This window comes from Scyliorhinus torazame, chromosome 7, assembly GCF_047496885.1.
Source record: "Scyliorhinus torazame isolate Kashiwa2021f chromosome 7, sScyTor2.1, whole genome shotgun sequence".
Lineage (NCBI taxonomy): Eukaryota > Metazoa > Chordata > Chondrichthyes > Carcharhiniformes > Scyliorhinidae > Scyliorhinus > Scyliorhinus torazame.
Genome location: NC_092713.1, coordinates 164,917,205 through 166,011,402, shown reverse-complemented (window position 1 = coordinate 166,011,402; position 1,094,198 = coordinate 164,917,205). Strand labels below are relative to the sequence as shown.

General features: G+C 48.1%; 3 protein-coding genes, 3 long non-coding RNA genes and 3 gene segments (V, D, J or C); 3 read left to right on the top strand and 6 right to left on the bottom strand.

The window, feature by feature from the left end:
- Positions 1–53,853: 53,853 nt before the first annotated feature.
- On the bottom strand, positions 53,854–68,712 carry LOC140426681 (uncharacterized). Its single transcript, XR_011948267.1, has 2 exons — positions 67,940–68,712; positions 53,854–54,795 (listed from the first exon to the last, which is right to left on the bottom strand). It is a non-coding gene; the product is annotated as an uncharacterized lncRNA (long non-coding RNA).
- A 1,377-nt stretch (positions 68,713–70,089) lies between these two features.
- LOC140427365 (immunoglobulin kappa variable 3-15-like) lies at positions 70,090–70,788 on the bottom strand. The segment is given in 2 exon segments: positions 70,090–70,475; positions 70,662–70,788. Coding segments are annotated over 2 exon segments (435 nt in total).
- A 27,881-nt stretch (positions 70,789–98,669) lies between these two features.
- On the bottom strand, positions 98,670–106,204 carry LOC140426679 (Ig kappa chain V region Mem5-like). The segment is given in 4 exon segments: positions 98,670–99,652; positions 104,628–104,661; positions 105,585–105,880; positions 106,067–106,204. Coding segments are annotated over 4 exon segments (708 nt in total).
- Positions 103,855–134,077, top strand: LOC140426680 (uncharacterized). The gene is made up of 3 exons (XR_011948266.1): positions 103,855–104,416; positions 125,058–125,165; positions 133,956–134,077. It is a non-coding gene; the product is annotated as an uncharacterized lncRNA (long non-coding RNA).
- A 70,440-nt stretch (positions 134,078–204,517) lies between these two features.
- LOC140426678 (Ig kappa chain V region Mem5-like) lies at positions 204,518–219,911 on the top strand. The segment is given in 4 exon segments: positions 204,518–204,655; positions 204,842–205,138; positions 206,141–206,173; positions 218,922–219,911. Coding segments are annotated over 4 exon segments (708 nt in total).
- A 27,811-nt stretch (positions 219,912–247,722) lies between these two features.
- LOC140426675 (2-5A-dependent ribonuclease-like) lies at positions 247,723–329,316 on the bottom strand. Of its 8 annotated transcripts, none has more exons than XM_072511763.1 (8): positions 329,211–329,281; positions 326,741–326,842; positions 292,970–294,658; positions 289,951–290,126; positions 285,968–286,185; positions 277,551–277,683; positions 256,480–256,598; positions 247,723–249,745 (listed from the first exon to the last, which is right to left on the bottom strand). In XM_072511763.1, the coding sequence occupies exons 3-8, from the start codon at positions 294,627–294,629 to the stop codon at positions 249,625–249,627; spliced, it is 2,427 nt and encodes an 808-aa protein (XP_072367864.1). In that variant the 5' UTR covers positions 294,630–294,658; positions 326,741–326,842; positions 329,211–329,281; the 3' UTR covers positions 247,723–249,624. The 8 variants fall into 8 exon arrangements, with proteins under 8 accessions (XP_072367864.1, XP_072367861.1, XP_072367863.1 ...); XM_072511760.1 differs by lacking the exons at positions 326,741–326,842; positions 329,211–329,281 and adding exons at positions 305,772–305,825; positions 305,906–306,016; XM_072511762.1 differs by lacking the exon at positions 326,741–326,842 and having other exon boundaries at positions 329,211–329,316.
- LOC140426677 (uncharacterized) lies at positions 328,982–343,524 on the top strand. 6 transcript variants are annotated; one of them, XR_011948261.1, is made up of 8 exons: positions 328,982–329,117; positions 331,748–332,120; positions 332,648–332,684; positions 333,283–333,319; positions 335,293–335,345; positions 335,973–336,194; positions 340,769–340,806; positions 343,277–343,524. It is a non-coding gene; the product is annotated as an uncharacterized lncRNA (long non-coding RNA). The 6 variants fall into 6 exon arrangements; XR_011948260.1 differs by lacking the exon at positions 335,973–336,194; XR_011948265.1 differs by lacking the exons at positions 328,982–329,117; positions 335,973–336,194 and adding an exon at positions 329,332–329,352.
- A 14,894-nt stretch (positions 343,525–358,418) lies between these two features.
- LOC140427364 (regulator of G-protein signaling protein-like) lies at positions 358,419–878,425 on the bottom strand. Its single transcript, XM_072512913.1, has 12 exons — positions 878,218–878,425; positions 820,407–820,536; positions 808,362–808,455; positions 804,555–804,684; positions 792,947–793,127; positions 782,492–782,630; positions 776,811–776,935; positions 773,751–773,884; positions 759,506–759,589; positions 377,024–377,056; positions 358,846–358,897; positions 358,419–358,612 (listed from the first exon to the last, which is right to left on the bottom strand). Exons 1-12 carry the CDS (start codon positions 878,423–878,425, stop codon positions 358,537–358,539), a joined length of 1,386 nt encoding a protein of 461 aa, XP_072369014.1. The 3' UTR covers positions 358,419–358,536.
- Positions 878,426–895,908: 17,483 nt separating this feature from the next.
- Positions 895,909–1,082,687, bottom strand: LOC140426674 (regulator of G-protein signaling protein-like). Of its 2 annotated transcripts, XM_072511757.1 has the most exons (11): positions 1,082,632–1,082,687; positions 1,061,112–1,061,185; positions 1,031,190–1,031,264; positions 1,012,350–1,012,479; positions 1,000,232–1,000,369; positions 975,304–975,405; positions 972,061–972,222; positions 932,612–933,573; positions 930,534–930,596; positions 926,377–926,620; positions 895,909–896,083 (listed from the first exon to the last, which is right to left on the bottom strand). In XM_072511757.1, exons 1-11 carry the CDS (start codon positions 1,082,642–1,082,644, stop codon positions 895,998–896,000), a joined length of 2,049 nt encoding a protein of 682 aa, XP_072367858.1. In that variant the 5' UTR covers positions 1,082,645–1,082,687; the 3' UTR covers positions 895,909–895,997. The 2 variants fall into 2 exon arrangements, with proteins under 2 accessions (XP_072367858.1, XP_072367859.1); XM_072511758.1 differs by lacking the exon at positions 1,031,190–1,031,264.
- Positions 1,082,688–1,094,198: the final 11,511 nt, after the last annotated feature.

Here is a 1,094,198-nt window from a genome sequence, read left to right as displayed (position 1 = left end):
AACACCTTAATGTGCTTCACAGGAACATTATAAAGTAAAACCTGATACCGAGACTTCTTGGGCGGCACGGAGCACAGTGGTTAGCACTGTTGCTTCACAGCGCCAGGGACCCGGGGTCGATTTCTTACTTGGATCACTGTCTGTGCGGAGTCTGCACGTTCCCCCGTGTCTGCGTGGGTTTCCTCCATATCATCTTCTGTGTTGTGGCCGTAGTAAAGACGCACACTTAACATCTAGTTCTTTGACCAGTAAGGTGCGACTTACTACCAACTGACGGATCACCGGAGTCACATGGTGGATCTCTATCGCCACCTGCTGGTCAGAGGTCATATAGATAACTATATACATTTAATAGGTAACTATATACATTACTGACTATATCACCACACTCCGGGTGCTCCAATTTCCTCCCGCAAGTCCCGAAAGACGTGCTGTTAGGTGAATTGGACATTCTGAATTCTCCCTCTGTGACCCGAACAAGCGCCGGAATGTGGCGACTAGGGGCTTTTCACAGTAACTTCACTGCAGTGTTAATGTAAGCCTACTTGTGACAATAATAAAGATTATTATGGGGAGATATTTGGGCTGATATCAAATCTCACTCAGAGAGTTGGGTTTTAAGGAGCATCTGAGTGGGGGACAGAGAGGTGAAGTGATGGAGAGATTTAGGGAGGGAATTCCAGAGCTCAGGGTCTCGGCAGCTGAAGTCAGGATGATGAATTGTGGAATGTTTAAAATTGGAGATAGGGAAGATTCCGGAATGAGAGGAGTGCAGATATCTGGAGGATTGTGAGGCTGGTGGAGATTACAGAGATAAGGAGGGGGTGAGACATGGAGTGATTTAGAATCAGGATGTCCTGACCACTCGATACCCGGATGGTTGTGGTTGTTCAAGACCAAACATTTCATTTCCAGGACATCACTGCAGGAGTTCCTCAGGCTTGTGTCCTCGGCCCAGCCAGCTTCAGCTGCTTCATCACTGATCTTCCCCCCACCATAAAGTCAGAAGTGGATATTTTCACTGATGTTTGCACAGTGTTCTGTAACATTCACACTTTCTCAGATACTGAAGCAGCCGGTGCCCCTATGCAGCAAGACCCAGACAACATCCCCTGGGTAAATGAGTGGCAAGTACCCAGCAGTGACCATCTCTTTCTTTTAAAGTATTTTTATTCTACAAATTTTCAACATGTTCACAAAACAAAAACAACTCCAAACCCCTCCCTCAGCAGACAACTCTTGAAAGTGTATGATGAACAATGCCCGACAATTGTAGAACCACAGCTTCACCCCTTTTCCTGGGTCAGACACTCCAGCAGGTCCCCCCACCAGGCCGAGGTACAGGGTGTAGAAGCTGACCTCCACCCCAACAAAACCGCCTCCGAGCAATCAGCAAGGCTGAAGGCTAAGATATCTTTCCCCGCACCCACCTGCAGCTCCGTCCGGTCCAACACACCAAATATGGCTTCTAGGGGACCGGGCTCCACATCCACATGCAGAACCCCCAAATGGTGCTGAACCCCATCCTCCAAAACCTTTCCAGCTTCAGGCAGGTCCAAAACATATGTACATGGTTCACAGGGCCCCGCCCACATCGCTCGCAGACATCCTCCTTCCCTTCGAACAGCCGGCTAATCCTTTATTTTGTGAAATGCGCCCTGTACACTACCTTCAGCTGTATCTGCCCCAACCTCGCGCACAAAGTTGAGGCGGTTACCCTCCCAGCACCTCACACCACAGTCCCTCTTCCAGCGCCACACCCATCTCTTCCTCCAACTTCGCTTTAATTCACTGCATGGACACTCGTGGCTACTCTTGGCACCTCATTAACTCTTGCAGGTCTTACGGTTATGATAATACCACATCCCCTTTCTTTGTCAAAGAAAATTATGATAACTTTGGTTGTGATATTTTCTTTAACCATTACATTCCATGTGTGAATCTGACTATTAGCTAGAATTTATCATAGACTTGATATATTCTATACATTAATTCGTAGATAATTGTTACATCACTTTGACGATGAGATAATTAATTATACAGTCATCACAAATTAAGTCTTTCAGGCGGTCTTCTCATTCTAGTGGATCTTCTTAATGGCGTCTTCAAGGTATTCAATTGCTCTGCCATATCTTCTTGCTGTGTGTGTGTCAAGCAAGGATTGGGACAGTCAATGTCCTTGAAGATGTTATCTGGTTCAATAACATTCTGAGGTTGAGCATTATGTTTGACGCGTAACAGTGCTCCTCTGTTTCTCCTGAACAGCGATCCCTGTTTGGTTTTGACTATGTATGATCTTGGTGCTACTTGTTTCAGACATGGTGCGACATGGCGCCATCTTCCTTCAGGATTCTGAATCCGGGAAGAGTGAGCGCTTTGTATTACAGGCGGGGGACCAAGAAAGAGGGATAGGGGACCTACCGCTGAGGAGGGCGGAGGGGAGCTTTCGGTATCTGGGGATCCAGATAGCCAAGAGTTGGGGGACCCTACATAAACTGAATCTGACGAGGTTGGTGGAGCAAATGGAGGAGGGTTTCAAAAGATGGGACATGTTACCGCTCTCGTTGGCGGGTAGAGCACAGTCGGTCAAAATGGTGGTCCTTCCGAGGTTTCTGTTTGTGTTTCAGTGCCTTCCCATCGTGATCACTAAGGCCTTTTTTAAGAGAGCAGGCAGGAGTATTATGGGGTTTGTGTGGGTGAATAAGACCCCGAGAGTAAGGAGAGGGTTCCTGGAACGCAGTAGGGACCGAGGAGGGTTGGCACTGCCAAACCTGGGGAGCTACTGCTGGGCAGCAAATGTGGCGATGATCCACAAGTGGGTTATGGAGGGAGAGGGGGCGGCATGGAAGAGGATGGAGATGACGTCCTGTAAAGGAACGAGCCTGGGGGCGTTGGTGACGGCACCGCTGCCGCTCTCGCCGACAAAGTATACCACAAGCCCGGTGGTGGCGGCAACGCTAAGGATCTGGGGCCAGTGGAGACGGCACCGGGGTGCAATGGGAGCATCGGTGTGGTCCCCGATCAGGGGTAACCACCGGTTTGTCCCGGGGAAGATGGACGGGAGGTTCCAGAGCTGGCATCGGGCGGGGATTGGAAGAATGGGGGACCTGTTCATCGACGGGACGTTTGCGAGCCTAGGGGCACTTGACGGGGGCGAGGTTGAGTAGGTTCTTTGGGGTAGAGGACAGATGTGGAAGGTGCTCAGGGAGCCCGGCGAACCATGTCCATATGTTTTGGTCATGCCCGGCACTGGAGAGGTTCTGTAGAGGAGTGGCGGGAGCAATATCTCAGGTGGTGAAAGTCCGGGTCAAGCCAAGCTGGGGGCTAGCAATATTTGGAGTTGTGGACGAACCGGGGGTGCAGGAGGCGAAAGAGGCCGGCATTCTGGCCTTTGCGTCCCTAGTAGCCCGGCGAAGGATCTTGCTAATGTGGAAGGAGGCGAAGCCCCCCAGCCTGGAGGCCTGGTTAAATGATATGGCTGGGTTCATAAAGTTGGAGAGGATTAAGTTTGCCTTGAGAGGATCTGCGCAGGGGTTCTACAGGCAGTGGCAACCGTTCCTAGACTATCTCGCGGAGCGTTAGAGGAAGGTCGGTCAGCAGCAGCAGCAACCTTGGGGGGGGGGTGGGGTGGAGGGGACGTCCTGGGAGGTGGGGGGGGGGAGGGGGGGACTACATTAATAGGATGGGAATAGAGGGATACGGACCCAGGAAGTGTAGAAGATTGTAGTTTAGTCGGGCAGCATGGTTGGCACGGGCTTGGAGGGCCGAAGGGCCTGTTCCTGTGCTGTACATTTCTTTGTTCTTTGTTCTTTGACTGCTGGGAGGGTGGATGAACAAGAGATAACATGAAGGGTTGGGGAAACTGGCCCGTACGGGTGAGGGCCAGTGTACAAAGCTGTGTAAATATATCATTTTGCCATGTATATATCTTGCTCTGCGCGATTTCTCGTTTTTTTTTTTTGTTACGAGGGGGGGGGGGGGGGTTATTGTTTGTAAGGGAGAAAAATTGTGTTAAAAAACTTTAATAAACATTTTTTTTTTTTTAAAGGATTCTGAATCCGTACAAAGTCACCTTCCTTTAGTTCAGGCAGAGGTTTGGTTCTTTTATCATAGTCCTCTTTTTGCTTCTGTTTCTTTGATGTGATACAGTTGTGTATCTCTCGATTATCCATGTCTGGACCGGTGATCTCAGGTAATGCGGTGCAAAGTCGTCTACCCATTAGCATCTGAGCAGGTGATAATCCAGTTGATAGTGGTGTCGCTCTGTACGCTAACAACGCCAACGATAGATCTCGATTATCATCAATCGCTTTCGGAACAATTTCTTTCTCTGCTTTGCTATTTGACTGAGGATAACATGGGCTTGAAGTAATGTGATTCAAGTTGTATTGTTCTGCAAACTGTATCCACTCCCAACTTGAGAAACATGGACCATTGTCAGAGGCAACGTTGAGAGGTATCCCACGGCTTGCAAAAATTGATTTTGTTCGATAAGGGAAAACAGGAAAGACAGCAGCAGCAACCCAGGGGGGAAGGGGGGAGGGGGGAGGGGGGGGGGGGTTATTCTGTGTTTGTTTTTTTGTTCTTTTCTTTCTTTCTATGCTAGTTGTTTATATTTACTTCTTCTGTATTATTATTTCTTTTTTTTTTGTTCTTTTTTCTGCACTTGTTAGTTTAATATATTATTTAAATAACGATCAATGTATATTTTGTTACCAAGCTGTAAAAATGGAAAATTCTTTTTGATCGAAAAACTTTAATAAAATATATTTCCAAAAAAAAAAAAAATTGATTTTGTTGCTTTTATAACCATCTGGCTGTCGAATTATTTAGCATCATTACCTCTGGATAGTTGGAGTAATAATCTTTGACCAGCAAATAGTCACAACCTTGGAAATCAAACAAATCCATGGACTGGGAACGATTTCCATCTCGTTCATGCTTTCTTTGCTCTGTGCTGGCTGATGCACCTGGCAGATTGTGCATTCTTGTACATATTAATCAATCTCTCTGTTGATTCCCGGCCAATACACCGACTCTCTGGCACTTCCACAATACTTTTCTATGCCCTGATGACCCTCATGAATCTGCTGCAGAATCCCTAAACGTAAACTGGTAGGCATCAAAATCTTATCTCCCTTGAGCAGGAAACCATCTATTACAGAAAGAGCATCTCTTGTATCTCAAAAGGCAGATCTACATCCAGTAGGCTAACCTTCTTTTAGGTATTGCTTCACCTTCTGGAGCGTCAAATCCTTTTCAGTTTCGGCTTTAATTATGCGTAGTTTCTGGTCAGGCACTGGTAGTATCTCGGTAAAGAAAGAGGCTTGAGATTCCACTATTTGGACTATCTCGAGTTCTGATGTTTCAGCATCAGTAGTTATCTCGGGTTCTGATGTGTCAGCATCAGTGGTTGCTCTGGAGAGGTCATCCACAACACCTACGTTTTCTGTTGACTCTTCATTTCGGTCAGTTGAAGTACTTGTTGAGTGAATCCTTTCAAATACCTGCAATTTTTCACAAGCATCCATCCCAGTTAACGATGACTTCCCATCCTCTACTATCTCGAAGTTGATGGATATCTCGATGTTCCCATTTCTAACAACAAGACAGCAGGATCCTCTTGTGACTATCACATTACCATTGTAATCTGTGAGCCTACAAGTGGGTTGCTTTATCAGTGGTGTCTTATAAGCTTGCCTTAAATATCTTTCAGTGATAATATTTGCGTGTGCTCCTGTGTCAATTTTAAATGGTAATTGTTTGCCATTAATTTCTAATGAGATTGTCCACTCCTTAATTATCTTCAAGAGCTCTTGTACTGGTCTATCATTGCGATCCAGTAAATTAATCTTAGTGACTGCTTCAATCATGAAAGTGTGTACGGTGTACGGTGAGCAATCCTCACTATCAGTTAAGATGTTGGATTTTTTTTCTCTTCACTCTTAACACTTTGGATCCATCTGAAATCACTGTAGGACTTTTAAAATTTAGTGACTGGAGAAGTCGCTGATAAACGACACTGTTGTAGCCATCTGGGATGGCCACTTCCCGATTACAAAATGGACACTTTGCAAAGATTGCAGGGAAAATGGACAATACTAAGAAAGCAAGCAGATTCAGGGTTTGTCTGTTGATTAGAGCCGCAGCTCCCAGACAAGACCAAAACTGCAAACCTATTAGCATACTAATGGGCCATCTCCGGGGACAAAAGAGTAACATTTAAGTAAACGATACTAAGGCAGACACCCCGGCGCCAGAGAAGACCAGAACAAAGCAGGCCAACGGCCACCTAGGACACGCCCAGCCATCAGGGCACCCACCCCTTTATTGGAGGAAATCGATAGGAACGATCGAGAAACGGCCCAATTAATTGGGGCCAAGTTCAAGGCCTGCCCAAAAGCGCGTGAAGCCCCTTTGGGTTTAAGAAGGATCCCCTAAGAGGGAATCGGTCTCTTGGCTCCGGCTCTCACCGAGGAGAGACCTGCCCAAAAGCTGCACCAGAACAAGTAAGTACAAGGTCAACGCACGCTACCAGACAGATGACCTTAGCTGTTACCCCGTACCAGTTCCACCCCAGCAGCCTCAGAACCGAACAATGGCCATTGTTCCTCTGACTAAGTGGCCGCCCGAAGCTAAGTATAGGCTTTAGCAGTAATGATAGTTTAGTCTGCAGTATTTGTGCATGAGTATATTTAACTGTGTGTGTAAATAAATAAGCATTTGACTTTGAACTAACTAACTGGTGTATCGAGTCTTTGATCAGTATTCGGTTTGAACCTTGTGGCGGTATCGAAAGATACCTGGCGACTCAAGAGCAAAACGTATTTAGAACTAAGGAAAGCGACCATATTGGCCGCCATATTCAGAGCCAAATAAAGAGAAACACAATTAGCAACATTTACTGGCGACTCTGGTGGGACTCGACTTAGAAGTGGCCTAGTCACTCCAAGAGAACCCAAATTGGAATTGGAATCCAATTGGAAACTGTGGATACTTTTACTATGGGCGTGGCCACAGCGTGTACATGTCATCATGTTTGTGACGTCACTTCCAAAATGGCCACCATCCGTTGTACGCAGTTTTCTTTGCTGCGACATAGCATTAATGGCATCAGCCATGTTTCCCGATTTTGCGCTCTTTTCTTTTGCCACAAACTCTGCATATTCACTCGACGCCTGTTCACTGGCCTTGCACATATTAATCGCGTCTTCAAGTGTAAAACCGGTCACCTTAGCATTTTTCCGCGAAAACGTTCGCTATTTATCCCGAACACAACTTGATCACGCAGCATTGAATCGGATGCTGAGGAAAGGTTATGGGACTGCGCTCTGAGTTTTAAAGCTGTTATGAAAGAATCTACCGACTCCCCTCTTAACTGCAGCTACTGCTGAATGTGGATGCGAAAATACTCGCAAAGGTCCTGGCCAAAAGGCTGGAGGACTGTGTACCAGAGGTGGTCACAGAGGACCAAACGGACTTTGTCAAGGGTAGGCAGCTCACAGCGAACATCAGGCTGCTGTTGAATGTAATAATGACCCCCCCCCCCCCCCCCCCCTAGGTGAGAACACCAGAGGTGATCGTCTCCCTGGACGCAGAAAAGGCCTTTGACAGAGTTGAATGGAAATACCTCCTCGAGGTACTGGAACGGTTTGGGCTAGGGGCGGGGTTCACCACCTGGGGGAGGCTCCTGTACAACGCTCCCAAAGTGAGCATCCGAACTAACACCACCAGTCTAGATACTTCTAGCTGCAGAGAGGAACAAGACAGGGCTGCCCCCTGTCCCCACTCTTGTTCGCGCTGGCGATCGAACCCCTGCCGATAGCCCTGCGGGACGCAAAAAGCTGGAAGGGAATCCGGAGAGGAGACAGAGAGCACAGAGTCTCACTCTATGCAGATGACCTGCTCCTCTATGTCTCGAAGCCACAGGAGGGACTGAAGGCAATACTGCAAATGCTGAAAGAGTTTGGAACCTTCTTGGGCTACAAACATAACCTGGGCAAAAGTGAGACATTCCCAGTGAACCCAAAAGGGGGAGGGACAGAGCTGGAGGGGCTCCCGTTCAAAATGGCCCAGAACAGATTCCGTGACCTGGGGATCCAAAAAGCCAGAAACTGGACACAGATCCACAAGTGGAACCTGACCAGACTGGTGGAGGAAGTAAGAAAAGACCTTCAACGGTGGGGCTCACTCCCACTCTCCCTGGCAGGAAGAGTGTTGGCGATCAAGATGACGTACTGCCAAGGTTCCTCTTCCTGTTTAGATCCATTCCGATCTTCATCGCCAAGGCTTTTTCCAAAATGTAGACAGTCTAATCATGGCGTTTGTGTGGGGGGGCAAAGAATCTCAGAATTCCCAAACCGACACTGCAAAGAAGGAAAATCAAAGTAGGCTTGGCTTTACCTCACCTACAATACTACCACTGGGCAGCAACGGCAGAAATATTGAGGGTGATGCACTCTCAATTACCACAAACACGAGAGTCGTGGAATAATCGAGGCTTTATTGAGCAAAGATGTTGTGCCTCCTGTAGCTGGAACCAGAATGGGAGCAGCACCGGCGAGCACACACATTTATACACCGCCTACTGGGCGGAGCCAGCAGGCAGGGATTTACCCTTGTACCTTTAGTAGACGTGTCTTACATATAATACTGCTAGTGGTGACTACCACAGAGAGGATGGGTACACAAACCCAGCACAGAGTGGGTACAGATGGAGGAGGCCTCCTGTAAAGTTATGACCCTCTGGGCCCTGGCTACAGCAGCAATCCCATCCCCCTCAACAAGATACACAACGAGCCCAGATGTAGCGGCTACGCTGAGAACGTGGACCCAGCTGAGACAACACTTCGGGATAACGAAAATCTCCCCCATGGCCCCCATCTGCAGCAATCACAGATTCCCCCAGCCATGCTAGATACCACCTTCAAAAGATGGAGGCTAGTGAAAGGATAGGGGCACACTGACGGTCGGGGACTTTAACGTAGGGCGCAGACTGGCGCCACTGGACGAACTGACGAGGAAGTGGAGGCTAGTAAAAGGACAGGAAATAAGACACTTCCAAATAAGGCACTTCCTACGCAAGGAGACAGTAGGGTACCCCGGGAACCCAGAAACCACATTATTGGAGGACCTGATAGGCACAAACAGCGAGGAGGGGGGGCTATGTGGGAAAATATACGGACAGCTACTGGACAGAGCCCGAACACCACTGGACGAGACCAGCCACAAATGAGAGGACGACCTGGGGACAAAGATGGGATGGGGACTCTTGAGCGAAGCACTGAGCAGGGAAACTCCACCTCCTCCTGCGCAAGGCTCAGCCTCATGCAGCTCAAAGTGGTGCACAGAGCGCACCTGACCAGAACCCGAATGAGCAGGTTCTTCCCGGAGGTGGAGGACAAATGTGAGCGGTGCCAGAGGGACCCGGCCAACCACACCCACATGTTCTGGGCTTATCCCAAACTTGCTGGGTTTTGGACAGCCTTCTCCGAGGCAATGTCCAAGGTTGTGGGGGTGAAGCCATGCCCAATAGTGGCAATCTTCGGGGTATTGGAGCAGCCAGAGCTACACATGAGGAAGGGAGCTAACGCCCTGCTTTCGCTTCCCTAATCACACGCCGGAGAATCCTGCTCGGCTGGCGATCAGCAGCACCACCCACAGCTGCAGACTGGCTCACTGACCTCTCGGAATTTCTCCACCTGGAGAAGATTAAGTACGTCATCCGAGGGTCAGAGGAAGGCTTCCTGGATACTTGGGGACAGTTTGTCGGTCTGTTCCAAAACCTGTTCGAGGCCAGCAACGAGGAGTAAGAAGAATAAAAAACCAAGATAGGTGAGGAACCGACAGACTGCGGAGCCCAGGTGGGGGGGGAGGGGGGGGGGGAAGGGGGGGAAAGACGGAAGGAAGGTGGGAAAACAAGAGAAGAAGAGAAGAGGAGGGAGGGAGGGGGGGGGTAACCCCCCCGCCCTGAAAATAAAAGCAAGCATAGCTGAAGCCAATGGGGGCGGGGGAGGGGAAGGGACAGGGGGAGTACGCAAGGGAGGGTGGGGAGGCAAGGGGGGGGGAGGGCGCGGGAGGGGAGAGGGACCACAGACCGACCCAGGGGGCAGGGAAATGTATATTGGACCAATTAAAAGAAAGACAAAATACACCTCTCTGTACAATAAAGTCGATGTCGGAACCTATTCTCCACCCAATCACGTTTCGCGATTTCGCCGTCAGCCAACAAGGAATCCCACCCTGGGACCTAGTGCCCCCTGACTGCCAGAAACAGATAGAGGAGGTGACAAAGTGAGTCAAAGAGTTTGAAACCTCACAGCGGAAACCCCACACAGCCCAAACGGTTACACGAGCCCCCAAAGGAGACCAATGCTGACAAGGCCGCATCCAACCCGTGGGTGAACGTTGAGGTGGAGGAACAAATTCGGGATTATCTAGTTGATACGGGGGCGTCCCATACAGGAGTGTATTGCTCAACACCTCACTCGTCTCCATGGTCTAATGAGACCCTGTTTGAATTTGAGGAATTTACAGGTTGCCTGGTGGCTGGGGCACTATCTAAACCATTGGGAACTAAATGGATGTGTATATTGATGAGGTGGAGCCAATCTGAGAAGGGGGTGCGAGGAACTGATTGGCTGACAGCACATCGTGTTGCCATGGACATGACTAATGATTGTTTATGGGAGGGGTTGAAGGCGAGGAAGGTGCAGTTAGCATCCCAGCCCAAAGGCCTGTTAACTCTGTAAGATTATATATTTCTAAGTCCCTATGAGGACAGGTACCTCTGGAGTATCAGCAAGTATTGCGGGAACAGCCGTATGTATTCACCACCCATAAACATGAGTGTGGGAATATGGGGAATACAGAGGTTCAGGGGATGGTGATCCCGTGTCTCAGCCACAGTGACATTATACATTTGCAAAAGAAGCAGAAAGGGATTTAGAGACAGCTGTACAGTCATTTGTAGAACAGAATGCTTTGAGACCAATTGCTACCCATGTGAATTCTCCTCTCTGACTGGTTAAGAAACCAGATGGATCATGGTGAATGCCAGTGGATTACAGAGTTTTAAATGAGAATATACCATTGTGTGCTCTGGCAGAGGCAGCAGTAACGGATCTGATAGCTGCTACCCTGAGTGAAACACAGTGTTCACGGTGTTGTGTTCTCTATTCTGCTTTCCCTGGATGGCTCGGATGCATAGTGTTGAATAAAAAACACAAAGTTTTGTTCACAAACAAAACTATAAATTTATTTCACTACTAACTAAGAGTCGATCACATTCCTAAAGTAGAAAGTTTCTCTAATAAACGATGCTATCTCTAACTAGCAGACTTTCTCAAGTACACAACTGTTCCCTATCCTGTCTCACCATCTTCTCAGCTCTCTCCTAACTCCCAGAATCCCCAAAGTCACATGATATATATATGACTGTTCTGTGGTTCCCTCTAGCGATAAGAAACATTATCATTAACTTGTTAACTCTTTACATCCCAGTCAATATACATATCATTGCACACAGTACTGGATATATCCAATGGGATTGGTCTGTTCCTGTCTTTTAGAAGAACGATACGAGTTTACTTTTACATTTAAGGGGCAGATTTTTTTCACAAATGTGGATGTTATGTAACATATCTGAAAGATCATTACAAACATTTCAAAATGGCCATTTTACAAGGTGCAATAATATTAAGGTTTTCTGCATACATCATGGTGCACTCTGAGATACTTCAATACAGTCTAAAGAAACATTACACACATTTCAAAATGATCATTACAAATGGTGCAACGGTATTAAAGTTTGTGGTGGTATGTATTAGGGGTAATACGGTACACCATGAATGCCGAGGAGCTATTGGAGGACAGATGCTGGGTCCCGATTGGATCTGCCGCCTACTGGGCTCCACCCAGATAGGCGGGGTATAAGAACCCGGTTTGCTCCCCACAGCTGCATTCTGTGACTGAGCTGCTGGGGAACAAGTCTGAACAAGTCTGCTCAATAAAGCCTCGATTGAAGTTCTCTACGTCTCGCCTCGTGTGTGATCGATGGTGCTACAATTTATTGAGCAGACTTAAAATGGAATATGGAGCTCCGGATCACCCGGAGTGCCAGCGAATCGGCCACCAAGCAGCTAATGCAACATCGGCGTTTAAACACTGGCTGGCGTGCTTTGAGGGATACCTCCGAACGGCCCCCGGCAGACCAACAGAAGACCAGAAGATGCAGGTCCTGCATTCCAGAGTGAGTCCCGAAATCTACTCACTCATCGAGGATGCGGAAGAATTCCCAGCGGCGATCAACTTGCTGAAGGAGATCTACATTAGGCCCGCCAACCAGGTCTATGCACGCTACCAGCTCGCGACGAGACGACAAATCCCCGGGGAATCGCTAGATGAATTCTTCAATGCTCTAACGATCCTGGGAAGAAACTGCAACTGCCCAGTGGTTACGGCGAACGAACATACGGACCTCCTGATCAGAGACGCTTACGTAGCAGGTTTGGCATCGTCGCAAATTCGCCAGAGACTTTTAGAGAAAGACTCTCTCGGACTCACAGAGGTACGGGTCCTTGCAGCCTCCCTCGACGTGGCCTCCCAAAACGCCCGCGCCTATGCCCCCGACCGCGCTGCAGCCCCTTGGGCTCCGTGGACCCCCGCCGCGACCGACCCCCCGGCACCCCCCCACCCCTCCGCAAGCGTGCGCAGCCAGAATCCCAGACCACCTGGGGGGGCCCCGCTGCTATTTTTGCGGGCAGCCAAAACACCCCCGTCAGCGCTGCCCGGCCACCTGCAAAAGCTGCGGTAAAAAGGGGCACTACGCAGCCGTGTGCCAGTCCCGTGAGGTTGCCTCTATCTCCGGGGAAGAAACGGGACCACGGACTCAACCCCCCCCAGTGACCCACGGGCGGCCAACGGGCGCCGCCATTTTGGGCCCCGGACACCACGAGGGGGGACGGGCGCCGCCATCTTACTACCCACGGGCCGCGTGCGATCCATGGGAGCGGCCATTTTGTCCACCCCCGACCGTGTGCAATCCATGGACGCCGCCATCTTGGCTGACAGGCAAGGACCCCAGTGTGGACGGCTCCACACTGCCTGAAGACAACGATCTGATGCACCAACCACGTTTGGCATCGGTGACCCTCGACCAGTCGCGGCCCCGGACGCTCCAGATGACAACGACAAAGGTGCTGGTGGGTGGGCACGAGACGCCGTGTTTGAGCAACTCGGGGAGCACGGAGAGTTTTATTCACCCGGACACGGTAAGACGCTGTTCCCTTGTAATTCGGCCAAGCACCCAAAAATATTTCCTGGCGGCGAGGTCCCACTCCGTTGCAATCAAAGGGTTCTGCATCGCAAACCTAACGGTGCAGGGGAGAGAGTTCAAAAATTACCGGCTGTATATCCTTCCCCACCTCTGCACTCCCACCCTCCTGGGGTTGGACTTCGAATGCAACCTCCAGAGCTTAACATTTGAATTTGGCGGCCCTATACCCCCACTGACTATCTGCGGCCTCGCGACACTCAAGGTCGAACCGCCCTCCTTGTTTGCGAACCTCACCCCGGATTGCAAACCCGTCGCCACTAGGAGCAGACGGTACAGCACCCAGGACCGGACGTTTATCAGGTCCGAAGTCCAGCGTCTGCTGAAGGAAGTCATAATCCAGGCCAGCAATAGTCCCTGGAGAGCCCAGGTGGTAGTTGTGAAGACAGGGGAGAAGCAAAGGATGGTCGTAGACTAGTCAGACCATCAACAGGTACACGCAGCTAGATGCGTACCCTCTTCCCCGCATATCCAACATGGTCAATCGGATTGCACAGTACAAGGTCTTCTCCACCGTGGACCTTAAGTCCGGCTACCACCAGCTCCCCATTCGCCCCGGTGACCGCAAGTACACGGCCTTCGAAGCAGACGGGCGGCTATACCACTTCTTAAGGGTTCCATTCGGCGTCACGAACGGAGTCTCGGTCTTCCAACGGGAGATGGACCGAATGGTTGACCAGCACGGTTTACGGGCCACGTTCCCGTACCTCGACAACGTCACCATCTGCGGCCACGACCAGCAGGACCACGACGCCAACCTCCGCAAATTCCTCCAGACCGCTAACGCCCTCAACCTCACCCACGAGGAAAAATGCGTGTTTAGCACCGACCGTCTAGCCATCCTTGGCTACGTAGTGCATACTGGAGTGATAGGCCCCGACCCCGAACACATGCGCCCCCTCAGGGAGTTCCCTCTCCCCCACTGTGCCAAAGCCCTGAAATGCTGCCTGGGCTTCTTTTCTTATTACGCACAGTGGGTTCCTCAATACGCAGACAAGGCCCGCCCACTAATCCAGTCCACTACTTTTCCCCTGTCGACAGAGGCCCGCCAGGCCTTCAGCCGCATCAAAGCGAATATCGCAAAGGCCACGATGCGCGCCATCGACGAGTCCCTCCCCTTCCAAGTCGAGAGCGACGCGTCCGACGTAGCTCTGGCGGCCACGCTCAACCAAGCGGGCAGACCCGTGGCTTTTTTCTCCCGGACCCTCCACGCTTCAGAAATTCGCCACTCCTCAGTAGAAAAGGAGGCCCAAGCCATAGTGGAAGCTGTGCGACATTGGAGGCATTACCTGGCCGGTAGGAGATTCACTCTCCTCACTGACCAACGGTCGGTAGCCTTCATGTTCGATAATGCACAGCGGGGCAAGATAAAAAACGACAAGATCCTGCGGTGGAGGATCGAACTCTCCACCTACAATTATGAGATCTTGTATCGTCCCGGAAAGCTGAACAAGCCGTCCGATGCCCTATCTCGCGGCACTTGTGCCAACGCACAAGTGGACCGTCTCCAAGCCCTCCACAAGGACCTCTGCCACCCGTGGGTCACTCGTTTCTACCACTTCATAAAGGCCCGCAACCTCCCGTACTCCGCCGAGGACGTCCGAACAGTCACCAGGAACTGCCAAATCTACGCAGAATGCAAACCGCATTTTTTCAGGCCAGATAGAGCGCACCTGATAAAGGCTTCCCGTCCCTTTGAACGCCTCAGTTTGGACTTCAAAGGCCCCCTCCCCTCCACCGATTGCAACACGTACTTTCTTAACATCGTTGACGAATACTCCCGTTTCCCCTTCGCCATCCCCTGCCCCGACATGACCGCGGCCACGGTCATTAAAGCCCTATGCACCATCTTTACCCTGTTTGGTTTCCCCGCCTACATCCATAGCGATAGGGGGGTCCTCCTTCATGAGTGACGAACTGCGTCAATTCCTGCTCAGTAAGGGCATAGCCTCGAGCAGGACGACCAGCTACAACCCCCGGGGGAACGGGCAGGTAGAGAGGGAGAATGGAACGGTCTGGAAGACCGTCCTACTGGCCCTACGGTCTAGGAGTCTCCCAACTTCCCACTGGTAGGAAGTCCTCCCGGATGCCCTTCATTCTATCCGGTCCCTGCTGTGTACCACCACTAACCAAACGCCTCACGAGCGCCTCCTTGTCTTCCCTAGGAAGTCCGCTTCTGGAACGTCACTTCCGACCTGGCTGGCAGCCCCGGGACCCATCCTGCTCCGGAAACATGTGCGGGCGCACAAATCAGACCCACTGGTGGAAAAGGTACATCTACTCCACGCAAACCCGCAGTACGCCTACGTGGCGTATCCAGACAGCCGACAGGACACGGTCTCTCTGCGGGACCTGGCGCCCGCCGGAGCTCCCCACACCCCGCCAGCACCAATCACCTCCCTCTCACTCCTGCCGGTGCACCCCACAGCCACCCCCTTCCCGGGGGGATCGGTTCTCCTCCCAGGCCCGTCCAGGAGTAAGGAAACAGAAGGGGACAGCGCGATGCTCCCAGAGTCGACCGGACCCGAGCCAGCACCACCACCACCACCCGGGCTGAGACGATCGGAAAGGGCGACCAGAGCACCATCTCGACTCATCGAATCGACTTAAGATGTATATAATTCAGTGTCCTAGTAAAGCGGCATTGTTGTAAATAGTTAATGCTGCTAATCGGGTAAAATGTGAATAATTCGGTGGCCCAGTAAAAGCGGCATGATTGTATATAGTTCAATGGTTAAGGCACCGACCCGGTAAACCCCTACCACCATACCACCCACCACCCCACCGGGTTCTTTTTTAACAAGGGGAGAATGTGGTGGTATGTATTAAGGGTAATACGGTACATCATGAATGCCGAAGAGCTATTGGAGGACAGATGCTGGGTCCCGATTGGATCTGCCGCCTATTGGGCTCCACCCAGATAGGCGGGGTATAAGATCCCGGTTTACTCCCCGCAGCTGCATTCTGTGACTGAGCTGCTGGGGAACGAGTCTGAACAAGTCTGCTCAATAAAGCCTCGATTGAAGTTCTCTACGTCTCGCCTCGTGTGTGATCGATGGTGCTACAAAGTTGTCTCATTCCCTGTGGCCTCCTCTGAATATGAGCTCCCCCCAGTAATGAGGGTGCAGAGCTTCCCCTTTACAGGGGGTTAGATCACTCGTATAAAAACCCCGACTTGGGTGCATGTCGAGGAGGGAGACCCTTCAGGGAGTGGCCATTTTGGGCTGGTTTCTCCGCTGTTGGGATTCTCCGTTACGCCGGCAGCGCACCCACACCCGGGCATTTCCCGACAACATGGGGCTGCCCACAATGGGAAACCCCATTGCCCTGCTGGCGGGACGGAGGATTCCACCGCCACTGGGGGCGCACAGAGAATTCCACCGCTTGTATATCGCAAATAAGCCTAACTGTTTTCTATCTGCTTGATCCATGCGTGCTGCTATAGCAGAATCTACACTGGCAATGAGAATAAAATGGAGCTTCCATCTGTGCACCATGGAAATCACCATCTCCTGTGAGAGCGCGGAGCAAGGGGTCCAGGAGCTCCGAGGAACGGCGGTGCTGGGTCTCGGCCACTAAACTGCGCACTGCTCAGATCCCCCCCCCCCCCCCCCGCCTCAAAGGGATCCCACAAGGACTCAGGCTGCAGCAAATGAGGCCCGGAATACCACAGAACACCCTTCCCCAACTGCAAAGGTGCAGAATACAGGTTCCAGCCAGCAGCTGCTGATCGTAGGGCACCAGTGTGTAGCCGACCCAGAGGGGGCCCACTGCCCTGCCCTCTCACCAGGCGCGAACGTCGCCCCAGGGACCAGGCCCACTACATGATTTGAGGAGGGGTTAGGCACCATCAGAGGAACTATGACCTGCATCAGCGCCGACCCGAATGCCCAGCCGAGATATTTCCACGCCCGGCCTGTGCCCTATGCATTGCGGCCAAAAGAGGACATGGAGTTGGACCGTCTCGAAAGTTTGAAGGTAATACGCCCTGTCCAATTCTCCGACTGGGCAGCACCTATCATGCTGGTGATGAAGCCTGATGGCTCCGTCCACCTCTGTGGGACCATAAGATGAGGGTCTCCCATTTGGATCGTTAAACTGTCCCTCGTATTGAGGACCTATACGCCAAGCTCAGCAGTGGCCACACATTTTCCAAATTGTACAAGAGCCATGCGTACCTCCAGCTGCCTTTGGCCTTGAACTCCAGCCGGTTCTTGACCATCAACACACCTTGGGCTATATGAGTGTATCCAGCTGCCTTTCGGTGTTTCTTCCGCTTGCGCTATCTTCCAGAGGTGATGGAAAACATCCTGCGCGGGCTCTCGAGAGTGGCGGTACACGTTGATGATGCCCTGATCACGGGATCATCTGACTGGGGGCTCTGGCCAAGGTTCTCCAGCGTTTCGAAGAGGTGAAGGTCCGCGTCCCCAGGGAATTTTTTTTTAAAGCAACCGAGGTCACCTACCTGGGTTATCGTGTGGATTGCCACGGATTACACCCCATGGAGAAAAAAACCCAGGCCATCCATCAGGCCGCGGTACCACACTGACCGACGGAACTACACTTGTTTTTGGGCCTAATAAATTATTCTGGCAGGTTTTATTCCGAACTTCGCCACGGTCTTGACCCCCTCCACCATCTGCTAAAGAAAGGTCAACGTTGGCAATGGTCCCAGCCCAGGAGACGACTTCCGCGTTGGTGACGAAGCAGCTATCCTCCTCCTGTCTGCTGACTCACTTTGACCCAACCAAGCCGCTGTTGTTGACGTGCGATGCTGCCCCCATGTGGTGGGGGCTGTCCTGTCCCACCGGATGGGTTGGAGCGCCCCACTGCGATCGTATCTCTGACATTGGCGAACGTGGAAAAAAACTACACACAAATTGAGAAGGAAGGCTTGGCCTTGGTGTTTGGGGTAAAACAATTCCATCAGTGCATTTAGGGGCATCCTTTCACCATCTACACCGACCACAAGACCCTGTTGGGGATGTTTAAGGAGGACCAGGCGATTCCCCCCATCGCCTCAGCCAGGATCCAGTGGTTGGCGCTACTATTAGCAGCGTCCGAGTACGTGTTGGGACACCGCTCCGGATCCACAATCCCACACGCCGCTCCGTTGAGCCGCCTCCCTCTCCCCACCAGGCCGCCTGCACCGGCAGTGCCTGAAGAGGTGATAGCCGCCCTCCATTTCATGGATTCCTTGACGGTTACAGCTTCCTGCATTTGGGGCTGGACTCAGACGGATCCGCAGTTGTCCCGGGTACGGCACATAATCCAGTATGGGGCCCAACACCGCACCTTGCTGGTGGACTTGAAGGCGTTCGTTAACAAAATACCCGAGTTAAGCATCGAGGACAGTGTCATTCTGTGAGGAACACACGTGGTGTTCCCGAGCGTGGGCACGCACCACTCCCGCAGGATATCCACAATGGACACCCATGGGTGTCAAAGATGAAGAGGTTAGCCCGCAGCCAGGTATGGTGGGCAGGCATTGGCGCGGATATTGAGAAGGTGGCCCAGTATTGTACTCAGTGCCAGGAGCACCAGAAGCTGCCGCTGGCATCGCCGCTCCACCCATGGGAATGGCCGGGCCGCCCTTGGTCCCACCTCCACATAGATTGTGTGGGACCATTCCCGGGAACAATGTCCTTCATTACCCTAGATGCCCACTCAAAGTGGATGGGGGTCTATAAAATGCCAAGTACAATAACTCGAGCCAGGCTGCGGCAATCTTTCAGCACCCACGGCATATCGGAGGTGTCGGGGTTCAATAAAACTGAAGGGTGAGAACTGTTGGGGCCATCAAAGAATCATGGAATACCTACATTGCAGAAGGAGGCCATTGGGCCCATCGTGTCTGCACTGCCCCCTGAAAGAGCACCCTACCCAGTCCCACTCCCCTGCCCCAACTAACCTTTGCACACTAAGGCAATTTAGCATGGCCAATCCAGTTGACTGCATATCTTTGGAATGTGAAAGGAAATCGGAGCACCCGGAGGAAATCCGTGGAGATAGAGAGAATGTGGAAACTCCACACAGAGAATCATCCCCGGCTGGAATTGAACCCGGATCCCTGAGGCTGTGAGGAGCAGTGCTAACCACTGTGTCACTTTACTGTTCGCCACTGTGCAGGGGTAACGGTGGCCAGTTTCAGCCTTACAGCTCTGTGATACCAGCAGGGACAACAGTCTCCCTGACTTCTCACTTTGTGGCTGTCTCGATATCCTGCCAAACTCTGGACATCCAGACACAGAGCGAGGCCTGGGTCCTCCCATAAGATTGTATTGCTGCTTCAGGACTAATTGTCCTTTTAAATACCTTGATTGACTACCTGCCAGGAATGAGCGGCAGCCACTGTCACAGGGAGCCCATCTCCGGGAAAACCTTCTGGATTCAGGGATACATCAGGGAGTGGACACGATATGCATAGTCTGATTTCCCATGACCCTCTTCCTGACTCTGTCTCCATGGGATCGAATAGACTCTGTGCTCACACTTTGTATCGACCGCCCAGTGTGGGATTAGGGCAGCATGGTAGCACAGTGGTTAGCACTGTTGCTTCACAGCCCCAGGATCCCAGGTTCGATTCCCTGCTGGGTCATTGTCTGTGAGGAGTCTGCACGTTCTCCCCTTGTCTGCATGGGTTTCCTCCGGGTGCTCCGGTTTCCTCCCACAGTCCAAAGATGTGCAGGTTAGGTGGATTAGCCATCATAAATTGCCCTTCGTGTCCAAAAAAGGTTAGGAGGGGTTATTGGGTTACGGGGATCGGATGGAAGCGAGGGCTTAAGTGGGTCGGTGCAGACTTGATGGGCCGAATGGCCTCCTTCTGCACTGTATGTTCTATGTTCCTATGAATATTTTTCAACTGAATATTGAGGAGATTGAAGTCAATGCCTTCGGTTCCTGTCACTAACTCCATACGCTCAGCACTGTCTCTATCCCTCTCCCTGGCATCAATGGCAACCACACTGTTGGCAACCGTAGTGTCATTATTGACCCCACAATGAGTTTCAGAGCACGTATTCACCTCGTCCCGGAAACCAAGGACGGGATTCTCCGTTAGCTGACGCCGAAATCGGGAATTGCAATTAGCGGAGAACAGCGTCCAACAGCAAAATCACGTCAGGAGCCGATTTGACGCCACATCGCGATTCTCCATCACCTCGAAAACGGAGTCAATGCGTTTCACTCCACACGTACAGTAGACACGGGTTGCATATCATTAGCGGGCCTGACCTGGAGTGGGGGGTGCCAGGGAAAGGGGGAACGGGGGGGAACAGGCCGAGTCCCGGGGAGGCCCCCATGGGACTGGGGGTGGAGGTGTCCAGGCACAGACAGCCATTACGCCGTCCATCTTCCTGCACACCCACTAACCACCAACCTTGGCCTCCATTCTGCACAGTGACACTGGTCATATGGGTGACCCCACCCCCGCACCTTTGCATCCCACCCCCTCACCACACCACCCCCCCCCGCCCCAACCCGATGACCACCCACCGGCTGCCCACCCAGGGCAACACCCACAGTAGCCACTGGCGAGGGCAGTGCCAGCCAACGGTACCCTTGGCATCAGGGACGAGCACCAGGGCCAGAGGCCCCCATGGTGCCAGGCACCGATGAGGCGAGGGGTGATGGGATGAAGGGTGAGATGCGGAGGCAAATCCTGAAGTGACAGTCGGGGCCTGTTGGACCTGGTTGGGCACGGGGGGGTGACATTATCATGAATGTAAAGAACAGGCGGGGTTAATGTAATGTCTAAATCAACCACTGGAGGGAACAAGATATACAACTATATAAGGCATCGAGTGGCCAAGCTTGCCACACTGTAGACACCGGCGTCCTTTTGCCGGACATTGCTGCTTTAAATGGGCGGAGCCACAATTCGGACACGTCATGATGCCGACATCAGCGCGTTCCGTGCGCCATCGTGCATGCGCAGTGCGGTCGGTCGACGTACGCACCTGCGCAGTCGGGTTTTCGGTCTCGTCGTCCACTCGGTCGTGGGGCGCATGCGCAGGGACCCGAGAAAAGCGCGCGAAACGGCCACTCTCCTCGATGCTCAGGCCCTGCATCTGTGCAATGGCCTGCACCCGTTCCGCCTCGTGGGAGGCCAGCTTCACAGTTTCTGCCGCCCTGATGTGGGAGTAACGATTCCTAGCATGCTCATGGACAACGCACGTCTCGATAGCGACAGAGAGGGTTAACTGTTTGACTATCAGGAGCTGCTGCCGAAGGGAGTCGGAGTGGACCCCGAAAACGATCTGATCCCGGTTCATGGAATCAGCCGTCGAGTCATAGTTACATGACTGCACTAGGATGCGGAGATGACACTATACTGAACTGACTGGAGACCTTGTATTAGCCTGACCAGACTTACTAGCTGCCGCATGGTGTCTGCACTGGCTAGCACTGTGTTGTGTGCTTATTGGTCGTCCTGTATGTCAATCATTGCCTATCTGCAATTCAGTATATACATGAGTAGATATTATGACAACAGACTTTGGTGCACAGGTGCATCCTTGACATCACGGAGGCCCTATATGTCCAGGTGACTCAATCCATCCATTTCAATGTGGACCGAGTCCACTAGGATGCCCGGGCAGCGGGGTTCACCGCCACCACTGGGATGCCCCAGGTCCAGGGGGTGATCGACGGGATGAGTGTCACCCTACGAGCACCTGCAGATAACAGGCCGATCTACACAAAGTGAAAGAGGTTCCACTCGATGAACGTGCAGCTGGTGGGTAACCATCAGCTGCGTATCATGAACGTCTGCACCTGATACCCGGGCAGTGTGCACGACACCTTCATCCTGGCACACTCGACGGTCCCTGACATGTTCGAGACGCCCCCCGCTGGGAGGTTGGCTCCTGGGTGACAGAGGTTATCCACTGTGGTCGTATCCGGAGGCCACAGACCGATGCAGAGGCCGGCTACACAGACGCCCATACAGTGACCAGGTCCATGATCAAGTGGACCTTCATCCTCCTGAAGATGCGGTTCAGGTGCCTTGACCACTCTGGAGGGGACGCCTAATATGATGTTGAGAGGGTCGGCCGCATCATGGCGGCCTGCTGCTCCTCCACAATATCGTGCAACAGAGGGCTAGCGTGCTGGAGGAGGAGGATGAAGGCCAGCCTCGTCGGACGAGGCTGGGCAGGACATGGAGCCCAGGCAGGCACGGGAGGCCGCACCACTTGTGCGCCAGGGCCAATGTGCACAGTCACTCTAATCGTCTCCGGGTTCACCGACTAGGAGGGGGAGTAGTGGGGGGTATTGGCACAAACATCGCATCCCAAACCTGCAGGGGCAGGATGCTGACCGGCAACACCTCATGTACTGCCTGGCTCTCTGACTGCATCTCCACTGCAGATGGGACTGTCTGTGCCAGAAACCCGAGACCCATCTGGAAGGCCGCTAGTCCCTGGGGTTGGCCCGCCCTCCAACTGTCCCCCCACTCTGAAATGAAATGAAATGAAAATCGCTTATTGTCACAAGTAGGCTTCAATGAAGTTACTGTGAAAAGCCCCTAGTCGCCACATTCCGGCACCTGTTCGGGGAGGCTGGTACGGGAATTGAACCGCGCTGCTGGCCTGCCTTGGTCTGCTTTCAAAGCCAGCGATTTAGCCCAGTGAGCTAAACCAGCCCCTGGTGTTACTACCTGCACTGCTGCACCGGGTCAACTACATGGTGTGCACCAGGAGCCTCTCCACTGACATGCCCAACCGAGGTGAGTGTCTCTGGGTTGGTGGAGGGTGTTGGAGACAGCTGTGATGGTCAGTGTCATCCTCAGACCCGTGCTCTGCGGTCCCCTGAGTCTCGGGCAGAGGGCTGGTGTCCAAACTGCTCCCATCGCTGCTCGGTTCACGGGGGCTCCGGCTGTGACGCTGGCTGGGGGCGGATGCGCCCCTTCTTCAGCAGGCCCTGCAAGACAGAAGACAAGACGCATGTCCAAACCGTGGGCTGAGGGATGGTGGGCTTGGGTGGTGGTGGTGAGGGGGTGGTGTAGGGTGAGACTGTGAGTGGGGGTGGGGATGGTGTGGGGGTGAGGATGGTGTGGGGGTGGGGATGGTGCTGGGGGTGGGGATGGTGTGGGGGTGGGGATGGTGTGGGGTGTGGGGATGGTGTGGGGGTGGGGATGGTGCTGGGGGTGGGGATGGTGTGGGGGTGGGGATGGTGTGGGAGTGGGGATGGTGTGGGGGTGGGGATGGTGTGGGGGTGGGGATGGTGTGGGGGTGGGGATGGTGTGGAGTGGGGATGGTGTGGGGGTGGGGATGGTGTGGGGGTGGGGATGGTGTGGGGGTGGCGATGGTGTGGGAGTGGGGATGGTGTGGGGGTGGGGATGGTGTGGGGTGAGGATGGGGGTGAGGATGGTGTGGGGGTGGGGATGTTGTGGTGGTGGGGATGGTGTGGGGATGGGGATGGTGTGGGGGTGGGGATGGTGTGGGGGTGGGAGTGGTGTGGGGGTGGGCATGGTGTGGGGGTGGGGATGGGGCTGGTGGTGGGGATGGTGTGGAGTTGGGAGTGGTGTGGGGGTGGGGATAGTGTGGGGATCGGGATGGTGTGGGGGTGAGAGTGGTTTTGGGGGGTGGGGATGGTGTGGGGGTGGGGATGGTGTGGGGGTGGGGATGGTGAGGGGGTGGGAGTGGTTTTGGGGTGTGGGGATGGTGTGGGGTTGGGGATGGTGTGGGGGTGGGGATGGAGTGGGGTTGGGGATGGTGTGGGGGTGGGGATGGTGTGGGGGTGGGAATGGTGTGGTAGTGGGGATGGTGTGGGGTGAGGATGGTGTGGGGGTGGGGATGGTGTGGGGGTGGGGATGGTGTACGTGTGGGGGTGAGGATGGTGTGGGGGTGGGGATGGTGTGGGGGTGGGGATGGTGTGGGGGTGAGGATGGTGTGGGGGTGGGGATGGTGTGGGGGTGAGGATGGTGTGGGGTGGGAGTGGTGTGGGGGTGGGGATGGTGTGGGGGTGAGGATGAGGCTGGTGGTGGGGATGGTGTAGGGTAGGGAGTGGTGTGGGGGTGGGGATGGAGTGGGGTTGGGGATGGTGTGGGGGTGGGGATGGTGTGGGGGTGGGGATGGTGTGGAGTGGGGATGGTGTGGGGGTGGGGATGGTGTGGGGGTGGGGATGGTGTGGGGGTGGCGATGGTGTGGGAGTGGGGATGGTGTGGGGGTGGGGATGGTGTGGGGTGAGGATGGGGGTGAGGATGGTGTGGGGGTGGGGATGTTGTGGTGGTGGGGATGGTGTGGGGATGGGGATGGTGTGGGGGTGGGGATGGTGTGGGGGTGGGAGTGGTGTGGGGGTGGGCATGGTGTGGGGGTGGGGATGGGGCTGGTGGTGGGGATGGTGTGGAGTTGGGAGTGGTGTGGGGGTGGGGATAGTGTGGGGATGGGGATGGTGTGGGGGTGAGAGTGGTTTTGGGGGGTGGGGATGGTGTGGGGGTGGGGATGGTGTGGGGGTGGGGATGGTGAGGGGGTGGGAGTGGTTTTGGGGTGTGGGGATGGTGTGGGGTTGGGGATGGTGAGGGGGTGGGGATGGAGTGGGGTTGGGGATGGTGTGGGGGTGGGGATGGTGTGGGGGTGGGAATGGTGTGGTAGTGGGGATGGTGTGGGGTGAGGATGGTGTGGGGGTGGGGATGGTGTGGGGGTGGGGATGGTGTACGTGTGGGGGTGAGGATGGTGTGGGGGTGGGGATGGTGTGGGGGTGGGGATGGTGTGGGGGTGAGGATGGTGTGGGGGTGGGGATGGTGTGGGGGTGAGGATGGTGTGGGGTGGGAGTGGTGTGGGGGTGGGGATGGTGTGGGGGTGAGGATGAGGCTGGTGGTGGGGATGGTGTAGGGTAGGGAGTGGTGTGGGGGTGGGGATGGAGTGGGGTTGGGGATGGTGTGGGGGTGGGGATGGTGTGGGGGTGGGAATGGTGTGGTAGTGGGGATGGTGTACGTGTGGGGGTGGGGATGGTGTGGGGGTGGGGATGGTGTGGGGGTGGGGATGGAGTGGGGTTGGGGATGGTGTGGGGGTGGGGATGGTGTGGGGGTGGGACTGGTGTGGTAGTGGGGATGGTGTACGTGTGGGGGTGGGGATGGTGTGGGGGTGGGGATGGTGTGGGGGTGGAGATGGTGTGGGGGTGGGGATGGTGTGGGGATGGGGATGGTGTGGGGGTGGAGATGGTGTGGGAGTGGGGATGGTGTGGGAATGGGGATGGTGTGGGGGTGGAGATGGTGTGGGGGTGAGGATGGTGTGGGGGTGGGGATGGTGTGGGGGTGGGGATGGTGCGAGGGTGGGGATGGTGTGGGGGTGGGGATGGTGCTGGGGTGGGGATGGTGTGGGGGTGGGGATGGTGTGGGGGTGAGGATGGTGTGGGGGTGGGGATGGTGCGGGGGTGGGGATGGTGTGGGGGTGTGGATGGTGTGGGGGCGGGGATGGTGCTGGGGTGGGGATGGTGTGGGGGTGGGGATGGTGTGGGGGTGAGGATGGTGTGGGGGTGGGGATGGTGCGGGGGTGGGGATGGTGTGGGGGTGTGGATGGTGTGGGGGTGGCGATGGTGTGGGAGTGGGGATGGTGTGGGGGTGGGGATGGTGTGGGGTGAGGATGGGGGTGGGGGTGAGGATGGTGTGGGGGTGGGGATGGTGTGGGGTGAGGATGGGGGTGGGGGTGAGGATGGTGTGGGGTGAGGATGGTGCTGGGGGTGGGGATGGTGTGGGGGTGGGGATGGTGTGGGGGTGGGGATGGTGTGGGAGTGGGGATGGTGTGGGGGTGGGGATGGTGTGGGGGTGGGATAGTGTGGGGGTGGCGATGGTGTGGGGGTGGGGATGGTGTGGGGTGAGGATGGGGGTGGGGGTGAGGATGGTGTGGGGGTGGGGATGTTGTGGGGGTGGGGATGGTGTGGGGATGGGGATGATGTGGGGGTGGGGATGGTGTGGGGGTGGGAGTGGTGTGGGGGTGAGGATGGTGTGGGGATGGGGATGGTGTGGGGGTGGGCATGGTGTGGGGGTGGGGATGGTGTGGGGGTGAGGATGGGGCTGGTGGTGGGGATGGTGTGGGGGTGGGGATGGTGTGGGGGTGAGGATGGTGTGGGGTGGGAGTGGTGTGGGGGTGGGGATGGTGTGGGGGTGGGGATGGTGTGGGGGTGAGGATGGGGCTGGTGGTGGGGATGGTGTGGGGTTGGGGATGGTGTGGCGGTGGGGATGGTGTGGGGGTGAGGATGGTGTGGGGTGGGAGTGGTGTGGGGGTGTGGATGGTGTGGGGGTGGGGATGGTGTGGTGGTGGGGATGGTATGGGGTGAGGATGGTGTGGGGTGGGAGTGGTGTGGGGGTGGGGATGGTGTGGGGGTGGGGATGGTGTGGGGTTGAGGATGGTGTGGGGTTGGGAGTGGTGTGGGGGTGTGGATGGTGTGGGGTGGGAGTGGTGTGGGGGTGGGGATGGTGTGGGGTGGGAGTGGTGTGGGGGTGAGGATGGTGTGGGGTTGGGGATGGTGTGGGGGTGAGGATGGTGTGGGGTGGGAGTGGTGTGGGGGTGTGGATGGTGTGGGGGTGGGGGTGGGGATGGTGAGGGTGTGGGAGTGGTTTTGGGGTGTGGGGATGGTGTGGTGGTGGGGATGGTATGGGGGTGAGGATGGTGTGGGGGTGGGGATGGTGTGGGGGTGGGGATGGTGTGGGGGTGGGGATAGTGTGGGGATGGGGATGGTGTGGGGTTGGGGATGGTGTGGGGTTGGGAGTGGTGTGGGGGTGTGGATGGTGTGGGGGTGGGGATGGTGAGGGGGTGGGAGTGGTTTTGGGGTGTGGGGATGGTGTGGTGGTGGGAGTGGTGTGGGGGTGGGAGTGGTGTGGGGGTGAGGATGGTGTGGGGTGGGAGTGGGGTGGGGGTGGGGATGGTGTGGGGGTGGGGATGGTGTGGGGTGAGGATGGGGCTGGTGGTGGGGATGGTGTGGAGTTGGGAGTGGTGTGGGGGTGGAAGTGGTGTGGGGGTGAGGATGGTGTGGGGGTGGGGATAGTGTGGGGATGGGGATGGTGTGGGGTTGGGGATGGTATGGGGGTGAGGATGGTGTGGGGGTGGGGATGGTGTGGGGGTGGGGATGGTGTGGGGGTCGGGATGGTGTGGGGGTGGGGATGGGGCTGGTGGTGGGGATGGTGTGGGGTTGGGAGTGGTGTGGGGGTGGGGATGGTGTGGGGTTGGGAGTGGTTTTGGGGTGTGGATGGTGTGGGGGTGGGGATGGTGAGGGGGTGGGAGTGGTTTTGGGGTGTGGGGATGGTGTGGTGGTGGGGATGGTATGGGGGTGAGGATGGTGTGGGGTGGGAGTGGTGTGGGGGTGGGGATGGTGTGGGGATGGGGATGGTGTGGGGGTGGAGATGGTGTGGGGGTGGGGATGGTGTGGGAATGGGGATGGTGTGGGAATGGGGATGGTGTGGGGGTGGAGATGGTGTGGGGGTGTGGATGGTGTGGGGGTAAGGATGGTGTGGGGGTGAGGATGGTGTGGGGGTGGGGATGGTGTGGTGGTGGGGATGGTGTGGGGGTGGAGATGGTGTGGGGGTGGGGATGGTGTGGGGATGGGGATGGTGTGGGGGTGAGGATGGTGTGGGGGTGGGGATGGTGTGGGGGTGGCGATGGTGTGGGAGTGGGGATGGTGTGGGGTTGGGGATGGTGTGGGGGTGGAGATGGTGTGGGGGTTGGGATGGTGTGGGGGTAAGGATGGTGTGGGGGTGAGGATGGTGTGGGGGTGGGGATGGTGAGGGGGTGGGGATGGTGTGGGGGTGGGGATGGTGTGGGGGTGGCGATGGTGTGGGAGTGGGGATGGTGTGGGGGTGGGGATGTTGTGGGGTGAGGATGGGGGTGGGGGTGAGGATGGTGTGGGGGTGGGGATGGTGTGGGGTGAGGATGGGGGTGGGGGTGAGGATGGTGTGGGGTGAGGATGGTGCTGGGGGTGGGGATGGTGTGGGGGTGGGGATGGTGTGGGGGTGGGGATGGTGTGGGAGTGGGGATGGTGTGGGGGTGGGGATGGTGTGGGGGTGGGATAGTGTGGGGGTGGCGATGGTGTGGGGGTGGGGATGGTGTGGGGTGAGGATGGGGGTTGGGGTGAGGATGGTGTGGGGGTGAGGATGGTGTGGGGTGAGGATGGTGCTGGGGGTGGGGATGGTGTGGGGGTGGGGATGGTGTGGGGGTGGGGATGGTGTGGGAGTGGGGATGGTGTGGGGGTGGGGATGGTGTGGGGGTGGGATAGTGTGGGGGTGGCGATGGTGTGGGGGTGGGGATGGTGTGGGGTGAGGATGGGGGTTGGGGTGAGGATGGTGTGGGGGTGGGTTTAGTGTGGGGATGGGGATGGTGTGGGGGTGGGGATGGTATGGGGGTGAGGATGCTGTGGGGTGGGAGTGGTGTTGGGGTGGGGATGGTGTGGGGGTGAGGATGGGGCTGGTGGTGGGGATGGTGTGGGGTTGGGAGTGGTTTTGAGGTGTGGGGATGGTGTGGTGGTGGGGATGGTATGGGGGTGGGGATGGTGTGGGGTGGGAGTGGTGTGGGGGTGAGGATGGTGTGGGGGTGGTGATGGTGTGGGTGTGAGGATGGTGAGGGGGTGGGAGTGGTGTGGGGGTGTGGATGGTGTGGGGGTGGGGATGGTGAGGGGGTGGGAGTGGTGTGGGGGTGGGGATGGTGTGGGGTTGGGAGTGGTGTGGGGGTGTGGATGGTGTGGGGGTGGGAGTGGTGTGGGCGTGGGGATGGTGTGGGGGTGGGGATGGTATGGGGGTGAGGATGGGGCTGGTGGTGGGGATGGTGTGGGGTGAGGATGGTGTGGGGGTGGGGATGGTGTGGCGGTGGGGATGGTGTACGTGTGGGGGTGGGGATGGTGTGGGGGTGGGGATGGTGTGGGGGTGGAAATGGTGTGGGGGTGGGGATGGTGTGGGGGTGGGGATGGTGTGGGGTGAGGATGGGGGTGGGGGTGAGGATGGTGTGGGGTGGGGATGGTGTGGGGGTGAGGATGGTGTGGGGGTGGGGATGGTGTGGGGGTGGGGATGGTGTGGGGGTGGGAATGGTGTGGGGGTGGAGATGGTGTGGGGGTGGGGATGGTGTGGGGATGGGGATGGTGTGGGGGTGGAGATGGTGTGGGGGTGGGGATGGTGTGGGAATGGGAATGGTGTGGGGGTGGGGATGGTGTGGGGGTAAGGATGGTGTGGGGGTGGGGATGGTGTGGGGTGAGGATGGTGTTGGGGTGGGGATGGTTTGGGGGTGGGGACGGTGTGGGGGTGGGGATGGTGTGGGGGTGGGAGTGGTGTGGGGGTGGTACGGTGTGGGGGTGGAAATGGTGTGGGGGTGGGGATTTTGTGTGGGTGGGGACGGTGTGGGGGTGGGGACGGAGTGGGGGTGGGGATGGTGTGGGGGTGGGGAAGGTGTGGTGGTGGCAATGGTGTGGGGTTGGGCATGGTGTGGGGGTGGGGATGGTGTGGGGGTGAGGATGGGGCTGGAGGTGGGGATGATGTGTGGGTGGGGACGGTGTGGGGGTGTGGATGAAGTGGGGGTGGGGATGGTTTGGGGATGGGCCTGGTGTGGGGGTGGGGATGGTGTGGGGGTGGGGATGGTGTGGGGGTGGGAGTGGTGTGGGGGTGGGGATGGTGAGGGGGTGGGAGTGGTTTGTGGGTGGGGATGGTGTGGGGATGGTATGGGGGTGAGGATGTTGTGGGGGTGGGAGTGGTGTGGGGGTGGTGATGGTGTGGGGGTGGGGATGGTGTGGGTGTGAGGATGGTGTGTGGGTGGGAGTGGTGTGGGGGTGGGGATGGTGTGGGGGTGGGGATTGTGTGGGGGTGAGGATGGGACTGGTGGTGGGGATGGTGTGGAGGTGAGGATGGTGTGGGGGTGAGGATGGTGTGGGTGTGGTGTGGGGGTGTGGATGGTGTGGGGGTGGGGATGGTGTGGGGGTGGGGATGGTGTGGGGGTGGGGATGGTGTGGGGGTGGGAATGGTGTGGTAGTGGGGATGGTGTGGGGTGAGGATGGTGTGGGGGTGGGGATGGTGTGGGGGTGGAGATGGTGTGGGGGTGGGGATGGTGTGGGAATGGGGATGGTGTGGGGGTGGGGATGGTGTGGGGGTGAGGATGGTGTGGGGGTGGGGATGGTGTGGGCGTGGGGATGGTGTGGGGGTGGGAATGGTGTGGGGGTGGAGATGGTGTGGGGGTGGGGATGGTGTGGGGATGGGGATGGTGTGGGGGTGGAGATGGTGTGGGGGTGGGGATGGTGTGGGAATGGGGATGGTGTGGGGGTGGGGATGGTGTGGGGGTAAGGATGGTGTGGGGGTGGGGATGGTGTGGGGGTGAGGATGGTGTTGGGGTGGGGATGGTTTGGGGGTGGGGACGGTGTGGGGGTGGGGATGGTGTGGGGGTGGGAGTGGTGTGGGGGTGGTACGGTGTGGGGGTGGAAATGGTGTGGGGGTGGGGATTTTGTGTGGGTGGGGACGGTGTGGGGGTGGGGACGGAGTGGGGGTGGGGATGGTGTGGGGGTGGGGAAGGTGTGGTGGTGGCAATGGTGTGGGGGTGGGCATGGTGTGGGGGTGGGGATGGTGTGGGGGTGAGGATGGGGCTGGAGGTGGGGTTGATGTGTGGGTGGGGACGGTGTGGGGGTGTGGATGAAGTGGGGGTGGGGATGGTGTGGGGATGGGCCTGGTGTGGGGGTGGGGATGGTGTGGGGGTGGGGATGGTGTGGGGGTGGGAGTGGTGCGGGGGTGGGGATGGTGAGGGGGTGGGAGTGGTTTGTGGGTGGGGATGGTGTGGGGATGGTATGGGGGTGAGGATGTTGTGGGGGTGGGAGTGGTGTGGGGGTGGTGATGGTGTGGGGGTGGGGATGGTGTGGGTGTGAGGATGGTGTGTGGGTGGGAGTGGTGTGGGGGTGGGGATGGTGTGGGGGTGGGGATTGTGTGGGGGTGAGGATGGGACTGGTGGTGGGGATGGTGTGGAGGTGAGGATGGTGTGGGGGTGAGGATGGTGTGGGTGTGGTGTGGGGGTGAGGATGGTGTGGGGGTGGGGATGGTGTGGGGGTGGGGATGGTGTGCATGTGGGGGTGAGGATGGTGTGGGGTGGGGATGGTGTGTGGTTGAGGATGGTGTGGGGGTGAGGATGGTGTGGGGGTGCGGATGGTGTGAGGGTGAGGATGGTGTGGGGGTGGGGATGGTGTGGGGGCGACAATGGTGTGGGGGTGGAGATTTTGTGGGGGTGGGAGTGGTGTGGGGGTGGGAATGGTGTGGGGATGGAGATGGTGTGGGGGTGGAGATGGTGTGGGGGTGGAGATGGTGTGGGGGTGGGGTCGGTGTGGGGGTGTGGATGGTGTGGGGTGAGGATGGTGTGGGGGAGGGGTTGGGGTGTGGGTGAGGGTGGTAGGGGTGGGGATGATGCCGGAGTGAGGGTGGTATGAGGATGGGGTTGGGGTGGGGGTGTGATTGGGGACGGGACGGGGTGGGGATGGGGTGACGGTAGGGGTGAGGATGGGGTGGGGGTAGGGATGGGGGTGGGGTTGGGATTGGGTGGGGGTGGGATTGGGGATGGGGTGGGAGTAGGGTAGGGGGACGGGGGAGGATGGTATGGGGGTAGGGATGGGTGTGGGGTGGGATTGGGTGGGGGTGAGGATGGTGTGGGGGTGGGGGTGGAGATGGGGGTGGGGGTGGGGACGTTGTGGGGGTGGGGTTGGGGGTGGTGGTGGGGGTGGGGACGGTGTGGGGTGGGAATGGGGGTGGTGGTGGTGGGGATGATGTTGGAGTTAGGGGATGTGAGGATGGGGTGGGGGTGGGGTTAGTGATGGGGGTGGGGTTGGGGTAGAGGATGGTGTGGGTGTGGGGTTGGGGATGGGATGGGGATGGGATGGGGGTAGGGGTGGGGTGGGGGTGGGGGTAGGGGTGGGGTGGGATCAGGAAGGTTGGGGGTGAGGATGGTGTGGGGTTGGGGATGGGATGGGGATGGGGTGGGGGTAGGGGTGGGGGTAGGGGTGGGGTGGGGACGGTGTGGGGGTGAGGATGGTGTGGGTGTGGGGTTGGGGATGGGATGAGGATGGAGTGGGGGTAGGGGTGGGGGTAGGGGTTGGGGTAGGGGTGGGGTGGGGACGGTGTGGTGGTGGGGGTGGGGACGGTGTGGGGTGGGGATGGGGGTGGTGGTGGTGGGGATGATGTTGGAGTTAGGGTGGTGTGAGGATGGGGTGGGGGTGGGGTTAGTGATGGGGGTGGGGTTGGGGTAGAGGATGGTGTGGGTGTGGGGTTGGGGATGGGATGGGGATGGGGTGGGGGTAGGGGTGGGGGTAGGGATGGGATGCGGTCAGGATGGGTGGCGGTGAGGATGGGTGGTGGTGAGGAAGGTGTGGGGTTGGGGATGGAATGGGGATGGGGTGGGGGTAGGGGTGGGGGTAGGGGTGGGGTGGGGATCAGGATGGGTGGTGGTGAGGAAGGTGTGGGGTTGGGGATGGGATGGGGATGGGGTGGGGATGGGGTGGGGGTAGGGGTGGGGGTAGGGGTGGGGATCAGGATGGGTGGGGGTGAGGAAGGTGTGGGGTTGGGGATGGGATGGGGATGGTGTGGGGGTAGGGGTGGGGGTAGGGGTGGGGATCAGGATGGGTGGTGGTGAGGAAGGTGTGGGGTTGGGGATGGGGTGGGGGTAGGTGTGGGGGTAGGGGTGGGGGTAGGGGTGGGGATCAGGATGGGTGGGGGTGAGGAAGGTGTGGGGTTGGGGATGGGATGGGGATGGGGTGGGGGTAGGGTTGGGGGTGGGGTGGGGGTATGGTGGGGTAGGGATCAGGATGGGTGGGGGTGAGGATGGTGTGGGAGTGGTGTTTGGCGGGGGGGGGGGGGTTCGGTGGCATGGGAGGGGGGCGGGATGTTGACACACTTCTCACTTCCTTGCCAGTGGCGGACCTCCACCTCAGAGACCTCTCTCTTCTCCGGGCTGCCGGCCACATCCAGGGCCCTCTGCTCTGCCATGGTGAGGGTCTGTACATCTGCTGGTCGACATCCTGTCGTCACCCGCTCCCGGCGGTCCGGTGTGGCCTTCAGCTGGGGAGGAGAGGATACAGAAAACAAAAGTGTTAAACAATCAGACGCATGCAGCCCAGGGGGTGGGTAGCTGGTGGCCTCAGTGGCCATGCCGGGTAGTATGGGTGCTGGCATGTGGGGCAGGGTGGGGATTCAGCCATCCACAGTGGGGGGGGCGGTTATGGATGTGTGGGGGGGATGGTGCGAGGGGCACAGTGCTGCCTACTCACCCTGGCCGCCCTGGGGAAGTGGTGCAGTTTTTTCCGGACGGTGTTGCTCATGGCACTGACCATCTCTGCCACATGCGTCCAGGCACGGCAAACGGTGGCCGCTGGCAGCCTTCTTCCTGGGCCAGGGTAGAGGGTCAACCCCCTCTCCTCCACGATATCCAGGAGGGTCTCGAACGCGCCGTCTGCAAACCCTTTTTATTCTATTATAATCTTTATGTCACAAGTAGGCTTACATTAACACTGCAATGAAGTCACTGTGAAAATACATCTTTCCACATTTGTAACATTGACCAACTCCGCCCCTGCCTCCACTTTCCTGCTCCTGAAATCTTCATTGGTGATTTGATTCCCTCCAGACCTGAACATTTCAATCTGCTCCTGTCCAGCCTCCCGTTCTCCAGAAACGTCAGCTTAGCAAATATTCCACTGTCCAGATCCAAACTTGTACCAAATGTATCACGGCTTTCACCCCTCACTCATTTATACTGCCTCGCAATTAAACCCCTCCATACCCTTCACTCCCAATCTCTGTAACCTCCTCCAGCCCCAACAACATTCCCTATCTCTGTAACCTCCTCCAGCCCCTACAACCCTCCCTATCTCTGTAACCTCCTCCAGCCCCTACAACCCTCCCTATCTCTGTAACCTCCTCCAGCCCCTACAACCCTCCCTATCTCTGTAACCTCATCAAGCTCCTACAACCCTCCTCATCTCTGTAACCTCATCAAGCTCCTACAACCCTCCTCATCTCTGTAACCTCCTCCAGTCCCTACAACCACCCCATCTTTGTAACCTCCTCAAGTCACTCCAACCCTCCCTACCTTTGTAACCTTCTTCAGCCCCTACAACCCTCCCTATCGTTGTAAGCTCCTCACACCACTACAACCCACCCTATCTTTGTAACCTCCTTCAGCCCCCACAACCCTTCCGATCTTTGTAACCTGCTTTTACCACTCCATTAAGGCCCGCAATCTACCGTACTCCATCGAAAAAGTCAGGGCTATCACCAGCGACTGCCAGGTCGACGCAGAGTGCGAACCGCCCTTCTACCGGACAGACTGTGCGCGCCTGATGAAGGCCTCCCGCCCTTTTGAATGCCTCAGCATGGACTTCAAAGGGCCCCTCCCCTCCACCGACCGCAGCACGTATTTTCTCAATGTGGTCGACGAGTATTCCCGATTCCCCATCGCCGTCCCATGCCCGATATGACGTCTGACACCGTCATCAAAGCCCTCAACACCATCTTCGCTCTGTTCGGTTTCCCGCCTACGACCACAGCGACCGGGGATCCTCATTTATAAGCGATGAGCTGCGTCAGTACCTGCTCATGTCATGATATTCAAACACACACATCATGATAGACACACCAACAGACAAATCAGAACACACAACACCACAACCAATCACAGACAAAGACAGGGACAGTACAAAATGACAAACACGACACCTGGTGGGCAGTAGATCTGGGGACAAGGACAACGACAAGACCTGTTTTAACATCACAGACAGGGAGTCCCCACGTGCAGAGTATCAAGACAAAACTGTAGATAGTATGTTTGAATAAAACAGCGTTGTACCAAACACAACTGTGTTGGCTCATCTGTGTGTCAGAACGCCCAACACCACATGGTACAGGAGTGGATCGATACCTGCCGACTAACCTGCCATTCTGGACATGGACCTCACCAATAAACCGCAGCCGTTGCAAGTCGCGGGGAACCTTGGTACCAATTGGAAGCTCTTCAAGCAGTGATTTGACCTGTACATCCGAGCCAACGAGAAACAGAGTGCCTCGGACGAAAAAGATTGCAATGCTCCTCTCCTACGCAGGTCAGCGCGCCATCGATGTCTTCAACTCACTGGTGTTCGAAGAAGGCGGAAACCAATCCAAGTATGACACAGTCATCCTCAAGCTAGACCAGCACTTTAATGTTGAAGTGAATGAAAGTTTTGAAAGATATCTCTTTCAGCAACGCTTGCAAGGTAAAGAGGAGCTTTTTCAACCCTTTTTGACGCATCTCCGAATTCTAGCGCAGTCCTGCGGTTACGGCAACACCTCAGAGTCCATGATCAGGGACCAGATTGTTTTTGGCGTTGCCTCCAGTGGCCTACGCCAGCAGCTTCTTAAAATCAAAAGCCTCACCTTAGCGTCTGCAGTGGAAGCCTGTGTCCTCCACGAGAATGCAACCAGCCGTTTTGCCCGATTTCAGGCGTCCGAATTGGCACGGAGGGGGTCCCCAGCCATTGAATCGGCAAGCCAGGCCGCCCACGACGCCGAACGCATCCAGGCCATCGATTATCTCCCGACCCGCGGCCCCGACGAGAGCGGCCGCTTCCCGCGCTTTTCGCGGTCTCCCGCGCTTGTGCACGCCAAAACCAACGGCAACATCGAGGGACGCACCGCGCAGGCACGCCCAATGCAAGACCGCACTGCGCATGCGCAGTGGCGCAACGAACGCCGTGACGTCATGACGTGCAGCAACTGTGGAGCTGTACACTTAAAAGGGCAATGTCCTGCTAAAAACCGACAGTGCCTCCGATGTGGCAAGATGGGCCACTATGCTGCCTACTGTCGGGCGGTTCAACCCATGGATCCTACACATCTCCGACAACCTCGCAGACACGTCAGGACTGTCCAGCCCACGCATCAAGACTTCCAGCTAAATGATGCAGATGACCAGGATGCCTTCCGGGTTTCCGTCATCGATGTAAACAGGGTCAACGCCATCAATCCGGCCGATGAGTGGAGTGCCACCCTAACGGTCAACCCGAATTCGTCGCACACCCATTAGACTGGACTTATAACACTGTTCATACGTTTAAAAAGTTAAACACTACTGTATTATAACCTGTTGTTGTTTATCGTTCTAGATATCGTTTGACCGGACCACTATTCAAAGTTTTTTTTCGCATTCATGTTTTGTTATGGTACAACCTCGTTAGAATGACGCACCCGACATCGGCCCCATGTAAATAGTTACGTCATATGCACATGCTGTACACAACACACACCCACACTCTTAGATGCACTCACGACACGATTATATTTATAACCACGTAGGCACATATCTTTGTAAAAAGGGGGGACGTCATGATATTCAAACACACACATCATGATGACGAATGTGATATAAAACAGTTACTTTAGAGATACTAGTTAATGTAATGTAGAAATAAGCCACTTTGATTCTGGCAGATAGAGACAAAGGGATTGAGACCGCATGGAAAAAGCAGGAAGAGGTGTGTCTATGAGAGTGATGCTGCATTGATAGGGGCCAGAGAAAGGGATTGGAAGTGAGCCAATCAGAATAGATCAAACAGGTCAGGAGGGACATATGGGCGTCGAGTATGTGAAACTTGATACCATTTGAATTGATTTTGCAGAGATCCTTTTGTCTCTTTGTTCAGTCGCTTTCTGGAGTGTAAGAGGCTGGATGTCTCTTATGTTTCTGTAAGATGAATTAAGCTTGCAAGCTAAATAAATAACTTCTTTTTACGTGCGAATCCATCTCAACTTTTATTGAGGCCAGACTGACAGAGAAAGAAATTTGGGAATCAACATTTGGTGCCGAAAACCGGGATTTCTCAGGGCGATCCTGATCCAACTGCGAAATCAGAATTAGACTGATTATGAACAGGAGGATGGGGAACAAAGGGCCCTCAATGTAGAACTGGAAAACGACCGCGCATTGATTGTTCCCCTCTTCTTATCGCCTGATTAGTCTGGTCACTCGCGGTTGGCACAGAAAGACCGCCTCGACGAAATCACAGGTCAGTCTGGGGATTAGCATTTTAATTGATGGGATTTCATAGAGTTAATTCGGCTGGGGTAGGCTGTATTGTTGATGTAACATTTAAAATATAAATGGTTCAACTTTATTTGTGAGTTAATTTGGCTGGGGTAGGCTGTATTGTTGATGTAACATTTAAAATATAAATGGTTCAACTTTATTTGTGAGTTAATTCGGTTGGGTTACGTTATGAGAGGTAGATGTAACATTTGAAATTGAAAATAGTTCACCTCTATATGTCTGTGTGTTAAAAATATAGTTGATTAAGCTAAAATTTTCTCTTTGGACTGTAGTGGCGAAAAAACGCAGTTCCAAGGACTAGTTGAGATTATGGGAAATTCCTTGGATAGCACAAATGATCCAGGCATGCCACTGCAAATATTATGTGATAAGTATCCGGACAAAGCGAAGGATTTTAGAAAATTGTCAGCACAGTTAAGAACTAAAATGGGAGATGAATGGCCACTAGGGGGAACCAAAGACCTAGAAATGGTTAAGAAAATCCAGGGACAAACATGGAGAAAAAATCAAGGTATGAAAACTAAAGAATTAATTGGATTATGGAGGCAATATTGTCAAGAGGAAAAAGATAAGATTATGTTGTCCAGCTGGCAGGATAACGCCCTTAAAATGGGGATTTCAATTAGTGAACAGGGTAACCTAAAAACATTACAGATCTTGAAAAAGGAATGTGCATTTAAAAAAAGAGCAAATAGAGACAGGAAGGACCCGGGTCACACAAGAGACGAACTACGTAGTTCAATGGCTGGCCTTGAATTGACAGAAGAAGAAAAATTCAATAATTTGGAAAAGTCAGTAAAAGTTCCGTCTGCACCCATAGTATGGTCTGCGCTCATTCCAGAACCACCAGAGTACAATAATATATACCCAGCCATTGCTCCCCAGATTTCAAATGGTATCAAGTTTCACATACTCGACGCCCATAGGTCAGCCTATGTCCCTCCTGACCTGTTTGATCTATTCTGATTGGCTCACTTCCAATCCCTTTCTCTGGCCCCTATCAATGCAGCATCACTCTCATAGACACACCTCTTCCTGCTTTTTCCATGCGGTCTCAATCCCTTTGTCTCTATCTGCCAGAATCAAAGTGGCTTATTTCTACATTACATTAACTAGTATCTCTAAAGTAACTGTTTTATATCACATTCGTCAATGATAGACACACCAACAGACAAATCAGAACACACACCACAACCAATCGCAGACAAAGACAGGGACAGTACAAAAGGACAAACACGACACCTGGTGGGCAGTAGATCTGGGGACAAGGACAACGACAAGACCTGTAATAACACCACAGACAGGGAGTCCCCACGTGCAGAGTATCAAGACAAAACTGTAGATAGTAAGTTTGAATAAAACAGCGTTGTACCAAACACAACTGTGTTGGCTCATCTGTGTGTCAGAACGCCCAACACCACAATCAAAGCCCTCAACACCATCTTCGCTCTGTTCAGTTTCCCCGCCTACGACCACAGCGACCGGGGATCCTCATTTATAAGCGATGAGCTGCGTCAGTACCTGCTCAACAGGGGCATTGCCTCGAGCAGGATGACCAGCTACAACCCCCAGGGAAACGGGCAGGTGGAGCGGGAGAATGGGACAGCCTGGAAGGCCATCCAGCTGGCCCTATGGTCCAAAAATCTCCTGGCCTCCCGCTGGCAGGACGTCCTCCCTGACGCACTTCACTCCATTCGGTCGCTCCCGTGCACGGCGACGAACGAGACCCCCCATGAACGTCTCTTTGCCTTCCCCAGGAAGTCCACCTCCGGGGTTTCGCTCCCAACGTGGCTGGCAGCTCCAGGACCTGTCCTCCTCCATAAGCACATGCGGCACCACAAGGCGGACCGTTGGTTGAGAGAGTACAGCTGCTCCACGCAAACCCGCAGTACGCCTACGTAGCGTACCCCGACGGCCGCCAAGACACAGTCTCCCTCAGGGATCTGGCACTAGCGGGGTCCCCAACACCCCCCCCCTCTGCCCTGGCGCCACCCTCCCTTCCCCCAGCGCACCCCACCACAGCCCCGCTCCAGGCTAATCCGCCCTCCCCTTGCTCCCACCCAGGGATGAAGAGGATGTCGACATGCTCCCGGAGTCACCGACGACCGAGCCGCGCCTGAGTCGCCACCAGCACTGCGGCGCTCTAAACGACAGATCAAGGCGCCCAGTCGTCTGCAGCTGTATCCTTAAGCAGACAACGCCAAAAAGGACTTCGCACATTGGCTAGCTTGTTTTGAAGCATACATCGGGTCTGCGACAGACCCAATCTCAGAGGCACAAAAGCTCCAGATTCTGCACACGCGGCTGAGCTCCAACATCTTTCCCCTCGTTTGGGATGTGCCTACCTATGCAGACGCCATGGCGCTACTGAAGGATAATTACGCTCAGCAGACCAACAAGATTGGGGCAGCCCGGTAGCATTGTGGATAGCACAATTGCTTCACAGCTCCAGGGTCCCAGGTTCGATTCCGGCTTGGGTCACTGTCTGTGCGGAGTCTGCACATCCTCCCCGTGTGTGCGTGGGTTTCCTCCGGGTGCTCCGGTTTCCTCCTACAGTCCAAAGATGTGGTTAGGTGGATTGGCCATGATAAATTGCCCTTAGTGTCCAAAATTGCCCTTAGTGTTGGGTGGGGTTACTGGGTTATGGGGATAGGGTGGAGGTGTGGGCTTAGGTACGGTGCTCTTTCCAAGAGCCGGTGCAGACTCAATGGGTCGAATGGCCTCCTTCTGCACTGTAAATTCTATGATCTCTGCCAGGCACCTCCTGTCCACGCGGCACCAACTTCCCGGTGAGTCTGTGGAAGATTTCTGGCGTGCCCTGCTCGCCCTGGTGAGAGACTGTGATTGCCAGGCCGTTTCAGCCTCTGAACATTGGAACCTGCTAATGAGAGACGCATTTGTTACGGGCACAGGGTCGAACTACAGTGGCGCCTCTTAGAACGGGCCACGCTTGACCTCGCAGTGACCAAGAAACTAGCGCTCTCGCTCACAGTCACCTCACGCAACGTACAGGTTTATGCCCCCTACTGCATGGCCCACCCCTCCTGTGCATCATGGACCCCGCCAGCAGCTGCTGTAGGAGGCCACACAACTCTGTGTAACAAATTAATGCACTATCAATTACGACGAGATGAGAGTAGAGAGTAATCGAGGCTTTATTACACAGAGATGTGGGGCCTCCTACAGCAGCTGGCGAAATGGCTGCTGTTCGGAGAGCACACACATTTATACTCCTCCTACTGGGTGGAGCCAGCAAGCAGGGATCTACCCCTGTACCTGTAGTACAGGAGCCTTACAGTAATACCAGTAGATACAATATATTACAACAGTGGTGACTACCACACGTTGTAACCTGCTCAAGCCCCTGCAATTCTCCCTATCTTTGTAACCTCCTCCAGCCCCAACAACCCTCCCTATCTTTATAACTTCCTCCAGCCCCCACAACCCTCCCTATCTTTGTAAGCTCCTCCAGCCCATACAACATTCCCTATCTTTGTAACCTCCTCCACCCCCAACAACCCTCCCTCTCTTTATAACCTCCTCCAGCCCCCAGAACCCTCCCTATCTTTGTAAGCTCCTCCAGCCCCTACAACCCTCCCTATCTTTGTAACCTCCTCCAGCCCCAACAATGAAATGAAAATCACTTATTGTCACAAGTAGGCTTCAAATGAAGTTACTGTGAAAAGCCCCTAGTCACCACATTCTGGCGCCTGTTCGGGGAGGCCAGTACGGGAACCTCCTCCAGCCCAACAACCCTCCCTATCTTTGTAACCTCCTCCAGCCCCGACAACCCTCCCTATCTTTGTAACCTCCTCCAGCCCCGACAACCCTCCCTATCTTTGTAACCTCCTCCAGCCCCGACAACCCTCCATATCTTTGTAACCTCCTCCAGCCCCGACAACCCTCCATATCTTTGTAACCTCCTCCAGCCCCGACAACCCTCCCTATCTTTGTAACCTCCTCCAGCCCCGACAACCCTCCCTATCTTTGTAAGCATTTGGCCCTTCAATCCTGCTGCTCCATTCATTATGATCATGGCTGGTCATCCCGACTTTCCCGCATATCCTTTGATCCCCTACGCCCCAAGGTCTATCTCTAACTGTTTCTAGAAAACCTACATGATTTTAGCCTCAACTACGTTCTGTGGTAGCAAATTCCACATTCCGACCACTCTCTGGGTGAAGAAATATCTCTGCATCAAAGTCCAGGTGTGATTTTACAACAATGGACAATTTCATTGCTGCATTTCACTTTTAATTGCAGCCATTTATTGAATTTAAATTCCACTATTTACCATGGTGGTATCGAAGTGGGTTTCAGGTATTACCCAGCAGGCAGCAGAGATTGCACAGTATGTTCGCAAACAGCTGGACCAATATTTCCAGTGCACAGAGTGAATGCTCAACAACTGTCATAATATACACCAGTATATCATGGTGCAGACACACACACTGATGGACACACAGCGGGACCAATCAGCACACACAACACCGCAGCCAATCACCAGTTAGAGCACACTCACTATAAAGACAGAGGGCATCAGAGTTCCCGCTCATTCGGGATGCAGCCTCCTACAAGGACAGAGCATACAGCTTACAGCACAGATCCTCACCATGTGCTGAGTGCATAGACTGGTTCGGACAGGCATAGGTCTTTAGTTTAATCTAACATTGTGTTAACCCACAGTGAAAGTATGTTCAACATACTTAATAAAATAGTGTTGCACTATTTTAAGTGTTGGTGGTCTGTATGTGTTCCACGGATCCAGAGCACCTAACACATCATGATACCAGGAGTTGAGGGATGTTAGAACTTCTTAGACCTACCTGCAAGTGATCTGCCTTCCACCAGCATACAGCCATCCTGTAAAATGGACAGCGTCCGCCCGCCGCCGCCGCTCCGCATCACCGGTAACCTAGGGGCCAACTGGAAGATATTCAAACAACGCTTCCAGCTCTACCTTGAAGCCACAGACCGGGAAGCTGCCTCAGACACCAGGAAGATCGCTCTCTTCCTATCCACGGCCAGGGACCATGCCATCCACATTTTCAATTCTCTCACCTTTGCTGATGGTGAAGATAAATCAAAATTCAAGACGGTCCTCCTCAAGTTTGACAGTCACTGCAACATCGAGCTGAATGAAAGTTACGAGCGCTATGTATTCCAACAGCGTTTGCAGGGTAAGGATGAACCTTTCCAATCCTTTCTCACCCACCTCCGCATCCTTGCGCAGTCCTGTAATTACGGGCCTACCTCTGACTCCATGATACACAACCAGATCGTTTTCGGTGTTCAGTTGTATCCCCTACGCCAGCAGTTCCTTAAGGTAAAGCAGCTCACCCTAGCGACCGCCATCGAGACCTGCGTGCTACACGAACACGCCACTAGTCGGTATTCCCACATCCAAGCGGCTGAAACGGCGCGGCAAGGTCCCCACGAGGCAGAACGGGTCGAAGCAATCGAGCAACTCCAGGGACTCAGCCTAGATGAGGGCGGCCATTTCGTGCGCGCGGACTCCCGCGCTTGTGCGCACCGAACGAGGGGATGGCGACGTCGACGAATGTACTGCGCAGGCGCGCACCACGTACGACCGCACCATGCATGCGCGGTGGCACAGCGAATGTACTGATGCTACAACGTGCAGCAACTGTGGCTCCGCCCACTTAAAGCGACAATGTCCTGCCAAATCCCGACGATGCCTAAGATGTGGCAAACTTGGCCACTATGCTGCTTTATGCAGATCAGCTCAGCCTGCCAACTCTCGTCGCTCCAGCCAGCCCCACAGGAATGTCCGGGCCATTCAACCCACGGTCACCGAGCCCGATTCGGACCTGCTACCCGATATTGACACCAAGGACCCGAAGGCACCTTTTCGAGTTGGTATCGTTACAAAAAACAGTGTGTCCCCGAAGCAAAGAATCCAGCCTCTATCGGTACACAGCATCGATCCGGACGATGAGTGGTGTGCCACCCTTACGGTCAACCGGTCCCAAATACGATTCCGCCTGGACACTGGTGCCTCCGCCAATCTCATTTGCCAATCAAATCTGACCTCCAAAGCTTTCGTGTCAAACCAGCCATCCTCCCATCAGCCTGCCAGCTATTAGATTATAATGGCAATGCCATTGCTGCCAGTGGCTAATGCCAACTTGAAGTGACACACAGGTCACGCAAAGCCATCCTTCCCTTTGAAATCGTGGGATCCTCGAAAGCCTCCCTGCTTGGCGCGCAGGCATGCAAGCTGTTGAACCTAGTTCAGAGAGTTCACTCTCTCTCTCCTGCTGACGCGTCTGCCTTTCAGGACACTGACTTCAGGGCGCAGCTCAACGCCATTATTAACCAGTACCACGACGTCTTCGAGGGCATGGGCACGCTCCCGTACACCGACAAGATTTTATTAAAACCGAATGCCACGCCTGTGGTGCACGCACCTCGCAGGGTCCCAGCACCCCTTAAGGACTGCCTCAAGCAGCAGCTGCAGGACCTCCAGAACCAAGGAGTGATTTCCAAAGTCACGGAACCGACCGACTGGGTCAGATCCATGGTATGTGTAAAAAAGCCTTCCGGCGAATTGAGAATTTGCATTGATCCCAAGGATCTAAATCGCAATATCATGAGGGAGCATTATCCAATTCCCAAGCGTGAAGAGCTCACATGCGAGATGGCTCGCGCCAAGCTCTTCACCAAACTCGACGCCTCAAAAGGATTCTGGCAAATCCAGCTCGATAAATCCAGCCGGAAACTTTGCACATTTAACACCCCCTTTGGCAGATATTGTTACAACTGGATGCCGTTTGGGATCATCTCTGCATCAGAAGTGTTCCATAGGATTATGGAACAAATGATGGAAGGCATTGAAGGTGTTCGCGTCTATGTCGATGACATAATCATTTGGTCCACCACCCCGCAGGAGCATGTTAGTCGCCTCCAGCGCGTATTCAGGCGTATACATGAGCATGGACTCTGCCTCAACAGGGCCAAATGCTCTTTTGGTCAGATGGAACTCAAGTTCCTCGGGGACCACATCTCCCAATTGGATGTGCAGCCGGATGCGGACAAGGTAGCAGCCATCACAGCTATGAAAACATCAGAGGACAAGAAGGCGGTCCTCCGATTTCTGGGCATGGTCAATGTTTTAGGGAAATTCATCCCTAACCTCGCCTCTCATACCACGGCTCTCAGGAACCTGGTCAGGAAGACAACAGACTTCCAATGGCTCCCTGCCCATGAGCGCGAATGGAGAGAACGCAAAACAAAACTGACCACGGCCCCGGTCGTAGCTTTCTTTGATCCAGCAAAGGAGACCAAAATTTCGACCGATGCCAGTCAATCCCGCATTGGGGCAGTGCTCCTTCAACGCGATGAGGCCTCATCATGGGCCCCCGTTGCATATGTGTCACGTACAATGACCCCACGGAGCAGGGCTACGCACAGATAGAAAAGGAGTGCCTGGGCCTTCTGACCGGTGTGGTTAAGTTTCACGATTATGTGTACGGACTTCCTCAATTCACCGTCGAGACCGACCATTGCCTGCTGGTCAATATAAGACAGAAAGACTTGAACGACATGACGCCTCGCCTCCAGCGTATTCTTCTCAAACCTGGCGATACGACTTCCAGCTGGTATATACACCCCAGGCAAGATCCTCATTATTGCTGACGCTCTCTCCAGGGCAGTCAACACTCCATGTGACCCAGCGGGATTTGTCTGTACTGTTGACGCCCATGTGGCATTCGTGGCCTCCAATCTACCTGCCCCGGATGAACACCTCGTCCAAATTCGCTGCGAGACGGCGGCTGACCCCTTGCTACAGCGTGTCATGCGCCACCTAACAGACGGGTGGCTCAAGGGTCAATGCCCTCAATTCTATAATATCAGAGATGATCTGGCGGTAGTAGACGGGGTTCTTCTGAAACTGGACCGCATTGTCATCCTGCATAGCATGCGCCAGCTCGTCCTGGAACAGCTACACGAGGGCCATCTTGGCGTGGAAAAGTGCCACCGACGGGCCCGAGAGGCAGTGTACTGGCCCGGCATTAATGAGGACATAGCCAACACAGTGCTCAACTGCCCCACTTGTCAGCGCTTCCAGCCGGCCCAACCACGTGAGACCCTGCAGCCCCATGAGTTGGTCACGTCACCATGGACCAAGGTGGGCATCAACCTGTTCCACGCACTGGGTAGAGACTATGTCCTAATCGTGGACTACTTTTCAAATTACCCGGAGGTGATACGGTTGCACGACATCACCTCGTCTGCAGTCATTCGTGCATGTAAAGAAACATTTGCTCGACACGGCATCCCGCTCACGGTTATGTCGGACAATGGCCCCTGCTTTGACAGCCAAGAATGGTCCAACTTTGCCAGGTGGTACAATTTTGCCCATGTGACTTCCAGTCCCCTATACTCCCAATCCAACGGCAAAGCGGAGAAGGGAGTACATATAGTCAAACGGCTCCTATGCAAGGCTGCAGATGCGGGGTCCAATTTCTACCTTGCCTTGCTGGCCTATCACTCCGCCCCACTGTCCACTGGCCTGTCGCCAGCCCAGTTACTCATGGGTCGTACCCTGAGGACGACGGTGCCGTCCATCCATGTCCCAGACCTCGACCACGTTCTGGTCCTTCGCCGGATGCAGCTGTCTCGTGCACAGTACAAGGCGGCTCATGACTCCCGTGCAGCTGATCTCCCTGCTCTGGCTCCAGATGACAACGTTCGCGTCCATCTTCCGGATGGTGGCTGGTCTGCAACTGCTGTTGTCCTTCGGCAGGTGGCCCCCCCTCGTTCCTGGTTCGTCTACTGGATGGCTCTATTCTGCGCCGCAATCGACGCGCCCTTCGTCTCGTTCCACGCTCGCCACGTGATCCTCCACTGTCACCTCGCCCCCCTGCTGACCCTGCCATGGACTATGCAGAGCTCCCTGTCACACAGCCTCCCCCTGACTCTGACGCAGTCCAGCCCACTCCTGAACCGGCGACTCTCGACCCACCCTTGAGGCGGTCAACCAGAATTCGTCGCCCACCTCAGAGACTAAATTTATGAACTTTGCGAAATTATGGACTCTCTGAATTGCTTTGTTTGATCGTATCCCTGGTTTGTATATAATGTTGATCTCGTTACTCTTGTTGCATACTGCTTCTCTGCACCAGGCACCTACCCATGTAAATATCTTAGTTCTCATGCACGTAGTCCTGTAAATATGTCTTCGCACCCCACACGTAGTTAGGAACATTCTCACCATACACTATTTATTGCCACACACATACATTCTTTTATAAAAGGGGGATGTCATAATATATATCATGTCACCAGTATATCATGGTGCAGATACACACACACACTGATGGACACACAGCAAGACCAATCAACACACACAGCACCGTAGCCAATCACCAGTTAGAGCACACTCACTATATAGACTGAGGGCATCAGAGTTCCCGCTCATTCGGGATGCAGCCTCTCAGAAGGACAGAGCTCACAGCCTACAGCACAGATCTTCACCATGTGCTGAGTGCATAGACTGGTTAGGACAGGCATAGGTCTTTAGTTTAATCTTACATTGTGTTAACCCACAGTGAAAGTATGTTCAACAGTTTCTAACTTAATAAAATAGTGTTGCACTATTTTAAGTGTTGGTGGCCTGTATGTGTTCCACGGATCCAGAGCACCCAACACATCAACAACAACAACTTATATTTAGATAGTTCCTTTAAAATAACGAGATATCACACAGCGCCATTATGTGACAAAGTATAACACCCAGACAAAGAGGGAGATATTAACTCAGATGATTGGTCAAAAAGGTGGACTTTAAAAAGTTCCTTAAAGCATCACAGTGAGGTAGAGAGATGGAGAGGTTTAGGGAGGGAATTCCAGAGCTTGGGGCCCAGGCAGCTGAAGGCACGGCCACCAATGGTAGAGTGATTATGATCAGGAATGTACAAGAGGCAAGAATTAGAGGAGCGCAGATATCTCAGAGGGTTGTGGGGCTGGAGGAGATTCCCGAGATAGGGAGGGCGAGGACATGGAGGGATTGGAAAACAAGGATGAGAATTTTCAAATCGAGACATTGCTTGACCAGGAGCCAATGTGGGTGAGTGAGCACAGGGGGTGATAGGGGAACGGGACTTGGTGTGAGTTCAGGCTGGGACAGCAGAGTTTTGGATGAGCTCATGTTTCCGGAGGGTAGGATGTGGGAGAGCAGCCAGGAGTGTATTGGAATAGTCACGTCTAGAGGTAACGGAGACATGGATGAGGGTTTCAGCAGCCGATAAGCTGAGAGAAGGAGGTGGGTCTCATGGATAAGATGAGCTCAGAGAGGGTATGAGGGGAGATAGGAGAGAAACTAGAGAAAGATGTGAGTTCAGGGCCCGAGTGGAGCAGCACGTGACACTACACAAGAGGTGGGCGGGAAGACTCGAAGACCTGGAGAACAGGTCGAGGAGAAAGAATCTGTGGATCCTGGGTCTCCCTGAAGGAGTGGAGGGGCCGACGCCATGGCATATGCGGGCACAATGATCGGGGCGCTGATGGGCACGGAGGCCCCCCCGGGGTTGCTGGAGCTGGAAGGGGCGCACCGGGTGCTGGCACGGAAGCCCAAGGCAAACGAGCCGCCAAGGGCGATGGTGGTGAGATTTCACCGGTTCACAGACAGAGAGAGGGTCCTGAAATGGGCCACGAAGGAGCGGAGCAGCAAGTGGGACAACGCTGAGATCCGAATATACCCGGACTGGAGCACGGAGGTCGCTAAGCGGAGAACGGGTTTCAACCGGGCCAAAGCGGTGCTGCATCGGAAAGGAGTGAAATTTGGAATGTTGCAGCCAGCGCGACTGTGGGTCACATATAACGGCCAACACCACTACTTCGAAATGCCCAAAGAGGTGTGGACCTTTATACTAACTGAAAAGTTGGACTCTAATTGAGGGTTTGTGAGGGTGGGGGGTATTTGAGGGTTGAAGTATGATGGCGGTTGTATATAGGGGGGCAAGCACGCGCAGGGAATGTTATATGGGCTGGGGACGAGAGACAAGGCCACGACAGGAGCTGCGTCAGGGGGGGCGGGGCAGGCTCTGGAAAGCGCGGGGTTTTTCTCCCGCGCACGGGAAGGAAGGTGGGAGGGGGAACGTAGGAACGTCGACTGATGAGGAGATTCCCACACGGGGGGGGGTCAAAGGGATGGCGGGGGAAGCCGGGGTCAGCAGGCGTCAGCTGACTTACGGGAGTGATATGGGGGGAGCAAAAAAGCTAGACAAGGATCTAGCGGGGGGGAGGGAAGGGGGGGAGGGGGGGAAGGGTGGGGGAACCAGGGATGCTGCTGCACTGGCCGAAAGGGAATGGGATACAGAAGAGGTGGCCGGGACGGAGGTCCCCCGGTTGGGGGCCTGGAGGGTGAGGGAGACGCAGACACGGGACTGGCCCAGAAAAGGAGATGGCTAGTCAGCGGGTTTGGGGGGGGGGGGGAGCCCCTCCAATCCGGCTGATAGCGTGCAACGTGAGGGGCCTGAACGGACTGGTGAAGAGGGCGCGAGTGTTCGCGCACTTGAAGGGACTGAAGGTAGACGTGGCAATGCTCCAAGAGACACACCTGAAGTTGGCGGACCAGGTCAGGTTAAGAAAGGGATGGGTAGGACAGGTATTTCACTCGGGACTGGACGCGAAAAATAGAGGGGTGGCAATTCTGGTGGGTAAACATGTGTCATTTGAGGCCAAGACTATCGTAGCGGACAATGGAGGGAGATACGTGATGGTGAGTGGTAGGTTGCAAGGGACGTGGGTGGTGTTGGTAAATGTATATGCCCCGAACTGGGATGATGCTGGATTCATGAAGCGCATGTTGGGGCGCATCCCGGACCTGGAGGTAGGAGGACTGATAATGGGAGGGGACTTTAATACAGTGCTGGATCCAGCACTAGACTGCTCCAGATCAAGGACGGGAAAGAGGCCGGCGGCGGCCAGGGTGCTCAGGGGGTTTATGGACCAGATGGGGGGATTGGACCCATGGAGGTTTGCAAGACCGCAGGCCAGGGAATTTTCTTTCTTCTCCCATGTACACAAAGCCTACTCCCGGATAGACTTCTTTGTGCTGGGCAGGGCGCTCATCCCGAGGGTGGAGGGGATGGAGTATTCGGCCATAGCCGTTTCGGACCATGCCCCGCACTGGGTGGAAGTGGGGCTGGGAGAGGAGAGGGTCCAACGCCCGCTGTGGCGGCTGGATGTGGGACTGCTGGCGGACGAGGTGGTGTGTGGGAAGGTGAGGGGGTGTATTGAAAGGTACCTGGAGGCCAACGACAACGGGGAGGTGCGAGTGGGGGTGGTATGGGAGGCGTTGAAGGCGGTGATCAGGGGAGAGCTAATCTCCATCAGGGCTCATAGGGAGAAGACAGAGGGCATGGAAAGGGAGAGGTTAGTGGGGGAGATTTTGCGAGTGGACAGGAGATACGCAGAGGCCCCGGAGGAAAGATTACTTGGGGAAAGGCGACGGCTCCAGACGGAGTTTGACCTGTTGACCACGGGGGAGGCAGAGGCACAGTGGAGGAATGCGCAGGGGGCGACCTACAAGTACGGGGAAAAGGCCAGTCGGATGATGGCACACCAGCTCCGTAAGAGGGCGGCAGCGAGGGAAATAGGGGGAGTCAAAGATGGTGGGGGAGCCATGACCCAGAGTGCAATGGAAATAAACAAGGTATTCAAGGCCTTCTACGAAGAGCTGTACAGATCCCAGCCCCCAGGGGGGGGAAGAGGGGATGAAAAGATTCCTGGACCAACTGCGGTTCCCGAGGGTGGAGGGGCTTGTTTAGCACACTGGGCTAAATCGCTGGCTTTTAAAGCAGACCAAGGCAGGCCACTAGCATGGTTCTATTCCCGTACCAGCCTCCCTGAACAGGCGCCGGAATGTGGCGACTAGGGGCTTTTCACAGTAACTTCGTTTGAAGCCTACTTGTGACAATAAGCGATTTTCATTTCATTTCATTTTCAAGAGGTAGCTGGTTTGGGGGCACCAATTGGGTTGGAAGAGCTGAGTAAGGGTTTGGGGAGCATGCAGGCGGGGAAGGCCCCGGGACCGGACGGGTTCCCGGTGGAGTTCTATAGAAAGTATGCGGACCTGTTGGCCCCGCTACTAGTGAGGACCTTTAACGAGGCAAGAGAGGAGGGGACCCTGCCCCCGACAATGTCGGAGGCGACAATTTCCTTGATTCTGAAGCGAGACAAGGACCCACTGCAATGTGGATCGTACAGGCCGATTTTGTTCCTTAACGTGGACGTTAAGCTATTGGCAAAAGTGCTGGCCACGAGGATTGAGGATTGTGTCCCGGGGGTGATACATGAGGACCAGACGGGATTTGTAAAGGGCAGGCAATTAAATACGAATGTGCGGCGGCTCTTAAACGTGATAATGATGCCATCGGAGGAGGGAGAGGCGGAGATAGTGGCAGCCATGGACGCGGAGAAGGCCTTTGACCGAGTAGAGTGGGAGTACCCCTGGGAGGTGTTGCATAGGTTTGGGTTCGGGGGAGGGTTTATTAGCTGGGTTAGGCTCCTTTACAGCGCCCCGGTGGCAAGTGTGGTGACGAACCGGCGGAGGTCGGAGTACTTTCGGCTGTACCGAGGAACGAGGCAGGGGTGCCCCCTGTCCCCCCTGTTGTTTGCATTGGCGATCGAACCCTTGGCCATATCACTGAGCGAGTCTAATAAATGGAGGGGGGTGGTCCGCGGGGGAGAAGAGCATCGGGTGTCGCTATACGCGGACGACCTGCTGCTGTACGTGGCGTCCCATTGGAGGGGATGGTGGAGGTCATGCAGACTTTGAGGGAGTTTGGGGAGTTCTCGGGCTATAAGCTCAATGTAGGGAAGAGTGAGCTCTTTGTATTACAGGCAGGGGACCAAGAAAGAGGGATAGGGGACCTACCGCTGAGGAGGGCGGAGGGGAGTTTTTGGTATCTAGGGATCCAGATAGCCAGGAGCTGGGGGGCCCTACACAAATTGAATCTGACGAGGTTGGTGGACTAAATGGAGGTGGACTTCAAAAGATGGGACATGTTGCCGCTCTCGTTGGCGGGTAGAGTGTAGTCGGTAAAAATGGTGGTCCTTCCGAGGTTTTTGTTTGTGTTCCAGTGCCTCCCCATCGTGATCACCAAGGGCTTTTTCAAGAGAGTAGGTAGGAGTATTATGTGGTTTGTGTGGGCGAACAAAACCCCAAAGGTAAAGAGAGGGTTCCTGGAACGCAGTAGGGACCGAGGAGGGCTGGCGCTGCCAAACCTAGGGAGCTACTACTGGGCAGCAAACGTGGCGATGATCCGTAAGTGGGTTATGGAGGGAGAGGGGGCGGCATGGAAGAGGATGGAGGTGGCGTCCTGCAAAGGAACAAGCTTGGGGGCGCTGGTGACGGCACCGCTGCCGCTCTCGCCATCAAAGTATACCACGAGCCCGGTGGTGGCGGCAACGTTAAGGATCTGGGGTCAGTGGAGACGGCACAGGGGCGCAGATGGAGCCTCGGTGTGTCCCCGATCAGGGGTAACCATCGGTTTGTCCCGGGAAAGATGGACGGGGGGTTCCAGGGCTGGCACCGGGCGGGGATTAGACGAATGGGACCTGTTCATCGACGGGACATTTGCGAGCCGACGGGCACTGGAGGAGAAGTTTGAGCTACCCCCGGGAAATGCATTCAGATATATGCAGGTGGGGGCTTTTGTGAGGCAACAGGTCAGGGAATTCCCGCTGCTCCCGACGCAGGAAATTCAAGACAGGGTGATCTCGGGTGTATGGGTCGGGGAGGGCAAGGTTTCGGCAATACACCAAGAGATGAAAGAAGAGGGGGAAGCGCTGGTAGAAGAGTTGAAGGGTAAATGGGAGGAGGAGCTGGGGGAGGAGATCGAGGAAGGTCTGTGGGCTGATGCCCTAGGTAGGGTTAATTCCTCCTCCTCATGTGCCAGGCTCAACCGATACAATTTAAGGTGGTTCACAGAGCGCACCCGATGGGGGCGAGGTTGAGTAGGTTCTTTGGGGTAGAGGACAGATGCGGAAGATGTTCAGGGAGCCCGGCGAACCATGTCCACATGTTCTGGACATGTCCGGCACTGGAGGTGTTCTGGAGAGGAGTGACGGGAGCAATATCTCAGGTGGTGAAAGTCCGGGTCAAGCCAAGCTGGGGACAAGCAATATTTGGAGTAGTGGACGAGCCGGGAGTGCAGGAGGCGAAAGAGGCCGGCATTCTGGCCTTTGCGTCCCTGGTAGCCCGGCGAAGGATCTTGCTAATGTGGAAGGAGGCGAAGCCCCCCAGCCTGGAGGCCTGGATAAATGATATGGCTGGGTTCATAAAGTTGGAGAGGATTAAGTTTGCCTTGAGAGGGTCTGCGCAGGGGTTCTACAGGCGGTGGCAACCGTTCCTAGACTACCTCGCGGAGCGTTAGAGGAAGGTCGGTCGGCAGCAGCAGCAACCCTGCGGCGGGGGGAGGGGGGGGATGTAAATATATCATCTTACCATGTATATATATATCTTGCTTAGGGCGATTTTGTGTTATATTGTTAGGGGGGGGTTATTGTTTGTAAGGGGAAAAAATTGTTTTGATGAAAAACTTTAATAAATATATATATATATATTTTTTAAATCTTACTGAGAAAGAGGTCCATGAGCTCCTCCCACTTGTTGTTGGAGGTGAGGGTGGAGGGGACAGGGGAGAGGGGGTTAAGAATATGGTCTGCAATGGAGAAAAGAAGCCGGGGATTATCTTTACATTCCAGGGTGATCCTGGAATGGTGAGCAGTTTTAGTAGATGGGAGTAGGAGCCGGGAGTGTTTGAAGTGGTCCAGCCGGATCTGGCAGTGGATGGATAAACCAGTTCTCCCCCATATCCTTTCAAGTCTGCGTCACTTGGATTAAGTGAGTGGCGATGAGGCCGTAGAGGGGAATGGCCAGGATGAGAGAGAGTAATGGTTTTATTGGGGACGAGGATATCAAAGGTGGAGGTGAGGGTGAGGTTGAGTAAATCAGTCGCTGCAGAAATGTTGTGGTGATCGGAGAGCCAGAGACAGAGAGTTGGGATTTTGAAAGTGCCGTTGTAAGTGAATTGGGGAATAGGTTTTTCCAGGGATGGATACAGAAGGGGGTAGGGTTGGGGTGTGGAAGGGGGATGTGGGTGGGCAGTGATACAAGGAAGTGATCAGAGATGGTCTTATCTGTGATTGAAACTCTGGGAGTACTGAGACCACGTGAGATGGTACGGTCACGGGGGAGGTGGGGAATATGGGTTGGAGAATTGTGATTGTGATGATTTAATCCCAGCAACTTTCAGTCTCTTTTCTGATTTGAATCTTGTAAACTCAGAGATTCCAGATAAAATTGATTATTTTAAAATGATTGATAATTGTCTTTGAATCCAATCTTCTGCAGATGTGTCATTGATTGACAGGCCAACCAGCCAATCATGACAATCATTTGCTGAAATACAGCCAATCAGCTGATGGGGAGGAGGGACATTTCCAAAGCACACACGAGACACATACTGAATATTCTTAATGTTTATTACCTTTTACAGATTTACATTGTCAGAAAAAAAACGTGAATAAACAGCCCAGCCAGAGGAAGCTGGAGGAATTCACAGGGAGAACGGAGGTTTATTAAAACACTTGTGGAGATTTTCTCAATAACATGAGAATCCTGTCCCTTTAAACAGTGACTAAACCTTAAATTGTAACTGCAGGGTGAGCAGGAAGGAGGTCTGGTTTCCTGGAGCAGAGACCTCAGAGGGTCACATAATTTTTGTACAGCTGACAGTCTTCAGCATCTTAGAGAGGTTTTACTTGGCATCACACGTCTACACTGTCCCATCAAACATTCCCAGGGCAGGTACAGCATGGGATTGGATACAGAGTAAATCTCACTCCACACTGCCCTATCAAACTCTCGCAGGACATGTACAGTGCAGGGTTAGATACAAAGTAAAGTTCGCTCTCCACTACCCTGAAAGTGAATTAACCCCTGACCCTCAGAAGTGTCTAAGACCCAGTCCCGAGAAGGAAGAGAGTTGTAATTCAGTGCTGACAATGACCTTTGCCCTCCCAGCTCACCCCGGTTCTGTTTAAAGTTGTGTCTCCTCTGTGGACTGTCTCTAACACTCTACGCACATTCTGACCTCCTGATGCTCTTGCTGAGGGCAGAGGAGAGGCTCACGTGGGTGAGGGCACAGGAGAAGCGGGCGTTGGACTCCCAGGCAGAGCCAGAGAGGGTCAGCAGGCTGCTGACGCTGTAGGTGTTGTCCGAAGCTCGCAGGTAGTTGCTGGTCTGAACCCCGTCCGAAATGGCTGCACCGTCCTTCTTCCACTCCACCACCACCTCATCAGGATAGAAGTGATTGGCAAGGCACACCAGGGTGGCAGTGCCCTTGGTCTTGACCTCCTCCACGGAGGGGGGAAGCAGGGTCAGCGTGGGTTGTGAATTCTCACGGGCTGAAAGAGAAGAGAAGGAATTTTAATCGCTGCCATTCTAAAGGATTTCAACTTCCCAAATATTAACTGGGATCAAATCAATACCAATGGATAGATGATGCAGAATTCTGACAATCCATTCCGGGGAACTTTTTTTACCAGCACGGAAAAACCCCAACCAAGAGAAGGAGCAGTTTTGGACAGTTTTAGTGATTGAATCTGGGCAGGTGGAAGGGTTATCAATGCGACAGTATTTGGGTAATAGTGATCATAATTCAGTTAGATTTAGAGTAGTTATGGAAAAGGGTAAAGATAGACCAAGAGGAAAAGTTTTTAATTGGGGAAAGGGCAATTTTACTAAACTGGGATTTGCCAAAATGGACAAGAAACAAGGACTTGATGCAAAACAGTGTCGGAGCAGTGGGAGAATATTCAAGCTGGAGATATAGAAAGTACAGAACAAATATTCACACAAAGCAATAGTGTGGGATATTGCAAGAGGATGACTGTGATATAATTGAATAGATTAAATGGCACAGTGGAGTGGTGGCTCGGTGGCGTAGTGGTTGGCACTGCTGCCTCATGGTGCCAATGACCCGGGTGCAATCCCGGCCCTGTATCACTGTGAAGTTAGCACATTCTCCCCATGCCTGCGTGGGTTTCCACCGGATTTTGGAATGTTGCTTTAACATTTGTGAAGAAGATTGCTGCAAATTCAGCACTGAAATGGTTAATAGCGAGAGTATTTAAAGACCCAGTGTTCCTTTAAGAGACTGTTAACCAGTCAGGAAGCTCGAACTATTGATCAGTCTGTCTGGGGGAACAGGTTGAACATTAACAAACCTCACATCACGCACAGATCGGGAGAACTTTATCCCAAAACCTTGGAGCAGACTTGGAGCAACACACTACACAAAGGATTCTGATTGGCTATCAGTGTAGAAAGTTCTAGATTTAATTTCAAATCTTGTTACCCAGCACTGGACTGAGGTCAAGGGTGAGGGGTCGGATCAGGAATCTCCAACCTCCAAGAAAGACTTGCATTTCTATAGCACCTGTCACCACCTCAGAATGTCCCAAAGTGTTTTACAGCCAATTGTGCACAGCAAGATCCCAGAGAGCAGAGTGACAACGATCAGGTAATCAGATTTTTAGTGATGTTGGCTGAGGGATAAATATTGACCAGGACACCGGGGAGATCTCCGCTGCTCTCCCTCTAATAGAGCCATGGGATCTTTTACACCCCCTGAGAGGGCAGACATCAGTTTGTTTCATCAGAAAGACAGCCCCTCTGACAGTGCAGCACTCCCTCAATACTGCGCTGGAGTCTCAGCCTGGATTATGGGGTCAAGTCTCTGCAGTGGGATTTGAAGCCACAACGTTGCGAGTCAGAGGCGAGAGTGCTCCCCACTGAGGCACGGCTGACACCTCACGCTCCAATAGGCTGCCATGTTCACCCTCCTGCCTCACACTTGGAGGAATGAGGCCACTTGGGGAGGGTGGAACTGTTCCCCAGCCAGAGAGAGTGTCTTCAGGAGAGAGATGGAGAGCAGATTATGGGAGGCCTGGAGTCTAGAGGGGGGACATTTAACCAGTCGATGGCAGGAACTGAGCCCTTTCCCCGTAAGGATTCTGTAAGTGGATGGGGAAAGTGGGAGGTGAACCAGAGAAGCATCTTTGTTGTTGCTGAAACTCTTGCTATCTGCTCAGTCACATCTAATAAACACACAGACAAATCAGACACACATGGGTCTGTTTGTGTGGATTTTCTGCTGGTTTCAGTTCAATGAAGAGTGCAGGAGGACACGCCAGGAGCAGCACAGACAGGCTGAAAAATGAGGTGTCAACCTGGTGACGATACAACACAGGACTGTGTGTCAAACAGCAGAAGCAGCATGTGACAGACAGAGCTAAACGATCCCACAACCCACGGATCAGATCTAAGCTCTGCAGTCCTGTCGTATCCAGACGTGAATGCTGATGGACAATTAAACAACTCACTGGAGGAGGAGGCTCCACAAATATCCCCATCCTCAATGATGGAGGAGCCCAACCAGAAGTGTCGAGTGGATGATCCATCCCGGCCTCCTCCTGAGATCCCAGCATCACAGATGTCAGTCTTCAGCCCGTTTGATTCACTAGGGTGAGCCTATCAGAGGAAAACAACAGCAGCCAGAACAGTGGCACCATAACTGGGTCTGTTGCTCAGCAGGGGAGGGCAAAGTGCAGGAGAGCGATAGTTATAGGGGACTCTATAGTAAGGGGCACAGATAGGTGTTCCTGTGAACGTGAAAGAGACTCCAGGATGGTGTGTTGCCTCCCTGGTGCCAGAAGGACCTATACAAGAAGGACGGGTTGCATCTAAACTGGCGGGGCACCAATATCCTGGCTGGGTGGTTTGCTAGTGTCACTCGGGAGGATTTAAACTAGAATGGCAGGGTGGGGGGGAACCAGAGCGTTAACTTAGAAGGTGTAATAAATAAAGGGGGAATAGAGAACCAAAATAAGAGAACAACATCACCCTCAGGCAGAGCAAAAAAAGGTGACAAGTGTGAGAAGGGAGGTGGTCAATGCAGGATTGAGGGTGTTGTATCTAAATGCGCGCAGTATACGGAACAAGGTAAATGAGCTTGCTGTGCACATCGAAATTGGCCAGTACGATGTTGTGGGCATCACAGAGACGTGGCTGCAAGGGGATCAGGGATGGGATCTAAATATCCAAGGATATGTGTCCTATCGAAAGGACAGGCAGATGGGCAAAGGGGGCGGGGTTGCATTGTTAGTAAGGAATGAAGTTAAATCAATAACAAGAAGCGATATAGGATCAGAAGGCATAGAAACTCTGTGGGTTGTGTTGAGGAATCGCAAAGGTAAAAAGACCCTGATGGGAGTTATGTACAAACCCCCGAGCAGTAGTCAGGATGTGGGGCAGAAAATAAATCAGGAGATACAAAAAGCATGTAAAAAAGGCACTATAGATTCACCCGACTGAGGGCGAAGGAGTTCTCTTTCTTTTCCCATGCCCACAAAGTTTACTCGCGTATAGATTTCTTTGTGATGAGCAGGGCGTTAATCCCTAGAGTGGAGGGGACAGAATACTCGGCCATTGCAGTCTCCGATCATGCTCCACACTGGGTGGATTTGCATCTTGGGGAGGAGAGAGGTCAGCCCCCACTATGGACGCTAGATGTGGGGCTGCTAGCAGATGATGAGGTTTGTGGGCATTTAAGGAGGAACATTAAAAATTACCTGGAAACTGATGATACAGGGGAGGTAGCGGCATCCATGGTGTGGGAGGCCTTGAAGGCAGTTATCAGAGAGGAGTTCATCTCTATCAGATCCCATAGAGAGAAGAAAGAAAGAGCGGAGAGAGAGAGGCTAGTAGAGGAGATACTCAGAGTAGACAGGAGCTACGCGGAGACCCCCGAGATGGGGCTACTGAAAGGAGTGCTGGAGGCTGCAGGCAGAATTCGACCTGCTGACCACTGGGAAGGCGGTAGCACAGCTGAGGAAGGTCAAAGGGGCTGTCTACGAATACGGGGAGAAAGCGAGTAGAATGCTGGCGCACCAACTTCGCAAGAGGGAGACGGCCAGGGAAATTGGGGAAGTACGGGATAAGGAGGGCAACACAGTCATAGACCCAGAGGGGATGAATAAAGTCTTTATGGCGTTCTACGGTAAATTGTATGAGTCAGAGCCCACGCCAGGGGGGGAGGGGATGAAGCAATTCATGGACCAATTGAGGTTTCCAAAGGTGGAAGAGGATCTGGTGGAGGCCCTGATAGAGCTGGAGGAGATGGTAAAGGGTCTCGGGAACATGCTGTCGGGCAAGGCCCCGGGGCCGGATGGCTATCCTGTAGAATTCTGCAAGAAATTTTCGGAGCTGCTGAGCTCACTCCTGCTAAGGACCTTTAATGAGGCCAAAGAGAGAGGGACCCTCCCCCCAACAATGTCACAGGCTTTGATTTCACTCATCCTCAAATGAGAGAAAGATCCGCTACAGTGTGGGTCTTATAGACCGATATCGCTCCTGAACGTAGACGCCAAATTGCTGGCCAAGATGTCGGCTGCTAGAATTGAAGACTGTGTCCCTGGGGTGATAGGAGAGGATCAGACAGGCTTCGTTAAGGGCAGGCAATTGAACTCCAATGTACGGAGGCTCCTAAACATCATCATGATGCCATCAGAGGGAGGGGAGGCAGAAGTCGTGACAGCGATGGATGCAGAGAAAGCCTTTGACCTGGTGGAATGGGAGTACCTGTGGGAAGCGCTAAGAAGGTTCGGATTCGATGAGGGGTTCATAGGTTGGGTCCAGCTCCTCTACCAGGCCCCCGTGGCAAGTGTGTGCACGAACAGGGTGAGGTCGGAATACTTTAGGCTCCACCGGGGGACGAGGCAGGGGTGCCCCCTCTCCCCATTATTATTCGCCCTTGCGATAGAGCCGCTGGCTATAGCGCTGCGGACTTCAAAGAACTGGCAGGGGTTGGTTCGGGGGGGGGGGAGGAGCATCGGGCCTCGCTTTACGCGGATGATCTGCTCCTGTACATTTCGGACCCACTAGAGGGGATGGGGGAGGTCATGCAGATTCTGAGGGACTTTGGCAATTTCTCAGGGTCCAAGCTAAACGAGAAGAAAAGCGAGATGTTTGTGATCCAAGCTAAGGGGCAGGAGAAGAGACTGGGAGAGCTTCTGCTGAAGATGGTCGAGAAGAGCTTTCAGTACCTAGGGATACAGGTGGCTCGAAAGTGGGATGCCCTCCACAAGCTTAATCTATCTCGGCTGGTAGAGCAGATGGAGGGGGACTTCAAAAGGTGGGACATGCTCCCGCTATCTTTAGTGGGGAGGGTGCAGACCGTTAAGATGACGGTTCTCCCCAGATTCCTGTTGGTCTTCCAGTGCCTTCCCATCTTCATCCCTAAGTCCTTCTTTAAGCGGGTGAACAAGATCATCTCGGGATTTGTATGGGCAAATAAGACCCAGCGAGTAAAGAGACTGTACCTGGAGCGCAGTCGGGGTGGGTGGGTGGGATGGCGCTGCCGAACGTTTGCAGCTACTTTTGGACGGCTCACATAGCCATGATTAGGAAATGGGTATTGGGGGAGGGGTCGATGTGGGGGCGGCTAGAGGTGGCCTCATGCAAAGGTACCAGCTTAGGGGCACTTGTAACGGCACCTCTGCCGTTCTCGCCGGCCTGCTACTCCTCCAGTCCGGTGGTGGTGGCGGCATTAAAGATCTGGGGTCAGTGGAGAAGGCACAGGGGGGTGGAGGGAGCCTCAGTCTGGACCCTGATACGCAACAATCACAGATTTGTCCCGGGCAAGATAGACGCAGGGTTTCAAGGTTGGCATAGGGCAGGCATTAAAAGGATGGGGGACCTGTTCATAGACGGGACCTTTCCCAGTCTGAGAGCGCTGGAGGAGAAGTTCAATTTACCCCCTGGAAATGCTTTCAGATACCTTCAGGTACGCGCCTTTCTGAAAAAACAGGTGGTATCATTCCCGCTGCTAACCCCACGCAGGATACAGGATAGGGTGGTCTCCAGCACCTGGGTAGGGGAGGGGAAAGTGTCGGACATCTACCAGGAACTTCAGGAGGCGGAGGAAGCCCCAGTGGAGGTACTTAAGGGCAAATGGGGGGAGGAGCTAGATGCGGGCCTGTGGGCGGACGCCCGAAACAGGGTCAATTCCTCTTCATCAAGTGCCAGGCTTAGCTTAATCCAGTTTAAGGTGGTCTACCGGGCACACATGATGGCAACCAGGATGAGCAAGCTCTTTGGGGTTGAGGATAAATGTGCGAGATATACTGGAAGCCCTGCAGACCATGTCCATGTGTTCTGGGCCTGCCCGGCTCTTAAGGGATTCTGGCGGGGTTTTGCGAAGGCATTGTCCAAGATCTTGGACACGCGGGTGGTACCGAGTCCAGAGATAGCGATCTTTGGTGTGTCAGACGATCCGGGAGTTCAGGAAGCGAAAGAGGCCGACGTATTGGCCTTTGCCTCCCTGGTAGCCCGGAGGTGGATCCTTTTAATGTGGGGGGACTCGAAGCCCCCGAATACAGAGACCTGGGTTAGTGACATGGCTGGGTTTCTCAATCTCGGGAAAAGAAAGTTTGCCTTAAGAGGGTCCATGACGGGGTTCTCGTGGAGGTGGCAGCCGTTCCGCGACTTTCTAGGAGAGCAGTAAAGGTCAGCAGCAGCATCCCGAGGTGGGGGGAATTCTTGTGTAATATTGTTCTTTTCTCTGTATATATGGTTAACATTTATTTTGTTATGTTAATTGTTGCGATTGGTTATGCAAAAATTTATGTTTTGGACAAAAATTTGAATAAAAATAATTTTTTTTAAAAAGGCAATATCACAATAATCTTGTGATATTGCAGGTGGACTGGGAAAATCAGGTTGGTCGTGGATCTGAAGAAAAGGAATTTGTGGAATGTCTAAGAGATGGTTTTTTGGAGCAGCTTGTGGTAGAACCCACTAGGGAACAGGCAATTCTGGATTTAGTGATGTGTAATGAGGCAAACTTGATTAGCGAACTTAAGGTGAAGGAACCCTTAGGGAGCAGTGACCACAATATGATAGAATTTACCCTGCAGTTTGAGAGGGAGAAGCTGCAATCAGATGTAACGGTATTACAATTAAATAAGGGTAACTACAAAGACATGAGGGAGGAGCTGGCCAGAGTTGATTGGAAAAGGAGCCTAGCAGGGAAGACAGTGGAACAGCAATGGCAGGGGTTTTTGGGGGTTATTCGGGAGGCACAGCAGAAATTCATCCCAAGGAGGAGGAAACATGTCAAGGGCAGGACAAGGCATCCATGGTTGACGAGGGAAGTCAAGGACAACATAAAAGCAAAAGAAAAAGCATACAAAGTGGCGAGCATTAGTGGGAAGCCAGAGGATTGGGAATTCACTAAAAGCGAGCAGAGAACAACTAAAAAAGCAGAAAGGGGGGAGAAGATGAAATATGAGTGCAAGCTAGCTAGTAATATAAAAGAAGATAGGAAGAGTTTATTTCAATATATAAAAGGTAAGAGAGAATCAAAGATAGACATTGGACCACATTGGACAATGTGGCTGGAGAAGTAATAATAGGAAACAAAAAAATGGCAGACGAACTGAATGGTTACTTTGCATCAGTCTTCACGATGGAAGACACCAGTGGGATGCCAGAGCTCTAGCATAATCAAGGGGCAGAGGTGAGTGCAGTGGCCTTCACTAAGGCGAAGGTTCTGGGGAAACTGAAAGGTCTGAAGGTGGATAAGTCACCTGGACCGGATGGACTACACCCCAGGGTTCAAAAAGAGATAGCTGAGGAGATTTTGGAGGCATTGGTGGTGATCTTTCAGGAATCACTGGAGGCAGGAAGGGTCCCACTGGAAAGTGGCTAATGTGGCTAATGTAACACCACTGTTTAAGAAGGGAGGGGGGCAGAAGACAGGAAATTATAGGCCGCATAGCCTGCCTTCGGTCATTGGTAAGATTTTAGAGTCCGTTATTAAAGGTGTGATTGCGGAATACTTGGAAGTGCATGGTAAGATAGGACTGAGTCAGCACGGCTTTGTCAAAGGGATGTCATGCCTGACAAATCTAGAGTTTTTTGAGGCGGTAACAAGAAAGTTAGACAAAGGAGAACCAGTGGACGTGATTTATTTAGATTTCCAGAAGGCCTCTGACAAGGTGCCGCATAGGAAATTGTGAAATAAATTAAAAGCCCATGGTGTTAAGGGGGTTATTCGGGATGCACAGCAGAAATTCATCCCAAGGAGGAGGAAACATGTCAAGGGCAGGACAAGGCACCCTGGCATGCATAGAGGATTGGCTGACTGGCAGAAGGCAGAGAGAGGGGATAAAGGGGTCTTTTTCAGGATGGCAGCCAGTGACTAGTGGTGTGCCTCAGGGGTCTGTGCTGGGACCACAACTTTTCAGAATATACATTAATGATCTGGAAGAAGGAACAGAAGGCACTGTTGCTAAGTTTGCAGATGATACAAAAATCTGTTGGGGGACAGGTTGTATTGAGGAAGCAAAGGGGCTGCAGAAGGATTTGGACAGGCTAGGAGAGTGGGCAAAGAAGTGGCAAGTGAAATACAATGTGGAAACGTGTGAGGTTCTGCACTTTGGAAGGAGGAATTTAGGTATAGACTATTTTCTAAATTGGGAAAAGCACAAAGGGACTTGGAGTCCTTGTTCACAATTCTCTTAAGGTTAACATTCAGGTTCAGTCGGCAGTTAAGAAAGCAAATGCAATGTTAGCATTCATGTCAAGAGGGCTACAGTACAAGACCAAAGATGTACTTCTGAGGCTGTGTAAGGCTCTGGTCAGACCCCATTTGGAGTATTGTGAGCAGTTTTGAGCCCCAGAGTACCCAATTTTTTTTTTCCCAATTAAGGGGCAATTTAGCTTGGCCAATCCACCTAACCTGCACATCTTTGGGTTGTGGGGGTGAAACCCACGCAGACATGGGGAGAATGTGCACACTCCACACAGACAGTGACCCAGGGCTGGGATTGGTCCCCATAACTAAGGATGGATGTGCTGGCCTTGGAAAGGGTCCAGAGAAGGTTCACAAGAATGATCCCTGGAATGAAAAGCTTGTCGTATGAGGAACGGTTGAGGACTCTGGGTCTGTACTCGTTAGAGTTTAGAGGGATGAGGGGGGATCTTATTGAAACTTACAGGATACTGCGAGGCCTGGATAGAGTGGACATGGAGAGGATGTGTCCACTTGTAGGAGAAATAGAACCAGGGGACACCATCTCAGACTAAAGGGACGATCCTTTAAAACTGAGATGACGAAGAATTTCTTCAGCCAGAAGGTGAATTTGTGGAACTCTTTGCCGCAGAAGGCTGTGAAGCCCAATCACTGAGTGTCTTTAAGACAGAGATGGATAGGTTCTTGATTAATAAGGGGATCTGGGGTTATGGGGAGAAAGCAGGAGAATGCGGGTGAGAAAAATATCAGCTATGATTGAATGGCGGAGCAGACTTGATGGGCCGAGTGGCCTAATTATGCTCCTATGTCTCATGGTCTTATGGTCCACATGATATCAAGAAACGCTGAAGGCCCTGGATACTGCGAATGCTCTGGGCCCTGACATCCTCCCCCCAGTAGCACTGAAGACTTGTGTTCCAGACTTGTGTAGACGCTGAGAGATTGTCTCCGCTGGTCGGGGAATCTGAAACAGCGTCACAGTCTCAGGATAAGGAGCCGATCATTTAGGACTGAAATGGGGAGAAATCTCTTCCCTCAAAGGATTGTGAATCTTTGGAATTCTCGACCCAGAGGGTCTGGATGCTCCATTGTTGAATATATTCCAGACTGGGATTGACAGATTTTTTAGGTCTTTCGGGAAAATTAAGATGTACGGGGAGTGGGTAGGAAAATTGAGTTGAAAACCAAGATCAGTCATGATAGTATTGAATGATGCAGCAGGCTCGATGGGCCGAATGGTCTACCCCGGCCCCTATTTCTTGTGGTCTTGTGTTCCAGAACACACCCTTAGCCAAATTGTTCAAGTTTAGCTACAAAGCTGGCATCGATCCAACAATGTGGAAAATTACCCAGGGATGTCCTGTCCACTAGAAGCTGGACAAATCCAGTCCGGAAAATTACTGTCCCATCAGTCAACTCTCAATCATCAGCAAAATGATGGGTGTTATATTCAACAGTGCTATCAAGTAGCATTTACTCTGCAATAACCTGCTCTCCGACACTCAGTTTGGGATCTGCCGGGGTCACTCAGCTCCTCACCTCACTACTGCCTTGGTTCAAACATGGATGAAAGAGCTGAACTCCAGAGGTGAGGCCAGAGTGACTGACTGCCCTTGACATCGCGGCAGCATTTGACTGAATTTGACATCATGGAGCCCAAACAAAACTGGAGTCAGTGGGAATCAGGGGGGTAACTCTCCGCTGGTTGGATCATACCCAGCACAAAGGAAGATGGCTGTTGTTTGGGGTTTTAACTCTACAATCTATATTAATGAGCTGGATGAAGGGAATGACAGTATTGTAGCTAGATTTGCTGATGATAAAATGATAGGTAGGAAAGCAAGTTGTGAGGAGGATACAGAGTCTGAAAAGGGATATTGATAGGTTCAGTGAGTGGGGAGAACATTTGACAGATGGAATATAATGTGGGCAAATGTGAGCTTGTCCACTTTGTTAGGGAGAATAGAAAAGCAGCATATTATTGAAATGGAGAGAGACTGCAGAAAGCTGTGGTACAGAGGGATCGGGGTGTCCTTGTGTATGAATCACAGAAGGTTAACCTGCAGGTACAGCAAGTGATTAGGAAGGTAAATGGAATGTTGTCCTTTATTACAAGGGGGATGGAGCATAAAAATCGGGAAGTCTTGCTCCATCGATACAGCACATTGTGACATCACCGTGAGTACTGGCTACAGTATTGGTCTCCTTACTTAAGGACGGATATTCCGACATTGGAAGCAGTTCAGAGAAGGTTCACTGGGCTGATTCCATTGAGGAATGGAATGTCTGATGAGGAAAGGTTGAGCTGGTTGGGTCTGTACTCATTGCAGAATGAGAGGTGATCTTATTGAAACATATAAGATTCCGAGGGAGCTTGACAGGGTGGATGCTGAGAGAATGTTTCCCCTCGTGGGGAATCTAGAATTAGTGGACACAGTTTAAAAATAATGGGCAGGATCATCCGTCCCGCTGCACCCGTGTTCTGGTGCAGCACCTCCCCCCCCACCTGAAGCGGGATTCTCTGTCCTGGCACCTGGCCAATGGGGTTTCCCATTTTGGGCACCCCCATGTCTTTGGGAATCCGCGGGCATGAATGCGCTGCTGGCAAAACGGAGTATCCTGCTGATGGACAATCGAGCCAAAGGGATCCCCATTTAAGGCGGAGATGAGGAGGAAATTCTTCTCTCAGAGGGTTGTTAGTGTTAGAATTCTCTTTCCCAGAGAGCAATGCATGCTGGGACATTGAATATATTAAAGGCAGAGTTAGACAGATTTTTGATTGACGAGGGGGTCAAGGGTTACGGGGACCGGCAGGAAAGGGGAATTCAGGCCATTTTTAAAAGTTAATTTATGGGATGTGTGGACCTGAAGTGGGGATCTGCCATCCTGATCTTGTCCGGCCGACAAGTGACTCCAGATCCGCAGTAATGTGTTGACTCTGAAATGTCCTCTGGAATGGCCAAGCGAGACACTCAGTTCAAGGGCAATTAGGGATGGGCAATAAATGCTGGTCCCGTCAGAGATCACACATCACATCAAACAATAAAATATCTCCAGGGATTTTCAGGAATATTGGATCAGGAATAAATATCGGACTGAACTCGACCCAAAGAGAAAGTAACTGAGAGTCTCCCCAAAAGCCTGGAACACTGAAGCCACTGGACTGTGAGCCCTGCTGGACCTGTTTGTCATCAGAACTTTGCTAAGAGATAAGCAGGGAGTGGAGAGAGCAGAGTTAAAGCTGGGGGGAAGTGGGACCTCGCTGTCTCACTGTGCTGCTGCTGCTGTGATCAGTTATATCAGAGAGTGTGACAGGGAGCCAGAGCTCACATCAAACTCTGCCCGTGTCTGTCACACGGAGACTGACAGGAGTCCAGTGAGTGATTTCACTCCATGGTCCAGGAATGTGAACACAGTCTGCAAACGTCCAGATCTCCTCGACACGGTGGGTAAAAGCTGCTTACTTATATCTTGCTGCTTAAAGGGGGGAATGGAACTAAAGAAATACAGCTGGGCACCCTGTTCTACACAGTGTTCTTCAATGAACCATTTCATTCACTGCAGCTCCCCACTAACACCTTCAACGATTCAGCATTTGTGTTTGAGAAAGTTTCAGTATAAGGATCTGGGGCCAGTGGGGACGGCACCGGGGTGAAATGGGAGCATCGGTGTGGTCCCCGATCAGGGGTAACCACCGATTTGTCCCGGGGAAGATGGACGGGGGGTTCCAGAGCTGGCATCGGGCGGGGATTGGAAGAATGGGGGACCTGTTCATCGACGGGACGTTTGCGAGCCTAGGGGCACTGGAGGAGAAGTTCGAGTTACCCCCAGGAAATGCTTTAGATATATGCAGGTGAGGGCTTTTGTGAGGCGACAGGTGAGGGAATTCCCGTTGCTCCCGGCACATGAAGTTCAAGATAGGGTGATCTCGGGTGTATGGGTCAGGGAGGGCAAGGTGTCGGAAATACAGCAGGAGTTGAAAGAAGAGGGGGAAGCGCTGGTAGAAGAGTTGAAGGGTAAATGGGAGGAGGAGCTGGGGGAGGAGATCGAGGAAGGTCTGTGGGCTGATGCCCTAGGTAGGGTTAATTCCTCCTCCTCGTGTGCCAGGCTCAGCCTGATACAATTTAAGGTGGTCCACAGAGCGCACTTGACGGGGGCGAGGTTGAGTAGGTTCTTTGGGGTAGAGGACAGATGTGGAAGGTGCTCAGGGAGCCCGGCGAACCATGTCCATATGTTTTGGTCATGCCCGGCACTGGAGGGGTTCTGGAGAGGAGTGGCGGGAGCAATATCTCAGGTGGTGAAAGTCCGGGTCAAGCCAAGCTGGGGGCTAGCAATATTTGGAGTAGTGGACGAACCGGGAGTGCAGGAGGCGAAAGAGGCCGGCATTCTGGCCTTTGCGTCCCTAGTAGCCCGGCGAAGGATCTTGCTAATGTGGAAGGAGGCGAAGCCCCCCAGCCTGGAGGCCTGGATAAATGATATGGCTGGGTTCATAAAGTTGGAGAGGATTAAGTTCGCCTTGAGAGGGTCTGCGCAGGGGTTTTACAGGCGGTGGCAACCGTTCCTAGACTATCTCGCGGAGAGTTAGAGGAAGGTCGGCCAGCAGCAGCAGCAACCTTGGGGGGGGGGGGGGGGGTAGGGAACGACACACGTCCTGGGAGGGGGCGGGGAGGGGGGGGAAAGGGGGGACTGCCTGGGAGGGTGGATGAGCAAGAGATAACATGAAGGGTTGGGGAAACTGGCCCGTACGGGTGAGGGCCAGTGTACAAAGCTGTGTAAATATATCATTTTGCTCTGCGCGATTTCTCGTTTTTTTTTTTTGTTACAAGGGTGGGGGGGTTATTGTTTGTAAGGGAGAAAAATTGTGTTAAAAAACTTTAATAAATATATATTTTTTTAAAAGAGAACGTTTCAGTATTGAAAGGGTTAATACCGGAGGATTGGGATTTACTTACTCAGTCTGAGCTTGGTTCCTTTACCGAACGTGAACCACACTGGCAGCTTCCAGTACAGGGGCTGTACAAAAACCTCTGTCTCTGCTTCACTCACTCACTCTCACCCTCTCTCTGTCTCTCACTCACTCACTCTCACCCTCTCTCTGTATCTCACTCACTCACTCTCACCCTCTCTCTGTCTCTCACTCACTCACTCTCACTCTCTCTCTGTCTGTCTCTGTCTCTCACTCACTCTCACCCTCTCTCTGTCTCTCACTCACTCACTCTCACCCTCTCTCTGTCTCTCTCTGTCTCTCACTCACTCACTCTCACCCTCTCTCTGTCTCTCTCTGTTTCTCATTCACTCACTCTCATCCTCTCTCTGTCTCTCTCTGTCTCTCACTCACTCACTCTCACCCTCTCTGTCTCTCCCAGTTTCTCATTCACTCACTCTCATCCTCTCTCTGTCTCTCTCTGTCTCTCACTCACTCTCACCCTCTCTCACCCTCTCTCTGTCTCTCTCTGTCTCTCACTCACCCTCTCTCACCCTCTCTCTGTCTGACTCACTCATGTCTTTCTCTCTCACTCTCTCTCTCTCTGTTTCTCTCAATTTCTCTGTTTTATTGGGAGAGTTGAGAATTCTAATTTTGGATGATAAATCTTTCAGCTGCTCTTCATACGTGGACATGGAGAGTCAGATGGAAACTTGAGGCCTTCAGTGAGCTGTGGACACCACAGGGACTGGAGTGTGTAGTGGACACTGAGAATCATTTGTTCAGTTTCCTTTCTTGTGTTTATTATGTATAAAATATTGTATAATACTGTGGGTTCTGTCTGTCCAGAAGGTGGGATTGAGTGTCCATTATTATATATTGTGTCTGCGTGGGTTTCCTCCGGGTGCTCCGGTTTCCTACCACAAGTCCCGAAAGATGTGGGGCGGAATCCACCCCCCCCCCCACGCCGGGTGGGATAATCGCCGGGGCGCCGCGCGGGTCCCGCCACGCCGCCCCAACACCCGCACGTGATTCTCCCACCCCCCCAAACCGGCGCAGCTCGAATCACGGCTGGCCGCTGGGAGAATCGCCGCTCGCTGTTTGTATTGGCAAGCGGCGATTCTCTGGCCCGGATGGGCCGAGCGGCTTGCCCAACACGACAGCTTCCCGCCGGCGCAGTCCACACCTGGTCGCTGCCGGTGGGAACAGCGTGGGAACGCTGGGGGGAACGGCCTGTGGGGAGGGGGGGGGATTCCTACACCGGGGGCGGCCTCAAAAGGGGTCTGGCCCGCGTTAGGTGCCCACCGATCGGCGGGCCGGCCTCTCTGAAGGAGGACCTCCTTTCCTCCACCGCCCCGCAAGATCCATCCGACATCTTCTTGCGGGCTGGCCTCGGGGAGGACCGCAACCGTGCATGCGCGGGTTAGCGCCGGCCAACCCACGCATGTGCGGTTGACGTTGCGCCACGTCATTTACGTAAATGATGCAACACTGCTACTACCCCCCCGGGGGCGGGAGAATAGTGGGCTGGGAGCGGCCTCCGACGCCGGAGTGAAACACTCCGGTTTTCACACAGGCGCCGGGACTTAGTCTCCCGATGGGAGAATTGCGCCGTGGTGTTAGGTAATTTGGACATTCTGAATTCTCCCTCCGTGTACCCGAACAGGTGCCGGAATGTGGCGACTAGGGGCTTTTCAGAGTAACTTCATTGCAGTGTTAATGTAAGCCTACTTGTGACAATAATAAAGATTATTATGAATAAACTGTGGGATGTGTCATTACAGGAGGTGGTGCTGTGTGTCCATCATTATACATTATATAAAACTGTGGGATCATAGAATCATAGAATTCCTGCAATGCAGAAGCAGCCCTTGCAGCCTATCGAGTCTGCAGCAACCCTCTGAAGCGGCACTCTATCTAGGCCCACTCGCCCACTTACTACTATAACCTCATAGCTCCAGCTAACCTGCACATCTTTGGGTTGTAGAACAAACCCAGAGCACCCAGGGGAAACCCACACAGACACAGGGAGAAGGTGCAAATTCCACAAAGTCACCCAAGGCTAACCACTGTGCCACCCGTATGTCTGAGTCCAGGAGGTGGGACTGTGTCCATTATTATAGCTTATATAAAACTGTGAGATGTGTCAGTGAAAGAGGTGGGTCTGTGTGTATATTATTATATATTACATAAAACAATGGGTTGTGTCAATATAGGAGGTGGGGCTAAGCGTATTGAGGTTTTTGTAAGGCTCTGAATCACTGTGTAGGGGAAGCTGTTATCTTGCTGACAGTAATAATCAGCGACATCCTCATTCTGCACATTGCTGATTGTCAGGGTGAATCGTGTTCCAGATCCACTGCCGGTGAATCGGTCGGATATTCCTGTGAATCGAGTTGTTGCCTTGTAGATCAGCAGAGCCGGTTTCTGACCTTTTCGCTGTTGGTACCAATTAACATTACTGCTAATAGATTGACTGGCCGTACAGGTGATGGTTGCGGTCTGGCCCAGGCTCATTGACAACACCGGGGGAGACTGGGTCATGGTGATGTCTCCACTGATACCTGAGGAGTAATAGAGAAACAGAGTGAAGTAAGAACTGTCACAGAAAGAGCCTGTACAATGAGATATTGTTGGAGACACTGACTGTTCCTCTGCTTTCAGCATTTTCCCTTCAATCACAAGTCAGTAGAATTGGATTGAAATGGAGAGCAGGAAAATATTCCAGGTGGAAAGAGAGAGATTTGTACCTGCGATGCAGAATGCCAGAGGCCAGATCAGCTGGATGGCTGAAATCATGGTGTCTGCTCCTGTCCCTGTGCCTGGTTACTGATAAACTCTCCCTTCACTGGGCTCTGCTTTATAAAGCTGCAGCCTGTGAGAGTCTCTCTGCCCGTTCCTCAGTATGTAAATGGTATGAGGCAGAGACACCACGTCAGCACCTTCACTTCATCTCTCTCTCTCTCTCTCTCCCTCCCTCAGTGTCAGTCGCTCAGTTTCTGTCTCTCTCCCTCTCTCTGTCTGACTGCCTGTCTTGTCCTTCCTGTCTCACTCTCCTTGTTAGCTCTCTCCCTCATTCTTTCTTTCTCTTTTCTCAATCTCTCCCTCTGTTCCTCTCTTTCTCCCTCACTCTCTCTGTAGCTTTTTTTCTCCTGCCCACTTGTCTCCCTCTGTCCCAGAAGAAGAGGGATCAACATCCTGGCATCCACTCTCTCAGTCCCTTCAGGACCTTATATTTCACTGAGATCACGTCTCATTTCTTTAAACTCCAGTAGGTTCGGGCCCCCTGTCCAAACTTTCTTCCGAAGATAAACCCGTCATCCCAGGGAATGAGTCGAGTGAATCTTCTCTGAACTATTTCTAACACAATTATTTCTTTTTCAAATAAGGAGACTGGAACTGTACACATTATTCCAGATGTGGTCTCACCAGGACCCTGTACAGCTGCAGAAAAACTTCCCTGTTTTTATTTTCCGTTCCTCTTGTAATAAACCCCAACATTCCATTTCCCTTCCTGATCACTTGCTGGACCTGCAGACTAACGTTTTGTGATTCATGTACCAGGACACCCAGATCCCTCTGTAGCAGCCAGTTCCTCAATCTCTCTCCATTTAAATACTTTACTGATTTTCTATTCTTCCTGCCAAAGTGGACAAGTTCACATTAACCCACATTATACTCCAAATGTTTTCCACTCTGAGGTTGCTCCTGGTGTTGCTCCTGCCATTCCCTCCTGCACTCCACATTGGAACAGGGTTGATCGCCTGGCTTGTTGGTAATGGGAAAGTGGGGTATATGCCGGGCCTTAGGTTACAGATTGTGGTTGAGAACAATTCTGCTACTGCTGGTGGCCACAGGCCTTATCGATGCCCAGTCTTCGGTGCTCGAACCGTTCAGAGTCTAACCCATTTAGTACGGTGGTAGTGCCACACAACAGGATCCTCAATGTGAAGACGGAACTTGGTCTCCACAAGGACTGTTCGGTGATCACTCCTACCGATACTGTCATGGATGAGGTCAAGTGTGTTTTTCCCTCTTGTTGGTTCCTCACCACCTGCTGCAGTCCCAGTCTAGCAGCTATGTCCTTTAGGACCCGGCCGGCTCGGTCTGTGATGGTATTACCGAGCCACTCTGGGTGATGGACATGGAAGTCCCTCATCCAGAGTACATTCTGTGCCCTTTCCACCCTCAGTGCTTCCTCCAAGTGGTGTTCGACATGGAGGAGTAATGATTCATCAGCTGAGGGTGGAGGGGGATGTGGTAGTCCCCTTGTTTCCTTGTTCAGGTTTAATCTGGTACCATGAGACTACATGGGGTCCCGAGTCGATGTCCAGGACTCCCAGGGTGACTCCCTCCCGACTGTATACCACTGCGCTGCCGCCACTGCTGTGTGAGACAGGACATACCCAGGGATGGTGATGGTGTTTGGGACATTATCTGTAAGGTATGATTCTGTGAATGTGACTATGTCAGGCTGTTGCTGACTAGTCTGTGAGTCAGCTCTCACCACTTTAACACAAGTCCCCAGTTGTTAACGAGGAGGATTTGCAGGCTCAACAGGGCTGGGTTTGTGTTGTTGTTTCCGGGGTCTAGGACGGATGGTCCGTCCAGTTTCATGACTTTTAGGATTTGCAGCGGTTTGCTACAACTGAGTGGCCATTTCAGAGTCAATCACATTTCTGAGGGTCTGGAGTCACATGTAGGCCGGACCAGGTAAGGACGGCAGATTTCCTTCCCTAAAGGACATTAGTGAACCAGATGGGCTTTTGCGACAATCGACAATGGTTTCATGGTCATCATTACTGAGATGAGCTTTTAATTCCAGATTCCACCAGCTGCCATGGTGGGATTTGAACCTGTGACCAGAGCATTAGCCTGAGCCTCTGGGTTACTAGTCCAGTGACATTACCACTACACCACGGCCTCTGCCACATTGTGCTGTGGGGCTCCATGGAACTGTATCCCAGCATGAAGTGTCCCTCAGGAGGGGAGGGGGGATATTCAGAGCCCTGAGCTCCATTTCCCAGCCCAGGCATTTTGTCTTCCAATGAATGAATGAGATGCCAATTTGGAGCCAGGTTAGGGACAGTCTCGTGCTGTGGACCCAGGTCTACAAGAGGCAATTGGAGATATCCCTGAAAAGGAAAGATTTGCTGGGTTATGGGGTTAGAGAGGGGGAGTGGGACTAATTGGGTAAGTCCCAGCACGATGGGCAGAATGGCCACCTTCTGTGCTGGAAGATTCGAGGCAGTGGACACGGTTCACAGTTTCCTCCCGTGTCAGTAACAAACATCCAGCTGCTCTGAGCCCTTCTTTCACTTCCTCTGTTGGTTATGTTTCAATCTTCCGATCTGACAGTCTTTGCTGTTATTTTTTACACTGGGGATTTCTGCTGTGGTCTGAATCTCTAACAATAACTGTCCAATCAGTGACAAGAACAGCAGCTAAGAGCAGTGAGGACTGAGGAGCCAGGCTCACTGGGAAACACATTGGGAAGATCAAAGCCATCGACTCCAGCTCCCGTTACAAACTCCATGGGCTGGTTTCTCCGTTAGCTGACACTAAATCGCGAAACGCGATCGGGCGGAGAATAGGTTCCGATGCCGAAATCGAGCCTGACACAGTTTTCACGCCAAATCTGGATTATCCGACCCCCCAAAAACGACGAAATTGCGGTGCCAGCCGCGCGGCCCGAAAATGCAGTCGGCATCTTATTAGCGGTCCTGACGACCGATTCTCCGGGGCCTCCGCAATTCAGCACCTCGGCTCGGCCGAATTCTCGCCGCCGTGTTTCTAGTGTGCTATACAATTTTGTGAACCTGGCGTGCTGACTGCGGAAGCAGAGAGAGGAGGTAGGAGGTGGCGTGGCGTGACAGCGGGCCTCCGGCTCGGACACCGGCCATGCTTTCTGCAGGGGGAGGGGCTGCCAGGGCCGGGGGGAGGGAAATGCAAGTGGGGGGGGGAACAGGCTGAGCAGTCGGGGAGCTCCACAACAGGACAGGGGCAGTGCCCAGGCACCGACCGCTATTCCGGTGGCCATCTTGCTGGCCACCCACCTCGAACCCTGGGTGCACGGAGTGACAACAGTCCCCCCCGCCGGCCAACCCACCCAACCGGCAGCCACCCACCGGGGGACCACCCAGGGCCACACCGATGGCAGCCCCCAGAGAGGGCAGAGCCAGCCAACTGTGCCCCTGGCAGCAGGGACAGGCGCCAGGACCCGGGGCACTGACGGGGCCGGGGTGTGGGGGTGGGGGGCATGCGTGGTTGGGGTACATGGTGACAACTGGGGCCACCGTGCAGCCCATGGTACCTGGTTGAGCACGGGTGTATACAACATGATAACATTTTTTCCTTTCACCACCTGCAGAAAATAATGGCTTTCGGTCATCAACCTGCGATGCTGGCCACCGTGGCGATGGCCGCTGCCCTGCATGCAGCCCTGTGGCAGCGTGAGCGGAGGCCGCTCAGAGTGGAAGCGGAGGCTGCATAAGAGGAGCAGACTGCAGAGGGGCAGGTGGCAGCCACACAGGCTGGAAGGCCGGCCACCCAACAGGCGAGGAGGAGGAGGTGCCAAGGAGGCGCCGGATGAGTCCACTCATGTATCTGGGCCATCATGTTCTTTGAGAACCTTCCGGACCGAGAATGGAGAAGGAGACTGCGGTTGAGCAGGGAGACAATTCGACACATCTGCCACATGATGGCACACTTGGCACCGCGGAGGAACGGGGGAGGAAACCTGCTACCGGTGGCCGTCAAGGTGACGGTCGCCCTGAACTTTTGCGCGACGGGGTCGTTCTAGTCGCCGAGTGGGGACATGTCCGGCATTTCCCAGGCATCGGTGCACAGGTGCATCCGCGCCATCACGGACGCCCTGTATGCCCAGGCGGAGCGTTACATCCAGTACTCTGTGGACCGTGTCCACCAGGTAGCTCGGGCAGCCGGCTCCATCACCGGGATGGCCCAGGTCCACGGGGTCATCATTGGGGTGCATGTCCGCCTACGCCCACCGGCAGATAACAGGCTGCTGTTCACCAACAGGAAGGGCTGCCATTCAATAAACATTCAGGTGGTCTGGGACCATCATTTGCGGATTATGCACGTCTGTGCCCTCTTCTCGGGCAGTGTACACGACTCTTTCACCCTGGCGCACCCGGTGATCCCCGACATGTTCAAGGGAAACCCCTCCCCGGCTGCGGGACTGGTTGCTGGGCGACAGGGGTTACCCGTGGCTGATGACGCTTATATGGAGGCCACAGACCGACACGAAGACCCGCTACAGTCATGCCCATACAGAGACCAAGGGTGTGACCGAGAGGTGCTTCGGGGTCTGGACCGCTCTGGAGGGGCCCTCCAGTACGAGGCAAGGAGGGCCGAGTGCATAGTGGTGGTCTGCTGCGTCCTCCACAACATCGCGAAGCAGAGGGGCGATGTGCTAGAGGAGGATGAGGAGGAAGGGGAGGCCTCATCAGACAAGGAGGATGAGTGGGACATGGGGCCTGGCCAGGCATGGGAGGCCGCACGACGCTATCGCCAGGGCCAGATACCGGGAAGCCCTCGTCAAGACACGTTTCGCAGACTGGGGGGGGGGGGGGGCGGCAGAGAGGGGGACGCTGGCCAGGGGTAGGGACACCACCATACCACACACCCCCACCTCCCACACCACCGAACACCACACCCCCACCTCCCACACCACCGAACACCCTCACCTCCCATGCCACCGAACACCCCCACCTTCCACACCACCAAATCACCCTCAGGCATCCCCTGTCCATTATATATACCTGCGGCCCTACGAGCTGGGGGCAGTCGGTTGGCAGTGACAGCGGGTCTGGTTCATGGGATGGAGGATGATAACAGCCCGCTCTGCGATGGGCTCCGAACTCCACATCGTGTGACACTGTCTGACTCATGCCCACAGTACCACCTTCCACCTGGGTTATCCTTGCACGTGGGCTGTCCAGTCCATCACATGGCCCCGTCAAATCGCTGGGGAAGGAATGCTGGGGACAGTCGGGGTGGCGGCTGGAGGGGGGGAAGGGGGGGCTCCACGGTCCACCCACTGAGCCTCACTTGTCCCACACACCGCCCCACACCCACACTAATCAGACAGAGCACCAAGGCAGGTTTGAACAGTATGAACATGTGTTTATTGTGAACAAATATAGACAGTCTGTGCCCTAGCCCCTATAACTAGACTGTGCCCTGCACCAGTGCCAACTTAACTGCTGTCTAAAGGTGGTAGTCACCATTGATTGTATAGTAGTTGTAATGATGAGTATTAGAGGTAATACGGTAAGGCTCCTGTACTGTAGGTACGGGGGTAGATCCCTGGCTGCTGGCTCCGCCCAGTAGATGGCGTATAAATGTGTGTGCTCACCTGAGCTGCTCCATTCTGGTAGCAGCTGCAGGAGGCCACACATCTCTGCTTAATAATGCCTCGATTATTCCCTACTCTCGTCTCATAGTAATTGACAGTGCATCAATTTATTAAGCAGAGATATTACAGCGATGGAACTTCGTATCAAGCCTGATCGCCTGCAGCTTCACCCTCAAGCAGACAATGCCACGTCTGCCTTCGACCACTGGCTAGCCTGCTTCGAAAGCTACCTCGGATCAGCGACTGAACAACCCTCGGACGCACAGAAGCTCCAGATCCTGTACTCACGGGTGAGCTCCTGTCCACGAGACAGCAACTCCCCGGTGAGTCATTAGACAAATTCTGGTGTGCCCTACACATCCTGGCAAGGAACTGTGATTGCCAGGAAGTTTTGGCAGTCGAGCATACAGAACTTTTAATCAGGGACGCTTTTGTTACGGGCATGGGGTCGGCGTACATCTGCCAGCGCCTATTAGAAGGGGGTACGTTTGACCTTGCAGTCGTACGCCCCCGACTGCACGGCACCCTCATGGACATCGTGGGCCCCACCAGCTACCGCCCCCAGCCCACCGCAAGCCTGCGCCGCGTGGCAGCCAGCCAACTCCAGGGGGCCCAAATGCTTCTTCTGCGGGCAGACCAAACACCCCCGGCAGCGCTGCCCGGCGCGAAGTGCAACCTGCAAGACCTGCGGAAAGAAGGGACATTTTGCTGCTGTGTGCCAGGCCCGGTCGATCGCTGCAGTTTCTAGGCCCAGCATTCCTACACCCCCCATGTGCGACCTGTGGGCGCTGCTATTTTCATCCCCGCAGACCACGTGTGGCCCGTGGGCGCCACCATCTTCCTCCCAGCAGACCACGAGCGACCAGTGGGCGCCGCCATCTTTAACATCGCCCGCCATGTGCGCCCCGTGGGCACCGCCATCTTCGCCGCCATTTTGGACGGCGCCGCAGGACCCCTGCTCGTCGGGAACTTCGTCTGGCCGTTCATCGCCTGCCAACACCGCCGACCAGCCCAGGGCCTACCAGCACCAGCTGCAGCTCGCCTCCATCGCGCTCGACCAGTCCCGGCCTGACAACCTTGCACCGCGACGAAAACGGTGAAAGTCGATGGGCACAAGACTTCTTGCCTTTTTGACTCCGGGAGCATAGAAAGCTTCATCCACCCCACTACGGTAAGGCGCTGCTCCCTCGCGGTACACCCCGTTACCCAGAGAATCTCCCTGGCCTCCGGATCCCATTCCGTGGAAATCCGGGGGTACTGCATCGCCACCCTCACCGTCCAGGGCGTAGAGTTCAGCAACTTCCGGCTCTACGTCCTCCCCAACCTCTGCGCTGCCCTGTTACTCGGCCTGGACTTCCAGTGCAACCTCCATAGTCTAACTCTAAAATTCGGTGGACACCTACCACCCCTCAACGTTTGCGGCCTCACGACCTTAAAGGTCAACCCACCTTCCCTGTTTGCAAACCTCACCCCGGATTGCAAACCCGTCGCCACCAGGATCAGACGGTACAGTGCCCAGGACAGGACCTTCATCAGGTCGGAGGTCCAGCGGCTACTGCGGGAAGGCATCATTGAGGCCAGCAACAGCCCCTGGAGAGCCCAAGTGGTAGTTGTAAAGACTGGGGAGAAACACAGGGTGGTCATTGACTACTGTCAGAACCATCAATCGGTACACGCAGCTCAACGCGTACCCCCTCCCACACATATCTGATATGGTCAATCAGATTGCACAGTACCGGGTCTTCTCTACCTACCACCCCACCCGCAAGGCAGACCGCCAATATACTGCGTTCGAAGCAGAAGGCCGCCTTTACCATTTCCTTAGGGTTCCTTTCGGCGTCACTAACGGGGTCTCGGTCTTCCAACGTGAGATGGACCGAATGGTTGACCGGTACGGACTGCGGGCCACCTTCCTGCACCTAGATAACGTCACCATCTGTGGCCACGACCAGCAGGACCACGACGCTAACCTCCTCAAATTTCTCCACACCGCCGAACTCCTTAATCTCACGTACAATAAGGAGAAGTGCGTGTTCCGCACCAACCGCTTAGCCATCCTTGGCTATGTTGTGGAAAACGGAGTTCTAGGGCCCGACCCCTCATGGAACTCCCCCTCCCCCACTGCCCCAAGGCCCTGAAACGATGCCTGGGGCTTTTCTCCTATTATGCCCAGTGGGTCCCTACCTATGCAGACAAGGCCCGCCCACTCATCCACTCCAGTTTTCCCCCTGACGGCTGACGCCCGCCAGACCTTCAACCGCATCAAGGCAGACATCGGCAAGGCCACAATGCATGCGGTCAACGAGTCCCTCCCCTTTCAGGTCGAGAGCGATGCATCGGACGTCGCTCTGGCCGCCGCCCTCAACCAGGCAGGCAGGCCCGTGGCCTTCTTTTCCCGCACCCTCCATGCCTCCGGAATTCAGCACTCCTCTGTCGAAAAGGAGGCCCAAGCCATTGTGGAAGCTGTGCGGCATTGGAGGCACTACCTGGCCGGCAGGAGATTCACTCTCCTGACTGACCAACGGTCGGTTGCCTTCATGTTTAACAATACGCAGCGGGGCAAGATCAAAAATGATAAAATCTTAAGGTGGAGGATCGAGCTCTCCACCTACAATTACGAGATTTTGTATCGCCCGGGAAGCTCAACGAGCCCCCCGATGCCCTGTCCCGAGGTACATGTGCCAGCGCACAAGTGGACCGACTCCGGGCCCTACACAATGGTCTCTGTCACCCGGGGGTCACCCGGTTCTTTCACTTCATAAAGGCCGGCAACCTGCCCTACTCCATCGAGGAAGTCAGGGCTGTCACCAGAGACTGCCAGGTCTGCGCGGAGTGCAAACCGCACTTCTACCGGCCAGACCGAACGCACCTAGTGAAAGCCCCCCGCTCCTTTGAACGCCTCAGCATGGACTTCAAAGGGCCCCTCCCCGCCACCGACCGTAACACGTACTTCCTGAACGTGGTTGATGAGTACTCCCGATACCCCTTCGTCATCCCATGCCCCAATATGACGTCTGCCATGGTCATTAAAGCACTCAACAACATCTTCGACCTGTTTGGTTTCCCCGCTTACGTCCACAGCGACCGGAGATCCTCCTTTATGAGCGATGAGCTGCGCCAGTTCCTGCTCAGCAAGGGCATTGCCTCGAGCAGGACGACCAGCTACAACCCCCAGGGAAACGGGCAGGTGGAGAGGGAGAACGGGACGGTCTGGAAGGCCGTACTGCTGGCCCTCTGGTCTAAAAATCTCCCGGTCTCCCGCTGGCAGGAGGTCCTCCCCGACGCGCTCCACTCCATCTGATCGCTCCTCTGCACTGCAACCAATGAAACCCCCCAGGAAGTCTACCTCCGGGGTTTCGCTCCCAACATGGCTGCCAGCTCCTGGACCCGTCCTCCTCCGCAAACACGTGCAGATCCACAAGGCGGACCCGTTGGTCGAAAGGGTATAACTACTGCACGCGAACCTACAGTACGCGTACCCCGACGGGCGCCAGGACACAGACTCCCTCCGGGACCTGGCACCAGCTGGAACCCCACCCACGGCCCACCACTCGACACCCCGCCCCCTCCGATTGCCCCGGCGCCACTCTCCGTCCCCCCAGCGCACCTCACCACAGCCCCCGCCCCAGGACGATCCGTCCTCCCACCGGTTCCACCCGGGGATGAAGACGAGAACACGCTCCCAGAGTCACAGGCGACCAAGTCGGCGCCCGCATCACCACCGGGACCGAGGCGATCGCAGCGGAGGATCAAGGCACTCGACCGGCTGAACTTGTAAATGTCGCCTGAAATTTGTCAACCAAACTAAATTTTTCCATCACCCCCGCTGGACTCTTTATTAACAGGGGGTGAATGTTGGAGTCACCACTGATTGTATAGTAGTTGTAATGATGATTATTAGAGGTAATACGGTAAGGCTCCTGTACTATAGGTACGGGGGTAAATCCCTGCCTGCTGGCCCCACCCAGTATAAATGTGTGTGCACCCGAGCTGCTTCCATTCTGGTAGCAGCTGCAGGAGGCTACACATCTCTGCTTAATAAAGCCTCGGTTATTCTCTACTCTCATCTCGTAGTACTTGATAGTGCATCATTAACTTCCTGGCCTTACGTGCCCTAACACGGCACCTAGGTGGCTCCCCAGATGGTACAGTAGTTGTAGAGGCGGACTGCTGTGACTCCTGCCCTGCAATAAGGGTGCCCGTTGGTGCATGCCTCCTGTGGCGGCCCAGCCTGGATGGGCCAGGCTGCTCCTCGGGCGTCCCTGGTGGCGTGGTGCCGCCCTGTTCTGCCCGCTGCCCACCAGATACACCAGGGACAGGAGCAGGGGAGTCCGAGGTGCTGTGGTGCTCCGGTACCTCCTCTGCGGGAGCCACCTTACGGGCCCCATCACCTCCTCTCCCCCGGGGTGCCCGATTGCCCCGGGCTTAACCATGGAACAGGGGGCAAGTGGAGCCATCCCCTGAGGCCTCCCCGACACCTGGCGTTGCAAGTCCTGGAGGCCCTCGCTGGTATTGACAAGGGTCTGAACATTCGCGGCCATGGAGCACAGGGAGTGGCTCATCTCCATCTGGGACTGCACCACATCAGTATACGACTGTGGCACCAACTTGAGGGTCTGTGCCACATCAGCCAGTGAGTGGGCCGCATCCCTCAGGTTGTGGGCCACATCAGCCAGTGAGTGGGCCGCGTCCCTATGGGACTGGGTCATGTCCCTCTGGGACTGGGCCACCTCCCTCTGTGTCTGTGCCACACCAGCCAGTGCCTGGGCAATGCCACCGACGTTCTCAGCAGTGGCCTGCTGTGACTGGGCCACGCTGAGGAGCGCCGCTGCAATCTCCAGCTGGCTCCGGCACATGGCTGCCTGTGAGAGGGCAGCCCTGTCCTGGACCTCCGCCCCCGCCTGCACAGAATGCTCCAGGCCTTGCACATTCTGACCCATATCTGACACCGCGGACGCCACCCTTGCGGTTTCGGCCTGGGTGGCATGCATGACCGGCACCACCTCAGGCTCCTGCACGCGGATGGCCGTCATCCCCTCCTCTCGTCCCTGGGTCTCTGACTGCACCTGCACTGTGGGTGGGACTGGACGTTCCAGGAGCCCGGGACCCATCTGGACGGCAGCTGGTTCCTGGGGCCGGACTGCCTTCCGACCGTCCGGCCCTTCGGCTGCTCCTACCCCCACCTGCTGTACTGGACCGACTATGTAGTGCGCACCAGAGAGTGTCCCAGGAGCCTCTTCACTGATGTGCCCAACCGAGGTGATAGTCTCTGAGATGGTGGAGGGTGTTGGAGACAGCTGCGACGGGAAGTCAGTGTCCTCCTCTGACCCGAACTCGGGGGCCTCCTGGGTCTCTGGCAGAGGGCTCTGGTGTGCTGGCTGTTTTCCCCGTCAGTGCTCTGCCATCAGGGGGGGCACTGGTTTTGGCACTGGCTGGGGGAGGGGTGCCTCGGATGGGGGTGCCTCGGATGGGCCTGCCCCTTCTCCGACAGGTCCTGTAAGACACAAGACGCCATTTATGGTTAGACAGCCGGACGGACGGTAGTGAGGCGTGAGGGTGAGGTGGTGAGGGCTGGGGTGAGGGGGTTTTGGGGGTGAGGATGGGTTGGGGGTGGGGTGAGGGGTTGGGGTGGGGTGAGGGGTTGGGGTGGGGTGAGGGGTTGGGGTGGGGTGAGGGGTTGGGGGGGGTGGGGTGAGGGGTTGGGGAGGGGTAGGGGTGGGGTGAGGGGTTGGGGGTTGAGGGGGGTTGGGGGGCACACATGTGTCATCCGCAACTAGGCAGGGAGTCTCACTTTGTCGCGTGCCGCCGACCTCCGCCTCGGTGACCTCGCTCTCCTCCGGCCCGCCGACTACGTCTAGTGCCCTCTGCTCGGGCATGGTGAGTGGACGCAGGTCTGGTGATACCCCTCCGGTCTTCCCCCACTCCCAGCGGTTGTGTGCGGCCCTGTACTGGCGGGGGAAGGCTAACACAAACAACAACACGGTTAGACGGTCCGATGCATGCAGCCCAGGGGTTGGGTAGCTGATGGCATCAGTGGCCAGAGCACACGGCCATTGCAGCTGGTATGGGTGCTGGTATGTGGGCAGGGTGGGGGTCCGGCTGTCCTCCAGGGGGGGTCCGGGCCAGATGTGTGTGAGGCAGAGGGGGGTTAGTACCAGGGGCACAGAGCTGCCTACTTACCCTGGCTGTCCTGAGGAGGTAGTGAAGTTTTTGTCTGCACTGGATGGCAGTCTGGGCAACTTTGCTGGCGGCGCTGACGGCGACTGCCACCTCCACCCTGGCACAGCGCCGCCTGAGGACCTTCCTCCCGGGCCGTGGTATAGGACCATCCGCCTCTCCTGCATGGCATCCAAGAGGGTCTCTCGCTCCACGTCACGGTAGCGCGGTGCTGCTCTCTTTCCAGCCATGTTGGCTGCGGTGGTGTGGGGGGGGGGGGGGGGGGGGGAAGAATCCCTTAAGTGCGGCTGCAGCTGTGCAGCAATCGCGGAACTGGCCAATCTGCCGCCGTTCCGCGTGCAAAGTGTGGTGTTTCCCGTGATGCCCATGCCAGCCCCTTTGGAGTGGCTGAACACTTTCACGTGCCGCAACATTTTTGCCATCATGAAACTCCAGAGTTTTCACTTAGACTCAGCACTTAGTCTCAGAAACGGAGAATCCAGCCCCTCTCCCCGAGCAGCTGTCTGCTGCTCAACCAGACTCTTTACAACATTGGCCTCATCTTTGACCCCGATCTGAACCCCCCCAAATCCTCCACATCACAAAGATCAGCCACTTCCCCCGAGAATTGGAATGTGCTGATTACACAGGAGAGGTTTCACAAACAGGGAGGAGCCGAGTGAAAGAGTTGGGGAAAGTAGAGACAGATGAGGGAAGGGACAGATAGGTGAGTGACACAGTTCACTGTCCAGGAGTTTGAGAAGGCGGGAGCGATTTACCAGCCTCGTCCACATGTTGGCGTGATGAGGTCTCGGAATCCCATGCCAAGAAACAGTCGGCTAAACGCGCCATTTAAGCGAACTTCAACTTGAGTCAACGCTGAATTGCACCTGTTCCTTGTAAACAGCAAGCACAGAGCCGAGGGGCCGAATGGCCTCCTCCTATACTGTAGACTTATCTGGCTCCTTGACTGAAACATCTGGATAGGAACAGGAGGTGGGCTGGAGCTTAAACAATGAGTTGAATGTCGGCGGAGTGTCGTTAGTGGGTAATGTAGAATGGACATTGTGTACATGAGCTTCTCGAAAATATGTCTTTCTCTGTTTCCCTTTCCAGCCCCAGGGCTCTCATTAAGGAGCTGAAAGAGTATTTAGTGAAGAAGTTTCCGGACTGTGCGGGCTGTGTGAGGGTTTTGGGCCGTGACTGATGATTGCAGCTCCTTGTTCTGTCTGTTCCTCCCTCCCCACTGATCAAGCCGTTAACCTCCTGTCACAGTGAGTGAAATGAGAATGGATTTCATAGCGTCAGTCACAGAAAACAACAGCGTCACTGTCTGAGACACTGGGACACACATCACTGCCTCACCTCAAAGAACGGAGCACTAATCCCCTCCCACCATGCTGAGAAACCAGGCAGCATGGAAATCGGGCCCCCAAGGAGCTAGCACGGGTGCGTTGTGAAACACCCGAGGGACCGGCCACCGAGTCGCCGTTTCCGTCATTGACACGACGCCGCGGCTGAACTTAATAATTCCCCCCCCCCCCCCCAACACACACACATGTGACTGCCCCCCCCCCCCCCGCCCAGGGGGACGGTCGTACCCCCATCCTGACCCACATGGTTGCACCCACCCATGCCAGCCGCAATGGCCGGGTGCCCTGTGCAGCAATGCCATCAGAGACCCAACCCTTGGGCTGCATGCGTCAGACCGTCTAACACTGTTGCTGCTTGTGTAAGACACAAGACAGCATGTATGGTTTGACAGGCGGACAGGGGTGCGGCATGATGTGGTGATGGCTGTAGATGTGTGGCTGTTGGTGTGTGGGGTGAGGGGGGTTGGGGTGTGGGGGTTTGGGGTGTGGGGTGAGGGGGATGGGTGAGGGGGGTTGGGGTGTGGGGTGAGGGGGGTTGGGGTGAGGGGATGGGTTGCGGGATGAGGGGGGTTGGGATGTGGGGTGAGGGGGGCTGGTGTGCGGGATGAGGGGGGTTGGGGTGAGGGTGGTTGGGGTAGGGGTTTGGGGTGTAGGGTGAGGGGAGTTCGGGTGTGGGGTGAGGGGGGTAGGTGAGGGGGGTGGGGTGTGCAGTTAGTGGAGATGGGGTGAGGGGTTGGGGTGTGGGATGAGGGGTTGGAGTATAGGGTGAAGGTGGTTGGGGTGTGGGATGAGGGGGGTTGGGGTGTGCGGTGAAGGGGGTTGGGGTGTGGGATGAGCGGGATTGGGATGTGGGGTGAGGGGGGTTGGGGTGCGGGATGAGGAGGGTTGGGGTATGGGGTGAGGAGGGTTGGGGTGTGGGGTGAAGGGGGTTGGGGTGTGGTGTGATCGGGGGTTGGGGTGTGGGATGAGGGGGGTTGGGATGTGCCTTGAGGGGGTTGGGGTGTGGGGTTCGGGTGTGGGATGAGGGGGGTGCGGGTGAGGGGGGTTGGGGTATGGGATGAGGGGGGTTGGGGTATGGGGTGAGTGGGGTTGGGGTGTGGGGTGATCGGGGGTTGGGGTATGGGGGGGTTGGGGTGTGGGGTGATCGGGGGTTGGGGTGTGGGGTGAAGGGGGTTGGATTGTGGGGTGAGGTTGCTTGGTGTGAGAGGGGTTGGGGTGTGGGGTGATCGGGGGTTGGGGTGTGGGATGAGGGGGGTTGGGATGTGGGGTGAGGGGAGTTGGGGTGTGGGGTGAGGTTGGTTGGTGTGAGGGGGGTTGGGGTGTGGGGTGATCGGGGGTTGGGGTGTAGGGTGATCGGGGGTTGTGGTGTGGGGTGAGGGGTTGTGTTGTGGGATGAGGGGGGTTGGGGTGTGGGGTGAGGGGGGTTGGGGTGAGGGGGGTTGGGTGCGGGATGTGGGGGGTTGGGCTGAGGGAGGTTGGGGTGTGGGATGAGGGGGTGTGGGGTGAGGGGTGTTGGGGTGAGGGGAGTTGGGTGCGGGATGTGGGGGGTTGGGCTGAGGGAGGTTGGGGTGTGGGATGAGGGGGGTAGGGGTGAGGGGGTTTGGGGTGTGTGGTGAAGGGGTGGGGTGAGGGGGGTGCGAGGTGAGGGGGGTTGGAGTGAAGGGATACGGGTGAGGGGTTTGGGGTGTGCGATGAGTGGGGTTGGGGTATAGGGTGAGGGGGATTGGGGTGTGGGGTGAGGGGGTTTGTGGTATGGGGTAAAGGGGGTTGGGGTGTGGGGTGAGGGACTTCCGCACTTCCTCCACTCACCAGTCCAGCTCTCCCTTCACCCCAACCCTCCCTTCACACCCACCCCCACAACTGTGAAGCAGGCGTGTGGCTAATGATGCCCTCTCTGTGTCCCCCGCAGGAAAAGCTCTTCCATAATCGCCGGCAGAGGGCCCAGACTGGCGGTGGGGTGCCGGACTTAAGACTCCTCACCTCCTTCGAGGAGCGGGCCCTGGAGGTGACGGGCGTGGCCGAGGACAGGGCGGTCACCAACACGGAGGCTGGCGGACGCCGCAGAGGTGAGGAACTACCAGGCTCCACCCGGGGGACCGGTCAAACGTGAGTTGTTATTGCCTTACTGACTGACCCATCCCTCCCACTGACCACATGTCCATTCTCCTACAAGTCCAGCAGCCGACAGCGCCAGCCCATCCCGGGCGGCCCCCTTTCCTGACTCCGGGGAGAACACCTCGGAGGAGAGCTTCCTGGATGCACAGCTGTCATCCCCACCCTCCACCAGCCAGATACACACACCTTGGTGGGAAATATTAGTGGTCAGGCTTTTGGGGCACATTCTGATGAGCACCACACTGCTGCTGATGTCCATCAGGTGGAGGCAGGAACCCCCAGGCGAGGCAGCAGTCGGAGGGCTGCTGGATCCCAGGACCCAGCTGGGTCCCAACCTGATGCTGAGCCTGTGGAACAGAGTTGCCCGGAGCTGATGGAGACGATTGGGAGCGGTGATGTCAGCGACACTCCAGCAGATCCATGTCATGATATGCAAACATGCAACCAATGAACACTCAGAATAGGACACAACCAATGGGCAGTCAGGAAACTCAGAGGTGGCATCACCACAAGGGGGGGTGACATAAACACTATAAAAGGGATGAGGCATTCGCACTCTGCCTCTTTCCACAGACAGACATCTAGAGAGTTAGACAGGGTTGATCAGCAGCATCACACCCCAGCACGTTACTTAGAGCAAGCTGGTACAGTTAGACTGAGTTACTACAGTTAGATTAGTAGAGAGTCAAACTCATTTGAGAACTGTGTTAATAGTTCAATAAACATGTTGAACTCACTTCAGAGTCTGGAGCATCCTTCAGTTAAGACTGCATCAAGTAGCAGCCTGTGTTATCTGAAGCAGCACAACACAACAATCCATAGCCGATTGGAGGAACCCAGAGGCTACGGGCGCAGGAGATGTCACTGACAATGAGTGGCATCGAGGCCAACTCTATTGGGGTGGTGACTGCAGTGCAAAGTTTAATGCATGCTATTGGCACCATGAATGAAGGTGTCCAAGGCGTCACGCAGCCGGTGACGGCCATGACTCAGCGGCTCGGCAGACTGTCTGCCTGTCATGTGAGACTACCTTTAAGAAATGGATGTTTATAAATGGGTGTGTAAATAAACATCTGTAGTGAGAGTACCTTTAAGAAATGGGTGTTTACTACTGCAGTGATGTCAGAGAGTGGGTGGAGCTGGGCTGTCTGTCAGCTTTTTACTTTAGTTTTTGAGCAGGCTGCAGGGTGTGTTTTAGTTTCGTTTTCAGTGTTGGAGCTGAAGCCAGACCAAGCAGGTGTACTGCTGTTCTCTCTGCCATCAAAAGACTATCTCTTGATCATTTGATGAATTCAGAATTATAAATGTTTTCAGTAGTGACTTTAACCTGATGTGCTTCTGATAAAGGTTTTGTTTTTAAGTCGTATGGATGTTAAAAAGGAAAGCTTAAAGGTTTACTTATGATATACCTTCAATTCACCAAGAGGCAGAGAGAGTGAGTGAACATTAGACTTTATTAATCATGAACTTGCCTAGCCAGAGTCGGTTGTACAGATGAATGACGCCCACAGGCGGACAGTCTATATATGGCCTTGGTGAGGGCGGAGCCAGAGGCAGAGCCCACCGGGGTTACAGTACAGTATCTGCAAGCAGCTCGTATCACCACTTCCAGGTCATAGGTCAAAGGTTACAGTATCATACATGCATTAGGTGAATACATTCACAACTTAGGATTGTATTTGAATTGATGGTTGCTAAGATGTTCACTGTTTTAAAAAGGTTAACTTGAGTTCATAGAATAAACATTGTTTTGCTTTAAAAAATACTTTTCCATTTCTGCTGTACCACACCAGTAGAGTGGGCCGTGTGCTCCCCATACCACAATCTAGTCAAAGTTGTGGGTCAGGTGAACTCCATGATACACTTTGGGGTTCTCTAAACCCTGGCCCATAACATGCCTGACTGGGGGATGTCATCCCCACGCTTGATGGGGTTCTGCGGGACATGTCCCGCTCTCAGATGGGAATGGCCGAGGTGCTGCGGTGTTTCTCCCAGTCCAGGTGGGCATGGCTGAGACACTGCAGAGCACGGCCCGGTCACTGGGGGATGTGTCCCAGTCACTGAGGAGCATCGCCGAGGGTGTCGACACGATGTTGCGGACCATGGGGAGCCGCCAGGGCTGGCAGGGCCAGATGATGCAGGGGCAGCCGGAGCCCGAACCAGATGCTCCTCGATCCCAAGGTGAACCCCAGGGTCCGATGGGCACCGACCGGAAGGAGGGGGTGCTGAGTGCCAACCCGGACCCGTCCCATGGGTCGGTGACAGTGGCCACTCCCAAGTTCCACCCCTCTGATGAGGCCGCATCTCGGGGTCGGCACAGCTGTGCATGAGCCGTCGACAAGTTAGCCGGGGCTCCTTTGGTCCCAGAGCCCCCAGAGGACACCTGTCAGGGGCATCAAAGACCACAGGACGACGTAAGCAGCTGGCTGCCTCCATCTCAGATGCGCATCCTGGGGAAACATCGAGATGTAGTGGTAGAGGTAGGAGGGCCAGGCACGTTGAGCATCACTGAGGGCGGTTAGGTTGGGGTTTGGGGGGGTGGAGTGCGGCACCATCGAGAGTGGGGTACAGCACATTAAACAACTTTTTGCACAACCATTCTGATGCCTCTGTCACTTTCTTCTGCAATTCAGGCTGACCCCTGGGCCCTTTGCCTGTCTCTCCCGGCAACACCCTCTCCCTGTGGCACTCACCCACACTCCGACCGTGGTCATGTCCCAGGAGCTGTGTCCCATCCCCTGGGTGTTCGGATGTTGGCTGCTGTGTGTGTGGTATTGACTCCCGCACAGTGTCCAGGCATCAAGGTGCGATCGGAATGCTAGGCAATGACTCCCACATGCTACATTGCCCGCCCACCAACTAGAACCCACTTGGCATGTGTCAAGTGCTCACTTAACCATGATTGCCAATTCCCTACAGGCGATAGCCTTCAGCCGCACGGCCAGAGGACTCGGCAGTCGGTGAAGGTTTTGCATGATCGGTGGGGCAGACGGGCAGGGACAGGGGTTGGCATGGTGGTGATGCGAGCGATTGCCTAACCTAGTTGCCCCCCCAATGCCTCCCACTCACACTTCCATGGCAGCCCACTCCTGAGGAGCACTGTGGTGTCAAGGCCGGAGCCCCCGAGCTCTTTGCCTGAGAGCAAAGAGGGCTCCTCACCTCCTCGGCTTGCAACAGGAGCCCTTCCGTCAGTTTCACGTTTTTAAAAAGGAGTATTAAGTTCCGCCAGTGTGAGCACTTGCTGGTGAGGCCGGTGAATGACAGGAGGCCATTAGGTGACAGGTGGCTTTAAGACTTCCAGCACCGGGGGTGGCATGGTGGCACAGTGGTTAGCACTGCTGCCTCACGGCCCCGAGGTCTCAGGTTCGATCCCAGCCCTGGGTCACTGTCCGTGTGGAGTTTGCACATTCCCCCTGTGTCTGCGTGGGTCTCACCCCCACAACCCAAAAATGTGCAGGGTAGGTGAATTGGCCACGCTAAATTGCCCCTTAATTGGGAAAAAAAAAATTGGATACTCTAAATTTAAAAAAACAAAGGCGTCCAGCACCTCCTTCTCTGTAATATGTACACTCCTCAAGACGTCACTATTTATTTCCCCAAGTTCCCTAACATCCATGCCTTTCTCAACAGTAAATACCGATGAGAAATATTAATTTAGAATCTCTTCTGGATCCGCACATGGATGACCTTGTTGATTCTTAAGAGGTCCTATTCCCTCCCTAGTTACTCTTTTTTAAAATTACTTTGTCAGAGTTACAAAGCCAGAGCTCAGAGTGTGGACAGGGGCAAACCCCTAATCCAGCTCCTTGCCTGCTCCAAAAACCAATTCAAATTGAATCCAATTCATGGTCCCCACAAGAGAGACGTACCAGATCCAGGCATTACACCTGACCTCACGCTCATCCTAGCCAAAAGGCCGAGAAGCGATACTCTTTTGCCCTTATGTATTTTTTTAAAACCTTTATTGTCACAAGTAGGCTTACATTAACACTGCAATGAAGTTACTGTGAAAAGCCCCTAGTCGCCACATTCCAGCAGCTGTTCGGGTCACAGAGGGCGAATTACCTAATAGCACATCTTTCGGGACTTGTGGGAGGAAACCGGAGCACCAGGAGGAAACCCACACAGACACGGGGAGAATGTGCTGACTCCGCACAGACAGCGACCCAAGCCGGGAATCGAACCTGGGACCCTGGCGCTGTGAAGCCATCGTGCTAACCACTATGCTACCATGCTGCCCACTTGTAGAAGCTCTTTGGATTCGCCTTTACTTTATCCGCCAAAGCAATCTCAAGCCCCCTTTTTGCGGTCCTGATTTCTCTCTTAACTCTACTCCAACAAGCACTATACTCTTCAAGGGATCCACTTGATCTCAGCTGCCTATGCATGTCATATGTCTCCTTTTTCCTTTTGACAAGGGCCTCAATATCCCGAGTCATCCAGGGTTCCCCCCTTCGCTCTAAAAGGAATGTGCTTACCCTGAACCCGGGTTAACACACTTTTGAAAGTCTCTCACTTACCAGCCATCACTTTGCCTGCCCACAGACTACCCCAATCAACTTTTGAAAGTTCCTTTTTCATACCATCAAAATTGGCCTTGCCCCAATTTAGAATTTTAACTTTTGGGCCAGACCTATCATTCTCCATAGCCAACTTAAAACACATGAAATAATAGTCACTGGTCCCAAAGTGACCCTCACTAACACTACTGTCACCTGCCCTTCCTTATTTACCAAGAAATGTTGGCGACCCTCCCCGGATTACAGAGGATAAATTAGTGGTCAGTGCATTTAATATAAATTTTATAGTTTTTAAAGTAATTCCTTGATCTAGTTTAACTTGTTGGTGGATTCACTGAAATGTTTCTGGGTAAATCGCTGCCACCTCTCCTTGTGTGGGTTACGTCTCGTTGTGATTTTTCCTTATGTTCCAGTCGCCTTTCTCAGCAGCTGCTCTGTCACCTTTCAGTTTAAATCCTTAGGATGGATCCCGCACGCTCCTCTCTCTCTCTCTCTCTCTCTCGAATATCTGAAACTGTTTATATCACTTTGTAGTCTCTCTGTATCCTCCTCACAGCTTTTTTCCCCAACTTGTTTTGTCTTGTCAGCGACCTTGAATATATTCCACTCAGTCCCCTCGACTAAATGATTGATCTGGATTGTAAATAGCAGAGAATCAATAATCCAGTCCCCCGTGAGTTACAGCTCCCCATCTTGATAATGATTTGATTATTCCCACTGTGTTCTGTCCGTTAGCTAGTTCTGAATCCACATTAATAAATTACCCCCAGTCCCATGAGCCTTAATCTTGTGTCACAATCTCTTCTGTGGAATCTCATCGAATGCCTTCTGAAAATCCAAATATACTGAATTTAGTTTCCCTCGTATGTAGCCTGCCGGTTACACACCGAAAAATTGTGGTAAAATGAGCAGCAGCCTGAATGGCAGGCCCGATATAAAATCGGGACACTTTAAATTAAGAATTGGAAATTTTAAATCGAACCACAGTCAGCTCCAGGACTGGTCTGATGGGTATTTAAACGTGGCCAAGTTCGAATACACTGAATATACGCAAACTGCCAAGACATGTCTGGACCTGCATTGTTATTCACCTGTCAGGAGATAATCGGTTTTATTCATTATGGATTGATTGTTTTTGGTTTCCCAGACAAAGCTACACATTTTGGCACCCGGCTTTCCTCCCATTACCTTATGTGGAAAGAGGTTACATGCAAACAATATACCGAGTGATTGACACCTGGGGTGGGTTCATAGATTATCATAGAATTTACAGTGCAGAAGGAGGCCATTCGGCCCATCGAGTCTGCACCGGCTCTTGGAAAGAGCACCCTACCCAAGGTCAACACCTCCACCTATTCCCATAACCCAGTAACCCCTCCCAACACTAAGGGCAATTTTGGACACTATGGGCAATTTAGCATGGCCAATCCACCTAACCCGCACATCTTTGGACTGTGGGAGGAAACCGGAGCACCCGGAGGAAACCCACGCACACACGGGGAGGATGTGCAGACTCCGCACAGACAGTGACCCAAGCCGGAATCGAACCTGGGACCCTGGAGCTGTGAAGCATTTGTGCTAACCACCATGCTACCGTGCTGCCCCTAATCTGTTATTACCAGGGTTCCTGGTGTCCTGCTGAGGGCCATAGAACTTTCTGGAAAGGCACAAAGAGGAGTATAAAGATCGACCACCCAGGCACCTCCCAGTGAAGACTCCGCGCAGAGGTAACCGAGAAGATTGGACAACCGACCAGAGATGGAAGGAAACAACGTGTGAGACCCACCTTCGCGGACAAAAGGCCAAGAGGACATCCAGTCTCAGAGAATCAGACCCACAGTGCAACTGAGTCCATCAGCAAGGGCACTATTAAGAATCTTTGGGACTGTTATTGTTTGGGACAATTTAAGAGAGGTAACTGCTTTTATTGTTTGGTAAATAAATTTGTTTGAATTGTACACTTGTATTGTCCTTTGTTCACCTCACCAAAATAGACCACTGGGTATTGGAGTAAAAAACTGGTCGAAATGTCTGACGTTTTACAGACAACAAAATCCATCATAGTTTTGTCAGACATGATTACCCCTTTCATAAATCCATATTGACTGTGTCTAATCACATTGTGATTTTCCAAGTTTCCCGTTACCACATCCCGAATAATAGATTCCAGCATTTTCCCTGTTCCTGATGTCAGACTAACTGATCTAGAATTCCCTGTTTTCCCTCTTTTCTGGAACAGTGGAGTTACATTTACTGCCCTCCAATCCACAGGGAATGTTCTAGCATCTAGGGAATTCTGGATGAGGAAAACCCACGCATCTGCTTTCTTGAGAACCACCTCTTTCAAATAACTAGAAATATTTTTGTTCATTTGGTCATGTGATGTGGGCGTTGCTGGCTAGACCAGTACTTATTGCCCATCCTTAATTGCCCTTGTGGAGGTGGTGCTGAGCTGCCTTCTGAACCGCTGCACTCCATGTGGTGTAGGTACACCCTCAGTGCTGTTAGGGAGGGTGTTCCAAGAATTTGACCCAGTGATGGGACAGGTAATAGGTTTGGAAGGTGATGTTAAAGGAGGCTTGGTGAATTGCTGCAGTGACATCGGCTGGAATATCGACAAGAACCTCCATTAAATAGTGTAAACTGAATTGTCCATTTGACACGGGTCACAGGGCACAAGACATCCAATCATCCCAAAGTTACAAGGCAGGCGTCATCCCAAATCCAAAATAGGCAGCGTATGAGAGAGGTTCAAAGTGACATGGCTGTGATCAGCCCCCCTCTATCCAATATGGGATTCAGATGTCAAGTTGTTGGGCTGGATTCCTAGACAACCTATAATCAGTGAGGGAGTGTCTCAGCTATAGGGGTGAACAGGGAAAGGCAGATAGCAGAAGCACAGGTCAAGGGCATGGCAGTGGTTTTCTGGCTGGGGGTGGAAGGTCAGTCATTGTTGGCTGATATACATTTGTCTCTTGGATCTATCTGTCCACAGGAAGGGGAAGGATTACAGAATGGAGGCTGTGCTCAATGCTGCCTTCTTGGTGTCACTGCTCAGACTGAGGAGGTGAATAAGGGCCCAGTGCCGTCTAGCACAGCTTAGAGAGGAACCCTGGCCAGGGTCCAGGGGAGTCCCAGGAAGTCCCAGAGGCTGAGGAGGTCAGGCCTAATCCATGGAGGTGAATGGCATGACCAAGCACACAGCAAAGAGGCATCTCCTATTTGGAAATGTGCGAGAGACACTGATGGACATGTCTAATTTGTCAATTGATGCGCTGGTCCGTATCTGCCACATTCTGTGGGAGGGTGTGATGGTGCATTTACTAGTAACCCATTCTCTGTCAGTGCCTCGGAAGGTCACTGTTGCACTCAGTGTACCTGCCAGAGGTTGGTTCCAGGGATCCATGGGGACTCTATGCAGCATCTCTCACTCCTCAACATATTAATGGATACAGGAGGTGACAGATATCCTTTACAGTGAGCCTCATCATTATATAACGTTCACATTCATAGAATCCCTTCAGTGCAGAAGGAGGCCATTCGGCCCATCGAGTATGCACCGAGCCTCTGAAAGAGCACCCCACCCAGATACAATCCTCCACCCTATCCCCATAATCCCACCGAGGCGCAATTTAACATAGCCTATACACCTAACCTGCGCACCTTTGGACTGTGGGAGGACACTGGAGCACCCGTAGGAAGCCCGCACAGACACGGGAAGAACATACAAACTCCACACAGACAGGCACCCGAGGTTGGAATCGAACCCGGTTTCTGGAGCTGTGAGGCAGCTGTGCTAACACTGTGCTATCATTAAGTTCCACTCCATCAATGTTCAGCTGGTGTGTGATCATCAGAAGCACATCATACACGTTTGTGCCAGGGCCCCTGGGAGTTCCCACAACTCCTGACTCACTCCCACGTGTCACAGATGTTCGTAAAGGCCCTGGAACTTGCAAGATTGGCTGCTGGGTGACACGAGCTACCCACTGAAGGGTTGGCTCATTACACCAGTGTGTCATCCTCGGAGAAGAGAGACAACACGGTGCCCTCTGTGACGAGATCCATCATTCCCCTGTTTCTGACTATGAGGGACCTACATTTGTCTTCACCAATCTTTTTCTCTTCATGTACCTATAGAAATGTTTATAGTCAGATTTTATGTTCACTGCAAGCTTGCTCTTGTGCTCTATTTTCCCTTCTTAATCATAGAATCCCTCCAGTGCAGAAGGGGACCATGAAGCCCATCAAGTCTGCACCGACTCTCTGAAAGTACATCCCATCTAGGCCCACTGCCCCACCCTACCCCTGCAACCCCATTACCTAACCTTTGGCCACTAAGAGGCAATTCATCATGGCCTATCCATCTAACCTGCACGAAGGAAACCCATGCAGACATGGGAGATTAATCAATCCCTTGGTCCTTCTTTGCGGAATTCTAAACTGCCCCCAATCCTCAGACTTGTTGCTTTTCTTGGCCAATCCGTATGCTGCTTCCTTGGATCGAATACTATCCCTAATTTCCTTTCTAAGTCATGGATTGGTCAGTTTTCCTATTTTGCTTTTGTGCAAGACAGGAATGAACAGTTGCTGCAGTTCCTCCATGCTCTCCTTGAATGTTTGCCATTGCCTATCCACTGTCATCCCTTCAAGTAATGTTTCTCACTCAATCAAACCAACTCACTTCCCATATCATAATAATTCCCTTTAAGATTCAGGACTCTAGTCTCAGAATCACCAATTTCACTCTCCATCCTGATTAAAATTTCTATCATATTATGGTCGCTCATCCCCAAGGGGTCTCGCACAACTAGATTGCCAATGATTCCATTCTTATTACACAGTACACAATCTAAGTTGGCCTGCTCTCTCGTTGGTTCCTCAACATATTAGTCCAGAAAGCCATTCCGCATACACTCCAGGTATTATGGCTAATTTGATTTGTCCAATCTATGTGCAGATTAAAAGCACCCATAATTACAGATGTTCCGCTATTACATGCATCTCTAATTTCCTGTCTAATGCCATTTCCAACATCACCACTGCAGTTTGGGGGTCTCTGCACACCACGCACTAATGTTTTTTGCCCCTTGGTGTTTCTCAGTTCTACCCGTACAACTTCCACATTGTCAGAGCTAATATTCTTTCTCACTATTGTGTTAATTCCCTCTTTAACCAGCAGTGCCAGGCCACCACATTTTTCTTTTTGTCTCTCCTTCCTACATACTGAATACCCTGGACATTCAGTTCCCATCCCTGGTCACCCTGCAAACATGTCTCCGTAATCCCAATTATATCATACCCGTTTACGTCTATTTGCGCAATTCGTTCATCCACTTTATTGCGAATGTTCCATGTGTTGAGGCACAGAGCCTTTAAGCTGTCTTTTTAACATTACTTGTCTCGCTCCCAATATTTTTAAACTCTCCCCAACCATTCTAGCAAACACACCCCTAGAACATCAGTCTGGTCCAGCCCAGGTGTAACCCATCAAGTTTGTACAGGTCCCACCTCCCCTAGAACTGGCTCCATGGCCCAGCAATTTGAAACCCTCCCCCACGCACCATCTCTTCAGCCACATATTCATCCGATATGTCCTGTTATTTCTATTCTAACTAGCACTTTGCTGTTCTTCCGGAATTGTGAGAGCGCTGGGCCAATATTTCGATGCCAGCATCGATTCCAGGCCACCAAACGTAGCTACGGGCCAGCATCTTCATTTTGGCCACTCCTGGATGTTCGTTGTGGAGGTCTTGTAAGAGGGGACCGACCGCGCCCTCGTTAGGGAACCCCACTCACATCCCCGAAAGAATAACACCATCCTCGATGCTCAGCTCCTGCATCTTGGGAGTAAACGCATTTAGATTGTCCGGAAAGGCGCGGTGCTGGGCCCCACACTGTATGAAGTGACAGACGTGCTACAATTGCGGGTCTGTCTTGGCCCAACCCCTCGCTTGAGTGCAATGCAGCCAGAGAATGCTGGGAGAGGCCTGCAGTGAGCCTCCCGACTGACTCCGCGCCACCTGGGATTCTCCGAAGTCCTATGAGAAGTCGGATTCGGAACCCCACCCCAAATGGGCGGGACCAAATGATGCTCCCGGAAGTAGGTCGTGAACCCACTTTGAGACCTACCTGCGCGGGATCCACTGGTCTCCCTCGATTCTTCGGCCTCCCCAGGGAGGCTGCAGCCGGGCGCCGATCAGTGCTGGTCCACATAAACGTGGACCAGGCGGAATTGCCCCTGGGGGATCTCCGAGGCCATTGGAGATCCTAGAGTGGTCAGGGTAAGTGCAGGGTAGTGACCTGGCCCTTCTGGAAGGTCAGCACCTTGGCACTCCCCAGCTGACACCATGGCAATACCATCCTTGAATTGCCAAACCAACAGAAGCACTGCCTGGGTGCCAGGGTGGCAGTACAAGGGTGCCCGAGTGCCAGGGTGGCACTGCCAAGGGGCAGGGGGGGTCATGCCCATGAAATTAAGAGTGGAGGGGGGTTTGAAAGGTGGGGGAATGCAAGGCAGGTAAGCAGGGGCCTCTGGGAGGTTTTGGGTGGGGGTCCTATATGGGATGGCGTGCTGTAAGGGGGATTGGGGAGAAGTGAGGAGGGGGGACCCCCAGGGACCCCAAAGCATGGTATCCTCACTTCGGGGGTGTGGGGTAGTGTCCACGTGTATGGGGGGTGACATTGCCCATGGGTGGGGGGAGACCCACTAACTCACTTAGAGATCAGGGCACTCCCAGGATAGGCACTAACTCACTTAGAGAATGGCGGCCCGATCTCTGAGTTCAGTTCCCCAGTGCTAAAAACAATTCGAAGTGTGGGTTTAACTGGTGAGAAACTCCCCAGGCCCCCAAAAAGTGACTAAGTGTTATCGAATAGCGGTGGAGAACTCGCCGTTAAAGACGGCGGGAACCTCCCTGAAAAACCCGCCACAAATTAACTTTGAGATTGGGAGAATCACGTCCGTAGTGCTTAAGGAGTAATTTTGAACTGATCTTTTTGGGTGTGAAGTGAAAAAGTTAATGTTGCATTCACAATAAAGTTTTGTTTTAAAATTAACAAAATCCTATTGCAATCACTCCCAGAGCGAGTCATTCGTTCTGCAGAGTCTCACAAATAAACTAAAATATAAATATTGCGGTTTCTGTCCAGTATCAGAGCCGCTGTAGGGGTCAAGACCAGGGTTGTTTTAATGGATAAACCAGTTCTCCACCATATCCTTTCAAGTCTGCGTCACTTGGATTAAGTGAGTGGCGATGAGGCCGTAGCAGGGGGAACGCTCAGGGTGAGAGAGAGGAATGGTTTTATTGGGGCTGAGGATATCAAAAGTGGAGCTGAGGGTGAGGTTATCAGTCGCAGCAGTAAATCAGGGGCAACACGGTAGCACAGTGGTTAGCACAATTGCTTCACAGCTCCAGGGTCCCAGGTTCGATTCCCGGCTTGGGTCACTGTCTGTGCGGAGTCTGCACATTCTCCCCGTGTCAGCGTGGGTTTCCTCCGGGTGCTCTGGTTTCCTCCCACAGTCCAAAGATGTGCAGGTTAGGTGGATTGGCCATGATAAATTGCCCTTAGTGTCCAAAATTACCCCTTGGGTGGGGTTACTGGGTTATGGGGATAGGGTGGAGGTGCGGACTTGGGTAGGGTGCTCTTTCCAAGAGCCGGTGCAGACTCGATGGGTTGAATGGCCTCCTTCTGCACTGTAACTTTTATGAAATGCTGTGGTGATCCGAGGGCCAGAGACAGAGAGTTGGGATTTTGAAAGTGCCGTTGTAAGTGAATTGGGGAATAGGTTTTTCCAGGGATGGATACAGAAGGGGGTAGGGTTGGGGTGTGCAAGGGGGATGTGGGTGGGGAGTGATACAAGGAAGTGATCAGAGATGGTCTTACCTGTGATTGAAACTATGGGGGGAGTGAGACCACGTGAGATGGTAAGGTCACGGGGGAGGTGGGGAATATGGGTTGGAGAATTGTGATTGTGATGATTTAAACCCAGCAACTTTCAGTTTCTTTTCTGATTTGAATCTTGTAAACACAGAGATTCCAGATAAAACTGATCATTTTAAAATGATTGATAAATGTCTTTGAATCCAATGTTCTGCTGATGTGTCATTGATTGACAGGCCAACCAGCCAATCATGACAATCACTTGCTGAAATGCAGCCAATCAGCTGATGGGGAGGAGGGACATTTCCAAAGCACACACGAGACACATACTGAATATTCTTAATGTTTATTACCTTTTACAGATTTACATTGTCAGAAAAAAGACTTGAATAAACAGCCCAGCCAGAGGAAGCTGGAGGAATTCACAGGGAGAATGGAGGTTTATTAAAACACTGGTGGAGATTTTCTCAATGACACGAGAATCCTGTCCCTTTAAGCAGTGACTAAACCTTAAATTGTAACTGCAGGGTGAGCAGGAAGGAGGTCTGGTTTCCTGGAGCAGAGACTTCAGAGGGTCACATTATTTTGGTACAGCTAACAGTCTTCAGCATCTTAGAGAGGTTTTACTTGGCATCACGAGTCCCAAAAACATGTCTTAACCACTGACCCTCAGAAGTGTAAAGCTCCCTCTACACTGTCCCATCAAACACTCCCAGGGCAGGTACAGCACGGGGTTCGATCCAGACCCTTACACTGTCCCCATCAAACACTCCCAGGATAGGTACAGCACGAGGTTGCAGACAAAGCGAAGAGCCCGCTACAATGTCCCAAAACCTGTCTTAACCCCTGACCCTCAGAAGTGTCTCAGACCGAGTCCCGAGAAGGAAGAGAGTTGTAATTCAGTGCTGACAATGACCTTTGCCCTCCCAGCTCACCCCGGTTCTGTTTAAAGTTGTGTCTCCTCTGTGGACTGTCTCTGACACTCTACGCACATTCTGACCTCCTGATGCTCTTGCTGAGGGCAGAGGAGAGGCTCACGTGGGTGAGGGCACAGGAGAAGCGGGCGTTGGACTCCCAGGCAGAGCCAGAGAGGGTCAGCAGGCTGCTGACACTGTAGGTGTTGTCCGAAGCTCGCAGGTAGTTGCTGGTCTGAACCCCGTCCGAAATGGCTGCACCGTCCTTCATCCACTCCACCACCACCTCATCAGGATAGAAGTGATTGGCAAGGCACACCAGCGTGGCAGTGCCCTTGGTCTTAACCTCCTCCAGGGAGGGGGGAAGCAGGGTCAGCGTGGGTTGTGAATTCTCACTGCCTGAAAGTGAAGAGAAGGAATTTTAATCTGCCATTATAAAGGGTTTCAACTTCCCAAATATTAACTGGGATCAAATCAGTGGCAATGTATAGATGATCTGGAATTCTGACAATCCATTCCCAGGAACTTTTTAAACCAGCACGGAACAATCCCAACAAGAGAAGGAGTAGTTTTGGATGGTTTTATGGGACTAATCTGGGCAGGTGAAGGGGTATCAGTGGGAGAGTATTTGGGTAATAGTGATCACCATTCAGTCAGATTTCGAGTAATTATCGAAAATTGTAATGATCGACTGAGAGTAAAAGTTTTAAATTCGGGAAAGGCCAATTTTGCTAAAATGTGATTTGCCAAAATGGACAGGAAACAGCGACTTGAGGGGAGGATATACAAGCTGGAGATAGAGAGAGTTCAGAACACATGTTCACACAAAGCAATAGTGAGGGACATTGTGAGAGGATAACTAATGAATGAGTGGGACCAATTAGAGAGCAAATTGTAACTTGTGTGTGGAGGTGGAAGACATGGAGATGGTTCTTAATGAATAATTTACATCAGTTTTCACTAATGACAGGGACAAGGCAGACATTGTAGTTCAGGGGGAGGAGAATTGTGAAATATTGGATGTGATAAAGATAGTGAGGGAGGAGATATTAATGTCTTTATCATTTTTGAAAGTGGAGAAATCCCCAGGCCCGGGTGAAATGTATCCCAGGCTGCTAAGGGAAGCAAGGGAGAAATAGCAGAGGCTCTGACCATTATTTTCCAATCCTCTCTGGCTACAGGCATGGTGTCCGAGGATTGGAGGACTGATAATGTTATACCGTTGTTTAAAAAGGGAGGAAGGGATAGACTGAGTCATTACAGACCAGTCAGTCTAACCTCAGTGGTGGGAAAATTATTGGAAATAATTCTGAGAAAAATTATAATCATCATTGAGAGAGACACAGTTCGATCAAGGACAGTCAACATGGATTTGTTAAGTGTCTGACTAACTTGACTGAATTTGTTGAGGAGGGAACAAGGACGGTTGATAGAGGAGGGAGTTTGATGTTGACAACATGGATTTTCCAAGGATTTTGACAAGTTTCCAATGACAGACGGGTCTGAATTTTAAAAGCTGATGGAATCCAAGGGAAAGTGACAAATTGGATTTCAAATTGGTTCAATGTCAGGAACTAAATGTTTTGATATTAAGCTGGTTAAATCATTTTGAAATGTAAAGTAAACATTTGTGAAGAAGGTTGCTACAAATTCAGCACTAAAATGGTTAATAATGAGAGTATTTAAAGACCCAGTGTCCCTTTAATAGAATAGTCACGAAGCTCAAACTATTGATCAGTCTGTCTGGGGGAACAGGTTGAACATTAACAAACCTCAGTTCACACACAGATCGGGAGAACTTTATCCCCGAACATTGGAGCTGACTTGGATCAACACACTTCACAAAGGATTCTGATTGGCTGTTTGTGTAGAAGGGTTTAGATTTAATTTCAAACCTTGCTGCCCAGCATTGTGCTGAGGTCAAGGGTGAGGCTACATTTAGTCTCAGGGTCAGTGTCCGGGGGTCAGACAGGGTTACTGCTCCTAATGACCCCATGACCCCTGGAGGGTGAGAGTGTGCGGACAAAGGGCAAGGATAAGGATCAAGAATATTCAACCTCAAAGAAAAAGTTGCATTTCCACAGCACCTGTCACCACCTCAGAATGTCCCAAAGTGTTTCACAGCCAATTATGCACAGCAAGATCCCAGAGAGCAGAGTGACAATGACCAGGTAATCAGATTTTTAGTGATGTTGACTGAGGGATAAATATTGACCAGGACACCGGGGAGATCTCCCCTGCTCTCCCTCTAATAGAGCCATGGGATCTTTTACACGCCCTGGGAGGGCAGACATCAGTTTGTTTCATCAGAAAGACAGTCCCTCTGACAGTGCAGCATTCCCTCAATACTGCGCTGGAGTCTCAGCCTGGATTATGGGGTCAAGTCTCTGCAGTGGGATTTGAAGCCACAATGTTGTGACTCAGAGGCGAGAGTGCTCCCCACTGAGGCACGGCTGACACCTCACGCTCCAATAGGCTGCCATGTTCACCCTCCTGCCTCACACTTGGAGGAATGAGGCCACTGGGGAGGGTGGAGCTGTTCCCCAGCCAGAGAGAGTGTCTTCAGGAGAGAGATGGAGAGCAGATTATGGGAGGCCTGGAGTCTAGAGGGGGACATTTAACCAGTCGATGGCAGGGACTGAGCCCTTTCCCCGTAAGGATTCTGTAAGTGGATGTGGAAAGTGGGAGGTGAACCAGAGAAGCATCTTTGTTGTTGCTGAAACTCTTGCTATCTGCTCAGTCACATCTAATAAACACACAGACATATCAGACACAGATGGGTCTGTTTGTGTGGATTTTCTGCTGGTTTCAGTTCTATGAAGAGTGCAGGAGGACACGCCAGGAGCAGCACCAGACAGGCTGAAAAATGAGGGGGGCGATTCGCCGAGCCCTGCGTTGGGCCGGAGAATCGGAGCAACCGCGCCAAGACGCCCCAAAGCTGGCGCGCGATTCTCCGAGGTGCGGAGAATCGGCACCATTTGCGCCAGCGCGGTTGGCACGGCGCTGGCCACGGGCCGCTGGAATTGGCGGGGCCGCCGATTCTGCGGCCCAGATGCGCCGAGCGGCCGCTCCGATACGACAGAGTCCCGCCGGCACCATTCACCCCTGGTCGCTGCCGGCGGGAACTCTGAGCGAACGCCCGGGGGGGGCGGCCTGTGGGGGTGGGGGGGGTGGTGGGTTCCTTCACCGGGGGGGGGCCTCCGATGGGGTCTGGCCCGCAATCGGGGCCCACCGATCGGCGGGCCGTCCTCTCCACCCCCGGGACTACTTGCCGGTGCGGCCGGCCCCTTAACACTGACCCCATGTTGGGTCGGGACCGGCGCACGTAAGACGTTCCCTGCGCATGCACAGGATGGCGCGGCCCAACTGCACATGCGCAGGACCCAAGGCGCCGCATCTTTTACGCGGCGCCGGGTCTCTGACGCCGCGCCGAGGCCCCGCCCCACAAATCACGCCACCCCCCCTGCCAGCCCCACGGAGGCCCCAGAATAGGGGTCTGGGAACGGGCGCTGATGCTGGAGTAAAACACTCCAGTTTTTACTCCGGCGTCGGCACTTGGACTCCCGTTGGGAGAATCCCACCCGAGGTGTTAACCTGGTGACGATACAACACAGGACTGTGTGTCAAACAGCAGAAGCAGCATGTGACAGACTGAGCTAAACGATCCCACAACCCACGGATCAGATCTAAGCTCTGCAGTCCTGTCTTATCCAGACGTGAATGCTGATGGACAATTAAACAACTCACTGGAGGTGGAGGCTCCATAAATATCTCCATCCTAAATGATGGAGGAGCCCAACCAGAAGTGTCGAGTGGATGATCCATCCCGACCTCCTCCTGAGATCCCAGCATCACAGATATCAGTCTTCAGCCAGTTTGATTCACTCCGCGTGATATCAAGAAACGCTGAAGGCCCTGGATACTGCGAATGCTCTGGGCCCTGACATCATCCCCCGAGTAGTACTGAAGACTTGTGTTCCAGACTTGTGTAGACGCTGAGAGATTGTCTTCGCTGGTCAGGGAATTGGAAACACAGGGTCACAGTCTCAGGATAAGGGGCCGATCATTTAGGACTGAGATGAGGAAAAATTTCTTCACTCAAAGTGTTGTGAAACTTTGGATACTTGATCTCAGAGAGTTCTGGAAGCTCCATCGTTGAATATATTTCAGGCTGGGATTAGCCCAACACATTGCCAGGCAATGACCATCTCCAATAAGTGATGGCGTTACCATGACTGGATCCCCCAATATCAACATTCTAGGGGTTACCATTGACCAGGGACTAAACTGGACCAGCCTTATAAATACTGTGGCTATAAGAGCAGGTCAGAAGCTGGGAATCCGGTGGTGTGTAACTCCCCTCCTGACTCCCTCTCAGAGCCTGTCTACTACCTACAAGGCATAAGTCAGGAATGTGATGGAATATCCTCCACTTGCCTGGATGAGTGCAGCTCCAACAACACTCAAGAAGCTCGACAACATCCAGGACAAAGCAGCCGCTGGATTAACACCCCATCCACCAGCTTAAACATTCACTCCCTCCACCACAGAGGCACAAAGGCAGTGTGTAGCGTCTACAAGATGCACTGCAGGAACTCACCAAGGTTCCTTCAGCAGCACCTTCCAAACCCGTGACCTCACCATCTAGAAGGTCAAGGGCAGCAGATACATGGGAGCACCACCACATAGTGATTCCCCCCCAAGTCACTCACCATCCTGACTGGGAAATATAAATGTCCTCTGGAATGGCCGAGCAAGACACTCAGTTATCGACTGGGATTTTCAGGAATATTGGATCAGGAATAAATATCGGACTGAAGTCGACCCAAAGAGAAAGTAACTGAGAGTCTCCCCAAAAGCCTGGAACACAGAAGCCACTGGATTGTGAGCCCTGCTGGACCTGTTTGTCATCAGAACTTTGCTAAGAGATAAGCAGGGAGTGGAGAGAGCAGAGTTAAAGCTGGGGGAAGTGGGACCTCGCTGTCTCACTGTGCTGCTGCTGCTGTGATCAGTTATATCAGAGAGTGTGACAGAGAGCCAGAGCTCACATCAAACTCTGCCCGTGTCTGTCACACGGAGACTGACAGGAGTCTAGTGAGTGACTTCACTCCATGGTCCAGGAATGTGAACACAGTCTGCAAACGTCCAGATCTCCTCGACACGGTGGGTAAAAGCTGCTTACTTATATCTTGCTGCTTAAAGGGGGTAATGGAACTAAAGAAATACAGCTGGGCACCCTGTTCTATACAGTGTTCTTCAATGAACCATTTCATTCACTGCAGCTCCCCACTAACACCTTCAACTATTCAGCATTTGTGTTTGAGAACGTTTCAGTATTGAAAGGGTTAATAACGGAGGATTGGGATTTACTTACTCAGTCTGAGCTTGGTTCCTTTACCGAACGTGAGCCACACTGGCAGCTTCCAGTACAGGGGCTGTACAAAAACCTCTGCTCTCTGCTTCACTCACTCACTCTCACCCTCTCTCTGTCTGTCTCTGTCTCTCACTCACTCTCACCCTCTCTCTGTCTCTCACTCACTCACTCTCACCCTCTCTCTGTCTCTCACTCACTCTCACCCTCTCTCTGTCTCTCACTCACTCACTCTCACCCTCTCTCTGTATCTCACTCATTCACTCTCACCCTCTCTCTGTCTCCCTCTGTCTCTCACTCACTCACTCTCACCCTCTCTCTGTCTCTCACTCACTCACTCTCACCCTCTCTCTGTCTCTCACTCACTCACTCACACTCTCTCTGTCTCTCACTCACTCACTCTCACCCTCTCTCTGACTCTCTGTCTCTCACTCACTCGCTCTCACCCTCTCTCTCTCTCTGTCTCTCACTCACTCGCTCTCACCCTCTCTCTGTCTGTCGCTGTCTCTCACTCACTCACTCTCATCCTCTCTCTGTCTCTCTCTGTCTCTCACTCACTCACTCTCACCCTCTCTCTGTCTAACTCACTCATGTCTTTCTCTCTCTCTGTTTCTCTCAATGTCTCTCTGTTTTTTAGGGAGAGTAGAGAATTTTAATTTTGGATGATAAATCTTTCAGCTGCTCTTCATACGTGGACATGGAGAGTCAGATGGAAGCTTGAGACCCTCAGTGAGCTGTGGACACCACAGGGACTGGAGTGTGTAGTGGACACTGAGAATCATTTGTTCAGTTTCCTTTCTTGTGCTTATTTTATATTATATAAAACTATGGGACGTGTCAGTACAGCAGTTTATGCTGTGTGTTCATTATTATATATTATATACAACTGTGGGATATGTCAGTACAGTAGGTGTGACTTTGTGTATTGAGGTTTTTGTAAGGCTCTGTATCACTGTGTAGGGGGTAGCTGCTATACTGCTGACAGTAATAATCAGCGACATCCTCATTTTGCACATTGCTGATTGTCAGGGTGAATCGTGTTCCAGATCCACTGCCGGTGAATCGGTCGGATATTCCTGTGAATCGAGTTGCTGCATTGTAGATCAGCGGAGCCGGTTTCTGACCTTCTCGCTGTTGGTACCAAGCAACAGCACTGCTAACAGATTGACTGGCCGTACAGGTGATGGTTGCGGTCTGGCCCAGGCTCACTGACAACACCGGGGGAGACTGGGTCATGATGATGTCTCCACTGATACCTGAGGGGTAATAGAGAAACAGAGTGAAGTAAGAACTGTCACAGAAAGAGCCTGTACAATGAGATATTGTTGGAGACACTGACTGTTCCTCTGCTTTCAGCATTTTCCCTTCAATCACAAGTCAGTAGAATTGGATTAAAATGGAGAGCAGGAAAATATTCCAGGTGGAAAGAGAGAGATTTGTACCTGCGATGCAGAATGCCAGAGGCCAGATCAGCTGGATGGCTGAAATCATGGTGTCTGCTCCTGTCCCTGTGCCTGGTTACTGATAAACTCTCCCTTCACTGGGCTCTGCTTTATAAAGCTGCAGCCTGTGAGAGTCTCACTGCCCGTTCCTCAGTATGTAAATGGTATGAGGCAGAGACACCACGTCAGCACCTTCACTTCCTCTTCTCTCTCACTCCATCCCGCCCCCCCCCCCCCCCCCCCCCCGCCCCCACCTCCATCACCATCTCTCCCTCCCTCATCCTCTCTCCCTTCCTCCTCAGAAGGAAAAAAACAATTTGGACCAATAAACATGGGCCTTCTTCCCACTGGCCTTCCAAAAGGAACCAGTAAACATGGGCCTCCTGAGCTTCCTCTTTTTTGTAAGGGCCACGAAGAATCCAGCATGAGTTTTAAGGATACAAAGTAATAACATTTATTTACTATAACATATATACATAACAGTAGCAGTAACTTCCCTTGCTACATACTCCTTCCTCCTGGTTCCTGAACTGGCCAGCTTATTTATACTAGGAGTTTACTAGTGGTTTCTCCGCCCCCCTCATTGGGGAAGCTCATACTCCCACAGGATTGTGGGATTGTCATTAGTCCCCAGCCAATGGTAAGTAGGCAGGTTATAACACTCTTCTTCTCTCTCACACACTCCCTCAGTATCTGTCCCTCAGTCTCTGTCTCTCTCTGTCTCTTCCTTTCTATTTTCCTCTCTGTATCGGTTTATCGGTTTCTCAGTTTCTGCCTCTGCCTTTCTCCCTCCCTCTGACTGTCTCCATGTATTCTTCCTGTATCTCTCTCTTCGTCTATCTCTCTCACTCTTTCTTTTCTGTGTATCTCTTGTCATGCTATCCACATTAACATATCATGGCGCAATCACACACACACACTGATGGACAGGTAGATTGACCAACCAATACACACACAACATCACAGCCAATCACCAGTGAGAGCACATGCACTATAATACAGGGAACACCACAGTTCCCGCTCATTCTACCAGGAGATAGCTCAGAGCACAGAGCTCACAGCGCGCCACTCAGACATACACCATGTGCTGAGTGCCTCCCTAAGATAGTGCTAGGGCTGGGTCCACAGGCTAGCTGGTAAAGTACGAACCACAGCCAGCAGTTAATAGTTATTATTGTACAGAATAATAAAACAGAGTTGTACCGTCTACAACCGTGTTGGTTCGTTTGTGTGTCGGAACACCCAACACGACATGATACCAGGACTGGAAACTCACCAGCAACTGTGAGACCTACCTGCACCTCTTCAGAAACCCACCATCCTGCGCCATGGACACCATCAGCCCGCCGCAGCCGCTCCAAATCGCTGGAAATCTCGGCGTCAACTGGAAGCTGTTTAAACAGTGCTTCCAGTTCTTCCTAGAAGCCACAGACAGGGAGAATGCATCGGACACCAGGAAGATCGCCCTCCTCCTCTCCACGGCGGGGCAACATGCCATCCACATCTACAACTCCCTGGCATTCGCGGAAGGTGAGGACAAGACGAAGTACAAGACAGTCCTTCTAAAATTTGAGGAACACTTCAGCGTGGAAGTTGAGAGCTTCAAGAGGTACCTCTTCCAGCAGTGCCTGCAGGGTAAGGATGAGCCTTTTCAATCTTATCTAACACACCTCCGTATCCTCGCACAGTCCTGCGGCTATGAGGCCACCTCCGACTCCATGATTCGGGATCAGATAGTTTTTGGGGTGACCTCGGACACCCTACGCCAGCAGCTCCTCAAAATAAAGCGCCTCACCCTAGCCACCACTGTCGAAACCTGCGTCCTCCACGAAAACGTGACCAGCCGGTACTCCCAATTCCAGGCGGCCGAATCGGCACGGCAGGGGTCCTACGAGCCCGAGCGGGTCCTGTCGATCGAGTTCCTCCCGGCCCGCGGCCCGGACGAGGGCGGCCATTTTGCACGCTTTCCGAGGCCTCCCGCGCTTGTACGCGCCAAAAGAGGGGACATCGACGCAGAGGGAAGTGATGCGTGGGCGCGCTCTACGCAGGACCGCACCGCGCATGCGCGGTGGCGCAACGAATGCCACGCATCACGACGTGCGGCAACTGTGGATCTGCACACTTAAAGCGGCAATGTCCAGCCAAAGCGCGACAATGCCTCCGCTGTGGCAGGATGGGCCACTACGCTGCCTGCTGTCGAGCAGCTCAACCTGCCACCTCTCCGCAATTCCACCAGCCTCGCAGGGACGTGCGGGCCATTCAGCCCCCATACACCGAGTCATACCCTGACAACGTGCAGACCGGTGGTACCGACGACCGGGAACCCTTCTGCGTTGCAGTAATAGACAGGAACCGGATGTCCCCAGGTAGGATCCACCAGCCGATGCCACTGCACAGCATTAATCCGGGCGATGAATGGTGTGCCACCGTAACGGTCAACCGATCATGTTGCTCTTTTTAGCCTTAGTTTATTAGCTCTGATTGCGTCACCTTTGCTCACAAGTCGCCAGGTATCTTTTTGATACCGCCACGTGGTTCAAGTTCAAGTTATGATTAATAAGTCAGCACAACGCTTCGTAAGATTGAAATCAACGGTCATTTATTATATACAACAAGCAATGGTTATACACTAATCCTACTATCTATGTAATAAACCTATCACTACTGGCCAATACTTAACTTTAGGAAGAGCCCGCCAGGTCAGGGAAACGAAAGGCTTATCCAATCGGATCTGGCCCGCGGGATTCAAAAGGCTGCTACAGGTCGATGGCTAGGAGTCTCTATCGGATAGCGATCGCTGGATTCAAACTTACTGTTGCCGGTTGCTGTTCTTGCGAAAGTCTCGAGCAGGCGAAGAGAAGAGAGAGAGAGATCTGAACTTGGCCCCTCACTTTATAGGGCCCAGGGGCTTCCCGCCTCCCGGGGCGGCCCTTGACCCTGAGTCCCAAGTGATTGGACCTGTTCCCAATCACTGGGGTCGATGTGTCCAATTGCGAGGCGATTCCTCGATCAGGGGGTGGTCGCTCACCTGTCTTTGTTTTGGCCACTGCAGGCGCCGACAGGTCTGGCCCGGTATTCAATTGCTAATATGTTGCAATTGTTCCCGGGGATAGCTGATTAAACTGCAGATGTCTGGGTTGATGGGCTGTTAATAGCCCTGAGTATCGACCTGGGCCGACTTCCCCAGAGCCGAATATGCTGTTCTGCCTGCAGCTGTCCGTTTGTGTCTTGTTACCTGCTTTTCCCAGCAGCCTTTCTAGTTAGCCCTTTCAAATTGGGTTTTGGCCAGATTAATCGGGGCGCAGCCATTTTACGTGGCTACAATCACCAATCACATTCCGCTTAGACACTGGTGCCTCCGCCAATCTCACTGCATGGTCAGCCTTCCACACCTTGCAGGTTAAACCACCGATCCGGCCATCCCACTGTCAGCTGGTTGATTACAACAGGAACGTTATCCCGGCCATGGGATCCTGCCAGCTCGAGGTTGCACACAATTCATACACAGCCACACTGTCCTTTGCGATAGTTGGATCCTCGAAGGACTCTCTGTTAGGCGCACAGGCGTACAAGATCCTCCACCTCGTTCAGTGGGTACACACTCTGTGGTTCTCCTGCAACGGGACGATACTGCATCATGGACCCCGGTCGCCTATGCCTCGCGGGCCATGACCCCCACAAAACAGCGCTATGCGCAGATTGAAAAGGAGTGCCTGGTTTGTTGACCGGCATCGACAAATTCCACGACTATGTGTATGGTCATCCGCAGTTTACTGTGGAGACCGACCATCGCCCCCTGGTTGGCACCATCCAGAAGGACCTCAACGAGATGACCCCTCGCCTCCAGCGCATTCTGCTCAAGCTCCGGAGGTACGACTTCCAACTGGTCTACACCCCGGGAAAGGACCTCATCATCGCGGATGCCCTGTCCAGAGCAGCGAGCACACCGCCCGAATCGGGGGGGTTCGTTTGTCAGGTGAACGCACACATCGGCCAATCTGCCGGCTACTGATGCCAGTCTGGCCCACACTCACCGTGAGACTGCGGCTGACCCCTTTCTACAACATGTGATGCACCACATGACGGAAGGGTGGCTCAAGGGGCAGTGCCCACAATTCTACAATGTCCGGGACGACTTACCGTCATTGATGGTGTCCTCCTAAAGTTGGACCGGATTGTGATCCCACACAGCATGCACAGGCTTGTCCTCGAACAATTGCACGAAGGCCATCTCGGGGTTGAAAAGTGCAGGCGGTGGGCCCGAGAAGCTGTGTACTGGCCGGGCATCAGCGACGACATCGCCAACATGGTGCTCAACTGCCCCACCTGCCAAAGGTTTCAGCCGGCACAACCCCCTGAGACACTTCAGCCCCATGAGTTGGTAACGTCCCCCTGGGCGAAGGTGGGTGTGGACATCTTTCATGCGCTCGGCAGGGACTACGTCATAATAATTGACTATTTTTCCAATTATCCGGAGGTCATACGCCTGCACGACTTGACATCATCAGCTGTAATCAGAGCACGTAAAGAAACCTTCGCTCACCATGGCATTCTGCTTACCGTCATGTCCGACAACGGGCCCTGTTTTGCGAGCCAAGAATGGTCTTTTGCCGCTTCATACGACTTCACACATGTGACGTCCAGCCCTCTGCATCCCCAGTCGAATGGCAAGGCGGAAAAGGGCGTCCATATCGTGAAGCGGCTCCTCTGCAAGGCTGCTGATGCCAGATCTGACGTCTGTTTAGCCCTGCTGGCCTATCGCTCGGCCCCACAGTCCACAGGCCTCTCGCCAGCCCAGCTGTTGATGGGTCACGCCCTCAGGACCACTGTGCTGTCCATTCATGTTCCTAAACCTGACCATGCTCCAGTACTGCAAAGGATACGACAGCAGCGTGCTCAGCAGAAGGTGGCACATGACACTCGGGCAACTGATCTTCCTGCCCTGGCGCCTGGAGACAACGTCCGCATACACCTACCGGAAGGTGGCTGGTCGGCAACAGCCGAGGTTCTGCGCCGCGTGGCTCCCCGCTCGTTCCTGGTTCGCATGCCTGATGGCTCCATTCGCCGGCGTGATCGGCGGGCCCTTTGGCTGCTTCCGCGCTCGCTACGTGATCATGCACCGGTGCCACGTCCTCCTGTTGTCCCTGATGTCGACTTTGTGGAGTTTCCTGCCACTCTGCCTATTCCTCTCTCGCCCCTGGCCAGGCCCATTCCTCAGCCGGTGGATCCTGACCCACCCATGAGGCGGTCAACCCGAATTCGTCGCCCACCTAATAGACTGGACTTATGAGCCTGTCAGCACATTGGACTTACTGAATTGTTGTGCAATAATGTTAACGTGTTTCTTTCTTGTCGTTCCAGGAGTTCTCTTTCGATATTTGATGATTGCATTTGTTTTGTTCGTGGTACAACCTCGTTGCTCGATTGCACCTGACACCTTCCTATGTATATAGTTTAGCCTCATGTACATGTTGTAAATATTGCACGCACATACTCAGCCGCACTCAGTACACACCAATATTTATTACCATGTAGGCACATATCTTTGTGAAAAGGGGGGATGTCATAATATCCACATCAACATATCATGGTGCAATCACACACACACACTGATGGACAGGTAGTTGGACCAACCAACACACACACAACATCGCAGCCAATCACCAGTGAGAGCACACGCACTATAAAACAGGGAACACCACAGTTCCTGCTCATTCTACCAGGAGGTAGCTCAGAGCACAGAGCTCACAGCGTGCCACTCAGACATACACCATATGTTGAGTGCCTCACTAAGATAGTGCTAGGGCTGGGTCCACAGGTTAGCTGGTGAAGTACGAACCACAGCCAGAAGTTAATAGTTATTATTGTACAGAATAATAAAACAGAGTTGTACCATCTACAACCGTGTTGGTTCGTTTGTGTATTGGAACACCCAACACGACATCTCTCTTTTTCTCTCCCAGTCCCATCGCCTGTAATTCTCTAACTGATCCCTATTTCAGGCATTATTACTGGAGATTGGAACACTTTGAGTGCTGGTGCAGCAGTTAAATGCCCCCCCCCCTCTCTTTCCCACAGTTTCCCAGGTGGATCACAGTTAAATGCTTCTCTCTCTCTCTCTCTCTGTCACAGTCTGTTCCTCGCTCTTATCGTGTTAAGCACACTGAGATAACATGGGCTGCAACTGGATGCAGCTTTAACTGAAATATACTCCAGACCTTGAAGTTAGTTCAATTTGATTTATTGAACCTGTCACACAGTTAGCACAGTTCTCTGTGAGTTCGACTCTCTGCTAACTTAAGTGTGATTTCTCTATCTGACTGAACCAGACTAGCTCTTAGCCACGTGCTGTAGGTGTTATGTGATATATACACCTGACTCACTCTGTAGGTGTCCCCAGTGGAAAGAGGCGGAGTGTGAGTGCCTCGTGCCTTTTATAGTGGGAAACCACCCCCAAGTGTTCTGCCTGCTGATTGGTTATGTCCTGTTCTCTGTGTTCATGAGCTGCCTGTCTGGATCTCATTATGTGCGTGTCTGCATATCATGACATCTCCCCTTTTGAAATGTTTTTCTGTAGCATATGTGAAAATATTTACATGTGTAGGCCGGAAAAGTAACTTATTTACATACAATGGCAGATGGGAACATATGTACATGTGAAAACAGGTGTCTAATGTGCGAAAACAGAACATAGCAAACAAAACAAATGTTCATAAGTCCAGTCTCTGGGGCTTGCGTCTGATCCTGGTCGACCGCCGGAGAGGTGGTGGCCTTGATGGGTGGGATTGAAGCCGGACTGGTGGCTCGTAGTCCGAGGTGTCAAGAGGTGGCACAATAACAGATGGAAACAACAAAGAATGTGGTTGCGGGCGGGCAACTGTGCGCAGTGCCCGTCTGTTTCGCTGCACAACAGAGCCATACGCACAACATACGATCGAGGAGCAGCGTGTCGGACAACAACCGCTGGAGCTGACCGGGGATAGCACAGGCAAATCGGTGGCATGAGCGTCATCGCCCTGCTTTTGCCGGTCCCTGAGTTCCTGCACCTTCTGCAGCACCGGGTGGTGATCCAGATCAGGCAAGTGTATGGCTGGAAGAGTCGTCCACAGGTCCCTGTTCATCAGGAGTTGAGCCGGTGACATGCAGGTGGACAGTGGGGTCGCCCTGTACGCAAGCAGCGCAAGGTTGACGTCAGAAGCAGAATCCGTGGCCTTGCAGATGAGCTGCTTCACTATGTGCACCCCTTTCTCAACTTTTCCGTTTGACTGCGGATAGTGTGGGCTGGAAGTGACGTGTTTGAACTGATACGACTGGGCAAACAGAGACCATTCATGGCTGCTGAAGCACGGGCCATTGTCACTCATGACAGTGAGTGGGATACCATGCCTGGAGAACGTCTCCTTACAGGCCTTGGTGACAGTCCAAGATGTGAGGTCCGAGAGCTTCACGACTTCTGGGTAGTTGAAAAAATAATCTTACCATTAGCCCAGTACTCTGTCTTCCTGTTATTCCTTCCAAAATGAATCACCTCACACTTTTCTGCATTGAACTCCATTGACACCTCTCAGCCCAGCGCTGCAGCTTATCTATGTCCCTCTGTAACTTGTAACATCCTTCCGCACTGTCCACAACTCCCCGACTTTCGTGTCATCTGCAAATTTACTCACCCATCCTTCTACGCCTTCCTCCAGGTCATTTATAAAAATGACAAACAGCAGTGGCCCCAAAACAGATCCTTGTGGTACACCACTAGTAACTGGACTCCAGTCTGAACACTTCCCATCAACCACCACCCTTTGTCTTCTTCCAGCGAGCCAATTTCTGACCCAAACTGCTAAATCTCCCTGAATCCCATGCTTCTGTATTTTCTGCAGTAGCCTACCGTGGGAACCTTATCAAATGCGTTACTGAAATCCATATTCACCTTCCCACACGGGATTAAATCAAAAAAATTCCTTTGGGGCTCCTCTGGAGAGCCCAAAAGTCCGTTATCGCTGGAGCTGCCGAAATGTGCGGCTTAGCTCCGCATCGCCGCAACCGGAAGTCCCATCACACAGCCTTTATGACGGCAGTCCGAATATTAAACATTTCAGATCTCCCACTCAAGGTAGTTGCAGTCATATCATCATGAAGCAATTACAGGATTATGATGAAGTTTCTTGGACATCCAAATCTTTGGAACACGATCCACGAACCCTCATAATTTACTGACTCACAGGTACAGGTCGATGAGTGTAATGAATTGTTCTTACCGTTGTCCTTGATACTTTTCTTGAATTTGCCTTGCAAAAAATACCATGTTGGAGGTTCCTTTGGAAGGTCTAAAGCCAGATTGTGGCTCTTGGCTGATGTCCTCAGCCACGGGAAGTAGGCGGTTCGGGACCGACACCACTATTTTGCACACTTAAAGGGACTGAAGGCAGACGTGGTCATGCTTCAGGAGACACATCTGAAGGTGGCAGATCAGGTCAGGTTAAGGAAGGGATGGGTAGGACAGTTGTTCCATTCGGGGCTGGATGCGATGAATAGATGGGTGGCAATACTGGTGGGGAAGCGGGTGTCGTTTGAGGCCAAGAACATTGTAGCGGACAATGGAGGCCGATACGTGATGGTGAGCGGTAGGTTGCAGGGGACGGAGGTGGTATTGGTAAATGTATACGCCCCGAACTGGGACGATGCTGGATTCATGAAACGGATGTTGGGGCGTATTCCAGACTTGGAGGTAGGGAGCTTGATAATGGGGGGGATTTCAACACGGTGTTGGACCCAGCATTAGATCGTTCCAGATCTAGGACGGGGAAGAGGCCGGCTGCAGCCAAGGTGCTTAGGGGGTTTATGGATCAGATGGGGGGAGTAGATCCGTGGAGATTTGCCAGGCCTTTGGCCAGAGAATTTTCTTTTTTCTTCCATGTACATAAGGCCTACTCCCGGATAGATTTTTTTGTTCTGGGCAGGGCATTGATCCCGAAAGTGGAGGGAACGGAGTATTCGGCCATAGCCATTTCAGACCACGCCCCGCATTGGGTGGAGCTAGAGCTGGGGGAGGAGAGGGACCAACGCCCGTTGTGGCGGTTGGATGTGGGACTGCTGGCAGACGAGGAAGTGTGTGGGAGGGTGCGGGGGTGCATCGAAAGGTACCTGGAGGCCAACGACAATGGGGAGGTGCAGGTGGGAGTAGTATGGGAGGCGCTGAAGGCAGTGGTCAGGGGAGGGTTAATCTCCATCAGGGCTCACAGGGAGAAGAGAGAGGGCAGGAAAAGGGATAGGTTAGTGGGGGAGATTTTAAGGGTTGACAGGAGATATGCAGAGGCTCCTGATGAGGGACTACTCAGGGAGAGACAAAGTCTCCAGACGGAGTTCGACCTGTTGACCACAGTGGAGGAAGGCACAGGGGGCGATATATGAATATGGGGAGAAGGCGAGCCGGATGCTGGCACACCAGCTCCGCAAGAGGATGGCAGCGAGGGAAATAGGTGGAGTCAAGGATGGCAGGGGAACTACGGTGCGGAGTGCGGTGAAAGTGAATGAGGCATTCAAGGCCTTTTATGAGGAGCTGTATAGGCCCCAGCCCCCAGGGCGAAAAGAGGGAATGTGACGATTCTTGGACCAACTGAGGTTCCCGAGGGTGGAGGAGCAGGAGGTGCCTGGTTTGGGGCACCAATTGGGGTGGAGGAGCTGGTTAAAGGACTGGGGAGCATGCAGGCAGGGAAGGCCCCGGGGCCGGATGGGTTCCCGGTGGAGTTTTATAGGAAGTATGTAGACCTGTTAGCCCCGTTGCTGGTAAGGATCTTCAATGAAGCAAGGGAGGGGGGGACTCTGCCCCCGACAATGTCGGAGGCGACGATCTCTTTGATCCTGAAGCGGGATAAGGACCCACTGCAATGCGGGTCGTATAGACCGATCTCGCTCCTCAACGTAGATGCTAAGTTGCTGGCAAAAATGTTGGCTACGAGGATTGAGGACTGTGTCCCGGGGGTGATTCACGAGGACCAGATGGGATTCGTAAAGGGTAGGCAGCTAAATACCAATGTGCGAAGGCTCCTAAATGTGATAATGATGCCATCGGTGGAGGGAGAGGCGGAGATAGTGGCAGCCATGGACGCGAAGAAGGCCTTTGACCGAGTAGAGTGGGAGTATCTCTCTGAAGTGTTGAGGAGGTTTGGGTTTGGGGGAGGGTTTATTAGTTGGGTTAAGATCCTGTATAGAGCCCCGGTGGCGAGTGTGGTCACGAACCGGCGGAGGTCGGAGTATTTCCGGCTGTATCGAGGGACGAGGCAGGGGTGCCACCTGTCCCCCCTGTTGTTTGCATTAGCAATTGAACCTTTGACCATGGCGTTAAGGGAGTCGGGGAAATGGAAGGGGGTGGTCTGAGGGGGAGAGGAACTTCGAGTGTCGCTGTACGCAGACGACCTGTTGCTGTATGTGGCGGATCCAGTGGAGGGGATGGTTGAGGTCATGCAGATCCTAAGGGAGTTTGGAGACCTCTCGGGCTATAAGCTCAATGTGGGAAAGAGTGAGCTCTTTGTGGTGCATCCGGGGGATCAGGGAAGAGGGATAGACGACCTACCGTTGAGGAGGGAGGAAAGGAGCTTTCGATATTTGAGGATTCAGGTAGCTAGGAGCTGGGGGGCACTACACAAACTTAATTTGACGCGGCTGGTGGAACAGATGGAGGAGGACTTTGAAAGGTGGGACATGTTGCCACTCTCGCTGGCGGGCAGGGTACAGTCGATTAAAATGGTGGTCCTCCTGAGGTTTCTTTTTGTATTCCAATGCCTCCCAATTGTGATTACCAAGGCCTTCTTTAAGAGGGTAAGCAGGAGCATTATGGGATTTGTGTGGGCGAGCAAGACCCCGAGGGTAAGGAGGGGGTTCCTGGAGCTTAGCAGAGATAGAGGAGGGTTGGCGTTGCCGAATCTGGGTGGCTACTACTGGACAGCCAACATGGCGATGATCCGTAAGTGGGCGATGGAGGGAGAGGGGGCGGCGTGGAAGAGGTTGGAGATGGCGTCCTGCAAAGGAACGAGCCTGGGGGCGCTGGTGACGGCACTGCTGCCGCTCTCGCCGACAAGGTACACCACGAGCCCGGTGGTGGCGGCAACGCTAAAGATCTGGGGCCAGTGGAGACGGCACAGGGGTGCGATGGGAGCCTCGGTGTGGTCCCCGATCAGAGATAACCATCGGTTTGTCCCAGGAAGGATGGACGGGGGGTTTCAGAGCTGGCATCGGGCAGGGATTAGAAGAATGGGGGACCTGTTCATCGATGGGACGTTTGCGAGCTTAGGGGCGCTGGAGGAGAAATTTGGACTACCCCCGGGAAATGCCCTCAGGTACATGCAAGTGAGGGCGTTTGTGAGGCGGCAGGTGAGGGAATTCCCGCTGCTCCCGGCACAGGGGATTCAAGATAGGGTGATTTTGGGCATATGGGTCGGAGAGGGCAAGGTGTCGGCGATATACCAGGAGATGAAAGAAGAGGGGGAGGCTTTGGTAGAGGAGCTGAAAGGTAAATGGGAAGAGGAGCTGGGGGAGGAGATTGAGGAGGGGCTGTGGGCTGATGCCCTATGTAGGGTTAATTCCTCTTCCTCGTGTGCCAAGCTCAGCCTGATACAGTTTAAGGTAGTTCACAGAGCGCATATGACGGGGGCGAGGCTGAGTAGGTTCTTTGAGGTGGAGGACAGATGTGGGAGGTGCTCAGGAAGCCCGGCGAACCATGTCCATATGTTTTGGTCATGCCCGGCACTGGCGGGGTTCTGGAGGGGAGTTGCGAGAACAGTATCTAAGGTGGTGAAAGTCCGGGTCAAGCCAAGCTGGGGGCTAGCACTATTTGGAGTAGTGGACGAGCCGGGAGTGCAGGAGGCGAAAGAGGCCGGCATTCTGGACTTTGCGTCCCTAGTAGCCCGGTGAAGAATCTTGTTAATGTGGAAAGAGGCGAAGCCCCCCAGCGTGGAAGCCTGGATAAATGATATGGCAGAGTTTATCAAGTTGGAGAGGATAAAGTTTGCCTTGCGAGGGTCTGCGCAGGGGTTCTACAGGCGGGGGCAACCGTTCCTAGACTATCTCGCGTAACATTAGATAAAGGTCGGACAGCAGCAGCAGCAACCCAGGGGGAGGGGAGGGGGGGGATATCTTTCTTGTGGGGGGAGGAGGAGGGAGGGAGGGGGAAGGTTTTTTTTTCTGGGGGGCATTTGACAAGAAAATACATGAATGATCCAGAAAACTGACATGTACGGGAGGAATCCAATGTACAAAGTTCTATATCATATCGACTTGCCATGTTCATGTCTTGCTATGCGAGCTTTCTTTCTTTTGTGTTACGGGGCGGGGTGGGGGGAAGGGGGGGGGGTGGTTTGTTTGTATGGTTGAAAATTTTGTTTAAAAATTCTTAATAAACATATTTTTTTAAAAAAGGTTTGGGATAAATTTGCCCAAAAAGTTTACCGTGCCCAGGAAGTGCAGCACCACCTTCTTGTCTTCAGGGGTCTTCATGGCTTCGATGGCCTTGACCTTGTCTGTGTCCTGGCGCACACCCTGCTGAGATATCTGGTCACCTAAGAACTTAAATGTCAACATGCCAAAGCAACACTTGGCCCTGTTCAGCTTGAGGCCGTTGGCATGGACATGGCGGAGAGATGTGCTCTTCGGGGGTTGTGGATCATATGATAAAGTCGTCCACATACACACAAACCCCTTCAATGCCCTCCATCATCTGCTCCATGATTCTATGGAAGATCTCCGATGCCGAGACAATGCCGAACGGCATACGATTATAGCAGTACCTGCCAAACCCTGTGTTGAAGGTGAGAGCCTTCTGCTGGACTCATCCAGCTGGATTTGCCAGAAACCATGTGACGCAGCTAACTTTGTGAAAAACCTGGCATTTGCCATCTCACTTGTGAGTTCCTCCCGCTTCGGGATGGGGTAGTGTTCCCGCATTATATTCTGGTTGAGATCTTTGGGATCAATGCGGATGTGCAGCTCCCCCAAAGGCTTTTTTACACACACCATCGAGCTGACCCAGTCAGTCGGTTCTGTAACTTTGGAGATGATGCCCTGGTCCAGAAGATCCTTTTGCTGCGCCTTCAGGCGCTCCTTCAGTGGAGCCGGGACCCAGCACGGTGCGTGGACCACAGGCATGGCATCAGGCCGCATCAGGATCTTGTACCGATATGGCAGAGTGCCCATCCCGTCAAACACATCCGGATACTGAGCAAGGATGTCGTCAATGCCGGCTTGAAGATCCACGTTGGGGGAGGTCATTGTGTAGACCCGCTGCACAAATTTTAGCTGCTTACATGCATGTGCGCCGAGCAGGGAGGCCCTGTCTGGCTTGACGATTTCAAACCTTAGCCTTGCGTGACTGTTCCTGTTGGAGATGAGCAGATGGCAGGATCCCAGTGCTGTGATGGCATTGCCGTTATAGTCCAGGAGCTGGCAGGCTGCTGGAAGGAGCTTGGGTGGCTTCTTGATGCGGTTGAAATCTGCTTGTGAAAGGAGATTGGCAGAAGCACCTGTGTCCAGCTTGAACTGGATAGAGCACTGATTTACTTGTATTACCGCACGCCATCCGTCCGCAGAATCCACAGTGAGGATGGGCAGGCTCCGTGATGATGTCGGTGAGGCATGTTCATGTGTGGTAATGATGCCCACATGGTAGGGGGACTCCAGGCAATCGTCCTCTGGATCCGTTGTACTGCCAGGATCAGAATCCTGTAAACCACGTTGGACACTCCGAACGCGCCTGCATTGGAGTTGGGAGCGCTGGCCCTTGACCGGTGGTGCAGACCTGCATAAGGCTGCATATTGTCCAGGCTTTCCGCAATTTAAATATCGCCTGCCGTTTGCAGGGCCGTGTTTCTTTAAGTGGGCGGTGCCGCAGTTCGGGCACGCATGACGTTGTTACGCTCTGTGCATCGTCGCGCATGCGCAGTGCGGTCGGCAGATGCTCGCACCTGCGCAGTGTGGTGATCAGCCGCTTCGTTATCCTGTTGCCTTTTTTACCTACTGTAAATATGGCAGTCAATGAGGTTGCCCTCTTTCTGTGGATATCAATATTCTATTGCTCAGAGTCGCCAGGTATCGAATGAAACCACCACAAGGTCCAACCAGCTATCGATCAAAGAGCCAGACACCAGTTAGTTAGTTCAAGGTCAAGGGTACTTTATTTACACACACAATTAGTCATGCAACATAAACACTACTAGTTAAACTACACCTAACGACTATGACAACCTGTACTTAACTTCAGGCACCCGGCTTAGGTCAGAGGAACAGTGGCCGTTGTTCGATTCTGGATCTATCGGGTCTGTAGAAGTACCTGCACACGTGGCTAGCACTGTGGCTTTACAGCGCCAGGGTCCCAGGTTTGATTCCCCACTGGGTCACTGTCTGTGTGGAGTCTGCACGTTCTCCCCGTGTGTGTGTGGGTTTCCTCCGGGTGCTCCGGTTTCCTCCCACAGTCCAAAGACGTTCAGATTAGGTGGATTGGCCATGATAAATTGCCCTTAGTGACCATAAAGGATAGGATGGGTTATTGGGTTACGGGGATAGGGTGGAAGTGAGAGCTTAAGTGGGTTGGTGCAGACTTGATGGGCCGAATGTCCTCCTTCTGCACTGTATGTTCTATGTTCTAAATAACTGCTGCTCAGCTAAACTCATCCGTCTGGTAGCGGGCGTTGAACTTGAACTTGCTTCTGGTGCTGCTGCAATTGGAGGTAGACGTTGCCGGAGCGCCAGGTCCAAGAGAGGCCGAACACATGGTGGTCTCTCTTGTTATCCTTGGGCGGTCCTTCAGTTTGGACCCCACCAATTGGGTAATTCCTGATCACTGTGTTCAATTCGAACCAATAAAGGGGCAGGTGCCTTGATGACTGGGCGTGTCCCAAGCGGTCATTGCCCCTGTTGTTTACGCTTCCTGAGTACAGGAGTGACGCCGAAATGTCTGGGGTTGTATCGGTCGCTCAAGTATCAGTCCTTTGTCTGGCGGAGATGGGCCATCAAATGCTAATCGGTTGGAGGTTTATATACTGTCTGGATTCCTCACTTGCAAGTATACATTCAGGCTCTGAGCCTGAATCTCACATTGTCCATTTTTCCCACTATGCTTTGCGACCTTCCCTGTTCCTTATTGTAAGTGGCCATCCCAGATGGCTACATTCCGTCCTCTTAATCCTCAACGCGAAGCATGAAGGATCACACTACTGGATCTTCTCCTGTTCTCCGACATGCCGGGTACCCTAAATCAAGGACAGGTTCTATCCTACTCTGTCCTATGGGTCAAAATATTTACTGAAGTTTTCCCTAATACTGCACAGATCTCTCAAAATTCTAAGGGGGCACTTAACATTCAAACATACATTTCAGTCTCTTTACACAAAAAAGGGAACCTCTAACTGTCTTTAACTAAATTACACTCATGCTGCTATCAAATAACCAAAGAACTTATATTACAATACAAAATACACAATAGCAGCATCACATTCCTACTTATCACTAATGTCCATGTACAAAGAAAGTAACTTTATTAAAAAAACAACCGCGGAATTTATTAAGGAGGAAGGTTCAGAAAGAGTGTGGGGTTTGCTGGAGTCCGAGGAAAGGGGCTCTAAGTCTGTATACTGGAGGGCGGGAGGCTCTCCTTCTCCATTTCCGAAGTCTGATCGTTTGGATGACACTGCTAAGTATAGCTATAACCAATAGGGCCTCTACTGTGTACGAAAGTACCATTGTATGATATTATCACACCATGTGGGGGTATCAGTGGCTATGTTTATGTGTGGTGTAGTGTCTGGCCTGGGGGTGTCGTGTTGGGTAGTCATGTTTGGGGCCTGTGTGGTGAGGGGTGTAGGGTGTAGGGTTAGCTAATGCGCGCAACTGTATTGATCCAACGATGATCATGATGCAGATCATCAGGTTTGTCTTCATCTCGTCTGTATCTTTCTCTGTCTTCAGGTATATCCGTATCTTCCTGGTGGTACAAGCATAATATCTGTTATTATCTTGTTGCTTAATAATCTCGTTTGTCTGTCTATTGCTCCTTAATCATCAATTTCCCATTTACAATCGTCACCATATGTGACTCCCTCATTTTATTTTTTTTAAACCAACCATTTGGGAGACAAGACATCCGAAAAACAAATTCTGTCACAGTGCGAGCACTCTTGCAGCCTGTGTTTGATGGGCTCAGTGGGCGGACAATTTCTCCATCCTCTGCAGACTCATTTCAATCAAGTGTTTTGAACATGTAAATAGCAGGTGGGGGGATAGCAACCAAAGGGTCACCGGAAAGGGGACAAAAGTTGTGGCAAAAGTGCATTCTTTAAACCACAGTTGTAAAAAGAACAGCAAAAGAGTTTCGAAAATAATTCTCCGAATGGGGTGCGCATGATCCGCAGCAGAGCAAGAATGGGTGGAATCCCCGGGTAGGGCGGTGATCAGTGCCATTGCTCCATTACCCGAGCTTGGCGGACCAAATGTATAGGGGGTCCTCAGGCAGGGCGGGGATCAGTGCCGTTACTCCACTGCCTGAGTGACCTTCCAAGAGCGGTAAGAATTTGAGGATATATGGACTTCAGCAAACTTGTGCCTTTAACTGCCATGTGGCGTCAGAGGAGACGTCATAACTGTATCAAGAAATGTACCTGAGATCGACACATAAAGTCGTACAAGGCAGAGAACATTCAACATTAAAAAAACAAATTAAAAAAGAAAGTAGGCAGTTTCCATCAGGGAGTAGGACAGTAAATCTCCATCGGTTCCTGTCTCTCATCATCTGGACACCTCAAGGTTCCATTCCAAAAAGAGTCTCCAAGGGGTTAGCATGGTGTGAGTCAGACTCTGAGTCATCACCATTTCCCGGGTGCCAAACTTGTGCCTGGAGGTTTAGTGCCAATGCGGCGTGTGCCGATGTGGGGTCCATCTCATCGTTCCGTGTCAGATGACAGGAATTGTCGCGGTACCAATGTTTCGTATTCTGTAGGGCGGTAGGGGCAAGGGGGTGTCGCTAGCGTCGGTTGGTGGGTCAGGTTCTGGTAACGGCAAATAAATTGTCTCTAAGGGGCTGAACATATCGTGGTCGGTGTCACTGGGGCCGTAGTGACTGGGGACTGGTCTGTGTTTCCATTGTTCGGGTCTGACAAGGGCGTCCGCTGTGCTGCCGCTGTCGCTATCGCTAGCGGGCGAATCAAGTGTTAGGGTAAATTGGACTCTGGGGGCGGAGTCAAGGTCGTTTCTGTGGACGTGCTGTCGCGGCTGGGGGGGCTGGATTGGGTTGTCAGTGGGCGGGTCTCCGCTGTCTGCCATTGCTAGTGAGAGGTGGTGCGAGTGGCTGCACTGCGTCCCATAAACTTTAAGCTGGTTTATATGGAACCATCCTGATTTTCCATTAGGATATGTGATCTTGTAAACTGAGAGGCTTACTTTGTCAGAAATTGAGTAGGGTTCTGCAAATTTAGGGGAGAGGAATGAGCTAGGATTGTACAGGGAGATCATGACTTGCTGTGCGACTGTATACTCTGTCGGGTGTACTGTCTTATCAAAGCAGGCCTCACTCTGCTTTTTCCTAGCACCTAGTCGAACAGCTGCAGCGAGCTGTGCTGCTTTAATATTCTCCAACATGTTTTGGACCGCTTTTTGTGGGTAAGGGCGGTGACTGCGGGGCTGGCCAACTCAAGTCCAAATAAATACTCGGTACCCTTCATGGGTCGTCAGGTCATGAGGGTATGGGGGCTGTAACTTGTCAGACTCACATTCCCTCCCTCACCCTTCCAACTTCTGACTCTGGTCTCCTGCCCATCGCTGCTTCCTTCATCCCACCATTGACAACAGAACCTTCAGATGCCTAGGCCCTGCTCTCTGGACTCACACCCTTAATCCCTCCCCTCTCCAGGTCACTCAACTCCATCAAACTCCATCCTTTTCACCTGAGCCTTCGATCAGTCTTCCTAAAGACCCCCATCCCCTCCCCCGTTCCTCTTACTGCCGCTCTGTGAAACATCCTGGGATGTTTTGGACCTGAAGGTCCTACATAAATTCAGGATGTGTTGGGATTTCAGGTGGTGACAGAATTGGACAAAGTGGTGATAGTTCCTGCAGTCAAATATCCTGCTGAGAGGGTCCAGACTTCCACACACAGAATTGGGAATTAGGTGAGGTTGGACTTTTAAAATTTATCCATTATGTCACTGGCCAGAGCATCATTTCTAACCATCCCAGATTTCCCCTGAGAAGGTGGTGCTGAGCTGCCTTCTTGAACCGCTGCAGGCTCGGAGGTGTAGGTACACCCACAGTGCAGTTTGGGAGGGAGTTCAAGGACTTTGACCCAGTGACAGTGAAGGAACGGTGATATATTTCCAAGTCAGGATGGTGAGTGAGTTGGAGAGGAACTTCCAGGTGGTGGTGTTCCCATGTATATGCTGACCTTGTCCTTCCAGATGTTAGTGGTCGTGACTTTGAGGAGGATGTTGAAAGAACCTTGGTGAGTTACTGCAGTGCATCAGTGATGGAGGGAGTGAATACCGAGGGTGGCGGGTGGAGAGCCAATCATGCGACTGCTTTGTCCTGGATGTTGTTGAGCTTCTTGACAGATGCATCTGTGAAAGGCAGGTTGGTGCGGATGAGGTTCAGTATGTTTTTCCCTCTTGTTGGCTCCCTCGGAACCTGTCGCTGCCCCAGTCTAGCAGTTATGTCCTTTAGGACACGACCAGCTCATTCAATGGTGGAGCATTGGGTGACTCCCTCCAGACTGTATATCACTGTGTCATCACCTCTGCTGGGTCTGTACTGCCGGTGAGACAGGACATACCCAGGGATGGTGATGGTTGTGTTTGGGATATTATCTGTAAGGTATGATTCTGTGAGTGTGACTATGTCAGGCTGTTGCAGACTAGTCTGTGGGACAGCTCTCACAATTTTGACCCAAGCGCCCAGATGTTAGTGAGAAAGACTTTGTAGAGCCGATAATGCTGCATTTGCTGTTGTTGTTTCCGGGGTCTAGGTCGATGCCGGATGGTGCATTCGGTTTCATTCATTTTAGGATTTTCAGCGGTTTGATACAACTGAGTGGCCATTTCAGAGTTCACCACATTGCTGTAGGCCAGACCAGGTAAGGACGGCAGATTTCCTTCCCGAAAGGACATGGCTGAACCAGGTGCGTTTTTACGACAATCGACAATGGTTTCATGGTCATCATTAATGAGACGAGCTTTTAATTCCAGATTTATTCAATGAATTTAAATTCCACCAGCTGCCATGGAGGGATTTGAACCTGTGACCAGAGCGTTAGCCTGGGCCTCTGGATTACTAGTCCAGTGACATTACCACTACACCACGGCCTCCCCACAATGTGCTGTGGGGCTCCATGGAACTGTATCCCAGCATGAAGTGTCCCTCAGGAGGGGAGCGGGAATGTTCGGAGCCCTGAGCTCCATTTCCCAGCCCAGGCATTTTGTCTTCCAATGAATGAATGAGATGCCAATTTGCAGCCAGGTTAGGGACAGTCTCGTGCTGTGGACCCAGGTCTACAAGAGGCAATTGGAGATATCCCTGAAAAGGAAAGATTTGCTGGGTTATGGGGATAGAGAGGGGGAGTGGGACTAATTGGGTAAGTCCCAGCACGATGGGCAGAATGGCCTCCTTCTGTGCTGGAAGATTCGAGGTAGTGGACACGGTTCACAGTTTCCTCCCGTGTCAGTAACAAACATCCAGCTGCTCTGAGCCCTTCTTTCACTTCCTCTGTTGGTTACGTTTCAATCTTCCGATCTGACAGTCTTTGCAGTTATTTTTTACACTGGGGGTTTGTGCTGTGGTCTGAATCTCTAACAATAACTGTCCAATCAGTGACAAGAACAGCAGCTAAGAGCAGTCAGGACTGAGGAGCCAGGCTCACTGGGAAACACATTGGGAAGATCAAAGCCATCGACTCCAACTCCCGATACAAACTCCAACCCTCTCCCTGAGCAACTGTCTGCTGCCCAACCAGACTCTTTACAACATTGGCCTCATCTTTGACCCCGATCTGGACCCCCCCAAATCCTCCACATCACAAAGATCAGCCACTTCCCCCGAGAATTGGAATGTGCTGATTACACAGGAGAGGTTTCACAAACAGGGAGGAGCCGAGTGAAAGACTTGGGGAAAGTAGAGACAGATGAGGGAAGGGACAGATAGGTGAGTGACACAGTTCACTGTCCAGGAGTTTGAGATGATAACATAAGAACTAGGAACAGGAGTAGGCCATCTGGCCCCCTCGAGCCTGCTCCGCCATTTAATGAGCTCATGGCTGATCTTTGTGGACTCAGCTCCACTCTCCGGCCCGTACACCATATCCCCGAATCCCTTTATTCTTCAGAAAGGCATCTATCTTTTTCTTAAAGACGCTTAAAGAAGGAGCCTCAACTGCTTCACTGGGCAAGGAATTCCAGAGATTCACAACCCTTTGGGTGAAGAAGTTCCTCCTACACTCCGTCCTAAATCTACCTCCCCTTATTTTGAGGCTATGCCCCCTAGTTCTGCTTTCCCCGACCAGTGGAAACAACCTGCCCGTATCTATCCTATCTATTCCCTTCATAATTTTATATGTCTCAATAAGCTCCCCCTGCATCCTTCTAAACTCCAATGAGTACAGTCCCAGTCTACTCAACCTCTCGTCATAATCTAATCCCCTCAACTCTGGGATCAACCTAGTGAATCTCCTCTGCACTCCCTCCAGTGCCAATATGTCCTTTCTCAGGTAAGGAGACCAAAACTGAACACAATACTCCAGATGCAGCCTCACCAACACCCTATACAATTGCAGCATAATCTCCCTAGTCTTGAACTCCATCCCTCTAGCAATGAAAGATAAAACTCGATTAGCCTTCTTAATCACCTGTTGCACCTGCACACCAACTTTTTGTGACTCGTGCACCAGCACACCCAGGTCCCTCTGCACAGCAGCATGTTTTAACATCTAACCGTTTAAATAATAATCCATTCTGCTGTTATTCCTCCCAAAATGGATAGCCTCACACTTGGCAACATTGAATTCCATCTGTCAGACCCTAACCCATTCACCTAACCTATCCAAATCCTTCTGCAGACTTCCGGTATCCTCTGCACGTTTTGCTTTACCACTCATCTTAGTGTCGTCTGCAAACTTTGACACATTGCACTTGGTCCCCAACTCCAAATCGTCTATGTAAATTGTGAACAACTGCGGGCCCAACACTGATCCTTGAGGGACCCCACTAGTTACAGGTTGCCAACCAGAGAAACACCCATTTATCCCCACTCTCTGCTTTCTGTTAGTTAACCAATCCTCTACCCATGCTACCACTTTACCCTCAATGCCATGCATCTTTAGTTTATGCAGCAACCTTTTGTGTGGCACCTTGTCAAAAGCTTTCTGGAAATCCAGATATACCACATCCATTGGCTCCCCGTTATCTACTGCACTGGTAACGTCCTCAAAAAATTCTACCAAATTAGTCAGACACGACCTACCCTTTGTGAACCCATGCTGCGTCTGCCCAATGGGACAATTTCCCTCCAGGTGCCCCGCTATTTCCTCCTTAATGATAGATTCCAGCATTTTCCCTTCAACCAAAGTTAAGCTTACCGGCCTATAATTACCCGCTTTCTGCCGACCTCATTTTTTAAACAGTGGTGTCACGTTTGCTACTTTCCAATCCTCTGGGACCACCCCAGAGTCTAGTGAATTTTGATAAATTATCACTAGTGTGTTTACAATTTCCCTAGACATCTCTTTTAACACTCTGGGATGCATCCCATCAGGGCCAGGAGACTTGTCTACCTTTAGCCCCATTAGCTTGCCCAATACTGCCTCCTTAGTGATTACAATCATCTCAAGGTCCTCTCCTATCATATCTTTATTTCCATCAGTCACTGACATGTTATTTGTGTCCTCCACTGTGAAGACTGACCCAAAAAACTTGTTCAGCTCCTCAGCCATTTCCCCGTCTCCTATTATTAAATCTCCCTTCTCATCTTCCAAAGGACCAATATTTACCTTAGCCACTCTTTTGTGTCTTATATATTTGTAGAAGCTTTTACTATCTGCTTTTATGTTTTGAGCCAGTTTACTTTCATAGTCTACCTTACTCTTCTTTATGACTTTTTTAGTAGCTTTCTGTTGTCCCCTAAAGACTTCCCAGTCCTCTATTCCCCCACTAATTTTTGCCACTTTGTATGTTTTTTCCTTCAATTTGATATTCTCCCTCACCTCCTTAGATATCCACGGTTGATTTTTCCCCTTTCTACCGTCTTTTTTTTTTGTCGGTATGAACCTTTTCTGAACACTGTGAAAGATCACTCGGAAGGTTCTCCACTGTTCCTCAACTGCTTCACCATGAAGTCTTTGCTCCCAGTCTACCTTAGCTAGTTCTTCTCTCATCCCATTGTAATCGCCTTTGTTTAAGCACAAAACACTAGTGTTTGATTTTACCTTGTCATCCTCCAACTGTATTTTTAATTCTACCATATTGTGGTCGCTCCTTCCAAGAGGATCCCGAACTATGAGATCATTAATCAATCCTGCCTCATTACACAGGACCAGATCTAGGACCGCTTGTTCCCTTGTAGGTTCCATTACATACTGTTCCAGGAAATTATCCCGGGCACATTCTATAAACTCCTCCTCAAGGCTGCCTTTACCAACCTGGTTAAACCAATCGATATGCAGATTAAAATCTCCCATGATAACCGCTGTACCATTTCTACATGCATCCGTTATTTCTTTGCTTATTGCCTGCCCTACCATCTTGTTACTATTTGGTGGCCTATAGACTACTCCTATCAGTGACCTTTTCGCCTTACTATTCCTGATTTCCACCCAAATTAGAACATAGAACATAGAACATAGGACGATACAGCGCAGTACAGGCCCTTCGGCCCACGATGTTGCACCGAAACAAAAGCCATCTAACCTACACTATGCCATTATCATCCATATGTTTATCCAATAAACTTTTAAATGCCCTCAATGTTGGCGAGTTCACTACTGTTGCAGGTAGGGCATTCCACGGCCTCACTACTCTTTGCGTAAAGAACCTACCTCTGACCTCTGTCCTATATCTATTACCCCTCAGTTTAAAGCTATGTCCCCTCGTGCCAGCCATTTCCATCCGCGGGAGAAGGCTCTCACTGTCCACCCTATCTAACCCCCTGATCATTTTGTATGCCTCTATTAAGTCTCCTCTTAGCCTTCTTCTCTCTAACGAAAACAACCTCAAGTCCATCAGCCTTTCCTCATAAGATTTTCCCTCCATAGCTGGCAACATCCTGGTAAATCTCCTCTGCACCCGCTCCAAAGCCTCCACGTCCTTCCTATAATGCGGTGACCAGAACTGTACGCAATACTCCAAATGCGGCCGTACCAGAGTTTTGTACAGCTGCAACATGACCTCCTGACTCCGGAACTCAATCCCTCTATCAATAAAGGCCAACACTCCATAGGCCTTCTTCACAACCCTATCAACCTGGGTGGCAACTTTCAGGGATCTATGTACATGGACACCTAGATCCCTCTGCTCATCCGCACTTCCAAGAACTTTACCATTAGCCAGATATTCCGCATTCCTGTTATTCCTTCCAAAGTGAATCACCTCACACTTCTCTACATTAAACTCCATTTGCCACCTCTCGGCCCAGCTCTGCAGCTTATCTATATCCCTCTGTAACCTGCTACATCCTTCCACACTGTCGACAACACCACCGACTTTAGTATCGTCTGCAAATTTACTCACCCACCCTTCTGCGCCTTCCTCTAGGTCATTGATAAAAATGACAAACAGCAACGGCCCCAGAACAGATCCTTGTGGTACTCCACTTGTAACTGAACTCCATTCTGAACATTTCCCATCAGCCACCACCCTCTGTCTTCTTTCAGCTAGCCAATTTCTGATCCACATCTCTAAATCACCCTCAATCCCCAACCTCCGTATTTTCTGCAATAGCCTACCGTGGGGAACCTTATCAAACGCTTTGCTGAAATCCATATCTACCTGTTCAGTCACCTTCTCAAAGAACTCGATAAGGTTTGTGAGGCATGACCTACCCTTCACAAAGCCATGCTGACTATCCCTGATCATATTATTCCTATCTAGATGATTATAAATCTTGTCTCTTATAATCCCCTCCAAGACTTTACCCACTACAGACGTGAGGCTCACCGGTCTATAGTTGCCGGGGTTGTCTCTGCTCCTCTTTTTGAACAAAGGGGCCACATTTGCTATCCTCCAGTCCTCTGGCACTATTCCTGTAGCCAATGATGACATAAAAATCAAAGCCAAAGGTCCAGCAATCTCTTCCCTGGCCTCCCAGAGAATCCTAGGATAAATCCCATCAGGCCCCGGGGACTTATCTGTTTTCAGCCTGTCCAGAATTGCCAACACCTCTTCCCTACGTACCTCAATGCCATCTATTCTAATAGCCTGGGTCTCAGCATTCTCCTCCACAACATTATCTTTTTCCTGAGTGAATACTGACGAAAAATATTCATTTAGTATCTCGCCTATCTCTTCAGACTCCACACACAACTTCCCATCCCTGTCCTTGACTGGTCCTACTCTTTCCCTAGTCATTCGCTTATTCCTGACATACCTATAGAAAGCTTTTGGGTTTTCCTTGATCCTACCTGCCAAATACTTCTCATGTCCCCTCCTTGCTCGTCTTAGCTCTCTCTTTAGATCCTTCCTCGCGACCTTGTAACTATCCATCGCCCCAACTGAAACTTCACACCTCATCTTCACATAGGCCTCCTTCTTCCTCTTAACAAGAGATTCCACTTCTTTGGTAAACCACGGTTCCCTCGCTCTACGCCTTCCTCCCTGCCTGACCGGTACATACTTATCAAGAACACGCAGTAGCTGATCCTTTGATTCAGCCTTGTCCTCCATAGCACCAATATCATCCCTTACTATTGCCCGGATGCCATCCTTAAACAACAAAGCTACACCACCGCCCTTACCGTCCATTCTATCCTTTTGTATAGTCTGATACCCTTGGATATTTAACTCCCAGTCGTGACCATCTTTTAACCATGTTTCAGTAATGGCCACTAAATCATAGTCATTCACGATGATTTTACCTTATTTCGTATACTACGAGCATTCAGGTAAAGTACACTTATGCTGTTTTTTATGTCTTTGTTATGAATCCTAACACCTTGATCAGAAACTTTTCGCAATTTATTTTTCCTCTTACCCTTTCTCCTAATTTTCCTTGTCTTTGAACCCATATCTCTACATAATAACCTGTCACGTAACCTGCTGCCTTGATCTCCATTAACCATTATACTGTCCATAGCTTTACACTTCCCTTCCCCCCCAACTTGCTAGTTTAAAGTCCTTGTGGCCAACCTATTTATCCTATTCGCTAGAACACTGGTCCCAGAATGGTTCAGGTGAAGACCGTCCCAATGGTACAGGTCCCTCCTGCCCCAGTACTGATGCCAATGCCCCATGAAATGGAATCCCTCTTTCCCGCACCACTCCATGTGTTAACTTCTCTAATTTTCTCAACCCTATGCCAATTGGCACACGGTTCGGGTAGTAATCCAGAGATTATAACCCTGGAGGACCTGTTCTTTAATTTAGTCCCTAGTGTTTGATAATCCCCAAACATGTCCTCTTTCCTAGTCTTACCTATGTTGTTAGTCCCAACGTGGACCACAACAACTGGATCCTCCCCCTCCCTCTCCAAAATCCTTTCAAGCCGATCAGAGATGTCCCTCACCCTGGCACCGGGCAGGCAACATACCATGTGGGACTCTCGATCTGGCTTACAAAGGATGCCATCAATCCCCCTAATTATAGAATCCCCTACAACTACCACTTGTCTTTTTGCTCCCCCCTCTTGAATGGCTTCCTGTACCACGGTGCAGTGATCAGTCAACGCATCCTCCCTACAGCCCTCTTCCTCATCCACACAGGGAGCAAGTACCTCATACCTGTTGGACAAGGTCAAGGGCTGAGGCTCCTCAACTCAGGATCCCCCTACCTGCCTCCCTTGCAGTCACACCACTCTGTCCCTGACCACTGTCCGAATTAACAGAACTTATTCTACCGGGTGTGACTGCCTCCTGAAACAAAGCGTCCAGGTAATGTTCCCCCTCCCTGATGTGCCGCAGTGTGTGCAGCTCGGTCTCCAGCTCATCAATTCTGAGCCGAAGTTCCTCGAGCAGCCAACACTTGCTGCAGATGTGGTCACTGACAGTCTCAATGGGATCCACCAGTTCCATCATCATACAGCAACAGCACATCACCTGTCCAGACATATTCAACGAGTTAATTAATTTAAATATATATATATTTTTTAATTTTCTTTATAGAACCTCAAGGATAAACCCGAACACCAACAAAAACACAGCCCTCTCTCGCCACTAACCCGAACTCAGTCACTCACCTAAACTCAGATGCACTCTGTTCCAATCTGCACTCCGTGTCTAAAGGCACTCCTGCCACACCTTTTGTGCACTCACCTCTCCCAGCACTGTCCCAGTTCTCTCCTCCCGCGCTTTTTAAATCTCCCAGCTCTCTCCTCGGGCGCTGTTTTTGCTGTCCCGGCTCTCTCCTCCCGCGCTTTTAAAATCTCCCAGTTCTCTCCTCCAGCGCTGTTTTCGCTGTCCCGGCTCTCTCCTCCCGCGCTTTTAAAATCTCCCGGCTCTCTCCTCCGGCGCTGTTTTCGCTGTCCCGGCTCTGTCCTATCGCGCTTTTTAAATCTCCTAGCTCTCTCCTCCGGCGCTGTTTACGCTGTCCCGGCTCTCTCCTCCCGCGCTTTTTTAATCTCCCGGCTCTCTCCTCCGGCGCTGTTTTCGTTGTCCCGGCTCTCTCCTCCCGCGCTTTTTAAATCTCCCAGCTCTCTCCTCCGGCGCTGTTTTCGTTGTCCCGGCTCTCTCCTCCCGCGCTTTTTAAATCTCCCGGCTCTCTCCTCCGGCGCTGTTTTCGCTGTCCCGGCTCTCTCCTCCCGCGCTTTTAAAATCTCCCGGCTCTCTCCTCCGGCGCTGTTTTCGCTGTCCCGGCTCTGTCCTATCGCGCTTTTTAAATCTCCTAGCTCTCTCCTCCGGCGCTGTTTACGCTGTCCCGGCTCTCTCCTCCCGCGCTTTTTTAATCTCCCGGCTCTCTCCTCCGGCGCTGTTTTCGCTGTCCCAGCTCTCTCCTCCCGCGCTTTTTAAATCTCCCAGCTCTCTCCTCCCGCGCTTTTAAATCTCCCGGCTCTCTCCTCCGGCGCTGTTTTCGCTGTCCCGGCTCTCTCCTCCCGCGCTTTTTAAATCTCCCAGCTCTCTCCTCCCGCGCTTTTAAAACTTCCCGGCTCTCTCCTCTCGCGCTTTTTAAATCTCCCGGCTCCCTCCTCCGGCGCTATTTTCGCTGATGGGAGTGATTTACCACCCTCGTCCACATGGTGGCGTGATGAGGTCTCTGAATCTTATGCCGAGAAACAGACCTTATGCTGAGAATCGCGCCCTGCCGCACTGACACTGGCTTCCCAATTCTCCGACGTTGTTTTTTGGGCGCCCGCAGGATTGCTGGTGGGGGCCGTTGACAGCGGCACCCCCGGTGATTCTTCAGGCCCCGCTAGGCCGAGTGGCCGATGAGTTTGGCCGAGTCCCCCCCAGCGTGGATTACTCAGCTCCCACGCGGTGACCTGGCTGACGATCAGGGCATACCGATCGGCGGGCAGGCTGTTTCCATGGGGGCCTACTTTACTCCGCGCCGGGCCCCTTGTAGGGCTCCGCCATATTGCCCGGGGGCCGGCGCGGAGAAGGGAACCCTTGTGAGCCGGCTGGAGCTTAAACTCTGAGCTGAATGTAGGCGGAGTGTCATTAGTGGGTAATGTAGAATGGACATTGTGTACATGAGCTTCTCGAAAAGATGTCTTTCTCTGTTTCCCTTTCCAGCTCCAGGGCTCTCATCAAGGAGCTGAAAGAATATTTAGTGAAGAAGTTCCCGATACACACCTACCTGAGCTCCATCTCTCCCTGTGAGTGTCCAAACAGACAGAGTATATACCATTAATAAAAGCAACAATAAATGATTTATTCATATGATAATCAGTGAGTCTTTATTATAGGTTTAAAAAAATACTCCTTTACAGTGAGGATGCACTTCACAATCCAGTCTGTGTAAAATTACGGTCGAAGGTGTCATGATATTCAAACACACACATCATGATAGATAGACCAACAGACCAATCAGCACACATAACACGACAGCCAATCACAGACAAGAGCAGGCACAGTATAAGACAAGAAACACGACACCTGGTGGACAGTCCATCTGGAGACAGGACAAGGCCAGGACCTCATTAACAAGACACTCACACAGTCACCACGTGCTGAGTACCAAGACAGATCTGTAAATAACAAGTTGGAATAAAACTGCGTTGTACCAATCGCAACCATGTTGGTTCATCTGTACCTCAGAGCGCCCAACACCACATGATACCAGGAGTGGATCGATACCTGCCGGCAAATCTGCCATCCTGAGCCATGGACACCACCAACAAACCGCAGCCGTTGCAAGTCGCTGGGAACCTGGGCACCAATTGGAAGCTCTTCAAGCAGCGATTTGAACTGTTCATGCGAGCCAATGAAAAACAGGGCGCCTCGGACGAAACAAAGATTGCCATGCTCCTCACAACCGCAGGTCAGCACGCCATCGATGTATACAACTCCTTGGTATTCGCGGAAGACGAGAACAAATCCAAATATGACACGGTCCTCCTCAAGCTCGACCAGCACTTCAACGTTGAGGTCAATGAAAGCTTTGAGAGGTATATATTTCAGCGACGCCTGCAAGGTAAGGATGAGCTCTTTCAGTCCTTCCTGACGCACCTCCGCATACTCGCGCAGTCCTGCGGTTACGACACCACCTCAGAGTCCATGATCCGGGACCAGATCGTTTTTGGCATTGCCTCCAGTGGCCTACGCCAGCAGCTTCTTAAAATTAAAGGCCTGACCTTAGCATCTGCAGTGGAAGCCTGTGTCCTGCATGAAAATGCGACCAGCCGCTTTACCCAATTTCAGGCGACCGAATCGGCACGGAGGGGGTCCCAAGCGATCGAATCGGCAAGCCAGGCCGCCCATGAGGCCGAACGCATCCAGGCAATCGAGTTTCTCCCGGCCCCCGGCCCGGACGAGGGCTGCCGTTTTGCGCGCTTTTTGAGGTCTCCCGCGTTTGTGCGCGCCAAAACCAACGGCAACATCGAGGGACGCACTGCGCAGGCGCGCCCGACACAAGACTGAACTGCGCATGCGCAGTGGCGTAACGAACGCCATGACGTCATGATGTGCGGCAACTGTGGAGCTGCACATTTAAAAGGGCAATGTCCTGCAAAAAACCGACAATGCTTACGCTGTGGCAAGATGGGCCACTACGCTGCCTACTGTCGAGTGGTTCAACCGATGGATCCTCCACATCTCCGACAACCTCGCAGACAAGTGCGAACCATCCAGCCTCCACATCAGGACATCCAACCCAACGACACAGATGACCAAGACGCCTTCCGGGTTGCGGTCATTGATGTGAACCGGGTCAACACCATCAATCCGGGCGATGAATGGAGTGCCACCCTGACGGTCAACCGATCGCCGATCACTTTCCGCCTGGACACTGGCGCATCCGCCAACCTCATAGCATGGTCAGCATTCTCTGCCATGAAGGTCAGACCACCAATCCAGCCATCCCGGTGAAAGATGGTCGACTACAACAGGAACGTTATCCCGGCCATGGGATCCTGCCAGCTCCAGGTGACACACCGAACACACACGGCCACACTCTCGTTCGAAATAGTTGGCTCATCGAAGGACTCCTTGCTGGGCGCACAGGCATGTAAGGCTCTCCACCTTGTACAACGAATTCTCTCCAGACGACACATCTGACTTCCCGGATGCTGAGTTCAACGCACAGCTCCAATCGCTCCTCGCCCACAACCAGGAGGCATTCGAAGGCATGGGAACACTGCCATACACCTACCGAATTCGCCTCAAACCGGACGCCATCCCGGTCGTTCACGCACCTCGCAGGTTCCTGCGCCACTTAAAGACCGCCTCAAGCGGCAGCTGCAGGATCTCCAGGACCAAGGGGTCCTATCCAGGGTCACGGAGCCCAAGCCATGGGTCAGCTCCATGGTGTGTCAAGAAGCCCTCTGGCGAGCTCCGCATCTGTATAGACCCCAAAGACCTCAATAATAACATTATGCGGGAACATTATCCCATACCTAAACGGGAGGAGATCACCAGTGAAATGGCCCAAGCGAAGATATTCACGAAACTGGATGCTTCTAAAGGGTTTTGGCAGATCCAACTGGACCTGTCCAGCCGAAAGCTATGCACCTTTAACACCCCTTTCGGCAGATTCTGCTACAACCGGGTGCCATTTGGCATCATCTCAGCATCCGAGGTCTTCCACAGAATCATGGAGCAGATGATGGAAGGCATCGAAGGGGTGCGCGTATATGTGGACGATGTCATCATCTGGTCCACCACACCGCAGGAGCACATACGTCGACTCCAACGCGTTTTTGCCCACATACGGGAAAACGGCCTGCGCCTCAACCAAGCCTAGTGCGCCTTTGGCCAGACCGAGTTGAAGTTCCTGAGGGACCATATCTCCCAGTCAGGGGTCCGTCCGGATGCGGACAAGGTGAGCGCCATCACAGCCATGCCGCGTCCGGCTGGCAAGAAGGCTGTCCTACGATTCTTGGGCATGGTCAACTTCCTCGGGAAATTCATTCCCAACCTTGCCTCCCACACAACGACTCTGCGCCATCTTGTAAAATAATCTACAGAGTTCCAGTGGCAACATACACACCAGCTGGAATGGGAGGATCTCAAACCCAAACTGGCCACGGCACCAGTGTTGGCGTTCTTCGACACGTCTCGTCCCACCAAAATCTCAACTGATGCCAGCCAATCCGGCATTGGAGCAGTGCTCCTGCAGAGGGATGACACGTCGTCATGGGCCCCGGTTGCCGATGCATCACGGGCTATGACCCCCACAGAGCAGCGCTACGCGCAAATCGAAAAAGAATGCCTGGGCTTACTAACCGGTTTGGACAAGTTCCACGATTATGTATATGGTCTTCCACGATTCACGGTCGAAACTGACCACCGCCCCCTGGTCAGCATAATAAACAAGGACCTGAATGACATGACCCCTCGCCTCCAGCGCATCTTACTTAAACTCAGGAGGTATGACTTCCAACTGGTCTACACTCCAGGGAAGGACCTCATCTTGGCGGATGCCCTATCCCGAGCAGTCAGTACACCACCAGATGCGGAGGGGTTCGTATGTCAGGTCGAGGCACAGGTGGCCTTGACAGCGGCAAATCTGCCGGCTGGCGACTCCAGTCTGGCCCGTATACGCCGAGAGACAGCGGCCGGCCCCCTTTTACAGCGAGTGATGCGCCACATGACGGGAGGATGGCTCAAAGGGCAGTGCCCGCAGTTCTATAATGTACGGGACGACCTAGCCATCATTGATGGGATCCTTCTGAAGCTGGACCGGATTGTGATTCCGCACAGTATGCGCCAGCTGGTTCTCAATCAAATACACGAAGGCCACTTGGGGGTCGAGAAGTCCAGACGGAGGGCCCGAGAGGCGTATATTAGCCGGGCATCAGTGACGATATTGCCAACATGGTGCTCAACTGCACAACCTGCCAAAGGTTTCAGCTGGCGCAACCTCCTGAGACGCTTCTGCCCCATGAGCTGGTGACGTCCCCTGGGCGAAGGTGGGTGTCGACCTATTTCACGCGCTTGGCATGGACTATGTTATCATCATGGACTACTTCTCCAATTACCCAGAAGTCATACGCCTACACGATCTGACGTCGTCTGCTGTCATCAGGCCCTGCAAAGACACCTTTGCTCGCCACAGCATTCAGATGACTGTCATGTCGGACAATGGGCCCTGTTTCGCCAGCCATGAATGGTCGTCCTTTGCTGCCTCATATGGCTTCACACACGTGACGTCCAGCCCTCTGCATCCCCAGTCCAATGGAAAGGCGGAGAAGGGCGTTCACATTGCCAAGCGGCTCCTCTGCAAGGCTGCTGCTGCCGGATCGGACTTTCACCTCGCCCTGCTCACCTATCGCTCGGCCCCACTAGCCACGGGTCTCTCGCCTGCACAGCTGCTGATGGGTCGCGCCCTCAGAACCACTGTGCCTTCCATCCTGGCACCAACAACAGATCATGCTCCGGTACTGCATAAGATGCAACTGCAGCGCGATCGCCAGAAGAGATCGTACGACACAAGGGCAACTGATCTTCCCCCCCTGGCCCCTGGAGACAAAGTCCGCATTCATCTACCAGACGGTGGCTGGTCAGCACCTGCCGAAGTCATCCGACGCATGGCTCCCCGCCCGTTCCTGGTTCGCATGCCTGATGGATCCGTGCGTGGGTGCAATCGGCGAGCCCTTCGCTTACTTCCACGCTCACAACGGGACACTACACAGACGCCGGGTCCTCCACTGGTTCCTATAGCGACTTCGTGGAGCTGCCACAGACCATGCCCCTTCTGTCGCCGCCCGTGGCCAGGCTCGCACCTCAGCCGGTGGTTCTCGACCCACCCTTGAGGCGGTCAACCCGAATTCGTCGCCCACCTACTGGACTGGACCTATGAGACTGTTCACACGTCAAAGTTTAGCAACTATTGTATTGTAACATGTTACTGTTTTATCGTTCCAGATCTCGTTTGACCGGACCACACTTCAAAGTTTTTCTTCTTTTGTTATGGTACAACCTCGTTAGCATGCCACACCTGACATCGCCCCATGTATACAGTTACGCCACATGTACATGCTGTAAATATCACGCACACACACCTTTAGCTGCACTCAGGACACATTCATATTTATAACCACGTAGGCACATAATCTTGTAAAAAAGGGGGATGTCATGATATTCAAACACACACATCATGATAGATAGACCAACAGACCAATTAGCACACATAACACGACAGCCAATCACAGACAAGAGCAGGCACAGTATAAGACAAGAAACACGACACCTGGTGGACAGTCCATCTGGAGACAGGACAAGGATGGGACCTGATTAACAAGACACTCACTCAGTCACCACGTGCTGAGTACCAAGACAGATCTGTAAATAACAAGTTGGAATAAAACTGCGTTGTACCAATCGCAACCGTGTTGGTTCGTCTGTGTCTCAGAGCACCCAACACCACAGAAGGTAAAGTGGACAAAGGCCCAGATGACTCTCTGAGGGGAAACCTGACTGGTATTAACTGGAAAGGGGCAAGGTTCAGAATGCTGTGAAGTGTGATGTACCTGTGTGCACAGACTGGATTGTGAAGTGTGATGTACCTGTGTGCACAGACTGGATTGTGAAGTGTGATGTACCTGTGTACACAGTCTGGTTTGTGAAATGTGATGTACCTGTGAACACAGACTGGATTGTGAAGTGTGATGTACCTGTGTACACACACTGGATTGTGATGTGTGATGTTACTCTGTACACAGACTGGATTGTGAAGTGTGATGTACCTGTGTACACAGACTGGATTGTGAAGTGTGTTGTACCTGTGTACACAGACTGGATTGTGAAGTGTGTTGTACCTGTGTACACAGACTGGATTATGTAGTGTGATGTACCTGTGTACACAGACTGGATTATGTAGTGTGATGTACCTGTGTACACATACTGGATTATGTAGTGTGATGTACCTGTGTACACAGACTGGATTGTGAAGTGTGATGTTACTCTGTACACAGACTGGATTGGGAAGTGTGATGTACCTGTGTACACAGACTGGATTGTGAAGTGTGTTGTACCTGTGTACACAGACTGGATTATGTAGTGTGATGCACCTGTGTACACAGACTGGATTGTGAAGCGTGATGTACCTGTGTACAGAGACTGGATTATGAAGTGTGATGTACCTGTGTACACAGATTAGATTGTGAAGTGTGATGTATCTGTGTATACAGACTGGATTGTGAAGTGTGATGCACCTGTGTACACAGACTGGATTGTGAAGTGTGTTGTACTTGTGTACACAGACTGGATTGTGAAGTATGACGTACCTGTGTACACAGACTGGATTGTGAAGTGTGATGTACCTGTGTACACAGACTGGATTGTGAAGTGTGTTGTACCTGTGTTCACAGACTGGATTGTGAAGTGTGATGTACCTGTGTACACAGACTGGATTATGTAGTGTGATGTACCTGTGTACACAGACTGGATTATGTAGTGTGATGTACCTGTGTGCACATACTGGATTATGTAGTGTGATGTACCTGTGTACACAGACTGGATTGTGAAGTGTGATGTTACTCTGTACACAGACTGGATTGGGAAGTGTGATGTACCTGTGTACACAGACTGGATTGTGAAATGTGTTGTACCTGTGTACACAGACTGGATTATGTAGTGTGATGCACCTGTGTACACAGACTGGATTGTGAAGCGTGATGTACCTGTGTACAGAGACTGGATTATGAAGTGTGATGTACCTGTGTACACAGATTAGATTGTGAAGTGTGATGTATCTGTGTATACAGACTGGATTGTGAAGTGTGATGCACCTGTGTACACAGACTGGATTGTGAAGTGTGTTGTACTTGTGTACACAGACTGGATTGTGAAGTGTGACGTACCTGTGTTCACAGACTGGATTGTGAAGTGTGATGTACCTGTGTACACAGACTGGATTGTGAAGTGTGTTGTACTTGTGTACACAGACTGGATTGTGAAGTGTGACGTACCTGTGTACACAGACTGGATTGTGAAGTGTGATGTACCTGTGTACACAGACTGGATTGTGAAGTGTGATGTACCTGTGTACACAGACTGGATTGTGAAGTGTGATGTACCTGTGTACACAGACTGGATTGTGAAGTGTGATGCACCTGTGTACACAGACTGGATTGTGAAGTGTGATGTACCTGTGTACACAGTCTGGTTTGTGAAATGTGATGCAACTGTGTTCACAAACTGGATTGTGAAGTGTGATGTAGCTGTCCACGCAGACTGGAGTGGGAAGTGTGCTGTACCTGTGTACACTGGTTTGTGAAGTGTGACGTCCCTGTATACATGGACTGGGATGTGAAGAGTGATGTTCCTAAATACACGATTGTGTCGTGAAGTGTGATGTAAATGTGTACAAACACTGGACGGTGAAGATGAACGCACCTGTGCACACAGACTGGAGTGTGAATTTTGATGTATATGTCCACAGACTGAATTGTTAAGTCCTGTGTACATAGACTGGATTGTGAAGTGTGATGTACCTGTGTACACAGACTGGATTGTGAAGTGTAATGTACCTGTGTACACAGGCTGGATTGTGAAGTGTGATGTACCTGTGTACACAGACTGGATTGTGAAGTGTGATGTACCTGTGTACACAGACTGGATTGTGAAGTGTAATGTACCTGTGTACACAGGCTGGATTGGAAAGTCTGATGTCTCTATGTACATTGACTGGAGTTTAATGTGTGATGTGGCTGTGGACACAGACTAGATTGTGAAGTTCGATGCACCTGTATACACAGACTGGATTGTGAATTGTGACATACCTGTGCACACAGACAGAATTTTAAAGGGCGGTGTACACAGGTCCATCACTTGGCCAATCCAGTCTGTGTTCACCGGTACATCAAACCTCACAATCCAGTCTGTGTACTCAGGTAGAGCACATAACACAAAACAGTCTGTGTGCTCAGTAATATCACACTTCACAATCCAGTCTGCGTACACAGGTACATCACACTTCACAATCCATTCTGTGTACACAGGTACATCACACTTCACATTCCAGTCTGTGTACACAGGTACATCACACTTCACAATCCAGTCTGTGTACACAGTTACATCAGACTCACAATCCAGTCTGTGTACACAGGTACATCACCCTTCATAATTCAGCCTATGTACACAGGTACATCACCCTTCACAATCCAGTCTGTGTACACAGGTCCATCACACTTCATAATCCAGACTGTGTATACAGGTACATCACAATACACAATCCAGTCCATGTACACAGGCACATCACTCATACCATTCAGTCTGTGGACACAGGTACATCACACTACACAATTCAGTCTGTGTACACAGGTACATCACACTTCACAATCCAGTCTGTGTACATAGGTAAATCACAATTAAAAACATAGCCTGTGTAATCACGTACACCACCCATCAAAACCAGTCTGTGTACGCAGGTGCAATACATGTGACAATCCAGTATGTGTGAAGAGGTACATTACACTTCTCAATCCAGTCTGTGTACATAGGTACATCACAATACACAATACAGTCCATGTACACAGGCACATCACTCGTACAATTCAGTCTGTGTACACAGGTACATCACACTTCACAATCCAGCCTGTGTACACAGGTACATCACACTTCACAATCCAGTCTGTGTACACAGGTACATCACACTTCACAATCCAGTCTGTGTACACAAGTACATCACACTTCACAATCCAGTCTGTGCACACAGATCCAGGACACTTCAGAATCCAGTCTGTGTACACAGGTACATCACAATACACAATCCAGTCTGTGTACATAGGTATATCACACTTAAAACATAGCCAGTATACTCACGTACACCACCCACCAAAACATGTCTGTGCGCACAGTTACATCGCACTTCCCAATCCATTCCATGTACACTGGCGCAGCACATTTCACAATTCAGTCTGTGGACTCACGTACATTACACCTCACCGTCTAGTCTGTGTACATAGCCACATCAATCTTCAATATGCAATCTGTGCACACAGGTACATCTAATTTTACAATTCAGTCACTGTACACATAATACTTCATAAACCAGACTTTGAACACAGGTACATCGCACATCATAATCCAATCTGTGTACACAGGCGCATCACACTTCACAATCCAGTCTGTGTACAAAGGTACATCACGCTTCACAATCCAGTCTGTGTACACAGGTACATCACACTTCACAATCCAGTCTGTGTACACAGGTACATCACACTTCACAATCCAGTCTGTGTACACAGGTACATCACACTTCACAATCCCGTCTGTGTACACAGGTACATCACGCTTCACAATCCAGTCTGTGTACACAGGTGCATCACACTTCACAATCCATTCTGTGTACACAGGTACATCACACTTCACAATCCAGTCTGTGTACACAGGTACATCACACCTCACAATCCATTCGGCGTACTCAGGTACATCACGCTTCACAATCCAGTCTGTGTACACAGGTGCATCACACTTCACAATCCAGTCTGTGTACACAGGAATATCACACTTCACAATCCAGTCTGTGTACACAGGTGCATCTCACTTCACAATCCATTCTGTGTACACAGGTACATCACACTTCACAATCCAGTCTGTGTACAAAGGTACATCACACTTCACAATCCATTCTGTGTACACAGGTGCATGTCACTTCACAATCCATTCTGTGTACACAGGTGCATGTCACTTCACAATCCATTCTGTGTACACAGGTACATCACACTTCACAATCCATTCTGTGTACACAGCTGCATGTGACTTCACAATCCATTCTGTGTACACAGGTACATCACACTTCACAATCCAGTCTGTGTACACAGGTACATCACACTTCACAATCCAGTCTGTGTTCACAGGTACATCACACTTCACAATTCAGTCAGTGTACCCATAATACTTCATAACCCAGACTGTGAACACAGGTACATCACACTACATAATCCAGTCCATGTACACAGGCACATCACACTTCACAATCCAGTCTGTGTACACTGGCACATCACTCTTCACAATCCAGTACACGTATAGCGGCGCATCACACATATAATCCAGTCCTTGTACACAGCTTTATCACACTTTGCAATCCAGACTGTGTACACAGGTACATCACATTTCACAATCCAGTCTGTGTACACAGGTACATCAGACACACAATCCAGTCTGTGTACACAGGTACATCACATTTCACAATCCAGTCTGTGTACACAGGTACTTTCAACTTCACAATTCAGTCTATGTACACAGGTACATCACGCTTCACAATCCAGTCTGTGTACACAGGTGCATCACACTTCACAATCCATTCTGTGTACACAGGTACATCACACTTCACAATCCAGTCTGTGTACACAGGTACATCACACTTCACAATCCAGTCTGTGTACACAGGTACATCACACTTCACAATCCAGTCTGTGTACACAGGAACATCACACTTCACAATCCATTCTGTGTACACAGGTGCATCTCACTTCACAATCCATTCTGTGTACACAGGTGCATCTCACCTCACAATCCATTCTGTGTACACAGGTACATCACACTTCACAATCCATTCTGTGTACACAGGTGCATGTCACTTCACAATCCATTCTGTGTACTCAGTTACATCGCACTTCCCAATCCATTCCATGTACACTGGCGCAGCACATTTCACAATTCAGTCTGTGTACTCACGTACATTGCACCTCACCGTCCAGTCTGTGTACATAGCCACATCAATCTTCAATATCCAATCTGTGCACACAGGTACATCTAACTTTACAATTCAGTCACTGTACACATAATACTTCATAACCCAGACTGTGAACACAGGTACATCGCACTTCATAATCCAATCTGTGTACACAGGCGCATCACACTTCACAATCCAGTCTGTGTACACAGGTACATCACGCTTCACAATCCAGTCTGTGTACACAGGTACATCACGCTTCACAATCCAGTCTGTGTACACAGGTACATCACACTTCACAATCCAGTCTGTGTACACAGGTACATCACACTTCACAATCCAGCCTGTGTACACAGGTACATCAGACTCACAATCCAGTCTGTGTACACAGGTACATCACACTTCGTAATCCAGTCTGTGTGCACAGGTACATCACACTTCACAATCCAGTCTGTGTACACAGGTGCATCAGGCTTCACAATCCATTCTGTGTACACAGGTACATCATGCTTCACAATCCAGTCTGTGTACACAGATGCATCACACTTCACAATCCATTCTGTGTACACAGGTACATCACACTTCACAATCCAGTCTGTGTACACAGGTACATCACGCTTCACAATCCAGTCTGTGTACACAGGTACATCACACTTCACAATCCAGTCTGTGTACACAGGTACATCACACTTCACAATCCAGTCTGTGTACACAGGTACATCACACTTCACAATCCAGTCTGTGTACACAGGCACATCACACTTCACAATCCAGTCTGTGTACACAGGTACATTACACTTCAGAATCCAGTGTGTGAACACAGGTACATCACACTTCACAATCCAGTCTGTGTGCACAGGTACATCACACTTCACAATCCAGTGTGTGAACACAGGTACATCACACTTCACAATCCAGTCTGTGTACACAGGTACATCACACTTCACAATCCGTTCTGTGTACACAGGTACATCACGCTTCACAATCCAGTCTGTGCACACTGGCACATCACTCTTCACAATCCAGTACACGTACATCGGCGCATCACACATATAATCCAGTCCTTGTACACAGCTTTATCACACTTTGCAATCCAGACTGTGTACACAGATACATCACATTTCACAATCCAGTCTGTGTACACAGGTACATCACACTTCACAATCCAGTCTGTGCACACAGGTACATCACACTTCACAATCCAGTCAGTGTACACAGGTACATCTCACTTCACAATCCAGTCTGTGCACACAGGTACATCACGCTTCACAATCCAGTCTGTGCACACAGGTACATCACACTTCACAATCCAGTCAGTGTACACAGGTACATCTCACTTCACAATCCAGTCTGTGTACACAGGTACATCACGCTTCACAATCCAGTCTGTGTACACAGGTACATCACCCTTCACAATCCAGTCTGTGTACACAGGTACATCACACTTCACAATCCAGTCTGTGTACACAGGTACATCACACTTCACAATCCAGTCTGTGTACACAGGAACATCACACTTCACAATCCATTCTGTGTACACAGGTGCATCTCACTTCACAATCCATTCTGTGTACACAGGTGCATCTCACCTCACAATCCATTCTGTGTACACAGGTACATCACACTTCACAATCCATTCTGTGTACACAGGTGCATGTCACTTCACAATCCATTCTGTGTATTCAGTTACATCGCACTTCCCAATCCATTCCATGTACACTGGCGCAGCACATTTCACAATTCAGTCTGTGTACTCACGTACATTGCACCTCACCGTCCAGTCTGTGTACATAGCCACATCAATCTTCAATATCCAATCTGTGCACACAGGTACATCTAACTTTACAATTCAGTCACTGTACACATAATACTTCATAACCCAGACTGTGAACACAGGTACATCGCACTTCATAATCCAATCTGTGTACACAGGCGCATCACACTTCACAATCCAGTCTGTGTACACAGGTACATCACGCTTCACAATCCAGTCTGTGTACACAGGTACATCACGCTTCACAATCCAGTCTGTGTACACAGGTACATCACACTTCACAATCCAGTCTGTGTACACAGGTACATCACACTTCACAATCCAGCCTGTGTACACAGGTACATCAGACTCACAATCCAGTCTGTGTACACAGGTACATCACACTTCGTAATCCAGTCTGTGTGCACAGGTACATCACACTTCACAATCCAGTCTGTGTACACAGGTGCATCAGGCTTCACAATCCATTCTGTGTACACAGGTACATCATGCTTCACAATCCAGTCTGTGTACACAGATGCATCACACTTCACAATCCATTCTGTGTACACAGGTACATCACACTTCACAATCCAGTCTGTGTACACAGGTACATCACGCTTCACAATCCAGTCTGTGTACACAGGTACATCACACTTCACAATCCAGTCTGTGTACACAGGTACATCACACTTCACAATCCAGTCTGTGTACACAGGTACATCACACTTCACAATCCAGTCTGTGTACACAGGCACATCACACTTCACAATCCAGTCTGTGTACACAGGTACATTACACTTCAGAATCCAGTGTGTGAACACAGGTACATCACACTTCACAATCCAGTCTGTGTGCACAGGTACATCACACTTCACAATCCAGTGTGTGAACACAGGTACATCACACTTCACAATCCAGTCTGTGTACACAGGTACATCACACTTCACAATCCGTTCTGTGTACACAGGTATATCACGCTTCACAATCCAGTCTGTGCACACTGGCACATCACTCTTCACAATCCATTCTGTGTACACAGGTACATCACACTTCACAATCCAGTCTGTGTACACAGGTACATCACACCTCACAATCCATTCGGCGTACTCAGGTACATCACGCTTCACAATCCAGTCTGTGTACACAGGTGCATCACACTTCACAATCCAGTCTGTGTACACAGGAATATCACACTTCACAATCCAGTCTGTGTACACAGGTGCATCTCACTTCACAATCCATTCTGTGTACACAGGTACATCACACTTCACAATCCAGTCTGTGTACAAAGGTACATCACACTTCACAATCCATTCTGTGTACACAGGTGCATGTCACTTCACAATCCATTCTGTGTACACAGGTGCATGTCACTTCACAATCCATTCTGTGTACACAGGTACATCACACTTCACAATCCATTCTGTGTACACAGGTGCATGTGACTTCACAATCCATTCTGTGTACACAGGTACATCACACTTCACAATCCAGTCTGTGTACACAGGTACATCACACTTCACAATCCAGTCTGTGTTCACAGGTACATCACACTTCACAATTCAGTCAGTGTACCCATAATACTTCATAACCCAGACTGTGAACACAGGTACATCACACTACATAATCCAGTCCATGTACACAGGCACATCACACTTCACAATCCAGTCTGTGTACACTGGCACATCACTCTTCACAATCCAGTACACGTATAGCGGCGCATCACACATATAATCCAGTCCTTGTACACAGCTTTATCACACTTTGCAATCCAGACTGTGTACACAGGTACATCACATTTCACAATCCAGTCTGTGTACACAGGTACATCAGACACACAATCCAGTCTGTGTACACAGGTACATCACATTTCACAATCCAGTCTGTGTACACAGGTACTTTCAACTTCACAATTCAGTCTATGTACACAGGTACATCACGCTTCACAATCCAGTCTGTGTACACAGGTGCATCACACTTCACAATCCATTCTGTGTACACAGGTACATCACACTTCACAATCCAGTCTGTGTACACAGGTACATCACACTTCACAATCCAGTCTGTGTACACAGGTACATCACACTTCACAATCCAGTCTGTGTACACAGGAACATCACACTTCACAATCCATTCTGTGTACACAGGTGCATCTCACTTCACAATCCATTCTGTGTACACAGGTGCATCTCACCTCACAATCCATTCTGTGTACACAGGTACATCACACTTCACAATCCATTCTGTGTACACAGGTGCATGTCACTTCACAATCCATTCTGTGTACTCAGTTACATCGCACTTCCCAATCCATTCCATGTACACTGGCGCAGCACATTTCACAATTCAGTCTGTGTACTCACGTACATTGCACCTCACCGTCCAGTCTGTGTACATAGCCACATCAATCTTCAATATCCAATCTGTGCACACAGGTACATCTAACTTTACAATTCAGTCACTGTACACATAATACTTCATAACCCAGACTGTGAACACAGGTACATCGCACTTCATAATCCAATCTGTGTACACAGGCGCATCACACTTCACAATCCAGTCTGTGTACACAGGTACATCACGCTTCACAATCCAGTCTGTGTACACAGGTACATCACGCTTCACAATCCAGTCTGTGTACACAGGTACATCACACTTCACAATCCAGTCTGTGTACACAGGTACATCACACTTCACAATCCAGCCTGTGTACACAGGTACATCAGACTCACAATCCAGTCTGTGTACACAGGTACATCACACTTCGTAATCCAGTCTGTGTGCACAGGTACATCACACTTCACAATCCAGTCTGTGTACACAGGTGCATCAGGCTTCACAATCCATTCTGTGTACACAGGTACATCATGCTTCACAATCCAGTCTGTGTACACAGATGCATCACACTTCACAATCCATTCTGTGTACACAGGTACATCACACTTCACAATCCAGTCTGTGTACACAGGTACATCACGCTTCACAATCCAGTCTGTGTACACAGGTACATCACACTTCACAATCCAGTCTGTGTACACAGGTACATCACACTTCACAATCCAGTCTGTGTACACAGGTACATCACACTTCACAATCCAGTCTGTGTACACAGGCACATCACACTTCACAATCCAGTCTGTGTACACAGGTACATTACACTTCAGAATCCAGTGTGTGAACACAGGTACATCACACTTCACAATCCAGTCTGTGTGCACAGGTACATCACACTTCACAATCCAGTGTGTGAACACAGGTACATCACACTTCACAATCCAGTCTGTGTACACAGGTACATCACACTTCACAATCCGTTCTGTGTACACAGGTACATCACGCTTCACAATCCAGTCTGTGCACACTGGCACATCACTCTTCACAATCCAGTACACGTACATCGGCGCATCACACATATAATCCAGTCCTTGTACACAGCTTTATCACACTTTGCAATCCAGACTGTGTACACAGATACATCACATTTCACAATCCAGTCTGTGTACACAGGTACATCACACTTCACAATCCAGTCTGTGCACACAGGTACATCACACTTCACAATCCAGTCAGTGTACACAGGTACATCTCACTTCACAATCCAGTCTGTGCACACAGGTACATCACGCTTCACAATCCAGTCTGTGCACACAGGTACATCACACTTCACAATCCAGTCAGTGTACACAGGTACATCTCACTTCACAATCCAGTCTGTGTACACAGGTACATCACGCTTCACAATCCAGTCTGTGTACACAGGTACATCACCCTTCACAATCCAGTCTGTGTACACAGGTACATCACACTTCACAATCCAGTCTGTGTACACAGGTACATCACACTTCACAATCCAGTCTGTGTACACAGGAACATCACACTTCACAATCCATTCTGTGTACACAGGTGCATCTCACTTCACAATCCATTCTGTGTACACAGGTGCATCTCACCTCACAATCCATTCTGTGTAAACAGGTACATCACACTTCACAATCCATTCTGTGTACACAGGTGCATGTCACTTCACAATCCATTCTGTGTATTCAGTTACATCGCACTTCCCAATCCATTCCATGTACACTGGCGCAGCACATTTCACAATTCAGTCTGTGTACTCACGTACATTGCACCTCACCGTCCAGTCTGTGTACATAGCCACATCAATCTTCAATATCCAATCTGTGCACACAGGTACATCTAACTTTACAATTCAGTCACTGTACACATAATACTTCATAACCCAGACTGTGAACACAGGTACATCGCACTTCATAATCCAATCTGTGTACACAGGCGCATCACACTTCACAATCCAGTCTGTGTACACAGGTACATCACGCTTCACAATCCAGTCTGTGTACACAGGTACATCACGCTTCACAATCCAGTCTGTGTACACAGGTACATCACACTTCACAATCCAGTCTGTGTACACAGGTACATCACACTTCACAATCCAGCCTGTGTACACAGGTACATCAGACTCACAATCCAGTCTGTGTACACAGGTACATCACACTTCGTAATCCAGTCTGTGTGCACAGGTACATCACACTTCACAATCCAGTCTGTGTACACAGGTGCATCAGGCTTCACAATCCATTCTGTGTACACAGGTACATCATGCTTCACAATCCAGTCTGTGTACACAGATGCATCACACTTCACAATCCATTCTGTGTACACAGGTACATCACACTTCACAATCCAGTCTGTGTACACAGGTACATCACGCTTCACAATCCAGTCTGTGTACACAGGTACATCACACTTCACAATCCAGTCTGTGTACACAGGTACATCACACTTCACAATCCAGTCTGTGTACACAGGTACATCACACTTCACAATCCAGTCTGTGTACACAGGCACATCACACTTCACAATCCAGTCTGTGTACACAGGTACATTACACTTCAGAATCCAGTGTGTGAACACAGGTACATCACACTTCACAATCCAGTCTGTGTGCACAGGTACATCACACTTCACAATCCAGTGTGTGAACACAGGTACATCACACTTCACAATCCAGTCTGTGTACACAGGTACATCACACTTCACAATCCGTTCTGTGTACACAGGTATATCACGCTTCACAATCCAGTCTGTGCACACTGGCACATCACTCTTCACAATCCAGTACACGTACATCGGCGCATCACACATATAATCCAGTCCTTGTACACAGCTTTATCACACTTTGCAATCCAGACTGTGTACACAGGTACATCACATTTCACAATCCAGTCTGTGTACACAGGTACATCACACTTCACAATCCAGTCTGTGCACACAGGTACATCACACTTCACAATCCAGTCAGTGTACACAGGTACATCTCACTTCACAATCCAGTCTGTGCACACAGGTACATCACGCTTCACAATCCAGTCTGTGCACACAGGTACATCACACTTCACAATCCAGTCAGTGTACACAGGTACATCTCACTTCACAATCCAGTCTGTGTACACAGGTACATCACGCTTCACAATCCAGTCTGTGTACACAGGTACATCACCCTTCACAATCCAGTCTGTGTACACAGGTACATCACACTTCACAATTCAGTCGATGTACACAGGTCCATCAGAGTTCACAATCCAGTCTGTGTACACAGGTACATCACACTTCACAATTCAGTCTGTGCACACAGGTACATCACACTTCACTATCCAGACTGTGTACACAGGCACATCACACTTCACAATCCAGTCTGTGTACACAGGGACATCTCACTTCACAATCCAGTCTGTGCACACAGGTACATCACACTTCACAATCCAGTCTGTGTACACAGGCACATCACACTTCACAATCCAGTCTGTGTACACAGGTACATCAGACTCACAATCCAGTCTGTGTACACAGGTACATCACACTTCACAATCCAGTCTGTGTACACAGGTACATCACACTACACAATCCAGTCTGTGCACACAGGTACATCACACTTCACAATCCAGTCTGTGCACACAGGTACATCACACTTCACAATCCAGTCAGTGTACACAGGTACATCACGCTTCACAATCCAGTCTGTGCACACAGGTACATCACGCTTCACAATCCAGTCTGTGTACACAGGTACATCACACTTCACAATCCAGTCTGTGTACACAGGTACATCTCACTTCACAATCCAGTCTGTGCACACAGGTACATCACGCTTCACAATCCAGTCTGTGTACACAGGTACATCACACTTCACAATCCAGTCTGTGTACACAGGTACATCACACTTCACAATCCAGTCTGTGTACACAGGTACATCAGACTCACAATCCAGTCTGTGTACACAGGTACATCACACTTCGCAATCCCGTTTGTGTGCACAGGTACATCACACTTCACAATCCAGTCTGTGTCCACAGGTACATCATGCTTCACAATCCAGTCTGTGTACACAGATGCATCACACTTCACAATCCATTCTGTGTACACAGGTACATCACACTTCACAATCCAATCTGTGTACACAGGTACATCACGCTTCACAATCCAGTCTGTGTACACAGGTACATCACACTTCACAATCCAGTCTGTGTACACAGGTACATCACACTTCACAATCCAGTGTGTGAACACAGGTACATCACACTTCACAATCCAGTCTGTGTACACAGGTACATCACACTTCACAATCCGGTTTGTGTACACAGGTACATCACGCTTCACAATCCAGTCTGTGCACACTGGCACATCACTCTTCACAATCCAGTACACGTGCATCGGCGCATCGCACATATAATCCAGTCCTTGTACACAGCTTTATCACACATTGCAATCCAGACTGTGTACACAGGTACATCACATTTCACAATCTAATCTGTGCACACAGGTACATCCAACTTCACAATTCAGTCAGTGTACCGATAATACTTCATAACCCAGACTGTGAACACAGGTACATCACACTTCACAATCCAGTCTGTGTACACAGGTACATCACACTTCACAATCCAGTCTGTGTACACAGGTGCATCACACTTCACAATCCAGTCTGTGTACACTGGCATATCACTCTTCACAATCCAGTACACGTGCATCGGCGCATCGCACATATAATCCAGTCCTTGTACACAGCTTTATCACACTTTGCAATCCAGACTGTGTACACAGGTACATCACATTTCACAATCCAGTCTGTGTACACAGGTACATCTCACTTCACAATCCAGTCTGTACACACAGGTACATCACACTTCACTATCCAGACTGTGTACACAGGCACATCACACTTCACAATCCAGTCTGTGCACACAGGTACATCACACTTCACAATCCAGTCAGTGTACACAGGTGCATCTCACTTCACAATCCATTCTGTGTACACAGGTACATCACACTTCACAATCCATTCTGTGTACACAGGTGCATGTCACTTCACAATCCATTCTGTGTACACAGTTACATCGCACTTCCCAATCCATTCCATGTACACTGGCGCAGCACATTTCACAATTCAGTCTGTGTACTCACGTACATTGCACCTCACCGTCCAGTCTGTGTACATAGCCACATCAATCTTCAATATCCAATCTGTGCACACAGGTACATCTAACTTTACAATTCAGTCACTGTACACATAATACTTCATAACCCAGACTGTGAACACAGGTACATCGCACTTCATAATCCAATCTGTGTACACAGGCGCATCACACTTCACAATCCAGTCTGTGTACACAGGTACATCACGCTTCACAATCCAGTCTGTGTACACAGGTACATCACACTTCACAATCCAGTCTGTGTACACAGGTACATCAGACTCACAATCCAGTCTGTGTACACAGGTACATCACACTTCGTAATCCAGTCTGTGTGCACAGGTACATCACACTTCACAATCCAGTCTGTGTACACAGGTGCATCAGGCTTCACAATCCATTCTGTGTACACAGGTACATCATGCTTCACAATCCAGTCTGTGTACACAGATGCATCACACTTCACAATCCATTCTGTGTACACAGGTACATCACGCTTCACAATCCAGTCTGTGTACACAGGTACATCACACTTCACAATCCAGTCTGTGTACACAGGTACATCACACTTCACAATCCAGTCTGTGCACACAGGACATCACACTTCACAATCCAGTCTGTGTACACAGGTACATTACACTTCAGAATCCAGTGTGTGAACACAGGTACATCACACTTCACAATCCAGTCTGTGTGCACAGGTACATCACACTTCACAATCCGGTCTGTGTACACAGGTACATCACGCTTCACAATCCAGTCTGTGTACACTGGCACATCACTCTTCACAATCCAGTACACGTACATCGGCGCATCACACATATAATCCAGTCCTTGTACACAGCTTTATCACACTTTGCAATCCAGACTGTGTACACAGGTACATCACATTTCACAATCCAGTCTGTGTACACAGGTACATCACACTTCACAATCCAGTCTGTGTACACAGGTACATCACACTTCACAATCCAGTCTGTGTACACAGGTACATCACACTTCACAATCCGGTCTGTGTACACAGGTGCATGTCACTTCACAATCCAGTCTGTGTACACAGGCATATCACACTTCACAATCCAGTCTGTGTACACAGGTACATCACGCTTCACAATCCAGTCTGTGTACACAGGCATATCACACTTCACAATCCAGTCTGTGTACACAGGTACATCACACTTCACAATCCAGTCTGTGTACACAGGTACATCACACTTCACAATCCAGTCTGTGTACACAGGTACATCACACTTCACAATCCAGTCTGTGTACACAGGCATATCACACTTCACAATCCAGTCTGTGTACACAGGTACATCACACTTCACAATCCAGTCTGTGTACACAGGCATATCACACTTCACAATCCAATCTGTGTACACAGGTACATCACGCTTCACAATCCAGTCTGTGCACACTGGCACATCACTCTTCACAATCCAGTACATGTACATCGGCGCATCACACATATAATCCAGTCCTTGTACACAGCTTTATCACACTTTGCAATCCAGACTGTGTACACAGGTACATCACATTTCACAATCCAGTCTGTGTACACAGGTACATCACACTTCACAATCCAGTCTGTGTACACAGGTACATCACACTTCACAATCCAGTCTGTGCACACAGGTACATCACACTTCACAATCCAGTCAGTGTACACAGGTACATCTCACTTCACAATCCAGTCTGTGCACACAGGTACATCACGCTTCACAATCCAGTCTGTGTACACAGGTACATCACACTTCACAATCCAGTCTGTGTACACAGGCACATCACACTACACAATCCAGTCTGTGTACACAGGTACATCACGCTTCACAATCCAGTCTGTGTACACAGGTACATCTCACTTCACAATCCAGTCTGTGCGCACAGGTACATCACACTTCACAATCCAGTCTGTGTACACAGGCACATCACACTTCACAATCCAGCCTGTGTACACAGGTACATCATACTTCACAATCCAGTCTGTGCACACAGGTACATCACACTTCACAATCCAGTCAGTGTACACAGGTACATCTCACTTCACAATCCAGTCTGTGCACACAGGTACATCACGCTTCACAATCCAGTCTGTGTACACAGGTACATCACACTTCACAATCCAGTCTGTGTACACAGGTACATCACACTTCACAATCCAGTCTGTGTACACAGGTACATCAGACTCACAATCCAGTCTGTGTACACAGGTACATCACACTTCGCAATCCCGTTTGTGTGCACAGGTACATCACACTTCACAATCCAGTCTGTGTACACAGGTGCATCAGGCTTCACAATCAATTCTGTGTACACAGGTACATCATGCTTCACAATCCAGTCTGTGTACACAGATGCATCACACTTCACAATCCATTCTGTGTACACAGGTACATCACACTTCACAATCCAGTCTGTGTACACAGGTACAACACGCTTCACAATCCAGTCTGTGTACACAGGTACATCACACTTCACAATCCAGTCTGTGTACACAGGTACATCACACTTCACAATCCAGTGTATGAACACAGGTACATCACACTTCACAATCCAGTCTGTGTACACAGGTACATCACACTTCACAATCCGGTCTGTGTACACAGGTACATCACACTTCACAATCCAGTCTGTGCACACAGGTACATCACACTTCACAATCCAGTCTGTGCACACAGGTACATCACACTTCACAATCCAGTCTGTGTACACAGGTACATCACACTTCACAATCCAGTGTGTGAACACAGGTACATCACACTTCACAATCCAGTCTGTGCACACAGGTACATCACACTTCACAATCCAGTCTGTGTACACAGGTACATCACACTTCACAATCCAGTGTGTGAACACAGGTACATCACACTTCACAATCCAGTCTGTGTACACAGGTACATCACACTTCACAACCCGGTCTGTGTACACAGGTACATCACACTTCACAATCCAGTCTGTGCACACTGGCACATCACTCTTCACAATCCAGTCTGTGTACACAGGTACATTACACTTCAGAATCCAGTGTGTGAACACAGGTACATCACACTTCACAATCCAGTCTGTGTGCACAGGTACATCACACTTCACAATCCAGTGTGTGAACACAGGTACATCACACTTCACAATCCAGTCTGTGTACACAGGTACATCACACTTCACAATCCGGTCTGTGTACACAGGTACATCACGCTTCACAATCCAGTCTGTGCACACTGGCACATCACTCTTCACAATCCAGTACACGTACATCGGCGCATCACACATATAATCCAGTCCTTGTACACAGCTTTATCACACTTTGCAATCCAGACTGTGTACACAGGTACATCACATTTCACAATCCAGTCTGTGTACACAGGTACATCACACTTCACAATTCAGTCTGTGTACACAGGTACATCACACTTCACAATCCAGTCTGTGTACACAGGTACATCACACTTCACAATCCGGTCTGTGTACACAGGTACATCACGCTTCACAATCCAGTCTGTGCACACAGGTACATCACGCTTCACAATCCAGTCTGTGTACACAGGTACATCAGACTTCACAATCCAGTCTGTGTACACAGGCACATCACACTACACAATCCAGTCTGTGTACACAGGTACATCACGCTTCACAATCCAGTCTGTGTACACAGGTACATCTCACTTCACAATCCAGTCTGTGCGCACAGGTACATCACACTTCACAATCCAGTCTGTGTACACAGGCACATCACACTTCACAATCCAGTCTGTGTACACAGGTACATCATACTTCACAATCCAGTCTGTGCACACAGGTACATCACACTTCACAATCCAGTCAGTGTACACAGGTACATCTCACTTCACAATCCAGTCTGTGCACACAGGTACATCACGCTTCACAATCCTGTCTGTGTACACAGGTACATCACACTTCACAATCCAGTCTGTGTACACAGGTACATCACACTTCACAATCCGGTCTGTGTACACAGGTGCATGTCACTTCACAATCCAGTCTGTGTACACAGGCATATCACACTTCACAATCCAGTCTGTGTACACAGGTACATCACGCTTCACAATCCAGTCTGTGTACACAGGTACATCACACTTCACAATCCAGACTGTGCACACAGGTACATCACGCTTCACAATCCAGTCTGTGTACACAGGTACATCACACTTCACAATCCAGTCTGTGTACACAGGTACATCACACTTCACAATCCAGTCTGTGTACACAGGTACATCACGCTTCACAATCCAGTCTGTGTACACAGGTACATCACACTTCACAATCCAGTCTGTGTACACAGGCATATCACACTTCACAATCCAGTCTGTGTACACAGGTACATCACACTTCACAATCCAGTCTGTGTACACAGGTACATCACACTTCACAATCCAGTCTGTGTACACAGGTACATCACACTTCACAATCCAGTCTGTGTACACAGGCATATCACACTTCACAATCCAGTCTGTGTACACAGGTACATCACACTTCACAATCCAGTCTGTGTACACAGGCATATCACACTTCACAATCCAGTCTGTGTACACAGGTACATCACGCTTCACAATCCAGTCTGTGCACACTGGCACATCACTCTTCACAATCCAGTACACGTACATCGGCGCATCACACATATAATCCAGTCCTTGTACACAGCTTTATCACACTTTGCAATCCAGACTGTGTACACAGGTACATCACATTTCACAATCCAGTCTGTGTACACAGGTACATCACACTTCACAATCCAGTCTGTGTACACAGGTACATCACACTTCACAATCCAGTCTGTGCACACAGGTACATCACACTTCACAATCCAGTCAGTGTACACAGGTACATCTCACTTCACAATCCAGTCTGTGCACACAGGTACATCACGCTTCACAATCCAGTCTGTGTACACAGGTACATCACACTTCACAATCCAGTCTGTGTACACAGGCACATCACACTACACAATCCAGTCTGTGTACACAGGTACATCACGCTTCACAATCCAGTCTGTGTACACAGGTACATCTCACTTCACAATCCAGTCTGTGCGCACAGGTACATCACACTTCACAATCCAGTCTGTGTACACAGGCACATCACACTTCACAATCCAGTCTGTGTACACAGGTACATCATACTTCACAATCCAGTCTGTGCACACAGGTACATCACACTTCACAATCCAGTCAGTGTACACAGGTACATCTCACTTCACAATCCAGTCTGTGCACACAGGTACATCACACTTCACAATCCAGTCTGTGCACACAGGTACATCACACTTCACAATCCAGTCTGTGCACACAGGTACATCACACTTCACAATCCAGTCTGTGTACACAGGTACATCACACTTCACAATCCAGTGTGTGAACACAGGTACATCACACTTCACAATCCAGTCTGTGCACACAGGTACATCACACTTCACAATCCAGTCTGTGTACACAGGTACATCACACTTCACAATCCAGTGTGTGAACACAGGTACATCACACTTCACAATCCAGTCTGTGTACACAGGTACATCACACTTCACAACCCGGTCTGTGTACACAGGTACATCACACTTCACAATCCAGTCTGTGCACACTGGCACATCACTCTTCACAATCCAGTCTGTGTACACAGGTACATTACACTTCAGAATCCAGTGTGTGAACACAGGTACATCACACTTCACAATCCAGTCTGTGTGCACAGGTACATCACACTTCACAATCCAGTGTGTGAACACAGGTACATCACACTTCACAATCCAGTCTGTGTACACAGGTACATCACACTTCACAATCCGGTCTGTGTACACAGGTACATCACGCTTCACAATCCAGTCTGTGCACACTGGCACATCACTCTTCACAATCCAGTACACGTACATCGGCGCATCACACATATAATCCAGTCCTTGTACACAGCTTTATCACACTTTGCAATCCAGACTGTGTACACAGGTACATCACATTTCACAATCCAGTCTGTGTACACAGGTACATCACACTTCACAATCCAGTCTGTGTACACAGGTACATCACACTTCACAATCCAGTCTGTGTACACAGGTACATCACACTTCACAATCCGGTCTGTGTACACAGGTACATCACGCTTCACAATCCAGTCTGTGCACACAGGTACATCACGCTTCACAATCCAGTCTGTGTACACAGGTACATCACACTTCACAATCCAGTCTGTGTACACAGGCACATCACACTACACAATCCAGTCTGTGTACACAGGTAGATCACGCTTCACAATCCAGTCTGTGTACACAGGTACATCTCACTTCACAATCCAGTCTGTGCGCACAGGTACATCACACTTCACAATCCAGTCTGTGTACACAGGCACATCACACTTCACAATCCAGTCTGTGTACACAGGTACATCATACTTCACAATCCAGTCTGTGCACACAGGTACATCACACTTCACAATCCAGTCAGTGTACACAGGTACATCTCACTTCACAATCCAGTCTGTGCACACAGGTACATCACGCTTCACAAGCCAGTCTGTGTACACAGGTACATCACACTTCACAATCCAGTCTGTGTACACAGGTACATCACACTTCACAATCCAGTCTGTGTACACAGGTACATCAGACTCACAATCCAGTCTGTGTACACAGGTACATCACACTTCGCAATCCCGTTTGTGTGCACAGGTACATCACACTTCACAATCCAGTCTGTGTACACAGGTGCATCAGGCTTCACAATCAATTCTGTGTACGCAGGTACATCATGCTTCACAATCCAGTCTGTGTACACAGATGCATCACACTTCACAATCCATTCTGTGTACACAGGTACATCACACTTCACAATCCAGTCTGTGTACACAGGTACAACACGCTTCACAATCCAGTCTGTGTACACAGGTACATCACACTTCACAATCCAGTCTGTGTACACAGGTACATCACACTTCACAATCCAGTGTGTGAACACAGGTACATCACACTTCACAATCCAGTCTGTGTACACAGGTACATCACACTTCACAATCCGGTCTGTGTACACTGGCACATCACTCTTCACAATCCAGTACACGTGCATCGGCGCATCGCACATATAATCCAGTCCTTGTACACAGCTTTATCACACTTTGCAATCCAGACTGTGTACACAGGTACATCACATTTCACAATCTAATCTGTGCACACAGGTACATCCAACTTCACAATTCAGTCAGTGTACCCATAATACTTCATAACCCAGACTGTGAACACAGGTACATCACACTTCACAATCCAGTCTGTGTACACAGGTACATCACACTTCACAATCCAGTCTGTGTACACAGGTGCATCACACTTCACAATCCAGTCTGTGTACACTGGCATATCACTCTTCACAATCCAGTACACGTGCATCGGCGCATCGCACATATAATCCAGTCCTTGTACACAGCTTTATCACACTTTGCAATCCAGACTGTGTACACAGGTACATCACATTTCACAATCCAGTCTGTGTACACAGGTACATCACATTTCACAATCCAGTCTGTGTACACAGGTACTTTCAACTTCACAATTCAGTCTATGTACACAGGTCCATCAGAGTTCACAATCCAGTCTGTGTACACAGGTACATCTCACTTCACAATCCAGTCTGTACACACAGGTACATCACACTTCACTATCCAGACTGTGTACACAGGCACATCACACTTCACAATCCAGTCTGTGCACACAGGTACATCACACTTCACAATCCAGTCAGTGTACACAGGTACATCATGCTTCACAATCCAGTCTGTGTACACAGGTACATCATGCTTCACAATCCAGTCTGTGTACACAGATGCATCACACTTCACAATCCATTCTGTGTACACAGGTACATCACACTTCACAATCCAGTCTGTGTACACAGGTACATCACGCTTCACAATCCAGTCTGTGTACACAGGTACATCACACTTCACAATCCAGTCTGTGTACACAGGTACATCACACTTCACAATCCAGTCTTTGTACACAGGTGCATCAGACTTCACAATCCAGTCTGTGTACACAGGTGCATCAGGCTTCACAATCCATTCTGTGTACACAGGTACATCACGCTTCACAATCCAGTCTGTGCACACAGGTACATCACACTTCACAATCCAGTCTGTGTACACAGGTACATCACACTTCACAATCCAGTCTTTGTACACAGGTGCATCAGACTTCACAATCCAGTATGTGTACACAGGTGCATCAGGCTTCACAATCCATTCTGTGTACACAGGTACATCACACTTCACAATCCAGTCTGTGTACACAGGTACATCACGCTTCACAATCCAGTCTGTGTACACAGGTACATCACACTTCACAATCCAGTCTGTGTACACAGGTACATCACACTTCACAATCCAGTCTTTGTACACAGGTGCATCAGACTCACAATCCAGTCTGTGTACACAGGTACATCACACTTCACAATCCAGTGTGTGAACACAGGTACATCACACTTCACAATCCGGTCTGTGTACACAGGTACATCACGCTTCACAATCCAGTCTGTGCACACTGGCACATCACTCTTCACAATCCAGTACACGTGCACCGGCGCATCGCACATATAATCCAGTCCTTGTACACAGCTTTATCACACTTTGCAATCCAGACTGTGTACACAGGTACATCACACTTCACAATCCAGTCTGTGTACACAGGTACATCACACTTCACAATCCAGTCTTTGTACACAGGTACATCACACTTCACAATCCAGTCTGTGTACGCAGGTGCATCAGACTCACAATCCAGTCTGTGAACACAGGTACATCACACTTCACAATCCAGTCTGTGTACACAGGTACATCACACTTCACAATCCGGTCTGTGTACACAGGTACATCACACTTCACAATCCAGTCTGTGTGCACAGGTACATCAGACTCACAATCCAGTCTGTGCACACAGGTACATCACACTTCACAATCCGGTCTGTGTACACAGGTACATCACACTTCACAATCCAGTCTGTGTACACAGGTACATCACACTTCACAATCCGGTCTGTGTACACAGGTACATCACACTTCAGAATCCAGTCTGTGTGCACAGGTACATCAGACTCACAATCCAGTCTGTGCACACAGGTACATCACACTTCACAATCCAATCTGTGTACACAGGTACATCACACTTCACAATCCAGTCTTTGTACACAGGTGCATCAGGCTCACAATCCAGTCTGTGTACACAGGTACATCACACTTCACAATCCAGTCTTTGTACACAGGTGCATCAGACTCACAATCCAGTCTGTGTACACAGGTACATCACACTTCACAATCCAGTCTGTGTACACAGGTACATCACACTTCACAATCCAGTCTGTGTACACAGGTACATCACACTTCATAATCCAGACTGTGTGCACAGGTACATCAGACTCACAATCCAGTCTGTGCACACAGGTACATCACACTTCACAATCCAATCTGTGTACACAGGTACATCACACTTCACAATCCAGTCTTTGTACACAGGTGCATCAGACTCACAATCCAGTCTGTGTACACAGGTACATCACACTTCACAATCCAGTCTGTGTACACAGGTACATCACACTTCACAATCCAGTCTGTGTACACAGGTACATCACACTTCACAATCCAGTCTGTGTACACAGGTACATCACGCTTCACAATCCAGTCTGTGTACACAGGTACATCACACTTCACAATCCAGTCTGTGTACACAGGCATATCACACTTCACAATCCAGTCTGTGTACACAGGTACATCACACTTCACAATCCAGTCTGTGTACACAGGTACATCACACTTCACAATCCAGTCTGTGTACACAGGTACATCACACTTCACAATCCAGTCTGTGTACACAGGCATATCACACTTCACAATCCAGTCTGTGTACACAGGTACATCACACTTCACAATCCAGTCTGTGTACACAGGCATATCACACTTCACAATCCAGTCTGTGTACACAGGTACATCACGCTTCACAATCCAGTCTGTGCACACTGGCACATCACTCTTCACAATCCAGTACACGTACATCGGCGCATCACACATATAATCCAGTCCTTGTACACAGCTTTATCACACTTTGCAATCCAGACTGTGTACACAGGTACATCACATTTCACAATCCAGTCTGTGTACACAGGTACATCACACTTCACAATCCAGTCTGTGTACACAGGTACATCACACTTCACAATCCAGTCTGTGCACACAGGTACATCACACTTCACAATCCAGTCAGTGTACACAGGTACATCTCACTTCACAATCCAGTCTGTGCACACAGGTACATCACGCTTCACAATCCAGTCTGTGTACACAGGTACATCACACTTCACAATCCAGTCTGTGTACACAGGCACATCACACTACACAATCCAGTCTGTGTACACAGGTACATCACGCTTCACAATCCAGTCTGTGTACACAGGTACATCTCACTTCACAATCCAGTCTGTGCGCACAGGTACATCACACTTCACAATCCAGTCTGTGTACACAGGCACATCACACTTCACAATCCAGTCTGTGTACACAGGTACATCATACTTCACAATCCAGTCTGTGCACACAGGTACATCACACTTCACAATCCAGTCAGTGTACACAGGTACATCTCACTTCACAATCCAGTCTGTGCACACAGGTACATCACACTTCACAATCCAGTCTGTGCACACAGGTACATCACACTTCACAATCCAGTCTGTGCACACAGGTACATCACACTTCACAATCCAGTCTGTGTACACAGGTACATCACACTTCACAATCCAGTGTGTGAACACAGGTACATCACACTTCACAATCCAGTCTGTGCACACAGGTACATCACACTTCACAATCCAGTCTGTGTACACAGGTACATCACACTTCACAATCCAGTGTGTGAACACAGGTACATCACACTTCACAATCCAGTCTGTGTACACAGGTACATCACACTTCACAACCCGGTCTGTGTACACAGGTACATCACACTTCACAATCCAGTCTGTGCACACTGGCACATCACTCTTCACAATCCAGTCTGTGTACACAGGTACATTACACTTCAGAATCCAGTGTGTGAACACAGGTACATCACACTTCACAATCCAGTCTGTGTGCACAGGTACATCACACTTCACAATCCAGTGTGTGAACACAGGTACATCACACTTCACAATCCAGTCTGTGTACACAGGTACATCACACTTCACAATCCGGTCTGTGTACACAGGTACATCACGCTTCACAATCCAGTCTGTGCACACTGGCACATCACTCTTCACAATCCAGTACACGTACATCGGCGCATCACACATATAATCCAGTCCTTGTACACAGCTTTATCACACTTTGCAATCCAGACTGTGTACACAGGTACATCACATTTCACAATCCAGTCTGTGTACACAGGTACATCACACTTCACAATCCAGTCTGTGTACACAGGTACATCACACTTCACAATCCAGTCTGTGTACACAGGTACATCACACTTCACAATCCGGTCTGTGTACACAGGTACATCACGCTTCACAATCCAGTCTGTGCACACAGGTACATCACGCTTCACAATCCAGTCTGTGTACACAGGTACATCACACTTCACAATCCAGTCTGTGTACACAGGCACATCACACTACACAATCCAGTCTGTGTACACAGGTAGATCACGCTTCACAATCCAGTCTGTGTACACAGGTACATCTCACTTCACAATCCAGTCTGTGCGCACAGGTACATCACACTTCACAATCCAGTCTGTGTACACAGGCACATCACACTTCACAATCCAGTCTGTGTACACAGGTACATCATACTTCACAATCCAGTCTGTGCACACAGGTACATCACACTTCACAATCCAGTCAGTGTACACAGGTACATCTCACTTCACAATCCAGTCTGTGCACACAGGTACATCACGCTTCACAAGCCAGTCTGTGTACACAGGTACATCACACTTCACAATCCAGTCTGTGTACACAGGTACATCACACTTCACAATCCAGTCTGTGTACACAGGTACATCAGACTCACAATCCAGTCTGTGTACACAGGTACATCACACTTCGCAATCCCGTTTGTGTGCACAGGTACATCACACTTCACAATCCAGTCTGTGTACACAGGTGCATCAGGCTTCACAATCAATTCTGTGTACGCAGGTACATCATGCTTCACAATCCAGTCTGTGTACACAGATGCATCACACTTCACAATCCATTCTGTGTACACAGGTACATCACACTTCACAATCCAGTCTGTGTACACAGGTACAACACGCTTCACAATCCAGTCTGTGTACACAGGTACATCACACTTCACAATCCAGTCTGTGTACACAGGTACATCACACTTCACAATCCAGTGTGTGAACACAGGTACATCACACTTCACAATCCAGTCTGTGTACACAGGTACATCACACTTCACAATCCGGTCTGTGTACACTGGCACATCACTCTTCACAATCCAGTACACGTGCATCGGCGCATCGCACATATAATCCAGTCCTTGTACACAGCTTTATCACACTTTGCAATCCAGACTGTGTACACAGGTACATCACATTTCACAATCTAATCTGTGCACACAGGTACATCCAACTTCACAATTCAGTCAGTGTACCCATAATACTTCATAACCCAGACTGTGAACACAGGTACATCACACTTCACAATCCAGTCTGTGTACACAGGTACATCACACTTCACAATCTAGTCTGTGTACACAGGTGCATCACACTTCACAATCCAGTCTGTGTACACTGGCATATCACTCTTCACAATCCAGTACACGTGCATCGGCGCATCGCACATATAATCCAGTCCTTGTACACAGCTTTATCACACTTTGCAATCCAGACTGTGTACACAGGTACATCACATTTCACAATCCAGTCTGTGTACACAGGTACATCACATTTCACAATCCAGTCTGTGTACACAGGTACTTTCAACTTCACAATTCAGTCTATGTACACAGGTCCATCAGAGTTCACAATCCAGTCTGTGTACACAGGTACATCTCACTTCACAATCCAGTCTGTACACACAGGTACATCACACTTCACTATCCAGACTGTGTACACAGGCACATCACACTTCACAATCCAGTCTGTGCACACAGGTACATCACACTTCACAATCCAGTCAGTGTACACAGGTACATCATGCTTCACAATCCAGTCTGTGTACACAGGTACATCATGCTTCACAATCCAGTCTGTGTACACAGATGCATCACACTTCACAATCCATTCTGTGTACACAGGTACATCACACTTCACAATCCAGTCTGTGTACACAGGTACATCACGCTTCACAATCCAGTCTGTGTACACAGGTACATCACACTTCACAATCCAGTCTGTGTACACAGGTACATCACACTTCACAATCCAGTCTTTGTACACAGGTGCATCAGACTTCACAATCCAGTCTGTGTACACAGGTGCATCAGGCTTCACAATCCATTCTGTGTACACAGGTACATCACGCTTCACAATCCAGTCTGTGCACACAGGTACATCACACTTCACAATCCAGTCTGTGTACACAGGTACATCACACTTCACAATCCAGTCTTTGTACACAGGTGCATCAGACTTCACAATCCAGTCTGTGTACACAGGTGCATCAGGCTTCACAATCCATTCTGTGTACACAGGTACATCACACTTCACAATCCAGTCTGTGTACACAGGTACATCACGCTTCACAATCCAGTCTGTGTACACAGGTACATCACACTTCACAATCCAGTCTGTGTACACAGGTACATCACACTTCACAATCCAGTCTTTGTACACAGGTGCATCAGACTCACAATCCAGTCTGTGTACACAGGTACATCACACTTCACAATCCAGTGTGTGAACACAGGTACATCACACTTCACAATCCGGTCTGTGTACACAGGTACATCACGCTTCACAATCCAGTCTGTGCACACTGGCACATCACTCTTCACAATCCAGTACACGTGCACCGGCGCATCGCACATATAATCCAGTCCTTGTACACAGCTTTATCACACTTTGCAATCCAGACTGTGTACACAGGTACATCACACTTCACAATCCAGTCTGTGTACACAGGTACATCACACTTCACAATCCAGTCTTTGTACACAGGTACATCACACTTCACAATCCAGTCTGTGTACGCAGGTGCATCAGACTCACAATCCAGTCTGTGAACACAGGTACATCACACTTCACAATCCAGTCTGTGTACACAGGTACATCACACTTCACAATCCGGTCTGTGTACACAGGTACATCACACTTCACAATCCAGTCTGTGTGCACAGGTACATCAGACTCACAATCCAGTCTGTGCACACAGGTACATCACACTTCACAATCCGGTCTGTGTACACAGGTACATCACACTTCACAATCCAGTCTGTGTACACAGGTACATCACACTTCACAATCCGGTCTGTGTACACAGGTACATCACACTTCAGAATCCAGTCTGTGTGCACAGGTACATCAGACTCACAATCCAGTCTGTGCACACAGGTACATCACACTTCACAATCCAATCTGTGTACACAGGTACATCACACTTCACAATCCAGTCTTTGTACACAGGTGCATCAGGCTCACAATCCAGTCTGTGTACACAGGTACATCACACTTCACAATCCAGTCTTTGTACACAGGTGCATCAGACTCACAATCCAGTCTGTGTACACAGGTACATCACACTTCACAATCCAGTCTGTGTACACAGGTACATCACACTTCACAATCCAGTCTGTGTACACAGGTACATCACACTTCATAATCCAGACTGTGTGCACAGGTACATCAGACTCACAATCCAGTCTGTGCACACAGGTACATCACACTTCACAATCCAATCTGTGTACACAGGTACATCACACTTCACAATCCAGTCTTTGTACACAGGTGCATCAGACTCACAATCCAGTCTGTGTACACAGGTACATCACACTTCACAATCCAGTCTGTGTACACAGGTACATCACACTTCACAATCCAGTCTGTGGACACAGGCACATCACACTTCACAATCCAGTCTGTGTACACAGGTACATCACACTTCACAATCCAGTGTGTGAACACAGGTACATCACACTTCACAATCCAGTCTGTGTACACAGGTACATCACACTTCACAATCCGATCTGTGTACACAGGTACATCACGCTTCACAATCCAGTCTGTGCACACAGGTACATCACACTTCACAATCTAATCTGTGCACACAGGTACATCCAACTTCACAATTCAGTCAGTGTACCCATAATACTTCATAACCCAGACTGTGAACACAGGTACATCACACTTCACAATCCAGTCTGTGTACACTGGCACATCACTCTTCACAATCCAGTACACGTACATCGGCGCATCACACATATAATCCAGTCCTTGTACACAGTATTATCACACTTTGCAATCCAGACTGTGTACACAGGTACATCACATTTCACAATCCAGTCTGTGTACACAGGTACATCACATTTCACAATCCAGTCTGTGTACACAGGTACATCACACTTCACAATCCAGTCTGTGTACACAGGTACTTTCAACTTCACAATTCAGTCTATGTACACAGGTCCATCAGAGTTCACAATCCAGTCTGTGTACACAGGTACATCACACTTCACAATCCAGTCAGTGTACACAGGTACATCTCACTTCACAATCCAGTCTGTACACACAGGTACATCACACTTCACTATCAAGACTGTGTACACAGGCACATCACACTTCACAATCCAGTCAGTGTACACAGGTACATCACACTTCACAATCCAGTCTGTGCACACAGGGACATCTCACTTTACAATCCAGTCTGTGCACACAGGTACATCACACTTCACAATCCAGTCTGTGTACACAGGCACATCACACTTCACAATCCAGTCTGTGTACACAGGTACATCACACTTCACAATCCAGTCTGTGCACGCAGGTACATCACACTTCACAATCCAGTCAGTGTACACAGGTACATCTCACTTCACAATCCAATCTGTGCACACAGGTACATCACACTTCACGATCCAGTCTGTGCACACAGGTACATCACACTTCACAATCCAGTCTGTGTACACAGGTACATCACCCTTCACAATCCAGTCTGTGTACACAGGTACATCACACTTCACAATCCAGTCTGTGTACACAGGCACATCACACTTCACAATCCAGTCTGCGTACACAGGTACATCACACTTCATAATACAGTCTGTTTATACTGTTATATCACACTTAATAATCCACTCTGTGTACACAGGTAAGTGTATTTCACAATCCAGACTGCATACACAGGTAAATCACAGATCCCATACAGTCTCTGTCTACATGTACATCACATTTCATAATCCAGTCTGTGTACTCAGGTAAGGAGTGGTGAGAGTCCCTTTCAGAGTCTCACTGAGGTTCGAAGCCGCACTCTGTACATGACAGGAATGAGCAACTCTGACAAGCGTGTTAAAGCAACAATTTTATTGTATATTGAATAAGGATAATAATATGACACTTATAGATGATAATATATATACAAATAACATAAGAGAAAGAAATTATGTATGGTAAGGAAGAAAGATAACTTCATTGAAAGGAAAAGCACTTTGTATATAATCTGAGGAAAAGAAGACTGACAGATGTTTATTTAAACACAAACAATAACCACAAGTTGGTCTGTTCCTCCACAGCTCCCCCAAAATTGGTGCCCACGTTACTGTCCCCTCGGTACACACATTACCAAGTCACTGAGTCACCCCAATGGGTGGGCACTGTGGTCAGTCACTCCGTTTCTGACCCTTCCTCCTGTTGTCCGTGGATGACTATTCCACCCGGCTGCAGCACTGAGCCTCTGAAGCAATGTCTCTTCAAACTGGATTTCTGGCTCCTTTCCAGTCTCGTGAAGCCTGCCACACAATCTTTCCCCAAACAAATCTCAGCTCTTCTCAGTTCCTCTCACAGGGACCTCAAGGTGAAGCAGACTTTGTAATGTTCAGCTTGTTTACGCAGCTCTTGATGGTGTTTTCCCATCAGTCATCAATCAGGTGTTATGTCCATCAATGAAACTTCATCTTCTGATGCTTCAGGTGACCACGGCAGATAAGATTACTCAGCGACTTGCTCTGTAGTCCAAGGTCACAGAATGCCAGAGGACAGGAATTCTAATCAACAAAAAACAACTTGTTTTAATATTCTAGCTTGAGAAAGTGGAAAAACAAAAGTTTTAGTCTAAACACCAGCTGTGTGGCCAGGACAGAGAGAAAACAGGATTGAGAAAAACAGGTCACTGCTGATTATTGTTGATTAATTAATCAAAACACAATCAGAGCTGGGTTAAGATCAGTGTTTACCAAGTGAGAAAATGCAAAATCACTTCAAATATTAAAATCAAAGCAGAGCAGATGTTAAATGTAAAATACAAGATTGCAAAAATTAGTGGCAGAGCAGGCCTCAGGCCTACACTTTATATTTTGCGAACAGGCATAGCCTTGTATGCCTTTGTGGTGATATGCCTGTGCACAGTTCTGTATATAGTCAGCAATGCGACCTCCAACCAGCTGGTGGCGTCAGACATCTATCATATGACTTGAGATACCTGCCAGTTGGTAGTAAGACGTACGAGAGGATACACATGCTTAGAGCAGTTCCGGGAAAACTCACTGAATTTAGTGGGCATCATCTGTATTATAGTCTGTTGGTTATCTTTTCACATGTTTGTTAAATCATCTTTCTATTAACAACTAGATGTTCTGTGTCCATCATTACAACGGTTATATCACTGAACACAACAGCCTTGGCATCACAAATGCACATCTAAATACTTCTCAAATGTTATGAGGCTCTCTGCATCCATCACCTTTTCAAGTAGTGAGTTCCAGACTCCCACCACCCTCTTGACTAAAAGGTTTTTCCTCACGTCCCCTCTAAACCTCCTGCCCCTTACCTTAAATCTATCCCCCCCCCCCCCCCTCCACCAAGGGGAAAAGTACCTTCCTGTCTACTTTATCTATGCCCCTCATCATTTTATACATCTCAATTATGTCCCCCCTCAGTATCTTCTGCTCCAAGGAAAACATCCCCAGTCTATCCAATCTCTCTTCATTGATAAAACTCTCCAGCCCAGGCAACATTCTGGTAAATCTCCTCTGCACCCTTTCCAGTGCTATCACATCCTTCCTATAATGTGGATTCCAGAACTGCACACAGTAGCTGTGGCCCAACCAACATTTTATACAGTTCCAGCATAACTTCCCTGCTCTTAAACTCATGCCTCAGCTAATAAAAGCAAGTATACCATATGACTTCTTAACCACTGTATCCATGTGCCCTGCTACCTTAAGGGACATGTACATTCACACACAGGTCCCCCCCTTATCCTCAATGCTTCCCTGGTCCAGTAATTCATCATGTATTCCCTTGCCTTGTTTGTCCTGCCCAAGTGCATCACCTCACACTTACCTGGATTTAATTCCATTTGCCACTGATTATCCCATCTGACCAGCCCGTCTATAGCCTCTTGTAATCTAAGGCTATCTTCCTCACTATTTACCACCCCACCTATTTTTGTATCATCTGCAAATTTACTGATCAACCCTCCTACAATCATGTCTAAATAAATTATGTAAACCACAAACAGCAAGGGCCCCAACACTGATCCCTGCAGATCAGTCAAAGGCTTCCAGTCAAGAAGACACCACCATTTTACCCCTTTGATTAATTATTCTGTGTATTTGGCCATCTGTCTCTCTCAAATTTCTTCATTCTAGAAATTAGCACATCTTTACGTCCACTGATCTCTCAGTGCCTAGGTAAGCCTAGGGTCATTTTCATCTAATTCTGTCGAGATTCCTGCTAATCTCGTCACTCGAAAGGTTGCATCACATGATTTCTTTTCAATGCTGGCTTCCGCTGTCATAAGGCAAATTTCTACCTGTTGCTGGGCAGATGACATCCCCTCATGTCTTTAAAATCCACAGAATCCCGAAAGTGTAGAAGGAGGACATTTAGCCCATCATGTCTGCCCTGACCCTCCAAAAGAGCATTCTACCCAGCCCCACGCCCTCATTCTATCCCTGTAACGCCAAGCATTGATCACAGTCAATTCACCTCACCTGCACGTCTTTGGATTGTGGGAGGAAACCGGAGCTCGCGGAGGAAACCCACGTACACACGGGGAGAAAATGCAAACTCCACACTGACAGTCACCAAAAGCTGAAATCGAACCTGGGTCCCAGATGCTGTGAGGCATCTTGTTAAATTTGTTTCACTGCTGTTACTCGACAGATCCATGATAATCAGGAAACACACCTCAAAACATTAAACTTTGAAGGATCTGGGGCTGGATTCTCCGTTTCGGGGACTAAGTCCTCATGCTGGTGTGAAAATGGTGGTGTTTTACGCCAGGAAAACTGGTGCAAAATGGCCACCAATTCGCCGATTTGCTGGGGGCTAGTGAGGCAGCATTGAGGGTAGAGACCCTATCTCTAGTGACCGATACGGCCTTGAGTATTTTTGGGTCCGTGGCAGCGCATGAGCACATGGCGGCCTGCAGTGGCGGCGTCGTGCTTCATGGTGGATTCAGCCCGCAGACCCGGGCTGCAAAAATAGTACCTCCCCTTCGGGTGAAACCATGGGAGCCCCACGCCGTCGGGAACTCGGCCGGTCGGGGACGGAGCATCACGGGCGGGCGTCAGGCAACTCCGAGAGTATGCCGCCTTTTAGGGGCCGGGGCATGGCGAAAGCGGAGCCGCTCCCGATTTTGGCATCATTGGGGATTCTCCGCCCCCCTCGCTGAGCGCGATTTTGGCGGGGAGCGGAGAAACCAGCCCCTGTAATTTACACCAGCCTTTTTCAAAGTCGGGGTCGTGGGTGGGTCGCGGGCGGGTGTTGGGAGTGTCGCAGAGCCATCCATCGTGGCATTGCCGGTCAGGGGAATTCAGGCACAACGGCTGCAGCAGCCGGCTTTTAAATATGCCTGCTGCGACCGGCTTTGAAAATGACTGCCGAGACCAACTTTAAAAATGCGGGCGCGCTGCGCATGCGTGCCCACTCAGTGTGCATACCCCGAGCCCAGCGAGAAACACTGCCTCCTCCTGACATCAGCGCGCTGACCCAGCAGAAGATTTTTAAAAGATTCAATGCAATCTTCCTGAAGTGAGGGTCCGCAACATGACAAAGCAGTGCTGGTGTGAGCTGTTCAGGACAGTCCACAACAGGACAAAGCAATGGTGGTTTGAGCTCCACAACTCTGATGAACAACACATACAGAAATGTAACTGTGGTAAACCACTGTTGCACCTATATTAGGTGATGTAAGGTAGGACCTGTACTACAGGTTCGCCGGTAGTCCCTGCCTGCTAGCTCTGCCCAGTAGGCAGAGTATAAATATGTGTGTCCTCCATTCAGAAGCCATTTTGCCAGCTGCTATGGGAGGCCACACATCTTAGAGCAATAAAGTCTCAGTTGCATCCAACTCTAGTCTTTGTTCAATTGATCGTGCATCAATTTATTGCTCTAAGATTTTCTAAAAGATGGACCTCTGTATCAAGCCAGATCGCCTGCAGCTGGATCCGCAATCAAGCAACACCAAAAAGGACTTTCAGCACTGGCTAGCTTGCTTCGAGGAGTATATCAACTCAGCGCCAAGCCCTGTTCCGGAGGCTCAGAAGATACAGATCCTGTACTCAAGGTTGAGCTCCAACGTGTCTCCGCTGATCCAGGACGCCCCGAACAACGCCGACGCCATGGCGCTTCTCAAAGAAAACTACACACAGAAGACAAACACGCTCTTCGCCAGACACGTACTCGCCACTCGCTCTCAGCTCCCTGGTGAGTCCATAGAAGACTTCTGGCGGACCCTGATCCCACTCGTCCGGGACTGTGACTGTCAGGCCGTTACGGCCACTGAACATTCAAACCTCCTTATGCGTTCGTTACGGGGTTTGGGTCAGACCTCATATGCCAAAGACTGTTAGAAGGGGCTACACTTGATCTAGCTGAGACAAAGAAGCTAGCGCTCTCGATGACGGTCGCCTCACGCAACAGACAGGCCTACACCCCCCCCCCCAGACACGCAGCCCACCCCTCCTACGCATTGTGGACCCCACAGGCGGCCACCCCAGCGGGGGCCTTACCCAGCCAGTACGCCTGCGCCACACGCCAGCCACCGCACCCCGGGGGTCACTGATGTTACTTCTGTGGCCAGCAGAAACACCCTCGCCAACGTTGCCCGGCCCGCACGGCCCTTTGCAAGGCTTGCGGCAAAAAGGACAACTTCGCCGCAGTGTGCCAGGCCCGCGCAGTTGCCGCTATCGCCCCCACCCCCCAAGCCTACACACAATCTTCATCTCCCTGGACCACGCGCGGACAGTGGGCGCCGCCATCTTCTCCCCTTCAGTCCACGTACGGCCCATGGGCGCCGCCATCTTGTCCAACCCCCTCAACGTGCGGCCCATGGGCGCCACCATTTTGTCCCCCGCAGGATTTTCCGACGCCGCCATCTTATCTCCCCCACAGGGCGTGGACACCGACAGCATTCCAGGACCTGGGCCCCCCAGGCGCCCCATCATCCGACGCCAGCGACGACCAACCACGACTCGCCTCAGTGACGATCGACCAGTCTCGTCCGCACAACCTGGCCACCGCATCGACCAGCGTGAAAATCAATGGCCACGTGACCTCTTGCCTGCTGGACTCTGGGAGCACCGAAAGCTTCATACACCCGGATATGGTAAGGCGCTGCTCCCTCGCGGTACACCCCGCCAACCAAAGAATCTCCCTGGCCTCCAGATCCCATTCTGTCGCGATCCGGGGGTACTGTACGGTCACACTCACGGTCCAGGGCGTAGAATTCAGCAGCTTCCGCCTCTACGTCCTCCCTAACCTCTGTGCTGCTCTACTTCTAGGCCTGGACTTCCAGTGCAATCTCCAGAGCCTAACCCTCAAATTCGGCAGGCCCCTACCACCCCTCACTGTGTGCGGCCTCGTGACCCTAAAGGTCAATTCGCCTTCTCTCTTCGCAAATCTTACCCCAGATTGCAAACCCATCGCCACCAGGAGCAGACGGTACAGCACCTAGGACATGACCTTCATCAGGTCCGATGTCCAGCGGCTGCTTCGGGAAGGCATCATCGAGGCCAGCAACAGTCCCTGGAGAGCCCAAGTGGTAGTCGTTAAAACTGGGGAGAAACACAGAATGGTCGTGGTCTACAGCCAGACCATCAATCGGTACACGCAGCTCGACGCGTACCCCCTCCCACGCATATCTGATTCGGTCAATCAGATTGCACACTACCGGGTCTTTCAACGGTAGACCTCAAATCCGCCTACCACCAGCTCCCCATTCATAAATCAGACTGTCCATACACTGCTTTCGAGGTGGACGGTCGTCTCTATCACTTCCTCAGGGTTCCCTTCGGCGTCACTAACGGGGTCTCGGTCTTCCAAAGGGAGATGGGCCGAATGGTTGACTGGTACGGTTTGTGGCCACCTTCCCGTACCTAGACAACGTTACCATCTGTGGCCATGACCAGCAGGACCACGATGCCAACCTTGCCAAATTTCTCCACACCGCCACTCTCCTCAACCTCACCTACAACAAGGAGAAGTGTGTGTTTAGCACGACCCGCTTAGCCATACTTGGCTATGTGGTCCAGAATGGAGTTCTGGGGCCCTATCCCGACCGCGTGCGCCCCCTCATGGAGCTTCTCCTCCCCCACTGCCCCCAAGGTCCTCAAACGCTGCATGGGGTTCTTCTCATACTACGCCCAGTGGGTCCCAAACTATGCGGACAAGGCCCGCCCACTCATACACACACTTTCCCCTGGCGGCCGAGGCACATAGGCCTTCGCCCATATCAGAGCCGATATCGCCAAGGCCGGGATGCACGCAGTAGACGAGACACTGCCCTTTCAAGTAGAGAGCGACGCATCGGACGTCGCCCTAGCCGCCACCCTCAACCAGGCAGGCAGACACGTGGCATTCTTCTCTTGCACACTTCATGCCTCAGACATTCGGCACTCATCCATCAAAAAAGAGGCCCAAGCTATTGTTGAAGCTGTGCGGCATTTGAGGCATTACCTGGCAGGCAGGAGATTCACCCTCCTCACTGACCAACGGTCGGTAGCCTTAATGTTCAATAACACACAGCGGGACAAGATCAAAAACGATAAAATCTTGAGGTGGAGGATCGAGCTCTCCACCTATAATTACGTGATTTTGTATCGCCCCGGCAAACTCAACAAGCCTCCAGACACCGTGGGCGGGATTCTCCACTCCCCCGCCGAAGTGCTCGCGCTGTTGTGAACGCCGTTGAGGTTCACGACGGCGCGAAACAGCCCCGATCCCGACCGATTCAGGCCCAGACAATGGACTAGGATCGGGGCCGCGTCACCTACACGCGCCAGGCCTTGTCGCAGCATAGATGACGCGGCCGGCGCCGCATAACTGCCGTCACCCGCGCATGCATGGTTTCCGTCCTCTCTGAGTCCGCCCCGCAAGAAGATGGCGGACGGATCTTGCGGGGCCGCGGAAGGAAGGAGGTCTTCCTTCAGAGAGGACGGCCTGACGATCGGTGGGCACCGATCGCGGGCCATGCCACATTTGAGGTACCCCCCGGTGCAGGATCCCCCCTCCACCCCCCACAGGCCGCACCCCAGCGTTCACGCGCTGTTCTCGACGGCAGCGACCAGGTGTGGACGGCGCCGGGGGGAACCCACCGTTTTGGCCTGGCCGCTTGGCCCATCCGGGCCTGAGAAAAGCGGGGGTGCCGGAGAATCGCCATTTTGGGTGTCCCCGGCGATTCTCCGGCCTGCGGCCCGCGACCCGCGGAACTCGAATGGGCCGTTCCCGCGCTTGGGAGAATCGCGGGAGGGCGTCAGACCGGCGTCCCGGGAAATTTTGGCGTCCCCCAGGCGATTCTCCCATCCGGCGTGGTTGTACCTTTTTGTCAAGGCTCGCAATCTGCCCTACTCCGTCGAGGAAGTATGGACAATCACCAGCGACACCAGGGGCAAAATTCTCCGGTATCGGCGCGATGTCTGCCGACTGGCGCCCAAACGGCGACAATCAGTCGGGCATCGCGCCGCCCCAAAGGTGCAGAAAGCTCCGCATCTTGGAGGGTCGAGCCCCAACCTTAAGGGGCTAGGCCCGCGCCGGACGAATTTCCGTCCCGCCAGCTGGCGGAAAAGGCCTTTGGTGCCCCGCCAGCTGGCGCGGAAATGACATCTCCGGTCGGCACATTCGCGGGAGCGTTAGCGGTCGCTGATGGCATTCCCGCACATGCGCAGTGGAGGGAGTCTCTTCCGCCTCCATCATGGTGGAGACCGTGGCGAAGGCGGAAGGGAAAGAGTGCCCCCACGGCACAGGCCCACCCGCGGATCGGTGGGCCCTGATCGTGGGCCAGGCCACCGTGGGGGCACCCCCCCGGGGCCAGATCGCCCCGCGTCACCCCCCAGGACCCCGGAGCCCGCCTGCGCCGCCTTGTCCCGCCGGTAAGGTAGGTGGTTTAATCTATGCCGGCGGGACAGGCATTTTAGCTGCGGGACTTCGGCCCATCCGGGCTGGAGAATCGCGGGGGGGGGGCCCACCAACCGGCGCGGCGTGATTCCCGCCCCCGCCGAATATCCGGTGCCGGAGAATTCGGCAACCGGCGGGGGCGGGATTCACTCCAGCCCCCGACGATTCTCCGACCCGGCGGGGGGTCGGAGAATCTCGCCCCAGGTCTGTGCAGAGTGCAAGCTGCACTTCTACCGGCCGGACCATGCGCGCCTGGTGAAGGCCTCCCGCACCTTTGAACGCCTTAGCGTGGATTTCAAAGGGCCCCTCCCCTCCACCGTCCGAAACACGTATATTCTCAGTGTGGTCGATGAGTACTCCAGATTCCCCTTCGCCATCCCATGCGCCAATACGACGCCTGCCACCATCATAAAAGCCCTAAACACTATCTTCGCTCTGTTCGGTTTCCCCGCCTACATCCACAGTGACAGGGGATCCTCATTCATGAGCGATGAGCTGCGTCAGTTCCTGCTCAGCAGGGGTATCGCATCTAGCAGGACGACCAGCTATAACCCCCGGGGAAACAGGCAGATAGAGAGAGAGAATGGGACGGTATGGAGGGCCGTCCAACTGGCCCTACGGTCCAGGAACCTCCCAGCCTCTCGCTGGCAAGAGGTCCTCCCTGATGCACTCCACTCCATTCGGTCACTGCTGTGCACCGCCACTAACACCACACCCCATGAACGTCTTTTTGCCTTCCCCAGGGAGTCCACATCCGGGGTGTCACTCCCGAATGGGCTCGCGGCTCCAGGACCAGTCCTGCTCCGTAGGCACGTCCGACTCCACAAGGTGGGCCCGTTGGTGGAGAGGGTGCAATTGCTCCATGCAAACCCCCAGTATGCCTACGTGGCGTACCCCGACGGCCGCCAGGATACTGTCTCCCTCAGGGACCTGGCACCAGCAGGTTCCACACACACATACCCCTCTGGCACGGCGCCACCCTCCACCTTCCCCGGAGCTCCCAGCATTAACCCCACCAGGACCATCCGTCCTTCCCCTGCCCACGCCCGAGGATGAAGAGGATTTCAACATGCTCCCGGAGTCACCGAACATCAGGCCAGCATTGACATCACCACCACCACTACGTCGCTCCCAGCGGAACATCAAGGCACTGGACCGGTTAAACCTCTAACTGGTCCGCCTGACTTCAAAAGACATTTTTTTCCTGCTCAAATACTGTAAAAATAGATTCATTGCTGTATATAGTTCTCCACCCCCTGCCGGACTCAATTTTAACAGGGGGTGAATGTGATAAACCACTGTTGCACCTATATTAGGTGATGTAAGGTAGGACCTGTACTACAGGTTCGCCGGTAATCTCTGCCTGCTGGCTCCACCCAGTAGGCGGAGTATAACTATGCGTGTCCTCCATTCAGCAGCCATTTCGCCAGCTGCTGTGGGAGGCCACACATCTTAGAGCAATAAAGCCTCAGTTGTATCCAACTCTAGTCTTTCTTCAATTGATCGTGCATCAGTAACATTGAATAACAAAGCAAGTGAGACCGTGAGGACCAAGCAGGCTCACCTGTCGCATTAAAGGTAAGTGAAAATGGTGGGTCGCGACGGTTGGCCGGCGTGGGTCCCGAAGGTTGGCCGGTTGATAAAAATGGTTCCCCCCAAAAAAGTTTGAAAAACACTGATTTATACTATCAAAATTGAAATTAACTCTTCCTCATGTGTGTGAATTTGTAGTTCGATGTTTATCAGCACATATTCTTTATCTGTGATAACATCAGCGTTTTTCACAGGTCTCTTGTTAAACAGTCTGATTCTCATTGGTCAGCGTGTTTATATCAGATCTCCTGTTCCCAAGCAGAAGATAACAATGGTCCTGAATGAGTTCAACCATTTTCTTTAAAGATAAAGTAAAGACTCGAAACCATGACGATACAGTGGCAATAAAAATCGTCAGATAAATTCTCAGATTATTAACGCTGCTAGAAATCGGTTACATTGGAGGTTACCTCGAAATAAAAACACGAGGGTCCATTCTGCTCGAGGGGGAATGGATTCATTCAGCAATCTGAAAGCTCAAGCTGTGATTGGAAAGAGTGAAGTTCCTGTAAGTCAGCAAGAGGTTGCTGCAGACTCTGGTTCATTGTAAACACAGCGAAAAGCTGTTGCTTCAGAGTCCATTCAAACTGTGATTTCTGGACAGAAATCTCAACTCCAACCTTATAACTTCAAACTTTGGTTTGTTTAATTTTATTGCACTTTAATCCAACTCAGAATCCACATTGTGAGGCTTTGAACTCAAATTGCTGAAACTCCACAAACAAATGACAATTTAGAGAAGGAAATACATTGAGCTCACACACACAAATTCTTCATTACACACAGACACACAAATATAAAGATTGGATATTTCCATTCTTATAACATTCATCTGGACAAATTAAAACTTTCAGCTAAAAGAAACTTCAAGTAGCAGTGGGGGACGGGGGGGGGGGGGGGGGGGGGGGTGGGAAGGGGTAGGGGGGGGTGGAAGGAATCTTCGAGATTTTCACCAAAAGAAACAATCTGAATGACCAAAACTCCCATTTCCTCAGCCACTGCCTGTCACTGGTCATGAACCCCCTGAGGGGTAACCCTCTCACGCTCTCTCTCGCTCTCTCTCTCGCTCTGTCTCTCCAGAACAAAAGCTTCAGTGACTTGAATCAATTTAATTTTTTCCACTTTTTAATTCTTTGTCAAAAATTCAGAGTGAACCATTGAGTGCTCAATTTAACTTTCATCTGTCATTGTTGATGTTAAGCTTATAGTTCCAATACAATCATTGCGTTCTTCTCAGAACTGAATCGCTCCATGTTTCACGGTCTCTCAATACGAGGAAATGGTCAATACCGTTTTACTGCATCGGGTCACTTACTACACCTGACACTAGGAAACGGTCAATGCCGTTTTACTGCACCGGGTCGCTCACTGCCCCTGACACTGGGAAACAGTCAATACCGTTTTACTGCACCGGGTCTCTCACTACACCTGACACTAGGAAACGGTCAAAACCGTTTTACTGCACCGGGTCACTCACTACACCTGACACTAGGAAACGGTCAATACCGTTTTACTGCACCGGGTCTCTCACTACACCTGACACTAGGAAACGGTCAATACCGTTTTACTGCACCGGGTCTCTCACTACACCTGACACTAGGAAACGATCAATACCATTTACTGCACTGGGTCACTCACTACACCTGACACTAGGAAACAGTCAATACCGTTTTACTGCACCGGGTCTCTCACTACACCTGACACTAGTAAACAGTCAATACCGTTTTACTGCACCGGGTCTCTCACTACACCTGACACTAGGAAGCGGTCAATACAGTTTTACTGCACCAGGTCTCTCACTACACCTCACACTAGTAAATGGTCAATACTGTTTTACTGCACCGGGTCTCTCACTACACCTGACACTAGGAAACGGTCAATACCGTTTTACTGCACCGGGACTCTCACTACACCTGACACTAGGAAACGGTCAATACTGTTTTACTGCACCGGGTCACTCACTACACCTGACACTAGGAAACGGTCAATACCGTTTTACTGCACCGGGTCTCTCACTACACCTGACACTAGGAAACGGTCAATAGCGTTTTACTGCATCGGGTCTCTCACTACACCTGACACTAGGAAACGGTCAATACCGCTTTACTGCACCGGGCCTCTCACTACACCTGATACCAGGAAACGGTCAATCCCGTTTTACTGCACCGGGTCACTCACTACACCTGACACTAGGAAACGGTCAATACCGTTTTGCTGCACCGGGTCTCTCACTACACCTGACACCAGGAAACGGTGAATACCGTTTTACTGCACCGGGTCTCTCACTACACCTGACACTAGGAAATGGTCAATACCGTTTTACTGCACCGGGTTTCTCACTACACCTGACACGAGGAAACGGTCAATACCGTTTTACTGCACCGGGCCTCTCACTACACCTGACACCAGGAAACGGTGAATAACGTTTTACTGCACCGGGTTTCTCACTACACCTGACACTAGGAAACGGTCAATACCGTATTACTCCACCGGGTCTCTCACTACACCTGACACCAGGAAACGGTGAATACCGTTTTACTGCACCGTGTCTCTCACTACACCTGACACTAGGAAACAGTCAATACCGTTTTACTGCACCGGGTCTCTCACTACACCTGACACGAGGAAACGGTCAATAACTTTGACTGCACCGGGTCTCTCACTACACCTGACACGAGGAAACGGTCAATACTGTTTTACTGCACCGGGTCACTCACTACACCTGACACTAGAAACGGTCAATACCGTTTTACTGCACCGGGTCACTCACTACACCTGACACAAGGAAATGGTCAATACTGTTTTACTGCACCGGGTCTCTCACTACACCCGACATTAGGAAACGGTCAATACCGTTTTACTGCACCGGGTCGCTCACTACACCTGACACCAGGAAACGGTCAATGCCGTTTTATTGCACCGGGTCTCTCACTACACCTGACACCAGGAAACGGTCAACACCGTTTTACTGCACCGGGTCACTCACTACACCTGACACTAGAAACAGTCAATACCGTTTTACTGCACCGGGTCTCTCACTACACCTGACACTAGGAAACGGTCAATACTGTTTTACTGCACCGGGTCTCTCACTACACCTGACACTAGGAAACGGTCAATACCGTTTTACTGCACCGGGGTCTCTCACTACACCTGACACTAGGAAACAATCAATACCGTTTTACTGCACCGGGTCTCTCACTACACCTGACACTAGGAAACGGTCAATGCCGTCTTACTGCACCGGGTCTCTCACTACACCTGACACTAGGAAACGGTCAATACCGTTTTACTGCACCGGGTCTCTCACTACACCTGACACTAGGAAACGGTCAATACCGTTTTACTGCACCGGGCCTCTCACTACACCTGACACTAGGAAACGGTCAATACCGTTTTACTGCACCGGGTCACTTACTACACCTGACACTAGGAATCGGTCAATGCCGTTTTACTGCACCGGGTCGCTCACTGCCCCTGACACTGGGAAACAGTCAATACCGTTTTACTGCACCGGGTCTCTCACTACACCTGACACTAGGAAACGGTCAATACCGTTTTACTGCACCGGGTCTCTCACTACACCTGACACTAGGAAACGGTCAATACCGTTTTACTGCACCGGGTCTCTCACTACACCTGACACTAGGAAACGATCAATACCATTTACTGCACCGGGTCACTCACTACACCTGACACTAGAAACGGTCAATACCGTTTTACTGCACCGGGTCTCTCACTACACCTGACACTAGGAAACGGTCAATACTGTTTTACTGCACCGGGTCTCTCACTACACCTGACACTCTGAAACGGTCAATGCCGTTTTACTGCAACGGGTCTCTCACTACACCTGACACTAGGAAACGGTCAATACCGTTTTACTGCACCGGGTCTCTGACTACACCTGACACTAGGAAACGGTCAATACCGTTTTACTGCACCGGGTCTCTCACTACACCTGACACTAGGAAACGGTCAATACCGTTTTACTGCACCGGGTCTCTCACTACACCTGACACCAGCTAACGGTCAAAACCATTTTACTGCACCGGGTCTCTCACTACACCTGACACTAGGAAACGGTCAATACCGTTTTACTGCACCGGGTCTCTGACTACACCTGACACTAGGAAATGGTCAATACCGTTTTACTGCACCGGGTCGCTCACTACACCTGACACCAGGAAACGGTCAATGCCGTTTTATTGCACCGGGTCTCTCACTACACCTGACACCAGGAAACGGTCAACACCGTTTTACTGCACCGGGTCACTCACTACACCTGACACTAGAAACAGTCAATACCGTTTTACTGCACCGGGTCTCTCACTACACCTGACACTAGGAAACGGTCAATACTGTTTTACTGCACCGGGTCTCTCACTACACCTGACACTAGGAAACGGTCAATACCGTTTTACTGCACCGGGGTCTCTCACTACACCTGACACTAGGAAACAATCAATACCGTTTTACTGCACCGGGTCTCTCACTACACCTGACACTAGGAAACGGTCAATGCCGTCTTACTGCACCGGGTCTCTCACTACACCTGACACTAGGAAACGGTCAATACCGTTTTACTGCACCGGGTCTCTCACTACACCTGACACTAGGAAACGGTCAATACCGTTTTACTGCACCGGGCCTCTCACTACACCTGACACTAGGAAACGGTCAATACCGTTTTACTGCACCGGGTCACTTACTACACCTGACACTAGGAATCGGTCAATGCCGTTTTACTGCACCGGGTCGCTCACTGCCCCTGACACTGGGAAACAGTCAATACCGTTTTACTGCACCGGGTCTCTCACTACACCTGACACTAGGAAACGGTCAATACCGTTTTACTGCACCGGGTCTCTCACTACACCTGACACTAGGAAACGGTCAATACCGTTTTACTGCACCGGGTCTCTCACTACACCTGACACTAGGAAACGATCAATACCATTTACTGCACCGGGTCACTCACTACACCTGACACTAGAAACGGTCAATACCGTTTTACTGCACCGGGTCTCTCACTACACCTGACACTAGGAAACGGTCAATACTGTTTTACTGCACCGGGTCTCTCACTACACCTGACACTCTGAAACGGTCAATGCCGTTTTACTGCAACGGGTCTCTCACTACACCTGACACTAGGAAACGGTCAATACCGTTTTACTGCACCGGGTCTCTGACTACACCTGACACTAGGAAACGGTCAATACCGTTTTACTGCACCGGGTCTCTCACTACACCTGACACTAGGAAACGGTCAATACCGTTTTACTGCACCGGGTCTCTCACTACACCTGACACCAGCTAACGGTCAAAACCATTTTACTGCACCGGGTCTCTCACTACACCTGACACTAGGAAACGGTCAATACCGTTTTACTGCACCGGGTCTCTGACTACACCTGACACTAGGAAATGGTCAATACCGTTTTACTGCACCGGGTCTCTCACTACACCTGACACTAGGAAACGGTCAATACCGTTTTACTGCACCGGGTCTCTCACTGCTCCTGACACTAGGAAACGGTCAATATCGTTTCACTGCACCGGGTCTCTCACTATACCTGACACTAGGAAACGGTCAATACCATTTTACTGCACCGGGTCTCTCACTACACCTGACACTAGGAAACGGTCAATACCGTTTTACTGCACCGGGTCTCTCACTGCTCCTGACACTAGGAAACGGTCAATATCGTTTCACTGCACCGGGTCACTCACTACACCTGACACTAGGAAACGGTCAATACCGTTTTACTGCATCGGGTCTCTCACTACACCTGACACCAGGAAATGGTCAATACCGTTTTACTGCATCGGGTCTCTCACTACACCTGACACTAGGAAACGGTCAATACCGTTTTACTGCACCGGGTCTCTCATTTCACATGACACTAGGAAACGGTCAATACTGTTTTACTGCATCGGGTCTCTCACTACACCTGACACTAGGAAACGGTCAATACCGCTTTACTGCACCGGGTCTCTCACTACACCTGACACTAGGAAACGGTCAATACTGTTTTACTGCATCGGGTCTCTCACTACACCTGACACTAGGAAACGGTCAATACCGCTTTACTGCACCGGGTCTCTCACTACACCTGACACTAGGAAACGGTCAATACCGTTTTACTGCACCGGGTCCCTCACTACACCTGACACTAGGAAACGGTCAATACTGTTTTACTGCACCGGGTCTCTCACTACACCTGACACTAGGAAACGGTCAATACTGTTTTACTGCACCGGGTCTCTCACTACACATGACACGAGGAAACGGTCAACACCGTTTTACTGCACCGGGCCGCTCTCTACACCTGACACTAGGAAACGGTCAATACCGTTTTACTGCACCGGGTCTCTCACTACACATGACACTAGGAAACGGTCAACACCGTTTGACTGCACCGGGTCTCTCACTACACCTAACACCAGGAAACGGTCAATACCGTTTTACTGCACCGGGTCTCTCACTACACCTGACACGAGGAAACGGTCAATACTGTTTTACTGCACCGGGTCGCTCACTACACCTGACACTAGAAACGGTCAATGCCGTTTTACTGCACCGGGTCTCTCACTACACCTGACACTAGGAAACGGTCAAAACCGTTTTACTGCACCGGGTCACTCACTACACCTGACACTAGGAAACGGTCAATACCGTTTTACTGCACCGGGTCTCTCACTACACCTGACACTAGGAAACGGTCAATACCGTTTTACTGCACCGGGTCTCTCACTACACCTGACACTAGGAAACGATCAATACCATTTACTGCACTGGGTCACTCACTACACCTGACACTAGGAAACAGTCAATACCGTTTTACTGCACCGGGTCTCTCACTACACCTGACACTAGTAAACAGTCAATACCGTTTTACTGCACCGGGTCTCTCACTACACCTGACACTAGGAAACGGTCAATACTGTTTTACTGCACCGGGTCTCTCACTACACCTGACACTAGGAAGCGGTCAATACAGTTTTACTGCACCAGGTCTCTCACTACACCTCACACTAGTAAATGGTCAATACTGTTTTACTGCACCGGGTCTCTCACTACACCTGACACTAGGAAACGGTCAATACCGTTTTACTGCACCGGGACTCTCACTACACCTGACACTAGGAAACGGTCAATACTGTTTTACTGCACCGGGTCACTCACTACACCTGACACTAGGAAACGGTCAATACCGTTTTACTGCACCGGGTCTCTCACTACACCTGACACTAGGAAACGGTCAATAGCGTTTTACTGCATCGGGTCTCTCACTACACCTGACACTAGGAAACGGTCAATACCGCTTTACTGCACCGGGCCTCTCACTACACCTGATACCAGGAAACGGTCAATCCCGTTTTACTGCACCGGGTCACTCACTACACCTGACACTAGGAAACGGTCAATACCGTTTTGCTGCACCGGGTCTCTCACTACACCTGACACCAGGAAACGGTGAATACCGTTTTACTGCACCGGGTCTCTCACTACACCTGACACTAGGAAATGGTCAATACCGTTTTACTGCACCGGGTTTCTCACTACACCTGACACGAGGAAACGGTCAATACCGTTTTACTGCACCGGGCCTCTCACTACACCTGACACCAGGAAACGGTGAATAACGTTTTACTGCACCGGGTTTCTCACTACACCTGACACTAGGAAACGGTCAATACCGTATTACTCCACCGGGTCTCTCACTACACCTGACACCAGGAAACGGTGAATACCGTTTTACTGCACCGTGTCTCTCACTACACCTGACACTAGGAAACAGTCAATACCGTTTTACTGCACCGGGTCTCTCACTACACCTGACACGAGGAAACGGTCAATAACTTTGACTGCACCGGGTCTCTCACTACACCTGACACGAGGAAACGGTCAATACTGTTTTACTGCACCGGGTCACTCACTACACCTGACACTAGAAACGGTCAATACCGTTTTACTGCACCGGGTCACTCACTACACCTGACACAAGGAAATGGTCAATACTGTTTTACTGCACCGGGTCTCTCACTACACCCGACATTAGGAAACGGTCAATACCGTTTTACTGCACCGGGTCGCTCACTACACCTGACACCAGGAAACGGTCAATGCCGTTTTATTGCACCGGGTCTCTCACTACACCTGACACCAGGAAACGGTCAACACCGTTTTACTGCACCGGGTCACTCACTACACCTGACACTAGAAACAGTCAATACCGTTTTACTGCACCGGGTCTCTCACTACACCTGACACTAGGAAACGGTCAATACTGTTTTACTGCACCGGGTCTCTCACTACACCTGACACTAGGAAACGGTCAATACCGTTTTACTGCACCGGGGTCTCTCACTACACCTGACACTAGGAAACAATCAATACCGTTTTACTGCACCGGGTCTCTCACTACACCTGACACTAGGAAACGGTCAATGCCGTCTTACTGCACCGGGTCTCTCACTACACCTGACACTAGGAAACGGTCAATACCGTTTTACTGCACCGGGTCTCTCACTACACCTGACACTAGGAAACGGTCAATACCGTTTTACTGCACCGGGCCTCTCACTACACCTGACACTAGGAAACGGTCAATACCGTTTTACTGCACCGGGTCACTTACTACACCTGACACTAGGAATCGGTCAATGCCGTTTTACTGCACCGGGTCGCTCACTGCCCCTGACACTGGGAAACAGTCAATACCGTTTTACTGCACCGGGTCTCTCACTACACCTGACACTAGGAAACGGTCAATACCGTTTTACTGCACCGGGTCTCTCACTACACCTGACACTAGGAAACGGTCAATACCGTTTTACTGCACCGGGTCTCTCACTACACCTGACACTAGGAAACGATCAATACCATTTACTGCACCGGGTCACTCACTACACCTGACACTAGAAACGGTCAATACCGTTTTACTGCACCGGGTCTCTCACTACACCTGACACTAGGAAACGGTCAATACTGTTTTACTGCACCGGGTCTCTCACTACACCTGACACTCTGAAACGGTCAATGCCGTTTTACTGCAACGGGTCTCTCACTACACCTGACACTAGGAAACGGTCAATACCGTTTTACTGCACCGGGTCTCTGACTACACCTGACACTAGGAAACGGTCAATACCGTTTTACTGCACCGGGTCTCTCACTACACCTGACACTAGGAAACGGTCAATACCGTTTTACTGCACCGGGTCTCTCACTACACCTGACACCAGCTAACGGTCAAAACCATTTTACTGCACCGGGTCTCTCACTACACCTGACACTAGGAAACGGTCAATACCGTTTTACTGCACCGGGTCTCTGACTACACCTGACACTAGGAAATGGTCAATACCGTTTTACTGCACCGGGTCTCTCACTACACCTGACACTAGGAAACGGTCAATACCGTTTTACTGCACCGGGTCTCTCACTGCTCCTGACACTAGGAAACGGTCAATATCGTTTCACTGCACCGGGTCTCTCACTATACCTGACACTAGGAAACGGTCAATACCGTTTTACTGCACCGGGTCTCTCACTACACCTGACACTAGGAAACGGTCAATAGCGTTTTACTGCACCGAGTCTCTCACTACTCCTGACACTGGGAAACGGTCAATACCGTTTTACTGCATCGGGTCTCTCACTACACCTGACACCAGGAAATGGTCAATACCGTTTTACTGCATCGGGTCTCTCACTACACCTGACACTAGGAAACGGTCAATACCGTTTTACTGCACCGGGTCTCTCATTTCACATGACACTAGGAAACGGTCAATACTGTTTTACTGCATCGGGTCTCTCACTACACCTGACACTAGGAAACGGTCAATACCGCTTTACTGCACCGGGTCTCTCACTACACCTGACACTAGGAAACGGTCAATACTGTTTTACTGCATCGGGTCTCTCACTACACCTGACACTAGGAAACGGTCAATACCGCTTTACTGCACCGGGTCTCTCACTACACCTGACACTAGGAAACGGTCAATACCGTTTTACTGCACCGGGTCCCTCACTACACCTGACACTAGGAAACGGTCAATACTGTTTTACTGCACCGGGTCTCTCACTACACCTGACACTAGGAAACGGTCAATACTGTTTTACTGCACCGGGTCTCTCACTACACATGACACGAGGAAACGGTCAACACCGTTTTACTGCACCGGGCCGCTCTCTACACCTGACACTAGGAAACGGTCAATACCGTTTTACTGCACCGGGTCTCTCACTACACATGACACTAGGAAACGGTCAACACCGTTTGACTGCACCGGGTCTCTCACTACACCTAACACCAGGAAACGGTCAATACCGTTTTACTGCACCGGGTCTCTCACTACACCTGACACGAGGAAACGGTCAATACTGTTTTACTGCACCGGGTCGCTCACTACACCTGACACTAGAAACGGTCAATGCCGTTTTACTGCACCGGGTCTCTCACTACACCTGACACGAGGAAACGGTCAATACTGTTTTACTGCACCGGGTCTCTCACTACGCCTGACACGAGGAAACGGTCAATACTGTTTTACTGCACCGGGTCACTCACTACACCTGACACTAGGAAATGGTCAATACCGTTTTACTGCACCGGGTGTCTCACTACACCTGACAGTAGGAAATGGTCAATATCGTTTCACTGCACCGGGTCTCTCACTACACCTGACACGAGGAAACGGTCAACACCTTTTTACTGCATCGGGTCTCTCACTACACCTGACACTAGGAAACGGTCAATATTGTTTCACTGCACCGGGTCTCTCACTATACCTGACACTAGGAAACGGTCAATGCCGTTTTACTGCACCGAGTCTCTCACTACACCTGACACTAGTAAATGGTCAATAACGTTTTACTGCACCGGGTCTCTCACTACACCTGACACTAGGAAACGGTCAATATCGTTTCACTGCACCGGGTCACTCACTAAACCTGACACGAGGAAATGGTCAATACCGTATTACTGCACCGGGTCTCTCACTACACCTGACACTAGGAAACGGTCAATACCGTTTTACTGCACCGGGTCTCTCACTACACCTGACACTAGTAAATGGTCAATAACGTTTTACTGCACCGAGTCTCTCACTACACCTGACACTAGGAAACGGTCAATATCGTTTCACTGCACCGGGTCACTCACTAAACCTGACACGAGGAAATGGTCAATACCGTATTACTGCACCGGGTCTCTCACTACACCTGACACTAGGAAATGGTCAATACCGTTTTACTGCACCGGGTCCTTCACTACACCTGACACTAGGAAATGGTCAATACTGTTTTACTGCACCGGGTCCCTCACTACACCTGTCACTTGGAAACGGTCAATACCCTTTTACGGCACCGAGTCACTCACTACACCTGACACTAGGAAGAGGTCAATACCATTTTACTGCACCGGGTCTCTCACTACACCTGACACTAGGAAGAGGTCAATACCGTTTTACTGCACCGGGTCTCTCACTACACCTGACACTAGGAAACGGTCAATACCGTTTTACTGCACCAAGACTCTCACTACACCTTGTCGTGTTGGGTGTTCCGATACACAAACGAACAAACACAGTTGTGGATGGTACAACTCTGTTTTATTATTCTGTACAATAATAACTATTAACTTCTGGCTGTGGTTCGTACTTCACCAGCTAACCTGTGGACCCAGCCCTTGCACTATCTTGGTGAGGCACTCAGCACATGGTGTATGTCTGAGTGGCACGCTGTGAGCTCTGTGCTCTGAGCTATCTCCTGGTAGAATGAGCGGGAACTGAGGTGTTCCCTGTTTTATAGTGCATGTGCTCTCACTGGTGATTGGCTGCGATGGTGTGTGTATGTTGGTTGGTCCAACTACCTGTCCATCAGTGTGTGTGTGTGATTGCACCATGATATGTTAATGTGGATATTATGACATCCCCCCTTTTCACAAGGATATTTGCCTACATGGTAATAAATATTGGTGTGTACTGAGTGCGGCTGAGTATGTGTGTGCAATATTTACAACATGTACATGAGGCTAAACTATATACATAGGAAGGTGTCAGGTGCAACAGAACAACGAGGTTGTACCACAAACAAAACAAATGCAATCATCAAATATCGAAAGAGAACTCCTGGAACGACAAGAAAGAAACACGTTAACATTATTGCAAAACAATTCAGTGAGTCCAATGTGCAAACAGGCTCATAAGTCCAGTCTATTAGGTGGGCGACGAATTTGGGTTGACCGTTAGGGTGGCACACCATGCATCGCCCGGATTAATGCTGTGCACTGGCATCGGCTGGTGGGTCAGACTTGGGGACATTCGGTTCTTGTTTATTACCGCAACGCGGAAGGGTTCCCGGTCGTCGGTATCGCCGGTCTGCACGTCGTCAGGGTATGACTCGGTGTATGGAGGCTGAATGGCCCGCACGTCCCTGCGAGGCTGGCGGAATTGCGGAGAGTTGGCAGGTTGAGCTGCTCGACAGCAGGCAGCGTAGTGGCCCATCCTGCCACAGCGGAGGCATTGTCGCGTTTTGGCTGGACATTGCCGCTTTAAGTGTGCGGATCCACAGTTGCCGCATGTCGTGACGTCATGGCGTTCGTTGCACCACCGTGCATGCGCGGTGCAGTCCTGCATAGAGCGCGCCTGCGCATCCCGTCCCTCTGCGTCGACGTCCCCTCTTTTGGCGCGTACAAACGCGGGAGGCCTCGGAAAGCGTGCAAAATGGGCGCCCTCGTCCAGGTCGCGGGCCGGGAGGAACTCGATCGACTGGACCCGCTCGGCCTCGTAGGACCCCTGCCGTGCCGATTCGGCCGCCTGGAATTGGGAGTACCGGCTGGTCGCGTTTTCGTGGAGGACGCAGGTTTCGATGGTGGTGGCGAGGGTGAGGCGCTTTATTTTGAGGAGCTGCTGGCGTAGGGTTTCCGAGGTGACCCCAAAAACTATCTGATCCCGAATCATGGAGTCGGAGGTCGCCTCATAGCCGCAGGACTGCGGGAGGATACGGAGGCGTGTCAAATAAGATTGAAAAGGCTCATCCTTACCCTGCAGGCACTGCTGGAAGAGGTACCTCTCAAAGCTCTCATTAACTTACACGCTGAAGTGTTCCTCAAATTTTAGAAGGACCGTCTTGTACTTCGTCTTGTCCTCGTTTTCCGCGAATGCCAAGGAGTTGTAGATGTCGATGGCGTGTTGCCCCACTGTGGAGAGGAGGAGGGCGATCTTCCTGGTGTCCGATGCATTCTCCCTTTCTATGGCTTCTAGGAAGAGTTGGAAGCGCTGTTTAAACAGCTTCCAGTTGACGCCGAGATTTCCAGCTATCCGGAGCGGCTGCGGCAGGCTGATGGTTTCCATGGCGCAGGATGGTGGGTTTCTGAAGAGGTGCAGGTAGGTCTCACAGTCGCTGGCTAGTTTCCAGACCTGGTACCATGTCATAGATCATAGAATTTACAGTGCATAAGGAGGCCATTCGGCCCATCGAGTCTGCACCGGCTCTTGGAAAGAGCATCCTACCCAAGGACAACACCTCCACCCTATCCCCATAACCCAGTAACCCCACCCAACACTAAGGGCAATTTTGGACACTGAGGGCAATTTATTATGGCCAATCCACCTAACCTGCACATCTTTGGACTGTGGGAGGAAACCGGAGTACCCGGAGGAAACCCACGAACACACGGGGAGATGTGCAGACTCCGCACAGACAGTGACCCAAGCCAGAATCGAACCTGGGACCCTGGAGCTGTGAAGCAATTGTGCTATCCACAATGCTACCGTGCTGCCCCGATGTCGTGTTGGATGTTCCGATACACAAACAAACCAACACGGTTGTAGATGGTACAACTCTGTTTTATTATTCTGTACAATAATAACTATTAACCTCTGGCTGTGGTTCGTACTTTACCAGCTAGCCTGTGGACCCAGCCCTAACACTATCTTAGAGAGGCACTCAGCACATGGTCTATGTCTGAGTGGCACGCTGTGAGCTCTGTGCTCTGAGCTATCTCCTGGTAGAATGAGCGGGAACTGTGGTGTTCCCTGTTTTATAGTGCGTGTGCTCTCACTGGTGATTGGCTGCGATGGTGTGTGTGTGTTGGTTGGTCCAACTACCTGTCCATCAGTGTGTGTGTGTGATTGCACCATGATATGTTAATGTGTATATCATGACACACCTGACACTAGGAAATGGTCAATACCGTTTTACTGCACCGGGTCTCTCATTACACCTGACACTAGGAAATGGTCAATACTGTTTTACTGCACCGGGTCTCTCACTGCACCTGACTCGAGGAAACTGGCCCAGGGAGAGGGATGGAATAAATGTGTGGGGAACAGAGATTGTGATGGTGTAGCCATCTGGGATGGCCACTTACAACAAGAAACATGGACGTTAGCAAAGCCTAAAGGGAAATGTAGACAATATAAGATTCAGGCAGGCACAGAGCTTGATTGTATATTTGTGAGCAGAAAATCCAGACAGCATTGTAACCCCCAACCGATTAGCATTTTAATGGCCCATCTCCGTAACACAAAGGATTGATACTCAGGTAACCGATACAAGTCCAGACATTTCGGCGCCACTCCCTTTACTCAGGAAGCATAAACAGCAAGGTCAATGACCGCTTAGGACACGCCCAGCCATCAAGGCACCCGCCCCTTTATTGGCTCAGATCGAAGGCAGTGATCGAGAAATGTCCAATTAATTATGTCCAAACCTAAGGACCGCCCAAAAGAGCACAAAACCCCCAAGGATAAAGAGAGACACTGCCATGTGTTCGATCTCTTTTGGACCTGGTGCTCCGGCAACGTCCATCTCCAACTGCAGCACCACGACCAGAAGCAAGTTCAAGTTCAAAACCAGACGGATGAGCCCAGCTGAACCGCAGTTACTTCTCCAGACCCAGTAGATCCAGATTCGAACAAAGGCCACTGTTCCTCTGACCTAAGCCGGGTGCCTGAAGTTAAGTACAGGTTGTCATAGTCGTTAGGTGCAGTTTAACTAGTAGTGTTTATGTTGCATGTGTAAGTTAATCTTGGGTGTAAATAAAGTACCATTGATCTGGAACTAACTAACTGGTTGTTTGGCTCTTTGATCGATACCCGATTGAACCTTGTGGCGGTATCATTTGATACCTGGCGACTCTGAGAGCATATCATATCAATATCAACATAAAAGAAGGGCAACCTCATTGACTGTCATATTTATAGTGAGTAAAAAAGGCAACAATGGGGGCTGAAGACAATGGCAGATGGAGTTCAATGTGGGAATGTGAAATCATCCACTTTGGACCAAAGAAATCAGAGTCATTTCTAAATGGTGGAGGAACAGAGAGATTTTGGGCTCCAAGTACAGAGAGCACTAAAAGTGGATTGAATAAGACCAATAATATTATTCTTGATATCAAGGGGGTTGGAATACAAAGGGTTATGTTCCTGTTGCATAAAGCTCAGCTTTGACTGGATTGAGAACACCGGCTTCGGTTCAAGACACTGTACCTCAGGAAGAATGTATTGGCCATAGAGAGGGTACAGCACAGATTCAACAGAATGACAGAGCTGCTAAAAGGGTTAAATTATCAGGACGGATTGTATCAACTCAGCTTTTATTCCTTTGAATGAAGAAAATGTGGTGGTGAGCTCATTGAGGTGTTTAAGATGAATAAAGATTGAAGATGATTGGCTTTGACAGAAAGAAATGGGGCGGGATTCTCCACTCCCACGCCGAAGTGGCCGCGCCGCCGTGAACGCCGTCGAGGTTCACGACGGCGCGGAACGGCCCCGGTCCCGACCGATTCAGGCCCTGACAATGGGCCAGTATCGGGGCCGCGTCATCTACACGCGCCAGGCCTTGTCGCCCGCGTAAAAGCGGCGCCGCATAGATGACGCGGCCGGCGCCGCATGACGGGCATCATCAGCACATGCGTGGTTGCCGTCCTCTCTAAGTCCGCCCCGCAAGAAGATGGGAAATGGATCTTGCGGGGCCGCGGAAGGAAGGAGGTCCTCCTTCAGAGAGGACGGCCCAACGATCGGTGGGCACCGATCGCGGGCCACCCCACATTCCAGGTGAAGCCCGGTGCAGGATCCCCACTCGCCCCCCCCCCCACAGGCCGCCCCCCCCAGCGTTCACGCACCGCCCATGACTGCAGCGACCAGGTGTGGACGGCGCCGGGGGGGAACCCGCCGTTTTGGCCTGGCCGCTCGGCCTATCCGGGCCTCAGAATAGCGGGGGTGCCGGAGAATCGTCAATTTTCGGTGTCTACGGCGATTCTCCGGCCTGCGGCCCGCGAAACCCGACCGGGCCGTTCCCGCCGCTTGGGAGAATCGCGGGAGGGCGTCGGACCGGCGTCCCCGGAAATGTTGGCGGCCCAGGCGATTCTCCCAACCGGCGTGGGAGTGGAGAATCGCGCCCATGATGTCCTCTGGTGGAGGAGTCGAGAACAAGGACACAGAAGGCTGGATTCTCCGGTCCGCAAGCCGCAAATTTCTTGTCAGCGCACCATTCGCTGACGGGGGAATTCATTACCCCCACCGCTTGTCAATTGGTTTTCCCATTGAAGCCTCCCCATGCCACCAGGAGGGTTGCATTGCCTGCGGGAAAAGTGAATTGCAGCAGCTGGTGAATTCCAGCCAGAATCTTCAAATTCCAGCTGGACGAATCAGGGCTGATGTCAGGAAACATTTCTTCACTTGAAGGAAATCTGGAAAAAAAGCTGATGAAACTTTTAATTGAAAATGTTCAAACTGAGCTTGATGGGTTTTTCTTACACAAGGTTATTGAGGTCATGGAGCAAGCTGGAGAAATGGAGTTAACATTCAGATTGGCCATGATCTAATTGAATGGTGGGACAGGCTCGAGGGGCTGAATGGCCTCCTCCTGTTCCTGTATTCCTAATCCCACTCGCCCGCTTTCTCCCTATAGCCCTGTATTCTCCACAGATTCACATGGTTATTGACTGCAGTTTGAATAACCCAAAGCTTTCATTCCCCAGAGGCTGCTGAATGTTTAGTGAAATCTCGGTTTGTATTCCAGATTTCTACTATCTGTCGTTTTTATATTCCTAATGCTGTTGATCGTTTGAATTCAAGGCTTTATTAATCTGCAATTCCACGTTTAAGGAATGACAGAATTGAAGGAGAGCTCTCTCTGCTTCTACACACCCTTCACCATCTTTCCATTACTTTTCCTCTGAAAAAACATCATCCCAAACTCCTGGACAGTGAATTGTGTCACTCACCTATCTGTCCCTTCCCTCATCTGTCTCTACTTTCCCCAACTCTTTCACTCGGCTCCTCCCTGTTTGTGAAACCTCTCCTGTGTAATCAGCACATTCCAATTCTCGGGGGAAGTGGCTGATCTTTGTGATGTGGAGGATTTGGGGGGTTCAGATCGGGGTCAAAGATGAGGCCAATGTTGTAAAGAGTCTGGTTGGGCAGCAGACAGCTGCTCAGGGAGAGGGATGGAGTTTGTATCGGGAGCTGAAGACGATGGCTTTGATCTTCCCAATGTGTTTCCCAGTGAGCCTGGCTCCTCAGTCCTGACTGCTCTTAGCTGCTGTTCTTGTCACTGATTGGACAGTTATTGTTAGAGATTCAGACCACAGCACAAACCCCCAGTGTAAAAAATAACTGCAAAGACTGTCAGATCGGAAGATTGAAACGTAACCAACAGAGGAAGTGAAAGAAGGGCTCAGAGCAGCTGGATGTTTGTTACTGACACGGGAGGAAACTGTGAACCGTGTCCACTACCTCGAATCTTCCAGCACAGAAGGAGGCCATTCTGCCCATCGTGCTGGGACTTACCCAATTAGTCCCACTCCCCCTCTCTATCCCCATAACCCAGCAAATCTTTCCTTTTCAGGGATATCTCCAATTGCCTCTTGTAGACCTGGGTCCACAGCACGAGACTGTCCCTAACCTGGCTCCAAATTGGCATCTCATTCATTCATTGGAAGACAAAATGCCTGGGCTGGGAAATGGAGCTCAGTCCTCTTGACTAATATCTGGAGGCTTGTGTCAAAATTGGGAAAAGCTGTCCCACAGATGAGTCGGCAACAGCCTGATTTAATTATATTCATGGCTTCATACATTACAGATAATGTCCCAGACACCCCCATCACCATCCCTGGGTGTGTCTTCTCTCACCGACAGGACAGACCCAGCAGAGGTGGGGCGCAGTGGTATACAGTCAGGAGCGAGTTGCCTTTGGAGTCCAATACATTTACTCTGGACCCCATGAAATAACATCACATCAGTTCAAACATGGGCAGGGAAACCTCTTGCTGATTACCACGTATCGTCCACCATCAGCTGATGAATCAGAACTCCTTCCACTTCAAGGAAGCACTGAGGATGGAAAGGGCGCAGAATATGCTCTGTGTGGGGGACTTCCATGTCCATCACCCAGAGTGGCTCGGTAATACCATCACAGACCGAGCCGGCCGGGGCCTAAAGGACATAGCTGCTAGACTGGGCCTACGGCAAGTGTGAGGGAATGAACAAAAGGCAAAAACATACCTGCCACAGATGCACCTATCCAGACAGTATCAGAAGGAGTGACCACCGCACAGTTTTTGCAGAGACAAAGTCCCGTCTCCATATTGAGGATACTCTCCATCATGTTGTGTGGCACTACCACCGTGCTAAATGGGATAGACTTTGAATAGACCGTGCAACTCGAGACTGGGCGTCCATGAGGCGCTGTGGGTCATCAGCAGCAGCAGAATTGCACTCATTACAATCTGTAACCTCATGGCCCAACATATCCCCCACTCTCCCATTACCCACCAAGCCAGAGGATCACATCTGGTTCAATGAAGAATGCACAAGCAGCAACACTGGCAGATAGAGAAATGAGGTGTCAACCTGGTGACGTTACAACACAGGACTACTTGTGTGCTAAACAGCATAAGCAGCCAGCGATAGACAAAATTAAGCAATTCCACAACCAACAGATCAGACCCAAGCTCTGCAGTCCTGCCACATCCACTTGGGAATGGTGGTGGCCAATTGAACAACTCACTGGAGGAGGAGGCTCCACAAATATCCCCATCCTCAATGATGGAGGAACCCAGCACATCTGTGCAAAAGATAAAGCTGAAGTGTTCACAACAATCTTCAGCCAGAAGTGCCGAGTGGATGATCCTTGGTCTCCTCCGGACGTCCCCAACATCACAGATTCAGTCTTCAGCCAGTTTGATTGACTCCACGTGATAACAAGAAACAGCTGAAGGCACTCGATACTGCAAAGGCTCTGGGAACTGACAATAATCCGGCAATAGTACTGAAGAATTATGTTCCAGAACTTGCTGCACCCCTAGCCAAGCTGCTCAGGTACAGCTACAACACTGACATCTACCTGGAAATGTGGAGTACGGCCCAGGTATATCCAGTACACAAGAAACAGGACAAATCCAATCCAGCCAATTACTGCCTTGTCAGTCTACTCTTGATCATCAATAAAGTGGTGGAAGGAGTCATCAACAGTGCTATCAAGCGACACTTACTCAGCAATACCCTGCCCATGGATGCTCTGTTTGGGATCTGCCAGGGCCACTCAGCTACTGACCTCATTACAGCCTTGGTTTAAGCATGGACAAAAGAGCTGAACCCCAGAGGTGAGAGTGACTGCCCTTGACGTCGAGGCAGCTTTTGTCTGAGTTGGTCATCAAGGAGCCCGAGCAAAACTGGAGTCAATGGGAATCAGGGGGGAAACTCTCCGCTGGTTGGAGTCATACCCAGCACAAAGGAAGGTGGATGTGATTGTGGAGGTCAATCATTTCAGCTCCAGGACATCACTGCAGGAGTTCCTCAAGGTAGTGTCCAAGACCCAATCATCTTCAGCTGCTTCCTTCCAACATAAGGTCAGAGTGGGGATCTTCACGGCTGATTGCACAATGTTCAGCAGCATTCACATCTCCCCAAGGACTGAAGCAGTCCATGTCCAGATGCAGCAAGACCTGGACAATGTCCAGATTTGGGCTGACATGTGGCAAGTATCAATTGTGCCATATAAGTTCCAGGCATTGGCCGTATCCAACAAGGGAGAATCAAGCCATCTCCCTTTGACATTCAATGGCATTACCATCACTGAATCCCCCACAATCAACATCCTGGGTATTATCATCGACCACATCTGAACTGAACTCGCCATATAAATACTGTGGCTACAAAAGCAGGTCAGAGTCTGGGAATCCTGCAGCGAGTAACTCACCTCCTGACTCCACCAAACATGTCCACTATCTACAAGGCACAAGCTGGGAGTATGATGGACTGCTCTTCACTTGCCTGAATGAGAGCAGCTCAAACAACACTCAAGAAGCTCAACACCATCCGGACAAAGCAGCCGCTCAACTGGCTCCCCATTCACAAACATTCACTACTCCACCACCGACGAACAGTGGCAGCTGTGTGTACCATCTACGCGATGCACTGCAGCTATTCACCAAGGTTCTTTCAACAGCACCTTCCAAATCTTCTAATGTCAGCAAAACTAAAGAGCTTGTCATTGACTTCGGGAAACAAAGTATCATACACACCTCTGTCTGCATCAATGAAGTCGCGGTGGAGATGGTTGACAGTTTCAAATTCCTAGGTGTGCACATCACCAACAATCTGTCCTGGTCCACCCACGTTGACGCTACGACCAAGAAAGCACAACAGCGCCTATACTTCCTCTGGAAACTAAGGAAATTTGGCATGTCCACGTTGACTCTTACCAACTTTTACAGATGCACCATAGAAGGCATCCTATCCGGCTGCATTACAGCCTGGTATGGCAACTGCTCGGCCCAAGAGTGTATGAAATTACAGAGTCATGAACACAGCCCAGTCCATCACGCGAACCCGCCTCCCATCCATTGACTCTGTCTACACCTCCCGCTGCCTTGGGAAAGCGGGCAGCAGAATCAAAGACCCCTCCCACCCTTCCAACGTCTTCCATCAGTTAGGAGATACAAAAGTCTGAGAACACACACTAACAGATTCAAAAACAGCTTCTTCCCTGCTGTTACCCGACTCCTCAATGACCCTCTTATGGACTGATCTAATCTCTTCACACATCTTCTCTACTGAGTAGTACTGCACTCCTGTATGCTTCACTCGATGCCTGTGGCTATGTATTTACATTGTGTGTTTATGTATGGCCTATGATTTTGTTAATGTATGGAACGATCTTTCTGGACTGGACACAGAACAATACTTTTCACTGCACCTCGGTACACATGAGAATAAATAAATCTAAATCCAAATCCAAACCAACGACATCTACCATCCATAAGGATAAGGGTTGCAGACACATGGGAACGCCACAACCTGGAGATTCCTGTCTAGGATACACATCATAGTGACTTGGAAATAGATCACTGTTCCTTCACTGTTGCTGGGTCAACTTCCAAACTCTCCCTCTCTAACAGCACTGTGGGTGTACCAACACCACATGGATGGCAGCAGTTCATGAGGGTGGTTTGTCACCATCTTCTCAAGGGCATAAATGTTGGCCTAAGCAGTGATGACCATGCCACATGAACAAATGCAATTTAAAAATTCCTATCATGTACTGACCAATTCTTAAGTTGAAGTCTGGATCCTGTCATCAGGATATTTGACGGCTGGAGCCATCAGCTCTGTGTTAAATTCTGTCCCCGCCTGAAATCCACATACAAATGGAATTGGCGCCTTGATGCACAAAACATATCAAGATATTACACAGCTGAAATCGCTACACAACCTGAATTTATATACAGCATTAATGTACAAAGCATTCTGGATGTTTAACAGAGCGGCAGCAAGTGGAATGGGGAGAGGTTGGGAGGACTTTAGGAAGATTGATCGAAAGCTTGTGTGAAAGGATACAGTTTGATGTAGGAGAGAGGGGCCTGGAGGTGGAGGGATTAAAGGTGAGAGTTCAGAGAGCAGGGTTTAGGTGTCTGAAGGCTCTGCTGTCAATGGTGGGATGCAGGAAGCAGCGATGGGCACGAGACCAGAGTCAGAAAATGGAAGGATGAGGGAGGGAGTATGAGCCTGCAGCAGGGCGCAGAGGTAGGGAGGAGTGAAGCCATGGAGGGAATTGGAGGTCAGTGAAGTCAGGGATAACAGAGAAGTCAGGAGTTACAGGTCAATGAGTTCATGGTTAAAATTTCAGGGGTGGTGATGGAACAACACGGCATGAGACAGGGCTCAGACCGACTGCAGATGGGATAAATTGGGGGTTATGGAGCGTGGATGAAGGAAGCCGGGAGAGGACAATGGAATAATGGAGAAGCCGGGATCAGGGTTTCTGTGCACAAAGGGACGAAGTTGTGTAGATTCGGACAATGTTGTGGAGATGGAAATAAGAAGCGTTCATGATGGAGAGAATGTGGAGTTGAAGCTCAGCTACTGGAGGGTCCAGTGAGAAAGAGGCCCATGTTTACTGGTCCCTATTGGACATTCCAGTGGGAAGGTGGCCCATGTTTACTGGTCCCTATTGGACATTCCAGTGGGAAGGAGGCCCATGTTTACTGGTCCCTATTAGAGGGTCCAGTGGAAAGGAGGCCCATGTTTACTGGTCCCTATTGGAGGGCCCAGTGGGAAGGAGGCCCATGTTTACTGGTTCCTATTGGAGGATCCAGTGAGAAGGAGGCCCATGTTTACTGGTCCCTATTGCAGGGTCCAGTGAGAAGGAGGCCCATGTTTACTGGTTCCTATTGGAGGGTCCAGTGAGAAGGAGGCCCATGTTTACTGGTCCCTATTGCAGGGTCCAGTGAGAAGGAGGCCCATGTTTACTGGTCCCTATTGGACATTCCAGTGGGAAGGCGGCCCATGTTTACTGGTCCCTATTGGACATCCCAGTGGGAAGGTGGCCCATGTTTACTGGTCCCTATTGGAGGGCCCAGTGGGAAGGAGACCCATGTTTACTGGTCCCTATTGCAGGGTCCAGTGAGAAGGAGGCCCATGTTTACTGGTTCCTATTGGAGGGTCCAGTGGGAAGGAGGCCCATGTTTACTGGTTCCTATTGGATGGTCCAGTGAGAAGGAGGCCCATGTTTACTGGTCCCTATTGGATATTCCAGTGGGAAGGTGGCCCATGTTTACTGGTCCCTATTGGAGGGTCCAGTGGGAAGGAGGCCCATGTTTACTGGTTCCTATTGGATGGTCCAGTGAGAAGGAGGCCCATGTTTACTGGTCCCTATTGGATATTCCAGTGGGAAGGTGGCCCATGTTTACTGGTCCCTATTGGAGGGCCCAGTGGGAAGGAGGCCCATGTTTACTGGTCCCTATTGCTGGGTCCAGTGAGAAGGAGGCCCATGTTTACTGGTCCCTATTGGACATTCCAGTGGGAAGGCGGCCCATGTTTACTGGTCACTATTGGACATTCCAGTGGGAAGGCGGCCCATGTTTACTGGTCCCTATTGGAGGGTCCAGTGGGAAGGAGGACCATGTTTACTGGTCCCTATTGGAGGGTCCAGTGGGAAGGAGGCCCATGTTTACTGGTCCCAATTGGAGGGTCCAGTGGGAAGGAGGCCCATGTTTACTGGTCCCTATTGGAGGATCCAGTGGGAAGGAGGCCATGTTTACTGGTCCCAATTGGAGGGTTCAGTGGGAAGGAGGCCCATATTTACTGGTCCCTATTGGAGGGCCCAGTGGGAAGGAGGCCCATGTTTACTGGTCCTTATTGGAGGGTCAGTGGGAAGGAGGCCCATATTTACTGGTCCTTATTGGAGGTTCCAGTGGGGCCTGGACACCATGGTCAATATGGAGGATGGTTCCTTTATGTTGTAAATGTGTGACTGTCCACCCCTCATCCCAGTTAAACACCAGTACCCAGAGTCTGACCATGGAAGAGGAAGGAGAGGGGAAGGGATTTGAATGTGTTCGGAATGGACAGGATGTATCAGTGGCTCAGTTTCTGTCCCTCCAGCTCACACTGATGGGGTGAGGATCTCCTCTCTCTGCTGGGCATTCATGAAATGAGGTTTGTGTCCAAACCAGTACCCAGTGAGAATAGGCCAACAGCACAGAGCTGCCCTTAATCTGACAATAATCTGTCAGTCTGACTGAGCGAGGCCACAGAATGGTCAATGTGGGAAATGGGGCCTTTCGTCAGGAGCGGACATGCTCCTGCGGTCAAGGGTAACATGCATTAGTGGGACAGTGCAGAGGGAGATTTATCCTTCATTTAACTGTGATCCACCGAGGAGGCTGTGGGAAAGAGGGAGTGAGGAACAGACTATGGCAGAGAGAGAGAGGGAAGCAGTTAACTGTTGCACCAGCACTCAGAGTGTTCCAATCTCCAGTAATAACGCCTGTTATAGAGATCAGTTAGAGAATTACAGAACAATGGAGAATGGTAGAGAGAGAGAGGCAGAAAGAGAGAGAGAGAGAGGGATGTCGAGAGAGTGAGAGAGAGAGAGAAAGTGTGAGTGAGATAGACAAAGAGAGAGACAGGAAAGAGAATATATGGAGAAGTCAGAGGGAGGGAGAGGCAGGGGCAGAAACTGGGAAAGTGACACAGAGAGGGAAAAATAGAGAGACCGTGAGAGAGAGCAGAGACTGAGTGACAGATACTGAGGGGTGGAGTGAGAGAGAAGAGGAAGTGAAGGTGCTGACGTGGTGTCTCTGCCTCATACCATTTACATACTGAGGAACGGGCAGTGAGACTCTCACAGGCTGCAGCTTTATAAAGCAGAGCCCAGTGAAGGGAGAGTTTATCAGTAACCAGGCACAGGGACAGGAGCAGACACCATGATTTCAGCCATCCAGCTGATCTGGCCTCTGGCATTCTGCATCGCAGGTACAAATCTCTCTCTTTCCACCTGGAATATTTTCCTGCTCTCCATTTTAATCCAATTCTACTGACTTGTGATTGAAGGGAAAATGCTGAAAGCAGAGGAACAGTCAGTGTCTCCAACAATATCTCATTGTACAGGCTCTTTCTGTGACAGTTCTTACTTCACTCTGTTTCTCTATTACCCCTCAGGTATCAGTGGAGACACCATCATGACCCAGTCTCCCCCGGTGTTGTCATTGAGCCTGGGCCAGACCGCAACCATCACCTGTACGGCCAGTCAGTCTGTTAGCTATTATGTTAATTGGTATCAACAGCGAGAAGGTCAGAAACCGGCTCTGCTGATCTACTATGCAACAACTCGATTCACAGGAATATCCGACCGATTCACCGGCAGTCAATCTGGAACACGATTCACCCTGACAATCAGCAATGTGCAGAATGAGGATGTCGCTGATTATTACTGTCAGCAGTATAACAGCTCCCCCTACACAGTGATACAGAGACTTACAAAAACCTCAATACGCACAGCACCACCTCCTGACACATCCCACAGTTTTTTATAATCTAGAAAAACACAAGAAAGGAAACTGTACAAATTATCCTCACTGTCCACTACACAGTCCAGTCCCTGTGGTGTCCACAGCTCGCAGAAGGCCTCAAGTTTCCATCTGACTCTCCATGTCCACGTATGAAGAGCAGCTGAAAGATTTATCATCCAAAATTAGAATTTTCAACTCTCCCAACAAAACACAGAGACATTGAGAGAAACAGAGAGTGAGAAAGAGTGAGAGAGAAAGACATGAGTGAGTCAGACAGAGAGAGGGTGAGAGAGGGTGAGTGAGAGACAGAGAGAGGGTGCGAGTGAGTGAGAGACAGACAAAGGGTGAGAGTGAGTGAGTGAGAGACAGAGAGAGTCAGAGAGAGGGTGAGAGTGAGTGAGTGAGAGACAGAGAGAGACAGAGAGAGGGTGAGAGTGAGTGAGTGAGAGACAGAGAGAGTCAGAGAGGGGGTGAGAGTGAGTGAGTGAGAGACAGAGACAGACAGAGAGAGGGTGAGAGTGAGTGAGTGAGAGACAGAGAGAGGGTGAGAGTGAGTGAGTGAGAGACAGAGAGAGGGTGAGAGTGAGTGAGTGATAGAGAGAGGATGAGAGTGAGTGAGTGAGAGACAGAGACAGACAGAGAGAGGGTGAGAGTGAGTGAGTGAGAGACAGAGACAGACAGAGAGAGGGTGAGAGTGAGTGAGTGAGAGACAGAGACAAACAGAGAGAGGGTGAGAGTGAGTGAGTGAGAGACAGTGAGAGACAGAGAGAGGGTGAGAGTGAGTGAGTGAGAGACAGAGAGAGGGTGAGAGTGAGTGAGTGATAGACAGAGAGAGGGTGAGAGTGAGTGAGTGAGAGACAGAGAGAGACCGAGAGAGGGTGAGAGTGAGTGAGTGAAGCAGAGACAGAGGTTTTTGTACAGCCCCTGTACTGGAAGCTGCCAGTGTGGTTCACGTTCGGTAAAGGAACCAAGCTCAGACTGAGTAAGTAAATCCCAATCCTCCGTTATTAACCCTTTCAATACTGAAACTTTCTCAAACACAAATGCTGAATAGTTGAAGGTGTTAGTGGGGAGCTGCAGTGAATGGAATGGTTCATTGAAGAACACTGTGTAGAACAGGGTGCCCAGCTGTATTTCTTTAGTTCCATTCCCCCCTTTAAGCAGCAAGATATAAGTAAGCAGCTTTTACCCACCGTGTCGAGGAGATCTGGACGTTTGCAGACTGTGCTCACATTCCTGGACCATGGAGTGAAATCACTCACTAGATTCCTGTCAGTCTCCGTGTGACAGACACGGGCAGAGTTTGATGTGAGCTCTGGCTCTCTGTCACACTCTCTGATATAACTGATCACAGCAGCAGCAGCACAGTGAGACAGCGAGGTCCCACTTCCCCCAGCTTTAACTCTGCTCTCTCCACTCCCTGCTTATCTCTTAGCAAAGTTCTGATGACAAACAGGTCCAGCAGGGCTCACAATCCAGTGGCTTCAGTGTTCCAGGCTTTTCATAGATTATCATAGAATTTACAGTGCAGAAGGAGGCCATTCGGCCCATCGAGTCCGCACCGGCTCTTGGAAAGAGCACCCTACCCAAGGTCAACACCTCCACCCTATCCCCACAACCCAGCAACCCCACCCAACACTAAGGGCAATTTTGGACACTATGGGTAATTGAGCATGGCCAATCCACCTAACCCGCACATCTTTGGACTGTGGGAGGAAACCGGAGCACCCGGAGGAAACCCACGCACACACGGGGAGGATGTGCAGACTCCGCACAGACAGTGACCCAAGCCGGAATCGAACCTGGGACCCTGGAACTGTGAAGCAATTGTGCTATCCACAATGCTACCGTGCTGACTCTCAGTTACTTTCTCTTTGGGCCGAGTTCAGTCCGATATTTATTCCTGATCCAATATTCCTGAAAATCCCTGGCGATATTTTTATTGTTTGATGTGATGTGTGATCTCTGACGGGACCAGCATTTATTGCCCATCCCTAATTGCCCTTGAACTGAGTGTCTTGCTCGGCCATTACAGAGGACTTTTCAGAGTCAACACATTACTGCGGATCTGGAGTCACTTGTAGGCCGGAAAAGGTCAGGATGGCAGATTCCCACTTCAGACCCACACATCCCATAAATTAACTTTTAAAAATGGCCTGAACTACACTTTTCTGCCGGTCCCCATAACCCTTGACCTCCTTGCCCATCAAAAATCTGTCTAACTGGGCCTTCCAGTGGTGGCTATGAAGGAGTAAGTCGCACATTTGGTGGCTCATGCTCGGGTCAGACTTTTGGACCTTTCCCCCGATTTTCTACCGGACTTAAATTGTAAAACTGATGACAGAGGCAATTGTGTACTGAATTCCCACATCGGTGCATGGAGAGAAGGACTAGCAGTGCTCGTAAAGGCAGAAACAGAAAGACAGAGAAGGCTTAGGCTGAAGCTGCAGCGGGAGACAGTATGGCAGAGGACCGGATCTCTGGTTTGTCGACCCAGCGGTCAACGGAGCAGCTGATGCAAGTTATTCAGGAAGGCTTTGCTAAGCAGAAACGGGACTGCTTGGACTCGATAAGAGTCGATTGAGCGGCTGGAGCTTAGATTGGATGCCCAAGATCGGGCGATCCAGAAGGTGGAGAAGGCGTTGGCTGAGGAGGAGGAGCATCAAATTGCGGTGGAGTTGGAGGTGGGGATGCTGAGAGACCAGCAGAGGAAGCTCCTGGAGAAGGTGGAGGAACTAGAGAAGAGGTCCCGCCAGCAGAACTTAAGAATCATTGGGCTCCCGGAGGGGTCCAAAGGAGCGGACGCTGGGGCATACATTGCAGATGTCAGAGAAGCTGATGGGGGATGGGGCATTCTCCAGACCCTTGGAGGTGGACAAGGCTCACAGAGCACTCGAGAGGAAGCCGCGAACGGGAGACCCCCCGAGGGCAATGGTGGTGAGATTCCACAGATACTTGGATAAGGAGCGCATTCTACAGTGGGCCAAGCAGACACGGAGCTGTAAGTGGGGCAACAGTATCCTGCGGGTCTACCAAGACCTGAGTGTGGAGGTGGCCAGGAAAAGAGCAGGCTGCAACCAGATTAGGTCGATCCTTTTTAAGAAAAAGGTGAAGTTCGGAATGTTGTATTTTCTTTTTGTTTCTCTGTGCTTTAAAAAAAAGTTTCTCATTTTTCGTTTTGTGGAAGCTGTTGTAATGCCTTCTGTATTGGTTTGGGACCAATGGCAGAGCTGAGTGAGTTAAAGTTTTCATTTGCACTGTTGGGGGATGGAGGTGTGCTTATTTAGATTTTGGTGTTTGTTCTGTCGGGCAATTGTGTGGGGATTGTTTGATGCTGGAGTGTGTTTGTATGAGCGGTGGGGTTGGTGGGGAGGGAACAATAGGTGGCAGGAATGGGGGCCACCAAGCTAGCTGGGCAGGCTAGCTCACGGAAGCGCAGTGGGGGGTGTGCATATATTTGGTTTATCAAAGGGGTTGGGTTACAGAGTGTTTTACTAGGTGGGGAGGAAGGAAACATGTTCTGTTGCTGAGGGAGGGACTTGGGCCAAGGAACAGAGAGGAGGTTGGGGGCAGAGGCCCATTCCCCCACCTCCCCCCCATTCCCCCACCTCCTCCCCAATTCCCCCACCTCCCCTCCCCCCGAAGTCAGAGACCTGGCTATTGGACATGGCTAGCTTTCTCTGTTTGAAGGGTCAATGTTAGGGTTCACCCGGAGGTGGCAAGTGTTCGTTAACTTCTTCGCGGAAAATTAATCGTCAGCAGAAAGCGGGATGGGGGGGGGTAGTTTAGCTTAGAGTAGGGGGTTAATAAAGGTGGGACTTGTAAGGGAGGGAGACGGCTTTTGCGCTATGTTTATAGTTTCAAATACATTGTTTATTATGTTGTTATAATACCAAACAATACCTCAATAAAATGTTTATTAAAAAGAAAAATCTGTCTAACTCAGCCTTGAATATATTCAATGTCCCAGCACGCACTGCTCTCTGGGAAAGAGAATTCTAAAAACTTACGGCCCTCTGAGAGAAGAAATTCCTCCTCATCTCCGCCTTAACTGGAGACCCCTTTGGCTGGATTCTCCATTATTGGGACTATGTCCCCACGCCGGATTCAAAACGGTGGAGTTTCACACCAGAAAAATTGGCATGAAATGGACATGAATTCCTAGCCCTGCAGGGGCCGAGCAGGGGCCCAGCGTAGATCTCGCAGCCTTTGCTGCAGATACGGGCCCCTGCACTTCCAGGTCGGAGGCCACACATGTGTACGGCGGCGGCCTCCAGCAGCCGCGCCGTGCTCCATGGCGGACTCAGACCGCAGAGCTGGACCCAAAAAAGAAACTCCCTGTTCGGCCACCCGTACTAATATTTCCTATCCTCCTATAAGACCCCCCCTGGCCTCCGATTGGCCCGCCCCCGACCACGACGGCCGTGGACTGCGTCCGCAGCCTCCATGCGAGTATCCCGACCGGCTGGATCATATTGGATCCACGCCGTCGGGACTTCGGCTGCTCGGAGGCAGAGAATGGTAGGGCGGGCCTCTGGCAATGGCCCCAGGTGGCGCGTCGTACTCCCCAAGTACACCGCTTTTCGGGGCCCGAAGAATCGGCAAACCTGCGCCGATCCCGATTCCTTGCAGGAAACTGGATTCTCTGCCCCTGCGCTGACCGCGATTTCGACGTCAGGGTGCAGAGAATCCAGCCCCTTATTTTTAAACTGTATCCACTAATTCTAGATTCCGCACGAGGGGAAACATTCTCTCAGCATCCACCCTGTCAAGCTCCCTCGGAATCTTATATGTTTCAATAAGATCACCTCTCATTCTGCAATGAGGACAGACCCAACCAGCTCAACCTTTCCTCATCAGACATTCCATTCCTCAGTGGAATCAGCCCCGTGAATCTTCTCTGAACTGCTTCCAATGTCGGAATATCCGTCCTTAAGTAAGGAGACCAAAACTGTACTCAGTACTCACAGTGTAGTCTCACCAACGTGCTGTATAGATGGAGTAAGACTTCCCGACTTTTATACTCAATCCCCCTTGTAATAAAGGATAACGTTCCATTTACCTTCCTAATCACTTGCTGTACCTGCAGGTTAACTTTCTGTGATTCATACACAAGGACACCCCGATCCCTCTGTACCACAGTTTTCTGCAGTCTCTCTCCATTTCAATAATATGCTGCTTTTCTATTCTCCCTAACAAAGTGGACAAGCTCACATTTCCCCACATTATACTCCATCTGTCAAATGTTCTCCCCACTCACTGAACCTATCAATGTCCCTTTTCAGACTCTGTATCCTCCTCACAACTTGCTTTCCTACCTATCATTTTATCATCATGTAATTTAGCTACAATATTGTCATTCCCTTCATCCAACTCATTAATATAGATTGTAGAGTTGAAACCCCAAACAACAGCCATCTTCCTTTGTGCTGGGTATGACCCGACCAGCGGAGAGTTTTCCCCCAGATTTCCATTGACTCCAGTTTTGCTCGGGCTCCTTGATGCCACACTGTGGACAGGACATTCCTGGGTAATTTTCCACATTGTTGGGTCGGTGCCAGTTTTGTAGCTATTGGAACACAATAGCACAAGAAATAGCAGCAAGAGTAGACCATTCAGCCCATCGAACCTGCTACTCCATTCAATTTGATCTTGGGGGTTCAATTTCATTTTCCTGCCCACTCCCCCTTACTTCCCCGAGAGACCAAAAATCTGTCAATCCCAGCCTCGAATATATTCAACGATGGAGCGTCCAGAATCCTCTGGAATCAGGAATCACAACACTTTGAGTGAAGAGATTTCTCCCCATCTCAGTCCTAAATGATCGGCCCCTTATCCTGAGACTGTGACCCTGTGTTTCAGATTCCCTGACCAGCGGAGACAATCTCTCAGCGTCTACATAAGTCTGGAACACAAGTCTTCAGTACTACTCGGGGGATGATGTCAGGGCCCAGAGCATTCGCAGTATCCAGGGCCTTCAGCGTTTCTTGATATCACGTGGAGTGAATCAAACTGGCTGAAGACTGACATCTGTGATGCTGGGATCTCAGGAGGAGGCCGGGATGGATCATCCACTCGGCACTTTTGGTTGGGCTCCTCCATCATTGAGGATGGAGATATTTGTGGAGCCTCCTCCTCCAGTGAGTTGTTTAATTGTCCATCAGCATTCACGTCTGGATACGACAGGACTGCGGAGCTTAGATCTGATCCGTGGGTGTGGGATCGTTTAGCTCTGTCTGTCACATGCTGCTTCTGCTGTTTGACACACAGTCCTGTGTTGTACCGTCACCAGGTTGACACCTCATTTTTCAGCCTGTCTGGTGCTGCTCCTGGCGTGTCCTCCTGCACTCTTCATTGAACTGAAACCAGCAGAAAATCCACACAGACCCATGTGTGTCTGATTTGTCTGTGTGTTTATTAGATGTGACTGAGCAGATAGCAAGAGTTTCAGCAACAACAAAGATGTTTCTCTGGTTCACCTCCCACTTTCCCCATCCACTTACAGAATCCTTACGGGGAAAGGGCTCAGCTCCTGCCATCGACTGGTTAAATGTCCCCCCTCTAGACTCCAGGCCTCCCATAACCTGCTCTCCATCTCTCTCCTGAAGACACTCTCTCTGGCTGGGGAACAGCTCCACCCTCCCCAGTGGCCTCATTCCTCCAAGTGTGAGGCAGGAGGGTGAACATGGCAGCCCATTGGAGCGTGAGGTGTCAGCCGTGCCTCAGTGGGGAGCACTCTCGCCTCTGAGTCGCAACGTTGTGGCTTCAAATCCCACTGCAGAGACTTGACCCCATAATCCAGGCTGAGACTCCAGCGCAGTATTGAGGGAGTGCTGCACTGTCAGAGGGACTGTCTTTCTGATGAAACAAACTGATGTCTGCCCTCTCAGGGGGTGTAAAAGATCCCATGGCTCTATTAGAGGGAGAGCAGCGGAGAGCTCCCCGGTGTCCTGGTCAATACTTATCCCTCAGCCAACATCACTAAATATCTGATTATCTGGCCATTGTCACTCTGCTTTCTGGGATCTTGCTGTGCACAGTTGGCTGTGAAACACTTTGCAACACCCTGAGGTGTGTTAGGTGCTATAGAAATACAAGTCATTCTTTGAGTTTGGAGCTTCCTGAACCTGATCCTCGCCCAATTTAAGTCTCAGCCTCCAGGGTTCATGGGGTCATTAGGAGCAGTGACTCTGCCTGACCCTCAGACACTGAGACTAATTGTAGCCTCACCCTTGACCCCAGCCCAGTGCTGGGCAACAAGGTTTGAAATTAAATCTAGAACCTTCCACACTGACATCCAATGAGAATCCTTTGGGAAATGTGTTTCTCCAAGCCTGCTCCAATGTTCGATTGGTTTAACCAGGTTGGTCAAGGCAGCCTTGAGGAGGAGTTTATAGAATGTATCCGCGATAGTTTCCTAGAACAGTATGTAATGGAACCTACAAGGGAACAAGCGGTCCTAGATCTGGTCCTGTGTAATGAGACAGGATCTCATAGTTAGGGATCCTCTCGGAAGGAGCGATCACAATATGGTGGAATTTAAAATACAGATGGAGGGTGAGAAGGTAAAATCAAACACTAGTGTTTTGTGCTTAAACAAAGGAGATTACAATGGGATGAGAGAAGAACTAGCTAAGGTAGACTGGGAGCAAAGACTTTATGGTGAAACAGTTGAGAAACAGTGGAGAATCTTCCAAGCGATTTTTCACAGTGCTCAGCAAAGGTTTATACCAACAAAAAGGAAGGATGGTAGAAAGGGGGAAAATCGACCGTGGATATCTAAGGAAATAAGGGAGAGTATCAAATTGAAGGAAAAAGTATACAAAGTGGCAAAGATTAGTGGGAGACTAGAGGACTGGGAAATCTTTAGGGGGCAACAGAAAGCTACTAAAAAAGCTATAAAGAAGAGTAAGATAGATTATGAGAGTAAGCTTGCTCCGAATATAAAAACAGATAGTAAAAGTTTCTACAAATATATAAAACAAAAAAGAGTGGCTAAGGTAAATATTGGTCCTTTAGAGGCTGAGAAGGGAGGTTTAATAATGGGAGATGAGGAAATGGCTGAGGAACTGAACAGGTTTTTTGGGTCGGTCTTCACAGTGGAAGACACAAATAACATGCCAGTGACTGATAGAAATGAGGCTATGACAGGTGAGGACCTTGAGAGGATTGTTATCACTAAGGAGGTGGTGATGGGCAGGCTAATGGGGCTAAAGGTAGACATGTCTCCTGGCCCTGATGGAATGCATCCCAGAGTGCTAAAAGAGATGGCTAGGGAAATTGAAAATGCACTGGTGATAATTTACCAAAATTCACTAGACTCTGGGTGGTCCCGGCAGATTGGAAATTAGCAAACGTGACACCACTGTTTAAAAAAGGAGGTAGGCAGAAAGCGGGTAATTATAGGCCAGTGAGCTTAACTTCGGTAGTCGGGAAGATGCTGGATTCTATCATCAAGGAAGAAATAGCGAGGCATCTGGATGGAAATTGTCCCATTGGGCAGACGCAGCATGGGTTCATAAAGGGCAGGTCGTGCCTAACTAATTTAGTGGAATTTTTTGAGGACATTACCAGTGCGGTAGATAACGGGCAGCCAATGGATGTGGTATATCTGGATTTCCAGAAAGCCTTTGACAAGGTGCCACACAAAAGGTTGCTGCATAAGATAAAGATGCATGGCATTAAGGGGAAAGTAGTAGCATGGATAGAGGATTGGTTAATTAATAGAAAGCAAAGAGTGGGGATTAATGGGTGTTTCTCTGGTTGGCAATCAGTAGCTAGTGGTGTCCCTCAGGGATCAGTGTTGGGCCCACAATTGTTCACAATTTACATAGGTGATTTGGAGTTGGGGACCAAGGGCAATGTGTCCAAGTTTGCAGACGACATTAAGATGAGTGGTAAAGCAAAAAGTGCAGAGGATACTGGAAGTCTGCAGAGGGATTTGGATAGGCTACGTGAATGGGCTAGGGTCTGGCAGATGGAATACAATGTTGACAAATGTGAGGTTATCCATTTTGGTAGGAATAACAGCAAAAGGGATTATTATTTAAATGATAAAATATTAAAACATGCTGCTGTGCAGAGAGACCTGGGTGTGCTCGTGCATGAGTCGCAAAAAGTTGGTTTACAGGTGCAACAGGTGATTAAGAAGGCGAATGGAATTTTGTCCTTCATTGCTAGAGGGATGGAGTTTCAGACTAGGGAGGTTATGCTGCAATTGTATAAGGTGTTAGTGAGGCCACACCTGGAGTATTGTGTTCAGTTTTGGTCTCCTTAGTTGAGAAAGGACATACTGGCACTGGAGGATGTGCAGAGGAGATTCACTAGGTTAATCCCAGAGCTGAAGGGGTTGGATTACGAGGAGAGGTTGAGTAGACTGGGACTGTACTCGTTGGAATTTAGAAGGATGAGGGAGGATCTTATAGAAACATATAAAATTACGAAGGGAATAGATAGGATAGATGCGGGCAGGTTGTTTCCACTGGCGGGTGAAAGCAGAACTAGGGGGCATAGCCTCAAAATCAGGGGAAGTAGATTCAGGACTGAGTTTATGAGGAACTTCTTCACCCAAAGGGTTGTAAATCTATTGAATTCCTTGCCCAATGAAGCAGTAGAGGCTCCTTCATTAAATGTTTTTAAGATAAAGATAGATAGCTTTTTGAAGAAGGGCCATTTAGTCCCCCCCTGTCTGGGGGGACTAAAGGTTATGGTGTTCGGGCCGGAAAGTGGAGCTGAGTCCACAAAAGATCAGCCATGATCTCATTGAATGGCGGAGCAGGCTCGAGGGGCCAGATGGCCTACTCCTGGTCCTAGTTCTTATGTTCTTATGTTCTGGGATAAAGTTCTCCCGACCTGTGTGTGATCTGAGGTTTGTTAATGTTCAACATGTCCCCCCAGACAGACTGATCAATTGTTTGAGCTTCCTGATTGGTTAACAGTGTCTTAAAGGGACACTGGGTCTTTAAATACTCTGACTATTAACCATTTCAGTGCTGAATTTGTAGCCCCTTCTTCACAAATGTTTAAGTAACATTTCAAAATGATTTAACCAGCTTAACATCAAAACCTTTACCTCCTGACACTGAACCAATTTGAAATCCAATTTGTCACTTTCCCTTAAATTTCATCAGCTTTTATTTTTCAGACCCATCTGTCATTGGAAACTTGTGAAAATCCTTGGAAAATCCATGTTGTCAACATCAAACTCATTCCCCTCATCAACCCTCCTCGTTCCCTCCTCAACAAATTCAATCAAGTTAGTCAGACACGACCTTCTCTTAACAAATCCATGTTGACTGTCCTTGATCGAACTGTGTCTCTCTCAGTGATGATTATAATTTCTCTCAGAATTATTTCCAATAATTTCCTCACCACTGAGGTTAGACTGACTGGTCTGTAATGACTCAGTCTATCCCTTCCTCCCTTTTTAAACAACGGTACAACATTATCAGTCCTCCAATCCTCCGACACCACGCCTGTAGCCAGAGAGGATTGGAAAATAATGGTCAGAGCCTCCGCTATTTCTCCCTTGCTTCCCTTAGCAGCCTGGGATACATTTCACCCGGGCCTGGGTATTTCTCCACTTTCAAAGATGATAAACTCATTAATATCTCCTCTCTCACTATCTTTATCCACTATTTCATAATTCTCCTCTTTCTGAACTCCAATGTCTGCTTTGTCCCTTTCCTTTGTGAAAACTAATGTAAATTATTCATTGAAAAACATTTCCAGAGCGACATGGCGATACAGTGGTTAGCACTACAGCCTCACAGCGCCGAGGTCCCAGGTTCGATCCCAGCCCTGGGTCACTGTCCGTGTGGAGTTTGCACATTCTCCCCACGTTTGCGTGTGTCTCACCCCCACAACCAAAAACAAATGTGCAGGTTAGGTGGATTGGCCACACTAAATTGCCCCTTAATTGGAAAAATAAATAATTTGATACTTTAAAATTGATTTTTTTTAAAAGAACCACCTCCATGTCTTCCACCTCTTGACACAAGTTACCTTTGTGCTCTCTAATTGGCTCCACCAGTTCATTAGTTACCCTTTCGCAATATCCCACTCAATTGCTTTGTGTGAACATGTGTTCTGAACTCTCTCTATCTCCAGCTTGAATATCCTCCCACTGCTCTGACACTGTTTTACATCAAGTCGCTGTTTCATGTCCATTTTGGCAAAACCCAGTTTAGTAAAATTGGCCTTTCCCCAATTTAAAACTCTTACTCTTGGTCTATCTTTACCCTTTTCCATAACTACTCTAAATCTAACTGAATTATGATCACTATTACCCAAATACTCTCCCACTGATACCCCTTCCACCTGCCCAGATTCAATCCCTGAACTGTCCAAAACTGCTCCTTCTGTTCCGTATGGTGAAAAGTCTCCTTAGAATGGATAATAACAATAATAATATTTATTGTCACAAGTAGGCTTCCATTAACACTGCAATGAAGTTACCATGAAAAGCCCATAGTTGCCACATTCCGGCACCTGTTTGGGTCAATTACTAGGGGGCATAGGTTTAAGGTGTGAGGGGCAAGGTTTAGAGTAGATGTACAAGGCAAGTTTTTTACACAGAGAGTAGTGGGTGCCTGGAACTCGCTACCGGAGGAGGTGGTGGAAGCAGGGACGATAGTGACATTTAAGGGGCATCTTGGCAAATACATGGATAGGATGGGAATAGAGGGATAGGGACCCAGGAAGTGTAGAAGATTGTAGTTTAGTCAGGCAGCATGGTCAGCACGGGCTGGGAGGGCCGAAGGGCCTGTTCCTGTGCTGTACTTTTCTTTGTTCTTTGTACACAGAGGGAGAATTCAGAATGTCCAATTCACATAACAGCACGTCTTTCAGGACTTGTGGAAGGAAACCGGAGCACCCGGAGGAAACCCACACAGACACAGGGAGAACGTGCAGGCTCCACACAGACAGTGACTCAAGCCGGGAATCGAACCTGAGACCCTGGTGCTGTGAAGCAACAGTGCTAACCACTGTGTTACCGTGCCACCCACTGAATTCCAGATTATCTATACATTGACACTGATTTGATCCCAGCTAATATTTGGGAAGCTGAAATCCCTTAATATGGCAGTGTGAAGATGAGAGAGATATTAGGAACTTGGATCCAGAGGAGAGGGTCCAAAATATAGCAGGTAATTTAATGGTTAAACAGACTGAGGGAAAATACTGCTAGCCCGGACTCAAAAGGGATACGCCTAGCTGAGTCACATAATCCAATTCAGACATAAACCCGGTGAGGAATGCATAAGGTGATTCATCCAAGATCCATTGTCCTTCGAGACATTTGTGCATAACCAGCCATTGTCCTATTACAGAGTCAGATAACCTATTTGTCCGTCAATAGAAGGCAGTTGCACACGACTGGCATAGTCCTGGTCTTTTCTGTTAATGGGATGGGGCAATCAAGCAGCCCAATTACTGTCTGTTCCAGTGCGGATATTCCAGATTAAGGCCCTTTGTTTGAAGGGCTCAGCAGAGCTTAGAGAGAGAGAGAGAATCAATTTAGAAGACAGAGAAGAATGTGAGCAGCCATGAGACAAATCATAAAATCTGCTCCAAAAAGGCTGTGGAGGTCACCCAGCGAGGTCATGAGGTTGTTGTTCCAGATTACAGACTTTCGAAAAGGGGTAAAAAAAAAACTTGATTTACAGCAGAGAATTGCTTCGTAAATGCAACAATCATCTTTGCCTGACTATGTAAGTGGAAGGAGAGCTGAGTGTTATTTAGAGTGATGTTTAATGGGAACGAACTAATGTTAAGGTTAAGAAACCATGGCCAGGATTCTCCCGCAATCAGCGTGGCGGACCGTACCCGCGATAAAGAGCGGCGTGAACCACTCCGGCGTCGGGCCGCCCGGAAGGTGCGGAATCCTCCACACTTCCGGGGGCTAGGCCGGCGCTGGAGTGGTTGGCGCCGCACCAACCGGTGCCGAAGGGCCTCCGCTGGCCGGCGTGCATTGGCGCATGCGTAGGAGCACCAGCGTGTTCTGGCACATGCGCAGAACCGCTGGTGTGTTTCCTGCGCATGCGCAGGGGGTTTCTTCTCCGCACCGGCCATCGCGGAGCCTTACACAGGCCGGCACGGAGGGAAAAAGTGCCCCCACGGCACAGGCCCGTCCGCAGATCGGTGGGTTCCGATCGCAGGCCAGCCCACCGTGGGGGCCCCCACCCTGGGCCGGATCCCCCCGCGCCCTCCTGAGGACTCTGCAAGCTGCCCTCAAAGCCAGGTCCTGCCGGTATGGACCTTGTCAAATCCACGCCAGCGGGACTGGCCGGAAACGGGCGCCGCTCAGCCCATCGGGGCCTGGAGAATCGGTGGGGGGCCAACTGCCAACGGGCCCCGACCGTCACCCCTGCCCAAAAACCGGCGCTGGAGAATTCGGCAGCCACCGTCGGAGCGGCGAGGTGAGATTCACGCCGCCCCACAGTGATTCTCCAACCCGGCGAAAGGTTGGAGAATCCCACCCCATGTAACCTATTCGCGTAAGAACTGTGAAGTAAAAGTTTAATATTACTTTCTTTTCTTTTGTTTGAATAAAGTTTTTTTTATAAAATAACCAAGCCCTGCTTCTTATATCATCACTCCTGAATCTTTCTGCACAACCTTAAAACATAAAAAGTGTTACCTGTCTGGTTCAGTACCTTAGCCATTGTTGAAAGCTGACCAGGCGTCTGTAACAGGCAGCGATTAAAATTCCTTCTCTTCTCTTTCAGCCCGTGAGAATTCACAACCCACGCTGACCCTGCTTCCCCCCTCCCTGGAGGAGGTCAAGACCAAGGGCACTGCCACCCTGGTGTGCCTTGCCAATCACTTCTATCCTGATGAGGTGGTGGTGGAGTGGATGAAGGACGGTGCAGCCATTTCGGACGGGGTCCAGACCAGCAACTACCTGCGAGCTTCGGACAACACCTACAGTGTCAGCAGCCTGCTGACCCTCTCTGGCTCTGCCTGGGAGTCCAACGCCCGCTTCTCCTGTGCCCTCACCCATGTGAGCCTCTCCTCTGCCCTCAGCAAGAGCATCAGGAGGTCAGAATGTGCGTAGAGTGTCAGAGGCAGTCCACAGAGGAGACACAACTTTAAATAGAACAGGGGTGAGCTGGGAGGGCAAAGGTCATTGTCAGCACTGAATTGCAACTCTCTTCCTTCTTGGGGCTGAGTCTGAGACACTTCTGAGGGTCAGGGATTAAGGCATGTTTTTGGGACAGTGCAGAGGGAACTTTCCTCTGTATCTTACCCCATGATGTAGCTGCAATGGGTGTGTTTGATGGGGACAGTGTTGAGGGAGCTTCACTCTGCATCTAACCCTGTGCTGCACCTGTCCTGGGAGTGCTTGACGAGTCATACTCTGTATCTAACTCCATGCTGTACCTCCTCTGAGAGCGTTTGATGGGACAGTACAGACTCGTGAATAAAACCTCTGTAAGATGATTAGACTGTTAGCCATACAAAAATAACGTGACCCCTGAAGTCTCTGCTTCAGGGAACCAGACCTCCTTCCTGCTCACCCTGCAGGTACAATTTAAGTTTTAGTCACTGTTTAACGGGACAGGATTCTCATGTTATTGAGAAAATCTCCACAAGTGTTTTAATAAACCTCCATTCTCCCTGTGAATTTCTCCAGCTTCCTCTGGCTGGGCTGTTTATTCAAGTCTTTTTTCTGACGATGTCAATCTGTAAAAGGTAATAAACATTAAGTATATTCAGTCTGCGTCTCGTGTGCTTTGTAAATGTCCATCCGCCCAATCAGATGATTGGCTACATTTCAGCAAGTGATTGGCTGGTTGGCCTGTCAATCAATGACACATCAGCAGACTAGATTCAAAGACAATTATCAATCATTTTAAAATGATCAGTTGTATCTGGAATCTCTGAATTTACAAGATTCACCTCTGACAGTGCAACACCCCTTCACTATATCGGCGGTCTTGACTTTTGCGCTTTCGCCTTAGTGTGGGGCTTGAGAGCTGGGGCAGCATGGTGCCTGACAGCACAGAGACCAGGGTTTGATTCTGGCCTTGGATGACTGTCTGTGTGGAGTTTACACTTTCTCTCCATGTCTGCATGGGTTTCCTCCAGATGCTCTGGTTTCCTCCCACAATCCAAGGATGAGCAGGTTCGTTGGATTGGCCAAGATCAATGTGCGGAGTTGAAAAATGAAAATGAAAATCGCTTATTGTCACAAGTAGGCTTCAAATGAAGTTACTGTGAAAAGCCCCTAGTCGCCTAGTTGATGTGCTTGAGCTGCTTGATGTGGGAGCTGGCAGATCCCATTGCGAGCTGCAGCGACCACATCTGCAGTAAGTGTTGGCTGCTCGAAGAGCTCCGGCTCAGAGTTGATGAGCTGGAGTCTGAGCTTCAAACACTGAGGCACATCCGGGAGGGGGAGACTTACCTGGACACTGTGTTTCAGGAGGCAGTCACACCTGTCAGAGTAAGTAGTTTAAATCCTGCCAGTGGCCAGGGACAGCAGGGTGTGACTGCAAGTCAGGCAGGTAAAGGGAACCAGCAGTCAGGAACTCAGGAGCCTCAGCCCTTGACTCTGTCCAACAGGTATGAGGCACTTGCTCCCTGTGTGGATGGCGAACAGGGTTGCAGGAAGGATGAGTCAGCTGACCAAGGCACCATGGTTCAGCAGGCCATTCAAGGGGAGGGAGTAAATAGGCAAGTTGTAGTTGTAGGGGATTCTATTATCAGGGGGATAGATAGTATCCTTTGTGAGCAGGATAAAGAGTCCCGCATGGTATGTTGCCTGCCCGGTGCTAGGGTACGGGACATCTCTGACCGGCTTGAAAGGATACTGGAGAGGGAGGGGGAGGATCCAGTTGTTGTGGTCCATGTCGGTACCAACAACATAGGTAAGTCTAGGAAAGAGGACCTGTTTAGAGATTATAAAGAGCTAGGATTCAAATTAAAAAACAGGTCCTCAAGGGTCATAATCTCCAGATTACTGCCCGAGCCACATGCAAATTGGCATAGGGAGGCAAGAATAAGGGAAGTTAACACGTGGCTGAAAGAGTGGTGTGGGAATGAGGGGTTCCTTTTCATGGGACACTGGCATCAGTTTTGGGACAGGGGGGACCTATACCGTTGGGATGGTCTCCACCTGAACCGAGCTGGGACCAGTGTTCTGGCGAAAAGAGTAAATAGGGTGGTCAATAGGACTTTAAACTAAAGATTGGGGGGGAAGGGAAAGTCAGGGAACCAAGAGGTGAAGTAATCAGTGGGAAGAGTAGCTGCTTAGGAATACAAAAAAGCACGAAAAGACAGAACTCAGAAGAGGTTACAATAGTCCCCATCCCACAAAATATGACACAGTGTATGGAAAGGCTCAGTAAACTAAGGTCCACCACACCAAGAAAACAAAAAGGGACGGTCAATAGAGAATTAAAGGTGCTATATTTAAATGCGCGCAGTGTACGGAACAAGGTAGATGAGCTTGTGGCCCAGATTGTGACTGGCAGGTATGATGTGGTAGGCATCACAGAGACATGGTTGCAGGGGGTTCAGGACTGGCATTTAAACATCCAGGGATTCACAACCTATCGAAAAGACAGAGAGGTGGGCAGAGGGGGCGGGGTTGCCTTGTTAATTAGGAATGAAATTAAATCAATAGCACTAAACGGCATGGGGTCGGATGATGTGGAGTCTGTGTGGGTAGAGTTGAGGAACCACAAAGGCAAAAAAACCATAATGGGAGTTATGTACAGGCCTCCTAACAGTGGTCAGGACCAGGGGCACAAGATGCACCACAAAATAGAAAGTGCATGTCAGAAAGGCAAGGTCACAGTGATCATGGGGGACTTTAATATGCAGGTGGACTGGGTAAATAATACTGCCAGTGGACCCAAGGAAAGGGAATTCATTGAATGTTTACAGGAGGGCTTTTTGGAACAGCTTGTGATGGAACCCACGAGGGAACAGGCCATTCTGGACTTAGTGTTATGTAATGAGCCAGACTTGATTAAAGATCTTAAAGTAAGGGAGCACTTAGCAGGCAGTGATCATAATATGGTCGAATTCAATCTCCAATTTGAAAGAAAGAAGGTAGAATCAGATGTAAAGGTGTTACAGTTAAATAAAGGTAACTACAGGGGCATGAGGGAGGAACTGACGAAAATCGACTGGGAGCAGAGCCTCGTGGGAAAGACAGTAGAACAGCAATGGCAGGAGTTTCTGGGAGTAATTGAGGACACAGTACAGAGGTTCATCCCAAAGAAAAGAAAGGGTATCCGAGGGGGGATTAGGCAGCCATGACTGACAAAGGAAGTTTGGGAATGCATCAAAGCAAAAGAGAAAGCCTATAATGTGGCAAAGAGTAGTGGGAAGTCAGAAGATTGGGAAGGCTACAAAAACAAACAGAGGATAACAAAGAGAGAGATAAGGAAAGAGAGGATCAAATTTGAAGGTAGGCTAGCCAGTAACATTAGGAACGAGAGTAAAAGATTCTTTAAATACATTAAAAACAAACGGGAGGCAAAAGTTGACATTGGGCCGCTCCAAAATGACGCTGGTAATTTTGTGACGGGAGACAAGGAAATAGCCGAGGAACTGAATCCTGGGCGTCATTCTCCGACCCCCCGCCGGGTCGGAGAATGGCCGTTGGCCGCTGTGAATCCCGCCCTCGCCCCCGCCGAAGTCTCCGGTACCAGAGATTGGGCGGGGGCGGGAATCGGGCCGCGCCGGTTGGCGGGACCCCCGCTCAATTCTCCGGCCCGGGTGGGCCGAAGTCCCGCCCAGAAATTGCCTGTCCCGTCGGCGAAATCAAAGCTGGTATTTACCGGCGGGACCAGGCAGCGTGGGTGGGCTCCGGGGTCCTGGGGGGGGCACGGGGCGATCTGACCCCGGGGGCTGCCCCCACGGTGGCCTGGACCGCGATCGGGGCCCACCAATCCGCGGGCGGACCTGTGCCGTGGGGGCACTCTTTCCCTTCCGCCTCCGCCACGGCCTCCACCATGGCGGAGGCGGAGGAGACTCTCCCCACTGCGCATGCGCGGGAAACTGTCGGCGGCCGCTGGCGCTCCCGCGCATGCGCGCATTTCCGCGCCAGCTGGCGGGGCAACAAACGCCATTTCCGCCAGCTGGCGGGGCAACAAACGCCATTTCCGCCAGCTGGCGGGGCGGAAATCCCTCCGGCGCCGGCCTAGCCCCTCAATGTTGGGGCTCGGCCCCCAAAGATGCGGAGCATTCCGCACCTTTGGGCCGGCGCGATGCCGTCTGATTGGCGCTGTTTTTGGCGCCAGTCGGCGGACATCGCGCCGTTGGGGGAGAATTTCGCCCAAGTACTTTGCGTCAGTCTTCACAGTAGAAGACATGAGTAATATCCCAACAATTCCGGAGAGTCAGGGGACAGAGTTGAATATGGTAGCCATCACAAAGGAGAAAGTGCTAGAGAAACTAAGAGGTCTAAAAATTGACAAATCTCCGGGCCCAGATGGGCTACATTCTAGAGTTCTAAAGGAGATAGCTGAAGAAATAGTGGAGACGTTGGTGATGATGTTTCAACAGTTACTGGAGTCAGGGAAAGTACCAGAGGATTGGAAAATCGCTGTTGTAACCCCCCTGTTCAAGAAGGGAACAAGGAAAAAGATGGAAAATTATAGGCCAATTAGCCTAACCTCGGTTGTTGGCAAGATTCTAGAATCCATTGTTAAGGATGAGATTTCTAAATTCTTGGATGTGCAGGGTCGGATTAGGACAAGTCAGCATGGATTTAGTAAGGGGAGGACGTGCCTGACAAACCTGTTAGAGTTCTTTGAAGAGATAACAAATAGGTTAGACCAAGGAGAGCCAATGGATGTTATCTATCTTGACTTCCAAAAGGCCTTTGATAAGGTGCCTCACGGGAGACTGCTGAGTAAAATAAGGGCCCATGGTATTCGAGGCAAGGTACTAACATGGATTGACGATTGGCTGTCAGGCAGAAGGCAGAGAGTTGGGACAAAAGGTTCTTTTTCGGAATGGCAACCAGTGACGAGTGGTGTCCCGCAGGGTTCAGTGTTGGGGCCACAGCTGTTCTCTTTATATATTAACGATCTAGATGACGGGACTGAGGGCATTCTGGCTAAGTTTGCCGATGATACGAAGATAGGTGGAGGGGCAGGTAGTATGGAGGAGGTGGGGAGGCTGCAGAAAGATTTAGACAGTTTAGGAGAGTGGTCCAAGAAATGGCTGATGAAATTCAACGTGGGCAAGTGCGAGGTCTTGCACTTTGGAAAAAAGAATAGAGGCGTGGACTATTTTCTAAACGGTGACAAAATTCATAATGCTGAAGTGCAAAGGGACTTGGGAGTCCTAGTCCAGGATTCTCTAAAGGGAAACTTGCAGGTTGAGTCCGTAATTAAGAAAGCAAATGCAATGTTGTCATTCATCTCAAGAGGCTTGGAATATAAAAGCAGGGATGTACTTCTGAAGCTTTATAAAGCATTAGTTAGGCCCCATTTAGAATACTGTGAGTAATTTTGGGCCCCACACCTCAGGAAGGACATACTGGCACTGGAGCGGGTCCAGCGGAGATTCACACGGATGATCCCAGGAATGGTAGGCCTAACATACGATGAACATCTGAGGATCTTGGGATTATATTCATTGGAGTTTAGGAGGTTGAGGGGAGATCTAATAGAAACTTACAAGATAATGAATGGCTCAGATAGGGTGGACGTAGGGAAGTTGTTTCCATTAGCAGGGGAGACTAGGACCCGGGGGCACAGCCTTAGAATAAAAGGGAGTCACTTTAGAACAGAGATGAGGAGAAATTTCTTCAGCCAGAGAGTGGTGGGTATGTGGAATTCATTGCCACAGAGGGCGGTGTAGGCCGGGACGTTGAGTGTCTTTAAGACAGAAGTTGATAAATTCTTGATTTCTCGAGGAATTAAGGGCTATGGAGAGAGAGCGGATAAATGGAGTTGAAATCAGCCATGATTGAATGGTGGAGTGGACTCGATGGGCTGAATGGCCTTACTTCCACTCCTATGTCTTATGGTCTTATGGCCACATTCCGGCGCCTGTTCAGGGAGGCTGGTACGGGAATTGAACCCGCGCTGCTGGCCTGCTTGGTCTGCTTTAAAAGCCAGCGATTTAGCCCAGTGTGCTAAACCAGGGTAAAGGTGATAGAGCCAAAGTTGGGTGCTCTTTCGGAGGTTTGGTGCAGACTCGATGGGCCAAATGGCCTCCTTCTGCACTGTAGTGATTCTGTGGAGTCAGAGGTGTGATTGTTGCCAATTAAATCAGAGCTGACACACAAAAAAACAATAAAATGAACAGTTTAAAACTACGTAAATAGAGAAAAGTAAAAGATTGGGGCATGTATAAAATAGAAGCTAAAATATTCTGAAAGAACAAATTCAGAAACAATTAGTTTAACTGACTCATTATCAAATGATACACCACAATTATAGCATCATTTTTCAGGATCTGTTCTGTTGTTCATTAGATTGTATTATTTGCATTGCCATTACGAACCCAGTTACACTCGTTTGAACGAGGTCTGAGTTATCTGCTGTTCTTGTTCTAGATGGTATTGGTCATGGGTTTGTAAGGAGCTGTCTAACGAATCTTGGTAAGTTTCTGCAGTGCGTCATGTGTACATCGGTATGGCTGCCGCTGTTCATCGGTGGTGGAGGCGAAGAATGTTTGTGGAAGGGTAGAAAACAAACGGGCTGCTATGTCCTGGATGGTGTTGAAGTCCTTGAATCTTGTTGGGTGCTGCCCTCATCCAAGCAAGTGAAGAGCTTTTCATTGCACTCAAGAATTGTGCCTTGTGTATGGATCCTCCTGTTAATCTCTGTTTGCCTTATTTATTCCCTTCATTTTGATTTGTTTTGGCTTTTGTAATTTTTGTACCTGAACAATTACTGGGACCTACCAATTAAGATGGACTTCACCTTTAATTTTTTTTAATGGAATCAAGCAGGATGTGCTGGCATCAGTAATGACTCGATCTTGATGGACTTGGCTGTCGCCAATGTGTTGTTTACTTTGCAGGGCTCTCAGATGATAGCCTATGCTCCTCCAACATTGAGGGTGCGGATATTTGTGGAGACCCCTCCGCCAGTGAGTCGTTCAATTGTCTACCACCATTCACGGATGGATGTGGCAGGATTGCAGAGATTAGATCTGATGAGTTGGTTGCGGAATTGCTGAGTTCTGTCTACTACTTGCTGCTTATGCTTTTTGGCACACAAGTAGCCCTTTGCTGTAGTTTCACTAGGTTTGACACATCATTTTAGGTATGCCTGGTGTTGCTCCTGGCATGCTCTCCTGCATTCTTCATTGAACCAGGGTTGATGCCCTGGCTTGGTGGTAATGGTAACGGGGGGATATGTCAGGCCATGAGGTTACAGATTGTGGTTGAACACAGTTCTGCTGCTGCTAATGGTCCACACGCCACATGGATGCCCAGTCTTGAGTTGATAGATCTGTTCGAAGTCTATCCCATTGAGCACGGTGGTAGTGCCACAAACACGGTGGACGGTATCCTCAATGTGACTTTGTCTCCACAAGGGCTATGCGGTGGTTATTGTCATGGGCAGATGCATCTTCATCAGGTAGGTTGGTGAGGAGAAGGTCAAATATGTTTTTCCCTCTTGTTGGTTCCCTCACCATCGGCCGCAGTCCCAGTCCAGCAGCTATGCCCTTTGGGCCCCAGCCAGCCCAGTCTGTGGTGGTATTACCGAGCCACTCTTGGTGATGGACACTGAAGCCCCCACACAGAGCATATTCTGCGCCCTTGCCACCCACTGCTTCCTCCAAGCGGTGTTCAACATGGAGGAACACTGATTAATCAGTTGATGGTGGCCAATACGTGATAATCAGCAGGAGGTTTCCTTGTCCATGTCTAACCTGAAACCATGAGAAATCATGGAGTCCAGAGTTGATGTTGAGGATATCCAGGGCAACTCCATTCTTTTTTAAAAATATATATTTATTCAAATTTTCAATGATTTTCAACAAAACACTCCAACTAGAAAAGAATAAAGCACAAAACAAGCAAAAATGAAACAAGAGATTTCCAACAAAATACAATAATCCCCATTTAACAAATAAACACGGCAGTAAGGAAAATGCCCCATTCTAACCTAAACAAAACAGAAAAACCAAACGCCCCCCCGCCCCCACTCCCCCTCCCCCCCCCCCCCCCCCCCCCCCCCCCCCGCCCGGGTTGCTGCTGCTGTTGACCTCCACCTAACGTTCCGCGAGAAAGTCTAGGAACGGTTGCCACCGCCTGGAGAACCCCAGCACAGACCCTCGCAAGGCAAACTTTATCCTTTCCAGCTTGATGAACCCTGCCATATCGTTGATCCAAGCTTCCACGCTTGGGGGCTTCGCATCCCTCCACATTAGTAGGATCTTCCGCCGGGATACCAGGGACTCAAAGGCCAGAACACCGGCCTCTTTCAGCTCCTGCACTCCCGGCTCAACCGCTACCCCAAATAGTGCCAATCCCCATCTCGGCTTGACCCGGGTGTTCACCACTTTGGACATAGTCCTCGCAAAGCCCCTCCAGAACCCCTGCATGGCATGTGCAGAACATGTGGGCATGATTTGCTGGGCTCCCTGAGCACCTCCCACACCTGTCCTCTACCCCAAAAAACCTACTCATCCTCGCCCCTATCATATGCGCCCTCTGGACAACTTTGAACTGTATTCGGCTGAGCCTGGCACAGGAGGAGGAAGAATTAACCCTGCTTAGGGCATCAGCCCACAGATCTTCATTCAGCTCCTCCCCCCGCTCCTCCTCCCACTTACCCTTTAACTCCTCCACCGAGGTCTCCTTCGCCTCCTGCAGCTCCTGATAGATCGCTGAGACCTTGCCTTCTCCAACCCATACACCCAAAATCACCCTGTCCTGAATCCTTCGTACTGGGAGCAGTGGAAATTCCCTCACATGCCGTCTCACAAACGCCCTCACTTGCATGTACCTAAAAGCATTCCCGGGAGGTAACCCAAATTTCTCCTCTAGCGCCCCTAAGCTCGCAAAAGTCCCATCGATGAATAGTTCCCCCATTCTTTTAATCCCAGCCCGATGCCAGCTCAAAAAACCCCCATCCATCCTACCCGGAACGAACCTGTGGTTCTCTCGTATTGGGGACCAGACCGAGGCCCCCACCTCGCCCCTATGTCGCCTCCACTGGCCCCAGATCTTCAGAGTCGCCGCCACCACCGGACTCGTGGTGTACCTTGTCGGCGAAAGCGGCAATGGTGCCGTCACCAGCGTCCCCAGACTTGTACCCATACAAGACGCCATCTCTAGCCTCTTCCACGCCGCCCCCTCTCCCTCCATTACCCACTTACGGATCATCGCCACATTAGCTGCCCAACAATAGCCACATAGACTCGGCAGTGCCAGCCCCCCCCCCCCTGTCCCTGCTACGCTCCAAAAACACCCTTGGGGTCTTATTCACCCATACGAATCCCATAATACTCCTGCTTACCCGTTTAAAAAAAGCCTTGGGGATTAGGATGGGCAGGCACTGGAACACAAACAGGAACTTCAGGAGGACCGTCATCTTGACCGACTGCACCCTACCCGCCAGGGAGAGTGGCAGCATATCTCATCTCTTGAAGTCCTCCTCCATCTGTTCCACCAACCGTGTCAAATTGAGCTTGTGCAGGGTCACCCAGCTCCTAGCTACCTGGATCCCCAGGTATCGGAATCTCCTCTCCGCCCTCTTCAGCGGTAGCTCATCTATCCCCCTTCCCTGGTGCCCCCCATGCACCACAAAGAGTTCACTCTTCCCCACGTTGAGCTTATAGCCCGAGAAGTCCCCAAACTCCCTAAGGATCCGCCTAACCTCCGCCATCCCCTCCACTGGGGTCTGCAACATATAACAACAGGTCATCAGCATACAACGACACCCGGTATTCCTCCCCCACCCCGGACCAATCCCCTCCAGTTCCTAGACTCCCTCAGTGCCATGGCCAGCGGCTCAATTGCCAGTGCAAACAGCAAGGGGGATAAGGGACACCCCTGCCTCATCCTGCGGTACAATCTAAAGTACTCCGACCTCCGCTGGTTCGTAGCCACACTCGCCACTGGGGTCCTATATAACAGCCTGACCCATCTTATGAACCCTTCCCCGAACCCAAACTTCCCAAGCACTTCCCAAAGATACTCCCACTCCACCCGATCAAAGGCCTTCTCCGCGTCCATAGCCGCCACTACCTCCATTCCCCCTCCACCGAGGTCATCATGATCACATTTAAGAGCTTCCGCACATTTGTGTCTAACTGCCTGCCCTTCACAAACCCCATCTGGTCCTCATGGATCACCCCGGGACACAGCCCTCAATCCTTGTAGCCAGCACCTTCGCCAACAACTTAGCGTCTACATTGATGAGCAAAATCGGCCTATACGATCCACATTGCAATGGATCCTTATCCCGCTTCAAAATCAACGAGATCAGCGCCTGGGACATTGTCGGGGGCAGGGTCCCCTCCTCCCTCGCCTCATTGAAAGTTCTCACCAGCAACGGGCCCAGCAGGTCCACATACTTTCTGTAAAATTCAACCGGGAACCCGTCCGGTCCCGGGGCCTTCCCCGCCTGCATGCTCTCCCAATCGTTTAACCAGCTCCTCCAGCCCAATTGGCGCCCCCAAACCAGCCACCTGCTCCTCCTCCATCCTCGGGAACCTCAGTTGATCCAAGAATCGCCGCATCCCATCCCTCCCCTCCAGAGGCTCAGACCTATACAGATCCCCATAGAAGTCCCTAAATACCTCGTTTATTCTCACCGCACTCCGCACCGTATTCTCTCCTCTATCCTTAACTCCACCAATCTCCCTCGCTGCCTCCCTCTTATGAAGCTGATGTTCCAGCATCCAGATCGCCTTCTCCCCAAACTCATATACCGCCCCCTGCATTTTCCTCCACTGCGCCTCTGCTTTTCCCCTGGTCAATAGATCAAATTTCATTTGGAGGCTTCGTCGTTCCCTAAGCAGCCCCTCCTTGGGGGCCTCTGTATACCTCCTGTCCACCCTTAATATCTCCCCCACCAATCTCTCCCTCTCCCTCCTCTCTCTCTTCTCCCTATGGGCCCTAATGGAAATTAGCTCTCCCCTAACCACCGCCTTCAGAGCCCCCCAGACTACCCCCATCTGCACCTCCCCATTGTCGTTGGCCTCCGTGTATCTTTGAATACACCCCGGATCAGCCTGCACATCTGCCAACAGTTTCACATCGAGGCGCCACAGCGGGCGCTGGTCCCTCTCCTCCCCCAACTCCAGCTCCAGCCAATGCGGGGCGTGATCCGAGATGGCTATAGCTGACTATTCCGTTCCCTCCATTTTCGGGATTAGTACCCTACTGATTATAAAGAAATCGATCCGGGAATAGGCTTTATGGACATGGGAGAAAAAAGAAAATTCTCTGGCCAACCTCCACGGATCCACTAACCCCTATCTGGTCCATAAACCCCTGAGCACCTTGGCCGCAGCCGGCCTCTTACCCGTCCTGGACCTGGAACCCCCCCCGCCCCCCCCATTATCAAGCTCCCTGCCTCCAGATCCGGTGTCCGACCCAACATACGTTTCATAAATCCGGCATCATCCTGAGGAATTGAACAAACGAATGTGATATAAAATAGTTAGTTCAAATATTAGTTACAATAATGCAGAGGTGAGCCAGTCTGATAGTAGTGAGTTCACAAACAAAGGACAAAGGGATTCAGAAAGCATGGCAAGGATGGGGGAAAGGATGCTGGGTAACAAGAGACCCAGGGTTAAGGAATGCGAAGTGAGCCAATCAGGATATATGGCCAGGTCAGGAGGGGTATAGGATGACCTATGGGAATCTTGTATGTGAAACTTGATGCCATTTGAATGAGATTTGTAAAGATTTCTTTGTCTCCGATAGCACTCGGTTCTGGAGCCCCAGGAGACCGCTTGTGTGTTCTGAATCTCTGTGGAGCGAGTCAGCCTTGCAAGTTGGTTAAAAATAAATAATACTATACCTACAAATCCATCTCGAGTTTTATTGAGGCCAGACTGAAGGGGTAAAGAATTCAATATTGTCAATCCCAATTCGGGGCACATACGTTCACCAGTACCACCCCCGTCCCCTGCAACCTACCACTCACCATCACGTATCGACCTCCATTATCCGCCACAATTTTCATCGCCTCAAACGACACCCACTTCCCCACCAGTATCGCAACCCCTCTATTCTTCGCATCCAGCCCCGATTGAAAGACCTGCCCTACCCATCCCTTTCTCAGCCTGACCTGATCTGCCACCTTCAAGTGTGTCTCCTGGAACATGACCACGTCTGCCTTCTGTCCCTTTAAGTGCGCGAACACCCGGGCCCTCTTGACCGGCCCATTGAGGCCCCTCACATTCCATGTTATCAGCCGGATCAGGGGACTATTCGCCACCCCCCCCCCTGCCGACTAGCCATCCCCTTTTTTAGGCCAGCTATGTGCCCACGCCTCCCGCACCCTCCAGTCCCCCAGGCGGCGGACCCCCGCCCCGACTCCCTCTTCTACCTCCAGCTCCCCTTTGGCCAATACAGCAGCAACCCAGTTCCCCCCCCACTCCCCAGCCAGATCATCGTCCAGCCATTTTGCTCCCCCCATTACACTCCCGTAAGTCAGCTGACTCCTGCTGACCCCGGCCACTCCCTCCATTCTAACGACCCCCTCGAGTGGGAATCCCCCCACGTCCCCCTGTCGATTAATGTGCGCTCTCCTCCAGCACCACCCTTCCCTCCAGGCCCCGCCCCTCCCTTCCTTAGCGCGGGAAAAAGCCCACGCTTTCCATCCGAGCCAGCCCCGCCTCCTATGGCGCAGCTCCTTTTTCTGCGACCTCACCCCAGCTCCCCTTCCCCAGGCTTCCAACCCCCCCTTCATCAACGGGGACCTGCCCCTACAGTACCGGCGCCCACACTCTCACACAGCCCCCACACCGTATCCACTCACCCCTTCCCATTTCCCCTCTTCCCAACCTGAAACCAGAAGAACACCCCCAAAATACAGTAAACACCCCCCCCACAACAAACCCTCAGTTCGAGTCCAGCTTTTCCTGAATAAAGGTCCACGCCTCATCTGGCGTCTCAAAGTAGTGGTGACGGTCCTGAAACGTGACCCACAATCGCGCTGGCTGCAGCATTCCAAACTTCACCCCCTTCCGATGGAGAACCGCCTTGGCCCGATTAAAACCAGCCTTCTTCTTGGCCACCTGGTAGACACGGATCACCGTATTCTCCCACCTCCTGCTCCGTTCTTCCTTTGCCCATCTCAGGACACACTCTCTGTCCATAAAGCGGTGGAACCTCACCACTCCAGCCCCTGGCGGCTCGTTGGCTTTAGGCCTCCTTGCCAGGACTCGATGAGCCCCATCCAGCTCCAAGGGCCTCGGGAAAGCTCCCGCGCCCAACAGCGCGTTGAACATTGTAGCTACATATGCCCCAGCGTCGGACCCCTCCTCTCCTTCAGGGAGACCCAGAATGCGAATATTCTTCCTCCTCGACCTGTTCTCCAGGTCCTCAAACTTCTCCTGCCACTTCTTGTGTAGCGCCTTGTGCGCCTCCACCTTCACCGCCAGGCCCAAAATCTTGTCCTCGTTCTCTGAGGCCTTCTGCCGCACCTCTCGAATCGCCGCCCCTTGGGCCTTCTGGGTCTCCACCAGCCTTTCGATCGACGCCTTCATTGGCGCCAGCATTTCTGCTCTCAGCTCCGCAAAGCAGTTTTTAAAGGAACTCTTGCGGCTCCCGTGACCACTGCACCCACGCTGCTTGATCTCCGCCCGCCGCCATCTTTCTTTTCCTCCCCCGCTCTCTTCGCTGCTCCAAAACCACTTTTTTGATCGCTCCACTCCTGGTCCACTCCATAGAGCGCTGGGGGAACATTACTATCACCTTCCCACACTGGGAACCATCGTGCAAGTCCCGCTGAGGCTCCTCAAAAGGGGCCAAAAGTACGTTCTTGGCAGGAGCTGCCGAACGTGTGACCTACCTAGGCATAGCCGCAACCGGGAGTCGTCGGGGCAACTCCATTCTGACTGCATCCCACTGTGGCACCACCTCTGCCGGGTCTGCTGGGTCTGTACTGCCGGCGGGACAGGACATACCCAGGGATTGTGACGTCTGAGCCATTGTCTGTAAGGTACGATTCCGGCAGTGTGATTATGTCAGGCTGTTGCTGACTAGTCTGTGGGTCAACTCTCCCAACTTTGGCACAAGCTCCCAGATGTTAGTAAGGAGGACTTTGCAGGATCAAAGGGGTGAGTTTGCCATTGTCGTTTCTGGTGCCTGTGTCGATGCGGGTCATCCGTCCGGTTTCATTCCCTTTCGTATTTTTGTAGCTGTTGAATACAACTGAATGGCTTGTTCGGCCATTTCAGTGTCAACCACATTGCTGTGGGTCTGGAGACATATGTAGGCCAGGCCAGGTAAAGATGAAAGCAAATTACTGCGGATGCTGGAATCTGAAACAAAAACAGAAAATACTGGATAATCTCAGCAGGTCTGACAGCATCTGTGGAGAGGGGAGGGAGCTAACGTTTCGAATCTGGATGACTCTTTGTCAAAACTGAGTAAAGGTGGCAGCTTTCCTTCCCTGAAAGACATTAGTGGACCAAATGGGTTTTTATGACAATCGACAATGGTTTCATGATCATCATTAGGCTTTCATTGAGTTTAAATTCCACCATCTGCCACGGTGGCATTCGAACCCCGATCATTACCCTGAGTGTCTGGATTACTCGTCCAGCGGCAATACCACTGCACCACAGCCTCCCCCTTTCACGTTAATCTGCCCACGGTCCTAATCCTGAAGTTGTGGCCAGTAAATGAGGGCAATCGCTGATCGTTCACCATTGATGCCCAACCCCCAACTTCACAGCAGGTTCTGGCCTGGGATAGTACGTGCCGAGGCAGCTCACAAGAGACAGCAGTAAATGAGGGCCCTCATGTACTGGCAGACATTGATACCATGAGTTGCAAAATTCTCAGGCAGTTTGGGCTGGCCAATGAACCAGATTTCATCTTTGTAATTCTGTAAAACTACCTTCCAAAGGGCGTCGCTTAACCTCGCTGCAAATCACGCGTTATAGAAATATAAATCTCAGAGTTGCAATTTCTTTCATTTTGACATCTCCGTGAGTCTTGGACCCGGCTTGATCGTTTCTAACTTTTTTTATTTAGAAACGTGGAGGACAGTTACTGAACAGAGTCACAGGAGTCAGCTGATGAACACTTAACAAAATAATAAAGCAGTTATTAAACAAGGAAAGAACAAGAACACACTGCTCCTTCTCACCAACTGGACCTTAACAGATATATACAGATTTGTAAGGTTAACATGAGTTACAAAATCTGTCTTATACTCGAATGTTCACAGGCAGTACACAGTCCATATAAACCAACAGGCAAACACGTCAGACACACTGCACTCTGAAATCAAGGGCCTGATCCAAAGGCCAGACTGCACCCAAAATAAGCTCGGCCGTTAAAGTCGGGAGACTTTGCTCCCGGGATTTACCCGGCTCACAATACCTCTTGAGACCTAACACGATCTTGCGAGACATTGCAATGTAAATCCCACCCATTGTGGGTAGGATCACTTTTTGGCAAATCTGCATAGTAGAGCGAGACAGCTCGTCTCACTTTAATGTGCAGATTCCCGAGGTACCTGAGGCATTGGGATCTAACCCCTTCGTCTCGAGCGCCGTTCAGCAATGGTCTCTTTTGTGAGGACCATGAAGAATCCAGAGTTTGTAGAGTCAACAGAAAGTAACTTTATTTACAATGATATACACCCAGCAGTAATAGTTCACCACTGCTTCCTTCACTAACTGGTACCACACTGGCCAGCCCTATTAAACGGGTGTAACTGCGAATGACTTCCCCGCCCCCCTCATTGGGGGAGCTCATTCTCCCCAAGAGTCATGGGATAATCAATAGTCCCCAGCCTATGGGATTCAGACAGGCTATAACATCCTTCCCCCACAAAGTCCGAGGACCCTGGCAACGGAGGGTGTTGGATTCGTTTCACCGTAGGCTGGACATCATCCGCATGAGGCGTTGGGTCAGGCAGCAAGTAACGAGAAGGCAAACGGCACTTCTGTGCTGAATCGCGTAACGGCTGCAGGTGGGGTTCTGTAATGACCCAAGCAGACCGTGAGTGCGGCGCCAAAGGGAGATCTCGAGGATGAGCATTCACTGTGTCGGCATATGGTAGTTGCTGCGGCTGGAGAAGTCATCTCCGTGGACGGGGATTCTGTGGAAGAGGCGGCCTTCTGGATCGAATGTGGTCTGAATACTTGCATTGAATACGACCCTGGGCTTATACCTGGTAAGGGATTGGGCCCGTTCATAGAAAGATAACGCTGGGGACCCACTGGGCACCACCAGCAAAAGTCCGAACAAACACGGTCTTCGGATGCAAACTGCCGGATCAGCTGATACCAAAATAGGTCATGCCCCTGTCGTTCCTGAGTTTGGCATACTTTCGCGCCAAGGTCTGGGAAAACCATGCTCAGGCGGGTACGAAGTCTACGGCCCAGTAGGAGTTCTGCGGGAGCTACCCCAGTCACCACATGTGGCGTGGTCCTATAAGAAAACAACAAACGAGCCAGCCTAGTGTCCATGGAACTGGAAGACTGTTTCTTGAGGCCCGTTTGAATGTCTGACCCAACGTCCATTGGAAGCCGGGTGGTACAGAGCGGTGTGGATATGTCGTATGCCATCCATCTTCGTGAACCCCACGAACTCCTCACTTGGGAAAGGACTGCCATTGCCCAAAACGAGCACCTTGGGGAGGCCATGTGTACTAAAAGATAAATGCATCTTCTCGATGGTTGCGTGGGACGTTGTTCCCACCATCCTGTGCACCTCAAGTCACTCGATTGGGCATCAATCAAAAAGAGGAACATGGTGTTATGTTCTGTGTTGTGGCCATGCTAAAGATGCACACAGAATACCTAGTTCTTTGACTAGTAAGATAGTTTATTAACAGAATGAACATGCGGAATGATAACTAAAGAACTATAATACAAATGGTGACAAATAAGTGTATTCTCTTGGAGCTACTTCTGATGCGGTTGCCCTCTACTACGACTTACTGCTAACTGCCGGATCTCTGGAGTCATATGGTGGATCTCTATCAGCATCTGCTAGTCGGAGGTCATAGAGATAACTATGTACATTACTGGGCATTTGCATATCACCACACATGGATCCTTGAAAAGGGCAGATGAAATCTGCAAGCAAGCGCACCCAAGGCCACCCTGGGCATTCCCAGTGATGCAGCGGTGTGGCTGGAGAAGCTTCTGGGCAAACGGAGCAGTTTTGGGCCGTCTTCCCAATGGTGGTGTCGAGGCCCGGCCACAAGACATAACTCCGTGCCAACATTTTCATTTTGGTCACGCCGGATGACCATTGTGGAGGTCTTTTGGTATCAGCTCCTGCTGAGGAAATTGCTGAGGCCTTGACAGAAATCTTTGGATCCTCGCTGTCTTCAGGGGATGTCCCGGAGGACTGGAGAATAGCCAATGTTGTGTTCCTCTGTTTAAGAAGGGTAGCAAGGATAATCCAGGGAACTACAGGCCGGTGAGCCTTACTTCAGTGGTAGGGAAATTACTGGAGAGAATTCTTCGAGACAGGATCTACTCCCATTTGGAAGCAAATGGACGTATTAGTGAGAGGCAGCACGGTTTTGTGAAGGGGAGGTCGTGTCTCACTAACTTGATAGAGTTTTTCGAGGAGGTCACAAAGATGATTGATGCAGGTAGGGCAGTGGATGTTGTCTATATGGACTTCAGTAAGGCCTTTGACAAGGTCCCTCATGGTAGACTAGTACAAAAGGTGAAGTCACATGGGATCAGGGGTGAGCTGGCAAGGTGGATACAGAACTGGCTAGGCCATAGAAGGCAGAGAGTAGCAATGGAAGGATGCTTTTCTAATTGGAGGGCTGTGACCAGTGGTGTTCCACAGGGATCAGTGCTGGGACCTTTGCTCTTTGTAGTATATATAAATGATTTGGAGGAAAATGTAACTGGTCTGATTAGTAAGTTTGCAGACGACACAAAGGTTGGTGGAATTGCGGATAGCGATGAGGACTGTCGGAGGATACAGCAGGATTTAGATTGTCTGGAGACTTGGGCGGAGAGATGGCAGATGGAGTTTAATCCGGACAAATGTGAGGTAATGCATTTTGGAAGGTCTAATGCAGGTAGGGAATATACAGTGAATGGTAGAACCCTCAAGAGTATTGAAAGTCAAAGAGATCTAGGAGTACAGGTCCACAGGTCATTGAAAGGGGCAACACAGGTGGAGAAGGTAGTCAAGAAGGCATACGGCATGCTTGCCTTCATTGGCCGGGGCATTGAGTATAAGAATTGGCAAGTCATGTTGCAGCTGTATAGAACCTTAGTTAGGCCACACTTGGAGTATAGTGTTCAATTCTGGTCGCCACACTACCAGAAGGATGTGGAGGCTTTAGAGAGGGTGCAGAAGAGATTTACCAGAATGTTGCCTGGTATGGAGGGCATTAGCTATGAGGAGCGGTTGAATAAACTCGGTTCGTTCTCACTGGAACGAAGGAGGTTGAGGGGAGACCTGATAGAGGTATACAAAATTATGAGGGGCATAGACAGAGTGGATAGTCAGAGGCTTTTCCCCAGGGTAGAGGGGTCAATTACTAGGGGGCATAGGTTTAAGGTGAGAGGGGCAAGGTTTAGAGTAGATGTACGAGGCAAGTTTTTTACGCAGAGGGTAGTGGGTGCCTGGAACTCGCTACCGGAGGAGGTGGTGGAAGCAGGGACGATAGTGACATTTAAGGGGCATCTTGACAAATACATGAATAGGTTGGGAATAGAGGGATACGGTCCCAGGAAGTGTAGAAGATTGTAGTTTAGTCGGGCAGCATGGTCGGCACGGGCTTGGAGGGCCAAAGGGCCTGTTCCTGTGCTGTATATTTCTTTGTTCTTTGTTGTTGTTTGTTTATCCAGGATGACCACACGCGTCCCCCACAAGAGGATACCGTCTTCCACGCTGAATTCTGACAGCTTGGAGGAAAATGCCCGCAACTCGCCTGGGAGCTGTCTATGCTGCCCACCATACAGGACTACACGCCGAACCTTGGACAGGACTGGATCCGTCTGGGTCCACTCAGGATCCATGATGCATGACAGGCAATGAGGCCATAAAATTCAAGGTTGCAACCACCTCACCTGTCGTGGGGGTCGACAAAGGGCCAGTCAACAAAGGCAATCTGATCAGTGCATCAGCATTCGCCATCTGGGTTCCTGGTTTATGCTCCAAAGAATACCTGTAGGCAGTGAGCAGCAAAGCCCAGCACTGGATCTGCGCGGAGCAATGGGCAGAATCAGCTTATCCTCTCTGAAAAGGCCAAGCAGTGGCTTATGATCGGGTATGATAGTGAAGTGTAGCCATAAACACACTGGTGGAAGCATTTCACCACAAAGACCACTGCTAGGCCCTCCTTTTCAATCTGCGAGTACTTATTTTCCGCTGCAGTCAATGTGTGGGAGGTGAAAGCATCGGCTGCTCAGCTCTGTTCTCCATCTTGTGAGACTGGACGGCCCCAGTACATAATGGGGATGCATCACATGTGATGAGCAAAGGCTTTGCAGGATCATAGTGGGTTAAAGAACCAAGAACCAGACAGCACAGGAAGAGGCCCTTCGGCCCTCCAAGTCTGTACCGGTCATGATACCAATCTTTGCCAAAACCCTCAGCACTCCCTTGTGCTGTATCCCGCTCTACCCATCCTATCCATGTATTTGCCGAGACGCCTTTTGAACGCCGTTAATGTATCTGCTTCCACAACCTCCCCTGACAACACGTTCCAGGCACTCACCATACTCTGCGTAAAAAATCAGCCCCCACATCTCCTCTAAACTTTGCCCCATGGACCTTAAACCTATGCCCCCGGTGACAGACCCCTCCACCGTGGGAAAGAGTGCCTGCCCATCCACTCTATCCATTTCCCTCATAATCTTGTAGACCTCTATCAGGTCACCCCTCAACCTCCGTCTTTCTAATGAAAACAGTCCGAGTCTATTCAGCCTCTCCGCATAGCTAACACCCTCCAGACCAGGCAACATCCTGGTAAACCTCCTCTGCACCCTCTCCAAAGCCTCCCCATCCTTCTAGTAGTGTGGTGACCAGAATTGTGTGCAATATTCCAAGTGCAGCCTTACCAAGGTTCTACACAACTGTAGCATGACTTGCCAGTTTTCATACTTGATGCCCTGTCCTATAAAGGCAAGCATTCCCTATGCTTTCTTGAAACCCGAATGACGGCAATTGTTGCTTCACCCACTGAAAAGCGGTTTCTTGCGGCTGACCCCAAATTCAAATGTGCTTCTTCTTCAACAGAAGGTGCAATAGGGCCAACGTAGTTGTCAGATTAGGGAGATACTTCCCGTAGTAATTTACGAGGCCAAGAAAACAACAAAGACCCAAAGTGTCAGTCGGGGCGGGGGCCTGTTGAATTGCGCGCACCTTCTCTGCAACGGGGTGCAAACCTTGGCGATCCACCCGATAACCCAGGTAGACCACTTCCTTCGCCTGAAAGACACACTTTGCACGATGTAAACGGACTCCAGCCTCTGAGGAGCATTTAAGCACAGCCTCCAAATTATCCAAATGTTCCTGTTCTGAAGCTCCCATAATCAAGACATCTTCTAAGTAAACAACGACAGGTGGCAAAACTCTCAAGATGCTCTCCATGACGCGTTGAAATATAGCACAGAGGACACGCCAAAGTGCAATCGCATATACTCATACAGGCCCATGTGTGTATTGATAGTAACATATGGCCGAGAGGCAGGGTCCAACTCCAACTGCAGGTAGGCGTGACGCATATCCAATATCGTGAATGAGTATCCACCTGCGAGCTTTGCGTAGAAATCTTCTAAGCCGGGCATGGGATATCGGTTGAGCCGGGAAGCTGTGTTCACTGTCAGTTTATAGTCGGCGCACAAGTGAACCATATTATCTGACTTCATTACCGGTACGACTGGCGCTGACCAACTAGCGAAACAGACGGGCCTGATAATACCCAGGGACTCCAAACGAGTGATCTCTGCTTCTACTTTCTCAAACAAGGCTGTCATATCCAAAACCAATGACTACAAAAGGTATCTTATTTAACTAACTCAGCCACACAGCCTGACTGCACAGTGGTTTGCACTGCTGCCCCACAGCACCACAGACCCAGGTTTGATTCTGACCTTGGATGATTGTCTGTGCAGAGTTTGCACATTCTCCCCGTGTCAGTGTGGGTTTCCTCCGGGTGCTCCGGTTTCCTTCAACAGTCCAAAGATGTGCAGGTTAGGTGGATTGCCTATGCTAAATTGCCCCTACGTGGGGTTACTGGGATAGGGTGGGGGATTGGGCCAAGGTAGGGTGCTCTTTCTGAGGGCCATTATTGGTGTAGACCCAATGGGCCGAATGGCTTCCTTCTGCGCTGTAGGGATTCTATGATGACTCTCACATGACCTGGGTAAATCCTCGTTCCATGACCAGAGTCTGAAAGATGGTTGGATATGGCGATGGAGGCAGTGAATTATTAGCACCAACCACATCTGCATACGACTACGCATTCTCTTTTTTTTTTATTAAATATTTTATTGAAAATTTTTGGTCAACCAACACAGTACATTGTGCATCCTTTACACAATATTATAACAACACAAATAACAATGACCTATTTTATAAACAAAAAATGAATAAATAATAAATAACAAAAATGAAAACTAGCCCTAATTGGCAACTGCCTTGTCACAAGTAACACTCTCCAAAAATATAATTTAACAGTCCAATATATAATTATCTGTAACAACGACCTATACATACTATACAGTATATATTAACAACCCTGAGAGTCCTTCTGGTTCCTTCTCCCCCCGCCCCCCCCCCCTCCCCCCCCCCCCCCCCGATCCTGGGCTGCTGCTGCTGCCTTCTTTTTCCCATTCCGTCTATCTTTCTGCGAGGTATTCGACGAACGGTTGCCACCGCCTGGTGAACCCTTGAGCCGACCCCCTTAGGACAAACTTAATCCGTTCTAGCTTTATAAACCCCGCCATGTCATTTATCCAGGTCTCCACCCCCGGGGGCTTGGCTTCTTTCCACATTAGCAATATCCTGCGCCGGGCTACTAGGGACGCGAAGGCCAAAACATCGGCCTCTCTCGCCTCCTGCACTCCCGGCTCTTGTGCAACCCCAAATATAGCCAACCCCCAGCTTGGTTCGACCCGGACTCCTACTACTTTTGAAAGCACCTTTGTCACCCCCATCCAAAACCCCTGTAGTGCCGGGCATGACCAAAACATATGGGTATGATTCGCTGGGCTTCTCGAGCACCTCGCACACCTATCCTCCACCCCAAAAAATTTACTGAGCCGTGCTCCAGTCATATGCGCCCTGTGTAATACCTTAAACTGAATCAGGCTTAGCCTGGCACACGAGGAGGACGAGTTTACCCTGCTTAGGGCATCTGCCCACAGCCCCTCCTCGATCTCGTCTCCCAGCTCTTCTTCCCATTTCCCTTTTAGTTCATCTACCATAGTCTCCCCTTCGTCCTTCATTTCCCTATATATATCTGACACCTTACCATCCCCCACCCATGTCTTTGAGATCACTCTGTCCTGCACCTCTTGTGTCGGGAGCTGCGGGAATTCCCTCACCTGTTGCCTCGCAAAAGCCCTCAGTTGCATATACCTGAATGCATTCCCTTGGGGCAACCCATATTTCTCGGTCAGCGCTCCCAGACTCGTGAACTTCCCATCCACAAACAGATCTTTCAGTTGCGTTATTCCTGCTCTTTGCCACATTCCATATCCCCCATCCATTCCCCCCGGGGCAAACCTATGGTTGTTTCTTATCGGGGACCCCCCCAAGGCTCCAGTCTTTCCCCTATGCCGTCTCCACTGTCCCCAAATCTTCAGTGTATCCACCACCACCGGGCTTGTGGTGTAGTTCCTCGGTGAGAACGGCAATGGGGCTGTCACCATAGCCTGTAGGCTAGTCCCCCTACAGGACGCCCTCTCTAATCTCTTCCACGCCGCTCCCTCCTCCTCTCCCATCCACTTACTCACCATTGAAATATTAGCGGCCCAATAATACTCACTTAGGCTCGGTAGTGCCAGCCCCCCCTATCCCTGCTACGCTGTAAGAATCCCTTCCTCACTCTCGGGGTCTTCCCGGCCCACACAAAACCCATGATGCTCTTTTCAATCCTTTTTAAAAAAGCCTTCGTGATCACCACCGGGAGGCACTGAAACACAAAGAGGAATCTCGGGAGGACCACCATCTTAACCGCCTGCACCCTCCCTGCCAGTGACAGGGATACCATATCCCATCTCTTGAAATCCTCCTCCATCTGTTCCACCAACCGCGTTAAATTTAACCTATGCAATGTGCCCCAATTCATAGCTATCTGGATCCCCAAGTAACGAAAGTCCCTTGTTACCTTCCTCAACGGTAGGTCCTCTATTTCTCTACTCTGCTCCCCTGGATGCACCACAAACAACTCACTTTTCCCCATGTTCAATTTATACCCTGAAAAATCCCCAAACTCCCCAAGTATCCGCATTATTTCTGGCATCCCCTCCGCCGGGTCCGCCACGTATAGTAGCAAATCGTCCGCATACAAAGATACCCGGTGTTCTTCTCCTCCCCTAAGTACTCCCCTCCACTTCTTGGAACCCCTCAACGCTATCGCCAGGGGCTCAATCGCCAGTGCAAACAATAATGGGGACAGAGGGCATCTCTGCCTTGTCCCTCTATGGAGCCGAAAATATGCAGATCCCCGTCCATTCGTGACCACGCTCGCCACTGGGGCCCTATACAACAGCTGCACCCATCTAACATACCCCTCTCGAAAACCAAATCTCCTCAACACCTCCCACAAATAATCCCACTCCACTCTATCAAATGCTTTCTCGGCATCCATCGCCACTACTATCTCCGTTTCTCCCTCTGGTGGGGCCATCATCATTATCCCTAACAACCTCCGTATATTCGTGTTCAGCTGTCTCCCCTTCACAAACCCAGTTTGGTCCTCGTGGACCACCCCCGGGACACATTCCTCATTTCTCATTGCCATTACCTTGGCCAGGACCTTGGCATCTACATTTAGGAGGGAAATAGGTCTATAGGACCCGCATTGTAGCGGGTCCTTTTCCTTCTTTAAGAGAAGCGATATCGTTGCTTCAGACATAGTCGGGGGCAGTTGTCCCCTTTCCTTTGCCTCATTAAAGGTCCTTGTCAGTACCGGGGCGAGCAAGTCCACATATTTTCTATAGAATTCGACTGGGAATCCATCCGGTCCCGGGGCCTTTCCCGCCTGCATGCTCCTAATTCCTTTCACCACTTCTTCTACCTCGATCTGTGCTCCCAGTCCCACCCTTTCCTGCTCTTCCACCTTGGGAAATTCCAGCCGATCCAAGAAGCCCATCATTCTCTCCCTCCCATCCGGGGGTTGAGCTTCATATAATTTTTTATAAAATGTCTTGAACACTCCATTCACTCTCTCCGCTCCCCGCTCCATCTCTTCTTCCTCATCCCTCACTCCCCCTATTTCCCTCGCTGCTCCCCTTTTCCTCAATTGGTGTGCCAGCAACCTGCTCGCCTTCTCCCCATATTCGTACTGTACACCCTGTGCCTTCCTCCATTGTGCCTCTGCAGTGCCTGTAGTCAGCAAGTCAAATTCTACATGTAGCCTTTGCCTTTCCCTGTACAGTCCCTCCTCCGGTGCTTCCGCATATTGTCTGTCCACCCTCAAAAGTTCTTGCAGCAACCGCTCCCGTTCCTTGCTCTCCTGCTTCCCTTTATGTGCCCTTATTGATATCAGCTCCCCTCTAACCACCGCCTTCAACGCCTCCCAGACCACTCCCACCTGGACCTCCCCATTATCATTGAGTTCCAAGTACTTTTCAATGCACCCCCTCACCCTTAGACACCCCCCTCATCTGCCATTAGTCCCATGTCCATTCTCCAGGGTGGGCGCCCTCCTGTTTCCTCCCCTATCTCCAAGTCCACCCAGTGTGGAGCGTGATCCGAAATGGCTATAGCTGTATACTCCGTTCCCCTCACCTTCGGGATCAATGCCCTACCCAGCACAAAAAAGTCTATTCGCGAGTAGACTTTATGGACATAGGAGAAAAACGAGAACTCCTTACTCCTAGGTCTGCTAAATCTCCACGGGTCTACACCTCCCATCTGCTCCATAAAATCTTTAAGTACCTTGGCTGCTGCTGGCCTCCTTCCAGTCCTGGACTTCGACCTATCCAGCCCTGGTTCCAACACCGTATTAAAATCTCCCCCCATTATCAACTTTCCCATCTCTAGGTCCGGAATGCGTCCTAGCATCTGCCTCATAAAATTGGCATCATCCCAGTTCGGGGCATATACGTTTACCAAATCCACCGTCTCCCCCTGTAGTTTGCCACTCACCATCACGTATCTGCCCCCGTTATCCGCCACTATAGTCTTTGCCTCGAACATTACCCGCTTCCCCACTAATATAGCCACCCCCCTGTTTTTCGCATCTAGCCCCGAATGGAACACCTGCCCCACCCATCCTTTGCGTAGCCTAACCTGGTCTATCAGTTTCAGGTGCGTTTCCTGTAACATAACCACATCTGCCTTAAGTTTCTTGAGGTGTGCGAGTACCCATGCCCTCTTTATCGGCCCGTTCAGCCCTCTCACGTTCCACGTGATCAGCCGAGTCGGGGGGCTTCCTACCCCCCCCCCCCCTTGTCGATTAGCCATCACCTTTTTCCAGCTCCTCACCCGGTTCCCACGCAGCTGTATCTCCCCCAGGCGGTGCCCCCCCGCCCATCCTCTCCCATACCAGCTCCCCCCTCTCCCCAGCAGCAGCAACCCAGTAATTCCCCCCTCCCACCCCCCCCGCTAGATCCCCCGCTAGCGTAATTACTCCCCCCATGTTGCTCCCAGAAGTCAGCAAACTCTGGCTGACCTCGGCTTCCCCCCGTGACCTCGGCTCGCACCGTGCGACGCCCCCTCCTTCCTGCTTCTCTATTCCCGCCATGATTATCATAGCGCGGGAACCAAGCCCGCGCTTCTCCCTTGGCCCCGCCCCCCAATGGCCAACGCCCCATCTCCTCCACCTCCCCTCCTCCCCCATCACCACCTGTGGGAGAGAGAAAAGTTACCACATCGCAGGATTAGTACACAAAACCCCTCTTTGCCCCCCACATTCGCCCCACCATTTTGTTCGAACGTTCTTTTTAATAACCCGCTCATTCCAGTTTTTCTTCCACAATAAAAGTCCACGCTTCATCCGCCGTCTCAAAGTAGTGGTGCCTCCCTCGATATGTGACCCACAGTCTTGCCGGTTGCAGCATTCCAAATTTTATCTTCTTTTTATGAAGCACCGCCTTGGCCCGATTAAAGCTCGCCCTCCTTCTCGCCACCTCCGCACTCCAGTCTTGATAAACGCGGATCACCGCGTTCTCCCATTTACTGCTCCGAGTTTTCTTCGCCCATCTAAGGACCATTTCTCTATCCTTAAAACGGAGGAATCTCACCACTATGGCTCTGGGAATTTCTCCTGCCCTCGGTCCTCGCGCCATCACTCGGTATGCTCCCTCCACCTCCAACGGACCCGCCGGGGTCTCTGCTCCCATTAACGAGTGCAACATCGTGCTCACATATGCCCCGACGTCCGCTCCCTCCACACCTTCAGGAAGACCAAGAATCCTCAGGTTGTTCCTCCTTGCGTTGTTTTCCAGTGCCTCCAACCTTTCCACACATCGTTTCTGATGTGCCTCCTGCGTCTCCGTCTTCACCACCAGGCCCTGTATGTCGTCCTCATTCTCGGCTGCCTTAGCCTTCACGACCCGAAGCTCCCGCTCCTGGGTCTTTTGTTCCTCCTTTAGCCCTTCGATCGCCTGTAGTATCGGGGCCAACAGCTCTTTCTTCATTTCCTTTTTGATCTCTTCCACACAGCATTTCAAGAACTCTTGTTGTTCAGGGCCCCATGTTAAACTGCCACCTTCCGACGCCATCTTGGTTTTTGCTTGCCTTCCTTGCCGCTGTTCTAAAGGATCCACTGCAATCTGGCCACTTTCTCCTCCTTTTTCCATCCGTATCCAGGGGGGATTCCCTTCTGGTTTACCGCACAGTGTTTTTAGCCGTCAAAATTGCCGTTGGGGCTCCTATCAAGAGCCCAAAAGTCCGTTTCACAGGGAGCTGCCGAAACGTGCGACTCAGCTGGTCATCGCCGCACCCGGAAGTCCTGTCACGACTACGCATTCTCATGTTTGGATCTAAGAGGAAGAGGATCAACCAGGCTTTTAAAAAATTATTTAGTCATGGGGTGTGGTTATCTCTGGTTGGGCCAGCATTTATTGCCCAAACCTAATTGCCTTGCTCGGCCATTTCAGAGGGTATTTAAGAGTCAACCACATTGCTGAGGGTCTGGAGTCACATGTAGGCCAGACCAGGTAAGGACGGCAGATTTCCTTCCCTAAAGGTAGGACATTAGTAATGGTTTCATGGACATCATTAGATGCTTATTTCCACATTTAGGGGCTGGTTAGCACAGTGGGCTAAACAGCTGGTTTGTTATGTAGAACAATGCCAGCAGCGTGGGTTCAATTCCCGTACCGGCCTCCCGAATAGGCGCGGAATGTGGCTACTAGGGGCTTTTCACAGTAACTTCATTGAAACCTACATGTGACAATAAGCTATTATTATTTGTATTGAATTTAAATGTCAGCGTCTGTTGTGGTAGGATTTATACCCGGATCCAAGAGCATTATGCTGGGTCTCTGGATTATTAGTCCAGTGACAATACCATTATACCATCGCCTCCCCAAGAAGCCATGACAGTGCACATGACATACACACGAAGGAGGCATTTTTTTTTTACATGTAGCATCAGATGAGCCTTTTATTCATTAAATGGATTTATACAACTTGTGACAGAAGTATATTTTATATTTCACTTCACTCACTAACAGCAAAACATTAACTGTTAAACAGTGTAACCAAGCCATACACCTTAGCCTTATAGGCCCAAACCGTAACGTATCTACTGATGACCTTTGAAGCTCGCTTCTCCTGTTATCAAATCATAGAATTTACAATGCAGAAGGAGGCCATTCGGCCCATCAAGTCTGCACCGACTCTTGGAAAGAGCACCCCACCCAAGCCGACGCCTCCACCCTATCCCCAGTAACCCCACCTAATCTTTTTCGGACACTAAGGGCAATTTACCATGGTCAAGCCACCTAACCTGCACATCTTTGGACTGTGGGAGGAAACCGGGGCACCCAGAGGAAACCCACGCAGACACGGGGAGAACGTGCAGACTCCGCACAGACAGCGGCCCAAGCCAGGAATCGAATCTGGGACCCTGGAGCTGTGAAGCAACCGTGCTAACTACTTTGCTACCATGCTGCAGATATCTTTGAGTAACAACATGTCTCGTGTATCACTGTCTTTTATGGCTCTCTTCCTGTTGAAGGCAACCTTAGGGCATTTGAGTAAAGTTATACCATCAATTCACTGAAAGACCGTGAGAGTGAGTGAACATTAGGCTTTATTAACCATGAACTCGCCTGCCAGAGTCGGCTGTACAAATGAGTGCCACCCACAGGTGGCTGGCCTATATATGGCCCCCGTGAGGGCGGAGCCCACCGGGGTTCCAGTACAGTACCTGGAAGTAGCTCGTATCACTACTTCCAGGTCATAGGTCACAATAGGTCACATCATTATACAGGCAGTTCATGCATTAGGTGAATACATTCACCACAAGTAACGTGCCCCAAGAGGTTTATTTAATTTAATTCACAGAACATGGATCCCTCTGGCAAGGCCAGTATTTGTTGCTCATCCTTAAGTGCCCTTGAGAGCAGACAACAGTCAACCACATTGCTGTGCGCTGGAGTCACATATAGGTGAGACCAGGTAAGGACGGCAGATTTCCTTCCCTAAATCCTCCTTGTCCTGCTGGTGTTTAAATATGGCACCTGGGCCTTCAAAATGACGAGGTAACTTCCAGGCCAGTAACCACCAGCCCACCCTCCGCCACACAGTTGGCCATGCAAAGCTAATTGGCTGAGTTCCACGTGAATGTTGTGACCAGCCTCTGTGCATGATGCTCTTTCATTTCCCATACTGCCATCGGGACACTGGCCACTTAAACAAAGTCCGCCCAATGACTCAATGGTCATTGCTCCATTTGAACTTGATTGGAAACTACAACTGAAGACAGATGAATTGAAATCCTAATCCCTGATATCTGGTTTCCTCAATGGGTTGATTGGTATTAAATTATTAAATTTACCAGCAGTGTACCACAGGGATCAGTGCTGGGTCCTCTGCTATTTGTGATTTTTATCAATGACTTGGAGGAGGGGGCTGAAGGGTGGGTCAGTAAATTTGCTGATGACACCAAGATTTGTGGAGTAGTGGATGAGGTGGAGGGCTGTTGTAGGCTGCAAAGAGACATTGATAGGATGCAGAGCTGGGCCGAAAAATGGCAGATGGAGTTTAACCCTGATAAGTGTGGGGTGATTCATTTTGGGAGGAAACATTTGAATACAGATTACAGGGTCAATGGCAGGGTTCTGAGGAATGTGGAGGAGCAGAGAGATCTCAAAGTTCATGTCCATAGATCTCCGAAGGTTGCCACTCAAGTGTATAGAGCTGTGAAGAAGGCCTATAGTCCTTTAGCGTTCATTAACAGGGGGCTTGAGTTTAAGAGCCGCGGGGTTATGTTGCAACTGTACGTGACCCTGGTGAGACCACATTTGGAATATTGTGTGCAGTTCTGGTCACCTCACTATAGGAAGGATGTGGAAGCATTGGAAAGGGTGCAAAGGAGATTTACCAGGATGCTGCCTGGTTTGGAGGATAGGTCTTATGAGGAAAGGTTGAGGGAGCTAGGGCTTTTCTCTTTGGAGCGGAGGAGGATGAGAGATGACTTAATAGAGGTTTATAAGATGATGAGGGGGATAGATAGAGTGGATGTTCAGAGACTATTTCCTCGGGTGGATGTAGCTGTTACAAGGGGGCATAACTATAAGGTTCAGGGTGGGAGATATAGGAGGGATGTCCGAGGTAGGTCCTTTACTCAGAGAGTGGTTAGGGTGTGGAATGGACTGCCTGCTGTGATAGTGGAGTCGGACACTTTAGGAACTTTCAAGCGGTTATTGGATAGGCACATCAGTTCTGTGCTGTACTGTTCTCTGTTCTATGTCTTGTTGGAGATGATCATTGCCTGGCACTTGTGTGGCGCAATTGTTACTTCACTGAATACACTTCAAAAGTACATCATTGACTGTTAAGCACCTTGGGATGTCCAAAGGAGATGAATGGTCCTTGTTTCTTTTATGCCATTGAAGCAAGCATGTGATTCTGTTTAATAATTCAATAGCAGAGCCAGTGGAGCGATATCAATCCTTTGAAGGCAGGAGTAAATTCTATTCCTTTGGAAAGTGCTTCTTCCACTCTGTGTCCTCCACAGCATTGTAGACAGCGATGACGAGATCGGGAAAGAATCCAAAGCAATAACTTTCTGCGCTCTTCATCAAGCTGTGTAATCTGGGGGGAAAAGCAATTAGATACTGCTGTTTTGGTATTTAACACTCAACAGGAGTCTAAATATCAATGTTAATGGCATCTCACTGATCTGCTAGTTGTACAGTTGATAAAAGTTGCCTGAGTATTTCTGGGACCTTTGAATACAAATACTGTTTAGTCCCCTCTAGACATACGCAGTTCATACAATTCCACTGCGGCCAAAAGCCCCATAGAAGCAGCTGAAACTGCAGACCGCTGTGTAAACGAGAAGGGTAGCAACCCTCACCTGTGACTCAGCAGGTTTGTCAGTTCCAGTCCCACTCCAAAGACCCGAACACAATCCAGGCCGACAGCCCAGTGCAGGGTCCAGGAAGGTGCAGAATTTCCGACGAGATTTGCGACTGAGGCCCCGTTACCCTCACACAAGGTGTAAAAAGATCCCACTGCGTTATTTCCCCAGGGTCCAACCAGTATTTATTTCCCAAGCCAACATCATTAAACGCGTCATTGTCACATTGCTGTTCGTGGAGGATTTCTGTGCACGAATTGGGCCTACATTGTAAGAATGACTATCTGCTTCATTGCAAAAGTTTATCGGCTGAAAAATGTTTTGGGAACTCCTGTGGTCATGAATGGCTCTATTTAAATGCAAGTCTTTTTCTTAGTGATTAAGTTGACGTTTAATATCCTGTTGATCATAGAATTTTTATAGAATTTACAGTGCAGAAGGAGGCCATTCGGCCCATTGAGTCTGCACCGGCTCTTTTTTTGAAAGAGCACCCTACCCAAGCCCACATCTCCACCCTATCCCCATAACCCAGTAACCCTACCCAACACTAAGGGCAATTTTGGACACGAAGGGCAATTTTGGACACTAAGGGCAATTTAGCATGGCCAATCCACCTAACCTGCACATCTTTGGACTGTGGCGGTTAGCAAAATTGCTTCACTGCTCCAGGGTTCCAGGTTCGATTCCCGGCTTGGGTCACTGTCTGTGCGGAGTCTGCACGTTCTCTCCGTGTGTGCGTGGGTTTCCTCCGGGTGCTCCGGTTTCCTCCCACATTCGAGCCGGTGCAGACTCAATGGGCCGAACGGCCTCCTTCTGCACTGTAAATTTTATGAAACATAAAATGAGTAAAATTGTCGGAATTGGAGAAAATTGTTGGGAATCATATTGATTAATGATACTATTATAACAAAGGGGATTAAGGTCAGGGACAGCAATCACAAGAGACTTCAAGGTTAGGATTGGGGAAGATGAGAAACTTTAAGCAGTAATGGGAATTACACAACGGCCCCCTGATAATAGGAATGAAGTGGCAGAATGTTTTAATTCAGAGGTTAGAGAAGCTTGTAGCAAAAGTTGTTTTAATGGAATACTTTAATTTTAAATTGATTGGGAAAAGCAGAGTAGTTCAAGTTCATAGAATCGATAGAATCCCTCCACTGCAGAAGGAGGCCATACGGCCTATCGAGTCTGCACTCACCCTCGGAAAGAGCACCCTACCTAGGCCCACTTATTCGTTCCAACCTAACCTCTGACATCTTTGGACACTGAGGGACAATTTAGCATGGTCCATTCACCTAATCTGCACAGCTTTAGGCTGTGGGAGGAAACCGGAGCACCCAGAGAACATGCAGACTCCACACAGACACTCAAGGCCAGAATTGAACCCGGGCCCCAGGTGCTGTGAGGTAGCAGTGCTAACCACTGTGCCACCATGATATCTCGAGTCCACTCAAGATATTTTTCAATGTGTTATAAATTTAACAAGAGGGCAGGCAATATTAGATTCAGCAATGAACCAGACTTTGGGTGGGTGGGGGGGGGGGGGCACTATTTTTACTAGAACAGTACTCCAGGGACACAGGGTAATGCTCTGGGAATTCAGATCGAAATCTGAACTCAGTAAAAAAAGTCTGGAATTAAAAGTTTAATGATGACAATGAAACCAATATCAATTGGCATAAAAACCCATCTGGTTCACTAATGTCCCTTCAGGGAAGGAGATCTACCGTCCCTCACCGGTCTGGCCTATACGTGACTCCAGACCAACAGCAATGTGGTTGACTCTTAACTGTCCTCTGAAATGGCTGAGCGAAACACAAAGTTCAAGGGCAATTAGGGATGGGCAACACACGCTATCTCAACCAGCAATGCCCAAAATCAAAAGGGTGCGTGAATAAGATTCATGATCTTGGTACGGTTAAGAATATGACAGACTGATGATAACAAAGTCTTCTCCGGTAAAACTACAGATGAGCAGTGGAAGATGTTCAAAAAAATAACTGAGCTCAGTACAGAACCAGCTCTACTTAAATATTTTGGTTGATAAAAGAGGTGAGAGATTACACAAACTAAAGGCAAGAGCATAAAAATGTGGGAAGAATAGTGCAAATCCAGGAGACTGAGCAAGATATAAAGAGCAGTGAAGAAAGGCAAAAAAATAGAAGAGCTGCAAAAGGGGAATATGTAAAGAAACGTGTGAGGGGTCTAAAGACTAACACATAAAGGTCTTACACGGATATGAGACGGTAAATGGTAGTCAAGGATAATGTGGGCCCTTTAACAACAGATTGGTAATACTGTAAAGGAAAAAACATGGCATGCCAGGAAAATTAATAATGAATCGAAGGCCGGAATTCACTCAGCAAGAAAACATTATTGGAAAAATAAAAACTCTAAAGGCTGCCGGACCCCTCCCCCCCCCCACTCCCCCACTCCCACCAAGGACCTAAGAGCTTTAAAGAAAGTCAGTGAGGAAATTGCAGAAGCTTTAGTCATAACCTTCCAAATCTCCCTCTATTCAGGGATTGTATCTTCAATTGGAAAAATCTCAAATGTAGCTTGATTTGTTCAGTAATGGTTAGGGATGCAACCAAGGGAATTATGGGCCTGTTGGTCGAACTTTTGAGGAATATAATTAATGGTTGAACACCTCGAGAAGTCTGAACTGATTAGGGAGAAAGCAACATTGGTTTATAATAGTAAGGCTCCATCTAATGAATCTAATTGAATATTTTGAAGAAGTTATTAATGTAGATAGACGATGTAGTCTACATGGCCAATAAGTTTTCAATACTAGTAAGAGGCTGTTAGCTAAAATTAAACATCATGGTATTAGAGTCAGATTTTTCACCTGGTTAGGGGACAGGTTTGGTGACAGAAAAAACACAATGGTTTCATTCTCGAATCTGAAAGAAATGACCAGTGATATCCCACAAGGATCTGTATAAGGATCTGTATTAATGAATGACTTAGTTGCCCATTCTAATTGCCCTTTGAACATGTTAGGCTATTTCAGAGGGCGGACATTGGTGACACGGTGGCAAGCACTGCTGCCTCACAGCGCCAGGGACCCGGGTTCAATTCCGACCTTGGGTGACTGAGTTTGAACGTTCTCCCCGTGTCTGCGTGGGTTTCCTCCTGGTGCTCCGTTTTCCTCCCATAGATATGCAGGTTAGTTGGATGGCCATGCTAAATTTCCCCTCAATGTCCTAAGGTGTGCAGGTTAGGTGGGGTTATGGCGATAGGGCGGGAGAATGGGCATAGGTATAATAGTGTTCTTTCAGAGAATCATGCAGACTCAATGGGCAGAATGGCCTCCTTCTGCACTGTAGAGATTCTACAGTGGCCAGACCAGGTAAGGATGGCAGATTTCCTTCCCTAAAGGACATTAGTGAATCAGACGGGTTTTTACGACAATCGACAATGGTTTGATGGTCACCATTACTGAGACGAGCTTTTAATTCCAGATTTAGTCATTGAATTTAAATTCCGCCAGCTGCCATGGTGGTATTTGAACCTGTGACCAGAGCCTGGGCTTCTGGATTACTAGTCCAGTGACATTACCACTAACCACGGCCTCCTCCACATTGTGCTGTGGGGCTCCATGGAACTGTATCCCAGCATGAAGTGTCCCTCAGGAGGGGAAAGGGAATGTTCAGAGCCTTGAACTTTAGTCCAGTGACATTACTACTAGATCACCACTTTCCCATTTCGTAAATGGTACTAAGCTGGGAACAGTGAACGTAGGAGTCCAGGTGCACACATCACTAAAATGGAGTAGTCAATGTCATGATATGCAAACATGCAACCAATGAACGCTCAGAATAGGACACAACCAATGGGCAGTCAGGACACTCAAAGGTGGCATCACCACAAGGGGGCATGACATAAACACAATAAAAGGGATGAGGCACTCACACCCTGCCTCTTTCCACAGAAAGACATCTAGAGAGTTAGACAGGGTTGATCAGCAGCATCACACCCCAGCACGGGCTTAGAGCAAGCTGGTACAGTTAGACTGAGTTACTACAGTTAGATTAGCAGAGAGACAAACTCATTTGAGAACTGTGTTAATAGTTCAATAAACACGTTGAACTCATTTCAGAGTTTGGAGCATCCCTTAGTTAAGACTGCACCAAGTAGCAGCCTGTGTTATCTGAAGCAGCATAACACAACAGTCAAGATACGAAAACAGTCAAGGAGCCTTCATATCTCGAGGGCTGGGACATCGCAAGAACAAAGTGTTGTTGCCGCTACATAAAGCCCTGATTAGGCCAGATGCGGTGTGCAGTCAAATTGATCGACTGGGGAGAAAATCCTTCTGCTGGTGGGTGGGCCTCGGGTAAGGGAACACAAGTTTAATATCATTCAGGGGAGAATTTAGGAGGTATTTCTTCATGACCAGGACGGAATGTGTATCCCATTTTGGAAAGAAGGATGGAAACCTCTCCAGCAAAAAGCCAGCTCAATTAATAGTTTTAAATCCGTCAGTGATAATTTTGTTTTTGCTAGCTAAGGTTACAGAGGCAAGGCAAGAGAACGGTGTTAGAAATAGGATCTGCGCGGAGCTGGTAGAATGGCTGGGGGCTCCAGTCAGGCTGGAGGAGATAGTGGAGGGCTTGAAAGCCATGCAGTCGGGGAAGGCCCCAGGGCCGGACGGGTACCCAGTCGAGTTCTATAAAAGGTTCTCCGGAATACTGGGGCCGGTGCTGTTGAAGGTCTTTAACGAGGCCAAGGGAAGAGGGGTTTTACCCCAGACGATGTCACAGGCCATGATCTCGCTCATTTTGAAAAGGGACAAGGACCCGGAGCTGTGCGGTTCTTATCGGCCGATATCCTTGTTAAATATGGATGCCGTTCAGAGTGGTGGAGGAGTGTTTTAGATACTTGGGTATTCCGATGGCGAGGGATTGGGACAGGCTACACAAATTGAACCTGGCCCGGTTGGTGGACCAGATGAAGGAGGATTTCCGGAGATGGGATGCGCTCCCGTTGTCTCTGGCGGGTAGGGTGCAGTTGTTAAAAATGACGGTCCTCCCAAGGTTTCTTTTCGTTTTCCAGTGCCTCCCCATCTTCAACCCGCGGTCCTTTTTTAGGCGGATTAATAAGATTATTGTGGGCTTTGTGTAGGGGGGGTAAGCCCCTGCGGGTGAAGAGGGCAATGCTCGAGTGGAATCGGGGAAATGGTGGGCTGGCGTTGCCAAATTTCAGCAACTACTACTGGGCGGCTAACATAGCCATGGTGAGGAGGTGGGGGTGGGGGTGGGGGGGGGGAGAGCCGGCGTTGGTGCCCTAGGGAGGATGGACGGGGGTTCCGAATTTGGCGGAGAGCGGGGATTGAGAGGATGGGGGACTTGTTCTTGGAAGGTAGCTTCCCGAGTGTGAGGGCGCTGGAGGATAAGTTTGCATTGGCTGGACTGGAGGAAATGAACTCCGATATTTACAGGTACGGGACGTTTTGCGGAAGCAGGTACCAACCTTCCCACTCCTGCCGCTAAGGAGGATTCAGGACAGGGGTGGTCTCTAGAGGATGGATAGGAGAGGGGAGAGTCTCGGACATATATGAAGAGCTTATGAGTTCGGAGGAGACGCAGACCGAGGAGCTGAAGCGAAAGTGGGAGGAGGAGCTGGGGGTGGGGGGGAGGGGGGGGGTGGCCAACGAACCATGTCCACATGTTCTGGCCATGTCCAAAACTGAGTGGATTTTGGCAGGGGTTTGCCGACACCATGTCCACGGTATTAAATACGAGGATGGTAATGAGCTCGGAGGTGGCGATTTTTGGGGTATCGCAGGACCCAGGAATCCAGGAGGAGAAAGAGGCAGACGTTCTGGCCTTTGCTTCCCTGGTAGCCCGGAGGAGTAAATTGTTGGCATGGAGGGACTCAAAGCCCCCGAAGTCGGAGACCTGGCTTTCAGACATGGCAGGCTTCCTCTGCCTGGAGAAAATTAAGTTCGCCATGAAAGGGTCTCTGCTGGGGTTCGCCCGGGGGTGGCAACCATTCGTCGACTTCCTCGCAGAGAACTAGTCGTCAGCAGAAAGGGGGGGGGGGGAAAGAGAGGAGGTTATGTTAGTGCAGGTTAGGGGGGTAAGTAATGGCAAGACCTGCGGGAGAAGGTGGTGGAATTTGCACTATGTATATATTTCTCTTGTTATTTATATTGTTGATTTTGTTGCTGTCAAAATGCCAAAGTAATAACTCAATAAAACATTTATTTAAAAAAAAGAAATGGGATGTGCTGTGTTCTCACTGAAAGGCAGAGCAGTTTAGAGCAGCTGAATGGCCCATCTCCTATGAAAGGATCCCTTCAACCCAGCAATCAGTCAAGTGAATCTTCGTTAGTCTCCCTGGGCCTGTTAAGAGCTTTTAGGAGGAAAGAAAACAGAATACTGGCAGTTATTTTTGTTTAAATCTATAGTAAAAATTAGAAAGAGGAAAGGAAAATAATGGCCCCCAATTCACATACTCCTTCTTTTCATCGAAATGCTGGATCAGGTTTCTTATGAATTTCAGGAGGTCACTGGTGGTGTCCGTATAAGGATTGCGTTGTTTCTTATTCATGTTATTTAGGGCTTCCAGATCGATCTAAAAAGAAAGGAATACCAGAGTTTATCTTTAAATTAAATTGACTTTGTAACTTCCTCATTCACATTCGAGCTTTGGCCTAGCCACCTGTTTGCATGTTCTTTCTCCTCCAGGCCAGAGGGTGGCGATCCTGCCCATGGATCTCTAACAGAAAAGAGGCATAATTACAAATGGTACGACTGGTCCGTCTGATGCTTGCCACCCGTCATTCCCCACTACCCTTCCACTATCACTGAGTTACGGTCATTGCTGTTACCTGTTTTGTTATGCTCTTGTCGTAGCATAAGCTGCTTCCTTGATGTGCACTCTGACAAAGGAAGGTTCAGACTTGGAGATAGCTTTAACACATTTATTACTGTTAACAATTCTCCTACTTGGATTCGACGCTACTGTTAATCCTTCTATAGCTACTCAGACTAACTAACCAGTCTGCTGCAATCCACGTGGTGGGAGTGAAAGAGACTGAGCATGTGTGATGTGTCCTTTTATATGGGTTGGTGTAATGCCCTCCTGTGGTAATGTCACCTCTGTGTGTATCGCAACTGCCCATTGGTCGTGTCCTATCTTACTGACCTATTGGTTGACTGTCTGTGTGTCATGTCTCTGGTGTTCCCTCTAGTGTCTAGCTAGGTGTAGTGTATGTACATTAACCCTTTGTGTACTTACAGTGATGTTTTTCACCACATTACCAACTAAAGAAGCAGTTTGAAGAACAACAGACTCAAAAACTTACTAATGAGAAACTGGGTGGAAATTTCTTTTTACGGATGCTGTAAACTGTCGTTATAAAATCATTACTTCCCCTTGCCTTCTCTGGTATCTCCCACTTTGTTACAGGTCATATCAGAAGCATAGGAGAATGGGAAATTTGTAGCTACACCCTCTCCTTCAATATGTTGCAATATGATACCTTGAATTACTTTATTCAAAGTATCGTATTGCATCTTTGAATTTGTCTATATATGTGTTTCTGGAACCCACCTCTTCATTCACCTGAGGAAGGAGCAGTGCTCCGAAAGCTAGTGATTCGAAACAAATCTGTTGGACTTTAACCTGGTGTTGTAAGACTTTTACTGTGCTCACCCCAGTCCAACGCCGGCATCTCCACATCATGGATTCAATATGTTGCTACGAGCACTCTAATGCCTCGAACCAATCTGCTCATGAACAGTTAATTATCTTTCATACAAACGTGGCATCAACGAGTCCTAACAAGACTGGAGTCAATGGGAATCAGGGAGAAAACTCTCCACTAGCTGGAGTCATACCCAGCACAAAGGAAGATGGTTGTGGTGGTTGGAGGTCACTCATCTCAGCCCCAAGACATCACTGCAGGAGTTCCTCAGGGTAGTGTCCTAGGCCCAACCATCTTCAGCTTCTTCATCAATGACCCTCCTTCCATCATAAGGTCAAAAGTGGGGATGTTTGCTGATGACTGCACAATATTCAGCACCATTCGTAATTCCTCAGATATTGGAACAGTCCACGTCCAAATGCAGCAAGACCTGGATAATATCCAGGCTTGGGCTGAGAAATGGCAAGTAACACTCGCCAGGTGTTCGACAAGTGCCAGGCAATGACCATCTCCAACAAGAGAGATGTAACTGACGTCCCATGACATTCAATGGCATGACCATTGCTAAATCCCCAAATATTCACATCCAGAGGGTTACCATTGACCAGAAATTGAAATGAACCAGCCATATAAATACTGTGGCTACAAGAGCAGGTCAGAGGCTGGGAATTATGTAGTGAGTAATGTGGTGTTGGGTGTTCTAACACACAGAAGAGCCAACACAGTTGCATATGGTACAACACTTGTTTATTTAAACTTGCTATTTACAACTTGGTCTTTGCACTCTGCACGTGGGGGGCTCCCTGCTTGTGGTGTTTCAACAGCTCTTTCATGCTTCCTTCTCCCCAGACCTACTGACCTCCAGGTGTCGTGCTCGTGCTTTTTATGTGGTTGGTGTTCTTGTCTGTGATTGGTTGTGGTGTTGTGTACTCTGATTTGCCTGTTAGTGTGTCCATCATGATGTGTGTGTTTGAATATCATGACATCCCCCCTTTTTACAAAGATATGTGCCTACGTGGTAATAAATATGATCGTGACGTGAGTGCATCTAAGAGTGTGTGTGTGTCGTGTGCAGCATGTGTCTATGACGGAACTATGTACATGGGGCGATGTCGAGTGCGTCACATGAATCCAGTTGTACCATAACATAACAGAAATGCGAACGAGAGAAGAAGAAAAAAAATTTTGAACAGTTGTCCAGTCAGACGACATCTGGAACGATAAACAACAACAGGTTATCATGTAAAATTGTCCAACTTATTAAACATATGAACTGTATTATAAGTCCATTCTAATGGGTTTGCGACGAATTCGGGTTGACCGCCTTAAGGGTGGATCAAGAACCACCGGCTGCTGTGCAGGCATGGCCATGGGTGGCGATGGAAAGGGCGTGATGTGCGGCAGCTCCACAAAGTCATCCTCGGAAGCCTGTTGAGGATCTGGCGTGTTGTGTGGCTGTGAACGTGGAAGTCGGCGAAGGGCGCGCCGATTGCGGCGACGCACGGAACCATCCGGCATGCGAACCAGGAACGAGCGGGGAGCCACTTGTCGGAGGACTTCGGCCGGTGCTGACCAGCCACCATACGGTTGATGGACGCGTACTTTGTCTCCGGAGGACAGGGGGGGCAGGTCCGTCGCTCGTGTGTCGTACCGACCTTTCTGGCGATCACGCTGCAGTTGCATGTCCCGAAGAACCGCCTCATGGTCTGTTGTCGGTGCCAGGACGGAAGGTACCGTCGTCCTGAGGGAGCGACCCATTAGTAGCTGCGCTGGCGAGAGGCCCGTGGATAACGGGGCCGATCGATAGGCCAGCAAGGCAAGGTTAAAGTCCGATCCGGCATCAGCCGCCTTGCACAGGAGCCGCTTTGCGATGTGGACACCCTTTTCAGCCTTCCCGTTCGATTGTGGATGCAGAGGGCTGGATGTCACATGAGTGAAACCATATGCTGCGGCAAAGGACGACCATTCACGGCTGGCAAAACAAGGTCCATTGTCTGACATGACAGTCCTTGGAATGCCATGGCGAGCAAACGTTTCCTTGCAGGCCCCAATGACTGCGGACGACGTCAGATCATGGAGAGGCATGACTTCCGGGTAGTTTGAGAAGTAGTCTATAATAACAATGTAATCTCTGCCGAGCGCGTGAAATAGGTCAACACCCACCTTCGCCCAGGGGGACGTCACCATCTCGTGTGGTAGAAGTGTTTCCGGAGGTTGCGCCGGCTGAAACCTCTGACAGGTTGTGCAGTTGAGCACCATGTTGGCTATGTCTTCATTAATACCCGGCCAATATACCGCCGCCCGGGCCCTTCGTCTGCATTTTTCGACACCCAAGTGGCCTTCGTGTAGTTGACGAAGAATCATCTGGCGCACACTGTGTGGAATGACGATCCTATGCGATTTCATAAGGACCCCGTCTATATTGGTGAGATCATCTCGCACATTGTAAAACTGGGGGCACTGCCCTTTTAGCCACCCTTCCGTCATGTGGCGCATCACTCGCTGCAGCAGAGGGTCAGTCGCCGTCTCTGCGCGTATGTGGGCCAGACAAGGATCATCAGCTGGCATATTTGCTGCTGTCAGAGTCACGTGTGCCTCAATTTGACGCACGAACCCCTCCGCATCTGGTGGTGTGCTCACTGCTCGGGAAAGAGTGTCCGCCACTATGAGTTCCTTCCCCGGAGTGTAGATCAGTTCAAAATCGTACCTCCTGAGTTTGAGTAAGATGCGCTGGAGGCGAGGAGTCATGTCGTTCAGGTCTTTGTTAATGATGTTGACCAGGGGGCGGTGGTCAGTTTCGACCGTGAATCGTGGCAGGCCATACACATAGTCGTGGAACTTGTCCAGTCCAGTTAACAAGCCCAGGCATTCTTTTTCGATTTGCGCGTAGCGCTGTTCGGTAGGGGTCATGGCTCGTGAGGCATACGCAACCGGGGCCCATGATGACGTGCTGTCTTTTTGCAGGAGTACCGCTCCAATACCAGATTGGCTGGCGTCTGTTGAGATCTTTGTAGGGCGAGTCGCGTCAAAGAAGGCCAGCACTGGTGCCGTGACCAGTTTGTGCTTGAGCTCCTCCCATTCCTGCTGATGCGACTGGTGCCAGTTGAATTCCGTCGATTTTTTTACGAGATGGCGCATGTTTGTTGTATGAGAAGCCAGGTTGGGAATGAACTTCCCAAGGAAGTTGACCATGCCCAGGAATCTTAAGACAGCCTTCTTGTCAGCCGGTTGTGGCATGGCTGTGATGGCGCTAACCTTGTCTGCATCGGGACGGACCCCGGACCTTGAGATGTGGTCCCCGAGGAATTTCAGCTCCGTCTGGCCGAAAGCACACTTCGCACGGTTGAGACGCAGGCCATTTTGCCGTATGCGGGTGAAGACACGTCGAAGACGATGCATGTGTTCCTGCGGAGTGGTGGACCAAATGATGATATCGTCCACATATACACGTACCCCTTCGATGCCTTCCATCATCTGCTCCATAATGCGGTGGAATACTTCAGATGCCGAAATGATGCCGAATGGCATCCGGTTGTAGCAGAATCTGCCAAAAGGGGTGTTGAATGTGCATAGTCTTCGGCTGGCCGGGTCCAGTTGGATCTGCCAGAATCCTTTGGACGCATCCAATTTAGTGAATATGTTGGCTCGCGCCATCTCGCTGGTGAGGTCTTCTCGTTTTGGGATGGGATAGTGTTCCCGCATGATGTTGTTGTTCAGATCTTTTGGATCTATACATATACGGAGCTCGCCAGAGGGCTTCTTTACACAGACCATGGAGCTGACCCATGGCGTGGGCTCCGTGACCTTGGATAGGACCCCTTGGTCCTGAAGAATCTGCAGTTGTGCCTTGAGGCGGTCTTTGAGAGGCGCAGGAACCCTGCGAGGTGCGTGAACGACAGGGATGGCGTCCGGTCTGAGTCGAATCTTGTACGTGTGTGGCAATGTCCCCATGCCTTCAAAAACCTCCTGGTTGTGAGCGAGGAGGGAATGGAGATTCGCGTGGAACTCAGCATCCGGGAAGTCGGATATCTCATCTGGAGAGAGAGACATGATGCGCTGTACCAGGTGAAGGACCTTACACGCTTGTGCGCCCAGTAACGAGTCCTTTGATGAGCCCACAACTTCGAAGGGGAGTGTGGCCGTGTACCTCTTGTGAGTCACCTGTAGCTGGCAAGATCCTACGGACGGGATAACGTTCCCGTTATAGTCAACCATCTTAAGCCGGGATGGTGTGATGAGTGGTTTGACCTTCATGGCCTGGACTGCAGAGTAAGCAATCAGGTTGGCGGATGCGCCGGTGTCCAGACGGAAGGCGACGCGCGATCGGTTGACCGTCAGGGTGGCACACCACTCATCGTCTGGATTGATGGCATTGACCTTGTTGACATCAATGACGGCAACTCTGAAGTCATCCTGGTCATCTGCATCACTTAACTGGAAGTCTTGATGCGTGGGCTGGACGGTCCTGACTCGTGTGCGAGGTTGTCGAGGATGCGCCGGATCCATGGGTTGAGCCGCACGACAGCGGGCTGCGTAGTGGCCTATCATGGCACATCTGTTGCACTGTTGGTATTTTGCAGGACATTGCCCTTTTAAGTGTAGACCTCCACACTTGCTGCACGTCATGACGTCACGGCGTTCGTTGCGCCACTGCGCATGCGCAGTGCGATCTTGCGGTGGGCGCGCCTGCGCAGTGCGTCCCTCGTTGTGGCCGTTATTCTTGGCGCGCACCTGCGCGGGAGACCGCGAAAAGCGCGGGAAGCGGCCGCTGTCGTCCGGGCCGTGGGGCGGGAAGAAATCGACGGCCTGGATGCGTTCAACGTCGTGGGCGGCCTGGCTTGCCGATTCGACGGCTGGGGACCCCCTCCGTGCCAACTCGGACGCCTGAAATCGGGCAAAACGGCAGGTCGCATTTTCATGGAGGACACAGGCTTCCACAGCAGACGCTAAGGTGAGGCTCTTTATTTTAAGAAGCTGCTGGCGTAGGCCACTGGAGGCAACGCCAAAAACAATCTGGTCCCTGATCATGGACTCTGTGGTGGTGCCGTAACCGCAGGACTGCGCTAGAATCCGGAGGTGCGTCAAAAAGGGTTGAAAAAGCTCCTCCTTACCTTGCAGGCGTTGCTGAAAGATGTATCTTTCGAAAGTTTCGTTTACTTCAGTTTGAAAGTGCTGGTCCATTTTGAGGATGACCGTGTCATATTTGGCCTGGTTTTCGCCTTCCTCGAACACCAGTGAATTAAAGACATCATTTGGGTGGGGGCCTGCGTAGAAGAGGAGCATTGCAATCTTCGAATCATCCGAGACATTCTGTTTTTCGGTGGCACGGATGTACAGGTCAAATCGCTGCCTGTAGAGCTTCCAGTTGGTGCCTAGGTTCCCCGTGACTTGCATCGGCTGCGGTTTGCCGGTGTGGTCCATGTCCAGAATGGCAGGTTGGTAGGCAGGTATCGATCCACTCCTGTACCATGTGGTGTTGGGTGTTCTAACACACAGAAGAGCCAACACAGTTGCATATGGTACAACACTTGTTTATTTAAACTTGCTATTTACAACTTGGTCTTTGCACTCTGCACGTGGGGGGCTCCCTGCTTGTGGTGTTTCAACAGCTCTTTCATGCTTCCTTCTCCCCAGACCTACTGACCTCCAGGTGTCGTGCTCGTGCTTTTTATGTGGTTGGTGTTCTTGTCTGTGATTGGTTGTGGTGTTGTGTACTCTGATTTGCCTGTTAGTGTGTCCATCATGATGTGTGTGTTTGAATATCATGACAAGTAACTCACCTCCTGACTCCCCAAAGCCTGTCACAAGGTACAAGTCAGGAGTGTAATGGAATAATCTCACTTGCCTGGATGAGTGCAGCTCCAAGAACACTCAAGAAGCTCAACACATATCCAGTACAAAGCAGCCGCTTGATTGACCCTCTTTGACTGTCACTTATTCCACTATCAATATACTGTGTACCATCTACAAGATGCACTGCAGGAGCTCACCAAGGCTCCTTTAACAGCACCTTCCAAACATAGAACATAGAACATAGAAAATACAGCACAGAACAGGCCCTTCGGCCCACGATGTTGTGCCGAACCTTTGTCCTAGATTAATCATAGATTATCATTGAATTTACAGTGCAGAAGGAGGCCATTCGGCCCTTTGAGTCTGCACCGGCTCTTGGAAAGAGCACCCTACCCAAACTCGACACCTTCACCCAACACCAAGGGCAATTTGGACATTAAGGGCAATTTATCATTGGCCAATTCACCTAACCTGCACATCTTTGGATTGTGGGAGGAAACCGGAGCACCCGGAGGAAACCCACGCAGACACGGGGAGGACGTGCAGACTCCGCACAGTCAGTGACCCAAGCCGGAATCGAACCTGGGACCCTGGAGCTGTGAAGCAATTGTGCTATCCACAATGCTACCGTGCTGCCCTTGAGAACAAATAAATCTACACTATATCATTTAACCGTAATCCATGTACCTATCCAATAGCTGCTTGAAGGTCCCTAATGTTTCCGACTCAACTACTTCCACAGGCAGTGCATTCCATGCCCCCACTACTCTCTGGGTAAAGAACCTACCTCTGATATCCCTCCTATATCTTCCACCTTTCACCTTAAATTTATGTCCCCTTGTAATGGTTTGTTCCACCCGGGGAAAAAGTCTCTGACTGTCTACTCTATCTATTCCCCTGATCATCTTATAAACCTCTATCAAGTCGCCCCTCATCCTTCTCCGTTCTAATGAGAAAAGGCCTAGCACCCTCAACCTTTCCTCGTAAGACCTACTCTCCATTCCAGGCAACATCCTGGTAAATCTTCTTTGCACCTTTTCCAAAGCTTCCACATCCTTCCTAAAATGAGGCGACCAGAACTGTACACAGTACTCCAAATGTGGCCTTACCAAAGTTTTGTACAGCTGCATCATCACCTCACGGCTCTTAAATTCAATCCCTCTGTTAATGAACGCGAGCACACCATAGGCCTTCTTCACAGCTCTATCCACTTGAGTGGCAACTTTCAAAGATGTATGAACATAGACCCCAAGATCTCTCTGCTCCTCCACATTGCCAAGAACTCTACCGTTAACCCTGTATTCCGCATTCATATTTGTCCTTCCAAAATGGACAACCTCACACTTTTCAGGGTTAAACTCCATCTGCCACTTCTCAGCCCAGCTCTGCATCCTATCTATGTCTCTTTGCAGCCGACAACAGCCCTCCTTACTATCCACAACTCCACCAATCTTCGTATCATCTGCAAATTTACTGACCCACCCTTCAACTCCCTCATCCAAGTCATTAATGAAAATCACAAACAGCAGAGGACCCAGAACTGATCCCTGCGGTACACCACTGGTAACTGGGATCCAGGCTGAATATTTGCCATCCACCACCACTCTCTGACTTCTATCGGTTAGCCAGTTTGTTATCCAACTGGCCAAATTTCCCACTATCCCATGCCTCCTTACTTTCTGCATAAGCCTACCATGGGGAACTTTATCAAATGCCTTACTAAAATCCATGTACACTACATCCACTGCTTTACCTTCATCCACATGCTTGGTCACCTCCTCAAAGAATTCAATAAGATTTGTAAGGCAAGACCTACCCCTCACAAATCCGTGCTGACTATCCCTAATCAAGCAGTGTCTTTCCAGATGCTCAGAAATCCTATCCTTCAGTACCCTTTCCATTACTTTGCCTACCACCGAAGTAAGACTAACTGGCCTGTAATTCCCAGGGTTATCCCTAGTCCCTTTTTTGAACAGGGGCACGACATTCGCCACTCTCCAATCCCCTGGTACCACCCCTGTTGACAGTGAGGACGAAAAGATCATTGCCAACGGCTCTGCAATTTCATCTCTTGCTTCCCATAGAATCCTTGGATATATCCCGTCAGGCCCGGGGGACTTGTCTATCCTCAAGTTTTTCAAAATGCCCAACACATCTTCCTTCCTAACAAGTATTTCCTCGAGCTTACCAATCTGTTTCACACTGTCCTCTCCAACAATATCGCCCCTCTCATTTGTAAATACAGAAGAAAAGTACTCGTTCAAGACCTCTCCTATCTCTTCAGAGTCAATACACAATCTCCCGCTACTGTCCTTGATCGGACCTACCCTCGCTCTAGTCATTCTCATATTTCTCACATATGTGTAAAAGGCCTTGGGGCTTTCCTTGATCCTACCCGCCAAAGATTGTTCATGCCCTCTCTTAGCTCTCCTAATCCCTTTCTTCAGTTCCCTCCTGGCTATCTTGTATCCCTCCAATGCCCTGTCTGAACCTTGTTTCCTCAGCCTTACATAAGTCACCTTTTTCCTCTTAACAAGACATTCAACCTCTCTTGTCAACCATGGTTCCCTCACTCGACCATCTCTTCCCTGCCTGACAGGGACATACATATCAAGGACACGTAGCACCTGTTCCTTGAACAAGTTCCACATTTCATTTGTGTCCTTCCCTGCCAGCCTATGTTCCCAACTTATGCACTTCAATTCTTGTCTGACAACATCGTATTTACCCTTCCCCCAATTGTAAACCTTGCCCTGTTGCACGTACCTATCCCTCTCCATTACTAAAGTGAAAGTCACAGAATTGTGGTCACTATCTCCAAAATGCTCCCCCACTAACAAATCTATCACTTGCCCTGGCTCATTACCCAGTACTAAATCCAATATTGCCCCTCCTCTGGTCGGACAATCTACATACTGCGTTAGAAAAGCTTCCTGGACACACTGCACAAACACCACCCCATCCAAACTATTTGATCTAAAGAGTTTCCACTCAATATTTGGGAAGTTAAAGTCGCCCATGACTACTACCCTATGACTTCTGCACCTTTCCAAAATCTGTTTCCCAATCTGTTCCTCCACATCTCTGCTACTATTGGGGGGCCTATAGAAAACTCCTAACAAGGTGACTGCTCCTTTCCTATTTCTGACTTCAACCCATACTACCTCAGTAGGCTGATACTCCTCGAACTGCCTTTCTGCAGCTGTTATACTATCTCTAATTAATAATGCCACCCCCCCACCTCTTTTACCACCCTCCCTAATCTTATTGAAACATCTATAACCAGGGACCTCCAACAACCATTTCTGCCCCTCTTCTATCCAAGTTTCCGTGATGGCCACCACATCGTAGTCCCAAGTACCGATCCATGCCTTAAGTTCACCCACCTTATTCCTGATGCTTCTTGCGTTGAAGTATACACACTTCAACCCCTCTCCGTGCCTGCAAGTACTCTCCTTTGTCAGTGTTCCCTTCCCCACTGCCTCATTACACGCTTTCGCGTCCTGAATATCGGCTACCTTAGTTGCTGGACTACAAATCCGGTTCCCATTCCCCAGCCAAATTAGTTTAAACCCTCCCGAAGAGTACTAGAAAACCTCCCTCCCAGGATATTGGTGCCCCTCTGGTTCAGATGCAACCCGTCCTGCTTGTACAGGTCCCACCTTCCCCAGAATGCGCTCCAATTATCCAAAAACCTGTGATACCTCCCACCTCGAAGGACAAGAGCAGCAGATACAAGGGAACACCACCACCTGGAAGTTCCCCTCTGAGTCACTCATCATCCTGACTTGGAAATATATTGCCATTCCTCCACTGTTGCTGGGTCAAAATCCTGGAACTCCCTCCCTAACAGCACTGTGGGTGTACCTACACCACATAGACTGCAACGGTTCAAGAAGACAGCTCACCATTAACTTCTAAAGGGGCAATTTGGAATGGGCAATAAATGCTGGTCCTGCCAGCGACCCCCACATCCCGTGAATTTTTTATTTTATTTATAATTCTGTTTTATAATAACACACTGCAATAAGAATCTTTATTGTCACAAGTAGGCTTACATTAACACTGCAATGCAGTTTCTGTGAAAAGCCCCAAGTTGCCACATTCCGGTGCCTGTTCGGGTCACAGAGTCCAAATTACGTAATTTACCTAACTACACGGCTTTCGGGACTTGTGGGAGGAAACCGGAGTACCTGGAGGAAACCCGCGCAGACACAGGGAGAATGTGCAGGCTCCCGCACTGTGGCCATTTAAAATGGCCATCCGCAAAGGAGTATGGGAATTGTGGTCAGGTTGGGACCAGACGTGTGTATGGTGCAGAGGAAACCAGACCTATACAGAAACTTGGACCCGCTAAAGGTCAATCACCGATCTCCCCAGGACAATGGGGCTCAGATTGAAACATAACAGCAGTAACTGTTCACAGAGAGTCCATAGTTTCGGGAGTTCACGGAGAGAGAGTCCATAAGGCAGCGGGAGTTCACAGAGAGAGAGTCCATAAAGCAGCAGGAGTTCACAGAGAGTTCATAGTTTCGGGAGTTCACGGAGAGAGAGAGTCCATAAAGCAGCGGGAGTTCACGGAGAGAGAGTCCATAAGGCAGCGGGTGTTCACGGAGAGAGAGTCCATAAGGCAGCGGGAGTTCACAGAGAGAGAGTCCATAAAGCAGCGGGAGTTCACAGAGAGTCCATAGTTTCGGGAGTTCACGGAGAGAGAGAGTCCATAAAGCAGCGGGAGTTCACGGAGAGAGAGTCCATAATGCAGCGGGAGTTCACAGAGAGAGAGTCCATAAAGCAGCGGGAGTTCACAGAGAGTCCATAGTTTCGGGAGTTCACGGAGAGAGAGAGTCCATAAAGCAGCGGGAGTTCACGGAGAGAGAGTCCATAAGGCAGCGGGAGTTCACAGAGAGAGAGTCCATAAAGCAGCGGGAGTTCACAGAGAGTTCATAGTTTCGGGAGTTCACGGAGAGAGAGAGTCCATAAAGCAGCGGGAGTTCACGAAGAGAGAGTCCATAAGGCAGCGGGAGTTCACAGAGAGAGAGTCCATAAAGCAGCGGGAGTTCACAGAGAGTCCATAGTTTCGGGAGTTCACAGAGAGAGAGAGAGTCCATAAAGCAGCGGGTGTTCACGGAGAGCGAGTCCATAAGGCAGCGGGAGTTCACAGAGAGAGAGTCCATAAAGCAGCAGGAGTTCACAGAGAGTTCATAGTTTCGGGAGTTCACGGAGAGAGAGAGTCCATAAAGCAGCGGGTGTTCACGGAGAGAGAGTCCATAAGGCAGCGGGAGTTCACAGAGAGAGAGTCCATAAAGCAGCGGGAGTTCACGGAGAGAGAGTCCATAAGGCAGCGGGAGTTCACAGAGAGAGAGTCCATAAAGCAGCGGGAGTTCACAGAGAGTCCATAGTTTCGGGAGTTCACGGAGAGAGAGAGTCCATAAAGCAGCGGGAGTTCACGGAGAGAGAGTCCATAATGCAGCGGGAGTTCACAGAGAGAGAGTCCATAAAGCAGCGGGAGTTCACAGAGAGTCCATAGTTTCGGGAGTTCAGTTCCGGGAGCAGGCCTATTGGCTGACTGTAAATCAGGAAGGATACAAAAGGTGTGGCTGAAGTGCCTTTAGAAAGGGAGTGCTGGAAGCAAACAGAGTGTATCTGAGTTTGGGTAAGGCTGAGTTCGGGTAAGAGGTGAGTGAGGGCTGTGTTTTTTTGGAGTTTTGTGTTTGGGGTTGAGTTTCCAAAAAAAACCCAATTGATTAGGTAAATTAATTAACTAGTTAAGGGAATTTGGTGCTCATCTTAAGGAGGTGCAGAGAAGCAGACCTGTGAGGGAGTCTCGGGAGCAATATATCACAGCCAGCAGGTAAGTGATTGGCTTGTGACTGGTAAGTGATTTTACTTTTCTCTCTTTGACTTTCTCTTAGCTGTGTAGTGTAGTTCAAATTTAACTTCAGGTTTAAGTCATGGCAGGAGAGCTCAGACCTGTGTCATGCTCCTCTTGTGAGATGTGGCAATTCAGGGTCCCTTCTGGTGTCCCTGAGTCCTTCATCTGCAAGACGTGTGTCCAACTGCAGCTCCTGTTAGACCGCTTGACGGCTCTGGAGCTGCGGATGGATTCACTTTGGAGCATCCGCGATGCTGAGGAAGTTGTGGATAGCACATTCAGTGAGTTGGTCACACCGCAGATTAAAATTACTGAGGCAGATAGGGAATGGGTGACCAACAGACAGAGGAAGAGTAGGAAGGCAGTGCAGGGATCCCCTGCGGTCATCTCCCTCCAAAACAGATTTACCGTTTTGGAAACTGTTGGGGGAGATGGCTCACCAGGGGAAGGTGGCAGCAGCCAGGTTCATGGCACCGTGGCTGGCTCTGCTGCACAGAAGGACGGGAAAAAGAGTGGCAGAGCTATAGTGATAGGGGATTCAATTGTAAGGGGAATAGACAGGCGTTTCTGCGGACGCAAACGAGAATCCAGGTTGGTATGTTGCCTCCCTGGTGCAAGGGTCAAGGATGTCTCGGAGCGGCTGCAGGGCATTCTGGAGGGAGAGGGTGAACAGCCAGCTGTCGTGGTGCATATAGGCACCAACGATATAGGTAAAAAACGGGATGAGGTCCTACAAGCTGAATTTAGGGAGTTAGGAGTTAAACTAAAAAGTAGGACCTCAAAGGTAGTAATCTCAGGATTGCTACCAGTGCCACGTGATAGTCAGAGTAGGAATGACAGGATAGCTAGGATGAATACGTGGCTTGAGAGATGGTGCAAGAGGGAGGGTTTCAAATTCCTGGGACATTGGGACCGGTTCTGGGGGAGGTGGGACCTGTACAAATCGGACGGTCTGCATCTGAGTGGGACCGGAACCAATGTTCTCGGGGGGGTGTTTGCTAGTGCAGTTGGGGAGGGTTTAAACTAATGTGGCAGGGGGATGGGAACGGATGTAGGAAGTCAGTGGGGACGGAAACAAAAGGCAGGAAGGGAGAGTGTGTAAAGCATGACCAGAGAAAGCAGGGCAGAGAGCAAGGAAAGTCTACATTAAACTGCATTTATTTCAATGCAAGGGGCCTGACGGGCAAAGCGGATGAACTCAGGGCATGGATGGGTACATGGGACTGGGATATTATAGCTATGACTGAAACATGGCTAAGGGAGGATCAGGACTGGCAGCTCAATGTTCCGGGGTACAGATGCTATAGAAAGGATAGAACAGGAGGTAAGAGAGGAGGGGGAGTGGCGTTTTTGATTAGGGAGAACATCACGGCAGTACTTAGAGGGGGTATATCCGAGGGTTCGCCCACTGAGTCTATATGGGTGGAACTGAAAAATAAGAAGGCAGAGATCACCTTGATATGACTGTACTACAGGCCCCCAAATAGTCAGCGGGAAATTGAGGAGCAAATATGTAAGGAGATTACAGATAGCTGCAAGAAAAATAGGGTGGTAATAGTAGGGGACTTTAACTTTCCCAACATTGACTGGGACAGCCATAGCATTAGGGGCTTGGATGGAGGGAAATTTGTTGAGTGTATTCAGGAGGAATTTCTCATTCAGTATGTGGATGGACCGACTAGAGAGGGGGCAAAACTTGACCTCGTCTTGGGAAATAAGGAAGGGCAAGTGACAGAAGTGTTAGTGAGGGATCACTTTGGGACAAGTGACCATAACTCCATTAGTTTTAAGATAGCTACGGAGAATGATAGGTCTGGCCCAAGAGTTAAAATTCTTAATTGGGGCAAGGCCAATTTTGATGGTATCAGACAGGAACTTTCAGAGGTAGATTGGGGGAGACTGTTGGCAGGCAAAGGGACGGCTGGTAAATGGGAGGCTTTTAAAAATGTGTTAACCAGGGTTCAGGGTAAGCACATTCCCTTTAGAGTGAAGGGCAAGGCTGGTAGAAGTAGGGAACCCTGGATGACTCGAGATATTGAGACTCTGGTCAAAAAGAAGAAGGAGGCATATGACGTACATAAACAACTGGGATTAAGTGGATCCCTTGAAGAGTATAGAGATTGTCGAAATAGAGTTAAGAGGGAAATCAGGAGGGCAAAAAGGGGACATGAAAGTGCTTTGGCAAATAATGCAAAGGAGAATCCAAAGAGCTTCTACAGATACATAAAGGGAAAAAGAGTAACTAGGGACAGAGTAGGGCCTCTTAAGGATCAACAAGGACATCTATGTGCAGAGCCACAAGAGTTGGGTGAGATCCTGAATGAATATTTCTCATCGGTATTCACGGTGGAGAAAGGCATGGATGTTAGGAAACTAAGGGAAATAAATAGTGATGTCTTGAGAAGTGTGCATATTACAGAGGAGGAGGTGCTAGAAGTCTTAAAGCGCATCAAGGTAGATAAATCCCCGGGACCTGATGAAATGTATCCCAGGATGTTGTGGGAGGCTGGGGAGGAAATTGCGGGTCCCCTAACAGAGATATTTGAATCATCGGCAGCCACAGGTGAGGTGCCTGAAGATTGGAGAGTAGCGAATGTTGTGCCCTCGTTTAAGAAGGGCAGCAGGGAAAAGTCTGGGAACTACAGACCGGTGAGCCTAACGTCGGTAGTAGGTAAGTTGCTAGAAGGTATTCTGAGAGACAGGATCTACAAGCATTTAGAGAGGCAAGGACTGATTCGGGGCAGTCAGCATGGCTTTGTGCGTGGAAAATCATGTCTCACAAATTTGATTGAGTTTTTTGAGGGGGTGACCAAGAAGGTAGATGAGGGCAGTGCAGTAGACATTGTCTACATGGACTTTAGCAAAGCCTTTGACAAGGTACCGCATGGTAGGTTGTTGCAGAAGGTTAAAGCTCACGGGGTCCAGGGTGAGGTTGCCAATTGGATTCAAAATTGGCTGGACGACAGAAACTGAGGGTGGTTGTAGAGGGTTGTTTTTCAAACTGGAGGCCTGTGACCATTGGTGTGCCTCAGGGATCGGTGCTGGGTCCACTGTTATTTGTGATTAATATTAATGATTTGGATGAGAATTTAGGAGGCATGGTTAGTAAGTTTGCAGATGGCACCAAGATTGGTGGCACAGTGGATAGTGAAGAAGGTTATCTAGGATTGCAACGGGATCTTGATCAATTAGGCCAGTGGGCCGACGAATGGCAGATGGAGTTTAATTTAGATAAATGTGAGGTGATGCATTTTGGCAGATCGAATCAGGCCAGGACCTACTCAGTTAATGGTATGGCGTTGGGGAGAGTTATAGAACAAAGAGATCTAGGAGTACAGGTTCATAGCTCCTTGAAGGTGGAGTCGCAGGTGGACAGGGTGGTGAAGAAGGCATTCGGCATGCTTGGTTTCATTGGTCAGAACATTGAATACAGGAGTTGGGACGTCTTGTTGAAGTTGTACAAGACATTGGTACAGCCACACTTGGAATACTGTGTGCAGTTCTGGTCACCCTATTATAGAAAGGATATTATTAAACTAGAAAGAGTGCAGAAAAGATTTACTAGGATGTTACCGGGACTTGATGGTTTGAGTTATAAGGAGAGGCTGGATAGACTGGGACTTTTTTCCCTGGAACGTAGGAGGCTTAGGGGTGATCTTATAGAGGTCTATAAAATAATGAGGGGCATAGATAAGGTAGATAGTCAACATCTTTTCCCAAAGGTAGGGGAGTCTAAAACTAGAGGGCATAGGTTTAAGGTGAGAGGGGAGAGATTCAGAAGGGCCCAGAGGGGCAATTTCTTCTCTCAGAGGGTAGTGAGTGTCTGGAATGTGCTGCCAGAGGTAGTAGTAGAGGCGGGTACAATTGTGTCTTTTAAAAAGCATTTAGATAGTTACATGGGTAAGATGGGTATAGAGGGTTATGGGCCAAGTGCGGGCAACTGGGACTAGCTTAATGGTAAAAACTGGGCGGCATGGACTGGTTGGGCCGAAGGGCCTGTTTCCATGCTGTAAACTTCTATGATTCTAACAGACTCGGGGGCGCCTATTCACCTCATTTGGAAGTGCATACGTGCCTTGGACAATAACAACCAGGACCTGCCCAGCTATCAAGGTACCCGCCCCTAATTGGCCAGAATCTATAAGGGTGATCGAAACCCTATTAATCTATTGGATCCCGAGTTGGGACCGCCCGAAAGATTGGAGGATAAGAGGAACAGCACGACCAACGCTAGCTCTCTTTTGGGACCGGCCTCTGCCCCACCAACTGTAGCATATCAACCAGCCAAGTTCAAGGACCCGCGATCGCTACCTGAAGGACGAGCCGCAGCCTAGACGTACCTGACGACTTCCAGCCGCCACACGTGGGGATTCAGACAAAGGTCTTGTCTAACCTGCACAGAGCCGGTCACTTGAAAGTTAAGTAAAGTTCATTTAAGCTCACGTTTGGTATGTTGCCTCCCAGGTGCAAGGGTACGTGATGTCTCGGATCGTGTTTTCCGGGTCCTTAGGGGGGAGGGGGAGCAGCCCCAAGTCGTGGTCCACATTGGCACCAACGACATAGGTAGGAAAGGGGACAAGGATGTCAGGCAGGCTTTCAGGGAGCTAGGATGGAAGCTCAGAACTAGAACAAACAGAGTTGTTATCTCTGGGTTGTTGCCCGTGCCACGTGATAGTGAGATGAGGAATAGGGAGAGAGAGCATTTAAACACGTGGCTACAGGGATGGTGCAGGCGGGAGGGTTTCAGATTTTTGGATAACTGGGGCTCTTTCTGGGGAAGGTGGGACCTCTACAGACAGGATGGTCTACATCTGAACCTGAGGGGCACAAATATCCTGGGGGGGAGATTTGTTAGTGCTCTTTGGGGGGGTTTAAACTAATGCAGCAGGGGCATGGGAACCTGGATTGTAGTTTTAGGGTAAGGGAGAATGAGAGTATAGAGGTCAGGAGCACAGATTTGACGTCGCAGGAGGGGGCCAGCGTTCAGGTAGGTGGTTTGAAGTGTGTCTACTTCAATGCCAGGAGTATACGAAACAAGGTAGGGGAACTGGCAGCGTGGGTTGGTACCTGGGACTTCGATGTTGTGGCCATTTCGGAGACATGGATAGAGCAGGGACAGGAATGGATGTTGCAGGTTCCGGGGTTTAGGTGTTTTAGTAAGCTCAGAGAAGGAGGCAAAAGAGGGGGAGGTGTGGCGCTGCTAGTCAAGAGCAGTATTACGGTGGCGGAGAGGATGCTAGATGGGGACTCTTCTTCCGAGGTAGTATTGGCTGAAGTTAGAAACAGGAAAGGAGAGGTCACCCTGTTGGGAGTTTTTTATAGGCCTCCTAATAGTTCTAGGGATGTAGAGGAAAGGATGGCGAAGATGATTCTGGATATGAGCGAAAGTAACAGGGTAGTTATTATGGGAGACTTTAACTTTCCAAATATTGACTGGAAAATATATAGTTCGAGTACAATAGATGGGTCGTTTTTTGTACAGTGTGTGCAGGAGGGTTTCCTGAAACAATATGTTGACAGGCCAACAAGAGGCGAGGCCACGTTGGATTTGGTTTTGGGTAATGAACCAGGCCAGGTGTTGGATTTGGAGGTAGGAGAGCACTTTGGGGACAGTGACCACAATTCGGTGACGTTTACGTTAATGATGGAAAGGGATAAGTATACACCGCAGGGCAAGAGTTATAGCTGGGGGAAGGGCAATTATGATGCCATTAGACGTGACTTGGGGGGGATAAGGTGGAGAAGTAGGCTGCAAGTGTTGGGCACACTGGATAAGTGGGGCTTGTTCAAGGATCAGCTACTGCGTGTTCTTGATAAGTATGTACCGGTCAGACAGGGAGGAAGGCGTCGAGCGAGGGAACCGTGGTTTACCAAGGAAGTGGAATCTCTTGTTAAGAGGAAGAAGAAGGCCTATGTGAAGATGAAGTGTGAAGTTTCGGTTGGGGCGATGGATAGTTACAAGGTAGCGAGGAAGGATCTAAAGAGAGAGCTAAGACGAGCAAGGAGGGGACATGAGAAGTATTTGGCAGGAAGGATCAAGGAAAACCCAAAAGCTTTCTATAGGTATGTCAGGAATAAGCGAATGACTAGGGAAAGAGTAGGACCAGTCAAGGACAGGGATGGGAAATTGTGTGTGGAGTCTGAAGAGATAGGCGAGATACTAAATGAATATTTTTCGTCAGTATTCACTCAGGAAAAAGATAATGTTGTGGAGGAGAATGCTGAGCCCCAGGCTAATAGAATAGATGGCATTGAGGTACGTAGGGAAGAGGTGTTGGCAATTCTGGACAGGCTGAAAATAGATAAGTCCCCGGGACCTGATGGGATTTATCCTAGGATTCTATGGGAGGCCAGGGAAGAGATTGCTGGACCTTTGGCTTTGATTTTTATGTCATCATTGGCTACAGGAATAGTGCCAGAGGACTGGAGGACAGCAAATGTGGTCCCTTTGTTCAAAAAGGGGAGCAGAGACAACCCCAGCAACTATAGACCGGTGAGCCTCACGTCTGTAGTGGGTAAAGTCTTGGAGGGGATTATAAGGGACAAGATTTATAATCATCTAGATAGGAATAATATGATCAGGGATAGTCAGCATGGCTTTGTGAAGGGTAGGTCATGCCTCACAAACCTTATTGAGTTCTTTGAGAAGGTGACTGAACAGGTAGACGAGGGTAGAGCAGTTGATGTGGTGTATATGGATTTCAGCAAAGCGTTTGATAAGGTTCCCCACGGTAGGCTATTGCAAAAAATACGGAGGCTGGGGATTGAGGGTGATTTAGAGATGTGGATCAGAAATTGGCTAGCTGAAAGAAGACAGAGGGTGGTGGTTGATGGGAAATGTTCAGAATGGAGTACAGTCACAAGTGGAGTACCACAAGGATCTGTTCTGGGGCCGTTGCTGTTTGTCATTTTTATCAATGACCTAGAGGAAGGCGCAGAAGGGTGGGTGAGTAAATTTGCAGACGATACTAAAGTCGGTGGTGTTGTCGATAGTGTGGAAGGATGTAGCAGGTTACAGAGGGATATAGATAAGCTGCAGAGCTGGGCTGAGAGGTGGCAAATGGAGTTTAATGTAGAGAAGTGTGAGGTGATGCACTTTGGAAGGAATAACAGGAATGCGGAATATTTGGCTAATGGTAAAGTTCTTGAAAGTGTGGATGAGCAGAGGGATCTAGGTGTCCATGTACATAGATCCCTGAAAGTTGCCACCCAGGTTGATAGGGTTGTGAAGAAGGCCTATGGAGTGTTGGCCTTTATTGGTAGAGGGATTGAGTTCCGGAGTCGGGAGGTCATGTTGCAGCTGTACAGAACTCTGGTCCGGCCGCATTTGGAGTATTGCGTACAGTTCTGGTCACCGCATTATAGGAAGGACGTGGAGGCTTTGGAGCGGGTGCAGAGGAGATTTACCAGGATGTTGCCTGGTATGGAGGGAAAATCTTATGAGGAAAGGCTGACGGACTTGAGGTTGTTTTCGTTGGAGAGAAGAAGGTTAAGAGGAGACTTAATAGAGGCATACAAAATGATCAGGGGAATGGATAGGGTGGACAGTGAGAGCCTTCTCCCGCGGATGGATATGGCTGGCACGAGGGGACATAACTTTAAACTGAGGGGTAATAGATATAGGACAGAGGTCAGAGGTAGGTTCTTTACGCAAAGAGTAGTGAGGCCGTGGAATGCCCTACCTGCTACAGTAGTGAACTCGCCAACATTGAGGGCATTTAAAAGTTTATTGGATAAACATATGGATGATAATGGCATAGTGTAGATTAGATGGCTTTTGTTTCGGTGCAACATCGTGGGCCGAAGGGCCTGTACTGCGCTGTATTGTTCTATGTTCTATGTTCTAAGCTGTGACGTATAGTTAATGTGCAGTAGCGTGTAGATTATTAAGTATAGAACCAATCCTGTGTCTAATAATAAACAATAATTGAACTAATATACTGGTTGTGTGGTCATTTGTCCAATACACGGAACCTACTCATGTCTTGTGGTTACTAATAAAGAGAGAGGTCCAACAGCACAGACAGTGACCAAGCCGGGAATCGAACCTGGGACCCTGGCGCTGTGAAGCAACAGTGCTAACCACTGTGCTACCATGCCGCCCTATTGAGGTCTTTAGCAGCTGATAGCATCTAAGCCACACACATGTAACTGTCATTCGGTGCTAATCAGACCCCAGACAGCTCTGGGGATTACAGATTCAAAGCTGTACCTTCTCTGTCCACTTGTGAAAGGATCTCTCCTGGTCCTCGCCCGCCTTGTTCAAAATCTGGACTATCTGACTGGAAACATTCCGTTTTGTCACATCGTTTTCATTGGCAACGCCTTGGATAAACTGGCTCTTTCTGGAATGAAAACATAAAAAGCTCAGTTACGGGCTGGGTAACGTTGTGGCTAACGTCCATCCCTACCTCTGGACCAGAAGCTCTGGGTTCAAGTCTCACTATCAGGACTTGTGGGCGACAGAAATTGGGTTCATAACATGATTATCAACCTGGAAATCTTTCCAAGAAGCCCGGTGAGAGGCAGTAAGAGCGGGAGAAGTTTCCTGGTCAGCCAGACTGCAGAAGGTAACAGCAAACCACTGTAATTATCTGCCAAGTATCATCATGGGCCAATCCATTAGAAACATAGAAAATAGAGGCAGGAGGAGGCCATTCGGCCCTTCGAACCTGATTCTGTCTTCCCCTCCATTTCCTTTTATCCCTTTCGCCCTAAGAGCTAATAATAATAATAATCTTTATTAATGTCATAAGTAGGCTTGCATTAACTGCAATGAAGTTACTGTGAAAATCCCCTAGTCGCCACGTTCCGGCGCCTGTTCGGGTACACAGAGGGAGAATTCAGAATATCCAATTCATCTAACCTGCACGTCTGGCTGCAGACACGGGGAGAACGTGCAGCCGCCGCACTGACAGTGAACCAAGCCGGGAATCGAACCTGGGACCCTGGCACTGTGAAGCAACAGTGCTAACCACTGTGCTACCATGCACTGCTGCCTCACGGTGCCAAGAGCCCTATTATTATTATTATTAACCACTGCATCACCGTGCTGCCCCAACTGAGTTCTGTATTAGTGAATTCCACAGGCCGACCACTCACTGGGTGAAGAAATTTCTCTTCATCTCACTTTTAAATGGTTGACCCCGTATCCTCAGACTGTGACCCCTGGTTCTGGGCACCCCCACAATCGGGAACATCCTTCTTGCATCTACCCTGTCTAGTCCTGTTAGAATTTTATTGGTTTCTATGAGATCCCCCTTCACTCTTCTAAACTCCAGTGAATATAATCCTAAGCAACTCAATCTCTCCTCATATGTCTGTCCCGCCACCCCAGGAATCAGCCTGGTAAACCTTCGCTGCATTCCCTCCATAGCAAGAACATCCTTCCTCAGAAAAGGACACCAAAACTGCACACAATACTCCATGTGTGGCCTCACCAAGGCCCTGTACAATTGCAGCAAGAAGTCCATGGTCGCAACTCCCTCTTAATGCATGGCAACTGAATGAGATGACACCTCAGCAACACAAATGCTAGCTTGTATATAAGTACACAGTATTGACGGAATGGGGAATTAATCAGATTAATTGCAGTTCCTCAATAGCTCTCTATTGTAAAACCTCATTGCAGCTTAATATTAACTGCAGCCCAAAAATGGTGTAGGTGCTGAGGGGATCAATTGAAAGACAGTACTTTTTAAAGGATTGTCAACAGATTTTTGATTGTGCCTCAGTGAAGCACCTTGGGATATTTTGGATATTAAAGGATCTATGTAAACACAACTTGCTGCTGTATTTGTAGAGAAGTACAAAACATTTAACCGGGTCCATGGTTCAGACTGCTCCATCACCATTGCTGGAGATGTACTGTCGCACCGGCAGGACATACCCTCCAGAGTGGCATAGAGTCAGAGGATATCCCAGCATTGATTCCGCATCTCTTTAAGTCACAGAGCACCAGATCAAACAGTGGCAAGGGACCCTCCTACTGATTACCAGTGACTGCCTCCCCCCACACCCTCAGCTGATGAATCAGTCAAACACCATTTGGAAGCAGTACTGTGGAGAGGAAGTCAATAGAGTATATTCTGCGTGGAGAACTTCAACACTTATTACTAAGAAGAGCACTGAGACGAGTGACTCACCTCCAGACTGCCCAAAGCTCGACCACCATCTCCAAGTCAGGAGTGTGGTGCAATACTCTCCACTTGCCTGGATGAATGCAGCTCCAATAACACTCAAACTCAACACCATCCAGGACAAAGGAACTGTTTGATCTGCACTACATCAATCATCTTAAACATTCACTCTCTGCACGCACAGTAGCAAAGGTGATAACCATCTATAAGATGCACTGGAACAACTCACCAAGGTTCCTTAGGCAGCACCTCCAAACCCTCTACCAGGGTTGCAGACACATGGGAACACCACAACCTGCAAGTTCCCCTCCAAGCCACTCATTATACTGATTTGGAAATAGAGCACCGTTCCTTCACTGTCACTGGGTGAAAATCCTGGGACACCCTCACTAACAGCACTGTGGGTGTCCCTACACCACATTGACTGCAGCGGATTAAGAAGGCAGCTCACCACCACCTTCTCAAGGGCAATTAGGGATGGGCAATAAATGCTGGACTAGCCAGCGACGGCCACATCCAATGAGGGAATAAAAACGCTTCTTTCGGCTTTTGAGAAACCAATAAACAAGGGCGTGACATTGGTCTGTATCAGCAACATGAAATGACTTTCTAGTAAAGCATCAACAGACCTTTCACATTGCTCAGTTCTTCTTTCCACTGAACTTCTAACTCTCAGATACTTGTCTCCTAATCTCACTTTCCCTTCTACTTGGTTGTAAATTAAAAATCTTGGCAATATTTTCCAAGTCAATGGTGTTTAACTAAAGCACGTCCATGTAAGAGAGTCACCAAGCAAACCAATAGGAAATTCAGAAAAAACCTCTTCACCCAGAGATTGGTGAGAATGTTGGGAGGTTAGCTGAGCTCAGTTGGCTGGATGGTGGGTTCGTGATGTGGAGCGATGCCAACAGCGTGGGTTCAATTCCCATGCCGGCTGAGGTTATTCATGAAGGCCTCGCCTTCTCAACCTTGCCCCTCGCCTGAGGTGTGGTGACCCTCAGGTTAAATCACCACCAGTCAACTCTTTCTCAAAGGAGAAAGCAGTCTATGGTCCTGGGGACTATGGTAACTTTCACTTTCAATTTCGGTGAGAATGTGGAACGTGCTTTCACAGAGAGTGGTTGAAGTAAATAGGTTGGATGCATTCATGGGGAAGCTGGACAAATATCTGAGGGAGAAAGGAATAGAGGGTTGGGATGATAGATTTAGTTGAGGGAAGATAGGAGGAGGCTTGAGTGGACCATAAACACCAGCATGGACTGGCTGGGATAAATGATTGCTTCTGTGCCATAGCCCATGTGTAAAATAAATGTTGTGACAGTGTATACCACCAAGCTGCTGATTAGCTACCAGCCTGTCGCTGGTTTAGATCAGTTTTATCATCACAGCACTTTGTCCAAGACACTATCAAACCTGGAGAGAAGGTAAATCAAGAAGCAACAATTAGGTTTTAACTTTCCTCAGATTGTAAGGTGACTTGAGGAAGAGAAGGAGTTCCCCCTATGGAGAGCCTGCTACAAGGGGCTGTAATCATTCTTTGTTTCATTGCCATGTCTCAGTCCTGACTCAGTTGGTAGCATTCCCCCCCTTGGAGGCACTCAGAGTCAGATTGAAGACCCAGTTCAGGGTTTGAATTTACAAATCAAGGCTGACATTCCGGGGCAGCAGTGAAGGAGCGATAATATGGGCGGGATTCTCTGGCATGTTTCTCGGCGGCGGCAGGCAGCCCCCCTGTTGGCCAGCGGTGGAATCCTCTGGTCCTGCCGCTGTCAACGGGAGTTCCCATTGAATCCACCCCATGCAGATGGAAAACCATGGCGGGCGAGCGCCATCGGCTAAACCGGAAGATCCTGCCGGCCTGAACAGCCGGAAGATCTCAATCATTGTCACTTTTGGATGAAATTCTAAACCCAGATCCTATGTGCTTGCTGCGGTGGATGTAAAAGATCCCCGATGGTGGCTATTCTGAAGAAGACCAGGGGAGTTATCACTGGTCCAACTTATACCAATACTTATTGGTATAAGTATTGGCCAATACTTATCCCTCAATCAACATCACAATTGGCTGCTACATTATTACATTGCAACAGGGGCTACACTTCAAAAACATACAGCGCCCTGAGCGGTCCGAGAATCGTGAAAACACAAATGCAAGTTTTTCTTAAAGGACGGAGAGGATTTGAGGAAGGGAAAACTGTGTAGGCAGGTGATTTGGAGTTTAGAAGGAATGAAGTGCAAAGATTGAAACAGAGAAGGCAATGGTGTGCGAGGCGGGCAAAGTCACGGACCAGAGGACAAGTACAATATTCAAGTGCTGTATGGCCTTGAGGTCAGCAGAGGATCAGAGCCTTTGAAGGAAAACAAAGTGTCTGACGCAAGAAGGGAGCCACAATTCTTGGAATGTCTTCAGCACAGGGGAGATGGGGGGAAATTACACTTGAGAATGGAGCAGACATTGCGAGACGAGAATGAAGGGTAATAAGTGGAGGGTTACAGATGAATGTGAGAGAGTTGCAAAGAAACCGTCAACCAGGATTAAGCTTTTGATCACCTCGAAGGGCATGGGGCAGATCACGCGATGCTGTTCCACCTGGTACAGCACATTGTGTGATGCAGAGGGAACGCAAAGTGAAGGCCGTGAATGATTGCGCAATGTTGATATTAGCTGGAGAGGTGTAGAAGCCAGGTATTTCGAATACAGCTAGTATAGGTAAAAGATAGCTGTTTAAGCATAAAAATTAAGCCCTAATTTTAAATACTCATTTAAAACTAAGAATTTCAGCACACATAAATTCAGGTCTTCAATAGATACATGAAACAGCATAAAATTCCATCATAGATTAAAACAGCACAGTTGCAAGACAATTTGACACTGCTTGTGCTAATTGTCAAGGACAAGGGCTGAATACCATAGCAACATGAAGGCACCATTGTTCACAATGGTGATAACAGCTAAGTCAATAGAAGACCATGATGTGGAGATGCCGGCGTTGGACTGGGGTGAGCACAGTACGAAGTCTTACAACACCAGGTTAAAGTCCAACAGGTTTGTTTCGATGTCACTAGCTTTCAGAGCGCTGCTCCTTCCTCAGGTGAATGAGAAGACCAGTTTTTGTTGGTAAAGATTTAGCGGAATATCACATTCCATAACATGTAGACATGAAACAATTAAAAGCTAATGTTGCACATTGAAGATGGACGGCTTGCCATCAAATCAAATGTGTTTGAGTCTAACCCAAGCCAATTAGGATTATATTGGGGTGTGATTAGATGATTTAAGACAGACATGAAAGTGTATAACTAAAAGGTTTCCCCCCGCCATCTTTAGTCTTTGTGTTGTTGTGTTGTCTTTTTGTTAGTTAGTGTCGTGTTGTCTTTTCCGGGGTGTTAATCTGTGTCAGTGATGCAGTGTACTTTTGACTTTGAGTTTGAGTTTAGCTGAAGATTATCTCTCTCTCTTCATGTTTCATTGCCAGACTTTGACCTTTTAAAAGTTACTTTCGAGCTGTCTGCCTAAGCAAAAAAGATAATGTCTGTAATTCTCTGAAAGCTTCGAATTGTCTACGAATTGCCTTTTAAATTACTTTCAAATTGTAATCAAGCAACTACAAATAAAACAATTCTTTTTGGCACCTGAGAAGTTTTAACTGCAAATTTCTGCTGAGTCCCAGTATTCGCAAAGTGCTACTGGTAACCGAATAGCAGAAATGATATAAATTCCTTCAACTTTACACAGTCGAATAATACTAGGAATCCAACAACTTGGCGTAGTCCAGAAATATATTAGATCTTTCAACTTGTCGTAGTGCCCCAGGACTTTGATTCATTAACTAAGCTTCCCCCAACTTGGCGTAGTTCGGCAGGCTAAGATTCCCTCAGTTGCAGATTTCAACAAGAGGGCAGAGATGTTTGAAGGTCAGGACAATAAAAATGGGAGTTTTCTGTACAATGCAAGCCTCTTGTCCCCAGTGTATGGTTTCAATATACTGACTAGCAGCCTCTCAGCAGTGCTGCAGTACCATCTGATGTTGACATCATCGAACAGGGAGAATGTGAGGACTGCCTAGTACAAGGAGTTAGCAAATAGGTGTTCCTGCCTCAGCTTAAATCCATCCCAGAATGTTGGGATGATAGTCTTCCCACCTCAGTGAATTTATCAAATGAGTTTTGTCAGCCCTCACGGGACAGAAACTCTGAAATGACGATTAGCACTCCGAGAATGCCACAAAAGTGTGGGAAAGTGACGTTTCTTCTGGAGTTCAGGTACACTGTTCAAATGAATAAAAAAGAAAAACATGCATTTATATGGCACCTTTCACAAGTTCAGTATGTTCCAAAACACTTGACCGCTAACAGAGTAGTCACTATTTGAATGTCTGAGGGCAGCACGGTGGCGCAGTGGTTAGCACTGCCGCCTCACGCGTCGAGAACAAGGTTTCGATCCCAGCTCCGGGTTACTATGCGTGTGTAGTTTGCACATTCTCCCTGTGTCTGCTTGGGTCCCACCCCTACAACCCAAAGATGTGCAGTGTAGGAGGATTGGGCATACTAAATTGCCCCCGAATTGGAAAAGAAAATTGGGTACACCAAATTTATTTTAAAAACTACTGGAATGTCTGAAATAACCAATTTCGATACAAGTCCCACAAACATAAATTAGATGAACGACCAGGTGATCTGTTTTGCAGATTAAGTGATCAATGTTGGTTTGAAAATTGGAGAACTCCTCGTGTCGTCATTGAATATTCCTGTGGAATCTTTTCTACCCACTTGAGAGGGCAAATTGGGCCTTGGCTTATGCTTTCATAAGAGGGTCAGTGCAGCACACCCTCAGTACTAACCCTCCGACAGTGCAGCACTCCCTCAGTACTGACCCTCTGACAGTGCTGCACATCCGCAGTACTGACCCTCTGGCAGTGCAGCACTCCCTCAGTACTGACCCTCTGACAGTGCAGCACTCCCTCAGTACTGACCCTCTGACAGTGCCACACACCCTCAGTACTGACCCTCTGACAGTGCAGCACTCCCTCAGTACTGACCCTCTGACAGTGCCGCACACCCTCAGTACTGACCCTCTGACAGTGCAGCACTCCCTCAGTACTGACCCTCTGACAGTGCAACACTCCCTCAGTACTGACCCACTGACAGTGCAGCACTCTCTCAGTACTGACCCTCTGACAGTACAGCACTCCCTCAGTACTGACCCTCTGACAGTGCAGCACTCCCTCAGTACTGACCCTCTGACAGTGCAGCAGTCCCTCAGAACTGACCCTCTGACAGTGCAGCACTCCCTCAGTACTGACCCTCTGACAGTGCAGCACTCCCAAAGTACTGACCCTCTGACAGTGCAGCACTCTCTCAGTACTGACCCTCTAACAGTGCAGCTCTCCCTCAGTACTGACTCTCTGACAGTGCAGCACTCCCTCAGTACTGACCCTCTGACAGTGCAGCACTCCCTCAGCACTGGCCCTCTGACAGTGCAGCACTCTCTCAGTCCTGACCCTCTGACAGTGCAGCACTCCCTCAGTACTGACCCTCTGACAGTGCAGCACTATCTCAGTACTGATCCTCTGACAGTGCAGCTCTCCCTCAGTACTGACCCTCTGACAGTGCAGCATTCCCTCAGTACTGACCCTCTGACAGGCCGCACACCCTCAGTACTGACCCTCTGACAGTGCAGCACTCCCTCAGTACTGACCCTCTGACAGTGCAGCACTCACTCAGTACTGATCCTCTGACAGTGCAGCACTCCCTCAGCACTGACCCTCTGACAGTGCCGCACACCCTCAGTACTGACCCTCTGACAGTGCAGCACTCCCTCAGTACTGACCCTCTGACAGTGCAGCACTCCCTCAGTACTGACCCTCTGACAGTGCAGCACTCCCTCAGTACTGACCCTCTGACAGTGCAGCACTCCCTCAGTACTGACCCTCTGACAGTGCAGCACTCCCTCAGCACTGACTCTGACAGAGCGGCACTGCCTCAAACTTAGAAACTTACTGACCAATCCACGGCGACCGGCTTCAGAGAAGAAGCTTTACTACACAGATAGTCCTCATATGTCTAATCTGGGACTGCTCGATTCTCAGAATGGCTGTGTGAATATTCCCTGTCACAGCATTAACATCCCTTCAGTGTTAGAAATGGAGAGGGTGGGTATGTTCTTGTGGTGTCGCAAACATTACCTGGACTTAGGATCAGTTATGTGATGTAGAAATTCTTCCTGATGTAAATGGGCAGTACTGCATTCGGTCACCTAATCATGAAATTTGCTCTCAGCACTGAACAATCTCTTCTAACTGTTATGAAGAATAATGCACCCATAGTGTGGAACAATAGAGAGCTATCAGTAGCATGCTGACACCTCTCCTTTTAGAGCACGTCAGAATTCAATCGGAAATACTACACTTCTCAAGCAGTTTTTCAGGCACAATTAGGAATTCTGGAAACTCAAATTTTTCTTAACATTCCCTGGGCTAATTGGACTCACCCTACATCTTTCCACAGCAACGGATGTTGCTTGATCTTGGTTAGTGTAGCTCTCTTCTCCGCCGGCACTAACAAGCGTTCAATGAAATCTCTGGCTTCAGCATTTTCGGATTGGCAAAGATCATCATCGAGAGAAGGATTATTCTCACACAGATCCTCCTCACTGCTATAGGGATCCTTCCCGCCAGTCATAACATAGTGCAATAGCCATCCGAGAGCCTATTCAGTCAAGAAAACCACATTAGACCCAACATGTTGTCCAAAGGTATGTAGGTTAAGTGGGGTTATGGGGTTACGGGGATGGAGCAGAGGAGTGGGCCTGGATGGGGTGCTCTTTCGGAGGGGTGGTGCAGACTTTTTAAAAATAAATTTATAGTACCCAGTTATTTTTTTCCAATTAAGGGGCAATTTAGCGTGGCCAATCCACCTAACCAGTACATCTTTGGGTTGTGGGGGTGAGACCTACACAGACACGAGGAGAATGTGCAAACTATAGACAGACAGTGAACCGGGGCCGGGATTGAACCCGGGTCTTCAGCACAGTAGGCAGCAGTGCTAACCACTGTACCATCGTGCTGCCCAGGGTCAGTGCAGACTTTATGGGCTGATTGGCACTGTAGGGATTCTATGATTCAATGTTGTCAAGTGAAAAGGAAATCCAGTTAAATCCCAGCTCCACAAGTGTGCAGCACATAAATTTATATAGAATTCTGTTTTCCTCCCCCTCCCCATTCTATTTATAAACGCTTGTTTTCCATGGAAAATTTCCAGCACAGAGGAGACCATTCAGCCCATCCAGTCTGTGCTAGCTGTCTGAAAGACCTGTCCCAATTTCCAGTCCGCTTTCTACGACGTGTGCAATTTTTCGTTTGCAAAAGTTTATTTTTTGCCGGTAAGGTTATTCTATGTCTTAACAACTTTTTGCACAATGCTTCCCAGCCTCTTGGTTTCTCGTTTCTGGTCTGCACCAGGGAATCGTAGAATCCGTACAGTCCTGAAGCAGGCCATTTGGCCCATCAAGTCGGCACCAACCCTCCCGAGTTCAGCATCATTCCTGTAAGCGGGCCCCAAGGCCCCGATGATCAAGAACTTGCCTATACTGCCCATACAATAGTGCGGTCCGGGGAATGAGGCTGGAAGAATGAAACCACCTCCTCCCCATTGTGTGTCCTGGCTTCTGCACTGTCACAAGTTCGCTCATGTACATTTCTCCTGTCTTCTGGAAGGTAGCACAATAAATACCCAAGGGAGACTAGGCTAATTGTAAAACAACCAGTTGCATGTAATATATAAATAAACAATTTACTGTTTCAATAAATATTCATAATGTGTCCAGTAACACAGGGAACATTAAAACATCAAAGTAAAAACCGCATTACCTTTCTTATGGCTGTATGGGTAATGTCACTGGACTAATAATCCAGAGGCCCAGGCTAACGCTCTGGTCACAGGTTCAAATCCCACCATGGCAGCTGGTGGAATTTAAATTCAATGAATAAATTTAAAAGCTCGTCTCAGTAATGGTGACCATACAACCATTGTCAATTGTCGTAAAAACCCATCTGGTTCGCTGATGCTGTCCTTACCTGGTCTGGCCTACATGTGACTCCAGACCCACAGCCACTCGGGTCAACGGAAATTAGGGATGGGCAACAAATGCTGGCCTTGTCAGCGATGCCCATTTCTCATGAATGAATACATTTTTAAAATAGCCAAATTCATTTAAAACAAAGACCAGCAAATTCCTGATACTGGTCAGCCTGAAATTGATGGGATTGTGTTTATTCCTCCTTGGCCATTTTGAAACTCCAACTTTTTAGACTCAAGTGTCCCACCCCAGACTTGAAGCCATTGACCATTCCCCAGTTCTGCCCATCAGGGATCAGCCACTTGACCTGCCTCGCAAACGTGTCGCTATCTTCTTAGGTACGAGTCCCCTTACAGCTCACTCTCTCTGCTTTCAACCCTACTTCAAGCAGCACTCACCAGACACTGATACTGTTTCATTGCTCTGTCACCTAGATCAGGACACTGAGGTCAAGTGTAGCCATCACCACTGCTGCTGAGGTACAAGTGGTGTATCTATACCTGAAGTTTTTTTTGATAGAACAGACCAATTCATAGATGATACCAATTAGTTGCACATAAGGTATTGTCATCCTGACACAACACAACATATATAGTAATAGAACTATACATAGTCTCCATCCTTTTTTTACTTTACTTTTGTAACAAGGTGTTGTTCTGCTGCAGTGGTATCTCAGTGATGAGGAGCTTGAGACTGGTATGTTTAAATTATTGTTCGTCCTTAACTAGTTACAGTATCCAGGTTACAGACATGCATTGTGCTACTGCAATACAGGTTGCTTCCAGAGTGTTCTCTCAGAGTTTATTACCCTGTGACTCTATACATCATACCGTGGGCTGTGCTATTCTCCAGCCCCATGTTAAAGATCGCTCTGCCGACCACCTTTACAATTCTATGGCATGCAGGCACATAATACAACAGTTTCTATTGCCTGAATTCTTTCTAAACATCATCTGTAGTGAGTCACAAGTTCTGTACCTCCTTATGGGGCGGGATTCTCCCAGCCCTGGGCTGGAGAATCCCCGTGACCGGGCCACGGCGCCCCGATGCCGGCACGTGATTCTCCACAGAGCGGAGAATCGGCGCCGACGTAGTTGGCGCGGCGCCGGTCGGGGTCCACTCTACGGTCCCCCCCCTGCCGATTCTCGGCCCAAATGGGCCGAGCGGCCGTGAAAAACAAACAAAAACCCGAGTCCCGCCGGCGCCGTTCTAACCTGCTCTGAGCCGGCGGGATCTTGCCGTTGAAGGGTTGGGTGGCAGCCTGTGGGGGGGGGCGCACCGATGTGGCCAGACCCACCAATCAGGATCCACCGATTGGCGGGCCGGCCTCTCTCGCTGGGGGCCTCCTTTCCTACGCGCCGGCACCTGTAGTCCGGCGCCATGTTGCATTGGGGCCGGCGCGTTGAAGGAGGTCACTGCGCATGCACGCGTTGGCGCCATTGAGCATGCGCGGATCCCGCGGTGCACAGTTCGCGCCGGGATCGGCAGCTGGAGCGCCGCGAACCGCTCCAGCGCCGTGCTGGCCCCCTGTAGGAGTCAGAATTACTCCTGGCAGCGGCCCGTTCACGTCGTAAAATGCGACGGCGTTTACGGCGGTGTGGACACTCTGCCGCGGGATGGGAGAATCCCACCCAGGGTTCACAGAATAGAATTTACAGTGCAGAAGGAGGCCACTCGGCCCATCGAGTCCGCACTGGCACTTGGAAAGAGCACCCTACCCAAGCCCACACCTCCACCCTATCCCCACAACCCAGCAACCCCACCCAACACTAAGGGCAATTTTGGACACTAAGGGCAATTTATCATGGCCAATCCACCTAACCTGCACATCTTTGGACTGTGGGAGGAAACCCACGCACACATGGGGAGGATGTGCAGACTCTGCACAGACAGTGACCCAAGCCGGAATCGAATCTGGGACCCTGGAGCTGTGAAGCAATTGTGCTCTCTCAGATCTCAATGCCCACGTCCGGAATGTGTTTGAATACTCTCCACTTGCCTAAATGAGCGCGGTTCCAACAACACCCAAAAAACGCGACACCATCCAGGACAAAGCAGCCCACTTGATTGACACCCCATCCACCACCTTAAACATTCACTCCCTCCACCATCGATGAACAGTGGCAGCAGTGTGCAACATCTACAGGATACACTGCAGCAACTCACCAAGGCTCCTTCGGCAGCACTTTCCCTCCACTGAGGATTAAAAAGAAATGCCCCAAACAATCAACATCCTGTTCCTCACAACAGCTTTAAACATGAACTTGGCATCATCTGATCGAATCATCACCACGTGATTTATCCCGTTTGCTCTTCTCAACATTAGTTGCAAGGCTGACGATGACCCCTTACCCTCGATGTCTCAGAGAGAGAAAAAGAGAAAGCGGAGTGTGGACCTGTAAATCCGCCTTGAGAAGCTCATCGGCTCCGAACGTTGCTGTTGGGGAGTGTTTCAGTTTCTGCAAGATTTCAGACGCCTCCCAGGTTGCCTTGCAGGATATGGCCACAGCTGGATTCTTACCACAATTCACACTCTTATCAAAGTCTGCCAGACGAAAATTTCCTTTAACATCTGTGGAAAATTAAACCAATATTTACCAGCAGACGCACTACAAAAACAGTCCAAATCAATCTTAAATGCAACCATTTACTTTCAAAGAAAATCTGGATTTTCTTTTTTCAAATCCATCAGAGTTGAAGTCAACTTGCACTGCAGACACTTTTCAGGATTTCAGGAGAAGCTGTTTAAACACATGAGGGAGAAATTAATAGTCGACAATCCTAATTTGGTGATAGGCTGGGAGGATGTTCATTTGGAATACAGGCCTGTTTCTGAGCCCCCTCCAATATGATGTAGTTCTCTGAAATTGGAGTAGTGATGAATGGTTGTGCCTTGGGACTGGAGGAAGGTTTATCGTGGCGTTCTCCTGTGGTCGGTGTTGGGCCATCTGCTCTTCCTGAGACATGTTCATTAGCTGGACCTAAGTACAGGCTCAAGACAGGTGGGTTTCCTCCGGGTGTTCTGGTTTCCTCCCACAGTCCAAAGATGTGCCGGTTAGGTAGATTAGCTATGCTATATTGCCCCTAGTTGGGATTACAGAGATAGGGCGGGGGATTCGGCCTGTGCGGGGTGCTCTTTCAGAGTGTCGGTGCAGATTCGATGGGCCGAATGGCCTCTTTCTGCACTGTAGGGATTTTATTCTATGATTTTATAAGGATGACACAAAACTTAGAACTTCAAAAGGTGGTGGAATGAGCTGACAAGTGACAGATGAAGTTCAATGTGAAGTGATTCATTTTGATAGGATGGACAGAGAGTGACAATATAAAATAAAGGGCATAATTCTAAAGGGGGCGCAGGAGCCAGAAGTACCTGGGATAAATGTGCATAAATCATTGTAGGTGGCAGGACCGCTTAAGAGCGCAGGTAATGAAGCATACAGCAGCCTGGACTTTATTAACAGGAACATCGGGTACAAAGCAAGGCGGCCATTTTGAACCAATACAAAAAATGCTGGAAAAACTCAGCAGATCTGGCAGCATCTGTGGGGACAGAAAATAGAGTTACCGTTTTGAATCTGTATGACTTTCTTCAGAGTCATATCGGAATCGAAATGTTAACGCTATTTTGTCCTTCCACAGATGCTGTAAGACCAACTAAGTTGTTCTCACCATTTTCTGTTTTTGTTTCAGATTTCCAGCATCCGGAGTATTTGCTTATAGTAAAGTTATGTTAACTTGTATAAAGCACTTGTTCAGCCTCAACAGGAGGATTGCGGCAAGTTCCAGAGACCACACTTCATGAAGAATGTAAATGCATTAGAGACAGTACAGAAAAAATTCACAAGAATGGTTCCTGAGATGAGGAACTTCAGTGATGAAGTTAGATTGGAGAAGTTGGGATTGTTTTCCTTGGAGAAGAGAAGGTTGAAAGGAGATTTGATGGAAGTTTTCAAAATCATGAGGGGTCTGGACAGAGTAGGGAGAGAGAAACTGTTTCCATTGGTGGAAGGATCAAGAACGGTAGGGCACAGATTTAAAATAATTGACAAAAGACACAAAAATTATATGAGAAGAAACATTTTTACACGGCGAGGGATTCGGGTCTGGAATATGCTGCCTGAGAGTGTGGTGGGGCAGGTTCAATTGAAGAATTCGAAAGGGAATTAGATAGTTATCTGAAAAGGGAGAATGCACAGGGTTACGGGGAGAAGGCTGGGGAATGGAACTCAGTGAATTGCTCATTCAGGGAACCAGCACAGGCATGATGGGCCGAATGGCCTCACCCTGCACTGAAACCATTCTATGATTCTGTGGAGAAATTTATGTTAGTTTTGCACAGATGTAAAACACAGATAATTAAGTTCGCTTGTTCTTGTGAGTCACAATTCCTTCTGCTCTAGAGACTGTTTCCAGCATTTCATGTGGTGTAAAGGCAGCAGCACTGAGGGGAACAGGTTTGGTTGTTTCTTACTTGATGGGCGGTATCCTCCGGCCTGCCTGTTTCGTGGCGGCGGGAGGCTGTGCACCGCTCGCTGGCGGTGGAATTCTCTGTCTGCCGATTGTGAATCTGAATTCCCATTGAGGTTTGCACATTTTCTCCGTGTCCGCGTGGATCTCACCCCCACAACCCAAAGATGTGCAGGGTAGGCGGATTGGCCACGCTAAATTGCCCCTTAATTGGAAAAAGATAATTGGGTACTCTAAATGTATTTAAAAAAAAGAATTCCCATTGAAGCCACCTCACGCCACTGGGAAACCTGTGGGTGGGGATGCGTTGCCGGCGGGACCAGAGAACCCCGCTGCCAGGGATCATCCGGAGAATTCCGGCTGGTATCAATTGAAACTTGAGCCAAATCAATGCAGACTGAGCACCCTTTCTTTGTGGTGCTACAGATTAATGATGTGACTTGGGTTATGGCAAGGTAGACCACATTTAACAAAAGGCTACGGTCCATAGCCCATCTTGGGAAAACTGCTGTCCTGAAGGAAGTTAATGCCATCGAATGGAGTAATTTTACGACTTGATTTAAAAAAAAAAAACAGAATCCCATCAGAGATTCCAGGGCGAGTGACTGAACGAGCTGGACGCACAGTATTGTTCTTTTTCGACTTTTCCCCAACACTGTGACTTGATCTCACCGACATACTAAAGAAATAAATTCCACTCATCCACTCAAGTTGTCTGAAAGTGACTGTCAATGACGTCCTTTGGCAGTGTCATCACTCCTGCATTCAAAATCATGAGGGTTTTGGATAGAGAAGGTAGGGGCGAAGCTGTTCTCCCTCGTGGAAGAGTTGGGAATGAAGGGCATGGATTTGAAGTGATTAGTTGAAACAAAAAGCAAAAGCAATGGGAGGAGAAACTCAGAATCTGTTACCGCCCAAAATATATGAAAATGGATGAGGAATTACCTCTGAGGATATTTGTTGGATGCAAATCCCGGTGAGCAAATTGAACTCCATGCAAAATCTGAAGGGCTTCAACCAACCGCTTCATTATTTTCGGGGCCCCCTTCCGAATTTCCTCAGGACAATTGGTCACACATTCCTCAAGATTATACTCGTAGAGATCCAGGCATAAATAATCACAAAACTCGTCACTTTCCCAATGCAGGAGGTTAGCAAACAGACTGCTGTCATTGATGGTAGGGTCTCTGAGGCAATCCATTTCCTTTTTGGCTTCTTCGCTGCGCTTCCTGTGACATTTCACTGCAACCTCAATCTCATTGTTATAGAAACCAAGGTAGACTTCCGTCACATTGCCTTTAGTGATCTTAAAATCCGGCATTCTGGATAGTTTCAGTTTCCCAGTGGGGGCACGGTGCACTTCCTGCAGTTTTCCCAGAGCCTCATGCCAGCGCGTACTTTGCTCCTTCCATCTTGAAGGAGTTCTTCTGTTGGATGTTATCTCTGCCCCGTATTTCATCAGCACATTTCTTGTTTCATTGTCATAGTTCCTTTTGGCAATCATTAACGGTGTATTCCCATTCCAGTCCCTACAGGAAGCATCAGCTCCTTTCTCACACAAAGCTTTTGTCAATGATGTGTCTTTATTTTTGACTGCTGCTTGTAAGGCTGTCCGCCCTGAATTATCTTGTGCATCGATTTCAACTCTTTGATCCTCTAGCAGTAGTTTAACCACCTTTGCAATCTTCTTTTCCACTGCAAGGATCAAGGGCGTTTTTCCATTGTTATCCCTAACATTTAGATTGTGTGTATGTTGCATCAGCTGTTCCAGCACAGAGATTTGCAAGGTGTTGCTGGTCAATGCAGTATTGAGGGGTGTGTTTTCATTTTTGTCTTTGGTGTTAACATTGGCTTCAAATTCTAACAGAATCTCCACAATTGCCTGATTGTCATTCTCCAAGGCGTGGAGTAGCGCTGTTTTGCCAAGGTTATCAAGTGCATTCACATCTGCACACATTTCACCCAACAAGATTGCAACAATGTCCTCATGGCCTTTCACCACGGCATCAATCAGGGCAGTCTTCCCACCTTTGCCCACCTTCTTTTGGGCATCAGGGACTTCCCTGTGCATGTTCACGTCAGCATTCTGCTGGAAGAGGAAGCGTACGGCGTCCTCATGACCGTACTGTGCTGCTTCCATAAAGGCAGTAAAACCATTGTAGTCTGTCTGATTGACATCTGCACCCAGTTTTAGAAACATTTTGAGCAGATTCACATTGCCAGCTATGGCAGCAACAATGAAAGGTGTTGCTCCATTTTTCTTCCTAAGCCTTGGACAGGCCCCATGTTGCAACAGTAAGTCAACAATGTTTTCATACTCTCCTTGAACAGCATTAAGGAGCGGTGTCCAACCATAATCTGACATCTGATAGTTCACGTCTGCTTTATTACTCAAAAGCAACTTGGCCACACCTTCATGACCTTTGCATGCAGCAAGACACAAAGCTTTGCCAAACGTATCGGTGTCGAAATTCTCCAAAGCTTTGATTAATCTTTCGACTTGTGAGAGATCAGGATTGTTAGACTCACAGAGATCTTGAAGCTGTTCACCAAGTTTTGTTCCATCTCGAGCTTCAACCAATCTTTTCTTTTCTTGTTCTGTCATGCTCTTCTTGTTGAAGTTCAATTTCTTTTCTATTCAGAAAAAAAAAAAATAATAATAATTGCATGGTAATGGGTAGACTGGCTTCAGAACATCTACCATAATCTTCTAGACATCCAAGTGATCTTTCAGTTCACATTAACAATGTATTTGTTTTTAATCAAGCCATTTGTTTGTCTCCAATCTACTTTATCCTGGATCCTAACTTGAGTATCTAATTTCTTCAAGGAATAGTCTCCAATACTTCACCCCAATCCTCAAAATCATTGAGCCAATCCCCACGGACTTTCCAACAAATCCTCATGGACCTTAAACAAATCCCCACCGACCTTCCAACAAATCCCCATGGTTGTTTCTTTTTCAATCCTCTTTAATCTGTTGCCTGAATGGTATTCATAAAGTCATCAGCAAAGTGAAGACGTCAGCAAAGCCTAAATGTTAGAAAGGTGAACTCTATATCAGCATAAGCAACATAAACAGCAGGGGTCTGCAGTGAAGAACAGGATGTGCAGTGAGGGAGTGAGCACAGGACTGATTGGACAATTGCTGTTGCTATGCCTTGGACAGACAGTAATTAAGCACAGGCCCATGTGAGGATTTTCCTGAGAGAAATACGACCCAACTCCATCTTCAGGTTTGCCGATGACACGACCGTAGTAGGTCAGATCTCGAACAACGACGAGTCAGAGTACAGGAGGGAGATAGAGAACCGAGTGGAGTGGTGTAATAACAACAGTTTATCCCTCAACATCAGCAAAACAAAGGAGCTGGTCATTGACTTCAGGAAGCAAAGTGGCATACACACCCCTGTCTGCATCAATGGTGCCGAGGTGGAGATGGTGCCGAGGTGGAGATGGTGCCGAGGTGGAGATGGTGCCGAGGTGGAGATGGTGCCGAGGTGGAGATGGTTGACAGTTTCAAATTCCTAGGTGTGCACATTATCAACAATCTGTCCTGGCCCACCAATGTCGACACTATGACCAAGAAAGCACAACAGCGCCTATACTTCCTCAGGAAACGAAGGAAATTCGGCATGTCCACATTGACTCTTACCAATTTTTACAGATACACCATAGAAAGCATCCAGGTTGTTCTTCTTCCAACAGGCATGGGATACAAAAGTCTGAGAAGACGAATTAACAGATTCAAAAATAGCTTCTTCCCTGCTGTTACCAGACTTCTAAATGACCCTCTTATGAACTGAACCAATCTCTCCACTCATCTTCTCTACTGAGTAGTATTACACTATGTATGCTTCACCCGATGCCTATGCCTATGTAATTACGTTGCGTATTTATGTATGTCCTATGTTTTTTCATGTAAGGAATGATCTGTCTGGACTGTGCGCAGAATACTTCTTACTGTACCTCGGTACACATGACAATAAACCAAATCCAAATCCTTGGGTGAATCACGACTCTTTGATAATTCGTGAATCAAGGACATTGATTGATTAGGGCTGTCCTGTGAGTATGTGACTGGTAGCATGAGTATGATCTCTAGAAAAATAAGAGACAAAGAGACATCTGTAGCGAATAACCATCGTAAGGAGCCATGCCCTGGGTCTGGGACCCAGAGAGGACACCGGGGTCCAGCAAGAGGGGGCCTAATCACCTTGCCTCTTAACTTGTGGTATTTAGATCCAGGTCAAAGTTATTTAGGTCCAGGCCGTGAGTTTTGATACCTTTGCAGTACAGAGTTTTAATACTGTGTAGAGATACCCTTGGTGGTATGTATTAGGGGTAATACGGTACACCATGAATGCCGAGGAGCTATTGGAGGTCAGATGCTGGGTCCTGATTGGATCTGCCACCTACTGGGCTCCACCCAGGTAGGCGGGGTATAAGAACCCGGTTTGCTCCCCACAGCTGCATTCTGTGACTGAGCTGCTGGGGAACAAGTCTGCTCAATAAAACCTCGATTGAAGTTCTCTACGTCTCGCCTCGTGTGTGATCGATGGTGCTACATACCCTTTATGTGGTGTTTTAATACTTTTGGGGTAACTTGGTGTAATCTGGGATGGCCACTTCCAGAATACAAAATGGACGCTCACAGAGAATATAGGGAAATGTGGACAATACTAAACAACAAGCAGGCACAGAGCTTGAATGTACATTTGGAAAGCATTCAGCAGACGGAATCAAAACTCTGGGTCAATTAGCATATTGATGGCCCATCTCCGAGGAACAAAGGACTAACACTCAGGTAGCTGGTACTGTCGCAGACATGCTGGCGGCAGTACCCCAATCGAAAGACAAAGCAAGGCCAACGGCCACCTAAGACACGCCCAGCCATCAGGGCACCCACCCCTTTATTGGTTTAGATCGATGACAATGATCGAGAAGCTGCCCAATTAATTGGGACCAAGTTTAAGGCCCGCCTAAAAGTGCGCAAAGTCCCTCCAAGTATAAGAAGGAACCTCCACCAAAGATTCAGTCTCTTGGATTTGGCTCTCAAGCGGAGAGACCCGTCCACCAGCATCACCAGAAGCAAGTACGTTCAAGGTCAACGCTCGCTACCAGAAGGACAACCTTAGCTGTTCTCCTGTTATCTCTTCGAACCCAACAGCCTCAGATCCGAACAACGGCCATTGTTCCTCTGACTAAGTGGGCACCTGAAGTTAAGTATAGGTGTTAGCGTTAGAGATAGTTTAGTTTGTAGTACTGTTGTGCATAAGTGGATCTTACTGTGTGTGTAAATAAATAGTATTGACTTTGAACTAACTAACTGGCGTATTGGCTCTTTGATCGGTATTCGGGTTGAACCTTGTGGCGGTATCAAGAGATACCTGCCGACTCTGAAAGTATACACATAATTAGGATTAAGGAAGGCGACCATATTGACCGCCATATTTATAACCAAATAAATATAGCAACATTGGTAAGGTACAATAAAAGAGATTGCTGTACGATAATTTGAGAGTTTTGTCCATAACGCTAGTTGACTCAAGTTTGAGGGGCAACCAATTGCATCTCTTGCTTTTTAAATTTATTCATAGGATATGAGCGTTGCTGGCAAGGGCAACATTTATTCCTTCCCTTGAAAAGAGAGCACTGTGCTGCCTTCTTGGACAGCTGGAATCCAACTGGTGTAGGCAGACCTTAGGTAGGGTTAAGGAGGTGTGAAGAAGGGAGCTCCAGGAGTTTGACCCAGCAACTGTGGAGGAACAGCAATATACTTCCTAATCGGGATGAGAGAGTGATTTGGAGGGAAATTTGCAGGTGGTTGTGTTTCCAATCCATCTGCTGCCCTTGTCCTTCTATTTGGTAGAAGTCTTGGGTTTGGAAGGTGCTGTCAAAGGAGCTTTGACGAGTTGACATTACCTCAGTACCTGAAGTGCGAAGGACAATCAGGTTCCAGAGCATATTTGATCAGACTTGTCCTTGTAACTATCCATCCAGTTCTTATTTATCCAGAATGTTACAACCTGTTTAACAATGAGGGAAATCTCCATTCCAGGTACAAAAGTCAAAGGAGTACGAAAGTAAATATCACAGCCAAAAAAGGAGAAAATAGCTTTGAAGCACTCTATTATTTAAGATAATCTTTTGATGGGTCTTGCATGGGGCCTCAGTCCCGTATTATTTTCATATCAAAATGTGACCATGTTCTTCAACGATCGGATCAGTCCTGGCAATGGGAAACTGGAATATTAGAGCCAGGAAATTGGGCAAATCATTACGTTCTCTCCACTTCCAGTCAATCCATGTCATTTTCACGGTGGCACAGTGGTTAGCACTGCTGCCTCACAGGATCAGGGACCCGGGTTCAATTCCAACAGCAAGTGACTGTGTGGAGTTTTCACATTCTGCCCACGTCTGGGTGGGTTCCTTTCAGGTGCTCCAGTTTCCTCCCACAGTCCAAAGATGTGCAGTTTAGATGGGGTCACTGGGATAGGATGGGGAATGGGCCTAGGTAAGATGCTCTTTCAGGCGGTCAGTGCAGTGCACTTTGGGGATTCTATAGAACATTCATGACATGCTGCCACACTTGTCGCTTGATACTTTCATTGCAATATTTAAATTCATGCGAATGGACCCTACGGACCATTTAGGATGAGGAGGCTTCGGGGGTTCCTTTACCCACCTGTGGCGATGAAAAGGAACATCCAAATTATCAGAGGATCCTTTAACAGGGTCCTTTGTGCCATTTTTATACATGTAGGGCTGGATTCTCTGCACCCCGAAGCCAAAATCACGTTCAGCGACGGGGCGGATCTGGTTTCCCGCACAACCGGCGCCGGTTCCGCGATTCTCCGCCCCCCCAAAAGCAGCGTACTCGGGAAGTACACCACGTCGAGTATCCACCGCCTCAGGCCATTGCCTGCGGCCTGCCCCGCTATTCTCCATCCCCGATCGGCCGAATTTCCGACGCCGTGTTTCGAATGTGATCCTGCTGTTGGGGAAACTCAGTCCGCGGCCGCCACAGCCGGGGGAGAGCCGATCGGAAGGCAGCGGGGTCTCATTCGGGACTGGGGGCTATGCGGGCGGTCCGGGTCGGGCGAGCGGCCGATCGGGGGCACTACTTTGGCGGTCCAGGTCCATGGGCTGAGTCCGCCATGGAGCAGGGCGCGGCCCCTGGAGGAAAACTGGCGTCAAAAGGCCACAGATTCACAGACCGCGGACCTGGACCGCTGAAATAATGCCCCCGATATAATGAGTTTGGAAACAACATGTTCTAGTTGAATATTGTGTGTACAAATTACTGGAAAGTTAATTGTAGCATTTACAGGGTTCCACTGATAGGGGATGAAAAATTGTTTGTGCCCTGGTTTTTGGCACAGGGCCCGTGATTCAAGATGTGCCCGTGTCCATTTTAACTAAAGTGAGCAGCATGTAATACACATATATATATATCTATACACACACACATACACACACACACACATATATGTCGGCAGGTTGAATGAGTGCACAGGTGGAATATAATTTGGGACAAGTGAAGTTACCTACTTTGGTACAGAGAGTTGAGAAGCAGGGTACTTTTTAACAGTGAGGCACTTGGAAAATGTTGGTGTTCAGACATACACAAATCACCAAATGTTAATATGCAGGGACAGCAAGCAATTAGGAAAGCTAATGGAACATTCACTTTATTATAAAGGGATTTGAAGATAAGAGCAAAGAAGTTATATTACAATTCTATACAATAATGCAATTGTGGCAAGTATAGAAACTTATGTCAGAAATTGGGCGGGGGTCTCTTAGCCCGGGGCCGGGCCGGAGAATCCCCGTGAAGGGGCCATGCCCCCCCGACACCAGCACGCGATACTCCGCTTGGCGCCGGCGTGGTTCGCACGGCGTTGGTCGCGGGCCACTCTACACGGCCGGTCCACCGATTCTCACGCCGTGATGGGCCAAGCGGCCGTTGTTAAAATGCTGAGTCCTGCCGGCGCCGTCCACACCTGCTCGCAGCCGGCGGGAGCTCTGCGTGGAAGGGTCGGATGGCGGCCTGTGGGGGGAAGAGTGGGGCTCCGACCCCAAGGGGGCCTCCGATGCGGCCTGGCCCGCGATCGGGGGCCACCAATCGGTGGGCCGGCCTCCCTGTCCCCCAGCCTCTTTTCCTACAGGCCAGCCCCGGTACTCCTGCGCCATGTTGCTTCGGGGCCGGCGCGCCCCTGTAGGGGCCAGAATTACTCCTGGCAGCGGCCCGTTCGCGCCGACGTAAAACGCGCCGGCGTTTACGACACTCTGCCGTGGGATGGGAGAATTCCGCCCAAGAGGTTGATTATTTTAGATCAAAGCGGAGAGAATTTCTTTCACTCAAGGGGTTGTACATCTCTGGAATTCTTTACCCAAGAGAGTTATAAATGCTCATATTTCATTCATCGAGCTCTACCCCACCTCAACACCTTTGTTTTCATTCCATTTCATTTTAACTATCTTTTACCAGCACGGTAGCATAGTGGTTAGCACAGTTGCTTCACAGCTCCAAGGTCCCAGATTCGATTCCCGACTGGGTCACTGTCTGTGCGGAGTCTGCACGTTCTCCCCGTGTGTGCGTGGGTTTCCTCCGGGTGCTCCGGTTTCCTCCCACAGTCCAAAGATGTGCGGGTTAGGTGGATTGGCTATGATAAATTGCTCTTCGTGTCCAAAAAATGTTAAGTGGGGGTTGCTGGGTTACGGGGATAGGGTACATACGTGGGCTTCAGTAGGGTGCACTTTGTAAGGGCAGGTGCAGACTCAATGTAAATTCTATGAACTTCTTTCTTTGTATATAATTCCCCCTATCTTGTCCCCCCTCTCATTACCTTTTCTCCCCTTTGCTTTCCCCTTCCCCTCTACATCTGTCACAGCTCATCCTCTGATGTTAGTTTCTCTGCTGTTGGACCTTTCACACCTTTTGTTCTCTCTGGGGACTGCCATTAGCACTCTTTCCCCTTGGTTTCTGTGGCTATGACTCATCTTTCATTCCCTCACCCCACAGTATAAATATCTCCCATTTTCTATGCCTTTTAGCTTTGACAAAGGGTCACCTGGACTCAAAACGTTAGCTCTTTTCCCTCTCTACATATGCTGCCAGATCTTTTGAGATTTTCCAGCATTTTCTCTTTTGGTTTCAGATTCAAGCATCCACAGTAATTTGCTTTTATAAAAGCCAATATCTGTCTGGTACTTGAAAGTCACTCTGAAGTTAAGTTAAGGTCCCGTATGAACTTGTAGTACTCTGTAGAATAACTTACCTTGATGGTGTGATTGTTAAACTATCATTTTGTATGAGTCTGAATAAATACTGTTTAATTTAAACAAAGTAGATTTGCAGTCATTTGTCCACCGCATACGGGTTAAAGACACATTGTGGTAGCAACAGTGGGTTAGCCATTATCTTACTGAATAGCAGAGCAGGTTCAAAGGGCCAAATGGCCTCCTCCTGCTACTCTTCGCACAAATTTGGTGTGCCCGATTTTTGTGTTTGGTCATGTGGGCACCATACCACAGGCATCTTCACCCTGTTAGCTACTGCTGCGTTCAGCAGAGGGGCCCAACAGCATTGCTCAGAGACCAAATGGTACAACAGCCTGCTCTTCTTAAAGACAGACTGTCCTTCTTATAGGGAAGTAGACTGTTACAACATTGCTGTAATTTAAGTGATGGCAAATGTACATCAGATTGTGGAGTGTGTTCCAGGGCCAACGGGTGCAGCACGAGAAGACTTAGTGGTGGAGATGGCCTAAAGGAGAGACAGCATGGTACGACAGAGGGAGGGAATGGGAGCTAGGCAGGTGAATGCATGGAGTTTGGCCCCTAGGACCTGGTAATAGCACCACAAGATATCTGATGACTTCTTCTGAATGAGAAAGATCGGTGAATGCATCTTCTCATGATATCTCCTACCTACCAAACTACCAACCTCACACACTGCTCATTTCAGTGGTTCCGAGAACACAGGGCTCACGCAAAACATCCAGATACTCAACCTCACTCCCAGATACCGACCAATGATGCCAGGCTCGCACCCAACTCTCCTGACACATATTGCTGGCAGCAATGAGGAGGCAATGACAGAGGAGTACATTTTTAACTAAATCATAATATCAACCCTGCTTAAGGCCCATCTTCAATGCTCTCAAACTCAGTAGCAGAATTATGCCAGGGGTGGGGGAATTCAATCAAGAGAAGAGACAGAGAGTAGATTAAAGTCATAGGGTATAGGAAAAGATCTTTGGCCCATTGAAGTTATGGGATTAAGGGGTTAAGGAATTATGGAATTCAATGTGCAGAAATGGGAGATAACACATTTATGGAGGACAAACCAGGCAAGGGGAATACATAATACATGGTTGTATTCTGAGAAGTGTAGAGGAACAGTGGGACCCTGAATTCTTGTCTACAGATCCCTGAAAGTGGCTGGGGCAGATAGATAAGTGGCTAAGACCCCATACAGAAACTTTATTTTATTAGCCAAGCATGGACAAGCAGGGGGATTACACCAGAACTATCTAAATCATTAGTTATACCACGTGTACAGAATACTTTTGTACAAAGGGAACAAAAACCCAGCTGAATACTGTTTGCAAAAATCCCTAGAAAGCTGAACTCAAGCAAAGTATTTATAACAGTTCTGCTTATGGGATCAGTGGGGGCAGAAATTGGTATGTCCTGGTTTTTTGTTGTGGCATCGCTGTGTACAGTTCTGGTTATCTCACTACAGGAAGGATGTGATCGCTCTAGAGAGTACAGAAGTGATCTTTGAGGATGTTGCCAGGAATGAGGAATTTTATCAATGACAAAAGATTAGATAGGCTGAAGTTGATCCCCTTGGAAGATACAATTGAAGTGTATAACATTAACAAATGGCCTAGCTAGAGTGGATAAGAATCATTGAATCCCTACAGTAAAGAAGGAAGACATTCGGCCCATCGAGTCTGCACCGACTCTCTGAAAGAACACCCTGGGCGGAATTCTCCGGGTGGGAGAATCGCCGGGGCGCCGCCTGTGTCCTGCCATGCCGCCTCGACACCCGCACGCGATTCTCCCACCCCCCCCTAAACCGGCGCGGCGGGAATCACGGCTGGCCGCTCGGAGAATCGCCGCTCGCCGCTTGTAATGGGCGAGCGGCGATTCTCTGGCCCGGATAGGCTGAGCGGCCTGCCCAACATGGCAGGTTACCGCCGGCGCCGTCCACGCCTGGTCGCTGCTGGCGGGAACAGCGCGGGAACGCTGGGGGGGCAGCCTGTGGGGGAGGGAGGGGGGGTTCCTGCACCGGTGGGGGGCTCAAATGTGGTCTAACCTGCGATGGGGGTGCCCACAGATCGGCGGGCCGGCCTCTCTGAAGGAGGACCTCCTTTCCTCCGCCGTCCCGCAAGATCCATCGGACATCTTCTTGCGGGGCGGCCTCGGGGAGGGCGGCAAGCGTGCATGCGCGGGTGACGTCATTTAGGCGGTGCCGGCCGCGTCATTTACGCGGTGCCACTTTTACGCGGGGCCAAGGCCATTTTACGCGTAAATGACGCGACGCCGCTCCTAGCCCCATCGGGGGCGGGAGAATAGGGGGCTGGGAGCGGCCTCCGACGCCAGAGTGAAATACTCCGGTTTTCACTCCGGCGTCGGCACTTAGACCCCCGATGGGAGAATTGTGCCCCCTACCTAGGCCCACTCCCCTGCCCTACCTCCGTAACCCCACCTAACCTGCACATCTTTGGACATTAAGTGGCAATTTGGCGTGACCAATCCACCTAACCTGTACATTTTTGGACTGTGTGAGGAAATCAGAGCACCCAGAGGAAGCCCACGCAGACAAGGGGAGAAACTGCAAACTCCACACAGACAGTCACCAGGCTAAAGTCAAACCTGGGTCCCTGGTGCTGTGAGGCAGCAGTGCTAACCACAGTGTCACCATGCCACCCAAGAACAAGAACGAGTAATTTCCCTTTGCAGAATGATCAACGACCAGGGATCACAGAGTTAAAGTAATTGATTAACTTATTCGCGAGGAGTTGAGGACTAATTGTTTTCACCCAGAGTGTGGAAGGGATCTGGAACTCACAGTCAGAAAAGGTGGCAGGGAGAGAATCCCATATCACATTTCAAAATCACTTGGCTATGCACTTACAGTGCAGTAAGCTACCGCCCTGGAGATCTGGAGCACAGGATTAGCCGATAGCTCTTCAGCAGCCCGCATAGACATGTGTTATATATTCCCAAGTTCGGTGAGAGATTTAACTGAATTGTTCAAAATCATGAATGATTTTGATAAAGAGGAAGAAAGAGTTTCTACTGGTAGGACAGGTGCTAACTGAATGACGAAGGATTAAAATGATCGTCAAAAGAACGAGAGGCAATTTGAGAAATATTCTTTATGTAGTGAGTTTTGGTGATCTGGAATGCGAGTGAAGAGCGGTGGGAGCAGATTCAATAATAACTTTCAAAAAGGAATTGGATAAATACTGGAACAAAATGTTTTCGGGACAATGAGAAGTGAGCAGAGAAAATGGGGCTAATTCTGAACGGATGAATGAGGAGTAGAGACCACTCAGCCCCTTGAGCCTGCTGCCCAATTAAATACTTTCATGGCTGACCTGGTGGTTACTCCAACTCCACATTCTTGCCTATCCTTGATAACTTTCACATCCTTATTCATCAAGAATCTCTCTAGCTCTGCCTTAAACAATATTCAACGACTTTGCTTCCACTACCTTTTGAGGAATTTCATAGACTCATGATCCTCAGGAAAAAAATCTCCTATCTCTACTAAATAGATAGGTCCTTTAAAGAGCTCAGACACATGGCAGGGTGGACAGAATAGTCCCTTCTGTGTGGTCTGGCTCTCCCATTTCTAAGTTGAGACATGATGTGACTGACTGTCTGCCCTGTGCACTGAACCGTGCCATCCAGCCCTTCGAAGCATTTCATGAACTAGTGATCTTCCATAGAATCCCTACAGTGCAGAAGGGGACCATTCGGCCCATTGAATTATCCCACTCTCGCCCAACCCCCGTAACCCCACTGTAATATCCCGCACATGACCTACAGGGTGGGGATTATTATCTCCCCTGTGATCCTTGTGGACCATGAGCTCCCCACTAGGAGGGGGTGGGGGTGGATCTCTGTTTACCGTTGTATAAAAGGTCGGCCAATAAGGCACCGACCAGAAGAGGAACCAGATAGGGATCCACCGGGCAGGGTATATACATTGTTTGGAAATCAATCTAAATTCTTTATTTTACTCCATGTGGACTCCCTATGTCCTTATTAAACCCACCTAACCTTTGAACACTAAGGGGCAATTTAGCATGGCTAAACCACCTACTTTGCACATCGTTGGACTGCCATTTTGAAAAAGTAACCTTAGCAAGTGAGCTTTCACCTTCTGGTGTCAGACTGTATTCTGAAATCCTGTGCCAAAGTGCTAGGACACAGAGTATGAAATATTCGGATCCTACACACTTACAGTAGGTCACCAATCCAGTTGACTGCTTCTTAACGCTGTTGATTAAATGGGATTTAATGAAACAACCTCCCTTGTCCTTGCTCTCCCAGGTCACATGAAAGAAAAGGTAAACACTGTCAGATGTCGAACAGTTTGTCAGGTTAACCCCTGTGGCTTCCCACTCGGCAATGTAATCCTTGATTCAATTTGTTTGACAGGTTACAACAGTCCCACAATTAAATCCCAGCAATCATCCGTTCACAATTAGCAGCTCACCAGGAAACAGTTCTGTTCTCGAGGCACTTTTGTTTTCAATGTTAAAAGCAGTCCCTGCAGAACGGCAGGAAATCAAGTTGAACAAACGTCTGAAGTTAAAACAAACAACTCAAAGAGTTTCACAAACTACTCACAAACTGTCCCAAGACGTTGGTCTTTTTAAAAAACCTCTTTTAAAGAATGGATTGAGCGAAAAGTGTCCTGGCGTTCCTCCTGCCCTCTTGGGTGGGTGTGGTGCTGAACCCAGCTCAATTGCATTGTGTCCCGCCCCCTGACTGCAGTGATAAACAAATTGAAAAGTTTAATTCCTGTGTGCAAGAGTGATTCAGAGTGCTTCTCGCAGTTGCAGGAACAGCTTGGCATAGCTTTCAGACTCCACTCCAGAGAGGTCACACAAACTGGGAAAGCTTTGGGGTTCAACAAGCCAAGTCCAATTCGCGAGCTGCAAGTTTCCATGTGTTTAGCAATAAAGACTTGCATTTCTATAGCGCCTCCCACCGCCTGAGTGGTCGGTAAACTATTGGAGAAAATTCTGAAGGAGAGAATCTATCTCCACTTGGAGAGGCAAGATTTGATCAGGAATAGTCAGCATAGCAGAGGCGATGCACCCAGGCTGTTGCCTGGGATGAAACATTTAAGTTGTGGAGAGAGGTTTGATAGGCTAGAGTTGTTTTTGTTGGAGCTGAGAAAACTGAGGGGTGACCTGATTGAGGTGCACAAGATTATGAGGGGCATAAACAGGATAGATTGGGAGCAGCTGGTCCCCTTAGTTGAAGGGCCAGTTACGAAGGGATACAAGTCCAAGGTGAGGAGCAGGAGGTTTAGGGGGATTTGAGGAAAAGCTTTCTTACCCAGAGAGTGGTGATGTGTAGCCATCTGGGATGGCCACTTAAAACCAGGAACAGAGAAACTCGCAAAGCATAGTGGGTAAAATGCACAAGGCAAGATTCAGGCAGGCTCAGAGCCTGAAACGTATATTTGCAAGTGAGGAATCCAGACGGTATCGAAACTCCGACCAATTAGCATTTTGATGGACCTATTAGCATTTGATGGCCCATCTCCACCAAGACAAAGGACTGGTACTCGAGTGACCGGTACAGTCCCAGACATTTCGGCGCCACTCCCTGTTCTAGGGAAGCATGAACAACAGGGTCAGTGACCGCTTGGGACACACCCAATCATCCAGATCCCCGCCCACTTATTGGTTAGAAATCGAACATAGTGATCAGGGATCACCCAATTGGTGGGGTCCAAACTGAAGGACCGCCCAAAAGAGCGCAAAAAACCCCAAGCGTAAGAAGAGAGCCCACCATATGTTCGTCCTCTCTTGGATCTGGCGCCCCGGCAACGACCATCTCCAATCACAGCACCACCAGAAGCAAGCCCAAGTTCAACGCTCACTACCAGACGGATGAGCCTAGCTGAGCAGCAGTTACTTCTCCAGACTCGATAGATCCAGAATCGAACAGCGGCCACTGATCCTCTGACCTAAGCCGGGTGCCTGAAGTTAAGTACAGGTTGTCTTAGTCGATAGGTGTAGTTTAACTAGTAGTGTTTATGTTGCATGACTAATTGTGTGTGTAACTAAAGTACCCTTGACCTTGAACTAACTAACTGGTGTTTGGCTCTTTGATGGATCGCCGGTTGAACCTTGTGGTGGTATCATTTGATACCTGGCGACTCTGAGCATTAGAATATAGATACCAAAAGAAAGGAGGGCAAACTCATTGATTGCCGTAGTTACAGCAGAGCCACAGAAAAGGCAACAGTTATTGGCGACATCTGACGGGACCCGACCCAGAAATGACCATGTCCAGTAGAGTTCCTTTGGGACACAGGAGGGTCCCAAACCACGTAAAACTCTTCCACCATGTACCAGAGAGAGATATGGCCCACTACAGACACCATTACCCTTAGTGGCTTTACAGGCCACCTCCAGCAGGGACACATCACAGCCCCTGTGGATGGACAGATTGGCAACATTAAAACAAAACACTCAATCATTTTAGTAGATTTACCCCAGGCAGCAGAACACATCCTGGGTACAGATTTCATGAGAACACACGTTTCCTTCGACCCAGTTAATGGATGTATATGGAAAACGGCTAGAGCAGCAGGCGCCCCGCCACACTCACAGTAGGAGACTATGCACACACGATTAGCTCAGTAGGAGAGTACTGGTTTGATCCACAAACCATTACCACAGACAAAGCGGTTAGAGAAGTCTTGAAAAGACATAAAGCACCATTTGCCCAGCACAAGCATGACTGTGCCAAAATCCCAGGAGTGGTTAACATTACAGGTCCCGATCCTAAGCCCCAGAAACAATACGGCTTCCCCCAGCAAGCTGAGGGAGAAATAGCCATGGTAATCCAAAGTTTATTGAACCAAGGAGTGATTCGGCCTGTAGCATCAACGAACAATGCCCCGATGTGGCCAGTAAGAAAACCAGATGGTTCATGGCGACTGACCATCAATTATAGGGAATTGAACAAAGTGACCCCATTAGCTGCCCCCATCGTTGCCACGAGTCCCGAGACCATGTTAAAACAGGGACTCCAGTCAAAGTTTTTCACGGTATTGGACATTAGCAATGGCTTTTGGTCCATACCACTGGACAAAGCATGCCAGTATAAATTTGTGTTCACTTTCCAGCGACAGCAGTACACGTGGACGTGCCTTCCACAAGGCTTCCACAACTCCCCCCCCTCCATTTTTCACAGACAATTGGCAAACGGCTTATCTAAATTTTCCCGCCCTGAGTGCCTTGTTCAGTATGTGGACGACTTGCTCCTACAGACGGACACCAAGGAAGAGCACACCTCGCTTCTTTCGGAATTATTAGGACTACTCGCAACAATTGGATGCAAAATTAACCCCAAGAAAGCCCAAATCCTCCAGGAAAAAGTCACATATTTAGGTGCGGTCATTCATCACGCATGGGAAGCGTGAAATAGAACATAAACGCATAGACTCAATTGTAAAATTGCCCTTGCCCCAAAAGCCTCCAGTCATTTTTAGGACTGGTTGGATATTGTAAAAACCACATAGACGGTTTCGCCACAAAAGCAGCCCAATTTTCCGAGCTCCTTAAGAAACAGGCCCCATGGAAATGGCTTCCACAGCACACGGATGCCGTGGATGCCTTGAAACGCGCCCTGAGCACAGCCCCCGCTTTGCAAGCCCCAGATCCACACTCCTCATACGTGATAGAGGTAGCGATCACCGACCGCACCCTTTCGGCCGTACTGCAGGAAAGGCGCAATCGTTTAGGACCTGTGGCCTAGGCCTCACGAGTCTTAGATCCAGTAGAACAGTGTACCTCAAACTCGGGGGCGCGACCCGCGGGTGGGTCGCGGGCGGGTGTCAGGAGGGTCGCGGAGCCGTCCTTCACGGCACTCCCGATCATGCAAATCCCCGCGCAGCAGCCGGCTTTTAATAACGCCGGCTGCAAGCGGCCAATAAAATGGCCGCAAACATGTAAAAAAAATGTGGCCGCATTGCGCATGCGCGCACGATCATTGGCGCCGAACTTTGGACAGATGGAGACTCCATACTTTCCGACACCGAAAGGCTTCACCTTCATCCAACAGGTTCCATTGGAGGAACGTGTACGAGGGCCAAAGGGACCCTAAACCATTTCCTCCATTTTTGTCAGCAGCAAACAAGGTAAGAGAAAATGGTGGGTCATTCAGGTCGGCCGGCGTGGGTCGCGAAGGTCGGCCAGGTTGGGTCGCGAAGGTCGGCCAGGTTGGGTCACGAAGGTCGGCCAGGTTGGGTCCCGAAGGTTGGAAAGTTGGTAAAAATGGGTCCCCGGAAAAAAAGTTTGAAGACCACTGCAGTAGAGCAGGGATTTTCAGCCTGCGAAAGGCACCTACTAGCAGTTTTCTGGGCGGTACAGTACTTCCCGTACATAACCGGACTCAACCCCATAATCATTTTGACCGAGCACATCCCGACACAGCTTTTATCGGATGGCAGACTAAAAGACGGCACAGTAAGCCAAAATTCGAGCAGCGCGATGGACCCTACTCCTACAAGGATGCAACATTACCGTAAAACGGACAAAAACGCACATGTTTCTGGACGACAATTTGCACTATGCAGGAACCCCACATGAGTGCAAGCTCATCGACCCCAAGCACAGTACAGGCCCCTTTGTTCCTAAGTCGGTCCCGAAATACATAGGCATCCGACCACAGACGAGCCAGCCCCTAAAGCTTTGAGAATTTATGTAGATGGCTCCTCCACAGTCCTTGATGGGAAAAGATCACAGGATGTGGTATTTATGTAGAGGACGCGCAGGAAGGTGCTTTAGAAGAGATTGCTTTAAAGTTGCCGTTCCCGACCCCAGCAGACATATATTCAGACAGTTTGTACGTCTGCAACAGCCTGACAGAATTCCTACCCCTGTGGGAATCTAGAGTATTTATTTCCGCCGATGGAAAACCCCTACCCTCAGCCCCACTGCTCAAACACATCCTCTAGACAGCGAAAGGCAGAACATGTGGCATAGTTAAAGTTCGAAGTCACCATCGTTCCTCCCCACCCGGTAAAGTGAAAGCTGACGCCCTGGCGAAGGCAGGCTCACGACATGGCCACTTTTGGCAACCCCCCGAGAGTGCCCCAGTACACGCAGTTCAGGTCTCACAGACCAACATCCAAGACTTAGCCCAGGCACAGAAGGAAGACGAGACATTGAAGGAAATTTTAAAAGGAAACTTCCCAGCTCCCTACGAAAAGTTTAAAAGTTCTTTAACGATCCATGAGGGAATAGTTTTAAAAGATGACACCCAGGACAGGAATGAGATAATTTGTAAATTCCATGACGGTCATGGACACCAAGGGATAGAATCCACCCTTGCCCACCTCAGACCTCTCTGCTGGTGGCCTGATTTAACAACCGACGTATCCCATTACGTCGAAAACTGCTTGATTTGTGCACAAAACAACCCGGACAGATATGCGAAGAAAGCCCAGCTACGACACACCCGCCCTGTAAATGGCCCATGGACAAACCTGCAGTTGGATTATACTGGTCCCCTCCCCCCTGCAGAAATGGATACAAATATGTGTTGGTTGTAATCGACACATTTACGAAATGGGTCGAAGCTTTCCCCTCGAGGACAAATACGGCCAAGGCCACGGCAAAGATCCTGGGCGCGATTCTCCACTCCCACGCCGGTTGGGAGAATCGCCTGGGCCACCAAAATTCCCCGGGACGCCGGTCCGACGCCCTCCCGCGATTCTCCCAAGCGGCGGGAACGGCCCGGTCGAGTTTCGCGGGCCGCAGGCCGGAGAATCGGCGGAGACACCCAAAATGGCTATTCTACGGCACCCCCGCTATTCTGAGGCCCGGATGGGCCAAGCGGCCAGGCCAAAATGGCGGGTTCCCCCCGCCGCCGTCCACACCTGGTCGCTGCAGTCGTGAGTGGTGCGTGAACGCTGGGGGGGCGGCCTGTGGGGGGTGAGAGGGGATCCTGCACCGGGGGGTACCTCAGATGTGGGGTGGCCCGCGATCGGTGCCCACCGATCGTCGGGCCGTCCTCTCTGAAGGAGGACCTCCTTCCTTCCACGGCCCCGCAAGATCCGTCTGCCATCTTCTTGCGGGGCGGACCTATAGAGGACGGCAACCACGCATGCGCGGATGACGCCCGTTATGCGGCGCCGGCCGCGTCATCTATGCCGCGCCGCTTTTATGCGGGCGACAAGGCCTGGCGCGTGTAGATGACGCGGCGCCGATCCTGGCCCATTGTCAGGGCCTGAATCGGTCGGGACCGGGGCCGTTCAGCGCCGTCGTGAACCTCGACGCCATCCACGACGGCGCGGCCAGTTCGGCGTGGGAGTGGAGAATCGCGCCCCCTAATCGAGCATATTTTCACCAGATGGGGACTCCCCCGTAGTATTGAGTTGGAACAAGGTTTGCACTTCACAGGCAGGGTCATGAAAAATATCATGACAATTTTTAGGATAAAGCAAAAGTTCCACATTGCCTATCACCCGCAGTCCAGCGGCATTGTGGAGCGCATGAATCGGACACTAAAGGCCACACTTAGAAAAATGGTGCAGCAGCACAACACGACATGGGACACAGTGCTCCCATTTGCACTGATGTTTATTAGAAACACGGTCTCGAGTTCGACAGGTTACAACCCTCATGACCGGACGACCCATGAAGGGTATCGAGTATTTATTTGGACTTGATTTGGCCAGCCCCGCAGTCACCGCCCTGACCCATGAGAAAGCAGTCTAGCACATGTTAGGAAATATTAAAGCAGCACAGTTCGTTGCAGCTGTTCGACTAGGCGCTAAACGAAAGCAGATTAAAGCCTGCTTTGGCTAAGACAGTACACCCGATAGAGTATACAGTCGGACAGCAAGTCATGATCTCCTTATATAACCCCAGCTCATTCCTCTCCCCGAGATTTGCAGGACCCTATTTAATCTCGGACAAAGTAAGCCCCTCAGTTTATAAAATCACATATCCGAATGGAAAGTCAGGATGGTTCCATGTAAATCAGCTTAAGGTTTATGGGACGCAGTGCAGCCACTCACACCACCTCTCATTGGCAATGGCAGACATCAGAGACCCGCCCACTGACAACCCAATCCCGCCCTCCAGCAGCAACAGCACGTCCACAGACACAACCTTGACCCCGTCCCCAGGATCAAATTTCACCCTAACGCTTGATTCGGCTGGTAGCGACAGCGACAGCACAACTGACGCCCTTGAGAAACCCAAACACTGGACACAGATCAGGCCCCAGTCACTACAGCCCCAGAGACATCGACCATGATATGTTCAGCCCCTTCGAGACGATGTATTTGCCCTCACCAGAACCTTACCCACCACCGACGATAGAGACACTCCCCTTGCCCTGACCGCCCTACAGAACATGAAAAATTGGCACCGCGATAATTCCTGTCGTCTGACATGGAATGACGAAATGGACCCCACATTGGCACACGCTGCATTAGCACAAAAACTCCATACGCGTGTTTGGCACCCGGGAGACGGTGATGACTCTGAGTCTGACTCCCACCATGGTAACCTCATGAGACATTTTTTGGAATGGAACCTTGAGGTGTCCAGATGATGAGAGTCAGGAACCGATTGAAATTTACGGTGTCCTACTCCCTAATGGAACCTGCCCGCTTTTCTTCTTTAGTTTGTTTTTAAATGTTGTACGTTCTCTGTTGTACGATTTTTGTGTGTCGGCCTCACGAATAATTTCTTGATACAGTAATAACTACTCTTCTGACGCCATATGGCAGTTAAGGAAACAAGTTTGTTGGAGCCCATATATTTCCAAATTCTTGCCACTCTTGGAAGGTCACTCAGGCAGTGGAGTAACGGCACTTATCCCCGCCCTGCCTGAGGACCCCCTATACATTTGGTCAGCCAAGCTCGGGTAGTGGAGCAACGACACTGATCACAGCCCTACCCAGGGATTCCACCCATTCTTCCATGCCGCAGATCATACGCACCCCATTTGGAGAATTGTTTTTGAAACTCTTTTGCTGTTCTTTTTCACGTCTGTGGTTTAAAGAATGCACTTTTGCCACAACTTTTGCCCCTTTCCGGCGACCCTTCAGTTGCTATTCCCGCCACCTACTATTTACATGTCAGAATCACTTGGTTGAAAAATAAGTTTGCAGAGGATGGAGAAATTGTCCGCCCACCTAGCCCATCAAACACAGGCTGCGAGAGTGCTCGCACTGGGACAGAATTTGTTTTTCGGATGTCTTGTCTCCCAAATGGTTGTTTAAAAAAAAATGAGGGAGTCACATATGGTGACGATTCTAATGGGAAATTGACGATAAGGTGAAACAGACAGATAAACAAGATGTTAAGCAACAAGATAATAACAGATATTATGTGTGTACCCCCAGGGAGCTACGAAGATACTTAAAGACAGAGAAAAGCACAAACAAGATGAAGACGAACCTGTTGATCTGCATCATGATCGTCGCTGGAACAGTACAGTTGCACGCGTTACCCACCCCTGCCTCCCTCACCACACTTAGAGCCCCTTTCCTCAGACTCCAGAAAACCCCACACTCTTTCTGAACCCTTCCTCCCCAATTAATTCCGCGGTTGTTGTTTCTTTAATAAAGTTACTTCTTTGCACATAGACATTTGATAAGTAGGAATGTGATGCTGCTATTGGTTATTTTGTATTGTAAGATAAGTTATTTGATTGTTAAATAGCAGCATGAGTGTAGTCTAGTTAGAGACAGTTAGAGATTCCCCTTTTTGTGTCAGGAGAATGGAATATAGGTTTGAATATTAAATGCACCTTAGAAATTTTTAGAATATGTGTTGTGTTAGGGAAATTTAGGTAAATATTTTGACCCACAGGACAGAGTAGGGTAGAACCTGTCCTTGGTTGAGGGTACCCGGCATGTCAGAGAACAGGAGAAGATCCAGCAGTGTGATCCTTCACGCTTCGCGTTGATGATCAAGAGGATGGAGTGTAGCCATTTGGGATGGCCACTTACAACCAGGAACAGAGAAACTCGCAAAGCATAGTGGGTAAAATGCACAAGGCAAGATTCAGGCAGGCTCAGAGCCTGAAACGTATATTTGCAAGTGAGGAGTCCAGACGGTATCGAAACTCCGACCAATTAGCATTTTGATGGGCCGATTAGCATTTGAGGCCCATCTACACCAAGACAAAGGACTGGTACTCGAGCGACCGGTACAGTCCCAGACATTTCGGCGCCACTCCCTGTTCTAGGGAAGCGTAAACAACAGGGTCAGTGACCGCTTGGGACACGCCCAATCATCCAGGCACCCGCCCACTTATTGGTTAGAAATCGAACATAGTGATCGGGGATCACCCAATTAGTGGGGTCCAAACTGAAGGACCGCCCAAAAGAGCGCCAAAACCCCCAAGTGTAAGAAGAGCGTCCACCATATGTTCGTCCTCTTTTGGACCTGGCGCCCCGGCAATGACCATCTCCAATCGCAGCATCACCAGAAGCAAGTCCAAGTTCAACGCTCGCTACCGGACGGATGAGCCTAGCTGAGCAGCAGTTACTTCTCCAGACTCGATAGATCCAGAATCGAACAGCAGCCACTGATCCTCTGACCTAAGCCGAGTGCCTGAAGTTAAGTACAGGTTGTCATAGTCGATAGGTGTAGTTAACTAGCAGTGTAAATGTTGCATGACTAATTATGTGTAAATAAAGTACCCTTGACCTTGAACTAACTAACTGGTGTCTGGCTCTTTGATCGATAGCCGATTGAACCTTGTGGTGGTATCATTTGATACCGGCCGACTCTGAGCATTAGAATATAGATACCAAAAGAAAGGAGGGCCGTAGTTACAGCAGAGCCACAGAAAAGGCAACAGATGGTCTGGAATGCACTGCCTGCGAGGGTGGTAGAGGCAGGCTGCCTCACATCCTTTAAAAAGTACCTGGATGAGCACTTGGCATGTCATAACATTCAAGACTATAGGCCAAATGCTGGCAAATGGGATTTGGCAGGCAGGTCAGGTGTTTATCATGCGTCGGTGCAGACTCGATGGGCTGAAGGGCCTCTTTTGTGCTGTAGTACTCTGTGATTCTGCGATTTTTGAAGTGGGTCAATATTGTCACCATAGAAATGTGCTTCCCCCAAGCAGGCCATTCAGCTCATCATTCTCGGTGCTGGCTCCTTTCAAAGGCTGACCCATTTAACCCCACTCTTTCCCCCCCTCCCCCCAATGCCCTGGGGATTTCTCCCCTGAATGCTAATCAAATTCCCCTTATAAAGTCACAACTGAACCTGAATCGACCACCTTCTCAGGCAGTGGACTCTAATCAGCGCACAGCAATATTCCACAAACAGCGGTGTGATAATGATTAGCTAATCTGCTTCAGTGGTGCGGGAGTTGAGTGATAAATTTGGCCAGGACACCAGAAATAACTCCCCTGCTCATTTTCAGCATAGTGCAATGGGATCTTTTGCATTCACCTGTGAGGGCAGATTTGCTTGGAGCGATGATTTAATGACCTTATGAAATTTTAAGTAATTAATTTATAGTTATGACCTCGGTAGAAACCAGTAATGCATTTCTTTTTTTTTTAAAACAATCCGAAACGCAGGTATTTACTAAAAGAATGAAGCCTCTGTATGAATCTAAATATTTTTATTACATAAAGATCAGAGAACATGAATACTAATAACTACAATGCATCTCAATGGTTAAGGTAAAGATATTAAAAGTGCATTGAACAGTTTATTCTCTAAATCAAACTTCTCAACTGAAGTTTCCTTTTGCACCTTTGGACGTGCACACCCAAAAGTCCAGGTCAGGATACTAATTGGAAGATTAACCGCTTGATCCGAGTCCCGTCTCAAAGATTTGTGCCAGGGTTGAGATTTCTTGGGGCTGTCCACTTATTTCTGGAAAGGTGACCTGTACACATCTCCTTCCAGCCTCTCATGCCAGGAGTGGCTAACGTTTTAAGCAGTAACTGCCTCGGGGGCCTGTCTGTGGGAGAGCAGCCAAAAGGAAAGGACTCAACGCCCCTGAAGCTGGAACGTGAAATGGCGGAGCTTTCAGCCCCTCCCCCCCAAACCACGACAACGTCTGAGCTGGAGCCAAAATGGCGGTGGCCTGGAGGAGTCCCCATTCCGCTGGTCTGAGCCGGCTCGGTCCGCAGCACAGGCGAGCAGGCCGCTCGTGCGTGCGGTCCAGCAGCAGCAAACCCTCGTACTTGTCACGGATCGTGCCTTCATTCTGAGAATGTGAGCTGCTGTCGGGCCATGTACCCATAAACCCGCTCGTAGCCCCTCGACTCTTTTCAGCAATCTGTGCTCGCTAAAGTAACAGGTATTACTGCCTGAGCTGACGGATGGCAGCTGCGACAGTGTCACACTTCCTCAGCACTACACTGTCTCAGCCTCGATCGGGCGCTTAAATCTCTGGAGTGAGCCTTGAATCTGTAACCTGACTGAAAAACAGAGGGTGCTCCCCACTGAACCATGGCATTGCCCACTTAGTTCATAGAATTTACAGTGCAGAAGGAGGCCATTCGGCCCATCAAGTCTGCACCGGCTCTTGGAAAGAGCACCCTACCCAAGGTCAACACCGCCACCCTATCCCCATAACCCAGAAACCCCACCCTGGGACCCTGGAGCTGTGAAGCAATTGTGCTATCCACAAGGCTACCGTGCTGCCCGTTGTAACAGTTGATGTATTATTAATCATGTAACTTGATTTTTCTCACTCCAGGTGAAGTAAAGTCAGCATAGTCCCAGATGACTGCTCTACCCTTTAACCTGGAAATTTCCATCACTGTAAATACACAAGGGGTTAATGTAAATACACTAAGACTAAATAAACACTAGAGGGAGCACCAGAGACATCATGACACACAGATATTCAACCAATAGGTCAGTAAGATAGGACATGACCAATGGGCAGTCAAGACACACCCAGAGGTGAAACTACCACAAGGGGGCTACCCATATAAAAGGACAAGGCACACATGCTCTTTCTCTTTCCATAGGCGATACTCGGAGACACAGGGGCAGATCAGGAAGCAGCACACCCACCATATTGATTAGAGCAGACTGGTTAGTTAGATTGAGTTACTATAGTAAGATCAACAGGAAGGTCGAACTCAAGTAGGAGAATTGTTAACTGTTCAATAAATGTGTTAAACCTATCTCCAAGTCTGAACCTTCCTCTGTCAAGTATACATCAAGGAAGCAGCTTATGCTACATGAAGAAGCACAACACAACAGGAATCACCACACCTCAGACGACAAAGGGCAAGCTTGAGAGGCGGGACCTGGGGGCGGCACAGTGGTTAGCACTGTTGCCTCACAGTGCCGAGGTTTCCTCCCACAAGTCCCGAAAGACGCGCTGTTCGGTGAATTGGACATTCTGAATTCTCCCTTGGTGTACCCGCTTTATGGGCGAGGAGTTTTCAGAACCCCAAAATGTATCATGGAGTTCAACCAACCTCTCCCTTTATTGTATTTGTTGCTTTTCCTAGCACACGGCTTGTTCCCGAGGAGTGGGATTACAATTATGGACACGTGGGTTTTTAAACACAAAACACTGTTTATTCCATGAACTAAACTTAACATCTTAAATAAACCTTGGATCTCTTAACACCCCTTACTTCAAAGATAACTCAGAAAATATTGCAACAGTAAATAATTCCTCAAAATGTTCCTTCAAACTTCCAAGAGACTTAACACCTTTAAACAGAATCACATCAGGTTAAAGGCTTTACTATTACGAGTTTAAATCACCCAAATGATCCAGAGATAGTCTTTCATGTCTGGAAGTTGGAAATAAAAGCAGATTGTCCCACTTTCTCATATCATAGAATTTACATAGAATTTACAGTGCAGTTCTCAATGCAATCCTCCAAACGCGGGATAGGATAAGAGTCCATTCTAGTAACTGCATTCACTTTTAGATAGTCCACACACAACCGTTGGGTACCGTCTGGTTTAGGTACCATCACTATGGGTGAGCTCCATTGGCTGCAACCCACTTCGATTATGCCATTCTTCAGCATACTCTCAATCTCTCTGTTAACCTGTGCCAATTTTAAAAGTTTAAGTCTATATGGATGTTGTTTTCGGTCAAAATGATGGTCCTACCGAGGTTTCTGTTTGTGTTTCAGTGCCTTCCCATCGTGATCACTAAGGCCTTTTTTAAGAGAGTAGGCAGGAGTATTATGGGGTTTGAGTGGGCGAATAAGACCCCGAGAGTAAGGAGAGGGTTCCTGGAACGCAGTAGGGACCGAGGAGGGTTGGCGCTACCAAACTTGGGGAGCTACTACTGGGCAGCAAATGTGGCGATGATCTGCAAGTGGGTTATGGAGGGAGAGGGGGCGGCAGGGAAGAGGATGGAGATGGCGTCCTGTAAAGGAACGAGCCTGGGGGCGTTGGTGACGGCACCGCTGCCGCTCTCGCCGACAAAGTATACCACGAGCCCGGTGGTGGCGGCAACGCTAAGGATCTGGGGCCAGTGGAGAAGGCACTGGGGTGCAATGGGAGCATCGGTGTGGTCCCCGATCAGGGGTAACCACCGGTTTGTCCCGGGGAAGATGGACGGGGGGGTTCCAGAGCTGGCATCGGGCGGGGATTGGAAGAATGGGGGACCTGTTCATCGACGGGACGTTTGCGAGCCTAGGGGCACTGGAGGAGAAGTTCGAGTTACCCCCGGGAAATGCCTTTAGATATATGCAGGTGAGGGCTTTTGTGAGGCGACAGGTGAGGGAATTTCCATTGCTTCCGGCACAAGAAGTTCAAGATAGGGTGATCTCGGGTGTATGGGTCGGGGAGGGCAAGGTGTCGGAAATACACCAGGAGTTGAAAGAAGAGGGGGAAGCGCTGGTAGAAGAGTTGAAGGGTAAATGGGAGGAGGAGCTGGGGGAGGAGATCGAGGAAGGTCTGTGGGCTGATGCCCTAGGTAGGGTTAATTCCTCCTCCTCGTGTGCCAGGCTCAGCCTGATACAATTTAAGGTGGTCCACAGAGCGCACTTGACGGGGGCTAGGTTGAGTAGGTTCTTTGGGGTGGAGGACAGATGTGGAAGGTGCTCAGGGAGCCCGGCAAACCATGTCCATATGTTTTGGTCATGCCCGGCACTGGAGGGGTTCTGGAGAGGAGTGGCGGGAGCAATATCTCAGGTGGTGAAAGTCCGGGTCAAGCCAAGCTGGGGGCTAGCAATATTTGGAGTAGTGGACGAACCGGGAGTGCAGGAGGCGAAAGAGGCCAGCATTCTGGCCTTTGCGTCCCTAGTAGCCCGGCGAAGGATCTTGCTAATGTGGAAGGAGGCAAATCCCCCCAGCCTGGAGGCCTGGATAAATGATATGGCTGGGTTCATAAAGTTGGAGAGGATTAAGTTTGCCTTGAGAGGGTCTGCGCGGGGGTTCTACAGGCGGTGGCAACCATTCCTAGACTATCTCGCGGAGCGTTAGAGGAAGGTCGGTCAGCAGCAGCAACCTTGGGGGGGGGGGGGAACGTCCTGGGGGGGGGGACTGCCTGGGAGGGTGGATGAGCAAGAGATAACATGAAGGGTTGGGGAAACTGGCACGTACGGGTGAGGGCCAGTGTACAAAGCTGTGTAAATATATCATTTTGCCATGTATATATCTTGCTCTGCGCGATTTCTCGTTTTTTTTTTTTGTTACAATGGGGGGGGGGGGGGGTTATTGTTTGTAAGGGAGAAAAATTGTGTTAAAAAACTTTAATAAATATATTTAAAAAAAATATATATGGATGTTGTTTGATAGGAACAGCATTTTCCACATCTATAGCCATTTTCGTACTTCTCAATTTATCTCTACAAACTTGCCCATGTGATATCAATACCTCTTTCAGGTCAGTTTGTTTTTCCTCTGGAAGGTAACTTAAAAATTCATCCCAATTTTTAAGAACATCCTCATTTTCCAATTTAATTTGAGGTATGTCAAATTCACAGTCATCTGGATTTGGTTTGTCACGTTGAGTTAGAATCATTAAAACCTCCTTTTTCTCTCCTTCCTTTTAAGCATATTCACATGACACACTCGGTGAATCTTCCTTCTATCTGGTGTTTTTACCACATAATTCACCTCACTTAATTTCCTTTCAATCTGATACGGTCCACAAAACCTAGCTTTTAAAAGCTCCCCTACCACTGGTAACAACACTAAAACTTTATCCCCACTGGCAAAACTACGAACTTTGGATTTCTTGTCCGTTACCCGTTTCATCACATTTTGTGCAACTTTCAAATGTCTAGCCAATTCACCTGCTCTATTTAATCGTCCCCTAAGCTTTGACACGTAATCCAATAGCGTAATTTCCGATTTCTCACCCACCAATTTTTCCTTAATCAATTTAAGTGGTCCTCTTATCTCATGACCAAAAATTAGTTCAAAGGGACTAAATTTGGTAGACTCATTAGGTGCATCCCTAATTGCAAACAATACAAATGGGATTCCTTTATCCCAATCCTCTGGATAATCTTGACAATACGCCCTCAACATTGTCTTTAATGTCTGATGCCACCTTTCTAAAGCTCCCTGCGATTCTGGATGGTATGCAATTGATTTAAATTGTTTTATTCCTAAACTATCCATAAGTTCTTTGAATAACTTTAAAGTAAAATTCGTTCCTTGATCCAATTGAATTTCTGTGGGTAGTCCATATCTAGTAAAGAATTTAAGTAACTCCTCCACAATCCTTTTAGCTGTAATATTACGTACTGGAATGGCCTCTGGAAACCTAGTAGACACATCCATTACAGTCAAAAGATATTGATTCCCACTTTTTGTTTTCGGAAGCGGTCCTACACAATCGATTAGGACTCTTGTAAAAGGTTCCTCAAATGCTGGAGTGGTATTAAGGGCGCTGGTTTTATCACTGCTTGAGGTTTCCCTATCACTTGACGTGTGACATGATTGACAAAATGTAACTACATCTTTATGTCGTCCAGGCCAATAAAAATGTTTCTGGATTTTAGCTTGAGTTTTCCTTATTCCCAAATGACCTCCCATAAGACCATAAGACATAGGAGCGGAAGTAAGGCCATTTGGCCCATCGAGTCCACTCCGCCATTCAATCATGGCTGATTTCAACTCCATTTACCCGCTCTCGCTCCATAGCCCTTAATTCCTCGAGAAATCAAGAATTTATCAACTTTTGTCTTAAAGACACTCAATGTCCCGGCCTCCACCGCCCTCTGTGGCAATGAATTCCACAGACCCACCACTCTCTGGCTGAAGAAATTTCTCCTCATCTCTGTTCTAAAGTGACTCCCTTTTATTCTAAGGCTGTGCCCCAGGGTCCTAGTCTCCCCTGCTAATGGAAACAACTTCCCTACATCCACCCTATCTAAGCCATTCATTATCTTGTAAGTTTCTATTAGATCTCCCCTCAACCTCCTAAACTCCAATGAATATAATCCCAGAATCCTCAGACGTTCATCGTATGTTACCTGGTACCTCCCACTGGTACCTCATGGGCAACTCGCAACACCTCCTTTCCATACCCTACCAGCAATACTACTTGATGAACTTCTGCCCACTTTTCATCCGCCTGCATATGTACAGGTCTTCATTTTCTCATCAAGACATAATTTTTACGGTAATAACACTCTGGTATACTCTCAGCTTCCTCTTCCGTATATGCTTTCTGATATATCTGTTTTATTTCTACATCTTTCTGTTGTAACTCCGCCAATTTTCCTGAACTAAAAATATCCGCCTCATCCTCCACCTGTTCTTGTTCTTTTTCAACCATCTGATCAAAAATCGTTTGTGATAATTGCACTTCAACTTCATCTTCACTCTTTGATTTCGCCTCTTGTCTTAACCTGTGACTTTGCAACCTTGTTACTACACAATCCAGAAAAATCCCAGAATATTCGTCCTTCAACACTTCAGTTGACTGTTTTCCACTGGCTTACCAACCACAGTAGGCATCACTCCCACCTGCGATCCAGCTATATCATTACCCAAGATAAACTGTATTCCTGGACAAGATAGTTTATCTATTACTCCTACTACCACTTCACCACTCTTCACTGGACTTACCAACCTTACCTTATATAATGGAACGCTACTCCTCTCACCCTGAATTCTACATATCACCACCTTTTCTGGCATCATTCTTCCCAAACTACATAATTCCTCATCGCTTACCATTAAAGATTGACTAGCCCCTGTATCTCTTAAAATTGTGACTTCTTTACCTGTTCCTCCTGATACACATGAGTAAACTTTACCCACACAAGTAAATTCTTCAAAGACATCATGCACCATCTTAACAATTACTTCTTGAACAGGCTGGACAATTGTTTGCACCTCCTTCGCTTCCCTTGGGCTTTCCTCGTCCACTCTAACAAACCCCACTGTGTTATCCTGTTTTACCACATCAGCCTTCCCAGTGCTTTTCTTCAATCACCAACACTGTGACTTTACATGGCCTAGTTTATTACAGTGAAAACATTTGAAACTTTTCATTTTTTTTCCACCCTCCTGGATTTCTTTTTTAATCTGAGGTACACTCTCTTTATTATCTCCCATCAGATCACCTTTACCTTTACCACTTGAGTATTTCTCATGTCCCCAGTTTCTATCCCTCACAGGCTGAAACTGATGTCAGAAACCAATCTTTGATTTATGAACTAATTCATAATCATCTGTCATTTCCGCTGCTAATCTCGCAGTTTTAACCCTCTGCTCTTCCACATGAGTTCTCACTACATTAGGAATTGAATTTTTAAACTCCTCCAAAAGTATAATTTCTCTGAGAGCTTCATACGTTTGGTCTATTTTCAAAGCCCTTATCCACCTATCAAAATTACTCTGTTTGAGCCTTTCAAACTCCATGTATGTTTGACCAAATCCTTTCCTTAAATTTTGAAACCTTTGTCTGTAAGCTTCAGGCACTAGCTCATATGCACTTCAGATGGGTTTCTTCACCTCCTCGTACGTTCCAGATACCTCCTCCGGCAGCGATGCAAACACTTCACTAGCTCTACCTACCAGCTTTGTTTGAATCAGTAACACCCACATGTCCTGTGGCCATTTCATTTGTTTAGCTACCTTCTCAAATGAAATGAAAAAGGCTTCCACTTCCTTCTCGTCAAACCTTGGCAATGCTTGAACATATTTAAATAGATTCCCACCAAACCTTCGACTATGACACTCTTTCTCACTATCCTCATCACTATCATCCAACTGTATGTTTCCCTTTACGTCTGCCAATTTTAACTGACTGTCATGTTTCATGGCCATTTTCTGAAGTTCAATCTCCCTCTCTTTATCTTTATCCCTGATCTGTATCTCCCTTTCTTTTTCTTTTTGTTCTGCTAGGGCTATTCTTTCTTTTCTCCTTTCTTCTCTCTCCTTTTCTTTTTCCTCTCTCTCACTCTCGTATTCAAGCCGCTTTAATTTGCAACTGAATTTTTGCCATTTCCAATGAGTCAAACTCTATCTCAGGCAACTTTAAATGCTTAACCACCGCCATAATTACCTCATCTTTTCGCATTTTGTCAGGTAATGTTAACTGCAATGCTTTTGCTAAATCTAAGAGTCAGCTTTTCGTTTCTGTCCGTAAAGTACTACGTGTGACATTCTCCATCCCAAAAACCTCTGAGCCTCTGAAAGAGCCATTGTTCACAACACTCTCCCCACTTAAACTAAAATACCACACCGGAAAAGCAACAATCCTTCACTGTCTTTAAGTTCACAAAAGCCAATCTAATAGATAGACTGTGATCCCCCTCGAGCCCCCAATTGTTATGGGCGAGGCGTTTTCAGAACCCCAAAATGTATCATGGAGTTCAACCAACCTCTCCCTTTAATGGATTTGTTGCTTTTCCTCACACACGGCTTGTTCCCTAAGAGTGGGATTACAAATGAAATGAAATGAAATGAAAATCGCTTATTGTCACAAGTAGGCTTCAAATGAAGTAACTGTGAAAAGCCCCTAGTCGCCACATTCCGGCGCCTGTTCGGGGAGGCTGTTACAGGAATTGAACCGCGCTGCTGGCCTGCCTTGGTCTGCTTTCAAAGCCAGCGATTTAGCCCTGTGCTAAACAGCCCCTATTATGGACACGTGGGTTTTTAAAACACAAAACAGTTTATTCCATGAACTCAACTTAACATCTTAAATAAACATTGGATCTCTTAACACCTCTTACTTCAAAGATAACTCAGAAAACGAACCGGCAGAGGTCGGAGTATTTCCGGCTGTACCGAGGGACGAGGCAGGGGTGCCCCCTGTCCCCCCTGCTGTTTGCATTAGCAATTGAACCTTTGGCCATGGCATTGAGGGAGTCGGGGAAATGGAGGGGGGTGGTCCGAGGGGGAGAGGAGCATCGAGTGTCGCTGTACGCAGCTGACCTGTTGCTGTATGTGGCGGATCCAGTGGAGGGGATGGTTGAGGTAATGCAGATCCTAAGGGAGTTTGGAGACTTCTCGTGCTATAAGCTCAATGTGGGAAAGAGTGAGCTCTTTGTGGTGCATCCGGGGGATCAGGGAAGAGGGATAGATGACCTACTGTTGAGGAGGGCGGAAAGGAGCTTTCGATACTTGGGGATTCAGGTAGCTAGGAGCTGGGGGGCACTGCACAAATTGAATTTGACGCGGCTGGTGGAACAGATGGAGGAGGACTTTAAAAGGTGGGACATGTTGCCATTCTCGCTAGCGGGTAGGGTACAGTCGATTAAAATGGTGGTCCTCCCGAGGTTTCTTTTTGTATTCCAATGCCTCCCAATTCTGATTACCAAGGCCTTCTTTAAGAGGGTAAGCAGGAGCATTATGGGATTTGTGTGGGCGAGCAAGACCCCGAGGGTAAGGAGGGGGTTCCTGGAGCGTAGCAGAGATGGAGGAGGGCTGGCATTGCCGAATCTGGGTGGCTACTACTGGGCAGCCAATGTGGCGATGATCCGTAAGTGGGTGATGGAGGGAGAGGGGGCGGCATGGAAGAGATTGGAGATGGCGTCCTGCAAAGGAACGAGCCTGGGGGCGCTGGTGACGGCACCGCTGCCGCTCTCGCCGACAAGGTACACAAGTCCAGTGGTGGCGGCAACGCTAAAGATCTGGGGGCAGTGGAGACGACACAGGGGTGCGATAGGAGCATCGGTGTGATCCCCGATCAGAGATAACCATCGGTTTGTCCCAGGAAGGATGGACGGGGGGTTTCAGAGCTGGCATCGGGCAGGGATTAGAAGAATGGGATACCTGTTCATCGATGGGACGTTTGCGAGCTTAGGGGCGCTGGAGGAGAAATTTGGACTACCCCCGGGTAATGCCTTCAGGTACATGCAAGTGAGGGCGTTTGTGAGGCGGCAGGTGAGGGTATTCCCGCTGCTCCCGGCACAGGGGATTCAAGACAGGGTGATTTTGGGCGTATGGGTCGGAGAGGGCAAGGTGTCGGCCATATACCAGGAGATGAAAGAAGAGGGGAAGGCTTTGGTAGAGGAGCTGAAGGGTAAATGGGAAGAGGAGTTGGGGGAGGAGATTGAAGAGGGTCTGTGGGCTGATGCCCTAAGTAGGGTTAATTCCTCTTCCTTGTGTGCCAGGCTTTGCCTGATACAATTTAAGGTTGTTCACAAAGCGCATATGACGGGGGCGAGGCTGAGTAGATTCTTTGGGGTGGAGGACAGATGTGGGAGGTGCTCAGGAAGCCCGGCGAACCATGTCCATATGTTCTGGTCATGCCCGGCACTGGATGGGTTCTGGAGGGGAGTTGCAAGGAGAGTATCTAAGGTGGTGAAAGTCCAGGTCAAGCCAAGTTGGGGGCTAGCACTATTTGGAGTAGCGGACGAGCCGGGAGTGCAGGAGGCGATAGAGGCCGGCATTCTGGCCTTTGCGTCCCTGGTAGCCTGGCGAAGGATCTTGTTAGTATGGAAGGATGCGAAGCCCCCCAGTGTGGAAGCCTGGATAAATGATATGGCAGGGTTTCTCAAGTTGGGAAGGATAAAGTTTGCCTTGAGAGGGTCTGTGCAGGGGTTCTCCAGGCGGTGGCAACCGTTCCTAGACCATCTTGCTGAGCGTCAGATGGAGTTCGGTCGACAGCAGCAGCAACCCGGGGGGGGGGGGGGGGGGGGGCGGAGGGAGGAGAGATATCTCTTTCTGGGGTGGGGGGGGCGGGGAGAGGGAGGGATAGGGAGGGGGGGTTCTTCGGGGGGGCATCTGAGCAAGGAAAATACATAAACGATCTGGAAAACTGATGTGTACGGGAGGAATCCAATGTACAAAGTTCTGTATCATATTGATTTGCTATGTTTATGTCTTGCTATGCGAGTTTTTTCTTCTTTTTTTTACGGGGGAGGGGGGTTGTTTATATGGTTGAAAACTCTGTTAAAAAATTCTTAATAAACATATTTTCAAAAAAATATATAACTCAGAAAATATTGCAACAGTAAATAATTCCTCAAAATGTTCCTTCAAACTTCCAAGAAACTTAACACCTTTAAACAGAATCACATCAGGTTAAAGGCTTTACTCTTACGAGTTTAAATCACCCAAATGATCCAGAGATAGTCTTTCATGGCAGAGATCCAGCTCACTGCAAACACAGACACTCCGAAGCTCTTTTCAAACTTGCAGCTCTCTGGAAACACACAAACACACACAAGCTGCTTTTTAAACTGAAACTAAAAACCTGCAAAATGGTTGACCTAAAGCCCAGCCCACCCACTCTCTGACATCACTGTTTTCTTAAAGGTACATTGCTTAAACATCCATGTCTTAAAGATACTCTCACATGACACCACACAGACGCTGGAATGTGGTGACTAGGGTCTTTTCACAGTAACTTCATTGCAGTGTTAATGTAAGCCTACTCGTGACAATAAAGATTATATTATTAAAATCGCTACAGTACAGGAGGCCATTCAGTCCATCGAGTCTGCACCGACCCTCTGAAAGAGCACTCTAACCAGGCTCCAGCCCTATCCTGCAACTCCATCAGCAGCAACTCCATCAGCAGCATGGGCAGCACGGTCACAGTGGGTAGCAAAATTGCTTCACAGCTCCAGGGTCCCAGGTTCAATTCCAGGCTTGGGTCACTGTCTGTGCGGAGTCTGCACGTTCTCCCCGTGTCTGCGAGGGTTTCCTCCCACAGTGCAAAGATGTGCAGGTTAGGTGGATTGGCCATTCTAAATTGCCCTTGGTGTCCAAAAAGGTTAGGAGTCGTTATTGCGTTACGGAGATAGGGTGGAAATGAGGGCTTAAGTGGGTCGGTGCACCGATGGGCCGAATGGCCTCCTTCTGCACTGTATGTTCTATTTCCTCCCCGGCTCAGGTGGTACATTACCTTGTGTAAAAAGAAGCAGCTCATGATGAATGAAAAAATGAATGAAATGAAAATCGCTTATTGTCACAAGTAGGCTTCAAATGAAGTTACTGTGAAAAGCCCCTAGTCGCCACATTCCGGCGCCTGTTCGGGGAGGCTGTTACGGGACAGCCTCCCCGAACACGTGCCGGAATGTGGCGATGTGGATCCCGGAGACGCTGGCCGATTACATCACTGCCGCGTACGTCGAGATGAGGAAGGAGTCGCGAGTCAACAAGGATATGACCTTTACCTCTGCCAGGACGCTGTTATCTGTCCTGCGTATCTCCACTGCCCTGGTACGTACTGCTGAATCCCGCAGGACTCTTCCTTGCCCTCTCCGCCGCAACTGGCCTACCGTGTCCGCTGGTCAGTCCCTGGGTCGCTCTTAACGGTCTTGAGGAGCGGGAAAGGAACTGTTGCCACCCGGCCAAACCTGCGAGACAGCCTTGTGAGCTAGCAGCCCTCGCGATTGTGACTGGCCAGTGATGTTGACACCTCCTGGAATGGAGAGTAGCTCTTACGAGGAAAGGTTGAGGGTGCTAGGCCTTTTCTCATTAGAACGGAGAAGGATGAGGGGCGACTTGATAGAGGTTTATAAGATGATCAGGGGAATAGATGGAGTAGACAGAGACTTTTTCCCCAGGTGGAACAAACCATTACAAGGGGACATAAATTTAAGGTGAATGGTGGAAGATATAGGGGGGGGGGGGGGAAGTCAGAGGTAGGTTATTTACCCAGAGAGTAGGGGGGGGGGGGCTGGAATGCACTGCCTGTGGAAGTAGTTGAGTCGGAAACATTAGGGACCTTCAAGCGGCTATTGGATAGATACATGGATTATGGTAGAATGATGGGGTGTAAATAAATTTGTTCTTAATCTAGGACAAAGGTTTGGCACAACATTGTGGGCCGAAGGGCCTGTTCTGTGCTGTATTTTCTATGTACATTTTTCCTTCCCATTGGAAGACTCGCTGCCATAACATCTCCGACATTGGATAAAAGCAAATTACTGCGGATGCCGGAATCTGAAACAAAAGAGAAAATGCTGGAAAATCTCAGCAGATCTGGCAGCATCTGGAGGGAGAGAAAAGAGCGAACGTTTCGAGAGAGAAGGTGGGAAATATTTATATTTGAATTCACACTCCACAGTATAAATATTTCCCACTTTCTCTGTCTGTTAGCTTTGACAGTCAGCGGACTCGAAAACTTAGCTCTTTTCTCTCCCTCCAGATGCTGCCAGATCCAGCATTTTCTCTTTCATCCCCCTGACATTCTGTCCACCAAATTAAATAAGGAGCTCATTCACTAACTGGGGCAGTTTGAAGGCAGGTGGGACAAGGCGGGCCCTGGTTCCTCACCGCTCATCATGTGACCAAGGTGGGGTCACGTGGCCACAGCCCGGGGATGTCGTGGTCACGTGGGCCTACGCCCCGCCCTCGGCCCAATTCGCGCCTCAAAATGGCTGCCGACGGCCTCGCCTGCTGTTTGGTTGCCGTTAACCGTCCGGATTCAGTAAATAGCAAACCAGACTGAAGTGAAGCTGCGCCCGGAGGTATTGCAATTTAAAAAAAAATGTAATTTATAATGAGCCCAGCGGGGTGGACGCATTGCGTCGCGCGATCGATCCCCTTCCTTTACACCTTACCTCAGCCAGGACACGGCCGTTCGAGACTTCTCTGCCTTGTTGAATCAATTGTTGCGGGAGGGATTCCGCCGTCACCACGGTCGGGGCCCAGGGGGCCGGCAACGGCGCATGCGGCTTGGGGCAGGCGCGCCACTGCAGCCGGGTCCGCCATTTCATTGTGTCCCGCTCCGAGGGCCGGGCGAGAGCGGAGCCCGCATGGGAGGGCCGGGCGGGAGCGGAGCCCGCATGGGAGGGCCGGGCGGGAGCGGAGCCCGCATGGGAGGGCCGGGCGGGAGCGGAGCCCGCATAGGAGGGCCGGGCCGGGCGGAGCCCGCATGGGAGGGCCGTGCAGGGCGGAGCGGAGCCCGCATGGGAGGGCCGTGCAGGGCGGAGCGGAGCCCGCATGGGAGGGCCGTGCAGGGCGGAGCGGAGCCCGCATGGGAGGGCCGTGCAGGGCGGAGCGGAGCCCGCATGGGAGGGCCGTGCAGGGCGGGAGCGGAGCCCGCATGGGAGGGCCGGGCGGGAGCGGAGCCCGCATGGGAGGGCCGGGCGGGAGCGGAGCCCGCATGGGAGGGCCGGGCGGGAGCGGAGCCCGCATGGGAGGGCCGGGCGGGAGCGGAGCCGGAATTAGGGTTTCCGCAGCAAATGACTGGAGCGCTATTTTGGAGATGGAAATGGCGTTATTTAATGATGACCATGAATATAACCGTGGGAGCTCATCTCGGTTAAATGTGAGCCCTAGATTGTGAAGATACTATTTAATGTCAGACTGCTATCAGGGAGAGGGACGGAGTCGCTAGTTAAAGAAGTTTGGAGTGGGGGTTGAAAACAATGGCTTCATCTTCCCAATATTTAATCGGAGGACATGTCTGCTCTTCCAGTACTTATATTTGTTTGTGGAATGCAGGCCCATCTCCAATTGTCCAGGAGAAGCTGGTGGTGAGCAGTTGCCTTCAACTGATGAGGTGTTGGTCCACCCACAATGCTGTTGGGGAGGGAGTTCCTGGATTTTGACCTTCATTTCCAAGGCAGGATGAGTGGCTTGAAGGGGAACTTGCAGGTAGTGGTGTTCCCATGTGTCTGCTGCCATTTCCTTGTGGATGGTAGAAGTGAGGGTGTCAAGGTTAGATTTTCAGGGATGCTCAATGCAGATGATTATCTTGCTGTGACTGAGTGGATAAGGGGACAGGATGGGAGCAATCTCCACCCCACTGCACAGCTGGTCAGTGTTGGAGGAGGGTGGTGTGGTCACTGTGTCAAAGCTGGAGAAGGATGAGGGAAAGCTTTCCATTGTCACAGGATGTCGCTTGTGACTTTGATGATAGCTGTTTTGGTAATGTGCTGGGCAAAAACCTGATTAGAGGGATTGAAACGTGAAGTTCCGGGAAGATAGGTTTGTGAGGAGACAACATATTCAAGGACGTTGGAGATGGGATGGCAAGAACAGCGGGTGAGGATTTTTTTGATAAGAGTAATTAAGTCAGATTTGAAGTGGAGTGGGAGAGTATCCAAGGAGAGGTTGCCTGGTCTGGAAGGTGTTAACTTTGCAGAGAGGCTGAATAGACTTCTCTTTTCATTAGAACAACGGAGGTTGAGGGCTGACATGATAGAAGTCTACAAGAATATGAGGGGCATGGGTTGAGTGGATGGGCAGGCACTCTTTCCCAGGGTGGAGGGGTCAGTCACCAGGGGGCATAGCTTTAAGGCCCATGGGACAAAGTTTAGAGATGTGCGAGGCAGGTTTTTTAAGTAGAGGGTGGTGAGTGCTTGGAACGTGTTGCCAGGCGAGGTTGTGGAAGCAGATACATTATTCAAAAGGCATCTCGACAAATAAATGGATAGGATGGATATAGAGGGATACGGCACAAGAAAGTGCTGAGTGTTTTCGCCGAGGTTGATATCGTGACTGGTACAGGCTTGGAGAGCCGAAGGGCTTGTCCCTGTGCTATATTGTTCTTTGTTAACAATATCAGTTAACTTGGGAGCCAGGAAGGTGGGTGGTCATCAGTTTAGAGGGAGTAGGATTTGAGGAAGAACGAGGTGAGTGATGGACAAGATAAGCTCGAACATCTGGGAAGATTGGAAAGTAAGGCACTGCTCTCACTCTGGTCTTCTAATGGAATGGGATGACTGCAACTCCAGCAGCACACACACAACAAAGCAGTCTGGCTAGTCAGCATTACAGCAAACACTTCAAGAATCCACTCCCTCCTGCATTGGTGCACTGTGTGGAGCAGTGGTGAGCAAACTGCGGCACATGCGATCCGTGTGTAATGTTGCCACATTCCACTGATTTCCATCCGTCTAGCTTTTTTCCTACCGGTATGACTGAGTGATACACACACAAAACAAAGGCGAGTAAGATGAGGTTGGTGCTGATTGCTCTCAACATTGACCTGAGTGTCGTGCATCCCTCTTGTGTGTGTCCAATTGAGCGTAAATATTTATTTTGTTTCTACCATTTGAAGTTGATTGTTCTCTTAATGAATGATTAAACATTTTCTATGACTTCTTATGAAATGTTCAGCGTGTATTAAATGTATTTAATCTTATTCAAGGGTCACAGTGAACAAGCCTGATTTCAATCTTGTGGCCCACCAAAATGAAGGAGGGCCACTCATTAGCCTAGTTTGCCCATCATTGATGTAGAGGATGGATTGAAGCAACTCACCAAGACCTGTTAAGCAGTAGCTTCCATACTCCTGATCTGTATCGTCGAGGGGAACACGGACACAAAGGATCACTTTCACATTTCTGGCGTGCTACACAGCCCACGTGGAAATACATCATCACTGCGTCAAAATCCTGGTGTGCCCAACCTGCCACATGGGCTACAGAAGTTCAACATAGTGACTCTCCATCAAAAACAGTCAATGCTAGCCTTGCCAGTGACCCCCACAAGCCAAGAATTTGTTTGTAATACCTGCAGCGGTGAGTGTACCACAGTTACCCCTCGCTTTATTTCAGTGTCTTGACTCGACTAATTTTGAATAGAAGGATGCAAATGATGTTTATTGGGAAATGTGATGTTACTGATCTTTAAAGTGAAAGCTCTGATGCATCCTTCAGCTCGCAGTAGGGTATTCAGGCTGGACTCTGGTTCCATGGACAACACTGTCTCTCACCTCAGACTGGGGTTCAGTTTAGGGATGTGGTCAGTTAATGAAGGGGCAGCACGGTGGCAGAGTGGTTAGCACTGCTGCCTCATGGCGACAAGGACCCGGGTTCTAACGCAACTCCGGGTCACTATCCGTGTGGAGTTTGCACTTTCTCCCCGTGACTGCATGGGTCTTAACCCCACAACGCAAAGATGTGCGGGGTAGGTGGATTGGCCATGCTAATTTGCCCTTTGATTGGGGGGGGGGGGAAGAATTCTGTACTCTAAATTTATTTTTAAAAAGTGGTCAGTTAATGATATACTGGTGTGAACACTAATAACTATTTCATGTTGTTGACAGAGAGCCTGGTCATGGAACTTGTGATCATTTCAATATGGTAAGTGACTGTTAACGTGATGGAATTGTGTGAATATATCTACCTGTTAATCTTCAGCAGGATGTGAATGATGATGCTATTTACATGTTGACTTCACCATGAGGCTCAAAGTAAACGCTCTGATGTGTCCTGCAGCTCACTGGGAGCAGATTTCCCCATTTAGTTTTTCAGGCGCTTTAGTCCCTCTAGCTGATTGTATTGCTTTTCATCTGGTTCCCTGCTCATTTAATAAATCCACAAATAACTGAAGGCAACACTTGCTGCTCAAAAATAACTTTGGTTCAGTGCTCCTGCCAGATTGGGATTGAATCATCCACAGTTTGGCTCGATAAACAGGCACCTTGCTCAACAATAAAGATTGTTCCAGAAATTCAAAACATTGGGCAGTTCCAGATTGGGAAAGTATGTTACTGATCTTCAAAGCAAAAACTCTGATGCATCCTTCAGATCACAGTAGGGTATTCAGGCTGGTGTCTGGTTACACGGGGAACACTGGGTGTGCACTGTCTCTTACCTCCCACTGGGGTTCAGTTTGGGGATGTGGTCAGTTAATGACATACTGGTGTGGGCACTAATAATTATTTCATGTTGTTGACAGAGAGTCTGGATGTGGAACTTGTGATCATTTCAATATGGTAAGTGACTTTCTAACATAAATGGAATTGTGTTTGAATATATCTATCTACCTGTTAATCTTCAGCAGCAGGGTGCAAATGATGATGATATTTACATGTTGATTTCACCATGAGGTTCAAAGTAAACACTCTGTGTCCTGCAGCTCACTGGGAGCAGATTTCAACATTTAGTTGGAAATGGGGCTTTCCATCTGGTTCCCTACTCATCCAACCATTCCACAAAGGTAAAAAAGCAGAACTCCCAAGGTGAGGTGAAAGTGGCTGCCCGTATTATCACAGCAGCATTGAATGCCATCAACTAGCCTGCGCAAGGCAAGTCAATGAGAAACGGGAGGGGGGGAGGGGGAATCTCCACTGGTTGAAGTCATAGCCAGCATAAATGAAGATGGTTATGGTGGTTGGAGGTCCGTCATCTCGGCTCCAGGACATCACTGCAGGTGGTCTTCAGGGCAGTGTCTTGGGCTCAACCACCATCAGCTGCTTCATCAATGACCTTCAGCAGGTTCGAAATGGGGGTGCTTGTTGATTTTACAATGTTCAGCACCATGCATGACTCCTCTGATAACAAAACTGTTCTCCCAAGTATAGCAAGACCCGGAAAAAGAGTCAGACTTGGGTTGAAAAATAACACTGGTGCCATCTAAGTGCCAGTCATTTAAATCTGGCTACCAGAGCTGGATAGAACATAGAAAAATACAGAATAGGCCCTTCGGCCCACGATGTTGTGCCGAACCTTTGTCCTAGATTATCATAGAATTTACAGTGCAGAAGGAGGCCATTACAGTGCAGGGAGGATGCACAGACTCCGCACACAGTGACCCAAGCCGGAATCGAACCTAGGACCCTGGAGCTGTGAAACAATTGTGCTATCCACAATGCTACCATGCTGCCCTCAAGAACAAATAAATCTACACTATATCATTTTACCGTAATACATGTACCTATCCAATAGCTGCTTGAAGGTCCCTAATGTTTCCGACTCAGGCTGAGACTTAATTCTGTGGCGAGTAACTCACTTCCTGAATCCCCAAACTCTGTCCACTTACAAGGTGCGAGTCAGGAGTGTGATGGAACACTCTCCATTTGCCTGGATGAGAGTGTTTCCAGCAACACTCGAGAAGCTTGACACCCTCAAGGACCAAGCAGCCCATTTGAATGGCACTCCATTCATCATTGTAAAGATTCATTCGCTCCACCATTGATGCTCAGTGGCAGCAGTGTGTACCGTCTACAAGATTTACTGCAGCAACTCGCCAAGGCTTATTTAGCAGCACACTTCAAACCTACAATCTCTACCATCTAGACAAACGAGGGCAGCAGATGCATCGGGAACACCCATTTCCTGCCAGTTCCCCTCCAAATCACTCATCCTGACTTGGAAATATATTGTCAATCCTTCACTGTTGCTGGGTCAAAATCCTGGAACTCCCTCCCTAACAGCCCACACAAATGGACTGTAGCGGCTCAAGAAGCTGACTCACCACCACCTTCTCCTGAGGCAATTAGGGATGGGCAATAATACCTGCACTCCTTGAATGAAGAAGAAAACAGGAATATCTAAGGCACTGTGCTCCGCCTCTTTGGTATTGTGTCGTCTTGTTCCCTGCTCACCTGACCATTCCACAAATAACTGAAGCTAACGTTCTAGGGGTGATTGCCCTTAAATTAAAGTAGCATTTGACCGAGTGCAGCTTCAAGGAACCCCATCAAAATTGAAGTCAAGCCTGGCTCAGTAAATAACACCTTGTAAAGAGATGCCTGTTTGGAACTGTGGGGTGTGTATTCTGAAGTTACTTTATATTTTGAAGTGATTTTATATTCTTGGTTACTCTCGAGGGGAAGCTGTCTAAAGCTTGTTTGATTGGTCAGTTCACGGTGAAAACACAGCTTAAAGACTAACTAGTTAAAAAATGCAAAACAAACACCCCAACCGTGTTGGCCTGATGACTCTTGTTTATGTTGTGATCCAACAGGACCGTTCACTGTGACTCTGAAGAATCCAGAGCGGACACCACACATTGACCTGGTATGTTATTTTGCCGAAGTTCAGAAAATAAAGATTCAAAAACAGTCTGTTCTTTTTAAAGGGAGGATTCTCTGATCACTGGGATTGGTTTGTGAGGCAGAAGGACAGCAGTGCGGGTTCAATTCGCGTACCAGCTGATAATTCTGAATTCTCCCTCAGTGTACCCGAACAGGCGCCAGAATGTGGCGACTAAGGGCTTTTCACAGTAACTTCATTGCAGTGTTAATGTAAGCCTACTTGTGACAATAAAGATTATTTATTTTATTTTTTGTGTATTTGGAGGAATTTGTTTTATAGAGAGAATAAGATACAACTGACTCTTAAATGAACAGACTCCAGGATCCGATTAGCTGCCCATCTGGAGCTGGTTAATTCAGAGTTTGAATGTTAAAACAGTTTGATAGGATGGTGGTAGGTGAAGGTATTGAGAGATGTGGTACCAAGACCAGCAAGTGGTGGTAGGATGTAGATCGCTCATGATCCGATCAAATAAACAGTCTGGAGGGGCTGAATGGCCCGCTGTTGGGCTTTTTGTGTGTGGTGTGAGCACAGGGGAAGCAAATGTACAAGGGCTGTTTTTTTAATTAAAGTTAGTAATGTCGTCTTTACTTGCCTCCTCTCGAACAGGATTTATACCCACTTGGAAAAAAATGGATTCCTAAACGATGGACAGCATGGTTTTGTGAAGGGGAGGTCATGCCTCACCATCTTGATTTGAGTTTTTTGAGGTGATAAAGATGATTGATGAGGAGAGGGCGGTGGATGTTGTTTACATGGACTTCAGTAAAGCCTTTGACAAGGTGCCTCATGGAAGACTGGTACAAAAGGTGAAGTCACGCGGGATCAGAGGTGAGGTGGTAAGATGGATACAGAACTAGCTTGGTCACAGAAGGCAAAGGGTGTAGGAGTAGAAGGGTGTTTTTCTGAATGGAAGGTTGTGCCTAATGATGTTCCACAGGGATCTGTGCTGGGGCCTCTGTTGCTTGTTGTGTACATAAACAATTTGGAGGAAACTGTAGCCGATCTGATTAGTTGTGGATAGGGTAGAACATAGAAAAATACAGCACAGAACAGGCCCTTCGGCCCACGATGTTGTGTCGAACCTTTGTCCTAGATTAATCTTGAATCGTTGAATTTACAGTGCAGAAGGAGGCCATTCGGTCCACTGAGTCTGCACCGGCTCTTGGAAAGAGCACCCTACCCAAGGTCAACACCTCCACCCAACACCAAGGGCAATTTATCATGGCCAATCCACCTAACCTGCACATCTTTGGACTGTGGGAGGAAACCGGAGCACCCGGAGGAAACCCACGCACACACTGGGAGGATGAGCAGACTCCGCACAAATAGTGACCCAAGCCGGAATCGAACCTGCAACCCTGGAGCTGTGAAGCAATTGTGCTATCCACAATGCTACCGTGCTGCCCTCAAGAACAAATAAATCTACACTAAATAATTTTATCGTAATCCATGTACCTATCCAATAGCTGCTTGAAGGTCCCTAATGTTTCTGACTCAACTACTTCCACAGGCAGTGCATTCCATGTCCCCACTACTCTCTGGGTAGAGAACCTACCTCTGACATCCCCCCCCTATATCTTCCACCATTCACCTTTAAATTTATGTCGCCTTGTAATGGTTTGTTCCACCCGGGGGAAAAAGCCTCTGACTGTCTACTCTATCTATTCCCCTGATCATCTTATAAACCTTTATCAAGTCACCCCTCATCCTTCTCCGTTCTAATGAGAAAAGGCCTAGCACCCTCAAGCTTTCCTCGTAAGACCTACTCTCCATTCCAGGCAACATCCTGGTAAATCTTCTTTGCATCTTTTCCAAAGCTTCCACATCCTTCCTGATGATTAGGCGACCAGAACTGTACACAGTACTCCAAATGTGGCCTTACCAAAGTTTTGTACAGCTGCATCATCACCTCACGGCTCTTAAATTCAATCCCTCTGTTCATGAACGCTAGCACACCATAGGCCTTCTTCACAGCTCTATCCACTTGAGTGGCAACTTTCAAAGATGTATGAACATTGACCCCAAGATCTCTCTGTTTCTCCACATTGCCAAGAACTCTACCGTTAACCCTGTATTCCGCATTCATATTTGTCCTTCCAAATTGGACAACCTCACACTTTTCAGAGTTAAACTCCATCTGCCACTTCTCAGCCCAGCTCTGCATCCTATCTATGTCTCTTTGCAGCCGACAACAGCCCTCCTCACTATCCACTACTCCACCAATCTTCGTATCGTCTGCAAATTTACTGACCCACCCTTCAACTCCCTCATCCAAGTCATTAATGAAAATCACAAACAGCAGAGGACCCAGAACTGATCCCTGCGGTACGCCACTGGGATCCAGGCTGAATATTTGCCATCCACCCACCACTCGCTGACTTCTATCGGTTAGCCAGTTCGTTATCCAACTGGCCAAATTTCCCACTATTCCATGCTTCCTTACTTTCTGCATAAGCCTACCATGGGGAACCTTATCAAATGCCTTACGAAAATCCATGTACACTACATCCACTGCTTTACCTTTATCCACATGCTTGGTCACCTCAAAGAATTCAATAAGACTTGTAAGGCAAGACCTACCCCTCACAAATCCGTGCTGACTATCCCTAATCAAGCAGTGTCTTTCCAGATGCTCAGAAATCCTATCCTTCAGTACCCTTTCCATTACTTTGCCTACCACCGAAGTAAGACTAACTGGCCTGTAATTCCCAGGGTTATCTCTAGTCCCTTCTTTGAACAGGTGTACGATTTTTTCCACTCTCCAATCCCCTGGTACCACTCCTGTTGACAGTGAGGACGAAAAGATCATTGCCAACGGCTCTGTAATTTCATCTCTTGCTTCCCATAGAATCCTTGGATATATCCCGTCAGGCCCGGGGGACTTGTCTATCCTCAAGTTTTTCAAAATGCCCAACACATCTTCCTTCCTAACAAGTATTTCCTCGAGCTTACCAATCTGTTTCACACTGTCCTCTCCAACAATATCGCCCCTCTCATTTGTAAATACAGAAGAAAAGTACTCGCTCAAGACCTCTCCTATCTCTTCCGACTCAATACAATACAATCTCCCGCTACTGTCCTTGATCGGACCTACCCTCGCTCTAGTCATTTTCATATTTCTCACATGTGTAAAAGGCCTTGGGGTTTTCCTTGATCCTACCCGCCAAAGATTGTTCATGCCCTCTCTTAGCTCTCCTAATCCCCACGGTAGCACGGTAGAATAGTGGATAGCACAGTTGCTTCACAGCTCCAAGATCCCAGGTTCGATTCCCGGCTTGGGTCACTGTCTGTGCAGAGTCTGCACGTTCTCCCTGTGTCTGCATGGGTTTCCTCCGGGTGCTGCAGTTTCCTCCCACAGTCTCACAAAGACAAAGATGTGTGGGTTAGGTGGATTGGCTATGCTACATTGCCCTTAGTGTCCAATGAGGTTGGGTGTGGCTGCTGGGTTGCGGGGATGTTTTGGAGTTGTGGGCTTGGGTGGGGTGCTCTTTCCAGGGGCCGGTGCAGACTCGAGCTGAGTGGCCTCCTTCGGCACTGTAGATTATATGATTATGATCTATAACACCAAGGTTGGTGGACTGGCAGATAGTGTTCAGGATTGTCAGAAGCTATAGCAGGACAAAGATAGGCTGGAGACTTGGGCAGAGAAATGGCAAATGGAGTTTAATCTGGACAAATGTGATGTAATGCCTTTTGGTAGGTCTAACAGGGGAGAAATATATTGGAAATGGCAAAAGTCTTGAATATAGAAAGTCAGAGACCTGGACGTGCAGGTCCACAGATCTTTGAAGGTGGCAACACAAATAGACAAGGTAGTCAAGGAAGCAAACGGAATGCTTGCCTTCATTGGACGGGGCATCGAGTATAAAAACTGGCAAGTCATGCTCCAGTTGTACACAACCTTGGAAAGGCCGCACTTGGAATATTGCGCACAATTCACCACACTACCAGAAGGATGTGGGGGCTTTGGAGAGGGTGCTGAGGAGGTTTACCAGGATGTAGCCTGGTCTGGAGGGTTTTAGCTATGTTGAGAGGCTGACTTTTTATGAGAAAGACGCAGGTTGAGTGGTGACCTGATAGAGGTCTACAAGATTATAAGGGGCATGGATAGAGTGGATGGGTAGGCACTCTCCCAGGGTGGAGCGGTCAGTCACCAGGGAGCATAGGTTTAAGGTCCGTGGGGCAACATTTAGAGGAGATGTGTGAGGCAGGTTTTTTTTACACGGTGGTGAGTGTCTGGAATGCGTTGGCAGGGGAGGTTGTGGGAACAGATACATTAACGGCATTCAAAAGGCATCTTGACAAACACATAGGATGTGTATAGAGGGATATGGCACAAGGAAGTGCTGAGGGTTTTGGCAACGGTTGGTATCATGGCCGATCCAGGCTTGGGAGGGCCGTAGGTCCTGTTCCTGTGCTGTATTCTTCGCCTGTCTGCGCCAATGCCTAAATTCCACTAATGAGCCAGGGGAAGGAAACTTAAACATTCAATTCACAGACATAGTGTTAACATAGAACATAACAGTGCAGAAGGAGGCCATTTGGCCCATCGAGTCTGCACCGACCCACTTAAACCCTCATTTCCACCCCATCCCCGTAACCCACTAACCCCTTCTAACCTTTTTGGTCACTAAGGGCAATTTTATCATGGCCAATCCACCCAACCTGCACGTCTTTGGACTGTGGGAGGAAACCGGAGCACCCGGAGGAAACCCACGCAGACACGGGGAGAACGTGCAAACTCCGCACAGACAGTGACCCAGCAGGGAATCGAACCTGGGACCCTGGCGCTGTGAAGCCACAGTGCTATCCACTTGTGCTACCGTGCTGCCCTGACAATCATTGTGACTCCAAAAAATGAGTAATAATTTGAACAAAAGCGCTGCTTGCTCTTTTATGTACGTTTTGATTTCAGATAGTCGTTTGGTACAGAATTTAAGTTTGAAAAAAAAAAAAAAAAAGTTTGGCGAAGCTTATGTTTTGCAATCACAATTTGCAAGACTTATCAAATGTAATGGGAACAATATATACTGTTTGTTTTGCAAATGGAATTGATTCGTAGGGAATGCACCAGTTAATGGTGACTGACAGTTAACTACCAAGTATTTTGATTTTAAATGATACCCTAAATTGCTCAACAGTAAAGATTGTTCCCAAAAAGTTGAAATGTAATTTAACTGGTCCAGTTTGGGAAATGTGATGTTGCTGACCTTCAAAGCCATCACTTTGATGCATCCTTCAGATCATAGTATGGTATTCAGGCTAGTCTCTGGTTACAGACAGACAACCATGGGGAGACTGGGTGTACACTGTCCTCACCTCAGATTGGGTTCAGTTTAGGAAAATGTTCAGTTCGTTAAGTCCTGGGGTGGGCACTAATAATTATTTCCTGTTCTTGACAGAGAGCTTGGACATGGAACTTTGTGATCATTTCAATATGGTAAGTGACTTTCTAACACAATGGAATTGTTTGAATGTATCTACCCATTAATCGTCAGTAGCAGGATGTAAATGATGATGCTATTTACATGTTGATTTCACCATGAGGCTCAAAGTAAACGCTCTGATGTGTCCTGCAGCTCACTGTGAGATTTTACCATTCGCTGTTCAGGAAATAGTGTTTTAGCTGGTTGTGTAATTTTTAATCTTGTCTCCCTCATTGTCTGGTCATGACTGGAAGTATTGTTGAATAAAGAATAAGTTAGGGGGGGGGGGGCACTGCGTTGTTATTTACACATATGTGAGAAATATGAGAATGACTAGAGCGAGGGTAGGTCCAATCAAGGACAGTAGCGGGAGATTGTGTATTGAGTCTGAAGAGATAGGAGAGGTCTTGAATGAGTACTTTTCTTCTGTATTTACAAATGAGAGGGGCCATATTGTTGGAGAGGACAGTGTGAAACAGATTGGTAAGCTCGAGGAAATACTTGTTAGGAAGGAGGATGTGTTGGGCATTTTGAAAAACTTGAGGATAGACAAGTCCCCCGGGCCTGACGGGATATATCCAAGGATTCTATGGGAAGCAAGAGATGAAATTGCAGAGCCGTTGGCAATTATCTTTTCATCCTCACTGTCAACAGGGGTGGTACCAGGGGATTGGAGAGTGGCGAATGTCGTGCCCCTGTATAAAAAAGGAACTAGGGATAACCCTGAGAATTACAGGCCAGTTAGTCTTACTTCGGTGGTAGGCAAAGTAATGGAAAGGGTACTGAAGGATAGGATTTCTGAGCATCTGGAAAGACACTGCTTGATTAGGGATAGTCAGCACGGATTTGTGAGGGGTAGGTCTTGCCTAACAAATCTTATTGAATTCTTTGAGGAGGTGACCAAGCATGTGGATGAAGGTAAAGCAGTGGATGTAGTGTACATGGATTTTAGTAAGGCATTTGATAAAGTTCCCCATGGTAGGCTTATGCAGAAAGTAAGGAGGCATGGGATAGTGGGAAATTTGGCCAGTTGGATAACAAACTGGCTAACCGATAGAAGTCAGAGAGTGGTGGTGGATGGCAAATATTCAGCCTGGATCCCAGTTACCAGTGGCGTACCGCAGGGATCAGTTCTGGGTCCTCTGCTGTTTGTGATTTTCATTAATGACTTGGATGAGGGAGTTGAAGGGTGGGTCAGTAAATTTGCAGACGATACAAAGATTGGTGGAGTTGTGGATAGTAAGGAGGGCTGTTGTTGGCTGCAAAGAGACATAGATAGGATGCAGAGCTGGGCTGAGAAGTGGTAGATGGAGTTTAACCCTGAAAAGTGTGAGGTTGTCCATTTTGGAAGGACAAATATGAATGCGGAATACAGGGTTAACGGTAGAGTTCTTGGCAATGTGGAGGAGCAGAGAGATCTTGGGGTCTATGTTCATACATCTTTGAAAGTTGCCACTCAAGTGGATAGAGCTGTGAAGAAGGCCTATGGTGTGCTCGCGTTCATTAACAGAGGGATTGAATTTAAGAGCCGTGAGGTGATGATGCAGCTGTACAAAACTTTGGTAAGGCCACATTTGGAGTACTGTGTACAGTCATTTTAGGAAGGATGTGGAAGCTCTGGAAAAGGTGCAAAGAAGATTTACCAGGGTGTTGCCTGGAATGGAGAGTAGGTCTTACGAGGAAAGGTTGAGGGTGCTAGGCCTTTTCTCATTAGAGCGGAGAAGGATGAGGGGCGACTTGATAGAGGTTTATAAGATGATCAGGGGAATAGATAGAGTAGACAGTCAGAGACTTTTTCCCTGGGTGGAACAAACCATTACAAGGGGACATAAATTTAAGGTGAAAGGTGGAAGATATAGGAGGGATATCAGAGGTAGGTTCTTTACCCAGAGAGTAGTGGGGGCATGGAATGCACTGCCTGTGGAAGTAGTTGAGTCGGAAACATTAGGGACCTTCAAGCAGCTATTGAATAGGTACATGTATTACGGTAAAATGATATAGTGTAGATTTATTTGTTCTTAAGGGCAGCACGGTAGCATTGTGGATAGCACAATTGCTTCACAGCTCCATGGTCCCAGGTTCGATTCTGGCTTGGGTCATTGTCTGTGCGGAGTCTGCACGTCCTCCCCATGTCTGCGTGGGTTTCCTCCGGGTGCTCCGGTTTCCTCCCACAGTCCAAAGATGTGTGGGTTAGGTGAATTGGCCAATGATAAATTGCCCTTAATGTCCAAATTGCCCTTGGTGTTGGGTGGAGGTGTTGAGTTTGGGTAGGGTGCTCTTTCCAAGAGCCGGTGCAGACTCAAAGGGCCGAATGGCCTCCTGCACTGTAAATTCAATGATAATCTATGATTAATCTAGGACAAAGGTTCGGCACAACATCGTGGGCCGAAGGGCCTGTTCTGTGCTGTATTTTCTATGTTCTATTTTAACTTCTCAGATGAAAGGCCTCCACCCCAGACATTGACCTGCCTCCTCTATTTACAGATGCTGACTGGGGGTTCCACGGTGCGAATCCTGGATGTTTTATCAAATGAAGTTCTGAATTGAGTTTCGTGTCTACAGTCGATTGTTTCCTGTATGATGGGAGACCGCTTTGTTCCTGCAAAATTGATTTGAAAATGTCAGTGTCCTTCCATTCATTGTGCGCTCTCTTCTTGAGCAGCTGCTTATTGCAGTGTGACACTTGTAGGCCTGAATAAAGCTCTTCCTATCTCGTTTTATTCATGAACAAATTGCTTGATGCCAGGCGTCCTCTTTTTTTTTCCCCTCCCCCTTTGCTTTGAGAAACTTCTATTATGTTGCTCTCAGACTTGAGCGTATCCTCCTTGACGATGCAGTTTGCAGTGGGACAATATCCAATTGTTTTCCTGTGCACTGGGTGTCAAGTAAAATGATACAATAATAAGTATATGTGGTTGTTTGTGGCTTGAGTTCTTTAGTTTGAGTTTAGTTGAATTTCTTTTGTTTGAGTTTAGTTGGATTAACAGTTATGCAATATGTGAATGATCTAAAATGAGTTCTAACTGTAATTTACATGATTAACTTTTTGGACAATACATGTTAAATTGCTTTGTGCTTTTCTGACCCTAGTGATGCAGTGCAGGAGGTAGCCATTCAACCCAGTGAGTCTTGTCTGGCTCATTTGAAGAGCCTATTCGTCTATCCTGTACTATTTTTCAAAGTATTTAGCCAATTCCCTTTGGAAGACCACTATTGAATCTGCATCCAACACACAATTAGGCAGTCCATTCCAAATCTGAACCACTCTTGTTAAAATAATAATGTTTTTACTCCTGTGACATCTGATTCTTTGCAGCCAGTTCAATTTGTGCTCTTTGGTTATCGATCCTTCAGCCATTGGAAACACTGCCCAAACCCTTCATGATTCTAAACAGCTCACAGATCCCCTTATCTCTTCAGCTGCTGTGTTTATCTGTCCTGCCACCGTTAAACATTTGTGCACTGACATCCTGGATCTCTTGTCTCCTTCAAATGTTTCTCTTGTTCTTTTGACCAAAATGTAGTGCCTCACAGTTCCATTTGCCATGGAGGATGATATTGTCATCGGACTCGTTGGGGGCAGCACGGCAGCATGGTGGATAGATAGCACAATTGCTTCACAGCTCCAGGGTCCCAGGTTCGATTCCGGCTTGGATCACTGTCTGTGCGGAGTCTGCACATCCTCCCCGTGTGTGCGTGGGTTTCCTCCGGGTGCTCCGGTTTCCTCCCACAGTCCAAAGATGTGCAGGTTAGGTGGATTGGCCATGATAAATTGCCCATAGTGTCCAAAATTGCCCTTAGTGTCGGGTGGGGTTACTGGGTTAAGGGGATAGGGTGAAGGTGTTGACCTTGGTTAGTGTGCTCTTTGCAAGAGCTGGTGCAGACTCGATGGGCCGAATGGCCTCCTCCTGCACTGTAAATTCTATGATCTATAATCCTGGAATCGACTCCCAAAATAGCAGGTGGTGAAATTTAAACTAAAAAAAAATGTCCGGAATTAAAAGTAATGATGACCGGGGTAGCGTGGGTTAGCACTGCTGCCTCGTGGCGTTGAGGACCCGGATTTGATTCCGACCCCAGGTCACTGTCCGTGTGGAGTTTGCACATTATCTCCGTGGGTCTCAGCCCTACAACACAAAAGATGTGCAGGTAGGTAGATTGGCCACTCTAAATAGCCCCTTAATTGGAAAAAAAATAATTGGGCACTCTACATTTAAACAAAAGTAAAGACGACCGTGAAACGATTGTCATAAAAGCCCACCTGGTTCACTAATGTCTTTACCTGGTCTGGCCTACATGTGACTCCAGACCAACAGCTATGTGGTTGACTCTGGAATGGTCTAGCAAGCAAGCCACTCAGTTGTATTCAACCGCTACAAAAATACGGAAAAGGAATGAAACCGGATGGACCACCCGGCATTGACCCAGCCACTGGAAACAACAACAGCAAATGCAACAACACAAACCTAGCCCTGCAAAGTCTTCCTCGCTAACATCTGGGGGCTTGTGCAAAGTTGGAAGAGCTATCGCGGACTAGTCGAGCACCAGCCTGACATATTCATACTCGGTATCATCCTAGGAACAGTCTCCGACACCATTATCACCATTCCTAGGTATGCCCTGTCTCACTGGCAAGACAGGCCCAGTAGAGATGGCAGCACAGTGGTAAATGGTCAGGGGAGAGTTGTCTGGGAGTCTTTGACATTGAATCTGGACCCCATGAAGTCTCATATTTTCAGGTGAAACCTGGGCAAGGAAACCTGATTACCATGTACCAGCCACCATCAGCTGATGAATCGGTACTCCATGTTGAATATCACTGGGAGAAAGCAGAGGGTGGCAAGGGCGCAGAATATGCTGTGCTGGGGGAATATAAATGTCAATCATAAAGAGTGGCTCGGTAGTAACACCACAGACCGAGCTGGCCAGATCCTAAAAGACATAGTTGCTAGACTGGAACTGCAGAAGGTGGTGAGGGAACCAACAAAAGGGGGAAAAAGTATTTGACCTTATCCACACCAACCTGTCTGCTGCATCTGTCCATGAAAGTATCGGTAGACATGCCCATTGCGCAGTTCTTGTGACAACATTGAGAATAAACTCCGTGTTGTGGCAGTACCGCAGTGCTAAAGGGGATAGACGTCGAACAGATCTAGCAACTCCAGACTGGGCATCCATGAGGCACTGGCCATCAGCAGCAACAGAATTGTATTCAACCCCAATCTGTAATCTAATGGCCTGACGTATCCCCCACTCTGCCATTATCACCAAGGTAGAGGATTGACCCTGGTTCATTGAAGAGTGCAGGAGAGCAACGCCAGGGACACCTAAAAATGAGGTGTCAACCTGGTGAAGCTATAGCACAGGACTACTTGTGTGCCAAACAGCATAAGCAGCAAGGAATCGAACAAGGCTGAAGCATTCCCAATACCCTTCAGGCAGAAGTGCTGAGTGGATGATCCCTCTCTTGCTCTTCCTGAGGTCCCCAGCATTACAGATGTCAGTCTAGTTAATACGATTCACTCCACGTGATGAAGAAACAGCTGGAGGAACGAGATACTGCAAAGGCTATGGGGCCTGACAATATACCAGCAATAGTACTGAAGACTTGTGTTCCAGAACTTGCCCTACCCCTAGCCAAGCTGTTCCAGTACAGCTACAGCACTGACATCTACCTGGAAATGTGGAATATGACCCAGGTATATCTAGTACACAAGAAACAGGACATCCTCCCGACAATGTGGAAAATTGCCCACGTGTGTCCTTTTCACAAGAAACGTGACAAATCCAACCAAGCCACTTACTGCCCACTCAGTCCACTCCATCATCAGTGTTGTGGGAAAAATCAACCACTTCAAGAGTCAGACTTGCTGTGATCAGATAAATGCAGTTTTATTGTTACACGAAGCTTCGGGAGAAAGCGGACGTACCCCGCGGTACAGTAGCCAACCTTTCTCCCGGTTTGAATGGCAGTCATTCATTTTATACTTTGGGTTCACAATGAGCCCAGATACAAAACAATTATCACCTTGTTATCTTTAAACAGCCACTTCGGGTTCACAATGAGCCCAGATACAAAACAATTATCACCTTGTTATCATTAAACAGCCACTTCGGGTTCACAATGAGCCCAGATACAAAACAATTATCACTTAACTTTAAACATTTTATAGATTGTACATCGCTATTTGTAAACATTTTGCCATCTACACATGGCTAGTCAAAGAGGTTTAACAGGTTACAGGCAGCAGCAGGAAGGTAGTATCGATTGTCCCTTTGTTTTAGGAAATGGCCCAAGACATTCGTATTAGCATATCATTGTGTACACCTTGGCTGAAGTCAGCTTTATTCAAGTGGCGTCCCGCATTTATGTATTTCTTAATCTTCCTGTCTGGCTTCCTTTGTCCTGGATTTGTTCCTATCTGTCCTACTGGCACCCCGCTGGACTCCAGGCATCAGTTATGTCTGCTTTATTCTCTGTGTCTCCATCTTGTGTGTCAGGCAGCCATCTTTTGTGCCAAGTGCCCTTTTTGAACCATTTCCCACTTCAATCAGCAAAGAGATGGAAGGAATCATCAACAGTGCTATCAAGCGGCATTTACTCAGTAACAACCTGCTCACGGACGCTCAGTTGGTGTTCCGTCAGGATCACTCAGCTCCTGACCTCATTACAACCTTTGTTCAAACATGGACAAAAGAGTTGAATGCTAGAGGTGAGATGACAGTGACTGCCCTTGACATCAAGGCACCATATGACCGAGTATGGCATCCAGGAGCCCGAGCAAAACTGGAGAATCGGATAAACTGCCTGTTGGAGTCATACTTGCACAAAGGAAGATGTTTGTAGTTGGAGATAAATCACCTCGGCTCTAGGGCATCACTACAGGAGTTCCTCGGGGTTGTGTGCTAGGCGTAACCATCTTCAGCTGCTCCATCAATTATCTCCTATCATAAGATCAGAAGTGGGGATTGTTAAGCACTATTAGCGACTCCTCAGATAATGAAGCAGTCAAATGTGCAAATACAGCAAGACCTAGACAATATCCAGCCTTTGGCGGACGAATGGCAAATTACATTCGCACCACCAAATGCCCCTTTACATTCAATGGCATTAGCATCACCGAATACCCACAATCAACATTCTGGGGGTTCTCATCAGAAACTGAACTGGACTAGCCATATTAATACTGTGGCTACCAGAGTAGGTGAAAGGCTAGGAATCCTACGACTAGTAACTCAACACCTGATCCCCCCAAACCCTGTCCACCTTCTACAAGGCACAAGTCAGGAGTGAATTGGTGTACTCTCCACTTACCTGGATGAGTGTAGCTCCAACATTCAAGAAGCTTGACACTCCAGGACAAAGCACTCTGTTTAATTACTGCCCCTTCCACAATCATTAGTTCTCTCCACCACTGACGAACAGTGGCAGCCATGTGCATCAATGCACAAGATGCACTGCAGTAACTTGCCACGGTTCCTTAGACAACTTCCAAACCCACTACCATCTAAAAAGACGAGCAGCAGATACCTGGGAACCCCACCACCTGGAGGTTCCCCTTCAAGTTACTCACCACCCTGACTTGGAAATATATCGGTGTTCCTTTGTCACTGGGTCAAAATAATAGAACTCCCTCCTTAAGCACTGGGTGTACCGATACCTTGGACTGCAGCAATTCAAGAACGCAACTCTGAATGGCAACTAGGGATGGATAATAAATGCTGGCCTAAGCAGCGACGCCCACATTCCGTAAACAAAAGTGTCCACCCAGTCCACACAGCCTGAATATGTCCTCATGAATTTTCTTACTGAAGGAAAAGTAACCATAGTCTCAGATGAGCATAGATTGCTTTCCGCTTTGAGGGGAAGAGCTGACTGGTGGTGGTTTAACCTGAGGATCACCACACCTCCGGCAAGGGGCAAGGTTGAGCAGGTGGGCTGTCATGACTAACCTCAGCGATACAGGAATTGACTGCGTACGCTTTGCTGACTTCGCTCTGCATCATGAACCAGCTGTGGCCAACTGAGCTAACCCTCCTCATCCCCATCCTCCTTGTTGCTCACTCCAAGTCGAGTATCTTCTGAAAGTACCACAACTGTGTCCTACACAGCCAAGTTGTTTATGTGCATCAAAAACAGTAGTGATCTAAATCTGAAGTGCTAGCCGTTCACTACAGTGCTGTTTTTTATCCCTTGGCCAATTTTATATTCATCTCTCTGCTGCTATTTTTATCCCAGAGGAAGAGCTTAATATGTGATGCTTTATCAAATACCTTCTGAAAGTCCATGTACACAGTGACTGCACTGCTTTCATGCACCCTTGCTGACATTTCACCAAAGATCTCAATCAAGTAAGTCAAATGATATTTTCTCTTAAATCAAGTCTGGTCCGTGTGTAGTTTGCACATTCTCCCATGTCTGCGTGGGTCTCACCCCCCACCAACCCAAAAGATGTGAAGGGTATGTGGATTGGCCATTTATTATTTATTAACCGTAAAAATGCTAAATTGCCCCTTTGGAGTGGGGGGGGGGGGGGGGGGGGGGATAGATACTAAGTGGCTGCCTGTTCCTAGATCGTTTCCAAAAGCTTCCAATTACTGATATGCAACTGATTGGCCTGTAATTGACAGTTTTCTCTATCCTGATTATTGAATGAGGGTGTAACTTTGATCTTTTGGTACATCCTATATGTAAGGGGAATCAGATGATCCTGAGTAATATTGCCATCTTCAGGAACCTAGGAAGCATCCCGTCTGCGCAAAATGATATGTACCTCTAATATGGATTCAGCCTTCATTAATGCATCATTTTAGTTCCTCATTACTCCATTGCTCTCTGACAATTATTTTACTATTTATGTGTCAATAGACTGCTAATGTCCTCCTTATGTTAGATGCCAACCCATTTTATTTCTGTCTCTTTGCCCCAACACCAGCTGGTGTGGGAGGGAGTGTTTCAGATATCTGGACCATTGGGATCTCTTCCAGAGCAAGTGGGACCTGTAGAAGGACGGGAAAGCTCCAGGGTCCCAGGTTCGATTCCCAGCTTGCGCCACTGTCTGTGGAGTCTGCGCGTCCTCCCTGTGTCTTTGTGGGTTTCCTCCGGGTGCTCCGATTTCCTCCCACAAGTCCCGAAAGACGCGCTGTTAGGTCATTTGGACATTCTGAATTCTCCCTCTGTGAACCCGAACAGGCGCTGGGATGTGACGACTTGTGGCTTTTCACAGTAACTTCATTGCAGTGTTAATGTAAGACAACTTGTGACAATAAAGATTATTGTTAAACTGGAGGGGCATAAATATCCCGGCCGCGAGGTTTGCTAGTGTCACACGAGAGGATTTAAAGTAGTGTGGCAGGGGGTGGAACCGGAGCAATAGGTCAGAAGGTGTAATAACCGAGGGGGAAACTAGAGAATAGGGTCAGTAAGACTCTTGAGAAAGAGCAGGCAAGGAGATGTTGCTGAACACAGCGGGACTGGTTGTCTGAAGTGCATTTGTTTCAATGCGAGGAGTATAAAAGGGAAGGCAGATGAACTTAAGACCTGGGATGTATGATGTTGCCACTACAGAGACTTGGTTGAGGGAGGAACAGGATTGGCAGCTAAATGTTCCAGGATTTAAATGTATCAGGTGGGATAGAGGGGGATGTAAAAGGGGTAGGGGAGTTGCATTATTGGTAAAGGAGAATATCATAGCTGTACAGTGGGAGGACACCTCGAGAGAGCTCATACAGCGAGGCAATATGGGTAGAGCTCAGGATTAGAAAGGTTGCAGTCACAATGTTGGGGTTTACTACAGGCCTCTCAACAGCCAGCAGAAGATAGAGCAGCAGACGTGTAGGCAGATTTGGAAAGGTGTAAAAGCAACGGGTCGTTGTGGGTGATTTTAACTTCCCCTATATTGATTAGGTCTCTCTTAGTTCTAGGGGCTTGGATCAGGTAGAGTTTGTAAGGAACATCTAGGAGGGCTTCTTGAAACAATATGTAGATAGTCCAACTAGGGAAGTAGCCGCACTGGACCTGGTATTGGGGACAGCCCGGCCAGGTGGTCGAAGTTTCAGTAGGGGAGCATTTTGGGAACAGTGACCATAATTCAGTAAGTTTTAAGGTACTGTTGGATAAAGATAAGAGTAGTCCTCGGTTGAAGGTGCTAAATTGGGGGAAGGCTAATTGCAACAATATTAGCCAGGAACTGAAGAATCTAGATTGGGGGTGGATGTTTGAGGGTAAATCAACATCTGGCATGTGGGAGGCTTTCAAATGTCAGTTGATAGGAATTCAGGACCGGCATGTTCCTGTAAGGAAGAAGGATAAGTATGGCAAGTTTCGGGACCCTTGGATAACAAGGGATGTTTGAACCTAGTCCAAAAGAAAAAGGAAATTTGTACGGGTTAGAAGTCTGGGAACAGGCGAATCCTGTGAGGAACATAAGGAAAGTAGGAAGAACTTAAGCAAGGAGTCAGGATGGCTAAAAGGGGTCACGAAAAGTAATTGGCAAACAGGATGTGGAGATGCCGGCGCTGGACTGGGGTGGGCACAATAAGAAGTCTCACAACATTAGGTTAAATTCCGACAGATTTATTTGAAATCGCAAGCATCTCGAAGCACTGCTCCTTCATCAGGTGAAGTGGAGGCAGGTTCACAATCACAGCATATACAGGAGAGACACAACTGTATATATGCTGTGATTGTGAACCTGCCTCCACTTCACCTGATGAAGGAGCAGCGCTCCGAAAGCTTACGATTTCAAATAAACCTGCTGGAATTTAACCTGCTGTTGTGAGACTTCTTACTATTGGCAAACAGGATTAGGGAAAATCTAAAGGTTTTTTATACGTATACAAAGCGCAAGAGGGTAGCCAGGGAAAGGGTTGGCCCAGTCAAGGCCAGAGGAAGGAATTAATGCGTGGAGCCAGAGGAAATGGCAATGTACTAAATGAGTACTTTGCATCAGTATTCACCAAAGAGAAGGACTTGGTGGATGATGAGTTTTGGGGAAGGGTATGTAGATAGTCTGGGTCACATTGAGATCAAAAAGGAGATGTTGGGCGTCTTGTAAAACATTAAGGTAGATAAGTCTCCACGGCTTGATGGGACTTACTCCAGAATACTGAGGGAGACAAGGGAGGAAATTGCTGGGGCCTTGACAGAAATCTTTGTATCGTCACTGCCTGCAGATAAGATCCCAGAGGACTGGAGAATAGCTAATGTTCCTTTGTTTAATAAGGATAGCAAGGAGAATCCAGGAAATTACAGGCCGGTGAGCCTTTCGTCAGTGGTAGGGAAATTATTGGACAGGATTCTTTGAGACATGATTTACTTCCATTAGAAGCAAGTGGACGGATTAGCAAGAGGCATCATGGTTTTGTGAAGGAGAGGTTGTGACTCACAGACTTGATCGAGCTTTTCGAGGAAGTGACAAAGCTGATTGATGAAGGTGGACTTCAGTAAGGCCTTTGACAAGATCCCACATGGCAGATTGGTACAGAAGGTGAAGTCACATAGGATCAGAGGTGAGCTGGCAAGATTGATACAGAATGCTTGGTCATAGAAGAAAGGGTAACCGTGGAAGGGTGCTTTTCTGAATGGTGGTGTTCCGAGGATTAGTGCTGAGACCTTTACTGTTTGTAGTACGTAGAAATGATTTGGAGGAAAATGTAACTGGTCTGATCAGTAAGTTTGGGGACGACATAAAGTTTGGTGGAGTTGTTAATAGCGATGAGGACTTTCAGGGGATACAGCAGAATATTGATTGTTTAGAGACTTGGACGAAGAGGTGGCAGATGGAGTTTAATCCAGACAAATGTGAGGTACTGCGTTTTTGAAGGTCGAATACAGGTGGGAAATATACAGTAAGTGGCAGGACCCTTAAGAGTATTGATAGGCAGAGCGATCTGGGTGTACAAGTCCGCAGGTCACAAAGTGGCAACGCAGGTGGAGAAGATAGTCAAGAAGGCATACGGCATAATTGCCTTCATTGGCTGGGGCATTGAGTATAAAAATTGACAAATAATGCTGCAGCTGTATAGAACCTTAGTTCGGCCACACTTGGAATATAGTGTTCAATTCTGGTCGCCACACTCCCAGAATGAAGTGGAGGCTTTGGAGAGAGTATAGAAGAGGTTTATCAGAATGTTGCCTGGTATGGAGGGCATTAGCTATGAGGAGAGGTTGGATAAACTCAGTTCTCACTGGAACAGAGTTGAGGGGCGACCTAGTAGAGGGGCATGGACAGGGTGGATAATCAGCTTTTTCCCAGGGAGAGGAGATGTGCAATGTGCAAGGGAGGTTTTTTTTACACAGATGGTAGTCGGTGCCTGGAACTAGCTGCTGGAGGAGGTGGTGGAAGCAGGTACAATAATGACATTTAAGGGTCGTCTTGACAAATACATGAATAGGATGGGAAGAGTGTTACAGACCCTGGAAGTGTAAATTTTAGTTTAGACGGGCAGCATGGTCGGTGCAGGCTTGGAGGGCCGAAGGGCCTCTTCCTGTGCTGTACATTTTTCGTTTTTATTTTATCATTCACCATCAAGCAATGTACCAAGCTTTCTTTGAAAGGTTGCTTGCTGCTTTACTATGCATCTTTCTGCTAATTTTCAACTCCAATCTATCCATGTCAAATCTCCAGTTCCCTGAAACGAGACCTGCTCCAGGTGAAAATTTCTTTTCCAGATCACTGCTTGTAGTTTTGCAAATATAAACCCTATACTATCAGCATACTTCCCAGGATGATTCCCCACTCTGACAATCTGCACCTGACAACTTCATTCCCCAGTAGATTCAGCAACACCTCTTTCCTCATTGGGCAATAAACATACTGATCAAGTAAATTCTGAAGTTCCTGCTCTGTGCTGTTAACAATCAAAGACCAATGCAATCTTGGGATATATTAGGGTTGTTGAAGTCTTGCTATCAGTACTTATTGGTACATGAACTATAATTTCCCTCCAAATTTGCTCCTCCATTTCCTTCTCATTAATTGATGAGCAATTAAATGCACTGACAGTGTAATAGCACCTCCAACAAAACAGATTATCTCTTTAATCCCCAAATGATATTTTCTCTTTATAGCATAGTAATACTCTTTAAAATTGGAAAACCTGTTTTACGGAGGGTCGTGAGGGGATGGAATTCTGATTTTTTATGGCAGAGGCGCGGCCACCAATGATGGAGCAAGAGTGGTGAATGTACGAAGCCAGAGTCAGAGGACCAGGAAGATTGTCAGGCGAAGGGAGATCACGGGGTTGGTTGATTGAATAGATTGGCCTAAATTATGAAGTGATCATCTGGACAATGTAATTGGGGATAGGTGGGACCCAGTAGCATTTGAATCTCACCCTGGCTTCCATTATCCATTCAATACCCATGGAGGAGGAGATTCTCACGAGGAATCTCGATAGTATGAGGAACAACAACAGCAGCAAGGTAAATAGCCCACTATTAGTGATATTTAATTAAAATGCTCCATACTCTATATATTAATATACAGAATTCTATTACATAAGAATAAACGTGATATTGCATCTTCATTGAAATGGATTTGCTCTCCATCCCAATAATCATACTATACTGCCAGATATAGACTGCACAGATGACAGCCTGAATTAAAATGCAGCAAATGCTGTACGAGCAGCTACTAATGGCACACGAACAGCTGAAGAGGCAAACTGGCAGCATGGAGGTGGAACATTTCACTCTTAACAAAGGAGTGTGGTTGGCTGAGCTGTTAAAGTGGATGAAAGCACAATCACTTGTTTGTGATTAAATGGAAGTGGCAACCAATCTGCTACCGGAGGGGATCCTTTAATTAAATATTAGAATGAGGCTGTGAACCTTAAAATCATTTACCCCGTTCCAGTTTTAATAGAAAACTGGGTACTGAGAATATTGCTGCCTGCAACGTCTACACCACACTATCTCTGGACGAAGTGGAGCTACATTGCTCCCCTTTAGCCCACCAAGCAAACTTGTTCACATTTACACTGATCGAACCCTCCTGGTCCCCACCTATGTCATCTGCACAACCTTCTCCCCATCCCCGATCTACACTGCACCCAAGATCTCTCAACCCCTAACCTGATATTTATGTTTTCTTGGGATTAACTCTACTTCGTGATCGCACGGTCCCTCTCCTCTCTGCCCCCAGTAATGATGGCTTCCACCCCAATCTCTACCGCACCTTGTGATCACATTAAAATGTAAACGAGCGGGGATTTTGGTCAGTCTGGTTACCTGTGTTTTAGATACACATAGGCTGTGTATCTGTCTGAGTCCTGGGTTGGCCATAATTCCCATGGTCCTTTGTAAGTGGCCATCTTAGATGGCTACAGTCCTTACATTCCAGCCAATGTCCTCAAAATTCACCACTCAGCCCCTCAGTTCACAATACCTCCAAGCTTCGTCTGTCATGTCTTTATTGAAAAAAAGGACTTGTGGGAACAACACTTAACAAGGTGGCATGGTAGTACAGTGGTTAACCAGACTGACCAAAATCCCCGCTCGTTTACATTTTAATGGCCCATTTTCCCAGGACAATAGAACACCAATCAAGCAACCGGTACAGCCACAGACTGATCGGCGCCACTCCCTTGCTCAGAAAGCACAACTGCCAAGGTCAATGACAGCTAAGGACCCGCCCAGCTTCCAAGGCACCCGCCCCTTTATTGGCCGAAATCTATTGGGTCCAAGGTTAAGGACCGCCCCAAGGAGCGTGAAATCCCAGGGGGATAAAAGAGAGCGCAGACATGTGTCCTGTCTCTTGGATCCGGCCTATGCCTACCCAATTGCAGCAGGAACAGCCAGCTAAGTTCAAGACCAACGATCGCTAACTGACTTGAGCCCAGCAGAGACAGAGGCACTTTCTTCGAACCAGCCAAGTGAAATCCAGATAAAGGCCTTTATCCATTTCCACAGTGCCAGTTGCCCTGAAGTTAAGTATAGGTTATCGTAGCTGATAGGTGTAGTTTAACTCGTAGTAGATATTGTGTTTGCGTGTTGAGATAACTCTTATGTAAATAAACCATCTTTTGAACTAACTAACTGGTTTTGTGGTCATTTGATCAATATAAGGGAAAGGCTTGTGGTTCATAGAGATAAATAACAAGAGCAACAGGACATGCAGCAGATGTGATTTAATGCAAAGGAGTGTGAAGTGATTCATTTTAGTGGGAAGAATGTGGAGAAAAGATATAAAATAAAATATGCAATTGGAAAGGCGGGGTGTGCGCAAGAGCAGAGAGACCTGAGGGGAGTTTGTACACAAATGTTTGAAGGTGACCGGGCAAGTTTAGAAAGCGGTTAATAAAGCATACCGCATCTTGGGCTTAATAAATGAAGGCACAGAATAGAAAAAGCAAGGAAATTAAAATGGATCTTTATATAACACTAGTTCTTTTTTAAAAAAAAAATATTTATTGAAGGTTTTCATAAAATATCAATAATAAAATGAGAAAGAATAAAGAACCCAACAGGGTTAAGTACAAAACACAATCTTAAAAAAAGCAACCCCCCAAACCCCTCCCCCCCCGTACCTAAATAATAAATTAACATTAACACCCCGACTTAAGACAACAGGTGTATACACCCCCTCAGACCCTTCCAGTGTAAATAACATAAACAAAAATAAAGTCAACCCCCCCCCCCCAACCTACTGCTGCCATTGACCAATGTCTATCGTTCTGCCAGAAAGTCTAAGAACGGTTGCCACCGCCTAAAGAACCCTTGTACCGACCCTCTCAAGGCGACTTTCACCCTCTCCAATTTAATGAACCCTGCCATATCGCTGATCCAGGATTCCACGCTTGGGGGCCTCGTATCTTTCCACTGAAGGAGAATCCTTCGCCGGGCTACCAGGGACGCAAAGGCCAGAATATATAACACTAGTTCAGCCTCAACTGGAGTAGTGTGTCCAATTCTAGGTACCAGCCTTTGTGAAATCCAGATGTGAATGCCTGAAAGAGGATGCAGAAAAGATGTACGAGAATGCTTCAGGGATGGGAAACGTCAGCTGCAAGGGTAGATTAGAGGAACCAGGATTGATTTTTAAAGAGAAAGTTGAGAGTAGATTTGTATTCAAAATAATGAAGGGTTTGGACAGGGTAGATAGAAACTATGTCTATTGGCGGAGGGAATCCCTAACCTGAAGACACCAATTTAAGATGATTAGCAAAAGAACCAGAGGTGACATGAGGAAATACTTGTTCACAGAGAGTGATTAAGTTCCGGAATACAGTGCCTGAAAGTGTGTCAGAGGCAGATTAAATTGAAGCATTCAAAAGGTGAATTGGATAATTATTTGAAGAGAAAAACATTTTCACAACCCTGATAGAAATCTAGTTTTAATATATAATAGGTTTATAAGGAAGAAATGCTTTTTAAAGTGATTTAGACTCAAAATGGCTTCACTAAGGTCACACAGTTCAAACAGGCAAGCAATGAAAACTGCTGAATACCCTGAGAGTGATCAGATTAAAACTCCAGTCACACACATTTGTTACATAATTATTACTATATGCATCTGGGCAAAGTTCCTAGTTCAGTGGCCATGAGAACTGATAAGAGTGTTGGGAATATATGAGGTCGTTACCCCATGCTAAAAATTTGATAGACAGTCATTTCTGTCAAATAAAATGAACTATAATTATTATGACCCAATCACAGACCGAAAGGGGACAGGACATTAGCAAAAGCAAATACCTTAAAAATAGGTGCCGATTATGATCAAATTATTCCGGAATCGTCTTTATTTCCTGTTTTTAACTATTTCCTGCGCTTTGCTCTGAAGAAGCTATCCTGTTTATTTTCAACTTCTCTGTATCGTGTATTTCAGAACATAGAACATACAGTGCAGAAGGAGGCCATTCGGCCCATCGAGTCTGCACCGACCCACTTAAGCCTTCACTTCAACCCTATCCCCCTAACCCAATAACCCCTCCTAACCTTTTTGGTCACTCAGGGCAATTTATCATGGCCAATCCACCTAACCTGCGCGTCTTTGGACTGTGGGAGGAAACCAGAGCACCCGGAGGAAACCCACGCACACACGGGGGGAACGTGCAGACTCCACACAGACAGAGACCCAGCCGAGAATCTAACCTGGGACCCTTGCGTGTGAAGCCACAGTGCTAACCACTTGTGCTACCGTACTGCCCAAACTTGAAGAAAACATCAAGGGCTGTAATTTGTATTGAATTTAACTCAGTCATCTGTACTTGCTTGGACAAAACAAACTTTTAAAAACCCTGTATTTGCAAGCAAACTGACTTGATAAGAGACAGCCGCAATATTGACTGAATAAAGATTGGATTTACTTCACGCATGAAGCTCAGTTTTAAATTTCTGTTGAATGATATATCATGCGGTGACACAAGATATATTGACCAAAGTACAGATCTATCAAGCCCTGAGCAAAAAGTGAGAGAGTTGCACTAGGTGAGTTGCTGTTACATAGAGACAACAGGGATATGATGGGCTGAATGGCTTCCTTCCATGTAACCATGCTCTGTTTCTATGAAATTAATCCTCAGGTGGTTTCGCTGGAAGAAAACGCAACAGTACAGAAGGTTGAAAAAGTGACTATGAAAATTTCTTTAATGCAACAGGAAATATCTGAAGCTTAATCTCCACCCGTTCCCCCATAATGTCCCAAATTTTCTCTTCTGCGTCTGTAGTTCCAGTGCGCTCTCAGGCTCCCCGAGCTGCATCATCTTCATTTTTGATCAAGGCTCACGTTATTCTTTTAGAACTACGTTACACTGTCTTTTCCTTTCTTGCCATCTTTCTGCACTGTCAGCTTTGATGACTGCCTTTTATTTGGCACACTTCTTCCAAACACAAGCACAATTAGGTATATGAACAGATGGACAGTGCACACAAGTATCTGACTTAAAGCAAGAGATGCATTGCTTGATATGTCAACATTGGTTGGGGTAGGAGGGGAAAGGGGCAGGGATAGAACAGAATGGGTGGGGCCTTACTGGAATATGGCAGTTTATTTACTATTTTTACAATTGCACTGGTCTGTTGAGCAGGGCAATGTGCTGGTCTTACTTACCCAGGTCCCAGACTTGAACTGGCATGTCTCTCACTTGATATTTGTTTAATTCCTGCATTTGGGAAGAACAAAATATCATGGTTAAAACAGCTTTAATTAAAAAAACATTAAATACAACGGCTTTAAATAAAACACTTTGCGCTGCCGGTACTTGGAAGGGTATATTGGCTAACAGAAGGCTAATTTTAACTGGTTGGGAGAGACGTGCATTCATGCACAGGGACTCATTCTCCCCAAACAAAAGGAATATGTCAAAACTCTGCATCTTTTCCAAATTACCAGGAACTTGAGAACCCTATAGTATCCCATTGCTTTTTTCATGGTAACACCACTGCCGATCAGTGTAAATTGTCAACCTATCAGCGCCTTTTTCTTCTACAACCTGCAATCATTTAATGTTTTTGTGTTTGTCCTGAAAAGTGCAAGATGAAAATCTTCAGCAGCATGCCTCTCTTTTCAACAATATTGATCGATTTTTGTTCGGAGAAAATTTAGAAGTGTGAGAGGAAGACATTGGGGCAGGCATTCAGTCGTATTTAGAGATGAGTGCGAGAGGAGGACCCTGGGACAGGTATTTAGCAGAACCGCAAGTGGTGGATAAAAACAAATAAAAGCTGCACAGGAGGAGTGAGTTTTGAAAACATCCAGGAGTGACATCACAGGGGAAACATAAATTTATCTATCGAGGGGGACGGGAACCAATGTGAGAGGAGCAGCGGCCATGATAAGTAAGAAGTGTTTAAGATATACGTAGTACGGTAAGGCTTAATCTTTAAACGAGAGGTGACGGGAGTAATTTAAGGGTCAGTCACGGCAGGAAAGCTTGGCTACATGGAATGGTCCTCTGGTGTGATGTGGGAAATCTGGGACACTGTGTCCAGGCTGACCACATGCAGGAAGTGTGGAGGAAGTATCTCCAGCTGTATCTGCTCAAAATCTACGTTTCAGATCTGGAGTAGCGGCTGGAGTCGTTGGAGCATCTGCAAGGCTGAGGTTTTGTGGATATCGTGTACAATGAGGTGTTTACACCACAGGTAAAGACTGCGCAGGCAGAAAGGGCTGTGGGTCCCCTACAGTCCTAAAAAGGACATTTTAATAATGGAAAATAAGGAAATGGAGCAATTAAACAACTACTCTAGCTCTCTTCATAGAAGAAGACACATAACTTCTTAGGAATACTGGGTAAGTGAGGAGGGGGGAGTTGAAGAAATAGGCATTAATAAAAAAAAGTGCTGGAGAAATTAATGGGCCTGAAAGCTGATAAATCTCCAGGGCCTGATATCCTACATACCGGGATACTAAAGGACGAGGCCATGGAAGTAGCAGGTATTTTGGTTGTCATCTTCCAAAATTCTGTAGATTCTGGAACAGTCCCAGCAGATTAGAAGGTGGCAAATGTACCCCACTAGTTGGAAAAAGGAGGGAGAAAACGGAACTGCAGACCAGTTAGCCTAACCAGTGGTAGGTTAAATCTAGAATCTATAATAAATAATGTGGTACCTGGACACAGAAAATATCAACGGTATCAGACAAAGTCAACATGGATTTGTGAAAGGGAAATCATGATTGACAAACATACTGGAGTCTTTTGAGGACGTACTTAGTAGAATAGATAAGGGAGAACCATTGGATGTGGTGTATTTGGGTTTCCCAAAAGCTTTTGATAAAGTCCTACTTAAGAGATTACTGTGAAAAATTAAAGCACACAGGATTGCGATTAATATAATGGCATGGATTGACAATTGATTAGCAGACAGGGAACAGAGAGTAGGAATAAATGGATGTTTTTCAGAGTGGCAGGTGGAGACTAGTGAAGTCCTGCAGGGATCCTTGCTTGGGTGAAGCTAGTCACAATATACATCAATGATTTGGATGAGGGGACCAATTTGCAAGTTTGTTGACAACACAAAACTAGGTGGAATTCTGAGTAGTGAAGAGGTAGTAAAGTGGCTTCCAGGCGATTTAGAAAATTTGAGCGAGTGGGCAAATACATGGCAGACGCAGTAGAATGTGGATAAATGTGGTTACATTAGACAGAGAAACAGCATTATTTAAATGGGGATAGAATGGGAAATGTTGATGTACAAAGGGATCTCGGCGTCCTTGTAATCAGTCATATCAGTCATTGAAAGCAAGTGTGAAGGTACAGCAAACTTAAGAGGGCAAATGGTAAGTCGGCCTTCATTGCAAGAGGATTTGAGTGCAGGAGCAAGGATGTTTTACTGCAGCTGTACAGAGCCTCGCTGAGACTATACTTGAGTACTGTGGAGTATTGTGTCAGTTTTGGTCTCCTTGTGTAAGAAAATCTATACTTGTCATAGAGGAGTGCAGCAATCCTAGGATGGAATTGTCACAGGAGAGATTCGGTCTATTCACTGGAGTTCAGAAGGAAATGAAAAAAAAAAATGAAAATCGCTTATTGTCACGAGTAGGCTTCAATGAAGTTACTGTGAAAAGCCCCTAGTCGCCACATTCCGGCACCTGTTCGGGGAGGCTGGTATGGGAATTGAACTGTGCTGCTGGCCTGCCTTAAAAGCCAGCGATTTAGCCCAGTGAGCTAAACCAGCCCCTGGGAGAGAGGATCTGATTGATACGTATAAAATTCTAACAAGGGTGACAGACTGGATGCAGGAATGTTGTTTCCTCTGGCTGGGGGGGAGCGGGTGGTCTAGAACAAGGGGGTCACAGTCTCAGGGTATGGGGTAGGCCATTTGGGACTGCGATGAGGAGAAACTTCACTTCTGAGGGTGGTGAACCTGTGGAATTCTCGACCACAGAACGCTGTGGAGGACAAATCACTGAATATTTTAAAGAAATAAATAGATGCGATTTCTAGACACTACACTAAAAGGGTATGAGAGAGAGTGCAGGTATGACATTGAGATAGAGGATCAACCACGATCACATTGAATGGCAGAGCTAGCTTGATTGTATTTTCTCCATTTCTACATTGATGGTTATGGAGTCAAGATGGAGTTGAGATCGAATTGAACGGCAGAATAGGTTTCAGGGGCTGAAGGATATCCTGTTTCTATTGCTGATTTGAGTAGTGGCAGCTCATGATGCTGCAGGGTTGGTCCCAGGTTCAACATCTTGTTCCCGAATAAAACATTTATTCATAATTTTATAAATTTAAGACATAAATTTAAGGTGAAAGGTGGAAGATATAGGAGGGATATCAGAGGTAGGTTCTTTACCCAGAGAGTAGTGGGGGCATGGAATGCACTGCCTGTGGAAGTAGTTGAGTCGGAAACATTAGTGACCTTCAAGCAGCTGTTGGATAGGTACATGGATTACGGGAAAATGATATAGTGTAGATTTATTTGTTCTTAAGGGCAGCACGGTAGCATTGTGGATAGCACAATTGCTTCACAGATCCATGGTCCCAGGTTCGATTTCGGCTTGGGTCATTGTCTGTGCGGAGTCTGCACATCCTCCCCGTGTCTGCGTGGGTTTCCTCCGGGTGCTCCGGTTTCCTCCCACAGTCCAAAGATGTGCGGGTTAGGTGAATTGGCCAATGATAAATTGCCCTTAATGTCCAAATTGCCCTTGGTGTTGGGTGGAGGTGTTGAGTTTGGGTAGGGTGCTCTTTCCAAGAGCTGGTGCAGACTCAGGGGGCCGAATGGCCTCCTTCTGCACTGTAGATTCAATGATAATCTATGATTAATCTAGGACAATGGTTCGGCACAACATCGTGGGCCGAAGGGCCTGTTCTGTGCTGTATTTTCTATGTTCTATGTTCTATAAAACAAGTCAGTTGGCGTCAGCACATCCCAGTTTAGTTGTCGGTTGGGTTACAATCAGTTAGGACTTGACAGGGTTCAGTGATGATGCCTTCCATGGTGGAAGAACCTTGAAAAGAAAATCGCTTATTGTCACAAGTAGGTTTCAAATGAAGTTACTGTGAAAATCCCCTAGTTGCCACATTCCAGCATCTGTTCGGGGAGGCCGGAACAGGAATTGAACCCGCGCTGCTGGCCTTGTTCTGCTTTACAAGCCAGTTGTTTAGCCCACTGTGCTAAATCAGCCCCCTTCTCCATAGTTTCACAATTGAAGACTGCTACCAGAGGATGACCGTCATGTGTGGAGCTAAGTCCTAATGTGTACAATCTTCTCAAGACAGGATGGGTTGCAAGATTTGACTTTAATAAGAAAATTAAGCTGTGTAGTCCTCCGACATCAGAATTGTTGATTCAGATAGTCCAGGGGCAGTTTATTTGATACAAAACGTACCGGCAGTGACGTAACAGGAACTGGAGCTCTGACACAGTACACCCATATACTAAACTGGCCCAGTGGGTAGCACTCTCGGCCCTGAGTCAGAGGGTTTGTGGTTTCACATCTCTGTTCAGGATTTGAACACAGAAATTTAGGCTGACTACCAGTGCAGTACTGAGGAATGCTGCACTGTCAGGGGTGCTGTCATTTGACTGAAAACCGACTTTCCACTTGTCCTATGTAAAAGATTCCATGGTACTAATTTGAAGATGAGCAGGGGAGTTCTCCCCAGTGTTCTGATCAATATTTAACCCCTCAGTAGGGGTGGCACAGTGGTTTGCACTGCAGCCTACGGCACTTGAGGACCCGGGTTAGAATCCCGGCCCTGGGTCACTGTCCGTGTGGAGTTTTGCACATTCTCCCCATGTCTGCGTGGGTTTCACCCCCACAACCCAAAGATGTGTAGGTTAGGTGGATTGGACATGCTAAATTGGAAAAGAAATTAATTGGGTACTCTAAAATTTATTCAAAAATGAATAAATTTAACCCCTCAGTAAACATCACAACAAATGGAGACACTGACCAAAACACAGAGAGATGCTGACGGAAGTGCCCAGTGCATCGGGAAATTAAGTAATGGGGTGGTGGCGAGGAAACTAGGAGAGAGGAAGGCAAGTAGGGGAGTGTAAAGAAGTTGGAAGTAGGTTAAAGAGGTTGGGGGATCGTAAGGAAGGTGGGGTGAGGGTGTGAATGCAGGGGTGGGGGAGGAAACTGTGGGTAGGGGGAAGTTGTGGTATCAGGCAAGAGGTTAAGGAAGTGGGCGATAAACGGTAGTTCATCAGCGAAGCCATCCGCAGAGCTAGAATGTACTGGCAGGCAGGGTGGAATGCATATGGAGCTGCCAGAGGTGGTGGGTGTGCTCCTACGAAGTGTAACACCTACTCTTGCAGCTGAAGTGGAGGCATGCCGTTGACCAATCTTTGGTGGCCTCTGGTTGCCTGAGGCTTGGAGGGGACCTGGGTGCTGAGGGCACAGGATCCTCCTCTGTTGATGTGGTTTTTTGAGGCACTGGTGTCATTGAGGGGCTCAAGAGCCACTGTTGTTATATGTTTTAGTTACCGTTGTATGAAGAGTCCGAAGTCCTGTTCCTTTTCACCAAACACCATTTATTTTACTTCCACAGCCTCTGCTCAAAACTCCAACAACACACCACCTCACCCAAGGGCCACCTGAAGCCCCTTTACATATCAGTGTCAATCATTGGATACTTAACATAAATGAGACAACTAATTAATTGCAATGTCTCTTAATGCATTACTTAACTCTTAACCCATTACTTAACAGTCTTCCCTTCCTTGGAGAAAAAAAATATTTAGGTGAAAACAAAATTTAAAGAAACTCAAAAACACATATGCAATTTCTCCCCTTCTATGTTTTTTCAAAAATTTCTTTTTTATTTTGAAGAAACAAAAATCACAAACAGGCGCCCTTCATTAACAATATCCAAAAGTTACATTTCTGTCAATATCTGAGATATATAAAAGGCCATATCCACCGCCTCTACAAAGCTTAACGTCTCAGCAGCCAAAGTGCTTTCGACCACTTTCCTTATTTTCTTTGTTTCCCACACAAGAGGACAACATTTACCATTGTTCCCCATGTAGCCACCTGGGTTGGCCACTTCCCGACTTAAAATGGAGATGTCCAAAGAATGCAGGGAAACTCAGTCAAGCCAGGAAAAACTAGCAGGTGCAAAGTTTCCTTTGTATTAAAACTTGCAGAAACCCAGACAGCACTGAAACCAACAGCCACCTGCATATTAATGAGCGATCCCCAGGAACAATTGAAACATGTAAGGTGAATAAGGCCAAGCCAGACTCCTCGGCGCCAGCAGGAGCCAAGACAAAGGAAGGCCAACGTATACTCAGGAACCGCCCAGCGATCAGGGAACGGCTCCAGTATTGGAGAAATCGATCCAAGTGATCGGAACCTAGTCCAATCACTTGGAACCAGATATGGGGTCTGCCCCGAATGGCGCGAAGCCCCTGGGGACTATAAAGTAGAGTCCCCAAGTTCAATTTGTCCTTCTTGGCAGGGTCGAAACAACCCTTGACAGTGACCTGCCTAGCTGCCGCACCAACCAAGTAAGTCTCCAGTCAACGCACGCTACGAGATAGGCGCTCCTAGCTACCAGTCCATATCAGCTTTTGAAGCCTGCAGACTCAGAATCGAACGAAAGGCCATTTGTTCCCCATACCTGGTGGGCCAGTTCCAAAGCTAAGTATAGGCCTTTTAGTGTTAGAGATAGTCTAGTAAGTAGAGATTTATGCATGAGTAGTGATTGACTGTGTATAAGAAATGTGTTTTGATTTGAATCTTACTAATTGGTGTGTCGCGTTATTGATCAGTACTTGAACTTGAACCTCGTGGCGGTATCATAAAGATACCTGGCGACTCTAGAGCAAAGGTTATAGAAACAGAGCAAATTAAGTAAAGACACAACAGGCAACAAATTAAGAGCCAACCAAAGTTAGTAACACCCAAAGGAAAATTATAAAACCTCCTGTGCTTGATTTGCATAGGACGCATCACTATAAACTATGAATTTCAAGTGCCTAAGGTCACCTAAAAACCTGGAACCTCAAAACACACTCCTGCATTTTTAGTTTGGCCAATGCTTTATTTGCTCTTATTATGTCTTCCACTTTGGGATCATTCATTTTTGTACTCAACTCTAAGACATCAAAACTCACGTCCGGTCTAGTCTGTCTACCTAACCAATTCAGTTGCCCAATTAAACTTTGCAGTTGCTCTTTTTCCATCTTTGAAACCTTGCATTTTTTGTGAAAACCCGGCCACGACTAATTGTTATTGGGCTGATGCTTTCCAAATAAGATTGCTGACGTAAAGTTGCCCCTAACTTAGTCTGTCCGATTTCCAGTCCAATATATTTAAATGCATCGGAAGCTGACTTCTAACCCTGAATTCTTTCCTCAAACCAGAGATTACAAAAGCTTCAAAATCACTAGTCCCGCCCCACAAAAATTATTTGACATGCATCATAAAGATGCCAGAAAGGTTCCCTTTATAGTGCCAGGAAAACATTACCTGATCTACTTTCAACTGGTAACAGCCTAACTTTAACAAAACTGACCTTACCGAAAAATACCAGACTCTAGATGCAACATTTAAACCACATACACATTTGTTCAACTTCCAGAATACCCTTTCTGTGTTAGCTGCTTCTTTAAGAGGACGGAGAAAAATGTCTCTCTGGAGCTGATGCCCCTGCAAGAAGGCAGCTTTCATATCTATAGATTTGCATTTCCATGCCTTTGTGGCTAATAGAGCCAAGAAGATCATTAAAATAACCTTTCCTGCTGTAGGCGAATCTACCCTTAAATCCTGATCTTCCAAGCTTTCTTCAAATCCCCTTGCCACAAGCCTGGCCTTTGCCTTATAAGTTCCATCCGGAAGAACTTTTTCCGTGCAAATCCATCTGTGGGATAGAGCTTTTTGTCCCCTATCTGGTACACCCCAAATTCACTCCAACTATGCAGTTCTTGCTGTTTAGCATCTTTGATAACTTTTCATATAATTTATTGGAAGCCACCAAAATCTCACGTGCATGTGGGCTTCTACTCCTATTAGTATTCGTAGTCTTACTCATGTTCCGAGACCTTGATAAACTACGTCCCCTCTCCCGCCTGGTAACTTGTTCTATACTGCTACTGCTTGATCTTTCCTATCTGCTGTGGGATGTCCTTTCAAAATTCTCGACCTTTTCCTGCGGACCTGTTCACTAACCGATGTACTATCTGAACTGGCACTGCGTTTCTGTGACCTCCATTTTTGAACTTCGTTTTCCCAATCCATTGTCTTGACTCCCTCCCCTGAATGCTGTACATTCAACCAATGTTTATACTTTCCAGTGGCCTTCCCTGCTCTAATAACAGTTGCATCCTTCCATTGACTAGACCCTTCAGGCGAGTATGTCACCTTTGTACCAACTTTTGGTAGTTGTCCTTTTGGAAAAATGGCCTTATCCCAGATCTTAAGGTCCACAGCCACAATGTTGTTAAAATCCCTGGCCAAAGGTAGGGACACTATCCTCGTGCTGGTGTCCTTCTGTACTTCCTACAAACTTCACAGCAAACACTAACCTGTTCTATCAGTTTAGTATAGTCTTCATCTTACCCCTGCATCCTTTAATACATTTTTCAGCCTCCAAGGAGACGGATGTGCAAATTGCCTATGCAGTTTTAATACAACAAGCTTTTTATCAGCGAAAGTCCCATTTTCAACTGCCATTAACACATCCTTAACTACTCTACTTGAAATATTATTTTTCAGTAATGGAATACAATAGTGTCCCGACTGTGTAAATTGTAAGTCCACCGTCTTTCCAAAAACTGTTGCATTATCGTGTTCCATACCCAGTTTCATGTGTGCTTTCTTCATTGACGGTCTGTTCAGAAGCAAAGGTACAACATCCGTGCTAATGAAATGATTCACTCCGGCAATATTGCAAGGGATCACCACTCTTTTCAGCGACTTCAGAGTATTATCATTCCCAAACCAAAAAACTTATGGAACTTGCAAATTCCTTAACCTGGTTACGACTTTCAGCATTCAAGGAGTCCAGGTAACATTTTAACCAGTCAATTCCACACACAGTAGATGTGCAGCCACTGTCCAATACAGCACAATTTAAAGATTCTGCATCCAACACCCTCATTACCGGCGTAAAACTGCTTGTTAATAGGACAATGTCTTTTCTCTGAACACTATCTTTTTCCTCTTCTGACTCTTCCGTGTTATGTGTCGCTTCAAACACTCTATCATAACGTTTTGGACAGTTGAAGACATAATGGTATTGAGAGTCACATCGAAAACACCGATTTATCATGCCCCGTGCATTTCTGGGGTTCATCTTCCTATTGTAAGTTCTAACTGGGTTTCTGTCTTCATAATTTCCTTGTTTCGATCTCCTTCTATAGTCTTGGGCCCTGTTCGTAGCCGTGCAATTTCGCCATCCTGTTAGTAGTGTATCTTCCATATTCTGCTTTATAGCAGGCTGACCTCTTTGAGTCATCAGAGCCATTGGAATCGAATGTTTCCCCAGAAACTTCTTTAAAGCTTTTGTCATCTGATCGAATAAGGTATCCTCTTCCGTAAACTGAACTCCTGTCAAAACCAGGAGCCTATCCATGTTGCTCACTCTAGCACAGTCAAGTAATTTAAAGGCCAACACAGACTGTGGAAATTCCAGGTTGTGTTTCTGCAGCCTTTTATATAGTCTGCCAAATTCCATTATATAGTCTTCCATGGAGAATTCCTCTATTTTCCGGAACTTATCAAATTCCGACCATGCTTCATACACACTTAACAAGTCATCTTTCTTGTAAATCTTATACATATAATGTAATAAAGTCTCCAGACCTTCTTCTGAGTCTAACTCTTCCAATTCCAGCTCAGAAAGCACTTTGTTTCGGATTTTACTGTCATAAGGTAGAGAAAGAGCCAATGCCATACCTTGTTTTCTCTTTCCCAAGGCAGTTACCTTAGTCCACATAACTACTGCACTTCTCCATTGGGCGTACAATTCCCTTTCAGAAAATAAGGGGGGATAGTCATATCCAGCCATCTTTATCCTGGGTTCAGCCATGTATCTTTTTTTTTTCCTTCTCACTCACTCCTTGATTTGATCAGAAAAAGTTGTATCTTTCAAACCTTCACATTTGCACAGCAACCATCCTCTGCTACCATTGTTATACGTTTTAGTTACCGTTGTATGAAGAGTCAGAAGTCCTGTTCCTTTTCACCAAACACCATTTATTTCACTTCCACAGCCTCTGCTCAAAACTCTAACAACACACCACCTGACACAAGGGCCACCTGAAGCCCCTTTACATATCAGTGTCAATCATTGGATACTTAACATAAATGAGACAACTAATTGCAATGTCTCTTAATGCATTACTGAACTCTTAACCCATTACTTAACAACTGTTAACACTCAGAACACCTTGGGAAGAGCCCACAGATTTTGAATGCATCTGTTTCTCCTCCCTGACGAGGCACCCCGGCACCTCCCTGCCGACCTGAGAAGGACGGACGTTCCGGTGGAGACTCCAGGCATCTCATCCTTTTCTGCTTATATCAAGCTGAACCTGTGCTGGTCTACATGCATTGACAACATCTATTGAGTAGGAGGAGGTCACATGTTGGATAGGTCATGCTAGAGTCCTGGGTTTTTGGCCTTTTCCATCTGTTTTTTTTGGGGGGGGAATCTTCAGAAAGTTTGCCCCAGGGGAGACTTATTTGGCAAAAAATGTCTCGGAGCCAGTGAAAGAATATTGGGAAGAAGGATTTGAACACCATTCCGCCGGCAGGGTCGAGCACAGTGAAAGGTTGGCAGAGAAGATGGCGGAGGCAAACTTGCTGTGTGAGGCCACCTTTATATCGGTAGAGAGACTAATGGAGGTGGAATTTGAATGACAGTTGAACAAGCATTGAGAGGCATGAGAGGGAGATTCTGGAATTGCTTACGCAGTCGGTGGAAGGTCTGTTGGCCCCGATCAGGGAGTCACTTGGAAGAACATCGGAGGTGGTGCGGGAGCAGAATGAGCTGTTGAAGGGGGTGGAGGAGACATTGTTGAGGCACAGTGACCAGTTTGCCTCGTTGGAAGTTGAACTGACCAAGGTGGAGAAAGTGTCTGAGATCCATGGTGGAGAACCTTGAGAATAGATTGCAGCAGCAGAATGTGAGGATCGTGGGGCTGCCCAAGTGAGTGGAGGGTCCGAGCTGACAGAGTTTGTTGTGACAATGCTGAGGACGCTGATGGGGGTGACGTGCCCCCCCACCCCGTGAAGTTGATAGGAACCACCGGTCGCTTTGGCCAAAACCATGGGCGAATGAGCCACCGGGAGCAGTGATAGTCTGCTTCCATAGGTATCAATCGAAGGAGAAGGTGCTGAGGTGGGCCAAGCAGACATGAGAAGTGACATGGGAAGATACCGGCATTCATATTTACCAGGATCTTACGGTGGACCTGGCGAAGAGGGGGTGGCCTTTAGCAGGACAAAGGCGGCATTGTGCAAGAGTGGAGTATGCTTTGGAGTGGTTTACCTGGAGAAATGAAGGGTTACGCACAACTCAAGGGACCATTCCTTTGAGACAGCAGAGGAGACAGAGGTAATCGTAAAGGCAGAAGGACTGGGACTGGAATGAGTATGGTGGAAGAGAGACTTTGTTGCTGTTGGGGACAAATGTTTGATAATGTTGTATTTTCCTGTTTTTTCTGTTAGTCTAGGTGTTTTGATGCCCTTGTGTTGAATATGGGTGCTTGGTGGAGGAGTGTGGGTGCGTTGTGTTTTGGTGGGGATATTCGTGGCGGCAGGCTGGTTGGATGGGGTGGAGAAGTTTTGATTTCTTTAGTCTGAGTGGGGGCAGCAGGACTCTGGTGGAGGAGCTCTCTCGCTAACGAGCTGCAGTTCATTAGTGAATGGGAGCAAGATGGGGAGAGGGGCTGCGGCCCGCTGAATCCTTTTAGGCAGGTTGCGGCATGCCTAGGAGGTGTGAATAGTGGGAGGGGTGGAAGGGAATCCGGGCGAATGTGGTGGTTTCATGAGGAAGGGGAGGGGGCAGTGATTGACAATTACTGTGGGTGAGGTTTGGGCCCACCTGTTGGGTGGGGAGCAGTGTCATCTTGTGTGGGATTTGGCTGTGGAACTCCGGGGGGGGGGGGAGCATCTCCCAGAGCGGTAATAGCTGAGAGCAGGAGGAGGGTGTGTGTGAGAGCCCCTCGATCCAGCTGGTGACAGGGAATGTCTGAGGACTAGGAGGCCTGGTGAAACAGGCAGGAGATTTTGGCATTTAAAGAATCTGAGGACCAATGTTGTGCTGTCACAGGTGTTTTGGTTCAGGGGGTGTTGGAGGGTAAATCGGTGGTTTTGGTGAGCATTTATGCCCCAAACTAGGATGACGTAGATTTTATGAAGAGGATGTTAGGGTACACTGGGGGAGAATTCAGAATGTCCTATTCACCTAACAGCATGTCTTTTGGGACTTCGAACATAGAACATAGAAAAATACAGCACAGAACAGGCCCTTCGGCCCACGATGTTGTGCCGAACCTTTGTCCTAGATTAATCATAGATTATCATTGAATTTACAGTGCAGAAGGAGGTCATTCGGTCCATTAAGTCTGCACCAGCTCTTGGAAAGAGCACCCTACCCAAGGTCAACACCTCCACCCAACACTAAGGGCAATTTTGGACACTAAGGGCAATTTATCATGGCCAATCCACCTAACCTGCACATCTTTGGACTGTGGGAGGAAACCGGAGCACCCGGAGGAAATCCACGCTGACACGGGGAGAATGTGCAGACTCCGCACAGACAGTGATCCAAGCCGGAATCGAACCTGGGACCCTGTGAAGCAATTGTGCTATCCACAATGCTACCATGCTGCCCTCAAGAACAAATAAATCTACACTATATCATTTTACCGTAATCTATGTACCTATCCAATAGCTGCTTGAAGGTCCCTAATGTTTCCGCCTCAACTACTTCCACAGGCAGTGCATTCCATGCCCCCACTACTCTCTGGGTAAAGAACCTACCTCTGATATCCCCCCTATATCTTCCACCATTCACCTTAAATTTATGTCCCCTTGTAATGGTTTGTTCCACCCGGGGAAAAAGTCTGACTGTCTACTCTATCTATTCCCCTGATCATCTTATAAACCTTTATCAAGTCGCCCCTCATCCTTCTCCATTCTAATGAGAAAAGGCCTAGCACCCTCAACCTTTCCTCGTAAGACCTACTCTCCATTCCAGGCAACATCCTGGTAAATCTCCTTTGCACCTTTTCCAAAGCTTCCACATCCTTCCTAAAATGAGGCGACCAGAACTGTACACAGTACTCCAAATGTGGCCTTAGCAAAGTTTTGTACAGCTGCATCATCACCTCACAGCTCTTAAATTCAATCCCTCTGTTAATGAACGCGAGCACACCATAGGCCTTCTTCACAGCTCTATCCACTTGAGTAGCAACTTTCAAAGATGTATGAACATAGACCCCAAGATCTCTCTGCTCCTCCACATTGCCAAGAACTCTACCGTTAACCCTGTATTCCGCATTCATATTTCCAAAATGGACAACCTCACACTTTTCAGGGTTAAACTCCATCTGCCACTTCTCAGCCCAGCTCTGCATCCTATCTATGTTTCTTTGCAGCCGACAACAGCCCTCCTCACTATCCACAACTCCACCAATCTTAGTATCGTCTGCAAATTTACTGACCCACCCTTCAGCTCCCTCATCCAAGTCATTAATGAAAATCACAAACAGCAGAGGACCCAGAACTGATCCCTGCGGTACGCCACTGGTAACTGGGATCCAGGCTGAATATTTGCCATCCACCACCACTCTCTGACTTCTATCGGTTAGCCAGTTCGTTATCCAACTGGCCAAATTTCCCACTATCCCATGCCTCCTTACTTTCTGCAGAAGCCTACCATGGGGAACCTTATCAAATGCCTTACTAAAATCCATGTACACTACATCCACTGCTTTACCTTCATCCACATGCTTGGTCACCTCCTCAAAGAATTCAATAAGACTTGTAAGGCAAGACCTACCCCTCACAAATCCGTGCTGACTATCCCTAATCAAGCAGTGTCTTTCCAGATGCTCAGAAATCCTATCCTTCAGTATCCTTTCCATGACTTTGCCTACCACCGAAGCAAGATTAACTGGCCTGTAATTCCCAGGGTTATCCCTAGTCCCTTTTTTGAACAGGGGCACGACATTCGCCACTCTCCAATCCCCTGGTACCACCCCTGTTGACAGTGAGGACGAAAAGATCATTGCCAACGGCTCTTTCATCTCTTGCTTCCCATAGAATCCTTGGATATATCCCGTCAGGCCCGGGGGACTTGTCTATCCTCAAGTTTTTCAAAATGCCCAACACATCTTCCTTCCTAACAAGTATTTCCTCGAGCTTACCAGTCTGTTTCACACTGTCCTCTCCAACAATATGGCCCCTCTAATTTGTAAATACAGAAGAAAAGTACTCGCTCAAGACCTCTCCTATCTCTTCAGACTCAATACACAATCTCCCGCTACTGTCCTTGATCGGACCTACCCTCACTCTAGTCATTCTCATATTTCTCACATATGTGTAAAAGGCCTTGGGGATTTCCTTGATCCTCCCCGCCAAAGATTGTTCATGCCCTCTCTGAGCTCTCCTAATCCCTTTCTTCAGTTCCCTCCTAGCTATCTTGTATCCCTCCAACGCCCTGTCTGAACCTTGTTTCCTCAGCCTTATATAAGTCTCCTTTTTCCTCTTAACAAGACATTCAACCTCTCTTGTCAACCATGGTTCCCTCACTCGACCATCTCTTCCCTGCCTGACAGGAATATACATATCAAGGACACGTAGTACCTGTTCCTTGAACAAGTTCCACATTTCACTTGTGTCCTTCCCTGACAGCCTATGTTCCCAACTTATGCACTTCAATTCTTGTCTGACAACATCGTATTTACCCTTCCCCAATTGTAAACCTTGCCCTGTTGCACACACCTATCCCTCTCCATTACTAAAGTGAAAGTCACAGAATTGTGGTCACTATCTCCAAAATGCTCCCCCACTAACAAATCTATCACTTGCCCTGGTTCATTACCAAGTACTAAATCCAGTATTGCCCCTCCTGGTCGGACAATCTACATACTGTGTTAGAAAAGCTTCCTGGACGCACTGCACAAACATCACCCCATCCAAACTATTTGATCTAAAGAGTTTCCACTCAATGTTTGGGAAGTTAAAGTCACCCATGACTACTACCCTGTGACTTCTGCACCTTTCCAAAATCTGTTTCCCAATCTGTTCCTCCACATCTCTGCTACTATTGGGGGCCTATAGAAAACTCCTAACAAGGTGACTGCTCCTTTCCTATTTCTGACTTCAACCCATACTACCTCAGTAGGCTGATACTCCTCGAACTGCCTTTCTGCAGCTGTTATACTATCTCTAATTAACAATGCCCCCCCCCCCACCTCTTTTACCACCCTCCCTAATCTTATTGAAACATCTATAACCAGGGACCTCCAACAACCATTTCTGCCCCTCTTCTATCCAAGTTTCCGTGATGGCCACCACATCGTAGTCCCAAGTACCGATCCATGCCTTACGTTCACCCACCTTATTCCTGATGCTTCTTGCGTTGAAGTATACACACTTCAACCCATCTCCGTGCCCGCAAGTACTCTCCTTTGTCAGTGTTCCCTTCCCCACTGCCTCATTACACGCTTTGGCGTTCTGAATATCGGCTACCTTAGTTGCTGGACTACAAATCCGGTTCCCATTCCCCTGCCAAATTAGTTTAAACCCTCCCGAAGAGTACTAGAAAACCTCCCTCCCAGGATATTGGTGCCCCTCTGGTTCAGATGCAACCCGTCCTGCATGTACAGGTCCCACCTTCCCCAGAATGCGTTCCAATTATCCAAATACCTGAAGCCCTCCCTCCGACACCATTCCTGCAGCCACGTGTTCAGCTGCACTCTCCCTATTCCTAGCCTCGCTATCACGTGACTTGTGGCAGGAAACTGGAGCACCCGGAGGAAACCCACACAGACACCGGAAGAACATGCAGATTTAACAAGGATTGAATTGAATGTTCATTGGGGGGTAGAGGATAGGTGTGAGTGGTGTTGGAGGGGCCCAGCGAATCAAGTACATATGTTCCGGGTATGTCCTAACCTTGCAACCCTGTCCGACGGAAACACCCACAATGACACACACACACACAGACTGAAACACCCACACTGACACCCACACACACACACACACAGACTGAAAACACCCACACTGACACACACACACAGACTGAAACACACACATTGACACACACACACACAGACTGAAACAGCCACACTGACACACACACACACAGACTGAAACACACAGACTGACACATACACACAAAGGCTGAAACACCCCCAATGACACACACACAGACTGAAACACCCACACTGACACACACACATACACACACAGACTGAAACACCCACACTGACACACACACACACAGACTGAAACACACAGACTGACACATACACACAAAGACTGAAACACCCCCAATGACACACACACACAGACTGAAACACCCACACTGACACACACCCACACAGACTGAAACACCCACACTGACACACACACAGACTGAAACCCACACACTGACACACACACACAGACTGAAACACCCACACTGACACACACACACAGACTGAAACACACAGACTGACACATACACACAAAGACTGAAACACCCCCAATGACACACACACACAGACTGAAACACCCACACTGACACACACACACAGACTGACAGATACACACAAAGACTGAAACACCGACAATGCACACACACACAGACTGAAACACCCACACTGACGCACACAGACTGAAACACCCCCACATACATAGACTGAAACACCTACACTGACACACACACACACTGAAACACGTACACACACATACAGACTGAAACACCTACACTGACACACACACACATACAGACTGAAACACCTACACTGACACACACACATACAGACTGAAACGCCTACACTGACACACACACACATACAGACTGAAACACCTACACTGACACACATACAGACTGAAACGCCTACACTGACACACACAAACTGAAACACCTATACTGACACACACACACACACACACATACAGACTGAAACACCCACACTGACACATACACCCACATACAGACTGATACACAGGCAGACTAAAACACCCACACACATGTACACTTGGGTTTGAGCCCCCACAGGCACGTACATGCTTTTGCGCAGGTGTACCGATGCACATATGCATATACACTGCTTCAATGGAAAAATCTAATCAGTCAGTATCGGCTGACCACTCCGTCCGACCCTTTATCCCTGGTTCCACCCCTGTTGTTCCACTCTCCCTGGTCCAACCCTTTTTCCCTGGTTCCCCTCTCCCTGGTTCCCCTCTCCCTGGTTCCCCTCTCCCTGGTTACACCCCTCTGGTTTCACCCTCCCTGGTCCCACCCTCCCTGGTCCCACCCTCCCTGGTCCCACTCTCCCTGGTCCCACTCTCCCTGGTCCCACTCTCCCTGGTCCGACCTTCCCTGGTCCCACCCCTCTTGTTTTACTCTCCCTGGTCCAACCCTTTTTCCCTGGTTCCCCTCTCCCTGGTTCCCCTCTCCCTGGTTCCACCCTCCCTGGTCCCACCCTCCCTGGTCCCACTCTCCATGGTCCCACTCTCCCTGGTCCCACTCTCCCTGGTCCGACCTTCCCTGGTCCCACCCCTCTTGTTCCCCTCTCCCTGGTTCCCCTCTCCCTGGTTCCACCCTCCCTGGTCCCACCCTCCCTGGTCCCACCCTCCCTGGTCCCACCCTCCCTGGTCCCACTCTCCCTGGTCCCACTCTCCCTGGCCCCACTCTCCCTGGTCCCACTCTCCCTGGTCCGACCTTCCCTGATCCCACCCCTCTTGTTCCACCCTTCCTTGTTCCCCTCTCCCTGGTTCCCCTCTCCCTGGTTCCCCTCTCCCTGGTTCCACCCTCCCTGGTTCCACCCTCCCTGGTCCCACCCTCCCTGGTCCCACCCTCCCTGGTCCCACTTTCCCTGGTTCCACCTTCCCTGGTCCCACCCCTCTTGTTCCACCCTACCTGGTCCCACCCTCCCTGGTCCCACCCCTCTTGTTCCACCCTCCCTGGTCCCAGCCTCCCTGGTTCCACCCTCCCTGGTCCCACCCCTCTTGTTCCACCCTCCCTGGTCCCACTCTCCCTGGTCCCACTCGACCAAGGCTTGGCATCTGCGTCCAGTAGCACAGGCCTAGGAACGTCCATCACCCAGGATGGTCGTCACTCTCCTGTGCCCCGCCCCTGTGCTCACTTGTTACTCACCTGATGAGGAGAATGGTTCTAAGTTCTCTTCCCCTGTGAGGAGAGAAAGAAGGCAGTTTAGCATTTGAGAAATACAATGTGCTGACAGGATGAGAGCGTTTGTAGACCGTCACCAAGTAGAACGGGACTAAGGTGAAAGCGGGTGGTCACCATTGGGTGACGGAGGAGGTTTCTGGGTTGGTGGGGGGGGGGCGGGGGGGGGAGTGCAGATACATGAGAGCTTAAGTGAGTCGGTGCAGACTCGATGGGCCGAATGGCCTCCTTCTGCACTGCATGTTTTATGTTCTATGTTCTAATTGGTCAGGAATCCTTGGAGTCAGATTCAAATGCAGCGATCAGGTTAAACAAAACACCGCTGGGAAGGCTACTGAAATTCAATAGCGCCAGACACACTGCTCCTAAATGCAGGAAGAGATCAGGATACCATTTAAAATGGTGTCCCGATACCTTGGACCCCCGCCCCCAGCACCCCAACTCACCAAGAAGGGGTTAATTGAGCTCCACTGCACCCCATCTCACACGGGCAGGACACTCTCGATCCTGGTGCGGGAAAATTTCCAGCTTGGCACCGACAGCCGGGCACCCTGGCAGTACCCTGCAAGCCTAGTAGTGCCACCTGGGCAACCTGGCAGTGGAAGGCTGTCGCCCACGTGGAATTGGCAGCATACCAGGGTGACAATGCAAAGGTGCAAGGCTGGCAGTGCCAAGCTATCCAGTTGGCACTAACAGTACCAGGGTGCCACCCTGCCCGGAGGCCGACCATTTGGGGGCCTTCGATCACCTGGGAGACCCACCCCGGATAACGTTCCACCTATACTGATCGGCACCTGACTGGGTTCTCATCAGCGTACCCGATAGATACCAGGTGGTCTTGAGATGCAGCACAAACAGAATTAAGTGGGTTCTTAAACTCACTTAGCCGTGTAAGACTGAGTCTTGCCCATCTAACCAGACCTTGCGGGGCTGTCGGGAATCCTGGGCGGGGGCATCTGGGGATCAACTGGCTGCATTGCGCACCGGTTATGGCAGGGCGCTGGCAGATCCTGCCCACAGAGACACTGACAGAAACAGAGAGACACACTGACAAAAATACAGAGAGAGACACTGACAGAAACAGAGAGACACACTGACAAAAATACAGAGAGAGACACTGACAGAAGCACACAGAGAGACACTGACAGAAACACAGACTCTGACAGAGTCACAGAGATACACAGACAGAAACGCCGCGAGAGAGACACTGACAGAAAGATCGAGCGAGATGCATTGATGGACACACAATGAGGGAGGCACTGACAGATACACAGAGAAACTGACAGAAACACAGAAAAAGAGACACTGATAGAAAAATACACAGAGATACTGACAGAAACAGAGAGACACTAACACAAACACACACACACATAGACACTGACAAACACACACACACACACAGACACTGACAGAAACACACAGACAGTGACAGAAAATCACACATAGACACTGACAGAAACAGAGAGAGAGAGAGACATTGACAGAAACACACAGAGACACTGACAGAAAAACAGAGAGAGAGGTACACTGACAGAAACACACAGAGGTACACTGACAGAAACGCAGAGAGGGAGACACTAACAGAAAGACAGAGAGAAATACTGAAAGAAACACAGCGAGAGAGACACTGTCAGATGCACCGAGAGACACTGACAGAAAGACTGAGACACACTGGTAGAAAGACAGAGAGAGACACTGACAGAAAACACTGAGACCCTGACAGAAACACAGGTACAGAGACATTGACATAAACGCACAGAGAGACTCTGTCAGAAACATAGGTACAGGGGCACTGACAGAAAAGCAGAGAGAGACACTGACAGAAACACAGACTTTGACAGACTCACAGAGAGACACTGATAGAAACACAGAGAGAGTGACACTGACAGAAACAGAGAGAGAGAGGCACTGACAGAAACACAGAGAGAGACACTGTCAGAAACACAGAGAGACACTGACAGAAACAGAGAGAGACACTGACAGGAACACAGTGACACTGGCAGAAAGACCGAGATAGAGACACAGGCAGAACCACAGAAACACACGCACAGACACTCACAAACACACACACACAGACACTAACAGAAACACACACGCACAGACACTGACAAACACACACACACAGAGACACTGACAGAAACACACACACAGCCAGTGACGGACAAATACACATAGACACTGACAGAAACAGAGAGAGAGGCAGACATTGACAGAAACACACAGAGACACTGGCCGAAAAACAGAGAGAGGTACACTGACAGAACACACATGGGGTACACTCACAGAAACACACAGAGGTACACTAACAGAAAGACCGAGAGAGACACTGACAGAAACACAGTGAGAGAGACACTGACAGAAATACACCAAGACACTGACAGGAACAAAGAGACAGTGACAGCAACACTGAGACCCTGACAGAATCACCAGGTACAGAGACACTGACGGAACACACATGTGGTACACTGACAGAAACGGTGAGAGACAGACTGACAGAAACACTGAAAGAGAGAGACACTACAGAAACGCAGAGAGAGACACTGGGAGAAACGCAGAGAGACACTGACAGAAACACGGAGAAAGTGAAACTGACAGATTCACAGAGACACTGACAGAAACTCAGAGAGAGACACAGAGAAACACAGAGAGAGAGACACTGTCAGATTCACAGAGAGACACTGACTGAAACACACACACACAGACACTGACAGAAACTCAGTGAGACTCTGACAGTGACAGAGAAACAAACACAGACACTGACAAAAACACACATGGAGCGATACTGACCGAAACAGAGAGAAAGACACTGACTGAAACTAAGGAAAGGGAGACGCTGACAGAAACACAGAGATAGACACACGTATACAGAGAGAGAGAGACAGAGAAACTGACAGAAACACAAGTACAGAGACACTGTCAGAAACTCAGACATTAACAGAAACACCGAGAGGGACACTGACAGAAACACAGAGAGAGGGACACTGACAGAAACACAGACTCTGACAGACTCACAGAGACACTGACAGAAATACAGAGACACTGAGAGGGAGAGAGAGACACTGACAGAAACACAGAGAGAGAGACACTGGCAGAAAGACCGAGAGAGAGACACTGACAGAAACACAGACACTGAAATAAACACACACTCTGACAGAGTCACAGAGAGACACTGACAGAAACACAGAGACACTGAAATAAACACACACTCTGACAGAGTCACAGAGAGACACTGACAGAAACACAGAGACACTGAAATAAACACACACTCTGACAGAGTCACAGAGAGACACTGACAGAAACACAGAGACACTGAAATAAACACACACTCTGACAGAGTCACAGAGAGACACTGACTGAAAGACCGAGAGAGAAGCACTGACGGACACACAATGAGGGAGGCACATGACAGATACAGAGAGAGAGACATTGACAGAAACACAGCGAGAGAGACACTGACAGATGCACCGAGAGACACTACCAGAAAGACGGAGACACACTGATAGAAAGACAGAGAGAGAGACACTGACAGACATACACCGAGACACTGACAGGAACACAGAGACATTGAGAGAAAAACACAGAGACACTGACAGGAACACAGAGACAGTGACAGAAAAACAGAGAGAGAGGTACACTGACAGCAACACAGCGAGAGAGACAGAAACACAGCGAGAGAGACATTGACAGATGCACCGAGAGACACTACCAGAAAGACGGAGACACACTGCTAGAAAGACAGAGAAAGACACTGACAGAAATACACTGAGACACTGACAGGTACAGAGCCATTGAAAGAAACGCAGACTCTGACAGGGTCACAGAGAAACACTGACAGATGCACCGAGAGACACTGACAGAAACACACACAGAGAGACACTGACAGAAACACACAGAGAGAGACACTGACAGAAACACACAGAGAGACACTGACAGAAACACACAGAGAGACACTGACAGAAACACACAGGGAGTCACTGACAGAAACACAGAGGGAGACACTGACAGAAAGACAGACTGACAGATTCACAGACAGACACTGACAGAAACATCGAGAGAGAGAGAAACTGACAGAAACACACACAGACACGACAGAAACACACTCACAGAGACAGTAACAGAAAAACAAACACAGACACTGACAAAAACACACACAGAGTGACACTGACCGAAACAGAGAGAGAGAGAGACACTGACTGAACCTAAGCAAAGGGAGACACTGACTGAAATACACTGAGACACTGACAGGAACACAGAGACACTGACAGAAACACACAGAGGTACACTGACAGAAACGCAGAGAGGTACACTGACAGAAACGCAGAGAGGTACACTGACAGAAACGCATAGCGGGAGACACTAACAGAAAGACAGAGAGAGACACTGACAGAAACACAGCGAGAGAGACACTGACAGATGCACCGAGAGACTCTGACAGAAAGACTGAGACACACTGATAGAAACACAGAGAGAGACACTGACAGAAACGCACAGAGAGACTCTGTCAGAAACACAGACGCTGACAGACTCACAGAGAGACACTGATAGAAACACCGAGACAATGACAGAAAAACACACATAGAAACTGACAGAAACAGAGAGAGAGGAAACATTAACAGAAACACAGCGAGAGAGACATTGACAGATGCACCGAGAGACACTACCAGAAAAACTGAGACACACTGATAGAAACACAGAGAGAGACACTGACAGACATACACCGAGACACTGACAGGTACAGAGACATTGAGAGAAAAACACAGAGACACTGACAGGAACACAGAGAGAGACACTGACAGAAACACAGAGAGAGACACTGACAGAAACACAGAGAGAGACACTGACAGATGCACCGAGAGACACTGACAGAAAGACTGAGACACACTGATAGAAAGGCAGAGAGACTTCCGGTTGCGGCGATGCACTGCTAAGCCGCACGTTTGGCAGCTCCCGTTCTAACGGACTTTGAGGCTCTTTTCGGGAGCCCCAATGGAAATTTTTTCAGACCAAACCCAGTGTGGGGTGACGAAGGAAGGTGTCCCCCCGTGTGTGTATGGAAAGGACTAGTGGTAGTGGCCAGATTGCGAAGGATCCTTTGGAGCAGCGGCAGAGAAGAGAAGGGAGAAGCAAGATGGCGGCGGCTGGAGCCCAGACGACATGGGGCCCGGACCAGCAGGAATTCCTCCGACAATGTGCGGAGGAACTAAAGAAGGAGGTGCTGGCGCCGATGCTATTGGCAATCGATGGACTGAAGGAAACACAAAAGGTCCAGTAGATAGAGCTCCGTGGAGTGAAGGCAAAGGTAGCCGAAAATGAGGATGAGGTACAGGGCCTGGTCGTAAAAACAGAGACGCATGAGGCGCTACATAAGAGGTGCATAGAAAGGCTGGAAGCCCTGGAGAACAGCTCGAGGAGGTAGACCCTACGGATTCTAGGTCTCCCCGAAGGAACAGAGGAAGCTGATGTTGGGGCTTTTGTGAGCACGATGCTCCATACGCTAATGGGAGCTGAGGCCCCAACGGGCCCCCTGGTGGTGGAAGGAGCGTACCGGGTCCTTGTGAGAAGACCAAAGGTGGGTGAAATACCAAGGGCGATAGTGGTGAGATTTCACCGCTTCATGGACAGAGATGCTGTCTTGAGCTGGGCAAAGAAGGTACTGAGTAGCAAGTGGGAGAATGCGGTGATACGAGTGTATCAGGACTGGAGTGCGGAGGTGGCGAGAAGGACGGCGAGATTTAATCGGGCCAAGGCGGTGCTTCACAGGAAGAAAATAAAATTTGGGATGCTGCAGCCGGTGCGATTGTGGGTCACGCATCAGGGCAAGCACTACTACTTCGAAACGGCGGATGAGGCATGGACCTTCATCCAAGAAGAGAAACTGGACTAGAACTGAGAGTTTGATGTTGGGGGGGAAGCAACGAGGTGGTGGTACAGAAATGTAAAGTGGGAAACGGGAGGTTTATTATATAGTAACGTTGGATGGGGAATGTCTATCCCCTTGAATATAATCTATATATATAAATGATTTGGAGGAAAATGTAACTGGTCTGATTAGTAAGTTTGCAGATGACACAAAGGTTGGTGGAATTGCGGATAGCGATGAGGACTGTCGGAGGATAACAGCAGGATTTAGATTGTCTGGAGACTTGGGCGGAGAGATGGCAGATGGAGTTTAATCCGGACAAATGTGAGGTAATGCATTTTGGAAGGTCTAATGCAGGTAGGGAATATACAGTGAATGGTAGAACCCTCAAGAGTATTGAAAGTCAAAGAGATCTAGGAGTACAGGTCCACAGGTCATTGAAAGGGACAACACAGGTGGAGAAGGTAGTCAAGAAGGCATACGGCATGCTTGCCTTCATTGGCCGGGGCATTGAGTATAAGAATTGGCAAGTCATGTTGCAGCTGTATAGAACCTTAGTTAGGCCACACTTGGAGTATAGTGTTCAATTCTGGTCGCCACACTACCAGAAGGATGTGGAGGCTTTAGAGAGGATGCAGAAGAGATTTACCAGAATGTTGCCTGGTATGGAGGGCATTAGCTATGAGGAGCGATTGAATAAACTCGGTTTGTTCTCACTGGAACGAAGGAGGTTGAGGGGAGACCTGATAGAGGTATACAAAATTATGAGGGGCATAGACAGAGTGGATAGTCAGAGGCTTTTCCCCAGGGTAGAGGGGTCAATTACTAGGGGGCATAGGTTTAAGGTGAGAGGGGCAAGGTTTAGAGTAGATGTACGAGGCAAGTTTTTTACGCAGAGGGTAGTGGGTGCCTGGAACTCGCTACCGGAGGAGGTAGTGGAAGCAGGGACGATAGGGACATTTAAGGGGCATCTTGACAAATATATGAATAGGATGGGAATAGAAGGATACGGACCCAGGAAGTGTAGAAGATTGTAGTTTAGTCGGGAGCATGGTCGGCACGGGCTTGGAGGGCCGAAGGGCCTGTTCCTGTGCTGTACATTTCTTTGTTCTTTGTTTGATGGGGGGACACGAAGAAATGTGGGCGCCGGTGGAAAAAGGGACAGAGAGGGGGGATGGGGAATGAGGGAGCTGCGCCATAGGGGGCGGGGCCGATAGGAAAGCGCGGGTTTTTTCCCGCGCTATGGAGATGATGGCGGGAAGATAGGCGCAGGAAGGAAGAGAGCCCCACACGCAAGGAGGTCAAAGAGAGAACGGGGGAAGCTGGGGTCAGCTAGAGTTAGCTGTCTTTCGGAAGCATTATGGGGGGTGAAAACATGCTAGTTGGGGATCTAGCGAGGACAGGAAGGCGCCGCCTGGGGGGCAGGTGGGTGCGCGGGACCTGAATGGGGGGCTGGCCCAGAAAAGGGGATGTCTAGTCGGCGGGGTGGGGGGGGCGAGTGGCCCCCCAATCCGGCTGATCACGTGGAATGTGAGAGGCCTAAATGGGGTGATTAAGAGGGCCCGGGTGTTCGTGCACTTAAAAAGACTGAAGGCGGATGTAGTCATGCTCCAGGAGACGCATCTGAAGGTGGCGGAACAGGTTAGGTTAAGAAAAGGATGGGTGGGACAGGTATTCCACTCAGGGTTGGACGCGAAAAACAGGGGGGTGGCGATACTGATGGGGAAACGGGTGTCGTTCGAGGCTAAGAATATAGTGGTGGATAACGGGGGAAGATATGTGATGGCGAGTGGTAGATTGCAGGGAGAGGCAGTCGAGCTGGTGAATGTATATGCCCCGAACTGGGATGACGCGGGACGTATCCCGGACCTGGAGGTGGGAAGCTTGGTAATGCGGGGGGGGGGGACTTCAATACTGTGCTGGATCCAGGGCTAGACCGGTCTAGATCCAGGACCGGAAGAAGGCCGGCAGCAGCCAAGGTGCTTAGGGGATTTATGGAACAAATGGGGGGAGTGGATCCGTGGAGGTTTGCTAGGCCGTTGGCCAAAGAGTTTTCCTTTTTCTCCCATGTCCACAAGGTTTATTCCCGAATAGACTTCTTTGTTATGAGTAGTGCACTGATCTCGAAGGTGGCAGGAACGGAGTACTCGGCCATAGCCGTTTCAGACCACGCCCCGCACTGGGTGGATCTGGAACTAGGAGAGGAGAGGGAGCAGCGCCCACTCTGGCGACTGGATGTGGGACTATTGGCATATGAGGGGGTCTGTGGAAGGGTGCGGGGGTGTATTGAGAGATACCTGGAAGTCAATGACGATGGTGAGGTTCAGGTGGGGGTAGTATGGGAAGCGCTGAAGGCGGTGGTTAGGGGAGAGCTGATCTCCATTAGAGCCCACAAGGAGAAACAAGAGGGCAAAGAAAGGGAGAGATTAGTGGAGGAGATTTTGAGGGTGGATAAAAGATATGCGGAGGCCCCAGACGAAGGACTAGATAGAGAAAGGCGAAGACTTCAGATGGAGTTTGACCTGCTCACCACAGGAAAGGCAGAGGCACGGTGGAGGAAGGCACAGGGGATGCGATATGAGTATGGGGAAAAGGCCCACCAACTTCGTAAGAGGATAGCGGCGAGAGAGATTGGGGGAGTTAGGGATGAAACGGGAACTATGGAGCAGAGAGCAGGGAAGGTAAATGAGGTGTTTAAGACCTTTTATGAGAGGCTATATAAGTCCCAACCCCCGGGGAGAAAAGAGGGAATGCTACATTTTCTGGACCAACTAAGGTTCCCGAGGGTGGAGGAGCAGGAGGTGGCAGGTCTGGGGGCGCCAATCGAGGTGGACGAGGTGACTAAGGGACTGGGGAACATGCAGGCAGGGAAGGCCCCGGGACCAGACGGGTTTCCGGTGGAATTCTACAGGAAATATGTGGACCTGTTGGCCCCGCTGTTGGCGAGAACCTTTAACGAGGCCAGGGAAGGGGGGATACTACCCCCGACAATGTCGGAGGCGACGATATCATTAATTCTGAAGCGGGATAAAGATCCACTGCAATGTGGGTCATACAGGCCTATCTCACTCCTAAATGTAGACGCCAAACTGCTGGCAAAAGTGCTGGCGACAAGGATAGAGGATTGCATCCCGGGGGTGGTGCATGAAGACCAGACAGGGTTTGTAAAGGGGAGACAACTGAATGTCAACGTTCGACGGCTGCTGTGGGTGATGATGACGCCCCCAGCAGAGGGGGAGGCAGAGATAGTGGCGGCGATGGATGCGGAGAAGGCATTCGATAGGGTGGAGTGGGACTATTTGTGGGAGGTGCTGAGGAGGTTTGGGTTCGGGGAGGGGTTTGTTAGATGGGTCAGACTCCTACATGGGGCCCCAGTGGCAAGTGTAGTCACAAACCTGCAAAGATCGGGGTATTTTCGGCTACACAGGGGAACAAGACAGGGGTGTCCCCTGTCCCCTTTACTGTTCGCATTGGCAATTGAACCACTGGCCATAGCGTTGAGGGACTCTAAGAAATGGAGGGGGGTGGTTAGAGGGGGAGAGGAGCATCGAGTATCACTCTACGCTGATGATTTACTGCTATATGTTGCGGACCCTGTAGAGGGGATGCCAGAGTATGCAGATACTGAGGGAGTTTGGAGATTTGTCGGGATACAGGCTAAATATGGGGAAGAGCGAGCTTTTTGTAATACACCCGGGGACCAGGGAAGAGGAATAGACGCTCTGCCGTTAAGGAGAGTGGAAAGGAGCTTCCGATATTTGGGGATCCAGATAGCCAGGAACTGGGGAACTCTACACAGACTTAATCTGGCGGGACTGGTGGAGCAGATGGAGGAGGACTTCAAGAGGTGGGATATGTTGCCGCTCTCATTGGCGGGCAGAGTGCAGGCGGTAAAAATGATGGTCCTCCCGAGGTTTCTTTTCGTGTTTCAATGTCTCCCCATTCTGATCACAAAGGCCTTTTTCAAAAAAATAGACAGGAGCATTATGAGCTTTGTGTGGGCAGGGAAGACGCCGAGGGTAAAGAGGGGGTTCCTGCAGCGCAGTAGGGATAGAGGGGGACTGGCGCTGCCGAGCCTGAACGACTACTACTGGGCGGCCAATGTGGCGATGGTTTGTAAGTGGATGAGGGAGGGAGAGGGGGCGGCGTGGAAGAGGCTGGAGATGGCGTCCTGTAAAGGAACGAGCCTAAAGGCGCTGGTGACGGCACCGCTGCCATTCTCCCCGAAAAGGTACACCACAAACCCAATGGTGGTGGCAACCTTGAGGATCTGAGGCCAGTGGAGGCGACACAGGGGGGTGACGGGTGCCTCGGTGTGGTCCTCGATTAGGAATAACCACAGGTTTGTCCCAGGAAGGATGGAGGGTTCCAGAGTTGGCAACGAGCAAGAATTAGGAAACTGAGGGACCTGTTTATAGATGGGATGTTTGCGAGCCTGGGAGCGCTGGAGGAAAAATATGAGTTGCCCCCGGGGAATATCTTCAGATACATGCAAGTGAGGGCGTTTACGAGGCAACAGGTGAGGGAATTTCCGCAGCTCCCGACACAGGGGATCCAGGATAGAGTGATTTTGGGGGTATGGGTCGGGGAGGGCAAAGTGTCCGAAATATATCAGGAGATGAGAGATGGGGGGGAGGTGCTGGTAGAGGAGCTGAAGGGAAAATGGGAAGAAGAGCTTGGGGAGGAGATTGAGGAGGGGCTGTGGGCTGATGCTCTAAGTAGGGTAAATTCCTCTTCCTCGTGTGCCAGGCTTAGCCTGATTCAATTTAAGGTTCTACATAGAGCACATATGACGGGAGCAAGAATGAGCAGGTTCTTCGGAGTGGAGGACAGGTGCGGGAGGTGCTCGGGAAGCCCGGCGAACCACACACACATGTTCTGGTCGTGTCCGGCAATGGATGAGCACCGGCGGGGAGTGGCAAGGGTGATTTCAAAGGTGGTGAAGGTCCGGGTCAAGCCAGGCTGGGGGTTAGCGATATTTGGGGTAGCGGAAGAGCCGGGAGTGCGGGAGGCAAAAGAGGCCGATATTCTGGCCTTTGCATCCCTGATAGCCCGGCGTAGGATCCTACTTGTGTGGAAAGAAGCGAAACCCCCCGGCGTGGAGGCCTGGATAAACGACATGGCAGGGTTCATAAAGCTGGAACGAATAAAATTTGCGCTGAGAGGATCGGCTCAGAGATTCTCCAGGCGATGGCAACCGTTCCTTGACTATCCCGCGGAACGTTAAGGGAAAATAGATTGACAGCAGCAGCAACCGGGCCGGGGGGTGGGGGGGGGGGGAAGGGGGGGGGGGGGGGGGAGAGGGAGGAGGGGGGGAGGAGGGGGGGGAGGAGGGGGGGGGAGTAGAGTGACTATTTTTTGTCACTTTGTTAGTTCACTATATTATTTAAATAATGTTATTTACCAGTTATTGTATTATTTTATGTTGATTTGTAAAAACAGAAAAATGTTGTTTGAAAACTTTAATAAAATATATTTTAAAAAAAAAAGAAAGGCAGAGAGAGACAGTGACAGAAATACACTGAGACACTGACAGGAACACAGAGACAGTACAGAAACACAGGTACAGAGACACTGACAGAAACGCAGAGAGAGACACTTTCAGAAACACAGACATTAACAGAAACACCGAGAGAGACACCGACAGAAAAACAGAGAGGAACACTGACAGAAACACAGACTCTGACAGAAACACCGAGAGACACTGACAGAAAAACAGAGAGAGCGACACTGACAGAAACACAGAGACACAGAGAGAGAGAGAGACACACACTGACAGAAACACAGAGACACTGACAGAAAGACCGAGAGAGATGCACAGACGGACACACAATGAGGAAGGCACTGACAGATACACAGCAAGAGACACTGACAGAAACACAGACTCTGACAGAGTCACAGAGATACACTGACAGAAACGCCGAGAGAGAGACACTGACAGAAACACAGAGTCACTGACAGAAAGACCGAGAGAGAGACACTGACAGAAAGACCGACAGAGAGACAATGACGGAAACACAGGGACACTGACAGAAAGACCGTGAGAGAGACACTGACAGAAAAACAGAGAGAAAGACACTGACAGAAACACAGAGAAACTGGGAGAAACACAGAGAGAAACACACAGACAGTGACAGCAACACTGAGACCCTGTCAGAAACACTGAGACTAACAGCAACACACACACACCGACACTGACAAACACACACACGGAGACACTGACAGCAACACACACTGAGACAGTGACAGAAAAACACACACAGACACTGACAGAGACAAAGATAGAGAGAGACATTGACAGAAAGACAGATAGAGACACTGACAGAAACACAGCGAGAGAGACACTGACAGATGCACCGAGAGACACTGACAGAAACACAGAGAGAGACACTGACAGAAACACACAGAGACACTGACAGAAACACACAGAGAGACACTGACAGAAACCCAGGGCGAGACACTGACAGAAACACAGAGAGAGACACTGACAGAAACACACAGAGACACTGACAGAAACACAGACACTGACAGAAACACAGACACTGACAGAAACACTGAGAGAGCGAAACACTGATACAAACACAGAGTGACACTGACAAAAAGACCGAGGGAGAGACACTTTCAGAAACACAGAGACACTGGGAGAAACGCAGAGAGAGAGACACTGACAGAAACACAGCGAGACACTGTCAGAAACACAGAGCGAGAGACACTTGGAGAAACACAGAGAGAGAGACACTGACAGAAACACCGAGAGAGAGACTGACAAAAACACAGAGATACTGACAAAAAGACCGAGAGACACTGACAGAAACACAGATACTAACAGAAATACAGAGACACTGACAGAAAGACCGAGAGTCACTGACAGAAACACAGAGAGACACTGACATAAACACAGACTCTGACAGAGTCACAGAGATACACTGACAGAAACGCAGTCACTGACAGAACGACCGAGAGAGATGCACTGACGGACACACAATGAGGGAGGCACTGACAGATACACAGAGAGAGAAACTGACAGAAACACAGAGACACTGACAGAAAGACCGAGAGAGAGACACTGACAGAAAGACCGACAGAGAGACAATGACGGAAACACAGGGACACTGACAGAAAGACCGTGAGAGAGACACTGACAGAAAAACAGAGAGAAAGACACTGACAGAAAAACAGAGAGACACTGACAGAAACACAGAGAAACTGGGAGAAACACAGAGAGAAACACTGACAGAAACACACAGACAGTGACAGCAACACTGAGACCCTGTCAGAAACACAGGTACAGAGTCACTACCAGAAACGCAGACAGAGACACTGTCAGAAACACAGACATTAGAGTTAGAGTTCTTTGAAGAGATAACAAATAGGTTAGACCAAGGAGAGCCAATGGATGTTATCTATCTTGACTTCCAAAAGGCCTTTGATAAGGTGCCTCATGGGAGACTGCTGAGTAAAATAATAAGGGCCCATGGTATTCGAAGCAAGGTACTAACATGGATTGACGATTGGCTGTCAGGCAGAAGGCAGAGAGTTGGGATAAAAGGTTCTTTTTCGGAAAAGCAACCGGTGACGAGTGGTGTCCCGCAGGGTTCAGTGTTGGGGCCACAGCTGTTCTCTTTATATATTAACAATCTAGATGACGGGACTGGGGGCATTCTGGCTAAGTTTGCTGATGATACAAAGATAGGTGGAGGGTCAGGTAGTATGGAGGAGGTGGGGAGGCTGCAGAAAGATTTAGACAGTTTAGGAGAGTGGTCCAAGAAATGGCTGATGAAATTCAACGTGGGCAAGTGCGAGGTCTTGCACTTTGGAAAAAAGAATAGAGGCATGGACTAATTTCTAAACGGTGACAACATTCATAATGCTGAAGTGCAAAGGGACTTGGGAGTCCTAGTCCAGGATTCTCTAAAGGTAAACTTGCAGGTTGAGTCCGTAATTAAGAAAGCAAATGCAATGTTGTCATTTATCTCAAGAGGCTTGGAATATAAAAAGCAGGGATGTACTTCTGAAGCTTTATAAAGCATTAGTTAGGCCCCATTTAGAATACTGTGAGCAATTTTGGGCCCCACACCTCAGGAAGGACATACTAGCACTGGAGCGGGTCCAGCAGAGATTCACACGGATGATCCCAGGAATGGTAGGCCTAACATACGATGAGCGTCTGAGGATCCTGGGATTATATTCATTGGAGTTTAGGAGGTTGAGGGGAGATCTAATAGAAACTTACAAGATAATGAATAACTTAGATAGGGTGGACGTAGGGAAGTGGTTTCCATTAGCAGGGTAGACTAGGACCTGGGGGCACAGCCTTAGAATAAAAGGGAGTCACTTCAGAACAGAGATGAGGAGAAATTTCTTTAGCCAGAGAGTGGTGGGTCTGTGGAATTCATTGCCACAGAGGGCGGTGGAGGCCGGGACGTTGAGTGTCTTTAAGACAGAAGATGATAAATTCTTGATTTCTCGAGGAATTAAGGGCTATGGAGAGAGAACGGGTAAATGGAGTGGAAATCAGCCATGATTGAATGGCGGAGTGGACTCGATGGGCTGAATGGCCTTACTTCCACTCCTATGTCTTATGGTCTTATTAACAGAAACACCTAGAGAGACACTGACAGAAAAACAGAGGGACACTGACAGAAACACAGACTCTGACAGACTCACAGAGAGACACTGATAGAAACACAGAGAGAGTGACACTGACAGAAACAGAGAGAGAGAGCCACTGACAGAAACACAGAGAGACACTAACAGAAACACAGAGACACTGACAGAAAAACTCAGAGACACTGACAGAAACACAGAGAGAGACACTGACAGAAACACAGAGAGTCACTGACAGAAAAACACAGAGACATTGACAGAAACGCACAGAGACACTGACAGAAAAACACAGAGACACTGACAGAAACGCACAGAGACACTGACAGAAACACAGAGACACTGACAGAAACGCACAGAGACACTGACAGAAAAACACAGAGACACTGACAGAAAAACACAGAGACACTGACAGAAACACAGAGACACTGACAGAAACGCACAGAGACACTGACAGAAACACAGAGACACTGACAGAAACGCACAGAGACACGGACAGAAACGCACAGAGATACACTGACAGAAACGCACAGAGAGACACTGACAGAAACACACACAGAGAGACACTGACAGAAACACAGAGAGAGACATTGACAGAAACGCACAGAGACACTGACAGAAAAACACAGAGACACTGACAGAGACACAGAGAGACATTGACAGAACCACAGAGACACTGACAGAAACACACAGAGAGACACTGACAGAAACACAGAGACACTGACAGAAACACAGAGAGACATTGACAGAAACGCACAGAGACACTGACAGAAACACAGAGACACTGACAGAAAAACACAGAGACACTGACAGAAACGCACAGAGAGACACTGACAGAAACACAGAGACACTGACAGAAAAACACAGAGACACTGACAGAAACGCACACAGAGACACTGACAGAAACACAGAGACACTGACAGAAAAACACAGAGACACTGACAGAAACGCACAGAGACACTGACAGAAACGCACAGAGACACTGACAGAAACACACAGAGAGACACTGACAGAAACACAGAGACACTGACAGAAACGCACAGAGACACTGACAGAAACACACAGAGAGACACTGACAGAAACACAGAGACATTGACAGAAACGCACAGAGACACTGACAGAAACGCACAGAGACACTGACAGAAACACAGAGACACTGACAGAAACGCACAGAGAGACACTGACAGAAACACAGAGTCACTGACAGAAACACACAGAGACACTGACAGAAACGCACAGAGACACTGACAGAAACGCACAGAGACACTGACAGAAACACACAGAGACACGGACAGAAACGCACAGAGACACTGACAGAAACACAGAGACACTGACAGAAACGCACAGAGACACTGACAGAAACGCACAGAGAGACACTGACAGAAACGCACAGAGAGACACTGACAGAAACACAGAGAGACATTGACAGAAACGCACAGAGACACTGACAGAAACGCACAGAGACACTGACAGAAAAACACAGAGACACTGACAGAAACGCACAGAGACACTGACAGAAACACAGAGAGACATTGACAGAAACGCACAGAGACACTGACAGAAACGCACAGAGACACTGACAGAAACACAGAGACACTGACAGAAAAACACAGAGACACTGACAGAAACACAGAGAGACACTGACAGAAACACAGAGACACTGACAGAAACGCACAGAGACACTGACAGAAACACGAGACACTGACAGAAACACGAGACACTGACAGAAAAACACAGAGACACTGACAGAAACACAGAGACACTGACAGAAACACAGAGAGACATTGACAGAAACGCACAGAGACACTGACAGAAACGCACAGAGACACTGACAGAAACACACAGAGACACTGACAGAAACACAGAGACACTGACAGAAACGCACAGAGACACTGACAGAAACGCACAGAGACACTGACAGAAACACACAGAGAGACACTGACAGAAACACAGAGACATTGACAGAAACGCATAGAGACACTGACAGAAACGCACAGAGACACTGACAGAAACGCACAGAGACACTGTCAGAAACACAGAGACACTGACAGAAACGCACAGAGAGACACTGACAGAAACGCACAGAGACACTGACAGAAACGCACAGAGAGACACTGACAGAAACACAGAGACATTGACAGAAACGCACAGAGACACTGACAGAAACGCACAGAGACACTGACAGAAACACAGAGACACTGACAGAAACGCACAGAGACACTGACAGAAACGCACAGAGACATTGACAGAAACACAAAGAGAGACACTGACAGAAACACAGAGAGACACTGACAGAAACCCAGGGGGAGACACTGACAGAAACGCACAGAGACACTGACAGAAACGCACAGAGAGACACTGACAGTAACGCACAGAGACACTGACAGAAACGCACAGAGAGACATTGACAGAAACACAAAGAGAGACACTGACAGAAACGCACAGAGAGACATTGACAGAAACACACAGAGAGACACTGACAGAAACGCACAGAGAGACACTGACAGAAACGCACAGAGACACTGACAGAAACGCACAGAGACACTGACAGAAACACAGAGACACTGACAGAAACGCACAGAGACACTGACAGAAACGCACAGAGACACTGACAGAAACACAGGTACAGAGGGACTGACAGAAACAAAAAAGAGAGAGACACTGACAGAAACACAGATACGGAGACACTAACAGAAAGACTGAGACACACTGACAGGAACACCGAGACTCTGACAGAAACGCACAGGGACACTGACAGAAAAACACAGAGACACTGACAGGAATACACAAGAGAGAGATACTGATAGAAATGCAGGTACAGAGACATGGGGCGTCATTCTCCGACCCCCCGCCGGGTCGGAGAATGGCCGTTGGCCGCCGTGAATCCCGCCCCCTCCCCCGCCGAAGTCTCCGCTCCCGGAGATTGGGCGGGGGCGGGAATCCGGCTGCGCCGGTTGGCGGGACCCCCCGCTGGATTCTCCGGCCCGGATGGGCCGAAGTCCCGCCCAGGAATTGCCTGTCCCGCCGGCGTAAATCAAAGCTGGTATTTACCGGCGGGACCAGGTGGCGTGGGCAGGCTCCGGGGTCCTGGGGGGGGGGCGCGGGGCGATCTGACCCCGGGGGGTGCCCCCACAGTGTCCTGGCCCGCGATCGGGGCCCACCGATCCGCGGGCGGGCCTGTGCCGTGGGGGCACTCTTTCCCTTCCGCCTCCGCCACGGCCTCCACCATGGCGGAGGCGGAAGTGACTCTCCCCACTGCGCATGCGCGGGAAACTGACAGCGGCCGCTGACGCTCCCGCGCATGCGCTGGGAAACTGACAGCGGCCGCTGACGCTCCCGCGCATGCGCCACATTTCCGCGCCAGCTGGCGGGGCAACAAACGCCATTTCCGCCAGCTGGCGGGGCGGAAATCCCTCCGGCGTCGGCCTAGCCCCTCAATGTTGGGGCTAGGCCGCCAAAGATGCGGAGATTTCGCACCTTTTTGCCGGCGCGATGCCCGTCTGATTTGCGCCGGCTTTGGCGCCAGTCGGCGGGCATCCCGCCGTTGGGGGAGAATTTCGCCCATGGACAGTAACACAGTGAGAGACACTGGCAGAAACACAGAGAGATAGACACTGTCAGAAACAGAGAGAGACACTGATAGAAACACACAGAGAGACACTGACAGAAACACAGAGACAATGAGAGAAACACAGAGAGAGACACTGACAGAAACACAGAGAGACATTGACAGAAACGCACAGAGACACTGACAGAAACGCACAGAGACACTGACAGAAACACAGAGACACTGACAGAAAAACACAGAGACACTGACAGAAACACACAGAGACACTGACAGAAACGCACAGAGACACTGACAGAAACGCACAGAGACACTGACAGAAACACAGAGACACTGACAGAAAAACACAGAGACACTGACAGAAACACAGAGAGACACTGACAGAAACACAGAGACACTGACAGAAACGCACAGAGACACTGACAGAAACGCACAGAGACACTGACAGAAACACAGAGACACTGACAGAAAAACACAGAGACACTGACAGAAACACAGAGAGACACTGACAGAAACACAGAGACACTGACAGAAAAACACAGAGACACTGACAGAAACGCACAGAGACACTGACAGAAACGCACAGAGACACTGACAGAAACACGAGACACTGACAGAAAAACACAGAGACACTGACAGAAACACAGAGACACTGACAGAAACACAGAGAGACATTGACAGAAACGCACAGAGACACTGACAGAAACGCACAGAGACACTGACAGAAACACACAGAGACACTGACAGAAACACAGAGACACTGACAGAAACGCACAGAGACACTGACAGAAACGCACAGAGACACTGACAGAAACACACAGAGAGACACTGACAGAAACACAGAGACATTGACAGAAACGCATAGAGACACTGACAGAAACGCACAGAGACACTGACAGAAACGCACAGAGACACTGACAGAAACACAGAGACACTGACAGAAACGCACAGAGAGACACTGACAGAAACGCACAGAGACACTGACAGAAACGCACAGAGAGACACTGACAGAAACACAGAGACATTGACAGAAACGCACAGAGACACTGACAGAAACGCACAGAGACACTGACAGAAACACAGAGACACTGACAGAAACGCACAGAGACACTGACAGAAACGCAGAGACACTGACAGAAACACAGAGACATTGACAGAAACACAAAGAGAGACACTGACAGAAACACAGAGAGACACTGACAGAAACCCAGGGGGAGACACTGACAGAAACGCACAGAGACACTGACAGAAACGCACAGAGAGACACTGACAGAAACGCACAGAGACACTGACAGAAACGCACAGAGAGACATTGACAGAAACACAAAGAGAGACACTGACAGAAACGCACAGAGAGACATTGACAGAAACACACAGAGAGACACTGACAGAAACGCACAGAGAGACACTGACAGAAACGCACAGAGACACTGACAGAAACGCACAGAGACACTGACAGAAACACAGAGACACTGACAGAAAAACACAGAGACACTGACAGAAGCGTACAGAGAGACACTGACAGAAACGCACAGAGACACTGACAGAAAAACACAGAGACACTGACAGAAACGCACAGAGAGACATTGACAGAAACGCACAGAGAGACACTGACAGAAACGCACAGAGACACTGACAGAAAAACACAGAGACACTGACCGAAACGCACAGAGACACTGACAGAAACGCACAGAGAGACACTGACAGAAACGCACAGAGAGACACTGACAGAAACGCACAGAGAGACACTGACAGAAACGCACAGAGACACTGACAGAAACGCACAGAGACACTGACAGAAAAACACAGAGACACTGACAGAAACGCACAGAGAGACATTGATAGAAACGCACAGAGAGACACTGACAGAAACGCACAGAGTCACTGACAGAAACGCACAGAGACACTGACAGAAAAACACAGAGACACTGACAGAAACGCACAGAGAGACATTGACAGAAACGCACAGAGAGACACTGACAGAAACGCACAGAGACACTGACAGAAACGCACAGACACTGACAGAAAAACACAGAGACACTGACAGAAACGCACAGAGAGACACTGACAGAAACGCACAGAGACACTGACAGAAAAACACAGAGACACTGACAGAAACACAAAGAGAGACACTGACAGAAACGCACAGAGACACTGACAGAAAAACACGGAGACATTGACAGAAGCTCACAGAGAGACACTGACAGAAACGCACAGAGACACTGACAGAAACGCACAGTGAGACACTGGCAGAAACGCACAGAGACACTGACAGAAACGCACAGAGAGACACTGACAGAAACACAGAGACACTGACAGAAACGCACAGAGAGACACTGACAGAAACGCACAGAGAGACACTTACAGAAACACAGAGACACTGACAGAAACGCACAGAGACACTGACAGAAACACAGAGACACTGACAGAAACGCACAGAGAGACATTGACAGAAAAACACAGAGACACTGACAGAAACACAGAGAGACATTGACAGAAACGCACAGAGACACTGACAGAAACGCACAGAGACACTGACAGAAACACAGAGACACTGACAGAAAAACACAGAGACACTGACAGAAACACAGAGAGACACTGACAGAAACACAGACACTGACAGAAACGCACAGAGACACTGACAGAAACGCACAGAGACACTGACAGAAACACAGAGACACTGACAGAAAAACACAGAGACACTGACAGAAACACAGAGAGACATTGACAGAAACGCACAGAGACACTGACAGAAACGCACAGAGACACTGACAGAAACACACAGAGACACTGACAGAAACGCACAGAGAGACACTGACAGAAACACAGGTACAGAGACACTAACAGAAAGACTGAGACACACTGACAGGAACACCGAGACTCTGACAGAAACGCACAGAGACACTGACAGAAACGCACAGAGAGACACTGACAGAAACACAGAGACACTGACAGAAACGCACAGAGACACTGACAGAAACACAGAGACACTGACAGAAACACAGAGACACTGACAGAAACGCACAGAGACACTGACAGAAACACAGGTACAGAGGGACTGACAGAAACAAAAAAGAGAGAGACACTGACAGAAACACAGATACGGAGACACTAACAGAAAGACTGAGACACACTGACAAGAACACCGAGACTCTGACAGAAACGCACAGGGACACTGACAGAAAAACACAGAGACACTGACAGGAATACACAAGAGAGAGATACTGATAGAAATGCAGGTACAGAGACATGGGGCGTCATTCTCCGACCCCCCGCCGGGTCGGAGAATGGCCGTTGGCCGCCGTGAATCCCGCCCCCTCCCCCGCCGAAGTCTCCGCTCCCGGAGATTGGGCGGGGGCGGGAATCCGGCTGCGCCGGTTGGCGGGACCCCCCGCTGGATTCTCCGGCCCGGATGGGCCGAAGTCCCGCCCAGGAATTGCCTGTCCCGCCGGCGTAAATCAAAGCTGGTATTTACCGGCGGGACCAGGTGGCGTGGGCAGGCTCCGGGGTCCTGGGGGGGGGCGCGGGGCGATCTGACCCCGGGGGGTGCCCCCACAGTGTCCTGGCCCGCGATCGGGGCCCACCGATCCGCGGGCGGGCCTGTGCCGTGGGAGCACTCTTTCCCTTCCGCCTCCGCCACGGCCTCCACCATGGCGGAGGCGGAAGTGACTCTCCCCACTGCGCATGCGCGGGAAACTGACAGCGGCCGCTGACGCTCCCGCGCATGCGCTGGGAAACTGACAGCGGCCGCTGACGCTCCCGCGCATGCGCCACATTTCCGCGCCAGCTGGCGGGGCAACAAACGCCATTTCCGCCAGCTGGCGGGGCGGAAATCCCTCCGGCGTCGGCCTAGCCCCTCAATGTTGGGGCTAGGCCGCCAAAGATGCGGAGATTTCGCACCTTTTTGCCGGCGCGATGCCCGTCTGATTTGCGCCGGCTTTGGCGCCAGTCGGCGGGCATCCCGCCGTTGGGGGAGAATTTCGCCCATGGACAGTAACACAGTGAGAGACACTGGCAGAAACACAGAGAGACACTGATAGAAACACACAGAGAGACACTGATAGAAACACACAGAGAGACACTGACAGAAACACAGAGACAATGAGAGAAACACAGAGAGAGACACTGTCAGAAATAGAGAAAGACAATGAGAGAAACACAGAGAGAGATTCTGGCAGAAACAGAGAGAGATACTGACAGAAACGCAGAGAGAGACACTGTCAGAAACACTGAAGAGAGACACTGACAGAAAAACAGAGAGTGAGAGACTCTGACAGAAAAACACAGGTACTCTGACAGAATCACAGAGACACTGACAGAAACAGAAAGAAAGACAATGACAGAAACACACAGAGAGACTGAAAGAAAGACCGAGAGAGGGACACTGACTGAAACACTGAGGGAGACACTGTCAGAAACACACAGCGACACTGACAGAGACACGGAGACACTGACAGAAAGACTGAGAGAGAGACATTGACAGAAAGACAAAGAGAGAGAGGGAGAGATACTGACAGAAACACAAGGTGACACTGACAGAAACACAAAAGAGAGAGACACTAACAGAAACAAAGAGAGAGACACTGACAGAAACACAGCGAACGAGAGAGACACTGACAGAAACAGAGAGAGAGACACTGACAGAAACACACAGCGACACTGACAGAGACACGGAGACACTGACAGAAACACAGCAAACGAGAGAGACACTGACAGAAACAGAGAGAGAGACACTGACAAAATCACAGCGAGAGAGAGACACTGACGGAAACATTGACAGAAACACAAAAGAGAGAGTACGAAGTCTTACAACACCAGGTTAAAGTCCAACAGGTTTGTTTCGATGTCACTAGCTTTCGGAGCGCTGCTCCTTCCTCAGGTGAATGCAGAGGTATGTTCCAGAAACATATATACAGACAGATTCAAAGATGCCAGACAATGCTTGGAATGCAAGCATTAGCAGGTGATTAAATCTTTACAGATCCAGAGATGGGGTAACCCCAGGTTAAAGAGGTGTGAATTGTATCAAGCCAGGACAGTTGGCAGGATTTCGCAGGCCAGATGGTGGGGGATGAATGTAATGTGACATGAATCCCAGGTCCCGGTTGAGGCCGCACTCGTGTGCGGAACTTGGCTATAAGTTTCTGCTCGGCGATTCTGCGTTGTCGCGGGTCCTGAAGGCCGCCTTGGAGAACGCTTACCCGGAGATCAGAGGCTGAATGCCCTTGACTGCTGAAGTGTTCCCCGACTGGAAGGGAACATTCCTGCCTGGTGATTGTTGCGCGATGTCCGTTCATTCGTTGTCGCAGCGTCTGCATGGTCTCGCCAATGTACCACGCTTCGGGACATCCTTTCCTGCAGCGTATGAGGTAGACAACATTGGCCGAGTCGCACGAGTATGTACCGCGTACCTGGTGGGTGGTGTTCTCACGTGTAATAGTGGTATCCATGTCGATGATCTGGCACGTCTTGCAGAGATTGCCATGACAGGGTTGTGTGGTGTCGTGGTCACTGTTCTGAAGACTGGGTAGTTTGCTGCATACAATGGTTCGTTTGAGGTTGCGCGGTTGTTTGAAGGCAAGTAGTGGGGGTGTGGGGATGACCTTGGCAAGATGTTCATCGTCATCAATGACGTGTTGAAGGCTGTGAAGAAGATGACGTAGTTTCTCCGCTCCGGGGAAGTACTGGACGACGAAGGGTATTCTGTCGGTTGTGTCCCATGTTTGTCTTCTGAGGAGGTCGGTCCGGTTTTTCGCTGTGGCGCGTTGGAACTGTTGATCGATGAGTTGAGTGCCATATCCCGTTCGTACGAGGGCATCTTTCAACGTCTGTAGATGTCTGTTACGCTCCTCCTCGTCTGAGCAGATCCTGTGTATACGGAGCGCTTGTCCATAGGGGATGGCTTCTTTAATGTGTTTAGGGTGGAAGCTGGAGAAGTGGAGCATCATGAGGTTATCCGTGGGTTTGCGGTAAAGCGAAGTGCTGAGGTGACCGTCCTTGATGGAGATGAGTGTGTCCAAGAATGCAACTGATTTTGGAGAGTAGTCCATGGTGAGTCTGATGGTTGGATGGAACTTATTAATGTCATCGTGTAGTCGTTTCAGTGATTCTTCGCCGTGGGTCCAAAGGAAAAAAATGTCATCGATGTATCTGGTGTATAACATCGGTTGAAGGTCCTGTGCGGTGAGTAGGTCCTGTTCAAACTTGTGCATGAAGATGTTGGCGTATTGGGGTGCGAATTTGGTCCCCATGGCTGTTCCGTGCGTCTGGATGAGGAACTTGTTGTCGAAGGTGAAGACGTTGTGATCCAGAATGAAGCGGATGAGTTGCAGAATTGCGTCTGGAGATTGGCAGTTGTCGGTGTTGAGTACTGAGGCTGTTGCAGCAATGCCGTCGTCATGGGAGATGCTGGTGTAGAGTGCCGAGACATCCATTGTGACGAGGAATGTTCCTGGTTCAACTGGTCCATGGGTGCTGAGTTTCTGTAGGAAGTCCGTCGTGTCGCGACAGAAGCTGGGTGTACCTTGTACGATGGGTTTCAAGATGCCCTCGATGTAGCCAGAGAGGTTCTCACACAGGGTCCCATTGCCGGAAACGATAGGGCGGCCTGGTGTGTTGGCCTTATGTATTTTTGGGAGGCAGTAGAGATCTCCAATGCGGGGAGTACGTGGGATGAGAGCACGTAGGGTGCTCTGAAGATCTGGATCCAAGGTCTTGATCAGTCTGTTAAGTTGGCGGATGTGTTCCTTGGTCGGATCTGCGGGTAACTGTCTGTAGTGTTCTTGGTTGTTCAGTTGTCGGTATACTTCTTTGCAGTAGTCCGTTCTGTTCAGTACGACAGTGGCCCCCCCCTTTGTCTGCTGGTTTGATGACGATGCTGTGGTTGGTCTTGAGAGCGCGGATGGCATTGCGTTGTGCTTGGGTGACGTTCGGGGTTGTCTTGTGAATGCGACTGATGAATCTGGCATTGACGCGACTCCTGACGGCTTGAGCATACATGTCGAGTCTACGGCAGCGGCCTTCCGGAGGGGTCCAATTCGACTCTTTCCTCTTCGGTTGCCGCACCGCAGATCTCTTGGTCTGCTGTTCCGGTTCATTGGTAGTCTGCTTGGGTTCGCTGTTGGCCTCTTGGGGTCTGTGGAAGAATTCCCGGAGCCTCATTCGCCTGATGAATTCCTCCGTGTCTGCCGCGAGACTGATGGGGTCCATTTTGGTGGTGGTGCAGAAATTGAGCCCTCTGCTGAGGACTTCGATTTCGTCTGGTTGAAGGGTGTAGTCTGACAAGTTGACAATAGATTTCCCTGTATTGTTTTCTACTGTGACACCGGGGGTGGCTTGGTTGCTGCCGGTGGTGATGCCAAGTTTCTCAAGCTTTCTGTTCTTGGTGTGCATATAGGTGGCATAGTATTATTGTCTCATCTGTTTGGCGGTGTTCCGCAGCTGGTCTGCTGCATCCTGAGCGCAAGTTGAGAATATGGCCTCTATCTTGGTTTCCAGGTTGCGTCGTCTGCTGTAGAGCTGGAGGACGAGGTGGTTGAGGAGTGTGAGAGAGGTGCGACGGCAGAGTCTCTCAGCGAAGTCTGTGTTGTAGGTCGACTTGAGTGGGTTTGTGATCTGTAGCCCTTTCGGGATCTTGTCTGCTTTCTTGCATCTTTGTAGAAACTTAATGCCAGTGTCGATATGCGCGATCTTCCTGGAGATCCTCTCCACTTTGAGCCGGCAGTTTGCGGTGTCGATGGTAGCCATGATGTGGAGATGCCGGCATTAGCAGGTGATTAAATCTTTACAGATCCAGAGATGGGGTAACCCCAGGTTAAAGAGGTGTGAATTGTCTCAAGCCAGGACAGTCTCAAGTCATGAATGTAATGTGACATGAATCCCAGACCATGCAGACGCTGCGACAACGAATGAACGGACATCGCGCAACAATCACCAGGCAGGAATGTTCCCTTCCAGTCGGGGAACACTTCAGCAGTCAAGGGCATTCAGCCTCTGATCTCCGGGTAAGTGTTCTCCAAGGCAGCCTTCAGGACCCGCGACAACGCAGAATCGCCGAGCAGAAACTTATAGCCAAGTTCCGCACACATGAGTGCGGCCTCAACCGGGACCTGGGATTCATGTCACATTACATTCATCCCCCACCATCTGGCCTGCGAAATCCTGCCAACTGTCCTGGCTTGAGACAATTCACACCTCTTTAACCTGGGGTTACCCCATCTCTGGATCTGTAAAGATTTAATCACCTGCTACTGCTCGCATTCCTAGCATTGTTTGGCATCTTTGAATTTGTCTATATATGTGTTTCTGGAACAGACCTCTTCATTCACCTGAGGAAGGAGCAGCGCTCCGAAAGCTAGTGACATTGAAACAAACCTGTTGGACTTTAACCTGGTGTTGTAAGACTTCGTACTGTGCTCACCCCAGTCCAACGCCGGCATCTCCACATCACAAAAGAGAGAGACACTGACAGAAACACCGAGAGAGAGAGACACTGACGGAAACATTGACAGAAACACAAAAGAGAGAGACACTAACAGAAACAAAGAGAGAGACACTGACAGAAACACAGCGAACGAGAGAGACACTGACAGAAACAGAGAGAGAGACACTGACAAAAACACAGCGAGAGAGAGAGACACTGACAGAAACACAGCGAGAGAGACACTGACAGAAACACAGCGAGAGAGAGAGACACTGACGGAAACATTGACAGAAACACAAAACAGTGAGACACTGACAGAAACACAGCGAGAGAGAGACTGACAGAAACACCGAGAGAGAGAGACACTGACAGAAAGACAGAGAGAGAGAGATACTGACAGAAAGACAGACACTGACAGAAAGACAGACACACTGACAGGAACAAGACACTGATAGGAACACCGAGACACTGACAGGAACACAAAGGAGAGAGACACTGACAGATACAGAGAGAGAGACACTGACAGAAAGACTGAGACACACTGACAGAAACACAGAGTCCCTGACAAAAACACAGGAACAGACAAACTGACAGAACCAAAGAAGAGAGAGACACTGACAGAAACAGAGGTACAGAGACATAGACAGTAACACAGCGAGATAGACTGGCAGAAATTCACAGACGGACACTAAGAGAAACACAGGCACTGACAGAATCACCGAATGCGAGGCACTGACAGAAACACAGAGAGACACTGACAGAAACACAGAGAGACACTGAAAGAAAGACCGAGAGAGAGACACTGACAGAAACACAGAGAGAGACACTGACAGAAACAGAGAGAGACACCGACAGAAACACAGAGAGACACTGACAGAAACACAGAGACACTGACAGAAAGACCAAGAGAGACATTGACAGAAAGACAGAGAGAGAGAGAGAGAGAGAGAGAGAGATACTGACAGAAACACAAAGACACTGACAGAAAGACAGAGATAGAGACACTGACGGAAAGACAGAGAGAGAGAGAGAGAGATACTGACAGAAACACAAAGACACTGACAGAAAGACAGAGATAGAGACACTGACGGAAAGACAGAGAGAGAGAGAGAGAGATACTGACAGAAACACAAAGACACTGACAGAAAGACAGAGATAGAGACACTGACGGAAAGACAGACAGAGAGAGAGAGAGATACTGACAGAAACACAGAGACACTGACAGAAACACAGAGACACTGACAGATACGCACAGAGACACTGACAGAAACACACAGAGACACTGACAGAAACGCACAGAGACACTGACAGAAAAGCACAGAGACACTGACAGAAACGCAAAGAGACACTGACAGAAACTCACAGAGAGACACTGACAGAAAAGCACAGAGATACTGACAGAAACGCACAGAGACACTGACAGAAAGACCGAGAGAGGGACACTGACTGAAACACTGAGTGAGACACTGACAGAGACACGGAGACACTGACAGAAAGACTGAGAGAGAGACATTGACAGAAAGACAAAGAGAGAGAGAGATACTGACAGGAACACAAGGTGTCACTGACAGAAACATACAGAGACACTGACAGAAAAACACAGAAACACTGACAGGAATACACAAGAGAGAGATACTGATATAAATGCAGGTACAGAGACATGGACAGTAACACAGTGAGAGACACTGGCAGAAACACAGAGAGAGAGACAATGAAGAAACATAGAGAGACACTGACAGAAACACACAGAGAGATTCTGGCAGAAACACAGAGAGAGATACTGACAGAAACGGAGAGACACTGTCAGAAACACAGACACTGACAGAAACACTGAGGAGAGACACTGACAGTAAAACAGAGAGTGAGAGACTCTGACAGAAAAACACAGGTATACTGACAGAATCACAGAGACACTGACAGAAACAGAAAGAAAGACAATGACAGAAACACACAGAGAGACTGACAGAAAGACCGAGAGAGGGACACTGACTGAAACACTGAGTGAGACACTGTCAGAAACACACAGAGACACTGACAGAGACACGGAGACGCTGACAGAAAGACTGAGAGAGAGATATTGACAGAAAGACAAAGAGAGAGAGAGAGGGAGAGATACTGACAGGAACACAAAAGAGAGAGACACTAACAGAAACAAAGAGTGAGACACTGACAGAAACACAGCGGAAGAGAGAGACACTGACAGAAACAGAGAGAGAGACACTGACAAAAACACAGCGAGAGAGAGAGACACAGACAGAAACAGAGAGAGAGACACTGACAAAAACACAGCGAGAGAGATACTGACGGAAACATTGACAGAAACACAAAACAGTCCCGGGGCTAGATAGATCCAGCTCAAGGACCGGAAGAAGGCCGGCAGCGGCCACGGTACTTAAGGGGTTTATGGACCAAATGGGGGGAGTGGATCCATGGCGATTTCTTAGACCTAGGGCTAGGGAATTTTCCTTCTTCTCCCATGTCCATAAAGTGTACTCCCGGATAGATTTTTTTGTTTTGGGAAGGTCGCTGATCTCTAGGGTGGAAGAAGCTGAGTACTCAGCCATAGCAGTTTCGGATCATGCCCCACATTGGGTGGACCTGGAAGTAGGTGAGGACAGGGAACAGAGAACACTCTGGCGATTAGATGTGGGACTGATGGCGGATGAGGGAGTGTGTGCAAGAGTGCGGGGGTGTATTGAGAGATACCTGGAGGTCAATGACGACGGCGAGGTCCCTGTGGGAGTGGTCTGGGAAACATTAAAAGCGGTGGTCAGAAGAGAGCTGATCTCAATTGGGGCCCACAAAAGGAAAACAGAGGTCAAGGAAAGGGAAAGATTACTGGGGGAGATTTTAAGGGTGGACAGGGAATTTGCAGAGACCCCGGAGGAGGAGTTGTACAGGGAGAGGAGATGACTCCAGACGGAGTTTGACCTTCTGACCACCAGAAAGGCGGAGGTACTGTGGAGGAAGGCACAGGGGAGGAGGTATGAATATGGGGAAAAGGCTAGTCGCCTGTTGGCGCACCAATTGCGAAAGAGGGCAGCAGCGAGGGAGATAGGAGGAATTAGAGACGAAAGGGGAGACACGGTGCGAAGGGCAGGAAAGATAAATGAGGTGTTCAAGACCTTCTATGAGAAACTGTATAGGTCTCAACCCCCAGAGGGAGAGGAGGGGATGAGGCAGTTCCTGGACCAATTGAGGTTCCCGGAAGTGGAGGAGCAGGAGGTGGCAGGCCTGGGGGCACCGATTGAGGTAGACGAGGTTATTAAGGGACTGGGAAGCATGCAAGCAGGGAAGGCCCCGGGGCCAGACGGGTTCTCGGTGGAATATTACAGAAAATATGTGGACTTGTTGGCCCCGTTAATGGCGAGGACGTTCAATGAGGCCAGGGAAGGGGGGACTCTACCCCCGACGATGTCGGAGGCGACAATATCGCTAATTTTGAAGAGGGACAAAGATCGGTTGCAGTGCGGGTCCTATAGACCTATTTCACTATTGAACGTGGACGCCAAATTGCTGGCAAAGGTACTGGCATCGAGGATAGAGGACTGTGTCCCGGGGGTGGTGCACGAAGACCAGACAGGGTTCGTAAAAGGGAGACAACTGAATGTTAACGTGCGACGACTATTAGGGGTGATAATGATGCCCCCAGTGGAGGGGGAGGCAGAGATAGTGGCGGCAATGGACGCAGAGAAGGCATTTGATAGGGTGGAGTGGGAGTATTTATGGGAAGTGTTAAGGAGGTTTGGGTTTGGGAACGGGTTTATTAGCTGGGTTAGACTTCTTTATGGGGCACCAATGGCAAGCGTAGTTACAGGTCGACATAGATCGGAGTATTTCCGATTATATAGGGGAACAAGGCAGGGATGCCCGCTGTCTCCATTGTTGTTTGCGTTGGCAATTGAACCTCTGGCCATGGCGTTGAGAGACTCCAGGAAATGGAGAGGGGTGATTAGAGGGGGAGAAGAACACCGAGTCTCGTTATACGCAGATGACCTATTGTTATACGTGTCGGACCCAGCGAGGGAGATGATAGAGGTTATGAGAATTTTGAGGAGGTTCGGGGAATTCTCGGGGTATAGGCTAAACATGGGGAAGAGTGAATTATTTGTGATACATCCAGGGGACCAGAGTAGAGAGATAGAAGGCTTACCGCTAAGGAAAGTGGAAAGAAACTTCCGATACCTGGGGATTCAGATCGCTAGGAGCTGGGGAACCTTGCACAGACTTAATCTGACACGGCTGGTAGAACAAATGGAGGAGGACTTCAAGAGGTGGGACATGCAGCCTCTGTCGCTGGCGGGCAGGGTGCAGGCAATTAAGATGATGGTCCTCCCGAGGTTCTTATTTGTATTTCAATGTCTCCCTATATTAATCACCAGGACCTTTTTTAATAAACTAGATAGGAGCATCACGAGCTTCGTGTGGGCAGGGAAAGTTCCGAGAGTAAGGAGGGGGTTCCTTCAGCGTAGTAGGGACAGAGGGGGACTGGCACTACCGAACTTGGGTGATTACTATTGGGCCGCCAATGTGGCAATGATACGTAGATGGATGATGGAGGGTGAGGGAGCGGCGTGGAAAAGACTGGAGAGAAAGTCCTGTAAAGGGACGAGTTTAGAGGCGCTGGTGACGGCGCCGCTACCGTTCTCACCTAAAAAGTATACCATGAACCCGGTGATGGCGGCAACACTGAACATATGGGGACAGTGGAGGCGACAGAGAGGGGTGCGGGGAGCCCTGGTGGGGTCCCCTATCAGGAACAACCATAGGTTCGCCCCAGGAAGAATGGATGGAGGATTTCAGAGCTGGTACCAGTCGGGAATTAGGAAGGTGGGAGATTTATTTATAGATGGGACTTTTGCGAGTTTGGGTGCATTGGAGGAAAAGTATAAGTTGCCCCGGGGAAATTTCTTGAGATATATGCAGGTGAGGGCGTTTACTAGACAACAGGTGAGGGAATTTCCGTTGCTCCCGACACAGGGGATACAGGACAGGGTGCTTTCAGGGATGTGGGTCGGAGAGGGCAAGGTGTCAGAGATTTACAAAGAGACGAGGGAAGAGGGGGAGGAGTCGGTGGGTGAACTAAAGGGAAAGTGGGAACAAGAATTAGGGGAGGAGATAGAGGAGGGTATGTGGGCGGATGCCCTAAGCAGGGTAAATTCCTCTTCCTCATGCGCCAGGCTTAGCCTGATTCAATTTAAGGTGCTACATAGAGCACACATAACGGGGGCAAGATTGAGCAGGTTCTTTGGAGTGGAGGATAAATACGGGAGGTGTGGCGGGAGCCCGGCAAACCACGCACATATGTTTTGGGCGTGCCCGGCACTGGAAGGGTATTGGAAGGGAGTGACGGGAGTGATTTCGCAAGTGGTGAAGGCCCGGGTCAAACCAGGCTGGGGGTTAGCTCTATTTGGAGTTGCGGAAGAGCCGGGAGTGCAGGAGGCGAAAGAGGTAGATGTCGTGGCCTTTGCGTCCCTAGTAGCCCGACGCAGGATCCTACTCATGTGGAAGGAGGCGAAACCCCCCGGACTGGAGGCCTGGGTAAATGATATGGCGGGGTTTATTAAACTGGAGCAGATAAAGTTTGCCCTGAGAGGATCGGCTCAAGGGTTCACCAGGCGGTGGCAGCCATTTCTCGACTACCTAGGGGAACGTTAGAGGGGTGATAGATGACCAGCAGCAGCAGCCCAGGGGGGAGGGGGGAAGGGGGTGAGGGGGGGGGGGTTTAGTTTAGTTTAGGTCAATGGATAATGGGGTTTTGTTACCTGTGTATTGTTAAAAATTTCTGCTTTGTTATTGTTTTGTTTGCTTTGTAAGAGGGAAAAATGTTGTTTAGAAAAAATTTTCAATAAAATATATTTTAAAAGAAAGAAACACAAAACAGTGAGACACTGACAGAAACACAGCGAGAGAGAGACTGACAGAAACACCGAGAGAGAGAGACACTGACAGAAAGACAGAGAGAGAGAGATATTGACAGAAACACAGACACTGACAGAAAGACAGACACACTGACAGGAACAAGACACTGATAGGAACACCGAGTCACTGACAGGAACACAAAGGAGAGAGACACTGACAGATATAGAGAGAGAGACACTGACAGAAATACAGAGAGACACTGACAGAAACACAGAGACCCTGACAAAAACACAGGAACAGACAAACTGACAGAACCAAAGAAGAGAGAGACACTGACAGAAACAGAGGTACAGAGACATAGACAGTAACACAGCGAGATAGACTGGCAGAAGTTCACAGACGGACACTAAGAGAAACACAGGCACTGACAGAATCACCGAACGCGAGGCACTGACAGAAAAACACAGGGAGAGACACTGACAGAAACACAGAGACACTGAAAGAAACACAGAGAGAGACACTGACAGAAACACAGAGAGAGACACTGAGAGAAAGGAACAGAGAGACACTGACAGAAACACAGAGAGACACTGACAGAAACACAGAGACCCTGACAGAAACACAGGAACAGACAAACTGACAGAACCAAAGAAGAGAGAGACACTGACAGAAACAGAGGTACAGAGACATAGACAGTAACACAGCGAGATAGACTGGCAGAAGTTCACAGACGGACACTAAGAGAAACACAGGCACTGACAGAATCACCGAACGCGAGGCACTGACAGAAAAACACAGGGAGAGACACTGACAGAAACACAGAGACACTGAAAGAAACACAGAGAGAGACACTGACAGAAACACAGAGAGAGACACTGAGAGAAAGGAACAGAGAGACACTGACAGAAACACAGAGACACTGACAGAAACACAGAGAGCGACACTGACAGAAAGACCGAGAGAGACACACTGACAGAAACACAGAGAGAGACACTGACAGAAACAGAGAGACACCGACAGAAACACAGAGAGACACTGACAGAAACGCAGAGAGCGACACTGACAGAAAGACCGAGAGAGAGACATTGACAGAAAGACAGAGAGAGAGAGAGAGAGAGATACTGACAGAAACACAAAGACAATGACAGAAACGCACAGAGACACTGACAGAAACGCACAGAGACACTGACAGAAACGCACAGAGACACTGACAGAAAGACCGAGAGAGGGACACTGACTGAATCACTGAGTGAGACACTGTCAGAAACACACAGCGACACTGACAGAGGCACGGAGACACTGACAGAAAGACTGAGAGAGAGACATTGACAGAAAGACAAAGAGAGAGAGAGAGGGAGAGATACTGACAGAAACACAAGGTGACACTGACAGAAACACAAAAGAGAGAGACACTGACAGAAACAAAGAGAGAGACACTGACAGAAACACAGCGAAAGAGAGAGACACTGACAGAAACAGAGAGAGAGACACTGACAGAAACACACAGCGACACTGACAGAGACACGGAGACACTGACAGAAAGACTGAGAGAGAGACATTGACAGAAAGACAAAGCGAGAGAGAGAGGGAGAGATACTGACAGGAACACAAGGTGACACTGACAGAAACACAAGAGAGAGAGACACTAACAGAAACAAAGAGAGAGACACTGACAGAAACACAGCGAAAGAGAGAGACACTGACAGAAACAGAGAGAGAGACACTGACAAAATCACAGCGAGAGAGAGAGACACTGACGGAAACATTGACAGAAACACAAAACAGTGAGACACTGACAGAAACACAGCGAGAGAGAGACTGACAGAAACACCGAGAGAGAGGGACACTGACAGAAAGACAGAGAGAGAGAGATATTGACAGAAAGACAGACACTGACAGAAAGACAGACACACTGACAGGAACAACAAGACACTGATAGGAACACCGAGACACTGACAGGAACACAAAGGAGAGAGACACTGACAGATACAGAGAGAGAGACACTGACAGAAAGACTGAGACACACTGACAGAAACACAGAAACCCTGACAAAAACACAGGAACAGACAAACTGACAGAACCAAAGAAGAGAGAGACACTGACAGAAACAGAGGTACAGAGACATAGACAGTAACACAGCGAGATAGACTGGCAGAAATTCACAGAAGGACACTAAGAGAAACACAGGCACTGACAGAATCACCGAACGCGAGGCACTGACAGAAACACAGAGAGACACTGACAGAAACACAGAGACACTGACAGAAACACAGAGAGAGAGACACTGAAAGAAAGACCGAGAGAGACACTGACAGAAACACAGAGACACTGACAGAAACACAGAGAGAGAGACACTGAAAGAAAGACCGAGAGAGACACTGACAGAAACACAGAGAGACACTGACAGAAACACAGAGACACTGAAAGAAAGACCGAGAGAGACACACTGACAGAAACACAGAGAGAGACACTGACAGAAACAGAGAGACACTGACAGAAACACAGAGAGAGAGACACTGAAAGAAACACAGAGACACTGACAGAAACACAGAGAGACACTGACAGAAAAACACAGGGAGAGACACTGACAGAAACACAGAGACACTGACAGAAACACAGAGAGAGAGACACTGAAAGAAAGACCGAGAGAGACACTGACAGAAACACAGAGACACTGACAGAAACACAGAGAGAGAGACACTGAAAGAAAGACCGAGAGAGACACTGACAGAAACACAGAGAGACACTGACAGAAACACAGAGACACTGAAAGAAAGACCGAGAGAGACACACTGACAGAAACACAGAGAGAGACACTGACAGAAACAGAGAGACACTGACAGAAACACAGAGAGAGAGACACTGAAAGAAACACAGAGACACTGACAGAAACACAGAGAGACACTGACAGAAACACAGAGACACTGAAAGAAAGACCGAGAGAGAGACACTGACAGAAACACAGAGAGAGACACTGACAGAAACACAGAGAGACACTGACAGAAACGCAGAGACACTGACAGAAAGACCGAGAGAGACATTGACAGAAAGACAGAGAGAGAGAGATACTGACAGAAACACAAAGACACTGACAGAAAGACAGAGATAGAGACACTGAAAGAAAGACCGAGAGAGAGACACTGACAGAAACACAGAGAGAGACACTGACAGAAACAGAGAGAGACACCGACAGAAACGCAGAGAGACACTGACAGAAACACAGAGACACTGACAGAAAGACCGAGAGAGACATTGACAGAAAGACAGAGAGAGAGAGAGATCGTGACAGAAAAACAGAGAGTGAGAGACTCTGACAGAAAAACACAGGTACACTGACAGAATCACAGAGACACTGACAGAAACAGAAAGAAAGACAATGACAGAAACACACAGAGAGACTGACAGGAACACACAAGAGAGACACTGACAGAAACACAGAGACACTGACAGAAACATACAGAGACACTGACAGAAACACACAGAGACACTGACAGGAACACACAAGAGAGAGATACTGATAGAAATGCAGGTACAGAGACATGGACACTGGCAGAAACACAGAGAGAGAGACACTGTCAGAAACAGAGAGAGACACTGATAGAAACACAGAGAGAGACACTGACAGAAACACAGAGACACTGACAGAAACACAGAGAGAGAGACACTGTCAGAAACAGAGAGAGACACTGATAGAAACACAGAGAGAGAGACACTGTCAGAAACAGAGAGAGACACTGATAGAAACACAGAGAGAGAGACAATGAGAGAAACATAGAGAGACACTGACAGAAACGCAGAGAGAGACACTGTCAGAAACAGAGAGAGACAATGAGAGAAACACCGAGACACTGACAGGAACACAGGTACAGAGACACTGACAGAAACACAGAGTCACCGACAGAAACACAGAGACACTGACAGGAACACAGAGACACTGACAGGAACACAGGTACAGAGACACTGACAGAAACACAGAGTCACCGACAGAAACACAGAGACACTGACAGGAACACCGTGACACTGACAGGAACACAGGTATAGAGACACTGACAGAATCAAAGAAATAAAAATTGCTTGTCACAAGTAGGCTTCAAATGAAGTTACTGTGAAAAGCCCCTAGTCGCCACATTCCGGCGCCTGTTCGGGGAGGCTGTTACGGGAATCAAACCGTGCTGCTGACCTGCCTTGGTCTGCTTTCAAAGCCAGCGATTTAGCCCTGTGCTAAACAGTGAGACACTGACAGAAACACAGGCACAGAGACACTAACAGTAACACACGTACAGAGACAGGTGATAGATCAGTAACGAGATAGACTTGCAGAAGCTCACAGAGAGACACTGACAGATAGACCGAGAGAGAGATACTGACAGAAAGAAAGAGAGATAGAGACACTGAAGGAAAGATAGAGTCATTGACAGAAACACAGAGGTACAGACAGGAACACAGAGACACTGATAGGAACATAGAGTGACACTGACAGAAACACAGGTCCAGAGACACTTACAGAAACACTGACAAAACACAAAAGAGAGAGACACTGACAGAAACACAGAAACAGAGACACGGACAATAACACAGAGACACTGATAGGAACACCGAGACACTGACAGGAACATAGAGTGACACTGACAGAAACACAGGTACAGAAACACTGACAAAACACAATAGAGAGAGACACTGACAGAAACACAGATACAGAGATACGTACAGTAACAGCGAGAGAGACTGACAGAAGCTCACAGAGAGACACTGTCAGAAACACAGAGATAGACACGAACAGAAACATAGGGGTCCACTAACAGAAACAGAAAGACAGACACTGACAGAAACACAGAGACACTGACAGAAACACAGAGAGAGAGACACTGAAAGAAAGACTGAGAGAGACACTGACAGAAACACAGAGAGACACTGACAGAAACACAGAGACACTGAAAGAAAGACCGAGAGAGACACACTGACAGAAACACAGAGAGAGACACTGACAGAAACAGAGAGACACTGACAGAAACACAGAGAGAGAGACACTGAAAGAAACACAGAGACACTGACAGAAACACAGAGAGACACTGACAGAAACACAGAGACACTGAAAGAAAGACCGAGAGAGAGACACTGACAGAAACACAGAGAGAGACACTGACAGAAACACAGAGAGACACCGACAGAAACACAGAGAGACACTGACAGAAACGCAGAGACACTGACAGAAAGACCGAGAGCGACATTGACAGAAAGACAGAGAGAGAGAGAGATACTGACAGAAACACAAAGACACTGACAGAAAGACAGAGATAGAGACACTGAAAGAAAGACCGAGAGAGAGACACTGACAGAAACACAGAGAGTGACACTGACAGAAACGCAGAGAGACACTGACAGAAACACAGAGACACTGACAGAAAGACCGAGAGAGACATTGACAGAAAGACAGAGAGAGAGAGAGATACTGACAGAAAAACAGAGAGTGAGAGACTCTGACAGAAAAACACAGGTACACTGACAGAATCACAGAGACACTGACAGAAACAGAAAGAAAGACAATGACAGAAACACACAGAGAGACTGACAGGAACACACAAGAGAGACACTGACAGAAACACAGAGACACTGACAGAAACATACAGAGACACTGACAGAAACACACAGAGACACTGACAGGAACACACAAGAGAGAGATACTGATAGAAATGCAGGTACAGAGACATGGACAGTAACACAGTGAGAGACACTGACAGAAACACAGAGAGAGAGACACTGTCAGAAACAGAGAGAGACACTGATAGAAACACAGAGAGAGAGACACTGTCAGAAACAGAGAGAGACACTGATAGAAACACAGAGAGAGAGACAATGAGAGAAACATAGAGAGACACTGACAGAAACGCAGAGAGAGAGACACTGTCAGAAACAGAGAGAGACACTGACAGAAACACACAAACACTGACAGGAACACCGAGACACTGACAGGAACACCGAGACACTGACAGGAACACAGGTACAGAGACACTGACAGAAACACAGAGACACTGACAGAAACACAGAGTCACCGACAGAAACACAGAGACACTGACAGGAACACACAGAGACACTGACAGAAACACAGAGTCACCGACAGAAACACAGAGACACTGACAGGAACACCGAGACACTGACAGAAACGCACAGAGACACTGACAGAAACACAGAGTCACCGACAGAAACACAGAGACACTGACAGGAACACCGAGACACTGACAGAAACGCACAGAGACACTGACAGAAACACAGAGTCACCGACAGAAACACAGAGACACTGACAGGAACACCGAGACACTGACAGGAACACAGGTATAGAGACACTGACAGAATCAAAGAAATGAAAATTGCTTGTCACAAGTAGGCTTCAAATGAAGTTACTGTGAAAAGACCCTAGTCGCCACATTCCGGCGCCTGTTCGGGGAGGCTGTTACGGGAATCGAACCGTGCTGCTGACATGCCTTGGTCTGCTTTCAAAGCCAGCAATTTAGCCCTGTGCTAAACAGTGAGACACTGACAGAAACATAGGCACAGAGACACTAACAGTAACACACGTACAGAGACAGGTGATAGACCAGTAACGAGATAGACTTGCAGAAGCTCACAGAGAGACACTGACAGATAGACCGAGAGAGAGATACTGACAGAAAGAAAGAGAGATAGAGACACTGAAGGAAAGATAGAGTCATTGACAGAAACACAGAGGTACAGACAGGAACACAGAGACAATGATAGGAACATAGAGTGACAATGACAGAAACACAGGTCCAGAGACACTTACAGAAACACTGACAAAACACAAAAGAGAGAGACACTGACAGAAACACAGAAACAGAGACACGGACAGTAACACAGAGACACTGATAGGAACACCGAGACACTGACAGGAACATAGAGTGACACTGACAGAAACACAGGTACAGAAACACTGACAAAACACAATAGAGAGAGACACTGACAGAAACACAGATACAGAGATATGTACAGTAACAGCGAGAGAGACTGACAGAAGCTCACAGAGAGACACTGTCAGAAACACAGAGAGAGACACGAACAGAAACATAGGGGTCCACTAACAGAAACAGAAAGACAGACACTGACAGAAACACACGGAGAGACACTGACAAAAACACAGCGAGAGAGAGAAACACTGACATAAACACAGAGAATGACACTGACAGAAACGCAGAGAGACAGACACTGACAGAAACACAGAGAGACACACTGACAGAAACACAGTGAGAGAGAGAGAGACACTGACAGAAACATTGAGAGAGACTGACAGAAACACAGATATTGACAGAAATACCGAGAGACAGACGCTGACAGAAACACAGAGTCACTGACAGACACGGAGACACTGACAGAAAGACCGGGAGAGAGAGATACTGACAGAAACACCGAGAGAGAGAGACACTGACAGAAACACCGAGAGAGAGACACAGACAGAAAGTCAGAGAGAGAGGGATACTGAAAGAAACAGAGACATTGACAGAAAGACAGGCACACTGACAGGAACACCGAGACACTGATAGGAACTCCGAGTAACTGACAGGAAGACAAATTGACACTGACAGAAACACAGGTACAGAGACACTGACAGAAACACAAAAGAGAGAGACACTGAAAGGAACATAGAGAGAGAGACACTGACTGAAAAACAGAGAGAGAGAGATAGAGAGAGACTGACGGAAACACCGAGAGAGAGACACTGACAGGACGACCGACAGAGAGAGATACTGACAGAAACACCGAGAGAGAGAGAGAGAGATACTGACAGAAACACCGAGAGAGAGAGAGAGAGAGATACTGACAGAAACAGAGAGACATTGACAGAATGACAGACACACTGACAGGAACACCGAGACACTGATAGGAACTCCGAGTCACTGACAGGAACACAAATTGACACTGATAGAAACACAGAGAGATACTGACAGAAACAGAGAGAGAGAGAGAGAGAGAGACACTCACCGAAAAACAGAGGGAGACACTGACAGAAACACAGCGACGGAGAGAGACACGGACGGAAACACTGACAGAAACACAATAGAGAGAGACACTGACGGAAACACAGAGACACTGACAGATGAACCGACAGACACTGACAGAAAGACTGAGACACACTGACAGAAATACAGAGGCCCTGACAGAAACACAGGAACAGAAACAAGGACTGAAACACAGGTACAGAGACACTGACAGAAACAAAGAGAGAGACACTGACAGAAACACAGGTATAGAGACATAGACAGTAACACAACGATATAGACTGGCAGAAGTTCACACAGACTGGCAGAAGTTCACAGAGAGACACTAAGAGAAACATCCAGCAGAGGGCAGTAGAGCGGAGCTGCTGATTGGCTGTTGCGGGGGAAATTTGCATGCATCTGTGTGCTCACCCTAACTTGAAGGTGTACCTGAGCAAGAGACCCTAGCGGTTCAAATGAAGACAGGCATCCAGCAGAGGGCAGTAGAGTGGAGCTGCTGATTGGCTGTTGCAGGGAAATTTGCATACATCCGTGTGCTCACCCTAACTTGAAGGTGGTTTGTGGAGGAGCTGTTGTCCAGTGACACTTAAACCCAAAACACTTCTTCAGTGTTTCCCTCCCTAGCCCCTCCTCTAACCAAAAAAAACCAACCGCTGTAAAGATCAAGAGGAAGGCTCGAGGGCAGGTAGTAGTCGAAAGAAGTTGAACCGTGACATCACAGCCTGCAGTTAAGGGACTGGCTGGTGACTGGTAAGTAGTTTTTCTTGTATTTTCCCTCAGGTGTTATCGTGCGGGGCGCAGAGGTTGCTGAATGAGTGCTTGCTGAGAAGGGGAGTGAATAACATGTAAGCTCTTTCTTTCTTTTTCTTTTTTTATCTAGAGGGGATGGCAGGGATGGTAGTGCAATGGTCCTCCTGCAGAATGTTTGAGGTGAGGGACGCCGTCTGTGTCCCTGCTGATTTCATCTGTGGGAAGTGCACCCATCTCCAGCTCCTTAGGAACTGCGTTAGGGAACTGGAGCTGGATGAACTTCGGATCATTCGGGAGGCAGAGGTGGGCATAGGTAGAAGCTTCAGGGATGTATTTACTTCAAAGAATAAAGATAGATGGGTGATGGTGAGAGGGGTTGGTAGGAAGCAGTCAGTGCAGGGATCCTCTGTGGTCATTCCCCTTAGTAACCACTTTGAATACTGTTGGGGTGGTTGACTTACCAGGGGTAAGCCATGGGGTACAGGTCTCTGGCATAGAATCTGTCCCTGTTGCTCAGAAGGGAAGGGGGGGAGAGGAGTAGAGCATTAGTCATTGGAGACTCCATAGTTATGGGGATAGATAGGAGATTCTGTGGGAACAAGAGAGACTCGCGGTTGGTGTGTTGCCTCCCAGGTGCCAGGGTGCGCGATGTCTCGGATCGTGTTTTCGGGATCCTTAAGGGGGAGGGGGAGCAGCCCCAAGTCGTGGTCCACATAGGTACCAATGACACAGGTAGGAAAAAGGATAGGGATGTAAGGCAGGAATTCAGGGAGCTAGGGTGGAAACTTAGATCTAGGACAACAGAGTTATTGTCTCTGGGTTGTTACCTGTGCCACGTGATAGCGAGACGCGGAATAGGGAGAGAGAGGAGTTGAACACGTGGCTACAGGGATGGTGCAGGAGGGAGGGTTTCAGATTTCTGGATAATTGGGGCTCATTCTGGGGTCGGTGGGACCTCTACAAACAGAATGGTCTGCACCTGGACCAGAGGAGTACCAATATCCTGGGGGGGAAATTTGCTAATGCTCTTCAGGAGAGTTTAAACTAGTTCAGCAGGGGCTTGAGAACCTGAATTGTAGCTCCAGTATACAGGAGGTTGAGAGTAGTGAGGTCATGAGTAAGGTTTCAAAGTTGCAGGAGTATACTGGCAGGCAGGAAGGTGGTTTAAAGTGAGTGTGTCTTCTTCAATGCCAGGAGCATCCGGAATAAGGTGGGTGAACTTGCGGCATGGGTTAGTACCTGGGACTTCGATGTTGTGGCCATTTCGGAGACATGGATAGAGCAGGGGCAGGAATGGTTGTTGCAGGTGCCGGGGTTTAGATATTTCAGTAAGCGCAGGGAAGGTGGTAAAAGAGGGGGAGGGGTGGCATTGTTAGTCAAGGACAGTATTACGGTGGTAGAAAGGATGTTTGATGAGGACTCGTCTACTGAGGTAGTATAGGATGAGGTTAGAAACAGGAAAGGAGAGGTCACCCTGTTAGGGGTTTTCTATAGGCCTCTGAAAAGTTCCAGGGATGTAGAGGAAAGGATTGCAAAGATGATTCTGGATAGGAGCGAAAGCAACAGTGTAGTTGTTATGGGGAACTTTAACTTTCCAAATATTGCCTGGAAACGCTATAGTTCGAGTACTTTAGATGGGTCTGTTTTTGTCCAATGTGTGCAGGAGGGTTTCCTGACACAGTATATAGATAGGCCAATGAGAGGCGAGGCCATATTGGATTTGGTACTGGGTAATGAACCAGGACAGATGTTAGATTTGGAGGTAAGTGAGCACTTTGGTGATAGTGACCACAATTCGATTACGTTTACTTTAGTGATGGAAAGGGATAGGTATATACTGCAGGGCAAGAGTTATATCTGGGGGAAAGGCAATTATGATGCGATGAGGCAAGACTTAGGATGCATCGGATGGAGAGGAAAACTGCAGGGGATGGGCACAATGGAAATGTGGAGCTTGTTCAAGGAACAGCTACTGCGTGTCCTTGATAAGTATGTACCTGTCAGGCAGGGAGGAAGTGGTCGAGCAAGGGAACCGTGGTTTACTAAAGCAGTCGAAACGCTTGTCAAGAGGAAGAAGGAGGCTTATGTAAAGATGAGACGTGAAGGTTCAGTTAGGGCGCTCGAGAGTTATAAGTTAGCTAGGAAGGACCTAAAGAGAGAGCTAAGAAGAGCCAGGATGGGACATGAGAAGTCTTTGGCAGGTAGGATCAAGGATAACCCTAAAGCTTTCTATAGATATGTCAGGAATAAACGAATGACGAGGGTAAGAGGAGGGCCAGTCAAGGACAGTAGTGGGAAGTTGTGCTTGGAGTCCAAGGAGATCGGAGAGGTGCTAAATGAATATTTTTCGTCAGTATTCACACAGGAAAAAGACAATGTTGTCGAGGAGAATACTGAGATTCAGGCTACTAGACTAGAAGGGCTTGAGGTTCATAAGGAGGAGGTGTTAGCAATTCTGGAAAGTGTGAAAATAGATAAGTCCCTTGGACCGGATGGGATTTATCCTCGGATTTTCTGGGAAGCTAGGGAGGAGATTGCTGAGCCTTTGGCTTTGATCTTTAAGTCATCTTTGTCTACAAGAATAGTGCCAGAAGACTGGAGGATAGCAAATGTTGTCCCATTGTTCACGAAGGGGAGTAGAGACAACCCCGGTAACTATAGACCAGTGAGCCTTACTTCTGTTGTGCGCAAAATCTTGGAAAGGTTTATAAGAGATAGAATGTAGAATCATCTGGAAAGGAATAATTTGATTAGAGATAGTCAGCACGGTTTTGTGAAGGGTAGGTCGTGCCTCACAAACCTTATCGAGTTCTTTGAGAAGGTGACCAAACAGGTGGATGAGGGTAAAGCAGTTGATGTGGTGTATATGGATTTCAGTAAAGCGTTTGATAAGGTTCCCCACGGTAGGCTACTACAGAAAATACGGAGGCATGGGATTCAGGGTGATTTAGCAGTTTGGATCAGAAATTGGCTAGCTGGAGGAAGACAAAGGGTGGTGGTTGATGGGAAATGTTCAGACTGGAGTCCAGTTACTAGTGGTGTACCACAAGGATCTGTTTTGGGGCCACTGCTGTTTGTCATTTTTATAAATGACCTGGAGGATGGGTGAGTAAATTTGCAGATGACACTAAAGTCTGTGGAGTTGTGGACAGTGCGGAAGGATGTTACAAGTTACAGAGGTACATAGATAAGCTGCAGCGCTGGGCTGAGAGGTGAGGTGGCAAATGGAGTTTAATGCAGAAAAGTGTGAGGTGATTCATTTTGGAAGGAATAACAGGAAGACAGAGTACTGGGCAAATGGTAAGATTCTTGGCAGTGTGGATGAGCAGAGAGATCTCGGTGTCCATGTACATAGATCTCTGAAAGTTGCCACCCAGGTTGAGAGGGTTGTTAAGAAGGCGTACGGTGTGTTAGCTTTTGTTGGTAGAGGGATTGAGTTTCGGAGCCATGAAGTCGTGTTGCAGCTGTACAAAACTCTGGTGCGGCCGCATTTGGAGTATTGCGTGCAATTCTGGTTGCCGCATTACAGGAAGGATGTGGAAGCATTGGAAAGGGTGCAGAGGAGATTTACCAGAATGTTGCCTGGTTTGGAGGGAAGAGCTTATGAGGAAAGGCTGAGGGACTTGATGCTGTTTTCGTTAGAAAGAAGGAGGTTAAGAGGTGACTTAATTGAGGCATACAAGATGATCAGAGGATTAGATAGGGTGGACAGTGAGAGCCTTTTTCCTCGGATGGTGATGTCTAGCACGAGGGGACATAGTTTTAAATTGAGGGGAGATAGATATAGGACAGATGTCAGAGGTAGGTTCTTTACACAGAGGGTAGTAAGGGCGTAGAATGCCCTGCCTGCAACAGTAGTGGACGCGCCAACACTAAGGGCATTCAAATGGTCATTGGATAGACATATGGACAATCAGGGAATAGTGTAGATGGGCTTTAGAGTGGTTTCACAGGTCGGCGCAACATCGAGGGCCAAAGGGCCTGTACTGCGCTGTAATGTTCTATGTTCTACAGGCACTGCAGAATCACCGAGAGAGAGGCACTGACAGAAACACTGAGAGAGACACTGACAGAAACACTGAGTGAGACACTGACAGAAACAGAGAGAGACACTGACAGAAATGCAGAGAGAGAAACTGTCAGAAAAACAGACATTGAGAGAAGCACCGAGAGAGAGAGAGACACTGGCAGAAACACAGAGAGAGACACTGACAGAAAGACCGAGAGAGGGACACTGAGAGTGAGAGACACTGACAGAAACAGAGAGAGAGACAATGAGAGAAACATAGAGAGACACTGACAGAAACGCAGAGAGAGACACTGGCAGAAACAGAGAGTGAGAGACACTGAGAGAAACACCAAAGAGAGACACTGACAGAAAAACAGAGAGAGAGACTCTGACAGAAACACAGAGACACTGACAGGAACACAGACTGACACTGACAGAAACACAGGTATAGGACATTGACAGATCCACTGAGACACATTGACAGAAACACAGAGAGAGACACTGACAGAAACATGCAGAGACTCTGACAGAAAAACACAGAGACACTGACAGGACAGTGGGCAGCACGGTAGCACAGCGGTTAGCGCAATTGCTTCACAGCTCCAGGGTCCCAGGTTCGATTCCCGGCTGGGTCACTGTCTGTGCGGAGTCTGCACGTTCTCCCCGTGTGTGCGTGGGTTTCCTCCGGGTGCTCCGGTTTCCTCCCACAGTCCAAAGATGTGCAGGTTAGGTGGATTGGCCATGTTAAATTGCCCTTAGTGTCCAAAATTGCCCTTAGTGTTGGTTGAGTGGGGTTACTGGGTTATGGGGATAGGGTGGTGTGGGCTTGGGTAGGGTGCTCTTTCCAAGAGCCGGTGCAGACTCGATGGGCCGAATGGCCTCCTTCTGCACTGTAAATTCTATGAATTTCTATGAATTTCTAGGACCACAGGTAGAGACACTGACAGAAACAAAAAAGAGAGAGACGCTGACAGAAACACAGCTACAGAAACACGGACAGTAATACAGCGAGAGAGACTAACAGAAGCTCATAGAGAGCAATTGACAGAAACACAGAAAGAGACACAGTGACAGAAGTTCGCAGAGAGACACTGATGGAAACGCAGAGAGAGACACTGTCAGAATCACAGAGAGACACTGACAGAAACACACACAGACACTGAAAGAGACACGGAGACACTGACAGAAAGAGTGAGAGAGAGACATTGACAGGAAGACAAAGAGAGAGAGAGAGAGAGCGACTGACAGAAACACAAAGACACTGACAGAAAGACAGACACACTAACAGGAACACCAAGACACTGATAGGAACACCGAGTCACTGACAGAAACACAAGGTGACATTGACAGAAACACAGCGAAAGAGAGAGACACTGACAGAAACAGAGAGAGAGAGACACTGACAGAAACACAGAGAGACACTGACAGAAACAGAGAGAGAGAGACACTGACAGAAGCACAGCGAGAGAGAGAGAGACACTGACGGAAACATTGACAGAAACATAAAACAGTGAGACACTGACAAAAACACAGCGAGAGAGAGAGAGACTGACAGAAACACCGAGATAGAGAGACACTGACAGAAACTGAGAGAGAGACACTGACTGAAAGACTGAGACACACTGACAGGAGCACAGAGACCCTAACAGAAACATAGAAACAGAAACACTGACAGAAACAGAGGTACAGACACTGACTGAAACAAAGAAGTGAGAGACACTGACAGAAACACAGGTACAGAGACATAGACAGTAACACAGCGAGATAGACAGGCAGAAGTTCACAGAGAGACACTAAGAGAAACACAGGCACTGACAGAATCACCGAACGAGAGGCACTGACAGAAGAACAGAGAGAGCGACACTGACAGAAACACTGAGACACTGAAGGAAAGACCGAGAGAGAGACACTGACAGAAACACACAGAGAGACACTGACGGAAACAGAGAGAGACACCGACAGAAACATAGAGAGACACTGACAGAAAAACACAGAGACACTGACAGAAAAACACAGAGACACTGCTAGAAACACACAGAGACACTGACAGAAACGCACAGAGACACTGACAGAAAAACACAGAGACACTGACAGAAACGCACAGAGACACTGACAGAAACGCACAGAGACACTGACAGAAACGCACAGAGACACTGACAGAAAGACCGAGAGAGGGACACTGACTGAAACACTGAGTGAGACACTGTCAGAAACACACAGAGACACTGACAGAGACACGGAGACACTGACAGAAAGACCGAGAGAGAGACATTGACAGAAAGAAAGACAGAGAGAGAGAGAGAGAGAGACACTGACTGAAACACAAAGACACTGACAGAAAGACAGACACACTGACAGGAACACCAAGACACTGATAGGAACACCGAGTCACTGACAGGAACACAAGGTGACATTGACAGAAACACAAAAGAGAGAGACACCAACAGAAACAAAGAGAGGGACACTGACAGAAACACAGCAAAAGAGAGAGACACTGACAGAAACATAGCGAGAGAGAGAGAGAGACTGACAGAAACAGAGAGAGAGACACTGACAGAAACACAGCGAGAGAGAGAGACACTGGCGGACACACTGTAGAAACACAAAGAGAGACACTGACAGATGAACCGAGAGACACTGACAGAAAGACTGAGGCACACTGACAGAAACACAGAGAGAGACCCTGACAGAAACACAGGAACAGACACTGACAGAAACATAGGTACAGAGACATGGACAGTAACACAGCGAGATAGACTGACAGAGACACAGAGAGCCATTGACAAAAACACAGAGACACTAACATAATCACCGAGAGACACTGACAGAAATACAGACTCTGACAGACTCACAGAGAAACACTGACCGAGAGAGAGACACTGAAAGAAACAGACAGAGAGACACTGACAGAAAAACACAGAGAGAGACACTGACAGAAACACCGAGAGAGACACTGACAGAAACACACAGAGAGACACTGACAGAAACACCGAGAGAGACACACTGGCAGAAGCTCACAGAAAGACACTGGCAGAAGCTCAGATACTGACAGAAACACTGACAGAAAAATAGAGATAGAGACACTGACAGAAACACCGAGAGAGACACACTGGCAGAAGCTCACAGAAAGACACTGGCAGAAGCTCAGATACTGACAGAAACACTGAGAGAGAGACACTGACAGAAAAATAGAGATAGAGACACTGACAGAAACACCGAGAGAGAGACACTGACAGAAAAACAGAGACCCTGACAGAAAGAACGAGAGAGACACTGACCAAAAGGCAGAGAGAGTCACTGTCTGAATCACAGACATTGACAGAAACACCGAAGAGAGACACTGACAGAAAAACATAGAAAGAGACACTGACAGAAACACAGACACACTGACACATACATCGTGACACTGACAGGAACACCGAGACATTGGCAGGAACACAGAGAAACTGACAGGAACACAGAGACCCTGGCAGAAAGGCTGAGATACATTGACAGAAAAACAGGGAGAGACACTGACAGGAACACTGAGTGACATTGACAGAAACACAGGTATAGGGACATTGGCAGATCCATTGAGACACACTGACAGAAACACAGAGTGAGACACTGACAGGAACACACAGAGACACTGACAGAAAAACACAGAGACACTGACAAGAACACCGAGACATTGACAGGAACACAGGTTGAGGCACTGACAGAAACAAAAATTAGAGAGGCACTAAAGAAACACAGGCACAGAAAGCGAGAGAGACTGACAGGAACACAGAGACACTGACAGGAACACAGAGTCCCTGACAGAAACACAGATAGAGACACTGCCAGAAACAAAAAAGAGAGAGACACTGACAGAAGCACAGGTACAGGAACACGGACAGTAACACAGCGAGAGAGACTGGCAGAAGCTCACAGAGAGCCATTGACAGAAACACAGAAAGAGAGACAGTGACAGATGTTCACAGAGAGATGGAAACGCAGAGAGAGACACTGTCAGAATCACAGAGAGACACTGTCAGAATCACAGAGAGACACTGACAGAAACACAGAGAGACACTGACAGAAACAGAAAGAGAGATAGTGACAGAAACACACAGAGTGACTCTGACAGAAACACAGAGATACACTGACAGAAACCCAGGGAGAGACACTGACAGAAACCAAGAGACACGGACAGAAACACACAGAGAGACACTGACAGAAACACACAGAGAGACAGTGACAGAAAGGAACAGAGAGACACTGACAGAAACACAGAGACACTGACAGAAACCCAGGGAGAGACACTGACAGAAACCCAGGGAGAGACACTGACAGAAACACAGAGGTACACTGACAGAAATGCAGAGGGAGAGACACTGACAGAAACGAAAGAGAGAGACGCTGACAGAAACACAGCGAGAGAAAGAGACACTGACATAAACACAGACAGAGACACTGACAGAAACACGGCAAGAGAGAGACATTGACGGAAACACTACAGAAACACAAAGAGAGACTGACAGAACCACAGGTACAGAGAAACTGACAGGTCAACCGAGAGGCACTGACAAAAGACTGAGGCACACTGACAGGAACACCGGGACACTGACAGAAACACACAGAGACACTCATATAAAAACAAAGAGGCACTGACAGGAACACACAAGAGAGAGACACTGGCAGAAACACTGAGAGAGACACTGTCAGAAACAGAAAGAGCGGCACTGACAGAAATAGAGAGAGACAGACAGAAAAAAACGAGAGACACTGACAGAAATACAGAGAGAGACACTGACAGAAACACAGCAAGAGAGAGAGAGACACTGACAGAAACACAGGTACAGAGACACTGACAGATCAACTGAAAGACACTGACAGAAACACAGAGAGAGAGACATTGACATGAACACAGAGAGCCACTGACAGAAACACAGAGACAATGACAGAAGTACAAGAGACACACTGACATAAACACAGACAGACCCACTGACCGAAAAACAGAGAGAAAGACACTGATAGAAACACATAGAGTCACTGAAACACACAGAGAGAGACACTGACAGAAACACACAGAGGCACTGACAGAAAAACAGAGAGAGACACTGATAGAAACACATAGAGACAGAAACACAGGTATAGGGACATTGGCAGATCCATTGAGACACACTGACAGAAACACAGAGTGAGACACTGACAGGAACACACAGAGACACTGACAGAAAAACACAGAGACACTGACAAGAACACCGAGACATTGACAGAAACAAAAATTAGAGAGGCACTAAAGAAACACAGGCACAGAAAGCTTGAGAGACTGACAGGAACACAGAGACACTGACAGGAACACAGAGTCCCTGACAGAAACACAGATAGAGACACTGCCAGAAACAAAAAAGAGAGAGACACTGACAGAAGCACAGGTACAGGAACACGGACAGTAACACAGCGAGAGAGACTGGCAGAAGCTCACAGAGAGCCATTGACAGAAACACAGAAAGAGAGACAGTGACAGATGTTCACAGAGAGATGGAAACGCAGAGAGAGACACTGTTAGAATCACAGAGAGACACTGTCAGAATCACAGAGAGACACTGACAGAAACACAGAGAGACACTGACAGAAACAGAAAGAGAGATAGTGACAGAAACACACAGAGTGACTCTGACAGAAACACAGAGATACACTGACAGAAACCCAGGGAGAGACACTGACAGAAACCAAGAGACACGGACAGAAACACACAGAGAGACACTGACAGAAACACACAGAGAGACAGTGACAGAAAGGAACAGAGAGACACTGACAGAAACACAGAGACACTGACAGAAACCCAGGGAGAGACACTGACAGAAACCCAGGGAGAGACACTGACAGAAACACAGAGGTACACTGACAGAAATGCAGAGGGAGAGACACTGACAGAAACGAAAGAGAGAGACGCTGACAGAAACACAGCGAGAGAAAGAGACACTGACATAAACACAGACAGAGACACTGACAGAAACACGGCAAGAGAGAGACATTGACGGAAACACTACAGAAACACAAAGAGAGACTGACAGAACCACAGGTACAGAGAAACTGACAGGTCAACCGAGAGGCACTGACAAAAGACTGAGGCACACTGACAGGAACACCGGGACACTGACAGAAACACACAGAGACACTCATATAAAAACAAAGAGGCACTGACAGGAACACACAAGAGAGAGACACTGGCAGAAACACTGAGAGAGACACTGTCAGAAACAGAAAGAGCGGCACTGACAGAAATAGAGAGAGACAGACAGAAAAAAACGAGAGACACTGACAGAAATACAGAGAGAGACACTGACAGAAACACAGCAAGAGAGAGAGAGACACTGACAGAAACACAGGTACAGAGACACTGACAGATCAACTGAGAGACACTGATAGAAAGACTGAGACACACTGACAGGAACACCGAGACACTGACAGAAACACACAGAGACACTGACAGAAAAACGCAGAGACACAAGAGAGAGACACTGACAGAAACACAGGTACAGAGACACTGACAGAAACACAGGTACAGAGACACTGACAGAAACACAGCAAGATAGACTGACAGTAATACAGAGAGAAACATTGGCAGAAGCAGAGAGAGAGAGACACTGGCAGAAACAGAGAGAGAGAGACACTGACAGACACACAGAGAGACACTGACAGACACACAGAGAGACTCTGACAGAAACGCACAGAGAGACATTGACAGAAACATACAGAGAGAGAGAGACATTGACAGAAACACAGGTACAGACACACTGACAGAAACACACAAGAGAGATACACTGACAGAAACACAAGTACAGAAGGTACAGAGACATGGACAGTAACACAGCGAGATCGACTGACAGAAACACCGAGAGAGAGACACTGACAGAAACACAGATATACTGACAGAAACACAAAGACACTGACAGAATCACAAAGATACTGACAGGGATACCGAGACAATGAGAGGAATACCGAGATACTGACAGGAGCACAGAGTAACACTGACAGAAACACAGATACAGAGATACTGACAAGGAACACTGACAGAAACACAGGTATAGAGACACTGACAGATCCACTGAGACACACTGACAGAAACAGAGAGTCACTGACAGAAACAGAGGTACAGAACCACCACACTGACAGAAACAGAGAAGAGAGAGACACTGACAGAAACACAGGTACAGAGACACGGATAGTAACACAGCAAGAGAGACTGACAGAAGCTCACAGAGAGTCATTGACAGAAACAGAGAGATACAGTGACAGAAGTTTACAGAGAGACACACTGCCGGAAACGAGAGAGACACTAACAGAAATACACAGAGAGACACTGAAAGAAACGCAGAGATACTGACAGAAACACAGCGAGAGAGAGAGAATCTGACAGAAACACAGAGAGACACTGACAGAAATACACTGAGATACTGACAGGAACACAGAGACCCTGACAGGAACACAGGTACAGAGACACTGCCAAAAACAAAAAAGTGACAGACACTGACAGAGACACATTGATAGAGCCACGGACACTACACAACGAGATAGACTGACAGAAGCTCACAGAGTGACACTGACAGAAACACAGACACTGACAGAAACATTGAGAGAGAGACACTGACAGAAACACCGAGAGACATTGACAGATGGACCGAGAGAGAGACACTGACAGAAACACAGAGAGACACTGACAGAAACACAGAGACACTGACAGGAACACAGAGACACTGATAGGAACACCGAGACACTAACAGGAACACAGAGACACTGACAGGAACACAGGTACCGAGACACTAACAGGAACACAGAGACACTGATAGGAACACCGAGACACTAACAGGAACATAGAGTGATGCTGACAGAAACACAGGTACAGAGACACTGACAGAAACACCGACAAAACACAAACGAGATAACACTGACAGAAACACAGGTACAGAGACACGGACAGTAACACAGCCAGAGAGACTGACAGAAGCTCACAGAGAGCCAGTGACAGAAACAGAAAGAGAGACACTAACAGAAACACAGAGAGATACACTAACAGAAACACAGGGATGCACTAACAGAAACAGAAAGAGAGACACTGACAGAAACACCTATGGGAGGGAATTTTGGTTTGGCTCTTCGGGAGGGGGGGTTTAAACTAATTTGTCAGGGAGATGGAAAAACCAGCTGTAGTCCAGAAGCCAGTGTTAAAAGTAGTGAGGTACTGAGGAGGGTATCAAGGTCACAGGAGTGTACCGGCAGACAGGAAGGTGGGTTGATGTGTGTCTACTTCAATGCAAGGAGCATTCGGAATAAGGTAGGTGAACTTGGAGCGTGGATTGGTACCTGAGACTACGTTGTTGTGGCCATTACAGAGACATGGTTAAACAGGGACAGGAATGGTTGTTGGAAGTTCCGGGAATCAGATGTTTCAGTAAGAGTAGGGAAGGTGGTAAAAGAGGTGGAGGAGTAGCATTGTTAATCAAGGATAGTTCAACGGCTGCAGAAAGGCAGTTCGAGGGGGATCTACCTACTGAGGTAATATGGGCTGAAGTTAGAAATAGGAAAGGAGCGGTCACATTGTTAGGAATTTTCAAAGGCCCCCAAATAGTAATAGAGATGTGGAGGAAGAAATTGCAAAACAGATTATGGGTAGGTGTGGAGGTCTCAGGGTAGTTGTCATGGGTGACTTTAACTTTCCAAATATAGATCGGAACCTCTATAGGTCGAACAGTTCGGATGGGGCAGTTTTTGTACAGTGTGTGCAGGAGGGTTTCCTGACACAATATGTGAATAAGCCGACAAGAGTTGGGGACACATTGGATTTGGTACTGGGTAATTAACCAGACCAAGTGTTAGATTTGTTTGTGGGAGAGCACTTTGGAGATAGTGACCACAATTCTGTGTCTTTCACTATGGCAATGGAGAGGGATAGGGCCATACGGCAGGGCAAGGTTTATAATTGGGAGAGGGGTAATTATGATGTGATTAGGCAAGAATTAGGGACCATAAGATGGGAACAGAAACTGTCAGGGAAAGGCACAATGAAAAGTGGAGGTTGTTCAAGGAACAAATACTGCATGTATTGGGCAGCACGGTAGCATTGTGGTTAGCAATTCACAGCCCCAGGGTCCCAGGTTCGATTCTGGCTTGGGTCACTGTCTGTGCGGAGTCTGCACATCCTCCCCGTGTGTGCGTGGGTTTCCTCCGGGTGCTCCGGTTTCCTCCCACAGTCCAAAGATGTGCAGGTTAGGAGGATTGGCCATGATAAATTGCCCTTAGTGTCCAAAATTGCCCTTAGTGTTGGGTGAGGTTACTGGGTTATGAGGATAGGGTGGAGGTGTTGACCTTAGGTAGGGTGCTCTTTCCAAGAGCCGGTGCAGACTCGATGGGCCAAATGGCCTCCTTCTGCACTGTAAATTCTATGATAATCTATGTCCTTGATAGGTATGTCCCTGTCAAGCAGGGAGGAAATTGCCGTGTGAGGGAACCATGGTTCACAAAAGAGGTTGAATGTCTTGTCAAGAGGAAAAAGGAAGCGTATGTAAGGAAGAGAAAACAAGGTTCAGATGGGTCGCTTGAGGGTTACAAGGTAGCTATGAATGAGCTAAAAAAAAAAGGGCTTATGAGAGCTAGGAGGGGGCATGAGAAGTCCTTGTCGGGTCGGATCAAGGAAAACCCCAAGGCTTTTTACTCTTATGTGAGAAATAAAAGAATGACCAGGGTGAGGTTAGGGCTGGTCAAGGACAGTAGTGGGAACTTGTGCATGGACTCAGAAGAGATAGGAGAGGCGTTGAATGAATACTTTTCTCCAGTGTTCACAAAGGAGAGGGGCCATGTTTTTGAGGATGAGAGTGTGATTCAGGTGGGTAGGCTGGAGGAGGTAGATGTTCTGAGGAAGGATGTATTAATAATTTTGAAAAAACGTAGGGTCGACAAGTTCCCTGGGCCAGATGGGATATATCCTAGGATTCTTTGGGAGGCAAGGGATGAGATTGCAGAGTCTTTCGCTTTGATCTTTGGGTCCTCACTGTCCACAGGGATAGTGCCAGAGGACTGGAGAGTGGCGAATGTTGTTCCTCTGTTCAAGAAAGGGAATAGGAATGACCCTGGTAATTATAGGCCGGTTAGTCTTACTTCGGTGGTCGGTAAGTTAATGGTAAAGGTCCTGAAGGATAGGATTTATGCCCATTTGGAAAAATGCAGCTTAATCCGGGATAGTCAACACGGATTCGTGAAGGGTAAGTGTTGCCTCACAAATTTGATTTAATTCTTTGAGGAGGTAACTAAGTGTGTAGATGAAGGTAGAGCAGTTGATGTCGTATACATGGATTTTAGTAAGGTGTTTGATAAGGTTACCCATGGTCGGCTCATGAAGAAAGTAAGGTGATGTGGGGCAGAGAGAAATTTGGCCAATTGGACAAGTAACTGGCTATCACATAGAAGACAGAGGGTGGTGGTGGATGGAACATTTTCAGACCGGAGACCAGTTACCAGAGTGTACCACAGGGATCAGTGCTGGGTTCTCTGCTATTTGTGATTTTTATCAATGACTTGGAGCAGGGGGCTGAAGGGTGGGTCAGTATATTTGCTGATGACACCAAGATTGGTGGAGTAGTGGATGAGGTGGAGGGTTGTTGTGGGCTGCAAAAAGACATTGATAGGATGCAGAGCTGGGCCGAAAAATGGCAGATGGAGTTTAACCCTGATAAGTGCGAAGTGATTCATTGTGGGAGGAAAAATTTGAATGCGGATAACATGGTCAATGGCAGGGTTCTGAGGAATGTGGAGGAACAGAGAGATCTTGGGGTTCATGTCCACAGATCTCGGAAGGTTGCCACTCAAGTGGATAGAGCCGTGAAGAAGGCCTATAGTGTGTTAGCGTTTATTAACAGGGGGCTTGAGTTTAAGAGCCGTGGGGCTATGCTGCAACTGTACATGACCCTGGTGAGACCACATTTGGAGTATTGTGTGCAGTTCTGGTTACCTCACTATAGGAAGGATGTGGAAGCATTGGAAAGGGTGCAAAGGAGATTTACCAGGATGCTGCCTGGTTTGGAGGATAGGTCTTATGAGGAAAGGTTGAGGGAGCTAGGGCTTTTCTCTTTGGAGCGGAGGAGGATGAGAGGCGACTTAATAGAAGTGTATAAGATGTTGAGGTGGACAGATAGAGTGGACATTCAGAGACTATTTCCTCGGGTGGATGGAGCTGTTACAAGGGGGCCTAACTATAAGATTCAGGGTGGGAGATATAGGAGGGATGTCTGAGGTAGATTCTTTACTCAGAGAGTGGTTCGGGTGTGGAATGGACTGCCTGCTGTGATAGTGGAGTCGGACACTTTAGGAACTTTCAAGCGGTTATTGGATAGGCACATGGAACACACCAGAATGACAGGGAGTGGGATAGCTTGATCTTGATTTCGGACAAGGCTCGACACAACATCGAGGGCCGAAGGGCCTGTTCTGTGCTGTACTGTTCTATGTAAACACACAGAGAGACACTGACAGAAAACACAAAGAGACGCTGACAGAAACGCAGAGAGACAGACACTGACAGGAACACACAGAGAGACACTGACAGAAAGACAGAGAGAGACACTGACAAAAACACAGCAAGAGAGCAAGAGACTGACAGAAACACTGCAGAAACACAAAGAGAGACACTGACAGAAACACAGGTAGAGAGACACTGACAGATCAACCGAGAAACACTGACAGAAAGACTGAGGCACACTGACAGGAACACCGGGACACTGACAGAACACACAGAGACACTGACAGAAACACACAGAGACACAGACAGGAACACACAAGAGAGAGACACTGACAGAAAAACAGAGAGACACTGACAGAAACAAAGAGGGACACTGACAGAAACACAGAGAGACACTGACAGAAAGACAGAGACACTGAGAGAAACACAGAGACAATGACAGGAACACAGAGACACTGAGTGGAACACAGAGACACTGACAGGAACACAGAGACACTGACAGGAACACAGAGACACTGAGTGGAACACAGAGACACTGACAGGAACACAGAGACACTGATAGGAACACCGAGACACTGACAGGAACACCGAGACACTGATAGGACCACCGAGACACGGACAGGAACAAAGGGACAGAGCCACGGACAGTAACACAGCGAAAGAGACTGACAGAAGCTCACAGTGAGCCATTGACAGAAACAGAGAGCGAAAGACAATGACAGAAGTGCACAGAGAGACACTGACAGAAACACAGAGACACTGATAGAAACACAAAGACACCGACAGGAACACCGAGACACTGACAGGAGCAGAGTGACACTGACAGAACCACAGGTACAGAGCCACTGACAAGAAACACTGACAGAAACACAGCTATAGAGACACTGACAGATCCACTGAGACACACTGACAGGAACATAGAGACCCTGACAGGAACATAGAGACCCTGACAGAAACACAGGTACAGAGACACGGAAACTAACACAACGAGATAAAGTGACAGAAGCTCACAGAGTGTCACTGACAGAAACACAGACACTGACAGAAACATCGAGAGAGAGACACTGACTGAAACACAGAGAGAGAGATACTGACAGAAGCACGGAGACACTGACAGAAAGAACGAGAGAGAAAGACACTGACAGAAACAGAGAGAGACACTGACTGAAACACAGAGAGAGACACTGTCTCAAACACAGACATTGACAGAAACACCAAAGAGACTGACAGGAACATGGGGCAAAATTCTCCGGAAACGGCGCGATGTCTGCCGACTGGCACCCAAAACGGCGCAAATCAGACGGGCATCGCGCCGCCCCAAAGGTGCGGAATGCTCCGCCTCTTTGGGGGCCGGGCCCCAACCTGAAGGGGCTAGGTCGGCGGCGGACGAATTTCAGCCCCGCCAGCTGGCGGAAAAGGCCTTTGCTGCCCCGCTAGCTGGCGCGGAAATGACATCTCCGGGCGGCGCATGCGCGGGAGCGTTAGCGGCCGCTGACAGCTTCCCACGAATGCGCAGTGGAGGGAGTCTCTTCTGCCTCCTCCATGGTGGAGACCGTGGCGGAGGCAGAAGGGAAAGAGCGCCCCCACGGCACAGGCCTGCCCGCAGATCGGTGGGCCCCGATCGCGGGCCAGGCCACCGTGGGGGCACCCCCCGGGGCCAGATCACCCCGTGCCCCCCCAGGACCCCGGAGCCCGCCCGCGCCGCCTTGTCCCGCCGGTAAGGTAGGTGGTTTAATTTACGCCGGCGGGCCGGAGAATCATGCGGGGGGGCCCGGCAACCGGCGCGGCGCGATTCCGCCGCCGCCGAATCTCTGGTGCCGGAGACTTCGGCAACCGGCGGGGGCGGGATTCACGACAGCCCCCGGCGATTCTCCGACCCGGCGGGGGGTCGGAGAATCTCGCCCCTGGAGACACTGAAAGGAACATAGAGTGACACTGACAGAAACATAGAGTGACACTGACAGAAACACAGGTACTACACCGACAGAAACACAGCTATAGAGACACTGACAGATCCACTGAGACACACTGACAGGAACATAGAGACACTGACAGGAACATAGAGACCCTGACAGAAACACAGGTACAGAGACACGGAAACTAACACAACGTGATAGACTGACAGAAGCTCACAGAGTGTCACTGACAGATACACAGACACTGACAGAAACATCGAGAGAGAGACACTGACTGAAAAACAGCGATAGACACTGACTGAAACACAGAGAGAGACACTGTCTGAAACACAGACATTGACAGAAACACCGAAGAGAGACACTGACAGAAAAACAGAGAGGGAGACACTGACAACAATACAGAGACACTGACAGAAACACAAAGACACTATCAGGAAGAACGAGAGGTAGAGACACTGGCAGAAACACTGAGAGAGGCACTGACAAAAAGACAGAGTCACTGACAGAAACACAAAGACACAGACAGGAACATGGAGACACTGAAAGGAAAACCGAGACACTGACAGGAACATAGAGTGACACTGACAGAAACACAGGTATAGAGACATTGACAGATCCACTGAGACACACTGACAGAAACTCAGTGAGAGACACTGACAGAAACAAGCGGAGACACTAACAGGAACACCGAGACACTGACAGGAACACAGAGACCCTGACAGAAACACAGGTACAGAGACACGGAAACTAACACAACGGGATAGATTGACAGATTCTCACAGAGTGACACTGACAGAAACACAGACACTGACAGAAACATCGAGAGAGAGACACTGTCTGAAATACAGCGAGAGAGAGAGACACTGATAGAAACACTGCAGAAACACAAAGCGAGACACTGACTGAATCACCGGTACAGAGACACTGACAGATGAACTGGGAGACACTAACAGAAAGACTGAGACACACTGACAGAAACACAGGGAGAGACACACACAGAGACACTGACAGGAATACAGAGACACTGACAGAAACACAGGTAAAGAGACAGTGACAGAAACATCGCGAGACAGTGACAGAAACACAGAGTCACTAACAGAAACACAAACAGAGACACTAACAGGAACACCGAGACACTGACAGGAACACAGAGACCCTGACAGAAACACGGGTACGAGACACGGAAACTAACACAACGGGATAGATTGACAGATTCTCACAGAGTGACACTGACAGAAACACAGACACTGACAGAAACATCGAGAGAGAGACACTGACAGAAATACAGCGAGAGAGAGAGACACTGATAGAAACACTGCAGAAACACAAAGCGAGACACTGACAGAAACACAGGTAAAGAGACAGTGACAGAAATATCGCGAGACACTGACAGAAACACGGAGATACTAACAGAAACACAAACAGAGACACTGACAGGGACAGAGATACACTGACAGAAACACAGAGACACACTGGCAGAAGCTGACAGAGAGACACTGACAGAAACACAGACACTGACAGAAACACTGAGAGACACTGACAGAAAAACAGCGATAGAGACACTGACAGAAACACAGAGACACTGACAGAAAGAACGAGAGAGGGAGAGACACTGACAGAAACCTAGAGAGACACTGACTGATACACAGACATTGACAGAAAAACCGAAGAAAGATACTGACAGAAAAACACAGAGAGAGACACTGACAAAAATACAGAGACACTGACAGAAAAACACAGAGAGAGACACTGACAAAAATACCGAGACACTGACAGAAAAACACAGAGAGAGACACTGACAAAAATACAGAGACACTGACAGAAACACAAAGACACTGTCAGAAAGAACGAGAGGGAGAGACACTGGCAGAAACACTGAGAGAGACACTGACAGAAACAGAGAGAGAGAGACACTGACAGAAACAGAGAGAGAGAGACACTGACAAAAACACAGAGTCACTGACAGAAACACAAAGACACTGACAGGAACACAGAGACACTGATAGGAACACCGAGACACTGACAGGAATATAGAGTGACACTGACAGAAACACAGGTATAGAGACATTGACAGATCCACTGGGACACACTGACAGAAACACAGTGAGAGTCACTGACAGAAACATGTGGAGACACTAACAGGAACACCGTGACATCGGCAAGAACACAGAGACACTGACAGAAGCACAAGTAGAGAAACTGACAGAAACAAAAAAGAGAGAGATACAGACAGTAACACAGGTACAGAGACACTGACAGAAAAACAGACAGAGACACTGACAGAAACACGGAGACACTGACAGAAAGACCGAGAGAGAGACACTGACAGAAACACAGAGAGAGAGACACTGACAGAAAGACAGCGAGAGAGAAATACTGACAGAAACACAGTGACACTGACAGGAAACCGAGACACTGAATGGAACACCGAGACACTGACAGGAACACAAATTGACACTGACAGAAACACAGAGAGAGACACTGACAGAAACACAGCGACGGGGAGAGACACTGAGAGAAACACTGACAGAAACACAAAAGAGAGAGACACTGACAGAAACACGGGTACAGAGACACTGACAGATGAACCGAGAGACACTGACAGAAATACTGAGACACACTGACAGAAACACAGGAACAGAGACACTGACAGAAATAAAAAAGTGAGACACTGACAGAAACACAGAGAGTGACACTGACAGGGACAGAGAGACACTGACAGAAACGCAGAGACACACTGGCAGAATCTCACAGAGAGACACTAGCAGAAGCTCACAGAGAGACACTGACAGAAACACAGACACTGACAGAAAAACTGAGAGAGAGACACAGACAGAAACACACAGAGAGACACAGACAGAAACACACTGAGAGACACTGACAGAAACACAGCGATAGAGACACTGACAGAAACACGGAGACACTGACAGAAAGAACAAGAGGGAGAGACACTGACAGAAACATAGAGAGACACTGACTGAAACACAGAGAGAGACACTGTCTGAAACACAGACATTGACAGAAACACCAAAGAGAGACACTGACAGAAAAAAAGAGAAACACTGACAAAAATACAGAGACACTGACAGAAACACAAAGTCACTGTCAGAAAGAACGAGAGGGAGAGACACTGGCAGAACCACTGGGAGAGACACTGACAGAAACAGAGAGAGAGAGACACTGACAAAAACACAGAGTCACTGACAGAAACACAAAGACGCAGGCAGGAACACGGAGACACTGATAGGAAAACCGAGACACTGACAGAAACACAGGTATAGAGACATTGACAGATCAACTGAGACACACTGACAGAAACACAGTGAGAGTCACTGACAGAAACATGCGGAGACACTAACAGGAACACCGAGACATCAGCAGGAACACAGAGACACTGACAGAAGCACAAGTGGAGAATCTGACAAACAAAAAAGAGAGACACATAGACAGTAGCACAGGTACAGAGACACGGACAGTAACACAGGGACAGAGATACGGACACTGACACAACGGGATAGACTTGCAGAAGCTCACAGAGACACACTGACAGAAAAACAGAGAGAGAGACACTGATAGAAACACAGAGACACTGAAAGAAAGACCGAGAGAGAGACACTGACAGAAACACGAGAGAGAGACACTGACAGAAAAACAGAGAGAGACACTGACAGAGACACTGACAGGATGACTGAGAGAGAGAGAGGTACTGACAGAAACACCGAGAGAGAGACACTGACGGAAACACCGAGAGAGAGACACTGACAGAACTACCGAGAGAGAGACACTGACATAAACACCAAGAGAGAGAGCGATGCTGAACGAAACACAGAGACATTGACAAAAAGACAGACACGCTGACAAGAACACCGAGACACTGATACGAACTCCGAGTCACTGACAGGAACACAAATTGACACTGACAGAAACACAGGTACAGAGCCTCTGACAGAAACACAAAAGAGAGAGACACTGCCAGAAACATAGAGAGAGTCACTGACAGAAACACAGACATAGACAGAAACACCGAATGAGAGACACTGCCAGAAACACAGACAGAGACACTGATAGAGTCACCGAGAGAGAGACACTGACAGAAACACAGTGACACTGACAGGGAACCGAGACACTGAATGGAACACCGAGGCACTGACAGAAACACAGACAGAGACACTGATAGAGTCACCGAGAGAGAAACATTGACAGATCCACTGAGACACACTGACAGAAACACAGTGAGAGACACTGACAGAAACAGGCGGAGACACTAACAGGAACACCGAGACATCGGCAGGAACACAGAGACACTGACAGAAGCACAAGTAGAGAAACTGACAGAAACAAAAAAGAGAGAGACACATAGACAGTAGCACAGGTACAGAGACACGGACAGTAACACAGGGACAGAGACACGGACACTGACACAATGGGATAGACTTGCAGAAGCTCACAGAGACACTGACATAAAAACAGAGAGAGAGACACAGAGAGAGCCACAGACTGACAGAAACATCGAGAGAGAGAGACACTGACAGAAACACAGACAGAGACACTGACAGAGACACCGAGAGAGAGACACTGACAGAAACACAGTGACACTGACAGGGAACCGAGACACTGAATGGAACACCGAGACACTGACAGGAACACAAATTGACACTGACAGAAACACAGAGAGTGAGACACTGACAGAAACACAGCGGCGGAGAGAGACACTGACAGAAACACTGACAGAAAGAACGAGAGAGAGAGACACTGACAGAAACAGAGAGAGAGACACTGACAGAAACACAGCGAAGGAGAGAGACACTGACGGAAAAACTGACAGAAACACAAAAGGGAAAGACACTGACAGAAACACAGGTACAGAGACATTGACAGATGAACCGAGAGACACTGAAAGACTGAGACACAATGACAGAAACACAGAGACCCTGACAGAAACACAGGAACAGAAATACTGACAGAAACAAAGTAGAGAGAGACACTGACAGAAACAGTCACTGAAAGAAAGACCGAGAGAGAGACACTGACAGAAACACAGAGAGAGACACTGACAGAAACAGAGAGAGACACTGACAGAAACAGAGAGAGACACCGACAGAGACAAAGCCAGACACTGACAGAAGCGCGGAGAGACAAACTGTCAGAAAAACAGACATTGACAGAAACACCGAGAGAGAGACACTGACAGAAACACCGAGAGAGAGACACTGACAGAAATACCGAGAGAGAGAGAGAGATACTGACAGAAACACAGAGACATTGACAGAAAGTCAGACACACTGACAGGAACACCAAGACACTGATAGGAACTCCGAGTCACGGACAGGAACACAAATTGAGACTGACAGAAACACAGGTACAGAGACTCTGACAGAAACACAAATGAGAGAGAAATACAGAAAGAGAGAGACACTGACAGAAACGAAAGAGAGACACTGACAGAATAGCAGAGAGAGAGACTGAGAGAAACACAGACACTGACAGAAATACTGAGTGAGAGACACTGACAGAATGACTGAGAGAGAGAGATACTGACAGAAACACAGTGACACTGACAGGGAACCGAGACACTGACAGGAACACAAATTGACACTGACAGAAACACAGAGAGAGACACTGACAGAAACACAGCGACGGAGAGAGACACTGATGGAAACAGTGACAGAAAGAACGAGAGAGAGAGATACTGACAGAAACAGAGAGAGAGACACTGACAGAAACACAGCGACGGAGAGAGACACTGACGGAAAAACTGACAGAAACACAAAAGAGAGAGACAGACAGAAACACAGGTACAGCGACACTGACAAATGAACTGAGAGACACTGAAAGAAAGATTGAGACACACTGACAGAAACACAGAGACCCTGTGCGGGATTCTCCACTCCCGCGCCGAAGTGGCCGTGCCGTCGTGAACGCCGTTGAGGTTCACGACGGCGCGAAACGGCCCCGATCCCGAACGATTCAGGCCCCGACAATGGGCTAGGATCGGGGCAGCACCATCTACCCGCGCCAGGCCTTGTCGCCGCGTAAAGGCGGTGCCGCATAGATGACGCGGCCGGCGCCGCATAACTGGCGTCACCCGCGCATGCGTGGTTGCCAACCTCTCTAAGTCCGCCCCGCAAGAAGATGGCGGATGGATCTTGCGGGGCCGCGGAAGGAAGGAGGTCGCCACCCCGCATGCCGCCCCCCCCCAGCGTTCGCACGCTGTTCCCGATGGCAGCGACCAGGTGTGGACGGCGCCGGGGGGAACCCGCCGTTTTGGCCTGGCCGCTCGGCCCACCCGGGCCTGAGAATAGCAGGGGTGCCGGAGAATCGCCATTTTGGGTGTCTCCAGCGATTCTCCGGCCTGCGGCCTGCGGAACTCGACCGGGCCGTTCCCGCCACTTGGGAGAATCGCGGGAGGGCGTCGGACCGGCATCCCGGGAAATTTTGGTGGCCCAGGCGATCTCGCCCCCTGACTGTCATGGTATTCATGTAAACATCATGGTACAAACATACATACATACTGATGGACAGATCAACGGACCAATCAACACAAACAACACCACAGCCAATCACAGGCAAGAGCATACACAGTACAAAACAGGGAACACGACACTTCCCGGGCATTCCAGCAGGAGACAGCTCAGGGCACAGAGCTCACAGCAAGCCACTCAGACATCCACCATGTGCTGAGTGCCACTCCAAGATAGTATTAGGAATAGGTCCACAGATTCTAGGGTTATGATCGAACCTCAGTCACCAGTTTACCACTGTAAATAAATGTCAGTAATAAAACTGAGTTGTACCATTCGCAACCGTGTTGGTTCGTCTGTGTAGCAGAGTACCCAACACATCACTGACATAAACAAAGCAACAGAAACACTGACAGAAACACAGGTATAGAGACACTGACAGAAACAAAGTAGAGAGAGACTCTGACAGAAACACAGAGTCACTGAAACAAAGACCGAGAGACACGACAGAAACACAGAGAGAGACACTGGCAGAAACAGAGAGAGGCACAGACAGAAACACAGAGTCACTGAAACAAAGACCGAGAGACACTGACAGAAACAGAGAGAGACACCGACAGAAACACAGAGAGGCACTGACAGAAACGCAGAGAGAGAGACACTGGCAGAAACACAGAGAGAGACACTGACAGAAACGCAGAGAGAGAGACACTGGCAGAAACACAGAGAGAGACACTGAGACGCTGACAAAAAGATCGAGAGAGAGAGATACTGACATAAATACCGAGAAACACTGGCAGAAACACAGAGAGAGTCACAGACAGAGACACGGAGACACTGAAAGAAAGACCGAGAGAGAGACACTGACAGAAACACAGACATTGACAGAAACAGAGAGAGACACTGACAGAAACACAGAGAGAGACAGTGACAGAGACACGGAGACACTGACAGAAACACAGAGATAGAGACAGTGACAGAGACACGGAGACACTGACTGAAACACTGAGAGAGAGACACTGACAGAAAGACAGAGAGAGAGAGAGAGATACTGACAGAAACACAGTAACACTGACAGGAACACCGAGACACTGATAGGAACACCAAGTCACTGACAGGAACACAAATTGACACTGACAGAAACACAGATGGAGACATTGACAGAAACACAGAGAGAGAGAGACACTGACAGAAACACAGAGACGGAGAGAGACACTGACAGAAACACTGACAGAAACACAAAAGAGAGAGACACAGACAGAAACACAGGTACAGAGCCATTGACAGATGAACCGAGAGACACTGACAGAAAGACTGAGACACACTGACAGAAACACAGGAACAGAAACACTGAAAGAAACACAGGTACAGAGACACTGACAGAAACAAAGAAGAGAGAGACACTGACAGAAACACAGGTACAGAGACATAGACAGTAACACAGCGAGATAGACTGGCAGAAATTCACAGAGGCACTGACAGGAACACACAAGAGAGAGACACTGATAGAAACACAAAGAGAGACAATGACAGAAACACAGCAAGGGAGAGAGACACTGGCAGAAACACAGAGAGAGACACCGACAGAAACACTGAGAAAGACACTGACATAAACACAGAGAGTGAAACTGACAGAAACACAGCAAGAGAGAGAGACACTGACAGATACACAGGTAGAGAGACACTGACAGATCAACTGAGACACACTGACAGGAACACCGAGACATTGACAGAAACACACAGAGACACTGACAGAAAAACGCAGAGACACAAGAGAGAGACACTGACAGAAACACAGGTACAGAGACATGGAAAGTAACACAGCAAGATAGACTGACAGTAACACAGAGAGAGACACTGGCAGAAGCAGAGAGAGAGGGAGAGACACTGGCAGAAACAGAGAGAGAGAGACACTGACAGAAACACAGAGAGACACTGACAAAAATGCAGAGAGAAACAGACAGAAACACACAAGGGAGATACACTGATAGAAACACAGGTACAGAAGGTACAGAGGCATGGACAGCAACACAACGAGACAGACTGACAAAAACACAGCGAGAGGCACTGGCAGAAACAGAGAGAGAGAGACATTGACAGAAACACCGAGAGAGAGGCACTGACAGAAAAACAGAGGAGAGACACTGACAGAAGCTCAGAGACACTGACAGAAACACAAAGACACTGACAGAATCACAAAGACACTGACAGGAACACCGAGACGCTGGGAGAAACACGAAGACACTGACAGGAGCACAGAGTGACACGGACAGAAACACAGGTATAGAGACACTGACAGATCCACTGGGACACACTGACAGAAACACAGAGAGACACTGACAGAAACAGAGGTACAGAACCACCACACTGACAGGAACAGAGAAGAGAGAGACATTTACAGAAACACAGGTACAGAGACACTGACAAATGAACTGAGAGACACTGAAAGAAAGATTGAGACACACTGACAGAAACACAGAGACCCTGGGCGGGATTCTCCACTCCCGCGCCGAAGTGGCCGTGCCGTCGTGAACGCCGTTGAGGTTCACGACGGCGCGAAACGGCCCCGATCCCGAACGATTCAGGCCCCGACAATGGGCTAGGATCGGGGCAGCACCATCTACCCGCGCCAGGCCTTGTCGCCGCGTAAAGGCGGTGCCGCATAGATGACGCGGCCGGCGCCGCATAACTGGCGTCACCCGCGCATGCGTGGTTGCCATCCTCTCTAAGTCCGCCCCGCAAGAAGATGGCGGATGGATCTTGCGGGGCCGCGGAAGGAAGGAGGTCGCCACCCCGCATGCCGCCCCCCCCAGCGTTCGCACGCTGTTCCCGACGGCAGCGACCAGGTGTGGACGGCGCCGGGGGGAATCCGCCGTTTTGGCCTGGCCGCTCGGCCCACCCGGGCCTGAGAATAGCGGGGGTGCTGGAGAATCGCCATTTTGGGTGTCTCCGGCGATTCTCCGGCCTGCGAAACTCGACCGGGCCATTCCCGCCACTTGGGAGAATCGCGGGAGGGCGTCGGTCGGCATCCCGGGAAATTTTGGTGGCCCAGGCGATCTCGCCCCCTGACTGTCATGGTATTCATGTAAACATCATGGTACAAACATACATACATACTGATGGACAGATCAACGGACCAATCAACACACACAACACCACAGCCAATCACAGGCAAGAGCATACACACTACAAAACAGGGAACACGACACTTCCCGGGCATTCCAGCAGGAGACAGCTCAGGGCACAGAGCTCACAGCAAGCCACTCAGACATCCACCATGTGCTGAGTGCCACTCCAAGATAGTATTAGGAATAGGTCCACAGATTCTAGGGTTATGATCGAACCTCAGTCACCAGTTTACCACTGTAAATAAATGTCAGTAATAAAACTGAGTTGTACCATTCGCAACCGTGTTGGTTCGTCTGTGTAGCAGAGTACCCAACACATCACTGACATAAACACAGCAACAGAAACACTGACAGAAACACAGGTATAGAGACACTGACAGAAACAAAGTAGAGAGAGACTCTGACAGAAACACAGAGTCACTGAAACAAAGACCGAGAGACACGACAGAAACACAGAGAGAGACACTGGCAGAAACAGAGAGAGGCACAGACAGAAACACAGAGTCACTGAAACAAAGACCGAGAGCCACAACAGAAACAGAGAGAGACACCGACAGAAACGCAGAGAGACACTGACAGAAACACAGAGAGAGAGACACTGGCAGAAACACAGAGAGAGACACTGAGACGCTGACAAAAAGATCGAGAGAGAGAGATACTGACATAAATACCGAGAAACACTGGCAGAAACACAGAGAGAGTCACAGACAGAGACACGGAGACACTGAAAGAAAGACCGAGAGAGAGACACTGACAGAAACACAGACATTGACAAAAACAGAGAGAGACACTGACAGAAACACAGAGAGAGACAGTGACAGAGACACGGAGACACTGACAGAAACAGAGAGAGAGAGACAGTGACAGAGACACGGAGACACTGACTGAAACACCGAGAGAGAGACACTGACAGAAAGACAGAGAGAGACACTGAGACGCTGACAAAAAGATCGAGAGAGAGAGATACTGACATAAATACCGAGAAACACTGGCAGAAACACAGAGAGAGTCACAGACAGAGACACGGAGACACTGAAAGAAAGACCGAGAGAGAGACACTGACAGAAACACAGACATTGACAAAAACAGAGAGAGACACTGACAGAAACACAGAGAGAGACAGTGACAGAGACACGGAGACACTGACAGAAACAGAGAGAGAGAGACAGTGACAGAGACACGGAGACACTGACTGAAACACCGAGAGAGAGACACTGACAGAAAGACAGAGAGAGAGAGATACTGACAGAAACACAGTAACACTGACAGGAACACCGAGACACTGATAGGAACACCAAGTCACTGACAGGAACACAAATTGACACTGACAGAAACACAGATGGAGACATTGACAGAAACACAGAGAGAGAGAGACACTGACAGAAACACAGAGACGGAGAGAGACACTGACAGAAACACTGACAGAAACACAAAAGAGAGAGACACAGACAGAAACACAGGTACAGAGCCATTGACAGATGAACCGAGAGACACTGACAGAAAGACTGAGACACACTGACAGAAACACAGGAACAGAAACACTGAAAGAAACACAGGTACAGAGACACTGACAGAAACAAAGAAGAGAGAGACACTGACAGAAACACAGGTACAGAGACATAGACAGTAACACAGCGAGATAGACTGGCAGAAATTCACAGAGGCACTGACAGGAACACACAAGAGAGAGACACTGATAGAAACACAAAGAGAGACAATGACAGAAACACAGCAAGGGAGAGAGACACTGGCAGAAACACAGAGAGAGACACCGACAGAAACACTGAGAAAGACACTGACATAAACACAGAGAGTGAAACTGACAGAAACACAGCAAGAGAGAGAGACACTGACAGATACACAGGTAGAGAGATACTGACAGATCAACTGAGACACACTGACAGGAACACCGAGACACTGACAGAAAAACGCAGAGACACAAGAGAGAGACACTGACAGAAACACAGGTACAGAGACATGGAAAGTAACACAGCGAGATAGACTGACAGTAACACAGAGAGAGACACTGGCAGAAGCAGAGAGAGAGGGAGAGACACTGGCAGAAACAGAGAGAGAGAGACACTGACAGAAACACAGAGAGACACTGACAAAAATGCAGAGAGAAACAGACAGAAACACACAAGGGAGATACACTGATAGAAACACAGGTACAGAAGGTACAGAGGCATGGACAGCAACACATCGAGATAGACTGACAAAAACACAGCGAGAGACACTGGCAGAAACAGAGAGAGAGAGACATTGACAGAAACACCGAGAGAGAGGCACTGACAGAAAAACAGAGGAGAGACACTGACAGAAGCACAGGGACACTGACAGAAACACAAAGACATTTACAGAATCACAAAGACACTGACAGGAACACCGAGACGCTGAGAGAAACACGAAGACACTGACAGAATCACAAAGACACTGACAGGAACACCGAGACGCTGAGAGAAACACGAAGACACTGACAGGAGCACAGAGTGACACGGACAGAAACACAGGTATAGAGACACTGACAGATCCACTGGGACACACTGACAGAAACACAGAGAGACACTGACAGAAACAGAGGTACAGAACCACCACACTGACAGGAACAGAGAAGAGAGAGACATTGACAGAAACACAGGTACAGAGAGACGGACAGTAACACAGCGAGAGAGACTGACAGAAGCTCACAGAGAGCCATTGTCAGAAACACAGAGAGAGAGACAGTGACAGAGGTTCACAGAGTGACACTGATGGAAACAAGAGAGAGACACTGTCAGAATCACAGAGAGAGACACTGACAGAAAAACACAGAGACACTGACAGGAACACAGAGAGACACTGACAGAAACACAGAGAGAGACACTGACAGAAACAGAGAAGGAGACACTGAGAGAAACACAGGTACTGAGACACTGACTGATCAAGCGAGAGACACTGAAAGAAGGACTGAGCCACAATGACAGGAACACCGAGACACTGACAGAAACACTCAGAGACAGTGACAGTGTGGTAGTATGTATTGGGGGTCATGTGGGACTGGAAGCCCTAATGTCATTGGCTGACAGATCCCGGGTCCTGGTTGGCCGTTGACCTCATACTCCGCCCTGAAGGCGAAGTATAAGAAGCCGGTGCCTTCCCCCGCAGGCCAGTTTACTATCGGGCTGCTGGGGAACAGACATGCTTAATAAAGCCTCATCGACTTCACTCTATTCGTCTCACGGAGTCTTTGTGCGCCACATCTGTTCCCCAGAAGCCCGATAGTAAACCCTAACCACCATACGAAGCATCACCCCGCCGGGTTCATTTTTGACAAGGGGTGAATGTGGTAGTATGTATTGGGGGGTCATGTGGGACTGGAAGCCCTAATGTCATTGGCTGACAGATCCCGGGTCCTGGTTGGCCGTTGACCTCATACTCCGCCCTGAAGGCGAAGTATAAGAAGCCGGTGCCTTCCCCCGCAGGCCAGTTTACTATCGGGCTGCTGGGGAACAGACACGCTTAATAAAGCCTCATCGACTTCACTCTATTCGTCTCACGGAGTCTTTGTGCGCCACAGACAGAAACACAGAGACACTGACAGAAGCACAGAGACACTGACAGGAACACCGAGACGCTGATAGGAGCTCTGAGTGACACTGACAAAAACACAGGTACAGAGACACTGACAAAAACACAGCTACAGAGACACTGACAAGAAACACTGACAGAAACACTAACAAAACAGAGAAGGGAGAGACACTGACAGAAACACAGAGACAGAGACATGGACAATAACACTTCGAGAGAGACTGACAGAAGCTCACAGAGAGTCATTGACAGAAACACAGAGAGAGACAGTGACAGAAATTCACAGAGAGACACTAATGGGAACGAGAGAGAGGCACTGACAGAAACACAAGGTACACTAACAGAAACAGAAAGAGAGAAGCTCACAGAAAAACACAGAGACACAGATAGAAACACAGAGACACTGACAGAAACACAGAGACACTGACAGAAACACCGAGACACAGACAGGAGCACAGAGTGACACTGACAAAAACACAGGTATAGAGACACTGACAGAAACACTAACAAAACAGAGAAGGGAGAGGCACTGACAGAAACACAGAGACACTCACACAAAGACCGAGACAGACACACTGACAGAAACACTGAGAGAGACACTGACATAAACACAGAGAGAGACACTGACAGAAACATAGCAAGTGAGAGAGACAGGTAGAGAGATACTGACAGAGCAACCGAGAGACACTGAAAGAAAGACTGAGACACACTGACAGGAACACCGAGACACTGACAGAAACACACAGAGATACTGACAGAAAAACGTGGAGACACAAGAGAGAGACACTGACAGAAACACAGAGAGACACTGGCAGAAACGCATAGAGTGACACTGACAGAAACGCAGAGAGAGACACTGACAGAAACACAGGAACAGGACACTGACAGAAACACACAAGAGAGATACACTGACAGAAACACAGGTACAGAAGGTACAGAGGCATGGACAGCAACACAGCGAGATAGACTGACAGAAACACAGAGAGAGACACTGGCAGAAACAGTGAGAGAGAGAGAGAGACATTGACAGAAACACCGAGAGAGAGGCACTGACAGAAAAACAGAGGAGAGACACTGACAGAAACACAGAGACACTGACAGAAACACAAAGACACTGACAGAATCACAAAGACACTGACAGGAACACCGAGACGCTGAGAGGAACACCGTGACACTGACAGGAGCACAGAGTGACACGGACAGAAACACAGGAACAGAGATACTGACAAGGAACACTGACAGAAACACAGATTAGAGACACTGACAGATCCACTGAGACACACTGACAGAAACACAGAGAGACACTGACAGAAACAGAGGTACAAAAACACCACACTGACCGAAATAGAGAAGAGAGAGACACTGACAGAAACACAGGTACAGAGACACGGATAGTAACACAGCAAGAGAGACTGACAGAAGCTCACAGAGAGCAATTGACAGAAACGCAGAGAGAGCGACATTGACAGGGGTTCACAGAGTAACCCTGACGGAAACGAGAGAGAGAGACACTGTCAGAATCACAGAGAGAGACACTGAAAAAAACAGAGAAAGAGACACTGAGAGAAACACAGGTACTGAGACACTGACTGATCAAGCGAGAGACACTGACAGAAAGACTGAGACACAATGACAGGAACACCGAGACACTAACAGAAACACTCAGAGACAGTGACAGAAACACAGAGACACTGACAGAAGCACAGAGACACTGACAGAAACACAAAGACACTGACAGGAACACCAAAACGCTGATAGGAACACCGAGACACTGAGAGGAGCACAGAGTGACACTGACAAAAACACAGGTACAGAGACACTGACAAAAACACAGCTACAGAGACACTGACACGAAACACTGACAGAAACACTAACAAAACAGAGAAGGGAGAGACACTGACAGAAACAAAGAGACAGAGACATGGACAGTAACACAGCGAGACAGACTGAAAGAAGCTCACAGAGTCATTGACAGAAACACAGAGAGAGACAGTGACAGAAATTCACAGAGAGACACAAACGGAAACGAGAGAGAGACACTAACAGAAACAGAAAGAGAGACACTGACAGAAAAACACAGAGACACAGACAGAAAAACACAGAGACACAGAGAGAAACACAGAGACACTGACAGAAACACAGAGACACTGACAGAAACACAGAGACACTGACAGGAACACCAAAACGCTGATAGGAACACCGAGACACAGACAGGAGCACAGAGTGACATTTACAAAAACACAGGTATAGAGACACTGACAGAAACACTAACAAAACAGAGAAGGGAGAGGCACTGACAGAAACACAGAGAAGAACTGATAGAAACACACAGGGAGACACTGACAGAAACACAGAGAGACACACTGACAGAAACACAGCATGAGAGAGAGAAACTGACATAAACACAGAGAGATACACTGAGAGAAACACAGCGAGAGAGAGACACTGAGAGAAACACTGCAGAAACACAAAGAGAGACACTGACAGAAACACAGGTAGAGAGACACTGACAGAACAACCAAGATACACTGACAGGAACACCGAGACACTGACAGAAACACGGAGAGAGACACTCACAGAAACACACAGAGACACTGACAGAAATACACCAAAACACTGGCAGGAACACAGAGATACGGACAAGAACACAGAGACCCTGACAGAAACACAGATCCAGAGACCGTGACAGGAACATACAAGCGCGAGACACTGACAGATACACAGGTACAGAATCATGGACAGTAACACAGTGAGATAGACTGACAGAAACACAGAGAGAGACACTGTCAGAAAGAGAGAGAGAGACTCTGCAGAAACTGAGAGGGACACTGGCAGAAACAGAGAGAAAGAGACACTCACAGAAACATAGACACTGACAGAAACGCAGAGAGAGACACTGACAGAAACACAGGTACAGAAGGTATATAGACATGGCCAGTAACACAGCGAGATAGACTGACAGAAACACAGAGAGAGACACTGACAGAAACGCAGAGAGAGACACTGACAGAAACGTAGAGAGGGACACTGTCAGAAACAGAGAGAGAGACACTGGCAAAAACAGAGAGAGAGACACTGGCAGAAACAGAGAGAGAGACACTGACAGAAACAGAGAGAGAGACACTGACAGAAAAACAGAGAGAGAGACACTGACAGGAACACCAAGATGCTGATAGGATCACTGAGACACTGACAGGAGCACATAGTGACACTGACAGAAACACAGGTACAGAGACACTGACAGATCCACTGAGACACACTGACAGAAACATGCAGAGGGACAGAAATACACTGAGACACTGGCAGGAACACAGGGACCCTGACAGAAACACAGATACAGAGTCACTGACAGAAACAAAAAAGTGAGAGACTCTGACAGTAACACAGGTACAGAGACACAGACATTAGCACAACGAGATAGACTCGCAGAAGCTCACAGAGAGACAATGACAGAAACAGAGACACCGACAGAAACGTTGAGAAAGGGACACTGACAGAAAAACAGAGAGAGAGACACTGGCAGATACACAGCGAGACACTGACAGAAACGGAGAGAGAGAGACACTAACAGAAACACCGAGAAAGGGACACTGACAGAAAAACAGAGAGAGAGACACTGGCAGATACACAGCGAGACACTGACAGAAACGGAGAGAGAGAGACACTGACAGAAACACCGAGAAAGGGACACTGACACAAAAACAGAGAGAGAGACACTGGCAGATACACAGAGAGACACTGACAGAAACGGAGAGAGGGAGACACTGACAGAAACACAGAGTGATACTGACAGAAACACAGAGAGACACTGACAGACCGAGAGAGAGAGAGACACTGCCAGAATCGCAGAGACTCTGACAGAAACACTGAGAAACTAATAGAAACACAGCAGAGACACTGACAGAAACACAGAGGGACTGACGGGAACATAGAGTGACACTGACAGAAACACAGGTACAGAGACATTGACAGAAACACTGACAGAAACACAGGTACAGAGACACTGACAGATCAACCGAGAGACACTGACAGAAAGACTGAGACGCACTGACAGGAACACCGAGACAATGAGAGAAACACACAGAGACACTGACAGTAAAACACAGAGGGCGGAATTCTCCGACCCCCCCCGTCGGGATGGAGAATCGCCATAGGGGCGACGTGAATCCTGCCCAGACGCCAGCTGCCGGATTATCCGGTGCCGGTTTTTTGGCGGGGGCGCGAATCACGTCGCGCCGGTCGGGACGCGTTGGCAGCGGTCCCCACGGCGATTCTCCGGCCCGCGATGCTTCGAGTGGCACCTTCCGGGTGGCCCGACGCCACTCCTCGGCGCCGGAATGTCCTGCCCGCCGGTTAGGGGAGAATCCCGCCCACTGACAGAAACACACGAGACATTGACAGAAACAATGGTACAGAGACATGGACAGTAACACAATGACAAAGACTGACAGAAACACAGAGAGAGACGCTGACAGAAACCCAGAGAGAGACGCTGACAGAAACACAGAGAGAGACACTGACAGAAACACACAGAGAGACACTGACAGAAACACACAGAGACACTGACAGAAACACAGAGAGAGACATTGACAGAAACACACAGAGAGACACTGACAGAAACACACAGAGAGACGCTGACAGAAACACAGAGAGAGACACTGACAGAAACACACAGAGAGACGCTGACAGAAACACAGAGAGAGACACTGACAGAAACACACAGAGAGACACTGACAGAAACACACAGAGAGACACTGACAGAAACACACAGAGAGACGCTGACAGAAACACACAGAGAGACACTGACAGAAACACACAGAGAGACGCTGACAGAAACACAGAGAGAGACACTGACAGAAACACACAGAGAGACACTGACAGAAACACACAGAGAGACGCTGACAGAAACACAGAGAGAGACACTGACAGAAACACAGAGAGAGACGCTGACAGAAACACAGAGAGAGACGCTGACAGAAACACAGAGAGAGACACTGACAGAAACACAGAGAGAGACACTGACAGAAACACACAGAGAGACACTGACAGAAACACACAGAGAGACACTGACAGAAACACAGAGAGAGACGCTGACAGAAACACAGAGAGAGACGCTGACAGAAACACAGAGAGAGACACTGACAGAAACACAGAGAGAGACATTGACAGAAACACAAAGAGAGACACTGACAGAAACACAGAGAGAGACACTGACAGAAACACACAGACACTGACAGAAACACAGAGAGAGACACTGACAGAAACACAAAGAGAGACACTGACAGAAACACAGAGAGAGACACTGACAGAAACACACAGAGAGACACTGACAGAAACACACAGAGAGACACTGACAGAAACACAGAAATAGGGGAAGGGATTCTCCGATCGCGGGGCAGAGTATCCGCGCCGTCGTGAACGCTGTCGCGTTTCACGACGGCGAGAAACGGGCGGGGGCACTTGCGATTCTGGTCCCCACAGCGGTTCTCGCCTCTCCAGCCTCACTTCACGATGCCAACCCGGGCATGCGCGGTGGCTTTAAAGAACCCGCCGGTCCCGACGCAACATGGCGCGGGGGTTCTGGGGCCGGCCGTGCAATAAAGTAGGCCCGGGGGCAGGGAGAGGCCAGCCCGCCGATCGGTGTGCCCCGATCGCGGGCCAGACCCCATCGGAGGCCCCCCGGGGACGGTGCCCCACTCCACCCCCCCCACCCCCACAGGCCGCCCCCCGTCCCTTTGCGCAGAGCTGCCGCCTTCAGCGACCAGGAGTGGACGGCGCCGGCGGGACTCTGCTTTTTTCGCGCGGTTGCTCGGCCCATTCGGGCCGGAGAATCTGCGGCGTGGCACGATTGCGCCGATTCTCTGGCCCGGCGCGGGGCTGGGAGAATCGCGCCCATACTGACAGAAACACAGAAAGAGAGGGCGAAATTCTCCGGAAACGGTGCGATGTCCGCCGACTGGCGTCCAAAACGGCGCCAATCAGACGGGCATCGCGCCGCCCCAAAGGTGCGGAATGCTCCGCATCTTTGGGGGCCGAGTCCCAACCTTGAGGGGCTAGGTCGGCGGCGGACAAATTTCAGCCCCGCCAGCTGGCGGAAAAGGCCTTTGGTGCTCCTCCAGCTGGCGCGGAAATGACATCTCCGGGCGGCGCATGCGCGGGAGCGTTAGCGGTCGCTGATGGCATTCCCGTGCATGCGCAGTGGAGGGAGTCTCTTCTGCCTCCGCCATGGTGGAGGCCGTTGCGGAGGCAGAAGGGAAAGAGTGCCCCCACGGCACAGGCCCGCCCGTGGATCGGTGGGCCCCGATCGCGGGCCAGGCCACAGTGGGGGCACCCCCCCGGGGCCAGATCGCCCCGCGCCCCCCCCCAGGACCCCGGAGCCAGAACGCGCCGCCTTGTCCCGCCGGTAAGGTAGGTGGTTTGATTTACGCCAGCGGGACAGGCATTTTAGCGGCGGGACTTTGGCCCATCCGGGCCGGAGAATCACGTGGGGGGGCCCGCCAACCGGCGCGGCGCGATTCCCGCCCCCGCCGAATCTCTGATGCCGGAGACTTCGGCAACCGGCGGGGACGGGATTCACGCCAGCCCCCGGCGATTCTCCGACCAGGCGGGGGGGTCGGAGAAACTCGCCCAGAGACACTGACAGAAACACAAAGAGAGAGAGAGAGACACGGTAGCATTGTGGATAGCACAATTGCTTCACAGCTCCAGGGTCCCAGGTTCGATTTCGGCTTGGGTCACTGTCAGTGCGGAGTCTGCACATCCTCCCCGTGTGCGCATGGGTTTCCTCCGGGTGCTCCGGTTTCCTCCCACAGTCCAAAGATGTGCAGGTTAGGTGGATTGGCCATGATAAATTGCCCTTAGTGTCCAAAATTGCCCTTAGTGTTGGGTGGGGTTACTGGGTTATGGGGATAGGGTGGATGTGTTGACCTTGGGTGTGGTGCTCTTCCCAAGAGCCGGTGCAGATTCGATGGGCCTCCTTCTGCACTGTAAATTCTATGACACTGACATAAACAGAGAGAGAGAGAGACACTGACGGAAACACTGAAGAAACACAAAGACAGACACTGATAGAAACACAGGTACAGAGACACTGACAGATCAACCGAGAGACACTGACAGAAAGACGGAGACACACTGACAGGAACATCGAGACACTGACAGAAACAGACAGAGACTGAAAAACAGAGAGACACTGACAGGAACACACAAGAGAGAGACACTGACAGAAACACAGGTACAGGGACACTGACAGAAACACACAAGAGACAGACAAGGACAGAAACACTTGTATAGGGACATGGACAGTAACACAGAGAGAGACACTGACAGAAACATAGAGATACACTGACCGAAACGCAGAGAGAGAGACACTGACAGAAACACAGAGGGAGACACTGTCAGAAACACAGGCATTGACAGAAACACCGAAGAGAGACACTGACAGAAAAACAGAGAGAGAGAGACACTGACAGAAGCACAGGGACACTGACAGAAGCACAGAGACACTGACAGGAACACAGAGTGACACTGACAGAAACGCAGGTACAGGGACATTGACAGACCAATGAGACACATTGACAGAAACACAGTGAGAGGCACTGACAGAAACACACAGAGATACTGTCAGATAAAAACAGAGACACTGACAGAAAAAAACAGATACCCTGACAAGAACACCGAGACACTGACAGGAACACAGAGACGCTGACAGGAACACAGAGACCTTGACAGGAACACAGAGACCTTGACAGAAACACAGGTACAGAGACACTGACAGAAACAAAAAGAAAGAGACACTGACAGAAACACAGGTACAGAGACACGGACAGTAACACAGCGAGACAGACTGACAGTAGCTCACAGAGAACCATAAGACAGAAACACAGAGACGTGGACAGAATCACACAGAAACACAGCGGGAGAGAGAGAGACACTGACATAAACACAGAGAGAGTCACTGACAGAAACAAAGAACAAAGAAAAGTACAGCACAGGAACAGGCCCTTCGGCCCTCCAAGCCCGTGCCAATCATACTGCCCGACTAAACTACAATCTTCTACACTTCCAGGGTCCGTATCCCTCTATTCCCATCCTATTCGTGTATTTGTCAAGATGCCCCTTAAATGTCAGTATCGTCCCTGCTTCCACCACCTCCTCCGGCAGCGAGTTCCAGGCACCCACTACCCTCTGTGTAAAAAACCTGCCTCGTACATCTACTCTAAACCTTGCCCCTCGCACCTTAAACCTATGCCCCCTAGTAATTGATCACCACTACCCTGGGGAAAAGCCTCTGACTATCCACTCTGTCTATGCCCTTCATAGTTTTGTAGACCTCTATCAGGTCACCCCTCATCCTCTGTCGTTCCAGTGAGAACAAACCGAGTTTATTCAACCGCTCCTCATAGCTAATGCCCTCCATACCAGGCAACATTCTGGTAAATCTTTTCTGCACCCTCTCGAAAGCCGCCACATCCTTCTGGTAGTGTGGCAACCAGAATTGAACACTATACTCCAAATGTGGCCTAACTCAACCTGGGGCGACAGTCTCCGACCCCCTGCTGGGTCGGAGAATCACCGGGGGCTGGCGTGAATCCCGCCCCCGCCGGTTGCCGAAGTCTCCGGCACCGGATATTCGGCGGGGGCGGGAATCGCGCCACGCCGGTTGGCGGGCCCCCCCCCGCTCGATTCTCCGGCCCGGATGGGCCGAAGTCCCGCCGATAAATTGCCTGTCCCGCCGGCGTAAATTAAATCACCTACCTTACCGGCGGGACAAGGCGGCGTGGGCGGGCTCCGGGGTCCTGGGGGGCCCGCGGGGCGATCTGACCCCGGGGGGTGCCCCCACGGTGGCCTGGCCCGCGATCAGGGCCCACCGATCCGCGAGCGGGCCTGTGCCGTGGGGGCACTCTTTCCCTTCCGCCTCCGCAACAGTCTCCACCATGGCGGAGGTGGAAGAGACTCCCTCCACTGCGCATGCGTGGGAAACTGTCAGCGGCCACTGACGCTCCCGCGCATGCGCCGCCCGGAGATGTAATTTCCGCGCCAGCTGGCAGGGCACCAAAGGCCGTTTCCGCCAGCTGGCGGGGCGGAAATTCCTCCGGTGTCGGCCTAGCCCCTCAATGTTGGGGCTCGGCCCCCAAAGATGCGGAGCATTCCGCACCTTTGGGGTGGCACGATGCCCGTCTGATTGGCGCCGTTTTGGGCGCCAGTCGGCGGACATCGCGCCATTTCCGGAGAATTTTGCCCCAGGTCTCTGTAATGGCAACAACATCATAGTTCCAAGTAGTAATCCAAGCTCTAAGTTCATCTGCCTTACCCGTAATACTTCTTGCATGAAAACATATGCACTTCAGGCCACCAGACCCGCTGTGTTCAGCAACTTCTCCCTGTTTTCTCTGCCTCAGAGCCATACTGGCCCTATTCCCTAGTTCTCCCTCAATGCTCTCACCTTCTGACCTATTGCTCCCGTGCCCACCCCCCTGCCATACTAGTTTAAACCCTCCCGTGTGACACTAGAAAACCTCACGGCCAGGATATTTATGCCTCTCCGGTTTAGATGCAACCCGTCCTTCTTATACAGGTCACACCTGCCCCGGAAGAGCTCCCAGTGGTCCAGATAATGGAAACCCTCCCTCCTACACCAGCTGCTTAGCCACGTGTTTAGCTGCTCTATTTTCCTATTTCTAGTCTCACTGGCACGTGGCACAGGAAGTAATCCCGAGATTACAACCCTAGAGATCCTGTCTTTTAACTTTCTGCCTCGCTCCCCGAATTCCTGCTGCAGGACCTCATGCCCCTTCCTGCCTATGTCGTTAGTACCAATATGTACAACGACCTCTGCCTGTTTGCCCACCCCCTTCAGGATGCCCGCTACCCGTTCGGAGACATCCAGGACCCTGGCACCAGGGAGACAACATGCCATCCTGGAGTCTTTCACAGCGCCTATCTGTGCCCCTGACTATAGAGTCCCCTATTACTATTGCTCTTCTGCGCATTGACCCTCCCTTCTGAACATCAGAGCCAGCCGTGGTGCCACTGCTCTGGCTGCTGCTGTTTTCCCCTGATAGGCTATCCCCCCTGACAGTATCCAAATGGGTGGGTATACCTGTTTGAGAGGGGGACAACCACAGGGGATTCCTGCACTGACTGCCTGCCCTTTCTGATGGTCACCCATCTCTCTGCCTGCACCTTGGGTGTGACCACATTTATATAACTGCTATCTATAACGCTTTCCACCACCTGCATGCTCCGAGGAGCATCCAAGTGCTGCTCCAACCGGACCATGCGGTCTGTGAGGAGCTCCAGTTGGGTGCACTTTCCACAGATGAAGCAGATGAAACAGAGAGAGACACACAGGGTGACACTGACAAAAATACAGAATGAGACACTGGTAGAAACGCACAGAGAGAGAGAGACACTGACGTAAACACAAAGAGAGACACTGACAGAAACACAGGTACAGAGACTCTGACATAAGACTGAGACACTAAGGCACTGATGGCAACACACAGAAACACCAACAGTAAAACCGAGAGACACTGACAGCAACACACAAGAGAGGTACCCTGACTGAAACACAGGTACAGAGACATGGCCAGTAACAAAACGAGATAGACTGACAGAAACAGAGACACTGACAGAAACACAGAGGCACTGACAGATACACAGAGACACCAACAAACACACTGAAAGAAACACACACAGAGACACTGACAGAAACACACACAGAGACACTGACAGAAAAACACACAGAGACACTGACAGAAAAACACACAGAGACACTGACAGAAACACAAAGAGAGACACTGACAGAAAAACACACAGAGACACTGACAGAAACACTAATAGAGACACTGACAGAAACACAGATAGAGAGACAATGAGAGAAACACAGAGTCACTGACAGAAATGCAGAGACCCTGACAGAAACACACAGAGAGTCACTGACAGAAAGACAGAGAGAGACACTTACAGAAACACAGACAGAGAGACACTGACAGAAACACAGAGAAAGACACTGACTGAAGCTCACAGAGAGACGCTAACAGAAACACCGACTCTCACAGAAAGGCCAAGAGAGAGACACTGACAGAAAGACCGAGAGAGACGTTGACCGAAACTCTGAGAGAGAGATACTGACAGAAAAACTGAGAGACACTGACAGAAACACCGCGACGGAAACACTGACAGACACACAGAGATAGAGACACTGACAGAAACACACAGAGACACTGACAGAAACACACAGAGAGAAACATTGACAGAAACAGAGAGCCACTGACAGAAACACAGAGCCAATGACAGAAGCACAGAGAGAGACACTGAAGAAGGTCACAGGGAGATACTGAGAGAAGCACAGATTCTGACTAAAACACCGAGAGAGGAACACTGACAGAAACACAGAGACACGGACAGATAGACCGAGAGTGAGCCACTGACAGAAACACTGAGAAACACTGACAGAAACAGAGAGAGAGACACTGACAGAAACCCAGATTGAGAGGCACTGACAGAAACACAGACTGAGAGACACTGACAGAAACACAGAGAAAGACACTGATAGAAACACAGAGAAAGACACTGACTGAAGCTCACAGAGAGACGCTAACAGAAACACCGACTCTCACAGAAAGGCCAAGAGAGAGACACTGACAGAAAGACCGAGAGAGACGTTGACCGAAACTCTGAGAGAGAGATACTGACAGAAAAACTGAGAGACACTGACAGAAACACCGCGACGGAAACACTGACAGACACACAGAGATAAAGACACTGACAGAAACACACAGAGACACTGACAGAAACACACAGAGAGAAACATTGACAGAAACAGAGAGCCACTGACAGAAACACAGAGCCAATGACAGAAGCACAGAGAGAGACACTGAAGAAGGTCACAGGGAGATACTGAGAGAAGCACAGATTCTGACTGAAACACCGAGAGAGGGACACTGACAGAAACACAGAGACACGGACAGATAGACCGAGAGTGAGACACTGACAGAAACACTGAGAAACACTGACAGAAACAGAGAGAGAGACACTGACAGAAACCCAGATTGAGAGGCACTGACAGAAACACAGACTGAGAGGCACTGACAGAAACACAATTAGGGAGGCAATGACAGATAAACAGAGATACAAACTGACAGAATTACAGAGAGACACTGACAGAAACAGAGAGACCCTGACAGAAACACACAGAGAGACACTGACTGAAACACACAGAGAGACACTGACAGAAACACACAGAGGCTGTGACAGAAACACACACAGATAATGACAGAAACACAGACAGAGAGACACTGACAGAAATACAGAGAGACAATGACAGAAACACAGAAAGTGACACTGACAGAAACACACAGAGACACTTGCCGAAACACAGAGACACTGACAGAATGACCGAGAGAGAGACATTGACAGAAACACAGACAGAGAGACACTGACAGAAACAGAGAGAGAGAGACATTGACAGAAACAGAGAGCCACTGACAGAAACAGAGAGCCAATGACAGAAGCACAGAGAGAGACACTGACAGAAGGTCACAGAGAGACACTGAGAGAAGCACAGATTCTGACTGAAACACCGAGAGGAACACAGACAGAAACACAGAGACACGGATAGATAGACCGAGAGTGAGACACTGACAGAAACACTGAGATTGAAACACTGACGGAAACAGAGAGAGAGACACTGACAGAAACACAGAGAGAGACACTGACAGAAACACGGATTATGAGGCACTGACAGAAACACAATTAGGGAAGCAATGACAGACAAACAGAGACACAAACTGACAGAAATACAGAGAGACACTGACAGAGACACTGACAGAAACACACAGAGAGACACTGACAGAAAGGCACAGTGTCACTGGCGGAAACACAAAGACACTGACAGAAACATAGGCACACTGACTGACAGCAACACAGAAAGACACTGACAGAAACACAGAAAGAGACACTGACAGAAAGGCACAGTGACACTGACAGAAACACATAAAGACACTGACAGAAATACAGACACACTGACACAGCAACACACAGAGACACACTGACAGAAACACAAAGAGGGACACTGACCGAAAAACACAGAATGAAACTGACAGAAAGACAGAGAGAGAGACACTGATAGAAACACACAGAGACACTGACAGAAAGACAGAGAGAGAGAGACTGATAGAAACGCAGAGACACTGACAGAAACACAGAGGGACACTGTCAGAAACATAATGACACTGCCAGAAACAGCGAGAGACACTGACAGAGACACATATAGAAAAATACTTACCTGGACAGACAGAGAGACACTGTTAGAAACACAGAGACACTGACAGAAACAGAAAGAGAGAGACACTGACAGAAACACACACAGACACACTGACAGACGCCCAGAGAGAGACACTGTCAGAAACAGTGAGAGAGACTGACAGAAAGGCAGAGAGACACTGACAGAAACACAGAGAGAAACACTGACAGAAACACAAAGACACTGACAGAAAAAGCGAGAGACACTGACAGAGACACATAAAGAAAAACACTTAACGGGACACACAGAGAGATACTGATAGAAACACAGAGACACTGACAGAAACACAGAGAGACACTGACAGAAACACACACAGAGACACTGACAGAAACAGAAAGAGAGACACTGACAGAAACCCAGGGAGAGACACTGACAGAAACACACAGAGAGACACTGACAGAAACGCAGAGACACTGACAGGAACACAGAGACAATGAGAAACCCAGAGACCCTGACAGGAACACAGAGACACTGAGAAACCCAGAGAGACACTGACGGAATAACAGAGAGTGACACTGAGAGAAACACAGAGAGAGGTACTGACAGAAACACACAGAGAGACACTGATAGAAAAACAGAGATGAGACACTGCCTGAAACAGAGACACTGTCAGAAACACTGAGAGAGACATTGACTGAAACAGCGAGAGACACTGACAGAAACACACACATCGAGACACTGACAGAAAAACTCACAGAGGCACTGACAGAAACACACACACACAGACTATGACAGAAACTCTGAGAGAGAGATACTGACAGAAACACAGAGGGAGATACTGGCAGAAACACAGAGATATAAACTGACAGAAACACAGAGACACTGACAGAAACACACACACAGATACACTGACAGAAAAGCACACACAGAGGCACTGACAGAAACAGAGAGAGAGAGAGACATTGACTGAAACACCACAGAGACAGACATTGACAGAAACACAGCGAGGGAGACACTGACAGAAACACAGACAGAGAGATACTGACAGAAACACAGAGAGACACTAACAGAAACACAGATTCTGACAGAAAATCTGAGAGAGAGACACTGACAGAAACACAGAGACACTGACAGAATGACCGAGAGAGAGACATTGACAGGAACAGAGAGAGAGAGACATTGACAGAAACACAGAGAGAGAGACACTGACAGAAACAGCAAAGGAGACTCTGAAAGAAACAGAGAGAGAGAGACACTGACAGAAACACACAGAGAGACATTGAAAGAAAAACACACAAAGGCACTGACAGAAACACAGAGAGAGAGACATTGACAGAAACACAGAGAAGGAGACATTGACAGAAACCCAGATTGAGAGGCAATGACAGAAACACAATTAGGGAGGCAATGACAGATACACAGAGACACAAACTGACAGAAATACAGAGAGACACTGACAGAAACACAGAGACACTGACAGAAACGCACAGAGAGACACTGACAGAAACACACAGAGAGACATTGAAAGAAACACACAGAGAGACACTCATAGAAAAACAGAGATGAGACACTGACTGAAGCAGAGAGAGACACTGACAGAAACACTGAGAGAGACACTGACGTAAACTGAGAGAAACACTGACAGAAACACACACATAGAGACACTGACAGAAAAACACAGAGAGAGACTGACAGAAACACACACACACACAGACAATGACAAAAACACAGACAAAGACACTAACAGAAACACAGAGACCCTGACAGAAACACACAGAGAGACACTGACAGAAAGGCACAGTGGCACTGGCGGAAACACATAAAGACACTGACAGAAATACAGACACACTGACTGACAGCAACACACAGAAGGACACTGACAGAAGCACAGAGAGAGCAAGACACACTGACATAAACACAAAGAGGGACACTGACCGAAAAACACAGAATGAAACTGACACAGAGAGAGACACTGATAGAAACACAGAGAGACACTGACAGAAACACAGAGAGACACTGACAGAAAGACAGAGAGAGACAAACAGATAGAAAAACAGAGAGACACTGACAGAAACAGAGAGAGAGAGACACTGATAGAAACGCACAGCGAGACACTGGCTGAAACACAGAGAGAGAGAGAGAGACACTGACAGAAACACAGAGACACTGACAGAAACACAGTGAGCCACTGACAGAAACACAGAGACACTGACAGAAACACAGAGAGAGACACTGACAGAAACAGGGAGAGACACTGACAGAGACACATATAGAAAAATACTTACCGGGACACACAGAGAGACACTGATAGAAACACAGAGACACTGACAGAAACAGAAAGAGAGAGACATTGACAGAAACCCAGGGAGATACACTGACAGAAACACACAGAGAGACACTGACAGAAACACAGAGACACTGAGAATCCCAGAGAGACACTGACAGAATAACAGAGATAGACACTGACAGAAACACATACAGAGACACTGACTGAAACACAGAGACACTGACAGAAACACAGAGACACTGACAGAAACACAGAGACACTGAGTAATCCAGAGAGAGACACTTACAGAATAGCAGAGAGACACTGGCAGAAACACAGAGAGAGACATTGACAGAAACAAACAGAGAGACACTGACATAAACAGACAGAGAGACACTGACATAAACAGACAGAGAGACACTGACAGAAACACAGAGACACTGAGTAATCCAGAGAGAGACACTTACAGAATAGCAGAGAGACACTGGCAGAAACACAGAGAGAGACATTGACAGAAACATACAGAGAGACACTGACAGAAACCAGAGAGAGACACTGACAGAAACACACAGAGAGACACTGACATAAACAGACAGAGAGACACTGACATAAACAGACAGAGAGACACTGACAGAAACACAGAGACACTGAGTAATCCAGAGAGAGACACTTACAGAATAGCAGAGAGACACTGGCAGAAACACAGAGAGAGACATTGACAGAAACATACAGAGAGACACTGACAGAAACCAGAGAGAGACACTGACAGAAACACACAGAGAGACACTGACAGAAACCAGAGAGAGACACTCACAAAAACACAGAGGCACTGACAGGAACACAGAGACAATGACTGAAGTACAGAGAGAGACACTGACAGAAGCTCACAGGGAGACACTGAGGGAAGCACAGATTCTGACTGAAACACCAAGAGAGGGACACTGACAGAAGCACAGAGACACAGGCAGATAGACCGAGAGTGAGACACTGACAGAAACACTGAGAGAGAAACACTGACAGAAACAGAGAGAGAGACACTGACAGAAACCCAGATTGAGAGGCAGTGACGGAAACCACAGATTATGAGGCACTGACAGGAAACAATTACGGAGCCAATGACAGATAAACAGAGATACAGACTGACAGAACTACAGAGAGACACTGACAGAAACACAGAGACACTGACAGAAACACAGAGAGAGACACTGACTGAAGCTCACAGAGGCGCTAACAGAAATACCGACTCTAACAGAAAGGCCAAGAGAGAGACACTGACAGAAACACAGTGACACTGACAGAAAGCCTGAGTGAGACATTGACCGAAACTCTGAGAGAGAGATATTGACAGAAAAACTGAGAGACACTGACAGAAACAATCAGATAGAGACGCTGACAGAAATAGAGAGAGAGATACTGACAGAAACACAAAGTGAGAGACACTGACAGAAACAGAGAGAGACACTGATAGAATTGCAGAGAGACACTAACAGAGATACACATAGAAAAACACTTACCGGGACACATAGAGAGACACTGACAGAAACAGAAAGAGAGAGACACTGACAGAAACACACAGAGAGACAAACAGAATTGCAGAGAGACATTGACAGAGACCCAGAGAGAGACACTGACAAAATGACACACAGAGACACTGACAGAATTGCAGAGAGACATTGACAGAAACACAGAGAGAGACACTGGCACAAACACACAGACACTGACAGAAACAAAGAGAGAGACACTGACAGAATTGCAGAGAGACACTGACAGAAACACATAGAGATACTGACAGAAACACAGAGAGAGTGCCACTGACAGAAAGATAGAGAGAGAGAAACTGACAGAAACACAGAGACACTGAAAGGAACACACACACTAACAGAAAAACAGAGAGATAGACAATGAGAGAAACACAGAGAGTCACTCACAGGAACACAGAGACCCTGACAGAAAGACACAGAGAGACACTGACAGAAAGGCACAGTGACACTGGCGGAAACACATAAAGACACTGACAGAAACACAGCCACACTGACTGACAGCAACACACAGAGGGACACTGACAAAATCAGAAAGAGAGAGACACTGACAGGAACAGCGAGAGACACTGACAGAAACACATAGAGATACTGACAGAAACACAGAGAGAGTGCCACTGACAGAAAGATAGAGAGAGAGAAACTGACAGAAACACAGAGACACTGAAAGGAACACACACACTAACAGAAAAACAGAGAGATAGACAATGAGAGAAACACAGAGAGTCACTCACAGGAACACAGAGACCCTGACAGAAAGACACAGAGAGACACTGACAGAAAGGCACAGTGACACTGGCGGAAACACATAAAGACACTGACAGAAACACAGCCACACTGACTGACAGCAACACACAGAGAGCCACTGAGAGAATCAGAAAGAGAGAGACACTGACAGAAACCCAGGGAGAGACACTGACAGAAACAGAAAGAGAGAGATACTGACAGAAACACACAGAGAGACACTGACAGAAACCCAGAGACAGTGACAGGAACACAGAGATACTGAGAAACCCAGAGAGACACTGACAGAATAACAGAGAGAGACACTGACAGAAACACAGAGAGAGACATTCACAGAAACACACAGAGACATTCACAGAAACACACAGAGAGACACTGACAGAAACACACAGAGAGACACTGACAGAAACACAGACACACTGAGAATCCCAGAGAGACACTGACAGAATAACAGAGACACTGACAGAAACACACAAAGAGACACTGACAGAAACACAGAGACACTGAGTAATCCAGAGCGAGACACTGACAGATTAACAGAGAGAGACACTGACAGAAAAACAGAGAGAGGCACTGTCAGGAACACAGAGAGAGAGACACTGATAGAAACACACACACAGACACTGACAGAAACATACAGAGAGACACTGTTAGAAACCCACAGAGAGACACTGACAGAAAGGCACAGAGACACTGACAGAAACACAGAGCAACTGACAGAAACCCAGGGAGAGACACTGACAGAAACCCAGAGAGAGACACTGAGAGAAACACACAGAGACACTGACAGAAACACAGAGAGACATTGTCAGAAACACAGAGACAATGACAGAAGAACAGAGAGAGACACCGACAGAAGCTCACAGGGAGACACTGAGAGAAGCACAGATTCTGACTGAAACACCGAGAGAGGGTAACTGACAGAAACACAGAGACAGACACTGACAGAAACACAGATAGACGGACAGATCGACCGAGAGACACTGACAGAAACACTGAGAGAGAAACACTGACAGAAACAGAGAGAGAGACACTGACAGAGACCCAGATTGAGAGGCACTGACAGAAACACAGTTGATGAGGCACTGACAGAAACACAATTAGGGAGGCAATGGCAGATAAACAGAGACAAACTGACAGAAATACAGAGAGACACTGACAGAAACACAGTGACCCTGACAGAAACACACACAGAGATACTGACAGAAAGGCACAGTGACACTGGCGGAAACACATAAAGACACTGACAGAAACACAACCACACTGACTGACAGCAACACACAGAGAGATACTGACAGGAGCTCAGAGAGAGAGACACACACTGACAGAAACACAGCTACACTGACTGACAGCAACACACAGAGAGATACTGACAGGAGCTCAGAGAGAGAGAGAGACACTGACAGAAACACAGCCACACATGTCATGATATTCAAACATACGTCATAACACATACATAATGATAATCAGACCAACGGACCAATTAGCACACATAACACGACAGCCAATCACAGACAAGAGCAGACACAGTAGAAGGCAAGAAACACAACACTTCCTGGGCAGTCCATCTGGAGACCGCACAGGGCCAGGACCTCATGAGCAAGACACTCACACAGTCACAGCGTGCTGAGTACCCAGTCAGATGTATAAATAGTTGGATGGAATAAAACTGCGTTGTACCAATCGCAACCGTGTTGGTTCGTCTGTACCTCAGAGCACCCAAAACCTCATGATACCAGGAGTGAATCGATACCTACCGGCAAATCTGCCATCCTGAGCCATGGACACCCGCAACAAACCGCAGCCGTTGCAAGTCGCTGGGAACCTGGGCACAAATTGGAAGCTCTTCAAGCAGCGATTCGAACTCTTCATGCAAGCCAATGAAAAACAGGGCACCTCGGACGAAACAAAGATTGCCATGCTCCTCACTACCGCAGGTCAGCACGCCATCGATGTATACAACTCCTTGGTGTTCGCAGAAGGTGAGAACAAAGCTAAGTACGACACGGTCCTCCTCAAGCTCGACAAGCACTTCAACGTTGAGGTCAACGAAAGCTTTGAGAGGTATGTCTTTCAGCAGCGCCTGCAAGGTAAGGATGAGCTCTTTCAGTCCTTCCTGACGCATCTCCGCATACTCACGCAGTCCTGCGGTTACGACACCACCTCAGAGTCTATGATCGTTTTTGGCGTTGCCTCCAGTGGCCTACGCCAGCAGTTTCTAAAAATTAAAGGCCTGACCTTAGCATCTGCAGTTGAAGCCTGTGTCCTGCATGAAAATGCGACTAGCCGATATGCCCAATTTCAGGCGACCGAATCGGCACGTAGGGAGTCCCACACGATTGAATCGGCAAGTCAGGCCGCCCACGAGGCCGAACGCACCCAGGCAATCGAGTTTCGCCCGGCCCGCGGCCCAGACGAGGGCAGCCGTTTCGCACGCTTTTTAAGGTCTCCCGCGTTTGTGCGCACCAAAACCTACGGCAACACTGAGGGACGTGCTGCGCAGGCGCGCCCGACGCAAGACTGAACTGCGCATGCGCAGTGGTGTAACGAACGCCGTGACGTCATGACGTGCGGCAACTATGGAGCTGCACATTTAAAAGGGCAATGTCCTGCAAAAACCCGACAATGCCTACGCTGTGGCAAGATGGGCCACTACGCTGCCTACTGTCGAGCGGCTCAACCTGTGGATCTTCCACATCTCCGACAACCTCGCAGAAACGTGCGGACAATTCAGCCTCCACATCACGACATCCAAACCGACGACACAGATGACCAAGACGCCTTCCGGGTTGCGGTCATTGATGCGAACCGGGTCAACACCATCAATCCAGGCGATGAATGGAGTGCCACCCTAACGGTCAACCGATCGCCGATCACTTTCCGCCTGGACACTGGCGCCTCCGCCAACCTCATAGCATGGTCAGCATTCTCTGCCATGAAGGTCAGACCACCAATCCAGCCATCCCGGTGCAAGATGGTCGACTACAACGGGAACGTTATCCCGGCCATGGGATCCTGCCAGCTCCAGGTGACACACAAAACACACACGGCCACACTCTCGTTCGAGATAGTTGGCTCATCGTAGGACTCCCTACTGGGCGCACAGGCATGTTGCACCTTGTGCAACAAATTCTCTCACTCTCTCCAGACGGCACATCTGAATTCCTGGATGCAGAGTTCTACGCACAGCTCCAATCGCTCCGCGCCCACAACCAGGAGGCATTCAAAGGCATGGGAACACTGCCGTACACCTACCAAATTCGCCTCAAACCGGACGCCATCCCGGTCGTTCACGCACCTCGCAGGGTTCCTGCTCCACTTAAAGACCGCCTCAAGCAGCAGCTGCAGGATCTCCAGGACCAAGGGGTCCTATCCAGGGTCACGGAGCCCACGCCATGGGTCAGCTCCATGGTGTGTGTCAAGAAGCCCTCTGGCGAGCTCCGCATCTGTATAGACCCCAAAGACCTCAATAATAATATTATGAGGGAACATTATCCCATACCCAAACGGGAGGAGATCACCAGTGAAATGGCCCAGGCGAAGATATTCACGAAACTGGATGCTTCTAAAGGATTTTGGCAGATCCAACTGGACCCGTCCAGCCGAAAGCTATGTACCTTCAACACCCCTTTCGGCAGGTTCTGCTACAACCGGGTGCCATTTGGCATCATCTCGGCATCCGAGGTCTTCCATACAATCATGGAGCAGATGATGGAAGGCATCGAAGGGGTGCGCGTATATGTGGATGAAGTCATCATCTGGTCCACCACACCGCAGGAACACATACATCGTCTCCAACGCGTTTTTGCCCGCATACGGGAAAACGGCCTGCGCCTCAACCGAGCCAAGTGCTCCTTTGGCCAGACCGAGTTGAAGTTCCTGGGGGACCATATCTCCCGGTCAGGGGTCCGTCCGGATGCAGAAAAGGTGAGCGCCATCACAGCCATGCTGCAGCCGGCCGACAAGAAGGCTGTCCTACGCTTCCTTGGCATGGTCAACTTCCTGGGGAAGTTCATTCCCAACCTTGCCTCCCACACGACGACTCTGCGCCACCTCGTCAGAAAATCCACAGAGTTCCAGTGGCAACACACACACCAGCTGGAATGAGAGGAGCTCAAACGCAAACTCACTACAGTACCAGTGTTGCCATTTTTTGACACGTCTCGTGCCACCAAAATCTCAACTGATGCCAACCAATCCGGCATTGGAGCAGTGCTCCTGCAGAGGGATGACATGACATCATGGGCCCCAGTGGCCTATGCATCGCGGGCCATGACCCCCACAGAGCAGCGCTACGTGCAAATCGAAAAAGAATGCCTGGGCTTGCTAACCGGTTTAGACAAGTTCCACGATTACGTCTATGGTCTTCCACGGTTCATGGTCAAAACTGACCACCGCCCCCTGGTCAGCATAATAAACAAGGACCTGAACGAGATGACCCCTCGCCTCCAGCGCATCCTACTTAAACTCAGGAGGTACGACTTCCAACTGGTCAACACTCCAGGGAAGGACCTCATCGTGGCGGATGCCCTATCCAGAGCAGTGAGCATGCCGCCAGATGCGGAGGGGTTCGTATGTCAGGTCGAGGCACAGGTGGCTTTTACAGCGGCAAATCTGCCGGCTGACGACTCCAGTCTGGCCCGTATCTGCCGAGAGACTGCGGCCGACCCCTTCAGCAGCGAGTGATGCGCCACATGACGGGAGGATGGCTCAAAGGGCAGTGCCCGCAGTTCTACAATGTACGAGACGACCTAGCCATCATTGATGGTGTCCTTCTGAAGCTGGACCGGATTGTGATTCCGCACAGCATGCACAAGCTGGTTCTCGACCAACTACACGAAGGCCACTTGGGGGTCGAGAAGTGCAGACAGAGGGCTCGAGGGGCGGTATACTGGCCGGGCATCAGTGACGATATTGCCAACATGGTGCTCAACTGTACAACCTGCCAAAGGTTTCAGCCGGCGCAACCTCCTGAGACGCTTCTGCCCCATGAGCTGGTGGCGTCCCCCTGGGCGAAGGTGGGTGCCGACCTATTTCACGCGCTCGGCATGAACTATGTCATCATAGTTGACTACTTCTCTAACTACCCAGAAGTCATACGCCTGCACAATTTGACGTTGTCTGCTGTCATCAGGGCTTGCAAAGACACCTTTGCTCGCCACGGCATTCCGATGACTGTCATGTCGGACAATGGGCCCTGTTTTGCCAGCCATGAATGGTCGTCCTTTGCTGCTTCGTATGGCTTCACACACGTGACGTCCAGTCCTCTGCATCCCCAGTCCAATGGAAAGGCGGAGAAGGGCGTTCACATTGCCAAGCGGCTCCTCTGCAAGGCTGTTGCTGCCGGGTCGGACTTCTACCTCACCCTGCTGGCCTATCGCTCGGCCCCACTAGCCACTGGTCTCTCACCAGCACAGCTGCTGATGGGTCGCGCCCTCAGAACCACTGTGCCTTCCATCCTGGCACCAACAATAGACCATGCTCCGGTACTGCATAGGATGCAACTGCAGCGCGGTCGCCAGAAGAGATTGTACGACATACGGGCAACTGATCTTCCCTCCCTGGCCCCTGGAGACAACGTCCACATCCACCTACCAGACGGTGGCTGGTCAGCACCTGCCGAAGTTCTCCGACGTGTGGCTCCCCGCTCGTTCCTGGTACGCATGCCGGATGGATCCGTGCGTAGGCGCAATCGCCGAGCCCTTCGCTTACTTCCCCGCTCGCAATGGGACCCTATACAGACGCCGTGTCATCATCATAGATTATCATAGAATTTACAGTGCAGAAGGAGGCCATTTGGCCCATCGAGTCCGCACCGGCTCTTGGAAAGAGCACCCTACCCAAGGTCAACACCTCCACCCTATCCCCATAACCCAGTAACCCCACTTAATTCCCACAACCCAGCAACCCCACCCAACACTAAGGGCAATTTTGGACACTAAGGGCAATTTATCATGGCCAATCCACCTAACTTGCACATCTTTGGACTGTGGGAGGAAACCTGAGCACCCGGAGGAAACCCACACAGACACGGGGAGGATGTGCAGACTCCGCACAGACAGTGACCCAAGCCAGAATCGAACTTGGGACCCTGGAGCTGTGAAGCAATTGTGCTATCCACAATGCTACCGTGCTGCCCTCCACTGGTTCCTGATAGCGACTTCGTGGAGCTGCCATATACCATGCCCCTTCTGTAGCCGCTCGTGGCCAGGCTCGCACCACATCCGGTGGTTCTCGACCCACCCTTGAGGCGGTCAACCCGAATTCGTCGCCCACCTACTAGACGGGACTTATGAGACTGTTCACACGTCAAACTTTAGCAACTACTGTTTTGTAACACGTCACTGTTTTATCGTTCCAGGCCTCGTTTGATCGTTCCAAATTTCAACGTTGTTCTTCTTTTGTTATGGTACAACCTCGTTAGCATGTCACACCTGACATCGTCCTTTGTATATAGTTAAGCCCCATGTACATGATGTAAATATTATGCACACACACCTTTAGCTGCACTCAGGACACATTTATATTTATAACCACGTAGGCACATAATCTTGTAAAAAAAAGGGGGATGTCATGATATTCAAACATACATCATAAAACATAAAAATGATAGACAGACCAACAGACCAATTAGCACACATAACACGACAGCCAATCACAGACAAGAGCAGACACAGTAGAAGGCAAGAAACACGACACTTCCTGGGCAGTCCATCTGGAGACAGCACAGGGCCAGGACCTCATTAGCAAGAAACTCACACAGTCACAACGTGTTGAGTACCCAGTCAGATGTATAAATAGTTGGATGGAATAAAACTGCGTTGTACCAATCGCAACCGTGTTGGTTCGTCTGTACCTCAGAGCACCCAACACCTCAACACTGACTGACAGCAACACACAGAGAGACACTGACAGGAGCTCAGAGAGAGACACATTGACATAAACACAAAGAGAGACACTGACCGAAAAACACAGAGTGACACTGATAGAAAAACAGAGAGAGAGAGACACTGATAGAGACAATGACAGAAACACAGACCCTGACAGAAACACAGAGAGACATTGACATGAACACAGAGAGCCACTGACAGAAACACAGAGACAATGAAAGAAGTACAAGAGACACACTGACATAAACAAACAGACCCACTGACCGAAAAACAGAGAGAAAGACACTGATAGGAACACATAGAGACACTGAAACACACAGAGAGAGACACTGACAGAAACAGAGAGAGACACTGACAGAAACAGAAAGAGCGACACTGACAGAAACACACAGAGAGACACTGACAGAAACACAGAGTGAAAGACACTGACAGAAACACAGAGACACTGACAGAAGTACAACAGACACACTGACATAAACACAAACAGACCCACTGACCGAAAAACAGAGAGAAAGACACTGATAGAAACACATAGAGGCACTGAAACACACAGAGAGATACTGACAGAAACACAGAGAGAGAGACACTGACAGAAACACACAGAGAGACACTGACAGAAACACAAATAGAGATACACTGACAGAAACACAGAGAGAGACACTGATAGAAACACACAGAGAGACACTGACAGAAACACAGAGTGAGAGACACTGACAGAAACACACACACAGACACTGACAGAAACACAGAGAGAGATACACTGATAGAAACACACAGAGAGACACTGACAGAAACACAGAGTGAGAGACACTGACAGAAACAGAGAGGCACACTGACAGAAACACAGAGAGAGACACTGACAGAAATAGAAAGAGAGAGACACAGACAGAAACACATCCACACTGACTGAGAGCAACACACAGAGAGACACTGACAGGAGCTCAGAGAGAGAGAGACACAGACAGAAACACAGCCACACTGACTGACAGCAACACACAGAGAGACACTGACAGAAACAGAAAGAGAGAGACACAGACAGAAACACAGCCACACTGACTGACAGCAACACACAGAGTGACACTGACAGGAGCTCAGAGAGAGAGACACACACTGACATAAACACAAAGAGAGACACTGACCAAAAAACACAGAGTGACACTGATAGAAAAACAGAGAGAGAGAGACAATGACAGAAACACAGACACTGACAGAAACACAGAGAGAGACATTGACAGGAACACAGAGAGAGATACACTGATAGAAACACACAGAGAGACACTGACAGAAACACAGAGTGAGAGACACTGACAGAAACAGAGAGGGACACTGACAGAAACATAGGGAGGCACTGACAGAAACACAGAGAGAGACACTGACAGAAATAGAAAGAGAGAGACACAGACAGAAACACATCCACACTGACTGACAGCAACACACAGAGAGACACTGACAGGAGCTCAGAGAGAGAGAGACACAGACAGAAACACAGCCACACTGACTGACAGCAACACACAGAGAGACACTGACAGAAACACACAGAGACACACTGACATAAACACAGACAGACCCACTGACCGAAAAACAGAGAGAAAGACACTGATAGAAACACATAGAGGCACTGAAACACACAGAGAGACACAGACAGGAACACAGAGAGAGATACACTGACAGAAACACAGAGAGAGACACTGACAGAAACACAGAGAGAGATACACTGACAGAAACACAGAGAGAGACACTGATAGAAACACACAGAGAGACACTGACAGAAACACAGAGTGAGAGACACTGACAGAAACACACAGAGAGACACTGACAGAAACACAGAGAGAGATACACTGATAGAAACACACAGAGAGACACTGACAGAAACACAGAGTGAGAGACACTGACAGAAACAGAGAGGGACACTGACAGAAACACAGAGGGAGACACTGACAGAAATAGAAAGAGAGAGACACAGACAGAAACACATCCACACTGACTGACAGCAACACACAGAGAGACACTGACAGAAACAGAAAGAGAGAGACACAGACAGAAACACAGCCACACTGACTGACAGCAACACACAGAGAGACACTGACAGGAGCTCAGAGAGAGAGACACACACTGACATAAACACAAAGAGAGACACTGACCAAAAAACACAGAGTGACACTGATAGAAAAACAGAGAGAGAGAGACAATGACAGAAACACAGACACTGACAGAAACACACAGAGAGACACTGACAGAAACACAGAGTGAGAGACACTGACAGAAACAGAGAGGGACACTGACAGAAACATAGGGAGGCACTGACAGAAACACAGAGAGAGACACTGACAGAAATAGAAAGAGAGAGACACAGACAGAAACACATCCACACTGACTGACAGCAACACACAGAGAGACACTGACAGGAGCGCAGAGAGAGAGAGACACAGACAGAAACACAGCCACACTGACTGACAGCAACACACAGAGAGACACTGACAGAAACAGAAAGAGAGAGACACAGACAGAAACACAGCCACACTGACTGACAGCAACACACAGAGAGACACTGACAGGAGCTCAGAGAGAGAGACACACACTGACATAAACACAAAGAGAGACACTGACCAAAAAACACAGAGTGACACTGATAGAGAAACAGAGAGAGAGAGACACTGACAGAAACACAGACACTGACAGAAACACAGAGAGACATTGACAGGAACACAGAGAGACATTGACAGGAACACAGAGAGCCACTGACAGAAACACAGAGACACTGACAGAAATACAAGAGACACACTGACATAAACACAAACAGACCCACTGACCGAAAAACAGAGAGAAAGACACTGATAGAAACAAATAGAGTCACTGAAACACACAGAGAGACACTGACAGAAACACAGAGTGAGAGACACTGACAGAAACAGAGAGAGACACTGACAGAAACACAGACACTGACAGGAACACAGAGACACTGACAGAAGTACAAGAGACACACTGACATAAACACAAACAGACCCACTGACCGAAAAACGGAGAGAAAGACACTGATAGAAACACATAGAGACATTGAAACACACAGAGAGAAACTGACAGAAACACAGAGTGAGAGACACTGACAGAAACAGAGAGAGACACTGACAGAAACACAGACACTGACAGGAACACAGAGACACTGACAGAAGTACAAGAGACACACTGACATAAACACAAACAGACCCACTGACCGAAAAACGGAGAGAAAGACACTGATAGAAACACATAGAGACATTGAAACACACAGAGAGACACTGACAGAAACAGAGAGAGACACTGACAGAAACATAGACACTGACAGGAACACAGAGACACTGAGAAACCCAGAGAGACACTGACAGAAACACAGAGAGACACTGACAGAAACACAGAGAGAGAGACATTGACAGAAAAACAGAGAGCCACTGACAGAAACACAGAGACAATGACAGAAGTACAGAGAGAGACACTGACAGAAGCTCACAGGGAGACACAGGGAAGCACAGATTCTGACTGAAACACCGAGAGAGGGTCACTGACAGAAACACAGAGACAGGGACAGATAGACCGAGAGTGAGACAATGACAGAAACGCAGAGAGAGACACTGACAGAAACACAAAGATACTGACAGAAACAGCGAGAGACACCGACAGAGACACATATAGAAAAACACTAACCGGGACACACAAACAAACAAAGAACAAAGAAATGTACAGCACAGGAACAGGCCCTTCGGCCCTCCAAGCCCGTGCCGACCATACTGCCCGACTAAACTACAATCTTCTACACTTCCTGGGTCCGTATCCTTCTATTCCCATCCTATTCATATATTTGTCAAGATGCCCCTTAAATGTCCCTATCGTCCCTGCTTCCACTACCTCCTCCGGTAGTGAGTTCCAGGCACCCACTACCCTCTGCGTAAAAAACTTGCCTCGTACATCTACTCTAAACTTTGCCCCTCTCACCTTAAACCTATGCCCCCTAGTAATTGACCCCTCTACCCTGGGGAAAAGCCTCTGACTATCCACTCTGTCAATGCCCCTCATAATTTTGTATACCTCTATCAGGTCGCCCCTCAACCTCCTTCGTTCCAGTGAGAACAAACCGAGTTTATTCAATCGCTCCTCATAGCTTATGCCCTCCATACCAGGCAACATTCTGGTAAATCTCTTCTGCACCCTCTCTAAAGCCTCCACATCCTTCTGGTAGTGTGGCGACCAGAATTGAACACTATACTCCAAGTGTGGCCTAACTAAGGTTCTATACAGCTGCAACATGACTTGCCAATTCTTATACTCAATGCCCCGGCCAATGAAGGCAAGCATGCCGTATGCCTTCTTGACTACCTTCTCCACCTGTGTTGCCCCTTTCAATGACCTGTGGACCTGTACTCCTAGATCTCTTTGACTTTCAATACTCTTGAGGGTTCTACCATTCACTGTATATTCCCTACCTGCATTAGCCCTTCCAAAATGCATTACCTCACATTTGTCCGGATTAAACTCCATCTGCCATCTCTCCGCCCAAGTCTCCAGACAATCTAAATCCTGCTGTATCCTCAGACAGTCCTCTTCGCTATCTGCAATTCCACCAACCTTTGTGTCGTCTGCAAACTTACTAATCAGACCAGTTACATTTTCCTCCAAATCATTTATATATACTACAAAGAGCAAAGGTCCCAGCACTGATCCCTGTGGAACACCACTGGTCACAGCCCTCCAATTAGAAAAGCATCCCTCCATTGCTACCCTCTGCCTTCTATGGCCTAGCCAGTTCTGTATCCACCTTGCCAGTTCACCCCTGATCCCGTGTGACTTCACCTTTTGTACTAGTCTACCATGAGGGACCTTGTCAAAGGCCTTACTGAAGTCCATATAGACAACATCTACTGCCCTACCTGCATCAATCATCTTAGTGACCGCCTCGAAAAACTCTATCAAGTTAGTGAGACACGACCTCCCCTTCACAAAACCGTGCTGCCTCTCACTAATACGTCCATTTGCTTCCAAATGGGAGTAGATCCTGTCTCGAAGAATTCTCTCCAGTAATTTCCCTACCACTGAAGTAAGGCTCACCGGCCTGTAGTTCCCGGGATTATCCTTGCTACCCTTCTTAAACAGAGGAACAACATTGGCTATTCTCCAGTCCTCCGGGACATCCCCTGAAGACAGCGAGGATCCAAAGATTTCTGTCAAGGCCTCAGCAATTTCCTCTCCAGCCTCCTTCAGTATTCTGGGGTAGATCCCATCCGGCCCTGGGGACTTATCTACCTTAATATTTTTTAAGACACCCAACACCTCGTCTTTTTGGATCACAATGTGACCCAGGCTATCTACACCCCCTTCTCCAGACTCAACATCTACCAATTCCTTCTCTTTGGTGAATACTGATGCAAAGTATTCATTTAGTACCTCGCCCATTTCCTCTGGCTCCACACATAGATTCCCTTGCCTATCCTTCAGTGGGCCAACCCTTTCCCTGGCTACCCTCTTGCTTTTTATGTACGTGTAAAAAGCCTTGGGATTTTCCTTAACCCTATTTGCCAATGACTTTTCATGACCCCTTTTAGCCCTCCTGACTCCTTGCTTAAGTTCCTTCCTACTTTCCTTATATGCCACACAGGCTTCGTCTGTTCCCAGCCTTTTAGCCCTGACAAATGCCTCCTTTTTCTTTTTGACGAGGCCTACAATATCACTCGTCATCCAAGGTTCCCGAAAATTGCCGTATTTATCTTTCTTCCTCACAGGAACATGCCTGTCCTGTATTCCTTTCAACTGACACTTGAAAGCCTCCCACATGTCAGATGTTGATTTGCCCTCAAACATCCGCCCCCAATCTATGTTCTTCAGTTCCCGCCTAATATTGTTATAATTAGCCTTCCCCCAATTTAGCACATTCATCCTCGGACCACTCTTATCCTTGTCCACCAGTACTTTAAAACTTACTGAATTGTGGTAAGTTTACTTACTGAATTGTGGTAAGAGACATTGACAGAAAAACAGAGAGAGACACTGACAGAAACATAGAGACACTGACAGAAACACACAGAGAGACACTGACAGAAACAGAGAGAGAGAGACACGGACAGAAACACACAGAGAGAAACTGACAGAAACACACAGAGAGACACAGACAGAAACACACAGAGAGACACTGACAGAAACACACAGAGAAACACTGACCGAAACACAGAGACACTGACAGGAACACAGAGACACTGAGAAACCCAGAGAGACACTGACAGAATAACAGAGAGAGACACTGACAGAAACATAGAGACACTGACAGAAACACACAGAGAGACACTGACAGAAACACACAGACAGTCACTGACAGAAACACAGAGACAATGACATGGAGAGTATGGACAAAGTATGGAGAGAGACACTGACGGAAGCTCACAGGGAGACACTGAGGGAAGCACTGATTCAGATTGAAACACCGAGAGAGGGACACTGACAGAAACACAGAGACACGGTCAGATAGACCGAGAGTGAGACACTGACAGAAATACTGAGAGAGAAACACTGACAAAAACAGAGAGAGAGATATTGACAGAAACCCAGATTGAGACGCACTGACAGAAACACAATTAAGGAGGCAATGACAGAAACACAATTAGGGAGGCAATGAATGATAAACAGAGATACAAACTGACAGAAATACAGAGATACAAACTGACAGAAACACAGGGACACTGACAGAAACAGAGAGAGAGATACTGACAGAAACCCAGATTGAGAGGCACTGACAGAAACACAGATGATGAGGCACTGACAGAAACTCAATTAGGGAGGCAATGAATGATAAAAAGAGATACAAACTGACAGAAATACAGAGAGACACTGACAGAAACACATAGAGAGACACGGACAGAAACACAGACATTGACAGGAACACAGAGACATTGAGAAACCCAGAGAGACACTGACAGAAACACAGAGAGAGACACTGACAGAAACACACAGAGACACTGACAGAAACACAGAGAGAGAGACATTGACAGAAACACAGATTGAGAGGCACTGACAGAAACTCAATTAGGGAGGCAATGAATGATAAACAGAGATACAAACTGACAGAAATACAGAGAGACACTGACAGAAACACACAGAGAGACACTGACAGAAACACAGACATTGACAGGAACACAGAGACATTGAGAAACCCAGAGAGACACTGACAGAAACACAGAGAGAGACACTGACAGAAACACACAGAGACACTGACAGAAACACAGAGAGGGAGACATTGACAGAAAAACAGAGAGAGACACTGACAGAAACATAGAGACACTGACAGAAACACACAGAGAGACACTGACAGAAACAGAGAGAGAGAGACATTGACAGAAAAACAGAGAGTCACTGACAGAAACACAGAGACACTGACAGAAGCACAGAGAGAGACACTGACAGAAGCTCACAGGGAGACACTGAGGGAAGCACAGATTCTGACTGAAACACCGAGAGAGGGACACTGACAGAATCACAGGGACACGGACAGATAGACTGAGAGTGAGACACTGACAGAAACACTGAGAGAGACACTGACAGAAACAGAGAGAGAGATACTGACAGAAACCCAGATTGAGAGGCACTGACAGAAACAAAGATTATGAGGCACTGACAGAAACTCAATTAGGGAGGCACTGAATGAAAAACAGAGATACAAACTGACAGAACTACAGAGATACAAACTGACAGAAATACAGAGAGACCCTGACAAAAACACACAGAGAGACACTGACAGAAAGGCACAGAGAGACACTGACAGAAAGGCACAGAGAGACACTGACAGAAAGGCACAGTGTCACTGGCGGAAACACACAGTGACACTGATAGAAAACAGAGAGAGAGAGGCACTGATAGAGACAATGACAGAAACACAGAGACACTGACAGAAACATAGAGACAATGAAACACACAGAGAGAAACTGACAGAAACACAGAGTGAGAGACACTGACAGAAACACACAGAGAGAAACTGGCAGAAACACAGAGTGAGAGACACTGACAGAAACAGAGAGACACTGACAGAAACATAGGGAGACACTGACAGAAACACAGAGAGAGACACTGACAGAAAAAGAAAGAGAGAGACACAGACAGAAACACACAGAGAGACACTGACAGAAACACAGCGACACTGACAGAAACCCAGGGAGAGACACTGACAGAAACACACAGAGAGACACTGACAGAAACACACAGAGACACTGACAGAAACACACAGAGAGATACTGACAGGAACTCAGAGAGAGAGAGACACTGACAGAAACACAGCCACACTGACTGACAGCAACACACAGAGATACACTGACAGGAGCTCAGAGAGAGAGACACACACTGACATAAACGCAAAGAGAGACACTGACTGAAAAACACAGAGTGACACTGATAGAAAAACAGAGAGAGAGAGACACTGAGAGAGACAATGACAGAAGCACAGAGACACTGACAGAAACACAGAGAGAGAGACATTGACATGAACACAGAGAGACACTGACAGAAACACACAGGGAGACACTGACAGAAACACACAGAGAGACACTGACAGAAACACTGACAGGAACACACAGAGAGACACTGACAGAAACACACAGAGAGGCACTGACAGAAACCCAGAGAGAGACACTGACAGAAACATACAGAGAGACACTGACAGAAACACACAGCGAGCCATTGACAGAAACACACAGAGAGACACTGACAGGAACACAGAGAGACAATGACAGAAGTACAGAGAGAGACACTGACAGAAGCTCACAGGGACACACTGAGGGGAGCACAGATTCTCACTGAAACACCGAGAGAGGGTAACTGACAGAAACACAGAGACAGGGACAGATAGACCGAGAGTGAGACAATGACAGAAACGCAGAGAGAGACACTGACAGAAACAGCGAGAGATTCCGACAGAGACACATATAGAAAAACACTTACCGGGACACACAGATAGAAACTGACAAAAACACAGAGATACTGACAGAAACACACAGAGAGACACTGACAGAAACACACAGAGAGACACTGACAGAAACCAGAGAGAGACATTGACAGAAACACACAGAGAGACACTGACAGAAACATAGAGACACTGACAGGAGCACAGAGACACTGAGAAACCCAGAGAGACACTGACAGAATAACAGAGAGAGACACTGACAGAAACATAGAGACACTGACAGAAACACACAGAGATACACTGACAGAAACACACAGAGACAATGACAGAAGTACAGAGAGAGACACTGACAGAAGCTCACAGGGAGACACTGAGGGAAGCACTAATTCAGACTGAAACACCGAGAGAGGGACACTGACAGAAACACAGGGACACGGTCAGATAGACCGAGAGTGAGACACTGACAGGAACACTGAGAGAGAAACACTGACAAAAACAGAGAGAGAGATACTGACAGAAACCCAGATTGAGAGGCACTGACAGAAACACAGATTATGAGGCACTGACAGAAACTCAATTAGGGAGGCAATGAATGGTAAACAGAGATACAAACTGGCAGAAATACAGAGATACAAACTGACAGAAACACAGAGAGAGACACTGACAGAAAGGCACAGTGACACTGGCGGAAACACATAATGACACTGACAGAAATACAACCACACTGACTGACAGCAACACACAGAGAGACACTGACAGGAGCTCAGAGAGAGACACACTGACATAAACACACAGAGAGACACTGACCGAAAAACACAGAGTGACACTGATAGAAAAACAGAGAGAGAGAGACACTGATAGAGACAATGACAGAAACACAGAGACACTGACAGAAACACAGCCACACTGACTGACAGCAACACACAGAGAGACACTGACAGGAGCTCAGAGAGAGAGACACACTGACATAAACACAAAGAGAGACACTGACCGAAAAACAGAGAGTGACACTGATAGAAAAACAGAGAGAGACACTGATAGAGACAATGACAGAAACACAGACCCTGACAGAAACACAGAGAGACATTGACATGAACACAGAGAGACACTGACAGAAACACAGAGACAATGACAGAAGTACAAGAGACACACTGACATAAACACAAACAGACCCACTGACCGAAAAACAGAGAGAAAGACACTGATAGAAACACATAGAGTCACTGAAACACACAGAGAGATACTGACAGAAACACAGAGAGAGACACTGATAGAAACACACAGAGAGACACTGACAGAAACACAGAGAGAGACACTGATAGAAACACACAGAGAGACACTGACAGAAACACAGAGTGAAAGACACTGACAGAAACAGAGAAACACTGACAGAAACAGAAAGAGAGAGTCACAGACAGAAACACACAACGAGACACTGACAGAGACACACAGAGAGACAGTGACAGAAACACAGACACTGACAGGAACACAGAGACACTGAAAGAAACACAGAGACAATGACAGAAGTACAGAGAGAGACACTGACAGAAGCTCACCGGGAGACACTGAGAGAAGCCCAGATTCTGACTGAAACACCGAGAGAGAGACACTGACAGAAGCACAGACACACGGGCAGATTGACCGAGAGTGAGACACGCAAAGATAGACCGTGAGTGAGACACTGACAGAAACACTGAGAGAGAAACACTGACAGAAACAGAGAGAGAGACACTGACCAAAACTCAGATTGAGAGGCACTGACAGAAACACAATTAGGGAGGCAATGACAGATAAACAGAGATACAAACTGACAGAAATACAGAGAGACACTGACAGAAACACAGAGACCCTGACAGAAACGCACAGAGAGACACTGACAGAAAGGCACAGTGACAATGGCGGAAACACAAAATGACACTGACAGAAACACAGCCACACTGACTGACAGCAACACACAGAGAGACACTGACAGGAGCTCAGAGAGAGACACACTGACATAAACACACAGAGAGACACTGACCGAAAAACACAGAGAGATACTGACAGGAGCTCAGAGAGAGAAAGACACACTGACATAAACACAATTAGAGACACTGTCAGAAACATAGAGAGACACTGACAGAAACAGAGAGAGAGACACTAACAGAAAGACAAAGAGAGAGACACTGACAGAAAGACAAAGACACTGACAGAAACAGAGAGAGAGTGACTGGGAGAGAGAGACATTGACAGAAACACAGAGAGAGACACTGACAGAATTGCAGAGAGACATTGACAGAAACACAGAGAGAGACACTGACAGAAACACACAGAGAGACACTGACAGAAACACAGACACTGACAGGAACACAGAGACACTGAGAAACACAGAGAGACACTGACAGAAACACAGAGACAATGACAGAAGTACAGAGAGAGACACTGACAGAAGCTCACAGGGACACATTGAGGGAAGCACAGATTTTGACTGAAACACCGAGAGAGGGTAACTGACAGAAACACAGAGACAGGGACAGATAGACCGAGAGTGAGACACTGACAGAAACGCAGAGAGAGACACTGACACAAACACACAGACACTGACAGAAACAGCGAGAGACACCGACAGAGACACATATAGAAAGACACTAACCGGGACACACAGAGAGACGCTGATAGAAACACACAGAGAGACACAGACAGAAACACACAGAGAGACACAGACAGAAACACACAGAGAGACACTGACAGAAACCCATAGAAAGACACTGACAGAAACACACAGAGACACTGACAGAAACACACAGAGAGACACTAACAGAAACACACAGAAAAACACTGACAGAAACACAGAGAGACTGACAGAGACACAGAGAGAGACACTGACAGAAACAGAAAGAGAGACACTGACAGAAACACACAGAGAGACACTGACAGAAATACAGAGAGAGAGACATTGACAGAAAAACAGAGAGAGACACTGACAGAAACATAGAGACACTGACAGAAACACACAGAGAGACACTGACAGAAACACACAGAGAGACACTGACAGAAACAGAGAGAGAGAGACATTGACAGAAAAACAGAGAGTCACTGACAGAAACACAGAGACACTGACAGAAGCTCACAGGGAGACACTGAGGGAAGCACAGATTCTGTCTGAAACACCGAGAGAGGGACACTGACAGAATCACAGGGACACGGACAGATAGACTGGGAGTGAGACACTGACAGAAACAGAGAGAGAGATACTGACAGAAACCCAGATTGAGAGGCACTGACAGAAACACAGATTATGAGGCACTGACAGAAACTCAATTAGGGAGGCACTGAATGAAAAACAGAGATACAAACTGACAGAACTACAGAGATACAAACTGACAGAAATACAGAGAGACCCTGACAAAAACACACAGAGAGACACTGACAGAAAGGCACAGAGAGACACTGACAGAAAGGCACAGAGAGACACTGACAGAAAGGCACAGTGTCACTGGCGGAAACACATAAAGACACTGACAGAAACACAGCCACACTGACAGGAACACACAGAGAGACACTGACAGAAACACACAGAGAGACACTGACAGAAACATACAGAGAGACACTGACAGAAACACACAGCGAGCCACTGACAGAAACACACAGAGAGACACTGACAGAAACACAGACACTGACAGGAACACAGAGAGACAATGACAGAAGTACAGAGAGAGACACTGACAGAAGCTCACAGGGACACACTGAGGGAAGCACAGATTCTGACTGAAACACCGAGAGAGGGTAACTGACAGAAACACAGAGACAGGGACAGATAGACCGAGAGTGAGACACTGAGAGAAACACTGAGAGAGAAACACTGACAGAAACAGAGAGACACGGGCAGATAGACCGAGAGTGAGACACGGACAGATAGACCGAGAGTGAGACACTGACAGGAACACTGAGAGAGAAACACTGACAGAAACAGAGAGACACGGGCAGATAGACCGAGAGTGAGACACGGACAGATAGACCGTGAGGAAACACATAAAGACACTGACAGAAACACAGCCACGCTGACTGACAGCAACACACAGAGGGACACTGAAAGGAGCTCAGAGAGAGAGAGACACACTGACATAAACACAAAGAGAGACACATACCAAAAAACACAGAGTGACACTGATAGAAAAACAGAGAGAGAGAGACACTGAGAGAGACAATGACAGAAGCACAGAGACACTGACAGAAACACAGAGAGAGAGACATTGACATGAACACAGAGAGACACTGACAGAAACACACAGGGAGACACTGACAGAAACACACAGAGAGACACTGACAGAAACACAGAAACACTGACAGGAACACACAGAGAGACACTGACAGAAACACACAGAGAGGCACTGACAGAAACCCAGAGAGAGACACTGACAGAAACATACAGAGAGACACAGACAGAAACACAGCCACACTGACTGACAGCAACACACAGAGATACACTGACAGGAGCTCAGAGAGAGAGACGCACACTGACATAAACGCAAAGAGAGACACTGACTGAAAAACACAGAGTGACACTGATAGAAAAACAGAGAGAGAGAGACACTGAGAGAGACAATGACTGAAGCACAGAGACACTGACAGAAACACAGAGAGAGAGACATTGACATGAACACAGAGAGACACTGACAGAAACACACAGGGAGACACTGACAGAAACACACAGAGAGACACTGACAGAAACACAGAAACACTGACAGGAACACACAGAGAGACACTGACAGAAACACACAGAGAGGCACTGACAGAAACCCAGAGAGAGACACTGACAGAAACATACAGAGAGACACTGACAGAAACACACAGCGAGCCACTGACAGAAACACACAGAGAGACACTGACAGAAACACAGACACTGACAGGAACACAGAGAGACAATGACAGAAGTACAGAGAGAGACACTGACAGAAGCTCACAGGGACACACTGAGGGAAGCACAGATTCTCACTGAAACACCGAGAGAGGGTAACTGACAGAAACACAGAGACAGGGACAGATAGACCGAGAGTGAGACAATGACAGAAACGCAGAGAGAGACACTGACAGAAACACAAAGACACTGACAGAAACAGCGAGAGATTCCGACAGAGACACATATAGAAAAACACTTACCGGGACACACAGATAGAAACTGACAGAAACACAGAGATACTGACAGAAACACACAGAGAGACACTGACAGAAACACACAGAGAGACACTGACAGAAACCAGAGAGAGACATTGACAGAAACACACAGAGAGACACTGACAGAAACATAGAGACACTGACAGGAGCACAGAGACACTGAGAAACCCAGAGAGACACTGACAGAATAACAGAGAGAGACACTGACAGAAACATAGAGACACTGACAGAAACACAAAGAGAGACACTGACCGAAAAACAGAGAGTGACACTGATAGAAAAACAGAGAGAGACACTGATAGAGACAATGACAGAAACACAGACCCTGACAGAAACACAGAGAGACATTGACATGAACACAGAGAGACACTGACAGAAACACAAAGAGAGACACTGACAGAAACACAGACACTGACAGGAACACAGAGACATTGAAAGAAACACAGAGAGAGACACTGACAGTAACACACAGAGACACTGACAGAAACACAGAGAGTCACTGACAGAACCACAGAGACAATGACAGAAGTACAGAGAGAGACACTGACAGAAGCTCACAGGGAGACACTGAGAGAAGCCCAGATTCTGACTGAAACACCGAGAGAGAGACACTGACAGAAGCACAGACACACGGGCAGATAGACCGAGAGTGAGACACGCAAAGATAGACCGAGAGTGAGACACTGACAGAAACACTGAGAGAGAAACACTGACAGAAACAGAGAGAGAGACACTGACCGAAACTCAGATTGAGAGGCACTGACAGAAACACAATTAGGGAGGCAATGACAGATAAACAGAGATACAAACTGACAGAAATACAGAGAGACACTGACAGAAACACAGAGACCCTGACAGAAACGCACAGAGAGACACTGACAGAAAGGCACAGTGACAATGGCGGAAACACAAAATGACACTGACAGAAACACAGCCACACTGACTGACAGCAACACAGAGAGATACTGACAGGAGCTCAGAGAGAGAAAGACACACTGACATAAACACAATTAGAGACACTGTCAGAAACATAGAGAGACACTGACAGAAACAGAGAGAGAGACACTAACAGAAAGACAAAGAGAGAGACACTGACAGAAAGACAAAGACACTGACAGAAACAGAGAGAGAGTGACTGGGAGAGAGAGACATTGACAGAAACACAGAGAGAGGCACTGACAGAAACACAGAGAGAGACACTGACAGAATTGCAGATAGACATTGACAGAAACACAGAGAGAGACACTGACAGAAACACACAGAGAGACACTGACAGAAACACAGACACTGACAGGAACACAGAGACAGTGAGAAACACAGAGAGACACTGACAGAAACACAGAGAGAGCCACTGACAGAATCACACAGAGAGACACTGACAGAAACACAGACACTGACAGGAACACAGAGACAGTGAGAAACACAGAGAGACATTGACAGAAACACAGAGAGAGACACTGACAGAAACACACAGTGAGACACTGACAGAAACACAGACACTGACAGGAACACAGAGACAGTGAGAAACACAGAGAGACACTGACAGAAACACACAGAGAGCCACTGACAGAAACACAGAGACAATGACAGGAGTACAGAGAGAGACACTGACAGAAGCTCACAGGGAGACACTGAGGGAAGCACAGATTTTGACTGAAACACCGAGAGAGGGACACTGACAGAAACACAGAGACACGGACAGATAGACCGAGAGTGAGACACTGACAGAAACGCAGAGAGAGAAACACTGACAGAAACAGAGAGAGAGATATTGACAGAAACGCAGAGAGAGACACTGACACAAACACACAGACACTGACAGAAACAGCGAGAGACACCGACAGAGACACATATAGAAAGACACTAACCGGGACACACAGAGAGACACTGTTAGGAACACAGAGATACTGACAGAAACACACAGAGAGACACTGACAGAAACACACAGAGAGACACTGACAGAAACACACATAGATACTGACAGAAACATAGAGAGACTGACAGAATCACACAGAGAAACACTGACAGAAACACACAGAGAGAGACATTGACAGAAACACAGAGAGCCACTGACAGAAACACAGAGACAATGACAGAAGTACAGAGAGAGACACTGACAGAAGCTCACAGGGAGACACTGAGGGAAGCACAGATTCTGACTGAAACACCGAGAGAGGGTAACTGACAGAAACACAGAGACAGGGACAGATAGATCGAGAGTGAGACACTGAGAGAAACACTGAGAGAGAAACACTGACAGAAACACAGAGACACGGGCAGATAGACCGAGAGTGAGACACGGACAGATAGACCGAGAGTGAGACACTGACAGGAACACTGAGAGAGAAACACTGACGGAAACAGAGAGACACGGGCAGATAGACCGAGAGTGAGACACGGACAGATAGACCGTGAGGAAACACATAAAGACACTGACAGAAACACAGCCACGCTGACTGACAGCAACACACAGAGGGACACTGAAAGGAGCTCAGAGAGAGAGAGACACACTGACATAAACACAAAGAGAGACACATACCAAAAAACACAGAGTGACACTGATAGAAAAACAGAGAGCGAGAGACACTGATAGAGACAATGACAGAAACACAGAGACACTGACAGAAACACAGAGAGGCATTGACATGAACAAAGAGAGCCACTGACAGAAACACAGAGACAATAACAGAAGTACAAGAGACACACTGACATAAACACAGACAGACCCACTGACCGAAAAACAGAGAGAAAGACACTGATAGAAACACATAGAGACACTGAAACACACAGAGAGACACTGACAGAAACAGCGAGAGAGATACTGATAGAAACACAGAGACACTGACAGAAACACAGAGTGACACTGATAGAAAAACAGAGAGAGTCACTGATAGAGACAATGACAGAAACACAGACCCTGACAGAAACACAGAGACATTGACATGAACACAGAGAGCCACTGACAGAAACACAGAGACACTGACAGAAACACAGAGAGAGAGACATTGACATGAACACAGAGAGCCACTGACAGAAACACAGAGACAATGACAGAAGGACAAGAGACACACTGACATAAACACAGACAGACCCACTGACCGAAAAACAGAGAGAAAGACACTGATAGAAACACATAGAGACACTGAAACACACAGAGAGACACTGACAGAAACACAGAGAGAGAGACACTGACAGAAACACATAGAGTCACTGAAACACACAGAGAGAGACACTGACAGAAACACACAGAGGCACTGACAGAAACACAGAGAGAGACACTGATAGAAACACATAGAGGCACTGAAACACACAGAGAGACACTGACAGAAACACAGAGAGAGGGACACTGATAGAAACACATAGAGTCACTGAAACACACAGAGAGAGACACTGACAGAAACACACAGAGACACTGACAGAAACACAGAGAGAGACACTGATAGAAACACATAGAGGCACTGACAGAAACACACAGAGACACTGACAGAAACACAGAGAGAGACACTGATAGAAACACATAGAGGCACTGAAACACACAGAGAGAAACAGACAGAATCACAGAGACACTGACAGAAACAGAGCGAGACACTGACAGAAACACAGAGAGAGACACTGACAGAAAAAGAAAGAGAGAGACACAGACAGAAACACACAGAGAGACACTGGCAGAAACACAGAGACACTGACAGAAACACAGGGAGAGACACTGACAGAAACACACAGAGAGACACTGACAGAAACACACAGAGACAATGACAGAAGTACAGAGAGAGACACTGACAGAAGCTCACAGGGAGACACTGAGGGAAGCACTAATTCAGACTGAAACACCGAGAGAGGGACACTGACAGAAACACAGGGACACGGAAACACTGAGAGAGAAACACTGACAAAAACAGAGAGAGAGATACTGACAGAAACCCAGATTGAGAGGCACTGACAGAAACACAGATTATGAGGAACTGACAGAAACTCAATTAGGGAGGCAATGAATGGTAAACAGAGATACAAACTGGCAGAAATACAGAGATACAAACTGACAGAAACACAGAGAGAGACACTGACAGGAGCTCAGAGAGAGACACATTGACATAAACACACAGGGAGACACTGACCGAAAAACACAGAGTGACACTGATAGAAAAACAGAGAGAGAGACTGTAAGGTTTTCGGGCAATTCGGCTTTTTTGGAACTGCCCAAGAATAAAACTCAGAGACTGTAAACTGACTTTTCAGCCAAGAGAACGTAACCAGATTTCCCAGCAGGCTTGGTCCGCTGAGCTGAGTAGGGACATAAGTATTTACAAACCCCCCCCCTAGGAGCTACAAGGAAGAAGGAGCCAGACAACGAGATAAGATCAAAACACAGACCAAGGGGCATGGGAATACACAGGGGGCCTGCCTGCAAGCAGGACAATGGGATGGTCATAGCCCCATGCAAATGTAAATGACCTGGCCTCCACCAGAGCAGAATCCAATTAACACCCCATCAACATAGCGAGGTGAGAATAGCAGCCATCTCCGGAGCAGCTGGAAGACACTGAAATTCTTCACAAGAGAGCTTAACCTCGTTATCCTAAAAAACAGACTGTCTGGGCTCAGTACATTGCGCTGGAAAAGCCCCTTGAAGATAAGCGGTAGAAAAAACCAAGTTGGAGGCGGACCTGGGGGAGGTACTCCAATCTTGACAGAAGCTACCGGCAGGAACTCACTGGGAGAAGGGGGCGGAGTCAGCGCCAAATTCAAATCGCGGACGGTAGAAAAAACCAAGTTGGAGGCGGACCTGGGGGAGGTACTCCAATCTTGACAGAAGCTACCGGCAGGAACTCACTGGAAGGAGGGGGCGGAGTCGGCGCCAAATTCAAATCGCGCAGGTCTGCCTAGCTGGAAGGAGCGGACCTGCGAGGAATACCCGGAAACAAACAGCTCTGACCGGCTCAAAGGGGGCGGGACCAGCGGGAACTTTAAACCTTACCTTTTCAATGCAAAAGGGGCTGGCCGAACACAGGACAAAGCCAGGTAAAACAATATAAAAGGGGCTGTGTTTCGATTGAGGGTCTCTGGGCTCTTGGCTCGACCTCTGCACCTTTGACTTGACCTCTGCAGCCTGTGACCGTAAGTACCCTGCAGCAGCTTGCGAAACTCCCTTGACTTTAATAGTGGTTGAGGCTTTGGGGAAGGGAACTTGATTTGTGTTTTGTGCTATTGCTAAAACTGTGCAACCATAAGATTTTTCGTTGTGTCCGTTATAATACTTTCTGAATAGACTTAGCTTGTGTTAGAGTTTAAGATTTTATTATATTTTCTTCTGTTGATGATTTTGACCTGGGTTTTGCAATAAACCTTGATTTGCTGATAATTGGAGTCGTTTAAATTCTTCAATCTTTCACCAGCGATCTCTGACCAAGTCATTGTTAAAATATTCCTCACCTTAATTCCGGGTTCAAGAATCAAGGGTCATCTTGAGCGATTCACTCAGGACAGACTGCTGGTTAGGTAATAAACAGCAGTGTCCTATTCTCTCTCTTGGGAAAGCTACTCTAGCGAAGTAGGAACCGGGTGGGTGTTGCACCACCGGCAAGAGAGAGAATCACCTGGGTATTGGTAGGGGTCTGGAGATCTGTGTGATATAAGCCTCAGGCTGCCGGTTAGGGATAAACGGCAGGCTTGATTCAGTGCTCTCTTCAGTGGAAGTGTCCCAGTGCGGCATCCCCTGGCCTCTGAAGTTTCAGTGCCAGCTGGAGAGAGACACACACAGATACTCAAACCCCAGATATCGGCCCAGTAGTGGAGTAGCAGAGATGGCACCCTCTACAAGACACACTGATAGAGACAATGACAGAAACACAGAGACACTGACAGAAACACAGCCACACTGACTGACAGCAACACACAGAGAGACACTGACAGGAGCTCAGAGAGCGAGAGACACACTGACATAAACACAAAGAGAGACACGGAACGAAAAACACAGAGTGACACTGATAGAAAAACAGAGAGAGAGAGACACTGATAGAGACAATGACAGAAACACAGACCCTGACAGAAACACAGAGAGACATTGACAGGAACACAGAGAGCCACTGACAGAAACACAGAGACAATGACAGAAGTAAAAGAGACACACTGACATAAACACAAACAGACCCACTGACCGAAAAACAGAGAGAAAGACACTGATAGAAACACATAGAGTCACTGAAACACATAGAGAGATACTGACAGAAACACAGAGAGAGACACTGACAGAAACAGAGAGACACTGACAGAAACAGAAAGAGAGAGTCACAGACAGAAACACACACCGAGACACTGACAGAAACACAAAGAGAGACACTGACAGAAACACAGACACTGACAGGAACACAGAGACACTGAAAGAAACACAGAGAGAGACACTGACAGTAACACACAGAGACACTGACAGAAACACAGAGAGACATTGACAGAAAAACAGAGAGTCACTGACAGAAACACAGAGACATTGACAGAAACGCACAGAGACACTGACAGAAACAGAGAGACACTGACAGAAACAGAAAGAGAGAGTCACAGACAGAAACACACACCGAGACACTGACAGAAACACAAAGAGAGACACTGACAGAAACACAGACACTGACAGGAACACAGAGACACTGAAAGAAACACAGAGAGAGACACTGACAGTAACACACAGAGACACTGACAGAAACACAGAGAGACATTGACAGAAAAACAGAGAGTCACTGACAGAAACACAGAGACAATGACAGAAGTACAGAGAGAGACACTGACAGAAGCTCACAGGGAGACACTGAGGGCAGCACTGATTCAGATTGAAACACCGAGAGAGGGACACTGACAGAAACACAGGTACACGGTCAGAGAGACCGAGAGTGAGACACTGACTGAAACACTGAGTGAGAAACACTGACAAAAACAGAGAGAGAGATACTGACAGAAACACACAGAGAGGTACTGACAGAAACACAGAGAGAGACACTGATAGAAACACACAGAGAGACACTGACAGAAACACAGAGTGAAAGACACTGACAGAAACAGAGAGACACTGACAGAAACAGAAAGAGAGAGTCACAGACAGAAACACACACCGAGACACTGACAGAAACACAAAGAGAGACACTGACAGAAACACAGACACTGACAGGAACACAGAGACACTGAAAGAAACACAGAGAGAGACACTGACAGTAACACACAGAGACACTGACAGAAACACAGAGAGACATTGACAGAAAAACAGAGAGTCACTGACAGAAACACAGAGACAATGACAGAAGTACAGAGAGAGACACTGACAGAAGCTCACAGGGAGACACTGAGGGCAGCACTGATTCAGATTGAAACACCGAGAGAGGGACACTGACAGAAACACAGGGACACGGTCAGATAGACCGAGAGTGAGACACTGACAGAAACACTGAGAGAGAAACACTGACAAAAACAGAGAGAGAGATACTGACAGAAACCCAGATTGAGAGGCACTGACAGAAACACAATTAGGGAGGCAATGAATGAGAAACAGAGATACAAACTGACAGAAATACAGAGATACAAACTGACAGAAACACACAGAGAATCCCTGACAGAAACACACAGAGAGACACTGACAGAAAGGCACAGTGACACTGGCGGAAACACATAAAGACACTGACAGAAACACAAACACACTGACTGACAGCAACACACACACAGATACTGACAGGAGGTCAGAGAGAGAGAGACACTGACAGAAACACAGCTACACTGACTGACAGCAACACACAGAGAGACACTGACAGGAGCTCAGAGAGAGAGACACACACTGACATAAACACAAAGAGAGACATGGACCGAAAAACACAGAGTGACACTGATAGAAAAACAGAGAGCGAGAGACACTGATAGAGACAATGACAGAAACACAGAGACACTGACAAAAACACAGAGAGACATAGACATGAACAAAGAGAGCCCCTGACAGAAACACAGAGACAATAACAGAAGTACAAGAGACACACTGACATAAACACAGACAGACCCACTGACCGAAAAACAGGGAGAAAGACACTGATAGAAACACATAGAGTCACTGAAACACACAGAGAGAGAGACACTGATAGAAACACACAGAGAGACACTGACAGAAACACAGAGACAATGACAGAAACACACAGAGACACACTGACATAAACACAGACAGACCCACTGACCGAAAAACAGAGAGAAAGACACTGATAGAAACACATAGAGTCACTGAAACACACAGAGAGACACTGACAGAAACACAGACAGACCCACTGACCGAAAAACAGAGAGAAAGACACTGATAGAAACACATAGAGTCACTGAAACACACAGAGAGACACTGACAGAAACACAGACAGACCCACTGACCGAAAAACAGAGAGAAAGACACTGATAGAAACACATAGAGTCACTGAAACACACAGAGCGACACTGACAGAAACAGCGAGAGAGACACTGATAGAAAAACAGAGAGAGACACTGATAGAGACAATGACATAAACACAGACCCTGACAGAAACACAGAGACATTGACATGAACACAGAGAGCCACTGACAGAAACACAGAGAGCCACTGACAGAAACACAGAGACAATGAAAGAAGTACAAGAGACACACTGACATAAACACAGACAGACCCACTGACCGAAAAACAGAGAGAAAGACACTGATAGAAACACATAGAGGCACTGACAGAAACACAGAGAGAGAGACACTGATAGAAACACACAGAGAGAAACAGACAGAATCACAGAGACACTGACAGAAACAGAGCGAGACACTGACAGAAACATAGGGAGACACTGACAGAAACACAGAGAGAGACACTGACAGAAAAAGAAAGAGAGAGACACAGACAGAAACACACAGAGAGACACTGACAGAAACACAGAGACACTGACAGAAACACAGGGAGAGACACTGACAGAAACACACAGAGAGACACTGACAGAAACACACAGAGACAATGACAGAAGTACAGAGAGAGACACTGACAGAAGCTCACAGGGAGACACTGAGGGAAGCACTAATTCAGACTGAAACACCGAGAGAGGGACACTGACAGAAACACAGGGACACGGTCAGATAGACCGAGAGTGAGACACTGACAGGAACACTGAGAGAGAAACACTGACAAAAACAGAGAGAGAGATACTGACAGAAACCCAGATTGAGACGCACTGACAGAAACACAGATTATGAGGCACTGACAGAAACTCAATTAGGGAGGCAATGAATGGTAAACAGAGATACAAACTGGCAGAAATACAGAGATACAAACTGACAGAAACACAGAGAGAGACACTGACAGAAAGGCACAGTGACACTGGCGGAAACACATAATGACACTGACAGAAATACAACCACACTGACTGACAGCAACACACAGAGAGACACTGACAGGAGCTCAGAGAGAGACACATTGACATAAACACACAGAGAGACACTGACCGAAAAACACAGAGTGACACTGATAGAAAAACAGAGAGAGAGACACACTGATAGAGACAATGACAGAAACACAGAGACACTGACAGAAACACAGCCACACTGACTGACAGCAACACACAGAGAGACACTGACAGGAGCTCAGAGAGAGAGACACACTGACATAAACACAAAGAGAGACACTGACCGAAAAACACAGAGTGACACTGATAGAAAAACAGAGAGAGACACTGATAGAGACAATGACAGAAACACAGACCCTGACAGAAACACAGAGAGACATTGACATGAACACAGAGAGCCACTGACAGAAACACTGAGACAATGACAGAAGTACAAGAGACACACTGACATAAACACAAACAGACCCACTGACCGAAAAACAGAGAGAAAGACACTGATGGAAACACATAGAGTCACTGAAACACAGAGCGATACTGACAGAAACACAGAGAGAGACACTGATAGAAACACACAGAGAGACACTGACAGAAACACAGAGTGAAAGACACTGACAGAAACAGAGAGACACTGACAGAAACAGAAAGAGAGAGTCACAGACAGAAACACACACCGAGACACTGACCGAAACACAAAGAGAGACACTGACAGAAACACAGACACTGACAGGAACACAGAGACACTGAAAGAAACACAGAGAGAGACACTGACAGTAACACACAGAGACACTGACAGAAACACAGAGAGACATTGACAGAAAAACAGAGAGTCACTGACAGAAACACAGAGACAATGACAGAAGTACAGAGAGAGACACTGACAGAAGCTCACAGGGAGACACTGAGGGCAGCACTGATTCAGATTGAAACACCGAGAGAGGGACACTGACAGAAACACAGGGACACGGTCAGATAGACCGAGAGTGAGACACTGACAGAAACACTGAGAGAGAAACACTGACAAAAACAGAGAGAGAGATACTGACAGAAACCCAGATTGAGAGGCACTGACAGAAACACAGATTATGAGGCACTGACAGAAACTCAATTAGGGAGGCAATGAATGATAAACAGGGATACAAACTGACAGAAACACAGAGAGACACTGACAGAAACATACAGAGAGACACAGACAGAAACACACAGAGAGACACTGAGTGAAACCCAGAGAGAGACACTGACAAAAACACACAGAGAGACACTGACAGAAACACACAGAGAGACACTGACAGAAACACACAGAGAGACACTGACAGAAAGGCACAGTGACACTGGCGGAAACACATAAAGACACTGACAGAAACACAACCACACTGACTGACAGCAACACACAGAGAGATACTGACAGGAGCTCAGAGAGAGAGAGACACTGACAGGAACAGCGAGAGACACCGACAGAGACACATATAGAAAAACACTTACCGGAACACACAGAGAGACACTGACAGAAACACACAGAGAGACACTGACAGAAACACACAGAGAGACACTGACAGAAACCAGAGAGAGACATTGACAGAAACATACAGAGAGACACTGACAGAAACACAGAGTGAAAGACACTGACAGAAACAGAGAGACACTGACAGAAACAGAAAGAGAGCGTCACAGACAGAAACACACACCGAGACACTGACAGAAACACAAAGAGAGACACTGACAGAAACACAGACACTGACAGGAACACAGAGACACTGAAAGAAACACAGAGAGAGACACTGACAGTAACACACAGAGACACTGACAGAAACACAGAGAGACATTGACAGAAAAACAGAGAGTCACTGACAGAAACACAGAGACAATGACAGAAGTACAGAGAGAGACACTGACAGAAGCTCACAGGGAGACACTGAGGGCAGCACTGATTCAGATTGAAACACCGAGAGAGGGACACTGACAGAAACACAGGGACACGGTCAGATAGACCGAGAGTGAGACACTGACAGAAACACTGAGAGAGAAACACTGACAAAAACAGAGAGAGAGATACTGACAGAAACCCAGATTGAGACATTGACAGAAACACACAGAGAGACACTGACAGAAAGGCACAGTGACACTGGCGGAAACACATAAAGACACTGACAGAAACACAACCACACTGACTGACAGCAACACACAGAGAGATACTGACAGGAGCTCAGAGAGAGAGAGACACTGACAGGAACAGCGAGAGACACCGACAGAGACACATATAGAAAAACACTTACCGGAACACACAGAGAGACACTGACAGAAACACACAGAGAGACACTGACAGAAACCAGAGAGAGACATTGACAGAAACATACAGAGGGACACTGACAGAAACACACAGAGAGACACTGACAGAAACACACTGAGAGACACTGACAGAAACCCATAGAAAGACACTGACCGAAACACAGAGACACTGACAGGAACACAGAGACACTGAAAAACCCAGAGAGACACTGACAGAATAACAGAGAGAGACACTGACAGAAACATAGAGACACTGACAGAAACACACAGAGAGACACTGACAGAAACTCACAGAGAGAGACTTTGACAGAAAAACAGAGAGTCACTGACAGAAACACAGAGACAATGACAGAGGTATGGAGAGAGACACTGACAGAAGCTCACAGGGAGACACTGAGGGAAGCAGTGATTCAGACTGAAACACCGAGAGAGGGACACTGACAGAAACACAGAGACACGGACAGATAGACCGAGAGTGAGACACTGACAGGAACACACAGAGAGATACTGACAGAAACACAGGGACACTGGTGGAAACACATAAAGACACTGACAGAAACACAACCACTCTGACTGACAGCAACACACAGAGAGATACTGACAGGAGCTCAGAGAGAGAGAAAAACACTGACAGAAACACAGCCACACTGACTGACAGCAACACACAGAGAGACACTGACAGGAGCTCAGAGAGCGAGAGACACACTGACATAAACACAAAGAGAGACACGGAACGAAAAACACAGAGTGACACTGATAGAAAAACAGAGAGAGAGAGACACTGATAGAGACAATGACAGAAACACAGAGACACTGACTGAAACACAGAGAGAGAGACATTGACACGAACACAGAGAGCCTCTGCCAGAAACACAGAGACAATGACAGAAGTACAAGAAAAACACTGACATAAACATAAACAGACCAACAGACCGAAAAACAGAGAGAAAGACACTGATAGAAACACATAGAGTCACTGAAACACACAGAGAGACACTGACAGAAACACAGAGAGACACTGATAGAAACACACAGAGAGACACTGACAGAAACACAGAGAGACACTGAAACACACAGAGGCACTGACAGAAACAGAGAGAGAGAGACACTGATAGAAACACAGAGTGAGAGACATTGACGGAAACAGAGAGAGACACTGACAGAAACATAGGGAGACACTGACAGAAACACACAGAGACACTGACAGAAACACACAGAGAGATACTGACAGGAGCTCAGAGAGAGAGACACTGACAGAAACACAGCCACACTGACTGACAGCAACACACAGGGAGACACTTACAGGAGCTTAGAGAGAGACACTGACATAAACCCAAAGAGAGACACTGACCGAAAACCACAGAGTGACACTGATAGAAAAACAGAGAGAGAGAGACACTGATAGAGACAATGACAGAAACACAGACCCTGACAGAAACACAGAGAGACATTGACATGAACACAGAGAGCCACTGACAGAAACACAGAGACACTGACAGAAACACAGAGAGAGAGACATTGACATGAACACAGAGAGCCACTGACAGAAACACAGACACTGACAGAAACACAGAGAGAGACATTGACAGGAACATAGAGAGCCACTGACAGAAACACAGAGACAATGACAGAAGTACAAGAGACACACTGACATAAACACAAACAGACCCACTGACCGAAAAACAGAGAGAAAGACACTGATAGGAACACAGAGAGACACTGAAACACACAGAGAGCCACTGACAGAAACACAGAGACACTGACAGAAGTACAAGAGACACACTGACATAAACACAGACAGACCCACTGACCGAAAAACAGAGAGAAAGACACTGATAGAAACACATAGAGTCACTGAAACACACAGAGAGACACTGACAGAAACACAGACAGACCCACTGACCGAAAAACAGAGAGAAAGACACTGATAGAAACACATAGAGTCACTGAAACACACAGAGAGATACTAACAGAAACACAGAGAGAGAGACTGATAGAAACACACAGAGAGACACTGACAGAAACACAGAGTGAGAGACACTGACAGAAACAGAGAGAGAGACACTGACAGAAACAGAAAGAGAGAGTCACAGACAGAAACACGCAGAGACACTGACACTGAGAGAGAGACACTGATAGAAACACACAGAGAGACACTGACAGAAACACAGACACTGACAGGAACACAGAGAGAGGCACTGACAGAAACACAAAGAGAAAGACACTGACAGAAACACAAAGACACTGACAGAAACAGAGAGAGAGACACTGACAGAAACAGAGAGAGAGTGTCTGGGAGAGAGAGAGAGAGAGAGGCACTGACAGAAACACCGAGAGAGGGACACTGACAGAAACACTGATTGAGAGGCACTGACAGAAATGCAGATTATGAGGCACTGACAGAAACTCAATTAGGGAGGCAATGACAGATAAACAGAGATACAAACTGACAGGAGCACAGAGATACAAACTGACAGAAATACAGAGAGACCCTGACAGAAACACAGAGAGAGACACTGACAGAAAGGCACAGTGACACTGGCGGAAACACATAAAGACACTGACAGAAACACAGCCAAAACGACTGAGAGCAACACACAGAGAGATACTGACAGGAGCTCAGAGAGAGACACTGACAGAAACACAGCCACACTGACTGACAGCAACACAAAGAGAGATACTGACAGGAGCTCAGAGAGAGACACAATGACAGAAACACAAAGAGAGACACTGACCGAAAAACACAGAGTGACACTGATAGAAAAAAGAGAGAGAGAGAGACACTGACAGAAACACAGCCACACTGACTGACAGCAACACACAGAGAGATACTGACAGGAGCTCAGAGAGAGACACTGACAGAAACACAGCCACACTGACTGACAGCAACACACAGAGAGACACTGACAGGAGCTCAGAGAGAGACACACTGACATAAACACAAAGAGAGACACTGACCGAAAAACACAGAATGACACTGATAGAAAAACAGAGAGAGAGAGACACTGATAGAGACAATGACAGAAACACAGACACTGACAGAAACACAGAGACAATGACAGAAGTACAAGAGACACACTGACATAAACACAGACAGACCCACTGACCGAAAAACAGAGAGAAAGACACTGATAGAAACACATAGAGTCACTGAAACACACAGAGAGATACTGACAGAAACACAGAGAGAGACACTGATAGAAACACACAGAGAGACACTGACAGAAACACAGAGTGAGAGACACTGATAGAAACACAGAGAGACACTGATAGAAATACAGAGTGAGAGACACTGATAGAAACGCAGTGTGAGAGACACTGACAGAAACACAGAGACACTGACAGAAACACACAGAGACACACTGACATAAACACAGACAGACCCACTGACCGAAAAACAGAGAGAAAGACACTGATAGAAACACATCGAGGCACTGAAACACACAGAGGCACTGACAGAAACACAGAGAGAGAGACACTGATAGAAACACACAGAGAGACACTGACAGAATCACAGAGACACTGAAACACACAGAGAGACACAGAGAGAAACACAGTGTGAGAGACACTGACAGAAACAGAGAGAGACACTGACAGAAACATAGGGAGACACTGACAGAAACACAGAGAGAGGCACTGACAGAAACAGAAAGAGAGAGTCACAGACAGAAACACACAGAGACACTGACAGAAACACACACAGAGACACTGACAGAAACACAGAGACACTGACAGAAACCCAGGGAGAGATGTTGACAGAAACACAGAGAGACACTGACAGAAACACACAGAGAGACACTGACAGAAACACAGAGAGACACTGAAACACACAGAGGCACTGACAGAAACACAGAGAGAGAGACACTGATAGAAACACACAGAGAGACACTGACAGAATCACAGAGACACTGAAACACACAGAGAGACACAGAGAGAAACACAGTGTGAGAGACACTGACAGAAACAGAGAGAGACACTGACAGAAACATAGGGAGACACTGACAGAAACACAGAGAGAGGCACTGACAGAAACAGAAAGAGAGAGTCACTGACAGAAACACACAGAGACACTGACAGAAACACACAGAGAGACACTGACAGAAACACACACAGAGACACTGACAGAAACACAGAGACACTGACAGAAACCCAGGGAGAGATGTTGACAGAAACACAGAGAGACATTTACAGAAAAACAGAGAGCCACTGACAGAAACACAGAGACAATGACAGAAGTACAGGGAGACACTGACAGAAGCTCACAGGGAGACACTGGCAGAAACACACAGAGACACTGACAGAAACAGAGAGAGAGAGCCACTGACCGAAAAACAGAGAGAAAGTCACTGATAGAAACACAGAGTCACTGAAACACACAGAGACACTGACAGAAACACAGAGAGAGAGACACTAATAGAAACACATAGAGAGACACTGACAGAAACTCAGAGAGACACTGACAGAAACAGAGAGAGACACTGACAGAAACACAAAGAGAGAGACACTGACAGAAACACAAAGGCACTGACAGAAACAGAGAGAGTCTCGAAAAGAGTGAGAGAGGCACTGACAGAAACACAGAGAGAGTCACTGACAGAACCGCAGAGAGAGACACTGACAGAAACACACAGAGACACTGACAGAAATAGGGAGAGAAACTGATAGAGACACATATCGAAAAACACTTACCAGGACACACAGAGAGACACTGATAGAAACATAGAGACACTGACAGGAACAGAAAGAGAGAGACACTGATAGAGACACTGACAGAAACATACAGAGAGACACAGACAGAAACACACAGAGAGAGCCACTGACCGAAAAACAGAGAGAAAGACACTGATAGAAACACAGAGAGACACTGAAACACACAGAGAGACACTGACAGAAACACAGAGAGAGAGACACTGATAGAAACACAGTGTGAGAGACACTGACAGAAACAGAGAGAGAAAGACACTGACAGAAACAGAGAGAGACACTGACAGAAACATACAGAGACACTGACAGAAAATCAGAGAGACTCTGACAGAAACAGAGAGAGACACTGACAGAAACACAAAGAGAGAGACACTGACAGAAACACAAAGGCACTGACAGATACAGAGAGAGTCTCGAAAAGAGTGAGAGAGGCACTGACAGAAACACAGAGAGAGTCACTGACAGAACCGCAGAGAGAGACACTGACAGAAACACACAGAGACACTGACAGAAATAGGGAGAGAAACTGATAGAGACACATATCGAAAAACACTTACCAGGACACACAGAGAGACACTGATAGAAACATAGAGACACTGACAGGAACAGAAAGAGAGAGACACTCACAGAGACACTGACAGAAACATACAGAGAGACACAGACAGAAACACACAGAGAGACACTGACAGAAAGGCAGAGAGAGACACTGACAGAAACCCAGGGAGAGACACTGACAGAAACCCAGGGAGAGACACTGACAGAAACACACAGAGAGACACTGACAGAAACACGCAGAGAGACACAGACAGAAACACAGAGACTCTGACAGAAACACAGCCACACTGACTGACAACAACACACAGAGTGACACTGACAGGAGCACAGAGAGAGAGACACACACTGACATAAACACAAAGAGAGACACTGACCGAAAAAAACAGAGTGACATTGACAGAAAAACAGAGAGAGAGAGACACTGATAGAAACAGAGAGAGACACTGATAGAAACAGAGAGAGACACTAACAGAAACACAAAGAGACTAACAGAAACACAAAGAGAGAGAGAGAGAGAGAGGCACTGACTGAAACATAGGGACACGGTCAGATAGACCTAGAGTGAGACACTGACAGAAACACTGAGAGAGAAACACTGACAGAAACAGAGAGAGAGTTACTGACAGAAACCCAGATTGAGAGGCACTGACAGAAACACAGATTATGAGGCACTGACAGAAACTCAATTAGGGAGGCAATGAATGATAAACAGAGATACAAACTGACAGAAATACAGAGATACAAACTGACAGAAATACAGAGAGACCCTGACAGAAACACACAGAGAGACACTGACAGGAAGGCACAGTGACAGTGGCGGAAACACATAAAGACACTGAGAGAAACACAGCCACTCTGACTGACAGCAACACACAGAGGGACACTGACAGGAGCTCAGAGAGAGAAAGACACTGACAGAAACACAGCCACACTGACTGACAGCAACACACAGAAAGACACTGACAGGAGTTCAGAGAGAGAGAGACATACACTGACATAAACACAAATAGAGACACTGACCGAAAAACACAGAGTGACACTGATAGAAAAACAGAGAGAAAGAGACACTGATAGAGACAATGACAGAAACACAGAGACACTGACAGAAACACAGAGAGAGAGACATTGACAGAAAAACAGAGAGCCACTGACAGAAACACAGAGACAATGACAGAAACAGCGAGAGACACCGACAGAGACACATATAGAAAGACACTAACCGGGACACACAGAGAGACACTGACAGAAACACACATAGATACTGACAGAAACACAGAGAGACTGACAGAATCACACAGAGAAACACTGACAGAAACACACAGAGAGAGACACTGACAGAAACTCACAGAGAGCCACTGACAGAAACACACAGAGACACTGACAGAAACACAGAGAGAGACCCACTGACCGAAAAACAGAGTGAAAGACACTGATAGAAACACAGAGAGACAATGAAACACACAGACACTGGCAGAAACACAGAGAGAGAGACACTGATAGAAATACACAGGGAGACACTGACAGGAACAGAGAGAGAAAGACACTGACAGAAACAGAGAGAGACACTGTCAGAAACATAGAGACACTGACAGAAACACAGAGAGACACTGACAGAAACAGAGAGAGACACTGACAGAAATGCAAAGAGAGAGACACTGACAGAAACACAAAGACACTGACAGAAACAGAGAGTGACTGCGAGAGAGAGAGAGAGAGAGACATTGACAGAAACACAGAGAGAGGCACTGACAGAAACACAGAGAGAGACACTGACAGAATTGTAGAGAGACCTTGACAGAAACACAGAGAGAGACACTGACAGAACCGCAGATATAGACACTGACAGAAACACACAGAGACACTGACAGAAACGCAGAGAGAGACACTGACACAAACACACAGACACTGACGGAAATAGCGAGAGAAACTGATAGAGACACATATCGAAAAACACTTACCGGGACACACAGAGAGACACTGATAGAAACATAGAGACACTGACAGGAACAGAAAGAGAGAGACACTGACAGAGACACTGACAGAAACACAGCCACACTGACTGACAGCAACACACAGAGACACTGACAGGAGCTCAGAGAGAGAGACACACACTGACATAAACACAAAGAGAGACACTGACCGAAAAACACAGACTGACACTGACTGAAAAACAGAGAGAGACATGATAGAAACACAGAGACACGGACAGAAACACAGAGAGAGAGACATTGACAGAAACACAGGGACAATGACAGAAGTACAGAGAGAGACACTGACAGAAGCTCACATGGAGACACTGACAGAAGCACACAGAGACACTGACAGAAACACACAGAGACACTGACAGAAACACAGAGAGACACCCACTGACCGAAAAATAGAGAAAGACACTGATAGAAACACAGAGAGACACTGAAACACACAGAGAGACACTGACAGAAACACAGAGAGAGAGACACTGACAGAAACACAAAGACACTGACAGAAACACAGAGAGAGACCCACTGACCGAAAAAGAGAGAAAGACACTGATAGAAACACAGAGAGACACTGAAACACACAGAGAGACACTGACAGAAACACAGAGAGAGAGACGCTGTTAGAAACGCACAGTGAGACACTGACAGAAACAGAGACAGAAAGACACTGACAGAAACACAGAGTGAGAGACACTGACAGAAACAGAGAGAGACACTGTCAGAAACATAGAGAGACACTGACAGAAACACAGAGAGACACTGACAGAAACAGAGAGAGACACTGTCAGAAACATAGAAAGACAGTGATAGAAACAAATAGAGACACTGAAACACACAGCGAGACACTGACAGAAACACAGAGAGAGAGACAGTGATAGAAACACACCGAGAGACACTGACAGAAACAGAGAGAGACACTGTCAGAAACATAGAGAGACACTGACAGAAACACAGAGAGAGACACTGACAGAAACACAGACACTGACAGAAACAGAGAGAGAGTGACTGCGACAGAGAGAGAGAGACATTGACAGAAACACAGAGAGACACTGACAGAATTGCAGAGAGACACTGACAGAAACACAGAGAGAGACACTGACAGAACCGCAGAGAGAGACACTGACAGAAACACACAGACACTGACAGAAATAGCGAGAGACACTGATAGAGACACATATAGAAAAACACTTACCGGGGCACACAGAGAGACACTGATAGAAACATAGAAACACTGACAGGAACTGAAAGAGAGAGACACTGACAGAGACACCGACAGAAACATACAGAGAGTCACTGACAGAAACACACAGAGAGACACTGACAGAAACCCAGAGAGAGACACTGGCAGAAACATACAGAGAGACACTGACAGAAACACAGCCACACTGACTGACAACAACACACAGAGAGACACTGACAGAATCAGAAATAGAGAGACACTGACAGAAACCCAGATAGAGACACTGACAGAAACACACAGAGAGACACTGACAGAAACACAAAGGGAGACACTGACAGAAACCCAGAGACACTGACAGACACACACACAGAGCCACTGACAGAAACACACAGAGAGACACTGACAGAGCCACTGACAGAAACACACAGAGAGACACTGAGGGAAGCATAGATTCTGACTGAATCTGTGAGAGGGTAACTGACAGAAACAGCGAGAGACACCGACAGAGACACATATAGAAAAACACTAACCGAGCCACACAGATAGAAACACAGAGATACTGACAGAAACACACAGAGAGACACTGACAGAAGTACAGAGAGAGAGACACTGACATAAGCTCACAGGCAGACACTGAGGGAAGCAGTGCTTCTGAGTGAAACACCGAGAGGGTCACTGACAGAAACACAGAGACACGGACAGATAGACCGAGAGTGAGACACTGACAGAAACACTGAGAGAGAAACACTGACAAAAACAGAGAGAGAGATACTGACAGAAACCCAGATTGAGAGGCACTGACAGAAACACAGATTATGAGGCACTGACAAAAACTCAATTAGGGAGGTAATGAATGATAAACAGAGATACAAACTGACAGAAATAGAGATACAAACTGACAGAAATACAGAGAGACCATGACGGAAACACACAGAGAGACACTGACAGAAACACACAGAGAGACACTGACAGAAACGCACAGAGAGACACTGACATAAAGGCACAGTGACACTGGCGGAAACACAGAGAGAGACACTGACAGAAACGCACAGAGAGACACTGACAGAAACGCACAGAGAGACACTGACAGAAAGGCACAGTGACACTGGCGGAAACACATAAAGACACTGACAGAAACACAACACACAGAGTGACACTGACAGGAGCTCAGAGAGAGAGAGACACACTGACATAAACACAAACAGACCCACTGACCGAAAAACAGAGAGAAAGACACTGATAGAAACACATAGAGTCACTGAAACACACAGAGAGCCACTGACAGAAACACAGAGACACTGACAGAAACCCAAGGAGAGACACTGACAGAAACACAGGGAGAGACACTGACAGAAACACACAGAGAGACAGTGACAGAAACCGAGAGACACTGACAGGAACAGAAAGAGAGAGACACTGACAGAGACACTGACAGAAACACACAGAGAGACACTGACAGAAACAGACAGAGAGACACTGACAGAAAAACACAGTGAAACTGGCGGAAACACATAAAAACACTGACTGAAACACAACCACACTGACTGACAGCAACACACAGAGAGACACTGAGAGAATCAGAAAGAGAGAGACACTGACAGAAACCCAGGGAGAGACACTGACAGAAACACACAGAGAGACACTGACAGAAAAGAACAGAGAGACACTGACAGAAACACAAAGAGAAACACTGAGAGAAACCCAAAGACACTGACAGAAACAGACTGAGAGACACTGGCAGAAAGGCACAGAGAATCACTGACAGAAACACAGAGACACTGACAGAAACCCAGGGAGAGACACTGACAGAAACCCAGGGAGAGACACTGACAGAGACACACAGAGAGACACTGACAGAATCCCAGAGACACTGACAGGAACAGAAAGAGAGAGACACTGACAGAAACACACAGTGAGACATTGACAGAAACACAGAGAGAGGCACTGACAGAACCACAGAGAGACACTGACAGAATTGCAGAGAGACATTGACAAAAACACAGAAAGAGACACTATCAGAAACGCAGAGAGAGACACTGACAGAAACACACAGACACTGACAGAAATAGCGACAGACACTGACAGAGACACATATAGAAAAACAATTACCAGGACACATAGAGAGGCACTGATAGAAACAGAGAGACACTGACAGAAACCAAGGGAGAAACACTGACAGAAACACACAGAGACACTGACAGAAACACACAGAGAGACACTGACAGAAACACACAGAGAGACACTGACAGAGCCACTGACAGAAACACACAGAGAGACACTGAGGGAAGCACAGATTCTGACTGAATCTGTGAGAGGGTAACTGACAGAAACAGCGAGAGACACCGACAGAGACACATATAGAAAAACACTAACCGAGCCACACAGATAGAAACACAGAGATACTGACAGAAACACACAGAGAGACACTGACAGAAGTACAGAGAGAGACACACTGACATAAGCTCACAGGCAGACACTGAGGGAAGCAGTGCTTCTGAGTGAAACACCGAGAGGGTCACTGACAGAAACACAGAGACACGGACAGATAGACCGAGAGTGAGACACTGACAGAAACACTGAGAGAGAAACACTGACAAAAACAGAGAGAGAGATACTGACAGAAACCCAGATTGAGAGGCACTGACAGAAACACAGATTATGAGGCACTGACAAAAACTCAATTAGGGAGGTAATGAATGATAAACAGAGATACAAACTGACAGAAATAGAGATACAAACTGACAGAAATACAGAGAGACCATGACGGAAACACACAGAGAGACACTGACAGAAACACACAGAGAGACACTGACAGAAACGCACAGAGAGACACTGACAGAAAGGCACAGTGACACTGGCGGAAACACAGAGAGAGACACTGACAGAAACGCACAGAGAGACACTGACAGAAATGCACAGAGAGACACTGACAGAAAGGCACAGTGACACTGGCGGAAACACATAAAGACACTGACAGAAACACAACACACAGAGTGACACTGACAGGAGCTCAGAGAGAGAGAGACACACTGACATAAACACAAACAGACCCACTGACCGAAAAACAGAGAGAAAGACACTGATAGAAACACATAGAGTCACTGAAACACACAGAGAGCCACTGACAGAAACACAGAGACACTGACAGAAACCCAAGGAGAGACACTGACAGAAACACAGGGAGAGACACTGACAGAAACACACAGAGAGACAGTGACAGAAACCGAGAGACACTGACAGGAACAGAAAGAGAGAGACACTGACAGAGACACTGACAGAAACACACAGAGAGACACTGACAGAAACAGACAGAGAGACACTGACAGAAAGACACAGTGAAACTGGCGGAAACACATAAAAACACTGACTGAAACACAACCACACTGACTGACAGCAACACACAGAGAGACACTGAGAGAATCAGAAAGAGAGAGACACTGACAGAAACCCAGGGAGAGACACTGACAGAAACACACAGAGAGACACTGACAGAAAAGAACAGAGAGACACTGACAGAAACACAAAGAGAAACACTGAGAGAAACCCAAAGACACTGACAGAAACAGACTGAGAGACACTGGCAGAAAGGCACAGAGAATCACTGACAGAAACACAGAGACACTGACAGAAACCCAGGGAGAGACACTGACAGAAACCCAGGGAGAGACACTGACAGAGACACACAGAGAGACACTGACAGAATCCCAGAGACACTGACAGGAACAGAAAGAGAGAGACACTGACAGAAACACACAGTGAGACATTGACAGAAACAGAGAGAGAGGCACTGACAGAACCACAGAGAGACACTGACAGAATTGCAGAGAGACATTGACAAAAACACAGAAAGAGACACTATCAGAAACGCAGAGAGAGACACTGACAGAAACACACAGACACTGACAGAAATAGCGAGAGACACTGACAGAGACACATATAGAAAAACAATTACCAGGACACATAGAGAGGCACTGATAGAAACAGAGAGACACTGACAGAAACCAAGGGAGAAACACTGACAGAAACACACAGAGACACTGACAGAAACACACAGAGAGACACTGACAGAAACACACAGAGAGAGACATTGACAGAAAAACAGAGAGCCATTGACAGAAACACAGAGACACTGACAGAAACACACAGAGAGACACTGACAGAAACACACAGTGAGACATTGACAGAAACACAGAGAGAGGCACTGACAGAACCACAGAGAGACACTGACAGAAACATACAGAGAGACACTGACAGAAACACACAGAGAGACACTGACAGAAAGGCACAGAGAGACACTGACAGAAACACAGAGACACTGACAGAAACCCAGGAAGAGACACTGACAGAAACACATATAGAAAAATAATTACCGGGACACAGAGAGGCACTGATAGAAACACAGAGACACTGACAGAAACCAAGGGAGAGACACTGACAGAAACACACAGAGACACTGACACAAACACACAGAGAGAGACATTGACAGAAAAACAGAGACAATGACAGAAGTACAGAGAGAGACACTGATAGAAGCTCACAGGGAGACACTGACAGAATCACACAGCGACACTGACAGAAACACAGAGAGAGACCCACTGACCGAAAAACAGAGAGAAAGACACTGACAGAAACACAGAGAGACACTGACAGAAACAGAGAGAGACACTGACAGAAACACAACGAGAGACACTGACAGAAACAGAGAGAGAAAGACACTGACAGAAACACAGATTGAGAGACACTGCCAGAAACAGAGAGAGACACTGTCAGAAAGATAGAGAGACACTGACAGAAACACAGAGAGAGATCCACTGACCGAAAAAGAGAGAAAGTCGCTGATAGAAACACAGAGAGGCACTGAAACACACAGAGAGACACTGACAGAAAGGCACAGAGAGGCACTAACAGAAACACTGAGACACTGACAGAAACCCAGGGAGAGACACTGACAGAAACCCAGGGAGAGACACTGACAGAAACACACAGAGAGACACTGAGTGAAAGCCAGAGAGAGACACTGACACAAACACACAGAGAGACACAGACAGAAACACACAGACAGACACTGACAGAAAACCAGAGAGAGACACTGACAGAAACATACAGAGAGACACTGACAGAAACACACAGAGAGACACTGACAGAAAGGCACAGAGAGACACTGACAGAAACACAGAGACACTGACAGAAACCCAGGGAGAGACACTGACAGAAACACACAGAGAGACACTGAGAAAAACCCAGAGACACTGACAGGAACAGAAAGAGAGGGCCACTGACAGAGACACTGCCAGAAACACTCAGAGAGACACTGACAGAAACAGACAGAGAGACACTGACAGAAAGGCACAGTGAAACTGGCGGAAACACATAAAGACACTGAGAGAAATACAGCCACAGTGACTTACAGCAACACACAGAGAGACACTGAGAGAATCAGAAAGAGAGAAACACAGACAGAAACACACAGAGAGACACTGAGTGAAACCCAGGGAGAGACACTGACAGAAACACACAGAGAGACACTGACAGAAAGGCACAGAGAGACACTGACAGAAACCCAGGGAGAGACACTGACAGAAACACACAGACACTGACAGAAATAGCGAGAGACACTGACAGAGACACATATAGAAAAATAATTACCGGGACACACCGAGAGGCACTGATAGAAACACAGAGACACTGACAGAAACCCAGGGCGAGACACTGACAGAAACACACAGAGACACTGACAGAAACACACAGAGACACTGACAAAAACACAGAGAGAGAGCCATTGACAGAAACACAGAGACAATGACAAAAGTACAGAGAGAGACACTGACAGAAGCTCACAGGGAGACACTGAGAGAATCACACAGAGACACTGACAGAAACACAGAGAGAGACCCACTGACCGAAAAACAGAGAGAAAGACACTGAAAGAAACACAGAGAGACACTGAAACACACAGAGAGACACTGACAGAAAAACAAAGAGAGACACTGACAGAAACCCAGAGACATTGACAGAAACACACAGAGAGACACTGACAGCAACCCAGAGACACTGACAGAAACACACAGAGAGACACTGACCGAAAGGCACAGAGACACTGACAGAAACACAGAGAGAGAGACACTGACAGAAACACAAAGAGAGACACTGACAGAAACCCAGAGACACTGACAGAAACGCACAGAGAGACACTGACCGATAGGCACAGAGAGACACTGACAGAAACACAGAGACACTGACAGAAACTCATGGAGAGACACTGACAGAAACACACATAGAGACACTGACAGAAACACACAGAGAGTCACTGACAGAAACATACAGAGAGACACTGAGAGAAACACACAGAGTGACACTGACATAATCAGAAATAGAGAGACACTGACAGAAACCCAGGGAGAGACACTGACAGAAACACACAGAGAGACACTGACAGAAACCCAGAGAGAGACACTGACAGAAACATACAGAGAGACACTGACAGAAACACACAGAGAGACACTTACAGAAAGGCACAGAGAGACACTGACAGAAACACAGAGACACTGACAGAAACCCAGGGAGAGACACTGACAGAAACACACATTGAGACACTGACAAAACCCAGAGACACTGACAGGAACAGAAAGAGAGGGCCACTGACAGAGACACTGCCAGAAACACTCAGAGAGACACTGACAGAAACACACAGAGAGACACTGACAGAAAGGCACAGTGAAACTGGCAGAAACAGATAAAGACACTGACAGAAACACAGCCACACTGACTTACAGCAACACACAGAGAGACACTGAGAGAATCAGAAAGAGAGAGACACTGACAGAAACCCAGGGAGAGACACTGACAGATACACACACAGAGACACTGACAGAAACACAAAGAGAGACACTGACAGGAACACAGAGACACTGAGAAACCCAGAGAGACGCTGACAGAATAACAGAAAGAGACACTGACAGAAACACAGAGACACTGACAGAAACACACAGACAGACACTGACAGAAACACAGAGAGACACTGACAGAAGTACAGAGAGAGACACACTGACAGAAGCTCACAGGGAGACACTGAGGGAAGCAGTGATTCTGACTGAAACACCGAGAGTGTCACTGACAGAAACACAGGCACGGACAGATAGACCGAGAGTGAGACACTGACAGAAACCCAGATTGAGAGGCACTGACAGAAACACAGATTATGAGGCAATGACAGAAACTCAATTAGGGAGGCAATGAATGATAAACAGAGATACAAACTGACAGAAATACAGAGATACAAACTGACAGAAATACAGAGAGACCATGACAGAAACACACAGAGAGACACTGACAGAAAGGCACAGTGACACTGACAGAAACACAGCCACACTGACTTACAGCAACACACAGAGAGATACTGACAGGAGCTCAGAGAGAGAGAGAGACACTGACAGAAACACAGCCACACTGACTGACAGCAACACACAGAGGGACACTGACAGGAGCTCATGGAGAGAGACACACTGACATAAACACAAACAGACCAACTGACCGAAAAACAGTGAGAAAGACACTGATAGAAACAGATAGAGACACTGAAACACACAGAGAGACACTGACAGAAACACAGAGAGAGACACTGATAGAAAGACACAGAGAGACACTGACAGAAATACAGAGAGAGACACTGACAGAAACCCAGAGACACTGACAGGAACAGAAAGAGAGAGACACTGACAGAGACACTGACAGAAACACACTGAGATACACTGACAGAAACAGACAGAGAGACACTGACAGAAAGACACAGTGAAACTGGCGGAAACACATAAAGACACTGACAGAAACACAGCCACATTGACTTACAGCAACACACGAGAGCCACTGAGAGAATCAGAAAGAGAGAGACACTAACAGAAACCCAGGGAGAGACACTGACAGAAACACACAGAGAGACACTGACAGGAACATACAGAGAGACACTGACAGAAACACAAAGAGAGACACTGACAGAAACCCAAAGACACTGACAGAAGCACACAGAGAGACACTGACAGAAAGGCACAGAGAGATACTGACAGAAACCCAGGGAGAGACACTGACAGAAACACACAGACACTGGCAGAAATAGCGAGAGACACTGACAGAGACACATATAGAAAAATAATTACCGGGACACACCGAGAGGCACTGATAGAAACACAGAGACACTGACAGAAACCCAGGGCGAGACACTGACAGAAACACACAGAGACACTGACAGAAACACACAGAGACACTGACAAAAACACAGAGAGAGAGCCATTGACAGAAACACAGAGACAATGACAAAAGTACAGAGAGAGACACTGACAGAAGCTCACAGGGAGACACTGAGAGAATCACACAGAGACACTGACAGAAACACAGAGAGAGACCCACTGACCGAAAAACAGAGAGAAAGACACTGAAAGAAACACAGAGAGACACTGAAACACACAGAGAGACACTGACAGAAAAACAAAGAGAGACACTGACAGAAACCCAGAGACATTGACAGAAACACACAGAGAGACACTGACAGAAACCCAGAGACACTGACAGAAACACACAGAGAGACACTGACCGAAAGGCACAGAGAGACACTGACAGAAACACAGAGAGAGAGACACTGACAGAAACACAAAGAGAGACACTGACAGAAACCCAGAGACACTGACAGAAACACACAGAGAGACACTGACCGATAGGCACAGAGAGACACTGACAGAAACACAGAGACACTGACAGAAACTCATGGAGAGACACTGACAGAAACACACATAGAGACACTGACAGAAACACACAGAGAGTCACTGACAGAAACATACAGAGAGACACTGAGAGAAACACACAGAGAGACACTGACATAATCAGAAATAGAGAGACACTGACAGAAACATAGGGAGAGACACTGACAGAAACACACAGAGAGACACTGACAGAAACACAAAGAGAGACACTGACAGAAACCCAGAGACACTGACAGAAACACACAGAGAGACACTGACAGAAACACAGAGACAGAGACATTGACAGAAGCTCACAGGGAGACACTGACAGAAACACACAGAGACACTGACAGAAACACAGAGAGACACTGATAGAGACACATATAGAAAAACACTTACCGGGACACACAGATAGACACTGATAGAAACATAGAAACACTGACAGGAACAGAAAGAGAGAGACACTGACAGAGACACCGACAGAAACATACAGAGAGACACAGACAGAAACACACAGAGAGACACTGACAGAAACACACACAGAGACACTGACAGATTCACACAGAGAGACACTGACAGAACCAGAAATAGAGAGACACTGACAGAAACCCAGGGAGAGACACTGACAGAAACACACAGAGAGACACTGACAGAAACACAAAGAGAGACACTCACAGAAACCCAGAGACACTGACAGAAACACACAGAGGGACACTGAGTGAAACACACAGAGAGACACTGACAGAAACACACAGCGAGACACTGAGGGAAGCACAGGTTCTGACTGAAACGCGGAGAGAGGGTAACTGACAGAAACGCAGAGCGAGACACTGACAGAAACACAAAGACACTGACAGAAACAGCGAGAGACACCGACAGAGACACATATAGAAAAACACTAACCGGGACACACAGAGAGACACTGTTCGGAACACAGAGATACTGACAGAAACACACAGAGAGACAATGACAGAAACAGGCAGAGAGACACAGACAGAAACCAGAGAGAGACATTGACAGAAACAGACAGAGAGACACTGACAGAAACACACAGAGAGACACTGACAGAAACACACAGAGAGACACTGACAGATACACAAAGAGAGACACTGACAGAAACCTAGAGACACTGACAGGAACAGAAAGAGAGAGACACTGACAGAGAGACTGACAGAAACACACAGCGAGACACTGACAGAAACACACAGAGAGACACTGACAGAAAGGCACAGTGAAACTGGCGGAAACACAAAAAGACACTGACAGAAACACAGCCACACTGACTTACAGCAACACACAGAGAGACACTGAGAGAATCAGAAAGAGAGAGACACAGACAGAAACACACAGAGAGACACTGAGTGAAACCCAGAGAGAGACACTGACAGAAACCCAGGGAGAGACACTGACAGAAACACACAGCGGCACTGATAGAAACACAGAGAGAGACCCACTGGGCGAAAAACAGAGAGAAAGACACTGATAGAAACACAGAGAGACACTGAAACACACAGAGAGACACTGACAGAAACTCAGAGAGAGAGAGACACTGATAGAAACATACAGAGAGACACTGCCAGAAACAGAGAGAGAAAGACACTGACAGAAACACAGAGAGAGACACTGCCAAAAACAGTGAGACACTGTCAGAAACATAGACACTGACAGAAACACAGAGAGAGACTGACAGAAACAGAGACACTGACAGAAACACAAAGAGAGAGACACTGACAGAATTGCAGAGAGACATTGACAGAAACACAGAGACACTGACAGAAACACAGAGAGAGACACTGACAGAAACACACAGAGAGACACTGACAGAAACATACAGAGAGACACTGACAGAAACACAGAGAGAGACACTGACAGAAAGGCACAGAGAGACACTGACAGAAACACAGAGACACTGACAGAAACCCATGGAGAGACACTGACAGAAACACACATAGAGACACTGACAGAAACACACAGAGAGTAACTGACAGAAACACACAGAGAGACACTGAGAGAAACACACAGAGAGACACTGACAAACTCACAAATAGAGAGACACTGACAGAAACCCAGGGAGAGACACTGACAGAAACACACAGAGAGACACTGACAGAAACCCAGAGACACTGACAGAAACACACAGAGAGACATTGACAGAAACACAGAGAGAGAGACACTGATAGAAACACACAGAGAGACACTGACAGAAACAGAGCGAGAAAGACACTGACAGAAACACAGAGTGAGAGACACTGACAGAAACAGAGAGAGACACTGTCAGAAACATAGAGAGACACTGACAGAAACAGAGAGAGACACTGACAGAAACACAAAGAGATACACTGACAGAATTGCAGAGAGACATTGACAGAAACACATATAGAAAAACACTTACCGGGACACACAGAGAGACACGGATAGAAACATAGAGACACTGACAGGAACAGAAAGAGAGAGACATTGACAGAGACACTGACAGAAACATAGAGAGAGACACAGACAGAAACACACAGAGAGACACTGAGAGAAACCCAGAGAGAGACACTGACAGAAACACACAGAGAGACACTGACAGAAACACACAGAAAGACAGCGATAGAAACACACAGAGAGACACTGACAGAACCAGAAATAGAGAGACACAGACAGAAACACACAGAGAGTCACTGACAGAAACACACAAGGAGACACTGACAGAAACACACAGAGAGACACTGACAGAAACACACAGAGAGACACTGACAGAAAGGCACAGAGAGACACTGACAGAAACACAGAGACACTGACAGAAACCCATGGAGAGACACTGACAGAAACACACATAGAGACACTGACAGAAACACACAGAGTGTCACTGACAGAAACACACAGAGAGACACTGAGAGAAACACACAGAGAGACACTGACATAATCAGAAATAGAGAGACACTGACAGAAACCCAGGGAGAGACACTGACAGAAACACACAGAGAGACACTGACAGAAACACAAAGAGAGACACTGACAGAAACCCAGAGACACTGACAGAAACACACAGAGAGACACTGACAGAAACACAGAGAGAGAGACACTGATAGAAACACACAGAGAGACACTGACAGAAACAGAGCGAGAAAGACACTGACAGAAACATAGAGTGAGAGACACTGACAGAAACAGAGAGAGACACTGTCAGAAACATAGAGAGACACTGACAGAAACAGAGAGAGACACTGACAGAAACACAAAGAGAGAGATACTGACAGAAACACATAGACACTGACAGAAACAGAGAGAGTGACTGCGAGAGAGAGAAAGACATTGACAGAAACACAGAGGCACTGACAGAAACACAAAGCGATACATTGACAGAATTGCAGAGAGACATTGACAGAAACACATATAGAAAAACACTTACCGGGACACACAGAGAGACACGGATAGAAACATAGAGACACTGACAGGAACAGAAAGAGAGAGACATTGACAGAGACACTGACAGAAACATACAGAGAGACACAGACAGAAACACACAGAGAGACACTGACAGAAACACACAGAAAGACAGTGACAGAAACACACAGAGATACACTGACAGAACCAGAAATAGAGAGACACAGACAGAAACACACAGAGAGTCACTGACAGAAATACACAGGGAGACACTGACAGAAACACACAGAGAGGCACTGACAGAAACACACACAGAGACACTGACAGAAACACACAGAGAGACACTGACAGGAACACACAGAGAGACACTGACCGAACCAGAAATAGAGAGACATTGACAGAAACCCAGGGAGAGACACTGACAGAAACACACAGAGAGACACTGACAGAAACACAAAGAGAGACACTCACAGAAACCCAGAGACACTGACAGAAACACCCAGAGAGCCACTGACAGAAACACACAGAGAGACACTGACAGAAACACACAGCGAGACACTGAGGGAAGCACAGATTCTGACTGAAACGCGGAGAGAGGGTAACTGACAGAAACGCAGAGCGAGACACTGACAGAAACACAAAGACACTGAGAGAAACAGCGAGAGACACCGACAGAGACACATATAGAAAAACACTAACCGGGACACACAGAGAGACACTGGTAGTAACACAGAGATACTGACAGAAACACACAGAGAGACAATGACAGAAACACACAGAGAGACACAGACAGAAACCAGAGAGAGACATTTAGAGAAACAGACAGAGAGACACTGACAGAAACACGCAGAGAGACATTGACAGAAACAGACAGAGAGACACTGACAGAAACACACAGAGAGACACTGACAGAAACACACACAGAGACACTGACAGAAACCCAGAGGCACTGACAGAAACACAAAGAGATACACTGACAGAATTGCAGAGAGACATTGACAGAAACACATATAGAAAAACACTTACCGGGACACACAGAGAGACACGGATAGAAACATAGAGACACTGACAGGAACAGAAAGAGAGAGACATTGACAGAGACACTGACAGAAACATACAGAGAGACACAGACAGAAACACACAGAAAGATAGTGACAGAAACACACAGAGAGGCACTGACAGAACCAGAAATAGAGAGACACAGACAGAAACACACAGAGAGACACTGACAGAAACACACAGAGAGACACTGACAGAAACACACAGAAAGATAGTGACAGAAACACACAGAGAGACACTGACAGAACCAGAAATAGAGAGACACAGACAGAAACACACAGAGAGTCACTGACAGAAACACACAGAGAGACACTGACAGAAACACACAGAGAGACACTGACAGAAACACACAGAGAGACACTGACAGAACCAGAAATAGAGAGACACTGACAGAAACCCAGGGAGAGCCACTGACAGAAACACACAGAGAGACACTGACAGAAACACACAGCGAGACACTGAGGGAAGCACAGATTCTGACTGAAACTCGGAGAGAGGGTAACTGACAGCAACGCAGAGCGAGACACTGACAGAAACACAAAGACACTGACAGAAACAGCGAGAGACACCGACAGAGACACATATAGAAAAACACTAACCGGGACACACAGAGAGACACTGGTAGTAACACAGAGATACTGACAGAAACACACAGAGAGACAATGACAGAAACACACAGAGAGACACAGACAGAAACCAGAGAGAGACATTGACAGAAACAGACAGAGAGTCACTGACAGAAACACACAGAGAGACACTGACAGAAACACACAGAGAGACACTGGCAGAAACACACACAGAGACACTGACAGAAACACACACACAGACACTGACAGAAACCCAGAGGCACTGACAGAAACACAAAGAGATACACTGACAGAATTGCAGAGAGACATTGACAGAAACACATATAGAAAAATGTGTGTTACCGGGACACACAGAGAGACACGGATAGAAACATAGAGACACTGACAGGAACAGAAAGAGAGAGACATTGACAGAGACACTGACAGAAACATACAGAGAGACACAGACAGAAACACACAGAGAGACACTGAGAGAAACCCAGAGAGAGACACTGACAGAAACACACAGAGAGACACTGACAGAAACACACAGAAAGACAGTGATAGAAACACACAGAGAGACACTGACAGAACCAGAAATAGAGAGACACAGACAGAAACACACAGAGAGTCACTGACAGAAACACAGAGAGAGACACTGACAGAAACGCAGAGCGAGACACTGACAGAAACACACAGACACTGACAGAAACAGCGAGCGACACCGACAGAGACACATATAGAAAAACACTAACCGGGACACACAGAGAGACACTGGTAGTAACACAGAGATACTGACAGAAACACACAGAGAGACAATGACAGAAACATACAGAGAGACACAGACAGAAACCAGAGAGAGACATTGACTGAAACAGACAGAGAGACACTGACAGAAACACACAGAGAGACACTGACAGAAACATACAGAGAGACACTGGCAGAAACACCCACAGAGACACTGACAGAAACACACACAGAGACACTGACAGAAACACAAAGAGAGACACTGACAGAAACCCAGAGACACTGACAGAAACACACAGAGAGACACTGACAGAAACACAAAGAGAGACACTGACAGAAACCCAGAGACACTGACAGAAACACACAGAGAGCCACTGACAAAAACACGCAGCGAGACACTGAGGGAAGCACAGGTTCTGACTGAAACGCAGAGAGAGGGTAACTGACAGAAAAGCAGAGAGAGACACTGACAGAAACACAAAGACACTGACAGAAACAGCGAGAGACACCGACAGAGACACATATAGAAAAACACTAACCGGGACACACAGAGAGACACTGGTAGTAACACAGAGATACTGACAGAAACACACAGAGAGAGACTGACAGAAACACAGAGTGAGAGACACTGACAGAAACAGAGAGAGACACTGATGGAAACACACAGAGAGAGACACTGACAGAAACACAGAGAGAGAAACACTGACAGAAACACAGAGAACGACACTGACAGAAACACAAAGAGACAGACACTGACAGAAACACAAAGACACTGACAGAAACAGAGAGAGAGTGTCTGGGAGAGAGAGAGAGGCACTGACAGAAACACAGAGAGAGAGACACTGACAGAAACACAGAGAGAGACACTGACAGAAACACAGAGAGACATTGACGGAAACACAGAGAGAGACACTGACAGAAACACAGAGAGAATGACAGAAGTACAGAGAGAGACACTGACAGAAACACAGTGAGACATTGACAGAAACACAGAGAGAGGCACTGATAGAAACGCAGAGAGAGATACTGACAGAGACACATATAGAAAAACACTTACCGGGACACAGAGAGGCACTGATAGAAGCACAGAGACATTGACAGAAACAGAAAGAGAGAGACACAGACAAAAACACACACAGAGACACTGACAGAAACACACAGAGAGACACTGACAGAAACACACAGAGAAACACTGACTGAAACAAACAGAGACACTGACAGAAACACAGAGAGAGACCCACTGACCGAAAAACACAGAGAAAGACACTGATAGAAACACACAGAGAGACACTGACAGAAACACATAGAGAGAGACACTGATAGAAACACAAAGAGATACACTGACTGAATTTCAGAGAGACATTGACAGAAACACAGAGCGTGACCCTGACAGAAACCCAGAGAGAGACACTGACAGAGACACATATAGAAAAACACTTACCGGGACACATAGAGAGACACGGATAGAAACACAGAGACACTGACAGGAACAGAAAGAGAGAGACATTGACAGAGACACTGACAGAAACATACAGAGAAACACAGAGAGAAACACATGAAGAGACACTGACAGAAACACACGAAGATACACTGACAGAAACCCAGAGAGAAACACTGACAGAATCACAGAGACACTGACAGGAACATAGAGACACTGAGAAACCCAGAGAGACACTGACAGAATAACAGAGACACTGACAGAAACACAGAGACACTGACAGAAACACACAGAGAGACACTGACAGAAACACAGAGAGAGAGACATTGACAGAAAAACAGAGAGCCACTGACAGAAACCCAGAGTCAATGCCAGAAGTACTGAGAGAGACACTGACAGAAGCTCACAGGGAAACACTGAGGGAAGCAGTGATTCTGACTGAAACACCGAGAGAGGGTCACTGACAGAAACACAGAGACACGGACAGATAGACCGAGAGTGAGACGCTGACAGAAACACTGAGAGAGAAACACTGACAGAAACAGAGAGAGAGATATTGACAGAAACCCAGATTGAGACGCACTGACAGAAACACAGATTATGAGGCACTGACAGAAACTCAATTAGGGAGGCAATGAATGATAAACAGAGATACAAACTGACAGAAATACAGAGATACAAACTGACAGAAATACAGAGAGACCATGACAGAAACACACAGAGAGACACTGACAGAAAGGCACAGTGACACTGGCGGAAACACATAAAGACACTGACAGAAACACAGCCACACTGACTGACAGCAACACACAGAGGGACACTGACAGGAGCTCAGAGAGAGAGAGACACTGACATAAACACAGCCACCCTGACTGACAGCAACACACAGAGGGACACTGACAGGAGATCAGAGAGAGAGAGACACACTGACATAAACACAAAGAGAGACACTGACCGAAAAACACAGAGTGACACTGAGAGAAAAACAGAGAGAGAGAAACACTGATAGAGACAATGACAGAAACACAGAGACACTGACAGAAACACAGAGAGAGAGACATTGACATGAACAAAGGGAACCACTGACAGAAACACAGAGACAATGACAGAAGTACAAGAGACACACTGACATAAACACAGACAGACCCACTGACCGAAAAACAGGGAGAAAGACACTGATAGAAACACATAGAGACACTGACAGAAACACAGAGAGAGAGACACTGATAGAAACACACAGAGAGACACTGACAGAAACAGAGTGAGAGATACTGACAGAAACAGAGAGAGACACTGATAGAAACACATGGAGACACTGATAGAAACACACAGAGAGACACTGACAGAAACAGAGAGAGAGAGAGACACTGATAGAAACACACAGAGAGACACTGACAGAAACACAGAGTGAGAGACACTGACAGAAACAGAGAAAGACACTGATAGAAACACACAGTGAGACACTGACAGAAACACAGTGAGAGAGACACTGATGGAAACACACAGAGAGACACTGGCAGAAACACAGAGAGAGAAACACTGACAGAAACACAGAGAACGACACTGACAGAAACACAAAGACACTGACAGAAACAGCGAGAGACACCGACAGAGACACATATAGAAAAACACTAACCGGGACACACAGAGAGACACTGGTAGTAACACAGAGATACTGACAGAAACACACAGAGAGACAATGACAGAAACACACAGAGAGACACAGACAGAAACCAGAGAGAGACATTGACAGAAACAGACAGAGAGTCACTGACAGAAACACACAGAGAGACACTGACAGAAACACACAGAGAGACACTGGCAGAAACACACACAGAGACACTGACAGAAACACACACAGAGACACTGACAGAAACCCAGAGGCACTGACAGAAACACAAAGAGATACACTGACAGAATTGCAGAGAGACATTGACAGAAACACATATAGAAAAACACTTACCGGGACACACAGAGAGACACGGATAGAAACATAGAGACACTGACAGGAACAGAAAGAGAGAGACATTGACAGAGACACTGACAGAAACATACAGAGAGACACAGACAGAAACACACAGAGAGACACTGAGAGAAACCCAGAGAGAGACACTGACAGAAACACACAGAGAGACACTGACAGAAACACACAGAAAGACAGTGATAGAAACACACAGAGAGACACTGACAGAACCAGAAATAGAGAGACACAGACAGAAACACACAGAGAGTCACTGACAGAAACACAGAGAGAGACACTGACAGAAACGCAGAGCGAGACACTGACAGAAACACACAGACACTGACAGAAACAGCGAGCGACACCGACAGAGACACATATAGAAAAACACTAACCGGGACACACAGAGAGACACTGGTAGTAACACAGAGATACTGACAGAAACACACAGAGAGACAATGACAGAAACATACAGAGAGACACAGACAGAAACCAGAGAGAGACATTGACTGAAACAGACAGAGAGACACTGACAGAAACACACAGAGAGACACTGACAGAAACATACAGAGAGACACTGGCAGAAACACCCACAGAGACACTGACAGAAACACACACAGAGACACTGACAGAAACACAAAGAGAGACACTGACAGAAACCCAGAGACACTGACAGAAACACACAGAGAGACACTGACAGAAACACACAGAGAGACACTGACAGAAACACAAAGAGAGACACTGACAGAAACCCAGAGACACTGACAGAAACACACAGAGAGCCACTGACAAAAACACGCAGCAAGACACTGAGGGAAGCACAGGTTCTGACTGAAACGCAGAGAGAGGGTAACTGACAGAAAAGCAGAGAGAGACACTGACAGAAACACAAAGACACTGACAGAAACAGCGAGAGACACCGACAGAGACACATATAGAAAAACACTAACCGGGACACACAGAGAGACACTGGTAGTAACACAGAGATACTGACAGAAACACACAGAGAGAGACTGACAGAAACACAGAGTGAGAGACACTGACAGAAACAGAGAGAGACACTGATAGAAACACACAGAGAGACACTGACAGAAACACAGTGCGAGAGACACTGATGGAAACACACAGAGAGAGACACTGACAGAAACACAGAGAGAGAAACACTGACAGAAACACAGAGAACGACACTGACAGAAACACAAAGAGACAGACACTGACAGAAACACAAAGACACTGACAGAAACAGAGAGAGAGTGTCTGGGAGAGAGAGAGAGGCACTGACAGAAACACAGAGAGAGACACTGACAGAAACACAGAGAGAGACACTGACAGAAACACAGAGAGACATTGACGGAAACACAGAGAGAGACACTGACAGAAACACAGAGAGAATGACAGAAGTACAGAGAGAGACACTGACAGAAACACAGTGAGACATTGACAGAAACACAGAGAGAGGCACTGATAGAAACGCAGAGAGAGATACTGACAGAGACACATATAGAAAAACACTTACCGGGACACAGAGAGGCACTGATAGAAGCACAGAGACACTGACAGAAACAGAAAGAGAGAGACACAGACAAAAACACACACAGAGACACTGACAGAAACATACAGAGAGACACTGACAGAAACACACAGAGAAACACTGACTGAAACAAACAGAGACACTGACAGAAACACAGAGAGAGACCCACTGACCGAAAAACACAGAGAAAGACACTGATAGAAACACACAGAGAGACACTGACAGAAACACATAGAGAGAGACACTGATAGAAACACAAAGAGATACACTGACTGAATTTCAGAGAGACATTGACAGAAACACAGAGAGAGACCCTGACAGAAACCCAGAGAGAGACACTGACAGAGACACATATAGAAAAACACTTACCGGGACACATAGAGAGACACGGATAGAAACACAGAGACACTGACAGGAACAGAAAGAGAGAGACATTGACAGAGACACTGGCAGAAACATACAGAGAAACACAGAGAGAAACACATGAAGAGACACTGACAGAAACACACGAAGATACACTGACAGAAACCCAGAGAGAAACACTGACAGAATCACAGAGACACTGACAGGAACATAGAGACACTGAGAAACCCAGAGAGACACTGACAGAATAACAGAGACACTGACAGAAACACAGAGACACTGACAGAAACACACAGAGAGACACTGACAGAAACACAGAGAGAGAGACATTGACAGAAAAACAGAGAGCCACTGACAGAAACCCAGAGTCAATGCCAGAAGTACTGAGAGAGAGACACTGACAGAAGCTCACAGGGAAACACTGAGGGAAGCAGTGATTCTGACTGAAACACCGAGAGAGGGTCACTGACAGAAACACAGAGACACGGACAGATAGACCGAGAGTGAGACACTGACAGAAACACTGAGAGAGAAACACTGACAGAAACAGAGAGAGAGATATTGACAGAAACCCAGATTGAGACGCACTGACAGAAACACAGATTATGAGGCACTGACAGAAACTCAATTAGGGAGGCAATGAATGATAAACAGAGATACAAACTGACAGAAATACAGAGATACAAACTGACAGAAATACAGAGAGACCATGACAGAAACACACAGAGAGACACTGACAGAAAGGCACAGTGACACTGGCGGAAACACATAAAGACACTGACAGAAACACAGCCACACTGACTGACAGCAACACACAGAGGGACACTGACAGGAGCTCAGAGAGAGAGAGACACACTGACATAAACACAAAGAGAGACACTGACCGAAAAACACAGAGTGACACTGAGAGAAAAACAGAGAGAGAGAAACACTGATAGAGACAATGACAGAAACACAGAGACACTGACAGAAACAGAGAGAGAGAGACATTGACATGAACAAAGGGAACCACTGACAGAAACACAGAGACAATGACAGAAGTACAAGAGACACACTGACATAAACACAGACAGACCCACTGACCGAAAAACAGGGAGAAAGACACTGATAGAAACACATAGAGACACTGACAGAAACACAGAGAGAGAGACACTGATAGAAACACACAGAGAGACACTGACAGAAACAGAGTGAGAGATACTGACAGAAACAGAGAGAGACACTGATAGAAACACATGGAGACACTGATAGAAACACACAGAGAGACACTGACAGAAACAGAGAGAGAGAGAGACACTGATAGAAACACACAGAGAGACACTGACAGAAACACAGAGTGAGAGACACTGACAGAAACAGAGAAAGACACTGATAGAAACACACAGTGAGACACTGACAGAAACACAGTGAGAGAGACACTGATGGAAACACACAGAGAGACACTGACAGAAACACAGAGAGAGAAACACTGACAGAAACACAGAGAACGACACTGACAGAAACACAAAGACACTGACAGAAACAGCGAGAGACACCGACAGAGACACATATAGAAAAACACTAACCGGGACACACAGAGAGACACTGGTAGTAACACAGAGATACTGACAGAAACACACAGAGAGACAATGACAGAAACACACAGAGAGACACAGACAGAAACCAGAGAGAGACATTGACAGAAACAGACAGAGAGTCACTGACAGAAACACACAGAGAGACACTGACAGAAACACACAGAGAGACACTGGCAGAAACACACACAGAGACACTGACAGAAACACACACAGAGACACTGACAGAAACCCAGAGGCACTGACAGAAACACAAAGAGATACACTGACAGAATTGCAGAGAGACATTGACAGAAACACATATAGAAAAACACTTACCGGGACACACAGAGAGACACGGATAGAAACATAGAGACACTGACAGGAACAGAAAGAGAGAGACACTGACAGAGACACTGACAGAAACACACAGAGAGACACTGACAGAAACACACAGAGAGACACTGAGAGAAACCCAGAGAGAGACACTGACAGAAACACACAGAGAGACACTGACAGAAACACACAGAAAGACAGTGATAGAAACACACAGAGAGACACTGACAGAACCAGAAATAGAGAGACACAGACAGAAACACACAGAGAGTCACTGACAGAAACACAGAGAGAGACACTGACAGAAACGCAGAGCGAGACACTGACAGAAACACACAGACACTGACAGAAACAGCGAGCGACACCGACAGAGACACATATAGAAAAACACTAACCGGGACACACAGAGAGACACTGGTAGTAACACAGAGATACTGACAGAAACACACAGAGAGACAATGACAGAAACATACAGAGAGACACAGACAGAAACCAGAGAGAGACATTGACTGAAACAGACAGAGAGACACTGACAGAAACACACAGAGAGACACTGACAGAAACATACAGAGAGACACTGGCAGAAACACCCACAGAGACACTGACAGAAACACACACAGAGACACTGACAGAAACACAAAGAGAGACACTGACAGAAACCCAGAGACACTGACAGAAACACACAGAGAGACACTGACAGAAACACAAAGAGAGACACTGACAGAAACCCAGAGACACTGACAGAAACACACAGAGAGCCACTGACAAAAACACGCAGCGAGACACTGAGGGAAGCACAGGTTCTGACTGAAACGCAGAGAGAGGGTAACTGACAGAAAAGCAGAGAGAGACACTGACAGAAACACAAAGACACTGACAGAAACAGCGAGAGACACCGACAGAGACACATATAGAAAAACACTAACCGGGACACACAGAGAGACACTGGTAGTAACACAGAGATACTGACAGAAACACACAGAGAGAGACTGACAGAAACACAGAGTGAGAGACACTGACAGAAACAGAGAGAGACACTGATAGAAACACACAGAGAGACACTGACAGAAACACAGTGCGAGAGACACTGATGGAAACACACAGAGAGAGACACTGACAGAAACACAGAGAGAGAAACACTGACAGAAACACAGAGAACGACACTGACAGAAACACAAAGAGACAGACACTGACAGAAACACAAAGACACTGACAGAAACAGAGAGAGAGTGTCTGGGAGAGAGAGAGAGGCACTGACAGAAACACAGAGAGAGACACTGACAGAAACACAGAGAGAGACACTGACAGAAACACAGAGAGACATTGACGGAAACACAGAGAGAGACACTGACAGAAACACAGAGAGAATGACAGAAGTACAGAGAGAGACACTGACAGAAACACAGTGAGACATTGACAGAAACACAGAGAGAGGCACTGATAGAAACGCAGAGAGAGATACTGACAGAGACACATATAGAAAAACACTTACCGGGACACAGAGAGGCACTGATAGAAGCACAGAGACACTGACAGAAACAGAAAGAGAGAGACACAGAAAAAAACACACACAGAGACACTGACAGAAACACACAGAGAGACATTGACAGAAACACACAGAGAAACACTGACTGAAACAAACAGAGACACTGACAGAAACACAGGGAGAGACCCACTGACCGAAAAACACAGAGAAAGACACTGATAGAAACACACAGAGAGACACTGACAGAAACACATAGAGAGAGACACTGATAGAAACACAAAGAGATACACTGACTGAATTTCAGAGAGACATTGACAGAAACACAGAGAGAGACCCTGACAGAAACCCAGAGAGAGACACTGACAGAGACACATATAGAAAAACACTTACCGGGACACATAGAGAGACACGGATAGAAACACAGAGACACTGACAGGAACAGAAAGAGAGAGACATTGACAGAGACACTGACAGAAACATACAGAGAAACACAGACAGAAACACATGAAGAGACACTGACAGAAACACACGAAGATACACTGACAGAAACCCAGAGAGAAACACTGACAGAATCACAGAGACACTGACAGGAACATAGAGACACTGAGAAACCCAGAGAGACACTGACAGAAACACAGAGACACTGACAGAAACACACAGAGAGACACTGACAGAAACACAGAGAGAGAGACATTGACAGAAAAACAGAGAGCCACTGACAGAAACCCAGAGTCAATGCCAGAAGTACTGAGAGAGAGACACTGACAGAAGCTCACAGGGAAACACTGAGGGAAGCAGTGATTCTGACTGAAACACCGAGAGAGGGTCACTGACAGAAACACAGAGACACGGACAGATAGACCGAGAGTGAGACACTGACAGAAACACTGAGAGAGAAACACTGACAGAAACAGAGAGAGAGATATTGACAGAAACCCAGATTGAGACGCACTGACAGAAACACAGATTATGAGGCACTGACAGAAACTCAATGAGGGAGGCAATGAATGATAAACAGAGATACAAACTGACAGAAATACAGAGATACAAACTGACAGAAATACAGAGAGACCATGACAGAAACACACAGAGAGACACTGACAGAAAGGCACAGTGACACTGGCGGAAACACATAAAGACACTGACAGAAACACAGCCACCCTGACTGACAGCAACACACAGAGGGACACTGACAGGAGCTCAGAGAGAGAGAGACACACTGACATAAACACAAAGAGAGACACTGACCGAAAAACACAGAGTGACACTGAGAGAAAAACAGAGAGAGAGACATTGACATGAACAAAGGGAACCACTGACAGAAACACAGAGACAATGACAGAAGTACAAGAGACACACTGACATAAACACAGACAGACCCACTGACCGAAAAACAGGGAGAAAGACACTGATAGAAACACATAGAGACACTGACAGAAACACAGAGAGAGAGACACTGATAGAAACACACAGAGAGACACTGACAGAAACAGAGTGAGAGATACTGACAGAAACAGAGAGAGACACTGACAGAAACACATGGAGACACTGATAGAAACACACAGAGAGACACTGACAGAAACAGAGAGAGAGAGAGACACTGATAGAAACACACAGAGAGACACTGACAGAAACACAGAGTGAGAGACACTGACAGAAACAGAGAAAGACACTGATAGAAACACACAGTGAGACACTGACAGAAACACAGTGAGAGAGACACTGATGGAAACACACAGAGAGACACTGACAGAAACACAGAGAGAGAAACACTGACAGAAACACAGAGAACGACACTGACAGAAACACAAAGAGAGAGACACTGACAGAAACACAGAGAGAGACACTGACAGAAACACAGAGAGACATTGACGGAAACACAGAGAGAGACACTGACAGAAACACAGAGACAATGACAGAAGTGCAGAGAGAGACACTGACAGAAACACAGTGAGACATTGACAGAAACACAGAGAGAGGCACTGACTGAAACGCAGAGAGAGATACTGACAGAGACACATATAGAAAAACACTTACCGGGACACATAGAGAGGCACTGATAGAAACACAGAGACACTGACAGAAACAGATAGAGAGAGACACAGACAGAAACATACACAGAGACACTGACAGAAACACAGTGAGAGAGACACTGACAGAAACACACAGAGAGACACTGACTGAAACAAACAGAGACACTGACAGAAACACACAGAGAGCCACTGACAGAAACACAGAGAGAGACACTGACAGAAACAGAGAGAGAGAGACATTGACAGAAAAACAGAGAGTCACTGACAGAAACACAGAGACAATGACAGAAGTACAGAGAGAGACACTGACAGAAGCTCACAGGGACACACTGAGGGAAGCACAGATTCTCACTGAAACACCGAGAGAGGGACACTGACAGAAACACAGAGACACGGGCAGATAGACCGAGAGTGAGACACTGACAGAAACCAAGAGCCACTGACAGAAACACACAGAGAGACACTGACAGAAAGGCACAGAGAGACACTGGCAGAAACACACAGAGAGACACGCACAGAGAGACACTGACAGAAACACACAGCCACTGACAGAAATAGCGAGAGACACTGACAGAGACACATATAGAAAAACACTTACCGGGACACACATAGAGACACGGATAGAAACATAGAGACACTGACAGGAACAGAAAGAGAGAGACACTGACAGAGACACTGACAGAAACATACAGAGAGACACAGACAGAAACACACAGAGAGACACTGAGTGAAACCCAGAGATAGACACTGACAAAAACACACAGAGAGACACTGACAGAAACACACAGAGAGACACTGACAGAAAGGCACAGTGAAACTGGCGGTAACACATAAAGACACTGACAGAAACACAGCCACACTGACTGACAGCAACACACAGAGTGACACTGACAGAATCAGAAAGAGAGAGACACTGGCAGAAACCCAGGGAGAGACACTGACAGAAACACAAAGAGAGACACTGACAGAAACACAGAGAGAGGCACTGACAGAAACCAAGAGACACTGACAGAACACAAAGAGGGACACTGACAGAAACCAAGAGACACTGACAGAAAGGAACAGAGAGACACTGACAGAAACACAGAGACACTGACAGAAACCCAGGGAGTGACACAGACAGAAAAACAGAGAGACACTGACAGAAACACAAAAAGGGACACTGACAGAAACCAAGAGACACTGACAGAAACACACAGAGAGACACTGACAGAAAGGCAGAGAGAGACAATGACAGAAACCCAGAGACACTGACAGAAACCCAGGGAGAGACACTGACAGAAACACACAGAGAGACAGTGACAGAAACACACAGTGAGACATTGACAGAAACACAAAGAGAGGCACTGACAGAAACGCAGAGAGACACTGACAGAATTGCAGAGAGACATTGACAAAAACACAGAGAGAGACACTGACAGAAACGCAGAGAGAGACACTGACAGAAACACACAGACACTGACAGAAATAGCGAGAGACACTGACAGAGACACATAAAGAAAAACAATTACCGGGACACATAGAGAGGCACTGATAGAAACACACAGGCACTGACAGAAATAGCGAGAGACACTGACAGAGACACATAAAGAGAAACAAGTACCGGGACACATAGAGAGGCACTGATAGAAACACACAGGCACTGACAGAAATAGCGAGAGACACTGACAGAGACACATAAAGAGAAACAAGTACCGGGACACATAGAGAGGCACTGATGGAAACACAGAGACCCTGACAGAAACAGAAAGAGAGAGACACAGACAGAAACACACACAGAGACACTGACAGAAACACATAGAGAGACACTGACAGAGACACACAGAGAGACACTGACTGAAACATAAAGACACTGACAGAAACCCAGGGAGAGACACTGACAGAAACACACAGAGACACTGACAGAAACACACAGAGAGACACTGACAGAAACAAAGAGAAAATGACAGAAGTACAGAGAGAGACACTGACAGAAGCTCACAGGGAGACACTGACAGAAACCAAGAGACACTGACAGAAAGGCACAGAGAGACACTGACAGAAACCCAGGGAGAGACACTGACAGAAACCCAGGGAGAGACACTGACAGAAACACACAGAGAGACACTGACAGAAACCCAGAGACACTTACAGGAACAGAAAGAGAGAGACACTGACAGAGACACTGACTGAAACACACAGGGAGACATTGACAGAATGGCACAGAGACACTGACAGAAACACAGAGACACTGAGAATCCGAAAGAGACACTGCCAGAATAACAGAGCGAGACACTGACAGAAATACACACAGAGACACTGACAGAAACACACACAGAGACACCGACAGAAACACAGAGACACTGAGAATCCCAGAGAGACACTGACAGAATAACAGAGACACTGACAGAAACACACAGAGAGACACTGACAGAAACACACAGAGAGACACTGACAGAAACACAGAGCAACTGACAGAAACCCAGGGAGAGACACTGACAGAAACCCAGAGAGAGACACTGAGAGAAACAGAAAGAGAGACACACTGACAGAAAACCAGAGCCACTGTCAGAAACACAAAGAGAGACACTGACAGAAACACACAGAGAGACACTGACAGAAAGGCACAGAGAGACACTGACAGAAACACAGAGCAACTGACAGAAACCCAGGGAGAGACACTGACAGAAACCCAGAGAGAGACACTGAGAGAAACAGACAGAGAGACACTGACAGAAACCCAGAGACACTAACAGGAACAGAAAGAGAGACACTGGCAGAAACACACAGAGAGACACGCACAGAGAGACACTGACAGAAACCCAGGGAGAGACACTGACAGAAACCAAGGGAGAGACACTGACAGAAACACACAGAGAGACACTGACAGAACCCCAGAGACGCTGTCAGGAACACGGAGAAACTGAGAAACTCAGAGAGACACTGACAGAAACACAGAGACACTGAGAATCCCAGAGAGACACTGACAGAATAACAGAGATAGACACTGACAGAAACACACACAGACACACAAACGGAAACACACAGCGAGACATTGACAGAAACACGCAGAGAGACACTGACAGAAACCCAGGGAGAGACACTGACAGAAACACACAGAGAGACAATGACAGAAACACAAAGAGAGACACTGACAGAAAGGAACAGAGAGACACTGACAGAAAACAGAGACACTGACAGAAACCCAGGGAGAGACACTGACAGAAACCCATGGAGAGACACTGACAGAAACCCAGAGACACTGACAGAAACACAGAGATACTGAGAAACCCAGAGAGACACTGACAGAAACCCAGAGACACTGACAGAATAACAGAGAGAGGCACTGTCAGGAACACAGAGAGAGAGACACTGATAGAAACACAGAGAGACACTGACTGAAACACAAAGAGAGACACACTGACAGAAACACACAGAGAGACACTGACAGAAACCAAGAGACACTGACTGGAACACAGAGATACTGAGAAACCCAGATAGACACTGACAGAATAACAGAGAGAGACACTGACAAAGACACACAGAGAGACAGACAGAAACACACAGAGAGACACTGACAGAAACGCAGAGACACTGACTGAAACATACAGAGAGACACTAACAGAAACTCACAGAGAGACACTGAGAGAAATCCAGAGAGAGACAATGACAGAAACACACAGAGACACTGACATAAACACAGAGAGACACTGACAGAAACCCAGAGAGAGACACTGACAGAAACATACAGAGAGACACTGACAGAAACACAGAGAGAGACACTGACAGAAACACACAGAGAGACACTGATAGAAGCACAAAGAGAGACACTGACAGAAACCCAGAGACACTGACAGAAACACGCAGAGAGACACTGACAGAAACACACAGAGAGACACTGACAGAAACACAGAGAGAGACACTGACAGAAACCAAGAGACACGGACAGAAACACACAGAGAGACACTGACAGAAACACACAGAGAGACAGTGACAGAAAGGATCAGAGAGACACTGACAGAAACACAGAGACACTGACAGAAACCCAGGGAGAGACACTGACAGAAACCCAAGAAGAGACACTGACAGAAAAACAGAGAGACACTGACAGAAAGACACAGAGAGACACAGATAGAAACACAGAGAGAGAGACACTGACTGAAACACAGAGAGAGACACACTGACAGAAACACACAGAGAGACACTGACAGAAACACAGAGACACTGACAGAAACACAGATTATGAGGCACTGACAGAAACTCAATTAGGGAGGCAATGAATGATAAACAGAGATACAAACTGACAGAAATACAGAGATACAAACTGACAGAAATACAGAGAGGCCATGACAGAAACACACAGAGAGGCACTGACAGAAAGGCACAGTGACACTGGCGGAAACACATAAAGACACTGACAGAAACACAGCCACACTGACTGACAGCAACACACAGAGGGACACTGACAGGAGCTCAGAGAGAGAGAGACACTGACATAAACACAGCCACCCTGACTGACAGCAACACACAGAGGGACACTGACAGGAGCTCAGAGAGAGAGAGACACACTGACATAAACACAAAGAGAGACACTGACCGAAAAACACAGATTGACACTGAGAGAAAAACAGAGAGAGAGAAACACTGATAGAGACAATGACAGAAACACAGAGACACTGACAGAAACACAGAGAGAGAGACATTGACATGAACAAAGGGAACCACTGACAGAAACACAGAGACAATGACAGAAGTACAAGAGACACACTGACATAAACACAGACAGACCCACTGACCGAAAAACAGGGAGAAAGACACTGATAGAAACACATAGAGACACTGACAGAAACACAGAGAGAGAGACACTGATAGAAACACACAGAGAGACACTGACAGAAACAGAGTGAGAGATACTGACAGAAACAGAGAGAAACACTGATAGAAACACATGGAGACACTGATAGAAACACACAGAGAGACACTGACAGAAACAGAGAGAGAGAGAGACACTGATAGAAACACACAGAGAGACACTGACAGAAACACAGAGTGAGAGACACTGACAGAAACAGAGAAAGACACTGATAGAAACACACAGTGAGACACTGACAGAAACACAGTGAGAGAGACACTGATGGAAACACACAGAGAGACACTGACAGAAACACAGAGAGAGAAACACTGACAGAAACACAGAGAACGACACTGACAGAAACACAAAGAGACAGACACTGACAGAAACACAGAGAGAGACACTGACAGAAACACAGAGAGACATTGACGGAAACACAGAGAGAGACACTGACAGAAACACAGAGACAATGACAGAAGTTCAGAGAGAGACACTGACAGAAACACAGTGAGACATTGACAGAAACACAGAGAGAGGCACTGACTGAAACGCAGAGAGAGATACTGACAGAGACACATATAGAAAAACACTTACCGGGACACATAGAGAGGCACTGATAGAAACACAGAGACACTGACAGAAACAGATAGAGAGAGACACAGACAGAAACACACACAGAGACACTGACAGAAACACAGTGAGAGAGACACTGACAGAAACACACAGAGAGACACTGACTGAAACAAACAGAGACACTGACAGAAACACACAGAGTGACCCACTGACAGAAACACACAGAGAGAGTCATTGACAGATAAACAGAGAGGCACTGACAGAAACATAGAGACAATGACAGAAGTACAGAGAGAGACACTGACAGAAGCTCACAGGGACACACTGAGGGAAGCACTAATTCAGACTGAAACACCGAGAGAGGGTAACTGACAGAAACACAGAGACAGGGACAGATAGACCGAGAGTGAGACACTGACAGAAACACACAGAGAGACACTGACAGAAAGGCACAGAGAGACACTGACAGAAACACAGAGAGAGACACTGACAGAAACCAAGAGCCACTGACAGAAACACACAGAGAGACACTGACAGAAACACAGAGACACTGAAACACACAGAGAGACACTGACAGAAACACACAGAGAGACACTGACAGAAAGGCACAGAGAGACACTGACAGAAACACACAGAGAGACACTGACACAAACACACAGACACTGACAGAAATAGCGAGAGACACTGACAGAGACACATATAGAAAAACACTTCCCGGGACACACAGAGAGACACTGATAGAAACATAGAGACACTGACAGGAACAGAAAGAGAGAGACACTGACAGAGACACTGACAGAAACATACAGAGAGACACAGACAGCAACACACAGAGAGACACTGACAGAAACACAGAGAGAGACACTGACAGAAACACACAGAGAGACAGTGACAGAAAGGATCAGAGAGACACTGACAGAAACACAGAGACACTGACAGAAACCCAAGAAGAGACACTGACAGAAAAACAGAGAGACACTGACAGAAACACAAAGAGAGACACTGACAGAAAAACAGAGAGACACTGACAGAAAGACACAGAGAGACACAGATAGAAACACAGAGAGAGAGACACTGACTGAAACACAGAGAGAGACACACTGACAGAAACACACAGAGAGACACTGACAGAAACCCAGAGACACTGGCTGGAACACAGAGATACTGAGAAACCCAGATAGACACTGACAGAATAACAGAGAGAGACACTGACAAAGACACACAGAGAGACACTGACAGAAAGACACAGAGAGACACAGATAGAAACACACAGAAAGACACTGACAGAAACGCAGAGACACTGACTGAAACATGCAGAGAGACACTGACAGAAACACACAGAGAGACACTGACAGAAACACACAGAGAGACACAGACAGAAACACACAGAGAGACACTGAGTGAAACCCAGAGAGAGACACTGACAAAAACACACAGAGAGACACTGACAGAAACACACAGAGAGACACTGACAGAAAGGCACAGTGAAACTGGCGGTAACACATAAAGACACTGACAGAAACACAGCCACACTGACTGACAGCAACACACAGAGTGACACTGACAGAATCAGAAAGAGAGAGACACTGACAGAAACCCAGGGAGAGACACTGACAGAAACACAAAGAGAGACACTGACAGAAACCAAGAGACACTGACAGAACACAAAGAGGGACACTGACAGAAACCAAGAGACACTGACAGAAAGGAACAGAGAAACACTGACAGAAACACAGAGACACTGACAGAAACCCAGGGAGAGACACTGACAGAAAACAGAGAGACACTGACAGAAACACACAGAGAGACACTGACAGAAACCCAGAGACGCTGTCAGGAACACAGAGAAACTGAGAAACACAGAGAGACACTGACAGAAACACAGAGACACTGAGAATCCCAGAGAGACACTGACAGAATAACAGAGATAGACACTCATAGAAACACACACAGACACACAAACAGAAACACACAGCGATACATTGACAGAAACACACAGAGAGACACTGACAGAAACCCAGGGAGAGACACTGAGAGAAACACACAGAGAGACACTGACAGAAACACAAAGAGAGACACTGACAGAAACACACAGAGAGACACTGACAGAAAGGAACAGAGAGACACTGACAGAAACACAGAGACACTGACAGAAACCCAGGGAGAGACACTGACAGAAACCCTGGAAGAGACAATGACAGAAAAACAGAGAGACACTGACAGAAAGACACAGAGAGACACAGATAGAAACACAGAGAGAGAGACACTGACTGAAACACAGAGAGAGACACACTGACAGAAACACACAGAGAGACACTGACAGAAACCCAGAGACACTGGCTGGAAAACAGAGATACTGAGAAACCCAGATAGACACTGACAGAAGAACAGAGAGAGGCACTGACAAAGACACACAGAGAGACACTGACAGAATGACACAGAGAGACACAGATAGAAACACACGGGGAGACACTGACAGAAACGCAGAGACACTGACTGAAACACACAGAGAGACACTGACAGAAAGGCACAGTGAAACTGGCGGAAACACATAAAGACACTGACAGAAACACAGCCACACTGACTTACAGCAACACACAGAGAGCCACTGAGAGAATCAGAAAGAGAGAGACACTGACAGAAACCCAGGGAGAGACACTGACAGAATAACAGAGAGAGACACTGAGAAAGACACACAGAGAGACACTGGCAGAAAGACACAGAGAGACACAGATAGAAACACACAGAGAGACACTGACAGAAACGCAGAGACACTGACTGAAACATGCAGAGAGACACTGACAGAAACGCAGAGACACTGATTGAAACATACAGAGAGACACTGACAGAAACTCACAGAGAGACACTGAGAGAAATCCCGAGAGAGACAATGACAGGAACACACAGAGAGACACTGACACAAACACAGAGAGACACTGACAGAAACGCAGAGACACTGACTGAAACATGCAGAGAGACACTGACAGAAACTCACAGAGAGATACTGAGAGAAATCCAGAGAGAGACAATGACAGAAACACACAGAGAGACACTGACAGAAACACACAGAGAGACTCTGACAGAAACCCAGAGACACTGACAGAATAACAGAGAGAGGCACTGTCAGGAACACAGTGAGAGAGACACTGATAGAAACACAGAGAGAGAGACACTGACTGAAACACAGAGAGAGACACACTGACAGAAACACACAGAGAGACACTGACAGAAACCCAGAGGTACAGACTGGAACACAGAGATACTGAGAAACACGGATAGACACTGACAGAATAACAGAGAGAGACACTGACAAAGACACACAGAGAGACACTGGCAGAAAGACACAGAGAGACACAGATAGAAACACACAGAGAGACACTGACAGAAACGCAGAGACACTGACTGAAACATGCAGAGAGACACTGACAGAAACGCAGAGACACTGACTGAAACATACAGAGAGACACTGACAGAAACTCACAGAGAGACACTGAGAGAAATCCAGAGAGAGACAATGACAGGAACACACAGAGAGACACTGACACAAACACAGAGAGACACTGACAGAAACGCAGAGACACTGACTGAAACATGCAGAGAGACACTGACAGAAACTCACAGAGAGATACTGAGAGAAATCCAGAGAGAGACAATGACAGAAACACACAGAGAGACACTGACAGAAACACACAGAGAGACACTGAGAGAAACCCAGAGAGAGACACTGACAGAAACATACAGAGAGACACTGACAGAAACACAGAGAGAGACACTGACAGAAACACACAGAGAGACACTGATAGAAGCACAAAGAGAGACACTGACAGAAACACACAGAAAGACACTGACAGAAACACAAAGAGAGACACTGACAGAAACCCAGAGAAACTGACAGAAACACACAGAGAGACACTGACAGAAACACAAAGAGAGACACTGACAGAAACCCAGAGACACTGACAGAAACACACAGAGAGACACTGACAGAAACACAGAGACACTGACAGAAACACAACGACACTGACAGAAACCCAGGGAGAGACACTGACAGAAACCCAGAGACTCAGACAGGAACAGAAAGAGAGAGACACTGACAGAGACACTGACAGAAAGACACTGACAGAAACACACAGAGAGACACTGACAGAAAGGCACAGTGAAACTGGCGGTAACACATAAAGACACTGACAGAAACACAGCCACACTGACTTACAGCAACACACGAGAGCCACTGAGAGAATCAGAAAGAGAGAGACACTGACTGAAACCCAGGGAGAGACACTGACAGAAACACACAGAGAGACACTGACAGACACACAGAGAGAGACACTGACAGGAACACAGAGACACTGACTGAAACATGCAGAGAGACACTGACAGAAACGCAGAGACACAGACTGAAACATACAGAGAGACACTGACAGAAACTCACAGAGAGACACTGAGAGAAATCCAGAGAGAGACAATGACAGGAACACACAGAGAGACACTGACACAAACACAGAGAGACACTGACAGAAACGCAGAGACACTGACTGAAACATGCAGAGAGACACTGACAGAAACTCACAGAGAGATACTGAGAGAAATCCAGAGAGAGACAATGACAGAAACACACAGAGAGACACTGACAGAAACACACAGAGAGACTCTGACAGAAACCCAGAGACACTGACAGAATAACAGAGAGAGGCACTGTCAGGAACACAGTGAGAGAGACACTGATAGAAACACAGAGGGAGAGACACTGACTGAAACACAGAGAGAGACACACTGACAGAAACACACAGAGAGACACTGACTGAAACACAGAGAGAGACACACTGACAGAAACACACAGAGAGACACTGACAGAAACCCAGAGGTACAGACTGGAACACAGAGATACTGAGAAACACGGATAGACACTGACAGAATAACAGAGAGAGACACTGACAAAGACACACAGAGAGACACTGACAGGAACACACAGAGAGACACAGATAGAAACACACAGAGAGACACTGACAGAAACACACAGAGAGACACTGATAGAAACACACAGAGAGACATTGACAGAAACACACAGAGAGACACTGATAGAAACACACAGAGAGACATTGACAGAAACACACAGAGAGACACAGACAGAAACACACAGAGAGACACTGACAGAAACACAGAGACACTGACTGAAACACACAGAGAGACACTGACAGAAACTCACAGAGAGACACTGACAGAAACACACAGAGAGACACTGACACAAACACAGAGAGAGACACTGACAGAAACACAGAGACAATGACAGAAACCCAGAGAGAGACACTGACTGAAACATGCAGAGAGACACTGATAGAAACACACAGAGAGACATTGACAGAAACACACAGAGAGACACAGACAGAAACACACAGAGAGACACTGACAGAAACACAGAGACAATGACAGAAACACACAGAGAGACACTGACAGAAACACACAGAGAGACAATGACAGAAACACACAGAGAGACATTGACAGAAACACACAGAGAGACACTGATAGAAACACACAGAGAGACACTGACATAAACACAGACAGACCCACTGACCGAAAAACAGAGAGAAAGACACTGATAGAAACACATAGAGACACTGAAACACACAGAGAGAGACACTGACAGAAACACACAGAGAGATACTGACAGAAACACACAGAGAGACACTGATAGAAACACACAGAGAGACACTGACAGAAACAGAGAGAGACACTGATAGAAACACATCGAGACACTGATAGAAACACACAGAGAGACACACTGACAGAAACAGAGAGAGAGAGACACTGATCAAACACACAGAGAGACACTGACAGAAACACAGAGTGAGAGACACTGACAGAAACAGAGAGAGACACTGATAGAAACACACAGAGAGACACTGACAGAAACACAGTGAGAGAGACACTGATAGAAACACACAGAGAGAGACACTGACAGAAACACAGAGAGAGAAATACTGACAGAAACACAGAGAACGACACTGACAGAAACACAAAGAGAGAGACACTGACAGAAACACAAAGACACTGACAGAAACAGAGAGAGAGTGTCTGGGAGAGAGAGAGAGGCACTGACAGAAACACAGAGGCACTGACAGAAACACAGAGAGAGACACTGACAGAATTGCAGAGAGACATTGATAGAAACACAGAGGGAGACACTGACAGGAACGCAGAGAGAGCCACTGACAGAAACACACAGACACTGACAGAAATAGCGAGAGACACTGACAGAGACACATATAGAAAAACACTCACCGGGACACACAGAGAGAAACATAGAGACACTGACAGGAACTGAAAGAGAGAGACACTGACAGAGACACTGACAGAAACATACAGAGAGACACAGACAGAAACACACAGAGAGACACTGAGTGAAACCCAGAGAGAGACACTGACAAAAACACACAGAGAGACACTGACAGAAACACACAGAGAGACACTGACAGAAAGGCACAGTGAAACTGGCGGTAACACATAAAGACACTGACAGAAACACAGCCACACTGACTGACAGCAACACACAGAGTGACACTGACAGAATCAGAAAGAGAGAGACACTGACAGAAACCCAGGGAGAGACACTGACAGAAACACAAAGAGAGACACTGACAGAAACCAAGAGACACTGACAGAACACAAAGAGGGACACTGACAGAAACCAAGAGACACTGACAGAAAGGAACAGAGAAACACTGACAGAAACACAGAGACACTGACAGAAACCCAGGGAGAGACACTGACAGAAAACAGAGAGACACTGACAGAAACACACAGAGAGACACTGACAGAAACCCAGAGACGCTGTCAGGAACACAGAGAAACTGAGAAACACAGAGAGACACTGACAGAAACACAGAGACACTGAGAATCCCAGAGAGACACTGACAGAATAACAGAGATAGACACTCATAGAAACACACACAGACACACAAACAGAAACACACAGCGATACATTGACAGAAACACACAGAGAGACACTGACAGAAACCCAGGGAGAGACACTGAGAGAAACACACAGAGAGACACTGACAGAAACACAAAGAGAGACACTGACAGAAACACACAGAGAGACACTGACAGAAAGGAACAGAGAGACACTGACAGAAACACAGAGACACTGACAGAAACCCAGGGAGAGACACTGACAGAAACCCTGGAAGAGACAATGACAGAAAAACAGAGAGACACTGACAGAAAGACACAGAGAGACACAGATAGAAACACAGAGAGAGAGACACTGACTGAAACACAGAGAGAGACACACTGACAGAAACACACAGAGAGACACTGACAGAAACCCAGAGACACTGGCTGGAAAACAGAGATACTGAGAAACCCAGATAGACACTGACAGAAGAACAGAGAGAGGCACTGACAAAGACACACAGAGAGACACTGACAGAATGACACAGAGAGACACAGATAGAAACACACGGGGAGACACTGACAGAAACGCAGAGACACTGACTAAAACACACAGAGAGACACTGACAGAAAGGCACAGTGAAACTGGCGGAAACACATAAAGACACTGACAGAAACACAGCCACACTGACTTACAGCAACACACAGAGAGCCACTGAGAGAATCAGAAAGAGAGAGACACTGACAGAAACCCAGGGAGAGACACTGACAGAATAACAGAGAGAGACACTGAGAAAGACACACAGAGAGACACTGGCAGAAAGACACAGAGAGACACAGATAGAAACACACAGAGAGACACTGACAGAAACGCAGAGACACTGACTGAAACATGCAGAGAGACACTGACAGAAACGCAGAGACACTGATTGAAACATACAGAGAGACACTGACAGAAACTCACAGAGAGACACTGAGAGAAATCCAGAGAGAGACAATGACAGGAACACACAGAGAGACACTGACACAAACACAGAGAGACACTGACAGAAACGCAGAGACACTGACTGAAACATGCAGAGAGACACTGACAGAAACTCACAGAGAGATACTGAGAGAAATCCAGAGAGAGACAATGACAGAAACACACAGAGAGACACTGACAGAAACACACAGAGAGACTCTGACAGAAACCCAGAGACACTGACAGAATAACAGAGAGAGGCACTGTCAGGAACACAGTGAGAGAGACACTGATAGAAACACAGAGAGAGAGACACTGACTGAAACACAGAGAGAGACACACTGACAGAAACACACAGAGAGACACTGACAGAAACCCAGAGGTACAGACTGGAACACAGAGATACTGAGAAACACGGATAGACACTGACAGAATAACAGAGAGAGACACTGACAAAGACACACAGAGAGACACTGGCAGAAAGACACAGAGAGACACAGATAGAAACACACAGAGAGACACTGACAGAAACGCAGAGACACTGACTGAAACATGCAGAGAGACACTGACAGAAACGCAGAGACACTGACTGAAACATACAGAGAGACACTGACAGAAACTCACAGAGAGACACTGAGAGAAATCCAGAGAGAGACAATGACAGGAACACACAGAGAGACACTGACACAAACACAGAGAGACACTGACAGAAACGCAGAGACACTGACTGAAACATGCAGAGAGACACTGACAGAAACTCACAGAGAGATACTGAGAGAAATCCAGAGAGAGACAATGACAGAAACACACAGAGAGACACTGACAGAAACACACAGAGAGACACTGAGAGAAACCCAGAGAGAGACACTGACAGAAACATACAGAGAGACACTGACAGAAACACAGAGAGAGACACTGACAGAAACACACAGAGAGACACTGATAGAAGCACAAAGAGAGACACTGACAGAAACACACAGAAAGACACTGACAGAAACACAAAGAGAGACACTGACAGAAACCCAGAGAAACTGACAGAAACACACAGAGAGACACTGACAGAAACACAAAGAGAGACACTGACAGAAACCCAGAGACACTGACAGAAACACACAGAGAGACACTGACAGAAACACAGAGACACTGACAGAAACACAACGACACTGACAGAAACCCAGGGAGAGACACTGACAGAAACCCAGAGACTCAGACAGGAACAGAAAGAGAGAGACACTGACAGAGACACTGACAGAAAGACACTGACAGAAACACACAGAGAGACACTGACAGAAAGGCACAGTGAAACTGGCGGTAACACATAAAGACACTGACAGAAACACAGCCACACTGACTTACAGCAACACACGAGAGCCACTGAGAGAATCAGAAAGAGAGAGACACTGACTGAAACCCAGGGAGAGACACTGACAGAAACACACAGAGAGACACTGACAGACACACAGAGAGAGACACTGACAGGAACACAGAGACACTGACAGAAGCACAGATTATGAGGCACTGACAGAAACTCAATTAGGGAGGCACTGAATGAAAAACAGAGATACAAACTGACAGAAATACAGAGATACAAACTGACAGAAATACAGAGATTCCATGACAGAAACACACAGAGAGACACTGACAGAAAGGCACAGTGTCACTGGCGGAAACACATAAAGACACTGACAGAAACACAGCCACACTGACTGACAGCAACACACAGAGTGACACTGACAGAATCAGAAAGAGAGAGACACTGACAGAAACCCAGGGAGAGACACTGACAGAAACACAAAGAGAGACACTGACAGAAACCAAGAGACACTGAAAGAACACAAAGAGGGACACTGACAGAAACCAAGAGACACTGACAGAAAGGAACACAGAGACACTGACAGAAACACAGAGACACTGACAGAAACCCAGGGAGAGACACTGACAGAAACCCAGGGAGAGACACTGACAGAACCCAGGGAGAGACACTGACAGGAACAGAAAGTGAGAGACACTGACAGAGACACTGACAGAAACACACAGAGAGACACTGAGAGAATCAGAAAGAGAGAGACACTGACAGAAACCCAGGGAGAGACACTGACAGAAACACTCAGAGAGACACTGACAGAAACACAAAGAGAGACACTGACAGAAACCCAGAGACACTGACAGAAACACACAGAGAGACATTGACAGAAACACAGAGAGACACTGACAGAAACACAGAGACACTGACAGAAACCCAGGGAGAGACACTGACAGAAACACACAGAGAGGCACTGACAGAACCCCAGAGACACTGACTGGAACAGAAAGAGAGAGACACTGACAGAGACACTGACAGAAACACACAGAGAGACACTGACAGAAACACACAGTGAGACATTGACAGAACCACAAAGAGAGACACTGACAGAAACACACAGAGAGACACTGACAGAAACACAGAGAGACACTGACAGAATTGCAGTGAATTCTGGTGGTAACACAGTGAAACTGGTGGTAACACAGAAAGACACTGACAGAAACACAGCCACACTGACTGACAGCAACACACAGAGTGACACTGACAGAATCAGAAAGAGAGAGACACTGACAGAACCCAGGGAGAGACACTGACAGAAACACAAAGAGAGACACTGACAGAAACCAAGAGACACTGACAGAACACAAAGAGGGACACTGACAGAAACCAAGAGACACTGACAGAAAGGAACAGAGAGACACTGACAGAAACACAGAGAGGGACACTGACAGAAACCAAGAGACACTGACAGAAACACACAGAGAGACACTGACAGAAAGGCACAGAGAGACACTGACAGAAACACAGAGACACTGTCAGAAACCCAGGGAGAGACACTGATAGAAACACACAGAGAGACACTGACAGAAACACACAGTGAGACATTGACAGAAACACAAAGAGAGGCACTGACAGAAACACAGAGAGACACTGACAGAATTGCAGAGAGACATTGACAAAAACACAGAGAGAGACACTGACAGAAACGCAGAGAGAGAGGCACTGATAGACACACACAGACACTGACAGAAATAGCGAGAGACACTGACAGAGACACATAAAGAAAAACAATTACCGGGACACTTAGAGAGGCACTGATGGAAACACAGAGACCCTGACAGAAACAGAAAGAGAGAGACACAGACAGAAACACACATAGAGACACTGACAGAGACACGCAGAGAGACACTGACTGAAACATAAAGACATTGACAGAAACCCAGGGAGAGACACTGACAGAAACACACAGAGACACTGACAGAAACACACAGAGAGACACTGAGAGAAACACAGAGAAAATGACAGAAGTACAGAGAGAGACACTGACAGAAACCAAGAGACACTGACAGAAACACACAGAGAGACATTGACAGAAAGGCACAGAGACACTGGCAGAAACACACAGAGAGACACTGACAGAAAGGAACAGAGAGACACTGACAGAAACACAGAGCAACTGACAGAAACCCAGGGAGAGACACTGACAGAAACCCAGAGAGAGACACTGAGAGAAACAGAAAGAGAGACACACTGACAGAAAACCAGAGCCACTGACAGAAACACACAGAGCGACACTGACAGAAACCCAGGGTGAGACACTGACAGAAACAGACAGAGAGACACTGACAGAAACCCAGAGACACTAACAGGAACAGAAAGAGAGAGACTGGCAGAAACACACAGGAGACACGCACAGAGAGACACTGAGAGAAACCCAGGGAGAGACACTGACAGAAACCCAGGGAGAGACACTGACAGAAACCCAGGGAGAGACACTGACAGAAAAACAGAGACACTGACAGAAACCCAGAGAGAGACACTGACAGAAAGGCACAGAGAGACACTGACAGAAACACAGAGACACTGACAGAAACCCAGGGAGAGACACTGACAGAAACCCAGGGAGAGACACTGACAGAAACACACAGAGAGACACTGACAGAAACACACAGTGAGACATTGACAGAAACACAAAGAGAGGCACTGACAGAAACACAGAGAGACACTGACAGAATTGCAGAGAGACATTGACAAAAACACAAAGAGAGACACTGACAGAAACGCAGAGAGAGAGGCACTGATAGACACACACAGACACTGACAGAAATAGCGAGAGACACTGACAGAGACACATAAAGAAAAACAATTACCGGGACACTTAGAGAGGCACTGATGGAAACACAGAGACCCTGACAGAAACAGAAAGAGAGAGACACAGACAGAAACACACATAGAGACACTGACAGAGACACACAGAGAGACACTGACTGAAACATAAAGACATTGACAGAAACCCAGGGAGAGACACTGACAGAAACACACAGAGACACTGACAGAAACACACAGAGAGACACTGAGAGAAACACAGAGAAAATGACAGAAGTACAGAGAGAGACACTGACAGAAACCAAGAGACACTGACAGAAACACACAGAGAGTCATTGACAGAAAGGCACAGAGACACTGGCAGAAACACACAGAGAGACACTGACAGAAAGGAACAGAGAGACACTGACAGAAACACAGAGCAACTGACAGAAACCCAGGGAGAGACACTGACAGAAACCCAGAGAGAGACACTGAGAGAAACAGAAAGAGAGACACACTGACAGAAAACCAGAGCCACTGACAGAAACACACAGAGCGACACTGACAGAAACACACAGAGAGACACTGACAGAAAGGCACAGAGAGACGCTGATAGAAACACAGAGCAACTGACAGAAACCCAGGGAGAGACACTGACAGAAACCCAGAGAGAGACACTGACAGAAACAGACAGAGAGACACTGACAGAAACCCAGAGACACTAACAGGAACAGAAAGAGAGACACTGGCAGAAACACACAGGAGACACGCACAGAGAGACACTGAGAGAAACCCAGGGAGAGACACTGACAGAAACCCAGGGAGAGACACTGACAGAAACCCAGGGAGAGACACTGACAGAAACACACAGAGAGACACTGACAGAAACCCAGGGAGAGACACTGACAGAAACACACAGAGAGACACTGACAGAAACACAAAGAGAGACACTGACAGAAAGGAACAGAGAGACACTGACAAAACACAGAGACACTGACAGAAACCCAGGGAGAGACACTGACAGAAAAACAGAGACACTGACAGAAACCCAGAGAGAGACACTGACAGAAAGGCACAGAGAGACACTGACAGAAACACAGAGACACTGACAGAAACCCAGGGAGAGACACTGACAGAAACCCAGGGAGAGACACTGACAGAACCCAGGGAGAGACACTGACAGGACAAGAAAGTGAGAGACACTGACAGAGACACTGACAGAAACACACAGAGAGACACTGAGAGAATCAGAAAGAGAGAGACACTGACAGAAACCCAGGGAGAGACACTGACAGAAACACTCAGAGAGACACTGACAGAAACACAAAGAGAGACACTGACAGAAACCCAGAGACACTGACAGAAACACACAGAGAGACATTGACAGAAACACACAGAGAGACACTGACAGAAAGGCACAGAGAGACACTGACAGAAACACAGAGACACTGACAGAAACCCAGGGAGAGACACTGACAGAAACCCAGAGACTCAGACAGGAACAGAAAGAGAGAGACACTGACAGAGACACTGACAGAAAGACACTGACAGAAACACACAGAGAGACACTGACAGAAAGGCACAGTGAAACTGGCGGTAACACATAAAGACACTGACAGAAACACAGCCACACTGACTTACAGCAACACACGAGAGCCATTGAGAGAATCAGAAAGAGAGAGACACTGACTGAAACCCAGGGAGAGACACTGACAGAAACACACAGAGAGACACTGACAGAGACACAGAGAGAGACACTGACAGGAACACAGAGACACTGACAGAAACACAGATTATGAGGCACTGACAGAAACTCAATTAGGGAGGCAATGAATGATAAACAGAGATACAAACTGACAGAAATACAGAGATACAATCTGACAGAAACACAGAGAGACCATGACAGAAACACACAGAGATACACTGACTGAAAGGCACAGTGTCACTGGCGGAAACACATAAAGACACTGACAGAAACACAGCCACCCTGACTGACAGCAACACACAGAGGGACACTGACAGGAGCTCAGAGAGAGAGAGACACTGACATAAACACAGCCACCCTGACTGACAGCAACACACAGAGGGACACTGACAGGAGCTCAGAGAGAGAGACACACACTGACATAAACACAAAGAGAGACACTGACCGAAAAACACAGAGTAACACTGAAGGAAAAACAGAGAGAGAGAGACACTGATAGAGACAATGACAGAAACACAGAGACACTGACAGAAACACAGAGAGAGAGACATTGACATGAACACAGAGAGCCACTGACAGAAACACAGAGACACTGACAGAAGTACAGAGACACTGACAGGAACACAGAGACACTGACAGAAACACAGAGAGAGAGACATTGACAGAAACACAGAGAGCCACTGACAGAAACACTGAGACAATGACAGAAGTACAAAAGACACTCTGACATAAACACAAACAGACCCACTGACCGAAAAACAGAGAGAAAGACACTGATAGAAACACATAGAGACACTGAAACACACAGAGAGAGACACTGACAGAAACACACAGAGAGACACTGACAGAAACACAGAGACAATGACAGAAACACACAGAGACACACTGACATAAACACAGACAGACCCACTGACCGAAAAACAGAGAGAAAGACACTGATAGAAACACATAGAGACACTGAAACACACAGAGAGAGACACTGACAGAAACACAGACAGACCATGACAGAAACACACAGAGAGATACTGACAGAAACACACAGAGAGACACTGATAGAAACACATGGAGACACTGATAGAAACACACAGAGAGACACACTGACAGAAACAGAGAGAGAGAGACACTGATCAAACACACAGAGAGACACTGACAGAAACACAGAGTGAGAGACACTGACAGAAACAGAGAGAGACACTGATAGAAACACACAGAGAGAGACACTGACAGAAACACAGAGAGAGAAACACTGACAGAAACACAGAGAACGACACTGACAGAAACACAAAGAGAGAGACACTGACAGAAACACAAAGACACTGACAGAAACAGAGAGAGAGTGTCTGAGAGAGAGAGAGAGACACTGACAGAAACAGACAGAGAGACACTGACAGAAACCCAGAGACACTAACAGGAACAGAAAGAGAGAGACTGGCAGAAACACACAGGAGACACGCACAGAGAGACACTGACAGAAACCCAGGGAGAGACACTGACAGAAACCCAGGGAGAGACACTGACAGAAAAACAGAGACACTGACAGAAACCCAGAGAGAGACACTGACAGAAAGGCACAGAGAGACACTGACAGAAACACAGAGACACTGACAGAAACCCAGGGAGAGACACTGACAGAAACCCAGGGAGAGACACTGACAGAAACACACAGAGAGACACTGACAGAAACACACAGTGAGACATTGACAGAAACACAAAGAGAGGCACTGACAGAAACACAGAGAGACACTGACAGAATTGCAGAGAGACATTGACAAAAACACAGAGAGAGACACTGACAGAAACGCAGAGAGAGAGGCACTGATAGACACACACAGACACTGACAGAAATAGCGAGAGACACTGACAGAGACACATAAAGAAAAACAATTACCGGGACACTTAGAGAGGCACTGATGGAAACACAGAGACCCTGACAGAAACAGAAAGAGAGAGACACAGACAGAAACACACATAGAGACACTGACAGAGACACACAGAGAGACACTGACTGAAACATAAAGACATTGACAGAAACCCAGGGAGAGACACTGACAGAAACACACAGAGACACTGACAGAAACACACAGAGAGACACTGAGAGAAACACAGAGAAAATGACAGAAGTACAGAGAGAGACACTGACAGAAACCAAGAGACACTGACAGAAACACACAGAGAGTCATTGACAGAAAGGCACAGAGACACTGGCAGAAACACACAGAGAGACACTGACAGAAAGGAACAGAGAGACACTGACAGAAACACAGAGCAACTGACAGAAACCCAGGGAGAGACACTGACAGAAACCCAGAGAGAGACACTGAGAGAAACAGAAAGAGAGACACACTGACAGAAAACCAGAGCCACTGACAGAAACACACAGAGCGACACTGACAGAAACACACAGAGAGACACTGACAGAAAGGCACAGAGAGACGCTGATAGAAACACAGAGCAACTGACAGAAACCCAGGGAGAGACACTGACAGAAACCCAGAGAGAGACACTGACAGAAACAGACAGAGAGACACTGACAGAAACCCAGAGACACTAACAGGAACAGAAAGAGAGACACTGGCAGAAACACACAGGAGACACGCACAGAGAGACACTGAGAGAAACCCAGGGAGAGACACTGACAGAAACCCAGGGAGAGACACTGACAGAAACCCAGGGAGAGACACTGACAGAAACACACAGAGAGACACTGACAGAAACCCAGGGAGAGACACTGACAGAAACACACAGAGAGACACTGACAGAAACACAAAGAGAGACACTGACAGAAAGGAACAGAGAGACACTGACAAAACACAGAGACACTGACAGAAACCCAGGGAGAGACACTGACAGAAAAACAGAGACACTGACAGAAACCCAGAGAGAGACACTGACAGAAAGGCACAGAGAGACACTGACAGAAACACAGAGACACTGACAGAAACCCAGGGAGAGACACTGACAGAAACCCAGGGAGAGACACTGACAGAACCCAGGGAGAGACACTGACAGGACAAGAAAGTGAGAGACACTGACAGAGACACTGACAGAAACACACAGAGAGACACTGAGAGAATCAGAAAGAGAGAGACACTGACAGAAACCCAGGGAGAGACACTGACAGAAACACTCAGAGAGACACTGACAGAAACACAAAGAGAGACACTGACAGAAACCCAGAGACACTGACAGAAACACACAGAGAGACATTGACAGAAACACACAGAGAGACACTGACAGAAAGGCACAGAGAGACACTGACAGAAACACAGAGACACTGACAGAAACCCAGGGAGAGACACTGACAGAAACACACAGAGAGGCACTGACAGAACCCCAGAGACACTGACAGGAACAGAAAGAGAGAGACACTGACAGAGACACTGACAGAAACACACAGAGAGACACTGACAGAAACACACAGTGAGACATTGACAGAACCACAAAGAGAGACACTGACAGAAACACACAGAGAGGCACTGACAGAACCCCAGAGACACTGACAGGAACAGAAAGAGAGAGACACTGACAGAGACACTGACAGAAACACACAGAGAGACATTGACAGAAACACACAGAGAGACACTGACAGAAAGGCACAGAGAGACACTGACAGAAACACAGCCACACTGACTGACAGCAACACACAGAGTGACACTGACAGAATCAGAAAGAGAGAGACACTGACAGAAACCCAGGGAGAGACACTGACAGAAACACAAAGAGAGACACTGACAGAAACCAAGAGACACTGACAGAACACAAAGAGGGACACTGACAGAAACCAAGAGACACTGACAGAAAGGAACAGAGAGACACTGACAGAAACACAGAGACACTGACAGAAACCCAGGGAGAGACACTGACAGAAAAACAGAGAGACACTGACAGAAACACAAAGAGGGACACTGACAGAAACCAAGAGACACTGACAGAAACACACAGAGAGACACTGACAGAAAGGCATAGAGAGACACTGACAGAAACACAGAGACACTGTCAGAAACCCAGGGAGAGACACTGACAGAAACACACAGAGAGACACTGACAGAAACACACAGTGAGACATTGACAGAAACACAAAGAGAGGCACTGACAGAAACACAAGGAGACACTGACAGAATTGCAGAGAGACATTGACAAAAACACAGAGAGAGACACTGACAGAAACGCAGAGAGAGAGGCACTGATAGACACACACAGACACTGACAGAAATAGCGAGAGACACTGACAGAGACACATAAAGAAAAACAATTACCGGGACACATAGAGAGGCACTGATGGAAACACAGAGACCCTGACAGAAACAGAAAGAGAGAGACACAGACAGAAACACACATAGAGACACTGACAGAGACACACAGAGAGACACTGACTGAAACATAAAGACATTGACAGAAACCCAGGGAGAGACACTGACAGAAACACACAGAGACACTGACAGAAACACACAGAGAGACACTGAGAGAAACACAGAGAAAATGACAGAAGTACAGAGAGAGACACTGACAGAAACCAAGAGACACTGACAGAAACGCACAGAGAGACATTGACAGAAAGGCACAGAGACACTGGCAGAAACACACAGAGAGACTCTGACAGAAACCCAGAGAGAGACACTGACAGAAACATACAGAGAGACACTGACAGAAACACAGAGAGAGACACTGACAGAAACACACAGAGAGACACTGATAGAAGCACAAAGAGAGACACTGACAGAAACACACAGAGAGACACTGACAGAAACACAAAGAGAGACACTGACAGAAACCCAGAGACACTGACAGAAACACACAGAGAGACACTGACAGAAACACATGAGACACTGACAGAAACACAACAACACTGACAGAAACCCAGGGAGAGACACTGACAGAAACCCAGAGACTCAGACAGGAACAGAAAGAGAGAGACACTGACAGAGACACTGACAGAAAGACACTGACAGAAACACACAGAGAGACACTGACAGAAAGGCACAGTGAAACTGGCGGTAACACATAAAGACACTGACAGAAACACAGCCACACTGACTTACAGCAACACACGAGAGCCATTGAGAGAATCAGAAAGAGAGAGACACTGACTGAAACCCAGGGAGAGACACTGACAGAAACACACAGAGAGACACTGACAGAGACACAGAGAGAGACACTGACAGGAACACAGAGACACTGACAGAAACACAGATTATGAGGCACTGACAGAAACTCAATTAGGGAGGCAATGAATGATAAACAGAGATACAAACTGACAGAAATACAGAGATACAATCTGACAGAAACACAGAGAGACCATGACAGAAACACACAGAGAGACACTGACAGAAAGGCACAGTGTCACTGGCGGAAACACATAAAGACACTGACAGAAACACAGCCACACTGACTGACAGCAACACACAGAGGGACACTGACAGGAGCTCAGAGAGAGAGAGACACTGACATAAACACAGCCACCCTGACTGACAGCAACACACAGAGGGACACTGACAGGAGCTCAGAGAGAGAGAGACACTGACATAAACACAGCCACCCTGACTGACAGCAACACACAGAGGGACACTGACAGGAGCTCAGAGAGAGAGACACACACTGACATAAACACAAAGAGAGACACTGACCGAAAAACACAGAGTGACACTGAAGGAAAAACAGAGAGAGAGAGACACTGATAGAGACAATGACAGAAACACAGAGACACTGACAGAAACACAGAGAGAGAGACATTGACATGAACACAGAGAGCCACTGACAGAAACACAGAGACACTGACAGAAGTACAGAGACACTGACAGGAACACAGAGACACTGACAGAAACACAGAGAGAGAGACATTGACAGAAACACAGAGAGCCACTGACAGAAACACTGAGACAATGACAGAAGTACAAAAGACACTCTGACATAAACACAAACAGACCCACTGACCGAAAAACAGAGAGAAAGACACTGATAGAAACACATAGAGACACTGAAACACACAGAGAGAGACACTGACAGAAACACACAGAGAGACACTGACAGAAACACAGAGACAATGACAGAAACACACAGAGACACACTGACATAAACACAGACAGACCCACTGACCGAAAAACAGAGAGAAAGACACTGATAGAAACACATAGAGACACTGAAACACACAGAGAGAGACACTGACAGAAACACAGACAGACCATGACAGAAACACACAGAGAGATACTGACAGAAACACACAGAGAGACACTGATAGAAACACATGGAGACACTGATAGAAACACACAGAGAGACACACTGACAGAAACAGAGAGAGAGAGACACTGATCAAACACACAGAGAGACACTGACAGAAACACAGAGTGAGAGACACTGACAGAAACAGAGAGAGACACTGATAGAAACACACAGAGAGACACTGACAGAAACACAGTGAGAGAGACACTGATAGAAACACACAGAGAGAGACACTGACAGAAACACAGAGAGAGAAACACTGACAGAAACACAGAGAACGACACTGACAGAAACACAAAGAGAGAGACACTGACAGAAACACAAAGACACTGACAGAAACAGAGAGAGAGTGTCTGAGAGAGAGAGAGAGGCACTGACAGAAACACAGAGAGAGACACTGACAGATACACAGAGAGAGACACTGACAGAAACACAGAGAGACATTGACGGAAACACAGAGAGAGACACTGACAGAAACACAGAGACAATGACAGAAGTACAGAGAGAGACACTGACAGAAACACAGTGAGACATTGACAGAAACACAGAGAGAGGCACTGACAGAAACGCAGAGAGAGATACTGACAGAGACAAATATAGAAAAACACTTACCGGGACACATAGAGAGGCACTGATAGAAGCACAGAGACACTGACAGAAACAGAAAGAGAGAGACATTGACAGAGACACTGACAGAAACATACAGAGAGACACAGACAGAAACACAGAGACACTGACAGAAACACAGAGACCCTGACAGAAACACAGATTATGAGGCACTGACAAAAACTCAATTAGGGAGGCAATGAATGATAAACAGAGATACAAACTGACAGAAATACAGAGATACAATCTGACAGAAATACAGAGAGACCATGACAGAAACACACAGAGAGACACTGACAGAAAGGCACAGTGTCACTGGCGGAAACACATAAAGACACTGACAGAAACACAGCCACACTGACTGACAGCAACACACAGAGGGACACTGACAGGAGCTCAGAGAGAGAGAGACACTGACATAAACACAGCCACCCTGACTGACAGCAACACACAGAGGGACACTGACAGGAGCTCAGAGAGAGAGAGACACTGACATAAACACAGCCACCCTGGCTGACAGCAACACACAGAGGGACACTGACAGGAGCTCAGAGAGAGAGACACACACTGACATAAACACAAAGAGAGACACTGACCGAAAAACACAGAGTGACACTGAAGGAAAAACAGAGAGAGAGAGACACTGATAGAGACAATGACAGAAACACAGAGACACTGACAGAAACACAGAGAGAGAGACATTGACATGAACACAGAGAGCCACTGACAGAAACACAGAGACACTGACAGAAGTACAGAGACACTGACAGGAACACAGAGACACTGACAGAAACACAGAGAGAGAGACATTGACAGAAACACAGAGAGCCACTGACAGAAACACTGAGACAATGACAGAAGTACAAAAGACACTCTGACATAAACACACACAGACCCACTGACCGAAAAACAGAGAGAAAGACACTGATAGAAACACATAGAGACACTGAAACACACAGAGAGAGACACTGACAGAAACACACAGAGAGACACTGACAGAAACACAGAGACAATGACAGAAACACACAGAGACACACTGACATAAACACAGACAGACCCACTGACCGAAAAACAGAGAGAAAGACACTGATAGAAACACATAGAGACACTGAAACACACAGAGAGAGACACTGACAGAAACACAGACAGACCATGACAGAAACACACAGAGAGATACTGACAGAAACACACAGAGAGACACTGATAGAAACACACAGAGAGACACTGACAGAAACAGAGAGAGACACTGATAGAAACACATGGAGACACTGATAGAAACACACAGAGAGACACACTGACAGAAACAGAGAGAGAGAGACACTGATCAAACACACAGAGAGACACTGACAGAAACACAGAGTGAGAGACACTGACAGAAACAGAGAGAGACACTGATAGAAACACACAGAGAGACACTGACAGAAACACAGTGAGAGAGACACTGATAGAAACACACAGAGAGAGACACTGACAGAAACACAGAGAGAGAAACACTGACAGAAACACAGAGAACGACACTGACAGAAACACAAAGAGAGAGAGACTGACAGAAACACAAAGACACTGACAGAAACAGAGAGAGAGTGTCTGAGAGAGAGAGAGAGGCACTGACAGAAACACAGAGAGAGACACTGACAGAAACACAGAGAGACATTGACGGAAACACAGAGAGAGACACTGACAGAAACACAGAGACAATGACAGAAGTACAGAGAGAGACACTGACAGAAACACAGTGAGACATTGACAGAAACACAGAGAGATGCACTGACAGAAACGCAGAGTGAGATACTGACAGAGACAAATATAGAAAAACACTTACCGGGACACATAGAGAGGCACTGATAGAAGCACAGAGACACTGACAGAAACAGAAAGAGAGAGACATTGACAGAGACACTGACAGAAACATACAGAGAGACACAGACAGAAACACACGAAGAGACACTGACAGAAACACACGAAGAGACACTGACAGAAACCCAGAGAGAGACACTGACAGAAACATACAGAGAGACACTGACAGAAACACAGAGAGAGACACTGACAGAAACACACAGACAGACACTGATAGAAGCACAAAGAGAGACACTGACAGAAACACACAGAGAGACACTGACAGAAACACAAAGAGAGACACTGACAGAAACCCAGAGAAACTGACAGAAACACACAGAGAGACACTGACAGAAACACAAAGAGAGACACTGACAGAAACCCAGAGACACTGACAGAAACACACAGAGAGGCACTGACAGAAACACAGAGACACTGACAGAAACACAACGACACTGACAGAAACCCAGGGAGAGACACTGACAGAAACCCAGAGACTCAGACAGGAACAGAAAGAGAGAGACACTGACAGAGACACTGACAGAAAGACACTGACAGAAACACACAGAGAGACACTGACAGAAAGGCACAGTGAAACTGGCGGTAACACATAAAGACACTGACAGAAACACAGCCACACTGACTTACAGCAACACACGAGAGCCACTGAGAGAATCAGAAAGAGAGAGACACTGACTGAAACCCAGGGAGAGACACTGACAGAAACACACAGAGAGACACTGACAGAGACACAGAGAGAGACACTGACAGGAACACAGAGACACTGACAGAAACACAGATTATGAGGCACTGACAGAAACTCAATTAGGGAGGCAATGAATGATAAACAGAGATACAAACTGACAGAAATACAGAGATACAATCTGACAGAAACACAGAGAGACCATGACAGAAACACACAGAGAGACACTGACAGAAAGGCACAGTGTCACTGGCGGAAACACATAAAGACACTGACAGAAACACAGCCACACTGACTGACAGCAACACACAGAGGGACACTGACAGGAGCTCAGAGAGAGAGAGACACTGACATAAACACAGCCACCCTGACTGACAGCAACACACAGAGGGACACTGACAGGAGCTCAGAGAGAGAGACACACACTGACATAAACACAAAGAGAGACACTGACCGAAAAACACAGAGTGACACTGAAGGAAAAACAGAGAGAGAGAGACACTGATAGAGACAATGACAGAAACACAGAGACACTGACAGAAACACAGAGAGAGAGACATTGACATGAACACAGAGAGCCACTGACAGAAACACAGAGACACTGACAGAAGTACAGAGACACTGACAGGAACACAGAGACACTGACAGAAACACAGAGAGAGAGACATTGACAGAAACACAGAGAGCCACTGACAGAAACACTGAGACAATGACAGAAGTACAAAAGACACTCTGACATAAACACAAACAGACCCACTGACCGAAAAACAGAGAGAAAGACACTGATAGAAACACATAGAGACACTGAAACACACAGAGAGAGACACTGACAGAAACACACAGAGAGACACTGACAGAAACACAGAGACAATGACAGAAACACACAGAGACACACTGACATAAACACAGACAGACCCACTGACCGAAAAACAGAGAGAAAGACACTGATAGAAACACATAGAGACACAGAAACACACAGAGAGATACTGACAGAAACACACAGAGAGACACTGATAGAAACACACAGAGAGACACAGACAGAAACAGATAGAGACACTGATAGAAACACATGGAGACACTGATAGAAACACACAGAGAGACACACTGACAGAAACAGAGAGAGAGAGACACTGATCAAACACACAGAGAGACACTGACAGAAACACAGAGTGAGAGACACTGACAGAAACAGAGAGAGAGAAACACTGACAGAAACACAGAGAACGACACTGACAGAAACACAAAGAGAGAGACACTGACAGAAACACAAAGACACTGACAGAAACAGAGAGAGAGTGTCTGGGAGAGAGAGAGAGGCACTGACAGAAACACAGAGAGAGACACTGACAGATACACAGAGAGAGACACTGACAGAAACGCAGAGAGACATTGACGGAAACACAGAGAGAGACACTGACAGAAACACAGAGACAATGACAGAAGTACAGAGAGAGACACTGACAGAAACACAGTGAGACATTGACAGAAACACAGAGAGAGGCACTGACAGAAACGCAGAGAGAGATACTGACAGAGACAAATATAGAAAAACACTTACCGGGACACATAGAGAGGCACTGATAGAAGCACAGAGACACTGACAGAAACAGAAAGAGAGAGACATTGACAGAGACACTGACAGAAACATACAGAGAGACACAGACAGAAACACACGAAGAGACACTGACAGAAACACACGAAGAGACACTGACAGAAACCCAGAGAAAGACACTGACAGAAACACACAGAGAGACACTGACAGAAACACACAGAGAGAGACACTGATAGAAACACAAAGAGATACACTGACTGAATTTCAGAGAGACATTGACAGAAAAACAGAGAGAGACACTGACAGAAACACATATAGAAAAACACTTACCGGGACACACAGAGAGACACGGATAGAAACATTGAGACACTGACAGGAACAGAAAGAGAGAGACATTGACAGAGATACTGACAGAAACATACAGAGAGACACAGACAGAAACACACGAAGAGACACAGACAGAAATACACGAAGAGACACTGACAGAAACCCAGAGAGAGACACTGACAGAAACATACAGAGAGACACTGACAGAAACACACAGAGAGAGACACTGACAGAAAGGCACAGAGAGACACTGACAGAAACACAGCGACACTGACAGAAACCCAGGGAGAGACACTGACAGAAACCCAGGGAGAGACACTGACAGAACCCAGGGAGAGACACTGACAGGAACAGAAAGTGAGAGACACTGACAGAGACACTGACAGAAACACACAGAGAGACACTGAGAGAATCAGAAAGAGAGAGACACTGACAGAAACCCAGGGAGAGACACTGACAGAAACACTCAGAGAGACACTGACAGAAACACAAAGAGAGACACTGACAGAAACCCAGAGACACTGACAGAAACACACAGAGAGACATTGACAGAAACACACAGAGAGACACTGACAGAAACACACAGAGAGACACTGACAGAAACACAGAGACACTGACAGAAACCCAGGGAGAGACACTGACAGAAACACACAGAGAGGCACTGACAGAACCCCAGAGACACTGACTGGAACAGAAAGAGAGAGACACTGACAGAGACACTCACAGAAACACACAGAGAGACACTGTCAGAAACACACAGTGAGACATTGACAGAACCACAAAGAGAGACACTGACAGAAACACACAGAGAGACACTGACAGAAAGGCACAGTGAAACTGGCGGTAACACATAAAGACACTGACAGAAACACAGCCACACTGACTGACAGCAACACACAGAGTGACACTGACAGAATCAGAAAGAGAGAGACACTGACAGAAACCCAGGGAGAGACACTGACAGAAACACAAAGAGAGACACTGACAGAAACCAAGAGACACTGACAGAACACAAAGAGGGACACTGACAGAAACCAAGAGACACTGTCAGAAAGGAACAGAGAGACACTGACAGAAACACAGAGACACTGACAGAAACCCAGGGAGAGACACTGACAGAAAAACAGAGAGACACTGACAGAAACACAAAGAGGGACACTGACAGAAACCAAGAGACACTGACAGAAACACACAGAGAGACACTGCCAGAAAGGCACAGAGAGACACTGACAGAAACACAGAGACACTGTCAGAAACCCAGGGAGAGACACTGACAGAAACACACAGAGAGACACTGACAGAAACATACAGTGAGACATTGACAGAATTGCAGAGAGACATTGACAAAAACACAGAGAGAGACACTGACAGAAACGCAGAGAGAGAGGCACTGACAGAAACACAGAGACAATGACAGAAACACACAGAGACACACTGACATAAACACAGACAGACCGAAAAACAGAGAGAAAGACACTGATAGAAACACATAGAGACACTGAAACACACAGAGAGAGACACTGACAGAAACACAGACAGACCATGACAGAAACACACAGAGAGATACTGACAGAAACACACAGAGAGACACTGATAGAAACACACAGAGAGACACTGACAGAAACAGAGAGAGACACTGATAGAAACACATGGAGACACTGATAGAAACACACAGAGAGACACACTGACAGAAACAGAGAGAGAGAGACACTGATCAAACACACAGAGAGACACTGACAGAAACACAGAGTGAGAGACACTGACAGAAACAGAGAGAGACACTGATAGAAACACACAGAGAGACACTGACAGAAACACAGTGAGAGAGACACTGATAGAAACACACAGAGAGAGACACTGACAGAAACACAGAGAGAGAAACACTGACAGAAACACAGAGAACGACACTGACAGAAACACAAAGAGAGAGACACTGACAGAAACACAAAGACACTGACAGAAACAGAGAGAGAGTGTCTGAGAGAGAGAGAGAGGCACTGACAGAAACACAGAGAGAGACACTGACAGATACACAGAGAGAGACACTGACAGAAACACAGAGAGACATTGACGGAAACACAGAGAGAGACACTGACAGAAACACAGAGACAATGACAGAAGTACAGAGAGAGACACTGACAAAAACACAGAGAGAGACACTGACAGAAACGCAGAGAGAGAGGCACTGACAGAAACACAGAGACAATGACAGAAACACACAGAGACACACTGACATAAACACAGACAGACCGAAAAACAGAGAGAAAGACACTGATAGAAACACATAGAGACACTGAAACACACAGAGAGAGACACTGACAGAAACACAGACAGACCATGACAGAAACACACAGAGAGATACTGACAGAAACACACAGAGAGACACTGATAGAAACACACAGAGAGACACTGACAGAAACAGAGAGAGACACTGATAGAAACACATGGAGACACTGATAGAAACACACAGAGAGACACACTGACAGAAACAGAGAGAGAGAGACACTGATCAAACACACAGAGAGACACTGACAGAAACACAGAGTGAGAGACACTGACAGAAACAGAGAGAGACACTGATAGAAACACACAGAGAGACACTGACAGAAACACAGTGAGAGAGACACTGACAGAAACACAAAGACACTGACAGAAAAAGAGAGAGAATGTCTGGGAGACAGAGAGAGGCACTGACAGAAACACAGAGAGAGACACTGACAGATACACAGAGAGAGACACTGACAGAAACACAGAGAGACATTGACGGAAACACAGAGAGTGACACTGACAGAAACACAGAGACAAAGACAGAAGTACAGAGAGAGACACTGACAGAAACACAGTGAGACATTGACAGAAACACAGAGAGAGGCACTGACAGAAACGCAGAGCGAGATACTGACAGAGACAAATATAGAAAAACACTTACCGGGACACATAGAGAGGCACTGATAGAAGCACAGAGACACTGACAGAAACAGAAAGAGAGACACAGACAGAAACACACGAAGAGACACTGACAGAAACACGCGAAGAGAAACTGACAGAAACACACGAAGAGACACTGACAGAAACCCAGAGAGAGACACTGACAGAAACATACAGAGAGACACTGACAGAAACACACAGAGAGAGACACTGACAGAAAGGCACAGAGAGACACTGACAGAAACACAGCGACACTGACAGAAACCCAGGGAGAGACACTGACAGAAACCCAGGGAGAGACACTGACAGAACCCAGGGAGAGACACTGACAGGAACAGAAAGTGAGAGACACTGACAGAGACACTGACAGAAACACACAGAGAGACACTGAGAGAATCAGAAAGAGAGAGTAACTGACAGAAACCCAGGGAGAGACACTGACAGAAACACTCAGAGAGACACTGACAGAAACACAAAGAGAGACACTGACAGAAACCCAGAGACACTGACAGAAACACACAGAGAGACATTGACAGAAACGCACAGAGAGACACTGACAGAAACACAGAGACACTGACAGAAACCCAGGGAGAGACACTGACAGAAACACACAGAGAGGCACTGACAGAACCCCAGAAACACTGACTGGAACAGAAAGAGAGAGACACTGACAGAGACACTGACAGAAACACACAGAGAGACACTGACAGAAACACACAGTGAGACATTGACAGAACCACAAAGAGAGACACTGACAGAAACACACAGAGAGACACTGACAGAAAGGCACAGTGAAACTGGCGGTAACACAGAAAGACACTGACAGAAACACAGCCACACTGACTGACAGCAACACACAGAGTGACACTGACAGAATCAGAAAGAGAGAGACACTGACAGAACCCAGGGAGAGACACTGACAGAAACACAAAGAGAGACACTGACAGAAACCAAGAGACACTGACAGAACACAAAGAGGGACACTGACAGAAACCAAGAGACACTGACAGAAAGGAACAGAGAGACACTGACAGAAACACAGAGAGGGACACTGACAGAAACCAAGAGACACTGACAGAAACACACAGAGAGACACTGACAGAAAGGCACAGAGAGACACTGACAGAAACACAGAGACACTGTCAGAAACCCAGGGAGAGACACTGACAGAAACACACAGAGAGACACTGACAGAAACACACAGTGAGACATTGACAGAAACACAAAGAGAGGCACTGACAGAAACACAGAGAGACACTGACAGAAACCAAGAGAGACATTGACAAAAACACAGAGAGAGACACTGACAGAAACGCAGAGAGAGAGGCACTGATAGACACACACAGACACTGACAGAAATAGCGAGAGACACTGACAGAGACACATAAAGAAAAACAATTACCGGGACACTTAGAGAGGCACTGATGGAAACACAGAGACCCTGACAGAAACAGAAAGAGAGAGACACAGACAGAAACACACATAGAGACACTGACAGAGACACACAGAGAGACACTGACTGAAACATAAAGACATTGACAGAAACCCAGGGAGAGACACTGACAGAAACACACAGAGACACTGACAGAAACACACAGAGAGACACTGAGAGAAACACAGAGAAAATGACAGAAGTACAGAGAGAGACACTGACAGAAACCAAGAGACACTGACAGAAACACACAGAGAGACATTGACAGAAAGGCACAGAGACACTGGCAGAAACACACAGAGAGACACTGACAGAAAGGAACAGAGAGACACTGACAGAAACAATGAGCAACTGACAGAAACCCAGGGAGAGACACTGACAGAAACCCAGAGAGAGACACTGAGAGAAACAGAAAGAGACACACTGACAGAAAACCAGAGCCACTGACAGAAACACACAGAGAGACACTGACAGAAACACACAGAGAGACACTGACAGAAAGGCACAGAGAGACGCTGATAGAAACACAGAGCAACTGACAGAAACCCAGGGAGAGACACTGACAGAAATCCAGAGAGAGACACTGACAGAAACAGACAGAGAGACACTGACAGAAACCCAGAGACACTAACAGGAACAGAAAGAGAGACACTGGCAGAAACACACAGGAGACACGCACAGAGAGACACTGAGAGAAACCCAGGGAGAGACACTGACAGAAACCCAGGGAGAGACACTGACAGAAACCCAGGGAGAGACACTGACAGAAACACACAGAGAGACACTGACAGAAACCCAGGGAGAGACACTGACAGAAACACACATAGAGACACTGACAGAAACACAAAGAGAGACACTGACAGAAAGGAACAGAGAGACACTGACAAAACACAGAGACACTGACAGAAACCCAGGGAGAGACACTGACAGAAAAACAGAGACCCTGACAGAAACCCAGAGAGAGACACTGACAGAAAGGCACAGAGAGACACTGACAGAAACACAGAGACACTGACAGAAACCCAGGGAGAGACACTGACAGAAACCCAGGGAGAGACACTGACAGAAACACACAGAGAGACACTGACAGAAACACACAGTGAGACATTGACAGAAACACAAAGAGAGGCACTGACAGAAACACAGAGAGACACTGACAGAATTGCTGAGAGACATTGACAAAAACACAGAGAGAGACACTGACAGAAACGCAGAGAGAGAGGCACTGATAGACACACACAGACACTGACAGAAATAGCGAGAGACACTGACAGAGACACATAAAGAAACAATTACCGGGACACTTAGAGAGGCACTGATGGAAACGCAGAGACCCTGACAGAAACAGAAAGAGAGAGACACAGACAGAAACACACATAGAGACACTGACAGAGACACACAGAGAGACACTGACTGAAACATAAAGACATTGACAGAAACCCAGGGAGAGACACTGACAGAAACACACAGAGACACTGACAGAAACACACAGAGAGACACTGAGAGAAACACAGAGAAAATGACAGAAGTACAGAGAGAGACACTGACAGAAACCAAGAGACACTGACAGAAACACACAGAGAGACATTGACAGAAAGGCTCAGAGACACTGGCAGAAACACACAGAGAGACACTGACAGAAAGGAACAGAGAGACACTGACAGAAACACAGAGCAACTGACAGAAACCCAGGGAGAGACACTGACAGAAACCCAGAGAGAGACACTGAGAGAAACAGAAAGAGAGACACACTGACAGAAAACCAGAGCCACTGACAGAAACACACAGAGAGACACTGACAGAAACACACAGAGAGACACTGACAGAAAGGCACAGAGAGACGCTGATAGAAACACAGAGCAACTGACAGAAACCCAGGGAGAGACACTGACAGAAACCCAGAGAGAGACACTGACAGAAACAGACAGAGAGACACTGACAGAAACCCAGAGACACTAACAGGAACAGAAAGAGAGACACTGGCAGAAACACACAGGAGACACGCACAGAGAGACACTGAGAGAAACCCAGGGAGAGACACTGACAGAAACCCAGGGAGAGACACTGACAGAAACCCAGGGAGAGACACTGACAGAAACACACAGAGAGACACTGACAGAAACACACAGAGAGACACTGACAGAAAGGCACAGAGAGACGCTGATAGAAACACAGAGCAACTGACAGAAACCCAGGGAGAGACACTGACAGAAACCCAGAGAGAGACACTGACAGAAACAGACAGAGAGACACTGACAGAAACTCAGAGACACTAACAGGAACAGAAAGAGAGACACTGGCAGAAACACACAGGAGACACGCACAGAGAGACACTGAGAGAAACCCAGGGAGAGACACTGACAGAAACCCAGGGAGAGACACTGACAGAAACACACAGAGAGACACTGACAGAAACCCAGGGAGAGACACTGACAGAAACACACAGAGAGACACTGACAGAAACACAAAGAGAGACACTGACAGAAAGGAACAGAGAGACACTGACAAAACACAGAGACACTGACAGAAACCCAGGGAGAGACACTGACAGAAAAACAGAGACACTGACAGAAACCCAGAGAGAGACACTGACAGAAAGGCACAGAGAGACACTGACAGAAACACAGAGACACTGACAGAAACCCAGGGAGAGACACTGACAGAAACCCAGGGAGAGACACTGACAGAACCCAGGGAGAGACACTGACAGGACAAGAAAGTGAGAGACACTGACAGAGACACTGACAGAAACACACAGAGAGACACTGAGAGAATCAGAAAGAGAGAGACACTGACAGAAACCCAGGGAGAGACACTGACAGAAACACTCAGAGAGACACTGACAGAAACACAAAGAGAGACACTGACAGAAACCCAGAGACACTGACAGAAACACACAGAGAGACATTGACAGAAACACACAGAGAGACACTGACAGAAAGGCACAGAGAGACACTGACAGAAACACAGAGACACTGACAGAAACCCAGGGAGAGACACTGACAGAAACACACAGAGAGGCACTGACAGAACCCCAGAGACACTGACAGGAACAGAAAGAGAGAGACACTGACAGAGACACTGACAGAAACACACAGAGAGACACTGACAGAAACACACAGTGAGACATTGACAGAACCACAAAGAGAGACACTGACAGAAACACACAGAGAGACACTGACAGAAAGGCACAGTGAAACTGGTGGTAACACATTAAGACACTGACAGAAACACAGCCACACTGACTGACAGCAACACACAGAGTGACACTGACAGAATCAGAAAGAGAGAGACACTGACAGAAACCCAGGGAGAGACACTGACAGAAACACAAAGAGAGACACTGACAGAAACCAAGAGACACTGACAGAACACAAAGAGGGACACTGACAGAAACCAAGAGACACTGACAGAAAGGAACAGAGAGACACTGACAGAAACACAGAGACACTGACAGAAACCCAGGGAGAGACACTGACAGAAAAACAGAGAGACACTGACAGAAACACAAAGAGGGACACTGACAGAAACCAAGAGACACTGACAGAAACACACAGAGAGACACTGACAGAAAGGCACAGAGAGACACTGACAGAAACACAGAGACACTGTCAGAAACCCAGGGAGAGACACTGACAGAAACACACAGAGAGACACTGACAGAAACACACAGTGAGACATTGACAGAAACACAAAGAGAGGCACTGACAGAAACACAGAGAGACACTGACAGAATTGCAGAGAGACATTGACAAAAACACAGAGAGAGACACTGACAGAAACGCAGAGAGAGAGGCACTGATAGACACACACAGACACTGACAGAAATAGCGAGAGACACTGACAGAGACACATAAAGAAAAACAATTACCGGGACACATAGAGAGGCACTGATGGAAACACAGAGACCCTGACAGAAACAGAAAGAGAGAGACACAGACAGAAACACACATAGAGACACTGACAGAGACAGACAGAGAGACACTGACTGAAACATAAAGACATTGACAGAAACCCAGGGAGAGACACTGACAGAAACACACAGAGAGACACTGACAGAAACACACAGTGAGACATTGACAGAAACACAAAGAGAGGCACTGACAGAAACACAGAGAGACACTGACAGAATTGCTGAGAGACATTGACAAAAACACAGAGAGAGACACTGACAGAAACGCAGAGAGAGAGGCACTGATAGACACACACAGACACTGACAGAAATAGCGAGAGACACTGACAGAGACACATAAAGAAACAATTACCGGGACACTTAGAGAGGCACTGATGGAAACGCAGAGACCCTGACAGAAACAGAAAGAGAGAGACACAGACAGAAACACACATAGAGACACTGACAGAGACACACAGAGAGACACTGACTGAAACATAAAGACATTGACAGAAACCCAGGGAGAGACACTGACAGAAACACACAGAGACACTGACAGAAACACACAGAGAGACACTGAGAGAAACACAGAGAAAATGACAGAAGTACAGAAAGAGACACTGACAGAAACCAAGAGACACTGACAGAAACACACAGAGAGACATTGACAGAAAGGCACAGAGACACTGGCAGAAACACACAGAGAGACACTGACAGAAAGGAACAGAGAGACACTGACAGAAACACAGAGCAACTGACAGAAACCCAGGGAGAGACACTGACAGAAACCCAGAGAGAGACACTGAGAGAAACAGAAAGAGAGACACACTGACAGAAAACCAGAGCCACTGACAGAAACACACAGAGAGACACTGACAGAAACACACAGAGAGACACTGACAGAAAGGCACAGAGAGACGCTGATAGAAACACAGAGCAACTGACAGAAACCCAGGGAGAGACACTGACAGAAACCCAGAGAGAGACACTGACAGAAACAGACAGAGAGACACTGACAGAAACCCAGAGACACTAACAGGAACAGAAAGAGAGACACTGGCAGAAACACACAGGAGACACGCACAGAGAGCCACTGAGAGAAACCCAGGGAGAGACACTGACAGAAACCCAGGGAGAGACACTGACAGAAACCGAGGGAGAGACACTGACAGAAACACACAGAGAGACACTGACAGAAACACACAGAGAGACACTGACAGAAAGGCACAGAGAGACGCTGATAGAAACACAGAGCAACTGACAGAAACCCAGGGAGAGACACTGACAGAAACCCAGAGAGAGACACTGACAGAAACAGACAGAGAGACACTGACAGAAACCCAGAGACACTAACAGGAACAGAAAGAGAGACACTGGCAGAAACACACAGGAGACACGCACAGAGAGACACTGAGAGAAACCCAGGGAGAGACACTGACAGAAACCCAGGGAGAGACACTGACAGAAACACACAGAGAGACACTGACAGAAACCCAGGGAGAGACACTGACAGAAACACACAGAGAGACACTGACAGAAACACAAAGAGAGACACTGACAGAAAGGAACAGAGAGACACTGACAAAACACAGAGACACTGACAGAAACCCAGGGAGAGACACTGACAGAAAAACAGAGACACTGACAGAAACCCAGAGAGACACACTGACAGAAAGGCACAGAGAGACACTGACAGAAACACAGAGACACTGACAGAAACCCAGGGAGAGACACTGACAGAAACCCAGGGAGAGACACTGACAGAACCCAGGGAGAGACACTGACAGGACAAGAAAGTGAGAGACACTGACAGAGACACTGACAGAAACACACAGAGAGACACTGAGAGAATCAGAAAGAGAGAGACACTGACAGAAACCCAGGGAGAGACACTGACAGAAACACTCAGAGAGACACTGACAGAAACACAAAGAGAGACACTGACAGAAACCCAGAGACACTGACAGAAACACACAGAGAGACATTGACAGAAACACACAGAGAGACACTGACAGAAAGGCACAGAGAGACACTGACAGAAACACAGAGACACTGACAGAAACCCAGGGAGAGACACTGACAGAAACACACAGAGAGGCACTGACAGAACCCCAGAGACACTGACAGGAACAGAAAGAGAGAGACACTGACAGAGACACTGACAGAAACACACAGAGAGACACTGACAGAAACACACAGTGAGACATTGACAGAACCACAAAGAGAGACACTGACAGAAACACACAGAGAGACACTGACAGAAAGGCACAGTGAAACTGGTGGTAACACATAAAGACACTGACAGAAACACAGCCACACTGACTGACAGCAACACACAGAGTGACACTGACAGAATCAGAAAGAGAGAGACACTGACAGAAACCCAGGGAGAGACACTGACAGAAACACAAAGAGAGACACTGACAGAAACCAAGAGACACTGACAGAAAGGAACAGAGAGACACTGACAGAAACACAGAGACACTGACAGAAACCCAGGGAGAGACACTGACAGAAAAACAGAGAGACACTGACAGAAACACAAAGAGGGACACTGACAGAAACCAAGAGACACTGACAGAAACACACAGAGAGACACTGACAGAAAGGCACAGAGAGACACTGACAGAAACACAGAGACACTGTCAGAAACCCAGGGAGAGACACTGACAGAAACACACAGAGAGACACTGACAGAAACACACAGAGAGACACTGACAGAAAGGAACAGAGAGACACTGACAGAAACACAGAGCAACTGACAGAAACCCAGGGAGAGACACTGACAGAAACCCAGAGAGAGACACTGAGAGAAACAGAAAGAGAGACACACTGACAGAAAACCAGAGCCACTGACAGAAACACACAGAGAGACACTGACAGAAACACACAGAGAGACACTGACAGAAAGGCACAGAGAGACGCTGATAGAAACACAGAGCAACTGACAGAAACCCAGGGAGAGACACTGACAGAAACCCAGAGAGAGACACTGACAGAAACAGACAGAGAGACACTGACAGAAACCCAGAGACACTAACAGGAACAGAAAGAGAGACACTGGCAGAAACACACAGGAGACACGCACAGAGAGACACTGAGAGAAACCCAGGGAGAGACACTGACAGAAACCCAGGGAGAGACACTGACAGAAACCCAGGGAGAGACACTGACAGAAACACACAGAGAGACACTGACAGAAACACACAGAGAGACACTGACAGAAAGGCACAGAGAGACGCTGATAGAAACACAGAGCAACTGACAGAAACCCAGGGAGAGACACTGACAGAAACCCAGAGAGAGACACTGACAGAAACAGACAGAGAGACACTGACAGAAACTCAGAGACACTAACAGGAACAGAAAGAGAGACACTGGCAGAAACACACAGGAGACACGCACAGAGAGACACTGAGAGAAACCCAGGGAGAGACACTGACAGAAACCCAGGGAGAGACACTGACAGAAACACACAGAGAGACACTGACAGAAACCCAGGGAGAGACACTGACAGAAACACTCAGAGAGACACTGACAGAAACACAAAGAGAGACACTGACAGAAACCCAGAGACACTGACAGAAACACACAGAGAGACATTGACAGAAACACACAGAGAGACACTGACAGAAAGGCACAGAGAGACACTGACAGAAACACAGAGACACTGACAGAAACCCAGGGAGAGACACTGACAGAAACACACAGAGAGGCACTGACAGAACCCCAGAGACACTGACAGGAACAGAAAGAGAGAGACACTGACAGAGACACTGACAGAAACACACAGAGAGACACTGACAGAAACACACAGTGAGACGTTGACAGAACCACAAAGAGAGACACTGACAGAAACACACAGAGAGACACTGACAGAAAGGCACAGTGAAACTGGTGGTAACACATAAAGACACTGACAGAAACACAGCCACACTGACTGACAGCAACACACAGAGTGACACTGACAGAATCAGAAAGAGAGAGACACTGACAGAAACCCAGGGAGAGACACTGACAGAAACACAAAGAGAGACACTGACAGAAACCAAGAGACACTGACAGAAAGGAACAGAGAGACACTGACAGAAACACAGAGACACTGACAGAAACCCAGGGAGAGACACTGACAGAAAAACAGAGAGACACTGACAGAAACACAAAGAGGGACACTGACAGAAACCAAGAGACACTGACAGAAACACACAGAGAGACACTGACAGAAAGGCACAGAGAGACACTGACAGAAACACAGAGACACTGTCAGAAACCCAGGGAGAGACACTGACAGAAACACACAGAGAGACACTGACAGAAACACACAGAGAGACACTGACAGAAAGGAACAGAGAGACACTGACAGAAACACAGAGCAACTGACAGAAACCCAGGGAGAGACACTGACAGAAACCCAGAGAGAGACACTGAGAGAAACAGAAAGAGAGACACACTGACAGAAAACCAGAGCCACTGACAGAAACACACAGAGAGACACTGACAGAAACACACAGAGAGACACTGACAGAAAGGCACAGAGAGACGCTGATAGAAACACAGAGCAACTGACAGAAACCCAGGGAGAGACACTGACAGAAACCCAGAGAGAGACACTGACAGAAACAGACAGAGAGACACTGACAGAAACCCAGAGACACTAACAGGAACAGAAAGAGAGACACTGGCAGAAACACACAGGAGACACGCACAGAGAGACACTGAGAGAAACCCAGGGAGAGACACTGACAGAAACCCAGGGAGAGACACTGACAGAAACCCAGGGAGAGACACTGACAGAAACACACAGAGAGACACTGACAGAAACACACAGAGAGACACTGACAGAAAGGCACAGAGAGACGCTGATAGAAACACAGAGCAACTGACAGAAACCCAGGGAGAGACACTGACAGAAACCCAGAGAGAGACACTGACAGAAACAGACAGAGAGACACTGACAGAAACTCAGAGACACTAACAGGAACAGAAAGAGAGACACTGGCAGAAACACACAGGAGACACGCACAGAGAGACACTGAGAGAAACCCAGGGAGAGACACTGACAGAAACCCAGGGAGAGACACTGACAGAAACACACAGAGAGACACTGACAGAAACCCAGGGAGAGACACTGACAGAAACACACAGAGAGACACTGACAGAAACACAAAGAGAGACACTGACAGAAAGGAACAGAGAGACACTGACAAAACACAGAGACACTGACAGAAACCCAGGGAGAGACACTGACAGAAAAACAGAGACACTGACAGAAACCCAGAGAGAGACACTGACAGAAAGGCACAGAGAGACACTGACAGAAACACAGAGACACTGACAGAAACCCAGGGAGAGACACTGACAGAAACCCAGGGAGAGACACTGACAGAACCCAGGGAGAGACACTGACAGGACAAGAAAGTGAGAGACACTGACAGAGACACTGACAGAAACACACAGAGAGACACTGAGAGAATCAGAAAGAGAGAGACACTGACAGAAACCCAGGGAGAGACACTGACAGAAACACTCAGAGAGACACTGACAGAAACACAAAGAGAGACACTGACAGAAACCCAGAGACACTGACAGAAACACACAGAGAGACATTGACAGAAACACACAGAGAGACACTGACAGAAAGGCACAGAGAGACACTGACAGAAACACAGAGACACTGACAGAAACCCAGAGAGAGACACTGACAGAAACACACAGAGAGGCACTGACAGAACCCCAGAGACACTGACAGGAACAGAAAGAGAGAGACACTGACAGAGACACTGACAGAAACACACAGAGAGACACTGACAGAAACACACAGTGAGACATTGACAGAACCACAAAGAGAGACACTGACAGAAACACACAGAGAGACACTGACAGAAAGGCACAGTGAAACTGGTGGTAACACATTAAGACACTGACAGAAACACAGCCACACTGACTGACAGCAACACACAGAGTGACACTGACAGAATCAGAAAGAGAGAGACACTGACAGAAACCCAGGGAGAGACACTGACAGAAACACAAAGAGAGACACTGACAGAAACCAAGAGACACTGACAGAACACAAAGAGGGACACTGACAGAAACCAAGAGACACTGACACAAAGGAACAGAGAGACACTGACAGAAACACAGAGACACTGACAGAAACCCAGGGAGAGACACTGACAGAAAAACAGAGAGACACTGACAGAAACACAAAGAGGGACACTGACAGAAACCAAGAGACACTGACAGAAACACACAGAGAGACACTGACAGAAAGGCACAGAGAGACACTGACAGAAACACAGAGACACTGTCAGAAACCCAGGGAGAGACACTGACAGAAACACACAGAGAGACACTGACAGAAACACACAGTGAGACATTGACAGAAACACAAAGAGAGGCACTGACAGAAACACAGAGAGACACTGACAGAATTGCAGAGAGACATTGACAAAAACACAGAGAGAGACACTGACAGAAACGCAGAGAGAGAGGCACTGATAGACACACACAGACACTGACAGAAATAGCGAGAGACACTGACAGAGACACATAAAGAAAAACAATTACCGGGACACATAGAGAGGCACTGATGGAAACACAGAGACCCTGACAGAAACAGAAAGAGAGAGACACAGACAGAAACACACATAGAGACACTGACAGAGACAGACAGAGAGACACTGACTGAAACATAAAGACATTGACAGAAACCCAGGGAGAGACACTGACAGAAACACACAGAGAGACACTGACAGAAACACACAGTGAGACATTGACAGAAACACAAAGAGAGGCACTGACAGAAACACAGAGAGACACTGACAGAATTGCTGAGAGACATTGACAAAAACACAGAGAGAGACACTGACAGAAACGCAGAGAGAGAGGCACTGATAGACACACACAGACACTGACAGAAATAGCGAGAGACACTGACAGAGACACATAAAGAAACAATTACCGGGACACTTAGAGAGGCACTGATGGAAACGCAGAGACCCTGACAGAAACAGAAAGAGAGAGACACAGACAGAAACACACATAGAGACACTGACAGAGACACACAGAGAGACACTGACTGAAACATAAAGACATTGACAGAAACCCAGGGAGAGACACTGACAGAAACACACAGAGACACTGACAGAAACACACAGAGAGACACTGAGAGAAACACAGAGAAAATGACAGAAGTACAGAAAGAGACACTGACAGAAACCAAGAGACACTGACAGAAACACACAGAGAGACACTGACAGAAAGGAACAGAGAGACACTGACAGAAACACAGAGCAACTGACAGAAACCCAGGGAGAGACACTGACAGAAACCCAGAGAGAGACACTGAGAGAAACAGAAAGAGAGACACACTGACAGAAAACCAGAGCCACTGACAGAAACACACAGAGAGACACTGACAGAAACACACAGAGAGACACTGACAGAAAGGCACAGAGAGACGCTGATAGAAACACAGAGCAACTGACAGAAACCCAGGGAGAGACACTGACAGAAACCCAGAGAGAGACACTGACAGAAACAGACAGAGAGACACTGACAGAAACCCAGAGACACTAACAGGAACAGAAAGAGAGACACTGGCAGAAACACACAGGAGACACGCACAGAGAGCCACTGAGAGAAACCCAGGGAGAGACACTGACAGAAACCCAGGGAGAGACACTGACAGAAACCGAGGGAGAGACACTGACAGAAACACACAGAGAGACACTGACAGAAACACACAGAGAGACACTGACAGAAAGGCACAGAGAGACGCTGATAGAAACACAGAGCAACTGACAGAAACCCAGGGAGAGACACTGACAGAAACCCAGAGAGAGACACTGACAGAAACAGACAGAGAGACACTGACAGAAACCCAGAGACACTAACAGGAACAGAAAGAGAGACACTGGCAGAAACACACAGGAGACACGCACAGAGAGACACTGAGAGAAACCCAGGGAGAGACACTGACAGAAACCCAGGGAGAGACACTGACAGAAACACACAGAGAGACACTGACAGAAACCCAGGGAGAGACACTGACAGAAACACACAGAGAGACACTGACAGAAACACAAAGAGAGACACTGACAGAAAGGAACAGAGAGACACTGACAAAACACAGAGACACTGACAGAAACCCAGGGAGAGACACTGACAGAAAAACAGAGACACTGACAGAAACCCAGAGAGAGACACTGACAGAAAGGCACAGAGAGACACTGACAGAAACACAGAGACACTGACAGAAACCCAGGGAGAGACACTGACAGAAACCCAGGGAGAGACACTGACAGAACCCAGGGAGAGACACTGACAGGACAAGAAAGTGAGAGACACTGACAGAGACACTGACAGAAACACACAGAGAGACACTGAGAGAATCAGAAAGAGAGAGACACTGACAGAAACCCAGGGAGAGACACTGACAGAAACACAAAGAGAGACACTGACAGAAACCCAGAGACACTGACAGAAACACACAGAGAGACATTGACAGAAACACACAGAGAGACACTGACAGAAAGGCACAGAGAGACACTGACAGAAACACAGAGACACTGACAGAAACCCAGGGAGAGACACTGACAGAAACACACAGAGAGGCACTGACAGAACCCCAGAGACACTGACAGGAACAGAAAGAGAGAGACACTGACAGAGACACTGACAGAAACACACAGAGAGACACTGACAGAAACACACAGTGAGACATTGACAGAACCACAAAGAGAGACACTGACAGAAACACACAGAGAGACACTGACAGAAAGGCACAGTGAAACTGGTGGTAACACATAAAGACACTGACAGAAACACAGCCACACTGACTGACAGCAACACACAGAGTGACACTGACAGAATCAGAAAGAGAGAGACACTGACAGAAACCCAGGGAGAGACACTGACAGAAACACAAAGAGAGACACTGACAGAAACCAAGAGACACTGACAGAAAGGAACAGAGAGACACTGACAGAAACACAGAGACACTGACAGAAACCCAGGGAGAGACACTGACAGAAAAACAGAGAGACACTGACAGAAACACAAAGAGGGACACTGACAGAAACCAAGAGACACTGACAGAAACACACAGAGAGACACTGACAGAAAGGCACAGAGAGACACTGACAGAAACACAGAGACACTGTCAGAAACCCAGGGAGAGACACTGACAGAAACACACAGAGAGACACTGACAGAAACACACAGTGAGACATTGACAGAAACACAAAGAGAGGCACTGACAGAAACACAGAGAGACACTGACAGAATTGCAGAGAGACATTGACAAAAACACAGAGAGAGACACTGACAGAAACGCAGAGAGAGAGGCACTGATAGACACACACAGACACTGACAGAAATAGCGAGAGACACTGACAGAGACACATAAAGAAAAACAATTACCGGGACACATAGAGAGGCACTGATGGAAACACAGAGACCCTGACAGAAACAGAAAGAGAGAGACACAGACAGAAACACACATAGAGACACTGACAGAGACACACAGAGAGACACTGACTGAAACATAAAGACATTGACAGAAACCCAGGGAGAGACACTGACAGAAACACACAGAGACACTGACAGAAACACACAGAGAGACACTGAGAGAAACACAGAGAAAATGACAGAAGTACAGAGAGAGAGACACTGACAGAAACCAAGAGACACTGACAGAAACACACAGAGAGACATTGACAGAAAGGCACAGAGACACTGGCAGAAACACACAGAGAGACTCAGACAGAAACCCAGAGAGAGACACTGACAGAAACATACAGAGAGACACTGACAGAAACACAGAGAGAGACACTGACAGAAACACACAGAGAGACACTGATAGAAGCACAAAGAGAGACACTGACAGAAACACACAGAGAGACACTGACAGAAACACAAAGAGAGACACTGACAGAAACCCAGAGAAACTGACAGAAACACACAGAGAGACACTGCCGGAAAAAAAAAGAGACACTGACAGAAACCCAGAGACACTGACAGAAACACACAGAGAGACACTGACAGAAACACAGAGACACTGACAGAAACACAACGACACTGACAGAAACCCAGGGAGAGACACTGACAGAAACCCAGAGACTCAGACAGGAACAGAAAGAGAGAGACACTGACAGAGACACTGACAGAAAGACACTGACAGAAACACACAGAGAGACACTGACAGAAAGGCACAGTGAAACTGGCGGTAACACATAAAGACACTGACAGAAACACAGCCACACTGACTTACAGCAACACACGAGAGCCATTGAGAGAATCAGAAAGAGAGAGACACTGACTGAAACCCAGGGAGAGACACTGACAGAAACACACAGAGAGACACTGACAGCGACACAGAGAGAGACACTGACAGGAACACAGAGACACTGACAGAAACACAGATTATGAGGCACTGACAGAAACTCAATTAGGGAGGCAATGAATGATAAACAGAGATACAAACTGACAGAAATACAGAGATACAATCTGACAGAAATACAGAGAGACCATGACAGAAACACACAGAGAGACACTGACAGAAAGGCACAGTGTCACTGGCGGAAACACATAAAGACACTGACATAAACACAGCCACCCTGACTGACAGCAACACACAGAGGGACACTGACAGGAGCTCAGAGAGAGAGACACACACTGACATAAACACAAAGAGAGACACTGACCGAAAAACACAGAGTGACACAGAAGGAAAAACAGAGAGAGAGAGACACTGATAGAGACAATGACAGAAACACAGAGACACTGACAGAAACACAGAGAGAGAGACATTGACATGAACACAGAGAGCCACTGACAGAAACACAGAGACACTGACAGAAGTACAGAGACACTGACAGGAACACAGAGACACTGACAGAAACACAGAGAGAGAGACATTGACAGAAACACAGAGAGCCACTGACAGAAACACTGAGACAATGACAGAAGTACAAAAGACACTCTGACACAAACACAAACAGACCCACTGACCGAAAAACAGAGAGAAAGACACTGATAGAAACACATAGAGACACTGAAACACACAGAGAGAGACACTGACAGAAACACACAGAGAGACACTGACAGAAACACAGAGACAATGACAGAAACACACAGAGACACACTGACATAAACACAGACAGACCCACTGACCGAAAAACAGAGAGAAAAACACTGATAGAAACACATAGAGACACTGAAACACACAGAGAGAGACACTGACAGAAACACAGACAGACCATGACAGAAACACACAGAGAGATACTGACAGAAACACACAGAGAGACACTGATAGAAACAGAGAGAGACACTGATAGAAACACATGGAGACACTGATAGAAACACACAGAGAGACACACTGACAGAAACAGAGAGAGAGAGACACTGATCAAACACACAGAGAGACACTGACAGAAACACAGAGTGAGAGACACTGACAGAAACAGAGAGAGACACTGATAGAAACACACAGAGAGACACTGACAGAAACACAGTGAGAGAGACACTGATAGAAACACACAGAGAGAGACACTGACAGAAACACAGAGAGAGAAACACTGACAGAAACACAGAGAACGACACTGACAGAAACACACAGAGAGAGACACTGACAGAAACACAGACAGACCATGACAGAAACACACAGAGAGATACTGACAGAAACACACAGAGAGACACTGATAGAAACAGAGAGAGACACTGATAGAAACACATGGAGACACTGATAGAAACACACAGAGAGACACACTGACAGAAACAGAGAGAGAGAGACACTGACAGAAACACAGAGAGACATTGACGGAAACACAGAGAGAGACACTGACAGAAACACAGAGACAATGACAGAAGTACAGAGAGAGACACTGACAGAAACACAGTGAGACATTGACAGAAACACAGAGAGAGGCACTGACAGAAACGCAGAGCGAGATACTGACAGAGACAAATATAGAAAAACACTTACCGGGACACATAGAGAGGCACTGATAGAAGCACAGAGACACTGACAGAAACAGAAAGAGAGAGACATTGACAGAGACACTGACAGAAACATACAGAGAGACACAGACAGAAACACACGAAGAGACACTGACAGAAACACACGAAGAGACACTGACAGAAACCCAGAGAGAGACACTGACAGAAACATACAGAGAGACACTGACACAAACACAGAGAGAGACACTGACAGAAACACACAGAGAGACACTGACAGAAACCCAGAGAAACTGACAGAAACACACAGAGAGACACTGACAGAAACACAAAGAGAGACACTGACAGAAACCCAGAGACACTGACAGAAACACACAGAGAGACACTGACAGAAACACAGAGACACTGACAGAAACACAACGACACTGACAGAAACCCAGGGAGAGACACTGACAGAAACCCAGAGACTCAGACAGGAACAGAAAGAGAGAGACAATGACAGAGACACTGACAGAAAGACACTGACAGAAACACACAGAGAGACACTGACAGAAAGGCACAGTGAAACTGGCGGTAACACATAAAGACACTGACAGAAACACAGCCACACTGACTTACAGCAACACACGAGAGCCACTGAGAGAATCAGAAAGAGAGAGACACTGACTGAAACCCAGGGAGAGACACTGACAGAAACACACAGAGAGACACTGACAGAGACACAGAGAGAGACACTGACAGGAACACAGAGACACTGACAGAAACACAGATTATGAGGCACTGACAGAAACTCAATTAGGGAGGCAATGAATGATAAACAGAGATACAAACTGACAGAAATACAGAGATACAATCTGACAGAAATACAGAGAGACCATGACAGAAACACACAGAGAGACACTGACAGAAAGGCACAGTGTCACTGGCGGAAACACATAAAGACACTGACAGAAACACAGCCACACTGACTGACAGCAACACACAGAGGGACACTGACAGGAGCTCAGAGAGAGAGAGACACTGACATAAACACAGCCACCCTGACTGACAGCAACACACAGAGGGACACTGACAGGAGCTCAGAGAGAGAGAGACACTGACATAAACACAGCCACCCTGACTGACAGCAACACACAGAGGGACACTGACAGGAGCTCAGAGAGAGAGACACACACTGACATAAACACAAAGAGAGACATTGACCGAAAAACACAGAGTGACACTGAAGGAAAAACAGAGAGAGAGAGACACTGATAGAGACAATGACAGAAACACAGAGACACTGACAGAAACACAGAGAGAGAGACATTGACATGAACACAGAGAGCCACTGACAGAAACACAGAGACACTGACAGAAGTACAGAGACACTGACAGGAACACAGAGACACTGACAGAAACACAGAGAGAGAGACATTGACAGAAACACAGAGAGCCACTGACAGAAACACTGAGACAATGACAGAAGTACAAAAGACACTCTGACATAAACACAGACAGACCCACTGACCGAAAAACAGAGAGAAAGACACTGATAGAAACACATAGAGACACTTAAACACACAGAGAGAGACACTGACAGAAACACAGACAGACCATGACAGAAACACAGAGACACTCTGACATAAACACAAACAGACCCACTGACCGAAAAACAGAGAGAAAGACACTGATAGAAACACATAGAGACACTGAAACACACAGAGAAAGACACTGACAGAAACACACAGAGAGACACTGACAGAAACACAGAGACAATGACAGAAACACACAGAGACACACTGACATAAACACAGACAGACCCACTGACCGAAAAACAGAGAGAAAGACACTGATAGAAACACATAGAGACACTGAAACACACAGAGAGAGACACTGACAGAAACACAGACAGACCCACTGACCGAAAAACAGAGAGAAAGACACTGATAGAAACACATAGAGACACTGAAACACACAGAGAGAGACACTGACAGAAACACAGACAGACCATGACAGAAACACACAGAGAGATACTGACAGAAACACACAGAGAGACACTGATAGAAACACACAGAGAGACACTGACAGAAACAGAGAGAGACACTGATAGAAACACATGGAGACACTGATAGAAACACACAGAGAGACACACTGACAGAAACAGAGAGAGAGAGACACTGATCAAACACACAGAGAGACACTGACAGAAACACAGAGTGAGAGACACTGACAGAAACAGAGAGAGACACTGATAGAAACACACAGAGAGACACTGACAGAAACACAGTGAGAGAGACACTGATAGAAACACACAGAGAGAGACACTGACAGAAACACAGAGAGAGAAACACTGACAGAAACACAGAGAACGACACTGACAGAAACACAAAGAGAGAGACACTGACAGAAACACAAAGACACTGACAGAAACAGAGAGAGAGTGTCTGAGAGAGAGAGAGAGGCACTGACAGAAACACAGAGAGAGACACTGACAGATACACAGAGAGAGACACTGACAGAAACACAGAGAGACATTGACGGAAACACAGAGAGAGACACTGACAGAAACACAGAGACAATGACAGAAGTACAGAGAGAGACACTGACAGAAACACAGTGAGACATTGACAGAAACACAGAGAGAGGCACTGACAGAAACGCAGAGAGAGATACTGACAGAGACAAATATAGAAAAACACTTACCGGGACACATAGAGAGGCACTGATAGAAGCACAGAGACACTGACAGAAACAGAAAGAGAGAGACATTGACAGAGACACTGACAGAAACATACAGAGAGACACAGACAGAAACACACGAAGAGACACTGACAGAAACACACGAAGAGACACTGACAGAAACCCAGAGAGAGACACTGACAGAAACATACAGAGAGACACTGACAGAAACACAGAGAGAGACACTGACAGAAACACACAGAGAGACACTGATAGAAGCACAAAGAGAGACACTGACAGAAACACACAGAGAGACACTGACAGAAACACAAAGAGAGACACTGACAGAAACCCAGAGAAACTGACAGAAACACACAGAGAGACACTGACAGAAACACAAAGAGAGACACTGACAGAAACCCAGAGACACTGACAGAAACACACAGAGAGACACTGACAGAAACACAGAGACACTGACAGAAACACAACGACACTGACAGAAACCCAGGGAGAGACACTGACAGAAACCCAGAGACTCAGACAGGAACAGAAAGAGAGAGACACTGACAGAGACACTGACAGAAAGACACTGACAGAAACACACAGAGAGACACTGACAGAAAGGCACAGTGAAACTGGCGGTAACACATAAAGACACTGACAGAAACACAGCCACACTGACTTACAGCAACACACGAGAGCCACTGAGAGAATCAGAAAGAGAGAGACACTGACTGAAACCCAGGGAGAGACACTGACAGAAACACACAGAGAGACACTGACAGAGACACAGAGAGAGACACTGACAGGAACACAGAGACACTGACAGAAACACAGATTATGAGGCACTGACAGAAACTCAATTAGGGAGGCAATGAATGATAAACAGAGATACAAACTGACAGAAATACAGAGATACAATCTGACAGAAATACAGAGAGACCATGACAGAAACACACAGAGAGACACTGACAGAAAGGCACAGTGTCACTGGCGGAAACACATAAAGACACTGACAGAAACACAGCCACACTGACTGACAGCAACACACAGAGGGACACTGACAGGAGCTCAGAGAGAGAGAGACACTGACATAAACACAGCCACCCTGACTGACAGCAACACACAGAGGGACACTGACAGGAGCTCAGAGAGAGAGAGACACTGACATAAACACAGCCACCCTGACTGACAGCAACACACAGAGGGACACTGACAGGAGCTCAGAGAGAGAGACACACACTGACATAAACACAAAGAGAGACATTGACCGAAAAACACAGAGTGACACTGAAGGAAAAACAGAGAGAGAGAGACACTGATAGAGACAATGACAGAAACACAGAGACACTGACAGAAACACAGAGAGAGAGACATTGACATGAACACAGAGAGCCACTGACAGAAACACAGAGACACTGACAGAAGTACAGAGACACTGACAGGAACACAGAGACACTGACAGAAACACAGAGAGAGAGACATTGACAGAAACACAGAGAGCCACTGACAGAAACACTGAGACAATGACAGAAGTACAAAAGACACTCTGACATAAACACAAACAGACCCACTGACCGAAAAACAGAGAGAAAGACACTGATAGAAACACATAGAGACACTGAAACACACAGAGAAAGACACTGACAGAAACACACAGAGAGACACTGACAGAAACACAGAGACAATGACAGAAACACACAGAGACACACTGACATAAACACAGACAGACCCACTGACCGAAAAACAGAGAGAAAGACACTGATAGAAACACATAGAGACACTGAAACACACAGAGAGAGACACTGACAGAAACACAGACAGACCCACTGACCGAAAAACAGAGAGAAAGACACTGATAGAAACACATAGAGACACTGAAACACACAGAGAGAGACACTGACAGAAACACAGACAGACCATGACAGAAACACACAGAGAGATACTGACAGAAACACACAGAGAGACACTGATAGAAACACACAGAGAGACACTGACAGAAACAGAGAGAGACACTGATAGAAACACATGGAGACACTGATAGAAACACACAGAGAGACACACTGACAGAAACAGAGAGAGAGAGACACTGATCAAACACACAGAGAGACACTGACAGAAACACAGAGTGAGAGACACTGACAGAAACAGAGAGAGACACTGATAGAAACACACAGAGAGACACTGACAGAAACACAGTGAGAGAGACACTGATAGAAACACACAGAGAGAGACACTGACAGAAACACAGAGAGAGAAACACTGACAGAAACACAGAGAACGACACTGACAGAAACACAAAGAGAGAGACACTGACAGAAACACAAAGACACTGACAGAAACAGAGAGAGAGTGTCTGAGAGAGAGAGAGAGGCACTGACAGAAACACAGAGAGAGACACTGACAGATACACAGAGAGAGACACTGACAGAAACACAGAGAGACATTGACGGAAACACAGAGAGAGACACTGACAGAAACACAGAGACAATGACAGAAGTACAGAGAGAGACACTGACAGAAACACAGTGAGACATTGACAGAAACACAGAGAGAGGCACTGACAGAAACGCAGAGAGAGATACTGACAGAGACAAATATAGAAAAACACTTACCGGGACACATAGAGAGGCACTGATAGAAGCACAGAGACACTGACAGAAACAGAAAGAGAGAGACATTGACAGAGACACTGACAGAAACATACAGAGAGACACAGACAGAAACACACGAAGAGACACTGACAGAAACACACGAAGAGACACTGACAGAAACCCAGAGAGAGACACTGACAGAAACATACAGAGAGACACTGACAGAAACACAGAGAGAGACACTGACAGAAACACACAGAGAGACACTGATAGAAGCACAAAGAGAGACACTGACAGAAACACACAGAGAGACACTGACAGAAACACAAAGAGAGACACTGACAGAAACCCAGAGAAACTGACAGAAACACACAGAGAGACACTGACAGAAACACAAAGAGAGACACTGACAGAAACCCAGAGACACTGACAGAAACACACAGAGAGACACTGACAGAAACACAGAGACACTGACAGAAACACAACGACACTGACAGAAACCCAGGGAGAGACACTGACAGAAACCCAGAGACTCAGACAGGAACAGAAAGAGAGAGACACTGACAGAGACACTGACAGAAAGACACTGACAGAAACACACAGAGAGACACTGACAGAAAGGCACAGTGAAACTGGCGGTAACACATAAAGACACTGACAGAAACACAGCCACACTGACTTACAGCAACACACGAGAGCCACTGAGAGAATCAGAAAGAGAGAGACACTGACTGAAACCCAGGGAGAGACACTGACAGAAACACACAGAGAGACACTGACAGAGACACAGAGAGAGACACTGACAGGAACACAGAGACACTGACAGAAACACAGATTATGAGGCACTGACAGAAACTCAATTAGGGAGGCAATGAACGATAAACAGAGATACAAACTGACAGAAATACAGAGATACAATCTGACAGAAATACAGAGAGACCATGACAGAAACACACAGAGAGACACTGACAGAAAGGCACAGTGTCACTGGCGGAAACACATAAAGACACTGACAGAAACACAGCCACACTGACTGACAGCAACACACAGAGGGACACTGACAGGAGCTCAGAGAGAGAGAGACACTGACATAAACACAGCCACCCTGACTGACAGCAACACACAGAGGGACACTGACAGGAGCTCAGAGAGAGAGAGACACTGACATAAACACAGCCACCCTGACTGACAGCAACACACAGAGGGACACTGACAGGAGCTCAGAGAGAGAGACACACACTGACATAAACACAAAGAGAGACACTGACCGAAAAACACAGAGTGACACTGAAGGAAAAACAGAGAGAGAGAGACACTGATAGAGACAATGACAGAAACACAGAGACACTGACAGAAACACAGAGAGAGAGACATTGACATGAACACAGAGAGCCACTGGCAGAAACACAGAGACACTGACAGAAGTACAGAGACACTGACAGGAACACAGAGACACTGACAGAAACACAGAGAGAGAGACATTGACAGAAACACAGAGAGCCACTGACAGAAACACTGAGACAATGACAGAAGTACAAAAGACACTCTGACATAAACACAGACAGACCCACTGACCGAAAAACAGAGAGAAAGACACTGATAGAAACACATAGAGACACTGAAACACACAGAGAGAGACACTGACAGAAACACACAGAGAGACACTGACAGAAACACAGAGACAATGACAGAAACACACAGAGACACACTGACATAAACACAGACAGACCCACTGACCGAAAAACAGAGAGAAAGACACTGATAGAAACACATAGAGACACTGAAACACACAGAGAGAGACACTGACAGAAACACAGACAGACCATGACAGAAACACACAGAGAGATACTGACAGAAACACACAGAGAGACACTGATAGAAACAAACAGAGAGACACTGACAGAAACAGAGAGAGACACTGATAGAAACACATGGAGACACTGATAGAAACACACAGAGAGACACACTGACAGAAACAGAGAGAGAGAGACACTGATCAAACACACAGAGAGACACTGACAGAAACACAGAGTGAGAGACACTGACAGAAACAGAGAGAGACACTGATAGAAACACACAGAGAGACACTGACAGAAACACAGTGAGAGAGACACTGATAGAAACACACAGAGAGAGACACTGACAGAAACACAGAGAGAGAAACACTGACAGAAACACAGAGAACGACACTGACAGAAACACAAAGAGAGAGACACTGACAGAAACACAAAGACACTGACAGAAACAGAGAGAGAGTGTCTGAGAGAGAGAGAGAGGCACTGACAGAAACACAGAGAGAGACACTGACAGATACACAGAGAGAGACACTGACAGAAACACAGAGAGACATTGACGGAAACACAGAGAGAGACACTGACAGAAACACAGAGACAATGACAGAAGTGCAGAGAGAGACACTGACAGAAACACAGTGAGACATTGACAGAAACACAGAGAGAGGCACTGACAGAAACGCAGAGAGAGATACTGACAGAGACAAATATAGAAAAACACTTACCGGGACACATAGAGAGGCACTGATAGAAGCACAGAGACACGGACAGAAACAGAAAAAGAGAGACATTGACAGAGACACTGACAGAAACATACAGAGAGACACAGACAGAAACACACGAAGAGACACTGACAGAAACACACGAAGAGACACTGACAGAAACCCAGAGAGAGACACTGACAGAAACATAGAGAGACACTGACACAAACACAGAGAGAGACACTGACAGAAACACACAGAGAGACACTGACAGAAACCCAGAGAAACTGACAGAAACACACAGAGAGACACTGACAGAAACACAAAGAGAGACACTGACAGAAACCCAGAGACACTGACAGAAACACACAGAGAGACACTGACAGAAACACAGAGACACTGACAGAAACACAACGACACTGACAGAAACCCAGGGAGAGACACTGACAGAAACCCAGAGACTCAGACAGGAACAGAAAGAGAGAGACAATGACAGAGACACTGACAGAAAGACACTGACAGAAACACACAGAGAGACACTGACAGAAAGGCACAGTGAAACTGGCGGTAACACATAAAGACACTGACAGAAACACAGCCACACTGACTTACAGCAACACACGAGAGCCACTGAGAGAATCAGAAAGAGAGAGACACTGACTGAAACCCAGGGAGAGACACTGACAGAAACACACAGAGAGACACTGACAGAGACACAGAGAGAGACACTGACAGGAACACAGAGACACTGACAGAAACACAGAGAGAGACACTGACAGAAACACACAGAGAGAGACACTGATAGAAACACAAAGAGATACACTGACTGAATTTCAGAGAGACATTGACAGAAACACAGAGAGAGACACTGACAGAAACACATATAGAAAAACACTTACCGGGACACACAGAGAGACACGGATAGAAACATTGAGACACTGACAGGAACAGAAAGAGAGAGACATTGACAGAGATACTGACAGAAACATACAGAGAGACACAGACAGAAACACACGAAGAGACACAGACAGAAATACACGAAGAGACACTGACAGAAACCCAGAAAGAGACACTGACAGAAACATACAGAGAGACACTGACAGAAACACACAGAGAGAGACACTGACAGAAAGGCACAGAGAGACACTGACAGAAACACAGCGACACTGACAGAAACCCAGGGAGAGACACTGACAGAAACCCAGGGAGAGACACTGACAGAACCCAGGGAGAGACACTGACAGGAACAGAAAGTGAGAGACACTGACAGAGACACTGACAGAAACACACAGAGAGACACTGAGAGAATCAGAAAGAGAGAGACACTGACAGAAATCCAGGGAGAGACACTGACAGAAAGACTCAGAGAGACACTGACAGAAACACAAAGAGAGACACTGACAGAAACCCAGAGACACTGACAGAAACACACAGAGAGACATTGACAGAAACACACAGAGAGACACTGACAGAAAGGCACAGAGAGACACTGACAGAAACACAGAGACACTGACAGAAACCCAGGGAGAGACACTGACAGAAACACACAGAGAGGCACTGACAGAACCCCAGAGACACTGACTGGAACAGAAAGAGAGAGACACTGACAGAGACACTGACAGAAACACACAGAGAGACACTGACAGAAACACACAGTGAGACATTGACAGAACCACAAAGAGAGACACTGACAGAAACACACAGAGAGACACTGACAGAAAGGCACAGTGAAACTGGCGGTAACACATAAACACACTGACAGAAACACAGCCACATTGACTGACAGCAACACACAGAGTGACACTGACAGAATCAGAAAGAGAGAGACACTGACAGAAACCCAGGGAGAGACACTGACAGAAACACAAAGAGAGACACTGACAGAAACCAAGAGACACTGACAGAACACAAAGAGGGACACTGACAGAAACCAAGAGACACTGACAGAAAGGAACAGAGAGACACTGACAGAAACCTAGGGAGAGACACTGACAGAAAAACAGAGAGACACTGACAGAAACACAAAGAGGGACACTGACAGAAACCAAGAGTCACTGACAGAAACACACAGAGAAACACTGACAGAAAGGCACAGAGAGACACTGACAGAAACACAGAGACACTGTCAGAAACCCAGGGAGAGACACTGACAGAAACACACAGAGAGACACTGACAGAAACACACAGTGAGACATTGACAGAAACACAAAGAGAGGCACTGACAGAAACACAGAGAGACACTGACAGAATTGCAGAGAGACTTTGACAAAAACACAGAGAGAGACACTGACAGAAACGCAGAGAGAGAGGCACTGATAGACACACACAGACACTGACAGAAATAGCGAGAGACACTGACAGAGACACATAAAGAAAAACAATTCCCGGGACACATAGAGAGGCACTGATGGAAACACAGAGACCCTGACAGAAACAGAAAGAGAGAGACACAGACAGAAACACACATAGAGACACTGACAGAGACAACCAGAGAGACACTGACTGAAACATAAAGACATTGACAGAAACCCAGGGAGAGACACTGACAGAAACACACAGAGACACTGACAGAAACACACAGAGAGACACTGAGAGAAACACAGAGAAAATGACACAAGTACAGAGAGAGACACTGACAGAAACCAAGAGACACTGACAGAAACACACAGAGAGACATTGACAGAAAGGCACAGAGACACTGGCAGAAACACACAGAGAGACACTGACAGAAAGGAACAGAGAGACACTGACAGAAACACAGAGCAACTGACAGAAACCCAGGGAGAGACACTGACAGAAACCCAGAGAGAGACACTGAGAGAAACAGAAAGAGAGACACACTGACAGAAAACCAGAGCCACTGACAGAAACACACAGAGAGACACTGACAGAAACACACAGAGAGACACTGACAGAAAGGCACAGAGAGACGCTGATAGAAACACAGAGCAACTGACAGAAACCCAGGGAGAGACACTGACAGAAACCCAGAGAGAGACACTGACAGAAACAGACAGAGAGACACTGACAGAAACCCAGAGACACTAACAGGAACAGAAAGAGAGACACTGGCAGAAACACACAGAGAGACACGCACAGAGAGACACTGAGAGAAACCCAGGGAGAGACACTGACAGAAACCCAGGGAGAGACACTGACAGAAACCCAGGGAGAGACACTGACAGAAACACACAGAGAGACACTGACAGAAACCCAGGGAGAGACACTGACAGAAACACACAGAGAGATACTGACAGAAACACAAAGAGAGACACTGACAGAAAGGAACAGAGAGACACTGACAGAAAAACAGAGACACTGACAGAAACCCAGGGAGAGACACTGACAGAAAAACAGAGACACTGACAGAAACCCAGAGAGAGACACTGACAGAAAGGCACAGAGAGACACTGACAGAAACACAGAGACACTGACAGAAACCCAGGGAGAGACATTGACAGAAACCCAGTGAGAGACACTGACAGAACCCAGGGAGAGACACTGACAGGAACAGAAAGTGAGAGACACTGACAGAGACACTGACAGAAACACACAGAGAGGCACTGAGAGAATCAGAAAGAGAGAGACACTGACAGAAATCCAGGGAGAGACACTGACAGAAACACTCAGAGAGACACTGACAGAAACACAAAGAGAGACACTGACAGAAACCCAGAGACACTGACAGAAACACACAGAGAGACATTGACAGAAACACACAGAGAGACACTGACAGAAAGGCACAGAGAGACACTGACAGAAACACAGAGACACTGACAGAAACCCAGGGAGAGACACTGACAGAAACACACAGAGAGACACTGACAGAATCCCAGAGACACTGACAGGAACAGAAAGAGAGAGACACTGACAGAGACACTGACAGAAACACACAGAGGGACACTGACAGAAACACACAGTGAGACATTGACAGAAACACAAAGAGAGACACTGACAGAAACACACAGAGAGACACTGACAGAAAGGCACAGTGAAACCGGCGGTAACACATAAAGACACTGACAGAAACACAGCCACACTGACTGACAGCAACACACAGAGTGACACTGACAGTATCAGAAAGAGAGAGACACTTACAGAAACCCAGGGAGAGACACTGACAGAAAGGAACAGAGAGACACTGACAGAAACACAGAGACACTGACAGAAACCCAGGGAGAGACACTGACAGAAAAACAGAGACACTGACAGAAACCCAGAGAGAGACACTGACAGAAACAGACAGAGAGACACTGACAGAAACCCAGAGACACTAACAGGAACAGAAAGAGAGACACTGGCAGAAACACACACAGAGACACTGACAGAAAGGCACCGAGAGACACTGACAGAAACCCAGGGAGAGACACTGACAGAAACCCAGGGAGAGACACTGACAGAAACACACAGAGAGACACTGACAGAAACCCAGAGACGCTGTCAGGAACACAGAGATACTGAGAAACACAGAGGGACACTGACAGAATAACAGAGAGAGACACTGACACAAACATAGAGGCACAGAGAATCCCAGAGAGACACTGACAGAATAACAGAGATAGACACTGACAGAAACACACACAGACACACAAACAGAAACACACAGCCAGACATTGACAGAAACACGCAGAGAGACACTGACAGAAACCCAGGGAGAGACACTGACAGAAACACACAGAGAGACACTGACAGAAACACAAAGACACTGACAGAAACAGAGAGAGTGTGACTGCGAGAGAGAGAGAGAGACATTGACAAAAGCACAAAGAGAGAGACATTGACAGAAACACAGAGGCACTGACAGAAACACAGAGAGAGACACTGACAGAATTGCAGAGAGACATTGACAGAAACACAGAGAGAGACACTGACAGAAACGCAGAGAGAGATACTGACAGAAACACACAGACACTGACAGAAATAGCGAGAGACACTGACAGAGACACATATAGAAAAACACTTACCGGGACACACATAGAGACACGGATAGAAACATAGAGACACTGACAGGAACAGAAAGAGAGAGACACTGACAGAGACACTGACAGAAACATACAGAGAGACACAGACAGCAACACACAGAGAGACACTGACAGAATCAGAAAGAGAGAGACACTGACAGAAACCCAGGGAGTGACACTGACAGAAACACAAAGAGAGACACTGACAGAAACCAAGAGACACTGACAGAAAGGAACAGAGAGACACTGACAGAAACACAGAGACACTGACAGAAACCCAGGGAGAGACACTGATAGAAAAACAGAGAGACACTGACAGAAACACAAAGAGGGACACTGACAGAAACCCAGGGAGAGACACTGACAGAAACCCATGGAGAGACACTGACAGAAAAACAGAGACACAGACAGAAACCCAGAGAGAGACACTGACAGAAACAGACAGAGAGACACTGACAGAAACCCAGAGACACTAACAGGAACAGAAAGAGAGACACTGGCAGATACACACACAGAGACACTGACAGAAAGGCACCGAGAGACACTGACAGAAACCCAGGGAGAGACACTGACAGAAACCCAGGGAGAGACACTGACAGAAACACACAGAGAGACACTGACAGAAACCCAGAGACGCTGTCAGGAACACAGAGATACTGAGAAACACAGAGGGACACTGAGAGAATAACAGAGAGAGACGCTGACACAAACATAGAGGCACAGAGAATCCCAGAGAGACACTGACAGAATAACAGAGATAGACACTGACAGAAACACACACAGACACACAAACAGAAACACACAGCCAGACATTGACAGAAACACGCAGAGAGACACTGACAGAAACCCAGGGAGAGACACTGACAGAAACACACAGAGAGACACTGACAGAAACACAAAGACACTGACAGAAACAGAGAGAGTGTGACTGCGAGAGAGAGAGAGAGACATTGACAAAAGCACAAAGAGAGAGACATTGACAGAAACACAGAGGCACTGACAGAAACACAGAGAGAGACACTGACAGAATTGCAGAGAGACATTGACAGAAACACAGAGAGAGACACTGACAGAAACGCAGAGAGAGATACTGACAGAAACACACAGACACTGACAGAAATAGCGAGAGACACTGACAGAGACACATATAGAAAAACACTTACCGGGACACACATAGAGACACGGATAGAAACATAGAGACACTGACAGGAACAGAAAGAGAGAGACACAGACAGAAACACACATAGAGACACTGACAGAGACAACCAGAGAGACACTGACTGAAACATAAAGACATTGACAGAAACCCAGGGAGAGACACTGACAGAAACACACAGAGACACTGACAGAAACACACAGAGAGACACTGAGAGAAACACAGAGAAAATGACACAAGTACAGAGAGAGACACTGACAGAAACCAAGAGACACTGACAGAAACACACAGAGAGACATTGACAGAAAGGCACAGAGACACTGGCAGAAACACACAGAGAGACACTGACAGAAAGGAACAGAGAGACACTGACAGAAACACAGAGCAACTGACAGAAACCCAGGGAGAGACACTGACAGAAACCCAGAGAGAGACACTGAGAGAAACAGAAAGAGAGACACACTGACAGAAAACCAGAGCCACTGACAGAAACACACAGAGAGACACTGACAGAAACACACAGAGAGACACTGACAGAAAGGCACAGAGAGACGCTGATAGAAACACAGAGCAACTGACAGAAACCCAGGGAGAGACACTGACAGAAACCCAGAGAGAGACACTGACAGAAACAGACAGAGAGACACTGACAGAAACCCAGAGACACTAACAGGAACAGAAAGAGAGACACTGGCAGAAACACACAGAGAGACACGCACAGAGAGACACTGAGAGAAACCCAGGGAGAGACACTGACAGAAACCCAGGGAGAGACACTGACAGAAACCCAGGGAGAGACACTGACAGAAACACACAGAGAGACACTGACAGAAACCCAGGGAGAGACACTGACAGAAACACACAGAGAGATACTGACAGAAACACAAAGAGAGACACTGACAGAAAGGAACAGAGAGACACTGACAGAAAAACAGAGACACTGACAGAAACCCAGGGAGAGACACTGACAGAAAAACAGAGACACTGACAGAAACCCAGAGAGAGACACTGACAGAAAGGCACAGAGAGACACTGACAGAAACACAGAGACACTGACAGAAACCCAGGGAGAGACATTGACAGAAACCCAGTGAGAGACACTGACAGAACCCAGGGAGAGACACTGACAGGAACAGAAAGTGAGAGACACTGACAGAGACACTGACAGAAACACACAGAGAGGCACTGAGAGAATCAGAAAGAGAGAGACACTGACAGAAATCCAGGGAGAGACACTGACAGAAACACTCAGAGAGACACTGACAGAAACACAAAGAGAGACACTGACAGAAACCCAGAGACACTGACAGAAACACACAGAGAGACATTGACAGAAACACACAGAGAGACACTGACAGAAAGGCACAGAGAGACACTGACAGAAACACAGAGACACTGACAGAAACCCAGGGAGAGACACTGACAGAAACACACAGAGAGACACTGACAGAATCCCAGAGACACTGACAGGAACAGAAAGAGAGAGACACTGACAGAGACACTGACAGAAACACACAGAGGGACACTGACAGAAACACACAGTGAGACATTGACAGAAACACAAAGAGAGACACTGACAGAAACACACAGAGAGACACTGACAGAAAGGCACAGTGAAACCGGCGGTAACACATAAAGACACTGACAGAAACACAGCCACACTGACTGACAGCAACACACAGAGTGACACTGACAGTATCAGAAAGAGAGAGACACTTACAGAAACCCAGGGAGAGACACTGACAGAAAGGAACAGAGAGACACTGACAGAAACACAGAGACACTGACAGAAACCCAGGGAGAGACACTGACAGAAAAACAGAGACACTGACAGAAACCCAGAGAGAGACACTGACAGAAAGGCACAGAGAGACACTGACAGAAACACAGAGACACTGACAGAAACCCAGGGAGAGACATTGACAGAAACCCAGTGAGAGACACTGACAGAACCCAGGGAGAGACACTGACAGGAACAGAAAGTGAGAGACACTGACAGAGACACTGACAGAAACACACAGAGAGGCACTGAGAGAATCAGAAAGAGAGAGACACTGACAGAAATCCAGGGAGAGACACTGACAGAAACACTCAGAGAGACACTGACAGAAACACAAAGAGAGACACTGACAGAAACCCAGAGACACTGACAGAAACACACAGAGAGACATTGACAGAAACACACAGAGAGACACTGACAGAAAGGCACAGAGAGACACTGACAGAAACACAGAGACACTGACAGAAACCCAGGGAGAGACACTGACAGAAACACACAGAGAGACACTGACAGAATCCCAGAGACACTGACAGGAACAGAAAGAGAGAGACACTGACAGAGACACTGACAGAAACACACAGAGGGACACTGACAGAAACACACAGTGAGACATTGACAGAAACACAAAGAGAGACACTGACAGAAACACACAGAGAGACACTGACAGAAAGGCACAGTGAAACCGGCGGTAACACATAAAGACACTGACAGAAACACAGCCACACTGACTGACAGCAACACACAGAGTGACACTGACAGTATCAGAAAGAGAGAGACACTTACAGAAACCCAGGGAGAGACACTGACAGAAAGGAACAGAGAGACACTGACAGAAACACAGAGACACTGACAGAAACCCAGGGAGAGACACTGACAGAAAAACAGAGACACTGACAGAAACCCAGAGAGAGACACTGACAGAAACAGACAGAGAGACACTGACAGAAACCCAGAGACACTAACAGGAACAGAAAGAGAGACACTGGCAGAAACACACACAGAGACACTGACAGAAAGGCACCGAGAGACACTGACAGAAACCCAGGGAGAGACACTGACAGAAACCCAGGGAGAGACACTGACAGAAACACACAGAGAGACACTGACAGAAACCCAGAGACGCTGTCAGGAACACAGAGATACTGAGAAACACAGAGGGACACTGACAGAATAACAGAGAGAGACACTGACACAAACATAGAGGCACAGAGAATCCCAGAGAGACACTGACAGAATAACAGAGATAGACACTGACAGAAACACACACAGACACACAAACAGAAACACACAGCCAGACATTGACAGAAACACGCAGAGAGACACTGACAGAAACCCAGGGAGAGACACTGACAGAAACACACAGAGAGACACTGACAGAAACACAAAGACACTGACAGAAACAGAGAGAGTGTGACTGCGAGAGAGAGAGAGAGACATTGACAAAAGCACAAAGAGAGAGACATTGACAGAAACACAGAGGCACTGACAGAAACACAGAGAGAGACACTGACAGAATTGCAGAGAGACATTGACAGAAACACAGAGAGAGACACTGACAGAAACGCAGAGAGAGATACTGACAGAAACACACAGACACTGACAGAAATAGCGAGAGACACTGACAGAGACACATATAGAAAAACACTTACCGGGACACACATAGAGACACGGATAGAAACATAGAGACACTGACAGGAACAGAAAGAGAGAGACACTGACAGAGACACTGACAGAAACATACAGAGAGACACAGACAGCAACACACAGAGAGACACTGACAGAATCAGAAAGAGAGAGACACTGACAGAAACCCAGGGAGTGACACTGACAGAAACACAAAGAGAGACACTGACAGAAACCAAGAGACACTGACAGAAAGGAACAGAGAGACACTGACAGAAACACAGAGACACTGACAGAAACCCAGGGAGAGACACTGATAGAAAAACAGAGAGACACTGACAGAAACACAAAGAGGGACACTGACAGAAACCCAGGGAGAGACACTGACAGAAACCCATGGAGAGACACTGACAGAAAAACAGAGACACAGACAGAAACCCAGAGAGAGACACTGACAGAAACAGACAGAGAGACACTGACAGAAACCCAGAGACACTAACAGGAACAGAAAGAGAGACACTGGCAGATACACACACAGAGACACTGACAGAAAGGCACCGAGAGACACTGACAGAAACCCAGGGAGAGACACTGACAGAAACCCAGGGAGAGACACTGACAGAAACACACAGAGAGACACTGACAGAAACCCAGAGACGCTGTCAGGAACACAGAGATACTGAGAAACACAGAGGGACACTGAGAGAATAACAGAGAGAGACGCTGACACAAACATAGAGGCACAGAGAATCCCAGAGAGACACTGACAGAATAACAGAGATAGACACTGACAGAAACACACACAGACACACAAACAGAAACACACAGCCAGACATTGACAGAAACACGCAGAGAGACACTGACAGAAACCCAGGGAGAGACACTGACAGAAACACACAGAGAGACACTGACAGAAACACAAAGACACTGACAGAAACAGAGAGAGTGTGACTGCGAGAGAGAGAGAGAGACATTGACAAAAGCACAAAGAGAGAGACATTGACAGAAACACAGAGGCACTGACAGAAACACAGAGAGAGACACTGACAGAATTGCAGAGAGACATTGACAGAAACACAGAGAGAGACACTGACAGAAACGCAGAGAGAGATACTGACAGAAACACACAGACACTGACAGAAATAGCGAGAGACACTGACAGAGACACATATAGAAAAACACTTACCGGGACACACATAGAGACACGGATAGAAACATAGAGACACTGACAGGAACAGAAAGAGAGAGACACTGACAGAGACACTGACAGAAACATACAGAGAGACACAGACAGCAACACACAGAGAGACACTGACAGAATCAGAAAGAGAGAGACACTGACAGAAACCCAGGGAGTGACACTGACAGAAACACAAAGAGAGACACTGACAGAAACCAAGAGACACTGACAGAAAGGAACAGAGAGACACTGACAGAAACACAGAGACACTGACAGAAACCCAGGGAGAGACACTGATAGAAAAACAGAGAGACACTGACAGAAACACAAAGAGGGACACTGACAGAAACCCAGGGAGAGACACTGACAGAAACCCATGGAGAGACACTGACAGAAAAACAGAGACACAGACAGAAACCCAGAGAGAGACACTGACAGAAACAGACAGAGAGACACTGACAGAAACCCAGAGACACTAACAGGAACAGAAAGAGAGACACTGGCAGATACACACACAGAGACACTGACAGAAAGGCACCGAGAGACACTGACAGAAACCCAGGGAGAGACACTGACAGAAACCCAGGGAGAGACACTGACAGAAACACACAGAGAGACACTGACAGAAACCCAGAGACGCTGTCAGGAACACAGAGATACTGAGAAACACAGAGGGACACTGACAGAATAACAGAGAGAGACACTGACAGAAACACAGAGGCACAGAGAATCCCAGAGAGACACTGACAGAATAACAGAGATAGACACTGACAGAAACACACACAGACACACAAACAGAAACACACAGCGAGACATTGACAGAAACACGCAGAGAGACACTGACAGAAACACAAAGAGAGACACTGACAGAAACTCACAGAGAGACACTGACAGAAAGGAACAGGGAGACACTGACAGAAACACAGAGACACTGACAGAAACCCAGGGAGAGACACTGACAGAAACCCAGGGAGAGACACTGCCAGAAAAACAGAGAGACACTGACAGAAACACACAGAGAGACACTGACAGAAACCAAGAGACACTGACTGGAACAGAGAGATACTGAGAAACCCAGATAGACACTGACAGAATAACAGAGAGAGACACTGACAAAGACACACAGAGAGACACAGACAGAAACACAAAGAGAGACACTGACAATAACGCAGAAACACTGACTGAAACATACAGAGAGACACTGACAGAAACTCACAGAGAGACACTGACAGAAACCCAGAGAGTGACACTGACAGAAACATACAGTGAGAAACTGACAGAAGCACAGAGAGAGACACTGACAGAAACACACAGAGAGACACTGACAGAAACTCACAGAGAGACACTGACAGAAAGGAACAGAGAGACACTGACAGAAACACAGAGACACTGACAGAAACCCAGGGAGAGACACTGCCAGAAAAACAGAGAGACACTGACAGAAACACACAGAGAGACACTGACAGAAACCAAGAGACACTGACTGGAACAGAGAGATACTGAGAAACCCAGATAGACACTGACAGAATAACAGAGAGAGACACTGACAAAGACACACAGAGAGACACAGACAGAAACACACAGAGAGACACTGACAATAACGCAGAAACACTGACTGAAACATACAGAGAGACACTGACAGAAACTCACAGAGAGACACTGAGAGAAATCCAGAGAGAGACAATGACAGAAACACACAGAGAGACACTGACACAAACACAGAGAGACACTGACAGAAACCCAGAGAGTGACACTGACAGAAACATACAGAGAGAAACTGACAGAAACACAGAGAGAGACACTGACAGAAACACACAGAGAGACACTGATAGAAGCACAAAGAGAGACACTGACAGAAACCCAGAGACACTGACAGAAACACACAGAGAGACACTGACAGAAACACACAGAGAGACACTGACAGAAAGGCACAGAGAGACACTGACAGAAACCCAGGGAGAGACACTGACAGAAACCAAGAGACACGGACAGAAACACACAGAGAGACAGTGACAGAAAGGAACAGACAGACACTGACAGAAACACAGAGACACTGACAGAAACCCAGGGAGAGACACTGACAGAAACCCAGGGAGAGACACTGACAGAAAAACTGAGAGACACTGACAGAAACACACAGAGAGACACTGATAGAAACACAGAGAGAGAGACACTGACTGAAACACAGAGAGAGACACACTGACAGAAACACACAGAGAGACACTGACAGAAACCCAGAGACACTGACTGGAACACAGAGATACTGAGAAACCCAGATAGACACTGACAGAATAACAGAGAGAGACACTGACAAAGACACACAGAGAGACACTGACACAAACACAGAGAGACACTGACAGAAACCAAGAGAGAGACACTGACAGAAACATACAGAGAGAAACTGACAGAAACACAGAGAGAGACACTGACAGAAACACAAAGAGAGACACTGACAGAAACCAAGAGACACTGACAGAAAGGAACAGAGAGACACTGACAGAAACACAGAGACACTGACAGAAACCCAGGGAGAGACACTGATAGAAAAACAGAGAGACACTGACAGAAACACAAAGAGGGACACTGACAGAAACCCAGGGAGAGACACTGACAGAAACCCATGGAGAGACACTGACAGAAAAACAGAGACACAGACAGAAACCCAGAGAGAGACACTGACAGAAACAGACAGAGAGACACTGACAGAAACCCAGAGACACTAACAGGAACAGAAAGAGAGACACTGGCAGATACACACACAGAGACACTGACAGAAAGGCACCGAGAGACACTTACAGAAACCCAGGGACAGACACTGACAGAAACCCAGGGAGAGACACTGACAGAAACACAGAGACGCTGTCAGGAACACAGAGATACTGAGAAACACAGAGGGACACTGACAGAATAACAGAGAGAGACACTGACAGAAACACAGAGGCACAGAGAATCCCAGAGAGACACTGACAGAATAACAGAGATAGACACTGACAGAAACACACACAGACACACAAACAGAAACACACAGCGAGACATTGACAGAAACACGCAGAGAGACACTGACAGAAACCCAGGGAGAGACACTGACAGAAACACAGAGAGACACTGACAGAAACACGCAGAGAGACACTGACAGAAACCCAGGGAGAGACACTGACAGAAACACACAGAGAGACACTGACAGAAACACAAAGACACTGACAGAAACAGAGAGAGTGTGACTGCGAGAGAGAGAGAGACATTGACAATAGCACAAAGACAGAGACATTGACAGAAACACAGAGGGACTGACAGAAACACAGAGAGAGACACTGACAGAATTGCAGAGAGACATTGACAGAAACACAGAGAGAGACACTGACAGAAACGCAGAGAGAGATACTGACAGAAACACACAGACACTGACAGAAATAGCGAGAGACACTGACAGAGACACATATAGAAAAACACTTACCGGGACACACATAGAGACACGGATAGAAACATAGAGACACTGACAGGAACAGAAAGAGAGAGACACTGACAGAGACACTGACAGAAACATACAGAGAGACACAGACAGCAACACACAGAGAGACACTGACAGAATCAGAAAGAGAGAGACACTGACAGAAACCCAGGGAGTGACACTGACAGAAACACAAAGAGAGACACTGACAGAAACCAAGAGACACTGACAGAAAGGAACAGAGATACACTGACAGAAACACAGAGACACTGACAGAAACCCAGGGAGAGACACTGATAGAAAAACAGAGAGACACTGACAGAAACACAAAGAGGGACACTGACAGAAACCCAGGGAGAGACACTGACAGAAACCCATGGAGAGACACTGACAGAAAAACAGACACAGACAGAAACCCAGAGAGAGACACTGACAGAAACAGACAGAGAGACACTGACAGAAACCCAGAGACACTAACAGGAACAGAAAGAGAGACACTGGCAGATACACACACAGAGACACTGACAGAAAGGCACCGAGAGACACTGACAGAAACCCAGGGAGAGACACTGACAGAAACCCAGAGACGCTGTCAGGAACACAGAGATACTGAGAAACACAGAGGGACACTGACAGAATAACAGAGAGAGACACTGACAGAAACACAGAGGCACAGAGAATCCCAGAGAGACACTGACAGAATAACAGAGATAGACACTGACAGAAACACACACAGACACACAAACAGAAACACACAGCGAGACATTGACAGAAACACGCAGAGAGACACTGACAGAAACACAAAGAGAGACACTGACAGAAACTCACAGAGAGACACTGACAGAAAGGAACAGGGAGACACTGACAGAAACACAGAGACACTGACAGAAACCCAGGGAGAGACACTGACAGAAACCCAGGGAGAGACACTGCCAGAAAAACAGAGAGACACTGACAGAAACACACAGAGAGACACTGACAGAAACCAAGAGACACTGACTGGAACAGAGAGATACTGAGAAACCCAGATAGACACTGACAGAATAACAGAGAGAGACACTGACAAAGACACACAGAGAGACACAGACAGAAACACACAGAGAGACACTTACAATAACGCAGAAACACTGACTGAAACATACAGAGAGACACTGACAGAAACTCACAGAGAGACACTGCGAGAAATCCAGAGAGAGACAATGACAGAAACACACAGAGAGACACTGACACAAACACAGAGAGACACTGACAGAAACCCAGAGAGTGACACTGACAGAAACACACAGAGAGACACTGACAGAAACTCACAGAGAGACACTGACAGAAAGGAACAGAGAGACACTGACAGAAACACAGAGACACTGACAGAAACCCAGGGAGAGACACTGACAGAAACCCAGGGAGAGACACTGCCAGAAAAACAGAGAGACACTGACAGAAACACACAGAGAGACACTGACAGAAACCAAGAGACACTGACTGGAACAGAGAGATACTGAGAAACCCAGATAGACACTGACAGAATAACAGAGAGAGACACTGACAAAGACACACAGAGAGACACAGACAGAAACACACAGAGAGACACTGACAATAACGCAGAAACACTGACGGAAACATACAGAGAGACACTGACAGAAACTCACAGAGAGACACTGAGAGAAATCCAGAGAGAGACAATGACAGAAACACACAGAGAGACACTGACACAAACACAGAGAGACACTGACAGAAACCCAGAGAGTGACACTGACAGAAACATACAGAGAGAAACTGACAGAAACACAGAGAGAGACACTGACAGAAACACACAGAGAGACACTGCTAGAAGCACAAAGAGAGACACTGACAGAAACCCAGAGACACTGACAGAAACACACAGAGAGACACTGACAGAAACACACAGAGAGACACTGACAGAAACCCAGGGAGAGACACTGACAGAAACCAAGAGACACGGACAGAAACACACAGAGAGACAGTGACAGAAAGGAACAGAGAGACACTGACAGAAACACAGAGACACTGACAGAAACCCAGGGAGAGACACTGACAGAAACCCAGGGAGAGACACTGACAGAAAAACTGAGAGACACTGACAGAAACACACAGAGAGACACTGATAGAAACACAGAGAGAGAGACACTGACTGAAACACAGAGAGAGACACACTGACAGAAACACACAGAGAGACACTGACAGAAACCCAGAGACACTGACTGGAACACAGAGATACTGAGAAACCCAGATAGACACTGACAGAATAACAGAGAGAGACACTGACAAAGACACACAGAGAGACACTGACAGAAACACACAGAGAGACACTGACACAAACACAGAGAGACACTGACAGAAACAAAGAGAGAGACACTGACAGAAACATACAGAGAGAAACTGACAGAAACACAGAGAGAGACACTGACAGAAACACACAGAGAGACACTGACAGAAACTCACAGAGAGACACTGACAGAAAGGAACAGAGAGACACTGACAGAAACACAGAGGCACTGACAGAAACCCAGGGAGAGACACTGACAGAAACCCAGGGAGAGACACTGCCAGAAAAACAGAGAGACACTGACAGAAACACACAGAGAGACACTGACAGAAACCAAGAGACACTGACTGGAACAGAGAGATACTGAGAAACCCAGATAGACACTGACAGAATAACAGAGAGAGACACTGACAAAGACACACAGAGAGACACAGACAGAAACACACAGAGAGACACTGACAATAACGCAGAAACACTGACTGAAACATACAGAGAGACACTGACAGAAACTCACAGAGAGACACTGAGAGAAATCCAGAGAGAGACAATGACAGAAACACACAGAGAGACACTGACACAAACACAGAGAGACACTGACAGAAACCCAGAGAGTGACACTGACAGAAACATACAGAGAGAAACTGACAGAAACACAGAGAGAGACACTGACAGAAACACACAGAGAGACACTGATAGAAGCACAAAGAGAGACACTGACAGAAACCCAGAGACACTGACAGAAACACACAGAGAGACACTGACAGAAACACACAGAGAGACACTGACAGAAAGGCACAGAGAGACACTGACAGAAACCCAGGGAGAGACACTGACAGAAACCAAGAGACACGGACAGAAACACACAGAGAGACACTGACAGAAAGGAACAGACAGACACTGACAGAAACACAGAGACACTGACAGAAACCCAGGGAGAGACACTGACAGAAACCCAGGGAGAGACACTGACAGAAAAACTGAGAGACACTGACAGAAACACACAGAGAGACACTGATAGAAACACAGAGAGAGAGACACTGACTGAAACACAGAGAGAGACACACTGACAGAAACACACAGAGAGACACTGACAGAAACCCAGAGACACTGACTGGAACACAGAGATACTGAGAAACCCAGATAGACACTGACAGAATAACAGAGAGAGACACTGACAAAGACACACAGAGAGACACTGACACAAACACAGAGAGACACTGACAGAAACCAAGAGAGAGACACTGACAGAAACATACAGAGAGAAACTGACAGAAACACAGAGAGAGACACTGACAGAAACACAAAGAGAGACACTGACAGAAACCAAGAGACACTGACAGAAAGGAACAGAGAGACACTGACAGAAACCCAGGGAGAGACACTGATAGAAAAACAGAGAGACACTGACAGAAACACAAAGAGGGACACTGACAGAAACCCAGGGAGAGACACTGACAGAAACCCATGGAGAGACACTGACAGAAACAGACAGAGAGACACTGACAGAAACCCAGGGAGACTAACAGGAACAGAAAGAGAGACACTGGCAGATACACAGACAGAGACACTGACAGAAAGGCACCGAGAGACACTTACAGAAACCCAGGGAGAGACACTGACAGAAACCCAGGGAGAGACACTGACAGAAACACACAGAGACACACTGACAGAAACACAGAGACGCTGTCAGGAACACAGAGATACTGAGAAACACAGAGGGACACTGACAGAATAACAGAGAGAGACACTGACAGAAACACAGAGGCACAGAGAATCCCAGAGAGACACTGACAGAATAACAGAGATAGACACTGACAGAATCACACACAGACACACAAACAGAAACACACAGCGAGACATTGACAGAAACACGCAGAGAGACACTGACAGAAACCCAGGGAGAGACACTGACAGAAACACACAGAGAGACACTGACAGAAACACAAAGAGAGACACTGACAGAAACTCACAGAGAGACACTGACAGAATGGAACAGAGAGACACTGACAGAAACACAGAGAGACACTGACAGAAACCCAGGGAGAGACACTGACAGAAACCCAGGGAGAGACACTGACAGAAAAACAGAGAGACACTGACAGAAACACAGAGACACTGACAGAAACCCAGGGAGAGACACTGACAGAAACCCAGGGAGAGACACTGACAGAAACACAAAGAGAGACACTGACAGAAACCAAGAGACACTGACAGAAAGGAACAGAGAGACACTGACAGAAACACAGAGACACTGACAGAAACCCAGGGAGAGACACTGATAGAAAAACAGAGAGACACTGACAGAAACACAAAGAGGGACACTGACAGAAACCCAGGGAGAGACACTGACAGAAACCCATGGAGAGACACTGACAGAAAAACAGAGACACAGACAGAAACCCAGAGAGAGACACTGACAGAAACAGACAGAGAGACACTGACAGAAACCCAGAGACACTAACAGGAACAGAAAGAGAGACACTGGCAGATACACACACAGAGACACTGACAGAAAGGCACCGAGAGACACTGACAGAAACCCAGAGAGACACTGACAGAAACCCAGGGAGAGACACTGACAGAAACACACAGAGAGACACTGACAGAAACCCAGAGATGCTGTCAGGAACACAGAGATACTGAGAAACACAGAGGGACACTGACAGAATAACAGAGAGAGACACTGACAGAAACACAGAGGCACAGAGAATCCCAGAGAGACACTGACAGAATAACAGAGATAGACACTGACAGAAACACACACAGACACACAAACAGAAACACACAGCGAGACTTTGACAGAAACACGCAGAGAGACACTGACAGAAACCCAGGGAGAGACACTGACAGAAACACACAGAGAGACACTGACAGAAACACAAAGAGAGACACTGACAGAAACTCACAGAGAGACACTGACAGAAAGGAACAGAGAGACACTGACAGAAACACAGAGACACTGACAGAAACCCAGGGAGAGACACTGACAGAAACCCAGGGAGAGACACTGACAGAAAAATAGAGAGACACTGACAGAAACACACAGAGAGACACTGACAGAAACCAAGAGACACTGACTGGAACACAGAGATACTGAGAAACCCAGATAGACACTGACAGAATAACAGAGAGAGACACTGACAAAGACACACAGAGAGACACAGACAGAAACACACAGAGAGACACTGACAGAAACGCAGAAACACTGACTGAAACATACAGAGAGACACTGACAGAAACTCACAGAGAGACACTGAGAGAAATCCAGAGAGAGACAATGACAGAAACACACAGAGAGACACTGACACAAACACAGAGAGACACTGACAGAAACCCAGAGAGAGACACTGACAGAAACATACAGAGAGAAACTGACAGAAACACAGAGAGAGACACTGATAGAAGCACAAAGAGAGACACTGACAGAAACCCAGAGACACTGACAGAAACACACAGAGAGACACTGACAGAAACACACAGAGAGACACTGACAGAAAGGCACAGAGAGACACTGACAGAAACCCAGGGAGAGACACTGACAGAAACCAAGAGACACGGACAGAAACACACAGAGAGACACTGACAGAAACACACAGAGAGACAGTGACAGAAAGGAACAGAGAGACACTGACAGAAACACAGAGACACTGACAGAAACCCAGGGAGAGACACTGACAGAAACCCAGGGAGAGACACTGACAGAAAAACTGAGAGACACTGACAGAAACACACAGAGAGACACTGATAGAAACACAGAGAGAGAGACACTGACTGAAACACAGAGAGAGACACACTGACAGAAACACACAGAGAGACACTGACAGAAGACCAGAGACACTGAATGGAACACAGAGATACTGAGAAACCCAGATAGACACTGACAGAATAACAGAGAGAGACACTGACAAAGACACACAGAGAGACACTGACAGAAACACACAGAGAGACACTGACACAAACACAGAGAGACACTGACAGAAACCAAGAGAGAGACACTGACAGAAACATACAGAGAGAAACTGACAGAAACACACAGAGAGACACTGACAGAAACACAAAGAGAGACACTGACTGAAACCAAGAGACACTGACAGAAAGGAACAGAGAGACACTGACAGAAACACAGAGACACTGACAGAAACCCAGGGAGAGACACAGATAGAAAAACAGAGAGACACTGACAGAAACACAAAGAGGGACACTGACAGAAACCCAGGGAGAGACACTGTCAGAAACCCATGGAGAGACACTGACAGAAACATACAGAGAGACACAGACAGAAACACACGAAGAGACACTGACAGAAATACACAAAGAGACACTGACAGAAACCCAGAGAGAGACACTGACAGAAACATACAGAGAGACACTGACAGAAACACAGAGAGAGAGACACTGACAGAAAGGCACAGAGAGACACTGACAGAAACACAGCGACACTGACAGAAACCCAGGGAGAGACACTGACAGAAACCCAGGGAGAGACACTGACAGAACCCAGGGAGAGACACTGACAGGAACAGAAAGTGAGAGACACTGACAGAGACACTGACAGAAACACACAGAGAGACACTGAGAGAATCAGAAAGAGAGAGACACTGACAGAAACCCAGGGAGAGACACTGACAGAAACACTCAGAGAGACACTGACAGAAACACAAAGAGAGACACTGAAAGAAACCGAGAGACACTGACAGAAACACACAGAGAGACATTGACAGAAACACACAGAGAGACACTGACAGAAAGGCACAGAGAGACACTGACAGAAACACAGAGACACTGACATAAACCCAGGGAGAGACACTGACAGAAACACACAGAGAGACACTGACAGAATCCCAGAGACACTGACAGGAACAGAAAGAGAGAGACACTGACAGAGACACTGACAGAAACACACAGAGAGACACTGACAGAAACACACAGTGAGACATTGACAGAACCACAAAGAGAGACACTGACAGAAACACACAGAGAGACACTGACAGAAAGGCACAGTGAAACTGGCGGTAACACATAAAGACACTGACAGAAACACAGCCACACTGACTGACAGCAACACACAGAGTGACACTGACAGAATCAGAAAGAGAGAGACACTGACAGAAACCCAGGGAGAGACACTGACAGAAACACAAAGAGAGACACTGACAGAAACCAAGAGACACTGACAGAACACAAAGAGGGACACTGACAGAAACCAAGAGACACTGACAGAAAGGAACAGAGAGACACTGACAGAAACACAGAGACACTGACAGAAACCCAGGGAGAGACACTGACAGAAAAACAGAGAGACATTGACAGAAACACAAAGAGGGACACTGACAGAAACCAAGAGACACTGACAGAAAGGCACAGAGAGACACTGACAGAAAGGCACAGAGAGACACTGACAGAAACACAGAGACACTGTGAGAAACCCAGGGAGAGACACTGACAGAAACACACAGAGAGACACTGACAGAAAGGCACAGAGAGACACTGACAGAAACCCAGGGAGAGACAGTGACAGAAACCAAGAGACACGGACAGAAACACACAGAGAGACACTGACAGAAACACACAGAGAGACAGTGACAGAAAGGAACAGAGAGACACTTACAGAAACACAGAGACACTGACAGAAACCCAGGGAGAGACACTGACAGAAACCCAGGGAGAGACACTGACAGAAAAACTGAGAGACACTGACAGAAACACACAGAGAGACACTGATAGAAACAGAGAGAGAGAGACACTGACTGAAACACAGAGAGAGACACACTGACAGAAACACACAGAGAGACACTGACAGAAACCCAGAGACACTGAATGGAACACAGAGATACTGAGAAACCCAGATAGACACTGACAGAATAACAGAGAGAGACACTGACAAAGACACACAGAGAGACACTGACAGAAACACACAGAGAGACACTGACACAAACACAGAGAGACACTGACAGAAACCAAGAGAGAGACACTGACAGAAACATACAGAGAGAAACTGACAGAAACACACAAGGAGACATTGACAGAAACACAAAGAGAGACACTGACAGAAACCCAGGGAGAGACACTGACAGAAAAACAGAGACAGAGATACTGACAGAAACATACAGAGAGACACAGACAGAAACACACGAAGAGACACTGACAGAAATACACAAAGAGACACTGACAGAAACCCAGAGAGAGACACTGACAGAAACATACAGAGAGACACTGACAGAAACACACAGAGAGAGACACTGACAGAAAGGCACAGAGAGACACTGACAGAAACACAGCGACACTGACAGAAACCCAGGGAGAGACACTGACAGAAACCCAGGGAGAGACACTGACAGAACCCAGGGAGAGACACTGACAGGAACAGAAAGTGAGAGACACTGACAGAGACACTGACAGAAACACACAGAGAGACACTGAGAGAATCAGAAAGAGAGAGACACTGACAGAAACCCAGGGAGAGACACTGACAGAAACACTCAGAGAGACACTGACAGAAACACAAAGAGAGACACTGACAGAAACCCAGAGACACTGACAGAAACACACAGAGAGACATTGACAGAAACACACAGAGAGACACTGACAGAAAGGCACAGAGAGACACTGACAGAAACACAGAGACACTGACATAAACCCAGGGAGAGACACTGACAGAAACACACAGAGAGACACTGACAGAATCCCAGAGACACTGACAGGAACAGAAAGAGAGAGACACTGACAGAGACACTGACAGAAACACACAGAGAGACACTGACAGAAACACACAGTGAGACATTGACAGAACCACAAAGAGAGACACTGACAGAAACACACAGAGAGACACTGACAGAAAGGCACAGTGAAACTGGCGGTAACACATAAAGACACTGACAGAAACACAGCCACACTGACTGACAGCAACACACAGAGTGACACTGACAGAATCAGAAAGAGAGAGACACTGACAGAAACCCAGGGAGAGACACTGACAGAAACACAAAGAGAGACACTGACAGAAACCAAGAGACACTGACAGAACACAAAGAGGGACACTGACAGAAACCAAGAGACACTGACAGAAAGTAACAGAGAGACACTGACAGAAACACAGAGACACTGACAGAAACCCAGGGAGAGACACTGACAGAAAAACAGAGAGACATTGACAGAAACACAAAGAGGGACACTGACAGAAACCAAGAGACACTGACAGAAAGGCACAGAGAGACACTGACAGAAAGGCACAGAGAGACACTGACAGAAACACAGAGACACTGTGAGAAACCCAGGGAGAGACACTGACAGAAACACACAGAGAGACACTGACAGAAACACACAGTGAGACATTGACAGAAATACAAAGAGAGGCACTGACAGAAACACAGAGAGACACTGACAGGTTTGCAGAGAGACATTGACAAAAAAACAGAGAGAGACACTGACAGAAACGCAGAGAGAGAGGCACTGATAGACACACACAGACACTGACAGAAATAGCGAGAGACACTGACTGAGACACATAAAGAAAAACAATTACCGGGACACATAGAGAGGCACTGATGGAAACACAGAGACCCTGACAGAAACAGAAAGAGAGAGACACAGACAGAAACACACATAGAGACACTGATAGAGACACACAGAGAGACACTGACTGAAACATAAAGACATTGACAGAAACCCAGGGAGAGTCACTGACAGAAACACACAGAGACACTGACAGAAACACACAGAGAGACACTGAGAGAAACACAGAGAAAATGACAGAAGTACAGAGAGAGACACTGACAGAAGCTCACAGGGAGACACTGACAGAAACCAAGAGACACTGACAGAAACACACAGAGAGACATTGACAGAAAGGCACAGAGACACTGGCAGAAACACACAGAGAGACACTGACAGAAAGGAACAGAGAGACACTGACAGAAACACAGAGCAACTGACAGAAACTCAGGGAGAGACACTGACAGGAACAGAAAGAGAGAGACACTGACAGAGACACTGACAGAAACATACAGAGAGACACAGACAGCAACACACAGAGAGACACTGACAGAATCAGAAAGAGAGAGACACTGACAGAAACCCAGGGAGAGACACTGACAGAAACACAAAGAGAGACACTAACAGAAACCAAGAGACACTGACAGAAAGGAACAGAGAGACACTGACAGAAACACAGAGAGGGACACTGACAGAAACCCTGGGAGAGACACTGACAGAAACCCATGGAGAGACACTGACAGAAACAGACAGAGAGACACTGACAGAAACCCAGAGACACTAACAGGAACAGAAAGAGAGACACTGGCAGATACACACACAGAGACACTGACAGAAAGGCACCGAGAGACACTAACAGAAACCCAGGGAGAGACACTGACAGAAACACACAGAGAGACACTGACAGAAACCCAGAGACACTGTCAGGAACACAGAGATACTGAGAAACACAGAGGGACACTGACAGAATAACAGAGATAGACACTGACAGAAACACACACAGACACACAAACAGAAACACACAGCGAGACTTTGACAGAAACACGCAGAGAGACACTGACAGAAACCCAGGGAGAGACACTGACAGAAACACACAGAGAGACACTGACAGAAACACAAAGAGAGACACTGACAGAAACTCACAGAGAGACACTGACAGAAAGGAACAGAGAGACACTGACAGAAACACAGAGACACTGACAGAAACCCAGGGAGAGACACTGACAGAAACCCAGGGAGAGACACTGACAGAAAAACAGAGAGACACTAACAGAAACACACAGAGAGACACTGACAGAAACCAAGAGACACTGACTGGAACACAGAGATACTGAGAAACCCAGATGGACACTGACAGAATAACAGAGAGAGACACTGACAAAGACACACAGAGAGACACAGACAGAAACACACAGAGAGACACTGACAGAAATGCAGAAACACTGACTGAAACATACAGAGAGACACTGACAGAAACTCACAGAGAGACACTGAGAGAAATCCAGAGAGAGACAATGACAGAAACACACAGAGAGACACTGACAAAAACACAGAGAGACACTGACAGAAACCCAGAGAGAGACACTGATAGAAGCACAAAGAGAGACACTGACAGAAACCCAGAGACACTGACAGAAACACACAGAGAGACACTGACAGAAACACACAGAGAGACACTGACAGAAAGGCACAGAGAGACACTGACAGAAACCCAGGGAGAGACACTGACAGAAACCAAGATACACGGACAGAAACACACAGAGAGACACTGACAGAAACACACAGAGAGACAGTGACAGAAAGGAACAGAGAGACACTGACAGAAACACAGAGACACTGACAGAAACCCAGGGAGAGACACTGACAGAAACCCAGGGAGAGACACTGACAGAAAAACTGAGAGACACTGACAGAAACACACAGAGAGACACTGATAGAAACACAGAGAGAGAGACACTGACTGAAACACAGAGAGAGACACACTGACAGAAACACACAGAGAGACACTGACAGAAACCCAGAGACACTGACTGGAACACAGAGATACTGAGAAACCCAGATAGACACTGACAGAATAACAGAGAGAGACACTGACAAAGACACACAGAGAGACACTGACAGAAACACACAGAGAGACACTGACACAAACACAGAGAGACACTGACAGAAACCAAGAGAGAGACACTGACAGAAACATACAGAGAGAAACTGACAGAAACACAGAGAGAGACACTGACAGGAACACACAGAGAGACACTGACAGAAACCAAGAGACACTGACAGAAAGGAACAGAGAGACACTGACAGAAACACAGAGACACTGACAGAAACCCAGGGAGAGACACTGATAGAAAAACAGAGAGACACTGACAGAAACACAAAGAGGGACACTTACAGAAACCCAGGGAGAGACACTGACAGAAACCCATGGAGAGACACTGACAGAAACAGACAGAGAGACACTGACAGAAACCCAGAGACACTAACAGGAACAGAAAGAGAGTCACTGGCAGATACACACACAGAGACACTGACAGAAAGGCACCGAGAGACACTGACAGAAACCCAGGGAGAGACACTGACAGAAACCCAGGGAGAGACACTGACAGAAACACACAGAGAGACACTGACAGAAACCCAGAGACGCTGTCAGGAACACAGAGATACTGAGAAACACAGAGGGACACTGACAGAATAACAGAGAGAGACACTGACAGAAACACAGAGGCACAGAGAATCCCAGAGAGACACTGAAAGAATAACAGAGATAGACACTGACAGAAACACACACAGACACACAAACAGAAACACACAGCGAGACATTGACAGAAACACGCAGAGAGACACTGACAGAAACCCAGGGAGAGGCACTGACAGAAACACACAGAGAGACACTGACAGAAACACAAAGAGAGACACTGACAGAAACTCACAGAGAGACACTGACAGAATGGAACAGAGAGACACTGACAGAAACACAGAGACACTGACAGAAACCCAGGGAGAGACACTGACAGAAACCCTGGGAGAGACACTGACAGAAAAACAGAGAGACACTGACAGAAACACACAGAGAGACACTGACAGAAACCCAGAGACACTGACAGAAACACAGAGATACTGAGAAACCCAGAGAGACACTGACAGAAACCCAGAGACACTGACAGAATAACAGAGAGAGGCACTGACAGAAACACAGAGAGAGAGACACTGATAGAAACACAGAGAGACACTGACTGAAACACAGAGAGAGACACACTGGCAGAAACACACAGAGAGACACTGACAGAAACCCAGAGACACTGACTGGAACACAGAGATACTGAGAAACCCAGATAGACACTGACAGAATAACAGAGAGAGACACTGACAAAGACACACAGAGAGACACAGACAGAAACAGACAGAGAGACACTGACAGAAACGCAGAGACACTGACTGAAACATACAGAGAGACACTGACAGAAACTCACAGAGAGACACTGAGAGAAATCCAGAGAGAGACAATGACAGAAACACACAGAGAGACACTGACACAAACACAGAGATACACTGACAGAAACCCAGAGAGAGACACTGACAGAAACATACAGAGAGACACTGACAGAAACACACAGAGAGACACTGATAGAAGCACAAAGAGAGACACTGACAGAAACCCAGAGACACTGACAGAAACACACAGAGAGACACTGACAGAAACACAGAGAGAGACACTGACAGAAACACACAGAGAGACAGTGACAGAAAGGAACAGAGAGACACTGACAGAAACACAGAGACACAGACAGAAACCCAGGGAGAGACACTGACAGAAACCCAGGGAGATACACTGACAGAAAAACTGAGAGACACTGACAGAAACACACAGAGAGACACTGATAGAAACACAGAGCGAGAGACACTGACTGAAACACAGAGAGAGACACACTGACAGAAACACACAGAGAGACACTGACAGAAACCCAGAGACACTGACTGGAACACAGAGATACTGAGAAACCCAGATAGACACTGACAGAATAACTGGGAGAGACACTGACAAAGACACACAGAGAGACACAGACAGAAACACACAGAGAGAAGACTGACAGAAACGCAGAGACACTGACTGAAACATACAGAGAGACACTGACAGAAACTCACAGAGAGACACTGAGAGAAATCCAGAGAGCGACAATGACAGGAACACACAGAGAGACACTGACACAAACACAGAGAGACACTGACAGAAATGCAGAGACACTAACTGAAACATACAGAGAGACACTGACAGAAACTCACAGAGAGATACTGAGAGAAATCCAGAGAGAGACAATGACAGAAACACACAGAGAGACACTGACAGAAATATACAGAGAGACACTGACAGAAACCCAGAGAGAGACACGGACAGAAACATACAGAGAGACACTGACAGAAACACAGACAGAGACACTGACAGAAACACACAGAGAGACACTGACAGAAACACAAAGGGAGACACTGACAGAAACACACAGAGAGACACTGACAGACACACAACGAGAGACACTGACAGAAACCAAGAGACACTGACAGAAACACAGAGAGAGTCACTGACAGAAACACACAGAGAGATGATGACAGAAACACAGAGAGAGACACTGACAGAAACACAGAGAGAGACATTCACAGAAACACACAGAGAGACACTGACAGGAACACAGAGATATAGAGAAACCCAGAGAGACACTGCCAGAATAACAGAGAGAGACACTGACAGAAACGCACAGTGACACTGACAGAAACACACAGAGAGACACTGACAGAAACACACAGAGAGTGACACTGACAGAAACACACAGAGAGACACTGACAGAAACACAGAGAGAGACACTGACAGAAACACACAGAGATACACTGACAGAAACACAGAGAGAGACACTGACAGAAACCAAGAGAGACGGACAGAAACACACAGAGAGACACTGACAGAAACACAGAGACACTGACAGAAACCCAGGGAGAGACACTGACAGAAACCCAGGGAGAGACACTGACAGAAAAACTGAGAGACACTGACAGAAACACACAGAGAGACACTGATAGAAACACAGAGCGAGAGACACTGCCTGAAACACAGAGAGAGACACACTGACAGAAACACACAGAGAGACACTGACAGAAACCAAGAGACACTGACTGGAACACAGAGATACTGAGAAACCCAGATAGACACTGACAGAATAACTGAGAGAGACACTGACAAAGACACACAGAGAGACACAGACAGAAACACACAGAGAGACACTGACAGAAACGCAGAGGCACTGACTGAAACATACAGAGAGACACTGACAGAAACTCACAGAGAGACACTGAGAGAAATCCAGAGAGAGACAATGACAGAAACACACAGAGAGACACTGACACAAACACAGAGAGACACTGACAGAAACACAGGGAGAGACACTGACAGAAACACACAGAGAGACACTGATAGAAGCACAAAGAGAGACAATGACAGAAACCCAGAGACACAGACAGAAAGACACAGAGAGACACTGACAGAAACACACAGAGAGACACTGACAGAAACACAGAGAGAGACAGTGACAGAAACCAAGAGACACGGACAGAAACACACAGAGAGACACTGACAGAAACACACAGAGAGACAGTGACAGAAAGGAACAGAGAGACACTGACAGAAACACAGAGACACTGACAGAAACCCAGGGAGAGACACTGACAGAAACCCAGGGAGAGACACTGACAGAAAAACTGAGATACACTGACAGAAACACACAGAGAGACACTGATAGAAACACAGAGAGAGAGACACTGACTGAAACACAGAGAGAGACACACTGACAGAAACACACAGAGAGACACTGACAGAAACCCAGAGACACTGACTGGAACACAGAGATACTGAGAAACCCAGATAGACACTGACAGAATAACAGAGAGAGACACTGACAAAGACACACAGAGGGACACTGACAGAAAGACACAGAGAGACACTGACAGAAACACAGACAGAGACACTGACAGAAACACACAGAGAGACACTGACAGAAACACAAAGGGAGACACTGACAGAAACACACAGAGAGACACTGACAGACACACAACGAGAGACACTGACAGAAACCAAGAGGCACTGACAGAAACACAGAGAAAGTCACTGACAGAAACACACAGAGAGATGATGACAGAAACACAGAGAGAGACACTGACAGAAACACAGAGAGAGACATTCACAGAAACACACATAGAGACACTGACAGGAACACAGAGATATAGAGAAACCCAGAGAGACACTGCCAGAATAACAGAGAGAGACACTGACAGAAACGCACAGTGACACTGACAGAAACACACAGAGAGACACTGACAGAAACACACAGAGAGAGACACTGACAGAAACACACAGAGAGACACTGACAGAAACACAGAGAGAGACACTGACAGAAACACACAGAGAGACACTGACAGAAACACAGAGAGAGACACTGACAGAAACCAAGAGAGACGGACAGAAACACACAGAGAGACACTGACAGAAACACAGAGACACTGACAGAAACCCAGGGAGAGACACTGACAGAAACCCAGGGAGAGACACTGACAGAAAAACTGAGAGACACTGACAGAAACACACAGAGAGACACTGATAGAAACACAGAGCGAGAGACACTGCCTGAAACACAGAGAGAGACACACTGACAGAAACACACAGAGAGACACTGACAGAAACCAAGAGACACTGACTGGAACACAGAGATACTGAGAAACCCAGATAGACACTGACAGAATAACTGAGAGAGACACTGACAAAGACACACAGAGAGACACAGACAGAAACACACAGAGAGACACTGACAGAAACGCAGAGGCACTGACTGAAACATACAGAGAGACACTGACAGAAACTCACAGAGAGACACTGAGAGAAATCCAGAGAGAGACAATGACAGAAACACACAGAGAGACACTGACACAAACACAGAGAGACACTGACAGAAACCCAGGGAGAGACACTGACAGAAACACACAGAGAGACACTGATAGAAGCACAAAGAGAGACACTGACAGAAACCCAGAGACACAGACAGAAACACACAGAGAGACACTGACAGAAACACACAGAGAGACAGTGACAGAAACCAAGAGACACGGACAGAAACACACAGAGAGACACTGACAGAAACACACAGAGAGACAGTGACAGAAAGGAACAGAGAGACACTGACAGAAACACAGAGACACTGACAGAAACCCAGGGAGAGACACTGACAGAAACCCAGGGAGAGACACTGACAGAAAAACTGAGATACACTGACAGAAACACACAGAGAGACACTGATAGAAACACAGAGAGAGAGACACTGACTGAAACACAGAGAGAGACACACTGACAGAAACACACAGAGAGACACTGACAGAAACCCAGAGACACTGACTGGAACACAGAGATACTGAGAAACCCAGATAGACACTGACAGAATAACAGAGAGAGACACTGACAAAGACACACAGAGAGACACTGACAGAAAGACACAGAGAGACACAGATAGAAACACAGAGAGACACTGACAGAAACGCAGAGACACTGACTGAAACATGCAGAGAGACACTGACAGAAACTCACAGAGAGATACTGAGAGAAATCCAGAGAGAGACAATGACAGAAACACACAGAGAGACACTGACAGAAATATACAGAGAGACACTGACAGAAACCCAGAGAGAGACACGGACAGAAACATACAGAGAGACACTGACAGAAACACAGACAGAGACACTGACAGAAACCAAGAGACACTGACAGAAACACAGAGAGAGTCACTGACAGAAACACACAGAGAGACACTGACAGAAACACAAAGAGAGACACTGACAGAAACACACAGAGAGACACTGACAGAAAGGCACAGAGAGACACTGACAGAAACACAACGACACTGACAGAAACCCAGGGAGAGACACTGACAGAAACCCAGAGACTCAGACAGAAACAGAAAGAGAGAGACACTGACAGAGACACTGACAGAAAGACACTGACAGAAACACACAGAGAGACACTGACAGAAAGGCACAGTGAAACTGGCGGAAACACATAAAGACACTGACAGAAACACAGCCACACTGACTTACAGCAACACACGAGAGCCACTGAGAGAATCAGAAAGAGAGAGACACTGACAGAAACCCAGGGAGAGACACTGACAGAAACACACAGAGAGACACTGACAGAAACACAGAGAGAGACCCACTGACCGAAAAACAGAGAGAAAGACACTGATAGAAACACAGAGAGACACTGAAACACACAGAGCGACACTGACAGAAAAACAAAGAGAGAGACACTGACAGAAACACAAAGACACTGACAGAAACAGAGAGAGTGTGACTGCGAGAGAGATGGAGAGAGATTGACAAAAGCACAAAGAGAGAAACATTGACAGAAACACAGAGGCACTGACAGAAACAGAGAGCGAGACACTGACAGAATTGCAGAGAGATATTGACAAAACACAGAGACACTGACAGAAACGCAGAGAGAGAGACACTGACAGAAACACAGAGACACTGACAGAAGTAGCGAGAGACACTGACAGAGACACATATAGGAAAACACTTACCGGGACACACATAGAGACACTGACAGAGACACATAGAGGAACAGAAAGAGAGAGACACTGACACTGACAGAAACATACAGAGAGACACAGACAGAAACACACAGAGAGACACTGAGAGAAATCCAGAGAGAGACAATGACAGAAACACACAGAGAGACACTGACAGAAACATACAGAGAGACACTGACAGAAACCCAGAGAGAGACACTGACAGAAACATACCGAGAGACACTGACAGAAACACAGACAGAGACACTGACAGAAACACACAGAGTGACACTGACAGAAACACAAAGGGAGACACCGACAGAAACACACAGAGAGACACTGACAGACACACAACGAGAGACACTGACAGAAACTCACAGCGAGATACTGAGAGAAATCCAGAGAGAGACAATGACAGAAACACACAGAGAGACACTGACAGAAACATACAGAGAGACACTGACAGAAACCCAGAGTGAGACACTGACAGAAACACAAAGAGAGCCACTGACAGAAACACACAGAGAGACACTGACAGACACACAACGAGAGACACTGACAGAAACCAAGAGACACTGACAAAAACACAGAGAGAGACACTGACAGAAACACACAGAGAGACACTGACAGAAACACAAAGAGAGACACTGACAGAAACCCAGAGGCACTGACAGAAACACACAGAGAGACACTGACAGAAACACACAGAGAGACAGTGACAGAAAGGAACAGAGAGACACTGACAGAAACCCAGAGACACTGACAGAAACACACACAGAGACACTGACAGAAAGGCACAGAGAGACACTGACAGAAACACAACGACACTGACAGAAACCCAGGGAGAGACACTGACAGAAACCCAGAGACTCAGACAGGAACAGAAAAAGAGAGACACTGACGGAGACACTGACAGATAGACACTGACAGAAACACAGAGAGAGACACTGACAGAAAGGCACAGTGAAACTGGCGGAAACACATAAAGACACTGACACAAACACAGCCACACTGACTTACAGCAACACACGAGAGCCACTGAGAGAATCAGAAAGAGAGAGACACTGACAGAAACCCAGGGAGAGACACTGACAGAAACACACAGAGAGACACTGACAGAAACACAGAGAGAGACCCACTGACCGAAAAACAGAGGGAAAGACACTGATAGAAACACAGAGAGACACTGAAACACACAGAGAGACACTGACAGAAAAACAAAGAGAGAGACACTGACAGAAACACAAAGACACTGACAGAAACAGAGAGAGTGTGACTGCGAGAGAGAGGGAGAGAGACATTGACAAAAGCACAAAGAGAGAGACATTGACAGAAACACAGAGGCACTGACAGAAACACAGAGAGAGACACTGACAGAATTGCAGAGAGACATTGACAGAAACACAGAGAGAGACACTGACAGAAACGCAGAGAGAGACACTGACAGAAACACACAGACACTGACAGAAATAGCGAGAGACACTGACAGAGACACATATCGAAAAACACTTACCGGGACACACATAGAGACAGGGATAGAAACATAGAGTCACTGACAGGAACAGAAAGAGAGAGACACTGACAGAGACACTGACAGAAACATACAGAGAGACACAGACAGAAACACACAGAGAGACACTGAGTGAAACCCAGAGAGAGACACTGACAAAAACACACAGAGAGACACTGACAGAAACACACAGAGAGACACTGACAGAAAGGCACAGTGAAACTGGCGGTAACACATAAAGACACTGACAGAAACACAGCCACACTGACTGACAGCAACACACAGAGTGACACTGACAGAATCAGAAAGAGAGAGACACTGACAGAAACCCAGGGAGAGACACTGACAGAAACACAAAGGGAGACACTGACAGAAACCAAGAGACACTGACAGGACACAAAGAGGGACACTGACAGAAACCAAGAGACACTGACAGAAAGGAACAGAGAGACACTGCCAGAAACACAGAGACACTGACAGAAACCCAGGGAGAGACACTGACAGAAAAACAGAGAGACAATGACAGAAACACAAAGAGAGACACTGACAGAAACCCAGGGAGAGACACTGACAGAAACACACAGAGAGACACTGACAGAAACACAAAGAGAGACACTGACAGAAATACACATAGAGACACTGACAGAAACACACAGAGAGACACTGACAGAAACCCAGGGAGAGACACTGACAGAAACCCAGGGAGAGACACGGACAGAAAAACAGAGAGACACTGACAGAATAACAGAGAGAGGCACTGTCAGGAACACAGTGAGAGAGACACTGATAGAAACACAGAGGGAGAGACACTGACTGAAACACAGAGAGAGACACAATGACAGAAACACACAGAGAGACACTGATAGAAACCCAGAGACACAGACTGGAACACAGAGATACTGAGAAACCCAGATAGACACTGACAGAATAACAGAGAGAGCCACTGACAAAGACACACAGAGAGACACTGACAGAAAGACACAGAGAGACACAGATAGAAACACACAGAGAGACACTGACAGAAACCCAGAGACACTGACTGAAACATGCAGAGAGACACTGACAGAAACTCACAGAGAGATACTGAGAGAAATCCAGAGAGAGACAATGACAGAAACACACAGAGAGACACTGACAGAAACACACAGAGAGACACTGACAGAAACCCAGAGAGAGACACTGACAGAAACATACAGAGAGACACTGACAGAAACACAGACAGAGACACTGACAGAAACCCAGAGACACTGACAGGAACACACAGAGATACACTGACAGAAACACACAGAGAGACACTGACAGAAACACAACGAGAGACACTGACAGAAACCAAGAGACACTGACAGAAACCCAGGGAGAGACACTGACAGAAACCCAGGCAGAGACACTGACAGAAACCCAGAGACTCAGACAGGAACAGAAAGAGAGAGACACTGACAGAGACACTGACAGAAACACACAGAGAGACACTGACAGAAAGGCACAGTGAAACTGGCGGAAACACATAAAGACACTGACAGAAACACAGCCACACTGACTTACAGCAGCACACAGAGAGCCACTGAGAGAATCAGAAAGAGAGAGACACTGACAGAAACCCAGGGAGAGACACTGACAGAAACACAGAGAGAAAGACACTGATAGAAACACAGAGAGACACTGAAACACACAGAGCGACACTGACAGAAACACAGAGAGAGAGACACTGATAGAAACACACAGAGAGACACTGACAGAAACAGAGAGAGAAAGACACTGATAGAAACACAGAGAGAGACATTGACAGAAACACAGAGTGAGAGACACTGACAGAAACAGTGAGAGACACTGTCAGAAACATAGATAGACACTGACAGAAACACAAAGACAATGACAGAAACAGAGAGTGTGACTGCGAGAGAGAGAGAGAGAGACATTGACAAAAGCACAAAGAGAGAGACATTGACAGAAACACAGAGGCACTGACAGAAACACAGAGAGAGACACTGACAGAATTGCAGAGAGACATTGACAGAAACACAGAGAGAGACACTGACAGAAACGCAGAGAGACATTGACAGAAACACAGAGAGAGACATTGACAGAAACACAGAGAGAGACACTGACAGAAACACACAGACACTGACAGAAATAGCGAGAGACACTGACAGAGACACGTATAGAAAAACACTTACTGGGGCACACAGACAGGAACAGATAGAAACATAGAGACACTGTCAGGAACAGAAAGAGAGAGACACTGACAGAGACACTGACAGAAACATACAGACAGACACAGACAGAAACACACAGAGAGACACTGTCAGAAAGGCACAGAGAGACACTGACAGAAACCCAGGGAGAGACACTGACAGAAACCCAGGGAGAGACACTGACAGAAACACACAGAGAGACACTGACAGAAACCCAGAGACGCTGTCAGGAACACAGAGAAACTAAGCAACACAGAGAGACACTGACAGAAAGACAGAGACACTGAGAATCCCAGAGAGACACTGACAGAATAACAGAGATAGACACTGACAGAAACACACACAGACACACAAACAGAAACACACAGCGAGACACTGACAGAAACACAAAGAGAGACACTGACAGAAACACACAGAGAGACACTGACAGAAAGACACACAGAGAGACACTGACAGAAAGGAACACAGAGACACTGACAGAAACACAGAGACACTGACAGAAACCCAGGGAGAGACACTGACAGAAACCCAGGGAGAGACACTGACAGAAACCCAGGGAGAGACACGGACATAAATACAGAGAGACACTGACAGAAACACACAGAGAGACTCTGACAGAAACCCAGAGACACTGACAGAATAACAGAGAGAGGCACTGTCAGGAACACAGTGAGAGAGACACTGATAGAAACACAGAGGGAGAGACACTGACTGAAACACAGATAGAGACACACTGACAGAAACACACAGAGAGACACTGACAGAAACCAAGAGACACTGACTGGAACACAGAGATACTGAGAAACCCAGATAGACACTGACAGAATAACAGAGAGAGACACTGACAAAGACACACAGAGAGACACTGACAGAAAGACACAGAGAGACACAGATAGAAACACACACAGAGACACTGACAGAAATGCAGAGACACTGACTGAAACATACAGAGAGACACTGACAGAAACACACAGAGAGACACTGAGAGAAACCCAGAGAGAGACACTGACAGAAACATACAGAGACACTGACAGAAACACAAAGAGAGACACTGACAGAAACCCAGAGACACTGACAGAAACACACAGAGAGACACTGACAGAAACACACAGAGAGACACTGACAGAAACACAGAGAGAGACCCACTGACCGAAAAACAGAGAGAAAGACACTGATAGAAACACAGAGAGACACTGAAACACACAGAGAGACACTGACAGAAACACAGAGAGAGAGACACTGATAGAAACACACAGAGAGACACTGACAGAAACAGAGAGAGAAAGACACTGACAGAAACACAGAGTGAGAGACACTGCCAGAAACAGTGAGAGACACTGTCAGAAACATAGATAGACACTGACAGAAACACAGAGACACTGACAGAAACAGAGAGTGTGACTGCGAGAGAGAGAGAGAGAGACATTGACAAAAGCACAAAGAGAGAGACATTGACAGAAACAGAGACACTGACAGAAACACAAAGAGAGAGACACTGACAGAAACACAAAGAAACTGACAGAAACAGAGAGTGTGACTGAGAGAGAGAGAGACATTGACAAAAGCACAAAGAGAGAGACATTGACAGAAACACAGAGGCACTGACAGAAACACAGAGAGAGACACTGACAGAATTGCAGAGAGACATTGACAGAAACACAGAGGGAGACACTGACAGGAACGCAGAGAGAGACACTGACAGAATTGCAGAGAGACACTGACAGAATTGCAGAGAGACACTGACAGAAACACAGAGGGAGACACTGACAGAAACACAGAGAGAGACACTGACAGAAACACAAAGACACTGACAGAAACAGAGGGTGTGACTGCGAGAGAGAGAGAGAGAGAGAGAGACATTGACAAAAGCACAAAGAGAGAGACATTGACAGAAACACAGAGGCACTGACAGAAACACAGAGAGAGACACTGACAGAATTGCAGAGAGACATTGACAGAAACACAGAGAGAGACACTGACAGAAACACACAGACACTGACAGAAATAGCGAGACACACTGACAGAGACACATATAGAAAAACACTTACCGGGACACACAGAGAGAAACATAGAGACACTGACAGGAACTGAAAGAGAGAGACACTGACAGAGACACTGACAGAAACATACAGAGAGACACAGACAGAAACACACAGAGAGACTCTGACAGAAAGGCAGAGAGAGACACTGACAGAAACCCAGGGAGAGACACTGACAGAAACACACAGAGAGACACTGACAGAAACCCAGAGATGCTGTCAGGAACACAGAGAAACTGAGAAACACAGAGAGACACTGACAGAAACACGGAGACACTGAGAATCCCAGAGAGACACTGACAGAATAACAGAGATAGACACTGACAGAAACTCACACAGACACTCAAACAGAAACACACAGCGAGACACTGACAGAAACACAAAGAGAGACACTGACAGAAACACACAGAGAGACACTGACAGAAACACAAAGAGAGACACTGACAGAAACACACAGAGAGACACTGACAGAAAGGAACAGAGAGACACTGACAGAAACACAGAGACACTGACAGAAACCCAGGGAGAGACACTGACAGAAACCCAGGGAGAGACACTGACAGAAACACAGACAGAGACACTGACAGAAACACAAAGAGAGACACTGACAGAAACCCAGAGACACTGACAGAAACACACAGAGAGACACTGACAGAAACACACAGAGAGACACTGACAGAAACACAACGAGAGACACTGACAGAAACCAAGAGACACTGACAGAAACAGAGAGAGAGACACTGACAGAAACACACAGAGAGACACTGACAGAAACACGAAGAGAGACACTGACAGAAACCCAGAGACACTGACAGAAACACACAGAGAGACACTGACAGAAAGGCACAGAGAGACACTGACAGAAACACAACGACACTGACAGAAACCCAGGGAGAGACACTGACAGAAACCCAGGGAGAGACACTGACAGAAACACAGACAGAGACACTGACAGAAACACACAGAGAGACACTGACAGAAACACAAAGAGAGACACTGACAGAAACCCAGAGACACTGACAGAAACACACAGAGAGACACTGACAGAAACACACAGAGAGACACTGACAGAAACACAACGAGAGACACTGACAGAAACCAAGAGACACTGACAGAAACAGAGAGAGAGACACTGACAGAAACACACAGAGAGACACTGACAGAAACACGAAGAGAGACACTGACAGAAACCCAGAGACACTGACAGAAACACACAGAGAGACACTGACAGAAAGGCACAGAGAGACACTGACAGAAACACAACGACACTGACAGAAACCCAGGGAGAGACACTGACAGAAACCCAGGCAGAGACACTGACAGAAACCCAGAGACTCAGACAGGAACAGAAAGAGAGAGACACTGACAGAGACACTGACAGAAACACACAGAGAGACACTGACAGAAAGGCACAGTGAAACTGGCAGAAACACATAAAGACACTGACAGAAACACAGCCACACTGACTTACAGCAACACACAGAGAGCCACTGAGAGAATCAGAAAGAGAGAGACACTGACAGAAACCCAGATAGAGACACTGACAGAAACACACAGAGAGACACTGACAGAAACACAGAGAGAGACCCACTGACCGAAAAACAGAGAGAAAGACACTGATAGAAACACAGAGAGACACTGAAACACACAGAGAGACACTGACAGAAACACAGAGAGAGATAAACTGATAGAAACACACAGAGAGACACTGACAGAAACAGAGAGAGAAAGACACTGACAGAAACACAGAGTGAGAGACACTGACAGAAACAGTGAGAGACACTGTCAGAAACATAGATAGACACTGACAGAAACACAAAGACACTGACAGAAACAGAGAGTGTGACTGCGAGAGAGAGAGAGAGAGACATTGACAAAAGCACAAAGAGAGAGACATTGACAGAAACACAGAGGCACTGACAGAAACACAGAGAGAGACACTGACAGAATTGCAGAGAGACATTGACAGAAACAAAGAGAGAGACACTGACAGAAACGCAGAGAGAGACACTGACAGAAACACACAGACACTGACAGAAATAGCGAGATACACTGACAGAGACACATATAGAAAAACACTTACCGGGACACACAGAGAGAAACAGAGAGACGCTGACAGGAACTGAAAGAGAGAGACACTGACAGAGGCTCTGATAGAAACATACAGAGAGACACAGACAGAAACACACAGAGAGACACTGACAGAAAGGCAGAGAGAGACACTGACAGAAACCCAGGGAGAGACACTGACAGAAACCCAGGGAGAGACACTGACAGAAACACACAGAGAGACACTGACAGAACCCCAGAGATGCTGTCAGGAACACAGAGAAACTGAGAAACACAGAGAGACACTGACAGAAACACAGAGACACTGAGAATCCCAGAGAGACACTGACAGAATAACAGAGATAGACACTGACAGAAACTCACACAGACACACAAACAGAAACACACAGCGAGACATTGACAGAAACCCAGGGAGAGACACTGACAGAAACCCAGGGAGAGACACTGACAGAAACACACAGAGAGACACTGACAGAAACACAAAGAGAGACACTGACAGAAACACACAGAGAGACACTGACAGAAACACAGAGACACTGACAGAAACCCAGGGAGAGACACTGACAGAAACCCAGGGAGAGACACTGACAGAAACACACAGAGAGACACTGACAGAAACACAAAGAGAGACACTGACAGAAACACAGAGTGAGAGACACTGCCAGAAACAGTGAGAGACACTGTCAGAAACATAGATAGACACTGACAGAAACACAAAGACACTGACAGAAACAGAGAGTGTGACTGCGAGAGAGAGAGAGAGAGAGAGAGACATTGACAAAAGCACAAAGAGAGAGACATTGACAGAAACACAGAGGCACTGACAGAAACACAGAGAGAGACACTGACAGAATTGCAGAGAGACATTGACAGAAACACAGAGAGAGACACTGACAGAAACGCAGAGAGAGACACTGACAGAAACACACAGACACTGACAGAAATAGCGAGACACTGACAGAGACACATATAGAAAAACACTTACCGGGACACACATAGAGACACGGATAGAAACATAGAGACACTGACAGGAACAGAAAGAGAGAGACACTGACAGAGACACTGACAGAAACATACAGAGAGACACAGACAGAAACACACAGAGAGACACTGACAGAAACCCAGGGAGAGACACTGACAGAAACACACAGAGAGACACTGACAGAAACCCAGAGACGCTGTCAGGAACACAGAGAAACTGAGAAACACAGAGAGACACTGACAGAAACACAGAGACACTGAGAATCCCAGAGAGACACTGACAGAATGACAGAGATAGACACTGACAGAAACTCACACAGACACACAAACAGAAACACACAGAGAGACATTGACAGAAACACACAGAGAGACACAGACAGAAACCCAGGGAGAGACACTGACAGAAACACACAGAGAGACACTGACAGAAACACAAAGAGAGACACTGACAGAAACACACAGAGAGACACTGACAGAAAGGCACAGTGAAACTGGCGGAAACACATAAAGACACTGACAGAAACACAGCCACACTGACTTACAGCAACACACAGAGAGCCACTGAGAGAATCAGAAAGAGAGAGACACTGACAGAAACCCAGATAGAGACACTGACAGAAACACACAGAGAGACACTGACAGAAACACAGAGAGAGACCCACTGACCGAAAAACTGAGAGAAAGACACTGATAGAAACACAGAGAGACACTGACAGAAACAGAGAGAGAAAGACACTGACAGAAACACAGAGTGAGAGACACTGACAGAAACAGTGAGAGACACTGTCAGAAACATAGATAGACACTGACAGAAACACAAAGACACTGACAGAAACAGAGAGTGTGACTGCGAGAGAGAGAGAGAGAGACATTGACAAAAGCACAAAGAGAGAGACATTGACAGAAACACAGAGGCACTGACAGAAACACAGAGAGAGACACTGACAGAATTGCAGAGAGACATTGACAGAAACAAAGAGAGAGACACTGACAGAAACGCAGAGAGAGACACTGACAGAAACACACAGACACTGACAGAAATAGCGAGATACACTGACAGAGACACATATAGAAAAACACTTACCGGGACACACAGAGAGAAACATAGAGACACTGACAGGAACTGAAAGAGAGAGACACTGACAGAAACATACAGAGAGACACAGACAGAAACACACAGAGAGACACTGACAGAAAGGCAGAGAGAGACACTGACAGAAACCCAGGGAGAGACACTGACAGAAACCCAGGGAGAGACACTGACAGAAACACACAGAGAGACACTGACAGAAACCCAGAGATGCTGTCAGGAACACAGAGAAACTGAGAAACACAGAGAGACACTGACAGAAACACAGAGACACTGAGAATCCCAGAGAGACACTGACAGAATAACAGAGATAGACACTGACAGAAACTCACACAGACACACAAACAGAAACACACAGCGAGACATTGACAGAAACACACAGAGAGACACTGACAGAAACCCAGGGAGAGACACTGACAGAAACACACAGAGAGACACTGACAGAAACACAAAGAGAGACACTGACAGAAACACACAGAGAGACACTGACAGAAAGGAACAGAGAGACACTGACAGAAACACAGAGACACTGACAGAAACCCAGGGAGGGACACTGACAGAAACACAGACAGAGACACTGACAGAAACACACAGAGAGACACTGACAGAAACACAAAGAGAGACACTGACAGAAACACAGAGTGAGAGACACTGCCAGAAACAGTGAGAGACACTGTCAGAAACATAGATAGACACTGACAGAAACACAAAGACACTGACAGAAACAGAGAGTGTGACTGCGAGAGAGAGAGAGAGAGAGAGAGACATTGACAAAAGCACAAAGAGAGAGACATTGACAGAAACACAGAGGCACTGACAGAAACACAGAGAGAGACACTGACAGAATTGCAGAGAGACATTGACAGAAACACAGAGAGAGACACTGACAGAAACGCAGAGAGAGACACTGACAGAAACACACAGACACTGACAGAAATAGCGGGAGACACTGACAGAGACACATATAGAAAAACACTTACCGGGACACACATAGAGAAACGGATAGAAACATAGAGACACTGACAGGAACAGAAAGAGAGAGACACTGACAGAGACACTGACAGAAACATACAGAGAGACACAGACAGAAACACACAGAGAGACACTGACAGAAAGGCAGAGAGAGACACTGACAGAAACCCAGGGAGAGACACTGACAGAAACCCAGGGAGAGACACTGACAGAAACACACAGAGAGACACTGACAGAAACCCAGAGACGCTGTCAGGAACACAGAGAAACTGAGAAACACAGAGAGACACTGACAGAAACACAGAGACACTGAGAATGCCAGAGAGACACTGACAGAATGACAGAGATAGACACTGACAGAAACTCACACAGACACACAAACAGAAACACACAGAGAGACTTTGACAGAAACCCAGGGAGAGACACTGACAGAAACACACAGAGAGACACTGACAGAAACACAAAGAGAGACACTGACAGAAACCCAGAGACACTGACTGGAACACAGAGATACAGAGAAACCCAGATAGACACTGACAGAATAACAGAGAGAGACACTGACAAAGACACACAGAGAGACACTGACAGAAAGACACAGAGAGACACAGATAGAAACACACACAGAGACACTGACAGAAACGCAGAGACACTGACTGAAACATGCAGAGAGACACTGACAGAAACATACAGAGAGACACTGACAGAAACACAGACAGAGACACTGACAGAAACACACAGAGAGACACTGACAGACACACAACGAGAGACACTGACAGAAACCGAGAGACACTGACAAGAACACAGAGAGAGACACTGACAGAAACACACAGAGAGACACTGATAGAAACACAAAGAGAGACACTGACAGAAACCCAGAGGCACTGACAGAAACACACAGAGAGACACTGACACAAACACACAGAGAGACAGTGACAGAAAGGAACAGAGAGACACTGACAGAAACCCAGAGACACTGACAGAAACACATACAGAGACACTGACAGAAAGGCACAGAGAGACACTGACAGAAACACAACGACACTGACGGAAACCCAGGGAGAGACACTGACAGAAACCCAGAGACTCAGACAGGAACAGAAAGAGAGAGACACTGACAGAGACACTGACAGAAAGACACTGACAGAAACACACAGAGAGACACTGACAGAAAGGCACAGTGAAACTGGCGGAAACACATAAAGACACTGACAGAAACACAGCCACACTGACTTACAGCAACACACGAGAGCCACTGAGAGAATCAGAAAGAGAGAGACACTGACAGAAACCCAGGGAGAGACACTGACAGAAACACACAGAGAGACACTGACAGAAACACAGAGAGAGACCCACTGACCGAAAAACAGAGGGAAAGACACTGATAGAAACACAGAGAGACACTGAAACACACAGAGAGACACTGACAGAAAAACAAAGAGAGAGACACTGACAGAAACAGAGAGAGTGTGACTGTGAGAGAGAGAGACATTGACAAAAGCACAAAGAGAGAGACATTGACAGAAACACAGAGGCACTGACAGAAACACAGAGAGAGACACTGACAGTATTGCAGAGAGACATTGACAGAAACACAGAGAGAGACACTGACAGAAACGCAGAGAGAGACACTGACAGAAACACACAGACACTGACAGAAATAGCGAGAGACACTGACAGAGACACATATAGAAAAACACTTACCGGGACACACATAGAGACACGGATAGAAACATAGAGTCACTGACAGGAACAGAAAGAGAGAGACACTGACAGAGACACTGACAGAAACATACAGAGAGACACAGACAGAAACACACAGAGAGGCACTGAGTGAAACCCAGAGAAAGACACTGACAAAAACACACAGAGAGACACTGACAGAAACACACAGAGAGACACTGACAGAAAGGCACAGTGAAACTGGCGGTAACACATAAAGACACTGAGAGAAACACAGCCACACTGACTGACAGCAACCACAGAGTGACACTGACAGAATCAGAAAGAGAGAGACACTGACAGAAACCCAGGAAGAGACACTGACAGAAACACAAAGAGAGACACTGACAGAAACCAAGAGACACTGACAGGACACAAAGAGGGACACTGACAGAAACCAAGAGACACTGACAGAAAGGAACAGAGAGACACTGCCAGAAACACAGAGACACTGACAGAAACCCAGGGAGAGACACTGACAGAAAAACAGAGAGACACTGACAGAAACACAAAGAGAGACACTGACAGAAACCCAGGGAGAGAAACTGACAGAAACACACAGAGAGACACTGACAGAAACACAAAGAGAGACACTGACAGAAACACACAGAGAGACACTGACAGAAAGGAACAGAGAGACACTGACAGAAATACAGAGACACTGACAGAAACCCAGGGAGAGACACTGACAGAAACCCAGGGAGAGACACGGACAGAAAAACAGAGAGACACTGACAGAATAACAGAGAGAGGCACTGTCAGGAACACAGTGAGAGAGACACTGATAGAAACACAGAGGGAGAGACACTGACTGAAACACAGAGAGAGACACACTGACAGAAACACACAGAGAGACACTGATAGAAACCCAGAGACAGAGACTGGAACACAGAGATACTGAGAAACCCAGATAGACACTGACAGAATAACAGAGAGAGACACTGACAAAGACACACAGAGAGACACTGACAGAAACACACAGAGAGACACTGACAGAAACCAAGAGAGAGACACTGACAGAAACATACAGAGAGACACTGACAGAAACACAAACAGAGACACTGACAGAAACCCAGAGACACTGACAGGAACATGCAGAGAGACACTGACAGAAACACACAGAGAGACACTGACAGAAACACAACGCGAGACACTGACAGAAACCAAGAGACACTGACAGAAACCCAGGGAGAGACAATGACAGAAACCCAGGCAGAGACACTGACAGAAACCCAGAGACTCAGACAGGAACAGAAAGAGAGAGACACTGACAGAGACACTGACAGAAACACACAGAGAGACACTGACAGAAAGGCACAGTGAAACTGGCGGAAACACATAAAGACACTGACAGAAACACAGCCACACTGACTTACAGCAACACACAGAGAGCGACTGAGAGAATCAGAAAGATAGTGACACTGACAGAAAACCAGGGAGAGACACTGACAGAAACACACAGAGAGACACTGACAGAAACACAGAGAGAGACCCACTGACCGAAAAACAGAGAGAAAGACACTGATAGAAACAGAGAGAGAAAGACACTGACAGAAACACAGAGAGAGACACTGACAGAAACACAGAGAGAGACCCACTGACCGAAAAACAGAGAGAAAGACACTGATAGAAACACAGAGAGACACTGAAACACACAGAGCGACACTGACAGAAACACAGAGAGAGAGACACTATTAGAAACACACAGAGAGACACTGACAGAAACAGAGAGAGAAAGACACTGACAGAAACACAGAGAGAAAGACACTGACAGAAACACAGTGAGAGACACTGCCAGAAACAGTGAGAGACACTGTCAGAAACATAGATAGACACTGACAGAAACACAAAGACACTGACAGAAACAGAGAGTGTGACTGCGAGAGAGAGAGAGAGAGAGACATTGACAAAAGCACAAAGAGAGAGACATTGACAGAAACACAGAGGCACTGACAGAAACACAGAGAGAGACACTGACAGAATTGCAGAGAGACATTGACAGAAACACAGAGAGAGACACTGAGAGAAACGCAGAGAGAGACACTGACAGAAACACAGAGAGACACTGACAGAAACACACAGACACTGACAGAAATAGCGAGAGACACTGACAGAGACACGTATAGAAAAACACTTACGGGGACACACATAGAGACACGGATAGAAACATAGAGACACTGACAGGAACAGAAAGAGAGAGACACTGACAGAGACACTGACAGAAACATACAGAGAGACACAGACAGAAACACACAGAGAGACACTGACAGAAACCCAGGGAGAGACACTGACAGAAACCCAGGGAGAGACACTGACAGAAACACACAGAGAGACACTGACAGAAACCCAGAGACGCTGTCAGGAACACAGAGAAACTGAGAAACACAGAGAGACACTGACAGAAACACAGAGACACTGAGAATCCCAGAGAGACACTGACAGAATAACAGAGATAGACACTGACAGAAACACACACAGACACACAAACAGAAACACACAGCGAGACATTGACAGAAACACACAGAGAGACACTGACAGAAACCCAGGGAGAGATACTGACAGAAACACACAGGGAGACACTGACAGAAACACAAAGAGAGACACTGACAGAAACACACAGAGAGACACTGACAGAAAGGAACACAGAGACACTGACAGAAACACAGAGACACTGACAGAAACCCAGGGAGAGACACTGACAGAAACCCAGGGAGAGACACGGACAGAAAAACAGAGAGACACTGACAGAAACACACAGAGAGACACTGACAGAAACCAAGAGACACTGACAGAAACCCAGAGACACTGACAGAATAACAGAGAGAGGCACTGTCAGGAACACAGTGAGAGAGACACTGATAGAAACACAGAGGGAGAGACACTGACTGAAACACTGAGAGAGACACACTGACAGAAACACACAGAGAGACACTGACAGAAACCAAGAGACACTGACTGGAACACAGAGATACTGAGAATCCCAGATAGACACTGACAGAATAACAGAGAGAGACACAGACACACAGAGAGACACTGACAGAAAGACACAGATAGAAACACACACAGAGACACTGACAGAAATGCAGAGACACTGACTGAAACATGCAGAGAGACACTGACAGAAACTCACAGAGAGATACTGAGAGAAATCCAGAGAGAGACAATGACAGAAACACACAGAGAGACACTGACAGAAACACACAGAGAGACACTGACAGAAACCCAGAGAGAGACACTGACAGAAACATAAAGAGAGACACTGACAGAAACACACAGAGAGACACTGAGAGAAACCCAGAGAGAGACACTGACAGAAACACACAGAGAGACACTGACAGAAACACACAGAGAGACACTGACAGAAAGGCACAGAGAGACACTGACAGAAACACAACGACACTGACAGAAACCCAGGGAGAGACACTGACAGAAACCCAGGCAGAGACACTGACAGAAACCCAGAGACTCAGACAGGAACAGAAAGAGAGCGACACTGACAGAGACACTGACAGAAACACACAGAGAGACACTGACAGAAAGGCACAGTGAAACTGGCGGAAACACATAAAGGCACTGACAGAAACACAGCCACACTGACTTACAGCAACACACAGAGAGCCACTGAGAGAATCAGAAAGAGAGAGACACTGACAGAAACCCAGGGAGAGACACTGACAGAAACACACAGAGAGACACTGACAGAAACACAGAGAGAGACCCACTGACCGAAAAACAGAGAGAAAGACACTGATAGAAACACAGAGAGACACTGAAACACACAGAGAGACACTGACAGAAACAGAGAGAGAAAGACACTGACAGAAACACAGAGTGAGAGACACTGCCAGAAACAGTGAGAGACACTGTCAGAAACATAGATAGACACTGACAGAAACACAAAGACACTGACAGAAACAGAGAGTGTGACTGCGAGAGAGAGAGAGAGAGAGACATTGGCAAAAGCACAAAGAGAGAGACATTGACAGAAACACAGAGGCACTGACAGAAACAAAGAGAGAGACACTGACAGAAACGCAGAGAGACACTGACAGAAACACAGAGAGAGACACTGACAGAAACACACAGACACTGACAGAAATAGCGAGAGACACTGACAGAGACACATATAGAAAAACACTTACCGGGACACACAGAGAGAAACATAGAGACACTGACAGGAACTGAAAGAGAGAGACACTGACAGAGACACTGACAGAAACATACAGAGAGACACAGACAGAAACACACAGAGAGACACTGACAGAAAGGCAGAGAGAGACACTGACAGAAACCCAGAGAGAGACACTGACAGAAACCCAGGGAGAGACACTGACAGAAACACACAGAGAGACACTGACAGAAACCCAGAGATGCTGTCAGGAACACAGAGAAACTGAGAAACACAGAGAGACACTGACAGAATAACAGAGATAGACACTGACAGAAACTCACACAGACACACAAACAGAAACACACAGCAAGACACTGACAGAAACACAAAGAGAGACACTGACAGAAACACAGAGAGAGACACTGACAGAAACACACAGAGAGACACTGACAGAAACACAGAGACACTGAGAATCCCAGAGAGACACTGACAGAATAACAGAGATAGACACTGACAGAAACTCACACAGACACACAAACAGAAACACACAGCGAGACACTGACAGAAACACAAAGAGAGACACTGACAGAAACACACAGAGAGACACTGACAGAAAGGAACAGAGAGACACTGACAGAAACACAGAGACACTGACAGAAACCCAGGGAGAGACACTGACAGAAACACAGACAGAGACACTGACAGAAATTCACAGAGAGACACTGACAGAAACACAAAGAGAGACACTGACAGAAACCCAGAGACACTGACAGAAACACACAGAGACACTGACAGAAACACACAGAGAGACACTGACAGAAACACAACGAGAGACACTGACAGAAACCAAGAGACACTGACAGAAACACAGAGAGAGACACTGACAGAAACACACAGAGAGACACTGACAGAAACACGAAGAGAGACACTGACAGAAACCCAGAGACACTGACAGAAACACACAGAGAGACACTGACAGAAAGGCACAGAGAGACACTGACAGAAACACAACGACACTGACAGAAACCCAGGGAGAGACACTGACAGAAACCCAGGCAGAGACACTGACAGAAACCCAGAGACTCAGACAGGAACAGAAAGAGACAGACACTGATAGAGACACTGACAGAAACACACAGAGAGACACTGACAGAAAGGCACAGTGAAACTGGCGGAAACACATAAAGACACTGACAGAAACACAGCCACACTGACTTACAGCAACACACAGAGAGACACTGACAGAAAGGCACAGTGAAACTGGCGGAAACACATAAAGACACTGACAGAAACACAGCCACACTGACTGACAGCAACACACAGAGAGACACTGACAGAAAGGCACAGTGAAACTGGCGGAAACACATAAAGACACTGACAGAAACACAGCCACACTGACTTACAGCAACACACAGAGAGCGGCTGAGAGAATCGGAAAGAGAGACACTGACAGAAACTCAGGGAGAGACACTGACAGAAACACACAGAGAGACACTGACAGAGACACAGAGAGAGACACTGACAGAAACACAGAGACACTGACAGAAACACACAGAGAGACACTGACAGAAACACACAGAGAGACACTGACAGAAACACAGAGAGAGACCCACTGACCGAAAAACAGAGAGAAAGACACTGATAGAAACACAGAGAGCTACTGAAACACACAGAGAGACACTGACAGAAAAACAGAGAGAGATAAACTGATAGAAACACACAGAAAGACACTGACAGAAACACAGAGTGAGAGACACTGCCAGAAACAGTGAGAGACACTGTCAGAAACATAGATAGACACTGACAGAAACACAAAGACACTGACAGAAACAGAGAGTGTGACTGCGAGAGAGAGAGAGAGAGAGAGACATTGACAAAAGCACAAAGAGAGAGACATTAACAGAAACACAGAGGCACTGACAGAAACACAGAGAGAGGCACTGACAGAAACACAGAGAGAGACACTGACAGAATTGCAGAGAGACATTGACAGAAACACAGAGAGAGACACTGACAGAAACGCAGAGAGAGACACTGACAGAAACACACAGACACTGACAGAAATAGCGAGAGACACTGACAGAGACACATATAGAAAAACACTTACCGGGACACACAGAGAGAAACATAGAGACACTGACAGGAACAGAAAGAGAGAGACACTGACAGAAACCCAGAGACACTGACAGAAACACAAAGAGAGACACTGACAGAAACCCAGAGACACTGACAGAAACACACAGAGAGACACTGACAGAAAGGCACAGAGAGACACTGACAGAAACCCAGAGACACTGACAGGACCAGAAAGAGAGAGACACTGACAGAGACATTGACAGAACCCCAGAGAGAGACACTGACAGAAACAGACAGAGAGACATTGACAGAAAGCACAGAGACACTGACAGAAACACAGAGACACTGAGAATCCCAAAGAGACACTGCCAGAAAACAGAGAGAGACACTGACAGAAATACAAACAGAGACACTGACAGAAACACACAGAGAGACACTGACAGAAACACAGGGAGAGACACTGACAGAACCCCAGAGAGAGACACTGACAGAAACAGACAGAGAGACACTGACAGAAAGCCAGAGACACTAACAGGAACAGAAAGAGAGACACTGACAGAAACACACAGAGAGACACTGACAGAAAGGCACAGAGAGACACTGACAGAAACTCAGGGAGAGACACTGACAGAAACCCAGGGAGAGGCACTGACAGAAACACACAGAGAGACACTGACAGAAACCCAGAGACGCTGAGAATCCCAGAGAGACACTGACAGAATAACAGAGATAGACACTGACAGAAACACACACAGACCCACAAACAGAAACACACAGAGAGACATTGACAGAAACAGGCAGAGACACTGACAGAAACCCAGAGACACTAACAGGAACAGAAAGAGAGACACTGACAGAAACACACAGAGAGACACTGACAGAAAGGCACAGAGAGACACTGACAGAAACTCAGGGAGAGACACTGACAGAAACCCAGGGAGAGACACTGACAGAAACACACAGAGAGACACTGACAGAAACCCAGAGACGCTGAGAATCCCAGAGAGACACTGACAGAATAACAGAGATAGACACAGACAGAAACACACACAGAACCACAAACAGAAACACACAGAGAGACACTGACAGAAACACAAAGAGAGACACTGACAGAAACACAGAGACACTGAGAATCCCAGAGAGACACTGACAGAATAACAGAGATAGACACTGACAGAAACACACACAGACCCACAAACAGAAACACACAGAGAGACATTGACAGAAACAGGCAGAGACACTGACAGAAACCCAGGGAGAGACACTGACAGAAACACACAGAGAGACACTGACAGAAACACAAAGAGAGACACTGACAGAAACCCAGAGACACTGACAGAAACACACAGAGATACACTGACAGGAACACAAAGAGAGACACTGACAGAAACACAAAGAGAGACACTGACAGAAACCCAGAGACACTGACAGAAACACACAGAGAGACACTGACAGAAAGGCACAGAGAGACACTGACAGAAACACAGAGACACTGACAGAAACCCAGGGAGAGACACTGACGGAAACACACAGAGAGACACTGACAGAAACCCAGAGACACTTACAGGACCAGAAAGAGAGAGACACTGACAGAGACATTGACAGAACCCCAGAGAGAGACACTGACAGAAACAGACAGAGAGACATTGACAGAAAGCACAGAGACACTGACAGAAACACAGAGACACTGAGAATCCCAAAGAGACACTGCCAGAAAAACAGAGAGAGACACTGACAGAAATACACACAGAGACACTGACAGAAACACACAGAGAGACACTGATAGAAACACACAGAGAGGCATTGACAGAAAGGCACAGAGACACTGACAGAAACACAGAGACTCTGAGAATCCCAAAGAGACACTGCCAGAATAACAGAGAGAGACACTGACAGAAATACAAACAGAGACACTGACAGAAACACACAGAGAGACACTGACAGAAACACAGGGAGAGACACTGACAGAACCCCAGAGAGAGACACTGACAGAAAGCCAGAGACGCTAACAGGAACAGAAAGGGAGACACTGACAGAAACACACAGAGAGACACTGACAGAAAGGCACAGAGAGACACTGACAGAAACTCAGGGAGAGACACTGACAGAAACCCAGGGAGAGGCACTGACAGAAACACACAGAGAGACACTGACAGAAACCCAGAGACGCTAAGAATCCCAGAGAGACACTGACAGAATAACAGAGATAGACACTGACAGAAACACACACAGACCCACAAACAGAAACACACAGAGAGACATTGACAGAAACAGGCAGAGACAATGACAGAAACCCAGAGACACTAACAGGAACAGAAAGAGAGACACTGACAGAAACACACAGAGAGACACTGACAGAAAGGCACAGAGAGAAACTGACAGAAACTCAGGGAGAGACACTGACAGAAACCCAGGGAGAGACACTGACAGAAACACACAGAGAGACACTGACAGAAACCCAGAGACGCTGAGAATCCCAGAGAGACACTGACAGAATAACAGAGATAGACACAGACAGAAACACACACAGAACCACAAACAGAAACACACAGAGAGACACTGACAGAAACACAAAGAGAGACACTGACAGAAACACACAGAGAGACACTGACAGAAACACAGAGACACTGAGAATCCCAGAGAGACACTGACAGAATAACAGAGATAGACACTGACAGAAACACACACAGACCCACAAACAGAAACACACAGAGAGACATTGACAGAAACAGGCAGAGACACTGACAGAAACCCAGGGAGAGACACTGACAGAAACACACAGAGAGACACTGACAGAAACAGAAAGAGAGACACTGACAGAAACACACAGAGAGACACTGACAGAAAGGAACAGAGAGACACTGACAGAAACACAGAGACACTGACAGAAACCCAGGGAGAGACGCTGACAGAAAAGCAGAGAGACACTGACAGAAACCAAGAGACACTGCCAGAAACACACAGAGAGACACTGACAGAAAGGCACAGAGAGACACTGACAGAAACACAGAGACATTGACAGGACCAGAAAGAGAGAGACACTGACAGAGACACTGACAGAGACACACAGAGAGACACTGACAGAAACACACAGAGAGACATTGACAGAAAGGCACAGAGACACTGACAGAAACCCAGAGACACTAACAGGAACAGAAAGAGAGACACTGACAGAAACACACAGAGAGACACTGACAGAAAGGCACAGAGAGACACTGACAGAATAACAGAGAGAGACACTGACAAAGACACACAGAGAGACACTGACAGAAAGATAGAGAGAGACACAGACAGAAACACACAGAGAGACACTGACAGAAACGCAGAGACACTGGCTGAAACATACAGAGAGACACTGACAGAAACTCACAGAGAGACACTGAGAGAAACCCAGAGAGAGACAATGACAGAAACACACAGCGAGACACTGACAGAAACACACAGAGAGACACTGACTGGAACCCAGAGAGAGACACTGACAGAAACACACAGAGAGACACTGACAGAAACACAAAGAGAGACACTGACAGAAACCCAGAGACACTGACAGAAACACACAGAGAGACACTGACAGAAACACACAGAGAGACACTGACAGAAACCAAGAGACACTGACAGAAATACACAGAGAGACACTGACAGAAACACAAAGAGAGACACTGACAGAAACCAAGAGACACTGACAGAAACACACAGAGAGACACTGACAGGAACACAAAGAGAGACACTGACAGAAACACAAAGAGAGACACTGACAGAAACCCAGAGACACTGACAGAAACACACAGAGAGACACTGATAGAAAGGCACAGAGAGACACTGACAGAAACACAGAGACACTGACAGAAACCCAGGGAGAGACACTGACGGAAACACACAGAGAGACACTGACAGAAACCCAGAGACACTTACAGGACCAGAAAGAGAGAGACACTGACAGAGACATTGACAGAACCCCAGAGAGAGACACTGACAGAAACAGACAGAGAGACATTGACAGAAAGCACAGAGACACTGACAGAAACACAGAGACACTGAGAATCCCAAAGAGACACTGCCAGAAAAACAGAGAGAGACACTGACAGAAATACACACAGAGACACTGACAGAAACACACAGAGAGACACTGACAGAAACACACAGAGAGGCATTGACAGAAAGGCACAGAGACACTGACAGAAACACAGAGACTCTGAGAATCCCAAAGAGACACTGCCAGAATAACAGAGAGAGACACTGACAGAAATACAAACAGAGACACTGACAGAAACACACAGAGAGACACTGACAGAAACACAGGGAGAGACACTGACAGAACCCCAGAGAGAGACACTGACAGAAACAGACAGAGAGACACTGACAGAAAGCCAGAGACGCTAACAGGAACAGAAAGGGAGACACTGACAGAAACACACAGAGAGACACTGACAGAAAGGCACAGAGAGACACTGACAGAAACTCAGGGAGAGACACTGACAGAAACCCAGGGAGAGGCACTGACAGAAACACACAGAGAGACACTGACAGAAACCCAGAGACGCTGAGAATCCCAGAGAGACACTGACAGAATAACAGAGATAGACACTGACAGAAACACACACAGACCCACAAACAGAAACACACAGAGAGACATTGACAGAAACAGGCAGAGACAATGACAGAAACCCAGAGACACTAACAGGAACAGAAAGAGAGACACTGACAGAAACGCACAGAGAGACACTGACAGAAAGGCACAGAGAGACACTGACAGAAACTCAGGGAGAGACACTGACAGAAACCCAGGGAGAGACACTGACAGAAACACACAGAGAGACACTGACAGAAACCCAGAGACGCTGAGAATCCCAGAGAGACACTGACAGAATAACAGAGATAGACACAGACAGAAACACACACAGAACCACAAACAGAAACACACAGAGAGACACTGACAGAAACACAATGAGAGACACTGACAGAAACACACAGAGAGACACTGACAGAAACACAGAGACACTGAGAATCCCAGAGAGACACTGACAGAATAACAGAGATAGACACTGACAGAAACACACACAGACCCACAAACAGAAACACACAGAGAGACATTGACAGAAACAGGCAGAGACACTGACAGAAACCCAGGGAGAGACACTGACAGAAACACACAGAGAGACACTGACAGAAACAGAAAGAGAGACACTGACAGAAACACACAGAGAGACACTGACAGAAAGGAACAGAGAGACACTGACAGAAACACAGAGACACTGACAGAAACCCAGGGAGAGACGCTGACAGAAAAGCAGAGAGACACTGACAGAAACCAAGAGACACTGACAGAAACACACAGAGAGACACTGACAGAAAGGCACAGAGAGACACTGACAGAAACACAGAGACATTGACAGGACCAGAAAGAGAGAGACACTGACAGAGACACTGACAGAGACACACAGAGAGACACTGACAGAAACACACAGAGAGACACTGACAGAAAGGCACAGAGAGACACTGACAGAAACTCAGGGAGAGACACTGACAGAAACCCAGGGAGAGGCACTGACAGAAACACACAGAGAGACACTGACAGAAACCCAGAGACGCTAAGAATCCCAGAGAGACACTGACAGAATAACAGAGATAGACACTGACAGAAACACACACAGACCCACAAACAGAAACACACAGAGAGACATTGACAGAAACAGGCAGAGACAATGACAGAAACCCAGAGACACTAACAGGAACAGAAAGAGAGACACTGACAGAAACACACAGAGAGACACTGACAGAAAGGCACAGAGAGAAACTGACAGAAACTCAGGGAGAGACACTGACAGAAACCCAGGGAGAGACACTGACAGAAACACACAGAGAGACACTGACAGAAACCCAGAGACGCTGAGAATCCCAGAGAGACACTGACAGAATAACAGAGATAGACACAGACAGAAACACACACAGAACCACAAACAGAAACACACAGAGAGACACTGACAGAAACACAAAGAGAGACACTGACAGAAACACACAGAGAGACACTGACAGAAACACAGAGACACTGAGAATCCCAGAGAGACACTGACAGAATAACAGAGATAGACACTGACAGAAACACACACAGACCCACAAACAGAAACACACAGAGAGACATTGACAGAAACAGGCAGAGACACTGACAGAAACCCAGGGAGAGACACTGACAGAAACACACAGAGAGACACTGACAGAAACAGAAAGAGAGACACTGACAGAAACACACAGAGAGACACTGACAGAAAGGAACAGAGAGACACTGACAGAAACACAGAGACACTGACAGAAACCCAGGGAGAGACGCTGACAGAAAAGCAGAGAGACACTGACAGAAACCAAGAGACACTGCCAGAAACACACAGAGAGACACTGACAGAAAGGCACAGAGAGACACTGACAGAAACACAGAGACATTGACAGGACCAGAAAGAGAGAGACACTGACAGAGACACTGACAGAGACACACAGAGAGACACTGACAGAAACACACAGAGAGACATTGACAGAAAGGCACAGAGACACTGACAGAAACCCAGAGACACTAACAGGAACAGAAAGAGAGACACTGACAGAAACACACAGAGAGACACTGACAGAAAGGCACAGAGAGACACTGACAGAATAACAGAGAGAGACACTGACAAAGACACACAGAGAGACACTGACAGAAAGATAGAGAGAGACACAGACAGAAACACACAGAGAGACACTGACAGAAACGCAGAGACACTGGCTGAAACATACAGAGAGACACTGACAGAAACTCACAGAGAGACACTGAGAGAAACCCAGAGAGAGACAATGACAGAAACACACAGCGAGACACTGACAGAAACACACAGAGAGACACTGACTGGAACCCAGAGAGAGACACTGACAGAAACACACAGAGAGACACTGACAGAAACACAAAGAGAGACACTGACAGAAACCCAGAGACACTGACAGAAACACACAGAGAGACACTGACAGAAACACACAGAGAGACACTGACAGAAACCAAGAGACACTGACAGAAATACACAGAGAGACACTGACAGAAACACAAAGAGAGACACTGACAGAAACCAAGAGACACTGACAGAAACACACAGAGAGACACTGACAGGAACACAAAGAGAGACACTGACAGAAACACAAAGAGAGACACTGACAGAAACCCAGAGACACTGACAGAAACACACAGAGAGACACTGATAGAAAGGCACAGAGAGACACTGACAGAAACACAGAGACACTGACAGAAACCCAGGGAGAGACACTGACGGAAACACACAGAGAGACACTGACAGAAACCCAGAGACACTTACAGGACCAGAAAGAGAGAGACACTGACAGAGACATTGACAGAACCCCAGAGAGAGACACTGACAGAAACAGACAGAGAGACATTGACAGAAAGCACAGAGACACTGACAGAAACACAGAGACACTGAGAATCCCAAAGAGACACTGCCAGAAAAACAGAGAGAGACACTGACAGAAATACACACAGAGACACTGACAGAAACACACAGAGAGACACTGACAGAAACACACAGAGAGGCATTGACAGAAAGGCACAGAGACACTGACAGAAACACAGAGACTCTGAGAATCCCAAAGAGACACTGCCAGAATAACAGAGAGAGACACTGACAGAAATACAAACAGAGACACTGACAGAAACACACAGAGAGACACTGACAGAAACACAGGGAGAGACACTGACAGAACCCCAGAGAGAGACACTGACAGAAACACACAGAGAGACACTGACAGAAAGGCACAGAGAGACACTGACAGAAACTCAGGGAGAGACACTGACAGAAACCCAGAGACGCTGAGAATCCCAGAGAGACACTGACAGAATAACAGAGATAGACACTGACAGAAACACACACAGACCCACAAACAGAAACACACAGAGAGACATTGACAGAAACAGGCAGAGACAATGACAGAAACCCAGAGACACTAACAGGAACAGAAAGAGAGACACTGACAGAAACGCACAGAGAGACACTGACAGAAAGGCACAGAGAGACACTGACAGAAACTCAGGGAGAGACACTGACAGAAACCCAGGGAGAGACACTGACAGAAACACACAGAGAGACACTGACAGAAACCCAGAGACGCTGAGAATCCCAGAGAGACACTGACAGAATAACAGAGATAGACACAGACAGAAACACACACAGAACCACAAACAGAAACACACAGAGAGACACTGACAGAAACACAATGAGAGACACTGACAGAAACACACAGAGAGACACTGACAGAAACACAGAGACACTGAGAATCCCAGAGAGACACTGACAGAATAACAGAGATAGACACTGACAGAAACACACACAGACCCACAAACAGAAACACACAGAGAGACATTGACAGAAACAGGCAGAGACACTGACAGAAACCCAGGGAGAGACACTGACAGAAACACACAGAGAGACACTGACAGAAACAGAAAGAGAGACACTGACAGAAACACACAGAGAGACACTGACAGAAAGGAACAGAGAGACACTGACAGAAACACAGAGACACTGACAGAAACCCAGGGAGAGACGCTGACAGAAAAGCAGAGAGACACTGACAGAAACCAAGAGACACTGACAGAAACACACAGAGAGACACTGACAGAAAGGCACAGAGAGACACTGACAGAAACACAGAGACATTGACAGGACCAGAAAGAGAGAGACACTGACAGAGACACTGACAGAGACACACAGAGAGACACTGACAGAAACACACAGAGAGACATTGACAGAAAGGCACAGAGACACTGACAGAAACCCAGAGACACTAACAGGAACAGAAAGAGAGACACTGACAGAAACACACAGAGAGACACTGACAGAAAGGCACAGAGAGACACTGACAGAATAACAGAGAGAGACACTGACAAAGACACACAGAGAGACACTGACAGAAAGACAGAGAGAGACACAGACAGAAACACACAGAGAGACACTGACAGAAACGCAGAGACACTGGCTGAAACATACAGAGAGACACTGACAGAAACTCACAGAGAGACACTGAGAGAAACCCAGAGAGAGACAATGACAGAAACACACAGCGAGACACTGACAGAAACACACAGAGAGACACTGACTGGAACCCAGAGAGAGACACTGACAGAAACACACAGAGAGACACTGACAGAAACACAAAGAGAGACACTGACAGAAACCCAGAGACACTGACAGAAACACACAGAGAGACACTGACAGAAACACACAGAGAGACACTGACAGAAACACAAAGAGAGACACTGACAGAAACCCAGAGACACTGACAGAAACACACAGAGAGACACTGACAGAAACACAAAGAGAGACACTGACAGAAACCAAGAGACACTGACAGAAACACACAGAGAGACACTGACAGGAACACAAAGAGAGACACTGACAGAAACACAAAGAGAGACACTGACAGAAACCCAGAGACACTGACAGAAACACACAGAGAGACACTGATAGAAAGGCACAGAGAGACACTGACAGAAACACAGAGACACTGACAGAAACCCAGGGAGAGACACTGACGGAAACACACAGAGAGACACTGACAGAAACCCAGAGACACTTACAGGACCAGAAAGAGAGAGACACTGACAGAGACATTGACAGAACACCAGAGAGAGACACTGACAGAAACAGACAGAGAGACATTGACAGAAAGCACAGAGACACTGACAGAAACACAGAGACACTGAGAATCCCAAAGAGACACTGGCAGAAAAACAGAGAGAGACACTGACAGAAATACACACAGAGACACTGACAGAAACACACAGAGAGACACTGACAGAAACACACAGAGAGGCATTGACAGAAAGGCACAGAGACACTGACAGAAACACAGAGACTCTGAGAATCCAAAAGAGACACTGCCAGAATAACAGAGAGAGACACTGACAGAAATACAAACAGAGACACTGACAGAAACACACAGAGAGACACTGACAGAAACACAGGGAGAGACACTGACAGATCCCCAGAGAGAGACACTGACAGAAACAGACAGAGAGACACTGACAGAAACCCAGAGACACTAACATGAACAGAAAGAGAGACACTGACAGAAACACACCGAGAGACACTGACAGAAAGGCACAGAGAGACACTGACAGAAACTCAGGGAGAGACACTGACAGAAACCCAGGGAGAGGCACTGACAGAAACACACAGAGAGACACTGACAGAAACCCAGAGACGCTGAGAATCCCAGAGAGACACTGACAGAATAACAGGGATAGACACTGACAGAAACACACACAGTCCCACAAACAGAAACACACAGAGAGACATTGACAGAAACAGGCAGAGACACTGAGAATCCCAGAGAGACACTGACAGAATAACAGAGATAGACACAGACAGAAACACACACAGAACCACAAACAGAAACACACAGAGAGACACTGACAGAAACAAAAAGAGAGACACTGACAGAAACACACAGAGAGACACTGACAGAAACACAGAGACACTGAGAATCCCAGAGAGACACTGACAGAATAACAGAGATAGACACTGACAGAAACACACACAGACCCACAAACAGAAACACACAGAGAGACATTGACAGAAACAGGCAGAGACACTGACAGAAACCCAGGGAGAGACACTGACAGAAACACACAGAGAGACACTGACAGAAACACAAAGAGAGACACTGACAGAAACACACAGAGAGACACTGACAGAAAGGAACAGAGAGACACTGACAGAAACACAGAGACACTGACAGAAACCCATGGAGAGACACTGACAGAAAAGCAGAGAGACACTGACAGAAACCAAGAGACACTGACAGAAACACACAGAGAGACACTGACAGAAAGGCACAGAGAGACACTGACAGAAACACAGAGACATTGACAGGACCAGAAAGAGAGAGACACTGACAGAGACACTGACAGAGACACACAGAGAGACACTGACAGAAACACACAGAGAGACATTGACAGAAACACACAGAGAGACACTGACAGAAACCCAGAGAGAGACACTGACAGAAACATAAAGAGAGACACTGACAGAAACACACAGAGAGACACTGAGAGAAACCCAGAGAGAGACACTGACAGAAACATACAGAGAGACACTGACAGAAACACACAGAGAGACACTGACAGAAACACAAAGAGAGACACTGACAGAAACCCAGAGACACTGACAGAAACACACAGAGAGACACTGACAGAAAGGCACAGAGAGACACTGACAGAAACACAACGACACTGACAGAAACCCAGGGAGAGACACTGACAGAAACCCAGGCAGAGACACTGACAGAAACCCAGAGACTCAGACAGGAACAGAAAGAGAGCGACACTGACAGAGACACTGACAGAAACACACAGAGAGACACTGACTGAAAGGCACAGTGAAACTGGCGGAAACACATAAAGGCACTGACAGAAACACAGCCACACTGACTTACAGCAACACACAGAGAGCCACTGAGAGAATCAGAAAGAGAGAGACACTGACAGAAACCCAGGGAGAGACACTGACAGAAACCCAGGGAGAGACACTGACAGAAACACAGAGAGAGACCCACTGACCGAAAAACAGAGAGAAAGACACTGATAGAAACACAGAGAGACACTGAAACACACAGAGAGACACTGACAGAAACAGAGAGAGAAAGACACTGACAGAAACACAGAGTGAGAGACACTGCCAGAAACAGTGAGAGACACTGTCAGAAACATAGATAGACACTGACAGAAACACAAAGACACTGACAGAAACAGAGAGTGTGACTGCGAGAGAGAGAGAGAGAGAGACATTGGCAAAAGCACAAAGAGAGAGACATTGACAGAAACACAGAGGCACTTACAGAAACAAAGAGAGAGACACTGACAGAAACGCAGAGAGACACTGACAGAAACACAGAGAGAGACACTGACAGAAACACACAGACACTGACAGAAATAGCGAGAGACACTGACAGAGACACATATAGAAAAACACTTACCGGGACACACAGAGAGAAACATAGAGACACTGACAGGAACTGAAAGAGAGAGACACTGACAGAGACACTGACAGAAACATACAGAGAGACACAGACAGAAACACACAGAGAGACACTGACAGAAAGGCAGAGAGAGACACTGACAGAAACCCAGAGAGAGACACTGACAGAAACCCAGGGAGAGACACTGACAGAAACACACAGAGAGACACTGACAGAAACCCAGAGATGCTGTCAGGAACACAGAGAAACTGAGAAACACAGAGAGACACTGACAGAATAACAGAGATAGACACTGACAGAAACTCACACAGACACACAAACAGAAACACACAGCAAGACACTGACAGAAACACAAAGAGAGACACTGACAGAAACACAGAGAGAGACACTGACAGAAACACACAGAGAGACACTGACAGAAACACAGAGACACTGAGAATCCCAGAGAGACACTGACAGAATAACAGAGATAGACACTGACAGAAACTCACACAGACACACAAACAGAAACACACAGCGAGACACTGACAGAAACACAAAGAGAGACACTGACAGAAACACACAGAGAGACACTGACAGAAAGGAACAGAGAGACACTGACAGAAACACAGAGACACTGACAGAAACCCAGGGAGAGACACTGACAGAAACACAGACAGAGACACTGACAGAAATTCACAGAGAGACACTGACAGAAACACAAAGAGAGACACTGACAGAAACCCAGAGACACTGACAGAAACACACAGAGACACTGACAGAAACACACAGAGAGACACTGACAGAAACACAACGAGAGACACTGACAGAAACCAAGAGACACTGACAGAAACACAGAGAGAGACACTGACAGAAACACACAGAGAGACACTGACAGAAACACGAAGAGAGACACTGACAGAAACCCAGAGACACTGACAGAAACACACAGAGAGACACTGACAGAAAGGCACAGAGAGACACTGACAGAAACACAACGACACTGACAGAAACCCAGGGAGAGACACTGACAGAAACCCAGGCAGAGACACTGACAGAAACCCAGAGACTCAGACAGGAACAGAAAGAGACAGACACTGACAGAGACACTGACAGAAACACACAGAGAGACACTGACAGAAAGGCACAGTGAAACTGGCGGAAACACATAAAGACACTGACAGAAACACAGCCACACTGACTTACAGCAACACACAGAGAGCGGCTGAGAGAATCGGAAAGAGAGACACTGACAGAAACTCAGGGAGAGACACTGACAGAAACACAGAGAGAGACACTGACAGAAACACACAGAGAGACACTGACAGAAACACAGAGAGAGACCCACTGACCGAAAAACAGAGAGAAAGACACTGATAGAAACACAGAGAGCTACTGAAACACACAGAGAGATACTGACAGAAAAACAGAGAGAGATAAACTGATAGAAACACACAGAGAGACACTGACAGAAACAGAGAGAGAAAGACACTGACAGAAACACAGAGTGAGAGACACTGCCAGAAACAGTGAGAGACACTGTCAGAAACATAGATAGACACTGACAGAAACACAAAGACACTGACAGAAACAGAGAGTGTGACTGCGAGAGAGAGAGAGAGAGAGAGACATTGACAAAAGCACAAAGAGAGAGACATTGACAGAAACACAGAGGCACTGACAGAAACACAGAGAGAGGCACTGACAGAAACACAGAGAGAGACACTGACAGAATTGCAGAGAGACATTGACAGAAACACAGAGAGAGACACTGACAGAAACGCAGAGAGAGACACTGACAGAAACACACAGACACTGACAGAAATAGCGAGAGACACTGACAGAGACACATATAGAAAAACACTTACCGGGACACACAGAGAGAAACATAGAGACACTGACAGGAACAGAAAGAGAGAGACACTGACAGAGACACTGACAGAAGCATACAGAGAGACACAGGCAGAAACACACAGAGAGACACTGACAGAAAGGCAGAGAGAGACACTGACAGAAACCCAGGGAGAGACACTGACAGAAACCCTGGGAGAGACACTGACAGAAACACACAGAGAGACAGTGACAGAAACGCAGAGTTGCTGTCAGGAACACAGAGAAACTGAGAAACACAGAGAGACACTGACAGAAACACAGAGACACTGAGAATCCCAGAGAGACACTGACAGAAACACACAGAGAGACACTGACAGAAACACAAAGAGAGACACTGACAGAAACACACAGAGAGACACTGACAGAAACACAAAGAGAGACACTGACAGAAACCCAGAGACACTGACAGAAACACACAGAGATACACTGACAGAAACCCAGAGACACTGACAGAAACACAAAGAGAGACACTGACAGAAACCCAGAGACACTGACAGAAACACACAGAGAGACACTGACAGAAAGGCACAGAGAGACACTGACAGAAACCCAGAGACACTGACAGGACCAGAAAGAGAGAGACACTGACAGAGACATTGACAGAACCCCAGAGAGAGACACTGACAGAAACAGACAGAGAGACATTGACAGAAAGCACAGAGACACTGACAGAAACACAGAGACACTGAGAATCCCAAAGAGACACTGCCAGAAAAACAGAGAGAGACACTGACAGAAATACAAACAGAGACACTGACAGAAACACACAGAGAGACACTGACAGAAACACAGGGAGAGACACTGACAGAACCCCAGAGAGAGACACTGACAGAAACAGACAGAGAGACACTGACAGAAAGCCAGAGACACTAACAGGAACAGAAAGAGAGACACTGACAGAAACACACAGAGAGACACTGACAGAAAGGCACAGAGAGACACTGACAGAAACTCAGGGAGAGACACTGACAGAAACCCAGGGAGAGGCACTGACAGAAACACACAGAGAGACACTGACAGAAACCCAGAGACGCTGAGAATCCCAGAGAGACACTGACAGAATAACAGAGATAGACACTGACAGAAACACACACAGACCCACAAACAGAAACACACAGAGAGACATTGACAGAAACAGGCAGAGACACTGACAGAAACCCAGAGACACTAACAGGAACAGAAAGAGAGACACTGACAGAAACACACAGAGAGACACTGACAGAAAGGCACAGAGAGACACTGACAGAAACTCAGGGAGAGACACTGACAGAAACCCAGGGAGAGACACTGACAGAAACACACAGAGAGACACTGACAGAAACCCAGAGACGCTGAGAATCCCAGAGAGACACTGACAGAATAACAGAGATAGACACAGACAGAAACACACACAGAACCACAAACAGAAACACACAGAGAGACACTGACAGAAACACAAAGAGAGACACTGACAGAAACACAGAGACACTGAGAATCCCAGAGAGACACTGACAGAATAACAGAGATAGACACTGACAGAAACACACACAGACCCACAAACAGAAACACACAGAGAGACATTGACAGAAACAGGCAGAGACACTGACAGAAACCCAGGGAGAGACACTGACAGAAACACACAGAGAGACACTGACAGAAACACAAAGAGAGACACTGACAGAAACCCAGAGACACTGACAGAAACACACAGAGAGACACTGACAGGAACACAAAGAGAGACACTGACAGAAACACAAAGAGAGACACTGACAGAAACCCAGAGACACTGACAGAAACACACAGAGAGACACTGACAGAAAGGCACAGAGAGACACTGACAGAAACACAGAGACACTGACAGAAACCCAGGGAGAGACACTGACGGAAACACACAGAGAGACACTGACAGAAACCCAGAGACACTTACAGGACCAGAAAGAGAGAGACACTGACAGAGACATTGACAGAACCCCAGAGAGAGACACTGACAGAAACAGACAGAGAGACATTGACAGAAAGCACAGAGACACTGACAGAAACACAGAGACACTGAGAATCCCAAAGAGACACTGCCAGAAAAACAGAGAGAGACACTGACAGAAATACACACAGAGACACTGACAGAGACACACAGAGAGACACTGACAGAAACACACAGAGAGACATTGACAGAAACACACAGAGAGACACTGACAGAAACCCAGAGAGAGACACTGACAGAAACATAAAGAGAGACACTGACAGAAACACACAGAGAGACACTGAGAGAAACCCAGAGAGAGACACTGACAGAAACATACAGAGAGACACTGACAGAAACACACAGAGAGACACTGACAGAAACACAAAGAGAGACACTGACAGAAACCCAGAGACACTGACAGAAACACACAGAGAGACACTGACAGAAAGGCACAGAGAGACACTGACAGAAACACAACGACACTGACAGAAACCCAGGGAGAGACACTGACAGAAACCCAGGCAGAGACACTGACAGAAACCCAGAGACTCAGACAGGAACAGAAAGAGAGCGACACTGACAGAGACACTGACAGAAACACACAGAGAGACACTGACTGAAAGGCACAGTGAAACTGGCGGAAACACATAAAGGCACTGACAGAAACACAGCCACACTGACTTACAGCAACACACAGAGAGCCACTGAGAGAATCAGAAAGAGAGAGACACTGACAGAAACCCAGGGAGAGACACTGACAGAAACCCAGGGAGAGACACTGACAGAAACACAGAGAGAGACCCACTGACCGAAAAACAGAGAGAAAGACACTGATAGAAACACAGAGAGACACTGAAACACACAGAGAGACACTGACAGAAACAGAGAGAGAAAGACACTGACAGAAACACAGAGTGAGAGACACTGCCAGAAACAGTGAGAGACACTGTCAGAAACATAGATAGACACTGACAGAAACACAAAGACACTGACAGAAACAGAGAGTGTGACTGCGAGAGAGAGAGAGAGAGAGACATTGGCAAAAGCACAAAGAGAGAGACATTGACAGAAACACAGAGGCACTTACAGAAACAAAGAGAGAGACACTGACAGAAACGCAGAGAGACACTGACAGAAACACAGAGAGAGACACTGACAGAAACACACAGACACTGACAGAAATAGCGAGAGACACTGACAGAGACACATATAGAAAAACACTTACCGGGACACACAGAGAGAAACATAGAGACACTGACAGGAACTGAAAGAGAGAGACACTGACAGAGACACTGACAGAAACATACAGAGAGACACAGACAGAAACACACAGAGAGACACTGACAGAAAGGCAGAGAGAGACACTGACAGAAACCCAGAGAGAGACACTGACAGAAACCCAGGGAGAGACACTGACAGAAACACACAGAGAGACACTGACAGAAACCCAGAGATGCTGTCAGGAACACAGAGAAACTGAGAAACACAGAGAGACACTGACAGAATAACAGAGATAGACACTGACAGAAACTCACACAGACACACAAACAGAAACACACAGCAAGACACTGACAGAAACACAAAGAGAGACACTGACAGAAACACAGAGAGAGACACTGACAGAAACACACAGAGAGACACTGACAGAAACACAGAGACACTGAGAATCCCAGAGAGACACTGACAGAATAACAGAGATAGACACTGACAGAAACTCACACAGACACACAAACAGAAACACACAGCGAGACACTGACAGAAACACAAAGAGAGACACTGACAGAAACACACAGAGAGACACTGACAGAAAGGAACAGAGAGACACTGACAGAAACACAGAGACACTGACAGAAACCCAGGGAGAGACACTGACAGAAACACAGACAGAGACACTGACAGAAATTCACAGAGAGACACTGACAGAAACACAAAGAGAGACACTGACAGAAACCCAGAGACACTGACAGAAACACACAGAGACACTGACAGAAACACACAGAGAGACACTGACAGAAACACAACGAGAGACACTGACAGAAACCAAGAGACACTGACAGAAACACAGAGAGAGACACTGACAGAAACACACAGAGAGACACTGACAGAAACACGAAGAGAGACACTGACAGAAACCCAGAGACACTGACAGAAACACACAGAGAGACACTGACAGAAAGGCACAGAGAGACACTGACAGAAACACAACGACACTGACAGAAACCCAGGGAGAGACACTGACAGAAACCCAGGCAGAGACACTGACAGAAACCCAGAGACTCAGACAGGAACAGAAAGAGACAGACACTGACAGAGACACTGACAGAAACACACAGAGAGACACTGACAGAAAGGCACAGTGAAACTGGCGGAAACACATAAAGACACTGACAGAAACACAGCCACACTGACTTACAGCAACACACAGAGAGCGGCTGAGAGAATCGGAAAGAGAGACACTGACAGAAACTCAGGGAGAGACACTGACAGAAACACAGAGAGAGACACTGACAGAAACACACAGAGAGACACTGACAGAAACACAGAGAGAGACCCACTGACCGAAAAACAGAGAGAAAGACACTGATAGAAACACAGAGAGCTACTGAAACACACAGAGAGATACTGACAGAAAAACAGAGAGAGATAAACTGATAGAAACACACAGAGAGACACTGACAGAAACAGAGAGAGAAAGACACTGACAGAAACACAGAGTGAGAGACACTGCCAGAAACAGTGAGAGACACTGTCAGAAACATAGATAGACACTGACAGAAACACAAAGACACTGACAGAAACAGAGAGTGTGACTGCGAGAGAGAGAGAGAGAGAGAGACATTGACAAAAGCACAAAGAGAGAGACATTGACAGAAACACAGAGGCACTGACAGAAACACAGAGAGAGGCACTGACAGAAACACAGAGAGAGACACTGACAGAATTGCAGAGAGACATTGACAGAAACACAGAGAGAGACACTGACAGAAACGCAGAGAGAGACACTGACAGAAACACACAGACACTGACAGAAATAGCGAGAGACACTGACAGAGACACATATAGAAAAACACTTACCGGGACACACAGAGAGAAACATAGAGACACTGACAGGAACAGAAAGAGAGAGACACTGACAGAGACACTGACAGAAGCATACAGAGAGACACAGGCAGAAACACACAGAGAGACACTGACAGAAAGGCAGAGAGAGACACTGACAGAAACCCAGGGAGAGACACTGACAGAAACCCTGGGAGAGACACTGACAGAAACACACAGAGAGACAGTGACAGAAACGCAGAGTTGCTGTCAGGAACACAGAGAAACTGAGAAACACAGAGAGACACTGACAGAAACACAGAGACACTGAGAATCCCAGAGAGACACTGACAGAAACACACAGAGAGACACTGACAGAAACACAAAGAGAGACACTGACAGAAACACACAGAGAGACACTGACAGAAACACAAAGAGAGACACTGACAGAAACCCAGAGACACTGACAGAAACACACAGAGATACACTGACAGAAACCCAGAGACACTGACAGAAACACAAAGAGAGACACTGACAGAAACCCAGAGACACTGACAGAAACACACAGAGAGACACTGACAGAAAGGCACAGAGAGACACTGACAGAAACCCAGAGACACTGACAGGACCAGAAAGAGAGAGACACTGACAGAGACATTGACAGAACCCCAGAGAGAGACACTGACAGAAACAGACAGAGAGACATTGACAGAAAGCACAGAGACACTGACAGAAACACAGAGACACTGAGAATCCCAAAGAGACACTGCCAGAAAAACAGAGAGAGACACTGACAGAAATACAAACAGAGACACTGACAGAAACACACAGAGAGACACTGACAGAAACACAGGGAGAGACACTGACAGAACCCCAGAGAGAGACACTGACAGAAACAGACAGAGAGACACTGACAGAAAGCCAGAGACACTAACAGGAACAGAAAGAGAGACACTGACAGAAACACACAGAGAGACACTGACAGAAAGGCACAGAGAGACACTGACAGAAACTCAGGGAGAGACACTGACAGAAACCCAGGGAGAGGCACTGACAGAAACACACAGAGAGACACTGACAGAAACCCAGAGACGCTGAGAATCCCAGAGAGACACTGACAGAATAACAGAGATAGACACTGACAGAAACACACACAGACCCACAAACAGAAACACACAGAGAGACATTGACAGAAACAGGCAGAGACACTGACAGAAACCCAGAGACACTAACAGGAACAGAAAGAGAGACACTGACAGAAACACACAGAGAGACACTGACAGAAAGGCACAGAGAGACACTGACAGAAACTCAGGGAGAGACACTGACAGAAACCCAGGGAGAGACACTGACAGAAACACACAGAGAGACACTGACAGAAACCCAGAGACGCTGAGAATCCCAGAGAGACACTGACAGAATAACAGAGATAGACACAGACAGAAACACACACAGAACCACAAACAGAAACACACAGAGAGACACTGACAGAAACACAAAGAGAGACACTGACAGAAACACAGAGACACTGAGAATCCCAGAGAGACACTGACAGAATAACAGAGATAGACACTGACAGAAACACACACAGACCCACAAACAGAAACACACAGAGAGACATTGACAGAAACAGGCAGAGACACTGACAGAAACCCAGGGAGAGACACTGACAGAAACACACAGAGAGACACTGACAGAAACACAAAGAGAGACACTGACAGAAACCCAGAGACACTGACAGAAACACACAGAGAGACACTGACAGGAACACAAAGAGAGACACTGACAGAAACACAAAGAGAGACACTGACAGAAACCCAGAGACACTGACAGAAACACACAGAGAGACACTGACAGAAAGGCACAGAGAGACACTGACAGAAACACAGAGACACTGACAGAAACCCAGGGAGAGACACTGACGGAAACACACAGAGAGACACTGACAGAAACCCAGAGACACTTACAGGACCAGAAAGAGAGAGACACTGACAGAGACATTGACAGAACCCCAGAGAGAGACACTGACAGAAACAGACAGAGAGACATTGACAGAAAGCACAGAGACACTGACAGAAACACAGAGACACTGAGAATCCCAAAGAGACACTGCCAGAAAAACAGAGAGAGACACTGACAGAAATACACACAGAGACACTGACAGAAACACACAGAGAGACACTGATAGAAACACACAGAGAGGCATTGACAGAAAGGCACAGAGACACTGACAGAAACACAGAGACTCTGAGAATCCCAAAGAGACACTGCCAGAATAACAGAGAGAGACACTGACAGAAATACAAACAGAGACACTGACAGAAACACACAGAGAGACACTGACAGAAACACAGGGAGAGACACTGACAGAACCCCAGAGAGAGACACTGACAGAAAGCCAGAGACGCTAACAGGAACAGAAAGGGAGACACTGACAGAAACACACAGAGAGACACTGACAGAAAGGCACAGAGAGACACTGACAGAAACTCAGGGAGAGACACTGACAGAAACCCAGGGAGAGGCACTGACAGAAACACACAGAGAGACACTGACAGAAACCCAGAGACGCTAAGAATCCCAGAGAGACACTGACAGAATAACAGAGATAGACACTGACAGAAACACACACAGACCCACAAACAGAAACACACAGAGAGACATTGACAGAAACAGGCAGAGACAATGACAGAAACCCAGAGACACTAACAGGAACAGAAAGAGAGACACTGACAGAAACACACAGAGAGACACTGACAGAAAGGCACAGAGAGAAACTGACAGAAACTCAGGGAGAGACACTGACAGAAACCCAGGGAGAGACACTGACAGAAACACACAGAGAGACACTGACAGAAACCCAGAGACGCTGAGAATCCCAGAGAGACACTGACAGAATAACAGAGATAGACACAGACAGAAACACACACAGAACCACAAACAGAAACACACAGAGAGACACTGACAGAAACACAAAGAGAGACACTGACAGAAACACACAGAGAGACACTGACAGAAACACAGAGACACTGAGAATCCCAGAGAGACACTGACAGAATAACAGAGATAGACACTGACAGAAACACACACAGACCCACAAACAGAAACACACAGAGAGACATTGACAGAAACAGGCAGAGACACTGACAGAAACCCAGGGAGAGACACTGACAGAAACACACAGAGAGACACTGACAGAAACAGAAAGAGAGACACTGACAGAAACACACAGAGAGACACTGACAGAAAGGAACAGAGAGACACTGACAGAAACACAGAGACACTGACAGAAACCCAGGGAGAGACGCTGACAGAAAAGCAGAGAGACACTGACAGAAACCAAGAGACACTGCCAGAAACACACAGAGAGACACTGACAGAAAGGCACAGAGAGACACTGACAGAAACACAGAGACATTGACAGGACCAGAAAGAGAGAGACACTGACAGAGACACTGACAGAGACACACAGAGAGACACTGACAGAAACACACAGAGAGACATTGACAGAAAGGCACAGAGACACTGACAGAAACCCAGAGACACTAACAGGAACAGAAAGAGAGACACTGACAGAAACACACAGAGAGACACTGACAGAAAGGCACAGAGAGACACTGACAGAATAACAGAGAGAGACACTGACAAAGACACACAGAGAGACACTGACAGAAAGATAGAGAGAGACACAGACAGAAACACACAGAGAGACACTGACAGAAACGCAGAGACACTGGCTGAAACATACAGAGAGACACTGACAGAAACTCACAGAGAGACACTGAGAGAAACCCAGAGAGAGACAATGACAGAAACACACAGCGAGACACTGACAGAAACACACAGAGAGACACTGACTGGAACCCAGAGAGAGACACTGACAGAAACACACAGAGAGACACTGACAGAAACACAAAGAGAGACACTGACAGAAACCCAGAGACACTGACAGAAACACACAGAGAGACACTGACAGAAACACACAGAGAGACACTGACAGAAACCAAGAGACACTGACAGAAATACACAGAGAGACACTGACAGAAACACAAAGAGAGACACTGACAGAAACCAAGAGACACTGACAGAAACACACAGAGAGACACTGACAGGAACACAAAGAGAGACACTGACAGAAACACAAAGAGAGACACTGACAGAAACCCAGAGACACTGACAGAAACACACAGAGAGACACTGATAGAAAGGCACAGAGAGACACTGACAGAAACACAGAGACACTGACAGAAACCCAGGGAGAGACACTGACGGAAACACACAGAGAGACACTGACAGAAACCCAGAGACACTTACAGGACCAGAAAGAGAGAGACACTGACAGAGACATTGACAGAACCCCAGAGAGAGACACTGACAGAAACAGACAGAGAGACATTGACAGAAAGCACAGAGACACTGACAGAAACACAGAGACACTGAGAATCCCAAAGAGACACTGCCAGAAAAACAGAGAGAGACACTGACAGAAATACACACAGAGACACTGACAGAAACACACAGAGAGACACTGACAGAAACACACAGAGAGGCATTGACAGAAAGGCACAGAGACACTGACAGAAACACAGAGACTCTGAGAATCCCAAAGAGACACTGCCAGAATAACAGAGAGAGACACTGACAGAAATACAAACAGAGACACTGACAGAAACACACAGAGAGACACTGACAGAAACACAGGGAGAGACACTGACAGAACCCCAGAGAGAGACACTGACAGAAACAGACAGAGAGACACTGACAGAAAGCCAGAGACGCTAACAGGAACAGAAAGGGAGACACTGACAGAAACACACAGAGAGACACTGACAGAAAGGCACAGAGAGACACTGACAGAAACTCAGGGAGAGACACTGACAGAAACCCAGGGAGAGGCACTGACAGAAACACACAGAGAGACACTGACAGAAACCCAGAGACGCTGAGAATCCCAGAGAGACACTGACAGAATAACAGAGATAGACACTGACAGAAACACACACAGACCCACAAACAGAAACACACAGAGAGACATTGACAGAAACAGGCAGAGACAATGACAGAAACCCAGAGATACTAACAGGAACAGAAAGAGAGACACTGACAGAAACGCACAGAGAGACACTGACAGAAAGGCACAGAGAGACACTGACAGAAACTCAGGGAGAGACACTGACAGAAACCCAGGGAGAGACACTGACAGAAACACACAGAGAGACACTGACAGAAACCCAGAGACGCTGAGAATCCCAGAGAGACACTGACAGAATAACAGAGATAGACACAGACAGAAACACACACAGAACCACAAACAGAAACACACAGAGAGACACTGACAGAAACACAATGAGAGACACTGACAGAAACACACAGAGAGACACTGACAGAAACACAGAGACACTGAGAATCCCAGAGAGACACTGACAGAATAACAGAGATAGACACTGACAGAAACACACACAGACCCACAAACAGAAACACACAGAGAGACATTGACAGAAACAGGCAGAGACACTGACAGAAACCCAGGGAGAGACACTGACAGAAACACACAGAGAGACACTGACAGAAACAGAAAGAGAGACACTGACAGAAACACACAGAGAGACACTGACAGAAAGGAACAGAGAGACACTGACAGAAACACAGAGACACTGACAGAAACCCAGGGAGAGACGCTGACAGAAAAGCAGAGAGACACTGACAGAAACCAAGAGACACTGACAGAAACACACAGAGAGACACTGACAGAAAGGCACAGAGAGACACTGACAGAAACACAGAGACATTGACAGGACCAGAAAGAGAGAGACACTGACAGAGACACTGACAGAGACACACAGAGAGACACTGACAGAAACACACAGAGAGACACTGACAGAAAGGCACAGAGAGACACTGACAGAAACTCAGGGAGAGACACTGACAGAAACCCAGGGAGAGGCACTGACAGAAACACACAGAGAGACACTGACAGAAACCCAGAGACGCTAAGAATCCCAGAGAGACACTGACAGAATAACAGAGATAGACACTGACAGAAACACACACAGACCCACAAACAGAAACACACAGAGAGACATTGACAGAAACAGGCAGAGACAATGACAGAAACCCAGAGACACTAACAGGAACAGAAAGAGAGACACTGACAGAAACACACAGAGAGACACTGACAGAAAGGCACAGAGAGAAACTGACAGAAACTCAGGGAGAGACACTGACAGAAACCCAGGGAGAGACACTGACAGAAACACACAGAGAGACACTGACAGAAACCCAGAGACGCTGAGAATCCCAGAGAGACACTGACAGAATAACAGAGATAGACACAGACAGAAACACACACAGAACCACAAACAGAAACACACAGAGAGACACTGACAGAAACACAAAGAGAGACACTGACAGAAACACACAGAGAGACACTGACAGAAACACAGAGACACTGAGAATCCCAGAGAGACACTGACAGAATAACAGAGATAGACACTGACAGAAACACACACAGACCCACAAACAGAAACACACAGAGAGACATTGACAGAAACAGGCAGAGACACTGACAGAAACCCAGGGAGAGACACTGACAGAAACACACAGAGAGACACTGACAGAAACAGAAAGAGAGACACTGACAGAAACACACAGAGAGACACTGACAGAAAGGAACAGAGAGACACTGACAGAAACACAGAGACACTGACAGAAACCCAGGGAGAGACGCTGACAGAAAAGCAGAGAGACACTGACAGAAACCAAGAGACACTGCCAGAAACACACAGAGAGACACTGACAGAAAGGCACAGAGAGACACTGACAGAAACACAGAGACATTGACAGGACCAGAAAGAGAGAGACACTGACAGAGACACTGACAGAGACACACAGAGAGACACTGACAGAAACACACAGAGAGACATTGACAGAAAGGCACAGAGACACTGACAGAAACCCAGAGACACTAACAGGAACAGAAAGAGAGACACTGACAGAAACACACAGAGAGACACTGACAGAAAGGCACAGAGAGACACTGACAGAATAACAGAGAGAGACACTGACAAAGACACACAGAGAGACACTGACAGAAAGATAGAGAGAGACACAGACAGAAACACACAGAGAGACACTGACAGAAACGCAGAGACACTGGCTGAAACATACAGAGAGACACTGACAGAAACTCACAGAGAGACACTGAGAGAAACCCAGAGAGAGACAATGACAGAAACACACAGCGAGACACTGACAGAAACACACAGAGAGACACTGACTGGAACCCAGAGAGAGACACTGACAGAAACACACAGAGAGACACTGACAGAAACACAAAGAGAGACACTGACAGAAACCCAGAGACACTGACAGAAACACACAGAGAGACACTGACAGAAACACACAGAGAGACACTGACAGAAACCAAGAGACACTGACAGAAATACACAGAGAGACACTGACAGAAACACAAAGAGAGACACTGACAGAAACCAAGAGACACTGACAGAAACACACAGAGAGACACTGACAGGAACACAAAGAGAGACACTGACAGAAACACAAAGAGAGACACTGACAGAAACCCAGAGACACTGACAGAAACACACAGAGAGACACTGATAGAAAGGCACAGAGAGACACTGACAGAAACACAGAGACACTGACAGAAACCCAGGGAGAGACACTGACGGAAACACACAGAGAGACACTGACAGAAACCCAGAGACACTTACAGGACCAGAAAGAGAGAGACACTGACAGAGACATTGACAGAACCCCAGAGAGAGACACTGACAGAAACAGACAGAGAGACATTGACAGAAAGCACAGAGACACTGACAGAAACACAGAGACACTGAGAATCCCAAAGAGACACTGCCAGAAAAACAGAGAGAGACACTGACAGAAATACACACAGAGACACTGACAGAAACACACAGAGAGACACTGACAGAAACACACAGAGAGGCATTGACAGAAAGGCACAGAGACACTGACAGAAACACAGAGACTCTGAGAATCCCAAAGAGACACTGCCAGAATAACAGAGAGAGACACTGACAGAAATACAAACAGAGACACTGACAGAAACACACAGAGAGACACTGACAGAAACACAGGGAGAGACACTGACAGAACCCCAGAGAGAGACACTGACAGAAACAGACAGAGAGACACTGACAGAAAGCCAGAGACGCTAACAGGAACAGAAAGGGAGACACTGACAGAAACACACAGAGAGACACTGACAGAAAGGCACAGAGAGACACTGACAGAAACTCAGGGAGAGACACTGACAGAAACCCAGGGAGAGGCACTGACAGAAACACACAGAGAGACACTGACAGAAACCCAGAGACGCTGAGAATCCCAGAGAGACACTGACAGAATAACAGAGATAGACACTGACAGAAACACACACAGACCCACAAACAGAAACACACAGAGAGACATTGACAGAAACAGGCAGAGACAATGACAGAAACCCAGAGACACTAACAGGAACAGAAAGAGAGACACTGACAGAAACGCACAGAGAGACACTGACAGAAAGGCACAGAGAGACACTGACAGAAACTCAGGGAGAGACACTGACAGAAACCCAGGGAGAGACACTGACAGAAACACACAGAGAGACACTGACAGAAACCCAGAGACGCTGAGAATCCCAGAGAGACACTGACAGAATAACAGAGATAGACACAGACAGAAACACACACAGAACCACAAACAGAAACACACAGAGAGACACTGACAGAAACACAATGAGAGACACTGACAGAAACACACAGAGAGACACTGACAGAAACACAGAGACACTGAGAATCCCAGAGAGACACTGACAGAATAACAGAGATAGACACTGACAGAAACACACACAGACCCACAAACAGAAACACACAGAGAGACATTGACAGAAACAGGCAGAGACACTGACAGAAACCCAGGGAGAGACACTGACAGAAACACACAGAGAGACACTGACAGAAACAGAAAGAGAGACACTGACAGAAACACACAGAGAGACACTGACAGAAAGGAACAGAGAGACACTGACAGAAACACAGAGACACTGACAGAAACCCAGGGAGAGACGCTGACAGAAAAGCAGAGAGACACTGACAGAAACCAAGAGACACTGACAGAAACACACAGAGAGACACTGACAGAAAGGCACAGAGAGACACTGACAGAAACACAGAGACATTGACAGGACCAGAAAGAGAGAGACACTGACAGAGACACTGACAGAGACACACAGAGAGACACTGACAGAAACACACAGAGAGACATTGACAGAAAGGCACAGAGACACTGACAGAAACCCAGAGACACTAACAGGAACAGAAAGAGAGACACTGACAGAAACACACAGAGAGACACTGACAGAAAGGCACAGAGAGACACTGACAGAATAACAGAGAGAGACACTGACAAAGACACACAGAGAGACACTGACAGAAAGACAGAGAGAGACACAGACAGAAACACACAGAGAGACACTGACAGAAACGCAGAGACACTGGCTGAAACATACAGAGAGACACTGACAGAAACTCACAGAGAGACACTGAGAGAAACCCAGAGAGAGACAATGACAGAAACACACAGCGAGACACTGACAGAAACACACAGAGAGACACTGACTGGAACCCAGAGAGAGACACTGACAGAAACACACAGAGAGACACTGACAGAAACACAAAGAGAGACACTGACAGAAACCCAGAGACACTGACAGAAACACACAGAGAGACACTGACAGAAACACACAGAGAGACACTGACAGAAACACAAAGAGAGACACTGACAGAAACCAAGAGACACTGACAGAAATACACAGAGAGACACTGACAGAAACACAAAGAGAGACACTGACAGAAACCAAGAGACACTGACAGAAACACACAGAGAGACACTGACAGGAACACAAAGAGAGACACTGACAGAAACACAAAGAGAGACACTGACAGAAACCCAGAGACACTGACAGAAACACACAGAGAGACACTGATAGAAAGGCACAGAGAGACACTGACAGAAACACAGAGACACTGACAGAAACCCAGGGAGAGACACTGACGGAAACACACAGAGAGACACTGACAGAAACCCAGAGACACTTACAGGACCAGAAAGAGAGAGACACTGACAGAGACATTGACAGAACACCAGAGAGAGACACTGACAGAAACAGACAGAGAGACATTGACAGAAAGCACAGAGACACTGACAGAAACACAGAGACACTGAGAATCCCAAAGAGACACTGCCAGAAAAACAGAGAGAGACACTGACAGAAATACACACAGAGACACTGACAGAAACACACAGAGAGACACTGACAGAAACACACAGAGAGGCATTGACAGAAAGGCACAGAGACACTGACAGAAACACAGAGACTCTGAGAATCCAAAAGAGACACTGCCAGAATAACAGAGAGAGACACTGACAGAAATACAAACAGAGACACTGACAGAAACACACAGAGAGACACTGACAGAAACACAGGGAGAGACACTGACAGAACCCCAGAGAGAGACACTGAAAGAAACAGACAGAGAGACACTGACAGAAACCCAGAGACACTAACATGAACAGAAAGAGAGACACTGACAGAAACACACCGAGAGACACTGACAGAAAGGCACAGAGAGACACTGACAGAAACTCAGGGAGAGACACTGACAGAAACCCAGGGAGAGGCACTGACAGAAACACACAGAGAGACACTGACAGAAACCCAGAGACGCTGAGAATCCCAGAGAGACACTGACAGAATAACAGGGATAGACACTGACAGAAACACACACAGTCCCACAAACAGAAACACACAGAGAGACATTGACAGAAACAGGCAGAGACACTGACAGAAACCCAGGGAGAGACACTGACAGAAACACACAGAGAGACACTGACAGAAACACAAAGAGAGACACTGACAGAAACACACAGAGAGACACTGACAGAAAGGAACAGAGAGACACTGACAGAAACACAGAGACACTGACAGAAACCCATGGAGAGACACTGACAGAAAAGCAGAGAGACACTGACAGAAACCAAGAGACACTGACAGAAACACACAGAGAGACACTGACAGAAAGGCACAGAGAGACACTGACAGAAACACAGAGACATTGACAGGACCAGAAAGAGAGAGACACTGACAGAGACACTGACAGAGACACACAGAGAGACACTGACAGAAACACACAGAGAGACATTGACAGAAAGGCACAGAGACACTGACAGAAACACAGAGACACTGAGAATCCCAAATAGACACTGCCAGAAAAACAGAGAGAGACACTGACAGAAATACACACAGAGACATTGACAGAAACACACAGAGAGACACTGACAGAAACACACAGAGAGACACTGACAGAAACCAAGAGACACTGACAGAAACACACAGAGAGACACTGACAGAAAGGCACAGAGAGACACTGACAGAAACACAGAGACACTGACAGGACCAGAAAGAGAGAGACACTGACAGAGACACTGACAGAGACACACAGAGAGACACTGACAGAAACACACAGAGAGACATTGACAGAAAGGCACAGAGACACTGACAGAAACACAGAGACACTGAGAATCCCAAATAGACACTGCCAGAAAAACAGAGAGAGACACTGACAGAAATACACACAGAGACATTGACCGAAAAACCCACAGAGAGACACTGACAGAAACATACAGAGAGACACTGACAGAAACACAGAGACACTGAGAATCCCAGAGAGACACTGACAGAATAACAGAGACACTGACAGAAAGACACAGAGAGACACTGACAGAAACACACATAAAGAAACTGACAGAAACACGGCCACATTGACATACAGCAACACACAGAGAGACACTGACAGAAAGCCAGGGAGAGACACTGACAGAAACACACAAAGAGACACTGAGAGAAACAAAAAGAGAGACACTGACAGAAAACTAGAGACACTGACAGAAACACACAGAGAGCCACTGACAGAAACACACAGAGAGACACTGACAGAAAAACACAGACAGACACTGACAGAAACACAAAGAGAGACACTGACAGAAACACACAGAGAGACACTGACAGAAACACACAGAGAGACATTGACAGAAAGGCACAGAGACACTGACAGAAACACAGAGACACTGACAATCCCAAATAGACACTGCCAGAAAAACAGAGAGAGACACTGACAGAAAGGCACAGAGAGACACTGACAGAAACACACAGAGAGACACTGACAGAAACACAGAGACACTGACAGAAACCCAGGGAGAGACACTGACAGAAACCCAGAGAGAGACACTGACAGAAACACACAGAGAGACACTGACAGAAAGGCACAGAGAGACACTGACAGAAACCCAGGGAGAGACACTGACAGAAACCCAGGGAGAGACACTGACAGAAACACACAGAGAGACACTGACAGAAACCCAGAGACGCTGTCAGGAACACAGAGATACTGAGAAGCACAGAGACACTGACAGAATAACAGAGAGAGACACTGACAGAAACACAGAGACACTGAGAATCCCAGGGAGAGACACTGACAGAAACCCAGAGAGAGACACTGACAGAAACAGAAAGAGGGACACTGACAGAAACCCAGAGACACTAACAGGAACCGAAAGAGAGACACTGACAGAAACACACAGACAGTCACTGACAGAAAGGCACAGAGAGACACTGACAGAATAACAGAGAGAGACACTGACAAAGACACACAGAGAGACACTGACAGAAAGACAGAGAGAGACACAGACAGAAACACACAGAGAGACACTGACAGAAACGCAGAGACACTGGCTGAAACATACAGAGAGACACTGACAGAAACTCACAGAGAGACACTGAGAGAAACCCAGAGAGAGACAATGAAAGAAACACACAGCGAGACACTGACAGAAACACACAGAGAGACACTGACTGGAACCCAGAGAGAGACACTGACAGAAACACACAGAGAGACACTGACAGAAACACAAAGAGAGACACTGACAGAAACACACAGAGAGACACTGACAGAAACACAACGAGAGACACTGACAGAAACCAAGAGACACTGACAGAAACACAGAGAGAGACACTGACAGAAACACACAGAGAGACACTGACAGAAACACGAAGAGAGACACTGACAGAAACCCAGAGACACTGACAGAAACACACAGAGAGACACTGACAGAAACACACAGAGAGACACTGACAGAAACCAAGAGACACTGACAGAAACACACAGAGAGACACTGACAGAAAGGCACAGAGAGACACTGACAGAAACACAGAGACACTGACAGGACCAGAAAGAGAGATACACTGACATAGACACTGACAGAGACACACAGAGAGACACTGACAGAGAGACATTGACAGAAAGGCACAGAGACACTGACAGAAACACAGAGACACTGAGAATCCCAAATAGACACTGCCAGAAAAACAGAGAGAGACACTGACAGAAATACACACAGAGACATTGACAGAAACACACAGAGAGACACTGACAGAAACATACAGAGAGACACTGACAGAAACACAGAGACACTGAGAATCCCAGAGAGACACTGACAGAATAACAGAGACACTGACAGAAAGACACAGAGAGACACTGACAGAAACACACATAAAGAAACTGACAGAAACACGGTCACATTGACATACAGCAACACACAGAGAGACACTGACAGAAAGCCAGGGAGAGACACTGACAGAAACACACAAAGAGACACTGAGAGAAACACAAAGAGAGACACACTGACAGAAAACTAGAGACACTGACAGAAACACACAGAGAGCCACTGACAGAAACACACAGAGAGACACTGACAGAAACACACAGAGAGACACTGACAGAAACACACAGAGAGACATTGACAGAAAGGCACAGAGACACTGACAGAAACACAGAGACACTGACAATCCCAAATAGACACTGCCAGAAAAACAAAGAGAGACACTGACAGAACGGCACAGAGAGACACTGACAGAAACACACAGAGAGACACTGACAGAAACACAGAGACACTGACAGAAACCCAGAGAGAGACACTGACAGAAACACACAGAGAGACACTGACAGAAAGGCACAGAGAGACACTGACAGAAACCCAGGGAGAGACACTGACAGAAACACAGGGAGAGACACTGACAGAAACACACAGAGAGACACTGACAGAAACCCAGAGACGCTGTCAGGAACACAGAGATACTGAGAAGCACAGAGACACTGACAGAATAACAGAGAGAAACACTGACAGAAACACAGAGACACTGAGAATCCCAGGGAGAGACACTGACAGAAACCCAGAGAGAGACACTGACAGAAACAGAAAGAGGGACACTGACAGAAACCCAGAAACACTAACAGGAACAGAAAGAGAGACACTGACAGAAACACACAGAGAGACACTGAGAGAAAGGCACAGAGAGACACTGACAGAATAACAGAGAGAGACACTGACAAAGACACACAGAGAGACACTGACAGAAAGACAGAGAGAGACACAGACAGAAACACACAGAGAGACACTGACAGAAACGCAGAGACACTGGCTGAAACATACAGAGAGACACTGACAGAAACTCACAGAGAGACACTGAGAGAAACCCAGAGAGAGACAATGACAGAAACACACAGCGAGACACTGACAGAAACACACAGAGAGACACTGACTGGAACCCAGAGAGAGACACTGACAGAAACACACAGAGAGACACTGACAGAAACACACAGAGAGACACTGACAGAAACACAACGAGAGACACTGACAGAAACACCACGAGAGACACTGACAGAAACCAAGAGACACTGACAGAAACACAGAGAGAGACACTGACAGAAACACACAGAGAGACACTGACAGAAACACGAAGAGAGACACTGACAGAAACCCAGAGACACTGACAGAAACACACAGAGAGACACTGACAGAAAGGCACAGAGAGACACTGACAGAAACACAACGACACTGACAGAAACCCAGGGAGAGACGCTGACAGAAACCCAGGCAGAGACACTGACAGAAAGCCAGAGACCCAGACAGGAACAGAAAGAGAGAGACACTGACAGAGACACTGACAGAAACACACAGAGAGACACTGACAGAAAGGCATAGTGAAACTGGCGGAAACACATAAAGACACTGACAGAAACACAGCCACACTGACTTACAGCAACACACAGAGAGCCACTGAGAGAATCAGAAAGAGAGAGACACTGACAGAAACTCAGGGAGAGACACTGACAGAAACACAGAGAGAGACCCACTGACCGAAAAACAAAGAGAAAGACACTGATAGAAACACAGAGAGACACTGAAACACACAGAGAGACACTGACAGAAACACAGAGAGAGATAAACTGAGAGAAACACACAGAGAGACACTGACAGAAACAGAGAGAGAAAGACACTGACAGAAACACAGAGTGAGAGACACTGCCAGAAACAGTGAGAGACACTGTCAGAAACATAGATAGACACTGACAGAAACACAGAGACACTGACAGAATTGCAGAGAGACATTGACAGAAACACAAAGACACTGACAGAAACAGAGAGTGTGACTGCGAGAGAGAGAGAGAGAGAGAGACATTGACAAAAGCACAAAGAGAGAGACATTGACAGAAACACAGAGACATTGACAGAAACACAGAGGCACTGACAGAAACACAGAGAGAGACACTGATAGAATTGCAGAGAGACATTGACAGAAACACAGAGAGAGACACTGACAGAAACGCAGAGAGAGACACTGACAGAAACACAGAGAGACACTGACAGAAACACACAAACACTGACAGAAATAGCGAGAGACACTGACAAGAGACACATATAGAAAAACACTTACCGGGACACACAGAGAGACACTGATAGAAACATAGAGACACTGACAGGAACAGAGAGAGAGAGACACTGACAGAGACACTGACAGAAACATACAGAGAGACACAGACAGAAACACACAGAGAGACACTGACAGAAAGGCAGAGAGAGACACTGACAGAAACCCAGGGAGAGACACTGACAGAAACCCAGGGAGAGACACTGACAGAAACCCGGGGAGAGACACTGACAGAAACACACAGAGAGACACTGACAGAAACCCAGAGATGCTGTCAGGAACACAGAGAAACTGAGAAACACAGAGAGACACTGACAGAAACACAGAGACACTGAGAATCCCAGAGAGACACTGACAGAATAACAGAGATAGACACTGACAGAAACACAGAGACACTGAGAATCCCAGAGAGACACTGACAGAATAACAGAGATAGACACTGACAGAAACTCACACAGACACACAAACAGAAACACACAGCGAGACATTGACAGAAACACACAGAGAGACACTGACAGAAACCCAGGGACAGACACTGACAGAAACACACAGAGAGACACTGACAGAAACACAAAGAGAGACACTGACAGAAACACACAGAGAGACACTGACAGAAAGGAACAGAGAGACACTGACAGAAACACAGAGACACTGACAGAAACCCAGGGAGAGACACTGACAGAAACCCAGGGAGAGACACTGACAGAAACACAGACAGAGACACTGACAGAAACACACAGAGAGACACTGACAGAAACACAAAGAGAGACACTGACAGAAACCCAGAGACACTGACAGAAACACACAGAGAGACACTGACAGAAACACACAGAGAGACACTGACAGAAACACAACGAGAGACACTGACAGAAACCAAGAGACACTGACAGAAACACAGAGAGAGACACTGACAGAAACACACAGAGAGACACTGACAGAAATACGAAGAGAGACACTGACAGAAACCCAGAGAGAGACCCACTGACCGAAAAACAAAGAGAAAGACACTGATAGAAACACAGAGAGAGATAAACTGAGAGAAACACACAGAGAGACACTGACAGAAACACAGAGAGAGATAAACTGAGAGAAACACACAGAGAGACACTGACAGAAACAGAGAGAGATAAACTGAGAGAAACACACAGAGAGACACTGACAGAAACAGAGAGAGAAAGACACTGACAGAAACACAGAGTGAGAGACACTGACAGAAACATAGATAGACACTGACAGAAACACAAAGACACTGACAGAAACAGAGAGTGTGACTGCGAGAGAGAGAGAGAGACATTGACAAAAGCACAAAGAGGCATTGACAGAAACACAGAGGCACTGACAGAAACACAGAGAGAGACACTGACAGAATTGCAGAGAGACATTGACAGAAACACAAAGACACTGACAGAAACAGAGAGTGTGACTGCGAGAGAGAGAGAGAGAGAGAGACATTGACAAAAGCACAAAGAGAGAGACATTGACAGAAACACAGAGACATTGACAGAAACACAGAGGCACTGACAGAAACACAGAGAGAGACACTGACAGAATTGCAGAGAGACATTGACAGAAACACAGAGAGAGACACTGACAGAAATGCAGAGAGAGACACTGACAGAAACACAGAGAGACACTGACAGAAACACACAAACACTGACAGAAATAGCGAGAGACACTGACAGAGACACATATAGAAAAACACTTACCGGGACACACAGAGAGACACTGATAGAAACATAGAGACACTGACAGGAACAGAGAGAGAGAGACACTGACAGAGACACTGACAGAAACATACAGAGAGACACAGACAGAAACACACAGAGAGACACTGACAGAAAGGCAGAGAGAGACGCTGACAGAAACCCAGGGAGAGACACTGACAGAAACCCAGGGAGAGACACTGACAGAAACACACAGAGAGACACTGACAGAAACCCAGAGATGCTGTCAGGAACACAGAGAAACTGAGAAACACAGAGAGACACTGACAGAAACACAGAGACACTGAGAATCCCAGAGAGACACTGACAGAATAACAGAGATAGACACTGACAGAAACTCACACAGACACACAAACAGAAACACACAGCGAGACATTGACAGAAACACACAGAGAGACACTGACAGAAACCCAGGGACAGACACTGACAGAAACACACAGAGAGACACTGACAGAAACACAAAGAGAGACACTGACAGAAACACACAGAGAGACACTGACAGAAAGGAACAGAGAGACACTGACAGAAACACAGAGACACTGACAGAAACCCAGGGAGAGACACTGACAGAAACCCAGGGAGAGACACTGACAGAAACACAGACAGAGACACTGACAGAAACACACAGAGAGACACTGACAGAAACACAAAGAGAGACACTGACAGAAACCCAGAGACACTGACAGAAACACACAGAGAGACACTGACAGAAACACACAGAGAGACACTGACAGAAACCAAGAGACACTGACAGAAACACAGAGAGAGACACTGACAGAAACACACAGAGAGACACTGACAGAAACACGAAGAGAGACACTGACAGAAACCCAGAGAGAGACCCACTGACCGAAAAACAGAGAGAAAGACACTGATAGAAACACAGAGAGACACTGAAACACACAGAGAGACACTGACAGAAACACAGAGAGAGATAAACTGATAGAAACACACAGAGAGACACTGACAGAAACAGAGAGAAAGACACTGACAGAAACACAGAGTGAGAGACACTGCCAGAAACAGTGAGAGACACTGTCAGAAACATAGATAGACACTGACAGAAACACAAAGACACTGACAGAAACAGAGAGTGTGACTGCGAGAGAGAGAGAGAGACATTGACAAAAGCACAAAGAGAGAGAAATTGACAGAAACACAGAGGCACTGACAGAAACACAGAGAGAGGCACTGACAGAAACACAGAGAGAGACACTGACAGAATTGCAGAGAGACATTGACAGAAACACAGAGAGAGACACTGACAGAAACGCAGAGAGAGACACTGACAGAAACACACAGACACTGACAGAAATAGCGAGAGACACTGACAGAGACACGTATAGAAAAACACTTACCGGGACACACAGAGAGAAACATAGAGCCACTGACAGGAACAGAAAGAGAGAGACACTGACAGAAACATACAGAGAGACACAGGCAGAAACACACAGAGAGACACTGACAGAAAGGCAGAGAGAGACACTGACAGAAACCCAGGGAGAGACACTGACAGAAACCCTGGGAGAGACACTGACAGAAACACACAGAGAGACAGTGACAGAAACGCAGAGTTGCTGTCAGGAACACAGAGAAACTACGAACACAGAGAGACACTGACAGAAACACAGAGACACTGAGAATCCCAGAGAGACACTGACAGAAACACACAGAGAGACACTGACAGAAACACAAACAGAGACACTGACAGAAACACACAGAGAGACACTGACAGAAACACACAGAGAGACACTGACAGAAACACAACGAGAGACACTGACAGAAACCAAGAGACACTGACAGAAACACAGAGAGAGACACTGACAGAAACACACAGAGAGACACTGACAGAAACACGAAGAGAGACACTGACAGAAACCCAGAGACACTGACAGAAACACACAGAGAGACACTGACAGAAAGGCACAGAGAGACACTGACAGAAACACAACGACACTGACAGAAACCCAGGGAGAGACACTGACAGAAACCCAGGCAGAGACACTGACAGAAACCCAGAGACTCAGACAGGAACAGAAAGAGAGAGACACTGACAGAGACACTGACAGAAACACACAGAGAGACACTGACAGAAAGGCACAGTGAAACTGGCGGAAACACATAAAGACACTGACAGAAACACAGCCACACTGACTTACAGCAACACACAGAGAGCCGCTGAGAGAATCAGAAAGAGAGACACTGACAGAAACTCAGGGAGAGACACTGACAGAAACACACAGAGAGACACTGACAGAAACACAGAGAGAGACCCACTGACCGAAAAACAGAGAGAAAGACACTGATAGAAAAACAGAGAGACACTGAAACACACAGAGAGACACTGACAGAAACAGAGAGAGAAAGACACTGACAGAAACACAGAGTGAGAGACACTGCCAGAAACAGTGAAACACACAGAGAAACACTGACAGAAAGGCACAGAGAGACACTGACAGAAACTCAGGGAGAGACACTGACAGAAACACACAGAGAGACACTGACAGAAACACACAGAGACACTGACAGAAACACAAAGAGAGACACTGACAGAAACCCAGAGACACTGACAGAAACACACAGAGATACACTGACAGGAACACAAAGAGAGACACTGACAGAAACACAAAGAGAGACACTGACAGAAACCCAGAGACACTGACAGAAACACACAGAGAGACACTGACAGAAAGGCACAGAGACACACTGACAGAAACACAGAGACACTGACAGAAACCCAGGGAGAGACACTGACGGAAACACACAGAGAGACACGGACAGAAACCCAGAGACACTTACAGGACCAGAAAGAGAGAGACACTGACAGAGACATTGACAGAACCCCAGAGAGAGACACTGACAGAAACAGACAGAGAGACATTGACAGAAAGCACAGAGACACTGACAGAAACACAGAGACACTGAGAATCCCAAAGAGACACTGCCAGAAAAACAGAGAGAGACACTGACAGAAATACACACAGAGACACTGACAGAAACACACAGAGAGACACTGACAGAAACACACAGAGAGGCATTGACAGAAAGGCACAGAGACACTGACAGAAACACAGAGACTCTGAGAATCCAAAAGAGACACTGCCAGAATAACAGAGAGAGACACTGACAGAAATACAAACAGAGACACTGACAGAAACACACAGAGAGACACTGACAGAAACACAGGGAGAGACACTGACAGAACCCCAGAGAGAGACACTGACAGAAACAGACAGAGAGACACTGACAGAAACCCAGGGAGAGGCACTGACAGAAACACACAGAGAGGCACTGACAGAAACCCAGAGACGCTGAGAATCCCTGAGAGACACTGACAGAATAACAGAGATAGACACTGACAGAAACACACACAGACCCACAAACAGAAACACACAGAGAGACATTGACAGAAACAGGCAGAGACACTGACAGAAACCCAGAGACACTAACAGGAACAGAAAGAGAGACACTGACAGAAACACACAGAGAGACACTGACAGAAAGGCACAGAGAGACACTGACAGAAACTCAGGGAGAGACACTGACAGAAACCCAGGGAGAGACACTGACAGAAAGGCACAGAGAGACACTGACAGAAACTCAGGGAGAGACACTGACAGAAACCCAGGGAGAGACACTGACAGAAACACACAGAGAGACACTGACAGTAACCCAGAGACGCTGAGAATCCCAGAGAGACACTGACAGAATAACAGAGATAGACTCAGACAGAAACACACACAGAACCACAAACAGAAACACACAGAGAGACACTGACAGAAACACAAAGAGAGACACTGACAGAAACACACAGAGAGACACTGACAGAAACACAGAGACACTGAGAATCCCAGAGAGACACTGACAGAATAACAGAGATAGACACTGACAGAAACACACACAGACCCACAAACAGAAACACACAGAGAGACATTGACAGAAACAGGCAGAGACACTGACAGAAACCCAGGGAGATACACTGACAGAAACACACAGAGAGACACTGACAGAAACGCAGAGAGAGACACTGACAGAAACACAGAGAGACACTGACAGAAACACACAAACACTGACAGAAATAGCGAGAGACACTGACAGAGACACATATAGAAAAACACTTACCGGGACACACAGAGAGACACTGATAGAAACATAGAGACACTGACTGGAACAGAGAGAGAGAGACACTGACAGAGACACTGACAGAAACATACAGAGAGACACAGACAGAAACACACAGAGAGACACTGACAGAAAGGCAGAGAGAGACACTGACAGAAACCCAGGGAGAGACACTGACAGAAACCCAGGGAGAGACACTGACAGAAACACACAGAGAGACACTGACAGAAACACACAGAGAGACACTGACAGAAACCCAGAGATGCTGTCAGGAACACAGAGAAACTGAGAAACACAGAGAGACACTGACAGAAACACAGAGACACTGAGAATCCCAGAGAGACACTGACAGAATAACAGAGATAGACACTGACAGAAACTCACCCAGACACACAAACAGAAACACACAGCGAGACATTGACAGAAACACACAGAGAGACACTGACAGAAACCCAGGGAGAGACACTGACAGAAACACACAGAGAGACACTGACAGAAACACAAAGAGAGACACTGACAGAAACACACAGAGAGACACTGACAGAAAGGAACAGAGAGACACTGACAGAAACACAGAGACACTGACAGAAACCCAGGGAGAGACACTGACAGAAACCCAGGGAGAGACACTGACAGAAACACACAGAGAGACACTGACAGAAACACACAGAGAGACACTGACAGAAACCAAGAGACACTGACAGAAACACAGAGAGAGACACTGACAGAAACACACAGAGAGACACTGACAGAAACACGAAGAGAGACACTGACAGAAACCCAGAGACACTGACAGAAACACACAGAGAGACACTAACAGAAAGGCACAGAGAGACACTGACAGAAACACAACGACACTGACAGAAACCCAGGGAGAGACACTGACAGAAACCCAGGCAGAGACACTGACAGAAACCCAGTGACTCAGACAGGAACAGAAAGAGAGAGACACTGACAGAGACACTGACAGAAACACACAGAGAGACACTGACAGAAAGGCACAGTGAAACTGGCGGAAACACATAAAGACACTGACAGAAACACAGCCACACTGACTTACAGCAACACACAGAGAGCCGCTGAGAGAATCAGAAAGAGAGACACTGACAGAAACTCAGGGAGAGACACTGACAGAAACACACAGAGAGACACTGACAGAAACACAGAGAGAGACCCACTGACCGAAAAACAGAGAGAAAGACACTGATAGAAAAACAGAGAGACACTGAAACACACAGAGAGACACTGACAGAAACAGAGAGAGAAAGACACTGACAGAAACACAGAGTGAGAGACACTGCCAGAAACAGTGAAACACACAGAGAAACACTGACAGAAAGGCACAGAGAGACACTGACAGAAACTCAGGGAGAGACACTGACAGAAACACACAGAGAGACACTGACAGAAACACACAGAGAGACACTGACAGAAACACAAAGAGAGACACTGACAGAAACCCAGAGACGGTGACAGAAACACACAGAGATACACTGACAGGAACACAAAGAGAGACACTGACAGAAACACAAAGAGAGACACTGACAGAAACCCAGAGACACTGACAGAAACACACAGAGAGACACTGACAGAAAGGCACAGAGACACACTGACAGAAACACAGAGACACTGACAGAAACCCAGGGAGAGACACTGACGGAAACACACAGAGAGACACGGACAGAAACCCAGAGACACTTACAGGACCAGAAAGAGAGAGACACTGACAGAGACATTGACAGAACCCCAGAGAGAGACACTGACAGAAACAGACAGAGAGACATTGACAGAAAGCACAGAGACACTGACAGAAACACAGAGACACTGAGAATCCCAAAGAGACACTGCCAGAAAAACAGAGAGAGACACTGACAGAAATACACACAGAGACACTGACAGAAACACACAGAGAGACACTGACAGAAACACACAGAGAGGCATTGACAGAAAGGCACAGAGACACTGACAGAAACACAGAGACTCTGAGAATCCAAAAGAGACACTGCCAGAATAACAGAGAGAGACACTGACAGAAATACAAACAGAGACACTGACAGAAACACACAGAGAGACACTGACAGAAACACAGGGAGAGACACTGACAGAACCCGAGAGAGAGACACTGACAGAAACAGACAGAGAGACACTGACAGAAACCCAGGGAGAGGCACTGACAGAAACACACAGAGAGGCACTGACAGAAACCCAGAGACGCTGAGAATCCCAGAGAGACACTGACAGAATAACAGAGATAGACACTGACAGAAACACACACAGACCCACAAACAGAAACACACAGAGAGACATTGACAGAAACAGGCAGAGACACTGACAGAAACCCAGAGACACTAACAGGAACAGAAAGAGAGACACTGACAGAAACACACAGAGAGACACTGACAGAAAGGCACAGAGAGACACTGACAGAAACTCAGGGAGAGACACTGACAGAAACCCAGGGAGAGACACTGACAGAAAGGTACAGAGAGACACTGACAGAAACTCAGGGAGAGACACTGACAGAAACCCAGGGAGAGACACTGACAGAAACACACAGAGAGACACTGACAGAAACACAGAGAGAGACCCACTGACCGAAAAACAGAGAGAAAGACACTGATAGAAAAACAGAGAGACACTGAAACACACAGAGAGACACTGACAGAAACAGAGAGAGAAAGACACTGACAGAAACACAGAGTGAGAGACACTGCCAGAAACAGTGAAACACACAGAGAGACACTGACAGAAAGGCACAGAGAGACACTGACAGAAACTCAGGGAGAGACACTGACAGAAACCCAGGGAGAGACACTGACAGAAACACACAGAGAGACACTGACAGAAACCCAGAGACGCTGAGAATCCCAGAGAGACACTGACAGAATAACAGAGATAGACACAGACAGAAACACACACAGAACCACAAACAGAAACACACAGAGAGACACTGACAGAAACACAAAGAGAGACACTGACAGAAACACACAGAGAGACACTGACAGAAACACAGAGACACTGAGAATCCCAGAGAGACACTGACAGAATAACAGAGATAGACACTGACAGAAACACACACAGACCCACAAACAGAAACACACAGAGAGACATTGACAGAAACAGGCAGAGACACTGACAGAAACCCAGGGAGAGACACTGACAGAAACACACAGAGAGACACTGACAGAAACACACAAACACTGACAGAAATAGCGAGAGACACTGACAGAGACACATATAGAAAAACACTTACCGGGACACACAGAGAGACACTGATAGAAACATAGAGACACTGACAGGAACAGAGAGAGAGAGACACTGACAGAAACATACAGAGAGACACAGACAGAAACACACAGAGAGACACTGACAGAAAGGCAGAGAGAGACACTGACAGAAACCCAGGGAGAGACACTGACAGAAACCCAGGGAGAGACACTGACAGAAACACACAGAGAGACACTGACAGAAACACACAGAGAGACACTGACAGAAACCCAGAGATGCTGTCAGGAACACAGAGAAACTGAGAAACACAGAGAGACACTGACAGAAACACAGAGACACTGAGAATCCCAGAGAGACACTGACAGAATAACAGAGATAGACACTGACAGAAACTCACACAGACACACAAACAGAAACACACAGAGAGACATTGACAGAAACAGGCAGAGACACTGACAGAAACCCAGAGACACTAACAGGAACAGAAAGAGAGACACTGACAGAAACACACAGAGAGACACTGACAGAAAGGCACAGAGAGACACTGACAGAAACTCAGGGAGAGACACTGACAGAAACACAGACAGAGACACTGACAGAAACACAAAGAGAGACACTGACAGAAACACACAGAGAGACACTGACAGAAAGGAACAGAGAGACACTGACAGAAACACAGAGACACTGACAGAAACCCAGGGAGAGACACTGACAGAAACCCAGGGAGAGACACTGACAGAAACACAGACAGAGACACTGACAGAAACATACAGAGAGACACTGACAGAAACACAAAGAGAGACACTGACAGAAACCCAGAGACACTGACAGAAACACACAGAGAGACACTGACAGAAACACACAGAGAGACACTGACAGAAACACAACGAGAGACACTGACAGAAACCAAGAGACACTGACAGAAACACAGAGAGAGACACTGACAGAAACACACAGAGAGACACTGACAGAAACACGAAGAGAGACACTGACAGAAACCCAGAGACACTGACAGAAACACACAGAGAGACACTGACAGAAAGGCACAGAGAGACACTGACAGAAACACAACGACACTGACAGAAACCCAGGGAGAGACACTGACAGAAACCCAGGCAGAGACACTGACAGAAACCCAGAGACTCAGACAGGAACAGAAAGAGAGAGACACTGACAGAGACACTGACAGAAACACACAGAGAGACACTGACAGAAAGGCACAGTGAAACTGGCGGAAACACATAAAGACACTGACAGAAACACAGCCACACTGACTTACAGCAACACACAGAGAGCCGCTGAGAGAATCAGAAAGAGAGACACTGACAGAAACTCAGGGAGAGACACTGACAGAAACACACAGAGAGACACTGACAGAAACACAGAGAGAGACCCACTGACCGAAAAACAGAGAGAAAGACACTGACAGAAAAACAGAGAGACACTGAAACACACAGAGAGACACTGACAGAAACAGAGAGAGAAAGACACTGACAGAAACACAGAGTGAGAGACACTGCCAGAAACAGTGAAACACACAGAGAAACACTGACAGAAAGGCACAGAGAGACACTGACAGAAACTCAGGGAGAGACACTGACAGAAACACACAGAGAGACACTGACAGAAACACACAGAGAGACACTGACAGAAACACAAAGAGAGACACTGACAGAAACCCAGAGACGGTGACAGAAACACACAGAGATACACTGACAGGAACACAAAGAGAGACACTGACAGAAACACAAAGAGAGACACTGACAGAAACCCAGAGACACTGACAGAAACACACAGAGAGACACTGACAGAAAGGCACAGAGACACACTGACAGAAACACAGAGACACTGACAGAAACCCAGGGAGAGACACTGACGGAAACACACAGAGAGACACGGACAGAAACCCAGAGACACTTACAGGACCAGAAAGAGAGAGACACTGACAGAGACATTGACAGAACCCTAGAGAGAGACACTGACAGAAACAGACAGAGAGACATTGACAGAAAGCACAGAGACACTGACAGAAACACAGAGACACTGAGAATCCCAAAGAGGCACTGCCAGAAAAACAGAGAGAGACACTGACAGAAATACACACAGAGACACTGACAGAAACACACAGAGAGACACTGACAGAAACACACAGAGAGGCATTGACAGAAAGGCACAGAGACACTGACAGAAACACAGAGACTCTGAGAATCCAAAAGAGACACTGCCAGAATAACAGAGAGAGACACTGACAGAAATACAAACAGAGACACTGACAGAAACACACAGAGAGACACTGACAGAAACACAGGGAGAGACACTGACAGAACCCCAGAGAGAGACACTGACAGAAACAGACAGAGAGACACTGACAGAAACCCAGGGAGAGGCACTGACAGAAACCCAGAGACGCTGAGAATCCCAGAGAGACACTGACAGAATAACAGAGATAGACACTGACAGAAACACACACAGACCCACAAACAGAAACACACAGAGAGACATTGACAGAAACAGGCAGAGACACTGACAGAAACCCAGAGACACTAACAGGAACAGAAAGAGAGACACTGACAGAAACACACAGAGAGACACTGACAGAAAGGCACAGAGAGACACTGACAGAAACTCAGGGAGAGACACTGACAGAAACCCAGGGAGAGACACTGACAGAAAGGCACAGAGAGACACTGACAGAAACTCAGGGAGAGACACTGACAGAAACCCAGGGAGAGACACTGACAGAAACACACAGAGAGACACTGACAGAAACACAGAGAGAGACCCACTGACCGAAAAACAGAGAGGAAGACACTGATAGAAAAACAGAGAGACACTGAAACACACAGAGAGACACTGACAGAAACAGAGAGAGAAAGACACTGACAGAAACACAGAGTGAGAGACACTGCCAGAAACAGTGAAACACACAGAGAGACACTGACAGAAAGGCACAGAGAGACACTGACAGAAACTCAGGGAGAGACACTGACAGAAACCCAGGGAGAGACACTGACAGAAACACACAGAGAGACACTGACAGAAACCCAGAGACGCTGAGAATCCCAGAGAGACACTGACAGAATAACAGAGATAGACACAGACAGAAACACACACAGAACCACAAACAGAAACACACAGAGAGACACTGACAGAAACACAAAGAGAGACACTGACAGAAACACACAGAGAGACACTGACAGAAACACAGAGACACTGAGAATCCCAGAGAGACACTGACAGAATAACAGAGATAGACACTGACAGAAACACACACAGACCCACAAACAGAAACACACAGAGAGACATTGACAGAAACAGGCAGAGACACTGACAGAAACCCAGGGAGAGACACTGACAGAAACACACAGAGAGACACTGACAGAAACGCAGAGAGAGACACTGACAGAAACACAGAGAGACACTGACAGAAACACACAAACACTGACAGAAATAGCGAGAGACACTGACAGAGACACATATAGAAAAACACTTACCGGGACACACAGAGAGACACTGATAGAAACATAGAGACACTGACAGGAACAGAGAGAGAGAGACACTGACAGAGACACTGACAGAAACATACAGAGAGACACAGACAGAAACACACAGAGAGACACTGACAGAAAGGCAGAGAGAGACACTGACAGAAACCCAGGGAGAGACACTGACAGAAACACACAGAGAGACACTGACAGAAACACACAGAGAGACACTGACAGAAACCCAGAGATGCTGTCAGGAACACAGAGAAACTGAGAAACACAGAGAGACACTGACAGAAACACAGAGACACTGAGAATCCCAGAGAGACACTGACAGAATAACAGAGATAGACACTGACAGAAACTCACACAGACACACAAACAGAAACACACAGCGAGACATTGACAGAAACACACAGAGAGACACTAACAGAAACCCAGGGAGAGACACTGACAGAAACACAGACAGAGACACTGACAGAAACACAAAGAGAGACACTGACAGAAACACACAGAGAGACACTGACAGAAAGGAACAGAGAGACACTGACAGAAACACAGAGACACTGACAGAAACCCAGGGAGAGACACTGACAGAAACCCAGGGAGAGACACTGACAGAAACACAGACAGAGACACTGACAGAAACATACAGAGAGACACTGACAGAAACACAAAGAGAGACACTGACAGAAACCCAGAGACACTGACAGAAACACACAGAGAGACACTGACAGAAACACACAGAGAGACACTGACAGAAACACGAGAGACACTGACAGAAACCAAGAGACACTGACAGAAACACAGAGAGAGACACTGACAGAAACACACAGAGAGACACTGACAGAAACACGAAGAGAGACACTGACAGAAACCCAGAGACACTGACAGAAACACACAGAGAGACACTGACAGAAAGGCACAGAGAGACACTGACAGAAACACAACGACACTGACAGAAACCCAGGGAGAGACACTGACAGAAACCCAGGCAGAGACACTGACAGAAACCCAGAGACTCAGACAGGAACAGAAAGAGAGAGACACTGACAGAGACACTGACAGAAACACAACGAGAGACACTGACAGAAACCAAGAGACACTGACAGAAACACAGAGAGAGACACTGACAGAAACACACAGAGAGACACGGACAGAAACACACAGAGAGACACTGACAGAAAGGCACAGTTAAACTGGCGGAAACACATAAAGACACTGACAGAAACACAGCCACACTGACTTACAGCAACACACAGAGAGCCACTGAGAGAATCAGAAAGAGAGACACTGACAGAAACTCAGGGAGAGACACTGACAGAAACACACAGAGAGACACTGACAGAAACACAGAGAGAGACCCACTGACCGAAAAACAGAGAGAAAGACACTGATAGAAACACAGAGAGCTACTGAAACACACAGAGAGACACTGACAGAAACACAGAGAGAGATAAACTGATAGAAACACACAGAGAGACACTGACAGAAACAGAGAGAGAAAGACACTGACAGAAACACAGAGTGAGAGACACTGCCAGAAACAGTGAGAGACACTGTCAGAAACATAGATAGACACTGACAGAAACACAAAGACACTGACAGAAACAGAGAGTGTGACTGCGAGAGAGAGAGAGAGAGAGAGACATTGACAAAAGCACAAAGAGAGAGACATTGACAGAAACACAGAGGCACTGACAGAAACACAGAGAGAGGCACTGACAGAAACACAGAGAGAGACACTGACAGAATTGCAGAGAGACATTGACAGAAACACAGAGAGAGACACTGACAGAAACGCAGAGAGAGACACTGACAGAAACACACAGACACTGACAGAAATAGCGAGAGACACTGACAGAGACACATATAGAAAAACACTGACCGGGACACACAGAGAGACACTGATAGAAACATAGAGACACTGACAGGAACAGAGAGAGAGAGACACTGACAGAGACACTGACAGAAACATACAGAGAGACACAGACAGAAACACACAGAGAGACACTGACAGAAAGGCAGAGAGAGACACTGACAGAAACCCAGGGAGAGACACTGACAGAAACCCAGGGAGAGACACTGACAGAACCACACAGAGAGACACTGACAGAAACACACAGAGAGACACTGACAGAAACCCAGAGATGCTGTCAGGAACACAGAGAAACTGAGAAACACAGAGAGACACTGACAGAAACACAGAGACACTGAGAATCCCAGAGAGACACTGACAGAATAACAGAGATAGACACTGACAGAAACTCACACAGACACACAAACAGAAACACACAGCGAGACATTGACAGAAACACACAGAGAGACACTAACAGAAACCCAGGGAGAGACACTGACAGAAACACAGACAGAGACACTGACAGAAACACAAAGAGAGACACTGACAGAAACACACAGAGAGACACTGACAGAAAGGAACAGAGAGACACTGACAGAAACACAGAGACACTGACAGAAACCCAGGGAGAGACACTGACAGAAACCCAGGGAGAGACACTGACAGAAACACAGACAGAGACACTGACAGAAACATACAGAGAGACACTGACAGAAACACAAAGAGAGACACTGACAGAAACCCAGAGACACTGACAGAAACACACAGAGAGACACTGACAGAAACACACAGAGAGACACTGACAGAAACACAACGAGAGACACTGACAGAAACCAAGAGACACTGACAGAAACACAGAGAGAGACACTGACAGAAACACACAGAGAGACACTGACAGAAACACGAAGAGAGACACTGACAGAAACCCAGAGACACTGACAGAAACACACAGAGAGACACTGACAGAAAGGCACAGAGAGACACTGACAGAAACACAACGACACTGACAGAAACCCAGGGAGAGACACTGACAGAAACCCAGGCAGAGACACTGACAGAAACCCAGAGACTCAGACAGGAACAGAAAGAGAGAGACACTGACAGAGACACTGACAGAAACACACAGAGAGACACTGACAGAAACACAACGAGAGACACTGACAGAAACCAAGAGACACTGACAGAAACACAGAGAGAGACACTGACAGAAACACACAGAGAGACACTGACAGAAACCCAGAGAGACACTGACAGAAAGGCACAGTTAAACTGGCGGAAACACATAAAGACACTGACAGAAACACAGCCACACTGACTTACAGCAACACACAGAGAGCCGCTGAGAGAATCAGAAAGAGAGACACTGACAGAAACTCAGGGAGAGACACTGACAGAAACACACAGAGAGACACTGACAGAAACACAGAGAGAGACCCACTGACCGAAAAACAGAGAGAAAGACACTGATAGAAACACAGAGAGCTACTGAAACACACAGAGAGACACTGACAGAAACACAGAGAGAGATAAACTGATAGAAACACACAGAGAGACACTGACAGAAACAGAGAGAGAAAGACACTGACAGAAACACAGAGTGAGAGACACTGCCAGAAACAGTGAGAGACACTGTCAGAAACATAGATAGACACTGACAGAAACACAAAGACACTGACAGAAACAGAGAGTGTGACTGCGAGAGAGAGAGAGAGAGAGAGACATTGACAAAAGCACAAAGAGAGAGACATTGACAGAAACACAGAGGCACTGACAGAAACACAGAGAGAGGCACTGACAGAAACACAGAGAGAGACACTGACAGAATTGCAGAGAGACATTGACAGAAACACAGAGAGAGACACTGACAGAAACGCAGAGAGAGACACTGACAGAAACACACAGACACTGACAGAAATAGCGAGAGACACTGACAGAGACACATATAGAAAAACACTTACCGGGACACACAGAGAGAAACATAGAGACACTGACAGGAACAGAAAGAGAGAGACACTGACAGAGACACTGACAGAAACATACAGAGAGACACAGGCAGAAACACACAGAGAGACACTGACAGAAAGGCAGAGAGAGACACTGACAGAAACCCAGGGAGAGACACTGACAGAAACCCTGGGAGAGACACTGACAGAAACACACAGAGAGACAGTGACAGAAACGCAGAGTTGCTGTCAGGAACACAGAGAAACTACGAACACAGAGAGACACTGACAGAAACACAGAGACACTGAGAATCCCAGAGAGGCACTGACAGAAACACACAGAGAGACACTGACAGAAACACAAAAAGAGACACTGACTGAAACACACAGAGAGACACTGACAGAAACACAAAGAGAGACACTGACAGAAACCCAGAGACACTGACAGAAACACACAGAGATACACTGACAGGAACACAAAGAGAGACACTGACAGAAACACAAAGAGAGACACTGACAGAAACCCAGAATCACTGACAGAAACACACAGAGAGACACTGACAGAAAGGCACAGAGAGACACTGACAGAAACACAGAGACACTGACAGAAACCCAGGGAGAGACACTGACGGAAACACACAGAGAGACACTGACAGAAACCCAGAGACACTTACAGGACCAGAAAGAGAGAGACACTGACAGAGACATTGACAGAACCCCAGAGAGAGACACTGACAGAAACAGACAGAGAGACATTGACAGAAAGCACAGAGACACTGACAGAAACACAGTGACACTGAGAATCCCAAAGAGACACTGCCAGAAAAACAGATAGAGACACTGACAGAAATACACACAGAGACACTGACAGAAATACACACAGAGACATTGACAGAAACACACAGAGAGACACTGACAGAAACATACAGAGAGACACTGACAGAAACACAGATACACTGAGAATCCCAGAGAGACACTGACAGAATAACAGAGACACTGACAGAAAGACACAGAGAGACACTGACAGAAACACACATAAAGAAACTGACAGAAACACGGCCACATTGACATACAGCAACACACAGAGAGACACTGACAGAAAGCCAGGGAGAGACACTGACAGAAACACACAAAGAGACACTGAGAGAAACACAAAGAGAGACACACTGACAGAAAACTAGAGACACTGACAGAAACACACAGAGAGACACTGACAGAAACACAAAGAGAGACACTGACAGAAACACACAGAGAGACACTGACAGAAACACACAGAGAGACATTGACAGAAAGGCACAGAGACACTGACAGAAACACAGAGACACTGACAATCCCAAATAGACACTGCCAGAAAAACAGAGAGAGACACTGACAGAAAGGCACAGAGAGACACTGACAGAAACACACAGAGAGACACTGACAGAAACACAGAGACACTGACAGAAACCCAGGGAGAGACACTGACAGAAACCCAGAGAGAGACACTGACAGAAACACACAGAGAGACACTGACAGAAAGGCACAGAGAGACACTGACAGAAACCCAGGGAGAGACACTGACAGAAACCCAGGGAGAGACACTGACAGAAACACACAGAGAGACACTGACATAAACCCAGAGACGCTGTCAGGAACACAGAGATACTGAGAAGCACAGAGACACTGACAGAATAACAGAGAGAGACACTGACAGAAACACAGAGACACTGAGAATCCCAGGGAGAGACACTGACAGAAACCCAGAGAGAGACACTGACAGAAACAGAAAGAGGGACACTGACAGAAACCCAGAGACACTAACAGGAACAGAAAGAGAGACACTGACAGAAACACACAGAGAGACACTGACAGAAAGGCACAGAGAGACACTGACAGAATAACAGAGAGAGACACTGACAAAGACACACAGAGAGACACTGACAGAAAGACAGAGAGAGACACAGACAGAAACAAACAGAGAGACACTGACAGAAACGCAGAGACACTGGCTGAAACATACAGAGAGACACTGACAGAAACTCACAGAGAGACACTGAGAGAAACCCAGAGAGAGACAATGACAGAAACACACAGCGAGACACTGACAGAAACACACAGAGAGACACTGACTGGAACCCAGAGAGAGACACTGACAGAAACACACAGAGAGACACTGACAGAAACACAAAGAGAGACACTGACAGAAACCCAGAGACACTGACAGAAACACACAGAGAGACACTGACAGAAAGGCACAGAGAGACACTGACAGAAACACACAGAGAGACATTGACAGAAAGGCACAGAGACACTGACAGAAACACAGAGAATCCGAAATTGACACTGCCAGAATAATAGAGACACTGACAGAAATACAAACAGAGACACTGGCAGAAACACACAGAGAGACACAGACAGAAACACATAGAGAGACACTGACAGAAACACAGAGACACTGAGAATCCCAGAGAGACACTGACAGAATAACAGAGACACTGACAGAAACCCAGGGAGAGACACTGACAGAAACACACAAAGAGACACTGAGAGAAACACAAAGATAGACACACTGACAGAAAACCAGAGACACTGACAGAAACACACAGAGAGACACTGACAGAAACCCAGAGCCACTGACAGAAACCCAGGGAGAGACACTGACAGAACCGCAGAGAGAGACACTGACAGAAACATACAGAGAGACACTGACAGAAACCCAGAGACACTAACAGGAACAGAAAGAGAGACACTGACAGAAACTCAGGGAGAGACACTGACAGAACCCCAGAGAGAGACACTGACAGAAACAGACAGAGAGACATTGACAGAAAGGCACAGAGACACTGACAGAAACAGACAGAGAGACACTGACAGAAACACACAACGAGACACTGACAGAAACACACAGAGAGACATTGACAGAAAGGCACAGAGACACTGACAGAAACACAGAGAATCCAAAATAGACACTGCCAGAATAACAGAGAGAGACACTGACAGAAATACAAACAGAGACACTGGCAGAAACACACAGAGAGACACTGACAGAAACACACAGAGAGACACTGACAGAAACACAGAGACACTGAGAATCCCAGAGAGACACTGACAGAATAACAGAGACACTGACAGAAACACACAGAGAGACACTGACAGAAACACACAAAGAGACACTGCGAGAAACACAAAGATAGACACACTGACAGAAAACCAGAGACACTGACAGAAACACACAGAGACACTGACAGAAACACACAGAGAGACACTGACAGAAACACAGAGACACTGACAGAAACCCAGGGAGAGACACTGACAGAACCCCAGAGAGAGACACTGACATAAACAGACAGAGAGACACTGACAGAAACACAGAGACACTAACAGGAACAGAAAGAGAGACACTGACAGAAACACTGAGACACTGACAGAAACCCAGGGAGAGACACTGACAGAACCCCAGAGAGAGACACTGACAGAAACACAGAGACACTGAGAATCCCAAAGAGACACTGCCAGAAAAACAGAGAGTGACACTGACAGAAATACACACAGAGACACTGACAGAAACACACAGAGAGTCACTGACAGAAACACACCGAGAGACATTGACAGAAAGGCACAGAGACACTGGCAGAAACACAGAGAATCCAAAAGAGACACTGCCAGAATAACAGAGACACTGACAGAAACACACAGAGAGACACTGACAGAAACACACATAAAGAAACTGACAGAAACACAGCCACATTGACATACAGCAACACACAGAGAGAAACTGACAGAAACCCAGGGAGAAACACTGACAGAAACACACAAAGAGACACTGACAGAAAACCAGAGACACTGACAGAAACACACAGAGACACTGGCAGAAACACACAGAGAGACACTGACAGAAAGGCACAGTGAGACACTGACAGAAACACAGAGACACTGACAGAAACCCAGGGAGAGACACTGACAGAACCCCAGAGAGAGACACTGAAAGAAACAGACAGAGAGACACTGACAGAAACCCAGAGACACTAACAGGAACACAAAGAGAGACACTGACAGAAACACTGAGACACTGACAGAAACTCAGGGAGAGACACTGACAGAACCCCAGAGAGAGACACTGACAGAAACAGACAGAGAGACATTGACAGAAAGGCACAGAGACACTGACAGAAACACAGAGACACTGAGAATCCCAAAGAGACACTGCCAGAAAAACAGAGAGAGACACTGACAGAAATACACACAGAGACACTGACAGAAACACACAGAGAGACACTGACAGAAACACACAGAGAGACATTGACAGAAAGGCACAGAGACACTGACAGAAACACAGAGAATCCGAAATTGACACTGCCAGAATAACAGAGAGAAACACTGACAGAAATACAAACAGAGACACTGGCAGAAACACACAGAGAGACACTGACAGAAACACAGAGACACTGAGAATCCCAGAGAGACACTGACAGAATAACAGAGACACCGACAGAAACACACAGAGAGACACTGACAGAAACACACAAAGAGACACTGAGAGAAACACAAAGATAGACACACTGACAGAAAACCAGAGACACTGACAGAAACACACAGAGACACTGACAGAAACACACAAGAGAGACACTGACAGAAAGGCACAGTGAGACACTGACAGAAACACAGAGACACTGACAGAAACCCAGGAAGAGACACTGACAGAACCCCAGAGAGAGACACTGACAGAAACAAACAGAGAGACACTGACAGAAACCCAGAGACACTAACAGGAACAGAAAGAGAGACACTGACAGAAACACACAGAGAGACACTGACAGAAAGGCACAGAGAGACACTGACAGAAACCCAGGGAGAGACACTGACAGAAACACACAGAGAGACACTGACAGAATAACAGAGAGAGACACTGACAGAAACACAGAGACACTGAGAATCCCAGAGAGACACTGACAGAATAACAGAGATAGACACTGACAGAAACACACACCGACACACAAACAGAAACACACAAGGGACATTGACAGAAACACGCAGAGAAACACTGACAGAAACCCAGGGAGAGACACTGACAGAAACACACAGAGAGACACTGACAGAAACACAAAGAGAGGCATTGACAGAAACACACAGAGAGACACTGACAGAAACCCAGGGAGAGACACTGACAGAAAAACTGAGAGACACTGACAGAAACCCAGAGACACTGACAGGAACACAGAGATACTGAGAAACCCAGAGAAACACTGACAGAAACCCAGAGCAACACTGACAGAAACCCAGAGACACTGTCAGGAACACAGAGAGAGAGAGACACTGATAGAAACACAGAGAGAGAGACACTGACTGAAACACAGAGAGAGACACACTGACAGAAACACACAGAGAGACACTGACATAAACCCAGAGACACTGACTGGAACACAGAGATACTGAGAAACCCAGATAGACACTGACAGAATAACAGAGAGAGACACTGACAAAGACACACAGAGAGGCACTGACAGAAAGACACAGAGAGACACAGACAGAAACACACAGAGAGACACTGACAGAAACGCGGAGACACTGGCTGAAACATACAGAGAGACACTGACATAAACTCACAGAGAGACACTGAGAGAAATCCAGAGAGAGACAATGACAGAAACACACAGTGAGACACTGACAGAAACTCACAGAGAGACACTGAGAGAAACCCAGAGAGAGACAATGACAGAAACACACAGAGAGACACTGACACAAACACAGAGAGACACTGACAGAAACACAAAGAGAGACACTGACAGAAACACACAGAGAGACACTGACAGAAACCAAGAGACACTGACAGAAACACACAGAGAGACACTGACAGAAACACAAAGAGAGACACTGACAGAAACCCAGAGACACTGACAGAAACACAACGACACTGACAGAAACCCAGGGAGAGACACAGACAGAAACCCAGCGAGAGACACTGACAGAAATACACAGAGAGACACTGACAGAAACCCAGAGACTCAGACAGGAACAAAAGAGAGAGACACTGACAGAGACACTGACAGAAAGACACTGACAGAAACACAGCCACACTGACTGACAGCAACACACAGAGAGACACTGACAGAATCAGAAAGAGAGAGACACTGACAGAAACCCAGGGAGAGACACTGACAGAAACACACAGAGAGACACTGACAGAAACGCAAAGAGAGACACAGACAGAAACCCAGGGAGAGACACTGACAGAAATACACATCCCCTGCCCTGACATGACAGCGGCCACAGTCGTTAAAGCCCTTAACACCATATTCACACTGTTCGGTTGCCCCGCATACGTCCACAGCGACAGGGGGTCCTCCTTCATGAGTGACGAGCTGCGCCAGTTCCTGCTCAGCAACGGTATAGCCTCGAGCAGGACGACCAGCTACAACCCACGGGGGATCGGGCAAGTAGAGAGGGAGAACGGCCTGGAATACCGTCCTACTGGCCCTACGGTCCAGGGACCTCCCAGTTTCACGGTGGCAGGAGGTCCTCCCGGACGATCTCCACTCCATCCAGTCGCTACTGTGTACTAGCACTAACCAAACGCCTCATGAGCGCCTCCTTGTCTTCCCCACGAAGTCCTCCTCTGGAACGTCGCTGCCGACCTGGCTGGCGGTCCCAGGACCCATCCTGCTCCGAAAACATGTGCGGGCGCACAAGTCGGACCCGTTGGTCGAGAGGGTTCGCCTCCTCCACGTGAACCCGCAGTACACTTACGTGGAGTACCCCGACGGCCGACAGGACACGGTCTCCCTGCGAGATCTGGCGCCCGCCGGCAACACACACACCCCCCCGACACCAATCACCCCTTCCCTGCCACCGGCGCACCCCGCGAGCGCCCCCTTCCCGGGGGGATCGGTCCTCCTCCCAGGTCCGACCAGAAGTGAAGCGGAAGCAGAAACCGTAAGGCTCCCGGAGACGACAACACGGGAACAAGCACCACCACCGGGTCCGAGGCGATCGACGAGGACGACCAGACCACCCGACCGACTGGTGGCATCAATGTAACACTACTATATTGTGGACTGTAACAAGAACGTTTTCCTTTTCCCCCTTTTAATGTAAATAGTTCAGATAGAAACACAGAGAGAGACACTGATAGAAACACAGAGAGAGAGACACTGACAGAAACACACAGAGAGACACTGACAGAAACACATAGAGAGACACTGACAGAAAGGCACAGTGAAACTGGTGGAAACCCATAAAGACACTGGCAGAAACACAGCCACACTGACTGACAGCAACACACAGAGAAACACTGACAGAATCAGAAAGAGAGAGACACTTGCAGAAACCCAGGGAGAGACACTGACAGAAACACAAAGAGAGACACTGACAGAAACCCAGAGACACTGACAGAAACACACAGAGAGACACTGACAGAAAGGCACAGAGAGACACTGATAGCAACCCAGGGAAAGACACTGACAGAAACCCAGGGAGAGACACTGACAGAAACACACAGAGAGACACTGACAGAAACCCAGAGACACTGACAGGAACACAGAGATACTGAGAAACCCAGAGAGACAATGACAGGATAACAGAGAGAGAGACTGACAGAAACACAGAGACACTGAGAAAACCAGAGACAATGCCAGAATAACAGAGAGAGACACTGACAGAAACACACAGACACTGACAGAAATAGCGAGAGACACTGACAGAGACACATAAAGAAAAACAATTTCCGGGACACATAGAGAGGCACTGATAGAAACACAGAGACACTGACAGAAACAGAAAGAGAGAGACACAGACAGAAACACACACAGAGACACTGACAGAAACACACAGAGAGACATTGACAGAAACACACAGAGAGACACTGACAGAAACACAAAGACACTGACAGAAACCCAGGGAGAGACACTGACAGAAACCCAGGGAGAGACACTGACAGAAACACACAGAGAGACACTGACAGAATAACAGAGAGAGACACAGACAGAAACACACAGAGAGACACGGACAGAAACACACAGAGAGACACTGACAGAAAGGCACAGTGAGACACTGACAGAAACACAGAGACACTGACAGAAACCCAGGGAGAGACACTGTCAGAAACCCAGGGAGAGACACTGACAGAATAACAGAGAGAGACACTGACAGAATCACACAGAGCGACATTCACAGAAACACACAGAGAGACACTGACAGAAACACAAAGACACTGAGAATCCCAGAGAGACACTGCCAGAATAACAGAGAGAGACACTGACAGAAACACACAGAGACACTGACAGAAACACACAGAGAGACACCGACAGAAATACAGAGAGACACTGACAGAAACAGACAGAGAGGAACTGTCAGGAACACAGAGAGAGACACAGATAGAAACACAGAGAGAGACACAGATAGAAACACAGAGAGAGACACTGATAGAAACACAGAGAGAGAGACACTGACAGAATAACAGAGAGAGACACTGACAAAGACTCACAGAGAGACACTGACAGGAACACACAGAGAGGGCGAGACTCTCCGACCCCCCGCCGGTTCGGAGAATCGCCGGGAGCTGGCGTGAATCCTGCCCCCGCCGGTTGCCGGGTTCTCCGGCACCGGATATTCGGCGTCAGCTGGAAACGCGCCGCGCCGGTTGGCGGCCCCCCACCGCGATTCTCCGGCCCGGATGGGCCGAAGTCCCGCCGCTAAAATGCCTGTCTCGCCTGCGTAGATTAAACCACCTACCTTGCCGGCGGGACAAGGCGGCACGGGCGGGCTCCGGGGTCCTGGGGGGGTCGGGGGGCGATCTGGCCCCGGGGGTTGCCCCCACGGTGGCCTGGCCCGTGATCGGGGCCCACCGATCCGCGGGCGGGCCTGTGCCGTGGGGGCACTCTTTCCCTTCTGCCTTCGCCACGGCCTCCACCATGGCGGAGGCGGAAGAGACTCTCCCCACTGCGCATGCGCGGGAAACTGTCGGCGGCCGCTGACGCTCCCGCGCATGCGCCGCATTTCCGCGCCAGCTGGCGGGGCACCGAACGCCATTTCCGCCAGCTGGCGGGGCGGAAATCCCTCCGGCGCCGGCCTAGCCCCTCAATGTTGGGGCTCGGCCCCCAAAGCTGCGGAGCATTCCGCACCTTTGGGCCGGCGCGATGCCCGTCTGATTGGCGCCGTTTTGGGCGCCAGTAGGCGGACATCACGCCGCTGGGGGAGAATTTCGCCCACTGTACAGAAACACAGCCACACTGACTGACAGCAACACACAGTGAGACACTGACAGGAGCTCAGAGAGAGACACACTGACATAAACCCAAAGAGAGACACTGACCGAGAAACACAGAGTGACACTGACAGATAGACAGAGAGAGACACTGATAGAGACACTGACAGAAACACAGAGACAATGACAGAAACAGAGAGAGACACTGTCTGAAACATAGAGAGACACTGACAGAAACAGAGAGAGACACTGACAGAAACAGAGAGAGACACTGTCTGAAACATAGAGAGACACTGACAGAAACACAGAGAGACACTGACAGAAACAGAGAGAGAGACACTGACAGAAACACAGAGAGACACTGACAGAAACAGAGAGAGACACTGTCTGAAACATAGAGAGACACTGACAGAAACACAGAGAGACACTGACAGAAACAGAGAGAGAGACACTGACAGAAACACAGAGAGACACTGACAGAAACAGAGAGAGAGACACTGACAGAAACACAAAGAGAGAGACACTGACAGAAACACAAAGACACTGACAGAAACAGAGAGAGAGTGTCTGGGAGAGAGAGAGAGACATTGACAGAAACACAGAGAGAGGCACTGAGAGAATTGCAGAGAGAAATAACAGAAACACAGAGAGAGACACTGACACAAACACACAGACACTGACAGAAATAGCGAGAGACACGGACAGAGACACATATAGAAAAACACTTCCCGGGACACACAGAGAGACACTGACAGAAACACACAGAGAGACATTGACAGAAACACACAGAGAGACACTGACAGAAACACACAGAGAGAGACACTGACAGAAACACACAGAGAGACACTGACAGAAACAGAGAGAGACACTGACAGAAACACACAGAGAGACATTGACAGAAACACACAGAGAGACAATGACAGAAACCCAGAGACACTGACAGGAACACAGAGATACTGAGAAACCCAGAGAGACACTGACAGAATAACAGAGAGAGACACTGATAGAAACACAGAGAGAGAGACACTGACAGAAACACACAGAGAGACACTGACAGAATCAGACAGAGAGACACTGACAGAAACACAGAGAGAGAGACATTGACAGAAAAACAGAGAGCCACTGACAGAAGCTCACAGGGAGACACTGAGGGAAGCAGTGATTCTGACTGAAACACCGAGAGAGGGACACTGACAGAAACACAGAGACACGGACAGATAGACCGAGAGTGAGACACTGACAGAAACACTGAGAGAGAAACACTGACAGAAACACAGAGAAAGAGACACTGACAGAAACACAGAGAGACACTGACAGAAACAGAGAGAGAGACACTGACAGAAACACAAAGAGAGGGACACTGACAGAAACACAAAGACACTGACAGGAACTGAGAGAGACACTGAGAGAATTGCAGAGAGACATTGACAGAAACACAGAGAGAGACACTGATAGAAACGCAGAGAGAGACACTGACACAAACACACAGACAGAAATAGCGAGAGACACTGACAGAGACACATATAGAAAAACACTTCCCGGGACACACAGAGAGACGCTGATAGAAACACAGAGACACTGACAGGAACAGAAAGAGAGAGACGCTGACAGAAACATACAGAGAGACACTGACAGAAACACACAGAGAGCCACTGACAGAAACACAGAGACAATGACAGGAGTACAGAGAGAGACACTGACAGAAGCTCACAGGGAGACACTGAGGGAAACACAGATTCTCACTGAAACACCGAGAGAGGGTCACTGACAGAAACACAGAGACACGGACAGATAGACCGAGAGTGAGACACTGACAGAAATACTGAGAGAGAAACACTGACAGAAACAGAGAGAGAGAGATTGACAGAAACCCAGATTGAGAGGCAATGACAGAAACACAGATTTTGAGGCACTGACAGAAACACAATTAGGGAGGCAATGACAGATAAACAGAGATACAAACTGACAGAAATACAGACAGACACTGACAGAAACACAGAGACCCTGACAGAAACACAGAGACCCTGACAGAAACAGAGAGAGAGGCACTGACCGAAACCCAGATTATGAGGCACTGACAGAAACTCAATTAGGGAGGCAATGACAGATAAACAGAGATACAAACTGACAGAAACACAGAGAGACACTGACAGAAACACAGAGACACTGACAGAAACGCAGAGAGAGACACTGACAGAAACGCACAGAGAGACACTGACAGAAACGCACAGAGAGACACTGACAGAAAGGCACAGTGACACTGGCGGAAACACATAAAGACACTGACAGAAACACAGCCACACTGACTGACAGCAACACAGAGAGATACTGACAGGAGCTCAGAGAGAGAGAGACACACTGACATAAACACAAAGAGAGACACTGACCGAAAAACACAGAGTGACACTGATAGAAAGACAGAGAGAGAGAGACACTGATAGAGACACTGACAGAAACACAGAGACAATGACAGAAACACACAGAGACACACTGACATAAACACAGACAGACCCACTGACCGAAAAACAGAGAGAAAGACACTGATAGAAACACATAGAGTCACTGAAACACAGAGAGAGACACTGATAGAAACACACAGAGAGACACTGACAGAAACACAGAGTGAGAGACACTGACAGAAACACACAGAGAGACACTGACAGAAACACAGAGTGAAAGACACTGACCGAAACAGAGAAACACTGACAGAAACAGAAAGAGAGAGTCACAGACAGAAACACACACCGAGACACTGACAGAAACACACAGAGAGATACTGACAGAAACACAGAGTGAGAGACACTGATAGAAACACACAGAGAGACACTGACAGAAACACAGAGTGAGAGACACTGATAGAAACACAGAGAGACACTGATAGAAACACAGAGAGACACTGACAGAAACACAGAGACAATGACAGAAACACACAGAGACACACTGACATAAACACAGACAGACCCACTGACCGAAAAACAGAGAGAAAGACACTGATAGAAACACATAGAGACACTGAAACACACAGAGAGACACTGACAGAAACACAGAGAGAGAGACACTGATAGAAACACAGAGACACTGACAGAAACACAGAGTGACACTGATAGAAAAACAGAGAGAGACACTGACAGAAACACAGAGAGACACTGAAACACACAGAGGCACTGACAGAAACACAGAGAGAAAGACACTGATAGAAACACATAGAGGCACTGAAACACACAGAGGCACTGACAGAAACACAGAGAGAGAGACACTGATAGAAACACAGAGAGAGACATTGATAGAGACAATGACAGAAACACAGACCCTGACAGAAACACAGAGACATTGACATGAACACAGAGAGCCACTGACAGAGACACTGACAGAAACACAGAGAGAGAGACATTGACAGGAACACAGAGAGACACTGACAGAAACACAGAGACAATAACAGAAGTACAAGAGACACACTGACATAAACACAGACAGACCCACTGACCTAAAAACAGAGAGAAAGACACTGATAGAAACACATAGAGACACTGAATCACACAGAGAGAGACACTGACAGAAACACACAGAGACACACTGACATAAACACAGACAGACCCACTGACCGAAAAACAGAGAGAAAGACACTGATAGGAACACATAGAGTCACTGAAACACACAGAGAGACACTGACAGAAACACAGAGCGAGACACTGATAGAAACACACAGAGACACACTGACATAAACACAGACAGACCCACTGACTGAAAAACAGAGAGAAAGACACTGATAGGAACACATAGAGTCACTGAAACACAGAGAGAGAGACACTGACAGAAACACACAGAGAGACACTGATAGAAACACACAGAGAGACACTGACAGAAACCCAGAGAGAGACACTGACAGAAACACACAGAGAGATACTGACAGAAACACAGAGAGAGAGACACTGATAGAAACACACAGAGAGACACTGACAGAAACAGAGAGAGTAAGACACTGACAGAAACACAGAGAGACACTGAAACACACAGAGAGACACTGACAGAAACAGAGAGAGACACTGACAGAAACAGAAAGAGCGACACTGACAGAAACACAGAGAGAGAGACACTGACAGAAACACACAGAGACACTGACAGAAACACACACAGAGACACTGACAGAAACACAAAGAGAGACACTGACAGAAACACAGAGACACTGACAGAAACACAAAGAGAGACACTGACAGAAACACAAAGAGAGAGACACTGACAGAAACACAAAGAGAGACACTGACAGAAACAGAGAGAGACACTGACAGAAACACACAGAGAGACATTGACAGAAACACACAGAGAGACACTGACAAAAACACAGAGAGAGACACTGAGAGAATTGCAGAGAGACATTGACAAAAACACAGAGAGAGACACTGACAGAAACGCAGAGACAGTGACAGAAATAGCGAGAGACACTGACAGAGACACATATAGAAAAACACTTACCGGGACACACAGAGAGACACGGATAGAAACATAGAGACACTGACAGGAACAGAAAGAGAGAGACACTGACAGAGACACTGACAGAAACAGAAGGAGAGAGACACAGAAACACACAGAGAGACACTGACAGAAAGGCACAGTGAGACACTGACAGAAACACAGCCACACTGACTGACAGCAACATACAGAGAGACACTAACAGAAACACACAGAGAGACACTGACAGAAACCCAGGGAGAGACACTGACAGAAACACAGAGACACTGACAGAAATAGCGAGAGATACTGACAGAGACACATATGGAAAAACACTTACCGGGACACACAGAGAGACACGGATAGAAACATAGAGACACTGACAGGAACAGAAAGAGAGAGACACTGACAGAGACACTGACAGAAACAGAAAGAGAGACACAGACAGAAACACACAGAGAGACACTGACAGAAAGGCACAGTGAGACACTGACAGAAACACAGCCACACTGACTGACAGCAACATACAGAGAGACACTGACAGAAACACACAAAGAGACACTGACAGAAACACACAGTGAGACACTAACAGAAACCCAGGGAGAGACACTGACAGAAACACAGAGAGACACTGACAGAAACCCAGAGAGGCACTGACAGAAACAGAGAGAGAAGCACTGACGAAACAGAGAGAGACACTGACAGAAACAGAGCGAGAGAGAGACACTGACAGAAACAGAGAGAGAGAGACTCTGCCAAAAACAAAGAGGGACACTGACAGAAACACAGAGAGGGACACTGACAGAAACACAGAGAGAGAGACACTGACAGAATTGCAGAGACACTGACAGAGCAGAGAGGAACACTGTCAGAAACAGAGAGTGAGAGAGAGACACTGTCAAAACACAGAACCAGAGAGAGAGGGACACTGACTGTGGGCGGGCTTCCCCCACAACTGTCCGGAGCGCCTGATGTTCAGCCAAGAGTGGCGCGAACCACTCCGGCGTCTGGCCGACCGAATGTTGCAGAATCCTCTGCACTTCCGGGGGCTAGGTCGGTGACGGAGGGATGGCGCCGCGCCAAACGGCGGCAAAGGGTCACCGTGGGCCGGCGCGAGTTGGCGCATGCTCAGAACCGCCGCCGTATTTCCTGTTCATGCGCAGGGGGTTTCTTCTCCACGTCGGCCATGGCGGGGCCCTCCAGAGGCCGGCGCGGAGTGAAAGAGTGCCCCCACAGCACAGGCCCGCCCGCAGATCGGTGGGCCCCGATCACGGGCCAGGCCCGGATCCTCCCGCGCCCCCCCCCCCCCCCCCCCCCCCCCCCCCCCCCCGAGAACTCCGGTAGACAGCCTTCTAGCCAGGTCCTGCCATAGTGGACCATTTCACGCCGGCGGGACTGGACAAAAACTGGTGGCCGCTCGGGCCATCGGGGCCCGGAGAATTGCCGGGGGGGCCGCTGCCAACGGCCCCCGACCAGCGCTGCGTGATCCCCAACCTAAAACCGGCGGCGGGGAATTCAGCAGCCGGCTTCGGAGAGGCAGGGCGGGATTCACGCCGCCCCCAGGCAATGCTCTGACCCGGCGGGAGGGGGTCGGAGAATCCCGCCCACTGAGGGAGACACTGACAGAAAAACGGAGAGACACTGACAGAAACAGAGAGAGGAACACTAGCAGAAACACAAAGAAACTGACAGAAACAGATCGAGAGAGACAGAGACCCTGACAGAAACACACAGACATTATAGGAAATGTTCAAAAGACAAAGGGTTAATGTCATATCATAATTAGCCACTAGATGGAGCTATATGCATAACTATATAAAGCAGTGGCTCACAGACTCCTGAGAGAGTGGTAGAGGAACGCTAGAGAAAACTGTGATTGAGAGTACAGTAATCGATAGAGTATAGAGACTTGTGTTAGTTGAGTGTAGATTATTAGATTATTGTTTACCATAGGAATAAGTGGTTGAGCTTAATTAAGTAGTGTAAATAAATGTTAGCTTTGCTAATGAACTTAGCTTCTGTGGTCTTTGTGAACACTACAACATCCATCCTGAGAACAAGAATCACAAAGAACACCACATGGTATCGGTCCTGTGTTCCTAAAAAGTAAGCAGTAAGTGTAGAAAGTTAGCATAGCTTCTAAAAAGAAAATAAGAACAATCAAGCCACGACACAAATCTCAAAGACAGCACTAAAATATGGATCATAAGATGGAAGGTCTGAAAAAACCTGAACACTTCAGGACGACCGGTAAACTAAGTCTAAACTGGCAAAATTTCAAACAGTAATTTGAAGTTTTTTTATCTGCCTCCCGTTAGAATCTGCCCCTGTTTGCAGAACAATTGTGCTTCTCAATTTGGAGGACCGCAGGCATTAGAATTGTTTAATTCACTTGAACTCACAGACAGTGAGGATAAAATAAAGTTTGAACGGGTCGTGGAGAAATTTGATGCGCACGTCAAATACGATGTACGAACGATACATGTTCAGAAAAAAGCTGAAGCTTAATGGAGAATTGGTAGATCCATTTATTACGGATTTAAGGCTGAGAGAGCAGTCCTGAAATTTCTCCTCCATTGTGGATTCGATGTTGCGGGATCAAATAGTGTTTGGCATTTACGATGAGCGATTGTGAGAAAGATTAAGAAGATAAATTTTGTCCCTAGAAGAAACCATAAACATGTGCAAAGCCAGCGAGCAATCCACTAACGAGTATGCAGAGTTCAGGGCTAAGGGAAAATGCACAAACTCTGGAAACGTGGCTGACGCCATTAACGCTGTGGCGCGACTTCCGGTGGGTGGCGATGTGCTGAGTGGACACATATCAGGTGGCTCTCCTTCCAGTTGCACCCAGCGCAGTAAAGTTACTTGAGATTTTTGCCCAAAAAGCCACCTAAAACCCACCGGAACACAAAAGGCACCAATAGCGAGAGGAGAGAGGATGCCTGTGAACAACAGATTGAGGGCACAGCGAGAAGTCCGAAACAGCAGCGAAGGAAAGGGGCAGGAACAACGGGCGAGCAGACGCAGCGGACTGGCGGCCCAACGGGGCAAGGCGGAGGCCCAGGCGAACCAGGAGGGGGAAAGATCGGCGACCTGTATGACGGAGCAGGAGCAGACAACGACATCCGCCCCCCCCCGCCACACAGGGGAACGGATGGAGGAACGTGTTAAAAAACGAACTGACTGCCATAAGGGAAGCAATCTGGATGGAGCATCAGGTGGTGATGAAGGAGGTGGTGTCGGATGTGATAGCCACCCTTCAGCGCACGATAGAAGGCCTGGGACAGAAGGTGGAGGCCCAGGAGAAGACGATCCTGGAGAAGGCGGCAACAGGCCAGAGCGACAGGATCGTGGCTCTGGTGGCCGAGGTGAAGAGGTTGGTGGCAGCTCAGGGGAACCTAAAAGGGAAGGTCGAGGACTAGGAAAATAATTCCAGGCGACAAAACGTCCGAATCGTGGGTCTGCCAGAGGGGATTGAGGGAAGGGACCCAACAGGCTACATCGCTCAAATGCTGGGCAAGCTAGTTGGGAGGGAGGACTTTCCAAACTCCCCCAGAGATGGACAGGGCACACAGGTCGCTTCGGCCTAAACCCGAAAACGGGGAGCAGCCGAGGGCGATAATCGCAAAGCTGCATCGGTACCAGGGCCGGGAAAAGATTCTGAAGTGGGCCCGATAGACGAGGTCGTGCTCGTGGGTAGGGCACAGAATCAGGGTGTACCAGGACATTGGGGTGGATCTGGCAAAAAAGAGGGCTGAATTCAATAGAGCGAAATTGGCGCTCTACTAAAATGGGGTGCGATTCGGCATGCTATTCCCGGCCAGACTCTGGGTGACATACCAGGGGAAAGAACATTACTTCGGCACCCCGGTGGAGGCCGATGAGTTTATAAAAACGATCAACCTGGAGGGAGAACAGGGCAGCACGGTGGCGCAGTGGGTTAGCCCTGCAGCCTCACGGCGCCGAAGTCCCAGGTTCGATCCTGGCTCTGGGTCACTGTCCGTGTGGAGTTTGCACTTTCTTACCGTGTCTGCGTGGGTTTAGCCCCCACAACCCAAAGATGTGCAGGGTAGGTGGATTGGCCACGCTAAATTGCCCCTTAATTGGAAAAAATGAATTGGGTACTCTAAATTTATTTTTTTTAAATCTGGAGGGAGAACAGACGCCACAGCGGTGAAAGCGGCGGGGACAGAGGAAGAAAGGGAATGAGAGTGGAGGACGGACCGACTTCGAAAATTGTAATATGAATTATGTTTTTGCACGGGACTGTGTTGCCTCGTTTTCGTGTTCGTCTCCTCTCTCATTCTGAAGAGGGGGAAAACGGAAAGGGGTGCGAGAACAGGGGAAGCAGGCAAGGGGGTGAGACAGGGGGTGGAGATGGGTCGGTAAAACAGGGCCAGGGCTAGACCAGCAATGAGAAGGGAGCCACCGTACTAGCGAGGGCTAGAATGGGAAGACAGACAGTAAGGGAGGCCACGGCGCACCTCTCAGGAGAGGGAGCGCCTGGCCAAAACGGAGGGGGGGGGGGGGCAGGGCAGAAGTGGGGGGGAGAACACGGAGGGGGACAGAGGGATGGGGGACAGGGTGGGGGATAGGGGAAGGGGGAAACGGGGACGGGGGGACGCAGAACAGTAAAGGAACAAAACGTCAGTTAAGGATAGGCAACGAGACAGTCACAGGCCTCGGCGGGCATGGAGCAGGGCGAGGAACCAAGATGACGCTGCAATTGGGCACTCGAGAGGGTCCCTGGGCAAAGGGAGACCCTGGTGTGCAGGACCGCATGTGGTAGTATGCATTAGGGGTCATGTGGGACTGTGAAGCCGAGATGTCATTGGCTGACAGATCCCGGGTCCTGGTTGGCCGTTGACCTCCAGCTCCGCCCTGAAGGCGGAGTATAAGTACCAGGAGTCCTCCCCCGCAGGCAGTCTACTACTGAACTGCGGGGGAACAGTCACGCTTAATAAAGCCTCATCGACTTCACTCTAATCGTCTCTCGGAGTCTTTGTGCGCCACAATTTATTAAGCGTGACTAAAGGACTATGGAGCTCAGGATCATCCCGGAATGCCTGAGGATCAGCCCCCACACAGTGAACGCAGCAGCAGCTTTCAAGCACTGGCAGACTTGTTTTGAGGCCTACCTCAGAACGGCCCCCGGCCGGGTCACAGAAGACCAAAAACTACAGGTCCTGCACTCGAGGTTAAGCACGGAGATTTTCTCCCTCATCGAAGACGCAGAGGATTTCCAGACGGCGTTCGCAGCACTAAAAAGTCTCTATGTTCGCCCAGTAAACCAGATCTACGCTCGCTATCAACTCGCAACGAGACGGCAAAGTCCCGGAGAATCAGTAGATGAATTCTACGCCGCGCTACTAATTTTGGGACGGGCCTGCAGCTGCCCGTCGGTGAACGCAAATGAACACACAGACATGTTAATGCGCGATGCTTTTGTGGCAGGTATGAACTCCTCCCAAATCCGCTAAAGACTTTTAGAAAAAGAGTCGCTAGGACTCTCAGAGGCACGGGCCCTAGCAGCCACCCTAGACGTGGCCGCGCGAAACACCCGCGCCTACGGCCCCGACCGCGCGGCAGCCCATTGGGCTCCGTACGCACCCGTCGCGACAAACCCCCCCCCCCCCCCCCCCGGACACCCCACAGGCTTGCGCGGTTCAAACGCCAAGTCACACCGGGGGAGCCCGCTGCTATTTCTGCGGCCAGGCGAAACACCCCCGGCAGCGCTGCCCGGCCCGCGCAGCGATCTGTAAGAGCTGCGGCAAAAAGGGCCATTTTGCGGCTGTGTGCCGGTCCCGGGAGGTCGCCGCTGTCCCAGGAGAACAGGGAGCCCTGCACGCCGTTTACGCTCCCCAACCCCCCCAGCGCCCCATGTACGACCCGCAGGCGCAACCACTCTGGGTCCCGACCACCGCTCTCCCTGGAGAACAGGGAGCCCTGCACGCCGTTTATGCTCCCCAACCCCCCCCCCCCCCCCCCCCCGCGCCCCATGTATGACCCGCCGGCGCTACCACTTTGGGTCCCGGCCACCGCTGTCCCCAGAGAAGAGGGAGTCCTGCGTGTTCCTAACGCTCCCCAACCCCCCCCCAGCGCCCAATGTGCGACCCGCAGGCGCCGCCATTTTGGGTCCCGGCCACCACGAGGGGAGGAAGGGCGCCGCCATCTTGGACCACCCCAGACCTGTGCGACGCATGGGGGCGGCCATTTTGTCCACCCCCGCCGCCATCTGACCCCCCAGCCATGTGCGATGCATGGGGGCAGCCATCTTGTTCACCCCCGACGCCATCTTGGACGGCAACAACGGACCCCAGTGTCGACGGCTCCACGGGGTTCGAAGAAGACGCTCAACCATTACAACCACGTCTGGCTTCAATGACGCTGGACCAAGCACGGCCCCGGACGCTCCAGACGACGACGACAACGGTGCTGATAAACGGGCACGAGACACCATGCCTGGTCGACTCCGGGAGCACGGAGAGCTTTATCCACCCCGACACGGTAAGACGCTGTTCTTTGACCATCCGTCCCAGCGCACAAAAGATTTCCCTAGCTGCAGGATCCCACTCCGTACAGATCAAGGGCTTCTGCATAGTTACCCTAACGGTGCAAGGGAGGGAGTTCAAAAACTACAGGCTCTACGTCCTTCCCCAACTCTGCGGCCCCACATTACTGGGATTAGACTTCCAGTGCAATCTACAGAGCCTAACCTTCAAATTCGGCGGCCCAATACCCCCACTCACTATCTGCGGCCTCGCAACCCTCAAGGTTCAACCCCCATCCTTGTTTGCAAACCTCACCCCGGATTGCAAACCCGTCGCCACTAGGAGCAGACGGTACAGCGCCCAGGACCGGACCTTCATTCGGTCCGAAGTCCAGCGGCTACTAAAGGAAGGCATAATCCAGGCCAGCAATAGTCCCTGGAGAGCACAGGTGGTAGTAGTAAAGACAGGGGAGAAGCAAAGGATGGTCATAGACTATAGCCAGACCATCAACAGGTACACACAACTAGACGCGTACCCTCTCCCCCGCATATCCAACATGGTCAATCGGATTGCCCAATATAAGGTCTTCTCCACCGTGGACCTCAAGTCCGCCTACCACCAGCTCCCCATCCGCCCAAGTGACTGCAAGTACACAGCCTTCGAGGCAGACGGGCGATTATACCATTTCCTAAGGGAAATTTGGCGTCACAAACGGGGTCTCGGTCTTCCAACGAGAGATGGACCGAATGGTTGATCAACACGGGTTACGGGCCACGTTCCCGTATCTCGACAATGTAACCATCTGCGGCCACGATCAGCAGGACCACGACGCCAACCTCCAAAAATTCCTCCAGACCGCTAAAGCCTTAAACCTCATGTACAACGAGGACAAGTGCGTTTTTAGCACAAACCGGCTAGCCATCCTGGGCTACGTAGTGCGCAATGGGATAATAGGCCCCGACCCCGAACGTATGCGCGCCCTCATGGAATTTCCCCTCCCGCACTGCTCAAAAGCCCTAAAACGCTGCCTGGGGTTCTTTTCATACTACGCCCAGTGGGTCCCCCAGTACGCAGACAAGGCCCGCCCCCTAATACAGACCACGACCTTCCCTCTGTCGACAGAGGCTTGCCAGGCCTTCAGCCGCCTCAAAGAGGATATCGCAAAGGCCACGATGCGCGCCATCGACGAGTCCTTCCCCTTCCAGGTCGAGAGCGACGCCTCCGACGTAGCTCTAGCGGCCACCCTTAACCAAGCGGGCAGACCCGTGGCCTTTTTCTCCCGAACCCTCCACGCTTCAGAAATCCGCCACTCCTCAGTGGAAAAGGAAGCCCAAGCCATAGTGGAAGCGGTGCGACATTGGAGGCATTACCTGGCCGGCAGGAGATTCACTCTCCTCACCGACCAACGGTCGGTAGCCTTCATGTTCGATAATGCACAGCGGGCAAAATCAAAAACGACAAGATCTTAAGGTGGAGGATCGAGCTCTCCACCTTCAACTACGAGATCTTGTATCGTCCCGGAAAGCTGAACGAGCCGTCCGATGCCCTATCCCGCGGCACATGTGCCAACGCACAAATTAACCGCCTCCAAACCCTCCACGAGGACCTCTGCCACCCGGGGGTCACTCAGTTCTACCACTTTATTAAGTCCCGCAACCTCCCATACTCTTTAGAGGAGGTCCGTACAGTCACAAGGAACTGCCACATCTGCGCAGAGTGCAAACCGCATTTTTTCAGGCCGGATGGTGCGCACCTGATTAAGGCTTCCCGCCCCTTTGAACGCCTTAGTCTGGATTTCAAAGGACCCCTCCCCTCCACCGACCGCAACATATACTTCCTTAATGTGGTGGACGAGTACTCCCGTTTCCCATTCGCCATCCCCTGCTCTGACATGACCGCGGCCACAGTCATTAAAGCCCTGAACACCATATTCACACTGTTCGGTTGCCCCGCATACGTCCACAGCGACAGGGGGTCCTCCTTCATGAGTGACGAGCTGCGCCAGTTCCTGCTCAGCAACGGTATAGCCTCGAGCAGGACGACCAGCTACAACCCCCGGGGGAACGGGCAAGTAGAGAGGGAGAACGGCACGGTCTGGAAGACCGTCCTACTGGCCCTACGGTCCAGGGACCTCCCAGTTTCACGGTGGCAGGAGGTCCTCCCGGACGCCCTCCACTCCATCCGGTCACTACTGTGTACTAGCACTAACCAAACGCCTCATGAGCGCCTCCTTGTCTTCCCCAGGAAGTCCTCCTCTGGAACGTCGCTGCCGACCTGGCTGGCGGCCCCAGGACCCATCTTGCTCCGAAAACATGTGCGGGCGCACAAGTCGGACCCGTTGGTCGAAAGGGTTCACCTCCTTCACGCGAACCCGCAGTACGCTTACATGGAGTACCCCGACGGCCGACAGGACACGATCTCCCTGCGAGATCTGGCGCCCGCCGGCAACACACACACCCCCCCGACACCAATCACCCCCTTCCTGCCACCGCCGCACCCCGCGACCGCCCCCTCCCCAGGAGGATCGGTCCTCCTCCCAGGCCCGACCAGGAGTGAAGCCCAAGCTGAAACCGTAAGGCTTCCGGAGACGACAACACCGGAATAAGCACCACCACCACCACCGGGGCCGAGGCGATCGACACGGACGACCAGACCGCCCGACCGACTCGTGGCGTCGATCTAACATTACAATATGTGGACTTTTAACGAGAACATTTTGTCTTTTTCTCCTGACGATTACTGTAATTAGTTCGAAACAAAAAAAAACCTTGTACATACTGTAATAACATGCAAATGTTTTCCTCCCAGGACCAGCCTTGTAAACCCTTACCACCATGCGAAGCATCACCCCGCCGGGTTCATTTTAACAAGGGGTGAATGTGGTAGTATGCATTAGGGGTCATGTGGGACTGTGAAGCCGAGATGTCATTGGCTGACAGATCCCGGGTCCTGGTTGGCCGTTGACCTCTAGCTCCGCCCTGAAGGCGGAGTATAAGTACCAGGAGTCCTCCCCCGCAGGCAGTCTACTACTGAACTGCGGGGGAACAGTCACGCTTAATAAAGCCTCATCGACTTCACTCTATTCGTCTCTCGGAGTCTTTGTGCGCCACACCGCACACACGTGGCATACACATAGTCGGCGGCCATGTTGGGTGCCCCCTGGGCGAGGGGAAACCCCGGAGTGCAGGGGTCCGACCTCATGGTGAGAGCGGCGACCGTGGGCATTTTGGACGGCCCCCTAACAAAGGGAAACCCTGGGGTGCAGGGGCGCATCCACCAGGTAAGTATGGGTGATCCCGCAGAACCAGGGGGTCAGAAACCCCCCACCAGGATTGTTACCTGGAACGTAAAGGGACTCAACGGCCCGGTGAAAAGATCCAGAGTCTTCGCCCACCTGAGGAGCCTAAAAGCAGGGAGAAGGACCGACAGCGGGTAAGGAAAGTCTGGGTGGGACAGACATGCCATTCATGCTACCAAACGAGGGATAGGGGAGTAGTCATTCTGATCAGTAATTGGACGAGGTTTACGGAGACCTAGACGGTTATGGACCTAAGGGAACGGTACGTCATGGTCAGCGGTGTCCTGGAAGGTGCACCGACCGGTAGTACTGGTGAACGTGTACGCTCCATAGAATTTATAAAAAAGACCATGGCAGAAATCCCCGGTTTGACACACTCCGATTGATTATGGGGGGGCGACTTTAACTGTGTGCAGGACCCACTGACCAACCAATCAAACCCCAGAACGGGGAGAAAGACAGGCATGGTTAGGGAATTGGGAATATTCATGGGACAGATACATAGAACATGCAGTGCAGAAGGAGGCCATTCGGCCCATCGAGTCTGCACTGACCCACTTAAGTTCTCACTTCCACCCTATCCCCATAACCCAATAACCCCTCCTAACCTTTTTGTTTGGACACTAAGTGCAATTTAGCATGGCCAATCCACCTAACCTGCACATCTTTGGACTGTGGGAGGAAACCGGAGCACCCGGAGGAAACCCACACACACGGGGAGAATGTGCAGACTCTGCACAGACAGCGACCCAGCGGGGAATCAAACCTGGGACCCTGGCGCTGTGAAGCCACAGTGCTAGCCACGTGTCATACCGTGCTGCCCAAATGGGGGCGGTAGACCCATGGAGGTTCCTACATGCAGGAGAAAAGGAGTTCTCGTTCTTTTCGCAGGTACACAAGGTGTACATCCGCATCGACTTCTTTGCAGTGGGGAAATCGGTGCTTCCAGGAATCATAGGAGCAGAATACTCCGCGATCGTCATCTCCGACCACGCTCCACACTATGTGGATGTGAAGTTGGACACGGGCCGTGCCAAATGCCCCACATGGAGGCTGGACACGGACCTCCTGGCCGACAAGGCCTTCTGCCCAGTCAACCACACCCACATGTTCTGGGCTTGTCCCAAATCTGCAGGGTTCTGGACAGCCTTCTCCGAGGCAATGTCCAAGGTTGTGGGGGTGAGGGTGAAGCCATGCCCAAACGTGGCAATATTCGGGGGATTGGAGCAGCCAGAGCTACACATGGGGAAGAGGGCTCACGCCCTCGCTTTCGCTTCCCTAATCGCACGCCGGAGAATCCTGCTCGGCTGGCAATCAGCAGCACCACCCACAGCTGCAGACTGGCTCACTGACCTTTCGGAATTTCTCCACCTGGAGAAGATTAAATATGCCATCCGAGGGTCGGAGGAAGGCTTCCTAAACACATGGGGGCTGTTCGGCGGCCTGTTCCAGAACCTGTTCGAGACCAGCAGCAACGAGCAAGATGGGGAAACGGGAAAGATAGAAAGAAAAGGGAGAGAAAAAGAAAAATAAAGAAATGGGGGGAACCATAGGAACGTGCAACCCGATGGGGGAGGGGGGGGCAAGAGGAGAAAAGGCTGGAGGGACACAAAAGGGAACTCATGGGAGGGAGGGGGCAACCCCCGCCCTAATCACAGGGGAAACACAGCCAAAATTGACCGGGGAAGAAAAGAAAGGGGGAGGGAGGAAGGGGAGAGAAAGGGGGGGCACCCCTCCCCCCCAAAATGACCAGGAGTGACACAAGGGCGGGGAGGGTGGGGGACAGGGCGGGTTGGTGGTGGAGGGGGGGGGGGGCCACACGCCGAACCAAAGGATGGCAGAATGTAAATGGGGTAAATTAACGGAAGGACAAGATGAGCCTTTCTGTATGATACAGTAAATAATCACGGCCAACAATGTACATAATTGTTTCTAAATTTTGAAAATGCCAATAAAAAGATTTTTTTTAAAAACGCTGTGGCGCAGTTCAGGATACAACGCGGCAGTGATATCAGCCATTTTGAAAGTGACATCACGAGCGTGATGACATGCACATGCTGTGGAAACGGCCACGATAGAAAAAAATTGTCCTGTGAAAGGAAAAAAATGCTCACGATGCAACAAGTTCAATCATTTTGCCTCACAATGCCGTTTTACTTCAGCGATACCGGCAAACAACTTGACAAACTCATTCTACACAAAGAAAATGATAGAGCATACAAAGTGAACTCTGCAGTTTACTCTGCAGGATAACTTCATGGTAGAAGCGATAACCAAAGTTAATGCACTGGACACTGATGATCAACTCTCCAATTTAATTTTTTAAATATAAATTTAGAGTACCCGATTAATTTTTTCCAATTAAGGGGCAATTTTAGCGTGGCCAATCCACCTACCCTGCACATCTTTGTGTTGATGAGGGCGAAACCCACGCAGACACGGGGAGAATGTGCAAACTCCACACGGACAGTGACCCAGAGCCAGGATCGAACCTGGGACCCGGCGCTGTGATGCAGCAGTGCTAACCACTGTGCCACCGTGCTGCCCAACTCTCCAATTTAATTAAGGATTGGACTGAAACATTAAATATTAATGGGTCTGATGTTCCATTCAAGCTGGATATGGGTGCACATGCAAATTTAATCACAGAAGCAGGTCTGAGACAAGTGCACAAAATTCCAGAAATAAGAAAATCAAACTGTACATTGACAGATTACAATGGGAACACAATACTGATCAAAGGTTTCTGCTGTCATGATATTCAAGTGAACATCACAGCACATACACACATACATAGTGATGGACAGATCAACAGACCAATTAGCACACACAACACGACAGCCAATCACAGACAAGAGCATACACAGTACAAAAAAAGGAACACAACACTTCCTGGGCAGTCCAGCTGGAGACGGCTCAGGGCAAGGACCTCCAAACCAGACACTCAGACAGTCACCATGTGCTGAGTACCAGAGTTTGTTATATAAATAGTTAAAAGAAATAAAACTGCGTTGTACCAATCGCAACCGTGTTGGTTCGTCTGTGTCTCAGAGTACCCAACACTTCATGGTACCAGAAGTGAATTAAAACCTACCCACAAATCTGCCATCCTGCGCCATGGACACCGTCAACACACCGCAGCCGTTGCAAGTCGCTGGGAACCTTGGCGTAAATTGGACGCTGTTCAAACAGCGCTTCAAACTCTTTTTGGAAGCCAACGAAAAACAGAGCGCCTCGGACGAAAAAAAGATCGCCATCCTCCTCACCACTGCAGGTCAGCACACCATCCATGTCTACAACTCCCTGGTGTTCGCGGAAGGCGAGGACAAATCTGAATATGACACGGTCCTCCTCAAGCTCGACCAACACTTCAACGTTGAGGTCAACGAGAGCTTTGAGAGGTATGTCTTCCAGCAGCACCTGCGAGGTAAGGATGAGCTCTTTCAGTCATTCCTGACGCATCTCCGCATACTCGCGCAGTCCTGCAGTTACGACACCACCTCAGAGTCCATGATCCGGGACCAGATCGTTTTTGGGGTTGACTCGGGCAGACTACGCCAGCAGCTTTTAAAAATAAAAGGCCTAACCTTAGCATCTGCAATCGAAGCCTGTGTCCTGCACGAGAACACAACTAGCTGCTATGCCCAATTTCAGGCGACCGAATTGGCGCGGAGGGGGTCCTACGCGACCGGATCGGCGAGCCAGGTGCCCCACAAGGCCGAACGGGTCCAGGCGATCGAGTTTCTTCAGGCCCGCGGCCCGGACGAGGGCGGCCGTTTAGCACGCTATTCGAGGCCTCCCGCGCTTGTGCGCGCCAAAACCTACGGCAACACTGAGGGACGTGATGCGCAGGCGTGCTCGACGCAAGACCGAACTGCGCATGCGCAGTGGCACAACGAATGCCATGTCACGATGTGCGGCAACTGTGGAGCTGCACATTTAAAAGGGCAATGTCCCGCAAAAACCCGACAATGCCTACGCTGTGGCAAGGTGGGCCACTACGCTGCTTACTGTCGAGCAGCTCAACCTGTTGATCTTCCACATCTCCGACAACCTCGCAGGAACGTGCGGACCATTCAGCCTCCACATTATGACATCCAGACCGATGACACAGATGACCGAGACGCCTTCCGGGTTGCGGTCATTGATGGGAACCGAGTCAACACAATCTATCCGGGTGATGAATGGAGTGCCACCCTGACGGTCAACCGATCGCCGATCACTTTCCGCCTGGACACTGGCGCCTCCGCCAACCTCATAGCATGGTCAGCCTTCTACGCCATGAAGGTCAGACCACCAAACCGGCCGTCCCGGTGCAGGATGGTCGACTACAACGGGAACGTTATCCCGGCTATGGGATCCTGCCAGCTCCAGGTGACACACAACAAACACACGGCCACACTCTCATTCGAGATAGTCGGCTCATCGAAGGACTCCCTGCTAGGCGCACAGGCATGCAAGGCTCTCCAGCTCGTGCAACGAGTCCACTCTCTATCTCCAGATGGCACATCTGACCTCCCGGATGCAGAGTTCAACGCACAGCTCCAATTGCTCCTCGCCCACAACCAGGAGGCATTCGAGGGCATGGGAACACTGCCATACACCTACCGAATTCGCCTCAAACCAGACGCCATCCCGGTCATTCACGCACCTCGCAAAGTCCAAGCGCCACTCAAAGACCGCCTCAAGCAGCAGCTGCAGGATCTCCAGGACCAAGGGGTCCTATCCAGGGCCACGGAGCCCACGCCGTGTGTCAGCTCCATGGTGTGTGTCAAGAAGCCCTCCGGCGAGCTCCGTATATGTCTTGACCCAAAAGACCTCAATAACAATATCATGAGGGAACATTATCCCATACCCAAACGGGAGGAGATCACGAGTGAAATGGCCCAGGCGAAAATATTCTAATGATCCAATGAAAGACCTCGGATGCCTCTAAGGGGTTTTGGCAGATCCAACTCGATCCGTCCAGCCAAAAGCTATGCACCTTCAATACCCCTTTCGGCAGGTTCTGCTACAACCGGATGCCATTTGGCATCATCTCGGCATCCGAGGTCTTTCATTGGATCATGGAGCAGATGATGGAAGGCATCGAAGGGGTGCACGTATACGTGGACGACGTCATCATCTGGTCCACCACACCACAGGAGCACATATATCGTCTCCAACGCGTTTTTGCCCGCAGATGGGAAAACGGCCTGCGCCTCAACCGAGCCAAGTGTTCCTTTGGCCAAACCGAGCTGAAGTTCCTGGGGGACCATATTTCCCGGTCAGGGGTCCGTCCAGATGCAGACAAGGTGAGCGCCATCACAGCCATGCCGCAGCCGGCAGACAAGAAAGCAGTGCTACGCTCCCTTGGCATGGTCAACTTCCTGGGGAAGTTCATTCCCAACCTTGCCTCCCACACGACGGCTCTGCGCCACCTCATCAAAAAGTCCACAGAGTTCCAGTGGCAACACACACACCAGCTAGAATGGGAGGAGCTCAAACTCAAACTCACCACTGCACCGGTATTGGCGTTCTTTGACACGTTTCGTGCCACCAAAATCTCGACTGATGCCAGCCAATCCGGCATTGGAGCAGTGCTCCTGCAGAGGGATGACACGTCATCATGGGCCCCAGTTGCCTATGCATCGCGAGCCATGACCCCCACAGAGCAGCGCTACACGCAGATCGAAAAGGAGTGCCTGGGCTTGCTAACCGGTTTAGACAGGTTCCATAATTATGTATATGGTCTTCCCCGGTTCACTGTCGAAACTGACCACTGCCCCCTGGTCAGCATCATAAACAAGGACCTGAACGAGGTGACCCCTCGCCTCCAGCGTATCCTAGTTAAACTCAGGAGGTACGACTTCCAACTGGTCTACACCCCAGGGAAGGAACTCATCGTTGCGGATGCCCTATCCAGAGCAGTGAGCACGCCGTCAGATTCGGAGGGGCTCGTATGTCAGGTCGAGGCGCAGGCGGCCTTCACATCGGCAAATCTGCCAGCTGACGACTCCAGTCTGGCCCGTATTCGCCGAGAGACTGCGGCCGACCCCCTTCTACAACGTGTGATGCGCCACATGACGGGAGGGTGGCTCAAAGGGCAATGCCCGCAGTTCTACAATGTCCGAGACGACCTGGCCGTCATTGATGGTGTCCTTCTGAAGCTGGACCGGATTGTGATTCCGCACAGCATGCACAAGCTGGTTCTCGACCAACTACACGAAGGCCACTTGGGGGTCGAGAAGTGCAGACGGAGGGCCCGAGAGGCGGTATACTGGCCGGGCATCAGTGACGATATTGCCAACATGGTGCTCAACTGTCCCACCTGCCAAAGGTTTCAGCCGGCGCAACCTCCTGAGACGCTTCTGCCCCATGAGCTGATGGCGTCCCCCTGGGCGAAGGTGGGTGTGGACCTATTTCACGCGCTCGGCAGGGACTATGTCATCATCGTTGACTACTTCTCCAACTCCCCAGAAGTCATATGCCTGCACGATCTGACGTCGTCTGCTGTCATCAGGGCCTGCAAAGACACCTTTGCTCGCCATGGCATTCCGATGACTGTCATGTCGGACAATGGGCCCTGTTTTGCCAGCCAGGAATGGTCATCGTTTGCTGCCTCGTATGGCTTCACACACGTGACGTCCAGCCCTCCGCACGCCCAGTCAAATGGAAAGGCGGAGAAGGGCGTTCACATTGTCAAGCGGCTCCTCTGCAAGGCTTCTGCTGCCGGGTCGGACTTCTGCCTCGCCCTGCTAGCCTATCGCTCGGCCCCACTAGCCACTGGTCTCTCACCAGCCCAGCTGCTGATGGGTCGCGCCCTCAGGACCACCGTGCCTTCCATCCTGGCACCCACAATAGACCATGCTCCGGTACTGCACAGGATGCAACTGCAGCGCGGTCGCCAGAAGCGGTCATATGACACACGAGCAACTGATCTTCCCGCCCTGGCCACTGGAGACGACGTCCGCATCCACCTACCAGAAGGTGGCTGGTCAGCACCTGCCGAAGTTCTCCGACACGTGGCTCCCCGCTCGTTCCTGGTTCGCATGCCTGATGAATCCGTGCGTAGGCGCAATCGCCGGGCTCTTCGCCTACTTCCACGCTCGCAATGAGACCTTACACTGACACCGTGTCCTCCTGTAGTTCCTGATAGCGACTTCGTGGAGCTGCCTGTTACCATGCCCCTTCCGTCGCCGCCCGTGGCCAGGCCCGCACCTCAGCCAGTGGTTCTCGACCCACCCTTGAGGCGGTCAACCCGAATTCGTCGCCCACCTACTAGATTGGACTTATGAGACTGTTTACACGTTGAACTCATACAACCACTGTTTTAACATGTTTATGTTCTTATTGTTCCACATTTCCGCGTTCTTTGTTATGGTACAACCTCGTTATTATGTCACACCCGACATCGCCCCTTGTATATAGTTAAGCCCCATGTACATGCTGTAAATATTACACACACACATTTAGCTGCACTCAGTGCACATCTCTATTTATAACCAAGTAGGCACATAATCTTGTAAAAAAAGGGGGGATGTCATGATATTCAAGTGAACATCACAGCACATACACACATACATACTGATGGACAGATCAACGGACCACTTAGCACACACAACACGACAGCCAATCACAGACAAGAGCATACACAGTACAAAACAAGGAACACGACACTTCCTGGGCAGTCCAGCTGGAGACGGCTCAGGGCAAGGACCTCCAAGCCAGACACTCAGACAGTCACCATGTGCTGAGTGCCAGAGTTTGTTATATAAATAGTTAAAAGAAATAAAACTGCGTTGTACCAATCGCAACCGTGTTGGTTCGTCTGTGTCTCAGAGTACCCAACATTTCACCTGCTGCCTCACGGTGCAGAATGGTGACACGTGTATGCCAGTGGGCTTCGAAATTGTGGCAGTCACGAAGTCATCACTGATTGGGGCAGAGGCATGCATTAAATTGAATTTGGTGAAAATAATCAGACTGCCAACGAATATCAGCATGAAGCTGAGGGCAGTTTCTTTTTCTCTTTTTTTTTTAAGTTGGGTTTTTGTTTTCTCGGTTCTATTCTTCTTTTCGTTTGTTTGGGGGGGTTCTCTTTTTGTTTCCTTTTTTTTCCATGGGGGGTCTTTTTTCTCTCGCTCCCCTCCAATGGAACCGTAAAACGATCAATTTTTAAAAGAAAACTCGCCAAACATCCCACCGATTTGTTCCCCGAACGAGAGGCGAAAGACGGAGAAAGAAAATGACGGGAAAAGCCAGGGCAGAGGCCGCACGGAGGCCAGGTGTGGAAGGGGTCTGGAGCGAAAAGGGCAGAACAGAACACCGGGAGGGAACTGGACAGTGGCATTCCTCTCAGAGGCACAAAAAGAACACCGTCAAGAAATTAAAACGGACATACAGGCGGTGAAAGATGCGTTTGCTGAAACTCTGGTGCAAATACAGGTTGTTCTGAGCAGGCCGAAAAGAAACAAGAGACCCAGAAAGCCACCATCAAGTACCCTTGAAAGAGCCGCAACCGACCAATGTGACCGGATCGTGGCATTGGAAAAGGAGGTGGTGAGACTGGTCGCAACGCATGGTAACCTGAACAGGAAGGTCGAGGACCAGGAAAATCGGTCAAAGAGGCAGAACCAGCGGATCGTGGGCCTACCAGAAGGAACCGAAGGCAGAGACCCCACAAACTATGTGCCCAAATGCTGGGCAACCTGATGGTAAGGGAGACTGGGTGATCGCTTTGCTGAGCACCTTCGATCTGTGCGGATTCAGGATCCTGACCTTCCTGTTGCTTGCCATTTTAACAAGACCCTGCTCCCATGCCCACATGTCTGTCCTTGGCCTGCTGCAATGTTCCAGTGAAGCTCAACGCAAACTGGAGGAACAACATCTCATCTTCCAGTTAGGCACGCTACAGCCTTCCGGTCTCAACGTTGAATTCAACCACTTCAGATGATTAGCTCGACCCCACCTCGACCCATTTGATTTCATCCCATTTCATTTCAACTGTCTTTTACCATTTCTTTCTTTCATTATCTATATTAAACGCCCCAATCTTATCTGCCTTTCCTTACCCTTTCTCCCCTTTGCTTCCCCGTTCCCCACCCCCTACATCTACATCTGTCACAGTTTACTCTCTGATGTTAGTTTCTCTGCTGTTTGGCCTTTCACACCTTTTGTTCTCTCTGGGACTGCCATTAGCACTCTTTCCCCTTGGTTTCTGTGGCTATTAGCATCCCGTTTCCCTGGGTTTCTGTGGCTATGACTCATCTTTCATTCTCACTCCACAGTATAAATATTTCCCACTTTCTCTGTCTGTTAGCTTTGACAAAGGGTCATCTGGACTCGAAACGTTAGCTCTTTTCTCTCTCTACAGATGCTGCCAGACCTGCTGAGATTTCCCAGCATTTTCTCTGGTTTCAGATAGCCACCCAGTACGGTCGCTGGGCGAAGGGAGATCCCCGAGTACAGGGGTCGACCAACGTGGTGGACGCTCAGTTGGCGGCAGTGTTGGGTGCCTCCTGGACAAAGAGAAATCCTGGACTGCAGGGGCATATCCACATGGTGGGCACACAGTTGACAGCTATGTTGGGTGCCCCCTGAACAATAGGAATTCCCGGAGCACAGGATCCCGACCGCATGGGAAAAGCAGTGACAGTGACCATTTTGGACAGCCCCCTAACAAAGGGAAACCCCGGAGTCCACCAGGTAAGTATGGTTAATCAGGAGCGGGGGACAAAAAAATAAACCCACCAGGATTGTCTCCTGGAATGTCAGGGAACTTAATGGCACAGTGAAAAGATCCAGAGTCTTCACCCACCTAAGAAACATGAGAGCCGACATAATCTTCCTCCAAGAGACACACCTGAGAGAGCAGGACCGACTGCGGGTAAGGAAGGGCTGGGTGGGACAGACTTACCATTCCTGCTCCGGGACGAGGGCCAGGGGGTAACAGTTCTGTTCAATAAGAGGACGATGTTTCAGGCGACGTAGATGGTAACGGAACCAGGGGGCGATACGTCATGGTCAGCGGTGCCTTAGACAGCGCACCGATAGTACTCATTAACGTGGACGCTCCCAACTGGGACAACACAAAATTCATGAAAAAGACATTGGCGGAAATCGCCGCCATAGCGATGCCCCGCCTGATCATCGGGGGGGGGGGGTACTTTAACTGAGTACAAGACCCACAGACAGACAGGTCAAACTCCAAAACAGGGAAGACCTCGAACATGGCAAAGGATCGCTTTATGGAGTAGATGGGGGCAGTGGACCCATGGAGGTTCACCCGCCCAGGGGAGAAGATGTTCTCCTTCTTCCCCCCAGTACACAACGCATACTCGACGATTGACTTCTTTCTGGTCGAAGAATCGGTGCTCCCAGGGCTGGTCAAGGCAGGGTACTCCACAATCGGGGTACTCCACAATCGAGCACAGTAGCATGGTGGTTAGCACAATTGCTTCACAGCTCGAGGGTCCCAGGTTCGATTCCGGCTTGGGTCACTGTCTGTGCGGAGTCTGCACATTCTCCCCGTGCGTGCGTGGGTTTCCTCCGGGTGCTCCGGTTTCCTCCCACAGTCCAAAGATGTGCAGGTTAGGTGGATTGGCCATGATAAATTGCCCTTAGTGTCCAAAATCGCCCTTAGTGTTGGGTGGGGTTACTTGGTTATGGGGATAGGGTGGAGGTGTGGGCTTAGGTAGGGTGCTCTTTCAAAGAGCCGGTGCAGACGCGATGGGCCGAATGGCCTCCTTCTGCACTGTAAATTCTATGATGATCAATCGTAATCTCCGACCACGCTCCACATTACATGGATGTGAGGTCGGAGACGGGCAGGGTCCAACGCCCCACATGGAGGTTGGACACTGCCCTACTAGCCAACAAGGCCTTCAGCGAGAGGGTATCACAGGCCATAGCGGAGTATACGGAGAACTACCAAAACGGGGAGGCCTCACCCTACACGTTCTGGGAGGTGCTAAAGGCTGTGATTAGAGGGGAAATTAACCCCTTTAAAGCGCAAAGGGATGGAGAGGAGAGAGCGGCAAGGCAGCAACTGGTCAACCCCATATTGGAAGTAGACCTTAAATACTCCGATGCCCCGACCGTAAAGCTCCTGGCAGAGAGGAAAAAGCTACAAATAAACTTGACCTGCTCTCTACAAGGAAAGCAGTTCACCAACTCCGCCAGGCACGGGGACCCTATATGAACACGGAGACATAGCCAGCTGCCTGCTGGCGCACCAGCTGAGAGAGCAGGCAGCCACCAGAGTGACTGCGCAAATTAGGCACGCTAGAAACGGACCCAGACAAGGTTAACAAGACCTTCGAGGACTTTTACCGGGGGCTGTACACCTCAGAGCACCCAACAGGGGACTCGGGGATGAAACAGTTCCTCGATGGATTGGACATGCCAGTCGTGGGGGAGGACAGAAAATGGGGCCTGGGAGCACCGCTAAAACTGGGAGAGATCATGGAGAGTATTAGCTCCATGTAGGCGGGGAAGGCGCCGGGACCAGACGGGTTCCCGGCAGACTTCTACAAAACATGCGCGACAGCACTGGGCCTGCACCTATGGGAGATGTTCACAGACTCGCTGGCAAGGGGCACACTGCCACCTAACTAGCACAAGCCTCAATCTCGCTGATACCTAAGAAAGACAAAGACCCGACTGAATGGGTATCGTACAGACCCATCTCGCTACTAGACGTAGACGCCAAAATATTGGCCAAGATCCTAGCCAAACGGCTGGAGGACTGCGTACCAGAGGTGGTCGCAGAGGATGAAACGGGCTTTGTCAAAGGTAGACAGCTAACATCGAACATCAAGCACCTGCTGAAGGTGAGCATGACTGCATCCGGGGACAGAGCACCTGAGGTGATCGTCTCCCTGGACCCAGAAAAGGCCTTCAACAGAGTCGAGTGGAAGTACCTCATAAAGGTGCTGGAGCGGTTCGGGCTCGGAACAGGATTCACCTCCTGGGTGAAGCTCCTGTACAACGCTCCCATGGCGAGCATACAGACAAACAACACCAGCTCCCAGTACTTCCAGCTGCACAGGGACACCAGGCAGGGATACCCACTGTCCCCGCTGCTGTTCGCCTTAGCAATCGAACCATTAGCGATCGCGCTCAGAATAGCAAAGAGCTGGAGGGGGATCCAAATGGGAGGCAGAGAGCACAGAGTCTCTCTCTATGTTGGATTTGGATTTTGTTTATTGTCACGTGTACCGAGGTACAGTAAAAAGTATTTTTCTGCAAGCAGCTCAACAGATCATTAAGTACATGAAAAGAAAAGGAAATAAAAGAAAATACATAATAAGGCAACACAAGGTATACAATGTAACTACATAACACCAGCATCGGATGAAGCATACAGGGTGTAGTGTTAATGAGGTCAGTCCATAAGAGGGTCGTTTAGGAGTCTGGTAACAGGGAGAAAGAAGCTATTTTTGAGTCTGTTCGTGCGTGTTCTCAGACTTTTGTATCTCCTGCCCGTTGAGAGAAATTGGAAGAGTGAGTAAGCCGGGTGGGAGGGGGCTTTGATTATGCTGCCCACTTTCCCCAGGCAGCGGGAGGTGTAGATAGAGTCAATGGATCGGAGGCAGGTTCGTGTGATGGACTGGGCTGTGTTCAAGACTCTTTGAAGTTTCTTGCGGTCTTGGGCCAAGCAGTTGCCATACCAGGCTATGATGCAGCCAGATAGGATGCTTTCTATGGTGTATCTGTAAAAGTTGGTAAGAGTTAATGTGGACATGCTGAATTTCCTTAGTTTCCTGAGGAAGTATAGGTGCTGTTGTGCTTTTTTGGTGGTAGAGTCGACGTGGGTGGACCAGGACAGATTTTTGGAGAAAATCTACCCCTAGGAATTTGAACTGCTAACCATCTCCACCTCGGCCCCGTTGATGCTGACAGGGGTGTGTACAGTACTTTGCTTCCTGAAGAGAATGACCAGCTCTCTAGTTTTGCTGACATTGAGGGATAAATAGTTGTTGTTGCACCACTCCACTAGGTTCTCTATCTCCCGCCTGTATTCGGACTCGTCATCGTTCGAGATCCGCCCCACTAAGGTCATATTGTCAACAAACTTGGGGATGGTTTAGCACAGTGGGCTAAACAGCTGGCTTGTAATGCAGAACAAGGCCAGCAGCACGGGTTCAATTCCCGTACCGGCCTCCCCGATCAGGCGCCGGAATGTAGCGACAAGGGGCTTTTCACAGTAACTTCTTTGAAGCCTACTTGTGACAATAAGCGATTATTATTATTACACTTATAGATCATCTTGGACGCACAAAGCAGCATGGAAGGTATCATCATGCTCCTGAAAGAGTTTGGTGCCTTCTCGGGCTACAAACTCAACATGAGCAAAAGTGAGATCTTACCAGTGAACCAGCAAAGGGGGCGGGGCAGCACTGGTGAGACTGCCGTTTAAACAAGCCCGACACAAATTCCGCTACCTGGGGATCCAAATCGCTCATGACTGGACAGGGATCCACAAATTAAACCTGACCAGCCTGACAGAGGAAGTCAAAAAGGACCTGCAGAGGTGGAACACACTCCCACTCTCCCTCGCGGGGAGAGTACAGACAATCAAAATGAACGTACTGCCCAGATACCTCTTCCTACTAAGGTCCATCCCAATCTATGTCCCCAAGGCCTTTTTTAATTCACTGGACAAGTTAATCATGGCATTTGTATGGGGGGGGGGGGGGGGAGAAAGAATGCTAGGATCACAAAGAAAGTCCTACAGAAAGCAAAGTCCAGGGGAGGGCTAGCCCTCCCAAACCTACAATTCTACCACTGGGCAGCGACGGCGAAAAGAGTGATGGGATGTTTAAAGGAGCCAGAAGCCAGTGGGTGCGCGCGGAGGAGACCTCCTGCAAGGAAACCTCCCTCTGGGCCCTCGCCCATCCCCACCCAAGAAACACTCCATCAGCCCACTGGTGGCAGCCACCCTCCAGATATGGAACCAACTACGGCAGCAATTCGGACTGACCGAAATGTCCGACAAAGCCCCCATCTGCAATAACCACAGATTCACACCAGCACTCACCGATGTCACCTTAAAAAGATGAAGACACGACGGGGGGGGGACACTGACAGTCAGGGACCCAAACACTGACGGTAGGGTCACAACACTGGAAGAACTGATGCAGAGATTCCAACTAGCTAAAGGCAACAAACTCAGATACCTGTGATGCACGATCAAGACCACTAAAGCGAGGTTGTAGTCCAACTGAAGGCTTTAATAAACTAGATGTTTCCCCCAGCAGCTCAGGTACAGAAAGAAGGCTGCTGGGGTGGCACAGGCTCTTATACCCCGCCTTGCAGGGCGGAGCTACCATACAGCTTGACCAATAGGAAACATACAATGTCTACCAATGGTGTTCCAGCATTACCAGGTACCATAATAGCTCTACACAGACTACCACATTCACCCCCTGTTAAAAAAGAGTCCGGCGGGGGTGGTTGCTTGATATTACAACATGATAACGTGGTAGAGATTATAGTTATGGAGGTACCATAATACCTCCATACAGTGTTTTGTAACTATTTACAGATTCACAATTAACTATATACACTTTAAAATGAAGCAATCAGTCGATCGGGGGCTCCTGGTCGTCCTCTGTGATCGTTGAAGCTTTGGTGGTGACGCCGGTGGAGGCTCGGGCGTCTGTGACTCCAGGAGCGTGGCCTCGATCTCTGTGGCAGCTTCAGCACCCCTAGACGGCGTTGGTGGGGAAAACGGTTGACCTGGGAAGGGAGTGTCTGCGGGATGCGTCGGTGGGTGGAGGGGGCCTAGATGGGGCCGGCGGAGGGAGGGTGGGAATGGTGGCTGGGGTGTGCGTGGGGCTTCGGCGGGCGCCAGGTTTCGTAGGGAGACCGTATTTTGTCGGCAGTCGGGGTACGCTACGTTGGCGTACTGGGGGTTAGCGTGGAGAAGATGGACCCTCTCGACCAACGGGTCCGACTTGTGCGCCCGCACATGTTTTCGGAGCAGGATGGGTCCGGGAGCTGCCAGCCAGGTCGGGAGCGAGGTCCCAGAGGAGGACTTCCTGGGGAAGACAAGGAGACGTTCGTGAGGTGTTTGGTTGGTCGTGGTACAAAGCAGTGACCGGATGGAGTGGAGCGCATCCGGAGGGACTTCTTGCCAGCGGGAGACTGGGAGATTCCTGGACCGTAGGGCCAGTAGGACGGTCTTCCAGACCGTTCCGTTCTCCCTCTCCACCTGTCCGCTACCCCGGGGGTTGTAACTGGTCGTCCTGCTCGAGGCGATGCCCTTGCTGAGTAAGAATTGACGCAGTTCGTTGCTCATAAAGGAGGACCCCCTATCACTATGTATGTAAGCGGGGAACCCGAACAGTGTAAAGGTGCTATGGAGGGCCTTGATGACGGTGGTTGCGGTCATGTCGGGGCAGGGGATGGCGAATGGGAACCGGGAGTACTCAATCAATCATGTTCAGGAAGTACGTGTTGCGGTCGGTGGAGGGGAGGGGGCCTTTGAAATCTATGCTGAGGCGTTCAAAGGGACGGGAAGCCTTTATCAGGTGCGCTTTCTCTGGCTGGTAGAAGTGCGGTTTGCACACTGCGCAGGTTTGGAGTCCCTGGTGACTGTCCTGACCTCCTCGATGGAGTAGGGCAGGTTGCAGGTCTTGATAAAGTGGAAAAAGCGAGTGACACCCGAGTGGCAGAGGTCCTCGTGGAGGGATCGTAGGTGGTCCACTTGTGCGGTGGCACATGTGCCGCGGGACAGGACATCAGGAGGCTCGTTTAGCTTCCCCGGACGGTACAAGATCTCGTAGTTGAAGGTGGAGAGTTCGATCCTCCAGCGCAAGATCTTATCGTTTTTTATCTTGCCTCGCTGTGCATTATCGAACATGAAAGCAACCGACTGTTGGTCCGTGAGGAGAGTGAATCTCCTGCCGGCCAGGTAATGTCTCCAATGTCGCACAGCTTCTACTATGGCCTGGGCCTCCTTTTCGACTGAGGAGTGGCGGATTTCGGAAGCATGGAGGATACGTGAGAAGAAGGCCACGGGTCTGCCCGCTTGGTTGAGGGTGCCCGCCAGAGCAACGTCAGACGATTCGCTCTCGACCTGGAAGGGGAGGGACTCGTCGATGGCGTGCATCGTGGCCTTTGCAATGTCTCTTTGATGCAGCTGAAGGCCTGGCGGGCCTCTATCGATAGGGGCAAAACTGTGGATTGGATCAGGGGACGGGCCTTGTCCGCATAGTTGGGGACCCACTGGGCATAGTAAGAGAAAAACCCTAGGCAGCGCTTCAGGGCCTTGGAGCAGTGAGGGAGGGGGAACTACATAAGGGGGCGCATGCGTTCAGCCTATAACTCCATTTCGCACTACGTAGCCGAGGATGGCTAGACGGTCGGTGCTAAACACGCATTTATCCTTGTTATACGCAAGGTTAAGGATCTTTGCGGTCTGGAGGAACTTTCGGAGGTTGGTGTCGTGGTCCTGCTGGTCATGGCCGCAGATGGTGACATTATCGAGATACGGGAATGTTGCCCATAAACCGTACCGGTCAACCATTCGGTCCATCTCTCGCTGGAAGACCGAGACCCTGTTAGTGACACCGAAGGGAACCCTTAAGAAGTGGTGGAGCCGCCCATCTGCCTCGAAGGCAGTGTGTTTGCGGTCACTAGTGCGGATGGGGAGTTGGTGGTAGGCGGACGTAAGATCCACCGTGGAGAAGACCTTGTAATGCGCAATCCTGTTTACCATGTCGGATATGCGGGGGAGAGGGTACGCATCCAGCTGCATAAACCTGTTGATGGTCTGACTGTAGTCGATGACCATCCTATGCTTCTCCCCGGTCTTTACCACCACTACTTGAGCTCTCCAGGGACTGTTCCTAGCTTCAATGACTCCTTCCCTCAGTAGCCTTTGGGCCTCTGACCTAATAAAGATACGATCCTGGGCACTGTACCGTCTGCTCCTGGTGGCGACGGGTTTGCAATCCGGGGTGACGTTCGCTAACAGGGAAGGCGGATCGACATTGATGGTGAAGAGGCTGCAGACAGTGAGGGGGGTATAGGGCCGCCGAATTTGAAAGTTAGACTTTGGTGGTTACACTGGAAGTCTAATCCTAGGAGTGTGGCCGCGCAGAGGTGGGGAAGGACGTAGAGCCGGTAATTTTTAAACTCCCTTCCCTGGACCGTGAGGTTTGCTACACAAAACCCCTTTATCTCAACTGAGTGGGAACCGGAGGCCAGGGAGATTTTTTGATTAACGGGGTGGAAGAGGAGAGAACAGCACATTACCGTGTCGGGGTGTATGGAGCTCTCCGTGCTCCCAGAGTCGATTAAGCAGGACGTCTCGTGCCCGTTGATTAGTACTGTTGTTGTAGCAGTTGAGAGTGTTCGAGGTCGGGACTGGTCCAGGGTCACCGAGGCTAATCGCAGCAGTTGAGTGTTCTCTTCGGGCGGTGTGCGGTCAGCCGAGCTGGGGTCCTGGGAGTCCATCCAAGATGGCAGCTCACATTGGTCGCACATGGCTGGGGGTGCACAAAATGGCGGCGCCCATCCATCGAATGTGGCGTCTGCGGGACAAGATGGCGGCGCCCGGTGGCTGCACGTGGCCCTGGAGGAGGAAGATGGCGGCACCCGCTGGCCGCACGGAGACTGTGGCGAGGTTTGTGGTGGCGGTCCACATTCGCCACTGGAGACCGCGGTGACCGCACAGGCCTGGCATACCACCACGAAGTGGCCCTTTTTACCGCATCCCCTGCAGGTGGATGCACGGGCCGGGCAGCGCTGCTGGGGGTGCTTGGCCTGCCCGCAAAAGTAGTAGCGGGGCCCCCCGGGGTTGCCAGGCCGCCTTGCCGCACAAGTTTGTGGGGGGATGGGAAATGGCTCGGGGTCGGCTGCGGAGGGGTTCCACGCTGCCCAGGGGGCTGCCGCGCGGTCGGGAACATTTCGGGAGGCCACATCCGGGGAGCCTGCAAGGGCCTGTGCCTCCTTGAGGCCTAGGGTGTCTTTTTCCAGCAATCGCTGGCGGATTTGGGAGGACAGCATACCTGCCACGAAAGCGTCCCGGATCAAGAGTTGTGTGTGGTTGCTCGCTGAAACTTGCGGGCAACTGCAGTTTCTCCCCAACACCAGGTGCGCACGGTAGAATTCTTCCAGCGATTCCCCAGGGATTTGGTGCCTCCTTGCTAGCAGATGTCGGGCGTAGACCTGGTTTACCGGGCGAATATAATGTCCTTTTAGCAGCTCAATTGCTGCATCAAAGTCATCCACGTCCTCGATGAGGGTGTAAATTTCCAGGCTCACCCTCGAGTGCAGGACTTGCAATTTCTGTTCTCCCGTGGGTGTGTTTTCGGCCGTTCCGAGATATCCGTTAAAACACGCCAGCCAGTGCTTGAAGGTTGCCGCTGAGTTTGCCGCGTGGGGGCTGAGTTGCAGACACTCCGGCTTGATTCAGAGCTCCATCCTTTTAAATCTAGCTTATTAAATTGATGCACGATCAATGACCACTGAAGCGAGGTTGTAGTCCAACTGAAGGCTTTATAAGCTAGATATTTCCCCCAGCAGCTGAGGCACAGAAAGAAGGCTGCTGGGGCGGCACGGGCTCTTAAACCCCGCCTAGCAGGGCAGAGCTACCATGCAGCTTGACCAATAGGAAACATACAATATCGACCAATGGTGTTCCAGCATTACCAGGTACCGTAATACCTCTACACAGACTACCACAACCTGCAGCTTAAAAACATCCTGCGGAAGAAGACCAGGACATACCCGTGACCACCATGACCAACACTATTAGAAGAGGTACTGGATGCAGACATCCTCGGCAGAGGGAACTGCAGTGACATGTACGAACGACTGCTAGAGAGGGCTGACACCGAACTGGACATGACAAGGAGGAAATGGGAGGAAGACTTTGGGTTCGAAATAGGGTGGCGCTTCTGGAGCGAAGCACTGCACAAGATCAACTCTACCTCCACATGCACGAGGGTCAACTCTACCTTCACATGCATGAGGCTCAACCCAACGCAGCTAAAAGTGGTACAGAGAGCCCACTTGACCAGAACCCAAATGAGCAGGTTCTTCCCAGAGGTGGAGGATTGATGTGAATGGTGGCAAATGGTCCCGGCCAACCGCGCCCACATATTCTGGTCTTGCCCCAGACCTGCGGAGTACTGGACAGCCTTCTTCGAGGCAATGTCCAAGGTGGGTTGAGGGTGGAGTCATGCCCGAGAGTGGCGGTTTTCGGGTTATCAGACCAGCCAGATCTCTTCATGGGGAAGAGGGCGGACGCTCTTGCCATTGCGTCCCTGATCGCCCGCCGTAGAATCCTGCTTGGTTGGCGATCAGCAGCATCACCCAAAGCTGCAGACTGGCTGTCCGACCTCTCGGAATCTCTCCAAATGGAGAAAATCAAATTCACCACCATGGGTCGGAAGAGGGCTTCCACAAAACATGGGAGCCATTTACCCGACTGTTCAGAGACCTGTTTGTGGCTAACACATAAATAAATAAATAGCCAGTAGCCAGGGAGAAATAGAGAAGACAAGACAGAAAGAGGAAAGCGAGGGAGGACCAGCGGGGGGTGGGGGGGGGCAAGGTGAGGTAGTAAATCTCAGCAAGAAAGGGGGGGCAGCAGTGAAGAAGGGTGGTGGGCAGGGAGGGGGAGGGGGGAGAACAAAAAAGGGAGCCAGAAGGGGGAAGAGGTAATTGAACAAAAATGGGGGGGGGAGAGCACAGGGGAAGACAACAGTGGTAGCAACCACAGCACAGCGAGAGAACACAAAGAAAAACGGGTAGGAGAAACGCGCAATGGCCGATGCTGAGGCAACTGCACAAAAGAATGTAAAAAGCATTAGGGGACACCACCCAGATGCCCCCTCCACCCTAGTTAGATGATCTGTAAAAAGAAAAAAATAGAAGAGAGGGGAGGAAAGACACCTCCCATCCAGTTACATTTCCTAGATCCTACATGTATTGCTTTGCAAGAGAAGGATGGCCTAATGGCAGTTGGAGCAGTTTTCAAAGCCTCAAGGGTGACCTGACTATGAAAAAACGGATTCCTGTTTAAAAGAGACAGAATTGTAATACCGTCCTGCCTGAGAAAAAGTATTCTGGAAAAGATACATGAAGGGCATCAAGGGATAGCGAAGCATCGCAGACGTGCCAGGCATTCAGTGTACTGGCCGAGCATCAATAGAGATGTTGACAACTGCGTGCAAGGGTGTCTTTCTTTTTTTTAAATCTTTTTTTATTGTCACAAGTAGGCTTACATTAACACTGCAATGAAGTTACAGTGAAAAGCCCCAATCGTCACATTCCGGTGCCTGTTCGGGTCACAGAGGGAGAATTCAGAATGTCCAATTCTCCTAACAAGCACACCTTTCGCGACTTGTGGGAGGAAACCAGAGCACCCGGAGGAAACCCACGCAGACGGGGAGAATGTGCAGACTCCACGCAGATAGTGACCCAAGCCGGGAACTGAACCCGGAACCCTGGCGCTGTGAAGCAACAGTGCTAACCACTGTGCTACCATGCTGCCCATGGCCCATGGTGTAGTGTTTGTCAAACTCATCAACCATCCCACTGTAAAGAAATCTTTGTAGCAAGTGAGATCGTCACATGGTTAAAGGTTGGGATGGATCTGTTCTCTTTCAGAGGGAATGATTATTTAATCATTACAGATTACTATTTTAATTATCCTGAAGTCATAACGTTGTCGGATTCGATTGCTTACTTAGTGATAAGAGCAGTGAAATCTGTATTTGCTCGACATGGAATTCCAGTAAAAGTTGTGACGGATAATGGACCCTGTTTCAGTAGTTGGGAATGATTGTCATTTGCCGAAGCATACAACCTCCAACACGTTACCTCCAGTCCATTATATCCTCATTCCAAATGGAAAACCAAGAAAGGAGCCGGGATAGTAAAGCAACTCTTCAAGAAGGAGCATGATGACAAGAAGGACTTATCACTACTGCTAAGCTACAGAGCGACTCCTTTATCGTCATGATTGTCGCCTGTCCAAATGCTCATGGGAAGGAAGATCCATACAACATTGCGAGCCATTACCATTCCTAACATGGACGAACAGTTAGTTCATGAATGGATCAAGCAAAAGTGTCATGTGAGAGTACCTTTAAGAAATGGGTTTTTATAAATGGGTGTGTACATAAATATCTGTAGTGAGAGTACCTTTAAGAAATGGATGTTTACTACTGCAGTGATGTCAGAGAGTGGGTGGAGTTGGGCTGTCTGTCAGCTTATTACTTTCGTTTTAGGCTGTTTGCTGCAGGGTGTGTTTTAGTTTTGTTTTCAGTGTTGGAGCTGAAGCCACCCAGAGCAGGTATACTGTTGATCTCTCTGCCATGAAAAGACTGTCTCTTGATCACTTGGCGAATTCAGAATTCTAAGTGTTCTCAGTAGTGAAGTTAAGCTTTATGAGCTTCTGTTTTGAAGGTTTTTTTAAGTCTTATGGATGTTACAAAGCATATTGTGGTTGCTTTTCAGGTGTGGTATGTCAGTTTAAGTAGGGAGTGTGTTGTGGACAATGGCTCTTTCAGAGGCTCTGAAGTTTTTGGGGGTGGAGACGGTCACACGCAGTACCTTATGGACAGATACAAAAAGCAGACTGTTAGATTTTGCAAAAACATTGCAGTTAACACTACCTGACAAAATGCGAAAAGATGAGGTAATTATGGCGGTGGCTAAGCATTTAAAGTTGCCTGAGATACAGTTTGACTCATTGGAAATGGCAAAAATTCAGTTACAAATTAAACAAATGGAACATGAGAAAAAATTACAGCAGCGTGAATACAAAAGAGAGGAAAAAGAAAGAGAGAGAGCGCAAAAGAAAGAGATAAAGAGGAAAAAGAAAAGGAGAGAGAAGAAAGGAGAAAAGAAAGAATAGCTCTAACAGAACAAAAAGAAAGAGAAAGGGAGATACAGATCAGGGAAAAAGATAAAGAGAGAGAGTTTGAACTTCGGAAAATGGCCATGAAACATGACAGTCAGTTAAAATTGGCAGACGTAAAGGGAAACGTACAGTTGGATGATCGTGATGATAGTGAGAAAAAGCGTCATAGGCTTGGTGGGGATCTATTTAAATATGTCCAAGCATTGCCAAGGTTTGATGAGAAGAAGATAGAAGCCTTTTTCATTTCATTTGAGATGGTGGCTAAACAAATGAAATGGCCACAGGACATGTGGGTATTACTGATTCAAACAAAGCTGGTAGGTAGGGCTAGTGAAATGTTTGCATCACTACCGGAGGAGGTATCTGGGACGTATGAGGAGGTGAAAAAATCCATCTTAGGTGCATATGAACTAGTGCCTGAAGCTTATAGACAAAGGTTTATAAATTTAAGGAAAGAATTTGGTCAAACATACATGGTTTTGAAAGGCATAAACAGAGTAATTTTGATAGGTGGATAAGGGCTTTGAAAATAGACCAAATGTATGAAGCTCTCAGAGAAATTATACTTTTGGAGGAGTTTAAAAATTCAATTCCTGATGTAGTGAGAACTCATGTGGAAGAGCAGAGGGTTAAAACTGCGAGGTTAGCAGCAGAAATGGCAGATGATTATGAATTAGTTCAGAAATCAAAGCTTGGTTTCCGACATCAGTTTCAGCCAGTGAGGGATAGAAACTGGGGACATGAGAAATACTCACATGGTAAAGGTAAAGGAGATCTGATGGGAGATAATAAGGAGAGTGTACCTCAGATTAAAAAAGAAATCCAGGAGGGTGGAAATTAAATGAAAAGTTTCAAATGTTTTCACTGTCATAAACTCGGCCATGTAAAGTCAGTGTTGATAGTTAAAGAAAAGCACTGGGAAGGCTGATGTGGTAAAACAGGATAAGACAGTAGAGTTTGTTAAAGTGGAAAGGAAAGCCCAAGTGGAGCGAAGGAGGTGCAAAAGATTGTACAGCCTGATCAAGAGGTGATTGATAATTGTGGATAGCACAATTGCTTCACAGCTCCAGGGTCCCAGGTTCAATTCCCTGCTGGGTCACTGTCTGTGCGGAGTCTGCACATCCTCCCCGTGTGTGCGTGGGTTTCCTCCGGGTGCTCCGGTTTCCTCCCACAGTCCAAAGATGTGCAGGTTAGGTGGATTGGCCATGATAAATTGCCCTTAGTGTCCAAAATTGCCCTTAGTGTTGGATGGGGTTACTGGGTTATGGGGATAGGGTGGAGGTGTTGACCTTGGGTACGGTGCTCTTTCCAAGAGCCGGTGCAGACTCGACGGGCCGAATGGCCTCCTTCTGCACTGTAAATTCTATGATCTATGATCTATGAAGGTGCCAGATCTCTTTAAAGAGTTTATTTGAGTGGGTAAAGTTTACTCATGTGTATCAGGAGAAGCAGGTAAAGAAGTCACAATTTTAAGAGCTACGGGAGCTAGTCAATCTTTAATGGTAAGAGATGAGGAGTTATGTAGTTTGGGAAGAATGATGCCAGAAAATGCGGAATTCAGGGCGAGAGGAGTAGTGTTCCATTACATAAGGTAAGGTTGGAAAGTCCAGTGAAGAGTGGTGAAGTGGGAGTAGGAGTAATAGAGAAACTATCTTGTCCAGGAATACAGTTTATCTTGAGTAATGACATAGCTGCATCGCAGGTGGGAGTGATGCCTACTGTGGCTGATAAGCCAGTGGAAAATCAGACAACTGAAGTGTTGAAGGACAAATACCCTGGGATTTTTCCGGATTGTGTAGTAACAAGGTCGCAAAGTCACAGGTTAAGACAAGAGGAGAAATCAGAGTGAAGATAAAGGTGAAGTGCAATTATCAGAAACGATTTTTGATCAGATGGTTGGAAAAGAACAGGTGGAGGATGAGGCAGATATTTTTAGTTCAGGAAAATTGGCAGAGTTACAACAAAACGATATAGAAATAAAATGGATGTATCAGAAAGCATATACGGAAGAGGAATCTGAGTGTATACCAGAGTGTTATTACCGTAAAAGTGATGTCTTGATGAGGAAATGGAGACCTTTACATATGCAGGTGGATGAAAAGTGGGTAGAAGTTCATCAAGTAGTATTGCCGGTAGGGTATAGAAAGGAGGTGTTGCGAGTTGCACATGAGGTACCAGTGGGAAGTCATTTGGGAATAAGGAAAACCCAAGCTAAAATCCAGAAACATTTTTATTGGCCTGGGCTACATAAAGATGTAGTTAAATTTTATCAATCACATCACACATGTTACGTGATAGGGAAACCTCAAGCAGTGATAAAACCAGTGCCCTTAATACCCATTCCAGCATTTGAGGAACCTTTTACAAGCGTCTTAATTGATTGAGTAGGACCGCTTCCTAAAACAAAAAGTGGGAATCAATATCTTTTGACTATAATGGATGTGTCTACTAGGTTTCCAGAGGCCATTCCAGTATGCAATATTACAGCTAAAAAGATTGTGGAGGAGTTACTTAAATTCTTTACTAGATATGGACTACCCACAGAAATACAATCGGATCAAGGATCAAAATTTACCTCAAGGTTATTCAAAGAAGTTATGGATAGCTTAGGAATAAAACAATTTAAATCAACTGCTTACTATCCAGAATCGCAGGGAGCGTTAGAAAGGTGGCATCAGACATTAAAGACAATGATGAGGGCTTATTGTCACGATTATCCAGAGGATTGGGATAAAGGAATTCCATTCATACTGTTTGAAATTAGGGATGCTCCTAATGAGTCAACCAAATTTAGTCCTTTTGAACTAATTTTTGGTCATGAGGTAAGAGGACCACTTAAATTGATTAAGGAAAAATTGGTGGCTGAGAAATCAGAAATTACATTATTGGATTACGTGTCAAATTTTAGGGAACGATGAAACAGAGCAGGTGAATTGGCTAGACAACATTTAAAAGTTGCACAAAATGTGATGAAACGGGTCGTGGACAAGAAATCCAAAGTTTATAATTTTGCCAGTGGAGATAAAGTTTTAGTGTTGTTACCAGTGGTTGGTGAGCCTTTAAAAGCAAGGTTTTGTGGACCTTATCAGATTGAAAGGAAATTAAGTGAGGTGAATTATGTGGTAAAAACACCAGATAGAAGGAAGACTCACCGAGTGTGTCATGTGAATATGCTTAAAAGGTACTTTGAAAGGGAAGGAGAGAAAAAGGAGATTTTAATGATTCTAACTCAAAGTGACGAACCAAATCCAGGTGACTGTGAATTTGACATACCACAAATTAAATTGGAAAATGAGGATGTTCTTAAAAATTGGGATAAATTGTTGAGTTACCTTCCAGAGGAAAAACGGACTGACCTGAAAGAGTTATTGATATCACATGGGCAAGTTTGTGGAGATAAATTGGGACGTACTAAAATGGCTACACATGATGTAGATGTGGGCAATGCTGTTCCAATCAAACAACATCCATATAGATTTAACCTTTAAAATTGGCACAGGTTAACAAAGAGATTGAGAGTATGCTTACAAATGCCATAATTGAAGTGGGTTGCAGCCAATGGAGCTCACCCATAGTGATGTACCTAAAGCAGATGGTACCAACGGTTGTGTGTGGTCTATAGAAAGGTTAATGCAGTTACAAGAACGGACTCTTATCCTATCCCACGTTTGGAGAATTGCACTGAGAAAGTGGGACAATCAGCTTTTATTTCTAAACTGGATTTACTTAAAGGTTACTGGTAGGTGCCTTTATCCGAAAGGGCGAAGGGGATTTCGGCTTTTGTGACTCCAGATGGTACATACCAATTCAAAGTTAGGTCATTTGGCATGAAAAATGCCCCAGCCACATTTCAACGGTTAACTACCAAAGTTGTTTCAGGATTACCCAATTGTGCGGTATTCATCAACAACCTGGTAATTTTCAGCCAGACATGGAAAGAACATTTAAAACATCTGATGGAGTTATTCGATCGACTTCAGGAAGCGAGTTTGGTGGTAAACCTAGCCAAAAGTGAATTTGGAAAGGCCCAAGTCACTTTCCTTGGCCATACAATCGGACAGGGTCGAATGGTCACACGGGATGTGAAACCAACAGTTATTGAGGAGTTTTCAATACCCCCAAGACGATGGTAAATAATGTGATTTCTTGGTATGAGTGGATTTGATCGAACATTTGTGAAAACATTTTGTAGCGTGGTTACTCCACTGATAGACTTGCTGAAGAAACGTCGGAAATCTCAGTGGACAGCGGACTTCCAACAGGCATTTGACTGCCTGAAAGCTGTGATAACCAATGCTCCTGTGTTGGAGAATTACAAGGGACTCTGTGATCAGATTGAACTAAAGTATCTGACGTTAAAGAGAAATGCCGAGGCGTAGAGAAATGGACGGATCGTGCATGGACCTTCTTGTTCAGAGTGTCAATCAAGAAGGATTTCAGTCGGAAGAAGAAGAACAAAAATGGACTAGATTATTATACCTGTTTGCGTGTGTTGTTTTTTTTTAAACAAAAAAGTATATTTACTGTGTACACTTCTTAAAGGATAGTGAAAAGGTGAAAAATGAAACCATCTTGAAGTTGATGGGGTTTTTTTTCTTGGGGGGAGGTGTCATGTGAGAGTGCCTTTAAGAAATGGGTTTTTATAAATGGGTGTGTATATAAATATCTGTAGTGAGAGTACTTTTAAGAAATAGGTGTTTACTACTGCAGTGATGTCAGAGAATGGGTGCAGCTGGGCTGTCTGTCAGCTTTTTACTTTCGTTTTAGGCTGTTTGCTGCAGGGTGTGTTTTAGTTTTGTTTTCAGTGTTGGAGCTGAAGCCAGACAGAGCAGGTATACTGTTGATCTCTCTGCCATGAAAAGACTGTCTCTTGATCATTTGGTGAATTCAGAATTCTAAATGTTCTCAGTAGTGAAGTTAAGCCTGATCTCTTTCTGTTTTGAAGGTTTTTAAAGTCTTATGGATGTTAAAAGGTCAGCTTAATCATTACGTAGTGTTGTCTTCTTTGGGGGTTGTATTTGAATTGATGGTTGCTAAGATGTTCACTGTATGTTTTAAAAGTTAACTCGAGTTCATAGAATAAACATTGTTTTGCTTTTAAAAAATACTTTACCATTTCTGCTGTACCACACCTGTAGAGTAGGCCGTGTGCTCCCCATACCACAATCTATTAAAAGTTGTGGGTCAGGTGAACTCCATGATACACTTTGGGGTTCTCTAAACGGTAGCACGGTAGCATTGTGGATAGCACAATTGCTTCACAGCTTCAGGGTACCAGGTTCGATTCCGGCTGTGGTCACTGTCTGTGCGGAGTCTGCACATCCTCCCCGTGTGTGCGTGGGTTTCCTCCGGGTGCTCCGGTGTCCTCCCACAGTCCAAAGATGTGCAGGTTAGGTGGATTGGCCATGATAAATTGCCCTTAGTGTCCAAAATTGCCCTTAGTGTTGGGTGGGGTTACTGGGTTGTGGGGATAGGGTGGAGGTGTTGACCTTGGGTCAGGTGCTCTTTCCAAGAGCCGGTGCAGACTCGATGGGCCGAATGGCCTCCTTCTGCACTGTAAATTCTATGATAAATTCTATGATAAAATTCTATAAACCCTGGCCCATAACAAAAGCAATGCAACAAAAAGCATACTATGACAGGCATGCAAAAACATTACCGGCACTCAAAGAAGGTGATATTGTAAGGATAAAAAATCCAAATTGTGGTTGGTCAGAAGTAGCAAAGGTGTTAAATAAGGCTGCACCAAGATCATGGGCGGGATTCTGTGATCCTGAGGCTAAGTGTTGACGCCGTCGGAAACGCCGTCGAGTTTCTCGAAGGCATCAACAGGGCCTCAGATCAGCAATTCTGGCCCCTGCAGGGGGCCAGCACGGCACTGGAGCGGTTCATGCCGCTCCAGCAACTGATCTCGGCGTGAACTGGGCGCTGCGGTATCCGCGCATGCGCAGTGGCACCAGGGACATGCACAGTGGCTTCCTTCAACGCGCCGGCCCCGATGCAAAATGGCACAGGACTACAGTGGCCGACGCTGAAGAAAGGAGGTCCCCAGCCAGAGAGGCCGGCCCGCCGATTGATGGGCCCCGATCACGGGCCAGGCCACATCGGAGTACCCCCCGAGGTCGGACCCCCCTCCCCCCCCCCCCCCCACAGGCCACCCCCGACCCTTCCATGCGGAGTTCCCCCCGGCTGAGAGCAGGTGTCGCGCCAATGGCACCAATTCTCCGCTCTGTGGAGAATCGTGTGCCGGCGTTGGGGCGGCGCGGCGCGATCTGCGCCGGTCGCGGGGATTCTCCGGCCCGGCAACGGGGCTGAGAGAATCCCGCCCTTTATGTGGTACAAACTGAGGCTGGAATAATGTTTTCCAGAAATAGATAAGCAGTATAGAATCATAAGAATTCGCTACAGTTTCCAGAGACAAATGTTTTGCAACGTTGACTTACCAGCAGCGTTATTATCAACTACTCAAACAGAACAGACAACAGAAAACTCCAATGGCACTGCGAGTGCACTAAGAAGATCAAAAAGGAGAAGATCACCAAATAGACTGACTTTGTAAAAACACAAAGGACTGTAACTCTGAAAGTAAAATTATGAAATGTAAAAGACCTTTAAAGCATGAAATATATGAAACCATTCTCAAATATATAAAAAAAAGTTAGAAAGAATTTAAAACATGATTTTTCTCAAATAAAAGGGGATGTGACACTATCGGAAATGTTCAGAAGACAGAGGGTTAATGTCATATCATAATTAACCACTAGATGGTGCTACAAGCATAACTATATCATGCAGTGACTCACAGACATCTGGGAGTGAGCTGGAGGAGAGCCAGGGAGAGCAGTGATTGGGAGTACAGTACAGTTATAGATAGACTGTAGAGACACAAGTGTAGACTGTAGATTATTAGATTGTTTACTGTCATAATATACACCAGTATATTATGGTGCAGACACACACACACACACACACTGATGGACATGCAGTGGGACCAATCAGCATACACAACACCGCAGCCAATCACCAGTGAGAGCACACGCACTATAAAGACAGGGGACGGGGAGTTCCCGCTCATTCTAGTAGCAGCCAGCTCGGAGCACAGAGCTCACAGCCTGCAACACAGACATTCACCATGTGCTGAGTGCATCACCTGGTTAGGACTAGGCAAGGGTCAACAGTTAAAGCTGGTATTGCATTTACCCACAGTTCAAGTATGTTAATATAGTTAACCTTATAATAAAATAGAGTTGCACCACTTCCAGTGTTGGTGACCTGTTTGTGATCCAGAACACCCAACACATCATTTACTATAGGAGTAAGTGGTCGAGCTTAATTAAGTAGTGTAAATAAATGTTAGCTTTGCTAATGAACTTAGCTTCTGTGGTCTTTGTGAACACAACACCCATTCTGAGAACTGGAATCAGAAAGAACACCAGAAGAGAAACTGGCAGAAACACAGAGAGAGACACTGACAGAAACACAGAGAGACGCTGACAGAAACACACAGAGACACTGACAGAAACGCAGAGAGACGCTGGCAGAAACGCAGAGAGACGCTGACAGAAACACAGAGACACTGACAGAAACACACAGAGAGACACTGACAGAAACACACAGAGACACTGACAGAAACACACAGAGACACTGACAGAAACGCAGAGACACTGACAGAAACACACAGAGACACTGACAGAAACGCAGAGAGACACTGACAGAAACACACAGAGAGACACTGACAGAAACACACAGAGAGACACTGACAGAAACACACAGAGAGACACTGACAGAAACACAAAGAGAGACGCTGGCAGAAACGCACAGAGACACTGACAGAAACGCAGAGAGACGCTGACAGAAACACAGAGACACTGACAGAAACACACAGAGAGACACTGACAGAAACACACAGAGACACTGACAGAAACACACAGAGACACTGACAGAAACGCAGAGACACTGACAGAAACACACAGAGACACTGACAGAAACGCAGAGAGACGCTGGCAGAAACACACAGAGACACTGACAGAAACACACAGAGACACTGACAGAAACGCAGAGACACTGGCAGAAACGCAGAGAGACACTGACAGAAACACACAGAGAGACACTGACAGAAACACAAAGAGAGACGCTGGCAGAAACGCACAGAGACACTGACAGAAACGCAGAGAGACGCTGGCAGAAACGCAGAGAGACACTGACAGAAACCCAGGGAGAGACACTGACAGAAACGCAGAGAGACGCTGACAGAAACGCAGAGAGACGCTGACAGAAACACAGAGAGACACTGACAGAAACACACAGAGAGACACTGACAGAAACGCAGAGAGACGCTGACAGAAACGCAGAGAGACACTGACAGAAACACACAGAGAGACACTGACAGAAACACACAGAGAGACATTGACAGAAACACACAGAGACACTGACAGAAACGCACAGAGAGAGAGAGAGAGTGACAGAAACAGAGAGAGTGACAGAAACAGAGAGAGTGACAGAAACAGAGAGAGAGAGTGTGACAGAAACAGAGAGAGTGACAGAAACAGAGAGAGAGAAACACTGATGGAAACACACAGAGACATTGACAGAAACACAGAGGGGAAGAATCTAAATTTGTTACTTTAAATGCACCTGTTACTCTTCTAATGAAGAAAGGTGGGAAAGGGAAACAAGGGAATTGTAAAACTGTTCCTCTCACACCTGTTGCATGGAAATTACTGGAGCCTATAATTAAGTAACATATGAATCATTGTCAGCTGAACCAGCTCAGATTTGGAAATGATAGCTCATAGCTGGTGAATCTGGTTGAATTTGAAGTGTTTACCATAAAAGTGGAGACTAATCTGGTCTTCCAGAAGGTATTGCTAAAGTCCCTCACACTATTAGTTCGAGTTGAGGCTCATGGAATTGAAGGCAAATTGGTTGAGTGACTGGAGATAAACGGTAATAGATAATGGGCAGGTAATCTAATTTGCTGCATATCCCACGAGGATATGTGCTGGGACTTTAACTACTTATTGTGTTGGGTTTATTAATGACTTCAGTGATGGAATAGAAAAATACTTATCCAAATGTTGCCAACACTGCAAAGATGGGCGATACTGTAAGCGGTGCAGACGGAAGCAGAGAATTACAAAGAGATGTTAACACATTAAAACGAGTGGGTACAACTGTGACAAATGGATTTCACTGTAAACTAATCCACCTTGGAACCTAAGGACTTCCCAAATGGTGAAAAACATCAACAGTGGGGATCCAAAGAGAATTGTCCGGGAAAATTGAAGTGTCACAAACCTGCACAGAAAATTAGGAAAAAGGATGTGGAATGCTGATATTTGTATCTAGATGACTGGAACACAAAGAGGTAGAAATCCTACTTCAGCTGAGTTACTGTGAACAATTCTGGGTACCAGAGCTTTGAATGACATACTGGCCTTTGAGGAAGTGCATTCCCGATAGTCCAGAATGGAACTTGGACTTCAGGCATTCAATTAAGAGAGAGACTGCATAAAATCTTGGGGGCGATACTCCGAGACCCGTGCCGGGCCGGAGAATCAGCGCAACCACGCCACGATGCCCCGATGCCGGCGCGTGATTCTCCGAGGTGTGGAGAATCGGCGCCATTTGCGCCGGCACGTTTGGCGCGGCGTCGGCCGCAGGCCGTTGGAATCGGCAGGGGCTGCCGATTCACCGGCCCGAATGGGCCGAGCGGCCGCGCGGATACGACAGAGTCCCGCCGGCGTCGTTCACCCCTGGCCGCTGCCGGCGGGAACTCTGCACAAAGGGCCGGGGTGACCTGTGGGGGGGGGGGGGGGGGGGCTCTGTCCCCGGGGGAGGGGCCACCGATCGGCGGGCCGGCCTCTCTCCACCCCCCCAGGCCTGCTTTCTGCGCAGCCATGTTGAACACTGATGCCATGTTGAGTCGGGGCCAGCGTGGATAAGAAGTCCCCCGCGTATGCGCACGTTGGCGTGGCCCAACTGCGCATGCACGGGTTGGCGCGGCGCACATTTGGCGCCGGGAAGGGAGGCTGGAGCGGCGTGAACCACTCCAGCGCCGGCCCTCTGTGGGGGACAGAATCAGTTGTCCCCGTGCCCGTTTCGCACCGTCATGAAACACGATGGCGTTGACGACGCGCGAACACTTGGGCTCCATTTGGGAGAATTGCCCCCCTTGTATTTCCCGGAATTCAAAGTAACTTATTCAGGGCAACCAATTAAGGTGATAAGAAGAAAAATTAGCTCTGTGGCTGGGGAGTCTCGGACGCGGAGGCATTGCATAGCTCTTGAGTCAGGCCTCTCCGGAACGACGTTCGGAACCAATTCTGCAGACGGAGCAGGGTGATGCTGGTTTAGTGGCCACAGAGCAGTCCAAAATGAGAGGTAAAGAAACTTCTTTTATTACAAAATAAACTCTATAGATAGTACACTCCAGTCCCCAGCTGGGACTACCCTGCTCAGCTCCCATCTATGCTGGTTTATATGCCATAGTCCATTTACTCCATTGGTGGCCACCTCCCCCTCCTGCCCCTCAACAGGAAGTTAGTATTCTATAAGGTCATGGAGAGGCTAATTGGTCCGTCCCCAAAGATCTCGGGCAGGTTATCACAGTGGCGTAGTGCTAATATTGGACCAGAGGACCAGGCCAACATGGGTTCAAATCTCACCATGGCAACTGCTGGAATCTAAATATTAAAAACTCTGCAATTGAAAGCTAGTCTCAGTAATGGCCCTTAATTGTTGTAAAAACCCATCTGGTCCTTACCTGGTCTGGTCTACATGTGACTCCAGACCCACAGCAATAGGGCGGCACAATGGATAGCACTGCTGCCTCACAGCGCCGAGGTACCTGGGTTCAATTCCAGCCTTGGGTGTCAGTCTGTGTGGAGTTTGCACACTGTCCCCATGTCTGCGTGGGTTTCCTCCGGGTGCTCCGGTTTCCTCCCACAATCGAAAGATGTGCAGGTTAGGTGGATTGGTCATGCTAATTCACCCCTTAGTGTCCAAAGATGTGCAGGTTAAGGTGGGGTTGCAGGAATAAGGTGAGGGAGTGGGCCTAGGTAGGGTGCTCTTTCGAAGGGTAGGTGCAGACTTGACGGGCCGAAAGGCCTCCTTCTGCACTGTGGGGACTCTATGACAATACAATGTGGTTGACTCTTGGCTCCATTCTGAAACAGCCTTGCAAGCCACTGAGTTCAAGGGCAATTAGGGATGTATAATAAATGCTGGTCTTGCTGGTGATGCCCCCTCTCCATGGCATGAAAGAATAAATGTTAACAAATAGACGGCAGGATCGTCCCTGAATCCGGGACTGAATCGGTGGTGTTCTACCACAGTAAAATCCAGTGACCATTAAGGGGCTAGCGCCACATGGAACACGATCGATTCCAATGAAAAACGGTGTCTGATTGCCTGGAGTCGGGATTGTCACTCGAGAGGCTGACAGGCTGCAGACACAAATCAGCACTCCACTCCCCACACACACTTACCTCAGCCAACAAGATGGCAGCAAGGAGAGCAATTGACCGATGCTGAGGGGTGTCAGTGGCTAGTGCTACCCATGCAAGTGGTACGCTCCATGCCTTCTGTCTCGCACCCTCCTGCAGAGGGTACTGTGGCTGCTGCACGTGGATGGGCCAAGTGTTGCCCTGCCGGCAGTTTAAGAGGGAGAAGCTGGAATCAGACGTAACAGTATTGCAATTAAATAACTACAAAGACATGAGGGAGGAGCTGGCCAGAGATGATTGGAAAAGGAGCCTAGCAGGGAAGACAGTGGAACAGCAATGGCAGGGGTTTTGGGGGTTATTCAGAAGTCACAACAGAAATTCATCCCAAGGAGGAGGAAACAGGCTAAGGGGGGGACGAGGTGTCCATGACTGATGAGGGAAGTCAAGAACAGCATAAAAGCAAAAGATAAAGCATACAAAATGGCGAGCATTAGTGGGCAGCCTTTAAAAGTGAGCAGAGGGCGCAGCACGGTAGCCTTGTGGATAGCACAATTGCTTCACAGCTCCAAGGTCCCAGGTTCGATTCTGGCTTGGGTCACTGTCTGTGCGGAGTCTGCACATCCTCCCCGTGTGTGCGTGGGTTTCCTCCGGGTGCTCCGGTTTCCTCCCACAGTCCAAAGATGTGCGGGTTAGGTGGATTGGCCATGATAAATTGCCCTTAGTGTCCAAACTTGCCCTTAGTGTTGGGTGGGGTTACTGGGTTATGGGGATAGGGTGGCGGTGTTGACCTTGGGTAGGGTGCTCTTTCCAAGAGCCGGTGCAGACTCGATGGGCTGAATGGCCTCCTTCTGCTCTGTAAATTCTATGAAAAGGACAACAAAAAAAGCAGAAGGGGGGGGGGGAGAAGGTGAAATATGAGTGAAAGCTAGCTAGTAATATAAAATAACATGGCAAAAGTTTTTTTCAATGTATAAAAGGTAAGAGAGTGGCAAAAATAAACATTGGACCACTGGAAAATGTGGCTGGAGAAGTAATAATAGGAAACAAAAAAGTGGCAGAGGAACTGAATAGTTATTTTGCATCTGTCTTCAAGGTGGAAGACACCAGTGGGATGCCAGAGCTCCAGGTGAATCAGGGGCAACAGGTGAGGGTAGTGGCCATCACTAAGGAGAAGGTTCTTCGGAAACTGAAAGGTCTGAAAGTGGATAAATACCCTGGACCAGATGGACTACACCCCAGGGTTCTAAAAGAGATACTTGAGGAGATTGTGGAGGCATTGGTGGTGATCTTTCAGCAATCACTGGAGGCAGGAAGTGTCCCAGAGGACTGGAAAGTGGCTAATGTAGCACCGCTGTTTAAGAAGGGAGGGAGGCAGAAGACGGGACAGTATAGACCGACTAACCTGACTTCGGTCATTGGTAAGATTTTAGAGTCCGTGATTAAAGGTGAGTTTGCGGAGTACTTGGAAGTGCATGATAAAATAGGACTGGGTCAGCACGGCTTTGTCATAGGGAGGTCATGTCTGACAAATCTGTTAGAGTTCTTTGAGGAGGTAACAAGGAAGTTAGACAAAGGAGAACCAGTGGACGTGATTTATTTAGATTTCCAGAAGGTCTTTAACAAGGTGTCGCACAGGAGACTGTTAAATAAGCTGAGAGCCCATGGTGTTAAGGGTAAAATCCTGGCATGGATAGAGGATTGGCTGACTGGCAGAAGGCAGAGAGTGGGGATAAAGGGGTATTTTTCAGGATGGCAACCGGTGACTAGTGGTGTGCCTCAGGGTGTCTGCGCTGGGACCACAACTTTTCACAATATACATTACTGATCTGGAGGAAGGAACTGAAAGGTACTGTTGTTAACTTTGCAGATGATACAAAGATCTGCAGAGGGACAGGTAGTATTGAGGAAGCAGGGGGGCTGCAGAAGGACTTGGACAGGCTAGGAGAGTGGGCAAAGAAGTGGCAGATGGAATACAATGTTGAAAAGTGTGAGGTTATGCACTTTGGAAGGAGGAATGGAGGCATAGACTATTTTCTAAATGGGGAAATGCTTAGGAAATCAGAAGCACAAAGGGACTTGGGAGTCCTTGTTCACTATTCTCTTAAGGTTAATGTGCAGGTTCAGCCGGCAGTTAGGAAGGCAAATGCAATGTTAGCATTCATGTCAAGGGGCCAGAATACAAGAAAAGGGATGTACTTCTGAGCCTGTACAAGGCTCTGGTCAGACCCCATTTGGAGTATTGTGAGCAGTTTTGGGTCCCGTATCTAAGGAAGGATGTGCTGGCCTTGGAAAGGGTCCAGAGGAGGTTCACAAGAATAATCCCTGGAATGAAGAGCTTGTTGTATGAGGAATGGTTGAGGACTCTGGGTCCGTACTCGTTGGAGTTTAGAAGGATGAGGGGAGATCTTATTGAAACTTACAGGATACTGCGAGGCCTGGATAGAGTGGATGTGGAGAGGATGTTTCCATTTGTAGGAAAAACTACAAGCAGAGGACACAATCTCAGACTAAAGGGACGATCCTTTAAAACAGAGTTGAGGAGTAATTTCTTCAGCCAGAGGGTGGTGAATCTGTGGAACTCTTTGCCGCAGAAGGCTGTGGAGGCCAAATCACTGAGTGTCTTTAAGACAGAGATAGATAGGTGCTTGATTAATAAGGGGATCAGGAGTTATGGGGAGAAGGCAGAAGAATGGGGATGAGAAAATATCAGCCATGCTTGAATGGTGGAGCAGACTCGATGGGCTGAGTGGCCTAATTCTGCTCCTATGTCTTATGGTCTTATGGTTGAGGAAGTCGTTAAAAAGATATATGGGGACTTCCGGGTGCGGCGATGACCAGCTGAGTCGCACGTTTCGGCAGCTCCCGGTGAAACGGACTTTTGGGCTCTTGATAGGAGCCCCAACGGCAATTTTGACGGCTAAAAACACTGTGCGGTAAACCAGAAGGGAATCCCCCCTGGATACGGATGAAAAAAGGAGGAGAAAGTGGCCGGATTGCAGTGGATCCTTTAGAACAGCGGCAAGGAAGGCAAGCAAAAACCAAGATGGCGTCGGAAGGTGGCAGTTTAACATGGGGCCCTGAACAACAAAAGTTCTTGAAATGATGTGTGGAAGAGCTCAAAAAGGAAATGAAGAAAGAGCTGTTGGCCCCGATACTACAGGCGATCGAAAGGCTAAAGGAGGAACAAAAGACCCAGGAGCGGGAGCTTCGGGTCGTGAAGGCAAAGGCAGCCGAGAATGAGGACGACATACAGGGGCCTGGTGGTGAAGACGGAGATGCATGAGGCACATCAGAAACGATGTGTGGAAAGGTTGGAGGGACTGGAGAACAACGCAAGGAGGAACAACTTGAGGATTCTTGGTCTTCCTGAAGGTGCGGAGGGAGCGGACGTCGGGGCATATGTGAGCACGATGCTGCACTCGTTAATGGGAGCGGAGGCCCCGGCGGGTCCGTTGGAGGTGGAGGGAGCATACCAAGTGATGGCGCGAGGACCGAGAACAGGAGAAATTCCCAGAGCCATAGTGGTGAGATTCCTCCGTTTTAAGGATAGAGAAATGGTCCTTAGATGGGCAAAGAAAACTCGGAGCAGTAAATGGGAGAACGCGGTGATCCGCGTTCATCAAGACTGGAGTGCGGAGGTGGCGAGAAGGAGGACGAGCTTTAATCGGGCCAAGGCGGTGCTTCATAAAAAGAAGATAAAATTTGGAATGCTGCAACCGGCAAGACTGTGGGTCACATATCGAGGGAGGCACCACTACTTTGAGACGCCGGATGAAGCGTGGACTTTTATTGTGGAAGAAAAACTGGAATGAGCGGGTTATTAAAAAGAACATTTGAACAAAGTGGTGGGGCGAATGTGGGGGGCGAAGAGGGGGGTTAAAAAGGGGGGAAAGAGGAGTTTTATGTACTAATCCTGCGATGTGGTAACTTTTCTCTCTTCCACAGGTGGTGATGGGGGGAGGAGGGGAGGTGGAGGAGATGGGGCGTTGGCCATTGGGGGCGGGACCAAGGGAGAAGCGCGGGCTTGGTTCCCGCGCTATGATAATCATGGCGGGAATAGAGAAGCAGGAAGGAAGGGGCGTCGCACGGTGCGAGCCGAGGTCACGGGGGGAAGCCGAGGTCGGCCAGAGTTTGCTGACTTCTGGGAGCAACATGGGGGGAGTAATTACGCTAGCGGGGGATCTAGCGGGGGGGGGGGGGGGGGTGCGAGGGGGGAATTACTGGGTTGCTGCTGCTGGGGAGAGGGGGGAGCTGGTATGGGAGGGGATGGGCGGGGGGGCACCGCCTGGGGGAGATACAGCTGCGTGGGAACCGGGTGAGGAGCTGGAAAAAGGGGATGGCTAATCGACAAGGGGGGGGTAGGAAGCCCCCCAACCCGGCTGATCACGTGGAACGTGAGAGGGCTGAACGGGCTGATAAAGAGGGCACGGGTACTCGCACACCTTAAGAAACTTAAGGCAGATGTGGTTATGTTACAGGAAACGCACCTGAAACTGATAGACCAGGTTAGGCTACGCAAAGGATGGGTGGGGCAGGTGTTCCGTTCGGGGCTAGATGCGAAAAACAGGGGGGTGGCTATATTAGTGGGGATGCGGGTAATGTTCGAGGCAAAGACTATAGTGGCGGATAACGGGGGCAGATACGTGATGGTGAGTGGCAAACTACAGGGGGAGACGGTGGTTTTGGTAAACGTATATGCCCCGAACTGGGATGATGCCAATTTTATGAGGCGGATGCTAGGATGCATTCCGGACCTAGAGATGGGAAAGCTGATAATGGGGGGAGATTTTAATACGGTGTTGGAACCAGGGCTGGATAGGTCGAAGTCCAGGACTGGAAGGAGGCCGGCAGCAGCCAAGGTACTTAAAGGTTTTATGGAGCAGATGGGAGGTGTAGACCCGTGGAGATTTAGCAGACCTAGGAGTAAGGAGTTCTCGTTTTTCTCCTATGTCCATAAAGTCTACTCGCGAATAGACTTTTTTGTGCTGGGAAGGGCGTTGATCCCGAAGGTGAGGGGAACGGAGTATACGGCTATAGCCATTTCGGATCACGCTCCACACTGGGTAGACTTGGAGATAGGGGAGGAAACAGGAGGGCGCCCACCCTGGAGAATGGACATGGGACTAATGGCAGATGAGGGGGTCTGTCTAAGGGTAAGGGGGTGCATTGAAAAGTACTTGGAACTCAATAATGGGGAGGTCCAGGTGGGAGCGGTCTGGGAGGCGCTGAAGGCGGTGGTTAGAGGGGAGCTGATATCAATAAGGGCACATAAAGGGAAACAGGAGAGTAAGGAACGGGAGCGGTTGCTGCAAGAACTTTTGAGGGTGGACAGACAATATGCGGAAGCACCGGAGGAGGGACTGTACAGGGAAAGGCAAAGGCTACATGTAGAATTTGGCTTGCTGACTACGGGCACTGCAGAGGCACAATGGAGGAAGGCACAGGGTGTACAGTACGAATATGGGGAGAAGGCGAGCAGGTTGCTGGCACACCAATTGAGGAAAAGGGGAGCAGCGAGGGAAATAGGGGGAGTGAGGGATGAGGAAGGAGAGATGGAGCGGGGAGCGGAGAGAGTGAATGGAGTGTTCAAGACATTTTATAAAAAATTATATGAAGCTCAACCCCCGGATGGGAGGGAGAGAATGATGGGCTTTTTGGATCGGCTGGAATTTCCCAAGGTGGAAGAGCAGGAAAGGGTGGGACTGGGAGCACAGATCGAGGTAGAAGAAGTGGTGAAAGGAATTAGGAGCATGCAGGCGGGAAAGGCCCCGGGACCGGATGGATTCCCAGTCGAATTCTATAGAAAATATGTGGACTTGCTCGCCCCGGTATTGACGAGGACCTTTAATGAGGCAAAGGAAAGGGGACAACTGCCCCCGACTATGTCTGAAGCAACGATATCGCTTCTCTTAAAGAAGGAAAAGGACCCGGGTCCTATAGACCTATTTCCCTCCTAAATGTAGATGCCAAGATCCTGGCCAAGGTAATGGCAATGAGAATAGAGGAATGTGTCCCGGGGGTGGTCCACGAGGACCAAACTGGGTTTGTGAAGGGGAGACAGCTGAACACGAATATACGGAGGCTGTTAGGGGTAATGATGATGCCCCCACCAGAGGGGGAAACGGAGATAGTAGTGGCGATGGATGCCGAGAAAGCATTTGATAGAGTGGAGTGGGATTATTTGTGGGAGGTGTTGAGGAGATTTGGTTTTGGAGAGGGGTATGTTAGATGGGTGCAGCTGTTGTATAGGGCCCCGATGGCGAGCGTGGGAGCGTGGTCACGAATGGACGGGGATCTGCATATTTTCGGCTCATAGAGGGACAAGGCAGGGATGCCCTCTGTCCCCATTATTGTTTGCACTGGCGATTGAGCCCCTGGCGATAGCGTTGAGGGGTTCCAAGAAGTGGAGGGGAGTACTTAGAGGAGGAGAAGAACACCGGGTATCTTTGTATGCGGACGATTTGTTACTATATGTGGCAGACCCGGCGGAGGGGATGCCAGAAATAATGCGGATACTTGGGGAGTTTGGGGATTTTTCAGGGTATAAATTGAACATGGGGAAAAGTGAGTTGTTTGTGGTGCATCCAGGGGAGCAGAGTAGAGAAATAGAGGACCTACCGTTGAGGAAGGTAACAAGGGACTTTTGTTACCTGGGGATCCAGATAGCCAAGAATTGGGGCACATTGCATAGGTTAAATTTAACGCGGTTGGTGGAACAAATGGAGGAGGATTTCAAGAGATGGGATATGGTATCCCTGTCACTGGCAAGGAGGGTGCAGGCGGTTAAGATGGTGGTCCTCCCGAGATTCCTCTTTGTGTTTCAGTGCCTCCCGGTGGTGATCACGAAGGCTTTTTTTAAAAGGATTGAAAAGAGCATCATGGGTTTTGTGTGGGCCGGGAAGACCCCGAGAGTGAGGAAGGGATTCTTACAGCGTAGCAGGGATAGGGGGGGGCTGGCACTACCGAGCCTAAGTGAGTATTATTGGGCCGCTAATATTTCAATGGTGAGTAAGTGGATGGGAGAGGAGGAGGGAGCGGCGTGGAAGAGATTGGAGAGGGCGTCCTGTAGGGGGACTAGCCTACAGGCTATGGTGACAGCCCCATTGCCGTTCTCACCGAGGAACTACACCACAAGCCCGGTGGTGGTGGCTACACTGAAGATTTGGGGACAGTGGAGACGGCATAGCGGAAAGACTGGAGCCTTGGGGGGGTCACCGATAAGAAACAACCATAGGTTTGCCCCGGGGGGAATAGATGGGGGATATGGAATGTGGCAAAGAGCAGGAATAACGCAACTGAAAGATCTGTTTGTGGATGGGAAGTTCGCGAGTCTGGGAGCGCTGACCGAGAAATATGGGTTGCCCCAAGAGAATGCATTCAGGTATAGGCAACTGAGGGCTTTTGCGAGGCAACAGGTGAGGGAATTCCCACAGCTCCCGACACAAGAGGTGCAGGACAGAGTGATCTCAAAGACATGGGTGGGGGATGGTAAGGTGTCATATATAGGGAAATGAGGGATGAAGGGGAGACTATGGTAGATGAACTAAAAGGGAAATGGGAAGAAGAGCTGGGGGAGGAGATCGAGGAGGGGCTGTGGGCAGATGCCCTAAGCAGGGTAAACTCATCGTCCTCGTGTGCCAGGCTAAGCCTGATTCAGTTTAAGGTATTACACAGGGCGCATATGACTGGAGCACGGCTCAGTAAATTTTTTGGGGTGGAGGATAGGTGTGCGAGGTGCTCGAGAAGCTCAGCGAATCATACCCATATGTTTTGGTCATGCCCGGCACTACAGGGGTTTTGGATGGGGGGTGACAAAGGTGCTTTCAAAAGTAGTGGGGGTCCGGGTCGAACCAAGCTGGGGGTTGGCTATATTTGGGGTTACACAAGAGCCGGGAGTGCAGGAGGCGAGAGAGGCCGATGTTTTGGCCTTTGCGTCCCTAGTAGCCCGGCGCAGGATATTGCTAATGTGGAAAGAAGCCAAGCCCCCGGGGGTGGAGACCTGGATAAATGACATGGCAGGGTTTATAAAGCTAGAGCGGATTAAGTTCGTTCTAAGGGGGTCGGCTCAAGGGTTCACCAGGCGGTGGCAACCGTTCGTCGAATACCTCGCAGAAAGATAGATGGAATGGAAAAAAGAAGGCAGCAGCAGCAGCCCAGGATGGGGGGGGGGGGGGGGTGGAGGAGGAACCAGAAGGACTCTCAGGGTTGTTAATATATACTGTATAATATGTATAGGTCGTTGCTACAGATAATTATATATTGGACTGTTAAATTATATTTTTGGAGAGTGTTACTTGTGATAAGGCAGTTGCCAATTAGGGTTAGTTTTCATTTTTGTTATTTATTATTTATTCATTTTCTGTTTATAAAATAGGTCATTGTTATTTGTGTTGTTATAATATTGTGTAAAGGATGCACAATGTACTGTGTTGGTTGACCAAAAATTTTCAATAAAATATTTTATTTAAAAAAAAAGATATATGGGTTTTATAATTAGAGCCAAAGAATAGACAAGTAAAGCCATTATGGTTAATCTTTATAATGCACTGGTCTGGTCTCAATGAGAGTGTTATGTTGAGTTCTGGGTATCACAGTTGAGGAAAGATGGGAAAGCATTGGAGGGAGTGCAGAAAAGATTCAGGAGAATGGTTTCCAGGGATCAGGAATATTAGGTCAATAGGTAGATTGCAGAAGTTGGAACTGTTTTCCTCAGAAAAGAGATGGTTGAGAAGGTATCCAAAATCACTCGGGTTCTATCTAGACAGAATAGATAGGGAGGAAGTGTTCCCTTGTAGAAAAATCGAGAACGGCGTGGGCAAAATGTAAAGTTAATTGGCAAAGAGCAATGCAGATACGAGGATTGTTTTGTTAAGCAGAGAGTGGTAAGGATTTGGGATGCGCTGCCAGGAGGCAATTGGATGTACACACACACACACACTCACACATGTGGCTTTCACACTTGGGAGATTTTCACAGTAACTTCATTTGAAGCCCACTTGTGACAATAAGCGATTTATCATTTCATTTCATGTGCATGCCAATGCACATGCACACATGCGCACAGGCACATAGACACACACACGCATGGACACATGCGGACAGGTGAACGAGTAGGTCCTAAGCAGGGAATAAAACAAAAGCAAAATACTCTGGCTGCTGGAAATCTGAAATAAAGACAGAAAGTGCTGGAAAAACTCAGCTGCTCTGGCAGCATCTGTGGAGAGAGAAACAGAGCTTTGATTCCAATCTGACTCTTGTTCACAACTCAGCTCTTGGGAGTTCTGAAGAAGAGTCAGATTGGACGCGAAACGTTAATTCTGTTTCTCACTCCTCAGATGCTGCCGGGCCTGCTGGGAGTTTTCCACAGTCTCGGTTTCCATTCCCAGTTGAGATTCCTGCCTCTATAAACATCAAAATATAATGACAGTCCAATTGGGGCCAGTTTAAGGTCAGGTCTTACCTACAGAAGGGTTTTCCTCTTTCTCGAGAGGTATCAGTAGCTGGATCCCTTTTGTCAAAGTGAACCTGAGTGTCGGGAACTCCTCTGCAAAAGACGCGAAAGAATATTGGACAAAGTCACAGCACAGTCACTGGAATCATTTCATAACTCTGAGTTCACATAAAACAACCAATTGTGAATGATTGCTGGTTCAGTGTGTGCATGACTTGCCTGGGTATTTATAGCACACAGAAATGCAAGGCACATCACGGGCTCCATTCAGAATAAATCTCCCTCTTCCGAACCTCCTCCCTCCTAGCCAGACCAATGATTGGGTTCCCCTAGTTCTCATCTTCCACGCCACCAGCCTCTGGTTGACATAGATCATCCTCCCTCAGTTCTGCTGTCTCCAATGTGATGCCACCATCAAACACATGTCCGTCTCCCCTCTCAGCAGTGTAAAGGACAACACCTCCTCTTTCAACTTGCCCCTTGACAACCTCCTGAAGCCAACAATCTCAGATCACAATTATTGGAATAGTTACGATATTGAGAGATGTCCATCATGCTGTAACAGTGATATCAACAGCCATGTGCAAGATACTCAGGAGAGAAGATGGAATAGTTTGGACTTACAAGAAACACATTTACTCTGTGGCGTTAATAAATCCGTTTGAAGTAACCACGTGCATCAGACTATAGTCTCCAAAGATAAGATGGGCCATGCAACCACTGATAGCAGTGCTGGTGATACCAGTCTCACAAACGGTTGGTGCCATTCACAAGAACCTGGCAGGAAAGTGCAATAAAACCTGGTGGATGGAAGAATATACAAACATATCTAAGAAAGGGACTGCAACAATGGGTGGGATTTTTCTGCTTCCCAGCACAGGTTTTTCTACTCCCATCACTGGGGTAGCACAGTGGTTAGCACTGCTGCTTCACAGCGCCAGGGTTCCAGGTTCGATTCCCGGCTTGGTTCACTGTCTGTGCGGAGTCTGCCCGTTCTCGCCGTGCCTGCGTGGGTTTCCTCCGGGTGCTCCGGTTTCCTCCCACATGTCGCGAAAGACGTGCTTGTTAGGTGAATTAGACATTCTGAATTCTTGCACCGTGTACCAGCGCCGGAATGTGGCGACTAGAGACTTTTCACAGTAACTTCATTGCAGTGTTAATGTAAGCCTACTTGTGACAATAAAGATTATTATTAAGGCCACCCCATGCTGCTGTGAAATCTGCAGGCGGCTGTGGGCTGTCAGCGAATGGCTGGGGAATGCCTCGACCCCACCCATTGGAAGGTCTCGAAGGCCCACGGAGAAGTCTACACTGGGTGTTCTGGAAGAACACTTTGTCCGGTATCAAGCAAGCGTCCATGTCAAGGAGCAGAAGGACCAGGTTAGTTCATTCTTTTACTTCCTATGACCTGTCGATAACAGTGTCCTCTAGAGACAGGGATTGGAAAAGGCTACTGTAGCCTATTAGAATGTCCATAAAAGTGTCAACACATCCTTTATTCCAAAGAAAAACCTTGTCATCGAGTGAGTGTGATTTAATCAGAGGTCCCAAAGACCAGGGGAATCTGTCAAACCATTTCTTACCAACCGATATCACTGAGCTAGTTTTTGCAGCAATTGAAAGATTAACCTATTCCTGACCACAGTGTCATTGGAGTTTGTGATGAAAAGCTCTCGAGTTTAATTACAGACAAAAGATGACTTCAAGCAGTGAGTACGAGAGGCAGGCTGAACTTAGAGAGCCAAATCACCCTACAATCTGATGTGACACAACAGCTTCAAATGACTCAGTTAACTGGGTCGGCCTAAAGCAATTAAGGGAGATGTGGAGCGGGTGGGAAAATGGAGTTGAAGACCAAGATGAACCATGATCGTATTTAATTGTATCAACCGGCCATGAATCTACTCCTGCTCCTCTTTCTTATGTTCATCTGAGAAGGAATTGGGCACGATTTGTAACAGTAAATGAGAGTTACAGAAATGCAATGTAAATAGTTCAAAAATTAGTTGAATATCTTTAATATACTAAAGTATACTTGGAGGAGGTATAGTATAATGGGTATCAGGAAACAGAGGCAGTTTTAAGTCATCTATATTTGTATTTCTGGGTATTAGAAATGAGGTATTGCTTTAAGCAAGTGAAATTTTGTGTTTCTCTCGAAGGGTTAAAACATTAATTAGATTCATGTTAAAGGTGTCTACATGTCTGTGGATTTGGGTTTCATTTGAAACTGCGCCTGGGTTGTAATTAAGGGTTTATGACGTGAGCATAAACAGGGTTAAAGAAAGACTAGGCTGTTACTTAGCAACCAAGGTGGCCCCTTGTTGCTCAGAACTAACTTTTGAGTTGAGTTTTAAGCTGGACCCAGAAGCAGTTGGAACGAAGCTGAGAAGAAAGCAGCCCTCACAGAAACTGCCAGCAGAGTGGCAGGACAATGGAGTAAGGGGCAGAAATCAAATCCCACAAGCTAAAGAACAGAAAATTCTCGACACCAGGGAATGAAAAGAGAAATCCCAGGAAGGCCGATGTCAAAGGGATACAGGAATTGGAAACTGAACAAGGCATTGTTCCCTGAAATTAAAGGAAGGGCAGAGAGCTGCTCCAGGTTAAAGATGGAGCTACAAGGTGCAGACCTGGTGGAGTTGACGAGCGAGATACAAGACATCTGAAGTAATCCCAAGGTTGGTGAGACCACAAGACAGCCTGTGGGGCAGTGGTGTTCTGATGGTATGTCTGGGACCTGAGAGTTGGTGTGGAAGCTTGAATACAGTGAGATCAGTATCTGGGGGGTATTCATGAGTGGGAGAAGGACTTTGGGTGGGGTCTCTGGAGCGAAGCACTGCACAGGGTCAACTCCACCTCTACTTGCGCAAGGCTAAGCCTAATGCAGTTCAAAAGTGGTACACAGAGCCCACTTAACCAGAACCCGAATGAGCAGGTTCTTCCCGGAGATGGAGTACAAATGTGAACGGTGCCAAGGAGGCCCGGCCAACCACACCCACTCGATCTGGTCATGCCCTAGACTCACTGGGTTCTGGGCAGCCTTCTCCGAGACAATGCCCAAGGTGGAGCCATGCCTGACAGTGGGAGTCTTTGGGGTACCAGAACAACCAGATCTCTTCACTGGGAGGAGGGTTGGCGCACTTTCCTTTTCCTCGCTAATCGCACGCCGGAGAATCCTGCTTGGCTGGCAATCAGCAGCACCATCCAAAGCTGCAGACTGGCTGGCCAACCTATCGGAATTTGTCCTGGTGGAGAAAATTAAATTCGCCATCCTGGGATTGGAAGAAGGCTTCCACAAAACGTGGGAGCCATTCACCCAGTTGTTCCAAGACCTGTTTGTAGCCAACAACTAGGAAGCCAAAGAACAGGAGGGAGTAGCCGCGACACGGCAAGGAAGGGGGTCAGGAGAACAAGGAACTCAGCCAAGCCCAACAAGAGAACCAGGAGACACAGGGGGGGGGTGCAGGTGCAACAACCTGAACCAAAGGGAAGAAAAACAAAGAGAAAACCGGTGGGAAGCGAAACGCAGGAAACAAAATCGCTACTGCAAACACTGTAAGGAGGGGAAAAAAGGAACCTGTGATGTATGTATTGTAAATAGTTGAAGCCGATCTATGTGTAAATAGTTTTAGTTTTAGTTTATCTCCTACTGATGTTCATACTTATATTTGTGTTATATACCAAAACCCAAATAAAAATGTTTTAAAAAGAAATTCACAGAAGTTGTGTTGGGCCGTGTCTGCCACCTGGTTTCAGAGTGTAGTGTGTCTGACCACTGGTCTCCCACTGATTTACACGGACTGTGTACTGACTGGCAACGTTAGGATTTAAGACATTTTGCAACTCGTGTTACCCTTAAAATGTGTGTACATTTGTGAAGATATAGGTGGGGTGAAGGAGTTAAATTAAATACAGTTACATTTTCATGTTTAATAAATGTTTCAGTTTCTTGTTTAAAGTTAATCAGCAGTCCTGTGACTCTATTCATCCATGTCTCGATATAAAAAATAAAAGTTACAATCTATTGAGCCAGGCCTTTCCTTGGATTGCCACTTTGCTGTGGTAAAGGTGCTTGAACCTTCCGTTGATTGCAAGAGCAAGCCATTGGGAGTCTTAAACTCCTGGCAGGCCCTCCGATGATGGTAAGCTCAGAGGGGAGGAACCGTACAAAGTGCAATCCAAAACAAGTATTCCATGGCGGATCAGGCAGCAGTTACTCGTATGGTATCAAACACTACGACGGTGGATGAAGGATGCAGCAGTAGGGAGATCACCAGTCGTGGAGCTTCCTTTGTCACTGGAACTGGATCTACCCTCTGTCAAGGAAAACCAAAGTTAAACGGAATTTTGGAACCTGGAATGTATGAGCCCTCAAGGATAATGAACAACTTCAACAGGTTTCTTCCTCTCGCCAAATACGCGGAACAACAACTTGTCATCGAAAACACACTGTCCGAGACTTCCGGGTGCGGCTATGCAGAGCTAGGTCGCATATTCGGCAGCTCCCGCTTGGAACGGACTTTTGGGCTCTTTTACAGGGCCCCCACGGCATTTGTTTGACATTTCCCGGTGTGGGAAGAAGACTGCAGCATTCCCCTGACGGTGTCCCCCAGGAATGTTGTGTCTTTTGGCTGCCAGACCCGGCAGAAACAGTGAAGGATTTGGCTTGAGCTGCAGCAATAGACAGAGGCCCCTTCCAGCATGCGGGCGGGGGAAGGGCAAGCTTAAAGCTGCAATCTGACTTGACTCTATCAAAGGTGAATTCTAGCAGCAGAGGGAACAATTGTGAAAGAACCTACCAAGGCCATTGAAGAGGCGGGGACGAGGCTTCTGGTGGCGGCCATGGAGGAGTAGGTCGCGCATTCGGCAGCTCCCGTCTGGAACCGACTCTCAGACCTTTTTCAGGAGTTTCCATAGACTTTTTGGGGCAGACTGGTGAAACAAACACTGCCAACTTCTATGAAATGGACCAGAAGTGTAACGGCCAAAGGAGCGGCACTGGAGAAACGGGAGAAGCGAGGGAAAGAAAACAAAATGGCGGCGGCCAGGGACAAAGGGGAGCTGCAGGAGTTCATCAAGCGCTGCTTCGAGGAGCAGCGCGAGGAGATGCGCAAAGAGATGTTGGCGCCTATGCTTTCGGCAATTGAAGGACTTGGGATCACGCAGAAGGCCCACGAAGCTAAGGTCCAGGAGGTACAGAAAAGAGTCAGTCAGAACGAGGACGAGCTCGTGGGCCTGGCGGTGAGAGTGGAGCAGAACGAGGCGCTACACAAGAGGTGGGCGGGAAGACTCGAAGACCTGGAGAACAGGTCGAGGAGAAAGAATCTGCGAATCCTGGGTCTCCCTGAGGGAGTGGAGGGGGCTGATGCCGGGGCATACGCGAACACGATGCTCGAGACGATGATGGGCACGAAGGCCCCTTCGAGGCCGCTGGAGTTGGACGGGGCACATCGGGTGCTGGCGAAGAAGCCCCAGGCAAATGAGCCACCAAGGGCGATGGTGGTGAGGTTCCACCGGTTCACGGACAGAGAGTGAGTCCTGAGATGGACCAAGAAGGAGCGGAGCAGTAAGTGGGACAATGCAGAGATCCGAATATACCCGGACTGGAGCACGGAGGTTGCAAAGCGGAGAGCGGGTTTCAACCGGGCCAAAGCGGCGTTGTACCGGAAAGAAGTGAAATTCGGAATGCTGCAGCCAGCGCGACTGTGGGTCACATACAAGGGCCAACACTACTACTTTGAAACACCTGAAGAGGCATGGACATTTGTACAAGCCGAAAAGTTGGACTCTGAGGGTTTGTGAGGGTGGGGGGGATGTTTTGGGGTTTGATGTGTGATGGTTGTTGTATATAGGGGGTCAATCACGCGCAGGAAATGTTACATGGGCTGGGGGAGAGAGACAAGGCCGCGACAGGAGCTGCGCCAGAGGGGGCGGAGCGGGCTTTGGAAAGCGCGGGGTTTTTTCCTGCGCGCGGGAAGAAAGGCGGGAAGGGGAACGAAGGAATGCATATGGATTGGGAGACTCCCACGCGGGGAGGTCAATGGGACGGCGGGGGAAGCCGGGGTCAGCAGGCGTCAGCTGACTTACGGGAGTGACATGGGGGAGCAAAAAAGCTAGACAGGGGTCTAGCGGGGGGGGGGGGGAAAAGGGTTGCTGCTGCACTGGCCGAAAGGGAATGGGACACAGAAGAGGTGGTCGGGACGGGGGTCCCCCCTCTGGGGGACTGGAGGATGAGGGAGGCGTGGACACGGGACTGGCCCAGAAAAGGAGATGGCTAGTCGGCGGGGTGTGGGGGGGTGAGAGCCCCTCCAATCCGGCTGATAACGTGGAATGTGAGGGGCCTGAATGGGACGGTGAAGAGGGCTCGAGTGTTCGCGCACTTAAAGGGACTGAAGGCGGACGTGGCCATGCTCCAAGAGACACACCTGAAGGTGACGGACCAGGTCAGGCTAAGAAAGGGATGGGTAGGACAGGTATTCCACTCGGGACTGGACGCAAAGAATAGAGGGGTGGCAATATTGGTGGGAAAGCGGGTGTCATTTGAGGCCAAGACTATTGTAGCGGACAATGGAGGGCGATATGTAATGGTGAGCGGTAGGCTGCAAGGGACGTGGGTGGTGTTGGTAAACGTATACGCCCCGAACTGGGATGATGCAGGATTCATAAAGCGCATGTTGGGGCGCATTCCGGACCTGGAAATAGGAGGCCTGATAATGGGAGGGGACTTCAATACAGTGTTGGATCCAGCACTGGACGGCTCCAAATCAAGGACTGGAAAGAGGCCGGCGGCGGCCAAGGTACTTAGGGGGTTTATGGATCAGATGGGGGGAGTGGACCCATGGCGGTTTGCAAGGCCGCAGGCCAGGGAATTTTCTTTCTTCTCCCATGTACACAAAGCCTACTCCCGGATAGATTTCTTCGTTCTGGGTAGGGCGCTCATCCAGAGGGTGGACGGGGCGGAGTATTCGGCTATAGCCGTTTCGGACCATGCCCCGCACTGGGTGGAACTGGAGCTGGGAGAGGAGAGGGACCAACGCCCGTTGTGGCGGCTGGATGTGGGACTGCTGGCGGACGAGGTGGTGTGTGGGAAGGTGAGGGGGTGTATCGAAAGGTACTTGGAGGCCAACGACAACGGGGAGGTGCGGGTGGGGGTGGTATGGGAGGCGTTGAAGGCGGTGATCAGGGGAGAACTAATTTCCATTAGGGCTCAGAGGGAGAAGACAGAGGGTATGGAAAGGGAGAGGTTAGTGGGGGAGATTTTGAGAGTGGACAGGAGATACGCAGAGGAGGGTTGGCGCTGCCAAACCTGGGGAGCTACTACTGGGCAGCAAATGTGGCGATGATCCGCAAGTGGGTTATGGAGGGAGAGGGGGCAGCATTGAAGAGGATGGAGATGGCGTCCTGTAAAGGAACGGGCCTGGGGGCGTTGGTGACGGCACCGCTGCCGCTCTCGCCGACAAAGTATACCACGAGCTCGGTGGTGGCGGCAACGCTAAGGATCTGGGGCCAGTGGAGACGGCACCGGGGTCCAATGGGAGCATCGGTGTGGTCCCCGATCAGGGGTAACCACCGGTTTGTCCCGGGGAAAATGGACGGGGGGGTTCCAGAGCTGGCATCGGGCGGGGATTGGAAGAAAGGGGGACCTGTTCATCGACGGGACGTTTGCGAGCCTAGGGGCACTGGAGGAGAAGTTCGAGTCACCCCCGGAAAATGCCTTGAGATATATGCAGGTGAGGGCTTTTGTGAGGCGACAGGTGAGGGAATTCCCGTTGCTCCCGGCACAAGAAGTTCAAGATAGGGTGATCTCGGGTGTATGGGTCGGGGAGGGCAAGGTGTCGGAAATACACCAGGAGTTGAAAGAAGAGGGGGAAGCACTGGTAGAAGAGTTGAAGGGAAAATGGGAGGAGGAGCTGGGGGAGGAGATCGAGGAAGGTCTGTGGGCTGATGCCCTAGGGAGGGTTAATTCCTCCTCCTTGTGTGCCAGGCTCAGCCTGATACAATTTAAGGTGGTCCACAGAGCGCACTTGACGGGGGCGAGGTTGAGTAGGTTCTTTGGGGTAGAGGACAGATGTGGAAGGTGCTCAGGGAGCCAGGCGAACCATGTCCATATGTTTTGGTCATGCCCGGCACTGGAGGGGTTCTGGAGAGGAGTGGCGGAAGCAATATCTCAGGTGGTGAAAGTCCGGGTCAAGCCAAGCTGGGGGCTAGCAATATTTGGAGTAGTGGACGAACCGGGAGAGCAGGAGGCGAAAGAGGCCGGCATTCTGGCCTTTGCGTCCCTAGTAGCCCGGCGAAGGATCTTGCTAATGTGGAAGGAGGCGAAGCCCCCCAGCCTGGAGGCCTGGATAAATGATATGGCTGGGTTCATAAAGTTGGAGAGGATTAAGTTCGCCTTGAGAGGGTCTGCGCAGGGGTTCTACAGGCGGTGGCAATCGTTCCTAGACTATCTCGCGGAGCGTTAGAGGAAGGTCGGTCAGCAGCAGCAGCAACCTTGGAGGGGGGGGTGGAGGGGACATCCTGGGAGGGGGGGGAGGGGGGGGGCGGGGGGAAGGGGGGACTGCCTGGGAGTGTGGATGAGCAAGAGATAACATGAAGGGTTGGGGAAACTGGCACGTACGGGTGAGGGCCAGTGTACAAAGCTGTGTAAATATATCATTTTGCCATGTATATATCTTGCTCTGCGCGATTTCTCGTTTTGTTTTTTTTTGTTATGGGGGTTATTGTTTGTAAGGGAGAAAAATTGTGTTAAAGAACTTTAATAAATATATATTTTTTTAAAAGAAAACACTGTTTCACCAAAAAAACAAGTTCAGACTTCCTGAAGACATCCAATATAAAAGCCCGGGAGCATGGCTGACTTAGTCATCATCCTATCCTGAGACCATGCCTAACAAATCTACAGGGATTCTTCTTGGATGTCACTTGTCGAATTGAAGAAGGGAAGCCAGTGGATGTGGTTTATTTGGACTTTCAGAATGCTTTCGACAAAGTCTCACAGAAGAGATTAGCGTGTAAAATTGAAGCGCAATTAGGGGTGGTGCATCGAGATGGATAGAAAACTGTTTGGCAGACAGGAAACAAAGAATGGGAATAAACTGGTCTTTTTTATGTCGGACTGTCTAACACTATCATTTTCTGTTTCCGCACTCCTCCCCACGAGAAGACCGCCCACAACTGCCAGGAGCGGGAGTAGACAAGAGGGGGACTGCCGGACCTGTGGCCCCTCACCTTGGTAGACCAGAGGGTCCTGGATGTGGTCGGTGGCCTGGAGGAAAGGGAGGTCGCCGAGGTGGAGGGCGGCTGTGGGCAAGGGAGTGAGACCAGGTTTTGTTGCAGTTCCCCATGACACATGTGTCAACCCACGCCCAACACCACCTCCACACCACCCTCACCCCTACACCACCCCATCCCTTCACCCTACACCGCCCCCGCCCTCACCAACCCACACTTCCACCCACAGGCTCACCCCTACCACCCACCGACCCGTAGTTTAATCATGCGTCTTGTCTTGTGTGATGCAGGAGTTGCTGGAGAAGGGGCCGGTCCGTCCGGTATCCCCTGCCCCCAGCCAGTGCCACAGCCGGAGGAGGCCCCTATCCCCGCCGTTAGTCGAGCAGCGACGAGATCAGTTTGGATGGCAGCCCTCTGCCCGAGACTTTGCAGACCGTGGAGTTTGGGTCGGAGGATGACACTGACTTTCCGTCACACCTGTCTCCAACACCCTCCACCATCCCAGAGACACTCACCTGAGTTGGGCACTTTAGTGAAGAGGCTCCTGCCGGTACAATAGGTAGAGATAGGAATACCCGAGGGGCGGAAGGTCGGAGGGCAGGCCGAACCCTGCTGTCCAGACAGGTTTCGGGCTTCTGGAACGGTCAGTCCCATCGATTGCACAGGTGGCATCCGCGGTGGAGGCAATGGGGGCAACAGTTTTGGTTATGGATCAGGATGTCCGAGGCCTGGGGCATTTTGTGCAGGTGCTGGACGAAGCCCGGGACAGGGTTGCCGCATCACAGGCAGCCATATCCTAGAGCCACCTTGACATCGCAGCGGTGCTTCCGAGCGTGGCCCAGTCACAGCAGGCCATTGCTGGGGACGTCGGTGGCATTGCCCAGGCGCTGGCCAATGTGGCACAGACATAGAGGGAGGTGGCCGTGTCCCAGAGGGAGATGGCGCAGTTAGTGGCTGATGTGACACAAACCCAGAAGATGCTGGCACAGTCGCAGCGTGATGTGGCGCAGTCTCTGTCGGAGATGTGCTCCATGGCCGCGAGTGTGCAGACCCTGGTCGAGACCAGAGCAGGCCTCCAGGACTGGCAGCGCCAGGTGGCAAGGGAACCTCGGGAGATATCTCCACTTGCACCCTCATCCCATGGAGTAGCCCGGGAGCCATCTGGCACCCCGAGGGAGGAGGAGGTGATGGGGCCCATACCGGTGACTCCCGCAGGGGAGGTGTCGGAATACCACAGCACCTCGGACTCCCACCCCTCCTGTCCCTGGTGTCTCTGTGGGCAGTGGGCGGAACAAGGCGGCGCCATGCCACCTGGGACACCCGCGCAGCAGCCTGGTTACCCCAGAAGACGCCCGCCTGGGGACCCAGGTCACAGGGCGGGAATCACAGCAGGCCGTCTCCACTCCTGATGTACCGTCTGGGGATCCAATTAGGCATGGCGTTAGGGCCCATAAGGCCAGAAAGTTAGACACCAGTTAAGTTGACACGGGTGCAGGGTACAGCTTAGTTATTGGGGCCAGAGCACAAACCCGGATGTATTTGTGCACATTAAGCACCTGTTACCACTGTTACAACCTGTCCCGGTGCTCTGTCTGATGGGTGTGAGGGGTGGGCTGGCCTGAGCTGGCCAGAGATGGGGTACGGGGAGGGGATGGGTGGAAGTTGTGGGTGGCCCATGCTCCCCACCCTCCGACCATCCCCACCACCGTCATCCCAGTGATCCAATGGGACTGTGTGACGGAATGACCTGTTCGTATGCAGGGATCACCCAGGTGGAAAGTGCTACCATGGGCAGGAGTCAGACGTTGTCAAATGATGCAGAGCACCAGAGCTCATCACAGAGCGGGTTGTCATCATCCCCCATCCCATGGGCCATCCCCAATCCAGGTCCACCACCTGTGGCAGGTCTGTATCACAGACGGGGTTGCAGGCGGGCGGGTGACCGTGCCTCGGGCTAGTTTTCCCCCCCCCACCCCTAGTCGGTGAACCTGGAGGCGATCAGAGCGTCCCATTCACATTTGCCCTGGCGCACACGTCGTGTGGCCTTCCATGCCTGCCTGGACCCTATGTCCCTGCCAACTTCACCCTCCCATGCATCCTCCTCGTCAGGCGAGGCCGGGTGTTCCTCCTCCTCCTCCAGCATGAGGCCCCTCTGCTGCACGATGTTGTGGAGGACGCAGCAGGCCGCTATGATGTGGCCAACCCTGTCAGCATCATACTGGAGGGTCCCTCCAGAGCGGTCCAGGCACGTGAACCGCATCTTCAGGAGGCCGAAGCACCGCTCAATCACACTCCTAGTTGCTATATGGGTGTCATTGTAGCGGGTCTCCACGTCGGTCTTTGGACTCCAGATAGGCGTCAGCGCCACAACCGCAGCGGATAACCCGTCACCCAGGAGACAATCCCCCAACCCAGCGGGGGGCGGGGGCGTCTCGAACATGTCAAGAATCGTTGAGTGTGCCAGGATGAAGGCGCCGTGCCCGTGTATAGGGCACAGAGGTGTATCATACGCAGTTGATGGTCACATATCAACTGCACTTTTATTAAGTGGAACCCCTTTCAGTTGGTGTAGAGTGGCCTGTCACCTTCAGGTGCTTGTAGGGTGACATGCATCCTGTCGATCACCCCCACAAACCCGGGGCGTCCCATCAATGGCAGCGAACACCGCTGCCTGGGCATTCTCGTGGGCTCAGTCCACATTGGAAGTGGATGTATTGAGCCGGTAAAAATGCAGGGCGACCGTCACCTTGACGGCCACCGGGAGCGGGTGTCCTCCTCCATACCCCCGTGGTTCAAGGTTGCCATGATCTGGCAGATATGTCGCACAGTCCCCCTGCTCAGCCGCAGTCTTCAATGGCATGCCCGGTCAGGCAGATCAGCAAATGACAGGTGGTGCCGGTACACACAAGGCCTCACACGGCGCCACTGTGGCACTTACTCCTCCTCGGCCTGTTAGGCGACTCGCCCTCCATCCTGAGCAGCTGCCTGCTGTCCCTCTGCGGCACACTCCACTGCTACACACTCCGCTACGGCAGCTTCCTCCTCGAGCAGCGCCAGCTCATACAGCCGCAGGGCATCCCCCAGGGCTGCGGCGACCAGCAGGAAGGCAACCATTGCTGGTTGTATTGAAATATCCACTGTTTGCAGGGGGTGAAAGCCTGAATGTTAGCATGGTGCATACCCCCTTGCTCATCCAGGTCCAATGGGCTACATGGTGGCCCTGGTTGGTACTGTGGGCTCTGCACCTCTGGCCCCATTGTTGCCCGCCACCGTGGGGGCTCTGGCCCTGGCGTCCATCCCTGATGCCAGGGTACCGTCAGCTGGTGCTGCCCTTTCCAGCGGTATGCTCCATGCCCCCCGCCCGCGCCTCCGTAGGGGCTACTGTTGCCATTGCCTTGTGTGGGCCACCAAATGCCCTGCCAGTGGATTGCGGTCAGATGGGGGGAGTGTATGGCAGAGGGTTTGATGCAGGGGTGGGGGGGGTTGAGGGCACCCATATGGCCGGTGTCACTCTGCAGAATCAGGGGCCAAGGTGGGTGATCAGTGGGGTGCACAGCAAGATGGCTGCCTTGCAAGCCGCGGTAAAGGCAGTCCATGACTGAACACTGCCCCAGTCCCTTGGGGGGTCACTTGGCCCTTTCCTCCATCACTTACCACCTCCTTCCAGTGTCCGGCCTGGCAGCTCACAGTTATTCCTCTGTGTGTCCTACCTCTTCTCTCTCTCCCTCAGCAGCCTGGATTCACGATTTTTTAATTCACAAGTGAACCGCGCCGTCGTGAACTCGGCCCATCAGAGGCAGAGCATCGCGGAAGCCCCGGAGAATACCGGGTCGGACCCGCTAATGATATGCAAATGGTGTTTACAGTAGGTACATACCGAACCGGGGCACCCAGAGGAAACCCACACTGACACAGAGAGTAGGTGCAAACGCCACACAGATAATCACCCAAGGCTTGAATTGAACCCAGGTCCTTGGCGCTGTGAGGCAGCAGTGCTAACCACTGTGCTACCGTAATGTCATAAGATTTGAGGAGACAGCCAAACGTTGGTGACTCCTTACTACGGGCCTGTAAAGCAGTAGTGCTCTGTTGGTGAAGCTGAGTATCTGAGAGATTGAGTGTAAGGTGAAGTTGAGTGCACGTTACGGTCCAAGGGAGAGGAACATCAGAAGGTGGATCCTTGGTGAATACATCTGAGAGAATGATCGTTTGGGAGAAGATTCCAAGGCAAGTCATTTAAGCATTGAGTTTGGAAATACTCAGGAGAAAGGCCGGTTGGCTTGCAGTGTGAAAAGCGTCTGAATCAGGGTATGTTGATAAGAGGTAAATAACATCTATTTGGGGTGGCATCTGTCACTTGTTTCAAAGTGTGGTGTGTCTGACCACAGGTCTCCTATTGGTTTACACGGACTGTGTACTTACTGCGAACATTAGAGTATAAGATGGATTTTGTAACCTGTGTTATCCTCATGAATCTGTCTATATCTTTATAGTTGGCGTAAAGGAGCAGTGTATTGTACTTCATCTTTTCTTGTGTAATCAATGTTTTATCTTTTTGTGCAGCGTTCATCAGCTGACACCTGTGACTCTGTGTTCAGTAGCCGCCCTCCCCATTACTAAAGAAAAAATAAAAGTGAGGATCTATCAAGCCAGGCTCCACCCTGGGATCAGCGCGTCCAGTTGGAATATCAGATGGGGTGGTTACACAACCTTATTCTAATCATTCAGATCACTCATAATTATTATACAATTATTTTACTTTTTTAAATCTGGATTTTAAAGCTAGTCTCAGTAATGATGACCATAAAACCATTATTTATTGTCGTAAAATCCCACCAGGTTCACTCGTGCCCTTTAGGGAAGGAAGTCTGCCGTGCTTACCTGGTCTGGCCTACATGTGACTTCAGACCCACAGCAATGACTCTGAAACGCGAGACATTCAGAAACAGGTAACAGAAGCAGAACCTGTGAGTGAAGCCCTCATCCCATAAAAGTATCATTTAATGAGACCAATACTTACCAGCAGCAAAAGCAGGCACCAAACCTTGAAACGCTTGTTGAGCACAGGGGTAGAAATAATTTGGAGGATTGTACTCTTTCTTCCACAGAGGTCTGGGTGTGCCATAAATCCTTAGTGCGTTCACAACACAGAACCTGTGAAAAGGGTAGAACTATATAGATAGAGGGACAGAAGCATTCGTATGACTCGATTCTAAAGAAATATTTGAAGAGAATCACTCCTGTACTCTTAATTCACAATGTTTTGAATGCTATGAACCGGCAGCTGTGACACAACCAGTAGCACCAGCGCATCCGAGTCAGAGGTCATGGATCAAATTGCATGGATGAGGCTCTAGCACTATCCAAACTGAGAAGATAGGTCAGTACTGAGGTTCTGCTGTACTGCCAGATGGGCAGTATTGAGGGAGTGCTGCAGTGTCAGAGGGTCAGTACCGAGTGAGTGCTGCACTGTTAAAAGGGAAGTACTGAGGGAGTGCTGCACTGTCAGAGGGTCAGTACTGAGGGAGTGCTGCAGTGTCAGAGGGTCAGTACTGAGTGAGTGCTGCACTGTTAAAAGGGAAGTACTGAGGGAGTGCTGCACTGTCAGAGGGTCAGTACTGAGGGAGTGCTGCAGTGTCAGAGGGTCAGTACTGAGGGAGTGCTACAGTGTCAGAGGGTCAGTACTGAGGTTGTGCTGTACTGCCAGAGGGTCAGTACTGAGGGAGTGCTGCACTGTCAGAGGGTCAGTACTGAGGGAGAGCTGCACTGTCAGAGGGTCAGTACTGAGGGAGAGCTGCACTGTCAGAGGGTCAGTACTGAGGGAGTGCTGCACTATCAGGGCAATACTGAGGGAGTGCTGCACTGCCAGACATTCAGTACTGAGGGAGTGCTGCACTGCCAGAGGATGAGTACTGAGGGAGTGCTGCACAGTCAGACATTCAGTACTGAGGGAGTGCTGCACTGCCAGAGGATGAGTACTGAGGGAGTGCTGCACAGTCAGACATTCAGTACTGAGGGAGTGCTGCACTGCCAGAGGATGAGTACTGAGGGAGTGCTGCACAGTCAGAGGGTCAGTACCGAGGGAGTGCTGCACTGTCAGAGGATCAGTCCTAAGGTTGTTCTGCACTGTCAGTGATGCTGTCCTCTCATGATAGGGAAAGCGCCCCAAGTTCGATCGTAGCTGGGTACCATTTTATAAGTTGAAAGTCGTCCAATTCAACAGTCCAAAAACTAAAGGTCAAATGGCAATTCTCTTTGTGGGATCCTACTGTGTGAATACAATCTCCATTTGCGTTCAAAATAACAGGGACTACCGTTCAAAAATGCTTAAATGGATGTGAGGCAATGTCCCTGAAAAACATGATAACTTACTACACTGATGTAAGTTCCTTCTTTTCCCATAAGTTTCAACAGCATCATAGAAAGGTGGAAAAATCCAGAGACCTGCAATGTCTTCTTGTAGAGCCTTTCCTAGCAGAGGAATTAAGTGCTCAGGCCAAAGGAGCATTTCCCAGGACTGGACAATGGTCTGCTGACTGAGCAATTAACGCATTTGTATGTTACTGCACAGAGTGAGCAGTGTGACATTCCACCTTACTGCTTGCACCAGTTCTGCTTTCCCTCAAGTGCCTGTGATGCACTTCCTCAGACAATGTCCCTACATTGCGCAATTGTGGCTTTGGGTAGTTCCACTACCTCAACCCAGGGAGTAATCCTGAGGTCTGGGCTGTACTCCAGAGAAATAGTCACTTGGTGCTACAGAACTTGAATGTTGCTGTAAAAAGAGACATGTTATTGAAACTTTTCATCTTACACCCATCAGGACAAACTTCAAGAATATCAAATTTCAAACAGTCAGGACATTTTGGATTAAAGGAGAACAAGTTTGGAAAGTCAAATCTGACTGCCTGAGGCATTGCCATGGAGAAAGAAACAGGGAACTGTAGGCTCCTGGGTAATTCAAAAAAGGCACAAGACTAGAACATATTCCTTTTGTTCGAAGAGAACAGGTCCCTGTGTATGAATGTATGTCGCTTCTAGCAAGCGTAAATGACCCATATTGTAAGCTCAGCTGATTAACTTGTATTGTAGCTATTAGGGCACTCAGCATTGTTCAGTATGTAATGCCCAATCACAGAATCACACTTAACAATGGACATTTCATTTGGCTTCTTCAAGTGTGAGCGGTTGAGTACGGTCTTTGCTCGGCCTATTACCGACAACCAAAGGAGTTTTATTCTATTTCACGTTGCTCAGTGGTGGCTAAACAAGCACCATTTTCTACTATCGGGATTCTGTCATCAGTCCAAAAGGACATTCGGCCTATCACACAATTGACCAACATCTTGCATGAATATCAATGCCAGTATAGGAAGTCTTGTGGTGGAGTGGCAGCGTCCTGGCTGTGAGACCAGAAAATGCGGGTTTGAATCCAATGACAAGACTTGTGAGCCACGAAAGGAGAATTCAATGTGGTTCAATGGGCTAAAAAATAGTTCAGGAACCTTTCCATCACTTCCCCCACTATTCCACAAAACGAAAAAAAAAAGTGTGGGCGTCAAAATACGCTAAAAATAAACTGCTGGTATAACACCAGGTTCAAAAGCTCCTCCTGGCGATCGGCAGCACACGCTCTGTGGAGTGCAACCCCCCTCACCTACTTTTGGACAAGGTTGCATCAGCAGGTACCAAACCTGAGCACAAGACACCCACGCTGAAAGAAAATCAGGGAAACTGGAGGAAATAAAAATACTCCAGAGGAAAGAAAACCCACAGGAAATCAAAACTACAACCAAACTGTCCACAGCGGAAAGAACAAGGTGAGGCAGGAGGAAAATGGCTGCACAAATCTGATTGTGATTGACCTTTCACCTTCAAACGTCTGGATGCTAACGTGCCATTGTGCCGATTACTTGCTTGGGTCTAAGACCACCTTTCACCCTACCCCCACCTCTCACGGCAGCTCTACAGCTACTCCTTGGCAAAGAATGTCGTCAAGGATCCTGAAAGGTTGAAGTCAATCTGACCCTCTACAGTGACCCGACGATGTAACAATATTGCTTAGTGTCCAAGAGCTGACCTTTTCCAGAGGTAGATGAGCGGGAGGAACACGTTCATGCGTGGCTGGTGAAACAAGCCAAGCTCTAGTTTACCATGCCGGCTGCTCATGACGATTTTATCCTTCTCAAATTCCGTGATGTTCACCTGTGCAAGAAAAGAGGGAAAAATAACCAAGGAAACAGGGCCACGGAAGTTACATTTCAGCCTCAAAGACCTCAAAGTGAGCTCCGTCCTCAATAACTACAGCATTAGCACCATCACCAAGTAGTTCAGTGGATAGCATGCTCCCTTTGGACTCCAAACTTCATTGGTTCAAGTCCAACTCCAGAGGCTTCAACACAAAATCCAAGGGACTGCCCAAAGTGAAAGATGTATGGAGGAGGTGCAAGCTATATTAAAAGGGAGTTCTCTGGACACTATATTGAAGGAGAACACTCTGGACACTACACCAGGAGAGATCCCTGGACACTATATTCAAGGAGAGTTCTCTCGACTCTATATTGAAGTTGAAGAGTTGTCTGGACAGTATATTAAAGTTTTCGCTGGACAGTATCTTGAAGGAGATTTGCCCCAGTATCTTTGCTAATTCTTCACCCTCAATCTATGTTACTTAAATCATTTTCCCGTTGCTGTTTGTGGAAACATGCTGTGTGCAAATGGTCTGCTACATTTCCTACATTGCAACGGGATGTTATATTTCATCTACTGTGAAGCGTTTTGGGTTTCCAGTGCTCAGGTATGACACTATATAAATTCAGGCCTTTCATTTGGAATATGGCGAAAGCCATGGACCAAATTGCAAACTTTTGTCACGGTTTTCACAGCCTTGCAAAAGTGGGTCAGGTGAGTCAGCATTGGGCTCATGGACAGTTAGCCATGACTGATCAATCTGCGACAATATTTTAATGGCAGTAACATCAGGCAGCAGAATGTCTATGGATATTATTTATAAGTATGAACAAAGAACAAAGAACAAAGAAATGTACAGCACAGGAACAGGCCCTTCGGCCCTCCAAGCCCGTGCCGACCATACTGCCCGACTAAACTACAATCTTCTACACTTCCTGGGTCCGTATCCTTCTATTCCCATCCTATTCATATATTTGTCAAGATGCCCCTTAAATGTCCCTATCGTCCCTGCCTCCACTACCTCCTCCGGTAGTGAGTTCCAGGCACCCACTACCCTCTGCGTAAAAAACTTGCCTCGTACATCTACTCTAAACTTTGCCCCTCTCACCTTAAACCTATGCCCCCTAGTAATTGACCCCTCTACCCTGGGGAAAAGCCTCTGACTATCCACTCTGTCTATGCCCCTCATAATTTTGTATACCTCTATCAGGTCGCCCCTCAACCTCCTTCGTTCCAGTGAGAACAAACCGAGTTTATTCAATCGCTCCTCATAGCTTATGCCCTCCATACCAGGCAACATTCTGGTAAATCTCTTCTGCACCCTCTCTAAAGCCTCCACATCCTTCTGGTAGTGTGGCGACCAGAATTGAACACTATACTCCAAGTGTGGCCTAACTAAGGTTCTATACAGCTGCAACATGACTTGCCAATTCTTATACTCAATGCCCCGGCCAATGAAGGCAAGCATGCCGTATGCCTTCTTGACTACCTTCTCCACCTGTGTAGCCCCTTTCAGTGATCTGTGGACCTGTACTCCTAGATCTCTTTGACTTTCAATACTCTTGAGGGTTCTACCATTCACTGTATATTCCCTACCTGCATTAGCCCTTCCAAAATGCATTACCTCACATCCAGGTTAAACTCCATCTGCCATCTCTCCGCCCAAGTCTCCAGACAATCTAAATCCTGCTGTATCCTCAGACAGTCCTCATCGCTATCCGCAATTCCACCAACCTTTGTGTCGTCTGCAAACTTACTAATCAGACCAGTTACATTTTCCTCCAAATCATTTATATATACTACAAAGAGCAAAGGTCCCAGCACTGATCCCTGTGGAACACCACTGGTCACAGCCCTCCAATTAGAAAAGCATCCCTCCATTGCTACCCTCTGCCTTCTATGGCCTAGCCAGTTCTGTATCCACCTTGCCAGTTCACCCCTGATCCCGTGTGACTTCACCTTTTGTACTAGTCTACCATGAGGGACCTTGTCAATGGCCTTACTGAAGTCCATATAGACAACATCTACTGCCCTACCTGCATCAATCATCTTAGTGACCTCCTCGAAAAACTCTATCAAGTTAGTGAGACACGACCTCCCCTTCACAAAACCGTGCTGCCTCTCACTAATATGTCCATTTGCTTCCAAATGGGAGTAGATCCTGTCTCGAAGAATTCTCTCCAGTAATTTCCCTACCACTGAAGTAAGGCTCACCGGCCTGTAGTTCCCGGGATTATCCCTGCCACCCTTCTTAAACAGAGGAACAACATTGGCTATTCTCCAGTCCTCCGGGACATCCCCTGAAGACAGCGAGGATCCAAAGATTTCTGTCAAGGCCTCAGCAATTTCCTCTCCAGCCTCCTTCAGTATTCTGGGGTAGATCCCATCCGGCCCTGGGGACTTATCTACCTTAATATTTTTCAAGACACCCAACACCTCGTCTTTTTGGATCACAATGTGACCCAGGCTATCTACACCCCCTTCTCCAGACTCAACATCTACCAATTCCTTCTCTTTGGTGAATACTGATGCAAAGTATTCATTTAGTACCTCGCCCATTTCCTCTGGCTCCACACATAGATTCCCTTGCCTATCCTTCAGTGGGCCAACCCTTTCCCTGGCTACCCTCTTGCTTTTTATGTAAGTGTAAAAAGCCTTGGGATTTTCCTTAACCCTATTTGCCAATGACTTTTCATGACCCCTTCTAGCCCTCCTGACTCCTTGCTTAAGTTCCTTCCTACTTTCCTTATATGCCACACAGGCTTCGTCTGTTCCCAGCCTTTTAGCCCTGACAAATGCCTCCTTTTTCTTTTTGACGAGGCCTACAATATCACTCGTCATCCAAGGTTCCCGAAAATTGCCGTATTTATCTTTCTTCCTCACAGGAACATGCCTGTCCTGTATTCCTTTCAACTGACACTTGAAAGCCTCCCACATGTCAGATGTTGATTTGCCCTCAAACATCCGCCCCCAATCTATGTTCTTCAGTTCCCGCCTAATATTGTTATAATTAGCCTTCCCCCAATTTAGCACATTCATCCTCGGACCACTCTTATCCTTGTCCACCAGTACTTTAAAACTTACTGAATTGTGGTCACTGTTACCGAAATGCTCCCCTACTGAAACATCTACCACCTGGCCGGGCTCATTCCCCAATACCAGGTCCAGTACCGCCCCTTCCCTAGTTGGACTGTTTACATATTGTTTTAAGAAGCCCTCCTGGATGCTCCTTACAAACTCTGCCCCGTCTAAGCCCCTGGCACTAAGTGAGTCCCAGTCAATATTGGGGAAGTTGAAGTCTCCCATCACCACAACCCTGTTGTTTTTACTCTTTTCCAAAATCTGTCTACCTATCTGCTCCTCTATCTCCCGCTGGCTGTTGGGAGGCCTGTAGTATACCCCCAACATTGTGACTGCACCCTTCTTATTCCTGATCTCTACCCATATAGCCTCACTGCCCTCTGAGGTGTCCTCTCGCTGTATAGCTGTGATACTCTCCTGAACAAGTAGCGCAACTCCGCCTCCCCTTTTACATCCCCCTCTATCCCGCCTGAAACATCTAAATCCTGGAACGTTTAGCTGCCAATCCTGCCCTTCCCTCAACCAGGTCTCTGTAATGGCAACAACATCATAGTTCCAAGTAGTAATCCAAGCTCTAAGTTCATCTGCCTTACCCGTAATGCTCCTTGCATTAAAACATATGCACTTCAGGCCACCAGACCCGCTATGTTCAGCAACTTCTCCCCGTCTGCTCTGCCTCAGAGCCACACTGTCCCTATTCCCTAGTTCTCCCTCAATGCTCTCACCTTCTGACCTATTGCTCCCGTGCCCACCCCCCTGCCATACTAGTTTAAACCCTCCCGTGTGACACTAGCAAACCTCGCGGCCAGGATATTTATGCCTCTCCGGTTTAGATGCAACCCGTCCATCTTATACAGGTCACACCTGCCCCGGAAGAGCTCCCAGTGGTCCAGATAACAGAAACCCTCCCTCCTACACCAGCTGTTTAGCCACGTGTTTGGTACAGTTCTACGATGCCCTATACTTCTAACTGATTCAATCCAAAATATTTTGACTGTTAAATATAGTAATTATTTTGAATGTAAAAATGAGAAAGGTTTCTTGCAATCAGACTTGTCTATTTATAAACCAACTAAAAATGCTATGCTCTAAACAGACGGCAAAGTCTGACTGTCCTAGGAATTATTTTATATGCGAGTGTCCAGTGTGCAGACTTAGTTTCAAATGGCAGTCTTGTACTATATGCTACCACAACTAAAGGCAAGGAAAAGGTCAGGACACAATCACACATTACCTGTCATGAAGCTATCCTAACCAGAGACAGCATTACGACTGCGACAGCCCTTCTCAATCTGCCAGTCGACAGTGGCCTGAGTCACTGGAGAAAGAATCGAGGATTACCGAATCGAAGGTCACAGATCAGAGCAGAGGCTGGGAATCCTGCAATGAGTAACTCATCTCCTGACTCCCCAAAGCCTGTCCACCATCGACAAGGCACATGTCAGGAGTGTGATGGAATACTCCCCAATTGCCTGGATGAGTGCAGCTCCAACATCACTCAGAAGCTCAGCACAGAGGTCAGCATTGTTGCTTCACAGCCCCAGGTTCGATTCCCAGCTTGGGTCACTGTCTGTGTGGAGTCTGCACGTTTTCCCCGTGTCTGCGAGGGTTTCCTCCGGGTGCTCCGGTTTCCTCCCACAAGTCCCGAAAGACGTGCTGTTAGGTAATTTGGACATTCTGAATTCTCCCTCTGTGAGCCGAACAGATGCCGGAATGTGGTGACTAGGGGCTTTTCACAGTAACTTCATTGCAGTGTTAATGTAAGCCTACTTGTGACAATAAAGATTATTATTATACCATCCAGGACAAAGCAGCCAGCCAGCTTGATTGCTACCCCTTCCACAAAGACTCAATCCCTCCACCAACCACAAAAAGTGACAGCCGTGTGTACCATCTACAAGTTGCACTGCAAGGTTCCTTCGACAGCACCTTCCAAGCCCATGACCTCTGCCATCTATAAGGACAAGAGCAGCAGATACATGGGAACCCTACCACCTGGAAGTTGCCCTCCAAGTCACTCTCATCCTGACTTGGAAATATATTGCTGTTCCTTCGCAGTCACGAGGTCAAAATCCTGGAATTCTCGCCCTAACAGATGTACCTAAACATCAAGGATAGGAGTGGTTCAAGAAGGCAGCTCTGCGCCATCTTCTCACGAGCGACTTGATGGGCAATAAATGCTGGCCTGAATAATGCAAATCAATAAAACACATTTTTCAGGATTCATGAGATAGAATAATTTGTGATCACATCTCCAGGAGTGCAGAGTTGGGAATCGCAAGTCTGCTGTTCAAAAATTGTTGGAATGGTCAGTGTCAATGCTTTTTACTACGCAGTGTATAAATGTGGGAGAACCATGTCGACAAGCAGAGAACTGAAAACTATGGATCTCCCAGCCCAGTGAACTTATCAGCTTACTCAGCTCAGTGAATATTAACCAGGATAATGTGGAGAGGTGAGGGATCTGCTCTGCAGCCTATCGGTGCTAACCCTGAGTCTTGGTAGTGTATCCGCCTGCAGGAACAGTTTGATGATCATTTCGACTTTGGCACGAAGCAATCCCTCATAAAACTCGTCGTGTAAGCCTATTCGAGCCATCAGGGTGGCAGCTTTTGACCGTCTCACATAGCTGAAACAGCAGGAGCATAGAACACAGTAACCACCAACACAAACAACTCAACATTGAGCACAGCTTCACACTGTCTCTAACCCTGTGCTGTACCTGTCCTGGCAGGTAGCTTTACTGCATATCAAACCTCATGCTGTACCTGTTCTGTGAGTGTTGGATGCGGGTAGTATAGAGGGAGTTTTATTTGTATCTAATCCCACGCTGTACCTTTCCTGGGGTTGTTTGTTGGGGACAATGTTGAGGGAGATTTACTCTGAATATAACCCCATGCTGTACCTGTCCTGGGAGTGTTTGATGGGGACAATGTTGAGGGAGCTTTACTCTGTATCTAATCACGTGCTGTACCTGTCCTAGGAGGGTTTAATGGGGACAGTGCAGATGGAGCTTTCCTCCGTATTTAACCCCATGCTGTACCTGTCCTGGGAGTGTTTGATGAGACAGTGTAGAGGCAGCTTTACTCCGTATCTAACCCTATGCTGTACCTGCCCTGGGAATGTTTGATGGGGACAGTGTAAAGGGAGCTTTCCTCCTACGGAATGATCATCCTATATGGACAAGGGGCCCATGCTGTACCTGTCCTAGGAGGGTTTAATAGGGATAGTGCAGATGGAGCTTTCCTCCGTATTTAACCCTATGCTGTACCTGTCCTGGGAGTGTTTGATGAGACAGTGTAGAGGCAGCTTTACTCCGTATCTAACCCTATGCTGTACCTGCCCTGGGAATGTTTGATGGGGACAGTGTAAAGGGAGCTTTCCTCCTACGGAATTATCATCCTATATGGACAAGGGGCCCATGCTGTACCTGTCCCAGGAGGGTTTAATAGGGATAGTGCAGATGGAGCTTTACTCTGTATCTAATCCCGTGCTGTACCTGTCCTGGGAGTGTTTGATGGGGACAGTGCAGATGGAGCTTTACTCTGTATCTAACCCCGTGCTGTACCTGTCCTGGGAATGTTTGATGGGGCAGTGTAGAGGGAGCTTTACTCTGTATCTAACCCTATGCTGTACCTGTGCTGGGAATGTTTGATGGGGCAGTGTAGAGGGAGCTTTACTCTGTATCTAACCCTATGCTGTATCTGCCCTGGGAGTGTTTGATGGGTACAGTGTAGAGGCAGCTTTACTCTGTATCTGACCCCGTGCTCTACCTGCCCTGGGAGTGTTTGATGGGGACAGCATAGAATGATCATTCCTACAGATCCAAGGCCTGGACAAGGGACAGGCAAGGCAATGTTGAGACGAAGCAGAGGAGGAAAGAGAGAAAAAGAACTTTGATGGACTTGTACAATGTTTGCACGGGACAGTACTGCCTCGCTTTGAACAGAAACATCAGACCACAGGGAAGGGCGAGGGCAGCAGAATGCAGGAAAGGGAGAAGAGGAGACAGTGGAAACAGATATCTAGCAGGCATAGGAAAGGGGTAAGATCAACCCTGGGAGGGGGGGGGGGGGGCACCATACTAGCGGGGAAAGCAAGCGCTAGAAAGCACAAAAGCAAGGGGGACCGTGTCACGCCTCCCAAGCTTTACTCTGTATCTAACCCCGTGCTGTACCTGTCCTGGGAGTGTTTGATGGGACAGTGTAGAGGGAGCTTTACTCTGTATATAACCCCGTGCTGTACCTGTCCTTGGAGTGTTTGATGGGACAGTGTAGAGGGAGCTTTACTCTGTATCTAACTCTGTGCTGTACCTGTCCTGAGAGTGTTTGTTGGGGACAGTGTAGAGGGAACTTTACTCTGTATCTAACCCCGTGCTGTACCTGTCCTGAGAGTGTTTGTTGGGGACAGTGTAGAGGGAACTTTACTCTGTATCTAACCCCGTGCTCCACCTGTCCTGGGAATGTTTGATGGTACAGTGTAGAGGGAGCTTTACTCTGTATATAACCCCGTGCTGTACCTGTCCTTGGAGTGTTTGATGGGACAGTGTAGAGGGAGCTTTACTCTGTATCTAACTCTGTGCTGTACCTGTCCTGAGAGTGTTTGTTGGGGACAGTGTAGAGGGAACTTTACTCTGTATCTAACCCCGTGCTGTACCTGTCCTGAGAGTGTTTGTTGGGGACAGTGTAGAGGGAACTTTACTCTGTATCTAACCCCGTGCTCCACCTGTCCTGGGAATGTTTGATGGTACAGTGTAGAGGGAGCTTTACTCTGTATCTAACTCTGTGCTGTACCTGTCCTGAGAGTGTTTGTTGGGGACAGTGTAGAGGGAACTTTACTCTGTATCTAACCCCACGCTGTGAATATTCTGGGAGTGTTTAATGGAGACAGTGTATATTGTATTTGTGCTGTTCATGAGGCTGGGATATTTAATAAAGCAGCACCAAAGATGTGCAGGTTAGGTGGATTGGCTGTGCTAAATAGTCCCTTGGTGTCCAAAGCTAATGTGTACTTATAGGGATTGGGGAGCAGAGTGGGCCTAGGTAGGGTACTCTGACAGAGAGTCAGTGCAGCCTCCATGGGCCGAATGGCCTCCTTTTGCACTGTAGGAATTTTATAGGGAGATTTACTCTGCATCAAACCTGTGGTGTTCTTTGTGATTCTTATTATCAGGATGAATGTAGTAGTGTTCAAAAAGAGCACAGAAGCTAAGTTAAATAATAAAGCATTTATTACACTATTTATTAAAGCTCAACCACTTACTCCTACAGCAAGCAATAATCTAGTAATCTACAATCTACACTCTACTAACACGAGTATCGACACTCTATCTATAACTGTACTCTGCACTCTCTAGACCTCTCTTCTGCACCCTCTCGAGCCCTCTCCCTGAGAGTCAGTGCTTTATATAGTTCTGCATCTAGCTCCATCTAGTGGTCAATTTATTTTTTAAAAAGTATTTTTATTAAGGTTTTGAAGAATTTTTCATAATAAAACAGGAGTAACAATAATAACAAAAGAAACTAGAGTGAACATTAACATAGTGCAAAAAGAGAATATACAATAACAATTAAATAGACATGACCCCACGCAACTCAGTCTTCCCACACCATCCCAATGAACCAGTCATCCCCCCCCCCCCCCCACCCCACCCCCCCACCCCCCCTACGGATTGCTGCTGCTGACATTTTAATTTTCCCCGAGAAAGTCAACGAACGGCTGCCATCTCCGAGAGAACCCTAGCGTAGACCCTCTTAAGGCAAACTTTACTTTCTCGAGGCTGAGAAACCCAGCCATGTTGTTAACCCAAGTTTCTACATTCGGGGGCTTCGAGTCCCTCCACATTAATAAAATCCGTCTCCGGGCTACTAGGGAGGCAAAGGCCAAGACGTTGGCCTCTTTCGCCCCCTGAACTCCCGGGTCTTCTGACACTCCAAAGATTGCAATCTCTGGACTCGGCATCACCCGTGTGTTAAGTACCTTGGACATTGCCCTCGTGAACCCTTGCCAGAACTCTCTAAGCTCTGGGCATACCCAAAGCATGTGGACATAGTTTGCAGGGCTGCTTCCGTCTATGAACAGATCTCCCATCCTTCTGATGCCTGCCCTCTGCCAGTTCTGGAGCCCACCATCCATCCTACCAGGGACAAACCTGTGGTTGTTACATATCGGGGACCAGACTGACGCTCCCTCCACCTTCTTGTACCTCCTCCACTGCCCCCAGATCCGCAGTGTCACCACCACCACCGAACTTGTGGAGTAACTGGTCGGCGAGAACGGCAAAGGAGCCGTTATCAAAGCTCCCAGACTAGTACCTTTACATGATGCCCCCCCTCCCCCCCATCGCCCACTTCCTAATCATAGCTATATTGCTAGCGATCAATTATGATATTATATTAACCCTTTATTACCTAGACATTCTACATAATGTCATAAACCCCATCTGTGGCACAATAACCAGCATTAAGTATTCTCACGGTCAGTCACAAACCCTCACGCTGGCAGAATCACTCAACATATCGCTCCCCCCTTCATATACACACACACATACAGCCACACACACACTCATATATGTATGCACGCACAGATACACCACACCCCACACAAGCACATAGGCATACACCCCACACGCAAAACACACACACACACACACAACACACAAACACTCACACAGCCACGTGCACACAAACACATGCACGCACACGCCCCACACATGCATATATCTCACACATGCACAAACACACACCCACGCATTTGCACGGACCACACACACACACCCTTTCACATGGATCCCACACACGCACACACAACGCACACACACAGGCGCACATCTCAAATTCGCACCTATAAAGACAGATTCACCACTCACATACAACTCTCTCACATATTGTGACACAAATCTCGCACTCGCACACACACAAACACACACACAAATTCACAGTCACAGACATGCAAATGCACACTCGCAAACACCCTTTCACGCATAAACTCTCTCACACACACAATCATAATCACACAACTCACACAGAAACACAGATAAAAACACCCTCATACTCGTTTAAAAAAAAAAAAATTTTATTCAAGTTTTCACAAAATATCAACAACAAAATACAGAAAGAAAAGAACAACCCCCCCCCCAATGTACATAAATAATAAATTAACAGTCTTCATCAACACAAAGGCAAAAATACCCACCCACTCAAGAAAAAATGAACCAGCCCCCCCCCCCCACCCCGCCGAGCCCCCCACCCCGCCGAGCCCCCCACCCCGCCGAGCCCCCCCGCGAGCGACCCCCCCCCCCGGGTTGCTGCCGCTGCTGACCATCTTCTAATGTTCTGCCAGGAAGTCTAGGAACAGTTGCCACCGCCTGAAGAACCCTTGTACCGATCCCCTTAAGGCGAATTTCACCCTCTCCAATTTAATGAACCCTGCCATATCGCTGATCCAGGATTCCACGCTTGGGGGCCTCGCATCATTCCACTGAAGAAGAATCCTTCGCTGGGCTACCAGGGACGCAAAGGCCAGAATTCCGGCCTCTTTCGCCTCCTGCACTCCCGACTCCCCTGCAACGCCAAATATTGCGAGCACCCAGCCCGGTTTAACGCTGGAACCTACCACCCTCGACACTGTCCTCGCTACACCCTTCCAAAAGTCCTCCAGCGCTGGGCAAGCCCAGAACATATGGGTGTGATTTGCTGGGCTCCCTGAGCACCTAACACACCTGTCCTCGCAGCCAAAGAACCGGCTCATCCTTGTCCCGGTCATGTGAGCCCTATGCAGCACCTTAAATTGTATGAGGCTGAGCTTCACGCAAGAGGAGGAAGAGTTCACCCTCCCCAGGGCATCCGCCCACATCCGCTCGTCCATCTCCTCACCCAACTCCTCCCACTTACCCTTTAGCTCCTCCACTGAGGCCTCCTCCTCCTCCTGCATCACCTGATACATTGCCGAGACCCTCCCCTCTCCCACCCACCCCCCGACAGCACCCTGTCCTGGACCCCGCATGGCGGCAACAGTGGGAACTCCACCACCTGCCACTGAACAAACGCCCTGACCTGCATAAATCTGAAGGTGTTCCCCGGGAGGGAGCCCAAACTTCTCCTCCAGCTCACCCAGGCTCGCGAACTTCCCGTCCACAAACAGGTCCCCCATCCTTCTAATACCTACCCTGTGCCAGCTCAGAAACCCTCCGTCCATCCTCCCCAGGACAAACCGGTGGTTCCCCCAAATCGGGGACCACACCGAGGCCCCCACCTCCCCCCTGTGACGTCTCCATTGCCCCCAAATTTTGAGGGTAGCCGCCACCACCGGGCTTGTGGTATACCTTGTTGGAGGAAGCGGCAGCGGCGCCGTCACCAGCGGCTCCAGGCTCGTGCCCACACAGAACGCCATCTCCAGCCTCTTCCATGCCGCCTCATCCCCCTCCATCACCCACTTACGCACCATCACCACGTTGGCGGCCCAATAATACCCACAGAGGTTAGGCAGCGCAAACCCCCCCCCCCCCATCCCTGCACCACTCCAGGAACACCTTTCTCACCCTCGGGGTCTTCTGCGCCCACACAAATCCCATAATGCTCCTATTAACCCGCCTGAAGAAGGCCCTAGGGATCAGGATGGGGAGGCATTGGAACAGAAACAAAAACCTCGGGAGCACCGTCATTTTAACTGACTGCACCCTACCCGCCAGGGAGAGTGGCAATACGTCCCACCTCTTAAACCCCTCCTCCATCTGCTCCACCAGTCTTGTGAAGTTAAGCTTATGTAGGGCCCCACCAGCTCCTAGCCACCTGGACCCCCAGGTACCTGAAACTCCTCTCCGCCCTTTTGAGCGGGAGCTCACCAATCCCCCTCTCCTGGTCCCCCGGGTGCACTACGAACAACTCGCTCTTCCCCATATTAAGCTTGTACCCGGAGTAATCTCCAAACTCCCTAAGGATCCTCATCACCTCCGGCATTCCCCCCACCAGGCCCACCACATATAGCAGCAAATCATCCGCATAGAGTGACACCCGATGCTCCTCCCCACCCCGCACCAGCCCCCTCCAGTTCCTCAACTCCATCAACGCCATGGTCAGGGGTTCAATCGCCAGTGCAAAGAGCAGGGGGGACCCCTGCCTCATCCCCCGGTGTAGCCGAAAATACTCTGACCTCCTTCTGTTCGTGGTCACATTCGCCACCGGGGCCTCATACAGCAGCCTCACCCACCTTACGAACCCCTCCCCGAAACCGAACCTTTTCAACACCTCCCACAGTACCCCCACTACACCCTATCAAAGGCCTTCTCCGCATCCATCGCCGCCACTATCTCCGCCTCCCCTTCCATCGCCGGCATCATTATAACATTCAAGAGCCTCCGTACATTGGTGTTCAACTGCCTCCCTTTCATGAACCCCGTCTGATCCTCGTGTATGACCTGCGGCACACAGTCCTCTATCCTCATGGCCAAAATCTTTGCCAGCAACTTTGCATCTACATTTAAGAGTGAGATCGGCCTGTATGACCCACACTGTAGGGGATCCTTGCCCCGCTTTAGGATCAGGGAAATCAGCGCTCCAGACATCGTCGGGGGCAGAGCCCCCCTTCCCTTGCCTCGTTGAAAGTCCTTACCAACAGCGGGCCCAGCAGGTCCGCATACTTCTTGTAAAATTCAATAGGGAACCCATCCGGCCCCGGTGCCTTCCCCGCCTGCATGCCCCTTATCCCTTTGACCAACTCCTCCAACTCAGCCGGCGCCCCCAACCCCGCCAACTGCCTCTCCTCCACCCTCGGAAACCTCAGCCGGTCCAGGAAGCGACCCATCCCTCCCTCTTCCAGTGGGGGCTCAGACCGGTACAGTTCCTCGTAGAAGTCCCTGAAGACCCCATTGATACCCACCGCACTTCGCACCGTGCTCCCTCCTCCATCCCTAACTCCCCCGATCTCCCTAGCTGCCTCTCGCTTCTGAAGCTGGTGCGCCAGCATCCGGCTCGCCTTTTCTCCGTATTCATATACCGCTCCCTGCGCCTTCCTCCACTGCGCCTCTGCCTTCCTGGTGGTCAACAAATCGAACTCAGCCTGGAGGCTACGCCGCTCCCTAAGCAATCCCTCCTCCGTGGCCTCTGCGTACCTCCTATCCATCCTCACCATCTCCCCCACCAACCTCTCCCTCTCTCTCCTCCCCCCCCTCTCCTTGTGTGCCTTAATGGAGATCAGCTCTCCTCTGATCACCGCCTCCAGCGCCTCCCAGACCACCCCTACTTGCACCTCCCCATTGTCATTAGCCTCCAGGTACCTCTCTATACACTTCCGGACCCGCCCGCTCACCTCCTCGACCGCCAGCAACCCACCTCTAGGCGGCACAACGGGCGCTGGTCCCTCTCCTCCCCAAACTCGAGGTCCACCCAGTGCGGCGCATGATCAGAAATGGCTATGGCCGAGTACTCCGTATCCTCCACCCTCGGAATCAGCGCCCTGCTCATGACAAAAAAGTCAATCCGGGAGTAGGCCTTGTGAACATGGGAGAAGAATGAAAATTCTCTGGCCCCCGGCCTCGCAAACCTCCATGGATCCACCCCTCCCATCTGGTCCATGAACCTCCTCAGCACATTGGCCGCCACCGGCCTCCTGCCCATCCTAGACCTAGAGCGATCCAATGACCGATCCAGCACCGTGTTGAAATCCCCCATTATCAGACCCCCTGTCTCCAGGTCTGGAATCCGGCCCAGCATACACTGCATGAACCCCGCATCGTCCCAATTTGGGGCATATACATTGACCAACACCACCCGCTCCCCCTGCAGCTTGCCACTTACCATCACATACCTACCGCCATTGTCTGCCACAATGCTCGACGCCTCGAATGACTCTCTCTTCCCCACCAAGATCGCCAGCCCCCAATTTTTTGCATCCAAACCCAAATGAAACACCTGCCCGACCCACCCCTTTCTCAACCTTACCTGATCCGCCACCCTCAGGTGCGTCTCCTGAAGCATGGCCACATCCGCCTTCAGCCCCTTCAGGTGCGCGAACACCCGGGCCCGCTTGACCGGCCCATTCAGTCCCCTTACATTCCAGGTTATCAGCCGGATCAGGGGGCTACTCACCCCTCTCCCCCGCCGACTAGCCATATCACTTCCTAGGCCAGCCACGTGCCCGCGCCCCCCGCACGGCCCGTTCCCCACAGCGGCAGAGCCCCGTCCCGACTTCCTCTACCAACTCCAGCTCCCCCTTGGCCATTCCAGCAGCAATCCGGTCCCCCCCTCTCCCCCTAGCTGCATTGCTCCCCCCATTGCACTCCTGTAAGTCAGCTGACTCCTGCTGACCCCGGCCACTCCCGCCGCTCCATCGACCCCCCCCAGTGTGGAACTTCCCCTTCCCCCCTTGTCCAGCAGCAGGATCTCATCCATTCCACTCCCAGCGCGGGAGAAAAAGTCCGCGTTTCCCAGCTCCGGCCCCGCCACTTCAGCCCTAAACGCGGGAAAAAGCCCGCGATTTCCATGCGCCCAGCCCCGCCTCCCCGGCGCAGCTCCCTTCCCAGGCCCAGTCCCACTACCCCCAACTCACGCCTCCCCCCCTTGCAGGGCCCCATCTCCCCTACCGACCATCAACCCCCCAAGCAGTTTACCTACCCCCCCCCACGAGCCCGCCCGGCGGTCCTAATCAAAACAATGCCCAATCAACCCCCGAGAAACAAAGAACCCCCCTCGAAACACAACCCAACAATCCCCAACCATCCCTCCACTGCGACCCCTCATCCCCGACCCTTAGACTGAGTCCAGTTTTTCGGACTGAACAAAGGCCCACGCCTCCTCCGGGGACTCGAAATAGTGGAGTTGATCCTTATAGGTGACCCACAGACGCGCCAGCTGCAGCATACCGAACTTCACCCCTTTCCTGTGCAGCACTGCCTTCGCCCGGTTGTAACCGGCCCTCTTCTTCGCCACCTCCGCACTCCAATCCGAGTAGATCCGGACCTCCACGTTCTCCCACCTGCTGCTCCGCTCCTTCTTGGCCCACCTTAACACACACTCTCGATCAGCAAACCGGTGGAACCGCACCAACACCACCCGCGGCGGCTCGCTGGGCTTGGGCCTCCTCGCCAGCACTCGGTGGGCCCCCTCCAGCTCCAAGGGCCCCTGGAAGGCCCCCGCTTCCATCAGCGAGTTCAGCATGATGACCACGTAGGCCCCCACGTCCGATCCCTCCAGCCCCTCCGGGAGACCCAGGATCCGCAGGTTTTTCCGCCTTGACCGGTTCTCCATCTCCTCGAACCTTGCCTGCCATTTCTTGTGGAGCGCCTCGTGCGCCTCCACCTTCACCGTGAGGCCCAGGATCTCGTCCTCGTTCTCCGAGACCTCCTGCCGGACCTCCCGGATCGCCGCCCCTTGGGCCGTCTGGGTCTCCAGCAGCTTGTCAATTGAAGCCTTCATCGGCTCCAGCAGCTCTGCTTTCAGTTCCTTAAAACAGCGCCGGAGAAGCTCCTGCTGCTCTTGCGCCCACTGCCTCCACGCTGCCTGGTCTCCGCCCGCCGCCATCTTGGTCCTCCTCCCTCGCACCTTTCTTTGCTTCAATGCCACTTTTTTAATCGCCCCACTCCTGGTCCAATCCATACACTATCGGGGGAATGTTGCTGTCCCCTTCCCACACTGGGAAACGTCGAACAAGCGCCGTTACGGGCCCTAAAAAGAGCCCAAAAGTCCGTTTTTAGAGGGAGCTGCCGAACGTGCGACTTAGCTCCGCATAGCCGCAACCGGAAGTCCAAAAAAAACCACACCCTCATACACATGCATCTCATACACACTCACAGGCACACTGTCACGCATGCGCAATCATTCCCTCGCACCACAGTAGGAATCAGCATCAATATTGAGGATTGATCCCTCCTCTCGCACTCTGTGTATACCATGACCAGCCACGGTCAACTCACAAGGCAGCGTCTTGACATCCAGTCCTGTGCTCACTTACTGTTCGATTTCCATACAGAAGTGCAGATCATTAACCAGGTAGTTGACGATGACTATTCGATTGAACATCATTCGCTTTTTCAAATGGGGCATGTCGGAATCATCTCCGGATTCGAGCCCCCGGAGCATGAGTGAGCTGCCCTGAGAGGGTAGCCGTGCCATAGTACGAGATGTGACCGTGTCTGGAAATAAAACAAAAATAATTTAGCAGAATGGTGGTATGATACCCTGGGCTAGTGCGCGGTCAATTCCAGCACCACCGGCCCCGGAGTCCCAACACAAGTGAATTAACAAATTATCCATATAAATTTCCCGAAATAGTTGGCCCTTGGCTGACCAACAATTTACAGTCACTAGGTTTGTAAGTGAAACACAATTACTGTTTATTTATAACAGAAATAAAGATGAAATATGCAGTAATTACAACAGAATAATAGCAAGCTAACCAATCACCCCTCTTTTTACCATCTCACCCTCTCTACACATGTACAAGACAAACAAACACAGATGGGGTGAAAAGGGGTACAAATAATCGGGATTAAGAACAAAGAACAAATAAAAATTACAGCACATGAACAGGCCCTTCGGCCCTCCAAGCCTGCGCCGATCCGGATCCTCTATCTAAAACTGTCGCCTATTTTCTAAGGATCTGTATCCCTCTGCTCCCTGCCCATTCATGTATCTGTCTAAATACATCTTAAATGACGCTATCGTGCCCGCCTCTACCATCTCCACCGGCAATGCGTTCCAGGCACCCACCACCCTCTGCGTAAAGAACTTTCCACGTATATCTCCCTGAAACTTTACCCCTCTCACCTTGAACTCATGACCCCTAGTAATTGAGTCCCCCACTCTGGGAAAAAGCCTCTTGCCATCCACCCTGTCTATACCTCTCATGATTTTGTAGACCTCAATCAGGTCCCCCCTCAACCTCCGTCTTTCTAATGAAAATAATCCTAATCTACTCAACCTCCCTTCATAGCTAGCACCCTCCATACCAGGCAACATCCTGGTGAACCTCCTCTGCACCTTCTCCAAGGCATCCACATCCTTTTGGTAATGTGACAACCAGAACTGTACGCAGTATTCCAAATGTGGCCGAACCAAAGTCTTATACAACTGTAACATGACCTGCCAACTCTTGTACTCAATACCCCTTCCGATGAAGGCAAGCATGCCATATGCCTTCTTGACCACTCTATCGACCTGTGCAGCCACCTTCAGGGTACAATGAACCTGAACACCCAGATCTCTCTGTACATCAATTTTCCCCAGGGCTTTTTCATTTACCGTATAGTTCGCTCTTGAATTGGATCTTCCAAAATGCATCACCTCGCATTTGCCCGGATTGAACTCCATCTGTCATTTCTCAGCCCAACTCTCCAATCTATCTATATTCTGCTGTATTCTCTGACAGTCCCCTTCACTATCTGCTACTCCACCAATCTTAGTGTCATCTGCAAACTTGCTAATCAGACCACCTATACCTTCCTCCATATCATTTATGTATATCCAAACAACAGTGGTCCCAGCACGGATCCCTGTGGAACACCACTGGTCACAGTTCTCCATTTTGAGAAATTCCCTTCCACTACTCCTCTCTGTCTCCTGTTGCCCAGCCAGTTCTTTATCCATCTAGCTAGTAAATCCTGGATCCCATGAGACTTCGCTTTCTCCATCAGCCTGCCAGTGGGAACCTTATCAAATGCCTGACTGAAGTCCATGTATATGACATCTACAGCCCTTCCCTCATCAATCAACTTTGTCACTTCCTCAAAGAATTCTATTGAGTTGGTAAGACATGACCTTCCCTGCACAAAACCATGTTGCCTATCACTGATAAGCCCATTTTCTTCCAAATAGGAATAGATCCTATCCCTCAGTATCTTCTCCAGCAGCTTCCCTACCACTGACGTCAGGCTCACCGGTCTATAATTACCTGGATTATCCCTGCTACCCTTCTTAAACAAGGGGACAACATTAGCAATTCTCCAGTCCTCCGGTACCTCACCCGTGTTCAAGGATGCTGCAAAGATAGCTGTTAAGGCCCCAGCTATTTCCTCTCTCACTTCCCTCAGTAACCTGTGATAGATCCCATCTTTACCTGGGGACTTGTCCATCTTAATGCCTTTTAGAATACCCAACACATCCTCCCTCCTTATGCCGACTTGACCTAGAGTAATCAAACATCTATCCTTAACCTCAACATCCGTCATGTCCCTCTCCTCGGTGAATACCGATGCAAAATACTCGTTAAGGATCTCACCCATTTTCTCTGACTACACGCATAACTTTCCTCCTTTGTCCTTGAGTGGGCCAACCCTTTCTCTAGTTACCCGCTTGCTCCTTATATATGAATAAAAGGCTTTGGGATTTTCCTTAACCCTGTTTGCTAAAGATATTTCATGACGCCTTTCAGCCCTCTTGATTCCTCGTTTCAGATTGGTCCTACATTCCCGATATTCTTCCAAAGCTTTGTCTGTCTTCAGTCGCCTAGACCTTATGTATGCTTCCTTTTTCCTCTTAGCTAGTCTCACAGTTTCACCTGTCATCCATGGTTCCCTAATCTTGCCATTTCTATCCCTCATTTTCACAGGGACATGTCTGTCCTGCACTCTAATCAACATCTCTTTAAAAGCCTCCCACATATCAAATGTGGATTTACCGTCAAACAGCTCCTCCCAATCCACATTCCCCAGCTTCTGCCGAATTTTGGTATAGTTGGCCTTCCCACAATTTAGTACTCTTCCTTTTGAACCACTCTCGTCTTTGTCCATGAGTATTCCAAAACTTACGGAATTGTGATCACTATTCCCAAAGTAATCCCCGGCTGAAACTTCAACCACCTGGCCGGGCTCATTCCCCAACACCAGGTCCAGTATGGCCCCATCCCAAGTTGGACTATTTACACGCTGCTCTAGAAAACCCTCCTGGATGCTCCTTACAAATTCTGCTCCATCTAGACCTCTGACACGAAGTGTATCCCATTCAATGTTGGGAAAATTAAAATCTCCTATCACCACCAGCCTGTTGCTCCTCCATCTTTCCATAATCTGTTTACATATTTGTACCTCTATCTCACGCTCGCTGTTGGGAGGTCTGTAGTACAGCCCCAACATTGTTACCGCACCCTTCCTATTTCTGAGCTCTGCCCATATCGCCTCACTGTTCGAGTCCTCCATAGTGCCCTCCTTCAGCACAGCTGTGATATCCTCTCTGACCAGTAATGCAACTCCTCCACCCCTTTTACCTCCCTCTCTATCCCGCCTGAAGCATCGATATCCTGGGATATTTAGCTGCCAATCATGCCGTTAAAAGATAAAAAGAAATAGTTCTTGTTTGTAATGTTGAATTCTTTGCCACAGGCGTTCCTCCCCAGCACGCTGAGTGATTTAAGCCACCAGTGTACAGTTGGTGATGGTCTTCTGGAGGGAGCATTAATCTAGTACTCACAAGCAGTAGGATTTCTTCTGGAGTCACTTTAACCTTTATTAAACTGGGCCTTCAACTCAAATGTGCATGTTTGAGACTACTTCTCACATAAGTCTCTTACAATGGACTTTTTAGATAGATGTCATCATAATAGAGAGAGAAAATCAGAGATGCTTCTTCCAGCTTCTGAATTCAAAGCAAAACTAAAAACAACCCAGCCTTACTGAGGAAAGAGAAACAGACCAGAGAAATCAGAACCAATCAACACTGGCTATCGGCAAAGCCTAGCATTTCGATCCAACTCATTGGCCGCCAGCTACATCAATCAAATTATTATGGGCCATTCATTGGTCCCCAGCCACATCAATCAAATTGAGTCAGTACTGATGTCAGCCAATCCTCAATCCGCAGCCTAAAACAGCACCGCCCTCTGGAATCTGCTCATTCAAATCCATGGCTGCTTTGCCTTAAGGTTACAGGTCAATCTTCAGTTTAAACCAGCCCAGGCTTCTGTACAAATTAAAGACACACTACGGGATTCTCCACTTCGCCGGTAGCGTACCCACGCCTACAGGTTTCCCGACGGAGTGGGGCTGGCCACAATGGGAAACCCCATTGGCCAGCTGCGAGAACGGTGAATCCTGCTGGTGGCGGTACTCTGCCCCAGAAAACGGGGCTGGCGGGACGGAGAATCCTGCCCACAGTTCCATCAATCCTCCATGGATCAAAATGTAAAATTTGAATAGCAAAAAATAAAAATAAAAGGAAAACAGGGAACAGGGTTTAAACAGGAGCATCCTTACAATGGAGACAATCAAGTCAGCTAGCTACAGAGCGAGCAGCATTCCCATTCCCCCCCTGCAAGGATAATTAAATAACCTTGAAGAGCTCGACCTATAACTGAGGGTTTCGGAATGGCCCAAAGGAAAAATTATCCCAGGGATTAGGAACTTGAGTTCAGAGACTGGAGAAGCTATGGTTGTTCTCCTGAGAGCAGGGAAGTTTAAAGGAAAACTCGATAGTGTTCAAAATCAAGGAGTGTTTTGATAGATGAGATTCATCTGTGGAGGTAACCAGGACTCTGTCCTAAACATCCTAATCACAGAAACTAGTTCATCTTCAAGGACTAAGAGCATTCTGGAAGAAAAGTGTTTTTTAAAAGACACAGATTCATTAAACGGTTAATGCAAGGACTTTGGTTGTTGCTCTTTCCAGAAAAGACAGCCTTTTACAAGAAAAGGTAATTAAGCAGTTTTAAATAACCTCTTAACCCTGGTGAACTGTTTACAAAAGGGTCACATGGTGGTTTATGGCTTTGAAAGCACCATGGGTACGATTTAACGGCTTCGCCGAGCCCGACTTGGTGACGCAACAAGGCTGCTAAATCCCGTGTGAGGCCTGTCGCGAGATTCGCAACACTCGCAACGTCTCATGAGTATTAACAGTATCTTGTGAGACGTCGTGATCTGGATCTCTCCCCCGCTGGGTGAGATCCAGATTAGCATATTTCAGAAAACCATTAAATATGTCTGCGCCGGATTCTCCCGGCGCCCGGGAGATAGCCTCACCAGGGCGTCATTTGTTACTGGTTTCCACAAATGTGGACCAGACGTAATGGCACCTTGGGGGTCCCCCAGTCCATTAGAGGCCCCCGGGTAGTCGGGCTTTGCGCAGGTGACACCTTGGTACTCCTGCTGGCACCTGGGCACCTTGACACTGCCAGCTTGGCACCCTGGCATTGCCACTCAGGCACCCTGGCACTACCAGGGTGCCTGGGTGGCACTGTCAGGTTGGAAGGGGAACTGCCAGGGTGCCAGGCTGACAGTGCCAAGGTGCCCAGGTGTCAGGTTTCCTGTGCCAAGATCAGGCCCAGGGTTGTCTTGCCCTTAAGAGATGGGGTGAGCGGTGCTCGAGGACCCCAGAAGAGGTACGTTTGGTGTAGTGGGAGGGTCCGGAGGCCGAGGTGGGTTGGCTGAGGGGGGTTGAAAGATCGGTGTGGCATTTAAAAATGGCGCCCTGATCGATGAACCGTCTTCCTGTACTGATGAGTTGAGCCGGTCAGTGCAGGAAATAATGTAAGTGTGACCCTGGCAGGGCGTTCCTCACTAAGGTCAAAAAATATAGCAATGTCTTTCTCGCCACTGCAGGTGTCGAGAAACACCCCGTTAAATGTGCCCAAAACAGCACTCTGTTTTTGTCCCATTGAATCGTGCCCCAGGTTTTGAAACGTCTGTTTAAAAGATGGTGGACTGTTTTGTTTTGGGAGAAACAAGGAGCAACTCCTTGTGTAAAGAAAGAGCACCTGAAGCTGCAGATCCAGTCCAAAGCAAATCATGAAGGGAAGTCCTCAAAGTTCGCCCAAAAGGTTAGTGCAAGAGTCATTGACTTTCCTAAACCAAATGTATAACCCAAACAACATTGCAAGCATCCTCCACGTATCCTTTTCCCATGTCTATGTATGCAAGTGTGAGTGCCGTGCCTATGTGTGTGCACCTGTGAGCCTGTGTGTACTTGTGTGTGTGCCTGTGTGTGGGCTTGCCTGTGTGTCTGTGCATGGCTGAATATGTGCGTGTGTGTGTCCGTATGTGTGCATGTCTGTCTGTGTGTGTCTGTGTGTGTGCATGCCTGTATGTGCGTGTGCCTGTGCTTGGGTGTCTCTGTTTGTGTGTGGCTTTGAGTATCTGTGGGGGGGTGCCTGTGGGTGTCTGCCTATGTGTTTGTGCCTGTGTGTGTGCCCATGTGTTTGTGCTTGTGCATGTGTGTACTCATGCGTTTGTGCCCGTGTGTTTGTGCCTGTGTGTATGTGCCCGTGTGTGTGTGCCCGTGTGTGTTTGTTCCTGTGTGTGTGTGCCCGTATGTTTGTGCCTGTGTCTGTGTGTGTCCTTGTGTTTGTGCCTGTGTTTGCGCTTGTGTGTGCCTGTGCGTGTGCCCGTGTGTTTGTGCCTGTGTGTGTGTGCCCATGTGTTTGTGCTTGTGCATGTGTGTACTCATGTGATTGTGCCTGTTTGTTTTTGCTTGTGTATGTGCCTGTATGTTTTGCTTGTGCGTGTGCCTGTGTGTTTGTGCCTGTGTGTGTGCCCTTGTGTTTGAGCCTGTGTGTCTGTGCCCGTGTGTTTGTGCCTGTGTGTTTGTGCCTCTGTGAGTCCATGTTTGTGCCCATGTGTGCCTGTGTATGTTTGTGCCCGTGTGTTTGTGCCTGTGTGTGTTCCCGTATGTTTGTGCCTGTGTCTGTGTGTCCTTGTGTTTGTGCCTGTGTGTTTGTGCTTGTGTGTGCCTGTGTGTCTGTGCTTGTGTGTGTGTGTGCCCGTGTGTTTGTGCCTGTGTGTCTGTGCCTGTGTGTGTGTGTGCCCATGTGTTTGTGCGTGTGTGTACTCATGTGTTTGTGCCCGTGTGTTTGTGCCTGTGTGCCATGTGTTTGTGCCTGTGTGTGTGTGCCCGTGTGTGTTTGTTCCTGTGTGTGTGTGCCCGTATGTTTGTGCCTGTGTCTGTGTGTGTCCTTGTGTTTGTGCCTGTGTGTTTGTGCTTGTGTGTGCCTGTGCCTGTGTGTTTGTGCCTGTGTGTGTGTGTGCCCATGTGTTTGTGCTTGTGCGTGTGTGTACTCATGTGTTTGTGCCTGTGTGTTTATGCTTGTGAGTGGTGTGCCTGTATGTTTGTGCGTGTGCGTGTGTGTGTGTTTGTGCCTGTGTGTCTGTGCCCGTGTGTTTGTGCCTGTGTGTTTGTCCTGTGTGTTTGTCCTGTGTGTTTGTGCTCATGTGTTTGTGCCCATGTGTTTGTGCCTCTGAGTCCATGTTTGTGCCCATGTGTGCCTGTGTATGTTTGTGCCCGTGTGTTTGTGCCTGTGTGTGTGCCCATGTATTTGTGCTTGTGCATGTGTGTACTCATGTGTTTGTGCCCATGTGTTTGTGCCTGTGTGCCCGTGTGTTTGTGCCTGTGTGTGTGCCCATGTATTTGTGCTTGTGCATGTGTGTACTCATGTGTTTGTGCCCATGTGTTTGTGCCTGTGTGCCCGTGTGTTTGTGCCTGTGTGTGTGCCCATGTATTTGTGCTTGTGCATGTGTGTACTCATGTGTTTGTGCCCATGTGTTTGTGCCTGTGTGCCCGTGTGTTTGTGCCTGTGTGCATGTGTGCCCGTATGTTTGTGCCTGTGTCTGTGTGTGTCCTTGTGTTTGTGCCTGTGTGTTTGTGCTTGTGTGTGCCTGTGTGTGTGTGTGCCCGTGTGTTTGTGCCTGTGTGTGTGTGTGCCCATGTGTTTGTGCTTGTGCGTGTGTGTACTCATGTGTTTGTCCCTGTGTGTTTATGCTTGTGAGTGTGTGCCTGTATGTTTGTGCTTGTGCGTGTGTGTGTGCCTGTGTGTTTGAGCCTGTGTGCCTGTGCCCGTGTGTTTGTGCCTGTGTGTTTGTCCTGTGTGTTTGTCCTGTGTGTTTGTCCTGTGTGTTTGTGCTCATGTGTTTGTGCCCATGTGATTGTGCCTCTGAGTCCATGTTTGTGCCCATGTGTGCCTGTGTATGTTTGTGCCTGTGTGTTTGTGCCTGTGTGTGTGCCCGTGTGTTTGTGCCTGTGTGTGTGCCCGTGTGTTTGTGCCTGTGTGTGTGTGCCCGTGTCTGTGTGCCCATGTATGTGTGCCCGTGTGTTTGTGCCCATGTGTGTGGGCCCATGTGTGTGGGCCCGTGTGTGTGGGCCCATGTGTTTGGACCCATGTATTTGGGCCCGTGTGTTTGGGCCCGTGTGTTTGGGCCCGTGTGTTTGGGCCCGTGTGTTTGGGCCCATGTGTTTGTGCCCAGGTGTTTGTGCCTTTGAGTCCATGTTTGTGCCCATGTGTGCCTGTGTATGTTTGTGCCTATGTGTTTGTGCCTGTGTGTGGCCCATGTGTTTGTGCCTGTGTGTATGCCCGTGTTTGTGCCTGTGTGTGTGTGCCCGTGTCTGTGTGCCCATGTGTGTGTGCCCGTGTGTTTGTGCCCGTGTGTGTGGGCCCGTGTGTGTGGGCCCGTGTGTGTGGGCCTGTGTGTTTGGACCCATGTATTTGGGCCCGTGTGTTTGGGCTCGTGTGTTTATGCCTGTGTGTTTGCGCTTATGTGTGTGTGTGCGATTATACTGTGTGTTAATAAGCTTTGCCTTTCTACCGGACAAATTTGGTTTTATAATAAACGAATAATTTTGTTATTAATTGAAGAAACCAGAGCATCAAGTGGTCATTCTGAGATTCATGAGTAAAGCATAGGTAAGGCCGCATAGGTAGCTGGAGATAGCAGGCTGAATTCGCCACCACCTGCCTCCAGTAGCGGAGTTCCCGCAGCATCTAAAAGACAGGATCAGCGCCCATTCCGATGCTCCGGTCCTCCATTGGTGGAGTTATCGAGATTGGCGCCCCGTGCCAGCTTGAAGATGCAACTGGGTCAAAATGAATGGATCTCAAGTATCCTGCTGTGAAACTAACCTCAATGTTTATAAATGTCTAGCTATGAGTGACAGCTCTTGAACCACATCAAAATCAGTTAAGTGTTCTCACTTCCTCTTTTTCTCTGCAGATGTGGTCCAAGGGCTGATAATCATAGCTAGATATTTATAACCATTGTGATTAGTTTCACAGCAGGGTATTGAAGTCCATTCAAGCATGAAGGGAAATAGAATGAAACAATCTAGACATCTGGCTGTGTGCAAGCTGTCAATCACAGTCTAGTAAAACTATTTCCCATTGATGTGAATGAAAGTCGTGCAGATCAAAGATCTGAGGGTGTTTAAACCCACCTATGTGATTTTCACTTTCTAGGAATTTACATCTGCTGCTTTCTCTGCCTGAGTCAGCAGGTGTATTGCACAGGTGAGTTTTGAAGCAGAGATTTTTACACTCTCTGCCTGGACTGCTCTCTCACTTCCAGGCAGAGGTAAATGTAATGGGGGGGGTCTCTGATGGGAGTCTCTCTCATGGGAGGTCTCTAGTGGGGGATTTTCTCATTGGAGGGGGTCAGGTTATCCTCATACTGGGGGTGGTCACCTAGCAAATCCTGTGGTGAGGGGTGGCAGAATTGCATTGTGGCGGGAGCCAGCCACCGGACCTCACTGTCGGGCCGCCCACTCAAAATGGCAGCACGATAGTGAGATTCACGACGGAATCCCTAGCAATCCCTACCATGCACAAATTGACATAGCTGGGTATAGCGAAGTCCCTCTGGATTCCCGCTCCCAGCTTGAGCGCAAATCAGAGCCAATTCATCTCTGCTGGGAATCGAATCTGTGGCTGTGCAGAGGATCTGTGGCATTTTACAGGGAACAAATCGGCGGTGCCTCCTCACCGATGCTGCGACCGGTGAGAGGCTAGCAGCCACGCCATGTAAAGCTCCCGCCCTTCAGGGAATAAACGGCGGGAGAATGGCCGGGTCCAAGGCCGCACATGCGCACGGTGGCGACCTGCAGCAGTCACGCCATAAAACATGGCCCCGCCATGCGCGGACCCAACCTGACAGATAGTGCCCCCCTGGACACCCCCTGGCCACCCACCACCAGTCCCTCCAGCCCTCTTGACGCCCCCCCCCCCCCCCACTGGCCAGCAGCACCGCTCCTGCCCGACTGTAGCGGTGCTGGACAGCCTAGTTCCCACACGCCTAGGACCAGAAGTGAACCGTGCCCTCGGCCCATCGGGGCGGAACATTGGGGATGGGCCTTCAGGTGACGGGCTGAGGCCATCCCAACGGCATGCGCCGCGATGCCGTTTCAAAGGGGGCGGGACATAGGAAACCTGCGACAAACAGGCACCACCCCCTATTTCGTTTTAAAAAGGGATTCTCCGCCTGATCACCGATTACGAAATCAACGTCGGGGAACGTCGAATCTCGCCCCATTGACTCCCAAACGGAGAATCCACCCCATCATTTAAATATATGGGTCTGGATTCTCCGCTTCCCGACGCCGAAATCGCGTTCGGCAACAGGGCTGAGAATCCATTTTGGTGCCAATATCGGGAGCGGTGCCAGTTTTTATATTCTCCGCCCCCTTAAAAGCAGCGTACTCTAGGTGTACACCTCGCTGATTATCCACAGCCTCAGGCCATTGCCTGAGGTCACCCCACGATGCTCCGTCTCCGATCGGCCAAGTTCCCGACGGCGTAGGATTCTCATGGTCTCACCCGTCCGGGAATCTCGGGTGGCGGCTGCGGATTCAGTCCAGGGCCGCCAGAGCCGGGGGGGGGGGGGGGCGGGGGAGCGCGATCTGCATGCAGGTGGGGCTTCATTCGGGGCTGGGGGCACTGTGGGCGGGCTGTCCGGTGTCCGGGGCGCCCGGGCGGCCGATGGAGGACACTACTTTGGAGGTCCAGGTCTGCGGGCTGAGTCCACCACGGAGCACGACGCGCCCGCTGCAGGCCGCCGCCGTGTGAATGCACGGCCTCAGAACCGAAAGTGCTCAGAGCAGAATCAGCAGCTAGAGCTGCAAGCTCTGTGCTGCCTCCCAACTAGCCCCCAGCAAAACGTGGAATTGGTGGCCGTTTCACACCAGTTTTCACACCGGCGTGGGGACTTAGTCTCCAAAAACGGAGAATCCAGCCCATGATGTGACCCATGGAGAAGTGGAACTAGAGAAAGACAGTGCACTCCTCCCACCCCCATCATTACAACAAATATCGGAAAATAATTAGTGAATCAACCCAGAGTGGAGATGAGGAGACTTTCTTTGATGTAGTGAGGTGGCTGAAAGGGCGGTGGGAGCAGATTCATTCGTAACTTTCAATAGAGAACTGGACAATAACTCGAAAATGAGAAATTTTGGAAAGTAGATAATGTAGGCAATTGGCCTGAATGGCCTCCTTCTGTGTTGTATGACTCTCGTATTGCCATTGTGACAGTTCACTTGTGTAACTGGGAATATACATCTGGGTCACATCTCGTGATGTCCAAGACAATAACCCACTGGAGGGGATCAGGGCTGGCTGGTTGGGAAAACTCAGAAAGGTTTGAGGCAGTAAAGAGTGGACTATCACTTCCATTGCTTGACTAATTACTATCAAGGGGTCACGTACACTGTGCAATCATCAGGAAGGAGATAGAAGGAATGTTTTCAAGCCGAGTGGTGATTAAGAAATGGGCAAATACCCAAGGTGATGGTCTGAAAGATCTTGTTCCATGTTATCATTTAACCTGTGGGGAAGGGAAGATCCTCCTTCAAGGGCCTTGCTTTTGTAAACTTACTCTGTTCGCCATTATAGACTTCATCTCTCAAGTAATTGATGAAGAGAAGGCGGAGGCGGGGGTTCCACATCATCCGTCGGAAAGATATTATCGATTTAATCAGAGCCTCCAACACCCTCCATGAACGATTCTGAAAACAGGAAGTGAGAGGTTGGCACAGAGCAGTCAATCACAGACCTCACTGTGCAACCACAAAATACTCCCCCTAACTCCTCTGCTCCTATGTCCAATTCCCACATCAACCACACATACCTGAGCCACTCCCACACCCCGGCACAGGAAAACATTCCCTCCCCTACTTTACCTGACCATGGGATATCTGCCATTCCTTCTCTGACCTTACCTCCTCCTCTGCACAGAACAACGGGAGAAGCAGGTTGGGACACTTAAATCCCAGATAACATAATAGTCCAGACCCTGCGCTTCATCATGCTCTCCAACAGGATGCTTTGTATGGTGAACTGAGATGGCTGACTAGTTTATCGTGGTCCCTCAATGCAGAGGGATTCTAGACACCCACCCCACCATCCAGACCCAGCAGAGTCCCTGATTTCGGAACTCTCTCAAACCAGGGATCAAGACTTTCCAGACTGGGCCCCTCACACAAGCACCCGATGGGCAGGTCTCCCAGTCCATGGTCTGCCTTGTTTTGTTAGTCTGTGTCATCTGAGCTTAGCTTCAGTCGTTATCACTTTCATTGAAGTCGGAGTTCATAGGTTCAAGTCCTGCTTGGGATACTGGAGCACAAATCTTAATCTGCTCAATCTTTCGGACGGTGCATTAAACCATGGCCCTGTCTACCATGAAACATTAAACCAACAAGACACTGTGTGTTGTGCAATGAGAAAGGATTAGTTGGCAACCTAGTTGTGAGAGAACCCTTGGGGATGAGTGACCATAATATGGTAGAACTCTCTATATTGGTGGATAGTGAGGCAGTTGATTCTAAGACGAGGGTCCTGAATATCAGTAAAGGTAACTCTTCAGCTGGAGACATTGCTGAAAAGAGAGATTTGTTGTAGTTTTTCATCTTATACTCACCAGGAAAAACACAAGATTACCAAGTTTCAAACTACCCCGACAGTTCATAACTATAGGATTATTGATTGCTAATTGGTTGGCAAGTAGACTCTGGTTGGCCAAGGCATTTCCATAGAGAAGGCAAGAGGGAACCAGAGGCTCCCTAAGCTCCTGGGTAATTTTTTTAAAAAGGTGCGCGGCTTGATCATGTTACTTTTGTTTGCAGGGAATAGGTTCCTGTGTATGAATGCATGTCACATCTAGCAAGTGTTAAAGCTTGGCTGATTACCTTGAATAGATTGTTAGTGTAGCTGAGAGCAGAGGAGATCTCCACTCACGCAATATCGCAAAAATAGATTATTTGGTTATGGACCAGCCAAGGAAGGTTAAGAAGAGGACTAGCCTTAAGGTTTTGTACCTGAATGTTCTGAGCATTTGAAATAAAATGGATGAATTAGTTGCTCAGATAGATGTAAAGGGATATGATATAGTTGGGATTACGGAGACATGGCTCCAAGGTGACCAAGGATGGGGACTAATCATTGAGAGCTATTCAGCTTTTAGGAAGGACAAACAGAAAGGAAAAGGTGCTGGAGTTATATTGTTGATTAAAGAAGATATTGATACAATATTGAAAAAATATATCAGCAAAGACGATAGGGAATCTTTATGGGTTGAGTTAAGAAACGCCACGGGGTAAAACACATTCGTAGGGGTGGTGTGCAGAACAACCAAACTGCAGTGGTAATGTTGGGAATAGCATTAGACAGGAAATCAGAGATGCATGTGTTAAAGGAACATCTGTGATTATGGGTGACTTCAATTTTCATATAGTTTGGGTGAGTCAGTTTAGTCACAGTACAACAGAGGAGGAATTTCTGGAATGTGTACGTGATGGTTTTCTGGACCAATACAGGAACCAACAAGAGACTGTGCAATGAGAAAGGATTAATTGGCAACCTAGTTGTGAGAGAACCCTTGGGGTTGAGTGACCATAATATAATAGAATTCTTTATCAAGGTGGATGGTGAGGCAGTTGATTCTAAGACTAGGGTCCTGAATCTCAATAAAGATAACTATGATGGCATGAGGCACGAGTATGATGGACTGGGAAACATTACTGAAAGGAAGGATAGTGGACAGGCTATGGAGGGCATTCAAGGAATGAATGGGTGAACTCCATAAGTTGTTTATTCCTATGTGGTGCAAGAGTAGAAAGGGAACCGTGGCCAAATCATGGCTTACAAGGGAAATTGGAGATAATGTTAGATTCAAAGTAGTTCTTCAAGGTAGCAAGAAAACGCAATAGACCTGAGGATTGGGAACAGTTTAAAATTCAGCAAAGGCAGACAAGGGGATTAATTAAGAAAGGGAAAATATAAGATGAAAGTAAGCTAGCGGGGATCATAACAGACTGTAAAAGTTTCTATAGGTATGTAAAGAGAAAAAGATTGATAAAATTGAATGTAGGCCCCTTACAATCAGAAACAGGGGAATTCATAACGTGGCACAAAGAAATGGCTGAGGAACTAAATTCGTACTATGCTTCTGTCTTCACAAAGGAAGGCATGAATAATGTTCCGGAGATTCTGAGAAACACAAGTTTTAGTGAGGAGCTGAACAAAATTAGTATTAGTAGAGAAATTAATGGGATTGCAGGCAAATAAATCTCTCGGGCCTGATAATCTTCATCCCAGAGTACTTACGCAAGTACCCCTAGAAATAGTAGATCCATTGGTGGTCATTTACCAAAATTCTTTGGACTCCACAATGGTTCCTACAGATTGGAGGGTAGCTAATGTAATCTCGCTGTTCAAAAAAGGAGATAGAGAGAGAACAGGGAACCATAGACCAGTGAGCCTCACGTCGGCAGTAGGGCAGTTGCATTATCAAGGATTTCATGGTGTCCTCATTCATCAGTCGCTGAAAATAAGCACGCAGGTACAGCAGGCAGTAAAGAAGGCAAACGGTGTGCTGGCCTTCATAGCGAGAGAATTTTTATATAGGAGTAGGGATGTTTTACTATAATTATTTAGGGCATTGGTGAGGCCACACCTGGAGTATTGTGTGCAGTTTTGGTGTCCTTATCTAAGGAAGGATATTCTTGCTATGGAGAAAATGCAGCAAAGGTTTACCAGGCTGATTCCAGGACTGTCATATGAGGAGAGACTAAATCGGTCAGGATTATATTCATTGGAGTTTAGAAAAGTGAGGGGTGATCTCATAGAAACTTATAAAATTCTAACAGGATTCGGCAGGGTCGATTCAGAAAGAATGTTCCCGATGGTGGGGGAGTCCAAAACTCGGGGTCATAGTTTGTGGATACGGGATAAACCTTTTAGGACTGAGGTGAGGAGAAATTTCTTCACCCAGGGAATGGTGAATCTGTGGAATTCACTACCACAAAAAGGTGAAAACATTGTGTAATTTCAAGAAGGAACTAGATCTAGCTCTTGGGGCTAAAGGGATCAAGGGATGAGGGGGGAAGGTGGGATCAGGGTATTGAACTTGATGATCGGCCATGATCATAATGAATGAGGAGCAGGCTCAAAGGGCCGATTGGCTTTCTCCTGCTTCTGTTTTCTATATATGTTTGTATGTATGGTCACATTGCTGTTTGTGAAGTTGGTTGCGTGCAAATTGACTGCCACGTTTCATAGATTCAACAGTGACGACACTTCAAAAAGCACATCATTGGCTGAAAAGTGGTTTGGGAACAGCCTGAGGTTGTGAAAGGTTAGGGTACAGAAATGGAAGTACAAAATGGGAATTCTAAGAGTCACTCACCGTCCGACTTATAAGCTGGATCGACCTCAGGGTTAGTGGCGAGGTCAAGAAGACAATAGGCTCCTCTGGGTACGTTTGCAGATACAAACCAAACCTGCAGCAAGCAGGGGAAGGGAATAGAATAAGATACCCTCTCCAAGTCACCCAAACATGATCCCAACCCTGCCCCCACCCCCAGCACATTTCAAACCCTTCAGGCCCGACACAAGTAGTTTCATCAATGTTACCTCCCACTCCACAATTGGCAGAGAATAATGCCATGTTGAGTGTTACAAAATGGGCATCTCACTCGAGTGTTGCTGGCATGTTTTATCTGTTCAGCCCTCTGATGGACTGCCACAGCACAGTTCCCCTGTCCACGGTCTCAATATCCACCCTTTCCCACCATCGGTGCGCTGTGGCTGCAGTGAGGACAAACCACAGATTACCTTGTGGCAACTCGGCAAGGGTCTTTGGACAGGATCTCCCTCCCCTGACCACCCTCCCCGACTCCTTCTGCACAGCAATCCAAGCATAGTTCCGTTGTGCAACCACCCCAATGTGGACACAGCATTGTTCATTGTGACTGTGTCTGAATGCTGGAACACCCTTCCTAACCCCTTCATAGGAATATGTAATAGGAGATAGTTACTTGTTAAATCATATGGTGGATCTAATGGAAATACTTACCCAGAGTGGTGAGAATATGAAAGATGCAACAAGGGGCGCATGAACTTTGTTGTCATGAACACTGAGATCATTTACTTCTCTCTCTTTCCCTAGCCCACCAGGCCAGAATTCCTCTAATATTCCTGCCTGCCATAGCCCTGAACTTGCATCTTTCTCTGTTATCTCCCCTCATCCAAGATCACAGAATCATTACACCGAAGGATAGCTCAGCCTTCAGCTCCCTGGACCCTATTCCCGTTAAACTGCTGATCACTAAATTTACCCTTCTGGTAACCATGTTAGCCAATATTGTAACGGGCTCCCTCTCTTCCGTTACTGTCTCCCCTCCAAAGCTGTCACTACCATCAGCCTCTGCTTAAATAAACCCACATTTGACCACATGTAACCTTGTGAATCACTGTCTCTCTCCAACCTCCCTTCTTTTCTCTCCAAAGTCCCAGCACACAGTTGCCAGTCTGTATCTGGTTCTTGTTTTTGCTTTCAGGCAACGCTAACCTTTATTCTGCTGTTCACACCTATTCTGGACAAATGCTTTATGTCTTTAATACTATCATTATCACTCCACATGTCATGTTGGTTCCATGAAATGTTTTGTCTTTTAATCTTCCCCATGGTCCAACCTATCCCTGACCTTCTCTTTTGCTCCACCTGTCCCTCACACCCCCTCACGTTTTCAACAGCGTAAAACTCATCACATTCCTGTCTTTTTTCCGTTTCAAAACATTAACTTGCACCCCTTTCTCACTACTCCATGCTTAAAGTCCTCCTATATGGTTTCCATCTAGAGTACCAAAACAGCTCTTACCAAAATGCAATGGGACCGAGACCAAGGTGAACTCACCCTCCTTGTTCGTCTCGACCTCTGGGAAGCCTTTGGAACAGTTGACTACACCATCCTCCTCCAAAGGCTTTTCACCATCATCTCACCGGGTTCCAATCATGCATTAAAGTCGTAGCCAGAGTCTCACCTGCAATGGCTTCCTCTTCCGCCTCTCGCGTTGGTATCCACGGTGTCCCCCACAATCTATCCTTGACCCCCGTCCTAATCTCAACTACACAATCAACATGTTAGCAAAATTAAATGGCAGGGTAGTGGCTGGCCACATTTTTTAGGATACCAGAGCGGACCCCAATTTTTGTTAGGATACCTGACGAGAACCCCAAATAATGTTTCAATTTGTAAAACTGTGAGGAAAGGATACTTCACCCCAGGAGTGATGACTCTGATCAAGAGGTATCTTTTATGTTGAAACATATGTTAAAACAAACTTTAATTTAAACACAGAATTAACCACATTAACATCAAAGAAATAGCATTACAAAACAAAAAACTTTAATTTACTATCTACACCTGCCACAAATTCCAATTGAGCAACCCAATACACTTCAACTGCCACTTATAAATAAAGTGAACAAAACAGGTTTACTTGCTTATCTGTGCAGACCTTTGGGGAGAGAGACCCTTTTGGGAACACCCTGAAAATCCATCTGTCTTGTCAGACTCCAATCCTATGGCAAACTGCTGTTCAACTTAAAATATTATAACAGATTGAAAAACGACAGACAGACCTGGCTCCTCCCATTAATTACATAACCTGTAACCCACTAATCTGTCCCATCACCTGGTTAGTTAGGACTAAACATAATCTCTCCTAAATTATCCAGGGAATCGCCTGCAATCAAAACAATTTTCCATTAGCCATCTTTCTGTAAACAAGTAAATGTTTAAAATCAATCATTACTTCACCTTTTGCTATTCTTTAATTACAGCTTTAGTAGACACACTGCCTGTGTGTATTTTAAACCAGGGTTTTCAATTACATTAGTGCCGCAAACATGAAATATAATATATAACAATTTCCACATTCATCACATTTGGACTTCTGCTCTTTTTGAAATACATGAATAACCTAGACTTGGGTATACAGGGCATAGTTTTAAGGTTTGATATGACCCATGGGGTAAATGATACAAACTCAAAATGTGGTTAAATAATGAGAAGAATATTAACAGAATTCACGTGAAAGCGAAAGACTGCAATGCTGGGAATGTGAAATAAAAACAGAAAAATGCTAGAGATATTCAGCAGATCAGGCACCACCAGTGGAGAGAGACACAGAGCAATTGTGTTGAAAGCGAAAAGAGGCAGGAATAGAACAAAGAAAATTACAGCACAGGAACAGGTCCTTCGGCCCTCCCAGCCTGCGCCGATCCAGATCCTTTATCTAAACCTGTCACCTATTTTCCAAGGATCTACTTTCCTCTGTTCCCTGCCCGTTTATATATCTGTCTAGATGCACCTTAAATGATGCTATTGTGCCCGCCTCTACCACCTCCGCTGGCAAAGTGTTCCAGGCACCCACCACCTTCTGTGTAAAAAGCTTTCCATGCACATCTCCCTTAAACTTTCTCCCTCTCACCTTGAAATCGTGACCCCTTGTAATTGACACCCCCACTCTTGGAAAAAGCTTGTTGCTACCCACCCTGTCCATACCTCTTATAATTTTGTAGACCTCAATCAGGTCCCCCCTCAACCTCCATCTTTCCAATGAAAACAATCCTAATCTACTCAACCTTTCTTCATAGCTAGCACCCTCCATACCAGGCAACATCCTGGTGAACCTCCTCTGCACCCTCTCTAAAGCATCCACATCCTTCTGGTAATGTGGCGACCAGAACTGCACGCAGTATTCCAAATGTGGCCTAACCAAAGTCCTATACAACTGTAACATGACCTGCCGACTCTTGTACTCAATATCCCGTCCGATGAAGGCAAGCATGCTGTATGCCTTCTTGACCACTCTATCAACCTGCGTTGCCACCTTCAGGGTACAATGGACCTGAACTCCCAGATCTCTCTGTACATCAATTTTTCCCATTGACCGTATAGTCCGCTCTTGAATTGGATCTTCCAAAATGCATGACCTCCCATTTGCCTGGATTGAACTCCATCTGCCATTTCTCTGCCCAACTCTCCAGTCTATCTATATTTTGCAGTATTCTCTGACAGTTCTCCTCATTATCTACAACTCCACCAATCTTAGTGTCATCTGCAAACTTGCTAATCAGACCACCTATACCTTCGTCCAGATCATTTATGTATATCACAAACAACAGTGGTCCGAGCACGGATCCCTGTGGAACACCACTAGTCATCCTTCTCCATTTTGAGGCACTCCCTTCCACCACTACTCTCTGTCTCCTGTTGCCCAGCCAGTTTTTATCCATCTAGCTAGTACACCCTGAACCCCATGCGTCTTCACTTTTTCCATCAACCTGCCATGGGAAACTTTATCAAACGCCTTACTGAAGTCCATGTATATGACATCTACAGCCCTTCCCTCATCAATTAACTTTGGCACTTCCTCAAAGAATTTTATTAGGTTTGTAAGACATGACCTTCCCTGTACAAAACCATGCTGCTTATCACTGATAAGTCTATTTTCTTCCAAATGTGAATAGATCCTATCCCTCAGTATCTTCTCCAACAGTTTGCCTACCACTGACGTCAAGCTCACAGGTCTATAATTCCCTGGATTATCCCTGATACCCTTCTTAAACAATGGGACAACATTAGCAATTCTCCAGTCCTCCGGGACCTCATCCGTGCTCAAGGAAGCTGCAAAGGTATCTGTTAAGGCCCCAGCTATTTTGTCTCTCGCGTCCCTTAGTAACCTGGGATAGATCCCATCCGGACCTGGGGATTTGTCCACCTTAATGCCTTTTAGAATACCCAAAACTTCCTCCTTCCTTATGCCGACTTGACCGAGAGTATTGAAACATCCATCCCTAACCTCAACATCCGTCATGTCCCTCTCCTTGGTGAATACCGATGCAAAGTACTCATTAAGAATCTCACACATTTCCTCTGACTTCACGCATAAATTCCCTCTTTTGTCTTTGAGTGGGCCAATCCTTGATGGTGAGCTTTACGATGTTGAGAATCTGGCGGGGAGGAGCGGTAAGGGGCAGGTAGAGCAAAAGACCAGATGACTCTTTGTCAAAGCTTTGACAAAGCTCTTAAGTTCATATGATATAAGAGCAGAATTAGGCCATTCGGCCCATAAAGTCTGCTCCACCATTCTATCATGGCTGATTTGTTCCTCATCTGCTACCTACAATGTTACAGGCCAAGAGCTGGATTGCGAAATCAGCCAGAGCATCTCCTCACTAGAACACATGATCTCAGAGCAGGAGTCAGCAATTTAGTCTCCCAAGCCTAAACACCTTCAATGTGATCATGGCTGATCCCATCCTGGCCTCAACTCCACTGTCCTGCCCGTTCCCCATAACCCTTCAACTCATTATCAATTAAAAATCTGTCAAACTCCTCCTTAAATTTACCCACTGTCCCTGTATCCACCGCATTCTGGGGTAGCGAGTTCCACACAAGTAGTTTCTCCTCAAATCTGTTTTAATTCTCAGCCAGGCAAGTGGAGAACAATATTTTTCAGACTGGAGTAAAATACACAGTGTCCCCCCCCAGGGGTCAGGATTAAGACCACTGCTCTTTTTGATATATATTCAGACCCTGGACTTGGGAAATCAGGGCATAATTTAAAAGTTTGCAGATGGCATACAACCGGGGGGGGGGGGAACTTTGTGGCGGTGTTTAATGAGGTGTTGGTGAGCTGGTGTCTGTTTACTTTGTGGGACCTGATGTGTTTTCAGGTGATATCGTTCAGAGGTTGCAAGTATAATCATAGAATGGAAGTTATAGCCCCGCAAGGGGTCATTTGTCCCTTCCTGCCTGTGCTATCCCTTTGAAAGAACTACCTTTCCCTGCACCTTCCCCCTTTGCCCAGTGATGTCTCCCCTTCAAGTATTTACCCAATTTTCTTTACAGCTCCAACACTCAAGAAGTTTGATACCATCCAGGACGAAGCAGTCCCCCGCTTGATTGGCACCCCAACCACCACCTTCAACATCAGCACGGTGGCACACTGGTTAGCACTGCAACCTCACAGCTCATAGCTCCAGGGACCTGGGTTAAATTCTGGCTTTGGGTAACTGTCTGTAAACATTTCAACGTTCATTACGAAGGGCAGCAGACACATGGGAACCCACCACCTGGAGGTTCCCCTCAAAGTCACTCACCACCCTGACTTGGAAATATATTGGCCAGTGCTTCACTGTCACAGGAACTCTCTCCCTAACAGCACCGTGAGTGTACCTATGCCACATGGACTGCAGCGGTTCAAGAAGGCTGCTCACCACCACCTTCTCAAGGGACAACTAGCTAGAGACACCCAAAATCACAGGAATGAATAAAAAGAACTGGAACACTAAGGTTAGCACGGTAGCATTGTGGATAGCACAATTGCTTCACAGCTCCAGGGTTCCAGGTTCGATTCCGGCTTGGGTCGCTGTCTGTGCGGAGTCTGCACATCCTCCCTGTGCGCGCGTGGGTTTCCTCCGGGTGCTCCGGTTTCCTCCCACAGTCCAAAGATGTGCAGGTTAGGTGGATTGGCCATGTTAAATTGCCCTTAGTGTCCAAAATTGCCCTTAGTGTTGGGTGGGGTTACTGGGTTATGGGGATAGGGTGGAGGTGTTGACCTTGGGTGGGGTGCTCTTTCCAGGAGCCGTGCAGACTCGATGGGCCGAATGGCCTACTTCTGCACTGTAAATTCTGTTAGGGAGAGACTGACTAATCTCAAAGGGTTGCCAGGGAGAGGGATGGAGTCGATAGTGAACAGAGCTTTGAGCAAGATACAACAATAACGGGCAGGATTCTCCATCCGGCCGCACCCCTTTTCTGGTGCGACGCACCCCCGCCGGCAGCAGGATCTTCCGTCCCAGCAGCCGGACAATGGGTTTCCCATTGTTGGGCAACCTCACGCCGTTTGGAAATCCGCGGGCGTGATTGCGCTGCTGGAGAAGCGGAGGATCCCACCAACGGTGAATCCCGCCCAACAGGTTTAAGTCTTCCCGATATTTAACTGGAGGGAATTTGGAGGATACTGTGCAGTAACAAAAGAAATGCAAATATGGGGATGTGATGGAAGTGTCGAAGGTTATTTTAATGACCAGGAAGGCAGTGGTAGGAAGAACATAGATTTTAATTGAGGTAACATCAAGTCTGCCCATGGCAGCAAACTATTTGCCAGTCCCCATTGGCACAACCAACATGCTGGTCCCTGTTCGGGCCAGCTTTTATGCTCGATCTTATGAGCCACAACTGGGTGGGCCTTCCCCCACGAGCTGGGAAGTTCAAACTCCATGGGCCCCAAAGGGAGATCAATCTCGGTTTCCCAGTGGACGTTGTGGTGGTCATTACAATTATGAAATGATGGGACAGGGTGGAAAGATTCAGACTGTTTTCAGCAGTTGAGGAGTCAAAGACGAGGAGCCATAGATAAAAGGTTAAATGCAAAGGATTGAGAACAGAGGAGAGGACCAGTTTCTTCGCAGAGAGTTATATGAGGCTGTGGAATTCACTGTCAGAGTTTGTAAAGAACATGTTGCAACATACAAAATGAGATTGCTGAGGGTGGATGGAGAAAAAGAGGTTGAAGTGGTTTAAGAATGAATGAGGGGGGGGGGGGGGGGGGTTGCAGTGGTTAAAATAATGTTTGCCACAACAACAGCTTACATTTTTGTAGAATGTTTCATATATTGAAACATCCGGGAGCATGAGAGAGTTTTATCAAACAAACATTCTCACTGCGCCACGTCATGAGATAGGGACAGTCGTAGCATTGATATGGAATTGGCCGAGCTACAGCAGAGAGCAATATAAACCGGAAATGCTGGGTAAACTCAGCAGGTCTGGCAGCCACTGTGGAGAGAGAAGCAGAGTTAACGTTGCGAGTCCGTATGACTCTATTTCACAACTGGATAGGTGTAAAAATGTCATAGGTTATTGAAAGAGTCCCTCCTGTCTATTTCCTTTGTTCCCACTTCTTTCATTTTACTGTTTTGGTCCATGAATCAATAACTGGCATGTGCCTTTAAGTAATAATAATAATCTTTATTGTCACAAGTAGGCTTACATTAACATTGCAATGAAGTTACTGTTAAAAGCCCCTAGACACCACATTCCGGCACCTGTTCCGGTACACAGAGGGAGAATTCAGAATGTCCAAATTACCTAACAGTGCGTCTTTCGGGACTTGTGGGAGGAAACCGGAGCACCCGCAGACACGGGGAGAACATGCAGACTCCGCACACACCGTGACCCAAGCCGGGAATCGAACCTGGGACACTGGTGCTGTGAAGCAACAGCGCTACCCACTGAGAAGAAATCAGAAGACTCAAAGTTTAAAACAGCCTGACCGATTGCCAGGGTACTGTATTCTCAGCCTTTGTGTTTGGGACAAGGAGAGGCCAGACTCTTCGGCACCAAGTAGATGGGAGGAACCGTTTTGGAGGGAATCAGTTTGATTGGTTCACTGGCAACCGATGGGTTGACCAGGGCAGTGTTCTGCCTGACAACAGTGAGTGATTGGTTCCTGCTGGGTGATGTTTCTGAGAGAACCTTCCAAAAGTGATCAGACCTCAGAAGTGAAGGAAGCTGTTTTCTCTCTCTGCTGCCTGTTGTCTGTATCTAAACCAGAAGCTTGTTGCCCTTCAGGCGCAGAAGTAAAAGAATTGATCTATTGTTTTAAAAGCACTGAGTATCTGGCGTATCCTTTGCTGTGAATCAGAAATGATGCTGAGTCTGCTGGGAAGGTAGACAATCTTGTCTGAGAAGCTCATATCAAGCCTGGATGAAAGGAAGTACCAAACCGGAAGCCTGAACTTGACTGAAAGTCATCCTTTTGGCTCAAAGATCTCTATCCTTTTATTTTATGAATATTTTCTTTCCTTTTCCACCACCCTTTCCCTTCTATGTAGTTTGTACGTGTGTGTGTAATGAGTGGGGCGAGCTAGAAAAGGGGATTGGGAAATGGGTGGTAGATAGCCAGCTACATTTTCTGTCTGGTTAATTAAAGATACTGTTCATAATAAAAGGTTACTTGTCTTAAAGTTACAAGCTAGGTGACTGAAGTTTATTGAACTCAACCAAAGACTTCAGGAATTTAACAAAATCTAATTTCACTGATGTTGTGACTTTGGGTCAAGTGGGGCTGGAACGGCACACGCACCAGCCCAGGGTGTTGTAACATTATAGAGTTGGAGAGGGGGGTTGAGCAAGTGGAGCACAATAGAATGCCAGGGATATGTGGGAGCTCAGAAGAGATTGAGAAAGATATCATGGTCACAAGGTAAGGGGAGTGTTAACGGTAGCATTTAGGACTAAAGGTGGTGCTGATAGTGGCACAAAGGTAAGAAATCTGAATGCGTTAATAGGAGAACAAAGGTCAGTGAAAGCAAAGCAGAAGAAAAAGTGATAGATGACCCTGTTTGGGGGGGGGGGGGGGGGTTAACACAGATTAAATACAAAAGGCGTCAAGGTGCAAACGTTACAGTCTGAAGTTATTGAACTCAATGTTGAGTCCAGGAGGCTGCAACATGTCTAAACGGAAGATGTGATGTTGCTCCTCCAGTTTGCATTGGGCTTCACTGGAAGACTGCATTAGGCCGCAGATGGAATTCTGGGTATGAGACCAAGATGCTGAGCTGAACTGGCAAGCAACAGGAAGGTTGGGGTCACGCTTGCAGGCTGAGCAAAGGTGTTCCACAAAGCAGTCTCCCAGAGCAAACAGAGAATCCTGGTCAATGGATGTTTTTGGGCACGAGGAAGGTTTATAGCGGAATGTCCCAGGGGTCAGTATTGGAGCCCTCCCTTTTCCAAACGTATATTAATAATTTAAACCTTGGTGGGCAAGGATCAATTATGAAAATTCTCAGCTCTGTGAACTGTGAGGAGGACCGTGTTGAACTTCAGAAGGACATAGACAAGTTGGTGGAATGGGCAGACAGGTGGCAGATGAAGTTCAACGTGGAGAAATGTGGAGTGATTCATTTTGGGAGGAATAACGTGGAGATGATGGGCAGGATTCTCCAGGCCCCCAGCCACATGTTTCTCGGCAGCGTGCCATTCGCCGGCTGCTGGATTCTATCTTCCTATCGCTTGTTAATGGGATTTCCCATTGAAACCACCCCACCGCAAAACCCGCTAGCGGGGGTGCACTGCCAGTGGGAAAAATGAATCCCAGCCAAGATAAAATAACAAAGAACAAAGTACGAAGAAAAGTACAGCACAGGGTTTCGGCCCTCCAAGCCTGCGCTGACCAGACTGCACCCGTCTAAACTAAAATCTTCTACAGTTCCGGAGTCCATATCCCTCTATTCCCATCCTATTCATGTATTTGTCAAGATGCCCCTTAAACATCACTATTGTCCCTGCTTCCACCACCTCCTCCGGCAGCGAGTTCCAGGCACCCACTACCCTCTGTGTAAAAAACTTGCCTCGTACATCTCCTCTCAACCTTGCCCCTCACACCTTAAACCTATACCCCCTAGTAATTGACCGCTCTACCCTGGGAAAGATTCTCTGACTATTCACTCTGTCTATGCCCCTCATAATTTTTGTAGACCTCGATCAGGTCGCCCCTCAACCTCCGTCGTTCCAGTGAGAACAAACCGAGTTTATTTAACCTCTCCTCATAGCTAATGCCCTCCATAGCAGGCAACATCCTGGTAAATCTCTTCTGCACTCTCTAAAGCCTCCATATCCTTCTGGTAGAGTGGCGACAATACTCCAAGTGTGGCCTAACTAAGGTTACATACTGCTGCAACATGACTTGCCAATTCTTATACTCAATGCCCCGGCCAATGAAGGCAAGCATGCCTTATGCCTTCTTGACGACCTTCTCCACCTTTCAGTGACCTGTGGACCTGTACACCTAGATCTCTCTGGCTGTCAATACTCTTGAGTGTTCTACCATTCACTGTAATATTCCATACCTATATTAGACCTTCCAAAATGCATTACCTCACATTTGTCCGGATTAAACTCCATCTGTCATCTCTCCGCCCAAGTCTCCAAATGATCTAAATCCTGCTGTATCCTCTGACACTCCTCATCGCTATCTGCAATTCCACCAACCTTTGTGTCGTCCGCAAACTTACTAATCAGACCAGTTACATTTTTCTCCAACTCATTTATATATACTACGAACAGCAAAGGTCCCAGCACTGACCCCTGCGGAACACCACTAGTCACAGCCCTCCAATCAGAAAAGCACCTTTCCATTGCTACTCGCTGCCTTCTATGACCTAGCCAGTTCTAATGGTTACAATTCTATAACGGTTACAGGAGGAGAGGGACCCGGGTGTGTGTTTCTGTGCATAAGTCATTAAAGGTGGAAGGACAGGTGGAAAGAGTGGTTAATGAAGCAGATAGTACCCTGGGCTTTAATATTAGGGACATCAAGAAGAAAAGAAAAGCTGTTGGGCAGGATTCTCCATTGGTGGGATCCTCTGCTTCCCCGGCACTCACGCCCGCGGAATTCCCGACTGCGTGGGGATTGCCACAATTGGAAATCCCATTGGCCTGCTGCTATGATGGAGGATCCAGTGTCGGTGGGGCGCACCGCACCAGAAAACAGGTGCGGTGGGACGGAGAATCCTGCCAGTTTTGTTCAATTTGTTTAAGACACTAGTTCAGCCTCAGCTGGAGTAGTGTGTCCAGTTCAGGGCATCGCACTTTAGGAAAGATGGAAAGACATTGGAGAGAGAGTGGAAAAGATTCACAAGAATGGTTCCAGGGGTGAGGAACTTCAGTGAGGAAAATCGAATGGAGAAGTTTGGAATGTTTTCCTTGAAGAATAGAGTGAGAAGAGATTTATTGGAGGTTTTCAAAATCATGAGGGGTCTGGACAAAGTAGAGAGGGAGAAACTGTTCCCATTGGGCGAAGGATCTAGAACGGGAGGGCACAGATTTAAAGTAATTGGTAAAAGGAGCAAAAACGACACGAGAAAAAACATTTTGACACAGCGAGTGATTCGGGTCGGGAATACACGGCCTGAGAGTGTGGTGGGGCAGGTTCAATTGACAAATTCGAAATGGAATTAGAAAAGGAAGAATATGCAGGGTTACAGGGAGAAGGCTGGGGAGTGGAACTCGGTGAGTTGCTCATTCAGGGAGCAGGTGTAGGCTAGATGGGCCGAATGGCCTCCTTCAGCACGGTAACAATTCTGTAATTCTGTCAATTCTACAAGAGCTACTTTGGTTGAAGAGGTAGATTGTAAGAGGGTGTGAAAGAGAGGTTTAAGGAAAGGATTCCGGACCTGCGGAGTCTTAGGAGCTGAAGGCACAGCCACCAAGAATACCTGATGGAAACCTGGGAAGAGCAGGAGGTGGGATTTGGAGTACAGGACACCAGTTGGGTGACATGGCCTATTTCTACATAGTAACTGCAGGGGCTGGCTCTGATCTCAAAACGCTTCCAGAAATTTGCTAGTGATATCAAGACCTGTAATACTGACCAGTTCTGAGACAAGCAGGTTTGAACTTCATTCTGAGCAACTAAGAGCAGGTTCATAGAAACTGGGCTGCCACTTTCAACAGCGTCCATAATCTGTCTGAGACTCTGCGCATCACAATCGAAAAGATCCTCTGTCAATGAGGGGGAAAAGTCAAGAAGACAAAAATATTTAATTAATCACTGCATCATCAATTCTCCTCCATTAATCTTCTCCTGCAGATGGCCAGTTGAGACGGACATCAAGTGCACTGCTGCCGTTTTTTTAAGGTGCTGATTTCTCACCCTCAGTCACTCAGCACCCAGTGATGGGCAACCATCCAAAGGTCTCTCGGCACCAATGGGAGGAAGTTCATCATGAGCTGGGCATGTGTTTCAGCACAGCAACACAACCTCCCATCAGACCACGTACACGAGTGTCCATCTACCAAGGTACTGATGAATATCTAATCTTTCCACAGTCAGGCAGATGGAATAGACCCACATATTCCACAGCCAAAGGATGGTATGGCAACTGGAACAAAAGCAAAACTAATTTGGAATCACTTTCGCTAAAGCCACTGCCCAGTAAAAGACTTGTACTCAACATAAAAACCACCCAAACTCCTCGATTAGATTCCAGCTTGTAACTCACTCCCGGATATCTGTAATTCAATATATAAACCACCCAAACTCCTCGATTAGATTCCAGTCTGTAACTCACTCCCGGGTATCTGTAATTCTATATATAAACCACCCAAACTCCTCGATTAGATTCCAGTCTGAAACTCACTCCCAGGTATCTGTTATTCTATATATAATCCCACCCAAACCCCTCGATTAGAATCCAGTCCGTTACTCACTCCCGGGTACCTGTTATTCTACATATAAACCATCCAAACCCCTCGATTAGATTCCAGTCTGTAACTCACTCCCGGGTCTCTGTTATTCTATGTATAAACCACCCAAACCCCTCGATTAGAATCCAGTCTGTAACTCACCCTCGGGTATCTGTTATTCTTTATATAAACCACCCAAACCCCTTGATTAGATTCCAGTCTGTAACTCACTCCCGGGTATCTGTTAATCTATATATAAACCACCCAAATCCCTCGATTAGATTCCAGTCTGCAACTCATTCCCGGGTATCTGTTATTCCATATATAATCCCTCCCAAACACCTCGATTAGTTTCCAGTCTGTAACTCACTCCCGGGTATCTGTTATTCTATATATAAACCACCCGAACCCCTCCATTAGATTCCTGTCTGTAACTCACTCCCGGGTATCTGTTATTCTATATATAAACCACCCAAATCCCTCGATTAGATTACAGTCTGCAACTCGCTCCCGGTTATCTGTTATTCAATAGAGAATCACCCAATCGCCTCGATTAGATTCCAGTCTGCAACTCACTCCCGGGTATCTGTTTTTCTATATATAAACCACCCAAACCCCTCGATTAGATTCCAGTCTCTAACTCACTCCCGGGTATCTGTTATTCTATATATAAACCACCCAAAACCCTCGATAAGATTCCAGTCTGTAACTCACTCCCGGGTATCTGTTATTCTATATATAAACCACCCAAACCCCTCGATTAGATTCCAGTCTGTAACTCACTCCCTGATATCTGTTATTCTATATATAAACCACCCAAACCCCTCGATTAGATTCCAGTCTGTAACTCACTCCTGGGTATCCGTTATTCTATAAAAACCACCCAACACACTCGATTAGCTTCCAGTCTGTAACTCACTCTCGGGTATCTCTTATTCTCTATATAAACCACCCGAACCCGTCGATAAGATTCCAGTCTGTACATCACTCCTGGGTCTCTTATTCTATATATAAACCACCCGAACCCCTCGATTAGTTTCCAGTCTGTCACTCACTCCCGGGTACCTGTTATTCAATATATAAACGACCCAATCCCCTTGATTAGATTCCAGTCTGTAACTCACTCCCGGTATCTGTTTTTCTCTATATAAACCACGCAAAACACTCGATTAGATTCCAGTCTGTAACTGACTCCCGGGTATCTGTTATTCTATATCTCAACAACCCAAACCCCTCGATTAGATTCCAGTCTGTAACTCACTCCCGGTATCTGTATTTCTATATACAAACCACCCAAACCCCTCGATTAGATTCCAGTCTGCAACTCATTCCCGGTATCTGTTTTTCTATATATAAACCACCCAAAGCCCTCGATTAGATTCCAGTCTCTAACTCACTCCCGGGTATCTGTTATTCTATATATAAACCACCCAAACTCCTCGATTAGATTCCAGTCTGTAACTCACTCCTGGGTATCTGTTATTCTATATATAAACCACCCAAACCCCTCGATTAGATTCCAGTCTGTAACTCACTCCCGGGTCTCTGTTATTCTATATATAAACCACCCAAATCCATCGATTAGATTCCAGTCTGTGAATGACTCCCGGGTCTCTGTTATTCTATATATGAACCACGCAATCCCCTCGATTAGATTCCAGGCTGTAACTCACTCCCTGATATCTGTTATTCTATATATAAACCACCCAAACCCCTCGATTAGATTCCAGTCTGTAACTCACTCCTGGGTATCCGTTATTCTATAAAAACCACCCAAACCACTCGATTAGCTTCCAGTCTGTAACTCACTCTCGGGTATCTCTTATTCTCTATATAAACCACCCGAACCCGTCGATAAGATTCCAGTCTGTACATCACTCCCGGGTCTCTTATTCTATATATAAACCACCCGAACCCCTCGATTAGTTTCCAGTCTGTCACTCACTCCCGTGTACCTGTTATTCAATATATAAACGACCCAATCCCCTTGATTAGATTACAGTCTGTAAATCACTCCCGGTATCTGTTTTTCTCTATATAAACCACGCAAAACCATCGATTAGATTCCAGTCTGTAACTGACTCCCGGGTATCTGTTATTCTATATCTCAACAACCCAAACCCCTCGATTAGATTCCAGTCTGTAACTCACTCCCGGTATCTGTATTTCTATATACAAACCACCCAAACCCCTCGATTAGATTCTAGTCTGCAACTCATTCCCGGTATCTGTTTTTCTATATATAAACCACCCAAAGCCCTCGATTAGATTCCAGTCTCTAACTCACTCCCGGGTATCTGTTATTCTATATATAAACCACCCAAACACCTCGATTAGATTCCAGTCTGTAACTCACTCCTGGGTATCTGTTATTCTATATATAAACCACCCAAACCCCTCGATTAGATTCCAGTCTGTAACTCACTCCCGGTTATCTGTTATTCTATATAAAAACCACCCGAACCCCTCGATTAGATACCAGTCTGTAACTCACTCCCGGGTCTCTGTTATTCTATATATAAACTGTCATGATATTCAAACACACATCATGATGGACACACCAACAGGCAAATCAGAGCACACAACACCACAACCAATCACAGACAAGAACACCAACCACATAAAAAGCACGAGCACGACACCTGGTGGTCAGTAGGTCTGGGGACAAAGAAACAAGAAAGAGCTGTTAAAACATCACAAGCAGGGAACCCCCACGTGCAGGGTGCAAAGACAAAACTGTACATAGTAAGTTTAAATAAAATAGCGTTGTACCATATACAACCGTGTTGGCTCATCTGTGTGTCAGAACACCCAACACCACATGGTACAGGAGTGGATCGATACCTGCCTACTAACCTGCCATTCTGGACATGGACCACACCGACGGACCGCAGCCGATGCAAGTCGCGGGGAACCTAGGTACCAACTGGAAGCTCTACAGGCAGCGATTTGACCTGTACATCCGTGCCACCGAAAAACAGAGTGCCTCGGATGACACGAAGATTGCAATGCTCCTCTTCTACGCAGGTCCGCACGCCACCAACGTCTTCAACTCACTGGTGTTCGAAGAAGGCGAAAACCAATCCAAATATGACACGGTCATCCTCAAGCTGGACCAGCACTTTCAAGTTGAAGTAAATGAAAGTTTTGAAAGATACCTCTTTCAGCAACGCCTGCAAGGTAAGGAGGAGCTTTTTCAACCCTTCTTGACGCACCTCCGGATTCTAGCGCAGTCCTGCGGTTACGGCACCATCACAGAGTCCATGATCAGGGACCAGATTGTTTTTGGCGTTGCCTCTAGTGGCCTACGCCAGCAGCTTCTTAAAATAAAAAGCCTCACCTTAGCGTCTGCTGTGGAAGCCTGTGTCCTCCACGAAAATGCTACCTGCCGTTTTGCCCGATTTCAGGCGTCCGAGTTGGCACGGAGGGGGTCCCCAGCCGTCGAATCGGCAAGCCAGGCCGCCCACGACGTCGAACGCATCCAGGCCGTCGATCACTTCCCGACCCACGGCCCGGACGACAGCGGCCGCTTCCCGCGCTTTTCGCGGTCTCCCGCGCAGGTGCGCGCCAAAAATAACGGCCACAACGAGAGACGCACTGCGCAGGCGCGCCCACCGCAAGATCGCACTGCGCATGCGCAGTGGCGCAACGAACGCCGTGACGTCATGACGTGCGGCAATTGTGGAGCTCTACATTTAAAAGGGCAATGTCCTGCAAAAAACCGACAGTGCCGCAGATGTGGCACGATGGGCCACTACGCAGCCCACTGTCGTTCGGCTCAACCCATGGATCCGGCGCATCCTCGACAATCTCGCAGACAAGTCAGGACCGTCCAGCCCACGCATCAAGACTTCCAGCTAAGTGATGCAGATGACCAGGATGCCTTCCGCGTTTCCGTCATCGATGTCAACAAGGTCAATGCCATCAATCCAGCCGATGAGTGGTGTGCAACCCTGACGGTCAACCGATCGCGCGTCGCCTTCCGTCTGGACACCGGCGCATCCGCCAACCTGATTGCATATTCTGCAGTCCAGGCCATGAAGGTCAAACCACCCATCACGCCATCCCGGCTCAAGTTGGTTGACTATAACGGGAACATCATCCCGTCCATAGGATCTTGCCAGCTACAGGTGACCCACAAGATGTACACGGCCACACTCCCCTTCGAAGTTGTCGGCTCATCAAAGGACTCGTTACTGGGCGCACAGGCGTGTAAGGTCCTTCACCTGGTACAGCGCATTATGTCTCTCTCTCCAGATGAGATATCCGACTTCCCGGATGCTGAGTTCCACGCAAATCTCCATTCCCTCCTTGCTCACAACCAGGAGGTCTTTGAAGGCATGGGGACATTGCCATACACGTACAAAATTCGACTCAGACCGGACGCCATCCCTGTCGTTCACGCACCTCGCAGGGTTCCTGCGCCACTCAAAGACCGCCTCAAGGCACAACTGCAGATTCTTCAGGACCAAGGGGTCCTATCCAGGGTCACGGAGCCCACGCCATGGGTCAGCTCCATGGTCTGTGTAAAGAAGCCCTCTGGCGAGCTCCGTATATGTATAGATCCTAAAGATCTGAATAACAACATCATGCGGGAACACTATCCCATCCCGAAACGAGAGGACCTCACCAGCGAGATGGCGCGAGCCAAAATATTCACCAAATTGGATGCGTCCAAAGGATTCTGGCAGATCCAACTGGACCCGGCCAGCCGAAGACTATGCACATTCAATACCCCTTTTGGCAGATTCTGCTACAACCGGATGCCATTCGGCATCATTTCAGCATCTGAAGTTTTCCACCGCATTATGGAGCAGATGATGGAAGGCATCGAAGGGGTACGTGTATATGTGGACGATATCATCATTTGGTCCACCACTCCGCAGGAGCACATGCATCGTCTACGACGTGTCTTCACCCGCATACGACAAAATGGCCTGCGTCTCAACCGTGCGAAGTGTGCCTTCGGCCAGACGGAGCTGAAATTCCTCGGGGACCACATCTCAAGGTCAGGGGTCCGTCCCGATGCAGACAAGGTTAGCGCCATCGCAGCCATGCCACGGCCGGCTGACAAGAAGGCTGTCTTAAGATTCCTGGGCATGGTCAACTTCCTTGGGAAGTTCATTCCCAACCTGGCTTCTCATACAACAAATATGCGCCATCTCGTAAAAAAATCGACAGAATTCAACTGGCACCAATCGCATCAGCGGGAATGGGAGGAGCTCAAGCACAAACTGGTCACGGCACCAGTGCTGGCCTTCTTTGACACGACTCGCCCTACAAAGATCTCAACAGACGCCAGCCAATCTGGTATTGGAGCGGTACTCCTGCAAAAAGACAGCACGTCGTCATGGGCCCCGGTTGCATATGCCTCACGAGCCATGACCCCTACCGAACAGCGCTACGCGCAAATCGAAAAAGAATGCCTGGGCTTGTTAACTGGACTGGACAAGTTCCACGACTATGTGTATGGCCTGCCACGATTTACGGTCGAAACTGACCACCGCCCCCTGGTCAACATCATTAACAAAGACCTGAACGACATGACTCCTCGCCTCCAGCGCATCTTACTTAAACTCAGGAGGTACGATTTCGAACTGATCTACACTCCGGGGAAGGAGCTCATCGTGGCGGACACTCTTTCCCGAGCAGTGAGCACACCACCAGATGCGGAGGGGTTCGTGCGTCAAATTGAGGCACACGTAACTCTGACAGCAGCAAATCTGCCAGCTGATGATCCTAGTCTGGCCCACATACGCGCAGAGACGGCGACTGACCCCCTTCTGCAGCGAGTGATGCGCCACATGACGGAAGGGTGGCTCAAAGGGCAGTGCCCCCAGTTTTATAATGTGCGAGATGATCTTACCAACATAGACGGGGTCCTTATGAAATCACACAGGATCGTTATTCCGCACAGCGTACGCCAGATGATTCTTCATCAACTACACGAAGGCCACTTGGGCGTCGAAAAATGCAGACGAAGGGCCCGGGAGGCGGTATATTGGCCGGGTATTAATGAAGACATAGCCAACATGGTGCTCAACTGCACAACCTGTCAGAGGTTTCAGCCGGCGCAACCTCCGGAAACACTTCTACCACACGAGATGGTGACGTCCCCCTGGGCGAAGGTGGGTGTTGACCTATTTCACGCGCTCGGCAGAGATTACATCGTTATCATAGACTACTTCTCAAACTACCCGGAAGTCATGCCTCTCCATGATCTGACGTCGTCCGCAGTCATTGGGGCCTGCAAGGAAACATTTGCTCGCTATGGCATTCCAAGGACTGTCATGTCAGACAATGGACCCTGTTTCGCCAGCCGTGAATGGTCGTCCTTTGCCGCAGCATATGGTTTCACTCATGTGACATCCAGCCCTCTACATCCACAATCGAACGGGAAGGCTGAAAAGGGTGTCCACATCGCCAAGCGGCTCCTGTGCAAGGCGGCTGCTGCCGGATCGGACTTTAACCTTGCCTTGCTGGCCTATCGATCGGCCCCGCTATCCACGGGTCTCTCGCCAGCGCAGCTACTAATGGGTCGCTCCCTCAGGACGACGGTACCTTCCATCCTGGCACCAACAACAGACCATGAGGCGGTTCTTCGGAACATGCAACTGCAGCGTGATCGCCAGAAAAGTCGGTACGACACACGAGCGACGGACCTGCCCCGCCTGTCCTCCGGAGACAAAGTACGCGTCCATCAACCGTATGGTGGCTGGTCAGCACCGGCCGAAGTCCTCCGACAAGTGGCTCCCCGCTCGTTCCTGGTTCGCATGCCGGATGGTTCCGTGCGTCGCCGCAATCGGCGCGCCCTTCGCCGACTTCCACGCTCACAGCCACACAGTACGCACACGCCAGATCCTCAACAGGCTTCCGAGGATGACTTTGTGGAGCTGCCGCACATCACGCCCTTTCCATCGCCACCCATGGCCATGCCTGCACAGCAGCCGGTGGTTCTTGATCCACCCTTGAGGCGATCAACCCGAACTCGTCGCAAGCCCATTAGACTGGACTTATAATACCGTTCATATGTTTAACAAGTTGCACAATTTTACATGATAACCTGTTGTTGTTTATCGTTCCAGATGTCGTCTGACTGGACAACTGTTCAAGTTTTTTTTTTCCTTCTTCTCTCGCTCGCATTTATGTTATGTTATGGTACAACTTGGTTCATGTGACGCACCCGACATCGCCCCATGTACATAGTTCCGTCATATGCACATGCTGCACACGACACACACACACTCTTAGATGCACTCACGACACGATCATATTTATTACCACGTAGGCACATATCTTTGTAAAAAGGGGGGATGTCATGATATTCAAACACACATCATGATGGACACACCAACAGGCAAATCAGAGCACACAACACCACAACCAATCACAGACAAGAACACCAACCACATAAAAAGCACGAGCACGACACCTGGTGGTCAGTAGGTCTGGGGACAAAGAAACAAGAAAGAGCTGTTAAAACATCACAAGCAGGGAACCCCCACGTGCAGAGTGCAAAGACAAAACTGTACATAGTAAGTTTAAATAAAATAGCTTTGTACCATATACAACCGTGTTGGCTCATCTGTGTGTCAGAACACCCAACACCACATAAACCACCCAAATCCATCGATTAGATTCCAGCCTGTGAATGACTCCCGGGTCTCTGTTATTCTATATATGAACCACGCAATCCCCTCGATTAGATTCCAGTCTGTAACTCATTCCCTGATATCTGTTATTCTATATATAAACCACCCAAACCCCTCGATTAGATTCTAGTCTGTAACTCACTCCTGGGTATCCGTTATTCTATAAAAACCACCCAAACCACTCGATTAGCTTCCAGTCTGTAACTCACTCTCGGGTATCTCTTATTCTCTATATAAACCACCCGAACCCGTCGATAAGATTCCAGTCTGTACATCACTCCCGGGTCTCTTATTCTATATATAAACCACCCGAACCCCTCGATTAGTTTCCAGTCTGTCACTCACTCCCGGGTACCTGTTATTCAATATATAAACGACCCAATCCCCTTGATTAGATTATAGTCTGTAAATCACTCCCGGTATCTGTTTTTCTCTATATAAACCACGCAAAACCCTCGATTAGATTCCAGCCTGTAACTGACTCCCGGGTATCTGTTATTCTATATCTCAACAACCCAAACCCCTCGATTAGATTCCAGTCTGTAACTCACTCCCGGTATCTGTATTTCTATATACAAACCACCCAAACCCCTCGATTAGATTCTAGTCTGCAACTCATTCCCGGTATCTGTTTTTCTATATATAAACCACCCAAAGCCCTCGATTAGATTCCAGTCTCTAACTCACTCCCGGGTATCTGTTATGCTATATATAAACCACCCAAACTCCTCGATTAGATTCCAGTCTGTAACTCACTCCTGGGTATCTGTTATTCTATATATAAACCACCCAAACCCCTCGATTAGATTCCAGTCTGTAACTCACTCCCGGGTATCTGTTATTCTATATATAAACCACCCAAACCCCTCGATTAGATTCCAGTCTGTAACTCACTCCCGGGTATCTGTTATTCTATATATAAACCACCCAAACCCCTCGATTAGATAGCAGTCTGTAACTCACTCCCGGGTCCCATTATTCTATATATAAACCACCCAAACCCCTCGATTAGATTCCAGTCTGCAACTCACTCCCTGTATCTGTTTTTCTATATATAAACCACCCAAAGCCCTCGATTAGATTCCAGTCTGTAACTCACTCCCAGGTATCTGTTCTTCTATATATAAACGACCCAAACCCCTCGATTAGATTCCAGTCTGTAACTCACTCCCGGGTATCTGTTGTTCTATATATAAACCACCCAAACCACACGATTAGATTCCAGTCTGTAACTCACTCCCGGTTATCTGTTATTCTGTATAAAAACCACCCGAACCCCTCGATTAGATAGCAGTCTGTAACTCACTCCCGGGTCTCCGTTATTCTATATATAAACCACCCAAATCCCTCAATTAGATTCCAGTCTGTGACTCACTCCCGGGTCTCTGTTATTCTATATATAAACCGCCCAATTCCCTCGATTAGATTCCAGTCTGTACATCACTCCCGGGACTCTGTTATTCTATATATAAACCACCCGAACTCCTCGATTAGTTTCCAGTCTGTAACTCACTCCCGGGTACCTGTTATTCTATATATAAACCACCCAAACCCCTCAATTAGATTCCAGTCTGTAACTCACTCCCGGTATCTGTTATTCTGTATATAAACCACCAGAACTCCTCGATTAGATTCCAGTCTGTATCTAACTCCCGGGTATCTGTTATTCTACATAAAAACCACCAGAACCCCTCGATTAGATTCCAGTCTCTAACACATTCCCGGGTATCTGTTATTCTATAAAAAAACACCCAAGCCCCTTGATTAGATTCCAGCCTGTGTCTCACTCCCGGGTATCTGTTATTCTGTATATAAACCACCCGAACCCTTCGATTAGATTCCAGTCTGGAACTCACTCCCTGATATCTGTTATTCTATATATAATCCCACCCAAACCCCTCGATTAGATTCCAGTCTGTACATCACTCCCGGGTCTCTGTTATTCTGTATGTAAACCACCTGAACCCCTCGATTAGTTTCCAGTCTGTAACTCACTCCCGGGTACCTGGTATTCTATATATAAACCACCCAAACCCCTCGATTAGGTTCCAGTCTGTAACTCACTCCCGGTATCTGTTTTTCGATATATAAACCACCCAAACCCCTCGATTAGATTCCAGTCTGTAACTCACTCCCGGGTATCTGTTATTCTGTAGAAAAACCACCCGAACCCCTCGATTAGATAGCAGTCTGTAACTCACTCCCGGGTTTCTGTTATTCTATATATAAACCACCCAAACCCCTCAATTAGATTCCAGTCTGTAACTCACTCCCGGTATCTGTTATTCTGTATAAACCAGCACACTCCCTCGATTAGATTCCAGTCTGTAACTAACTCCCGGGTATCTGTTATTCTACAAAAAAACCACCAGAACCCCTCGATTAGATTCCAGTCTGAAACTCACTCCCAGGTATCTGTTATTCTATATATAATCCCACCCAAACCCCTCGATTAGAATCCAGTCCGTTACTCACTCCCGGGTACCTGTTATCCTATATATAAACCATCCAAACCCCTCGATTAGATTCCAGTCTGTTACTCACTCCCGGTTATCTGTTATTCTGTATATAAACCATCGAAACCCCCCGATTAGATTGCAGTCTGATACTCACTCCCGGGTATCTGTTATTCTATACATAAACCACCCGGTCCCCTCGATTAGATTCCAGTCTGTAACTCACTCCCGGGTATCTGTTATTCTATATATAAACAACCCAAACCCCTCGATTAGATTCCAGTCTGTAACTCACTCCCGGGTCTCTGCTGTTATTCTATATATAAACCACCCAAACCCCTTGATTAGATTCCAGTCTGTACATCACTCCCGGGTCTCTGTTATTCTATATATAAACCACCAAACCGCGTGATTAGATTCCAGTCTGCAACTCACTCCCGGGTATCTGTATTCTGTATATAAACCACCCGAACCCCTCGATTAGTTTCCAGTCTGTAACTCACTCCTGGGTATCTGTTATTCTATATCTCAACAACCCAAACCCCGCGATTAGATTCCAGTCTGTAACTCACTCCCGGGTATCTGTTATTCTATATATAAACCACCCAAACCGCTCGATTAGATTCCAGTCTGTAACTCACGCCCGAGTATCTGTTATTCGAAATATAAACCACCCAAACCCCTCGATTAGATTCCAGTCTGTAACTCACTCCCGGGTATCTGTTATTCTACATATAAATACCCCCCAAACCGCTCGATTAGATTCCAGTCTGTAACTCACTCCCGGTATCTGTTATTCTATATATAAACCGCCCGAACCACTCGATTAGTTTCCAGTCTGTCACTCACTCCCGGGGACCTGTTATTCTATATATAAACCACCCAAACCCCTCGATTAGATTCCAGTCTGTAACTCACTCCCGGTTATCTGTTATTCTATATAAAAACCATCCGAACCCCTCGATTAGATACCAGTCTGTAACTCACTCCCGGGTCTCTGTTATTCTATATATAAACCACCCAAACCCCTCGATTAGATTCCAGTCTGTAACTCACTCCCGGGTATCTGTTATTCTACATATAAATACCCCCCAAACCGCTCGATTAGATTCCAGTCTGTAACTCACTCCCGGTATCTGTTATTCTATATATAAACCGCCCGAACCACTCGATTAGTTTCCAGTCTGTCACTCACTCCCGGGGACCTGTTATTCTATATATAAACCACCCAAACCCCTCGATTAGATTCCAGTCTGTAACTCACTCCCGGTTATCTGTTATTCTATATAAAAACCACCCGAACCCCTCGATTAGATACCAGTCTGTAACTCACTCCCGGGTCTCTGTTATTCTATATAGAAACCACCCAAACCACTCGATTAGCTTCCAGTCTGTACATCACTCCCGGTATCTGTTATTCTATATGTAAACCACCCGAACCCCTCGATTAGTTTCCAGTCAGTAATTCACTCCCGGGTACCTGGTATTCTATATATAAACCACCCAAACCCCTCGATTAGATTCCAGCCTGTAACTCACTGTCGGGTATCTCTTATTCTCTATATAAATCACCCGAACCCCTCGATTAGATTCCAGTCTGTACATCACTCCCGGGTCTCTGTTATTCTATATATAAACCACCCGAACCACTCGATTAGTTTCCAGTCTGTCACTCACTCCCGGGTACCTGTTATTCTATATATAAACGACCCAAACCTCTTGATTAGATTCCAGTCTGTAAATGACTCCCGGGTATCTGTTATTCTATATCTCAACAACCCAAACCCCTCGATTAGATTCCAGTCGGTAACTCACTCCCGGTATCTGTATTTCTATATATAAACCACCCGGTCCCCTCGATTAGATTCTAGTCTGATACTCACTCCCGGTACCTGTTTATTCTATATACAAACCACCCAAACCCCTCGATTAGATTCCAGTCTGCAACTCACTCCCGGTATCTGTTTTTCTATATATAAACCACCCAAAGCCCTCGATTAGATTCCAGTCTCTAACTCACTCCCGGGTATCTGTTATTCTATATATAAACCACCCAAACTCCTCGATTAGATTCCAGTCTGTAACTCACTCCCGGGTATCTGTTATTCTATATATAAACCACCCAAACCCCTCGATTAGATTCCAGTCTGTAACTCACTCCCGGTTATCTGTTATTCTATATGAAAACCACCCGAACCCCTCGATTAGATACCAGTCTGTAACTCACTCCCGGGTCTCTGTTATTCTATATATAAACCACCCAAATCCCTCGATTAGATTCCTGCCTGTGAATGACTCCCGGGTCTCTGTTATTCTATATATGAACCACGCAATCCCCTCGATTGGATTCCAGTCTGATACTCACTCCCGGGTATCTGTTATTCTGTACATAAACCACCCGGTCCCCTCGATTAGATTCCAGTCTGTAACTCACTCCCGGGTATCTGTTATTCTGTATATAAACCAGTCTAACTCCTCGATTAGATTCCAGTCTGTAACTCAGACCCGTGTACCTGTTATTCTATATATAAACCACCCGAACCCCTCGATTAGATTCCAGTCTGTAACTCAGTCCCGGGTCTCTGTTATTCTATATATAAACCACCCGAACTCCTCGATTAGTTTCCAGTCTGTAACTCACTCCCGGGTACCTGTTATTCTATATATAAACCACCCAAACCCCTCAATTAGATTCCAGTCTGTAACTCACTCCCGGTATCTGTTATTCTGTATATAAACCACCAGAACTCCTCGATTAGATTCCAGTCTGTATCTAACTCCCGGGTATCTGTTATTCTACATAAAAACCACCAGAACCCCTCGATTAGATTCCAGTCTCTAACACATTCCCGGGTATCTGTTATTCTATAAAAAAACACCCAAGCCCCTTGATTAGATTCCAGCCTGTGTCTCACTCCCGGGTATCTGTTATTCTGTATATAAACCACCCGAACCCTTCGATTAGATTCCAGTCTGGAACTCACTCCCTGATATCTGTTATTCTATATATAATCCCACCCAAACCCCTCGATTAGATTCCAGTCTGTACATCACTCCCGGGTCTCTGTTATTCTGTATGTAAACCACCTGAACCCCTCGATTAGTTTCCAGTCTGTAACTCACTCCCGGGTACCTGGTATTCTATATATAAACCACCCAAACCCCTCGATTAGGTTCCAGTCTGTAACTCACTCCCGGTATCTGTTTTTCGATATATAAACCACCCAAACCCCTCGATTAGATTCCAGTCTGTAACTCACTCCCGGGTATCTGTTATTCTGTAGAAAAACCACCCGAACCCCTCGATTAGATAGCAGTCTGTAACTCACTCCCGGGTTTCTGTTATTCTATATATAAACCACCCAAACCCCTCAATTAGATTCCAGTCTGTAACTCACTCCCGGTATCTGTTATTCTGTATAAACCAGCACACTCCCTCGATTAGATTCCAGTCTGTAACTAACTCCCGGGTATCTGTTATTCTACAAAAAAACCACCAGAACCCCTCGATTAGATTCCAGTCTGAAACTCACTCCCAGGTATCTGTTATTCTATATATAATCCCACCCAAACCCCTCGATTAGAATCCAGTCCGTTACTCACTCCCGGGTACCTGTTATCCTATATATAAACCATCCAAACCCCTCGATTAGATTCCAGTCTGTTACTCACTCCCGGTTATCTGTTATTCTGTATATAAACCATCGAAACCCCCCGATTAGATTGCAGTCTGATACTCACTCCCGGGTATCTGTTATTCTATACATAAACCACCCGGTCCCCTCGATTAGATTCCAGTCTGTAACTCACTCCCGGGTATCTGTTATTCTATATATAAACAACCCAAACCCCTCGATTAGATTCCAGTCTGTAACTCACTCCCGGGTCTCTGCTGTTATTCTATATATAAACCACCCAAACCCCTTGATTAGATTCCAGTCTGTACATCACTCCCGGGTCTCTGTTATTCTATATATAAACCACCAAACCGCGTGATTAGATTCCAGTCTGCAACTCACTCCCGGGTATCTGTATTCTGTATATAAACCACCCGAACCCCTCGATTAGTTTCCAGTCTGTAACTCACTCCTGGGTATCTGTTATTCTATATCTCAACAACCCAAACCCCGCGATTAGATTCCAGTCTGTAACTCACTCCCGGGTATCTGTTATTCTATATATAAACCACCCAAACCGCTCGATTAGATTCCAGTCTGTAACTCACGCCCGAGTATCTGTTATTCGAAATATAAACCACCCAAACCCCTCGATTAGATTCCAGTCTGTAACTCACTCCCGGGTATCTGTTATTCTACATATAAATACCCCCCAAACCGCTCGATTAGATTCCAGTCTGTAACTCACTCCCGGTATCTGTTATTCTATATATAAACCGCCCGAACCACTCGATTAGTTTCCAGTCTGTCACTCACTCCCGGGGACCTGTTATTCTATATATAAACCACCCAAACCCCTCGATTAGATTCCAGTCTGTAACTCACTCCCGGTTATCTGTTATTCTATATAAAAACCACCCGAACCCCTCGATTAGATACCAGTCTGTAACTCACTCCCGGGTCTCTGTTATTCTATATATAAACCACCCAAATCCCTCGATTAGATTCCAACCTGTGAATGACTCCTGGGTCTCTGTTATTCTATATATGAACCACGCAATCCCCTCGATTAGATTCCAGTCTGATACTCACTCCCGGGTATCTGTTATTCTGTATATAAACCAGTCAAACTCCTCGATTAGATTCCAGTCTGTAACTCACTCCCGGGTACCTGTTATTCTATATATAAACCATCCAAACCCCTCGATTAGATTCCAGTCTGTAACTCAGTCCCGGGTATCTGTTATTCTACTTATAAACCATCAGAACCCCTCGATTAGATTCCAGTCTGGAACTCACTCCCTGATATCTGTTATTCTATATATAATCACACCCAAACCCCTCGATTAGATTCCAGTCTGTAACTCACTCCCTGATATCTGCCATTCTGTATATAAACCACTCAAACCCCTCGATTAGATTCCAGTCTGATACTCACTCCCGGGTATCTGTTATTCTGTATATAAACCACCAGAACCCCTCGATTAGTTTCCAGTCAGTAATTCACTCCCGGGTACCTGGTATTCTATATATAAACCACCCAAACCCCTCAATTAGGTTCCAGTCTGTAACTCACTCCTGGGTATCTGTTATTCTATATAGAAACCACCCAAACCACTCGATTAGCTTCCAGTCTGTACATCACTCCCGGTATCTGTTATTCTATATGTAAACCACCCGAACCCCTCGATTAGTTTCCAGTCAGTAATTCACTCCCGGGTACCTGGTATTCTATATATAAACCACCCAAACCCCTCGATTAGATTCCAGCCTGTAACTCACTGTCGGGTATCTCTTATTCTCTATATAAATCACCCGAACCCCTCGATTAGATTCCAGTCTGTACATCACTCCCGGGTCTCTGTTATTCTATATATAAACCACCCGAACCACTCGATTAGTTTCCAGTCTGTCACTCACTCCCGGGTACCTGTTATTCTATATATAAACGACCCAAACCTCTTGATTAGATTCCAGTCTGTAAATGACTCCCGGGTATCTGTTATTCTATATCTCAACAACCCAAACCCCTCGATTAGATTCCAGTCGGTAACTCACTCCCGGTATCTGTATTTCTATATATAAACCACCCGGTCCCCTCGATTAGATTCTAGTCTGATACTCACTCCCGGTACCTGTTTATTCTATATACAAACCACCCAAACCCCTCGATTAGATTCCAGTCTGCAACTCACTCCCGGTATCTGTTTTTCTATATATAAACCACCCAAAGCCCTCGATTAGATTCCAGTCTCTAACTCACTCCCGGGTATCTGTTATTCTATATATAAACCACCCAAACTCCTCGATTAGATTCCAGTCTGTAACTCACTCCCGGGTATCTGTTATTCTATATATAAACCACCCAAACCCCTCGATTAGATTCCAGTCTGTAACTCACTCCCGGTTATCTGTTATTCTATATGAAAACCACCCGAACCCCTCGATTAGATACCAGTCTGTAACTCACTCCCGGGTCTCTGTTATTCTATATATAAACCACCCAAATCCCTCGATTAGATTCCAGCCTGTGAATGACTCCCGGGTCTCTGTTATTCTATATATGAACCACGCAATCCCCTCGATTGGATTCCAGTCTGATACTCACTCCCGGGTATCTGTTATTCTGTACATAAACCACCCGGTCCCCTCGATTAGATTCCAGTCTGTAACTCACTCCCGGGTATCTGTTATTCTGTATATAAACCAGTCTAACTCCTCGATTAGATTCCAGTCTGTAACTCAGACCCGTGTACCTGTTATTCTATATATAAACCACCCGAACCCCTCGATTAGATTCCAGTCTGTAACTCAGTCCCGGGTATCTGTTATTCTACGTATAAACCATCAGAACCCCTCGATTAGATTCCAGTCTGGAACTCACTCCCTGATATCTGTTATTCTATATATAATCACACCCAAACCCCTTGATTAGATTCCAGTCTGTTACTCACTCCCGGGTATCTGCTATTCTGTATATAAACCACTCAAACCCCTCGATTAGATTCCAGTCTGATACTCACTCCCGGGTATCTGTTATTCTATACAAAAACCACCCGGTCCCCTCGATTAGATTCCAGTCTGTAAATCACTCCCGGGTCTCTGCTGTTATTCTATATATAAACCACCCAAACCCCTCGATTAGATTCCAGCCTGTAACTCACTCCCGGGTATCTGTTATTCTATATATAAACCACCCGAACCCCTCGATTAGTTTCCAGTCAGTAATTCACTCCCGGGTACCTGGTATTCTATATATAAACCACCCAAACCCCTCGATTAGGTTCCAGTCTGTAACTCACTCCTGGGTATCTGTTATTCTATATATAAACCACCCAAACCCCTCGATTAGGTTGCAGTCTGTAACTCACTCCTGGGTATCTGTTATTCTGTATAGAAACCACCCAAACCACTCGATTAGCTTCCAGTCTGTAACTCACTCTCAGGTATCTCTTATTCTCTATATAAACCACCCGAACCCCTCGATTAGATTCCAGTCTGTAACTCACTCCCGGTTATCTGTTATTCTATATATAAACCACCCGAACCCCTCGATTAGATTCCAGTCTGTACATCACTCCCGGGTCTCTGTTATTCTATATATAAACCACCCGAACTCCTCGATTAGTTTCTAGTCTGTAACTCACTCCCGGGTACCTGTTATTCTATATATAAACCACCCAAACCCCTTGATTAGATTTCAGTCTGTAACTCAATCTCAGGTATCTCTTATTCTCTATATAAATCACCCGAACCCCTCGATTAGATTCCAGTCTGTACATCACTCCCGGGTCTCTGTTATTCTATATATAAACCACCCGAACCACTCGATTAGTTTCCAGTCTGTCACTCACTCCCGGGTACCTGTTATTCTATATATAAACGACCCAAACCTCTTGATTAGATTCCAGTCTGTAAATGACTCCCGGGTATCTGTTATTCTATATCTCAACAACCCAAACCCCTCGATTAGATTCCAGTCGGTAACTCACTCCCGGTATCTGTATTTCTATATATAAACCACCCGGTCCCCTCGATTAGATTCTTGTCTGATACTCACTCCCGGTACCTGTTTATTCTATATACAAACCACCCAAACCCCTCGATTAGATTCCAGTCTGCAACTCACTCCCGGTATCTGTTTTTCTATATATAAACCACCCAAAGCCCTCGATTAGATTCCAGTCTCTAACTCACTCCCGGGTATCTGTTATTCTATATATAAACCACCCAAACTCCTCGATTAGATTCCAGTCTGTAACTCACTCCCGGGTATCTGTTATTCTATATATAAACCACCCAAACCCCTCGATTAGATTCCAGTCTGTAACTCACTCCCGGTTATCTGTTATTCTATATGAAAACCACCCGAACCCCTCGATTAGATACCAGTCTGTAACTCACTCCCGGGTCTCTGTTATTCTATATATAAACCACCCAAATCCCTCGATTAGATTCCAGCCTGTGAATGACTCCCGGGTCTCTGTTATTCTATATATGAACCACGCAATCCCCTCAATTGGATTCCAGTCTGATACTCACTCCCGGGTATCTGTTATTCTGTACATAAACCACCCGGTCACCTCGATTATATTCCAGTCTGTAACTCACTCCCGGGTATCTGTTATTCTGTATATAAACCAGTCTAACTCCTCGATTAGATTCCAGTCTGTAACTCAGACCCGGGTACCTGTTATTCTATATATAAACCACCCGAACCCCTCGATTAGATTCCAGTCTGTAACTCAGTCCCGGGTATCTGTTATTCTACGTATAAACCATCAGAACCCCTCGATTAGATTGCAGTCTGGAACTCACTCCCTGATATCTGTTATTCTATATATAATCACACCCAAACCCCTTGATTAGATTCCAGTCTGTTACTCCCGGGTATCTGCTATTCTGTATATAAACCACTCAAACCCCTCGATTAGATTCCAGTCTGATACTCACTCCCGGGTATCTGTTATTCTATACAAAAACCACCCGGTCCCCTCGATTAGATTCCAGTCTGTAAATCACTCCCGGGTCTCTGCTGTTATTCTATATATAAACCACCCAAACCCCTCGATTAGATTCCAGCCTGTAACTCACTCCCGGGTATCTGTTATTCTATATATAAACCACCCGAACCCCTCGATTAGTTTCCAGTCAGTAATTCACTCCCGGGTACCTGGTATTCTATATATAAACCACCCAAACCCCTCGATTAGGTTCCAGTCTGTAACTCACTCCTGGGTATCTGTTATTCTATATATAAACCACCCAAACCCCTCGATTAGGTTGCAGTCTGTAACTCACTCCTGGGTATCTGTTATTCTGTATAGAAACCACCCAAACCACTCGATTAGCTTCCAGTCTGTAACTCACTCTCAGGTATCTCTTATTCTCTATATAAACCACCCGAACCCCTCGATTAGATTCCAGTCTGTAACTCACTCCCGGTTATCTGTTATTCTATATATAAACCACCCGAACCCCTCGATTAGATTCCAGTCTGTACATCACTCCCGGGTCTCTGTTATTCTATATATAAACCACCCGAACTCCTCGATTAGTTTCTAGTCTGTAACTCACTCCCGGGTACCTGTTATTCTATATATAAACCACCCAAACCCCTTGATTAGATTCCAGTCTGTAACTCACTCTCAGGTATCTCTTATTCTCTATATAAACCACCCAACCCCTCGATTAGATTCCAGTCTGTACATCACTCCCGGGTCTCTGTTATTCTATATATAAACCACCCGAACTCCTCGATTAGTTTCTAGTCTGTAACTCACTCCCGGGTACCTGTTATTCTATATATAAACCACCCAAACCCCTTGATTAGATTCCAGTCTGTAACTCACTCCCGGTATCTGTTTTTCTATATATAAACCACCCAAACCCCTCGATTTGATTCCAGTCTCTAACTCACTCCCGGGTATCTGTTATTCTATATATAAACCACCCAAATCCCTCAATTAGATTCCAGTCTGTGACTCACTCCGGGGTCTCTGTTATTCTATATATAAACCGCCCAATTCCCTCGATTAGATTCCAGCCTGTGACTCATTCCCGGGTCTCTGTTATTCTATATATGAACCACGCAATCCCCTCGATTAGATTCCAGTCTGTAACTCACTCCCGGGTCTCTGTTATTCTATGTATAAACCACCCAAACCCCTCGATTAGAATCCAGTCTGTAACTCACTCTCGGTTATCTGTTATTCTACATATAAACCACCCAAACCCCTTGATTAGATTCCAGTCTGTAACTCACTCCCGGGTATCTGTTATTCTATCTATAAACCACCCAAACCCCTTGATTAGATTCCAGTCTGTAACTCACTTCCGGGTACCTGTTATTCAATACATAAACCACCCGAACCCCTCGATTAGATTCCAGTCTGTAACTCACTCCTGGGTATCTGTGATTCTATATATAAACCACCCGAAACCCTCGATTAGATTCCAGTCTGTAACTCACTCCCGGGTATCTGTTATTCTATATATAATCCCACCCAAACACCTCGATTAGATTCCAGTCTGTAGCTCCCTCGCGGGTATCTGTTGTTCTATATATAAACCACTTAAACCACTCGATTAGATTCCAGTCTGTAACTCACTCCCGGTTATCTGTTATTCTGTGGAGAACCACCCAATCGCCTTGATTAGATTCCAGTCTGTAACTCACTCCCGGCTCTCTGTTATTCTATATATAAACCACCCAAATCCCTCGATTAAATTCCAGTCTGTAACTCACTCCCGGGTCTCTGTTATTCTATATATAAACCACCCAAATCCCTCGATTAAATTCCAGTCTGTAATCACTCCCTGGTATCTGTTGTTCTATATATAAACCACCCAAACCACTCGATTAGATTCCAGTCTGTACATCACTCCCGGGTCTCTGTTATTCTATATATAAACCACCCCAACCCCTCGATTAGTTTCCAGTCTGTAACTCACTCCCGGGATCTGTTATTCTATATATAAACCACCCAAAACCCTCGATTAGATTCCAGTCTGTAAATCACTTCCGGTATCTGTTTTTCTCTATATAAACCACGCAAACCCCTCGATTAGATTCCAGTCTGTAACTCACTCCCGGTATCTGTTTTTCTATATATAAATCACCCAAACCCCTCGATTAGATTCCAGTCTGTAACTCACTCCCGGTATCTGTTTTTCTATATATAAACTACCCAAACCCCTCGATTAGATTCCAGTCTGTAACTCACTCCCGGTATCTGTTTTTCTATATATAAATCACCCAAACCCCTCGATTAGATTCCAGTCTGTAACTCACTCCCGGGTATCTGCTATTCTCTCTATAAACCACCCAAACCCCTCGATTAGATTCCAGTCTGTAACTCACTTCCGGGTATCTGTTATTCTATATATAAACCACCCAAACCCCACGATTAGATTCCAGTCTGGAACTCAGTCCCGGGTATCTGTTATTCTATATATAAACCACCTAAACCCCTCGATTAGATTCCAGTCTATAACTCACTCCCGGGTATCTGTTATTCAATATATAAACCACCCAAACCCCTCAATTAGATTCCAGTCTGTAACTCACTCCCGGTATCTGTTATTCTACTTATAAACCACCAGAACCCCTCGATTAGATTCCAGTCTGTAACTCACTCCCGGGTATCTGTTATTCTACATAAAAACCACCGGAATCCCTCGATTAGATTCCAGTCTGTAACACATTGCCAGGTATCTGTTATTCTATAAAAAAACACCCAAGCCCCTTGATTAGATTCCAGCCAGTGACTCACTCCCGGGTATCTATTATTCTATATATAAACCACCCGAACCCCTCAATTAGATACCAGTCTGTAACTCACTCCCGGGTCTCTGTTATTCTATATATAAACCACCCAAATCCCTCGATTAGATTCCAGCCTGTGACTCACTCCTGGGTCTCTGTTATTCTATATATGAACCACGCAATCCCCTCGATTAGATTCCAGTCTGTAACTCACTCCCGGGTCTCTGTTATTTTATGTATAAACCACCCAAACCCCTCGATTAGAATCCAGTCTGTAACTCACTCTCGGGTATCTGTTATTCTACATATAAACCACCCAAACCCCTTTATTAGATTCCAGTCTGTAACTCACTCCCGGGTATCTCTGTTATTCTATATATAAACCACCGAAACCCCCCGATTAGATTCCAGTCTGTAACTCACTCCCGGGTATCTGTTATTCTATCTATAAACCACCCAAACCCCTTGATTAGATTCCAGTCTGTAACTCACTTCCGGGTACCTGTTATTCATTACATAAACCACCCGAACCCCTCGATTAGATTCCAGTCTGTAACTCACTCCCGGGTAACTGTTATTCTATATATAACCACCCAAATCCCTCGATTAGATTCCAATCTGCAACTCATTCCCGGGTATCTGTTATTCTATATATAATCCCACCCAAACACCTCGGTTAGATTCCAGTCTGTAACTCACTCCCGGGTATCTGTTATTCTATATATAAACCACCCGAACCCCTCGATTAGATTCCAGTCTGTAACTCACTCCCGGGTATCTGTTATTCTATATATAAACTACCTAAACCCCTCGATTAGATTCCCGTCTGTAACACACTCCCGGGTATCTGTTATTCAATATATAAACCACCCAAACCCCTCAATTACATTCCAGTCTGTAACTCACTCCCGGGTATCTGTTATTCTACTTATAAACCACCAGAACTCCTCGATTAGATTCCAGTCTGTAACACATTGCCGGGTACCTGTTATTGTATAAAAAACCACCCAAGCCCCTTGATTAGATTCCAGCCTGTGACTCACTCCCGAGTATCTGTTATTCTGTATATAAACCAGTCAAACTCCTCGATTAGATTCCAGTCTGTAACTCACTCCCGGGTTTCTGTTATTCTATATATAAACCACCCAAACCCCTCAATTAGATTCCAGTCTGTTATTCACACCGGTATCTGTTATTCTACATATAAACCACCCAAACCCCTCGATTAGAATCCAGTCTGTAACTCACTCTCGGTTATCTGTTATTCTACATATAAACCACCCAAACCCCTTGATTAGATTCCAGTCTGTAACTCACTCCCGGGTATCTGTTATTCTATCTATAAACCACCCAAACCCCTTGATTAGATTCCAGTCTGTAACTCACTTCCGGGTACCTGTTATTCAATACATAAACCACCCGAACCCCTCGATTAGATTCCAGTCTGTAACTCACTCCTGGGTATCTGTTATTCTATATATAAACCACCCGAAACCCTCGATTAGATTCCAGTCTGTAACTCACTCCCGGGTATCTGTTATTCTATATATAATCCCACCCAAACACCTCGATTAGATTCCAGTCTGTAACTCCCTCGCGGGTATCTGTTGTTCTATATATAAACCACTTAAACCACTCGATTAGATTCCAGTCTGTAACTCACTCCCGGTTATCTGTTATTCTGTGGAGAACCACCCAATCGCCTCGATTAGACTCCAGTCTGTAACTCACTCCCAGGTATCTGTTATAGAACATAGAACATAGAACAATACAGCGCAGTACAGGCGCTTCGGCCCACGATGTTGCACCGAAACAAAAGCCATCTAACCTACACTATGCCATTATCATCCATATGTTTATCCAATAAACTTTGAAATGCCCTCAATGTTGGCGAGTTCACTACTGTAGCAGGTAGGGCATTCCACGGCCTCACTACTCTTTGCGTAAAGAACCTACCTCTGACCTCTGTCCTATTTCTATTACCCCTCAGTTTAAAGTTATGTCCCCTCGTGCCAGCCATATCCATCCGCGGGAGAAGGCTCTCACTGTCCACCCTGTTATTCTATATATAAACCACCCAAATCCCTCGATTAAATTCCAGTCTGTAACTCACTCCCTGGTATCTGTTGTTCTATATATAAACCACCCAAACCACTCGATTAGAATCCAGTCTGTAACTCACTCTCGGTTATCTGTTATTCTACATATAAACCACCCAAACCCCTTGATTAGATTCCAGTCTGTAACTCACTCCCGGGTATCTGTTATTCTATCTATAAACCACCCAAACCCCTTGATTAGATTCCAGTCTGTAACTCACTTCCGGGTACCTGTTATTCAATACATAAACCACCCGAACCCCTCGATTAGATTCCAGTCTGTAACTCACTCCTGGGTATCTGTGATTCTATATATAAACCACCCGAAACCCTCGATTAGATTCCAGTCTGTAACTCACTCCCGGGTATCTGTTATTCTATATATAATCCCACCCAAACACCTCGATTAGATTCCAGTCTGTAGCTCCCTCGCGGGTATCTGTTGTTCTATATATAAACCACTTAAACCACTCGATTAGATTCCAGTCTGTAACTCACTCCCGGTTATCTGTTATTCTGTGGAGAACCACCCAATCGCCTTGATTAGATTCCAGTCTGTAACTCACTCCCGGCTCTCTGTTATTCTATATATAAACCACCCAAATCCCTCGATTAAATTCCAGTCTGTAACTCACTCCCGGGTCTCTGTTATTCTATATATAAACCACCCAAATCCCTCGATTAAATTCCAGTCTGTAATCACTCCCTGGTATCTGTTGTTCTATATATAAACCACCCAAACCACTCGATTAGATTCCAGTCTGTACATCACTCCCGGGTCTCTGTTATTCTATATATAAACCACCCCAACCCCTCGATTAGTTTCCAGTCTGTAACTCACTCCCGGGATCTGTTATTCTATATATAAACCACCCAAAACCCTCGATTAGATTCCAGTCTGTAAATCACTTCCGGTATCTGTTTTTCTCTATATAAACCACGCAAACCCCTCGATTAGATTCCAGTCTGTAACTCACTCCCGGTATCTGTTTTTCTATATATAAATCACCCAAACCCCTCGATTAGATTCCAGTCTGTAACTCACTCCCGGTATCTGTTTTTCTATATATAAACTACCCAAACCCCTCGATTAGATTCCAGTCTGTAACTCACTCCCGGTATCTGTTTTTCTATATATAAATCACCCAAACCCCTCGATTAGATTCCAGTCTGTAACTCACTCCCGGGTATCTGCTATTCTCTCTATAAACCACCCAAACCCCTCGATTAGATTCCAGTCTGTAACTCACTTCCGGGTATCTGTTATTCTATATATAAACCACCCAAACCCCACGATTAGATTCCAGTCTGGAACTCAGTCCCGGGTATCTGTTATTCTATATATAAACCACCTAAACCCCTCGATTAGATTCCAGTCTATAACTCACTCCCGGGTATCTGTTATTCAATATATAAACCACCCAAACCCCTCAATTAGATTCCAGTCTGTAACTCACTCCCGGTATCTGTTATTCTACTTATAAACCACCAGAACCCCTCGATTAGATTCCAGTCTGTAACTCACTCCCGGGTATCTGTTATTCTACATAAAAACCACCGGAATCCCTCGATTAGATTCCAGTCTGTAACACATTGCCAGGTATCTGTTATTCTATAAAAAAACACCCAAGCCCCTTGATTAGATTCCAGCCAGTGACTCACTCCCGGGTATCTATTATTCTATATATAAACCACCCGAACCCCTCAATTAGATACCAGTCTGTAACTCACTCCCGGGTCTCTGTTATTCTATATATAAACCACCCAAATCCCTCGATTAGATTCCAGCCTGTGACTCACTCCTGGGTCTCTGTTATTCTATATATGAACCACGCAATCCCCTCGATTAGATTCCAGTCTGTAACTCACTCCCGGGTCTCTGTTATTTTATGTATAAACCACCCAAACCCCTCGATTAGAATCCAGTCTGTAACTCACTCTCGGGTATCTGTTATTCTACATATAAACCACCCAAACCCCTTTATTAGATTCCAGTCTGTAACTCACTCCCGGGTATCTCTGTTATTCTATATATAAACCACCGAAACCCCCCGATTAGATTCCAGTCTGTAACTCACTCCCGGGTATCTGTTATTCTATCTATAAACCACCCAAACCCCTTGATTAGATTCCAGTCTGTAACTCACTTCCGGGTACCTGTTATTCATTACATAAACCACCCGAACCCCTCGATTAGATTCCAGTCTGTAACTCACTCCCGGGTAACTGTTATTCTATATATAACCACCCAAATCCCTCGATTAGATTCCAATCTGCAACTCATTCCCGGGTATCTGTTATTCTATATATAATCCCACCCAAACACCTCGGTTAGATTCCAGTCTGTAACTCACTCCCGGGTATCTGTTATTCTATATATAAACCACCCGAACCCCTCGATTAGATTCCAGTCTGTAACTCACTCCCGGGTATCTGTTATTCTATATATAAACTACCTAAACCCCTCGATTAGATTCCCGTCTGTAACACACTCCCGGGTATCTGTTATTCAATATATAAACCACCCAAACCCCTCAATTACATTCCAGTCTGTAACTCACTCCCGGGTATCTGTTATTCTACTTATAAACCACCAGAACTCCTCGATTAGATTCCAGTCTGTAACACATTGCCGGGTACCTGTTATTGTATAAAAAACCACCCAAGCCCCTTGATTAGATTCCAGCCTGTGACTCACTCCCGAGTATCTGTTATTCTGTATATAAACCAGTCAAACTCCTCGATTAGATTCCAGTCTGTAACTCACTCCCGGGTTTCTGTTATTCTATATATAAACCACCCAAACCCCTCAATTAGATTCCAGTCTGTTATTCACACCGGTATCTGTTATTCTACATATAAACCACCCAAACCCCTCGATTAGAATCCAGTCTGTAACTCACTCTCGGTTATCTGTTATTCTACATATAAACCACCCAAACCCCTTGATTAGATTCCAGTCTGTAACTCACTCCCGGGTATCTGTTATTCTATCTATAAACCACCCAAACCCCTTGATTAGATTCCAGTCTGTAACTCACTTCCGGGTACCTGTTATTCAATACATAAACCACCCGAACCCCTCGATTAGATTCCAGTCTGTAACTCACTCCTGGGTATCTGTTATTCTATATATAAACCACCCGAAACCCTCGATTAGATTCCAGTCTGTAACTCACTCCCGGGTATCTGTTATTCTATATATAATCCCACCCAAACACCTCGATTAGATTCCAGTCTGTAACTCCCTCGCGGGTATCTGTTGTTCTATATATAAACCACTTAAACCACTCGATTAGATTCCAGTCTGTAACTCACTCCCGGTTATCTGTTATTCTGTGGAGAACCACCCAATCGCCTCGATTAGACTCCAGTCTGTAACTCACTCCCAGGTATCTGTTATAGAACATAGAACATAGAACAATACAGCGCAGTACAGGCGCTTCGGCCCACGATGTTGCACCGAAACAAAAGCCATCTAACCTACACTATGCCATTATCATCCATATGTTTATCCAATAAACTTTGAAATGCCCTCAATGTTGGCGAGTTCACTACTGTAGCAGGTAGGGCATTCCACGGCCTCACTACTCTTTGCGTAAAGAACCTACCTCTGACCTCTGTCCTATTTCTATTACCCCTCAGTTTAAAGTTATGTCCCCTCGTGCCAGCCATATCCATCCGCGGGAGAAGGCTCTCACTGTCCACCCTGTTATTCTATATATAAACCACCCAAATCCCTCGATTAAATTCCAGTCTGTAACTCACTCCCTGGTATCTGTTGTTCTATATATAAACCACCCAAACCACTCGATTAGATTCCAGTCTGTACATCACTCCCGGGTCTCTGTTATTCTATATATAAACCACCCCAACCCCTCGATTAGTTTCCAGTCTGTAACTCACTCCCGGGATCTGTTATTCTATATATGAACCACGCAAACCCCTCGATTAGAATCCAGTCTGTAACTCACTCTCGGTTATCTGTTATTCTACATATAAACCACCCAAACCCCTTGATTAGATTCCAGTCTGTAACTCACTCCCGGGTATCTGTTATTCTATCTATAAACCACCCAAACCCCTTGATTAGATTCCAGTCTGTAACTCACTTCCGGGTACCTGTTATTCAATACATAAACCACCCGAACCCCTCGATTAGATTCCAGTCTGTAACTCACTCCTGGGTATCTGTGATTCTATATATAAACCACCCGAAACCCTCGATTAGATTCCAGTCTGTAACTCACTCCCGGGTATCTGTTATTCTATATATAATCCCACCCAAACACCTCGATTAGATTCCAGTCTGTAACTCCCTCGCAGGTATCTGTTGTTCTATATATAAACCACTTAAACCACTCGATTAGATTCCAGTCTGTAACTCACTCCCGGTTATCTGTTATTCTGTGGAGAACCACCCAATCGCCTCGATTAGACTCCAGTCTGTAACTCACTCCCAGGTATCTGTTATAGAACATAGAACATAGAACAATACAGCGCAGTACAGGCGCTTCGGCCCACGATGTTGCACCGAAACAAAAGCCATCTAACCTACACTATGCCATTATCATCCATATGTTTATCCAATAAACTTTGAAATGCCCTCAATGTTGGCGAGTTCACTACTGTAGCAGGTAGGGCATTCCACGGCCTCACTACTCTTTGCGTAAAGAACCTACCTCTGACCTCTGTCCTATATCTATTACCCCTCAGTTTAAAGTTATGTCCCCTCGTGCCAGCCATATCCATCCGCGGGAGAAGGCTCTCACTGTCCACCCTGTTATTCTATATATAAACCACCCAAATCCCTCGATTAAATTCCAGTCTGTAACTCACTCCCTGGTATCTGTTGTTCTATATATAAACCACCCAAACCACTCGATTAGATTCCAGTCTGTACATCACTCCCGGGTCTCTGTTATTCTATATATAAACCACCCCAACCCCTCGATTAGTTTCCAGTCTGTAACTCACTCCCGGGATCTGTTATTCTATATATGAACCACGCAAACCCCTCGATTAGAATCCAGTCTGTAACTCACTCTCGGTTATCTGTTATTCTACATATAAACCACCCAAACCCCTTGATTAGATTCCAGTCTGTAACTCACTCCCGGGTATCTGTTATTCTATCTATAAACCACCCAAACCCCTTGATTAGATTCCAGTCTGTAACTCGCTTCCGGGTACCTGTTATTCAATACATAAACCACCCGAACCCCTCGATTAGATTCCAGTCTGTAACTCACTCCTGGGTATCTGTGATTCTATATATAAACCACCCGAAACCCTCGATTAGATTCCAGTCTGTAACTCACTCCCGGGTATCTGTTATTCTATATATAATCCCACCCAAACACCTCGATTAGATTCCAGTCTGTAGCTACCTCGCGGGTATCTGTTGTTCTATATATAAACCACTTAAACCACTCGATTAGATTCCAGTCTGTAACTCACTCCCGGTTATCTGTTATTCTGTGGAGAACCACCCAATCGCCTTGATTAGATTCCAGTCTGTAACTCACTCCCGGCTCTCTGTTATTCTATATATAAACCACCCAAATCCCTCGATTAAATTCCAGTCTGTAACTCACTCCCGGGTCTCTGTTATTCTATATATAAACCACCCAAATCCCTCGATTAAATTCCAGTCTGTAATCACTCCCTGGTATCTGTTGTTCTATATATAAACCACCCAAACCACTCGATTAGATTCCAGTCTGTACATCACTCCCGGGTCTCTGTTATTCTATATATAAACCACCCCAACCCCTCGATTAGTTTCCAGTCTGTAACTCACTCCCGGGATCTGTTATTCTATATATAAACCACCCAAAACCCTCGATTAGATTCCAGTCTGTAAATCACTTCCGGTATCTGTTTTTCTCTATATAAACCACGCAAACCCCTCGATTAGATTCCAGTCTGTAACTCACTCCCGGTATCTGTTTTTCTATATATAAATCACCCAAACCCCTCGATTAGATTCCAGTCTGTAACTCACTCCCGGGTATGTTATTCTATCTATAAACCACCCAAACCCCTTGATTAGATTCCAGTCTGTAACTCACTTCCGGGTACCTGTTATTCATTACATAAACCACCCGAACCCCTCGATTAGATTCCAGTCTGTAACTCACTCCCGGGTAACTGTTATTCTATATATAACCACCCAAATCCCTCGATTAGATTCCAATCTGCAACTCATTCCCGGGTATCTGTTATTCTATATATAATCCCACCCAAACACCTCGGTTAGATTCCAGTCTGTAACTCACTCCCGGGTATCTGTTATTCTATATATAAACCACCCGAACCCCTCGATTAGATTCCAGTCTGTAACTCACTCCCGGGTATCTGTTATTCTATATATAAACTACCTAAACCCCTCGATTAGATTCCCGTCTGTAACACACTCCCGGGTATCTGTTATTCAATATATAAACCACCCAAACCCCTCAATTACATTCCAGTCTGTAACTCACTCCCGGGTATCTGTTATTCTACTTATAAACCACCAGAACTCCTCGATTAGATTCCAGTCTGTAACACATTGCCGGGTACCTGTTATTGTATAAAAAACCACCCAAGCCCCTTGATTAGATTCCAGCCTGTGACTCACTCCCGAGTATCTGTTATTCTGTATATAAACCAGTCAAACTCCTCGATTAGATTCCAGTCTGTAACTCACTCCCGGGTTTCTGTTATTCTATATATAAACCACCCAAACCCCTCAATTAGATTCCAGTCTGTTATTCACACCGGTATCTGTTATTCTACATATAAACCACCCAAACCCCTCGATTAGAATCCAGTCTGTAACTCACTCTCGGTTATCTGTTATTCTACATATAAACCACCCAAACCCCTTGATTAGATTCCAGTCTGTAACTCACTCCCGGGTATCTGTTATTCTATCTATAAACCACCCAAACCCCTTGATTAGATTCCAGTCTGTAACTCACTTCCGGGTACCTGTTATTCAATACATAAACCACCCGAACCCCTCGATTAGATTCCAGTCTGTAACTCACTCCTGGGTATCTGTTATTCTATATATAAACCACCCGAAACCCTCGATTAGATTCCAGTCTGTAACTCACTCCCGGGTATCTGTTATTCTATATATAATCCCACCCAAACACCTCGATTAGATTCCAGTCTGTAACTCCCTCGCGGGTATCTGTTGTTCTATATATAAACCACTTAAACCACTCGATTAGATTCCAGTCTGTAACTCACTCCCGGTTATCTGTTATTCTGTGGAGAACCACCCAATCGCCTCGATTAGACTCCAGTCTGTAACTCACTCCCAGGTATCTGTTATAGAACATAGAACATAGAACAATACAGCGCAGTACAGGCGCTTCGGCCCACGATGTTGCACCGAAACAAAAGCCATCTAACCTACACTATGCCATTATCATCCATATGTTTATCCAATAAACTTTGAAATGCCCTCAATGTTGGCGAGTTCACTACTGTAGCAGGTAGGGCATTCCACGGCCTCACTACTCTTTGCGTAAAGAACCTACCTCTGACCTCTGTCCTATTTCTATTACCCCTCAGTTTAAAGTTATGTCCCCTCGTGCCAGCCATATCCATCCGCGGGAGAAGGCTCTCACTGTCCACCCTGTTATTCTATATATAAACCACCCAAATCCCTCGATTAAATTCCAGTCTGTAACTCACTCCCTGGTATCTGTTGTTCTATATATAAACCACCCAAACCACTCGATTAGATTCCAGTCTGTACATCACTCCCGGGTCTCTGTTATTCTATATATAAACCACCCCAACCCCTCGATTAGTTTCCAGTCTGTAACTCACTCCCGGGATCTGTTATTCTATATATGAACCACGCAAACCCCTCGATTAGAATCCAGTCTGTAACTCACTCTCGGTTATCTGTTATTCTACATATAAACCACCCAAACCCCTTGATTAGATTCCAGTCTGTAACTCACTCCCGGGTATCTGTTATTCTATCTATAAACCACCCAAACCCCTTGATTAGATTCCAGTCTGTAACTCACTTCCGGGTACCTGTTATTCAATACATAAACCACCCGAACCCCTCGATTAGATTCCAGTCTGTAACTCACTCCTGGGTATCTGTGATTCTATATATAAACCACCCGAAACCCTCGATTAGATTCCAGTCTGTAACTCACTCCCGGGTATCTGTTATTCTATATATAATCCCACCCAAACACCTCGATTAGATTCCAGTCTGTAACTCCCTCGCAGGTATCTGTTGTTCTATATATAAACCACTTAAACCACTCGATTAGATTCCAGTCTGTAACTCACTCCCGGTTATCTGTTATTCTGTGGAGAACCACCCAATCGCCTCGATTAGACTCCAGTCTGTAACTCACTCCCAGGTATCTGTTATAGAACATAGAACATAGAACAATACAGCGCAGTACAGGCGCTTCGGCCCACGATGTTGCACCGAAACAAAAGCCATCTAACCTACACTATGCCATTATCATCCATATGTTTATCCAATAAACTTTGAAATGCCCTCAATGTTGGCGAGTTCACTACTGTAGCAGGTAGGGCATTCCACGGCCTCACTACTCTTTGCGTAAAGAACCTACCTCTGACCTCTGTCCTATATCTATTACCCCTCAGTTTAAAGTTATGTCCCCTCGTGCCAGCCATATCCATCCGCGGGAGAAGGCTCTCACTGTCCACCCTGTTATTCTATATATAAACCACCCAAATCCCTCGATTAAATTCCAGTCTGTAACTCACTCCCTGGTATCTGTTGTTCTATATATAAACCACCCAAACCACTCGATTAGATTCCAGTCTGTACATCACTCCCGGGTCTCTGTTATTCTATATATAAACCACCCCAACCCCTCGATTAGTTTCCAGTCTGTAACTCACTCCCGGGATCTGTTATTCTATATATGAACCACGCAAACCCCTCGATTAGAATCCAGTCTGTAACTCACTCTCGGTTATCTGTTATTCTACATATAAACCACCCAAACCCCTTGATTAGATTCCAGTCTGTAACTCACTCCCGGGTATCTGTTATTCTATCTATAAACCACCCAAACCCCTTGATTAGATTCCAGTCTGTAACTCGCTTCCGGGTACCTGTTATTCAATACATAAACCACCCGAACCCCTCGATTAGATTCCAGTCGGTAACTCACTCCCGGTATCTGTATTTCTATATATAAACCACCCGGTCCCCTCGATTAGATTCTAGTCTGATACTCACTCCCGGTACCTGTTTATTCTATATACAAACCACCCAAACCCCTCGATTAGATTCCAGTCTGCAACTCACTCCCGGTATCTGTTTTTCTATATATAAACCACCCAAAGCCCTCGATTAGATTCCAGTCTCTAACTCACTCCCGGGTATCTGTTATTCTATATATAAACCACCCAAACTCCTCGATTAGATTCCAGTCTGTAACTCACTCCCGGGTATCTGTTATTCTATATATAAACCACCCAAACCCCTCGATTAGATTCCAGTCTGTAACTCACTCCCGGTTATCTGTTATTCTATATGAAAACCACCCGAACCCCTCGATTAGATACCAGTCTGTAACTCACTCCCGGGTCTCTGTTATTCTATATATAAACCACCCAAATCCCTCGATTAGATTCCAGCCTGTGAATGACTCCCGGGTCTCTGTTATTCTATATATGAACCACGCAATCCCCTCGATTGGATTCCAGTCTGATACTCACTCCCGGGTATCTGTTATTCTGTACATAAACCACCCGGTCACCTCGATTATATTCCAGTCTGTAACTCACTCCCGGGTATCTGTTATTCTGTATATAAACCAGTCTAACTCCTCGATTAGATTCCAGTCTGTAACTCAGACCCGGGTACCTGTTATTCTATATATAAACCACCCGAACCCCTCGATTAGATTCCAGTCTGTAACTCAGTCCCGGGTATCTGTTATTCTACGTATAAACCATCAGAACCCCTCGATTAGATTGCAGTCTGGAACTCACTCCCTGATATCTGTTATTCTATATATAATCACACCCAAACCCCTTGATTAGATTCCAGTCTGTTACTCCCGGGTATCTGCTATTCTGTATATAAACCACTCAAACCCCTCGATTAGATTCCAGTCTGATACTCACTCCCGGGTATCTGTTATTCTATACAAAAACCACCCGGTCCCCTCGATTAGATTCCAGTCTGTAAATCACTCCCGGGTCTCTGCTGTTATTCTATATATAAACCACCCAAACCCCTCGATTAGATTCCAGCCTGTAACTCACTCCCGGGTATCTGTTATTCTATATATAAACCACCCGAACCCCTCGATTAGTTTCCAGTCAGTAATTCACTCCCGGGTACCTGGTATTCTATATATAAACCACCCAAACCCCTCGATTAGCTTCCAGTCTGTAACTCACTCTCAGGTATCTCTTATTCTCTATATAAACCACCCGAACCCCTCGATTAGATTCCAGTCTGTAACTCACTCCCGGTTATCTGTTATTCTATATATAAACCACCCGAACCCCTCGATTAGATTCCAGTCTGTACATCACTCCCGGGTCTCTGTTATTCTATATATAAACCACCCGAACTCCTCGATTAGTTTCTAGTCTGTAACTCACTCCCGGGTACCTGTTATTCTATATATAAACCACCCAAACCCCTTGATTAGATTCCAGTCTGTAACTCACTCTCAGGTATCTCTTATTCTCTATATAAACCACCCAACCCCTCGATTAGATTCCAGTCTGTACATCACTCCCGGGTCTCTGTTATTCTATATATAAACCACCCGAACTCCTCGATTAGTTTCTAGTCTGTAACTCACTCCCGGGTACCTGTTATTCTATATATAAACCACCCAAACCCCTTGATTAGATTCCAGTCTGTAACTCACTCCCGGTATCTGTTTTTCTATATATAAACCACCCAAACCCCTCGATTTGATTCCAGTCTCTAACTCACTCCCGGGTATCTGTTATTCTATATATAAACCACCCAAATCCCTCAATTAGATTCCAGTCTGTGACTCACTCCGGGGTCTCTGTTATTCTATATATAAACCGCCCAATTCCCTCGATTAGATTCCAGCCTGTGACTCATTCCCGGGTCTCTGTTATTCTATATATGAACCACGCAATCCCCTCGATTAGATTCCAGTCTGTAACTCACTCCCGGGTCTCTGTTATTCTATGTATAAACCACCCAAACCCCTCGATTAGAATCCAGTCTGTAACTCACTCTCGGTTATCTGTTATTCTACATATAAACCACCCAAACCCCTTGATTAGATTCCAGTCTGTAACTCACTCCCGGGTATCTGTTATTCTATCTATAAACCACCCAAACCCCTTGATTAGATTCCAGTCTGTAACTCACTTCCGGGTACCTGTTATTCAATACATAAACCACCCGAACCCCTCGATTAGATTCCAGTCTGTAACTCACTCCTGGGTATCTGTGATTCTATATATAAACCACCCGAAACCCTCGATTAGATTCCAGTCTGTAACTCACTCCCGGGTATCTGTTATTCTATATATAATCCCACCCAAACACCTCGATTAGATTCCAGTCTGTAGCTCCCTCGCGGGTATCTGTTGTTCTATATATAAACCACTTAAACCACTCGATTAGATTCCAGTCTGTAACTCACTCCCGGTTATCTGTTATTCTGTGGAGAACCACCCAATCGCCTTGATTAGATTCCAGTCTGTAACTCACTCCCGGCTCTCTGTTATTCTATATATAAACCACCCAAATCCCTCGATTAAATTCCAGTCTGTAACTCACTCCCGGGTCTCTGTTATTCTATATATAAACCACCCAAATCCCTCGATTAAATTCCAGTCTGTAATCACTCCCTGGTATCTGTTGTTCTATATATAAACCACCCAAACCACTCGATTAGATTCCAGTCTGTACATCACTCCCGGGTCTCTGTTATTCTATATATAAACCACCCCAACCCCTCGATTAGTTTCCAGTCTGTAACTCACTCCCGGGATCTGTTATTCTATATATAAACCACCCAAAACCCTCGATTAGATTCCAGTCTGTAAATCACTTCCGGTATCTGTTTTTCTCTATATAAACCACGCAAACCCCTCGATTAGATTCCAGTCTGTAACTCACTCCCGGTATCTGTTTTTCTATATATAAATCACCCAAACCCCTCGATTAGATTCCAGTCTGTAACTCACTCCCGGTATCTGTTTTTCTATATATAAACTACCCAAACCCCTCGATTAGATTCCAGTCTGTAACTCACTCCCGGTATCTGTTTTTCTATATATAAATCACCCAAACCCCTCGATTAGATTCCAGTCTGTAACTCACTCCCGGGTATCTGCTATTCTCTCTATAAACCACCCAAACCCCTCGATTAGATTCCAGTCTGTAACTCACTTCCGGGTATCTGTTATTCTATATATAAACCACCCAAACCCCACGATTAGATTCCAGTCTGGAACTCAGTCCCGGGTATCTGTTATTCTATATATAAACCACCTAAACCCCTCGATTAGATTCCAGTCTATAACTCACTCCCGGGTATCTGTTATTCAATATATAAACCACCCAAACCCCTCAATTAGATTCCAGTCTGTAACTCACTCCCGGTATCTGTTATTCTACTTATAAACCACCAGAACCCCTCGATTAGATTCCAGTCTGTAACTCACTCCCGGGTATCTGTTATTCTACATAAAAACCACCGGAATCCCTCGATTAGATTCCAGTCTGTAACACATTGCCAGGTATCTGTTATTCTATAAAAAAACACCCAAGCCCCTTGATTAGATTCCAGCCAGTGACTCACTCCCGGGTATCTATTATTCTATATATAAACCACCCGAACCCCTCAATTAGATACCAGTCTGTAACTCACTCCCGGGTCTCTGTTATTCTATATATAAACCACCCAAATCCCTCGATTAGATTCCAGCCTGTGACTCACTCCTGGGTCTCTGTTATTCTATATATGAACCACGCAATCCCCTCGATTAGATTCCAGTCTGTAACTCACTCCCGGGTCTCTGTTATTTTATGTATAAACCACCCAAACCCCTCGATTAGAATCCAGTCTGTAACTCACTCTCGGGTATCTGTTATTCTACATATAAACCACCCAAACCCCTTTATTAGATTCCAGTCTGTAACTCACTCCCGGGTATCTCTGTTATTCTATATATAAACCACCGAAACCCCCCGATTAGATTCCAGTCTGTAACTCACTCCCGGGTATCTGTTATTCTATCTATAAACCACCCAAACCCCTTGATTAGATTCCAGTCTGTAACTCACTTCCGGGTACCTGTTATTCATTACATAAACCACCCGAACCCCTCGATTAGATTCCAGTCTGTAACTCACTCCCGGGTAACTGTTATTCTATATATAACCACCCAAATCCCTCGATTAGATTCCAATCTGCAACTCATTCCCGGGTATCTGTTATTCTATATATAATCCCACCCAAACACCTCGGTTAGATTCCAGTCTGTAACTCACTCCCGGGTATCTGTTATTCTATATATAAACCACCCGAACCCCTCGATTAGATTCCAGTCTGTAACTCACTCCCGGGTATCTGTTATTCTATATATAAACTACCTAAACCCCTCGATTAGATTCCCGTCTGTAACACACTCCCGGGTATCTGTTATTCAATATATAAACCACCCAAACCCCTCAATTACATTCCAGTCTGTAACTCACTCCCGGGTATCTGTTATTCTACTTATAAACCACCAGAACTCCTCGATTAGATTCCAGTCTGTAACACATTGCCGGGTACCTGTTATTGTATAAAAAACCACCCAAGCCCCTTGATTAGATTCCAGCCTGTGACTCACTCCCGAGTATCTGTTATTCTGTATATAAACCAGTCAAACTCCTCGATTAGATTCCAGTCTGTAACTCACTCCCGGGTTTCTGTTATTCTATATATAAACCACCCAAACCCCTCAATTAGATTCCAGTCTGTTATTCACACCGGTATCTGTTATTCTACATATAAACCACCCAAACCCCTCGATTAGAATCCAGTCTGTAACTCACTCTCGGTTATCTGTTATTCTACATATAAACCACCCAAACCCCTTGATTAGATTCCAGTCTGTAACTCACTCCCGGGTATCTGTTATTCTATCTATAAACCACCCAAACCCCTTGATTAGATTCCAGTCTGTAACTCACTTCCGGGTACCTGTTATTCAATACATAAACCACCCGAACCCCTCGATTAGATTCCAGTCTGTAACTCACTCCTGGGTATCTGTTATTCTATATATAAACCACCCGAAACCCTCGATTAGATTCCAGTCTGTAACTCACTCCCGGGTATCTGTTATTCTATATATAATCCCACCCAAACACCTCGATTAGATTCCAGTCTGTAACTCCCTTGCGGGTATCTGTTGTTCTATATATAAACCACTTAAACCACTCGATTAGATTCCAGTCTGTAACTCACTCCCGGTTATCTGTTATTCTGTGGAGAACCACCCAATCGCCTCGATTAGACTCCAGTCTGTAACTCACTCCCAGGTATCTGTTATAGAACATAGAACATAGAACAATACAGCGCAGTACAGGCGCTTCGGCCCACGATGTTGCACCGAAACAAAAGCCATCTAACCTACACTATGCCATTATCATCCATATGTTTATCCAATAAACTTTGAAATGCCCTCAATGTTGGCGAGTTCACTACTGTAGCAGGTAGGGCATTCCACGGCCTCACTACTCTTTGCGTAAAGAACCTACCTCTGACCTCTGTCCTATTTCTATTACCCCTCAGTTTAAAGTTATGTCCCCTCGTGCCAGCCATATCCATCCGCGGGAGAAGGCTCTCACTGTCCACCCTGTTATTCTATATATAAACCACCCAAATCCCTCGATTAAATTCCAGTCTGTAACTCACTCCCTGGTATCTGTTGTTCTATATATAAACCACCCAAACCACTCGATTAGATTCCAGTCTGTACATCACTCCCGGGTCTCTGTTATTCTATATATAAACCACCCCAACCCCTCGATTAGTTTCCAGTCTGTAACTCACTCCCGGGATCTGTTATTCTATATATGAACCACGCAAACCCCTCGATTAGAATCCAGTCTGTAACTCACTCTCGGTTATCTGTTATTCTACATATAAACCACCCAAACCCCTTGATTAGATTCCAGTCTGTAACTCACTCCCGGGTATCTGTTATTCTATCTATAAACCACCCAAACCCCTTGATTAGATTCCAGTCTGTAACTCACTTCCGGGTACCTGTTATTCAATACATAAACCACCCGAACCCCTCGATTAGATTCCAGTCTGTAACTCACTCCTGGGTATCTGTGATTCTATATATAAACCACCCGAAACCCTCGATTAGATTCCAGTCTGTAACTCACTCCCGGGTATCTGTTATTCTATATATAATCCCACCCAAACACCTCGATTAGATTCCAGTCTGTAACTCCCTCGCAGGTATCTGTTGTTCTATATATAAACCACTTAAACCACTCGATTAGATTCCAGTCTGTAACTCACTCCCGGTTATCTGTTATTCTGTGGAGAACCACCCAATCGCCTCGATTAGACTCCAGTCTGTAACTCACTCCCAGGTATCTGTTATAGAACATAGAACATAGAACAATACAGCGCAGTACAGGCGCTTCGGCCCACGATGTTGCACCGAAACAAAAGCCATCTAACCTACACTATGCCATTATCATCCATATGTTTATCCAATAAACTTTGAAATGCCCTCAATGTTGGCGAGTTCACTACTGTAGCAGGTAGGGCATTCCACGGCCTCACTACTCTTTGCGTAAAGAACCTACCTCTGACCTCTGTCCTATATCTATTACCCCTCAGTTTAAAGTTATGTCCCCTCGTGCCAGCCATATCCATCCGCGGGAGAAGGCTCTCACTGTCCACCCTGTTATTCTATATATAAACCACCCAAATCCCTCGATTAAATTCCAGTCTGTAACTCACTCCCTGGTATCTGTTGTTCTATATATAAACCACCCAAACCACTCGATTAGATTCCAGTCTGTACATCACTCCCGGGTCTCTGTTATTCTATATATAAACCACCCCAACCCCTCGATTAGTTTCCAGTCTGTAACTCACTCCCGGGATCTGTTATTCTATATATGAACCACGCAAACCCCTCGATTAGAATCCAGTCTGTAACTCACTCTCGGTTATCTGTTATTCTACATATAAACCACCCAAACCCCTTGATTAGATTCCAGTCTGTAACTCACTCCCGGGTATCTGTTATTCTATCTATAAACCACCCAAACCCCTTGATTAGATTCCAGTCTGTAACTCGCTTCCGGGTACCTGTTATTCAATACATAAACCACCCGAACCCCTCGATTAGATTCCAGTCTGTAACTCACTCCTGGGTATCTGTGATTCTATATATAAACCACCCGAAACCCTCGATTAGATTCCAGTCTGTAACTCACTCCCGGGTATCTGTTATTCTATATATAATCCCACCCAAACACCTCGATTAGATTCCAGTCTGTAGCTCCCTCGCGGGTATCTGTTGTTCTATATATAAACCACTTAAACCACTCGATTAGATTCCAGTCTGTAACTCACTCCCGGTTATCTGTTATTCTGTGGAGAACCACCCAATCGCCTTGATTAGATTCCAGTCTGTAACTCACTCCCGGCTCTCTGTTATTCTATATATAAACCACCCAAATCCCTCGATTAAATTCCAGTCTGTAACTCACTCCCGGGTCTCTGTTATTCTATATATAAACCACCCAAATCCCTCGATTAAATTCCAGTCTGTAATCACTCCCTGGTATCTGTTGTTCTATATATAAACCACCCAAACCACTCGATTAGATTCCAGTCTGTACATCACTCCCGGGTCTCTGTTATTCTATATATAAACCACCCCAACCCCTCGATTAGTTTCCAGTCTGTAACTCACTCCCGGGATCTGTTATTCTATATATAAACCACCCAAAACCCTCGATTAGATTCCAGTCTGTAAATCACTTCCGGTATCTGTTTTTCTCTATATAAACCACGCAAACCCCTCGATTAGATTCCAGTCTGTAACTCACTCCCGGTATCTGTTTTTCTATATATAAATCACCCAAACCCCTCGATTAGATTCCAGTCTGTAACTCACTCCCGGGTATCTGTTATTCTATCTATAAACCACCCAAACCCCTTGATTAGATTCCAGTCTGTAACTCACTTCCGGGTACCTGTTATTCATTACATAAACCACCCAAACCCCTCGATTAGATTCCAGTCTGTAACTCACTCCCGGGTAACTGTTATTCTATATATAACCACCCAAATCCCTCGATTAGATTCCAATCTGCAACTCATTCCCGGGTATCTGTTATTCTATATATAATCCCACCCAAACACCTCGGTTAGATTCCAGTCTGTAACTCACTCCCGGGTATCTGTTATTCTATATATAAACCACCCGAACCCCTCGATTAGATTCCAGTCTGTAACTCACTCCCGGGTATCTGTTATTCTATATATAAACTACCTAAACCCCTCGATTAGATTCCCGTCTGTAACACACTCCCGGGTATCTGTTATTCAATATATAAACCACCCAAACCCCTCAATTACATTCCAGTCTGTAACTCACTCCCGGGTATCTGTTATTCTACTTATAAACCACCAGAACTCCTCGATTAGATTCCAGTCTGTAACACATTGCCGGGTACCTGTTATTGTATAAAAAACCACCCAAGCCCCTTGATTAGATTCCAGCCTGTGACTCACTCCCGAGTATCTGTTATTCTGTATATAAACCAGTCAAACTCCTCGATTAGATTCCAGTCTGTAACTCACTCCCGGGTTTCTGTTATGTGGCGCACAAAGACTCCGTGAGACAAACAGAGTGAAGTCGATGAGGCTTTATTAAGCGTGTCTGTTCCCCAGCAGCCCGATAGTAAACTGGCATGCGGGGGAAGGCACCGGCTTCTTATACTTCGCCTTCAGGGCGGAGTATGAGGTCAACGGCCAACCAGGACCCGGGATCTGTCAGCCAATGACATTAGGGCTTCCAGTCCCACATGACCCCCAATACATACTACCACATGTTATTCTATATATAAACCACCCAAACCCCTCAATTAGATTCCAGTCTGTTATTCACACCGGTATCTGTTATTCTACATATAAACCACCCAAACCCCTCGATTAGAATCCAGTCTGTAACTCACTCTCGGTTATCTGTTATTCTACATATAAACCACCCAAACCCCTTGATTAGATTCCAGTCTGTAACTCACTCCCGGGTATCTGTTATTCTATCTATAAACCACCCAAACCCCTTGATTAGATTCCAGTCTGTAACTCACTTCCGGGTACCTGTTATTCAATACATAAACCACCCGAACCCCTCGATTAGATTCCAGTCTGTAACTCACTCCTGGGTATCTGTTATTCTATATATAAACCACCCGAAACCCTCGATTAGATTCCAGTCTGTAACTCACTCCCGGGTATCTGTTATTCTATATATAATCCCACCCAAACACCTCGATTAGATTCCAGTCTGTAACTCCCTCGCGGGTATCTGTTGTTCTATATATAAACCACTTAAACCACTCGATTAGATTCCAGTCTGTAACTCACTCCCGGTTATCTGTTATTCTGTGGAGAACCACCCAATCGCCTCGATTAGACTCCAGTCTGTAACTCACTCCCAGGTATCTGTTATAGAACATAGAACATAGAACAATACAGCGCAGTACAGGCGCTTCGGCCCACGATGTTGCACCGAAACAAAAGCCATCTAACCTACACTATGCCATTATCATCCATATGTTTATCCAATAAACTTTGAAATGCCCTCAATGTTGGCGAGTTCACTACTGTAGCAGGTAGGGCATTCCACGGCCTCACTACTCTTTGCGTAAAGAACCTACCTCTGACCTCTGTCCTATTTCTATTACCCCTCAGTTTAAAGTTATGTCCCCTCGTGCCAGCCATATCCATCCGCGGGAGAAGGCTCTCACTGTCCACCCTGTTATTCTATATATAAACCACCCAAATCCCTCGATTAAATTCCAGTCTGTAACTCACTCCCTGGTATCTGTTGTTCTATATATAAACCACCCAAACCACTCGATTAGATTCCAGTCTGTACATCACTCCCGGGTCTCTGTTATTCTATATATAAACCACCCCAACCCCTCGATTAGTTTCCAGTCTGTAACTCACTCCCGGGATCTGTTATTCTATATATGAACCATGCAAACCCCTCGATTAGAATCCAGTCTGTAACTCACTCTCGGTTATCTGTTATTCTACATATAAACCACCCAAACCCCTTGATTAGATTCCAGTCTGTAACTCACTCCCGGGTATCTGTTATTCTATCTATAAACCACCCAAACCCCTTGATTAGATTCCAGTCTGTAACTCACTTCCGGGTACCTGTTATTCAATACATAAACCACCCGAACCCCTCGATTAGATTCCAGTCTGTAACTCACTCCTGGGTATCTGTGATTCTATATATAAACCACCCGAAACCCTCGATTAGATTCCAGTCTGTAACTCACTCCCGGGTATCTGTTATTCTATATATAATCCCACCCAAACACCTCGATTAGATTCCAGTCTGTAACTCCCTCGCAGGTATCTGTTGTTCTATATATAAACCACTTAAACCACTCGATTAGATTCCAGTCTGTAACTCACTCCCGGTTATCTGTTATTCTGTGGAGAACCACCCAATCGCCTCGATTAGACTCCAGTCTGTAACTCACTCCCAGGTATCTGTTATAGAACATAGAACATAGAACAATACAGCGCAGTACAGGCGCTTCGGCCCACGATGTTGCACCGAAACAAAAGCCATCTAACCTACACTATGCCATTATCATCCATATGTTTATCCAATAAACTTTGAAATGCCCTCAATGTTGGCGAGTTCACTACTGTAGCAGGTAGGGCATTCCACGGCCTCACTACTCTTTGCGTAAAGAACCTACCTCTGACCTCTGTCCTATATCTATTACCCCTCAGTTTAAAGTTATGTCCCCTCGTGCCAGCCATATCCATCCGCGGGAGAAGGCTCTCACTGTCCACCCTGTTATTCTATATATAAACCACCCAAATCCCTCGATTAAATTCCAGTCTGTAACTCACTCCCTGGTATCTGTTGTTCTATATATAAACCACCCAAACCACTCGATTAGATTCCAGTCTGTACATCACTCCCGGGTCTCTGTTATTCTATATATAAACCACCCCAACCCCTCGATTAGTTTCCAGTCTGTAACTCACTCCCGGGATCTGTTATTCTATATATGAACCACGCAAACCCCTCGATTAGAATCCAGTCTGTAACTCACTCTCGGTTATCTGTTATTCTACATATAAACCACCCAAACCCCTTGATTAGATTCCAGTCTGTAACTCACTCCCGGGTATCTGTTATTCTATCTATAAACCACCCAAACCCCTTGATTAGATTCCAGTCTGTAACTCGCTTCCGGGTACCTGTTATTCAATACATAAACCACCCGAACCCCTCGATTAGATTCCAGTCTGTAACTCACTCCTGGGTATCTGTGATTCTATATATAAACCACCCGAAACCCTCGATTAGATTCCAGTCTGTAACTCACTCCCGGGTATCTGTTATTCTATATATAATCCCACCCAAACACCTCGATTAGATTCCAGTCTGTAACTCCCTCGCAGGTATCTGTTGTTCTATATATAAACCACTTAAACCACTCGATTAGATTCCAGTCTGTAACTCACTCCCGGTTATCTGTTATTCTGTGGAGAACCACCCAATCGCCTTGATTAGACTCCAGTCTGTAACTCACTCCCGGGTCTCTGTTATTCTATATATAAACCACCCAAATCCCTCGATTAAATTCCAGTCTGTAATCACTCCCTGGTATCTGTTGTTCTATATATAAACCACCCAAACCACTCGATTAGATTCCAGTCTGTACATCACACCCGGGTCTCTGTTATTCTATATATAAACCACCCCAACCCCTCGATTAGTTTCCAGTCTGTAACTCACTCCCGGGATCTGTTATTCTATATATAAACCACCCAAAACCCTCGATTAGATTCCAGTCTGTAAATCACTTCCGGTATCTGTTTTTCTCTATATAAACCACGCAAACCCCTCGATTAGATTCCAGTCTGTAACTCACTCCCGGTATCTGTTTTTCTATATATAAATCACCCAAACCCCTCGATTAGATTCCAGTCTGTAACTCACTCCCGGTATCTGTTTTTCTATATATAAACTACCCAAACCCCTCGATTAGATTCCAGTCTGTAACTCACTCCCGGTATCTGTTTTTCTATATATAAATCACCCAAACCCCTCGATTAGATTCCAGTCTGTAACTCACTCCAGGGTACCTGTTATTCTATATATAAACTACCCAAACCCCTAGATTAGATTCCAGTCTGTAACTCACTCCCGGGTATCTGCTATTCTCTCTATAAACCACCCAAACCCCTCGATTAGATTCCAGTCTGTAACTCACTTCCGGGTATCTGTTATTCTATATATAAACCACCCAAACCCCACGATTAGATTCCAGTCTGGAACTCAGTCCCGGGTATCTGTTATTCTATATATAAACCAACTAAACCCCTCGATTAGATTCCAGTCTGTAACTCACTCCCGGGTATCTGTTATTCAATATATAAACCACCCAAACCCCTCAATTAGATTCCAGTCTGTAACTCACTCCCGGTATCTGTTATTCTACTTATAAACCACCAGAACCCCTCGATTAGATTCCAGTCTGTAACTCACTCCCGGGTATCTGTTATTCTACATAAAAACCACCGGAATCCCTCGATTAGATTCCAGTCTGTAACACATTGCCAGGTATCTGTTATTCTATAAAAAAACACCCAAGCCCCTTGATTAGATTCCAGCCAGTGACTCACTCCCGGGTATCTATTATTCTATATATAAACCACACGAACCCCTCGATTAGATACCAGTCTGTAACTCACTCCCGGGTCTCTGTTATTCTATATATAAACCATCCAAATCCCTCGATTAGATTCCAGCCTGTGACTCACTCCCGGGTCTCTGTTATTCTATATATGAACCACGCAATCCCCTCGATTAGATTCCAGTCTGTAACTCACTCCCGGGTCTCTGTTATTCTATGTATAAACCACCCAAACCCCTCGATTAAAATCCAGTCTGTAACTCACTCTCGGGTATCTGTTATTCTACATATAAACCACCCAAACCCCTTTATTAGATTCCAGTCTGTAACTCACTCCCGAGTATCTCTGTTATTCTATATATAAACCACCGAAACCCCCCGATTAGATTCCAGTCTGTAACTCACTCCCGGGTATCTGTTATTCTATCTATAAACCACCCAAACCCCTTGATTAGATTCCAGTCTGTAACTCACTTCCGGGTACCTGTTATTCAATACATAAACCACCCGAACCCCTCGATTAGATTCCAGTCTGTAACTCACTCCTGGGTATCTGTGATTCTATATATAAACCACCCGAAACCCTCGATTAGATTCCAGTCTGTAACTCACTCCCGGGTATCTGTTATTCTATATATAATCCCACCCAAACACCTCGATTAGATTCCAGTCAGTAGCTCCCTCGCGGGTATCTGTTGTTCTATATATAAACCACTTAAACCACTCGATTAGATATCAGTTTGTAACTCACTCCCGGTTATCTGTTATTCTGTGGAGAACCACCCAATCGCCTTGATTAGACTCCAGTCTGTAACTCACTCCCGGGTCTCTGTTATTCTATATATAAACCACCCAAATCCCTCGATTAAATTCCAGTCAGTAATCACTCCCTGGTATCTGTTGTTCTATATATAAACCACCCAAACCACTCGATTAGATTCCAGTCTGTACATCACTCCCGGGTCTCTGTTATTCTATATATAAACCACCCCAACCCCTCGATTAGTTTCCAGTCTGTAACTCACTCCCGGGATCTGTTATTCTATATATAAACCACCCAAACCCCTCGATTAGATTCCAGTATGTAACTCACTCCCGGTATCTGTTTTTCTATATATAAACTACCCAAACCCCTCGATTAGATTCCAGTCTGTAACTCACTCCTGGGTACCTGTTATTCTATATATAAACTACCCAAACCCCTAGATTAGGTTCCAGTCTGTAACTCACTCCCGGGTATCTGCTATTCTCTCGATAAACCACCCAAACCCCTCGATTAGATTCCAGTCTGTAACTCACTTCCGGGTATCTGTTATTCTATATATAAACCACCCAAACCCCACGATTAGATTCCAGTCTGGAACTCAGTCCCGGGTATCTGTTATTCTATATATAAACCACCTAAACCCCTCGATTAGATTCCAGTCTGTAACTCACTCCCGGGTATCTGTTTTTCAATATATAAACCACCCAAACCCCTCAATTAGATTCCAGTCTGTAACTCACTCCCGGTATCTGTTATTCTACTTATAAACCACCAGAACCCCTCGATTAGATTCCAGTCTGTAACTCACTCCCGGGTATCTGTTATTCTACATAAAAACCACCGGAATCCCTCGATTAGATTCCAGTCTGTAACACATTGCCAGGTATCTGTTATTCTATAAAAAAACACCCAAGCCCCTTGATTAGATTCCAGCCAGTGACTCACTCCCGGGTATCTATTATTCTATATATAAACCACCCGAACCCCTCGATTAGATACCAGTCTGTAACTCACTCCCGGGTCTCTGTTATTCTATATATAAACCACCCAAATCCCTCGATTAGATTCCAGCCTGTGACTCACTCCCGGGTCTCTGTTATTCTATATATGAACCACGCAATCCCCTCGATTAGATTCCAGTCTGTAACTCACTCCCGGGTCTCTGTTATTCTATGTATAAACCACCCAAACCCCTCGATTAGAATCCAGTCTGTAACTCACTCTCGGGTATCTGTTATTCTACATATAAACCACCCAAACCCCTTTATTAGATTCCAGTCTGTAACTCACTCCCGGGTATCTCTGTTATTCTATATATAAACCACCGAAACCCCCCGATTAGATTCCAGTCTGTAACTCACTCCCGGGTATCTGTTATTCATTACATAAACCACCCGAACCCCTCGATTAGATTCCAGTCTGTAAATCACTCCCGGGTAACTGTTATTCTATATATAACCACCCAAATCCCTCGATTAGATTCCAATCTGCAACTCATTCCCGGGTATCTGTTATTCTATATATAATCCCACCCAAACACCTCGGTTAGATTCCAGTCTGTAACTCACTCCCGGGTATCTGTTATTCTATATATAAACCACCCGAACCCCTCGATTAGATTCCAGTCTGTAACTCACTCCCGGGTATCTGTTATTCCATATATAAACTACCTAAACCCCTCGATTAGATTCCAGTCTGTAACTCACTCCCGGGTATCTGTTATTCAATATATAAACCACCCAAACCCCTCAATTACATTCCAGTCTGTAACTCACTCCCGGGTATCTGTTAATCTACTTATAAACCACCAGAACCCCTCGATTAGATACCAGTCTGTAACACATTGCCGGGTACCTGTTATTGTATAAAAAACCACCCAAGCCCCTTGATTAGATTCCAGCCTGTGACTCACTCCCGGGTATCTGTTATTCTGTATATAAACCAGTCAAACTCCTCGATTAGATTCCAGTCTGTAACTCACTCCCGGGTATCTGTTATTCTATATATAAACCACCCAAACCCCTCAATTAGATTCCAGTCTGTTATTCACACCGGGCATCTGTTATTCTACATATAAACCACCCAAACACCTCGATTAGATTCCAGTTCGTAACTCACTCCCGGGTATCTGTTATTCTATATATAAACCACACAAACCCCTCAATTAGATTCAAGTCTGTAACTCAGTCCCGGGTATCTGTTATTCTACTTATAAACCACCAGAACCCCTCGATTAGATCCCAGTCTGTAACTCACTCCCGGATATCTGTTATTCTGTATACAAACCACCCAAACCCCTCGATTAGATTCCAGTCTGTAACTCACTTCCAGGTATCTGTTATTCTATATATAAACCACCCAAACCCCTCGATTAGATTCCAGTCTCTAACTCACTCCCGGGTATCTGTTATTCTATACATAAACCACCCAAACCCCTTGATTAGATTCCAGCCTGTAACTCACTCCCGGGTATCTGTTATTCTATATATAAACCACCCAATCCCCTCGATTAGATTCCAGTCCGTAACTCACTCCCGGGTATCTGTTATTCTGTATATAAACCACCCAAACCCCTCGATTAGATTCCAGTCTGTAACTCACTCCCGGGTATCTGTTATTCTGTATATAAACCACCCAAACCCCACAATTAGATTCCAGTCTGTAACTCACTCCCGGGTATCTGTTATTCTATATGTAAACCACCCAAATCCCTCGATTAGATTCCAGTCTGCAACTCACTCCCGGGTATCTGTTATTCTGTATATAAACCACCCAAACCCCTCGATTAGATTCCAGTCTCTAACTCACTCCCGGGTATCTGTAATTCTATATATAAACCACCCATACTCCTCGATTAGATTCCAGTCTGTAACTCACTCCCAGGTATCTGTTACTCTATATATAAACCACCCAAAACCCTCGATTAGATTCCAGTCTCTAACTCACTCCCGGGTATCTGTTATTCTATATATAATCCCACCCAAACCCCTCGATTAGATTCCAGTCTGTCACTCACTCCTGGGTATCTTTTATTCTGTATATAAACCATCCAAACCCCTCGATTAGATTGCAGTCTGTAACTCACTCCCGGGTATCTGTTATTCTATACAAAAACCACCCGGTCCCCTCAATTAGATTCCAGTCTGTAACACACTCCCGGGTATCTGTTATTCTCTATATAAACCACCCAAACCCCTTGATTAGATTCCAGTCTGTAACTCACTTCCGGGTACCTGTTATTCAATACATAAACCACCCGAACCCCTCGATTAGATTCCAGTCTGTAACTCACTCCTGGGTATCTGTGATTCTATATATAAACCACCCGAAACCCTCGATTAGATTCCAGTCTGTAACTCACTCCCGGGTATCTGTTATTCTATATATAATCCCACCCAAACACCTCGATTAGATTCCAGTCTGTAGCTCCCTCGCAGGTATCTGTTGTTCTATATATAAACCACTTAAACCACTCGATTAGATTCCAGTCTGTAACTCACTCCCGGTTATCTGTTATTCTGTGGAGAACCACCCAATCGCCTTGATTAGACTCCAGTCTGTAACTCACTCCCGGGTCTCTGTTATTCTATATATAAACCACCCAAATCCCTCGATTAAATTCCAGTCTGTAATCACTCCCTGGTATCTGTTGTTCTATATATAAACCACCCAAACCACTCGATTAGATTCCAGTCTGTACATCACTCCCGGGTCTCTGTTATTCTATATATAAACCACCCCAACCCCTCGATTAGTTTCCAGTCTGTAACTCACTCCCGGGATCTGTTATTCTATATATAAACCACCCAAAACCCTCGAATCGATTCCAGTCTGTAAATCACTTCCGGTATCTGTTTTTCTCTATATAAACCACGCAAACCCCTCGATTAGATTCCAGTCTGTAACTCACTCCCGGTATCTGTTTTTCTATATATAAATCACCCAAACCCCTCGATTAGATTCCAGTCTGTAACTCACTCCCGGTATCTGTTTTTCTATATATAAACTACCCAAACCCCTCGATTAGATTCCAGTCTGTAACTCACTCCCGGTATCTGTTGTTCTATATATAAACCACCCAAACCACTCGATTAGATTCCAGTCTGTACATCACTCCCGGGTCTCTGTTATTCTATATATAAACCACCCCAACCCCTCGATTAGTTTCCAGTCTGTAACTCACTCCCGGGATCTGTTATTCTATATATAAACCACCCAAAACCCTCGATTAGATTCCAGTCTGTAAATCACTTCCGGTATCTGTTTTTCTCTATATAAACCACGCAAACCCCTCGATTAGATTCCAGTCTGTAACTCACTCCCGGTATCTGTTTTTCTATATATAAATCACCCAAACCCCTCGATTAGATTCCAGTCTGTAACTCACTCCCGGTATCTGTTTTTCTATATATAAACTACCCAAACCCCTCGATTAGATTCCAGTCTGTAACTCACTCCCGGTATCTGTTTTTCTATATATAAATCACCCAAACCCCTCGATTAGATTCCAGTCTGTAACTCACTCCTGGGTACCTGTTATTCTATATATAAACTACCCAAACCCCTAGATTAGATTCCAGTCTGTAACTCACTCCCGGGTATCTGCTATTCTCTCTATAAACCACCCAAACCCCTCGATTAGATTCCAGTCTGTAACTCACTTCCGGGTATCTGTTATTCTACATAAAAACCACCGGAATCCCTCGATTAGATTCCAGTCTGTAACACATTGCCAGGTATCTGTTATTCTATAAAAAAACACCCAAGCCCCTTGATTAGATTCCAGCCAGTGACTCACTCCCGGGTATCTATTATTCTATATATAAACCACACGAACCCCTCGATTAGATACCAGTCTGTAACTCACTCCCGGGTCTCTGTTATTCTATATATAAACCATCCAAATCCCTCGATTAGATTCCAGCCTGTGACTCACTCCCGGGTCTCTGTTATTCTATATATGAACCACGCAATCCCCTCGATTAGATTCCAGTCTGTAACTCACTCCCGGGTCACTGTTATTCTACATATAAACCACCCAAACCCCTTTATTAGATTCCAGTCTGTAACTCACTCCCGAGTATCTCTGTTATTCTATATATAAACCACCGAAACCCCCCGATTAGATTCCAGTCTGTAACTCACTCCCGGGTATCTGTTATTCTATCTATAAACCACCCAAACCCCTTGATTAGATTCCAGTCTGTAACTCACTTCCGGGTACCTGTTATTCAATACATAAACCACCCGAACCCCTCGATTAGATTCCAGTCTGTAACTCACTCCTGGGTATCTGTGATTCTATATATAAACCACCCGAAACCCTCGATTAGATTCCAGTCTGTAACTCACTCCCGGGTATCTGTTATTCTATATATAATCCCACCCAAACACCTCGATTAGATTCCAGTCAGTAGCTCCCTCGCGGGTATCTGTTGTTCTATATATAAACCACTTAAACCACTCGATTAGATTCCAGTCTGTAACTCACTCCCGGTTATCTGTTATTCTGTGGAGAACCACCCAATCGCCTTGATTAGACTCCAGTCTGTAACTCACTCCCGGCTCTCTGTTATTCTATATATAAACCACCCAAATCCCTCGATTAAATTCCAGTCAGTAATCACTCCCTGGTATCTGTTGTTCTATATATAAACCACCCAAACCACTCGATTAGATTCCAGTCTGTACATCACTCCCGGGTCTCTGTTATTCTATATATAAACCACCCCAACCCCTCGATTAGTTTCCAGTCTGTAACTCACTCCCGGGATCTGTTATTCTATATATAAACCACCCAAACCCCTCGATTAGATTCCAGTCTGTAACTCACTCCCGGTATCTGTTTTTCTATATATAAACTACCCAAACCCCTCGATTAGATTCCAGTCTGTAACTCACTCCCGGTATCTGTTTTTCTATATATAAATCACCCAAACCCCTCGATTAGATTCCAGTCTGTAACTCACTCCTGGGTACCTGTTATTCTATATATAAACTACCCAAACCCCTAGATTAGATTCCAGTCTGTAACTCACTCCCGGGTATCTGCTATTCTCTCGATAAACCACCCAAACCCCTCGATTAGATTCCAGTCTGTAACTCACTTCCGGGTATCTGTTATTCTATATATAAACCACCCAAACCCCACGATTAGATTCCAGTCTGGAACTCAGTCCCGGGTATCTGTTATTCTATATATAAACCACCTAAACCCCTCGATTAGATTCCAGTCTGTAACTCACTCCCGGGTATCTGTTATTCAATATATAAACCACCCAAACCCCTCAATTAGATTCCAGTCTGTAACTCACTCCCGGTATCTGTTATTCTACTTATAAACCACCAGAACCCCTCGATTAGATTCCAGTCTGTAACTCACTCCCGGGTATCTGTTATTCTACATAAAAACCACCGGAATCCCTCGATTAGATTCCAGTCTGTAACACATTGCCAGGTATCTGTTATTCTATAAAAAAACACCCAAGCCCCTTGATTAGATTCCAGCCAGTGACTCACTCCCGGGTATCTATTATTCTATATATAAACCACCCGAACCCCTCGATTAGATACCAGTCTGTAACTCACTCCCGGGTCTCTGTTATTCTATATATAAACCACCCAAATCCCTCGATTAGATTCCAGCCTGTGACTCACTCCCGGGTCTCTGTTATTCTATATATGGACCACGCAATCCCCTCGATTAGATTCCAGTCTGTAACTCACTCCCGGGTCTCTGTTATTCTATGTATAAACCACCCAAACCCCTCGATTAGAATCCAGTCTGTAACTCACTCTCGGGTATCTGTTATTCTACATATAAACCACCCAAACCCCTTTATTAGATTCCAGTCTGTAACTCACTCCCGGGTATCTCTGTTATTCTATATATAAACCACCGAAACCCCCCGATTAGATTCCAGTCTGTAACTCACTCCCGGGTATCTGTTATTCTATGTATAAACCACCCAAACCCCTTGATTAGATTCCAGTCTGTAACTCACTTCCGGGTACCTGTTATTCATTACATAAACCACCCGAACCCCTCGATTAGATTCCAGTCTGTAAATCACTCCCGGGTAACTGTTATTCTATATATAACCACCCAAATCCCTCGATTAGATTCCAATCTGCAACTCATTCCCGGGTATCTGTTATTCTATATATAATCCCACCCAAACACCTCGGTTAGATTCCAGTCTGTAACTCACTCCCGGGTATCTGTTATTCTATATATAAACCACCCGAACCCCTCGATTAGATTCCAGTCTGTAACTCACTCCCGGGTATCTGTTATTCTATATATAAACTACCTAAACCCCTCGATTAGATTCCAGTCTGTAACTCACTCCCGGGTATCTGTTATTCAATATATAAACCACCCAAACCCCTCAATTACATTCCAGTCTGTAACTCACTCCCGGGTATCTGTTATTCTACTTATAAACCACCAGAACCCCTCGATTAGATACCAGTCTGTAACACATTGCCGGGTACCTGTTATTGTATAAAAAACCACCCAAGCCCCTTGATTAGATTCCAGCCTGTGACTCACTCCCGGGTATCTGTTATTCTGTATATAAACCAGTCAAACTCCTCGATTAGATTCCAGTCTGTAACTCACTCCCGGGTATCTGTTATTCTATATATAAACCACCCAAACCCCTCAATTAGATTCCAGTCTGTTATTCACACCGGGTATCTGTTATTCTACATATAAACCACCCAAACACCTCGATTAGATTCCAGTTCGTAACTCACTCCCGGGTATCTGTTATTCTATATATAAACCACACAAACCCCTCAATTAGATTCAAGTCTGTAACTCAGTCCCGGGTATCTGTTATTCTACTTATAAACCACCAGAACCCCTCGATTAGATTCCAGTCTGTAACTCACTCCCGGGTATCTGTTATTCAATATATAAACCACCCAAACCCCTCAATTACATTCCAGTCTGTAACTCACTCCCGGGTATCTGTTATTCTACTTATAAACCACCAGAACCCCTCGATTAGATACCAGTCTGTAACACATTGCCGGGTACCTGTTATTGTATAAAAAACCACCCAAGCCCCTTGATTAGATTCCAGCCTGTGACTCACTCCCGGGTATCTGTTATTCTGTATATAAACCAGTCAAACTCCTCGATTAGATTCCAGTCTGTAACTCACTCCCGGGTATCTGTTATTCTATATATAAACCACCCAAACCCCTCAATTAGATTCCAGTCTGTTATTCACACCGGGTATCTGTTATTCTACATATAAACCACCCAAACACCTCGATTAGATTCCAGTTCGTAACTCACTCCCGGGTATCTGTTATTCTATATATAAACCACACAAACCCCTCAATTAGATTCAAGTCTGTAACTCAGTCCCGGGTATCTGTTATTCTACTTATAAACCACCAGAACCCCTCGATTAGATCCCAGTCTGTAACTCACTCCCGGATATCTGTTATTCTGTATACAAACCACCCAAACCCCTCGATTAGATTCCAGTCTGTAACTCACTTCCAGGTATCTGTTATTCTATATATAAACCACCCAAACCCCTCGATTAGATTCCAGTCTCTAACTCACTCCCGGGTATCTGTTATTCTATACATAAACCACCCAAACCCCTTGATTAGATTCCAGCCTGTAACTCACTCCCGGGTATCTGTTATTCTATATATAAACCACCCAATCCCCTCGATTAGATTCCAGTCCGTAACTCACTCCCGGGTATCTGTTATTCTGTATATAAACCACCCAAACCCCTCGATTAGATTCCAGTCTGTAACTCACTCCCGGGTATCTGTTATTCTGTATATAAACCACCCAAACCCCACAATTAGATTCCAGTCTGTAACTCACTCCCGGGTATCTGTTATTCTATATGTAAACCACCCAAATCCCTCGATTAGATTCCAGTCTGCAACTCACTCCCGGGTATCTGTTATTCTGTATATAAACCACCCAAACCCCTCGATTAGATTCCAGTCTCTAACTCACTCCCGGGTATCTGTAATTCTATATATAAACCACCCATACTCCTCGATTAGATTCCAGTCTGTAACTCACTCCCAGGTATCTGTTACTCTATATATAAACCACCCAAAACCCTTGATTAGATTCCAGTCTCTAACTCACTCCCGGGTATCTGTTATTCTATATATAATCCCACCCAAACCCCTCGATTAGATTCCAGTCTGTCACTCACTCCTGGGTATCTTTTATTCTGTATATAAACCATCCAAACCCCTCGATTAGATTGCAGTCTGTAACTCACTCCCGGGTATCTGTTATTCTATACAAAAACCACCCGGTCCCCTCAATTAGATTCCAGTCTGTAACACACTCCCGGGTATCTGTTATTCTCTATATAAACCACCCGAACCCCTCGATTAGTTTCCAGTCTGTAACTCAATCCCGGGTACCTGTTATTCTATATATAAACCACCCAAACCCCTCGATTAGATCCCAGTCTGTAACTCACTCTCGGGTATCTCTTATTCTCTATATAAACCACCCAAACCTCTCGATTAGATTACATTCTGTAACTCACTCCCGGGTACCTGTTATTCTATATATAAACCACCCGAACCCCCCGATTAGATTCCAGTCTGTAACTCACTCCCGGGTATCTGTTATTCTATATATAAACCACCCGAACCCCTCGATTAGTTTCCAGTCTGTAACTCACTCCCGGGATCTGTTATTCAACATAAAAAACACCCGAACCCCTCGATTAGATTCCAGTCTGTAACTCACTCCCGGGTATCTATATTCTATATATAAACCACCCGAACCCCTTGATTGGTTTCCAGTCTGTAACTCACTCCCGGGATCTGTTATTCTACATAAAAACCACCAGAACCCCTCGATTAGATTCCAGTCTGTAACTCACTCCCGGGAATCTGTTTTTCTATATATAAAGCACCCAAACCCCACAATTTGATTATGTTGGGTGCTCTATCGAAGGGTCAGTGGAGACTCTACAGGCAGGATTATGCGGAATCCGCGGGGGACGCGAAAATCGCGCCCCGCCGCCGGCTTACCGATTCTCTAGCGTCGATTCTCGGGCACCCGCGGTTTCGCCAGCGCGCTGTTCGGAGGCCGTTGAAATCGCCTCCCCCACCCCGGCGATTCTCCTGGCTCCAACGGGCCGGTTGTCTGCCGTGTTCGGCCGAGTCCCGGTGGCGTGGGTTACTCAGATCCCACACGGCGGGACCTGGAAGGTGTGTCTGCGGTGGCCTGGCCTGCAATCGGTACCTACCGATTGGCGGATGGGCTGGTTCCGTGGGGGCCTATGTTCCTCCATGCCGGGCCCCTGTAGGGCTCCGCCATATTGCCCGGGGGCTGGTTCGGAGACGGGAACCCACGCCCATGCGGGGAATCACGCAGCCCGTTGCGCGAACTCGTGCCGGCCAACCTAATCCCCTAGGCAAGTGAGCATTCCTCATCATCGGGGACCGTTGACGTCGGAGTGGTTGGCGTCACTTTTCAAGCCGGTGTCAGAACTTGGCCGCGGGATTGGAGAATCCCGGCCTACAAGTTGAATGGCCTCCTTCTGCACTGTCGAGATTCTATGATTCTATATTCCAGTCTGTAACACCCTTCAGGTACAATGATCTTTCTGACCATTACAGATATGATTGGTTCCCTTGGTGACTGTACTTCACCTACCTGCGTTGATATTCGGATTGAAGAAGCTGCCGAGAATCCATTTGATTGAGCGCAGCCTCTCTTTCTCTGTCCGAAGGCTGTGGAGATCCTCCACTGTCTGCCAGAAGTTCAGAGGAGCATCTGCACCGTATGCTTCCAGAAACCTCTGGAAGAAGATCATGGCCAGTGGATTTGTCAGCACATCCGTCAGGCTCCTGCCAAGGCACATGGTAGGTTAGAGATCAAAGGTTGTTCTAGCCCAGAGCCCACGCCCACACTAAACCTGCCATCAATAGATTGCCAGGATCCCGGAAGAGAACCCAAATATTTGCAATTTGTACAACTGTGAGGAAAGGATACGTAAAGGATACTTAAAGGATGGCTCTGACCAATAGGTATCTTTTATGTTACACAAACTTCAATTTAAACACAGAATTAACCACATTAACATGAAAGAAATAGCTTCACAGTTAACAGGCGCGATTTTCCCACCACACTGCGGATGGCTCCTAGTCCATTAAATCAGGTGCATAGTGGAAGAGGCTGAAAATGGTTTCCCACCAGTCGCCGAGCTATGTGCGATGCACCCAGACAGCTCCACCCGACGCAATCTAGATCACGCTCTCACTGGGCATGATCCAGATCAGCATATTGAAATGAGACATTAGGTTAATTTAATTATATGGCAGCCCATTTAGGCCACAGTTTCCCTGGTCCCGGCATTCAGCAGCCCCACCGGTGGGGTCCCACACTGGCACAAATTAGTGCTGGTCTCCAGAACTGGAAACCAGAGGGTCAGGCCAGAGGGCTCGGAGGCCATTGAAATTCCCGGGTGGTTGAAAACAGGGCAGGGGTGCCAGGTTGGCACTGCTAGGGTGCCAAGTGGAACAGCCAAGGGGCAGCGCAGCATCTGAGGGGGGGCCATTCCCATGAAAGGGTGCATGGTGGGGAGGCTATGAAGGATGGGGAGGATGAAGGGGGGCTTAAAAAGGGATGTACTGGAAGGGGGGACCTTATAGGTAGGGGGCCCTCACCGACTCCATAGCAGGTGTGCTCACTTGTGGAGACCTTCAACCTCACATTGGGATCTGCAAAATCTTTGAAAATGGCGTCCCATGGGCGGCACGGTGGCGCAGTGGTTAGCACTGCTGCCTCACGACGCCGAGACACGGGTTTGATCTCGGCCGGGTCACTGTCCATGTGGAGTTTGCACATTTTCTCCGTGTCTGCTTGGGTCTCACCCCCACAACACAAAGATGTGCAAGTTAGGTGAATTGGCCCTTAATTGGAAAAAAAAAATTGGATACTTTAAATTTATTTATTAAAAAAGCAAATGGTGCCTCAATCTCTGAGGAGCCAGTCTTGCCGGCGTCTTTAGTTCTCCACCCCAGAAATAAACTCTAAGGGCGCGAGCCAACGAAAGGTTTCCGAGTGTCATTTGTGACAGGTTTTGCTGGCAGTTTTCCGCTGGCTTTGCCGGCAAGTTCCCCACTGCTATCTAACCACACTGGCTTTATCACCGGTTTAGCTCACACTTAGAATCCTTTTCATCACTGGGGAGCTGAAATCCGAAATCGGACTGCCAGTTTGATAGGGTGTCCCGATCTTTCAGTGAGCTTGTGGTCACCACACACCCCCATCCATGGACAATGTCACCCCTCACAAAAATGGGCATTACCCCTCCCTCTCAAGTGACAACACCCTGCTATGGGGTCCTTGGGGACCCTACTTCTTCAGGCTCCCCCACACCCATTTACAGGCCTCCCCTTCCAGGTCTCCCACCTTTCATTACCCCCCATAGCCTCCCAGAGGCCCCTTCGTACCTGTCCTGCACCCACTCCCTTCATACGCCCCTCCGTTCATGGGCATGGCCATCTTGGCACCCACACTGCCACCCTGACACCCTGGCAGTAGTAATTTGTCTTGGCAGTGCCACCTGCACATCTTGTTAGTGCCAAGGAGGCAGTGCCAAGGTACCACCTGGCTCCTCGCAGATCGGGGTGCCATTTTGTAAGGCTTTTCTGATCTCTAGACACCACCTTTCAGCACCCCCTGACTTTCAGCACCCCCCTTTTACCCTCCCCAGACTTCGTGCCTGGCGGAGCGTGTCGGGTGACTCCCGATCGGCCTGGCATAGAGCCCAACTTGGGGCTCTCACACGATTCGCCCGTTGCGCCCAAAACCACATCAAGCACAAAGCGGTCACTGAATCAGGCCCGTAGTCATTCCTTGGGATAACGGCACCCAACAGTTCTTAAATCAACAAAGGAACTGCATCTTACTTCCTAAATCTGCCACTAAATATTCCAATTAAGCAAACCAATATAGTTCAAATACCACTTAGAAATAAAGTTAACTATCAGGTTTTGTGCAGAGCCCTTAAAGAGAACCTTTCATGAACAAATTGAAAGACACTTCTTGTCAGACTAAAATCATATGGAAAACTTAAACTCCAGGCAAACCTGGCTCTTCCCCTTGAAGAGCCAAAGCATAAGACATTCTTCTTGTCCTCCTACAAGATATTCCATGGCCTATTCAATCAGGACCAAACACAATGGCTGGAATTCTCTGGCCGTTGGGATTCTCTGTTTCTGCCAGCAGCCTCTTGTTTTCCTGACGGTGTGTGGTGGCTTCAATGGGAAATCCCATTGACAAGCGGGGAGACTAGAGCACCCCACCGCCAATGTAAGGTGCGCTGCCGAAAAACATGCTGCTGGGGACCAGATAATTCGCCCTCATATCTCTCATAAATTATCTACAGACCAGGGACCTCCAAACCAAAATATTATTCCAGCCATCTGTGAGCAAGGAATGCTTCTCAAATCCATCAGCAGAGCACCACACCACCTACAAAATCAAAGATTATCTCACTTTTATGACACCTTAATCATAACTTTAGCAGACATACTGGGCAGGATTCTCCCTACCCGGGGGCAGGCCGTACTGGCGCCGAGGGGTGGCATGAACCACTCCGGCGTCGGGCCGCCCGGAAGGTGCGGAGGTTCAGGGGCTAGGCCGGTGCCGGCTGGGTTAGCGCCGTGCCAGCCGGTGCCGAAGGGCTTGGTGCTGCGCTAACCGGCGCCAAAGGGCCTCCGCCGGCCGGCGGGAGTTGCCGCATGCGCGTGTGCTGGCGTCATCCCAGCGCATGCGGGGGGTCGGAGAATCCCGCCCATTGTCTATATATATATATATATATTAACCAGTTTTTTTGAATAACATTACTACAACAAATATAAAATCTAACAATTTCATACTTCATCACAAGGATCAACCTGTTCCAGGCCAAGCAAGCAGGTACAAATGAGTTTCGTAAATATTTGGGCTCATTCACGAGTTGGATCAGACTCATTGCTCATGTCAGCCAGTCTGTTGCCTCCAAGAAATGAGGTTGCCAATTAACAATCACTGTTCACTTGGAGCCATTCTCACAGCTTGCTCCGAGGCATCAGCCCACTTACAGGCTGTACCTGAACCTCGTATGCAAGGTGAGTGAACTGCCTCTTACTGTCCAGCCGAGACGATGGCTTCAGTGAGTATTCTGAGCAAACAGTAGGTGTTAAAACACCCAAGGGTGCAGCGCCATCCCAGGAACACTCCCTGGGAGAGTAGAGTCCCGGACTCCAGGTAAAGCAAACTTACTTGGGGGTCGCTTTGGGTCTGGTTATGATTTGATTGCCAAATTTTATGTATTTCAGGTTCAACTTTGTCCACAGTTTGTCTCGTATAGCATCTCTGTCTAGCAGGCCTGAGAGTCAAGTGACAGAGAATGATAGATCCCGTTAAAACATAAGAAATAGGAACAGAAGTAGTCTATTCGGCCCCTCGAGCCTACTACCTCAGTCAGCAGTGTAAACTCAATTCCACTTTCCTTTACTGTACCCTTGTCCCTAAATTACCTTCAAATCCAAATATTCCAGCCTTGGATATAATCAATTATTGAATGCCCACAACTCTCTGGGGTAGAAGTTCTTTTTAGAACAATCCTACTGGTACAGAAAACTGCCTTTACTTGTGGACTCTGTAGTAGTCAGATCAGGCCTCTTCAAAACCTTTCTCACAAATCTCCCTGAATCTTTTAGGTCCACCCAGCATTGACATCACCTCCCCAATCTGAAAAACAAATTAACTTCTTCAGGGACTGAAAGCATATTAACTCCCCAGGGACTTTCCCAGTCAAACCACAGTACATTAGGCCAGACTGAAAAGCACATTCCTCTGTCAATTTCACCTTCTGGCTGCTAAAAGCAGCCAGGCCCTGCAAAACCAAATCCTTAAAAAAAAAACACGACCACTGCAGTCAAACACACTCTAACCCCAGGCTTTTAACCCTTAAATTTCCCAATACTTAGATTCCAATATTCCTAAAATTTTCCGTTCATCACAAGGAGAGGTAGTTCAAACACAGATCAGACATGGTCTCACTGAATGGCAGGAGAGCTCAAGGGGCTGAATGGCCTTCTCCAAGGAAAATAGTCAAGCAGCCTTTCTTCCCCCAACCTACCTAGTCCACCCCACCTTCCTCAAATTAGCCGGCTTCTGTGTTTCTGTGAAGTGTTTGCATCAATGTTGGATGGGAAATGGAACAAGTCCTGATGTGGTAAATCTGCAAAGGATCAACAAAGGAAGTATGTTGGAGGACCAGAGACTGCTGATGACCCAGAACTGGACCACCATTTCAACCCCCTCCCCCCCAGTCCCCAAGCTTGTCAACTGATCACTGAATTGGAGATGGTGCCTGCTGGACATGAGATTGAAACTAGCTTCTTAAAGGGCACATAGAAATGAGGGGAACTTCCAGCCCTCCAGTCTGGGCTGTCAGGTGGAAAGACAGCAGCTTATAAAGAAAGGGCTGTTGAAGCAACTTAAGGAAGAGGTACATGCAGCATCAGGGGGAGAAAGAACCAGTGCTGTGGGGAGACTGCAGAGCAGCCTGTCCTCCACCATGCCTGATCAGCTTTTCAATTATTATTATTGTCTTCACTGTGCTGAACAAGGTTTCTGTGCTTTGTATTGTCCTTTGCAATGGCAAATGTCCAATTCAAAGTCCAATATTCATACTGTGAAATTTTGAATCCCAAAACAATTCTATTCATCCGAGACATTGTCCAAAGGGTCTGCACCCAATTTTAACCTCGGTAGAAATGTCATGAAAGCATCTCAACACAAGAACAGTTAGCCGGTTAGCCCGGAAATGGGCGTCCCAATGTAGAAGATGCAGATAATGACAGTGCAAGTCCTGACTAGAATGGACATGATTGGTTGATTACCCCATCACTCACCCACGAAGACAACCGCACATGAGTAGGAGTGCATTTTCGGACATCGCTTGCATTCTGTAACTATCCTCCACTTACTCTATTTTGCTGGAGAAATAATCCTGCTTTTCCCGGGAGTCTGTGCTGTACCTTCAGTCATGAATTTCAATTGTTGTAGTTCATCAGGACACAGTTTAAACAGACTCTGGTTGGTGTAGCTATTGTTTAAATAGACTCTGTAGACTGTTTGTTATAGTGAGCTGCTAAATAGATGTTGCAGACTGCTGTAGGGTGCCATTTCAATGGACTCAGTAGATTGTTTACTGTAATTATGCTACAAATTTTGACTGATACAGGGGAGTTAATAGATACTCTGATCAAAAGTGTTGATTTGCTGAAAAGGGAAGTAACTGGATGCACTGAAGAGGAGGGGCCAAAGGAAAAGAAAGATGGGTAAGTTTATTCAGCCAGGTGTGGAACTAACCAGTGAGTTGATGAGAATAGTGCTGGACCCATACATACCCAAGAGGACAAGTACTTTGTAGTATTTCATGAAATATTTGCTAATCTCCTCGATCGCCAGTTTTGGAAACATCAGCGCCAATTCCTCAAAAGACAAAGCATTGAAATCTGTGGTGTGGGTCAGGGTCAAAGAGAGAAAACAAGGAAACATGAGGTTAATGACTCAATGCTAACAAAACATTGAACTTAGCAACAGGAGGTGGTTATGAGGACCCTTGGGCCTGTTCCTCCATTCAGTGAGATGCCAGGTGAAGTGCACCTCACTCCGTGTGACACCATGACCATCCTTAACATGGCCGAACTCAAAGCAGCAATTCTCCTAATTCCATTTTAGAACAAAGAGTTTCAACTCCTAGTATCCTGGGAAGACAGCACAGTGAGCGTGGATTGTGCACGGAGGAGGTCCCGATCGTCATCGGGGGTGAGGACTCAGGATATTGATCAAATGCAGTGACTCCGGATTTGGAACTGGGATGGTGACTCTGGATTGGGACCGGGGTTGGTAACTCCGGATTTGGACTTGGAGCGGAGACTCTGGATTTGAATCAGGTGCAGTGACTCTGATTTGGATCAGGGATGGTGACTCCGGTTTGGGTAGGGAATGTGATTCAGGATTTCAATTGGGCGCAGTGACTCGGGATTTGGATCAGGAGTGGTTACTCCAAATTTGGATTGGAGGTGGTGAATCTGGATTTGGATCGGGAGTCGTGACTCCGGATTGGGATAAGTGACAGTGACTGCGCATTTCAATTGTGAGTGGTGATTCCAGATTAGGATCAGGAATGGTGACTCCAGATTTAGCTCGGAGACGGTGACTCCAGATTTGGGTCTGGAGCAGTGACTCCGAATTTGGTCGGCGGAGTGACTCTGGATTTGGAGCGGGAGCAGTGACTCTGGTTTGGATAGGGAATGGACTCTGGATTTGGATCGGAGGCGTTACTCCAAATTTGGACCCGGGGGGGGGGGGGGGGGGGGGGGAGTCTGGATTTGGTTCAGGAGTGGTGACTACGGATTTGGATTGGGAGTGGTAACTCCAGATTTGGATGAGGAGCGTTTACTCCAGATTTGGATCAGGAGTCATGATTCCGGATTGGGACCGTTGACAGTGACTATGCATTTCTGTGTATGTGTGGGCAGCATGGTAGCACAGTTGCTTCACAGCTCCAGGTTCCCAGGTTCGATTCCTGGCTTGGGTCACTGTCTGTGCGGAGTCTGCACGTCCTCCCCGTGTGCGTGGGTTTCCTCCGGGTGCTCCGGTTTCCTCCCATAGTCCAAAGATGTGCAGGTTAGGTGGATTGACCATGATAAATTGCCCCTAGTGTCCAAAAAGGTTAGGTGGGGTTACTGGGTACGGGGATTGGGTGAAGATGTGGGCTTAAGTAAGATGCTGCTTCCAAGGGCCAGTGCAGTCTCGATGGGCTGAATGGCCTCCTTCTGCACTGTAAATTCTATGATTCTATGATTTCAATGGTGAGTGGTGACTCCAAATTCGGATCAGGAATGGTGACTCTGGATTAGGCTTGGTGCGGTGACTCCGGATTTCGATCGAATGCTGTGACTATGAATTGGGATCAGGGGTGATGACTCCGGATTGGAATAAAGAGTGGATTGGAAGCAATGACTCAAGATTTGGATTGGGAGCAGTGACAACAGATTTGGATGAAGGACGGTGACTCCAGATTTGGATCGGGAGGGGTAACTACAGATTTGGATCAAGGGTGGTGACTCTGGAATTGGATCAGGGCGGTGAGTCCAAATTTGGATCGGAGGCTGTGACTATGGATTGGGTTCAGGGACGGTGACTCCGCATATGAAGAAAGGGTGGTGACTCCGGATTTGGATCAGGATCATTAACCCCAGGTTTGGATCGGGAGAGGTGACCCTGGGTTTAGATCCGGGACGGTGATTCCGGATTTGGATCCGGTGCAATGACTCCAGATTTAGATCAGGGACAGTGACTCCAGCTCCAGATTTGTATTGGAAGTGGTGGGCTACGGATTTGGACGGGTGACAGTGACTACGTATTTCGATCGTGAGTGATGACTCGGGATTTGGCGACTACGGATTTGGATCGGAATCATGACTCTGGTTTGGATGGGGAGCGGTGACTCCGAAGTTGGATCGGGGACAATGACTCCGGTTTGGATCAGGAGTGCTGTCTCTGGATTTGGTTAAGGACGATAACTCTGGATTTGGATCGGGTGCAGTGACACTGGATTTCAATCGAGGGCAGTGAATCGGGATTTGGATTGGGAATTGTTACTCCAAATTTGGGTCAGGGCAGTGACCCCTGATTTGGAGAAAGGGTGGTGACTCCAGATTTGGAGGGGGATCGATGACTCCAGATTTGGATCAGGAAAGGTGGCTCCAGATTTAGATCGAGGGCAGTGACTCTCGTTGGGAATAGTGGTGGTGACTCTGGATTTAGATCGGGGCAGCGGAGGGAAGATTTGGTTTGGGGCAGTGACTCCAGTTTGGATGGGGGCAGTGCCTCGGGATTTGGATTGGGAGTGGTTACTCCACATTTGGAGCGGGCGAGGTGAGTCTGGGTTTGGATTGGGAGAGGTGACTCGGATTTGGATCAGGAGAGGTGACTCTGGATTAGGATGGGTGACAGTGACTACGAGTGGTGACTCCAGATTAGGATCGGGAGTGGTGATTCTGAATTTGACCCGGTGACGGTGACGGTGACATCAGATTTGGGTCAGGGCCGGTGACTCCTGTTTGGATTCGGAACAGTGAGTCCAGATTTGATCGGGAACGGTGACTTCGGATTTGGTTCGGGGGCTGTGACTCCGAATATGGATCGGGAGCGATGACTCTGGTTTGATAAGGAAGTGGTAACTCCAGATTTGAATCGGCAATGGTGACTCGGGAATTGGAATGGGGATGATAACTCCGTATGTGGATAAAGGATGGTGACCCAGGATTTGGATTAGGGCGGTGATTTGGGATTTGTATCAGGGCGGTGACTTTGGTTTGGATCAATGGCAATGACTCTGGATTTATATAGGGACTGGTGACTCTGGATTTGGATCAATGGCGGTGACTCTGGATTTCTATAGGGATTGGTGACTCTGGATTTGGATCAGGATCGGTGACTCCAGATTTGGATCGTGAGCAGTGACCTGGATTTAGATTGGGGCAGTGACTCCCGATGGGATCAGTGGGGCAATGATTCCGGGTTTAGATCGGGGAGGTGTGTCCCAATGGAATCCGGGGTGGTGTCTCCAGATTTGGTTCGGAGATGGTGGGCGGGATTCTCCGACCCCCCGCCGGGTCAGAGAATCCCCAGGGGTGGCGTGAATCCCGCCCCGCTGCCGGCTGCTGTATTCTCCGGTGCCGTTTTTTTGGGCGGGGGCGGGGTTTACGCCACGCCAGTCGGGCCATTGGCAGCGACCCCCCCCCACCCCCCCCACCCCGCGGAACTTCTCTGGGCCCCGATGGGCCGAGCGGCCGTCAGTTCCTGGCCAGTCCCGCCGGTGTGAAATGGACATGGTCCCAAACGGCGTGACCTGGCTGGTAGGCCGACTAGTGGAGTCCTCGGGGGTCCGGCCCCTGGGTGGGGGGGGGGGGGGGGGGGCCACAGTGGCATGGTTCGCGATCGGGGCGCACCGATCTACGTGCGGGCCTGTACCATGGGGGCACTCCTTCCTTCCACGTCGGCCTCTGTAGGGCTCTGCAATGGCCGGCGCGGAAAAGAAGCACTCTGCGCATGCGCAGGAACACGCCGGCCGGTCTGCGCATGCGCGGACCCACGGCGGCGGTTCTGCGCATGCGCCAACTCGTGCCGGTCCTTCAGCGGCGGTTGGCGTGGCAGCAACCCCTCCGGCGCCGGCCGAGCCCCCGAAGTGCGGAGAATTCCGCAACTTCCGGTTGGCCCGACTCCGGAGTGGTCCACGCCGTTCTTGGCGCTGGCGTCGGGCCATCCCGGCAATTGCGGGAGGATCCCGCTCGGTGAGTCTGGATTTGGAACGAGGGCAATGATTCTGGTTTTGGATTGGGAGGGGTGACTACAGATCTGGAATGGGCAGTGACTTGTATGTGGAGCTGGGGCGGTGTCCTGGGTTTGGATAGGGCACGGTTATTCCAGTTTGGATTGGTGGTGGTGACTCCGTATTTGGATTGGGTGTGATGACTCAAGATGTGGATCAGTGGAGGTTATTCCGCGTTGGATCAGGAGCGGTGGCTCCACATTTGGATCAGGAACGGTGACTCTGGATTTTCATCCGGGGTAATGACTCCAGTTTTGGATGGGGGTCATGACTCTGGATTTGGATCAAAGGCAGTGACTCCAGATTTAAGTTGAGTGTGGTGACTCTGGATTTTGATCAGGAGCAATGACTCTGCATTTGGTGCAGTGACTCCAGTTCTGGATTGGGACGTTGACTCTGGATTTGGATTGGTGACTGTGACTCTGGATTTGGATCAGGAACGGTGTGATTCCGAATTGGGTCAGTAGTGGCGACTCCAAATGTGGATCAGTGGCGGTGATTCCAGATTTGGATTGGTTGCGGTGACTGTGGATTTGAATCATAGAATCCCTACAGTGCAGACGGAGGCCATTCGGCCCATTTAGTCTGCACCAACCCTGCAAAGCCCAATCCCCCGCCCTTTCCCCTTAACCCCACCTAACCTTATGGACACTGAGAGACAATTTGGCTTGGCCAAGCCACCTCAATGGATCGGTTGCGGCGATTCCAGATTTGGACCAGTGGCAGAGACTCTGGATTTGGATCAGGGCATTGACTCCGAATTTTGATCAGGGGCGTTGACTTTGGATCGGGAGGGTTAACTCTGCATTTGGATTCGTTGGCGGTCACTCCAGATTTGAATAAGAAACAGGGATGCCAGTTAATAATTCGGGGCAGGGACTCCAGATTAGGATTGGGAGCAGGGACTGTGGTGATGATCGGATTCCCGGTGGTAACGCTCTGAATGAGTGTTAAAAGCTTCTGGGCCTATCAAAGTCTCATAGAGATTTTAGCCCAGCCTGTCCAATTTTAATTGTCCTCGAGGCCTTGTTCCCGCTCTCTCTCCGCACTCCTGACCTCTGGGACAGATTGAAAGCTTGGATCAGGTTTTTAACATAGTAGCAATGATTATGAGGCCTGGGATGTTAGTTCAGTAACCTACTTTGTATATCCAAGTGAGGGCAAATTTTATTCTGAACTTGATACACGATTCCTCTCCTCGCAATTGTCTTTAGCAGTACTGTGTGCAGTGACAGCATTGGCAGCCTGAAAATCCAGGTTTACTCAACTCAAAGCCCCAGGCTGGGTTGAACCAGGTGGAGTCAGAAGCTGACCTTCTAACTGAGAGCCTCGACAGGGCCTTCATAGACTATCATAGGGGGAGACGATATTTCAGTGGTAATGTCACTGGATTGCTCATTCATAAACCCAGGCTCTGGAGGCATGGGTTGAAATCCCACCCTAGCAGCAGATGGAGTTTAAATTCAAGTAATAATAAATCTGGAATTAAAAGCTCGTCTCATTAATGGTGACCATGAAACCATTGTCGATTGTTGTAAAAACCCATCTGGTTCACTCATGTCCTTCAGAGAAGGATTTTTTTTTTTTAATAAACATTTTATTGAGGTATTTTTGGTATTACAACAACAACAAAATAAACAATGTACATGAATCTATAAACATAGTGCAAAAGCCATCTCCCTCCATTACAGGTCCCATCTTTATTAACCCTCTACTCTAAGCTAAACTAACCCCCCCACCCCCTTCTGCTGCCGATTAGTTTTTTCCAAAGAAGTCGACGAAAGGCTGCCACCTCCGGGCTAACCCTAACATTGACCCTCTCAAGGCGAACTTGATTCTCTCTAAACAGAGAAAGCTAGCCATGTCCGATAGCCAGGTCTCCGACTTCGGGGGCTTTGAGTCCCTCCAAGCTAATAGTATCTGTCTCCAGGCTACCAGGGAAGCAAAGGCCAGACCTGGATTCCCGGGTCTTCCGACACCCCGAAAATCACCACCTCTGGACTCGGTGCCACCCTTGTTTTTAACACCGTGGACATGACATCTGCAAACCCCTTCCAAAATCCCCTAAGCTTTGGGCATGTCCAGAACATGTGGACATGGGTCGCTGGTCCTCCCACACACTTTGCACACCTGTCTTCCACCCCAAATAATCTGGTCATCCGGGCCACTGTCATGTGAGCCCGATGAACGACATTAAATTGTATCAGGCTGAGCCTGGTACATGTTGCGGACGCGTTGACTCTACTCAACGCGCCTGCCCATAGACCATCCTCTATCTCTCCTCCCAACTCCTCCTCCCACTTGCGCTTCAGCTCCTCGGTCTGCGTCTCGTCTGACCCCATAAGTTCCTTGTAAATGTCAGAAATGCTCCCCTCTCCAACCTACCCTCTGGAAACTACCCGATCCTGAATCCCCCTTGGTGGTGGGAGCGGGAAGGTTGACACCTGTCTACGTAGGAAATCCCGCACCTGCAAATACCTAAATTTGTTTCCCCTCGCCAACCCAAACTTTTCCCCCGAGGCTCTCAGAGCAATTGCCAGCGGCTCTATAGCTAGCGCGAACAACAGTGAGGAGAGGGGGCATCCCTGTCTCGTCCCCCGGTGCAGTCTAAAGTAGTCCGATGTTGTCCTATTTGTCCGTACGCTTGCCACAGGAGCCTGATACAGCAACCTGACCCAGTCAATAAAGCCCCGCCCAAATCCGAACCGTCCCAGTATCTCCCACAGATCATCTCATTCTACCCGATTAAAAGCCTTTTCTGCATCCATTGCGATCACTACTTCCACCTCCCTACCTTCCGGGTGCATCATGATCACGTTTAACAGCCTTCTTACATTGGCCACCAACTGCCTACCTTTAACAAACCCCGTCTGGTCCTCCCCAATAATGTCCGGAACACAATCCTCAATCCCGGAGGGCAAAATTTTGGCCAGCAATTTGGCATCCACATTCAACAAGGATATCGGCCTGTAGGACCCACACAGCTCCGGGTTCTTGTCCCGCTTCAGAATCAGTGAAATCGTAGCCTGTGACATCGTCGGGGGCAGCACCCCTCTCTCCCTTGCCTCATTGAACATCCTCATCAACAACGGTCCCAATATCCCAGAGAACTTTTTATAGAACTCCACTGGGTACCCGTCTGGCCCCGGGGCTTTACCCGACTGCATGGCCTTCAGACCCTCCACTATCTCTTCCAACCCGATCGGGGCCCACACCCCTTCTACCAGCTCCCCGTCCACCTTTGGGAAATTCAGTCCCCCTAAGACGTGCCTCATCCCCGCCGGTCCAGGTGGGGGTTCCGACCCCATACAGCCTACTGTAAAAATCCCTAAACGCCTTATTCACCCCTGTTGAATCTCCAACCAGGTTCCCATCTCCATCATTTACTTTCCTTATCTCCCTGGCTGCCTCCCTCTTTCTAAGCTGCTGTGCAAGCATTCTGCTGGCCTTCTCTCCATGCTCATAAGATCGCCCCCCTCGCCTTTCTCAGCTGCTCAACCGCCCTCCCTGTGGTTAACAAGCCGAACTCCACCTGTAGCCTCTGCCGTTCCTTTAAAAGCCCTGCCTCTGGGGTATCTGCATACCCTCTATCGATCTGTAGTATCTCCTTTACCAGTCGATCCGTCTCTGCCCTGTCCACCTACTCCCTATGGGCCCGGATTGAGATCAGCTCCCCTCTGACCACCACCTTCAGTGCTTCCCAGACCATCACTGCTGAAATTTCCCCCGTGTCGTTGACCTGCAGGTAGTTCTGAATACATTTCCTCAGCCGCTCGCACACCCCTTCGTCAGCCAAAAGTCCCACATCTAACCTCCAGTGCCGGCACTGGTTACCGTCTTTACTAACCTGCAGGTCAACCCAGTGCGGAGCATGGTCTGAGATTGTGATCGCCGAGAACCCCATGTCCACCACCCCCGTCAGTAAAGCCCTGCTCAGAATAAAGAAATCAATCCAGGAGTACACTTTATGCACGTGTGAGTAAAAGGAGAACTCCTTCACCCTCGGCTGCCCAAATCGCCATGGATCTCCCCCCCCCCCCCCCCACCCCCCCTCCCATCTGCTCCATGAACCATTTTAGTTCCCTTGTCATTGCTGGCACCCTGCCCGTTTTTGAGTTTGACCGGTCCAAGCCAGGGTCAATAACTGTGTTGAAGTCCCCCTCCCATGACCAACCTGTGTGAGTCCAGGTCTGGTATCTTCCCCAGCATCTTCTTTGTGAATTCCACATCAGCCTAATTTGGCGCATACACATTTACTAATACCACCTGCACCCCCTCCAGTTTCCCACTGACCATAATGTACCGACCTCCCACATCCGAAACTATTCTACCCGCCTCAAAGACCACCCTTTTATTGATCAGGATTGCGACAACTCTAGTCTTTGAATCTAGTCCCGGGTGAAAGACCTGACTGACCCAGCCTTTCCTCAATCTAATCTGGTCAGCTACTCTAAGGTGCGTCTTCTGCAACATTACCACGTCTGCCTTCAGTCCCCTCAGATGCGCGAACACGCATGCCCTCTTGACCGGCCCATTTAGCCCTCGTACATTCCATGTGATCAGCATAGTTGGGGGGCTCACTGCCCCCCACTTTGCCGATCAGCCATCCCCTTTCTTGGGCCAGCCTCCAGCCCGTGCTCCGCACCTCCACTGGCCCGCCCCTAGGCAGCCTCCGCCCCCAACCTCCTCTCTATCCCTTAGCACAAGTCCCTCCCTCGTCAGCAGAACATTTTTCTCCCCTCCCCCCTAGTAGCAACACAATATAACTCAACCCCTTTGATAAACCTAACATATGCAAACCCCCCACTACGCTTCCATGAGCTAGCCCGGCCAGCTAGCTTGGTGGCCCCCAGCCCTGGCACCGAGAAGTCTTCCACCTATTGTTCCCTCCCCACCGCTCGTACATACATATTCCAATGACAAACAATCCCAGCACAATTGCCCGACAGAAAAAAACAGGAAGAGAAAAAAAAAACCTGCTAAAATGATCAAGTAAGAGATCCAAAATCTAAACAAGCACACCTCCATCCCCCATCAGTACAAATTTAAACCTTAACTCACTCAGCTTGCCACTGGTCCCAAATCAATATAGAAGGCATTACAGACAGTTTCCACAAAACAAAAAATGAGAAACTTTTTTTTAAAAACATGAACATTGCAGCAAAGTTCAAAAGTTCTCAGTCCACCACCAGTCCTTTCCTTTTCACGAAGTCCAGCGCGTCCTCAGGCGACTCAAACTAAAAGCGCTGTTCCTCGTACATGACCCAGAGACGGGCCGGATACAACAGTCCGAACTGCACCTTTTTCTTAAATAGGGTCGACCTGATTTGGTTAAAGCCTGCTCTTCTCCTGGCCACCTCCACACTCAGGTCTTGGTAGACCCGCAGGATACTATTGTCCCACTTACAGCTCCGTGTCTGCTTGGCCCACTGTAGAATGCGCTCCTTATCCAAGTACCTGTGGAATCCCACCACCATTGCCCTCGGGGAGTCTCCCATTCGCGGCTTCCTCGCGAGTGCTCTTTGAGCTCTGTCTACCTCCAAGGGTCAGGGGAATGCCCCATCCCCCGTCAGCTTCACAAACATATCTGCGATGTATGCCCCAGCGTCCACTCCTTCGGACCCCTCCAGGAACCCAACGATTCTCAAGTTCTGCCGGCGGGACCTCTTCTCTAGGTCCGCCACCTTCTCCAGGAGCTTCTTCTGCTGCTCTCATTCCCGGCAAATATATTCCCTGCCTGAAGTGATTCTCAGAAGCTGCACCACTGCACAATCTGAGATCAATGAATTGAACACAGACTGGGTATTAAAGGAGGGTAACTCCCCTGGTGAGTCTGCTTGAGTAGCTAGTGCACAGCTGCTTCCACTCATTGCACAGTATATATGCAGTGGAGATGTTGGTGGGGGAGGAAGGTATCTTGATGCTCATTAGAAGGGTGCATCTGTAATTGCTGCATCTGTGTCGCTGGATTCCTCTGAGTTTTGTGGAATACCACCTCAAACATAGCAACTGTGATCTAGCCAATGCCCACTGCGCTCACTGAGGACCAGCCAGTGCCCACTGCTCTCACTGAGGACCAGCCAGTGCCCACTGCTCTCACTGAGGACCAGCCAGTGCCCACTGCTCCCACTGAGGCCCAGCCAGTGCCCACTGCTCCCAATGAGGCCCAGCCAGTGCCCACAGCTCCCACTGAGGACCAGCCAGTGCCCACTACTCCCACTGAGGACCAGCCAGTGCCCACTACTCCCACTGAGGACCAGCCAGTGCCCACTACTCCCACTGAGGACCAGCCAGTGCCCACTACTCCCACTAAGGCAGCCTGTGCCCACTGCTCCCACTGAGGACCTGCCAGTGCCCACTGCTCCCACTGAGGACCAGCCAGTGCCCACTGCTCCCACTGAGGCCCAGCCAGTGCCCACTGCTCTCACTGAGGCCCAGTCAGTGCCCACTGCTCCCACTGAGGACCAGCCAGTGCCCACTGCTCCCACTGAGGACCAGCCAGTGCCCACTGCTCTCACTGAGGCCCAGTCAGTGCCCACTGCTCCCACTGAGGACCAGCCAGTGCCCACTGCTCCCACTGAGGCCCAGGCAGTGCCCACTGCTCCCACTGAGGACCAGTCAGTGCCCACTGCTCCCACTGAGGACCAGCCAGTGCCCATTGCTCTCACTGAGGCCCAGTCAGTGCCCACTGCTCCCACTGAGGACCAGCCAGTGCCCACTGCTCCCACTGAGGACCAGCCAGTGCCCACTGCTCCCACTGAGGCCCAGGCAGTGCCCACTGCTCCCACTGAGGACCAGTCAGTGCCCACTGCTCCCACTGAGGACCAGCCAGTGCCCACTGCTCTCACTGAGGCCCAGTCAGTGCCCACTGCTCCCATTGAGGACCAGCCAGTGCCCACTGCTCCCACTGAGGACCAGCCAGTGCCCACTGCTCCCACTGAGGACCAGCCAGTGCCCACTGTTCCCACTGAGGCCCAGCCAGTGCCCACTGCTCTCACTGAGGACCAGCCAGTGCCCACTGTTCCCACGAAGAACCAGCCAGTGCCCACTGCTCCCACTGAGGACCAGCCAGTGCCCACTGCTCCTACTGAGGACCAGCAAGTGCCCACTGTTCCCACTGAGGCCCAGCCAGTGCCCACTGCTCCCACTGAGGCCCAGCCAGTGCCCACTGCTCTCACTGAGGACCAGCCAGTGCCCACTGCTCCCACTGAGGACCAGCCAGTGCCCACTGCTCCCACTGAGGCCCAGCCAGTGCCCACTGCTCCCACTGAGGACCAGCCAGTGCCCACTGCTCCTACTGAGGACCAGCCAGTGCCCACTGCTCCCACTGAGCACCAGCCAGTGCCCACTGCTCCCACTGAGGCCCAGCCAGTGCCCAGTGCTCGCACTGCTGCCCAGCCAATGCCTACTGCCCTTCCAGACACCAGCCAGAGCCTACTGCTCCCACCGTGTGGAAGCTTTCCCAGCCAAATTATATTCTCCATACTATAAGAATCTTGATTCAGATGATATTTTGTTAAAATCACTGAAAAATACCTGGTGCCTCTGTCGGAGCAAATATAAAGTTTCTGGATTCTGACCCATGCCTTTCAAAATGACAAATGTGAAGGTCAAATTAAAGCCAGGGTCTTAAGGCTGGTCGGACTTGGTCGGACCAATCTTTTAAGATCCAGGCTTCAATCAAAGGCCTCGGCTTGAATGTGGGCTCAGGTCACCAGGTTGGTCTTTCAGACGTGCCCCTGGGCCCTGTGGACTGTAGGGTTGGATAAATACAGCAGAAAGGTCAGAGTGAAGACTATTAACCAATTTGCACAGCAGGATTGACCAGGCCTCAATAGGCCGGATCCACAAGTAGCTGCCACTGAGACACTTGAGTTTCAGACACGCCAACAGTCAAGAGAGCTCAGCCTCGAATCAAGGAACACTCTAGAGACACAATGTGAAGGGGGGCATAAGACATCTTGCGTTTATTGAACTGTTCCAGGAGCAAAACCGTTCAGCCAGCCTTGTCGTCAAGTCAGGTGACCCATCAAAACGTAGCCACTGTGTCCCCGGTCACTGGGACTGGACTTTCTGTCTCCCTCTGTTCGCTAAGTGGAGGCTGTGTCCAGTATCCTATCAAAATAAATCATTGAAATGCCTTCAATTTCTAGTGGCTGCTGCACCTTGCTATTTTTGTACCTATTGTTTTAGATAATCCTGTTAGTCTGTGACCCAGTGAGTAACAGTCTCACTTCACAGTCAGGTCACAGATTGAAGCCTCACCCTGCACTGCTGCACCGTTGGGGGTACCATCTTTCGGCCGAGACTTGGTCTGCCCTCTTAGCCAGATGCAACACAACCTGGAGGGCTATCAGAGGAAGAATAGGAGAGTTCTCCCAGGTCCCCCAAAAATATTTACCCCCAACAACATCACTGACAGATTATCCAGCCATTATCACAGTGTTGTTTGCGGAACAATTTTCTAATAAGACACAGGTAGTGAAATGAGAAACCCGTGTCACATAGGAGGCAGTTATGTACGCGGGGACAGACAACGGGGTGTGACCAATAATGATAAAGAATATTAGCAAAAGTGGTATCTTCTGGTCCTGTCGTTGGCAAGAGGGTTTTCCATTGAATGCACCCCTCACCGGCGGGAAACCGGCAAGAGGACGCCGTCGGTGGGACAGGAAGACACCACGTTGGCGTGAACAGCCGGGAAATCTGGCTCGGTCTTGAGTATTTTATATGGAATCCCTGCATTGCAGAAGGAGGCCATTCGGCCCATCAAGTCTGCACTGACCGTCTAAAAGTTAACATTACCTGGGACCACTCCCCCACCTTATCCCCATAACCCCACCTAACCTGTACATCTTTGGTAGTGGTAGGAAATCGGAGAGGGGTAATAATAATAATCACTTATTGTCACAAGTAGGCTTCAATGAAGTTACTGTGAAAAGCCCCTAGTCGTCACATTCCGGTGCCTGTTCAGGGAGGCTGGTACGCGAATTGAACCCGCGCTGCTCGCCTTGCTCTGCATTACAAGTCAGCTGCTGAGCCCACTGTGCTAAACCAGCCCCTGAAAAGACCTGGGGGGCGATTCTCCGATCCCCGTGCCGGGCCGGACAATCGCCGCAACTGCACCACGCGCCCCGATGCTGGCGCGCGACTCACCGAGGTGCGGAGAATTGGCACCATTTGTGCCGGCACATTTGATGTGGCGCTGGCCACGGGCCGCTGGAATCGGTGGGGCCGCCGATTCTTCGGCCCGGATGGGCCGAGTGAATACGACAGAGTCCCGCCGCCGCCGTTCACCACTGGTCGCTGCCGGTGGGAACTCTGCGCGGAGGGTCGGGGGGCAGCCTGTGGGGGGGGGGGGGGATTCATTCCTGGGGGGGCCTCTGATGGGGTCTGGCCCGCGATTGGGGCCCACAGATCGGTGGGCCGGCCTCTCCACCCTCCCCCCCCGGGCCTACTATCCTGCGCGGCCAGCCCCTGAACACCGACGCCATGTTGAGTGGGGGCCAGTGCCCTGAAGAAGGCCCCGCGCCTGCGCGGGTTGGTGCGACGCCCATTTGGCGGCGGGAAGGGAGGCTGGAGCGGCGTGAACCACTCCAGTGCCGTTCTGGCCCCCTGTGGGGGACAGAATCGGTCATCCCCGTGCCCGTTTCGAGCCGTCGTGTCTTCTCCATTTTTGAGAATCACCCCCATGTTCCTCCAAATAAGAAGTTACTTTTGTAAAAAGCGCAAATAGAGTTTACAATACTCGACTCTACCTGTCTTCTTACAACAGTGAGAGGATCACTGATAAGAAAGACACTCACTTAAAAACCACACACCAGTATATTTTATTGCAAAGTTGCCAAGTGAGACAACACAATGTAAGACTTGATGAATTTATACTGATAATCCGAGGCAACACGCAACTGATGAAAAAAATTCACCACTGTGTTCTGGAAGTGTGGCTTCCCTAGAATCAAAAAGTACCAGACCTTATGTAGAATTTGATAATCATATGAACTTTCTTAGCATCAAGGAAGGCCAGACCTACCTAGAAATTAACTGCGATAAAAGCCATGTTTGGAATATGATTGTAATTACAATTAAGTGACCATGCCTCTACGTAAGACATTAGGTAGCAACCATGTCTTGTTTTTAATATTCTCTTATGGGATGTGGCCATCGGTGGCAAGGCCGTGTAGTATTTTGTAAGACTGACAACCGTCAAGTAGATCAACGAATAAACAGTTTATTAAGGTAAGTAACTGTTACAGAGAGTGAAATAAAGTGTACTCGACTCCACACTCCAAACTCTAGCTAACTGGGAAACCCGCGCTCAGCCCCCAGGGTTCACACGCTCCGGCTTGATTGGCAAAACGGGTCACATGATCCTCCAAGAACTTGCCCCCCCCCCCACACCTTTAGGGCACGCTACCACATCCCTCCCCCTTTAAGTTCCTGACCAATGTGGTGATGTGCATCAATGTAAATGCATGTAGGCTAGCTAGACACTAGAGGGAGCACCAGAAACATCACACACACACACTCAACCAATAGATCAGTTAGATAGGACGCGACCAATGGACATTCACGATGCACACGGAGGTGACACGGCCACAGGGGGGCATTACACCAACCCATATATAAAGGACACCACACACATGATCTGCCTCTTTCCAGTGGAGACAGTCAGTGAGTAGAGACACAGGGTTGATTCAATATTACACCCACCACGTGGATTGCAGCAACTGGTTAGTCAATCTGGGTAGCTATAGTAGGATTAGCAGTAGTGTCGAACCCGAGTAATAGAACTGTAAATAGTTTAATAAACGTGTTGAAGTTATCTCCCATTTGAACCTTCCTTTGTCAAGTGCACCACAAGGAAGCCGCTTATGTTACACCTACGCTTATGTTACATAACAAATCATGGTACCAGGACTGAACTGTTTCAATCCACATAGCCATACCTCAGCGTACAGTGACAACCAGCAACGATACCCAGGCAAGATGTTTGAGATCCAGGTTCTGCAGCAGCTCCAGTGCCACGGCGATCTCCGCGAAAACTGGCGGGCATTCCGGCAAAAGTTTGAAATCTTCCTGGTGGCAGTCGAACTAGAAGACCTGGCACGATGCTGAATCACCATCGCCGGTGCCAGAGCAGAAGAAATCTTTAAAAAATTCGAGTTCTCCAAAGGGCAAAACAGGAGCGACTTCCAGGCAGTCCTGGACAAATTTGGCAAATACTGTGAGGAAAACACACTCCAACCAGCAAGAAAAGGTAAGACAAGCGCCAGTACTCACCACGATGCTGAGATCCCGGAGCAGAGAACAGTTTTGATTGGCGGGCATCTTTCTAAAGGGACTGCACTTGAACAGTTGTGCGAGAAGGGCACAGAACGGGAAGGTCCGTTTGCGCATGCGCGAGACGCCACGCATGCACAATCACAAAAACAGCCATCGGTAAAGGAAAAGCGATCTGCGCATACGCAATCGCTTCCATAGCGCTACGTCACATGCGTCATGACGTCAAAGGCCCTGGACCACGCCCATTTAAAGGAGAATCGTCCCAAATCAAAGAAAAAATCTTTCAAAGCCGTAAAACAACCTTTCTTCACCTGGAATGACAGTGCAATGCCTCAAATTGAACCAGGGAATGAAATTAATCTCCGAAGAACCCTGCAACAAGCAGTTACCTATGTCCAAACCGATGATTCCAGCCTTGAATACTTCGATACCGATCTTTACATTTTCTCTGGACCTCGCGAGCCCAATGCCAGCTCCGACGCAAACAGTGAAAATATGGTCCTAGAAGACTACGACTCGGACGAACCTTTCACCTTGGGAGGCTACCCCAGTACCAAATCCGAACCGCAACTCGACGTGTTGCACATTGGCGACCCCCGTATTGAATCCGACGCAGACGCAGATTCGTTCTTCGGATTTGAGGATCTTCAGCCCAGCAGATATGACATCCCAACTCGTGAGTGCAGGATGATGTTGCAGCCTGAAACCAAGAGACAGAGAGGGGTACAAGCCCACAGAGAGTGGCCTGCTGCCACACAGAGCACGGTCCACGCACCGCTCAGGGTTCCCGACTCTACGAAAGAAGACACGCAAGACTCCACACCGCAGTCCTTGCATGAACAAGAAGTGACTCCAGTGTCAAAGGCCTCCACAGCGAGCTCGTGGACAGACTCCACAATTGCGGAAACGCAAGACTCCAGAGCGCAGTCCTTGCATGAACAAGAAGTGACTCCAGTGGCACAAGCCTCCACAGCGAGCTCGTGGACAGACTCCACGATAGAAGAAACGCAAGTCTCCAGAGGGCAGTCCTTGCACACACAAGACGTGACTGGGGCTGGTTTAGCACAGGGCTAAAGAGCTGGCTTTTAAAGCAGACCAAGGCAGGCCAGCAGCACGGTTCAATTCCCGTACCATCCCCCCTGAACAGGCGCCGGAATGTGGCGACTAGGGGCTTTTCACAGTAACTTCATTTAAAGCCTACTTGTGACAATAAGCGATTTTCATTTCATTTCATTTCCAGTGTCACAAGCCTCCGCAGCGAGCTCGTGGACAGCCTCCACGATAGAAACAATGCAAGACTCCGATGCGCAGTCCTTGCAGGTACAAGACCATGAGGGTCTAGTAACCTCCTCTGACCAACTAGCAGCAGACGATGCAAGTCTGCCATGCTCAAGTAAACAGCAAGAAGACTATGACACTCTACCACGCTCCAGTGCACAGCAGGACAGCCATGACGGTCTATCATGCTACAGTGAAGAACAAAGCGACGATGACAGTCCAAGCCCAAATGAAGGGCAACAGCAAGACAATGACAGTCCACCCACATTGTTTGCACCACCAGATGAAGACTCTGACAATTTACCCAACCCAAGTGAACAACAAGCAGCTACTGAGGCTCTACCCACGGTATGTGAGACGAGTGACGACAGCATCCCACTTCCCATGCAAGATGTGCAAAGTGACAGACCTCAGCTAGTGTGTACAGTGGCACTCGACGATCACTGTGAGACAACTGGTGACTCCGGTGACACCATGATACTTCCACCCTCATTCACTCGAACCTCTCCACAAGTCTATGCATTCCTGCATGTTCCAACTCCAGACGTGCAGCTTCAAGAAATCTCAGCTGACTCCAGTGAACCTGCTAAGACTCCGGACGGGGAGCATCAACAAACCAACACTGACTCAGTTAAAACAGACCAGACTCCAGATGGGGAGCAACCAAACGCCGACTCTGATTCACGTAAGCCGGACTTTACTCCAGACAGGGAGTGCCGCAACCTCAGTGATGGCACGCTCAGGGTGACAGAAGATGCCACAACGACAGGAGATGGATCACTTAACAATTACACTGGGTCAGTAATAACAAGCAGCGGCTACAGTCCAAGAGGAATACACCAATATTCACCACAGCTAATCCACACATTTTTTCCACACCAGCAGTGCAGCCAATGACAGCTCATGCTGGACAAACCCAGTGTTCAGGCATGCAGCAGCCAGCAGTCTATGCAGCATATTCTCAAACAGGCCAGCACTACGGATTGCCCACTCATGGAATCAAGACTGAAGGTCTACCGCAAGCGCAATCTGCACTACACACTGGATGCCTTAGTTACAGCCCAGGATTTGCTACACCCCAGCCTGGCCAGACGGCATATTCCTATCAGATGCAAGGTTCTAGGTTCACACCATCACCAGGTATTCATGCGAGCAGCAATTCTGTTTCCAATTCGACAAGTTTCAACGGTTCTCAGCAGGATCACCCTTCCTGCACAGCACGTGGCCAGAACCAGTATGTACAGTCTTAAGCAACTTCAACATATGGCACATCCATGACCTCGAATGATACTGTTGATGATGCCTCTTCAACGTCAACACCTTATCAGCTACAAGATGTCATCCGACAGCACCATCACAAACATTGTAAAAAGAAAGGGACTCCAAATCAGACAGCGAAGTGATTTGACCACTTCTTGGTTCCTGTGGCACAGGCGTTAATAACCAAGAGAGACATTTGACCATGCTAATTGATGGTTTTTGAACTCACACAAATGATTTGGACTTACTGTTTAATCACTGTTCCCATGACTTGTATATACCTTACCTTATCTACCTGTTCTTTGTTCAATTTTCTCAAAGTGTGCAGAAAATATGTAACATATAAAAAAAGGGGAATGTGGTGATGTGCATCAATGTAAATGCATGTAGGCTAGCTAGACACTAGAGGGAGCACCAGAAACATCTCACACACACACACTCAACCAATAGATCAGTTAGATAGGACGTGACCAATAGACATACACGATGCACACGGTGGTGACACGACCACAGGGGGGGGGGCAGAATACCAACCCATATATAAAGGACACCACACATATGATCTGCCTCTTTCCAGTGGAGACAGTCAGTGAGTAGAGACACAGGGTTGATTCAATATTACACCCACCACGTGGATTGCAGCAACTGGTTAGTCAGTCTGGGTAGCTATAGTAGGATTAGCAGTAGTGTCGAACCCGAGTAATAGAAGTGTAAATAGTTTAATAAACGTGTTGAAGTTATCTCCACGTCTGAACCTTCCTTTGTCAAGTGCACCACAAGGAAGCCGCTTATGTTACACCTACAACATAACAAATCAACCAACACGTTACATCAACAATGGAATTATTTACAACATCATACAACAAATGGATCTAATAAGGTAAGCCGGCCTGGGGACTTCCTGATCCTTTGGGGGCGTAATTCAGCAGCAAATTTCAGCAGGAGAGATACATTCGGTTTGAGCCTCGGCGGGTTGGCTTGCAAAGGTGCATCTGTGCAGATAGTTTCACAGGTTTCCCCCTTGAACATTCTTAGCTCTTCCTTGGGATGGCTTGTGGCAGCATTACTTTCATCCGTAGCAATATCACTGACAGGCGTCCTAGGGGCGGGTCGTCCTACTGGTTCGGTGTGCGATTCTCTCCTTCTCAAATGATCCAGGCGTTTCTTTCCCCTCTTACTTTGGACATCTATTTCATGCCACACTGGACCTGTTCTGGCCGCAACTGTTCCAGGGATCCAATTCAGACCAGCACCAAAATTCTTCACATTAACCAAGTCGTCCATTTCAAATACTCTCTCGGGGCAGCACGGTGGCGCAGTGGTTAGTGCTGCTGCCTCACGTTGCCGAGGTCCCAGGTTCGATCCCGGCTCTGGGTCACTGTCTGTGTGGAGTTTGCGCATTCTTCCCGTGTTTGCGTGGGTTTCATCCCCACAACCCAAAGACGTGCAGGGTAGGTGGATTGCCAACGCTAAATTGCACCTTCATTGGAAAAAATGAATTGGGTACTCTAAATGTATAAAAAAACTAGTCTCTCAGTTCAAGTGGTGATGTCTCTCCTGTACGTTCTGCTTTGTCTGCACCCTTCCCGCCGAATTCGGAAGTACCAGATCCAACCGTGTGCCCATTGAATCTGGGTGGTAAGGAGCAGAATTAAGCCATTTGGTCCATCAAGTCATTGGCTGATCTAATCCTTGCCTTAACTCCTGCGTCCTGCCCATGCTCCATAACCCTTCAACCCATTACCAATTCCATTACCAATTAAAATTTATCTAACTCCTTCCTTAAATTTACTCATTGACCCAGCGCCCACTGCTCTCTGGAGTAACAATTCCATAGATTCGCAACCCCTTCGGGCGAGGTCATTTCTCAATACCATTTTAAATTTGCTACCTCTTATCCTAAGACTACGACCTCTCGTTCTCGAATGCCCCAGTAAAGGAAGTATCCACTCCACATCTACTTTCTCTTCATTCGTGAGATGTAGAGATCAGACAAAATTATGAGAGGTATGGACAGGGTGGATAGCAACAAGCTTTTTCCAAGAGTGGGGGTCAATTACAAGGGTCACGATTTCAAGGTGAGAGGGGGAAAGTTTAAGGGAGATGTGCATGGAAAGTTTTTTACACAGAGGGTGGTGGGTGCCTGGAACGCTTTGCCAGCGGAGGTGGTAGAGGCGGGCACAATAGCATCTTTTAAGATGCATCTCGACAGATATATGAACGGGCGGGGAACAGAGGGAAGTAGATCCTTGGAAAATAGAAGACAGGTTTAGATAAAGGATCTGGATCGGCGCAGGCTGGGAGGGCCAAAGGGCCTGTTCCTGTGCTGTAATTTTCTTTGTTCTTTGTTCTCTACAGAGCTGACCCATCGCCTTCCCCGTCATCAATCAATCAAACTGCCCCTGCAAGTCCTTCCTTTCTGCCATCAGCTCCCTAGTCGAGGCTGCCAAGTGTCCACGTTCAACCCCACCAATACCCCCCAGCAACCTCCTCCTCTCCTCCCTGTCAGCTTTATCTTTATGGGTCTGAAACGCAATCACCTCCCCCCCCCCCCGCCCTCCCGCAGACCACCACCTTCAGTGCCTCCCAGAATGTGGCTGCAGAGACCTCCCCATTTTGATTGAACTCTACATAATCCTTTATAGCCAATTGCACCTTATCACAACATTTCTTATCTGCCAATAACCCCGAATCAAATCTCCACCCCAGTCTCTGAGCCCGCCCCAGCTCCACTCCAACATCATGCGGCGCAAGTCCGAGATTACTGTACCTGCAAACACTGCCCCCACCACCCGTCAGCTCCTCCTTCCCCACCACAAATAAATCAGTACCCCGAGTATACCCAATGGATATGAGAGAAATAGGAGCATTCCCTCTCAATCGGGTTCCTAAACCTCCATAGATCCACCCATCTGCTCCATAAACACTCCTTACTCCCTCGCCATCCCTGTCCTCACCACAGATTTGGGCTTCGCCGGTCCACCCTCGGGCGTAGCACACAATTAAAATTGCCCCCCCATTTTTAGCTTGTGGGAATCTTGATCCGAGATGCTCATTACTAACTTTTTCTTGAAGTCCCCATCAACCCAGGTACATACACATTGAACAGCATCACTGGCATTCCCGCCAACCTCCCACTCACTATCACATATCTAACCCATCGGGTCCTGCACCTCTCTCGTCATTGCAAACGTAACCTTTTTACTGAATAATATTCTTACACCCTCGCCTTGGAATCAAGCCCTGAGTGAAAAGTTAGCGCTACCTAACTCTTCCTCAATCGCATCTGATCTTTTACAGTCAAATGCCATTCCTGCAGAAAAATCATATTTGCCTTTAAATTCTTTAGGTGCGTAAACAGCTTTGACCTTGTGATGGGCCCATTAAACCCCTGGACATTGCAAGTTACAATCCGAACCAGGGGCTTTCGACTTCCTCCTCTATTAAGATTTGCCATCATCTCCATCTACTCAACCCATCTAATTGTCCATTCCACAACTAACTTGAGTCCACACAAAATGGCTGCCTCCTCCATCTTCCCCTAAATCCAACTGACTAAACAACTGTGTCACCAGCCCACCCCCTCCTCCACGGCTCCCTTTCTGCCCCCCTCCCTTCTCCCTCTCCCCCCACTCCTCCCTCTCTCTCTTCCCCCTCCTGACCACCCCTCCCCCCTGCTTTTCATCTCTGGCTACTCATCGCAGGCGGCTCCCCTACCCCCCCCCCCCCATTCTGCTTCCATTTACTAGCATATCACGCTAGCATAGAGAGTTCTACCTGGAGGCCGAAACAAAGAACCTCACCTCCACCACCCATCTCACCCACTCTCATTCCTTCTACTCCAGCGACTCCCCTTGTCGATCCATCACGCTACTCGCCGCCTTACAGACAAAGAGACCCACCTGTGGGAAACCACCGTTGCACCTATATTAGGTGATGTATGGTAGGACCTGTACTACAGGTATGACGGTAGTCCCTGCCTGCTGGCTCCGCCCAGTAGGCGGAGTGTAAATATGTGCGTCCTCCGCGCAGCAGCCATTTCGCCAGCTGCTGTGGGAGGCCACACATCTTAGAGCAATAAAGCCTCAGTTGTATTCAACTCTCTTCTTTGTGCAATTGATCGTGCATCAATTTATTGCTCTAAGATTTTTGAAGATGGACCTCTGTATCAAGCTGGATCGCCTGCAGCTGGATCCGCAATCAAGCGACGCCAAAAAGAACTTTCAGCACTGGCTAGCTTGCTTCGAGGAGTATATCAACTCAGCGCCAAGCCCTGTTCTGGAGGCTCAGAAAATACAGATACTGTATTCGAGGTTGAGCTCCAACGTCTTTTCGCTGACCCAGGACGCGCCAAACTACGCCAAAGCCATGACACTTCTCAAAGAATTATTACGCCCAGAAGACGAACACGCTCTTCGCCAGAAACGTACTTGCCACTCGCTCTCAACTCCCTGGTGAGTCCATAGAAGACTTCTGGCGGGCCCTAATCCCACTAGTCCGGGACTGTGACTGTCAGGCCGTTACGGCCACGGAACATTCAAACCTCCTTATGCGGGACACTTTTGTTACGGGGATTAGGTCGGACCTCAAACGCCAGCGACTTCTAGAGGGGGCCACGCTCGATCTCAGAGAGACAAAGAAGCTATCACTCTCTATGACGGTCGCCTCGCGCAATATCCAGGCCTACACCCCCAGCCGCGCGGCCCACCTCTCCTACGCATCGTGGACCCCACAGACGGCTGCCCCAGTGGAGGCCTTACCCAGCCAATACGCCTGCACCACCCACAAGGCAGCGAACCCTGGGGGTCCCCGATGTTACTTTTGCGGCCAACAGAAACACCCCCGACAACGCTGCCCAGCCCGCACTGCCCTTTGTAAGGCTTGCGGTAAGAAGGGGCACTTCGCCGCGGTGTGCCAGGCCCGCGCAGATGCCGCTATCGCTCCCACCCACCTCGTTAAGGACAGTGGGCGCCGTCATCTTCACCTCCCCGGACCACCTGCGGCCAGTGGGCGCCGCCATCTTCTCCCCCCTCAGACCACGCATGGCAAGTGGACGCCGCCATCTTCTCCCCTTCAGAACAAGCGCGGCCAGTGGGCACCACCATCTTCCCCTCCGCGCAACATGTGCGACCCATGGGCACCACCATCTTTTTCAACCCCCGCCACATGCGGCCCATGGGCGCCACCATTTTGTCCTCCCCAAGATCTTCAGGCACCGCCATCTTGTCTCCCCCAGGGCACATGGGCACCACCAGCATTCCACGACCCGTGCCCCCCGGGCAACCCATCATCCGACACCAGCGACGACCAACCACGACTCGCCTCAGTGACCAACGACCAGTCTCGTCCGCACAACCTGGCTACCGCATCGACCTGCGTTAAAATCGACAGACACGTGACCTCTTGTCTGCTGGACTCCGGGAGCACCAAAAGCTTCATCCACCCGTATACGGTAAGGCGCTGCTCCCTTGCGGTACACCCCGCCAATCAAAGAATCTCCCTGGCCTCCGGATCCCATTCCGTGGCGATCCGGGGTACTGTACAGTCACACTCACGGTCCAGGGCGGTGAATTCTGCAGCTTCCGCCTCTACGTGCTCCCTAATCTCTGCGCTGCCCTACGACTTGGCCTGGACTTCCAGTGTAACCTCCAGAACCTAAACCTGAAATTCGGCGGGCCCCTACCACCCCTTACTGTGTGCGGCCTCGCGACCCTAAAGGTCGATCCACCTTCCCTCTTCGCAAATCTAACCCCGGATTGCAAACCCGTCACAACCAGGAGCAGACAGTACAGCACCCAAGACAGGACCTTCATCAGGTCCGAGGTCCAGCGGCTGCTTCGGGAAGGCATCATCGAGGCCAACAACAGCCCCTGGAGAGCCCAAGTGGTAGTAGTTAAAACTGGGGAGAAACACAGAATGGTCGTGGACTACAGCCAGAACATCAATCGGTACGCGCAGCTCGACGCGTACCCCCTCCCACGCATATCTGATTTGGTCAATCAGATTGCACAGTACCGGGTCTTCTCAACGGTAGACCTTAAATCCGCTTACCACCAGCTCCCCATCCGTAAAGCGGACCCTCCATACACTGCCTTCGAGGCAGACGGTCGCCTCTATCACTTCCTCAGGGTTCCCTTTGGCGTCACCCATGGGGTCTCGGTCTTCCAAAGGGAGATGGACCGAATGGTCGACTGGTACGGTTTGCGGGCCACCTTTCCGTACCTAGACAACGTCACCATCTGCGGCCATGATCAGCAGGACCACAATGCCAACCTTGCTAAATTTCTCCACACCGCCACTCTCCTAAACCTCAAAGGAGAAGTGCGTGTTCAGCATGAACCGCTTAGCCATCCTCGGCTATGTGGTCCAGAACGGGGTTCTGGGGCCCGATCCCGACCGCATGCGCCCCCTCATGGAGCTTCTCCTCCCCCACTGCCCAAGGCCCTCAAACGTTGCCTGGGGTTCTTTTCATACTACGCCCAGTGGGTCCCAAACTATGCGGACAAGCCCGCCCACTCATTCAGTCCACCCATTTTCCCCTGACGGCCGAGGCTCAACAGGCCTTTGCCCGTATCAGAGCCAATATCGCCAAGGCCGGGATGCACGCAGTAGACGAGACTCTGCGCTTTCAAGTGGAGAGCGACGCATCAGACGTCGCCCTAGCCACCACCCTCAATCAGGCAGGCAGACCCGTGGCATTCTTTTCCCGCACCCTTCATGCCTCAGAAATTCGGCACTCAGCCGTCGAAAAGGAGGCCCAGGCTATCGTTGAAGCTGTGCGGCATTGGAGGCAATACCTGGCCGGCAGGAGATTCACTTTCCTCACTGACCAACGGTCGGTAGCCTTCATGTTCAATAACACACAGCGGGGCAAGATCAAGAATGATAAGATCTTGAGGTGGAGGATCGAGCTCTCCGCCTATAATTACGAGATTAAGTATCGCCCCGGCACGCTCAACGAGTCCCCAGACGCCCTATCCCGAGGTACATGTGCCAGCGCACAAGTAGACCGACTCCGGGCCCTGCACAACAGCCTTTGTCACACGGTTGTACCATTTTATAAAGGCCTGCAATCTGCCCTACTCCGTTGAGGAAGTACGGACAGTCACCAGGGACTGCCAGGTCTGTGCGGAGTGCAAGCCGCACTTCTACCGGCCGGACCGCGCGCAGCTGGTGATGTCCCCCCTTTGAACGTCTCAGCGTGGACTTCAAAGGGCCCCTACCCTCCACCGACCGTAACAGGTATTTTCTCAGTGTGGTCGATGAGTACTCCAGATTCCCCTTCGTCATCCCATGCCCCGACATGACGTCTGCCACCATCATCAAAGCCCTCAACACAATCTTCGCTCTGTTCGGTTTCCCCGCCTACATCCACAGTGACAGCGGATCCTCATTCATGAGCGATGAGCTGCGTCAGTTCCTGCTCAGCAGGGGTATCGCCTCCAGCAGGACGACCAGCTATAACCCCCGGGGAAACGGACAGGTAGAGAGGGAGAACGGGGCGGTATGGAGGGCCGTCCAACTGGCCCTACGGTCCAGGAACCTCGCGGCCTCCCGCTGGCAGGAAGTCCTCCCTGATGCACTACACTCCATTCGATCGCTACTGTGCACCGCCGCTTACAACACACCCCATGAACGTCTTTTTGCCTTCCCCAGGAAGTCCACATCCGGGGTGTCGCTGCCGACTTGGCTCGCAGCTCCAGGACCCGTCCTTCTCCGTAGGCACGTCCGAATCCACAAGGCGGACCCGTTGGTGGAGAGGGTGCAGTTGCTCCATGCGAACCCCCAGCATGCGTACGTGGCGTACCCCGATGGCCGCCAGGATACGGTCTCCCTCAGGGACCTGGCACCAGCAGGTTCCCCACACACACACCCCTCCGGCCCGGTGCCACCCTCCCCTCCCCCGGCGCTCCCAGCAGCAACCCCCCCAGGACCATCCGTCCTCCCCCTGCCCATGCCCGAGGTGAAGAGGATTTTGGCACGCTCCCGGAGTCACCGAAGACCAGACTAGCATCGGCATCGCCGCCACCACTGCGTCGCTCCCAGCGGCACATCAAGTCCCCGGACCGGTTGAATCTCTAACTGGTCCACTGGACTTCAAAAGACATTTTTTTTCTCACAAAAATTGTTCATGTAAAATTCAATTGTTGTATATAATTCTCCACCACCCCCGCCGGACTCAATTTTAAGAGGGGGTGAAAGTGGTAAACCACTGTTGCACCTATATTAGGGGATGTATGGTAGGACCTGTACTACAGGTACGACGGTAGTCCCTGTCTGCTGGCTCTGCCCAGCAGGTGGAGTATAAATATGTGTGTCCTCCGTGCAGCAGCCATTTCGTCAGCTGCTGTGGGAGGCCACACATCTTAGAGCAATAAAGCCTCAGTTGTATTCAACTCTCGTCTTTGTGCAATTGATCGTGCATCAGCACCATCCCTCCCACCTTCCCAAAGCTTCCCCCTACCTTTTCCGAACCAGGTATCGCGGGCAGGAAAGCCCCACGTCAACCCCAACAGGACACGTGCATCAACAACACACTTATCGGCAAAAATCAATATATTAACAAAACCGTGACAACTTGCGAAATGACACAACACAACCCATCCCTAACCCTCCCAGCCCTTGGTCCTGGACAAAGTCATTTGCCTCTTCTGGCATCTGAAAATAATTCTCCTTCCCCTAAGTCATCACCCACAACGTGGCGGGGTACAGCACCCCAAGCTTAACTTTATTTTGAAAGAGCGCCTCCTTGGCCTTATTGAAACCTGCCCCCCTTTGGCCAGTTCGGTCCCAATGTCCTGGCATGTCCAGACCCGATTCTCCTCGTAGCGACAGTCCCGAGACACCTTGGCCTGCCTCACAATCTTCCCGTTATCCTGAAATTTGTGCATTCCCACAATCACAGCCCAGGGTGGCTCCCCTGTCCTCAGTTTCTGTCTCAAGGACCAGTGGGCCCGATTCACTTCAGAGGCCCACTTGAAGACCTTCTCATCTACCAGCTTCCCGAACATCCTCGACACGTAGCTGGTGGCACTGGTTCCTTCCACTCCCACCAGCAGCCCCAAGATACACAGGTTCTGCTGCCTTGACCCATTTTTCCTGGTCATCGACCCTCGTCCGCAGCACGTTGCACATCTCCCCATCGCCGCCATCTCCAGCAAGGCTATTCAGTCGCTCTGGTCTGATACCGCCTATCCACCTTCTTGATCGTCGCCCCCTGCGTCTCCAGCCACTTCTCCACTCGCTCCAGGGACCAGCGAAGAGGTACAACCACAACCTCAATCACCAACAACCAGTCCCCTTGCATCTCCTTGTGCTGATGCCTGAATTCTCCCTTGATGAAACTCATAAGCTGCTCCATCCGCAAGGGGAGAATCCACCACCCTTTTCTCTCCTCACGATTCATCACCAAAAATCACCCACCAAATGGGGAGAAAGTTCCACAACCCACAGCTCCATGAAGGAGTCACCTTGTGTGTGACTCATCACACCAACGGTCACCCACCGGAAGTCATGTATCGAGAAAGTTTAGAGCAAGAACTATTTTCTTGTTGAAAAATATACTCGTAGGCTGCTAATAATAGAACACAGCACTGGGCCGTAGCTGACTTTATGGGAGAAATGGCCTTATCCTCCCTAAATAAACCAAACAGGGGTTGTGGTCAGAAATTACTATGAAGTGCCAAAAACGTACTGATGGAACTTTCTCACACCAAAGATTATGGCTAGTTCAGCAACAGTCAGAGTCCTCAAAGCATAGGCAAGAGGCCTTTCTGCATCAACTTCCATCTGATGCTATAAAACCGCTCTGGCACATTGCAGGTGAGAATGATCTCTTCTGAGGGATCAAAATGAACTAAGAGACTGGATAACTGTAAAGCTAGTTTGACCTGTTCAAAGGCTTCTTTCTGATGCTCTCTCCTGTACCACCTCTGGTGCTTCTTGAGCAGTGTGTGTAGCGGTGCCAGTTTTGTAGAAAGATGAGGAATAAATCTTCTGTAATAACTGATAAAATAGCTTTCAATTCTGACATATTTTGGGGGGGTTTGTGCCTCCTTAATTACATTTATCTTCTCCTGCATCGGATGTAGGGCGCAGGCATCTTCTCTTAACCCCAAGTACGTCATGTAATGAGCCCGAAACATGCACTTTCCCCTTTTTAGCCTTACTCTGGCCTTAAATCTTTTTAAAGCTTCTTCAAGATTTGCTAGATGTTCCTTTTTGGATGCTCCGGTAATCATCAAGGTAGACAACCACCGTGGGTAGGTCTTGTAGTAAACTTTGCATCATGTGCTGGAAAATTGCACATTCCGATGAGGTAGCCGTGTATGCTAGTGCAAGCCTTTGTGGATATTTTACAGTAAAACATTCTCTAGATGCTTCCTCTAATTCTAATTGTAGGTACGCATGGCTCGTGTAAGGTTTAGTGTAGATTAAACCTTCTAATTTAGTGTATAAACCTCCAATTCTTGGTATTGGCTATTGGTCCAATTTTGCTGCCTGATTCAAGGTTAATTTATATTCCGTTAATTTATAATCCCCACAAATCATAATGGTTCTATTTGGCTTAACCACTGGCACGGTGGGAGTCGCTGTAGGAGCGTTTTCCAAGGCCTGAATATTGAGCCAGCCTTAACGTGGGGTTCATCCCTCATTGTTAGGCCATGGCTTAATAAACAGAGTGATGTGACCATCAATTCACTCGAGACGGGAGTAGAAGTAAACCGTGGCTTTAATCAACTTAGAGCAGTGCCTGCCTGCGACTGATCCAATAGTGAGAACCACCTACAGGTCGACTGCTCTTTATACCTCCCTTCAAGGGGAGGAGCCATGGACGGAGCCCATACCACCCCAACAAGTTCCCCTATGGATAATGCCATACAATGTCCCATAGGAGGAGCCCACAAGGGCAACAGCATAGCACAGATACAGATACAAGGGCAACAGCACAGCTACAAACACAATGGTGGATTATTGGCATAATACATTCACCACACAGAGTAGACACACAACAATCTTGGATAAGACGGCTATTTATTATCCCAAGCTTGGTTTCGTGTACACGAGAGATGGACCTGGGTAATGCCAAGATCAATCTGCTAACTCTGATAAAACACATCAATTATACAATTTCCAAAACTCAACAGCTCACCCCAGTTGGACTCGATCCAGTCCCTGAAGCTGTCATGTTCAAACCCATCCAATAAAATTGCGATCAACCCATGATTGAGCCTGATCCTGTCACCTGTTGTTGACCAAAGGTTTTATGTCCATTTTTTAAAAAATATTTTTATTCTCCATTTTCACATTTTCTTCAGAATTTACACCTCACCAACAAACAGTAAACGGTAACCAATACAATGTCAATCCCCTTACCAACAACAACGATCCCATCTTCCCACCAACCCCAAACAACGGCCCACCTGACAATATGAGCATCAAAATAAACAAAATCTCTCAAGGAGGAAAAAAGGAAAAAAGAAAAAGGAATCAGGAATCGCCCCTGGTCACCGTTGGCATATATAGTCCCCCCCCCCCCACTTAATAGTCAATGCCATCTGATGCTCGATCAATATTGGACTAGATGTTTCCCCCAGCAGCGCAGGTACAGAATGCAGCTGCTAGGGAGACACAGACTCTTATACTCCGCCTTACTGGGCGGAACCAGCAGGCAGGCTTCACCAATGATCTTCCTGTCTCAGGTACCTCCCACACCAATGATCTTACAGCCTCCACCTAGGTACCGTAATACCCCTAATACAGACTACCTAATACAGATCCAATCCCCGAAAGAGTACCGTGAATGGCACCCATGAATTGTAGACACCCCCCCCACCCCTCTCCCAGATTCCTCCCCTCCACTTCCTCTTGTAAAAACCTCCCCCCAACCTCGGTTCCTTCTCCCAAATTTTCACCCCGGCTAGACTCACCGAAACCTGTTCTACCAGGCTTCGATGGCCGCAGCCCCTCCCCCCACCTCACTCCCGTTCACTGGCCGGCTTAAACCGGCTAGCGTGGAGGCCCCCGCCCTTCAGCACACAACCCAGCATACACACCCAAGCCCCAAAGAACCATCATTGCAAATGAAAGTCCCAACTCTTCCCTTGTCCAACTATACAGCGTCGACTCATTTAGTACATCCACCAATACGCAGTGAAAAAATAAAGTTACATGAGGCTACATCGGTACACGACCAGCTCTCAGTCCCATTTCTCAATTCTGCCACAGTCGTTCTGCCTTCGCAAACTCCTCCGCCACTTCCGCCGTCCCAAAATAAAAGTCCTTGGATTTGTAGGTCACCCTCAATTTAGCTGGATATACTATACCGCACTGCACCTTGCTGATGTACAGTGCCTTCTTCACCCGGCTGAAGGCAGCCCGCCTCCTCGTCAGCTCCACCGTAAAGTCCTGATACATGCGTATACCAGCTCCAGCCCACTGCACCACCCGCTTCTGCTTTGCCCAGCACAGGACCTTCTCCTTCAAGCTGTACCTATGGAAGCACACAGTTAATACTCTTGGCGGCTCACTCGCCTTTGGTATAGGCCTCCACGACCGATAAGCCCGATCCAGTTCGTATCGAGAGGGATCGTCCCCCTCCCCCAATAGCTCCGCCACATCGTGGCAAAATACTCCATCGGCCTCAGGCCTTCCACTCCTTCGGGCCGATCCACGATCCTTAGATTCTGCCGCCTGGATCTGTTTTCCAGGTCTCCCATTTTGGCTCGCAGACCCTTGTTGATCTCTGTCACCTTCCGCAACTCCTTCCCCATCGAGGTGAGTTGATCACTGTGCTGTGACAATACCTCTTCCACTTCCTTCAGTGTCTCACCTTGCTCCCACACCTCCGCCGCTGCGCTTTATACCGCCGCCCCCACCGGGGCAATCGCCTCCTCCACCAGCACTTTCAATACCGCCCCCATCTCCTTCTTCATCGCTTCCATGTGCTTTGTGAACTGTTTTTCAAGTTCCACAACCATCACTTTGGTCATTTCTTCTGCTGTGAGCGATGCGGCCTCCCTTGGTGCCCAGCCTCCGCTTTCCTTACAGTTCCTGTGCTGACTTTTCCACTCACCGGCGGACTTTCATTAACCCCCTTTTTCACGGCCGTTTTTTCCCCCAAGCCTGGACATTTCTCCTCCCTGTGCCTTCTTACAGCTTTTTCAGCCTCCGTTGTCCCCGAGACCGGGCGTTAAAACCCCGAAATTTCTATTCCCGAGGGGGAGTCCTCCAGTGTGCGGCTGCCTCACGCCCACCGTCACCGGAAGTCCCGCCCACCGTCACCGAAAGTCCAGTTTTATGTCCATTTTTAAGTTGTTTTGCCCATCCTAACATCCTGCCCACCCATTGTTCATTAGAGACAGGATGGCAGAACTTGCATCCTCTTTACTCCATGGATTGTTTCAGAGGGACAGGATATCAGAAGTGGCTTGCTTTTCACTTCATGGATTGTTCCAGAGGATATTGGAGGCCACTGTTAAAACTTGCGTACCTCCACTTTGTAATCTGCTGACCACACATCTCCTGTGTCTCAAAAACATGGGCACGTTAGCTAGCCTAAATCCCATCATGCATTGTGGCCACTGCTTGTAGCTAGAGTTTACATGATTATCACTGCTATGTACTAAAATACAGGTTTAATGGTTAATAATGCTTACTGGGTCTATTTTTTATAATTAATCTCAATCCTTAATAAACTAACTTATGTAAAACTACTCTAGTGGCATCCTAGCTATTCAGTTTTAAGAGGTCCCATCGCTGGACATCCCCTTCAATCGCCCACTCCAAAAACTATACAGGCTTGATGATGCCTAGTTCTTCCACCAGCTTGAGTTTAGACTCAACCTTCCCAAGGGTTGGACGCCATCTTGTAAATAACAGTAGGTTTGTTCACCTTGGGCGTGAAACTTGTAAAACTTGGGCGTGGCCTCAGGATCCACGTGACTTTTTGCTTTTAGGCCCTGTAGCTTGACAAATTCGTTTTGAAAAACCTCATTTTTTTAAGACATCATGAAAATCTCTTTCATTAATTTTTAAGATTTTTTCCAATTCAATCTAATTTGGCAAAGACAATCTTGGGCCATTGGAATTGGTCATTGGCCTCCCAATACTATTAGAGGCAGTTAAGCTAACTAGTGCTGGTAGCTTATAGGCATTATTCCTAGGATCCTGAAAGCTTCCCCAGTACAGGTGGCTAACCTGGCCGATGTGCTTAACACTTCAGGGACTGGACCCCATCTTATAAATAACAATAGGTTTGTTCACCTACAACTAGAGCGGAGGTCCCCCGTGTTCACCTCCATTTTAAGTGGCTAACTATTTCCCATCAACACAATGTGACTGGGGCCATCTCATCCACCATAATGTTTTTTATCCTGTATACGTCAGACCTGTTTTCAGGGTTATTCTCAACACTGTGTACTTGACTCTGAATCCTGGTAGGCTCTGCTTAGTTTTGCACTTGCTCCTAATGTGCCCCCTCCTATTGCAGGCATAACATGTAGCCTCCCTGAATTTACATCTCTCCTGGGGTGATCTCCCCTACATCGGTAGAATTCTTCATAGCGCCTGGTCTGTGGACCAAATTCCTTATACCTCTGCACTCTCTTTTGCTCTGAGTCTCTTTGCTAATTACTTTCTGCGGGGGGCTTTTCACAGTAGCTTCATTTGAAGCCTACTTGTGACAACAAGCGATTTTCATTTCATTTCATCCCGAGTGCCACGACTGTCAGCACCTTCCCGCCAATCATGGTGGACCTCGCCTGCTTGCATCGCCTTCCCTTTCGGCACTTTCCATAACCTGGATGACCTCTAATACCTTCTTCAAGGTAATCGCTTCCTCCGAAAATAATGTCTTTTGTATGTCGGTGTCGTTAATACGACAGACTAGCCTGTCTCTCAACATGTTGTTGAGTGCAGGCCGCATTGTTCAGCCATTTGTTTTAGTGATGTCACAAACGGCGCTTACCTGGGGCTCTTCTTGTTAATTAAATTTGTATCGTTGCATTATCACCGCGCACTTCAGGTATTAATGTTCCTTGACTAATTCCACAAGTTCCTCAAAAGGTTCAGAGTCGAGGGCATCTGGAGAAGTCAGATTCCTAACCAAGTTCTTGGTCGGAGCCCCACAGGCTGTTAATAGGATTACACCCTGCTTCTCTTCTCTTCCCCCCCCGCCCCCCCTCCCCCCCCGCCCCCCACTAATTTCATTGGACTTAAAATATAGCGCAGGCATTGCCATACAGCACCCACTACTCCGTGTTCGGATCGAATGGCTCATGTTTCCCAAAAAGGGACACTTGACATTCACAGACAACTGACTGAGTTTTCTTCAAAAAAGACATGCACACAAGGTCAACTTGCCAGATTTCTGTAGAAGGCACTCCAATTGATCCTCATTGCCAAATGCCACATAGATCAATGAATAAACATAGGAAAGTAGAAATTAGGAGCAGGAGTAGGCAATTCAGCCCTTTGAGCCTGTTTCGCCAGTCAATCAGATCATGGCTGATCTCTTCCTGGTCCCAAATCCACCTCCCTACCTGTTCCCCATATCCCTTTAACCCATTTTTTAAAATCAGAAATATATTTATCCCCTTCTTGAAACCATTTAATGACTCAGATTCCACCCCACTATGGGGCAGCGAGTCCCACAAATTCACCACCCTCTGCGAGAAATAGTTTCTCCTCATCTCAGTTCTAAACCTACCACCTCTCAAACTATATCCGTGACCTCTCCTATCTAGACTGCCCCACAAGGGGGAACGTTTTGTCAATGTTTACTTCATCAATCCATTTTAGTATTTTATATACCTCGATCAGATTCTCTCTCATCCTTCTGAACTCCAGCGAGTATAAGTCCAAACTATTTAATCTATCCTCATAAGTCAACCCTTTCACCCCCAGAATCAATCTGTTGAGTCTCCTCTGAACTGCCTCCAATGTCACCAGATCCTTCCTCAAATAAGGAGACCAAAACTGGATACAATACTCCAGATGTGGTCTCACCAACACCCTGTACAGTTGCAACAACACTTATCTGCTTTTATACTCCAGTCCTTTTGCAATAAATACTAACATTCCATTTGCCTTTATTCCATGCTGTACCCACTTTCTGCGATTCTTGAACAAAGATACTCAGATCCCTCTGCCCAGATGCATTTTGAACCCGTTTTCCATTTAGATAATAATTTGCCTTTCCATTTTTTCAGCCAAAATGGATAACTTCACCCTTATCTACATTAAACTCCATTGGCCACATTTTGGTCCAATCTCCTAGCCTTTCTAAATCCGTCTGTAAAATCTTTATCTCCTCTTCATTGCCTGCTTTCCCACCTATTTTAGTATCATCCACAAATTTTGCTGTGTTACACTCTGTCCCTGCTTGCAGGTCATTGATAGAAATTGTAAACAGTTGAGGTTCGAGGACTGACCCCTGCGGCACTCCGCTAGTTACAGTTCACCAGCCAGAGAAGGACCCACTTATCCCGGCCCTCTGCTTTCTGCCAGTCAGCCAATCCTCAATCCAATCTAGTATTCCATTCCCCAACCCCCTGCGATCTCACCTTCTGGATCAGTCTTTTATGTGGCACCTTATCAAACACCTCTGGACGTCTAGATATGCCACATCTACTGGTTCCCCTTGCTGGTAACTTCCTCAAAGAACTCAAGCATGCTTGTCAAGCATGACCTACCTTTCAGAAAACCATGCTGACAATGGTGGATTGAGCTTTGTCTTTCCAAATGTTCAGTCATCTCCTCCTCAATGATTGCTTCCAGCAACTTCCCCACACAGAGATTAAGCTAACAGGTCTATAGATTCCTAATTTTTGCCTCTCTCCCTTTTTGAATAGGGGCATCACATTAGCCTGTTTCCAATCCAGCGGGACTCTTCCAGAATGCAGGGAATTCTGAAATATCATAACCAATGCACCCACTGTCTTTGCTGCCACCTCCCTTAATACCCTAGGGCGCAGGCCATCAGGTCCCGGAGACTTATAGAACATAGAACATAGAACAATACAGCGCAGTACAGGCCCTTCGGCCCACGATGTTGCACCGAAACAAAAGCCATCCAACCTACACTATGCCATTATCATCCATATGTTTATCCAATAAACTTTTAAATGCCCTCAATGTTGGCGAGTTCACCACTGTAGCAGGTAGGGCATTCCACGGCCTCACTACTCTTTGCGTAAAGAACCTACCTCTGACCTCTGTCCTATATCTATTACCCCTCAGTTTAAAGTTATGTCCCCTCGTGCCAGCCATATCCATCCGCGGGAGAAGGCTCTCACTGTCCACCCTATCCAACCCCCTGATCATTTTGTATGCCTCTATTAAGTCTCCTCTTAACCTTCTTCTCTCCAACGAAAACAACCTCAAGTCCATCAGCCTTTCCTCATAAGATTTTCCCTCCATACCAGGCAACATCCTGGTAAATCTCCTCTGCACCCGCTCCAAAGCCTCCACGTCCTTCCTATAATGCGGTGACCAGAACTGTACGCAATACTCCAAATGCGGCCGTACCAGAGTTCTGTACAGCTGCAACATGACCTCCCGACTCCGGAACTCAATCCCTCTACCAATAAAGGCCAACACTCCATAGGCCTTCTTCACAACCCTATCAACCTGGGTGGCAACTTTCAGGGATCTATGTACATGGACACCTAGATCCCTCTGCTCATCCACACTTTCAAGAACTTTACCATTAGCCAAATATTCCGCATTCCTGTTATTCCTTCCAAAGTGAATCACCTCACACTTCTCTACATTAAACTCCATTTGCCACCTCTCGGCCCAGCTCTGCAGCTTATCTATATCCCTCTGTAATCTGCTACATCCTTCCACACTATCGACAACACCACCGACTTTAGTATCGTCTGCAAATTTACTCACCCACCCTTCTGCGCCTTCCTCTAGGTCATTGATAAAAATGACAAACAGCAACGGCCCCAGAACAGATCCTTGTGGTACTCCACTTGTGACTGTACTCCATTCTGAACATTTCCCATCAACCACCACCCTCTGTCTTCTTTCAGCTAGCCAATTTCTGATCCACATCTCTAAATCACCCTCAATCCCCAGCCTCCGTATTTTTTGCAATAGCCTACCGTGGGGAACCTTATCAAACGCTTTGCTGAAATCCATATACACCACATCAACTGCTCTACCCTCGTCTACCTGTTCAGTCACCTTCTCAAAGAACTCAATAAGGTTTGTGAGGCATGACCTACCCTTCACAAAGCCATGCTGACTATCCCTGATCATATTATTCCTATCTAGATGATTATAAATCTTGTCTCTTATAATCCCCTCCAAGACTTTACCCACTACAGACGTGAGGCTCACCGGCCTATAGTTGCCGGGGTTGTCTCTGCTCCCCTTTTTGAACAAAGGGACCACATTTGCTGTCCTCCAGTCCTCTGGCACTATTCCTGTAGCCAATGATGACATAAAAATCAAAGCCAAAGGTCCAGCAATCTCTTCCCTGGCCTCCCATAGAATCCTAGGATAAATCCCATCAGGTCCCGGGGACTTATCTATTTTCAGCCTGTCCAGAATTGCCAACACCTCTTCCCTACGTACCTCAATGCCATCTATTCTATTAGCCTGGGGCTCAGCATTCTCCTCCACAACATTATCTTTTTCCTGAGTGAATACTGACGAAAAATATTCATTTAGTATCTCGCCTATCTCTTCAGACTCCACACACAATTTCCCATCCCTGTCCTTGACTGGTCCTACTCTTTCCCTAGTCATTCGCTTATTCCTGACATACCTATAGAAAGCTTTTGGGTTTTCCTTGATCCTTCCTGCCAAATACTTCTCATGTCCCCTCCTTGCTCGTCTTAGCTCTCTCTTTAGATCCTTCCTCGCTACCTTGTAACTATCCATCGCCCCAACTGAAACGTCACACTTCATCTTCACATAGGCCTCCTTCTTCCTCTTAACAAGAGATTCCACTTCCTTGGTAAACCACGGTTCCCTCGCTCGACGCCTTCCTCCCTGTCTGACCGGTACATACTTATCAAGAACACGCAGTAGCTGATCCTTGAACAAGCCCCACTTATCCAGTGTGCCCAACACTTGCAGCCTACTTCTCCACCTTATCCCCACCTTATCTGCCTTTAATCCCATTAGTTTATTCAATACCATCCCTAGTGATGGTTATTGCATCAAGTTCCTCTGCATTTACCGTCATTTTTGGAAATTTCTATTCTCCTCTACCATGAAGACAGGCAAAATATTGGTTCAGTGCCTCCGCCATCTCTGTGTTCCCTATTATTACCTCACCAGTATTGTCCTCTAAAGGGCCAATGTTTACTTTAGCTATTCTCTTCCTCTTTATATACTTATTGAAGCTTTTGGTATCAATGTTTATGTTTTCTGCTATTTCCTTTCATAGTTCCTCTTAGCTTTTTTGATTTTATATTTAGTAACCTTTTGCTGAACCTTAAAGTTCTCCCAATCCTCCAGCTTACAACTAGCTTTTGCAGTATGGTATGTCCTAGTGTTTGCCTTTATGTCTTCCATGACTTCTTTGTTTAGCCCTGGAACATTTTTTTCCCTTTTACAATTCTACTTCCTCTGAGGAATGTTCTTTGAGAGGTATTTAATATCTCCCTGAACATCCACCATTGTTCCTCAACTGTCCTATCCTCAATTATTTGTGCCCAGTCTATTTGGGCCAACTCTTTCCTCAAGCCTGTATAATCACCTCTATCGAACGCTAAAACCCTAGTATGGCACTCTGTCCTCTCTCGCTCAATCTGAATTTGAAATACTAGCATGCTGTGATCACTCCTTCCAAGACGATCCTTAAAGACAAGACTATTTATCAACCCTTCTTCGTTACATAATACTAAATCTAAAATAGCCTGCTCCCTGGTTAGCTCCATAACATATTGCTCTAAGAAACAATCCCTCATAAACTCTATGAAATCTCCCTCGAGGGTACCCTTGCCAATTTCATTAATCCAGTCGATATGCATGTTAAAATCACCGATGATTATTGTTGTGCCCTTCACACAAGCCCTCATTATCTCTTGATTTATGCTATGCCCCAGTTTGGAAGTATTGCGCAGGGGCCTGTAAAATACTCCAACCAAGGAGTTTTTTCCCTTGTTTTTTTATTTCCACCCAGATCGATTAAACATTTTGGCCCTTCGTGCCAATATCATTTTTTAATGCAGCCTTCATGCCACCTTTAAACAATAAAGCAACTCCACCTCCTGTCCCATCCTGTCTATCCTTTTGGAATACTGAGTACCCTTGGACATTTAACTCCCAGTCCCAGTCCTCCTACAACCATGTTTCAGTGATCCCCACCAAATCATACCCATTTGTCTCTATTTGTGCTGTCAGCTCATTGACCTTATTCCAAATACTGCGTGCATTTAGGTCAAGGTTTTCAAATATGTCCTATCGATTTGTCTTTCCCTTGCAGGATTTTCTTGTGCATTACGCTTTTCACACATACTGACCTTTTTTATTAATCTGTGATAACACTCAGCCTCATCCCCAACTTTCACTCCCAGTCCATTTTAATTTTTTACGTTTCCTTTCCCCTCCTAGTCGTTCATCCTATTAAGCTGTACCATCTCGTCACATACTGACCTGCTGCTTTGGTTCCCATTAACCACTATACTTCTTGTAGTTTTACCCTTACCTCCCCCCCCCCCCCCCTCTATTTGCTAGTTTAAAGTCCTTGTGACCACCCTATTTACCCTTTCTGCTTGAACACTGGTCCCAGATCGGTTCAGGTGGATACCATCCCAACGGCACAGATCCCTCTTGTCCCAATACTGATGCCACTGCCCCATGAAATGGAAACCCTCTTTCCCACACCATTCCTTTAGCCATGTGTTTGCTTCCCTAATTTTCTTACTCCTATGCCAATGTCTCGGGTAGTAATCCAGAGATTATAACCTTTGAGGACCGGTTCTTTAATTTTGTTCCTAGTTCCTGATAATCTCGAAACAGGTCCTCTTTCCCAGTCTTGCAGATGTTGTTTGTCCCAAGTGGACCACAACAACTGGATCCTCCCCCTCCCACTCCAATATCCTTTTAAGCCGGTTAGTGATGTCCCGCACCCTCGGACCAGATGGCAACATACCTTGTGGGACTCTCGGACCTGCTTGCAAAGAATGCTATCAGTTCCCCTAATTATAGAATTCCCTACAACTACACTTGTCTTTTTGCTCCCCCCACTTGAATGGTCTTCTGCATCATGGTGCATGGTCAGGTAGCTCATCCTCCCTACAGTCCTTTTCCTCATCCACACAGGGAGCAAGTACCTCCTACCTGTTGGACAAGGTCAAGAGCTGAGGCTCCTCCATTTCTGAATTTAGGATCCCTCTACCTGCCTCACTCGCAGTCACACCCTGCTGTCCCTGAACACTGGCCGAATTTGAGATACATAACCTATGGGGTGTGACCGTCTCCTGAAACAAAGCGTCAAGGTAGTTCTCCCCCTCCCGTATGTGCCACAGTGTCTGAAGCTCAGACTCCAGCTCATCAATTCTGAGCTGAAATTCCTCGAGCAACAAACACGCGCTGCAGATATGGTCACTGCAGCTCGCAATGGGATCCCCCAGCTCCCACATCATGCAACTACAGCACATCCCCTGCCCAGCCATCTCTACTTAGTTAATTACTTAATTAATTAGTTTTGCAGTGTTTTATTTTCAAATGTAGCACAGATTCCCTACCAGCCAATCAGGTCACAGCTTTCCTGTAAAGACGTTTTTCAGTTTTTTTCAGCTTCAATGGAATCCCCGATACACCGCTCCCATGCTCTGCCCTCCGAGACAGCTCCCTGGAGACTAGGCCGCGAATCCCTGAGGTAAGTTACTTTATATACTCACCGCTCCCACGCTCTGCCCTCCGAGACAGCGCCCTGGAGACTAGGCCGCGAATCCCTGAGGTAAGTTACTTTACATACTCCCCGCTCCGATGCTCAACTCTCTGAGACTGCTCTCTGGAGACTAGGCCGCAAATCCCCGAGGTAAGCTACTTTATATACTCACCGCTCAGATGCTCTGCCCTCCGAGGTTGCTTGAGACAGTTTATTAAGTTAATTAATTATTTACAGAGAGTGAGATAAAGGTTGTCGTATTCCATGATTCCAGACTGGCAAGGAAAGCCCGCACTCATGCCCAGGATTCACCCACTCTGAACTAATTGGCCGACCAGGCAACATGACCCTCCGAGAACTTGCCCCATAAAGGGGCAGGCTACCATAGCCAGCATTTGTTGCCTATCCCTAATTGCCCTATAACTGAGTAGCTTGCTCGGCCATTTTCAGAATTGCTGTGCATCTGGAGTTACATGAAGGCCAGGCCAGATCTGGATGGCAGATTTCCTTCCCTAAACAACATTAGTGAACCAGATGGGTTTTTACAACAATCAACAATGGTTTCATGGTCACCATTACTGAAACGAGCTTTTAATTCCAGATTTATTCATTATCTTTAAATTCCGCCAGCTGCCATGGTGGGATTTGATCCTTTGTCTCCAGAGCGTTAGCCTGGGCCTCTGGATTACTAGTCCACTGACATTACCACTACACCACCAACTTTCATGTAAAGTATTGAGAGTACACATGAGATTTTTAGATTCACTTCACTTATTTGCTTAACTCTCACTCACTCGGGGATTAAGGGAAATGTTACTTTAATATTTGACGGATATCCTCCTTAAAATATTTTTGATGCACCAATTGATTTTTAAAACTGGAATCTCTACTCGAAAAAACATCATACTTTCTCTGATTTTCCTAGAACGTATTTAACGTTGTGACTGATTTTTTTCCACCCGACTTTGAATTGCATGTTATGTTTTAAAATGTTATTGTCTTACATAGCCGCCTGTATTGCCAACTCAACTCTGTGCTTCCTTTGATGGAGATCTACATTACCGAGGGGATAATTCCCCAAATTACCCAAAAACCCAAGAGATTATAGTCACTTTAATTTTCTAAAAAGGCTATCCGGAGGACGGTAATACATAATGGACGACTCCTTTCTGAACACTCATAGTACACTCATAAAATCCCTACAGTGCAGAAGGAGGCCATTCGGTCATCAAGTCTCACCGACCATCTGAAAAAACACACAACCTAGCCCCACTCACCCGCCCTATCCCACCTCTTTGGATACTAAGGTGCAATTTAGCCTGGCCAATCCACCTAATGTACACATCTTTGGACTGTGGGGGGCAATCGGAGCACCCGGAGGAAACCCACACAGTCGCGGGGAGAACCCCAGACAGACAGTCACCCAAGACCGGAATCGAACCAGGGTCCCTGACGCTGCGAGGCAGCAATGCTAACCACTGTGCCACACCTTTCCTTTGGAGAAGGATCATATCAGACCTGTTTAAGCTTAATACTCTACCTGAAGCTGAGGTGCATCATCTGAGAGGTACTCCTGATCTGGGATTGTCCCAAAAAGGGGCTGGGATTAGAATTCACCACAGTGGTGGGGTCACAGGGTAAATAGTCTCTAGGTTTCTAGACATAGGGAGACTGACACCTTATTGCGATTCAATGACCCAATCGTAGGAAGTACAGCAACGGGAATTACAGCTTTTTCTGTTGCCTTGGTTGGATACCGAAAATAAATCAATTACCGATCCGATCAATGCTACTGCCTACAAGCCTGACCACAAAAGCTTAATTGTAACATTCCTTGATGAATTATACTGTAACTAGAGGTTGTCCTAGAGTCTCCAGGAATTGAAGATCAATCTCCAGGACACTGCTGTGTGCGACCCTGGAGAAAAATCATCAGGACATTAAAACTATTATTTATTGCCATTTTCTTTGAACATTTCTCTTTACCAGATATCAAAATGTCAAAAATAGGGATAGAAAAGGATATTTGGATGACAGTCAAACATCATCCAATTGGGTAATGAGTCCATTTGCTTCCCAATTGGCCTTGGAAGGCCGTACATCACGTGGATGGGATGTGTTGGCCAAATGATGGCTGGAGCGGGGGCAAGTCATGTGATGTAACCTCCAGGAAAAGGTTTAATCACAGTTGACAACTGATATGCTGGCAGCCCTGTGGGAAATGTTACTGGTCACAAAGCGCCCCCCACCCCAGCCCTGCCACACCCCACCCTACCAACAGAAGTATGATTTGTACAAACCGTGAGGTGATGGGTGTGACTGGGCCTCCTGTTTGAACTGGTACTGGGCTCTGGGTTCATGTTTACTGACTTCCCTGGGTGACGGCAGAAAATAAACGCTTGTAATTTAGTCGCCTCACAATGAAGCTTGTGTGTGCCTGGCCCTTCTGTTCATAGAGGACAGGTTGAACGTGGACTGTGATGTCCCAAACTCGGTAAGATAGCACTCACCTTCCCACAGCCATACCTGAGGTTTGACTACCTACATGATGGAGAATGTGACATTGGGTGCCAGGAGAGGTTTGGTTGTGGGAGATGGAGGGCATTAGAGGGGGCAACAGGGGTTTGGGGGAGGGGGGGTCAAGAGGAAAGTGCGGGGGCGGGAGAATGTTCCCTATAAAAGGGAAATTAAGCCTGAGCCTGGTTTGCCCTCCAATTTCTCTCACCAATATCTTTTGCCGCTGGCTCTATTAATATCTGCATCGAGCCCAGGTAGGCAATGTCCTCCTGAGCCAGCATCTTCCAGTCTTCCTCAGTCAGAGTTTCCGTGTCTCCGAGGACAGAACACGCCTGAGCCAGGATCAAGGAGCGTGCCATTCGTCTGAGGTGGAGGTCGTAGGTCGCTGTGCCAGACGGGGCCCGTCTTTCGCACTGCGTCCAGCTTTTTGGATCATTGGGTTTGGCTCCACCCTGAGAAAAAGCAAAATAATGACAGTTTGACTGCGGAATTAAAAACACAAGTCATTTTGGGCGGCACCGTGGTTAGTGTTGCCTATGGTCCTGAGGACCCGGGTTTGATCCCAGCCCCGGGTCACAGTCCGTGTGGAATTTGCACATTCTCCCCATGTCTGCGTGGGTTTCACCCCCACAACCCGAAGGGTCTGGTTTAGCACACTCGGCTAAATAGCTGGCTTGTAATGCAGAACAAGGCAGCAGCACGGGTTCAATTCTGAGCCTCCCCAAATGTTTTCACAGTAACTTCATTGAAGCCTACTTGTGACAATAAGCGATTATTATTATGTGCAGGGTAGGTGGATGGGCCACGCTAAATTGCCCGTTAATTTTTTTTTTTTTAATTGGATACTCTATTTATTTTTAAAATACAAGTCATTCACCTGAGTTCAGATTTTGTTTCACATTTGAATTGTAATGGCATCACAGGCCTCCGGTTTTCCAACCCCCCAACCCCCTTTACTGGCCTTTATTGCAAGGGGACTGGAATACAAGATGAAACAAGTCGTGCTACAGTTGTACAGGGTTCTTGTATGACCACCTCTGGAATACTGTGTGCAGTTTTGGTCTTCACATTTAGGAAAGGATTTACTTGAATTGGAGGCAGAACAGTGAAAGTTCACTAGGATTGGAGGGTTGTCCTGCATTGAGAGGCTGAATAAATTAGGTTTATATTTTCTGGAGTTTAGAAGATGGGAGGTGATCGCATTGAAATACAGAAGGTGTTTGATAGGGTAGACGCTGAGACATTGTCTCCGCTGATCGGGGAATCTGAAACACAGGGTCACAGTCTCAGGATAAGGGGTCGATCATTTTGGACTCAGATGAGGAGAAATCTCTTCACTCAAAGGGATGTGAATCTTTGGGATTCTCGACCCCAGAGGGGTCTGGATGCTCCATCGTTGAATATATGGGATTAACAGATTTTTGGTCTCTCGGGAATTAAGGGATACAGGGAGTGGGCGGGAAATGGAGTTGAAATCCAAGATCAGTTATGATCATATTGAATGGTGCAGCAGGCTCGATGGGCTGAATGGTCTACTTTTGTTCCTATTTCTGATGTTCTTCTGGGGTTAGCGCTAATGAGATAGATAAGTACGAAGTCTTACAACACCAGGTGTAAGACTTTGTACTGTGCTCACCCCAGTCCAACACCGGTATCTCCACATCAGAGATAGATAAGGTACATGGGGTGTGGAAGGTGATTAAATGGGTTGGTAGAATCTATGATTGGGTAGAGTGTACATGGGTGTGGAAGGGGATTAAATGGGTGAGTAGAATCTGTGATAGGGTAGGGTGTACATGGGTGTGGAAGGGGATTAAATGGGTGAGTAGAATCTGTGATAGGGTAGGGTGTACATGGGTGTGGAAGGGGATTAAATGGGTGGGTAGAGTCACCGATGGTTGATTATTAGCCTCTAATTTCTTCCAATACGCTTGTTGGTGGGAGAGTTTCCTGGTCAACCAGGCTGTAGAGGTCAATAGCAAACCACTGCAATAATTTGCCAAGCATAACTATGAACCAAACAATGGTGTCCAATACCATCTTAGGGCCTGGTACCTGAATGGACAGACAGATGGAGAGTCAGTGAAAGGATAGAATTTACATGGACCGAAGGACTGAATGGCCATTTGTCTCAATACGTTATGACATCTATTTTCAAGGTTACAGAGGTGAGTAGATTTTAATTCTCAAACAGGACCAGTGCAAAATCCTTTTACCTTAATTGCTTTTCTGTGATATTCTCCTGATTACCTTTGAAATGCAAGTGAACATCAAGAGGAAGGTTTACAATGAACATTCTGGTCTTTGTTTCCTTATGAGTTTAAAATCATAGAATCATAGAAGTTTACAGCATGGAAACAGGCCCTTCGGCCCAACCAGTCCATGCCGCCCAGTTTTTTACCATTAAGCTAGTCCCAGTTGCCCGCACTTGGCCCATAACCCTCTATACCCATCTTACCCATGTAACCATCTAAATGCTTTTTGAAAGACACAATTGTACCCGCTTCTACTACTACCTCTGGCAGCCCATTCCAGACACTCACTACCCTCTGAGTGAAGAAATTGCCCCTCTGGGCCCTTCTGAATCTCTCCCCTCTCACCTTAAACCTATGCCCTCTAGTTTTAGACTCCCCTACCTTTGGGAAAAGATGTTGACTATCTACCTTATCTATGCCCCTCATTATTTTATAGACCTCTATAAGATCACCCCTAAGCCTCCTACGCTCCAGGGAAAAAAGTCCCAGTCTATCCAGCCTCTCCTTATAACTCAAACCATCAAGTCCCGGCAACATCCTAGTAAATCTTTTCTGCACTCTTTCTAGTTTAATAATATCCTTTCTATAATAGGGTGACCAGAACTGCACACAGTATTCCAAGTGTGGCCGTACCAATGTCTTGTACAACTTCAACAAGACGTCCCAACTCCTATATTCAATGTTCTGACCAATGAAACCAAGCATGCCGAATGCCTTCTTCACCACCCTGTCCACCTGCGACTCCACCTTCAAGGAGCTATGAACCTGTACTCCTAGATCTCTTTGTTCTATAACTCTCCCCAACGCCATACCATTAACTGAGTAGGTCCTGGCCTGATTCGATCTGCCAAAATGCATCACCTCACATTTATCTAAATTAAACTCCATCTGCCATTCGTCGGCCCACTGGCCTAATTGATCAAGATCCCGTTGCAATCCTAGATAACCTTCTTCACTATCCACTGTGCCACCAATCTTGGTGTCATCTGCAAACTTACTAACCATGCCTCCTAAATTCTCATCCAAATCATTAATATAAATCACAAATAACAGTGGACCCAGCACCGATCCCTGAGGCACACCACTGGTCACAGGCCTCCAGTTTGAAAAACAACCCTCTACAACCACCCTCTGCCTTCTGTCGTCCAGCCAATTTTGAATCCAATTGGCAACCTCACCCTGGATCCCGTGAGCTTTAACCTTCTGCAACAACCTACCATGCGGTACCTTGTCAAAGGCTTTGCTAAAGTCCATGTAAACAACGTCTACTGCACTACCCTCATCTACCTTCTTGGTCACTCCCTCAAAAAACTCAATCAAATTTGTGAGACATGATTTACCACGCACAAAGCCATGCTGACTGCCCCGAATCAGTCCTTGCCTCTCTAAATGCTTGTAGATCCTGTCTCTCAGAATACCTTCTAGCAACTTACCTACTACAGACGTTAGGCTCACCGGTCTGTAGTTCCCAGGCTTTTCCCTGCTGCCCTTCTTAAACAAGGGCACAACATTCGCCACTCTCCAATCTTCAGGCACCTCACCTGTGGCTGCCGATGATTCAAATATCTCGGTTAGGGGACCCGCAATTTCCTCCCTAGCCTCCCACAACATCCTGGGATACATTTCATCAGGTCCCGGGGATTTATCTACCTTGATGCGCTTTAAGACTTCCAGCACCTCCTCCTCTGTAATATGCACACTTCTCAAGACATCACTATTTATTTCCCTTAGTTTCCTAACATCCATGCCTTTCTCCACCGTGAATACCGATGAGAAATATTCATTCAGGATCTCACCCAACTCTTGTGGCTCTGCACATAAATGCCCTTGTTGATCCTTAAGAGGCCCTACTCTGTCCCTAGTTACTCTTTTCCCCTTTATGTATCTGTAGAATCTCTTTGGATTCTCCCTTGCATTATTTGCCAAAGCAATTTCATGTCCCCTTTTTGCCCTCCTGATTTCCCTCTTAACTCTAATGGTGATTGGAGAGATGGAAGGTCTGTGGCTTCCAATCTCTGCTACCCTTTGTGTAATCACACGGATGTGTCACCCACCAGCCACATTGCTATTGGTGTGGGGCCTGGTACAAGAGAATCTGAAACAGTCTTACCACAAGATTTAGAAATTTCTCATCCTCTTTATCCAGAAACTCATCGTACATCACTCGGAGAATCTGTTGAAAAACAAAGACGTCACATCGAAGGGCTTGTTACTGACACACACACATAAGACACGCACAAAACACACGCACCCACACACACACCACATACCCAGGCATGCACATAACACATTCACCCAGACACACAGGGAAACACACACACCCAGACACACATAACACATGCACTACATACAACACACACACACCCAGCCACACACACGCAGACACACAGACCCAGACAGACACACAGACATGCATAACACATGCACCACACACACACACATCCACACACACCCAGAAACACAGGGAGACACACACATATACACACAGACACACACGCCCACAGACATAGACACACACATAACACACGCATGAAGCACACACACCCACAACACATACCCAGACATACACTTAACACATGCACAACACACACACCCACACACAACACATATACCCAGACACACACACACTACATGCACAACAAGCACACACACACACAACACACATACCCAGACACACAGACAGACATGCTTTCACACACACAGACAAGCAGACACACATACACATAACACATGAACAAAACACACATACCCACACACACACATACCCAGACATACACATAACACACACACAAAACACTCACTTACACAAAAACACACATATAACACATACACAAAATGCACCCACACATACATCCACCCAGGCACACACAAAACACACACCCAGACATACACACATACATACATAACACATAAACAAAACACACATTCCCACGCACACAGAACACACACACAGACACACGCAAACCCAGACTGACACACAGCACACACACACACAAACACCCACAACACACACCCAGACACACACACACATAACACATGCACAAAACACACACACCCACCCACAGACACAACACACACACAGACACACACACATACGCACATAACATATGCATAAACCCCCCCCCACATACACACCCACACACACACATAATATACGCACAAAACATACACACAACATACACACACTCAGACACACACAACACACAACCCAGGCACACACAGACACACACACAAACATATACACACTCAGACACACACACCCAGACAGTCAACACACACACCCAGACAGACAGACACACGCACATAACACATGCACAAAACACATGAACACAACACACACCCAGACACACACACACGCACACACACACACACACATACCATTGAACCATACAATCATAGAATTTACAGTGCAGAAGGCGGCCATTCAGCCCATCGAGTCTGCACTGGCCCTTGGTAAGAGCACCCTACCTAAGCCCATACCTCCACCCTATCCCCACACCTCAACCCTATCCCCGTAACCCCACCTTCTGGACACAAAGGGCAATTTAGCATAGCCAATCCACCTAACCTGCACATCTTTGGATTGTGGGAGGAAACCGGAGCACCTGGAGGAAACACACGCACACACGGGGAGAACGTTCAGACTCCGCTCTGACCCAAGCCGGGAATCAAACCTGGGACCCTGGAGCTGTGAAGCAACCGTGCTAACCACTATGCTACCGTGCTGCCCCAAGACACGCACACACCCATACACACACACAACACACACACCCAGACACACACACATAGTAAACACACAAAACACACCCACCCACACACATACCCATACACACACATATGCACAAACACATCTACCCAGACACAAACTCACACCCTCTCACACACACACCCAGACACACACACACCCAGACACACACATGCACAAAACACACACACCCACACACGCCCATCCATGCATTAACACGTCCACCCACACACAAACGCACACACATGCACACCCACACACAAACGCACACACATGCACAAACACCCACCGACACACACACACAAGCCTCCATTCACCTGGCCCTCTAATTACTAGCCCAGTGGCATTACCACTATGCCCGACCCATCCCATCTGAACTCCTTCACTCACAGTTAAGCGCCCGATTCTTCCAGATTAAGCCAACCTTGGCCGCAGACTCTCACCTCAAAAATCTCCCTCTGTGCGGTGAATATCCACGGCAGGACGTTGCCCGAGGGAAGAACAAGCTTGAGGTTCCTGGCGGTTTCGGCCTGCAGCTGGGCGTACTGCTTGCTGCCCTCCTTCAGGTAGAGATCGATGATCTTCTCAGCTAGGATGATCCTGAGGTGGTAGCCTGCCCTGTCCTTCGTGCTGAGCACAACCCTGAAGAAGTTGTTCATTTCATGCCACAGGTGCAGGTAGTTAAGTTTGGAGAGGTAATTATTTACCCTCAGGAAAGTTGCAAACGGCTCCCCCGCCAACTGATCAGCATTAAAGGCCCAGTGGAGATACTGAGACTGCTGCGGCATCTCGGAGGACCTCCAGCACGTTAGCATCGAAGGCGCCTTGATAAGAGGGGTGGAGGAGTCCGACTGCGGGAAGACATACTCATCGGGGATGTGGGCTGTATCAGCTGCCCACTTGTCTTTCGTTGCTGAAGAGCAACATGCCCATCTGGAATAGGATGAAAGGCACCCCAATGTGGAGGACCCTGGAAGACTGGAAACAGGGGGCTTTGGGGCTCGCACAGCCTTTGACTGACTCCAAGGACATTCCCGTTCTTCCTTAGCTTTCAAGATCCCTGAAAGCTGAGGCCTCTTCATGGTGCTTTTACCCTTGCAGTAGGGGAGGTTCCAGAGGAGGCGCTTACTCGCCTTGGTGAAGTAAGGCAGGGTGACGCCTTTTGTTTGTTTGATGCTCATTTTCAACCTGCCATGGGATTTTGTAATCTTCTTTTGAGAGCCCTGGACCTGGTATTCATGGAGAATCAGGGAACAGACCTTTACCCTCTTCAGGCTATACTGGCAGTGTGTGAGGAATCGAGGCAACCAGTATGTCTTCAGCTTCTCAAAGACCCGTTCATGCAGTTTTACCATAAAGTCCCTCCGGGTTCGATAAGACTCCGCCGGTTCCAACGATGGAATGTCTTCTCAATGAAGAGGAAAAGAGACATCAGTCAGGCAACAACATCACAGATCTTTCATAAAATCTTATAGAATATGAAAGGACAGGAGCACTTCTTATAGAAAAATATACCCTTGATAACAAATCTATCAATCACTTCTTTGGAAGTGTGAATGGATCCCCAACCTCAACAGCTAAGTAATTAAGGAAACACCAATATTTGTTTTTTTAAATTATTCTTTCCTCCTTTTAATTTTGGGGAATTAGGAGATTGTTGCTTTGCTGCTCAGAAAACCCTCCCACAAAACGAACAGGGCGGACAGTGGTGCCGTTATCACCAAACATTATCACCATCCCAAGTGAGTAGTAGTTTGGTGAATAGTACCACTGGACAAATAGCCCAGAGGCTGAGGCTGGGAATTTTCAGTCGTCACCACGGCGTGAATCGTCATGAGCAGGATGCAACAGAAATTTGACCGCCCTTTTCTGAAGGAAAAAAAAATTTAGGAATAAAAAGAAACTGGTGCGGACTGTGGGTAAAAATGGAATTGGTTGACTGATGACCCTGAGTTGCAGGAACCTGCCACTTTACCTGGTCTGGAATTTATGTGACTCCAGTCCCACTGCAACATAGATAACTTGTCCCCATGCTCGAAGATTGCTTTGCAAGACATTCATGTCAAACTGCTACCTATAGTGCTCAAGAACAAATATCTCAAAAGCAATTAAGGATGGGCAATAAATGCGGCCTTGCCAGCAGTGCTCACATCTCTAGAAGAAATAATAACAAAGGATTTGAACATCGCTGAAATGAGTGGCATGTTATACGTAATCTTTCCTCTTGCGCTCATCAGGACAAACACAAGAATACCAGAGCAATTTTTCTGTGCCACGCTAGGAGTATCCCGCATGGTGGGGAGCAGCCAGGTGGATAGTAAATCAATGATTTCGCTGAACCAAATTCAATGAGCAAAGAAAACGTGTAGGAGTGCAGAGTGGGTCAAAGATCTGGAGAAGGGAGTGAGGACAAGAGAATAAGGTGTTTTGGAGAATGCTTGGTTAATTGAGGAGACAGGAAGAGCCTTTAGACTGAACCCTAGGATGAGGCGAAAGTTTAGAGCTCCAAAGTCTGTATCATTGTCGGAAGACTTCGTTATTCTTGAGCTCCAAACCCTTTGTAATAAAGGCCAACATGATATTTGCCTTCCCAATTGCTTCCTCTACTTGCTTGCTAACTTTCTGTGTTCCTTGTACAAGCATCCCCACGTCTCTCTGAATATCAACATTTACAAGTTTCATACATTTTAAAATATATTCTGTTTTTCTATCCTCACAAACAAAGTGAATGGACGGGATTCGCCCCGCCGCGCCACATTTCTGCTCCGACCGGGCGCCGGGATTCTCCGTTACGCCGGCCGGTCAATGGGATTTCCCATTGTGGGGCAGCCCCATGCCGTTGGAAAACCCCTGCATGCCGTCATAACGGAAAATCACGCCGGCAGAGAATCCCGGCCAGTAACTTCACATTTCCCTACGTTATGAACCATCTGCCAATTTGTTGCCAACTCACCCATCCTGTCTTTTGCAACCTCTTTGTCCTCCACACAGCTTACCTTCTCACCTAGCTTGGTATCATCAGCAATCCTGGATACATTACTCTCTGCCTCGACACCTCAATCATTAATATTGATTGTAAACAGACGAGGCTACAGCATTGATCCATGTGGCATTCTAGTTACAGCCTGCCAATGTGAAAAGGTCCTATTTATCACTCCCTCCTGCTTCCTGTCTGACTCCATGAGCCCTTATCTTATGTGTTAACCTTTTGTGTGACACCCTATTAAAAACCTTTTGGAAATCCAATTAGACTACATTCACTGGTTCCCCTTTACCTACCCTACTCGTCACATGCTCGAACAATATTAATAAATTTGTAAAAGAGGATTTCCATTTTGTAAACTTGTTCCCATCAAAACATAGAAAATAGCAGCAGCAGGAGGCCATTCAGCCTTTGAGCCTGCTCCACCATTCACTGTGATCACAGCTGATCATTCAACTCAGTAATCTGTTCCTCTCCTTTCCCTTATATCCTTTGATCCCTTTAGCCCCAAGTGCTGTATCCTTCTTGAACACATAAAATGTATTGGCCTCAACTGCATTCTGTGGGAGAGAATTCCACAGGCCGACCACTCTCTGGGTGAAGAAATTTCTCCTCATCTCAGTCCTAAATGGTTTACCCCGAATCCTCAGACTGTGACCCCGCCATTGAGAACATCCTTCCTACATCTACCCTGTCTAGTCATGTTAGAGATTCCCCCTTATTCTTCTGAACTCCAGCAAATATAGCCCTAACCGACTCAATCTTTCCCCATACGTCAGTCCTGCCATCCCAGGAATCAGTCCGGTAAACCTTCGCTGCACTCCCTCCATAGCAAGAACATCCTTCCTCAGATAAGGGGACCAAAACTGCACACAATATTCCAGGGGTGGTCTCACCAAGGTCCTGTATAATTGCAGCAACACATCCCTGCTCCTGTACTCGAATGCATTCGCTAGGAAGGCCTACATACCATTTGCCTTCTTTACCGCCTGGTGCACCTGAATGCTTACCTTCAGTGACTTGTGTACGAGGACACCCAGATCTCATTGTACATTCCCCTAATCGTATAACAGATAATCATGGAAGGAACCTCTTTCCAACCCTTGTTTTCCCTGTTTAATCCCTGTCTTGCTGGCTGCTTTTTGCTGGCTGCTGTTGTTAAAACTACAGACCCTTGAACCACCTCCCCCCCCCCCCCACCCCCACCCCCAACCCCACCCCCGCTGCAAACTGCTATTTGGACTGGACCAGGCAGACCCCTTGATTCAGTATGCTCTGTGGCATAGTCCATTTGATGGACTTGGCTAGCAGTCAATCCCCTCTTCTTAAATTCTGGGTCATCTTCTATTCTCAATTAGGATTGGTAGAGCCTTTCAGAATCTATTCTGGAACAAAAAACCTGTCTTAAATCCTCAGGTGAAGGATTCTAATATTATCTCAGTGAGTCTGAGAGACCATCCGGTGGATATCAAAGTGACCCCCAGTTGGAGTTCTCCAAATTCTGATGAAATAAAACCATGAGAAGATCCAAACCAACCGGTGATTGAAACACTACGCATCCTTGGAAGATCGCCAACTACAAAGTCTACAACTTCAGCAGCAAAGATCCATCTCTCATCCACAGTTCAATAATTGTTATTTTGAACCTTTCCTAGCGCGCCCCCACTCCGTGTGTCTATCTTGTGTATGTCCGGGCAGAGGGTGCGATGGAGTTAGAGGAATAATTAGATTAACAGATCACTGTTCTATCTTTGCCATTTCATGTGTATTAATAACAATGTTTTAATGTACCACTTACAAATCTGGTGCGTGTAAATCATTGGAGCAGTCAAGGGTGAAAGATCACAGGAAAATACACAAATTATTGGTTAATTCACTTATGTTGGGACTCCGGAGTCTGTGGGGCTGGAACTGACCGCACACTAGCCCAGGGTGTCGTAACAATCATACAATGCTTTTCTAAGTGCATCGTTCCTTAATCATAGAGACCAGCATTTTCCCAATGACTGATGTCAGGCGATCTGACCTGGACTTTCCTGAATTCTCTCGCCCCATCCTTTCTGAAATAGTGGTGTGATATTTTCTAATTTCCAATCTGCTGGGGCCATTTCAGAATCTAAGAAATTCTGGAAAATCATCCACTATCTCCTTAGAATCCGAGGATGTAGGCCATCAGGTCCTGCGGATTAGTCTGGCATTGTGGTTTATGACGTGACATGTTGCACGCAATTAAATTGAACTTATCTTCAAGCCTGGACACACACTTTGTGATAAAAGTAGGAAGTTTATATATATATACATATATATTGTATTAGGCATCTATTGCAATCATGATATTAAAATAACTTGGGTTAACGTACCCAAATTGTCTGTCAGCTGATCAGGCTGTGATTTCACTCAAGTGAGGAGCTGGGTCTGTTTTTAGTTGTGTTTCCAGTCCTGCCCTGTGTCTGTTGTATTTAGTTTTGTTTTCAGCCCAGCCCTGTGTCTGTTGTATTTAGTTTTGTTTTCAGTCCTGCTCTGTGTCTGTTGTTTATAGTTTTGTTTTCAGCCTTGCTCTGTGTCTGTTGTATTTAGTTTTGTTTCCAGTCCAGCCCTGTGTCTGTTGTTATTAGGTTTGTTCCAGTCCTGCCCTGTGCCTGTTGTACTTAGTTTTGTTTTCAGTCCTGCCATGTGTCTGTTGTTTTTAGTTTTGTTTTCAGTCCTGCCCTGTGTCTGTTGTTTTCAGCTTTGCTTTCAGCCCTGCTCTGTATCTGTTGTTTTCAGCTTTGCTTTCAGCCCTGCCCTGTGTCTGTTGTTTTAAGTCTTGTTTCTGCCCTGCCCTGTGTCTGTTTTTAGTTTTTTTTTCTGTCCTGCCCTGTATCTGTTGTATTTAGTTTTATTTCCAGCCCTGTCCTGTGTCTGTTGTTTTAGTTTTGTTTTCAGTCCTGCCCCTGTTGTTTTAAGTCTTGTTTCTGCCCTGCCCTGTGTCTGTTGTTTTTAGTTTTGTTTTCTGTCCTGCCCTGTGTCTGTTGTATTTAGTTTTGTTTTCAGTCCTGCACTGTGCCTGTTGTTTTTAGTTTTGTTTCCAGACCTGCCCCGTGTCAGTTGTATTTAGTATTATTTTCAATCCTGCCCTGTATCTGTTGTATTTAGTTTTATTTTCAGCCCTGTCCTGTGTCTGTTGTATTTAGTTTTGTTTTCAGTCCTGCCCTGTGTCTGTTGTATTTAGTTTTGTTTTCAGCCTTGTCTGTTGTCTTTAGTTTTGTTTACCGTTCTGCCCTGTGTCTGTTGTTTTTAGTTTTGTTTTCAGTCCTGCACTGTGCCTGTTGTTTTTAGTTTTGTTTCCAGACCTGCCCCGTGTCAGTTGTATTTAGTATTATTTTCAATCCTGCCCTGAGTCTGTTGTATTTAGTTTTATTTTCAGCCCTGTCCTGTGTGTTGTATTTAGTTTTGTTTTCAGTTCTGCCCTGGGTCTGTTGTTTTTAGTTTTGTTTTGTGTCCTGCCCTGTGTCTGTTGTATTTAGTTTTATTTTCAGTCCTGTCCTGTGTCTGTTGTATTTCGTTTTGTTTTCAGTTCTGCCCTGTGTCTGTTGTTTTTAGTTGTGTTTTCAGTCCTGCCGTGTCTGTTGTATTTAGTTTTGTTTTCAGTCCTGACCTGTGTCTGTTGTTTTTAGTTTTGTTTCCAGACCTGCCCCGTGTCAGTTGTATTTAGTATTATTTTCAATCCTGCCCTGAGTCTGTTGTATTTTGTTTTATTTTCAGCCCTGTCCTGTGTCTGTTGTATTCAGTTTTGTTTTCAGTTCTGCCCTGGGTCTGCTGTTTTTAGTTTTGTTTTCAGTCTTGCCCCGTGTCTGTTGTTTTTAGTTTTGTTTTCAGCCCTGCCCTGTGTCTGTTGTATTTAGTTTTATTTTCAGCCCTGTTCTGTGTCTGTTGTTTTTCGTTTTGTTTTCAGTCCTGCCCCCTGTCTGTTCTATTTAGTTTTGTTTTCAGTCCTGCTCTGTGTCTGTTGTTTTTAGTTTTGTTTTCAACCCTGCCCTGTGTCTGTTGTTTTTAGTTTTGTTTTCTGTCCTGCCCTGTGTCTGTTGTATTTAGTTTTATTTTCAGCCCTGTCCTGTGTCTGTTGTTTTAGTTTTGTTTTCAGTCCTGCCCGGTGTCTGTTGTTTTAAGTCTTGTTTCTGCCCTGCCCTGTGTCTGTTGTTTTTAGTTTTGTTTTCAGCCCTGCCCTGTGTCTGTTGTTTTTCGTTTTGTTTTCAGTCCTGTCCCCTGTCTGTTGTATTTAGTTTTGTTTTCAGTCCTGCCCTGTGTCTGTTGTTTTTAGTTTTGTTTTCAGTCTTGCCCCGTGTCTGTTGTTTTTAGTTTTGTTTTCAGCCCTGCCCTGCGTCTGTTGTTTTTAGTTTTGTTTTCAGTCCTCTTCCGTCTGTTGTATTTAGTTGTGTTTTCAGTCCAGCCCTGTGTCTGTTGTTTTTAGTTTTGTTTCCAGTCCTGCTCTGTGTGTTGTTTTTAGTTTTGTTTTCAGCCCGGTCCTGTGTCAATTGTTTTTTGTTTTGTTTTCTGCCCTGCTCTGTGTTGTTTTAGTTTTGTATTCATCCCTGCCCTGTGTCTGTTGTTTATAGTTTTGATTTCAGCCCTGCTCTGTGACTGTTGTTTTTAGTCTTGTTTTCAGCCCAGCCCTGTGTTTGCTGTTTTTAGTTGTTTTCAGTCCTGCCCTGTGTCAGTTGTTTTTAGTTGTGTTTTCAGTCCTGCCCTGGGTCTGTTGCTTTTAGTTTTGTTTTCAGCCCTGCCCTGTGTCTGTTGTTTTTAGTTTTCTTTCCAACCCTGCTCTGTGTCTGTTGTTTTTCGTTTTGTTTTCAGCCCTGCTCTGTGTCTGTTGTTTTTCGTTTTATTTTCAACCCTGCTCTGTGTCTGTTGTTTTTCGTTTTGTTTTCAGCCCTGCTCTGTGGCTGTTGTTTTTCGTTTTGTTTTCAGTCCTGCCCCCTGTCTGTTGTATTTAGTTTTGTTTCCAGTCCTGCCCTGTGTCTGTTGTATTTAGTTTTATTTTCAGCCCAGTCCTGTGTCTGTTGTTTTTAGTTTTGTTTTCACTCCTGCCCGCTGTCTGTTGTTTTTAGTTTTGTTTTCAGTCCTGCCATGTGTCTGTTGTTTTTAGTTTTGTTTTCAGCCCTGCTCTGTGTCTGTTGTATTTAGTTTTGTTTCCAGTCCTGCTGTGTGTTGTTTTTAGTTTTGTTTTCAGCACTCCCCTGTGTCTGTTGTTTTTTGGTTTGCTTTCTGGCCTGCTCGGTGTTGTTTTAGTTTTGTTTTCATCCCTGCCCTGTGCCTGTTGTATTTAGTTTTGTTTTCAGCCCTGCTGTGTGACTGTTGTTTTTAGTCTTGTTTTCAGTCCTGCCCTCTGTCTGTTGTTATTAGTTTTGCTTCCAGTCCTGCCCTGTGTCTGTTGTTTTTAGTTGCGTTTTCAGTTTTGACCTGTGTCTTCTGTATTTAGTTTTGTTTTCAGCCCTGCCCTGTGTCTGTTGGTTATAGTTTTGTTTCCATTCCTGCTCTGTGCCTGTTGCTTTTAGTTTTGTTTTCAGCCCTGCTCTGTGTCTGTTGTTTTTAGTCTTGTTTTCAGTCCTGTCCTGTCTGTTGTTTTTAGTTTTGCTTCCAGTCCTGCCCTCTGTCTGTTGTATTTAGTTTTGATTGCATTCCTGCTCTGTGTCGGTTGTTTTTAGTCTTTTTTCCAGTCCTGCTCTCTCTGTTGCTTTTAGTTTTGTTTTCAGCCCTGCCGTGTCTGTTGTTTTTTGATTTGTTTTCTGCCCTGCTCTGTGTTGTTTTAGTTTTGTTTTCATCCCTGCCCTGTGTCTGTTGTATTTAGCTTTGTTTTCAGCCCTGCTCTGTGACTGTTGTTTTTAGTCTTGTTTTCAGTCCTGCCCTCTGTCTGTTGTTATTAGTTTTGTTTTCAGCCCCGCCCTGTGTCTGTTGTATTTAGTTTTGTTTTCAGCCCTGCTCTGTGTCTGTTGTTATAGTTCTGTTTTCAGCCCTGCTCTGTGTCTGTTGTTTTTAGTTTTGTTTTCAGCCCTGCTCTGTGTCTGTTGTTTATAGTTTTGCTTCCAGTCCTGCCCTGTGTCTGTTGTTTATAGTTCTGTTTTCAGCCCTGCCTGTGTCTTGTATTTAGTTTTGTTTTCAGCCCTGCCTGTGTCTGTTGTATTTAGTTTTGTTTCCAGACCTGCCCCGTGTCTGTTATATTTAGTTTTATTTTCAGCCCTGTCCTGTGTCTGTTTAATTTAGTTTTGTTTCCAGATCTGCCCCATGTCAGTTGTATTTAGTTTAATTTTCAGCCTGCCCTGTGTCTGTTGTTTTTCGTTGAATAATCAACCCTGCCCTGTGTCTGTTGTTTATAGGTTTTTTTTCAGCCCTGCTCTGTGTTTGTTGTTTTTAGTTTTGTTTTCAGCCCTGCTCTGTGTCTGTTGTATTTAGTTTTGTTTACAGTCCTGCTCTGTGTCTGTTGTATTTAGTTTTCTTTCTAGTCCTGCTCTGTGTCTGTTGTTTTTAGTTTTGTTTTCAGTTCTGCCCTGTGTCGGTTGTTTAAAGTTTTGTTTTCAGCCCTGCCCTGTGTCTGCTGTATTTAGTTTTGTTTTCAGCTCTGCTCTGTGTGTTGTTTTTAGTTTTGTTTTCAGCCCTGCTCTGTGTTTGTTGTTTTTAGTTTTGTTTTCAGCCCTGCTCTGTGTCTGTTGTATTTAGTTTTGTTTTCAACCCTGCCCTGTGTCTGTTGTTTTTAGTTTTGTTTTCTGTCCTGCCCTGTGTCTGTTGTATTTAGTTTTGTTTTCAGTCCTGCCCTGTGTCTGTTGTTTTTAGTTTTGTTTTCAGTCTTGCCCCGTGTCTGTTGTTTTTAGTTTTGTTTTCAGCCCTGCCCTGCGTCTGTTGTTTTTAGTTTTGTTTTCAGTCCTGTTCCGTCTGTTGTATTTAGTTGTGTTTTCAGTCCAGCCCTGTGTCTGTTGTTTTTAGTTTTGTTTCCAGTCCTGCTCTGTGTGTTGTTTTTAGTTTTGTTTTCAGCCCGGCCCTGTGTCAATTGTTTTTTGTTTTGTTTTCTGCCCTGCTCTGTGTTGTTTTAGTTTTGTATTCATCCCTGCCCTGTGTCTGTTGTTTATAGTTTTGTTTTCAGCCCTGCTCTGTGACTGTTGTTTTTAGTCTTGTTTTCAGCCCAGCCCTGTGTTTGCTGTTTTTAGTTGTTTTCAGTCCTGCCCTGTGTCAGTTGTTTTTAGTTGTGTTTTCAGTCCTGCCCTGGGTCTGTTGCTTTTAGTTTTGTTTTCAGCCCTGCCCTGTGTCTGTTGTTTTTAGTTTTCTTTCCAACCCTGCTCTGTGTCTGTTGTTTTTCGTTTTGTTTTCAGCCCTGCTCTGTGTCTGTTGTTTTTCGTTTTATTTTCAACCCTGCTCTGTGTCTGTTGTTTTTCGTTTTGTTTTCAGCCCTGCTCTGTGGCTGTTGTTTTTCGTTTTGTTTTCAGTCCTGCCCCCTGTCTGTTGTATTTAGTTTTGTTTCCAGTCCTGCCCTGTGTCTGTTGTATTTAGTTTTGTTTTCAGTCCTGTCCCCTGTCTGTTATATTTAGTTTTATTTTCAGCCCAGTCCTGTGTCTGTTGTTTTTAGTTTTGTTTTCACTCCTGCCCGCTGTCTGTTGTTTTTAGTTTTGTTTTCAGTCCTGCCATGTGTCTGTTGTTTTTAGTTTTGTTTTCAGCCCTGCTCTGTGTCAGTTGTATTTAGTTTTGTTTCCAGTCCTGCTGTGTGTTGTTTTTAGTTTTGTTTTCAGCACTCCCCTGTGTCTGTTGTTTTTTGGTTTGCTTTCTGGCCTGCTCGGTGTTGTTTTAGTTTTGTTTTCATCCCTGCCCTGTGCCTGTTGTATTTAGTTTTGTTTTCAGCCCTGCTGTGTGACTGTTGTTTTTAGTCTTGTTTTCAGTCCTGCCCTCTGTCTGTTGTTATTAGTTTTGCTTCCAGTCCTGCCCTGTGTCTGTTGTTTTTAGTTGCGTTTTCAGTTTTGACCTGTGTCTTCTGTATTTAGTTTTGTTTTCAGCCCTGCCCTGTGTCTGTTGGTTATAGTTTTGTTTCCATTCCTGCTCTGTGCCTGTTGTTTTTAGTTTTGTTTTCAGCCCTGCTCTGTGTCTGTTGTTTTTAGTCTTGTTTTCAGTCCTGTCCTGTCTGTTGTTTTTAGTTTTGCTTCCAGTCCTGCCCTCTGTCTGTTGTATTTAGTTTTGATTGCATTCCTGCTCTGTGTCGGTTGTTTTTAGTCTTGTTTCCAGTCCTGCTCTGTTGTTTTTAGTTTTGTTTTCAGCCCTGCCTTGTCTGTTGTTTTTTGATTTGTTTTCTGCCCTGCTCTGTGTTGTTTTTGTTTTGTTTTCATCCCTGCCCTGTGTCTGTTGTATTTAGCTTTGTTTTCAGCCCTGCTCTGTGACTGTTGTTTTTAGTCTTGTTTTCAGTCCTGCCCTCTGTCTGTTGTATTTAGTTTTGATTGCATTCCTGCTCTGTGTCGGTTGTTTTTAGTCTTTTTTCCAGTCCTGCTCTCTCTGTTGCTTTTAGTTTTGTTTTCAGCCCTGCCGTGTCTGTTGTTTTTTGATTTGTTTTCTGCCCTGCTCTGTGTTGTTTTAGTTGTGTTTTCATCCCTGCCCTGTGTCTGTTGTATTTAGCTTTGTTTTCAGCCCTGCTCTGTGACTGTTGTTTTTAGTCTTGTTTTCAGTCCTGCCCTCTGTCTGTTGTTATTAGTTTTGTTTTCAGCCCCGCCCTGTGTCTGTTGTATTTAGTTTTGTTTTCAGCCCTGCTCTGTGTCTGTTGTTATAGTTCTGTTTTCAGCCCTGCTCTGTGTCTGTTGTTTTTAGTTTTGTTTTCAGCCCTGCTCTGTGTCTGTTGTTTATAGTTTTGCTTCCAGTCCTGCCCTGTGTCTGTTGTTTATAGTTCTGTTTTCAGCCCTGCCTGTGTCTTGTATTTAGTTTTGTTTTCAGCCCTGCCTGTGTCTGTTGTATTTAGTTTTGTTTCCAGACCTGCCCCGTGTCTGTTATAATTAGTTTTATTTTCAGCCCTGTCCTGTGTCTGTTTAATTTAGTTTTGTTTCCAGATCTGCCCCATGTCAGTTGTATTTAGTTTAATTTTCAGCCTGCCCTGTGTCTGTTGTTTTTCGTTGAATAATCAACCCTGCCCTGTGTCTGTTGTTTATAGGTTTTTTTTCAGCCCTGCTCTGTGTTTGTTGTTTTTAGTTTTGTTTTCAGCCCTGCTCTGTGTCTGTTGTATTTAGTTTTGTTTACAGTCCTGCTCTGTGTCTGTTGTATTTAGTTTTCTTTCTAGTCCTGCTCTGTGTCTGTTGTTTTTAGTTTTGTTTTCAGTTCTGCCCTGTGTCGGTTGTTTAAAGTTTTGTTTTCAGCCCTGCCCTGTGTCTGCTGTATTTAGTTTTGTTTTCAGCTCTGCTCTGTGTGTTGTTTTTAGTTTTGTTTTCAGCCCTGCTCTGTGTTTGTTGTTTTTAGTTTTGTTTTCAGCCCCGCTCTGTGTCTGTTGTATTTAGTTTTGTTTTCAACCCTGCCCTGTGTCTGTTGTTTTTAGTTTTGTTTTCTGTCCTGCCCTGTGTCTGTTGTATTTAGTTTTGTTTTCAGTCCTGTCCCCTGTCTGTTGTATTTAGTTTTGTTTTCAGTCCTGCCCTGTGTCTGTTGTTTTTAGTTTTGTTTTCAGTCTTGCCCCGTGTCTGTTGTTTTTAGTTTTGTTTTCAGCCCTGCCCTGCGTCTGTTGTTTTTAGTTTTGTTTTCAGTCCTGTTCCGTCTGTTGTATTTAGTTGTGTTTTCAGTCCAGCCCTGTGTCTGTTGTTTTTAGTTTTGTTTCCAGTCCTGCTCTGTGTGTTGTTTTTAGTTTTGTTTTCAGCCCGGCCCTGTGTCAATTGTTTTTTGTTTTGTTTTCTGCCCTGCTCTGTGTTGTTTTAGTTTTGTATTCATCCCTGCCCTGTGTCTGTTGTTTATAGTTTTGTTTTCAGCCCTGCTCTGTGACTGTTGTTTTTAGTCTTGTTTTCAGCCCAGCCCTGTGTTTGCTGTTTTTAGTTGTTTTCAGTCCTGCCCTGTGTCAGTTGTTTTTAGTTGTGTTTTCAGTCCTGCCCTGGGTCTGTTGCTTTTAGTTTTGTTTTCAGCCCTGCCCTGTGTCTGTTGTTTTTAGTTTTCTTTCCAACCCTGCTCTGTGTCTGTTGTTTTTCGTTTTGTTTTCAGCCCTGCTCTGTGTCTGTTGTTTTTCGTTTTATTTTCAACCCTGCTCTGTGTCTGTTGTTTTTCGTTTTGTTTTCAGCCCTGCTCTGTGGCTGTTGTTTTTCGTTTTGTTTTCAGTCCTGCCCCCTGTCTGTTGTATTTAGTTTTGTTTCCAGTCCTGCCCTGTGTCTGTTGTATTTAGTTTTGATTTCAGCCCTCTCCTGTGTCTGTTGTATTTAGTTTTGTTTCCAGAACTGCTCCGTGTCAGTTGTATTTAGTTTTATTTTCAGCCCAGTCCTGTGTCTGTTGTTTTTAGTTTTGTTTTCACTCCTGCCCGCTGTCTGTTGTTTTTAGTTTTGTTTTCAGTCCTGCCATGTGTCTGTTGTTTTTAGTTTTGTTTTCAGCCCTGCTCTGTGTCTGTTGTATTTAGTTTTGTTTCCAGTCCTGCTGTGTGTTGTTTTTAGTTTTGTTTTCAGCACTCCCCTGTGTCTGTTGTTTTTTGGTTTGCTTTCTGGCCTGCTCGGTGTTGTTTTAGTTTTGTTTTCATCCCTGCCCTGTGCCTGTTGTACTTAGTTTTGTTTTCAGCCATGCTGTGTGACTGTTGTTTTTAGTCTTGTTTTCAGTCCTGCCCTCTGTCTGTTGTTATTAGTTTTGCTTCCAGTCCTGCCCTGTGTCTGTTGTTTTTAGTTGCGTTTTCAGTTTTGACCTGTGTCTTCTGTATTTAGTTTTGTTTTCAGCCCTGCCCTGTGTCTGTTGGTTATAGTTTTGTTTCCATTCCTGCTCTGTGCCTGTTGTTTTTAGTTTTGTTTTCAGCCCTGCTCTGTGTCTGTTGTTTTTAGTCTTGTTTTCAGTCCTGTCCTGTCTGTTGTTTTTAGTTTTGCTTCCAGTCCTGCCCTCTGTCTGTTGTATTTAGTTTTGATTGCATTCCTGCTCTGTGTCGGTTGTTTTTAGTCTTTTTTCCAGTCCTGCTCTCTCTGTTGCTTTTAGTTTTGTTTTCAGCCCTGCCTTGTCTGTTGTTTTATGATTTGTTTTCTGCCCTGCTCTGTGTTGTTTTAGTTTTGTTTTCATCCCTGCCCTGTGTCTGTTGTATTTAGCTTTGTTTTCAGCCCTGCTCTGTGACTGTTGTTTTTAGTCTTGTTTTCAGTCCTGCCCTCTGTCTGTTGTTATTAGTTTTGTTTTCAGCCCCGCCCTGTGTCAGTTGTATTTAGTTTTGTTTTCAGCCCTGCTCTGTGTCTGTTGTTATAGTTCTGTTTTCAGCCCTGCTCTGTGTCTGTTGTTTTTAGTTTTGTTTTCAGCCCTGCTCTGTGTCTGTTGTTTATAGTTTTGCTTCCAGTCCTGCCCTGTGTCTGTTGTTTATAGTTCTGTTTTCAGCCCTGCCTGTGTCTTGTATTTAGTTTTGTTTTCAGCCCTGCCTGTGTCTGTTGTATTTAGTTTTGTTTCCAGACCTGCCCCGTGTCTGTTATATTTAGTTTTATTTTCAGCCCTGTCCTGTGTCTGTTTAATTTAGTTTTGTTTCCAGATCTGCCCCATGTCAGTTGTATTTAGTTTAATTTTCAGCCTGCCCTGTGTCTGTTGTTTTTCGTTGAATAATCAACCCTGCCCTGTGTCTGTTGTTTATAGGTTTTTTTTCAGCCCTGCTCTGTGTTTGTTGTTTTTAGTTTTGTTTTCAGCCCTGCTCTGTGTCTGTTGCATTTAGTTTTGTTTACAGTCCTGCTCTGTGTCTGTTGTATTTAGTTTTCTTTCTAGTCCTGCTCTGTGTCTGTTGTTTTTAGTTTTGTTTTCAGTTCTGCCCTGTGTCGGTTGTTTAAAGTTTTGTTTTCAGCCCTGCCCTGTGTCTGCTGTATTTAGTTTTGTTTACAGTCCTGCTCTGTGTCTGTTGTATTTAGTTTTCTTTCTAGTCCTGCTCTGTGTCTGTTGTTTTTAGTTTTGTTTTCAGTTCTGCCCTGTGTCGGTTGTTTAAAGTTTTGTTTTCAGCCCTGCCCTGTGTCTGCTGTATTTAGTTTTGTTTTCAGCTCTGCTCTGTGTGTTGTTTTTAGTTTTGTTTTCAGCCCTGCTCTGTGTTTGTTGTTTTTAGTTTTGTTTTCAGCCCTGCTCTGTGTCTGTTGTATTTAGTTTTGTTTCCAGTCCTGCTCTGTGTCCGTTGTTTCAAGTTTTGTTTTCAACCCTGCCCTGTGTCTGTTGTTTTTAGTTTTGTTTTCACTCCTGCCCGCTGTCTGTTGTTTTTAGTTTTGTTTTCAGTCCTGCCCTGTGTCTGTTGTTTTTAGTTTTGTTTCCAGTCCTGCTCTGTGTCTGTTGTTTTTAGTTTTGTTTTCAGTCCTGCCCTGTACCTGTTTTTTTTAGTTTTGTTTACAGCCCTGCCCTGTCTCTGTTGTATTTGGTTTTGTTTCCAGTCCTGCTCTGTGTTTGTTGTTTTTAGTTTTGTTTTATGTCCTGCTGTGTCTGTTGTTTTTAGTTTAGTTTTATGTCCTGCTCTGTGTCTGTTGGTTTTAGTTTTGCTTCCAGACCTGCCCCGTGTCTGTTGTATTTAGTTTTATTTTCAGCCCTGTTCTGTGTCTGTTGTTTTTCGTTTTGTTTTCAGTCCTGCCCCGTCTGTTCTATTTAGTTTTGTTTTCAGTCCTGCCCTGTGTCTGTTGTTTTTAGTTTTGTTTTCAACCCTGCCCTGTGTCTGTTGTTTTTAGTTTTGTTTTCTGTCCTGCCCTGTGTCTGTTGTATTTAGTTTTATTTTCAGCCCTGTCCTGTGTCTGTTGTTTTAGTTTTGTTTTCAGTCCTGCCCGGTGTCTGTTGTTTTAAGTCTTGTTTCTGCCCTGCCCTGTGTCTGTTGTTTTTAGTTTTGTTTTCAGCCCTGCCCTGTGTCTGTTGTTTTTCGTTTTGTTTTCAGTCCTGTCACCTGTCTGTTCTATTTAGTTTTGTTTTCAGTCCTGCCCTGTGTCTGTTGTTTTTAGTTTTGTTTTCAACCCTGCCCTGTGTCTGTTGTTTTTAGTTTTGTTTTCTGTCCTGCACTGTGTCTGCTGTATTTAGTTTTATTTTCAGCCCTGTCCAGTGTCTGTTGTTTTAGTTTTGTTTTCAGTCCTGCCCTGTGTCTGTTGTTTTAAGTCTTGTTTCTGCCCTGCCCTGTGTCTGTTGTTTTTAGTTTTGTTTTCTGTCCTGCCCTGTGTCTGTTGTATTTAGTTTTGTTTTCAGCCCTGTCCCGTCTGTTGTCTTTAGTTTTGTTTTCCGTTCTGCCCTGTGTCTGTTGTTTTTAGTTTTGTTTTCAGTCCTGCACTGTGTCTGTAGTTTTTAGTTGTGTTTTCAGTCCTGCCCTGTGTCTGTTGTATTTAGTTTTGTTTTCAGTCTTGCCCTGTGTCTGTTTTTAGTTTTGTTTCCAGATCTGCCCCGTGTCAGTTGTATTTAGTATTATTTTCAATCCTGCCCTAAGTCTGTTGTATTTAGTTTTATTTTCAGCCCTGTCCTGTGTGTTGTATTTAGTTTTGTTTTCAATCCTGCCCTGGGTCTGTTGTTTTTAGTTGTTTTCTGTCCTGCCCTGTGTCTGTTGTATATAGTTTTATTTTCAGCCCTGTCCTGTGTCTGTTGTATTTAGTTTTGTTTTCAGTTCTGCCCTGTGTCTGTTGTTTTTAGTTTTGTTTTCAGTCCTGCACTGTGTCTGTTGTTTTTAGTTGTGTTTTCAGTCCTGCCGTGTCTGTTGTATTTAGTTTTGTTTTCAATCCTGCCCTGTGTCTGTTGTTTCTAGTTTTGTTTCCAGACCTGCCCCGTGTCAGTTGTATTTAGTATTATTTTCAATCCTGCCCTGAGTCTGTTGTATTTAGTTTTGTTTTCAGTCCTGCCCCCTGTCTGTTCTATTTAGTTTTGTTTTCAGTCCTGCCCTGTGTCTGTTGTTTTTAGTTTTGTTTTCAACCCTGCCCTGTGTCTGTTGTTTTTAGTTTTGTGTTCAGTCCTGTCCCCTGTCTGTTGGCTTTAGTTTTGTTTTCAGTCCTGCCCTGTGTCTGTTGTTTTTAGTTTTGTTTTCAGCCCTGCTCCTTGTCTGTTGTTTTTAGATTTGTTTTCAACCCTGCCCTGTGTCTGTCGTTTATAGGTTTGTTTTCAGCCCTGCTCGGTGCCTGTTGTTTTTCATTGAATATTCAACCCTGCCCTGTGTCTGTTGTTTTTAGTTTTGTTTTCAGCCCTGCTCTGTGTCTGTTGTCTTTAGTTTTGTTTTCAGCCCTGCTCTGTGTGTTGTTTTTAGTGTTTTCTAACGCCCTGCCCTGTGTCTGTTGTTTTTAGTTTTGTTTTCAGTCCTGCCCCCTGTCTGTTGTATTTAGTTTTGTTTTCAGTCCTGCCCTGTGTCTGTTGTTTTTAGTTTTGTTTTCAGTCTTGCCCCGTGTCTGTTGTTTTTAGTTTTGTTTTCAGCCCTACTCTGTGTCTGTTGTTTTTAGTTTTGGTTTCAGCCGTGCCCTGCGTCTGTTGTTTTTAGTTTTGTTTTCAGTCCTGTCCCGTCTGTTGTATTTAGTTGTGTTTTCAGTCCAGCCCTGTGTCTGTTGTTTTTAGTTTTGTTTCCAGTCCTGCTCTGTGTCTGTTGTTTTTAGTTTTGATTTCAGCCCGGCCCTGTGTCAATTGTTTTTTGTTTTGTTTTCAGCCCTGCACTGTGTTGTTTTAGTTTTGTATTCATCCCTGCCCTGTGTCTGTTGTTTATAGTTTTGTTTTCAGCCCTGCTCTGTGACTGTTGTTTTTAGTCTTGTTTTCAGCCCTGCCCTGTGTTTGCTGTTTTTAGTTGTTTTCAGTCCTGCCCTGTGTCAGTTGTTTTTAGTTGTGTTTTCAGCCCTGCTCTGTGTCTGTTGTCTTTAGTTTTGTTTTCAGCCCTGCTCTGTGTGTTGTTTTTAGTGTTTTCTAACGCCCTGCCCTGTGTCTGTTGTTTTTAGTTTTGTTTTCAGTCCTGCCCCCTGTCTGTTGTATTTAGTTTTGTTTTCAGTCCTGCCCTGTGTCTGTTGTTTTTAGTTTTGTTTTCAGTCTTGCCCCGTGTCTGTTGTTTTTAGTTTTGTTTTCAGCCCTACTCTGTGTCTGTTGTTTTTAGTTTTGGTTTCAGCCGTGCCCTGCGTCTGTTGTTTTTAGTTTTGTTTTCAGTCCTGTCCCGTCTGTTGTATTTAGTTGTGTTTTCAGTCCAGCCCTGTGTCTGTTGTTTTTAGTTTTGTTTCCAGTCCTGCTCTGTGTCTGTTGTTTTTAGTTTTGATTTCAGCCCGGCCCTGTGTCAATTGTTTTTTGTTTTGTTTTCAGCCCTGCACTGTGTTGTTTTAGTTTTGTATTCATCCCTGCCCTGTGTCTGTTGTTTATAGTTTTGTTTTCAGCCCTGCTCTGTGACTGTTGTTTTTAGTCTTGTTTTCAGCCCTGCCCTGTGTTTGCTGTTTTTAGTTGTTTTCAGTCCTGCCCTGTGTCAGTTGTTTTTAGTTGTGTTTTCAGTCCTGCCCTGTGTCAGTTGTTTTTAGTTGTGTTTTCAGCCCTGCTCTGTGTCTGTTGTTTTTAGTCTTGTTTTCAGTCCTGTCCTGTCTGTTGTTTTTAGTTTTGCTTCCAGTCCTGCCTTCTGTCTGTTGTATTTAGTTTTGATTGCATTCCTGCTCTGTGTCGGTTGTTTTTAGTCTTGTTTCCAGTCCTGCTCTGTCTCTGTTGTTTTTAGTTTTGTTTTCAGCCCTGCCTTGTCTGTTGTTTTTTGATTTGTTTTCTGCCCTGCTCTGTGTTGTTTTAGTTTTGTTTTCATCCCTGCCCTGTGTCTGTTGTATTTAGCTTTGTTTTCAGCCCTGCTCTGTGACTGTTGTTTTTAGTCTTGTTTTCAGTCCTGCCCTCTGTCTGTTGTTATTAGTTTTGTTTTCAGCCCCGCCCTGTGTCAGTTGTATTTAGTTTTGTTTTCAGCCCTGCTCTGTGTCTGTTGTTATAGTTCTGTTTTCAGCACTGCTCTGTGTCTGTTGTTTTTAGTTTTGTTTTCAGCCCTGCTCTGTGTCTGTTGTTTATAGTTTTGTTTCCAGTCCTGCCCTGTGTTTGCTGTTTTTAGTTGTTTTCAGTCCTGCCCTGTGTCAGTTGTTTTTAGTTGTGTTTTCAGTCCTGCCCTGTGTCAGTTGTTTTTAGTTGTGTTTTCAGTCCTGCCCTGGGTCTGTTGTTTTTAGTTTTGTTTTCAGCCCTGCCCTGTGTCTGCTGTTTTTAGTTTTCTTTTCAACCCTGCTCTGTGTCTGTTGTTTTTCGTTTTGTTTTCAGCCCTGCTCTGTGTCTGTTGTTTTTCGTTTTGTTTTCAACCCTGCTCTGTGTCTGTTGTTTTTCGTTTTGTTTTCAGCCCTGCTCTGTGGCTGTTGTTTTTCGTTTTGTTTTCAGTCCTGCCCCCTGTCTGTTGTATTTAGTTTTGTTTCCAGTCCTGCCCTGTGTCTGTTGTATTTAGTTTTGTTTACAGCCCTCTCCTGTGTCTGTTGTATTTAGTTTTGTTTCCAGAACTGTTCCGTGTCAGTTGTATTTAGTTTTATTTTCAGCCCAGTCCTGTGTCTGTTGTTTTGAGTTTTGTTTTCACTCCTGCCCGCTGTCTGTTGTTTTTAGTTTTGTTTTCACTCCTGCCCGCTGTCTGTTGTTTTTAGTTTTGTTTTCAGTCCTGCCATGTGTCTGTTGTTTTTAGTTTTGTTTTCAGCCCTGCTCTGTGTCTGTTGTATTTAGTTTTGTTTCCAGTCCTGCTGTGTGTTGTTTTTAGTTTTGTTTTCAGCACTCCCCTGTGTCTGTTGTTTTTTGGTTTGCTTTCTGGCCTGCAATGTGTTTAGTTTTGTTTTCACCCCTGCCCTGTGTCTGTTGTATTTAGTTTTGTTTTCAGCCCTGCTCTGTGACTGTTGTTTTTAGTCTTGTTTTCAGTCCTGCCCTCTGTCTGTTGTTATTAGTTTTGCTTCCAGTACTGCCCTGTGTCTGTTGTTTTTAGTTGCGTTTTCAGTTTTGACCTGTGTCTTCTGTATTTAGTTTTGTTTTCAGCCCTGCCCTGTGTCTGTTGGTTATAGTTTTGTTTCCATTCCTGCTCTGTGCCTGTTGTTTTTAGTTTTGTTTTCAGCCCTGCTCTGTGTCTGTTGTTTTTAGTCTTGTTTTCAGTCCTGTCCTGTCTGTTGTTTTTAGTTTTGCTTCCAGTCCTGCCCTCTGTCTGTTGTATTTAGTTTTGATTGCATTCCTGCTCTGTGTCGGTTGTTTTTAGTCTTGTTTCCAGTCCTGCTCTGTCTCTGTTGTTTTTAGTTTTGTTTTCAACCCTGCCCTGTGTCTGTTGTTTTTAGTTTTGTTTTCAGCCCTGTCCAGTGTCTGTTGTTTTAGTTTTGTTTTCAGCCCTGCCTGTGTCTTGTATTTAGTTTTGTTTTCAGCCCTGCCTGTGTCTGTTGTATTTAGTTTTGTTTCCAGACCTGCCCCGTGTCTGTTATATTTAGTTTTATTTTCAGCCCTGTCCTGTGTCTGTTTAATTTAGTTTTCTTTCCAGATCTGCCCCGTGTCAGTTGTATTTAGTTTTATTTTCAGGCCTGCCCTGTGTCTGTTGTTTTTAGTTTTGTTTTCAGTCCTGCACTGTGTCTGTAGTTTTTAGTTGTGTTTTCAGTCCTGCCCTGTGTCTGTTGTATTTAGTTTTGTTTTCAGTCTTGCCCTGTGTCTGTTTTTAGCTTTGTTTCCAGATCTGCCCCGTGTCAGTTGTATTTAGTATTATTTTCAATCCTGCCCTAAGTCTGTTGTATTTAGTTTTATTTTCAGCCCTGTCCTGTGTGTTGTATTTAGTTTTGTTTTCAATCCTGCCCTGGGTCTGTTGTTTTTAGTTGTTTTCTGTCCTGCCCTGTGTCTGTTGTTTATAGTTTTGCTTCCAGTCCTGCCCTGTGTCTGTTGTTTATAGTTCTGTTTTCAGCCCTGCCTGTGTCTTGTATTTAGTTTTGTTTTCAGCCCTGCCTGTGTCTGTTGTATTTAGTTTTGTTTCCAGACCTGCCCCGTGTCTGTTATATTTAGTTTTATTTTCAGCCCTGTCCTGTGTCTGTTTAATTTAGTTTTGTTTCCAGATCTGCCCCATGTCAGTTGTATTTAGTTTAATTTTCAGCCTGCCCTGTGTCTGTTGTTTTTCGTTGAATAATCAACCCTGCCCTGTGTCTGTTGTTTATAGGTTTTTTTTCAGCCCTGCTCTGTGTTTGTTGTTTTTAGTTTTGTTTTCAGCCCTGCTCTGTGTCTGTTGTATTTAGTTTTGTTTACAGTCCTGCTCTGTGTCTGTTGTATTTAGTTTTCTTTCTAGTCCTGCTCTGTGTCTGTTGTTTTTAGTTTTGTTTTCAGTTCTGCCCTGTGTCGGTTGTTTAAAGTTTTGTTTTCAGCCCTGCCCTGTGTCTGCTGTATTTAGTTTTGTTTTCAGCTCTGCTCTGTGTGTTGTTTTTAGTTTTGTTTTCAGCCCTGCTCTGTGTCTGTTGTTTATAGTTTTGCTTCCAGTCCTGCCCTGTGTCTGTTGTTTATAGTTCTGTTTTCAGCCCTGCCTGTGTCTTGTATTTAGTTTTGTTTTCAGCCCTGCCTGTGTCTGTTGTATTTAGTTTTGTTTCCAGACCTGCCCCGTGTCTGTTATATTTAGTTTTATTTTCAGCCCTGTCCTGTGTCTGTTTAATTTAGTTTTGTTTCCAGATCTGCCCCATGTCAGTTGTATTTAGTTTAATTTTCAGCCTGCCCTGTGTCTGTTGTTTTTCGTTGAATAATCAACCCTGCCCTGTGTCTGTTGTTTATAGGTTTTTTTTCAGCCCTGCTCTGTGTTTGTTGTTTTTAGTTTTGTTTTCAGCCCTGCTCTGTGTCTGTTGTATTTAGTTTTGTTTACAGTCCTGCTCTGTGTCTGTTGTATTTAGTTTTCTTTCTAGTCCTGCTCTGTGTCTGTTGTTTTTAGTTTTGTTTTCAGTTCTGCCCTGTGTCGGTTGTTTAAAGTTTTGTTTTCAGCCCTGCCCTGTGTCTGCTGTATTTAGTTTTGTTTTCAGCTCTGCTCTGTGTGTTGTTTTTAGTTTTGTTTTCAGCCCTGCTCTGTGTTTGTTGTTTTTAGTTTTGTTTTCAGCCCTGCTCTGTGTCTGTTGTATTTAGTTTTGTTTCCAGTCCTGCTCTGTGTCCGTTGTTTCAAGTTTTGTTTTCAACCCTGCCCTGTGTCTGTTGTTTTTAGTTTTGTTTTCACTCCTGCCCGCTGTCTGTTGTTTTTAGTTTTGTTTTCAGTCCTGCCCTGTGTCTGTTGTTTTTAGTTTTGTTTCCAGTCCTGCTCTGTGTCTGTTGTTTTTAGTTTTGTTTTCAGTCCTGCCCTGTACCTGTTTTTTTTAGTTTTGTTTACAGCCCTGGCCTGTCTCTGTTGTATTTGGTTTTGTTTCCAGTCCTGCTCTGTGTCTGTTGTTTTTAGTTTTGTTTTATGTCCTGCTGTGTCTGTTGTTTTTAGTTTAGTTTTATGTCCTGCTCTGTGTCTGTTGGTTTTAGTTTTGCTTCCAGACCTGCCCCGTGTCTGTTGTATTTAGTTTTATTTTCAGCCCTGTTCTGTGTCTGTTGTTTTTCGTTTTGTTTTCAGTCCTGCCCCGTCTGTTCTATTTAGTTTTGTTTTCAGTCCTGCCCTGTGTCTGTTGTTTTTAGTTTTGTTTTCAACCCTGCCCTGTGTCTGTTGTTTTTAGTTTTGTTTTCTGTCCTGCCCTGTGTCTGTTGTATTTAGTTTTATTTTCAGCCCTGTCCTGTGTCTGTTGTTTTAGTTTTGTTTTCAGTCCTGCCCGGTGTCTGTTGTTTTAAGTCTTGTTTCTGCCCTGCCCTGTGTCTGTTGTTTTTAGTTTTGTTTTCAGCCCTGCCCTGTGTCTGTTGTTTTTCGTTTTGTTTTCAGTCCTGTCACCTGTCTGTTCTATTTAGTTTTGTTTTCAGTCCTGCCCTGTGTCTGTTGTTTTTAGTTTTGTTTTCAACCCTGCCCTGTGTCTGTTGTTTTTAGTTTTGTTTTCTGTCCTGCACTGTGTCTGCTGTATTTAGTTTTATTTTCAGCCCTGTCCAGTGTCTGTTGTTTTAGTTTTGTTTTCAGTCCTGCCCTGTGTCTGTTGTTTTAAGTCTTGTTTCTGCCCTGCCCTGTGTCTGTTGTTTTTAGTTTTGTTTTCTGTCCTGCCCTGTGTCTGTTGTATTTAGTTTTGTTTTCAGCCCTGTCCCGTCTGTTGTCTTTAGTTTTGTTTTCCGTTCTGCCCTGTGTCTGTTGTTTTTAGTTTTGTTTTCAGTCCTGCACTGTGTCTGTAGTTTTTAGTTGTGTTTTCAGTCCTGCCCTGTGTCTGTTGTATTTAGTTTTGTTTTCAGTCTTGCCCTGTGTCTGTTTTTAGTTTTGTTTCCAGATCTGCCCCGTGTCAGTTGTATTTAGTATTATTTTCAATCCTGCCCTAAGTCTGTTGTATTTAGTTTTATTTTCAGCCCTGTCCTGTGTGTTGTATTTAGTTTTGTTTTCAATCCTGCCCTGGGTCTGTTGTTTTTAGTTGTTTTCTGTCCTGCCCTGTGTCTGTTGTATATAGTTTTATTTTCAGCCCTGTCCTGTGTCTGTTGTATTTAGTTTTGTTTTCAGTTCTGCCCTGTGTCTGTTGTTTTTAGTTTTGTTTTCAGTCCTGCACTGTGTCTGTTGTTTTTAGTTGTGTTTTCAGTCCTGCCGTGTCTGTTGTATTTAGTTTTGTTTTCAATCCTGCCCTGTGTCTGTTGTTTCTAGTTTTGTTTCCAGACCTGCCCCGTGTCAGTTGTATTTAGTATTATTTTCAATCCTGCCCTGAGTCTGTTGTATTTAGTTTTGTTTTCAGTCCTGCCCCCTGTCTGTTCTATTTAGTTTTGTTTTCAGTCCTGCCCTGTGTCTGTTGTTTTTAGTTTTGTTTTCAACCCTGCCCTGTGTCTGTTGTTTTTAGTTTTGTGTTCAGTCCTGTCCCCTGTCTGTTGGCTTTAGTTTTGTTTTCAGTCCTGCCCTGTGTCTGTTGTTTTTAGTTTTGTTTTCAGCCCTGCTCCTTGTCTGTTGTTTTTAGATTTGTTTTCAACCCTGCCCTGTGTCTGTCGTTTATAGGTTTGTTTTCAGCCCTGCTCGGTGCCTGTTGTTTTTCATTGAATATTCAACCCTGCCCTGTGTCTGTTGTTTTTAGTTTTGTTTTCAGCCCTGCTCTGTGTCTGTTGTCTTTAGTTTTGTTTTCAGCCCTGCTCTGTGTGTTGTTTTTATTGTTTTCTAACGCCCTGCCCTGTGTCTGTTGTTTTTAGTTTTGTTTTCAGTCCTGCCCCCTGTCTGTTGTATTTAGTTTTGTTTTCAGTCCTGCCCTGTGTCTGTTGTTTTTAGTTTTGTTTTCAGTCTTGCCCCGTGTCTGTTGTTTTTAGTTTTGTTTTCAGCCCTACTCTGTGTCTGTTGTTTTTAGTTTTGGTTTCAGCCGTGCCCTGCGTCTGTTGTTTTTAGTTTTGTTTTCAGTCCTGTCCCGTCTGTTGTATTTAGTTGTGTTTTCAGTCCAGCCCTGTGTCTGTTGTTTTTAGTTTTGTTTCCAGTCCTGCTCTGTGTCTGTTGTTTTTAGTTTTGATTTCAGCCCGGCCCTGTGTCAATTGTTTTTTGTTTTGTTTTCAGCCCTGCACTGTGTTGTTTTAGTTTTGTATTCATCCCTGCCCTGTGTCTGTTGTTTATAGTTTTGTTTTCAGCCCTGCTCTGTGACTGTTGTTTTTAGTCTTGTTTTCAGCCCTGCCCTGTGTTTGCTGTTTTTAGTTGTTTTCAGTCCTGCCCTGTGTCAGTTGTTTTTAGTTGTGTTTTCAGTCCTGCCCTGTGTCAGTTGTTTTTAGTTGTGTTTTCAGCCCTGCTCTGTGTCTGTTGTTTTTAGTCTTGTTTTCAGTCCTGTCCTGTCTGTTGTTTTTAGTTTTGCTTCCAGTCCTGCCTTCTGTCTGTTGTATTTAGTTTTGATTGCATTCCTGCTCTGTGTCGGTTGTTTTTAGTCTTGTTTCCAGTCCTGCTCTGTCTCTGTTGTTTTTAGTTTTGTTTTCAGCCCTGCCTTGTCTGTTGTTTTTTGATTTGTTTTCTGCCCTGCTCTGTGTTGTTTTAGCTTTGTTTTCATCCCTGCCCTGTGTCTGTTGTATTTAGCTTTGTTTTCAGCCCTGCTCTGTGACTGTTGTTTTTAGTCTTGTTTTCAGTCCTGCCCTCTGTCTGTTGTTATTAGTTTTGTTTTCAGCCCCGCCCTGTGTCAGTTGTATTTAGTTTTGTTTTCAGCCCTGCTCTGTGTCTGTTGTTATAGTTCTGTTTTCAGCACTGCTCTGTGTCTGTTGTTTTTAGTTTTGTTTTCAGCCCTGCTCTGTGTCTGTTGTTTATAGTTTTGTTTTCATCCCTGCCCTGTGTCTGCTGTTTTTAGTTGTGTTTTCAGTCCTGCCCTGGGTCTGTTGTTTTTAGTTTTGTTTTCAGCCCTGCTCTGTGTTTGTTGTTTTTAGTTGTTTTCAGTCCTGCCCTGTGTCAGTTGTTTTTAGTTGTGTTTTCAGTCCTGCCCTGTGTCAGTTGTTTTTAGATGTGTTTTCAGTCCTGCCCTGGGTCTGTTGTTTTTAGTTTTGTTTTCAGCCCTGCCCTGTGTCTGCTGTTTTTAGTTTTCTTTTCAACCCTGCTCTGTGTCTGTTGTATTTCGTTTTGTTTTCAGCCCTGCTCTGTGTCTGTTGTTTTTCGTTTTGTTTTCAACCCTGCTCTGTGTCTGTTGTTTTTCGTTTTGTTTTCAGCCCTGCTCTGTGGCTGTTGTTTTTCGTTTTGTTTTCAGTCCTGCCCCCTGTCTGTTGTATTTAGTTTTGTTTCCAGAACTGTTCCGTGTCAGTTGTATTTAGTTTTATTTTCAGCCCAGTCCTGTGTCTGTTGTTTTTAGTTTTGTTTTCAGTTCTGCCCTGTGTCTGTTGTTTTTAGTTTTGTTTTCAGTCCTGCACTGTGTCTGTTGTTTTTAGTTGTGTTTTCAGTCCTGCCGTGTCTGTTGTATTTAGTTTTGTTTTCAATCCTGCCCTGTGTCTGTTGTTTCTAGTTTTGTTTCCAGACCTGCCCCGTGTCAGTTGTATTTAGTATTATTTTCAATCCTGCCCTGAGTCTGTTGTATTTAGTTTTGTTTTCAGTCCTGCCCCCTGTCTGTTCTATTTAGTTTTGTTTTCAGTCCTGCCCTGTGTCTGTTGTTTTTAGTTTTGTTTTCAACCCTGCCCTGTGTCTGTTGTTTTTAGTTTTGTGTTCAGTCCTGTCCCCTGTCTGTTGGCTTTAGTTTTGTTTTCAGTCCTGCCCTGTGTCTGTTGTTTTTAGTTTTGTTTTCAGCCCTGCTCCTTGTCTGTTGTTTTTAGATTTGTTTTCAACCCTGCCCTGTGTCTGTCGTTTATAGGTTTGTTTTCAGCCCTGCTCGGTGCCTGTTGTTTTTCATTGAATATTCAACCCTGCCCTGTGTCTGTTGTTTTTAGTTTTGTTTTCAGCCCTGCTCTGTGTCTGTTGTCTTTAGTTTTGTTTTCAGCCCTGCTCTGTGTGTTGTTTTTAGTGTTTTCTAACGCCCTGCCCTGTGTCTGTTGTTTTTAGTTTTGTTTTCAGTCCTGCCCCCTGTCTGTTGTATTTAGTTTTGTTTTCAGTCCTGCCCTGTGTCTGTTGTTTTTAGTTTTGTTTTCAGTCTTGCCCCGTGTCTGTTGTTTTTAGTTTTGTTTTCAGCCCTACTCTGTGTCTGTTGTTTTTAGTTTTGGTTTCAGCCGTGCCCTGCGTCTGTTGTTTTTAGTTTTGTTTTCAGTCCTGTCCCGTCTGTTGTATTTAGTTGTGTTTTCAGCCCTGCTCTGTGTCTGTTGTTTTTAGTCTTGTTTTCAGTCCTGTCCTGTCTGTTGTTTTTAGTTTTGCTTCCAGTCCTGCCTTCTGTCTGTTGTATTTAGTTTTGATTGCATTCCTGCTCTGTGTCGGTTGTTTTTAGTCTTGTTTCCAGTCCTGCTCTGTCTCTGTTGTTTTTAGTTTTGTTTTCAGCCCTGCCTTGTCTGTTGTTTTTTGATTTGTTTTCTGCCCTGCTCTGTGTTGTTTTAGTTTTGTTTTCATCCCTGCCCTGTGTCTGTTGTATTTAGCTTTGTTTTCAGCCCTGCTCTGTGACTGTTGTTTTTAGTCTTGTTTTCAGTCCTGCCCTCTGTCTGTTGTTATTAGTTTTGTTTTCAGCCCTGCCCTGTGTCTGCTGTTTTTAGTTTTCTTTTCAACCCTGCTCTGTGTCTGTTGTTTTTCGTTTTGTTTTCAGCCCTGCTCTGTGTCTGTTGTTTTTCGTTTTGTTTTCAACCCTGCTCTGTGTCTGTTGTTTTTCGTTTTGTTTTCAGCCCTGCTCTGTGGCTGTTGTTTTTCGTTTTGTTTTCAGTCCTGCCCCCTGTCTGTTGTATTTAGTTTTGTTTCCAGAACTGTTCCGTGTCAGTTGTATTTAGTTTTATTTTCAGCCCAGTCCTGTGTCTGTTGTTTTTAGTTTTGTTTTCAGTTCTGCCCTGTGTCTGTTGTTTTTAGTTTTGTTTTCAGTCCTGCACTGTGTCTGTTGTTTTTAGTTGTGTTTTCAGTCCTGCCGTGTCTGTTGTATTTAGTTTTGTTTTCAATCCTGCCCTGTGTCTGTTGTTTCTAGTTTTGTTTCCAGACCTGCCCCGTGTCAGTTGTATTTAGTATTATTTTCAATCCTGCCCTGAGTCTGTTGTATTTAGTTTTGTTTTCAGTCCTGCCCCCTGTCTGTTCTATTTAGTTTTGTTTTCAGTCCTGCCCTGTGTCTGTTGTTTTTAGTTTTGTTTTCAACCCTGCCCTGTGTCTGTTGTTTTTAGTTTTGTGTTCAGTCCTGTCCCCTGTCTGTTGGCTTTAGTTTTGTTTTCAGTCCTGCCCTGTGTCTGTTGTTTTTAGTTTTGTTTTCAGCCCTGCTCCTTGTCTGTTGTTTTTAGATTTGTTTTCAACCCTGCCCTGTGTCTGTCGTTTATAGGTTTGTTTTCAGCCCTGCTCGGTGCCTGTTGTTTTTCATTGAATATTCAACCCTGCCCTGTGTCTGTTGTTTTTAGTTTTGTTTTCAGCCCTGCTCTGTGTCTGTTGTCTTTAGTTTTGTTTTCAGCCCTGCTCTGTGTGTTGTTTTTAGTGTTTTCTAACGCCCTGCCCTGTGTCTGTTGTTTTTAGTTTTGTTTTCAGTCCTGCCCCCTGTCTGTTGTATTTAGTTTTGTTTTCAGTCCTGCCCTGTGTCTGTTGTTTTTAGTTTTGTTTTCAGTCTTGCCCCGTGTCTGTTGTTTTTAGTTTTGTTTTCAGCCCTACTCTGTGTCTGTTGTTTTTAGTTTTGGTTTCAGCCGTGCCCTGCGTCTGTTGTTTTTAGTTTTGTTTTCAGTCCTGTCCCGTCTGTTGTATTTAGTTGTGTTTTCAGTCCAGCCCTGTGTCTGTTGTTTTTAGTTTTGTTTCCAGTCCTGCTCTGTGTCTGTTGTTTTTAGTTTTGATTTCAGCCCGGCCCTGTGTCAATTGTTTTTTGTTTTGTTTTCTGCCCTGCTCTGTGTTGTTTTAGTTTTGTATTCATCCCTGCCCTGTGTCTGTTGTTTATAGTTTTGTTTTCAGCCCTGCTCTGTGACTGTTGTTTTTAGTCTTGTTTTCAGCCCTGCCCTGTGTTTGCTGTTTTTAGTTGTTTTCAGTCCTGCCCTGTGTCAGTTGTTTTTAGTTGTGTTTTCAGTCCTGCCCTGTGTCAGTTGTTTTTAGTTGTGTTTTCAGCCCTGCTCTGTGTCTGTTGTTTTTAGTCTTGTTTTCAGTCCTGTCCTGTCTGTTGTTTTTAGTTTTGCTTCCAGTCCTGCCTTCTGTCTGTTGTATTTAGTTTTGATTGCATTCCTGCTCTGTGTCGGTTGTTTTTAGTCTTGTTTCCAGTCCTGCTCTGTCTCTGTTGTTTTTAGTTTTGTTTTCAGCCCTGCCTTGTCTGTTGTTTTTTGATTTGTTTTCTGCCCTGCTCTGTGTTGTTTTAGTTTTGTTTTCATCCCTGCCCTGTGTCTGTTGTATTTAGCTTTGTTTTCAGCCCTGCTCTGTGACTGTTGTTTTTAGTCTTGTTTTCAGTCCTGCCCTCTGTCTGTTGTTATTAGTTTTGTTTTCAGCCCCGCCCTGTGTCAGTTGTATTTAGTTTTGTTTTCAGCCCTGCTCTGTGTCTGTTGTTATAGTTCTGTTTTCAGCACTGCTCTGTGTCTGTTGTTTTTAGTTTTGTTTTCAGCCCTGCTCTGTGTCTGTTGTTTATAGTTTTGTTTCCAGTCCTGCCCTGTGTTTGCTGTTTTTAGTTGTTTTCAGTCCTGCCCTGTGTCAGTTGTTTTTAGTTGTGTTTTCAGTCCTGCCCTGTGTCAGTTGTTTTTAGTTGTGTTTTCAGTCCTGCCCTGGGTCTGTTGTTTTTAGTTTTGTTTTCAGCCCTGCCCTGTGTCTGCTGTTTTTAGTTTTCTTTTCAACCCTGCTCTGTGTCTGTTGTTTTTCGTTTTGTTTTCAGCCCTGCTCTGTGTCTGTTGTTTTTCGTTTTGTTTTCAACCCTGCTCTGTGTCTGTTGTTTTTCGTTTTGTTTTCAGCCCTGCTCTGTGGCTGTTGTTTTTCGTTTTGTTTTCAGTCCTGCCCCCTGTCTGTTGTATTTAGTTTTGTTTCCAGTCCTGCCCTGTGTCTGTTGTATTTAGTTTTGTTTACAGCCCTCTCCTGTGTCTGTTGTATTTAGTTTTGTTTCCAGAACTGTTCCGTGTCAGTTGTATTTAGTTTTATTTTCAGCCCAGTCCTGTGTCTGTTGTTTTGAGTTTTGTTTTCACTCCTGCCCGCTGTCTGTTGTTTTTAGTTTTGTTTTCACTCCTGCCCGCTGTCTGTTGTTTTGAGTTTTGTTTTCACTCCTGCCCGCTGTCTGTTGTTTTTAGTTTTGTTTTCACTCCTGCCCGCTGTCTGTTGTTTTTAGTTTTGTTTTCAGTCCTGCCATGTGTCTGTTGTTTTTAGTTTTGTTTTCAGCCCTGCTCTGTGTCTGTTGTAGTTTTGTTTCCAGTCCTGCTGTGTGTTGTTTTTAGTTTTGTTTTCAGCACTCCCCTGTGTCTGTTGTTTTTTGGTTTGCTTTCTGGCCTGCAATGTGTTTAGTTTTGTTTTCACCCCTGCCCTGTGTCTGTTGTATTTAGTTTTGTTTTCAGCCCTGCTCTGTGACTGTTGTTTTTAGTCTTGTTTTCAGTCCTGCCCTCTGTCTGTTGTTATTAGTTTTGCTTCCAGTACTGCCCTGTGTCTGTTGTTTTTAGTTGCGTTTTCAGTTTTGACCTGTGTCTTCTGTATTTAGTTTTGTTTTCAGCCCTGCCCTGTGTCTGTTGGTTATAGTTTTGTTTCCATTCCTGCTCTGTGCCTGTTGTTTTTAGTTTTGTTTTCAGCCCTGCTCTGTGTCTGTTGTTTTTAGTCTTGTTTTCAGTCCTGTCCTGTCTGTTGTTTTTAGTTTTGCTTCCAGTCCTGCCCTCTGTCTGTTGTATTTAGTTTTGATTGCATTCCTGCTCTGTGTCGGTTGTTTTTAGTCTTGTTTCCAGTCCTGCTCTGTCTCTGTTGTTTTTAGTTTTGTTTTCAACCCTGCCCTGTGTCTGTTGTTTTTAGTTTTGTTTTCTGTCCTGCCCTGTGTCTGTTGTATTTAGTTTTATTTTCAGCCCTGTCCAGTGTCTGTTGTTTTAGTTTTGTTTTCAGTCCTGCCCTGTGTCTGTTGTTTTAAGTCTTGTTTCTACCCTGCCCTGTGTCTGTTGTTTTTAGTTTTGTTTTCAATCCTGCCCTGAGTCTGTAGTTTTTAGTTTTGTTTTCAGCCCTGCCCTGTGTCTGTTATTTTTAGTTTTGTTTTCAGTCCTGCCCTGTGCCTGTTGTTTTTAGTTTTGTTTTCAGCCCTGCTCTGTGTCTGTTGTATTTAGTTTTGTTTCCAACCCTGCACTGTGTCTGTTGTTTTTTGGCTTGTTTTCAGCCCTGCTCTGTGTTGTTTTAGTTTTGTTTTCATCCCTGCCCTGTGTCTGTTATATTTAGTTTTGTTTTCAGTCCTGCCCTCTGTCTGTTGTTATTAGTTTTGTTTTCAGTCCTGCCCTGTGTCTGTTGTTTTTAGTTGTGTTTTCAGTTCTGACCTGTGTCTGTTGTATTTAGTTTTGTTTTCAGCCCTGCCCTGTGTCTGTTGGTTATAGTTTTGTTTCCAGTCCTGCTCTGCGTCTGTTGTTTTTAGTTTTGTTTTCAGCCCTGCTCTGTGTCTGTTGTTTTTAGTCTTGTTTTCAGTCCTGTTCTGTATGTTGTTTTTAGTTTTGCTTCCAGTCCTGCCCTCTGTCTGTTGTATTTAGTTTTGATTGCAGTCCTGCTGTGTCGGTTGTTTTTAATTTTGTTTCCAGTCCTGCTCTGTGCCTGTTGTTTTTAGTTTTGTTTCCAGTCCTGCTATGTCTGTTGTTTTTACTTTTGTTTTATGCCTTGCTCTGTGTCTGTTGTTTTTAGTTTTGCTTCCAGTCCTGCCGTGTCTGTTGTATTTAGTTTTGCTTCCTGTCCTGCTGTGTCTGTTGTATTTAGTTTTGCTTCCTGTCCTGCTGAGTCTGTTGTTTTTAGTTTTGCTTCCAGTCCTGCCCTGTGTTTGTTCTTTTTAGTTGTGCTTTCAGTCCTGCCCTGTGTCTGTTCTTTTTAGTTGTGCTTTCAGTCCTGACCTGTGTCTGTTCTATTTAGTTTTGTTTTCAGTCCTGCCCTGTGTCTGTTGTTTTTAGTTTTGTTTTCAACCCTGCCCTGTGTCTGTTGTATTTAGTTTTATTTTCAGCCCTGTCCTGTGTCTGTTGTTTTAGTTTTGTTTTCAGTCCTGCCCTGTGTCTGTTGTTTTAAGTCTTGTTTCTGCCCTGCCCTGTGTCTGTTGTTTTTAGTTTTGTTTTCTGTCCTGCCCTGTGTCTGTTGTATTTAGTTTTGTTTTCAGCCCTGTCTGTTGTCTTTAGTTTTCTTTTCCGTTCTGCCCTGTGTCTGTTGTTTTTAGTTTTTTTTCAGCCCTGCACTGTGTTGTTTTAGTTTTGTTTTCATCCCTGCCCTGTGTTTGTTGTTTTTAGTTGTTTTCAGTCCTGCCCTGTGTCAGTTGTTTTTAGTTGTGTTTTCAGTCCTGCCCTGTGTCAGTTGTTTTTAGTTGTGTTTTCAGTCCTGCCCTGGGTCTGTTGTTTTTAGTTTTGTTTTCAGCCCTGCCCTGTGTCTGCTGTTTTTAGTTTTCTTTTCAACCCTGCTCTGTGTCTGTTGTTTTTCGTTTTGTTTTCAGCCCTGCTCTGTGTCTGTTGTTTTTCGTTTTGTTTTCAACCCTGCTCTGTGTCTGTTGTTTTTCGTTTTGTTTTCAGTCCTGCCCTGTGTCTGTTGTTTTAAGTCTTGTTTCTACCCTGCCCTGTGTCTGTTGTTTTTAGTTTTGTTTTCAATCCTGCCCTGAGTCTGTAGTTTTTAGTTTTGTTTTCAGCCCTGCCCTGTGTCTGTTATTTTTAGTTTTGTTTTCAGTCCTGCCCTGTGCCTGTTGTTTTTAGTTTTGTTTTCAGCCCTGCTCTGTGTCTGTTGTATTTAGTTTTGTTTCCAACCCTGCACTGTGTCTGTTGTTTTTTGGCTTGTTTTCAGCCCTGCTCTGTGTTGTTTTAGTTTTGTTTTCATCCCTGCCCTGTGTCTGTTATATTTAGTTTTGTTTTCAGTCCTGCCCTCTGTCTGTTGTTATTAGTTTTGTTTTCAGTCCTGCCCTGTGTCTGTTGTTTTTAGTTGTGTTTTCAGTTCTGACCTGTGTCTGTTGTATTTAGTTTTGTTTTCAGCCCTGCCCTGTGTCTGTTGGTTATAGTTTTGTTTCCAGTCCTGCTCTGCGTCTGTTGTTTTTAGTTTTGTTTTCAGCCCTGCTCTGTGTCTGTTGTTTTTAGTCTTGTTTTCAGTCCTGTTCTGTATGTTGTTTTTAGTTTTGCTTCCAGTCCTGCCCTCTGTCTGTTGTATTTAGTTTTGATTGCAGTCCTGCTGTGTCGGTTGTTTTTAATTTTGTTTCCAGTCCTGCTCTGTGCCTGTTGTTTTTAGTTTTGTTTCCAGTCCTGCTATGTCTGTTGTTTTTACTTTTGTTTTATGCCTTGCTCTGTGTCTGTTGTTTTTAGTTTTGCTTCCAGTCCTGCCGTGTCTGTTGTATTTAGTTTTGCTTCCTGTCCTGCTGTGTCTGTTGTATTTAGTTTTGCTTCCTGTCCTGCTGAGTCTGTTGTTTTTAGTTTTGCTTCCAGTCCTGCCCTGTGTTTGTTCTTTTTAGTTGTGCTTTCAGTCCTGCCCTGTGTCTGTTCTTTTTAGTTGTGCTTTCAGTCCTGACCTGTGTCTGTTCTATTTAGTTTTGTTTTCAGTCCTGCCCTGTGTCTGTTGTTTTTAGTTTTGTTTTCAACCCTGCCCTGTGTCTGTTGTATTTAGTTTTATTTTCAGCCCTGTCCTGTGTCTGTTGTTTTAGTTTTGTTTTCAGTCCTGCCCTGTGTCTGTTGTTTTAAGTCTTGTTTCTGCCCTGCCCTGTGTCTGTTGTTTTTAGTTTTGTTTTCTGTCCTGCCCTGTGTCTGTTGTATTTAGTTTTGTTTTCAGCCCTGTCTGTTGTCTTTAGTTTTCTTTTCCGTTCTGCCCTGTGTCTGTTGTTTTTAGTTTTTTTTCAGCCCTGCACTGTGTTGTTTTAGTTTTGTTTTCATCCCTGCCCTGTGTTTGTTGTTTTTAGTTGTTTTCAGTCCTGCCCTGTGTCAGTTGTTTTTAGTTGTGTTTTCAGTCCTGCCCTGTGTCAGTTGTTTTTAGTTGTGTTTTCAGTCCTGCCCTGGGTCTGTTGTTTTTAGTTTTGTTTTCAGCCCTGCCCTGTGTCTGCTGTTTTTAGTTTTCTTTTCAACCCTGCTCTGTGTCTGTTGTTTTTCGTTTTGTTTTCAGCCCTGCTCTGTGTCTGTTGTTTTTCGTTTTGTTTTCAACCCTGCTCTGTGTCTGTTGTTTTTCGTTTTGTTTTCAGCCCTGCTCTGTGGCTGTTGTTTTTCGTTTTGTTTTCAGTCCTGCCCCCTGTCTGTTGTATTTAGTTTTGTTTCCAGTCCTGCCCTGTGTCTGTTGTATTTAGTTTTGTTTACAGCCCTCTCCTGTGTCTGTTGTATTTAGTTTTGTTTCCAGAACTGTTCCGTGTCAGTTGTATTTAGTTTTATTTTCAGCCCAGTCCTGTGTCTGTTGTTTTGAGTTTTGTTTTCACTCCTGCCCGCTGTCTGTTGTTTTTAGTTTTGTTTTCACTCCTGCCCGCTGTCTGTTGTTTTTAGTTTTGTTTTCAGTCCTGCCATGTGTCTGTTGTTTTTAGTTTTGTTTTCAGCCCTGCTCTGTGTCTGTTGTATTTAGTTTTGTTTCCAGTCCTGCTGTGTGTTGTTTTTAGTTTTGTTTTCAGCACTCCCCTGTGTCTGTTGTTTTTTGGTTTGCTTTCTGGCCTGCAATGTGTTTAGTTTTGTTTTCACCCCTGCCCTGTGTCTGTTGTATTTAGTTTTGTTTTCAGCCCTGCTCTGTGACTGTTGTTTTTAGTCTTGTTTTCAGTCCTGCCCTCTGTCTGTTGTTATTAGTTTTGCTTCCAGTACTGCCCTGTGTCTGTTGTTTTTAGTTGCGTTTTCAGTTTTGACCTGTGTCTTCTGTATTTAGTTTTGTTTTCAGCCCTGCCCTGTGTCTGTTGGTTATAGTTTTGTTTCCATTCCTGCTCTGTGCCTGTTGTTTTTAGTTTTGTTTTCAGCCCTGCTCTGTGTCTGTTGTTTTTAGTCTTGTTTTCAGTCCTGTCCTGTCTGTTGTTTTTAGTTTTGCTTCCAGTCCTGCCCTCTGTCTGTTGTATTTAGTTTTGATTGCATTCCTGCTCTGTGTCGGTTGTTTTTAGTCTTGTTTCCAGTCCTGCTCTGTCTCTGTTGTTTTTAGCTTTGTTTTCAGCCCTGCCTTGTCTGTTGTTTTTTGATTTGTTTTCTGCCCTGCTCTGTGTTGTTTTTGTTTTGTTTTCATCCCTGCCCTGTGTCTGTTGTATTTAGCTTTGTTTTCAGCCCTGCTCTGTGACTGTTGTTTTTAGTCTTGTTTTCAGTCCTGCCCTCTGTCTGTTGTTATTAGTTTTGTTTTCAGCCCCGCCCTGTGTCAGTTGTTATAGTTCTGTTTTCAGCCCTGCTCTGTGTCTGTTGTTTTTAGTTTTGTTTTCAGCCCTGCCCTGTGTCTGTTGTTTATTTGTTTTGTTTCCAGTCCTGCCCTGTGTCTGTTGTTTATAGTTCTGTTTTCAGCCCTGCCTGTGTCTTGTATTTAGTTTTGTTTTCAGCCCTGCCTGTGTCTGTTGTATTTAGTTTTGTTTCCAGACCTGCCCCGTGTCTGTTATATTTAGTTTTATTTTCAGCCCTGTCCTGTGTCTGTTTAATTTAGTTTTCTTTCCAGATCTGCCCCGTGTCAGTTGTATTTAGTTTTATTTTCAGGCCTGCCCTGTGTCTGTTGTTTTTCGTTGAATAACCAACCCTGCCCTGTGTCTGTTGTTTATAGGTTTTTCAGCCCTGCTCTGTGTTTGTTGTTTTTAGTTTTGTTTTCAGCCCTGCCCTGTGTCTGTTGTATTTAGTTTTGTTTACAGTCCTGCTCTGTGTCTGTTGTATTTAGTTTTGTTTCTAGTCCTGCTCTGTGTCTGTTGTTTTTAGTTTTGTTTTCAGTTCTGCCCTGTGTCGGTTGTTTAAAGTTTTGTTTTCAGCCCTGCTCTGTGTCTGTTGTTTTTAGTTTTGTTTCCAGTCCTGCTCTGTGTCTGTTGTTTAAAGTTTTGTTTTCAGCCCTGCTCTGTGTCTGTTGTTTTTAGTTTTGTTTCCAGTCCTGCTCTGTGTCTGTTGTTTTTAGTTTTGTTTTCAGCCCTGCCCTGTGTCTGCTGTATTTAGTTTTGTTTTCAGCTCTGCTCTGTGTGTTGTTTTTAGTTTTGTTTTCAGCCCTGCTCTGTGTCTGTTGTATTTAGTTTTGTTTTCAACCCTGCCCTGTGTCTGTTGTTTTTAGTTTTGTTTTCTGTCCTGCCCTGTGTCTGTTGTTTTAGTTTTATTTTCAGCCCTGTCCTATGTCTGTTGTTTTAGTTTTGTATCCAGTCCTGCCCGGTGTCTGTTGTTTTAAGTCTTGTTTCTGCCCTGCCCTGTGTCTGTTGTTTTTAGTTTTGTTTTCAGCCCTGCCCTGTGTCTGTTGTTTTTGTTTTGTTTTCAGTCCTCTCACCTGTCTGTTCTATTTAGTTTTGTTTTCAGTCCTGCCCTGTGTCTGTTGTTTTTAGTTTTGTTTTCAACCCTGCCCTGTGTCTGTTGTTTTTAGTTCTGTTTTCTGTCCTGCCCTGTGTCTGTTGTATTTAGTTTTATTTTCAGCCCTGTCCAGTGTCTGTTGTTTTAGTTTTGTTTTCAGTCCTGCCCTGTGTCTGTTGTTTTAAGTCTTGTTTCTACCCTGCCCTGTGTCTGTTGTTTTTAGTTTTGTTTTCAATCCTGCCCTGAGTCTGTAGTTTTTAGTTTTGTTTTCAGCCCTGCCCTGTGTCTGTTATTTTTAGTTTTGTTTTCAGTCCTGCCCTGTGCCTGTTGTTTTTAGTTTTGTTTTCAGCCCTTCTCTGTGTCTGTTGTATTTAGTTTTGTTTCCAGCCCTGCACTGTGTCTGTTGTTTTTTGGCTTGTTTTCAGCCCTGCTCTGTGTTGTTTTAGTTTTGTTTTCATCCCTGCCCTGTGTCTGTTATATTTAGTTTTGTTTTCAGTCCTGCCCTCTGTCTGTTGTTATTAGTTTTGTTTTCAGTCCTGCCCTGTGTCTGTTGTTTTTAGTTGTGTTTTCAGTTCTGACCTGTGTCTGTTGTATTTAGTTTTGTTTTCAGCCCTGCCCTGTGTCTGTTGGTTATAGTTTTGTTTCCAGTCCTGCTCTGCGTCTGTTGTTTTTAGTTTTGTTTTCAGCCCTGCTCTGTGTCTGTTGTTTTTAGTCTTGTTTTCAGTCCTGTTCTGTATGTTGTTTTTAGTTTTGCTTCCAGTCCTGCCCTCTGTCTGTTGTATTTAGTTTTGATTGCAGTCCTGCTGTGTCGGTTGTTTTTAATTTTGTTTCCAGTCCTGCTCTGTGCCTGTTGTTTTTAGTTTTGTTTCCAGTCCTGCTATGTCTGTTGTTTTTACTTTTGTTTTATGCCTTGCTCTGTGTCTGTTGTTTTTAGTTTTGCTTCCAGTCCTGCCGTGTCTGTTGTATTTAGTTTTGCTTCCTGTCCTGCTGTGTCTGTTGTATTTAGTTTTGCTTCCTGTCCTGCTGAGTCTGTTGTTTTTAGTTTTGCTTCCAGTCCTGCCCTGTGTCTGTTCTTTTTAGTTGTGCTTTCAGTCCTGCCCTGTGTCTGTTCTTTTTAGTTGTGCTTTCAGTCCTGACCTGTGTCTGTTCTATTTAGTTTTGTTTTCAGTCCTGCCCTGTGTCTGTTGTTTTTAGTTTTGTTTTCAACCCTGCCCTGTGTCTGTTGTATTTAGTTTTATTTTCAGCCCTGTCCTGTGTCTGTTGTTTTAGTTTTGTTTTCAGTCCTGCCCTGTGTCTGTTGTTTTAAGTCTTGTTTCTGCCCTGCCCTGTGTCTGTTGTTTTTAGTTTTGTTTTCTGTCCTGCCCTGTGTCTGTTGTATTTAGTTTTGTTTTCAGCCCTGTCTGTTGTCTTTAGTTTTCTTTTCTGTTCTGCCCTGTGTCTGTTGTTTTTAGTTTTTTTTCAGCCCTGCACTGTGTTGTTTTAGTTTTGTTTTCATCCCTGCCCTGTTTGTTGTTTTTAGTTGTTTTCAGTCCTGCCCTGTGTCTGTTGTTTTTAGTTGTGTTTTCAATCCTGCCTTGAGTCTGTAGTTTTTAGTTTTGTTTTCAGCCCTGCCCTGTGTCTGTTGTTTTTAGTTTTGTTTTCAGCCCTGCCCTGTGTCAGATGTTTGTACTTTTGTTTTCAGCCCTGCCCTGTGTCTGTTGTATTTAGTTTTGTTTCCAGACCTGCCCTGTGTCAGTTGTATTTAGTTTTATTTTCAACCCTGCCCTGTGCCTGTTGTTTTTCGTTGAATATTCAACCCTGCCCTGTGTCTGTTGTTTATAGTTTTGTTTTCAGCCCTGCTCTCTGTTTGTTGTTTAAAGTCTTGTTTTCAGCCCTGCTCTGTGTGTTGTTTTTAGTTTTGTTTTCAATCCTGCCCCCTGTCTGTTGTTTTTAGTTTTGTTTCCAGTCCTGCCCTGTGTTTGTTGTATTTACTTTTGTTTTCAGCCCTCTCCTGTGCCTGTTGTATTTGGTTTTGTTTCCAGACCTGCCCCGTGTCAGTTGTATTTAGTTTTATTTTCAGCCCTGTCCTGTGTCTGTTGTTTTTAGTTTTGTTTTCACTCCTGCCCGCTGTCTGTTGTATTCAGTTTTGTTTTCAGGCCTGCCCTGTGTCTGTTGTTTTTAGTTTTGTTTTCAGTCCTGCCCTGTGCCTGTTGTTTTTAGTTTTGTTTTCAGCCCTGCTCTGTGTCTGTTGTTTTTTGGCTTGTTTTCAGCCCTGCTCTGTGTTGTTTTAGTTTTGTTTTCATCCCTGCCCTGTGTCTGTTATATTTAGTTTTGTTTTCAGTCCTGCCCTCTGTCTGTTGTTATTAGTTTTGTTTTCAGTCCTGCCCTCTGTCTGTTGTTTTTAGTTGTGTTTTCAGTTCTGACCTGTGTCTGTTGTATTTAGTTTTGTTTTCAGCCCTGCCCTGTGTCTGTTGGTTATAGTTTTGTTTCCAGTCCTGCTCTGCGTCTGCTGTTTTTAGTTTTGTTTTCAGCCCTGCTCTGTGTCTGTTGTTTTTAGTCTTGTTTTCAGTCCTGTTCTGTATGTTGTTTTTAGTTTTGCTTCCAGTCCTGCCCTCTGTCTGTTGTATTTAGTTTTGATTGCAGTCCTGCTGTGTCGGTTGTTTTTAATTTTGTTTCCAGTCCTGCTCTGTGCCTGTTGTTTTTAGTTTTGTTTCCAGTCCTGCTGTGTCTGTTGTTTTTACTTTTGTTTTATGCCTTGCTCTGTGTCTGTTGTTTTTAGTTTTGCTTCCAGTCCTGCCGTGTCTGTTGTTTTAGTTTTGCTTCCAGTCCTGCTCTGTGTCTGTTGTATTTAGTTTTGCTTCCTGTCCTGCTGAGTCTGTTGTTTTTAGTTTTGCTTCCAGTCCTGCCCTGTGTCTGTTCTTTTTAGTTGTGCTTTCAGTCCTGCCCTGTGTCTGTTCTTTTTAGTTGTGCTTTCAGTCCTGACCTGTGTCTGTTCTACTTAGTTTTGTTTTCAGCCCTGCCCAGTGTCTGTTGTTTATAGTTTTGTTTCCAGTCCTGCCCTGTGTCTGTTGTTTATAGTTTTGTTTCGTCCTGCCCTGTGTCTGTTGTTTATAGTTTTGTTTCCAGTCCTGCCCTGTGTCTGTTGTACTTAGTTTTGTTATCAGCCCTGCCCTGTGTCTGTTGTATTCTTTTTTTTTCAGCCCTGTCTGTGTCTGTTGTTTATATTTTCCCTTTTAGAGTTCTGCTCTGTGTTCTGACGAAAAGAGGTGTGTGTTTCAGACTGATGTCTGAAAGCTTCTCTCCCAAGGACATTGTGAATAAATCTGTAAACCATGAAATGTTAACTGTATTAATAAGTGGCATTTGTCCTGTTTGTGTGGATTTTGCTTCATCAACAGTTTAGAAGTTGATGGGTAAGTCAGCTCAAAGACCTTTCTTTATTCTTTTGTAAGAACTATTAAAGAAACTGCTAATTGAAAAGTTTTTTTTTCCTTGGGTGTTAATGGAGTTAATCCTGTGTTAATAATAAAGTTTGTTTTAATATAAAAGATCCCTAGTTGTCAGTGAAATCACTCCTCAAGCAAAGTATCGTTTCTTCACAATTTACAAATTGAAAAACTGTTGGGGTCTCATCCGGTTTCATAATATACATCAGGTTTTCGTCCGGGTCTCATAACAGCTTACCGATAAAACCGCTGCATGTGGCCATTACGACAGAGCCGTCCTGCAGGTGAATGGCCTGTATCATTCGGAGCTGAGTAAAGTACTGATCTCTCTGATCAACATTGGTTTCATCCAACTTTAGCATCCTCGCCATTCTCACCCAAAACTCAACTAACTCCGCACCTAGACAACACACAACAATCAGTTATCACGGTAACTGCACAAAGTTCTGTTCAGCATAAAGTCTAGACTTAGAAGCTTATTGGAGTTGGTGTAACATATAATAGCAGGATGGGGGAATTGGTTAACAGACTGGAAGCAGAGAGCACGGATAAAGTTTTCAAGTTTCCAGGTTGTGGCTAGTGGCATGTGGCATCATCGGTTTAGAATCAGTATTGATGCCCAGGACAAAGAGACAGAATGATGAATCCAGGTTTGCTGATGATACAAAACTAGATGGTTTGGAATCTGTGGGGAGGATATCAAGAGGCTGTTAAAATACGTGAGTGGGTTGCAAGGTGGTAGATGAAGTGTAACGAGGGGTAAGTGTCGGATTTTTCATATTTGTAATAAGAATAGAAAAGCAGGGGGCGGGATTCTCCGATGCCACGCCGGGTCGGAGAATCGCCGGGGGGGCGGCGTTAATCCCGCCCCCGCTGGCTGCCGAATTCTCCGGCGCCGGGGATTTGGTGGGGGTGGGAATTGCGCCGAGCCAGTCGGCGGCCGCTAGCAGCGGCCCCCCCGGTGATTCTCCGGCCCGCGATGGGCCGAGTGGCCGCCCATTTTAGGCCAGTCCTGCCGGCGTAAATTACAACAGGTACTTACCAGGGGGACCTGGCTGCGCGGGCGACCTCCAGGGTCCTCGGTGGGGCGCGGGGAGATCTGGCCCTGGAGGTGCCCCCACGGTGGCCTGGCCCGCAATCGGCGATCCGCGGACGGGCCTGTGCTGTGGGGGCACTCTATTCTTCCGCGACGCGGAGATAAACCCCCCTGCGCATGCGCTGGGATGATGCCAGCACGCGCTGGCGCTCCCACGCATGCGGCAACTCACGCCGGACGGCGGAGGCCCTTCGGCGCCGCTTGGCATGGCGCCAATCCCCTTCCGAGCCGGCCAGCAAGGCGCAAACCACTCCGGCGCCGGACTAGCCCCTGAAGGTGCAGAGGATTCTGCACCTTCGGGGCGGCCCGATGCCGGAGTGGTTCCCGCCACTCCTTCCCGCCGGAGTTGCCGCCCCACCGATTCCCGCATAATCCCGCCCAGGATGATTTTCAAAAGGTGTGAAATCTGTAAATATTGATGTTCAGAGAGACCTGGCTGTACTAATAGATGGAACACAGAAATGTAGCATGCAGATACAGCAAACAATTGAGAAGGCTTGTTGGCCTTTATTGGAGTACAGGAATAAGGAATTCTTGCTACAGTTGTACAGAGTTTTCATTGGTCCATATCTGAAATACTGTGCGAATAAATATTGGGGAGGATTCTCCAGCCTCCCAGCCATGTATTTCCCAGCGGTGCGCCATTCTCTGTCAATAGGGGTTACCATTGAAGCCACCCAATGCTGCGGGTAAACTTACGGGCGGTGTGATGTTCTCTGTTGTGTCCATCAGGATGTCTTGAGAACGTGGTGTAGCATAATGAACATCAAGCTATGTTACTGAACAAAGCTAATTTATTTACACGACTTAAATAAGATTCGAACAAGTCACAAGGTAGAGGTTATGAAATTAAACTATACGATATCTCTAATTACAGAATTCTGCACTATGTGACTAATCAATCTCACGCCTAAACACCTTCTCCCAGAATCCCAGGAGTCACATAGGGCTGGATTCTCTGCAGCCCCGCGCTGAAATCGTGTTTGGCGCGAGGATGGAGAATCAACGTTGACGCGATAATCAGGCCTGGGGTCGCTCCCACGATTCTCCGGTCCCCGGAGAATTACGCGGTGCTATTGGGGAGCCACAGCCAGAGGCCCTCCCAGCAATACTCCGGTCCCGATCGGCCGAATTCCCGATGGCGTGGTTCTAACCACGTCTGGCCGGTCGGGACTCAGTCCATGGCTGCCCTGGTGGGGGGGCGGGGGATCGAGTACCGGGGTGGGGGGGGGGGGGCCTTATGGGCGGCCAGGGCATCAATCGGGCATGTTAGATGGAGCAGCACAGGGCAGATTGTTGGGACATTGTTTGTTGTCCCAGGACCGTCGGCTGAGTCCGCCATTACGTTCGGCTCTGCCACTGCAGGCCGCCGCCATGCGCAGACTCGAAACCGGATGTGCGGGGGCCCGTATCCGCAGCCAAAGCTGCGAGAAGCACTCCGGGGCCCTGCCAGTCCCCTGCATGTAAGTGAATAGTTCTTAATTTTATTAAGGAAAGTCTGGCATGAAACGCCCTCGTTTTTACGCCTGCGTGGGGACAGCCCCATTTTTGGAGAATCCAGCCTATGATATTTATATGACTGCTCCTTATCGTCATCTGGTGTTGAGAAGTATTAGCATCATATTGTTAACCCTTTTTATACCTTACAATATACATATTGTTCCAGGCGGGGGTGCAATGCCGGCGGGACCAGAGAATCCCACTGCCAGCGAACCGTCGGAGAATTCCAGCCTTGATCTCCACATTTGGGGAACGATATATTTGCATTGGAGAGAGGACAGCGAACGTCCACTCGTCAATTCCTGGGATGGAAGGATTGTTCTGTGATGAGAGGCTGAGTAAATTGGGTTTATATTGTCTGGAGGTTAGAAGTATGATACACATTCTCACTGAAACACAAAATTCTGAAGGGGTTTTCATTGGGTTGACACTGACATATGGTCGGGGAATCTAAAACACGGGGTCACAGTCTCAGGTAAGGGGCCGATCATTTAGGACTGAGATGAGGAGAAATTTATTCACTCAAAGGGTTGTGAATCTTTGGAATTCTCGACTCCCGAGAAATCTGGATGCTCCATTGTTGAACATATTCCAGGCTGGGATTGACAGATTTTTGGTGTCTCGGGGATTTCAGGGATACGGAGAGTGGGCGGGAAAATGGAGTTGAAGCCCAAGATCAGTCATGGTCGTTTTGAATGGTGGTGCAGGTTTGATGGGCCGAATGGTTTACTCCTCCTATTTCTTATGTTTTTATATGGGATTAGATGGTGCACATAGTCTGGGTATACGTGCAATAATAGTCAGTGCAGTCTGCACTTCAATTCAATTCTGCCGAATCTGGGGAGCTGGCACCATATTATTAAGCTTTCCCACGATTTCACCTACCGTGTGTTCCAGCGAGAAACGATCGGAAGTTTTTCATTCCCCTTACACTCCCGAGGCATCTCCTCAGCACCCATCTGTCAGGCGGCATCACCTTGTGTGCCCCTTGTAAGGGAACAAAATGGGAAGAGAAGGATTTAGGGACAGAAGGCAAGCCCAGTGAACCTCTTTGATCAACAAGCCCACAACCTACCACTTGCCGTATGACAAGTCTCGATGTTGATGTTGCTGATATGACTGAAACAACCCCTCTGTTCATCCATCTAACATTCCTCAATTTGGTTACTTTGGTTACAGATGAACCAGTTAACTCTAAATAGAGGAAGGTCAAAGTGTATGGATTCAGTATTTACAGGATTGTAGGTATTAACCCACCTGTTTCACCAAAATTGCCCCTTAGTGTCCAAAGATGTGTAGGTTAGGTGGGGTTGCGGGGATAGGTTAAGGGAGAGGGCCTAGGTGGGGTGGTCTTCAGAGGGTCAGTGCAGACTTGATGGGCCGAATGCACGGTAGAGGGATTCTATGGATCGTCTCTGGTTCTACTAGACAGAAATTCCATCCATTTTATCATTTACCGTCCTGGCAATCATGATACAATCAGAATGGAGTCATTGATTACAAATGACAATCAATCCCTATCAATTCAACTACAATAGACACAAGGTGACCAAAACCCGTAACGTTCCACTGTTTTGGGAAGCCTGGATCCAAAGTCACCTCTTTCTCTCCAGCACTGACCACGTCATGCATGTCTCAAATCTCTCAAGTACCCCATCGAAAGTGCTATTTTCTGAAAATGAATCATTCTAATAGGTGTTTGAATGAATCAGTACTAATTGCCTCATCCATCTCCCCAAGGGATTTTGTTACATCGATTCACACTGTTGCGATCTCCGTGGAGACCAACAAACCCCAACTAAAAGAAAATGGACAAGATTTTGCTTCTTCTAACTTTTACACAAACAATGAAAAGCAAAATCAACATAAATTGAACATGAATTCAAAATGAATACATTGCGGTAAATGTGAATGATAAACAATTGTCGTAAAACCTCAATTGCTTCACCAATGTCACTTTATGAAAGGAAATCTGCTGTCCTTCCCTGGTTTGGCCTACATGAGATTCCAGGCCCACACCAATGTGGTTGATTCTTAATGCCCTCCTGCAATGGCCTCAGTTCAAGAACAATTAGGGATGGGCAGCAAACGCTGTCCTTGCCAGCAATGCCCACCTCCCATGAAATAATTTTTAAAATTACGCATTAATAGTGGATACAACAAAGATACTTCTCACTGCTTTGGTGGGCAATCCCCTTGGCATATACGGCAGCAATTCCATTCACAAAGTCCTTCAAAGCTCTGAAGTCCTTCCAGAAGAATTCCAGCTCCTTTTCCTTGAGGCTTTAGCCAGCAATTCAACAAACAAAGAAAATTACAGCACAGGAACAGGCCCTTCGGCCCTCCAAGCTCGTGCCGACCATGCTGCCCGTCTAAACTAAAACCTTCTACACTTCCTGGGTCCGTATCCCTCTATTCCCATCCTATTCATGTATTTGTCAAGATGCCCCTTAAATGTCACTATCGTCCCTGCTTCCACCACCTCCTCCGGCAGCGAGTTCCAGGCACCCACTACCCTCTGTGTAAAAAAACTTGCCTCGTACATTTCCTCTAAACCTTGCCCTTCGCACCTTAAACCTATGCCCCCTAGTAATTGACCCCTCTACCCTGGGGAAAAACCTCTGACTATCCACTCTGTCTATGCCCCTCATAATTTTGTAGACCTCTATCAGGTCGCCCCCCCCCAACCTCCGTCGTTCCAGTGAGAACAAACCGAGTTTATTCAACCGCTCCTCATAGCTAATGCCCTTCATACCAGGCAACATCCTGGTAAATCTCTTCTGCACCCTCTCTAAAGCCTCCACACCCTTCCAGTAGTGTAGCGACCAGAATTGAACACTATGCTCCAAGTGTGGCCTAACTAAGGTTCTATACAGCTGCAACATGACTTGCCAATTCGTATACTCAATGCCCCGGCCAATGAAGGCAAGCATGCCATATGCCTTCTTGACTACCTTCTCCACCTGTGTTGCCCCTTTCAGTGACCTGTGGACCTGTACACCTAGATCTCTCCGACTTTCAATACTCTTGAGGGTTCTACCATTCACTGTATATTCCCTACCTGCATTAGATCTTCCAAAATGCATTACCTCACATTTGTCCAGATTAAACTCCATCTGCCATCTCTCCGCCCAAGTCTCCAAACAATCTAAATCCTGCTGTAGCCTCTGACAGTCCACATCGCTATCTGCAATTCCACCTACCTTTGTGTCGTCTGCAAACTTACTAATCAGACCAGTTACATTTTCCTCCAAATCATTTATATATACTACAAAGAGCAAAGGGCCCAGCACTGATCCCTGTGGAACACCACTGGTCACAGCCCTCCAATTAGAAAAGCATCCCTCCATTGCTACTCTCTGCCTTCTATGACCTAGCCAGTTCTGTACCCACCTTGCCAGCTCATCCCTGATCCCGTGTGACTTCACCTTTCGTACTAGTCTACCATGAGGGACTTTGTCAAAGGCCTTACTGAAGTCCATATAGACAACATCCACTGCCCTACCTGCATCAATCATCTTTGTGACCTCTTCGAAAAACTCTATCAAGTTTGTGAGACACGACCTCCCCTTCACAAATCCATGCTGCCTCTCACTAATACGTCCATTTGCTTCCAAATGGGAGTAGATCCTGTCTCGAAGAATTCTCTCCAGTAATTTCCCTACCACTGACGTAAGGCTCACCGGTCTGTAGTTCCTTGGATTATCCTTGCTACCTTTCTTAAACAAAGCAACAACATTGGCTATTCTCCAGGCCTCCGGGACATCACCTGAAGACAGTGAGGATCCAAAGATTTCTGTCAAGGCCTCAGCAATTTCCTCTCTCGCCTCCTTCAGTATTCTGGGGTAGATCCCATCCAGCCCTGGGGACTTATCTACCTTAATATTTTTCAAGACTCCCAACACCTCATCTTTTTGGATCTCAATGTGACCCAGGCTATCTACACAGCCTTCTCCAGACTCAACATCCACCAATTCCTTCTCTTTGGTGAATACTGATGCAAAGTATTCATTTAGTACCTCGTGCATTTCCTCTGGCTTCACACATAGATTCCCTTGCCTATCCTTCAGTGGGCCAACCCTTTCCCTAGCTACCCTCTTGCTTTTTATGTATGTGTAAAAAGCCTTGAGATTTTCCTTAACACTATTTGCCAATGACTTTTCATGACCTCTTCTAGCCCTCCTGACTCCTTGCTTAAGTTCCTTCCTACTTCCCTTATATTCCACACAGGTTTCATCTGTTCACAGCCTTCTAGCCCTGACAAATGCCTCCTTTTTCGTTTTGACGAGGCCTACAATATCTCTCGTTATCCAAGGTTCCCGAAATTTGCCGTATTTATCCTTCTTCCGCACAGGAACATGCCGGTCCTGAATTCCTTTCAACTGACATTTGAACGTCTCCCACATGTCAGATGTTGATTTACCCTCAAAAATCCTCCCCCAATCTAGGTCCTTCAGTTCCCACCTACTATTGTTATAATTAGCCTTCCCCCAATTTAGCACATTCACCCTAGGACCACTCTTATCCTTGTCCACCAGCACTTTAAAACTTACTGAATTGTGGTCACTGTTCCCGAAATGCTGCCCTACTGAAACTTCTACCACCTGGCCGGGCTCATTCCTCAATACCAGGTCCAGTACAGCCCCTTCCCTAGTTGGACTGTCTACATATTGTTTTAAGAAGCCCTCCGAGATGCTCCTTACAAACTCTGCCCCGTCCAGGCCCCTAGCACTAAGTGAGTCCCAGTCAATATTGGGGAAGTTGAAGTCTCCCATCACAACAACCTTGTTGTTTTTACCCGTTTCCAAAATCTGTCTACCTATCTGCTCCTCTATCTCCCGCTGGCTGTTGGGAGGCCTGTAGTATACGCCCTCGTCTTACTGCAGATTTACTCTGTTCCTCAGGCATGGTCTTCAACAGAAGTCACATGTTTCAGGATCCCTCTCAGCTCTGCTCCTGGATCTCGCTTTTGTGGTCCACTTTTCCCATCTGGCCACCACACCTTTCCCTCAGTGTATTTGAACTTCTCCCTCTATGTGTTCCCCCCCGCCCCCGCCAACCCCCCCAAACCCGCCCCCGAAATCCTTGGAAGGTTTATAAAATTTCCCAAATCTTCTGGACAATCACTAATCTTCACAGCATTGAGCATCTTTTTTTCACTTTGATGCCATCCTTAACTTCCTTTTGCACAAAGCTATATTCCATTGTGAGAGATAAACTTGATGAGAAGGAGGCACTATCCATGGCTACCAACGAACAGTGGAGGATGGGAGATTAAATATATTCAAGGCTGAGTTGGAAAGACATTTGTCAGGGTCCTTCCTGTTTGTTCCTGCTTATTCCCTGTTTATTCCCTTATTCCGCCTTACTTTTCTCTTTGCTGTTACATTTTTGCTCCATCGATGTTCCATGGACCGGTGACTTTCAGGCAAAGCAGCCTGTAAGCAGCCTGTACTTTTAATTCAAACAGAAGGATCCAGAAATCTGTGCTGATTTAAATTGGTGATTGCAGGCGGACCGGCACCAATGACTGAGACTGGCCAGCATCAGTGATGATTCAGTTTAATTGATTTGGTTAGTGGCTAATAAATTGGGCCAAAGGGTTGTGCTCTGCCCGGTAACAGGTGGTGATTGGGTGCGATCCTACTGGAATGTTTCAGAGATTCAAGGGTTTAGCTTTGGTTTCAGTTTGAAACCAGAAAAGGCAGAGGCCTGGAAATAAACCACAAGCTGAAAGCAAAGTTTGCTGTGAAGCCAAGGGGCATGCGTCTCGAGGAAAAGCTTTGAGTAATATATTTATAATGTATTACTCCCCCCCTCCCCCCTCCTCCTCAAAGAAGACCATTACCATCTGTAAACCAGAGACTAAACTATGAGCATGATGTGAGGAAAGTGTCCTGAAAAACCGCCATTGGAAACAAAGACTCTTAACTTTTAACCTTCATCCTTATTATTTCACCCCCCAATTTCCCCCCTCCCCCACTTTTCCCAATTGTTTACCCTTCTCCAGTGATGATTGCAGAGTATATTGGGGCTCAGTCCCACAGGCCTCAACAGCCCACCAGTACCTCACTTGAAGTAGGCATTTCTCGTGTATTAGTTTGTCCATTTGTGTGCGTGGGGACTGGATTCGCACAGGGCTAAATTGCTGGCTTTTAAAGCAGACCAAGGCAGGCCAGTAGCACGGTTCAATTCCCGTACTAGCCTCCCCGAACAGGCGCCGGAATGTGGCGACTAGGGGCTTTTCACAGTAACTTCATTTGAAGCCTACTTGTGACAACAAGCGATTTTCAGTTTCACTAGAGGATGGGACAGTAAAAGTGGTAGGTTAGCTTGTTGTTATCCAGTTGTATTTATTGCCTATTTCATCATTACCTTTGTTGCAAATAAACAGCAATTGTGTTTCAATTACAAACCTGCTGACTATAATTATCTGATGAAGGAGCTGCACTCCAAAAGCTAGTGATTCCAAACAAACCTGTTGGAATTTAACCTGGTGTTGAAAGACTTCTTACTGTGCCCACCCCAGTCCAATGCCGGTATATCCACATCATGACTATAATTATTGGGCAGCCAATTTTTATAAGAATTATTGGTTAATTCACTTGTGTTTTGACTCCGGGATGAGTGGGGCTGAAATTGACCGCGCACTTGCCCAGGGTGTCGTAACATAATTTGGGGGCTTGTGCGGGATATTTGGGACAGTAGACAGCGAATTTGGGTTACAGTATTAATAATAGAGATACCAGATTTGCAGTGGTAACACAATGGTTCTGGAAGCTGCTGAGAGTTGTCTTGAGGTGGAAGACTTATCTCTGGTTTATTTAAAAGAGATTTGAAAAGACAAGCTAGTCGAATTGGTAGGTGAATTAGAAATAGATGCACTGGCTTGAGCTAAGAGGGTGGAGATAATTGAAGCGATTGCTCATCATTTAAATTTGAAATAAATGCAAGAAACACAACCTCGGACATGGCAACAATCAGAATTGGCTAAAATCCAGGTACAAATGAAACTATTGAAAAAGCAGCAAAAAGACAAAGAAATGGAGATGTAGCAAAGAAAAATGGAGTGGAAGCACAAGGAAAAGGAAAGAGAAAAAGAAATGGAGATGGAAATGAGGAAGTTGGAAATAAAGAGGGAGGAAAAGGCAAAAGAGAGGGAGTTCCCGATGTACACACCGGAAATTATTGGGAAGCTGACAGAAAATAGGAGAGAGTTTAGTCCAAGACGGAAACCAGTGGCAATATATTTTTAAAATAAATTTAGAATACCCAATTATTATTTTTCCAATTAAGAGGCAATTTAGCATGTCCAATCCACCTACCCTGCACATATTTTGTGTTGTGGGGGTGAAACCAACACAGACACGGGGAGAATGTGCAAACTCCACACGGACAGTGACCCAGGGCCGGTATTCGAACCCGGGTCCTCAGTGCTGTAGTCTCAGTGCTACCCACTGCGCCACCGTGCTGCCATACCCAGTGGCAATATGTTTAAATTTATACAGGCCCTCCAAGAATTCAATGAAAAGAAGGTGAAACCTTTTTAGGGCTTTTGAGTAAATAGCACCCAAATGGAGTGCAAGAGAAACATGGACATCACCCATGCAGAGTATGGCACAGGATATTTAAGCTTCCCGGGGGTGGCGCGGTGGTGCAGTGGTTAAAACTGCTGCCTCATGGCGCCAAGGACCCGGGTTCGATCCTGGCCCTGGATCACTGTCCGCGTGGATTTCTCCGTGTCTGTGTGTGTCTCACCCGCACAACCCAAAGATGTGCAGGATAGGCGGATTGGCCATGCTAAATTGCCCTTTAATTGGAATTTGTTTTTTGAAGTATATGCTTTCCCGTCAGAATGGGTGTCGAAGAATTATGACGAGGTGAAAAAAGCTATTCTGGATGCATATGAATTAGTTCCTGAAGCCAAAAGGCAAATGTTTGGAACTTAAGGAGACAGCTAGGACAGATGTTTGTAGAATTTGAAAGGGTTGAGCAGAGCAATTTTAATAGGTGGGTGCGAGTATTAGGAGTTGAGACTACCTATGAGGTTCTGTGAGAGGTCATTCTTTCATAGGAATTCAAGAATTCACTACCTCCTATAGTAAGAACCCATGTTGAAGGCCAGAGGGTGAAGACTGCTCAGCAGCTATTATGGCTGACAATTATCAAATGATCCAAAAATGTAAACCTTTGTTCCATCACCCCCATAATTTTGAAAAGGATGTTAAGTGGGAGAATAAAAGGAAAGCAGGTAGCCAATGTAAGGAATGGATAGCTGAGAATGCTCTGAGATCTCCTCCTCAGACCAGGAAGGAAGGTACTGAGGGTAGAGGTGAGACTTGAAAGCCTAGGTGTTACCATTGTAATAAGATGGGGCACGTTCATTCAGCACGTTGGAAGTTACAAGGAAAGCCCACGGAACTTGTGGGAGTTGAGAAGGAGGATTCTGAGAAGAGAATGGAAGTATAGAACACTACAGGGCAGACTGTAGCTTTAACTGGACTTAGGAGACCTGAGGCTAACACTGCTGTGTGAGCAGGTGTGAGGAATGAGGTAGATGGTAAATATGTCGGGTTTATATCTAAGGGGAAGGTCACCCCATTTTCCTCAACTGATGTAGCCAAACCTATAATTATTTTAAGGGAAACTGGTGCTACTGAAACTCTCGTACTGGAGGAGGATTTGGTTTTCACTCCAGAGAGCTTAATGAAAGCTCGGGTATTAGTGAATGGGATAGGTGGAGACTATATCCCAGTTCTACTGTATAAAGTACATTTTGAGTGTGATTTAGTGTCAGGTCCAGTAGTTGTCGGAGTGGTTAAGGAGTTACTAATGGACAGAGTAGACTTACCTTTGGGGAATGATTTGGCAAGGGTGAAGGCTCTGGCTTTACCCTTGATTACAGAGTCTGAGGGAAGTGCAGCAGTTAGCACATGAGATGCCAACAGTAGGGCACGTTGAATGACGTTGAACACATATAAGATGACAATGGTAGTGAATTTAATTTGGCTAATGTTGATGAAATTATCTCTACGAGAATGATTCCTCACAGAGATTTGTCAAAGATAAAATCTAGTAGAGAAGCAGATTCTGAGAACTCCAAAACTGAAGGTGACCATAAGAAAGAGAGTCTGAATCTAATAGTAATGACGGTGAATTCTGAATTTGATCGCGGTTCTGATTATGAGGTAATGATAAACAGCTGTTACCAAATAGAACAAAAGGCAAGTAATTCTTCCAAAGCAAGTAAAGAAACAGCAAATCGGAGGAAGAAAGTGACTTGGACTTTTCTAAATGTAAGGGGTTACCGCCTCTTGCAGTAAATCCATTGCTATTGTCATGTGAGAGTACCTTTAAGAAATGGATGTTTAAGCAATGCACCTTTAAGAAAATAGTGATGTCAGCGAGTGGGTGGAGCTGAGCTCAGTTCGGCCATTTTGAGGTTAGTTCTGGGAGTTTTAGTTTCAGTTTGAGAGAGCAGCTGGGAGTGTCCGTGTGTTTTGGCCGTGAGCTGCAGGAAGAAAAGCAAGGTGCTGGAGCTGAAGTCAACCAAGCTGATATATCTCTGCCATCCAACGGAAAATATATATTAACTGTGACCTGGTGTGTTACTGTTCTTGTGAAGGTTGGTTAAGTCTTTTGGATGTGTAAAGGAACAGTTTGCAGGATTGGGTAGTGTTGTATTATTTTCGAGGTTACCTTTGAAGTAAGGGGTGTTAAGGGTTCCAATGTTTATTTAAAAGGTTAATTTGAGTTCATGGAATAAATATTGTTTCATTTTTAAAAACCACATGTCCATAATTTTAATACTACACCTGGGGAACAAGCCGTGTGCTTCAAAAGCAACAATCCATTAAAGGTTTGGTTTAACTCCATGATACAATTTGAGGTTCTGATAACACCTCTCCCATAACAATTGGGGGCTCGTCCGGTATAAAAGTCTATCTATTGGAATGGCTTTTGTGAACTGAAAGACAGTGAAGGATTGTTGCTTTTCCGGTGTAGTATTTTAGTTTAAGTGGGGAGAGTGTTGTGAACGATGGCTCTTTCGGAGGCTCAGAAGTTTTTGGGGGTGGACACGGTAACACGTGATACGTTACTGACAGAGACTAAAAACAGACTGTTAGGTTTGGCAAAAGCATTGCAGTTAACACTGCCTAGCAAAATACGAAAAGATGAGGTACTTAACGCGGTATCTGCGTGTTTACGTTTGCCTGTGATACATTCTGACTCATTAGATATGGCAAAGCTCCAGTTGCAGATTAAGCAATTTGAACATGAAAAAGAATTAAAGCAACTTGAACATGAAAAAGAATTAAAGCGGCTTGAATATGCAATGAAATAAAAAGAAAGAGATAGAGATAGAGAGGAAAAAGAAAAGGGGAGATGAAAGAAACAAAGAAAGAGACAGAGAGGAAAGGGAAAAAGAGAGAGAGTTTGAACTTCGGAAAATGGCTCTGAAACATGAAAATCAGTTAAAATTGGCAGACACAAAGGGACATGTACAGTTGGAGGAGGTGGGTGAGGATAATGAGACAGAGCGTCATAGTCGAAGACGTGGTGGGGATCTATTTAAATATGTCCAAGCATTGCCAAGGTTTGACGAGAAGGAGGTAGAAGCCTTTTGCATTTCATTTGAGAAGGTAGCTAAACAAATACAATGGCCACAGGGCATGTGGGTATTACTAATTCAAACAAAGCTGGTAGGTAGGGCTAGTGAAGTGTTTGCATCACTACCCCAGAGGAGGTATCTGGAACATGAGGAGGTGAAAAATGAAATGAAAATCGCTTATTGTCACAAGTAGGCTTCAAATGAAGTTACTGTGAAAAGTCCCTAGTCGCCACATTCCGGCGCCTGTTCGGGGAGGCTGGTACGGGAATTGAACCGTGCTGCCTGGCCTGCTTTGGTCTGCTTTAAAAGCCAGCGATTTAGCCCAGTGTGCTAAACAAGCCCCTTGAAATCCATCTTAAGTACATATGAGCTAGTGCCTGAAGCTTACAAAGGTTTAGAAATTTAAGGAAAGAATTTGGTCAAACATACATGGAGTTTGAAAGGCTCAAACAGAGTAATTTTGATAGGTGGATAATGGCTTTGAAAATAGACCAAACGGATGAAGCTCTCAGAGAAATTATACTTTTGGAGGAGTTTAAAAATTCAATTCCTGATGTAGTGAGAACTCATGTGGAAGAACAGAGGGTTAAAACTGCGAGATTAGCAGCAGAAATGGCAGATGATTATGAATTAGTTCATAAATCAAAGATTGGTTTCCGACATCAGTTTCAGCCGGTGAGGGATAGAAACTGGGGACATGAGAAATACTGAAGTGGTAACGGTAAAGGTGATCTGATGGGAGACAATAAAGAGAGTGTACCTCAGATTAAAAAATAAATCCAGGAGGGTGGAAAAGAAATGAAAAGTTTCAAATGTTTTCAGTAATAAACTACGCCATGTAAAGTCACAGTGTTGGTGGTTGAAGAAAAGCACTGGGAAGGCTGATGTGGTAAAACAGGATAAGACAGTGGGATTTGTTAGAGTGGTAAAGGAAAGCCCAAGGGAAGCGAAGGAGGTGCAAACGATTGTACAGCCTGTTCAAGAAGTTAGTTAAGAAGGTGCCAGATGTCTTTAACAAATTTACTTGCGTGGGTAAAGTTTACTCATGTGTATCAGGAGGAGCAGGTAAAGAAGTCACAATTTTAAGAGCTACAGGGGGGCTAGTCAATCTTTAATGGTAAGAGATGAGGAATTATGTAGTTTGGGAAGAATGTTGCCAGAAAAGGTGGTGATATGTGGAATTCAGGGTGAGAGGAGTAGCGTTCCATTATATAAGGCAAGGTTGGAAAGTCCAGTGAAGAGTGGTGAAGTGGTACTAGGAGTAATAGATAAACTATCTTGTCCAGGAATACAGTTTATCTTGGGTAATGATATAGCTGGGTCGCAGGTGGGAGTGATGCCTACTGTGGTTGATAAGCCAGTGGAAAATCTGACAACTGAAGGGTTGAAGGACGAATATCTTGGGATTTTTCCGGATTGTGTAGTAACAAGGTCGCAAAGTCACAGGTTAAGACAAGAGGAGGAATCAAAGAGTGAAGATGAAGTTTAAGTGCAATTATCAGAAACGATTTTTGATCAGATGGTTGAAAAAGAACAAGAACAGGTGGAGGATGAGGCGGATATTTTTAGTTCAGGAAAATTGGCGAAGTTACAACAGAAAGATGTAGAAATAAAACGGATATATCAGAAAGCATATACGGAAGAGGAATCTGAGAGTATACCAGAGTATTATTACCGTAAAAGTGATGTCTTGATGAGAAAATGGAGACCTGTACATATGTAGGTGGATGAAGTCGGCAGAAGTTCATCAAGTAGTATTGCCGGTAGGGTATAGAAAGGAGGTGTTGCGAGTTGCACATGAGGTACCAGTGGGACGTCATTTGGGGATAAGGAAAACTCAAGCTAAAATCCAGAAACATTTTTATTGGCCTGGACTACATAAAGATGTAGTTAAATTTTGTCAATCATGTCACACATGTCAAGTGATAGCGAAACCTCAAGATAAAACCAGCGTCCTTAATACCCATTCCAGCATTTGAGGAACCTTTTACGAGGGTCTTAATTGATTGTGTAGGACCGCTTCCTAAAACAAAAAGTAGGAATCAATATCTTTTGACAATAATGGATGTGTCTACTAGGTTTCCAGAGGCCATTCCAGTACATAATATTACTGCTAAAAGGATTGTGGAGGAGTTAATTAAATTCTTTACTAGATATGGACTACCCACAGAAATTCAATCGGATCAAGGATCAAATTTCACTTCAAAGTTATTCAAAGTTATGGATAGCTTAGGAATAAAACAATTTAAATCAACTGCGTACCATCTAGAATCGCAGGAGCGTTAGAAAGGTGGCATCAGACATTAAAGACAATGTTGAGGGCGTATTGTCAAGATTATCCAGAGGATTGGGATAAAGGAATCCCATTCGTATTGTTTGCAACTAGGGATGCACCTAATGAGTCTACCGAATTTAGTCCTTTTGAACTAATTTTTGGTCATGAGGTAAGAGGACCACTTAAATTGATTAAGGATAAATTGGTGGGTGAGAAATCGGAAATTACACTATTGGATTACGTATCAAATTTTAGGGAACAATTAAATAGAGCAGGTGAATTGGCTAGACAACATTTGAAAGTTGCACAAAATGTGATGAAACGGGTAGCGGACAAGAAATCCAAAGTTCGTAGTTTTGCCAGTGGGGATAAAGTTTTAGTGTTGTTACCAGTGGTAGGTGAGCCTTTAAAAGCTAGGTTTTGTGGACCGTATCAGATTGAAAGGAAATTCAGTGAGGTAAATTATGTGGTAAAAACACCAGATAGAAGGAAGACTCACCGAGTGTGTCATGTGAATTTGCTTAAAAGGTACTTTTAAAGGGAAGGAGAGAAAAAGGAGGTTTGGTGACGAATCAAATCCAGGTGACTGTGAATTTGGCATACCTCAAATAAAATTGGAAAATGAGGATGTTCTTAAAAATTGGGATGAATTGTTAAGTTACCTTCCAGAGGAAAATCGAACTGACCTGAAAGAGTTATTGCTATCACATGGGCAAGTTTGTAAATATAAATTGGGAAGTCCTAAAATGGCTATACATGATGTAGATGTGGGAAATGCTGTTCCTATCAAACATCCATATAGACTTAATCCTTTAAAATCGGCACAGGTTAACAGAGAGATTGCGAGTGTGCTTAAAAATGGCATAATTGAAGTGGGTTGCAGCCAATGAAGCTCACCCATAGTGATGGTACCTAAACCAGACGGTACCCAACGGTTGTGTATGGACTATAGAAAGGTGAATGCAGTTACAAGAACGGACTCTTACCCTATCCCATGTTTGAAGGATTGCATTGAGAAAGTGGGACAATCTGCTTTTATTTCCAATTTCCAGACATGGAAAGAACATTTTAAACATCATATGGAGTTCTTCGATCAACTTCATGAGGCAGGTTTGGTGATGAACCTAGCCGAAAGTGAATTTGGAGAAGCCCCACTGACAAAACTCCTTGAGGAGTTTCCGATACCCTCAAGACGAAGGGAAATAATGCGATCTCTCAGCATGAATGGATTTGATCGAACCTTTGTGCACAAGATCTGTAGCGTGGTTGCTCCACTTGCTGAAGAAACGTAAAAGATTTCAATGGACAGGGGACTTTCAACAGGCATTTGACTGCCTGAAAGCTGTGACCACCAATGCTCCTGCATTGGAGAATTGCAAGGGGCTCTGTGGTCAGATTAAACTAAAGTATCTGACTCTAAAGAGAAATGCCGAGGAGTAGAGGAATGGATGCATCGTGCAGAGACTTTCTTGTTCAAAGAGACTGTCAATCGAGAAGGTTTTCGGTTGGAGGAAGAAGAACGGGAAAAATGGAATTTATTATTATGCCTGTTTGCGTGTGTTGTTTTTTTTAAACGAAAACGTATATTTACTGTGTGCATTTCTTAGTGGATGGTGCAAAAGTGAAAAATGAAACCATCTTGAAGTTGATGGGGGTTTTTTTTTTGGTGGGGGGGAGGTGTCATGTGAGAGTACCTTTAAGAAATGGATGTTTAAGCAATGTACCTTTAAGAAAATAGTGATGTCAGAGAATGGGTGGAGCTGAGCTCAGTTCGGCCATTTTGAGGTTAGTTCTGGGAGTTTTAGTTTCAGTTTGAGAGAGCAGCTGGGAGTGTCTGTAAAACACTGTGAGCTGTAGGAAGAAAAGCAAGGTGCTGGAGCTGAAGTCAACAAAGCTGATATATCTCTGCCATCCAACAGAAAATATGTATTAACTGTGGCCTGATGTGTTACTGTTTTTGTGAAGGTTGGTTAAGTCTTTTGGATGTGTAAAGGCACAGTTTGCAGGATTGGGTAGTGTTGTATTATTTTTGGGGTTATCTTTGAAGTAAGGGGTGTTAAGAGATCCAATGTTTATTTAAAAGGTTAATTTGAGTTCATGGAATAAACATTGTTTTGTTTAAAAAACCACGTGTCCATACTTGTAATACGACACCTGGGGAACAAGCTTGTGCTTCAAAAGCAACAATCCATTAAAGGGGAGAGGTTGGTTGAACTCCATGATACATTTTGGGGTTCTGATAACAGCTCTGCCATAACACTATCCATTTCAGGGGTAAATATTTCCCAGAGAATGCCTGCACTGAGGGAAGATATGCATGATAGCATTGCATCAGTTATTCAGGATGAGGACAGCAAGGACTGTGAAGTGACACCAAGCAAACAGCTGGTTAACCCACATCCTTCAAAAGGTCCACAGTGCCTCTTTGAGGTAAAAGCTAACAGCAAAGGAGATGAACCAATCAGGAAACAATTTCATTTAAAAATGAAGAGGAAGGTGGATGGAGAATCATGCTGTTGTTCTGCCACCGCATCTGTTAACAAAAAACAGAAAGTTCATGTCACCAATGACATGCCATCCTCTGAAAGTACAAAGGCACAATTGAAATCTGGAAAGTACAAATTGTTTTAGTCCTCGTTACCGAATTGGGATGAGATCTGTGATTATGAACCCCCGATGACAAGGTAAAAGTTGTAACACAAAGAATGGTGCATATACAGCCAACCAACTCTGAGAGGATTGAACCCTCAGCTGCACTTGTTGCTGAAGGTAGCAATGTGAAGGACAAGAGAAAATGTAATGCTGGAGGCTTTGAAGAATACTTATTGGTCAAAAATGAACCAAATATTTCTCTCAGCATTGACTATACTGCTTGTCGTTTGACTGTAGGAGATCCTCAAAACTTGGTTAAATATTCATTGGATGACTTCCGGTGGCGATCGCGAACGGAGCAGCCGCAGCAAAGACGCTCCCGCACAGCCACAAAACCACGGCTTTTTGGGGGGGATTTTCCCGGAGAGTTTTCACAACAAAAAAAAAATGTCCTTAGGCCCCGCGAATTCGGCCCTGCCCAGGTGCCAAAGCTCTGTTCCACGGAGCTGGAGAGGGAGAGGGAAAAAAGAGAGACTGGTCCCGGTGAGCTGCACGTGGAGGAGGAGTGGGGATCGCTCAGAAACAGCCTGAAAGTCGGAGCACGGAGAGGATCACAAGGATTTTTTAATTCAACCATCCTTGTTTCTCTCCTGCAAATTTTTTTTTTAAAAGAAAAACTTTTTTAAAGGGGAAAACAAAATGTCAAAAAAAAATTTTTTAATCCCTTTTTATTTTAAAAAAATCGTTTTTAAAAGGAAGGCACAGACAGAAATATGCCTCCAAATAATAAATTGAGGGGACGGCGAGATGTAAGAAGGAACAGCAGCAAAGGCGAAGGAAAAAAGCAGGAGCTGCGACCGCGCAGGCAGACGACCCCACGGGGCGAGGCAGAAGTTCAGGCGATTCGGGAAGCGGCGAGCCGAGCAGCTGAGCAGGAACAGGACGCAGCAACCATCCCACCCCCCCCCCCGCAACCCCCGCACAGGGGGAGGAATGGAGAAGCGTGCTGAAAACGGAAATAAACGCCATAAAGGAGGAGATAAAAATGGAGATAAACGCCATGAGGGAGGCACTCAGGGCGGAGCTCCACACAATGATGAAGGAGTTGCTGGCGGAGGCAACGGACAAAATGCAGCGAACCATCAATGGCCTGGAAAGGAAGGTGGAGGTGCAGGAGAAAACTATTCAGGAGTTGGAGAGGGCCGCCTCGGACCAGAGCGACAGGATGGTAACTCAGGAAACCGAGGTGAAAAGGCTGGTAACGACCCAGGGAGCCTAAGAGGGAAAGTGGAGGACCAGGAAAATAGGTCCAGATGGCAGAATGTTAAAATAGTGGGTCTGCCAGAGGGGATGGAGGGCAGAGACCCAACAGGCTACGTCACCCAAATGCTGGGCAAGCTAGTGGGAAGGGAGAAGTTTCCAAATTCCCCAGAAATCAACAGGGCGCACAGATCGCTCCGACCGAGGCCCAAAGTCGGGGAGCAGCCCAGAGCGATTATTGTGAAGCTGCACAGGTTCCAAGACAGGGAAAAAAATCCTAAAGTGGGCCCGGCAGACGAAAGCGAGCACGTGGGAAGGGAAGACCATAAGGGTGTACAAGGACATTGGGCGGACCTGGCCAAAAGAAGGGCTGAATTCAACAGGGCCAAATCAGCACATTACAAAAGTACACACGTGTTTGGTGCACTGTGCGGGACTGTGCTGACTCGTTCCCGGGCTCGTTCCACCTCTCAATGCAATGGGGGCGAGCGAAGCAAGGTGAATGAGGGTGAAAAAGGCGGACAGGAGGGCGAGACAAGGGCTAGCAAAAGGAAGGTAAAACAGGACCAGAACAGGGCAAGTGCTGGGAGGGGGGCCACCGTGCTAGCGAGGACGGCCAACACGGGGGGGGGGGGCAGGAAGAAAGGAGGGCCACGGCGCGCTTCTCAGGGGAGAGGGAGCGCCTGGCACAAAGAGAAGGGGGGGCAGGGCAGAAGGAGGGGAAGAACACAGAGGAACAAGGACTAGGGGGGGAGAGGAGTCGGGGGGAGAGCGCAGAACAAAAGAGAAGCAAAGGGAAGGGTGAGGTAGATAAGCAGCACGAACACAGGCCTCGGCGGGCATGGAGCAGGGCGAGGAACCAAGACGGTGCCATAAACAGCCATCCGGGAGGGCTTCAGGACAAATGGAGACCTTGGAGTGCACGGGCGCAGCCACGTGGCGTACACACAGCTGGCAGCCATGGTGGGTGCCCCCTGGACAAAAAGAAACCCCAGAGCCCGACCTCATGAGAGCGGCGACCGCAGCCATTTTGTACGGCCCCCTAACGAAGGGAAACCCCGGAGGGCAGGGGCGCATCCACCAGGTAAGTATGGGTGACCCCGCAGGACCGGGGGGTCGAAAACCCCCCACCAGGATTGTTACCTGGAACGTAAGGGGACTCAACGGCCCGGTGAAAACATCCAGAGTCTTCACCCACCTAAGAAGCCTGAAAGCTGACATAATCTACCTACAAGAAATGCACCTGAGGGACAAGGACCGACGTCTGGTAAGGAAGGGCTAGGTGGGACAGACATACCACTCCTGCTACGGGACGAGGGCTCGGGGAGTAGCAATATTAATTAGTAAGAGGACGAGGTTTATGGAAACCAAGACAGTTACGGACCCAAGGAGACGGTACGTCATGGTCAGCGGTGTCCTGGAAGGGGCACCAGTCGTACTGGTAAATGTGTACGCTCCCAACTGGGACGACACAGAATTCATAAAGAAGACCATGGCAGAAATCCCCGACCTTGACACACACCGACTGATCATGGGGGCGACTTCAACTGTGTACAGGACCCACTGACCGACTGATCAAACCCCAGAGCAGGGAAAAAGACTGGCATGGCCAGGGAGCTGGCAGCATTTATGGCGCAGGTGGGGGCGGTGGACCCATGGAGGTTCCTGCACCCGGGAGAGAAGGAATTTTCATACTTCTCACAAGCACACAAGGTATACACCCGTATCGACTTCTTTGCAGTGGGGAAATCGGTGCTTCCAGGGATCACGGGAACGGAGTACTCCGCGATCGTTATCTCTGACCACGCTCCACACTATATGGATGTGAGGTTGGAGACAGGCCGGGCCCAGCGCCCCACGTGGAGGTTGGACACGGACTGCCTGGCCGACAAGGCTTTCTGTCAGAAAACATCGCAGGCCATAGGCGACTACGTTAGTAACAACCAAAACGGGGAGGTCTCACCCGCCACGTTCTGGGAGGCACTGAAGGCCGTGATTAGAGGAGAGATCATAGCCTACAAGGCAAGCAGAGATAGGGAAGAGAGGGTGGCCAGGCAACAACTTGTGGACTCCATCCTGGAAGTCGACAGAAAATACTCAGAGGCCCCGACCGTAGGGCTGCTGGCGGAGAGGAAAAAGCTGCAAATGGACTTTAACCTGCTATCCACTAAGAAAGCAGTGTACCAACTCCGCCAGACACGGGGGACCTTCTACGAACACAGAGACAAGGCTGGCCGCCTATTGGCTCACCAGCTGAGAAAGCAGGCAGCCACAATCGCGCAGGTAAAGGATAGCAGAGGCAGACTGGTAACAGAACCAAAGGAGGTCAATCAGGCATTTGAGACCTTCTACTGTACACCTCCGAGCCCCCCAACAGGGAAGCGGGGATGAAACTGTTCCTAGACGGACTGGAACTACCAGTTGTGAGGGAAGACAGACGGGCGGAGCTGGAAGCACCAATAGATCTGGGAGAAATCATGGAGAGCATCAGCTCCATGCAGGCGGGGAAGGCACCGGGACCCGATGGGTTCCCGGCGGACTTCTACAAAAAATTTGCACCAGTCCTGGCCCCACACCTAAGGGACATGTTCGCGGACCCACTGGCATGGGGCACCCTACCCCCAACGCTAGCGCAGGCCACAATTTCACTGATACCCAAAAAAGATAAAGACCTGACGGAATGCGGATCATACAGACCCATTTCACTGCTGGACGTGGATGCGAAAATACGCGCAAAGGTCCTGGCCAAAAGGCTGGAGGGCTGTGTACCAGAGGTGGTCGCAGAGGACCAAACCGGCTTTGTCAAGGGTAGGCAGTTCACAGCGAACATCAGGCGGCTGCTGAAGGTAATAATGAGCCCCTCTGGGGAGAGAACACCAGAGGTGATCATCTCCCTGGACGCAGAAAAGGCCTTCGAAAGAGTCGAATGGAAATACCTCCTCGAGGTACTGGAACGGTTTGGGCTAGGGGCGGGGTTCACCGCCTGGGTGAGGCTCTTGTCCAACGCTCCCAAAGCGAGCGGCGAACTAACACCACCAGTCTAGATACTTCCAGCTGCAGAGAGGAACAAGACAGGGCTGCTCCCTGTCCCCACTCTTGTTCGCGCTAGCGATCGAACGCCTGGCGATAGCCCTGCAGGACGCGAAAAGCTGGAAGGGAATCCGGAGAGGAGACAGAGAGCACAGAGTCTCACTCTATGCAGATGACCTGCTCCTCTATGTCTTGAAGCCACAGGAGGGACTGAAGGCAATACTGCAAATGCTGAAAGAGTTTGGAACCTTCTCGGGCTACAAACTTAACCTGGGCAAAAGCGAGGCATTCCCAGTGAACCCAAACGGGGGAGGGAGGGAGCTGGAGGGGCTCCCGTTCAAAACAGCCCAGAACAGATTCCGCTACCTGGGGATCCAGATAGCCAGAGACTGGACACAGATCCACAAGTGAAACCTGACCAGCCTGGTGGAGGAAGTAAGAAGAGACCTTCAATGGTGGGGCTCACTCCCACTCTCCCTGGTGGGGAGAGTGCAGACGATCAAGATGAACGTACTGCCAAGGTTCCTCTTCCTGTTTAGATCCATCCCGATCTTCATCCCCAAGGCTTTTTTCCAAAATGTAGACAGTCTAATCATGGCGTTTGTGTGGGGGCCCCTCCAGCTCTCCAGCCCCAAGCTTGCTGGGTGGGGGAGAATGGGGAAGGGGGAGGAACCATAGACCGATCCAGAGGGCAATGAAAGGCAAGTAGGGTCAGTTAAACGAAGGACAAACTAAACCTCTGTATAATAAAGGAAAGTAGCGCAGGCGAGAAAAATGTGATGTGTATATATACAACTGTTTATAAATATGAGAAATGCCAATAAAAATATTTTTTTTTAAGTATATATTCATTGGATAATCAGAAAAAACTGACTGCCATTACACTAGAGACAGAAAAAGTATAGACAAGTGTAGGGAAATACCAGGGGGCACTCTGTTAGCTACTCATGGTATAGACATAAAAAACTCTGAACCAATCAAGCCACATCCGTCTCAACTAAAACCACAGAGACTGGCCCAGTTAGAGACTGAAATACAATGCATGTTGGACATGTTGCAGAAACAAGTGAAAACACTGTGGTCCACAGAAGGCCAAGTAGGGTTTGAGAGATTGAAGGTCATGTTAGTGGAGGAACTGTGTTGGCCACAGCAGACCATTTAAAGTGGCCACAGATACCAGTCATCTGCGGGTAGGGGCAGTACTATTACAAGACGATGATGCAGGAATAGAAAGGTCAGTGGACTATTTTCCGGAAAAACTTAAATCCGTGCCGGAGAAAGTATTCCACCATTGAAAAGGAAGCCTTAGCCTTGCTGCTAGCCCTGCAACACTTTGGAGTCTATGTCCAACATGACAATAAACAAAACTTGGTTTACACAGACCATGATCCATTTGCATTTCTAGAGAAGTTTAAAACCTGGAATGCAAGGTTATTCCGTTGGAGCTTATTATGATTACAGTTCAATATTAAAATTATACATATTCCTGGAAAGGATAACGTGATTGTGGGTGCTTTGTCACACTTTTAAAGACTGATTAGTTACCAATGTAGAGACTGGAGAAGAAAACTAGTATACTGGGGATGGATACGAGTTTGTGATTTATGTCTTGAATACCTCATAATAAAATGCCCGTGCTCTGAAGTGTCATTCTTTAGGGGGGAGGTATATGAGGGTCCTTCCTGTTTGTTACTGTTTATTCCCTTATTTTCCCCTTTTATTTTGCTGTTACATTTTCAATCCATGGATGTTTGACCTGTGACTTTAAGGCAAAGCAGCCTGTAAGCAGGCTGTGCCTTTAATTCAAACAGAAGGATCCAGAAGTCTGTGCTGATTTAAATTGGCGATTGAATACAGAGCGGCACCAATGACAGAGGTTGGCTAGCATCGGTGATGACTTGGTTTAATCGATTTGGTTGGTGGTAAATGAATTGGTCCAAAAGGATGTGTTCTGTCCAGTAATATGCGGTGATTAGATCTGATCCCACTGGAATGTTTCAGAGCTTCAAGGGTTGGGTTTGGATTTCAATTTGACTCCTGGCTGCTCTGAGGAAGGACTGCTGCCTTCTCCCATCTCTGTTTTTTTCTCTAATAATTCTGTGTTTCTGAACTGGCAGGGAGCTTGGAGGAGAAGCATTACAGGCTGTGCAAGCAGGAAAGAACTGACCACCTCTCTCTGCGCCGAAAAGGCTGATGTGAACAGACCAACTCTCTTTCCAGGAAACGAAGAGGCCTGGAAATAAACCACGAACTGAAAGCAAAGTTTGGTGTAAAGCAAAGGGGCCTCTCCAGGAAACGCTGTGAATAATAAATTTCCAATCTACAAAGAAGCTGGTTTACCAGCTGTAAACCAGAGGCTTTGCACCACACTGCAAGCCCAACTGACGATATTGAATTGGTTGTCAGCACCTTTTTAGCACACTGCTGATTACTTAACAAGTGTTGCCTAATCGTGGAATCACATTTAATGTTGGACACTGCGTTTTGGGCTATGCAAGTATGGGCTGATTGGATGCAGCAAGAACATGTATACACATTGAGCCAGTTTCAGCTAAACAAAACGAGTGACAGCCATTCACTGATTCATTCCTCAGGGAAATGCCTTGATCAATCAGTCAAACTGCCTAGTTTAAATTTCAAACAATCATACCTGGTCGCCCGAACTGTTCACTCCAGGTGACATGGTGGCAGGTTTTGCCACTGTTTATAAATACTCTGCCACCTCCCATGTGATTTTCTGCACTTCAGCTGCTGCCTGTTTGACACATTACCCCAAAGACCCCTCTAATAGCACATTACAAATATTTAGCAACATTGAGAATCATCATGACACATGGACAGAAGAAAACAATTCCCTGTGGTCCTTCCACGTTATGTTACAGGGTTCCTTAGAAAATAAGGATGCCAGGGTAAAGGGAAAATTAACCTCTGCCATTCAGTCTGTTTTTAATCAGGTTACAAGTTTGCTCAGTCACAAACTCTGCTCTGGACATAAATCCATTCCTACTGAACATTACTACAGTATGTAGGAGACCATTCAGCCCCTTGAGCCTGTTCCTTCAATCAGGAAGGCCATTGGTGGTTGGCACGGCCGCCTCACAGTGCCTCGGGTGACCGTCCGTGTGAAGTTTGCACATTCCCCCCGTGTCTGTGTGGGTTTCCTCCAGGTGCTCCAGTTTCCTCCCACAGTCCAAAGATGTGCGGGTTAGGTGGGATTATAGGAAGAGGGCGGGGGAGTGGGCCTAGGTAGGGAGCTCTTTCAGAGGGTGGTGCAGACCTGATGGGTCGAATGGCCTCCTTCTGCACTGTAGTGATTCTATGGATCCTTCTAACTCCATTTATCCCATATCCCTCAATAACCCGCAGCCATAGAAATCTACTTTTGAAGTTTTAGTTGACCCTTCACAATCCATGGCGAGAGTGAGGGTGTTCCAGATTTCCTTTACTCTTTTATGTGAAGAGGTAGCATGGATTCCATTCCTGAACTGCTTGGCTCCAAATCTGAGGTCAATCTTCTTTATTCTTGATTCTCCCATTAAACAAAAAACAATTAGATCACCGTCTCAATTTTCAATATGCAAGAGAAAACAACCTCGCATTGTAATATATCTCTTTGAGCTTCGATGTTATTCATGGGAACCTGTGCAGTGACGATACCAAGGTATATATATCCTTCCTGAGGGGGGAAGTGGCCAAAACAAAATGAGGTACGTCAGGTTGGGGGGATGGGGGCGGGGGGTTGCAAATCAGTAAAATAAATTCCTCCCCTTTCGGAACCACAGGATATCCCTAAGGTGATTTAGTTTTTTAATTTCTTGATAATCTTTATTGTCACATTGTCACAAGTAGGCTTACATTAACACTGCAATGAAGTTACTGTGAAAAGCCCCTAGTCGCCACACTACGGCACCTGTTCGGGTACAAAGAGGGAGAATTCAGAATGTCCAAATTACCTAATAGCACATCTTTCGGGACTTGTGGGAGGAAACCGGAGCACCAGGAGGAAACCCACGCAGACAGGGGGAGAACGTGCAGACTCCGCACAGACAGCAACCCAAGCCGGGAATCAAACCTGGGGCCCTGATGCTGTGAAGCCATAGTGCTAACCACTATGCTACCCTGCTGCCTGGTCAATGGAATTCCTTCTGTAGTTGTAGTAAAGGGACCTGCCAATTGCACACACAGAAAGATCCACACAAGGCAACGGCCCAGAAAATCTGCTTTGGGATATTAGCTGAGGCGTAAATATTGGCCACAACTTTAGGGAGAACTCCCAAGTTTGTCTTCAAAATAATGGCCAAGGGATCGGAGATGGTGATGTGGTTTAATGTCTTATCTGAAAGATGGCATACCTCGCTAAGTGCAGCACTCCCTCCATACCATACTGGGAGCGTCGGCCTAGATTGATGTTCTCAAGTCTCGGGGGTGAGATGTGAAACCAAAACATTCTGACTCAGAGGCACCAGCGCATTGGTCAGAGGAAAACAAATGTGCTAAAATGTGAAAATTGGAATCAGTTGCTATTATAGTATATGTAGTATTTTAAATGTACACTTTGAGAAGCATAAGAGTTTTTGATGAAATCAAGGATTTCAGATATTTCCACAAAATATTGTTGCAGTGGATGACACAAGTTCACAGTAGAAAGCTTCTTTGACTGAATACCCAGAAGTCAGTGCCATGGACAATATGAAAAAAAGTGACATGCTGTCGAAGGTTTTCGTCTTCAACTCATCAGGACAGATGCAAGAATACCAAATTTCAAAGGAAGCACAATCTGCCTGTATGAAAAAAGGCTACTGATTAGTTGGCAAGTCAAAAGAACAAAGAACAAAGAACAAAGAAATGTACAGCACAGGAACAGGCCCTTCGGCCCTCCAAGCCCGTGCCGACCATACTGCCCGACTAAACTACAATCTTCTACACTTCCTGGGTCCGTATCCTTCTATTCCCATCCTATTCATATATTTGTCAAGATGCCCCTTAAATGTCCCTATCGTCCCTGCTTCCACTACCTCCTCTGGTAGTGAGTTCCAGGCACCCACTACCCTCTGCGTAAAAAACTTGCCTCGTACATCTACTCTAAACCTTGCCCCTCTCACCTTAAACCTATGCCCCCTAGTAATTGACCCCTCTACCCTGGGGAAAAGCCTCTGACTATCCACTCTGTCTATGCCCCTCATAATTTTGTATACCTCTATCAGGTCGCCCCTCAACCTCCTTTGTTCCAGTGAGAACAAACCGAGTTTATTCAATCGCTCCTCATAGCTTATGCCCTCCATACCAGGCAACATTCTGGTAAATCTCTTCTGCACCCTCTCTAAAGCCTCCACATCCTTCTGGTAGTGTGGCGACCAGAATTGAACACTATACTCCAAGTGTGGCCTAACTACGGTTCTATACAGCTGCAACATGACTTGCCAATTCTTATACTCAATGCCCCGGCCAATGAAGGCAAGCATGCCGTATGCCTTCTTGACTACCTTCTCCACCTGTGTTGCCCCTTTCAATGACCTGTGGACCTGTACCCCGAGATCTCTTTGACTTTCAATACTCTTGAGGGTTCTACCATTCACTGTATATTCCCTACCTGCATTAGCCCTTCCAAAATGCATTACCTCACATTTGTCCGGATTAAACTCCATCTGCCATCTCTCCGCCCAAGTCTCCAGACAATCTAAATCCTGCTGTATCCTCCGACAGTCCTCATCGCTATCCGCAATTCCACCAACCGACTCTGATTGGTAGAGGGTTTCCATGTAGAAAGCGCCAAGAAACTAATATTCCCTGGGCTTTTAATTCAAATGAAGTCACAATTCCTGGACATGTTCCTTTTGCCTGCAGAGGACAGGACTTTGTGTATAAATCTATGCAGCTTCGAGCAAGTACAAGTGAGCCACATTGCAAATCTGATTGATAATCTTAACTTGGTCGTTAGTAATTAATCTCCAGGCCTCCCATTTGAAATCAGGGGAAAGGTTATCGCTGGGTATTTCTAAACAGTGAGGCACGCAATTTTCAACTCCTGGCTCTCTGGTACTCACCCATGGGTGATCCTTGTTCGTTCACCTCAGTCTCATTGACATCCCTTTTACTGCTTCGACTTTCAGAGCTTTCACTATCCTCAGAGAATTGCAGAATTGACACGGAGCCTGTTGACTCCACTGCGTTAATGTGGGATTCTGTAAAACAAAAGTAGCATGAATCTTATCCTAAAAAAAAAAAATATTAATCTTATCCTGGAGTCTTATAGAGCAAATGATATTGTTTTGTAAAAGTCCTTCCTGGTTATTTCCTTTGTTCCCATTTAAAAAAATTTATTTTATTGTTTTGGTCCATGAATCAATAATTGACATGTGCCTTTAAGTAGAAGACTCAAAGTTTAAAACAGCCTAACCGATTGCAGAATACTGTATTCTCAGCCTCTTCGGCACCAAGTAGATGGGAGGAATTGGTTTTGGAGGGAATCAGTTTGATTGGTTCACTGGCAACCAATGGGTTGGTCAGGGAAAGTATTCTGCCTGACAACAGTCAATGATTCGTTCCTGCTGGGTGATGTTTCTGAGAGAACCTTCCAGAAATTATCCCTTCCAGACGACAACTGTTTCTCTCTGCTGCCTGCTTGGCTGTAGGTAGAAGCTGAATATTTTTTATGGGTATCAAAACCAGCAACTTGGTGCTCTTTAGGGGCTGAATAAAGAACTGCGGCCATGGTCTCTGTTCCTGAGACTAAGTGTTGCCGCCGGAGCGGGATTGGTGGAGTTCCATGACAGCAAATCTGGCGCCGCACCTGGACCGATTCAGCTACTGTTAAGAGGCTATCACCGGCGCCATGTGGAACACAATCAATTCCAATTAGAAACGGTATTGGATTCGCTGGGTTTGGCATTGACACTCAGGAGGCTGACACGCTGCAGCTGCAGATACAAACTTCACTCCCCACACACACCATCCCAGCCAACAAGATGGCAGCAAGACATGCGGCACCGAGATTTACCGACCTGGAACAGGATATCTTGCTGGATGTAGTGGAGGAGAAGCGGGTGACCCTCGACCCCGGGTGGGAAGGAGGCTGCCAGCTGCCGTTCGCCGGGCCAGGTGTCAGAGGCTATCAGTGCCGTGGGCAACACCGTCCAGAATGGCCAGCAGTGCTGGAAGAAACTGCACAACCTCTTCAGGGCAGCCAGGGCAACACTGTACCCCTGGCACAAACCCCCATCTCACACACACGTAGCCCCTCCCCACCCCCCGTCCACCCAGAGGGAGGCTGAACCCCCACCCTGCACCACATGCCAGCACCCATACCGGCCACTATGGCTGGGTGCCCTGGCCACTGACGCCTTCATCTGCCCACCATCTAGGCTACATGTGTCGTAGTGTCGAACACTGTACATTTTCTGTTTCCCTCCCTACGCATGAGAAGGCCGTGCACAACCGCCGTGAGCAGGAGAAAACTGGAGGTGGACCGACAGACCTGCGACCCCTCACATCGGCAGAATGGAGGGAACTGGACATGGTCGGAGGGCCCGAGGAAAGGGCAGTCGTCGGGGCGGAGGTCGACATTGGGCGAGGGTGTGGAGACCCTGCTGAGTTGCGGTTTCCCATGCACGTAAGTCCCTCCCCACCACCACCCCCACCCCACATTCCCTCCCCACCACTACCACCCCAACACCCGCTCCCCACACAACCCCCTCCCCCCCTAGGCCGGGATGCAATCATGCGTCATGTCTTGTGCCTTGCAGGAGCCGCTGGTGATGGTACGGGGCCTTGTGGTGTCCCCGCCCCCAACCCAGCCACAACCAGAACCCCTGGTGACGACCAGCGACGGTGACGACATCGACACGGATGGGAGCCATCGACCCGCATCCCGGGACACCCTGGAGCTCAAGTCCGGGGATGACACTGACATCCCATCACAGCTGTCTCCAACACCTTCCATCATCCCAGAGACACTCACCTCGGTTGGGCACTTCAGTGAAAAGGCTCTTGGGACACTCTCTGGTACACACCACACACATGCTGCAGTACAGCAGATAGAGGTAGGAACTCCCGAGGGGGCGGAGAGTCGGAGGGTCAGCCGACCCCAGGGTCTACCTGCCATCCAGAAGGGAAAGGACAGTCCCATCGATTGTGGAGATGCAGTCGCAGAGCCAAGGACCACATGAGGGGTTGTCGGCGAGCATCCAGCATGGGTGGAGACCTAGATGGAGGCCTTGGAGGCGATGATTTCAGCCATGGGTCAACATATAGAACATAGAACAGTACAGCACAGAACAGGCCGTTCGGCCCTCGATGTTGTGCTGAGCATTGTCCAAAACCAAGATCAAGCTATCCCATTCCCTGTCATTCTGGTGTGCTCCATGTGCCTATCCAATAACCGCTTGAAAGTTCCTAAAGTGTCCGAAACCACTATCACAGCAGGAAGTCCATTCCACACCCTAACCACTCTCTGAGTAAAGAACCTACCTCGGACATCCCTCCTATATCTCCCACCCTGAATCTTATAGTTAGGCCCCCTTGTAACAGCTACATCCACCTGAGGAAATAGTCTCTGAATGTCCACTCTATCTAACCCCCTCATTATCTTATAAACCTCTATTAAGTCGCCTCTCATCCTCCTCCGCTCCAAAGAGAAAAGCCCTGGCTCCCTCAACCTTTCCTCATAAGACCTATCCTGCAAACCAGGCAGCATCCTGGTAAATCTCCTTTGCACCCTTTCCAATGCTTCCACATCCTTCCTATAATGAGGTGACCAGAACTGCACACAGTACTCCAAATGTGGTCTCACCAGGGTCATGTATAGTTGCAGCATAACCCCCGCGGCTCTTAAACTCAAGCCCCCTGTTACTAAACGCTAACACACTATAAGCCTTCTTCATGGCTTTATCCACTTGAGTGGCAACCTTCAGAGATCTGTGGACATGAACCCCAAGATCTCTCTGTTCCTCCACATTCCTCAGAACCCTGCCGTTGACCCTGTAATCCGCATTCAAATTTGTCCGACCAAAATGAATCACCTCGCACTTATCAGGGTTAAACTCCATCTGCCATTTTTTGGCCCAGCTCTGCATCCTATCAATGTCTCTTTGCAGCCTACAACAGCCCTCCACCTCATCCACTACTCCACCAATCTTGGTGTCATCAGCAAATGTACGTGACCACCCTTCAGCCCCCTCCTCCAAGTCATTGATAAAAATCACAAATAGCAGAGGACCCAGCACTGATCCCTGTGGTACACTGCTGGTAACTGGTCGCCAGTCTGAAAATTTTCCATCCACCACCACCCTCTGTCTTCTATGTGATAGCCAGTTACTTGTCCAATTGGCCAAATTTCCCTCTATCCCGCACCTCCTTACTTTCTTCATGAGACGACCATGGGGAACCTTATCAAACGCCTTACGAAAATCCATGTATACAACATCAACTGCTCTACCTTCATCTACACACTTAGTTACCTCCTCAAAGAATTCAATCAAATTTGTGAGGCAAGACCTACCCTTCACGAATCCATGTTGACTATCCCGGATTAAGCTGCATCTTTCCAAATGGTCATAAATCCTATCCTTCAGGACCTTTTCCATTATCTTCCTGACCACCGAAGTAAGACTAACTGGCCTATCATTACCAGGGTCATTCCTATTCCCTTTCTTGAACAGAGGAACAACATTCGCCTCTCTCCAGTCCTCTGGCACTATCCCCGTGGACAGCGAGGACTCAAAGATCAAAGCCACAGGCTCTGCAATCTCATCCCTTGCCTCCCAAAGAATCCTTGGGTATATCCCATCTGGCCCAGGGGACTTGCCGACCTTCAGGTTTTTCAAAATTGTTAATACATCCTTCCTCAGAACATCTACTTCCTCCAGCCTACCCGCCTTAATCACACTCTCATCCTCAATAACATGGCCCCTCTCCCTTGTGAACACTGAAGAAAAGTATTCATTTAACACCTCTCCTATTTCTTCTGACTCCATGCACAAGTTCCCACTACTGTCCTTGACCGGCCCTACCCTGGTCATTCTTTTATTTCTCACATAAGAGTAAAAGGCCTTGTGGTTTTCCTTGATCTGACCCACCAAGGACTTCTCATGCCCCCTCTTAGCTCTCCTAAGCCATTTTTCCGCTCATTCCTTGCTACCTTGTAACCCTCAAGCAACCCTACTGAACCTTGTTTTCTCATCCTTACATTCTCTTCCTTTTTCCTCTTGACAAGACAGTCAACCTCTTTCGTGAACCATGGTTCCCTCACACAGCCATTTCCTCCCTGCCTGACAGGGACATGCCTATCAAGGACACGCAGTGTTTGTTCCTTGAACAAGCTCCACTTTTCATTTGTGCCCTTCCCTGACAGTTTCTATTTCCATCTTATGCTCCCTAATTCTTGCCTAATCGCATCATAATTACCCCTCCCCCAATTATAAACCTTGCCCTGCCATATGGCCCTATCCCTCTCCATTGCAATAGTGAAAGACACCGATTTGTGGTCACTATCTCCAAAGTGCTCTCCCACAAACAAATCTAACACTTGGCCCGGTTCATTACCCAGTACCAAAACATGTCCAAGGCTTCGGGCAATCTGAGCAGGCGGTGGCCGAGACCCAGGACAGGACTGCCCTATCACTTGGACATCACGGCGACGTTGCAGAGCATGGCCCTGTCACAGCGGGATGTGGCTGAGGGCGTCAATGGCATTGCCCAGGCACTGGCCGATGTGGCACAGGCACAGAGGGAGGTGGCTCAGTCCCAGAGGGAGATGGTACAGTCACTGGCTGATATGGCACAGTCACAGCATGCTGTGGTGCAGTCCCAGATTAAGGTAGTCCACTCCCGTACTCCATGGCATGCAGACCCTAGTTGAGACGAGAGAGGGTCTACAGGACCAACAGCGCCAGGTGTCGGGGGAGCCTCAGGGCAAGCCTCTGCTCGCACCCCCGTCCCATGGAGTCGCCTGGGTGCCATCGGCCCAAGGGTGGAGGAGGTGATGGGGCCCGTGCCGGTGACTACGCATGGGAGGTGCTGAAACACCACAGCGCCTCGGACTACAATCTCTTCCTGTTCCTGGCGCATCTTGTGGGCAGCTGCCAGTGGGCAAAACAGTGGGCACCACGCAGGTCCTCGCATCCAGGCCTGGTCGCCCAGGAGACGCCCACCAAAAGGGACCCAGATTGCACGACGGAATCACAGCAGGCCGCTTCCACTCCTGATGTACTGCCTGGGTTCCACCTAGATGTAGCGTTAGGGTTAGGGTAAGGCCAGAAAAGTAGACACCAGATCAGTTAGCAAGGGGACAGGCACAGTATAACGTTAGGGGCGAGGACACAAACCTGTATATATGTTTTCACATTAAACACCTGAGCACAATGTTACAACCTGCCTCGGTGCTCTGTCAAATGGGTGTAAGGGATGGGGTGGTCAAAGCCGGCCGCAGGGGGGGGGGGGGGTCACGCGTGTGTGGGGGGGGGGGGGGGGGCTGTCATCATTCTCCATCCCATGGGCCAGACCTGCTGTTACTGCCAACTCAGGGGCCCCACCTCATAGTGAGGCATGTAGGTATAACAGTGGGGGCTGCAGGAGGGACTGGTGGAGGTCGGATGCGGTGTCTGTATCCCTGGACAATCCCCCCTCCCCCCACCAGGCAGTGAACCTGGAGGCGATTAGTGCATCCCATCCGCATTGGCCCAGGGCACACGTTGTGCGAACTCCCGGGTATGGCCGGGCCCCATGTCCTGCCCATCCTCACCCTATCCTGCATCCTCCTTGTTGGATGAGGACTGGTGTTCATCCTCCTCTTCCAGCACATCACCCCTCTGCTGTGAGATTGTGTGGAGGATGCAGCCCTCCCAGCGTTATACTGGAGGACCCCTCCAGAGCGGTCCAGGCACCTGAACCGCATCTTCAGTATGCCGAAGGACTGCGCGATCACGCCCTAATAGGATTGTAGCGGGTTTTAGCGTCGGTCTGTGGCCACGGGATAGGCATCATCAGCCACAACAGCAGCAGACAACCCGTCGCCCAGGAGCCAGGAACCGTCAAGTGTCGAAGAGACCAGGAACCGTCAAGTGTACCAGGTTGAAGCCGTCGTGCACACTGCCCAGATATTGGGCTTATGGTAACACACCAGCTGCACGCTCATCGAATGGAACCCCTATTGGTATCTTCAGGTACTCATAGGACGACATACATTCCATTGATCACCCCCCCTGGACCCGGGCATCTCGGCAATGGTGGCGAACCCCGCTGCCGGGCATCCTGGTGGGCTCAGTCCACATTGAAATGGATGTATTGTGTTGACCGGGCATATAGGGCCTCCATGATGGCGCGGATGCACCTGTGCACCGAGCTCTGTGAGATCCCGGACAGGTTCTCACTCGGGGCCTGGAAGGACTCCGTGGCATACAAGTCCAGGGCGACCATCACGTTGACGGCCATTGGGAGCGGTGCCTGATGCGCCATGATCTGGCAGATATGCCGCACGGTCCCCCTGCTCAGCCGGATTCTTCGACGGCATGCCCGTTCTGGCAGGTCCTCGAATGACAGGCGGTGCCGGTACACACGAGGCCTCATGCGGCTCCTCCTTTGCATCTCTTCCTCGGCCTTTTGGGCAGCCGGCTCTCCATCTTCACTGGCTGCCACCTGTTCATCTGGGGCAGGCTCTGCCACTGTAGCATCCTCCTCCTCGAGTAGCTCTAGCTCGTGCACCCGCAGGGCTGCGGCGACTAGGAGGAAGGCCATCATTGCTGATTGAATTCCAATATCCATTGTCTGCAAGGGGTCAAGGACATGGTACATACCCCAACCAGGTCCAACGGGCTACAAGGTGGCCCAGGTTAACGCTGCAGACCCTGAACCTGCATGTCCCTCCTCCTCCCCTGAGCTGAGCTGGAAATTGACAGCACTTAACTCTCTTTGAAATGGTTGATGTTTGCAAACATTGTGGTTGCAGCATTTCAGAGTTACTCATCCATGAAGTAAGATGAATGAAGCAAGGCTGACACCTGTGTTTGTGGAAGCTGTCAATCACAGCCCATTAGGAGAAATGAATGAATTGCTTGCAGCTAAAGGATCTGAGGGGTTTAAACACAGGTCACAGCTGATTTTCTAGCAGGAATGGACACAGTGCTTCCACTGTGTGAGCCAGCAGGTGTTTGCCCAGGTGTGCACTACAAGAATACATTTCTTCACTGCCCCAGGCTGGACTGCTCTCTAGCTTCCCCAGACAAAGGACTCCTTTCTGGGAGGTCTGTGGGGATTCCTTTAGTTAGGGGGTCTCTGAGGGACTCCTTTAATTATGGGTCTCTGAGTGGGGGGTCTTCCTATTCAGGAGGTCTCAGGTGTAGGTTCCCTATCTAGGGAACTCTGCGTGGGTTTCCTCCGGGTGCTCCGGTTTCCTCCCACAGTCCAAAGACGTGCAGGTTAGGTGGATTGGCCGTGCTAAATTGCCTTTAGTGACCAAAAAAGGTTAGGAGGGGTTATTGGGTTACGGGGATAGGGTGGAAGTGAGGGCTTAAGTGGGTTGGTGCAGACTCGATGGGCCGAATGGCCTCCTCCTGCACTGTATGTTCTATGTTCTATGTTTATGTTATAGCAGCTTTTCTGCGGTTAGAACCTTTGGTCTTCAACATGGGTTCTTATCACAGAAGGAAGTGAATTCTTAAATTCTTTCAAGATAATGATTTCTCAGAACCTCATAGGTAGTTTCAACACCCAATGCTTGTACCCACTGTAGCCACTTAAAATGGCTAACTCCCAATTTAAAATGGCGAACGGCAAAGGCTGATGGGAAAGTCAGCCAACAGGACAAAAACGAGCAGCTGCAGGTTGACTGTGTATTTACCTCTGGAAAGGCCAGACAAGATCGATACCAGCAACCATCAGCATAACAAAACACCAGCCATCTGCATACTAATGAGCAATCCCCGGGAACGATGAGCAACATTTAGACACATAACGCAAAACCAGACTCTTTAGCGCCAGCAGAAGCCTACACAAAAGGAGGTGAACGACCACCTCAAGACCGCCCATCGATCAGGGAACCGCTCCAGCATTGGAGAAAATCGAACCAAGTGATTGGGACAAAGTCCAATCACTTGGGACCAGGTACAGGGTCCGCCCCGAAAGGCGGGAAGCCTCTGGGAACTATAAGAATTGAGCCCCAAGTTCAAGTCGCTCTCTTCACCTCTCTTCCAGCTCTCTTCCAGCTCACTTAACTCTTCAACAGCCGCTCAAAAACTGTAAGTCTTACTTCAACGCTCGCTACGAGATAGGCGCTCCGAGCTACCAATCTGTACCAACTTCGAATCCCGCAGGCTCAGAACCCTAACGAAAGGCCATTTGTTTCCCTGACCTGGTGGGCCAATTCCAAGTTTAGTATTGGCCTGTTAGTTGTAGAAGTAGCTTAAGACGTAGAATTTGTGCATGAGTAGTGATTACTGTGTATAATAAATGTGCTTTGATTTAAATCTTACTAAGCGGTGTATTGGATTATTGATCATTACTCGGACTTGAACCACGTGGCGGTATCAGAAAGATACCTGGCGACTCAAGAGCAAAGGTGATAAAACAGAGCCATTGTTCTGCTTAATATTTCAAATTCAACATAAGCTTGTCCCAGGAGTGACTTCAGGTGGCGGCCATGAAGTAAGTGGCATTTGGCAGCTCCCGCTCGAGGCGGCTTTATCGGACCTTTTCCCCACTTGTTGGGTGGATGCTTCGGTGAAAAGAGGCATAATAATGACTGAAGAAAGTTAAACTCCACTGAGGGGGCTGGTGGTGGGTCCATGGACCAGAAATGGGGCGAAAAGTTGGAACAGGAAAATCTTCGTGTGTCACAGGTCAAGATGAAAATGAAAATCGCTTATTGTCACAAATAGGCTTCAAATGAAGTTACTGTGAAAAGCCCCTAGTCGCCACATTCCGGCGCCTGTTCGGGGAAGCTGGTACGGGAATTGAACCGTGCTGCTGGCCTGCCTTGGTCTGCTTTAAAAGCCAGCTATTTAGTCCAGTGTGCTAAACCAGCCCCAGATGGCAGAGGGTAAAGGATCTGCCCTGCCTGCCCAGTGGTCAACGGTGCAACTAGTGGACTTCTTGAACGAGAAGTTCAGTCGGCAGAGGAGGGAGGCCCAGGAGGACCGAGCCAAGGCGGTGGAAACATTGAAAGCGGGAATTGGCGGCGTGCAACAGAGGCAGGAGTCTCAGGACCAGGCTCTTCGGAAAGTGGAGGAGGTGATGGGGGAGCACGAGGAGCAACCTGCCTTGTTGGCGGCCCAGATTGGAATGATGCGGGAGACTCAGCAGTGGTTAAAGGAGAAGGTGGAGAACCTGGAGAAACGCTCCCAGAGATAGAATCTATGAATCATGGGGACGGCTGAAGGCATCGAGGGAGCGGATGCCGACACCTATGTGGCCAAGGTGCTGGAGACGTTGATGGGAGAGGGGGCCTTTGACTGGCCCCTGGAGGTCGACCGAGCGCATAGGGTGCTGATGAGAAAGCCCCAGGCAAATGAGCCTTAAGGGCAATGGTGGTGTGTCTTCACCGGGTCCTAGATAAGGAAAATATACTATTTCGGGACACCAGAGGAGGCGATAGAATGTATGAGAGACAATAGACTGGCAGGAGAAGGGGGACATTCAACGTTGGAGGAGGTGTGAGAAGATGTTTGTTTTTTCTGAATTTTTGTTTGTTGGTTGTTGGAGAATTTTTCGCCTTTGTGATGTTTTGTTGGGCTTGTAGTGGAATGCTTGGGGAACGTCGGAGGTGAGTGCGCCCTTTTTCTTGTCTCACTGCTGTTTGTTTTATGGAAATGTGCGAGCGGGGAGGAAGGGAATCAGTGGGGGGTAAGAGGCTTAAGCACCGTGGGCAGGGGCTGCCGGGCTAGTTAATGGGAGTGCAGTGGGGGATGGCCAGAGGAGGGGAATGGGGTTGTTGTTTTGTTTCAGGGAGTGGGGGGTTTGTTCACAAAGGTGTGGCTGTTGTGGCTAAGCAAGTAAAGGAGCGATGACGGTGGACATCTGAGGGTGGGCCAGGGGTGTCTTGTAACACAGGCCGGGGGCTGGTCCAAAAAAAGGAGAAGGTTGATCGATAGGGGAGGGGGTGGCAGGTGCCCCCGACCAGGTTGGTCACATGGAATGTGAAAGGGCGGAATGGGCCGGTGAAACGGTCGTGTGTTTTCGAGCACCTGAGGAGCTTGAAGGCGGATGTGGCTTTTTTACAGTAAACACATCTGAAGATCGGGGGCCAGATAAGGTTAAGGAAAGGGTGGGTAGGGTATTTCATTCAGGGTTGGACATGAAGACGAGAGGGGTAGTGGTTAACAAATGGGTGGCGTTTGAGGTGGGGGACATTGTGGCAGACACGGGGCAAGATCCGTGATGGTGAGCGGGAAGCTGGAGGGATGTCGGTGGTTTTGGTTAATGTTTATGCCCCAAACTGGGATGATGTAGAGTTTATGAGGCGAGTGCTGGGAAAGATCCCGGACGCTCACCAGCTGATTATGGGGGGGGAGGGGGGGGGGGGATTTAACACGGTCATTGAACCAGGTTTGGACTAGTCGAGCCCGATGTCTCTTAGCAATTCCTTGAGATCATGGCTAATCACAAACGGAACTGCATATACCTGACTTGTCCCTATATCTCTTAATATTTTCAGTGAACAAAAATCTATTAATCTCCGGTTTAAACTCAACAATTGGTATAAACTGCTGGTTCGGGGAGTTTCAAACTTCTACCAACCTTTGCGTATCGAAGTGTTTCCTAATTTAACTCCTGAAAGGTCTGGTTCTATGCTCTGGGCGGCATGGTAGCTCAGTGGGTAGCACTGTTGCTTCACAGCGCCCAGGGTCCCGGGTTCGATTCCCGGCTTGGGTCACTGTCTATGCAGAATCTGCACATCCTCCCCGTGTGTGCGTGGGTTTGCTCCGGTTTCCTCCCACAGTCAAAGATGTGCAGGTTAGGCGGATTGGCCACGATAAATTGCCCTTAGTGTCCAAAAAAGGTTAGGAGAGGTTATTGGGTTATAGGGTGGAAGTGAGGGCTTAAATGGGTCTGTGCAGGCTCGATGGGCCGTATGGCCTCCTTCAGCACTGTATGTTCTATGTTTTGTCTATATACCTCCAGAATTAATTTATATGCACCCAGAATAGTCTTTTTTTACCTTGTCGTAATCCTTAGACATTCCCTCTGATAGGGAAGCATGAACTTCCAGGACCAAAACAATCAAAGAAAAGAAGTGGAAACAAAGGAAATAGACAGGAGGGACTCTGACACTACTGCTACATTCATTCGCAAATCAAAAACATGTCTAAGTGTCACCAGTCAACATGGACAACCGTCTCTAATGTCCTTCTTTAAAACACAAATATCCTTTTTATAACCATGAATGTCACTTTCAGATTTCACACTCGATATTTCGGTATTATTGCTTCCTCCTGTAAGCAGACCTTTCACCCCCAATGAACCAAATTTGACTACATACCCTTAAATGACCTGGCATATAGTCAAAGACTAATGGGGGGATCAGAATGCAATTCTCTGTTTGAATAGTGCTCATGCTATTACGTGCAACAGAAACAATCATTTGCAATTATAGAAAAGCAAATTACTGCGGATGCTGGAATCTGAAACTAAAACAAAAAATTCTGGACAATCTCAGCAGGTCTGACAGCATCTGTGGAGAGAGAAGGGAGCTAACATTTGGAGTGTGGATGACAAAGAGTCACCCAGGCACAAAATGTTAGTTACCAAGATGGAAGGGGACAGTTCAGGTGATAGAGGCAGAAAAGATAATGGGGTCAGGGACAAATCAGATGACTTCAAGGTTATAAATGGTCTGGTTCAACCCAAGAGTGGCCAGGGCGAGGGACGGAGTCAGTGGCTGGGGAATAAAGTTTGTATTGAGGACGAGAGGCACCGGCTTCTGTCTTCCCAGTCTTAAACAGGAAGGCACTCTGGTCATCCTGGACCTCATGTCCGGCAAACAGTCAGATAACACAGAGGTAGTGGAAGGGTCAAAGGTGGAGAGCTTGTTGTCATCGGCATAGCTGACATGGCATGTCTGAGAGTGGGGGACTCCTGCAGTGCTGCACTGGCCTGATGGCCTAGACTGTTGGAAATCTACAATCAGCAGAATCATTTTGACTGAAGCAGATTTATGTTTTAGGCTGCACACACCTGGTATCTCGGGTATTTCTGCATCCAGCAGTAACTCGCACAGGACAAAGTGGAGGTACAGATCCGTCTGCAGGAAATGTGGGAGACGATATTCTTCCAACCATTTTATAAATCCGGTCACATTACTGCGCTGAAATTAAACACAGCACTAAAATTAGTATTTCAACAGAAAAACATCCCCCCCCGTACCTCCCAGCTGCTAACTACATTCTCATGGTACAGGGAACAGGACAGAAAGTGAACACGAGGGAAAGGTACTCGCAACAGTAATGAAGCCGTAATCCAACCATCGCCTATGTTTAGGCTTCCATCTCGGTATCACGTTTGAGTGGTCCTAATGTGAGGAACAGTGGGCCAACAGAGGTTGGGTTTCAAATAGGGCGTGCAGGTGTAAGATCTGTGATCACAGCACACCAGGGTTGGTTCTCCGAGTGCCCCCCCCCCCCCCATCACAGTCTCACCACTAACAGTGAGCGAATGGGGATGTTACTCATTCATACACCCCTGACAAGATCTCATAAAGAATTGTCTTGCCGCTGAACCCAAATTTTCAATCCTATTCTCCCATCCCAAGGACTCCTGCCCAGTTCCACAGGTTCTGCTCAGTCCCAGTCCCAGAAGCCCTGCCTAGTTGCACCCCCACAGACCGTGCCCATCCCCACAGACCCTGCCCATCCCAACCCCACTGGTCCTGCTCAGTACCACAGGCCCTGCTTAGTCCCACAGGCCCTGCCCTTTTCCAGTCCCACATACCCTGCCCAGTCCCACAGGCCATGCCCAGTCCCGGTCCCACAGGCCCTGGCCAGTCCCACAGGCCCTGCCCTGTCCCAGTCTCACAGGCCCTGCCAGTCCCACAGGCCCTGCCTTGTCCCATTGGCCCTACCCTGTCCCAGTCCCACAGACCCTGCTCAGTCCCATAGGCCCTGCCAATCCAACAGGCCCTGCCCAGTCCCGGTCCCACAGGCCCTGCTATGTCCCAGTCCCACAGACCCTGCCCTGTCCCATAGGCCCTGCCCAGTCCCACAGACCCTGCCCAGTCCCACAAGTCCTGCCCAGTCCCAGTCCCACAGGCCCTGCCCAGTCCCTTACTGCCTCGCTCTAATATGCAGATTTGCTAAAAAGTGATCCTGCCCACGGTGGGCGGGATTCACCTTGCAACGTCTCCAATGATTGCATTCAATCTCACGAGGCGTTGCGAGCCAGGTAGATCCTGGCAGAAAGGTCACCCGGTTTTCACTGGCCATGTTGCGTTGCAGCGAGATGCTTATCCGGTGCAACGTGGCTGGAGGACTGCCCGAAGTGTGTGAGAGAGAGAGAGCTGAGTGTGCCATCATTGTCGAAATGCCCCGGGTCCAGGGGGTGATCGACAGGATGCATGTCCCCCTACGAGCACCTGCAGATGACAGGCCGCACTACACAAACCAAAAGGGGTTCCATTGATGAATGTGCAGCTGGTTTGTGACCATAAGATTCACAACATGCACGTCTGCGCCCAATACCCGGGCATGACACCTTCATCCAGGCACACTCAACGGTTCCCGGCCTCTTCATAGCGAACCCCCAGCTGGGGTGTTGATAGGGTGCTCTTTCAAAGGGCCAGTGCAGACTCGATGGGCTGAATAGCCTCCTTCTGCACTGTAAATTCTATGATTCCTCTATGATGAAATTACCTTGTTGGTTCATTTTTGGAATGTTGCTGGCGCATGCTTAAGTCTGAATAGCATAGCATAACTTTAAACTTATACAGACCATTTGGCGTTAAAAAAAACCCTTCCCTTCCTTCACCCTGCCTCATAAAAATAATAGTCAAGATTGGTTAAAAAAAATGTTGCTTGTCCCGCCTTTTCAACAGTCTTCCACACGAGGAATAGGATGTGATCTGATGTTGTAACTGCTTTGACTTTTGACAGTCAATCGTTGCGTTCCAACTGGTTTTGGTACCATCACAGTAGGTGAGCTCCAATCACTGCAATTCACTGCAATGATATCATTCTTAAGTATCCTTTCAACCTGCTTTTGTAATTGCCAACTTTAGTGGATTGAGCTAAATGGGTGTTGCTTAATTGGAGTAACATTTCCTACATCTAGTTCATGCATAATTACGTTTGTAATTCCTAATTTGTTCCCACAGGTAGCTCTATGTGACTGTAATAATTCTTTCTGCACTCTGATTTTCTATTGGAATAATGCTGAAAGTATTACGATCCCAGATCAGACCGATTAGGGATTTTAAAAGAAAACTTTATTATTACCATAATATTAAATTCTTTAACATCACACCCAAAATAATTTACAATTACCCCTTAAACAATACTACTAAATAGAGTAAATACAATACCCTTAATTACTATCTCTATTCCCAATTAGACAGCAAGAAAAAAACATACAGCTCTCAATCCATCCTACATCCTAATGTACAGAGTAATACTTGCTTTCCAAAACAGATCTGGTTCTTGTTTAAACCCCTGCAGACTCTTGCTGGATGTCTTTAAAAAGTGGTTTCAACTGGTTTGTTTCAGCTTCCCCTTGTCCTCAGACAAGTCTACACAGCGTTAAATACTATTAATCATTTTAACAATTCTATTGTGAGAGCAAAATACCTTACATGTGGACTCAGTGTTAGCCAGATCGGAACTCAACTCAAAAGCTTTCCCCAAATGTCTGAATACCTTAGCTCCACCCACCAATTACATCATCTCCCCAAGCAGAAAACAAATTAACTCTCCAGGCTGAAAACACAATAACTCCCCAGGGACTACCCCCTAGTCAAACAACAATGCATTTGGCCAGGCCTTTATGATGGTCAATTTCACCTCTGGCTCCTAAAAGCTTTCTGGTCTTGCAAACCAAGATTATTTTAAAAACATGACTACTACAGTCAAACACACTCTAACCCTATTTAAGTACTTTTAACACTTACATTTCCAAATGTTTATAATACAACAAATCTAAAATCCTGCATTTGTCACAGTAATTTATCCCAATTTCTTATCACTTCTTCATTGTTCAATTTAATTTGAGGAATGTCAAATTCATAATCATCAAGAGTGATCTCTTCTCTCTTAATTATAATGACTACGACGTCCTCCTTCTTTCCTTTTCTATCAAAATACCTTTTGAGCGTATTAACCTGACAGACTCTTAGGTTTCTTCGGTGTGGTGTTGTTATCAAATAATTCACCTCACTCAATTTCCTTTCAATTTGATAAGACCCACAAAATGTTGTTTTTAATGGCTCACCTACCATTGGTAACAATACTAATACTTTCTCCCCACTAACAAAACTACAAATTTTAGGATTTCTTATCCACCGCGTTTTTAATCACATGCTGTGACAATGTTAAATACTTTCCAGCCAACTCACTAGCCCTATTGCTAATCTCTGCCTACATTTTGACATATAGTCCAACAACGTAGTCTCAGAACTCTGACTCACCAATTTCTCCATAATTAATTTAAGTATTCCTCTTACGTTATGACCAAAAATCAATTCAAATGGAATGAATTTAGTTGATTCATTAGGTGCATCCCTAATTGCAAATAGTACAAATGGAATTCCTTTATCTCAATCCTCTGGATAATCCTGAGTCTAGGCCCTCAACATGGTCTTTAAAGTTTGATGTCATCTTTCTAACACTCCCTGTGATTCTGGATGATACGAAGTTGATATAAATTGCTTTTCTGCTGAGCTATCCATAACTTCCCTGAAGAACTTCAGCATAAAAATAGATCTATGATTTGATTAGATTTCTTTTAGTAGTTCATATCTGGTATTTTTTAAAAGTTCACTCCTCTACAACCCTCTCAATGGAAAGGCCTCCATAAATCTAGTAAACACATTGATTATGGTCAAAAAATATTGATTCCCACTTTTCATTTTAAACCAGAACTTTAAAATAAATGACTGCAATAGTCAGATAACACTAACCCAAGCATTTAACCCTCACTGCCCAAATACATAGAATACAATATATCTGAAATGTGTGCATTCATCACAGCATGAGAATGAGGTGAGGGTGAGCGAGAGATGTGAATATGTATGAGACAGAGGAGTGTGTGAGAGAGAGGTGAGTGTGTTTGTTATAAGAGAGAGGAGACTGCATGTGTGGGATAGAGGAATGTGTGTGTGAGAAATGAATGTGTTAATTGCAGGAGAGAGGTGAGTGTGCGTGAGAGAGGTGGTTGTGTTTATGAGAGGTGTGTGCATGTGACAAAAAGAGAGGTGGTGCGTATGTGAGAATGTTGAGTGCGCAAGAGAGAAGTGAGTGTGTGTGTGAAAGAGAGGTGACTGTGTGAGAGGTGAGTGTGTGTGAGGGAGAGCTAAGCGTGTATCTGAGAGATAGGTGAGTGTTTGTAGAGAGAGCTAAGTGTGTGTGAGAGAAAGAGATGAGTGTGTTTGTGGGTGAGACAGATGGAGATGAGTGTCTATCAGTGAGAGAGGTGAGTGTGTTTGTACGTGAGGTAGATGGGTGTTGGTGTGAGAGAGATAAGTATGTGTGTGAGAGAGAGGTGAGTGTATGTGAAAATAGGAAGGGGTGAGAGAGCGACAGAGGTATGTGTGTGATAGAGAAGTGAATGTGTGTCAGAGGTAAATGTGTGTGAGAGAGTGTTATGGTTGAGTGAGGTGAGTTTGTGTGTGAGATGGAGAGGTGAGTTTGTGTGTGTGAGGTATGTGTGCATGACAGAGATCTGAGTGTGTGTGCGAGAGGTGAGTAGGTATGATAGAGAGAGCTGAGTGTGTATGAGAGAGTGTTAAGTGTGTGTGTGTGAGGTGAGTGTGTGAGAGGTGTGATTGTGCTTGTTGTAAGAGTGAGAGGTGTTTGTTGTGAGAGAGGTGAGTGTGTGATAGAGAGGTGAGTGTGTTCAAGAGAAAGGGGTGAGTTTGTGTGTGAGGTGTGTGTGCGTGAGAGAGAGGTAAGTTGTTTGTACGAGAGGAAAGGAGGTGAGTGTGTGTCTGTGAGGGGAAAAAAGAATTGAGAGTATGGCGAGTGTGTGAGAGAGAGGTGAGTGTGTGTGAGATAGACAGAGAGGCGAGGTATGTGAGATAGAGAGGTGGGTATGCGTGTGAGTGACAGGTGAGTGTGTCTGAGAGAGGTGAGTTTGTGTGTGTGTGACAGAGATGGGTGAGTGTGTGTATTTAAGAGAGCGTGTGTTTGTGTTAGAGAGTAATGGGGGGAGCTTTGAGCACGAGTAGTGGAAGAGAGCACATCCGGAGTGAGACACAGTCAGAGTGAGCGTGGGTATCGGGTATTTGGAGCAGAGTGGGAATTCAGTGCTGAGTGGAAAGAGGTGCTTTTTGCATTTTCTCTTTGCTTTCTAACTTTTAATTTTCAGATTGTGGTCTTGCCCTGCAGCAACAGTAGAGGCTACAAGGGAGAGAGCTGATTGGTGTAGTGGGTGTGGTGATCTTTGTGAGGAGTTTCCAGGATGGAAGGCGTAGTAATCACAAAGATACACAAAGCTCTTTTGAAGAACTAAACTAATTTTATTAACACTACTAAATTTGAGTTCAGCACTTATTCTAATTAGCAAACATACATGTAAGAATTAAAGTACATTCACCAACACTATCTCTATCTACTAACTATAACTATTATATCTTAACTAGCTCTACAATACACTGAATCTTGTCTTTATCAGCTCCAAATCTAATCCCCTCCCCGAGGCCAAGAGCCAGTGCAATTTATGGTACTGTCCTTTGGCTCCCTCTAGTGGCTAGGCTTAACATAACATTAATTCTTCACATGTTGTACATTTGTATAATGTCACATTCCCCTTACTTTGAGAAAAAATGTTCCTTTTTTTTTCTTTTCCATACAAGTTTGAATGGCTATACATTTTCTTGGTTAAAGTATCATACAACATGTCAACAATGAGGGGCAGCACGGTAGCATTGTGGATAGCACAATTGCTTCACTGCTCCAGGGTCCCAGGTTCGATTTTGGCTTGGGTCACTGTCTGTGTGGAGTCTGCACATCCTCCTCGTGTGTGCGTGGGTTTCCTCCGGGTGCTCCGGTTTCCTCCCACAGTCCAAAGATGTGCAGGTTAGGTGGATTGGCCATGATAAATTGCCCTTAGTGTCCAAAATTGCCCTTAGTGTTGGGTGAGGTTACTGGGTTATGGGGATAGAATGGAGGTGTTGACCTTGGGTAGGGTGCTCTTTCCAAGAGCCGGTGCAGACTCGACGGGCCGAATGGCCTCCTTCTGCACTGTAAATTCTGTGATAATCTATGATAGAACTAATGTTAGATTTACAGATTTAATTTATTTGGAGGTTTCCTACGTCTTGTAGACCTTCTTAATGTTACAGCAGTATTATTTGAATTGTCTGGTACATTTGACAATATAGCTTTTGGAAAGTCATTTACAGGAAAGATGAGTTGTTGGCTCGTTGTAGATGATTCTGGGAATGTAACAGGTTGTTTAAGTTTCAAAAGATCTCTTCTGTTTCTATGAAAAATCTTCCCAGATTATGTTCTGATGATGTATGATCTTGGTGTGAGCTCATTGAGTACTTTTGCAATGTCCATCCATTCACCTTCAGGATTACGAATGCGTACAATATCATCTTCTCCGAGTGTAGATAGTGGTTTGGAGTTTTTGTCGGAATATGGCTTTTGCTTGTTCTTCAGTTGCTGCATTTGCTGATGCACGACTTGTTCCTTTTTGTTTGGAACTGTTAAAGTTGGTCGCATCTTACGTATTTTTCGTCCCATCAATAGTTGTGCTGGAGAAATCCCGATGACAATGGTGTAGCCCTGTATGCTAAATCAAAGTCCTTCTTGACATCAATTGTTTTCTTCAAAAGCTGCTTCGCAATTCCCACTCCTAAAGAGTGAGTATTTTGTGGTGTCTCGGTCAGGGGTGGGAGCAGGAGTGCCATTCCATAGGGCAGGGACTCACTTTAGGGACCTGGGGGTGCAGGTTGCCTGGGAGTGGGGGGGGGGGGGGGCTCCACAGGTACAACATTTCTAGTTTGGTGGGGAGAGTGAAAGCTTATCTGGCAAGGTTGGATGGTCTCCCTCTGTTACTGGCGGGTCGGTTAAAATGAATGTGCTGCCGCGATTTCTGTGTATTTTTCAATGCCTGACGATTTTACTGCCAAAGGCATTTTCAGAGAGACTGAGGGAAGGATTACGTCGTTCATATGGGGAGGGAAGGTGGCCAGAGTTAGAAATGTGCTACTACAGACGGGAAGGCAGGCAGGGGGTTTGGGTCTTCCGAACCTGATGTATTGCTACTGGGCGGCGAATGTGGAGAAGGTGCGGAGCTGGGTAAGAGGGGTTGATTCCCAGTGGGTCAGAATGGAGGAGAGTTTGTGCAGGAGGTCAGGATTGAAAGCACTAGCAACGGCACCGCTCCCGATAGCCCCAGGCAAGTTCTCAGGGCGTCCGGTAATAATAGCTTCATTGAGAATTTGGAGGCAGTTTCGCCAACACTTCGGATTGGGGGCAGGGTCAAGGGAAATGCCGATTCGGGGGAACCACAGATTTGAGCCAGGGAGGTGGGATGGAAATTTTTGGAAATGGGAGGAGAAGGGGATTAAGACACTGAAAGATTTGTTTCTTAGGGGTCGGTTTGCAGGATTGAAGGAGCTGGAAGCGAAGTATGGGCTGGAGCAGGGGGAAATGTTTAGATACATGCAGGTTCGAGATTTTGCCAGAAAGGAGATACAGAACTTCCCGGAGGAGCCAGCCTCCACATTGCTGGAGGAGGTGCTGACAACAGGGGGACTGGAGAAGGGGGTAGTGTCAGCGATTTACGGAGCTATTTTGGAAGAGGAGAAGGCACCACTGGAAGGGATCAACGCAAAGTGGGAGGAAGAGCTGGGAGAGGCTATAGGGGAGGGGGTCTGGTGTGAGGTGCTCCGGAGAGTGAACGCCTCCACCTCGTGCGTGAAGTTGGGGCTGATACAGCTGAAGGTGGTATACAGAGCACACCTCACGAGGGCGAGGATGAGCCAATTCTTTGAAGGAGTAGAAGATGTGTGTGAGCGTTGCGGGGGGGAGGGCTAATCACATTCATATGTTTTGGTCCTGTCCAAAGCTAGAGGATTACTGGAAGGAGGTTTTTAGGGTAATTTCTAAAGTGGTGCATGTGAAACTGGACCCGGGTCCCTGGGAGGCCATATTCGGGGTGTCGGACCAGCCAGGGTTGGAAACGGGTGCAGAGGCAGATGTTGTAGCCTTCTTCTCGTTGATCGCCCGAAGGCGGATCCTGCTGGGATGGAGAGCAGCCTCTCCACCCAGTGCCCTGGCGTGGCGGGGGGACCTGTTGGAATTCTTGACTCTTGAGAAGGTTAAGTTTGAACTGAGGGGAAGCTCGGAGGGGTTCTACAATTCATGGGCATTATTCATTATGCACTTTCAAGACCTGGATAACATCGAACATTAGTTGGGGGGGGTAGGTGGGAGGGTTGGGGGAGGGTGGGGGTGTGTGTTAGTGGTGGCTATGGGTAATCCCTGATTCCTTTTTGTCATTTGTTTATGTCAACATGCGGGTGAATGTTTGGGGTTTGTTGGGAGGATGGGATCGTTGTTATTGATATGGGGATTGACATATTTGTTACTGATTATTGTTTCATGTTGGTGGGTGTACATTTGGGAGAAAATGTGAAAAAGGAGAATAAAGAAATATATATTTTTAAAAAACAATTCCCACCCCTTTCTCAGCTTTTTTGTTTGCCTGCGGGTATAGTGGGCTAGAAGTTACGTGTGTGAAGTTGTAGTCATTGGCAAATTGTAACCACTCCCGGATGCTAAAACATGGTCCATTGTCTGTGACAATAGTTATTGGTATGCCATGTCTGGCAAATACATGTTTCGTTTCTCTGACAGCTGAATGTGTTGTTGAGTCACATAATTCGATAACATCCGGAAAATGATTATTAAATAATCACAGCCTTGAAAGTAAAATGGGGGCTTCTCCCAAATGGAGCCTAGTGTTCGCGCCGTCGTGAATGCCGTCGCATTTCACGACGGCGCAAAACGGGCATGGGGACGACCGATTCTGGCCCCCACAGGGGGCCAGCACAGCGCTGGAGTGGTTCACGCCTCTCCTGCCCCCCCTTCCCGGCACCAAATGGGCGCCGCGCCAACCTGCGCATGCGTGGGGGACTTCTTCCGCCCGCCGGCCCCGACTCAACATGCCGTTTGTGTCCAGGGGCAGGCCACGCAGGAAAGTAGGTCCGGCGGTGGGGGGAAAGAGGCCGGCCCTCCGATCGGTGCCAGACCCCATCAGAGGCCCCCCCTCCCCGGTGAAGGATCGCTTTTCCCCGCCCCACAGGTCGCCCCCCGGCCCTTCGCGCAGAGTTCCCGCCGGCAGCGACCAGGGGTAAACGGCACCGGCGGGACTCTGTTGTATCCGCGCGGCCGCTCGGCCCATCCGGGCCGGAGAATCGGCGGTCCCGCCGATTCCAGCGGCCCGTGGCCGGCGCCGCGCCGGCTCAAATGGTACCGATTCTCCGCACCTCGGAGAATCGCGCGCCAGCGCCGGGGCGTCGTGGCGCAGTTGCGGCGATTCTCCGGCCCGGGGCTTGGAAAATCGTCCCCAATATGTCCATGGCAACTTTAGTCCATGGGTGAGTAACTAGTTCGCTTTCCACTAAGGTTTGCTTACATTGTGTCGGTTGGTGCATTTGGCATATCCGACACTGTTGAACGTAGTTGTCAATACACCGATTGCCGTGCTCTTCTTCAGCATTTCTCAATGCCTTGCTGTCCTTCATGGATTTGTATGAGAAGTCTTGTCTAAGACATGATGGAATTACTATACGGTCGACTTTCAATAGAAAGTCGTCTATGATTGTTAGGTCTTCTCTGATGTTGCAAAAGTTTGTACATTTCCCTTTAGGCCAGTCAGTACGTAGATATTGTATCACTTGCTGCAGTGTCGTATCTCGTAGAGTTTCTGCCTTGATTATTTGTAGTTTAGTATCTGTGACAGGTAGCATTGCTGTGATGAAGTTGGCTTGTGCTTTATTACAGAGTCCAACGTCAACAACTTTGTTATCCTCGTGCATTGTAGATCTGGATAACGTATCTGAAAGTACAAAATCTTTCGAACCAGAGAAAGAGTTGGCAGTGTGAATTCTCTGAATCAGGTTTAGCTGGATACCTGCATCTACTCCAATAAGTGAGGATTTTGTGTCATCCACAATTTCAAAATCAAATGGAATTTTAATGTCACCACTCTGACCTATGAGGTAGCATGAACCTTTTGTTGCTATTTCATTCCCATTGTAGTCTGTTAATCTACAATGTGTCTTTTTATATACTGGACGGGTTTCTAATTGTGCACCAGTGTCCAATTTAAATTGTACCTCTGATCCATTTATTATCAATGTTTCTATCTAATCTTTATTTCTATCGGATAGTTGCCTGATTGGTTTATCATTGTTTCCATTTATTTTAGTGATTACTTCTATTATGTAGTTGTCCAGTGAAGTAGGCATAGTGAGATCAATCTTTGATATTAACATTTTTTCTTCTTCTTCCATGTTTTGTATACTGTTTTTATGCTGTTGAAATGCCTTTTTAAAATGATTCTGCTGTGTTGTTGTGCTAAATCGGCATTGTGTAAAAAAATGATTGAGTTTGTTACATGTTGTACACCTTTTTCCAAATGCAGGACGGTGTCGCTTTAAGTGGGAGTGTCCACAGCGTGTACATGTCATAACGTCGGTGACGTCATGCGTAAACCTCTTGTGCGCATGCACAAATTGATCAACTTCCAGTTCGCGTCCTTTTTCAAAGTGCGCATGTGCAAACTGATCCTGCACATGCACAGAACGTCGAACGTCCGTTTCGTGTTTTTTTCTTACCCGTGTCTGCGCAAAGCGGCTACCTTCTGCAGCACGATTTGTTTTAAACTGCACCACAGAGGCAATGGTGCCGACCACGTTGCTGAGGTTCACGCCTATTTCACGGGATTTGAATTCAGCATATTCATTGGTGGCTTGCTCACTTGCTTTACAGAGGTTGATTGCTTCTTCCAAAGTTCAGTTTGGTTTTCTTAGTAAACGTTCCTGCATTTGCTCTTCAAATATGCCAAACACAATTTGGTCACGCAGGAATGATTCTGTGATTGAGGAAAAATTGCAGGATTGCGCTGGGAGTCTCAAATCAGTTAGAAAAGAGTCAAAAGATTCCCCATTTAGCTGCACACTTTTTTTAAACATGTATCTTTCATACAACTCATTGACCTGTTTTGTGCAATGAGAGTCACATTTTTCCATTACTTTCTCATACTAATTTTTAACTTCATTTTCTGAGAAATCAAATGAGTTAAACAGTTCAAATGCCTGAGGACTTGCCAAATTTAGTAGGAGAGCTATTTTTCTAGTATCAGGAGGTGATTCAAGCGCAAAGGCAGAAAGAAAGACTTACACTGCTGCTTGAAGAATTTTGAATTCAAACCTAGTTTACCGGACATCTTGAAGTTATTTGGTTTTTGCACAGCATTCATGTTGGTCTTGGTTTTTCATTTGTCTTTGCAGATTTTCAGATGTGTAGCGATGCGCTGATTTATTTCCTTTCTTCTTTCTTACTGCTTGCTTTTCGGGAATATACTTTTGGTCCCATGTGATGATCTTTGTGAAGGATTTCCAGGATGGAAGGCGTAGTGATCACAAAGACACACAAAGCTCTTTGAAGAACTAAACTAATTTTATTAACACTACTACATTTGAGTTCTGAATAGCAAATATACATGTAAGAATTAAACTACACTCACTAACTCTACCTACTAACATTAACTATTATATCTTAACTATCTCTGCAATACACTATGAATCTTGTCTTCTTCTGCTCCAAACCTAATCTCCTCCCCCGAGCTCAAGAGCCAGTGCAATTTATAGTACTGTCCCTTAGCTCCCTCTGGTGGCTAGGCTTAACATAACATTAACTCTTTGCATGCAGTACATTTGTATATGTCACAGTGGGGAAGTTCAGTAAGTATTTACGACGTTTATCACTTATTGTCTGAAAAGTTTTTTTGTGGTTTATAGTTTGTATATTCAGTGGTAACGAGGGCCAGGAAAGAAGACCCTAAAGGATTGGATATAATCTGATATCAAGCATTTTCCAAAGGTTTAAATTAAAGTAGCAAGTCATGGCAGGAGAGCTCAAAGCTGTGGCATGCGCCTCGAGGGAAGCCAGGAACATTTCCAGTGCCCGGGGCTAGCCTGTGTGCAGGAAGTGTCTCCAGCTGCAGCTCCTGGAAGCCCAGGTTTCAGACCTAGAGTGGGGGCAAGGCGGAGAGTATTGTGGACAGCAGGTATAGAGAGGTGGTCAGACTGCAGGCCCTGACTCCACAGGCAGGAAGGGAATGGGTGACCACCAGACAGGGCAAGAGAGCGAGGCAGGCAGTGCAGGAATCTCTTGTGGCTATTCCCCTGCAAAACAGATAAACCGCTTTGGATACTGTTGAGGGGAATGACCTCTCAGGGGAAAGCAGCAGCAGCCAAATTTTGTTGCGCCACGGTTGGTTCTGTTGCAGAGGGGAGGAGTAAAAAGTTTGGGAATGCAATAGTTATAGGGGATTCAATCATAAGGGGAATAGACAGGTGTTTCTGTGGCCACAAATGAGACTTAAGAATGGTATGTTTTACGTCCCTGCTGCTAGGGTGAAGGATGTCTCGCAGCAGTTACAGAACATTCTGGAGGGGGAGGGTGCACAGCCAGTGGCCATGGTGCACGACGGTACAAAGGACATTAGTAAAAAAAAAAAGGATGAGGTCCAAAAAGCAGAATTTAGGGAGTTAGGAAGAATGTTGAGAAGTCGGACCTCAAGGTAGTGATCTCAGTATTACTAGCCGTGCCACATGCTAGTCAGAGTAGAAATGACAGGAGCTACCGGATGAATATACGGCTGAGGAGATGGCGTCAGGGGGAGGGTTTGAGATTCCTGGGGCATTGGGACCAGTTCTGGGGGAGGTGGGACCTGTGCAAAGTGGACGGGTTACACCTGGGCAGGACTGGAACTGATGTCCATGGGGGAGTACTTGATAGAGTGTTTGTGGAGGGTTTAAACTAAAATGGCAGAGGGGTGGGAACCTATACAAGGAGTCTGAGGAGGAGAAATCAAGGAAAAAAACAAAAGACAGAAAGAAAGAGGAATAAGAAAAGTCATAAGCAGAGAAACCAAGGTCCAGAATCAAATAGGGCCACAGTGAAAAATAATGGGAGTAGAACAAGGTGCGGTAAAAAGACAAGCCTTGAGGATTTATACATTAATGCGCAGAGTATTCACAATAAAATGGATGAATTAATTGCGAAAATAGATGTAAGCGTTATGATATAGTTGGGATTACAGAGATATGGGGTGTCCAGGGGTATTCAGTATTTAGAAAGGACAGACAAAAAGGAAAAGACGGTCGAGTGGCAGTGCTGTTTAATGAGGGAATTAACACAATAATTTTTTAAAATATTTTTATTCTCTCCCTTTTCCACATTTTCTTCCAAATTTACACCCACCAACAAACACTAATCAGTAACGAATACAATGTCAATCCCCATATCAATAACAACAATCTCATCCTCCCACCAAACCCCCACATAACAGCCCACATTTAACACAAACAAATAACAAAAAGGAATCAGGAATCACCCATAGTCACCATTAACATATACAGTCCCCCACACCCAACCACTGCCCCCTCCCCCCACCCAGCGTTCAATGTAATCCAATTCTTGAAAGTGCATAATGAATAACGCCCATGAATTGTGGAACCCCTCCAACCTTCCCCTCAGTTCAAACTTAACCTTCTCAAGAGTTACGAATTCCAGCAGGTCCCCCCGCCACGCCAGGGCACAGGGGGGAGAGGTTGATCTCCTCCCTAACAGGATCCGCCTTTGGGCGATCAACGAGGCAAAGGCTACAACATCTGCCTCTGCACCCGTTTCCAACCCCGGCTGGTCTGACACCCCAAATATGGCCTCCCGAGGGCCCGGGTCCAGTTTCATGTGCACCACTTTAGAGATTACCCAAAAAACCTCCTTCCAGTAATCGTCAAGCTTTGGACAGGATCAAAACATATGAATGTAGTTTGTGGGGGGCCCCCCGCAACGTTCACACACATCCTCTACCCTTTCAAAGAGTCGGCTCATCCTCGCCCTCGAGGTGTTGTAGAAACCGACTATTTTTTAATACACCCGATAGGTAAAAGATAGCTATTTAGCGTAAATATTAAGCCCCAGTCTTTAAATACCAATTTAACATTCACTCATAACCTCAAGCCATCTCAAAACATAGAGACACAAAACAGCATAATTCCATTATAGATTAAAACAGCACTTTTACTGAGCTAACAAATACATTTGCAAGACAGTTTGACACTAGACTTGTGCTATACCATTTATCAGATCAAGGACATAGCAACATCATAGCAACGACATAGTAATATGAAGGCACCATTGTTCATAATATTGATAACAGCTAAGTCAGCAGAAGACCAATTCAAGATGGTTGTGATAACAGCACAGAATTGCATTCCATAACATGCACAAGTATGCAGACATGAAATATTTAAAACTAATGTTGCACATTGAAGATTGACAGCTGTCAAATCAAACTCATTTGATTCTAACCCAAACCAATTAGGATGACTTAGAGGTGTAGATAGATGGCTAAAGACTGATATGATTTTGTATAACCGTGTGGGTCCGTATGGCCATCTTTATTCCGGAATCATCTATACATTGATCTAAACTATTCGCTATCTCTATACTTTCACTTTTCCACTCTACCTCTTGAAGTAAATACAAGCTGTTTTGCCGTAAGCAAGAAACCATTTCTGTATTATTTTGAAAGTTAAATTGTGTACAAGTTGCTTCTCTTTAAGTCCTTTTTGCTAGCCGGACTTATTAGAGAATAAGATTTAAGTGACTCTCAATTGTAATCAAATAGAGGCAATAAACGATTCTTATTTGCACCCGAGAAGTTTTAACTCAAATTTCTACTGAGTTTTAGTGTTCGCAAGTGCCACTAGATCCGCATGGTAGATCTCTACAGGTGTGCTCCATATACCACCTTCAGCTGTATCAGCCCCAACCTCGCACACAAGCTGGAGGCGTTCACTCTCCGGAGCACCTCACACCAGAACCCCTCCTCGCATTAACACAATAATGAGGAAGGATATTAGCTCCAACAATGCGGAATCTGTATAGGTAGAGCTGAGAAACACCAAGGGGCAAAAGATGTTAGTGGGGGTTGTATATAGACCCCTAAACAGTAGAAGCATAGAAAATAGGAGTAGGAGGAGGCCATTCTGCCCTTCAAGCCTGCTCCACCATTCATTATGATCATGGCTGATCATCCAATTCAATAGACTAATCCCACCTCCCCCCCCCCCCATATCCTTTGATCCCTTGTGCCCCAGTTGCTCTCTGCAGTGGTGATCTGGCATTAAACTGGAAATTATAGACGCAAGCGATAAAGGAACATCTCCAATCATGGTGATTTTAATCTGCATATAGAATGGGCAAATCAAATTAGTCACACTATCATAGAGGATATTATGTTGCGGACCTAACTAGAGAACAGGCCATCCTAGACTGGGTATTGTGTAATGAGGAAGTTGTGCGAGCCCCTTTGGGGATGGGCGACCATAATATGACAGAATTTTTCATCAAGATGGAGAATTACGTAGTTGATTCTGAGACTAAGGTCCTGAATCTAAATAAAGGAATCTAAGATGATCTGAGGTGCGAGTTGGCTATGATGGTTTGGGAAACATTACTTGAAGGGATGACAGTGGATAGGCAATGGCAAACATTCAAAGAGCGCATGGGTGAACTGCAACAATTGTTTATTCCTGTCTGGCTTGAAAGTAAAATCATAGAATCATAGAATTTACAGTGCAGAAGGAGGCCATTTGGCCCATCGAGTCTGCACCGGCTCTTGGAAAGAGCACCCCATCCAAGCCCACACCTTCACCCCATCCCCACAACCCAGCAACCCCATCCAACACTAAGGGCAATTTTGGACACTAGGGGCAATTTAGCATGGCCAATTCACCTGACCTGCACATCTTTGGACTGGGGGAGGAAACCGGAGCACCCGGAGGAAACTCACGCATACACAGGGAGAATGTACAGACTCCGCACAGACAGTGACCCAAGCTGGGAATCGAACCTGGGACCCTGGAGCTGTGAAGCATTTGTGCTAACCACTATGCTACCGTGCTGCCAAAATAGGAAAGGTGGCCAAACCATGGTTTACAAGGGAAATTACAGAGAGTATTTGATCAAAGGAAGAGGCATACAAATTGACCAGGAAAAATAACAGACCTGAGGATTGGGAGCAGTTTAGCATTCAGCAAACGTAGAGCAAGGGATTGATTAACAAGTGGAAAATGTACGGGCGTAAGCTTGCGGGGAACATAAAAACTGACTGTACAAGTTTCTATAGGTACCTGAAGACAAAAAGATTGGTGAAGACAAATGTAGTTCCCTATTGAAATCTACCATGCGATTTAAGTGTAGTCTCGTATTACTTTTAACTCAGTAGAAATTTAAGCTACACGTCTCGGGTGCAAAATGAAATCTTTTATTGTATCTATTGATTATAATTGAGAGTTTGAAATCTTCTTGTGGTTACAAATCAAATGTTCCCAGAAAGCCCCTGCAGAAGGCTTTTAAGAGATATAATTAACTTAGTGGTTTACAAACAAATTGAATTTTCAAAATACAGTAATGGTTTTTTGCTTGAAGCAAACAGCTTGCGCAGACTTTAAGAGTTAGAGTGGAAATATGAAAATATGAAATAAGGATAACGAGTAGTTAGGTAAAAAGTATAGAGTGATCCTGGATGGAAAATGGCTGCCCGGACCTATATCTTTAAGGAAAATGTTATCAATCTGAATCCATCTGTCCCTACCCTTGTAATGTGCTGATTGGCTTGGATGAGACTCAAATGTATTTGATTGGATGGTTAGTTGTCAATCATCAATGTGCATGAATATGTTGCATCTTTGAATGTTTGTTGTGTATTGGAATGTGATTTACACTTTTAATCAGCTCTGGTTTCTACTGTTTTTTTTGCTGACTGCACATTTTGGACACTGGCAGATTCATTTTATCCATGTTAACTTATTGAGACCGTCATTGAATTGTTTCATTCGCTTCGAGTTAGACCGTAATGTTGCAAATGTTTCTTTCATTATTGCAAGCTGTACAATTTAGAATCTGAAATTATGTTTGCAGTCTTATGATGGAGTTCATTTTAATAAGACAATTTTGACATGGGCTTTTGTATTTACATTAAAATGGCTAAATCAATTCCCATTTTACCTATCAGAAATAGCTGGTTCCCTTCAGTCCTCCCTTTGATAAATCGAAAGATTAAGTGAGATATATCATAATAAAATAAAAGGAAGGAGAAAATGCGATAGGATAGCTAAAAGCACGAAGAGGAATTTCTTTGTTTGAAAACAACCTTCAACAATAGAGCGGACAAGCTTTGCATTTCAAGCACTACAGCAAAAATTCTTAAAATTTTAAAAGAATTATTATTATACAATAAGAATTAATCAATTAATTGAATTTGATTCTACTGATTCAGTATTAATCTTTTAGCAATACATTCGTAATATAGTCAAATAATTGATAGGTTTGATCAAACAGTCAAATAATTGATAGGTTAGTAACTGTTCAACAGTAATATTTTAGTTCTATTTCATTGAGTGGTGGTGCAGTGGGATTAATGTGGATCATTCTGATTGGTGGGGCCCTACGCTTAGTGAATAGTTGGCTAACGCATTCGATCACCAGAAATGTCATGTAGATGATGAATCCTGCTACACAAAAGAAAAAGATTGGCTGTACTATGGACATTCCTGCTAAATCAATGACCCTTTTACCTATCAGAAATAGTTGGTTCCCTTCAGTCCCTTATAGTCAGAAACTGGGGAATTTATAACGGGGCCAATGAAATGGCTGAGCAACTAAATACATACTTTGGTTCTGTCTTAACAAATGAGGACACAAATAAGATACCAGAAATGCTGGGGGACACAGGTTCAGTGAGAGGGAGAAACTGAAGGAGATTAATATCAGTAGAGAAATGGTGTTGGGGACATTGATGGGATTGAAGGCCGATAAATCCCCAGGGCCTGATGATCTACATCCCAGAGTACTTAAGGAAGTGGCTCTAGAAATAGTGGATGCATTGGTGGTCATCTTCCAAGTTTCTGTAGACTTTGGAACAGTCCCTGCAGATTGGAGGGTGGCTAATGTAACTCTGCTATTTAAAAAGTGAGGTGGAGAGAAAGCAGAGAATTATAGACCAGTAAACCTGTCGGCAGTAGTGGAGAAAATTGTTGAATCCATTATCAAAGATTGTATAACAGGACACTTAGATAAGAGTCATCAGACTCAAAACTTTAGCTCTTTTCTCTCCCTACAGATGCTGCCAGATCTGCTGAGATTTTCCAGCATTTTCCCTTTCGTTTCAGATTCCAGCATCCGCAGTAATTTGCTTTTACTTAGAAAACAGTGGCAGGATTGGACAGAGTGAGCATGGATTTACGAAAAGGAAATCATGCTTGACAAATCTACTGGAACATTTTGAGGATGTAATCAGTAGAGTTGATGAGGGCGGGCCAGTGGATGTGGTGTATTTGGACTTTCAGAAGACTTTTGACAAAGTCCCGCATAAGAGATTAGCGTGTAAAATTAAAGCGCATAGGATTAGGGATAGTGTATTGAGATGGATAGAAAACTGGTTAGCAGACAGGAAACAAAGTGATGGGTAAAGGGGGGGGTGCGGTGCTGGGGAATGGACAGGGTGTGCACTGTTTGACCGTATCTGTGCTCTCTGCTTCAATCACTTAGGTCTCACCAATTCAGATGGCAGCTCAGGCTGGAGTTCCCATTGGCTGTCTTTGAAAATATAGATTGGAATCTGTCCAAAAACCTGAAAAACAGATAACAGGTGCTATCACTCCCACCAGTCCACGCTCCTCCCTCTTAAAGGCACACTTCCCTTTAATGAATATTCTTTCACAACCATTTTGTTCTATCCGAGTTCATCAGGCGAATGTCAGCAAATGAAAGCACCATATTCAAACATTGTTGACGAACAACTGCTGCCATCGTAACGCATGGAGCCAAATGTTGGGTTGGCGACTCAGATTGGTTGCGACCCTGATAATTTGATCACATGACAGGCCATCGCCAACCACCACATGCGGTCTTATAACCTCCTTGTCTGCCAATATCAATATTTTTGTACCCGATAGGAACTTAACTACGCAGAAGCTTATAGCCAAGTTCCGCACACATGAGTACGGCCTGAACCGGGACCTTTGATTCATGTCGTATTACATTTGCCCCCCCCCCCCACCATCTGGCCTGGGCTTGCGAAATCCTGCCAACTGTCCTGGCTTGAGACAATTCACACCTCTTTAACCTGTGATTATCCCTCTCTCCAGTTGCTATGTCTGGACCTGTAAAGACTTAATTACCTGCAAAGACTCGCATTCAAAGTATCATCTTGTATCTTTGACTTTGTCTATATATATGTTTCTGGAACCCACCTCTTCAATCACCCGAGGAAGGAGCAGTGCTCCGAAAACTAGTGATTCGAAACAAACCCGTTGGACTTTAACCTGGTGTTGTAAGACTTCTTACTGTGCCCACCCCAGTCCAACGCCGGCATCTCCACATCAATGTTATAACTGGACGGGAAGATCCCAGAATGGAAGTCTGGCTCAAAAGACTGTAACTGTTACAATTTAAAAAATCAAACATGGAGGAACTGAGTCACCGGACCACTAATTATCATTTAAATACCCAGATTACAGCCAGGATGCCATTTAGTACTGTTCACACAAATGGGAGATCTTGCCAAGAGGGGGATGAGGGGGTTTGTGGAGGCCTCCACAAGGTTGGGCAGGGTGTGAGAGGGTCACAAAAACAGGGGAGGGGGTCTGAAAGGAACTAGGGGTAAGATAGGGGCTGCTGAACAAATTGGTGCCCCACCTGCGAAGAGCCAATCCTCTTTAAGTGTGGTCTCGGTGGAGAGAAACTCGCCAAGGCCAAAAGAAACGGCAAAATGCCGTTGGATAACGGGGTTTTTCCCAGGGCTGCAGTTGTTGAGAAACATCCCACTAAACGCACCATTCAGGGTACCTCAACTTGAGTCTGTAATGATGTGTATATTGACTGGGATGTAAAGAGTTAACAAGTTAATGAAATGCTGTTACTACGAGAGGGAACTACAGAACCATCATATATATATCATGTGACTTTGGGGATTCTGGGAGTCAGGAGTTAGAAGGCAGCTGGAAGAGTGCCAGGCCTAGGAGCATTTGTACTTGAGAAGTCTTCAGGTAGAGAGAGCATAGTTTAATATAGAAACCTTCTACTTTAGGAATGTGAACAAATCTTAGTAGTGTAATAAATTTATAGTTTTGTTTGTTAACAAAGCTTTGTGTTTTTTATTCAACACTATGCATCTGAGCCATCAAGGTAAAGCAAAATAGAGAACACAACATGGTACCAGGAGTGGTCTTAGAGTAGAATAGTCAGTTTTAGGGAGAAAGAAAGAATCTCCGCTTGAAAAGAAAATTGCGAAGAAAAATCTCATCCAGGTTCCATTAGCAACAATCAGACTCCAAGAGCAATGAACAGAAGCATCACAGAAAGAAATACCCAGTAGAAGCTTCAGGGAGACTCCAAAGTTATTCAGGACATCGGGTAATGTATATGTGAACTGGAGAATTTTCAAACAAGACTTTGAACGCTACCTCTCAACCTCAAACCTCCAAGCAGTCAGTGAGAAGCGAAAGATTGTGCTGTTACTCATTTTGGCTGGACCGCAGGTTATAGAATTGTACGGCAGCACAGTAGCATGGTGGTTAGCACAATTGATTCACAGCTCCAGGGTCCCAGATTCGATTCCTGGCTTGGGTCACTGTCTGTGCGGAGTCTGCACGTTCTCCCCGTGTGTGCGTGGGTTTCCTCCGGGTGCTCTAGTTTCCTCCCACAGTCCAAAGATGTGGTTAGGTGGATTGGCCATACTAAATTGCCCTTCGTGTCCCAAATTGCCCTTAGTGTTGGGTGGGGTTACTGGGTTATGGGGCCGGTGCAGACTCGATGGGCCGAATGGCCTCCTTCAGCACTGTAAATTCTATAACTCATTCCACTTTGAGAATGAAGTTGAAAAAAATAAGTTTGATGTGATCTTTGAAAAATTTGATAGCTGTTGCGAGCTTAAAAGAAATGAAAAGCTGAGTAAACGACTGCAAATCAACAACAAGGCTGGAAGATTCTATTAAAACATCCCGTGCGAGTAAAGCAACTAAAAATAGAAGATCCAAAACGTTAGTGCGAGAAGGTGGCGCGAAAATACTCAACGTGGTCGATGCTGTTGAAGCGGTGGTGCAGGTAGAAATTAAGCGCGCTGGAAATAAAGGCCAGTTTGCGCAAGTGCACATGAATAAAAGCCCGCTTTGGAAGTTGGGCATTTCGGACATGCGCAGTTAAAGAAAAAATGCAATTCGGATAGTGAACGTTCTGCACATGTGCGGGACCAATTTGCTCATGCGCACTTTGAAAAACGACGCGATCCGGAATTTGACCATTCTGCGCGTGCGCACAATGTTGCGCAAGCGCACTTGTAAAAAAAGAGCGCACTCCAGCCAACGATCGATTTACGCATGCACAATGGAAGTTTGCGCAGGACACCACAAACGTGCAGCTGTTGTGGCCACGTCCACTTAAGAAAAATATGCCTGGCAATCGGAAGAATGTGTTTGAAGTGCAAAAACCTAAATCAATGCAGCGCAGGGACGAAACTTAAAAGAACGGGCAGCACGGTAGCATTGTGGGTAGCACAATTGCTTCACAGCTCCAGGGTCCCAGGTTCGATTCCGGCTTGGGTCACTGTCTGTGCGGAGTCTGCACATCCTCCCCATGTGTGCGTGGGTTTCCTCCGGGTGCTCCGGTTTCCTCCCACAGTCCAAAGATGTGCAGGTTAGGTGGATTGGCCTTGATAAATTGACCTTAGTGTCCAAAATTGTCCTTAGTGTTGGGTGGGGTTGCTGGGTTATGGGGATAGGGTGGAGGTGTTGACCTTGGGTAGGGTGCTCTTCTCCAAGAGCCGGTGCAGACTCGATGGGCCGAATGGTCTCCTTCTGCACTGTAAATTCTATGATAATCTATGAAACAGCTGAAAAAGAAAACTTTTGCAGCACCATTGAAGCAGCAGTTTACAACATGAAAGACCCCAGAAGGAGGGCAGTGAAAGACCCCACTGGAAGGGCACTGAAAGACCCCAGAAAGAGAGCAGTGAAAGAAGATGACAATATTAACCAATATGAGAATACAGAAGATAACTCATACATTGAAGAATATTACGCAGATATGGCTGAAATATGCGGCTTAACTGATCATTCCACTAGTCACACGATTGAAAATCTAAATACCACTGTAATAAAGGTAGATTAATCCAATACATTGATGGAATGGCAGAATGTTGTGACATCTGATGGCAGTAATCTGACAAATGAACAAGAAGAAGAAGACTATGAAGGTATCTCTAATTTATTTGCTGAGCCAGAAGAAGAAGACTATGAAGGTCTATCACATGTATTTGCCTAGCAACAAAAAGACTATGAAAGTCTATCCACTGTATTTGCCAGCAAGGACAACAGTGAAGAAGCAAATAATGAGCAACAAAAAGGCGGCTATGAAGTCTATCCACAGTATTTGCGACGAGTGACAAAGTGATCACCAGTAGAGTACAAGCTGTGCAGGACCACGGCGAGACTGACAGATCTCAGCTGGACTGTACAGAGGCTGACAATCAGAGTGCAACACTGATCAGATCAATTGAGGGCACATCAATTGTGAACAGCCGACAGGAAAATGACATCTTGGAGAAGTTGATTCCTGAAGAGAAGCACAGATACATCAGATCATCCAACAGGAACTGATATCACAAAGCCTGACGAGACATCAGATAATCCTAAGGACACGGATGGTAAACAAGTTAACATTGAATCAACCAAGCGAAAAGGAACTGACCCTGAGCGCACCAATAGTTATATACTCAGAGGTACGACTGTGATACCAAAGGACAATTCAATGACAATTTATGGCACCTGAATGATGTCAAAGTGTTGAAACTTGCAGTCATGCTTCACAAACCGTACAAGATGGTAAGCAATCCAGATGACAACCAGACAAGGGGCTGCAGCAGAGTGTGTGTAACACACTACCATTCAAGGTGGAACAAACCGATGCGTGTGTTGACAATACCAAGTTCACGCATAATGGCACCGATGTCAGGAAGAACAGGATATTGTTTGGAAAGAAACAACAACATTACAATGGTCTGGAAGTGGTGGTTCTTGCTGAAAAACCAGATACCAAACAGGTTTTGAAGGCAAAGGAAACACAAAAGCAACATCACAAGCACAGAAAGAGACCACGTCAGATAACGAACATGGTTCAACCATTCGGACATTTGATGGTTTGGGCTGATGACTTGTTGGTACTGTAACACACTACCACAGTGAAGACTGAGTGCATACTTACATTTGTGGACTGTAAAAAGTTTCAAAAAACAGTTTAAATAAAAATTGTTAACTAGCACTCAATTGCTTGTAATGAACAGACAATGATGCTGATATATGTTTGTCCAAATCTCCAAACATCTTTGAAAAAAAGGGGGATGTAATGATATGTATAATGACTGGGATGTAAAGAGTTAACAAGTTAATGATAATGCTGTTACCATTAGAGGGAACCACAAACAGTCATATATATCATGTGACTTTGGGGATTCTGGGAGTTGGGAGTTAGGAGAGAGTTGGAAGAGTGCCAGGCCTAGGAGCAGTTGTACTTGAGAAGTCGGCAGTAAGAGATAGCATAGTTTAATAGACAATCCTTCTACTTTAGGAATGTGAATGAATCTTAGTTAGTCGTGTAATAAATGTATAGTTTTGTTCGTTAACAAAGCTTTATGTTCTTTATTCAACACTACGCATCCGAGCCATCCAGGTAAAGCAAAATAGAGAACGCAACAGGGTCCAAATCGCGCCCTATATCTTCCGTGGAAACCTCCGTCCCTGAGTGTTGACACCGGGGCAGGATTCGCGGACTTCTACGAAAGCAAAACTGGCACCACACCTCACCGATTCCATGACCATTAAGGGGGTAGTAACGGCACCACATGAAACACAATCGATTCCAATGGGAAACAGTGACGGTTTCGCCGGATTCGCAATTGACACTCAGGAAACTGACAAGCTGCAGCTGCATATACACACTGCCCTCTCCACACACACTATCCCAGCCAACAAGATGGCAGCGAGGAGACCGGCACTGCATTCCATGGACGCCGACCACGAGACCCTGCTGAACGCCGTGGAGAATAGGCGGGTGACCCTGTACCCGGCACGGGAAGGAGGCTGCCCGCTGCTGCAGTTTGCCGAGTCTGGGCGCAGATGGCAGAGGCGTTCAGCGCCAGGGGCAACACCATCCGGACCGGCCAGCAGTGCCATGAAAAACTGCACGACCTCTTCAGCGCGGCCAGGGTGAGTAGGCAGCACTGTGTCCCTGGCACTAACCCCCGGCCCACACACCTGTATAAACCCCCCCCAAACCTGGACCACATGCCAGCACCCATACTGCTACCATGGCCGGGTGCCCTGGTCACTGAAGCCACCAGCTACACACTCCCTGGGCTGCATGCGTTGGACTGTCTAACACTGTTTTTTCTGCCCCCCCCCCCCACCTCCCCCAAGGAGAAGGCCGTCCATAACCGCCGGACCTGCGGCCCCTCACCCCTGAACGGCGGGCCTGAGGAAAGGGCAGTCGCCAGGATGGATGTCGACATCGGGTGAGGATGTAAGATCCCGCTGAGTTGCAGTTCCCTGTGCCACGTGTGTCACCCCCAACGCCACCCCCACAACGCCCTCATCCCCACACCACCCTCACTCCCACACCGTCCCCACCACCCCCCTTACCACCTTCACACCCACCACCACACTCACACCCACCCTCACATCCACATCACCCCCAACCCCACACCATCCCCCCCCCCCCCCCCCCCCCCGCTGCACTTGCACCGCCACCCCTCCTCTCCCCTCTGAAACACCCCCCCAACACGCCTCTGGCCCACGGTCTAATCATGCACCTTGCATTGTGCCTTGCAGGAGCTGCTGGTGATGGGGAGGGTTCTTCTGGTGTCCCCCGACCCCAGCCACAGCAAGAACCCCAGATGCTGACCAGCAACGATGACACCGGCATGGACGGGAGCCATCGGCTCAAAACCAAGGACACCCCGGAGCTCGGGTCTGGTGATGACACAAATTCCTCGTCACAGTCTCCAACATCTGTCTCCAACACCCTCCACCATCCCAGACACTCACCTCGATGGGGCACTTTAGTGAAGAGGCTCCTGGGACACTCTCTGGTGTGCATCACATACATGATCCTGTACAGCAGGTGGAGGTAGTGAGGGGTGGGCGGTCAGACGGCAGGCTCACCTCAGGGTCTAGCTGCCGTCCAGATAGGTTTTCGGCTTCATAGAATTTTTTTTACAGTGCAGAAGGAGGCCATTCAGCCCATCGAGTCTGCACCGGCTCTTGGAAAGAGCACCCTACCCAAGGTCAACACCTCCACCCTATCCCCATAACCCAGCAACCCCACCCAACACTAAGGGCAATTTTGGACACTAAGGGCAATTTATCATGGCCAATCCACCTAACCTGCACATCTTTGGACTGTGGGAGGAAACCGGAGCACCCGGAGGAAACCCACGCACACACTGGGAGGATGTGCAGACTCCGCACAGACAGTGACCCAAGCCGGGAATTGAACCTGGGACCCTGGAGCTGTGAAGCAATTGTGCTAACCACTATGTTACCGTGCTGCCCAGACTGCCCAGACCGTGACTCCCGCAGGCTTCTGGAACAGGCAGTCCCATCGATTGCGGAGATGCAGTCGCAGAGCCAGGGACTACATGAGGGGTTGTCGGCGAACGTCCAGCACCTACAGGTGCAGTTGGAGGAGTCCAACCACATGCAGGAGGAGGAAGTGGTGCTGGCCATGCGTGCCACCCAGGCCAACATCGTACGGGTAGCGTCCGCGGTGGAGGCCTTGGAGTGAGGGTTTTGGCTATGGATCAGCATGTCCAAGGCCTGGGGCATTCTGTGCAGGCAGTGAACGAGACCCAGGACAGAGCCATCAGGTGGTAGGGGAGCCTCAGGGGATGGCTCCGCTTGCAACTCCCTCCCATGGAGTAGCCTGGAGGCCATCGGGCATCCGGAGGGAGGAGGAGGTGATATGGTCCGTCGCGGTGACTCCCGCAGCACCTCAGACGTCTCCCCTCCTGTCCCTGGCGCATCACATCAGCAGCGTAGTGGGCAGAACAGAGCGGTACCATGCCACCTGGGACACCCGAGCAGCGGCCGGGCCCATCCAGGTCCTGTTAACCCAGAAGGCGCCGCCAATGGGGACCCAGGTCAGGGCAGGTCACAGCAGGCCACCTCCACTCCTGATGTACCATTTGGGGAACCACCTAGACATAGAGTTAGGGCCGTAAGGCCAGACAGTTAGATACCAGTTAAGTTGGCACGGGTGCAGGGCACAGTTTAGCGATAGGGGCTAGGGCACGTATCTGTATATATGTTTTCACATTAAACACCGGTGCAGAATGTTACAACGTGTCTCGGTGCTCTGTCAGCAGGGTGTGAGGGATGGGCTGGGGGTGGGCTTGGCTCAGGGACCGCAGTTCAGCTAGTGCTCACCGCTCCGGCGTTCCACCCCCCATTCCCCCGCCCTCCCCATCTCCACCTCAATCACCCCAGGGAATCGATGGGAGTGTGATGGAATGGCCAGCTCGCAGGCAGGGATCACCCAGGTGGAAAGTGCAACTGTAGACAGGAGTCAGACGTCAGCAAACGATGCGGAGCAGCAGAGCTCATCCCAGAGCGGGTTGTCATCATCCTCCATCCCTTGGACCAGATCCACTGTTACTACCAACCCAGGGTCCGCACCCCGTAGTGAGGCAGGTAGGAATCATGGAGGTGGTTGCAGGCAGGGGGGAATGGCTGGGTGGGGGGGGGGGGTGTCCCTGGCCAGTTCCCCCACCACCACCACTATTCGGTGAACCTGGATGCAATCAGAGTGTCCTGTGCGCATTGGCCCTGGCGCGCACATTACGCAGCCCTCCGTGCCCCATGTCCTGCCCATCCATGCCCTCTTCCGCCTCTTCCTCCAGCACGTCGCCCCTCTGCTGTGCGATGGTGTAGAGTACGCAGCAGACCACCACGATGCGAGCGCCCTCTGAGCGCTATACGGTAGGGTCCCTCCGAGCGGCCCCGGCACCTGAACCACATCTTCAGGAGGCCGAAGCACCGCTCGTTCATGCCTCTGGTCGCGGCATGGCCGTAGTTGTAGCGGGTCTCTGGGTCGGTGTCATCAGCCACGACCGCAGCGGATAACCCGTTGCCCAGGAGCTAGCCCTCACCAGTCGGGTGGGGGGGGGGGGGGGGGGGGGGCGGTGTGCATCACGAAGAGGCCAGTAACCGCGGAGTGTGCCAGGATGAAGGCATTATGCACATTGCCTGGGGGCAGACATGTAGGATGCCCAGCTGATGGTCACACACCAGCTGGACGTTCATTGAATGTAACCCCTTTTGGTTTGTGTAGAGCGGCCTGTTATCTGCAGGTGCTCATAGGGGGACATGCATCCCGTCGATCACCCCCTGGACCTGAAGCATTTCAGTGATGGCGATGAATCCTGCTGCCCGGGCATCCTGGTGGGTCCGGTCCACATTGAAATGGACGTATTGTGCCGACTGGGCATATAGGGCTTCTGTGAAGACATGGATGCACCTGTGCACCGAGGTCTGCGAGATTCCGAACAGGTCCCCAATCGCCGCCTGGAAGGACCCCGTGACATAGAGATTCAGGGAGACCGTCGCCTTCATGGCCACTGGGAACGGGTGTCCTCCCCCATTCCCCCACGGTGCCAGGTGCGCCATGACCAGCAGATGTGTCGCCCTGTCTCCCTGCTCAGCCGGAGTCTTCAACGGCATACCCGGTCCAACAGGTCCTCGAATGACAGGCGATGCCTGTACACACGAGGCCTCATGCAACGTCTCCATTGCACCTCCTCCTCCTTGGCCTCTTGGGCAGCCGGCTCTCCATCCTCACCGACTGCCTTCTGTTCCTCTGGGGCAGGCTCCGTTGCTGCAGTTATCTCCTCCTCGAGCAGCTCCAGCTCGTACAACTACAGGGCGTCCCCCAGGGCTGCGGCGTCCAGCAGGAAGGTCACCATTGCTGGCTGTATCCAATATTCATTGTCTACAGAGGGTGAAAGGCCGAAATGTCAGCATGGTGCGTACCCCCGTGCTCAACCAGGTCTAAGGGGCTACAGTGGCCCCAGTTGGCACTGCGGACTCTGCCCTGCATGTCCCCCCCCCCTCCCCCATCTCTGAACCCCTGGCCCCGTTGGTACCCAGCACCATGGGGGCTGGCACCCATATCTGCTGCCAGGGGTACTGTCAGCTGCCGCTGCCCATGCCAATGGTACGTTTCACGGCCACTGTCTGACTCCCCCCTTTAGGGGCTACTGTCAGTGTTGATCTTGGGCGGACCGTGTGATGCTCCACCGGGTGGTGGCATGATGGCAAAGGGTGCAGTGTGAGGCTGGTGGGTTGGGGGCACAGATACGGCCGGTGGCACTCTGCAGAACTAGGGGCCAAGGTGGGTGATCAGTGGGGTGCGCAGCAAGATGTCTGCCTTTCAGGCTGCGGCAATGGCGGTCTGTGCCTGAACATCATCCCAGTCCCATGGCCCGCCCTCATCCCAGAGGAGGTGGAGAATCACAGAGGCCCCGGAGAATACCGGGTCAGATCCGCTAATGGTGAGCAAGCGGTGCTTACTGTTCGTGCGGAGTGGAACGCATTGACATCGCTGTCGAGGCGCTGGAGAATTGCGATTTGGCGTGAACACGGCGTCTGCCACGATTTCAGCATCAAAACCAATTCTCGGCGTCAACCCTATCGGAGAATCCCGCCCCTTATTTTGAATGTTTACCCACACACACAACTGCCTTAAGACTACCTTTGTTTTCCTAACACATCCAAGTTCTTTGTTGAAGTGTAATTGCCCATAGTATTGTAGGAAAGAAGTAGGCATATCGGAGCAGGGCAAGATCCCACAAACCACAATGTCAGAATGACTATAACTGTGCTTTTGTCACACTAATGCTTGTGGGATAATAAATATGGGCCTGGAAAACAGGAAAGTTTTCGAAACATCCAAACGATCTTGTACATCCTTCTCAAAAGGTTGGCGTGGACTTCCAAAAGATGGTACCTGAACGCAGAGTAAAGCTCCCTCTGCACTGTCCCATCAAACACTCCCAGGACAGGTACAGCAAGGGGTTAGATACAGAGCAAAGCTCCCTCTACACTGTCCCCATCAAACACTCCCAGGACAGGTACAGCACAGAGTTAGATACAGAATAAAGCTCCCTCTACACTGTCCCCATCAAGCATTTCCAGGACAGATACAGCACAGGGTGAGATACAGAGTAAATCTCCCTCTACACTGTCCCATCAAACACTCCCAGGACAGATACAGCACAGGGTGAGATACAGAGTAAAGCTTCCTCTACACTGTCCCCATCAAACACCCCCAGGACAGGTACAGCACGGGGTTAGATACAGAGTAAAGCTCCCTCTACACTGTCCCCATCAAACACTCCCAGGACAGGTACAGCACGGGGTTAGATACAGAGTAAATCTCCCTCTACAATGTCTCATCAAACACTCCCAGGACAGATACAGCACAGGGTGAGATACAGAGTAAAGCTTCCTCTACACTGTCCCCATCAAACACTCCCAGGACAGATACAGCACAGGGTGAGATACAGAGGAAAGCTTCCTCTGCGCTGTCCCCATCAAACACTCCCAGGACGGGTACAGCACGGGGTTAGATACAAAACAAAACTTGATTATTTATTTGTTTGTTCGTTGGCCACAAACAGGTCCCGGAACAGTCGGGTGAATGGCTCCCATGTTCCGAAGAAGCCATCGTCCGACCCCCAGATGGCAAATTTGATTTTCTCAATTGTCTGTTAGGTCGGACAGCCAATCTGCAGCTTTGGGTGGTGCTGCTGATCGTCAGCCAAGCAGGATTCTACGGAGGGCGTTCAGGGAGGCAAAGGCAAGGGTGTCCGCCCTCCTCACCATGAAGAGATCTGGCTGGTCTGATATCCCGAAGACTGCCACTTTTGGGCATGGCACGACCCTCATCCCCACCACGTTGGACATCGCCTCGAAGAAGGCTGTCCAGTGCCCAGCAAGTCTGGGGCAAGACCAGAATATGTGGGCATGATTGGCAGGGCCTCCATGGCACCATTCACATCTGTCCTCCACCTCCGGGAAGAACCTACTCATTCGGGTTCTTGTTAAGTGGGCTACATGTACCACCTTTAGTTGCTTTAGGTTGAGTCTTGCGCACATGGAGGTGGAGTTGACTCTATGTAGTGCTTTGCTCCAGAGTCCCCACCCTATTTTGAGCCCCAGGTCTTCCTCCCATTTCTTCCTCATCGCGACCCATTCAGTGTCAGCCCTCTCTACCAGTTGTTCGTACATGTCGCTACAGTTTCCTCTACCTAGAATGTTTGTGTCCAGTAATTCCTCTAGTAATGTCTGTCGCGGTGGTCGTGGGTACGTCCTCGTCTCCTTCCGTAGGAAGATTTTAAGCTGCAGGTATTTTGAGTTTGTTGCCGTTAGCTAGTTGGAATTTCTCGGTCAGTTCATCCAGTGTTGCGACCCTGCCATCAGTGTATAGGTCTCTGACTGCCAGTGTCCCCCCGTCCTGTCTCCACCTTTTAAAGGTGACGGCGGTGAGCGCTGGTGTGAACCTATGGTTGTTGCAGGAGGGGGGCTTTGACGGACATTTTGGTCAGGCCGAATTGCTGCCATAACTGGTTCCAGGTCTGGAGGGTGGGTTGGATTGGATTGGATTGGATTTGTTTATTGTCACGTGTACCGAGGTACAGTGAAAAGTATTTTTCTGCGAGCAGCTCAACAGATCATTCAGTACATGAGAAGAAAAAGGAATAAAATAAATCAACAACCCTCCTTGTGATCCTAACGCGAAGCGTGAAGGATCACATAACTATGTTGCTTTCCATTCCCTGACCTGGGGGGGGCACTTCCTTCATGGCCTCTTCACTGACCATAGCTATGCAAAAAAATTTTAACTAACAATTCTAAGGGCGCTATGTCAAACAGGGACACGCATTACAAAACAATAAACTGGGAACCTCTAACTATTCTTAATACACTACACTCACTGAAACATTTCATCATCCTAACTTCCTCAACCATACAACAAAATCAAAGCAGTTTATACACAGTCTTCCTGGCTTGTCAGTCAAGCTCAGGATCGTACAATTTACTCATGAACAGTTCTTTACATTTCTTTATTTACAATAAACGCAAGCGAATGCTCTTTATTATAGATCGCGGGGGTCGGGGGTTTGGTCGTATCCGAACATAGGGGATCTGATCCTATATACCGGGGTTCGAGCGCGGTAGGCTCTCCTTCTCCAGTTCCGTAGACGCATAGTCTGCACGATGCAGCAGAGTATCGCCAATACCAGTGAGGTTTCTATTACATAGGACAGAGAGCACCAGGTTATAAACCTGGCACACCAAGATGATGTGGTGTCGCTGGTGACTGGGCTCTGGGTACTGCGGGGAAGTGAAACATTAACGGCTGGGGGGCTTGAAGTCATGGGGTTCGTGTTCACGTGCAACCAAATGTCCATAAAGATGATGCTGATCCATATGAAGGAAGTCCTCATGGCTCTTCTCTTTCCTTTTCTTTCTTCTCTTCTCCGGTCCTGGAGCTTCTGGAGTTCTGTGGAAACAAGCAAAGTGTCTGTAACTATCTTCGTTTAATATCTCGTACGATAGTGTGTCTGTCCTGTAGTGCCAATTACTCCCTTTATAATTGGTCACTATGTGTGACTCCCTCATTTTTTTTCAAAAATCGAATTTTAGGACAAGACACACTTCCCAATAATGAACCAGTGCGAGTCGTCTCGCAGACTGTGCAATTTACCATCCAAATGTTTCAGGATGTAAATAGCATGTGGTTGGCAACCTAAAGGTTACCCAAGGCAAAACAAAACTTTTTGAATGAAAAGTGCCAAAATGTGGTGTGTATGGGCCACGACGGGTAAGAGTTGGATGGAGTCGCCGGGAAGGACGGCTACCAAAGCCGTGTCTCCCCTACCCGAGCGTAGTTGACCAGAGGGGGGGTTCCCAGGCAGGGCGGGTCCCAAGCCGTTTCTCCACTGCCTGAGCAACCAACAAGAACGGGCAAGAAATGTAGTCATCGTTGTGGGGCTGCCGTAGTGGTTCTACCTTCGAACCAGAAGGGCAGTTACGAACGGACATCTGGTTCCTTAACCAGTCTCTGCAGACAAGCTAGTTCCGCTGAACTAGTGTTTTATTTTATTTCCCTGCCTGACAAACAACATTTAACAAACATACAAACAACATAAAACAGTCTGCCGGTTCCATCAGAAAGGACACCACTTCTCCCAAGCGGTTCCTTTTAAAACATCAACTGGACACCTCAGTTCTCGGTTGCGAACAGGCTCGCAAAGGGATTCTCGGTTTGGGAGTCAGACCCAAGGTCGTCCTCTTCGCCCGGGTGTCAAACTCTGGAGTGTATCAGGGCTGAAAGGGCTGCATGGTATGAGGTGGGGTCGCTCTCGTTGTTGCGGACGAGTCGGAACGAGTTATCTCGGTGCCAATAGTTGGTGTCTAGTTGTGTGGGGACAAAATCGGGGTCGTCTGTGTATTTCGGTGGTCGGTGGTGGGGTTTATTTAGGAAAGTGATCATGAAGGGCTTTTGGGGGGTGTCCAAAAATATCCATGTCTGGAACCTGCTTTGGCCAGTGGGTCGGCTTTCACATTTCATGGGGGTGGGAGGAACGATGGTGACTACGGACTTTGATTATCCCAAAAGTCCTGCTCTGGGCTCTCTGTAAATATGACAGAGCAATGGGGCTGAGGGGAGGGGTTTTCCGTCTGCGGAAACAAATCCTCTTGCTTTCCACAGGAGCAGAAATTCCGTGAGGCTGTTGCAGACATAGAGGCTGTCCGAGTATATGTCTGCTGGGCTGGGGAAGGAATCTGGGTGTTCCATTATATACGCGATGGCCGCGAGCACTGCTGCCTGCGCGCCTAAGTGGCCTGGAAGTTTTAACGATATTTCCTCAAGGGCGCATCCCTGCGCGTCCTCGACATAGATACCACAACCTGCTATGCGCTTCCCATCCAAGACTGTGGAAGATCCATCCACATAGATCTTTATGGGCTCACACGTGTCCGTGTGCTGAGGGCTCTGGCTTGTACTACCTATCTGTCTGGGGGGTGTTTTAGCGATAAAGGGGCCTGTGTTGCGGTGTGGAGAGATAATTTCACATTCATGGGGGGTTCCGGGGTACTGTAAGTTGTCGGCTAAAAAGGTGTGCGTCTTTGTCCTTTTAACAGTGATGTCCCGTCCCTGCAAGAGAAGGGTCCATCTCGCTGCTCTAATCTGGCTTACTGTACCGTCCTTGAGTTGTCCGTCCAGTAAAGGTTGGGTGGGGGTGTGTTCGGTGAGACTTGTAATGGGGTTCAGTCCGGTAATATATGAAAAATACTGCACTGCCCAGAATACTGCGAGCAGGTGCCTCTCACAGGCTGAAAATCCCTGCTCCACAGCATCTAAAATTCTGGAGGCGTAAGCTACGGGCCTTAACTGGTCGTGCCGTTCCTGGAGGAGCACGGCCGAAAAGGTGCGGTCTGTGGTCGCTACCTCTATGGCGTAAGGGGAAAGCGGGTCTGGAACTTGTAGTGCGGGGGCTGCTAAGAGTGCCTGTTTTAAAGAGTCCACAGCATCCGTATGCTGCGGAAGCCATTCCCAGGGGGCTCCTTTCTTTAGGAGGTCTGAGAGGGGTGCTGCCTTGCTGGCGAAACCGTCAATGTGGTTTCAGCAGTAGCCAACCAATCCTAAACACGACCGGAGTGCTGAAACGTTCTGGGGAAGGGGCAATTTAGCAATCGAGTCAATCCTTTTATGCTCGATCTCGTGTTTACCATGTGTGATAATTGTTCCCAAATATATCACTTTTTCTTCCAAAATCTGGGCCTTTTTGGGGTTGACTTTACAACCAATTGAGTGTAATAGTTCCAGGAGTTCGGACAGAAGCTCAATGTGCTCTTCCTTGGTGTCTGTCTGCAGTAGTAGGCCGTCTACATACTGAACCAGACATTCGGGGCGAGAGAATTTGGCTAAACCATTTGCCAGCTGTCGGTGGAAAATGGAGGGGGAGTTGTGGAATCCTTGTGGCAGGCATGTCCATGTGAAATGCTGTGCTTTAAAGGTGAAGGCAAATTTGTACTGGCACGCCTTTGCCAATGGAATGGACCAGAATCCGTTACTGACATCCAAAACCGTAAAGAATCAGGAATTGAGTCCCTGCTTGAGCATGGTCTCAGGACTTGTTGCTACTGTGCGGGCTGCTGCGGGGGTGACTTTGTTGAGTTCCCGGTAATCGATGGTCAGTCGCCATGATCCATCGGGTTTTCTCACTGGCCAAACCGGGGCATTATTAGTGGAGGCTACTGATCTAAGTATGCCCTGCTCTAATAAGCTTTCTATTACCTTTGAGATTTCTCCCTCTGCCTCTTGGGGAAATCCATACTGTTTTTGGGGTCTGGGGTCAGGTCCTGTTATTTGTACGGAGCCAGTCATCCGTCCGCAGTCGTGCTTGTGGGTCGCGAATACTGCCCTGTTCTTTTGCAGAACTGCCCTAACCTGCTTGTCCGTACTAAGCGTGGTCGGGTTGAACCAAAATTCGCCTACGGCGCTAATTTTGTTCATGTACTCTCCTATGTTGAGCGTTGCGGGGGCTCTTGCGGATTTTGCCATCTTCCAGACACACTGGTTGACTGGATCGAATGAAAGATTATGGGAATTCATGAAATAGATTCCCAGAATGTGTTCTGCTGTGTGGGGCAGGTCAACTAAAACTACGGGGTGCTTGGTGGCGATGGTACCGATTTGAATGGGTACAGAGGCTGTGATGTGTCCCTGCTGTGAGTGGCCTGTAAAGCCGCTGAGGGTGATAGTGGCTGTAGTGGGCCACGTGTCTTTTTGAAACAGGGTGGAGGAATTTATTGTGGTGCGGGACTCTCCTGTGTCCCATAGAAATTCTATGGCAATCCCTGAATTTTTGCTGCAACTACCGGTCGTCCGGACCTATCCCAAAGGGTGTCGCAGACCCAACTGGGGGAGCCCGTACACCGTCAGTCCGTTACGGTCAAGTCCGTCTGATCTGAACGGGCGCTAACGCTATGAATGGGCTGTGTCTTTTTCTTACTCAGAGTGCCCGTCTGCTGGGCTCTCTGTGGCTTTTTTGGGGCACTGCACTCTCTTGCGGAGTGTCCCAACTGTCCACAGTTGTAACACTCCTGTGACTTGGGTGGGGGGCTGTTCTTTCCCTCATTCACCCATGCGGGGTTCTGGTGTGTTTTTACTGCCTGCATATCTGCGCCGGCCTGCTTTTCCTCGGTATTCTTAACTGCGGGTTTACTTTGAACAGATTGCTCCCAAGGGCTGGACAATCTTTTCACTACCCACTTCTCGTTATGGGCCTCCTCTGAGGGATCATAACTCGTACAAGCTTTCTGTCCTGTTTCTGTGGCATGGGAGATAAGGGTGCGGGTCCATTTGGCCATGTTGTCTGGGGACAAATGGGCACGGTCTACGTCTCCAAAGACTGCTGCAAAGTGAATCCACAGGCGTCCAGCAAACGCTGTGGGGTGCTCGGCTTTCTTTTGCCTACATTTGTTGAGGCCATCTACGGGGTCACCCCGGTTATACCCGATCGCATCCAGGATCGCGGTATGCATTTCTGCAAGGGTGCCTCCTCCTGCATTCTGTGGGTCGGGAAGGGCTGCGGCTACTGAAGGGTCTAAACTTAAAACTGTGAGCTTTACATGCTCTCGTTCATCCAGGCTGTACATAGTCGCCTGATGCTTGACTGTGGCAAAGAAATGGTGGGGGTCTGAGGTGGGGAGGAACGGTGTGATCTTATCGCACGCGTCCCGTAATTGGGTCACTGTTAAGGGGGTGGAATATAGAAATTCCGCATCGTCCGATGTGGCTGTGCGGTGGGTGGTTACTGGGTTCATTGGAGCCTGAACTACCTGCTGTGTGGGGGGTTGGGGCGCTTTTCTCTTTTGTGGCTTTCCCTGCGCACATGTTCCCTGAACATATCTCTGCGCTGTTTCGTTCAATTCTTCCCAATCAGGGCCGTCTTCCTGATCTAATTTTTCTCCAAATGTTTCCTGGAAACCTTTCTGAACAGAAAGCAGCGATTGCAGCTCTGCAATCTGCTTCCGGCACTTCTGTGGTGGCAGCATGGAGTGCTCTTAATGCTGCCTTGAGGTCACTACACTGTTTCTGTAATGCCTCTACCTGGTTTTCCGTTTCTTCTCGTACCAGGACTGCACGTTGCGTGTCCTGATAGGCCTTTTCGTATTGAGACTGAAAGCTGCTTAAGTGCGCCAGACAAGACTGGTGAGCCCTTTTGGCATCATCCACCTCTCCATCTTTTGCCGCCAACTTCCTCCTCAATTCTGAATTCCCCTTTTCTACCTCGCTTACATCGACCTTACTCATTCGATGTATGCCCTCAACTTCTTTCCTGAGCGTACTAGCGACCTCCTCTGTGCCTCGCAATTGTGCCAAGCAGGACAAGATTGCCATCGGCTTGCGAGCTTTCGCTGAGCTCTTTTTGTGGATCTCGCTCAGGTTCTCCCACCAAGTATGTCCTATACTCCCGGGACCTGATTCCTCGTTGTCACAGAATTCATTCCAAAGGGGCCATCCTTTCCCTTTGAGATATTTCCTGATCTCTTCCTCCCAAATGGGACATTGTCCCACTCTACTGCTGCTGGTCGCTGCGACCGCAAATTCCTCTGGGTTCATTAGGCGCTGCATTGCCTGCATTGCCATCTTTCCTATCCGAATGCTGCTCTTCAAATTTTGGGACAGGGGTTTTAATCCGAATGCTGCTCTTCAAATTTGGGACAGGGGTATTAAGGCGGTGCTGTAAATACGGGTACGGCTTTCGCTACTTTCCGAAATACAAACTTCCAACAGTTTTGTCGCAACAAAAAATCTATCAGTTTTACCTTATCGCCCTGTTAGTTACACATGCATACACACACTTCCGAATTATGAGTATTGATCAGAACTGCTTGAACACTTGTGGTTTTCATTTTCCAATTGGATCTCTAATTCAAATTCTTGGGTTCTCCCGGAGTGGATTTCCACTTCTAGATCGGGTCCTGTCAGGATGTCGCCAAATAATGTTGCTAACTTTGCCTTAGTTTAATTGCTCTGTTTTATCACCTTGGCTCTTGAGTCGCCAGGTACCTTTATGATACCGCCACGTGGTTCAAGTCCGAGTAATGATCAATAATCCAATACACCGCTTAGTAAGATTTAAATCAAAGCACGTTTATTATACACAGTAATCACTACTCATGCATAAATTCTACGTCTAAGCTACTTCTTATAACTAACAGGCCTATACTTAACTTGGAACTGGCCCACCAGGTCAGGGAAACAAATGGCCTTTCGTTTGGGTTCTGAGCCTGCGGGTTTCGAAGTTGGTACAGATTGGTAGCTAGGAGCACCTATCTCGTAGCGAGCGTTGAAGTAAGACTTACAATTTTGAGCGGCTGTTGAAGAGTGAAGATCGAGTGAAGAGAGCTGCAAGCGGTGGAAGAGAGAGCTGGAAGAGAGAGCGCCTTGAACTTGGGGCTCAATTCTTATAGTCCTCAGGGGCTTCCCACCTTTCGGAGCGGACTCTGTACCTCGTTCCAAGTGATTGGACTTTGTCCCAATCGCTTGGTTCGATTTTCTCCAATGCTGGAGCGGTTCCCTGATCGATGGGCGGTCCTGAGGTGGTTGTTCACCTCCCTTTGTGTAGGCTTCTGCTGGCGCCAAAGAGTCTGGTTTTGCTTTGTGTGTCTAAATGTTGCTCATCGTTCCCGGGGATTGCTCATTAGTATGCAGATGGATGGTGTTTTTGTTGTGCTGATGGTTGCTGGTATCGATCTTGTCTGGCCTTTCCAGAGGTAAATACACAGCCAACCTGCAGCTGCTCGATTTTGTCCTGTTGGCTGACTTTCCCATTAGCCTTTGCCGTTCGCCATTTTAAATCGGGAGTTAGCCATTTTAAATCGGGTGTTGGCCATTTTAAGTGGCTACAGATCCCCTTCCAGTTCTTTGCTGTTTTGAGAGCAATCGCTAGTGATTCGATCACTAGGGCAAACAGCAGTGGGGACAACGGGCGTCCCTGCCTGGTGCCCCTGTGCAGCTGGAAGTACTGGGAGCTGGTGTTGTTTGTCCGTACACTCGCCGTGGGACCTTTGTACAGGAGCTTCACCCATGAGGTGAACCCTGATCCAAGTCCGAACTGTTCCAGCACCTCTATAAGGTACTTCCACTAGACTCTGTCGAAAGCCTTTTCTGCGACCAGGGAGACGACCTCTGGTGTTCGCTCCCCGGATGGGGTCATGATCACGTTCAGCAGGCGCCTGATGTTTGAGGTTAGCAGTCTACCTTTGACAAAGCCCGTCTGGTCCTCTGCGACCACCTCTGGAACGCAATTCTCCAACCTCTTGACTAGGATTTTGGCCAATATTTTAGAGTCTACATTTTATAGAGAGATGGGTCTGTATGACCCACATTCCGTTGGGTCTTTGTCTTTCTTAGGTATTAGCGAGATTGAGGCCTGTGCTAGTGTAGGTGATAGTGTGCCCCTAGCCAGTGAATCTGTGAACATCTCCCGCACTACGGGGCCAGTGCTGTAGCGAATGATTTTTAGAAGTCCGCCAGGAACTCGCCTGGTCCCGGTGCCTTCCCCGCCTGCTTGAAGCTAATACTCTACATGATCTCTCCCAGTTCTAGTGGTGCTCCCAGGCCCCGTTTTCTGTCATCCCCCGCAACTGGCATCTCCAGTCCATCGAGGAACTGTTTCATCCCCGATTCCCCTGCTGGGGGTTCTGAGGAGTACAGCCCTTGGTAAAAGACCTCAAAAGGTTTTGTTGACCTTTTCTGGGTCTGTTTCTAATGTGCCTCTGTTGTCCCTAATTTGCGCAATCTCTCGAGTGGCTGCCTGCTGTCTCAGCTGATGTGCCAGCAGGTGGCTGGCTTTTTCTCCATGTTCATATAGGGTCCCCCATGCCTGGCGGAATTGCTGCACTGTTTTCCTCATGGAGAGAAGGTCAAAGTCCATTTTGTAGCTTTTCCTCTCTGCTAGGAGCTCAACAGTTGGGGCCTTGGAGTATTTCCGGCCTACCTCCAGTATGGAGTCGACCAGCTGCTGCCTAGCCATCCTTCCCTCCCTGTCTCTTTGCGCTTTGCAGGGTGGAGGGTGAGACCTACACGTTTTGGTTGTTCTCCGTATACTCCACTATGGCCTGTGATACCCTTTCGGTGAAAGCCGTGTTGGCTAGTAGGGCAGTGTCCAACCTCCATGTGGGGCGTTGGGCCCTGCCCGTCTCCAACCTCACGTCCATGTAATGTGGAGCGTGGTCGGAGATTACAATTGCAGAGTATTCCGCTTTGACCAACCCTGGAAGCATCACAAAGAAGTCAATCCTGGCATGTACGTTATGCACTGGGGAGAAGGAGAACTCTTTCTCCCCCGGGTGGGCGAACCTCCAGGGGTCCACCGCCCCCATCTGCTCCATAAACAGACCGAGTTCCTTCGCCATGTTTGAGGTCTTCCTTGTTTTGGGGTTTGACCTATCTGTCCGTGGGTCCTGTACACAGTTAAGGTCCCTCCCCCCCCCTCCCCATGATCAGTCGGTGTGTCGCTATGTCGGGGATTTCCACCATGGTCTTTTTAATTAAACACTGCATCCGCCATGTGCATCTGCCCCTTTTTAATAAATTTTGTGTCGTCTCAGTTGGGAGCGTGCACGTAACAAATACTACCGATGCCCCGTCTAGGGCCCCGCTGACCATGACGTACCGCCCCCCCTAGGTCTATAACCGTCTTCGTCGCCTTAAACATCGTCCTCTTGCTGATCAGTATTGCCACCCGCCTGGTTTTCGTCCCATAGCAGGAATGGTAGGTTTGTCCCACCCACAGTTACTTACCTTACCCGCAGTCGGTCCTGCTCTCTCAGGTGCATCTCTTGGAGGAAGATTATGTCGGCTCCCATGTTTCTTAGATGGGTGAAGACTCTGGATCTTTTCACTGGGCCGTTGAGCCCCCTGACGTTCCAGGTGACTATCCTGGTGGGAGGCTTCTGCCCCTCGCTCCTGTGGGATTAACCATACTTACTTGGTGGACGCGCCCCTGCCCTCCGGGGTTTCCCTTTGTTAGGGGGCCATCCAGGATGGCTGCTGTCACTGCTCTCTCCATGTGGTCGGGTCCCTGCGCCCCAGGGTTTCCCTTTGTCCCGGGGGCACCCGACATGACCGCCCACTGTGCGTCCGCCATGGGGTTAGGCTCCTGCACTCCGGGGTCTCCCTTCACCCAGAGACCGTACTGGATGGTTGCTTGCAGAGCTTGTTTGCTCTGGGCCCTTGGTTGCGGCCCTTTGTAGCCATATTGCTGCTCTCGCTCTGGTCCTATTTTTTACCCCCGCCCCCCCGTTAGTGACGCCGAAGGGGATCCTAAGGAAGTGATATAGACGGCTGTCTGCTTCGAAGGCGGTGTATGGCTGGTCAGGTTTACGGATGGGGAGCTGGTGGTAAGCGGATTTCAGGTCCACCGTTGAGAAGACCCAGTACTGTGCAATCTGACTAACCATGTCAGATATGCGTGGAGGGGATACGCGTCGAGCTGCGTGTACCTGTTGATGGTCTGGCTGTAGTCCACGACCATTCGGTGTTTCTCCCCAGATTTAACCACTACCACTTGAGCTCTCCAGGGGCTGTTGTTGGCCTCAATGATGCTTTCCCGAAGCAACCGCTGGACTTCGGACCTGATGAAGGTCTTATCCTGGATGCTGTACCGTCTGCTCCTGGTGGCGACGGGTTTTCAATCTGGAGTTAGATTGCAAAGAGGGAAGGTGGGTCAACCTTTAGGGTCGCGAGACCACACACAGTAAGGGGTGGTAAGGGTCCGCCGAATTTAAGGATTAGGCTCTGGAGGTTGCACTGGAAATCTCGGCCGAGGATAAGTGCAGCGCAGAGGTTAGGGAGAACGTAGAGGCGGAAGCCGTGGAATTCTACGACCTGGACCGTGAGCGTGACCGTACAGTACCCCTGGATCGCTATGCAATGGGATCCGGAGGCCAGGGAGATTTTTTGATTGGCGGGGTGTATCGTGAGGGAGCAGCGCCTTACCGTATCCGGGTGTATAAAGCTCTCGGTGCTCCCAGAGTCCAGCAGGTAAAGAGGTCACATGGCCGTCGACTTTCACACTGGTGGATGCGTTGGTCAGGTTATGCGGGCGAGACTGATCGAGTGACATGGAGGTGAGCCTTGGTTGGTCGTCGGGTAATGGGGCGGCCATTGAGTTCAGATCTTGGAACGCTGGTGGTGTCCATGTGCTGAGGGGTAGACAAGATGGCGGCGCTCAGAGATCTTGGGGGTTACAAAATGGCGGCGCCCATGGAACGCACATTGCGGGGGTGGAGCAAGATGGCGGCGCCCATGAAACGCACATGTCGCGCTGAGAGGAAGATGGCGGCGCCCACTGATCGCACATGGTCTGGGCGGGGAGGAAGAGATTGCGGCGCCCATTGTCTGTGACTGGGGGGGTGAGGGCGATCGCGGCCACCGAGCGAGCCTGGCACACCGTGGCGAGGTGGCCCTTCTTCCCGCAGGCTTTACAAATGGTAGCGCGGGCCGGGCAGCGTTGGCGGGGGTGCTTTTGCTGGCCGCAAAAGTAGCATCGGGGCTCCCCGGGGTTTGCTGGCTGGCGTATAGCGCAGGCGTATTGGCTGGGCAGTGCCCTCTGGGCAGCTGCCTATGAGGTCCATGAAGCGTAGGAGGAGTGGGCCGCGCGGTTGGGGGCATAGGACTGGACGTTGCACAGGGCGACCGTCATGGAGAGCGCTAGCGTTTTAGTCTCTGCGAGGTCGCGTGTGGCCCCTTGTAGGAGCCACTGACGTATGATATCTGACCCAATTCCAGTCAGAAAGGCGTCCCTCATAAGGAGGTCGGAGTGTTCCTTAGCTGTAACGTCCTGGCAGTCCCAGTCCCGGACTAGTGGGATTAGGGCCCTCCAGAAGTCTTCTATGGACTCACCCAGTAGCTGAGAATGAGTTGCGAGTGCGTGCCTGGAGAAGAGCGTGTTTGTCTTCTGCTCGTAACTGTCCTTGAGTCGAGTCATGGCTTCGCCGTAGTTTGGCGCATCCTGGATCAGCGGGAAGACTTTGGAGCTCAGCCTGGAATATAAGATATGGATCTTCTGAGCCTCTGGAACAGGGGTCGGAGCCGCGTTGATATACGCTTCAAAGCAAGCTAGCCAGTGCTGGAAGTCCTTTCTGGCGTCGCTTGAGTGCGGATCCAGCTGCAGGCGATCTGGTTTAATACGGAGGGTCCATCCTTCGAAACCGATACCAATAAGTTGAGGCACGATCAATTTGACTTAAAGACGAAAGTTGAATCCAAACTGAGGCTTTATTGGTATCAGATGTGTGGCCTCCCACAGCAGCTGGCAAAATGGCTGCAAGCTGGAGGACACACATATTTATACCCCGTCTCCTGGGCAGAGCCAGCAGGCAGTGGCCACAGGCGAACCTGTAGTGCAGGTTCTATCGTACATCCTCTAATATAAGTACAAAAGTGGTTTACCATACTTTGTATGTGACCCAGAGCTTCGCAGGGTACAGCATACCAAAGCGTACGCCATTCTTTTACAGGGCTGCTTTTTTCTGTTAAACTCAGCCCGTTTCCTGGCCAGGTCCACCCCAATGTCCCGGGATATCCTAATAGTATGTCCTTCCCAGCTGCAGTTTTTGGACTGCCTGGCCCAGCGCAGGATTCTTTCTCGGTTCTGGTACCGGTGCAGTTTGGCTATTGCTGCCCTCGGTTGTTCCCCAGCTTTGGGTTTTGGGTGCAGCAACCGGTGTGCTCTGTCTATTTCTGGTGGGTTGGGGAAAGGCTCCCTTCCCACCAGGTTGCCTAGCATCTCGGTCACGTATACCGTGGGGTCCCTGCCTTCGATCCCCTCTGGTAGGCACACAATCCGCAAGCCTGAATGTCCGCTTTTATCTCAGCCTTTATCTCCTGTTGGTGCTCCTTCAGTGCCTTGGTGAAGGTTGCCTTCCAGCACCCCCCGCACCCCCCCCAACCCTCCCCCCCACTGATGCGGGAGGAGCTTGTTCCTGTCTGTCTTACTCCTGTTGATTTGGTAAAACTTGTGCTTCGCTGCCTATTGCGCTGCTGGGCTCGTCAGAGTGTGGTCGTCCCTGGCCCCTCCCATTCCTGGTCTCTGCTCGGCCCCTAGTTTGGCTTTTTCCGGGCATTTTTTCTTATATTGCCCGTCTCTTTCTTCCTCTAACTTACTAGAGTTGGGGAATGAGTTACTGCGTCTTTTTTGGCGAGTTATCGTAGAAAAGTGACTATTTTTCACACCACACTACATGTGTCCAGCACCCCCCATGGAGGCTGGACACAGCCCTCCTCATCGACAAGGCATTCCGCGAAAGAATGTCACAAGCCATTGACGGGTATGTAACCTGCAACATTGGGAGGCACTGAAGGCGGTCATAAGGGGGGAAATAATTGCATACAAGACACTCAGGGATAAGGAGAGGGCAGCTGGGCAGCGGATGGTTGGCTCCATATTAGAAGTGGATCGGCGATAGTCCACACTGGGATTCCCCCACTGGGAAGTACTGACGGAGGGGCAAAAACTACAAATGGAATTCAACTTGCTCTCCACTGGAAAAGCAGTGAACCAGCTCTGCCGACACAGGGGACCTTCTATGAGCACGGAGACAAGGCTGGCCACCTGCTGGCTCACCAGCTGAGAAAGCAGGCAGCCACCAGGGAAATAGCTTGGGTGAAGGATGGGAGAGGCAAGCTAGTCACAGCACCACATGAGATCAACGAGGCCTTTGTGACTTTCCACCGAGAGCTGTACTCTTCTTTTTTATTTAAATTTAGAGTACCCAATTCATTTATTCCAATTAAGGGGCAATTTTTCATCATAGGATCACAGAATTTCCAGTGCAGGAGGCGGCCATTCAGCCCATCGCGTCTGCACCGGCTCTTGGAAAGAGCACACCACCCCAGCCCATACCTCCACCCCATCCCCACACCTCCACCCTATCCCCGTAACCCCAACGAACCTTTTTTGGACATTAAGTGCAATCTAGCATGGCCAATCCACCTAACCTGCACATCCTAGGACTGTGGGAGGAAACCGGAGCACCCGGAGGAAAACCACACAGACACGGGGAGAACGTGCAGACTCCGCATAGACAGTGACCCAAGCCGGGAATCGAACCTGGGACCCCGGAGCTGTGGAGCAACTGTGCTAACCACTGTGCTGCCCTTTAGCGTGTCCAATTTAGCCTGGCCAATCTACCTACCCTGCACATCTTTGGGTTGTGGGGGCAAAACCCACACAAACACAGGAAGGATATGCAAACTCCACATGGATAGTGAGCCAGAGCCGGGATCGAACCTGGGACCTCAGCGCCGCGAGGCTGCAGTGCTAACCACTGCGCCATCGTGCTGCCCTTGTTGTACACTTCTGTGTCCCTGGAGGGGGCCTCGAAGATGAAACAGTTCCTTGCCGGGCTGGACATACCAGTCATGGGGAGGAGAGAAAGCAGGGCCTAGAAGCACCATTGGGACTGGGAGAAGTCATGGAGAGTATCCACTCAATGCAGCCGGGGAAGGCATCGGGTTCAGACGGATTCCCAGTGGACCTTTTGCGACAGCACTGGCCCCGCACCTGTGGGAGATATTCAATAATTCGCTGTCGAGAAGGTACTTCGGCACAGGCCTCGATATCACTGATCCCTAAAATAGACAAAGACCCGACGGAGGCGGGTCATGACCCCACCCAGGATGGGAACACCAGAAGTGATCATCTCCCTGAACGCAGAGATAGCCTTTGAAAGAGTTAAATGGAGTTACCTCATGGAGGTACTGGAACCATTTGGGTTGGGCCGAGGTTCACCTCGTAGGTGAAACTACTGTACAGTGCTCACATGGCGAGCTTACGGACAAACACCATTGCTCTAAATACTTCTGGCTGCACAGAGGAACGAGGCAGGGATGTGTCCCCACTGCTATTTGCCCTGACAATCGAGCCACCAGCCATCGCTCTCAGATCAGCGAAGGAGTGGGGAGGCATCCAGAGGGGAGACAGGGAACATAGAGTACTCTATGCAGATGACTTGTTCCTCTATGACTCGAATCCCCTAGCCAGCATGGGAGGTAAATGGAACTCCTAAGACAGTTTGGAGCCTTCTCAGGTTACAAACTTAACCCGAGCAAAAGTGTAAATCTTCCCCGTGAACCCACAAAGGGGAGTAATCCGAGCTGGGGAAGCTGCCATTCAAGTTGGCCCAAACCAAATTCCGCTACCTGGGGATCCAAATAGCCCACAACTGGACACGGACCCACAAATGGAACCTCACAAGTCTGGTGGAGGAGGTAACGAGGGACCTGAGGAGATGGGACTCACTCCCGCTCTCCCTGGCAGGGAGAGTGCAGACAATCAAAATAAACGTGCTCCCCAGGTTCCTCTTCCTGTTCAGATCCCTTCCGAACTTCATCCCCAAGGCCTTCTTCACTAAGATAGACAAACTAATCATGGCATTTGTGTAGGGGGTGGGCGGGGGGGGAAGAACCCAAGGATTAGAAAGAGTGTACTGAAAAGGAGGAGGAACATGGGGGGCTTGGCCCTCCCAAGCCTCCTATTCTACCATGGGCAGCTACCGCAGAAAGAGTTTGGGGATGGCACAAGGAGCCGGGAGCAGAATGGGTTAAAATGGAGGAGAGCTCCTGCACAGGGACATCCCTCCGAGCACTGGCCACAGCCCCACTCCCATCCCCCCCAGCCAGGTACTCAAGAAGCCCAGTGGTAGTGGTCACCCTGAGAATGTGGAACCAACTGAGACACCATTTTGGTCAACCATGGCCCTCCATCTGCAAGGACCATAAATTCCCCTCCGTGACTATGGATGCCACCTTTAAAAGGTGGAGGCAGGTTGAAGGGGAACTGATGGAAGGGGAACTGACGGTAGGGGACTTAGATGGCAGAGTAGTGACCCTGGGGCAATACACGGACAAGCTCCAGCTCCCAAAAGAGAATGAGTTACATTATATGCAAATAAGGAATTACCTCCGAAAGGCAACAGCAACGTCCCCCAGCTAACAGGATACTGCCTACTGGACAGACGTCTGACCGCAGGCAAAGTAGGGGACGTTAACTGTGCCGACACTTACGGATGTCCACTAGAGGAGGTACGGTCACCACTGGATGAGACGTGGGAGAAGTGGGAGGGAGAGTTAGGCACAGAGATAGGGAATGACTCTGGATCGAAGCACCACACAGGGCAAACTCCACCCCCACGAGCGCAGGGCTGAGCCTAATGCAGCTAAAGGTGGTGCACAGGACGCACCTAACCAGAACTCAAATGAGCAGGTTCTTCCCAGAGGTGGAGGACAAATGTGAGTGGTACCAGGGAGGCCCCGCCAACTGCACCCACATGTTCTAGTCTTGCCCCAGACGCGCACTGGATAGCCTTTTCCAAGGCCATGTCCAAGGTTGTGGGGGTGAGTATGGAGCCATGCCCACCATGGCGGTCTTTGGGGTATCAGAGCAGCGAGAGCTCTTTATGGGGAAAGGGGTGGATTCCCTAGCCTTTGCCTCCTTTGTCCCTCCCGAAGACTCCTGCTCGGCTGGGGACCAGCAGCGTCACCCAAGGCCGCAGACTGGCTGTCCGGCTTGGCAGAGTTTCTCAAACAGGAAAAAATAAAATTCGCCATTCAGGGATCGGAGGAAGGATCCCACAGCGCGTGGAAGCTATTCACCAGCCTGTTCCGAGACCTGTTCGTGACCAGCGACCAATAAGTGAGGGGGAAGGGAGGGCAGACCAAATCAGACAGTGGAGGGAGAAAAGAAAGGGGGAGGGAGGGGAAAGGCGGGGGGGTGGGTAGAGGAAAGGATGGGGGGGGGGGGGGCAGGAGCAGGGGAGACAATGCTAAGGAAAACACAGGGCAAGCAGGGCAGGGGAAACAGAAGGGCCAAAGGGTGAGAGCACACATGGGGGAGACCACAGCGACCACTGCAGCAATGCCGAAGCACGTCTGGCCTCCACAAACACTCCCTCTGATATGTTCTAGCACCAGGAGGCAACAGTATCATAACTAAAACAGTATGGTTGTGGCAGCTAACCTACAGGGGGCTCAAAGATAGGAGTTCCCACACCTGTACATATGTTCCTTTGCTTGAATAATAATTCATTATTTCCTTTGTTTTATGATTTTTGTGTGTACTGTTGTTCTTTTTCCTTATATATTTTTCTGGTTTTTCATGGCAAATGCCACTGTAAATAATTATGAAATCAATTAAAAATACTTCAAAAATCAAAGAATGGGGGGGTTGTAGGATTGGAGGATACACGGATAGGGAGGGATGAGGCCATGGGGGGGATTTGAACAAAGGATGAGGATTTTACAATTGAGGAACTGCGAAGAGCCAATGGAGTTGAGCGAACACAGGGGTAAGAAATAAATGTGTGTTTTGGTTAAGCTTTTACTGGAGAGAGAGTTAAGAGCCCTCAATGATAAAATTCCTTGACAGTTCAAAAATTGTTGGTTGCCTTGTTTTTAACTTGAGTTGATGGGTGATTCACACATTTATGTCCATCTGAAAACACCCTGCTTGGAGTTTCTCCACATTCTCCCCGTGCCTGCGTGGGTTTCGCCCCCACAACCCAAACATGTGCCTGGTAGGTGGATTGGCCGCGCTAAATTGCCCCTTAATTCGATAAAAATGAATTGGACATTCTAAATCTGTATTTTTTTTTAATGTAAATTTAAAAATGTTTTTAAACATCCTGCAGAAAATGAACTACCTTCTGAACAGGGTAACATCGCAGCTTGTGATGTGGAAAGTGGAACAGCAAATTGGGGCACAGCAAGATCCCGCAAGCAGCAAAGCAAAAATCAGGGGCGGGATTCTCCGTCCCGCCAGTCCTGTTTTCCGCCACGGCGCACGCCCGCCGGCAGCGGGATTCTCCGTTCCCGCAGCCAACCACTGGCGTTTCCCATTGTGGCCACCCCCACGCCATCGGGTGGGCGTAGGTGCGATGCCAGTGAAGCAGAGGATCCTGCAGATGGAAAATTCTGCAGCAGATCATCTGTTCAAGGAGGGATTGGTTGAGAGGTAAATTGTGGCCATGAAACAGGAGGAGAGTTTCCTGGCTCGTCCACGCAGTGCAATATGTGATGTCCAGCTGAGCGGGCAGGCACTGCGTCAATATGATATTCCATCGGAAATGTGGCATCTCTGACAATGCTACATTCCCTCAGTCGTGCCACACAATAACATCAAAATGCTGGAAAAGTACGAGAAACAATAATTTAAAAGCAGGAGAACAGAACGAATGAAATATTCCTTGTGAAATGAATCGAACTATCCTATCCACACACTGAAGCAGCAGCTTAAGTGCTTTATAACGGGTTCCAAATGATTTATTCAACTCCCAACACTTACCGGCAAGCTGAGGAACGTGTTTAGGAAGTCCACAAATATGTCATTTTTAAGTAGCTCTTGGAAATTGGGCCGGCCTGAAACACAAGGATCATAGAGAGAGGTCAAATAGGGCGGGATGGTCCCAGATACCAAATCACAATCAGGGTGGTGGCTGTTGCAGAGCCTGCAAGGAGAGGCGGCGGGGTAGGGGGGGGGGGGGGGGGGGGTTGCTCTTTGCGTTTTTTAACGAACTGTCAACCAGCACCACCAATCAAAATACTGCAAAAAGCAGACAAACAAAATGAAGAAAGACAACAATTCGTAGATTCCAATCTGTTTCTACTCAGTCCCAGGTATCTGTTATTCTGTATATAAACCACCCGAACCCTCGATTAGATTCCAGCCTGTAACTCACTCCCGGGTATCTGTTATTCTATATATAAACCACCCAAATCCCTCGATTAAATTCCAGTCTGTAACTCACTCCCGGGTATCTGTTATTCTATATATAAACCACCCAAACCCCCCTATTAGATTCTAGTCTGTAACTCACTCCCGGGTGTCTGTTATTCTATATATAAACCACCCAAACCCCTTGATTAGATTCCAGTCAGTAATTCACTCCCGGGTATCTGTTATTCTATATATAAACCACCCAAACCCCTCGATTAGATTCCAGTCAGTAATTCACTCCCGGGTATCTGTTATTCTATATATAAACCACCCAAACCCCTCGATTAGATTCCAGTCTGTAACTCACTCCCGGGGATCTGTTATTCTATATATAAACCACCCAAACCCCTCGATTAGATTCCAGTCAGTAATTCACTCCCGGGTATCTGTTATTCTATATATAAACCACCCAAACCCCTTGATTAGATTCCAGTCAGTAATTCACTCCCGGGTATCTGTTATTCTATATATAAACCACCCAAACCCCTCGATTAGATTCCAGTCAGTAATTCACTCCCGGGTATCTGTTATTCTATATATAAACCACCCAAACCCCTCGATTAGATTCCAGTCTGTAACTCACTCCCGGGTACCTGTTATTCTATATATAAACCACCCAAACCCCTCGATTAGATTCCAGTCTGTAACTCACTCCCGGGTATCTGTTATTCTATATATAAACTACCAGAACCCCTCGATTAGATTCCAGTCTGTAACTCACTCCCGGGTATCTGTTATTCTATATATAAACCACCCAAACCCCTCGATTAGATTCCAGTCTGTAACTCACTCCCGGGTATCTGTTATTCTCTATATAAACCACATAAACCCCTCGATTAGATTCCAGTCTGTAACTCACTCCCGGGTATCTGTTATTCTATATATAAACCACCCAAGCCCCCCTATTAGATTCTAGTCTGTAACTCGCTCCCGGGTATCTGTTATTCTATCTATAAATCACCCGAACTCCTCGATTAGATTCCTGTCTGTAACTCACTCCCGGGCATCTGTTATTTTATATATAAACCACCCAAACCCCTCGATTAGATTCCAGTCTGTAACTCACTCCCGGGTATCTGTTATTCTATATATAAACCACCCAAACCCCTCTATTAGATTCTAGTCTGTAACTCACTCCCGGGTATCTGTATTCTATATATAAACCACCCGAACCCCTCTATTAGATTCCAGTCTGTAACTCACTCCCGGGTATCTGTATTCTATATATAAACCACCCAAACCCCTCGATTAGATTCCAGTCTGTAACTCACTCCCGGGTAACTGTTATTCTATCTATAAACCACCCAAACCCCTTGATTAGATTCCAGTCTGTAATTCACTCCCGGGTATCTGTTTTTCTATATATAAACCACCCGAACCCCTCGATTAGATTCCAGTCTGTAACTCACTCCCGGGTATCTGTTATTCTATATATAAACCACCCGAACTCCTCGATTAGATTCCAGTCTGTAACTCACTCCCGGGTACCTGTTATTCTATATATAAACCACCCGAACCCCTCGATTAGATTCCAGTCTGTAACTCACACCCGGGTATCTGTTATTCTCTATATAAACCACCCGAATCCCTCGATTAGATTCCAGTCTGTAACTCACTCCCGGGTATCTGTTATTCTATATATAAACCACCCAAACCCCTCGATTAGATTCCAGTCTGTAACTCACTCCCGGGTATCTGTTATTCTATCTATAAACCACCCAAACCCCTTGATTAGATTCCAGTCTGTAATTCACTCCCGGGTATCTGTTATTCTATATATAAACCACCCGAACCCCTCGATTAGATTCCAGTCTGTAACTCACTCCCGGGTATCTGTTATTCTATATATAAACCACCCGAACCCCTCGATTAGATTCCAGTCTGTAACTCACTCCCGGGTATCTGTTATTCTATATATAAACCACCCGAACCCCTCGATTAGATTCCAGTCTGTAACTCACTCCCGGGTGTCTGTTATTCTATATATAAACCACCCGAACCCCTCGATTAGATTCCAGTCTGTAACTCACACCCGGGAATCTGTTATTCTGTATATAAACCACCTGTCATAATATCCACTCATGTATATAATGAGGTGCAGACAGGCAGTGATTGGCACACAGGATAACCAATGAACACACACGACACATAACAACCAATCACCAGACAGGACACCACCACTATAAAGCACACAGGGCATCAAGACTCTCCCTCTCTCTACAGGACACAGCTACTGAGATGGTAAGAGTGCACAAGCCAGTGAGCACTATCACCATGAGGTAGAGAGTTAGTCTGGTCAAGCCAGTAGGAGGTTATCAGTTAGATTGATAGAGTGTCAACTCACAGCAGACTATGTACAGCAATCAGCAAGTTCAATAAAACAGTGTTGGATCATCGCCCGTGTCAGAAGCCTGTTGCAGTCAACGTTGAACCAACTTACTGGTACCAGAGTGCTATTAATCCTAACAAACCTAACTCGAGTGCATCTGCAACGACCAGCAAGCAGCCATCCAGCGGCATGGAGAAGATCCAGCCTCCTTTGCAACTCCGGATCTCCGGCAACCTCGGCGCCAACTGGAAAGTCTTCAAATAAAAGTTCCTCCTGCACATCGAGGCCTCCGACCTTGAGGCAGCATCGGATGCCAGAATGATTGCACTGTTCCTGTCGACTGCGGGGGATCACGCCATCCACATTAATAACTCGCTTACGTTTGCCGATGGCGAAGACAAGACAAAGTTCAAGACAGTTCTGCTGTAATTCGACAGCCACTGCGACATTGAGGTGAATGAGAGCTTTGAACGATACATCTTCCAACAGAGGCTTCAGGGTAAGGATGAACCTTTTTAGTCCTTCTTGACCTATCTCTGCATCCTAGCGCAGTCATGTAATTATGACTCAACAACTGATTCCATGATCCGGGATCAGATCGTTTTCGGGGTCCAGTCCGACTCCCTGCGGGAGCAGCTCCTCAAAATCAAACAGTTGACTCTCTCCGTCGCCATCGAAACGTGCGTTGTCCATGAGCATGCCAGAAATCGCTACTCCCTCATCAGGGCGGCAGAAACTGCAAAACTGGCCTCCCACGCGGCAGAAAGGGTGCAGGCCATAGCGAAAATGCAAGGCCTGAGCATCGAGGAGAGTGGCAGTTTCGCGCACTTTTCTCGGGTCCCCACGCATGCGCGCCACGACCGGGTGGACAATGAGGCCGAAGATCGTCGGTCGATCGCACTGCGCATGCGCGATGGCGCACAAAACGTGCTGACGTCAGCGTCATGACATGTCCGAATTATGGCTCCGCCCATTTAAAGCGGCAATGTCCAGCCAAAGGCAGGCGATGTCTACAGTGTGGAAAGCCTGGGCACTACGTGGCCTTCTGCTGGTCCGCTCCACCGAACAACAGCCAGCGATCCCAGCTGCAGCGCAGACGTGACCGCTGCGTACAATAAGGCATGGAGGATTCTGATCCAGACAACCCAACGGATCCCGATGCCGACTGCCTCGAGTCTCCATATCGGGTGGGCATCATCACCACACGCGAGTTGGTCTCTACCGTGCCTGCCAACCGCCTTTCGATCCTCAGTGTGGATCCTGACGACGAGTGGTGTGCTGTCATCACGGTCAACCAGTCTCGCATCCGATTTAAATTGGTCATTGGTGCGTCTGCTAACCTCATATCACAGTCGGAACTCGACAGCATCCGACACCAACCTAGCATTCTTCCACCAGCCTACCAGCTCCTTGACTACAATGGTAATGCCATAGCTGCCAGTGGGTCATGTCAGCTAGGTGCCTCTCACAAGGCAATCAAGGCAACATTGAGATTCGAGATCGTCCGGCCTGACAAGACATCCCTGCTCAGTGCTCAAGCATGCAAACTCCTAAATCTTGTACAGCGAGTTCATGCCATGTCCTCGACACCGGCGACGGCCTCGCCCAATGCGAATCTCCAGGCTGAGATAGACGATATCCTCACACAATACCAGTGTGTTTGATGGGATGGGCACGCTCCCATATAGCTACACGATATTGCTAAAGTCGAATGCCACCCCAGTCATCCATGCACCACGCCGGGTGCCGGCTCCCCTCAAGGATCATCTGAAAACGCAGCTACGAGAGCTCCAAGACCAGGGCATCATCTCAAAGGTCACAGAACCCACAGACTGGGTCAGTTCCATGGTCTGCGTCAAGAAACCCTCTGGCGAACTCCACATTTGCATTGATCCCAAAGACCTAAATCGCAACATCATGCGAGAGCATTACCCGATCCCGAAGCGTGAAGAATTGACCTGTGAGATGACTCACGCCAAATTCTTTACCAAACTGGACGCCTCCCGTAGTTTCTGGCAGATACAGCTGGACGAGTCCAGTCGGAAGCTGTGCACGTTTAACACTCCGTTCGGCAGGTATTGCTACAACCACATGCCTTTTGGTATCATCTCAGCTTCCAAAGTATTTAATCGCATAATGGAGCAAATGATGTAGGCATCGAGGGGGTGCGAGTTTATGTGGATGACGCGATCATCTGGTCCACGACGCCTGAGGATCACATTGCTCGCCTCAAACAGGTTTTCCAGAGGATTCATGAGAATGGCCTCCAGCTCAACTGTGCCAAATGCTCGTTTTGGCAGTCCGCTATCAGGTTTTTAGGTGACCACATTTCACAGCAAGGTGTGCAACCTGACGCTGACAACGTGCTGGCAATCAATGCCATGAAGACACCAGAGAACAAAAAGTTGGTCCTCCGCTTCCTTGGGATGGTAAGTTTTCTCAGAAAATTAATTCCCAACATGGCATCCCACACCACCGCCCTCCGGCATCTCGTTAAAAAGTCGACAGTGCTCCAGTGGCTTCCCGCACATCAAGCGGAATGGCTTGAGCTGAAGGCGAAGCTCACCACAGCCCCAGTTCTGGAGTTCTATGACCCAACCAAGGATACCAAGATATCCACAGATGCAAGCCAGGACGGCATTGGGGCGGTGCTCCTCCAGCGTGACGATTCTTCGCCCTGGGCTCCAGTGGCATATGCCTCCAGGGCATAAACAGAACGGTATGCCCAGGTCGAAAAGGAGCACCTGGGTCTCCTGACAGAAATAGTCAAGTTTCATGACTACGTATACGGTCTGCCGAAGTTCACGGTGGAAACAGACCACAGGCATTTAGTCCACATAATCCAGAAGGATTTAAATGACATGACACCTTAACTGCAGCGGATTCTTCTTCGTCTCCGCTGATATGACTTCAAACTCGTCTACACACCGGGCAAGGAGCTGATCGTCGCGGATGCCCTATCCCGATCCATCACCATGCCGTGTGAACCGGGCGACTTCATTCGCCACATCGAGGCACAGGTGCAGTTGTGTGCCAGCAACCTCCCAGCCACTATGAACGAGTTGCCCAGATACGCGAAGAAACTGCCAAAGATCCTCTACTGCAGCGCGTAATGCAACATGTTGCCCATGGCTGGCAAAAGGGGCAGTGCCCCCAGTTCTTCAACATTAAGGACGAGTGTCATGTGAAAGTACCTTTAAGACATGGATGTTTAAGCAATGTACCTTTAAGAAAACTGATGTCAGAGAGTGGGTGGGGCTGAGCTCAGGTCAGCCATTTTGGAAGTTTCAGTTTTAAAAAGCAGCTTGTGTGTGTCTGGGTGTTTCCAGAGCTGCAGTTTGGAGGAAAAGAGCTGTGTGTGTGTCTGTGTTTGCAGTGAGCTGGATTCTCTGCCATGAAAGCCTATCTCTGGATCATTTGGGGGATTTAAACTCATAATTGTAAAGCCTTTAACCTGATGTGATTCTGTTTAAAGGTGTTAAGTCTCTTGGAAGTTTAAAGGAACATTTTGAGGAATTATTTACTGTTGCAATATTTTCTGAGTTATCTTTGAAGTAAGGGGTGTTAAGAGATCCAATGTTTAGTTAAGATGTTAAGTTGAGTTCATGGAATAAACAGTGTTTTGTGTTTAAAAACCCACGTGTCAATAATTGTAATCCCACCCCGAGAGAACAAGCCGTGTGCTAGGAAAAGCAACAAATACATTAAAGGGAGAGGTTGGTTGAACTCCATGATACATTTTGGGGTTCTGAAAACGCCTCGCCCATAACAACTGGGGGCTCTAGGGGGATCAAAGTCTATCTATTGGATTGGCTTTCGTGAACTTAAAGACAGTGAAGGATTGTTGCTTTTCCGGTGTGGTATTTTAGTTTAAGTGGGGAGAGTGTTGTGAACAATGGCTCTTTCAGAGGCTCAGAAGTTTTTGGGGGTGGAGAATGTCACACGTAGTACTTTACGGACAGAAACGAAAAGCAGTCTGTTAGATTTGGCAGGAAAATTGCAGTTAACATTACCTGACAAAATGCAAAAATATGAGGTAATTATGGCAGTGGTTAAGCATTTAATGTTGCCTGAGATAGAGTTTGACTCATTGGAAGTGGCAAAAATTCAGTTGCAAATTAAACAAATGGAACATGAGAAAGAATTAAAGCGGCTTGAATACGAGAGTGAGAGAGAGGAAAAAGAAAGAGAAAGAGAGGAAAAAGAAAAGGACAGAGAAGAAAGGAGAAAAGAAAGAATACCCCTAGCAGAACAAAAATAAAAAGAAAGTGAGATACAGATCAGGGAAAAAGATAAAGAGAGGGAGTTTGAACTGGCATGAATCATGACAGTCAGTTAAAATTGGCAGACCTAAAGGGAAACGTACAGTTGGATGATAGTGATGAGGATAGTGAGAAAGAGCGTCATAGTCGAAGGCTTGATGGGAATCTATTTAAATGGACAGGAATTTGTCGCCCGCCACAAAGACTAAATCTATTGACTTCAATCTTGTAAATTTTGTTCAGCTTGCTCTGCATCTGCACGATAGACACTTCCCATGTACATATGTTCATTCACTCACCACTTGTATATAATCATGCATGTATATATATCGCCACGTTCCAAAATTTACTTCAAAAGGGGAAGATGTCATAATATCCACTCATGTATATAATGAGATGCAGACAGGCAGTGATTGACACACAGGATAACCAATGAACACACACGACACATAACAACCAATCACCAGACAGGACACCACCACTATAAAGCACACAGGTCATTAAGACTCTCCCTCTCTCTACAGGACACAGCTACTGAGATGGTAAGAGTGCACAAGCCAGTGAGCACTATCACCATGAGGTAGAGAGTTAGTCTGGTCAAGCCAGTAGGAGGTTATCAGTTAGATTGATAGAGTGTCAACCCACAGCAGACTATGTACAGCAATCAGCAAGTTCAATAAAACAGTGCTGGACCATCTCCTGTGTCAGAAGCCTGTTTCTAGTTTCACTGCATCCAGTTGCAGTCAACGTTGAACCAACTTACTTAACACATCACCACCCAAACCTCTCGATTAGATTCCAGTCTGTAACTCACTCCCAGGTCTCTGTTATTCTATATATAAACCACCCAAACCCCTCGATTAGATTCCAGTCTGTAACTCACTCCCAGGTATCTGTTATTCTATATATAAACCACCCGAACCCCTTGATTAGATTCCAGTCTGTAACTCACTCCCGGGTATCTGTTATTCTATATATAAACCACCCGAACCCCTCGATTAGATTCCAGTCTGTAACTCACTCCCCGGTATGTTACTCTATATGTAAACTATCCAAACCCCTCAATTAAATTCCAGTCTGTTGTGGTGTTCTTTGTGTTGCTAATTTTAGGGTGGTTGATGTTGTGTTCACAAAGACCACAAATAGCTTTCATAGAATTTACAGTGCAGAAAGAGGCCATTCGGCCCATCGAGTCTGCACTGGATCTTGGAAAGAGCACCCTACTTAAACCCACACCTCCACCTTATCCTCGTAACCCAACAACCCCACCTAAGCTTTTTTTTTTGGACACTCAGGGCAATGTAGGGGCTGGTTTAGCACAGGGGTAAATCGCTGGCTTTGAAAGCAGACCAAGGCAGGCCAGCAGCACGGTTCAATTCCCGTACCAGCCTCCCCGAACAGGCGCCGGAATGTGGCGGCTAGGGGCTTTTCACAGTAGCTTCATTAAAGCCTACTTGTGACAATAAACGATTGTTATTATTATTTATCATGTCTAATCCACCTCCTGCACATCTTTGGACTGTGGGAGGAAACCGGAACATCCGGAGGAAACCCACGCACACACGGGGAGAACATGCAGACTCCGCACAGACAGTGACCCAAGCCGGGAATCGAACCTGGGACCCTGGTGCTGTGGAGCAACTGTGCTAACCACTGTGCTACCATGCTGCCCTTTAAATTGAACAAAGCTATAAATTTATTAACACTACTTATTTGGATTTGACACTCCTATATAATACAATTGATGATAAACAAATAATCAACCCTCATCTACTACTAATCTCTACACAATCACATTAACTATGATCTGCCCTCACTCACACTATCTTTCCTTCAGTCTAATCTCTAGCTTTCTCCTCAACCTCTCACCTACAAGGCTTAGCATCAATGTCTTATATACATCTAGCTCCCTCTAGTGGTTTATTTAAACATTACATTAACCCTTGCAGTTCTTAAAATTATGATGTCACATCCCCCTTTCTTTGCAAAAACGGTTATAAACTTTGTAACATTTTTTTCTTTGAACATTACAATAGCGAGCATGAATCATTAACTTGTTTTTTTACATTCAGTTGCAAGAATAACTGTTACGTCACATTGGTGATGACAGATGAATAGTTATTACAGTCATTACAAATTTAATCTGCTCGGTGGTCTCCTGGTTCTAGTTGATCTTCTCAGTGGTTTTGTCAAAGTATGTAATCTTGGGCTTTATAAATAGAGAAATTGAGTGCAAAGGAACCTTTATAAAGCTCTGGTTAGGCCACAGCTAGAGAATTGCATCCAGTGCTGGTCATCGCACTCTAGGAAGGATGTGAGGTTCCTTGAGAGGGTGTAGAGGAGATTTACCAGAATGATTCGAGGGATGAGGGATATTAGTTGCAAGGCTAGGCTGGAGAAGCTGTGACTGTTCTCCTTGGGGAAGGAGATTGAGGGGAGATTTGACAAGGGTGAACAAGATGGTGGCGTGGTGGGATCGTCCCTGGACTAGTAATTCTAGGGACCCAGGGTAGTCCTCCTGGGACCGGGTTCAAATCCCGTCGGATGGTTACATTTGAATTGAAGAATTAATTTCACAGTAAAGTGGTTGTTTTTGACCGACACAGACGCAATGGGCCAAAGGCATATTCTATGCTGTAGACCTCCAAGATGCTATTACAAACCAGTTTAGATAAGGTACACAAAGAAAAATGTTCAATTAGCTGATGGTATAAAGATTAGGGCCCATAACAGCTGATTGCGTTACAGTGCGGGGTGCAGTGGTTGCTGAGTGCTTGCTGGGAAGGTGAGTGAATTTTAAAAAACTTACTGTTGGGAGTTTCCAGCTGAATCCAGTCGGAGTGAGGACAGAGTGACTGCTGGGTAAGTAGTACAGATTTAAATTGTTTGCGCAGGCCCATAACAGCTGATTGCTGTTATCGTGCGGGGCGCAGTGGTTGCTTTTTACCTGTATTTAAGTTGGGCGGTTGCGAAACCCGAGCCACTCCACTTGTAGTGTCCCCCACCCTTCCACCTTCTCTAACCTAAGGTGGTGAGTGAATATCAGGTAAGCTCTTTCTTTCTTTTTCTTGTTTTATCCCCAAGTTATCTAGAGGGGATGGCAGGTAAGGCAGTGCAATGTTCCTCCTGCAGAATATTTGAGGTGAGGGACGCCGTCAGTGTCCCTGCTGATTTCACCTGTGGGAAGTGCACCCATCTCCAGCTCCTCAGAAACCGCGTTAGGGAACTGGGGCTGGAGCTGGATGAATTTCGGATCATTTGGGAGGCAGAGGTGGTCATAGATAGTAGCTTCAGGGATGTAGTTACTCCGAAGAATTAAGATAGATGGGTGACAGTGAGAGGGGCTGGGAGGAAGCAGTCAGTACAGGGATCCCCTGTGGTCGTTCCCCTCAGTAACAAGTATACTGCTTTGGATACTGGTGGGGGGGGGGGGGGGGGGGGGGGGGGATTACCAGGGTAAGCCACGGTGACCAGATCTCCAGCACTGAGTCCGTCCCTGTGGCTCAGGAGGGAAGGGGAGAAAGCGGGAGAGCAATAGTTATTGGGGACTCGATAGTTAGAGGGACAGATAGACGGTCCTGTGGCAACGAGAGACTCACTGATGGTATGTTGCCTCCTGGGTGCCAGGGTCCGTGACGTTTCGAACTGTGTTTTCAGAATCCTTAAGAGGGAGGGGGAACAGTCACAAGTCGTGGTACACATCGGTACCAACGGCATAGGTAAGAGTAGGGACGGGGATTTAAAACAGGAATTTAGGGAGCTGGGGTGGAAGCTGAGAGCCAGGACAAACCATGTTGTCATCTCTGGTTTGTTGCCGGTGCCACGTGTTAGCGGGTTGAGGAACAGGGAGAGAGTGCAGATAAACACGTGGCTGCAGGGATGGTGTAGGGGGGAGGGTTTCAGTTACGTGGATAATTGGAGCACATTCTGGGGAAGGTGGGACCTGTACAAACAGGACGGTTTGCACCTGAACCAGAGGGGCACCAATATCCTGAGAGGAAAATTTGCTACGGCTATTCGGGGGGGGCGTTTAAACTAATTTGTCAGGGGGATGGGAAAACGAGCAGGAGTCCATAACCCAGTGTTGAGAATAGTGAGGTACTGAGGAGGATATTAAGGTCGCAGGAGTGTATTGGCAGACAGGAAGGTGGGTTGAAGTGTGTCACTTTAATGCAAGGTGCATCCTGAATAAGGTAGGTGAACTTGGAGCGTGGATTGGAACTTGGGACAACGATGTTGTGGGCATTACGGAGACATGGTTAGAACAGGGACAGGAATGGTTGTTGGAAGTTCCAGGATATAGATGTTTCAGTAAGAGTAGGGAAGGTGGTAAAAGAGGTGGAGGAGTAGCATTGTTAATCAAGGCTAGTTTAACGGCTGCAGAAAGGCAGTTCGAGGGGGATCTGCCTACTGAGGTAATATGGGCTGACGTTAGAAATAGGAAAGGAGCGGTCATGTTGCTAGGAGTTTTCTATAGGCCCCCAAATAGTAATAGAGATGTGGAGGAAGAAATTGCAAAGCAGATTATGGATAGGTGTGGAGGTCTCAGGATTGTTGTCAACTTTCCAAATATTGATTGGAATCTCGATAGGTCGAACAGTTCGGATGGGGCAGTTTTTGTACAGTGTGTGCAGGAGGGTTTCCTGACACAATATGTGTATAGGCCGAAAAGAGGTGGGGCCACATTGGATTTGGTACTGGGTAATGAACCGGGCCAAGTGTTAGATTTGTTTGTGGGAGAGCACTTTGGAGATAGTGACCACAATTTGGTGTCTTTCACTATTGCAATGGAGAGGGATAGGGCCATACGGCAGGGCAAGGTTTATAATTGGGGGAGGGATAATTATGATGCAATTAGGCAAGAATTAGGGAGCATAAGATGGGAACAGAAACTGTCAGGGAAGGCACAAATGAAAAGTGGAGCTTGTTCAAGGAACAAATACTGCGTGTCCTTGATAGGTATGTCCCTGTCAGGCAGGGAGGAAATGGTTGTGTGAGGGAACCATGGTTCACAAAAGAGGTTGAATGTCTTGTCAAGAGGAAAAAGGAAGAGTACGTAAGGATGAGAAAACAAGGTTCAGTTGGGTCGCTTGTGGGTTACAAGGTAGCAAGGAATGAGCTAAAAAAAAGAGCTTAGGAGAGCTAGGAGGGGGCATGAGAAGTCCTTGGCAGGTCGGATCAAGGAAAATCCTTCAGGCTTTTTACTCTTATGTGAGAAATAAAAGAATGACCAGGGTGAGGTTAGGGCCGGACAAGGACAGTAGTGGGAACTTGTGCATGGACTCAGAAGAGATAGGAGAGGCATTGAATTAATACTTTTCTTCAGTGTTCACCAAGGAGAGGGGCTATGTTGTTGCGGATGAGAGTGTGATACAAGCGGGTAGGCAGGAGGAGGTAGATGTTCTGAGGGAAGATGTATTAGAAATTTTGAATTAGAAACCTGTATTAGAAACCTGTGGGTCGACAAGTCCCCTGGGCCAGATAGAATATATCATAGGATTCTTTGGGAGGCAAGGGATGAGATTGCAGAGCCTTTGGCTTTGATCTTTGGGTCCTCTTTGTCCACGGGGATAGTGCCAGAGGACTGGAGAGTGGCAAATGTTGTTCCTCTGTTCAAGAAAGGGAATAGGAATGACCCTGGTAATTATAGGCCAGTTAGTCTTACTTCGGCGGTCGGTAAGTTAATGGAAAAGGTCCTGAAGGATAGGATTTATGACCATTTGGAAAGATGCAGCTTAATCCAGGATAGTCAACATGGATTCGTGATTGGTAAGTCTTGCCTCACAAATTTGATTGAATTCTTTGAGGAGGTTACTAGGTGTGTAGATGAAGGTAGAGCAGTTGATGTCGTAGACATGGATTTTAGTAAGGCGTTTGATAAGGTTCCCCATGGTCGGCTCATGAAGAAAGTAAGGAGGTGTGGGATAGAGGGAAATTTGGCCAATTGGATTAGTAACTGGCTATCACATAGAAGACAGAGGGTGGTGGTGGATGGAAAATTTTCAGACTTGAGACCAGTTACCAGCGGTGTACCACAGGGATCAGTGCTGGGTCCTCTGCTATTTGTGATTTTTATAAATGATGAGGAGGGGGCTGAAGGGCGGGTCAGTAAATTTGCTGATGACACCAAGATTGGTGGAGTAGTGGATGAGGTGGAGGGCTGTTGTAGGCTGCAAAGAGACATTGATAGGATGCACAGCTGGGCCGACAAATGGCAGATGGAGTTTAACCCTGATAAGTGCGAGGTGATTCATTTTGGTCGGACAAATTTGAATGCGGATTACAGGGTCAACGGCAGGGTTCGGAGGAATGTGGAGGAACAGAGAGATCTTGGGGTTCATGTCCACAGATCTCTGAAGGTTGCCACTCAAGTGGATAGAGCCGTGAAGAAGGCCTATAGTGTGTTAGCGTTTATTAACAGGGGGCTTGAGTTTAAGAGCCGTAGGGTTATGCTGCAACTGTACAGGACCCTGGTGAGACCACATTTTGGAGTAGTGCGTGCAGTTCTGGTCACCTCATTATAGGAAGGATGTGGAAGCATTGGAAAGGGTGCAAAGGAGATTTACCAGGATGCTGTCTGGATTGGAGGGTAGGTCTGAGGAAAGGTTGAGGGAGCTAGGGCTTTTCTCATTGGAGCGAAGGAGAATGAGAGGCAACTTAATAGAGGTTCATAAGATGATGAGGGGGATAGATAGAATGGACATTCAGAGACTATTTCCTCGGGCGGATGTAGCTGTTACAAGGGGGCATAACTATAAGGTTCAGGGTGGGAGATATAGGAGTGATGTCCGAGGTAGGTTCTTTACTCAAAGAGTGGTTAGGGTGTGGAATGGACTGCCTGCTGTGATAGTGGAGTCGGACACTTTAGGAACTTTCAAGCGGTTATTGGATAGGCACATGGAGCACACCAGAATGACAGGGAGTGGGATAGCTTGATCTTGGTTTCGGACAAGGCTCGACACAACATCAAGGGCTGAAGGGCCTGTTCTGTGCTGTACTGTTCTATGTTTCTACGAAACACAGTTTAAGGTTTTGGGGAAGTGATGCAGGAGGAATGTGAGGGGAAACCTTTTTAACATTGCATGTGGTGATCATCTGGAACCCGCTGCCTATGAGAGTATTGGAAGGAGGATGGTGGTTTAGTGGTAATGTCAGTGGATTAATAATCCAGAGGCCCAGGTTAACACTCTGAGACCACGGGTTCAAATCCCACCGTGGCAGCTTGTGGAATTTAAATAAAATTAAAAGCCAGTCATGAAGCTGTCAATTGTTGTAAAAAAAAACATCTGGTTCACTAATCTCCTTTAGGGGGGAAAAAAACCCATCTGGTTCATTAATGTCCTCCAGGGAAGGAAATACGGGGCAGGATTCTCCGACCCCGCGCGGGTCGGAGAATCAGCGGCGGGCCGATAGAATCACGCTACGCTGCCCCGACGCAAGCACGTGATTCTCCGCAGAGCGGAGAATCGGCGCCATTGGCACCGGCGTGGTTGGTGCAGCACCGGTCGCGGGCCGCTCTACGTGGCCGGCCCACCGATTCTCCGGTCCGGATGGACCGAGCGTCCGTAAGAAAAGAGCCGAGTCCCGCCGGTGCCGCTCTAACCTGCTCTGGGCCGGCGGGACCTCAGGTGTAAGGGTCGGGTGGCGGCCTTTGGGGGCGGGGGGGGGGGGGGGGGGGGGGGGGAAAGAGGGGTCCGACCTCAGGGGGGCCTCCGATATGGCCTAGCCTGCGATCAGGGCCCACTGATCGGCGGGCCGGCCTCTGTGGCTGGGGGCCTCCTTTCCTACGCACCGGCCCCTGTGTTGCGTCATGTTGCGTCGGGGCCGGCGCGTTGAAGGAGGCGCCGGTGCCAGTGCACATGTCCTCGTTGTGCCGACGCAACTGCGCACGCGCGGATCCCGCGGCGCACTGTTCGCGCCGGGATCTGCAGCTGGAGCGGCGCGAACCGCTCCAGCGCCGTGCTGGCCCCCTGTAGGGGCCAGAATTAGTCGTGGGAGTGCTCCATTCAACGCCATCGTAAATCGCGACGGCGTTTACGACGGCGTGGACACTCTGCCGCAGGATGGGAGAATCCCGCCGCTGTTGTCCTCACCTGGTCTGGCCTACATGTGACTCCAGACCACGCTGTGAAATGGCCTAACAAGCCACTCAGTTCAAGGGTATTTAAGGAAGGGCAACAAGGACAGCAGCGACACCCACATCCTGTTGAAGCCAAATGTGACGGCGATTGATGATTTTGAAGGCATATTGGATGGGCAACTTGAGTGAAACAGGTTTGCTGCACTAGGCTGATAGAGTGGCGGAATGGGGCTGACTGGATTGCTTGATTGACAGCTTGAGGAGTTGATGGGCTGAATGGCCTCCTGCACTGTAATCGATTCTATGACTCAAGGATGGGGGGAAAGACAGTAGGGTGCGGATAGACATGTGGGTCGAGGAAAGGCACAAGTAAAGGAGGACACACTAGGTGACCTATGCCCAGGAGTATGTGGGGGGCAGTATGGTCGGAGGTGGCAGGTGATGTGTCAAAACCTTCAGGAATATCCCTAGAGTTGGAAACAAAGGAGACTGAGGGGAGGTTTGACAGAGGTGAACAAGATGCCAATTATATTTCCCAGTACAAGAAAAAAAAATCTGCGTGCGATTTAACCACCGCATTTCACCAGGCACAGATGTGGATGCGCCATTTAAGTAGCAGAAAAAGCCAAACACGAATCAGTTTGCAATCTAACCGGCCTGCTCAAGATGGCGGGTTCCTGATCTCGCCCGAATATGACGAGCATTTCATTAACCAATTTGCATTAATTTCTATCTCATTAGCAAGATTTGAGTCAAAATTAACGGCCTCCTGGGAATTAACCGGCTCCCCAGCGAGAAATCACGGGCATCGTTTAGTACTCCTTTTTAAAAATGTGAAGCTGGTGCAATGGCTGCTGAGGGGAACAGAGGAGGTGAGTAGCCATTTCCATTTTCCGGCATGCTGCCCCAGTGCTCGGGAGGAGATCCCCTCAGTGGGATTGGGCTTGGTTGGGAGGGCGGGGGGGCTGAAAGGTTCCAGGTCGGGGGTTGGCCCTTAGCCAGGGGTGCGGGGGTGGGGTGAGGGGCTTCTTGTCTGTGAGGCCTTCAAACCATGTTTAAATATTGTGGATACCCATAACGGGCAACTAGAGCTGCTGCCGGTCTCTCCCATCAACCACTTCCAGTTCAGAGCCCTGGTCTTGGTTCTATGTCGAAGGTCATTTTATCTCCCTTTGACTGGGAGTAGCCTCTAACTTCACAGCTGAAGTCTATTGCTAATAAGGAATTGGCCTTGTTAGTTGTGAGAGCACTTCACAGCTGCAGGTTGTGTTTGCTGTTGCTTGTGGCTGCAGATGCCTGGAGCTGCTGCTGTTTCCTTCTTTTTCTGTAGCCTGGTGTAAGGAAAGGGAGGATGGGAAGATGACCTGCCTGCGCTGGAGAAGGGGAAGGGGAGCTCTTTCTCTCCTCTGGCGTGCTCTGGGTCAGTATGACTTTCCACTACTGAGGAGTCCACTGCCGGGAGCTGCAAGAGGGGGCGAGAGAGGCAGATTGAGCTGAATGAGCGATGTTTGCTGCTTGTTGCTGCAGCTGCCTAGAGGCTGTGTGTTTGTTTACTGCCGCCTCTTTACTTTTGTGGTCTGGAGTAAGGAAAGCGAGGATGGGAAGATGGCCTGCTACCTGGGCTAGAGAAGGGGAAGAGGAGCTCTTTCTCTCTTCTGGCCTGTTCTGGGTCGGTGCAATTTTCCACTGCTGGGGAATCTACTGCTGGGAGCTGCAGGAGGGAGAGAGAGAGACGGATTGATCTGAATCAGCTACTTGATGAAGGTGTTGAAGAAATGCTTTTGCAGATTGCTGGTGATTTTATTGTAAGTGTGGTGAGTGCTGCATGTTGACTAGCATGTCGCCACAAGTGAAACACGCTGGACGTTGAGGCTGTTTTACTGCACCTTGAATGCCAGTGGAACATGGGAAACCAAGCTTTGGCAGTCTAGGAAGGTATGTATAATGGAGGCTCATGGGCAGAGACTGATACGTAACGTGACCGCACAGCAAGGACCTGTGTGGGTGGAGTTTGTGTGATTTATCAACTGTTAAGTAGTTGGCTTTCACCTTTTTGCATAAGGTATAGCACGGTAGCACAGTGGTTAGCACAGTTGCTTCACAGCTCCAGGGTCCCAGGTTCGATTCCCGGCTTGGGACACTGTCTTTGAGGAGTCTGCACGTTCTCCCTGTGCCTGCGTGGGTTTACTCCGGGTGCTCCGGTTTCCTCCCACCGTCCAAAGATGTGCAGGTTAGGTGGATTGGCTATGCTAAATTGCCCTTAGTGACCATAAAGGTTCGGTGGGGTTACGGGGATAGGGTGGAGGGTGCTCTTTCCAAGGGCTGGTGCAGACTCGATGGGCCGAATGGCCTCCTTCTGCACTGTAAATTCTATGAAATTGTACAGCTGACCATTTAATAAACAAAATATCCCTAAGTGCATTCGCTTTTTGTTGATAAATTTAGACTACCAATTCATTTTGTCCAATTAAGGGGCAATTTAGTGTGGCCAATCCACCTACCCTGCACATCTTTGTGTTGTGGGGGCGAAACCCATGCAATCCCGTGGAGAATGTGCAAACTCCACACGGACAGTGACCCAGTGACAGGATCAAACCTGGGACCTTGGCGCCGTGAGGCTGCAGTGCTAACCACTGCGCCGCCATGCTGCCCCCCCCCCCCCCAAAGTGCATTCTCATGAGTGCATGTGCCATGTCTCAGGTGATGATTGTTGCATTGCATTTCAATCAAACTTTGAAGCCTGAACATGTTGCCTGACTTCTAGAAGCGTCAGCACATGGGGGGGGGGGGGGGGGGTGGGTGGCCTTGTGGGATTCGAGGTTCCCAGGGTGAAGACAGAGGTTTCAAATGTATCAGGTGTGACGTTTTAATAGTGAACATTGGACACTTCAATTCCCCTTAGTCACATACACCACCCCCTCCCCCCCCCCCCCCCTCAGTGCTCCTCACTCTTTTTGACCTTATGTTGTCTAGTGCTACGCCTGGGTGTGTCCCCAGGATGCACATCCGAGGTAGAAGCAGCCTGTTGCTTTCTGCACCCCGTGGCCTTAGATGCCTTGGCAGACGTCTTCTGGAGGGCCTGGAGCTGGAGGACCCTAGTCACCATATCAGTGTCACTGGCATTTCCGTGCCACCTTGTTCTGCCCACTGCCCTGGAGGTGCGCTGGTGTCAGGAGCGGGGGTATTCGGAAGAGCTGGACAGCGCTGTCATCTACTTGCCGGCTGGCCTCGTGTTGGTCTCCAGTGCTTCCTCCTCTCTGATGGTGCCCGTAGGGCACTGGGGCCTCCATGGGACGGAGATGGAGCTGGAGTGAGGCTCCACCCTAACAGTGTTGGCCTTGGGGCCATGCATTGTTGGCATCATCTCCTGTGCCCCTAGGCTTTGGGACTCCTCCAATCGGCTATGCACTCACTGACATCCCCTCCTGAATCTCACAGCCATGTCCTAGCATCTGCAACAGCTCTGGGGTAACTTTCTCCAGAGCCTTAGTATCTGGCTGGGACCCAGCTGGGTCCTGGGATCCAGCAGACCTCCATCTGCTGTCTCTCTTGGATGTTCCTGCCTCCACTTGATGTGGATCAGCAACTGTGTGGTGCTGACCAGATTGTGCCCAGAAGCCTTTTTTTTGGGGGGGTGGGGGGGGGGGGGGGGGGGGGGGTGACTTCAGATGGCCCACTCCCATCGGATGGAGATCCTGCAAGAGAATGGACATGCGATCAGTGAGAGGGAGGGATCATTTTCATAGAATCCCTACAATGTAGAAGAAAGCCATTCAGCCCATTGAGTCTGCACCGACCCACCAAACAGTACCCTAGGCCCACTCTCCCGCTCTATCCCTGTAACTCCACCTCACCTTTGAACACACTAAGGGGCAATTTAGCGTGGCCAATCTACCTAACCTGCACATCCTTGGACTGTGGGAGGAAACCGGAGCACCCGAAGGAAGTGCAAACTCCACACAGGCAGTCACCCGAGGTTGGAATTGCACCCGGGTCCCTGGCCCTGAGGCAGCAGTGCTAACCACTGTGCCACCATGCCACCCCTATTTTGTCTAACACGAACAACTCTCTTGAGACAGGTCATCTGGGTTAAGGGGGAGTGGATCCTCACCTCTCCGGCACAGGTCAACCTTGCTGTCCTTAAGATATAGAAGTATAATTAGGCCATTCGATCATGGCTATGTTCCTCACCCCCATTCTCCTGCCTTCTCCCATAATCCCTGATCCCTTATGAATCAAGAATTCCCCTTATTAAAGAACACCAGATTTGTGCTTGAGGTGCTGTTACCTACAGGGCTTCAGAGCAAGAGCTGGAAGGTGGAATTAGACAGAATTTTCTTTCTTAGAACATGAGAACTAGGAGCTTGAGCGGGCAATTTAGCCTCTCGTTATAATCTCAACTCCACCGTCCTGTCTGTTCTCAATTACCCTTCAACCCATTACCAATTAAAAATCTGTCTAACTGCTCCTTAAATTAACTCTGTCCCAGCATCCACCGCACTCTGGGGTAGTGAATGCCACAGATTCACAATCCTTTGGGGTTAGTGCCTCATCTCGGTTTTAAATTTGCTACCCCTTATCCTGAGGTTATGACCTCTCATTCTAGAATGCCCCACAAGAGGAAGCTTCACGTCTACTTCATCCATACCGTTTATTATTTCAAATACCTCAATTAGATCTCCTCTCATTCTTCTAAACGTGAGAGAACATAGGCCTAAACTGCTCAATCTCTCTTCACAAGACAAATCCCTCATTTTTGGAATCAATCGGTGACTGCTCTCTCCTTGGCCAACCCCACGATCTTCAGGGCCCTTTCCTCATAGGAACCCCCCCTCCCCCCTCCCATCCTGACCCTTTCCCACTTATTATGAGCTATTTTCTCCAGCGGGGTCGAAGAGAAAGCATTGTGAGCCGTACGCTTGATGGAACGGGGGGTCCATCTATAGCAGGTGGCATGTGTGGCCACCGCACCTGGACATGAAGGGGTTGTGCTGGTGGGTGCTGAGGAACAAGTGCGAAGTTCGGATATAGTGTGGGTGCGAGGTGACAGTCAGTGATTTGTGGGGGGTGGGGGTAGATTCAGGAATTTGAGGGGTGGCAGGTGGAACTGATGCCAGGAAAGAGGTGGTAACTTACCCTAGCAGCTCGGTGGAGGGCTGTTGGTCTTCTTCCTACATTGGACGGTGGTCCTCTCGGTCATGCTGCCCACACTGACAGCCACTGCCTCCCAAGTGGTATTGGTGATCCTGCTGCTGGTCCTCCGACCCCCTTGGGGAAACAGGATGTCCTGTCTCGCATCAACAGCACCCAGAAGCCTGTCCAGGTCAGCAACCCCAAAGCGAGGAGCAGTTCTGCATGCTGCCATGCCTGTGTTGACTGGGAGTGAGTGGTGAGGAACATAGGAATTAGGAGCAGGAGTAGGCCCTCAAGCCTGCTCCGCCATTCATTCAGATCATGGCTGATCTCTTCCTGGTCTAAAATCCACCTCCCTACCTGTTCCCCATATCCCTTTAACCCGGCTTTTATCAGAAATATATCTATCTCCTTCTTTAAACCATTTAATGACTCAGATTCCACCGCACTATGGGGCAGCGAGTTCCACAAATTCACCACCTTTGCAAGTAGTTGTTCCTCCTAATTTTGTTTAAAAAGCAGCTCCCCTTTGTTAGTGGTGAGACACTGAGGCGCGAGACTGGCGAATCAGATGGCGAGATAGTCAATAATGTCACGACACTCATGGGGGCTTACTGAATGCTGTTAAATACGGGGCACGATCTCGCCAACGCAGCCGACAAGAAACACCCTGCCAACCGTGCCCAAAATGCCACTTAGGTGTGTTTCCATTAAATCGTGCCCCTGATCTCAAAACCAGGATTCCTCCCCCACCCGCAGACGACACAAACCAAGGTGACTGCATGGGGCTGGTTTTAAAGCTGAAATGCAACTTGATTTGCCCCCAAGCTGTTTGGAGGTGGCTCCCAACAACAATCTCTGGTGTCGCGAACCCTCACTTTCTGCTTCATGCTCCCAACAGCAAGCAACTGATGTGGGGATACGCCCCAAAAAACTCCCGTCTTCTACTCTTTCCAATTGCAAAGCAGCGTGTGTGGGGGGGGGGGGGGGGGGGGACAGTCCCCTTGAACAACTCTACACCGCCTCTTCAAACAAACTGGATTAATAGGCATTGGGAAGCTTTGAGCAGGAGGACCCGCTCAAACGGGATCGCACGCTTTGAGGAAGTGAAACCTTCAACAAACGGCCTTTCTTCCAGAAGAACACACAAGCGCTGGGGGGGGGGGGAGGGGGCTCAGATTTTTGAGAGCGCCCTTGCCCTGCAGGTAAATTTCTGGAAATTAATACAATGTCAATCAGCTTCCAAAACCCAGCTGGCACAGACAGCTCTTGGTGTCAACTTACCCGATTCGCCCATTTTCAGATGGGAGATACTGGAACAAGTGTGCAAAGCCCCCCCTCCCCCTCCCACATTGAGAGGCGTCTACATGCCGGCTGGGGGTAAGACCAAGGCGCTTAATTGTTACTTTCTCCCGCGTCAGTGTCTGCATTGTGACTGTTCAACTCAATGTCGGACCAGTTTGGGGGAAAAGATAGAAAATTGCAAGTGATCCCCACCCCTTCCCTTTACACATCGCACCGCCACCATCTAGTTACTTATTTAGTCCGATGGAGTGTTATTGTTAATCCATTAACACAGGGGCGTCTCGGCAGGAAGGACAACATTTTAACCCCAGGAAATGCAACATTTTCTAAGGTTTAGGAGATTGTGTTTTATTTCTAATGGCAGATGTGTGAACCATGGGCGAAAGACAGATTTCACCCAAGAGAGATTATGCTTCACTTGTACAGAGCGCTGGTGAGATCACATCTGGAGTATTGTGTACAGTGGTCATTTTCAAACTCAGAGTCGCGACCCATAGGTGGTCGGGCGGGTGTCGGGAGGGTCGCAGAGTGATCGGTCGCGGTGTTCACGATCACGGGAAGCAGTGCCCAATGGTCGCAAGAGGTTTTTAAATGATCAGCTGCGATCGGCGTTCAAGAATGCCAGCAGAGCCGCGCAGGGTGCCCCCTCAGGCGGATCTAGCAGTGCGCAGGCCTGGAGCGCAGCTGGACAGACCACCTTCTCCGTATGTCAGCGCGCTGTTCCAGGAGCAGATTGTTTTTTTGGGGTTTTTTTTTTTTTTTTAATCGATTAGTCTTCCCGTCAGAAGCGGCGGCAGAGAGCAGGTCACATGCCAGGTGCACTAGTGTCACGTGCTCTGGGCACAAAATTACTGAGGAGAGCATCCTCCATTTTGTAGCTGCCAGCAAGCAAGCAACAGGACTGCGTGAAGAACTGAAGATGGATATTTTTGGATTAAGGAGGGCCAGAGACACAAACTGGCCAGGGTCTCACAACTGAATCTGCTGGAGGGAACTTTGCCGGAGAGTCCACAGCAGGACAAAGCAGTGCTGGTGTGTGTGGTGATGTGCATGAATGTAAATGCATGTAGGCTAGCTAGACACTAGAGGGAGCACCAGAAACATCACACACACTCAACCAATAGATCAAGTACATAGGACACGACCAATAGACATTCACGATACACAAGTAGGTGACACGACCACAGGGGGGCATTACACCAACCCATATATAAAGGACACCACATACATGATCTGCCTCTTTCCAGTGGAGACAGTCAGTGAGTAGAGATACAGGGTTGATTCAATATTACACCCACCACGTGGATTGCAGCAACTGGTTAGTCAGTCTGGGTAGCTGTAGTAGGATTAGCAGTAGTGTCGAACCCGAGTAATAGAAGTGTAAATAGTTTAATAAACGTGTTGAAGTTATCTCCACGTCTGAACCTTCCTTTGTCAAGTGCACCACAAGGAAGTCGCTTATGTTACACTTATGACATAAATTAGTGTGAGCTCCAGAACATAGAACAGTACAGCACAGAACAGGCCCTTCGGCCCTCAATGTTGTGCCGAGCATTGTTCAAAACCAAGATCAAGCTGTCCCACTCCCTGTCATTCTGGTGTGCTCTATGTGCCTATCCAATAACCACTTCAAAGTTCCTAAAGTGTCCGACTCCACTATCACAGCAGGCAGTCCATTCCACACCCTAACCACTCTTTGAGTAAAGAACCTACCTCGGACATCCCTCCTATATCTCCCACCCTGAACCTTGTAGTTATGCCCCCTTGTAACAGCTACATCCACCCGAGGAAATAGTCTCTGAACGTCAACTCTATCAACTCAGCATCTTATAAACCTCTATTAAGTCGCCTCTCCAAAGAGAAAAGCCCTAGCTCCCTCAACTTTTCCTCATAAGACCTATCCTCCAAACCAGGCAGCATCTTGGTAAATCTCCTTTGCACCCTTTCCAATGCTTCCACATCCTATAATGAGGTGACCAGAACTGTACACAATACTCCAAATGTGGTCTCACCAGGGTCATGTACAGTTGCAGCATAACCCCACAGCTCTTAAACTCAAGCCCCCTATTAATAAACGTTAACACACTTCTTCACGGCTCTATCTGCTTGAGTGGGAAACTTCAGAGATCTATGGACATGAACCCCAAGTTCTCTCTTTTCCTCCACATTCCTCAGAACCCTGCCGTTGACCCTGTAATCCGCATTCAAATTTTTCCTACCAAAATGAATCACCTCGCACATATCAGGGTTAAACTCCATCTGCCATTTTTCGGCCCAGCTGTGCATCCTATCAATGTCTCTTTGCAGCCTACAACAGCCCTCCACCTCATCCACTACTTCACCAATCTTGTTGTCATCAGCAAATTTACTGATCCACCCTTCAGCCCCCTCCTCCAGGTCATTGATAAAAATCACAAATAGCAGAAGACCCAGCACTGATCCCTGTGGTACACCGCTGGTAACTGGTCTCCTGTCTGAAAATTTTCCATCCACCACCACCCTCTGTCTTCTATGTGATAGCCAGTTACTAATCCAATTGGCCAAATTTCCCTCTATCCCACACCTCCTTACTTTCTTCATGAGCCGACCATGGGGAACCTTATCGAACGCCTTACTAAAATCCATGTCTACGACATCAACTGCTCTACCTTCATCTACACACCTAGTAACCTCCTCAAAGAATTCAATTAAATTTGTGAGGCAACACTTACCCTTCACAAATCCGTGTTGACTATGCCGGATTAAGCTGCATCTTTCCAAATTGTCATAAATCCTATCCTTCAGGACCTTTTCCATTAACTTACCGACCACCGAAGTAAGACTAACTGGCCTATAATTACCAGGGTCATTCCTATTCCTTTTCTTGAACAGAGGAACAACATTCACCACTCTCCAGTCCTCTGGCATTATCCCCGTGGACAAAGAGGACCCAAAGGCTCTGCAGTCTCATCCCTTGCCTCCCAAAGAATCCGAGGATATATCCCATCTGGCCCAGGGGACTTGTTGACCCTTAGGTTTTTCAAAATTGCTAATATATCCTTCCTCAGAACATCTACCTCCTCCAGCCTACCCGCCTTAATCACACTCTCATCCTCAAAACATGGCCCCTCTCCTTGGTGAACACTGAAGAAAATAATTCATTCAACACCTCTCCTATCTCTTCTGACTCCATGCACAAGTTCCTTGACCAGCCCTAACCTCACCCTGGTCATTCTTTTATTTCTCACATAAGAGTAAAAAGCCTTGGGGTTTTCCTTGGTCCGACCCGTCAAGGACTTCTCATGCCCCCTCATAACTCTCCTAAGCCCTTTTTTTAAGCTCATTCCTTGCTACCTTGTAACCCTCAAGCGACCCAACTGAACCTTGTTTTCTCATCCTTACATACGCTTCCTTTTTCCTCTTGACAAGACATTCAACCTCTTTTGTGAACCATGGTTCCCTCACACGGCCATTTCCTCCCTGCCTGACAGGGACATACCTATCAAGGACACGCAGTATTTGTTCCTTGAACAAGCTCTACTTTTCATTTGTGCCTTTCCCTGACAGTTTCTGTTCCCATCTTATGCTCCCTAATTCTTGCCTAATTCTCCCCCAATTATAAACCTTGCCCTGCCGTATGGCCCTATCCCTCTCCATTGCAATAGTGAAAGACACCAAAGTGCTCTCCCACAAACAAATCTAACACTTGGCCCGGTTCATTACCCAGTACCAAATCCAATGTGGCCCCACCTCTTGTCGGCCTATCCACATAGTGTCAGGAAACTCTCCTGCACGCACTGTACAAAAACTGCCCCATCCGAACTGTTCGACCTATAGAGAGTCCAATTAATATTTGGCAAGTTAAAGTCACCCATGACAACTACCCTGTGAACTCCACACCTATCCATAATCTGCTTTGCAATTTCTTCCTCCACATCTCTCTTACTATTTGGGGGCCTATAGAAAACTCCTAACAATGTGACCGCTCCTTTCCTATTTCTAACTTCAGCCCATATTACCTCAGTAGGTAGATCCCCCTCGAACTGCCTTTCTGCAGCCGTTAAACTATCCTTGATTAACAATGCTACTCCTCCACCTCTTTTACCACCTTCCCTACTCTTACTGAAACAGCTATACCTCGGAACATCCAACCATTCCTGTCCCTGTTCTAACCATGTCTCCGTAATGCCCACAACATCGTAGTCCTAGGTACCAATCCATTCTCCAAGTTGATCTACCTTATTCTGGATGCTCCTTGCATTGAAGTAGACACACTTCAACCCACCTTCCTGTCTGCCGGTACACTCCTGCGACCTTGATACCTTCCTCAGTACCTCACTACTCTCGACACTGGCTTCTGGACTACAGCTCGTTTTCCCATCCCCCTGACAAATTAGTTTAAATCCCCCCGAAGAGCCGGAGCAGATTTCCCTCTCAGGATATTAGTGCCCCTCTGGTTCAGGTGCAAACCGTCCTGTCTGTACAGGTCTCGCCTTCCCCAGAATGTGCTCCAATTATCCACGTAACTGAAATCCTCCCTCCTACACCATCCCTGCAGCCACGTGTTTATCTGCACTCTCTCCCTGTTCCTCAACTCGCTGGCACGTGGCACCGGCAACAAACCAGATGACAACATGGTTTGTCCTGGCTCTCAGCTTCCACCCTAGCTCCCTAAATTCCGGTTTTAAATCCCCGTCCCTTCTCACCTATGTCGTTGGTACCGATGTGTACCACGACTTGTGACTGTTCCCCCTCCCCTTAAGGATTTTGAAAACACGGTCCGAGACGTCACGGACCCTGGCACCCGGGAGGCAACATACCATCCGTGAGTCTCTTTCGCTGCCACAGAACCGTCTATCTGTCCCTCTAACTATCGAATCCCCAATAGCTATTGCTCTCCTGCTCTCCCTCCTTCCCTTCTGAGCCACGGGGACGGACTCAGCGCTGGAGATCCGTTCACCGTGGCTTACCCCTTGTAATTGTCGTCCCCCTCAACAGTATCCAAAGCGGTATACTTGTTACTGAGGGGAACGATCACAGAGGATCCCTGCACTGACTGCTTCCTCCCAGCCCCACTCACTGTCACCCATCTATCTTGATTCTTCGGAGTAACTACACCCCTGAAGCTACTATCTATGACCACCTCTGCCTCCCAAATGATCCGAAGTTCATCCAGCTCCAGTACCCTAACGCTGTTTCTGAGGAGCTGGAGATGGGTGCACTTCCCACAGATGAAATCAGCAGGGACACTGACAGCGTCCCTCACCTCAAACATTCTGCAGGATGAACATTGCACTGCCTTCCCTGCCATCCCCTCTAGGTAACGTGCGGATAAAAACAAGAAAAAGAAAGAAAGAGCTTACCTGATATTCACTCAGCCCCTTAGGTTAGGGGAGGTGGAAGGGTGGGGGACACCACAAGTGGAGTGTCTCGGGTTTAGGAACCGCCCAACTTAAATACAGGTAATAATAAAACACTTTTAAAAAAAAATATGTTTATTAAGAATTTTTAACAAAATTTTCAACCATATAAAACAACCCCCCCCCCACCCCCCGTAACACAAAAGAAAGAAAGCTCGCATAGCAAGACATGAACACAGCAAGTCAATATGATACAGAGCTTTGTACATTGGATTCCTCCCGTACATATCAGTTTCCCGGATCGTTCATGTATTTTCTTGCTCAAATGACCCCCAGAAAGGCCCCCCTTTCCCCCTCCTCCCCCCCCCCCCCAAGAAAGATGTCCCCCACCCCCCCTCCCCGGGTTGCTGCTGCTGCCCGACCTTCCTCTAACGCTCCGCGAGGTAGTCTAGGAACGGTTGCCACCGCCTGGAGAACCCCTGCGCAGACAGTCTCAAGGCAAACTTTATCCTCTCCAACTTGATAAATCCTGCCATATCGTTAATCCAGGCCTTCACGCTGGGGGGCTTCGCCTCTTTCCACATTAACAATATCCTTCGCCGGGCTACTAGGGACGCAAAGTCCAGAATGCCGGCCTCTTTCACCTCCTGCACTCCCGGCTCGTCCACTACTCCAAATAGTGCTAGCCCCCAGCTTGGCTTGACCCGGACTTTCACCACCTTAGATACTGTTCCCGCAACTCCCCTCCAGAACCCCTCCAGTGCCTGGCATGACCAAAACATATGAACACGGTTCGCCGGACTTCCCGAGCACCTCCCACATCTGTCCTCCACCCCAAAGAACCTACTCAGCCTTGCCCCCGTCATATGCGCTCTGTGAACTACCTTAAACCTTATCAGGCTAAGCCTGGCACACGAGGAAGAGGAATTAACCCTACTTAGGGCATCAGCCCACAGACCCTCTTCAATCTCCTCCCCCAACTCCTCCTCCCATTTGCCCTTCAGCTCCACTATCAAAGCCTCCCCTCTTCTTTCATCTCCTGGTATATCGCCGACACCTTGCCCTCTCCGACCCATAGGCCCGAAATCACCCTGTCTTGAATCCCCTGTGCCGGGAGCAGCAGGAATTCCCTCACCTGCCGCCTCACAAACGCCCTCACTTGCATATACCTGAACGCATTTCCCGGGGGTAGTCCAAATTTCTCCTCCAGCGCCCCTAAGCTCGCAAACGTCCCGTCGATGAACAGGTATCCCATTCTTCTAATCCCTGCCCGATGCCAGCTCTGAAACCCCCCGTCCATCCTTCCTGGGACAAACCGATGGTTATCCCTGATCGGGGACCACACCGAGGCTCCCATCGCTCCATAGTGTCGTCTCCACTGCCCCCAGATTTTTAACGTTGCCGCCACCACCGGGCTCGTGGTGTACCTTGGCAAGAGCGGCAGCAGTGCCGTCACCAGCGCACCCAGGCTCATTCCTTTGCAGGACGCCATCTCCAACCTCTTCCATGCCGCCCCCTCTCCCTCCATCATCTACTTACGGATCATCGCCACGTTGGCTGCCCAGTAGTAGCCACCCAGATTCGGAAACGCCAACCCTCCTCCATCTCTGCTACGCTCCAGGAACCCCCTCCTTACCCTCGGGGTCTTGCTCGCCCACACAAATCCCATAATGCTCCTGCTTACCCTCTTAAAGAAGGCCTTGGTAATCACAATTGGGAGGCATTGGAATACAAAAAGAAACCTCGGGAGAACCACCATTTTGATCGACTGTACCCTACCCGCTAGCGAGAGTGGCAACATGTCCCACCTTTTAAAGTCCTCTTCCATCTGTTCCACCAGCCGCGACAAATTAAGTTTGTGCAGTGCCCCCAGCTCCTAGCTACCTGAATCCCCAAGTATCAAAAGCTCCTTTCCGCCCTCCTCAACGGTAGGTCGTCTATCCCTCTTCCCTGATCCCCCGGCTGCACCACAAAGAGCTCACTCTTTCCCATATTGAGCTTATAGCCCGAGAAGTCTCCAAACTCCCTGAGGATCTACATGACCTCAACCATCCCCTCCGCTGGATCCGCCACATACAGCAACAAGTCGTCTGCGTACAGCGACACTCGATGCTCCTCTCCCCCTCGGACCACCCCCTTCCATTTCCCCGACTCCCTTAACGCCATGGCCAAAGGTTCAATTGCTAATGCAAACAGCAGAGGGGACAGGGGGCACCCCTGCCTCGTCCCTCGGTACAGCCGGAAATACTCCGACCTCCGCCGGTTCGTGACCACTCGCCACCGGGATTCTGTACAGGAGCTTAACCCAACTAATAAACCCTCCCCCGAACCCAAACCTCCTCAACACTTCAGAGAGAGACTCCCACTCTACTCGGTCAAAGGCCTTCTCCGCGTCCATGGCTGCCACTATCTCCGCCTCTCCCTCCACCGATGGCATCATTATCACATTTAGGAGCCTTCGCACATTGGTATTTAGCTGCCTACCCTTTACGAATCCCGTCTGGTCCTCGTGAATCACCCCCGGGACACAGTCCTCAATCCTCATAGCCAACATTTTTGCCAGCAACTTAGCATCTACGTTGAGGAGCGAGATCGGTCTATACGACCCGCCTTGCAGTGGGTCTTTATCCCGCTTCAAGATCAAAGAGATTGTCGCCTCCGACATTGTCGGGGGCAGAGTCACCCCCTCCCTTGCTTCATTGAAGGTCCTTACCAGCAACGGGGCTAACAGGTCTACATATTCCCTGTAGAACTCCACCGGGAACCCATCCGGCCCCGGGGCCTTTCCAGCCTGCATGCTCCCCAGTCCTGTCACCAGCTCCTCTACCCAATTGGCGCCCCCAAACCAGCCACCTCCTGCTCCTCCACCCTCGGGAACGCCAGTTGGTTCAAGAATCGTTGCATCCCCTCTTTTCCCCCTGGGGGCTGGGACCTATACAGCTCCTCGTAAAAGGCCTTAAATGCCTCATTCACTTTCACCGCACTCCGCACTGTAGTTCCCCTGCCATCCTTGACTCCACCTATTTCCCTCGCTGCCATCCTCTTACGGAGCTGATGTGCCAGCATCCGACTTGCCTTCTCCCGATATTCATATATCGCCCCCTGTGCCTTCCTCCCCTGTGTCTCTGCCTTCCCTGTGGTCAACAGGTCGAACTCCGTCTGGAGACTTCGCCTCTCCCCGAGTAGTCCCTCATCAGGAGCCTCTGCATATCTCCTGTCCACCCTTAAAATCTCCCCCACTAACCTCTCCCTTTCCCTGCCCTCTCTCTTCTCCCTATGAGCCCTGATGGAGATTAATTCTCCCCTGACCACCGCCTTCAGCGCCTCCCATACTACTCCCACCTGCACCTCCCCGTTGTCGTTGGCCTCCAGGTACCTTTTGATGCATCCCCGCACCCTCCCACACACTTCCTCGTCTGCCAGCAGTCCCACCTCCAACCGCGTTGGCCCCTCTCCTCCCCCAGCTCTAGCTCCACCCAATGCGGGGCGTGGTCTGAAATGGATATGGCCGAATACTCCGTTCCCTCCACTTTCGGGATCAATGCCCTGCCCAAAACAAAAAAATCTATCCGGGAGTAGGCCTTATGTACATGGGAGAAAAAAGAAAATTCTCTGGCCAAAGGCCTGGCAAATCTCCACGGATCTACTCCCCCCCTCCATCTGATCCATAAACCCCCCCCCCGAGCACCTTGGCCGCCGCCGGCCTCTTCCCCGTCCTAGATCTGGAACAATCTAATGCTGGGTCCAACCCAGTGTTGAAATTCCCACCCATTATCAAGCTCCCTACCGCCAAGTCTGGAACACGCCCCAACATCCGTTTCATGAATCCAGCATTGTCCGAGTTCGGGGCGTATACATTTACCAATACCACCTCCGTCCCCTGCAACCTACCGCTCACCATCACGTATCGGCCTCTATTGTCCGTTACTATGTTCTTGGCCTCAAACGACACCCGCTTCCCCACCAGTATTGCCACCCCTCTATTCTTCACGTCCAGCCCCGAATGGAACACCTGTCCCACCCATCCCTTCCTTAACCTGACCTGATCTGCCACCTTCAAATGTGTCTCCTGAAGCATGACCACGTCTGCCTTCAGTCCCTTTAGGTGCACGAACACTCGGGCCCTCTTAACCGGCCCATTTAGGCCTCTCACATTCCACGTGATCAGCCGGATTGGGGGGCGACCGTGCTGCCCATGCTTATCCTTAATTCTCAATTTGCAGTCATTCAGGTAATAATCTGCCTTCCTGTTTTTTGCTACCAAAGTGGATAACCTCACATTTCTCCACATTACACTATATCTGCCATGCATTTGGCCAAATCACGCTGAAGCATCTCTGCATCCTCCTCGCAGCTCCCCCTCCCACCCAGCTTTGTCATCTGCAAATTTGAAAATATTACACTTAGTTCCATCATCTAAGGCATGAATATACATTGTGAATAGCTGTGGTCCTACCCCAATCTCTGTGATATCCCACTAGTCACTGCTTGCCACTTGGAAAAAGACCTGTTTATTCCTCTTCTTCATTTCCCATCTGTCAACCAGTTTTCTGTCCATCTCTATACACTACCCCCCAGTAATATGATTGATGATAAATCCCTAAGATGGTCATGTACTCTGGACACTGCCTGTGAGCTAAGTCAAGGTTAACATTCAACGACTTCTTGACGGAGAACCTCCACAAGGGATCTGTTCTGGGACCTCTGCTCTTTGTGGTTTTTATAAATGACTTGGATGAGGAAGTGGAAGGGTGGGTTAGTCAGTTTGCCAATGACACGAAGGTTGGGGGAGTTGTAGATAGTGTTGAGGGCTGTTGCAGGTTACAACAGGACATTGACAGGATGCAGAGCTGGGCTGAGAAGTGGCAGTGGAGTTCAACCTAGATAAATGAGAAGTGATTCATTTTGGAAGGTCGAATTTGAATGCTGAATACAGAGTTAAGGGCAGGATTCTTGGAAGTGTGGAGGAACAGATGGATCTTGGGGTCCACATACATCGAGCCCTCAAAGTTGCCACCCAGGTTGATAGGGTTGTTAAGAAGGCGTATGGTGTGTTGGCTTTCATTAACAGGGGGATTGAGTTTAAAAGCCGCGTGGTTTCGCTGCAGCTTTAGAAAGCCCTGGTTAGACCGCACTTGGAATATTGTGTCCAGTTCTGAACAAAGAACAAAAACAAAGAAATGTACAGCACAGGAACAGGCCCTTCGGCCCTCCAAGCCCGTGCCGACCATGCTGCCCGACTAAACTACAATCTTCTACACTTCCTGGGTCCGTATCCCTCTATTTCTATCCTATTCATGTATTTGTCAAGATGCCCCTTAAATGTCACTATCGTCCCTGCTTCCACAACCTCCTCCGGTAGCGAGTGCCAGGCACCCACTACCCTCTGCGTAAAAAACTTGCCTCGTACATCTACTCTAAACCTTGCCCCTCTCACCTTAAACCTATGCCCCCTAGTAATTGACCCCTCTACCCTGGGGAAAAACCTCTGACTATCCACTCTGTCTATGTCCCTCATAATTTTGTAGACCTCTATCAGGTCTCCCCTCAACCTCCTTCGTTCCAGTGAGAACAAACCAAGTTTATTCAACCGCTCCTCATAGCTAATGCCCTCCATACCAGGCAACATTCTGGTAAATCTCTTCTGCACCCTCTCTAAAGCCTCCACATCCTTCTGGTAGTGTGGCGACCAGAATTGAACACTATACTCCAAGTGTGGCCTAACTAAGGTTCTATACAGCTGCAACATGACTTGTCAATTCTTATACTCAATGCCCCGGCCAATGAAGGCAAGCATGCCGTATGCCTTCTTGACTACCTTCTCCACCTGTGTTGCCCCTTTCAATGAGCTGTGGACCTGTACTCCTAGATCTCTTTGATTTTCAATACTCTTGAGGGTTCTACCATTCACTGTATATTCCCTACCTGCATTAGACCTTCCAAAATGCATTACCTCACATTTGTCCGGATTAAACTCCATCTGCCATCTCTCCGCCCAAGTCTCCAAACAATCTAAATCCTGCTGTATCCTCTGACAGTCCTCATCGCTATCCGCAATTGCACCAACCTTTGTGTCGTCTGCAAACTTACTAATCAGACCAGTTACATTTTCCTCCAAATCATTTATATATACTACAAACAGCAAAGGTCCCAGCACTGATCCCTGTGGAACACCACTGGTCACAGCCCTCCAATTAGAAAAGCATC

Coding starts and splice junctions, on each gene's coding strand:
- LOC140426675 (XM_072511762.1), bottom strand. CDS start 294,629: ATGACAGAACAAGAAAAGAAAAGATTGGTTGAAGCTCGAGATGGAACA. Junction 277,684..285,967: donor TTGCTGTGGAAAGATGTAGG/GTGAGTCCAATT, acceptor TTTTCATTCCAG/AAAGAGCCAGTTTATCCAAG. Junction 256,599..277,550: donor TTCACAAGTGGACAGAGAAG/GTACAGCTTTGA, acceptor CTTTCTTTTTAG/ATCGATCTGGAAGCCCTAAA.
- LOC140427364 (XM_072512913.1), bottom strand. CDS start 878,425: ATGTGCCTTGGCAGGAGCCTGACGGATGTGCTGACAAATCCACTGGCC. Junction 804,685..808,361: donor TCCAGCTTATAAGTCGGACG/GTGAGTGACTCT, acceptor TCCTGTTTTCAG/AATCGTTCATGGAGGGTGTT. Junction 793,128..804,554: donor AGTCTATAATGGCGAACAGA/GTAAGTTTACAA, acceptor TTTTATTTCCAG/ACACGGTCACATCTCGTACT.
- LOC140426674 (XM_072511757.1), bottom strand. Junction 975,406..1,000,231: donor CGAACAAGGATCACCCATGG/GTGAGTACCAGA, acceptor TTCCCTTACAAG/GGGCACACAAGGTGATGCCG. Junction 930,597..932,611: donor CACAGAGGGAGATTTTTGAG/GTGAGAGTCTGC, acceptor GTTTTTCAACAG/ATTCTCCGAGTGATGTACGA.